The sequence below is a fragment of the Melospiza melodia genome, chromosome 1 (genome assembly GCF_035770615.1).
Source record: "Melospiza melodia melodia isolate bMelMel2 chromosome 1, bMelMel2.pri, whole genome shotgun sequence".
Lineage (NCBI taxonomy): Eukaryota > Metazoa > Chordata > Aves > Passeriformes > Passerellidae > Melospiza > Melospiza melodia.
In genome coordinates, this window is record NC_086194.1 from 158,507,060 (window position 1) to 159,660,492 (window position 1,153,433).

A 1,153,433-nucleotide genomic window follows, 5' to 3' on the forward strand; every position below is an offset into this window, starting at 1 on the left:
TCCCCGTGAAAATCACAGAGCAAGGTGTGTTGGAACTGATTTTCCTCAGACTGTTTTATGTACTTTTACACTGGACAAGAAAGCTCAAGGTCTGTCATTTCTCTGTTTTTCTTTTGCCAAAAGCTGCACAAAATGCTGCAGTGGTAATAATTGTTTGAGTTAAAGTAACAATTTCCAACAAATTAAAATAATTTGAATTATTTTTATACAAATATATTTTAATATTATAATAATAAAAATATATACAATTCTTCTGTCTTTACAAGGTGAATGATTTTCTATGTGACCCTTTCATGTAATCTTTAGAGACTTCATACTACTTCATTTATTGCCCACTGTCACATCTTCAGGTTTAGTTCACAGCTGTATCTCTATGTTCCATTAGCAGGTGTTCCTTTTCTTCCCACTACCTTCTAAAATTATTCTTTTCCTTTCTGTGGATCCTGGTAGTCCCAGGGCTATCACTACTTCACTGCTTCTCATTATTCCCGAGAGATTCCATGATACCTCTGCAAGACATAAGTTAGCTCCAAATATTCCACTGTGCCTACATGAAGTAACATAGCAGCTGTGGAAGAACTATTTCAGATTATCACTTATCCCCATCCTGGTTTCTCAGCAAGATTATTGATTACTCAGTTGATGTAAAGCACTGCACTGACTCAGCTGTAGCATACATAGTCATGGGACTAGCTCACATGCAACAAATTTAAATGTATCCAAGTAGTTGCTATGCTACTTGCAGCAAATATCTAAAACTAAATAGGTTTTATATAAAACCAAACAAAATAAAAAAAAATTAAGGAGAGTGTAAGCCGTGCAAGTAACATCCAAACCACAGTAGATAGTATAGATAGTTTTAGGAAAGTAAAGCAAGAAATAAAATAACTATACGCTTTCACTCATTCTAAAGAAATATCAGAGTTTCACTTGTGGCCAATAAAAGTAAATCTATTTGTCTTTAATTAGAAGTATGGTTGGAATTTTTTAAAATCATATTCTTGAAATCACATGAATTAAGGTCTATTAAATCACTATTAAGTGAGAGAAAGATTAAACTATATACATCATTCCGTTTACTATTCTATACCTTCATTCCCATGTTGGAAACATTTTACTGTTTTCCAGTGAATTCAAAAATCTTGAATTGAAACAATAAGCAGAATAACATATAAAAAATATAGAAATTTCTGTATAGAGTAGCTCAAAATATCTAGCTCACAGTATGGGGCATCTGTTTTGTGTTTCTTCATGACTATCATCACTTTTCACCCCCTTTTAATGTTTTACTTATATGGCAATATAAGTTTAGTGTAACAGAATAGCAAGAGAGTTTCCAAAATTTAGAGTAATTAATTAAAAGCAGGCAATTCCTGCAGCATTTAGGCTAGGAGTCAAGATGAGTCCATGTTCTAATTTCAACTATGGCAGTGACTGACTTTGGACAACTTTCCTGACTTTTTCTCCTTGTTCCTTATTCAGCTCAGCTGCACAGCTGAGTAAAAGCAAGTCACAGTGACAGCCAGCTGCTGTGCCTAACCCATACTCTGGGGAAATTGAAAAGGAATAGGGAGGGAAAAGAACACACAAAACCATCTACCATCTCAAACCAGATAATTGCAAGTACCAAAAAAGTGTCTAAACAATGTGCATGGTCTGAAAGTCCTTACTAAGCATCACAGATTCTTCTTGTTTAAAAGGTTTTTAATCTCATGAAAAAATACTCTTGCTGACATTTTATTGTGAGGTGACAAACCACTATTTAATATCTGGCACTTGCATTCTACCTTCTCTAAACCCTGGTTTCTGCTTATGATAATATGCAAATTTTATTTAAAACTGTAGCAGGGCAACATTAAATGCTGCTAGTGATTGGCAGCCCACGTGTAGTTGATGAACTATGAGCAGTTAAAGTTTGTAACAATGTAAAACTTGATAAATTCCCACTGTCTCTAATAAGAATTGATTTAAACTGCAAGTGAGAGCAGTTTCAGTGCTCCATCACCGAGCAAAGTCAGGATTGAGACATACTGGCACAGCAGTGTGGAAAGCAAGTAGTGCTGATATCCCTTTCATATCAGGCACCATTTCAGTTTTGATAACATACTCATAATCAGATTGGCCTTATGAACAGTGGCAGCTTGTGCGTTTGCCAATGGGTTAATGCCACCTATTTTGGGTTTTGTGCAGAGTGAGAAGGAAGTGCAGTCTGCTGTTCAAAACTGTGCATTTATATGATTTCTAGTAAATAAATAAGTTAAGAGTTAGATGCCTAAAATTTGGTGTCTGAATTACACTTTTATTTATCTCAGATACTAGTTAATAAATGCCTACAACACATTGTGGTGTATTTCTCCAAGAGAAGGTAAAACTCCTAAATATGCTACACCAAGCAAGAAATTTCATGTATGTGTGTGTGTTTTACTTGGTACAGATTATTTCTCTGTTTATGATGAGTCTATTTAGAGGAGAGCACAGCCATAAGGTCCCTGTGAATGAAGGGCAGTAGGCAGTCTCTCTCATAGTTTGTCCTGCAAATGTTCACTGATTTCATGCCCCTCTTAGTCTTTAGCTTAGTCCCCAGTGACAAGTCACAACCATAAGGACATCTGTGCTTCAGCCTGGTCCCTAGATCAAGCCTCAATTTTTTTTTTTTTTTTTTCACTGCTGTACATGCTAGCAGTGCAATTCTGGGGTTGTGCCCGATCACAAAATGTTTGTTTACAAAGTAGTTTTTGGAGTAACCACAGGTAAGGAACACACTTGCCCTTTATCTCAACTTGCATTGCAGCACTATACATAACTGTGAGCAGTGTACTGCAGAATTATTAGTCCTGCTTAAGACAGCAGAAGACAACATACTGCTGTGAGGCATTTTGCCAGATGATTTAAATGCTGTGATGTCAAACCATTTTAAAGTGCACACTTTAAGTGCCATTGTTATCTAACCTTTATTTATATCTTATAACTGGCAATCACTGAGGTACAGAACAGAACTCTGCATGATGCAGATACAGCTGAAAATATAACACAGCCCAAGTATTGTCATTTCTGAATGAGCTATAAACCTGATTTATTAAACGTACTCTATCAATGCTACACCAGGAATGGAGTGGTTACAGAACCTTTTACATGGTAAGAATGTATAATTATGTATCCTCCTTAAGAAGAAAGAGGATTTTTTTATGACATACTTAGTATTTTTCAATATGCTGGTCTGCGTAAAACTGATAATGAGTTGAAAATTAAGACTGTCAGCAGTACATTTTACAAAAGAGTACATAAGCCAGTCAAATCCCGAAGCTATAATGAACTTTTTGTTTGGGTTCTTCTGAGAGGGAGAAAGGCTGAGCTGAGTGATTTGGGCTTGGGGTTTTGCTCCCTTGTTTGAGAGGAGGACCAAAAAGGAGAAGCTTTTGGAGAAAGGACATTGACCATCTCATGACAGCTTTACAAAAGAACCCTAGAATTTCTATGACAGAAATAAAAAATTGTTTTGTTATTATCTTGCAATTTAAACTACTATAATAAAAATCAATACTCAATAAACAATACTCTAAAGTCCTTCATCAGCTCAAATTCCCAATGAACTCAATGGCAATTTTGCATTTGAGGACAGATTATAGCACACCCCTCTCTGAAGGAAGCCCACACAAACTTCATGCAGAACTGAAATCAATCATATGTGTTGTTTTGAAGGCTTATGCCCAATTTAGATGATGTGATTTTTTTTTTTAATCTTTGTTAGAAACCTGCAGGTTTTTCTCAAAAATTATTCTTACTCACTCTAGCACTCATCACCTTTTCATAGGTTTTTAGTTAGTATTGAGGTATGGCATGACATTTGTCTTCTTTACTGTGATAGCAGTCTCCTTAGACATAACTCCCTAATTTAACATTAAATCACTTGGGACTATGTTAATGTAAAACAGGTACAAGAACACTAATTTGGATAGGATAATTATATGAGTGAACAGTGAAAGATTTCACCCATTCATTAATTAGCAATAATAAAATGAAAATCAGTTTTACAGAGATAACTGCTACAAGGTAAATGTTCTTGGTATTAAGCACAGACATCCAACTACATTTTAAGAAAAAAGATCTTAAGTTTTGGTTTTAGATCCATCTGCAAATCCAAATTATGTTAACAATAATTTTCATGATTTTCAGGTTTTAGTTACTCAAATATTTATAGTAAATTTTCTTTAATAATTGGCAGCATTTTCTACTGAGGTTATATTCTGTATCCCTTATTCACAGTTACTGCATATATTCTCTATGTATATTTTATTTGCATTGAGCTGGATATCTTGAGGGGGTAAGATGCTCTTCAATGACATAAGTAACATGTTAGAATATGTCTACAACTGCTCAAGTAAATTGGCATTTGGTCACAGTAGCAGAAAACATTTTCAGAGAGATGATAAATAGTCATGCAACTCACATTTTGCACTTTTATTTATCTCAGATAAAGAGCATTATTCTGAGTGAGGTTCAGGGAATAGCAAGCAAAGGGAACTACCTATCTGAGTGAGGTAAGGAAAAAGAAATCAGTCCCCTACAAAGGATAAGAGTATTAGACCTGGACTTTTAAACTGTAAATGATTAATAGATACTACCAAGGAGATAAGTAGAAGCAATATGATAACATGAACAGGAAATCTGAGCTGCTCTGAACTGGACAGATGAGTAAACCAAATGCTTTTGATAGAAGTTGCATGTGAAGATTTTCTGTTTTCAAAGATATGGAAAGAATCATGCAGATTGCGGTGTAAGGGGGGCAATTAAATAAGAATGTACAAAGAACACCATAAAAACAATGAAAGATTTGTGAATTCAATCAATATGGCAGTCGCTGTGAAGAGAAATACATGGAAAAAGATTGTCAACAAGGAAATATTTGCACCAAAAGTCAGGCAAAGTAGGTGGCAAGATCTTAACTGACATACCACCCTATAATATTTGGACAGGAAAAAAAGCAAAATAAAGTGAAAAATTTATCTGTGGGAACATCTGAAAGACAAAAATGCTCACTGTTATCTACTTAATAATTCTAAATGCCCAAACTAGAAAGACCTGCAACTTACATAACAGAAGTATGAGTGCAAGTGGGATTCAATACATTATGTTCATGGAATGATCATCTTCCTTCTCATAACAACTTTTAAAATCTGGTCTTATTTAGTACTTCAGCTGCTGTCATTTATGTTTTAATCATAGTGGGAGAGAGACTCGTAGTAACCAGCAATAAATAAGTTTGTTTATATACACAGGCAAATTTCTTTTATATCACTGTGCATATTGTAGAAATGGCAAATAAAAAGTTACATTGGAAACAATGGTATTAGAACAAAGAAATCATCGACAAAACAGGAAAAACAAACCATGTTTGAAGAGAAGTCTAATACTTTCAAAATTAAATACTGAAATGCATAAAGGTGATTGCTGAATGTTAGATACTCATGAGGTTCATATTATTTTTGTGAAAATACTATCTCCCTGTCCCTTGCAGGTCCAGCACTGTACAGCAGAGAATGATATTCATATTTTGCTTTTAACTCCACTATAACTCTGTTAATCTAGGAACAGCTCTGCAACAAGATGTATAATAAAATAATACTGAACTGATTACTAGGTAAGCACATATAACAAAGCATATGGTTGGTGTAATATCAGTGTATCACACCAAAATTATTACTCTATGGAAATATTAAACCCATTGCATTCAATAACCAAAATAATTTATGATGTAAATTTCTGTTCCTCATTCAGACAGAAGAGCATATTTAAATTTTTCTTATTTAACACTTTCTTACATTTACACTGTAAAAGTACAGAGAATTCATATAATGGAAATAATTGACAGAAAAAATGTTACCAACTTTCAAGTGGAGCCTGTAGAAGTAAGACCTATGGTGGTGTTTACAAACAACTTCATACATTTATTCTGAGGCAATCACCACAACAGATTTCATGGCTGTGCAGGGATCACAATTTTCACCTTGGACTTTGCCTCCACTGCTCAAAGCTGTGAGCACTTGACATGACTGTCTTTCTGAAGTCAAAAGGAACTTGGGAACCTCGTACATTTCCAGCTTTTAATTCAATGTACTTAACATGAGTTCTTTAGAGACTTTGCTTCTGAGTCCCTTTAGTAGGCATTTACAACATATCAAGCTTTAGAGGGGCTACAAATATGAAATAAAGCTGCTTATGGCATCAGTGTAAGTCAGCCTGAGAGTGTAAAAGATATTGAAACTTAGAGTCTTTGAATCTTTTTTGAATTCAGTACTTTACTTATTTACTTCTGTGCACACTTATTTTTATAACCTTGGATTAGTAAATAAATGTGCATACTAGTATGTGTGAAGCTTATTTGAAGCTTATTATTAATGGGATTTGTAGACAAGCATTTCTGTTGCTTGCTGCTAAAGGACAGATTGCTTAAATTATATATCTTCCAAGGAGAGGATCCTCATATAAATCCTTCCTTTCACTCATGTGCAGATGTTAGTAGTGGAAGAGATTTTCTATAGACGCATTTCATCAATATTAATCTTTTCTGTTACAGTATAAATTATAAATAGTTCTATTAAAGTTGTACAGATAGGGGATTTTTTTTGTTTTGTGGGAATCAAGATAGCCATTGACTCAAGTTTCAAACCACTTATGCTGAAGAAGACCCTTGGTTACCTATTTCCTGTAGGATGAACTAGGAGCTCCCCACTTTGTCTGCACAGAAGAGCCAAAAATCTGGCCTGAGACAAAGGACTCATCTGCAAAAACCTGAGGTTCAGGCACTCATGAAGCAACTTCTGCTGCATCTGCACTGACTGACAGGTACTATTTGTGTGGTTGATTAACCTCCTGGATGGAGAATGTGGCCAGAGACAGCTGTGGGCCCTTCCTAATGTGAAACTGATGGAAATTATACATAAACAAGCTTCTTGTAAATAGCCAGTAGAAACTGTGCATGCAGATGCAAAATGTTCACATAAGACAATCCTCCTCAAATAAGTGAAATAGTTAAGAGATGTTTTGCACAAAGATTAATACAAATAATAGAAACAATCATGCATGTGCTGAGGGGTTTGTGTGGGCCCACAGTCCAGCTGGACACAAGAACAGAGCAGCTCAGCGATTTGAGGAACCCCATTCAATCCAGCTGGATGTCATTGCAAGGACTTGTGCAACAAAGACTCCCATCACCCTCTGGACTGTGACCAACCATCCTGTCACAGAAATTCAATTCCCATTACAGTGTTCAAAAGATCCCAATAAATTAGCTTTTGTTTGTTTGCTGGTTGTTTTTTGTTTTTTTGTTTTTTTTTTTTGTTTGTTTGTTTTTTTTTTGTTTTACAGGCATTATGACCATGAGTGCAACAGCATTCAATTCAAGTCTGTGAAAAGTATAAAAAGAACACTGATGCAGTACACATACAAACAGCATAGACATAGAAATTCTTGAACACCCTTTTCTTATGCTAACACATTTTTTTGCTTTGCTTCCTACCTGTGCTCAAAGGAGTAACTAGTGTTAAAGTAAATAGCAAACAGTGGACAGCAGATTAAAAAAAACCTGTGAAATAAGGATCCACTATTATTAAAGTAGAAGGTTTAACGTCATTACTAGGAAAAAAATACTGCACTTCTCTTTTTATTCCTTTTATGAGGAAAAAGTAAAGATCATCTCTGCATGTGAATTAGCAGACTTTTTGCCGTGAACTTTATACAAATAGCTAGTGCTATCACAGGTCTTTGTGATGATTCTTTTTAGAAAGATAATGCAGAAAAAAAATTCAGCAGGTGTGAAGATGAGGTAATTGTCAGTCTTCTCTATGAGCTATTTCAAACTCAAGATCAGTAAAATAACATATAGAAGTTCAGGAAAATAATGTATACATTTCTGGAATAAGTTATGATTGATATTCAAGATCTAGTCACATTTCAAGGAAAAGTTGAAAAATCATACCACAGTATTATGCAAAAATAATATCTATCAGACTATAAGAAAGTGTATGATAAAATCACTACATCACATAATTACCCACTTGTAAATTCATTGCATCTATTTCTTATTCTGTTTTCCTTTGTAAAGCCATAATGGTATATAAAAATGAATGAAAAGTACTATCTGAGGCTCCATATTTTTAATTTAATATTGTACAATAGATTTTATACAGTAATCCCAGTAAAACTAATGGATTTAAATGGATCAAGTAATTTCATATCATGGAATTATCTATCAAAAGTTGTATTTTTAGATATGCAGTCCAAGAGCTGTAAAATTTCTCTTTTCTTGTAGGAAATTTTTCACCTGAAGAACAATCCAAAATAAAGTTTAGACTATTTTATGAAATGCCTGGAATTTTTTGTTCCTAATGCAGCATGTCTTACAGCTGTCAAGACTTTTTTCCTAAAATTTCTGTGTTGAATTTGAAAAGCACTTTCCATTTTGTGAGTGCAAATGTGTGCAAAGAGGACACAAAGCTCTTATGTTTTTATAAATTTTATTCTTATAACAAGAAGAGAGAGTGAAAGAATGAAATTTATTAAGATTCAGACTGAATAACTGATTTTAAAATGAGGTGTGGGGAGTGAATGTATTCCAGTTCAATATAGTCATCATAAAATGAATGTGAACATTTAAGGGATGAAGTTTGCTTGAACATACAGAGAGGTGACAAATTTAAACTTACAGTCACATTCAGAATTAAATTGATAATTTTCACCTGAAATTTTCATCGTCTATTTTGCTTTCTAAGCATCTGTCAAGGGTCCAATGGGCTAGTCAAAGGAGTTCATGGTTCCATATATACGCAAGGTCATGTCTACATGACATCTTGGTGTGCAACACCTTAGGGTATTTTTCTATTTCTCCATCAACATGGTATCTTTTACATTTTGCCTTTTCTATATGTCTATCTCATCACTAAATTGTTATTGATTGGGTGTAAGCATTTGGTAAAATTTGTGGATTATATAATTTCTTTGCCATATTCTGTTGTTTAGCCCAGTTATTCTCTACTTACATTTTTCTATTTGACATTTCATGTACATTAGTGTCAATGTGTTCCTTTCTTTTAGAATTTTATTTCCTAGTCTATAGGGTCTTTACTTGGACTTCTATTTTCTAAAGTATACAGGCAAATCTTCCTTTATAATTCAGACTTGCAGACCTGGATCATTTTGTTTGCCCCCTTTCAATCTCAACAATGTATTTCTTATATTGAAAAGAATAAAACTGGATGTGATATAAAAAAAAATCAATTCAATTTTTAAACCATTATCTGGGGAGCAACATAAAGTGCATTATTAGCAGTGTATTTTTTCTTTGAAATCAGAGTCTGTTGTGAGATGAATTTAGGTCTCCCTGGCTACAATAAAAGTAAACGGAATATAATGGGCCAAAGTGCTATGCAGTACAAGTCTTTTCAAGCTAAATTTTGTCTCACTGTCAAGTGAGATTGATATGTTATCACAGGCATTAGTACAAATTTATAGTAAATCCAAACTCTAATGGGAGATAAGGTGCCAAAACAAAAGAATCTATGCAAAACTGAAGTAATTAATTTATCTATCTACTGTAGTCACCACCTGGAGCCTTGTGTCATCACTAATAGTAAGTTTTAAAGGTATCACATGTATCTAAGGTATTTCATAGAACAAATTAAGTTAGGAAAGTCTAATTTTTATGATTCTTATGTGGCTTCATTTATATAGATCACTGGAGCTGAAATTTATGTTGTGTATTGGAGTAGTGAAGCAACATCCAGAAATTTAGAGAAAGATACAATGTAAAAGAGAAGAAAAAAGGATAATGAACGAAAAAATAATGACAGTATCCTACTACTGTTCTTATTTAACTTTAATTTCATTTTCATGTTCAATATTAATATTTAATATTAATTTTCTTATTGTTTCACTAAAATATCAGATTTAAGTTGATGATTAATTCATCCAATGAGAATACAGCATAAAGACTGGATCACTGCTCTACTTGCTGAACAAATTGGTGGCTGAATTCCAACATGATGATGTAATTCATTTGTATCTTAAATTGAAATCTTCAATATGACCCACAGTTGGGTTTTCTTCATCTGAGACAACAGTACCATTAGATGGCACTCTGGGTAAAGTTGAAAAATTACTTTGTAAGGCTTTGCAACTCAAGTGTTTAATGAAAGCACAATAAAAGAGAAAATAGAAAAATTTTCATCAAATGAAAATATATTAATATTCATTATACTTTCAACAGTCTTTTATTATATTTATATAGAATTATTTAGATATTATATTTGAAAACAACATTTTCTTCTTTTTTTTTTGCTTTTAAATGAGAGATAGTGAATGCTTCCTGTAAGATATACTAACTTGCCCTTTTTTAATCTTCTTTTCAGCTTTCTTTGGGATATGTTAAAGCCAATGGAAAGAATGTCAATATCTAATTATGTAAGACAAGTATCTCACAACATGAACATTTCACAGTATTATCACAGTGATTGAAAAAGTAAGTTACCTCTCAGATATGTGTTACTACCTCATACATATTTTATCCGAAAGTGAAAGCCTGAAATTTTTTATTAATATCAAGTTTGGCTTTCCCTTACTTTGTATGTATAAGTATTAGAGTATAATAAAAACATGCTTTTGAAGAATGCTCCAAGATGCTTTTTTTTTTCTTGACAGAAGTCTCCATGTGAAAAAGGAGCAAGAAAAACTTCTGAAACTCAAAGCAGTCAATTATTTAAGGGAAAAATTCTCCAAGAACTTCTAGACTAGTCTATCTTTTAATCTGTGTCTACCTGTATAGACATCCTACGTCCTGGTAGAAACAAGCTCAATAGAATATTCAAGTGATGATATACTAAATAAATATTTTAAATGTTGTCATTTAACTCCAAAATTGCCATTATTCATACTCAAGGCACCATGAATCCAGTGAAATCCCATGCAGTTCCAAAAGTACACTGATGCAGAACTGTGTGAAAACCTTAATAATTAAATTATTACCTGGATTGTTTCTTATGAAAAGTTGGATTGCCACAGTTGAAAGCCTTTCACTTCAGAGGTTCAATTTTTCTTTCAAGCTGTTCTTAATAACCTGTTTTCACCCAATATTCAAAAATATTTCAAAAGCTGTAGATTTAATCTTAAAACACTTCAATCCCAATAAACCATCACATGTATTTCAAGCAAGTGCTGTGAATTTCAAATTAGACTTTTTATCATGAATACTAGCTAATATGCTTGAGTCTGCTCCATATTGTGGAGAAGAGCAAATGGTAGCTAAAGGGGTGGAAATGTCCTTCAATATGCTTTTGGGGAGCAAAAAATCCTCAGTAGTCTTTAGTGCTTTAGCCATGTGAAGCTAAGTTACTAGAAAATCATATTCTGGAAGCTTTCCAAATTTTTAGGGCCAAGTTGTCAAATAATTTATGCTATGGACACTTCTGGCCGCTGAGAAGTTCACTGGGAAATTTTGAATAATTGATTATGGGAGAGGGACACTGTCTCCTTAACATAGGATGAGGAAAAATTTAGAAATATTAGTATCCACTAATAGCAGGCATTTAGCATTAGTATCCACTCACTCATATATGATATGTAACAACACCATCTGGTAGTACAGGAAGATTGATTGATTTTTCAAAATTGATCCCTGCATTTTATATCTTCTTTCTATCCCCAGTTTTTATGAACATTAATTCCCTCTCCTTCCACCCACTAGTTGATTTCCACAAGAAGTCCCATTCTCCAGTAATGATGGTCTCACTTGGTATTCAGACACAGGTGTGAAGCTGCCTTTCTTTCTGTGTGCAGCCTTCAAAAATTAAGTTCCACTCTGGTACCTCTACAGGGAAATTTTCACAATTCTGACACCACTAGGGCACTGTAGGCTAGATCTCAGCTTTCAGTCATTCCCAAATGTTTTAGCTGAGCTCTGATAGTGCTTTTATTCACTTTGCAAGTCTGTATTAAGAAAGTTAGGTATTACAGAATTTAAGCTAAAAAAAGGAAAAAATATTTCAAGAGGAAAGCCTTTAAAATTGGAGATTTTTCATTCACTGCACAGAATAATTTTCTACACTTTGGTGATAATCTAGTAAAATATAACTTCTCCGAAACTTATTCTTCTTCCTTTGCCTTAGTCTCTTTGATGTCTTTTTTGTGGAACTATTCTTTCCTTGCCCTTGACTATTCTCAGCACTGAAATGTTTGCTTAGAGGTAGTATTTCTCCAGCTATATGTTTCTTTTCCATTTTTTATTCAACCAGTCTATTAAGCTAAACAAATTTAGTCAATTCAGTAGATAGTTCAGTCACTGGATCCATAAAGACAATTTGATGTCAATTTCTATATGAATTTTCAGAGTTCCCTTTACAATAAAAACTCTAGTCTCCAAATACATGCAGTTATTTTCTTGATGCTTCAAGATTCCATCAATTCATTAATGAACTAATAGAACTATTACCAGTGTAAATCCCTCTATGCTATTTGGATGCACATGTCAACCTTGTAGAATACCAGTATTTTTGGAAGATAAAATAAAAAAACAGCAGCACAACAGATTTTTCTTGTTTAGTTAGTTGGTTCGTTTCCAAGCCCTCTTTTTGTAGCAGGAGAAATGTGAAAACAAAATGGTATAGAGAAAATGGAGCAGAGAGTTTTTTATCTGTGTGTTAGGACACAAAATATCATGCTATGCCTAGTTTGAGATAGAAGATATGCAGTTATTTTCCACTGCACTTCACCTAGAGGGATAATCACTCTGTCTCTCTGCAGACAGAGGAAAGACCCACCACATCAGGAGAGAGGCTGCAGCTCCCGGTATAGCAACCAAGGTAACTGAGTAAAGCAAGGGGATAGCAGCAGGTGACTCTTCTGAGAAGGAGGGAGGCATCCAGCTGCTGGCCTGCTGCCCTCATCTCCAGAGCTGAGCTCCTCACCAGGGCCTGCTCCTGGCAGGGCTATTCCAGGACCTGCACAGACCATGGCTGTTTCCTCTCAGTCCAGTGACGCAGTGTCTGGTTTGAGAGGAAGTGAGTGTTTTGGGATGCTGTGGTCAAACCAATGGGGGCTCAGATTTGAATGTTGGCACCTGGTGTGGGCACTGGGGACATGGATACACCTCTGAGAACACAGGGGTTAAAAGCAGAGAACTGCCAGGGGGAAGCTCTCTTGGGTTCCTGCAAGGAAAAAGGTCAGGCTTCCCCTGGCCCCAGCTGCCGGCTGGGCCGGGGAGGGGAAATCATGCGGCCGGGTGAGGTAGGCCTGGCCCTGAGAAGGGAAGGGTGGAGGAGCACTGAGGGGCATTGGGCAGCCACCCCCCCTCCTCAGGGGAGAGAGAGAGCACCAGCCTGTGCCTGTGCCTCCTTGAAATTCGATAGCAGGCTGGGCTGAGAAGGAGGTGGTGGGTGGGGAGAGGGTGGCAAGCAGGTGCCCGGTGGCAGGGCAGTGTGGGAGTCCTGGGCAGGCAGGATTTTTAACCCTTTTCTTGCATGATGGAAACCTTACAAATGCTGATCCTCCTGGAGCTAAGTGAGAAGAGAGATAGAGATGAGATCACAGAATCACAGAATCACAGAAATTCTAGGCTGGAAGAGACCTGTAAGATCATCAAGTCCAACCCATGTTCTAACACCTTAACTAGATCATGGCACCAAGTGCCACATCCAGTCTTTTTTTAAACTCTTCAAGGGATGATGGCTCCACCACCTCCCTGGGTAGATGATTCCAGTATCTGACCACTCTTTCTGTAAAATACTTCCTCCTTAATTCTAGCTTGCATCTCCCTTGGCGCAGCTTGAGACTGTGTCCTCTTGTTCTATCTGTTGTCACCCGGAGAAAGAGACCGACCCCCAGCTCACCACAGCCACCCTTCAGGAAGTTGAAGAGAGTGAGAAAAGCCTGAGTCTCCTTTTCTCCAGGCTGAACAACCCCAGCTCCCTCAGTCGTTCTTCATACGGCTTGTGCTCCAAGCCCCTCACCAGCCTCGTTGCTCTCCTTTGGACACACTCAAGCATCTCAACGTCCCTCCTAAAATGAGGGGCCCAGAACTGGACACAGTACTCCAGGTGAGGCCTCACCAGTGCTGAGTACAGGGGAAGAATGACCTCCCTTCTCCTGCTGGCCACACCGTTCCTGATACTGGCCCGGATGCCATTGGCCTTCTTGGCCACATGGGCACGCTGCTGGCTCATGTTCAGCCGACTGTCAACCAGCACCCCCAGGTCCCTTTCCACCTGAACACTCTCCAGTCACACCGTCCCCAGCTTATATCGTTGCAGGGGGTTATTATGGCCAAAGTGCAGGACTCAGCACTTGGATTTATTGAAATTCATCCCATTAGATTCTGCCCATCCATCCAACCATTCCAAGTCCCTCTGCAAAGCCCTACGTCCCTCTAACAGATCAACACACGTTCCCAGCTTAGTGTCATCTGCAAATTTGCTGATAAAAGACTCTAAACCCTCATCCATGTAACCAATAAAAATATTAAACAGAGATAAGAGGAAATGGTCCATGAGAGAAGTGGAGAAGAATCTTAGGTGGGAGGAGATGATGGAGTGTCCTTTGGCTGGACTTTTCTTGAATAGCCACGGACAGAACCATTTTTTTCCTCTGACACAGAGACTGCATTTAGGGGGAGGCAATGGCTTGGAGCCAAGAGAGTGCAGTGATGTTATGTGAAACAGTGCATGGACAGAGACAACAGGTGAGGAGGGTGGTTGGTGCCCTCAATCTTCAGAGGAGAAGATCTCTGTTCTTGAGACTCCTCAGCCCCAGGGGGTGAAATCCGGGGGGGACAGTGAGAAAGTGAGAGACTGTGCTCTTCTTTGGAACTGGACAAAGCACCCTTAAAAGGAAAGCCCTAGAAGCAGCTCTGGTCCATGCACAGTGGTGAGAGCACTGGGCATGGAAGGAAGATGCCACGATGGCAATGATCTCCAGGTGGTGCTACGTGTGACAGGAAACACAAGAGGTCTCAACTGTGTTTCCAGGGGAAGCCTATGGCACAAGAGGGATTCCTCACCCCTTGATGAGCTGAGAATTGATTATCTAAAGATAGTGATGGACTGAGATTGATGATCTGAGGGGTGGATGCATTGGAAATATGGTGAGGGGGAGGAGGAAATTATTTTGGAAGATTTTCATTCTTTCTGTGTGTTTCTTTTTGCATGTAGTTTTAAGTTAATAAAATTTTCTCTTCTTTATTCCTAAGCTGGAGCCTGCTTTCCTCTATTTCTGGTCACATCTCACAGCAGACACCAGGGAGAATGCATTTTCATGGGGGCACTGGCATTGCGCCAGCGTCAAACCATGACACACAGAAGCAGCACGAGCAGGATCAAGGATTACAGAGTCTTGTGAGCAGTGATACAGGACTCAGAAGCACAGATAGTTTTTCATCAGTACTCCTGTTCTAAGGGAAGGAGGTTGAAAGGGACAGTAGTATTTGGAGAGTAAACAATGGTCACGGGACTGATGGTACAGGCAGGAGTGAAGTACCTATACCATGGGGCTTGCTTTGTGAAACCTGTTCTGCTGAGGGCAGATGCAGCCCAGCTGTCAGTGAAGGGGAAAATCATCTTTGGTCACAGACTTGACAAGCTGGTTAAGAGGGCCTTAAGCAATAATTAGTGGATAAAAGGAACTTCAATCCATCACACTCCTGTCAGTTTTATGCCAGCATCAGAATGAGATGCCCAGAGCCTAGAGTAGGGTTACAGATCAGCAAGAGAACACATAAACACAAAGGAATTCCAGCCACTCCAGACAATAAGGCAGCTTCTATGGGGGCCCAACTTAAATGTCTCTATACAAATACACACAGCATGAAGAATAAAGAGGAGGAGCTAGTGACATGCACACACCTCCAGGGCTGTCATCTTATTAGAATCATGGAGGTGTGGTGGTGAGACTCCTGTGAATGGAGTGTCAGAATGGAAGGATACCAGCTCTTTATGAAGGGGTGTTGCTCAGCATTATGGAGACCATGGCAGGAAGGTTGGAACAAGATGATTTTTAATGTCTCTTCCAACCCAAATTATTTCATGATAACAGAAAGCTAGAACTATGAGCTAAATGTCTGCTAAAGATTCTAGAAGAAAGTGATCAGTAGAAAGGCAGCTACACCACACATTTACATGCAAATATAACAGAAAGTGACATTGACTTTCATAGAATGTTCTGGCTATGTAGTTATCATTAAGGTGTCAGACAAAAACTTCTATGAAATTAACTATGAAATTCTCCTAAAGTCTTTTATCTGGTGCCTACCTATTTTATCTGTCTCATACAGCTGCAGATCCCTCTGTCAACCAAATAATACTGTGGTGTCTTTATGTTCATATCTATCCTTGTCCTTTCACTCACAGTAGACCAACAAGGCTATGCAGGAAGGCCTGGAAGACATGTAACAAAAAGTCTTCCAGTACCCTCAGATGTCTGCATCATCTCCAGCAACCCACTGAGCAGAGCAGCAACCTATCAGGAATGCTTTTCTACAAAACCCACAAAGCTCTACACTCATATTCACACAAAGTCCAATGAGAAGCTTTTATTGCTTTGTATAATTACCCTGGATTAAGCAGAGTTTCAAATGGCTAGGGGGAACCAGATGGCATCTTGTCTTTGTGTTCAGAATGGAATTTGTCTACAGTTTACAATGTACAGCAAGGTAGTTTGTAGTATATACATTTCTAACTCCTGAGTGATGATTAACAAAATAAAATTCTGGGTTTTTTCCTCTATTTTCAGTTCAAACTTTTTTTTTTTTTTTCCCCAGGCGGATAGAGATGTTAAAGGAAGTAATCAATTTGCTAAATAATACCCTCTGGTATCTTCAAAAAAAGGGAAAACATTTCATTGTGTCTAATCATATGGAGTGAATGGCTGAATGGCAGACTGACAAATTCTCTGGGGTTGTCACAAATCTTTACACCTACACTGCATAGGAATTCAAACATTGTATCTTTTTTACAGTGAATTGCTAAAGTAAATATATTTCATTTTCTTTCTCATAATCTTCAATGAAACTATAAGTCAATTGTCAAGTTTTGATGGACGTTTACTGTTTAACAATTATTTCTTAGGTAGGTGGCAAAATCATCATCATCATCATATTATTATTATTATTACTACTATTACTATTAATACTACTATTACATGGCTATTGGTAATTTATTTTAGTATTTCTCTAGTACCTATGACTAGATTTCCTCAAAAGCAAGAACTTTATTACATACAAAATGTTAAGTTTTGAAATTAATTTCCATTTTTCATCAAGAAGAAAAAAAAAAAGCCCATATGAAAACAACAGCAAGAAAACCACCATAAAATAAAAACAACCAAACAAAAAATCCTCTACAGAAGAAAAAAACACAACAAAAGCTTGAGTGAAATACAAAAACAGTCTCAAATGACAAAATTACTAAGGAATTATTACATAGCCAAACAAGCAGCTGGACTACTACTAGTGTTACTTACTGTGACACAGCTTCCTATCTAATTCCTGCAATGCATGTTGTCCCTTTCTTTTTTCTACATTGACACAAACAGAGAAAAAGTTGTGGAGATGGTAATACTGACATAAGTTTATAACTGGAAAATATACAGATGCTGCTTTCTACTGCTGCTACCTCTTCTCAAAATAGTTTCAATGTGTGGATTATCCAACCAGCTTGGAGGAATATTGATGATGTTTGGTTAGTCAAAGACTTATGTAAGCCCTGGTTGAATGACCAGCAGGAATACCTGGGTGGATGGACTGGCTTAGAGGTCTGAGCTGCATCCAAGCTGCCAAACAACTGAAAATTCTTTGCCATTAGTGGGCCCAGAAATAACTAATAAACTGTGTCCATGCATACTTTGTTATGTAACACAGAGACTGTTCCTCTATCTAATATGTGAAATGATGGAAAGAAATGTCAAAGAGAGCGAGAAGAAAACAAAAACCTTAGAATATGCCTATATTAGAATTTAGTTTGGCCCTTGAGTAAGAGATCTATACAACAAAAGAGATAATGTTGAAGAACCAATATTCAACATATGCTTTTCAGAGCTGTTGTCTGGTCCCAAAACATGAATGTTCATTAATGCCAAGAATGCATTAAGTGTTCTCCTGGGATGCATTTTCTTGTTTACTTTCATCTAGAGGAATCTAATTTGTGAGTTCCAAGCCTGCACCGTGATGCAATTTGAAATCAAATGGCTAAAAACAATAAGTAGATTTATTTTTCACTCTTAATCTAAACAAATTATAGACACACCCCTAGGCACTCGGAATTACTTCGTCATTTCTCTGGGTTTTGTCCAGTGTTTGTAGGCTGTATTAAACAGTGATTGTCCACGAGTATTTAGGATATTAGTAGTGAATAATATTTTAATTCTAGGTAAATCTATTAGGAATTAACTTAGTAATTGATTTTTCATCCTATGACTAACAACACTGTAAGTGATAACACCATTTATTGATTCAAAGATGTGAAAGAGTGACTGAAATGTTCCTTGAGCATCATCACAATTTGTTTCCTCGTGATACATGGAGAAATGTGAAGGATGAATCAATGTCCTCTAAACTTGCTCCATTTTTTAAGTGTGGCCATTTCCACCTTGATAAAGTAACTTTTGCTGACTAGGTCTGAAATTCACAAAATGTGGTCAGCTTGCTGATGTTGTCTGAAATGATCTGAAGAGTGCTCAACTCCAAATTTCTTGAAATACTATAACGCTTCAGAACTAAGGAAGGGACTGTGGTGAGAATTGGCAACCAAGTTTATTTTATAGTTGGAGAAACATAATTTTATCTTATCAACAGAAAACAAATTTATGTCAACATAACATAAACTTCAAACTTTCACTGAATTGCCCCTGATATGAGTGTTAGAGGCCAGTGCTGTGGGACTGTAACTCCTTGCAATATTTTGCAAGAGTGATAGAAATGTCCAAGAGAATCTTCAAGTTCTCAAGCACAGGATTCACTGTCAACCTCAGGGATTTAGAAGGTGAACAGTGAATGCTTCTCAATTGTTATGAAAAAATTTTTTCACTTAACAACATGAGAGTATGCAGCTTCAGAAATTTTAACCAAACAGTATCGAAAGCTGTTTAAAGCTGGTTAACAAAGAGATTTTAAAATAAGCATTGTGATATTTTTCAATGTTAAAAAAATATTTTTGATCTAATAAGATGAATATCACCACCAATAGAGAATATACTCCCATGAGCATTTTACTGTACAATAAAAAGGGACCATTATTCACATGTCAATAGAGCAGGAATATGCATGAAATAGTGACTTCTTTATGAACAAAATGAGAAGATGGAAACAGAGAGATCATATTTAACTGTATTCTTGCTCTGTTAGTTACATTATGCCTTTTGGAATTAAAAGGTTGAGTTGTACAATATTAACAAAGTCACCAAAGCAACACCTAAGATTTAAGTCTTAACAAATGGCAATATATCAAGAGTTTGAATTAGCTTCATGCTAGAAAATGACCTTTTCCCCAACAAAAAAAAGTCATTAAAGGAGAACATAAGTTGACCAAATTGCAGTCTGATGTTTTCTAAATTTATTAATTTTTGCTATTAAAATGATCTTGGATGTTTAATTGAGAAATATGTTTCCAAAATACAATGCCAAACCATTCTGATTAATCTATCCCATTCAATGCTTGGAGAAGTCTTCTCCTTGCAAAGGTAGTGAAATAGCCAAATGAGGAATTTTTCTCAGGAACTTTCTCAGGAAAGTGTAGAATGGGATGGAAATAATCTAAAAGAATGTGGAAAAAATGAGTCAAGGAGAGTGTTGGATTTCTAGCCTGAAAACATTTATACTCTCTATTCGATATTTCAGTTTAAGAAATACAGTTCTCTACCCAAGACACATATAAGCAAAATGTGTCACAGACAAAAGCTTACAGCTATTTGCAGTGCAGAATACTGTATTCAAAAAAGAAAGATAACTCTTTTAATGTAACCACAGTGATTTGCTCTTCTACCAGATCAGAATGGAAGCTGGATTTTTGCCAAGAGAAACACATATAGCTAATAACATTTTTAGGAGTGAATTGGGCAGAATAGAGAATACAAAGGATCAGTAGGAAAAAAGGAAAACAGAGGATATTAGGCTGAGATTGCAGATGGATTTTACATTAAAATCTTTGATAGTCATGTCTCATATTTGCCCTTCTCCAAATTTTTACAGGCACATATGAGCTCCAAAATTTCCCTTCAAGTTTCAGTCTCCAGCACCAGCTCTACACATTCATTAAGGATGTTAACTTAACAAGATTATTATAAGAAAAATTATGCATGTTAAGTTTAATATACCTGAAATAACTGTAAATAAATTAACTTGGTGTAAGTTAAATATACCTGAAATAACTGTAAATAAATTAACTTGGTGTAAGAATTAGTCTGGATGTATCAGTGCAATAAGTGCAAATTGAGAAAAGTAGCATAACAAAATAGAAATCTTTTCTTAAAATTCTAGGTTGATTGATTTTTCTTTAACCCTAGGATCTCTATATTACTCTACAGATTCCAAATGCGTATAACACTGAGGTCCTGGATCCAGAGGCACAAACCTTCTTTTCCTGCAAAGATGTCCAAGATCACTCACAGACAAGTTCTAACTATTGGTACATATCTGGTAGTATCTGGTAGTTCACACTTTCAGTACTGGTTATACAAAATTAGCAATCTCCACACATATTGTAGACAAGACTTCCTTTTTAAAGGAAGTTAAAATTTCAGTGAAATAATAAGAAGTAATCATTTCTAGGTAGTCACACAGAGATAAGTGGTGCTAAAACTCACTTGAATAGTTTCATTTTCCCTAATAGTTTTCATGAACAATACAATACTTACATACACAGTTATGACAGCTTCCCTCTTCACACATGGTGTTATAAATCAACTTTCATTCAATATTCAGAGTAACTTGAATAAACATTAAAAGATATTAAAAAATTGTTTTGACTTTTGTGTATTAGATGATAGTTGGGAAATAAAAGACTCAGATGATGGAGATACACCAGATTCTGCACCTGGAGTGAAGCAACCCTGACTGTGTATATGGCCTGGGGAATGAAAGGCTGGAAGGCAGTGCCATGGAAAGGGACCTGGGTGTCCTCTTTAATGGCGCATTTAACACGAGTCAGCAGTGCCCTGGCAGCCAGGAGGGTCAACCTTTTCCTGGGGGGCATCAGGGACAGCATCACCAGCTGGGCAAGGCAGGGGATTGTCCTGCTCTGTCTGCACTGGGGCAGCCTCACCTCAAGTGCTGGGGGCGGTTTTGGGTGGCACAATATGGAAGACATTAAGCAATTAGAGAGTGTCCAAAGGAAGGCAACAAGGAGGGTGAAGGAGGGAAGCCCTGTGAGGAACAGCTTATGTCACTTGGTCTGTTCAGCCTGGAGAGGAGGAGACTGAGGGAAGACCGCATTGCAGTCTTTGCCATCCTCACAAGGAGGACAGGTACAGATCTCTTAACACTTGTGACTAGTGACAGGACTCGAAAAAATGGCATGATGCTGAATCTGGGAAGGTTTAGGTTGGATGTCAGAAAAATGTTTTTAACCCAGAAGGTGGCTGGGCACTGGAACATGCTCCCCGGGGAAGTGTTCACAGCAACAAGAATGTCCAAGTTCAAGACAAGTTGGACAATAGTCTCTGGTACCTGATGTGATTCCTGGGGCATCCTGCACAAAGCCAGGAGTTGGACTTGATGATTCTGAAGGGTCCCATCCAACTCAGCATATTCTGTGATTCTATGGTTCTGCATGGATTATTTCCTAAGCTCTTATTTTTAGATTTAACCAACCAGAGGTTGAGTCAGCTATTTCAGATAATTTCAGAACTCCTGATACATTCCTCAAGGAAAAGCTTGTATGTTCAGTAAAACCTTCATTACCAGAAGCCTGTATTATCTCATTTATATTTGTTATGTAGCAAAATCTAAGATTGATATAAGATGTCTTCTATCTGATAGATAACTAAATAAAGTTTAATTAAAATTACTTTTATCAATAAGTTTATTGTTTATATTGTTAATTATTCCAATAGCAATATTCAACAAAGATTTTCATTTAGGATACAATGCCTATACTATTAATAATATGACAAATCTCTATATTAAAAATTTATTTACTTTTACCCAGGCTATTGTATATTGTATTTTTTTTTTAATTTAAGTTTTAAATTTCTAATTGTATGCTAATTTTAATTAGCATAGAAATTAATTTGGTAGGAATACATGAGGATTTTTCCATGTCATTTTTGTTCAGCATACATAGATTTAGTGTGAACAAAATTACCTTGAACTTGAGTGGGAGTCGAGAAAGCAGAAATTTTGTTTTCGAAGGCTTATTTCTGTGTTGTTTATATTTTGTTATTTAATGGCAGTAGTCGCTGCAAAGGTTGCTGTCATGAGCAAAGTGAATTTGATTCAGCTGCTGCTAATCTTGTACAAACACAAACCTGCTAATTGAAAAGCTAATTATGATGATGGAGTGATGAGAAGCACATTGGGCAGGATGACATAAAACCCATGAAACATCTATTATGTCTCTTTTGAAGCTGGAAGTATTATAGATTGCCTTCTTGTGTTAAAGCAGGGATATTAATGTTATTCCTTGCACAGCTAGCCATTTTTAAAATCTAGAACTCTCAATAACCACAGACTTCAAGCAGCCAGAGTAGTCCATAATAATAATATGTACATCAGTTCTATCAGTGTTGACTTTAATGGAAACGTTTAATAAACAGGAAAATGGGAGGCATATGAAGTGCTGATAAATATGAAAAATGAGAAGTCATCAAGCACGAACTCTATTTTTGCTTCAGTCATTGAATTTTTGGCAAGATACTGATTCGTATTTGAACATTATTGAAGACGAAGGTCAGATCAGCAAGGATTTGAATCTTTTTCTATTCAGATATTTGAGAAAGTTTTTTCTAGCTTACAGTGGAAGTTTTTGCCAAAGAAAAACCTAGATGCACATTTTCTTATTTGGTGTGCTAATTATTGGATCATCCTTTTCCCCACAACATGCCACCAAACTGTCTAACGCCATAGGGCTGTAAATCAGAGAAAGAGTAGAAATGGAGATCAGTTCTTTTTCTTTAAATATTTTACAGACAATAGAAGAGGCTTAATAACTGAGATGTTAAAAATAAACCACTGTAAATATGTATTTCATTATAGTTCAATTGATAAAAAAAATCTTTTAACTCAAATAATAGGGTTTTAAAAAATAAAGAGTTTAAAAAAATAAAGCTGCAAGAAGTATCCATGTCAGAGATTAACTTTTAGACAAAATATGAACTGGGGATTAATACTTCTTGTCCAAGCTCTGTTGAATTTTCTCCTGAAATTTCTTTGTACTGTTTCATCAGGGGAAAAATCTTATTAAATCTTTTAATGACATCAAATAAGTCTTCCTTTTTGAAGGGTCAGTAAGGTTACTTACACATACTCTGCCACAAGAAGAAACATATGACTATTGTGGGTATTCTTATAAAGCCAAAAATATTCCTAATTTTCAATATATTCTAAACATTTTTTTAAAATTGCCTTATGATTTTGACATGAAAATATTTGCCAGAAATTACTGTAATGCCATACAAAAAAATTGTGACTAGTCAACATCTGGACAGAAATTATAAAATGCAATTAAAACAACTGGGGAAAGATTTTAGACTGAATATCAAAGCAAATCTCATTTTCCTATGCAGACACAGATCCCCTTAATTCAGCATAACCTGGTTGTGATTAAGTAGCAATTAGTAGGAACAAACTTAATGGAAATAAAAAATATGTAATAGAAAGTCTAAGCAAAATCAGAATCAAACCTGAAATTCAGTGTTTTCTTTAGCTTTATACAATTTTCTAATGCTTTATTTGTAATAATATCTATTGGTTTATTGGACCTGTGAATTATGGATTCAGAGAACATATATTTGAGTTAATTCCTAATCTCTTAAATTCCTTCCTTCACCTCTGATTTTGCATTTAAGTGCAAAATCTGTATCTCCAAATCACTGTGTGAACAATCTTGTACAATACTATCCATTAACTACAATTTATAAAAATGTGTGTGAATATGCTCTCACTTCTGTCTGTAGATTTTTGTGAGAAGGAACTCAAACTCAGATTTATAGCTTGAATTCTTCCAATATTCTTGATGTAGCTTTCACTCATTATCCTGGTTTGGAGGAGTTAGCTCAGATCATGTAGGTCAGAATCACTGAGAATTGTCTCCCTCACCCAGCTTCCATGGGTGGAAGGTTTCCAAGCATGAAGGAAAACTCCCAGGCTGATGGATAATTTCCTATATCTATTTTGTGCACATACAGAAAATATTTTTAAGAGAATAGAGGTAAAACTGATTAGACCTAAAAGCTAACTTCAGGAGCTGAAACCAATTCCCAAGGAAATAAAAATGTTGATGGATAGATTTTGATGGGAATAGTTTACTTAGTGCTTTTCAAAGAACCAATCTCCTTAATTTATGTACCAAAAATTTTTAACGAATTTTATTTACATGTATCATATTTTGTTTCTCTAACATCTCTTGTGAAATTTTGACAGAGGTATAGAATTAAGAAAATACATTGTGGATGTACGTTTGTAAATGAAATCAAATATTCACTTACTGATAAGAGACCATGACTATTCAATTTTTTTAAGAAAGATTCTTTGTAACATGTCAAATTTCATGAAATCACATGGAGCATACTGATATATTTAAAGTTAGACCTCTTGATCAGACTTTTTCCAAGTGTATCTGTTGCTCTGTCCTTGATGCAGGAACAAGAGTGCCAGAGTCTAATGAAATTTGATTGAACTTTGATTAGGATAATTGCACAGGGCTTTGAAATGCTAGCCTTGATAGAACTACTGGATCTATTATCTTCAGCAGTGTCTAGACTAGTAAATATTTGTTCAAAGTAACTCCAAATCAAAAAGCAAAAAAGCAAAACTCTGCTCTCATCCTCTGGGGAAAAAAAAAAGTTGAATGAAGCAGTCTCTAAAGCAAATTACTTTGAAAACATTCATTTAGTAAGACACAGATCTGCTAAACTGTTCAGTGACACCAAAGTCAAGAAGTTTGGTGAGAAAATGGAATTTATTCCTCATATTTAAAAATATTCCACTATTTCTACAGAAATCACTGAATTATTAGTGCTATGCTAATAAAGTCAGTTGGGTCACCTGACCAGTCTCCTTGCTATGTAATAAAACTTTTAATAAACAAGTGAATTTCATCACAGGTTTGTGGTATCTAAGCAGGTAATAAGGACCACATTGCACAGGAAAAAATGCATGCCAAACAGCCAAGAGTACCTTTAGGCAGAAAATAAGGAAAAGAGATTTCCAACCAGTGGCAATTTGAAATAACCTTTCAAAATAAAAGGACTGAAAAAAAGCCTGACTACTTTTAATATACAGATTTACCAATCTGCATAAAGAAATACTAGATTATCCAAAGTCCTCTTGTTCTACAGTTTTTATGGTTTTGTTCAATATATTCTTAAAAATCAAAGAAGTCAACATATTCCCAGCAGTTAATGAATAGAAGTTGACTGTCCTCTGTTAGAGGCTGTTACAAAATAGAAGAAAATTATTCTTTAATAGTGGCACCTCTACAAACAGACATTTTTCCTGAAATTGCAAAGACATAAACTACAAGATGAAATAAAAGGTGACCCACAATACTATATTACTGTAGTCAGAAGAATTGTCACTTTTCCAGTGCCTTTGTACAAAATATCCAGATTTTTACAATTATCTGAACCCCCCCTCCCTCCTGCCTTAAATTAGTATTTAAATTCGGTGTTTAGACAAGTGCTAATAACTAACACAAACACAATACAATGCTGTAACTTCCAAGTTAAAGCTGGGTGGTTGATGCCACAAGAAATTTCCTTTGGAGGTTTTCCTTTATAGAATGATTATTTATTTCATGTATGTAACATTCTTCAACCCTGCTTAAGCTTCATTGCAGGGACTGGAGAATTCCTGCAATGTTTTACTTTAGCAAAGGAGGTCTTTCTGTCTTCTTCAACTCTAAAGTAAGTCAATAATTGAGTAAGGCAGCACTTACACTGGAGGTTTCAAGTTGCCCTGCCACTTTTGCAGATGCATTTGCTGTAAGCAATTACAGTCATCACAGATTACAATTTTCACTTTGCTTTTCACAGGTAGGTACAATATTGGTGTTTTGAGAAGGTGGTTTCTGAATATTGAATGAGAAATATTCCCAAAACAGTTTTTCTTTCAACAAGCCAGAAGTAAGCTGAAAGAAATACATATCACTGTCAATACCCAAGGCTTTGTTTTTACAACTTGACAGGAGTAAACAATCCTTACAACAATTTCTCCAATGAATGAAGAACAGAAAGCAACATATAATACAGCTTATGATATGGGTTTTTCAACCCTGAGTGCATGTTTTTCTGTTTCTGTTTCTGTGGAAATGACAATAGTATTAATGACAAAACAAAGAAAAACTGAAAATTCAATTACAACTAAGATTATGAAATATATCTTACTTTTTTGTCTCAATTCCATTTTTCAGAACAAGTACTTTGTAGCTGTCATTATCTTTGCACATCCCTATAGAATCTTCCTATATCATTTTATAATCCTTAAAAAGATATAGTAACATCATTTTATGTTGGTATATTTAGTATGAGTGACTAAATTTGGGAAAAAAACACAAAACCCAACAAGTTCTTTTACAGATAAAATGGCAATTGCAGTGCGTAAGGAATGGGAGATAATCAGTATTCCAGGCAAAGGCTTATTATGCAATTAGTCCAAAGTAGAAATGGTCACTGTTTAACAAGAAAAATTTCCTGATGTATTTGTGGTGAGAAATTTGAGCAAGAATCAGGTAAAATTATGCACATGTTCCACTTCCCTTATGCTGAAGTTCAATTCTTTTATTTTTGTAGCCTTGAAAGCCCCCTGACACTTTTTACCTCCCAGGAAAAAAGCCCCATGTAACTGCAAATTCTTGTGGAACTTATGGAGTTGCTCACTGCTGATCTCCAGGTGCCATCAGGAGTAAAGTTTAGAGGAAACAGTCTTTTTGGAACACGTATATTATATTTTTGAATCTGCCTTGCACTTCATATGGCACCTGGAAAAGGCTGTGTGAATTAGCAGGGGGTTTTCTGAAGAATTCAACCTGTGTTATAGAATAAAACTAGAATCTGGAGGGCACAAGAGTAAAGGAAGCTTTACAGATGGTCCTGTGAGAATTATTTATTTTTTAAAATTTTGTTTAAAATATTACAGAATTTTAGAACCTTTTTTTTTTTTTTAACCTCCTGGCAATGATTTCTCTGTAGATTTTTCTCTCTGACACTTTCTCTTTTGGTATAATAAAAGACTTGCAGTCCATCAATCTTTGTACACTAGAGCAAATGCATATATGTTATAATTCTCTTGGTTTCCTTAACAACGGCAAGCAGTCTGTGTGAGAAGGGGATTTCTAGTCAATTGCTGCAACATGATGTTTCACTGCAAGAAAGTCTGGAAAAGGTGATTTACCAAGTTTAAAATGTTTGGTCTGCATTTTCTTTTCTGTGATGATGTCAACGCTCATGATGATTCAGTTTGCAAAGTGCACTTGAGAAAAAATTCAGTTCCAGTTAAATTTATATATATCAACTAGACAATACCATCTCAACCCACAAAGACAAATGAGACAATTCTGTTGCTGCTTTCTTTTGTCACTGCCAAAAGCTGCCAAGGTGAGGTCCCACACCCTGTTTGGGATTCATTAGCCATGTCACCTTTGCAACTAATTATCTTTTGTTTTGATCCTGAGTTCACACTTCTAAAATCTTAAACATGCATCTAGGCCAACTTGAACACAACTTTTCACTAAAAATGCAGAGTGAGCAGTTACTGCCTGTTTATGTTAACAGGTTTTTGCCCTCAGACCTGCAACAAGTGGCCATCCTGTCTCCCTTCTTTTCTTTCTTATCCTTCTGAGTGGTTAATATCCCTCATATCCCTCTGACAAATGCTCATCAATTGATGGACACAAGAATGTGAGAAGGATGGGAGAATTTTAATTTACCACTGTGTTTGCAGTGGACTTAAAGATAGCTCTCTTCCAAATTCAAATTCACTATATATATATATATATATATATATATATAAAACAGCTTTCCACTATTAACTTCTACTTGTGTACCATCAAGCATATGTCATTTGTCCTACCAAAATTTCTAATTATTATTGAAAGTCCATGAATCACTCATTACTGACTGTGATTCACATTACTTGCAAGTATTTGTCCAGTTTAAACTATACTTATTTCTTTTTATTAAATCTCTGCAAAAATAATAAGAAGGAATGTCTCAACAGAAATATTTCTGATTAACAAAAGCTAGCTACAGGACAGACAAATACTAGAGGTTAATTGGGTTTTTATTGTTTGAATTGATTGAAAAGGTCTCCTAGGGTTTTTTTCAGATTCGGTCTGGGTGGTAGGAGCATGTTTATTGCACAGGAAGGTTCTGTGTTTTCTTGTGAATTCATTTTATACTCAATAGTAGAACAGGGCTAGACTGGCTAAGATTGACATGTGATGTCTTTGTTAAAAGATATTTTAAAATAGATGGTGTAATGAAACTCTAATATCATAAACAAGTCTACAGAGAAGAACAAATTCACAGTACAAATGATGAATGCAAATAAAATGAGCAGAGACAAAAATGCGGCCAAGAAAATGCACTTACAAAAAAGTGTATTTATGTTTATCATATGTCTCAATGAACAGAAGAATTTCCTATCTCAGGCTTCATTCCTTTAGCAGAAAATTTGACTTTTCTATTGTTATCCCTGAAAAAAAAAAAAACAACCAAAAACTACTTATCACCTATAGAGAAAGTAGTTTAATTTCTAGAATTTCAGTGAGAGAAACATAAGCAGCTTAAATCTGTCTCAGACACCAAGTCAATAAAAGTCCAAATGAAATGTGATGCTATCATGGATAGCTATTGGGTTGATTTATAAAATATACAACATTAACAATTGTCACATTATCCAAATAAATATTTTAGGAGCAATCACCTTGCAGTATAAAAATTTTCAGGCTCTAAATAATCTTTGAAATACCAGTTAGTGTCTTTAAAATTTGCATATTAACATAATGCATTATGCAAAATATAAAAAGAAAAAAATTTCCATTGGGCTCAGCCTACAAGTCTATAAGTGAATGTAACACATTAAAGCTAAAATTCAAGGACTGTATAATGACATAAATAAAATCCTAAGAAGGTTGAAAATTTTCAAATGTGCAGCATTTTCAGCTGTTACTGGCATTTTCAAAGGTGAATGATTATATTAGTTGAATTTGCAATGGGAAGTACCATTGGATCAGACATTACTAATTAGGAAGAAGTAAAGATGAATCAGCCTGAAAACAAGCTCTGAGATCAGATGATAATTACTGTACAGCTGATTATTATGATAAAAGATGACAGATTCTGCTCTCTCATGCTATGCAAATCTAGAATCATTGCATTTTTGGTAATGCAGACCTTTATTTTCTCATCAGAATGGCAGAAAGGAGGAAAATGTCAGAGAAGAAAAATAACTGAAAGAAGGAAGTAAAAATGCCTCAAAGTGGGAACAGACAATATTAGAAAATACAATGAAACAGTAACTGAGTAAGAAAATAGAAAAGATGATTCTTGAGATTCAATATCCAGAAAATAAAATAGACTATAGGGACTGAAAAATTGAAAAGGCACAGTTTAATAATCAGGTGTTTTAAAATACTCACCAGAACAAAATGATATAAGGTGGAAACACTTAAAATCTTTCAAATATTAAATAAAAATAATACAGATAATACATAATGAAAATTATAGAAACTATTATACCGCTCAAATGTTGCTTCTAATGATGATGAAATGCCTCAGAGCATTTCCTAAAAAGTTCTGATCATTTCTTCTCAAAGGGATGTTGCAGAAATAGGGAATCCACACAAAGTAACAGTGTGAAATACAGTCGTAACTCAAAATATTCAAAAACACGGGAGAAAACAGGCTTTGTTCTTAACCTTAAGAAGGCAGCAAAGGTGAGTTATTACTGCAGAGAGCTATCTAATGCTGGCTGTACATTACAGAGTCTTGGAATGGTTTGGGTGGTGTGGGCAGGTGCAACTTCCTTAGACTTTGCTGCTCAATACCTCATCCAGACGTATTTGAACACTTCCAATGATTAAGGGGCATCCATAACATCTCTGGGCAACCTGTTCCAGTGTCTCATCAGTCTTCTAATAAAAGAGTTTTTTCCTTATATCCAACTAAAAACCTCTTTTAGTTTAAATGCATTGCTCCTTGTCCTGTCACTATAGGTAGATGTCTTGCTCCATATTTCTCTACGACCCTTTCAACTACTGAAAGACCACATTGAAGTTACCCTTGTGCCTCTTCCTCTCCAGTCTGAAAAATCTCAACTTTCTGAGCCTTCTCACATAGAATAGGTGTTCCACTGATAATTTTCATGGCCCTCTTCTGGGCCTACTGTAATCAGTCCCTTTGTGGATGTATGCTATGAAAGGACAAAACCCAAAACAAAAGCTACCAAAACCAAAAATGCTACCAAAGATATTCAGTTAGGGAAAGATTTTCACTGCTAAGTTTGTCAAAGCCTGTAGGAGGTTGTCCAGTGAGACTGTGGAATCCTCTTCTCTGAAGATACTCAAACTTGACGTCCCAAGGCCATGTGCAACCTCCTCTGCTTTAGCCCTGATGTGGGCAGAGGTGTGGATTAGATGATTCTCAGAGATCCCATGAAACCTGTCTTTTTCTAGAATAGAGAAGAGAACTGAGAAATTGTTTTTCAAAAGAAGTGGTCAGTATCTTCTACAACAGTATTTCCTCATTTAATGACCACCCAAAAGTCAGAAGAAAGTTGGTAGAGTTCAAAATTTTCAGTGCTAAATTCTGAAATCCTTAATTGCTCCTGAAATTAGAAATAATTATTAAAGATATGACTGCACATGTGGGAAAATTTCCACATCAAATATTTCTCATGATGACTTGAAAATATCTACATTAATCTTCTCAATCTGAGTACTATTTTATTTAGGAAATATACAAAATTAGCCAAGTTCAAGTTTCTTGATGCAATAATGTAATTTTCTAAAGTAAAAAAAAAGCTTTTCACATCTAAAGTAAAAGAAAAGCTTTTCTTATCAGAGTAACTTAATAATTATTACTCTTTTGCTGAAACTTTACAAAAAGAAATTCCATTGTTAGCATCACTAGATTGAGGATAATAGAAGTTTATAATAACATGCCTAATATCAATAGTACTTGACAAGTAAACAAAAATAGCAAATGAGATGAAGTATGTTCTGGTGGATAGGGCTTTATCCCTGGCTTTCACATTATCCTGATGAGTAAATTGTATTGCTTAGGTTTTTCTCTATGTACTTGACTTTTCACCTTTTGTTCATCTTTTCCTAGACAACTATACACTGCTCTGAACAGTAGCACTGCATTCTTGCTTGTTTGTTTTGTTTCTAGTATAACAGAGCTGCTAAGGTTGGAACATCTAAATAATACTGTAGTGAAAATTAGCAAATAACAGTAGTGTCAGAGTCTCAGATATTTTACAAGACTTACACAGACTCAGGCCATGAGGTAGATATAGCACAACAGAATAATGTCTTTTGATAAGAGCAGCTGATTTATGTCACTGAACCAAACTTCTGAACTTCTGACTTATTTATGTCACTATCCACCTGAACTCTTCAGCCACAGTAACTTTTTAAAATTGTCTTTTGCAATAGTTGTTAGACTTCTTAATTGTTTTATACACTATATAGACACAGAACAAGATTATATGCCTTACTAACAAGATGTCTAAACAGTTTGATGTCTAAGTGAATAAGGCAGCTATTTTTTGAAAGAAGGCAAATGCAAAATTAGTAGATGATGAGTGAAAAAACAACAAAAAAAGGGTCAGATCTAGAGGACACTGTATTCAGTGATCCAATATCCCATGCAAAATAGATTTTGGATCAGATTTTTAATCAGCAGAGAAGAAAATCTGTCTCTCCTGCACTCTATTTATTAACAGGTCTGTCTCCCTTGGAAACTAAAATAAACTGATAGCATACAGCATAGCAGTAGTGAAATAATACAGTTTGATTCATAAATTGAAAATACAAGGAAAAATGCATATATCTTAGAAGATTAAATAATACATGAATTTATGAGCAGCCATTGCTAAGTAAGCACCAAACCAAGTTGCTGGGAGGAAAGCGGAAGAATAGCCAGGAGAATGGTAGATTCACTTGAGTGTCCTTGCAGGTGGGATTACTGAGGTCTGGAAAATAATAGTGTGGGAAGCCTCATTATATTATGCCTGCGGCGATTTATCCTCTCTCTGTTTTGAGATGTGAAATCTTTGTGTAGAGATAACATAGGTGATTACAGAGATTTGGAGGCACTCTCATGGACATGCTTGAACTCTGTGTCTTGGGAGAGAGTTCAAAGTTCAGAGATCACAAAAAGCACAGAGGAGATCACTTTATGGTAGGAAACACTGCATTCTCGGGCCTTTGCTAAATTGGTGCAAACGGCAGCCCTGCCTTGCTGTGACTGAGCCTAACTCTGCCAGAGTTCCCACTTGTGTGTCTCTGCCCAGGTGCTGCTTCAGGATCCTCCAGCTAGCAAGGTGTTGCTGGGCTTGCAAGGGTTGCAGGGTGAAGAGAGAGGCGAGAATCTTGACCTCATGTTCAGAAGCCTGGATTTATTATTTTATGCTATATATTACATTATTACTATGCTAATAGGAATAGAGAGAAAAAGTCTCAGAAGCTTGCTATGCTAAGAATAGAAAAGGAATGAATAAACAAAGGAGCTCTCTCTGATTCTGTTCCAGAGAGAGCTTGGTCTTTGATTGACCTTAATTGTAAACATGGAACATGGGGCAATCGCAGGTGCACCTCTTGCATTTCACAGCCACAGATAACCATTGTTTACATTCTTCTTCTGGGGCCTCAGCTTCCCAGAAGGAAAAATCCTAAAGAAAGGATTTTTCACAAAAGATGTCTGTGACAGCAAGGCGATGAAATAAATTTACTCTATATTTTAGCCATGGTTTCATGTTCTATCCACATGACTGTGTTGATGACTCACACACAAATCCTCTGCTATGCCCTGTCCACATTCCCAGGTTCCTCTACCCACTACTGAAATAAGCTGTCAGTCAAGGACTTTCAGGTTTCACTGGATTGGTCACCAGTTTGTCTATATATATTTTTGCACTGATATATATCTGGCAGCCAATACAAGAAACAGCAATTGCAATAGAAGTCTGCATCTAAGTGTTTTGAAAGACTCACACGTCAGCATCAGTCTCTTTCTTTTTAGCAGAACTGAATTTCATAAAAGGATTTCTACAGCTTACATGTTCTTTTGAAACCTCTCTTTACTGTGCATGGCAGTTTTTCCCCATAGTGTTTAGGGGAATTTATGTCATCACTTTGAAAAGCAGTAAGTATTGGCTTAAGATGTAACCTCATTCTCACTGTTTGTCACCACACCCACAACTCTGTTGTGGTAACCAATTTTAAGGTTAATCCCTTGGTAAAAACCATGTTTTTGCAGCAGTTCTTCTATATTTTCTTTGATGGATAAGCTCATGTTTGAATTGCTGGACCTCTCTCCTCCCCACTCTAGTTTCATTCTGTAATTCCTTATTTCTTCAGGTAGCCTGATTAAATTTGTGAAAATTTAATTAAATTTGTGAAAATTTGTGGCTTCTGAAAACCACGTTGGTGATATATTTTGGGAAAAGTTTTCATAGTGACTGTGTGATGTCACATCTAGATTATTGTAATCTTTATGATGAGTTTTTTTCATTTATAGCTAAAATTGCTTGGTAACTTTTCTAAGCACTACCTTATATTGCACTTTTGCTCTGAAAGTATATCTGCAAAAAAATGTATTAGGAGTTGAAAAGAGGCAATTTGAACAGATAACTTAAAATGTTCTGTAAAACTATTAAAGAACCAATTTGCGCTAATAATATGGCCAACTAATTTACTTGAACACTCCAAAAGGACATCTGAATGGATATAAGTGGTTTCCTGAAAACTCTTGCCTTACAGGAGCTCTCCTGTTACTCTCAAGATGCTCTAAGGGATGGTTCTTAGATTATGTAGCAAATTAAGGAGGTCACTAATTCATATGTCTTTATAGAAACTCAGTCACATTCTTTTACCCCAGAGGCTTACCCAGTTAGAAATATTTATTTCAATGATTGTGATCTGGGTTTAAGATGTAGGTTTTTTTGTTTTTTTTTTTTGGTTTTTTTTAATCCTTATTATATCAGACAATTATGTGGTTAGCAGGCAACACATGTAAGATTAAGATACGGAAACAGATACAGCGAAGGTGGAAAGCAGATAGAGGGATGCTAACAGCTGATGGTGTGAAAAGAGCAGAGAAGATGACAAGACCTGCAGTAACTGGTGGAAGGACTGAGATATTAAGGGTCCAAGAGTCTTAAGGACATTGAAGGCCATTATAAAGTTGGATTGAGGTGTTTTCAGACCTGGAGTACAAGGGATTCCAGAAATTCTGAGGCATGAAGGAGCAAGATGTCACCTTGATCCTTTACCCTTCCCCAGACATTTCTAACAGCTCAGTTTGGGACCCATACGTAAGTCACTATTGCCATCATTCTCTGTCACCATGATCCTCATTCAGGTATAAATATGATGATTAAAAAGATACAGCTATTGCAATTTTTTACAAATTTATCTCCTATGATGCCTAGAGACCTGCTATATATTTCAAAGGAGAGGCCAAGAACATAGGTGCTTAAATATTTACTTTTCAGTGAACTAAACTATATATGAAATTATAGTGGATTGTGTTATGCTACTACAAATTTACAAACCCACCACATACAGGGTAGGTCTCTGCATGCTCAAGTGGAGCTTGCTCTTGTTGCTTCTGCAGGAAGTGTTACTCAGCCCTGAAAAAAGAGCAACCATAATTTTATGTGCAGATGCAAATGGCACATACATCATCCTACAATTTCTATGTAGGATGACAAACACAGACTCCATGTAAGAGATTACTCAGTTTTGTTGTAGTATTGTACAAAGAACTCTTCTCATTTAGTATGCACCAGAATGATAGTAAAACATGTGTTCACTTATCTACCAGGTAATTGAAATCTTCTGTATACTGTGGTGGTCTCACTGATATAACCCCATCTTAATTTTCTAATCTTTTGCACAGACAGGTCTTAAAGATTCCAAATAAATTTCAATAAAAATGCTCTAAATGCACGTAAAACGCTTTCATCTGAATACATGTACACATGCATCCATGCAATAGAACACTTAGAATAAATTCATGAATGCTGTAAGCACTTTTTTTCCCTGAAAAAGAGTTCCGCATTTCAATTAAAAAATGAGAAAATTAAAAACTGAATTAACTTTGCTTCCTATAGCACTAAACATTTCAAACTTTGATGATTTTTAAAAGATTTTTTCCTCTTTTTTATCTGTAGAATGAAAGAAGAGGTCACTCAGGCTGTCAAATCTTGTTGTTCAGTACATATTATATCCAGAAGTATCCCATTATTTTTCATCTCCATAGTCACACTTTGATACTGATTCCCAGAAACTGTCACAGACTTTAATCCTAAACCAAAAATCCCAAGAAACACAAAACACTAGAGGGACAGTCTAGAATGCACATTTACAGCTCCAGTGTCCTTGCAGTAGCAGAGCATACCTTAGGTAAGAAGACCAAAAGACCTGGAAGAAATATGCTATGGAAGAAGACAATAAATTTACCAAAAAATAGGATCTACTAGGAGCCCATGAAAAGATACACAAATTTTATATTCTTATCCCAAATTAGATCATATGAGCAACATACAATTAGTCATAGAATTATTTCCCAATAGTGTTTATAGTGCATGACAGGTTTGTCTACTTCATCTCTCGCCTGCAACTTTGGAACATAAAATGTATATGGCCTTGAAAAATAATTTAATAATTTTCAACTCAGTTTTCTATTAGGAATTCATTAGGAATCAAAATACTTCAGAAAAATCTCTCATATTCCCCAGACAGATTAAATGAAATCCCCAAGACTTTTTTCCTTTTTCCAATGAAAACATTCTCCTGGGTACTGCACATAATTGGCTCAAGTAGGGAAGAATTGACTCAGAAACAGAACTTTTGTGTTGACATAGAATTCTGAAATCTCATTCATAAACTTTATAGATGTAATAGCATCTATGTTTTTCTCTATTTATTCCAATTAGCTGTTGTTAAAGATAAGTTTGATTTTGCAGGAAAAGCAGCAGGAAAATACTGGCTTGTAAAATCTGTTAACTTATTGTGTATTTCACAGCATTTCTGACATGAGCAAAAAGACGATTCATCATTCAATTCAAATAGATATTTGTTCAACAAAGGATATTCAGTAGTCTGGCTATCAAAATCCACTACCTATGTGGCTGAGTAAATTGAATACACTGAGTATGAATATTAAACTTGATTTCATGTGTAGTTAATTCTAGCAATATACAATTGCACTGAGATCATAAAATCACCAAATACCTAAGGCTGGAAGGGACCAGAGTGGGTCATCTCATCCAAATTCCCTGCATCCAGGGGATTGCATCCAGACAGTCCTCGACTATCTCCAGTGAGGGAGACTCCACACTCTCTCTGGGCAATCTGTTCCAGCGCTCAGCCACCTGCGCGATAAAGAATTTCTTCTTCACATTCAAGTGGAACTTCCTGTGCATCAGCTCTGGCCTCTTGTTCTGTTGCTGGGTGCCACCCAGAAGAGCCTGGCTCCATCCTCTGACACCCTCCCTTGAGGGGAGATAGACATTGATGACATCCTGTCTCACTCAGCTCTTCTCAAGACTGAGCAGCCCCAGCTCCCTCAGCCTGTCCTTGTAAGAGAGGTGCTCCAGCCCCTTAATCATCTTCAGCTCTCTCCACTGGATTCACTCCAGGAGCTCAGATACTCAGGATAATCAGTATTTATTTGCTTTAATTTTAATAATTTCATCCAATAAATAAATAAAATCAACTAAATCAGTAAAATATTTATTTGCTTTGTAATGTCTAGACGAGTTTCTAATCAATTGAATCTTGATTCAGAACTGAAGGATATATATATGTTAATTTGAGAAAACAATTATTGAAAATGTAAGAAAATAAACCCCCTTCTGATGTAATGGCAAGATATTTAAATAGCAGGATATTTAGATAGCAAGACTGACACATACATGAGTTTCTTTCCTTGTTACAATCCTATATATTGCCTATTAGCATAATACCTAATTCTAATGATTTTAGTAGGAGGTAGTGTATTTTTAAAGATGTCAGGAGGTGGTAATCTATTATTATGCACAATTAAAAAACTTAAGTTAAACTGTAAGCATATTTTAAAAGGTAGTATTAGAACTTTTTTTTTTTTATTTAGTTCTTGGCTTAGGAATGAAATATGATGTGTTTTGGATTCTGACCAAAGAAATTTACAGACCAGCTTTTTTGGTGAACTTTCCATCCTTAGTCACTTTCAACCTACCAAGAGAATGTTGGCAGGAGCTAGTTTCTGAAAAGTGACTTTTTTTAGCTTGCTCATCACTCTACACAAACAAGTTTCTGTAACTAACTTATTTTAGTGACAGACAATTACAATTTTAATTAGCAAGTCTCTGTAACACTTCAATTAAAAAAAAAGAAAGAAATCATTTTGCCTTTCACTTGCATATTGATGTATCTCAAAGGGCTAAGACTGATATAAAAGTCTATCATAGACACAACATTTGGGAAATAAAAGTAATTTCATTGTTAATCTTTCTTCTTCTCTCTTTTCCACTATGTAATAAACACACAGAAAATAACAAGTTTTCTTCTACCTACTTGATACACATGCAACTACCTGCTAATGACAGCAGGAAGAGTTGCACTCTGGAGCATAGGATAGAAGTCTGACAATCAAGACTTCTATTTTACTCATAAAAATAAAATATAGTCAGGTTGCACTTAATTTGCTTTGGTCTTGCACTTGAGAAGATTTAGGCAAAAAAGACTTAGAAATATTTTGGAAAATGGAAAAAACAAACAAAAAGAATGTGATAATTATTCACATATATTCACATTCTCTTCAATAGAAAATAAATATCAAGCAGGATCTAAACATAGCCATAGTAATTTTTTCCTTCAACTACGAATCAAGAAATCTCCACCCATTTGCAGTCCCTGTTTCAAATACAGAGACACAGCAAGAGTTTCTGCACAGCTCTCTGCAGCCTCTTAGAGTCCATCTGCTGATGCCTGAGCAGCCAGAAGATATGGCTCTAAGGAGGACCAGAAAGGGCCAGTTCCAGCCACACATGCTATATATTTACTTATGGTGTTAGATTAACTGGAAATTTTTTTTTTTTTTTGGAGAAACATCCTTCTTATTATTTATTTGCTCATGGCAGAAACAATGAAAGGAGTCTGCTTTTTTTATTAATAGTTGGTGACTGAAATATTTGGTGCGCATGTTATTCTTTGCTTAAAGTATATAAGTAAATTATGAGGCTTCAATTAACAAAGAGAAATATAGCTCTTGTGAAAAGAAAGTAAAGAAAAAAAGAGGAGGAGAGGAGAGGAGAGGAGAGGAGAGGAGAGGAGAGGAGAGGAGAGGAGAGGAGAGGAGAGGAGAGGAGAGGAGAGGAGAGGAGAGGAGAGGAGAGGAGAGGAGAGGAGAGGAGAGGAGAGGAGAGGAGAGGAGAGGAGAGGAGAGGAGAGGAGAGGAGAGGAGAGGAGAGGAGAGGAGAGGAGAGGAGAGGAGAGGAGAGGAGAGGAGAGGAGAGGAGAGGAGAGGAGAGGAGAGGAGAGGAGAGGAGAGGAGAGGAGAGGAGAGGAGCTACTGGCTGATTAATGCTGAATGTCTACCAGTACCACAAACTATTCTCTAGTAATTTGCTTTCCAGATGATTTGACATAATGTGTATGACAGCATGGAATTATTCTTCTCAATTTCATGAGGCTCTTGTTGGCTCACTGTTCCAGCCCCTGTAAGTCCCTCTGAATGGCAGCACAAGCCTAAATCCTAAATGTACAAGTTACTCCTCTCAGTTTTGTCTTATCTGTAAACTTTCTGAAGATCTGCTTGGTCATATCATCAGTGTCATTAATAGTGATGTTAAGCAGTAGTACAAGTATTCATCTCTGGTACAACCCACCAGTGTCCAGCTTCTAGACAGACTTTATGCTGCTGGCTACAGCCCTGTTCATGTTTGTTTTTCTGTATGATACCACTGAAACCCTGAAGTTTACAAAAGATTGGTGGAGCAAATAAGGAAAAAAAAGTGAGGTTTTTATTTTGAAATTTTAGCTCATTTAGCTCATATATTTTCATATATTAAGGGAGAAAAATGTCTTTACATTTAACTACTCAAAACAAACCAAATAATTTTGTGGTTTTGAATAAAGCTCTTTATTAGTATTAGTATTAGTGTGTTAATTATATGATAGCTTCTATTTGTGCCAAAATGTTAGCATTTCCACAGAAGTAAATACTTATTTTCCTTTGAAGATAGATAGAATATAGTGGTTTTGAAGCATGCTTATTTCCCTTCTTACTGGTATCTATCTTATTGTAAAGATTGATGAAGAGAACTAATTTAGGAACTGAGATAATCTTCCTCTAGAAAGGTTATCTTTTTAAATAATAATACTGGCCTTACAGTGACACATGCAATTCTTGTTAAAACTTGGAACTGAAAACAAGCACTCTGCAGAATGAGATCTTTTTAAAGTAAACAACTGAAACCAGGGACCTTCATTACATTTAAATCCTGTTTTCTCATTAGGACTACAGCTCCTTGCCAGCTGGAAGTGACAAGTGTTTAAGAAGGGAATTTGCTCTGCTACTACTTTAATTTTTATTTGTCAGTTTGCCAAGGCTTTCCTCTTGGTTAGAGCATGGTGCTAATAATGCCAAGGTTGTGGGTTTGATCCCTGTACAGGCCAGTCACTTAAGAGTTGGACTCGATGATCCTTGTGGTTTCCTTCCAACTCAGAGTATTCTGTGATCAGCATCAGCATCAATTTGCAGCCACAGACCTGAGAATAGATAGGACTTGGCACTGGTTACTGTAGTGAAGAATGCCTCTTGTCAAGACTTCTTGAAAAAATTTAGTGCCAGAACAATTTGCCAGAGAGAAATCCGTGCCCTTTTCTTTATTTTCTTTGTTTAAATTTCCTATTATTTTCATCTTAAGAAAATAATGAAGAAAATAAACCTTTCCAAAATATGATGAGAGAGGCAAGACCAAACACAACAATCAACTTGAGAAATCTATCCAGTTGATCTGAGGATAAGAATCCTATTTCATAAACAATTCTGAAGTATGTGTTTTTCCAATGGAATAAAGCAGACATTTATCTTTTTTCACCAGGGAAAAAGAGGAAAAAACTAAGGACCAAAGAGCACACAAGAGTAGAGCAGACCTCAAACTGATATAGCAAGAAGTCCTGTTGTTTCTGCATCTACATTTTGATGTATGAATTAAACTGTGATAGAAATTGGAATTTGAATATCTCACCTCTCAGAGAAGTGCTTTTTGTTGGCCTTTGTGAGAAGGAGTATTGAGGAATGGGAGCACTGCCATAAGGTACCTCTGTCTCTCCCTGCAGAAGAGAATTTAAGCTGCAATCTCTGCAAGGTTCAGTTTCATAATATAATTGATTTGTCTTCTTCAGCTATATAAAAAGAAGTACTGGGTCTGCTTTAGTTTTAGCTGCTTTAACAGTTCCTGCTGCCAAGACACAGGATGCATGAAAACAGATAAAAATGTGGCAAACACACTGTCAAATGAGGTCACACCCCACTGCCAAAATAGCCATTTGGTTTGGGAACACTTAGACACAGGATAGTACACCAGGAACCCAGTACCCATCTCTAAGCCAGGCAGTTCAGAAGCACAAAAAAACTAAACCTATTTTTGTGAACTGTTTGTCTGGCACATAGATTAGCCAGCACTGAGAAACTAGCTTATCTCTCCATAGGAAATTTATTTGTCCCAGCTTTGCTGGCAGTTTTGCTCTATTCCCTTGGCACGAACCTGCTGTTCACAATTTTATTCAGATCTTAAGGAACATATTATATGGAACACATTACTGTTCTTGTTGGTTAACATGCTATGACAGATAGTATCTGTGGAGTCCTAGCAGCTATAGTGAATAACAGCCTGAAGTCTTACAATCTTTTAGGATACTGCTTACAGTTAAGTGATTATCCTCTCACATTCCTTCCCCTTTCCACTTCTAAGGATTTGCTGGTACTATGATGGTGTTCATTGCTGATCCAGAAAAATGTGCACTGCAGAAGTGTGAGCCCACCAAAATGGTGTTGACATGAAATAGGTACGTGTTTTTCACCCATTCATATTACCTAATTAATGATTAATGACTAAAAATTATAATATTTTCAATAATAATAATAATAATTTAAACCAATCTCCCTTAACAGGTAATATATATAAAAACTATTCTCCTTTGTTAGTCCTTCTGTCATAGGTAAAACATATAAAATTTAAAGCAGAAAAGACTTTTCATTTCTAAAACATTGGCAAAATTGTCAGTGTCATTACCATTTATGAAAGTGGTTATACTGGAGTAAGACCAAAGATAAGCTATCCCAAAATACAAAACTTTTAAGTTTTCCTGTGTGACTGTCTAGGCATTTCAATCTTTAGTTGGAATGCCCTGTATATTACAGATCCATACATCTCAGAGATGAGTTCTGACAGCTTTGATGGAAATATAACGTACATCTTATTCCAAACATCTAGTATGTCATATATCAAATCTCCCTAAACAGGCAGTCAGCCAAACTGCTGTACAATGTCCAGCTTTATGAGTTCTAAACTTGAAGGCAGAAGTCCTTGGAGGCAGAAGATGATGAGGAGAGAAAGAAGTTTACCTAAGTATGTACTGAGAAGAGAATGGATTGTCCAGCAAGCTCTGGAAATGCACTTTGTAAAGACTCTCAATCTTCACTGTGGTTAGGACAACTAGGTGTTGTTTTCTACAAAGTAGATGTACCAACTGGGAGGACACACTTGAGAATTTCAGAGTGAAGGGTTACTTGGATGATGGTGACAATAAAATTAGCACTTTCATGGAATTTAATACAGATGGAATTGTATCAAAATAATAATTTTTAAAAGTCGAGTTATATACTTCAATAAACTTAAAGCATTTATTTGAAAATTTTTATAATGGATCCATCTAAGAAAACAAATCTGGAATAAATTTTGAAAGCATAATAAAAGAGCATTCAAACAAAAGATGAGTTCAGTATACAACTCACAAAGATTAAAAACATGATTGCAAGTGTTTACTAAAATCTTGAGAGAAAAAAATCAAATGAAGCACAAAGATGCAACAGTAACCAGAAGCCAATTAGTTGCAGGAGGGAAAGCTAGAAGTGGGCTCATGTGCCACTCAGTGGAGAATGAAAGCTATTGATAGTTAACACCAAAAATATGAACTAATTTTCCCATTTTTTTTAACTTAAAAGCTAACTGGATTCAGCTATGACAATTATTTTCAGTTGCAGAAGGAGAAAACAAAAAAAAATATGTAATAACAGAGCAGATTATGGGTGTTAGTTAGATAAATTCATTGAATTCAAGCCATTGCATTGCAGGACATTTAGGCATCTGGCTGATGAAATTTAGAGAAAGGCGTGGCCAGACTAAAGGAGGTCCAAAGGAGGACCATAGAAATGCTTGAGCATCTGGAGAACATGCTCAGTGAGGAATGACTAAAAGTGTTAGGTCTTTCCTTCCTGGAGAAGGGAACACCTAGGACAGACCTACTGACATCATTCCAGTTCTTAAAGAGCAGCTCCAAACAGGAGGCTCCCTCTTCCCCAGGAGGCACATGGAGATGACTGAGGACAACAAGTGAAATTTTCCATGGGAGCAGTTTCATCCCTACATTAAAAACTTATTTTCTATAATAAAAAACTTATTTGGTGAAAGGGCACAGGGTCCCTGTCTCTGGAGGTTTCCAAGATGTGATTGAACAGTGTTGCATAATCTCACTGGGGCTTCCACTCCCATGAAACGTTTGACCAGATAATATTTGGAGGTTTCTTCCAACCTGATCGGTTCTATGATGCTACAATTCTTTGATTCTACAGTGTTGTGATCTCAGCTATCCAGTGATTTTCTTTACAAACTTTTGAAGGACAGGTGAATTTCCAGAGGACTTGGAAAAAAGCCATAAATTATGTTTTAAAAAAAAGAGTATATGGGATATTTAACAGACTCCTGATAGAGTATATGGGATATTTATCAGACTCCTGATATTAATTTAAATTTTGAAAGAAACATTGGGTAGAATTTTAAATTAGAAGCAAGCAAACAATTAAACAACAAAAAAATTCACTCCACCTTTAAATATGTGAAATGTGACAAGGAACTAAGGAAAAGAAAATAAAGATTTATTAAGAACAAGGCTGGACAAATCCTAATTCTTTTGCATGAGAGAGTAGCAACATTAGATGGGAGAAGGCATGCAGAAGGGAAGAAAGAAATAAAACCAAGATCAAGCACAATGATGCATGTTATGTTTGAAAGAAAAATGCAAGAGACCACACGTAGGAAGGAAGACTGAACAAACACAAAATGGTGAAAAATTAGCTTAGTACAATCCAAAGCTTAGAGCAGATCAAATCTGTAAACAAGATGACAAATGAAATAATGTGTTGAAAAGCTGTGCTGGGCTTTGTAAACAACAGTACAGTATGCAGGAACATAAAGTAATCTTTCTGCTGGCTAAGACACAAATAAAGTAATATAGAAAGATGGGGATTTACTAAGAAAATTGCGCAAGAGATTGATAAAAATGATCAAAACATACTGTCTGAAAACTGTTATCCTAAAGTACAAGGAAGGATATGATAACTGCTCTGAAGCATGTAAGAGGCTTCTGTGAATGGTTAATTTTTTTCATATTTATAGTGGAAAAGACAAAAAAATATAGATTTAAACTGCAGAAAAGATATCTATAAATTAAACATTAGGGGAAAAAAGTTTTCTATTGCTAATGCTGGTGAGGCTTAGAAAGGAATTGCCTGAGAAGTTGTAGAGTGCTCATTATGGGAGATCTTTAAGAAATCATTAAACAAACATTAGTCAGAAACAGCAGAGATATATTTGATCCTTTTCTGTGTTGGAGGCGAAGACTTTTTTGATGTCTTGAGTGACACTGAAACTCAAGAAGTTGTCCTAATCTTTTAGTTTAAGTACACCTATAAATGGTGCTGAAAATGGAAAAGAACTGCACATTAATGTAATATTCTGATAGCTTCAAAGCATTATGTTCTTTGCTATACTGCATGTACTTACTTTGTTGCTAGCTTGATAGATCTTTATAGGGGAAAAAAAAAGGACTAGCATAAAACTGTAGTGTAAGACTGAACTGGTAATTTGTGAGTGAGAAAGTTCCTTCTTTAATTTATTTGAGTATGTTGCATTTATCTTTCACAGAGCTACTGGAAATTGTGGTCACATGTTATACAATATGTCATAGATGCTATAATATGAATGTCCTGCTGCACTTCCTAAATATGTAAAGATAGAAAAAGTAAGGGAACTTTATTAGGTGACCCGGTGTTCAAGGATTGGATATAATTCCCAGCTCCAGAGAGAATCCAGTTGCTTATGCATGTTCAATAGACCTAAAAGAACTCTTCATATCAGCAAAAGAGCTGGTCATTTTGGAAAGACTGATTCTCTTCTGAGAAAGATGAAAAAAATAAAGATTAGAAAAGACTTAGGTATGACACTGGGTCATTTGGGGAATATTCCCTCATCTGGGTGACTTAGTATTTCTTTTTGTTCTTAGTGGTGATCAATTTATTTCCTACTTTCTTATTTTCTTTTCCTGGCTCTCCAGAATGATAAGACTGAGCTTCATGCATATAAAGGGCAGGAAAGAGTTCAAAATCTCCAGAGGTATGGAAGTATTCCTCACCTTAACTTCTCCACATGTCAAAAGTTTCTTTAGTGTGGTAAATGGGTTTACCTCAATGTGGTTTTCCATTATGTAACAACATATGTAGGCTTTTCTACTTTATGTTTAGATATACCTTCCTCCACTTGCTAGAATTAATGGTTGTTCAGACATGCATAATATGCAAACAAATTACTTTGTGTATGGAATGAAATCTTTTCTGTACAAGAAAATCTCCTGGATTAAGTTTCAGAAAATATTAACTGCCAAGGTTCACCCTTCTGTAACTGAAGCCAATGGGAAAAAAAATCTTATTTATTGTACTCAACGGACTAAGGATGGTATCAAACTTGAAAAAGAAAACAAAACCCCAAAAACCTCCTTTCCCCAAAGATCACACATCCTAATTGCAGGAAGGAAGATAAAGTGACACACATTAACTCTAATATTAATCTCTACAAGTATATCAGAGCAGTGACTCCAATTTTAATAAAATACTGATTAAAAATTCTCATCACATCAAAACATAGAACAATTCAGGCATTTTAAAGTTCTATGTTAAACTTCTCTCAAAGCTCTAACTAAATAGCTTCCTCACTGCCAAAGTAATTACGTGGAAGAAAAATACTTCTGAAAATTGTTTTCACTACTGAGTAATTTGAAGTCAGTACTATTCAGAAACACTGTACTTTATTAGATGAGTTGGATGGTTGGGATTTGTGTCTGTGAATGTTTTACTTGTGTGTTTTATCTTTTTTACTGCTTTCCAATGCCTTCTACAAGTACTTTTCCTTCCACTACCCAAGGTTCAAATTTTACCTTCACTTTCCTTTTCTATCTGAAACACTGTTATAAAAAGAAAAAACTAAAACAGAAACAAAGAAAATAAAACAAAACACACCCAAAAAGCAAACCCCCACACACATTAGTTTTTGAATAAATAATCTTTTTCTGTCTTTTTTCAATAGAATCTGAGGAAAGCTGGAAGATCCTTGAATTTCTCTATGTGATACCTGTTGAATTGGATTTTTTGAGTGTCATGGTTTAGGAATGGCATTATTTAATTTAGTAGTCCAACTAAAATTACCACATGACATTTCCCTCCCTGCTCCAGTGGGAGCCACAAAAGCTGAAGGTAACTGGCTGGGATACAAACAATTTACAGAAACAGCATTGAGATAAGAAAATGAACAGTAATGTAATAACAGTAATAGTAATAACAAAAGGTATAAGACAAAGAAATTATTTAAGCAGAAAAACCTCTGAACATAAACATGCTGGACTTTCCACCTTCCCCACTGGAAGGGAAGGCCCATTTGCCCTGCCCCTGTCATGTCAGAAACAGTCCTGGCCACTCGCCCTCAGCCACTCCCACTTCCCAAAACCAGGACAATGAGCTATCACTTGTAGCTGCACTGAAGGTGCATTTTATAAAAAATGAACAATAAAATTCTATTCAGTAAAATCTCATTTAATATAAAGTTTTCAATAATTTGTTCTCAGTCCATGTGTGATTAAATTGCTACTGCAGATCTGAAGCTACTGTCACTGCTCTCTCCTTCAGATATTTACAAAGGATAATGTGAAGAATTTGATAATAAAATCATGCCCATAAAAGAAGTCTTCCACCCAGTCAAAAAATTATTATCCAGAGTTGTCTTTATGAAGCTGGATTAAAAGTGATGATCACAAACATGTATATTATTTCAAACATTTGTGTTTTGTTTCTGGGTTTTCTTCTATGTCAGCTGGATAATACTGCTATAACATGTGAACTTGTACTTGCTTCTTACATTTATAAATTGTAAATTAAAAAAAAAAATTCAAAGCTTTATTGAACAGTATGAAAATTCAGTCCAAAACCAAGTTCCTTGCTACAACAAAAATATATTTCTCAAGTAAACATTTAAATATGCATATTCCTCTGTTATCATTTTATGAGACTCTTTTCTAGGAGGTTCCAAATGCTTTTCCCTTTAATCCAAGAAAGTGTGTGATGCAAAATTCAATATTGTGCTAATCCTTACATATAGGTAATGCTGACTGAAAGATGCAAAATAAGGTTTATATTTATGGGATTTGCTGCACTAAACTAAACCTCTGGTGCTTCAAAAGAGAATGTTCTCAGTAAATTATTTCTCCCAGTGTCAAAGGTTGGAAGAGGATAGTGGAATATACTGATAATGATGGAAGTTTAATCAATAATTCATACTTTTGTTGATATTAAGAACATTCCCAGCATAAAGAAATCACAAACTAAATTTGTTTTAAGGAGATAAGTCCTCCAAGGCTTTCTATACTCCTTGGAGAGAGATTCCCTCAGAGAAAAACTCAAAGCCTCCACATCATTTTTGCATTTTAAATCACTCTAAAATAACAGATAATTTCTATCTGTATTGTCTAGCAGCTCAACTCTCTTAGGCTGAAAACAGTTTCTGGGAACACCATGATCCCAGCTCTAGAAGAAAATTACTAAATTTTACAACTGCTGAAATAATTTTGCATATTTTTTTTTTTCCTGCTGAATATTTACAAGATTTTAGATCAAAAGTAGTAAAAGAACTTCTTTTCCCTTTTCATCTACAACTTCACAAAGATCTTAGGAGGCAAAAATGGTACTTCTGTAAACTAATCTCTTCTTTCAGGTCTTTATTCTCTCCATGTCATGTGGCTGAAACTTGGACCCTAAGAATCCAGTCTGCATTATGTGACCAGTTTGCAATACATTAAAATATTGCTGAAGAGATATGGCAGTAGAAAAACTCTCCACCCAGTGTGACTAAATATGTCTTTTGAACATTAATTTACCAACTAGTTTGCATTATATTTTTTCTGTTTTTAATGTACTTTTTATACTGACCTCCTTTTACTTTTTTTCTATGTGTTAAATTGTTGATTTTCCCACATAATCTTTAAAGCTCTTTTTCTCACTTGTTCTTTTCACACACAAATTAATTGTAACTTTTTTTAACTAGCATCCTGAGAATTTATTAGCCAATTTGCAGACTCTAATCTGAAGCTCTGAAGCTCTCTCTTGACCTTCAGAGAAAGATTTCTCAGCAGTTCCTAAAAAATAAGATAGCAAAAATAATTTAGAAAAATAAAACCAGGTTATGTGTGTATTTACCATGGTCCAGCCAAGATAATTAGTCACTTTTAAAAATCTTGATATAAAAATCTTATCTGATTTATCCAGATTGAGTCTACTACATGTGAGAGATGTTAGCAAGATAAACATCTTCCATTCTAAATACCTTGACTATCAGCAGAATCAGCAGTTGCAAATCTGTTCTCAGAATGTATAAACCCACTATTGAATGAATGTTTGGCTGCCAGGCAATGACTATAGATAAAAAAAAATCTATGTTCATGAACTAATTGATGAACACAGGGAAATTATATATCTTTATATTTGCTACACCAGGTAAAAGGCCAGATATATTACAACCAATTTCAACTCCAAATGCCTGTCTTGGCTTGATCTTGAAAAGACAGCAGTTGAAAATTTTTGATCACAGCACTTTTTGATAATTTTAGTGTGCAAATCCTTTTGTTCCTGTCACTGGCTTTCAGAAGCCATTTAGAATCATGCAGTTTGTGATATGGAAATTTCTCCATTTTCTACCCAACTTAGCAACACAGTCAGAAACAAAACAAATAAATCCTTTGAGAAGTGTTGAGGTCAACTGTCATGAGTAACAATTCCAGTTCAGTTAATTCAAGCTGTTATCAAAAACACTTAAGATTGATCCCTGAGTAAATAAGGCATAAAAATAACATAGCCTCTTATTTGAAGGATGAGAAACTTCATCTGGAATTTTAGTAGGAGATAATTATTTTTGTGAACAATATTTTAAAATTAAAAAAGAAACTGTAAATTTTCCCAAAATTCAACAGGAAAAAGGGAAGATCAGAAGGACATCATATAACAAAGCAAAGTATTAGCAACCTTGGTTTTAATAGTTTCATATTACAGTCAGAAATGAATTTTTAAAAATTCACCTATGCAAAATGATGAAATGCAGAGAAGAAATTGCTATTTCTTATAATTTCTAATATGCTTATAAAAGCATGTGAATGAGCCCACATTTATATAGCACTTTTCTTTCAAAAGATTCCTGAGTATTTTGTCCAATATTTTCAAAGATAGCTAAAAATTGAGATTTTTGACCAAGTGCAGGTTGAAAGCTCAAAACATGCAACTCATATTAACAACAATTCTTGGATAAAGAAGAAATCAGCAGCATAAAAAATGCCATCATACAAGGACTGAATGTCCATTTGCATGGTAAATACATAATAAGATTTGAAGGTGAGCAGTTCCCTGACAATGTCTTTGCCTGCAATTTCCTGAAAAACCTAGGGTTTTTCTGAGCTATCCTATCAGCAACCAAGTTTTTCCTGTAATTTTGGTGTCTTTGAGAATCATGGCATCATGGATATCAGACCGTGTGCACACTGTGCATTTCATTCCCTAAATGAATGGTTTAGTGGTTTTCCCTCATCTTGTCTCTGAATAGAGGGGACACCAAACTGATTTGGGACAAGGGTCTCACCTGGGACAAGGTAATTACCTGAACTCCCATCTGCCCTCTCAGCAAAGCATTGACTGTCTAGTGGGCATTGTACATACATTCGATGAGTTCTTTACCTTCTGCATGAGGAATTTATCAGTACAAGGAATTATTGCTCCTGCAGACTCTTTCCAATGAAAATTTGCTGTGTTTCTTCTTTTGTTATTTCTCTATTTTTCCAAACTTTGAATAAAAGACTTACAAGCCCTATAATATCTCACAAAGTTTAGAGGCTTCTTAAAATACCTGTAAATATCTGTCAGTATCAACACCAGTCTATAGTAGTATTGATATTAATAAACAGAAACACTTGTATTCTAATATTAATAAAATAATATTAATAAAGTTAAAATCCAGCAGCGATAAAATTTATAATTCATAGCAGCATAATATTTATATTAAATAATACTGAAATGTAACAATAATCCACATAAACATTGGGATCTAGAGAATGCATTTTATTTTGGACCAATGGTGTCTAAATTTATAGTCCAGTCTCTAGTGTGGTATGACTAGAATTAGTCACCATTTTAGGTGATACTTAAATTAGGAATATGAAATAAGAAAAATTATCTCTTGTTATAATTTTAAAAATTACAGACAGGTGAGGATTAAGAATCTTTTATTTCAATGGAATATACAAGATGTTAGTTATATGTTCCTTGCAGGTAACAGCTATGCTTTTTTAATTAATCTGAGGAGGTCTATAAAATATTTTTGGTTAAGTATTTTCCAACTTGGTTTTTTTTTACTCTTTTTTTAAACAGTTCCTTATAATGTGTTGAACTCACATTTTCTAGAGAAGTAAACTTCCCTGTATGAGATTATTGAGTATAATAGCCATTATAAGGGAATATTAGGAGAGTATTTTGTGGTTATTCAGTGAAAACTACCATAACTAATAACAAGGTAATTAGATTTGATGTATGTAATGTACATCAATTTTGCTACCCTTCTAGCAAATTATATCCCCAGAACTGATCAAGTGTTTTTGATTCTCTGATGAGACAACCGCCTCAATGGAAGAGGAAAGTACTGCAGATATTATTTACCCTGATGTCAGAAAGGCTTTCCATTTAGTATCTTGGTGTATCCTTGCAGTCAAATTGTAGAGCTGTGATTTTGACAGTAAAACAAAGCTGTACATCTTAACCAGTAAGTCTGTGACCAGCAGCAGGAGGAAGAGCTGATGTCCACTTTCCACTGGCACTGCTCAGGGTGCTGGTGCTGTCAAACACCTTCAAGAGTGATCAGGGTGATGTGACAGAAGGCATCTTTTAAAAGCTCATAGCTGACACCAAACTGGGAAACATTTGATATGCTGGAGGGTAAGGCTGTGATCTTAACAGGTTAGAAATTCTCTGGCAAAATATTAATGAATTCCTGCAAAGACAAATGCTAAGATCTGGGACAAAACAATCCCATGTGACAATACCTGCTGAGAAACAACTGGTTAGGAAGGACTTTTACATAAAACAAGCCCCAGGGTCCTGGTATTGAGCATGAGTAGGCAGTAAGCCCCTGTGGCAATGGAAGACTACAGTAAATACAAGCATTTTTCATAGATGTGCCATACAGGAAAAATATACAATCAGAAAAATTGTTCCTCAAATATTTTTTGTGCTCTGTGTATTTAATTATAGGTAAGGGTACCTGGAAAATAGATTCTACCCACAGATATGGATATCCAGGTATATGTTTTGTCCTGGAACAAATGCTGAGAAAGATGTTCAATAATTCTATTGCTTCCAAATTATTTAAAAAGTCAAGAGAAGACAAAGTTATTTGGGTTTATTGGTTTTTATGGAGTGGTAGTCATTTAGCATTATCAAGTTGTTTCCTTGATATTTCATTTTAAAAATTGCTAAGTAAAATAGTCTTTCTTGGTTGTGGATAGAATGATCTGAATTGTTTATGCTTCCTATCCAGAAATGGGAGAGAAGAAACCAGAATTGTCTCTTATGATTATATATGGCAAAGCAAAATAATTTTTACTAGCCCTTCCTGGAAACAGCTGAACTATTTTATCTGAAACATCTCCAGAAATAGTTAGCCTGAGGGGAGCATGCTCCATGTAAAACATCAGCCAAATGCTTAGAGATTGGCAAAGCTACAAGCAAATGTATGAATGGTCCAGGTTTTAAAACAGACTATTAAAAATAATGGAATGGGAAAAAAATCGAACTATTTTTGAGAAGAGCTTGATAAATGTGTTATTATTGAATTATGACACAGTTTCTTGAAAAAACAAAGCCCTGATTTGGAAAAATATTAAGGTTTAGTCAGCTATTGAATCACATTTCACATCGTAGTTACAGAAAATATTTGAAATCAATAGACACATGTAATAGACACAATTAGCAGCTGCCTTTGTAAACAATGTAGAATATCAATTTTCTTCTTTGCATATATAGAGGTCCCAGGGGGTACTCAGAGGAAATTTGAAGAAAACCCCAGAAAATCAAAACACACACACACACACAAAAACCAAAAAAACCCCAAATTATGTCCTATGATTTAGAAATTTGAAGGTTGTCACAAGTAGGATTCTGGCCTTTCACTTGATTGTGGAAAAGCATTTCCAGCAGCTAGAACTTCGTGTGTTTTCTATTGTCTTATAGATTTTGAAAAGTGATCAGTCTATGGGTCATATAAAAAAACACTAAACACTTCAAACATCATAGCAACTGTAAATTTTTTTTTATTAGACTACACTGGAAAGTCAAGATTTTTAAAGTTCTATCTAGAATGGCAGTAAAACAAAGTTTCTTCTAAGTCCTTCTGCACCACATGACAAAGAATCTAGGGGATTCATTGAAAGTACAAGCATTTTGTTCATTTTTTCATCTCTCTACCTTTAGTCTGGTCCTCAGGGAAATAAATGCGAAATATATAATATAAATTTTGTCATATTTCTACCCATGAAACAAAAGTAGGATTTGAACATAAAAGCAAATTGAGTATGAAACTACATTTTAAACCAAAAGTGAAGAAAATCTCATGTTTTCTTTCCCCAGTGGAAAAAAAAACAATTAAACACTTTAGTTAAAAGCTTAGGAATTACAAATAAATAATACTGGCTATTTTAATTATTTCTTTTGGTTTATTAACCTGAGACATAATTAAAGAGAGTAGCTGAAAAGTTGGCACCACTGACCTTGTAAGGAACACATTAGCAATATTATTTCCCTTTTGCAATTAACACAATTGCCATTGTTTGTTGTCACAGCATTTTTAATGTATTTCCTTTCATTCTCTAAAAATACTTAGGAAGAATTTATTTTTTGTTGTATAATAGCTTTTACTTTTTGTCTTTGTCAACAGATGGTGCTCTTTTAAGACAAGGCCTAAGAATCCAATTACAAGTTTTTCAGAGAGTTCCAACTAATTGAGAACAAGATGGTTTATCTGATAACGCTGCAATTACTGACCTGTAACACTCCTGGCCAGCACATAAACAACATCAAGATACAAGTCACTAAACTAGTCTTAAGAATCCAGTGCTAATTATAATTTGCTACTCTATACATAAATAAATAATAAAATTAAAGTATTTCCTTGTCCTTCTCAGCTAATAATATCACACATATAATCTTATTACAAATTATCTGTTTTCTTCTGAGTATCATTTGCTTAATAAGGTATTTGAAATGTGACACTTTTTTATGTGCACTAGGACAACTTATTTACAGTAATTAACATGCAAATAAATTATTATACTAGCAAAAGCTGGGTGCAGTTTTTCAATGAAGATGATGTTTAAGGCACACTGGTTTTCATCCTTTACCCTTTCCTTCTCCATAAAAAAACAATAAGACAGACAAAAGCACTTGTCTAACATCAAGTAGAATCGTTTCTCCTCAGGGACTTGAAAAAAGATCTAATATTTCTGTACTGATATTTTCCATTATAATTCCTCTTGTACTTTTCTACTATTGGTCCTTGTAATATATCATGCTTGCAATTAGCATTCTCCAGTAGTTCAGTCTGAAATTCCTTCCTTCCTATTTAATAGTATTTCGTTTTATATAACCAGCTATTAAACCAAGTATTCCCTTGACGTAGGAAAATGCATCTTTGCAGTTTGTGTTTTGAGCAGCATTTTGAAAAGTAAAATTGAATTCAACATTTGGAATTTTTCTTTTATTTTAGAGAAAACTAATGAATCAAAGATGATATTCTAGAAAAGGATCTTAGGCAATGGTGAAACGCTAGCTACTCCAAGGTTTGGTTCTCAAACTATGGAGCAGAAGCTGGTGGTTTCCCACCTGTTATTTTTGTGTATGCCGTGCTATCAATGTAGTAGTCAAGGCCCCGAAGAGCTCTTAGGGCTTAAAAAGCCACAAAAGAAAATTTCAGCTTTGAATCAAGGACCCTTTTACCAACAAAGTAAAAATCCTTGACAAATACCTTATGCATTGAAAGACTGATAGATTTCTTAGACTGAGTTTGCATCAAAATTAGATCTACTTCATTAAAAGAATGTTATATAAAAAAGCCAAACTCAAACTATGACATATTTGATGCTACAGAGTAGGGACAACTTTCTATAGAACTTGAATATTTCAAATGCTAGTGAAAAATCTTCAAAGAGAATTCAGAAAAATGGAATTGCAGATACTTACAAAAAAACCCAAAACATCAGCTACTTTAATGTTTAGTCAGAATCAGGTAGAAGTATGTTTTATATTCTGATTTACAGCATAAAACAGACAAAATAATAACATTCATTAATTCTTGCACTGTGACTCTAATCTCTGATACAGTTATAGTATGGTACTTAAGAACACAACTAATCTTCAACCAATTTCATTTTTAAAATTTTACTTAATGCAAAGTCCTTTAGCTCTCTAGATTCATTTCCCAAAGGTTAATTATACTCTTTGTTAAAGTGTACACTGTGTTTCTCAAAGGAATTAGTTTCTTTTCCGTTTCTACTCACTTATCCTATTGTTGTTGTACTGACTCAAAAATACATTAATATTCAGTTTCTTTCAAACAAAAATTTTGTGTTTTGTTTGAATTATATGTATGTACTCATGACTATATTCATGGAATCATCTGAAACACCAGGTGGAGAACATCTGGTTGGTTACAGCAGCCAAGAGAGCACATTTTTAATTAAGAACTAGTCTACCAACTTGGGGTACAAAGAATAATATTTTCTGATCCTAACAACCACAAAGTTAGAATATAAGAAGACGGAATTATTCTCTCATTCATCATTTTTTGTAATTCCGTTAAAATACGATATATTTATCATAACAAAACATTTCCCCCCTTGTCTCTTCATAAGCATATCAAATTGTATCATATAACTACCAATGAAAAATACTATGTAACATATCAGTAGATTCCCCTCAATTCATAAACTAAAATGGTGGGTCTGAATTTTGGAATTATTTTTGTATTTTTTATTTTAAAAAAAAATAAAAGCTGGTAATAATCCTTCATCTTAAGACTAATCTTATGACTAAGCTTGAACTCCTCTTAATGGAAAAGTATTTATTTAGAAACCACCTGAATATTGCCCTTTCATGAAAAAACTAACTTCTCTAACACATACTGAGAAATGTCATCATAAGAGAGGTGTTTCAGCCCTCTGATCATCTTTGTGTCCCCCTGCTGGACTTATCTTTCTCATTGTCTTGACATCATTCTTGGGCTGAGGAGCCCAGGATGCAGAACTGCAGATGAGGGCAGAGGAGAGGGACAGACTCCCCTCTTGACCTGCTGGCCACTCCTCTCTTGATGCAGACCAGAGTGTGGTTGGCTTTCTGAGCTGCAGGCTCACACTGTTGACTCATGTTCAGCACTTTATCCACAGGAACCTCCAGATACTTCACAGAACTGCTCTCCATGACTTCTCCCAGTCTGTACTTGTTTCTGGGATTGCCCTGACCCAGGTATATCACCTTTCCCTTGGACCTGTTAATCTTCATGAAGTTCTTATGGGCCCATTTTCACGTTTGTCCTGGTCCCTCTGCATATCATCCCTTTCTTCTGCTGTGTCAGCTGAACTGCTCAGCTTCGTGTCATCGGCAGACTCGCAGAGGGGGAGCTCCACCTCACTCTCTGTGTCATTGATGAAGATATTGAACAGTGCCCATCCAAGACAGAGCCCTGAGGGACATCACTCCTCACCAGCTTCCATCTGGACATGGAACCATTGACCACAGATTGTGGTTGTGTTCACAGGGGTCCCAGGACGGGGGATGAGATGAGAATCTTGACTCCACATTTCAGAAGGCTGATTTCCTATTTTATTATACATATTATATTAAAAGAAAATTGTATCTTAAAACTACACTAAAAGAATAGAAGAAAGGATTTCATCAGAAAGTTAGCAAAGAAAGGAATGAAAATAAAATCTTGTGACTGACCAGAGAGTCTAAGACAGCTGTGCTGTGATTGGCCATTATTAAAGACAACCACATGAGACCAATCAAAGATGCACTGTTGCATTCCACAGCAGCAGATAATTATTGTTTATATTTAGTTTCTGAAGCCTCTCAGCTTCTCAGGAGAAAAAGATCCTGGCAAAGGATTTTTCATAAAATGTGTCCGTGACAGCAGATATCTGACTGTGTCCGTCTAGACACAGTCCCCATCCACTGAACAATCAAAATCCATCCTTCAAACCCATGTCTCTACAATTCTGAGCTTGTTATGTAAAAGATTTATGTACATAATTTTAATAAGGGAGGAGGTGACTAAGAAGAATGCATGGCCTATCTGGAGATGTGGGCTGGATACATCTGTTTGAACTTGCTGCACAGAGAAATAAAGAAATTTTGTGATTACCTCTGCAAATGGATAACACAAGTCATTCATGAACCAAATATGGGCATTGCCAGACAAATAATTCCAGGAAACCATAGAGAGTGGTAATGAGGTATAGCCAGAAAGTTATTTTTCTTTTCTTTAAAAGATTTTTTTTGTCCTTTGTTTTTTATTGAAATGTCTAAAAATAAACATTTCAAATTAAATTTGACTCCATCTCAATCTGAGATTAAACCAAGTATTATGCAGCCTCTCAAATTCATATCAGAAAAAATAATCAGATATGTGTAGCTTCTTGCTTTATAAACAGAAGTCTCATTTTATAAGTAAGACCTACACTACTATTCCTAGAACTCAGGTGGCAAAAAAAAAAAAAAAAAAAAAAGACATTTAATTCAGCAGTATTGCTATTGGGTTTGAACTTTTTAAATGGAAAAAAAAGAAAATTCAATTTTTTATAAAACATTTGCATTTATTGGATTTTTTTTTTATTTAAATGTTAAATTCTTACCTATTTCTAACATCCATACTTAATTCTTTTAAAATGCTACTGTTTCAATTTACATTTAGCTGAAATACTCTTATGTTTGGAATCTACTCACCAATCACGCAGTATTTGTATCAGTGATGCTCTGAAGCATACATTTCTGAATAAATAAATGGAAGCTGCAACAACTGAAAACACCACAGAACTTCCAGTTTTATTCAACTAATAAAAGCAATTTAAACCCACAGCTTTCACACATCTTAAATGAATTTCAATTTTCATGGTAATGAGGCTTGACATAAACAATGACTAAAGATATAATTGTTACCTACTACCCAGTAAATTATTTTTATATAGTAACTGTGTGTTGAGAGTTTTCAGAGAAGCTCTCAAAAATTCAGTACTCTAATTTAAAGGGTTTTAGGTCCTTTCCCTGGAGTCTAATTCAGTAAGAGCACCTAAAGCCTTTCCCCTGCACACCACTGGCTGGGGCATAACATACCTATTCTGGATCCCACTGCAAAATTGCATCTTCTTTCCACAAATTACTTCCTGCTAATATCTAAACTGTAAACAGTTATGTTTTCCCAGTTTTAAGAGGGAAACCAGATGACTTTCAAAAGGGGTAGGCTGGATACCATTACAATAAAGTTACTTCTAAAATATATGACAAGGATCTGTCCCAATGTATGTGCCTTCCACATATTTCTTTTTTTATTCCCCTTTCAGAAAATTACTTTGTTCTGTTTTTTAAGTTACTGAAACTGAAATTCTAGATTTACTGCAAAGCGGCATTTGTTTTAATGTTTATGAAAATTAATGAGACCAAAACTATTTTTGGGAAGAAAATAAAGGAACCTTACAATTAAAATTAATGATCTTAATCATAATCAAGATGTTAAAAACATGATTAAAATATTATATTTAAATGACGCTTCATAGAACAAAACTAAATTCTAGACTGCCGCATGACAATATTGTTCTGTATAGAAGTCTCACATGTACCTAAACTGAAATTTAAGTTTAAATTATTAGAGCTAGAAAACTTATCCTCAAAGAATTATAAGTCTCATATACTCATATGAAAGGAAGAAGATTTTAGTTGATTCTCTCTTCACTATTTTTCAGTCTTAGACCAATATTTTTTTCAGTCTTAGACCAAAAGAAGCTGTCATCAGTTTTTATACACAGAAGTGAAATATGAAGGACAAGGACTGATTGCATTGAAGTCAAAGCTAAGACAAATTTCATTGCCTTTTTCAGAGATATCAAACATGGCATGCTGGTTCAGAGACACATCTGCTTAAGGAATATGGACCTGGACATGTTCCTGTGTAACCTGCTCCAGGTGACCCTGCCTTGGCAGGAGTTGGACTTGATGATTTCCAAAGGTCTCTGTGATGATCCATGTTTGAGGGGAAGGAAGCATTTCCCTTCCAACCCTAAATATTCTGTGATTCTGTGAGCTTGATGACATTATACCTTTGCATGTTGATTTTTAGCTTTGAAATGCAAAATATTTTTGAGGTTTTGTTACAATAGACAACTTTAAAAAATACGTGAATATTTTTTAATCAGTTCCTCTTGGCCAGTGTCATGCTTTGGATAGTTCCAAGCTTAAAACACTTATCATTGGGTAGGTAACACCCAAAATCAGCGCTCGGATTGGTGACATTTTGGCTCTATCTACCCCAACTCATTCATATGTTCAGGTATTTGCTGGAAAACAAAGCACAGAAAATAATTATGGAAAGCCTTGTCAAAAACTCTGAACTGTATATTTGATTTCTTGCAGTGCTTCACTTTTTAGGAGAAGGAACCAAAGGGGCATTCTAAAAAACTTTAAATGCTTATAACACACTTATAGCAGGAAGCCAGAAACTAAGTATAATCCAGGTAACTACTTGGTAATGCGAGCAGCAAGGTCAGTGACAAGTTTTATAACTACCCAAACTAAAATGAAATAGCGAAAAAAATAGCCTGTTCTGTTTCCCTCCACCTTAGAGGGACACATTCAAAGCCATGCTGAAAGCTGAGTCCAGTGTAGAAGCACTATTCACAAAACCAGCAGATCTTGTAGCACCTCCCAGTACCTAAAGGAGGGCTAGAAAACAGATGGAGAGAGAGTGCTTGCAAGGGGTTGTGGTTTTATTCTGAAAGAGGGTAGGTTTAGATCAGATGTCAGGAATAAATTTTTCACTGTGAGGGTGGTGAGGCACTGACACAGGTTGCTCAGAGAAAGTTGTGGATGCCCCATCCCTGGAAAATGCAAAATGAGCGTTCCCATTCAAGGCAATGTTGGATGGGACCCTGAGCAATCTGGTCTAGCGGAAGATGTCCCTGCCTGTGGCAAGGAGGTTGGAGCTAGAAGATCTTTAATGTGATCCAATCCAAGCCGTTATTTGATTCTATGCACTCTTAGGTACCTTGCCAGCTACAGTGTGTGTTTTAGTGCCCTGAATTCACAGTACTGGTCACTGTTGGACCAGAAGCCTCAACTGATGTGAGTTTGCTCTGCACAGTGAGTGTGACTGTGTGACACACATGTGCACTTTTTGTAGACCAGAAACCAAAACCCATTTACTACATCTATTGCATTCAGAAACCCCAAATTTTGAGGATTTTTTTTTTTTGCTAATGACTACTATGTTTCTGGTTTTGAGATTTCCTGACTCTTAAACTCTATTGGAAACGAAAAGTATTAGCTATGTGCACTGTTCAGTCAACAAATCAAAACAAAGTTTCTGAAGCAAGTTGAGAAGTGGGATTCTACATGCACACATTTTGGTACCTGTTGATGGTAGAAGAGAATGGACACAGCTTTCTTTAGTGAAACTGTCCCATTCTCTTCCCCATTCAGGTATGTGATAACAGTTATAATCTAATACGCTACTTTAAACATATTGCTTTAGGATTGTTATCTACATAATTTTATGAAATGCATGAGTTCAATTATAATTTATTTTCTGTGCCTAAGGTAGGGTAGTGGGAACACAGCAGGATTTTTCTAGAACACACAAAAAAGAATTAAATTTAAATGCTTGAGACACAATCAAATGATAAAATCTCCTCATCCAATAGCAATAAAAGAGAGAGATTACTTCTCATTTTAAAGGTCAGCCTATTTGTTAGGAAAATAAAAACATTATTTTTCACTTGGATGAGATTGTCTAAATTATTAAATACTTGGTTAAATTGGAAAAAATTTGTTTACTCTCAAATTAAAACAGTGTTCCTATAAATAGTTCTTACTTTGACACATAGCAATGTGACTCTTCTAAGAATTCTCTAGCACTTGAATGATTAATGTGCCTTTTGCATATTAAAAATGTAGTTATGCTTTGTGTAAATTATAAGCTCCATTCAAGTGCAAGTATGCCAAGGAATTTTTTTATAGTTTAATCTTCAGTTTCAAATTATTTATTTTCAGTATACAGCTAACAGGGTTCAAATATCTCTTTAGACTTATACAAATATCTGTTCTGAACTACCAAAGATGTCTGTGTCCTAAACCAAACAAACTTTTTCCAGTGTTATATATTTGCTACCATGATTCTCTTCACACATTATTCATTTGAATTTTAAAGTTCTCATTACTTTCCAAATGATAAATCACATTGTGTTCTTGGCCTTTCAAACAGATCTGCATTGGCATATATTGTTTCTCTTCTTCTCTTTATTTAGATTTGATTAAAGACAGTTTTGCATGAATAAGTTCCTAAAGAAAGTGAGCACTCTCATGTGTATTTATGACTTTGGGGTATTGATGCCTCATATTAAAATTGATGAAACAAAGGGCTGAATTATGATTTACTATTTTCACATGTCAGTAGAAATCACACCCAAATCAAGTCAAGATTGAATGTTCCTTAGAAATATAAATACCTTAAGAGCATGAGCAAATAAGTGAAAAGAAAAACCAAAATCACAATGTTCACAAAAAGCCTCAAACAAAACCCCAAACCAAATATTTATTTATTTAAAGAAATAGGATTTTAGGGGAGTCAATGATTATTGCTTTAAAAGTTAACTTAGTCATTAATTTATTTATTTTCCAACATTTTTTTAGCAATGTCTTGGTGACTTTCCTATTTCTTTGCCAAATAAATAAGTACTTGAAGAAAGATTACATTTCATCACCTAATTGGCCGAATATAACAGGTTAGGCACATTCTGCAAGTAACTTTCTACTTTGGGATTCTCTCTTATTGGCATAAATCATCCTAAAGATGATATTACCTTAGCACAGAGTTAATTTAGGCTGAATCTGTTCCTTTTGTGTTCAAGACTTATGTACTCAGATGCTTCTGAGTGCTGTGGAATAATAGGAGTTAAAACAGAAGCAAGATCCAAAAGAAATTCTGCTCTTTTTTGTCCTTTGTGTTACAAAAATGTTATCAAATTGCAGAAAATATTAATATCAAATCAAAACACATGTTCTGTTACATGCATTTTAAGCAAAAATATTCTACTGCAAAATATTTATTGTATAACATTGAAGAAAAGTGAAGAAAAGAAAACCATCAAAAACCATTTTACATCTCTAATATAATGTTTAGAAATTTTACTCACAAGGTATACTAGAGGTGTTAATAGAAATGTTTTATTTGAGGTTTCAGAGGGAAAAGACTGCAAAAGACAAATTTAAATTGTCTTTCTTAACAACAGAAAGAATATTAAAAACATTTAATGCATGACTGAGTACTCAATAAAAAATATTTATGTATGTGAAACTATATGTACATTGGCTTCACTGTATCAGCATTTACCACTCAGAGTAGGAGGTTTAATAGTGTAGAAAATAAAAGTATGAACCAGAAAGATATGCCATAAAAATAATTTGTTCAGCCCATTAGTCATCAAATCTGCTTCAGGGCAAGTGAAATCTCATAGCTAAAATATTAAGAACAGAAAGTGGCATAAATTGGCTTAGCTGAATGATTGAATTCAGCAAATATTTACTGATGAACATGAGTCAGTAAAAGAAACTCATGTGACTTTCCAGACACAATTCCAGTAGAATGTTTCAAAGATGTCATTTTGGTAACTGAGGTAAATAGAGCCATCTTAAATATTTTGTTATTTCCAAGCACTAGTCAGAAAACACTTGTAGAGATTCTTCTGAATAGGCAAAAGAGTAGGATTTAATAAAATAAAATGCTTTGCTCTATTGTTTTTAAGAAAAATTTTACTACAGAAATGCCTTCGGTTAGCAATTGAGGCACAGAAGAAGGGAAGAGACTTCACAGGATTTTGCAGCAACACAAAGGCAAAAAAGGATAATAATTCACATTTTCCCAATTCCAGACTAATATTTATGCTACTAAAAATTATAAACCTGTACTGCAACTAGAGCACATATAATTGAAAAACTTTGTCTATTTGTAAAATATCTTCCTGTAAAAGTATTTCTTTAAACTAGAATGAATTAGCCTATGTGATATTCCATAGACTGAGGCATTTTCTTTGCTTCAGTCTCCACTCTCAAGACTGATTGTCCCCAGGATACCCAGCCTTCAGAGCTGGAATTTAGGGACAGGGATCTTAATGTAACCCTCGTAATCCTGGAGATAGTTAGTGACCTGCTATGCCAATCAGACAACCATAAGTTATGGGTCCTCATGGAAGCCACCTCAGAGTAATGAGGGTAATGCCAAAAGAACTTGTCAAACCACTCTCAATCAACTACCAGCAGCCCTGGTTAACTGGAGAAGCTCTAGGTGACTGGAAATTAGCAACACCCTTCTACAAGAAGGATTGGAAGGATGATCCAGGGAAATACAGGCCTGTCAGCCTAACCTCAGCTCTGGGCGAGGTCATGGAAAAGATCACGCTGAGTGTGATTAAACAGCACATGCAGAGCAACCAGGGAATCAAGCCCAGCCAACATGGATTTAAAAAAAAACAGGTCTTGCTTGACCAACCTGGTCTTCTATGACAAAGTGACCTGCTTGGTAGATGAGGCAAGGACCTGGGGATGTAGCCCATATAGACTTCAGTAAAGCATTTGACACCATCTCCACAGCATCGTCCTAGAAAAACTGCTTGCTCACAACCTGGGTAGGCTCTTTGCTGGGTAAAAAAGATTTGATCAGTGGGCTGAAGACAGCTGCAGGAGGCAAAGTGCCGAGTGCTGCACTTGGGTTACAGCAAGCCCACGAAGCACTATGGCTGGGGAGAGTGGCTTGAGAGCTGTTTGCAGAAAGGGACTTGGGGATGCTGTTTGACAGCTGGCTCAGCAAGACCCAGCAGTGTGCCCAGCTGGCCAAGAAGCCCAATGGCATCTTGGCCTCTGTCAGGAACAGTGCAGCCAGCAGGACCGGGGAAGTGATCACCCTCTGTACTCGGGACTGGTGAGGACGCACCTGGAGTGCTGTGCTCAGTTCTGGGGCCCTCAATTTAAAAGGGACATGAAGGTGCTGAAGCATGTCATGAGAAGGGTGGCTCACAAATGGATTAGAAAACATGTCATATGAGGAAAGGCTGAGGGAGGTGGGTTTGATTAGTCTTAAGAGGAGGTTCAGGAGGGACGTCATCGCTCTCCACAAGTACCTGGAAGGAGCTTGTAGTGAGGTGGGGGCCAGTCTCTTCTGCCATGTCTGTGGGGACAGGACCAGAGGAAATGGTCTTAAGCTGATACAGGGAAGATTCAGATTAGATATTGGGGGGAAAAAAATTGCTGTTATGGTGGTCAGGCACTGGAATCGGTTGCACAGGGAGGTGCTGGGGTCACTACCCCTAGAGGTGTTAATGAGGTGTCTGGATCTGGTGCTTGATGATCTAGTTTAGTAGCTTAGAGTTTAAAGCAGCAGTGCTTGGTTGGCAGCTGGAGTGGATGATTTTAAAGGTCTCTTCAAACCCTGATGATTCAATGATTCTATAGCTACAGACTAGTGTAAGGTCTCAAGTGTAGTTCAGACATGCTCAAGTTTTGTTTGCCAGATGAATAAACATTATCCTTTTTAAATAATTTTTTTCTTTACTACATTGTGACTTTGCCTCTTCTGCCTCCTTATTCTGGACTACTTTTGGTAAACTTATAAAGAATAACATTAAGGATTGGGTTCTGCAGTTGAATGCTTTTTGCTCTGCAGCTGAGGGAAACCTATAAGCATTCTATATTGAAGTGGGACATACAAATTAATCTAAACAGGAGAGTTTCAAACATAAAGCTTTGAGTTCTGCTATAAGAAAAGTTTCCTTTGCCACACTGGGATGTTGGTAATTGTATTGATAGATTTAATTGCCATCTCTTTATTTTTCTCACTTTCTCCTTCTTTTTCAGGTTGCAGTGATCCTTCTACACTAGTTTGGGGAGTTGGACATTTTTGAAAGTTAATTTAGTTATTAATTTACTTATTTCCCATATTTTTCTTAGTAATTTTGTATTAATTTTTCTACTTCTCTGCCAAATAAATAAGCACCTGAAGAAAGACACTACCAGATGATTGACTTATTATAAACGGTGAACAAAAAGGATAAGCAATGAGTAGAGTTGGGTTTACAGATACGGTTCTTCTCTCTTATCTCAAAAAAATATTCTTTGATAACTTTGTATTAATAGCCACAAGAAGTAAAAATACTATCTTATAGCCTTCAAACACTGAAAACATTTTTTTGTATTCTCCAGTGAAGAATTTTATCCCCAGAATAATGATTTTCCTTTTTCTTTGTCCTACCATTTAATTGTTTCATTGGCAGTAACAGCCCAAGAAGGTATTTCTTATATGTAGCTGGAATAAGCAGTGGGCATAAGTTACAGGAAACAAAGCTGCAATAAAATGCAATTCCTTCCCATTTCTGTAGGAGTTGCAGAATATTCATATTATTTGTATAGTTGCAAGTTATACCATTATTTTACCAAGATGTTTGTTGCTGGGTTTGTTATTTATGGTCTAAAACTTACTTTCAGCTGATGCAGTAAATACTTCTAACGTTGTTGGGCCATGATTCACCCCAAGACACAGAGATTTGCCACATGAACATTGGTGAGAAGAGAACCAATTTAATTTGACAGCAGATCTATGGGAACCTCACAATCTTCACTTCCATGTAGATACAGCTGTGAAAGTTTCCTCTTTTTTTCCCCTTTTAATAAGTTTAAAACATTCTATAAAATACAAAAGGTATAAAAATATTTTCTTAGGAAGGGTTTTTAGAGAGCACATAAGAATGCCACTGCGGCAAAGCACTGTGTCAAAGACTTTTATTTGCCCCATTCAGGCTGATCTGGAATGAGAAGGTCTGCCCTAGATAAGTCAGGAAAGATACTGAAATAGGAGTATACAGTTTACAATTCTGGACCAGGAAGAGTGTCCCCAGGCCTGAAGATAAACACCAGGCCACTTACAATTTTCAAATCCAACAGCTCATGGTTCTGTCAATATTTTTCACAAAATTCCATTTTTCTGAGAACACTGTTTTCAGGAAGGTTTTCTTATTGTTCTACTGTGGAAAAAAAAATCAGTATATTTCCAAGTCTAAAAACTTGCTTCAGGATGACATTGATTTGCCATTTAATTCTGGCACCACTAGACTGTGGCACCAAATACAAGACTTCAGAAATTATAAATCAAGTCTCTAGAACCCATTGAATGTTTACATGTCATCATATTTCCAGACTTGTGATTTTTCTGCTTTCTGGTTATTTTGTATATTACTAGAAACTGAAGGAAAGATTTTAATCTTTAAAGGGAGTTTCTTACAGAGATGACAGTATAATTTGGAAACTGTGTCTTACAGATTCACAGATATTTTGGTAAAATCCTAAGTCCCATTAAGCTGCAAAAAGGCATCTCCAGAACAGAGAATGATCAAAAGTAAATTGTTTACTCTTGTAAACTGTGGATCAAAAATTTGCCACAAAAGTTTGCTACATACTGTGTCGTATTTCAATTGACTGAAGTTGAAGTTCATGGCACAGCTATTCACTATGCATGTTTAACTCTGATTATGTAAGGTTGTATTTGATTTGAGACTCTAAGAGAAGGCATTTATAAGAGGTCTTACAATTCCTCACCCCTTTGGATGCGTCATTAAACATAACATGGGATAGAAGTTAATCTGCATGTATGTAACCTCATAATTTTCTTTGGAGAATCTTAGTAAAGTTGGCTGTAGAAATATGAATCAAAGCAATGAATGTGAAACTAAGTAACCAAATGTTTAAAACTGCAAATGCTGATGAAAAAAGCTGGTTATGAAAATTTAATCTTTCATTTTTGAATTGACTATATCTTACTATATTTTCATGGCAAAATGATGTTATGACTGGCATATAAACTAGTTTCAACACAGTGATACATTTTTAAAAATCATCTGTATCGTGTGATTGATTCACAAAGTAATGTAAGGCTTATTTTTCAATGGCTAAGCAGGTAGGACCCCACTTCATGTTTTGAGTTATAATGAAATTTTCATTTCATTTCTAAGAATATAAAGATGCACTCTTTAGTTAGATTGAATCGTAAAAAAAGAAAAAAAAAAGAAAATAAGAAATGCAGATAATCAGCTTCACAGAGAGTGACAGGCAGTAGAGATTAGATCATTTGCCACAACTGATAATACACAGCTAGAATAATTCTATAAAGTGTTCTTCTTCCCAGCTGACAGCCATGTAAATTAAAATAAACACATGAAACATAATTATAGACATAAAACAACTGAAAGAGAGACTGTGGTTTGATTCATGAGTCTTGTCACACACGCAATCAAGGCAAGGCCAGATGCAGTCAGAGTAACCACGCAGAGGCTGTGCAAGGACAGTATCTGTCCCTGATCATGCTGGGGGGGATGAGTGAGAGGCTGTGCGGGGCCTTGGCTGCTGGCTGGAGTTAGGCCACAACACCTTTGGGCAACTCATCTTTTGCCCACATACCTCTACATACTGTACCACAGCTCCCATTTATCTTTGCTCACTAACAACACATCTGTTATCATAACTTGCCTTAGATGTGTTGGTGCATTCTTAGTGGGGCAAGCAAGGTGTAGGAGACGTTGAATTAGTGCATCCACGTGGGGAGAGTGGAGGAAAACTAAGCCCAGAGCCTACTCCAAAAAGATCCATCAGAGCCTTTCCTACAGCGAATGTATGCATGTTCTTATTTCTTCACATTCTGGGTTTAAATTTATTGATGCCTCAGAAATTCTCTTAGATTCTCTAATGTAACTGTCATTGCAACTACACAGATATGAGATTCAGTCAGCCAAAATCATAGACTGGCTCACAAAAGCCATTTGAAAAAATGTGGATTCCTGCAGTTGGAGCGCCAGGGAGTATAAGTGAGATTAAACTTGTGGTATGTCCGTATGAGTGTGAGAATGAGGTATGACAGAGTTTGAAAGGTCATTTGCAATTCTCCATCCTCTTGTACAGGGCAGAAAAACATTCTTTCCTTGGCAAATGTTTTGTAATGCAAAATTCAAACTTGTCAAACACAAGTTCCTGTGGAGCCACAAACAATCCCCTTGAAATATTGAGCCCTAAACAACTGTTTTTATTTCCAGAGCAAGAGTTTTTGTTATTTTCTTATCTTTTATTTCCATCCAGTGGATAATGCAGTGCTCCCACTAGAAGAGGTAGTGAGAATGGAGATAAATACAATGAATACAGATATAACTTTTAGAATAGGGAAGATATTGTTGTACGTGTGAGTCCTAGGGTAATCCTCCATTAAAAATGGGGGGGATCAGAAGAAGTGAAGAAAAGTGATTTCGTGTATTATAAATCATATTTAACAACAACAATATAAACGTAACAGCTTTTAGCTCTAAGTTTTAGATAACTGAAAAAATATAAATTATAAAATATTAATAATAGCCATGTTTCTACTGTTAGAGGAGAAACTTACCATATAATTTCACATGGAAGCATTCAAAGATACTACCAGTACAAAACAGAAGAGCTCACAAAGTCAAGACTGATGACCCATGCACATATTCTATGTTACCATCTGTGGAGAAAAGTTCAGTCACTCCATTTCAAGGACAGTGGCAGAAAGATGCTACCTGAATGTGTTGGTTTTTGTCAACATACTTATCTATCCTGTCCTTAAAGTAGGAATTTGATTACCAAGAACAATGTAACTGAGCTATGGGCCAGCAAAGCTTGCACGGAGAGCTGAAAAAAACAGCTGTGACTAGACCTACTGCTGTTCCTGCTATATTCCTCAATTCTCCAGATTAATGCTGATTTCACATATTCCTGAACAGTCTTCATCACCTCTATGTAATCCAGTGGCTATTTCGCATCCAACTCCAATCCCAGCTCATGAGTTGTGTTTCTTTTCCTTTTATGTATCCTTGGTCCTACATTGGTGAATATGCCACTGCAGAATTTTCAGCAAGGCTCTGATGGAATTCCAGTGGCTACATTCTGATCGAGTGACTTCAACTCATCCAAAGAACGATGGTAAACCAATCAGCAGAATGGGGGGTTGCCACAACCTGCACCACACAAAGCCTGGGAGAATTCTTTGCTGAAGGCCTCTTAAAGAACAACCTACCAAGGTGAAACCTGTACATATTTGCCCACCAGTAAAAAATTGTAAAGAGAAAGATGGTGAGGAAAAAGGAAACCTAAAGGACAGAGAAAGAAGGGAAGGGAAGGGAAGGGAAGGGAAGGGAAGGGAAGGGAAGGGAAGGGAAGGGAAGGGAAGGGAAGGGAAGGGAAGGGAAGGGAAGGGAAGGGAAGGGAAGGGAAGGGAAGGGAAGGGAAGGGAAGGGAAGGGAAGGGAAGGGAAGGGAAGGGAAGGGAAGGGAAGGGAAGGGAAGGGAAGGGAAGGGAAGGGAAGGGAAGGGAAGGGAAGGGAAGGGAAGGGAAAAAAAAACCAAAAAGGAGATATGGAGAGGGATGAAAAATAAAGGTGTGGCGCTTTTACATAAAATTACAGAAGAGAGAAAGGAAATAGGTACAAACATGATACAGCAATTGTCTAACGTGTGGATTTGAGGTGTGTGATAAAACACTTAGAAAGTTTGTTTATGTCCAATTTATGCTCAGGTCGTTACTTTTACTAACCAGTTAGCCACTCTCAAAGGCATGGTTTAAGCTTTATCTATACAGGACTGACTTATAATCTATGGAAAATATAAAGCAATAAGCATTTTCTAAAAGGAAGAAAAGAAGACAGCAGCAGAGTCAGAATCTGGAGACAGAATCTGAGAGATCTTAGGCCTGGGTACCAAAGCAAGAGCAGATTTAACCCAATAGACATCAGAGAAAGGAAATTTGAACATTTAAGAATTGTGGTTTCTGGCGGAAAGATTCTTTTTGATCAGTAGGGTCATATAACAGGATTTCTCACTCTCTCCTTAAAGTCACTAGCAAAGAAACTTTCTTATTTTTAAGCAAGTGGATATGAATGGTAATCACATTTCTCTTACATAGGCATTTTTTATATTTATTTTACTTGTATTTTAGAAGTTAGTAGAGAGAAAGAAAAGCTTGTATTTAAAGAGTTGCTGTAAATGAAGGAAAAAATCTGCTTAATAATTAACAATAAAGAGAATATTCTTTCTCTTTCTTTTTCACATTTTAATTTCTTGATATGGTTCATGATCAGGAGCTTCATCAGTGATAAAGGCAAAAATAACCAGGTGTGCTTTTGAAGGAAATGCTGTCAAGGTAAACTCCATAACGATTGCGCCTCACAGCAAATATGAAGATTACTTGTAAAGATTGCACTATAGCACTATAGAATAATGGTTTGGAAGGACCTTAAAGATCACCTAACACCAGCGCCCCCTCCCACAGGCAGAGATAATGCCGTGAGGTTGGATCCCAACAAGGACCCTATATGCACAAGTACTGCAGGAATCTTTTAAGTTTTTTTTCTTCTATTTGTGGAAAAAAGTCATAGAATCATTGAATCACTTAGGATGGAAAAGACCTTTAGGATCATTGAGTCCAACTGTTGACTCAGCACTGCCAAGTCCACCACTAAACCATGTCCATAAGTGACACATCTACACAACTTTTAAATACCTTTGGGGATACTGACTCCAGGACTTCCCTGGACAGCCTGGTGCAATGCTTGACAGCCCTTTCAAGGAGGATTTTCTTTTTTTCCTAATATTCAATTTAAGCCTCCCCGAGCACAACCTGAGACCATTTCCTCTCATCCTGTCACCAGATACAGGGAGAAGAGGCTGACTTCCACCTGGCTACAGCCTCCTTTCAGGGAGTTGTAGGGAGTGATAGGGTCTTCCCTGGGTTCATGCCTTTTCTCCAGGCTAAATAGCCCCGGCCCCCTCAGCTGCTCCTCACCAGACTTGTGCTCCAGACCCTTCCCCAGCTCTGTTGCTTTCCTCTAGCCCAGCCCCTCCAGCCCCCTGTACTAGAGGGGGGCCAAAACTGAGCACAAAATTCAAGTTGCAGCCTCAGCTGTGCTGAGTACAGGGGAATGATCACTACCTTAGTCCTGATGGACACTAATAAGTACTGATGAACAATTAATAACTTTCTGTCTGTACTTATCACCCACCTACAAGAAAAGTTTAAGCAAAATCTGTGATTCTTTCAATATTTCTCATATAAAAAAATTGGATTAGGGGGTATATTAAAGTTTTCAATAAGAGAAGGAAAGAGTGAATTTTCAGAGTATTCAAAAGAATATATTATATTAGTAAAATAAAGTTGAGTAGTTTCCCTTTTGAGAGAAAATTATATACCACTCTTCTCCCAAATGTGTAATTGGTGGGAACAAGAAAGAACTAATGGAATACTTTCCATTCTCTCTTCTTTTTAACCCCTTTAATAAATTACTTTTCTCTCCATACTTTTCCTAATGCTAGCTAGGCAAACGTAATTTTTGCAAAATTAAGTTTCAAACCTGGTAAAATAATGATTAGATTACATCAATATGCAAACTTCCTGTAAAACTTTTCGCTGAAATGTAAAGGAAGATGACACAATAAAATTTTAAAAGCAAACCTGTTAGGCTAGCTGCAGTGCAGGATTTTTGGGTTTATGACCTCTATTTAAATATAATTCCAACTTTTTTTGCCACTCTGTGAACATATGCTGTTGTTTATGCTGCTCGCAGACAGATGGACTGTGCATTTGGCTACAGAAATGGATATGTAATAAGAGAAGCAGCTCCTGAAACTTGTACAGATACATGATTTTTTTTCAGAACTTTTTCTTACAACCCCATCCAGAGCTACTAATCAGTTTGCTGGGCTGAATTGTGTACAAAATGTGGACAGAATATATTTTATTAACTGATCTATCTATTAATTTACATTGCAATTATATTTTTAATATATATTTTTGCAAGTCTATCTATATAAATTTATGAGCTGAAGAGAGTTCATAATATGTATGATGTAGCTAACTTCCTATATTGTGAATATAATAGCTCACACATTCACAAAATACTGATGAATCACTGGACATGAAATTCAAACTTTTAGAATCTATTCCAAAATTCTCTAATGTTCTGCAATACTTGATTTGTATGGTTTTCAGCACAAAGTAATCAAATAGAATAGTCCATCTGACCGATTAATATTAATCATCTAAAAGTATGAAAATTCGCTTTGAATAAAACAGTACAAACAGGGTATGAAGTTCTGTTTAAGTGTCTTTTATTTCCTGACTAGGGATAACCACATCTCTGGCAATGTGTTCTCCAGATACAAGTGCTGACAAGGCAGGAATCCATCACTGTGTCCAGCCAATTCAGTAAGCCAGAATCTCTAATGGTGGATGAATGCTTATGTTATGCTCTTCTTAAAGCCAAGATTTCTAAAGCTGGCTCCCTGAGGTTTTACTTAGATATTTGTTTTCAACTTCTGTTTAACTCCATCCACAGTAAGCAATTAGAAACTTAATTTTATGTAGACTGTTTTCAAAATTTGAGTCTGTTTAGTTCCTTTGTGTTGGTGTTAATAAAGGAAAAATGCATGCTTTCCTTACAAAAAATTGGAAGTTTGCTTCTTGTGAAAAATAAGAATATTTTGAAAATTAGTAGTTGTGTTTTTTTCTACACATTTCTAACATGAACTTAATCTTCACAGCTATGCAAAAAATATTGTGTTTTATCTAACTAAAGATAATAAAGCACATAAAAGAAAACAAAAATGCATACATATGAAATAGCTGTAAAGACAAGATTAGTTAGGAAAAATAGGTGAACTGCAATTCTGTTTGCAGTGTTCTGTATCCAGACTAGACTTGACAAATTCCCTCCTTTTGCCCGGAGGGTCCAGATTTCTATCCCCACCTTCAGGCTTGCCAAGCTCGTTCGTCTGGCAGCTCTGCCACGCATCCTCCAGCCCAGCCGAGGTACCGCGTCCTGCTGACACAACAGCCACTGCAGCCATGTGTGCCAGGGGCCTCGGAGGCACCTGCTCAGCCTGCAGCCATCTGACCTCCTTTCCCTCCATCCCCCAGTCCCTCCCCAGCCCCGCGCAGGCGCAGAGGGGTTCAAAGCGTCTGGTCCCACTGATGCAGCCCTGTTCCCAGGCCGCAGGCTTTGTACCAGTTAGCCAGCCTCGCAGCAGCCCTGTCAACCCCTCTTCTGTCTTGCCAGCCCTGTGATTTGCCCACAGCTTCCAGTTCACCTGACCCAAAGAATGTGCCTGCTGAAATAGCGCTGCATGCACAAGTTGCTCAGCCCTGTTGTCAGGTTCACATCAGTGGCAAGTCTCATTCTTTGAAATCAGCCATACAACAGCTTCAGTTCCTAGTGGGTTGTCATCAGCAATTTGTCAGTCTGTTATTTTCCATTTGGATTGTAACGCTGCCAAACACAGAGCTTTTGCATTTACCTGACTTCTGATTTCTAGATGTCGAACCATGATTTCTCTTTTCTTACTGTAATTGGGATTTTCAGATAGTATCTAATCCAAGCTACTTCATATTTCATAGCAGGAGAATTTTTTCAAAGGGAATTACATTTACACTGTTTTCCATAATTTCTTCATGATGATAAGATAATTAAGAAGAGAAGTTTATTCCCAGTGGAAAAAAAAAAAAAAGCAAAACAATTACTGCTATCTGGAACTGTAAGTTTTGTTTTCCTGTGAAAGAGGAGATTGATTAGAGACACACAGGCAACCACCACCTGCCTGCAGCTCTGTCATGTGATGCAGAAGGACATGGATTATTCTGGCTGAAGGACGGGGAATCCCTCTTGACAAATCTGAGTTTGACTGATGGTACCTTCAAGCATTCTGTATGCAGTCTGATGCTGGGGTACTGATCACTGCTACAAGTAGCTTTTATTATTGACCAGAGGAAGCACTAAAATCCTTGATTCAGCAACATCCTAATTTACAGGTTTTCATTTGGCTTTATAGTAAATGGAGAATGGGAGAGGGTTAGGGACTAGTTTAAACTGCCTTAATATTTCACATGTAAATAGCTGTTAAGTAACCAAAACTCCATTAGGTAGGTAATAGTGGACAATTATTTTTAATTGAAAATGTTCTCACTACTTTGCAGTTTTGTCAAGGCATTCAGTACAGGCAACATGTTACATCACCACATTTTTCCAACAAGCTATTTGAAATCTGTGTCAGCCAGATTTGATTGATGCAATGCACCAGAGAGCATAAGTATTGCAAAAAATGCCATTTCAGAGTTCAAAGCAGTAGAAAAATTGTTGTTTAATAATTCAGCAGTGAAATGAAAATAATGTAAAGAAGATTAGCCATGGTCTTTTATTGGGTGGTATTCATAGTAACATTCTCATTTCTAGGCCTGTTTTGTCCAAGTTATATTTTTAATCAGATGCTATTAATGAAACCTTTTTTCTTCCTGTTTTGAGTAAGGCCAGAGAAGAGACATCTTCTAAAAGAACAAACTTCCTTTTATTCAGCAATAATACAGAAATAAAATTTGTTCTATTTATTATACATTTCTTTTGTTTCTATCATAATGATACGCAAAAAATTCAGCCAAAGTCTGTGTCCTCCTAGAATCTGTTGTTTTCATTGTGTGAACTCTTCAAAGGCACTTGCAAACATTCAGCTGCACCCTGTTTTAATATAGCTTAGATCAGAAGTGGAGCTCTAGGATAACTGCTCCATTTCAGTGTTTCTCCCATGTCAAGGGCTTCTTTTACACTCAAAAGAGCTGCTTGGCCAGCAAACACAGTGTCTCCTACACATGTCCATTTCCATTTCTACCCAGCCACAATTCTCCCAGAAATCTTGAAAAGCAGGAAACCCTGAATATTTGCCATATAATAAATTCATGCTCTGCAGACTGTTTTTTTGACACCTAAAGTAATAGGTTCCTGGGTCAATAACCCTTCACACATTTCCAGGAAGATCTAAAAATTATGTAAATGTATATTCTTGAAAAAGCAAAACAAAGCATTATTCTTCACAGTTATTTTCTCTGCAACTGTAATGAACAAAATAAATATTCAAAGTCAACTGAGCTTGCTTCTCAGTCAGTTGGACAATCTGGTGAATTCTCAATTCTAAGAATTATATTTCCACAGTTGTTCTGTAAATTGTTCAGTTTCAAATGTTGATTGATCTGTTTGAATATCCTGGCTATTGGAAATCCATTTTTCAGCAGAATTTATTTGCTAAATCCTCTCTATGTTTGAGAATACAAACACAGAGTAAAATATATTTTGGGGAATTGCCTCATCCTATACATCTTGCAGCATACCTTACCTGAGCCCTTTTCATGTTGAAAATACAAAAGAACAATTTTCATAAGAGCAATAATTCATGTCAGAGCATTTCTAAATTTCAACTGGTGAAAGCATCCAGTAAATTAATTCAGAAATTATTTTACTTGACAACAGGTTTATTAATGGAACTGATATGGACTGGAATTCCAAACACAGCTGTAACAGTGGAGATTTTTTGCTGCAGTGTATATCCCCTACTGTGCAAAACATCCCCTAAGATATTATAAGATTAAGGCAGCCTAGAGATGTTGTTTAAAGAAAACCACCAACAGTCACTGCTCTGTTTCCCAGCCTGGAACAACTTCTATTCTAGTACTTTGGTGCTGCTTGGAGATTGAAAGGCGCCATTCATTACATCAGTCACCTTAGATATATCTTTGGGTCATTGTGATCTCTGATTAGAAGATCATCCAATTTCTAAAATTCTTGAAATGTATAAATACGCTTTCAGCATGTTTTCAATAAAGTTGGGAAAAGTAGGAAAAAAGACTCATCCCCATACATAAACTAGCAACATCTGTAATCTACAAAGTATTTGGAAGAATGCAGATTTAGAGCTTTTTTCCCCCTGAGTTTCTAGTCGTCTGTCTTTCTATATTCTGCACACTTCATTTTGTAAGAAAAAATTAGGAATACAATTTTATATATATTGTTACAAATGGAAGGGTATAATTGAGGAACATGATTTTGTTTTCTGTTTTATGAGGAAATAGAAGAATAAATATTATTTCCAGTCAAAATTCAAGCCATTTAACATATAAATTGCAAAGCTGTTTTCTCAGTTCTGTAGGCAGCCATGTATACAGGTAAAGCAGTGCATGTGCAACAGTGAAAACGTCGGGTTAATCTGACATAAAGTGAAATTAAGCAGCACATAGCAAATATTTGTTCATAACACAGATGTTATACCATAGCCTGCAGTTGCCAACAAATAACTTAAATTTTGTTTTAAAGAAATCAGCAGAAAGCATGCTGACCTTTTAAAACAGGAAATATAATCACTTTCTGCTGGGAATATTCACACATTTAAATTTAACAAGGTGTTTAGTTGCTGTCCTAAAACATGCCAGCATGTCCAGCTTCTTTCATTATCAGGTACATTGGAAACACTGCACTGCAATTATTTAAGTTTTGGTACATTGTCACAGTCATTTTTTAAGTTTTCGACATACATGGAAAAACAACTCAAGGAATTCTAAATAGTGCTTGTCAAAGAACATGTTTCTTAGTCATGTATGACAAAACACTGAGAAACAAGAGCAGGGATCAGAAATTACTAATGTAAAAGAATCTCTGATTTAAATTAACAAGAAATACTGTCCATAGTATTATCCACCTGTTAAGATCCAGTTATTAAAATTATTAGAGTGATGCCTCTGCCAGAATTAAGGTGCAGACAAGACCATATGCTGAAGTCAACAGTATGGATTTAGTTTAACAGTAAATGGGAGGTAGAGAACAATAAGAAAAAATATAAAAAGAGGTGAGAGGGTAGATGAAATACAGTGGCAAAGACAGATTAAGTAGAAAATATCACCACTCTGTGGATCCAAAGAGCATCCTGTTATCTTCTTTTTCTGGTGATCTTGGAGGTGAGAGTCCCTCAAAACACGGAGTTTGATGGATTAACAAATCTGGGCCAGGGCGAAGGCCCAGGTACCTCACCTGGCAGGAGGGAAGTTTGATTCTGTCTCTTGCAATGGACTGGATCTATTGAATCTCTTCATCACTTGCAGTTCTGTAGTGCAAGGCCTGAGGAGTCAGTCTGGAGAGAACTTTGGGGGCGTCTTTGATGGTTTATGACACCTCCTCAGCTGCCTCTCACAGGAAGGCCTGGTATGGCCAACTTCCCGAGGTTGGGGGTGGGTTTACAGCTGAGCTGGTCTGTGTAAGGGAGAATGGGAGTTCAATCTCTGCCCAGAGGTTATACCACACATCCCAGAACTCTTCTCCTTCCCCCCTGGCTGCAGGAAAGTGTGTGCAAACCTGGCTTCAGCAGATGAGTCTGTGGGCTGTGTCCCCACACTGAAGCCAGCTGGGGATGATTTTCAGGACAGCTGCTGGATTTGGCTTCCTTGTGGACACGTTTTCTCCCTCAGCCGTGTTTACTTCTCCCTAGACCTGAGATAATTGGACAGTAGTGTCACTTTTCAAATCACTTTACCTCAATTTCCCTTGGGCAGCTTAACTCAGAGTCCAAAGTTCCAGTGAGCTGGGATATTCAGGGAGGAGTGGGCTTTGGTGGTCACAGCTTCTTTATACAGTTTTGCCATAATGGGCACACTGTCCTTCGTGACAATATTTAGGTGATTGATCATAGTATTTCAGTCTCTTACACCACCAAACAAAATTTTTCAAGATTTTAATTAGGAGTAAGTCTTATAAGAAACTAATCAGAGAGCATAAAAAAAGTTGTGCACAGATCATAATTTTTTCATTGAATTTGTTAAAGAACCACATATTGGATTTTTTTAACATCAATTCTTGTAATACCAAAACAGTAATAAAGGTAATTTTTGAAGAATTCCATTAATAATTTTCCCTATGTAAACTTTATAAAACATTCCCATAATGTGAACTGTTTCCTATTTAATGAATATCTGTTTAAATCAAAAGGAATTGCTATTTTGGGGTTTCAGAAGAAGTATCAAAAAATGTTTATCTGGACAAATAAAGGTAACTGTAATATTCAGAAAGCAGATACAAAGATTTTTATTCTGATTTTTATTAAGACAATGCATCAAGATTTTGTAAACTGGTGCTTACTGAATGGACATTCTGTAGCTAAGCCTAGGTAATGCAACTGTACTGTGAATCAGCATTTGGATTTAATCTGTGCTGTGGTGTACATGGGTGCACATTCTTCAGAAAGCTATTTCAAATGCCTCAGCTTTTACATCTGCAGAAAGAAGTGCTGATTTACTAAATTACAGATAGTAGAGAAATATTCAGTTAATGGAAAAGGCAATAGAATTACAAAATAACTTTGAAATTACAGTGTCATTTTTGTTGAAAGTGAAAGCACCTAAACAACCAGCCTGCTCAGGGAGGGTCAGCTATAATACATTACCTCAGTCCATGCTTCAAAAGGCTTTGAATATATCCATAATGGAGTTTCCACAAACATTCTGGTCAACCTGTGTCAGTATTTTACCAATCTCACAGTAAAAAATAAAAGAAAAAAAGAGTTTTCTAGGACTCAGATTGAATCTGCCTATTTTTTTAATTTTTGGTGATCGTTTCTCCTATCACTGTCTACTGCTGAGAGGAGCCTGCCTATCACATTTTCAGTTCTCCCATCAGGGGGTTATACACATGGATGCTAACCATTCAGAGCCCCCCTCTCTCAGCCTGCTCACTCCAGTGCCTTCATCATTTCTCTGGTACTCCACTGGGTGATCTCCATAAAACTCCATATCTTTCTGGTGCTGGGAGGTCCAGAAATGGCACAGCACTCTAGATGTGTTTCATCAGAGAAGAGCAGAGAAGAAGGATGACTATCCTTGATTGCTGGCAGGAGCCCGGGAGGTTGTCAGCCTTCTTTTCCTCATGGGGCATTTCTCACTCAAGGTCACCTTGTCCCCCAGGACCCCAAGTCTCATCTTTACAAATCTGCTTAGGCAATGTAATGTGTCTTGGTGCATAGGGATACTGCTTCACAGATGCAAGATTTTCCTTTTCCTTTGTTGAATTCCATTAAATTCCTGTTGGTCCATTTCAAGTCTGTCTAGGCCTCTCTGAATGGCAGCACAACTCTCTGGTATCACCAGTCAAGCATCTTATTGCACTTTTTAGATCTCTGGAATTTAAGGGAGATATCTCTGAGACATTACTATTTGCCTAACTTGGAAGGTACTCAAGTTTTCCAGACACTGAATGCAAGGCAATAATTCATGTTACAGTGCCTAAAATGGTATTGTTTTCACCGTATTCAGTGTCCCTGTCTGTATGCAGAAACTCTGAACTCTCCCTAATTTAAATCAACAGTACTGAGCCTACCATGAATCAGACCTTGAGGTGTGTTCATCAACATTGTGGGGGGCAAGAACAAGCCTGACAAAGAGCTGACTTTGGTATTAGTCTGGGAATTACAGTCGTCACCCAGAAAATGGGGAGGTCTTGTCTCTTGACCTTTTCAACCCAAAGTGATTTATACCAGCATTCCTCCTTCTTCAGACAATCTCTTTTTTTTTTTCCAAAAAAACCCTGACCAAATAAAAAACTACAAATCAGGAAAGAAACTTAGGAATAGAACTTAGGTTTGTCCTTTCTTGTTTTTTTTCTTTAAACAGATTTCAGCCTCTGCCTGGATATTTCTCTTCTCTTTCCATGATAAATGAACTCTCAATGGTTGCTTGATAACCTATTATTTAGGGAAACCTCTAGAAAAATGGTTTGGTTCCTTTTAAAAGGAGACAAGCCTATAACTAGTCTTCATTAAATGACATTTGAGTACTAAAGAAGCAATACCTCCTGGAAACCTTAAAATCCTGCTCAATATATGCACTTGCAAAGAATTACTTCAGCAGTATTTTCCAAGGGAATGAGCATATTCATCCTGAAAGTGGCATAAACTTTCAAAGAAGCCAGCCTTTAAGTTCCAAAATTGGATGCAACAGTATTGATATAGATAGCCCTGCACTTGGCCTTTCCTATTGATTAATGCTAGGTCAGCCCTTTCACAGTATATTCATCTTTTTGGATTGCACTTCGGAAGCGACAGATGCTTCTAAATGATTGTGTGGGGAGCACAGAGGTCTAACCCTGCCTTTCTTGGAGCATTACTCAATGAGAATGTTGAATTAGTCTCTGTGGATCTCACCTGAAGGTTGCATTTATCAGATGCTGCTCTTTCCTGCCTTTGGATATAGTTCATTGCCAGTATTTAACATCACTTTTAAAAGTAAGGAGAAAAAAAACATAATCATTATATACATAAGAAGTCAAGAAAATGAGAAATGATCACAATACTAAAGTATTTTTTTTCTGATTCAGAACAACCTTGTAATGTTTACATTCTTATGTTACAATTGTCATTACTATTTTTATAACCAGAACATTCAATGTGCAAATTTCATGGGTTTTTTTCCACAATGGATTTATTTTAAGTTCACTATTTGGTCAAAGCAACCAAAATGGAAAGGCATAGCAATAAACAGTGAGGGAGATAATGGGCATTTTGTATGACAGAAGTAAAATCCATAAATCTGTGACCTGAATATGTCTGAGTAGACAGATTTTCTCTTCATAAACCTGCACACTCAGAATTAAGTCCTGCAGCAGTATCACCACAAGTATATTAAAAATTAAATTCAATCTGAAGTGTTGCAGGAATGTTTTTGTTCTCTGGTTTATCACCATGATAAGGCTGCATTTATGTGTTCATGATTCTTGAAGAGGTACATGAAAACTGAGGGAAGACATGTCCTTGCCTTGGAGAGCTACCAAGGACTGAGGAAGCTCTGAAGGATGTGGTTTGGTGAAGGAGCATCCTTGCATAGTCCTGAAGCCAACCTCTGAAAAAATGGAAGATCTTCTTGCCAGCCTATGGGGTCTTAACAGGATGTGCTGCTGCTCAGACAGATTATTAAAGCAGAAATTATTTGGTTATGGTATAACCACCTGGAATGACATAGGTAGGCAGGAGACATTGTGTGTTAACCCTTTGTTAACTTACAGGAGGAAGACTTTACAGCAGGAAAATCAGTAATTTATAAGTGCTAGCTTTAGACAGAAATGGTATTTCAGTCAATGTTCTTTGTTGTCACCCATTTCTGATGGTTTGCATTTTTTCCCCCAAGCAGACCCTTGTTACAACCAGAAGGTGAGGATAGCTTAACTTCTTAATAGATCCCTTGGGGTGGATTAAAGTTAAGTAACACTGAATGATCAATTTTTGTAAATATATATAGGGTTTATTTTAGAATTGGTTGCAAAGGAAAACAGATACATAGTCATTTTAGGGGTTATTTTCTATAGTAATAGAAAAATAGAGTAATATAAGAATAATACTTAGGAAAACACGTAAGAAAAAGAGAAAAGACAAACATTGAAAGATATATACAGTCACCACCCCTAGGATCCAGTGGCAAGTCTTGGTTGTAGCAATTTCAATTTTCATTGCCAAAGTGACTCCTGATCCATCAGCAGTAGAAAAATTCAACAATTTCATGAATTACATACACTCAGATTCAGGTAGAAACACGCAGTACTTCCTGGCCTGAGGTGGGAAGTTTTACCCTGGATGATGCAATGCTGTGAGTCCCAGGACACTGTTAGGAGTCTTTGATGGTCTAAGTTCCTAGAGCTGCCTGGTAGGTCAGTGCAGTTGAGTCTGCTATGGCCCATTATGGTCTGTCAGCAGATATGAATACTGTCAAGCCACCTGTGAATGTCCCAGTGTGTCCCAGCAGGAGAGTTATCACAGCCGAGTTCATTTGTGCAGGGACAAGAAGACAGTACCAGCCTCACAGGATTTGCCTCTTTCCTTACCTCAGTCAGCACCAGCTGTAGCCTGAGATGGGGCTGTGCTCACCCTCTGCACCTGGGCAGTTTCTTTACACATCAGCAGCTTGTGCCCTGAATGCTTAGGCCATCAGCATTCCAATGTCTCTTCCAGTATCACCTGTGGATACATTCTTCTCCCCAGACCTGGGATGATTGGACAATAGAACCTGCTTTATCGCAGTTAACTCCAGTTAGCTGGCCTGTTAGGGTCGGGGTGGATTTCAGGGGTCACAGATGAACAGCTACTTCTTTGCAGTTTGCTACAGTGGGAAAAAGTCCACGATTTTACCAATGTTTAAGCCGTTAACTATTTCAGTGTCTCACAACAAGATTCATGGAACGATTTGCCAGAACTAGGTTTGCCTATGCCAAGAATCTCACATATTTACCTGTGCTCCTTCCACTGCAACACTCACATAAAAGCTATAAACTTTTAATAATAAACCAGCTGAGTTGGGCTTGTTATTTTATTTATAAATTATTTTTAAAACATTTTGCACATAACTTATCAGTATAACTAAATACTAGTACTATAGCCACTATCTGTTCTTTTTCTTTCTCAAGTTCAGAGGGCACATTTTTCAAATTAGATGTTAATTCCTAATGGAAATTTTCCTTCATGTGCAAAAGACTACTCTCTGAAAAAGGGATTTTATGTTTATTAAATACATTTATTTGAGGTCACAGACTTGCCAGTGAAGTAAATAGCTAAATGACATTAATGTCCTAGTGCTTCATGAGTTCACAGAGTTTCTAGTTCTACATAATTTCCCTCTATTTCCCCAGGACTGGGAAGGCAAAAAAAGAACTGATGTGGGATAAATCAGGAGATAAAGAACCCAACTTTATAAAGAAATTAGCATTAAAAATAGCTTAGAGTTCCAAATTTCAGCAGAGGTAAACAAAGAACAAGAGAAATAGCTCATTATAATGAAAATATTTTGCAGTTTTCACATCATCATAATATTCACTTCCGACTACACGGCTGCAATAGAAGTCTTTATCTTCAAAGGGTGCTGTATAAACATAAGCTATATTTTTAAATGCCAAAGTAAGCCTTTCAGAATCAAAGGGTAAAAAAGAGATTTATGAATGTACTTTTTGTGTAATGTTCATTCAGTGCTGATTCCAGAAAAATATTCTAGATGCATTTACAGATAGTATCCACTCTTGTTTTGGCTTTAAAATTTAAAATTGTCATAAATACCTTTTGCCTTATATTTATTTATGATGTGTCAATGCTAAAACTATTCATATAGTAAAGATCATTTTTATAACAAGGATTGATAACTTACTTTGGTTAAAGTCTCAAAAGTACATCTACAAACCCTCAACTTACAGGAGCCTCACAGGAGCCTCACTTTCTGTTCTTTCTATCCTTCACAGGACAACACCACTTAAAACAATTTCCGGATAACTTTGTGTGTATTCTCCTCAAAGAGCCAACCACTCTTTTGCCAAAATCCTACTCACCTTTATCTATTTTCAAGTAGTCCTTCCCACGAGATGAAAGTATTACTTACTTCCACAGTTAAACAATGTATATATAATTTACAGCACTTTCTACACTACATTTCCAGTAATTTAATTGACCTATAAACCCTTTTTCTAAATCTTCCTGGATTTTTATGACTGTATAAATATATTCATACCCTAGCATCTATATAAAGAAGCTCTGCAGACAGGGATAAATCTTAAATTCTGATTCTGTCTGCATCTTGGTGTCCACCTCAGCAGCTCTTGAAGGCAGTTGCCTGAGTAAGAGATGCATATGTCAGGCATTTCCCTGAAAGTAGTTGTTCAAGTCTAAGTCATGTAGGATGCATTAGATTCACTGTTGATATGAAAATCAATTGCTGCTTGGACTCACTGCTTATGTGCTGATTTGCATGCACGGAACAGCCATTTACTCATCACTTGCAGAAATCAATAGTTTGTTACCTGAAAATAATAATTTTAAAAGCTCGTCAGACTGCCAGTGCAAGGAGAAAGGTTCACAAATCTGTTTCTGAAAATGGGGCAGCTGCTTTCATCTTAACCCTCCTCTCACTCCTTCTCCAATCTAGCAGGTCCAAACTCAGGGCAGACAATTAGTTTGAACATAGTTGGATCACCATTTTCTGTGCCTAACAGAAATCAAACTGAATTATTTTCTACAGAAGTGTCTGAACCATATGTTATTCTAACTGACCTACAGAAATTTTCAATAATAATAAAAGTTTACCATGTGCAGTGATGTAATTATATGATATAAACAGACACATGTGCTAAATAGCAATTAAATGAGATAAAACATGCTTTTCTTCTACTCTAAGGACATAATTGAAAGAAATAAATATCTTATATGCCACATAGGGGCAGCTGTCTCTGACATGACCATATCCCATTAAATCTTTGAATCTTCATATTGAAAGGTGTCAGTCAGACACAGGGTACGGAGACATGCTGCAGAAAGGCTGAATTTTCACAAAGAATCTTGGAAAAAATTAGGTCTTGATTCATTGAGGTAGAAATTAGTAAAGTGACAGTAGAATCATATTTTATGTTAAAATGCTTGGGTGCACTTTTCAGTCCAGTTACAGAGAAAAGAAATGTCTTGAAGCATGAATAAAGTCAAGTTTTACATAGTTTGTAATGTTTATGATAGCTGAAAGTCAAATAACTTCTTCTATGTTGCTCCCTTCCTAGCACATGCATTTATTTACACCCACATACATGGACACATACATACATCTAGATGTGTTTGTGTTTTTCTAAGGTCTAAACACAAATAACACCCTTTTAGAGAAGATCTGCTTTCCACCAAATAAAGTTACAGAAATGTATCAACAGAGTAGATTTTAGTCTTATGGTCAAATTCTTTGATCCTTACCAAACTAATGCTTAATTAACTATCAGTGGGGAAAAAATGAGTGAGAAGGATGGCTGTCTGGGGGGAGAAAAGAAAGAAAAAAAAGATGTAGAAAAGTTTTAAAAAAGTCAAATGAACAGGAAGGTTGTAGATAAGTGTTTCAAAAGTTCATTGAAGAGAAAACGAACCTTCCAAAAATAATTGTAATAATTCTTGCAATATTATCAACTGAAAATTTCAGAAAGGACAGTTTTGAACATTTGAATAGTTTCATTTTCTGAGATGGTATGTATCTATTAATGATTTGTCATTCCCCTCACCCTCACATCCCAAAAAAAGTTTATTGAGATATTTCAAAAATATGCAAAAGTCAAATAATTTTAGATACTTATGAAAGTGTTTGTCATACTTTTGTGTTTGCTAGGTGAGTTACAGTGTTAGACCTCCAAATAACCTGTTTTAAATTTATTACTGTTACAGTAAGTTCAATGAAAACAGATAAAAGAAACCTCTCCTATCTGTCCAGCCTGAAGGATGGAATATTTTTACATGGTGTACTTAGTATTTAAAATTCGTACATCTTCTAATACATGGACTGACCAAATGTTACAGTGAGTGACAAAGTTTTCTTAAGTTTTATCTACTATCACAGTCAAGTCTTAGAAATACATGCAAATAGGTAAAGTAAAAGTAACTCATTGCAAACAAAAAAGTAATCTTTCTCTTTAAAGAAAGAGTGCTGAAATCAATATAACTTTTGTTCCTGTACTCTCCATAGGTAGCTCTGAGCATTCAGCTCATTATAATACATGACTTTGGTTCAGATAAAGGGCAGATTGTGGTGTGTGATGGGTAACAATGTGTGACATAAGAGCACAGTGAACAGAGGTCAACAATTTATCTGTGGAACACTTACATTTGCAAATCAAAATATCTCATGGACTACTTTTAGAAGTGGAAAATAGAAGTAAGATAGAAAAGTATTTCAAATCAGGCTTTCTGCCATGAATTCTTATCCAAAAAGCTTATTTTTAAAACTCCTCCTAGTAATTTATGAGAAGGATTGATGGTCTGAGCTTGAGATGCAGTGCTTGTAAACATCGCCACCAATTCCATAAATTTGGTCCAGAAACTCTCTGGCCACCATTAGTCTCAGAAGAGTGGGATTTTGTGTGCTGGTAATATAATATTAATGCTTTTCATTTGCTTGTGAAAAATTATTTGCCTACTACTTTTGTTTATTTTTTAAATTTAAAAAAATCATAAAGTTGCAGAATACATATTTCAACAATTTTTTTTAGAATTGTCTGAAGCCTACATACAGGGCAGAGGTTTCTCTAAAATAAAAACCATAGAGTAAACTTTTTTCACTGTTCTTTTGAAACAGTTGGGAGAAGTATTATCTCTGATAACGACTGTATTGATCAAAAATATAAAGAGGTTCTTAGATGTCCACTTCTAGTTTTTGGTCCTATTTGCCTTTATCAACTTACAGGGATTCAGTCTTTCTCTCTCAGCTTCAAAGTAGAAAGAAAAACTAAAGTCAAAGGCAATATCTGGAAAACCATTCCATTTCCTGCTAATGCAGATAAAAGAAGTACTTCTGAATTATATTGGAGTAAAATATAAAGTCTCCAGTAGAACCTTACCGCCAAGGGTCAAGTCATGGCATTTGGAATGTGTGTGTAGATCAAGATAATTAGCGTCACTAAAAGAATATAGATACATCTATGTATATACATATACATTTTTATTTTTATTTTCTATCTTACTAAAATGACATTTAATAAGTTTTCATTACAGGATGATTTCTTTGATCTTAAAATGTGTTTATCATAGATCCATATAGTGGGATAACTGTCCTGTCTAATGCATAAAATGAATGACTGACCAGCCAAAAAAATCCCCAGCAAAACAAACAAAAAAAGGAATATCAGGACAGTAATTGGCAAAGGGGGAAATTATATAAACCCACCAACCATTAAGAAGAAAGATGAAGAATACAATGCTGCTTAAGTTCTGATTTTTCTCATCAGAGCCTGACACACATGACTACCTTGACTGGAGACTAAGAGCCACCAAGGACTGCAGTGAAAAATGCTCAAAAATGGCATCAGCTGTGGGATTTTTCGTTAATGCATCTAAAGTAGTATATGATTGCTAAAGAGTAATAATTTTTTTCCCCTACTGGTAGTGATGATGTTCAATAGAAGCATGAACTATGAAAATATGAAAGTGTGTTGCTTAGGAATTAATTCAATTAAGTTTAGGTATAACCTGGTCTGATTTGTCAGTCTTCTAAACATTCCCATCCAAATTACCTCTGATTTCCTACCTGGTGTATTGATAAATATGTACGTATGAAAACATACATTTGCTTGCAATAATGGGGAGGTAAATATTCATACAGAAGAGCTTGATTAGTGAAAAACAGACTGACTCAGTGTGTAAGATATTTTTTTCTTTTTATAATTTCTCTGTGGTGGTTTATATTCTTGGAATAGGTTCCTAAACTAATGCATACCTAACTCCCTTCCTAGATCCTATTAAAAATTATTTAATAATACAAGCCTAAATCACCTGAATTATCTTCTGTAATACTTAATTTCTGGGTATAGGAAAAAAAAAAGTTATACATGAAGAAAAAACAAAGAAACAATCAGAAAACAGATTATTTTGTGTAGATTCCCTTTCGCTGCAACTGACTAGCTCATAAACCTTCATCTCTCTCTTTCTTGCATTCTACACTGAATGCTTGCAAATCCTCTACAATTGTGTATAAATGATGGTTGATTCTGCCATAGTATCGACTCCACTGGAAGAAAATATAAATCCATTCTGATTCTTTTCTGGCCTTTTTCCCCTGAGTTAGATTTATGTGCTCTATTATAGATAGCTGTGATCCTTTCTTATACCTATGTGCTGGAAAACGAAAAAATTCCTGAATCTAAGAGATTGCCCATCATTTGCTAGATTTATACAGTTATCAGATTAGTATAGAAATACTAATTCTACAAAATGGTGAGGCTGAAAACTAAATGACTATATGCAAAGGGTGTTTTTTTTACAGATCCTTTAGATTAACAGTTTATTGTACAGAAATTCAGAAAGTTTTTTTTTTTACAGTAGATTAAAATGTTCTGTTATCACTTTATCCTGAGTTTCCAATTTCTGTTCTTCTGATAAATTTTTACTTCTTTCTTGATTAAAATGATATTTCCAGTAGAAATATTCTCAGCCAAAGTCTGCAGTTTCATGTGGCCTTTGCAACCTTATTAAACATGCCCTCAGTAAAATTAAATCAAGACCAGTTCAAATCTATTCTTTATCAGTTCATCCCTCTCGGTGAAAAAGCAAAAAAAAAAAGAGAAAAAGAAAAATCTGAACAATTTCACTATTTCATTGAAGGATGATATCAAAAGCTGATCAAATAATTATAACAGCTGACTAATTTAGAAAAGATTAATATATATATTGAGTGTTCATGGCAAGGTTTAGGTAGCAGGGGGGCTAAAGAGGTGACTTTTGTGAGAAGCTGCTAGAAGCCTGACCTTCATGCTACAGAGCCAATACCAGCCAGCTCCAAGAAACCTTGGCCACTGGCCTAGGCTCAGTCCATCAGCCACAGGGGTAGCAGAACCTCTGGGATGCATTTAAGAAGGGCAAGGAAAGGGGAACAAACAAACAAACACCACAACAAAAACAATCTTGCGCAAAAGCACTTGCAGCCCCCTAGAGGAGTGAGAATATGTGAAGGAAACAATTCTGCAGGCACCAACACCCATGAAGAAGGAAGGGGAGGAGGTGCTCCAGGTCTCAGAGCAGACATTTCCCTGCAGCCCATCATGAAGACCATGGTCTTGGAGATTAACAATGGAGCATACACCCATAGAGGAGCACATACCCATAGAGGAGGCCACAACAGAACAGACGGATATTTCCAAAGGAGGCTGTGACCCTCAGAGTCTCCTGGAAAGATCTGTAGACCCATGGAGAGAGGAGCTCACACTGCAGCAAGAACCTGGCAAGACTTGTGACCCTGTGGGAGAACCACATTGGAGCAGCCTGTTCCTGAAGAACTACACTCTGTAGAAGGAACCCATGCTGAAGCAGTTAGTGAAGAACTGCAGCCTGTGGCAAGCACTCATGCTGGAGAAGTTTGTAGAAGACTGTCTCTCATGGGAGGGACCCTGTGCTGGAGCAGGGGAATAGTGTGAGGAGTCCTCCTGTTGAGGAGGGAGGAGTGCAGACACAAAATACAATGAACTGACTGCAACCCCAGTCCTTGTCCTCATGTGCTGCTGGGCAAGAAGGATGTAGGAAATATGAAAGTAAAGCCCAGAAAGAAGGGTGAGGTCAGAGGAAGGTCTTTGGCAACAAATGAAATTAATTTCCCCAAGCAAAGTCTGTTTTTCCTGTGACAGTAATTGCTGAGTGATCTCTCCTTGTCCTTATCTGGACCTCCAAGCCATTCATTATATCTTCTCTCCCATCTAGTTGAGGAGAGGAGTGATAGAGTGGCTTTGGTGGATGCCTGGCATTCAGCCAGTGTCAAGCCTCCGCACCAAAATCTCCAACTGCAATGACAGTAAACCAGTAAGGAACTGATGTCTCATATTTCAACTTCTCTGTCATTTCCAGCATAGGGTTAAAATTTAAAGCTAACCATGACAAGGTATTTTGGATTCTGGAAAGAGATAAAGATACTCTGCATTTTGCTGCACCACAATTTTAGATATTTGCCTCCTAAATATAAACCACTATGTCTATTAAACATGCTAACTCCACATTTAAGGCCCAGAAACACATAAAAGCATTAAAAAAATTGAATTGCCAGAAAGGCCATATTGAATGGAAGATACCTGAAGTAGCCAGAAAAATTGCTGAGGACCAAGGAGAATGTTAAATTTTGCTGCTCTTCAGAGTTTGTGCTACAGAAATATATCTTTTCTCATTTTGTTTACACCTTTTTGGAACCAGGTGCAGAAGACCTTATTTTACAACAGACAGATGGCAAAACTGGCACTATTTCCTTTGCTGTGCCCTTTATTCAGTATCTCAACACTCACACAAGACCTGGTTTCAGGTGCCAACAACACCCTGAGTAAATGAAAGTCACATCCACTATTCAAGAGAAGCCTCACCTAACTTCAGTGGTGAAGATCACCTCAGACTGGTTAAGCTGATCCATCCTCTGTAATATAACTAAATAGCTACAGGAAAGTGTGACACTGGAGATGCTCTTAACCCAATGAGTAATTGGTGGAGTTACCATCCCTGGAGGTGTTTAAGGAAATTTAGTGCCATGAGTTGTGACATAAATGCATTTAGTGCATTTAGAACATTTAGTTGACACGGAGGTATTTGGTCACAAGTTGGACTTGATGATCTTGGGTTTTTTTTCAACTTAATTGATTCTGTGATTCAGTGGCTTGACCCCCAAATGGGCCAGAATCATTAAGGATCTTTATGTCAATTTTTAATCATGAGAGTGAAAATAAATGGCAAACATCCTTTGAAATAAGAGAGAGCTTGTTTGTTAGCTACAAAGTTCAAGTAGACTCTGGGCAGTGATTGACAGGTAAATGGTGCATATATAAAACTATAGATTTGTTAAACTTGCGGAGGTATTGTGAATATGATTTGTTGTATAATTTATAATTAATTAAAATTAAATTTGATACAGATTGAAGAAGATTTACTGGGAGATATTTTTTTATTTATTAAGTCTGACTGAAGGAATTAAAGGACAGGTTAACATGGGTGACACTGTGAGTTTTTACTACAGGTCAGGTGGGCAGGAAGAAGTCAATGAGGCCTTTTACAGACATTTGGATTTAGCCTCATGACCACAGGCTGTAGATCTCATGGAGCACTTCAGCCACCCTGGTATCTGCTGGAAAGACATCATAGCTGAAGACACACAGTCCAGAAGGTCCCTGTAGAGCACTGATGACAGCTTGACATATGTGGCAAAGGAGCCAACAGGAAGAAATGTGTTGTTGGACCTTGTACTAACAAAGAAGGACTGGTTGGGAATGTGAAGGTTAGAAGGCAGCTTTGGCTGCAGTGACCATGATATAGTCCTACATGGAGAAAGCAGGGCAATTTGTTAGGACTGCAACCCTGGACTTCAAGACAGGTGACTTTGTCCTCTTCTGAGACCTATTTGGAGGAATCCCATAGGATAGGTCTCTAGAAGGCAGGGGAGTCCACAAAAGCCATTTAATGTTCAAGCGTCACTTCCTCCAAGCTCAAGATCAGTGCATCCCTATCAGTAAAAAATCAAGCAAAAAGTGAAAAAGACCTGCATGGATAAGCAAAGAGCTTCTCACAAAACTCAAATAAAAGATGAAAATTTATGGCATGTGGAAAAAGAGACAGGCAACTTGGAAGAAATATAGAAACACTGTCAGAGTTTGCAGGGATGCATTGAGGAGGATAGATAAGGTTCATCTCTTATGAGGAAGGGCTGAGAGAGCTGGGCTTGTTTACCCTGGAGAAGAAATTATTTTGAAGGGATCTTATCAATGCCTACAAGTATTTAAAGGGTGGATGTCAGGAGGATGGGGCCTCTTTGCAGTGATGCACAGCAACAGAGGAAGAGTCATCAAGCCCAAACTGAACACAGGCAGTTCTATCTGAATGTGATGGAAAACTTGTTTGTTTTGAGGGTGAGTGAACACCAGAACAGACTGTCCAGAGAGGTTATAAAGTCTCCTTCTCTGGAGGTACTCAAACCTGGACATCATCCTGTGCAACCTGCTCTTGTGGACCATGCTTTTGATGCCTTAGGTTTTATCTTTCACATTTTTCAGATTTTGTACTGCTGTAGTGTGTAGTTCTGAGCATCAAATTAAGGGACAGTAAGCTCTCTTCCCATAGTAGCTAGACAAAACAATTCCTTTTCTAGCTTGGGACCAAGGACAACTGATCCAAATTTCCAGCCCAAAATCATAAACAATGTGGACTGAAGAGGAACAAACAAGGATGTGACTTCATAAGCTAAAGCTGTAATTGGACAATTAACTCCAATATTCTAATGGACCAGAACTAATAAAAGTGAGAGACCTCGTGACCAGTCATCCATTTTTTGTGACCATTTTGGGTTTATCTAGGCTGTAGCCCTGGCTGGGCTCTTGTACTGCCCAAGGTGGACCCATTGAGGCGTTTTAATAAATACCTACTTTGTTCTTTAACTCCATCAAGCCTCTCTTTTAGGTCAGCCTTGACAAGCTATCACTTTAACAGCAGAATTGGTCTAGATGGTCTCCAGAGATCTGCCAAACCCAACCATTCTGTGACTCTGTAATTCTGTGACTAATGGAAATGAACGAAAATAAAATATTTACTGTCTAGTAACTAATTATTGGGTGAGGGAGGAAAGCAGAGAGTAGATCCATATTTTATGCCACCTAGGTTATTTATGACAAATGAAAACTTCTTTTTTTAAATCCTTAGAGGAGTAAGATGCTTTCCTGTAGTTTCAGTAGAAAGCTTCCAGCGCTATTTATGTACTATGCTTTTTTTTCTAATAGATAAAGTGCATTGTATGCTTAGAAGAATTCCTGATAATTTCATTCTTGATGTTACAAATTAAATCCAGAGTAACTCCTCAAAGGCTGATGATACTTGGCATTTGTGACTTACTGAACAAGTGCAGCAAGCCACAGTTTTATTTGTATAAATAGCTAGTGGAACTTGGCATCAATATCATTGGCAGAAGGTGTAGTACAAATGTTTTCACAAAACTGTATGCAGTCTTAGCAAGAAAATGACTGACTAACTTAAACTACATTTTCGAAAGAGTTATTAAATTGAGGAAAAAGAATAGAAGTCCAGAATTAAAAGACCATGTAGGAACTTATGTACTGAAGAAAACTTATTATATTTTTAGAGATGGATTTGAATAAGCAGAGGAATGAATTCAGACTGTAATACAATAAACATGTAGAAAATGGATGACACAGTTATAACATCTAGATTTTTAAAGTGTAAATATCTAAAACTTATTTATGCTCATCAGCTGGGCAAAATACAGAGTTTAATAGCCAAAGTTTTCTATTTTATATTTCTAGCATGATTGGGTTTTTTTACCCTTCAGGTAAAAGTTTGGAAAGGCACAAAACTGATATAGTCAAGACCTCTAAGGTGTTACTAAAATATCTCTTTCCTTGTTTCCCCCTCCTGCTCCGTAATCCTGAAAAAAATGTAATATAAATTATTCAACTTGATCTCAGAGAACTGATTGGATTTTGTGATTTGGCCATGTTTTAAATTTACTACAATTTAAAAAAATGTGTGTGATTTTGTTTTTGTGTGTGTGAAATTCAAACAGCAGTAAGTGATGCAGGATTTTATATTCCCTGAGTTTTCTAACTTCATAATTGTGATAATTACACATCATCACTATGAGCTGAGTGAGCAATTGCAGCATATGGTTAGCCCTTGATTCAGAACTCCTCCAGCTAATGTTTGTGTTTTACAATTTCTGAATCAGTAAAAGTAAATAAAAGAAAATGCAACAACTACAAAACCATAAAGTGTCTTCTATTTCATTATTTTTACATTCATTCTCTGAAACTTTTCTAGAAAGTGAACTTTTTCAGTCATTCACTCCCAAGTGTAATGTAAAACCAATGAGTACATTAGCATCAAGTGAGCCTTTAATCTCTCAGAAGCATGGTAGACTGGTTTGCAATTGTGAGGGCTTAGCAAGCTCACCTGGCAAATGTGTTTTTCTTTGGATAGTTAGAACAGCTTAAGCTGTCCAAAATCACACACCAATGGAGAGATTAGCAATGTTTTTGTCTGTAATTTTCAAATAGTCATTAAGTATATTAAAATATTTTCAGTCTTATTCATTGTGGAAATGTTGTTTGTTTTCCTCTAGATTGTACAAACAATGTTCTGCCATACTAATTGGAACAAAATAAGATATTTGCTCTGAGTCACCTTCTACTGTAAAATTGCAAAGGCTCCTGGTATTACTCAAGCACCAAAATGTTGATAAAAAATTCCCGATGCACATCTCTCATTCATTCTGAAGTAGATGGATAATCAGTTTTTAACCAATGTAACATTTTGAGGTGTCAGAGTTCAATTGGATTTGGAAATGAATTAAAACAGTCAAAATCCAAAGGAATTTTGAGGCAAAACCCTGTTTTAATAAGAGTTATATTATTGTAGTGTCTGATTTTTGTTTATCCTTATTTTCCTCTTCCAAAATAATGTAAAGGATATGAGTTATAAATTTAGGGACCAATGAAATAGGTGACAGATCAATATTGTGGAGAAAGTATTTATCAGAAAATACAGTTTTGAAAAAGACATGATAGTTGGTGGTGGCCACTTAAAATTGATGAAAGATAATGTTTTTCTTCTTCATTATCTTGAGGTAATTACCAAATGACAATGAACTTAGAAGGTTATATAAGCAATTAAACATTAGTGTAGAAGTTGACTGCATAAATTGAGTGTCTTGAGAAATAAGACACTTCATGCAAGTCCACCTGAATTATAAATCACTAGGTACTTGAATCTTCCGCTGTAGCTGGAATTCAGCTGGGGCATTTAAGCTAATTTTGAAGCATAGTTATGTTCCTATCACACTGTACAGAATAATGAAATCTCTTTCCAAGGCCATCACGTCTATCTAGTGTCACAGTCAGAAGCTGAGGACTAACAGCTGCTTGCACAGCCAATGCTTCGCTCACCAATTTTCTTGAGTACCAAAGGTCAGAAGATGACCAGAGCCACCAAAGGTGATGATGATATGAGGGTGGTGGAACACTGATACAGGTTCCCCAGAAAAGATGTGGTAGTCCCATCCTTGGAAGTCTTCAAAAGTCAAGCTGAAGGGAGCTTTGAGAATATTGTTCTAATGAAAGGTGTCTTTGACCATGGCAGGAGGATTGAATTTATAGTCCCATGGCGTGATCTTCAATGTCCTTTCCAACACAAATCATTCTTGGGTTTGTTCAGCCTGGAAAAGAAAAGGTTTAAGGATCACTGGTTGTGGCCTTCTAGCACCTGAAGGGAGCATACAAAAAGGATGGAGACCTTTTTAGAAGAGTGTGTAGGGATAGGACAAGGGGGAAATGTCTTCAAACTGAAAAAGAGTAGGTTTAGATTAGATAATAGTTAGAAATTCTTTACTGTGAGGGTGGTGAGGCACTGGACAGGTTGCCAAGAAAAGTTGTGGATGCTCCATCCCTGGAAGTATTTAAGACCAGATTGGATGGAGACCTGAGAAACCCGGTCTAGTGAAAAGTGTCTCTGTCCACATCAGAGGGGGTGTAACTAGATGGTCTTTAAGATCCTTTCCAACTCAAACCATACTCTGATTCTCTGATTCACTGATTCTATGCTGTGTAGCTATTCTGTGAAAAATTGTAACAAAGGGAAAAATTTAGTTCCCATGTTTTGTTCTTTTAATTCACACTATTTTTAAAAGTTCATTGGTTAATAATATGAAACAAATAATTCAGCAATGAAGATCGTCCTGAATTATTTGAATCAAACTGGTTTTTTACAAAAGTATATTAATGTTTTAGTCTATTTTGTCTCTTTCAAACAAGGAGTCTTATGAGTCTTACTGCTACCTATGTTTGTTATGCTGCTCCTCAATCAAAGCATTCACCAGTTTATGTCATGAAGTATTTACTAAACTATACCCTGTTCTGAGCAGATCCATGAACTTACTGGTTCATGGATAAGCTATTGGCTTTCCTAGGTTCATAACCATCTCCTGCTGTCTAAACTAAACTAATTATATAATATCACATTAACTGGACATTAATTCTTACCATTTAATAACATTTCAAAAGTTCTTATGGAAAAAACAATAGTCCTTAAAAACAGCAGCCCAAGAGAGGTGTTGGTTGCCTCATCTCCACCACCCCTGGCTGGGTAAGAGGCGAGGCTGAAGTTGAGTTTCCAGGAGGCCTGTGCACACAGAGCGCCTGCAGGTACCACACACATACCTACACACACGGCCACACTGGTAACCAGCAGACACAGAGAGCATTGCACAAACGCCCTCATGCTTCTTCCCTCTCTGGCTGAGGAGGTGGAGGTCTCCTTGTGAGAATCCATAGAGTTATTATGTACAGCTTGGACTCCTCCCAGCCCAGCTGCTGACACCCAGAACTCCCTTGCTGCAATTCCTGACACCCTAGCCACACACACCCCTATGGCACACTGCACCACTACAATTCCTGCTGCTTGCAATCCCTTACTTCAGCCTCTCCACTGGCTGGCACTGCAAGCACAGAGACCCTCTGGCCCACGGCCTGATTGCAGTTATCACCCTCAGGCCTCCATACACATACCTGCACACAGAATAGAAAGTCCTTCAGCCAGGAAGGAGTTAGAAAATAATTCAATTGGAAGATAGAAGAGACTGTGTAGTTCAGATATGGCTCATGGTCATCAAAGTGTATTTACCACCAAACAATATATGCCCGGCTACTTTTACCCCCTTATCCTCTCTTTTCCCATGTTATTCCTCCCCAAATCATCCAAATATATTCCTTCACCTGCCTTTGGCCCCTCCCTGAACATTCCCAGCATAACACTTCAAAAGTGCTCTTCCCCTGCATTGCTCTCAGGTAACATGTTTGGCACTGACTCATCGGGATGGCTTTCACCCCCAGTCACTGGGGCTGAGGCAGTCCTGGGACTGTCCTGGGAGGCACTCACACAGGGCATTCCTTTCTCTGAGTCCTCAGAGTCCTGTCTGCCAGAGAGGCCTTGTGGTACTATGAATTTAAGGTGATAAGCCTTATTATCTTATGGGTTTATGGTTCTTGTTTTGGGCCTGGTAATAGTATACCAGAGTGTTATTTGGGTTTCCCTGCTCCTCTGAGAATTTAAAGATGAGGTTTCAGCACACAGCCTACATAAACAAAGTACAAGATGCAAGTAAAATATTTTAAAAGGCAAACCCCTTGAAATAATTAATTTTGAGTCCTCATTTATTGCTGTTGATCATCTTTGCTTTGTTATTCAACAACTGTTTTAATGGAATAATCCCTGCAATAGAACAATCCTCTTACAAAGAAATAGAGATATATAGAAGCACTTCATATTAAGTTAAGTCAGAAATACCTTATTGTCTGTATAGAAGCTAGATATAATTTATTGGATAGTCTGTGATATTTGGAGTAATTTCATATCATTTTAGTCAAATACAATGATAATATAACTCAATGGTTATCAGGAATAGACAGACATGTCTAAAGACCAAATAATTTTGCAGTTAGGGGAAGTCTAATGGGATGAATGTGTTTATATAATTCTGGCTCTCTGTACGGGCTGCTGCTGAGGGAACCAGAACAGGTAATTTAGCCTTGTGTCCTGATTTCAGATGGGATACAGTTAAGTTTCTTCCTGGTAGCTGATACAGCCCTGATCTTTGGATTTAGGGTGAAAATAATGTTGATAACAAACTGATGTTTCAGTTGTCGCCAAGCAGTGTTTACACTGGGAGAAGCACAAGCTTCTTGGAGAGTGCACAGCCAGGACAGCTGACCACAGCTGGACAGGGGGATATTCTCTGCCATATCTTATCATGCTCAGTTTATAAACTCTTGAAAATGTTGAGCGGGAAACACTGCTCAGAGAGTGGCTGTGCATCAATCAGTGAGTGGTGAGCAATTACATTTGGACAGCACTTGTTTATTTTTATTTTTTTTTACATTCCCCTTCCTTTTCTGTCCAATTCAAAGGTCTTTATCTTGACCCAGGAATCTGAGATTTTTTTCCCAATTCTCTCCCCCATCCTACTGTAGGAGGGAGGGAGGGAGAGCATGGCTGTGTGGTGTTGCCTGACACGTTACACCACATACCTGGAAACCTACCTTTTGGAAACAAGCTTGGGGAGTTTGTTTGTATCACAAATGCTGTTCCTGCCTAGGTATTATAGGTGGAGTTCTTTAGAGGTAACTCCATGCCTTTCTGAGAATTCCTCTTCCAATGTGAATGCCATCTCTGGCTCAGCTTGGGGTGTGGGGGGAGGTAAATACACAGCACTTTGGGGTAACAACAACAGTAAATTTCACACCTAATGATATTTGAAGGTGGCAAAATAAAACACCATCCCTGCCTGAAGGGAGAGCACACTATGTGATTCTAGTCTAATGAAATGTGTTTCCTTGAACAATGTTGGAGACTTAAAGCTTCCATTTTTCCAGTGATTTACAGAAAAGGTATGGTTCACAAAAACAATGTGCTATTTTTCAAAGCAAAACATGCAAATTTGGCCTCACCATGATTCAGGCTGGCTTCTCTTCTACTGATTTGTTATCAATGACATTTTAATTAATGTCCTGCATTAATATCCATAACAGTGTTACCCCTCTTGTGTAGACTGTGCTTTTAGAGAACACCTCTGAGATGTTATTGCTCTCAGTAAGTAGGGGTAGTGATACACATGATGAACAAAATGCAGCAGATTCCAATTAACTTTCTTTTCTACTTTATTGGCAAAGCTGTGCTAACAGTAAGTAATAACATAAAAACTTATTTTCATGGCTACAGTCAGTAACTGATCCTGAATACACCACAGGGCCAGTCCTTTGATATAAAAAGTGTCACTTTAGGAGATTTTAAAAAAGAAATAAAAATTAGAACTAGAGGTACACTTTTAATATTTAAACTCTTAGAAGTCATTATTTAATGAATAATTACCCACAATTAAGGGCATAAATTTATGGCATGCAGATTATTTTATTTTTCAACTAAACTAGTAAGCTGGTGAATTTTAACTATTTGGTGAATGTTCAAATAGTTGGTCAATGTTTAAAATTTTACACTTGCTTAAACATTTAATTAATGCCTTTATTGTGAACAAAATATATCACAGCCTTATCTTTTAAGTAGAAATGTGAGCTCAAATTAAGTAACTACAGTTTTGTAAAGCCATCACCCTACAGACTCCAGTCATCAATAACTGATGTTGGCAGATATACTGGTCCCATACCAGATCCATACCAGCTAGGCAGGATTAGGATGAGTTTATACTGTTGTCACAATGAAGACTACAAAAATATTGCAAAATAACAAAGAATGGTTTGGTATTTTTTTTCTCTCACACTGAACCCTGTCACCTCTATCTAAATGAGACAGGATTTTAATCTGACAGAAACATTTGAGCTCAGACCAAAAGGCTTTTAATTTCAGTTCTAGTATCTATTATAGAGACTGAGTTTAGTCATATATATCTTACATAAGATATCTTCATATATATTTTCCTTAAAGGTTAAAAGTAGTTTGTTCTTATTTGGCACCACAGGTATATTTCTTCAACATAAATATGTCTGTGTACAATCCATCATATTTTAATTTAAGTCATGGCATTAACTATGTTGCAAAACTCAGTTTTCCATATAACAGGTTCAAATGAATGACAGATTTAGAGAGTATAAAGCTGCTGATTTACCAATGCAGTGAAAGGCAGTGTTCAACTCTTAAAAATGGGGAAAAAAGGTATTGAGGATGAATTATAATGTGGCTGAGACATGCAGAGACACAGTGCAGTTGAAAGGCATTCCTCTGATCCACTGTGGAAATCCACAGCATCACCTTCTCAACTTAGCAATTATCATAGCACCATTTTATAGTTAAGGGGGAAGAATAGGGAGTCACTGAAAACTAAGTCTTTTCCTAAAATGACCGTATAAAACCTTTTGTAAGGATTTCTCCTTTGACTAGAAATGTAAGCTAGTGACTTTCTCATCTCTTGCTATCTACATTGCAAATAACTAAAATCATATGACAAATTTAAAATTTAGAGTGGGATTGATTTTCTTAAATGGAGGTAACAGGTGACATTTGAAATGTTTAAATCTTCTTTGTGAGCTTGGGAAGCATCACAATAACCTACCACCCTTGAGGGTCAGGTTGCTTGAGTCAGGCAGTGTATACATTATATTCTTAGAGTTAAAACATCTGTATGTCTCTTTGCAGATAATAAAACATCATCCTTGCTATCTTTTCATCTTCTATGATTTAATATAGAAAAAGTGGGATTCCTTTCTCATACATTTTACAGGAGTTATATATACTACATATTTGCAATTAACACCAGAGTATCTGGAGATGCTAATATTGTAATAAAAATAAATTATTTGTGAGACCTTGTAATTATGTTAATGCTTTCTCAAGTATTGTTAGCACTAAATGGCAAAATTCAATGAGTAAGACTCAAGATAAAATAGTTTAACTTAATGGGTATTCTCATACCAACAAGTATTGATGTGCTTACTTTAGGTGGTAAAAGTGTTACATTTTGTCTTTTTGCCAGAAGTCGTTTGAATGTATTCATAAAACAAGTCTAGACTACCTTTCAAGTCTAAAAACTTAGCCAGCTACTGACAAATCATTTCAGATAAAATCATGAGATTACTGATATTGATACACTCATACTCAATTAAAACATTCTTTTTTCCTGTCTATTTTCTGCCTGTTAGAGAGAGCTCTGGAATTCTTCTGAGGACAAACTATCCCAGATTCTGACACCTGACTTCTTATGTCCATATATTACCTTTAAAAATGATGACTATTTAGTTTTGCAGATGAAATTGTGCCTTAAATGATAGGCAAAATTCTTTAAGGCACAAACACACACAGCACATAGGTGTATGTATGATGATAGAATAAAATTTTGGTTCATATTAAGGCAAATAAAAAAGAGTTATTTATCTCACTGCAATGGACACGTACATTCAGATTAAAAACTTCAAATTTAAAACTAAACTTCCATTATTACCGTGTCCTTTTCTGCCTGTTATTTAGAATTAGGCTTGCATCCAAATACAATTTGGGCTTTAAATATGAGATGTGAATTAGCTCTGGAAGTTGAGGGGGTAGGGCTGGTGATGCTCTGGCTGCCCCCCAGCCCAGCTCTCTCTGCTTGGGGCTGCAGGACAGTCCTGGGTGCCAGCCCCAGCCCCGCTGCCCCAGGGGAGCCCTTCCTTCCTTCCTTCCTTCCTTCCTTCCTTCCTTCCTTCCTTCCTTCCTTCCTTCCTTCCTTCCTTCCTTCCTTCCTTCCTTCCTTCCTTCCTTCCTTCCTTCCTTCCTTCCTTCCTTCCTTCCTTCCTTCCTTCCTTCCTTCCTTCCTTCCTTCCTTCCTTCCTTCCTTCCTTCCTTCCTTCCTTCCTTCCCTCCTTCCCTCCTTCCCTCCCTCCCTCCTTCCCTCCCTCCTTCCTTCCTTCCTTCCTTCCTTCCTTCCTTCCTTCCTTCCTTCCTTCCTTCCTTCCTTCCTTCCTTCCTTCCTTCCTTCCTTCCTTCCTTCCTTCCTTCCTTCCTTCCTTCCTTCCTTCCTTCCTTCCTTCCTTCCTTCCTTCCTTCCTTCCTTCCTTCCTTCCTTCCCTCCTTCCCTCCTTCCCTCCTTCCCTCCTTCCCTCCCTCCCTCCTTCCTTCCTTCCCTCCTTCCTTCCTTCCTTCCTTCCTTCCTTCCTTCCTTCCTTCCTTCCTTCCTTCCTTCCTTCCTTCCTTCCTTCCTTCCTTCCTTCCTTCCTTCCTTCCTTCCTTCCTTCCTTCCTTCCTTCCTTCCCTCCCTCCCTCCCTCCTTCCCTCCTTCCTTCCCTCCCTCCCTCCCTCCTTCTCCAGGTGCTGATGACACCCAAGCCCATGTGCCCTGACTCACCTGTACCTTGACATCTGCCTTGACTAAAGGCAGTATTTCACAGTTCTAACACCTAAATGCATATCAGTAGAGTATAAAATGTTTATTATTATTATTAATTTACATTGATCCCATAAATGTCATGTAAGCTTTATGGAACAGATAAAAAGACATGGTCCATGAAATGAAAACTCACCATCTAATTTTAGAGGAGAGGAAGCCAGAGTAAGCAAATAAGTCATACTGCTGAAGAGAGTCATCAGGAAAGGTTTCCAGCTGAAAAACAATGGTAAGCTGGTGTGGAGCAGCAAATGTAGGCTAGGAAAATGACAGTATGAATTTCCTTAAGCTGAAAAGGTATACTGCCTAAGGCTCAATAGGAATAAAAAAATATATATTTTCATGTGTTGGCACTGAAATCAAGCAAATGATTCTTTGTACGTGAATATCATGTAAAAAATTGGATTAAGGGAATACTGATTGTATCATTCTGACTTCATAAGTGTGCAAATTAAATAATGAAACACAGCAAATTTATTTTAACAGAAAACACACAGTGAGAATACATGGAGTTCATTTCAGACAAATCCATTGGAGGAAATATGAAAATCTGGTACTACTGGCTCTCACTAGGCACCTACATAATGCCAGATTTTTCATATCACACATTAAATAGTTTTTGGCAGCTCATACTAGGCAGTGTTATTAATGAAAAACTGTTTTAAAAAATTGGCAGCACTGGTGTGAAAGTGAAACTAATCATAATGGTGTGCTGCTGGAATTATTTCAGGACTGACAGAATTATATTTGTTTCATTAACAGAGAGTAATTTTAAATGGTAAAAATACACAAGAAACACTTCTTGAAATAAACGGATCCAGTAACCAATTAGATGTGACAACAACTTCCTGTAAATTTGTAGTTTTATAGATACTCCATATTGAGCAACCTATAAAAAATATGACATGGACTAAAGCAATTGGATGATTTCCAGTTACTATTCTAATTTTCCAAATACTTTTCTTAATGCAGACAGTCCCTTACCTTTATTCAGGCTGTCTTTGATTTCTTTTGTACATCATATAAGCATCAAGCTCAGTTCATACTTCAGGATAGAGATCTAAGTTCTAATTCTTTGGAAAAATCTATGGACTTGCTTATATTCATGTACTGAGGGTAGTATGTCTATGCTTTATAGGGAGTACTCAGTGTGTGAGGAGCAGATTTAATGATTACAGCGATGGTGCAAAGCAGAGCAAAAGCACCACCAAGGTGTACTGAAAGCAGAGATCTCAAAGACAGGAGAGGCCATCCAACCAGTCAATTTTTCACTGCATATTACCCACTCTTGACATTTCTTATAGGTTTTCTCTTTTAACAGATAACTGTGGTTTTCTTTCAGATCTTTATCAGATCAGCTAATTTTCCAGTAAAAGAAATCATGAACTTCTTGAATCTTTGCCACTATTAACTTTTCCATTTGTATCTCAACAAAGTCCTCATTATATCTTAATAAAATACTTACCAGAGTATTCCTGATTATTGTCCAGAATGCCACCCAACTCGTGGATCCTTTTAGCCACATCTCAGCTGTGAAGTTCAGATTTGCCTTAGGCCCCAGACTAGGCAGTAGTCTTTCTCAAATTTAGGGCTGAAATTAGTGTTTCCAATCTCTTTTTGTTATGGGAATGTGTTGCAGTGGAGTATCTTCAGGCAATCTTCTACCTGGGGGAGAGACCTGAAGTTAATCGTCCATGTGTGCTCCAAACGAAACTTTCTGCACTTGAAGTTGCTCAGTTCGTCACGTTAACTACCACATCTCTGTTGCCACATTGCTGCCAGCCTGCCCACAGCTGCAAGGGGGAGCAGAGCAGCTCCTTCTGTTGCTGATGCTGCAGGAAACAACCTTCATTCAGCATCTGCTTGCTGTTCTGCCCGGCAAACTGCAGCCACAGCCCTTCCCGAGTTCTGCAACGCTGAGCTGCATGGAAGGCTTTGCTCTCAGTTTGATGGGTTAAGATGATATATATTTTACACACGTTTTCTTCTGTGTCTGAAGAGACTTTATTACGTCTTTGACTGTGCCTCCTGGTTTTTATGTTCCCTATGATACTTTCTGCTGTCCAGATGACTTGAATCCAGCACAGTTCTCGTGTGCAGCACTGAAGACCTACAGTATAAATCATGACTCCTGGTGGTCTCCAGAAAATATTAAGCCCTATAAAGACTGTAAAGGGACATTTTAGGACATGTCCCCTTGGCCATCTAATTTTTACTGCAATAATGAAAATATAGCACAGATTTTAAGATGGAGACTGTACAAACAGTACGTGTTTGTGAGAGCAGTTTTGTCCTTCTCTAATATGATAATATTTCAAGATAAAATGTTATGAACTCCCGAAGCATAGGCAGGTATAAAAAAAGGAGTTTTTACATACTGTGAACACGTTAAAGGAAACTGTGTTTTCCTTTAAAAAACATGAATCGAATTCTCAAACATCATTTTACCATTATGTTCTAGGTCTCTGGAAAGACAATGACTTACAGTGGAATTGCTGACAAACAGAGTACTTTTAACTGTATTGGCATAGCAACTAGATGTCTCTTTCTTTAAATATCTTTGAAGCTTATAGTGAATTCTTTGAAGTTTCAGGTTTTCACATTTCCAGTAAAAACTGAAGTGGAAACATTAAATACCTAAATATTTTCCATTAGAGAGGCTAATACTGTTTATTCATTAACACTTTTGTTGATTTATGATATGATGATATTTTATTTATCATATGATGCACAGAGCTTATATTCTTCAGATAGTTTCAGATAAAAATTAGAGACGAAAGAATTTTATAGCATACCTTAAAAATATGCATAAGCTTAATAGCAGAAAGAAAACATTACCTCAATTAAAACCTCAAGAATGAAGGATGAGACACTAATATTATCTACAATATTCAGTAATATATTTAGTAGCCCTTCCTTACTTTTTTAAGAACCAGTATTTTGATAGTGCCCTTGCATTTTAACTTCTGTGGAGACAGACTCTCAAATAACATCCCTTTAAACTTATAAATGCTAGGAAATGGAACAACTCTGCCCACTACCCGCCAACATGTAGGATCTCAAAGGTTAGGTGATGCCACTGTTATATTCAATCTGAGAGATTTTAATAAGGAGAGCTAAATTCTGATTAGTTTTGGCTTCTCAATGGTCTCACAGAGATTGCAGAAATGCAATTTCAGGTGAAAAAAAGCCTGGTGAGAGTTATCAAGGTTCATATATGAAACACAATTCTATATTATGTGTATAAAAGAAAGATGGGAAAAATAAATAAAAAGCAATCCCATCTGAAACTATCTAAACTGCCCAAGAGTAGCTGGAGGTTTATTGATACCTCCCTACAGGAGAACATCCTAAAGAAGCTCCCATGCAGAGGACATTACATAACTCATGCCTTCATTTTTGCCTTCCAGCATACCAATAATATTGCAAATTTATTGAGAGACAACCGTAGTCTAGGAATCTAAAAGCATGAGACATGATTGTAAATAACGGAATTAACCCATTAGCTTAAAAGTTAACTCTGTCAAATCTCATTTCACATAATACAGAGTCACAGAATTGTTTAAGTTGGAAAAGACCATTAAGTCAAACCTTTGATCACCACTTGTCAATTAGACCATGGCACTAAGTGCCACATCCAGTCATTTTTTTAAGACTTCTGGTGGTGATGACTCCTCCACCTCCCTGGGAAGCCTGTTCCAATGCCTAAAAAAGCTTTCCATGAAGAAATTCTTCCTGATATCCAATTTAAACCTCCCCTGGCACCTGAGGCCATTTTTTCTTGTCTAATCACTTGTGTCAGAGAAGAGACCAACCCCCAACTCGCTGCAGCCTCCAGTCAGAGAACTATAGAAAGCAATAAAATGACGTCTTGAGCCTCCATTTCTCCAGACTAAACAAACTCATCTCACTCAGCTGCTCCTCATAGGACTTACTGTTATGATCTGTGGGCATGATGTTCATTGTAAGTTCTCATCAGGTTGAGCAAAGACACCAGACCACGTGTCAGAGAACTCTTCCACTTTTATTGTACAGTCACTTTACCTCTGGCAACTAGCCCATTCTATAGCCTCAAAGGTGTTGACAAATTCTCAATATCCTTTGTAAAAAGTGGAGGTTAACAAGCCCTTAGATTTTGTATAGTACATTTATATAAGTTCTCAGTTCCCAAACACCACTTCACAAAGGTGTTGGATGACAAGCTGCAACAAACCACCAAAGCTGCTGGCTAAGAAACCACAACACACCAATACTCAAAGGTGTTTCCTAACAAGCCACAACACACTTTTACAAGTTTTCCACTTCCAAAATAAAATTCAGTACAGACTATGAGGTAGAATACAACAGCTGTGTTTTGGACAGTCAAAGCAACAGAAGAGAGAAATAAACACAGAAAAATAAGAGAGAGAACAAAGACTATCACTAGTCCTTAGATACCACATTCATCCTTCTGTGAGCGTGGTCCAGACATGGGGTGAAAGAGAAAGCAAGGGAAAAGAGAGTGAAGGGTGGTAATCCTGTTCCTTTTATAGTTAAACTGGTGCATACCTATTATGTAAACTAGATTTTTTCTGCTTTTTGCTCACATTGCACAATCAGCCCTCCTTCATCAAGCTGGGGTAGGGGGATAAGACTGAGACAAGTCTCAAGGTAGAACAGGAAGCTGCTTCAAAACAGCACTGCTCCAATTCCATGGGATCCTCTCCTCTGATCACATTTTTACTGCTGTAACAGATAGAATGTTTGAAACAAAACATGCTTAGATCTGGTCCTTTCCACTTACCTTCTAGACTGGTCTCCACCTTCATTGCCCTTCTCTGGATATGCTCCAGCACTTCAATGTCTTTTTTGAAATGACAGTCCCAAAAGTAGACATAATACTCCAGGTGTGGCCTCACCAGTGACAAGTATGGGGGGAAATCACTGCCCTGGTCCTGCTGGGATACAGGCCAGGACAACATTGGCTTTTTTGGCCACCAGGGCCCACTGCAAGCTCATGTCCAGTCACTGTCAACCAGCAGCACAGATCCTTTTCTGCTGAGAAGCTCTCCATCTGCTCTTCCACCAGCCTGTGGCTCTCCATGGTGTTGCTGTGACCCAAGTGCAGGACCCAGGACTTTGCCTTGTGGAACCCCATAGTGTTGGCTTCAGCCAACTGATCGATATGCTAAAGGGGGACATGGAGGCACTGTGAATCCAAACAGGTTGGCCCTTCCACACAGACTCATTCACTTTTCTCCACTACCTTTAGCATTCCAGATGTTAACTATTACCAGAGTTAAAAATATATCTGTATATCTATTTTTCATTATTCTAATTTTAACCTTGGGCTCTTTCACTTGATTAAACTGACAATTTACGGTAAGTTATTTCCTTGCTACATATGTATTACCTGCTCGGGCTACAGAATAAATTTCTGTTCAATAAAATAAATGGATTGATTTCTTATATTTGTGTTAGAAATTATGTTTCCACAGCCACATACTTGATGTTGCAGTTTTCTGCACCTATAACATTATTAAAAATCCTGCCAAATATGGGCATTAGAACAAGACTGTTGCAGAATATTCTCACACAAGTATTGTTCCACTAAATACTTTTTAGCTACTTAAAGACGAAAATGTGGAGAGGTTCCTTAGACTGTACTTTTCATGAGCTGGATGTCAGTATTAGAAAGGATAAATTATCCAGTTCACTTACAGGGTACCAGGTAGCTTCTGTCTGGTATTTTTTGGAATTATTTTAATGTTGCTTATGTCATGGTTATTTCTGAGAGAAAAATAGACTTGTCTTTGCACAGTAACCTGACAGAAAGAAAAACTTTCCCTTTGGAATTTCACTTTGAACTGAAATAGGTTCAAGAGAAAGTATGTTTCAGTTCAATTTTTGTCAAGTGGGAGTTTTTTAGAATTCTAAAATCATATTCAAAGCATTTCTTTTGTCATAATATGTAACTAAAGTTGTACATCTACATTCAGTTCTATCTTATTTCTTTTTTCTCTTATTCTATATTCTAAATGTCATTCATCTAAATAGAAGCTTCAGAAGAAATTTATTAAAAACTTTATCAAAATGTAATACCCATTTCAGAAAAGAGATGGACTGCATCTCTCAAGAAGAGCATTCATCAGAAAGCTTTAAAATGAAAGGTAGGTTTCTAGTATCTTTCAAACATGAAACAAAAGTCCTTGTAAAAGGAAATGTATGCACAGGAACTCTTTTCTTTTAAAAATGCACTCAAATTTTGAATATTTGCAATAAATATAAAACACGATACATAAAATGGTAGAAATTTCCCTTAATAAAAATCTTTCTCGTTTCACTGCAATATTTTGTACCAAAGAACAAACTCAAATATTGCCAGAAAAGCATACAATAGCATAGAGTTTATATGAGAAAAGAAATAGCAGTGAGTATGACAAATAATTAATGGAATAAAATCTCTCACTACCTTTCAATAATTCTGCCAACAACACACATGCATTTTAAAGTTAACAGGAAGTGGCACAAACAAGTTATGTTCAGTATCAAAATATTGCATAAACCTATAGATTTGTTTCTATTCTTCCACATCTATACCTAAATGTATCATTGCCTGATTGACTGGCTGTTTAATGATGGTTTGTGGTAAGCTTGCTCTAATACAGGTCTAGCACAGCAAATCTGATGTGGTAACTCCCTCCTAAACCTCATCCCCAAATTGCCTGTAGGCATCTGATGATGGAAAGGAACTGTACAACAGGGTACAACAGTGTGAAAAATACTTAATTACTTCTAGTTTTCACCTTTATGGACTAGAAATGTAAAGTAGAGGGTGATTTATACAACAGAAATAATCAACGTCAAAGGAACTGCTATGATGTTTCTCTTTCTTATGATTTCTTTTAATAAAGATGAGTGTGATTCAGCTACATGTTAGACACGTGAGCTAAGAAAGAAAAATGATGCAATAAAAGCCAAGGAGAACAGGAAGAAGAAAGAAGATGTGCAATTTCAGAAAGCTCTCTTCTGATGTGAAGATACTTTGCAAGGGATGGTGATCATGGACTATATTCACTACATTCATAAAGTTGTAAAGTCATTGTCTTTGGTTAAAACACAAATTTTTGAAAGTAATAAAGGGGAAGAATTTTTTTAAAAAAAATATAGTTCCAAATAACACTCTGCTCTAATTTTGACCAGTGAAAATATCATTCCCTAATTTCATTTTGAATTTTAAGGAAGAAAGGACAAGACTGAACAAGAAAGAAGAAGGGGTAAGAATGGGCAAAAGAGAAGAATATAAAAACACAGACTTGTGAGTCTGTCTCAGCTTTCAAGACCTGTTTCATTATTAATAGAATCTATCTCTGAATTTGGTATATTTACAAGATATGAGTTTTGATTCAAGGAAAGGTAAATGGAAAAACTGCATGGAGAAATACTGAAAAACCATCACTAACTCCAGTGCAAAGCAAATATTTTATTTTTCTGTGATATGTTTAAGGTTTCAATAGGAGTATCATATAAATGTATGAGCTACAGACTGTTTTACCATTTTGAAATATAAGTCTGATTATACATAGCAGAAAATCTCATAGCAGTAACTCGCATCATTCTTTAAAAATGGATGTAAAGGTATCAAATGCCACTGCGCCTTGCTAATAAGTCATTCATACTCTAAGGGTAAGTGCAGGTATAGAATTCAAGCTCTTTGCCTGAATATTAAATAGTTGTTAAACAGACTTTTACAGACAAAGGAAATTCACCATGTGTTTCTGAATTGCCAAGCATTATATTAATATTCAATTGGTGAGGTGCTGTGTAGAAGGAATGACTTGCTACAGGCTTAAAATGCTGAATGCATGTCTCAATTTACTGTAACTGCATACTAAAAGGACTTCTCTGTCATACATTAGGAAAAAAATTTCAACAGCTATTGTAATGTAGGAAAAGTCCAAATGCAAGGTACTTGGTTTGAGTTCTCAGAATTAATTGAAGTCACAAGCACACTAAAAAAGGGGGGAAAATCCTTTGCCTACATGCATATACTTTTCTTCTTAAAATCATATCTCTTCTAGGCTTCTGTATTAATCAGTACTTTAAAGGATATCTGTTAGAGTTGAGTGAACTGTTCAGGTTGAATTAAAGCAGATTAGAACATTTTGCCATGACTTGCACTTTTTGAGCCATACATGGTAGCATTGGAATATGCTTGGCCTCAGACTTCTTTGTGTTCTACCTAGGGAAAACAGAAGAAAACTTGAGTCTTCCTACTATGCTGAGTCCATCCAGGTGAATTCAAATGAGATCATACGATCTCAAAAGATGCTCAGGGCAACCATAAGCAAAGATATCCCCTGTGATGCCAAAAGAGCACAACTATGAACTGGCATATCCAAATTTCATGCAGGTCATGTGCAAACCATAAGCAAAGTCTGATTAGTCTACTTAATTATCAATATTATCCTTGCAGGTTGTCATCAGTATCATGGTAATGTCAGTGACAATGTTATTACCATCCATGCCAGTCTAATTGATTCAGAAATTTACAGCACACTCATCACACAATTCTATTCAAATATTAAGGAAGACTTGAAAAAATTTGCAAAAGCCTGAATAAAACTAGTACTTTATTTCTTTGGAGGTAGCTTGTCTTTCTTTGCAGTTCCATTTAAAAAGAAGTATATAGCTGCCTTGCCTCAGGAAGCATCAAGAAAAGACATTATTCTCTCACAAAGGCATGATTTCCTCCCTGTTCTCTCATTACTCCCAGAGGTTAGCAATTTGTTACTAGCTCTGAACAATGCCAAATGCTGTCTCAGCAACACTGAACACCACATGGGATTTGGAGGGAAGGAGAGAGGAAAAATCATGGTTCCAGTTTTGCTTTTGTCCAGTTTCCTTACAGATACAGAGATTAAGCAAGTGCTAACTCTGCCCTTGATTTGCTCATATTAGTTGTTGTGGCAAAGAGACTGGTAAGACAGTTTGAAATTTTATTTCTCAGCATAAATAAGGATAATAGTCTGAGATTCAGAATTATTATGGTTTTAGATGCTGAATTAATAATTCTCAATACATATGGGATAAAGCCTATAGAATCCTTCTACCTTAATTCATGTTACTTCTATATTTATTGAAATCTCTCTAATAAAAAAAATATATGTAGTCACTTGTTTGGGGAATGAGTGATTCATGCCCTCCCCTCTTTTTCATTCATTTTAGGTAGGAGTTGGGGGGTTTTTTTGTAGATTTGGGTTTTTTGTTTATTTGTTTGTTTTGGTTTGGTTTGGTTTTAGTTTGGGGGGTTTGTTTGTTTGCTTGTTTTTTCCTATGGTAGATGTGTGGTTTGGTCACTTTTGGAGGTCACATTTCAAATAAATTTTAGCTATGGTATATAACTATATTTTAAACTTTATGGTTAAATTTTACAATTATTTATTTTTATAATGATAGACCTGAAAGAGAGATCAAAAATTTCAATTAAATTAATTGTAAGTACAGAAAACTTATGAATAGTATATTGAATTTCTTTTTGGGGGGGAAAGAAAGTGTTAAATGGGTTCATGTTTATAGTCTTGGCTAAATAATAAAAATGGGAGGAGTGCCCAATTCCCCCGAGCGCTTTGCTGCCGTGCAGGAGGATCTCAAGATCCTGGAGAGATGGGCTGAGAGGAACACTTTGAAGCTCAGCAAAGGCTATGGGAGGGTCCTGCACAGGTGGCAATAGCTCCATGCACCAGTACAGGCTAGGACTGACCCCCTGGTGACCGTCTCTGGGAAAAAGGACACTGTCCATGAGCCAGCAGTGTCCTTGGAGCCAGGAAGGCAGTGGTATCCTGAGCTGCAGTAGGAAGAGCATTCCAGAAGGTTGATCCTGCATCTCAGCCCTGGTTTGCCATACAAGGATTGGCTGAGGTCACTTGGATTGTTCAGCCTGGAGAAGAGACTGAGTGGAAACCTCACTGCAGTTACAACTTCCTCATGATGGGAAGAAGGGAGGCAGGCACTGATCTCTTTTATGTGGTGACCAGTAACTGGATCTGAGGGAGCACTCTGAAACTGAGTGAGGGGAGATTTAGAACAGATATTCTGAAAAGGGTTTTCATCCAGAAGGTGGCTGGGCACTAGGACAGACTCCCCAGGGAAGTGGTCACAGCACCAAGCCTGACAGAATTCAAGAAGCATTTGGACAGTGCTCTCTGGCACATGGTGTGATTCTCGATGTGGTGCTGTGGATGGCCAGAAGATGAACTTCAATGATCCTTGTGGGTACCTTCCAACTCAGGATATTCTATAATTCTATAATAAAATTGAGTGAAGCACAAATCACATGGAAAGGCTGTGCAAGCAGCAACAGACTTGGCCTGTGCAAAGCAATAGATCTAGCTAATACCTTTCAAAGATCTGAGTGATGAGTGTAAACTGAAGTCTGAAAGTCAAGATTAATTTTGTTCCAATGATTCTACCAACAATAAATACACCAGTAAATATTTAGTTGACTCCTGTTGTTTATATGACCAGAATAGAATACAATTCATTTACCTACACATATATTGACACCACAATACCGACAAAGCAAGGATGCTGATATTGGTCACTAAGCCAATAGATATGAACCTGAACACACAAGAGATTCAGACCGTAGAGGAAACTTTGCCATTTATGTTTTTCCAATCAGCCTAGTTCATCCACTTTCTTCTTGTTTTGGAACAAATCCAAATAGTTAACCACAGTAAGTTTTGAAAAGTACGACTTTTAAGTACAATCTTCTCTCTTTACAAAAAGTGTGTGAAATCACTGGACTGTTCTAAGAGCATGTAAGAACAGGGCTGTGCTCTAGGCCTTAGAAATGTTCTAGTGGAATAACACTTTAAATTTTCAGTCCAGGTTTTAGTGACAAGTGATTAAACCATGACAAAATAACCTTCTTCTCAAACAACACTGCCTGGAAATATATTATTTTTTATGATTAATGCAGTGAAGTGTGAACTGTAAGAGGCCCAATGCAGTTGTGTGCATTCAGAGAACCATCATTACTGTAATATATTAAAAGGTTTAAGCTGCGGCTGAAGAATGGCTGTGAGTTACAGAGGAAAGGAGCTCTGAGAAGTCTATTATACAAACAGGAGAACTGAATGCTTTTTCTGAAAGATGTTCCTTTGAGCCATACTGAACACAGGTCTGTGCACCAGGGTATATTGCACAGAAGTTCCACAGACCAGCAGTTGTAGCAGCAGACTTCAGAAGAATTGAGTTTCCTTTTTCTTTGCTGCTGTAATGTTGTCAGCTTAAAAAAAAAACCTTTTCAGGTGCTACAAAATAACATAATTCCAGTAATTAAAGAACATTTAGAAGGGCGTGCTTTTGTCCATTTGCTGTTCCTATACTATCATTGATATAGGCAAACCTATCAGGTTTAAAACAGAATTATTTTAAAATAAGGAAATAAAAACATTAATAATAATTTTTAGAATTCTCTGATGTGAATCAGAGTATTTCATTCCAACTTCTATAGTTATAGGGGAAAACACCTAAATCATAATTTATGCTGACAGCCAGACAACAGCCTTTGAACAGGTTAGTTTTATAAAACCCTCAAAACATTGCTGAACTTCATTGTGCATAGGTCTCAACACTTTCAGTTCGTAAAGGCTTAATATTCTCCTAAATCTATATTTTCTATAAGCAATTTTAGAAAGGCCTAAAAAATGAAACAAAACTTAATTTTTTTAATTTATTCTGTGCTCTCAATGGCTTTTGTCACTTTTGCTATGTTTAAACAACACTTCTTAAACAATAATATGGTGTCTGGGATGGAGATAATTTTCTTTATGGCAGCCTGTAGGGTGCAGTGTTTAGGATTTATGATGAGAACAGTGTTGCTAACACATCTGTTTTGTGATGCATTTTACTGAGCATTATAAAGTCAAGGTTTTCTCTGTTTCTCACTCTGCCTTTGTACCAAGTGAAAAGGCCAGGAGGGAGGGGGAAAGGACACAGGAGGGACATGTCATCCCAAACAGCCAAAGGGATATTCCAGGCTAAATGATGTCACGCTCAGCAATAAAAAAAAAAAAAAAAAATCAGTGTGGCTGCATTTCAGAGACTGATTGTACATCAATCTACTAATGGCAAAGGTTACTTCCTTTGCATCACTTTTGTGTTTTGGTTTTGTTTTGTTGGTGGGTTTTGTTGTTTTTGGTTTTTCTTTGGAGAGAGGGGCCTAGGGGTGATTTGTCTCTCTTTCTTTTGTTTACCAAACTCTCTTTACCTCAATCCATGAGTTTTCTTGGTTTTAGTCTTCCTATTCACTCCTCAATCAGAAGTGGGGGAAAATGAGTGAGTGGCTGTGTGGGTGCTTAGCTGCTGTGCAGAGTCAGCCTACTGTAACTCTTGAAATGTTTGTCAGGGTTGCAAGCATGAGACCAGACTGCTGACCTGACCTTGGGCTGAAGTTAACTAAGCAGGATGTGATAAAGTACCAGAAAAATCACCAGACATGACAAATAGCAGTCTGAGAAGCAGCCAGGTGTTGAAGACAGTGCCACAAAGTAGATGAAGCTCAAGAGTGTTTAAAGACAGAAATAGGAAGGGCTTGAGCCTCACAGATCCTTTCAGGGAGTACTGAGTCCTGCTGGGATTGTGTTTGCCCAAGGCCAGCTCTGCCAGGATAACTGACAGAATGCTGCACACCACTGTCACCCATGTGGTAACAGCAAAAATACCAAATTGAATGTGGATATAGCAGTGCTGGGATTGAGAGAGAAAAAATAAATTAGGGCAGGTTCTTTATATGAGGGTGTATGGGTGATTAAAAAAGGGTCAAGAACCAGAAAAAGTGATAATAATTTATGTAAGTCATGCCATGGGTGCTGCACAGAGATACCTGATGGGCAGCCCTGTGCTTGATGGTACAGGCTGTGATGTTCTATAAACCCTTAGGAACATAATGGGACTCCTATAATGGATGAAGGCCCAGTGGAGATCCACAAGGGTGATATGCCACGAAACTTAGAGAATAACTCAGAGAAGATAACTTTATCGCAAAACAAAAAGAAAGTCTGTTTTAGTAAATAGCTATCAAAGTGAGTGTTTCAGCTGGTGTAAACGTTTCTCTTTGAGTTCATTAAATGAGTGTGAAGTGTGATGCTCCCTCACCAATATTGTGTAGGAAACTGTGTGTCTCCTGCCTGCAAAATCAAGTCAGACACCTGTGTTCTCATCAGAACAGGTTTGTTGTTCTGCTCCAGGCTTTGCTGGTCAGATCAGGATTGCTCACCAGGGACCTCCAAACAGCCCCACTCACAGGTTTTATTTCATCTTATAGCTGGGGGTTTTTTTCCCTCTTTCTTCCTCATGGATAAACAATTTACCTACATTAAACTTTTTTACCATTTATTCCAGTTTTACAGATTTTACACACTTGGTTTAATTTTGGCCTTAAACACCAAACCCTTCGTGAGCCAGCAGCATCTGTTCCTCTATTTTATTGGCTTCTTTGGCTTATATTCAGCTCCTGATGCTACCACAACTTCCCTAGTTTCTTCCTTTCCTGTCTTAGTAGCTTAGGCCCTGGTCAGTTGGGGCAGCTACTTTTCCCCTTATGTTTTCTGCTGGATCCAGAAAATTTTCATCTTGAAACCCTGAGATGGAGCTCTGTGGATTCCACTCCTGACAGGTCACCAGACTGATGTCACCCCATTCACTGTAATCCATTGTGCCCAACCTGTGAGCCAGCTGCCCACCCATTGCATGATGCATTTATGCAATTGTGTGCTGGATTTGAATATAAAGAACAGTGAAATTTTAAGTGTACTTTGTGCGCTGCTGTCAGGCACAATCAGATGGCATTTTCCATAGTTCTAGTACATTCCAAGAGTCCTTCATGTCTAGCTCCTTACTCAGTGATTTTTATTTTGGCTAGAAGACCTATTAAAGAGGAAATGCCTGCTATCACATTGAAACCGTGTCCCATTGCTGTGAAACAGCAATTCAGAGTATAAGGCAGTGAAGAAAAAGCACTGAAAGCTGTATGTTGTGCAAGTTAAAATAAAAATTCTGTTATTTTGTATTTACAGCAGTTACTAATTAAAATCCATCAAAATTCCTTTGTTCAATAAATACCTATAAATAACAATGCTACCTTACTTTTTCTGAAAAGTGTTCCCCTTCAACAATGACAAAAACATAGTCTGTCATTCACAGACATCCTGGTTGGAAGATGAAAAACTACTTGTTTAGTTTCTTTCTTTGCTATTTGTTTTCTGTTGTGTCTTTTTACGGCTTTGTTTGTTTGTTTTCTTTACATAAATTTGGAAGGTTGATGAAGCAATTAACCAGATAGGACAGAGGCTAATTTCTCTAAATTACTCCTGAGAAACCACAGAACTCTGTAAAATCAGCTATAAACTGAAAAATCAGCTCTCATGAGTTACGAGTGAGTTTTGACAAATCACTAGAAATTAGTCCTGAAATAATATTGGCATTGTAGGACAATAAAAAAAAAGCTGAGAAGTAAACTAAACCTCCAGGGAGAAGAACATAAGTTTTTCCTTTAGTGGAGGTTACTTATGTGCGATATGATCAACTTTTTGCTGTGAATTGCAGCTGTAAGAAAAAACTGAGCTATTGCTCAGACAACAATAGCTGTCTTGCAGTGATAGCAATGACATTGGGTAATTTTTTTTCTTAAAGAAACAGCTACAGAGAAGAGTTAGCGTAAAGCATAAATAACAACTTCTCTTCATAGACACTGAAATTAAAAAGGTAGGCAAAAGAGAAAGTTAGTTGAACAAATGATAGATGAGTTTTGTGTTAAAAAGCTCATTAGTCCAGATCAAATACATCAAGGAGCTTATTAAAATATTACTCAAGAAGGCATATTGATAAATATAAATATTATGCTAAAATCCTTTTGGAGCTGGATGAAATTTCTCCTGCTCTGTATCACAAATTGGAACAAAAATGTGAAATTTCAATATTTTTTGAAAGAAAGTGCTATTGTATATGACATTTTGTCTTGACAAAACTTATGTTTGGTAACTTTTGTTTTTTGTCTAGACAAAAAATCTTGTCTAGATAAGATGAAAAAGTTTTACTTTAGTAGTATCATTTAGAGTATACTATACAGTAGTGTAAATACCAATACAAATGTTATTGAGTCATAGAGTCAACATTGTATCACATTACACACACACAAACAGTGTGTCACATTAAAAACATGGACAGATAAAAGAAATTCACCTTAGAAAAATATAAATTGATATAATTGATTGAAAAAGAAAAGTGAAGCCAAAGCAATAACTGTACCATCTCAACAGGCAACCCCTGTAAGAATTTTTTTCCTTCAAAAAGTAAGATTTTTTTCCATCAAAGATGCCTTAAATTGGTATTCCAGAGGAGCATTGAGACTAGCTGTGCTCTTAGTTCTGCTGACTGACACACATATGTTTGACAAGGCACTGATTCTAGTAATTCCTTTTCACCCAGAGACAGTCATAGACAGATATCCTTGTGCTTGGGAAGGATGTTCCAGTCTAGGAATTCACCAGAAGATGTTGGTCTGACAGTGAGACCTGAGGCATATACTTTGTGAAGAAAGAAAGGAAGAGACATTTACCAAATAATTTATTCCCACCGAGTTTCTAAAACATAGGCTTTAAAAATTTAGACTTCTTTGTTGTTTTATAAGCCAGTGTTAAGGAAGAGGTGGCAGAAGTTTTGGCTAAAAACAGTGGCTGACCTGGAACCCAGTTACAGATGTACTAAAAGATCCTCTCTACGTTTTGTCTATTAGCTCCTTTTCTATCTTGAGCTGGACAGCCCAAAACTGGAAACAGTGCTTCTGATGCAGCCTCACCAGGGCAGAATAGAGGGGGAGTGTAACCTCCCTCAGCCTTGTGGCCACACTCCAACACCCAGCCACAGAACTCCTTGCTGCTGCTCCCGTCTGCATCACTGACTGAGTTTGTTCTACTGAATTGCTTTTCTCTGTAATCATAAATGTCAGCTAGATTACTCTTCCTAATCATGCTGTCGATATGCTTGAGTTTTGAAAGGCTGATACTTTAAAAAATGTTCTTTGGTTGATTAACTTTAATTTGAAAGGCAATACATGATATACCAGACTTCCAGTACCTGAAGGAAGTCAACAAGAAAGATGGAGAGGGACTTTTGGCAATGGCATATAGAGATTGGCCAACAGATTGGCTTCAAATTGAAAAAGAGTAAGCTTAGATTCAATATTAAGAAGAAATTCTTTGCTGTGGGAGTAGCAAGGCACTGGAAGATATTTCCCAGAGAGGTTGTGGAGTCTCCTTTCCTGGGGACATAAAAAGTCCTCTGGACAAAATCCTGGTCCTGCACTCCAGGGGCCCCTGCCTGAGCAGGTTCTGTGGTTCTATGACCATGGTTTTCAAATAGCAAACAATTCCATGAATTTGCAACTAAAAGTATTGTGACTGTCTATTTATATATGTATTTTGAGAAACCAGCTTACCAATAAATCACTTTGTAATCAACATATTGAATCCAATCCATTCATTCTGCAGAAAGATGGGCAATTCACAAATATATGTCAAGTCTTACTCAATACATTTATGACATTGATTGTCAATTTTTGAATTTCATGGGGATTTATTTCTATTTTGATAGGTGAATTTCACTTCTACTTGGAAGAATGACTAGGGTTCAAAAAATCTTGTGTCCAGCTCAGTATAGTGACACAAGATGGAGATTTCTAGTTCTATTAATCACTTCAAAACAACAAATTCCTCTGCAGGGAGCAAGTAGCATGCCTATAATTAACTTCAAAACAAATTCACATACTTATTCATTTTCCTTTGATCATGTAAGCTACATCTCTTGTAAACTCAAGCAATTTTCTCAGACTATATGAGCTCCCAATTAAAGCAAAAGACTTCTGTTGATAAAGATTTCCAAACAGCAATTCAAGTCAGCTCCCTTTACAGCAACAATAAGCTTTCTCTCTGTTGCATTTTCAGCTACAACTGCACTTGAAAAATGCTCCTCACTAACTACTGTGAATGGCATTATATTTTGAGACAAATATTTGTGGATGTCAATGAAAGGGCAGCAGCCTTCTGCTTTTTGTCAGTGTGATTCAGCCTGAAGGCCCAAGTGAAATGTTAGCTTTATTTGTATAGGAGCATAGGCAAATTAAATAAATATAAAAAAAATAAAAAGTGTGTCATGACTATAACAAAACACTTTTTGGCACATTGAATCTCTTTTTCTATTGCTACATATATCCTGTGTATGCGTGGATTTGCCCTACATCACACATTATTTTCAGTTAGTCCTTTGGATTTTATCACTGCTGTCGCACAAAAAAGTATTTGTTCCTAAGAAAATCACCTCGAAGTAAACTTCAGATTTATGTATCTTATGTACTTGGCTGCATTCTGTGCTATTGCGTGCTTAAAAGAGGAGAAAAAAGAGAAAATAAATGTCACAACCCAAGCCTGAGACCAGGCTCTTGAGAGCTTTCTTAGGTTTTCAAGTTCAGACACAGTGAATGTGGTTGGAGAACAAAGCAGCCATGTACATTCAACATCACTGGGCTGCTTTACTGGGCTGTTTTATATCTGGAAGAGTTAGACTTGGGCAAAACATGTTCAGTGTCTGCATTTTCAGGTGTGGTGCAACTGGGTCACAGAAGACTGACATATTACTCCACCAAAATCCTGTACAGAGATGTGAACTCCTCAGGAACTGACCAAACACAAATTTTGGAGTAGAAAAAGCATCAAGTAGATGCTTAATCATCCCATGACCCTGCAAAAAGTACAGAAAGAGAGAGATAAAAATACAATAAATGAAGTAAATGGGGGGAAAAAAGGAAAAGGAAATAAATTAAATAATGAAAAATATCAGACTTGTAGTCCCTAATATTTTTGTTTCTCTACACATGATGTCAATTTGGCTTTTTAAGGCAGAAATATCTATCTACTAGAAATTAACTTACTCATTTCAAAGTGGATTTTTTGTTATCTGACCTGATGCAGATGCTAACTGAGAGTAAAAGACTCAATGAATTTGCAGAGCTCTGTGCAAAAATGAGTTTTGTCTTTGACCCAGTGCTTCAGAAGCAAACACATATCATCATTTTATTCCTTTAGCACTGAGAAAAAACCACTACATTGAGCATTCCTATTATATTCAATGTAGTTAAATTCCACCTTTCAGGAAAACTATTAATTAATGAAAGTGATCATTCTTTAATTTAGAAAAGGTAGTACTAGAATTCTCTCTGTATACTTTATAAAAAAAAAATATTCTGGAATAGTCACACTGCAAAGAAATTAAATATATTTAAACTCAAGTAATTAAATTCCTGTGAACTATTTATAAAAGGAGTATCCAGCAAATTTTTGCCCATGATGAATATTTGTACATGCAAATAGAACTAGTAAGAGATGTCTAGAGTATTTGGAAGTATATAAGGCAGAGGGAGTTTTTTCTGATTAGCTATTTCTATAAGGTTCAGTGTGAGCCTTATTTTTCTTCATTAAAATTGTTAAGTACTAGTTAAACAACTTTAATTTCACTTTCTTAAAGCCCTCCCATTCTTTTTTCTGAATTCTGGAAAGCAAATATCATGTTTATGCTAAAATATAATCTTGATGGAATATTTAAACTTTTCCCTCCAAAGTGTACCTCCTTACAAAAAAAAATCAGTTATTATACTAGATGTTGTATTCTACATGGTTTAGACAATAGTTTCTCTGAAGTACTTTATGATTTCCTGACTCAGAGTTTGAAATTTCTGCAAGTTACAAATCCATATTATGTTTACAAAATAAATAATAACGTTCCCCAGAACTATAATGAGAATCTCTTAATACCATATTGTATTATAATTAGCTGTTTGTAATACATTTGAAAGAAAAAACCCGGCATGTTTAAATGAAACTAGTCTGATCCATAAATGAATTAGAAATCATTTTGAAGTTTAAATAGCCATAACCAGCCATAACAAGTTGTTTATTCATCAATCATGTGAATAAATAGTTTAAAAATTTAAAATGTATCATACATTAAAGAATTAATTCTCCTTGTCCAAAAATTTTAGCTCAGTTTTTACTTTAAATTCTATTTTTAGAATGTTAATTATTTTAGTTTAAAAATCATATTTACAAATGCAAATATACCAACCAGTATAAAAGCCTGGTTTTTACATCATCTTACAACCATCATTTTACAACCATCATCTCTACCTGTTAAACATATTTCTCTTATTCACTGTAACACACATTCCTGTGTCAGTTTTGGATCAAATGAATCCTCATCTTTACAAAATTTTTTTTAAATTCTGAACCTACTTGATCTCAATAGCACCATACAAATTTACTGATGTCAAATCATATTAAATCACAGCAGACAAAGTCATAAGCATATTATGTCATCAGTTAATGTGTTTAATTTAAATAGCTTGAGTTTGCAATTTGTCACTTGAGGGTGTACATGGGTTCTTCGTGGAGCAGGAGTCTGTCATTGAGTGATGCTTTTACATTGTGCAGTAATGTAAAATGTCCAGAGCATTTTTCTCCATTTCAGGCAACTGCCCATGATGTATCTATTGACACTGATGTTCTAATACAACTCATTCCTGCCAGACATTTTAATCCTGTCTGCCTGAACTAAAAAAACATTTAAGAAAAAGTATTCATCTTTATGCTGGCTCATACTACAATTATTACAAGGGTGAGAACTTTAACAATGTGCTGCAGCCTGAGCTTTATGTGTTAGTCATCAGCTTTGATCAATGTTTTGGAGCTTCACTGCTGATGGAAGGAATAAAAAGCAATTATATAGCATTACCACTGAGGTGCTATTCCAACTTCATCATAGTTTTCATTCCTTTTCTTCTTTTTGCTCTAGAAACTAGTAAGTTTATGATATTTAATATCCTTCTACATTTTCCTCAATCGCTCTTTTCTCCTTCAGTTGTAAACTATCAATAACAGTGCCTTAGTTACTTAATGCATTATGTGAAATACACGTATAAGTTATAGAAGATAGGTAAATACTTCAAAATGGTGAGGACATTTTTTACTGCTTTGTAAGGACCCCCATATCCTTCTCCTCAGGGCTGCTCTCAATCCATTCTCTGTCCAGTCTGTATTGTTTTTTTTTTATTGTCCCAGCTCAGCTGCAGGATCTTGCGCTTGGCCTTGCTAAGCATCATAAGAATTGCACAAGCCCATCTCTCAAGCCTGTCCAGGCCCCTCTGGATGGCATCCCTTCCCTGCAGTGCTGACCACACCCCACAGCTTGGTGCTGTTGCCAAACTTGCTGAGGGTGCACTGGATCCCAGTGTCCATGCCACCAACAAAGATGTTAAACAGCACTGGCCCAGTGCCAGCCCTTGAGGAATGCCCTCAGAACATGCTGAAGTGTCCTTTGTTCTGCAGTTTTAGGATGTGGTTATCTTGTTCTTACTGTTTTGATTACTGTCTTGTAAGACATGTATCAATCATGACGGGGGGGGGGGGTCAGTTTTCTTTTCAGTGTATTCTGTAATCTCACATAGTTTCAAACATGCTTTTCCCTTTTAAATGATTTATTTTTCCAGAAATGTTGACAATCATACCATAAAGTATCCATGGAGCACTGTGGGATTTGGCACTGTGAAATCCCTCTTTACCACCCCACTCCTGCCACAAGAGTGCGTGAAAATATAGGCATGACTTCTGTGGTGAACGCCACTTATCCAGAGGGGAAAAAAATTTATAAATGTACTACAACAGAGACATTATTGTTAGGTATTTAAGGTCAAGGCTGACCATTACTGAAGACTCAGCTTTCAGTATTGCTAAAAAGACGTTTCAGTTAGGAGAACCTCATTATCCTGACCATATCTAAATCCATAGATTTGGTTCAGACCAACTCTTCGGGCAGTATGACAAATCACTCCAACTGTGTGTCAAAAATGAGTGTATGTTTCTAAGAGACTTGGGACTTTTTTCTGCTCAGAACTAGATGTACTAGGTTCCTTGTAACCTAGATCCTCTGGTTGTTCTCTGTCCTGTGTCCCTCAGAGCTGAGAGATGTCTCATGGGAAATCATAAAGAGACTTTAGGAGAAATTACCATTCCCAGTATCCAAGCAGTCTTTATAACTTGACTGTACCATCATATATCTTATGTCTTGCTTTATGTCCCCTAAGACGTAAAGAAGGTGAATCTATTGTGAAAAGAAACATCTCAAACTCAAGCATTAGATTAGAACCTATATTCTGCAGTTGCTTTGAAAAGATTAACATGATTTACACATAGACATCTCTTGGGTTCCATGTTTTCTTTATGAAGGAATATAGGATTCAGAAGCAAGACTGATTTCTTCTTCAAAGCATATGTACATTTATAGTAAATACAAGAGAAGAAAACAAATCAAAGAGGTTTTCTAAAGCATTACTTGATATAAATACTTTGGAAAAAATGTAAAGAATCCCAAAAATGGGATATACTATTTTTAAAATTAATCCACTCAGAATTGAAACCCATTATTTGCATAACTTCATGCATATTTCCTGGATTTGAATGTAGTAAGAATGAGGAATTTCTGCTCTATTTAAAAGAGATTTAGTTACTCACAGGAGTCAAGTACAAAAATGCAAGAATGCACAGATCACGGAAATGATGTAACAGAAAAATCATAATGTTAAGAAAAGTAGTTTGTGTCAAGGACTTAGAACTAATTTTTAAAGAGGTTAAGCAATGAGATAATCAATGAGAAAAAGATAAGGTGGAACATCTTTTAAAACTGTAAAATTTTATTGTTCACATGTTCCATATTAAAAACAAGTAAGAGTGATGAAATCAGATAAGAAAAAAATCAGTTTGAAATAACAAAATATACACTATTAAGATAATTATATCAGTATATTATTTAAAAAAAAACAGGGATGTATTTCAAACAAGAGTATATTTGTTTCTGAAATGGAAACAATATTATTGAAAATATCACGAGAAACCAGCAGGTATGCATATATATTTAAAAAGTAAAACTTCAATTTAAAGATTCACTTTAAGCAGTGAAATTCAGTAGAGGATCATTGGAAGGAGTTAAGAAGATGAATTAAATTTCCAAAGTTCATGTGTGTTAACAGACAATGTAAGAAATGTTTAATTAAAATAGTGAAGGTTTTTCTAATATGTACAAAATCTCCTTATGACAGTTACGATTTAAAAAAAGTTAGTTGAGTTATCAAGCTTAATAAATTTGTGTGAGCATAAGAATAGGTGTTACATTGCTATTGCATTTACATTAAAATGTAGGTTTTATACACCTTTATTTGTATCCCTAAATGTTGAATAATTTTAAACATTAATTTATATTAAATTTTATTATTGATACAACAAGCAATGGCTTTCCATCAAAAGTGCCTTGTTAATACATCTCTGTATTTCAAATATTACTTTCTGATAGGTGTACATTTGTTAACCTTAGTGAGTGAAAATGTCATAAATTTAAACCATTTTGTTCAAATGAAGAAAGGTAGCTTTTAAAACTTGGGGTTTATTTTGAGGTATTATAATGGTAAATAACAGTATCTACATAAAGTAAATTTGAATAAGCATCACTACCCTTTTAAACCAAATAGATTAGGTTTTTAGGGTTTGCATGTTATGAAACGCATTTTTAAACTGTAAAGATACAAACCACAACTTTTATTTTATTCCTAAACTTATGTCCTTTTAATACTTATTCCATAATGTCTATCCAAGTGAAGAATGGGAAGGCGAGAACTTGGAAAAAAGGCAAGGAAGGAAAATGCCAAATTATAACAAACCTCTCCAAGTTCCACCAGCTGCTGCTTCCTCTTGGGAATACTCTTGTTCTAGGGAAGAGGGGTTGCCAGCCATATCTGGAAAAGGCTGAAGGAATAGAGAAACAACATTTTGTAGCAATTCTTTGTTGCTAACTAGTATGCCTTAATTTTATAATTTCTACTCTTTGAAATTCAAATAATAAAAGAATAAATCTGTCATCCATGTATACCAATACCATACATCAATGATAACCTCCATTTTCTTACAACACAGTTGGGAAAGTGTTGTCATACAAGACCAGCTACATAGTCTCCTAAGAGTAATTTCCTGTCAGAGTATAGATGAGATATTGTGGGTGATAAATTGCAGTCAACCCTTTATTCCAAACTGCAATTCTTATTCTATGGATAAATACCCAACCTTTGAGTTTATTATCTGACACTGCACATAGGAAAAACTAAGACAACACTACCAACACATTTTTAACTGAAAGCCTCCAGAGGAATGAAATAAACTTATACAGGGAAACAATATAGTGGAAATCTACTAATTTCTTATTTCAGATCTCTTGACTGTTGAGTCTTAAGGCTTCATATTCCACAGCTGTTGGTAGAATTATAAGTACATTGCTAGTCTAGAAAAATCAGTTAATAAAGAGATATGTCCTATGAAAGAAACAGTTTCCATATATTTGTCTAAAAAATATTTTTAGATTCCAAATGCATCTACCAACTTCTACAGCTTATACAGTGAATATTAATAAAACTGAATAATCATATGTTTTTGTACTGGATTTACTGTGCAGAGGAGTTTCATTTGGGTCTACAAGTCCTTAGACAAAAGTGTCACCTTTTAATAACTGTCTTTCCCTTGACTGAATGGTATTTAAAAAAGATGTAAAGGTCCTTGAACACGTCCAGATAAAGGCAACCAAGGTGGAGAAAGGGCTGGTAGGCATATCCTGTCAGGAGCAGCTGAGGACTTTGGGCTTGTCTGGTTTAAAGAAAAGGAAGCTGAAGGATGAGCTCTTCATTTGCTACAGCGTCCTGAGGAGGCAAAATGGAGAGGGAGAGGCTGACCTCTTTTCCCTGATATCCAGAGATAGGTGTGTGAGAATGGTTCAAAGCTGCATCAGAGAAGCTTTGATTTGGTTCAGACTTGATATGAGAAAACCTTTCTTTACTGAGATGATCATCACATACTGGGAAGGGCATCACAGAGAGGTGATCAGTGCCTGTTAGTTCTCAAAAGGCATTTGTACAACCTCCATAATAAAATGCCTTAACTTTTGGTCAGTACTGAAATGGTCAGGTAGAAGGACTAGAAAATCATTGTGGTCACTTCCAACTGAAATGATTCTATTCTATTTTTTTAGATAAATTTACAGTTTTCATAGATTCAGAAAAAGTCTTAAATGAACACTCACAAATAAACTCAAAGGTTCAAACCTGGAATCATGCAAAAAATCTGTTATCAATTCTTTCATTCAGGTATTCATTAAGATTTTTCATAAACTTAGAGTCTTGAGTAAAAATGTTTTAAATTTTAGCCTTGGCTAAACTTCCCTGCTAGAATAGTGGACACATTATTTTTGCTGAATTTTAGCTGGAGAATTTGGGCTGGGTAACAAGGTTCTGACACAAGTGTTAGAACAGTCTCAGTTTGTAAGTTATGCATCTTCTGACTTTTGGTAGGATCCACAAGGAGAGAAATGTGTTCTTGTGGCAGCTACAAGTTGCCATATAATCTCCCCAGACAACCTAAATTTTCTTTATGCAGTCAAATTGTACAGTCTGTTAATGGTCAAATACCCTGCAAACACTTTTCCCATGTTGCTCTCTGGAATATAATGGGTCAAGGTTCATTAGATTACAATGGCCTCCCTCCCTGACATGATCACTGGGCCTCATCACAGTCACTGCATTAATACTTCCTCTCAAAAGAACTGTCTGCATTTTGTGAGATGTTAGGAAATTCTTCGTAGTGATAATCCTTTGTTCTTGACACAGCTGTTGCAATAGGAGTTATCTAACTTTGATTAGCTGGTTGATAAAGTTTTATACTATCCTAGAAGCAATTATGACACTTTGATTTTCTTCTTTTTATTAAAGACAAAACCTGCAGATTTAGAAAAATTATTTAGTGAATGGTCCTGTATAGTCTTATTTTATTCACCTACTCTGAACTGATTTTAAACAAAGGGTAGTGTTTTGTTTATGATTTGTATAGTGCTTTCATTTGTTTTTCTTTTTCTGCCTCCCTATGTTTCTGCAGAGTTACAGCCTTGATTTACAGCTGGTTTGCCTTGATTAAGTCTTTTTAATATTCCAGAATGTGTGATCCTGAAGCTCAGACATTTTTTTACAGTAGTGAAATTTGCCAGCTCAAATTCTCCTTTTTTTATTGCATTCTGCTTTTAAACACTTGCTTCTGGGAAATGCTTGGATGCTTTTAAGAAAACTTCATCACATAAAAGACATTTGTAGTAAAAAGAGTGACTTGTCTCAGCAGGAAATGCAATTTTCAAAGACATCAACCATAGGAGATGTCCACATTCAACTATGTATTATGACAAAGAATTTGGTTTCTAGCAGCAGGAGTATCTCTGAGCTATAAGAAATCACAATGCTTTTTGAAACTGGAGAATATGCAATCTGTCCTATGCTGAAGATATATTTAAGAAGTGATTAGGCTTCTTTGTATAAATGGGTAGCTGAAACAATGGCTGCCATCACATAAAAGGTGAAGAGTATGAAGGTCATCAAAAACTAAACATATGGAATAAAAACTGGTTTCAGTAGAATATAATAGAAAAAATGGATATGAATATGTTTGAATGTGGGAGCAATGCTAACAGCAGTAAGAGAAGAAAAATAAGATGAAAAAATGCACAGTGTTCTGAGGGGAAATACATTTGGGTTGCAACCCAGGAACATTATTTTGGTTTCCCTTATGTTAATATTCAGAAGAACTGAATTTTGTAACATTTTATGCATATAACAAGAACTCTGCCAAAGATATTTAATCACTAATTTTTTTCTTTTTTCAAAGGGGCTTTAGAGCTGATATTCATAGTAATTAATTCAGTTGATTAGAGCATGATACTAATAAAGCCAAGGCTGTGTATTCAATCCCTCAATCCCTGTGTAGGCCATTCTCTTAAGAGTTGGACTCAAAATCCTAGTGAGTCCCTTCCATCTCAGAATATTGCCTAATTTTAATGAATTCAGCTGAGTGAGGTGCTGTACTAGCTCAGAGACTGCTGAAGAACTGCTCCTGTGGTTTAATTGTTAGGGCTCCCACTTGCATGATTTATCCCATACCAACCCTCAACCTTCCAGAGAGTATCTGAGAATAATGGTCAGGAGAATAATGGGCCAAAGCATAGGCAGCATGAACACCTGTTTTTTACCCTGGAAGAGAATATAATCATAGGGCCTTTTACTTACTGGAAGAGACATAACCTGTAAGTCTTCATATGAGTCACCTGAAATCTGACATTAAGTTAGGTGCAAGGTTGGTGTTGCACAATGCCAACCAGTTATAGCTTTAACACTTTGTCTTTTCCAAAACTGTTAATACTGCGCATTTAATGTATAGAAACATTTTGTAAAGTTTCAAATAATAATTGGCTAATTACAGGATCACAGAATCATGGAATAGTCAAGCTGGAAGAGACTCACAAGGATTATCGAGTCCAACCCTTAACCCTGCACAGGACCCTCCCCAAGAGTTCTACCATGTGCTTGAGAGTTATGCTATGTCCAAATGTTTCTTGAGCTCTGTCAGGCTTCATGGTCACTGTGGCTGAGGCAGCTGCCAATCTGCACTCATTCATGAGATCCAGCTGCAGATCAAGGAGGGCATGTTTCCAAGCAGGCTCCTTTAGGACCTGTTCCATAAAGTTGTCGTCCAGATTTTTTAGGAATCTTCTGGTGCAGGTTGTACCAGCTGTGTGATGCTCCCAGTTAATTTCTGGCAAGTTAAAGCCCTCCATTAGGACAAGGGCAGTTGACTTGGAAGTGTCCCTTAGTTCCTCAAAGAATAAATTCATCAGCATCATTGTCCTGGCTGGGAGGTTACAGCAGACCCCTACAATGACATCTGAATTGTTTGCCCCTTGATTCTCCCACAGAGACTCTCAATTGTGCCATTGCCAACTGTGAGCTCCATGCATTTGAACATTTCTATTACATACAATGACAACCCCCAGCCTCTTCTGCCCTGCCTGTCCCTCCTGAAGAGTCTGTAACCATCCAACAGGGCACTCCAGACACAGGACTCATCCCACCAGGTTTCACTTATACCAGTAATGTCAAATCTCTGGGACTGGGACAAAGCCTGAAGCTCCTCCTGCTTGTTCCTCATGCGACATGCAATAGTGTAGAAACATTTCAGGTGTGGTACATTGGCACTGGCACCTCATGAAGCAGGCTGAGAGATCCCATTAGTGCTCATTTCCTCAAGTTCTTCACACCATCCCATCACTCATCGCTGGTGACTCTGGGTTTTTCCCTTTCCCCCTTTTAAATCAGCTTTTAAATAAATACTTCTGAGGATGACTGTGTTATTCATTTACTCTTTTGCAATATCTATTAAATCAGAATTTCATTTCTAGGTTTACAGAAGTTTAAAATAAACCAAAAAATTTTTAAAAAGAGAAATAGCAAGAAAAGTTTTTTTCTTTTTTTGTGTATGCGAATTCAGTTTTCCTCAAAATAATCTCATATTTACTATAAGGTTGTTTTATGCTGCAGTACTCCTGAAATAAATCAAATCAGTCTTCATTTATAGCAATCAATGTATATGAATTAAAGTTATATGCAGAATGCTGCACCCTTTGTTCCAAAGAGATCCCAAACAAATGATTGTCATTGCTGTGACCGTGGACATGTCATGCTTAGTCCTACCTTGCAGTGTTAATTCATTAATCTGTCTTGTTTTTGTCCTGATGTGAGAGTCCAATGATTACAGTCACATTTTAGTCTAACCTGTCACTACCAATATTTATGCTGACATAAATGTTAAATACTTTGGAACCCAAAAAATTTTTAACTGGCCATTTTCCAGTGGGAAGAAAAGTATAGCTCCCAACCTGAAGAATGCAGAGAAAAGAATGATATCCCAGAAGAGCAAACTAAAAAATGCAATAAGTTCTTGCCCAACTAGATAAATGCCTTTCCTAAATTTAAGTTTTTTGAATGTCCCTTGCTACATTCATCACTCTGCTATATATAGAGCTGCCTTGCAATGAGGCTTTCTTAGCAGGATGACCAGAAGGGTACAACCATGCCCAGTAAAGCTTCATATATCAAAAATTCTGGTGATGACTGCAGTAAAACTTTGAAATCCAGTTGAATATATTTCACACATATATCATATGGTGACAACCAAAGTTCTTATAAGGCGTTGACATAAATGCAGAGAACACAAAAAAATGTTAATCTCCAAAGTAAGCAGTCAGTGCCTGCCATCACAGTAAATCCATTGTTTTCCAGAAATGCTCATTTGTAGCAATGTATCTGAACATTGTGGTGCACCAGCCATCCAGCTTGTAACTGCTATTATCAGGATTTTCTTAGGGCCCCCTGGAATTCATCAAGGTTACTAAGACATAAACTGCGCTAAAATAAGAAAGAAGAAGCTGAGAAACCAAATTCCAGGACGGCAAGATCTCAATAACAGGGGACAGCGAAGCACCTGGACTGTAACCAATTGCATATTCTGAGAAGTGCATGAAAAACACGTGGACAAGCAAAGTCCCCAATAATAAATGAGAGATGAGGTGTGCAGTACAGTTAGAATGCATAAATAAGTGCATAGTGAAAACAATAAATGGCTTCTGCTTAATCATATCGGTTAGTTGCCCAGTAGTCCTGAATTTCCCACACTCATTGACATTTGTCCTGTAGTTTGTGCACAGAATTAAACCTCAGCCAGTTCTACTGATCACATGGAGAACAAGTGTAAATTACAAACATATCCCCACCAGAAGTAGAGGAGGCCTAGTCAAATCAGCCTCTTGTCCAACTTGTGTACAACTCTCTAGGTATTATATCCTTCTAGTCTTCCTGATTGTGCAAATTTTTCAGTCAGATCCATGAAGTTGATGTAATTGATGAAAACACTTAGAAATGGCTACAAGGCAAATAAGATAGTAGAGGTAATGATTTTCCTTATTCTTCATTAGATTACACACAGCATGTAATCACAAAGGCATGGAGTTATTATGAAGTTCCATGCAAGGTTTAACATGCATCATGTGTAACAGTGTTTCTTTCTCTCTCTGTTTTTCTCAGACAATGAACTACAGAGAAATGATACATTTCTGACCCTGTAGGAGTACAGGAGATCAGGGAGGCAACTGAAGACAACCTGTGACATTGGCAAAATGAACTCTTTAGACAGGAGATCTGTTAAATTGGAGGACAGCACTGTTTTTTTTAAGCATATTCTTAATTTAAACGGACGTCCTTTAAATAATTGACAAACAACCTTTGTATTTGTATAATAAGGGAATACATACAAGCAGAAGGTATTGTGTTGGAAATTAATAGAAAATGTCATGCATTCCAGCATCTTACACAGTACAAATTGTGACAAATTGAAAATTCTTGCAGCCTGCCACACAAACCAGGCAAGGAGAGATTCAAAATAATTACACTTATTTGATATTAAATATGACATCATATTGTGTCTCTTGATTGTTAGCTAAGGTTCTGAGCATCTGATTAAGGCCCCTGAAACAATTCCATAGAATGTAGATCCCTGGAAAGAGAATTCCAAATTTCCATTAATGTGTTATCCAGGGGCATCTGCAGTTCAGTCAGAATTATAATTCCAGACCAGCAGGAGTTTCAGGCACCTTGGCTACTTTTATTTTTACATAGAGCTTTTTATTTAATTAATAGTCACTAAACATTTATGTGTTTCAGTTCTGCTGTTATCTTCTGACAGAGTCTAGAGAGAATTTGAAATTCCCAAGAGGGCTTTGATATTGTCTGGACCTACTTAAAATATATTAAATTCAACAAAAAAAGCACATTAGGTATTGTTTCGTGCATTAACATTAGAGGCTAGAGAAGTTCTACTGCCTATATACAGCCTTTAAAACACTGCAAAAATTTTGGAGTCTGGACTTCAAATGTCATTCATTTGTTAAAGTGCCTCCCTTCCTTAATACATAGCAAGCACATAGTTTTCTCTTCTTACATGAATCTTCTAAACATATAAGCCTTCTAAACATATAAGCCTCCCTTCCTTCCTTCTAGGCAAGGAATATTGAAGAAATAAACAAAAGACCAGCTCCTTAGCTGAATGACTACTGCTCAATTCCTTTTGGAGTGGTTTAGTATATAATTGGTTTAGTTTCTGGCACTTCACTGAATAAAATGGATGTTTAGTTCTGAATTCAGGACCAGAATGTAAATATACATTTCCAGAAAAGTGTCATAAATATTATTATATATTCCTGGGTTGGTACTTCTGTACTTCTTTGCTACTCTTTTACACTTATAACCTCTGACTATCACATCTTTAGGTATTAACTGGCCCAAGCAAAATCCAACAAAGTTTTTTTTTGTCTTTCTTATTCTTTTCTGTGCCAACACCTCTTGGGAAACACATTTTTGGAGGGGCAAGCATTTCAGGTGAATAGAATATTATAGCATTTCTGATCAGTAACTGGTGCAGTGTCACTAATCAGATTGCTGGAACACTGAATCACCTTTCTCTGCACCTCTCTCCATCCTTCAGCAGCTTTAATTATCTAAACAGCAAACACTGTGAATCACTCAGTCATAGGCAAATAGGCATTTTAGGAATGCCCATATTAGCATTCCTCATGTAGTGATTTTATTGACAATAATAGATTTATTTTGGTCACAATCAAATATGTAAAAAAGACTGTATGGATATAGCTGAGCATAACATTTCAAGAAAATGAAGACAGTACCAAAGATCAAGACAGCATCAAAATCAGAATTGATATTTGAAGACTAAACTGAATTAGTCAGATAAAGCACTGACAGACATCTTTAAAAGACCTGTGTTTAGATGCTAAGAATTCTGATCAGTTAACATTTGGAAGAAGTTCCTGAATTGTTCCTGATACAACTCCAACAAGAAAAAACAAGAGTTGGAAGAGGTTACAAAGAAATAATTAAGAGATATAATGTGAAGGAAATACACTAGAAACTAGGTGGAGAAATGTAAACCTGCACACACACGCACTAATGTGCTTATTAATCCTTGTGAAGTCTTAGAGCAACATGAAATAGAATGAATGTTGTATATGAAGTATGAAGGAATTTCCAGGTCTAGTTTTCAAATACGGATTTATAAATGTAACTTAACTGTATATTTAGGCATCAGCCACATACGTTGGTCATAAATTAGTACTGACTAGCTATAACATATTTTTGGATACCAAAACAAAAACACAAGCTCAACACCTCCTCCCTCCTTCCCAAGGAATATTTGAAAAATCAAAAATAGAGAATTGTGGGAATTCAATTTCATATAAAATGTAAACAAAGTACAACCTGGATTTTATTAAATTATGCTTAAAATAAAATGCAGGTATTAGGAGCTTACATTAGAAGGTGTCAATAAAAGCATTGACTAATAATATCTCACCTATCCTCATTCCTTCTAATTATCTTAAGGTCATTTAAAAAAGAAAACAAAGAAAAAAGTTGAACATAAAGGATCACTATGAATTTTAGACATTAATAGCATATCTTATGCAAGAAGTATTTGTAAAAATGTGTGAAAAGGTGAATATATCATAATAAGGTTTTACAAAAAAAGAAATCCTAAGGCAAAGCTAAATATGGTTACTGATCTGGCTTAAAACACAGCAGTAAAACTGACCTCACTTGTGAAAAGTGCATATTATATGGCTCTGTGCAGATATTTACTGTATGTGTTATGTTGTATTGATTAGTAGTGCTGTATTAACATTTTAATAGTATGGTAAATGTAGTTCTTGTAGTTAAAATAGAAACTATGCATGTGGGATATTTTTTAATGAGGTACTCACACTGAGATAGCAGCCACAGGACACCTAAATCTTTCAGAGAAAAAGAATTTATTGCTCCATTATCAGAAGAAACCAACTTCTTCCTGCCTTGCTCAGCCCTGAGACGCCATCAGGATTAAGAAGAAGTTGACAATGACCAGATAGAATCCTTTGTTTGAATGGAATTTATGCATCATGTATGAGATGTATGAATATGCAATGGGCTATTGCTTTTAAGAGTTAAAACTCTGTTAACGTGGGCCTTATTTGGGCTCATTTTGCCCATAAAAAGGTACCCAGACTGCCCATAACTCTTTGTTTTTATTGTCTTGCATTGTCCTAAATCCTAATTGCCCAAATTTTTATTACTCTAATTATATTACTATTTTTATAACCATTTTATTACTATTAAACTTTTACAATTTTAAAAACAAGTGATTGGTGTTTTTCACATCCCTCAAGCTGCACCTCTTCCCCTGCCCCTTTCCAGTAACAAAAGAAATACTAGGACAGATCTCAAGTTGGAATCACAATTTTACTGAAAAACTGACAATGAACACAAAAATATTATTAAAAGAGGGCACAAAAGAGAGAGTGCTCTACCCACAAGAGGGTTTTCACCACCCAACAAACAAAACCACTTCTGAGAGAGAGGGAGAGGAGAGGAAGAGCCTGGTATTGTTTTCTAGACAAAGGCAAAGTGCCTGTCCCCACTCTGCCCATCCCTCTGCCCGGGAGAACAATGGCAGCATGCTGGACAGGCTCTTCCCTTTGCTCTCCCCAGCCTGCAAACACGGGAACCAGGGCAGAGCAGGAGCTGGGCAGCTGGTTCGGATCGGGAGCGCTGCTGCCGAGCTGCAGCTCTGCGCTGCCCCGCAGGGCTCGGGGCTGGGCTGCTCCATCCCAGCACTGAGCATCCAGGGAGTCCCAGTCCTGGCCCACCACAGACCTCCCACAAAAAGAGCCCCACAAATAGATGGAGGCCCTTCCAGCCGTCTCCTGGCTCTTCCTGCTGAAACCATGGCCCCACTGAGAGTGAATGGTACGGAGTTAGACAGAGCTAGAAATGCCACCCCTCTTTCCCTCTGTGACCAGGACACCTGCAATGGCCTTCAACTTTTGATATTATCAGATGGTTTTCTGTATTGGTTTTATTTTTATTTTCCTCAAAGTCATAGATAACATGAAAAGTCTCTATTTTGTCATCTTTGAGGAACTTCACTTGGCTGAGAAAATTGTTTTTCCAGTGCAAAAGTTTCATCTTTGCATTTCTGCAAAAGTTTTTGAATTTATCTAGGGCATGCCATCAATAAGACAAGAATTAAAAGACACTACCATTTCTAAACTGGATCAATTGTGTACTATAGCATTAAAGATTAGTCTCAATCTCATCTTAAAGTGTTCCAGATATATCAGTTTAGAGTATATTTAATTTTATAAATGCTGCTCTAATTATGTATATTAATTCCAGTGAAGCAGAACTGTAAGCACCTAGAAAGCTGTGTCAGCAAGGGCATCCTGTGTTTTAAAAAACAATACGTGACACATCTGGCTGAGTTACAATACCAATACCACTTAAAAGATCTTGAAGCAGTGGAGAATTCACAGCATCTCCTCACAGCCCCAAAGGCATTCAGAGCTTCACCTGGGGCCCTCAGCCACCTTTGCACACAGATCTAGGGCATAATTTCATCTCAGCTTTGGGGCTACCACAGCTCCCCAAACAATACTGCAGAAGCCCCAGTCTGCAGCCCGGTCCTGGTCCCCTGGATAAACCCCTCAGCACTATGATTTGGCTTGCCTTGATTTCTTCTCCTTCTGCTCCTAGGAGCAGGACTTGGAAGGACACTGAACCCGATTCATAGTTTGTCCCACTGATGGACCCTGTCCCCTGTTCTCAGCTCGGCCCCTGGATTCAGGCCTTGCAGGATTTTCCCCCATCATCAGCAGGGAAACGTCCTGCCACAGCCAGCCTTGGCTTCCAGATTCCCATCCCTTCAAGTGTAGCTGTCCCTCACTGCTCTGTGGCAATCCAGTCTTAAAAAATCTTTACCTTCATGTAGTCTGAATTTCTCTAGTTTTAGATTTTTGATAACAATTTTCGTTGTGTTGTAGCCAGCTAAGCACAACAAGCATCTTCTCTCTTGTTACAGGCAACTACAGGTCCAATGTTTGTTTTTACTACTTCCCTGAAGTAATAATGCAGAGGTAGATAAATAAAAATTGGTCTGTTTTGTTCCCCTTATGTGTCTCTTTTTATTGAAAAGGCATGCCATGCTACAGATTTTGTGGTACAACCTGAAACAAAATGTTAGGAATGTTACTAAGAATTGAATTTTGCTTATGGCTATAGATAAGTGAGCAGGACTGTTTGAGGACTTTCCTACAAAAACTTCTGAAAACTATTATTTTCCAATGACACTGTAAGGATGAAAACCACTGTTAGTTCTGCTTCTGCTGTCGACAAAAGGAGTTAGTGACACACAAATGCTGCACTTTGGAGTCTGTACTAAGCTAGAAACTAAAGTGTGGTGCTAGAGGGCACAGACTTGCTAGAAACATCACATTTTTGCATGAGGCATAGCAACATTAAATCAATGGCTGTGAAAGTCTCAGCTTTGTGCAGACATGAACAGCATTAAAAAAAAAATTTTGGAAACAATTTACTTTCTTATATTGGAAATATCCATTTCCATCTTTTTGCTAGGTTTCTGGAATATTTAGGTGACATCTTTATCAAGTGAATTTCTAATGTTAATGAAGACCATTACTTAAGATTATCTTAGAACTCTCTCTCTGATACTAAGCCCTTTGTTACAACTCAAAATAAGTCATATATGTTCAGTACAGAATTAGGGAACCTCTCATAATTGAGCCATGCAGGTGTAAAAGTTGTGCTGTGCATTCACAAGGGTTTTCTCTGCAGTGCAACAATACAAGCATGTTCCTCATGCAAGTGAGGCCCCGAGTCCACATGTGGGTCCTTTATTTAATCAAATTATATCTTTTCTCTGTAGAAAAGGTTGTATTCCCCTGAAGGGCCTGTGGCTTCCCAAATGTGGGACTGTGGGGAGACAGTGCAGACCAAAGCATGGAGAACCTTGGCAGTGCCCAGCAGGCCTGATGCCACCCTGGCAAAAACAGAACTGAAGATTTTACAGTAGGGGTGAACACTGAGATGGAACAATTCATCCTACTACAAATGATCTTAGGTGACAAATTTAAGAGGGGAGGAAGAACATGTTAGGAAAAGCTATGCTGGAGACCTGCTGGCAGATCAGACAGCACAGAAATGGAGACAGAATAAAAAAAGAAAACAAAAGTGATGAGAAATAGTAGTTTCACATTAAATTAAATAAATTGGAAGGAGAAAAAATCAGCAAGCTTCACTGTCTTTATCTGTAACTAAGTTTTCTGCTATGTATAATCATCAACATCATGAAGGTCATAATGGAAAAAGGCAGGAGAAAGGGATCAGTGAACTGTTAGCAAAAAGTTATTGTAATAGCATCCTAAAAAATGATCATCAGCCTTCTGATGCTTTATATTGCATTATTAACATAATTCAAAATAATTTGGGGAAATAATTTTGCAAGATAATTTCTAAAAATTTGCTTAAATATGTCCAGTAAGGAAAGAACTCTTCTTTATTTGAAATCACTCATGGTAGGAAGAGGAAATGTTCTCTTCATTTTAACCAGAGACACTGTTCAGATTAATACCTCTGTAAAGTCAATAGAAACAATTATTATTTGAAATTATTTCTGTTAAATCATCTGGCTTCATTGCTTAGAAGCTTTCAGGAGAGTCCTCCTTGGTATATTTTCACAATATAGGTTGTATTTCAACTGACAATTGATGTTAGTTTACATATAGTTCCTAGTTTTTGCTCTGAAAAATTGTCTATAGCCTGGTAAAAATAGAGCAAATTTATCCTTTTGTTCCATTCCTAACACACCCCTTTATGTTGCAATTGCCAGACATCTTTATCCTTACATTATCTAATCCATTCATGTAATTAAGTTAAATTTTCAATATTTTTGGCTTGAAGTTTCTTCTTCTTGACTTTAGAGAAATGGAAAGATTTGTTTGTTCAACCCTTATATTTCTTCTCTCTTCCCCTCTGCAAGACATTTTATTTATATAGAAGTTATTGCCTTCTACAAACTCTCACTTTTATCCATAGAAATTAATGGCTTTTACAAAAGCTGCATCTAAAATTAGAACACTTGGAACACTTGGCTGTGACTATCCTCTGCAGATCAAATGAATAAAACACCACCAACAGTGGCTGGTGACCATTAGTACTGTCCTGCTGATCAAATCATTGTGTATTTTTGCCTGCATTCACAGGGTGTCCTTTTAAAATAATAACATCTAAAGAAATAAAGTTTTAAAATTTTTGGATTTCCAATATGATTTCACTTTGTTAATTATTTCCATGGAGAAAGAAAATATTTTAAGTAATGGAAAGATATGATGAGCCTGTATTAAAAATGCATGTCACAGATCCATTCTCCAATAAGTTCCTTGTATTATTTCTTAAGAAATAATTCAAGAATTCTTGATATACTGTAGATATTGCGAATGTTATACATTTCTTGTAAATGATGCAATGATAAGCAAGAACTAATTAGATCTACTAACATGGCTTTACTTCTTTTATTTTATTATTGACATAGCTTGTCTGTAATTATAAAAAACAACCAAAATTACCAGTGTAAATAAACAGGGACATTTATATAAAGATTCATAATTATTAAACAAATACAAATTTTTAAAAATTGTGCAAATTTCAGGCATTTCAAAGGAGAAAATAAATAAATACAAAATTTTATTTAACCAAAAATTTTCAAAGGATTGTCACATTAACAGTGTGGAGTTTTCCATTAAACACATACAGACGATTTGATTTCAATACAAAATGCCAAGTCATTTAAATAGGAAGACTGTCCATTTTTAGTGCCCTCAGTAGTGAATAGACTTCAGCAGAAGAAATTAATTGCTTTATTTAAGAGAAACAATAAGTTATCAGCTAATGCCATTTTGTGAAGTTGCATCATAACATACAGATTTTTTTGAGGATGAGGCTTCTCACATAGAGGTGTTTAACAATGGAGAACATTTATGTTAGGTGAGATAGTGGTACAGATGCACAATTTGTAGTTCAACATAAGAAATAAATCCTTTATCTGCTTGTACTGCTGTTCTACTTTTGATTACGGGCTTTACTGTAGTCTGTAAAGAAGAATTTCTTTTCCTTTTCTTTTTTATTTTTTTTATGAGTTTAAACTGATACAAACAACACCTACTTCAACGAAAATTGAAGCCAAGGTCTATGTTCCAGAAGATCAAATAGACCCCTTGGCAGCCAGTGCTATGAACCTTGATGTCACAGTTTGCATCTTGGGATTTGGCTTTGGTTTTAATAGTCTTGACATTTCTGACATCCAGTGACACTCAACACAACTTCACTGAGCTATGACAGAAACTAAACTATAACTGAAACTAAGAGAACATGCTAATCATTAACTGCCTTTTTTACCAGTCCACTTTTACATGGATTTTAACAGTAAAACAGCACTAATTGAATATGGCCACTGATGCAAACACCATTGCATGGGGTTTGCAGGGCCAAGTTGTGGTTGTGGGGCTACAGGGCTGGCTTCTGTGAAAGGTTCTGGAAGCCTCTCCTGGGCTAGACAGGATCGATGCCAGCTCTGCTAGCCAAGGCTGAGCCTATCAGTGACAGTGTTAGCACCTCAGGAATAATGTCTTTAAGAAGGGAAAGAAAAAAGTGTGGAACAGGAGTGAGAATATGTAAGACAACTCTATGTAAACAGCTCTGCGCACACTGAGGTCAGTGACCAAGGAGGGGAAGGAGGTGCTCCAGGTGCCAGAGCAGGGATTCTTTCCCCTGCAGCCCCTGAAGGATCCCACACTGGAACAGGTGGATGTGCCCAAAGGGTGCTGTGACCCTGTGGGAAGCCCACCCTGGGCAGGCTCCTGGCAGGGATCTGCAGAGTCTTGGAGAGAGGAGCGCACGCTGGAGCAGGTTTGCTGGCAGGAGTTGTGACTCCATGAGGGATCCCTGCTGGAGCAGCCTGCTCCTGAAGAACTGCACTCTGTGGAAGGGGATCATGCTGGACCATTTTGTGAAGAACTGCAAACCATGAGAGTGACACCACACTGGAGGAGGGGAAGAGCATGAGGAGTCCTGCCCTTGAGGAGGAGGAGCAGCAGAGAAAAAGACTGATGACTTCAGTCTCCTGTTAGAGCCCCATCCGTCTTGACCTCAGATGTTTCCAAGGATGGGGAATTCAGTTTCCTTGGGCAACCTGGTCCAGCGTCTCACCAGCCTCATCATAAACAATGCCTCTTTGTATCCAGTTTAAATCTATCCTTTCTATTTAAACCTATTGTCCTTTATCCTGTTATAGAGGTTTTGGTATGAAGTCTCTGACTTGCTTGTACTCTTCCTTTATATATTAAAGTCCTAAGTATTATTCAGACAGAGGAAACATATACATGAATACAAATAGTATTTTGCTGTTTAGTCTAATTCTCAGTCCAGTTGATAATGATTCCACATCCCAGTTTTACAGAGATCTGGTTCCAGACATTGGTTTGATTCTTACTGTCTTCCATTATCCTCCACTTCCACATATAGTACAGAAGATTTATGTATCAGAAATTAATAGGTAAATAATTACCATGAGAAAAAAAAGTCAGATTAACATAGAAAAGTTGATCTTTAAGTTTCAAGTTAAAAATGATAGGTTTAGAGTTCTCCATAGTGAACAGAAGGTGGGTAGCTGAAAAACTCAATTAAACAAAAGACAAAAGACAGATTTTTTTTTTTTTTTTTTTTTTTTTGTTCCCCAGGAGAAAAGATGAATGAGAAAGGACACAGAGACCCAGAATATAACAGAAAAATATCCCTAAGTTTAGCACAGAATTTTTCATGCTCACACTTTGTTTTAAGCTGATAGAATTTATGGATGATAAGCTTGATTCCCAAGGATAGTGTTTATAGAAGTAGCCTCCAATTTGAGTTTCAAGAAGTCCATTGGCCTTATTTATTCTGAACATTGAAAACTATAAAGGAAGTACTCAAACATAACTGTTTAGACCTTATACACAGCACTTAGGAATAAATAAGAAGCTTAGAAAAGGTATACCTTGCCTGTAAAATTACTTGCATTTCAATTTATCTGGAAGAAAAATGAACAGCCTAAATAGCAATACTAAAAGAAATAGTCTACAGTGAAAATTCAGGAAGAATTGTACCAGTAAAAGAGTGAATTAATTAATTGGAAATATCTCTGTTATTTCTCAGAATATAGCATTATTAATATCTGCATTGTCCATATCCCTCCATGATTCATTACAATTTTAAATTTCCTAGCTAAATATTATTGTATGTAAAATTTTTGCAGAGATTGAGTAGGTTGACAAGTGTTACATAGTAGTGATAAGCATTTTAGAGATGCAGGGTAAGCATTGTGTTCAGCATTTGGATATCAAAACTAGAGTCTACAGAAGAGAGCTAATCCATCTTCTTGCACTAGCTAAATCCCACTGTTACTTCATTCCTCTCAGAGCCATGATTAATGCCTCTCCTGTTTATCACATGCATCCAAATAATGATACAGACCTATAAACAAGTTATATGAGGGAACCTAGAGATGTCCTCTGGTCCATATAAATGTCTGTCTGTTTAGCTAATACATAATGGAGGGCAGTTTACTCCTGAATTGAAGCTGCTACTGAGAGCTTACAAATAATAATGCAGAATTCTGATGTATACTTATTATATTTGCATGATTAAGTATGTTGTGTATTTGTATATTTACTGACTCAGCTCATGTCCATAGCACCATATTCTTCTAATTTAACATGGATTTTCTTAAAGATTCTATGCTACTATGTAATACATATATGACTGTACAGAAATAAGAACAAAGTAATTTGGATCTAGAAGAACACGAATTGATATTTGGTAAAAAATACAATCTAATCTGAGTTGTGCAAGTCCTGCAAAAAGGCAGGTGTTATTTTTATTTATTTTAATTACCCATAAAATGCTCTCATTTATGGTTCATTACCTTTATACTTACCATTTAGGTTAAATTAATAGATTTAAATGTCCTTTTTACAGATTTTGTTCTCGTTCTTTATGTTTGTTTGGGTTTTTTTGATCTGAAGTGATTCTCTTTTTTGTATCGGACAAGACATAGTGCTATCTCTCTCATCACTCAGAAATGTGTTTGATTAATATCCAATTCAGCAAAGAGGAAGACAGAGTTATATACAATAGATATATTTAAATGAGAACAAATAGTTTACATACTAGAAATAATCTCCATGACTATGGAAAAAAAGGCTTCACTAAAGGTATTTTGTAAAATACACGTCCATGGCCTCATAGAGTCTGTAAAGGCTGTCAAATTATTCTCTGTAATCTGATGAGTAAAGGGAGTACTACATCACATATATTTATATAGATATATATGTATATGGGCATAGATATAGATATAAGTATTGATATAGATATATTGTAGTTGTTAACTGTTGAACAAAGAAATAGTGATATGGGGATGTGAGGCAAGGGGAAAAAATCGCTTAGATATTAATTAAGAAAACAGATAAAGAAGAGAGAGGAAAAAGTAATGACCTGCATGCAGAAAATCAAAGAGACTTTGGTGGTGTTTCTGCCCTTTTAAATCTAACCAACACTTGTGATTCCAACACCTTCCATTACATTTTTTTTAAATGTATGAATCAACATGCATATGCTCCTTTTAAACACCCTGTCACAAATTAACAAGACTTTCATGGCAAAATGTCCCTACGAGCATAGTGACACTATTGTAAAAAAAATAAAAATTGAGTCTGGTTTCTCTTGGACAAAACTGTTAGATGTCATTTATTCTCAAAAGTATATTTACCATTTTACATAAGATATTAAACTTTCATTGCATCTGGTGATAACACTATAACAGAGCCAGACTGCATAATTTACATCAGTTAACCACTGAATTTCATAAATGTTTTTCACCTTTATTCTCATTATGCTTCCTTCTCTCATATTTCATCCTGAAATTGTTGACATGAATTTTATGGTACTGGGGAGTGACATTCATCTTTATTTTCTTTCTTCCTTTCCTTTTCTTTCTTGCATTTATTTCTTTACCTTCTAAATTTACCTCTCACTTTTCTGTTCATGTTGTGTGTGTCATTTTTTCAATTGCCAAATAATAACAAATCAATTACTGTGTAAGTATAGAGATTTGTGTCCCAGACTTGCTGTTGCACAGGTTTATGTTTCCAGCTCCATCATAAAATAATATTCCTGAAGATTGATATTTCTTACATATTACAAAAGAAGTCTGAATTGGCTTTCTGGTGATGTCAAGCTTAGTTAGTGATGTCCTCTCACATAGTTTCCTCTTTATAGACATTATACATGTCTAATGATGCCTGCACTGTCATGAATAACAAGCTTAATCTCAGTTTGAAGGATACTTGACCTCAACTTTGCCTTAATTATAATTATATTACATTACATTTTATTAATTTATACAGCACTTTTAGTATCAAACACTGACAATGCGTTTCATTTTCAAAGGCTGTCCTTCTAGCATCAAGCTTCATTACTTTTTGCCTTGCCAATGGCTAGTAATTGCTTGATTAGTGATACCTTCTAACTGAGCTGTGAACTTTTGTCTTCAATTATTAAATATGCTATCACAAACCTTCTTCTAGGACCACCAGTACAAATTACTTCAATAAATACATGGAAATGGATGAATACTTATGCATGAATATAAATATTTAAAGTTATACGGTGAAATTCTGTTAACAAGTGATTGCATATATGAATAGATTTGTGTCTTGGTTTTGGCTGAGACAGAGTTAGTTTCTTCTCAGAAGCTAGTAATGTGCTGTTCTTTGGACTCAGTATGAGAATAATGTTGCTAACACATTAATCTTTTGGTTACTACTAGGTTGTGCTAATCCTAAATCGAGGACTTTTTAATGACTCATGCTCTGCCAGTGAGGAGGTGTAGAAAAAAAGCTGTGAGGGAGCATGGCTGGGATAGGTGCCCAAAACTGACCCAAAGGATATTCCGTACCATAGAACATCATGTCCTGTATATAAATCGGGCAAGTTATCTGGAAGGAGGACTGATCAGGGTTTGGGACAGGATCTGGCATTGGTCAGTGGGAGATGAGCAATTTTATTGTGCATCACTTGTTTTTCCTTGGATTGTTTCAGTTTTTTTCATTATTATCCTAGTTTCAATCATTAAAATGTTCTTATCTCAACCTACATGTTTTACTTTTGATTCCATTTTTCATTCCACTGGGGATGGGGGGAGAGTGTGAGCAAGCAGCTGCATGGTGCTTAGTTGCCAGCTGGCTTTCAACTACAGCAATCCTTTTTGGTGCCCAGTGTGAGGCAGTGGGTTGAGATGACAGACCTGACCATACTGTGTAAAATAAAAGTTGTTATAAACATTCAATTGGTTCACTAGTTACTGGTTATAATGGTGATTCATTTGCTCTCACAGTTGTGTTTTAGTCCAGGGCTTTGTGCTGTAATAGCAGCAGTATCTGACTTGCAATGTGTGTTCCCTGTAGCAATCTTTATTGTTCTTGGGGCCAGGGGTAAGATTATCATTGAGGCCCATTTTGTAGTATTGGCTTATGATATGGTAGTTTTGCTGGTTGGTAAGCCAATCTGCTGAATGTATTCAGCATTCCAAACACCTCAGTACTTTGGGACTCATCTTCTGAATGATCTACTAGGAAGGATTAATACTCATACTTGTGGCCTTTTCTCCTCAGAAAGAGAGCTGGATATCCTTTAACACATAGCTTTATACATTTTGTAATACAGTAAGGGAAATAAACACCATACATTTGTTTACTCCATAACAATTGAAATTTATGATTGTCCTGGGTAACCCAAAATGTTTTTGCATTCCATAACTATTTATGCCCAAAAAATTGTTAATGCCTCTTAAAAGCCCAGAGGTGTGAGCAGAACCAGAACTGTGTGGTTATCTGGAGGTGCCAGTGCCCTTAGAAGGCTGGGGCACCTGAGCTGACTCCCTCTTTTGCCTGGCAGCCTGTGCTGAAGGCAGAAGCACCGCTTTGGAGAGTGCTGCTTCCCATGGGTTTCTGGGCTTGCAACTGGAGAAACTTGGAAAATCTGCATTTCACAATTAGAAACTGTTCTAAGAGTGAACTTTGCAAACTCTATCAGCAGTGAAGCATGAGCCAGGCCCAGGCAGCCATTTCAACCCTGTGTGAGCACCAACAAAGCAGTTCTTGCCCCCAGCACACCCACAGAGCAGGGGCAGCAGCACCAACACCACTGAATCTGATGGACAGCAGGAGGAAGCAGCGGGCAGGGTATTGACCCCATGCCCTCTGGCAACCCGCCATCTGCCACTAGAGCTTCTCCATAACTTCTTGCATTTGAGGAAGAGTTTGCCACCACCTTGTCCCTTTGTTTCCCAGAGCATGCAGTCCCCCATGTGTGTCAGGGACTGAAGATGGGTCTAAGGCCTGACATATTTTGTCCACGGTTGTGCACATCAAGATAATGTAGAAGAAGAGTTTATTGTTAGCTGGTAGGATTAACCTTCAGAAATGAAACTGTGTGTCAGTCACCTGGCATGATTTATCCTGTGAAAGGAAACAATATACAATAAAACCACTCTGATCACGGGCCGTTGTGACCTCATCTCATGCATTGCGTCCGTGTGAGATGAGGTTGGAACTGGCCACTCCTGAGGTGGAGATATAAAGGTGGAGGGTTGAGGATGACACGAAGCACATTGTTTTCATCCTGGGGATTCCCTGAAGGTGCCTTCCCACTCAGAAGCCATGCTCTATCTTTTCCTCCTGCTTGGCAGCCTCTCCGACATCCAGGGGTCGGTATGGATTTATTGCTTTGCTACCCTGACTGCATCTTGAGTTATTTGTGCACAGGCCACCTTCCCTAACCCATAACACCATGGCAGGCTCCATCTTGGGAATGGTCTGATGTCATTTTCCCTTTGTCTCTGTGCACACTGTCAGCAGTGGGGCCATCTTGGACGGGGATAGTGCCCTGCTATTTTGTGTGATCCTTCCCAAGGAGTTAATAAGATTTAGCAGTTTTGTACCTAGTGATTACTCACTGTTATTTTATGCCTGTTGCTGTTTCACTTATTACTAAACTGTTATTTTTTCACTTACATTTTCTTGTAGCCATTGCTTAATGGTGGAAAGGGATTGGTTCAAACTAAAGAAAGGTAACTCATTTTAGAATGTCCACCTCTTTAAATTTTCTTAAACAATGGTAAAATAGATTCCTTCATACTTATGTAATTATTCCTTTATTGAATCATAGACACACACTAAAATGGTATGTGAAAATAGAACAAAGCTTATACAAAAATGCAACTTATTGTAAGAGGCTAGACAATAATGTAACACATAAAATGGAACTACATAAATAGACTCATAAAGACTACCTAAATAAACTAATAGAAATGAGCTTCTCTTTTGGAATTGTGCAGCCCAATATGAATTATTTTTAAAATTAATTTATGTAGTTTTTCTTTAGTTCCCCGTTGATAGAAAGGATCTTCTCAAATAATTACTTTTAACTAATTTTCATGAGTCCTCAAACAAAATCTCACTCAGCAACTCAACATCCTTCACAAAGTATTTATCTTTTCCTTTCCTGAAAGCTATTTTAAAAAATAATAACGGAAGTTTCCTTCCTTAAGCTGTCAGGGAAATGTTCATGGTAAATGAAATCCTATTTTGAATGAAATAATAGTGCTTCTTATCATAATTCCTACATGAAGATTACAGTAGGAATTATATATAGGTCAATGTTTTATCTTTACAAATTTAAAGACAGGAAACGGAGAAACTAATAAATTAGTCACAGTACAATGAAACCAGTCACTAGCCAAAAAGATATAAAAGTCAAAATTTGAATGGGGATTTAAACGCAGTAAAACATTGTTTTCAAAAAAAAAAAAAAAAAGAGGTGCAGGTTCTTCTATGCAATTCTATCTAATGTGTTTATATAGATAGTTCAATGTGTATGTCATTATTTGCATAAATGGCAAATGTAGTGTTATTTAAGTATTCTCAAATACAGTGATAATTTACAAAATAGTTAAGTCCCAGTTCTGTACCAACAGATAAACGCCTTTATGTGTTTAGATAAATCTTAAATACTATGTAAGAATTCCCTATCAAATTTCTTGTAAACACTGTTCATTCATTTCTGAACACAGTCTCCTCTGTACAGTAAGGTGTGAGACTCTCTGATATGTTTATTTGTTCAATAATGTTCCCTGATTGGCTAGTCTTATAGGCAACAAGTGAACTAATTCTGAAAGCAATTTAGATATCTCTGTGTTTGGACTAAATAGCATTGTGATCTTTTGTTGGATCCAACTAAAATCCTTGAAGGGTTGAATTCACTGAGTATGACAATCACCATGACAGCTATTAATTTCTAGTCACCTTAAAACTTGTTCTAATTCCCACTGTTCTTGTTATTTTATGACTCACTAGTAAAAAAGAAAAATAAGATTAACAAAAACCAGAACACTAGCTTAGAACATCAGTATCTACAGCTTCAATATTTAGATATATAAGAACATAATTAAACATCTCATTCCTCAGAACTTCATAAGCTCACCCATTTCCTCACCATTAGCCATTTCTTATCTTCTTATTTCCTCCATGATACCTTTGTGCTACACCCACATGTGTGTGTGAACAAGTTTCACAAAATTACTGGAACAAGAAGTTGACTTGAAAAATAACACAGCAAAACACAATTATTCTCCACAGAATTTCTCCAGCTTTTAAGTTTGTGCAATTTATAGTTAGTTCCATGCTATAAAGCCCGAGAAATCCCAAAATACCATATAATAAAGGCATTAGAGAACTTTTATGTGTAACATGAGCCCATGTTTCCTCAGATGAATAAAGTATTTGAGTTTATATCCTCCATGTTTCATCTAAATATTCTTTTCTTCCCTAGAGTAGGTGATTGGTACAAATTCTTCTCAGAAACATTTTACTAAATATTTTTTCCCTGTCTGTTTGCTTTGGGTTTTTACTAGACCCCTGACTCTTTAAAGGAGTCAACCTCTGGAGAAAAGAGGTAAGGCCAACCCCAAATAATCTCTTTTCCTAATAAAAAAACTATGAAGACAACAACATTCACAATCTATTTAGTTCTCCTGAAAGCAATGCTTTCTTTTTTGTTTATTTTGTTTTGGTATTTGTTATACATGTGTAATATGTAGTCATATCAGAGAAATTTTTTTTGTCAAAGTCTGGCCACCAAGAATTGCTCTCTGTGATGAATTTAAAGATGTGCTTTACTTTTTCCAGTAGTTATCTTTACTGTTTAATTATTCTGAGTATTTTAGGGAAAATATTGATTGCCAAAAATCTATACTGCTATTAAGAGACTGCAATGAAAACTGAGACTTCTTTCACTGAAATGTTTATTCTGCTGAAGTGGTGGCTGTATAAAGTAAACAAGTTTTCATCCCCGCATTATTTTAAGTAGTTTTATCGCCATTGTAAGATTAGCCAGTCCAATCAGATATAAATAAACTGTTTTTCCTCTGAGTGAATTAAAATAACAATTATGTAAAAAAGCAAACAGGGAGAAAAATCAGAAAGCTCAGCCAGACCTCTATTTTGTTCCTCAAGGACACAAATGTGTCAAGGACACAATATGCCCCTGAGGGGTATATCAGGTTCACATGCAGTAGAAAAATACCCTTTTTCTTACCAGTATTACACGTGAGAGTGATTTGAAGATTCATATTCCCATGTTAGAGGTTGCTGGATTGTAGCCTGATGGAGATAAGGCTATTGTCCTCCTTGTTTCCAGAGTTCAGCCTGCAAAAAGGCTCATCACACAATCCCCAGCAGAAACACACACACGCCCACAGTGCACTCACAGCCTGCTCCATGAACAGCCTGTCACCGTACACACATCCAGCATGCACACAGCTGACTGCACAGACAGCACAGAGGGAAAACAGTGCCTTACCAGCACCTATGCAAATGTGCAGCATTCACACAAACATGAACAACACAGATGGCTTGATCCTTTTCCTCCACAGGAGCAGGGTTAGGAAAGTCTGTTGGTAGGATGATAAAAACCCAAAGGAGTCACTGACTGGGAAAAGGCAACATGCCTTTACTAATACCTGACTCACCTGATCACCTTCTACAGCAAAATGGCATATTCTGTCAACATGAGTGGAGCACATGGACTTGAGCAAATCATTCAACACCATTTCCCACAGCCTTTTCCTGGACAAACTGCCAAGGCACAGCTTGGATAGGTGGTCTGTGTTTTGGGTATGGAATTGGCTGACAGGCTGCACTCAGTGGGTAGTTGGTGATCAAAATTTTCTCTCAGGCTGGCAGCCTGTCTCCAGTGAGGTCCCCCAGGGATCAATGCTGGGCCCCATAATGTTAAGTATCTTCATAAATTATCTGGATGATGGGATTGAAAGCAGCCTCAGCAAGTTTGCTGATGACACCAGACTGAGGTGAGGCAGACATGTAAGAAGGAAGAGGCATCTTACAGAGAGACTGAACAGGCTGGAGGAACAGGTGAGAAAGAACTCTCTGAGGTTAACAAAAACACCTGCAAGACTCTGCCCCTGGGATGACAGAACCAAAGAGCCCAGAACAGGCCATGATCTGTGTGCTGGCTGGGGAGCAGTGTCACTGAAAGGCTCCCAAGGGTCTTGGACAAGAAGCTGACTGTGAGCCAGCAGTGTGGCTGCAACAGTGAAAGCAAAATGGATCCTGGGCTGCATCTGCAGAAACACTATTAGCAGTGGTAGACGTGTGATCATCCCACTTTGCCCTGAATTTTTAAGGCTACACTTGAAGTACTCTGCACATTTTTGGCACCTGAAATTTAAAAGAGGATATGGACAGAGGAGAGTCCAATGGAGTGTCACCATGAAGATCCAAGGGGCTGGAGAACCAACCCTAAGAGGAACCAGCTGAAGAAGCTAGGTCTTTTGTCCCTGGAAAGAGAAGGCTTGTGGGAACCTCATAACACCATCCCTGTACTGAAAGGACAGTTACACAGAGGGATGTCTCTCCTCATGGCAGAAGCCACATGAAGAAATCCATGCCCAATGAGTACAAGTTGCAGACCAGGACCAATTTAATCTGGATACAAGGAAAAAATTTTTGCAGTGGGAACAGGCAATGACTAGAACAACCTCCCCAGAGACATGGTAGAGTCCCCATCACTGACGTTTCACAAGACATGATTAAAAGGATGCTAGATAAACTCATCTAGGCTGAGGAGATGTCATATAATTATGTCAAAAATTTCACTATGAATATCCTGAAAAGCAATACTTTCAAGTGTGAGAAACAGCAAACACTTGCATTGTTAACATTTTTTTGTGTGAAAGATACCTTGAAATAAAAGTTATTTGTATTATGTATTTGTTTTACATTATTTTTCATAATATTTGAAATTTGATCATGTTTATTCATTAGTATATATCACATCATGCTAGATTACATTTAAATATATTTATAAATTATTCTGATTTTAATTTATTTATAGCAGGAAAAAATGTTATTATTAAAACTATTGTAGACTTCTGATGAAAAGTGTTGCTTACAAATCAGAATATAGACATGACTCTTCTAAGCTGTTTGTATGGTACCATTTATGTTGACATGTGAAGTAAATACTGTATCAACTTCTGCTGAAATCTCTGACTTCACAGGCTTAATGAGTCATTGCTTTAAAAAACTGCTTTCTGAGAAATAACAAAAGCTACTTAATATTAGGCTACTGCAAAAACATCAGAGTCTTCCAGATAATCTTTCCAAGCCATCCAAAGCTTCATTTGTTACTAATAAAACAAATGACAAATAAAATGTTTCCCAGATCTATAAAGAACTTTTAGTGAAATTAAAACTGAAACAGAACTGAGTGCTTGATATCTTGATAAACCTTATTTCCTCAATGCTTTAGCCCAGTGGACTGTTAGGAAATTAAAAGATTGGGAAATATATTTAAGATGTGGAAAAGAAATAAGAAAGCATTCAATAACCAAAAGTATTTTTATATGATTAGCTGTCCAATTTAAGTCTAGGCACAAGAAAGAGATGGGAACATACAGAGACCAGCTTTATGTAGACCCCCCAAGTATGCCTCAGTTTTATGGAATAGTGTTTCCTTAGAATGTCTCTCTCCCTAGACATGCCAGGGTTGGTCTAGGCTGTCCTCCCCCTGGAAATGTGAAGATGTGAAATGCGAAATGTGTCCAGGGATGTGGGCACCAAAGGAGCCAGCTCTTACCCTGAGGGGAGTGCAAGGGAACCAAGGCAGCCAAGGCTCCGTGGGTCAGTGTTGACTCAGCTTCCCACCCACTGCAGCAAAAGGTTATGTCCCCTGTGGCAGCTCTCCTTCCAATAGTCAAAGCCCAATGGTTTCATTCAATATGAAATTTTCAGATAATCTTTTAGGTGAGCTGAATACCATCTTCATGCCAAGCCACTCCAAAAAACTTGAGACAAGATTTATAAAGAAACTGAGCTTTATGCAGATACATTTTTGAGATGTCAGCTGTCCTCTGCAGTTGGCTATCCCAAGTTTCTGGATCAATATGGTATCACGCTGGTGGTATTCATCAAAAGATTAAGAGCCTCTGAGGAAAGACATTACCACAGTTTACAGTGTTAACAGCTATTGCATATGTATAATGTAATATATGAGTATTCTGGATTAATATACACTATTGCAGAAAACTAGACTACCCAGAAAAAAGTAATAACAACAGATGCAGAGAATGAATTTAGTCATGAACTGCAGAACATGGGAATTTAAATCCAGCTTCAGCTGAAAGATTTCAAAAAACCTTAAGGACCTATTAACTATGGATTTAATACTTATGCCTACATATTTTTCTTTCTAAGTAGGACATTTTTTTCTCTCTGTAAAGCATAACTCGATACTCATGGAACACTGTGGCTTTACACAACATGTGAAATTTTAATGACAAAAACACGATTCACAAATTAGACATCTATGCAGATGTACATGATTTATGCATTGAATTATTTTTGTGTTACACAGAAAGGACAAGCAGGTCCTTTTGACCCAAATTTGACTTTCATTTTGCTGTTTTAGCCATGACCTAATTTAGAGCTGTCTCAAGCATGTTTATAAAATACTCAGCATTTAGACCATATGGTGTAGTTAGAGGCACATTTGAACCTTCCTTAGAATTAGACTTCAAACTCTTTGTAGTGTTAACATTAAAACCAAACTTTTTAATTTAGTAAATACTATACAACATAGATATAATCTTAAAAGCATAGAAATCCACCATTAAATCTTCAAATTCTCTGAAAAACAGTCCATCTCTTTCTGATGTCTATAAATAGCATTGTTCATGAAAACACAGCACTGATGCTTCTTAATTTATGTCTGAGTAATTAACTGTACATATAACTAAATATCTGCTTCTGCCTTTGACCTAGGAATTGCATGCTAGCACTAAATCACACATTGTCTTTAACCACCAATTAGATGCATTTACAAAACCTCCAGAAAGTAATGCATTTAACTGTAAATAATCCCATTGATGCTAAAACTGTTATCAGCATAAGCAAGTAGACAAATAAAACCTGTAGGCTAAAACATTGCCACCTATTCTCATATTGATTTATGTGTTCTAAGGAAAGAAGACACACAGGCAGACATCTAAAGAGACTGTCCAATCTTTCCAGCTGCCTCTGGCAGGACATTCTGTTCTATTATGTATAGAATATATAGATTTAAATTTGTGAGATGATTTTTACTCTACTGTTGAAGATCCACTGAGAAGAATCCAACTTGTTCCTAAGCAGGATTTTTAGTGCTTTGTTTTACTTACTGGTTCCTGCAAACCCCTATCTTTTTGGCAGTGAAATCAAGACTACAACAGACACAATTTCTTTGCCAGACTTGCTGGAATTCCACCCTCAAGCTTTTTCATTCAAACATTATCTTTTTTTTTTCTCAGCTTTCTTAGTACTATCATGAGGCACAATGTTACAAGACTTTAAAAGCTAGGTTATTTGACTCTACTACTTCTGTTCTGTCTATGAGGGCTATTATCCTGTTGCAGAAATAAATTAGCATGTTTTGAGGTGGTTAGTTAATGATAAACCTTTTTTTTTTTTTTGCTATTGCTCTGCTCTTTCTTATTTGCAGGCACTCCAGGTTTGTAAGATTATTTTTTTCTAGTTTCTATTTAGAAATTAATATCAAAAGATGTACAGTTCCACAGTTCCTCCTTCTCTGTATTTTCTTTAAATGTGGCATAGCAATTTCCTTTTTGATCTGTAAATTCTTAAAATAAATACTATCTGAGGTCTGATTTCAGCAGTTAAACCTTTAACTACATAGACTAAAAACTACATAGACTAAGTTACATTTATTACATAATTTGTATAAGTAGTCTCTACCCTATTCTTGATTTATTTAAGGCTGAAACATTTCTTTGCTAATTTAACTACATTTATTTCTAGGCTACAGCTGATATTTAAGTCAAGAATTCTAAAAACCATAACTTATCATGTTGAACTTCCTATCATCATCTACCAACAGTTTCCTACTCTTGTAAACGTGGACCCAGTGTCACTAAACCAACTTTTTCATTCTCTTCATGCCTTCCTGTTATTGCAGTCAGTTAACAGTAAACCCAGTGATCTGTTGCTATATTTTTGGGAGGGATTAATTAATTTCATGACAGGTAAATATCTATTATGACTTCCCTTTGCTGTATAAGTAGTATAATGAATCAGATCCTCTTAGAATGCAATTCAGCATATACTAAACTGCAGCAGACAGTGAGTAGCCATTTTCTTCTGCTGCCAGGAAGAGTGCTTAGAATTACCAGCTCCCATGCAAAAGTCTTTACTGTGTATATCTGTAGTTATGTGAAATTGCTCACAACAAGCCTAATTTATGTCATCCCTCAGATTTACTGATCTGTGGAGACTCCTATAATGTTAATGTTCCTTTTGTCCTGAATCATTACCCAGAACATTTCCAAGAGCTTCATTTAAAGTTTCAGTAGAAGAATTTTTTCTGTATGTTAGAATGCTGAGTTAGTCCCTCTTCTGTTGCCTTTCTTTGCTAGCAAACCATACTCCTCTCTTGGGCACAAGGGCACACTGCTGGCTCATGGACAGCCTGTTGTCCACCAGAATCCCCAGGCCCTTCACAAAACTGCTTTCCAGCAAGTCTTTCTTCCAGTCTCCTGATCACCATGACCCTTCCAAAATGATCATGAGTGGCATAGCTAAAGTATCTGCCAGTTTTCACAGCACTCATGGGTGCATCCTGATTTTTTTCATGGGCCTGAGAGGCCCATGAACCCAGAGCCTGAAGAAAGGACTTATATAAGAATATAAAATTATAAAAAAAAAACTAAAGCAGTAACAACTTTAACTCAACTCTGTATTGATAAGAATAGTTAGCAAATGCTTTACAACATTTTTGCAGGTTTTGTACTTTTAATTCTTCACTGATAAATGTTTTCTATAAATTATCCTTTCCACATTTTATTTACCCTAGCATTAGCCCTCTGATATTTCCATTCATGATTAATGAATAGTTACTGAATGCTTAGTATCATAAAATAATTGTTGGTGTTTAGTTGCCATAGAAATGAGAAACATATTTATACAGGTTTATGCCCAGCCTCTGCAAAAACTAAACATGGGTGAAAAACCCCAAGTTTTATTTTGTTGCTTCTTAGAAAATCAATATTTTTAATGATTTTTCAGCATCTGCACAAAATCTCACTAGTCTTCTTCCTAAAGCTGCTTAGAAAAACTGATTTTTAAAAATTTATTAGACCATATTTCTGTTACTTATGACTTTGGTGAAAAACTTCTATAATATCCTATTTGAATAATCGATACAAAATAATAATTTTTTTCCACTGGAAAAAAACCCCACACAAACAGAATACTAAAGAAAAATTAAGAAAAGTCTTGGTAAAAATTAGCCTGAGGTACAGAGATAGTAAGAGTTTTAAATGCCTCTCGGTAGCCCATATAGTTGCTTTCATATTTGTTCAAGCAGCAAAGGATGCATGACTGAAGTTTTGGTTACAATGAATTCATTATCTGTGGTACATTAACTACCACATTTCCCTTTATTCAAATTACACAGATAATTTTACATGTTCCATACCTAAACCCTATGAAATCTAAGTGGCATAGATAATGTTTGCACTGGCACAAATGAATACTAACTATAGATCTTGTCCTTTTCCAGTCAACACAAATTTCCACAGATTTTCTTCCCTTCATGAGTGTGTTAGAATTAAATATAGACTGAAGTTACATGAAATACCTGAGGTGACATATCTGAAAAGTAATTGAATGCAGAGTTCAAAATTCTGTGAAACAATAGAAAACCCTTTTGTTTGTTTGTTTGATCCTGAACCCTCTTTATAGCATAACTTCAAAGAACATTTGCAGGCACAATTTTTCCTTTTGAAATGACCTGTTGCTTACAATTCCCAATGAAAATCTTGATTGCATCCATTACTTCAGTTGCTGTCAGACACATGAACATATGCCTTTCTCTCTTTGTGTATCTGTATTGTATTTGGTTGACTGTGTTGGATTTCTATAGGGAGATAAATGCTCTTGACTTGTTTCTAAAAATCTTTTAACACATTTTGGGAAATCTGCTACTAATATAAACCTAACAGGGCTCATGAGACCACTGCTGAAAATTTTCTTAAATTTCAAACGGAAATAGTCATTAGGCACATATTTATTATGCTTATATGACAAACTTATGCGAGAACTTTTACACAAGGACTTTACACAAAAATGTTTCAACTTTGGCAGCAGAATATTTTTTTCTGATGAGAGCTGAGATTTCTCACTGTATTTTATAACATTTTTGTATGATTTCAACATCTCAGTAGAAAGGTGTCATGTGACTCAGTAGCTAAGGGTATTGATGCATTGCAAATGTCAATGCTTATTAAATTCTTTTTTTATAAATTTACTCTTCTCTGATGTGTAGAGCAGATATATATACATACAGAGACCAAAGAATATAAAAAAATTTAAATTATATTACAATTCACATTGACATTCAAATTTTACAATACTAAAATTTTTTTATGCAGCTTTGTAACTGAGACTGAAGTAAAGAATGATGGACAGAGATTACCTGAAAAGACGCTCACAGCTTTTGATTTTCCCTTGGAAAATGTGGTATATATGGTAGTAATACATTTCCAGGGGGAAAAACTGAACCAAAATAAAATATAAGATAACATTTCTCTTCTTGAAAGAAAAAAAAAAAAAAGTAAAAAGAAAATCAAGATGTTGAGTAGAATTAATATGGACGAAGTGATAGCAATGGAAAACAATATAAATACTTCTTCCTTGTCCCCCTTATTTGCTTTTTCTTTGCTATCTTCTGCAAAGCAATGTTATAAAGTTGGGGAAGCCTTTGCAGTAATATTAAACAGCCAGTCTGTAAAGGAAGGTAGTTTAGTGTGTGGTTCCAGCCAGGACAGAGTTAATTTTTCAGTAGCCAGGAGAGGGCAAGTCCAGGACCCAGAGGTTATTCTGCCCCATCTCATGTCATTGCCAAGGGCAGGGGGAAGGGAGTCTCTTAGGAGGAACAGGCAGAGGTGGGTTGGTGGCTGGAGGGAACAGTTGGGTAATGCTGCTTTCAGGCTGGAGCAAGTGTTGGGTGTTGGGGTATTGACTATTGTCAGGGCCTTTTATGGTGGGCACTAACATTTTTTTCATTGTATTCTGAGCCATTAATATTGTTGTTGTTGCTATTCAGTTTTCTCTTATTGCTGTTTCCAGGACAATGTTCTTACCTCAATTTGTGATCTTTCCTTCTTGTACCTCCAATTCTCCTCTCCAGCCCACCTCAGGAGGGAAGGCAGTGGGGGGACCAAATGAGTAGTGCATTGTTCAGGAAATGTCTGTGGGAGTACTGACCTGGGGAGTATCATTCCTAAACCACAACACCTTACCAGACAAACACAATCAACAAAACTGGGCAGCAAATACTAAGCTACAGTTCCTTTTAATGGCAATGGTTACACAGGCAGCAGTGCAATAAGAGGCAGGAGTAACAAGTCTGCAGATGAGTTTCTCAAGTATACTGTGAATCATCGATCTATTTTCTGCTGGAGTCTTCTGTAGTCTTCTAGAGAGCTTACAGACAGCTCTGCCTACAATGTCATGTATAGGTTCCACATTAGGGTATGATGCAATTTTATATCAGTAAAAAGGAATTTGCAAAAATAGCCTAAAAGCCTCCTGAACTTTGAAAAACCCTGGTTTGGGGGTGGGAGAAGTCCAAACAAGGTCAGATGTGACTTTTACATCTTTATATAATTTGGTCAGATGCATTCTTATTCCAAATGTATTAATAATTTTCTCTGACAACAACAGAGCCCAGTATATATATAATTTATATAAAAACATGTATAGTATAACACTATAATATAATAGTACAACAATGTGTACAGGGATCTTATGATATTGATATCTATTTAGTTTATGACCATGTACTGATATGGACAGCAACTTAGTTGCTTTCTGGATGAAACACCATGCATATATCTTGCCAAAATAATTCTTGTTCCACTAAGATTTAGCAGTAGTAACACATACCAATTAAAAAAACCAAAATAAGTCATATGTAGTTACAGTGTCATACACGCAATTACTGGACACTGTGAAAAAGGATTTTTCATTACTTGTTTACTGTTAGTCTTGTGCATCCCCAGAGATGAAACAAGATGGTTCTATTTCCTTGGTACAAAAACATGCCTGTTCTTCTTTCAGGACTAGAGAACAGCTTCTCAGGCAAAATGTCAAACATTCTTGGAATAACATACATTCAGAAATTTGCTACCTCAGTCCCAAATGTCTGCTCCAAACAAGCACTGCTAGAGTCCTGAAGGGTCTAGCCAGGACCAAAGAGCACAGAAGTGTTTTTCTTTGCTATTTTTCAAACCTGGTAAAGTCAAAGATTGAAACAAACATTAGCATACTAATGTAGCTGCTAGTTTGGCAGTTAATTTTCGGCACCATCTTGCTACTCTTATTTCATTATCCCAACTGACATTTTATGCACTTAGTCACAATTACACTGCAGGAAAAGTGTAACTGTGCTAACATAACTTGGAATGGAAAGACATAAAGCATCAGGCATTTCCACCTATTAACAATCAACAGTTTGTGGCTTTTTCCACAATGTTAAATGCAAAATCTTTAATTCCTAAATTGTGTAATATGCTTAGTCTTTGCAACATTTGCATATTGAAATGGATGGAAAATAAGAATAATGAATCATGCTGGGAAATCTGAATATAAAGAATAAGGAAAAAAATGTTTAAACTTTATTCTTTTAATCCTTTCAGGATGTATCTTCTGTATAAAATGTTTTACTGGTGACAATATATTTAATTATGTAGATTTTAGTAGACATTTAGACATGTCCAGATTAGACTCCCAAAAATTTTCCATTAGAATGCAAAACCTCAATTCATCTCATTATTATAATTTTTGTCATTTTTGGAATATATTTCCATTTAGCCCTTTCTCAGCTTTTTCAAGGTTCCTTTCTGCATAGTCTCCAATATAATTTCCAGCTTTTAATTTCTAATATTTTCTGCATATTGACACTCAGCTTTCATTCAAAATTATTCTTAGAAGCCATAGAGTACCGTTTCTGTCCTATTGATCCAAAACTAGAACTAAAGCAAACATAATGCCAGAAAGAAGAATGTGAATGAATAAAAAAAACACAACTAAACCAAAAACAGAATAAACCCCACACAACTTGAAGAGGGTTTTTTTCCCAAACAGAATATTCAGTCAGCTCATCCCATTTCATTCAGATTGCTATTACCTAAACCTTCTGGCAATTTGAAACTATGTCAGCCATTGCACATTTTCTGTGCAAACCTTTAGATGACCTACTCACAACCCAGAAAACCATAATGACTCTAAAGAATGTGGACTCTTTTCTCCTCCTTGCACTAGATATGTACTTAGAACCAAAACTGTATTTTTAACACGTCAGTAAATGACCTGTTTGCTGGGCTCCCACAGCTTCTACTGATGTCAAGGTTAGTTACCCTTTACATTGTCCTATTTCTTTCTCCAATACATTTACATGGCAAAGCTACAACTTTATGATCATTAATAACAGTTACAACTATGCAAGCTAACATAATTACAATAAAATTGTATGCTTCAGGGCATAAACTGATAATCTATGGGAGTCAGGAAAGAACTTTTCTTCTCTCATTATGACATTAAACAATGGACAAGTGCTTTATGGTGGCTTTTGCTGTTATTTGAAGCATCAAGTACAGGCAGCTGCTTATGGAATCAGAATGCCAGAGTAGATCTATTAAGTCAGTAATTCAACATTACCTCTTTTATAGTCTGATAAAATCTCACCCATTATATCTCTTACTGTAACAAATAACATTGATATAAGAATGAATACAGAGGTCATTTTTATTCTGTCATTCCTATGCCAAAAAAGTATTCCTCGGTGTTTCCACTGACAAGATTGATATTTTCATGGGGTTTTTTTGCTGTTAGTTTTTGTTTGGTATTTTTGGGGTTTTTATAAATAAGTAAATTCCAAGTGAATAGTTCTGAAAGAAAATCTTAAAATGAAAGGTGAACAGTTGCTGGGAGGCAATGAAACTAAGAATGTTGACTAAGTGTGCATGATAAGTCTGTCAAATTGACTCCCAAAAATGTGCTCCAAAGCCATATTTTCCTTTATTCCATTTCCCTTAGAATGTAGGAAGAGAGGAAGCAAGAAACAAAAGAAGGCAAACCTTAAAAAAAAGTAATTATAGAAACCATGACAAAATAATGTGTAATGTAATGACAAAAAATGTGTAATACAATAAACATATCCTTGATAAACTTCTCCAGTTTTTTGGAGGATCTGTTTCCAGTGACAATTGATGATTTTGGACAACTGGGAAAATAAAATTAAACTTTTAGCAATTATAAAATGATTTATTTTTATTCCTTCTAAATTATTATCCTACAATATTACTTCACAGCTTTGATAGAATTGTCAGTAAAATAAAAAAAATTAATTCCAAATCAGTAGATTTTATTCTTAGAACTAACATTGTTATCTTGATATCCAGACAGAATTTTTCAAATCATTAACTACATCTCCCTGGTATCCTCAGTAGTGTACTGCCCCTTGGGATAAAAGCCTAGTTGTCCTTATTAATGACAGAGGAATCAGAGGAAGATTAAAATCACTGGGCTACAGTTAGCCTTTGGGGATATTTCCATAGAGTCTTAATTTTATTGTTGAAATCAGGTGAAGTAAATTCTGATTCTGTATATCAAACACAGGAAAATTTATTATTAGAAAATAAAGCACGTTTTTATTGTATGTGGATCCATAATAAAACAGTTGTAGTCTTGGAGGGGGAGATGATCAGGAAACTGTTACCTTGGTTCCCCAGCAGCTTTATCTAGTAGAGAAACTATCCAGTACCAGACCATTTACCTCTCTCCCATCCAGAAAATTGTTCTCATATCATAGTTTGATGTTTAGTTCCCAAATGAGGAATATATTTAGTCAGCTTCTCTCAGGTCTCTTGAGGGTGCCATCATCATTCTCTGTCTTCAACATGCTATAATTTCAATTTCAGGTAACGCTTGAAAGAAAAGATAAAATGAGAGTTTGCTTCATTTCACTGACCTATCTAAGCACCCAGATCTCAAATTTCTGTGATACATTAACCATATTATTGCTATCAAGGTTATCTCTAACAGCCTTTTCCAATACACATTTTTTTCCACATCAGGCTACCTGCATGAAAAAATTCAAGTTTGCAAAAGGTATTAGTGCTTTTAAAAATGAGAGGAATTCTTGGTTAAAAACCTGCACAAATGATACCTCTTGATAGCCCTATTTTATGCTCCTCTCACATAAAGAGAAGACAGGGCTTTCTTTCTCTCTGAAGCTCTGTGCTGTGGTATTTTCGGGGTCTCCTGTGGCAGGAAGGAATGATGAATCTGACTACATGTTCTGAGAAGGCTATTATATTATATTACCTTATATTATATTATATTATATTATATTATATTATATTATATTATATTATATTATATTATATTATATTATTATACTAAAACTATACTAAAGAATAGGGAAAAGATACTTACAGAAAGCTTAACAAGATACTAATGAAAAACTCGTGACTCTCCAGAGTCCTGACACAGCTGGACTGTGATTGGTCATTAAGTAAAAACAATTGACATGTTGTATAAACAATCTCCAACCACATTCCAAGGCAGCAAAACACAGGAGAAGCAAATGAGATAATACTGGTTTTCCTTTTTCTCTGAGGCTTCCCAGCTTCCCAGGAGAAGAAATCCTGGCGAAGGGATTTTTCAGAAAATATGACAGTGACACCGTACATCTATGTTTTTGCTAAATTAATTTGGCAAACAAAACCCTCATGGTCATTTTTCCAGTGGACCCACCAATGGGAATAGTTGTTCTTTAAAAGTTAAGAACAGAGATATGGTTAATTCACAATTTTGAGCACTCAAATATCTGTACCTTATATAGTCAAATTAAGAAATTGCTATTATGTGTCTATAATTGGTCATACCCAATCCACAGAACCCAAATCTGAAAAATTGCCTATTTATAAAATCCTGCTTGCTATTATTCTCTGAAAAGAAAATCTGCTTTTTTTATAGACAGGCTTCAGAAAAAAATCACAATGTGCTCACTAATACTGAACAAAGGAGAAGGATTAAATTACCAAAACATTTAAATATGTTTCCAAATTCTGGCCAGGGTGAAGGCATTTACTTTTGGCAGGGTCTCATACAGATATTTTTAGGCTGCAATCTTCATGAAGAGTGTGCATATCTATGTATAAAAGAATAATATTCAGATTAATTTGGGGGTGTAGAATTTTTACTGCATCTAAATCTGTTCACTTGATCTTAATTTACTCAGCTTGAAGTTGAAGCAGGATCCTGATTCAGTTTTCACAACTAAATTATATACATAAATCTGAACAGACTCTAAATTCAGGACCAGACTTTGTGGCTTAGGTATATTATTGCTTTAAATACCAGCAGAAATCATTATGAGAACACAGAACACAGAAACACATGATCCATCTGAGTCAGTTATTCCTTGAAGGAATATTTTATATTAAAAATTCCCTTCAGAATAATATCTGAGAGATTGGATGGAAGAAAACATAAGGATTCTCTTTTGCATGTTGCTTAATTACCCCTGCTTCACGCCAGAAAAATTAGCTATTCCCTTTAGGATGTGATCTGCAATGCGAGCTATGCTAATCATGAAGGCTACTGGTGCTGATCTTTAAGGCATGACTACAAAATTTTTCCTGAATTCAGAAAACCAGAAATTTAAATCAGATGCATCTTGGATCTCTAAAGGTTTAATGATGAGTTTATTTGGTTAGAAGGCATTGCTACCCACTTTATATTTTCACTTACCCTTTTTTTAAGTCTGTGTACCTTGCAAGTCTACCTTGAGGAGACTGCACAACTGCCTTATCTATAAATTCATAAAGATGCTTATAGATTTGTCATTATATCTATTTTTGCAACATTAATTGGTGCATAGGTTTCCTGACTGTTTTCAGTCCCAATGAACTCTAATAGCACCTTACATTTGGTACTCTGATAAGTTTAGAGGTCAAATACCTCTCCAGAAAGGCTCCATCATTGCAAAGAAAAATGAGAAAAGCAACAATGCTGCAGTAGCTGAGCTATAGCTCAGGTAGAAACTACTATCAATCTTCCTTTGCATTTTCTTTGCCAAAGACAAGAGCTGGAAAACAGTGATTGTTAGAGAAATTAAAATACATATTATGCATTGGTGGTTTGATATGAATACTTCAAGAAGAGTTAAAAACTGACTCTAAGGTACTCAAATCTTTGCAATAAGAAATCGTATTTGCCCAGAGAATTTATGAAGTCTCCCTCACTGGAGATAATCAAGAACCATTCAGACATGAATGGTTGAAATTCAGTGAGAAAAACTGTAGAGCAAAGAAAGTTTTAAGACAGTGGCCAAATCATGCACGTATAAATAAATCTATTCAGAAGAAAAATTATGCCATCCATTTGAAGTAAAAGAGACAAATGTCATTTCCAACATAACATGGATGCAGTAAAATATACAGTAAATATTTTTTTGAAAAATATTTTAAATTCTGTACATTTTTTAATTTGCATATTTCAATCTATTGATAGATGAAGTTACTATGCCTGGGAGCTGGCCCACTGAGTTTCCATGCATTACTACAGTATAAGCAGAACAACCAAGTCATGAAATGGAGTATTCTGGAATTCACACAACAGGCTGGGGAACTATGGAGGGACCCAGCTTCCAGTGGAATATTAATCAACAACATTTTTCCTCCATTTTTACCCTGGTGTATCCTGTAAAATAAAAACAAAAAAAAAATTGCAATTTTTAAATTATGCTCCTTTCTACTTCATAGAAGTCTTGTGGCCATGTAATAGGCATCAGACACGTTTTATAGGAAACAGGCTAGACTTATTCAGTTAATCTGCTTTTGCTGTTGCTATTCTCAATATTTTCTCTGTGTGTCACAGAAAAAAATAATAGAAGGGTAACATTGTTCTTGTTCATTGTAGTACCCTCTAAAATAGAAATAAATTCCTCAATGTTACGTCATTAAGAATGATTATTATTCTCAAACAGTTGATTTTCTATGGGTGTGCATTGAGGCATTTTTTCTTTATTCAAACACTTGCATATATTCTGCACTAAAGGCTGTTTCTATATTAACTACAAGAAGTACAGACCTTTTACTAATGAAGTCAGTCCTATGGAAAATTATCAAATCTCCACATTATGATTTTTCATTTTGTATTTTAAAGAAATAAAAGATGCAGTATCTTTTATAGCAAAACTTTGATTTCTTTTTCCTACAAAAATCAACAGAATGAGCAAGAGGAAATTAACACCCCACTCTCTTCTACTATTGAAAGTATATGCTAAAATAAAATATTCTATCTCTTGCACTGTATCATCATGTCCATGTAAATGGATATATTTAATAGATACATTTAATTAATTTGAAGTCAATGAAAGTATTCTTATTTTCTTTAGTCACTTTGTATAAGGCCCAAAAACATTTGTTTCTACTGTTTCACTTTTATTGTACATTTAACACATCCAGTTTACCCTTAGAACATAATTGATTGCAACTAATATAAGCCTTTTAAGTGTTAGGAACTTAGGATGCCTCTGTGGTCAGTTAAGACACCTGTCCAGGATAAACATTGCAGAAAGACTAGATGTGCTTGTCTCTTGCTATAAATACCAATGAAGCCTAGATAGGTATTTGTCACTAGATTTGTGGCAAGTAAAAAGTTATTAAATGGATCCCAACCTGTTGATTTTATGGTCTTCTGCATATTTAGAAATTACATATCCAGATCCCCTAAACATACAGCCCAAATTTCATACCTCCTTAGTAAATTGTACATTGATGATAGAGAGCACTGAATTATTGAATAGATAATCTGCTGTACATTCTAAAAAAAGTATCTTACTATTCCTAAAGATGGTCTTTTGATTAACATGCTAGACAGAGAGACAGAGACTCAAGCAATCCTTACATTCACAGACAGCTTCACTGAACAGGAAGAGCCTTTTGTTCATCTTTAAAGCAGTGTTTTAAAAGAATTTCCCTTCCCTCTTTCCATTTCTTTTAACACAGAACTCCTTGCAAACTCAAATCCTTTGGCCTGTGGAAATTTTTATTAGTGCCTATTAAATTAGAACCAATCACACTTGGCAATATATTATCATGCATAGTTATATTAACATGTTCTCTGTTTTTTCAGATATAATTTAAAAATTATGTTGAAATATCTACATTTATTCATTAAAATTAGGATAGAAGTCATCTTCTATACAACATATATTTTGATATTAAAGCACACAGCCAATGCTCCTCAATTCTGCAACAATACATGACTTTTTTTTTTTTTTTTTTTTTTTTTTTTTTTTTTTTTTTTTTGTTTCCAGAGTGGTAAAGATTAACACCCTTTTTTTCAGAAAAAAGAATCAGAATAGCAAGTGCCAATGATGTATGAAATGAAAAAAAATTCCAGTCCAATGTGCAGACAGAATATGGACAATGTTAGGTATTCTTAAACATTCTTTGACATCCACAAGGAAAAAAAAAACAGTGTGGAGGGAAAAAAAAGAATATAAGCCAGAACACTTAAAGAGACAACCAAAGCCCATTGTAGTCACAGAAAAAGACTCTTATTAACCTCTGCAAACTTTGGATGTAGTGATTCTAGATAGTTTCTTTGAAGGGGCTATCTTTTTTTTATCCCTTCTGTCTGACTGCTTTCTTTGAATCTTTAAAGCTTCTTGCAGTCATACAGCTCTAATACCAATGTTCCTTTAGACCCTTTATTTCAAATCACCTTCAACTGGAATATATATACAAGAAATTTCATAGGAAAATGACATAATCATAGAAAAGTCCAGGTTAGAAGGGAGCTCTGGGATCAGATATTCACCTTTCTGTTGAAAGGAGGCATTAAATTAGACTATTCATGGCTCTGTCAAAACTGTCTTGAATATTTCCAGCAAAGAAATTGAATCACTCCTCTGGGCAATTTATTGCAGTATTTTGTTATTTCCACAGACATGATTATGTCTCTTATATCAAATTGGGATTTCCCCTTGAATAAACTCATGCATGTAGTCTTGCCACCATATATTCTTGCAAAGGAGGTATCCCCATCTTCACAGTAGTTATGTTCTAGGTGCTGGAAGGCAGTGATTAGACTCACACATGTCCATCAGCAACCTCCTCTCATAAGGAATGAAGCCACTTTCTTCAACATTTTCATGCATCAAGTTCTTCAGTCCTTTAACCATCAGAGTGCTGGGGCCTCACTGGGCCCTTTCCAATATTACGGTTTTTCCTCTTATTTGAGCTGGGGGAAGCCACAGCTATGCACATTTTTCCAGGTGTTGCCAATGATGTTGCAAGTAGAGTGGACTAATCACACACCTTTATCTGCTGGATTTTATTTTACAGATGCAGCACAGGTTTGCCTTCCTTGCTGCCCTTCCACACTGCTAATCAATGTTCATTTTCCTGTCCACAGAGGCACTTCAGCAGAACTATACCTCAACCTGTATTCCCTTTGGGGACTATTCTCCAGTGTAGTACTTTCCATATACCATTGTTAAACCTCATAAAATTATTTCTATCCCAATCTTCCAGCCCATTGCAGTGTCTCCATGCAGTGGATTTTCTTTGCAGTGAATCTGCCTTCCCTCGCAATCTGATGAGGCCTGCAATCTTTTTTAGGAGGCATAGAGTCCTGTAATCCAAATATTTTACAAGGATTTTGAATAGCATTGGACCTAGTATTGATCCTTCTATGGGGAAAAAGCTTTTCTGAACATGCTGGTTTTTTTTCACATCATGAGGATCAAAGAAAGCAGAAACCATTTTATTCTGATGGAATAATGGCCAAACACAAAATCCAGAGGCATGAATGGGGACATCTACATGATACATCTGGTGTGTTAGAGAGGGGTGTTTGGTGGCAATTTGCTAGTATCCATGCTCACAGGCCTGCACCATGCACCCCAGGGCACCACTGGTATGCTCAGAACAGTTTCACTGCCAGCAGAACCAGCGCTGAAGGCACAGGGCAAGGAGTCACTTAAAGCTCCTCACTTGGCCCAGGGATGCAAGGTTCTCCAGCTGCTCTGTCCATGTGTGCATGGCTTGTGCTAGGACAGGATCTCGTGCAAAATGTGTTGCTAATAACTCCATGATGGTCCTGGAACCATAGCAGACCATGTTAAATCAAGTGTTTGACCTTCCTTCCCTGCACTGCACCTGGCAATATTGTATATGCATCCACAAAGGACTATTGGAGTCACTGTAATTTGATTGGGCTGAAAAGACCTAGGGTAATCCTGACTAAAAATTAGGAAATCTTTATTTCTTCCAGACTGTCTTAGATTCTTCTGCATAAAATACCTACTATTTGCTCAGGTAGATGAGTTGTAAACTATTCAGAGCTAATGTTGCCCTGAAAATATAGTATTACTGTCCACACTGCCTAACTCTTCAGGGCCTCAGAGGTAAAATTGCCCAATTGATCTTGGCCTGCCTAGAGATAAAACTTGCTTGTTTCCTTGCAACAACTAGGTTGAATACTACCTAACTCAATCTAGCTCCAGCTGAATTTTCTGCTATTATTACACCTCTTTTTATAATAATTTTTTTAAAAATTCTGTAACAAATAGATCTTCACAGCAAGTAGGTGATATTTTTATAACTCTAAAATAAAAATGAAATGCAGAAATTGACAAGTGCAAGATGTTAGCAGAGGCTTTGAAAATAGGGACACTACCTGAGCCTTCAAGCATGTAACATCTAAAATCTTATCGAAACCTGGTCAACAACGTAATACTGTCCTGAGTAATTCCCTTCAAGAAACAGCTAAAAGACTTTCACCCTGAGTGAAGGTACCTCACTACACCCATTAATTTAGCTCAGATCTCATATTCTCAATTTCTTAGGTTAGCTCTGTGGCAGAGTACTCTAGAGATCCTGAAAAGCTCTTTAAGGCTTTGGATCTTGAGTAGCTTGAATCACAGAGCATTTCAGCTGGAAAAGACCTCTGATGGCCATTTAATCCAATGACCCTGCAATAACAAGGGACATCTCCCACTAGATCAGATTGCTCAGAGCCCCACCTACCCTGATATTAAATGTTGCCAAATATGGCCATCTGCCACTTCCCTGGGAAAACTCTTCTGGTGTTTTACTGTACTCATGATAAAAAATTTCTTACTTCTATCTAATCTGAATCTACCCTCTTTCAGTTGAAAACCATTATCCCCTGTCATATGGCAACAGGCCCTACTAAAAACTCTGTCCTCATCTTTCTGAAGTACTGAAAAGAAAAAAATATGGTCCCTTCCCTTCCCTTCCCTTCCCTTCCCTTCCCTTCCCTTCCCTTCCCTTCCCTTCCCTTCCCTTCCCTTCCCTTCCCTTCCCTTCATTTTCTCAAGGCTGAACAGCCCCAGCTGTGTCACCTTTCCTCACAGGAGAGCTGATGAGAATCCTCCTCATGGGCCTGCTCTGACCCACCCCAACAGGTCCGTTCTTTCCTGCACTGAGTCCAGAGCTGGATGCAGCATTCCTGTGGGGTCTCAGCCCAGCAGAGTGGAAGGGGCAGAATTCCCTCCCCAGACCTGCTGCCCACTCTGCCTTGGATGCAGCCCAGGGCGTGTCTGGCCCGTGAGTGCCCATTGCCGGCTCATGCCCGGCCTCCCAGCCAGCAGCAGCCCCAGGTCCTGCTGGGCAGGGCTGCTCTCCATCTCTGTGGACACCTGGAGCTGCCCTGACCCAGGTGCAGCACCTTGGACTTGGCCTTGTTGGCCCTCATGGTTCACATGGATCCATTTCTCCAGCTGGCAAAAACACAAAGATATCATGTGGTTATAAGGAACTCAAAAACTATAAAGGAAAAATTTCTCAGCTTTGACAACATCCTGCTCTCACTTTTTATTTTCTTTAATATATTTCAATTGAAATGCTGGTGAGCTGTAGATCTGTGGCTAAAAGGTTAAAGATATAGGAGCTGAAAGAGTCTTGAGGGAGACATCAAGGCTACCCTCTCTTTTACTTGGAACAGCATAATTTCATTATGCAGCAAAATTTGGACTATTCATAACATTATTTAATGGCCTTCAGTTAAACTGGCAAAAGAAAAAGTGGTTTGATACCTAACATCAAAAATTTTTGCAGACTGGATCACAACTAGTGTATAATATGAAAATTCACTCCAAAATGAAAAGACTAATCTCATCCTTGAGGTTGTAATGATGTAGATAAAAGGACTAAATCAACAAATGATAATGCAAATTTTTAATGTAGAAGTCATGATTTTCAAAAAAAGATTATTAAAGTCAAGTTCCTAATATTATGTTTTTGACCAATAAAATCACAGGATCTTTCTAAGAGTTTTATTTTCAGAAGCATTTTGTCACTTCAACAGGTGTAAAAGAAAAGATTAATTTGTACAAATCTTACAAAATTATTAAAAATTTATTACCCCCCCCAGTACATCTGTTGTGCAAAGTGTTTCATTTTTCAAAGCTAGTGGGTTAATTTAAGTAACTCAGAATATTGTTTTAAAATTTTATTTTATTTATTATTTATAGCTACTTTTCCTATTTGGGCTGTAGAAAAGGCTGTGACTTGACATGGATTTCTCCTGGCTGCATTTTGAGTGGCAAGCAGCCTCCAAATCCTGCACATGGCCTTCCCTTTGTAGCGTTATCTGTGTTGGTAGGAATTCTGGGGAGCTCCAGAAATGCCAGGTGAAGGAACTGATCTGAATAAAAATAATTTAGAGAGAAAGAAAAAAGTGAAACAAAAAGGTTTTTTCCCCTAATCCTTCCCCAGGGATAATTGTATCGGTGGAAACAACTGGGGTAGAGCAACTGAAATGGCAGCAATGGAACTAGGTAAAGAATCCACATCAAACCTTTCCTGACTGTAAAAAGTTCAGCCCTTTGTGGCAGCCAGTTGATTGCTTTTTCCCCTTGATATTTCAAACTTCCAACAGAGGACTTATACTATAAACAGTACTTGGGCGAAGTAATAGCTCCTAATTCAACCTTTCATACTGAAATGCCATTCAGGTTCCGGCCAGTAAATGCCACATGCGTGTATTAAGGGTGTTGGCACTGTCCTGTCTTCCATTTGTTCAGAAACTGTTCAGTCAGCTGACATTTCTGACATATAAATTACTCTGAATCTCAGAAGTTTGTTTGGTTTTCATTTACTAAATACATTCAAGTGGATATATCCAAAGCAAACAAAATTAAAAGTTAATGTGAAAAAGTCAGTGAGTCATTCACTTTACTGACTCAGCAGCACTTGAGATAGTAAACATTAGTATTAAAAGGGAATAGCACTAGTAGTTCTCAAGTAGGATAAGACATCTACCTGCTTATTTCAAATAATGCATTACCCTTTCATGGTCCACCCAAAGAGGGGGAATGCTTCAAAAGGACTCCTCCAGAATCACAGGAAAGAGGAGACACTGTAGGGTTTATTCTGAAAAAGAGTTTTGAAGAATAAGACTTATTAAGATATGGATGGTGGAGTCTTAACGAATTCAAAAGTTTTTATCATTAAAAAATTAAACATTTCAGATTTTCTTAATACTTTTGATCAGTATGCCTCCATGGACAGAGGACATAGTTCAAGCAGGTAACTTTTATTGGCTAACATCGAGAGGAAGTACTGAATGCTTACCTCTTGCAGTTACTGGTGATTTAATAAGAGCCTGGTGGAAGATTGCAAAACACTTTCCATCACCAATAGCTTAGCATTACTCTGCATTAGCTGCCTCATAGAATTACCTGTTTTATTTTATTTTATATAATTTTATCCAGTAAAAGACTGCAAGTAGAACATCATTTTTTCAATGATTCATTGCTCCTCTCACAAGCTAAAAAAAAAATAATATTCCTTGCCCCACCTTTAGGGGCTGGGCCATTCAGATTTACCTCTGCTGGATATTGTTGACAATTTATGGTGAATGAACCATCACTAGAGGCAGATTCCTGTTGGTTTAATCTGAATTGTGTTTCCTAAAGCCCTGATCAGTTATTAATCAGATTCATGTACTCTTGAAAAATGAATTTGTATGCATCAGAGCCACAAGGAGAGGAGGGTGAGAAGGACAAAAAAAAAACAATTTGGCAAGCAAAAAAGGGCAAAGAAGAAAGATGAAGGACTGACTGTAATCATCTGAGAAATAAACACTAGCAATAAATGGAAAATGCTGGTAGCAGAAAAATATTATTAGAAATTTGCTATCAAGTAAAATGTTTTTATTAATTTATTATTAAGATTATTATTTACCCTAGAAATTAAAAATTAGTGAAAACATTCCAGAATTATCTCAGTGACAATGATGTAGTGAAAGGATATAAACCAGAAGGAAGCAAGGAAGTATGAATGGGATGCAAAAATTACTTTAATGATAAACTTCAATTTAATAATAAACTTCAATTTGTTGGTGAAATAACTTATATGACTGGGTTATCTGTCACAGCAGATGACTCAAGAAGTAGAAGGGTTTTCATAGTTAAATGTTCTGATATGATGAATACAGAAGACAGAGGACATGAAAGAAAACAAAGGTCTTATGACCAGCTTTGAAACTTGTTCATGTGTCGTATTAGGCAAGCAATCTCATTGTACCAGTACAAACGTGAAAATTAATAGGTTAGATGACAGAGAGCATTGTATTTTCTTTTCCTAAAATGACAGAGAATAAAAGCTAAATTACAGTTCAAGTTGTAAATGAAGAGAATTTATGCCTTTGAATAGGCTGAAGTAGAGGTACATGGAAATTAACAAAGTTCCAAAATATGAGAAGGATAATTACACTGAATTTTATAAGCTTTCCAATAAGGTGTTGAAAATGTTCGTTTTTCTGGCACATTTGGCATAAGATTTATAATTTTGTTTTTCTACCATCACAGGATGCATAATACTCTTGTGCCATTGTTAAATAGCATGGATTTCTATACCTCTTGCAAAGCCCATATTTGTGGGCCTGGATCAAAAGTACTTGCCATTTAAAGCCTGAGTTGATGAGTTTGGGGACAAGGATATAAGACATACATATGATTTATCAAACCCTGTTGCACATTTCTTTATGGTGCTTTTGTTTCATTTCAATTTATATCTGCTTTACTTCGAAAATTAAAAGGATTTTTAAAATTTTTATTATTTGAGGGTAGTAAGAAGAGTCTCCTTATGATGTAAGTTACATCTTTCTCATAGAAGTAGGACCAACAGAACAAATTAAAGTGCTGCATTCAATTTATTAGTACAATTTATTTGCTTTGTTTTTCTAAGCAACAGTTGCAAGGGACAGTTGAGTTTATAAGGAATCACTTACAGTTTCTCTTTGTCCTGGAACACAACAATGAGGCTGATCTTCTAACTTGAATTAGAACTAACTAACTTCCAACTCCTCTTGAGAAATGCACTGTTGCAGAATACAGCAAGAGCTGAGCTAAACCACAGACATGAAAAACAGATTTGAAGGAGGCAGAAAAACCAAATCTTTCTAGTTCACAGAGGTATTAGTTAATTAAAGAAGTTCTAGGATTCCTCTGAAACCTTTCATGTAAGCTAGAGCAAGCTGGATCTCCAGCAAAGGAATCCTCAGGACAGGCAGAGGGGAGGGGAGTTTGATGTCCTCTGCTCTCGTAGCAGGCATTGCTCATAGTGTCTCATGAAGTCCTCTGAGCAGTGCTCCTACTTAATTCCTCACTCATAGGGTATCTCTATCAGTTCTTCATTGGGGGATGCAAAGCATAGTCATCTATAATTCACTCATTTCCCTCTCATCACCCACAGCCTCCTCATTTCTCAGCGAGTTTGCTACAGTGCCAGAGGCAAATCTCTCCAAATCCAGTGCGGATCCTTTCTAATTACACATTTAGGCCTTATCCTGGTTGAGCACTAGTAAAAGCAGTAAAACGTTTGCAAAAGCAAACCCCATTGTATTTAAAAGAAAGTTATGATTCAGTCCATTTTTAGCTCTTCGGAAATTACCTCATAGAAGAAATTAAAAGACACACAAATTCAAAAAACAAAGATCAATACAGGAGACCTTTCTCTCTCTAAAGAACCATAAGAAAAACTGACAGCTGAAGGGAAATATATTTTTATCTGTGGTCACTGGGGAAATCAAGACAAGACTTCAGAAAAGGAAACAATATAGTTTTAGCAACCATAAATAAACTTCCTTAGAAAGAGTTTAAAACAGAGAATCCAAGTGACTTCAAGAGATATTTTAGTTGGTTTATGGGTAGCAAAGGATGAAATAGAAAATTGTGATTACCACATCACTGAAAAAGTGATGTGAGACTTGTGTCTCAAGTCTGCTGAGACAGATACCCTTTCTGATCTTTAAAGAGCTCTCTGTTAAATATACTGCAGTAAAATTATGGAATTGATAAAATTAGCTGCTTTATCCAAATGACTCATCACATTTTTTCTTTCTTTTTAAAGACTTTTTCCTTTGCTTTTTAAGATGGATGATCTATTAAAATTGATTGATATATTTATTCTTATTAAAGTACATAAATTTAAAATCAAAGACCATGTGAATTGGTTAAGAAGCAGTGTCATTTTCAGTATAGATTTTCTTGGTGTTTAACACCAGCAAGTCATGCTGTGCTGGGAATGGAAGATAGGAAGCTTCTGGTGAGCTGCAATACAATGATTGATTGTACTTTTCTAAAGTGAGCACAATTTACCTGCCATGCTAAGATTATTTACTTTGTTATTTACTTAGTATTTTTGTTGGTCAAAACTGCTGGCAGTAATTGCTGTCAATATACAAACCCATTGCTTAAATCTTGAAACATAAATGCTGTATTTCTGAGCAAAATTTTATCACCAGTGTGAGTTTTTCTATACTGACTTTGTGCTTACCTCTTCACATTAATTTCCTTTTTGAAGAATGAAGTTCATTTCTTTGTGAAGAGTAGAATTTCAGAGATTCAAAATTAGAGAAGATACTTTCTTAGATTTCTAATTGTAACAACTGAGTTAAATGAATAAGATGGATATTGGTTCAGTATTAATCTCCTTGATCATATGCAAAAAAAACCTATACAGCAACATAGGGCCTGAAGTTTTTATTTTGCTACTTGTTTAAGTCAGAAGTAATTAGTTACACAGCCCTGCAGTGGTTTTTGCATCCTAAGACTATTCAATTATTGAGGAACATGCTAGTGTTGTGTTTTAGAAAGTTATTGAAGTCTTAAAAATAAAAATACATTCATTCAAGAATCATAATCTGGTAAATAAAGAGAAAATTCCTTATATTAAAAATTCCAATGATCTTCATTTCTATATTTTCCTATTTCCAAATAGACAATTCTACATACTTTATTTAATAGAATCAAGGACTCATTAAGGTTGGAAAAGACCAGTAAGATCATCGAGTCTGATCTTTGTCTGAACACCTGTCACAGGGCTTGCAAGTGTTGCAGGGTGAAGAGAGACAAGAATGTTGAATCCGTGTTCAGAAGGCTTGGTTTATTACTTTATGATATATATTACATTATTACTATACCACAAAGAAATAGAAGGAAAGTTTTCAGAAGGCTAGCTCAGCTAAGAATAGAAAAGAATGAATAACAAAGATCTGTGTCCCGGCAGAAAGTGAGAACAGCTCTGCCGTGAGTGGTCAGTAAATCCAAACATCCACAGGAGACCAGTCACGGATCCGCCTGTTGAATTCCACAGCAGCAGATAACCATTGTTTACATTTGTCACTGAGGCCACAGCTTCTCAGAAGGGAGAAAAATCCTAAAGAAAGGATTTTTATGAAAAGATGTCTGTGACAAACACCACCATGCCAAGTATCCCTTTAGATACAGCTAACCAACAGGGTATTTAATCTTCCACAATATTCCATGTATCATCACAGCAGTACTGTGTAGTGGACATCATCACGATATTCTGTTTGCAGAAAAAGAGATTGGTGTGGTTCTACCCCAGGTGGCAGCTCAGCTCCCCTGATGGAATGCAGGGGAGAATCAGAAGAGTAAAAGTGAGAAAATGCATCATTTGAGATAGAGACATTTTAATAGAGAAGGTGCACGTGTGAGCAAAGCAAAACAGGGAATTCATTCACAGCTTCCAATGGACAAGGAGGTGCTCAGGAAAGTAGGACTCCAGCATGCATAATGGTGACCTGAAAGACAAACACCATCACTCCAAAAGCCCCTTCTCACTCCTTATTCCCCAGTTCTATGTGCTGAGCACAATGCCATATGGTCTGGAATATCTTTTGGATCCCAAGGGAGCAGCGATCCCGGCTGTGTCCCCTCCCAGCTCCCTGTGTATCCCCAGCACCCTTGCTGGTGGGGTGGCTGAGAAGCAGAAAAGGCCTTAGTTCTGTGTAAGCACTGCTCAGCAACATTGAAAAAAATCCCTGTGTTATCAACACTGTTTTCAACACAAATCCAAAACACTGCCCCATAGCAGGTACTGTGAGGAAAATTAACTCTATCTCAGAAGAGACATAAAAAGATAAAGGTTTAATTGCATGTCAGAAAAAAACAGCTATGATAATTAAGACTCTGAAATTTGCTATTCCAAATGCTACATTTCTATTCAGGATGACTTTATAAATTGAAAGCCTAACTTTCATCTGGTTGTCTAAAATGAAAATGTTTTTTCAATTCAGTATTGTTCCAGAAAAAAAAAGAAATTATACCAAAGCTTAATTTGCTTATCAACCTATGCATAAAGACTGGTATTTTAATTTCAAAGGAAGAACTATGTCTTCTTTTTATTCTTCAATAATCATTATCATCATCATCAACATCATCATAGTATTTTGTTCTGTTACTGATTGTATAGTTTTTACTGGCTGCTTGAGGAATTCCCCTGTAAATATTCTCCAATATTTCATTCCGCGTGAAATACAAAAAAAATCTCTTCACTCAAATCTGGAGAATAAGAATTCAACCTGCATTAAGGAAAAAAGAAAAGTAAAAACATGCTGCTGTATAGAGCAAAGCAAAGTGACAAAAAGATAAACTGTTTAAATTACAAAGTACCTATCAAAAAGAAGAAAACACTTCAACAAAAGTAGATGTGAGAATATAGACATTTTAAAAAAAGTTTCTCTTGGTGGAATTTTGCTATTATGAAAATAAATATAAGATACAAAATGAATTTTATTTGCTTTCCTTGAGCATTGAATCACCATTGAAAAGCAGATTTGAAAATGCAATCTGAAAAATAAGTTATATGCTAAATATCAAATAACCTTAGTGTCATCATCAAAAACAATAAAATCCCTGCAGATGAAAAGAGACAAAGGTGTCAAGAGACAGGAATGAGAGATAAGATAGTCTGAATATTTTGATAACAGAATAAACACTGCAGAACAGAGAAGCCAGTACACCATTCCAGAAGCAAGATTCAAAGAACTGAAGGAGTATTTCCAAAAGGAAAGAGGGAAAGTTTGTATGTTTTACACTACAACATGGATTATAAAGTACATCAACAATAGCAGTAGATAGTTTTATCAACAAGACTCAGTCCAGTTCCGTTTTCTCTTTTTTTTTTTTTTTTTGTAAAAATAATAATTATTGAAAATCCAAGTTTTGAATGCTTGGCTGTTATAGATAAGTCATAGCTAAACTCAGACATGCAGGCAGAACACCTTAATCAGCATTCAGACTGTTGTACATTTTGTAGCCTCTTTGGAGATAAGCAAACATGGTATTTGAGAGCCGTCTATCTGGAACTCAGGATGAAATCTGCACAGAGAAAAAAAATCACTATAAAAGAACCCACAATAAGAAACAACCCCCCTTCCTCCCCCCCAAAAAAAATTAGAAAATAAAATTCTGGGCAGACAAAATGCCATAATTTATCCTGCTCTTAGTAAAGCTCCCTGGTTACATAAATTTTATAGTTTTGTCTTAAAATGGGGTTGAAATTATTTTCTGATTTTGGTATGACTGACCTTTTGGAGTCTTCAAAGCTCTCATATTTTAGTCCTACTCCTTACAATTCTCTGATTTTCTTCATGGAGTAATTGCTTTTTTCTTCATCCACAAAGGAAATAGACTCTTGAAAAGCTTGGATTTACCCCTTACTTAAATGCCTAAACTGGACATGCAATTAATGAATCAGTAGTCACTTCAATTATACTAAATACCGCTCACTGCATTAACCACATTGCTCATATTAGTCCTTACAGGTTAGACAACAGAACTAGGAGGTATAGAAATTTGAGCTGGTTTCAAATCTCTCATAGAGCAAATTTAGATACCAAGGGCAGGTTAAATCAGAGCCCCCAAACACACAGGGAAAAAACAAAAAGACATTAAATGAGTCCAGATTTTGAGTCCAGCACTTTTTTGCTGCTATGAAATTTTTTCATCTGTGCTCTCCATATTATTCATTCATCAGGTCTCAGCTGAGGAGCTAAGGCAACTTTAGGAAGGATACTTTCAGGAATTTTGTAGTATTAGTAGAGATTTTTCCCAACTAACTTTGTGATTATGTTTCTGCATACAAAGGCAAATATGACAAATTCAGTTGATAAGAATGCTTTAAAAAGGTGTCATTTGTGACTTTCATAACTTTCACAATATTGCAACAACAGACCTGCTTTAGAATAAGGCAGAGCAAAGCCATAAAGTGGAATGTGGAGATTATTTCAGTCTCTAGCTGTTTGAATACAAAGTATATAAAACTGGATCCCAAAAGCTATTGAATACTAATTTCTTCTTTGGAAATTAGTAAATTAGGACTAAAGCTTTCTACTTTTTGTAGACTTTAGAAATACACTGATAAATCTTCTTGAGACACACTGATTGAGCACTGATAAAACCCAGAATAATCACTTAAAATTTCTATTCTAATAACTCATCAATACTTTCTTTTCCTAGTTTGAAAACAATGAGTGTTGCATTAAAAATCTTGTTCTGGGTATGGAAAGCACACATTTTATTTGTGAATCCAAGAACTTAGTCAATTGAAATAATTTTAACGGTCTAACCAAAATATGGCAGATATAAAAATAAAATGGAGCATCATAGCAAGCCTTCAGAATGCAAGGGTGTCCTCCAGCAGCTTGGCTCTGTCAGCTGGGGTACTCTTGGCTGTCTGTGTATCCTTTTGTTCAGTGATTCCTGATTATTCAGGCTTTCTATGCCCCTTGTTAACTTTGAAACAGATTTTATGTTGAGCAATAACTGGTGTGATTTATGATTTATGTTAGTGAAGTACCATTTTAAACTCTGTAGCTCAGTAAATATACGGTTGACATTGTTAGTAACAGGCTGTGTAATTACTTACTTGGGACCTCCAAACTGATGTTACAAAGTTTACTTTGTCTGAATTTGCTTCATCCTACCTGGAAATTTGTTTTTGTTTGATTTCTCTGTAACAGCAACTGTTCCAATGACTGGGGCTATACCAAATTTGGTTTCTTTTCACTTATATTTTTATAATATAGCTGCAGTTTTTATATAGAGGGAAGTGCAAGCACGGGGGTGGCAAAGAGACAGAACACAGGCTCCAGACCTCAGGGTTATAAACAATTCAAATAAATGCAGACATAAGAATTGGTTTTGGGGTTTGTTCATAAAAAGAACAAAGGAAACCTAAATTATATCTATACATAAAATGCACCATATGTATCAAATGGTTACAGACCACAGGAGAGAGATCAAACTGCAAAGTGGGTTTAACAAAGGCATAAAAATAGCCCTAAGTAAATTCAGGAGAGAGGAGGAAGAAACCATCATAATTAACACCATACTCCCCCATATGAAAGGACTTAGGATGCTGATGACTTGCAATACCCCAATTATATTGAAGACATTTACCCCAGGATGCAGAGAAACAGTGAAAAGATAGTCAAAACCCAGAAAAAATGGGTTAGGCACCAGGATGTGTGCATAATAACTTCAACAGTATTCTAAAAGATTTTCTTTCTTTTTATAATGACATTACTCCTTATTTTCTTGCTTGGCAATAACTGAATCTGATAACAAATGAAATTAAATGAAATAAAATGAAATAAAATAAAATAAAATAAAATAAATCTTGAATAGACTGTTAATATTTCAACTGTATGAAAAGCAAATTTTTGGCTACATATATTGTTTACCCATAATAAGATACTCATAATAATATTTCAGTACTAGGAAGTAGCCTCTGGTATCATTCTGTGTCCACTCATCCATACCATATTTTATTCAGAGAAGATTTAATCTGCACAGAATAACTATGTCTTCTCACTATAGGCTAAAGCAAAAAAAATTCAGTTACCTGATAATTAAACAGCTGCTCATATGTCTAAAAGGAGACAAGTACAATCATCCTGAGTCCCCAAAACCTGTGGCCTATCTACCTATAATGGAAATAACCTGATTACAGAAGATGATTGGATAAAGTGAAAAAACATAGGAGACCTGGTTTAGAAAAGTAATAGACAGGGGAAAATAGGACAAAAGGAGCAAAAGATGTGAGGGATAGATGTGCCATGGGGGTGAGATGGAGAAGCAGGGAAGGGCCCTGTCAGTGCTCTGATACTGAAAGGAGCAGTATTAGTGCACTACACCCCAGCACCGTGGCAAATACCACTGCAAATGTCAGGGAGGGACAAGGCATCATTCTTCATTCTGAATTTGCTGTCGTCCCATGGGGTGTCACCAAGTGCTACATTCATAATTTTCAGCTTTGCCACTTTAGGAAAACTTACCAATAATTTGCCCACTTACCATTGTTTTAGATAAAAGATCTACTTTTTCAAAGTAGAGCTAGTCACAACTAAAATTAGATTGGGACTTTAATTCTTTTTTCCCCAAGTGTGTAAGCTTTCTTAGACCAATGTTTGGGTTAAAGTGTATTCGTTGCCTTTCTCCAGAAGAATTGTAATCACAATAAATGAACTGAAATAACTAAATGGCAAGGTGACCAGTTTTTCCTTAGTTATGTGAAGCATGCTGATTCTCCAAAGGCTCTAGAAAATGTGTAGATTTATTCTAATATATATATTGAAAGAATAAAATATACCTAAATAAATTCTAGTAATTCCTGCACTTTTTAAGTGTAGCTCAATGTACAGAAGAGCTCTTAGTTAACAGTGGGAGCTGAGCTCTACTGAAATTCTTTTCAATTCCACTGAAGACACACATAGTTCTTGGTAGTGATAAATCATTTAATATCTACTCGGAAGAACTTCACAACCTTTTCTGAATTAATTTTAAAAATCAATATAAAAAGCCAGCTGTAGATCCAAATACTGGAATAGATGTGTCACCAGAAAAGAAAGTTAATGAAGACAAGACAGCACTAAAAGGATTCAAGGTGTTACCAATGAACATTAGAGGCTCCGGCCTGACATCATCCAGACTTACATCAGCTTTTTATCAGCTCAGGTTCTGACCATGAACTTAAAAGCAACCCAGGGGCAGATGCACCCTACCTACCACAGGAAAATGGTTTCCTGGCTCCAGCAGGACCTTCAAATGAGGCAGCCAGACTCCTTCCACAGCTTTCCCAAAAAGATCTTCTGGAGAAAGTTACTGTTCTCCACCAACATATTTCTCTACCTGCATTTCCAAAGGCTGTATCAGCTAACAGAATCAAGCAACAGAAAACATGAGTCACATCAAAATACTCTTTTAGGAATATTTTGTCAACTACTTTTTTTGATAAAACAAGACCACTGGAACAAACATAACAGTTCTTTCACAGAGCAGTCCTGTAGTAATAGCACCTGAAGTACTGAAAGTAACAGAATTGAGATATTAAGTCTTTCCTGCCCAGAGCAGCCTTGAACCCATAGCTCTGCTTTCTGAGAAAGTGTCTGAATTTACAAACTGCAGAGCCTGGGGCTGAGCAGTTAGCTTTCCTGATGGAAAGAGAATAATTTTAGTTACCAGGAAAGTCATACAGAGAATAAACAAAAAAAAGCCTGATGGCTTCCATATGACAAGGCCTCTTCTGAGATTTAAGATTTTTCTTTTTTCTGACCAAGGATAATTGTGCATTTTCTCCATTAACTTTAAACGTGAAGTTCATAAACAATCTTTGACATTGAATTCAGGCTCTCATTCTCTCCCACCTCCACACCCACCTTGCTGAGTGACACAGTAAGAAATTCATGCTGGGAAGTATAAAATCAGATAGAATGGCATTATCAAGGGCAAATTAAGAGTTTCCAATGACAGGATTTTCTCCCGGGTGACACTGTTCATTAGATTTGTCTCAAATTCTCAAATTTCACTGCTTAACACATTTTTTAAAATATTGACCATAATGGTTAGGCCCTTTTTTTCCTTGACTGTAATAATAATATATCTGATTATAAATTAAAAAAAAATATATAGATATTATGTCTTTTGTTTGGATTTTAGCTTTTTTGGGGGTTCGGGGTCTTTTGGTGGTTTTGGTTGTTTATTTGGACTTTTTTGCAGCATTCCCTATATATTTAAGAACCAATTTTGGCATATGTAAGTACATTTATGAAATGGATATTTTCTATAGAGAACATTATGTTAAAGGTTAGATAACATCTCTCCATTATAATTATCAGTTAAGGGAGCTGTAGTATGCAAGTGTATTTCAATGGGTAATATGCTTAGATTCCAAGAGTCTTCTCACAATATAAGATTTAAACAAACTTTTCCATACTGTACCATGCACTCTATAAATTATATACAATATCTATTCATCATATATGTTTTTTCTACATAACTAGAATATGCACAAGGCATTATATTATTCTTGTATTCTTTGAACTCCTTTTGGGCTTAAAGCCATGAATTTAATTATCTTCTATCCCAGATATGAAAATCAATTGAACATCCCAAACTTATAGCACAGTTTTGGTGGAGGTTTGAGGCTGATTTTGCATTTTTGAGGTGGTTTCTTGGTTACATCAAGGTAATTTAGTTCTATTCCTATTAGAACTGCCTATACTTCTGAATCAGCACTATCCTACAAAGCTGCAAATAGTCAGTTTGTAACTATGACTTCATTCACAACCCTGGTTTGCCTGGTTTGAATAAAGAAACTCTCAAACCAAAGAAGGAAATAGCAGGCATAATTTCAAATACTTTCTTGCTCCATTCAGTTTAACAGGATATACCTAAACTCCACAACCCAGTCACATGTTATATCCTGTGAGCTATGGGTTTCTCTCCATAATCTAGTGATCACATTCCATTGATCAGGAAAAAAGACGGAGAAAAGCAAGAAAAACCAGTCAAAGCAAAATCCAAAGGATCAAAGCAAACAAAAGCAAGCAGAAATAAGATTCCTTTAATGTGGGAATACAAAATAATGCAAAGACTTGATCTGAATATTTTCAGTTATGAAAACACATGAAGTTATTCCAAGTTTATTCAGCTTCACTGTTTCATGATCTTGATTTTTTTTGTTCTGAAATGAAATATTTGTCCTGGTTACATTTTACATAAAATCAGTCTGCTTCTCTGGAGAGCCCTTGTCTTGACAAACTTGTATTGTCTAATAGAATACATTTTGTTATTATACCAGTGTCTGCTGATAATACTTGTGTCTACCAACTCTAATGATAAATGCATGCCTGCAAGCTTCTCAGAATGATGGGTTTGAAGGGCCCTGAAGGAACAGAGCGGAAAAAACCCCATCTTTAGAGTTAGAAACATAAACAAAGAATCCCTACTGCGGCCTTTTCAGACTACAGAAGCAAAATAAAAAATATGCAAACTAATAGTTAATCTAAATTATTGTTTTATATGCAGTGTGACAGTTACTCTTGGAACCCTGGTGTAATAGTCTTCAGCACTTCAAGACACTCTTATTAGACTGTATGATAGAATTCTGTGTGCAAATAGACTAAACTCTAGTAATCTAACACAAATTCCCCATTTCAATGAAGAAGCTTTCAACATGTGTAAGAAAATAAAAGATTTCTTTTTGTAAAGGCCCTCACAGCAAAAATGATTCTGATTCCAGCTATATTCAACCCTAAATCCAATTCTTAAATTCAGTCCATGCACTGAATATTCTAGGATTATATCTGAAAAGCCAGATTAAATACTCAATGACTTTTACTTATTCCAGCATCTTTTTGCAAACTAATGTCTTTATTAAGCTATATTTAATGCTGAGCAGCTCTTCTCATGGTGGTCTGCTGAAACAGATTGTTTCCTCTTCTAATTAGAGTTTCATTTGCATGAAGAGTATCTTTGATTAGAAGCATTTACATCTTATTTTTTACCATGGCCTTCTGTGAAATTATAATAATTTTCATAGCAATAATTTGAGATATCACAAACAGAAGATTATTAATTCAAGTAGAGACAATAAGCAGATAAGATCCTGTTTTCATTCAAGGTTGTTGGCCATATGGAAAATAAGAAAATGGGTTACATAAAACTGCACAGCATCAGCAGATACTGCAGTGAGAGCTCTGAAGACTGATGTTTATCTGCAGAGCAGATGTCACTACTTTTAGCCTCTCACACAGACATACTGGTAGGTGTTTCAGCCTTGTTTTGGAAGAAGTGCATCCACAAGAGTGTATGAAAGCTGTTGACTTGCTTTGTTCAACAAGAAAGGGTGACACAGAGCCAGTTATTGTGTGAGAATAACAGCTCCTTCTGAAAAACATTTGATGAATCACTGTGTAGCCTGAGAAAAGTAGAGATAACATGGTTTATTTTTTTACTTTCAAATTCTAATTTGCAGGAACAAATGTACAGACACACTTTTTAGCACTCTTTAGACAATGCTCTGTTGATGAACAATATAAACATTCTTTAATTTCCTTTTTAAAAAACTTGTTACTTCATGCAGCGTTATTAGGCAGTGTAAGTAAGTGTAAATAGGATTTTATTTTCTAACAGGTCATCTGTTCAGCCTGAATTTGTAATCATCTGTCTGTGGCAATATAAATCATTTGTTTAGCTTATAGTTTTGAACTCTTAAACATTTTGCACTGTTGTAAAATATTTTTATTGTAGTGCCTTGTAATATTCTTGAATTTTAAGGCTTTTCTGATCAAACCTTTTAATTAATTTTGTTTACCCTTGAGGTCATCTGGTAAGAGAAAGATTGTTTTCTTGAAGTTCACACGGAATAGACAGTGGATTTAAAATATCAGTTATTTTTTCAAAGCTCTTAAAGTATCAAATGGTATCAAATGCATGGCATTATTATCATCTATGAGTCATATGATTTTCACAAAAACTGATCCTGTACCTAATTTAATACAGACCTACATTCATTTGCACTTAGAATTATAAAAAGTGTAGAATTGCTTAGGTTGGAAAAGGCCTCTAAGATCATTGAGTCCAACCATTTATGCAGACAAGTTCTGCAAGTCCTCCTCTAAACCATGTCCTTAAACACCACATCTGTACATCTTTAAACGCCTCCAGGGGTGGTGGCTCAATCACTTCTCTGGGCTGCCTCTTCCAATGTTTTGACAATCCTTCCAGTTGAGAAACTTTTACTAATTCCTGAATCAAACCTCCCCTGGTGCAATTTGAGGCCATTTCTTCTTGTCTTGTTGCTTATTATTTTGGAGAAGAGACTGATCCCGACCTGGCTACAGCCTTCTTTCAGGGAGTTGCAGAGAAGATCTCCCCTGTGTCTTCTTTTCTCCAGACTAAACAATCCCAGCTCCATCAGCAGCTCCTCATCAGACTGCTCCAGACATTTCACCAGCTTTGTTGCCTTTCTTTGGACATACTTCAGACCCTCAATGTTTTTTATGTAGTGAGGGGCTTAAAACTGATTTGTGTTCCTATTTTAAAAAGTCCTTATTCCCATCAGAATTACAGATCCATCACATCTCTTAAAAATGCTACTGCCCATGGTGGGCCAATGTGTGCAAGCTTTCCAGTATGGAGTATTTCCTGTTCATGGGAGCATAGGGGCACAGAATCGAAAGCTAATGATTTACAGCAGCTTTACAAGCCACTGTACATGAGGTGAGTTACAATAGCCCATATGTGCACACTTAGCTTGCCCTATCTTCTGAGGTAAAATGCATGTGTTTAAAGTAATTTCATGGGGGTATAAATTCTATCTTATCTTTTGGCAAGGTTAAGATGACACATAGCCCATTGCAGTGATATAGCATCTATCGGCTGACTTTTTGGAAGGCTGTAACTCAGTCTGGATTGATCCAGACAAAGCTCTTAGACTATCAGCTTGACTTCTGTAAAAGGTAATTTTTATTGATCTCAGTGATTGCATAACGATAAATCATCTCTTTAAAAAGAAATCCACTCTTTAGTCAAAGAGTCAGAAAGAGGAAGCTTTAATATTTGTGAGAGACTGGATAAAATTATTACTGGCTCTAAATAACTGAAATGTGGATTGGGGGGGGTAGCAGTGCAAGTTCTGCGGAGGTAGGGCATGCCCTGCTCCACACCTGATCTCCCTGGAGCCTCTAGGCCAGCCCAGAATGGCTGTCAGCTGCTGGAACTCCTGGCACACGGGGAACAATGCCCTGACCCCACGCCTGCAGCCCCACCGAGCCCCAGAGTGGCCACATGTCTGGAAGCCCCACCTGGGTGGGGGTGGCAACAAGAGGCCAGAGCAGATAAAACTTCTTGTCCTGAGACACACAAGGTTGTATCCCTATTGTACTTGAATTCTATGGCATCTGAAACCACATCAGGATTCAAGACACTAGCTGTATCTTGCTTTTCCCTCTTCCTTTTTCTCTCTTTCTCTTCCTTCCTATTTTTAATTCCCTCTTCTTGAAATATAAGTTATTTAAGGTTGGATGAGTAGAGTTTGCTAAGCCTATTCTCAGTGAAATACTTTATTTTGATTGAATGGCCTTTTTTTTAAGTTTTACCAAATTTCTGATCTTCTGAAGTTTGCTAGTTAAATTTGGTTTTAACCTCCTGAGAATGTTGTTGCATTTCTCCCATGCACTCACCTCAAGACCCTTTAAAATAAACTTACCGAGTGAGGACTACAGTTCCACACCATTTTTTACTTGACTTAATTGCATTTTCCTATCATCAAAAAATATACCCTTTATTTCTAATTTACTAGATTTTATAATTTCAAGCCATGATTCCTTTTATACCTGTCTCTAGCAGGTTAAAAAAAAACCCCAAACAAACAAAAAAAAGAACCGCACAAAACCAAAAACTTACCAGACTTTTCTGTACCTTGAGATATTTATACATTATTTGCAGTTTCTTTGAAAATTGTGATACATGTAATTTCTAAATTTCATCAGCTTCACTGAAGGAAATAATTTTCAGAAATGCTTTCAAATTCATTCTTCAAAGCTGCATTTGTGATACACATCTTCAGTTCATCATTGTCCAGAGGGGGCCAGGAGGCAAAGTTCAGCCTGTGTGAGGGTGACCAAATTGAGTATTGTACGCCCACCTATGTTACCTTGACGGGCTGACTTTTGGGGCAGCAGGCACAAGCAGAATTCTTCAGGGGCCGGGTTGAGGAGAGGTGGCTGCTGCTGGAACCACACGTGGTGTTGGGAGCGCCCTGCCCACACTGACACCCAGCTGCTGCAGCAATACCTGCACCACTTTGATGATGGCTGCTGCAGTGATACCTGCACCACTTCTCTGGCCACTGCTGCAGTGATACCTGCATCGCTGTGCTGGCCGCTGATGCAGCGATACCTGCATCACTTCATGGGCTGATGCTGCAGCAATACCTGCATCTCTTCTCTGGCCACTGCTGCAATGATACCTGCACTGCTTCGCTGCAGCAATACCTGCACCACTGTGCTGGCTGCTGCTGCAGCGATACCTGCACCTCTTCTCTGGCCACTGCTGCAGCGATACCTGCACCATTTCACTAGCCACTGCTGCAGTGATACCTGCACTGCTTCACTGACTGCTGCTGCAGCGATACCTGCATCACTGTGCTGGCCACTGCTGCAGTGGTACCTGCACTGTTTCGCTGCAGTGATACCTGCACCCCTGTGCTGGCTGCTGCTGCAGTGATACCTGCACCTCCGTGCTGGCCACTGCTGCAGCAATACCTGCATCACTTCACAGGCTGCTGCTGCAGTGATAGCTGCACTGCTTCAATGGCTGCTGATGCAGCAATACCTGCATCACTTCTCTGCAGCGATACCTGCACCGCTTCTCTGGCCACTGTTGCAGTGATACCTGCACTGTTTCGCTGCAGCGATACCTGCACCGCTGGGCTGGCCGCTGCTGCAGTGATACCTGCACCACTTCACTGGCCACTGCTGCAGCGATACCTGCACTGCTTTGCTGCAGCGATACCTGCACCGCTGTGCTGGCCGCTGCTGCACAGGACCTTAGACCAGTGCCCGGGCAGAGTAAATCCCTTCAGATGGAATGGCCTTCTTTGGCCTCCCAGCCATGGGGAAATTTTGGTTTTGCCTGACCAGGTGGCATTTTTCCTCTGCTGGTTTTGTAGGTAAAACATTTTTCTCTGTACTGTTTGTTAGTTTAGCTTCAGTAAAACTGTGACTAACATTTTTAACCTCTCACAGCCTTGTTTTCTTTGGTTTCCCTCCACACGAGTGAGGCTTGAGCAATCTTAACTTTTCTCCAGTGAGTTTTTATAGCCAGTACAATAATTAATACATATTTTTGAGTTGTTACTTACTACTGATGATAAACATCAGTCTAAACACAGCTTCCCAGTTCAATAGCAAAGACAGACACCTATGAATAGTTTTTCCAATATATTTGTAAAATGAGAAATTTTCAACAAGTACAGGAATATGATCACGATCACAAAATTTACTTTTTTTCCTGTCTTCAATTTTTCCTGGTTTCCTACTTTTGGAATTAACAGGATCTTGTTATATTCTGCTTAAAAGCAGATTATGAATGCTGTTACTGGTGAAACTATATGGAAATATATCTTCCACTACTTTTATCAGTTGCATCTGGTAAATTCAATATAAACTTTCAGATTCCATAAAAATAAAAATAACATAGATATTTATCAGTTTAGGCACAGCAATTAACTTTTCATTTTGCCATATTTTTCTTAAAATTTTCTAGCCTACTTTTATTTTTAGTCCAGGATCTTGCAATCATCAGAATAATCAGAATTTTATTCTTAAATTTCCTATACAAACAAAGGAGTTAGAATATGGACTTGTAAGCAATATTATACTGTTCCTGAATAAAGTACCATGAAATTCCTTCAGCTTGAATAAGAATATCTTAATTTCTTTGTGAGATTCCATAGACTAAAATAAGAGTTTCTACAGTAAATTGATGGCAAGAATGCACATAGCACATAAAAATATGGTTCTAATGATAATCAAGCCATGTATGAGTTCAGAAAACTGCTTGTGTGAAGACTGTAATCAAAGAAAAACTGTTGTTCTCTCCTACAGCCAGCTTTTCCAGGCAGTTAAAGGCCTTGTTAATCCTCACTTAATATCCTGTCCTTATTATGACTGTGTCTCCTCTCACGTTGATAGCAACGGGCTGAGAATGCATTAATGCCATGTTCCTTTTTTCCATTGTGCAATGAATAATTGCATACAGCCCAGTAAATGTTCATCTACTTAATTAAAGTGTACTCTGGCACATATTGAAGAAAGCATGATGTGAGACATGAAACCTATGTTCCCAGAGCAAAAGAACAAGTGTACAACATATAAGGAACAAGTTTTTCTTGATGTGATGAGATGCAATGAAATCTAACATCAATGTCTTCAAGATAAAGAGTTAACTAAATATAAGTTATGATTTTCTGTTGCTCTGGACAATGACCAGTAAAAAAAATCTGTAGCATCAGAGTGCCACTTTATCAACTTGAGAGCTTTCAGAGAGCTCTATTGAATATTTAAAATTTAGATTATTTTATAATTTAGATTCTGGATGTAGCCATGATTTGTTTTATAATAAAGTAAATTATTTAAAAGAAAGTCTAGAGTTTTCAAAACCAATTGATGCTTTGGAAAACTGCCTTGCCTTCCAGTGTCAGGAGACTTATGCAAAAATAAGTGTCACTAGAGAAAGACTCTTGTAAACCACTGGGGTTTTACAACTTTTAAGTTTTTCAGGCATCCCACTGAATAAAGCAACCAAAAAATGTTAGCTCTTCCCCTTATAAAATCCTGTAATATTTTCAAGAACTGTGACAAAATACATAATTGTGTGATTATATAAAACACCCACACATCTAAATATTGTCATCACATATCTTTGCATTAAATACTAAGATAACAGACCTCTAAAGATTCTACAGAGAGATTGATGACCTACAAGTAAGGCACTGAGTATGTGGTATTAAAGGAATGTATTTTTTCAGAAATTGGAACTGTGGGTTGAAATTATTTCTGAATAATTGGAAAGTAGTGAACAGTCTATCCCTAGTGCCATTCAAATAAATTGTTTTCATTGACATTCATGAAATACACTAGTTTCAGCAGAAAGCTGAGCACATACTTATGTCATATTGAGTTGAACAAGATTACTCAGCACAACAAAAACGCTACTTAGCAGATGACAGAATTCACCATTTTGTAAAACAGAGAACAACTACACTATTGGAGCATTAGTAGTCCTGTTAAATGAAAACAATTTACAGGTCCTCCAAAGAACAGGTTATGAAATTTGTCTAAGTTGTCTAGGAGATTTTACTTTGGGTTTCTCCAAAACACAAATGCCTCAAAAAAAAAAAAAAAAAAAGCATCATTAGGTGTAAATAGAATCTAAATAGAATCTTTATGCACAATATAAAGTTTTATGCTTGCACGAAATTATTCAGTAATAAATTAAAATTACACACAAAAGATAATATTTTCTAAACAAAAAAAAAAAATCTCAACTATTTTATCATTTTCTGTGTATTTAGAGGTCCTGTAATTTTTTAGTATTTCAAAAATTTTTCACTTGAGAGGCTGAAGAAAAAAAATCCTAATATTAATGTCCATAGGAATATGATATTTAGTTCTTTTGCATTTTTATATGCTATATTATTTCTAAAAATTATTAACCTTTCCTAAAATTTTCACTTATTCACATACTCCTTTATACACATATAAAATTGATTAGCCAAACTACCCAAAGATGAAGCAATAACTATGAACAGGGAATAATTAATCAATAGCACAGAATCACAGAATCACAGAATCACAGAATTTCAAGACTGGAAGAGACCTATAAGATCATCTAGTCCAGCCGATGTTCTAACTGTTCAACTAGATCATGGCAGCAAGTGCCACATCTAGTCTTTTTTTAAATTCTTCAAGGGATGATGCCTCCACCACCTCACTGGGTAAATGATTCCAGTTTCTGACCACTCTTTCTGTGAAGTATTTTCTTCTTACTTCTAACTTACATCTACCTTGACGCAACTTGAGACTGTGTCCTCTTGTTCTATCTGTTGTCGCCCGGAGAAAGAGGCCGACCCCCAGCTCACTACAGCCACCCTTCAGGAAGTTGTAGAGAGTGATGAGGTCACCCCTTAGTCTCCTTTTCTCCAGGCTGAACAACCCCAGCTCCCTCAGTCGCTCTTCATATGGCTTGTGTTCCAAGCCCTTTATTAGTTTCGTTGCTCTCCTCTGGACACGCTCAAGTAACTCGACGTCCCTCCTGAAGTGAGGGGCCCAGAACTGGATGCAATACTCTAAGTGAGGCCTCACCAGTGCCGAGTACAGGGGAAGAATGACCTCCCTGCTCCTGCTGGCCACTCCATTTCTGATACTGGCCAGGATGGCATTGGCCCTCTTGGCTACCTGGGCACACTGCTGGCTCATATTCAATCGACTGTCAACCAGCACCCCCAGGTCCCTTTCCACCTGGGCACTATCCAGCCACTCCATCCCCAGCTTGTATCGGTACAGGGGATTATTATGGCCGAAGTGCAATACTCGGCACTTGGACTTATTGAAGCTCATCCCGTTTGATTCTGTCCATATGTCCAGCCTTTCCAAGTCTCTCTGAAGAATCCTACACCCCTCTAATTGATCTACACTCATTCCCAATTTGGTATCGTCAGCAAAACTACTAATAAAAGACTCTAAGCCCTCATCCATATCATCAATAAAAATATTGAACAAAACTGGTCCCAACACAGACCCCTGAGGGACACCACTGGTGACTGGTCGCCAGCTAGATGTGACACCATTCACCAGCACTCTCTGGGCCCGGCCATCCAGCCAGTTCTGAACCCAGCAAAGGGTATTCCTATCCAGACCACGGCCAGCTAGCTTGTGTAGGAGTATGCTATGGGATACAGTGTCGAAGGCCTTGCTGAAATCCAGAAAAACAACATCTACAGCCTTCCCTGCATCCACTAGCCGGGTTACCTGATCATAAAAAGTGATCAGGTTAGTTAGACATGATTTACCCCTCCTAAATCCGTGCTGGCTGGGTCTGATACCCTGGCCATCCTGCAAATTTTGCATGATGGCACGTAATATGAACTGTTCCATTATTTTGCCAGGTATAGATGTTAGACTGACTGGTCTATAATTGCCAGGATCATCCTTTGCGCCCTTTTTGTGAATGGGTATCACATTGGCCAGCTTCCAGTCATCCGGAACCTCACCAGTAATCCACGACTGTTGGTAAATGATAGAGAGTGGCTTTGCAATCTCATTTGCCAACTCTCTCATCACCCTGGGGTGGATCCCGTCTGGTCCCATAGATTTGTGAATGTCCAAACATTTCAATAGTTCTATAACTGCCTCTTCTTGGATAATGTGGGGACCATTCTGTTCCCTAAAACCATCTACCAGTCCAGACGGACGGGAGTCTTGAGGGCAAGTCATCTTCACTTTAAAAACCGAGGTAAAATAGGCATTGAACACTTCTGCCTTCTCCTCATCTGTAAATACTAAATTCCCACCTGTGTCCATTAAGGAACAAAGGCTGGTCCTACCTTTTTTCCTACTATTAATATATTTATAAAAACATTTTTTGTTATCCTTAACAGCGGTCGCTATCCTGAGTTCAAACTGGGCTTTGGCCTCCCTAATTTTTTTCCTGCATACTCTAGCAGCCCTCTTGAATACATCCTTGGAGACCTGACCCTTTTTCCAACTCTGATACGTCCTCTTTTTATTCCTAAGCTCTTCCAAGATCACCTTACCCAGCCAGGCTGGACGTTTGGCCCGTTGACTGATCTTTCGGGATACAGGAATGGTTTGTTCCTGCGCCTTCAAGATCTCTGCCTTGAAGTAAGCCCACCCTTCCTGAACTCCTTTATTTTTAAGGGCGGCTTCCCAAGGGACACTCTGAATTAATCTCTTAAACAGGCCAAAGTCCGCCCTCCGGAAATCCAATGTACGAGTTTTACTCGTGCTCCTCCTAACATCGCCAAGTATTGAAAACTCTATTATTTCATGATCGCTCTGCCCTAAACGACCTCCAACCATCACGTCCCCCACCAGCCCATCCCTGTTTGTAAATAACAAATCTAATGTAGTCCCTTCCCTGGTGGGTTCATCTACCAGTTGTAACAAAAAGTTATCTTCCATAGTTTCTAAGAATTTTCTTGATTGCCTCTTGACTGCTGTGTTAAATTCCCAGCAGATATCTGGTAGATTAAAGTCACCAACAAGAACAAGGGTTGATGCTCTTGAAACGTTGCACAACTGCTTATAGAATAGATCGTCGACTTCTTCTTCTTGATCAGGTCGATCAGCACGTGGAGTACGAATTTGCTTATCGGAACTGTTCAGCAGAAAGATGAAAGAAAAGACATTCAGTGAAATCAAGCTATTTAAGCATATCATCCTCAAACACAGATTACAAGAGTGGTTTTTTGATTTTTTTTCTCTGTGCATAACAATTTATTCTCTTTTACTTAGCAAACTTTTTTTAATAATATAACTATTAACCTTGGTAAAAATAAAATTATAGGCATACTTAAAAGTCTTGATACAGAGACTGCATATTGATGCAATTCAAAGAACAGCCTGCTAGCAAACAAACACTCAAAGGTAGCTGGTTCCATGCTTAAATTTTTAATATCCTTAGAGCTTCTGGACCTCTAATTACAGTACTGCTCCCTCGATTTCTGAAAAAGAAGTTACTTATTTAAAGGTTGTCCCTACAATTATATTGTGTTGCATCAGACTTGTTAACTGTATGGATCATATCCTCATGGACTAGAAGACTTTCTTTTAATTTAAAAGGTATTGCCTAGTTTTAAAGTCCTTTAAACAAATAATAATTTATGATACTCTTTTTTATGCGGATTGGTCTACTGATTCCATAAACTACTCTGTAAGACCTGGCCAAGTAATGCTTCAAGAAAAGAGAAAAGAGGTATATTTCCACAGGGTCTTTAAGAGTGCTGTTGAATTAAGCATGTTCCAGCAGAAAATAAGTGGATAATATAACAGTTGAAGACATCCCTATTCAGGGAGTTTCATGGTTCTCCAGAAAGAAAAGTCAATGTTCCTCTTGATTTTTCAGGAAGTAGATGTCTTCTTTTACTAGAATGCATGTATGCATATACTTGTGTACAATTTAGTGTATCTGATATCAAACAACACTTGACCTACACAAATTACAGATGCAAGAAGAAAAGTAAGCAATCAGTTGATTAGTTTCACATGTTGAATGTGTGCAAGGAAATCGCATATATCTCAGTTTCATCTAAAGGCTCAAAATATTTCAGTGAAATTTGTATCGTATCCAGTAACTTTTGAAAAAAACCACAAGACGTTATGCAGTAAACTTCTTTAGTTAAACAAAACTTAATAAAAAGAAACAGCCATTTGATAAAAATTCATTATTAATTCATTATTAGTGGCTCTATGGTTTCTGTCTGATAATGTTTAAGAATGCAACCTATGTACTCCTTACAAACATTCTGTCATGCTTCAGCTAACAGCACAGTGAGCCCACAGGATAACTTCATTAGGTGTCCGCCTAGAATTATTTCCAGATACATATTGATCCATCAAAGATGTACTCCTAGAAAATATGCAGTTGGCTGGGCTGCCCATATTCAATATGCTAATTAATATTTTCTTTCGTCTAACTTTATCTCCGTGTTTGTGCTCTCCAGAGAAAGAAAAGAAGTGAGTTGGCAGTTTGAGTCAGAAAAATAAATCAAGCAGATGTCAAAAAAATTCAAAAAGCATCTTCAAAATATTTAAAAGGATCATTTAAGACTCCAGATTTTTGATGAGTGATTCATATTTTTAAGTTGAGCAACAAAAATCCATCATGTTTGCAACAGGAAGCCTTTGAGCTCCTAGATGAAATTTCTCATTGAAGCAATACTTTGCACTTAAAGGCCTTGGAAACTTAGATGTTACTTCTTCTTAAACACTTTCTAAAGATGAAAGCATAGGCTTTGTAGCACCTAGTTATGTAAGGAAAAAAAAATCACATGAGAAATGTATCAAATCAAAACAAGTATGTTGTCTGCCCAACAAAAATATTCTACATCTCCTTCATTTGTAAAGTCACAGGGTGCTACTGAAGATAGAGATTATGTTTTACAAAAGAAATACAATATTTTTGGCATTAAATAAAATCCTAAAAACTTAAGCATAATTGGGCATAATAATGTTCTTAGCTCAGAACTGGAAGCATACTTACTAGATTTGGACTTGCAGTTAATTTATTTCATGTGTATAACAAAGGAAAATCCATTCTAAAAAGAAAGAGAATTTAATGATTTTTCTGTACTATGAAATAGTTTTATGTTTCAGTTTTCTGCTTTTATTTGTGGTCTTTTCTGTTTTCATTCTCCAATATCATTTTCCTTTGTCTTTTCTCTTGATCCTGTTAACTTTCCCTGAACAGCTCTAGGACATCCTTACTTCTTTGTCGAACTCTAGCAAGTTAAACAAAATCTTTATCAGCCTACAAATTGGTTGTGTTTAGTTTCCTAAAATTTAGCAACCATTTCTTTGATTTATCTTCTCAAATTGCAGTCAGTTTTTTTAAAAAAATAAAACTGGGGAGTTTTCCTGCTCTAAGACAAAGATTTATATTATTTTGATGAGGCCTTTAGGAACAATTGTTAGATGAACAACATAATTCACAATAGTAGAAAGATATTAAGCATATGACCCTAAATAATATTTGTGTATTTTTCTCTGCTTTCAGTTTATGAAATTCATATACCATGTCAAGCAAAATTCACTCTGTATTCTGCAAGACAAAGATAATTTATTTACCTACATGAGAAAGATGATAACAAAGTAAATTACTCAAGTCATAACAATAGGTGATGATAAAGGAGCTATTGCTCTGCATTTCAGATGACATGCTTTGGTATGGGGTACTGTGTATTTTTTTAAAAAAGGGATATGTCTTCCATTCTTGTTGCTAAAATGAAGCAAGTACAAACAAATAAAATAGATAAAATCCTTGGGCCTAAGTAGTAATTTATGGTGAATGATCAAATGAATCTTGCATAAAAGTCATCTATCAAGGATATATGTCCCTACTGTTAGGTACTTATGCATGTATGCACAGAAACCTTAATAGGTTGACCTGCACACCTGCTTGTTGAAACAGCCCTTTTGCCATTCCAGAGTATAAAGTTTTGTAGGCATATTTCAATGAATTTCTGTAATTATCTGTTAAATCTCATTAAAAAGCCCACATTGTTATTCTGAAGGCTTCAGAATGGAATTCTGGATTCATTTTAGCAATAGCACTGGTCTGTTTAGTAAGTGATGTTTTAGGAAAGGAGTGAGGATGATTCTTCCCTCAGGGTATTGATGATGAAAGAGCTCTAAAATGTATAGTTATTATAATCACTTTGGCATCAGCAGGTAGAATCCATCCCACATAGAAAAAAAAGAAGAACAAAAAGTATTAATTTGATTATGTGACTCTCTGAGATTCTCTGGGAGAGTTTTTCAACATTGTTCCAGCTCCTTAAAGAAATTCACACATTTCATTAGATCATTGCTGTAACTGTAACCCATTGAAAAAGCTCAGCTACTGCAAAGGCAGACATTTTACCTTTAGCTCAGTAATATATTACCTTTAACCCCTGAATTATTTCTTTATTTTGCAACAGTTAGGTCTCAGAACAAATATGTCTGTGTTCTATTACATCGTTCCTTAGTTTAACCTTATAAAAACAATTATACATATCCAATGACTAGTGAGTAGGAGCCTCTTTAGTATTTTAGATGTTGTTCTTTAAACTCTGCAAAAGCTCACACTTGGCTGGCATGTTTTACCTGTTATAATGCTATGTTTATTTTTAATTAAAAGTCACTGAAACCACAAACTACTCTGCTTTCTGAAAACTAGTAGATTTCTCCGAATTCTCAGTCATTACTTCTGCTAAAGGAACATATCAACCAATTTCTGTTCAAGAAAAGAGCAAAGAGGTATCATTAAATATATACTTTAAACTCTATTGAACTCACTTTGCTTTCTATCACAGTTATGCTCTTCTGAAACACATTTGTTTGTGCTCAATTAGCAACATTACCCACAGCTGCTTAAGATATCAGATGTAGGTAACAGTGAAATTCTTGCTCAAGTCTTCTGAATTTATATTGAAGCAAACTATAGTTCAATAAATATGTTTCCTTATCTACTTCATAACCTGAATTTCATGGCATCCATGAGACAAAAAAAAGAAAGCTGTATCTCCACCTCTTGTAGTGGGAGCAAGCTCTGCACCTCCTTCAGCTGCATTTCCCAGGTGTCCTTACTCATGCAGGAGAGCCTGTGCTTGGATGGGCTCCAGGCTGGCTGCACAGGCAGGAGCTGCCACTTCCCAGCTCTCTCTGCAAGCACGGGGCAGGCATGGCAGCGCTGCTCGGATGCAGGGCACAGCTGGGATGCAGGGCACAGCAAGCTCTTGAAGGCAAAAGCAGGCTTGTCACCAGCCTGTCATACTTTCAAAAACACCCCAGAGAACCACACACCTCTTCAGTCTCACTGTGGTCAGTCCTGCTCATCATTCTTCAACTTTCCTCTTTTTGGGAAACAGGACCAATGGGTCTCGTCTTGCCACTGCGTTTTGCTGCTCTGTGACTTGCCTTTGTCACACTGCAAGAGTTATTTTTTTCCCAAGCAAAACGGAAGCATGAATCAGCCCGCTCCTGGCTACATCACCTTTTGTTAATGCTAATAAGCATCAGCTCTGAAACAGATTGAGAAAAATAAGATAAAAGAAATAAAATAAAATGAAGTTTCCACTTGTAATCTTTGTGATATGTGTCCTTGAAAATGTTTTTGGAGCTGAAAAACCCTGGCATTTCAGACAATAATAGTCTCTTCATCATTTGACTCACGGTGAGCTCAGGGAATAGGATAGGACAGAATAACATAGAACAACAGAATAGGTTATGCTACATAATGCCTATGGTAATACGTGGCAGTCTACACCTAGGCATGAGAGGTCCACCCAGGAGCAAAGGCATTTGCAGTGCAGATCCCAGGAGACAATATCAGAGACAGGCACACAAACAGCATACTTCCAGCAGGGACTGAAACATTCCTGTACTGTCAACACTGGTTTTAGCACAAATCCAAAACACAGCCCCACACAAGCTACCATGAAGAAAATGAACTCTGTCCCAGACAAAACCAGCAAAATAGGGATTGATTGCTAGTTTGTAATATCCCTTTGAAAATACAACTTGATGTTATTTTCACACTGTATTGAAAGTGTTCAGAATACTACTTCTAATTAATTGCATTTCTGCTAGCATTAACAACATTTAAAGTAAGAACAGCATATGAGCACAAATTGTATTTGTACTTGAATTTTTCCTTCATCAATTTTTCAGTATTTCGTCAAGCCATAATAAATCATGCTGAAATTCTGTTTTCTGTGACAGTTTCTGAGGACAAATCAAGTGAGAAACACACCTATCATCAAGCTAGAGGCAGCAGGTGAAACACACTTTTGACCATTTTATTTGAGTTCTAGTTCTGTCTTTGTGTAGTTGTGGGAAGAAAAATGCACATTCACTGTCCCCTGTGGAGCTCAATATATAGAAAAAGATTTCAGCAACATTTGCTCTTTTTTTGGGCACATACTGTCTTTGTCCAGAATAGATGTGTTAGACAAGAGATTAAAAAAAAAAAAAAAATCACACTCCACATCACAGAGAACAAAACTTTTATATTACAAAAATGGCTAGGGCAATAAGAAGTTACAGTACGACGCGAACTTTTGGGTATCCAGTATTCCAGAGTTTAAGAAGTTGGAATACACACAGGTTCAGAAGTCAATACATCATGATATAAAGTGCCATGATCTGGGGAGCCTGTTCTAGTGCCCAGCTACCCTCTGGGTGACGAAATTTTTTCTAATATCCAACCTAATCTCCCCAGACACAGCATCATGCCATTTCCTTAGATACTATCACTGCTCACCAGAGAGAAGAGACTGATGCTTGCTCCTTTTTTTCTGCTGGTCAAGAAGCTGCAGAATCCTCTGAGGACTTGGTCTCCTCCAGGCTATCAGACCAAGCCACCTCAGCCACTCCTCATATGGCTTCTCCTCAAGGCTCTTCACCATCTTTTCTGCTCTCCTTTGGATGGTCTCTAACAGCTTAATATCTTTCTTATATACCAAAAACTGCACACAATATTTGAGGTGAGGCTGCCCCAGAGCAGAACAATCCCCTCCCTTGCCCAGCTGGTGATGCTGCCCCTGATGCCCCCAGGACAGGGTTGGCCCTCCTGGCTGCCAGGGCACTGCTGGCTCATGTTCAACTTGCCACCCACCAGGACCCCCAGGTCCCTCTCCACGGTGCTGCTCCCCACTCACTCATTCCTCAATCTGTCTGTGCATCCAGGGATGCCCCATCACAGGTGCAGAATCCAGCACTTGCCCTTACGCTTCACATGGTTGGTGATTGCCCAGTCCTCTCATTTGTTGAGGTCTCTGCCTTTGAGGAAGTCATCAGCTTCTCCTAATTTTGTATCATTGGCAAACTTACTTATGACAGAGTATGATTTATTTTGATTGTCCTTTAAAATGCTTAGTACAAAGTACATTTCTCAATTATTTTTGTTTAAAAATATGATTAAATATATTATGAAAAAAGACCAGCTAGTTAGGATCCATCTTCTTTGACTCTCCTGGGAGCATATTGATTTATGCTAGTTATCCATATGTTAACTAAATTAGAATGATACCATCTTAAATTAAGAATGTACATTTCTTTGTATGCTTTGAAGCCTTGCACTAAGTAGCAACTATGAGTTGAATATGGAGCACTTAGGTTTTTATAATCTCAATATGTGAATGCTACAGAACAAACATGTTCCTATGTCAAAAGAAAGCTTACAAGTATCAACTCATATTGAAAAGTCTGTCAATTATGAGAGAAAATTAAAAACCCCAGAGTACAAGCACTTTCTATTAATTATTGAAGAACAAATTTGCATAGAATAGTAATAAAATCCTTTATATAAAAGATACTAGTTATGCAACACATAGTATAGAAATACTGTGATATCAAAGACGGTTGGAGCACAACTTACTAGTTTATTTTTAATTTTCTGTATATATTTTGGCCTGTTGATTTTTTCCTGACAATCTCTTACAACAACAACAAAAAAAAGAAAGTAATTTTCCTTTCATTTTTAGCTATTCTAAATTGAGCTGGTATGGTATACAAAACTGTGTGAAAACTGAAACTCTGTTTTAAGGTCCTTGAATACCATAACTTTCTTCAGAAAAGTTGGCTGAAATCTGAGTCTGTGCCTATAATACATTTGAGTACTCATGTCATGGAAATAATTGTTTCTGTGGCTTTTATTTCTTAGACATATACTCGGGTAAATTTTTCCATAGTAGGCACGTCCTATTAAAATCTACACTAAGGGACTGGAAATACTCGATAATTTGATTTTTTTATTACATAGAATAGTTTTTATCACATCTAAATGTTTTTATTATTTTGTTGTTTTAGGAAACTTTCCCTAATGAGTGAGAGCATCAGTCTCACACTTGAGGAAAAAAGATGTGTAACTCTAAGGTTTACAATGTTGGCTTCAGCCTTTTAAAGCAGAATACTTTTTTTAAGCCCCTTATGAAAGCCCTTTTCTTTTTTTTCCCCTCCTTTTCTTTAAACCATTTGAAGATAATTTAGTGTTGATGAAAAGATGCATTGTGATAGTAATGGAAAGTGGGTCTCTTCTCTGCTTAGAGCAAGTATACGAAGACACTAAAATAAAGTAAAATTTAAGGCAATTAATTTACCCAATGAACTAATTTTATATGTCAGCATTTAATGATTTAAATGATGCTCATTTAAAGATCCCCTTTCTTCTTACTTTTTTTTTCCCAAGTATGGAAATAAAAAGGTCTGTTGATAATTAGACTCCACAGGTCCTAGATTTATGCATCTAACATCTACTTCAAATCCACTGAGGGGTTTATGATCCCTTCCAATTTGACATCACCTTTCAATTTCTTGCTAAACCAACCATCAGAATTGCTAGATTCACACCAGTAGGACCTTCAGAAACATATTGCTGACAATATTTTCAACCAGTCCAAAACTAATTGAAAAAGTATCTTTGGTTTTTCTTTCTCCTGCTAACCCAGAACAGCAAATTCTGCATTTTTCTTGCTGTGGTCTTCTGACTTCTGCTGTGGTCTTCTGTACCAAGTGTCACAATCAGACACAAAAGGATCCATTAAAGGGCTAAAAGCTGCTCCAGGTCCAAACTGGAAGGCAAGAAATCTTTGTGGAAAGATACAACATGAAATTATCATTCTTCTATCTACAAAGTGATACAGAGCCATTACATTATTACTGTCTGTTGACCTAAAGTTGAAACAGAGAATAGATGTACCCTACACAGCATCCTTAATATAACCTCTTCAATGCTGTTTCCATAATGATAGAAAAGTTAATTAATTCCTTGCACAAAGGCAAAAAGGGGTCAAATCAAGAGAGGAAATAATTAACAAACCAAAACCCTCCACCAGAATTAAATCTCACCTTCAGTCTTTTATAGCAAAAACGTATATTAGCAGAAGAGTATGCACTCCCTGGTGAGGACTGTAACAACTTTTTCTGCTATTCAGATCCCTTATTTTCCTCACATGAATTTATTAAATTCTTTTCTTACCTTGTTTGTTGGTGTTCTCTCATTCTCTATCCTATGTATCAATGCTGCATTCCACAGGAGTGGCAGCAAATGGAGAAGGGGATGTAGGTAACAATGTCCATAGATCAGTGTCCCAGCAACTAGACAGACCTGAGTGAGTTTATCTTTGCATCTTTGCCCTGGGAATTTAATACTGAACATGTGTGTGTGTGTGTGTGATTTCTTAGCAAATGTTTGAGTCCTCTGTGTGTGCCTGTGAGTGTGTGAGAGTCCCTGTGCTGACACATGGACTCCGGTACACAGGCTCAGCCTCACCAGCTGCCAGACCTGCAGACAGGAACAGCAGCAGCCATGGAAGCAGCAGGACGGAGAGACCCCTGGGTTCCTAGGCTGGATCAGAGATGGCTTCAGCCACTGCAAAGAAGAAACCCTGGCCCTGGAATCCACAGATTTTAACAACTCATAACTGGCAAAATATTTTCACTTTTACTACCTTGGAATCAGACATGCTGGTTTTGATTTGATTTGCTTTGAACAGCTTTCACACAGATCCATTAAAAATACAAAACATTATTTTCATCTGTTTGACTAATATCTTTTTCACAGGAACACAGCATCTGATGTAGAAGATCAGAGGTCCATTTAATCTAATTTTCAAACACTTTGTGCAGTGAGATGCTATGAAAGCTGTCATGTTCAATGGTTCTGCTAACAAACCCCTCATTTTAGAAATTATTAAATTATGGATCTAGGATTCTCTGAAGACTGGTAAGAACAGAAAACTCAGCACTAAGCATGGGACAAGTAGAGTGTCCTTCTGAGTAAGCAAGTATCATCCACAAGCTGAACAGCTGCTGCTTCAATGAATGCTACCAGCAAAAATCAGTTTCCGTGTCCTTGTGACAGTGTGGAGAAGAGGCGGCAGCAGCAATGAAGAGTCTGGGTGAGAAACCAAGGGAGGACAGAAACTGAGACCTGGGGGATCCTGCAGTGGAAACAATACCTGCAGAAGATGAGGTGGCTGAAAGACAAAACAAAGGGCTTCTTCTCCAATGGCCAGGGCTTCAGTGTTCAACTTTTAGGTCATTGCAATTGAAAAAATATGTGTCTATGCATGCATGTACACATATACAATATATCTATATGTATCTATTTTTTTGCTAATTAAGAGAATGCCATATAGGGTTTGGAAGACTGACAAATCAGGTCAGTTTTAAGCTTTAAACCCAAATGTTACTAAATTTATTTATTAATAACACATTTTGTGCTAATAATTAGTTTTTCCATATTACCAATCACCGCAATGTATACAAAACTGTCAGTCAGTAACATTAATATGCTACTCATTAATATGCATATCATTTATTATGAGTATGCAACACCAGGGATTTCAGGATGACAGTGTTGGCTATGGTCGTTATCAGTTCTCATTTGCTGAGATTAAGATGATTAAGACCAAGAGACTTTGATGAGAGAATTCATAACTGAAGGGCATTAATTTTAGTTTTTCTTTATATTTTCATTATGTCTAATGTTTCTAGGCAATTTGGTTCTCCCAAGGGGAAGCAGGCTCTCAACTGCTTCTAAAACTGTTTATATTGGGGTTTTTTCTCATTTTGTCATACTTCTTGAGTATTCCCCAAATCATCCTGTATGCAATACATCTTTGTCCCTTTGATGATCACAGTCCTCACACACCTTGTGAAGTGGTTAAGCACAGTTCTGCCATCACAGCACTAACCAATACATAATATGAATGCCTTATTTTTACTTAATTTAGCACTCTTAAAATTGAGTTCAAGGCAAATTAAAACAGATTACAGCATTTACAGTTTCTCATTGATATAGGCCTCTGCTTTGGCTACAAGGTATCTGGCACCAAGATAAGTTATTTAAACCCTAATCTCAAAGTCTTTGCTCCAGGCAAAACACACAAAGAGACCTGGGCATTCAATAATCAGATGCACAACAGCCAGTCCTCTGACTAGAGAGTTTCCAGAATGAGCAATTATAGACTAATGAAAAAATGCATCAAGAGTGTACACACCTGATTCTCATCCAAAGGGAAATTATTATATTATGAGGATTATCAGCCTAGAATTCTCTCACGGTCCTTGGTTCCTAAACAATTTCTTTAAGAAACACAGATGAGTCATTTATTCCAGAGGATGCCTGAAAGGAATTCTGCTTAGCAAAATCTCAGGAGTAGGCAGCTTGCCAGGATTTGGGAGTCAGACTGGATGCTCAGCATAGGAGACAGACTGCCTAGAAAGCATGGACACTGATCAAAGGAGAAAAACATGCTTTGTCCCCTTGAGAAAGGCTCGTGAATAAGTATTAGATTATTAATTCACTTAAGAGAATAGAAACATGTGTCTAGTCCTAGTAAGTACGACAAAAATCTTATTAAATAGTCATTACAGAAAGTAAAATTTAGTAAGTTCCAACTTTTTCACTTTATTCAGAAATATTTTCTCGTCTCTTATATTTTTTCAATTCTATATTCACTTTATTTCCCCTAAATTCTATATGTAATGTTGTGGGCCTCACATGAGTCTGTGGCATCTCCCAGTTTGGTATCATCAGCAAGCTTTCTAAGGGTGTATTCAATTCCTGCACCTGCATCATTGATGAAAATATTGAACAGAACTGGCCCTAGATTTGAAGACTGAGGGACATTTGGTACAGCCAGATGTAGCCCCACTCACTGCAACCTGTTCAGCCAATTCTTCATTCAGGTCACCACTGAACTTGCTCATACTATGAGTGGACAAGTGGTTGAGAAAGATGTTGTGAGAGACAGTATCAAAAAGCCTCACTGAAATCCAGAGAAACTACTTCCACTGCTTTCCCTTAATCCACTATGTGGGTGACCTTAATCAGAAAGGTACTAAATAAGGTAAGACTTTCTCTTTGTAAACCCAAGTTTACTGTGCCTGATGATTGCATTGTTCTTTAAATGACTTTGAATACCACCAAGTATAATCTTCTCCATAATATTTCCAGGACCTGAGGTTAGACTTACGTGTCTGCAGTTCCCTGGGTCTTCCCTCACACCCTTTTTGTAGACTGGAGTAACTTTGGACAGTTTTCTGTCAGGAAAGACTTCACTGAACTTCCAAGACATTTGGTAGATGATCAAGAGTGGTCCTTCCATAGCATCCATTCCTTCAGTACTCTGGGTCAAATCCCATCAGGCTCCTACACTTACAGACACCCAACTGATACAAATACAACTGCTCCCTTAAAACTTCAGTGGCCTCCCCTGGAAAATCATGTTTCTGCAGCTGTGGTCCTCCAACCCAGAGGACCACGTAGCCCATGGGCTTACCAGTATTATTAAAGACTGAGGCAAAAGCCCCCAACACTGAATGCTGTGGAGACCCTGGGGGGCATTCCCTAGTTTAGGGAGACACAGGAACTTACCTCAAAAAGCTGTGAGACCCATTGGCTCATTCCCCTGTTCCTACCTCTGTTCCCATGTCCCTGAGCCTCTCCCTCCCTATTCCCTCACTGGCCCTTATCTTTGTACTGCCCCAAGACTGGATTAACCCCCAGGCCCCTCAGAGACCATCAAGCTGGGGACCCTCCATGTGTGGGTGCTGGGACCTGATCATCTCACCGTGTGGCTGAATAAAACATCTGTGGATACCACGCAAAGACCCTTTTTGCCTCCTTACCCTGGACTTTACCAGCAGCAATTCAGGCTGCAACAGAATGCCTCCACCTTTTCTTCACCCTTATTTGTCAGGTGACAATCAAGTATCAATCAAACATTTTCCTTAGACCTCTCTTGCTATTGGTATATTTCAAAATGTCTCTCTTGTTTCCAGACATAACACGGGCCAGTTTCAACTGTATCTGAGCTTTGCCCTTTTTTCTCCCTGCTCTGTGAACTACATCTCTGTAATCTCCCTGTGAAGCCTAACCTTGTTTACAGAGATCATACAGTTTCTTTTTCCTCTTGATCTCCAAGAAGAGTTCTCTGTTCAGGTAAGTTGGTCTTCTATATCACCTACTTGCTTTATGATACTATCTATTAATGATACTGAAAAATTATAAAGTTCCTATAGTATATTTTTAGTGTGGTTTTTATTTTCCATCTGATTCTAGGCATACTCCAGCATTTTAATGTGATGAAAGCAAATTAATTGTCAAAAAGCCTTTCAAATATTCAGCATTCTTTCCAAGATATTTTCTTGAAATAACCCTGAAATACTTACAGTTAAATTTAACTTTCTCCATTTAATGATTGTAGAGTTACTGAAGATTATTTTACAGTCACCTGAGTTAATTGTCAATTTTTCAATATATTCAATATCTAAGAATCTCATTATTTTCTTTACTTGTAGCCCTTCAATGCTTCTCATGCAAATCTTTTTTCTCATAGCATAAAATATTTGCATATCATTAATTGTATCTCTAAAATACTTCTGCCAGATGATATTGGCATTTCAGACAAAAAACTACTTACTTATAAATGAAACAATTTTCCTAAAAATATGAATAGACTGAGATGCATATAGTCATGCATTCAGCAAGACAACACACTACAGTCTTATTTTATTTTGTTTCTATAATAATGGCAAACACATATGTAGACAGACAATAAGCCTGAAATTAAAAATGTAATTGATTGCTCTTTCAGAACGGCAGCTAACACTTTAGTGGGAAACTGGAAATCCTGAAGCAGTAAAAATACATTAGTATGGAAAATAAAAAATTAGTGCCTCTATATATTAATACTATACTTTATTGAAGTACTCTTTTTAAATAACTTTAATTTTTAATAACTGAATTTGGAGGACTTAAAACAATAGTTCATTCATGAGCATGGGTAATATAATACATTCCATATTTTTACGTAAAAAAAAGTAATTACAGAATAGTTATAGAATCAAAACTAGTGCACATATCATGTCAACAAATTTTGCTACTAATGAAACCAATAAATAGGTAAGAAACAGCATATTCAAGTGCATCAAACTACAGAAACCAAAGATGTATAGGACTGAAAAGCATAGCCCACCGCCTGAAACACAGACTAGGGTACCAACCAGCAAACTGTCAGGAGATTCCCTTTATCTTCTTCATTTGTTCCTACCCAAACTGGCTTGATCTCTTCATCTGCCCACATTTGGTTCCCCCCTAAATGTTCCATAGTAAATCTTCCACCACCCCAGCATGCATGCTCTTTCCCTGTATCCCATAATGAGCCCTGTCCCCCAGGGCAGGGACCCCTCAGCCTGTGTGTTGTCCCAGGGGGTGATCCCCAGGGACTTGTGGTGCTTTATCTCACCTGGGGCTGATGCTCTCCCAGGACAGCCCTGAGCTCGTGACTTCATGCTCCTCTGTGAGGGGGAAGGCAAGCTTTTCATCACATCCCGTAACACAGGTCAGCTCAGATCTGCATTTCAAGCTGCACAAAAAATTACAGCATCACCACATCAACACTCATTGCTTTTAGCTCATCACTCTCCAAGTGATGTGATGCTCACATAGAGAACAAAGCAAGAGACAGAGCTGGTTGTGAAATGCTATTTAAAATCAGCACCGATATACTCTTCACTGTAATACTGCACTCAGCTAAAAAAGGGAAGGGATTGAAACATTATAAATCATTTTAGAATGGAGTACAGAGAGAAATAGATAGCAAAAGGGTCTAGCTATGTTCATGCATACCAAGTATGTAGCTGAAACAAAATAGCTTGACACTAGTCCAATATTCTTTCCCACACACTTTCTTTGACCCTCCCTCAGCTACTGATCAATGTCTGACATTAAATAATATGAAGAAAAGCCTGAAATATTTTACTAAGCTGCCTTGAACACTGCGACAAATTAATAGTGCAGTTGCGAATCAAAATTAAATCTTAGCTTGTTTATCAGATATCCTTACGTTCCTGTTTTTCCTGTCTTTTCTACAAGATTAGTAATTACAAACACTTGCTACCAGAATTTCCTAAGCTATATGTAACTTTAAAATCCCAACATATGGCATCTAAAAGCTATCAGTATATGTTAGCTGTGTGTCCAGAAATATATCTCTAAACCAGGTTATCAACTGCCTGTAATGTCAACAGACATTATATTCTTAAGTGTTTATTAAAGAATATATGGCAGGTAGAATTCCCATCTTCTTTCTAGCTACAAATAACTTAAAAATGTTCTTTATGTAATTTTTAGTCTGAAATTAGAGTCAGGGTTACCAGTATTTTATGGGCTTATGTTATGTACAGCCCATGCACAAACTTCTGGTTCAAGCCAAGGGAATCTTTCATGAAGAATAACAGGGAAACACAGGCCTACTAGATTTGTTCTAGATTTGTTTCTTTTCTCTGGCATGTGCCAGAAAATTTATATCCATAACTTCTGCAAGTATTATCAAAAATAATTTAAAATTTTATAAATATAGTGCTTATCTTCCCTGAAACTTCAAGAACCATACAAGGACATTGAAAACATTGCAAAAGATAATACAAAAAAAAAAGTCACAGAAATAATTAAAGCAAAACCTGGGATGAAATAAATTTTTTTGTATAAACAATTCCTTTCACCCCACCAGCGAATAAATAGAAGTTTACTGAGAAAATCTACACTCACCAGTGGAACGCATTTCAGATTTGATCAATGAAGAATGATGGTACATACACTGCATTTCATTATTACTCAATTGCAGTAAATAACTGACATGTTTAATATACCTTAACTATATCTCAATCCAATGCAAACAGAAGAGTGGAATTCTGAAGGACAGTTTAACATCCTCCCACCAGCTCATGAACTTTATTACCTACGTAGTCCACTAAATATACATTTTTTTTTTCTTCCTGTTACAGCACTTCACTACCCTTTCCTGACTTCTTTTCCTCTACAAACTGCAGTAGTACTATTACAACAGAAGGATAATATGTGATGCAATTCTGGATAATTCCCTTTTGCTTATTACATTAGTGACAAAGCATAGCAATTTCCTAGCACACTTTTTTCCCTGCAATATTTACCTTTTCTTCTCTTTTGTTCTACTGACACTGTGTGCAGTAATTTCCTATTATGGAAAACAATGGTATATAGAACCCAAGGTGATATTCTGTCTTCAAGTATATATTAAATAATTTTATTTGGTGCAATGATCATATAAAATGTATTTTCTAAACCTTCACCATTCAAGTGTTCCTTGGAAAGCTTCCACTGCACAATGCTGTACTGTATCTCATTCATGGGGGAACTATCATGTTGTTATGCTCTCTTTTACTTTGTATCTCCACAAAAGCAATGCATTGGGCAGAATAAACATTGGCATTTTTGGTCACAGACTGAAAGTCCTAAATTAGTGGAGCTAAGGGGTAACACTAGTGTTCAAATGGGTATCTGAACAGAAACCAGTCCATTAGCAAACAAGATATAAATTCTGCCAAAGCTAATGGCATTGTACATACTATATGAAAAGTCATTCTGCCTGTGTAAAGAACTCAGACACTTCTGGTTTTCACATACCCTATAGAATTCCCAAATCATCCAACTCTGCAGACAAGAGATGGCAGAACAGTACAGCAGTGACAGCTTTTGCTGAGAATGCCCATTGTCTAAATCTCAAACAAACACAACTACACACCCACTTCATCTTGACTGATCATGACTAATAAAATACAATACAATAAATTTAGTCACTAAGACAGAAAAATCTTGTAGCAGTAGAACAAAACTAATTCCTTGGATTCCACTTGAGAACTAAGTGTTTTATGGTACAACATCTAAATCAGGAAACATTGCATAAAAGAGAATTGCATTCTCTCTCTTGTCTGCAAATAGATTTCACATGTGGCCTCTAGTAGAATACAAGGAACATTTAACAGGAAGTTAACAAAATCACAGCTAATTCTGATACTGAAACATATGAACCCCTTCTCTCTATGCATAGTGCATCTGAAGGAAATACTCTTTATTTTTTAAGTCAGAACTATAGCGGGTACTCTTGAATATTGCCGCTATTTTGTTTCCTTGAACAAAAAGAAAGTATATTTTCTTGAAATATTTTGTGTTAGAGGCAGCTTAGAACCTTACTTGTAAAAGCTTAAGTAGTCAAGAAGAGGTCAGTAATCCTGCACTTTCCCCTCCAGCTTTCTCCATTACTATATCTGTTTAATACATCTTTTAATTGTTTGGGCTGTATTATCTTTTTATTATGACTGTATCCTGTACTGTGAATATGAAGCAGTAACAGCAGCACATCATAGTATCCCAATATTTGTGGAATGATCTCCATGCACTCTTTTCTATTGAAAATTCATTATCTGTTTCATGCAGTAAAATTATTCTAATCTGAGTGAAGTGGGAGTGGCACAATGGTGTCCTCCTCTTTGTGACCTCCCCTGAAGGACTCCAACATGTTCAAAAGCCTAAGTGAGGAAATGGAAGTTTACAGTAGATTTATAATACTCTCCTAGTGTTTTCAAGAATGTTAGGTCTCACTGATGCACATGCAGTCTGTGTTCTGGGTCAGACCTCGGACCAAGAATCGTACCAGCATTTATAACCACATGGACTAAGTTATAGGAATACAGAATATTCTGCAGTCAGGATTTGCAAAAGAATTATATAAATGGATGAATTTTGTATCCCAAGTGAAATACTCATTTTTAAATATCACAGACTATATGCTTTGCACATGCCTACATATGCTGTCTGTATTTGCAAGCATTGTGCACCGTATTAATCACAGCATTATTTGTCACAGAAGACCCCACTGCATTTTTTAAAGCAGAGCAATCAGTCTATCCACAATTAGAGTGACGTTACCTGGAAGCAAAATGTAGGAGCTATTTAACAAAATACAGCTACCTCACACAAAAGTATATGACAGTGAATGAAGAATAACAAATGCAACTGAAAACGTAGGAGGAATTCGTAATGTAATTATCAAACTTGAATTTGATCTGCCTTGGCAAAGTGAGCAGGGAACTGTGAACGGGGAAGATGTGAATACCAATAGTAACACCTTATTCTGTAGAACTATTTTGGTGTATTTACTTCTTGGAGATTGAGAGGCAAGCGCCTGCTTACAGATAGTGTAACTAAGGCATCACACCCTGTCAGGTCTGGGATACAAGTTTTCCACTAGCAGTGCTGATATTCATGTGCCTGACAGGTCAGACAGTTAAGTATCTGCCCATTTCTGATTTCAGCACATTTTTAAATTCTTGGGAGTATTTAATCATAGTGATTGACTTAATGGTCCTTGCCAAGTCACTTTCATCCTTGACTGATACCCAAATGATCAATAAGCTTGACCATGCCAAAAGTGAGAACGGAGAGAAGGAGAAAAAAAGAGGGTGAGAAAGAAAAAGAATGAGGAAGAAAACATAAAACACAAAGGGACGAAGAAAAACAGAGTAAAGAAGGACAAGAAGGAAAAAGAGAAAGAAGGGAAGAAAGGAAGGAAGGAAAGAAAGAAGAAATTGAGGGGAGAAAGGAGAGGAGAGAGGGGAAAGAAAGGAAGGAAAACTAAGATGGAGGAGGTGGAGGACACATTATGAGTATGAAACATACAGCATAATATACAACTTGAACCCAGAATCACACAGAAGGTTATGGGACACTGGTCTTGAACAACAAATCAATAATGAGAAAAATGCAACATCACCGTGTTGGAGGGTTGGGGTGGGGGGTGAACTATGAAGAAATTCCAGTCCATCTCTAGCACTAATACTACCAAATGTACCTAGCATTTGCCTTAGTAGCTGAAGTGCTATTTTTAAAATGCATCTAAATTACTTGAAAACCTAAGGGTCATTGAAAATTAGTAGGAATTTCACCACAAAAAAAAAAAAAAAAAAAAAAAAAAAATTGGTTCCTTTTTAACCTGTAAACAATTCTTTGTTCATGTTGAGCATCTAATTGATGAACCAAAAGTTCATTTTCAGAAGTAATACAGGTAACTTGCAGCATAAATCTTTTTGGATGCCAAACAGATGTGACTTCTAATGACATTAAAGTAAGACCTCTAAACAAGTTAAGGTATTGAAGTACTGAGCAATGCAATGCATGAATTAGAAATAACAAGTCTATATCTTCAGTATCTATTTCTTATCCTCTACAACTGATAAAGTATTTACCCCAAGGGATTTTGAATTTCAGAACCAGAAAGTGTTCCCGGGGGAATAAAGGCAGACTTTTATTCCAAGGACACCCCAAAATATGAATATTCGAGGTCCGGCCATCTATGCTGTTCTGAAAGCACAGGTCTTCAGTTTTGAATTTCTCTTGTAAAAATGGATTACAGTTACATGCATAAATGTAAATACATGTATCTAGTAAAGAGAGAGATTCCATAATTAATAAATGCAGTTGACAGGTTTAGAACAGAGTGATTTTCACCTATCCCACTTTAGCTAAAATAAGAACCACTTGTTTTAAAAATGTTGAAAATTTAAAATGAAATTTTGTCATAACACTGATCCTACCATGGCACTGCCCTTAACACCAACACAAGGCTCACATCACTTGTGCAATCACATTCTTGTGTCACTGCAGAGGAAGCAAACAAGCCTACCAAGTTTCAGTTACAGTAGTCACACTTCAGGACTTATGTGTCAGCAAAAGAAGGCTGTGGATGGTACACAGGGCTGTGAAATATATACCTTGGCTTCTCCCCAGTCAACAAACATGTACGGATCCAATGGGACTGGTTAGTGTCAGCACTTGTAGCTGAAGTGATTCTGTCCTCACACATGAGAGCTATAGGGGCGGGCACAGCCAGCCATGTGCAGAGCCACACTCTGAATCACTGCTGGCCTCACTGAAAGAGGGTTTAAGTACAGGTGGAAAAGGCACATCCTGCTCACCCTGACACCCATATGGGAGCAGAATTACAGCCATGCAAACCTCTTTTACACTGTGCTTTGGCAGTAAAGGGTGAATCATTACCTTTACAGATTTCTTCAGTACTATTTATCTATGGTGTTGTGGCACTATTACATATATTGTGTATGTATACAAATATGTGCTCATACAAATTCATACATGCACCTACACCTATACAGAAAGCCTCAGATCACATTCCAATTTTCTAACCAGGACAGATCTTTCCAAAAATGCACTCTAGGCATGTAAAGACACATCTCCACCCAGTTCAACACAGGGAAATGCAAACCCCTCTGTGGACACACCTTCAAAGACGTGTTTTATTACAGGCTGCCAGAATTTCTCAGCTCATACACCCATGTCCATTTCCATCGGCACTTCAGATTATGCATTTACATAGGTCACACATTTAACTTATGTGCATGTGCACACATGCACTGCATCTTCCATGCAACAACTCATACACACAAACCTGCATGAATTAACAGGTGTGTGAACAAACCCGTGTGCACACACATGCAAGACAAAAGCACGTCAGAGGCACACATGCTGACGTGTTAGAGCACATTCGCACGAATACACGTGCACAAAACACACACATACACAGAGGCACCGGAAAGAATCCACGCACACTCAAACATTGAAGCGTGCACATATGCACAAAACACGTGTGCGCACACACCCGCACCGAACCATACAAGCACTTGCACTCACGGGCACACGCACAAACACCACACGCGCACTCACACTCGTCACGGCAGCACAAACGAGCACGCACAGACACTCACTCGTGCAGCGCGAACACTCACAGCCACTCGCGCACCCAAACACGCACTCCGCCCCCAGAGAAACCTCCCACGCACGCGCTGCGGGGCCCGGCACACGCGCGCAGCGCTTACGCGCAGAAATGCGCCGCCACCATCCCCACCGCCCCCGCACACCTGGGACAACACGCCTGCGCCCACCCCCGTGCGCGCCCCCGCACCGCGGGCGGTGCCCGCCCGCCCCTCCACGAGCTCCCCGCCGCGGCGGCTCCGCGCAGCTTGCGCGGTGTTGGGCGGGCCGAGCAGGGCAGCCCCGGGCGCGGTTCGGGCTCCCCGGGCCGGGGCAGCGCCGCTCCCGCAGCCCCCCCGCTCCCCCGCCCCGGCGGCCGGCAGGTGGCGCCCGCGCTCTTCTGGCGGAGCCGCGGCCGCGCCGCCCCCGCTCCGCTCCCGGCCCGGCCCGGCCCGGCCCGGCCCGGCCCGCTGGGAGCCCCCGCCCGCCGGGCCAAGGGGGTCCCTCAGCTGCGCTTACGGGCACCCGGGCTGTGCCCGCCGCTCCCCCGCGCCCGGCCTGTAATTCACGTCCCCGCGCAGAGCAACCAGGCTGCGCATCCCCGGGGCCGCGCTCGCTGCCGCGGGCTGTGTGCCCGAAGGCGCGGGCGAGCCGCCGTGTGCGAGCCGCTGTGGCGATGGCAGCCCCGAGCACCGCACGTGCGTGCTCAATAACGGGGCTGTGATTGCTGCCGCGGGCGGGATGGGCGAGCCCGCCGCGCCGGCCGCCCCAGGCTCCGGCGGGCGGCGGGGGGATCCCGGCGCTCCGTTATCTCCCGAGCCGCTCTCCCAGGCAGAACTGATCCTCTCGAGAGAGCAAGGGGGTGGGGGGAGAGTCTCAATTGCAAATACTGTTCGGAGTTTATTGGAGAGAGCGAGTGTGAGCGTTGAGGTGCTCTCCCGTGGCTCCCGGTGGATGCTGCGAGGAGGGAGGATTGTGGTGGGTTTCGGCTGTGCAGGGAGTTGGGGTAGCGGGGGGGGTGGGGGAGGAAAAGACACGATCGAGAGTAGCTGAGACTTTGTGCCCCCGTTGGAGAGATGGTTGAGTCCTCGTCAAGGTTGCTGTGGTATCCCAGAAACACCATTCACTCCGAGCTGTGACCGCGCACCATCAACAGCAACAACTCCGCTGCGCCTGGCCGAGGAATAGGAATTAGGAGCTCTCAAGAATAATATGAAAGGGATCTGCAGAGGGGAAATCCGTGCAAAGGAATCGAAATTAGCAGACTTTTGGGAAAGGGGATGTACTAAATGTGGCCGGCTGGACTTCATCCTGGTGAAGAAAATGGAGATTAAAAGTGGATTTACATTTTGGAACCTCGTCTTTTTATTGATGGTTTCGTGTGTGAAAGGTAGGGTAGTATTTGAGTGGTATATTTTTAGGGGTCTATTTGCTTTTTGTCAGGGCGTTGCAAGCTCTCGCCTTGTATCAAGGTGTATTTCAAAATATGTTTATCTCTTATTTTATATTTTTGCCCTTGGTACTTTGCAATGGAAATATATAAACGATCGCTAAGGCGGGGAGGAAAGAAGGAGTTGATTCAGAGCTCTCTTCGGAGATAGGAAATGTATTTGCTTGCCAGAGCTGGCGTTCAATGCAGTGACTGAGCCGGGGCTCAATAAATATTCTTGCAGTATGCTCAAACGGAGACGTGAGTTGGTTCATATAGCCTCTAACTAGTGTATATTCAAACAAATCCCACTGGTTCACTTTTTTTAAGGTGACGATGATGTTAGTGCCGGGTGTGTGGGGGGATTACCTACAATTCTGGATTTCGGTCGAGCAGCGGGATCTTTGAGGGAATGCCTGTATCGATGCACTTATTAGTTTAACCCGTTACGTGGGGAAAGTTACGGAGGAGCCCAGCGTACTCGCAGCCGTCTCGCAGCCCGAAATGCGCTTCACGCTCAGCTGTCTGTACGCATGCAGGGCTCCCCGGCTGCCGGAAAGGTGCCTTAGTAATTCAGCCTTGGTCTGTCGCTGGGTGCAAAGATCGACACCTTCTCTATTCCTTCGCTTGGTCCCTTTTCTCTGATGTGTGTAAGGGAGTTTGGGTGGTGGTTTTTATCTCTATTTTTTCTCCCCCGAGGCAGCGGCTATTTTGCTTTCTTCTTGCTTCTGTGTTCATGAAAGGAGGGCAAAAAGGAAATGTCTAGTTAGCGGCATAAATATCTTCGCTAAGTCTGTGCTTGCAGGCAGTTAAGGGAAATGCTACACACAGAGAAAAGAAGAAATATGTGGCTTGAATAATGTGCACCTGCAGAATTACACAGGCATCGCTAAACAGCGAAGCGCCGATCCCATCACGCGTGCCTTCAGTAAAAGGATCTATTCTGCTACTCCCCACAGTCGGCTGCCTACCCGAAATAATCTCCCCTTGTTTGTGGCCAGTGATTAATATCCGATTAATCACCCTTTTATCCCCCTCCTCATCCTCATCCCTCCTCCCCGCCACACTCATACACTCCCAGAATATTTAGTAGACATTATCGATCCCCCTTAGTTTTTAGACTTGGTTATCGCCTACAGAGGTTGCCTGCACGGGTGGGAAGGAGGTGTCTTGTGGGGGTGGCATTCAAAGGCGTGCCTTCCTGAGCTGGCGCTGGCTTGGATGAAACAGTTTATTGTAGAGCTTTGCAGCTGCTTTTCCCCCCATTTGCATCGCGTTGAAAAAGACAATTCGCGTTTCACGGGGAGGGTCTGGAGGGCTTTTACCTCATCCCGCGTTATCCTGACGCGGGGTATCCAAGGGGCTTGCCTGCGACGTTTATGGACCCTGTAATTAAAGGCAGCCTTTCTGTGTTTGCATCTATTGAAGGAGCCGCTCCCGGCGCTCTGCCCCGGTCTGGAGACGATTCGCTGTCGGCACCGGCCCGGGCCTCTGGGGGCATTTCCTTTCCCCGGTTCAGCCTTCTGCCATGAGCGCCTTCTGGGTGCCGGGAGCCAGGGTGGGCAGCCCGGGCTGGCTGCCGGCCGGTGCGGGCGCGGTGCGGGCGCGGTGCGGGGGCTCCGGCGCGATGCGGGGCTCCGGAGCGGGCGCGGTGCGGTGCGGGGGCTCCGGCGCGGTGCGGTGCGGGGGCTCCGGCGCGGTGCGGGCGCGGGGCGATGCGGGGCTCCGGAGCGGTGCGGGCGCGGTGCGGGAGCGGGGCGGTGCGGGGGCTCCGGCGCGGCGGCTGCGAGGTGAGCGCAGTCGCGGGGCGGCAGCACCCGACCGCGGGACGCGCCGCGCAGAGCAGCGGAGCGGAGCGGCTTCCCCAGCACCTGTTGAGAGCCGCCGCTTGCCCTTGGGGGTGGGGTGAGGAAAAAACGCTGAGCACAGAGGGCAAAAGCTGCGATGGAGCGCCAGAAACAGCCCAAGAAAAAGGGAAAAAAGGGTTTTGGAAAACTGGCTGTTTCTACTTCTTCCCATTGTTAGGGCCTAAGCTTCCCCGATCCTGGTAGTTTCCATAGACTTCCTTTGGACTGGGGCAGCTCGCCCAGAAATTGCCGACCCAGGAGGTGATGTTTTACATTCTGGATGTGGGTTCCTTTAGGCAGCCAAGCCTTACAGAGCTGGCTTACACTCACTGACTGCAGCACTGCATCTATTCTGGACGTTTATCTTAATTCTTCTTCCACTCCCGTGAATGAAAGCATTTTACTTAGATTTACATTCCCATTGTGTCAACAGAGCTCCTGCCCCCAGAAAGCAGAGGCAAAGGATGAATGAATACCTGCCCACGTAAAACATTGCAGATGTTGGGAGCAAGATGACTCCACAGATCCTACATCTGCTCTACCATTGCTTTGCAAGGCCTTTTTACCACACCCCATCTCTGCAAGCTCCCACCCATACCCTTCCTTGTTTAAACATTTCTACTGAGCAGTCCAGCACCACATCATAACACCCAAACTGTTGCTGTCATTCCTGTCATCCAGACCAGTTCCACAGCTTCGCTTGATATTTGCCTCTCAGGCTTTTCCAATTTTTGTCATTGTCCTGTCATCATTTCCCCAGTCTTGATCCACAGCTCTCCCATCATTACATGTGCCAAACTATCCCCGGATGCTTGAGGAACCACGCTCACATCTGGATAGTTAGGCTTTACTTGGATATATTAATATGGACAAAACAAATCCTTCACGTTTATCTATAAATTCATGACTCTTTGGAACCTTCAACAACATTGAAAGGGGTTAGAAAAGGGAGAAGAAAGCAGGGGAAGGTGGAAGAAAGGAAATTGTAAGAACTGCTGAGGAAGGAGTGATAGGAAGAGCTAAGTAAAAAGGAATTGTTCCTTTTTCAATTAAAGTCTTGCTTATACAATATCCCATTTATGCTATGGAACCATCTCCAACAAAATCTTCCTTCAATAGCAATGGAGTAAAAAAGCAAAGAAATGACACCACTGAAAACTGAGTGGTGTGAAAGGCATTAAAACGAACACATCCACGATCCGGCCTTGAGAAAAGGCCGAGCAGAGTGATTCCTGATCAGTTACAGGGGGTCATGAACCCTGTGTTCTTCCCTTCAGATGAAGGAGGCATCCAGGAAAGCTCCCTCCCCTCACACCATGGGAGAAATGAGAAGCACCATTGAGGCAAGGGAGATACAAACCAAATATTGAGGATGAGGGAATGGAAAACTCCACTGTCCAACTCCCTTACAGAAAGTGTGGAAGAGAGCATGAAAGAGTGGGGAAAAATTAGGCAGCATCAGTGAGCATTGCCTCCTGGGATTTAGCAAAGGACTTGCATGCCTTCGATTTGGCACCTCCTTCCACCAAAAGAAAAAAAAGAAAAAGAAAAAAAAAGCTTGTGATGGATAGTGGAGGCAAATCCTCCATCTCTGCTCCTTGGCTGTCTCTCCAAGAGAGAGCACCAAGGTCGACTTTTGTCTGCCCGGCTAAAATGAAGCTTTGCCGCTGCTGTTGTTCCTCTGTTCCCCTCTTGCATTTGTGACAAGCGGAACAAGGGCAGCTTTTAAAATGAAAGGGAGATGAAGCACTGAGATTTTAAACGGCTCATTGACAAGAGAAGTGATGAGAAGATGAAAAGCATTTCCATTTCCAGTGATGGGTACCTGGCATGTGGGAGTATTTAGCAGGGACAAAGCGTGCCCTGCTTCTTTTAACCACCTCTGCCATCTCCCTTTTCCCTCATTCCAACCTCAATCCCGCTCCCTTCATGCTCTGCCAGCCCCTCCCCACCGCTTCCTTCCCAGTCACTTGATTTATGCAGTTACTGACGATGGGTATGAGATTACTGGCGGATGGCTTTCCCCACTGGGGCACGGCTGGGCGCAGCGAGATGCTGCTGGCTCTGAACCCGAGGCGGGAATGGTCGGGAGAGTAGCAGCAGGTTCAGGTTTCCTCACATCCCGATGGCCGATGCCGGATCTTTGGGTGATGTGTGTGTGTTGAGTAAGTTCGTGTGTTTGTGCATGTACTCACGCAGGGGGATAGGGACACACTGACTGGAGCGGGGACAGCGTGGTCCTTCCTTTCCAGCCCCTCCACACCCGCTCGCCTCCTCCGGGGAGCCCCTTTGCCGTGGCCCCCGCGGGTGCCACGGGGCTGGCTGTGCTCAGCGCCAACGCCGCTCGCCGTGTTTTCTATGCAGCTCTTCAGGGTTGCAGTCAAAGTTACCTCTGTCACCCCCGCCTTTCTCAGGGCTAAAACACAACATGGCTGTGCCCCCGCTTAACGCTCGCCTCCTCCTCCTCCTCTCCTGCAGGGCAGCAGTGAAGCAGCACACGGCCCCTCCCGGCAGCGCCAGCAGGGACTGCTTCTCCTTTCCCTGCCGGTGCCACTCGGGGCTCGCAAAGGGCACAGGAGAGCCTCAGCTCCGCTTTCCTCCCTGTCACTGTGAGAGGCGGCAGTCCCAAGGCGGAGCCGGCCCGGGCAGCTCCCCCCGCGCCGGTCCCGGCCCCGCAGCCCCCGAGGGGTCCGCGCCGCCGGGCGCTCCTGCAGGCGGAATCCCGTCCTCGGGCTTTGCTGACTTCATCTCGGTCACTGCTGCACCTCTTCGGCCGACAAGTCTAAGGCAGCTCTAGGAGGGTCGGCTGATTGGTTTGTTCGGCTGACACGCAGAAATAGCCCCCAGTCCCTAAGCACAACTAGCCCGTTCCTCTGCGAGAGGCTGAGCTCTTGAGCAGCCATCCAGAGTGGAGAGGGACAGGCTGTACCTTCAACTCCATTATCAGCATCTCAGTTTGCCAGCAGCAGTGCATGAGACCTAAAGAATTCTGTGGATGTGCTTCAAAATTCCTCCTTTTCCAAAATTCCTGTGCAGAATCATAGCAGAAACTTGTAGTCTACCGGTGGTTTTTTCCTTGTTTGCTTGTGTTTGGGGCAGGGGAGGATGTTTTTGAGCCACAAGTCTAGCAAGATAATTGCCCATCTAGCTTAGTGTCCTCTATCTCCAACCATCACAATTAGCGGCAGGCTAGTGAAAGACTGCAGAAACACAGCAAGTGGAGTGACTAGCACGTCCTGGATTACAGCAGCCAACAGCTTTGGATCTCCTAAGACACAGGCTGCTTTTGAAACATCACATTTGGAAAGGCATGGACTGGCCTGTGTTCTGTTCATTTGTCTGTTGTCTTTCATTCTGCTGCTTTTTTCCCTTGCTTTGCCTTGCCTTGCCTTGTCTTCCATCCCCATTCCATACCATGGCATTAATATAAATCCTGCATTCTTTCCACTCTTCATCTGGCTGAAAGCACTGGTTTGTATGAATATTTGTGATGAATTTGGTTTGTTGTTGACATGATGTGAAGATCTACCCACAAAATCTGATTCAAATCCATTGAATGCACATGTATCTGGTAACAAGAAAGAAAATCACATACTCTTTCAGAGAAATTTGAAAAAGTTTTAAAATATCCTGTGAGGATGGTTCAATTTGCCTGATTGTAACAACTTTTCAGGGAAAATGTTCTGAAGAATAAGACAGCCTTGTGTTGTAGCTTTAAAAAAAATACTGTCTTAGACATTGCCTGATTTTCAGAGGTATTGAGCATTTACATTTTCAGGTGGCTCTAGTAAGAGTCCGGGGGACATGTTAACATCTCTGAAGCAAGGCCAAGTGAGTCCAGCATTATGATACTGAGAGACAGAGAAACAGTATAAGTAAAAAAAAGCATCTGTAAAATAAATTAAAATTATATATAAAATTTTAATTCTACAGAATCTGATAAATTAGAATGGTTGGAATAAGAAAGCCTTTATGATCTGCTGTAAAATTTGTTGTTGTTTTGTTTTTTTCCCCTACTTATAGGAAACTTCAATTCTAATTCCATGGAGTTGTGATATCTCAGCTTCAACTACTTGCTGATGCACATCATTCAGGTTGTGTTTCTGACCATAATGGTTAAGGTAGAAGAATAGAACAAAGCATTTAGGGAAATTAGTTTGCCAATTACCTTACAAAGCAATTTCCAGGAAAGAGCAGTCAGAAGAGAACAGACAACTTGGTCTAAGCTGTTGATTTTTTTCCTTAAACCCTTATATTTTTAAGACAGCTCTTACTATGTGAGATTTTTGAGGAAGCAATTTTTAAGTCATAAATCAGAGCCACATCTGATAAAATCAATTATTGCAAGGTTATAAACCTTACATCAAAATTTTAAGTAATTTCCACGCTAGAGTTTATTGCAAAATTCCATAACTTTTACAAGATTTAGACACATGCCTTTTAATCAAATTTACAGAAGAATGTTTCCTTGTCAATGAAATGGTACAATTTCTTTACAAAAAAAAGATAACATTTGTCTTTATCTAAAATTCAAGGGACAATATTTGGCAATTATCTTAGGCCTAAATAGAACAGGGTGTGACATGTAATGCACCAGTTTTAAAACTCCTTTAAAAAAAAAAAACAAACTAGTAGTAGAAAATGTTGAAGATCTCCTTCCCAATATCCAGCTTATTTTCTGGGAAGTAGAATGGAGAAGGATATGGGACTATAAGGAGGATTATTTAAAATACACATATACACACAGAAACACATTTACATTTGTACTTGTTTACATTCAGTTGTTTACCTTTCCTGGGCAGATTTACAATCATTGCTGCATTGCTTTGTTCTCACAGAACGTGTGAGATTTAGTATGGCTTCATAATTTCAGCATTACAGATGCTGAGTACTGTTGTAAATGTCAAAGATGGAAATAGTGGGAATTCATCATGCCCTTCCCAGGGCCTGAAATCTTAGTTGGGTAAGTTTATAGATTTAGGAACAGTGCTACTCATAAAGGGGGAGCCCCGATGTATTGATGAATGGCAAACAAGGGATCCCAGCAGGGCTGCTCCTCTCATAGAACTCTTGTTGAAAAACAAGATGGGATGCAGCCAGCACAGACACAGAGAGATGGACTGCCCATTTTCCCTTGGATTCTACAAAATGCTTCATAGCGTCATGTGTCATATTTGCATTGTATCATAGAAATAAGGAAAATAACTGTAAATAACTTAACCACAGAAGCATTCCTGGGGTGATGAATTCTCATCCCCCAAGGCCTGTAAATAGCACAGACTGTCTTTGCAAAAGAACTGAAAGAATTTGGAGGCTTGAGGCAGAAATGACTGAGTTGATTACTTGGATTATACTGCCATTGAATCACTATTTCTGACCTTGAATTCTATTCTGTCTGTTTCCCCTATTTATGCATCTTATTAGCTTTATGCATGTAACTAGTTTGATTCAATTCTCATGGAAATATGTATATGTGTGGAAATTATATCCACATATTTGATTATGTTATGAAGAAATTCAAAAGACTGCATTGTTACCTGTCAAAGGCACAGGTAACAACTCAAAACTCATATGCTTCCTAAGTTATCTATTACCTCTTAATTTATTGTGTATTCCGAATCTCAGAAGGAAGTTCCACTATAATGCATAATTGATTTCACTAATAAAAGAAGAGTGGTAATAGTGATAGCTAGGTGTACTTGTTAGGAGAAAAGCTTGATGAAAAGAAAAAACACTAGTTGCTAAAACCAGTAATTAAAAAAAATTAGGAATTGACTGTCATATTTATTCCTAGTGATTTAGGATTTTTTTACCAGATATAGTTTCTACAAGCTGTTTTTTTTTAGTAGATTGAAAACGTCTAATCACCTTTCAAGTATACAAAGAATGAGCATTTCTGTGCTGTCTTCTGGTTTATTTTAATACTGGTGTTATCATTTGAAGAGCCTGACATATCTCAGAGGTGGCTGCATTTCAGTGCAGTTGAAATGAACCCTCTGCCATCATTATTTCCTCATAGAGCCGGTTTCAAACCCAGCAAGCAGATACCTTGTAGAAGAATAGAACAAAGCCTTTGAGGGAAATTAGTAGTTTGGAGTCCTTAGTGAAAACGAACCACAGAAATGCAAAGTACACATATTCTCATTGAACATAGTGTTGAGATGGAACTACTTGAATTACAAAACCTTTTCTCCACTATTTAATCTGACCCAGAACAAAAACTTCACAGTCTACTATACTTAGCTTTCTTGATTGCTGTGCAATTATTTTGGGAAATGAAGCTTAGTCTAATTAAAAGTATTCTAAAAGCCTATACTAAAAGTTGCATTTTTGATTCTTTGTATGAACTTTGACCCAAAGGTACCTAGAATTTGTAAAACAGAATATTAAAAGAACCTCTAAGCTGTCTGTTGTTTGAGCCCATTTAAGGCAAAAGGAGAGTCCAGAATAAGATCTCTGAGAGTAGATTTTCCTGTTTCTTTTTGTACTGAGTTTTGAATTACAATTTTCTGTACATATATATTGTTCTGTACATAAATATTAATTGCAACAGAAGTTATGTATTTCACAATATATGCTTGATATTTTAATTTGAAGTGGTCTTATTACATTGTAAACCTAAGGATTATACAAGTAAATTGTTTATGATTAAGGGAAAATAAATTATATATTTGGATACAATAGGAAAATGCCCTTTCCCCATTTCATTGATGGTTACATCAGCAGTTCTAAGGATGAGTTTACTGGATTCAGTGTAATGATTGTATGCTAATACAATGTCAGGTGTAGTCCCTAGAACCCCAGAATGGTCCTGTTTTTGTCAGGACATATGGTGAAGTACAGCAATTTTTTAACCTAGCTTCAAGATTTCATATTAATTTTTTTTGTTTTTCAGTAAAGCATTTTGGAATTTGCACAATGCTGCTAATGGCTGCAGAGGAACTAAGAGGACTTAAGAAAATAGATTTCAGTTTAAAATGCTTCAAATTTAATTATAAATGCAATTTGGTTTTACTTGTATCAGGCTATCATATATTCCAGTATGGAGTTACATTGAAAATGCTGAATTAGCTAATAAAACCAAAGCACAAAAATCAGAAAGTTTCTATGTTAGTTTTATTGCATTTTTTTTCTAACAAATTCTTTGTATTTGCCCCTGCCTTATTTTAAAGATGTCTAATATGCTGAGTCAAAATCAAAATAACTGAAATATAGTGGAAACCAAAAGTTCAAATCCTGACTTTTGGGAAGCCTACATGGCTAAGCAAAGACTTGGGGAAGAAAAGAATAGGTCTTTGGCCACCTGACATAATCATGGCCATTGGCTTTGTGGTAACAGATGCTTTTTTCTTGCATCTCCAGGGGCATGCAGGGAAACAGACACACCAGCACTCCTGGTAGCAGGCATCTGTAACTGTGTCCTCTGTCAGGAAGGATTCTGCCTAATTCACAGCTATGCTCTCATCATCTGTGATTTCCCTTGAACGCTTCTGTGCTGACACTTCAGTTATATGGCTCCTGCTGACTTGAGCAATGCTTGTTGCATAGAATGGCAGAATTGGGTGGGTTGGCAAGAACCTCAAAGACCATCAAGTCCAACTGTTAACCCAGCAGTGCTGAGTGATGAGTGCTCTGCAATTTTAGTGACCACAAGAGAAGAAATATGTATACTTAATAACATATAACAAAAGGACAATCTTTGCATCAATATAGTGCTCACAAAAGTTCTCAGCTGATTAGAGAGTTTTTATTGGTATAGTACACTGAAGTATATTGGCATTTGCACTGTCAGCAGTGGAAAGTTGCACCAATCAACCACATAAGACACAGTCTTTTTGAAAATGTACTGACAAATGTTTGATTTGCAAAGCTATTTATCTGATATAGAAATGAGCAACAGAATAATGTTTAATATAGAACAAGTTCAACAACACTGCTGACTCCTGCATGCCTACCTCCATAACTTTCCTAAGGATGTGCTTCAAAATTCCTAAATCTTTCTAGTACTACAATTGCAGTCCATTGAAACATGTATGAGTTTCTACACTATTTTCAGCTACTTTTAAATTAGACTACCCATAAAAAACCCCACCATTCTCCTAAGCTCTAGCCATATATTTTTACTACACTCAAATCTAGCTCATCAACTAGCTCCTGTAATTTTTCTGAATTTATTCAGCCTCCTCTGCACTTCTGGGCTCCCTTCCCAAATTCTCTTCCCACTCCACAAGTACTGCTGGAAAAGTCCCAATAACATAAAGCCTGCAGAAAAATATAGAAAGTTCTCTTCAATTTCCATGTAATTTGTAAAGTCCTTTTTTGGCCCAAAGTAATAATCATGTAAGGGTAATATGCTAGGAAATGTAATGTCCTCCCAGCCTTAGAGTCATAGATTAGACTTACTAAATTTTCCAGGAAGTTCTTTGGATTTTATATCATCTCCAAAAATGCAAGATTGGAAGAGTGGTTTTTCAGTTACATTTCTTTTCATTCTTTAGTATCTCGTGCCTGTTTACCTGATTATTTTTTGGTAACCAAAATAATACCCATTCACCCCAAAGAAGAAAACTTCAAAACACACTTTAAAAAAAGTCCAGAATTTGATAGTGAAATATTTTTACACTCACTTGTGTATAAATGAACAGTATAGAATCAGATAGTTAAAAGTGGAACACTTGATATATTTTTGAAATCTAAGATATATCTTCTTGGTTTTTCAAGCTCTAATGTATACAGTATAACTGTCCAAGTGACATGATAAGAGAAATTTTACAGATCTAATATTACTCCTGTTAATCCTTTACTAATATCATTGTTCTGGGATGACCACTGACTTGTTGGGACTCTGGATTCTACATAATACTGTAGAATAAGAAAATAATTACATATAAAAGGAAAAAAATTGCATATGGTAAAACCAGGCTAGATTTGTCGGGATGCTGTTACACACTTGCTCCCATTGACTTTGTGTATTCCAATGAAGTCAGGAGGGTTTGCTGTGTATCTGACTTGTGAAAGGTACTGTTCCAAATTGCTCCCTTTGGGGCCTCCTGTATTTGTCCCCTCTTTGAAATCCATTGACAGCTGAGTTAACACAAATCTGAGTCAGAGTGTGCCACAGATACCAACTAAGGAGAGAATCTGCTCATCAGAAAAACCGTAATTATTAAGGAGACATGAATTTCCTCCTGGAATTTACAATAGATCTGAGGTAACTATATGGAAAATGGATAGTTTATTTTAGAATATTGTATGCAATGCAATGAATATTGAATCATCACTTCTGAAAACATAACTGCATTGCAATATTGAGGTGTTTTCTGAAGAACGTTTTCTTCATTCTTACAAGTTTTATTATTTTGCGTTATTAAGCTAGTACAATGTCCTGTAGGTAAATATCCTCTGGCCAAACTGATATGGGTATATTTTTTTGATCAACCGTTTCTCCTCATCTGCTTCCTCCATACTTCATATGTAAAATTTTATTTCCACTATCTCTTTTGTATCATTCCTTTTTTGTGCTTTTAAGTCAGATTGCTCTGGGCAAGGTTCCTATTTTTTGTCTGGCACACTTGGATGATTGTGCACTTTTTAGAAGGTGTTTCTTTGATTTTTCCTCTTTTTCCATCTCTTATCAGTATTAAAAATATCCCCATTATCTACTTGAATGTCAATATTTTACAATCCTATTGTCTTTTTTTCTTACATGACAATACTATTTTTTTATTTCTTTTCTATTGATGGCTCAGTTGGTGCTCCTAACAGTGTTTCTATTTCACACTGCTTGGTAGCTCAAAGTCTTCCCATTCAAAGTTTCTTACTTCTCAAGTGAGAAGTGTACTTTTGAAAAAAGTGATCATCCATTCAATTGAAAACCTTATTGAAATATTTACCAGTAGATTATTTTAGAGCTTGTCCCCACTGAACTGAAGAGAAGATTTGTCATTGACTTTTAGCAGAACAGATCAGATTGATACTAAAAAGCAAAATACTCATTTCAATACAGAGGAGTTTATTTAGGATGTGATAGCTCTACAAAACTGTTTATATCTTGCATGGGACTGAACTGATGAAACTGAAAAGCTGTAACAGATGAACTCCAGCACATTCTATTTGCCAGTACCCTAAAATGGTATTAGAGCTAGATGGGTAAGTTATTGACACTCAAAAACCTTTCAGGCTTTGGTCTCTTTTGGTTCATTGTCTTATGAGAGTAGTTAAGTGAGTCGACAAAAACAATGCTTCAGACTACAAGATTAATAATCAGGTTCTATTATCGTTTTCAAATCCTATTCTAATTCATCATTCATTTATAAAGATGGCAGGAGTAAAGCTACAGTTGCAAGATGACCAAAAATCTAAAATCCTTTTTAAAGTAAATAGTATCAACATTTTAGAAGACAATGAGTGAAAAGTTTATTAACCAATCACTTTTTTTTTTTTTTTTAACTGATTTGGTCTAGAATTTGGCAGAAGCACATGAGGAGCCCTGAGAGTTTAAAGTTTCTGGCTGATCTCTAAATCTAAAACAGCTGAGCAGATTTAAATATTTTGTGTAAACAAATTTGCATCCAGGCTGCTAATCTGCATGCCAGCTTTCAGCTTGACATTTTCTGAAATGATGGAAAAATGCTAAGCCCTTAATACTAAATGGAGTTCATAATGGAAATGCTGACAGACCCTTAATTACCTGTATTGTGATTCTGCTGAAAGCTTCTTTATCTGTCTAATCTTTCACAATGCAGTTAAATATATAAATTCTTCAAGAAGAAAAGGAAATTTGTGTTGGAAATACTAAACTGTAGCAATGCTATATTTTCTTCCAGACATCCACTTAGGGAGGCAGCAGTGACAAAAAAATATTTTAAGAAAGATATAGCATTATCTGTGCAAAAGTAAAGGCAGCCAATGATGTTTAAAAGTCTAACTTAAACTCAATTTTTCAATCTTTTTGAGTCACCTTTCTGGCAAAGTATGATTAAACAGATGCAATCAACCATTTTTAGTATGATAATGACGTATTATCACAGAAGAAATTTCTTATTGACTTGACATGGCAAAAAAATCACAACCAACAAAACATATTGAAATTATCATTCCACTGCCCCAATACTGTATACTTATGCTTAGCTCTTCTTCACTGAGTGGAGGAGGAAGCAGAGGATAATGTGAGAGAAAGGCCATTGTCTGGACTCTAATTTACAAATTCTGTAATGTAGAAACTCCACTATCTGCCAACTTTAGAACAGAGTCTTTATGATTCTCTGGAAGAGATTTTTTCGTTGTTGTTGCTGTTGTTGTTCCCACCATGAAAATCTTCCCCAGTTAGTCCAGGCTATAACCACCTGAAAAACTAGACAGTATTTGCTCTGCAGAGATTGCTCAGGGTGGATGACTCGGACATCCCCTCCTTGCTGCAGCTCCGCACAATCTCTGCCCCAGCCAAGGCACACGGCTGTGCCTGCGGAGCAGCTTTCACACAGGACCTTCAAGGAAACAGAATATCCTCCAGCATTTTTGCCTTTGTGCTTTGCTGGGCGAATGAAATCTATTTCTCCAGGGTTCCCACAGCAATGACTGACAAAACTCAAAGAAAATATCCTGAATGAAAATGAGAAACATACCACTCTGATACCTTCTTTCCAGACTGACACCTTCTCCAAAAAGACACCTGGAATTTTAATTTTTCCTTGAGAAGAAACTACTTCAGTTCCAAGATCAGCTATTTGCCCATCCCTGTATCTTCTTTAATAGGACTCTGCCTTTCTTGACATAAGGAAATTAGAACTCTGGGTCGTACTCAAGATAGGGGTGCATTGGTGTTTTTTGTAGGGGATAGATTTCACTCTCTTTGTCTTACTCTTCTGTTTGTGGAAGTGCCATGGAACATGAAGTCAGTAATTTCAAAGAAATTTCAATGATGCGTCTGAGGTCAACTCTGAGTTCTGCTCTCGGGTCAATTCTGAGTTCCAAGCTCATCATCATGCAGGTATCAGTTAGTTATATTTTCCTACATGCATATGAATCGCTAAAACTTGCCTACTTCTGCATTTGCACACCTATTGATTTTTTGAGGACGTTTTGGAGTACCTTGACATTGGTGCATCATTTGATTACCCAAAAGATCTTAACATCTCCAATCTAGCAAATTTCCCTACATACTCCTTACTCTGTTGAGGATAGAGATGTGAGGAAAACTGATGTCATCACTAATCTGAAAGCGGCAACCCCACTTTTGATTCATCATCTAAGCAAGCAATCACTTATTCTGTGTCTTATATTTTAACATCTTTAAGTTCATTAAAGGATCTTTTCATACATCCTACGTATTTTTAAAGGCTTTTGATGGTGAGCTTTGTCAAGAGATTTTTGCATGTTCACAGTGACTAAACCTAAAAAATTTAGTTTTTCTGATTAATGGACCTATACCCAGAATTCCCTTCTCCAGTGTGACAGCTTTAACCAAGGACCAAAAGCCACAGGAGAAGAGCTGCCTGTATACATTGCCTTCTCTGCTACCCAGAAGAACCACAAATATTTTCTAAATCAGGGCACTTTTCATAGTACTTCTGAGGTGCAATGAGACTGTTTAGTACTTTAATAGCTGACTTAAAAATATATTACTGGAGTTGTAGGAAATGGTGCTGTTTCTGTTGGAAGCATTTTCTAGAATTTGAACAAATTACTATTCCAAGCAAAATTTAGAGACACTGAGCTCTTGTAGTTGTCATGTTTCAGATGAGATGTTGCTGGCATGTCTGCTCCTGAAAGATTGCATGGTATTTTTCACAGAAGATTGTTATTAGCCTTCATCTGCTGGCAGAATTCCAATTTGGATAATTGCAGTCTGCTATCTAAATTCTCTCAGCAGAGTGTGTTAAATAACCTTCTGCACTTCCTTTTCTAATCTTCTGAGGAGCATTTCTGAGAATTATTAAATAATAGATCTATTTAATATAAAAGGCAGCTGCTTCTAAATGCAAAGGGAAAGGAACTGTTTTAGAAGGTGTGTTGACTACTCAGTGCTCAGTGATAAATTACACAGTGGCATTGGTGTAGGAAATGCTCCTTAGCACTGTACAAGAAAATAAGGAAACTACCTCCTTAACAAGATTGCTGTAATTTAATTAAGAGTTCATGGAAACATTTTAGATAAACAATACAATATGCTCTTCCAAGATGAGAAGCACTAGCCTGGAGAAATCCATATAGAAATTTTTGGAAAAGTTACAAGTTATTGAAGGTTGAAATAAAGATTTGTTATTCAAGATGAAGGATTAACACACACAACTTTAGTACACAGGAGAATATAGAAAAGTGCAAAGCTGTGCAAAGCTTTGAACTTCCTCAGATATGAAAAAAATCAAAGGGAGAAAATGGGCCAGTTGGACCAGTCATGAAGTCGTCTCAGATTTGAAATAAATGGATGAAAAGGAAATTTTGCTGATTACATACTAATTCAGTTATTTCTTTCAATGTGAGTAAAGAAGGGAAGGGAATTCAATATTAATCACAATTGCTTGACATGTCTTTGAACATGTGTAATTATTGGACAAGTTTAAGGATAATTTGTTAAGCATCAGCTCGTTGGTCCATCAAAAGTGGTGTTTGCTTCTCCCTCTTGGCCTGATAACAGCATTCAGCAAAGTAAGAAAGAGATAGGAAGCAAAGAGATGCCACAGAAATGTCTTGACTCAAAAGGTGTTCTCATATTCACAATCTCCATCTTTCCTTGGGGCCTGTTGACACAGATGTGTTAAACTAGAAGAAAGCCTTTCCTGTACCCTTTCTTCCAAACTTATTTACCTTCCATAGAATGCCCTCTATCAAGCCCAAAGTTTTTTGCTCTCCATGAAGAAAAGACAACAGTGTCAACATTTTTGCTCATGATTGTTCCACCCTGCATTTTGAGAACTCTGTACAGGTTCAGAGTAAAACTTTTTATGGAGGGTTTTATAGAGAACAATACAACCACATAATAATTCTATGACTGTTATTGTTTGGCATTATTTTAGTTCAAGAAAAAAACATCATACCCACTTGTGCTCTTAAACTATGTCTAAGCTCAGTCCAATCTGTTTGAAAAAGCACAATAACAAGATCATTTTAGGTAATGTTATGTTCAAATTAGGCATTCACTGGGTTGATGCATGTCTGGATGGAATGGAAACAGAGGTTGTTTATGGCCCTTTGAGAAAGCATTTAAGTCTGGTTCTAAGAAAACTCCTTTATTACAGTGCAGGTGGTTGAGTTGATTGTGATCTTGAAGATTAAGGATATCTTCATTTCTCTGATGTTACAGAAACACAGGGAACTTCTTGGCTTGATTGTCACTATGACTTACTGTTGCCAAAAACTGCATTAACTGCTATTTTGGAGCCTCCTCAGTACAGAATTTTCATTAGTTTAGTTTCTTGTATGAATAAAAAATTAGTAGATATGAGTGTAACACAATATGCACAGTTCCAAACCAAGTAGCAGCATTCTTAAGATAATGATCAAGACAAAAATGGAATGAGCTTATTCTCTCTTAAACAGCTTCATTATCTGTTGGTTTGTGAAACTTCGGGTACTTTGGTGTGCAATTTAACACTACATTGCCAGAAAGATTCAGTATATATATTGCAGTTCAAAATGCACTTTGAAGTCTTCTGTTCTTTATAGTTGTGTAAGAAATTGGCTTCAAGGGAATTGCTACTATCCTTCGCTGGAGAAAAACCAAAAATAAAATCTTGAAGTTAGTGGGTCAAATATCATCTGCTTTAATTACTTTAAACAGATGGAAACCATGAATAATTATTCATAAAAGGCTTTTTATATGCTTTTTCAGGGGGTATTATTGCAAGATTTTTTTCAGTTACATAAATAGCAAAGTAAAAATTAGCAAGTAATATCACCTCATATCTGCATTAAGAAAGAGCAATAAATGGTTTGTTTTGTAAATGCTCTGAGAAGTTGCATGGGTCCAAATCCAGTGCAGACAGCACAAAAAATTTCTAATGATTGAGATCAAACTTGATTGATGGATTTATTTCCAAGCTTCCAATTATTTCTTCATTTTTATCATTGGGTTTCAGTAATGCATGCTGCTAAGAGGGCAACTGGGTATTAGTTTCTGGGAATTAGATTTTTCACAAGGAGAAGACAACATACCTCTTTTCAGATAAACTTTCAGATAATGCTTGATTTCTACCAAAGGAAACTGTGCAACATTTTCAAAATTCACAGAGTAAGAGTTCATTCATACATGAAAGATTTCTTTTCCTGATGATTACCCCACTTTCATAATTGTATTACATTTCAATTTGCATTTATATATGTATTATTTCTGATTTTGTGCTCACTAACATACCATGTTTTCGCACCTAAAATCAAACATTTTCCTGCTGACTAGTGGAGTAAGTATTCTTATATAAAATGCTGAAACATATAAAAATCAAAACCATGGCCAAACAACTGTGTCACCATGGCTATTTAGACCTATGCATCTGCTCAGTTTCCCACTCTTCTGAGCTTCCTGGCTATTTGTATCAGCTTCTGAAAATTTCTCCCTGTCCATTCTTACAATTCAAGGTATACCACAGTATAAAATAACTTACACAGTTACAAGTGCTGAAATAATTTACTTCCTACAGTCCATCAGCACATTTCAACTAAGACGCAGCAGGCTTTTCAATTGCTGTTACACAACTATAAAATAGACATATGAGAATGTCTATTTCCTCTTGCATTCACTTGTTGTTGTGAACTCAGTCCTCTGTAATAGCACACCTTTCTTTTTTTTTATTTTTTTAATATATTTTGGCAGTTCCTAAAAAAAGAGTTTGAATTTCAGAAAATGGAAGCAAAAAGGGAGGATTCCTCAAATGCCTCTCATTCTACATTTCAAAGACTAAAACAGAAATTTGAAAAAAGAAGTTATATATTTGCAAAAGTAATAAGCAAAAGTGTTTGTTTCTGCACTTTAATAAGAATGCACTGTACATTGCTAGTTAACTGCAAATAAATTACAAATTCTGGTTTTGCCTTTGATATATTATTTTTCCTTCCCAAGACATTTCAACACCTGTTTATCAAAACTGCTTAGGCAACCTCACCAAAATTAGTTTTTTGTTCCTGTTTGCATTATAAACAATGTGGCAGGTTTTTGGTTGGTTGGTTGTTCTGCTCTTATTTGAGAAGTGGTCTAGGGGGTCTTTTTTGTCTCATCATTACAAGATTTCACAAACTTTCCCTCTTAGGAGTGAGAACTAATGAAAAAAAAGAGCTAAACAAACCTTGCGAGAGCATTTAGGGCAACGTGTTCTGACCTGATTCCACAGATGCTCATCTACGGAGACAGTTACTAAGGACAATTTAAATTTCAGTTTGTTGTACGCTTTGTGGTCCTTTGGGTAAAGAGTTGCTACTTCCATGTAAGCATTACTTCAATAGGAAGCCATACAATTATTTTAGCTATCTTCCTATTGTTTTCTCTGCCCAGTTGGGGGGTTTATCTGCCAGTGAGGCAGCCTGGCTGCTCACCTGTGCAGAGCAAGGGGACCTGCAGGGAGCACTGGATGCTCCTGCACAGAGCACAAAGCAGCCACGCAGAGTGGAACATCCTCTCTGCTAACTAGGCCGCTTCCCAACGTATTATAATAATTTCACACCACATTATTCTGTGAGTCTTAAATGATTGAATGTCTCCTTTGAACATTCAAAGGTTCTCTACTCTGCTAGCTCACTGTTATCGCTTCCTACATTGCCTCGTGGCAAATTATTTGAATATACTGTAAGAAAAGGGAGATCATCAGTATCTTATTTGCATACAAACATCATATTATTTTCAAATTATCTTCTTTAAGGTTCTCATTTTCTTAGGAGGTTTTCTTCTGCCTGTATGAAGTTTGCTCATTCTATATGCATTCTTCTATTAGTGTTTTGTTGCATAACATAATAGATTTTCATTTCCACCTTTATTCTCTCCCTGGATATAAGTGCTAAATTACACAATGTTAAGAACATCAGCAATACTTCACAATTAAGTTTTACCAATTTATACAAAGCTAGTCAGAAAAGTTAAGACAAAAATTATACAAAATTTAAAAAAAAAATCAACCAACTCTTCACTTTCTCACTGCATAAATGCTTGGATGGCTTGAATATTCCTATCATTGTCACTTTGCCTAAAAACTTACAGAAAATTTCTCAGGCTCATAATGCCTTAGGCAGCAACCCCTATGCTTTCCCCTCCCACATAAAAGAAGAAAAGTCTTGCTTACCCTATGGTCTTCATGGGTGTCTTTGGTTCATTCCAGTAACTGTATTGTTTTTGTGTTGTATGAAAAATTTGTACTTTGAGGGACACATACTTTGAGGGATAAGGGAATGGGAGGTGATTTTTCTAAGAGGAAAATGCTGAAAAAAAGTTAATCTATGTACAGTTACCAGTGCTTTCAGTGCTGACAATGTCTGAACTGCAGACATGCTGAGATGTAATGGGGAATCACAGCTTCAGGGAGCCATCTGTGGATCTCAATGCAAAATCATTCAACCCAGCGAAGTTAAAGCAGAAGCAGATCTATTTGAATTTTTTTTCTTCAGCTGGGAAAAGACTTTCTAAGGAAGATTACAGGAGAATTAATAGATTTCAACTCTACCTTATTTCTTCTTTTTCTTGACCAAACTCCTTTATCAATGATCTGTTTGTTTTGCAGTACATAATATTAACATTGTACCTCTCATTGAGAAAATGTTAATGTAATTCCTAAAAAACATTTTCATGGCAGCTTTTGAAACATAGGGAAATATGTAATTATGACATTCCTTAACTTTTATATTCTGGAGTTCACTACCTGAAAAATATCTCAGGTGTTATTAGTATTGCTAAAGGGAAGTGTCAGAACCTTACTGTGCTAGGACTGAGAAAAAGTAAAATGTTGTTTGAAGCAGAATTCTGTCCATTGCTTCCTCCCTCTAAATGACAGATTAATAAGGATCTAAAGTATGTACAGAATAAAATGAAATGCTTATTTAATGAAACTGTTATTTGCCTCATATTTTATATATGGTAAGAACTTTTAAGTGATAAAAATTATAATTAAATAAAAGATTCCATGGCAAGTGTTTAAAAAAAATGTCTCACAAAGATTGCCATACATACCACACTGTTTCTGGATTTCATGCAGCTCCTTTCACTGTCAAGTACTGAACCAAACATAACTAAACTTAGCATTGCAAAGTTCATGGGGCCTGTGGCTGGCTTCACAGGCTTTCAGGTCCATAGCAAAACAGACCACCAATATGAACAGTGAAACATATGTAAATCCATCACTAATTGCTTAGAACTATAAAAAGACAGAGATATTTCCTTTCCATTGCTAAAAATGAATTGCAATGTATGATCATATAATCACAGTTTGACATTCAAAATAAACCACAGACATTCTATGTTTGAAGTCATGGAAAGGGGGAGATGTGTAGGGGAGAAAGTGGCACCCGGGCAGATTATCTGCCCAGTGATTTGGTTATTTTTATTCCAAAATACAAGTTCTCTCTGCTACTGATTAGGAACAGCATGTTTAAAAGCTGCAGTTCATGTGGTGTCAGCTAAATATTGTCACTGCTTGAGATGTGAATAAAGAAACATTATCTTTCACAGGATACTGTTTTTCTAATAATCTCTGTCAGTTAACTTTTTCCTCAAGGATTTTAATAATGCTGCTTAGATATATAAAAATGTGATAGTCATTTCTAGTAAGTGAATGTTGAAATATGTTTTAAAACTTTCAAGCTGGTTATGAGGGTTTTAATTGCTCTTGTTTTTCCAGTCTCTGTCTATATATTATCTGTCACATAAGTGCATACTATTAGTGGGATGTAAGATGTTTGGTTGTAATTAAGACTCAGGTCCAATTTTCTTAGTGATCTTTCCTCACTGTATTTTGTATTTCAAAGTGATTCATTAAAACTGAGATTATTTTTTAGATTTACTCTCTTTCCTAATATGAGTTGCCTTACCTTACCCATTTTTAATGGAATTGCTTTACTCACATGCCAAAAGCAGATTTCTCCATTTCAGGATAACAGCCTTACTTTAAAATACTGAAAAAGCAACAGCGACACAAAGATGCTGTTGTGAGAAATCCTGGTCCAAAGGACCTCTAAGATAATATGAAGTGTTAGTAAAATAGAAATGCAGTATATGTGAAGCAGCACTAGTAAGAAGAAAAAAAGAATATGAAAAATACTTCTAGAAAACTTTGTAAGGGTAGTTGATCCAGAATAGATTGGTTAGACATAGTCTGTCATGTTGCAAAAGTATTTATGACTTTTTTAACTCTCTCATGCATTACATTTCTTATTATCTTCTATCATGCAATTTATTGACAGTTGTTATTTCATCAGTACAATAATTCCATGCAAAATCTTCTTTAGCAGTGCCATGCATTAAATTCACACCTGTTTCAATGGACATTTGAAGTGTTCTTTTGATCAGATTAGTAGTGATAGAGAAAAGAGGATGGCCAGCTCTGGACAAACAGACGAACAAAACAGCAGAGACAAAGAGAAGCTTTGAAATTGAACACAAACATATATTGGCTTTTAGTGTAAAATTCCTTTGTTACTACAGATTATCTGATAGTTAAATAGTGCATCAAAATGAAAGGAGAAATGGAAAATACCTAGAGCTGAAGTGTTAGTCTAATGTGTGAGTGCAAGTAAATTGGTACAAAGTACAGGTGATTAGAGCAGTGAGCATGCCAGATCATTTGAGATCTTGATTGAAAGTTTGGTTTCTTTTTGGTTTTAAGTCTCTGAGTTTCTTTCAACTCTTCTCAACTTCTTTTCACACCTTTTTTTCAAGGCACTTAATCCTTTTTGTCGCAGTCTTTAAAGCACCTTTAATTCTGCAGTGTCATCTCTGGTACAGGCTGGGCACTACTGTCTGCAGTTTTCTAGATACTACTGCATCATTAATATTATGTAATGACATTTTTTAATGATCTGTCTTACATATTGATATACTATCCCAAGCTTTAATATATAGCAGTGCTATAATCTTTAATGCATGTTTCCTTCTACCAATGTCATAAGGGAATACTATTGCCTGTTACCTTACTTGCAGATAGAAAATCTTTCTGCAATGGGCCAGATTTGTTCAGGGTATTTAGGTACCTAATGATCCAGGCAAGTTCCTAGCGGAACTGACAGAAGCCTAAATGTGTAAGACCCATTATTTCAATAGGTGTTAGGTACTACATTTTTCAAAGTCATGCTATGCCCTCTCTGGAAAATACTTTTTAAAAATCTTAAAGAATTTTAAAAGTGTCCCAAGTGACTTCCCAAAGTTACAGAAGTCTTTCAACAAACAGAAAGCTGAAGCCATATCTCCTGATTCCAGGACATTTCTGTTAACAGTGATCCATGAAAAATCCTCTCCTTTGCTATGAGTAAACATAAAATATTAACTCTGTTGTCACTACGTATAAAAGAACAATGTCCAAGGGGCTTTTTATATTATTTTAAATTTCTATTTTCTTCTAATATGATGTTAGGTTCTATGCCACTTTTCAGTACTGATCTGCCTTACATATTAAATAATCAGCTTAGTGCAATAATTCATAAAATAGAAGTGACACAAGTCTTTAATTACTAGGCATTACTTTCTCTCACAAATATTAAAATTTGAGTGGACATATAAACTGATATACAGTCAAAGCCATTGGAAAGGGACACATATACAATGAATGCATATGAGAATTATTAGAGTTGACTAAAATAAACAAATAACTGTACTTCCAAAATATATGTGCAGGATCTGGTAAATGAGACTGGTAAAAAAAAGAATTAATGTAGAGTTTTCTAATATGCACTAGGAATGATTTCTTTTTTGAGATTTTTTTGCTACAATTTCTCTAAACCTGGTACACATCTGGCAGCTGGTGAACTGAAAGCACTGCACTTTATGGTGATTAGCACCATCTCACTGTGCTCCCTAGTCTGCATGCACTTGCACTATCCTGCATTCTGTTTAGTCTGCAATCTTCCCAAACTGAAGTCGGTGTCTTTCCTGTCTCAGTGCAGTGTGCAGCACAACATGTGCCTTGTATATGTCAATGTTTTAGAAATATTTTCACAAAATAATGGCTGAAACTATGCATGTAGAGGATTCAGTGGGTCTAATTATTGACTGCTTGTTGCTTTTGAAAGGAAGAGTTGTTATTAAATACAACCAAATCATAATTTTGCATTTCCAATGACAATAACAATTTATGTCCATTTTTCAAAGACATTAATGGCAAAAGGACATTCACGGAGATGAAAGATCAAACCTCATCTCTGTGGGATTCTTGGCCTGTAAATAAACTGGACTTCAAAAGTTTTTAAATCTCTTAAGTATGTTTCAGTAGACTGATTAATGATTAATCAAAATGCATGTAACAATAACCTAATTATCTTCAAAGTTAGTTTGGTTTTTGTTGGGATTTATTAATTATATTAAAGTCCAAATTAGAAAATATTTCTCTTGAATGTCACAAACAACTTCATACTTTAACTGGAACTTTTTCATATTAAATCAATTGTCAATTTTCAATGAAGAAAAATTTGGTGGCTTCTTGAAGGTTTTTATTTTTAAGCATAAATTTAGAAAAATGAATTGTCCTATAATATGCTAGATATGCAGTAAAAATATGCCTACCAGTGTGTAAATATTCTGATTTCTCAAATATGCATTGTGAAGGTCTGCATTCTTGTAATTCCATTTAAAAAAAGTAGAACATATTTTTGCCAAACATTAATGATAATTTTTACATATACACACTGAACTTCCATCCCTGAATTGCAGAAAAATGCAGCTAGCCACACAATATGCTGAAATGTGCTGAAATCTCAGGGAAAAAAAAAAAAAAAGTGTCAAACTTTCTCTACTCCCTTGGTATCCATTCAAATTTGTTTGCAAAGAGGCCAACCAAAGAGGCCAACCAGTATGGAATTCATTCTTGTAATAAAATACATACCAAAGTATTTATTATTATTATGCTTCTCTACTACATTGCTATTGTTTATTATATCTGTAAGATGCTAATTATTTTTTTAGTTTACATTGTTCTTATAAAAATTTACAGTAAGAAAAGGGGTTGCAAGGTTGTAGAAAATCAGACCAGATGCAGAGTAATGAAGATCTAGGTTCTGGTATTTATCTTGCACTTTTATTTAGTGGTGTCTCAGGTGTATGTAAATATTCTATCTTGAGATGTATTTTCTATATCCATTACAAGTTCAAATAACATAAACTTTAAACTTTCTTTTTTTTCCCTGAAGTTTGGAGGGTTTCGTCCATGTTTGTTATAGTTGTATTGGCCAACAGCTATTATTAATACTCAAGGCAGGTAATTCTACTTATGATTTAATAGCCATCTTTTGGTTTGGTATGTAACTCATGGGACACAGAAAGAAAATTTATTTAAGTGATTATTAGTGCTTGAACCAAGGACATTTTCTGGCTTGTATTCTTGATCTTCCTTTTGTGTCCAAATGTATACTTCTTTTTTTTTTTTCTTTCCCCCGTGTTTTTTTTGCTAAATTGCAATAGAGTGACTACAAATGAAGGACTGGAGAATGTCCAAAAATCATAGTCTGGTGTTTAGGAAAATATAGAAGACGAGTGAATGGCTTCGTGAAGAATCAACAGTTTCTGACCCAGGGAGAATACTCTAGTTATAAGTTTCATTGTAGTGTTTCTATTTAATTTTTTCTCTTTGGGAGGTTTTTGAGACGAGGAGGTTTCAAACTGAAACTGCCACACCTAGAAAGAGGAACAGAGTTTTATATTAAATTGAAGTATTTTGAGTAAAGTTGTGACTCTTAACATTTTCTAAAAATCACAGAATCATCAAGGTTGTAAAAGACCTTCAAGATCATCTAGTCCATCTATCCAAAATCATCATAATAACTGCAAAACCATATTCACAAGTGATATATCCAGACCCCTCTTGAACACTTCCAGAGACAGTGACTCCCACACCACCACCTTGGTCAACTTCTTCCAGTGCCTAATTACTAATTCAGTAATTGTTTTGGTTTTTTTTCAAAATAACTAATCTGAACCTCCTCTGGTACAACTTAAGGCCCTTTCCTCTCCCACTTTCACTTGAGACATGCCAGAAGAGAACAAATCCCTGCTTCAGTACAACCTCCTTTCAGGTTCTTGTACCAAGCAATGAGGTGTCCCCGAGCCTCCTATTCTCCAGACAAAACTATTTCAGTTCCCTCAGCCATTCCTGCTAAGATGTTTTTTAGACCTCTCACCATCTTTGTTACCTTTTGTGGACACAAAAGATCAGTACAGACTAGAAACCTAGTCTATTAGATGGATTTTGAGAATGACTGCTAGATGTTCTGAAGACAGGAGAAAAAGGATGGCCTTAGTCCAGACTGAGTATCAGAGAATTTCTCAGTGTCTCAACTCCATCATACTAAACCCCAGGCTTTTAAGTTTATTCTGTCTTTGTTGTTTTGGGTTTGGGTTTTTTTTTTGGTTTTTTTTGGGGTTTTTTTTATGGTAGCCAAGAAGATTGTGAATGTTTCACATTGAAAATGCTCAAATCTTCAGAGATACTTCAACTCCAGTTCCAACTGTATCAGTTGCTTTGAAGTAACTTATTTAATCCTCAACTTAGCACAGAACTTCTCTATGCCTAATACTTTCTAAAAATCCTGTACCCAAAAGGCATATTTGGATAACATCAACACTTATCCAGTAGACAGAACAAATCATGAACAGGATTTGCTACATATCATTATGTATCGATTAATCAATATCTGTTTGGGAGATCTGTAGGTGGAAAAAAAAAAGGGAAAATATTTTATTAAGGTTTTATACTAAGTCAAAATAGCATGTAGTAGTGATAAATCTTAATAATTATGAAAAGTAGTTGAATTTAAATACCTTGGCTTAAATGTCGTACACTGGATTTTTTTTAAATAACAGGGATTAAACAACTATTGCCAAATAATACATGGTTAGTTGAAGGAACTGCATTTACTTATGGGTTTTTTCTGTTTGCTGAATGGGTATTTAAAGAAGCATGTGTATCTTGTCTTTCTGTTGATGTTTATTTTTTCCTTTCCTCTGGTTTTGTAAATTCTCAAAATATGAATGCATCAGAAGTAATTCACTGGCCGTGCATGAAACACTTACGTGAGAAAACACAGTGACTGCTCTGTTTCTCATAGCTGAGTTCAAGCCAATGCCACTCTTTGTGCTATTAGGGATTAAACCTTCTCTATTTTGTGCTACAATGTCCACAGAAAACCTTGGCATGCACATGGACCTTGTTTGTCATCTATATTGCTGGGAAAGGGAACTGCATTCATTTACTGTACATGGCTGCTGAAACTAAACCAGCCGGACCTTGGTTCTGGTGTGAGTTTGTTGTTTGGGGTTTTTTGCTGGTTTGTTTGATTGCCTTTAAGAGCAAATGTTCACAGCAACAATCCAAAAATATTTCAGTGTTCAAGAAATAGTAGATATGGTTACTCCTCTGTTGTCAGTGCATTTTGATAATGGGAAGTCAGTCTCTCATCTTATTATTCTGCTGCTCTTGGCAGGCTTCTGATATTATTTATCCTGCATTTGATAATTCATCCTCATAAAGCTGACTTCTCTAAAAATCCTTGTTTGTGGGTCTAAAATGTATGAGATGAATTCAGCATGTAAATTCTGAATTGCATCAATTTCATCATATATAAACAATCTTTTACTAGCGACACATAGATTTTCTTGTGTAAAGATTCTAATGCATAGTTTATAATAAAATAAATGCTAAAAACTTCATGTAAATTTTCATAATTTGTTCATGTAGCTTCATTTTTATGAAAAATTTGTAAGCAGAGAAAATTTCTTTTCATTCCCTAAAAGTATATCATAGGCACCAAATAATATTTGTGAAGGATTCTATGATTATGAGCCAAAATGTTAGGGAAAAGATGAAATATCCATTATGCAACATAATACCTTGCTGTATGCTCTTACTTCTATGTCTGATCCTGCACACAAAAGTTTAATTTAATTTACAGAGAAATAATCCTACTAACTCTTTCCTGTTCTCCTCCTGTTGATCTAAATGGCAAAATTCCCACAGGACTGGAAGAACCAGACAAATTTCTTAATATGAAAAGTTAATTGTGTGGCTAGATTCAATTACACGGGTATCAGAGAACAAACAGCATTTACTTGCTCCCTTCTTGCTCCCTCAATATTGCTGCCTTCCCTCCTTCCCTTCCAGAGGCCATCTAAAAAAAACATGTTGTAAGCTAGAACAGAGCTGTTCTACTCCTGTCCGTGTGTGACTTGTCTTTAACTGAGGTAAAAGCTTAGATTGCCTCAAGCCTTTCCCCCCCCCAACAATTCAATGGTTCTTTCATCCAGATTTTATAGATTTCACAGAGATCACCTAGCAGTCTGTGCATCTACTTTTACCAAGCACTTAAAAAGCAGTAAAATGCACATGCAATGCGTAAATATGTACGCATTGGTTTTGTCTTCAGAAATTAACCAACATAATAAACAAAAGTGCTGACAGAAAAAAAAAGCATTGAGAAAGTATATTTTTCATGTACCCATCTATTATACAATTATAAATCTGAAGTGATGTTTTAATTATTGTACCATAAAACATTTCAGTGTTGCATGCAAGAGCATATTTCCTAGAGACTATTTCCCAGAATATTTTAGAGCAAAAGCAATTCTATCTGAAAAAAAAATCCAATTTCTTTTCTTCTTATTTCTTAGAAGATGATTTTCAAAGCTTGTTAGATAAAGTGGAGATATAAAAAGCCACTTGAAAGTACCAACAAATGAAAAGGGAGGAGAAAAGCAAAGGAAAGCAAGGAAAATCAGAGTAAACAATTATTAACCCTTTTCAGCAATACCCTGCTCACGTATTTAGCAGCAGAAAATGTCTTCAATGGCCTTATAGATAAAGCTGATGTTTCATTAAAATACATAATAGTTCAGCACATACTGAAAATTAGGCAACTGAATTTATGTACTTCCTTGAATTACAGGCATTTTTTCTACTTTTTCCAGAAGTTTCTCGGTTATAATCAGATGAAACATTTCTGTGCAACAAACAGCTTTTTCTTCTCATGCGGCATTAAAAAAAGCCTGTGCTGGGTTCACCCCTGGTTGGGGACCAGGTGCCCGTTCACCCCTGGTTGGGGACCAGGTGCCCGTTAGCTGCTCATCACTCCTCTCTCCAACTGGGCAGGGGGGAGAAAATATGAAAAAAGTTTCATGGGTTGAGATCAAGGCAGGGAGAGATCACTCACCAGTTACCATCATAGGCAAAACAGATTTGACTTAGGGAGGGTGAGGAATGGGGCCTGTGGTCAGTTCATCACATCTCTGCCAAACCTTCATCCTCAAGAGGAGGATTCCTCACACTCTAGCCCTGCTTCAGTGTGGAGTCCATTCGATGGGAGGCAGACCTCACAAACTCCTCTGATATACGTCACTCCCATGAGATTCAATTCTTCACAAACTGCTTCAGTGTGGGTCCCCTCCAGAGTCACAAGTCCAGCCAGGAATCCTTTTCCAGGGCGGGCTCCTCTCTCCATGAGACCACAGGTGCTGCCTGGAGCCTGCTGGAGTACCATCTTCCCAGAGTCACAGCATCATTCAGGAACATCCATCTACTCCAACACTGAGTCTTCCGTGGGCTGCAGGTGATTATTTTCTCCACAATGGCCCTCCATGCACTGCAGGGAACAGCCTGTCTCACAGAATCTAAGTATCACAGAGTAGTTTGAGTTGGAAGGGACTTTAAACATCATATATTTCCAAACCCCCTCTGCCATGGACAAGGACACTTTCCACCTGACCAGGTTGCTCAGAGCCCCATTCAGGCTGACCTTGAACACCACCAGGTATGAGGTATCCCTAACTTCTCTGGGAGGTGTATTCCAGTGTCTCATCACTCTTACAGTGAAGAAATATCTAATTCAAACCTATGCTCTTTCTGTTTAAAGCCATACCCTATTATCCCATCACCACACGTCCTTTCAAGTAGTCCCTGTTCAGGCTTCTTGTCGGTCCCCTGACAGTACTGGAAGACTGCTTTAAAGTGAGCTACAGTGTGTGGAATCCCAACTCTCTCAGCCTCTCTTCATAGGAGAGGCATTCCAGCCCTCTGATCATCTCAGTGGCCATCCTCTGGACTCTATTTTTATGCTGGGAACCCCAGAGTTGGATGCAGGACTCCAGGTGAAGTCTCAAAAGAGCAGAGACGAGGAGGAGAATTATCTCTGTGGATCTGCTGGTCATGTTCCTTCTGATGCAGGATGCAGTTGGCTTTCTGTGTTGCAGGTGCACATTGCCAACTCACGTTGAACTTCTTACCCACTAACACTCCCACATGTGGCTTTTCCTTAGGGCTGCTCTTAATACATTCTCTGTCCAACCTGTATTTGTGCTTGGGATTGTCTTGATCCAGAGGCAAGACCTTGCCTATGGTCTTGCTGAACTTCGTGAGGTTCAGAAGAACCCACCTCTCAAACCTGTCCAGGTTCTGCTGGATGGCATCCCTTCCTTCCAGAGTGCTGACCACACCACACACCTTGGTGTTGTCAGCAAACTTGCTGAGAATGTACCAGATCTCATGCTCGTGTCGCTGACAAAGATGCTGAAGAGCAGCAGTCCCAATAATGACCCCTGAGGAGTAACACTCATGACAGGTCTCCACCTGACAGTGAACAACTGACAAAAGCTCTTGGAATGTGACCATCTTCCTAATTCCTTATCCACTGAGTGACCCACCCACCAAATCTCTGCCTCTCCAATTCAGAGACAAAGAAATGTGCAGGACAGTGTCAAATACTTTGTTCAATTCCAGGTAGATGACGGCACTTGTTCCTCTGTTACCCATCAACATTATAGTCCTGTCACACAAGGCCATCAAATTTTGTGGCACAATTTGCCCTAAGTGGAGCCATGTTGGATGTTGGTTCTCACCAATCATCTACTTATTTATCTTAGCATAGCTTCCAGTGTGTTCTGCTATGTGATCATGCCAAGCATAGGGGTGAGATTGACCAGCCTGTAGTTTCCTGGGTGTTCCTTATTGCTCTTTTTGGAAATGGGAGTTTTGTTTCCAGTTTTCCAGTTAGTGGGAACCTCACTTTTCCACTATGCTGGATAGTGGCTTGGCAATTTAATCTGCCCATTCCCACAGGACCTTCAGATTGATCTCATTGTGTCCCAAGGACTTGTGTGCTCTCAGGTTCCTTGGGTGGTTTTGTACTTGGTGTTCTCATACACTGGACATTTATTTGTTCTCCCAGTCACTTCCTTTACCTTTTGTGACTTGGGTGGTGTGTCTGGAGCACTTGCCTCTGAAGACAGATACAGAAATGTTGTTGAGTATTGAGTACTCAACCTTCTCTGTACTCTGGGTAACCAAGTCTGCTGTGTCCTTTCATAGAGGGCCCACATTTTCCCTGATCTTTCTTTCACTGCTAACATACCTGTAGAAGATTTTCTTGTAGTCCTTGACATTCCTGGCCAGATTTCAGTCAAGGCTGTAGCTTTCCTAACCTGATAATTTACTGCTCAAACAATTTCTCTGTATTCCTTCCAGGCTACCTATCCTTGTTGCCATTCCATATCTTTTTGTATTTCAGTTTGTCCGAGAGCTCCTTGTTCATCCTTGCAAGCCTCTGACTTCATCTTTGTTGGAATGCATCCCACTGAGCTTAGAGGAGGTGATCTTTGAATATTAACCAATCTTCTTGGGTCATCTTGCTTCCAGGGCTTTATCCCATAGTATTGTACCAAGCAGATCCATGAAGAAGTCAAGGCTTTCTTCCTGAAGTCCAGGGGTGAACTTGCTGCATGTCCTCCTCACTGCTCTAAGGATCTGAATCAGTTAATGCTCTGTAAAGCCAAGGCAAACCTCCAGGAACCTCCTGGACTGCTTATGCCCTGCTGTGTTGTCCCTTCAAGAGGTATCTGTGATTAAAGTCCTCCATGATAACCAGGACTTGTGAATGTAAGGCTGTTCCCATTTATCTCTAGACGGCCTCATATACTCAGTCTTCCTGGTTGATGGCCTGTAGTAGACCCCTGTGACTATGTCTTTGCCCTTCCTTTAATTAATTCTGATGATCCATAGGCTCTTGGTCTGCTCCTCAATTATTCTCAAGCAGACCTCCATGAATGCCAGCTGGAGTGCAACACCCCACTCTTGACTCCTCTACCTGTCCTTCCTGAAGACCTTGTATCCTTGTTCATTGCAACACTCCATTCATAGGAGACATCCATCCCACCAGGTCTGCATGTCGTGCAGGTAAGATCACATCCCTGTAGGCATGTGCACATGTCTCACTCCCTTTGTTCATTCCCCATGCTGCTGGTGCTTCCACAGAGCTATTTGAGTTGGAGCCCCAGTGAAGCTGCCCTATGGTCTGGAGGGGTTGGAATTCCCTTGTGCTGCTCTTCAGGTGTTCTCCTGCTGACCTGCAGCTCCTCTTCAGGCTCTGGGCATCTCTTGCTGACACTGACATCAAACTAGTAGAAGTGGGATGGACTGAGGTTCCTTTTCCCTGGCAACTTCCATTGTTTCAAATTCCATAGTCAACTGACTAATTAGAGCAAAATCTAATAATTCATTTCACTGAAAACAGCCAAAAAGGGTGTCTGAAGAAGGCAGGCTACTTGCTTATGTAAACAAGATATTTTGTAGCCTACAGAGTTAGGGGTTTTTTTCTAAAAAATGGAAGAATTATTTTCTTTGTGATCACAATACCAATACATAGATAGTGTGCTGCCTTTTTAAGGTGTATACATTTTAGCATAGCATAATATAGGGGATAAGATTTTGAAAGCCCTTAGCGTTGACCTAATCTTGTTATCATTTAAGATACTGCTAGTGACTGTAAAAGAAGGGATTTTGTCAGGCCTGAGTGCTACTGCAAATCCTATCCATTATTTTTAGCTGTACTTTGTGTACTTTGTGTTGTTTTATGAATCCAAAATCTCATATAAAAACCTTAATGGAAAGATTCATGACTTAGGAGTTAGACATTTCATTAATGCCAACAGTGAGTGACAAGAAACTGCATCTTCAGGCAAACACTTCAGTACTGAAAGTGCCACCTATCTATTTCAGTTAAAATTGCCTACACTCAATGAGGATAAATAAGTTTATATGGTTTTGAGAGACTGATAGGAAAGATCCTTGATGCTTGATTGTCATGAAATATAGACTTACTCTAATAATTGTTTTTATAATCAGTAAATTATGCAGATACATTTTTTTAGTTTAATATAATGCAATTTAATTTAATTTTAATAAAATGTTACCATTTTTAAAAAATTAAACACTTTATAGTGTAATTTAAATGAGTAAGTAATTTTCAAGTAAAGGTATAGAACTTTTAAATCTCTTAATCAGACGTAGGCCACCATATTTCTTTTGTGCATTTTTATGCTGTATCCTCTGATCTGCATTTGGAATGAGTTCATTAAAAAGTATATTATGCAATTTGATTTGGAACACTCTTCAACTGCATAAAAATATAACTGCTGTACCTATTAGAGGTGGTCGGGGTTTATCTCTCTAATTTAAATTTCGTTCCATTGTCCACTGGTCTGTCAGTCAGATTTACTTCTCTTCCTTCTCTCAGTGAAAGTACTTGAACAACATGAATGACACATAACTTTGTCTTTGATATAAAAGGACATTTAGATTATTAAAAGATTTGGGCATTTTGGAGCTCTAGATCAAATTTCTTTAGCATTTTCAACATTTTGAAATAGTTCAAAATCATAAACACCAGAGACCCCTGAAAGTCTTGAGAGTTTGAGTGTTCAGGGAATACTGAGAATGACAACCGGTGCAGGGAGGGGGTAAAGATGGTGAACTGCCTGTACATTCTACATTTCTACATTTTTAATTTTCCTGAAAATTGTAAGCAGGATTCTTAATGAAAAAGGCCCTTTTAGCATTATTTCCATCTTAGTGCTCTTCTTGTGCTTTTTGGTAGTGAATACTTACTTTGTTTCAGCTATTTTTTTCCCCATTGTGTTATACTTTAGATAATCTAATAAAACATTGGGAGTATCCATTGTACTAAATTGATTCACACAACCAATATTGCTATTGCTGACAGGACTCATATAAGGAAGGATGGGCCTGGGAAGTGGCCAATTCAGGTCATACTAATGTGGGTAGGATTGAGAGGGTTAAATTGCTGCTTTGGTGTAGAGAAACAGAAGCATGTACCTTCCAGGAAAGTCAGTCTTTTTTAAGCTGTAGAACTCACTTTTAAATTATTCCTGGTTTTATTTAATTCTCTGTTTCTGTGCTGCTTTCTGTTTGTGCTTCTCCTGATCCTGTTTTCCCAAGAGGTAGTTAGAGCTCCTCTTACCTTCCTTAGACTTTTTCCACACACAGCAGACTGATTTATTTCAGAGTGTTTATACAAATTTCCAGAGGTGGAGATACTTGGCTTTGGCTTAAATGTGTCCAAGTGACTCTTCCAATGACTGCTGTGGAGCAACTGCAAGCAGGATTCCTTGTTTGTGTGTGTGCCAGGGCAACTGTCAAGGGAAGAAATGGAAAGCTGCAGACACAGGAGGAGGATTAAAATGGAGCTTTCAGATTTGCTCTAGATAAGAAACTCTTACCGAATAATTTTTTTCCTGTTTTGTTTATTTAAAAAAAAAATTTATATACTTATTCTTATTTGGAAATGGAATAAATAAGAAGAGAATACACTCACAGCTGTCATTTGGGTAGAATAATATATAAATCATTCTGATTATCAGCATCAACTTGGAAGTCTAGATAAAAAGAGTGAAAAACTAGGACTTTTAAAAATAATTGGTAATTTTTTATTAGACAGAAATTAAAAAAAAAAAAAACAAACAAAAAACAACAACAACAACAAAAACCCCTCCATGTGCAAAATCCAGGTCAGTTATGGTGTGGTAACAAGGAAAGCTGAGGTAAGAAAAGGGAAACCAAGAATAGTGGGCCCTGCATTAAATTAATGCTTTCCAGCAGTGGAAATGGTTATTAATCTTTCTGTCTTGGAAACATAAACGTTCTTCACATTTCACCAATCCACCAGCTCTGCTTTATGACCCAGATATTTGTCCTATTAGTTTGTTATGTATGTAATGGAGCTGCAAGCAGTACACGTATCACTTGCTAAGGTCAATGACATTGCTAATTTATTCTTACTTTAGGAATCCATCAGTGACCAGCTTAATTTAGTGCAGGTTGTTGTCTGCTACTAAAATATACTAATTTGCAGTATGGAATTGTAGCATTGTTTCCAGGATCCATCATATTTACAATTAAAAATCTGTTACAATTTAAGTGTCATTGATTAAGCACTTTATTTTAGCTGTCCCATTTAAAAAAATTACCTATGTCTAATTTTAATTGTAAAATTTTCAGTGCTTTAACTAAGTAACATTTTAAACGTTAAAATCAATTTATTGAAATGGATGGTAAATCATTACATCTATAAAATTTACTTGCATTTATAATAACTTTTCGTGATATCTACTTGACAATAAGATTCCAAATATAAGCTAAAAATATCCACTCGTGTCTAGTTTTAGCTGTCTCTTTGGTTACCTATTCACTGTGATTTATTTCCATGAAACTTTCTAGTATTTTTAAGTCATAAGAGGAAACAAAGGGTCCTTTCAATGTTGGAATGACTTCATATTCATGCAGGTAGCCTTTATGTTTCTGACTGCCAATGTATACTGTATCAGCACTAAAGTGACTATGTTGTATATTTCAGAAGGTTGTTACTGTTGCCACAACTTATTTCACCTCTATTATGGAAATTTATTAATGCCATTAAGAGAACATTGTTCTGGATTCAGTTAATCTTCAGCCTGGAAAAAATGCTGCAACTTTACACATAGTGGTATCCTTGACACAGCTGCAGAGCTGATCTAGGTTAATGTAATTGTTTGTGTGCAAGACCCTTGGTATTGACCTGAGAGACATCAAATTCTGCCTTTACTAACACTCGTATAAATCAGGAGTAGGTCCATTGATTTCAATTACTCAGTATTTACAGTGAAATGAAACAGAACATAATTTACCCTATACATCTAAATTTAACCTTGACACAAACTCTCACAGTCCCTATTTACTTGGATGAAGCAGTTAGAGAATTCCAGAACTGTATTGTAAGTGGAAAACAATGATATCTCAAATAGATAAAAGTTAGAAAAGTAGCTGAACAGCCATTAAAATTTAGGGAAATCACAATTTTATCTTTCCTTCTGCCCACAAGAATAAAATTTACTTTTAATTTCATAATTTCTTACCAGATGTAGCTTACTTGTAGTACAGTCTGGATTACTCTTAATTTTATCTTCATGAAGAACTATTCTCAATTGTATTGAGAATGAAGAACATTCTCAATGTACTTTTGCATCCAGTTTCTGCTACTTAGCTCCATGAGAACAGAAGAGGTAATCCTTTAGTCTCTTAGGAGAGATTGAAAATTCATCTAAACCAGAAAGCAATTATTCTTAACGTGGAGTTTTAGTATTTATACATACTCTTGCTTATCCCTGCAAAGAACTGTGCAGAGAACAGTGATTTATAAATTATGGTATTTTATATTCTTTGTGCCTCAACTTTGACTGGTTCAGCTGACTAAAACTGAAAGTTTATTTTAAAGTCTACAGTATTCTCCATAGAAATTATTTTCATATGTTTTGTTTTCAAAATGCGTTTTATTCTGTGTTCCATAAATAAAAAATCCTCTTAATATGGATATAATGATGTTTGCTAACATTACATATATGTGGTATATCCCCATTTTCTGTAGCTTTATTTAAACTGTATTCCCTGTCCAGAATATAACAAAAGATGATAGCATGGAGTACCTATCTGGGTCAGCACAATTAAATTGTATAGAAATAGATAAAAGAAAACTTTAAAGAAAATTGGTTCCTTTCCTCTGCAGAGACTTGTTCCTCCAGGGTTTCCTAAGGATGAGCATCTTTAATCTTTAAAACCAGACACTCTGCTGAAACTCCATTTCTGAATAAAAATATTTTTGTACAGTAAATACATTTTGCAAAACTGAGTACTGTAGCTGCCATATTCATCAGGAAAATCTCAGCATAGAAAACTATTTCTCTGACTTTGAACCTACACTTACATTCACACACATCCTTCTGATGGGCAGATACAAAGTTGTGCTGCTCAAGTTGGGTCAGGTTTTGGGGTTTTTTAGCTTCTCCCTCATGCACATAGAAATAAACATCAACTAATTTATTTTTTCATAAAAACTAGTGTATTTTTTTCTATAATAATCCTCTTTAAAGTAAAAAACCGTAACTGTAAGATTTTAAAGATAGAGAGGTGACAGAAAATACAGACGTGCATCTAGTAATAATATAATTTGTGCTTAAATAATTAATTTACAGGTCTCTCTGCATCAGCAGACGCCTAAACCTCAATTCAGAGGCCAATAAATTTAATACAGACATAACAAGCTAGTGGTAGAAAGTTCATATCTTTTAGTTTAAGGCTGAATGACCTGTTCTTTTATTCAGACATCATGATATCAAAAATCACTGAGCTCTTTCTCTGATTTTTTTCTGGTACTGATAAGCATTTGCACTAGTATTAACATTGCAATCCCTTTTACATGGCTGCAGAAGTGCTTCCTCTTTAAGAGCCAGGTGTTTAATCTTGAAGAAATATATTCTGTATATCCTGATGTTGTGAATTTGACCTTATAAAACCATATCAAATTAAGATTAATTAAATTTGCACATTTATATCTACTCAGTCCCTTAGAAGTTTAAAATAATCCCCTCTGCCTGCCTCAGATTTTACCATATCTTCCTGTGGTGAGCAAGTTGAACAGAATTTCTAACATTTCACAAGGCTTCTTGAATAAAGAGAGGCTGAAAAATCAGAACAAAATTGGTACAGGACTTCAGAGGATGATAGATTGCTTTCTCATATGAACAATTCTGCCAGTAGGACGCTGTTTTCGGGACTGTATGAGGATAACAGAGGTTATTGCCCTTCTAGTTTATAGGTGATATGTAGATAACAGCTAATTTGTACCACATACATTTCTAACCTCATAATAATTTACTTTGTAAATTTTACTAGTTAAACTTGAGGCTGAAATATGACAGTTTTATAATGCATTGTTTTTGCCCTCTGTGAAGTAATGCAATATCAGAAATCTAATGCCATCAATCCCTCCCAATGAAAATTACCAAGAAAATTAATTCCAGATGTTTTCACTCCTCAAAACTAGCTGAATTTTGATGGGAAATGAAAATGAGCATATTAGAACTGAGTAGATTTTTGGCCTGCTCCCAAACTTGGAAAGTAACAAAACCCTGAGAGGAAAATTGAGAAACACTACTGGGGGAATGGATGGTTACAGTGGAAAAGTTTTCAGAGTTTCACAGCAAGGTTATAAGCTAAGGAGCATTTTTCATTATTCATCCACAAGGCCAATGATTAGGGATAAGTAGCCTTCACACTATTGCTCAGCCTGAAGATAATGTTGCAAAGAATTTTCTCTGAGTATCTACTATATATATGATGGAAAGGTCCATTGCACACAAAGTCTTGAAGCAATCTACAAAGCATGCATTTAATTACTAGAGAGTTAAAATAGATGGATGTGAATGCAGATGGAATACATGATCCAAAAAGCTGCACTGCAAGATAATTTTGCTTCTCTTTCATAACCACAGAATTTGTTTTTCATCTACAGCAGCGTGATAAATACTCAGAACAACCCACTGCTTAGGTATTTCCCTCACTGATTGCAATGGCCACCCTCATCAAGCACTTACTATAAACACATGGAAGAATGAACTGGTTTATAAACTATGGAAAATAGTGTGTCTCTAATGTATGTAGTCAGGGCCTGTGCGATACAGATGTTCTGCTGCTTAAACTACAGTGCCCTAACAGCATATGTTGGGTATAGACAAGGACAATTAATCTTAATTAGAGAAAGAGTTTAAAAATTGCTATATACTTACTGCCACCAACTTTGATTTAAAATCATTTGAGTCTTTAAAAAGCAAAATTAGGAAACAGAAATACAATTTTATGTCATCATTTATTAAGGAAGTAGAGGGGAAAATATCTATGTAGTTCATGTATCCATGAGCCTTCTTGATGTTTTTAGCATATCTTTCTTGACCTGGTTGCCTTTACATCTTTTTTGTATTTCTTCTTGATTAGTTTCAATGAAACAGATGTTTTCAATGCAAAGCGATGCTCTCATCCAAAATAATTTGTACTATTAGAGAAAATAAAGCAGTAAAAAGGGAGCAAAATAGCAGCAAATTAGCACTTTTAAATAGTTTAAGTTTATCGTGGGTATAATTTCAAAGAAATCTTATCAATTCAGCAGTAGCAAGCAACAGAATTGTTTATTGTGGTGGTTTGAATCTGGCTGGGTGCCAGGTACCTGCCAAAACCACTCTATCACTCCTCTTGCAACTGGGCAGGGGTGAAAAAATACAATGAGACTGGTGGGTTGAGATAAGAGCAGGAAAGGTCACTCACTGATTACCATCACAGGCAAAACAGACTTGAATTAGGGAAATTAGTTGAATTTATTACCAAACAAAATCAGAGCCGGTTAATGAGAAGTAAAGCAAATCTTAAAAACACCTTCCTGCCAACCCTCCCTATTTCCCAGCTCTACCTCCTCCCCCTCAGCAGCACAGACAGACAGACAGACAGGGATGGGGGCTGCAGTCAGCTCATCACAGGTTGTTCCTCCTCTGGGAGAGTCCTCGCCCTGCTCCAGCCTGAAGTCCCTCCCATGGGAGGAGGGACAGTTCAAGAACTTGTCAAAAATGAGTCCTTCCCATGGGATGCAGCTCTTCATGAACTGCTGGAGTGCAATCTTTGAGGCACAGGCTGCTTCAACACCAGGCCCCCGCAGGGTCATCATTCCTACCAGCAGTCTTGCTCCAGTGTGGGCTTTTCTCTTCACGATTCTCCAGATCCCTGCCAGGAGCCTGCTCCAGCATGGGCTTCCCACGGGGCCACAGCCTTTTTTGGGTGCATCCACCCTCTCCAGTGTAGGTTCCTCCAGGGGCTGCAGGCGGATCTCGGCTGCCCTGTGCCCTCCAAGGGCTGCAGGGACACAGCAGTCTCACCACAGGCTGCAGGGGAATCTCAGCTCTGGCGCCTAAATCACCTCCTCCCCCTCCTTCCTCACTCACCCTGTTTCTCTCATATACATCACTCTTTATCTGCAATTATTTCTGTGTAGTAAATTTTTTCCCCGTTCTTAAATACATTGCTACAGAGACATTATTGCCATCTGTGACGGGCTCAGCCTTGGCCAGCGACGGGCTGTTCTTGGAGCCGGCTGGCCTTGGCTCTGTCAGACACAGGGGGAGCTTCCAGCAGCTTCCCACTCAAGTCAGCCCTGCAGGCCCCCTAAACCTTCCAAAACACTTATTAGGGAAAGAGATTATGGTGATCCATGAAAACATGCATATACAGTAAGTTATGACAGTGATACATAATATGTTTTGTTCTTCTACTTTCCTTAAGAACTGTGTTTTCACTCGTTTGCTTTTATTCTCCCAACCTACACAGGTGCTTTCTGTTGAGATATTTTTAAAACTTGCTTTTCATAGTATAAAAATTAGTGAGTTCAGATACATCACATGTTTACTGAATGCCTGTCTTATGTTTAAATTGGGTGTCCTTCCCTCTAAAACTATTGGGAAGTAAAATCCTTGAGAAATATTAAGCATAAAGGAACATGTCTTAAGTTCATAAATTTCCAAGGAGTTTGACTGCAGAAAATGCCAAGGAAGTTTTATTGCAAACTTCCTTGTTTCATACTCTTCTCCAAGAATTTAATTTGCTGACTAATATATCATGCATATAAGCCAGTCTAAGTTTTACTGTGCTTCTTCTTTTAGGGATGCAATAGCAATGTGAGGAAAATACCAATTTTTAACAAATGTATGATCTTCAAATGTTAAAAAATGTATGTGCATTATTACTCATGCCCCAGGCTGTATTCACGGTAGTAAGAAATCTTATATTATTTTCCCATGATAAAAAAAGCTGAGATAAGAACATGATTAACATTTCCTAAGAAAGTACCTACTGTAAAAACATAAATTGTTTTAAAAGAATCCATACAAGGCCCATTAAACGAATTGACTTTGTTGCCTGATGTACCCCTGAGAGGATGAATACATTTATGGGAACTTTTTATGCAAAATATTTGCTTTTGAACCATGTGTTGTTATTAAATCACTAGTAGCAGAGGATTCATAAACTTAGGAAGGGTAGTTAGTAGCCATTTTTTTTCTTCTGTACTGAAGCTGGTGAGAGTCTAATATTACTGCTTTCAGTTTTTCTTAGGTTATTTCTTTCAGTTTTTCAGGAAAGATTGAGATGTACAAGCACCCTCATAAAAAAAACCCCTAAAACTCTGTGTTTTCTTATGTTTATTTGTGAGAAGTTGTCAATGTAAATGAACTGATGTGCTGATTTTTCTCTTGTGTTCTCTGGTACCTGCTAGAGCAATGGATGCATGATTTCATTCCACAGCTCTGCATGTGTTGGAGATTGTCTACCTCTTCCTGGTCTAGTTTTGATTTTGATGCTTTTGGAAATACTACATACATAGTGTTATGTTCTTTATTCAATTCACAGTGTTCCAGCTTCTTCCTACACTCTCCTCTTCACAATTTTGGTATGTCATATAGGAAGAAAGACAACAAGTACCACTCTCCTAGCATTTAATCTGATTTAGTAAAATTTGCTGAGGATATAATCTATACAATCATCCAGATAATTAATGAAGGTGTTAAAGAGAATTGGGCTCAGAATTGACCCCTGGGGTGCATCACCACTTACTGTACTCTAAATACAGTTCATGCCACTGATCACCACCCCCTGGGTCCAGCCATTCAATTCGCCTCACTCTCTGCTCATCCTACCCATCCTTCATCCACAGCTCTGTGAGCTCTGGGAGAGATCCCTGTGGGGAAAAGAAGGATTTCAGGAGAACCTTATGATGGAAAGATTGTCTTGCAGAAAATGCAGTCACTATATCTTAATTCTTTTCATAATGCATGAAGTAGAAAATAAAGAGTAATGACTGTTATCGCCCATCAATGAAAAAAAATAGAAAAAACATTAGAAAACTTTTATCTCTACTGGAGGTCTGCTTAAGAACTATAATGAGAACTTTCTACATTCCGTAATTTCTGGATACACAGGGTTTTTTACTAGTTTCTTTTTTAAAACTGTTGCTGACTGTAGTCAAATTATCCAAATTCCACAGTCTTTCAGGAAAACATTGAAAGAATACTATTCAATGTATCAAAATAATAAAAAACCCCTCTAAATTAAATTTAATTTTTTAGAATCTGAATTTATACATTACTTAAAAAAAATAAAACAGAAATCTATTATCTAAATAATAATATATTTTTTTAAGAACCATAACAGTCTGTGATTGGCATCATATTTTTTGAGGGAAAGGTCTTTGACATTTCTTGTTCTTTCTTTGAACATTTATATTTCTTTCTAATGTTTCTGGAATTTGTCAATGAGTAGATAGATGATAAAGGAATTTTAAGGTTTAATAGAAAGATAGTAAACACCTTGTAGTAAATATTAGCATCTTAAGCCAAGTTGTGTGTGAGTATCTTTTTGCACTCTATCGCATTCCAGAAGTAGGAGCATGTTCTGCATTTTTTGGACTCCCTCTGCTAGTTTTATACCAAGAAGCTAAACATGACAGATGCAAAACAGAGAAAAGATACCCAAGTCTGTATGAATGCAGTTAAAAATACCCAGACTTCTTTAATTTATGGAATCCCAAGCAGATGGTAAAATATGTTTACTGAACTCTTCTCTCTTTTTCTCTAAAGAACCAGAAGCTTTAAATATCACATCATGTTTCAGAATTTGGCAGTGAGGACATGAGTTTTCTCTGGTTTTTTTCTTCTTCTATTTTTTTTTTTTTGAAGTCCTAATAAGATGTTCTGAAATTTGGAGCACTGTTAAGATTTTGATAGCTACAAATCTGACTCAAATTATTTCTTTGATGTCTCTATGGGAAAAATTTACTTTTAAAAATGATATAAAAGAAAAAATGTTTTCTTACTATTTTCAGTGTCTGTACTACAATTTGATTTAGGAATTAGAGTTTAACACTGTCAGAATTAGGCTGCTTTGAAGGCCAAAGTTACAATTAAATTGTGTAGGTTTTTTTTCTTGCATAACAGGATTAGAATAAAATAATTTCATTATTTTTGCACATAAGGGCAATGTGGTGTTTGTCTGAAACACATCTTCCAGATAGACATTCATTCCTGCACTGAGACAGTGAAAGGTGAGTCCTGAAGTCATTTATTGAAGATCACCTTAGAACATTTCTTTTTATTTCCTTCAGTTGTCCAGATGGTTTACTTTTCATTCATTTTTACTGTTTTTATTTCTTTTCTTGTGTTGATTCTTAATCATAATTCAGTTTCAGAAATCGAATAGCATTCATTTAAGTGATTAAAGGAAGAGTAGGAGATGATCTGAACTATTGTTACCTCGTATCAGTAGGTGATATCAGAAGACACATATATGTGGCTCCATGTTCAGGTTGTTGTTCCAGAAATTTTTGCTAATATTCCTGTCTGAGGACTCTACAATAGTAGTGTTCTACTTACCTAGATAATTATTAATAATTACATTGAGCTTTTGTGTCCTCGCAGGTAATTGTGTACTTGTCTTGTACTTGTCTGAAAACTTATTTGATACTCAGGAGTTCCAAATTATTCAAAATTTTTTATTTCCACAATCTTCAAGATAATAGTGAACACCCTGTTGGACTTCCATATGAGGTTGTTGGTATTTGCAAGGTGATTAGATGCAATATGTGTGAAAATTGTGTGTTCAACCTGTGTGAATCGATCTGAAAAAAATTAAGTTACAGTCAAGATCTTCTGAATACTTCTTCACAAAAGTGACTGTGAGAGCTTCCTTAGAAGCCTGTCTAAACCAGAACAGGAGAGACCAAGCTGTGTGGCTGGGCAATGTGCAGGCAGCAAACACCAGGCACTTTCTCAGGAGACCATTCTTCAGGATTATTTCTCTGCATAAATTGCTGAAGCTCAGTTTCCAGATGAAAGAAGGAAAAATGGTTTTTTGCATGCTACATTTTTATGAGATTTTTAATGGCTCCTGAAGGAGCAGGCATGTGAAGCAGAAGCAGAGTACTGCTGTCATTTCCTATGTTTCCAGGACTCAAAGTGAAACTCCTGTAACTCAAATTTCAAAAATTTTGTGGGTATTACTGAATTTAGATTTTTTCTTCCATCTCTGAAGATAGATAGTATAATGAGAACCAACAACAAGAGAAAGTATTCTCATGCAAATAACTCTGTATTCTGAGTGTTCTGAATGAGAGCTATAGTAGCAATTCAGGGATGACTAAGTCTCAAAGGTGGAGTAAGGAATGTGTGTGCATGTTCATACATGTGTACATATCCCATTTTACATATTGAAAAGTATAAGGAGCTGTATGAAAGCTGAATTTAATTTACCTCAATCTGCAGGTTTTCCATTCAGCAAGTATCATCTCAATAAAGAGATTATATGCATGTTTAAATATGTAGCACTGTAGAGTCAAATTTGACAGCAGAGAAGAAAACTGTGGTTTGGGAATCAGGTTACAATAATATGTAGAAGTGGGAATATGCACTTTTTTGATGGAGACACATGCATTTCAATATATGCTTTAATGTAGATATTATTGTGATCTGTTTAAAGGCCTCCTTTTTTTTTTCTTATACCTTCCTAAAATTTGCATTTCTTTGATTCCACATTTTTAATAATTATTCATTTACTATTATATTGATTATTTAGAAAGCTTTATGACCTTCTAATTGCCTACAGTAGCATCAGATATGTATAAACATAGGGTTATAAATAATATTTGGCATTATTGACAAATGTAATTTAATTTATCCCTTTGAACAATGCCCTCTGAAATGCTGACATTCTAAGCTTTTGAGACATGAATGCTGCTCTGTGAAAACTTCTACATAATGGTTTTGGAGAAAGTGAAGGTGTGAAGAATAAACATTTAAAAGGAAATTTGGAAACAGTTTTCCTGAAAAATTAGGTTGTGAGTATGGTATTGTCCTCTTGAACGTTCCATGAAGCATAAGGGTGAAAATTCACACTTTTTATTTGCTTTAAACACTTTTACTACCCTTTTGTGATTGCTAGTTATAACATTTGAACTGCACACACAATCAAAGATTTTTAAAATTAGCTATTCTGGAGTTCCAGTCCTTATTCTCAAAAATGTCTAGAACTATATGTCAAGAACTTGACTAAAAAAGAAAGGTAGGGATATGAGAACTGGAATTATGAAAAGTTTGTCTTTAGCTGTGTCCACTTGTAACAAAGACATCAAAACTGAACTTCCTCCATTTCATCCAGTGAATTAATAAGAAAGTGAGCCTTTTATTAAGGCAGTGACCTTAATGGTAATGGTAGACAAATACTTTACAGCCTAGCAGGTCATTGGCTTGGTGATTTTAGGATATGGAATGTTTTGGTTAAGCAACCTGCATCTTATTCTTTCTGGATGAACCAAAACTCTTACATGCGGTTATGAATTACTTCATAGCAAGGATCTGTTTTGGTATAATCAGGGTGGAGAAGTAAGCTGGTCAGATGCCTTGTCCCTGCTTGCCTGCATCTTGCACACAGGTTTTGACCAGAACTGCTGGAATTCCTTTTAAATAAGTTAAAATTATAATTTCTTTATGAATAGTTTCCCTGTACACTCAGATAAGTTATGGATTCTCCTATTTGTTTTTGAATGCATCCGTTTATAAATCTGACATACCTATTCTAAGCACATCGTCTTTCTGCTCCTGAGAGTATAGAAGGTAGACTTGTAATAGCTATCAGAATACATTTTCTAAAGCTTTTTTTTCCATTCTTTAACCTTGTTTCTTAACCCACAAGTCTTCAACAAGCCAAGAAAAGGGATCTAGTACACTACTTATCTTCCTAACTTAAAGGTACCTGGTTGTCGCTGAAAATAGTCACATAAGGGGAAAGGAAGGAAGCATCCTCTGCAACCTGATCATCTGAGAGATAACAACATTTCACTTAAACATTTTCTGATTTTCCCATGAAAGAAGCACTATCAAAATGGGACAAAATATCAAAGCAGTGGAAGAAAAACAATGAAATGATAAAAATAGAACTTAAGTATGTTGTGAATAGAATGTCTAAATATATATGTGTGGACAATGATTAAAACTTGTACAATTGTAAACCTGTACAGTGCACTTCAAGATCAAGATGGTAGATATTCTAAATCTTATCTGTGCAGAACAAAGTTCCTCCCAACTGCTGACTTTGTCTTCAAAACACTATTTCTGTATTACTTCCTAAAAAATAACACAAATTTAATGTGTTCCTTTTGCTTCTCTGACGATTTTTAAGGAAAAAACTAATTTCAAATCTGCCTTGCAATTAAGTGCATTAAGCATTGTTATACAGTATTTACACTATATTAGGCGAATTGCAATTTGTTGGCTCCTAATTTATTTATTTAAATTGTGATTATATCAAAGCCTGCAACAAGGAGTCTTTTCTTGATGTGGAAAATTCTCTCTATGTAAACATTTATTTATGTTTATGTGAGTGTATAGCCATAGCCTTCAGTGCAGATGTAGTTTGGATAGCAAGGGGTGCAACATCAAATCATTATTTTCTGTTACATTAATGTAAATTCAGCAATTATATACCAATTTCTGGGTTTAAATTATCTGAGAGACTTTAGAGGGGAAGATGGAAAAAGATGATGAGGTGATCAGGAATTCTAGAAGTCCTAAGTAATTTCAAAGATATAAAACATGACGTGCAGCTCAGCAGAGAATCTGGGCCATAACTACCAGGGGTAAATCACACCTGACTGATTTGATTTTTTTCTGTGATAAAATGACTGGGTATGCAGATGGGGAGAGGGCAGTGGATGTCATTTACACTGACTATAGCAAAATCTGTAATGCTCTCAGCCACATTAAACATTGTGGTCTGGATCGGTGGAAAATCAGATGGGTAAAAAGTGTTTGGATGGCCGGACTCTAAGAACAGTGGTTAGCAGGTTGGGCAGTTCAGAGGCTGATAACAAGGGCAGGGTCTTGGGCTTGTCTTATTTCCCACCTTTATCTATGACTGGAAGAAAGTTGTGGAGGTTCTAGGTGACAGCAAAGTGGGAGGAAAATAAATGTAAAAATCAATACTTAGTAAAACCTTATTTAAAATTCTGTAATTCACATCAAAAACTAAATATCTTAGGATATATTAGAGAGAATAAAGTGAATTTATCTGGATGTGAGGTTACTTCATTAATCTATCATAAAATACAGCAAATTCAGAAAGATACAGAATCTACAGAAAGATAAGCATAGTACAGCTACAAGTCATAGGTCATTCTCTGTGTTACTTTATTTAATTAGAATGTATGAGATATCTTTTTCTAGAACTCAATTTCAAATGATCAAGTTTTGGAAATGTAAATAGGACCTAAATAAAACTGTTCCAAATATGTAGGTAATGATCTGAATGTATGATTTAAATTTCCATTTTGGGAACACTCAGAATTTCACACTGAATTTTTAGATAAACTTCTAAAAATGGCTCATTTTTCTCTACTTTTTTTTTTTTTTTTTTAAATAATTCTCTTGGTATTTACCATGTGAAATCCATGTCTGTCTCTCACACCTTTAACAGCACAGCTGCTGTTAATGCGGACATTGTTTTAAAAACCTTATAAACTTTTATGAACCAAACCTGCTCTTGATTAGTCTCACTCAGTGCATAGCATTTCAGTGGAACACTTCAGTATGAAAGATTTTTTAAATCGAGGAGAAAACTAAACCAAGGTGTGATATCACAGCAGATATGACACAATTAGTGATTATAGAGACTGCTAGATTTGAGGCTTTAGCTATTATGCTCTTATAATTAAGTTAACACAAAGTTAAATAGCTTTTTTTTTTTTGAATGCCAATATTATGGAACTTAAGTTAATTTTGGATTTTTTGCTAAGTTTTATGCATAATATGGGCATAAAACTATATTTCTCCACTATGATCTGGGTTCTATTGCCAGAAAATATTCAGGTTTAACTTCATATGGAGTTAGTAACTTTGATGCTTGATAAAAATAGATGGTACCATATAATTTCCCATAAAGTATTTTGTTTCCAAGTAGGTTATATTATCATTAAAAATGCAGGTGAACTGAAGTATTACTACGTTACTACGAAGTTAAGCTGCTTGTAAAATTGTCTGTAAAAACACCGAGAGAGGAAGCAATAAAGACCTGCAAGTAGACTTCCCCAGGCATAATAGAAAGAAAAAGACCTTTCAGTTAATAATTCAGCACTTTTTGGTTTTTTTTAGAAAAAGTGTGCTTTATTTCTATTTTAATTAGAAATGTAACAGTCAATGAAATGGAGATCGAGGTGCCAGAGAAACAAATGAAAGCTCCTATGTTCCTTTTCCTTCTTTTCCTATCTTATTCTTGCTCTTATGTTCTTATTTTCAGCTCAGCTTCTTTTTCTCCAAATAGGAATATTGTTGGAAATGTAGATTTTACAGGATGTTCAGAAAAAAAAAAATCCTGTTTAGATTTTGTTATAAGTCATCAAAAAGCCAGTAAGGATTCAAGTGAACAAAGTGCTGTTTGGCTATTCGTATAAATTACTGATAGAGATTGTTTTTAAGACCATGTTGCCCATGGTTAAAGTTTCTTTCTGTCTTTCAGCTTTCTAGACCTTTTTACACAAATTCTCTTGACTGAATAGTAAGCTGAAAACACTGATAAAACCCCCAAAGCTGACAGCTCCTCTCCCCATTTTGTGCATGAAGCACAGGACAGAGACATTTGAGCTCGTGGGATGCCACAGAGGTTGCGTAGCAACGGATGCGAGAGGCAGCTCATCTCTGCTGACTGCCAGACTCCCAGGACAGCACAGAACGTATTTCAGGGATTGCAACCTCAGATCTTTTAGGCTCTTTAACCTTTTGTGTTTAAAAGAAAGAACTATTTTTAAACAGTACTGGATAGGCATACATAGATTTTTAGGTTCCACCAACACAAGGAAAGTTAAACAGGAATATTATTACAACTTTTCAAAAAAGCTTTTTTTTTTGCCTTGTACTTTCAGAGAATAAAGCCAAAGATGGGACAAAAATGTTAAAGGGAAATCACATACTCTACTGTTCATTGGCAAGATGGCGCTACAATTAATTTTTAGTCAATGGTAGAAAACCAATAATTTTTTTGTATTTTTCTGCATCAATGGAATTTTTTTGTGTAGTGAGAGCAGTAAGAGATGCATGATATGCATAGAATAATGAAGGGGTTGGAAAGGATTGACACTTAAACATGACAATGAAAAGGTTGCGTTTGGGACAAATAACACTGGTCACTAGGTAGGCAGCACTTAGAATTCTTTATATTTCTAATATTTTAGTTCCAGGATTTTCATGTTTTACAAAGTAGAAGTGGGACTTTGCAAGCTACTTTCATTTCTTTAGAAAGAAAATGTGAATCCAAGTAACACTTCACACATCTATAACAGTTCCTTTAGAAGATTATAAAGGCCTTTAACAACATGAAGCAACAAAGCTTTGTGACAAATTACTCCCAGATATGAGCAGAAAACAAGTATGGCTCCACAGAGAAATAATTAGGACAAACTGGCACACTATTTAGATTGGAAATCATCATAGGACAAGATTGCCTTTTTAAGCCTCTAAAGAATTTGAAGTGGTAAATTAATTTCTCAATGAAGTGTAGATAGCTCCTGTGTTAAGCTGAGTGAGGATTTTTGGGATCAGAAGTCTGGACTTAAATGCCTAAAATGCCCATACATTTCCTGTGATCCAGAGTCCTTAGTGATAAGTTACTTAAAACAAAATCTTTAAAGGGATTCAATTGTTTTTGTCAGTAACTGATCCAAGATCCCAGAGGCTGGGTTTTCAGGAGCACTAAGACTTACAGTTCCAATGGAAGCTGGCACTACAGTGCTTTTGAACTTGTATGAACTCATGGAATGTTACAGACTGCTATGTAGTGTGAAAAATTAGATGACTTTAAATACAAACCTTGTAATTATTTTTGGATTTGAAGGCTATGTGATTCAGTCCCTCTCCTATAAACAGTACTAGTTAACCTAGCATGGATATTTTTTGGTGAAGCCATGTTTACCGTTTTGGTATCTGATGCTTGTAGAAGGGTTGCTATATCTGAGGCACAGGCACTGTATTTCAGTAGTGAAATTGTCTCTGCCATTCCACATGCAGGCTTTTACTAATATTTTCATATTGTTTTAGTATCAGATTAAAAAAAAAATAAAATCTGGATGCTCATGCCAGATCTTTGCTTAAGAAGAATGGCATGCAATTCAAGACGTGGCCAACTTGTTATAATCCCTGTCAACCAAAGGCTGGCCCCAGTGGGAGTGGTATCTCCATGGCTGAAAATGACAGCTTTTGAACTGAGCAGACAAAATTAGGCTCCTCATATCCCATGATGAGAAAATTAACTTCCATGCCTGTAAGCAAAAGTAGTGCCTGGTATTGCAAGTTCCCCAAGGTGCAAGGACTCCAAGGCATCCTTACACAGATAAACAAAGCCTGGGATGCATCACATTAACTGCTAAATTGATGGAGTACAACATAATAGTAACAATGTTGCACACATAATGATATCATATATTTTTAAAGGACTATATTAGAAAACATACATAAAAAGCTAATTGAGAGAAGTGTCATTCACAAATTATTTTGAAGTAAATATTGCTATCATGCATCCATTTTAGAAAGGAAGACAAAATTGGAACCTTCATTTTTTAATAACATTTACTGAATAAACTAAACGAACATTACTAAATAATTTCTCTTGTTTAAAAAATGTGAAGTACAGTTCATATTGCTCTATGACATTGAATATAAAAATAGCTTTATAATTTTAAATATAAAACCTTTTGGTAAAGCTGACAATTTGATCATTATTGTTTATTGCCAATATGACTTACCATATAAAAAACCCCAAAAACAAAAACAACAACAACAAACAAAATAAAACACCAAAAAAACAAAAAAAAAAGCAAACAAAAGAAAAAAAAAAAAAACAATATCCCCAAGAAAATAAACAAAAAACCCCAAAAAAGCCCAAAACAAAACAAAAAAAAACCAAAAACCACCAAAACCCACCCACCTTGGTTCACCTTAAAAAGAAGTTAAGATTTCTTTATATTTTAATGTGAGTCTTGAAGATGATTGAATTTTTAGTATTAAAACTGTTCTTACAAAAATTAATCCGTAAAAATTAGGTTACTTACATGCTTATGGACATGGATTTTTTGAGGTTTACCATAGTATCTTTCCTAGCATCAGATAATTTAGCAGCAGTGACCTTTAGTATTTGGCAGTAGTAGTTTTTCCCAAACAGTACTGGAGGAAATGAAACACATGAAAAAATACTTAACTTGTGCTTTGTGGAACTAACAATTTCAATATCTAAGCCTGAGGGACAGATTTATTTTTAATAATCTATTTCTGTAAATGGGATGCAGAGTCACAAAAATTTATTTAAGACCACAACATTGTATAAAAAGTGGTGGAATAGGAACTGAGAGTAAACCTTAAAGAAATCACAGTGATTTACTTGTTACTGAGTTTTTTTCAGTCATAAAAATTTTCTCCTATACTCAGTGCTCTCCTTTTCTAATCCTTTTTTCTACTCATAGCACTTACCTTATCCTTGCCTTTATTAACTTGTTTTCATACTTATGCTTTCTCTCCACTTCTGCAATTGCTAAGAATTTTATAAAAGCACATTCATACAAACAGAAGTATATAGTTAGAATGTAGTTGTGTGCATGTAGTTAAGTGTACATGTAGTATGAATTGTAAAATTAAATACTTACATTTTCTAGCATTTGATGACTAGAATGATTGTGAAAATAATATATATTTTTCTGCCATCTGTCTCTAATATTTCAAGTAGAAAGGACTAAAATTCTGCTTTTTTTTTTCCTTTTGATTTTTCTCTTAAATTTATCTTTCGTATGTATGTAAGAAATATGACTTGTTCTTGAAAATACTTGAAGAATTTACATTCTGCCCATGTAAAGTCAAACCTTCAATGATTTCAGTGGAAGTACTCAATACGATTTGGAAAAGGAGAAATATGGATCCATACTGAACACTCTTTTTATTCAATTTCTGTTTATTATTTTCTAGCATTTGCTGTATATAAGTAAGTAAGTACGACAGCTTATTTTATATTATTTCAACATGTCTAAGCCTGCAAATTAAAGTACCTATAGTATCAGAGCAGTTTTAAAACTTCTATGTGCATTTCCAGATAAAGTTTGGTTTTCAGTTGAAAAATATAATAGAAAAAGTAATATGTAGCACAGGATAGCTGCGCACAATTTCCATAAATGGGTTTTCAATAATTATTTGAATGAATTTCATGGTACTCTGCCTTCAAAGAAAAATCAGAAGAAAACACTTATGTGTTCACTATTATGAAGTACTAAAATTAAAACTTATTATGGGCTTCCAGTTGAAATCACCGAGGCATTTTTCTCAGAATCATTTTGTAAAATTAAGGCAAGAATCTAGTACAGATAGATAGTGATGCTTGCTTGCAAGTGCACAGTAACAACATCCTTTAGTATTTAGCTGCTTCCCACCTCTGAAGTGCTCTTTTCCTCTTGTCCCTTGCTACATGACATGAAAGTTTGTCATCTGCACTTGCCTAGATCTCAAAAGAGAAATCTACATATGGAAACTTCTCTCTGGAGATATTTTGACCTTTGATGTAATAATGCAGATTTTTGCTTGTCTGACTAATACAGCTCTTTATTGTAACCAAATCTATTTATTCCCAGAGCTGGGTTTGAGGTCCTTCAATAACATTATTTTTGTCAGTAGATATAAAAGAGAAAGAATGCCATAAGGGCTCTTATTGGTAGGAGGCTGCAAGGAACACATCTGTTCCAAAACAATTTGTATTACACAGTGTGGATTTCTGAAGTTTTACAGCCATGATAATTTATTAAATTAAATTCTGATCAGGAAAGTTACTGTGATAGCAATTGGACAGAAGGGGAGCTAAAAATAATTCTGGTATTTTAGACCTTGTTAACTTTTCCACATGACTGATTCAGATTTTTTGGAACTTCCATAATTCTGTGACAGAAATCCATAGTATTCTAACTTCTGGAACACTAAAGGATTTGCTCATTATGAGTGGCAAAATGTGCATCATTTGGCTAATATACGATCCTGTGGGTGCTAGAAGGTTCAGATGTCCGCTGGTGTGCTTGTGACAAACATTGCTGGTGCTGCTGCGCAGCGTCCGTGTGCGGAGCAAAGGGAGAGCATCCTTTGCTGGGATGTGCCACGCCCCCGAGAGCCGCCAGATGGAGCGTGTCACTAACCGGGACCGTGTCACTAACCGGGGAACTGTGCCACTAACCGGGGACCGTGTCACTTACCGGGGGACAATGTCACTAACCGGGGACCGTGTCACTTACCCGGGACCGTGTCACTTACCGGGGACAGTGTCACTAACCGGGGACAGTGTCACTAACCGGGGAACTGTGCCACTAACCGGGGACAGTGTCACTTACCGGGGACAGTGTCACTTACCCGGGACCGTGTCACTTACCGGGGACAGTGTCACTTACCGGGGAACTGTGTCACTAACCGGGGACCGTGTCACTTACCCGGGACCGTGTCACTAATCGGGGAACTGTGCCACTAACCGGGGACCGTGTCACTAACCGGGGACAGTGTCACTTACCGGGGACAGTGTCACTTACCTGGGACCGTGTCACTAACCGGGGACAGTGTCACTTACCGGGGACCGTGTCACTTACCTGGGACCGTGTCACTAACCGGGGACAGTGTCACTTACCAGGGAACCATGTCACTTACCGCGGACCGTGTCACTTACCGGGGACAGTGTCACTAACCGGGGACCGTGTCACTTACCTGGGACCATGTAACTTACTGGGGCACAGTGACACTAACCGGGGGACAGTGCCACTTACCAGGGACAGTGTCACTTACCGGGGACAGTGCCACTTACCAGGGACTGTGTCACTTACCAGGGCACCGTGTCACTTACCGGGGGACAGTGTCATTTACCGGGGGACAGTGTCACTGACCGGGGGACAGTGTCACTTACCAGGAAACTGTGTCACTGACCGGGGTACCGTGTCACTAACCGGGGACAGTGTCACTTGCTGGGGACAGCGTCATTTACCAGGGAACTGTGTCACTTACTGGGGACCGTGTCACTTACCAGGGACAGTGTCACTAACCAGGGGACAGTGTCACTTACTGGGGACAGTGTCACTAACCGGAGGACAGTGTCACTAACCAGGGGACAGTGTCACTTACCGGGGACCGTGTCACTTACCAGGGACAGTGTCACTTATCAGGGAACCATGTCACTTACCGGGGACCGTGTCACTTACTAGGGACAGTGTCACTTTCCGGGGTGCGCGGCTGCTCACAGCTCCACCAGCTCACCTGGTCCCAGAGCCTCCAGCACAGCAGTCACACCTCTCCTTTTAAACAGACAGTTCTTAAAAGAATTCAAATGAGAAGCGACTGTGATACGAAACTTTTTACTTTTCCAAATATTATTTCTATAATAGTATTACTAAATATGAATGCATCAAGTATAATTTCTGTACATTCCCAAAATTTAAGCTGGTTTATGTAAATGTTATGCAAGCAATCTAGTACCTTGCAAAAATCTCTTTCTGTCTTTCAATTATACTGCATCTTTTCTGGAAAGGACCTTCCTCCCCCCACCTCCCCAATTCAGTTTACATCATATTCATTGTGCTGTAGTCATAGCCTTTTGTACCCTTGATTATTTTAGGATAGATCTTCCATGTACCATTTAGCAGAAATTATGGTTTATCTAATTTCTAGAGACTAAAATAGGCTTTACCTTTAGTATAGAGCTAGGGTAAAACTGTTTGATGAGTAAAATTTAATCTTCATTTCTCTATTGGTGCCATGTATAATTTTAAAATTAATTTATACATTAAAATATGAATCATACTGTGAATCCCCCAGTAGCTATTCTAAGAAACTCAGACATCAAGGATCCAGCAGCCCCTTGCCATCCTTACCTCCCCTCCCCACAGCAAAGCAATCTCTGAATGCAGAGGAGCTGACTGGGACCTCTACCTTGCTGGTCATAAGCTCATATAAAAACAAAATTGTGATGCTACTCTATCTTGGCATGTGTTTGAATTCTTATGAAGAAACATCAATTGTAATCATTGTATTAAAAAAAAATCCTTCAGAAATGCAAATACCTTCTACTTTTAAATTGAAAGTAAGCTTAAGAGGTTTTCATACAGATGTGGGGTATTATGAGTTTTTAAAAATCAGAAATCTAGACTTCCCCCCGCCTGCCATTTGGATTAATTGCTTCTGGGCCTGTTTACTGTTTAAACACAAGTGCTTAATGGCATTAACCCCATAACACTCCTCAAAGAAAACAAACCCCTTCCAAACATATAAAGTCTGGATCTTTTTAGAGTAGTCAGTTTACAAAGACGAAGGTACCTTCATTCTTAAAGTGTATAATGATAGAAGGAATTGTTAATATAGAACTTTCATTATCTGACTAAAATTAGTTTATCTGGAGGAATGCTTCTGTGAATAAATCTTGTATGCAAGGCTGAACAGAAATATTTTTGCAATATGATTTTTATTATGTCAGATATTATTTTGTCTCTAATAAATAATCTTCTACTGACATTTTTTGTATAACTTACTGCATTCCCCATTCTCACGATTTGAATTCATAAAACCAAAACTCGGATGTTTTATCTCAAAAAGATTTTTTAAATTAACAATGATAACAAACCAATGTTAACAAAATGTAAAGCTTAACATCATTCAGCTCACTGAAAAGATTTGCACCATCAGTTTTGAATAAAAATGCTGTATCTTCTCTTGAGTAAAAATTAATCAAAAGAGTAATAGCATAAGAAAAATATATGTATGGTGAATAAAAATGATGATATCTATTGTTTTTCTCTAGGAAGATATATGGTTCATTGGTGGAATTACTACTTGGAACAAAACTATAGGAACAAAACAAATGTTGCTATTTTGCAGGAGTTATTGTAAAATTGTTTTTCTCTCTCTTTTAAACCAGAAAAGCAAAAAGGCAATGCTGACAACAGATTCTCAAATCAGTTCAAAGTTATTCATACAGAAAATGTCAAAACTTACCCACATTTCAAGAGAAGTATTTTTGATAAAAAGCACATTAGAACTCTTCAAGATTTTATTGAAAGGGATAAAGCTGTTAAACCATTTTCTTTCCTCCAATATGTTTTTGAGAATCTGGATGAAGTCAGAGATACAACTTTTCCTGTTATTTCAACCAACACAAGAAGTTTTTCCCTAATTCTTTATTTCTTTTGATGTCTTAGAGGCCATCAGTGAGAACCTCTGCTGTTAGGTTGGGAGGATTGTATGCAATAGTAAGGAAAAGAGAAGGCAGCTCTTTGTGTATAGAATAAAGTAATCTAAAAAAATATAGCAGAATATTTGCTAAGAAAAGGAAATTTGAAAGAAGTAGGCATGCAGACCTTAAAATGACAATGGCAGCCATCAAAATGAATCCGTAATCTGGTACAATGGTGTGGTATCACACACATATAGAGAAGAAATATAGGATTAACATATATAAATTGGTATTTTATTCTATTATCTTTCATTGAATTGATTAACAATACACAGTGATTCAGAGACTTTGACCTAGTCACAATAGTTGTGTTTCATTTATTATTTGGACTGTATAATTTCATACTCATTATCATTGTGTAGTTACAAAAGGAAAGAATAATTCATAGAAAGGTTTGTTCTAGAGTGCTTTGTGATGGAGCTACATCTGCCAGTCTGACTGCAGCTTCAGTTAGGTTTGTAGGATGCTCTAGGTTTAGGAAAGGAAGGGATTTCTGAAGAAAGGGCTTTGGTATCTTTTTTAATCCAATAAAAACTGGAGAAATCTTATAAAACTGGAGAAAATATACCAGAAAATTCAGTGACCGTAATTTTGCAATTGCATAATCAGTAGTGATAGGCAATAGCATCTGGACCATGACTGCCTCTATTCCTATGTAAAGTAATTGTGGGAAGTATTTTCTTTCCATTGAGATAGCTTATCTTGCATTTTTACTAAATTCATGTGCTAAGTCTTTTCTTGCATGAACAACCTCTACAGAACACTGGTTAAACAGAACTTTACAATGTATAATTATCTTCTTTTAATATTCAAGAATTAGGCAAAATAATAATTTCAGAACATCTTATCTGAACTTCCTGACCTATCATTTAAGCATTCCATCATTTTATATACCCTGTTCTTATTTATCTCTTAAATTGCTTCCTTTCCTTCATTCTCACAGTATCTCTGCACATATTATTTTTCTTATAATTTCTGTAATATTTCTAAAGAGAAATGAATGCAGTTGATCAGTTACCAGCTGTTTTATATCAGTGTAAATTTTGGGACTTCACTGGATTTATACCAACATGTATCAGAAGACGATGTGATTTAATACTTCAGAGGAAGAATTTTCAGGTGCATTAATTCAAAAATATAAACATTAAGTTCATTTTGTGTGTTCACACACAAATTTTTATTTAAAAATTATTTTAGATCACTGTTTCAGTGTAATTAAAATTTCATTCAGATAATCAAAATTATGTCCAGTTAATCAGTTAATTTTCATTCAAAAGTGTGTTAAATCATATCAAGCTATGTTCCTTTTTATCCTCTTTCATTTTCTTAAGTACATCTTTGTTTGTTTTTTACAAACGTGCTCCTGACTTTTTCCATGCTCCATCTCTCAAATGATTTCATCTCTGTAAAATTCTGATCTCTTCCTTAGCCCTTTTCAAAAATCAGTATCCATTTAAAGAAAAAAAGAACTGTAGTACAGTATTTTTTCTCTCTTCTATTGCTCTCCACGTGACTTACAGCCTGATACAAGTAGGTATTAGATACACCAATTTTTGAAGGTATCTGTATTCATATGAGTTTAGAACAATGAAATTCGATTTTTGCTTTGTTCATAGATGGTATAAACTCCTAAGAAGGGATAGGCAATGAAAGAAAGGCAGAGGTGCAGCCCTGTATGTTTAGAAGAGTTTCAGTTTTCTAGAGTTTGATGCTGCTGATAATAGGGTTGGGTGTTTCTAGGTAAGAATCCGGAGAAGGCCAAGAAAGCAGATAACATGGTGGGAGGCTGTTACAGACCACGCATCAGGATGAAGGGATGGATGAAATATTCTATAAGCAGATGGAAGAACTATCATGATTAGTAGCTCCTGTGGGGGGCTTCCACTTTCCAGGAGTCTGCTGGAAATAAAGTACAGCAGAAAGAAAGGAGCCTAGGAGATTTCTTGTATCTGTGGAAGAGAACTTCCTGACACAGCTGGTAAGGGAGACAGCTAGGGAAGGAACCTGTTTGATAATGAAGACTTTGTGGGAGGTGTGATGGTTGCAGACCAACTTGGACAAAGTGATGATGAAATGATAGTTTATAGTTCCCAGAGAAGTAAGGACCAGGCCTAATAGACCTGCTACCTTAGACCTCAGACAGGCAGACTCTGGCCTGTTTGGGAGACCAGTTGACAGAGTCCTTTGGGATGTGGTCCTGAAGAGCAAAGGAGTCCAGGAACACTTGACATTCTTCAATAGGGACATCCTGATTATGGGAGCAGGCTGTCCCCCCCATTCACTGAAAGACAGGCTGGAGGGCAAGACCATTCTAGATGAACAAAGAGCCTTTGTTTAGAACTCAGGAATCACAGGAGAGTTTATGACCTCTGCTAGAAGGGACAGACAACTCAGGAAGACCACAAGGATATTGCGAGTACATGCAGGGAGAAAATTAGAATGGCCAAAGCCCAACTAAAACTTAACCCGGCTAATGCTGTAAAAGACAATAAATATGTTTCTAAAAATACACAGTAGCAAATAAAGAAGGGCTAAGGAGAATCTTCATCTTTTTGGATCTGGAGAAAAGCCTAGTGACAAAAGATGAGGAAAAGACTGAGGGAGTTAATGACTTCTTTGCCTCGGTCTTTAACAGTAGGACCAGCTCTTCTCTGGCTCTCAGACGCTGGAGCTGGAAGACAGGGATGGGGAGCAGAATGAAGCCCCTGTAATCCAAGAGGAAATGATCAGTGACATGCTATACCACAGCAAAATATGAAATCTATCTACAAGAAGGGTCAAAAGGAGGATTCAGAAAAGTGTAGGCCTATCAGCCTGACCTCTGAGACAGGGAAGGCCCTGGAGCAGATAATGTTCAGTATCATGACACAGCATGTCAGGGGGAGGCCCAGTCAGAGGGAGCTTGTGAAAGGCAGCTCCTGCTTGGCAAACCTGGTCTCCTTCTGTGACAGGATCACCTGCATTGTGAATGAGAGAAAGGTTTTGCGTGTCTACATGTAAGTAAAAAGCATTTGACAATAGTTTCCCACATAATTCTCCTGGAGAAACTGTTTGTTCATGGCTTGGAAGGGTGGACTCTAAACAACTGTCTATGTCTGGGCCCAGAGGGTGGTGGTGAATGGAGGCAAATCTAGCTGACATCCCCCAGGGCTCAGTATTGGGGCCAGTTCTGTTCAGTATCTTAATGATTTGGTCAAGTGGATTGAGTGATCTTTGACTCAGTTTGAAGATGACACCAGGTTGGGCGGGAGTGTTGATGTCACGGGGAGTTGTAAGGCTCTGCAAGGGATCTGTACCAGCTGGATTAAGGTCAACCTCACTTGTATCACATTCATCATGGCCAAGTGTCATATCCTGCACTTGGGTCACAACAAACCAGTGCAGTGCTCCAGGTTTGGGACAGACCGTCTTCAAAGCTGCCCAGCAGTAAAGAATCTGGGACTGAAAATGATCCACCATGTACCCAGGTGGCCAAGAAGGCCAACAGCATCCATACTTCTACCAGCAATAGTGTTGCCATTGGTACTAAAACAGTGATGATGCTCCTGTGTTCAGCACTGGTGAGGCTGCACCTCCAATCCTGTGTCCAATTTTTGTCCCCTCTCTACATGAATGATATTGAGGCACCGAAGTGTGTCCAAGGAAGGAGAATAGAGCTGCTGAGGAACTGAGAGTGTTCAGTCTGGAGAGAAGGAGGCTCAGGGGTGACCTCATGACCCTACAACTACCTGAAAGGAGGCTGTCGTGAGGTGGGAGTCAGTTTCTTCTTCAAAGTAGCAATTGATAGGACAATACAAGATGGCCTCAGCTGGTGTCAGGGGAGGTTTAGATGGAATATAAGGGAATTTTTTTTTTCCAAAAAAGGGTTATCAAGCATTGGAACAGGCTACTCAGAGAATTTGTGTAGTCAACATTCTGGGAGATGTATAAAAAATGTGCAGATGTGGTGGTAGATGTGATGTTTAAGGACATGGTTTAGTGGTGGACTTAGCAGTGCTGGCTTGAACTCAGTGATCTGACAGGTCTTTTCCAGCCTAAATTATTCTCTGATTCTAGGTGCCGCCATAATAAACATGATCAAACATGTATTTCTATTCACCTCCTTACTAGCATCTGTATCAATGTATTATCTTTCACTGCCAATTAATCTATGGTCTTGCAAGGCTTTTGTAAAGGACTTTATCCTAAGCTTTTTGGGCATTCAGATAAGTCATACCTGCTCTTTCTCCTCTGTGACAGTACTTTGAAGACTGCCATCTTCAAACACAATTTTTTGTTTTACTGTCTGGATTGTACTCTTCTGACTGTCATGTCTTTCATTATTGTTTTTATCAGTTTTCGAAAATCCAGTGTATGAATGGCCCTTCAACTACCAGTTTTCCTTAGTAGAAATTAGAATTTCCTTGTGGAAATTCTAGTACTATCTAATTCATTGTATCTTAAATGTCTTTTGAATGTCATTTGAAAAAAATAATTAGCAGAGAATTTTATACCAATCTTACTGCAAAAGAAATAAACTGAATAACACATGTTTTTTCTTTTCTTCTCCTGAAGGCAGAGGAATGGAGTGAGGGCCATGAAAGTTACCCATTGTGCATTTTTTGAGCAGGTGTCTTCCAAATCTAATGTAAATTTTCTAGTTGCTAATCAAGGCTCTATAGCCAGACTGTGTAAGTCTGCAACACCTGCTCTTCTGCTGTCTTGTTCTAACTGTATTTTAGTTTCAGTAACAAAACAAATATAATGAATTTTGTAGTGTAATAAAAGGGGAAAAATAACAATGGCAGAAAATAAAAGCACATCTCATTTGGAAGGGCTTTGTAATTTTGTAGGTAGGAATTCTTTCCTTTTTCTTGGAGAATTTTTTTTCTAATGAGTAACTTACAGCTGCTTGAAGGGCAATGAACTTCATAGATATCATTGTGCATAGCTGTAGCATCTTTTCCTCTCTATTTTATTTTTTTTTCCTAAGGCAAGGCAGCAATGATTATCTTAGTTCAAAGTCAATGTTGCTATGTCATACTGTTATCTGTTAGGTCTGATCCTTATGAATTAATGATAATGATCTATGAACTCCTTTGCCTTAACTTTTTATATAAATGTTTTGCCATATAGAATCCCAAGGAACATTAAGTTAGAGGAAAATTAAAGAGAAAAGTGACCGAGAATGTCATAATTTGTGAACCCAGTAACAGCTCAGTGTAAATCTTTAAGAGTTCTTTCATCTCTCTTGAGCTCATTATCTGCAATAATCTTCCTGATTCTGGGTCAGCCATTGAAGTGTAAAACTCTCAGGGATATGATTATATTTACCTGTTGTTAAGACAATTTTTTTTGACATCCCAGGACTGATGAGAAGGGTAACTGTAGCTAATGCTTCTGCATTATTCCTGAGGCATTTTGGAAATCTTGTAACTCAGCCAGATGGAATATTCCAGTATGTTTCTCAACATTATCTCAATGTCATCTTCCCCTGTAGCAGGTAATGCAAGCCACAAAAAGGTTACTAGCTTAAGTAGGCAATAAATTCCCATCAAATGGAATTTAAAAGGCAGATTAAGAGATGTTTTCTCTTGCATGTTTTAAAAAATTGCCATTGACAATCATTAATATTTTATAGCTCATCCCTAAAACTACTTGTCTCTACTTTTTTTCTTCATTTCCACAGTAACATGAAAATTAGAAAAGTAGTATTTAAACAAATTGTCCAAATATACAGCATACAATTTATTACAATGAAGACTTTTTTGAGAAAAAAAATTCATGTAGAAGCTAGAAGAAAATACTGAATAAAAAAACCCCAAACAGCTGATTGAAACAAATATATGATGAAACAAAATAAAGTAGTAAATATAAAAACACAGTGTTACCAAGATGTTAAAATATTGTCTATCATACACTGATAAAAATATAGCAATCTTTACAATTTTTCCTTATAGCAATCTTTACAATTTTTCCTTATATGGGAATTTTAGTATTTGGTGTCCTAAATTAAATTAATTATAAAACATAAGGATATATATAAGTTGTCAATAAGTAATACAATTTTTTTTTCTTGTATCATTCATAGTATAGTAAGGTAACTGGAAGAGAATATTTTTACGTAAATGGTCATTAAAGAAATGCATTTCATGACTGGCACAAACTGGTTGCTCTGTTATTTCAAAAATTGAGATGAATTTAGTACAGGGCTTAACACTTAGAAGGAAATCAGTTAAACAGGCTGGCATTACCAGCCAAAAAACCCCAAAAAATTGGTATTTTTTCCAAATAATGAGTTTTGTATAATATTAGAGCTATCAATATTTGTGGATTTTAAATTAAAATAAAATCTATATCTTGTCTTTTTATAAAATCAGAATCTTTAATTGATTGTGAATTGTAAGAAACAAGTTGTTTTGATTTATTCCTGCTCATATGAAAAAAATCAATTTAGAATTTTATAGAGGCATGAAAAATTTTGAATAGATTATATAAATTATTCTTGCTGTTTATTAGTCTGGTGGGGTCATTAACCCTACAAACATTTAGGATTACAGATTTACAGAAGGTAAACAAGTCTAGAGGCAAAGCAGACCAGAATGTCTCACGTTGAGAGTCTGGATAATTGTTTTGCTGAACAGGACCATCTAGGAAGGTGTTACTCATAATTATTGATAAATTGTTTTTGACAATGCATTGTTAATAAGAATAAACACAGATTTTTCTGTGGTGTTGATAAAGTACAAAGAAAGTAAGTTAAATCTTCAGATTTTCTCCATGCTAAATATAATTTTGAAATATACCAAAGTGTTGTTAAACTGTAAGTTTTAATATATGTATAAAATGTTTTATAAGATGGATTCATTAGAATTAAAATTCTTTTAAAATTCCCACTGGAATGTAGGGAGCTTTGTGTGCAAGGGGAGAATTTTTGTGAGGTTGTTTTGTGAACAGAATTGCAAAGTAGCAAAAGGATCTAGACAACAGATACCACACTTTCTAAATTAAATCTAAAAATAAATTGACATTTTCATGTAAATAAATAGTCTTATTTTTATCAGGAACAGCCTTATTCTCAGCATTTCTGAATATTTTGTATACATATTTTTGGTATCTAATCTTCTATTTCAAACTACAGCTAATGGGTTAGTTTCATTTGGTGCTTAATATGTTAAGACCAGTGGCACTTAAAAAAATTAAATCAAAATTAAAATTGATTCTGTTCCCTCCTTTTGTTCTTACAACATTTATCAAACAAAGATAGATGCAATGCGATCTAGCCTTATTCTTTTAAAAACTAACAACTTGGAGTGGTGATTTGTTTTGTTTCTGAAGTACTGAGAATTCCTCTTTGAAGTTTCTTATTGCACATTTGATGAACTTTCAGAGAGCTTTAATGAACTTCTAAGCTTTGAAAAAAGTTGCAGAATCTGTGCATAGGAGGTATTTGTTCTTTAAATGGAGACCCTCTCAGCTTTCTGGTGAGTTCTAAGAGTTAGTCCATTAATCAACTCAAATCAGTGTTTAACCTTGATATAGCAGCTCATATTACATATTCAAAAAGCCTTTCCAGTATATTAATGATGGCAGTGTCTTAGTAGGACACAATTTTTTTATAGTATAGCAATCAGGATTTTTGAATGGACTGAGCAGCAGTTGTATTCCCATCCCTGCAGCATCAATCATACACCGTTTGCCACCATAATTCAACAAATTTAGTACATTCCTTACACCCAAGAAGTAGGTGTTTTTTTTAGAAGTAGTTGGGTTCACTGTGCATTGACTTCAGCTTATTGCAGTGTGTTAATATCCTAGTCACATTCTCAAATTACAACAAAGTAATTAAGAGAAGCATAAAAATATAATTATGTTTTGTTTGAAAATTCTGTAATTTCCATGCAGACTGGGTAAATTATTCATACTGGATGTGGATTTCATTTTTGCTTTATTGCACTGATAGCATAATCACATAGTTCTAATTATAGAGATAGTAAATAAGAGAGAAAAGAATATACCAGCCCTTACTCCTAAAGAAATTTCTGCTGGCACACTAAGGACTAATTAAAATTCATTATTGCATCACATTTTGCACCAATACAGAAGTTTTGTAACAAAAGCCTGTGTGGGAAGGAAGGAAGGAAGGAGTCAGAGGGTTACTGTTGGGATATTTTTCAGTGAGTATTATTCTTTCTCTCTAGCGCTTGTTCAAATGCTTCACATTGTGCCCACAAAGCTGTTGCTGTTGGTCACTGGTGTCACAGGGCTGGGGCACTCCAGTGTGGAGCATTCATTTGCAGCACCTGCAGAGCTAATACAATTTTCAATTTCCCTTGAAGAACTGGTTAAGCTGTACTGCTATTACACACTGTTTTCTTCACTGCCATGTCTCCATCAACTCCACCTTGCCCACAGAAACATCTGATTTAGGATTTGAGACTGAGGCAGAGGGCAATTGAGCAGCCTAATTACCTTCTGCACTTCTTGGATCTGGGGGAGAAGCTGTTACAGGGAGTTGAAACAAACCAGCTGGATGGTTCTGCCTAATGGCAGGGTGGTAAGATGTGATGTACTGTTGGAACATGCTGACAGGTTTTGCCTTGCTGTGCTGGCCATGCTGCATTCTTCTGCACATTCCACAGTGATGGCACCAACCATGGCAACTCCATGTTGTAATGTGCAAGTAGGAAATGGAGACCAGACATGGAGCATGCAATGCTCAGGTACCTGGCCCTCATTTCTTTCAGAAAAGGCAGAGAAAAAGAAAACACTGTGAACCTTACAGTAAAAATTACAAGTAAATACTGAGCTTTATAAGCAACTGTGGAATTTTCCATTAATTTTCTCCAGTCCTTGTCTTGCTAGAGAAGAAAAAAGGCAATGATATAATAATTGAAAAGGACTAAAGTATCGATGTATCTTTGGCAGGATTCTCTCACTTGATCTTAGGTACCTGTGGAACAAGTGTCTAAGTTGACCTAGATATTAAAATTTCTGTTATAGCCAACAGAATGGAGTCAGTTTATTTGATTGCAGTCTGATATACAGGACTAATCATCACTGAATCTATTGTCCAGGACTTGACTGATAATAACAGGAGCCTTCCTGTTAGGACATTGTAAACACCCACATTTAATCAAATTGTGCTCTTTATATCTCATTTGTAAGCAGATGAGAGAAGAATAAATGTCAGTACTGGAACATAAAGATGACTTAAGCCCCTGGACTTCATTCAGTGGCTAGAGGACTCTGGATACCCTGGCAGAAAAGTTACTGACATGCAGTTAAGGCTGAAAAATAAATCTGCTTTTACAGAAACACAATTTGCAAATTTGGATTCAATCCTAAGCAACAAATTTAATGAAAACTAAGACACTCTAGAAGATACAAGCATGAAGCTGACTTGCAATTAACCTGTGTCAAATACTCTGTGGGACACATAAATTGGGAGAACACAGAGACTGAGGACTTGAAATTGAGTTTAGTATACCCCAGTAATTACTGTGAACAGCCAGCTATTGCATGGCATGTCACTCTTAGTTAGACCAGAAGTTCATGTTGGCATTAAGAAATCTTAATAAAAATGTCTTTGGATATACATTTAAAGAGGTTTTGATTGAACAAATTTTTATTATATGGAAGGAAAAAAAAGAAATAAATAGTTATAACCAAAGATTCCAATCAATTCTGTTTCCAACTGCACCATCTCTGAAGAGAGTGCCACACAAGGTGATCAAATCTCCTGTGAGACAGGTACTTTGATGCTATCAAAGCTTTTTCACAGTGGTGTAGTCTTTTACCATGTCCCACATCTCTGGTACTTTTTTGTCAAACATCAATCCAAATTCCACTCCTACACCATACATACGGTGAAACTGAGCATTTCCTCATCACAAGGATTATTTTGAGCTGTTAAAAAGAATATTTAAGTAATATAGGTATGTGTGTTTCCTTCCTTCCTTCCTTCCTTCCTTCCTTCCTTCCTTCCTTCCTTCCTTCCTTCCTTCCTTCCTTCCTTCCTTCCTTCCTTCCTTCCTTCCTTCCTTCCTTCCTTCCTTCCTTCCTTCCTTCCTTCCTTCCTTCCTTCCTTCCTTCCTTCCTTCCTTCCTTCCTTCCTTCCTTCCTTCCTTCCCCTTTCCTTCCCCTTTCCTTTCCTTTCCTTTCCTTTCCTTTCCTTTCCTTTCCTTTCCTTTCCTTTCCTTTCCTTTCCTTTCCTTTCCTTTCCTTTCCTTTCCTTTCCTTTCCTTTCCTTTCCTTTCCTTTCCTTTCCTTTCCTTTCCTTTCCTTTCCTTTCCTTTCCTTTCCTTTCCTTTCCTTTCCTTTCCTTTCCTTTCTTCACATACATGCATATATACAGAAATTAAGTATTTTAAAAATATTTCCCATGAAAAAGGCTGTCTCTATACTCATATTTACTGTCTTATAAGCAGACATTTGGCTTCACTGCGAAGAAGTAGAGAATCAGTAACTAATGACAACATATCTTTGATTCAGGGAAAGAAAGCAGCATAAAAAAGAGGTGAGATCCCTAATGTTTATGCTAAGAGGATCCAATGCTTACTGTTTAATGCCAAAATATAAATCAAAGTAGAAAAAAAATAGTGCCTCCCTCCTGAAAATTTTGTTAGGCAAGACACTGCTATTATCTGATATTTAATAAAAAGAATATGACCTGAGAAAGACACAAAGGTTTCTCTCCATTGGTTTCAATTGAACAAGCTTTAGTACTCTGTTGAGATTCTTTACTACTGGGGATATTTCAGTGCAGTACAATTTGTTTCAAAGTAATAGCTTTCCTGTTAGAGCTAGTTTGTCATGTCAGAGGAGGTGATTATTCATGATAAGCCACTGGCAATATTACCAGCAATTTTTAAAAAATGTAGGGTACTGATTAATTTCAGAAATATTAGCTACTGAAAGCAGACATCAGTACTGCAGGATGGATGAGACACTTGGAGTAACAGTTGCCAAAAGGTGAAATAAGCTAAAACTTGGGAACACATCAATTACAGATATAGTCACACAATGTAATAGAAAATTGTGTGTTTTGCTTACCTTATCAGAAAAAAAAACACTGGACCCTGCTGAGTATTAATTATAGGGAGGGAGAAACTGAATGTCTGAGACTTGGGCTGTTGTACAACAAATTTTCTTTAAGTGTCAAGAAATAATTAGCACTTTCTCTTTTTTTTTTTTTTTTTTTTTTTGTGCTGATACAAGCTGAAATCCAAGAAGAAAGACTCAGTCTAGACATCTGCATTTTTCCTATGCATAAATTGTTGGCATAAGAGTAGTTATGATGTAATAGTATGTAAGAGGCAGTAGTGAATACATAAAACCTGGCACATTAGTAAAGTATGTCCAAATTCCAATCTGCAGATATGGCAGAAATTCAGTAATATGCCAGACTCCTTTGTCCCACACAAATTAAAAGAAAGACATTTTGCTAATAATATCTCAGTATTTGCAATAATCATTTTTGCAAAAATAAAATGGTGTAACTGTCCTCTAAAACAACTTTACATTCTAAATATACTATCCAAGTCAGAACTACTTACCTAAACATTTTTTCTTCCTGTTTCTGTTACATCTGTGCTGCAATGTTTGACTTTATTTCTCTGGGGTATCTTTTTACATTCTTAATAAACTCCTTTCTTATGACTTTTCACAAAACCTTTTTGTCTAACTTTGTTCTGCATTCCTAGTTCAGGTGATCCAGCATTTTTGGCCAGAAGATGTTATTGGCAGGAATATGGAAAAGGGTACCTGGTCACTTCTGAAGATCAAATGGATTTTTATTTGATGCTGAGCTGGTGTGCTTGAGTTTTTGTTGGTTTCTCTGTTTGCTATTTTCAGTGGAGCATGGGAAGAGAGAACATCAATCGATGGTGCTGTAGAACATTTACTCCTCTTCCCCATTTTTTAAATTGTCACAGTGTAGCTTCAAGTTTTGTCAAAGCAGGTAGAGAGATAATTATTCTTTTCTTCATGGTGATGACTCTACATGGGGATGTTTGTCTCACATGGTAGGCTGGAAACTTCAGCTGGGGTGGATGAATCAGTTCATGTTGTCTCTCTGTACCTCAAAGTCATAGTAAGGGCAGCTGGCCAGGGTAATTCTCATCAGCTGATGCTTAAAACTTGTTTGCTCCTTGCACCAACTCCTAACATTTTGCCATAATACACTGATTTCCTACTCAGCAACCCAAGATATGAAGTTCACCTGTCTGCCTCTAGAGTGAAGCAGGTTTTCTCTGGAAAGGAACAGAATAAATATATAGAGTATTAGCAACAGCTTCAATAGTCCTGAGGTTATTGGGACCAAAATAAAATCTGAAACAATACTCAATTGTATTGCTCAGCTCTATAACATTTTATCATTCTTATCTCTACTTAATAGTGTAAAAAAATCAAGAAGTTATCAGTGCCAGACAGTTGGACACATCTGTACACCTTTTGTTGTAGAACAGTTTTAATACCTTGTCTAGAAATTTTTTCATGACTTTGAAGTGCTTTCCATGGTATGGAGAAATAAATCTCTGATTTATTTTTTAGAAAATTATTTTATTTGTTAAATACTACATATTTAAAAGTCAAATCCTCTGATGATGATGCTTGCTTTCTAAATGGAAATAATGAGAATATCTCTATCTAATATATATATTAGATAATATAGACATTAGATAATATAATTATATAAACAATACTGATAATACTAAAGTTATTGTTTTCATTATATCAATAAAATAAGTACCATTAAAAAAATCTTAAAGGCTCAGATATTCCAGTAACCAAGAGCAGTCTTTATCCTTTATCTTTTGGTCTGATCTTAGTCTAAACTGTCTCAACAGACTACTGAAATTTAGATTCTGGCTTATGATAAAATATATATATACACATATATATATATATACTTATACATTTATGACACATAAAAGTAAATGGTAAAGAAGTTTATTCTTTGACCTCCTGCAAATTCAGAAATGTACAATTTGAATAAATTCAAAGTTAAAAATTTAGCAGAAGTGACAATATCTGAAAAATTACTTTTGGATTCAGACACCTGAAATTAGTGAAAAAAATCATAGCAGTCTGTAGATTTTTAGATGAGAAGAATTCATTTTTTAGTATATTTGAAGTCTCCTTCAATCAAAAATTACCTTTCTAGAAATTTTAAGTGTTAAAGACAGAATTAATTTCTGTTTATAAAAGGTGTTTAAATTTTTCCAAGATGTTTAAATTGTGCTCCCTTCATTTTTAAGAACTGACAGAAACTGTTCTATGATGTCAAATTCTTCCTGAGAAGTTCTCCTGATCTCCCTGCATTCAGCTGACCCTTATATAGTCTGGGTCTCTTTGAAGTCGTTTTGGGATTTTCTCCACTATTATGTGATCTAGAAAATGAAAAGCAGAAAACCCCTGGAGTATATCAAAGACTCTAGCTGGATTTGCCTGCTGCTGCTTCCTTTAATTCTCAACACAACTTTAATTTTGCTACCCTCAGACAGTTTAGGTTATTGTAGAGTACATGGAGTGCATTTGGTACAACAGTCCAAATCCTACAGTAATGGCAGAGTAGCTGCTGACATCAAGTTTTGTATATGCCTCACTGTGAAAGCTGATATTTCAGAAGCATGAAATACTAGTTAGGTAATTACTTCTTAAATTTATAGCAGAGTCTCAAACGTCTGAAATTCCATGTGATTTAAATTAGGAATACTTTTATTTTATTTTGTAAAAATTGTATTTTATTAAGGTCATCCTTGTGAGTGAATGAGGAGAACTAGGTTGTTAATGTGTAAAGCAACCTGAGCTGCCACAGAAGTATGTCTTTCTCTTTTTGGAAGAAGGAAACAGAATATAGGAAGACTGTGTGTGGTAGTGTTCAGTAAACACTGTTCAATGTCTGTTGGCAGAAACTTTAAACACAGACAATTTTTTCCTGATTTTCCAAGCACTGAGTATTTAAAATCTTTTCTAGTCTTGCTGAAGTCACTTCAAACCAGCATTGTATTTATTTCATAGTGCTTACTTCCTATCTGAATGCTTACTAAAAATTTTATCCTTATTCTGACTTTTTTGCCCCTTCTCCCCACTCCCTCTTTGAGTTTGACTAAATCTATGATGGTTTTGAAGATTTATAGGAACTGTTCCTTTCTTTCTCTAAATCTATATATGAATTTCAGCAGATTACTTAGATTTACAATAATCTTTTCTGAAACTGCTGCAAGATTTCCAACACCAGAAGAAACATACTGTGTCTCCCTTCCCTTCCCTTCCCTTCCCTTCCCTTCCCTTCCCTTCCCTTCCCTTCCCTTCCCTTCCCTTCCCTTCCCTTCCCTTCCCTTCCCTTCCCTTCCCTTCCCTTCCCTTCCCTTCCCTTCCCTTCCCTTCCCTTCCCTTCCCTTCCCTTCCCTTCCCTTCCCTTCCCTTCCCTTCCCTAGATTATGTCTCTGTGTAAATCTCTTTCCAGTGGTCCATATCCCACATCTGAGATTTTAATGAACCAGGTATATAATAACAGAAGTTTATTGTGTATGCCAGTGGTCTTTAAATTTAGGGAATTCAACTCAGCATTATACTGTCTGTTTTCCTGTCACATTAGAATTTGAAAACTAATTAATGCTATGGGACATTTGAACTGTAAAAGTGTAGTACTAAATCTATCTTAATTTCTTCAGAAGTTAATTTTGTTTCAAACATTATTTTTTAGAGGGTATTTCTTTATATTCCACTATTGCCAAGAGCAAAGACTCTTCAAACACCTTATTGACTGTTTCCCTTAATTAAGAATTGTCTTATTTACCAATTTTGCATTTGTTAAATTGTACATATTGTTAATTAATTAGTCTAATATGGAAAACTCAATTTATTCTTTATATTTTTGAAAATAAAATTTGTCCAAGCCCTGCTATCTATTTATATCCTAGAGACCCAAAGACCTGTACTCTAAAGCAAATTATAAACTGCTTTAGAAGCAGTTTGACCTGATACTGCAGTGGTTGTATCTTACAATTTTCTTCATGAGGTTCACATGAAAAGAACTGGCTACTTATCAGCATGTTTTAATAAAATGAAAATTTTACTCTAAGGTATTTTATTTACAAATCAATTAGGAAGTCTGTGCAAATTAAAATTTTATTTCCAAGTGAACATAACTCTTTAAATTATGTTGCCAATACATAATATTCTGTAAATGGTCTTCCCTATCAGTTTGATTTGCTGGGAGATAGTTCTAAGGTAACTTTACAAATATCATAATTCAATTATGAAATTAACAGTTTCACAGATCACACATACGATTTAAATAAAAAACAGCAAATAAAGGGCGTTAAAATCTTTGGACACGTTGTTAGCTTTGCAGAGAAAAAAACAGTGAAAAGGAAATGTAGAATAAATATAATTCTTTCAACAACTTATCTTTTGTAATGGAATCTCTGTTCCTGTCTTTTCCAGAGAGTAAATTTCCTATGTTATGTATTTATGTAAACACAAAATTTGCATGAATTCATTTTCAGATATGCCTTTGATATGCTGTTTTCTTTAGGGTTGCTGGGAAGATTCCTGACACAATTTCTCTTCTATGGTGGTTACTTTCCACTTTTCAAGTGGAAGAATTGCAGGAAGAGCAGGTAGATGCATAAAGAGTGTAAGCTCAGAATACTAATGAGGAAATTTCACAATTATCCTAAAATAAGGAAGTCATAGATCAAAACGTTTAATCCCAGGAGTGAGAAGCAGGATGGCAAAATGCCACCAAGATGAGAAATTCTATTATTTGAAATCAAAATTATCTTTTAGAAAACCCCTCAAAACACTTTAATATCTATCTACACTCTCCCCAAGCATAAAAAATATTATTTTGCCCTGCAATTCTGTAGTGCTCGCATGTATGAAGGGTATTAAATACGGCAGGATTTCAATCCCAGACAGTATTTTTAATTTGTTCTGTGATGAGATTCCAAATGTCCTCTCTTGTTTTTATGTCTAGTTCTATTGCCCAGATGCTTGTCACATCTGAGAGATTACCCTTATCTGGCTGCATGAGCAAGGAGGCAGTTGTTTTGGAACAGATGATCCCTTGTCTACCAGGCATTGAGGTATTACATGAGGAATAGGAGAGAAGTATTGAAATATACTTAGAAGGAAAGTTAATTACATACTGGGGATAAAATCCTGGGTGTATTTCAGCTGACTTTGTTGAAAACAGACTTTCTTCTGTGGTGGTGCTACCAGTGCTTTTAAAATAGAAGTAGAAGACTATTCCATGTCAGAGAGTTATGTATAATCAAATGCCTAAAGGTGAGTTAAAACCCCCTCTATTTTCCTGTGAAGGTGATAATCTTCTATTGAATGACTTAGAGATTTCTAGATTTATGTTTCATCTTTTTTTTTTTTTAATTCCTCAAAGACTGACAACACTACTGAAGCTAAACCCTCTTTGTTTTCAATTATAGGAAATGACAGTTTTCTGTTGTAGAAAAAGAAATATAAACAATAGCAATAAATCTTTATTTCAATACATGTAATAAAATGGTATGGGTACTTCTGTTACATGAGATCCAGTTTCTTATTTTGCTGCCCTTCCAATTTAAGCGTCCTGCTGGTCAGTATTCCATGTGAACATGAGCAGCCTTAATGTTCCTTAGACCTTATGTTTCTCCAAAGAAATAACACACTCAATGTTGACAGGAGAGAACAGAAACCTTTGTCTTTCTGGTATTTTCACAGCTAAGACAAGTGGGAGACAAGACTAAAACTTATTTCTAAACTTCTTTCAGAAAATGTGTCTGTAACAGAGATAAGAAATTACCCTCTGGAGGAAAAGCAATACCTCCAGAAAGTGTTTCAAATGTGGTGATAATATCCAGTGATTGCTTCTTTTTGACTGGTGTTCTGTACCAGTTCCACTGATTAAGTTATAGAGTTTCCAGTCAACCCTACCAAAAGATCGAAAAAGTCATTTTGGTACGTTATTATAGCTTATGCAAGGGAAAGACAATCTATCTTACTCAGTTATTTATCAAAAAATATAACAATCTTTTCTCATAGCCTTTAAATGATAAAAATCACAGATAAACTTCTTTTGAAAACTTCATGTTGTCTAAACTTCATAATGTCCCAATTTCCAATAAGTTGTGCAGAGAATAAGCATCAGTATATGTTTTTTGAGAAAGCAAACAACAATGCTTTTAAAAACAAATTGAAGTAAAATGGCAATTTAGTTAAGAAATACTCAATTACTTGAGCTGATTTTCAAAGAGGGTCTTCAATGTTCTTTGTGCACTTCACAAACACAATATTTTGGTGATTTTTTTGTCTTTGTAATAAGGCTTTATTAAGCAGGTCTGAGATTTCCTTGGGCCAAAAAAAAGTCTTAAATCAAGGAAACTTGCATTATATGTCAAAACCACCAAGAATTATTTACAAAAACAAAAAATAAAAGACAACTCAAAAAGACAGACATTACCAAGACACAGGAAGTTGTAACTGTGAGAGCTGGAGTGTTTAGGTTCCAGGGACACCTTACAGAAACCTTTCAGGACCTAGAGGAAGTCTACGAGAAAGCTTGAGCAGAATTTTTTAGAAGGATGTGTAGTAATAGGACAAAGAGAAATAGTTTTAAACTGATAGAGAATTAGCTATTAGGAAGAAAGAGGGCGGTGAGATATTGGAACAGGGTTCCCCAAATTTTAGATTTTCCATCATTGTAGTGTCCAAGGCCAGGTTGGGCAATCTGGTCTAAAGGAAGGTGTCCCTGCCCACAGCAAGGGTTTAGTAATATATGATCGTTAAGGTCCCTACCAAACCAGACTATTTTATGATTCCAAGTTTTTTATTACTTTGGGAAATTAAAACATGTGACAGTAACAATTATAAGTGGTCAGGCAAAATATTAAGTGTAGACTTTTCTCAGCTGGTAGAGAGCTCATTATAAAAGCTGTTTTTGGAGCTGACAAAGTGAGAATTATTTGAAGTACAGAACATCAAGTTAAACAAACACAGAGATCTATAGGAATACAAAATAGTCTTTTCTGAAATAGCAGAAGCTCTAAGGCCTTGGGGCTGGCATGGTGTCCTGGTTTAGAGCAAATTTGGGAGAGAATCTCTGAAGGGATTTTTCTAGAAAGCAGATTCAAGCAGCCCCTCCCCCAACTGGTTCGGGAAAATATTTCTTTGGAGAAAGGTAGAAAAAAATGTTTATTTAATATGCAAAGCATTCACCAGCACAAAAAAAATGAACAATATTAAACAATAAAACCTCTTGCTACTGACTAAAAGTCAGAAAGTCTCCTTGGTAGGCTGTAGCTCAGCTCCCCCAGCCTGTTATGAGTCCCTCCAGCGCTGGAAATGCTGCAGCCCAGGCCTGGCCCAGTGGGCCACAGGTGGGAGCTCCTGGTGCTCTTCTGGGTGTTCAGTCCAGAGCAGGTTTAAACAAGTTCAAGAAAAAGAAAAAGCAGAGTCCAGGGAACTTTGCTTCAGCTAGCTAAACATAACTAAAAGCAAAGGAGAGTTCTATTCCACTGTCTGTCCATCCACAGACAACACAGTCCAGGAGCAGAAATGTGTAAGAGTGAGTGCATTTTCTGAAAACCAACTCCACGCTTCTCTCTCCCCCTTTGCTCTCAGAACAAATCTTAATGGTGCAAAACTTATTTCTGGGCTAAACAGACAAATGGGGATACTAGCATCAGAAAGTCACCCCAGCAGACGTGGATTCCCCTGTGAGCTGCTACCCAGGTGCAGGTGCTTCTGTCCCGGTGTGCTGCTGCCTGCATGTGCACCTCCCTGCCAGCACAGGGGAAACAGGAGGGCTGGGAAGGAACAGGGGGCTGTAATGTTCTGTAGGAAGGGACACCAGGCAGTGTCCTTAACAGTGTCCCAGGGTGTCTCAAACCAGGACAAACAGTCAACAGTCTTTTCATATGAAAACACGCTAGAATAAGGAAGAAGCTTGCAAGCTGCTGGACACATGGTGTAAGAAGACAAAAAGGTGGAGGGCAGGAGGGAACTAAGTCCAGTACATTAAAGGAGATGATTACCTTTCATATTTGTACTCATGTGACAAAGTCAATAAAACTTTGTCTTATTGGAAATTCAAGTTAGTGAAAGGAGGCTTGTTTTATGTAGAAAAGAAGCATAATGGGAATGGAAAATAATAAATTAAAGAGAATTAAGACATGATGAAAATTAAGAAAAAGGTCAATTTCAAACACACTTAAAAATAAAATAGTCATCATATCTGAAGTGAGCATCCAATTCTCAGTTTTATAAATGGACTTAAAGATCTGGGAGTGAGGCAGGACAATAAAGTTGAGATACAAATAAATAATAGAATATTAGAAATAAATATTGAGTTGATATTTTACAAAACTGGATAAGATTGATAACAGAAGAAAAGGATTCACAGCAGAGGGATGGGATCACATCACGATGAAATCTATCTCTGTTGAACTCCGGTAGGTTCTTTGAAGTGCTAACTAAAAGGATGAACCTACAGGAACCATAAAAAACCAAGGTGATGATAATACAAGTGAACAGAAAGAGAATCCAGAAAAACAGAACAGAATTAGCAGGACAGTTTGTACTGATTTATGGTCAGGATGAAAAATAGCTACTCTTTGCTGCCAAATCCAGTCAAGTGATCAAAGAACACAAACAGAAAACAGTGTTGCAGAAACTTGTGATGAGCATCAGGAGAGATAAGTGAATAAAGTATTCTGAATAGAACTACCATTTAGGGAGACGAATAATTTTGCAAATAGGTATATTGCAGACAAAAAAGGCACATGAACATGGGTGACATGGCTAAGGAATACTTTAAGATAGGATTGACTATGTTTTAAGATAGGTGCAAGTGAGAGAAATGAAAGGAGATCACATTATCAGAAAAGATATTGAAGAAAAATGAAGCATATGAACAAAGAGACTTACATTTCCTTGGTTTTCTCTTAAAATAAAACAAAGAGAGTATTAAAAACTTAACTAAAAGGAAATACACAAGCAAGTGTGTTAATCAAGGCAGACTCAGTATAATTATCTTATATTAATGACTATTATTAAAGAACACACTAAACAGGGAGATTAAATTAAATGTGTGGAGTATTTGAAGGTGAAAGGTGTAGAAATATGTTATTAAACAGTATAATTGAATGGTCAGGAGAGAGAGAAAAAGCCAAAGACAATATTGTTGAGTATTGAATGAGTGTAATTATGGGACATTCAAGGGCAAGGGGTATGGACATGATGTAAGAACTACTTGCTTTGTTAGAAGGCAATGAATGTTGAATAAATGGATTAAGAACTGCTGTTACTGATGCTCACAATAATCCAACAATGAATCAAAGGATGACTGAAATCAGGAAGAGGAGCTGTGTTTTCTGATTTCAAGAAGTATTTTTCCATGTAAAATTGATGAGAATTAAACATCTGAATTTTAAAATCTGGTAGAAAACAATGCAACAGAAATTTTGAATCATACTAGCTATTAAGAGAACCTCATGAGTAGTGTTGTTTATCTTCATACTTATTTCAACAAGAATTTTTCTTTTCTATTCTAACTTCAAGCTTTTCAAAATTCTTTGCTGTATGCTTTGAATAAAACCATCCTGTAATGAAAAGCAGTTTGCAAGTAAATTCTGCTTGGAATGCTGGTTCTGAAATCTAAATGAAAAAGATCACAGTATATGCTACTAGTTATTTCAGCATGAATTTTACCCCTTGAAAATAAATGTCATGTTTTCCACATTTGATCAGACCAGTCAGTTAATGCACGCTGTCTATTTTGATCATACCCAGGTTGGACTGCCAAGGTGAAGAGCATCACAGAATGAATTAACATATGAAAGCAGAGATTAAAGTGCACGTTGTGCACATGGTTTCTGTAGGCATGACTTTTTTTTATTTTACAGACTAAAAGACTAGACCTATCAAAATCAAACTTCACTGTTGGTTCGTTTGGGTTTTTTTCCATTCTTGGAATTAAAAGTGTATCTTCTGATACGTGCATTGCTGTGCTACATTCTGCTAGTCATCTCTGAGAAACATCCCAGTTGTATCATCTTGCAGCATATGAATAATTCTCTTTTGTTACAGTTTGAATATGGAATAAAAGGAGTAATTGGAACTTGTATATATCATGGATGTTTACATTTCATATCTGTGTATGAATAGGACTAATTATTGGATTGAGTATGAAGCATTATAATTCCTTATAAGTAGCATGTTATCTCACAAGACTGCTCCCTCATAGTTGTGGCTCTGGGGGTTTTTGGTTGGTGTTTTCTTGTGGTTTTGTTTTTTTTTTTTTTTTTTTTCTGTGGTTTTGTTTTGTGAGTTTTTTAAAATATAATTTTATTCTGGTAACAGTAGACCTGTTATAGATGAGTTTTTCTTTGTAGTTTGTATTGAATTAACAGAACGGTCTATATGTAATTAGAAGCTTTCATGAAATAGGTACAGCAACAAAAATCTGAATTATAGAGCAGTATTATGATCTTGAGTCGAAGTTTATACTGTACTTTCCACACTTGGTCTGGAGAGACGGATGAAAATTTAACAGTGTATGTTATTTAATTTTCAAGTCTCCAAGTTTTTTTCTCTAACTCTACTGAAGTAGGCCTCAGCAAGAGATTTCTAGGAAAAGCTAGAATAATAAATATGTGCAGACAGCTATTTAAAAAGACTTATTACTGTGATTGTCTTTGGTAAGAAGTGTTAAAGTTCTAGGATGTAGATCTTATGAGTAAATAGTTTGATTTTCCAAAGGGTCTTGTGCAAAACTGTATTCCAAAAGTGCTAAATAAAACAGCTGAGTTAAATAATAAATAATAACACATAAAGAGGATTTAAAAATAGTTCAAGTATATGAGGGAGATGCAGAAAGAGATAAATAAAACAGACTTCTAACAATGAAGTTTGTGCAGGCTCTGATATGAGAATGAATTCTCTAAGGCAACTTGCAGTCAAAGGTAAAATTTGCTGTACATGTCAGATGAGATAAACAAAACCCTAATTACATTCTAATAATATTTTCCCTTCCCTTTTTGTCCTATATATCTATGATACACTCCTAATTGTACTAAAAAAGCAGTCAAGCTGTCATACTTCACAAGAGGCATCTTTTCTCACCATTGTAAATATATACAAAAAAGCCGAGAGTAAAAAAATTGTACATGCCACTCTTCTTTCTGTCAAGAAAACACAAATAGCAATACAAAGTGTAAAATCTCAAGAGATTTCTGCTTAGTACTTCAGGGAAAGAGGCCTCTGTACATTTAAATGCTCAACGTGAAGACAAGCTTGTGAATGAGCCATGAAGGAGATGATTTAACGAGCTCATATATACATGTGTGTATAATTTAAGAGTTGGCGTGTGGTTTGTTTGTTTGTAGTTTGTTATGAAGTGTACATCATGTTGCTGTGAAAGAGCAACTCACTGCTTTGTGCTTTCTCTCAGATGAAATCCCTCCACTAGAAGAGGAGGCTTGCTCTGAGCATTCTTGGGGAAGAGAAGTTTCAGGGGTGTAAAAAGCAAAGCAGGAAAGCTGATCTAATATTTAAGGGATAAGACAGCAGAAAGCCTGGAGAGGGGATGTAGACCTACATTCAGACTACAAAGCTGGTGGAAAATAAAAAATATTCTAAAGTCCCAAAAGTTTTAAGAACTGCCATAACTGAGTATTAGAACTTGAAACAAAATTATAGAAAAGGACTTGCCCTACCAGTGCACAGTGACTTGGGAAAGGCCTTTTTATAATTATTTGTTTTCTCTTATTTTTCTAAGGAAATGGATTTTCTATATTCAAAGGAAATTTTTTATAGTCCAAGAAAAGTTAGGGTTTGAATGTAGGGTAATTTCTGACACTTAGAAGGTTCATTTTAAAAAGGATCTATCAGCAGAACAACTTTTCAGCTTTGCCCCACTGTACTGAGTTTGGCTGGGATAGTCTTAATTTTTTTCATGGTAGATCCTATGGTCTTATGTTTTTAGTTTGTGACCAAAACAATGCTGAACATTTGATCGGTGCCTACACACCATCCAGGCTTCCTCTGCTTCTCATACTTCTGGGAATGGGCAAGAAGGAGGGAGGGGACACAGATGCACATAGATAACCCCAACCAATAAAAGGGATATTCTAGAATGTATGGCAGCATGCTCAGTGGTAAAAGCTGGTGAAAAGAAGGAGGAAGGGACCACACTAATGGAATGAAGGAAGAAGGGCCCATGTTCAGGGTTATGGTGTTTGTCTTCCCATGTAACCATTAGGCCTGATGCAGGCCTTGCTTTCCCAGAGGTGGCTGAACACCCTCCTGCCAAAGCAGCCAATTAATTCCTTCATCTGCTTTGCTTGCATGCACAGCTTTTGCTGTACCTATTAAACTGTCTTTGTCTCAACCCACAAGTTTTTTCACTGTTACTCTTCTTTCCTCCATCCCACTATGGGGAGTGTCAATGCGCTGTGTGAGGGAGCAGCTCTGGGGCCCCACCTGATCACTCCAGTTAAATAACATCCACATAGGGTCAGTCAAAACATGTAAACTGTTAATATTTATATGAGATGATATAGTGGGGCAACAGATGGCTATTGGAGGTTGAGCCCTTAAGAACAGAGTTCTCATAACCCAGATTTATTGATTGGGAAAAGCTTGTTCATAATAAATAGACTTTCAGTGTTTTCCAGAGCCAAAATGCATGGAGGAAAAGCACAAGGTTAATAGGTTTCACCTGTATCAGACCTGTATCCAAAGAGACTTACTTACTCTTCCATTTGACAAAAAAAAGAGAATTGATGTGAATACTTTGCTTCATAAGCAAACAAATTTAGTCATAGATGTTGTTATGTTTATTTTCAGAAATGCTACCATATGTCCTTAGATAAACAGTATGGAAAACACATTTGTTAGGTAGGTGGGATTGTTTTGCATTAAGTGGCCAGCATTTGTATAAAACCATGGGCTTTACCTTTCTAAATGCAGTAGATACTAAAAAAATATTTTGATACTTTTCTAGTGATGTATTCTATTGAAGGTTGATATAAAAATAGATTACTAACTTTTTTCCTTGATTTTTTTTTAGGATTTATTTATACCTGTGGTGGAACTTTAAAAGGACTCAATGGCACTATAGAAAGCCCTGGCTTCCCATATGGATATCCAAATGGTGCAAACTGTACCTGGGTTATAATAGCAGAAGAAAGAAACAGAATACAGATCGTCTTTCAGTCTTTTGCTCTAGAAGAAGAATATGATTATTTGTCATTATATGATGGGCATCCTCACCCTGCGAACTTTAGGACAAGGTAAAGAATAAATATTATTAAAATATCACTTGTAGTATTAAATAAAAAATATCTGAAAAAGTAGTTAAAGCTAATGTTTTTTAATTATGGATTCTTTCTTAGTCTTTAAGGTGTGCTTCCTCTAATTTATCAGATGTCAAAATGTATATTGTGCTTTAATTCTAGTTAAAGTAATGGCTGAAGTTAATCTACCCCTCACAAAATTGGTCTCAATGAAACATAATTAATTAAGAAGCATGTGAGCATGGATAAAATTATTGTGAAGTGAATATGAGTTTGTGGAGGTCTCAGTTTACATGATCTAGTAATAGTGGAACTTTTGTAGTCTTTGAAACAGAGGGCTATTTATAGAGATCAGGAAACATTTAATTAAGGTAGACTAGGTAATTTGTGTGTGTGTGTGTGTGTTTGTATATGAACATCTAAAAAAAGGGTTTACAAAAAAAATCTGTTTGAGATATCAAGGGTGTGATGTGCCACAGAACATTTTCTATCAGAGCCAACTTCAGAGTCTTAGCCCAGATGTTCAGTTCTGGAAGGCTGCAGTTTAAGGAATACATAATTATTCTGCAATACCAACAGATACATTACTCATACATTTGCTGGTTATCTTTACTATCATCTAACTTCTGTAAGTCATTTTGTCATCTGCCTAGACTTCTGTAAGGCCTTTGGCATCGCCACACAACATCCTTGTTATTAAAGGGGAGAAATTTGTATTTGATTGGGTGGACTGTCTGATGAATAACACAGTGGCCATGTGGCCATACCCAAAACATTGTATTCAACAGCTTAAACTCCAATTAGAAATCAGCTACAAATGGTGTCCCTCAGGGGGTCTGTATTCAGAAAAGTACTACTCAATATCTCTGTTAATGATGTGGACAGTGGAAGTGAGTGCAGCCTCAGCAAGTTTGCAGATATGAGCAGTGCAGTTGACTTGCTTGAGGGGAGGGATGCTGTCCAGAGGGACATCAGCAGGCTGGAGGAGTGGGGCAATGGGATGAGGCCAAGTGCAGCATCCGGGTCAGTTCCCAGTATCCATACTCACTACTGGATCAATGAATTTAGAGCAGTCCCGCAGAGAAAAACTTGGGGATATTTATAGATGAAAAATTGGATGTGAGCCTGTAACACAGATGAGGACTGGCACACCTCCCCTACAAAGACAGGCTGAGAAAACTGAAGCTGTTCACCCTGGAGAAGGGAAGTTTTTGTGGAGACTTGCAACCTCCCAGTATCTGAATGGGCCTACAGGGAAGTTGGAGAGAGACTCTTCATCAGGAACTGTAGTGATAGGTCAAGGGGGAATGGGTGCAAATTGAAAGAGGGGAAATTCAGGTCCGATATTAGGAAGAAATTTTTTACTGTGAGAATGGTTAGGCACTGGAACAGCTCCTGCCCTGGATGCTCCAGCCCTGGCAGTGTTCAAAGACAGTTGGATAAGGCCTTGAGCAACCTGGTCTACTGGGAGGTGTCCCTGCAGGGGGTGGAACTAAATGATCTTATAGGTCCATTCTAACCTCTTCAAATTCTTTGGATCTATCACAAGGTTGGATATGAGGAATAAATCCTGTATATAGAATGCAGTAAAATACTGGAACAAGTTGCCCAGAAAAGTCTTAGCTTTGTGTAACCTGAAAGATGTCCTTTTCCATGACAGTGGGGTGGGAACTAGGTTATCTTCCAAACCAAACCATTCCATGATTTTATCCTGTGATAAAGAATGTAATACATCTTCCAAATCAGGGAACATCCAGTTTCATTTTACTTTGCATAATGTTGCTCAAAGAAAGGGATTTGTTTTCATAATATTTTATGGTAAGTGTTGATACACTGATAATGTATGTTTTAAACTATTGCATAACAATCTGGCATCTGATCACTAAAAGGAATGCGTAACTTGGTACTACAAGGAAATTAGAAGAGTAAAATTCTACATCTCAAATTTGTGCAGGATATAAATTCTCTTAAATGTTTAACAGTCAGCAGATGCAGAGAGATCATCTCTAATGAAATTGTTTTCCTTTGTACTTCTGTGTTTTCATTTCTGTTTCATGAATGCTTGCATGCAATTCTGATATCAGCTGCAGGAAAGAGGGAACTCACAGATAAAAGATTTGAGAGCTGTCTTCCAGAAGCATTTGTCCTTTCTATTCACTCCTCAAAATATAAAACTGATATTTTCTCAAATGTTGGAGCCTGAATAGGCCCTCTCTGTCAGTTGAAACTTTGGTTGGTGAATCTACTTTAAACTGCAATCTCAAGGATTATGTGAACAATGTTCTGCTCAAATGCAAAGAATAAAACTATGATACCATTTAGGAACCAATGGTCCTTACTGAGTTCAGTTTAAATAAACATCAGGGAAAGCAGATGATGGTAGTTAGCAGGCTAAAAGGAAGATGAAAATAATGTCTTGGAAAGGCAGAACTATTTTTCTTTATGTCCTGTTCAAGCGGCTGAAAAGTTTTTATATACTTATGTGAACACATATATTCATATATATCTATCAATACATAGATATATAGACAGATATATATGCACTTATATATGTGCAAGATTCTTTTGAAATTAAACTAATTCTTCAATGCTGGATCTTTAGAATGTGTTTTTTTAATATCTTAGAAGAAAGTCAAGGAAGCCTGTCATGCTTAAATGTTTCAGTACTGTATATTTAGGATGCCATTAGATTTTAGTGAAGAACAGTGTAAGAAGTTATGTAGAAGAGAAAAGAATCAGTCAGCACTTAAAAAGGAAAAGATGATTAAGCCTTGATATAGGGCTTGAAATAGACTACTTTTGCAAGACTTACAAGATCTTTTCAGAATGTGGGTGTGGAAGAATAGTACACATTTGTGTGAGTGGAGAATTGGCTTTAAAATTTGGAAAGCATGACAGTGAAATTACGCAAGCTTTACTAAAATTTTCATAGTGACATTTATTTTCTCAGGTTGCTGTAGTAATTAGCAAGGGGATGTTTCCTTAAGTTTTCTTTTTTACAAATAAGTGAAGTTTTACTGAGGAACAGTTGCTTGTGGAAACTATCGTTCTAGCATGACAATGTATTTTGACATTTTACTTAGTGACATGAATGAAAGTGTGATCAGATTACACTTTTTTCCCTCCCTTTAATTTTGTATCAGGCAAAAATATTTTCAGGGGACTACACATGTATTTGAAAAAATATATAACTAGACAGCTAAAAAAAACTGTCTTGGATAGACAAGGCCAATACTTCTGTTTTTTACTTTAATATTGTGGAATAACTGTCTGTATGAATGAAATGATTTCGCAGTTCAACTGTTTGTGAATCTAATCACCTTTGACTCCCTCCTCATCCAGTTTTGTACTTTGTCTGATTGGTCTCCTCAGAATTAAATCTTATTGAAATTACATTGCATGTCTTCAGCAAATGCTCAACAGCTTTTAACTGATTTACCTGGCACTCAAATGGCAGATAAACAATAATAAATGGAAAAGAAGCATGTCAGATATGACCACTATGGAAAATGTAATCAGTATCTCACTTGCATCTTTTGCTGCATGCTTGATTTAGTTTATTTCACATTATAATCTTTGTTTAAAACTATAAATTCAGAGTAACTTAAAACCCTGATCTTTATGCAATTTTTTTTTATAAATCATATTTTTAATCACTTAAAAAAAAGTTTACTTGAAGAAAGAAAGTGTTGCTTCCTGTATCTGAACCAAGCTTTTGGCAAAATTTCATAGTTGGGATATTTGTGATTTTTGAGTACCCTCTCTTTCACATTTATACAATTAGTTCCCCTCAAAATAAAAATTAAAAAAAAAAAATCAAGGCTTGATATTCTGATTGCTTTTAAAAACATTGTTTAGTCCTTATTTTGGTAAGTAGCTAATATTTCTAAATCCTATTCTAGATAGAAGTGTTGCATTTCCAGATTAAAACTCCTGTTCCGTTTTTTCCAACTTTCCATCTTTCTCATTTTTTTGTGTGTGGCACAAGAAGAATAATTTCAGCTAATCTTATAACATGTTTTCAATTTTCTGAGTGCCCAGCTTGAGAAAAAAGTGTTTTGTTTGCACTAGTGATAAGAAATCCCATGCTTTAATGAAGTTAGCAGAAGGTATGCTTGAACCAATAAAACATCACATAAATCAACTGCTTTGCAAAGCCAGTAGGAGTCATCTGATGAAACCTTTTGCATGTTATGAAAATAGCCTTTAGTGCAACTTGTAAATAATTCATTGTACCAGTGTTATCCTAGGGAGCGGTGGGAAAAGATCTGCACGGAGGCACAAGGCAGGAGCCAAGGAGACGCAGCTCAGGCCGGGCTGGGAGAGCAGAGCTGGGACTCTGAGGGGCTCCAGCACAGCCCCAGCACAGCCTGAGCCTGGCCCAGGGCCCCTCCAGGCACAGCAGCTGGGAGCAGCAGAAGGACACAGGGATCACCACAGAGGCTCAGGCAGGAGCAGGCATGGGGACTGAGCTGCGGCAGCATGCCTCAGGGTGGGCTGAAACACAGGCCCAGGGACCATGGACTGCAGTGGGTGGCCGTGCCGCCATCTGAGGCTTGATAGGGCCAGGAAGGGTTATTGGTTTTCTCAGAGTCCTGACTCTGCAGAAAAGAATCTGTGAGAAAATTATTTAATATTTGCCTATACAACAAAAGATATGGGCCTAACTATATGAATTCTTCATTGTGTACTTCTCTTGTCAGTCCTTGAAGAGTCACATGGAAACCATTATTAGTTTTAAAGCACACCCTCAGTGGCAGCGGTATGGTGCACATGTAGGTGGATGACTTAATGGCAATATAAACCCTGATTATTCCTTGCAATTATTTTACTTTGCAACTCGGATAATATCTTGTTTTCTTCATTCTTTAAAAGAAATTGCTGAGTGTAAGACAACATATTGCCAGTAAATATCAAAAAGCATATTGGTATTTTTCTCTTTTTTCTTTAATCATGGAGTTAGGTGCTTAGAATTAAATGCCAATTTGAAAAGAGGTGTCATACTCAGCAGTTGTCTAAAACTCTTTTTTTTTCTATAATTAGTTTGGAGCGTAGTATTCAAAATAGCTTTAAATATTTGAATAATAATGTGACTATATACCCAAATTCAGTTTGCAGTTCCAAGGAAATATATTTCCAAATTTACTAGTACTTAACCAGTTAATTAATTTAACCAGTAAATTTTTTTGCCTGTTAAATGTTCATGACAAAGTTAACATTGCATTGAAATCAATGAAATAAGTTCAGATCTATTTCAGAGAAATAAAATGCATCCCTTATGCAATTGTACTTGGCTAAATTGAAGCATTTAATCCAGTATATTCCTGTCTCTGTGTGTTGACTAAAATAACCTTTCATATGTTTATGCTCAGAAAGCTATTTTTTAGTAGCTGAAACAATATATTTTACAAAGTAAAAAAAAAAAATTATTTAGAAAATTATTAGCCTACCATAATGTTGTAGTAAAAATCATCATAAAATTTCATCATGTGTGTCCTCATAAGTACAGACATAGTACTGGAGTTTAGAAAGCTCTGCTCTTAGAAAAATGGTATAATAATTTGTGATTCATTTGCAAAAGTGAAAAAAATATTAATTTTTTTTAATATAAGTGGAGTTGTGAGAAACTACCAAAAAATGAAATTTTTGATCCCTGAATAAATATATATATTTCTTTTTTTCCTTGTATTGAGAGCCTGCAAGATCAACATGTATCTGCAGAGATATTTTTAAATGTTGATAACATCACTGTGTCCAAAGATTTAATTATATTAAAATCTTTTCTCTTGTGACTCGTGGTTAATTTTCTCTTAGGAACTTTAATGGAAGGAAGCTTTAAACATAGTGTTTAAAAGGGGAGTTTGTACTCATAGTTTTTAATCTCTTGTATTTAAGCGAGATAAATCATCCTTTCATCTACACTCCCTGCTGAGGCCACCAAGAATTAAATGTACAGGTTACCTGATCAGTCCTGCTGAGCTGAATAGGAGAAATTAACTGAAATTACTGGAGACATCTGCTACCTTTCCTCTGTCGGTGAATTGCTCTCCTAAAACATCTGACTCCTTGATTATGCCTACATTTTTAACATTTACTCCCCTTTCAGAGAAAACAGCGTTTTCAGTAGATTAATAAGTAGATCTTTAAAATTTCAGCATGCTCCTAGTGTTAAATATAATTTGATATTGGCTCCTCACTCAATTACTTCCACAGGTTTGAATTTGGTACTTAATCAACAGAATCATACTGACTGTAAAGTTAAAATTAAGTTCTTTGGTCCAACTTTGGTAAAAGTAGAGAAAAAAAAAGAGTGTAAAAAATGTAAAATTACAATTTATCCTTAATATTCCTTCATATTAAATACTGCTACAATTGTAGGCAGCATGAATTGTCTGTTTAGTCGACTCTGGGGCAAGGCTATGGTAACCAAGAAGGGGATGGAAAACCATCGAAGATGCCAGAAGAAGCAGCCAAACTGTCTTGTCTAACCATGCAGGAGTTAGACCTGTCTCAGTGGTCTCAGGGACCACACAAAGAGCAGAAGGACCTGGTGAGGGGACATCCATATGGGTGATCTGGGCACCCCATCAGTGCCTGCTCCTGGCCTGAAAACCTTCTCAGATATCTGTTTCTCCATGATAAATGTGCCAGGTATTACTGACAACATGAGCTAACACTGTGTTTTAGCTGAAAACCAATCACAAATCTATGGTAAATTTTCTCTGAATAATTTACTTTTTTTATTATTTTTATTTTTATTTTAGAGCTTTGAAATCATAGAATTATCTATCCTTTTCTCTATATCTAAATTTTAATTGAAAACCATTCAGGGCATTGGATAAATAAAACCAAGTCAAAACAAAATCACCAACAAAATCCAAAGTGAAATCAAGAATACTTTCCTAATTTCGTCTTCTCACTTAAAAAATAAACAGCGCTAAGTTAAATGCTAACAATGCCCAATTTTAAAAGGCAAAAATATATTTTTGGAAGACTGGATTTTGCCTTTGAAACTTTATATTTTTAAAGTGAAAGAATTACAATTTACATCTTTCATTTGCTAAATTGTCAAATTTATTTTACAAGACTTTGATGAAGAAAGACTAGCAAAAGAATAAGTGTTGTCACTAGCCGAAGCTTCCAGTGTCCTCATTTAATAATTCTGCTTGCTTTTGCATTTCTTATTCCTTCACATATATGTTTCTCCTTTCAGTAGATATCAGTCTGTGTCAAACAGGCATCTCAGATTATTCTGCTAACATTGTTCTGTTAACAGAACAATGTTAACAGAATACCAGCCAGGTATCTCCAGTAAGTGTTTTTTTCTGACCCTGACCCTTTCCTTCTGGTCATTAGAAATTCATCCATATTTCTTTATGGTCATTCATAAGTATCTTGGATCCTTTACTGTCTCCGAGCCAAACTCCTTACCTTATTTTTTTTTAAATGATTAAGCTATTATGTATTTTTATATATTCACTCTATGTTGTTATTAGAGCAAGTGTTCCACTCTTTCTCACACTGATTCTCCTAAAAACCAGAAGACAAAAATGGTCCACATTTTTGCCTTGTTTTTTCCTCCTTCTTCCTCCATTTCTGCTACATCAGGGTTTCCACTTTTAGAATTTCCTGACTTGAAGATTTGTTTTATTTGCTCTGTCTTTTCCTATTTCCTCTCCCTTTAGGTGATCTACAGTACTAAAGATGTAGAGCAGGGTGCCCAGAGCTAGAGCCAATGTCTTGTCTGCGCAAGATATCGTGAGGGTGTTGATTCTCCTTCCTGAATCCAAATTTTGTCATATGTAAATCCATTTTACTTCTTGCATGTGTATCCTTTTTTGTCTTATTAAGTTGTTTCTCATATGAACAATTCCTTCTTTAACCATATAAAGACTCTTTCAGAGTATTTTATCAATTCACTTAGATTATTGCTATTTTAAATAGCAAATGGAGTATCTAACTCCAAGTTAATTCTGTACATTACATCTACTAATTTAACAGCTGCTCAAGTTAGCAGACTACTGATAAAATAGAGAAAAACTGTCAGCTCTGTGAGGTTCTAGATGAAGTCTGTCAGAGACAAGCTCTTTCTGATTGTTTTGTTTTAAGGGCTTTAAGACATGTCAGGGTGGAATATTTGCAGTCTTCATTCACCACTAACATTGACAATTAAAAATTACAGAGCTTTCTTTTTCACTCTCCTGTTTACATCTTTTCAGATATTGATGAAGACCAGGACTTGTTGATAGGGAGACAATGAATTCTCTGTACCTCAAAAAGTTTCCAGTATTGTACGTTACCTCAAAAAGTTTCCATTACCCACCATAGCTCTGATTTTTTTCAGCTTAGGCTGTTTATTATGCCCTAAAAATATACATTTTTCTTCTTTCCTCGTGGTTCACTTCCTGTCCAAATTTTCAACCAGAACAGATACTGTCAGCTGATTAGGATCAAATTAGGGATTCTCCACTTTGTAAACAACTTCAAGTCTTTTATCACAGTGATTTTTACTTCAGCTGCTCCATGGTTTTTTAGGTTTCTCTATTATTTGCCTAGAAAGAGAAGAAAGAAAGGAAATTCATTTGAGAATTTAGAGACTAGTGAACAAAACCAACAGGATTATACTCTCACAAAGAAAGAGAAAATAAAAAAGGTATAAATCCTAGACAAAGACCAATGAGTAGATAAGGATACAGAAAACAACAAGAACAAATACCAAAGGAATTGAAGGACACAAGGAAGGCCATTAAAAAAGGAAAGAAAGAACCAGCAACCAAAGTGGAAAACTACGAGATAGTAAACTAAAAGATTCTTACTAGGACAATTTTCACAGCACAAACAACCAAAATAAATCCTGCAAAATAAATAAATACTGTGTGAACAGAAGATGTGTGCAATCTTGAACTGAAAATTGGTAGGGACACAACAAGAAATACAGAAAAAAATTGTAGATAAGAGAAACAGATAATTGAAAGAAATGTAACAGAATTAAATATATTGGTAAACAGATATTTAGCTCTGAGATGGATTCTGAGTAGACAAGTAATTTAAAAAGAGGAGGTTTTCCAAATCTGAAAAGTTTGCTTTGTGAAAAAATACATTGAATTAATAAAATGCTTGGCACTATGCTTATAAATGCGAAGCTGAAAGAACATATCAATTGTTCTATACTCTTAGGAATATTTTTATATGATGTTAAAAGTCTAGACACTGATAGAGAGAGAAAAGTAGATAATTAAAACTGATAAAAGAATTTGCTTGTCTAGACAAGGTACCACTTGTCACCTGAATTTATACTTACATTGCTAAAAAGAAGCCAAGGTTTTTACAGGTTTGGAAACAATAGTTAGCTAGAAATGAAATCTAAAGTAAAGTTGTAAGGATTTAAAAAACAAACCAAAAACCAAACTAAGCCAAACTAAATGAAACCTAAGCAACCAACTAAAATTTTGGCTATATTTGAAGGTGGAGGTAACTTTTCTAGTAACTGATCTTAGGAGAGACTTTCCCATTATCAGCTTTCCATAGGATATCTTTCTCTGAACTGGATGGCCAGTGTGGCTGCTTCGAATTGGCTGATGGAAATTGGACTAGCTTGTTTACTTCTCATAGAATGGAAGAAAAACCTCTTTTACAGCCTCTGAGATGTTCTCTGTCTTCTTTGGATAAACTGATAACCACCTAGATATGAAGAGTGCACTTGCCAGTTTATAGTGAGATGAGTATGATCATTTCTGAGAAACAAAAACTTTACTTATTCGCTTTTCTTTGTCTTGCTGAATTGCTTCATGGCATTTGAAACAACCTAGGAAGAAAAGCTGATTTTTGTTGTGGAGGCCATTTATACACTATAACACAGCCTGCCAGCACTCTCTGTGGCCATTAGTTTTTCATCTATGTTTCAGTTGTAGAAAGGAAAAGAATCATCACAATAATAGACTTGTCCCAGAAAGTTCTAGTCTTTTGGAAAGTATCATTCTATTACAGGACTGTCCAACTGTTAGACCTGTTTACATGACAGAAAGGTAACTCCTAAATCAGCTGTTAAATTCACCTTGTATTGTTGCAGTTAGCAGTATCAATAAAAATGCCTTATAAAGTTGAGAATTGAATAAGAATATATCTGGAACAGGCAAATATTGTTACTAAACTAAACCCTGAACAGTTGGTTCCTGTATGAATACACTATTTCTATTATCTTTGAAGAAAAGCATAATTCATTTTAACCTGTATGTTTGAAGAAAACCAAAAGAATCCTTTGAGGTTTTGTGCAAATGCATGTTTGTTTGTATGTATTTACATGTACACTAATTAGAAAGAACATCAGGCATATGGCTTTACCTGGAAAATTTTTCTCTCTGTCTCTCTAATACCGGCACCTGTAATAAGCAATATGCTGGTAGGCTTTCAGCTTTGGGTATATTGAAAGTTGGAATTGCATTCAACATGATTCAACAATTTTATGTAGAGGTTTTAAACATTTTCTCTTCCCGTGTGTTTTGGGTGAAGTAGATTTAATGTTCCTGTATCTCAGGTTCTCTTGATGGTTATCTAGGGAAATTTAAGTCTTGATAGTTTGGATTTTTTCCCAGTCTATTTTTGGACATAGAATTTTGTCTAAACATTTGGTTGTATATAACTGTGCTAAGTAATTGATCAATATGCTGTAACACCAGGTTTAATTATTATGCTAATGTGTTCCAGACATACATGGAGGTGGCTTTTAACACTGTTTCATGAGATGCAGCTGTAAGAAATTTTTTAGCTGATAGTAGGCTATGAAGAAGTCAAATCAAAAACATGAGTTGCTTTTTAAAAAAGTAATTGTAAACTTCATCACACAAATTTATTTATTGCACTTTATGTTTGGTTGGGTTTTTTAGTAAAAAATGTGTTTTCTTAAACAAAGTGTCTTTTTAGATTGGTATTTAGAGTAGCGCCCAATCATTCTTGGCATTGAATTAAAAGGTAAAATTTGAAGAAATGTTCAAAGCAGGACCAACTTTGAATGTTCTGAAAAACCCTATTCACTTTATGCCTTGTTAAATGGGTTGCTTAAAGAATAATTTTAAACTGATTTCTCACTTTGCATTATGTGAAGCAGTGGTTTGAAGAAGCTAAATTTAGCATTTTTATAAAGCGTATATCCATAAAATGCAAGGAAAATGGAAAAGTTTTAAACTTTCTATGTAGGCTTTTCATTGTCTTTATCAGCCACAGTTCTGAAAAGTAACAACCCTAACTCTTTAGTTTGGAATGAAATGTGGGTAGCCAACTCATTTTCTTCTTTGTGAGATATCCTGTTTGCAGTAACAATTGCTTCCTTTTTAAAGTCTTGTTTACTCTGCTATCTGATTCTGTTAATGTCAGTCAATGGTGATTTGGTTAATGTCAGAGTTATGGCTCTGATATGGAACCAAGATAACACAGATAACCTATCCTTTGGTGATTGCAAAATAGATCAGCTAAGAGGACTTATATTTCTATTATAACTTTCTTTTTATTTAAAAACCTTTATTAAAAGGCAAATGCTAGTTGTAGACCTGTCAGTCCAATAACTATTTACAGATGTGCATTTTATGTGCCTGTAGCTATTATTCAATCCTAAATACAAAGACAAACACTAGTTAGATTTTCTTATCTGATTTCAGCAAAAGTAACAGAATATTTTAAAATCTCTTTTCTGAAATGATTTTGCTATTTCTTTGTTCATTTTGGAAGTATTTCTTCTATGTTCAATCAGTTATTAAAAGATTATGAAGAGTGAAGGTTAGAATAAGGTACCTGACACACTTCTGTTATATTTCCTATGTTCTCCAAGTCCAAATTTTAATTTAGATTTTTCTCCCTTGGAAAAGGGAGCTTATCTTCTATTTTAAACACAAGTATCCTTTTCTTAAAAAATGCTTTTCTTTGTCCTGCTAGAAGTTTTCTATGGTATTTCATATGTAGCAACCAATATATAATTAATAATTTACCTTCTATGAGACTGAAAATTGTATTTTTTATATATGTTTATATAGAATGTAAATTCTACTTATGTAATAGGTACATTACTTTGAACCCTTTATTTCACTACATTTGTAAAAATCATTACAGGGTCACATTTCTGGTTTGATGGAATAAAAAGCACCTCAAGTGCCATAACCATTTTTATTAGATCTGTCTTTTCCAGAATTTTAGATGTGTAAATGTAAAATATTTTCCATTATAATCTGGTTTTCTTTTCTTCTAATTTGTACTTAATTTGATTGTCTGTTTTGTTGGTTTTTTAACTACCCAAACCCCAAGAGCATTTCAGAGAAATTCAGAGCTTAATTTCTCACTGCAGTGGTCAAAAAGAAAGACTTTATTCATACTTATTTCCTCACTGCAGTGGATTCAGGCTCTGCCTTGAAACACCATATGCTCCAGACCTCTGAGTGTAAAGATAGACATACCCAGTGCTGGAGGAGAGACACCTTTACTCTAGCACCTCTCTTCCCTCTCTTGCTCTTTCTGGCATACTCTCCTTATATGTTCTCTTTTAAAGTGAACAGGGGCCTGTGAGAAAAGTAAGTTGTTTCTGACTCAGTGAAAGTTTTCTGGAAGAAAATGAATGACATAAAATCCATTGAGTTTTTTGTTTGCTTGTTTTGTTTAGGTATTGCAGCTAATTTAACTGATGAATCGGTTGGTTTTATTCTATTTGTTGTCATTATTCTGTTTTAAAAAGCTGAATTTTTCATATTAAAAAGGATATGGATTCTGAAATATATGCATATAGTTGGTCATCTTTTATGTGACCTACTACTACAAATTTATCTCTATACTAGAACAGAAATAAAGAATGTGGTGATAATGTCACAAGCCTTTTGCTCATGGATGAATTCCAGTGCGATACAGAATATTTAGTATAAGCTGAAGCTGTTCTGGAAGTTCCTGGCACCTACAATGGTGAGAAGCAAAATATGGCATCTCTCCTTTCCATATTGTGCTATTTTCACACATTAAGGCAAAGTTACAAAAGATAGTCCAACTCATCTAAGAGCTTGTTGTCACTCACAGAAGGGAACCCATCTCCTGTGTTCCTCTGGCTTTGGCTCTGTGATCCTTCTCTTTCTTCCACTGGCTCTGGCACTCTGCGGGCATACCACTTTGAGGATATGCTTCCCTTTGCTAACTGAATTGACTCAGGTTTATTTTTAAAGCAATAATTCTTCATCAGGGTGGTTAAATAAATTTAGAGAGAAGGGTGCAAATGACTAGAACCAGTGTGAACTCAGTGTTAAAACTCTGGGAAGATTGGATGGGGCAAGTTCCTCTCCTTTTGTGCTTTGAAGGCTCCAAGATCTGCTAAAACCTATCATAGATCTTCGCGCAGCTTTAAGATGAGGACAGTAAATTATATTGTCACAATGTTCCAGACACTCAAGGTTAAAAATATGTACTGCTTGTTTAATGCTTCTGTTTTTTAATTCTAGTTACTTTAGGACTTAAGATGCTTTCAAATTCTCCAAAGGTTATTGTCTTGATATGTTTTGTTCTTAACAGTTTTTCTCTCCAAGAAGCCAGCAAGTCCACATCCTACAGATTTTTAAAGAGTATTTGTATGGTACTGCAATATCTGGTTCTTCTTACTTATCATTTGAAGTTATTCTTGATAGTTTTATATCTTAAAACAAATTAAGTGCTTTAGAAAAGATAATTATTTATAAAATCTGTTTCATTTCTTATGATATAAAAAAAGTGGGGAGTTGTTTAATAAAAGTTTTACATTTATAATGGATGATGGCAGGTTTTAGAAACATGTTTTGTAGAGAATATAATGATCATACTTGATGAGTACTTTATTATTTAGTTCAAAGCAGCTGTTCAATTAACAGTTTTCAGCCTTGACCTATGATCATTATTTTAAAATAATAGATTGCATGAGCGGTTTTGCATTTTGACAGGGAAAAATTATCATTTGACAAAAATTAAATTAGTTCATAAATCATATGTCAATTTGTTAATGACTTGCTGAACAAAGCATATTTTTATTACTATTTTCAATGAGAGTAAAACTCAAATCTAGTCGATCACTTCTGCTCAATCAATTTTGCTTTATTTTATAAACTATTAAATTCTGTTTATTTCTTTTAAACCAATTGAAAAGACACATAAAAATTGTAGGAGTTACTCCTATTAATATTTTAATTAGAATACTCTTAAGGAAGTATTTGCATTTCTTACTTTCTTCCTGATTCAATGGCTAAGTAACTGTTTCTTTAGAAAGAAATTTGAAAGACCAAAGATAAGCTGAATTTTACCAGGATGTTGCAGTCCAGTCTTGCAATACTCTCAAATGTAATTCAACACCTTTATTAACTTCACAACATGTACAGATGAATGCACACAAGCACATCCAAAAACATAAACACTAAAGGGAATTGAACTTAATTGTCTATTACTCAGTAGATAAGTGTTATCCTTTTCTAACACACTCCTGAGATTTAAAAGTTGTTCGTTCTGAATTGGTGTGTAAGAAAGAACATTAGAAGTTGTGCTGGGTTGATTTTGGCTGGCTGCCAGATGCCCATCAGCCACTCCATCACTCCCCCTCAACAGCAGGACAGCAAGAGAAAAGAAGATGAAAAAATTCCTGGGTCAAGACAAAGACAAGGAGGTCTTATCTTTATGCCAGAACCCAATGTACATATGTAATTTATACATTACAGAGCTTCAGCCGCTGCCTAAAAATTGATTGATTTCTTGAATTATGGGATTTTCATATCCCATGTATTGCTTTAGCAATTCTATCAGTGATATATTGCTGAACTCTGAATTCACTTATTAGTTACATGTCCAATCCCTTTCTGAATGCTTTTAAACCCTTGGATTAATTGAACAACTAGTTCAAAAAGGTAATTGAATTTCATCTTATCAGTTTTAGTTTGACACTTTTCAGTTTAATTAATAAGTGTGTGTGTATAGAGAAAGTGAGTGATTGATCACTATTATGGATGATTGTGTGATCCAAATAATCACAATTCTTTTGGAGTTTATTTGATCCTCACTCGGATTAGCTACTAATATTTGCAGACTTTTTGACCCTTGAGATTCTTTGAACTTGCTATTAGGATATGGTCTTTTCTGCTCAAAGCTCAAAAAGGCAAGGTTGCATAGGTGGGTCCATAAAACACGGATGTGAGAATAGGCCAATGCATGGGAGTGTTAATGAGAGATTAGTTTTACTCTGGCAGTTAAAAGAGTCATCAGAACCATATAATCATGGAAATATTGTTGATGCTATCCATCAGATTAAGTACACAATTCTCAAATCTTCAGAAACTTAAATTCATATGTAAGATGTAAAGAATGTTATTTTGCTTTAAGAAATATTGTGGTGTACTAATATTAAAATATTGCCTTTTTAAAAAATGTAAAACTTCTTTTAATTCTTGAAAAGCATTTATTTTCTATTTGGAAAAGAAAAAAAAAATAAAAGTAACTCAGAAAACCCACCCCAAATATATGCTAAAAACTGAGGAAAGTAGGATGCTTTTGTGTGCAAGTAGAATCATAGAATCATTGTGTTTCCTTGGGTCCTGTCACCGGTCACCACAGAGAGAGACCAGGGTCTGCCCCTCCTCTTTCTCTCATGAACAAATTGTAGAATGTGATGAGGTCTCGCCTCAGTCTCCTCCAGACTGAACAGGCCGAGTGACCTCAGTCTCTCCCCACATGTGTTCTCTTCAAGCCCTTCAACATCTTTGCTTCCCTCAGGCTGAGGCCACACCAGTGCAGAATAATGGGGGACCATCTACTCCCTCAACTGGCAATTAGTGCAGTACATGATGAACTTTGTACATCTACTTGATGTAGAAATACTCTTGTAAAATTTATATCATAAATAAATAGTGGTAGTACTAACAAAGATTTGGGTTTTTTCCCCCTCCCCTCAGTTAGAGGTTCCAGGGACATCTTATTGTGATCTTTCAGTACTTAAGAGAGGCTTTTAAGAAAGACAGGAACACATTCCCAGTAGGGCCTGTGGTGGTAGGACAAAGGTTGATGGTTTCAAACTAAAAGAGGCTAGATTCAGACTAGATATAATGAAGAAATTTTTTACAGTGAGGGTGGTGAAACAGTGGGCCAGATTGCCCAGAGAAGTGGTAGATGTCCCATCCCTGGAAATATTCAGGGTAAGGTTGGATGGGGCTCTGAGCAGCATCCTCTAGTTGAATATGTCCCTGCTTATCACAAAGGACTTGGACTAGATGACCCTTGAAAGTGCTTTACAAGCCAAAGGTTTCTATGCTCCTATGACTTTATTTATCATAAGGACTGTGAAAAAGAACTTTCTACAGAGATTAGGGCTTTTAAAACAAGCCTGAATCCTGGTATTCAAGTCTTTGTACCTGTTCAATCACTGGAAGAAAACGCTTTCTGACTTTGGTATGTGCCGTCAGACTAAGCACGTTAGAATTTCAAGGCTCTCTCTCCTGTGGTATTTGTGATCACTTTGGTCTGTTATTTAGATCAGGTGACAGGGCTATTACCACACAGAATAATTTGAATCTGATTTAGTGTGTCTCTTGGACAGTTAAGGACTGGATCTGACTGCCCAGAAGGCTGAGACACCTCCTTTCTTGCAGATTTTCAGAACCTAACTGTATAAAGCCCGAACAAACTGTTTTGACCTCAGACCTGCCCCTGCTTTGTTTGATATCCTCTTATTTAGTGCTGTGAGATGAATATTTTTTATATCCAAGTAATCTTTTTACAGTAATTTTCACATATATTTTTCATATTTTCCATATTAAAACTTTTCTATTTGTTTATTTGGGATGATTAATCTAATTTTCCTTGTAACGTGTAACCTTATAACATGCGAGGGAAAAACATAACAGGAGTAAAAAAAAATCTTTCTTTTGTGATATTCATGATACTTTCAGTGGATATGGAGTCAGTAAAAAAATGCTAAAATCGTTAGAGCTGCATCTCGAGCACTAGGCTGTGGAATTTGATATAGAAATCCAATAGCATGAGATGTACTTCAAACTTATAATCTGTATGCATTTGTGTATGGAGTTCAGATTTCTGAGAAGGAGGAGAAGCATAGGTAAATATGTTCTGGACCACTTTAAAGGTTTTGTTCAAAAGCAAAAATATTTGCAGTTAACAGTTGTAGATGACTTTACTTTTAAAAATACTTTATTTGATTACTCTTTCATATACTTAAAAACATTGTTGATAAATAATGTATTTAATGATATAGAATATATTTTGTTTCATCATTTTTGGTAGTGAAATACATAAGTAGTTTTTAAAATCATATTGCCTTGCTTTTCTTAGTTTTCTCTTGACTGCCATTTATGGATGACTGCTATTGCTCCTCAAATAGTTTTCAGAGCTTTTGAAACTTTCTACTGGTAGATGCTCGGTTTGCTGTTTAGAGACCAGAGATGCTGTTGTGGCTTAACCCCAGCTGGCAACTAAGGACCACACAGCCACTCCCTCACTCCCCCACCAGGGGGAAGAGAAATTGAAGAGTAAAAGTGATAAAACTCATGGACTAAGACAAAGATGGGTTATTAGGGAAATCCAAAGCCACACACACAAGGACTGCAAACCAAGGAATTAATTCACCCTCAGGCAGGCAGGCAGGCATTCAGCCACCTCCAGGTGAGCGGGCTCCCATGAGGAGTGATGGTGACTTGGGAAGACAAATGCCATCATTCCCAACAGCTCTCCTTCCTTCTTCTTCCCCAGCTTCATAGGATGAGCGAGACACCCTGTGCTGTGGGATATCCCTCAGGTCTGGGGCTCAGCTATCCTGGCTGCATCTCCTCCCAGCTTCCCATTCATCCCCAGCCTACTAACTAGAGTGGAAGTGCAGGGAGCAGCAAAGGCACTGCCCAGCAGGAACAGAACCATCCCTGCATTGTCTCACTGTTTTCAGCACAAACACAAAACAAAGCCCATATTAATCAGTGTGAAGAGCATTAACTCCACCCCAGTCAAAATCAGCACAAATGCTTACATGTCTGATGAATTATTATGGAAATGACATAGAAAAAAAGAAGATAACAGACTGAAAGAGAAAGAGACGCTAGATTTTGCATTCCCATGAAAGAGGGCAACCAAAAAAAATTAACAACCAAAATATGGGATGTCAAATTTCATACATTCAACATTGAAAATCTATGTTTATTAAGTAATCATATATTTTCTTTAATATCTTGGTATAAAAAGTAAGAAAATTCCATGACATGTATAAATAAGGGGATATGGTCCTCTGAATCAAATATTTGATGAGTATTAGATAAAAACAAATTTGCAGCTAGAAAAAAATAATGAAGAATGTTGTTATTTTAGTTGAGTAGATGCTGGCCACAGCAAATGCAGCAGCAAATTGGGTGAGAATATCATGCTTTTATCTTAGAGAATGCAAATAAGCAAACCCTTCTGTTGAGGGCTTTCTTTTTTCCTTTTTTTTTTTTTTTTAATAATAATTAGAGTTAGTGGGAAAATGTTAAACAACTATCTGGCAGGCAAAAGATCTCACTAAATTTCAAATTGAATCAGTGTAGCATCAGGCTAGTCAGATGTTAAATCTAATCATCTGCTGCTTAGAAAATTAATAGAAGTTTATATGAATACAAAATCACACAGACAGGACTCCAGCAGCTAATAATGGATTCATCAGTATGTGGTCCAACAAAACCAAGCCCCAACAGTACCCAACGAAATTCATGATGTATTTATTTGCAAAGTATTGACTGGTAGTGTCTGCATAAATAACAGATAGCAAGTTACTGGATATACCAGCAAATATAAAATGGCTGGTAGAAGGATTATAGCTAACTTAATGGGAAAAATCCACTGGTGATGAAGCTTCATTTTGTATATGTGTTATGGATTTTCGAATAATATTTTCTGAAGATTATCAACTTAAATATGTACCATTAAGACCAAAATTTCTTAGTGGAAAATTACATTCATGTAAAAGAAGGAAAAGGAAAAGTTACATTTGTGTAAAAGAAAAAAAATTAGAAACATTTTATCTGTTATTTGAAAATATTAGATATTTCAGTTTCCTGTAAACTGCTAAATACAGAATAAAATTTCTGTTGTCTTCAGAAAGTTTTCCTTTACTTGTGGGGAAGATCTTCCATGAAGTTATACACCAGTTTGTTTTACCTGCCTCCCTTTTATACTTAGACTTTGCTTATTATGCATATTCTTTTTCAGAATCTATCTTCTCCTTTTTACAGGAATAAACAGTTATTTGGAGATCAAACTAACAGTGAGAATGTGTAAACTTTGACATTCTTTTTAATTTTGCAGTCAAAGTTACAATAACTCAGCATGTTAACACGTTTTATGTTTCTGCATAATTTTACATAAATTAGGGACAAACAATTCTTGCACCTTTCAGATTAGACTAAAACCCTTCCTGCTGTAAAATTTCTGTGACCTAATCAAAAATTTTTTGATATTAAGTGAGACTGCTATTCACTTAAAACTTTTCTGGTGAATTTCTTTGGATACTCTCCTATCTAAGCAGAAGTATTCCTGAGGAACTGTATTTTCTTTGGAAATAACTAATAAACTGTAGAAAAGCTAGAATCTTGTGAACCCAAAAAGAAAGCACAACAATACAAAGAGCTGTTAAAATACATGCAAAAATTTACCTATTTAAAAGCATAATCAATGTCAAACAACAAATATCTAAGACACACAAGCAAAGAGGAAATGCAGTCATCTTATTCGTCACATCGCAGTCTCAAGTAAACAATTTATCTAGGAGCACTTTTCTATGACTAATCAAGATTTCTTTCCATAATTTCAACTTTGCAATTATGAAATGATTGCTCTATTTAGATTCTGAAATTGGGAGCTGGTCTTCCTTGAGGGCTGATGAGTTTAAAGTTCAGCATGCAGCTTAAAGTGATATATGATTTAAGTTTTATCACAAGGACCACAGTAAAAGCAGAAAGCAAATGACTGATCAAACTGCAGAAAATTCCAGTCAGAACTCTAAAGTCTTGGAAACCCCAAATCTGAGATGATTTGTTGTTTTAAAATTATGTCATATGTGATTGAGAAAAGATGGTGGGAGAGATTAAAATAGAGAGATTATAATTACTCTTGGAGTACTAGTGTAAATATACTTAGAAAATGAAAACAGACAGATTCAACTGTTTAATATACGTGCCTTCTTTTTTTGAATCTATAGCATGTGACAGAATATAGTACAGGAGGAAGAGACACGGGGACACACTCTGTAAATGACCTGCTTGAAAGAAAATAATTGTGTCATTTTTAATAATTTACAATACTAAAAAATATTACTAAAAATTTGCATATAGGTTCAAACATTATCCCTATTGCCCAGAATTTATTTATTGTATTTTAATTGGTATTGAAAGAATATTTAGAAATTCCTGCGTACATAAGACAATATTTTCTTTGAGACTCCATTTGACTTTTTCCATTACTGAAAAATAAATGAGGATGGTGTCAGAACGCATATAAGACACAGATTCCTTCAAAACTAGTCTCTCACCTGTAAAAAGACATCCCTTAACCACTTTATTTGTACATTATGAAATTGTATGCCCTTGGACCCTGAGTATTTAGAGACATCTGAGGACCCAAAAAAAAATCTTATTTCATCAAGAAGTCTTAAGAAATGAAAATATAGCAGTGAATATAACAGCTATTGTTACTAATCTGTCTACAATATTACTAGCAGTCATACTCAAAGAAACTAATTATTCAAAAATATGCAGTTAAAATTGTACAGAATTCTACTAGAATCTACCTCTTTTTTTTTTTTTTTTTTTTTTTTTTTTTTTTTTTTTTTTCTGGTGGTGGTCTGTGGTGCTTTTTATGTCCTCTTAGATCCTAAGCCACTTTGGTTTTCCTTGAGAGGATAAAGATGACACCATGGGGTAGTCATGGAAAAAAACCAACAAGATTAATTCTTTGTCACAGAGTATGATGGTGATGATTCTCTTCTCCTCAGTCTTGGGTCTACATGGGTAATTTAATCTCATATTTCCTTTTCTCTTGTTCCAAGGAAATGGGTGTTTCACTTCTCCATTCTTATACTCTGAGATGATTGCAAATACATTGACAGATTCATGTTACTGAAACTATATAGCATTGTAGTTTTGCATGCAAATAATACATAAATTTTGAATACATATTGTGTCTCCAAATGATGCCTATAATTTTACCATATTTGCTATTGGAGCTTTAGAATTTCTATATACAATAAATATTTCAGGATGAGCATCTGGTCTTTCTGACATAAAAAAGTTGAATCAATAGAAATACTTCTTAACCCTTTCCTGGGCTCCCAGAAACATCTGTAACCTTGCACTACATACATAATGTGTCCATTTCCTGTGGGTGTCAGGTGCCTGGCAAGCTTGTTAGACACATCAAGAAGAAAAAAAACCAAATATATTCATTCATGCAGTGTATTCATTTACAAATTTGTATCACTTTTCTGTGTTTGATAACATTCTGTAGCTAAACTGCATCATCAAAATCAAATGCTCAAATAGACTGTCACCATATAAAATTTGGGTTTTCAAGAGTTGAGACAGAAAAAAATAGGTTTTTCTTAAACCTCTGTAGACATTGTCTTTTAGTTCCCCTGGTTTCCCATGGTTTCCCATGGTTTCCCATGGCTACCTAGTACCAGGTACTAATGGGATCTCTTAATGAGGTCTGAGAACACTTCCAAAATCAAAAAGGGAAAGAAGAAAAGGAACAGATAATCCCACCAAAAAGAAAAGAAATAAAAAAAAAAAAAAGAAGAGAAAGTGCATCTGCCAAATTTATTTTTTTTCTGCCAAAGTGGTAGACTATAAAGGAATAATTTAAGAGCCTACCAAAGATGTAGGCAGGTCCTGCTTGGCCTCCATCTCTCCAGAAGCACATGCATCTCACAGTGGTACAATGTCATACCTACCAACTCTGTGGTTATGTTTCAAATATCTCACAGTATCTAACACAGCAATAGAGAGTCACCTGAATAACTCCATTAGGTATTTTAAATTTGAAAAAAGTTGGTACAAATGGAATAAGATATGCAAATGCAATGTAAGATGGAAAATTGTTGCAGATAAAAAAAACTTCAGCTGCTAGAGGAAATTTAAATTTTAAATGTGTTTAATATGCATATGATATCTGCTTAACGAGATAACTACTTATTTTGCATAATTTTTCCACCTAAAGTTTCATTTTTACCAGAGTACTGAGTTAGACATTTAGTTGTCTAACATTTAGTTGGACATTGAGACTGATCTGAATAAATGGCAATCAGATCCATGCAGATACATTGTCTTACAGGTATTTTGGTGTGCTTACCTGCCATCTCTCTCCTGCAGTTATGATGTGCTTGCTATGTTTCATTTTAAAAGGCAATGAAAACTATTCTAGCTAACACTTATGACAGAGTTGTAGAGTTTAACATACAAATAAGACTTAAGCTCTGAGGTCAATATCCTTTTGTACCTAATGAATAATACTCAAGTATTAGGTTATTTCAATATGAATTACATTACAGTTATTTCTAAAAATCTGTAGTATTTTACTGAGTGATATTTGCATGTTGAATTTTTACTTACTAAAATTTTTGATTAATTTTACATCCACTAAACCAAAAATACCACCTTTGAATTTCTTCACATCATTTCAAGTGTAGCAACCAAATTAAAGAAAGAAGCTTATCCTTTTTGACTAAATGCAACATAATGATGGTTATAAAAGGCCCACTGATGAAAGCTAAATGGTATCCAACAGCTCCTATAATGATCTGTTTTGCATCAGGAGTTGTAATGTTTACTATGTTAGTAACATATGCGTTCATTTTAAAAATCCACTATCCATCTAAGCTGCGTCTACATACCACTCATAAAATTCAATGCTTTGGGATCACTGTATTTCTTTTCTGCTGGGTATACGTTTATACTCAGAATTCTTTTAAATCTTTGAGTACATAAATGGATACCAGCTAGATCTACCGTGAGTTTTATTCTAATTATTGGTTCGGTTTTACATTAGGCCAACTTATTTTAAAGTATTGATGCTAACCAATAAATTAAGTGATTTATTTGTTGATGACCAATCTATTAGAAAAAATGCACTGATACTGATTTATTAAAAAATTATGCATATGCCTGTTTGGGAGATGTAAGCATTTTATTTCCTTTTCCTATTAATAGAACAAAAGTATACTTTCCTAACGTAATGAAAATGCATTTCCTTAATCATAAATATTCTGTACATAATTATCCATCTTTTCATATTAACATAAGTTCTTTAGTCTTGTTTTAATAACATTATTCATAAAGATATCAATGACAAAACAAAGAACAGCTTTCTAAATACACCCTCTAAGGACATGCTATATATAAATATGTGAATATATATGTTGTTAGGGACCTTTCCTTCTTTTGTTCATGTTTTTCATTTTCATGGTTATATGATGGGAGTATTATTATCATTTGGCTTTCATATCTTTCATGACTGTAATATGGCAATAATTGGCTACTGTATTGAGGAGGTTTTTTTTTTGTTTTTTTTTTTTTTTTTAATTTTGTTTTGTTTTCCAAAGATTGTTTAAGAAAAAAACATCAATATAATACCTATAAATTTGCAGTATCTGTTAAGGATACCAAGTACATAGAGATCAAAGAAAAATCTAAAACTTTTTATGATCCCCACACAAATAAGCTTCATAGTGGATTACTGCTACACTATATTGAACTCATCTAAAGGTATCTTAAAGCTAAAAATAGGCAAAACATTAAATAAATGCTAATATTGCAATTACACCATTTTTTAGCAAATTATTTCCTGACCTTTTGGATTCTGGGCTTCTCATCACTCTACATCCTTCCTTCGATGAGATTAGAAATGCTGATAATGGCAGGACATAACTTATCAGCTAATTTGTGATTTCAGAGGACTGAGACTGAATTTCAGAATAAGCTGCAGTAAATGTATTGAAACATCAGTAAACGCCATTGGTGTTTGTTCCTACATCAAGCAAAATAAAAAATACGTCATCTCTTCCAGCAAAATTATCAGAGTTTGCAAATTTCTTAAAGCGTGCTAAAGACCAGCCTACCTAGCTGCACATATATAGCTGTATTTAAAAAAACAAAGCAAAACAAAAAACTAAACCAAACAGAAAAAAACCCTAGCAAACAAAAAATCACCATTAATTTGTTATAGCAATGAAAAAGGAAAGCGTAAATCTTGAGCCACCCAGATTAACTCTGCCTTTTAACCCGCATTGAACAGTAGGTTGGACTATGTGGCCTCTACAGGTCCCTTTTGACCAGCATTTTTCTGTTGTTCTTAATTCAAAGTAAAATGTAAAATAAGGGCTTATCTCAAACACATGGAAATAATTTTAATCACAGTCATTAATAAAATATATCAGCCCATCTACTACACAATTCACCACACATGGCTGAGTGGGTTCCAAAGGTATGTGTTGATTTCACTGGTCTAGGTGTACACAGCTAAATTTTTCTACTTGTTCTTTACACATTTTTGACAGTTAAATGTTATGGGCTATATTGGTCTGATATGAACCCAGATAAGGTTATTCTCCTAAAACTGAGGAAGATAAGAGTTGTCATATGTACATCAAATAAATATGTAGAAGTGAGTATCAGCAGAGCTGAGTACACAAAAATATTTTCTTTCATTTGTGTCTCAAACACAGTGGTCTTAATACAACAAAACAAAACCAAAATTAAAAGTGCCAAAATCACAAACCTTAATGACCCTGTAATTCCTTTCAAGAGAGCTTTTTGTATGGATTTATTATTTCACAATAACGCTGCTCTTCGAGTTGAAATTAAAAATGTCTTCTCTGATGCCAAAGTGCACTGTTTAAATATTAAATTCCCTCATTAAAGTGAATCACGGTCCCTTTCTTTCATCATATTACTGTGGAAAAATTCAGCTACTACAAATTTTAGTAGAAACCTGTATAAGATATTTAATGCAATACATTTTTGAACATAAACCCTAAATTTTCTTATGTATTGTGATTTCTTTGGTTGTTCTATTTTTCCAGCTACCGATAATCTGAACTGGTTTTAAATCCAGTTTCTGCATCTTACTATCATCTATTCTAAATATAGTGTCCACCAAATATAGTCAAATTTTCTAATAATTTCTCATTTGCTATATAAAATAATTTTTGCAAGTAATGCAAACCACATCCTTTTAAGACAGTTGTCCTTTCCATGATTAAATATTATTGAGAACAGCCATCTGTCACACACAGTTTTATTTTCCAAACAATTAACCATGAATTGTGCTTTTTTTTTTTCTTAGGTTAACAGGATTTCATCTTCCTCCACCTGTGACAAGTACAAAATCTGTATTTTCACTGCGCTTGACAAGTGACTTTGCAGTTAGTGCTCATGGGTTTAAAGTTTACTATGAAGGTAAGACATTCTTAACAAAATAATCTGTTTTTTTCTTCCTCTGATCTTTATACATGAAAAAACCCCTAAACTTTCCACAGAAATATACAGAAATACACATAGATAACCTTATCCAAATTACTATATTTGCTTTTCATGTAATCATTCACAGATGCATAGTCATGTCTCAAACCAAAATATTTTAAGCTCTATAATCTATAGTACCATCCAGACACAAATATTTTTTTATCTGTAATAGTGACAAGTTCTTTTAATTCTGAGAAACTTAATTGTTATTGAACAATTGTTATTCTGGTTCTTTAGACACATGCATATTCAAATTAATGTCAAGACATTGCTAGTTAGTCTTGAATATCACTGGATAGTGGCATCTGCAAATTTTATGGATGGAAGCCTTCTCATATGTTTGCACAGGAGAACTGCTGACTCAGTTCTCTGAATTGACATAAATATATTTCTCTACTGCTGTTTACACAATTGTCTGCAGTTTTCATACAGACACTGAAGTTAATGAGCTGGAACATGTATTCCTGAAGTCCAGAAGTTCACAGTATTTCATATATATGTCCCAGGAAGGATCTTGTTTATGATCAATTCACTATGGTAGTATTTTATGAGTTGGTTTATATCATGCATTTATTTTTTAAACCCTTTTCTTGGTACCAGGGACTATGAACTCTAGCAAGTTTTTACAGGATATAAGCAGAAGCTGTTGTTTTTTTTCTTTGCTTTCTTTGTTATGGTTTTTTTTCATTTTTGAATTCCCCACCCTTTCTTTAAGGACACTTGGTGTTAACATACTTGATTTTTCTATTTCCATGAAGTGTCTCTGTCAGCAAAGCTGGAGCTCTAGTAAACTGCCTGGAGAAGTTCTGAGGCCATTGCTGTACCCTACGTGGTCCCATCTGCAACAGACACTAATCCCTGAGAGAGTAACTAGCTGAGTAACACTTTGATAGCCAGGAAACTTTCCAAAAATTGGTAATTCAGTGAAGAGCTGCTGTAGAAATACAGCCCAGAATCACTTTGTAGGGAAATGTCTTCAGCCATTGAAATCATTTACCTTTAGGCATGATGCATTAGAATTCTACTTCATGTAGAAATTCTCTCTTATATACCAAGATATAAAATGAAAAACATAAAATAATTTTTGGGTCCTTCTTGTTCCTTGATTTATTACAGAAAATAGATGAAATTATTATACACTATCTTTTGTGGGTTGCATATAAAAGAGACATTCAGGCTATATGTAAACGGTTCTGTCTAGATTACAGCTACTCTGCAGTCTGTTATTTTTCAAGCATTTGGTAACTGTTCAGAAGCAGATAATTAAAACTGTTTTATTAAAATGCACTATGAAATTCCTATGGATTTTTAATTATGCAAAATATATGCTTCTCATGCATGAATTGAATTCATTATATATGATATCATCTGTCCCTATAAACAATTTACTGAAAGATTTTGCACTGCTAAAGCTAACATATAGCATACCATGCATCTCAGTTATGATAGAGAATAAGATTAAAATGGAAGATCAGTCAAAGGCTTCAGCTTGCACATATGACTGACCCCTCACATAGCTCGTTTCTAGGTGAAAATAACATGCTGATTAATAGAACTCAAGCTCCTGGGTCAATATAAAATCTGGGGAAATCTTACCTTCAACCACAGAAATCAGCATTTTAGAACAAAGCATAAACTTGTTACTTGAACTTGATACTAATTTCTTTTTGAAACTGATGTTTCATTTTGTGAAATTAGGAATTTTAAAAAAAGTCAGGCTGGATTCTAGAGTTTTAGTTCAATGGAATCTCCCTTTCCACAGCCAGATCTACAGTTTTAAGACCTGAATCGAGCTGACTTCATTCAGTCAGAGAATTTTTCTTTCACTATGCTTTTTTCTGACTTCATGTGAAGCTATCCTCTTTATACTCAGATAGCAAAGAAGTGAAAACTCATTACATTACATTACATTCATGTAATGCCTCTTTCCTTGATGTGAGAGAATAGATGTATTTAAATGATAATCACATCAGGGAAATTTCCATTTCTGTTCTTGTACTCTTTGTGAACATGTATAACCCTGCAATCAACATTTTAAGATCTGGTTCTGCCTAGTATCCAGTTTTCAAAAATTTTGATTGCCCAGTAGCTCCTTTTTAGCTTCTTGATGAAACATCTACATACTTAGTACCCTTAAATATCAGGCCTCATAATTTAAGCCTTCATTATGGATATGTAATTTGAAATTTAAGACAGACGTGCTTAACAACCTGTCATTGCAATAAAACAAAATTATAGAGGTGGCTTGAGAGGATAGGATGAGAAGTAAAGAGACATATATCTGAAGGGATTAGATCCAGTTGTAATTTGAAAAAAAGGAACATACCTTTCATAATCAGAGATAATTTAAAACATTTTCTTTTGAGATGGTTTGAAATAGATTTCATAGGTATATGGTTATATGGAATCCATTACTGTTCACTATTTAGAAAAAGTAAAATAAAAGAAACAAAGCCTCCAAATATCTATTTTAGTGACTTCTCATCCTCTTGACAAATTTGCAGTTGAGCTGAAAGTTGACAAGAAACTCCAGAGTACCTGATAGAATCTGTGGGAAATATGAATCTAGGGTGGACTTTCTTGATCATAGCATATTAGGAACATATTCATTTTCTGATCTCCCGAGAATAAAAATGTTTATGAAAAGATATAAAATTGTATCATTAATAGAAAGACTATTCTGATGCACCATATGTAATCCACTGCAATTGCATTCAGTCAAACCAAGTGCACTGCAGACCACAAAATATCAACCCTGGCCTGCTAAACATCAATATCATAAGCCTCAGTCTGCAATCTTCACCCCTCCATTCTTCTCTCCTTCTTTCTCTCTTCTCACCCCCTTTTTCTTTCCTCCATATCAAGTAGCATATTTGAGTTATCTTTGGTACCATTACACACAAACTTCTTCATGTTCAACTTCTTTATTATTCAGAAAAGACCATATCTGATAAACATACCTCTCTACATAGCACAATACCCCTGAAGAAAATTTACTGCATGAGAGAAAACTGGAACAGATTACTCAAAAGTAATAGACTTCACTTACAGTGACAACAGAAAATGGTGAGGTGCACAAAAAACTAAGGAGGGATTTTAAAAATACCCTGGAGCTAATTTTATCACTGTCTAGTAACACAGCATTGCTGGTTGGAGTGAGAAATGGGGAAGTTCTAAGCCTGCTGAATCTGTGCCTTTTTGTTTGTTTGTTTGTTTGTTTGTTTTTATTTGGGTTTTTTGTTTGTTTGTTTTTTTTGGAGAGGTTTAGGAGGAGGTTTTTAGTAGCTTTCAGGCTCTCTACAACATGTATTAATATATGGAGAAAGAATGCTATCCTTAATTTCCTATTTGATAATTTAGCTAAGTACAGTGTAGATGTGCCTATTTTATTTTATAGATGTGCTTTTATTTTATTTCTTGTGGGATAATTTGGTTTTGGAACAGAAGAGGCCGAAGGACTTTTCCATTTCCTGTTGTCCTAAGATACATAAGCAGCTTTATTCACGGAGAGTAAGGGAGGGGAAATACAGCTGCTAAGAAAGAAAGCAGCAGAGCAGCTTGGCCACACAGCAAAGGGGATTCAGTGGTTCTAGTCCTGCTTTGAACAGTGCTTCCTTCTGTTCTCACTGTGGTATTTTACAGCTTTTAAACAGGTAGCTGACATTGCTAAAATCATTGAATTCATTAAGAAATGGACTGCTAGCATTTATGGCAATCTTTATTCAAGTTAAATATGATAGACATTCTTGTGTTATCCTATTGGCCATGGCAAAGAATAGAAAAATTTAATATATAGATTACCCTTACAGTGGAAACTCTGAATGCCCAGGAGGTGAATTGCAAATATTTATAGCAGTGGTATGAAATATAACTTTATCTGGTTTGTACTGCTGCACATAATTTTAAATCTATATAATAAAACTGAATTATTAGACATTGTATAAGTAATGAAATGGTCTTAATATTTGTACTGGAGTGCTGCTATGGAGTTCAGAAATTCTGCTGAAATATTTTTAAGAGGGATCTGAGTGCAATGTTAAACATTTCAAGCATGATCACAGCTTTATCAATAAATGGAGGTGAGGAAGCAAAGAAAGGAGCAGATGGTGTTTATTAACAGAAGAGGATTTTTATCTAGTGACTTCTGTGGACTTACATGCATTTCTTTCAGAAATATTAAGAAAAACTGGTAGCTGATGTACAGCATTATTAAAGCATGTAGATAAGAAATACTAGTAGGATTTAAATATGTCAGGATGTGGGCGCTAAAAATAATTTTGGCAACTGGTATAAAGCTAGAGAATAAATAGGATAAACAATTTTTAGCTCTACTGCATATCAGAATTCAGAAATGTGGCTACACATAATCTAAATCTGGGATTCAGGTAAGGTTCATGAAGTCCTACCTGTATAAAGCTAATAAAATCACTGCTAGCTTAATATAACATTTAAAGGATTACTAATGAATTATTGTTTGATTTTGGAGTGCTCTCTAAAGGAAATCCACTGAAAAATTGTTTGCCAGTTTGGAGTGGTAAAAGACACCGAATTTAAGCTGTGAGTTTGTCACCAAGCTGGTACCTGATGGATTCTACAGGCTCTTTGTTGTTCTGTTCACATTTTGCTATAACTGCTGTGAGTGTGACTGCTCTCTGTCATTACATTGTTTCAAGAGACCCTAAATAAAAAATGAATTAAATTGAATTGAGGAGAGGAGAGGAGAGGAGAGGAGAGGAGAGGAGAGGAGAGGAGAGGAGAGGAGAGGAGAGGAGAGGAGAGGAGAGGAGATGCCATATGAAATCATTACCAGGTTGCCCTGTTGTTTCTACTGATTTTACCTATATGCTGTATTGGTACCATCATTCTTGTATAAATCCAGAGGAAGTAGAGAGAAAAATAGCTCTGTGGACTTAATCTGGTTAATTTTTATGGCGTTTCCAACTATTTTCTTGATACCACAACCACTGATTTGGCTAAAGAATAACTTCTGGAAACGAAGTTAGCTCTCAAAGACATCAAGCTTTAACTTTCTTTGATCCCACTGATCACTCTGCCTCACTTAGAAGTAAGACTTTTTAATTCTGATTTTTGAACTTCCAGCTACTGGCTTTTGTTCTGCTTTTATCTGCTAAATTATAGAGCCCTTATTATTAGAATCTGTGAGTTCTTATGGAAGTTCTTAAGTACTGCAATTAAATCACAGGCTTCAGAGTATTCTTTCTCTTTAATATGGGCTTTTGAAGCATTACCGTTAATTTTCCAAATAATGAATTATTTTCTGTCATTCTTCTGTATTTTCACCATTTTGTTACACCTCTGTGAAAAAGGGCTCTGATCAATGCACTTGTCTGGCTGGGGCCTGCCACCTGATCACCATAACCTGTCCTATCTTCTTATTAAATCTTTTTTTAACTTTCAGAGCAATCTCTCTCTGTGGTGCATGTGTGAGGGTTAAAAGGGCTGAGTGCCAGCTACAGGAGCCAGGCTGGGTTTGTAGGAAACCCTGGCCTGGCACCAGCTACTGGAGAGCCTGGGGTCTCTGTGCCAGCTACTGGAGAGGGTGGGGATCTCAGCTGCCCCTCACTGGGGTGGGGATGGAGTGTGTCCCAAAAAACAGCCATAGCTATCAGGAGGAACCTGCATGAGCAAAGCAAGGGAGGGGCTCCGTGCCAGTGCTTGGAGGAAGCCGTGTGACAGGTGCTGAGGCACTGTGGTGACAACTGTCCTCAGCTCTCCACCTGGGTGTGCATGGGGCACTCACCTGCACACTGCCATCTGGACTAAGCAGCAGGAAGGAGGTCTGGATTTAGGGTGAGGGATCAGCATGGGGAATCCATGCTGGACAAGTGTGCCAGTACTCCATGTTGGCTAGTGAGCATCAAGCTGGACCAGCCAGTGGTGAGGGGACTCCTGGGGCCAGTAAGGGAGCCTGGAATCTGGGTGGGGTTTCCAGGCAGGCAGAGGGTTCATGCTGGTACCTGTGGGACCCGTGAATGTACATGTGCCCATGCAATCAGGTAATTCTGTGTGTGCCTGCATGGATGGCCTCCTGTGTCTGCCAAACAAAGAGAGGATTTTGCCACTGGTGCTCATGCTCAGGGGGTGCTGGCAAAGCAGAGTTTTGTCTGTGGCAGTCTGTAGCCCAATCTGTCGGTATCTTGTGTCTGTGTGTTTCTCTGGGGTACTTATTCAGCAGTGAAACTGGTTAAATCCAAAAATGGGAAAGCAGCAAAAAAATCCATTGGCTTGAATTACATCCCCAGGACACAAGCTGTCCCAGGTGTGGGCTCCTGTGGCCAGGCAAGGAAATGACCAGATTTCAGAGCTGCTGGAAGTAGTGGCCAGGGGCTGCTGAAAGCAATGGCCACTGATTACATCCCTTCAGGTGCCTAAATGTCATTTGGGTTCACAAAGCATCGTTTACCCTTGGTAACACTGCGCTAACTACTCCCAAATAGAGTCATTCTTTAGATGATGGAAAAGGGAATACAAAAATGTGTTCTTACGGCTACTTCCAGGAACTGAGGGAAGGATTATTTGTTTATAGTGTCTGTAGTGATATCTCTTGCTTTCATTAGGACAAGTGTATCACTAATCTGTCTAATCATGAAGGACTACTGCTGACTGCTATAATTTTCCATAGATTATAGACAGCAGCTTTTCAGGTACAGCAGGGTGGGAGAGCTCTTCTGGTATCCTTGGGTGAATCTGTGAATTGAATATATCCAACTTTTCAACACAAACCCAGAACCAATTCCCACTCTCCTTCCCAACTGGACTGATACCATAACAGGTTACTCCTTATGAAGAACAATGCACACAAGGCATGGAGTTCCTTGGCCTTTTTCATATTGAACATTATTGTCTTTTCCACCTGGTGAATCTGCAATTTTTCCATCCTTTTTTCCCACTAGCATACTTGTGGAGGCCCTTTGTATAATCCATGAAGCTCCTCCCTAGCGTCAGTGCCCCCTTGGACTTTGATCTTCTTGATTTTGTTCCTGAGTTCCATTCCTAACACCTTTCTTTCTGTCCACCCTATTTTCCTTTTTTTTTTTTTTTTTTTTGTCTGTTCTTCTTTGCATTTTAGTTCATTAAGAAGCTCCCTTGTTAGCCTCATGAGTCATTTGCCAAAGTTCACTTCCCCTTAAAATAGTTGGGTTGTCATTTAAAAAAATCATCCCTCTCTCTGACTACACTTCCTCCCCATAATTGCTTCCCAGGAGATTCTGCCTAACAATTCCCCAAGTAAATCCAAATATGATATCTTAAAGTTTAGTGTCCCATTTTTAGTACTTACTTCTCAGCCTTCCTTCTGAGGCTCAGTTTTCTTTTACACTGTAGTTAGGTCTCTGTCCCCTAAAAGAGTGAAAACAGTGTTTTTAAAGGCCCTCCTTCTGAGTTAAAAATGCCTACGTACAATTATATTCTTATTTGTGCTGATCAGGCAGTTTCATTTCATCCCAGCAGTCCTACTTTGTCTTCAGATGAGCTACTATGATTATGAAGACCTGCGAAGACAACTGTGCAACTAGGCATTGTTCTGCTGGATGCACTTGCAGCCACAGCTTTTCTCCTAATCAGAAGGATTGAAAGGGATACCAGCCCCTTAAGGGATCACAGGCATCCATTCTCCTGCTCAGAATCCCATATCAACCTTAGATCAGCTTAAGGTTTCCCTTGGCCATCTTATTACCACTCAGATGAGTGAATAGCATGAAGCAGCAGTTGTGAGGCTGAAAAAAGAGCAATTTCTCAGTAAAATTGTAAAAAAAAAAATATTCCTGTGCTCAAGGCAAGGAGTACACAGTCCAAGACTAGAGGTCTGTCTTGCAGGCAGGGGACTGTACCGTGCAGGAGGGAGTATCTGACCACTAGAACCTCTCAAAAGCTCTTTATAGATGGCTGTGTCACTTTATTATCAGTACTCAAAAAGTACAGTTAAAGATTGTTTCTGCTGCCAAATATTTGTCATCCTATTTTTGGGAGAATGTGTCATAAATTCATCTAAATAGACTTGTCACTCTCTTCCCTGTTCTTTTGTTTGAAAAATAACATATCATTTTTAGGGAAAAAGCTCATGCACACGTGCTTGATTATAGATCTAGTGTTTTATTCTACCATAATTAGCAGTTATCCTCTAGTGGTTTTTGAGTGCTAAATTTTCTTTTATAAATCTTAAAAAAAAAATGTTGATTGATTAGAGAGCCACAGAACACGCATAATATTGTTCCAGACAAAATGAATGGAAATATATTTATTTGTTTTATTTTTTGCAAAAAATGTCATTCTTTGAAAGTTATAAACCAATGAATAACATATAATTACTTCTGCCTTGAGAAAAACTTAATTATTGGGGAAAAAAAGATGTCTCTCCCTTAGTCTGGTAAAAATCCACTTACTATTTCAATGTTCTGTTTAATTTATTTCTTTCAGAATAATGTTGTTAAATAAGCCATATTTGTCAACTTATGGTACTGCAATTTATCATTTTGATGCATGCCTCATATTGAAGCTTAACTAAGACAGTGATTAATTTGAAATCTTAATTATATGTCAGCCTTACTTTAGCAGGTTTTTTCTTATATTTTCAATGTCATTTTTCATTAAAAGAATAATTGAATATATACTGAAAGTCTTGAAAGAAATTTCCCAAGAGATTCTAAGGTTTTCTTGGTGAACTTATATTCTTCATCTACTGGACTGTTAAGTACAGTACCCTGACAATAGCAGATCTTAAGGCAATCTTATTTAAGATTCACATTTTGATCCCATGTCTAGACAAGCAGTGATAACTATAATCCAATGTAGCTGAAACAGTATTCTGCAGGAACCAGTATGTGGTGCTCATTAAAGTACCTAATTAAATGCAGCTCCATGTTTATAAGCAGGTGCTTCCTTCATGTTTTAAGTTACAGCTCAATGAAATCTTTAAATAGTAATTCACAATAGCAGACTTTGAAATATCCATGCAATTCATAAAAATGAAACTGCTGCTAAATACCACTTGCAAATCTAGAATTACATGGCTTAATCCTTCAATCTGCATTTGGTTTTTGATAGCATTTTGGCTTTGATTTGTGATAGCTTTGACAGAACTTCTGTAGCAATAATATCAAAATACAGAGATCTGCAAGAACAGGTTCAGTATGCCAGCATGCAATCTTAAAAACTCTTCAAAACATAGGAGCTCTGCAGATGGAGAAATTTATTTATGGAGAGAACATAATACAGAATAATACAGAGCTGTAACCTAAAAGACTCATTTTGTCATCTTAGCAGGTTTTCAAATTTGCAAGTTTTTCACATGAGTTAAATTTGTATTTCATATTTGGACACTTAAATCTATATAAGATAGTCATACTGTTGAGCACAAATTATGTGACATGGAAATAGGTGAAATTTAAGTATCCAGTTTTGTCAGTCACTAACACTATCCTGAACAATACCAGTAAAATCATTTAGTGGTGATTATGACAACAGTTTTATTTTAACATGAAGAGAAAAGCAATTGCTTAGTCAGTACTGGAATTCTCTGCCTATTAAAATGAAATGAAATTTATTAGAAGTGTATTTTGAAAGATATTTACTTTTTTGAGCAGCTCTTAGCAGAGAATTTCTCAATAGCCTATGAGGCCATCCAAGGAAAACAGTGCAAATGTAGAGAGCTTTGAGATGGATAATAATACTGTGAACTAGATGGTCACTCAACTGCCTTACAATTTGGAAAAAAAAAGTTTAAATTATTGAAAGTAATTTATAATTAAAATGTATTTATATATATATGAAATAATTAAACACAAAAAAATAGTAATCTTCTTTCTGGTAGAGTCTTTCTCCTTTGAACCCCTGAACACCATGAAGAAAATGTCATTTCTTTGCCAGGTGACAATAAGCCACTAACGTTTCCTGGACCACCAGTGGTATGTTACAGCTAAAAATTATTTAGCTAAAATAAATACTATAGATGTATTTGGAAAGATCACAAAGCATTCACAAAATTTTAAAACTTCTTTTTGAAATTTAAAAGCTAGCCTATTTTTCTGAAACAGATATTTATTCTAAGACAAAGTAATAATAAATTCTTGATTTTGGATAAATTCATGAATTCATGGTTGATTCTTGATAGATATTTATTTAAAATCCTAGAAGATTACATACTAAAAGAAACCATTAGTTCATTACATGTAGAATGAAACATAACAAAAGGATTTTATGAAAATAGTACCAATGAAATAATTAAAAGAAAACCTATCAACGTATGAGCTCAAGTTTTGGTGCAGAATTCTTATGCCTTCTTTTCTTTTGTTTTTAATTTTACATTCTACATTTTACCTACTATAAAATAGCATGTGAAATGTGTATTGAGAAAATGAAGAAACCTGACATCAGAAAATAATCCTACTGCTTTCAAATGAAATTAAATTAAAGACTTGGAGACATCCTTATACATTTATTGCATGATTAAAGAAGAAATAAAAATATTAGGATCACAAAAGATTTTTTTTAATTGAATTTAGCATTAATGTTGTTCTACCTTACTCTTCTGTCAGTGTGCTTCTAAGCAATGTGTTCTTAGCTCTTTTAGGACCAGATCCTGTTGCCACTTGCAGCATTCAATTCCCAGTCTCTCTAAAAGATATAATCAACACTGATGCACTTAGTGCCAGTTGTAGAGCTGATTTTGTGATGAAATATGCATCCTATGGGAAATGATTTGAAATCACAGGGTAAGAAAATGCTCCTAAACGATGGCTTCTCAACATGAAGTCCAGGTCTGAACTGATGATGTAGAAATAAAAGTCTGTGCTAAATGCTTATTCTTCTCAGCACCCTGTCACTCCAGATTATTAGTTAATAGTAAGTAGACAGATGACAAGAATAAGATGTTTATAGGCAAATATTGTTGTTAAATAAAAATGTGCTGTGTCATCTTTAATTACAGTGTAGCATTGCTCAGTTCTGTACTTGTCACAGGAACTCATATTGCAAGAAAAGGAATGTGTTATTCTGGGCATGAGGCATCTTAATTTGGAAAACTTTCTTCCACCCACAATTCTGCTTCTGTCACACCTAAAATACATTCCAGCTTCACATATTATTGAGAAGCCACGAAATACAGATTCTTCATCTAGTTCCAATCCACAGGCATGGTCAGGGACACCTTCCACTAGACTGCATTTGTCAGAGCTCCATCCAGCCTGACCTTAAACACTTCTGGGGATGTGGCATTCACAGCTTCTCTGGTCAGCCTGTTCCAGTGACTCACAGCAAAGAATTTTTCACAGAATCATAGACTACTCTGGGTTGGAAAGGACTCACAAGGACTATTGAGTCCAACTCTTAAGTGAATGACCCATACCAGGATCAAGCCTGTGACCTTGGCATTATTAGTGCCATGCTCTTTTTCATAAAATCTAATCTAAATCCACAGTTTGAGACACTTTTTCTTTATCATTTAAATATATTTATTTATTTACTATTCATAGGATACCTCTTAAGTGCAGCATAAAATAACATTTAATAAAACCAGGGAAAATAGATCAAAACCAAGGAGTCAATTGGAAAAGAAATCAAAAGAAGAAATTCTTCAAAGATTAAAATGAAAAAGGAGACAGAACTTAAGCATTGACAAAACAGATTTAGTTATAATGTAAAGTGAAAGGAAGACTCTTATAACATGCATTCCTCACATTATTGTTGGTGGGCAGCACATTTCAGTTTTGACCAGCAGACCAAGACAAATAAGCACAGTACTAGAGGAGTTTTCAGGGAGTTACTTAGTGAGATCAAATCAGAACTAGAGAGAAGGAAAAGGAATTGAAAAAGCAGTGAAGAGAATATTGTTTTAATTTGATTATTTAATGTCACTATTGCTTTTGAGGTCCCACAGACTCCATCTGATTCCTATTGTCATGTACCTTTCTCCCTCTCTGCTCAGCACTCACCGGGCTATATAGGGAGCAATCACAGGGAAACAATATGGATGAAAACAAATTTTGTTGCATCTATATTATTTCTTTATCCTTTTCTCTAGTCCAGCCTGCTGCATGGCTCAAAACCACCAGCAGGAACCCAAGCAACCAAAGTCATAAATGAGATACAAATAACTGATGCTGTGAGAAAACACATCTCCATTGGAAACAGCACATTTACTTTAATTTAAAACATTTATCAAATTGTATCTTGATGCATCATGTCTAATGCAGAGTGACAATAGGAGGTTGTAACAGTCTTAGAGCTGTAAATTGACTCACTAATTATCTGCATTTCAATGCTTAAAACCTGCTGACAGATTCACTCACACAAAACTGATGCTTGGTGCTTAGGAGAAAATGCATCACAGAATTTTGGATTCTCAAGATTGTTTGGAGTTGAAAATGTTCCAAGAAGCAAGTTTGTCATGTTTGGTTTTGGGTCTTTCATGACAGAGTTATGCAGCAGTCTGTTATATTCACTTGAATCCAGTTTAATCACTATGCTGAGTTGAAATGACAGATTAAAAATGAAAAAAAGTAAAGTCCCAAAGATTAAATTTGTATTACAGATTGAAAATAGTTACAAAAGAGAAACTTAAAAAAATTAAATCATAACACTTATTTTCCTTCTGAACTGTTTCAATTTCCCTTGAGACTGAGATCTCATTTTTCCAAAGTCTCATCTGGAACCTCTTTGGTTTTAAGTTTGGCTTTTCCATGTGAGATATTTCAGAATATGCTTTCACTATTCACATCTATGGCATGGAGTTCTTATGTCTTCTTCTGTCTCTATATTTTGGAACTTAAGTTTATTTATTTGATAGATAGAATGTTCTGAACTGTCCATGAAAATCATGACATGCATCAGTCTTCACTGCCAGTACTACTTATAACTAAAATGAAAAAGAGGGAAAAAGGATACTGCCCTGATTTTTGCCATTAATTTCCTTTCTTAGGAATGTTTTTAAAACTTTCATTTTAATGGCATTTTTTCTATAGCTCTCTCCTTTAATCCCAGCACACTGTCTTGCAGGTGGCATTTTTAAAGATGGCTACATCAGTTTATAACTCCTATCACTTTTGAGGCATTAGGTGGTCAGGATTCACTACACAGGTCTTCCAACACACATTTCAGTGCTTATATCAATATCCTGTATCGTCATTGCAGACATCCTGTATCTTAGAGGGTAGAGGTAAACAATTCCAGAGTACTATGCTATTTTTTTTCCTTACTACTGGGTGTAAAGTAAGCATAAATGAATAGGACTTGTAGGTGTATAGGTAAGTCATACCTGGCCACACTGCAACAAACAGTTTTTTCTCTTCATTGCTATGATCACACATATTTGAGTATAAATGTTTTTCACTCCATTCCGCAGAAATCATAATCAATTTTACACTATTTTCACATAGGAGCGTGTGACATGGTGAAAACCATAAGTTCTTGTGGCATTATTGCTGCTCCTGCCTTTGTGTCACAGATGAGCATTGCAGTGACTACCAGGGCAGCTGGGACTTTCAACACGTGGGAGGGCTGAAAGGCCACAGCAGTATTTCAGTTAAATTCATCCTGTCCTCATCAGAGCACTAAAAAACTCCTCCATACTGCTACCCTCAACCAACCGGTCTGATCATTTCACCTGTTGTTTGCAGGTGGATTTTTCCTATGATTTTTGCCTGTATGCAACAAAGGCAAGAATAGCTTTCAGTCTTTTTCTGAATTTGCTGCTTCTTTGAAAGACTGAAGCTAGGAAACTTATTCAAAGAATTTACTTGGATTTGTTCTATATTTAATGTTATGGTCTACAGGTCTGGCCTAAATATGTGCATCTCCATTCCTGATCAAAATTATAAATTCATTACAGTTCATCTGATCTGTTGACTCTTTTTTTTTTTTCTTTGAGAATAACTAAATTAATTTCATTTCATTTACCATAGAAATTGCACAGAATTCTAAGGATAGTTATCAACTGATGTTATTTTAGATGAAGGAACTAATTAGTTGTAAGAGACAGGGCATCTATTGAAAGTCACCTGTTTTTTATTCTGCTGCAATGATTCACTCTGTTTGGTATACAAAACAAACATATCTATTCTTATATATCCACATGTTAAAGCAGCAGATTGTTATAAGCAATACCATTATGGTTTGGAAACAAATGAAAAGCTTTATTTCAAGGCTTGCACTACAGACCTTTGTCTTTCCAGTAACTATTGTGAGATAAATCTAGTGTTGATTTTCATATTACAGAGAAGGTCAGCTTCAGGTCAAAAATCCTCATGATTCCAGTCAGCCTCCTTTGAATATTTTTCTTTCTTTAGACCCTCATAGATATGCTCTCTTCTTTTTTAAAAGAAAATTAATATATCAGGAACACCTGTTCATGTCATTCATTTGGGCCTAAAATCATCTTTTCTGTTACTGGGCTGTTTTGGGAAAATGCTAATAGAAAATTCTTTTCTTGTAACAGGATAAACATAAGCTTCAAATATTTGGTACATGATTCAACAGTGCACCCAGGAAACCATGGAAGTTAATAGCATACTGGGCTGCCTCAATGCAAGTGCAGTCACTAAACCAGGGAAAGCAAATGTTTCTCCAGCTTTAAATCTGGAATATGGCATTCATTGTTGGACCCTCAGTGCAAGAAAGATGCTGATACATTGCAGCAAGTTCAGGGAAGGGTCACCATGGAGCACTCACCCCTCAAGGAGAATGAAGGGAGATGTGTTTCTTCAGCCTAGGGAAGAGTTCCTGGGGACAGGGAGGCGTCACAGCATTCTTCAAATACTTGTATGGAGCTTAGAGAGAGGGGTCTTAATCAAAGTGAATGGAAAGACAGACATACTTACCAAAATTGTCTGCAGTGATTGTGGAATCTCCCCTTTCAGATCTATTCTTCTAGTTGCTTCTGCTTTGCACAGGAAGTTGGACTAGAGCTCTCCGAAGTTTCTCTGACCTGAATTATTTTATGAGTCTATACTAAGCAACCCATAGGAAGTAACCAAGAGTAATAATTTTAACTTTGTTGTTTAATATGAACATCAAATGTGCATTCTTGAAGGATTTATTTCCCTGCAAATACAGACAGATTTTGAAGTTAGCTTGACTTTGATCCAATTAGTCCAATTAAATGTAATTTTATTGTCACAAAAAAACAAAGGCTGGACAAAGAACCTGAAACTGAGGGTCACTGGGTCAGTTTCACAAAGAATGTGCTCTCTTCAATGGGACACAGTCCCACAGCTGGGACATGGGTAGCAGAGCCAGGGGCTGGTAACAGGGTGAGGGCCAGGCTGGAGATAAAGCACCAACACAGAGCTGAAAGTCCTTACAGAGCTCAGCCCTTTGCATCACAGGGCCAAGGCATCTGTGCAGCAAATATCCGAAGGTTGGCTGGAGGGCACTGATGGATCCAGACTGGGATGAAGTGAGACTCCTGAGCCCATGGAAATGCACATCCCAGCAGATGCTGATAAAGTTCCATTGCTGCCTTCACTGCCTTGGCATTTAATCTGCCTCAGGTTATTGAAGATATTTTTACTTTGTGTATGCATATTTTCCTTTTTTTTTTTTTTGAACTGTGATAGCTGCAAGTATGCAAATCCTACAGTTTTACTACATATCTTGAAATCTATAAATAAGCAGACATGCTCTGTTAATCTTTACTACATTATTCATTCTTTATATTTCTGAATTGACAAGTCAGAAATACCATCATGTCAAATTCCACAGGAAAATAATTTTAACATTTCTAACCAGGTGACTTCTACCTTCAAAATAGCTCAGAAGGCACGATGAAAGTGCTTACAACACTAGAGTTAGTTTATCTCAGAGAATTTTTTTTGGACTTCATCCTCTGAAAAGGAAATATTTTTTTCCATTGATTTTCTGGAAAGCATTATCTCTTAATTTTGAGAACACCATGAGGATCTTGATAGTAAGAAGGATCCCCAGAGGAATCTGGGCCGGCTGGATTGATGGGCTGACACCAGTTATATGAGGCTCCACACTGGGGTCCTGCCCTTGGCTTAAAACTGTCCCCTGCCCCAACAGAGGTTTGGGGCAGAATGTCCAGAAAGCTACTGGGTGGAAAAGGATTCTGGGGTGTTGGTCAACAGGCAGCTGAACATGAGCCAGCAGGTGCCCAGGTGGCCCAAAAGTGCAGTGACACATCCTGGCTTGTGTCAGGAGTAGCGTGGACAGCAGGACCAGGGCGGTGAATGTCTGATACCGAGCACAAACAGAACTAATCATTGATATTGACAGTGAATTTCCTTTCTTTTAAAAATGTAATTGTACCACTGTGTTATCTGGTGAAATGAACTTAACTGAATTATATTTTGGATATTTTAAAAGTTTCATCAATTTACATGTTATATTTGAAAGCCGTGCAAAACACATTTTCTAACCTTGAAAGGTTTGCAAATTGAGTGTGTCACAGACCATACAATGGCAAGAGAAAAGGCTGAGAGAGTATATTTCTACTATATGTTTATAAACTTAGATTAAATGTCTAAATTGCATTGCCAATACAGAATACCTTTTGAATGTTCATTACGCCTGGACCAGCATTAGAAAGTAAATTAATTAAAATCCATTAATTAAAGCTGCATAAACTCAATACAGCAAATTATTTACACTTTTTGGCTAATTTTTCTGGCAACAACCAGTTCTGAAAAAAATTAAATGTTAAGTAGTTATCACTATCAATAAGGACTTGTGCCTTTTTCTGTTTTAACACTATTATTGCTACCCTGTGGTACATTAGTATTTTAAATAGATGGCACATTCTTTTAACTTTTCTAGAAGTGTTCATCTACTTCAACAAACCATTGAGAGCTTATTACCACAACTTACTTGTTTGCGACTTGTTTTGTAAACTGTGGTAATTTAAAAATTAAAAATAATCCAAAAAAACAGCAATAGTAATATGTATTAACAGTAGTCCTAAAATTAAAGATTTTTTAATATTAACTTTTTTCTTTTCTCTTCTTTGTTGTTTGTTTGTTTGTTTGTTTCCTTTAGTAATGGTCAACCATTCTGTCATTTACTAGGAGTTATGTCATCATTGACTTTTTTCAAGTGAAAAAATCTCTGTAACTCATAGTACTATCATTAGAAATTCCACTGTAATGTTAGACAGACCTAATTTGCAAGAGCATGGCTTCACTACCTGGATCAGAAAAGTAAAGAGGTTATCAGAAAGACTGAAATATGACGAAAGGAAACAATCAATAGCTGGCCTTATCAAAGAGCCTCAGCTAGGGAGACAATGAATTGTCATTGATCTGAGACTTCATGGAAAAACTCAGCAGTTCAAGAAAGATAATTGGATTATCATGAACCTGAAAATGTGTTGAAAAGATAAGAGGAACAGAAGATGTCTGCAGATTGTAGGAAAAACAATCTTGAGTTGATTTGTTGAAATTTTAAAACAGAAAAGAGGAATTTCAAACTTAGATGAGTAACTAATTTTCCTAATAAGGCTCAATCTTAGAGTAACAAATGAAAAAGTCAAAATAATTTCTCATACAGAAGAACCAGATGCAGTAGATGAATAGCTTTGCAATCTGCAAAAGATAACTGTCAGCAGGGTGGGAATTCCTTGTATTGATTAGAAAACCCCTTCTTAAAGAAAATATCTAAATTTAAATTGCCACCCTGCTTGCAAATTCAGCTAAATTTGAAATGGGCACTTATTCAAGGTCTAGACTCTGTGAACCTGTTAATTAACAAATAATCTGTAGTGGTTGTCTCAGTCTAGATGGTTGCAGCTGTACCTAATTGTATGGACAATTAGGTATTTCTTTCATCAGGGAGTTCAGTCTCTTTTATTCCAGGTGATTATTTGAAGAGCCTCACTTTCTTTCTCAGCAAGCTAATATAACCCAGTTAGATACTAGTTTTCGTATCTTCCTTTTCAGCTTTATTGAAAATGAGGAAAGTTTTTTTCTCATTCAAAAATTTGGTATTAATAATATTTTTTGCACAATATTTTTGTGTTTGTTCTTCTGTATTTGTTGCAAAGAACTACAATAATTTTAAAACTATGTAGTTAAATGTCTAACAGGAAAGCATTATTTTATATGATCTGAGTAGTATTAAAACAGAAGAATTAAACTCTTCATATATTTCAAACATTTAGATAATCTAAGTAAGAAAATACTCTGTTACATGAAAATATTTTTTGTAGTGCAGTAAAAAGTACAATTACATTGTAAAAAAATCTTCTTGCCCAACTTAAATATAATTCCTTAAAACAGAAAAATTTAAAAATATGGTCCTATTGGGGATTATATTAACAAAGGAAAATTAGCGTGATAAATCACAGTAAGATCACAGTAAGAGAGAGATGAAGATGAAGTAATAAAATGAAATATTTTCATTTATATATTAATTCTGTTGCATAGTATTATGATTGACTGATTTGATAAAGAACCATAATTTACTTATTATGGTTCTTTCCTGTATGAAGGAACCATGATCAATAGGTATTGGTATGGTATGGTATGGTACGGTGCACATCACTGAAATACAAGTTTTATACTATTATATATTTATATTAATGTATTTTTCCATCATTTAAAAAGTCACGTAACATTTTAAATACCCTGGTTTCTCATAGCAAGGGCAAGGCAAGATCCAGAAGTTCTGTGTAGTACCAGAATTTATAATGAAAAGAAAAAAGATCTGGATTAGTAGACTTGTTCTTGTTTCCCATACAGCCTCGCTGGTATGATTTGTGAATAGGGAGAGGCCTGGTGGCGATTTCCAGTAAAGTTCCTGGCCTATAAAGGAGCAGTAACACAATAATGAGCTTAAAGGCTTTTCTCATCCCCAGAACTCTACCAGCACCTTACTAAAGAACTCTTTGTCAGTACAAATGTCTCCTGATATTTTTTTTATTCTTTGCATAAAGGAGCTCTATATAATTTTATTGAAAAGTAAAAGGAAAAAAATAGATAGGGCACAGTCTAATTATCCATCATAAGATACTGTCTGCAATTTGGAAGTAACATTAAACTAAACCAACCTTAGTTCCTCTTCCTGCAGACCAGTCCAGGGGCTCATAGACTGCTAGTGGGGACTGTGGCTCAATAGCAGCGTGATGGGGATTGAATCAGTGCTCATCACTGTCCAGGACTTTATCCTGAGAGTGCTAAAGTGCTACAGGCAAGGAAACTGCTGCCAGTGCTTCTACCCAGTGCACTGCAACTTTCGCCCCTACTTCTGTTATGAACATAACACTGTTGGGATGCCTTTAGCCTGCAAACTGGGGAAAAATCTCTCAAATGTTAATATATCATATGAAGTTATTTCAAGAGCATAAACAATATTGCATTTTGATTCTGCTATAAATGCAGTATTTAGATATTTTTAATCAAGAACATAGTATTCTATTCAAATAATTAATAGACCCATATTTCTATATGTTTTAGTTTAAATAAAATAATCATTTGTTCACAGAATTTCACTGGGGTGATAGAAATTGCTCTTTCATTGTCTTTGTAGGTGTTCCATTAAGCTTTCAATGTCAAAGCAGTTTTAAGTCAGCTAATGAAAGTAAACTTTTTATTAAAGCACCTTTTTTTAAATGAAATGCTTATTGCATTCTATGTTCTACTATATTCAATTCTTGCAAAATTCAATTAACCCTTCATATGTTCTCTTTAATGTATTTATATATTTTAATTGAATTCTCCTCTCCTGCAATTTAGTGAATAAATAGGAAAAGCAAAATTGAACTAATAGCATTTGGCTGTACTGGGAAATGAAATGTTAAAAATGAGAAAATTAAATAATCACTAAAGCACGTGTGGAAAAATCACTATTGAGGCTAAAATTTGGTAAGATTATGGAAAAAAAAAGGACTCGATATCTATACAGTCACCTTCAACCCTAGCCCAGTTCTTTAAAAGATCAGGAGAGATCCAGGACACCACAGGATTTCATTTTAGAAACAATGATATTTTAAAAATAATCTCTACAAGGTCCATAACTGCAGCATGTCTGTCATAGAAAATCTAGAGGATTCTAGGTCACTTCTCTGCTGTGAACTGTTGAACAAAAGCTTTGAATTAAATATGCTATTCGTCAGCATTTCTACTGCCTGCAACATAATAAGAGCAGCAAAATGTATAAAATACTTTTTAAATTGTGAAGGAGAAACCATTCAAGCCCTTTCAAGTTTCAAGTGTCAAGAGTTCCAGGCCTTCAGCTCCAGGGAAGAAACTTGTATTTTTAATTCTATAATCTGCTTGTGTGGATAGCAAATGATCTGTGATTTCTGGGAGCATTTGCTCAAGATGACAAACACCAAAAGAAGTGGTCTTGTAAAAGAGACAGGAGAGTGAGCTAGGGGTAGTCTTTAAAATCTTCATTTTGCCAACTTATTTTTGAACTTCCATTTTTTCTCCAGCTTGGACTTGACATATGTGCAAAAATGGAAAAACAAATACTTACATGTAAAGTTAATGACAACAGTCACATCTCTTACCAGTTTGTTCTTGCCCAACTTCTATTTCTGTGAAAAGCAGGCTTTGAGCTCTGTCTGCCCTTCCTGTCATTAACACTGGCAGAGTCTGCTTTACCTCATGTGGAGCACTTGGAGCAGTAAATGAGATGCATCAACTGAAGCTTCCTAATACCATGGCAAGGTAGAAATGTAAATATAGTCTGCGTACAAACCAGTCTCCTTTTCTGGATAAGGGGTTTATTTTGGATATGCATAGCTGGGAGAGTCTCTTTTTGAAGTGACTAGGAATATGACTTATGATAGTCAATGACAAAGATGGACACTTTGATAGGACAGTATTAGTACAACCTTAGGCAAGATGGGGAAGTGGTAATTGATAGTTCAGTAGAAAAATATGTCAGACAGAGCTGAAACATGACATGCTGCTTATATTCTCTTTGCCCCACTTCTGGTATGCAGGATTTTTTTTTTATGTCTAGACACCATTAAAATTTGGACTGTGGATTCCAGCATAGTTTCCCACAAATTCTACCTGAAGGCAAAGATAAAATCTAGCATTTCATTTGGAATAAATGACCGCAGTTAAGATCATCAAATTATACCTATTTTTTGCAGAGAAAATTATGTCAGAACATTCAGCAGTCAGTATCATGGAAAAAAAAAAAAACCCTTTGCTTCTATAATTCAGAACTTCAGTGTTTTCACAGGATGCCAAAAGCAAGAAAATACCCCCTAATAAAAACTTGCAGGTTTACAGTGCTCCAAAGGGCCACAGGACTTCTTGCCCTTGGTTTGTTTGTACAGCTCCCTATTACATTAATGTGAATTGTATGGGTGAATTAAAGGCTTGGCTGTAGCCTAATTATCCTGACATTTCCACGGTGTATAACTTTTGCTGCACAGAAACCACACCAATAGAGTTATTTAAATGTATGCTGAAAATAATAAGTAGAAACAGGTGTAATTTAGCTCTTTGCAGAAGAGGGGAGGAAAAACAAGATAGATCACATTTCTTGCATCTTCCTGGATTCAGCTTCAACTTTTTGTTCTTTAAATATAACAGAAACAGAGAATATGTAAGGCAAATATTGCATTTTTTATGTTTCCACAAAAGTTTTCATTATTAGTTTTATTATTTTATTCATAATTTTGTTGGGGTTTTATTCATAGTGAATCAATAATTTTTTAAATTTTGAATATGTTAAAAATTCATTGCTTGTGCACTGAAATTAAAAGGGTTTTTCCAGCTTTATTAAAAGGCAGTTATGTCAAAGACCTGTATTTATTTTGGCCTCTGAAGTCCCTATTCATGGCATGATTCTGCATGTGTCTTGTTGTGTTTATAAATCCATTAAATATATTCTTCTTTCTAGACATCCAGCCCTGACCTCTCTGTCAAAAATTATGAAGTTCAAAATGAATTTTTATACATGGCAAATAAAGTCAGCTTCCAATAGATGTATCTGGTGAATACAGACTGTTTATCTATTTCTACAGGACAAAGTACAGCTGCTTTTAATTTATTGTAGATTAAACAGAAAATCCTATCTGCACTATCTGGTAGTTAAAAGTATTAGTAGTTATAGCATATCTTTACTAGTTAGGACAAAATAATATGGACAAGACTTACTTTATATATTCTAATTTAAGTTAATTATGTGAAGGACTACTATTTCAGAATTGCTTTCAGGCTGGGTCAGCCTTCGTTACTCACAGTTGTGAACAATATTGATGTCTGGAGGTGAGCTAATCACTGTTCTTTTTCTATAAATGACAGGAAATAAAGCATGAGCCACCCAACTTGGTATAACACTAATGCCATTCATTAAGCTAATTAACTGCTCTTTAAAGATGCTGCTTACAACTAATTATAAATGGAACACAGATGAACAGTTCATAAGTAACTACACTATATATATCTGAATTTATTATAATCATCTGTTGTCCTGGACAGTCTATTTTTTGCATCCTGTTGCTGTATTTTTTAAGCTTTTTTTTTATTTTGCTTTGACACAAAAGCAGCATTTATGCACTTCCTATCACAAAACAATTATGACTGATGCACAGTACTATAGAGTAGGAGAAGCTTTTTCACCTGTTGTGCTGTGTCTGTCTGTTGAGCAGGACTACTATCAGCTTTATTAATCATGACTTGGAAACCAACATGAATTAAGGGAACTCTTGCTGCATGGTCACCTTTGGCTATGCTGAAAGAATTGTATTTGCCAGCCTTTCTAAAGGGCTCTTCGGGGTTAACCCTGCTCCTCAAGTGACTCAGTTTGTCATCTCTGTAGCTCAGGTCATGCTGGCACAGCCAAGGTCCAGAAGTGTAACTGAAAAAAAAAAATTCACAGTGAAAGAAATAAAAATTCTGAGCAGGGATTTCACCTAGAATTTTTTTAACATTTTAACTAGGGAAGATCTATTTGGGTTACCATAACCATAGACAATAATTATAAACGTTTTAAGCTTCTTCTGCAACTAATATGCATGTGTTAGTGTTCACTGCACTCTGGGTTTTTTCCAAACCTGATGCATTTTAATGTGTTTCTCCTCTCTCTGATACTTTGTGATACTTGAAAGAATGTGTAGTGTGGTACTTGGAGGAAAAAAACCAACAATTTGTTTATTTTATACAATGAACAATTGGTCTTTGGTCATGGAAAAATTTATTGTGTAACAGCCATGGGTTTTTTTTTTATTTCTTGGTCTGATAAAACTGGTTCTGGAAGCATTCTGGATAGTAAAGTTCTGAATTTATATGTCAGTGGGTATAAGATTAAAATAAGTTTTAGTTTTATAGTTTTGATTGGCACATATCTTTCTTGGTAATGTCTTTTTGTAATTTTTTTTAATAGAAGATCTGGATATAAATGTTGATGTAATTTAGAAAATTAAAATTCAGCAAAGCATCTGGATGTTATATGTTAAATTAATATTTGGAAAGGGTTATGTTTTAATTTAAATAAAAACAAGCACCCAAACAAACAAGCACCCAAGCAAAACACAAAACAGAAAACCAACAAACCAAACAAAAACACAGAAAAAGGACCAAGTCAGAAAATGCTATATTTACTTAATCTGAGGCAGAAAATTCCCAACTCCGTGCTTTTTTCTATGTCAGTTGTCTGTAAAGTTATGTAGAATCCTAAATGGTCTGATTAGATTCTAATGAAACAGATAAATACCGTGTCACCTAATTTAGGGCATCTATAGTGTACATATGACCTAAACAGTGTGTTCTTCTTTTTAAGCTGGAGGAAAAAGAGGTGTGCTTCAAGAATCCAATTTATCCAGACTCTGTACTCATCTACATTAGGAAGGCAAAGTCCTTCCCCAGCATCTTTCATCAGCCCTAGCAGCAGTTTTGCTGCCACACAGATTTTATTTCCCATCCAAATGGTGTTAACACAAATAAATACAAGTATGTCTTCCCTCCATATGGAGTGCTTGCCCCTCAAAATTTCCAATATTCTGGAAATTTAATTTCAAATTTTTGCTATAGGGGCCTTCCTTCTGCTTAACACTGCTATTAACAGTGATTCCCAGAGCCTCCTACATAGAGCTCTTGCTCAGGGAATGCATTTCCTTCATCCACATCGCATCTGCCACTTGCAACTGCATCAAAGTTAAAGATAAAACAATGATCCCAGCTTGAGCTTTGTAAGAATAGTTCCATGGTTTTAATTAACAAGGAACCTGATTAGAGCAGATGGAAAGACATTTATGCAGCACCGACTGAAATACTTCAGTTGTATGAACAGCGGTAAACCAAATTTCTATAGGATTGGTCTAGATCAACCCTAGTAGGTGATCATCTCTGCTATTTAATTGTAATATTTATTCCCTAGCATTTTTCCATTTCTATAAATTAGCACCCTGATACAATTCAAAGGCATGATGTATGGGATTTCATGTGTGGATGAGGCTGTCATAGTTTGGGAAAATACCAGAACATAAGGATTTTCACCATGGCTTTCCACTGGTTCTCAGGGGTAGTGAATGGTTGCTGACCTATTTCTTTATTTCTTTATGCAGCCTCAACCTCCCCATTGACAAATGTATAAAAATCACTTGCTTTGCATGGTTATACCAGCTATAAAATTCTGTATATTCCCATGGAAAATACCCATATATGGGAACTATCTTTCCTTGGTATTCACTTTTTCAGTGTGTAAAACATGGAAATAAGACATGGAATTCAACTTTTTAGATTTTTGCCTTGGAAGATGGGTGTAAAAATCTAGATAAAGCAACAGAGAATATGGCAACTTTTTTACAATTAGATCATCATTGGAATTATTCTCCTCAAAATAATTTAAAAAATAATTAGTTAAGGATTTCAAAATAATGGCAAGAAAAAGAGATAGTCACTTTTATCATGGTTTGGTAGCATTGGAAAAAAAATAATTCCAAGGCACATATTCTTGGAGACAAAATAAATCATAATTTATCTTGATGAAGGGCTTTTATGAACTACTTTCATGATTTAGGAACAGTCCTTAAGCAGCTAGAAAAGTTGCATCTTTATGATGGAAAATGGGAGCAGGTACATATCCAGCTAAGAAACAGCCATGTTAAAAAAAAAAAAAAAAGAAAAAAAAGAATAAAAAGAGGATTTTTGAGGTGTTTGGTAGTTTGGCTTCCTGATTAATGGTTTAAGTTATTTAATATGCTTCTAGGTCATTAGGAAGCTTTGCTTTGTCTGTAAGGTTTCACATGTTATACATCAAGTATGAGAGAACAAATTGCTGGTATAGTATCACAAATCAATTGAATGCTGCTTAACAATTTTTATTTCACACAAATCACCACTACTAGTAAATGAATTATGTTAAGATAATCATCATTGTTTAATAAATAAGGCTCTTATTTCAAAATTTTTGTTGTTATGTATAAAGCTACCAGATGGCATCTTAAAATATATCTAAATCTGTTGATCTGAGGTTTAGAAACCCCAAGTTTTAGGATGTTCGTGACATGTCACTTCTAACCTTAGACTCAGATTTCTCAAGTCATTCAAGAGATGACTGTTCTGGCAGACATATAAAAAGAAATGAACTAAAAACCATAAAGAGGTAAATGAATGGGATGAGGGCAAATTATATGCTAACTGCAGAGAAATAACTGAATATTATATTAAGCTACTAGTTTCTTTTAGTCTATAAAATGTATCAGGCTAAATCTGATTTAATTTGAAATTTATATAAATGCAAAATACTTGACAAGTTAGTGATGCTGTTGATATTAATTTAACTTATGCCTTGGGGCAATTGCCCCACTTTGAAATCAATACATCTGCATAATTTCAAATTTATAGCAGCATTGATGAGATCTTTGCTTTGCTGTTCAACATTATGAATAATTTGAATATTATGAAGCATATAGCAATCAAAATCCTGAAATATATAAAGATCTGCATGATCACTAATATGGCAAATCTCTGGCATTGCAGAAACTGAAAAAAAAAAAGAAAAAGGAAGTTGGCACATTAGGACACCATGGCTCCATGACCAAGGATATATTTCATCATGAAAGCATCACAAAATATCAACAAATATAAGCAACTTCTAATAAAAAAAAGCAAAGATAAGCAACTTCCTCTGCTTCCTGTGGTAAAGAGTATATTGTCACTCCTTTCACTCCTACATTCACAGAAACTAGACCCTGACTGCCACTTCCCTGCCCATGAGAGTACTTTACCAACTTTCTGTGTAGTAGAATTAACTGATAGTTTAAAACAAGACCCAATGCTAATTAAAATAATAATAAAAATACAAGAAGACAGACATAAAGGTTATAGTGATAAAGTGTTGATTTCTCAATCTCTGGCCCTCAGGCTGGGCCCTCCTGGGGGGCTCCCCTGTCAGGGGAGATACCTGGAGCGGTTTTGCATCAGGAAAGAGAGGTGCACTGGATGTTTTTGGTCTTCAGGTTCTTGCTCATCATTATCTTATCTAAAGTTTTGCACACTGTCCACACCAGGCTTAGCACACTGGAAAAGCACCACAAAAATGGCCAACAATCTCTTGTTACAAGGTCTCTTAGGACTAAACTATCCAATTAAGAACTGACACCTAGATTATTTCCCCTTTTAACCCAATTACTGATCCCAAAGAGCCCGTAATGCGGACTTTTCTGCCCAATTACAAAATGCCACCCAAACCCAGGAAGAAGAAGCATGAAGAAGGAAGAAGAAGCATGAAGAAGAAACCCAGGACAACACCCTGTGCTATCCATCTTGCTCCCATCCACAACATACTAAAAATTCCAAAATCTAAATTTCTCACCTAAGTGATACACCTCCACACTTTTGTGGATTCTAGTCTATCTTGAAGTCTAGGAAACTTTCTCCATGGATGAAGGTCAAAGTCAGTGCTCCCCTGGGGTCAGGACACCCTAGAGCAGACAGAGAAATATTCCCAGTGCCCTGGGTTTCCACAATGAAGAAATTTTCAGTTCAGCTGCTCCTGTAACAAACCCTCTTCTGTTCTGATTCTATTTTACATCCTATTTACCAGGCTTGGAACATGGAAGTATGTGCATTTTTAAATTTAAATAGTCCCTAAATTAAAAAAAAAAAAAAAAAAAAACAAAAAACAAGCAAACATTTTGTGCCCTCAAAATCTCTTGCTGTCACCTGTAGAAACTTTGTGTTTGTGGCAGCAGGAGAGGCAGCAAGTTGCAATGAACAGGATGGCCTGATGGTAATGAAAGAGCTTCAGCAACCCTTTGTATGTCTCAATTTATATGCAAAATCTCTATATTCTCTGGATTGCTGCTCAAAGACCCATTTGCAATTGTTCTCCTCAGCTGTAATTTTTCCTTTGAAATAGCACAAAATTATGGGATGGCTAAATTGGTGTTGTAATCAGATAAATAGAAAGAAATATAATACAGATTCCAAGGAAACCCTTAAAAATGTCATGATACCTTCATGCCAATACCAATATTAAATCCTTTATCCCAGCCAATTGCAGTATGAATAAATAATTCTGCTGAACTATTTTGAAATGCAAGCTATTTTCTAATCCAAGACACAATGCCCTGATTATGTTCTTCATTTTAAATACTATGTTTTATCTGGGATCTCAAGATATTATCCTGAGTAAAGACATTTTCTGGAAACAAACAAGTGAGGAAAAAAATGGGATTTATCAGCTTCATAAAACATCATTTAGGTAATTACTTAGGTCAAAACAGTACCAACAGCATAACCATATACTATAATGTGTTTTCAAAAGAGAAATTGAATTACATTTCTAGAATGACAAGGCAGTAGATTTTTACCAGGAAAGATTGCTGAAAGCAAGACTGTTGGAATTGAAAACACAGACTAAACCTCAAGCAAACTCTGAACTGAGGAAAAAATAACTCTGAATTCTAGGAAAATGTACTATTAATACAAATACCAAAGCACTTTTAGCAAACTAAAAGCTAATTAATTTCACCAGGTAAATATTATTCAAATTAAAATCATCTCAAAATAGTGTGAATTCAATCAAAGTAGTAATGTCTTTAAGAAATGGTCAAGGACAGATAAGAAGTACCTAATGCATTGAAAAAGTTTGAGATAATAATATATCAACACCTGAAACATATAATGATAATGTTCTTTAACAATACAGCTCTTATCTGAGTATGCTTCATGCAAATTATATATTTAAATGATTAAGTGAATCTACTTGCTATGGTGTGCCATATTTACAACACAACTTCATGGAATGTTCCTTCAGAACTGACTTTAAAAGTGAATCTTCTTTAAATTCTCTCTAGGTTATTTATAGTTTCTGTATGTAACATTTAGCTTAAGAAACAGCTTTCCTTTGAAATATTGCAGAGTGGATTACTTATCATTATAGAAATGTATTTAATAAAGGGATCATATTTTTTGTTGTTTATATTTTTAAACATTATGTTTAAAGTGAATTTTTCCCATTTTCCAAGTCTTAATTTCTGGGAGGAAGTTTTTTCTTCCTGTCTGAAAAACTTGAAAAGCTTTGTAAATTTTCTACATTCAAGAAGATCTTGAAACTTTAACAAGGTAAACTTTTTGTGTCTCATTACCTTGCCTAATTATGGCTATCACACAGAACTGTAGAGGCCAAGTTCAGTGGGACTGTCTCAGAGACTGTGGTTATGGAAAGTCACCAGAAAGGACTAAGTATTTTCAAACCTTTGGAATGAAATTTCTGCACTTTAATGACAAAGGCTTCTCACTGCTTCCTCAAGCTCAGTTAGACCAAACACTGAGAGTGAGATGAGGGGCCTTCCTCTCCTCTGGTCCCAAGGATTCTGCTGCTGACACCAAGGACACGAGAGACACTGCAAGGCCTTTGCCTGTTCTTCATGTTAGGAGGTGCTTTTGGATTGAAGGAGGATGCAGTTCAAGAAACTCTGTCTCACAAAAACTGTAAGATGATCAGCATAATGAGAAGGAATGAAATAATAAGCTTCTTTTGACAGATTTTTTTAAAGTACTTTTTTTTTTTTCCAGGCAATCACAGCCTCTTTGTGCTCCACATTATCTTAAAAATAATTTCTCCTTTTATATATTTTTGCTTTGAAAATTATGAAATTCATGCCTAATATCTAACATTTATAACTGAATAAAAATTTCAGTTTTCTTCCAGTAATTTTGGTTTCCAGCTATAAAATCACTGGATTTTAAGCAGAATCATTCTTGAGCAACTAAAATATGAAAGGTCTTTTAGGAAAAAATCCACTATGTGAGCCTTCTAGACACTGGTAATTTTGCCACCATTTTCTCCTGTATATATTGAAAACTGTTGACTCAGATGATTTAAAATCCTCTGAAATTACCTGAGGCCAGTGTAGTTTTGACACAGAAAACAGATAGCCAAAAATAATAATATCAGAAAGGGCTGATATGAGCATACAGGTTTATGGATTTACTTCAGAAATTAGCGGGGTTTTTATTGTTCTTCTTACAGAGTTTAAAGAAGAAAAATCTAGACAGTTCATGATCAAAAGGAGGGCTTGTGTTGTGAAACATATCTTCTTATATGCTCCACATATCAGGTGGAATTATTACTTGTTAAGGGTAGGGAGATATTTAAATGAAAACACTATTTCTTAAAATGGAAGCAATCATCATCCCCTGAATTAAAGAATTTTACTGTGTATAAATTTTTAAAAGATTGAATGATTGCATTTTCAAGTGAAGATTATGTAATTATCAATAGGTCATTCAAATGGATCTGGTATTAGTTAGGACTAAAATATATAGGATGGATTCATTATTGATCAGAAATGAATGGCATTTAGGAAAGCATTTCACCAGGAACTGAGGTGATGTATTTTGATTTCTTGAATTCAATATGTGAATTGATTTGCATTTGAGGTTGCCTTGACATCTGTTTCTAAACCCTTGTAAAAAAATTACTTATTCAAATGCTGTGGTGAAAAAGGACGCTTCAGTGTTGTGTGGTGCTCTGACATGTACAAATTGAAAATAGTGGTAGTTGTAAACAATCACTGGCATTTCTGGACACTGCTGATGCTTGGAACTTGAGTTTTGGCTATGAGCCAAAGGACTACAATGCTGAAAACAGCACTGATTTTGGAAGAGCAAGCAAGAAAATTTGATGTTGCAGTCAAACTCGAGGTGTTCTGGGGATTGTTTTCCTTTTGTACCACCAGGAGCAGACTGATCTCAGTAAAGATTGAAGGAGAAAGCAGTGCAGAGAGATTAAAGTACTTTTCCAAGGAAAGATATTAAACTAGTTTGGCTTTGCATAACCAAAAGTACACTTCAACCATCTATTTTCAAGAAAAAACTATGTCTGAAACATTTTCTATTATCTCTACAATTTAAATAAGTTTCTTAATACAATCCCAGTATACATATACATAGAACTACAGACAACAATCAAAAAGCTTTATTTCTTTATTCGGCCACAATAATTTTCATCACCAAGTACAGCAAGTCCTTATTCATCTGGAGCTTGATATCTGATCACATATTTAAGCTTTTTTTCAAACACGGCTAAACAACTTAACAATTTTAATAGCTAAATAGTCCCATAAATTGTAATTTTGTTGAAAAATTACTTATATCAGCAATGTAGCAATGCAATGAAACACCTGCTAAGGAAAGTTTGCAATTGCTGATTTCATTAAATCACTTTGTTTCCAAATATCTTTTATTTCACAAAAGCAAATGAAATATTTTAAACAAATAAGAATTTTTATTCTTTACTCTCAATCCAATTTTTGATGTCACAGAACTAATGCACCAGTTACCAGTGAAGCTTTCTAAACTTTATTAAAAAATGCTCATTAAAACTGTGAATGAGGGGAGATCACAGTATAAATTTGAAATGCTATCTAAAATTTATCTCCAATTTGTAGATTTGATTAATTTAGATATTGTTACTTTTTTTAAAACAGCACTGTTGACTACAACAGTAGTCAACTCTACCATAACTGTAGACTTTATACTTAAATCCTCTTGTAAATATAACTTAAGAAAGCAGAAACACACAGACTCATTGCAGTTGAGATTACATGGTTTTGCTTATGTCTCAGCATATTCCCAGTATCTTTGTGCAAAAGTTGCTAATGTAAGAGAAGGCAGAACATTACATTAAAGAAGTGAGAGATTTTAAATGGAATAAAGTACTGGGAAAAAAAAAAGAGACTCAAATTATAATAAAAAATTTCAGCTTATATATATTCAGATCTATCATAATAAGAGTTAATAACTCAATTTTCTTGATTTAAACTATATGTAGAGGGAAGAAAATATGTTATAATGAAACTATGTTTGATTTTCCTTAAAATAAGGTAGATACTCCAGAAATCCCATTAACACTATAGTGTTGTCTATGTAGTGTCCTATGTCTTTTAGTAAATATTTGATTAATTGATAAATAATAAATGTTTTTCAGGATTTCCAGATGTTATCCCCAAATAGCAAACTTATTACAGAAAAACTTATTGCAGAAGAATGTTGGACTGAGCATTCAGAGTGCTAAGACACAAAAAAGAAGTCTGGACATCGGTAAACTTCATTGCACCTGACTCAATCTTTTTTTTTTTTTTTTTAAATTATATTTAGAATTTTCCTTATAGACTTTTGTTTACATCTGGCCAATGCATCAATTCAGATAAGATCTGATAATCAAGTCCATGTTAATTGCAAAAGTACTTCAATTGTTACAAATATGTCTGATACAAGGGTTTTTTTTTTCCTGAATGAAAACACATCTTTCTAAACTTGTTAAGAAAAAATTTAAAAATGGATTTTTCTCCTCATTTTTCCCATTCATCTTTATTTTTCAGGGGAAAAAGGAGGAAAAACCTCAAATGTTCATCAGTTTGTAAGTGTGTGTCCAACAAAAATGGAAAACTAATCTGAAAATAGGGGATATTTGTCTGTCAATTGACACTGGCAATCTCTTGCTCCTTACACATAAATGTAGAACTCTGTATCACGTGATTGAGCATGTCAGATATAGAGCAGAGGACAGATTTCTGCGTATTCCCCACCATTTCACACTGTGTTAACAACCTACTTGTATAACATATATTTCTTTGACGCTGTTTAGCTCTTCTAACACACCAATCTGTCACTCTTTAAAGAAGTTTTGCAAAGATCTCAGTAAGATATATGATCTTTCAATGAGTTAGCACCACAACGAACACTTCATAAGCTCTGTCAAACAGTGATTTGTGCAGCACTGCAGCAGGCTTTTCCTAGAACATTTTTCTTTTTCTCAATAAAATCAGAGAGTATTGAAAGTATTTAAAAGTAGAAGCTGACAGGGCGTTGTTCAAGCCATTTTTCAATACAGAAATATCAGTAATTTCAGAGACATGACTGTCACAGCTGTTTCCGTATTAACCTGTCATGTAGAGATAGCCAGAGAAATGGTGGCCTATACAGATGTTCAGTGTGAAGGTAATGCAAATCTTGAGTTAAAGAAATGATAATCCTTTCTTTCCTCTCAAGTTATGACCACTTCTATTCAATCCAATAACAAATTAGTCAAGACAGGAATGACCCACAGACTAACATGAAGGATAGGAATAAAAGCAGTTCTTATTGTGGCTGCCAATGTGAAGGCTCTCTATGTCAATTCTAGCTTATATTATTTACAAAAGGAGACTTTGAAGAGAGAAATTTTACATGCTTACGTCATATTAATTACTTGGCTGTTGCTCTCCATTATTACATCTATAAAATAAGATTAAACGCCTTTTATTACTTGTGTCTCAAACCAGTTATTTTAAAGAAGGAAAAGCAAAGCAAGTTGTTTGATCTCTGATCCTGCAAGACTCAGATTAGAAACTGCAGATAGCACTTTTGATATTAAAATGTCTGGGGAAAAAATGGTACCACAATAGTCCATAGCTCAGAATCAATACCGTTGTGAATTGCTCACATTGATATGTTATTTACTTTTTGACTGTTAAGAAGAGAGTCTTGATTAACCACTTAAGAAAAAAGTCTTGATCAACCACTTTTCCTCGAGATCCCCAAAGAATAGCTTATATAAATCAGTGCCCACTCTGCCAGGTGTTACTTGCTTACGGAAGAATTTTGGTACATAAATCAATTTGAAAGTTCTTTCTTTCTTCAGAATTTGAAACCACTCCTGCATAACAAAATCATGTTTCATCAAACAATGCACTATTTTCACTCTCCCATGCTTCAGAATTCTGAAAATGTTTTTCCAAATGTTCCAGGGAACTTGGGAACTTGCCTCCAGCATAAGGCAAAGCACACAAATTTTGAGACTTGAGAGATGTTCTCTTAGAACTGTTCTCTAAGCCCATGCAACGAAGGTGATAATAGGATGCTGAACAGCAACATGATGAAGAAATTCTTTACTGAGAGGGTGGTGAGACACTGGAACAGGTTACCCAGAGGAGTTATGGATGACCCAGTCTTGGCAGAGCTCATGGCCAGGTTGGATGGGGTTTTGAGCAACCTGGTCAACTGGAAGGTGTCCCTCCCCCTGTTAGGGGTGTTGGAACTCGATGATCTTTAAGGTCCAGCCAAACCAGTCTCTGATTCTGTGATACTAATGTTAACTCTTGCAACAGGAAAATGATGGCATAATGTTGAAATAAAATAACAATTAGAGTTGAATGCTTCTCAAGTGAAGGACATCTAGATATTCTTACTAAAAATGAAAAGTAAATTTGGAATAGATAGGAAAAGCAGTTTTAAATTTTTCATGTTTGCTGTATAATGTACCTTTTCTCTCATAGGGAAATATGACTTTTGAAAGGTACAATACTGTGGATGCACATCTCAGCACTGATTCATAAAACAAAATTTTTATGGAATATAAGTTATTCAAAGATTTTGTAGTTAGTCTTGATGAGTGGCCTATGGCAGATGTTTATGTACATTGCTATCCATTAATTTAATCACACCATCTTTCTTGGTTAAGTAATCATCATGTAAGTAATTTGGACAAGATCGGTAATGTTCTATTATTTCACCTTATGAAATGGAGTCAATAAGCCATAATGCATTTTAGTTCTGTAAAATTATCAGGGCGAGTACCATTAAAAGCATAATAATGCAAATACCCTTGATCTAGCATTTTTTAATGGTCTCTCATCTGGACATTTTTAATGAAAAATTCATATTACACCCAAGATAAGCATTGACCAGAAAGACGAGTCTAGTAAATAGGACTGCATTAAGTAGCCTTCTGCTTTAGACTTTGAATGTATGATTGTGTTAGAAAAATGACTCTGAGAATAGCACTTTATTATGCAAGGTTTTGGATGTAATTCTGAGTTGTATCATAAACACTTAAAAAAATGATCAAAGTAAAGGAGCTTTACTACTACTAGTTGCACACTTTTAGCCATAAATTTTCTCTGCCTAATGCATCAACACTGTTTTCATCTATATTCTGAATACACGATCTTTGATACAGTCTGATGTAAGCAAATGAGATTACACTTCCATCCTAATCTAGAGTGGAGATTTTATTTCTGTATTTTGATAAAAAATAATTCGATAAATAGTAACATGATGTATTTTAGAATGAAAAAAAATTAGCTCACAATTTTTCTACATTATCACAATTTACATTCTTCAGAGTATGAAATAAATAATAATGACAGATATATAATGCAATAAAACGTGTTCAAGTGAATAAACTGTATGACAGCCATATAAAGCCTGAAAGATATTCTGGTGCACCATGAAGCATTACAAAAATACTTTAAATGGAAGCTTGGAGTGAGGGCTTTAAATTTCAGTTGATGTTCTGAGACCTTGAGACATAAAAGGATAAACTGTTTGTATCTTCTAAAAAAAAGACTTGTAAAAAAAGAACATTCAAGAAATTTGTCGAGTATTGGCTCAACAAAGGCATTGCCCAGCCACCATATATCCTACCAACTGAGCAAAATTCTCTACCCACCACCTGAGATGCACAATGGAATTTAAAAAAGACCTCTGAAGAGTTGGGTAATGTCCTCATGACATCTCATAAAGCTGATTTTGACCCTTTGCCATCAAATACAATAATGGCATTAATTCCATCAAGAAATGGTGTACTGCAAAAACAACTCTGATACAGATTTGGGAGAGAACAATGATTTAATCTTCTAAAGGAAAATTCTAAACCATAAGACTTTCCAAATGAAAATTAAATCACAAAACTAAGGCCATCTTTCCTTTCTCAAATTTTATTCTTTTTTTCTTCTTCTTAACCAGAAGCATTTAGAACATACAGAAATGTAAGTCTAAATTCGTTAACATGCCTCCTGTAACCAGTGTTGTCACAGGTTTTTATACCAAAAGTAATGGTGGAAGCCAGACTGAAATTTCACTGTAAGAGACAACATGGCCTTTGAGTAAAAGAAGCAGGTGGTCAATGAAGCGTCCAATTGCCCCAAACATTTGGATTTCTAATGGGGCACTACAGTGTCTCCCTATAGTAATTCCACACATAAACAACAACAGATACATACAAAGCGTATGGAATCAATATGAGAAATTGAAATACTCTTATCTCTAAGATATATAAAAAAGGAAATGCTTGTTACTCTGCCAGATCATACAATAGCTCTGAATGTTTCAGATGCCACCTAGTGCCCAGTTCTCATGTGTCAAAGTTCCCTTCAGAAGAAAACTGGTTTTCTTTGTGCCCTTTTATGCCACTGTACAACAACATGTCTATGACATCCCATATCTACATCTTATGCTTTAAATTGCACTTTTAAACTCTGAGTAATTCACAGTAGCAGAAACAGCTTTCTAATTTTTTCCTTTTTCTTTCTTTTTTTAAAACAAGTTGAAAAGTTCAACATACCATGAGTTCTGCCTTCATGTTGAGACACAATTTGTGAAGAAGGCCTGTAGCAGGGAAACCTTGGCTAGTAAGTCAGACATGAAGCATGATTGATTAGCCACGTGGTTGAATCCTCAGACTACACACTGGTCGGTTCAGATGAGCTTTGCCAACAGGAAAGTCGAAGAGAAGCTGCATTCTTTTTAAGGTTAACCAGTCTTTAGTTCACAATAATTTAAAACATAAAATTTTCAGACTATCCTTTTTAACAGCTGTAGAGCCAATGCGTTAAATAGAAATGTCTATCAGTGCTCACTGAATTTCTATTTCTTCTTTTTTCTCTAGAAGTCCCAGTACTTGTACATTAAAAGTGCTAAATTATCTTGTTCTCTAATTTCAGAAATTCTATCATCTTGAATATAAAAACTATGCATCTTGCTAGTATTTTTGTTGTACTTTGGAACAAAATATGGAACCCTAATTTCAGTAGGAAACTAGATATGCTAGTACATCATATATATGAAAATCATAACTTTTATTTGACATAGGTATCTATTATTGTTTGTAAAATTTGAGTGGAGATGCTGCCTATATAATACCACACAACTGGTTTGTGCTGTGACATCCTCCTTCAGTGACTAAACTGATTTTTTCTAATTAGTTATCTTTTTACATATTTGGTTACTGTAAATTTGTAGATTCTCCAGGTAAGAACAGCCAGTGGGTAACAATGCAACATTTCTATTACCTAACACAAGGTAAAATCAGATGAGGCTAAGATGGAATGAAGAAAGGTAATACAATAAGGTAGTTGTTGTCATAATATTTCAGAAATTGAAAATTAAATTGTTTTATATAACTGTAAAAGTCCTAGTAAGAAATATGTATTGCAGAAAGATTATCAATAATGTATAAATTTTAGGAACGTTTTTACTTTAAGTTGTCCTGGGCTCTGAAATAATCTTTTCTTGTAATTTCAACAGCCTCTTTCCAGCTGCCTCCAGAATACAGCCATATTAAAAAAAGTACTCAGAAAACACTGCAGTCTAAATAGAACAATCCCATTTTGACACATACATAGGCATTTCTACACTGCCTTTGCACGATAGGCAGGGTGCATCTGTCTGAACTTCATCCACCTGAGAAGCAGAACCACCCTCACATGTGGCAGATAGTTTCATAACAGGGTGGATGCAGCAATCTCTGTGCTGCTTGCATTGATATTTTACATCCAGGCCAAAACTTCCCGTTGTTTCCAATGGTCTCCCTCAGTCCATGCACTATGTGCCTCCACCTTCCAGCCATCCCCAGGATTAAACTGGTGCCCTCAGCAGCTGTGCAGGAATTGACTGCAGCTGGAGCTCTGTTCAAGTGGAACTTGGTGAAGGCAAGGAAGCGTGGTTGGTGCTTTTAACTGCATAGCTTTGCTAACAATCTGGTATTTGCCTGCGTGTCATTCCCTTCAGGTAGCGCTTCAGAAGTGTGTCTCATGGGGAAGATTCAGATTTAACCATATCTACTGAAGCATGTAGTCATCTTTCTGTTGGTTTCACTTGGTCCCTGCTTATGATGCCCTGCGGTTAAATTAGTAACTGCAATTTTAGTTTTTTTGCATAATCCTTCACCTCTAGTGGTGCATCTGCAGCTGATTGAAGCAGATATCCTGAACACTGTATTGCATGTGAAGGGAATATATTGCAAACCCTGGACATTTTTCATGCTCACTGTATTAATGTGACTACAGTATTGTAATTATCCCTTGTTTCCCTTACATATCCTGGAGGTTTTCTTCTGCACTTCTTCTCTCTGTTCCCTTGCTTGCAGAAGAATTATGTTAATGCAGTTCTAACTTAATGCTGAAACAAGTTTGTCCCTATTAAAATAGCATATGACTTTATGCTATAAATAGAAACATTCTTGTCTTGCTGGCAAGGAAGAAAAAACCAGTGCTTGTTTCAATGTACTTAGAAACAAAATCAAATTCAGTATAAAAAAATATACATTAAAAGTTTCCTCATAACAGGGTCCTCTGTAATTTTTTGACATGAAAATAATCTCAAAGGGAAGAAAAAAGCAAAATTATGTAATTCATTGAAAAATAGGCAGGAAACTGCAATGTAATTAGCTGTATTATCTTTAGTGAACAGTAGAGACCCTCAGTGATGTTACTACTGCAGATATATAAATCAAGAAAGAACAATTAGAACAAGAAAAGAAAAATTGTTGTTTTTCTTTGGGGAAAAAAAAAAAACAACCAAAACTTCTTATAGTTTTTGTTGCTTGGCTATTTATAGTTAGACACCAGAATACGACAGTTTCTTTTGACTGATCCACAAAAAATGCAGAGATTAAAATAAGAACTTCAGAGAAGTTTAGATTGTTAGAAAAACAGTTCCTGTCGCTGTTGTAAACAAAACTGAATTTCAGAATAGTGACGCTTCATTCTGCACTTGCATCTTAAGGTGACAGATTTGTTGGAATCAAGGGATAATGATTTTTGTTGTTGAGTTTCTACAAAGCAAAAACCTGGATTTTGGGGGAGGGAATTTTTAAAATTCAGTAACTGTTTTAATATATCTGTGCTGATCTGAAAGCATTCATTTATAATGTGTCTTTACTCTCTGAATGTTACATTTTTGTGCAGTTAAATTGATCTTTCAATGTTAAGTTTTTCATTTTTTTCCTTCACTGCTCTTATATTGCCTATTCAAATTTTTTCTTGTGGTTTCCTTTACTATGTAATCTCAAGTGAAACATGCATGTTCAATATTTCAATATGTGTGTAGACAGACAACAGTATTCCTATATTCATCGGTTAGTTCTTCTAGTCCCTATTATATTTGAATCTAGACCATGCTTACTCATATATTCAGAGCAATGTGAATGAGGACAGAATAGAAAGTAAGCAAACTAAGCAAAATATTATAAGTTAAAAGCTATGTATCTGAGTTACTTTTTTAGTTTGCAAAACCTGTGAAAAATAATGGACAACTAAAATAAACTATTATAGGATCCAATATAGATGAAATTTTGGACCAGGTAATTTCAGGCTACTTATTTTTACAAAGGCTGCACCTGGGAGTAGCAGTAATTGGGATCTTTAGAACACTTACTACATGCAGCACTTCTGAAATCAGCTTTGAGTCTTCAATACCAAAGCATTCTTGCCTGTCAGTAAGCCAAAGTACATATTTCCAAGGGATATCCATGTTCAGACATATTCTAGTGTTTCCAGTACACCAGCATGTCCTGTCCCAAATAACAGCTGGAGTAATCCCTAGAATAACATGTTCATATTCGTGTTTGCATGGCAGAGGAATTACTGTTTGGGGTAATAGACACAGTGAGCAGTTTAGGACTGGTACCACTCCCATAGGGGGAGATCTCAAACTGGGAGTGTAGGGATACCAGGAGTATTTAATATCAAATTACTACAGAAACAAATGTTAGCCTGTATTGGGATATTACATACATCTTTCAGTGAGTGAGTACTCATGAAGATATACATGTTGGCAGTATTTCTCACGTTATTTTGGGATAAATGGGATCATAGTAAATTGCAACAACTGCAACAAAAATGATGAAAATATATGGATCAACCCTTTAAAAAAGTAAAATTATTTATATTCCAAATTTTATAATAAAATAGTGTGTGAAGGTCATTAGTACTCATAACTAAGCTTAATAGAATGCAGTGCTATGACAAATGCCTTTATTACTGGAATATGTGAAAATACTTGTTTTGTATATTTAGACATTGTTTATAAATTTAATGTTAAACATTTTAGGGAGGATAATGCTGCTCTTGATTTCATAAATATCATGATAGAAAATACCCTACACATTCCTGACTGAAAATCTGAATAAAAAGCAAATAAATTTGAAGTTTCTGTATCTGGTCCTGGTTTTGTTTCCCTTTGAGTGAAGGCTGACAAAGAGAGTCTAAATTTCTGCTAGCCTTGTTTTTTGAAAAAGAATCAGAAATAAATTATATTTAATGTTATTTAATTTTAATATCTTATTAATTGGTATCTAAAAGGGGCTGAATTTCTGCTAATTAAAGTCTTTAAGTGAGTGGGTCCCCTCCTGCTAAGCAGAAATCTCCCAGATACATTTTACCCACAGCTTTTTAACAGAATTTACAGTGGCATTAATAAGAATTAATTCAATAGAAACTTACTGAACAGCATTGAAGGATATTTTAAGCTTCATGTTTCAACATGAAAAAAAAAAGACAAATATGTTCATACCTACCTTGTTTACAAAATTAAATCTAGGACAAAGAAAATTCCTGCTTGGAGAGAGATTGAAACAACTGGGGCAGCTTGATTTGAAAAGGAGATGAGAAATAATGTACAAAAATGAAAAAAAAAGCGGGAAGGTGCAATAAATTCAATTATGCTTATTTTCAGACTACATAAACAAGAAGTTCAACCAAACTGTAAGATGGCAAATTTCAAAGCAAATACTTTTCCACCCTTTATATCATCAATTATTATCAAAATGTCACTAAAGTCAAGAATCTGTGCAGAGCTGAATACCAATTACAGTCTCATTTGGCAATTCCTGTGTTCCCTGGCAGATGACAATCTTAGGGTAACAATCCATAGCTTTAAATGCCGGGGAGTTGGTAGTACAGTGTCACATTCAGTTTGAAAATAGATACTACCTATCAAAGAAAACAAATGCAGCAACTTTGATAAATTATCTCCCTCTCACCCCCAAATAAGGCACTTGTAGATGTTCAAAATGAAAATACTCACAGAAGAAATTAATATACTTAAAAGTGTAAGATTTATTTTTTTTTCTACTTTCTTATCTAGAATCAGGAACAAAATGGATTGAAGGGTTAGAAGTAGTAACATACTCCCAGGCCTCTTTATCATAAAGTTAAAAAGTTAATGAAAAATGCCAAGAATTCCTTTTAGATGAGTCATATAGTATTGCAACTGGAAAATTAGTTTTATTTTATAAGGAGGGTGATTTTTAATTAGTGCTTTAAAATATAATGTAATTTCACAAGAATAAATTGCCTTCTGTGGGTAACTCTTGGTGAGACAGCAGTAAAAGTAAAGGAAGTAATTTTAGGTAGTGACATTGCTAATCTTTATATTTTTTATTTCAAAGGACAGGGAGTCTTTCTGTGACCTTTTTACAAAGCCCTAAGAGATACAGGCTTCTGAAAGACTTCATCTTCTGGGAGAAGTTGAAAATGAAAACACTGCGTACAGGCCGAGTTTTCAAGTTAATATAATATGATTCATATGATAACTAAAATCCACAGGATGATATTCTTACCTTCATTTTGACATGCTGTGATGATAAATAACAAATTGAATAGCCTTGAAAACTGTTAGAGATTTAAAAGAAATTCTTTTGCTCAAATATGCAGGAGACACCATAGCATTGCCTTCTCTGTAAAGCTTGCAAGCAAATTTGAGGGAAAGGGAGTGTTGCTTCAGCACAGAACACTTCAGTAAAAGAGTGATAAGAATATCACTCTTTAGGTGAGCTTTGAAGTGCCCAAGGTGAGATAGGCTAGTTTGTTACTTCTGTGTTGTGTCACTGTGCAAGGTAATGAAAGTCAAATCCAAAGACACAGTTTATTATGTAAGAGAAAGCAGGGAATAGCAGCAATGACATCAGCAGCTAATATGCATATTTAACTTATTCACATCAGTACATGATTGGTAAATAAAATCTTGCAAAGTAACTCGTTATTAGCATATATTTTATATATTTATATTTTATATATATATAAATAAATACATATATATATAATATATATAGTGCTTATATATGTATGGACATGTGGAGAAAGTTTTTATGATTATAGTGAATTCTGCCTTTTAATAATTGTTCCATAGTTTTGTTTCATGGCTGGTATCACAAATCTAGTAGGATTTCCTAGTTCTTGGTAGTTCTGGGCATTGAAGTTTGAGAATGTAATGAATGTTGGGAGTCATACTGATTGTTCTAATAAATGTTTATATATCTTTTTTTAATTGAAACCTATAACACCTTAGATATTTAAATATGTTGTGCACACACTCATGAGCAATTCAGGGCTACTGAAGAATGTTTTAGTCACATGGAATTCAGGAAAAGAAATTAAAACAATACATACATAGCCCTCTCTTCTTCCATCATTTTCCTTTTTAGATTAGGGGAATTTGGTATGAATCCAAATACAGGTTTATCTGATTTGCCTCTTCCCCATTATCATTAGGCTGGCCAGTATACTTGGCACAAGCCTTGAAGAGGTCAGGATGGGATTATAAAACATGTTTTGTTCACACTTGCAAAATATCTATGTTTTAATGTCCATTAACTAACTGAAGGGCATTGGTAGTAAATGACTGAAAATGTTGTAATCAAGCTATTTATGATGCTGAAACACCAGTCAAAAGGGTACGAAGTCAAAAGAGTGCCAGCTACTGAAACTGATCTCTAATTAATGGCCTCAGAGATCAGACTAAGAGCAGCCATGAGTGATTTTGGACTCTCAGTGGTGTAAAGCTCTGTATTATAAAAGTTACCAGACCTGAGGTATTTCACATTATTAAATTAACTAATTCTTTGCTGAGAAGTTAGTTACCTGTAGTATCTCATCCATTTTCCTCATTATCTAAAATCTATTAAATCATTAAGCAGATTCCTGATCATGGTCAGGCTTATGCTTGTAAAAATTTTCTTTTGTCATGATTAATTTTATTTTTCTTCCAGATTTTGTTCAATTTGAACCTGATGTTCTTTCATGTTTGTATTACAATTTTGTTTATTGTTTTGCATTTGTGTAACTTGAAACTCAGAAATATATCAAACTGCTTTGTTTCCTGTTTGTATGTAATGACAGGTATTCGTATGATTTTCAAATGTAATTGATACAAAACAAATCATTCTTTTGTATCAATTTAATTTTAAAATTACATATTAGCTGAAGCTATCTCATAGCTGGAGTAAAATCTCTTGCTTATTTTTATGTGCCTTTGGATATTTGGGTACTTAAGGAAATGTTAAATACACTAAGTCAGCAATGGATTTTCAGTGTTGAGAGTTGTATAATATCCAAGAAAACACTATCTGTCCTAATATGCCTTGTGTTCTATACTCTTAAACAAAATGAAACATTTATTTATCACAACATTGTAAGTATAAAAACATTTTAATTCATAAATATGTATCTTTTCCAGAATTACAGAGTAGTTCCTGTGGCAACCCAGGAGTTCCACCAAAAGGTATTTTGTACGGTCAAAGATTTGATGTTGGTGACAAAATCCGGTACAGCTGTGTAACTGGATATATTTTGGATGGACACCCACAGCTTACTTGTATAGCCAGCTCTGTCAATACAGCATCGTGGGACTTTCCTGTTCCTATCTGTAGAGGTAAGAGAAATCCTACAGTAATGTTCTTGAATATATATGTTAGTATTAACAAATTTTAATCTCTCTATTAATAGTTAAGGTTTAAACTATGATCAAATAACTCCTCTTTTGAATATTTTGATCTCTTGCTGACATATATGATGTATCTCAGCATATATACCTACCAATTGTCAGGTGAATATTCTACTAAAATTATAATTATCATTTCTTTTTAAAATATATATTATGTAATAAAACTAGAAATCTAGTAATAAGTAGAACATAAATGTCTGCGTACGATGTATTTGCAAGTATGGGAATATAGATTTGGGATCTCTCAGTACTTTCTAAGAACTGACTTATTGTCTAGTAGTAACTTGGTTATTGAGCAAACAGAAATATGAAACTGCCAAAACAATTGAGTTACAGGGTCTTACCTCATTGTCAGTCAGGTTTAATTATTTTAAGATTTATATATAGAAAATCCCTTGTATTCTAACAGGTATTGTAGGTAAAATCCTTTTTCTTGGCTCTTATTAGAAATATAGCCATAGTAAGGAAGCCTGTATTACAGGTAAATCTTATTTTCTGAGAGAAATATTGTTAAAGATGAATAATGTTTGCAGGGCAGCAAAAGGAGGTTATGCTGATAAAATGAAGGCACTATCACTACTATACACAAGCAAAGACAATATGTCAGGTAACCTTGGGATCAGTTTCTAGATTCACAGGTTAATTTTACAAAATTCAACCTTTATATTTGTCTAAAACATTGATGAAGTTTTGCAGAGTTTGCAAAAAAATTCCAGCTGAAATTACCATCCTAATAAATACAGATTAGTTAAAACATGGTTAAACAGCACTGTAAACATTAATTATGTATGAGAAAAGTGTCATTGGAAATACCATACTTTCATTTCCTGTTCTTGGATTACAGCTATTGAATATGTTTATCCATGGTCTTGAAAAAATTATCAACTTATTTTTAATAGTACTATTTTCCAGTAAAAATATTTATAACTTCTGAATCTTCCACTTCTACTTCCCTGAAAATTGCTAGGTAATAATGAAGTGGATATAAAATCAAGTCATATATCCAAATTTAGTTTCTGGATATGAGAATGCAAAAGATATGATGAGCATATGTTGACTTGTAAAAGACATATTTGCAACAACATCAAAGTCTAATGGACTCCATTGCTCAAATTCTCAATCTGCCAGTTTTGAAATGAATGGCATAAAAAACTGTATTCTTGAATGAGTTACACATTCTTCTTTCTGATACTTCATTTTTCAGGAGATCTTTGGATATATTTTGGTTTTGCTCCAAGGGGAGATGAAAATCTATTGTGTAAATTTGTACTCATAAGATAAACTCCCAAAGTAGCCCTGTGGTTAGAACATCACTAGTTTGTTAGAGGATGACAACTACATGAGAATATGAAAATCATTTTTTTTAAACTCATAATTAGAGAGGTCATTATCTGCACAGTGTCATTTCTAAAGGCAAAATAGAGTTAACAAATTGGAAAGGGTTCAGAAAAAGAGGAAACAAGTTCTGTTAGGTTTCAAAACTGTCATTTTGTCTAGAGCCTGAAGGACTCAAACTTTTCCATGTACGTAAAGAAGATTAAGACAATGGCTTGATTCACTGCAGAAACACATGCAGAAAGAAAACTTTTTTTTTTTCAAGAAGACAATTCTTTAATCAATAGCAGTGAGGAATTTAAGGGATAAAAGTTTGATGAACAAAAACAAAACAAAAAAAACAATCCAAGGTACATATTTTAATAGTGGTGGTTACAAATTACTGAAATATGACCTAAGAATGTGGCAGATTCTTGATTTAAGTCTTAACATTATGGCTTAAAGTCTTAATGCATAAAGTGCTGTTAAGGTATTTTTTTGCTATGTCAAATAAAAGAAAAATAACCAATTATTTTCAAGAGTTCCTTCTGTGACTCAATGTTTTATATCAGAAACATCTAACTTTTCACATAAAAAGCACCCTTGTGATTCCCTTCAAATGAATCTCTCCTAATTTAGCCTAATACAATTATCCAACACAGAATTCTGCAAAAGGTTGCTAAAGATGATTACAGACTAATGAGCTTCTTATCTCTTTCTCATTGTTTGCCATGGAGACTCTGATTAAACACTCATCCTTAAAGATTTCCTGTGATATATGACTTATTATTCCCTACCAATGGTCATTACATCTAACACAGTGGATTCTGACACAAGCAAGAAAAAAACTAAGAACAGAACAAAAGTATATTTTGTTCAATATTAATTTGAGGGTTGTTTGTTAGCTTGTTTTTGCATTTCAGAAAGAAACTGAATTTAACGCACACTTAGAAGTCAGCAGGCATAAGATTACAGACGTCTGTTAATCACCTATGTGTAAATATCATTCTCATCTGCCTCTTCTACTTCAGGACAAATAAATTTGAGGATTTTTTTTTAATTTTTCTTTTTGATATTTCCTCTTACATTGCCTTCACTTTAAATGAAGAGATAAGGAAGATGTCATGCTTGTGCTGTAGCATTGTGATGATTATGGATTGATGTCTCAAAATGGGGAATTTCATTGAAAACAACAGTGTTTTGTAATGTCACAAGCAGAACACTCTACTAATGTTTTAATTTTTGTTTTGTTAAATTATACTAATATTTGCATTTTTAAAAATAATACATCTTTGGGCCAAATTTTATTCATGAAAAAAAGTTAGTCCTCAAATAGGTTCGTATTTCTTTACTTGTCTCTATAGGATTTTATTGAAAAATCAGCAGACTTATTTAATGATTGCTTTACTTCAAAGCCTCTTTCTAACTGAATATTGTTTGAATACACAAAGATTTTCACCTGCATGTTTTGGTATTCAATAAAATATTGTTACTTTATTAGATTTATTAGAAGTAAAAAAATACCCTAATTATAAAAAAAGCGAAATTGTATTTATTTTTCTGGTTAACTACATGGTGGAGTTGCTCTCTATATGAAACAACACTTGAAATGTACCAACCTCTGTCTTGGTGTGGACGATGACTGAGTTGAGATTTTATGGGCTCAGATCAAAGAGTGGATTAATAAAGGTGACACTGCTGTGGGTGCTTACTACTGGCTGCCTGCTCAGGTGAAGGAGGAGGATGAGGCTTTCTCCAGGCAGCTTGGAGCAGCCTCCAAGTCAAAGGCACCAGCTCTTGTGAGGGACTCTGTCTACCAGGCCATCTGCTGGAGAAGCAAGACAGCAAAGCAAAAATAGTCTACGGGGTTCCTTTGAAAACATTGATGACAATTTCCTGTCACTGGTATTAGAGGATCCCACAGGGAACGGTGAGCTGCTCAACCTCAGATTAACAGCATCTCCTTTTTGGAGATGTGAAGGCTGGGGGCAGCCTTGGCTGCAGTGACCATGAAAATTTGGAGCTGCATATCAGGAATGGAGGAGCAAGACTTCAGCCATGGACTTCAGGAAAGCTGATGTGAGCACTTCAGGGATTTTCTTGGAATAATCAGGCACGGCAGGGAAATGGGGTCCAAGAGAGTTGGTTGATGTCCAAAGTTGACTTCCTGCAAAACCAATAATGCTTAATGTCAATGAGCAAGAAATCAGGCAAAGGCAAAGGGGGAGAGAGACCTGCATGGATGAACAAAGAACTCCTGTCATTACTCAAGCATAAGCAGGAAATGCACAGAAGTTAGAAGAAGCATCAAGCCACATGGAATGAATATAGAGATTGTCAAAGTTGAAATGGGATCGGGAAGGCCAAAGCCCATCTGCAATTAAATCTGACCAGGATGTCAAGGACAAGAAGGGTTTCTTAAAACACATCAATAACAGAAGGAAAACAAAAGTATAATGTGGGCCCATTAGTAAATGGAAAGAAATCCTGGTAACAGGGGACACAGAGAAGGCAGAGTTATCAAATGCCTTCTTTGCATCAATATTCACTAACATAATTTTCCTTGGTGAAGGAGGCTTGAGTTAGATAACACCTAAACAAACTTGACATCCACAAGCCCATGAGCTCTGGCAGGATGTGTCCACAAGAGCTTCTTGACACCATAGCAAGGTCACTCACAGTCATCTTTGCAAGGTCATGGCAACAGAAGAGGTGCCTGGAGACTGGAAAAAAGCAAATTTCACCCTGGTCTTCAGAAAGGTCTTCAAAGTCAGCACCGCTTCAATCCCTGGAAAGGTGATGGAGCATCTCATTCTGAAGGCCATCTGTATCCATATGGATGAGAAGAAGGCAACCAGAGGCATTTAGCATGGATACACTAAAGTTAAATCAAGCTTGACCAAACATTGCCTTCTACAGTGAAACAACTACCTGGATCAATGGGGAAAGAGCAGTGGATATTCTCTACCTTGGCTTCAGCAATGCTTTTGATGCTGTCTCTCACAAAATTCTGATAGACAAAATCAGGAACCATTGACTGGATGAGTGGACATAGGTCGATTAGAATCTGTCTGAGTAGCAGGGCTGTAATTAGTGACATGGGTCTAGTTTGAGGTTTGTCACGAGCAGTGTCCTCCAAAGTTCCATACTGGGCCCAGGATAGTTTAACTTATTCATCAATGACTTGAACAAAATGGCAGATGTCTCCTCAGCAGGTTCACTGATGACACAAAGTTGGGAGGAGTGGCCTGAGTTCTGTGAGACCTTCAGAAAGACTGTGACAGCCTGGAAAGATGGACAGAGAAGGACTGTGTGAAATTCAACAAAGGACAGTGCAGTCCTGCACCTGGGGAAGAATAACCCCACTGACCAGCACAGTCTGGGGGCTGATCTGGAAAGGAGCTCTGTGGAGAAAGACTTGGGGGTCCTGGTGGATACAATTCTGTGCCATGTGCTCTAGCTGGCCCTGCCTGAGCAGCAAGTTTGGGTCAGACCACCCAATGCGTTGCCTTCCAAACGTAGTGGTTCTGTGATTCTTTGACTTACCCTATGCACAATCCATGACAAGTTTCTAAATAAACCTTCTTGCCTGAAAAATTAGTTTTGATAAGGTTGTTTTTAATAATGAAATCTGACAGAAGCTTAATTATATCACCTATTCCTGAGCTAATGTTGCAGCATGCAGTTTCTCCATAATGCAGCAAACTAGAAACAATTTACTAATAGTAATAAATAATGCTACACTTGTATATAATATTTTCATTCTATGAAGGTTATAAGAATTACACACTTTCATAATCAAGGAAGTATTCTGACATTTATGTCTTCTAAAAATTTCTTATTCCATGCTAAAATGGGTGTTGTAAGATTCTCCATTCTAAAATTTATTTTTTTTAGAATTCAGAAATTTCAAGTGCAGAATACAGTTGTATTTGTATTCCTAGAAGCTCTAATAAAATTTAAATTAAAGTGTCTTGTGGACCTTCCAATTGTCTGTACATATAGCTACAAATTATCTGCGAAAATAAAAACTCCATTTGTATTTTCAACGAGGAACTTTGGTTTTCTACTTGTCTAAATGAACATGTATTTTGATCAGAGAAGCATACAACCCACGGTCTAGCTTCATTTTTCTATTGAAAAAATGTGTTTCTCCTTTTTTAACTATTTATCTGGGAGGACATTGAGTTATTTCTTGCATATATTGTCATGACAGGTAAAAGGCTGAAGAGGTTCATACTAAATTCCAAGTCTAGGAATTCTGTAACTCCCCTGTAATATATATATATGTATGTAATTATGAAGATATGTCTCTTTATACCTATCTTCTTCAGTGGATTTATTCCAAATGAACTTAACTGAGATATTTATAAACTCTTATTTTTAAAAGTGATCTAACACGTGTCAGAATTGAATTAAAATATTCAGCTCACTATTTAAATATTTTGCCATGTCCTCTATGCAGAACCCACTGGACTGAAAAAATTTGTTAATTGCAAGTCACTGTTATAATTGTGTAAGTACACAGATACATGACTATACATATTTCAACTCCATGAGGTGAGTTTTAGGTCAGATAAAACAGAGAGTAGCTTCAAATTAAATTAAAGGGTTTTGTGGACCTTCCAATGCACTTATATTTAATGGTTGTATTTGTATATGTATGGTATGGAATAGTACGGAATTTTGAAAAAAAAACCATTAAAATTAAACTTCACATAATTACCAAGAAATAATCATATAGCATTGTAAGCTTTTCACAGACAGATATATTTTGTTGCAGATGGATTTATGATTTTATGAAATCATGTCAAATAGAACCTAGTAATATAAACAGTAAAATAAGACTACTGCCTTGGCATCTTTGTTATAAGCTGGTCTTTGTAGGCTTTGTAAACAACAAAGCAGGATATAAAGTCAAAGTACTGCACTTGATGCCATGTAATGCATTAACTATTGGAACTGACAATCTGCACAGAAGAAAATAGAGTGCACTAACTTGAAAGCAGGAATAAATTACATCTTACAGGGAACGAGCAGTTTTCTGCCTGAAGCGAGTTCTTATACACAAATAGTTACTCTTGCTTATTCTTGGGAAAAGCCCAAGTATAGCTGTGTGAGTCTGGATAAGAAACATGTTAGATTATCTGAGAAAATTGAAAAGAAAACAAAAAAATATTTTCTAGAATTATGCATATGTACATAAGCAACACATTTCTGCAGATCCTTTTTGGCAAATAAGTAATCAGTGGCTTAGAACACTCTTATGGGTGGTATTTAAAAAAATATAAATGCCAATGCTTCTACCTAAAATTAGAGATATTAAGTAAGATTCTTTGGGGGGTGGAAATGATGAAAACGATCTACTATTTTATTGAAATAGTAGAATAATGGTTGCGTGTTTTCAAGTACCATGCTGTGTGCTTTCAAGCAGGGCAGAGAAGATCTTCAAAATAATACCCAGAATGACATTTTGAATAAAAAAATATACAACACCTTTTGTTGCTTTGAATTTTTGCAATAAAAGAGCTTTGTGAGTTCTTTACTTTAGACATCTTTAAATGTGTAATTTTTTGTACCAATAGAATCAAACTTTTCCATTTATGAAAAGCCTTGAAATTGCTCACCACTGTACCTTACCACACTTATATTTTTTCATTATATTAGTGTTATTCTCAGGATACTCACTATTCTTTCTGATACTCACTATCAGGGAAATAATGCAGAGTCTGCTGGTGTGAAAAACAAAAACCTGAGCCTGAAGAATAGCAAATCCCCATGTGATTTTTATTATGTGACCAGAACCATGGATTTCTTATCATTGCAAATAGAGGCAAAACTTTGCTGAGTTATGTAAAGCTATTTTAAGTCATTAGCACAGAAATAGAAATGCTTACCACATTAGAATTACCACATATTCCTAACTCGAATGGTAAAATATTCTAGTTTTACTGTATTGATAATAAAAACAATATTAGCATTACTGCTATATGTAGTGTCTGTTAAATATATTCCTAACTCACTGAAAATATACCAGCAATAATAATGATCTAACACTATACATTCTCCTTAAGCAGGCAACACTATTCATGAGAATTCCAATTGGGTTTAATACAATCAATTAATGTCTAGACTCTGTGCTTCTTCATTTATGATATTGGTGGTCAAATAACAAAATCCTTAGGATGCATGGAGAACTGCTCCCATGTGAAAATTTATGGCATGCAATGATGTGCTACTGTAATAGCAATGATACTTGAAAAAAAAATTACAAATTTTCAGAAAGTAATCAAACTATGGAAATGTTTCTAACAAAAAATAATTCATTTTTATTAGCTTCATTTTTTAAAATCAGGATTTATATTTTCAAAGCTTTGAATATCTTAAAATGTTTTTCTTACTTGTCCTTTCTTTAAAAATGTATACCTCCACATCAGAATATTAATCAGAACATCAGAATCATACTTCCATTTGGTTAACATAATTTGGCTTTGCACATCTTTATGTAATTTCGGTAATTCCTATCAGTAGTGAAGGAAGTTCTCCTAAGATCCATTAGAAACATGTATGAGCAGTGGACTAACCCTCAGGAGGTGTGATATAGTCCAGAATGAAAAGGTATATGCATCAAAGTAATTTAAACTCATCAGTGCAGAAACCATGCTAATTTGGAAAACAAGCCTCTTACATTACATCTCCAAACAGTATGCAGAGGACTGGAGAAAGAAGCAGAAATTAACTCTTTCTAAATAAATTAAATTCTGCTTAAAGAAGAAAGAAAGCGAATGTAATTATTCAAGGAAGAGAATGTTTGGGAAAAATTGTAGTTAACACCATAGTAAGGAAAAGACAGATATAACAATGCCTTTTCTTGCTACTTTTTCCAGAAAAAGCACCAATAACATCAAATTTAATTACAAAAGGTTGTTGTAACAATTGATATAGGCAATGAAGAGGAAAAAAGACAGATCAGCTTTTAAAATCAAGAAATCTAACCCAATACTGAACACAATAAAACTTCTTGAATAACAGAATCTTCATTTCCACCATTGTAAAGGTGGGAATTAGGACTTCTTACACAAGTGGATGGAAGTTAGTTGGGTGGTTTATGACAAGCTTGAAACACCGTTTTCATGTCCTGTTTTATTAAAAATTTTTTAATGAAGGACAAAGGACATAGAAGTTGTGCTAATTGTTAATGTTAACATATGCTATTGAAATTAAGTTGTGAAATTTTCACTGAGGACAACATAACAGTGAGAATTATATCTGCAATTGAAAGGGATAAAGATTACTTGAGTAATCAAGATGAATGAATGGGAAGAAGGAACCCGAAAAAGTAAAATGTTGCTTTAGCATTATGTTTAGCATCAAAGCACCGTACTAGAATTGTCAGTTCCAAAAAAGACTCAGTCTTTCCCATCTGATTTAAAACTAATATCTTTATTTGTTAGAAACACCTACAGACTATTCCAAGAGGATGGGTGTTAAATGTATAACTAGCTTAATCCCAGTTTGGGCTAGTAAATTCTGCTTTTGCAAGGCAATTGTTACCCTTTAACGCCCTCTTGTTCTTCTATGGCTCCTTTTTTATATGGCATTCTTGGATAAAACCTTTGTAGTGATCAATTAGCAGAAATAATATTTGGAAAATAATTTGAGATACTTTGAAAGTAATTACTGGTTCATTAACTCAATTTACTGAACTGTTTAATCTAAAATTTTTGTCTGCCATAGGCTTTGAAACAGACTATTATACTTTTCCTAACATTGTTGAAATTATGGCTTGATAAACCTTTCAATATCTCTCAGTTTCTGCCTAAAATGAGAATTTACCTGGATATGAAATGAAATTGTGAGAATATTGCTCAGAATTTTGGTATCACTTTGCAAATCCTGATTTATAACTCATTTGTAATTACATCTGGAAGGCAGAAGTTATAGCAAATTATTTTCCTGGGGAGTATTTAAAGTCCTTCAAATATTTCTTCAAGAGAATAACTAATGGCCAGTAGTGTTTTTGCAGGTGAAAGATTTCATTGCTAAAATTCTAGTATGACATTTTAGCATTCTTCAAGACTACATCTGTCTAAGGCTGCATCTTTCTGAGCCTAAAGATTGATTCACCTATGGAACACAAATCTTCATCTTAAGCATTAATTAATCTTGTTCTTATAATTAGCAGAAGTGTTGCTGGTTTATTTAAATATTAAGACATCACTTTTGGCATCTTGTGGGATGATTTCCAAAACTGTAGCTTGTTTTTAAATTGTAATATTTACAATTGTACACTGATGAAGGAGTTTGAAGATGATACTGTTGTGTTACTAAAATAAATTTGGAATTCCACAAAATTTATTCATCTTTTCATTCAGCTCTTCAAATTCAGAGGCTAAAACCAATTTGCCTTAAATTATCTTGACTCTGGAAGCGTATTTAAATTTATTGAAGTTGTAGCATTTTTGCTATATGTGTATGAAAGATTCCACCAGAAAAGATTTAATTTCTCACAGAGTTAATGTAATGAACATATAGGCAAACAGTCTGTTTTGTTAATTCGTTCATCTTGTATGTTGGCCTTTTGAGTTTTGTTTAGGATTAAACCATTGGTGGTAGATCTGTACAAGTGGAGCACATTAAATTTATTTTGCATTTCTGTTAACTGGTGGAGGTAACCTTATCTCAGCTGCACAAAACAATTCATGGGTATTACAATGACCTGAGTGGGTCGCTGCTGGTGATAGAGAGACGGTGAATCTTGTTTCATGATCAGAAGGCTTGATTTATTAAGATATGATATATAATACATTATGACTATACTAAATAGAATATAGAGAGAGGTTTGCAGAGCTGCTAGCTAAGCTAAGAATAGATAGAAAAGAATCCCAAACAAAGTTGTGTCCAGGGACTCAGTCCCCTAGCTTGCACTGGTGATTGGCCCTTAATTATAAACATAGAAAATGAGCCAATCAAGGTGAATTCTATTGCATTCCACAGCAGCTGATAACAATTGTTTACCTTCCCTTCTGAGGCCTCTGCCTTCCAGAAGACACAGAAATCTGAAAGAAACGATTTCTGTGGAAAAATGTCTGCGACACATGGGTAAAAGTTTTCTTTGCACTACACCATCAAGTTAATTCTGGGTTCTTTTAAGGCAAACCGAGAGGAGGTAAAAAATTTTAATTGTGAGAATTTAGGATCACTATCTGCCTCATTGGTTTAACCTTCCTAGACCAAATACTCTTAACATTGGCTGGTATTTTGCAGTTCAGAGAAAGAAACTTCCTGGTGTGCAGTTATGCATCAATTCTCTCCATGTCACAGTTCCCTCATCTTTCATTTTGAGGATTTAATATCATATCACAATATTATATGATTCACATAATCACAGCATTGTCAAGGTTGGAAGAGACCTTTAAGGTTATCTAGTTCAACCATCAACCAAGCACCACCATAATCAATATCCCCAGATGCCACATCCAGATGCCCCTTGGACATTTCCTGAGATGGTGCCTCCATCACCTCCCCAGGAAATTTGTTTGAATGCCTAACCACTCTTTCAGTGAAGTTTTTTTTTCCTAATATCTAATCTGAGCCTCCTCTGGCACAACTTGAGGCCATTTCCTCTTGAGACATGACAGAAGAGACAGACCCCCATATTTTGCACTTTTCTTCTGATATAATTGTAAATATGTATATTTAAAATTTTTGTATACATCTTGGAACCTGCAAAAACTGTGTAACTAATAGTGAAAAAAAATAGTCTTTGTTTTTGACGCCTGTTAGTTCCTAGTTTTGTCTTCTTTAGAGAACCATGAGGAGAACAATCTTTTTCAGTATCAATACTTATTTGACCCACATTTAAGTCAGGTAGCAGTGGATAGGGTTCATAAACAAAGGATGCAGAAAGATGGGCACGTGGGTGACATCAGAAATGGTAAGGCAAGGTGAAAGCATACCTGCTTCATGTCAGCCTGGGAGGAAAGCAGGAGTCACAGGAGAGCAACATTGCTGGAATAACTGAGATAGTAGGGCAGCTCACAGGGATGGAGTGTAACAAAGGATGTATGCAAACTTTTCAGAAGACAAAGATGCAGAATGGGCTGGTCCAGGGTTTGTGGTTCAGGATCGGAGAACACTAGAACAATCAAGGAACTCAGATTGTCAGGATAAGGACAAGGCAAGGCGTGAAGTGTTCTTTAAAGAGCTCAAGGAAGTCTCTAATTCACACACTTTAGTTCTCATGCATTTTAACCTTGCTGTTTCTTGTTGAAAAGGCAATAGGGCAGGATGAAAACTGTAAAGATTTCAGATCTTAAAGAATCCTGCATTCCACTGCAAGATCTATTCCCACTAGATAATGTCCTGATAGTTTTTGAAAACCTTAACATTTTCCAAAGGCAGTGGTCTTCTATATATATTTTTTTACATTATTAGAAAGAACTTATATAATTTACTCCACATTTTTTCCCATTAAAATTTAAACATACTATCTTCCACCTCCCTCTTCCCTCCTCATCGTATATACTTTTGCACCAATGCACATTAGAAAAAGTTATTTTCCTCCTCTTTGCAATTTCCTTTTACATATTTAGTTTAGCTCTTCTTTAACTACTATAATACTAATGCTATCTTACTTCACAACTCATGAGACCATTAGTAATGTTTGCTAATTTCCTCTTGATTTTTTTTTAATTTATCTATGCTTTCTTTTGAAGTATTGGGCCCTGATTAGCAAAGACTAGCTAAGAAGTTTTGTGCTTCATGGATCACAGGTCATACTTACTGCATAGTCTTTTTAGTCTCTGGATGTGTCCAGTTAAATTGTGAGGGCAATTTTAATTCTTGTTCCACTTTTTAAATAATGTCCTGGTTTTTAAATAACATTTTTTAATGAAAAATATTTGGCTTTTACTTGTATTGTTGATTGGTTGGTTGGTTGTTTGGATTTGTTTGGTTTCTGAGATTTTTTTTTTCAGAACATTAATTTTCGAATTCCAGGTAGATAGGCAAGGCTTTTATCCTTCTGTTTTGTCCGTGGAACAAAGCACTTTTGATAACACTCAAATTAAAGGGCTTCAATAGACAAATTTGGCCAAAGTCCCAGAATAATATGGTGTTTATTTACTGCAATCTATAAATCTCTAGGCTAGCCAAAAATGTGGTGTCAGATTCCAATTTTCTAACTATCTGAAGTAAAAAGCAAAGTGCATGCATCTATAGGAAAAATGCTGTGGTTTAACTCTTCATTACTCTTATTTCATTTAATAAAAATACTGAAAAATAAATATTTGTAGATTCATTCTTCCTGCATGTTTGAACACCAAGTGAAAATGCTGAGGTAGTGGTTGCTTCATGTCAAACTTAAAGAATGATAAACATTTTTTTCTACATTTGTTTATCTAAGCATGACTTAAAAAGCAGAGATTTATTAATAACAATAATGACTGTAACTTCATGAGCAAACATTCTGGAATTTTATTTTAATTGGAGATGAAAGTTTAAAGAGTTTCTGTCATTTATCCAAGTCTTGTGTATATTATCCATACACCAAGGGTTTATAGTGTTCAGTTTCCACTAGGAACACCAAAGACAGAAGTAAAATTTTATAATCATTAACAAACACTAGGCTTCCATCACCTAAGTAAATCAAAATAGAGTGACTGATACTCACTGAGCTAGGGTTTATCACCTATAAATAGTACAGCAAATGGATTTAGAGCACTCCTTCACTGGAGGGAGAAAGCAGAGGAATGGACAGCACAATAGCTGGCTCTCTGGATTCTCAAGTACAATAATGACAGGTTTTTCCCTTTCCTAATTCTTTGATTGAGAATCAGTTCTTTCCAAATAACATGCAGTTATGCATTAGTCATAGTATAAGGATAATAACTGCAGAAGAATAATAGCTGCATTTTAAATACAGCTAAGTCAGCAATGTACTTGCCAACCATTTGCTCTTTCTAAATGTTCCAGGCAGCCCCAGTAGAACCAGTTATTCTTTATGTCTAGGTGCATGGTGACTCCATTATCCTCTTTTGCAGGTTACTGTAGCTGCTCAAGTAAGCTTGAATTGTGCAAGGAAAAGAAGTCTATATAACAGCTATAAGTATGTCTGTGGAAAAATTCCTACTATTTAAAGAGACCTCTTTTAAGAGTTTTCCAACTCCCATTTTGCAAATTTATGACTTGCTTCCTGAGTCTGTAAATTCTTGCCTTAAATTAAACACAACCTCATATGTCTCACACAGTTTGATGGCACTTTTGGGAACTGTTTTTCATGTTATTACAGGTTTAACATTTGATCACAATCTTGAGCAGTTTGTTTTGGTTTTGTATATTTTTGGGTTTTTTTTTTTTTTTTTTTTTTATTTTAAATAGAGATGCACTCAAATATAATCAGAAAATAAAATATATATTCAACATACAGTAAATATGTTCATAGTTCCTTTCACTTAGTTTTCCTTCCGACAATCCAATATCATAGAACAAGATCCTCCCCTTTTGATCTTGTTTCATCTGGAGCTGTCTGGAAGAGTGTCTGGATATTCCAGTCATGTATAGTTGACACAGTAAGGCATGTTTCATTACACTTTCTAATGGCCTTATAATTATCAGATGAAAGATACAATAAATTAGATATTTTCATTAAATATGTGAGACACAACCTGATTACTATAATATTGCTCTTTTTACTTCTGTAGGTACCAATTAAAAGGCATTTCCTTCTCTGTGCTAAGGATAACTCTCTTAAATTTATACCAAGAAGTCCCTCTGAAATTCCTTTACTGATGCAGCTGTTTGCACACGATATACTCAGTTCATTAGCAGCATAGAGAAGAAACACCAACCATCTTAATGATTTTTACATTATTTTTCTCCACTTCATCCCCAATAGTGACACATTTTTATGTTTGTCTAAAAAACCTTAGTAAACCAGGTGTTTATTTTCACATACGTAGTAATTTCTGACTGTTATTTTAAGCGCTGCAATTATCAAAGAGACCAGAATATACTGCGTACCATGTTCTTGGACATAGTATACCATGCTCCTTGGACTGAATTTCAAACATTTCAGGAAGACAATTTAACCATTCATTTTGTGTAAGAATAAACAAACCATCTAAGACTCAGATCTTCTACACTAAAAAGTTTATCGTAGCATTCAATCATTCAATAGCTTTTCTGTGGTGAACCTATCCATTCATAATTTCCTAAAAGTACAGGGACTGAAGACATTTTTAAGCAAGTTATTTCTATTCATCAGTAAGAATTTTTCACTACACTGCTAGCTTTTTGTATTTGGATATCAAACTACCATATTATATTTAAAGTATGTAGTGGGTCAGGGTATGAATTTAGATTTCCACAATGTTTAACTGCGCAAGTAGACTCATTGGACAGACACTGAGTTTAGTATCAATTCTAATAGCATTAAAAAGCTAAAAAGAAACTAAGGAAATGTGTTTCATATATCTTAGAGTCTAAGAACCATAGCAGGAATTTATTTTTAACCAAATATTTTCTACATTTTTATGGATTTTTAAATTTTTTTAAAGGAAGGTGATATTAAAAATCTTGAATGCTCAATGAAATGTTTTTCTCTCATTTTTAAAACAAGAAAAAATGTAATTAGTTTACTGATGTTGAATGAATTTACATTATAAAAATATATTAATGGAGTTCTAGATTATAACTGCCTCATGTTGGAGCATTTTTTGAAGCACAGGAATTTTTTCAGGGAATTTGGAGGTTTCCCCATTAGTCAGGCTATCCACTGAATATGCTGTTTATTAAGTAATGTTTAGCTAGTCTTTCAGAGTCTTGTTACTGTTAAAAATAACATTAGCATGTTCCAAACATGATATTTGACTTTTCCTCTGAATAGTGACTCTCCTTAGAGCAATCATATACCTATGTAAGGGAATATCCATGTTCTTGCCATGCCAAGCTTCCTGCTGATTGCCTTTAGTTTTGACTATTAATTCTTTCTGCCTAATTATTTACTAAGCATATTTTAAATAGTACATAAGCTACCAGGACATTTTGTAAAAACCTGCAGTTACATATCAGATAAAAACAGCATAAGGTGAAATTTCCATGTAACATAGATGTGTTGAGAGGGTAAGGAGAGATTATTCAAAATATCACTTTTCCTTGCCTCAATGCATTGACACAGTACTTGGAACAAAGATTCATCCTTCTGACCTATCCTGAAAGAAATTTCTCTCAGTATATAGGTATCATCAGGCCTTGCTGTCTATCACCTCCCTGGGAAGCTTGTTCCAAAGCTTGACAACTGCTCACAGGAAGAAATTTTTCCTAATAGCCAATCTAAACCTTTTCTGCTTTAACTTGAGACAATTTCCTCTTGCCTTATCTCTTGTTACCTGGGAGAAGAGACCAACAGCCACCACTCTACAACTTCCTTTCAGGCAACTGTAGAGAGTGATGTCTGCCTTGTGCCTCCTTTTGTCCGCGCTAAACGGCCCCAGCTCTCTCAGCTGCTCCTCATCAGACTTGTGCTCTAGTCCCTTCACCAGCCCTGCTCCAGACACACTCCAACCTCTCAGTGTCTTTATGATAGTGGGAGGCTCAGAACTTAACACAGGGCTCAAGGAGTGGCCTCACCAGAGCTGAGTGCAGAGGAACAATCACTGCCCTGGTCCTGCTGAGCACACGGTCACTGACACAGGTCAGACTGTCATTGACCTTCTTGACCACCTGGACTCACGGCTAGATCATGTTCAGCCACTGTCCAACCAACGCCCCCAGGTTCTTTTCCACCAGGAACCTTTACAGCCACTTCCCCAAGTTCCAGTGAACTGAATGGTGATGGCAAGAGGCAAAAAAAACAATAACAGAGGAAGCGGGAAAGATTAAGGGATTCAAAGGATTGTGCTACCACAGAGATATTGTACTACTGGGAAGGGTAATATATATGCTATTCTGGTAAACAAAGACTTTACCTAGGAAGCCCACTACTTGACTTTCCTTTTAATACAAATCTATATTAATTTTGTATGTTGGATCCATGATCCCCTTTTCCATTCTACCTTTTACAGAACTCCTAAGATGATTTTGGAAAAGAGTATGTAAATCCAGGATGATATCCATCTGCGCACAAATCTGTCTTTCAGAAGTGTAGTTTTCAAGCATTCATTCTATCAAATTTCTGCCTCTCAACTCTGGAGGTATCTACAAGAAATGCAAGAAATTGGTTTAATTATCATAAACTAATGTTGCTTTAAAAACAATATTTCTTCAATAGCAGTAATCTAATTCTTAAGGTTCCAGATATAATTTCGAAGTTTTGTCAGTGAGGGAAATGATTTTACAGTTTTTTCAGGCTCTGTTTACTGGAAAAGCTACAGGGTAATCTGGTTTTTCAGTATCTTCAGTCTGTTATAGCACATTGCTGTTTACATTCCCTGTTTCTCCATCATGAATACTACTGCTCACCACCTAGAACCTTAGATAAATTGCTTGACCAAAGGTTCATTTGGGCATAGAAGAGACAGAAATATGTTCCATATATCAGGAATTGCTAAGTCTGACACTGCATGTTTATTCTGTTTGTTTTGTGCTGTTGCATACAGCCTTACAACCATTCTAATTTAAAGTATTTTTCAATTATATTTGCTTGTGTTTCATGTCTACCCTGCCATTTGTAAGACTACCTGCCATTTTGAACAAGGATGTTATAATGATCTTGCTATTAGCCAAATAATTTCCTCTCAGACATAAATTCCTATGCTGCATATTATCCGCTTTGTGCCAGCACTCTGGAAATGGTTTACAGACAATAGTGATTTTGTAGCCCTCTAGTCCAAGAATAAATTAATGTATAATCTGCACAATGTCAGCACAGGAGTTGGCAGGCTTAGTAGATTCTGCTGCATTTCAGCCATTCTCTGGCTAGGCTAGTACATAGAAGGTCCAATTAAGAGATTTTCTAAATGCGTACAAATAATTACACTAACATCTCCCTTTTCCATAATCTCCAGTATTTCACTCTTCCAATCTTTCCAAAGATCCAACTTTTTTTCTTAGTTTTTGTACAATCATTTGCGTAACAGTCTGAAAGATCTATGGTCCAAATAAAGAAGCTGTTAGCAAGGAGCTTTGCCATCAATATTTAGATACACTTGAAGAATAGCTTGACATTTATAAGCAACTCTAGCATGCTAAGAGAACACATTTATTTCTAGATACTGATCGGATATCTCTGTTTGGTAAAAGCTTTCAGTTTGTGGATAAATATTAGACATGTTTATAAAAAATATGTAAAAAGCAAAGATAAAAATATGAGCATTAAAATCCTACAAATGAACAAACTTCATGAAGTTAATGATGTCTGTCATATAACTTGTACATTTAGGAAAGAATATGGAATTCTGGGACAAAAATGCATTTGTTTCTCTCCCTGTCATCTATTTAGGGAGTTCAGAAGATAAACTGTTCATGTCTAATTATAACATTTGTCATAGCTACCTCCAAAGATCTCATGTTGTTAAACTACCATTTCATCTTTGTATCAAAATCTAAAGCAAACCCAAATAGCAAATAGAAAATGAAGAAAAATGAACTGATTAAGTCACAGTCATGTCTAGTAGGTATGTAAACAGCCAACACACAATTTTCAAGGTCTCATAACAGCCCCTGCCCAGAGGCTGCAAACCTCAGTGAAATTAATTTCGTAACTACAGATTACAAACTCCTGAAAAAAATGTACAGTATTTAATGTGAACAAATATTTGACAAGCAAAATAGGCCTATGCAAACTGAAGCCTTTTGGAGAATTTGAAAATTGGGAGACTCTAAAGACTGTTTTGCAGATCTGTCTGATGAAGACAAGTATGAAAGTTCACCTAAGAATAAGACTGATGCACAGGCTACCCCAAAGGAAGAAAGAAAGGAACTCAGGACAGCCCTGTTTTAAGGCACAGGCCTCAGACATCTATTTGCAAGTGCCTGCAGAGGTGATATGGGCTGGGTTTCAGACTCAAATCCACTGGCAGTGATTTTAGGTTCAGAATGTATGATGCAGTGTATTCCTACAGGAAACAAATCTAAAATTTTGTACATGCATATGTGTATATGCAGATTATTTCTTCTACTAAATATTCAGATGAAAGAGAGTATTCTTACTGAGGTTCTATTAAAAAAAAAAAGCTGCAGTTTTTGCATAGATTGGATATCTAATGTGTCAGATGGCTGGGTGTAATTCAGCTTGAATAGATTTAGGAGGTTTTAACAGGGTCAATTGGAATCTTTTTATATTCTATTGCTTCTTAAAAATTGGATTGCTTTCTATCTATACTTAATTTTTTTTTTAAATATTCTTACATAAATTTTAATGTATTTAATATGTGAGAGTAGAGTTTGTGTAAGTCAACCAAAAACATTACCTTGTTCTTCTGTGTAGTGAGTGTACTTTCATGTTGTATTGTTCTTCTTTTCATAAAATTTATCCTGTATCCTTTGGCAGTATACGTGTGCTATTAAGTGAAGATCTGTACTTGAAAAATAAAACAAGTTGTTGCTAAACAATTAGGAAGCATTATGTGATCACCAGTTCCCTAGAGGAGTCTATCCATCACACTGGCAGGGTTTCCATGGAAACAAGAACATTATTAAAGACACAAAAGAATCCTGTCTTTCTCTGATTTGTCCCCTTTTCTTTTTTTTAGGTAGTTTGTGTTGTGCATAAGCATTTCATTTCAAATTGTGCAATAAATGAAAGCATTTAATCCCCTCATTAAATGGAATATATTCCTTTCTATAATAAGCTCTGAAATTCTGTGAATCTTAAGCTGCTGTTCTAATTTTAGGCAGTTTTACATTAAGAGGATATGACTATTCATTTACTGAGAGTGAATGAGAAATGTGACCTAGACTGCTATTTTTTCTGTCATGCTCATTTTTTCTAGTAGCTTTAAAAAAAAGAAAAAAAAAAAAAAAAAAGCAAGAGGAATATGGTATGGGCATGTGACTTACATCAGCCTAGTAACTTGCTTCCTCCATGTCTGAATCTCCATAACTCTTAAAGAATACCAGCACTTAGAGGGTGGGTTTTCTTTCTTGGACTGAAATGTTTGCATTTAAACATTTCCTCTGGGCTCTGAACTGTGTATGCAATTGAGATGTTCGTTGACAACTGCAGAGAAATCATACTTGCAAAAACAGAATGTTTAGATGAGAAAACATTTTAATGAAATATTCATTTAACAGGACAGCGGTAAATACGTTGTTAAATCTATCTTTGTAATGGAAATGAAACTGTGTTATCTTACTAATAGAAGTATCATGTTCTCTTCTGGGATCTTTGAAACATAGAACTTAAGACTGTTTTTTTTTTTTTTTTCCATTTCTCAAATGTCCCTTTCTTCTCATGATAATTTGTTTTCATATTATATGACTACTTCACATTAAAAAACCACGTAACATTTTAAATTCATTTTACGCCAGTTCTCAAAATTTTTAGTATTTATGAATATTGTTAGGTGACCAAAGAGTTAATCAGCCTCCTGTACTATCAACTCAAGTGAAGTTACAAAGCAGAATGGTGTTTAGCTAGGTTTGGGATAGCCAGGATGAGAGGGATTCCTTCAAGCATCTTCAATATAAATGTCTACATGTTCACTACATTTCTATATTTTTAGGGCCACAACAGAGAATATATGAATCTTATGAAACAAGGAATCGTATGTTCTTCGCTGAAAGAAATCACAGATTTGTGATATCATGTATGTTGGAAGGGGCCTCAGGAGGCCTTGTGTCCACAACAAGGTCTCAACTACAGTAATTTTCTTGGGCCTACTCTCAGTCTCTTCAAAGATGGAGATAATGTCTACAGAGACTGTCTCTGGGCCCTAGTTCCAGTGTCTGATCTCAATCATGGAAAATTATGTTCATTCTCTCTTTTCCTTTCCACTATTTACCTTTTAGAAGAAACTGGCTCCATGTTCTCAGTACCTTACCATTAGGAAGTTGAAGACAACAGTAAGGAGCCCCATATATTTTCTTTTCTCCAACCTGAACATATCCATTTTTTTCAGCTTCTCCTCTAGTCATATGCTCCAGGTCCCAAATCACTGTGGCAACCTTCAACTTGACTCAGTCCAGTACACCTCTGTCTTTCCTGTTGTGTTGGGCTGACCTTGGCTCTATCACTTCTTCTTCTCAGCTGGGCAGGTGAGAGGAAATCTAACAAAAAGCTTATAGTTTCAGATAAGAACAGGGAGAGATCACTCAGGATTACTGTCATGGGCAAAATAGCCTCAGCTTAGGGAAATTAGTTTATTACCAATGAAATCTGAGTAGAATAATGGGAAATAAAATCAAATGTTAAAACACCTTCCCCCCACCCATCCCTTCTTCCTGGGCCTAACTTTACTCAAGATTTTTTCTACCTCCTCCACCAAAAAAGTGCAGGGATAGCACAGAATGGGGGTCGATGCCAGTTCATCGCACATTGTCTCTGCCATTCCTTCCTCCTCATGGGCAGGACTCCTCAGACTCTTCCTCTGCTCCAGGGTGAAATCCTTCCCATGGGAGAGAGCCCTCAAAAAACTCCAGACTGAGTCATTCACACAGGCTGAAGTTCTTCATGAACTGCTCCACCACAGATCTCTCCCATGGGGTGCAGTTCTTCAGGAACAGACTGTTCTAGAGTGGGATATCCCATGGGGTCACAAGTCCTCACAGCAAATCTGCTCCAGTGTGGGGCTCTCCATGGGTTCTGCCAGGAGCCTACTTCAGTACAGTTCCCATGGGGCCAGGTGTCCTTGAGGTGCATCTACCTGCTGCAGCATGAGGTTCTCCAGAGGCTGCAGGTGAGTATCTGCTCCACTGGGGACCTCCACGAGATCCAGCCTGCCTGACCATGGTCTTCACCACAGACTGCAAGAGAGCTCTGCTGTGGTGTCCGAAGCATTTTCTCCCCCTTCTTTTTAACTGACCTTGGTGTGTGCAGGGCCGTTTCCCTCATGATCTCATACCTTTCTCCAGCTAAAATTGCAGTTTTTATGCCTTTCTTGAATACATTATCCCAAAGATGCTATCAGTGTCAGTAATGAGCTCATCCTTGAAGAACCATTGGAGCCAGCAGGCATTAGCTCTGTCAGGTACAGGGGAAGCTTCCAGGAGCTTCTCACAGAAGCCATCCTTGTAGCTCACCTTGTTCTAAAACCTTGTCATTCAGACCCTTTACAAGCATACTGGTCTTTTAATATGATGCACTGTAAAAGTGACTATTTCTCATAAACAATTATGAAAGAGCCTAAGGTGACTTGCTCAAATACAGAAGTCTAGTATATACGTATATGAAAATTAGATGAGATTTCCAGTTCCATATATTAAGTGAATACTGCAAATGCAAAGTGAAAGAAATTGCAGGGAAAACCTATCCTGAAGTACCAGACTTTGAATAAGAAATATGAGAGAACACAAGATACAGCAGGCAAGAAGAATCTGAGAAATGGAACAGGCAATTTTGCAACTGTTAATGGAAAAAAAAGTCACCGCAATCCAAATATGGCACGGAAGATAAAATAGTCAGTAAGAACAATACAGTGATTATAGGGTATTTTTAAAGGACCAAATGCGAAGGTCAAATCTGGGGGAATGGAGAGGGTGCACAAAGGGATATAAATATATACAACTGGAAACAAATTTCTCCATGGCAAAAACAAGTTGTATGTTTCCTTGAATGCATATGCCTCTGTTTTGAGAAATAAACAACCCAATTTTTGAATATGAATTAGTCCGTATTTTATTTTCTCTTTTTTGTTTCCTTGTTAAACAGTGTATGATCATATTTAGAGTCTGCTGGTCTTCATTTATCAATAACCACTGTTCTGTGTTCTGCCAAAAATGGTACATTTCCCTTTGTTGAACTGAAATAAAGATTTTTACTGTGTCAGGAGAACAAACATGAACATTATCTTACCACAAATTAACAGATTGAATGGCAAGAAATCTAATTGCATCAAAGAGGCAAGGGAAAAATTCATTATAGTATAGCATTTTCTTAAAAAGAAACTAAAAAAAAGATAAACTTTTTAAATTTGCTGCATTTTCAATGAATGTTATAGATTTACTAAAAAATTCTAACTATAGTCTTGTAAGTTTTTACATGTGTATTTCAAATAATAAAGATGTTGTCCTGAAATAATAAAGATATTGTCCTGAGTACATTATTTATACATATAAAAACACATTAACCAATAAAATACGTAAATATATATTTCTATAAACACTATAGTGACCTGCTATATGTGTTTATATTCTCGTGATATTATTTTTCAGGTAATTTACTATAATCATATTTTATTATTTTATAACTATATTTCCTATTTTACAATTTTTGAAATTGTATGCCGCAGGCTGAAAACTGTAATTTTTATTTTCTACAACTTTTAATATTTCAAAAGTGTAACTTTCTGATCTTAATTTTTAGTAATTTCTGCAAAAGTATAGAGAATTTCTGCATTAGAGAGTAGAGTAGGAAGTAAATAGAACATGGCTTCAAAAATAGTAATAATTTTGGTAGGCCCTCAGTACCTAGAAGGTGACTACGAAAAGAAAGCTAGAGAGAGGCTTTCCACAAAGGAATGTAGTGATAGGACAATAGGGGATGGCATTAAGCTGAAGGAGGGTAGGCTTAGATGAGATCTTGGAAAGAAATTCTTTACTGTGAGCGTGGTGAGGCTCTGCAACAGGTTGCCCAAAGAATTTGTGGATGTCCCATCCCTGGAGGTGTATAAGCCCAGGTTGGAAGGTGCCCCTGCTCATGGAAGGGGGGTTGGAATTCAAACCCAACCACTCTATGCTTCTAGGACTGATCCTCATTTAGCAGAGGTTATTGTAGATACAGAGAAATACAATCACTTGTAGAAACCACATCAGTTTAAAAAAATATTAAAAAAGTAAATAATAGAGTTGCAAGTATCAATGTTTTTTTAACATTTAAAATCTAAAGTAATGAAATTACTCAGCTATCTTCAGACTCCTATCTAACCCTTCAAAAACAAGCAAAGAAAAAAAAACAAGATGAAAATCTTTATATCTTTATTTTCTGAGGAGGTCAGCTGTAAAAAAAAAAAAAAAAAAAAAAAAAAAAAAGGCTTTCTAGTCCTTTCCCTTCTGTGAATTTTCATTGTCTAATGATATGATTGTATTTGCTCTCCGTTGTGTGAATTCTGCAAAGGGATCAGTAATTTACATCTATCTAGCTGCCTGTTTTCATAAAAATTTTACCAGAGTTTTTCAGAATGTGTCACTACTGCTAAATTTGCTTAAAGCCAAGCTATAGATTCAAGAGGTGCTGGAGAAGGAAGCAAACAAACTGAAATTCTTTGTGATTGTATAGTCAATTCAGCATCAAGTTTCAACAGTGCAGTTCAGGGCTTCTTTTGCATTTTGCTATACAAGTAATCATATGCACTGTGTTCTCCTAAGCATAATGTTTAATTTATATGACAATAATTTATGCTGTTGTTGAATTATTTAACTTTCAGGTAGTCTATGCTATAATGTAAGGAATGTGTTTTTCTTTGATTCTAACTGTTTCTCTGTCATCACCATGAAAATAGCACATTATGAATTTTATTACTGTATTTTTACATTGTGTGCTTTGAGAATTGTCAAATTCTTGATGCAAATACTTTTGCAGCCAATTAATTGCACGAGGTTCCTCAGCCAATTTGTATTTTCTTGTTGATTTTCTGTGCTGTTACTTCACTGAAGGTGCCCAGACACATAAACAGTATTTGCCTTATGTCAGCATTACATTAAAAGCCAACTCATTTTAGAATTAATATTTTAAAATTCTTTTGATAGAAATTTGGTCTGCTGAACTCAGATTTTTTCCACATGTTATCTCTAAATACCTTCCTTTACTGTGTAAAAACATTGCTTTAGTCAATCCTGTGTAATGCCATTGGTCCAGATGGAATTGCAAATCAATCCAGCAATGCACATAACATCGCACCATCTTCATAGACAGTGTGATCTACCAAGTATTGGATGAGAAGTGTTACAAGTGAATGTATATAAATATGTCCACATGCATTTATCAGGGTGTAGGATCTTGAAAACATGTCCTTGACAGCCATTCTCATGTAATGGACTGGACAGGACAGCCCATTGCAGGTTTTTCATAAGGATGTCTCCTATGAGTATCTACAAACAACCTTGTCCCTTGGGTGAACCACTCACATACTTCTCAAAGCCTCTTGGGTATTGTGTCTCTCTGTGGTGATGCAACATCCCAAAAATGCTTAGGTATACTGGTTATGCTGCTAGATTGGCTACACAGTTCTAGTGCTTTTAGTTGGACGTCAAGCAAATAATTATATCTTGATTAGTGCACTTTAATTTATGCTCGTAATAGACCTCAGCTCAAACTACAGGAGTCAGAGTATGAAGTTGCTTATATTGAGACAAGATGTTCATACTGATTCCCTTTTGATATTTATTTTGTCTAGGCATTTCAACAGCACGATGCCATTGTAATATGATACTTCATTTTCAACATGCTACCAATAAATATTTATCACAAATAATATCAGGATACCGATTTTAATTGTCTTTATCAGGAGAGCAGCTTGACAACAACCATATATATTCAACTTTTTTTTCAAACTTTGGCAAAGTTTTAAACTTAGTTAGATAGAATTGATAAAACAAAATACTTCCATGTCTTGCATTTTGGAGATGTCCCTGCCAGTAGGAGAGGGGTAGCAGCAAGATGATGATTAAGGCCCCTTCCAAATAAATCAATTACTTGAGTCTATATCCTGCTAGAGAATGAATAGGGGAAGAAAAGATGAATATGGAAATAAAGAGAACCTTTTTCAGAATTCTGATTTTAGCAAGGTGGTCTACTACAAGGTCTGTCATCAGGGACCTCAGAGTTTTAATTGTGAGATTGCTGCATCTCTAAATACCTGCTCTTCAACTCAGCTCTATTTCATTTTGGGAAGTGTCTGTAACAGCTGTAGTCATTCAGAGTGCTGTGACTCTTAATATCAACAAATGTATTGCAACATCCTTATTTGAAAATGGTACTAAAAGGATGTTTGGGTTTTTTTAAATTTATGATTAGCCCAGTTCTGTTACATTGCTTTTTTCACAAGGTCAATATTACAAGATGTTGCATATGTTTTAAGTCCTGGCAATTGAATCTTTGAAGTTTTCAAAAGCTGAGACCAAGCTAATGAAAATAAAAGATGAACATTTGGACCATGATTTGAATCATGTTTTAAATCTGAAGCAGTAAAATGGACATCAACCTGAGATTTTAAATTGACTATTAGACATGCATTATGATTTTCCAGGAAAAAGATCTAGAATGACTTCTAGCACACATCTTTAATGCTCTGGATTTCTATCATAAACCAGAATGGTTCCAAAGATGCCATGACTACCTGTTGACTCAATGATGTGTAAAGTAAGAAGGACATACATTGTAGGCCTCAATGGCTCTAAATTCAAGGCTTTTTAAAAGAAATGTTATGTATAACTTTTTTGATTAATGTTGAAGGGACAAAAAGTACAGATACTAAAAAATATGTATGTGCATGTGTATGTGTATGTGTGTGTGTATGTGCATATATTCACTGTGAAATTTCTCGTGTCAGGAAAGGAATACTGAAAAAGGTACTTGCCAGAGCTCAGTCTTTTAGGTAGATCAGAGGAAACAGATGTGTCAGGGTAAAGCTTTTACCTTACTCACATATGATCATCACTCCAGAGTGGATGTTGGCTACATCCACGGAAGTCAATAGTCCTTCCAGCCACTCTGTGCTGGTGTTATGCAGTGGCTGGGCTTCAACACACAGCAGTTCCACTGTGGGCACTTTGCTTCTATGCAATTTTGTATGGGTGAATTAAAACATTTCCAGCACATCTCTACAGGCAAGAATCCTTGCAGGAAATCAGATCTGTCCACAGCCACCCATGTTATGAACCTTTCCTCTATTTTCTGGTATCGGTCTGAAAGTTGTCGATCTGTGGCTAATGTCAAGACTTGTGACAATCAATTTGTTTTTACAATATCCTGGTTTCCATGGCTTTCTGCAGTCTGCACTGTACTCAGTTCTTGACCTAGAAGACAGCACAGTATTCCCAGAATTACAAAGACAGTATCTGAGGCTGGGAGGCACCTCTGAATATAATCTAGTTCAAGTTGCCCCACTGAGAGCAAGGCCACCTGGAGTGGGGTGATCAGAGCCATGTCCAGTTGAATTTTGAGTATCGTGGGATAGAGATCCCACAGCCTCCCTGAACAAACTGAGTATTCAATCAACCTAACAGTTTGAACTGTAAGTTTGAACTGTATTACTTTTATTTCAATTTATGCCAAATTTTCTTGTTATTTCTCTTTGTACTAGTGAAAAGAGTCTGTCTCCATCATCTTTACTTCCCTGTCAAGTATTTATAAGCATTGATGATTCCCCTTGAACCTTCTCTACCCCAGGCTGAACATGCACTCTCAGATTCCCTGGTATGTCTGGAACTCCAGTCCCTGAATAATTTTCCTCTTTGTGGGACTCTCTCTGTCCATGTCTCTCATACTGGGGGCTATCACTGGATTCAGTACTCCAGGTGCAAGGGAACTGGTCTCTGTCTGGACATGATGCTGCTTTTTGCATTTCACCACCCTTCATGCATTTCACCTCCCAGCTCTTCAGTCACTTTTCAACACATATCACAGACTCGTCACTACCCTGTACTTTATCAGTTTGTCTAGGAGAGTGTTACTGGCTAAAGTGAAGAAGATATATTCAACTTCTACTTCAAAAACTTTGTTCGTCACTCAAGCAGAGCACTGAAACTCCTATTTCTAAATGCTTCTGTGGTGTAAAAATCTTTTCCTTCCAGTTCTGATTTTAGTTTTCCAAATTTGAATGTCTCTGTGAACTTTTCAAATGCAGGCAGACTTAATTTAAGTTTGATAAATTTTGGCAAATAAGGTAACAGAGCTGCCAAAGCAGTCATAAATTGGCTGAGAAAATGTCTTCAGAAGAGGTTAAGTCCTGCTTCTCTCTTCTGGTGAAGCATCAGTCATAGCTCACATTCAGGAGTGCTGAATTCTAAAGTTTCTGCATAATTAAGCAACTACAGAAATCTTGACTCTGAAACGTTATTGACTCTGAAACATTTTGCCATCATTTAGGTATTTTATGATGCAATACAACACAAATTCTTGTAGAAATGTAAGTTTACAGAAGTAAAGAGATCGCAAATATGCCACAGAAATTGTGCTTCTTATTTTGCACCGTGCTGGGTACGAATACAGCCTGTTGTTTAGAGGTTTTACAAAAATGAGCATTTGGAATTGCACATTTTAGGAAGAAATTTTGATGAACATTTGCATTTTTCTTCAGTTAAAAGTAAGTTATTTTAAGATCCATGCTCCTTGTAATCCAGCTGTCATTAGGCCAGAAGGTTCAAAGGACTAGACAATGAAAGTTATGATAGCCTCTTATGCCTCTAAAGCCCTATACTGAATGTAATACAGAAAAATTAGTATGAAATCTTGCTTGATGGTTTAGACACTGAAGTGGTCTCATTCCAACATTTTTGAAGCTAAGATAAAAATAACTGAAGATGTACGCATTGAAATCCATTCTCCATTGAATGGTGCAAAACTTAAAATAATGCACCGGTTCTGAGGAAAAAAAATACAACTTTTAATCAGGTCAAGAGAGTTGAAAATAAAACAAAGGAAGTATTCTCTTTCTCCTGTTCTTGCTCTAGGTGTTCTACTAGATTATGTGCAGGAAAATTTAAAAAATATTAGGTGAATTCAAACAATACAAGTTCTTCACTGTTTTAATTTTTCAATTTGCTTGGATGTTATGTTTCTATCTTGAACCTTTATAGAAGAACTATATTGAATGATAGGAGAGCATATTTCAGGACCACAAGAGGTTATCAAATTTAACAGACCTCTCAAGTCTGACTTTAAAGGCTGTAAGTTTCACACCCTCTCCAGGCAAACATAAGCTCCATATAGCCTGTATCACCATGGTCTTCTTCACCAGGTACAGGGGAACTTTTGCACTTGTAGCCTATGATATCTTCTTCTTCTTCACTAGACTTGGTGTCTTCAAGTTTGAATCTCTCATTTTTCTTACACCTCCCCCTCTCTGTCTCCCTCTGCCTGCTGCTGTACAGCATTTTCCCCTCTTCTTAAATATGTTACCACAGAGGCACTACCAATACTGCTAATTGCCTCAGCTTTACAGTGGTGCAGCTCCATCTTGGAGCATCCTGGAACTGGCTCCATGGAGACAGCCCCTGACATCTGCAGAGACCACTTCTGCAGCCTCCTGATACCAAATCTTGCCACACTAACTAGCTACAATGTTCATTTGTGCCATTTTTTCTTGATGGCTTTCACATCCTGCCTGTTACACTCTTCTCCTGAGAAGTTCCTCCAAACCAAGAGGTGCAAATTGATGCCAAAGGAATCGCTAACTCTTCCTCTCTGCACGCGCTGTCTGTCAGATGACACTGGGTGCTCTGGTTAGGATTCAGCCCTCTTCCTGACTCTACCACCACGTGATTTTCACAGAATAGAAAGAAACTTCTTTTATACAGTAAAATATCAACAGATAAATAAAATAAATTCTACTTCAAATACTTAGTTACTTGTTTGGAGTGAGTGGATGTGCCGTGCTTTGTTGCCAGGTGGGTTAAAATACAACATTGCCATTATTTTATATATTTCCATAAATATTTGGTTTTAAATTACAATAATTTAATTCTATTTTTTCTGTGGTTCAGAGGCAAAACTGCAAAACCGGGTGTAAAAATCAGCCACTGCCAAGTACATTCTTTGATGTAGTTTCTCTCAATAAAAAAAGAAAACCCAACAAAATCCATGAGATCATCAGTAATTTCTAAAATCTCAAATATTATGTTATTTATCATCTTTCACATTTTTCAGGCTTGGTTAAAAGACAAGTTTTAAAGGCAAAATTACATTTATAAATCATAGTAAAAAATGTTTTTCCCTGCAGAAATTAAAAATAATGAGAAATAAAATAGTTGAATTTCAAGTTGATGAATTGATGTATTTACTTATAGGGTTTTTTTTTTTCCTTTTTTTTGTTGAAGCAATCAACTAAAGTATTTTCTACTTTTCTCTTTATTCCATTTTTAATGAATTTACTCTTATGTTTTCTGCCCCTCAGCAACTCAAAGAGTAAATATCAGGGTTGAGAACCATGAAATCTAAATGAGTATCTTAATGCTGCAGAGTTTCTAAGCTTTATTGTTTCACAAAGCAATAGGAAACAGTTTGATCATCAAGAAATCTTTATATATTTTTCTGTTGAGCTTATATTCATACAAGGCCTGCCCAAATATTTTAATTTAAATTATCTTGGTTCGCAAGCAATGAAAACACCAATCTTTTCCCAAAGCTCATTTTATGTGAGAAAAACCTGTAATTAATTTTTTTGTCGGAAGACAGCAGTAAAGGCACAGCTGACTGATATACAGACTGGTTATTTTTGTTAAAAAAATCTTATTAATTAATCCACTAATTCATGTCCTGGTCTACTAAAACAGAAAATTTAAAAAAACAATTCTATGTACATTTTTAACCAAACATATAGGTAAGAGTTCAGGAGGCTGCACCCTTTGGGGCTTTTTTTTTTTTTTTTGTGCTGTTGTTTTTTGTTTGTTTGTTTGTTTTGGTTTTTTTTCTTTGTGTTTTGTTTTTGTAAAAAAGACAAAGTATTGGCTTTCTGTGCTAAGACTTTACTTGCATTTAAATGTTTCCTTCCTTCTTTATAGAATAAACAACAATAAATGAGACCTCTGTGCACCATTGACTAGAAAACAGTTACTTTTCTTAGCAATACAGAAGAGCCTAACTTGCCTAAATAGCATCCATAACATGACGTTCCCTTGGAGAAAAAAAGGGGTAACTCTGAGGATATCATTGAACTTTTATTTATTGCCAAGTAACAAAAGCGTTTAGTCAAGATGTTAGAGCACTTAAGCACCTAGAGAACAGTGATTTCCTCTGCTTTCACCTTGGCTCTGTACCTTCCCCTCACTCCTGCTGCACCTCACCTTCCTTAGGCCATTGACCTGTGGCGAGGGGACAGCGCCCACAGCTCCCCTTTGTCTGTCATCCTTCGCTGCGTCCTCATAGAATCGTGTCTTCCCCTGCTGCCCTTTGTGCCCTTGGTGCCCCCTGTGCCTTCTCTGCCACTCTTGCTGCCTTGGTGTCCTGCTGTGCCTCCCCTGCTGCCCTTGGTACCCCACTGAGCCTCCCCTGCCACCCTTGTTGCCCGTGGGGCCCTGCTGAGCCTCCCCTGCCACCCTTGTTGCCCGTGGGGCCCCGCTGAGCCTCCTCTATCACTCTCAGTGCCTTTGGTGCCCTGCTATGCCTCCCCTGCTGCCCTTGGTGCCCTTCATACCCCACTGTGCCTCCCCTGCTGCCCTTGTTGCCCTTGGTGCCCTTCTGTGCCTCCCCTGCCACTCCTGTTGCCCTTGGTGCCCGGCTGTGCCTCCCCTGCTGCCCTTGTTGCCCTTGGTGCCCGGCTGTGCCTCCCCTGCTGCCCTTGTTGCCCTTGGTGCCCTTCTGTGCCTCCCCTGCCGCCCTCAGTGCTCTTGGTGCCCGCTGCCCTCAGCATGGCCAGGCCGCGGTGCTGGTGCAGCTGCGCCGGGCCTGGGCCATGCATGGCCGCCTTCCTCACGGGTCACCCCATGTTGCCCAATCCCGGCCTCCAGGCAGGCACAGGCTGTGTGGCTATTGCAGTGTTTTCCCCTGGCACAGGCAGTTCTTGTGGTTCTATCTCAGTGGTGGTAGGTGGGAAGGCAATTTATTCCATTGAACCTATGTTCAAGCACCATTTAAACTCCTCACCTCTTTAGCTACAGATGCATTATTTGATTTTTTTATTTTTTGCTGGCTGTCAAATCTGTGTAATTTTACTAGTATACAGCACAAAAGTGCAAAGTGAGAGATCTGAGGATGTGAATCATGTCAATTTATAGTCAACACTGTGTTTATTTGGAATTTAAAATCTATGAGTTTTACAAATCAACACAGAAAATAAGACTTCCATTTGTCCTCAAGAACTGTTTTATGTCCCTCTACTCAAAAGCTGGATGAACTTTATGTAAGCTGAAAAGATGAAAAATTTTCTGCAAAGCTATCCCGAAAGATTTTCAGTTGATGGTTGTTTTTCAATCTTTATATTTCAATTTCTGGAATCTGTAGGGTTATTCTTTGTGCATAAATTACGAGGAAAGGCTGAAATATTTTCATTGCTAAAGATTTGTAGAAAAAGTCAACATATAAATGTTGCTCAGATATTATATATTTATATATCTATCTTGCATTCTATTTTGGAGTTTCTAGAATGTATCAAAATATTTTATAAAATAAATATAATATACATTATACTATAGACACTGATCTCTATACTGTACAGATCCATTCTTTTAATCTCTGACTCTAAGCATTACATTATTGAGACTAAATTGAAGAGCTAGTTTTTATTTAGCAGAGCTAGATCTTGCTAACCTAATGAGAAGATCTTTCACCCAGGTCCACTGGGTTTTTGTGGTTGTTTACCAAAGCTTGAAGTCTTATTGAGGAGCAGAGGATCAAAGTACACACAGAACAGACTCATGAGGGATTTTCTTGCACTCTTTTTGATGAAGTTGAGTGACCAGAAACAGCTCTCAAGTCTGTACGCAAGCAAATGTGGCACAAGAAGCCCAAGAATTGCAAATTTACATGTGATCAGAGATGAAGGACATAATTAAAATCACAGAGCCACAGCAAAACAGTTGGCACTGCTGGAGTTCTGCAATAGACATATAGAGAATCTCCAAGAGAAGTGGGCAGGAAACAAAAGCAGTAAGTGTTTGTGCAAAGGAGGAAGCAGAGGGAACTGGCATTGGCTATAGAGGTTCCTAAAGACATTTTTGTGCCTATGTAACCTATTACTGTGCTCATTAGCAAGTTTCATAATCAGACTATAATACTACAGATTTTAAAACTGAGTTTAACTTTTTAAGGTGCTTTTCACTTTAGCCTGTATGTTTCTATTCTGCCAAATGTAGCACAGCCAATGAAGAAACAGAATAAGAAACTAAATTGAAGATTTTTTTTTTTTTGTGAAGGCAGTATAGGATATGTGGAAAATGTAACTGTTTAATTTGCTACAAATATCTAGATAGATAAGATGATGTGATACATTATGTACCAGATTAAAGCTTGATCTACCATACAATCTCATTGAATTCTCAATGAAATCCACAAATTTGCATGTTGTATAAATCACTGATGACATTGCCTGTCTTTGATCATCCATTTTACTGTTCAATATTTATGTAGCATTATTGTATCACTGAAAGCTACAAGAATAAGCAGAAAATTAAATAAGACATAACTAGAGAAATATATTTCCAAAATTTATTATGAAAAGTGAACGGTGAACAGTAAAACAGGAATTAAAAAAAGATAAAATTTTATGAAATCGGATTTCACTGGAGATTATTTGAAGTTGTAGACATTTCACTTTTTCTCCTTCTTTTTAATGGGCATTTAGTCATAAGATTGTAAAAGCAAAAAAAAAGGAAGAGAGATAAGAAACTGCAGGTATCTGTGAACATAAATAGAAACAATCTATGCCCACAAAAAGTAAAACAAAAACCAAACCCCCAAAACATTACTTTCATAATCATCACTCATCATGATATCAGTGATACTCCCTCTGCACAAGAGCCCTTATGCATATTCAAACCGAGATCTTAATTTAAATTCATAATACCTTGAAAAGCTTTTTAATGCCAAGTCCCCTCTTGCATATCACTTTGAACAAACTTCCCCTCTCAGCATATGGTTAAGATCAGAGAAATATGTTGGGAAAAATGACATATTGGCAAGTAAGTGCATGTTTTGCATTTATGCCTTCATATCACATTTGCAAGATTGCTATTGGATAAAATTTCCCAGTACATGACCAATTCAATTTAATTTGAAAGCATGGAGTATGAATTATAAAAGTAGATTTTGAAATAAATCAGTATTAGCTATGTAATTGTAATTGAACCATGTCAGACTCTATCAAGTCTTAACTGAAGTGTTGTCTTCTTACAATTTCTGTGAGTTTTTTCCTTCATTTTTGCTAATTGGAAATTAAAAGGAGAGGGATGCAGACAATTCTTTCAAGGTATTTAGGTGCTTTACTGCTGTTTAGCTATTACATTTTGGCAGTAGTGATCGTAGTGTGCATTTGGCGTGGAAGCATGCAGCACATACACACACAACATAACTACATCCTTAAATTGTCTTGATAACCAACAGATAAATACATTCTCATTAACTACTGTCTTCCATCCTTTCACAGAGAGGTATCATTTTCCAATTTCATGGACTTCATCCTCCTCTCCAGATGTTCAAAAATAGTCCATGATTTGGGATCCATTCATCAGGATGGGTGCCTATGACAGGAGAAGCAGCACACTTGATGATTGGGCACCAGCACCAACCAGATCCAGGTCACTGCCACACTGTCCTTGCTCCTCACAAAATTCATTCTTCATAGGTTCATGTTATTCCTGCTGTTTACTCCCTGAAACAAAAATACTTGCACCGCAGATTATCTTTTCCCCAAGATTAAATGTCCTTGAGGCACACACTGGGTTTCCCCATCCTGCTGCTTTAGCCACCAAGTATACTGTGAGCAAAGACCATCCCATGAAAGGGCCTGTCTTTTCCCATGGAAAAAGAGGGTTAGGCACTTAAGTATCTTTGAGGACTCCTACCTTGGTAGTTTGTTAGAGGTAATTCAGAAAGTTACAGAAAGTCAGGGAAGGAGATTGTTGTGAATCTGCACCAAAATTACAGCAAAGATTATCTTTCCTCTCTTCCTTGTTCACATCTCCTGACTGGGCTTGTTGCACATTGATGAAGATCAGCCACTGTTACTCTTTATAAATGTTCCCGCACCAGTTATTCTTTTATTTGCAACATTTCATAGCTGACATCTAAGAAATTATGCTGCTTCAATTGTGATAGAAATAGGGGTGCTAAAAGAAGGTTGCACAAAATAACAATTACTACATCTTCTTTTATTTGTCAGGGTCTTGTACACTATGAAGTTAGTGGTAGAACTCCTGTCAACAGTGTTTGTCAATTTACTTGAAAATTAAATCTTTTTTTACACTGTCTTCACAACTTAAGGCATCAAACATTTGCATGGGCATAATGCTTTTCAGTCTTCTCACAGATGGGAGCTTTTACCTATGGGGATGTGATTGCAAGATTTGAACCAAGCAAATTATATTGTAGGCAGAGGAAAATAAAATCACAGTACAGTAATTCTGTTATTTATTGTTTTAATGCTTGCAATACACCAAGATGAGTGTGTTTTTAGTTATATATGCAACACTTAAATGTAGATTATATTAATTGTATTTGTAGTAAATTTGCTACATGAATCAGAATAAAAACCATGATTTTTTGTTTGGGCCATTTTGCTGATGGCAGCAAAATCACATTTTGGAAAAATTCCTAAACAGCTGTGGCTCAGAATAAACTGCACGCTCATTGGCATTGTTTATGTTTTTAAACAGTGCCACACTAATTTTTTAAGTTTTAGTATACTATAGCAACATTGTTAGTAAACAGTTTGTTGTATTTCTCAGAACTAAGATAGGTTTCTCTATAATTAATTTGTGAAAAGCAGAAAATGCATTCTGCAATACAGTAGGAAAGTTTGCAATTGTAAATTAGCAATTCAAAATTATTTTTCTGAATGTCTGTAATGCAGGAAAACATTATTTTTTTTTTTATTCCTTTCACAGTATGGGGACAGAACCTGTGATGTGATGAGGCTTCTCAGTTTTATTATATTTGGTGGATTCAAAGTGCTTTGCCTAATTATTAGGAATAAATTTAAAATATGTTTTTACTTTGTGTTTGGTTGTTTTGTTTTGTTTTGTTTTGTTTTGTTTTTTTAATCTGGCCATAGCATAATTTAGCAGAATTTTTAAAAGAGAAAACCTGGTATTTTAAACTTGTAAACTGCTGTAAAAAAGAGCCATGAATTTTTTTCTTTCTTTTTGAAGTGAGCCATTATGTGTGTCAGAATTATTTAAACTTTTACTCCGTGATGCTATACTCCTTAAAGTTGTTTGGTTTGTTTTTTCCTATCTTTATCATTCATTTTTCATCAATATTGACTGGATTTTCAGACTCTGAGGCAAATTTTATTCATACTAGCACTCTAATTGAGCAGAAACGACCTTCAAATATGGTCCAAACATTTGGGTAATAAACTGAATAAGTAATGCAAAATGGTATTTCCATTCAAGTTATTTGAAAGATATTTCCATTTTTGAAAGACAAAGCACTAAATTTACAAATAATTTTATTAGTTCACAGAAATAATTTTAACATAAGATCCTTAAAAATAATTTTTGAGTTATTAGGCATATATATACTATTAATAAAGAAGATACAGAACACCAATAATTTGAGAATTGTTTCATCATAGAACAAGTTCTTTTAGAACTGATTTTGTGAATATCCAATGTTTGCCTGGTATATTCAGTCTAAGATCATGTGCTAAAAAACAGAGAAATTTTGGTTTCAGAGCGCTGTTAAAAATAATCATTGTGATAATTGATCAAATAGTTCGCAGTTTCATATGACATGAAAAATGTATTTCTATGGTAAAATTGTAAATATTTGATCTATTAAAACATATTACACTGATGTAAACATCTTAATTGTGCAAGCATCTTGCATCTGACATTAAGAAATTACTCATGAATGGCTTTGGTTTGAAAACTGATCAGCTGTGGGAAAATGTGAAAATGATTTCTCAAGAATAAACCTTATTACTAGATACTCACTAAAATAAAATATGACAATAAAATTGGTATATGATGTGTAAGATTTTCATGCTTCTTTTCCCAGTATAATGTGGCTGCTGCACTTCATGTGTCAGACTGTTTATGATGGGAATTAAGCTTGAGTTGATTAATTAAAGCATTTTTGGTTAAAGCAAAATAGGAAATAGTGACATTTTTGCATGCTATTGTAAATTTAAACAATGCTAATCAAAATTTACACCTATTAATAAATAGTAGATTATAAAAATATGTGCTGGCACAAGTATAATAATCCTTAGGTAATTGGTAACTTGAAGCAATTACATTTTAGCACCTTAATTTTGGAGCAGAATTCCAAGTCAAGCATGTAAAAAAATTTTAAGCAATTGTTCACCTAAACAGCAATGAATTTCTATTCTCAGCAAGAAAGTATACATTTTTAAGGGGTGATTTTAATTTTTTTGTTTTGCTTTGTGTTTTTACAGCTGAGGATGCTTGTGGAGGAACTATGAGAGGATCAAGTGGAATCATCACAAGTCCCAACTTTCCTAATGAATATCATAATAATGCAGATTGCACATGGACAATTGTGGCAGAGCCTGGTGATACTATTTCACTCATATTTACAGATTTCCAAATGGAAGAAAAATATGATTATTTGGAAATAGAAGGTTCTGAACCACCTACAATAGGGTAAGTCAAATATTGCAACTTTAATGTGATAAAAAAGATGACAAAATGTGAAACTATATCTTTTTGTGAATATGTAGTCTTGCTAAAAAAAACCCTTCACATTAATAATTGCGACCATGGCATAAATGTTGATATTTCAATTGCAGCTGTAAAATGTTTTTTAAATATATTGTGAAGATGTAGCATCAAGATGAAGGGCACTGTAGACTCATTTACCTAATTGTGTCTAACCATTTAACCATTATTATAGGGAAAATGTGTATATTTAGAAACAGACTGGGATGGACTGTTGCACTCGGTAGGATTGGTGAAGCCTTCACAGAGTTTCATAATGTCAGAAAGTGAATGGTGTGGAGGCTTTCAGCACAGAGCTAGGGGGAATTAGCACTGGCCACACCTGTTGGTCATGGGCTGTCTCTGGAGGAGTTTCTGTACAGAGAACTGCATGCATGGTCTCTAAATAACGTGAGTGTGGTTGGTGATACACTTTACCAAGAAACATCTATCCTGATCTGTGAGACCAAACACCCTTAGCTGAATAGTTGCAGTACTTTTTGGAGCTGGTTTTACCACAAATATAGCACCTTCAATCAGAGTTTATGACTGTTTTTTTGTTTGTTGACTTAGCAGTAGGAACAATATTTTTGCTAGTCTGACTTCTTCAAATCTTAATCTCAATGTAGATGTGTTATGTAGGTGTTGTAACACAAGCACAAGAAAAAAAATAGTAAATAACTTGTTTCAAGACCAGATTCCATTAAATAGGAAAAATAAATTTTATACACTAAATATAAATTCTGTGGCTTTCTGGTCTGGTAGTTTTATGGTAACAACACCACGCTACTCAAGAAACATGTCAATATGACAAATCCTTTTCTTTATTTTATTAGTTTAAATAAGCTGTAGATTCACAGAAAAGGAGTTGTATACAAGTCCATAAATCACAGTTATGGTCTCCAGTAAAATTTTGATCTCTTAACTGGCTCATGAAGCTTTCTGGAGGTTCTGTATGACAGAAGCATGCGAGCAATAGGTGATACAAGTGGCTGGCTAGATACATTAAGGTCAGTAGAGAGTGGTTTTCTTCATATCAGTGTAAAGCCCCTCCAAATGTAACAGAGACCAAACAAAATGGGTTTGATTTTATAATAAGGAAAGATCTAAAATTAGATAATTATATTGTTTTAAAAGCATCAGATTAGGTTTCTGTAAGTGTTGCTTATAAGTAATATATTTTCACTGCTTCAGAATGTAATAAAAGTCTAAGATTTAGCAAATAGTGTTTTCTAATTTGAGTTAATTTATACTGCCACCTACATAGTTAATTACCTGTATTAGGTATAATTGCCATTGAGTTTTTCAAGCTCTTAAACTGAAATCTTTTAACTAGCTGTCAGCTAAAATAAATTTTAAACAATAATTTATAATAACTAGTGAGGTAACACCAATGACATACAGATATTATGAATCACTTGAATACCTAAATATGCATTAGATTTTTCTTAAATGTGTTTTATTTATTCATTTATGAGCTACAAACAATTATTTCATTTCTTGTTCTATAAACACAAGGCTCTATTCAAATGATATAATAAGATTATATATGGAAATTCCCATTATATGTTTGCAAAACATGAAAATTTACAATGCTAATTTAATAATTGCTCATGTACAGAAACAGACTGAGAACATATTCTTTTTTTAGCTTGTCATTTATATTCCCTAAATAGGACTGATGTGTTCAATTACAGAAAAGTATCCCCCCATATGTTGGGAAAAACAGCTTTGGAAAGCTTAATTAACAGCAATTTGTTAATTAGATTTACAGTGGTAATACTATATACGCCCTTAGACTATAGTTAATCTAAAACTAAACACAGGTTCTTTATCTTTCATTCTGTAAAAAAGTATTTACCTAATTTTCAAAATTACTAAAAACTTACTGGTTGATCTGGATAATGAGTATTATAAAAATTTCTTAGAAAATTTGGTGCTTTATATGACTGTTACACCTATTGATTTAAAAGAATCCCTCAAACTTTTCTTCTGAACATCTGCTGTGTTAAAAAAATATTTCTACTTTTTATTTCTAACTGAAATAAAGAACCAGATTGTGCATCAAGTGGATAGGCTGGTGCTATCCATAAGACAAGACTTGGAATTCTTTATGAAGTGCTAACTTGCTATAGTTTTGTAGTCAGTTGTTACAATATTTCAGTTTTGGCAGCCTTCTCTCTCAAGAAAATCTTGATAAGCCATTTTCATTTAAATAGCAGTAAAAAGTTATGTAGGTGCCCTTCAGAGTTCTTGTTGTCATGTTGCTTATTCTAACATTTGCCAGCTTGAGTAGAATAATAGCGTTTCTTAAATTTTGGAAGTGAAACTGAAGGAAAATTACTTATTTGAGGAAATTATTTTACCTATTTTTTTTCAATAAACAAAAAACTGAAAGTTAGTAAGATCTAGTGAAATGTTCCTTTTTGTCTACCAAAAACTAGGCTGTGCCAAACCAATACACAAGTTGACAGCTGTTCTTCCTCCATATTTGGAGGGCTTGGTTGTTAATTAGTATTTCCTGACTCGAAATTCCATTTTACTAGTGCTGTGAAAGAACAAAATGATAAACAGAACCTGTAAGAAATATTAGTGAAGAATATACTAACTAGTGATAATTAAAGTGAGGGTGAGCAGGCAGATAATATCTGTTATGGAAAAGGGTATTTTCTGGGGTTGGTTTTTTTTTTTTGTGTGGAAAATGCAGCTATCCATGTTAGATAAATATATGGTCACTTTTATTGCCAGTTTGGTTGCAATAAAAATTAGCCTTTAGGAGGCATTTAAAAATTAAGTGTGCTGCCACAACAATTAATCTTCAAGAGACACATGCATTAATAAGACAGATTCTCAATCAGAACTTTTTACCAAAGTGTTTATTTTATTTATCCAGTGCTCAAACAGGTTAGAGTTATTTTCATTTAATGTACTTTATTAAATAATGCTCATATAAAAGGCTACAGAGGAAAACCTCTACCTGACATAAATGTGGCAGCACAGGGATGAAAATCACACCTCAATAGTACAAGTACCAATGAAAGTAACAATATGTTGAAAGAAACAAACCAAAACAGACAAGACAAGAAGCAGAGGTTCTCATAAGAAGAGATTAAAATAGGAGGGAAAAAAATCCGACCTAAGGCCCAGCATTTTTTTTCTTGAAAAATCATTTCAAATTAGTGACAAGTATGACAATCTCTGTTTTAATAATGAAGACTGTTGACACTGTTTTAGATAATTATAACTACTTTCTCATTAATGCAAAGTTTTTAAATCTGTGTTTAATGCTAAGAGGAAGTACTCAGGAAGGTAAGGTTTATGAGTAATATGATTTTAATAAGTATGATAAAAGTGCCCGATGAAAAAGTTTGTAATCTGATAACAGTTGGATTTATATTTAAATAATAGCACCCAAATTGATATTGCTTATCACAGGAAAAATTATTTCAGAGGAATGTCATGGCTGTAGCCAAATAGGTAGAAAATTTTATTCAATTAATAGTGCAAGCAAAGTGCAGTCAGAAAAACCTCCTGTAATTATCAGAGTGTTCGTTAACTGATAGTGAATAGAATTAATTTTACTGGATTTAATTGCAAAAACAAAATAAAACAAAAAAACAAAAAACACATATTAAAAAAACAAACAAAAGAAAACCCAAAAAAAAGATAAAAAATGTCACTGCAAAAATCAGCCAAGTTTTGGAGTGCCTAAATCCTTTTCTTCTAAAACAGGGAACAGAAGGTAACAGAGATAATGCTTAACTGTGGAGCAGGGAGAGCAGAAAATCATGAATAGGAGGAATACCAATGCTAAAAATATTATCTAGTTTGAGCCTTTGATAATCCATCCATTGTTTGTTATCATTTTTATGTTTTTCTGAAGGACTGAGAACAAAAATAAAGTTCTTTACTTTCTTGGAAACAAAAGCTTTCCACAGAAGTGAGGTATTTCTGTCCTTCGCTGTTTACTTCTGTAATTTAATTTTTATCTTGGTGATTCAGCATTTCACCTGTGGCATTTCCATGAGGTTGTTTGGAACTCTCCTAAAAGCATTCTGTAATGTGTAGGGTTCAGGCACAATAAGTGTTTAAGAGGAGAATTTGTTAAGTGACTGTGGAGGTTAATGACATGTTCTTCATTGTTCTATTGTGTGATTCTATCTGGCATTCATCATCTGAAAAGGGCTTTGAAACTGGCTTTACATCTGGTACTCTCAAATTCTTACTGAAACATGAGAAAGATTTGAATGTAAGAGAGAATAAGATATCAAATAATATGTTTAACAGCAGAGGCAGAGGCTCTTCTTGTGTTATTTTCTACTACTTGTTCTTGTGTGTTTCTGAAGAAATAGAAGGCCCTTCCATACTGAGTACCCTGTTTCATTGGGGTTTTCTGCATTAATTTCTCAGGTTTCAGTTCAAAGTCCAGCGACAAACGTGCCTCAAACTTTGCAGCCAGAATAGACACATATAAACATGAGTTACATGATGAAAATCTGGTGAAAATCTGTAACTCCAGGGTAGACACCTTGCAGTCTATGCTTTTTATAAAAGTTACTTTGTGGCATTTCAATTTAGTGCTTAGTAAAAGGAGAATGTGATTCCTAGAAATTGTCATATCCATGGAAATAGAAATCAACCTAGCTGTAAATCTAGAGTTTAACTCCGGAATTCAATATGTTATGTATGTGTCCACATAACCAGCTTGTAAGGAAACACAAGACAGAATGACCAAATTTTATAAGCAGGATAGTTCTGCATGGAAGGGAACTCAGAAGCTGACTTGTCCAATCTACTGCTGAAAGCCAAATCAGCTTTTAGGTAAGGCAAGGTTACCCAGGCCTTTATCACAGCATGGAGTCTAAACAATCTATGTGGACAAGCTTCTTAATTTCCTGACTGTCCTCATGAGAGGAAAAGCTTTTCCATTTTTCCTACTTTAGAAACCATTGTTTTCAGTCAGAAACAAAACACAATAATTTATTATGACCAATTATCCATTTGAGGTACAAACATCTCCTGAGTTCTCTTTCTTCCTTATGGGTAGGCAGTGGTATGGCCTTTCTCCTGAGCAGGTTGGCTGATATGGTCAATCCTAGCTCATGGTTTGAAGATCTTCCTTCGTCAGGCTCAAGTTGTGCCGTTCATCTCACAAGGATATGTACAGGAGCAGAGATATGATTTGTCCTGTCTTCCTCTAGAATACTAAATGCTAAAGCTTATCTGGCACGTGCGATTTATAACTACATAGTGGAGTGAAGCCTCAGTGAGAAAACCATCTGTTAAATTCCAGCATGTATTTACATCATACACGTCAGGTGCAGGCACGGAATCCCCTTGGCTCACTGTGGTACAAATGAACAATTTACATGGCCGCTGTGATGACGCTTTTGAAAAAATCATGTCCCCACTTCTATTTCTGACTCATCCCCTACCTGGTATTGGCTCAGACATTCACCCAGTCACAAAGGAACTGCATCAGGAAGTGACACAAGTTAAAATCAAGCTTTTTTCCCCCCTGTGTTAGTGAGCAGCAAACACAAGAGTTGAAGACAATGACAAGGCTTAGGGAGGGGAATATTGTTTCTTCAAGCAATAGAACAACTTTATTGTCAAAATAAAGCCTGATCTGTTGTCTTCTCAGGTACTTGTATGTTGAATAATGGTACCTATGCAAAGATCTAGGTTTTTTTTTCCCCCTTTTGCAGTGGGTGCAGAAACTTCAGAGTTATTTTATTTCCTTTATTTTTTTATACTGTATCCTTAATTTAATTAATTCTTGTGATGATATGAAATATTTTATTTTTATTAACGTACACAGTGTCAGGAAGACAGTATTCGGTTGCTGTTTTTGCAAAAGGTGGTTAAAAGCACTTCTTTTGAGGAATCTTTTCTGAAGCTGCTCCTAATTTCTTACACTTCCTATGTTCAGGAGCACTGAAAAAAGGAAACATTTGTAAACCTTCTCTGAAGCCACATCTTTTCATTATTCTGATAGTACTTTTTAATATGCATGAAGTTATTCTCATCTGGAGTCAGATATTCAGCAGTTATCAAATGAGCAGTTATACATTGGATGGGCTTTTAATGTATATTCTTCTCAACAGAGATAGGATTATATTATTTCACAAAGTCTTATCAACATTCAGAGGCAATTTGTAAAACAGTTCTCTTGAATCTTTATATGCAAGAACAGTACTCTGGTTTTCCCATATAGGTCTTAGACAAAGACTACTGCTTTTTGTGCTTCCATGGGTCACTTTAATCCTCCTTTGATGAAACAGACAAGAGTGCTTCCAATGTGGCTTATTTGTAACTCTGCATTGTAGAAACCAGGTAAATAATGGTCTAGACCTGGGGGACTTTGTTAATGAATACTTAAAAAGTGTAACAAAAAGAAAGAAAAGTCGGAATAGAAAATTAGAAGCCTCATACAGCCGATTTGGGGAATAAAATAGGGGTAGGAAGATGGCTTGATGATTTAACAGGGAGCACTTTCAGCGTGCTTACTGCAGTGGAATACTGCGCTTGTTTTGATGTGGTCATTCACTACAGTCTCAGGATGGCAATTGTTGGAGTAGTAAGGGAGACATTGCTCTTGTCTTGGCTGAAACATCAGTGACTGAACTCGTAAGTAAATTTTATGCTGCGTGAGCTGTATGGTCGGGGAAGGTAAGGGAAGGCGCAGGGAAAAAACATCACAACCAACCCAAACCCCAAAGAAAAACTAAACTGAAAAATATATAATTGTTTCATTCCAGAGTAATTAAAACTTAACATTTTCTTCTCATATGTTCTGAGTCTCTGTCACCTTTACTTTATTCAGCAAACGTAAGTAGCATGTTGTGGGAGAACAGTGATCCCTAAAGAGATAATCCCAAATCACTCGCATTCATAGATTCTGAATTTAAAATTTTAGTACGTTTTGTATGCTGAGTAAACTACATGCATTCATAATTTCAACTTTTATGTCTCAGGCTACAATAGCTAAAAGTATAATATTTTGAATACATGAATGAAATCCTTTAAATTAATAAATTCTGACAAGATAAAACATTATTTATATGGGCCCTACAGGCTAATCATAACTTCACAAACTAATGCTTCTTTTTGTGATTGTCCATCTGTTTTGCCTATGAATATCACATTAAGACATGTAGGGTGTAAATTCATTTGTAAAATGAACCAGTGACTAAACCAACCGATTAAACATCTTTTGAATCTGCTAATCTGCAATTCCATTATATTAAGGTCAAACTAGTGTCAGAACAATTTTTTTATAATTACTTGCCAGTGATGCAGGTGTCTAGTGACAACACACAACTTTGCGGCTATGACCTAACAGTCAGTAAAAAATCAAAATAAACCAGTCATGTACATTTACTGTATGTTTATTTCTTCTGCATACAGTAGGTCATGCAAAATTTGACTCTTAAGGTAGTCATGCATTGGAATAGGTTGTCCAGGGAGGATCTTAAACACCTGGTGTTTAAGAGATATTTAATTAAATTATATCACTGGGTGATATAATTTGGTGGTTTAGGGACTAGAGTGGTAGTGCCGGGTTGATGGTTGGTCTTGATGATCTTAAAGGTCTCCCAACCTTAATAATTCTCTGATTAAGTGATTTCACCTGACATTATCTAATTTTTATTCATAATAAATTGTAAGAAGCAAACTATACTTTCAATGGCAGCTTTATTTGGTTGTTTTGTGAGGCTTTTTCATCATCAGCTACATTCTATCCTCTACTAAAAAATTTTATTAATGAAGATCTATCCAGATTAAGTGAACTCCATTCCTCTTTCTTTGCTAAGTAGACTTTTTGGATATTTCTGTAAGTAAGGATATTTGGATATTTCATAAGTAAATTGTTGGTAGCTTCACATCTCTCCACTAACCTTTTTGGTATCCAGACTAGTGTCTTTGAACCTGCAGAAAAATTACCTACTGCATAGTGCATACTCTTTCTTCCTGAAGCATATAACACAGGTGTTGACATCTTTCATGTGGAAAAATTGCACTGCTGCAGAAATTCTTTTCCCCATTATTTTTTATGTCAGAGGAAAAGCTCAAACCATCATCTCTATTTTCCGAGCAAGAATGTGCTGTCCTGAATGTCCTAAGGGAAGTTAAAAGTAAGGTGAAGGACTGTTTGTATAAGACTTATTTTCTGTTTAGTAACTGACACTATGCCTGTCAAGAAAAAGAATCAAAACAATTCTGGACTGAAGCTTCCAACTTTTTACCTAACTTTCCAATCCTAATTAACTTATAGAATATGAGATTAAATCCCAAAATGCATGCATGTTTGCTTGTTTGTATTTAGGTTATTTTTGAGGTACATGTTTTCCAGAGAGTTAATTATAAAAGGGCAATTCTATAATAAGGCGGAGTTAAAGAATTGCTACAGTGTTGAATGCAATTTAAAGCAGAGTTCAGCTCCTATGGGAGAGAAATGAGAGATGATTATGAGAGAGGCAAAGGCTAACAGTCATTAGAGTATTATTTTTTCATTTAGCTTTGAATTACAATTAATCTAACAGCAAGACCTTCCACCAGCTTTTAATGGATTTAAACTAGGTAGCTGAAAGTTACATGTTTACTGAAAATTTCACTAACTATGAAGCCACAGCTTTGCTGGATAGGCTGGAAATTATTTTTATTACTGTACTCTTTGAGCATCAGGCATATAAAGGCATAAATTGGAGTGTAACAGAAATGTTGCCATTCCATCTGGTTTTGGTGATTTTGAACAGAGGTTCCCCAAAACCGTGAAGCAGAGCAGTACATTTTATTATTCTGCTCTATAAAGATTCCACAGAAATCATAAATTGTTAAACTTTAATTTCAAGTATGTGCTGCTGTTTAAAAGTGATGCAACTTGGTTTAAATAAAAGTCTTATCTATTTAATATGACTTTTCTTCTTAGTTTGTGCAAAGATTGCTACGTATGCACAAAAAGGGTAAACATGAACCTGGTGGTTTCAATAGCTTACCTCAGTTTACACAGTGGAATCCAGATACTTTGCAAAATATCTTGTATTCCTGGTCTCTGATTTTCCTTTGTGTTCACCTGGAAATATGGGGCATAGATTTCAACTTTAGTGGCTCAGAATTCATGATAGGAGTATCTGTTGTGGTGCTCAGATTGAAAACCATTTTATACAAGCAACTGGTTAATTCCAGAGACTATGTATACATGTTTTCCCATTAAAAAATATCTAGGGACAAACACTGTGAACTGAAGTTTGCAACTCAACCTGAGAAAAATCAGAGTTTGGAGTAAGATGCCATTGGTGACAACAGTACTCAGACAGATAAATAATTGGTATTTTTTTTGTGCTAAATAAGATGGTCAAAAAAGAAGGTACTGTATACATATTTGTCCTGAATACCTATTTGTCTGCATTGATCTAAGCAAAATAAAAATATTTCCCTTTGTATATATTTTAATGTACATCTGAATTTAAAAGAAAAAAAAAAAAAAAGAAAGGAAAAGACTAGTGCTGCCAACACTGAATCACAGAATCACAGAATCACAGAATCACAGAATTTTCAAGACTGGAAGAGACCTATAAGATCATCTAGTCCAGCCGATGTTCTAACTGTTCAACTAGATCATGGCAGCAAGTGCCACATCCAGTCTTTTTTTAAATTCTTCAAGGGATGATGCCTCCACCACCTCACTGGGTAAATGATTCCAGTTTCTGACCACTCTTTCTGTGAAATATTTTCTTCTTACTTCTAACTTACATCTCCCTTGGCGCAGCTTGAGACTGTGTCCTCTTGTTCTATCCGTTGTTGCCCGGAGAAAGAGGCTGACCCCCAGCTCACTACAGCTACCCTTTAGGAAGTTGTAGAGAGTGATGAGGTCACCCCTTAGTCTCCTTTTCTCCAGGCTGAACAACCCCAGCTCCCTCAGTTGCTCTTCATATGGCTTGTGCTCCAAGCCCCTTATTAGTTTCGTTGCTCTCCTCTGGACACGCTCAAGTAACTCGACGTCCCTCCTGAAGTGAGGGGCCCAGAACTGGATGCAATACTCCAAGTGAGGCCTCACCAGTGCCGAGTACAGGGGAAGAATGACCTCTCTGTTCCTGCTGGCCACTCCATTTCTGATACTGGCCAGGATGGCATTGGCCCTCTTGGCTACCTGGGCACACTGCTGGCTCATATTCAATCGACTGTCAACCAGCACCCCCAGGTCCCTTTCCACCCGGGCACTATCCAGCCACTCCATCCCCAGCTTGTATCGGTACAGGGGATTATTATGGCCGAAGTGCAATACTCGGCACTTGGACTTATTGAAGCTCATCCCGTTTGATTCTGTCCATATGTCCAGCCTTTCCAAGTCTCTCTGAAGAATCCTACACCCCTCTAATTGATCTACACTCATTCCCAATTTGGTATCGTCAGCGAAACTACTAATAAAAGACTCTAAGCCCTCATCCATATCATCAATAAAAATATTGAACAAAACTGGTCCCAACACAGACCCCTGAGGGACACCACTGGTGACTGGTCGCCAGCTAGATGTGACACCATTCACCAGCACTCTCTGGGCCCGGCCATCCAGCCAGTTCTGAACCCAGCAAAGGGTATTCCTATCCAGACCACGGCCAGCTAGCTTGTGTAGGAGTATGCTATGGGATACAGTGTTGAAGGCCTTGCTGAAATCCAGAAAAACAACATCTACAGCCTTCCCTGCATCCACTAGCCGGGTTACCTGGTCATAAAAAGTGATCAGGTTAGTTAGACATGATTTACCCCTCCTAAATCCGTGCTGGCTGGGTCTGATACCCTGGCCATCCTGCAAATTTTGCATGATGGCACGTAATATGAACGTGCCATTATTTTGCCAGGTATAGATGTTAGACTGACTGGTCTATAATTGCCAGGATCATCCTTTGCGCCCTTTTTGTGAATGGGTATCACATTGGCCAGCTTCCAGTCATCCGGAACCTCACCAGTAATCCACGACTGTTGGTAAATGATAGAGAGTGGCTTTGCAATCTCATTTGCCAACTCTCTCATCACCCTGGGGTGGATCCCGTCTGGTCCCATAGATTTGTGAATGTCCAAACATTTCAATAGTTCTATAACTGCCTCTTCTTGGATAATGTGGGGACCATTCTGTTCCCTAAAACCATCTACCAGTCCAGACGGACGGGAGTCTTGAGGGCAAGTCATCTTCTCTTTAAAAACCGAGGTAAAATAGGCATTGAACACTTCTGCCTTCTCCTCATCTGTAAATACTAAATTCCCACCTGTGTCCATTAAGGAACAAAGGCTGGTCCTACCTTTTTTCCTACTATTAATATATTTATAAAAACATTTTTTGTTATCCTTAACAGCGGTCGCTATCCTGAGTTCAAACTGGGCTTTGGCCTCCCTAATTTTTTTCCTGCATACTCTAGCAGCCCTCTTGAATACATCCTTGGAGACCTGACCCTTTTTCCAACTCTGATACGTCCTCTTTTTATTCCTAAGCTCTTCCAAGATCTCCTTACCCAGCCAGGCTGGACGTTTGGCCCGTTGACTGATCTTTTGGGATACAGGAATGGTTTGTTCCTGCGCCTTCAAGATCTCTGCCTTGAAGTAAGCCCACCCTTCCTGAACTCCTTTATTTTTAAGGGCGGCTTCCCAAGGGACACTCTGAATTAATCTCTTAAACAGGCCAAAGTCCGCCCTCCGGAAGTCCAATGTACGAGTTTTACTCGTGCTCCTCCTAACATCGCCAAGTATTGAAAACTCTATTATTTCATGATCGCTCTGCCCTAAACGACCTCCAACCATCACGTCTCCCACCAGCCCATCCCTGTTTGTAAATAACAAATCTAATGTAGTCCCTTCCCTGGTGGGTTCATCTACCAGTTGTAACAAAAAGTTATCTTCCATAGTTTCTAAGAATTTTCTTGATTGCCTCTTGACTGCTGTGTTAAATTCCCAGCAGATATCTGGTAGATTAAAGTCACCAACAAGAACAAGGGTTGATGCTCTTGAAACGTTGCACAACTGCTTATAGAATAGATCGTCGACTTCTTCTTCTCGATCAGGTCGACGATAACAGACTCCCAATGTGATGTCGGCGTAGTTAGCCTTCCCCTTAATTCTTATCCATAAACATTCGACACCTTCTTCCTTTGTTTCAATTTCAATGGCATCGAAGGTTTGCTTAATATAAAGAGCTACGCCACCTCCTCTTCTTCCTTTTCTATCTCTCCTGAAGAGTCTGTATCCAGCCAATGTAGTACTCCAGTTATATGAGTCATCCCACCACGTTTCCGTGATGGCAACTACATCATAGCTTTGCAGTTGTACCATGGCCTCCAGCTCTTCTTGTTTGTTGCCCAAACTTCGTGCATTTGTATACATGCACTTCATCTGGGCAACTGAGTTCACCCCTATCTTACGTTTACAATTCTTGGGCCTGCTTCCAATTAGCTCAGCTGGTTCCCATTCCCCCTTCGAGCTTAGTTTAAAGCTCGCTCAATGAGGTCTGCCAGTTCATGAGCTAAAATCCTTTTGCCCTTAACGGAGAGGTGTACCCCATCTGATTCCAGCAAAGAAGATGCTGTAAAAGTCTCACCATGGTCATAAAATCCAAAATTATGTCGATGACACCAACCCTTAAGCCACTTGTTAATGATACGAATTTTCCTATTTCTTCCATCTTTATCCTCCGCCACCAAAGGGACTGAGCACATCACTACCTGTGCTCCTGCCTTGTCAATTACCTGACCTAGTACCCTGAAGTCCTTCCTGATTACCTTAATGCTCCTCTTCTCGATCTCATCACTGCCAGCCTGAATTATCAGCAGTGGATAATAATCAGAGGGCTGAATCAGTCCAGGAAGTCTCTCAGTAATATTTTGTACCCGGGCCCCAGGGAGGCAACAGACTTCCCTGTGGGATGGGTCTGGTCAGCATATAGGACCTTCAGTTCCTTTCAGGAGGGAATCACCTACGACGATTACCCTTCTTTTCTTCTTGGTACTAGAGGTAATAACTCGTGTTGCAGGTGAAACATAATTAGGAGGTTCACTAGGCAGACAATTCTCTCCTAAACCATCTAGTTGTATCTCTGGATCCAATATCTCATACCTGTTCTGTAGTGGTACTTGGCTGGATGATGGAGGGGGACAGATTTTTCCATTTTTACCCCTCACAGGGACCCATTCCCATTCCTCTTCATCCACCAAATGCCCTTCTAGCGTCTGAGAGTGGGAGGTATATAAATCCTCAGTCTCTTGGTTAGTAACCTCCCTTAAAGATGATAGGGCTGAACTCCACCAATCTATTTCCCTTTCACTTTCCCTAATACTCCTTAATCTTTCTACTTCCTCCCTAAGCTCAGCCACCATTAAAAGGAGGTCATTCACTTGTTCGCAGCGTAAACAGTTCTCCTCCACAGCACTCCCTGATGCCACCAATAAACTCAAACATTCTGAGCAGGGGTGCGTCTGTACACTCACGTCCTTTTTGGAGGGCCCAACTTGATCACTTACACCAGCCACAGCTTTTGATCTTGTAGAAACCATTATTAACAAACACCCCAGAAACAACCAGACGGCAGGGGATTCAAAATCCGGAGGTTCAGGAATCCGGGGATTCAGGATATCCGAGAGTTTAGGAATCCAAGGATTCTAATGCTGAAGTAGAAGAGCAAGGCATTCTTTGTATTCTGAAAAACTGCAAAAAAAGCTACATGTAAAAGACTATTTGATGAAAAGAAGGATTTAATTCATCAAGAAATTGGTTGAAAGAGAAGAGAGGCATTATATAGGCATATGAAGATATTTGTTTTTATGGAAAAAAATATTTGTCTAAAAATATGAAGGATTAAGGCAGTTTGAATGGAATTTTGTTACTGTTTATGGGTAAATAGACATCAGTATTGTGGAGAAGGACATCAGGCATTAAAAAACCTACCAAAACCACTTCAGAAAAGAAGGGGCTAATATAATCCACAGGAGATCTGGCAGTAAGTGGAAGTGAATATATCAAGTACATAATAGCAGGCTACCCTATTTCAAAAGAAAGATATCTATCACAGTAAGAGACCTTTAAAGCTCCTGGTGCAGTCATAAAGATATACAGAGCAGAAAGAAATTTTGCAAAAGGTGAGAAAAGAACCACATGACTAATGAATAAAAGCATAAAATACTAAGAAGCTTTGAGAATAAGTAAGAAAGGCTATCACATTTGCTGAATTACAATTACCAAAGGATATAAAAGACAATGATGGAGAGAGCTTGTAACTACATTACAAGGAAAGAGAAAACAAGAAAAATTGGTTCCTCAGTGAAACAAAAGCAGCAGAGGGCAAAGGAAAGGCACACCTGGAGAGTTGTAATAGAGACAGTTAGTACTGAACCATGTAAAAATAATGGAGTAGGTGATGAAAAACTACTGAATGAAAAAAATTAATTCTTTTTACCTAGCACTTTTTTATTACAAACTAGTAGAAAAAAGAGTCAATGTTGTCTGTATATATGTGGTGTACTTAATTGGGAAAAGGCACACAAAGAATATGTACTGTTTAGTCTCTGTAAGTCATGTTGTGGTGCATCTTAAATGAATTAGATCTAGGCCCGGTAATGTTAAATATTTTTGCAATATCTCAGTGGAAGAAGGATTATACATAAATATCAATAATTTCAATCTGGAGGGTTATAGGCTTTTTAAAGGACAGCAATATACTTCAAAATAATGCTGATAAATCAAAGTGAACTTGAACATGTGAAATTTACTTCAGAGAGTACAAAACGCTGTAGACTAAATAAAGAAGTCATAGGAGTAAATATGAAATAAAGTAAGGACTAAATACCCAGTCAGAGTACTAATAGTGATTAAATAGATCAAGAAAATACAAAACAATTAAATATTCATAAGAAAAAATATTGAACAGTGTCTCCTTGTGTGCACATGCTTTTATGTGTGCAAAAGTAAATTGTTTTTATAGTATATGCCATGCATCTATACAAGCATACAATTTTCATAAGTTGCAGGTACGGTGAATAAAGATTCTGAAAAGGGTTGAATTCTTATTTAGCTGGAAAAAAATTGTGCATTGATGTTCATTTATAAATGTAAATGACACTTGATATTTATACAGCCTTTGAAACTGCATTAGCAGTTAACACAAATCTTTTCATGTTTTCTTATGGGGTATTTCCAAGTATATATTGATAAAATAAATTAAAAAAAAAACAACATTAGAAACAATGTTAAATCATCAGGTGGTGGTGTAGCTCAGTAAGCCCAACATTTGTTTGGTCAGTCATGCCAGAATGGGTATTAAGGGTTGAGACTAAAGAATACTGGCACAGTTGTGTGGCCTAAGCTTGCTTTCACCTGCCCGTCTCTGGTTAATTTTCTAATATTACATTCTTATAAGTCAATACTTTAAAAGTCAGTCTTAATGTATAGCATGTAAATTAGTGACCAACTATCTTTTATCAGTTATTAGATCTGAGTATTTCCGAACTTTTCAACTCATATTTTTCAGAAGAGTTGCTCAAGATGTTCAGATAACATTATCTTATTACCACTAATATCAGCAAAGGTATCATATTTATAGATAATAGACTCTGATACAAGATATTTTAAAACTGATATTGTCTTTTTTACTGCATAATTTAGAATATATCTCTTTCCAGTCAAATTTCATGAACAAAGGTTTCTTTTGGCAACTTCGATTTTTGCTGTTATAATTTATGTATTTGGTAAAGTAAATAAAAATCATTCTTGTAAGGGACACTTGCTTAAAATCTGGTCCAGTCTGGAAAATCTGCATAATCAGCTGGATGTTCAACTCGGATACCAGAATTTCCTAGAGTAGTAAGATATTTCATTCTAAAACCAAAGAATATTGATAGATTTTATAAAATTCTTATTTTTTCTCTAGCAAAATTTTTATGCTTATTAATCAATATACTGAGTAATTCCATAAAATTTATTAAAAAGAAACATTATTGTAAATATTTTGTGTTCCTTGTAAAAGCCAACATTATTAAGCAGATCTACTTGGTTCATTTTTTGTGGCAGAGGGAGAGGCAAAGACGTGAGGGTTAGCAACAAATTATATTTGCTTATAGGACAATGAAAACTTTAGTTTAACTTTCTGAGGAACAAAGCTTTATTTATATTTTGTTATGTCTCTTTCAGCTGTAAATTGAAGACTTGTGAATCCAAGGAGTTTTTTTGAGTAACATAGATTTATATAGCAAAATCAATTTGAAGTACTTTCAACTATCAGTCACCTTTTGTTTTTTTAACAATCATAATTGCCCCTAGTTAAAAAGTAGACTATGGGATTTTATAGTATTGTGGAGAATCTTATACATTCTTCTTATTTCATAGTTTCTTGTTGTATATTTTTAGACATTTATTGCTCTTTAATCCTCAGTACAGCCTCTGTTTATGGAAAGTGTGATGTCTTTTTTTGAAAAGTTAAATAACAAATGTTCATTTTGGACACATGTTGTCAAATCATGGAGAGATGAAAATGCTGTGTCTTATTCACTGGCTGATTTACTGGAAACAACAGGTTGCTAGCAGTCAGGCCCCATGCAGTTTCCCAAAGCATATTCTCATCTCTGAGAGTAGCATTTAGTTTTAAAAAAAAATTATATAAATTGTAATTTTGCACACACTTTTCTATTAAGAATTGGCATAAATAATTTTTACACTTATACTTGCTTATGCTTCAACTTAAGAAACCAAAATTACTGGTCTCATTTTCCATAAGGTTTGACACAAATATTGCTTTTTAAAATTCTTTGTATAATATTTATTTTCTAAAAGATACTAAACACACTGAAAAACTATGTCCTTGTTTTTTCTGGATGTCTTAGCATATGGAAACTCAATAATAAACTCAATGAACTCAAGAGTACATGAATACTAAAGTTTGGTCAATCCTTTTCAACATGATCTCTTGTAACTCGATAGAATTTGGCCCAGACTTTCTTTACACACTCATACAGGGTTCAGTTCAGTGTCATACCAGCATAGGTCTAGAATTGGAAGCAGTACAGCTCTAACAATAGGAATCCTTGCTCACTGCAAATATTGGTGCTTTTGAGTGCATGAATACCTCTGAATGTTTTTTCAGTTTGAAGCACAGGAGTGTTTGAACTCCAGCATGTTAGTTATGCGGCACAAAGGGGAAGGGCTCTGGTGCTCATTCATTTGTTATCTGATTTCTACACCGTGTGCTCTCCAGTGGTTCAAACTGTAAAGCAGATGTGTGATGTCCAGAACTCAGAGTTAATGAGGTGCTTGGTGCTGACTTGAATATCTCAGAGGTGTTGCTCTTCATTGTCTAGATATGCCAGTAATCTCCAGAATACACACAGAATAGAAAAGGTCATGTGTTCCTAGTAAGGAACAGAAGAGAGAATTTCAGTTACTGGTGTCAGGGGTCAGTAAGAAAGGCATTGCTTTTGAATGAGAGAAGCAACTCTTCCAATTTTTTAGATTCAATATGTGTTTCACAGATGCAGGGTTTAGTGCCAGAAAGCATTAGTGGATAACCTAGTGCCCCTTCCTGTAAATGAGAGCCTTGTGCATTTCATTTGCTTTTCTATGCTAATTTAAAAAAAGTCAAAACAAACCAGTCTTCTCTTAAAAGTCCTAAATGATTAAAATACTTAACTTTTTTTTTTTTTTTTTAATATGTTCTGATAGTTACTCACCATTGTCATAAAAATAGGGGAACAATACACTTTCCATGTGTTTATCATTGGCTTCAGCTGCTGGTATTTTTTTTCATGTCTTTGTCAGGTTAGAGATTTTTGTGGTGGAGAAAAAATATTATCTATGTGTTGGAAATTTAAAAATTATTGTTATTGTTATTACTATCATCATCATCCTCATTATGTAAAGAATGATAGTTTCTTGGTATTTGTCAAACACTGAAATATAAATTGTACAAATTTATTAACAAATTTCTTATAGATATATTGAAGAAGGGGGAAAAGGCACAACAGATAAATGAAATCAATTTAAAAAATTGAATGCCTAATGTGATTAATCCAGTAGAATTAAAAGGAGACACAAAATTTGGTATATAAAAGGAAGTTCTTGCACAATATATAGCTGAGCAAAATATTAATCCACCTTCCATAGAAGGTGGATTACACAATTATATTTAAATTATGCAGTAAAAGGAGCCTTTACTGGCAGATTTTGATATCTACCTTTATACATTTTCAAAGGGAAGAAACAGGAGGAAGAAAGGATAAAGTGAAGTCTCAGAAAAAGATCACCTGTAATTTGAATTGAAATGTTTAATGTTTATCCCCTTACTTTGTATTGATGAGTTGTTCTTTAAAGGCATTTCAGGACTGTCTTATTATCACCCTTAAAAGATGAAATAACATAACTGACTCAGACTTTAAATGACAGCATTTCAAATTTTTATTCTAATGTTAAGGTACAACTCTTTTAAGATATTTGCATTTTGCATATCTAAATGTGAGCAATGAGAGTGGCAGATACTCAGGAAAACTCAAAATCTAGAAGTACTTTTTCTTATAAGACCCATGGGGTTCTCAATTTTGCTGCAGAGTGGGAGTAATTTGACTTATATTTTAAACTTTATCACCATCCAGAGCTGCATGCCAATTTCTTTTCATACACTACAGAAAATACAATTAGAGTATTTTACCAGTTTGATATACCTATATGAAGTGTTCATTTTACCTACTTTATTTACATGAAATACTAAGTTACAGGAAACACTAAGGATTATGGGAAGAAGTTAAATGAGAATTAGCTTCATAGATAAGTACTCTTTGCTTCCTATTTCTAGTGTCTCCATGTTTCTTTAGTGTCCATCTGGCCATACTGATAACAACTGATAAGTCAGCAAATATGACTTTTGCCGTATTATTGGGAAGTGGTCACAGGCCTTGTATGGCTGTGTATTGCTCTGACAGCTGGATTCTCTTAGGACTCTTCTGAAGTGTCTTAACCTGAGCTGTTTCTATCTTTTCTTTGTCTACTGTTCAAGTCACTATATAACTATCTGTAGATAGTTATAGTTATAGATGATAGTTATAGTTATAGACGATAGTTATAACTGTGTAACTGTCATCTTCACCAAAGGTTTAACAACCCTAAGCAGTTGCTGTGCAACACATGCTGGGCCTCTATGATAATCGGGTCTTGAGAAGGCTGGGAACCAACATGAGAAAATACAAAGATTCTGTTTAGGAAGCATCAGCCCAAGGATGACTCAAGACACTGAGGAAGGAGAGTGGTATCATGATGATCTCAGGATACTGGTTATAGAATCATAGAGTGGTGTGGGTTGAAAGGACCCTAAAGATGATTTAGTTCCAATGTCTCTGCTGTGGGCAGGTACACTGTCTGCTAGACCAGCTTACTTGCAGCCCCATCCAGCCTGGCCATGAGCACTCCCAGGGATTGGTATCCCCAGCTTCGGGTAACACGATCTGGTGCCTCACCATCCTCACAGTAAAAAATTGCTTCCTTATCTAAAGGATAAAGCATCTTATCTAAACCCACTCTCTTTTAGTTTAATGCCACTTTCCTTGTCCTATCACCGCATGACCTTGTCAAAATACCTTTCAAGCTTTTTTATAGGCTCCCCTCATGAACTGAAAGGCCACAGTTAAGTCACCCGGGAGCCATTCCTTCTCTGGGCTTAGAAATACCAATTCTCTCAGCCATTCCTCATACCTCTAATCATTTTCATGGACCCCCTCTGTACTCCAACAGATTTATGTCCTTCTTGTGGTGGGAACTCCAGAGCTGGATGCAGTATTCTGGGTGGGGCCTCACCAGAGTGCACTAGAGGGGCAGAATGACTCACAACAAAAATTTTCCCCATCTATTTAGGGAAGAATGAAGTGCTGATCTCAGGGTACAGAAGGACACTTAAAATTTGGACATATAAAGAAAATAGATGTTAGAAAATTTTCTTTAAATAAATAAGTTACCGATAGCATTAATGAGACTTTTCAATATTTAGACTGTTAGTCTGTTAAAGCATTTATTGGACTAATAATAATTTTGACATGAGTCTCTTCTTTTCTATCCCAACAAGATTTTGTGTGTAAATAAATACTATTGCAGAACATCAAATTGTAGGGCAAGTGTAATATTTTTAAGTTTTTAGTTTCATTCATTTATTTACACTTACCAGAAGGACTCAAGAACAAGCTTCCTTCTCCTGCTCAGGCAATACTTATAAGTATAACAATTTCTTATATAGAATTGAAAAGAAAACAGTCGCTTCAGAAATTGAGTGTGGCAAAATTTTAAGAGAGGTAAATGATATAAGCCTCTCACAGGTAATAGTCCCAGTTATTCAGTTTGACTGTTACCCAAAAAAGAATTGGTCACATACAAGTTGTATTCAATTTAGTTTTATTTAGATTTGCTGTGAAAGTAGGGGGAAGAAACGTGCATGATTCCATGGAAAAAGGTCAGATAATCACATTCATCTTCATACCTGTCCAGGGTCCTCCCCTCTCCAGCCAAGGCCCTCAGATTTTTGATTCTTGAAAGAGACAGTTTGATTTAGCATGTGCAGGAAACATCCTGGGACAATTCTTGGTGTCCACCTTAGCAAAGGTTCTGGGCCAGCAGGATCGGTGCCGTGGTGGGAGCCCTAAACTGCACAGCCTGCACCAGGTGGGCCTGTACCTTCCCAGCGGTGCATCCAGACTTGTCTGCCTCTGCTCTTTACTGACTGCCCTCAGCTTGGTTTCACCAATTACACCAAAGAGCTGCATGTGCAACTCCTCACAGATTGTGTGGTAGAAAGATCCATGTATTAACCACCATGTGCAGCCCAGCGCAGGAAAGGTGAATATGTATTTATATTGTTTCTATGATACGCTCAAGGAAATTGAGTCTTGAGTGCAAGGTCACTTTGTACATAAGATATTTGCATCACATTTATGAAAAATGATTCCTTCTAAGACCCTGACATCTATATGAAAATCAGCAGCTTGTACTACACCTGCAGACAATCAGGACACACCACTGTCCATCAGTGTTATTTTCTTATGTCACAAAGACAAGATTATATGTATCATGAGCTAACAATTCTGTGTTTAGAAGGCTCCTTTCCTCATACTTTATTATTCTGTCAAGTCAAGAGATTAGTTGCAAAACTTTGACATAGGAACATCTGGCTTTGTGGGGAGCAATCAAGTTTTGAATTCAAAAAGTATTTCTTAATCTTGACGCTTTTCAACATTTCATATCCATAGTACTATAAACTTTCATTAATCATCCCTTGGACCTTTATTCAGTCCTTGATGATTTTACACAGGCTTCTGCTGGAGCTGCTTTATATGACAGTGACTCTACTCTAAAACTGAACTTTTTCTAGCATTGCAAAGACAAGACAAAGCTTTCATATATTTCAACACTGACATTTTTAAAACAAAGACCTTTTTTTTCAGTCTTTCAGACATCATAATGTACTCGACAAAAGAGTCAAAGGGTGAATTATTTTTATTCATCTAGATGAATAACTAAAATTAATCAATAGATTATTAAAGTACTTTACAGAAAAAATATTTTTTTCACGGTTAAATAATATAGAACTTTTTTCCTCTTCCTCCCAAGCACTCACTTATCTAAGTTTCCATTTTTTTGTTTTATAAATCAGAAATAAGTGATTGTAGTGAAGTTTCAACCTTAACCCTTAGTTTAGTTCTAAATAACTCATGAGTCTAAATTTGAAGAGTGGCAATTTACTGTTCTAAAAATAAAACCTGGTTTTTGTCATTCGTTTGGCTGCAGTTCTGAGATATGGAAACAACAATTAATATAAAATCAGACCTGTGAGTGTCCTCATTCCCTGATATATGAATGATCAGTCCAGCTGTAAATATTACAGGGACTGACCATAAAAATTGGGTATTTTAATCACTTCATAACCACTTAAAACTTGGGTTATATATTGCCCTCAAAATTCTATTAGAGTGGTAGATTTTAAGGTATCTTCTTTTGGGCATTTTACCTTTACTTTTCTCATGAATATTTACCATTGAGAATGGGCTCATTTTAGGAAGAGACTTTTTTTCTTTCCTCTTTAAATACTAAATTATGACCATTTAATTTCTCGTGGAATGATGTGTTCTGTCATTTATTATGACTGGGCATTAGATTATGGCTATGCAGAAGAATAACTTAATCCTCTTTTTCTTTTGTTTCTTTTATATATATGTTTGCTTTATTCCCAAGTTCATCTTTCTCTTCCTGTGTTATTTTTGTTTTCATCATTTGAAGTCTCATCTGGGAAACTGCTTATTTTAATATTGTAATTACCTTTCAAATTAGTCTCCTTTCTGAAGCCAGTCTATCTCACAAGGTGGACAATTTCTTAATCATGCAGGGAATTAATGACTTGAGTGTAGTGACTGCACATACAAAAGCAGCCCCGATGCAACCCACCAGCAGTTTGAGTTTCATATATACAATTAAATGAAAAACTCAACTTACATTAAAGTTCTGTAGCTTCTGTCACAGAGATGTCTCATTTAGTCTTTTACTGAAATACAGTATTAATATTATAAATGTAAGCTACAATTAAAATTCTAAGGAAACCACAGCTCTTAAAATATTAACTTTATGTTGTAAATTCTTCACAGAAGCAAAATTTACAGGCAATTATCCATTTTGTTGACCTTTGTTGTTGTCCAAAAACAAGAGAAAATGCCTATTAGCATTTAATATTTATATGATATCTTCAAAAAGATTTAAATCCTGAGTTATCAGCTTAGACAGCAATAGATTTTGTAAGAAACAAAGGAAGTTAGTGGAGCTTTCTTTGCTTTTTGACAATAGAGGTCAGAGCCATGTCCTTCTCTGAAATGATTTAATATAATTTGTATAGAACATTTCCAGGAAAAAAAAGGCCAGTAACCAAAGCTGTCATGCAACGGACACTCACATCTATAATGAATGCCATTAAGACCCATTAAACTCATCAGTGAAATTGAAAACATAAAAAAAAAAATAAATTGATATGCCTAGTCCTACAAAATACTTAGTCTTTTAGTGCTTGACCAAAGACATAGGTTAGAGTCTGAACTTCATGTAAACATCATACAAACTGAGTTGGTGCAACAGGAGGGATATGTTAACTTATTCATTAAATCATTCAGAATCTTTCAGACCGAGTAATATATTAAATATTGAGTTGAAATCAGCTTTGCTTCTCTAGTGTGCAACTGCTTGTTTTAAACAGATATGGATTTATTAAATGAGAGACATGAGTTTTAATCTTGTGCCCTTAAATCTGCATTGTGTGGTGGATCCTTTGCAAAAGATGCTTATTATGAACCTTGCTATGTGAGGTGTTGCTTTATGGGGTCAAGGCAGTCATGAAGAACAAAAGAAAGGGCCCCAGAAGTCATTGGTAATGTGTATATGTTGCTTACAAATACAGGAGACACAATAAGCTGTAAGATGTTGCTACTTCAAATTTATATTTAATACAAGCACTGCTTAATTTAAGCATAATTTAGCCAAACCAGAGAGGTCATCAATCAGGTCATTGAGTAAGTCTCTCCTCTCCTTTCAAGGGACAGGTGGCTACTCTCTGTCACTGCATTATGCTGTGTAAGCATTAAACCCCAGTAGCACATACATCAACATGCATAGGCCCTATCAAAACATGTGATAATTTGCCCTTTTTTAATCAAAGCTTTATATACAGTGGTTTTATTTAAACATGCAAACAATACCAATGAGAAAGATTGCACACAGCTGCAGTTTGCATCAAAACAAGCACTTAGGATTTTGTAGTGCATATAAAATGAGCAATGAGATCTATGTATGCACTTAGCCATGCTTAGATCTAAGTCTTTGTTAGCCTAAGGCTTTGGTAGAATTAGAAAGGGTTTCAGCACTGTTTATAAGAGTGGTATCAACCTCTTTTTTTTTTTTTAATTAATTCAATTTCTGTGAAGCTGGGATATGAGGAAATGTAGAAACTCCATGCTTAATTAAGAAGTTTTGGGGAAAGTATGCTGTAAATTTTTTTAAAGAAAAGCAAAACTTTTTTCTCTTTGGAATATTTTTGGACGTATTGAATGACTAAATTAAGGCCTGTATTACATCATAATAATCAGTGTATTGACAATTGTGACAATCAGTGACAATATGTTTGTAAGAGCTGTCATTTTAGATGACTTTTAGAAATTAAAGCTAAAGTCTGGTACATGAGCAAGAGGGGAATGTTTAAATTACTTGTCAAGATTATAGCTATCTGACAGTATACATTTCAAATGTGAAAGTAAATGTATACTGTTCCTTTTCTGGAAGAAATAGAGGATGTGCACTATGCTATTAAAACACATCAACCCTGAAATCCATTCTTCAGCTTAAGGTGGGAATTATGTGTTAGAATTCTGAGGGCAAATAAAATACTAATTGACTTCACTGGATCAGAATTAGCACAAAACAGGCAAATTTCTTTTTTTAATTACTACCTAAATAGAGTACAAAGGAAGGGAGTAGAGGCATATTGTTGTAATGAAGTGCAAGAAGAATGAAATTTTGGTTCTCAAAAATGTTAGTCCCTTATTTCTCCAGTAAACTGTGGTTTACACACAAACTAAGTGCATAGATGGGAACTTCACTGACATATCTACATGCACTTTTACATTTCTATTAGTCCCTTTTTTAACCACAAAGGTGCACTGTTTCAGAAAGCACTTCCTTTTTCAAATACATTTTGCAGTAGATAACAGTCAGTGCTGTTGACTGCACATAGTGGTAAGAGACTTTAAGTCTCTGGTTCACAGCCAAGATTCGCCATGAACATTTCTAAGGGTTTATGAAAGACATCTGCAGAAGGGCAGCCTACTCTCTGTTGACTGAAATTTACTATGCAGGATTCTGTGCAGCTTGAGAGGGAGCTACATCTTTTGAATTATAAAAGAACATGAGACAGCTGTGTTTCCTTTGTGGAAGATATGGTGTTTTACTTTGAACTTTAGGGAAATATTGTAGATGATGCAACATAACTACGCTTGGAATGTAACTGACAGAGAAGTAGGTTGAGCTGCCAATGTATTATTGTTATGGTGAACAGCTTTATAATTTGCTGAGAAGATAAATTGACACAAGAAAAGGGACAGTTATATCAACAGAATAAATTCTGTCAGTTTGCAAATCTACTTTCTGGGAAGAATCCCATAGAACCCATGAACTGTTAAAATTGGATTGTAGGAACTGTGAATTTAATTAGATGTCAGCATAGATGTAAGGATGCATATATTAGTAAATACCTGATTTGATAGGTAAACTAGATTTTTAGTTATTTTAGAAACAAAATTAATATTTTACTGTGAACATATTTAAATGTCTAGGGTAGTATTTTCTCATATCTTGGACAATAAACATGCAATTTATTTTTCACATAGTTTTGTGATTATTGAAAAGAAACCTTCTTATAGGCAGAATATATGAGTCAAAATACAGGTTAGGAAATGTGTTTTATAGACTTATTTTACTTCAATTGTTCAGTAAGACCTCTTCCAGTAATAGGTTTACTCTAAAATATGCAAGCAGTGAAAGGTTGTTGCCTCTGTCTCTACATTGCCTAACAATTATTTATAGAGTGAGAATTTAAATAAAAGGGCTATTTCCTCTTGCATCATTAGGTAATATTATTATAGAGAGAAATAGCTGTACCATAAAGGATACCCTAACCTCTACCTTCCAAAAAAGAAGACACAAATTAAAGCACACTTCTATCTGTAATACGAAATGTGTAGCAACTAAAGCCCCTTTGTATCTGTTAAAAAGTGTGCTTTATTCTAAAATTCACAAGGAAAATGCAGAAATATTTGATGTTTTCTAATCGAAAGGTGTAGGCTTCTGTCTCTTACACTTTATATATATGCTAGTGCATATGACTTTAGTACAGAGCAATGTGCATTCTGTTGCAATCTTATACCACATCCGGTTGCAATCTAATAGCACTATTTTTTTGTTTGGTTGGTTGTGTTTGTTTTTTTTTTTTTTAACTTCATCAACAGGGTTTCTTGGATCTAAAATTGAAAGTCAATTTCATAAGCTTAAAAATCTTAGATTCTATGTGTCGTTCAACTGAAATGAATTATGTGAGGTAATATGTTTCCACAGTATGAAAACATCCTCTTGCAAGCGTGTGAAGGAGTTTTAATAGCCTGTGCTGTCAGTCAATAGATGTCATTTATATCAGTACCTGAGGGAGAAAGGTACCACTACAGTTTCAGAAATTTGGGAAGTTGTCTTAAACATGTTTTGTTTTGAGGTAAAGTGAGTAGGAAAAGATGAAAAGAACACTACCTCTAAACTATTATTATTTCAAAAGTCTTCCCCACAGTATGGTACCTATACAAACTTATTAGTTATTTATTTAAGCAAGGTTTGGGGTTTTATTTCACTCAAAAAAATAACTTCAGAATTGATTTATTATGAATACAGTTTTTCTCAAAATAAAATAGGAATCCATTATTTCTGAACATAAAATGGCATACTTGTTGGCTAGTATTTTATTTTAACTACAGGAAGCGTTCTGTTTATAACTAAATGGAAGAGCATAGGTAAGTATGTTGACATTCTGAAGATGTGACTTATCTTTCTGGTTTTGGTGAGAAATGTATATTGAATTACAGCTTTGATGGAAGAATTTTTTATCTAAACTTTATTCTCCTTTTTTAAAACCTGATATATCATTTAAAAATAAAATAACAACAACAAGGAAAAAAAAACCACTACACAAAAAAGAACTTAAATTCAGACCTTCTTAATGAGCCAATCAAGATGAACACTACTATAATTGGAGCAATATCCTTATGCTAAAAAACAAACAGAACAATACAAAAACAAACAAAACATTAAAAAAATCCAGGTAATTTTTTTTACTGGGTCTAATGGCTCATAATTAATTTTTTTCATAGAAGCCTATAAGGTGCTATAGTTTGGATTTGTGGCTGAACCAGAGTTGATAGCACAACAGTGTAGTGGCTGCTTCTGAGCCATGCTTGCACAGCACCAAGGCGTCCTCTGCCCCCTCCTCCTTCCCCTTAGTGAGTAGACCTGGCATAGATAGGATACTGGGAAGGGAAAAAAATTAAACTGAGCCAAATTGACCAAAAGGATATTTCATATAATATAACTTCATGGTCAGCAAAAAAAAATTAGCGGTGCTGAGAGACAGCTGCTAGTCATTGGAGACCATTTTGATTGATCTATTTGTGGAATATCGTCAATTATCGCTTTTGTATCGCTTCCTTTTATTCTCAAGTCTTCACTTACAAAACTGTCTTTTGAAGTGTCTTTCTTGCTTTTGCTCTTCCTATTCTCTCCCCTTACAATTGTTTGGGGCAGGGAAGGAAGGGAGGGAGCATCTGTGTGGTGCCTGACTGCTAGCTGGGGTGAATCCACTAGAATGCTCTACTCTTCTTGTACATCTGACAATTAATTTTCAAATCCACACAAGTGATGGAATATTTCTTTTATCTTTATACCCTAAAAATAAAAAATTAATTACTCTTGAAAAGTAGATGTCTGTTTTATCATTTTAGATAGTAGTTTGCATAACCTAAGCTCTCTTCTTCCATGTCTTGAAGGTGAATGTCACAAGGTACAAACCTTTCCCTGGTGCCCAGGGCAGTGTTCTGTCTAGCCCATTATCTCACCTGTATTGACACAAATTCTTTCTAACCTGAGTGCGATGTAATTCCATCTTCACAGTGCTGTGCCTGACCAATAACGTGGTTGTATAGTTTCTGGCTTAGCACTGATTTGTACTCCATCACTTGGTCGGGCATAATGTACAATTTTGTCTGCTCTTGCTTGTTGAAATGCTACTACCCAATAAATAAAAATTCCCACATAGGGCATGTCAATGAATGCTAGTTTGGATATAAAAATTTTCCAGATAATATTGAGATCCTTTATTAAATTTTTTTATTTATTTGTTTTATTTCAGGCTTTCTGGAATGAATATACCTCCTCCAGTTATAAGCAACAAAAACTGGCTCAGACTACATTTTGTAACAGACAGCAATCACCGGTACCGTGGATTTAGTGCCCACTACCAAGGTACATTTAAAAAAATAAATTTTAATTGTGGCTGTATTTGTTGGAAAAAATAATGCCTGAAGTTTTAGGAAATGGGAAGGGTTACGTTAAAAAAAGCACCTCAAAAAAGTATAGCTTGTTTTTCAACCTGCTATATTAAGTTACAGTCTGTTAGAATATGGGTGGTGTGTTATCTAGTGTATCTAAATTCAGTTACCAAAAAAATATTATGGGAGATCCCTGCTTTACTTTAACCTGTGCAAGTACTTAGCTTTTAAAATGGTCCTAATAGTCTGAAAAATACTGTGGAACAGTAACAGAAAGAATGTCTTTATCATTAAATTATAGGAATTACTCTAGAGTTATATAAGTCATATTTGTAAAGCAGTAAGTTTCTGTTTACTAAAGTAGCATTTAATCACTATTACTTTTTACTATGTTTTAGAATACTTTGCATTAATAAAGTTTTAATTAACCAGAAAGGTTCTTACTCACAATTTTTATGAACAAACATTTATTTTGAGTATGAGGGAAAGCATCTGAAGCATAATTTTGGGAATGTCACTGTTTGAAACAAGGTCATTCTAATTATGAAGTGCTAATGAAAACTAAATGTCAGTAGTGCAAGGTAATACTGCAAATAATATTTTTCAATATCCACAGTGTATCAATGGATCTTCAGGGAACAGTAGCCCCTTTTTGTGTTTTTGTGCTTTTTTCATTTATCTGATGAAAAACATCATGGCATTCCTACCAAGATCTAGTTCAGGAATGTTTTTTACAGTTTCTTATGGAAAATCTATCATAGAAAGAAATTAGTTATATAAAGTTTTTTGGAATCTGATAAAATTAGTCAAGTAACACAAAAAAAAATGCAATTATCTAAAGCCTATGACTAATGTTTTTAATTTGATTTTTGATAATAGCAAGTTTTACAACTCTGTGTGATTGCCTCAGATAGCACATTCTAAACAAGAAGAGAAAAAAATTATTACTATTTTCAGCAGGTATTTTATATCTTTATTTGGACTTCCTGAGTTCATAGATGTTCTGAATGTGTATTCTGAATGAACTTAAATGAAAGAAGCTTTCTTAATGTAGCTTCAGGGCTGCTTAATGATTTATGAAAACATTGACTCATTTTTTGCATATCTTTCATACCATGTATGATAAACCACTCTCTGCTAAGAAGTTGCTAGCTTATGGGACTGTAAAAAGATAGGAAATAGGAATTCTCTGTAATAAATCTACCCCACAATTGAGGAACCATGTGATAACTATTTTTGGAGTGTTTTGAATTGTTGAGGTACTTCTTTTGAGATAATGAGAAAAGAAGAACAAACAATGTCTCATGGTAAACATACGTGCATTCCTGCCAAAAATGTGAGGTAATAGCTAATGAAAGAGAACAGGATTATGTTTATTTTTAAATATGTGTTCTACCCAAGACCCATAAAACATGCGAATTTGTAGGTGTGGGAGATTTGAATATGCTGTGTGTCTTCTATTTCTCCTTACTGCTTAAGAATGTAGTGATTAAATAATAGTGGTTTTACTATTTTGGTTTGCTCATTTAATATTTAATTGTGTATTGCTGAATGTGTGTTAAAGTGGACTAAATAGCAAGTTGTCAAATGCTGCAAGAGCCCACCATACTTCAAATGAAGAAAATGTCTTTTGCTACACTAAAATAAATGTAGGCAGTAAAAAACATCAGCATGTAAAGGAATTAAATCTGCATACTCAAGCCTATATGAACAGTAAAAAATAACCTTGATAGTGGAAAATAGGAAAAACTCATGTTCAGCTAATAGAGAAGTATATTTTATGGTAGGTTAATGGTAGACTATAGGAAAGAGTTTATGGAAATTGAATAAGTATCATAGAATCATAGAATGGTTTAGGTTGGAAGGGACTTTTAAGACCATCTAGTTCCAATCCCTGTGCCATGAGCAGGGAAACTTCCACTAGACTAGGTTGCTCAAACTCTGCCATGAACATTTCTAGGGATGGGATATACTAAAAAACCTTCCTACATTTAGAAAATAAATATTAAATATATAGCACAAAATATTTCAGTTTTTTTGAGAACTATAACCTTAAATTTTTCAGTTAGAGATAACTTTAAGCCTTTTTGTAAGGACAATTTTCAAAGTTTAATTTCACTTATTTTGTGACGCGAGTTTTCTGAAAGTCAGATAATTGATAAAAATATTAAAAGTATTGCAAAATGTCATGTAGTACAAGGGCTTGACTCATTCTCAAGAGTTTATTTCTGTATTACTTTTGAGAGGGAATATGTTAATTCTTTCAATAGCTTTTTTTTTATCAGAGTGCTACACTGTAATAACTGTGTTGAAACTGAGGTCCTTCTCCTGTTTAATTGATGTGGATTGGCTGTAACTTCTTTCTGAGTTCCTGAAACATAGTGTTTGCTACATATTACCACTATAAACAGACTAACTAATTTCTTAGTACTTCCTCTAGTTTAATTTTCTTTAGCCTATTGTTACATGTTTTTAAGGACTTGGAATTCAAATTCTGAACTTCAGAACACTGCATAATTTTAGTCTGTCACTGCGTGGCACTGCAGTACCCTTTTCAACTAATCACTCCCTTGGTTTACTGATTTTGTTTGCAGTAGTGCACATTTTGTTGGTGTGTTTGGGTCATGGTTTGACCCTAAGCAGCAATGAGGCCCTCTCACCATCACTCACTCACTCACTCACTCACTCACTCACTCACTCACTCACTCACTCACTCACTCACTCACACCATCCTCAGAGTGCAATGGGACAAAATAGGAAGAACAAGAGTGAGAAGTTTCATGGCTGGAATGAAGATGTGGCAAATCACTCACCAACAACTGTCCTGGAAAACAATGGCCTTATTATAAAACCTTTTAATGACTGTTTTGGGTGTTGGAAAACAAAGACAAATAGTAAAGAAATTATGAAAAACACCTTTACTCGCCTCTTCTGAAAGCTTAACTTCATTCCAAACACTTCCCCTTCCTGTATTTTACCACAGATTACTCTTTGTCTCTTTAGTGACATAAGCCAGTGCAGGAGGTTCAGGTGAAAGTGTAGGAGTTCATTTCTGCTGCTCCTCATTTCTCACTCTTTTCTTCTGCCATTTCTTCCCTCTTACTAATTTCTTCTGCCTTGATGTGCATTGACCATGGATCATTGCCTCTTAGGGGAAGAACCTGGTTCTGTGTGGCTTATCCATGGACTGCAAGCCCTTTGATGGTATTACTAGCTCTGGAATGGAGCATGCATGCTCTGATCTTAAGTTTATGAAAACTGTTTTTTAAGATTCTTTTTCATAAGGCAGCCTCACCTAGCTGAGCTTCAGTGTAATACCTAAAGCTGTTGTGGCCTAGACATTTGAAAAGAAGACTAAAAGTCTTCTTTTAGATGCACTGCAAAGTCAAAATATAGTTGCCTATCAAAAAAAAACCCACAGCAAAAAAAAAAAAAAGAAAACCTAGGGTATTGCACACTTTTTCTAAACACATTTTTAATGTAATTAAATATATTTCACTAATTTTCTGTTTAAGATCTTGCAAATAGACAGAAACCTTTAAAGCCCTTAAAGTTTTTGGTTTTTTTTTCTAATTGACTTATACAGAAAAAATGAAATCTGATGAGGTACATGAAACTGTGGGAAGCTCTCAGCTTCATTGAAGTAAACAGTCATGTGAGTTATGTGTATTACTTTCTTTTAATAGGCAATTTTATTCATTAAAGGTATTCATTTATACAATATTTAAAATACATTGGTAAACAACAACCAATGTGATTAGAAGAGAAGAAATTTCAATTACAGGAGAATGAAAATATTTCCCTACCTAGGTTGTGTTGTCTGGTCATATGTGTTTCAGCACTTCTTTCTATACACTGAGGGTTCCTTGCCTTGATGCTTTCTCTTCTTGTTGCCTTGTTAAAACTCCCTTTGAGTCAGAAACTGCTGGCTGAAGTAGAACAAAAGCTTGTTTGGATCTTCGAGAAGCAGCTGCTTCACTGTTTCTTGGCACCAGTAATCCTCTTTTGCTGTTTCTAAAATTAGCTGTGCTCTTTTACTCCTTCCATTTCCAGTTCCTTTTGGTAGTTGCTTTCTTTTGGTTCCTTTTTGCACTCCATCTTTTATGTATGAATCCATAATATTATCTAAGTGGGCAGAAGGGATTAAGTTAGCTTCACAGCATCTGGTCTTACTGACTGGCATACACAAACTTCAATCTTGATATCAAGCATACCAAAATTCAGAAAGGGCTTTCAGAAAAAAAAAAAATCTTCATTTTCTGATAGTTAGACATTACTTTAAGCATCTTTGCTATCTTTTTAGATCCAGAAACCTTTTCCTTTCACTCTTTACCTTAATTCTTCCTTAAGATCTGGAAAGTCTCAACAGTAGCCCTACAATTGCCAATCATTTAACTTGTGAAATCCATTTCTCAACTGATTTTGTTTCCTTCCCTTGTTTTTACCTCTGTTTAAGCCATGTGCAAACTCATGCTTCCACTTTGAGCAAAGTAGTATCAAATACACAAATTGAGTGCACATTTGCAATCCATTAAGAATATTTGCTTATAAGAAAATACAAATGAAGCCATGAAATATATCCATGAGCATTTCAGAACAAAATAAAATTTAGTTGTCTTGCTCATATTTAAAAGTATGCAAATGGTTACTCTCCTTCAGACTTTACAGACAACTATGTGGAGCTGAGGTTGGATAAATGTGAGCACCTTAAATGAGGGATGAAATATGAAGAAAAAGATGTTGAAAAGTTTCTTCTTGCTCTGCTTGATTTTCTATTGTTACTTTCTTTTTCTTTCTGTCATTTTGTTTATTAATAGAAATGTATCTTCATCCATAAATTATTTATGGAGTTAGCTTTTCTTAATCTTTTTTTCTTGGTTTTACTTTCAGAAAGAATGTAAAGCAATTGCCAATCAGGTAAAGAACAATAGTACTAAGCTGCCTTACAACATCATGGCTAGAGTTGCCAGAAGGGGAAAACTGTCTTTATCACTTTTTTCTCAACATTAGGCAATTTAATCAGGATTTTGTCATTCATTTCTTATCTCAAAAGCTATTGCAACAACCACTACACTGTACTACTGCTGAAAGACTAGCAGCTGTAACAGAGATATAGGTAAGATTTTTGTTTAGATGCCTATAGGTGTCTGCATACCCATTAAAGCTGGAGAGCTGTGAAGCACTCTGCCTGTATATAGGTGCCAAGATACCCAATGCGTTTCTTTGGCAGTGGCAGAAGTGCAGAAATTGTTTGGGCAGACAAACCAAGGTGTTACCAAGACATATGTTTTGAAATGAAAAAATTTCTCCAATTCAAATTATGTACGGGTAACTGAGCCTTCCCCATACCTTGCTAATCCTGCCAGTGTGGGCTGCAGAGTGATTCAGCTGGCCACATGGTAGATGTTGGGTAGAGGTGTTCTGGAGTAGAAGAGTCATCTGCATGGTGCTGGCAAGTTAGAACTTACAGGAGATGGAGTGTTTAGTGTGTCAGACACCTAAACACCAAGCAGATGTTTCCTCCCAGCGAGACAGTGGAGAGAGTCATGTATTGAGATAAAGCCAATGTAACACGACAGAAAATGATGGGAAAGTAGTAGTTTTGTTAGGAAATAATGATAAAACAATATACAAAACTAGTGGTACAAAGCAACTCACCACCTGCCAACCAATTTAATTCCAGTCCCTGAGCAGTGATTGCCACCTCCCAGACAAGTTGCCTCATCCTCTGTTCAGCGTGATGTCATGTGGTATGGAATATTCCTTTGGCCAGTTGGGGTCAGCTCTCCCAGCTGTGTTCCTTTTCAGCTTCTTGTGCACCCTCATCCTCCTTGCTGGCAGAGCAGCGTGAGAAGCTGAAAAGTTCTTGACTCACAGTGAGCACTGCTCAGCAAGAGCTAAAACATCAGTGTGCTATTCTCATCCTAAAACCAAAACATGGAACTATAACAGCAACTAGGAAGAAAATTCACTCTATAGTAGCAAGAACCAGGACCCCATGCCATTCTGGCATAGAAACTGGAAGATGGGAAGGAAGAAAGAACATATAGGCATCTGTTATAACCTGTCTTAGGTGTGTGCTTTAAAATTAATTAAAGCACTACATTCCACAGAACACAATGACTAAACATGCATTTCTTCTAAGAGTTTGTATGCCTAGTGCAACTACAGACACACTGATGTGGGTTTTTAATCTCAGATTGCATTTACTAATCACTAACTGAAATGTTTTATCTAACCAAAACATTCAAGGGCCTGAGGTTCCCTAGAAGAAAGAAAGGTACTGCATCGCTTGAGTCGCATTTGTAGAAATCTACTACTTTGACAAGGGCTGTATCTTCTGCATAGGCTAGTGCAAATAAGTTGCTGCTTTCATTGATAATATATTGACAGATGACAGAAATTTACTTTTAAAGACAGATACCTAGCTATCAGAATTTTGAGTCTGTGACTTTTAAGATCTTGAAATTCTTTTGTCAATGCAGCACAGATGGCTACCTGATTTTGCAATGGACGCAGGAGTCTCTTCATAGACTGAAATTACCAGAGTCTCTCAGAAGTACTTTTTTTTTTTTTCCTTCCAGGCATAACAAGAGATTAAATTGTATACATCGTCATATAAGAAAATGTTTTTAGTGGATTTTTATACTCCCAGGTCTTTCATCTCCACTTCATCTCATACTGAGATATATTTTCTAAACAGATTATTTTTCACCCTTGCACCCTTGAGATGTCTTTTATTCGGAATTATATACCCACACAATTACAGCGCACAGAATGACATTGACTTTGTTCTAATCAAGTTGTAGAAGAGAAAAAATGTTACATTTTGTTGACCATTTCCAAATTTAAAGAACTTACTAGCAGAGTTCCTCCAATGATAGATTTTAATAACACCACTATTGAGAGTTAGTTCTGATACTGTGTACGAACCCAGAGAGATCTAATTTTAATTTATTTTTTCTTTTACTTCAAGTAACATCATATTTCCTTTAAAAAAGTCAATGGAACTAACATTAAGTATTAAGATATGGTAGTAATTTACTTCTGGAATGAGCATTAAATGATGCAGTAACGAGTTGTCCTTTCCATTTTTAATGATTTAATGGATGCATCTTCTTAATTCATATTTACCATAAAGAAAAAACTCTGATATTTTAGAAGCATTCAAAATATAATATCTTTCTGTTTCATTTGCTGCTCTGCATGCATACTCTTCTTTATTGTTTAAAAAAGAGTAAATGATAATACTTTATGTACTACTGACTGTAATTCAACTCCTCTGCAAAAGAAAAGAAAAAAGTACTGAATTACTCTTTATTTCCATTTAGGTAATGCTTAGAAAGCATTTTTTTATTTAGGTAACATTGGTAGAAAGCTCAGGAATTTAGAAATTGAAATTAATTACAAGATTTCAAACAAATAGAAAAAACTAGGAAAATGAAATATTGAAACTATGAAATCCATTGGTAAAATGAAGAATTCTGGTTTCTGGAAGGGAAAAGAATTATTTAAACCTCAGTGTGGCTTTAATGATCCTATTTATATAGATAGACAAATATAGATATGCACATATATATACACCTATGTAAATATATTAAAAATATTTTAAATGTATAAAAGCGTATATAATATATTTACATTTTAACCTATATTAATGTGTATCTGTATAAATTTTTCCTTATATATGCATAATACACCTATTAAAATATTTCATATGTGTATTCATAAGGAAGTCCACTAAAATTCAAAGAAAATTAACTGGGAAAATAAATTTTCTATGGCACTTGAAAATTTCTATTAATTGTAGATAAACTTTATAAGACCTTCAAAATTCTTCATATTGATTAGGTCAAGACATTAATACATTAACCTAGATATTTGTATGTTTCTTAGCCATCAAACAGCGTAATGTATTGCACTGACAATCTGTTCATGTCAGGATGATAAAAAAGTGAAAGAAAAACCTGGAATAAAACACTTGTTTACATTCAGAATATTTAGTGGTGAGATTAAATGTTGGAACATTTTGTTTCCTCTTGGAAAATTTTTGACATGCAAATGTTCTCATAATATGCTTGGGCTTTTTATTAAATTATTTATATTTTTCAGCTGTGAAAATTATTATTATGATTAATAATTGAATGCAAGAATCCATTCAAGTTAGTTTATTAATAGTTTTCACCATTATAAGTTTATTGTACATTAAAGAAAATAAAGCTGATGTGATCTAACTCTAGAAAGTAGATTTTAAATGCTAAAATTAATAGTGCCACTGGTATCCGATGCATTGGATTTATTTCTGCTGGAAGATTTACTCCCATTTCCTTCTCTTCCTCTTCCTCACAGCATTTAATTTTTTTTATTTAGTTCTAGAAGATAATTTTACATTTTTGAGGGATGATTTTCTACCCTTAGGGGACACAAACACCAGGAAAGAAATAATTTTGATAAGAAAACAACAGGAAGATGAAGAGAACTAGATAATGAAGTAACTGAATATGAGTTTTTATGTGTACCATCACACTCAAATTTTCCCATTTACCTTCAAATTAAATTACATATTATTCAGAAATATATTTTCTTTCTTCTCTCTTTCTTCTCTTAACCTAATCTGGGTATTGTATGTTATTTAGTTACTGAGAGCACCTGTATTTGTGAGAGAAGGCATATCCTCATGTCCGTGAGGTTATAAAGGTGGAGTAATTATGTAGTTTTAATTTTAATTTTAAATTAATAACTTGACTAGGTTTATATATGTGAAATATAGCTGTTGTGTTTTTAAATGTTTCTCCCTGGTCTATTATTTGTAAAAATATTAATATGGAAATGACGTGTACAAGATATTAATCCAGAAGTTATTTCTTAGTGTTAAATGAGATGCTGTGGTTTTTACTCATTCCCAGTATAGATCAAGTGAGGACATTTGATATTACACTTCAGAATTAAGTCTAAGATTATCTAATTTGAGAAGTAAAAGTACTTTTTGCAAAGTACTCCCAGTAAATAAGGAGTCAAGTCTATTTAATGGAAAGTTAATCTTTTAATGAATGTTATTTCAAGTAAGAAATGAAATTTTCTGAACTACCTTTCTACTTCCCAGTTACACTTTCTCCACTTTAGTTCTAGTCAATGGACCTCTTTATACTCTAAAACATTGGCAGCTTTATTTGTGTACTGCATCAGTAGCAGTATGAGAAAGCTGAAGGAATTAATTTTTTTTCCCAGTCACAAGCACCAGGAAATTTTTCAACATACATCTCTGTTCAACAAACTGTTTTCACTTAAATGCAGCTGAGGCAATAAAACTTGTGTACTAATGAATATTATTCTATGGAATTTGTTAATGTACAAAATCACTAACTAGTACCAAAGAGATTCTCAGTTATATAATTTCTTAGATTTTTATTATGTGAAATTTCAGTACCGTTCATATTTAAAAGAAAAGTAAAAGTCCTCTGTCTGAAAAATGTCAGAGAAAACTAGAATAGCAGTCTGAATACTAAAGTGTTTCTAGCACTGATGTTTGTTGTATTATATGTTTCTTTCTAATGCACTTGTTTAGTTTTATAGATGCCAAAATGTATATTGTTTTTGGTCTGGATCCCGGGTCAGTATGAACATTGCTAATACCTTTTCAGAAAATTAATTTTCTGAGTATGTAGAAGAAAGACAGAGAGCCAAGTAAAGTGGTTAGAGTGGAGAGTGAGGGATTGTGAAAGAAAGATTTAGGTGACATGATGGGTAGTAATGAGGAGATTGAACCTGAAGGGATTATGTTGAATAATTATGACTTCTTATATGATACATACTCTGGTTGAAATCTAGTCTGTGCTAGCTGGATTGAACAGTCAGCCAGGATAAATCTCTTTTCCTGAGGCTGAATTCTCTCAGCTTTTCTTCATAGGAGAGGTTCCTCATCTATCAAATTATGTTCATGGCTCTCCTCTGGACCTTCTGTAACAGGTCTATGTTCTTCCTGTGCTGAGGGCCCACATCTGGATGCAGCACTCCAGATGGAATCTCACAAGGGCGGAGTAGAGTGGCAGAATCCCTTCCCAAGCCCTGCTGTCCATGCTGCTTTTGATGCAGCCCTGGATGCCATTGGCCTTCAGGGCTGTGAGTGCACATTGCTGGGTCACATCCAGCTTCTCATCCTCCAGCACCACTGGCTCCTTAACAGGGCTGCTCTTGATCCAGTCATCTCCCAGGCTGTATTGATCCCTGGGGTTGCCCTGAGCCAGGTACAGCACCTTGTGCTTGGCATTGTTCAATTTAATGAGGCTCTTATAGGCCATTTCTCAGACTTGTCCAGGTCTCTATGAATGGCATCCCATCCCTGTGACATGTCAACCACAGCACTTGGCTTCTTGTCGTTTTCAAACTGGCTGACGGTGCACTCAATGCCTCAGTATATATCATTGATGAAGACACTAAATAGTACTGATTCCCATATGGGCCCCCAAGGGAAACCACTTTTCTAATATGCCTGTCAGAATATTAAACTGTCCAGAACATTACCCTCTGGACACAACTGTCCAAGCAATTTGTCATCCATTGAACAGTTCACCCATAGAATCCATTTCTCTTCACTTTAGACAGAAGGATGTTGTGGGGGACCATGTCCAAGGCTTTGCAGAAGTCCAAATGGATGACATATATGGCCCTTTGCTGGATGATGTAGTTGGTCCATCATAGAAGGCCAGTGGTTGATTAGAGAGGACTTGCTCTTGGTGAAGCTGTGCTACTGTTCTGAATCACCTCCCTGTCCTTCATGTGCCTCAGCACAGCTTCTAGGAGGATTCTGGTTCATAGTTTTCCCAGGCACAGAGGTGATGCTGACAAGTTGATCATTGCAAAGATCCTCCTTTCTACCCTTTTAAACATAGGTAAAATGTTTCGTCATATGGGACTTTGCCTGGCTGCCATGAATTTTCAAGTATCATGGACAGTGGCTCGGCAACTATATCGGCAAATTCCCTCTGGACTCTGGGGTGCAGTTCATCAGGTCCCATGGATTTAGGTCTGTTCAGGTGGTCATGAACCTGAATTTCTCTGGCAGTGACTTTGGTCTTCCAGTCCCTGTCTTGCAGTCCATCCACTCGAGAGGTGTGGGAAGAGGATTTGCCAATGAAGATTGAGGCAAAAAAAAAGTTATACTGAGAGCATGCCGTAGTCCTCAGGTCCATACTTAGAATGCTTAAAAAAGAACACCCTAGTACTTTTTGACCTAAACACTAGGAAAAGAGTAGAGGACAGAACAGAAAACATGCTGCTGTATAAATCAAACTTCACCTTGACTCCAGTTGTTGCTCTGGCCTCTTTGCATTTCCAAAGAATATAGCAAAGCTGAAGAAAGTTCAGAGAAAGCAAAGATATCAAACATAAGGGTAAGTTTTTGATTGAAAATTCATCTATGTAGGACCCTGCAGCTTGGAAAAGGAATATATCTATGAAAGGAGGAGAGATAAACAGACCATAAAGTTATGAATCACAGGGATATTGGAAATATTTATTAGATCTCTTTTGGATGTCAGAATTGAGGCACATGCTTCATAGTGACTTACACAAATAATTAAGTTGCCAATGGAATAGGGCACCTGTCTTTTGAGCCCTAATCCAGGGTAGATAGAAGCTAGGTAACACTCATCATTCCATTTTTGACAAAGCTGGCAGAATTGCTTGGATAATGCTGGTTTAGTTTGTAGTACTGCCTTGGTACACTATGATATATGAAAATGTTTGTGAAGAGAATTCTTAACTTGAAAGGCATACATTCAAATTAAATCAGGCTGACTCAAATTCAAAAGGGAAGAAGTCTATTGACTTTATGAAAATAAAACAAACTGCTGCTTCTTCTATTTTTCTTCACCTGAGTACTTTTCCTTTTCTTCTCAGTTAATATTAAACCTGGAATTAAAAGTCATACCTTTTAATTCCTAACAAATATGTCTAGTGCATTAATGTAATGGGCAGATAGCATACACAGCTGTTTAATTTGAGATATAAGAAGAAAGTATTCTTCATTTGTATACAGCATTGTGTTGGGTAGTTTGGCTTTTCGTAAAAGATATATAAGGTTTACATGTTTAAATAACATTTTTCCCTAGAAAGTTCTTAAACCCAAAATTTAAACAAATTGGTGATAAAAATATTAGAGTTTTGAAAGAAATTTCAATTATAGTAATCAGACCTTCTGTTTGTTGAGAACATTTGAGCACACTCTTTTGACACAGAGCAAACCAGCCAGTAATACTTAAACCAAGAATCATTCAAATTCCCAATGACCCTAGTGGGAAATTATGAATATTAACCAATCTTAAAGAAATTGACAGAATCATAGAATGAATATAATAGAATAATGGAATCATAGGATGGTTTGAGTTTGAAGGGATCTTTTTGTTCCAAACCCCTGACATGGGCAGAGACACCTTTCAGTTGACCAGGTTACTCAGTCCCATCCAGTCTGGCCTTGTAATGTTGGAAGGGACCACAGTGGAGTCATCTGGCCCAACTCCCTGCACAAACAGGATCCTTCTAGAGCACATTGCAGACGATTGTGTTCAGAGGGTTCTTAAATATATTATATTTATCCTTATACTGCTTGTGCAGGCTATCACAGTCATTTTTGAGTGTGTAGTTAATATTTAAGTATCCCATGGTCCTTATACAGAAGCAAAATGTCTTTTTGTACTCAGATTTTTACTCACTCACTTTTTCTAGAATGAATGTGATAAGGTTTTTTTTTTTTTTTTTTTTTTTGTTTTGGTTTTGTTTGGTTTTTTGTTTTTGTTTTTTGTTTTTTTTTTTTTTTTTTTGGTTTTTTTTGGTTTTTTTTGGTTTTGTTTTTTTTTTTTTTTTTTGTTGTTTTTTTTGTTTCTTTGTTGTTGGGGTTAGTTACTTATTATTTCCTGGGGAACAAAGTTATTGCTGAAAACTCTCATTGACTTCTATCCAGCAACTTTTTCTTACATGTGAAGAAGTTGGTTTGGAACTGTGTGGAACCTCTCAGAAACTCTTGCCTCTGTAGAGATGGTCACATCATTTAATTTAGGTAAAATAAATATCAAGCAATGATTGTAAACCTGCTGGCAGTTCTGAAAGTGGCCAAATTCTAAGATGCCTTTCAACTTCAACCATTCTGATGAAGTCTGAAATGTTCAGATATGGTGAGCAATCAGCCATCTCAAAATTTGACATTTTTATATTCTACAGTTAAGTGTAAGACGTATCCAAAAACTGCTGCAACTTCTGAAAAATCACAGAATCACAGCATTGTTAGGGTTGGAAGGGACCTCTGGAGATTATCCAGTCCAACCCTTCTGCCAAAGCTGGGTCACTTACAGCAGGTTACACAGGTGCACGTCCAGGTGGCTTTTGAGTGTCTCCAGAGAGGGAGACTCACAACCTCCTTGGGCAGCCTGTCCCAGTGCTCTACCACACTCAACGTAAAATTCTTCCTCACGTTGATGTGAAACTTCTTGTGGTCAAGTTTATGGCCATCGGTCCTTGTGACATCACTGGGCACCACCAAGCAGAATCTGGCAACATCTTCTTGACACCTGCCTTTGAGATATTTACATGTATTGATGAGATTCCCTCTCATCTTCCTGCTTCTGCAGTCTCTCCTTATAAGAGGAATGTTCCAGGCCCCTCGTAGTCTATTTTGCCCTCCACTGCACCCTCTCCAGTTGGTCCTTGTCTTTCTTGTACTGAGGAGCCCAGATGTGGACACAGCACTCCACATGTAGCTGCAGTAGGGATGGGGGGAGGATCACCTCTCTCGATCTGCTGATCACACTCTTCCTGTTGAATGGCAGCACAGCCTGCAGGTGTATCAGTCACCTCCCCCAGTTTCATATCATCAGCAAAATTGCACATTCAATCCCTTCATCCAGGTCATTGACAAACAAGTTGAAGAAGACTGGACCCAGTATTGATCCCTGGGATTCATCACTGAGTACAGGCTTCCAAGTAGATTCTGCTCTGCTGATCACGACTCTGAGCTCTGGCATTCAGCCTGTTCTTGATCCATCTGACTGCCCATTCATCTAACACACATTTCCTGAATTTACCCTCTAGGATGTTATGTAAGATAGTGTCAAATTACCATGTTTTTAGATTTGCCAATATATTTTTTCCTGTAGAAGTTATCTTTGTGAGCATTTCTCTGTGCAACATAAAAGCGAGGATAGATACTCACAGTATCCAAGCTTTTATGGATATTAGGAACAATTTTGGCTATTGAACAAGAACACTATAATTTTTATCATTGTATTGTGATGCAAAATTGCCAGAAATGCTCACTAAGGCAATGCATATGTAATTCTTCTTAAAATTATTTTGAAATTTTAGTGTGTAAGCATTTACCTTAAGACATCTTGAAATTGTTGTCTAATGGATCGCTGGGGTCCTCTCACAGGGAAGATTTTCCTCAGGCAAAGCTCTTGTTTTGCACTGGATGCCGCTTCTTGAATTAAAAGTTCACTTACTGCCCACTTGATGCTGACAGCACAATGTTCTGCAGGAATAGCTTTATCTCTGTAAACTCTTGGTGGATTTTGAAACAGTTTTTATACTCAAAAAACCTTTTGCCTTGCCAGAGAATTGTTTTCATCTGACTTAGGACCTGACCTTTCTTTAAAACTATTATTTTTTAGTCTATCCTGACTTTTTAGATAAAACCAAAACATAAAAGACAGTACAGTTTCATTTATAAATCATTCAACTTTGCTTTGCTTTATAATTAACATTTATTCTGCTTAGAGATTAACTTTATTTATCCAGAGTGAGAAATAAGGGAAAAATAACACTTCTTGTAACATGTAATGTATCGCTTTGTTCCTAGGCATTGTATTTTTCACAGTGAATAAGAGGCCCACAGGCCCACAGTTCCCTGAAGGCTGGCGAGCTCAGGGATCAGGGTTCAGGCCAGCAGTGCAGGGCTTTTCAGCCAGTGCTGGCCTTCAGCCAGGGAGTAGAGCAGGCTTTGTGCACATCTGGAGGCAGAACAAACCCTGGGCATTGGACATCTCCATGGAAAACAGGACAGGCCAAAGGCGGGCAGGGACATTAGCCCCATGGCTAGGTAGAGCAGGAATAGGGGCAAAGGGGGACAAGCACTTCTGTGGCATCACTGGGGCAGAGACCCATGGCTTCAGCCTGGAGTTCATTTTGGGGGTGGGGAGAGGCCCTGGGGAGGCTGGCCAGTCCTGTTTGGGCTGATCAGAGCCCTCAGAGTCCTGACAATCATTGGAGAGTACTTCAGTGGGGTAGGGCACATAAAAAAATGTTCACTATACAGAACTTAGATCAGAAGTTAGTTGGGTTGTAATGTACTTGTGTAGCATTATGTTAGTCAGAGAATCTTGTTGTAGCCAAAGGGAATATAATTTATTATTATTATAATTAATGTTATTGTGATCTGATAGTCTGAATTATCAAATATAGAAAAGCATCAAGGATAATAATACACTTACAAAAGTTAAGAACTGCCTTTCTACTTCCCCCTATATTTCTTTTGTCTTATTTTTACCCTTTTCTCTGTGCTCCTGGCTGGAGATTATGACCAATTGAGAGCATCCAAGGACCTGTTAGGAGAAGTTTTACACTTCTGGACATGAAGAAGTGAACTTCTTCTTCAGTCTTGGAGTTGAATGATTCATTTTTTGTATATTTTCTTAACATAGTCTGCTTGTTTCTCATTGTTCTTTACTAAAATCTGAAAGTTGCACATTAGCCTCCCTCAGCCTAAGTATGTTACTTGCCATGCAAGACCTATGTAATTTATCAGATCATTACTGTGTGCAGTATTATCAAAGCACAACACTTCTGAAATGCCACCAGCTCAAGAAATATTCACTTGATACTTATGAATTATCAAAACTAGTGAAAATAAGTTCAGGTCAAGGCAAGCCCACATGATGTCAACATAAATTCTATGGCCTTGTATTACTAATGGCAAAATTGTTCTTACTAGGCTGTAGTCTCTAAGTATTTTGTATGACATAGGTAAGGTAAACAATGAAAAAAATATGCTGAAGTATTAAGATTTGTCTTCAAGGTACCTTTTCTGCAACCTTGTCTTTACCATTTGCCAAGTAAATGAACAAACTTTCTAAGAACTTTATATAATTTCTAACAAGTACTAATCAGTTTAGAAACATACAATAATTAAAATATATTAAATATATTATCTATTAAAATAATCTTCTCTGTAATGAAAGTTACTATATTGGATAATTTATTATTTTAAATTAGTTTAGCAATCTCTAGCAATAAGTTTAAGTCAAATAAATTCTTGATGCCTCATGTGGGATTTAGAATAGAAAATCTTGGCATTAGCCTGCTTAGGGCAAATATTAGACACTGAAGAGCAATGGTACAAAGATTTTTGCTATTGAGAATAACTGAAAGAGATTATTACTGGGTTTAAGATTCATTATTTTCCCATGTATCTGAACTCCATTGAAAATATTAAAACTATGACTGTCAATCATATCAATATATAATTTGAGCTTTAGCAAGTATTGTTCTATCTGAAACTGTATATTTGATTTATAACTACCACTCTACTTGCTTATGACAATGAACACCTATATCTTGGCAAGAAAAGACAGGTGTCTGCTAAGGAATGGAGAAGCCTCCCTTGAAATGGAGAATGTAAATGCCCTCCCTCTGAATTACTATAATTTTATAATAGGAATAACTGTTCTTCATTAAGGAAAAATAAAATAACAATGCAGTAATACAAAATTGACAGAGTCAAATATGACCTGACACCCTGTCGGTCAGGGTGTTGGTAGCAGTTCCATTATATGGTGGCTGCAGCCCTCCTGGAGTGACAGATGTGGTTCTGTTGGAGCAGTGATCCTGTGGAAGGGTGTAGCTTTCCTCTGAAGGTCCAGTGGTGGTGTAGATGGGCCTGGTCTTCCTCTGGGAATTCAGTGGAAAAGAAAGCTGCTTTTCTGGCAATCCAGAGGAGGAAAAGGCTGCCTGTGGTGCTCCCAGTGTCAGATTTTATCCAGGTAGGAATCCTTGACTCCTCCCCCTGGGCAGAACATCTCACAATGGGATGACAATTTTATCAGTCAAGCAGTGAGACTCAGTGGCCCATTCACAGAAGATATTTGCCAGAGGGAAGATTGGTTGTGGAAAAGATAAAGAAAACTGCCCAATTAACAGAAGATAACTGCCCGCATCTAACAGATGGCAATTGAATATGCACTCCCATTTGCAATCTAAGGCAATGTATTGGCAACTAACATTAATATTAAAATGAATGTGAGAATTAAATTTGTTGAAAAGAAATGAAAGCACAATATCATGGCATATCCATGGTGACACAAGAAACAGAATTAGAAGTCAGAACCTTTAAATTTTAAATTTATCTTTTTGTTAAGTGGTTGCTATATGCATTTTAATGTATATAGTCTGTACAGTAATTATTCTTTCAGATTTGCTTATTTGATGTTATACTATCTTTGAAAAAGCGAAATAATATTCTTGCACTATGATTCATAGAGTCAAATTAGAAAGAAAATAAATATGTAACACAATATTCGTAAGGCTTTTTACTAGACAAATACAATAAAGCTACCCTTTTTAAGGCCAATAGATGTGAGTGCTTTCTGTTCCCAGTATTATATTGCTCACTTCATAGATTCCTACAATATTATGGAGAGTCTTGAAGATTTTTTAAGTTGTATTGTTTGGGGGTTTTATTGTATGATTCTGTTTGATTTTACAGATCTATGTTACATTGATATATATTTCTTTTGGAAAGAAAACTAAGTATGAAAATATGACAATTACTTTGTATTTGGAATAACTGCTTTCTCATTTATTAACATGCTTTTGTTTCAAGTTTTGGTTTTGTTTTTTTCTTTTTCTTAAAAGTAACAGGCTTTTTAAAAAGTACTTTCTCACTTAAGTAAACCAACTGAAATAACATTATCCATATGTGGTCATTTTCAATTTTTTTTCTATTCAACAAACATATATTGCTGTAATAAATTCTATTATTTGGACAAATATATATGTTTAAAAAATAGTAGCTTGGTCTATGTCCTGATTTTTGTAGAAAGGAAATGAATAATGTTAGAGATATATGGAATTTTGCCTGAATTTTCAGATTTCCAAATGTAATCATTTTGACAAAATTAAGATGCAAAAAATTTACCATATTTTCAATACCTGCTTAAAAAATGTAAAGTGCTCTTAAATTCACTGAGGCATATGGAAGATCATCAAGACATGCATTTGTGTATACTGAAGTATGACATACCTCCTGCATCTCAAAATTTCTGGGTGATGCTTAATTGTCACTTTCAGAATGTTTTATATATGTCTTACTACGGCAATTGGTTAAATTTACATAAACAATCCAGAACAATAGAAAAAAGATATAACAATAAGGAGGTTGAGAAAAGGAAGCAGAAAAAAAAGCAAGCTTAAAACACAATCATAAGAGAATGCAATAATGGAAAAAAGTTAAATACTGGTACCAAAAGGAAATAAAAATGAAATTTTGATTCTAGTCCCACAAGTGTGGACAACATCAAAACAACAGGAACCAAAAGGATTTTTTTAAACTTCTGGTTAGATAGCTTTGGAGTTTTTGCTATTTATATAAGTCATTGTCTGTTTGAACTAAAGTCTAGAAATTTGTTTTGAACCCTATCTTTTTCAGTCATGTATTTCTTTGCAACCATGATTTTATTGTATTTCTGTAAAACCACAGTTTCATTTATTTTCTGAACAGCTGTGAGGTGAAAACAGATTTTGTCAGAAGAATATTTTATGGCAACCATTAATACTGACTTTATGTTCTAAAATCCATGTTTATGTATATGTTTCCTTTATTTTCTATTACAATTTAATACTAAGAACAGGTAAAGATACTAGAAATTTACAAAGAATAAAATAAGTGATTGTTAAAAATAATATGTCTGGAATGATATATGTAAAAAGAGTCGAATAAGCTGCTATATCTACATAAACCTGAAAATTCCTTTAACAGATCCAGAATATATTCTTCTAATTAGGTTTCTAACTCTACTGGAAATTTTTTGTAAGCATCAGATATTTAATGACAGAGAACATCAAAGAGAACCGTTAATTAAGTTAGGAAAAAAACCCCATCTTCTTAATAGGATGCTAGGGTCACTCCAAAATTAGTTAAGTATAGGAAGGTTTTAAGTGAGGAAGCTAAATAAGCCTTGACTAAAAGTCCTTGAACATCGGAAAGAATGAAGGTGGAATATAGTTATTACTCTTTTAAAAAATTCTGTTTATAATGGTAATGCTCTTTCTTTCTTTAATGAGGTATGAATTTATTTTTTGGTTTAAGACTGTTTACACCTTTTTCTCAAGTACCCATTGCAAAATAATAGACTGGCCTCTTGCTAATAAGATATACAGGAAAACTCCCAGGCTGACCTTATGTCAGTTACCTCATTAACATCTTTCTGTAGTCTGAGTCCCATTTGGGGTCATCTACATTAAGGATCTTTAGCCTTATTTGGGAAGTCTGTGGCTGGATCATATGTGTCACAAGAACTAATAAAGTCCTGTAACTTTATACATCCTGAATAAATAATATAGTGAATATTCTTATTTGCTTTCACATTTTGAACTCAACATGGTTTTAGGAATTAATCATAAAATTGAATTCTTATGAATGAGGATAGCTGTTGGATGGTATCCTTAGGTCTCTTTTGGTCTTATGAAAAATTTGCATGTTTTTATCTGTTCTTTAACCACTGAAGTTAAAAAAAATTAAATTTAGAAAGTAGTCATAAATGGGCCAGACTTTCTACCTGGAGTCCAGTAACAAGTGGAACACTACAAGTGTCTGTTCTGATACAAGTTCTCTTCAATATGTTTATCAATGAGCTTCAATCAATGACAGAGGGCAGTCTCATTGGCTGTGCAGATGACACCACAGTGTCAGTCATTACAGTCAAGGACCAACAACCAATATAGCTGAGGACAGGGTTGCCACAGGGACACAGAGAAGCTGGAGGAATGAGCTAACAGGAATCCTGTGAAACTCAACAGTGGTCAGTGTGAAGTCCTGCAGCTGGGTAGGAAGAGCCCCTGGCAGCAGGAGTGTCTGATAGCAAAGCACTCTGCTGAATAGACCTGTGCGTTGTGGCAGACAGCAAACTGAGCATGACAGCAGCGTGCCCTGGGAAGAAAGAATGCCAACAGCATCCTGAGTTATGTGAATAAGAATGTGGTCAGTAGATTCAAAGGGAAAGATTTTTGGTTTTGTCTTAACTCTTCTGTGACCATAGCTGGAATAGTGCCTCAAGATTTGGGCTTCATGACAGGGAAGACGAGTTTTTCATTGAAGCAAGTTCAGCGGAGGGTCACCAAGATGGCTCGGGGCTGGAGTGCTTACCCTGTGAGGGAAGACTGAGAAACCTGAGATTTTTCAACCTGGAGAAGAGGAAAACTTTCCAAAGTCAGAGTCCTCTAAAAGGAAAAATAAAAATATCATTTTCAACAAGCATTTTCACTCTGTTTGATACCATTTTTTTGCCTTATTTTTGTTTCTGCTGAATGCTTCTCAGAGTGGGCAAAGGTATTTATTACCTCCCTGGATTATACCCTTAGGCATTACTCATTAAAAGTTAGTCCACTAGATTAATTGGTAATTGAACTTCCACTCTAAGTTTATTTGGGGTAAATTTCCTTTGGTATCATGTTTACAACAGGAACCCTGTGTATACTTGTAGCATATTGCATATGCAAAGTGTGTGCATCTAGCACAGATTCATAATCTATTTTTGGAGCTTTGTTTCAGGCAAATGTCAAAGGCTCTTGCCTCTTCTCTTTACTAAAAATGATCCTGGAATCAAGAACAACTTCCACTCCTATATAAATAGAAAGGCTTATGGGTCTCCCATATGTTTGCATTATCCTAAGTTTTAACGGTTGCAACACTTTTGAGTGGTGTCTTGTTAAGACTAGTTTTCTGAACTGAATTTCTCTGTAGATCATCAGTTTGATCTTTTTCACTTTTGCAGAGCTACAAGTTTTTAAGTGTAAACACTGCTTTGAATCTTTTCTTGTGCAAGCAGACTCATTTGACACATTAAAGGTCCTCTGTTTTACTGGCTTTGATCTGTTCTCTTTCCACAGAGACTTGCTTGGAGAAATGCTGGTCCAGTCTAGTAGGTCTCAGAGTGTTTTGGTGTGGGTTGGTCAGGTTCTCTTTCTTTGTGAACCCATATCCTAAGCAGCCATTATACTTTCTTGACCCCATGTCCTTGCTGCTTCCTCATATGATTCATCCTGGCACTTCCTCAAATTTCACATTTTCTCAGTGGCTGATTGTGAGTTCAAAGTGATGCTCTGCCTCTGAGTTGACTTCAGTTGACTGTTGAAGCTTTTCCCAAAAAGCAGAGCTCAGTCTTCTTTTCTTCCTTTTTGTGCCAGTTATCATTAAAAGTTTTTCTTCCCTTTTTTCTTTTTAATTTATTTTAACTAGAATATTAAAGTAAAATAATAAAGGAGTATTTCTTTATCCCATAGAAAAATGTAGTTTTTAAAATAATCTCCTTGACAAACTGAAATGTCAGATGTGATTGCAGAAGATTGAAGTGGAGAGTATATTAAAATGTCCTTGCAACAAATGTGATTCAGTTGGTCTAAGACTGTTTTTATAAAATAAATGCACCAAACTTCATACTTTTGCAGATTACTGTTTGTGGAAAACATTGATTGATCTACCCTGTGCAGTAGCTGATACTTACAAGATTGTTTATACATAACATTAATTTTCTCTCAAAATCTTCCATGTAAATCAAGCCATATTGTTTAACTTCACTCATCATCTGCATGAGTTCTTCAGTGTAAATGGAAGTGGAAGCCTAAAAACTTTCTGTTTGAAAATTGTCTCTGTATCAAAGCAGTACTTTCTAGTGTGTAAGCTTTGTAGCTTTAAGTAAGTTTAATTTTTCTTGCGGTTTTCTTTTGAGATAAACTTTCTTTTAAGTTGTTCTCATTTAAAGTGCTGTGCCTATTTAAATAAATAGGATAGATCATGCCATTTGATGGAGATTTTGAATATAGTTTTGCTTTGACCATGATATTGGAAGCAGGTGAATGCCTGTTCTTGTACATTTGCATGCATGATAAAGATATATTCATATAGATTTTTTTTAATAGCAGTGGTTATGTAACATACATTAAGTTTTCTTTGTTTTAAACAACATTTTTCTGTTCCACAATACCTCTTGGCCATGCATTTGTATTTTCTGTGTTTTAAACTTGGTACCAATCTGTCAAAATTTATTGTACACTGAATCGTAAGTAGTCCAGACTTTTGATATTGTGCATATGGTGACAATTTTCTTCTTTTATTATGAAATAAAGAATAAAACATGTCTAGATTTATTTTAGTTACTTAAGCCACTGTAATTGTAGGACAGTAAATGGTTTTTGGTTCGGTCTCTGACAACCTGGAGTCTTACATGGTGCTTCTAAGGTTTTTTAGTTTTGCAGGGGAAACCACCACTATGATTTAGAGGTGCTATACTACAGAACAGTTGTTAAGACATTAAATATCAGATAGCAAAAATAATATGCACCCACATCAACTTCATTTGTTGTCTTGATAAAGCTAACATATCCTCTTATCTTAGTATTTTAATAGTTTGATAAAATAAACCATTTTAGCCTAAAATTTCTGCAGTAAACAAAAGAGACTTTATTAGCAAGAGTGTTTCTGATATGAGTATCTCTTCCATTATTTTAGACAGAAAACTTGAGAATTCTATCAAGAGATCTGATATACCTTGCGCCTTAAATTTACTATATAATGCTTAATTTCTCTGGGAATCATATTTCCATTTTCTAGTGGACAGATTTTCCTAATAGTGTGAAAACTTTTGTTGCTTTCCATCTTGACATCACCCACTACATTTAAAAGACAAGTCTCAAAGTATGAGAGGAGAGCACAGAACAAAAAAGAGAAATGTGGAATATTATTGTTTGAATGACTGTTCAAGCACCCCTAATTATTATGATGGAATAAAAAAGCCATGTTTTAAAGATATTAGTAAAACATAGTACAGTTCATGCTACATCAGCTTTGTTTATGCAATTTTTTATGGTGAATTTTGTTATTCATTGTTCAGTCATTTATTTGTTCCAGTCAAGATGGAGTTTCTACTGTGTTAAGATGTTCTAAATGCTCACAGGTGAGAGACTTGGCTTCCAAACATTTGCAACCAAATGTGGGGGATGGGGAAGGATGAAATTGTTAATAAAATATTGAAAAAATTGCTATGTATTTTAAATACTAGAGAAATTAAAAGTACTAACAATGTTTTCACAAGTAGGACATTTTTCTTAGCTTATCAAACATTTTGTGTGTGAAGATTTTTAGTAAAATAATTTAGTTTATTACAGAAATCAGAGAGCAAAAAGAAAATTACATATGAAACCTTTTTACAATCTTAAATACAAATAACAATGCTGAAAAGTTTTTTTTAAATGGGTACCTCTCATTATTCCTCTACACTTGGCTTCGTGTCAAGTCTAAATTGGCTTTTAGAGCCCTGTCAAGCTTTGATGAAGAGAATCAGCATATCTAGCAGCCTTATTAGTAGCTGGATTAGTAGCTTATGGCAGCTTTTTCTGCTGCTTAGGTTACTACATAATGCTGCATTTCACTGCTCAATGGGATGGTTACCACTTTTCAAAGTGTGGGGCCCCTGTCAATAGTTTAGCTGTATATTTTGATCTAGCCATACTGGTTCAGGATTGAACATGCAGGGGTGGAAATTATGTGTTGTCATTATGACTGGTAAAAAAATTTAAGTTCTGAGGACATTTAAAACTTGACATGTATTATCACCATTATTACAAAATGTTCACTAGCATTGAACAATGCTTTGATTGCTTCAAATTTTTAAATAAAGCCTATTGACTTTCCTCTTTTCATGTCAGTTGTCTTTACTATGTTAAACAGAGGGAAACTTAATCTTTTAGATTTATCAAGAAAACACAATTCAAAAGAAAAAGTTAGCATCCAGTACTACTGTGTGTCCCACAGGTTCTACTTTCATCAAAGCTGCCTCCACTGGTGAGTTAGAGGAGCATATTGCAGCCACTACTGGTGCCATTACTGTTGCTAGCACATCTGCTGATGTTGCTGTATCCAGTGCAGTGACCACCTGTAGACAATCTGCCGAAGAACAACGAGTACAAGCTATGAAAATAAGAAAATCAGTTCTGGAGTTGGCCACTTGCAAGGAAACACTCTCTCTTCATCAAGCAAACTTACAAAGCACAAGACGACGACCAAGAAATGCTGAGCAGATAGAAAGAACTAAAGAACTTGCAGTTGTTACTCATAGAGGTATTGGATATTATTTTACTTGTGCCCATGTAGTTATGAAAGAATATTTTGTATTAATTAAAAAATGAAAGTTCAGGTATCCATTTAGGAAATGTAATTGAACCAAATGGGAAAGGGATTAAATCTGTCTAACTTTGAGTTCTAGGAGGGCAGTCAGATAGAAAAATGAAATTAGTAATAATATTGTCTTGGTTATTTAATTTTATTTGATTTATAAAAAGACAAAATGTACATATACGGAATTGTCTTTTGATGTGACCATAGCTTGCATCATTATATTTCACAATGAAGCCTAGTGTAAGAGATATTTTATGAAAGTTTAGAGAATTCAGATTAGACTATTAATCTATTCTGCATATGGGATTAGATATAATTAACCATAGAATTAAGAATGTACTTTATAAATATCTGCTGTTCTAAACTAATAGGTGATGCAGTTGTATTCATCTCCCATCTGTTTAAATCTTCAGCAAAATTTTGTTTCTTAAAACATCTGTACATATTCATTCTATCAAACATGAAATCAATGATCAAAGCAACATTTAGAACACCAGGATATTCAGCAAATATCAAAGTGTTAAAACTAAAGATCTCATATATTCTTATATTGAGATCATCTAATCTGCATGCTAAAGTATTCATATTGAACAATATTTGGAGGATAAAACTAGCATTGTTTGCTGTGTTAAAAGTAAATGTCTATATCTGAAACATAAGACTCATAAAAAGAAACGGTGGAATGTATTAATTTAACCAGCAGATATTCAGAAAAAAATTGCATGTGGTGTGTTTGTAAACATGCACAGCTTCAGGAAAGGATCGGCTTAATTTTGCAGGCTAATGTTGTTGAATACAATTTATTTTACATTTTGAATTTTTGCTATGAGCTTCATGTTAATCAATTGTACATGAAAAATTTATAAATTTATAGAAACAAACATATTGATAAGAAGCACATTTTGTAGCCCAAGCAATTTGTAGAAGTCTTATTGTATGATTGATATTTTGTAAGGACAGTTTCATTTGGAATCTGTTGTCTTACTGGATAGTCACCTAATGTAACACCTAACTTTTACTGACACCTTTTGAAACAGGAGAGCTCAAGTTCTTCAGAATTTTAAAATATATAATTAAATAGAATAAATGAAAAACAAACACTGTCTTTGCTTTGCATATAAAATAGAAATCATTAAATAGGCGTTTATGTTTCATCTGTATTAATTTCAGTGGAGATCTGAAGTATTTTCTGGTTATTGACTGATATAAATTAATCAAAATTTTGGTTTGTACTAGTTGTGTGGCTGTGCACTCTCTTCACATCTCTGGACAAATTGAAAAAAAGCAGGCTTATTTTCAGCTATGAGGGAGTATAAGAGGATCTGTAATAATATCTTCTAATCTAAAGATTTAAGAATGTACTACTCTGGCAGTTAAATATGGCAGTAATTGTGATACATATATAGTTTTTTCCCATTTCCTCTTTGGAGTTGTTACAGTGCAGTGTGCACTCCACCGTTTTCTCAGCGTTCCTTTCTTCTGTGACTTATTCCTTAGTACAAAATACAGGTACAGCATGTAATTCTAAATTATTTTATTAAAAAAAAATGCTAAACATTAGATTATAAAAAAAGGAGAATAATTTAGACATCAAGATACTACTAAGATAATGTTAGGATGCTAATTTTTCACATATTAAAATAGTCCTACAAGTACTAAAAGGCATGACCACCCCCATAAAACTGAAATCAGACTTGTGTAGACCTTAGTGGAGAAGAAGGGCCACATCTAGTTCCATGTGCATTTTATTCCCTCATGCAACACTGAAAGTCTTGGTTTTGCTAGCACTCATTATACAAAACTTTTAAACTTTTTACTGTGTCTGTTACTCATGGAACAGTATATGTATGCATGCTATTAAAGGATATTCCTATACTGAGTGAAAATTTACCATTTTTACTCAGTAAACACCAATATTTGATAACAGCCATTAAAACATATCAAATGACCTTGAATAAATAACCTATAATTTTCTTTCATGAAATATTCCCTACTAAAAAGACACAGACATATTCTGAAGGAATTTTTGTGAATGTAAGATAGCTGTTAATTGACTTGAAGGATTTTTATCACAGAAGGGTGTTCCAGAGGTATTTCTGTAGAATTTCCTATAGGTTATTATTGAAGTATTTTAACCTCTCTTTGACAACACATTATGCACAGAAGTTTAAAAACTCTGCACATTAAATAACTGGGGAATTAAGAATTACTACTTAAAAATTTTATATTGATAACTTAAAAAATTACTCCTCTATTTAATATCTATTAAAAATTACTTTTTCCTTTGGAAATTTTTTTGCCGTTTTTAATTTAGGAATTTCACTCCCAAGTTATGCAAATTAATTCATAATTGAGAAGACAAAATTTAATATCCTAAATATAGTTACTAAAGCTTACTATATGAAGGTGTGAATATTTGAAATTGTAAAAATTTATTGTATGTATAGAGCTAACTGCAGATTTTTTGAGAATATTACTAGGAAGACTCAAATAGTGCAGGTTTATGATACATTTTCATAGATGCGAAATCATAACTGCAGAAAAAGAGTAGCACTATTGACCTTCCATGGGACTGTTCTGTGTTCTTATTGTCTGTTTATTCTGAAACACTTTATTCAAAGTGTTTCAGAATAAACAGACAATAAGAATACTCTCTTGTTTTGTAAAAATTTTTTGGAAGTTTATGCATGAACAAGATATATAGAGAGAACTAGAGGTTTATATATTCCAAAATTTCAACTGCTAGCTGCAAATTGCTGTACTATATATATATCCTGGATCTCAATAATAATTTAAATTATGTCAAAAGCTGACTGATTATTATCTTCTCTAAGCTTATTAGCTGGAAAAAGGAACTTTAGGTGCATTTGGTGAAATACTTTCCTTAAAGTTAGGGAAGTACAAGCATTATTTTTTAAGGCAGTACTGAGATCTCTTGAGGAATATTGTACATTATTATAGTTTCCTCATCAACAAGAACTCATACTGAATCAGATAAAGAAGGGTTATATAATTGTGTTACATTTTCCTGATCATCTCTCCTTACAAAACAAAATGTAAGATAGGATGAAAGCATAAATTTTGAAGTGAATGTCAGTATGTAGAGAACTTATGTAAGGACAAGATAGCATGCAATATATTAATATTTTTATTAAGGAGATGACTCAGAAGAGTTCATTTTATTGGAACACTGAAACCTTGTAGAAGGAGGAAGTAGATGAAGGATGAGAAGCTTACTTTGAAGATGCACCTTGACAGGCCAATGAAAAATATATTTAGATAGAATAGCTGGTAGTGAAAAACAGCACCTTTTGGATCTTTAGTTGTAATGAAACCAAGTGGTTAAACTCAGGAAAGTTTGTGTCCTGAAATCAGAATAAGGGTGTAGAAAAAGGAGATCCCTAACCCCTTTCATTCAGTTAAACCTAGGAACTTCAAATGCTGAGATTTAGTAGAAATTCTTTTGATGCTACAATCACAGTTTCTAATATGATCTGTATTTCTCAGATGTGAAAATAAGAAGACAATGAGACATGATAGAAATATGATATTTCCAAGTGATTTTTTGTTTGTTTGGGGTTTTGTTTCATTTAATTTTGCTTTTGGTTTTTGGGTTTTGTTCCCTCTTTAAGTATTTAAGAATTGTTGGCTTCATCATGAGTAAAGTAATAGAGGATAATCTGACATATTTTTGTTTTCTCTGATTTTTATTTCACATGGTGAATCCAATTTTAGTAATGCTTTTAGTCCTATTGTTCTATAGTTTGTATCAACTACATACTTTACTTATTAAGGTTTTAGAATTTTTATTTGTGTATATGCATACATCAGGAGAGATCTTTTAGAACATTTTCTTGTGAGAGCTTATATAGCATACTTTTACTGTCAAAAGATATGTTAAGAGACATATGGCCAGATGTTAAAAGGCATTTGTACAGTGTTCTTAACAATATGACTTAAATTTTGGTCAGTCCTGAAGAGGTCAGGCAGTTGAGTATCGATTGTTGTTGGTCCGTTCAAACTATCCTATCATTTGTATTCTATTCTATTCTATTCTATTCTATTCTATTCTATTCTATTCTATTCTATTCTATTCTATTCTATTCTATTCTATTCTATTCTATTCTCAACATTCATTTTATTGCAGAAATAAACATACATCATAATTAAATGCCCCTGAGAAACAAATGAGTACCAGGTCCAAACAATGAAAAACACCTCTAGTACTGTTTGTAAGTCATAAATTAAATTTAGGAAAAATAAACAGTTGCAAAAAGAGGCATAGTAGTTGGAGGAAAAAATTGCTTAGCAGACTCAGGTTCAAATAGTGCCAGGAAGTCTTAATAGATGACTGTAGTCATTATCTAGCAGTTCACAAGTGTTTCTTTGCTTTCCTTATGAAAACAATTTCAAGTGAACTCTGGATTCCAAAAAAATTTATGACTCTAAATTTCTCTTTTTAAAGAGAAGAAATGTCTCTATGCATTTGTAAATTTTTAACCATATATTCTCAGTTTGAGGAAATGTATATGTTTTGATGATTCAACTTAACTATTTTTTTACAAAATTTTATAATTCTCTGGATATCTCCATTCTCTACTTTCTCTCTGTTTTTTATTACTTTCTTGTAAACCTTTATAATTTTTCTGTCCTTTCCCCATTCTTCTACAAGAGTACTTGCCTTATGCTTTTTGATGTCTGTCTTTATTTAGTATCTTAGAAATGGCCAGGAAAAAATGAATCAGGGAGAAAAAATCTTGCTACTGGGTGTTCCCTATTAAACCAGCGTTTCTTTTTCCTCCTGCCTTACAGGAGAATTTATGATGGTAGAAGGCAAGAAGATTTTAAGATTTGTTACAGGAAATTATATCATATGCCAATTAAACTTTTGAGGAAAAAAAAAAGGATGTTATGAGAGATTTTTTTTTTTTTTTTAAGATTCTGATAAAAGTGTATGATAGATCATTACTTTGGGATTATTCAATATAAAATTTCTAAGGATTTGTTAGAAAATATGTATTCACATATCCTATTTTTTTGAGGTCTACTTAAAAGCAGGAAGAAGAAAGGAGGAGTAAAGATGGAGAGGTTTTTTTGAAGAGTTCATTAATATTTTTAAGTCTAGTAGATAATCAATCTGCGCATGTCCTCAGGGATTTTTGGTTTCTTTGTTTTTGTTAGTAAAACCCAGAACTATAAAGAAGGGAATCTGAAGAAAGTAAATGTATTAAGCAGTAAAATTTCTAAGATTATTTGTATATAAAATGATTTGTGTATAAGAAGTTTTCTTCTTAGAATATTTTAAAAGTTTCAAGAAATGAGCATAACACATATGTAATCTAGCACTCAAACATTTAATCAGTGAATTACACTTGTTTAATATTTCATTATTCTTTTGGAAATACCTATTTGATACGTGCACCAAATCCACAGATATATTCTGTTTTGTGGATGAGCTCTATAATGGATGGTTTGTTAAGGTCAAGGTTTTTATTAGACAAAAAGTGATAATACCCTAAAATTCTTGATATGTTCCACTTGGAAAGAGGAAAGAGATAATTTTCTTCATCCAACAGTCAGGTCTGGAGTGCTTAGAAGGAAGAAAGAGAAAAAAAGAAAGTCAGTAATACAGATTTTAATAAATGAGTTGTGGTAATGTTTTAATTGAATTATTGTATTTTATTCTTCTAATCAATTTTCTTCTCAGATCTAATTTTACCTATTCATGTTTTTTGCTTGTCCTGCAGTTCTTAATTGTTTTCTCATTACACTATCAACGTTTGCTTCTATATTTGATATTTGTCTGATGCATTGTGTCATTACTTTCCCTTGGTATTTCAGTTTTTCTTCTTTTGACCACAAACTGCTGGTATAAATCAGACTTATTTTAGTTACAATATTTTAAGAAAATTGTGAAATTATAATTTAATATTAAAAACCACATATTAAATGTATTTCCTTCCTTTTAATATTTTTTTCAAATTAGAGAAATTTTATATACTTATAGAACATAGTAGAAAAACTGCAATTTTGATCATTTAAAATTAGTAATACAGTGCAATAATTCAGTGTAATAATGCAATAGTTGCAGTAATTTGAAATAAAAATCTTCTGCACAATTTGATTTTACCAGGTTACTTTAGAGTTTAAAGCATAGAGGGATGTGGGAAAATGGGTGGAGGGGGTGGGTAGTAAATAAAAAACGAAGATCAGCATATGTACAATGTCAAAAATTTATTATTAGGAAAAGTGGGTGTTTCACCACTTGATTTCCTTTTCATCTTCTGTATGGGTCTTCAAATTAAGAAATTGTTAGCCTATGCAGTTCCTGCTATACTACAAAAACTGATGAAAATTCATGTTCTCTCATGCTGACTTTCAAGGTGCAGAAAGTTTCTAGAAGTTAGTGCTACATTAGTTGGTGTGTAGGGTTACAGTGATGTTTATTTGGGTAATCAATAGGTTTAGAGATTCTTTTAGTGGTGATCTCTAAGATACCTGGAGATTTAACTCTTGCATTGTTAGAATTTGGAAATTATGGATAGTTATGAGTAGTATGAGTAGAGAATATGATGCAAATGCAAAAAAATAAGGTAACTGACCTTTTTATGAGTAGTGAGTAGTAAGTTCAGTGCATTTAGGCAGCAGATGTACTTCTAGAGGAAGTACAATGAATTAGACATGTGCCAGAGGTGAACTGGAAGTATCATGCATGATGTATTTGGTATATGTGCATATGCACAGCCAATGCTGGAAGTCCAAAGTATACAATACTCTTGTGTCTGTCACTAGAAATTGCGTTTGTGAGTAACATCTGCCATCACCACATATTGAAGATTTTGAATAATTAATGAATTACTGGTTCTGCACAAGTCAAAATCACTTCTACACTGTATTCCAAACAATTTTTTTCTGCTTCTTCAGAAGGCAGTTGAAAATTTAATTCCTCTTTATTTCTCAGATAACCTAACCCCAGGTTTTCCTGTAGTATTATGCTTTTGCATATGCATATTTAAGTAGGGCTGTATATACAATCTTGGAATAATGGCTTTGATGTTATTATATGGTTTTCCATGCCCGTTAGCTGAGTGATAGTGAATATAAAATAAGAGTAGTTCTGGAGAGAGAAAGAGCTGTTTCCATTGCTCTGTATAGTTGAAATAATGCAACCTGAGTGCATGCTTTGCATAGAACAGTGGTGTTTTAGTACTCAGGATTTGAAATATTGTTTATATTTGATTTAAAAATTTACAAAATATAGAAAGGACAAGCTGGATCCTTCTGCTACATAAATGCTATTGCACAACCAAAACAAAGATGTGAATTTGTCAGTTGACAGTGTTTTAAACAAATGTCCTTGACGTGGCTGTATTACCCTGATGCTTCCATATTGTACAAGCAAATTTTCCTTCTTGAATTTTTTTCTTATTTGGCCCTCAAGACACACTTTTTCAATGAAGTTGGAACTGGGTCAGCTGAACAATCTTAATTCAAAATGAATTTTGTTTCTAGTGCTTGACAGCTTGCTGTACTTTAGGTTGTTATTATAATTTTACCTCTAAGTGGGTTTTTTATGATATATGTGCTTAAAACTTCTTTACTTGAGGCCCTTTTTTAATGTAATGCCTATCCTGAAGTATTAAATGCTGGAATTGTCACTCAGTCCTTTCTTACAAGTGTTTGTATGTAGCATGCCTGCATATATTGCATACATGCACATAAGACTTTGGAAAAATATACATAATTACACAGCCTTTATATTAAAGAAAAGGAAAAAGACAATATTTTAGTCTTTATGTGTGCCTAAAATTTTGCCGTTAAGTATTAGAGTCTTCATTACCTTACATGAGAGACCATTTTGGTCCAAAGCTTCAAGAAAATATTTCTGAATACCTTTCACTTTTTATTGGCTGCTTGAAAAGTGTGCATGTCTCTGGTGTGCCTATTGACTGAATATTAGCTTACACATATGTAATGAAAAAATTCTTACTTTTATTACTGGGACTTCTCTCCTTAATAAAGCATTCAGATCCATCTTCCTTTACAGAAAATATTGCACCTTCTAACTTTAGAAAAAGTTACAGAGAAAGAGTGAGAAGGAGAGAAAGGTGGAGCTGTTCAGTCTGAAGAAGTAAGGGCTATGTGGGGACTTAGGAGCACCTTTATTTTTCATAAAGAGGACCTTCAAGAGAGCTCTAGCGGGAGTTTTTACATAGGCAGGTAGTGATAGGATGAGGGGAGTTGGCTTTAAGGTCAAGGAGGGTAGGTTTAGATTAGATATTAAGTTCTTTACCTTGAGGGTGGTGAGGTGCTAGGACAGGCACTTGGTATTAGATGATCCTTAGTTCCTTTCCAATCCAAACCATTCTATAATGCTATAATAATAATTATGTATTTGTATTAAAGTGACTTGAACTAGGAAAAAAGTATGAGCTTGAGCAGAAATCCCAAGGTGGATGCCTAAATTATTTTCAGGGTTTTGACATAATCTCTGATTTGATTTCACAGAGTTCTGATGCTACTCTTTATGCTTCATCCAGTCATGTGATCAAAAATAGATTTAGGATTGTGAGAGATTTATTCACATAGGAGATGTGCACCAGTGTTCCTTCTTCTTCAAAAATAAACAATATTAATAAACAAACCTGCTGTTTTCATAAATTTGAAACCAACCAACCAGCCTAGAAGCCCTATGTATTTAAAGTATCATTAAAAGAAAAATTAAGTCTCTCCTTGTATTATAACACTGGAAAGATGGTATGTCATATAGGTTTTTATAAATTTAGATTATTTTTAGGATATACTTTTGTCTTATCACTACCTTCCTATTATATTTGCATGTCTCCACAGGAGTATCCTACTTTGTTGGTGTAATTCATTTTCTTGGCTCTTGGCTGTGCAAATATATGAGAACATACTAATCTGACTGTATTTAAATATTTGTACTGTTGTTACTTCTGAACACTTTTTCTTGAGCTAAATGGGCATATAAACTCATTTTATGCAAAAATAGGTATTTAAAGACCAGATTAACTGATCTCTTAAAGTGTCTGTTTTTCTTTGTGGATGGGCTTATATGTGTACAACTACACAGTTTGTCGTCATTAATCCATCCTCTGAGAATTTTGAAAAGTGAAATCCACTTTCAATACTTACTGTCATGTGTTTGACATGCAAAAGAATCCTTATTTTGCCAAGTATGAAATAATCTATTTATTGGGTAGGAGATTTTTTTGTGATGGTGGGGTTATTTTTATGTATGTTCATGCATTTGCAGCCAACACATAGTTTAGAATCAGCATGTTTGCCATATAAATTTCTATAACTACTCCTTCACATTGTATTCAGACACTACTGTTCAGTAAATCAACATAAAAACCCCAATTAAGAGTAAAATTCTTCCCTTGTAAACATGCTTTAAAGAACTGGAATTTCTTGCTTTCCTAGTGGTATTTAATAGTCTTGGCAAACTGATTTTTTGAATCAATCAAAAAAACTTTGATTGATTTCACTGTGGTCACCAAGACACTCTTAACTATTTGCAGTTCACCTTAGATCTTGTGAACTCTTTTGTGTACATAAACTAGGGATATGCCATCTACATACTTCAGAACAAGTAGAAAAAATGAAAAAAAGAAATGCAGGACAGTCTTCCTTTTTTAGTGTGTTGTTTTGATGACTTCTGAAAATAAAAGAGAAACATATCTTTAATAAAAACATTTAAACTCATTCCAGCATCTGAGATCATATATTCAGGACCACTCCCATCTTGCTTAGGTGCTGGAAGAATAACTAAGCCTATTCTGATTTATGAGGAGTTATTTTAAACCGATCCTTGCAGAAAGCCAAAAGAGAGTTAGAGCTATGGTCCAACATTCCTATTTACATAGAAATAACATTTTAGAAAGCTCAGACCATGATGAGAGAACGTTGCTGTTATTTCAGTATTTCTCTGTAGTATGAAAGTAGAGTTCTTCAGTCTATGATTTCCCCTGAGGACAGAATTGCTTATGGACTTCAAGTAATTTGGAGAGCAGGAGGGTCTTCTCCTATTAAGAGTAAAAAATTCCAAAATCGAGTACTTTGTGTTAACACATGTTTTTCTTCTGCAAGTAATGTACTCCCCAGAGCCATTATCAATGTTTATATGTGACATTATAACACACAAGTAAATTTGCATTTTGCCTTTTGAGATATTATTGTTTCTGTATTTATAAGAAAATTTGATCTCTTCAATCAAAGGTATTAAAATATTTATTAACGCATCCTCTACCTATCCTATAAATTGTCTTTCCTAGTAGAATGCTCTTTCCTCTGAATCCTGTTCTTCTGTGCTTAGTAATGATACTTTTATTCATAAAAAGATATCAATAATATTTTGCTACTGTGGTATTTATACCTAAGGTAAAGGTTCTTTGACTATCCATTGATTTCCTCTAAGAAGTAATGGGTATAAAAAATTATTTGATGAAGTACAGTGTATCTACTTAGGCTAAGTTCTCCTAGATGCAGCTCCTTTAATTTCTGCTGTCTTCATCAGCAGAATTGCTTGTAGCAAAGATAAAACATATTCTATATAGTTTTAAAAAAATATATAGCGGCTATAAAGCCACTTAAGTATATTGTACATAAAGTAAACTTAGAATTTAAAATTTTTAAGCAGGTCCATTTTAATTTCTAAGTCACTGCTTACAGGCCAAGACTATTAGAGATGAGGCACTTAGTTTAATGACTGAAAAGGAAAGTTTCTTGTAGAGTATTTGCTTATTCTTGATTAACTTTTTTAAAATATGTTAAGTTTTGGGTTTATTCTCTTTTTATTAGTTGTTTTCTTTCAAAGATATGTTGAGGCCTCAAGGTTTGCCTGGACTAATTGTTTATATCATAAAGCCAGCCCACAAGAAGGACTTTGACAAAAACATATGAGCTCTGGGCTTAATGGAGAGGTGGGAGACAGCTATCTACCATATCATATTTTGCAAAAAACAATTTTCAAGCTAGAAAGAAGACCAGCTGCAGAACCAACAGCAGAATACTATATTGTATTTTATTTTCTACATTCAAATACCTTTTTTCTTCCTTTGTCTTTTTTTTTTTTCTCACCACAGAAGAAACAGCTATTTTTAGAGCAAACATAATTTTAATTCTTTTAATTTTCCAAGTTCCATAAATGCGTGACAATGTTTTACACAATTATGTGGTGCATAATAAGCACTTCTAGCCCTATTTTTTTTTTTATTATTTATGCAGGAGAAAAAATATGTTGCAAATACCATTTCTTTCCTTTGTCAGGTATGCAAACTTGTCTAAATTTTTTTTTTGGTACATTATTTCACACCAAATGTGCAAAATCTGAACTTGTGAGGTAGCCAGTACTCAAATTTGTATATACTTCCATGATAAAATTTGTCAAATGAAATATTTTAGATTGTATTGCCTGATACATGTTTTTGTTTTTGTTTTTAACTAGTGAAAAAGGCCATAGATTTTAAATCTAGAGGATTTAAATTGTTTCCAGGGAAAGACAACAGCAACAAGTTTTCTATCTGTGAGTGTACTCCTTTTTGTTACTTTTTTCTAGTGCAAGAGTGAAGTTTGTGGTGTGCTGTTTGTGTGTAATTATTTATGTATTCTGATAATAGAACTGGTTTCTCCAGTCTGCATGGTGGATTTTTAAGTTTGGTTCTACACCAAAGACAGCCTTTCTATAAATCTGGCATTGTATAGACATGTTATCTTGTCAAAAATTTTGCAGTAAATTTACAGTATTTGAAAGGAAACAAATATTCAGCCTTCTAGGTGTCAGCTCTAAATTTAGCTCTGAGTAAGAGATCAGTTTTTTTAATTGAACATTAGAAGTAACATCAAATGCTGTGCAAACTATGGCATATCCTCATTTACAAGTGCACAACCACATATAAGGTCACTAAGTTTGCACATGTAAGGTCATTAAGTTTGACATTTTAACTGATTAACTAGGTGTAGCTTTAAAAATTCTGGAGATGCTTGGTGCCTTCAATTTTAATTTCAGAAATTAGAAACTCAAAGTGCTTGACATCTCAGTGGACCAAGTCCTGATTAAATCACAAGGAGTCAGGCAACTTTCTAGCACAAATTAAACAGGTGTGTCTCTAAATGTATTGAAAGGATGCTTTTGAAAAAGAATGTGCCATTTTTATAGAGGCCTTTTTGGAATAGAACCACATTTTAAATATTTAAAAGTAAATAAAAAGGACTAAATGCTTAGCATATGTTGGATTATACTACATTTTGTTACTCTTCACAGGACTGAAAGGATTTGCTTTTGAAGCTCCCTAGGTTGGACATGTTTGAATTAATTATTTGTTTAAAGTATCTGTGATGAATTCAGTTTGTAGAACTTAGCAGTGTTAGCATATGTTTTTATTTTCAGTGCTAGATTTTAAACTGTCAAGGTATTGTTTTTTTAGACAAAGATATCTCCAAGTACCATGACCCTTTAGCATTCACCAAGTCAGAAAAATAAAGCAAAACACACTTCTGTTAAATATTTGTAATGTCATGCATTGCCATATTCAACTTCTCTGTAAACTGCATCACCTAAATAGTTCTGTAAGACGTTTCTGGTTTACTTGAAAACTTAGTATCAAGATATTTAAAAACAAATATTCTTTTTATACCTTTTGGGTGAATGGAAAACAAACTGATTATGCAGAAGGAGTAACAGTAAGATAATTGCAGTAGTGTTTATAAAGTACATCACTGAGGTCTCTGCCTAATGGCCCATATGTGATTCTGTAGTTATAAATAATATTACAACAATAATACAATGGATGATAAAATATATTATTTTGCACTAATCATTACATTTTCTGCTATATAAACTTTAAGAGGAATTCCATATTTATAATGAAATACCAGATACTCATGATATCCAAAGTTGATTGTTATGAAATTAGTGATGAAATTTATCAACGTATTATTGAAGGTCTTTAGATAATTTGTTTTCATATTCTATATGAAGCTGGAAACTTCTTTATATTTTTTGTTATTGATTATGCAGAATAGATTACATATATGAGTCAATAATAAGTGAAGGTGAAAACCTGGGTGATTTTGTACCTTTAGTGACCATAATCTTGTCATAAATAGATAACTAAGGTTTTATATTATAGTTTAGCATTTGATTCTCTAGTCACTTTGGTAGCTTAGAATATTGAAGAAATAGTATTTTGTAAGAAGTTTATGTATTTGGCTGTTGACAAGATAATTTTCTCAGTGTGCCCTCAGCTGGGTCTAGTGTGATAGTAGTACAATGACAGATAGGGTCCTTTGAGAAAAACAATAACCAACATTTAACTGTTAGTGAAAATAAGGATAAGTGAATATCTATTTTACATTATATCTCTTATTAGTAATGTCTTTAAAAATTTTTTTGTCTAGCATTCTCATCTGTATGTCCTTTCATCATTTTACACATTTTTTGGGTTTTATTTAATGTATCAGTTGTATAACATTCAATTGTAATGCACGGGTGATTTTCACAGAGTAAAGCCAGAAGATATTTCATATAATGATGCACTTTGAAACAAGTAGGCATCAGCTTCAGTTTAGAAGTGTTGACACTGACAAATGAATTAATTGGTGGATCTAATTCAATCTGGATTTGAACTGTGGATTTCTTGATACCAGTTTCATGACCAGATCATGAATGAATACATTTTCTAGATGCATTTAATTTACTACAGGAAACCCTTCAATTGCTTATTGTGCACAAGCATCTGAGGTGTAAAACAAAAGTATATAGACAGATATCTGTGGAATTACATAGGGCTGTAGACTGAAAAGTCAAGCATTATGTCTATCAATACAAAAATCCTAAACTGTGAAATTACTTTTCATTAGGCACTTTACAGAAACCAGAATGGCTTCAAGACTGTGTAAATGTATTTTGGAATTGGGATCAAATTAGAAATTAATATCTACCTATAAATTTTTTCTCTGTATTATTAGTGGAGTATATGTCTTTATTTTTTTAATTTAATTATTTCATAGATTTTCTTTAACATAATCCTTTATATTTTTGTTTATGAATACTGATAATTCCATATATTATCATTTCAAATTATATATTGTAGAATGTTTCTAGGAATAAAACTTTATCCAGAAAGTGTTGAAAACCAATAGGATTTTCAAGCTTCCATTTCTGGTAGAAATCAAAGTGTATAATAGTTCTTGTGTCTTGCAATCAGCAGAATATTCTTTTTATACGAATGTTTGCTCTATTACCTGTGTATGGGGAATAATTATGTACAAAAATAAAAGAATTATTTGAAATATTAAAATATGAACTATAATAAATAGAGATAATATTGTTGAAACACTATTTTTTACAGTAAAAATTTCTTCTGTATGCATTGATTTACAATGCATGGCCAAATGGCACTGTTATAATTTCTAGAATATTATCAGATATCATGAATAATTTTTAAATTATAGTTTGAATATATATTTAATGTCAGAAAAGTTTGAATGTCTTCTATTTATATGCAGGCTACTTTTGATGATTCTGAGGTTCTCACATCTCATAATGAAGCCTCCAATATTTCAAAGAGAGCATTACATTCTAAATGCTTATCCAGCAAGATGGCCTTGACTGCTTTCCATGCAGTCTCTGGAATGGTAGCTGTCACATATATATATTGATATATTTCAACACTAGCAGGAATTTGGGTTTCTCTATCTAATATGCTTTCATTACATGTACATCTATTGGAGGAGGAAAAGACTGAAATCTGAAACGAGGATGGAAGACTCCTCCTGCCCCAAAAGTCCCCTGAACACAGAAATGCAGAGATTGCCTTGCAGTGTTTTTAAAGCAACCTTTGACGTGTTACAGGTGTCTTGGGACAGAGGAGAGGCAATACTGTGGTTCCAGCTGACAAGCAGTGAGCTTGACAGGCTTTTTGAGCAGTGTGCTGTGTTGAGATGTTCTCTGCTTAAGCCTGTACCACATTTGCCTTTGGCCTTTGTCTTCCTCAGGGGTACCAAACCAATTCTTCCCTTTCTATGTGTGTAAGAAGACAAATTTCAAGGAAGAGAAACACCCAAGGATTCTGAATTATATTTCTCTTCATTAAAAGCTGAAAGTTAATGAACAGCCTTTAAAAGTATAGTTAGAATCTACTTTTTTTTTTTTTTATTTAATCCAACAGTGTGGTTACCCTAATTATATGCAAACCTTTTCTTTAAAGGGAAGTAAAATTCTGATACTGCAAATCCATTGGGCTGGTTCACCAGCAATAAAGATCAATAAAGGTTAAAATATTTCCCTGCTTAATATAAATTACTTGGCCTCATGTCAACTTTTTTTTTTTTAATATTTTTCTGTCAAGCCATGAATTTATCAAGTAATATCAGACCAGCATTCTTTGCTAATTTTCCACTTTTGTGAATAGGTGGTTGAATATGCTGAGATATGATTGGATTGTTATATACAAATTTCTGGAAAAATACAGAGAATGGTTCACAGGAAGTTTCTGTCTGGAGATCCATTTTAGTTTATAGTAAGATAAATAGATAAATGTATGCAAATCAAACTGGCACTTTGAGTTTACCTTCAGATCAACATATTTTGGGTATATATCCATTTTCAATACTGATTAAGGACAATTCTCTCAGCAGGAGTTTACGCACTCAAGTTTTATTACAATTCAAGGAGAAAATGTCAGCTCTTAGTGGAGATGACATTTATTAGCGTATGTTCAGAATAAAATCTCACAGCCCTAAACTTGATGAACATTCCTTTAAATGTTAATGTTTCTAAAAAAATAATAAATACATTTCCATATGGATTCAATAATATTGCAAACAAAAAGAAGCTGATTAATACATCTGATAAAAAAAACGTGTGGATTTTTCTTTGGAAAATAACCCAGAAAATACATACTTTGTTAATTATAGGGAGGACAAACTTATGTATAGAGTTGATATGGGTGATCATATTCTGTAGATAATCTGTTTTAAAAGACCTAAAAGGAAAAGGATATACTTTCATATTTGTTAATTGCTTGCCTCTGTATTTTCTAAAAACTTTGTTTCTTTAGGTATTTTTTGTTTATTTTATTTTGTTGTTGTTTTTTTTTGTTTCTTTTTTTCCAGTAAATGAGGGAGGTATTAAGCAGGCGTCCAATTTGTGTCCAGATCCTGGAGAACCAGAAAATGGAAAACGGATAGGCTCAGATTTTAGGTAAAATATAAGTTCTATTGTATCACTTCTCTAACACTGAACTTGGAAAATGAATATGTTGAAAATGTATTTGTGTTGCTGAGTACTTTTTCAAAACTGACCTTCTCAGTAAAAAGTGCACTATAATTCTGTATAAAATTATGTAATGCAATATAGCATATACCTAGTATGCTAATAGATAAAATACCTGCCCAGGAGAGATCATATATCTCTGAAAATCTGAAATAATTAGGATTGAAGGTAAGTTTAGGTTATTTTCTTATGTAAATACTGTGTAAGATTTATAAATATTGAGCATACATGTTTTACTAGAGGGTTTTGCAAAGGACAAAGTAAAACTGAGTACAACACAAGAAAAACAATAAAATCTCAGAGAGAAATTTCAGATCTTACAGAAATATTCATTCAGTCTAATAGAGAAATTACAGTCCCTACAGTATGTTTTCAGGAACCCAGAAATTCTAAATATGCAGATGTATTTCCTTAGTAGTCCTCACATTGGCCTAGAACTCTTAATACAGACCATTTTTTAATTATTTTTTCTTCAATTCAGAGCTATCTTTGAAATTCCTTATCTTGTAAGATAAAAAAGGCTTTCAATATTCTTTCAAAATATTCTCTTGTTTTATCAGTTAACTTGGCTCCGAATTCAGGTATCACCAGTGGTTGATGAGTAGAGACACACAAAATGAATTTTTAAGAACGTTTTGGATTAATTTTAATCTCTTTTCTGAATTTCTGATTTTATCCTTTTCAATTGTTGAACATTTATTTAAAAGGGTTAGCATGCATATTATTTTATATTTGACATACAAAGACACTTCAGACTGTATAAAAAAAAACTATGTTCTTGTTTCACAGCATATGCTAATTTCACATTATGTTTACAAAACATGAAACACCTTAATGATGAAAGAAAAAAAGAAAGAAGTAGAAGGCTGATAATTTTAAAATTAATTGGTTTTGATACATTCAAGTTTGATTTCTATATATTTTGTATTGTGCATATCACACAGCACACTTCTAAGCATTTGAAGGGAACTCAGAGTAATCTGGATGTACAAAGATTTTACAAAATTATGATTTTTCATTCTTTTACATAACTTCTTGTTCCTTTTTGTGTGCGTGTTTTGTCTTTTCTCCTTGTAATCAAGGAGACACAGGACTGAAACACAGGACTGAAAACTGCTTCCTAAGTAAATATGCTAGCTAGCAAACAGTTATTAAAATTTCTTAATTTTTCATGTCTCCCTATTTCTATAGTTTTGAGAAAAGCAAAAGCTCAATGTGCATCTGAGAAAGCTTTATAACTAATTTTATAAAAATGCAATTTCTTGTGTTGGCTTTCAAAATAAAAAAGCATATATTTTCAGAGAAAAAAAAAGGCTGTATTTAACTATAACACTTTCTAGAATCATTACTTTGGATGATATTTTGTGTTTTAACCTCAAAAATATGGCTTGAGAGCAGCAGCATTTGACAGACAACCTGCCAGCTCTTTTCTAGTGTTCGCTCTGCAAGTGATCATGAAAAGACCTACTTACAGAAATTATTCTAGTTAAACTTATGTGAGGGCAGTACCTCGAAAAAGATATGATGATGATCATGCCCTCATCTTTCTTTTTAGAGCAAAATTTTAGGATTTCATTTAGCATTATTTTTAACTGTATACTGGGATGATGTATCAGGCTTTCCTATTTCAAATGCATTGATGAGAAAATGAAAGGAAAAGGCATTCAAATTACTGAACAATAGTATAAAAGATCTAAACTACCAGCATCAATGTCTTTTACAGTGTTTCTTTTCCCTAATGTCTCATTAATCTTGGTGACATTTTTTTATCTTAGAAGTCCCCCAATAATCTTTCTTAATTTATACTTGTAAAAAACAGCACTGGTGCATATTAGTAAAACATGAGCATTTAACTTGGATTGAAAACTTCATACATTGATAAAGCTATTACAGGACACAAAAGCAGACTAAAAATTTTCAACAGATTTAATAAAATGCCTGTAAACATTAACCTGGTTTCAATTCCTGACATTATGATAATGGTTGTTCAATTGCTTCATAAGCATCCAAAGTAAGAATGTTACAAATTATTGTTGTGTTACATGTACTTAAAAGCATCTAGTACCATGGAGAATAGTTTTCCTTCTGGCCTATACCTGGCTGATAGATAAATAACACACTTTCACCTTTTCCTTCATGAAGTCACTGTCTCTGTAATGAAGGAAATAGCTTTAATTTAGGCTTGACTCTTTCTTCCTTTCTGAAAAGAAAGTACAATTCCAATTGCAATGCCTTCATTTGAAAACATAGTATTTTGAAGGGTTTAGATCTATCTCTACTAACATCAATCAAAATTTGATTTCTGTACAATTTAATATATTATAGAGAAGAGCGTGCTCTTGTCACATCTCCTTAGCTTTCTTTAAATGTGAAGGTGTAGGTTTGGAAGCATTGTATTGCAGTTTTACTTCTTTTCTGATTAAAAACACTACCTGCTCTCAGCACATTAATTTCCTCTTACATGGTTCTTGCACAGATTTACAAAATCTCTAATGCAAACTCTTAGACAAGCTGGAGCCTTCCATGACATTATTTGGGGCCTGTAATTCCATGTTTATCCTTTTGGATATTTTTTCTAACATTAAAATTCCCCATAGCTGTATTTTGGGGTATTAAAGGCATTGTTTCTGATGCCAGATGCATATAAGGTTTTTGCATGTTGAAATAAAGTCAAGTAGACTTATAGCTGCCAGCTTTTCCTGTATTGAAAAAAAAAAAAATTCTACTTCAGAAAGAAAACTTCCCATCCATCCCTAGGAGTTTCTTAAAATTTCAGATACAATAGTGATTATTCAGCTAGAATTTACAATTTTACTTTACTTGTCAACCACTGCAATAAAATCTTTTTAAATCTAATAATAAGTCTTTCTCACGTGTCCAGTTTTAGAATGAATGCCGCTATGTAAAAATATAAGATGTAATAGATCAAAGAGATAAAAGTTTTCACATGGTTTTGTTTCTATTTTTCGTTATTTCTAGCGGAATAAACATATCCATATTCATATCCTGAATTATCCTTTAACAGGAGTTTTTTTATAAGGCATACATGTTCCTTCATCACCATCTCAAAGTTCTATCTTCATGGCATGAATCAACAAGCCCATCTCTATCCCTCTACCTCTGTAGTGTGGTCCCACTAGGATTTAAAGATTTAAAGAATTCTGATCAAACCTGTATCACAACAAAGCAGTAAAAACTGTTGGACAAAAATGCTGGTATAGTCTTAAAAATATACATTCTACTGACAGAAGGAAGAATATGAAGTTCATGATAAGGACATAACAAGTCCATGTAAGTCACCAAAAGGTTGAATTACAATATAGTTAATGATTATATCATCTTTCATTTTTTATAATAAATTAATTTGTAGTTCTTTTCTTTGGAAGAATGAAATTCAGCATTAATTGACTAGATTGACTAGAAGTTTCACATTTGATTTTTCTTAAATCTTCTCTGAATCACCTATCCTTCTCTGCAGATATGCAAGGTGAGCTTCTAGACTTGGAAACTTGAAGCCAAACATCCTAAAAATGAACCAAACTTGGTTTGCAGCTTGAGATATGAGTCTAGTTTATGGGGGATTTGTGCACCTATCACTTTTTAACTGTTAAGTGGATCCTTTGTCAAGAACAAGTGTCTGACAGTACAAGCTTTGCAAGAAAAGATTGCACTTTTTTTTTAAAGATGACTTGCTAATGACTTCCATAGTGTCAGGAAATTTAGTCATCAGTTTAGTTTTTTTCAGCACACAGAAAGGATTTTTCTTGGTCAGAAATTTGGAAGATTTAGATATTCTAACATTATATCATGGAATCCTAGCATTTTGCAGTAATATTTCCATGTACAAACTTATCTGTGAAAATGTTCCTATGGATGTTCTTGAGAGAGATGCTGTGACAGCTTAGGTCTCATACAGTGACTCAAAGACAACAGTAGAACTTATCTGTAGATTGCACATAAAAAAAGTATGGATCAGCAGTGTGTAGAAAGTTGCCAGGTTAAAAAAAAATCACTGTTCTTAATATTGAAAACTTACATGTCTTTACTTTCTTTTGCTGCCGACAGAAGAAAACATATATGTGTTGATCGTTTCTTTATGCTAGGATTAGAATATATGCTATTGCTAAATTAAAAATTTGATAGAGATGGACTTTAAGAACTGATTAATTATTTCTGGCTGTACATTTTCTTCTATGACTAAAAAGAGTGTCCTCTCTCAAATTTGTTCAGTTGCAGGCATAAAATCATGAAGATGGTTTTGATTCCTTGCATAATTGATTATTTTTCAATAATAAATTTAAAAACTTATCAAATAATGGAGAAGAAGAACCCAAAATGAGGCAGTTTGCCACAGAAATGCCAACTGTTACAATAATACTATTTAGTATAAACTTCACATGAAGTTCAAAATTTTAAACTTTCTCATCCTTTAGAGGTCCTATAGTTCATTTTGGACTCTTACTGCTTTTATTTTCTCCTGTTTAAAGAGAAATCACAAATTTGAGGCAAATGATGAAAATTTTAAAAACAGATACGAACTTAAAATTTTGTTCAGATTTGTATACTAACTCCCTTATTTGATACTTGTTTATACATTTTCCTAATAAAAATATATCCAAAGTTTGGGGTTTTATGAAAATGCAAACCTAATGGCAATCATCTTTTGTCTTATTAGAAACAGGAATTTGCAGATAAAGTTACTGAGAGACACTCAGGTCAAGCATTCATTTTTTGAGTTATGAACTGCTGTAGTGCATTATGTTATATAATGCAAAAGTTTTGCATTAATTCAGGACAAATGAAGCAGTTTATGTGAGTCATAGAAATATTGATTGGAAGGTCCTTCAGAAGGCATCCAGTCCATCCTCCTGCCCAATGCAGGACTAGTCAGATCAGCTCTGACTTTGTTTAGATAATCCTGAAAACTCCAAGGATTAAAGATTTAACAAGAGTTTGTGTATGCTGTTCCAGTTCTGCTCTCCTTTATTGAAGGAAATTTCTTGTAAAGTAAAATCTGAATCTTCCAAATTGTCCCTTGTATATTATCTGGCACATTTAGAAAAGTTTGGCTTCATTATCTTTGTAATGGATCCTGAAATTGTTATGGTCTGCTATTAGATAGTACCTTAGCTTTTTCTCTGTCAGACTAATTTGTCAGTGTCAGACCTTATGTTGATTTCCTAATGCTCAGATTATTACTGTCCACTAGCTGAATATGAAGAGATTGAATTCCTACTCTTTAAGAACAGCTGCCAAGCAGATTTTTCTTATATATCAATTCCGTGTGTGTTTTGTCAGCTCTCAAAGCCCACTGCTGTAAAAAGTACTCTCAGAAATGTTGTTGATGTTGAGCACTGAGATACTGAGCACTGCTACATCTACCACTGGGCTATGTAGCCAGTCATTTTGTCATAGAAGACAATCAAGTTGATCAAGCATGACTCAATTTTGGTAAATTTGTGTATGTGCTCTTGATTTCCCGTTCATGCTTTACCAGAGCACATGTTCTTTCCAGAGATCAATGTAAGATTCCTAGCATCTCCTTGCCCTTTGTAAAAGTTCATGTAATGTTAGCCTTTCGATGATCAGTCAGAACATCTCATTATGGTTTTTCGTAGATGATACCCACCTTGCACAGACTCAGGGAGATTTTTCAGCAGCCTTTGGTGAAAGATATCTGGCCACCTGGCCTTGAATACAGCTGCTTCCTTTATCCTGTTGTTTCCAAGTATTGGCTGTCCCTCTACTTCACAAATTATGTTATGATACCTAGGAGCACATCTGCTGTAGAAATTGATGAAGAAAAGGCATTTTGTGCTTCTGCCTTTTCCATATTGGATTTCAGCACCACAAGATTGCTTCATCCATTTACAAATGAACCCAGATCGTATATAAACTTGCTTTTGTGACTAATATACCCAAAGAAGCATTTTTGCTTTACCAGTGTGCTTTACTAGTCTTAGCTTTCGCTAGGGTTTCATTCAAAAGTCTAATTTAGTTACCCAGAGACTACTAAATTAGTAGATCCAGTTCAGTAAGTTCATTAATCATAAATGACTAGAAGATGTGCTACAAATGATTCCTGTATTCTAAAGATTTTCTCTGAGCATTAACTTTTCATCACTTTGTGTTAGCATACTGAATTCAATTGCCATTGACTGCACCCACAAACAATTTTTTTAAATGACTATATTCTGATTCTGAAATTTTATGAGATTTTCATTCTATCCTTGATATTTTTTCTTTTTTTAGTGATCTATATCTATATTGTATACCACAATGAACAGCTTCATAATTATATCATGCTTCAGTTTTCTTGAGATTTTCAAAGCAGAAATAGTCTACTTTTAGGGGACTTCATCTAGTAAGCAGTTTGGACCAAATGTAAGTCAGGACATCAAACTGTCCTTATTTTTTCACACTATTTTTGGTCATTTGTTCCCACAATCTGTTTTCGGACTACTCTACCAGTTTTATCTAAAATAATACCTGCCCACAGTTCAGAGGTTCCCCTAAAAACCAGCTTCCACAATCTGATTTTCTCACTCCACAATATTTAGTTCTCTAACATACCAGAAGGCTGAGATCAGATCTCTCACATGTCCTCCTACAGTACCTCTGGATATGTAATAGATGTCATCAATTTTATCCTATCAAGGTTCTGTCTTTGTCCTATACCACAATCCTTCCATCATCTGAGATCCTGTCAAAGAGAAAGAAAATAAAAACTTAAAACCCTACTGAAATTGTTGCTATGTCACACATCACACAAACCCTCATCAAACTCTTGGCCGATCTTTTATTTCATTTTGTTTTAGAGCTAATGATTTTTTCCTGGTAATTTGCATGTCCTGTTTGAATCTTCATCATATTCACTTCATGGGCCTCATGCACCTGCCAATGGAGGGAAGTGACACTTTACCCTTTTGTACTCAAGTAATCAAACTGATTTTAGAGAAAGATGAATTTCTAACTGAATAACTCTAGCTCACATATTAAAGGTATTGGAAAATATTGTCATCAGAAACAAGAAGAATGTCTCCTTTGATGGCTGTGTCGGTCATTCACTTAAGAGTTGGACTCCATGATCCTTGTGGGTACCTTCCAACTCAGAATATTCTACGATTTTGTGATTCTCTGACACTAGAAAATTTGGAAAGAGTTGGAAGAATTTCCATTTTTAAGAGTGTATAGATAGATAATGGCAGCAAAATATTAAAAAATGGTAATCTTGACTATGCTTTTCAGTTCCTCAGGGACATATTTTCTTAATATTTTCTTGACAAGCTCTCTATTATTGTCTTTTTTTAGTTGATCTTCCATAGGAACTAATCTTTTGCTCTTCTATTTTCTTTCTTAGACTGGTACTTTATGATCTGCTTATCTAATTGCCCTTAGTAGGTCTCACTCACACAGCATATATGTCAAAGATTTTGTAAATTATGCAATCCCACTCTGAGTCCAGTCATATGCTTATGGTCATATGCTATTAAATATCAGTTTAATATCAAAACTAATTCGGACAAGTAAAGTGGACTTCATAAATGTATACTTTTCTAGATGATAGAAATAATTATCATGCTTGTACAGTCTTCATGATTATTCAGACCTCTGGGATGTTTGCCTGTTACAGTTGCTTTTTTTTAACCAAGAGTTTAATTTTATTTGTAAATGGTGTACTTCCTGCTCGGCATTTCCTCTTTAAATCACTCCATGGCTAGTTAAAGGAAATATATCACCATGTTATTTTTCTTCACGTGTTCCTTTTTCTTTTCCTGATAATAAAGATCCTCATATTTTCTCAGCATGACTTTCTGAAGGAGATGATTATGAAAATCTAATCTTGAGAAAGATATTCGTGTCTTCCCAATTGCTACCCCTTGAACTTTCCTAACCATATAGTCCCTGTAGCAGCTGTGCATAACTTTTTTAATTAGTTATAGACAACCTTTGTGTTTCATAGTTTTGAACTATCCTCCAACTCGATGATCTGCCTGCTGGGTCTTTTTCCTCAGTCACCTATAAAAGCCTTTTATCCTTACATTGCAAGGGCCTTTACATTATATTTACTTTCTTTATTTCAGTTTTTCACTTTTATATCTCCTTTTTTGGTGGATTCTGCAGCTTTTCTTTATCCCATTCTTTCACAAAAATTCTTAGTCAAACAGGAACTGTTTTGGAACATTTTATAGAGCTGTTACCCACTGTCAAATCCTCCTTTTCTGAGATATCTGTTCAGGTGACTCTATCATCTTTCATGTCCTCATTTTCTTAGTATCTATGTCCCTGTAAGGCCCAGGTACTTCTCAGATTTCATCAACTATTTTGTGCTAACACTGTTCTTTTTCAAATATCTAACATTTCTAACTCCCTTAAATTAATTCTTTTTCTGATAAGTATCAATCCTCTTTAGCAGCTTTTTTCATCATAGATTAATAGATTACCTGAAAAAAGTTATTCTCTGGATTGTGCCTGTTTCTTTTTCTCTCTGCCTTTGTGAATTGAAGGATTGCAACACTAAAATGGCGTTCCATCCATCCATCCATCCATCCATCCATCCATCCATCCATCCATCCATCCATCCATCCATCCATCCATTGTCAGATAACTACATGGCTTACAGTGTTAAACAGGAAGGCTGCTATATCAAACTCTTGGGGAGTTACTGCACATTTAATCTTAAAATACCTAGAGAATTGCATTCAGAGTGTAGCCAAGATCTTGTAAGTCATATGTGTGTATAAAGCATTTTACACTTTGCAGCTGTGGCAGACAAGCCTTTAAAAACAGCAGGCTGAAATTATGAAGTGTGAGGTACTGATATCAGAGAAAGGCCTGATGTATTGGCTATTTTCAGCTATAATCAGGATTTGAAACCATAATGATATTTAAAGGAAAAGACTTAAGAATATACATTTATATATTGATTTATTCAACTTTTCTGGAACGAACAGCTCTTTTCCCTCTTCCCACCTAGCCCCAATCCTCCTCTCAGAAAAACTTAACAAACAACAATAAAAAACAAACAAAACCAACCAACAAAAACAAACAAAAAATGAACCCAACAAACAAACAACAAAACAAACAACCAAAAACATTTTTCTGGACTTCTTGTTTTGTCCTGAGCTGTTTCCAGCACCAGATGTCAGCTTCATATGAGAAAGTATAAAACCTTTTCAATCCAGCATTATAACTTCATAAATTATCACAGCTAAACACCTCCAAATATGTTTTTAGAACTCTTTTATTTTCTTCCATTAATTTGAGAAACAAATGCCAGTTAAATGAGCAAATCCTCACATTCTAGTAACTTTCCTTTCTTGTAACTTATCTAGTAGATGTTACATTTAAAATCTTTTTACTTGCAAGAGTACAGCGACCACTTCTACGAAGTTAAGACTTCACTGCAAGCTTAATTAAAATCTTGACCTTCTAAACAAAATATAAAACAGTGCTATAATTAGTATTCTTAAAATAATACAAATTAATATATTATACTTTTAATAATAATATATTAATTTTTAAATACAAGAAACATTATTAATATCTAGCCCTTTTTCTCTGGTATTATGCTCCACCTTCCAATGCCCTCCAGCTCAAAAGCACTAGATTTCCTCAAGAACAATCAGGGCTGGAAGACATTCACAGCATATTATTTATGAACTGAGGTCTTCACTGAGAGAAATAAAATGTTTATAATAGGAACTTCTCTTTCAGTCTTGCAGTTGACCTTTTGCCTTTTCTTCCGGGTGATTCCCTTATTGCTTTCCCATTCTTTCCCAACTTCAATGAACATGAATAACTACTTTTAGTTACACAATGTCTAGATTTGTCAAATTTTTACTGTATGGAGGTCTGAAGTTAGGTCAGAAAATAGTCACCTGACCTCCAAATGACTGTTAAAAGAGACAAACCAGCTCCAGCCAAAGTAGGCCCAGGGAGGGCTGAACAGCGTGCACTATCAGGCTAGTACAAAGCCTTCAGCATTTTACTATTGAGAGCAGAAATTTCTGGATTACACATTAGTATTGTTTGTCAGGACCATCATATCTAAAGGAATAGGAACAATGGACTGCTATCTATTTGTTAAAAAATGCTTATTTTTATGTCATTGTTTGATTTTAGCTTGGGAGCAACGGTACAGTTCTCCTGTGATGAAGATTATGTGCTACAAGGTTCCAAAAGTATCACCTGTCAGAGGATAGCTGAAGTTTTTGCTGCATGGAGTGATCATAGGCCTGTGTGTAAAGGTAAACAGAAATTCTTACCCTCACAGTGATTATTCCATTTGGCATCTATCCATTGTTTGATAACCAATCCTATTCAATTTTTTGTAAGTATCTGAAATTTTAATCCTAGTGTCCTCACTTTCTTAATAAAAAAAGATTCTCCTATGCTGTTTTGTTTAACATGAACTTTGTATTTCAGCATGCTTGCTTCAGTAGGCGACTTATATTATAAATTTTGCTTCATAAGGAGCTGACACAAACCTATCACACCCTAATTATTAGAACTTATCAAGATGGACATCAAAATCACAGTGATTAAATATAAAACCAGTAATTCATCAAGCTTCCTCATTACACATTTTATAAGCAGATAAGAAATTCTTGAGTTTATAATAGGTAAGTAGTGAAGTAACAAGTCTACACCTGGTTTTGACCCCAAGCAAATGGATAAAGGGCAAAAAATTCAGTGAAAGAAGAAAAGCACAAAATAATTTTGCTGAAAATATTTGATGACCTAATACAGCAGCAAGTGGTATGATGAATACCTGAATCATGGAATGAAAGTATTAGTGTGTAGGTACAGATCAGATATTAATATATAATGAAATTATTAATGCACACAAGTACACAGAATTTGTCCTAATCACAACAGGGTTTTCTTTTCTGGATTTCAAACTTAAAGTACTGGAAACAAGTGTCTGTTAGGAATATTTAAAATCAGTATAAATAATAGACATTGTGTGTCAAAGACATAGATTTCATTCCACTGTAGAACAACATGGTTCCTTTGAGACCTTCACTATGAGGCTACACCAAGAAAAGGCAGCAAACAAAGCTCATATTTCTTCTGTAGCACCCAGGCAAAGGAGCTGTGCTTTACATTCCAACTCTGCCCCAAAGGATGGACTCACATGTTCAGATGGAGCAGCAGATTTTCTAGAACACTCACTGTTTTTCCTCTCCTGACTTACTTCCCACATACAAGCTCCAAGTCATGCAATTTCTTATGAAATATATAAACAAAAATGCTTGGCATTAGTGTTACTGGTGACCCTAATGTGGTCAGCAACTGGTCCTAAATGAGGAGCCTTCCTCTCACCTCTCTACCCTCTACTTCTTTCCAAGGAGCTGGTGTGACTTTGAACACACTCATCACCAGAGAACTGCTTCTCTGAGGGTGGTACATTCTTTCTAGAGAGTAATGTCAGTGAAGGAACAAGCCTTCATCCAGCAGCAGCTGCATCCCGTGTTCAGGATTGATCAAATACATATGCTATGTGAAAGTGCAGTGCAACTCTCGGATTATTTCACATATCTAAGTGTCAATTTGTTTTATTCAATTATGCAAGACAGTCTGTCAGAATTCAGCGGAAGAAATAGTTCTTTAGCTTTTGCAGTTTATGTGGTGTCATAATAATCACTGGAGAAATAGGATGGGCTCATGTTTAGTTGAGGTTTCTTGTCAGTTTTACATCTTCATACATGAAAAGTTAACCAGTAGGGCATTCAGCAAAGATCTGAATATCAAGGAAAAAACAATAAAAGTGTTATTGACTTCAACAGACTAGGAATTTAGTGCCTTGAAAGTGTCACTTGAAAGCACAAAGGACACAGTTTATATCCTTTGTTTTATTCATGACAGAGATGCAAGCTATGTAAATAAGAATATTTTTTTTACTGACATGCTATTGTAAATAACCATACAGACTTTGAATTGAAAATAAATACCCTTGGTAATCTTTAGAAATAGATAACACTGTTTTGTGTTAGTCTAACTTTTACAAGATTCATTTAAATTTTTCAGTGCTTTGGCCTTTGATTCAATGGGTTGTACAGGGGTTATAGAAGAAAAAAATGCTGACATGCCATACATCAACACATATGCACAAAAAACCCACCTATGCACAGTGATAAAGGTTTCTACTATTTAAATTTGTCTTTCAAGACATTAGTGAAGGTGGAATAAGTTAGTCTTTGAAGAATTTTAAAAATAAATAGGGCAGATTCTGATACTGTATTTACTGTTTTTCCTCAAAATACTTTCAACATTTTTTAAGATTATAAGTTTAGACACAAGAAATCTATTTTATTTTGCCAGAATAATTAAACGTGAATGTTCTATTCTCTTGTAAGAGGTGGTTCTGTTTCTGTCCAGTGGTATTTTAATTCCTCATACCTTGATTAGTGTAAGTTAGAGATCAGTTTATGAACCTGCTACATGCGTTTTCCATGTGAATTAAAAGATGAACTTTCTTTTTGCAGTCAAAACTTGTGGATCCAATCTTCAGGGGCCTGGAGGCACTTTCACATCACCCAATTTTCCATTTCAATATGACAGCAATGCTCAATGTGTGTGGGTCATCACAGCTATCAATACCAATAAGGTAAGTTTAACATTCTGGCTTTTCTTGAAAAAAAACCCCAAAACAAACAAATCCCTCCACCTCCAGCCCCCCAACCCTAAACCAACCAAACAAAGAACACATAGACCATAACACTTTTCACTAATACGATTTATCTCTACAGTCCAGGTTTTGTACTAGGTGCATTTCAGATATTTTTAAGAAATGTCTGACACCAGATGACTATGGACAGATGTTAAAACCTCTTGTTTCCCCTAAGATAGTTTTAGTTTTTGTATGCCAAGTAGATACTCTCATGTTTTTTATGTCATTCTCCAACTTAATTCCCAGAAGCAACTCTCCAATGGTATGAGGCAATTTCATGGGCCCACTAGTATTGTGTTATAAGTGGAAGAGCTATTTTGTGTGTGTTTATATCATGTTTGGCCTTTGACTGTGTGAGAAATCACTGAAGTTCCTGAATTCACTTTCCCTTTGTGAGGAACTGCTTCGAAGATGTTTATCCTATTGTCTGAACCATTGTAATAAAATCCCATGTACTTTATACCTACACTTTAAAGCAAAAGTACTGAGAGTTCTGATAATGTCAAATGAGTCAAAGTGGAGCAATTAAGCTAAGTTATGACACCAGTTGTCTTTAATCTCAAGAACTAAACACCTGGAAGCAATGGCTATATTCTATTTGCAGGTGTATCATTTTGCGTGAACTGAGTGTAATGGACTTGTTTAGATGTAATAAAACATAAATTAGCTGTGTAGCTCAGGAATGTTTTATGAAAGACTATCATCATCTGTGTTTTCTGGTACAAGGATATGTTTTACCTCTAAATTTTGTTTTATATTGCCATCTGCATCACACTCCATTAACTGCTCAGATAGGCCTATAAGGCCCGCTCCTTTACACCTGAATTCATCAGAGGACTCAGTGAAAACCTGACTATTTTCAAAATTTCAAAACCCTTTTAGCTACACTGGTGTATTTTTCACTCTAATTCTGCAAAGTCCTGTGTGGAAGCCATCCTTATGTTCCACTTCAGTAAAAGAAAAAAGGATATTTATACAACTGATTAGAATTTTATAATCAAAATTATAAATGTGTTTAGGGAGGAGGTAATTTGTTTGTTTGATCCTTGTTACAGGGAATACTAATCAAATTAATCCAACTTATAGGTCATAAAAAAAGTGTGAACAGTTCTTGAAAAATTATTCAGTCTCTGTTCCACAGATGGGCAAAAAGTTGAAAAGTAATATTAAAGATTTCTCATCCCAAAGAATTTTCCTATTTTTATTTCTTTAATTAAAAACTACTTGTGAGCAAGATGAAATCTGTATACATGTCTAGAATTTCTGAAAGTTTTGTCAAATGTGCCAGCTGAATTTAGTATCATACCATTTGAGGAAATGAAACACAGCTACCACACATTGTACAAGTTCTCTAAATGGACTGAAAATCTTCAATGAGCAGTTGAATGAATTTAAGACCCATTAGGCCATACTTTGCACCAAGGGCATGTCTACATAAAAAAAAGAAAGGCCAAATAAGATTTAGACATTCCACCATTGGTAGAAGCAAACCCTTGAGCTCACAAACTGGTACATATTTACTGGCAAGTCACAGGTGACTGCAGCTTTAAGATTTTAATGACCTGGAGCTTGTTAAGGATTACATTTTGCTGGTGATATTCATGTCTTAATGCTGCCCTCCTTCTCCCTCCCTGCCAATTCACAAGATGGTGACACAGTGTTAGCTCAAAACCTCAGAACTTTGCTTTTACCAAAATTATTTTTATGGGAATATTTAAAAACATTATTACTCAAATTTCAAAGTCTTATTTTCCTTTGAAATTTCCACTTTCTGAATTTATAGAACTGCAGAAAATTAATTGAATAAATGTTTTGTCTCTGGTTGTCGGTGTGGTTGACAGAGTTACAGAATGATTGAGGTTGGAACGAACCTCTGGAAATCTTGTAGTTGAACTCCGCTGCTCAAGCAGAACCGCCTAGAAGCAGCTGCCCAGACTTTTATATCTCAGAAGATGGTGTCCCCATAACCTCTCTGGGCAACCCGAGCTAGTGCTTGCTCACCCCACAGGGGAAACTATTTCCTGATGTTCAGAAGGAACCTCCTGTGTTTCAGTCTGTGCCCTCCAGTCCTGTCACTGGTCCCCACGGGAAAGAGCTTTGTTTCATCTTCTTTACATCCTCCCATCAGGAGTTTATAGACATTGAGATTCAGTGATCCTCTTCTTCTTTAGTGTAAACAGGCTGAGCTGTCTTAGCCTTACATGAAAGAAGTTCCAATCCCTTAATCTTTTTAGTGCCCCTTCACTGCACTTACTCTAGTACCTTCCTGTCTTGCTTGTACTGGGCAGGTGCAATTGTTTTCCTTTCTCTCAAAACACTTGAAAAAAACCCAAGTTATTCCACATATAAAAATTCCAATTCTAATGAAAATAAAATTGGCCCTCTCTTTAGTCAGAGATCATTCCTGCTATAGTTCAAATAAAATGTGCTTAAGCTTTATTCTACACTGATTTTTTTTCATGAAACTGTAAATACTGCAAAATAGCATATGATCATATGAAAACTTTCCTAGTACCTGAACAGTTCCATATTCTTATATGGAACACCATAAGAATACACACAGTTTTAATACTTGGGGATGAATCAGAACTCCTATATTTAACTTCTGGTGGCTTAGCAAAATACTTCAGTATATGTATGCTTCAGTTTGATTTTATTTACAAAGCAGAGTTTCAGTGGCATGAATGGCTACTGTAGGAGTGACTTCTCTAGGAAGGGATCAGAAGTGGCCCCCATATCAGACTGAGACAGTTCCAGCTGACTCCAAGACAGACCCACTATAGGACACCATCAGGCAAGCTGGTGGCATCTCTGTGATAATTTATTTGAGTAAGGGCAAAAAAAGGCTGTACAAGAGCAGCTGAAGGAGGTGAATGAGAATACTCAAGAGAAATAACCACACAGACACTACAGGCAGAGCAGAAGGAGTGGAAGAAGGCACTCCCTGTGCTGGATCAAGGATTCCCCTGGAGCCCCTGTAGGGTGCCACTGATGCAGGCTGTCCCCCACGGCTCACAGAGTCCATGGCGGGGCAGAGATCCACCTGTGGTGTGTGCAGGACATGTGCCTGAAGAGGTGGGTGTGCCTGAAGGAAGCTGTGACCCCGCGGAGCCCAAGGTGGATCAGGTTTCTGACAGGACCTGTGACCCCGTGGGAGGAGCACACTGGAACAGATTTTGAAGAACTGCAGCCTTGTGGGAGAGACCCGTGTTGGAGAAGGGTGTGAAGAACTATTCCCTGTGGGAGGCCTCTAACTCTGGAGCAGGGAAAGAGCATGAGGAGGAAGGAGCAGCACAGATGAAGTGTTACACACTGACTGCAGCCCCCATTTCACATTCCCCTTTGCCACTTTGGGAGAGAGGAGGGGGCAGAAGAGTCAGGAACAAAAATCTGAATTTGAGCCCATGAAGAAAGGGGTTGGGATGATGGTGGGTTTATATTTGTTCTTATTTGTCACTTTCCTACTCTAATTTTAATTGTCAGTAACTAAAACAAGTTTTCACTAGATTGAGTTTGTTTTGTCTGGGACACTAATTACTGAGCAATCTCCCTGTCCTTATCTTGACCCATGGGCTTTTTCATCCAGTTTTCTCATTCTGTGCTGCTGAGGGGTAGTGATGGAGTGACTTGGTGAGCATCTGACAGGCAGCTAAAGTTAAATTAGCACACCTTTCATTTAAATACTCTGAAGATATAGTGTGAAAACAATAATTAGAACAGGTCACTTATTTAAAATGAGATATGAACATTTAGATACAGCCATAACAAGGAATACCTGTTTGTTGGTGGTACATTAGTATTATACCAGTAATAAGAATACAAAGAAGTAATGTTAGGTTAAGCAAGAAATTTTATTTCAAAGTGTAAGTTGGACTCTGTTTCTGAACTTCTGTAATCTACTACTGAAATTGCTGCACTCTGAGTTAGATTCATCATGGGCACATTGTAGTGCTAGGAACTATATTATAATAGTTTCAATATTACCCAGAAAATACTGTTCTTTGCATGGTGTTGGTTGGAATAATAGCTCTTTGATATTGCAATGAAATGCAGATACACAGGAATTATGGAGTTTTTTAACTAAGGAACAGATAAAAGGTTTACAATGTTATCTGGAACAATATTCAGGTATGTTTATAGTTTTCAGAAAAGGTGTCTTGCACTGATTAGAAGAACATTACCTTGTTGAGATTAAAAGAAAAAGAGATCTTTTCACAAGTTAGATCAATTTGTTTTTATGATTTATTGAGGAACTTGCATGTATAAAGTCTTTGCTTATATAATCAGTGGTTTAACGTGTTTGGTTTTGATTCATGCTAAAATTGCCTTACTGTTCTGCACACAATATTGCTGGCCTTGTATGACTGCTAGAAGGCATACAAATTGGGAGAAATAATGGGTAAAACAAGTATTCACCATGTCATGAAGTAGAATTATAGTGGAGAATTTGTATCATAATTGTAGTGAAGGATCCAGGGGTGGATTTTTTGTAATTTTTCATAATTTTTGCTTTTGTTCTGTGTTGTGAAAATGTATTTTTGGATTTGATGTAGGAAACTTTGTTTTCTGTTTAATTTATTTAGGGATTTTTGGTTGTTCTGAGTGAAGATTTTATTTTGAATATGGATTTTAATGATGTTTTGTGCCTTGAAGTCAAAAACCTCACTGATGTATAAATGAAGATTTGTCATTAAGAGGTTTTTATAATGACTACAACAAATAATGTGATGATATTCATTATAAAATGACAATATTTACAATATTCTACATCACAGCTGTGAGAACCAGGATGACTTCATCATCCTGGTACTTCAGGGATGCTACTGGTTACATACTTTGCAGCAAAATAGCTATGAAACGAAGAATCTTTTAAGGGAGAATGCAATAGATGAAAGACCCTGAAAAACTCTTTAACTCTAGTATAAATGGCTTTATGCAAGACTGAATCTAGATAATTTTCTCCCAAACTGATTTCAGAAATATGTTTGATAACAGCACCATATAGTTGAATGAAATGTTTCCCACTCAATTATCTGCTTCCTTATCTTTGTACTGCATTATAACAGGTCTCTTGCCTCATACATTTAATTAGATATACTGTTCATGCCCAAGCCTTGTTGACAGTGGAGTACGGCCAACTGAAACCCTCAAACATGGCCAGAGATGACAGTGAGTTCACTATTGGAAAGTAGAATAAAAATTATTTGTGAAAGGAAAGTCATGTGGATGGACTCCAAATTAAAACTCGTTGATGAAGGTGCACTGACACATCTGATGTGATCAGTGAGATCCCCATATTTTCATTGTTCTTGTGCATGTTTTCTGCATTCTTATTCTTATATTAGGATCCTGTTCTCTGGAGCTGATCTGTTTAAGAGAAAACAACTAATTTTTCAATAATTAATATTGTGATTAGAATATTTATAACTATGATGTACAAAGCTCTTAATAACCATTCAGCGGAAAAAGAAATATGAGCAATTGATATATAACTTTACAACAGTGAAATACCGATGGCTGCCTGTATGGTATCACACAAACATATTCTTCAAACCTTCTCAATGCCTTGTACCTTGCTTTGTTGCCCTCTTAGGAGGGAAATTTCAGATTCTCTGTGAAGTTCAGTACCTGCACATGTCTTTTCCAACAGTATATGATAAAGGAAATTATGGACAGTTTTCCCATTTCTGGGTTGTCCTAATATGTTTTCCATATAGTGTTTTATATACGCCAATGAAGTGGTTGTTGCCACTTTTATCCATGGCTACTCTGGAATCAACAAAAGCTTTGTTGATGAAAAATAGCAAAGCTTTAATTACAGGGATCTACTTGAAAGAACATTAAGGAAAATCATATCTTTCTGTGGAACTCTGAAGAAGCAACAAAATTTAAACTTTACTCGTCTTCATCTGTGCTGCATATATTATTAATCCTTGGGTCCCTTGAAAAATTTCTTGTGAATATCTGAACAGAAATGAGAACAATATTTTCTCAATTTGGACTCCATTTCATTACATCTTTCACATCTAGTAAGGGAAATACCTGGGTATCTTTTGGGATACTGTATAAACTCATCAGTTAGGTTCTGGGCCATGCTACGTATTGCCAGTAATTTATTCTGACATTAGGTAAAGGGATAATTTTATGTTTACATTTTGAGTAGTAAACTGTATTTTCAAGATTTAATTCCCATCTCCTCCCCAATGCATTTTCTTGTACATATTTTCTCCTAAAAAATTAAAAACTATTTTCCTTTCATTGTTTTGTAGGGAAAAAAAAAAAAAGGAAGGAAGGACTACAAAATGATGAATTTTAAATTTAATGCCAGGCTAAAATACCAGTGAAATGTGAATTAGGGCTAAAGTTAACCATATAAAAATACCAGTGAAATCTGAATTAGGGCTAAAGTTAACCAGAGTTCAAGTCTTGTGGATTATACTTGCTGATTTTTTTCTAATCCAGAGTGGCAGAAACACTGTGGAAAATGTCAGTGCTAGAATGGCAGACTTTCTGACAGATCTCAACCACATTCACACCACCATTCACATATCATTCATCACCAAACATCAAGAAGGAGAAAAATAAGCAAAAGGGTTTCTTTAAAAAAAAAATCAAGCTTTTTTTTTAGAATTGTAAGAAGAAATTATATATGGTGAGCCAACTGCTAAATTTAGATGGATCAGAAAACTAGGTCCTGGTTAGTTTTGTATGACAGGAATTTTTTTTTTAAAAATTTACCTGTATGTTATCTTTTGTCATCACCATATTCTATCTTGAATGTATTTCAATCATAAAAATCTCCTTACTGCTTGCATAAATACATTCTTTAAAATGTATTCTTTAGAATATAGGTTTTTGAAAGTTTGACAGTGTTCACATTGTTATCCTTTTATCTATTGAATTTTGAAATAATTTTGAAATTAAGAATGGCATGCTTGAGAGCTGGGAGATAGCTGACTTTTGTTTTTGGCCTTAGGGTTCTTTTAATCATTGTACTTGCTAAGGATTTTTAGATTTTGGAAGTTGCATTTTTTATTTGGTTTGTTGGGTTTTTATGTGGATGTCAGTTGTCTGTTAGGAAATCTATAATCTGAGTTTTGTTGAAATGGCAGAGCTTACTGAAAATTTATAACATCTGTTTCCAATTGCTGTAGTCCTTTACTTTCTAAGAAACTGTCTGAATAATTCAAAGTATCTGGGAAATTCCTCACATGACATTTTCTGCAAGTTTGGAGAATTATACTGAGGGAATATATTGCAACCATTCCTGAAATAATATTAAATATGGTTGTCATTTAATCACTTTGTATTAAAATAGTCTTTTTTTAAAATATGTTTTTACATTCAATTCTTCCCTTCCTCCTTCCTTATGTCCTTAAGTTGCTGTTTTCTTCCTGCAAGAAAAATGAATCTTTCAATTTCTGAGCTTTCTTGCTTTTAGACCAAGCCAAAAATAAGCAAAAAAAAATATTCAGAAAAGCACTGAGTATTTACATTTAATTTTCCACAGCTGTGTTTTTTTGTTAACCATGTCAAAACTGTCAGTGGAACATTTCCTAAGCTTGCTGTTAAGCCTAAACCCAGTTGCCATCCATATTTAATCAGGTTAACAGCATAAATCTCAAGCAGGCAGGGTGCTTCAGCATTAATTCAAAGGTCCATTTCATGAAGTTTCTTTTGGTCAGGTCTGTTGGAACAAAGCACACTGCAACTCCTTTTTACAAGCAAATCCCTCAAACTTGGCATTTCCTAAGCCTAGTGTGAAGCTGTACAGTGGGTGTTACAGTCAGTGAAATGATTAAAAACGTATGAACATACTCAACTCGCTCTAAACTTATATTTTCCACATAATTGTGTTCTTCATCCATTCAGATTAAAAAGGCTGCTCTTGTATTTATCTATATTAGATAATGCATTTTTATCTTATATGAAACTAGAAAGTACAAATATATATTTTCGTTCTGTTCAGAACACAATAAATTTCTTTGTGGTGTTGGCTACGCTATTCTTCCATATTGTTCGTGTACATTTTGATCCAGTTAAAATATCTGAGTCACATATATACTACAGTTAAAAACTCTTGGAAATATATGTGGACAGAGGGGAGATTCTCTCAGCAGAATAAGAGCACAGAAGGAAATCCAGCTATTCCTATGCTAGGAAGCTAACAGGTTTGGCTATGAGGGAACATGCTAAGCTGTTAAAAAAGAGAATTTGGAATCAGGAAGTCTGTGCAGTAGTAGAGGGATAAATGACTTGTCGCTTCATCCTGAAATTTGGCTATAGGTCTTCATTATGAAAGGAGGACTGGTTCATTATCTTAATTATTGTAAACTTTTTTTCCTGCTATGTCTGTGACTATAGGAGTGATGTTTCACACTCTGAAAACATGAGCATAGGGAATGGGTGAGATTGTGCTTATTGCAATAGCTACAACAAAAGTAATTATTTCTCCTTGAGCCATTAGCAATAATAGATTTTAGCTGTTGCCTGTATTTACTATACCTGGAGCTATTAACTCCACCCTTCGATAAAACTTTATGTAAAATTAAATGTCAAATTTGAATTTTAGTTCTTTTTGACTTTTTATAAATTCCCAAATTTGGTCTCAGTTATGTCTCACACCAATTCTAAATGCAAACATTTTTCTTACTTTTACTTATCATGAGTATCCACACCCAAGCTAGAACTTTTAAAAAGATTTATGTATATGACTAAGAGACTTTGATAGCAAATTTCCAGTGCTTGTACTATGAGCATTTGAGATATTTTGGTCTTTTTGGTTTGATGAATTTTTGGCACAGAACTTGTCACTTTTCTCCATGGTTGAGTTCACTTGGTTGGTCTTGTGAGTGATCTTCACAGGAAATTGTTCTGCTCAATATATACCTTTTTGTGATATTAGACTGGGAAATAGAGCTGATAGTAGTTTTTTTGATTGTTTTTCTGTTTTCTATGATGGGACTCCTTCAAAGGCTCATGGTTACCATTCTATGGTGTGATAATCTTGGCTGTCAGATGCTCCCCAGACTGATCTCTAATGCTCCTTCCTCAACAGGACAGGGGCAGAAAATATGAAGAAAAAGCTCACAGATAAAAATAAGGACAGGGAGATCAATCACTCGATACTCTCATATGCAAAGCAGACTCAGCTTGGAGAAATTAATAAAATTAACTGACAATTAAATCAGAATAAAATGGTTGAAATAAGAAGAAATCTTAATCAGCACCTTCATCTCACCCTGCAGTACCTCTGCTCCCAAAATCTTTCCTTGTAAACACAATACGCATTTGGAGTGGAACCTGAAGACTTGTTCTGAGACTTAGGTCACAGTATGATTCCCATTTTCCCATCCCTTTCAGGATGTGTGGCTGCCCATCAGGTTAGGCTGACATCAGTTAGTGACTTCTCTGCTTTCTTTTGGAACAGATGGTTTACACTCTGTGGGATTAAAAAGTGCAGATTTCTATGCTGGGTGCAAGGATATCCTTCTGAGTAACTACAGAGAGGAAGAACCAAAGCAGGGACGAGTAAATTTGAAGTCCTCAGGCCCTTCCTATGACTCCAATTATTTTACTATTTGATAATAATAACTTTTTTTCTTTTTGTAAACTCTGACACTGAGCTTAGTTTTTTGAGAGAAAGAGTGTGATTTTTTCGTTGTGCTTTTATAAATTAGTTCATTTTCCTTCTTATATCTATTACTGTCTCCTTATAGTGGTCCAGGCTAGTCATACATCCTTTCAGGCTGCCTAGAGCATCTTTATCTCCCTTTATCTCCATAGCTATGAAAGTAAAAAGAAAAAAAAAATTCTGCAAAGCAGCTTTCTGGCTGGATGGACCCCACTATGTATTGGTATGTGGGATAGTTCCTACCCAGAGACTTGACTTTGCACTTCCCTTTGTTGAACTTTGTTTTAATGGTCCATTTTTCCAGCCTGTTGATGTCCCTCTTCATGGCAGCATGACCCTCTGGCCTATTAACTGCTCATCCCTTCTCAGTTGCTGTGGCAGTCTGCCCCATCATCTCGATAACCTAGGAAGGTGTTAAAGAAGACTTGTCCCAGTATTGACTCCTGAGACACAGCATGAGTTATTGGCCCCTAGCAAGACTTTGTGTCACTGATAACCATCCTCTTGGCCCAGACCTTCATCCAGTTTTCAATCCACCTTGCTAGCCTATACGTCAAAGCCTTGTCTGTTAATATCTTGACAATGCCAAAGGCCTACCTGAAGCCCAGGTGGAAAATATCCACTGCTTTTCTTTTGGCCACCAGGTGAGTCATGTAATTATAGAAGTCTATGAAAGTTTGCCCAGCATGACTTCCCCTTGGTAAAGCCATGCTGACTACTCCTGATGATTTTCTTGTCCTTAATTTTCCAGGATTAGCTACTCCATGGTAGCAGTAATATTAAATAAAATTATACCTAGTGTAAACAATTTAGATAAAATTATAGCTAAGTCTTATAATAAATGGTTGATTCAATATTTTTTCCTTCTGAAACTATTCGTCTATGATCAAATGTATGATAACACAATTATTTTGATGGAAGAACCTGTGATTCTGTGGAAAATTATGCTGATAAAGCCAATCAATCAGACAGTGATATTTCCTTAGCTTTTACCATCAGATATAAATGGCCATTATTTACTTACTGGGAAATATTCAGACATCCTCAGCACAAAAGCAATTAACCATCCTGAGGGCATATGAGGACACTCAGATACAAACAGGATATGTTTTCTTCTCCTTGCCTAATTTCACTTCTACAGGTGACAAAGGCAACCAGAGATCATTAAGAGTCTTTGGGTAGATTTTTTTCTTGCTAGAGTAATAATGAAAAATGGGGAAAATAGGTATCTTGTGAATATTTTTCAGTGAGATGGATTTCTTATGTTTTGTTCTCATAATATGTAACTGCAAAAGAACCAATTAAACTATTGTTATGTTACAGAACAGTCTTGGATATGTTACATTCTTGGAAGGATGTTTTAATTAATATTTATTCCTTAATATTATCTAATATATAGCTCATTTAAGCTGTGTCTTAACTTAATACTTAATTACACACTTAAGGAGAAAACATTCCTTACATCTACAGAAATATCATCATTATTTTACTGGTAGAATGTCCCATTTTATGGAGGGAGAATGTTACTATACATCTGAAAATATTTTTAGAGTTAAATTTGCATTGGAAGACTCAGGATAAGAGATGCACAAGTCCGTGCAACTTTGTGTCTTTGCTGTTCCCCTTCAGAAGCAGTTCTGAGGAACGTATTCTTGCCTCTGTTACACACCATTCTGCTTTGGATGGTTTGAAATTTTTAAAAGTTGAGTACTTCACCTGGAACACTACCTTCCTTGGAAAATCTTCCGGGAGGTAATTTCATCAGGAACTAGGTACTCGAACAACTGTCTGGAAAATCAGTTGTCTGGAACACATCCTTCTGAGCATGCTCTCTCTGAAAAACCCTAGGAAGTTCTCAAAGTAGTCATTAAATATTCAATAAAACCTTTTCCCATTTTGCTGCTGAGCTGGTGTTTTGCCCAAGGAGTGGGATCTAAAGGATATATTCCAAGGCACAAAGAAGGTACACCTACAGAAATTTTGTTAGAAATTAGATCTCTGCTCCCAATGATTCCTTTAAAAATTTCTTACAAAATAATTGGAGATCAAAGTACATAGTTACAATTTTCAGAAAATCATTTTTCAAATAGGGCTTTACTTTTTCTCTGTAGAGATTGGATAATACTTATTAGATTTACAGTCTCTTATTACTATTTCTGTCTAGGTTTATAACTTCAATTTAAATCAGGCATTAAAACTTGTTTGTTGTTTTTGGGTTTATAAATAGCAAGATCAGCCCAGAATGTAGAGAGACTTTTGCCTTCTATTTAGCTACTTTTTAATTATTTTTTTTTTAGGTAATAATGCACAGGTCAGCATATTTTATTTTGAATAAAAATCCAAAACAAAACAAAAACAGGTACATGTTTTTTATATAGTGGGTACATGAAGGAAGAGGAAAGGCAAAATTCCTTTTTCCTCATAGTAGTATATAGGGATGTATTTAATAATATCCTCTGGAACAAAATTCAAGATATTATTAGCCTCTATCAGAACAATTGTAGCAGTCTTATACCTGCTGAATTAATCACAAATGCTATTATAAAGGAACAAAACTTTTAGGCACTACTGAGTATCTCTTTCTAAAAAAAGAAAATATACTAATTAATATATTGCTTAATTTTAAGATATTCTTCTTAGTTCTGAAGCCACACAGATACATATCTGATATCATTAGTTGATTCATTATGTGTGAAATGTTGGCTCAAGACTGGTGGAAAACTGTCTGAGATGGGATCTTTGAAATTTTTTTCTTCTACCTTCCAGAACCAACTTTTGGTAGTATAATCCTATTATTGAGAATCTTATAGTTCAGACATATCAATAATGAATATTTTTGTTCATAACATTGTTCCCTGATGCTATACCTTGTTATTTGAAAATATTTTGTGGTCCCTCATTTTTTTTCTATTCAGCTTTGAAAGAGACTGTGGGGCAGTGGATAAATGCAATAAATGCATAAATATATTATAGCATGATCGATGTTTGTATACATAAATAAAACCCATGGATCTTATTTCATTTGTATTAATGCTTTAATCTTGCTCTGGGAAACTGGAAAAATAGATTTTACTAGAATGCATAGATCAAGAAAAATACCTGTCCCTGTGCTTCTGATTGCTATGCATCTACTAACCAGATCAATAGCATATTAGTATGCTATACTATATACTTTAGTAATGCTAGTCTGATTTAAAAATATGTAGAATAAAGCAATAAATCATCACAGTTTTCCCTGAAGTGTTTATTCTTATGAACAACAGACTAAAAAGTAAAATAACTCATAAGATTTTACTCTAATAATAAAGTGATTCAAGGATCCTACCCAACTTTGGTTTGCCATTTATAGATTTTCAGAAAAATTAACAAAGACACTGTTAGATAACTGGTAAAACAAGACTTTTTGGAAAGTTTATTAAAATGTTTTAAGTTGTTTACTCATCTTACCCAAATTTCAATTTTTATTTTGAAAGGTTCCATCACAATCAAATTTAAATGCTGATATCGTCCAAAAACCTGTTCAGTTGACGATTGTAGTCAGTTGACTTTGCTAAAGGGAATAGTCAACACTATGAGCAGTGCAAGTCCGACTGACTTTGAGCGTGATCTAACTAAAGCTGACATTGTAAAACAAGGACTCTGAAAACAAAGCCTTAAGACCTCTTATTTTCTTGCTCATTGGCGTATTTGGAAGGATTTGAAGTACATTTTCTATTGTACATTTTGTGTGTACTCTGCATGTCAAAGGATGAATTTCCAAGAAGTATCCAGGGTTTATTTTTACAGTAGGAATATGTAAAGGCTTTTACAGTACACGTGTACTAAATTAGTTTCCTGATGGATATTGACAGCTCTGCTGTTTCTATACGTTGCTTTTGCTCAATTTGTGCAAATTCCCTTAAAACTAAATATCTTCAATATCAGCTGACAAGCACATTTGTTAAATAAATGGCAAGTATACTTTACCAATTCCAAAATTTGTGCTGTAAATCATGTGAGGTTATGTTAAACCTGTTTGAAATCGGTTGCGTATTAACTGTTTCATACAGCTCATTTACTTTTAATGACCTGGAGTTAAGAAATACTTCATTGGTACTACAGAATGTTTAGAGTAGGCTTAGCAACCAGTTTTAACCCTCTTCCAGTAGAGGTATGCATGGTGAACAAAATGATTTACTGTCTCAAGGAATAATATTTTGACTTCTACTGCACCTAAAATATGCTTCTATTTGGTGACTGCTGTTTCTGATTTTAATTTACTAGTGTCAATTTTGCACAACGATGAAGCATTTTCTAATTTTCGGTTGAAATGGAAACTTTTAAGAAGAAATATGGGTAATGGACTCACAAGAATAAGATTATCAAATGTTAATGTTTCAAATTACTTATAGTCAGTTCCTACAATGTTTTTTTAATATATTCTAACATTTTTGAAGTCATTAATGACACCATTGTTTCTTATAGTCTTAAAAATGTGACTGTTTCACATTTTTAATGTGAAAAGAATATTATAAAGAATATTATACAAGACAAATGTAGACTAAGCTATGCACATGTGGCTTTATCGAACTACAGTTTTCGATATCCTGCCTATTGCATTGTCATAGTTTTAGGTGAGTTAGAAAGACAATGAGAAAAAATTCTTGTAATTAAACGTCCTTCTCTGAAAAATTTTAATGGAGAAATAAATTATAAACTTTAAAAATATACACTTATTTAGATTAAAAATTAAAATTCAAAAAGCTCTCTTTATCATAGAAAATAATTTCAGATTGTAGAAAAGTGGGAGATTATATCAGAGCAGCCATATTAGAACTGAGTCATCAATAATTTGGATATTCACTGCAGAAAAGTGGAAAGATTGAAGCTGAAGTCTAGTGCAAAGGTTGAAGCTGAAGCCTATGCTTTGAACAAAAAATCAGTTTTGGTTATTTATTCATCCTCCACAATATTCCTCAATGAGACAGATATTTTTCAGAATTTTCTCAGCTTTTTATTTGTGGGCATTGTTAAAAAAGAATGACAAAGATCTTACTTTTCTGCAGTGAAATAAAGAAAAGATTTTTTTTTCATTCCTATTTAAAAAACCACATACCTTGAAACTTATATTTTCCTTAACCTCTATCTTCTTCTCTGATGAAATACGCATCACAAGGGATAATGTTGATTGTGCTAAAGAAAATCTGTTTTAGATTTCTGACATAACTTATGTAGACAAGTACTTCCATTACAAAGGAAGAGATGCCTTGTATCAATTTGGTGATACTCAACTAATATAAAATATCTAGAAGGATATTAATTTTAAAAAATATTAAAAACCATTGCATTTGCCAAAAAACAATCCAATAATGAAGCTATATTTCTTGATGTGTTTAATGGAAAACAGGATTAGGATTTATGACCATGAATTAATTATACTATTTTTATACTATCTTCCTTTTCTTCTTATTATGTATATACTATTGATGGTTTTGCTGCAATATTATTTCAAGATGTATTTTACTATTTGTGAGTGAAATATGCTTTCAAGTTGAATTCAATACTAACATTATTTGCCCTTGTTTTATTGTGGAGCCTTCTGTTCTGATGCAACTGCACATCTAGTTGCACAGAATTTAAAAGTGGACCAAAAAATAATGGCTTAGTTTGGTTGGTTTAGAGGTTTTTGGTTTTGTTTTTGGTTGGTTGCTTTTTAAAGTACTGAGTGAAATATGTGTCAGTCTTAAATGTAGTCATGGATTTCAGTTTAAATTCTTATGCCTAGTGTTACAAATTTTGTGGCTAGAACAGCACAGAATATCCAGAATATTTTTTAAAACTAAGAGGATTAAGAAGATTTATGTGTGGTTTTCTCCTCTTTACTCAATTAGAGCAAATCAGCTGCTTGCCTGTGCAATTTTCCACGTCCTTTCCATCTGCACCCTCTTAACTCTCTGTACTTGACTGCAGTTCCTGGGGTGTGGCACACATGTATGTACACATGTACATGCACACACAGACATTTATTTATGTGCATGTGCCAAACTGGCTGTTCTTCAGTGTACTTATGTCACCACTTAGACCTGTAAAGGAAAGTGTTTCTCCTCCCTTTGGGACAAATTGCAGTCCTTGGAACATACACCAGTGTTCCAGCTTGCCTGTACTGGCTTTTGCTCATAGAAACACGTCCTCCTTCAATTACCAGAACCCCAGTGTAAGAAAGGAACAGGAGCTTTCAAGGACATGATAATAATCCATCAGAATGGCATCCACATCTTTAAGCACAAATGCTCTCAGTTCTCAATTATAACTGTAATAAAAGATGATTTATTACAGTATTAAAATTCCTACATATAAGTATTCTGTCATTTTAATCCATATGAAATTTTGAGGAACTAAAGACAGTTACCATGATTAATACATGGGTGGAAACAATGTGCTTAGTGTATTTTTCTTCTTTTCTTTTCTTTTCTTTTCTTTTCTTTTCTTTTCTTTTCTTTTCTTTTCTTTTCTTTTCTTTTCTTTTCTTTTCTTTTCTTTTCTTTTCTTTTCTTTTCTTTTCTTTTCTTTTCTTTTCTTTTCTTTTCTTTTCCTTGAAATTGTGCTGAAATTTTTATCCTTCAGCAGAAGTATGCATAGAGCTATTTAATTTACAGGATATTAAAAATGGCCATGATTCTGATAGTTGTATTTTGCTCAGCTTCATGAATTAAGAGAATTGCTTTTACCTTTCATACCTCTTTATCCTACTTGGGCCAGATTATACATGTCAGGAGTAAATTATATTCTTCATCTTCACTGCATTTACTTAATGATGTACAATTATTTAGTTGGTATTTGAAGACAGTGGTACTGCACATAAGGCAATTAGTTTTTTTGCCCTTTGAGTATATACAAATCAAAATGTAATGTGATTATCCACAACTGTAATAAACATGTAACAACTACATAAATAAGTGAAATCATGGTGCTTTGAGGAGGTCAGCAGAGTGATGATACCTAAAGGGTTATTATAATTCACATTTCATGAATCAAAACCTAGGGGTTAATTACACTAATTTATTGTGAAATATGCTAAGCTTACATGCAATTATTAATTGGAAGATCACTTTTAGTTACACTGCTGAAAAGCTTAATTTGCAGACTCATCTCTCAAGTACTTTTATTTCTAAAATATACTTACTTTTCTTATTTTGTAGGTTATTCAGATAAATTTTGAAGAATTTGATCTGGAGATTGGCTATGACACACTGACAATTGGTGATGGAGGAGAAGTGGGTGATCCTAAAACTGTACTTCAAGTGTAAGTCTTTTGCATTTACAGTTTGTGTACATTGAAGAATGCCATTAGTGTGTTTTGACGAGACTAAATAATTATTCCAATCAGATAAATCTGAACAAAAACTAAGTGAGCTTCTAAAATTATAAAACTGACAGTGTAAATATATTGCCATATGTTTACTGTTCTGAAGTCAGAAAGAGATGACCTAGACATCACAAAAGGAAAAGATGAACTCAAATCAGAAGTTTGAAAGGCATGGTGTGGACACTTGCATTTAGATACGCAAATTTTAGGAAGTATTGTTCTCCCTTTTGTGTGTTCTCAGATTAAAAGTGTATAAGAACAATGAGAATAATTGAAAATAGATATATGTACAATTTGTGCACACATTTTACAGTCCTCTAGCAAGGTTAGTATGACAAAAGATGTACTACAGTGTCCTGACCTTAATTTGCTTAGTGACTATTACAGTAACTCAGAAGAGCAAGTTAACATAGTGAAGAAAACTGCTACAGAGAAAGGCTGAACAGGGAGGTACCTAAACCACATTTTGCAAATCAGCATTGAGTATTGAATAGATATTTATCTTTTACAGACATTTTTTCTAGAATGTTTGAGCCCAGATATATAGATCTATAATATTCTTAACAATCATTGATTAACTTAAAATCCATATTTCTCAAATACTTAGCTTGTGGCAATAATACTAACAATTGTCTCAAGACAAATCCAGAATTGTATTATTTTGTAAAATTTTCAAGACAGATTTATAAGTCAGTGATTCTGTTTGTTCCACAGTGCCTTGAAAATATGCAGAACACTAATTAGGCCTTATAATGAATAACTTTATATAACTCTATTTCTGGTCTGAATAAATCAGTCATGTAGGAGAAATTAATGTCTTTTAAAGTACATTGCATTTACTTTTTCAAATTGGAGTCAATTTTATTTAAAAAAAAATGATCTACTGCTTAAAAACCATAAATTGCCTGTAAGGGTTTATCTGGTATCTAGAGAATATTTTTAAAGGCCAAATAACATTTAGCTGTTAATTTTAAATAAATGGACCTTTCAGCAAATACCTGATGTAATAATTAGTTCAAATGAGTTAATAATTGAAACACAGATAAGAATGTGATACAAGTTTAGTACAAAATATATTTAATCATAAAACAAAATAATAAAAAAATTAGGATTCTTTAGAATCATATTCCCTGCAGTATATTTATTGGAAATGTGTTAAAATAATTATATATTTTAATTTTCCATTATTCACCATAAGAATGATATGAAGAATTAGTTTCATTTGACTACACTAAACCCAAGCTTTGACTCTTTTTTCTGTCCTAATTTTACCTCATTCATATTAGTAATTGCAAAACTTCAAACAGAATATACAATTTTGCTAAGATTTACAGATTTTTCTAATAAATTCCCCTTTAGATTTATCCTCCAGAAAACAGATTACCTGGCCTTCTATTTTTAATTGGTTTTGTAATAATTTTATCCTTTCTGTTTTGTTCTATTTTGTTTAATATCTTCATTAATGGTCTGGATAAGGGGTTTCAGTGCACCCTCAGTCAGTTTGAGGATGACACCAAGCTGGTCAGGAGTGTCCCTCTGCTGGAGGGTAAACACAGAGCTGAAGTTCACAGATCTGTAGTTCCCTGGATCTTCCTTTCTCTCAGGAGTGATGTTTTCCTCCTTCCTGTAACCACGTGACTGCTGTGACTTTTCCAATGATGGAGAGTGACCTGGCCACAACGTTAGCTAGCTCCTTATGATCCTGGCATGCATGTCATCAGGCCCCACAGACTTGTGACTTTTCAGTTTCATCAAGTGGTCTTGAACCTGCTCAGTGCTTACAGTGCGAGTGGCCTCTCTCCCCCAAATCCCATGTAGAGGATCAAGGACTTGAGGGAAATGGGAAGCCTGACAGCCACTAAAGACTGGGGCAAAGAACTCTCTGAAGTTCTCGGCCTTCTCCGTATTTGCTGTCACCAGTTCTCCCCTCTCGTTTATTGGGGGAAACACTCTCTTCACCTTTTTTGTTTCCTGACTAATGTCAGAAAGATTGGACATGGTTCCAATGTCAAGTACTGGATGAGACTGCCCAAGGAGGTACTGGAGGTGTTCACATGTGTAAGTGTGATGTTTCAGGACATGGTTTAGTCGTGGACTTGGCAGTGTTGATTTAACCATTGTACTTGGTGATGATACAGGTCTTTTCCAACCTAAGTATCTGATTCCAGGATTATTATTCATGAAAAGACCACCATTTTGCCTGGTATTTATGGTGCAATTTCTTTAGGATCAGGCAGTCTCTTAATGGATTGGAGATGAGGTAATTGCTACCACTAATAAATTTGAGATTTGTGGAAGTACTGTAATCTCTATTTTTAAGCAGTACTAATAATTTAAAAATATTGCTGACAATGCTAGAATTTAGTTTCAGCTATTCTTAAATTCCTAAACTATATAGAATAGTCTCTCTTGTGGAAGGAACCTTTATTAAGTGCCAATGCATAAATTCTTACTAAAGTTTAACTAAAATATTGTTACTAAATTACAATAATGCATTAAGGCAAAGTGAAATATTTAAAATTTTGAGTTATATGGAAGAGCAGTCTGTCCAGATTGTATTTCGTTGAAGATGTTAGCATTTCATAAAAGTATTTCTGATGATGTACTTTTGGTTGGGGAGAAATGATGGAATTATTAAAAAGTATTAAAATTGCCACAAACATAAAGAATCCTGAGTTTTCTTTTTAATTAAAAAGTTAATTAGAATTATGGAGTCTTAACATACAATAACTGACTAACTAGGTAAATAATTTTAAAGAATTATTACTATGAAGATCCTGGAAAAGCAAAAAAAATACTCCATTAATTTATGGGAGTTTAATATTAAGTAACATTATACAATAAGCCACAAGTATTTTTTTTCTATTTACTCATAGAATCATTATTCGGTGATCAGAAGTATCAGTGGTGGAGTTATTAGGGTTAAATGCAAAAAAATTACACAGAAGATGGAAGATAATTAAGTACTATAAAAACCATGTAAATCTTTTCTCTTGTGAGCCATGCAGACTTTGTCTGAGATATGATGCATAGCAAATAAATCAGCTGTTGTATCATTTAATTTTTGGGTTTTAAATCTTAAAATAATTATCTTTCCCCTGGAAAATTGCTAAAGAACATTGGTTTAAATATGTCTCGTTTATGTGTTAATAATGTGAAAACATTTATCTACCAATTTATCAGGGTTAATCAAGAAACTTATCCAAGTGTTTAATCTGCTAGTTTTACTAGGCACTGCTTGATAGTAAGGTTGAGAAGCAAAAATGGAAGTTAAGTGGCATTTAGGAATTAGGTTCCTAAATTGATAATTGCAATCCTGATTATTCCTATTCTGCTGATGTAAATCAGAGAAGGAGCTAAACTCCAAAGCCTCTTCAGTACTTGCCATTAAGTTTCTCTGGTGCCTGTGATTCTGAGCCTGCACCCAGCAACGGGACAGTCTGCTCTGGTGAGCCTGGCACCCAAGTGAACTTAAACCTGATTGCCATGATATTTTTAGTCAGTTTGAAAAGATAACTGATATGAAGCCATTCTTAATGATTTCTTATGAAACTAAAATGCAAGGTGGAGCAGTGTTAAGTGTTATTACCAAGGGATAGAGGGGAAGAAGGAGAGTAAATGGTGACTCCATACATCAGTCGCAGCACTTTTTCAGGACGTTTGGAAGTTTGCTTTCGGCAGCTTGGTCTGACAATTACTGCAGGTGACTTTTAATGCAATATCCATCTAGGCACTGGTTCCTGTAACAAGCCTTTTGAAAATCCAGCATACAAATTGTGAAATTAAATCTTTTAGTATGCTTGCTGTGTTGGGTGTGCATGTGTCTAATCTCATATTACAGGTTGTCTTCAGCAAATGGAGAGTGTCACAATCTTCTGAATGTCCTCAAACCCAGTCTTCAGCGTACTCTCTCAGGGGTTGAATAAATGTCACTGGGATGTGGGAGGAGTAGTTCTGGAGTTGTAGAGGAAGAGCTGGAAAACACCCTGCTGGGTGTTGTAACTGTTAAGCTGTTTAATAAAAAGGGAGACATCATAATCACATACTTCCATTTCTACTGCTCTCAGTGTTCACTCTTTAGCTTTTAAAAGGGAACATGTACTTCCAGGAGAGAAATCTAGGTACTGAATACAGGGTAGTGGAACCTACATAAATCCCCAGAAGGGCAGAAAGAATAATTCTCCAGTGCAGAATTTCATTATTTTTTTAATAGCTTCCTTCATATAATAATGATTTTCTGGATCTTATTGATCTGTGGCCTATTCCTAAATGTCTTACAGGGACTTAAAAAAGGACTTAAAAGATAGATCAACAAGTGATTTTTCTGTTCTCTTGATTTATTCTTGTTTTTGTTTTTTTTTTTCATTAATGTATTTTCAGATTTTTTTTTCTTCCTGTACTATTTAATTGGAAAATATTTCTTGTAAAAATATGGATGAAATAAAAAGTATTTATAATTAATTTCATAAAATGGGAATGCTGAACATTTTGATGGAGAATTTTTAAGGAAATTATTCTGTCTGACACAACAGAAAGATTAATATTCTCAATGCCCTTAATATTCAAAATAGTCACCAGTGACAATTACAAAACTCTGTTAGCCATTACATCAGTGTGGTTTCTCAGAAACATCCTGTTAATCTACTAATTTGGCAAAGACTGAACTCACTGAAAACACTTTCCCTTAGTGCAGGAATGAGCAGTTAATATGTTATTTTGGCCAGGCATTTACTTGTTCAGTTCTGGCAAGAGTCTTTCTAGTAGCTCCATCTGTGAACACAGATGTGGGAAACAGACGTGGGGTTTTTTCCCACAGCAGACTATTCAATAGAGAAGGAAGCTAAAAAGGACCAGAGGGAAGAACTAAAATTAACTGTAAAATGCATTTAAAGTAGTCCATTTTAAGTTTCAGCTAGCTTTAAAGAATGGTTAGAACTTCAAAAAATGAGCAGTTTTCACTGCTATACAGTATTGTGCTTGTGATCCACTTTACAAGAATAAAAAATATCTGGAAGCTGTTCAGCATTTCATTTCAGATAATAAACTATAACAGAATCTGAGACAAAATTTTGGGGAAAAAAATGCAATAATAACATAAAACTGCAGATTTCACAACATTTCCTTATTGCTATCACACTGTTCATTCAGCAAATAGAATCAACATTTAGGATTGCACTGATTTGCAAGTTTTTGCAAATAATATTAAAATTAAAAGAAAAGAAAAAAAAGAAAATCAAGTTTACTTCTTTCTATTAATCAGCATCCTGTAACAGTAGAAGGTTTAAAGTTGTGACATTTGTTAGTTTTCTTAGTGAAGGAATAGACAACAGCTTATTCTTTTTAGGCTGTTTTTCCTTTTTTGTAGAAGAGGTGATGAGAGGAGGTGAGAGAGTGCAGGGAAGACAAGAGCCTTCATAATAATGTTGCTACTTAAAAATGACAGCGTTCTTTTAAATATGGAAGACATGTATTTTAAAGTGGGTAGCTGCATACTAGAAAAACCAAAGAATCACTCTAATGCCTCATTATGGGCTTCTAATGCAATTGACACGCCTTCATGTACCTGAGTAGTGGACACTGGATTGTCAGATGAGGTTAAGGATTAGGGAGGTTGCATTTCTTTCTGAAGCAGCAACTGAAAGTGAGATGAAATATTTCAATACAGCATAAGTAATAGTTGCATGTGTTTATAGACTACTATCAATTTTCCAGTCATTGGAAATGTGAGAGTTGTCCTGGTGCGCCAGCTAGTAAATAACTAATTTAGTGTGAGCTGAATGCAATGAATTTAAAAGTAAATATTAAAAAAAAAATGCTTGGCAGTTATTTAGATTTCTTACAAAAAGAAAAAAAAACATCTCCTTACTTAATGCTTAATGGCTTTACAGAAATTTTCTTCTATCTATAGGTTAACCGGGAGCTTTGTGCCAGACTTAATTGTGAGCATGAGCAATCAGATGTGGTTGCACCTTCAAACGGATGAAAGTGTGGGCTCAATTGGTTTCAAGGTTAACTACAAAGGTAATGACATCATTGGAAGCAAATGTAATGGTGTACCAAAAACTAGGCCAATATTATGGAATGTTTTTCTTTCATATTAGTGACTGGATGCATTCTATTTCCAGTTCAGTCAGTTTTAAAAAGAAGAAAAATATAAGCTGAATTGTAAAAAAAAAAACAAAAAAAAAAAAAAAACAAGCAACAAAAACTCTTAAAGGTGTTGTGTTACATGAAACACAAACATGAAACATTTGTTTGATATGTTGTAACAACAATTGAGTTTTGACATTTAACTTTACACTTTACTCTTATTTTCTCTTATTTAATATTGGCAACTATTAAAATGAAATAATTCTGTGGTTATTTAAAGATGAATGAGTAAAACAAAATGAATACTTCCTACATTCTTTTGAAAATTAATGTCTGTCATAACATAAAAATACCCCTGCGAGTGAACAACTTGAATTACTACTAAGTTTTGAGCCAGGACCAAAAAAAAACCTAATAATGTTATTCTTTATGGTCTTAAAGTACATAATGCACTATATAAACAATCTGTTGCTATTTGATACCTCTGGAAGGGCATACACTTTTTATAGAGCATGAGCAGCAAAATCAAAAAAAAAGCGAAAGTACAACATATATATACATATTCGTGCATTTCTGTATTATTAAAGAATGGATGTTTTTTTATATTACCTTTGACATAGATGTATGTCTTTCTTACAAGAACTTTAATTTCTTGGTTGCTGTCTAGCTCCAAAACCAGATAATAGAAAGTATGATTATTCATCAGAAAATGAGAGAGGGGAGGAAAAAGTTAAACCAGTGATTGTGCATATTAAAAATGGAGCTGATGTTGCTGAGAATCGGCAGAGGGAGTGAATGAGCATATTGTGGATAAACCTGCACAGTGTGACTTGCTGGGGTGGTTTTTTTTTTGTTTTTTTTTTTTTTGTCCATAGCTTTCCTGTAATGTAAAGTAAAACTCCACAGAGGTGTGGTACAAGTGCACATGTGCACTCTAGATATTCATATCTAGTGGTCTAAGATAAGAAGACCTTAGTACTTTGCTGCATGGTGCTAATTAAGACCAAAGATTTCCAAATTCAGGCTATTGAAAGGGGCAAGAGAAGGATTAGTATAAACAAGTTCAATAATTTCCTAAGACAGCAAAACTAGAACCTTATTTGAGTGGAAAAGGATGGGGTTTTGATCTGAACTCTAACTTGCAGAGCTCAAGTTGTCAATTCTTTTGTTTACATGATTCTTTCCTGATAAAATTAGTTTTACTTGCAGCAGTTTTAGTTTGCAGAAGGCAGAGGATTATTGTCTATTCTTATATATGCTATGTCTTTTATTCATGAGTTACATTTATTCTTAGAAGCTATAGTTCTGCAAGAATAAAATTAATTGAATATGTATAGGTAGAAGGGTACAGAAAGGGTGAACATTCACAACAGCATCTCCATTTAATCAACTTTGTGATTGTATGCCTAGATATTGAATCTATTTCTCTCTTGCCCTACAATGGTAATTTTTTTTAGTTCACTAAATAGCACTTGAATGAAGCAAACAATGAATATTTGCTCTGTGGTGGTGGTTGTGTGGGGGGATTGCCTTTTTTTTCTCCTTTTATTTCTGTTTGGGTTTATTTTGTGGGATTCCCACCACCACCTCACCGCCAATCCAGAGTCTGGGATAATTTTTTTTATCTAAGTTGCCTTCATTTTGATGCCTGAGAGGATGTGTTTATTAGACATATCAGAAATTAGGCAATGGTCATAAAATGGAAAGGGTATCAAGGGCAAATCATGTCTTAAGGGATTGCTATTTCTGTTGTTTTTAAAACTGTGTTAAGTCCTTTATAGTAACGAGAGTAGACACTGAAAACAGATGCATAAATGTGTAGTATTTTGGATTAGCAACGGTTCTGCAATTTACGTTTTTAAATTTATGAATTGGAAGTTGAGAGAAAATCCAGTGAGGTAAAACTGAGTATTTGCATTAGAACAGTGCATTCAGGGCTGTGACATAACACTGAATTATTTACTAGAATAAAAAAAATGCAAAGAATTTTCCCTTTTAAGAGAATTTTTAGAGATACTTATTAGAATGATGATTTCTAGAAGTCAGGGTCAAAGGGAATTTCAGTTTAAGTTATTTCATTATTTCTTTAGAATGTATGCTTAGCTTGCTTGTTCATCTCTTTACTAGATCAAATGTATTACTTTAACTTGACCTCTTCCACCTCACAAATTCCACTATCCACTTAGACAGCTAGCTATGGCTGATACTGTATTTATTTTACATGTATTTATTATGTGTTTAAGACTTGTAAATTTCTGCTTATGTGACAGGTACAATTACGTTAGCATTTTACCTTAGATCCAGCAGTTTGATTTTTGAACTGAATCTTCTCCTGATCATTCCCACTGCCCTTGTTTTAATTTTCATTATGGAGCAATCTTGAAAGGCACAAATTACATTCGTTTGAGGTAATTCATAAGATGCAATTGAATGGCATCAGGAATAGCATTGCTTTGGTGCTTCAGCTGCTAATGGGCATTTCTCAGGAACTTGTAAAGCTTTTTTCAAATAAAACCACTAAAACACAATGAAATGCACGTAGATAATATGGGTATTTATTGTTTCACTTTATTGAACTACTTATGCTGGAGTTAATTACTTGATATTGTACTTATAACAGTATTTACTAACACTAAAATAATTTACTACTAAAAGGTTTTGTTGATCTGCTTCTGTGCTTCTCAGACTCAACTATAACTAGATGTAGTGGAGATATCCATGCCTCATCCCATCAAAATTTATGAAGCCATTCTTAAATCTTACTGACATTTGCATCTGATTCTGGGCATTTTGAAGATCATTCCAATTCCTACATGGAATATGAGGAGCAAAAGGTTATGGGATGTCATCAGCATCAGTGTCATCACCCAGTGCCCTTTCCCCACTGTTCCCCAAAATAGTATACTTGCTTACAGTGCAAGATAGAAGGACACCTGCTTTCTGACTGCAATAGAACTGAATATGCCACATCATTTTTAGTTTTAGAAATAGACAAATTAATTTTATATACATCTGTATATATCAGTTTTTAGCTGATTTTTTCTTTTAAGTTTGTTATTACAAGAACTAACAGATGATCCTCTTTTATGTATCTGCCATTTGATAAAATCTAGGAAGATTTTGTGAAATTTTGTTTACTTACACATTGAGGTGTTGCACATGGAGCTATTTTATGGTTTTTAATAGCTGGATAACATTTAAAATATTAAAAATTAAATATTTGTGAGGCTATTTTTAAGTAAATAAATATTAATTGTTGTTATATAATCTCTTTTCCTGTATCACATAAAATAACACTACTTAAAATGGTAGAATAATTAATATAGGGATTAGACAGGACAGAAATACAAGCACTGCCTCATTATAGATAATATTTTATCTCTTAGCCACTGTAGTATAAATTGTTTTGGGTCTGTTTCATGCCTCAAATGTATGTGTAGCTTTATTAAGTAAAAACATGGAATGTTTAGAAATTTAACTGAATTATTTTCACATCATAATTTTAGGGTTTATTTGAAAACCTTTCTTTAGAAGTGAGATCAGACTTTGGTGATTGTGTAGTTAACAAGTAAAATAAATAAATAATGGATTTTCGGACTTGCCATATCATTACTATGAAAAGAAACCACAAATTAATAGTTTTAAATGTTGGAGTGTTTCATGAATGCTTAGGATCATTCAATATTTCAGAAAATGGTACCATATTGTCACAGTGACACTTTTATTCTCAAAGCCATGGTGAAGAGAAAAGAAGTATGTAGCTAAACAGTAGTAGTAGAGAAACTATCTCCAAAATACTCAAACACTGGAACTGAATGGTCTTCATCTCTAATTGAGTATAAAACAGCTGCACAAAATATGAGACAAATATATGGCAGAACCTTCAAAGAAACCCATTTTTCTGAGATAAGATTTTGCAGATTTTGATTTCACAAAATCTTTTACAATCTAGCAATAGAATATTATAGCTCATGGAAAATTATATATGAGAATATAAAGTGTAATAGCTTTCATACACACTTCTCTCCTTTTGTAACTTGGGACGTGTGAAAGATTAAATATAAGATATTCTTTATACCATCTTTCAACATAAACTGTATGACAAAAAATTTTGGATTAACAAATAATGTAAATAGTCATGGTGTAAAATAGTAGGAAAAGATGCTGTAGGGAATGAAATCAGTAATGTAAACATAGTAAAAATTGGCTTTATCAGCATCATGTGGGAAAGCTGAAATTGTGTTTAGGTCAGATGTGAGTCTTCTGGAACAGACAAAACTAACCATTTTCCACAATGATGACTGAACTTTAGGATATGGGATTTACACTCTGACATCCTGTATTTCAGATTTCTTTTTGCTTGAAGCATGGCATCCATCTTGCTTCAAGCACTATGGCTTGTTCCTGAGTTCTTGGGATACTAGTGGAGCCTGGGGCAGCTGTCTGGAGTTTGTGATCCACATTTTATCCTATTTTCCTAGCATTAAGCACTGAGTTTCAGATACATCTGAGGGTTTTTGTCACAGATGGCACAGAGATATTTTTCCATGACTAACTGCCCAACAGTGATTGCTTTTCTATTGGTGACAGAATACTGAATTATCTGAATCCATTGTTAGTCCCCCGTGTCTACAGACATGAATTTCAAATGTGTGAAATAAGAACCATTTACCATAATACAGACTTCAGGAAGGTCTCACTTTGACAAACTGTGAAATTTGCCTATCTATGGAATATGTGCCTTCACGTTGATTCTACCAAGAGAAAAATATAGCTTTAATTTTACTGTTCCTATTATTGGCTAATTAAAAAAAAAAAAAAAAAAAAACAAAACCAACAACTAAACATCAGTGAGACTTTGTTTCATTGTGTAGTTTTGAGTTTCACAAGACAATAGTTGTGTTTCTTTAGTTAAATACTATGTAATCCCCCTTTTGTGAGGATGGGGGAAGTAAAGCTTTTCTGCTTTCTACATATCAAAATCAATAATTAAATATATGACACATTTCTACTTCCTGAACTGTTCAATTTTATAAATTTCAGTGTATATCCTTTTGTGGTATTTTAACTGTTCTGATGATTTCTGTTGACTTTCTATCCACTCTTCTCTGTGTTTCTCATCATGTACTTGTTCTTTTTGTGTGTTTTATGGTGCAATAACTAGATAGGATCATATAAATTGCTTATTTGATTGGATTCTAGCCTCAGTTCTATCTATGCCTTGTGCATCCTAACTTTGTTTTGCAGAATGACATGCAGAGATTTGCACTAATGTTGAAAATCCATGCAAATTATTTTAATCCATATAAGTTTCATGATTAGTTCAAATTCTTAAATGCAGATACTGCTTTGTATTTTTCAAAAATTTAAACACTTACTTTTGGGCAACTCTACTTACCAACAGTTTACTAATACAGTAAAAATTTCTCTATACCAATTCCACATCTGCTGAAAGTTGTTGAAAGTTTTATAATTCAAGATCATTTCTATTTCAGATATTTCTTGAACAGATTGAGCAAAAGTACATCCATTTCAGAAACTTGTGGCAGTTCCCCTTGTTAACTTAATGCCAAGATAGTAGTTGATTGTGTATTTTACTCTTGTGTTCTTCCTGCTTTGCTGACCACAACTTACCACTGACTTTTTCTGACCCCACTCAGTCAGCCTTATCCAAATATGTTAACAATATTTATATCTAATTTTCAAACCATGCATTCAACATAGAATTTCCTGTTTGTAATCCCTAGATTAAAAGAGTATGAGAACAGTTTTAGAGAAGCATAAGAAAGACTCATCTAACTGGATACAACATAAGCAAAAAATAGCAAGAAATTATATAGTGATACTTCTACAAAATATTTTCTTACTCCCTAACAGTTTATGGCATAGACACTTTCTAAATCCAGTGTATTTAGAGTAAGTAAAACTTGATGGACTTTTTCATCCATGATTTCATCTGTTTTTCCTCTCAAGCTTACATATAATTTTAGTATTATAAATATTTTATGGCAAGGACATTTCAGTGAAGAAGTATTTCCTTCTGTTCACTGTAATTCTACTAGCTTTTTCTGATGCCTTTTCATTTTTTCTAGAAAATACAATGTATTTAATCTTCCATTTTACTGCTTACTTGATTTTGCAGGACTTTTATTTCCTCACAGGTAATTGTCCTCATTACTGTTTTGTGTAAGCTATCATCAGCAAGCTTTGTCATTTCACTGCTTGCCTTGTTTTCCATCTTCTAATATATTGCCAGACAATAACTTTAACTACCCTGACATCTGCTGGACAAGCCACACAGCAGAGCAGAGACAATCCAGGAGGATCCTGGAAAGCTTGGTGGCAGCTTTCTGACATGGGTACTGGAGGACCCCACAAGGATTGGTGTGCTCCTCAGCCTCATTCTACTGAACTGGGAAGGTCTTTTTGGTGATATGAAGGTTGGAAGCAGCCTTGGCTGTAGTGGACATGAGATTGTGAAGTTCAAAATTGGGTGAGGAGGAAGCAGGACAGCAAGTAAAATTACAGCCATTGATTTCAAGAGAGATGACTTCAGTCTGTTTGGAGATGTTCCTTGAAGAATCTCATAGAAAAAAGCACCACAGGGAAATGGGGTCCAAGAGAGTTGGTTGATATCCAAGCATCACATCCAACCCTGCACAAGAATAATGCATCCTAACAAGTAAAAAATCAGACAGAGGAGACAAGAGATGTGTGTGAATAAATAAAGAATTGCTTTCACTACTCAAACATAAACAGGAAATACACAGGAGATGAAAGCAGGGATGGAAGTGGCCTCTTGGAATGAATATGGAGAGATTGTCAGAAAAAGTAGAAATGAGAGACCAGGAAGGCCAAGGCCCATCTGGAATTAAATCTGACCAATGATGTCCAGAACAACAAGAGCTTCTTAAAATGGATCAATAAAAAAAGAAAAACAAAAGAAGAATGTGGGCCCATTAGTGAATTGAGGGGAGCCCTGGTAATAGAGGATGCAGAGAAGGCAGAGTTATCAAATGCCTTCTTTTTATCAATCTTCACTAACATGATCAGCCCTCAGGGTTCTCTGACACAGACCAGGGTAAAGGAGTCTTGGAAAGAAGACTTTTCCTTGGTGAAGGAGGATTGGGTTAGGTAACACCTAAGCAAACTTGACATCCACAAGCCCATGAGCTCTGGCAGGATGTGTCCACGAGAGCTTCTGGGCACCATAGCGAGGTCACTCACAGTCATCTTTGCAAGGCCATGGCAATCAGGAGAGGTGCCTGGAGACTGGAAAACAGCAAGTCTCACCCTGGTGTTCAAAAAGGGCAAGAAGAAGGACACAGGGAACTATTGGCCAGTCAACCTCACTTCAATCCCTGGAAAGGTGATGGAGCACTTCATTCTGAAGGCAGCTGTATCTATATGGATGACAAGAAGTGTTAGATTAGAAGTATTCAGCATGGATTCACTAAATGTAAATCAGGCTTGACCAAACATTGCTTTCTACAATGAAACAACTACCTGGATCAATGAGGGGAGAGCAGTGGATATTGTCTACCTTGGCTTCAGCAAGGCTTTTGATGCTGTCTCTCACAAAATCCTGATAGACAAAATCAGGAACTGTTGACTGGATGAGTGAGCAGTGAGGTGGATTGAGAACTGGTTGAATGGCAGATCCCAGAGGGTCATAATCAGTGACAACCTAGTTGAAGTTTTTCACTAATGGTGAAAAAGGTTCCATATTGGGCCCAGTATCATTTAACTTATTCATCAATGACTTGGATGAAGGGGCAGATGCCTCCTTGGCAAGTTGACTGATGACACAAAGCTGGGAGGAGTGGCCAACACCCCAGAGGGCTGTCCAGGCCTTCAGAAGGGCCTTAAGAGGTTGGAGAGATGGGCAGAGAAGAGTTTGAAATTCAACAAAGGGAAGTGCAGGGTCCTGCACATGGGGGAAAATAACCCCATGGACCAGTAGAGGCTGGGGGCTGACCTGCTGGGAAGCAGCTCTGTGGAGAAGGACCTGGGGGTCCTGCTGGAAAACAGACCATGAGCCCAGCAGTGTGTCTGTGTGGCCAAGAAGGCCAGTGGTGGTCTGGAGTGCATTAGGAAGAGCATTGGCACCAGGTCAGCAGAGGTGATCCTGCCCCTTTACTCAGCCCTAGTGAGGCACATCTGCAGTACTTTGTCCAGTTCTGGAATCCTCAGCAAAAAAAAAAACCCAAAAAACATGAAGTTCCTGGAGCAAGTCCAGTGGAGGGAAAAAATAGATAAGGAAGGGCCTGTAGCATCTCTCTCATGAGGAAAGACTGAGGGAGCTGGGCTTGTTCGATCTTGAGAAAAGATCTTGGAGAGAGGATCTCATCAATGTCTATAAGTATTTGAAGGGAGGGCATCAGAGGATGGATCCAGGCTCTACTTGACGGTGCCAAGCAATGGGACAAGAGGCAATGAGCAAGAACTGGTGTGCAGGAAGTTCCACCTGAACATGAGGAAGAGCTTTACTGCGCAGTGACCATGCATTGCAATCTCCCTCATTGGAAATATTCAAGAGCTGGAAGTATTCAATATCTGGACATTCTCCTGGGCATTGTGCTCTGGGATGACCCTGCTTGAGCAGGGAGGTTGGACCAGATGACTCACTGTGCTCCCTTCCAGCCTTACCTGTTCTGTGATTCTGTGAAACAGTTCAGATACAGAAGAAGTCCATTAGTAACTTCTCTCCTCTGATGGAACTGACCATTTACTTTTACCATCAACTAACTTTATTTTAAGCTAACATGCAGAAAAAAGCCTGTCATTTTATGAAAGAGTTCCTAATCTCTGTAAGAACCTTCCATTTGGGCTTGCTCAAATGCTCTTTTAGAACTACAAATAGTATACCTAAACTGAATTTCTCTCATCTCTATGCCAGCTAATCTTTCTGGAAAGCATTAGTGGATTTATAATGCAGGACTTTGCTTTAAAAAAAGACGTGGTGGTTTGTTGATGTAATTTTTATCCATGTGTCAGCTGAATTTAAGCTTAATTATAATTTCTACAGTCTTGTTACATCTCAGGTTTACATCTGTACTTTTCAGGTGTCTTTTGGAACTCTTCCTGAAAATAGAAATTGTATTTGCATCCCTGTCCTACATTACTAAAATCGCCTTAAGAAATTGGACATTTCTTAAGCTTTTCAACCTGCACTTTGAATCACAACCCAAGTTCTCATAGAATCATGGGTACAGAAAAATTACTTGGGTTTTATACTATTGCTTTATGGCAGCTAGGCAAATTGGAAGCTTTTGATATTTTCTGATGGAGTACCTATGTTATTTGGATATTAGTTGATAGTTTTTGGGGGTTATGAGAGGGATGTTTACAAATGATCATGTGTTTTTCCCTAGAAAATAAGTTCTTCCAAAACTTTGATACATACCTTGAAGTTTTGTGATGTGTTTTGGTTGTTTTGTTTTGTTTGGGTTTTTTTGTTTGTTTGGGTTTTGTGGATTTTTTTGTTTTTAATTGTTGTTATTTTTGCTTGTTTTGTTGTTGTTATTGGGATATTAGCTTTTAATTATTAATTTCTTCAAACCAGTTTTTAAACATTGCAATCTTCAATAGTTCATCTTGATTATTAGAAAAGTTCATGTTTGTTGAACGGCTGAAACAAGGAGTTTCCTATCTTTATCAGGATATATGCTTTGCATTTAAGTTTGAATAAAAAGACTACTGCTGATCTACTAGCCATTTTCTACCCTTAAGAGATTGTGTGCAATGTTTTTGTATATGTGTGCATTTAAACACACACAAATGTATTTTCAATCCAACAAATAGTCAAATGTTACTATGTAATTGGCTCTTTTTAAATATTCAAAATCATAATTTCATAAAATTTATAGGGAAAAATATAAATCAATGTTGCATCAGATGTGATCTTTCATAAAACCCTATTTGGTATTTCTGATATCTTAAAAGGCTACGCAGATTATGTTATAAAGAAGGTCTTAAAAATATAAAGTACTCGAGGGTTAAGAAATTACATTTTATGCAGCCACTGGAATTTAGATTCTCAATAAATTTTTACCGGTATTTCTTGTAACTCTGTAATCACTCAAAGCAAATATATTGGTCTCAGGTCATTTAAAACTAACAATAAGATGTGTCTCTAAAAGTAGTTGAATCAGAATGTATCTTCATGTAGGGCTTTTGGATGTCTTTTAAAACAATTTCTGGAAGGTGTATCTTTTTGGTATTGAGAAACTCATTTTTCTGTTAACTTTCCCGTATTGGTGAAAATAGGTCTTCAGTCTTAAAGCAAGTTCTTAGAAAATGAAATTGTATGCTTTTTCTCCATTTCACCTTTCTATGTTCCAAAATATTTATTTACTGGTGGTTTTTGCATGTAAGCTTCTTTTTGAATGTTGAGTTTTAAATCTGATTTGGCTATGGGGCTAGATCATCTCTGGTTGGACTAGGCCATCTTCAGAAGTCTCTTCCTACCCTAACTACTCTGATTCTCCATGTTAGTGCTGTTTAATATTATATTCTCCAAGTTGATTTAAAAATGAGGTTATTTGGCTTCAACAAGTCACTTTAATATTCATAGTTGTACTTAAGTATTTTGTTTGGTTAAAAGGAAGGTGGCACATGACTTATGATCCTTTTCTACAATTCCCTTCTTGTCAGTGGAGAACCGGTCAGACAAGTTTTTATTTGAAGGTGACTCCCACAACTTTTTAATTTTGTTCAATAAAATTGTAGGTCATTCTTTCTGCTTTACAATATTTAATTAAAAGCATTTAGCAATTCAACCTTTTATGATAGTGTTATCCATAAAGAATTGGAAGGATTTTCATTGCTCTGACCTTAGTCTGTTGGGCAATATGAATACATTACATGTAGAAAGGTCATCTATTGCTATGTCCCTAAATATTAGCTACTGCTTAAACCAGGACACTGGGCTAAGAGGCTGTTACTCTTTGTTGTCTGCAGAATTTCAGTGTGTATTTAACTGCCACCAGTTTTGTATTCTGCATTAAGCATATATGTTATAAGAGAGTAACTGTTTATCTTTGATTTGGGAGTAAAAAGTATATTCAAAACAGCTTAAGTTAGAATTTTGTTACAAGCATTTATGAACCTTATCTCTATAACTGAAAGCAAAAACAAATAACACAAGTAATAAAGTAATTCATGCTTTTCAAAGATTCTCCTGGCCAAAGGGTAGAATTGAAAAGCCCAACATGATAGATTAGCAGTTAGGAAATCTTGACCTGAAGAGCTCTAAAATGTGGCAGGAATATAGAGTTCTTTGTCTGTAGTTAACACCTTTCTTATCTCTGAGTGAATCTACCCCCTTATTTGCAGTGCATGGTTTTTTGTGTTCTCTACCAACTGGTTGTGATTCCTGACTTCAGACCTTATTTTCTCCACACATTTTACAACACTGAGAATGTGCCATGCCTGATTAGTCCATGCCTTTTACTACACTTGCCTTGAGTTGAAGGAGGCTCCTCCTGGTTGTACTGCATCAATTTCTTTGCAGTGGTGAAGGTCTGTGTGTGGCAGTCTCTGGAGATGTCAGCTTTCAAAACACTAAAGATGCATTTCCTGCTACATCAGCCTGTGAAAGGGTGACAGAAGTAAGATTTCCATCTGTTTATCTACTGAAATAACATCATGGCATAGTAGTTGCTTAATTTATTCATCTGTTTGCATTGCATAGAAGAGAGGGCTGAAAATGCATCTTGCTTGGGTAAAGTAGTTGTTTTGTTTTGTATATTTCAGTATGTCAGGTAGATGCAAGCAAGTCATATTTAGAATCCAGTCAGGACTTAAAGTGCATGTATGTATAGATTTTTTTTCAATTTTTTTCCAGATGAAACATTCAAAAGAATAAGCATAACTGATTGAGACGTTACACTTTACTATCTTGGTCTTCTCGGTTTTCCATATTGCCAAGCATAAGCCCTGAGAATATTATTTATTTTTCCCTTCTTTTTCCTCCACGTCAATAATTAATTTCTGTGAGTGCTATTATGCTAGAAAACAACTACATCAGCAGGCCTTTTCATCATATATTTTGATAGTCTGAGAAATTTCTATTAATTACTTATATTGTATTAGTGTAGAGTGTATCTTGCATTTATTGCTGGCATTTATTTCAGTTTGCTGTTGGTTGGCATTTTCTGTAACATATTTCCAGAGAAAATGCCTAAAAGCTATAATGCTTTAATGCTATAATGATTTGCCTGTTTATATTTGACTATTGCAGTTAACCCCAGCAGGCACCTCAATGCCACAAGGCCACATCCTCGCAATAGGATGGGGTACAGATTCCAAAAGGAAAAAGTGAGAAAACTCATGGACTGAGACAGAGTTTAATAAGTAAATCAAAAGCTGCACATGCAAGCAAAACTGAGCAAGGCACTCATTTTCCTTTTCCTGCTGTCAGGCAGATGTTTAACAATGTTATTCATAAATGGGAATGCAGGCTCTGTATCTCTGAAGGTCCTGTCTCCCTCCTTCTCCCAGCTCCTGTTGCTGAGTGTGACATCAAATGCTCTGGGCTATCCCTGGGGCCAGCTGGGATCAGCTGTCCTGCCTGTGCCCCCCCTGGTTTGTGCTGCCACAGCCTCCTCACTGTCGGGGTGGTGAGGAGCGCCCAAGGCCTGGATTCTGTGCAAGCCCTGATCTGCAGTAGGTTAAACACCAGCGTCTCATCAATGCTATTTTCATTGCAATTCCATAACTGCACCATGAGCCTCTGGGAAGAAAACTGCCCCTTACCCCAGGCAAAACTATTACACCAGCTTACTACATGGTGATGCTTACTTCCAAAGATGGTGCACAGATAGCGCACTAACCATTAAATTACCGTGCATTACATTAATTTATTATTTTTCTCAACTGATGAGACTGTACTTTCACAGTAATTGGTGTTATTGACAAACTTTTACTAAGTTTTTATCTTTTTTTTTTTTTGGTGATGAAGCAAGAGTTTACTAAAATCTAGTTTCTTTGCCACAGGCGACATTACGTGAATTTCTGATTGATTTTTTTTTTTTTTTGCTTTTATAGTTTTTTTTAAATTTTAGGGTTTTTAAATGGAGAATTTGATGAAAGATTGTACAAAGAGAGTTTTAACTTAAAAGATGCCTTATTTATGCTGATAATTCATGTTGGTTATCTAAATTATATGGATAAAATATATCCCTAATAATGTTTTTTTTTTTCTTTCCCCTTTCTTTTAGCCCTGTGTGGTGAATTTCTATGTGTAAAGTATTTCATGACTGGAATAACACATTGTTGATCCCCATGGTGCAAATCTGTTATTAAAGTGAGGTGTATAGTGTGAATTTGCATTCCTTAAAACTAAGGCAAAAATCCAATCTCTAATCTTGAGAGGATTTTTTTTTCTGTGTTGTCACATCAAAAAATAGACAATCATCTTTATCCTTGAATTCTAAATCTAGGCTTTTAAATTTTTTTCTTTAATAAAAGGAGGAGGGTGGCATCTCTCTTTGCCTTTAGCTTTAGCTTTATGTTCTTTTTAGCAGCATGTACAAAATGCTGATAGATTCAATTTTATCAGAAAACAAAATACTGCACTGACTGACCAGTGCTCCAAGGTGGTGCTAAGGTGTCTAAACGCTGAGCCTTTACCTTCTCTGTCAACAGCTCAAAATACATTTCTTTGTTTTTGTTGTCATTACTATTACAATAATAATGTTGCCATTATTACTTTTCTGTGTTTTAGTATCTGTCCATATCTTTTATAATTCACAATTAATGGCTTCTCCAGATACTGAAGAAAAGTTCTTCCATTTACACAAAAAGATCTACTTGCCATGGCTGCTCTGTTCTCTCCTTTAATCTCTCCTTCTCTCCCACTCCTCCTCACAATTACTTTCCATCTCATTCTTCTCCCCTTTTCTTTTCCCTTTTTCCTCTCCCCTTCCTCTAGGCTGAAATATTTTTGCCTATTGAAAATCTTGCAAATCATGTAAATAGTGATCTGCTAAGCTGAAGTACCACAAGATGAGAGTAGCTGATCTGAAATTCCTTGTAACTTGTAATATTCATAAAGTCTGATGGAACACCTGAGAAAGTGAGTGGCAGAGAAACCCTAGGAAGTTCCAAGGTGATATGCCTAGGCAAATGTTATGGTTTTCCAGACTACATGCTGTGGAGTTTAATGCTTCTGATGCAGTCTTTGGTCCCATTCACTCTAAAAATACAGTGAATATTCAGAATTAGTTTTATTTTCTGGAATCTCTAAGTTAAAATGAAAGAAAAAGTAATGGGAGTGTAAAAAACGTTTTCCCCATGGTCTCCATGATAGCTTCTTTCTATTGCTCTATTTTTAACTTCAGATATCACAAACCTCAGGTTCCATAGATCTGTCAGCATTTATATACTATGCAATTCTGAAAATAATCTGAGAAACAAATATTTTTTTGGTTTTTCAAGCAGGAAAAAATGAAGATTTTGAAATATAAACTTGCGCTGTTTTATGTCATTCCTCCAAAAATTATTTTTGGCTTTTTCTTGTTCTGAATTACTTATCATAATACTGACAATAAAGACATTTTTTATCAATCCAGTGTCCCTTGGAGACAGTTTTCTGTTGTTTGGTTTTGTCATGTTGAGAACCACCAGAAAAATACCTGTTCTTTTATGGTTTGTAACAATCAGACTTCTATATTTGTTCTTTACCATGGGAAAAAAGGAAAAAATTTGACTCCCTCAAGTGGGAACAGATTTCAATATAAAAAAAATAAAAATGCACACAGAGTTTTTGCAGTTGAATAATCTAACATGTGTGTGGAATTTCAATTATTTTACCTAGGTGAAAGTACAACTGCATTGTGAAAGTAAAACTGAACAAAGTTGCAATTCTATGGTGAAAAATTTAATAATGCTGATTTAATGGTGATAGGGACAGCTAATGAAAGAAGACCACAGATGGCTTCTCAGCTAAACTGAGTTTTGGGATGCTGTTTTGGACTACTTGTAACTGGGGCTTAGGAGAGCAGCACTTGAAAATACAATGTCTGGGAAATTTGAAATAGCTTCAAGAAACTTCAGTGATACAGAAATGCATTTAAGGTCTTTGTTTCAATTTCTGCAGATAATAGGTTTTTTTCTTTTTAAATGGAACTGGAGATGGTAGTGGACTTGGGTTGGTTTTTTCAATGATTAACTAATATGGAAAAACATATAAAACTGAACAGTATAATATCAATTAAATCTGCATTTTAAACTCATTGGGAAAATATGGAGATATGAGGATGTGCCTCTAAACTAACAAATCTTTATTACTGCTTTTGTTAGTCACTTAAGACTATTAAGTTGAACTGTTTGGACTGTTACAGAGACCCATTTGTGAAGAAAATGAACTTTACTAAATAGGTGTCATGACCAGTATTTTAATTAAATGGTAATTAAAGAGATATTATGACAACTTTCTCTGAGTATTAATGTAAATTATTGAACAAATACAGAAGATAACCTGATGAAATTAATTAGATGACATGAAACAAATGAGTTCACAAGTCAGCCTTAGAAGGTGCTTTTAGTAGGCATTTAATAATAATGAAAATTAGAAGGTCTGTTAATGATGTTATTTAAAACTCAACTGAATTCCTGGAAATAGGGAAGCAAACTGATATTATTCCAAATTTAAAGAAGGAATTTAAAATATTTTTGTTTCGTGTAATTTTGAGCACCTTGTCCCTGAAATCATGGGGCTTGCAATTCTTCCTCTTTGAGGAGGCATTTCGGGGAGGTGATCTGAAGATCAGCTCATCTAAGATGATGAGAGCTGTGTCATCCAGACAAAGGAAGGGATAAAGAGCAACTTGCACTTCAGTGGAGTGATACATTCAGTCTAAGCATAAGCAAAGTGGAACACAATATAAAAAAACTAAGAATTTCTTCTTTGTCTGATTCACATTTTAAGTCTAGCATTCAGATTATCTAATTAACGCAGAGGAACTTTATTAACAATACAGATAAGATGGTGCAAAACTTTGCTATCATCTGCTCCTTTTCCCTGGATTTCGGTTTACCTTCACAAAGTTTTTTTGTGCCCTAACATTAACATTTGCCTTCCACTTGCAGAAGGCAGTGGGGAGGAATGTACTACAATTTATCAGCATCCTGACTTCAGTGCTTGGAGGAGTAGGATGATCCTAGTGGGGCTCCCTTCTCATTTGGGTCTCCTGAGGCAGCTATCCTTACCTACTGCTTGAAACAGCCAGCTTGATTATGGTTGTTTTCTTTTTTATTTCTTTCTTGTTGTTTTCTTTTTTATTTCTTCTTTGACTCCCAGTTACTCTTTTGAATTTGCACGATCCACTCGCCCACCTTGCACCCCTATTTCCACGACCACCAAGGGCTGTGAAATACTGTGCAGTGATTACCCCCATTAGTCAGAGCTTCCCTGCACATGACTGGCACAAAAGCTCAGACAGGATAAGTAATAGGTCACATCACTGCCAAACAACTTCTGTTTTGGCTCAAACCAGTTTAAAAGCAGCTCTGGCCATGGCAAACCCAGTCAAACACTGAACCCTGCCATGGCAGATCATTGCAACACTTATGGCCATTTAATATTAATGGGATAGCAACCACACTATATATAACCTTCCTAAAAAGAAAGTTCAAATGCTTTTAAGACTTGTCCTCCAGAATCCAGAGTTCTCTCCAGTCTATTGTCTATGCATTGCTAACAAGTAGACCACGTATAATTTATATATATAATAGCTATATATTAAAAATTTTGAAACATATAGGTGTCTGAATTAGTTCTATGGAGAAAAATGATGTTAAATGCAGTCTTTCTTCAGTCTGAGATAATAAAAAAAGTAATCAAAATCCACATATTATGAGTTAGGGATAAGGGAAAAGGCAGACAAGTGGTAAAGTTCACTATAATTACAGAAATGACTGCTTTTATAGGCCAGATTTATAATAAATACATATAGGTGCATGGAGAAAATGGTTGCCTTTACAACTAGGAATTTCAAAAGGGGGAAGAAATTGTGCTTGACTTTCTGAAAAGTAGTGAATTATATGAAAATTTAAACTTTTTGGTAGTAGTGTTGTCAGTAGTAATGAAGGAAAAAAAAAAGACCTTTCAGTTTAAAATTTTGGCCAAATTGAGGAGAAAACAAAATTACCTTAATTGTTAGTGACAAAGATTAAGTGTGCTGTTGAATACAGTCACTTTCTTGTTGGCAAGACCTAGGGACTGACACCGATTTATTATTTATTACATACAACCATGAATTTTTTATAATTCTGTCTTGCAATTATTTAAAACAGATATGGATGTAATAGCTGTAGGATATGGACATAGCTGCAATAATAAATCTTATCATAAGTCTAACTGTAAGAGGTATGAAAAAAACCCCTTAGACCATAAGTGTTATGGTTGCTTTCTACATGACATTTGTAGATCATATTTATGTTAAAAAATACCTTCATATCTGATGATAGAAGCCATTGAGTACTATGACTATCTGAAGATACTGCATTGTAATTTGTTTATTTGAGTGTACTGTGCTAATATTATTTTCTCCTCAAATTGGTTATTTTTCTCCCTAAGCTTAGCCACTTAAATGTATAGTAAGAAATAGATAAATTAAATCAAAAAGAATCCTGAAAATGTACATTGTGTTAGTGTACTTATAATCTGTGAAAATGCCTTATACTTGGGCAGTAGTGAATACACTATGTATTTAGTTAACATGGCAATTACTACTGTTAACTTTTTATTTCAACCTAAAGGACACCTGTAATCTGACAGTCCAGCCCCAGGCTTCATAAAATGAAAGCGCAGACACAGTGTAATAAATAACATTTGGCATAGCGGTATGGTGCATTATTTCCTACTTTAGCATTGCATTTAAAAAGACTAAAAGCTGCACATGACAGAATTTAAGCCCTGGGCATAGTTTTTTCTCAAATAAAAAAAAGTCTCTAAAATATTGCAACCAAGAAATAGGCATAATCTAAAAGCTTCAAGGCACCTTTTCTACAACTTTGTAGAAACCAAATCACTTCATCTAGTGTGACATATGTACTGTAATATATGGTGTGCCAAGTCAATTAAATTGTTAATTGTCTGTTTTTAAGAAAAACAGATGGTGGGTCAAATTTTATTCACTTTCAACAATTTTAGGTCCCACACCTATTGGTGATATGCTCATATTACCCAGCAGGGAGTTGAAAAAAGATTTTCAATGCCTTTTTCAAACTGTCTGCTTTTCCTCACCACTTCCACCCTTGTTTTAAGGAGTATTTAAAACTGGTTTTGTTTTGTGGGTTTTTCTACAAGTATCATGGGGGTTTTTTTGTGTTTATATAAACAAAATGCAGCTTAGCTTAGAAATAATCATATAAAGGTATAGACTAGTGATTGGAAGTTTTCTGGTTTTGATCTCTTCAACCATTTATTAAGGATTATAAAATTAATTTGCTTTAACATGGCCTTATTACCCAGTTGACTGGTCCTGGAAATCTTTTCTCCATTAATTCTATAGTTTATTTTAAAGAGTCTTTTGCAATAATTTTACAATGGCTGTATTTAGGATATTTGGCTAGATATGTGAATCATAATTAAAATCATTACATTTGAGGCATGTTCTCAATTGTTAAGAGTTTTTTACTCTCTGTTCTCTAAGTAGTAACTAGTTATTACCTTCCATGCCAGGGCAATATTTTCTTAGAATAGAATCATCAAGGTTGGAAGAGCCATTCAAGATCACCCATCCAGCTGTTCACTCAGCACTATCATTGCAAACACTAAACTGCCAAACCAGATCATGCAGTGCCAGATCCAGACACCTCTTAAACATCCCAGGGATGATGACTCCAACACCTCCCTGGGCAGCCTATCCCAATACCCGACAACCCTAACAGTGAAATTTTTATTCTAACAGCCACTCTGAATCTCCCTATCTGAGCTTAAGAGCATTTCCTCTGTTCCTGTCACTGCAGACACAGCAGCAGAGATCAGCCCCCACCTCACTACTCCCTCCTTACAGAGAGTGGTGAGCTCCCCCCTGAGCCTCCTCAGAGATTAAACAAAAACAGCTCCCTCAGCCATTCCTGCTAAGACGTATTTCCTAGGCCTTACAAGAGCCCTGTTGCCTTTTTCTGGGCACACTGCAGCACCTCATTGTTCTTTTTAAAGTGAGTGGCCCAGAATTGAATGCAGTACATTGGTGAGGCCTCACCAATGCTGAGTACAGTTCTTCCTGCAGATGCCCTCTTTTTTCATAGGCATGTCTGCTAAAGCAGAACCATCTGTTAGCTAAATTCTGGAGTAAATTCTTTCATTTAAATATTAGTCTAATAAGACTTGAAAGTGGAAAAGTATTATATTCTGCCAATGTGAAGCTTTGTGCAGGTAATATATGGACAGCCAGAACAAAACTAGCTTATTCCTTTTGTCTCTTTGTTTAGCAAGATAGAACCAACCTGATCAAAAGAATCATCATTCCAGTCTTCTTCTGGGACTGTAAGCCTTCTTTTTCCAGTGAGACCAATACTACTGAAAAAACTTAACACCTCATCTTTAATTTAAAACATGATATTTAGCTATACCTTTCATTTACCAAGTGAGGAGTGGTGGGGTGGGGGTGGGGGGGAAGCCCAGACTTAGATAGTAATTCAAAAGAAAGAGAAACATAAAGATTTAGGTTTTGCCCAAATTGGGCTATTCCTAAGACATTTGGAGACACACAATAATAAGATAATTACCTAAGATAATTTTGTTTCCATTGAATTCTGGTTGGCTTTATGCCCATGATCATAAAGTCAGCACTGCTATCTCTAGTTTTCGATTGTTAACACAGTCAAAATTAATGTATTTAAATCTACTATTTCTGTGCCAAAGGAGGTACTTATTGTCATCTATGATGTGCATCTCTTTACAAAAACTTCGATTTTCCCACTTTTTCTACTAGTTATGATATTTTTGAAAAGCTACATTTATTGTAAATAGGGAAGATTTCTTGTTGTTTGCTGACACATTAGTTACGGTATTTTATTTTTCTGGAGCATTTCAAGTAGCGTTCTTGCCAGACTTAAATTCTCCTTTTATAAAATTGTCAAAATTCTACGATATGGTTGAACCTTAGACTGATTTATTGAGGGCCGGTAAAGAAGATCAAGATTTTGGCACTGTGTTGTGACCCGAGTTGGTAGGGAAGATAAATCATAACAACATGGTGTGATCTGGGCCCAGTGAAGCTGCAATTTCACATTACTCCTGTGCTTCTTCCACCATTACTGAACTACCAGTAATATACTTGAAGTACTTAAGAAATGAATGTAGTTCAATAATGTTAGGTTTTGGTGCTACAGAAACCTCTTTAATGAGCAGTTCGCTTTAGTGTATTTCAAGTATAAATTTACTTTGTATCCCAGTTTCTTTTGTTCAGTGAAGTGCATGTATACATACAGTTTCCATATAAGTGCTTCAATCACTTGACTAAAGGATAAAATGAGGTAGCTGTTTTGTTGGGTTTTTCTTAGCTCCTTTTCAGCTTTTTATGGCAACTTGTCTTCAGAATTTTTCTGTGAAAGGAAATATTTAGTGGCAGACTTTAAGTTTTAGAGAAATAATGAACATTTGACTTCAGACCTAATTTCAAATTCCTGTAATTTCATTAAAACTATTGGTAGAAAGTGAGGGTCCGAGTGAAGGAGAGTTAACTCCTCCTAAAGTAATGGAGTTGGTGTGAAAGTCAAATTTAGACCCTGAGCAGTTTCATAGAACTGTCTGTTGAGAAGCAGGGGTGGCACCCCAGAGTAAAACACAACCTCTCAAAATCATAATGTGGCTGTGGAAGAGCCACAAGGCTATTTGGTGACAAGGTGAGCAAGGTGAATTCTCAGTAAAAGGCAGATCAAAAGCATTTTGTGCAGAGAAGTGTTCCATGTCCAGCTATCTTGTAGAACTGAAATTTACTGGGTGTTTTAGTGAAATAATTAAGTGTGGGTAACATCCCATTAGATCTCTTCTGAAAGGATCCAAGAATAAATGTCACTCTTTAGACTTCTAATTTTTCATGATTTCTAGTGTAATTTCATTTTTACTACTTTTCTATGTTTAAGCACCACTTACACCACTACTTTCAGTAGTAGAAGTGAGCTGATTATTGATGAAGTGAACATTTTTTTTCTGGCTAAGGGGTTCCTAATCTTGTTGGAGGTTCCATCGTCATTTACATTATTCAGACCTTTCAAGTGAAAGTTTGGTCTGTTCAATACTGCCATCATGAGTTTGCATTTATGAAATCAAATAAATGTGTAGGAATATGTTTTTTTTCAGGTAGACTTGCTGAACCTGCTTTTGAGAAACTGGCATCTGATAAAATGTATCTGACTTGTGAATTTTCTCTAATACTTGTCAGCCTTCAAATAGGCAAAACAGTTTCCAACTGTTTTTTGTCACTCTTTGTGTAGTACACAGAGTCACAAATTTGATTCCTTTCTCTCCATAGAGGTTCCCTTTAACAAAGGACATTTCTTATTTCTTTTACCAGCTTCATTAAAACACTTGTCTTCACAAAGGGAATGGAATTATGTCTTGCAGAATTTGTAAGTGACATTGAGGCTAACTTATGATAATATTATGTATTTCCTTCTCTCATTCTTTCATTTTCTATTTCTTTAATTCATTTTCAGGCTTCCACTGGATGACAGTGAATATATACATGGTATATTCTTAGTCCCTAAACCCATGACAAACTCAGTTTACACTCTGCCTCCTGGGCCAGTGAATGTAATTCAGTGAGATTTAGGAATCCCCATTTAACTTCTATATCTAGAAATTATAGGGAGCTGTCACAAATAAAACTCATTTTAATCAAATGTCGTAAAGTGTAACTTTAATGCAATTCTCAGCACTTGATGTTTTCTGGCTGGTTTTAAATCGATTATTTTGTGTGCATGAGTTTCAAATAACTAGAAACAGTAAAGGCACTTAAAGGAATTCCAAGGGATGCAAGGAAGTCTAAATTATCTGAATTTAAATATCTTTCTTAATGGTCATGAGGGGAGTAGTTTTGTTTGTAAGTTGAAGAGGAGCACATGCTATTTGTTCTAATTCATTGTTTTATATGCTTTTCCCTACTTTGTCGTTGGGGTCATTGCTTTTAATTTCCTGTCATGACTCCATGACTGTCACAAATGTTAATGATCTTGAAATTGCAGGAATGATGTAGAGACAATTATGTCACCCTTTTTTTCTCCCCCAATTCTTACTGGAGGTCCAAATGATTTTATGTTCTGTGGTAGCTCAAAAAGTAATCACACAATTTTCATTTAGTTTTTGTTTTGAAAAATGCATGATCCATGATTTTGCAGTTCTAGCAAATGAAGGAAGTTTTAGGCTGCATAATTTCCAAAGTATCTCACATGTCCTTCTTATAAAGTGATCTACTTAATCTACTAAACTTCCATGGAAACATGGAAAAGTTAAAAACTGTGGTGGCTCTCTGACAGGTCTTAGTCATGGTAACAGTCTTGCCTGCCAACTTTTATTGCAAAATTGGGATTCTCTGAAAAAAATTAATAGCTGGATTCTGCCTATCATTGAAAAGCAACAGCAATACTTGTCTTTATTTTTAGTTAGTCTGTGTTCAAATGGTGAACCATGAGGGAGATTTTTTCCTATTGTACCTGGGAGAGACTGCAGAGACTTTCTATACTACATTATGCTCATCAATAAATATCACATTCACTTAAAAAATCCTGACAGCACAAGTTAAAGTTAAAATACATATTCTGGCACTAGTTTTGGTATCTACTTTCTCCTCATAAACTATTGTTATGATCCAATTAGTATGTGATGCCTCTGCCCAAACTGAGGTGCAAATGAGACCAAATGCCAAAGTCAAAAATACAAAAAGTAGTTACCAGCCATGGATCCAGCAGCATCCTTTCTTCACCCTGGGCTTCTCAGTGGTGGGTTTCCCAGAGTTGTTCTTCTGGGGGTAACACCTTTATACAGTCCAAGTTCCAGGTGTACTTGGTGCTAATAATGCCAAGGTTGTGGATGCAATCGCTGTATGCGCCATTCACTGAAGAGTTGGAGTCAATGATCCTTGTGGCCCCTTTCGTCTCAAGATATTCTGTGATTTTGTGTATGAGCTGTTATTTCACCATTTGCCACAGTGGGAACTTTTACCTGGATACATTAACCAGGATGGACTAACCAGACTGTAGCTCTGTCTGGCCTGGAATCAGCATCTTCACGTTGCAATTTTCTCCCTTCTGGGCTCATTGAAGTTCCTGCTGTGGTGGCTTATTTTATGGCAAGTTCCTTCTGTGGCCTCCACAGTGCTTTGAGAGAGGCAACTGCGCTCTTTAAGTCCTTAGAACTAATAAAAATAGCAATATCTTAATTGGTAATATCCTGCCACATAACAGGAGACATGACAACAAAATCGAAGTAGGCCTTATCTGATAATTGCTCATCTTTTTCTGATCTTTATAATCTTTAAGACTTACTTTTGATAGAAATATTTGAATATGTTTGACCATAAAAAAGCATAGGGAAACCCCAGAAAATTATTTTATCTAAACATTGTTCTTTTGTAGGCCTTAACTAGATGAGTGACTAATACCTAAGCATAACAAACCTAATTGAATAACAGTATTTTGAAAGCAAGACCATTTCTTCATTAGATAACTGTCACAAAGAAATTCTATTTTTAAACATAAGAAAGATTGGCTGTGCGCTCCTTTTCTTAAAATTCACGCATTTTAGATTTGTTTCTGATATATAATTATTTCTTTAATGATTAAAAAAAATCCTATTTCTGTATAGAAAATTAGGCTCAAATGTAATTAATATTTTAAATTCTGACAGAGCCCATAATTACAGGTTTGAGGTATTTAAAGTGACTTCTTAATTTTAGAAAAGAGATAACTCATATACCCAGTACTATTTTATAAATCAGAACTGATTCTGTGGAAAGAAAAGCATGAATCCAAACCCATTTATTCTCTCGAGACTTCTATGTTATTTTGGCACCTGAATGAGTGATGTTTGAGTGATGCACCAGCACAGGTCACAGTGATCCTTTTCCACTGTGCTGGAATTAGAATTTCTTCACAACTTGTTTATCATTAGACCTCTGACTCAGTCTGTGCTGCAGTAGTTTGCTTTCAAAAACTACTGGTGAAACATAGTGTGATAGAGGTGAAAAGTTTATTCAAACAGCATTTGACATTTCTGTCTTTACTTAACCTACCTATGGAGTGGAATGAATTAAAAAAAACAGTGGATGGGTTTTATAGGGGGCAGTCTTTTTGCGAAGTTGATTTTTCAAAAATTAAGTGTCAGTATGTAAGTTACTCATGAAAGCTTAATTCAGTCTCTGTGCACAAATTCATTAGCATAGCCTTTAATTACACAGTCACACAGTGTTTCCCTTAGGCTCCCTGCCTCCTTCATTGCATTGGATGAATGGTGTCTTGAGTATGTGGCAGCTGTTTAATATTTTTAAGTTCATCATTCAAGTGTTGGCCTTTGCCTTATTTACTGCACAGTCTTTTGAAGCCTGAAATAAGTACACAATTATTCTCTATCAGTTTTAACATATAATCTTTTTTTTAATGATAACAACAATTATAATAATTGTAATTGTAAAAATTGTAATACTTTCTTCTCCACTTCAAGAGAAAAAAAAATATCCTAGCATCATATGTGGAGAAAATGGGATAAGAATAAATCAGAATTAGTGGTAAAACTTCTGTAATAACTTCTTATTGCATGATGCACAACTCAGGTTTTATTTCTCCTAACCAAATGCAATATTAGGTGATGCCTTTTATCTCTCATGTGCTTTTCTGTTATTTTTTATTGCTCAGGTACCAGGATCTCAACCTAGACACTCCAAAAATTAAATACCCATGAGAGATGACCACATGTTAAAATTGTGGTTTTTCATTCTTTCCAGGCTTATACATTAATTGCTATTATGCATTTAATGATGTTAACATTTATATCACATCACAGCCTCCAACTTCTTAGATTCTCCTCATCACATATTTAACTGCAACAGTCTGCTCTTGTCTCCAGGTGTCTAGAAGGACATTTTACTAGTTAGTTTCTATTCCCTGTAAAAATTGTCTCAATAATTTTCATCTCAAGCTATAGTCTAACTCTTTGAACAGGAGTAACTTACGTAAATAAAACTGTGTTCATCCATAAAACTAGTGTTTAAGAAACTGCTATAAATAAATTTATTCCATCCACATTTTCCCAACAATAATCCTTTATGTCTTTTTTTCTTTTTTTTTTTTTTTTGTTATACAGACTTAACACCTAACTATCAGTATACTGATCTTCTTGCTGGGCAGTAATCTTTAGGCCAAAGGAATTCTGCTTTCTTTGTATTGTAGTGTCTGTTAGTTTGCCTGAATGCGTATTTCTCAGACCAAGCTTACAGTTACATTATCAAGGAGCAACACATTGTCCTAATAGGTCCTGATAGCTCCTCCCAAATCAGTTGTTCTTCAGGTGTTTTTCAATAACTCCCAGAACAGTCTTCTCCATAGTTTTCCCAGGCACTGAAGTGAGACTGACAGTAGCTTCCAGGGTCTTCCTTCTTGACTTTCCTAAAAACTGGGATGCATTAGCCAGCTCCCAGTCAACTGGTGCCTCTCCAGGCTCCTAAGAAGATTGAAAAATCGCTTACAGAGGTTTCCCCATGACATCTGTCATTTCTTTGAGTGTTCTCAGATGAATCCGACTGGGATCAAGATGGAACAGCAGATCCCCCACAAGTTTGGAGTTCGCTGGGAGTTTATCATACTCGCAGTCAAGTTCCCCTAGCTCAGGGCAATGGAAAGTCCATAACCCATAACTGTGACTGTGTTCACAGGGGTTTTCAGGGTGAGAGGAGGAGACAAGAATGTTGACTCCATGATCAGAAGGCTTGATTTATTATTTTATGATATATATATATATATTACATTATAATTATACTAAAAAGAAAAGGAAGGAAAAGGTTTCTTCAGAAGGCTGCTAAGCTAAGAATAGAAAAGAATTAACAAAGGCAGCTCTCTTGGACTCTGTCCGAGATAGCTCTGTCTTGATTGGCTATTAATTATAAACATTTAAGGCCAATCACAGGTGGACCTGTTGCATTCCACAGCAGCAGATAATCATTGTTTACATTTGTTGCTGAAACTTTTCAGCTTCAGCAGGAAAATCTTAAAGAAAAGATTTTCACAAAAAGATGTCTGTGACACATAACCAGTGTTTAAGGCTGAAGCAAAGAAAACATTGACCATCCCTGTCTTGTCTATGCCCCTGTTTTTCAGGTGATTGTCTTGCTAGAACTGGATGATGTTATTTTTCACTACCTTTTGCTATCAATGAATTTTAAAAAACTCTTTTAAATGTCCCACATATTTCTGGCCAGATTCAGCTCTAATTGAGCTCTGGCAACATGAATTTTCTCCCTGCAGTGGAGGGTAGCCTTTCTGTATTCCTCCTATGTCACTCGACCTTGCTTTCACAGGCAATACACTTTATTTTTCACCTGAACCCCTGAAGATCCACGTTCAACCAAGTGAGCCCTCTGCCTTGCCTGCTTGACATTTTGGAATTGCCTGCTCCTGTGCACTAAGGAGGTGGCTTTTAAAAAGTGACCAGCACTGATGAATTTCAGCAACTTCAAAAGCATCTGTTCTTCTTATGTTCAGAGGTGAAGTTTTTCCTGATAGATTTCCTCTAGCCACTGGAGATTATAAACCAAACTGCTTTATTGTTCCCATAGCAAATATGGTCATCAATCACAGCTTGACCCAGGAACCTGTTATGATCCCACTTCTGACCCCAAAATAATGTTAGAGTAAGATTATTAAGAGATGCCTCTGCCCTAATCAAGGTGCAAACAAGGCACATGCCAAAGTCAATAGTACAGATTTTACTTAACAATAAATGTGGGGTAGCAAGATAGATAGGAAGAGAAGAAAGGAAGGGGGGAGAAGAGAAAGGAAAGAGTAGGGGGAAGAGAAGGGGAGTGAAGGACAGAGTTGTGGGGACGGAGGGAAGGAGGAGAGAAGGGGAGAAGAGAGGTAGAGAGTGTATAAACAAAAGATGCCACCACCTGGGTTCTTGCAGCATCTCAGCAGCCCTTCTTCTTCTTCTGGTCTTCTCAGTGGGGAGGGGAGGAGGGAGGGAGAGGCTCTTTTATACAGTCTGAGTCCCAGGTATCCACAGAGTGTAACTGCTGCTCCCACAGCTTTGGCTGATGTGTATAAGGACTTGCTTACTTTCTCACATTTTGGTATGATGGGAATTTTTGTCCAGATAGGGTACCCAGATTTGCCTCACCAGGTCTGGCATCTTCTTGTCGTTGCCATCTGTGCTTTTCCCACAGTTTACACAGCAGAATTTTGTCCTGTGTGCTAGTTCCAAACCTTCTCCTCTGTTAGGTCTGGTATTAATGCCTTCCTGTTTTCCATCTGTGCCTAAATTCCTGTATGGTGGCTTATCTTATGGTGGCTTATCTTTGACAGTACTTGAGACAGTTCCTTGTGCTCTTCAAATCTTGACAGAGCCCCTCTCTATTAACAAGCAACAAATCAAAGAGAACATTTTTCCTGGTCATCTCCTTTAGTACCTGTATCAAGAAATTATCAACCAGATGCTCTAGGAATCTTTTGGAACTGTTTCCATCAGCTGTGTAGCATTCACAGTTAACGTCTGGCAAGTTGAACTCCCCAACTTCAGTTTGGTTGGAGAGACAGCCTTGATGCTGTATCAGGACCTCGTAGCAGTAGCCAAAACACTCGAGTGTCACCAACATGTTCTAGCTACCAATACAAAGCACTGCCCTATGAGATCTGCTGTGGGGAAAGGTGACTCCATTCCAGCCATACCCAATACACTTTACACTGCTTACTCTTGGTGTAGAAAGTCTGTCTTGCACGTTTTTCTCCTGAGATTTTTTTCATGTCAAAACTGAGATTAGTTTATTCTGCTGCACCAGAAAACAGCTTGTCCTCAAGTTACATTCTTAGACAATTCTCTTTGGAGTATGTTCACCAAAGTGAGAGCAAAGAGAGGATTTAATTCCTTCCTGGAAGAGAAATATACAGGAAAAATTTTCATTGTTCTGAAAAGCATGAGCTCATAGAGGAAGCAAATAATTTTCTGATTCTTGTCTTACATAATAAAAACCAAAATATACTGCTGCTGATTATTTCACTGCAGGTGAAATCATGCAATACATTTTTTTTTCTTCTGTAAAAAAGGAGTTTTAAAATGCTCTATTGTAGCACTTAGTGAATATTACAGAAGGCTAGCCTAAAACTTGCTGCACAATATTTGTTACATTAGGATATAGTACAACTATGTTCATTTTACTTTGTATTTTGGGCATCTCCATAAATATTTTATCACGACATGCAGATCTTTAGTTTTAGTTTAGTGTTAGCATTCTTTTACTGCTTTACCTAATGTCACTGTGCTGACCTTCAGCAGCCTAACTCCACTGTAACTTAAGTTTTAAGGTTGGAAATAAATATTATTCACCTTTATGAGGTGAATTAAAAAACAATTTCTAATGTAAGAATATTTATTGACTTCCTAGGTTTTTTCTAGTGGAGGAAGAAATTCCCGTGTGTAATTTAACAAGAAGCCTATTACACTGTAGAACATCAACTTGTAGTAAATGTCTTTCAAGATATTTTCTCTGAGTTTTTGTTTTGTAAGCTTTCTTTCAAATGTCTTGTCATGTTTTCAGTCTCTGCATTAGTTTAAAAGTAGCATAGTGACATTTTTGCAGGAACAACTCTTATTTTCAGAAAACTGTCCAGTACTAAGGAGGTGATCTTTGAATCATTGAAACTGCGGGCTCTCTTTAATATAATACATGGAAGAGTGGAACTATAGAATAGCAGATGATGTAGTGGAAGAAGTACTACTTTCTGACCTTTTATGGCAGGGCAATAATCAATTTTTGCATGATAAAATTTTCCTATAGTGCTAGTTAAAAACTTTCACTAAATATGATAATGTAAAGGAGCAGATTGTAAAGGCAGTGCAAGCTATGTGTCTTGCATGATATTGGAAAGTAAACAACAATTTTTATCAGCTTCACGTTGAACATCGAGTTCTGACAATGAGAGTAATTGCTGCATAATTGCTGTTTTGTTCTAAGAGTTTGATGATTTGCTGAGGCCCAGGTGTATTTTATTTGCTGGCATATCACTTGGAATAATACATCTATAATTATCTCCATCTACTTTGTGGGGAAAACTCATGCTGTACTCATAGTGTTACAGCAGAGTGGCCCGAGATTGTTAGACTACCTTGCCAGGAAATCATGCTCTTTGAGTCAGAAAGAGTAAACAAGAAACTATAGTTGCTCTCTTGACTCAAAAGATTTATCACTGCTTTAAAATCAATGAAGCTTCTGAGAAAGATAACAGATTTCTAACTGCTGTTTAACTTCATTTTTTTCACTTCATCATCTGTATTTTAGTTTTGTATGTAAATGAAAATGGTAATAGGCAGCCTAAATAAACTTTATGGCTATCAGGCTATTCCCATTGTCGTTTGCTTGAATCCTGTCAACTCAGCTATCAAGTGAAGCATGCACAATTTAAATAAAAATTATTGCATCTTCAAGTTCTCTGACATAAGTCCTTAAAATACATTTTTTTTCAATAACATAGAATGGCTTAGCTTGATATTTCCTGAATTACATGAACTGTATTTTCTCTTTCTTATCAGATTGAATGGAAATTCCATTAATAAAGACTATGAAAAATGAGGTCATTAGACCTAAAACAAAGACATTTTATTGTGTATCAAGGAAAATTAAAATGTTAATGAACTATTATAATTGAACTATTATAATTGAATATGTTTTGAATCAGTCTGAATCAGTCCTTTTGTTTTCTGTGGTCTTAATTTCTCTTATATTTCTGTTTCAATAAGTAACATCAACTAGTTATATTCCAAGTTGTATAAGCTGTCAGTAAGGTTCAGTACAGGTTAGAGCAAGGGGATGGACATGAGAAAGAAAAAACAGCAAGAAGAAGAAATGAGGTCCTTCAATATTTTTTTTACATGGTTATGTTCAGTGTCCTGTAGTTGATCTAAAGCTTATAGATTAGAAAGCATTAAACAATCCATTAAGTGTCTTTATAATTCAGAAGCCATACTTTTAGGTTCAGTCATTACTGATTTTATCTTTAAAAATTTAATATTAAATTGGATGCACATGCAATTTGGAATACTATACTTTCCTCTTAAGCTTTTTAGGTGATTCTTAGTCTTTTATTTTGTGTGCAAATATGCACTTAAAGCAAATCACATGCAACTTATAGATAAATTTATTTCAATGGCTCGACTGCATAATTTACTCTCATCCTCACATTGACCTTTTTCCAATATTTTACTGTTACAGATTGGACACAGTCACAGTAGTAATCTTTCTAGTGTAGAGAGGAAATTCCTGCCTAAATAACACTTTTCTCTGATTTGTATATTTTAACCATAATAGAGAGTGAAACAATAAAACATATTATTGGAAAAACAATTCATTGCTTTGAGGTTGAATCATAATTTCGCAAGTAAGTTAAGAACTAGTTTAATTTTTCTTTACAGTTTAGAAACTCTGAACTTTAACTGGTTTTTTGGGCTGAAGTTATCTGTGCTCGATGGCTATCTCACTTGAAGTGCTTATAAGTAAATTCGAAGAAAACACTTAGTATCTTTAAATACCATGATTTCAGGAAAATGCATTCCATTGTGACCAGTAAAAAAACAAACAAAGAAACAAAAAAGAGCCTGATAACCTTTCTGATAAGTTCTGACTTTCTTGCACGTTGAATCGGTGACCTGAAATTTGGCAAGGGGACATCTAACCAGATTTAGTTTGTAAAATTATGATTTGTATAGGCTCACTCACTTGTTTAAGAGGATTTAGCTTACAGAAACTGAAATCCCCAAGAGCTTAGTCCGAGCTGCAGTCTTATCAGAGCTCCTAGCAAGGTTCCTGTCTCTTATTATGACTTTATTTTTTGAGGTGTAGGGGGTGTGAGAGCATTCCATTTGCAACTTGGCTAAAGTCTACATTCGACAGCCAGGTTTAGATGAAATTTATATGCATCTATGTGCTGAATAACCTTGGCTGACTGCGATAAGTCCACGAAGCTGCTCCCACTCCCCCTCCTGAGCAGAACAAGGGAAGAAAATAGGATAAAAAACTCATGGGTTGAAATTAAAATGGAAAATAACTTACCAGTTACTGTCATAGATAAACAGACTTAACTGAAAAATGTTTAATTTGATTTATTGCCAAATAAAAACAAAGTAGGATAGTAAAAAGTGAAAACAAAACTAAAAAATTTCCTCTGCCTCTTTGTCTTCCCAGATTCCACTCCTTTATTCCAACCTCTTCTAACTTTTCCTTCACCTGGGCAGTAAGGGTGGATCGGGAATGGGGAATGGGATTTGTGGCCAGCTCATAACACTTGGTCTTTGCCACTCCTTCCTCCTCATGCTCTTTCCCTCATTCAGTGTGGAGTGCTTTGTGTCATCTGTAGTTCTCTTAGAGCTGCTCTAGCATGTGTCTTTTCCATGGGCTGTGGTCCTTCAGGAAAGGACTGCTCCTCTAGTTGCAGATCCTTTCAGGGCTTATCCCGTTGCTGCTATGTGGGGTCATCCACAGGCTCCAGCAGAGACCTCCGTGTGCTGCAGACAGACAGACAGACAGACTGCTTCCCAGTGACCTTCACCACGGGCTGCAGGGGAATGTCTGCTCTGACACCTGGAGCACCTCTTCTGCTTCCTTCTCTGACCCTCATGTTTGCAGGGCTGTTTCTCACATATTTTTATTGATCTTCTGTCACAGTTGCTTTGCAGCATTTTTTTACCCTTCTTAAATATGTCATTACAAGGGCACCACCATTGTTTCTGGTGGGTTCAACTTTGACCAGAAGTAGGTCCTTCTTGGAGCTGGCTCTGTCCATCATGGGAGCAGCCTCTTCTCACAGAGGTCACTTCTGCAGACCCCTGACTACCAAAACCTTGTTGTCTAAGTCCAGTACAAATGTATTAAATTACTTTTGGAGCAAACCCTGTTTTGTGTTCATAGTGTTGATCTGGGAACTGCTCTGTGTGTGTGTGTGTGTGTGTGTGTGTGTGTGTGTGTTTGTGTGTGTTTGCCAGACAATAGTATTTGTTCTGTGTTTTGGGATTGGGGTTTTTTGTGTGTTTGGTTTTAGTCTGTTGTTGCCTCCTTTTGGAAAGATATAGTTGCCTGGGCTCAGAAGGGAATAACTGATTGAACTAGAAAGAAGTAGGTTGAAGGATCATGGGACCAGAAGCTTGGGAAAGAAAGCAAGGCACATAAATAAGTCTTGGTAACGGTTTCTCTAGACTTTCCTTTTTGCTGTGTTCCATGACCTTCTAAAAAAGGCAAAAGCAAGGTGGAACTAACAGTCTTACATCACGACTAGATGTTTAGCTCAGCAAAACTGAAAAAGTTTAACTGACAATAAAGTTGGTACCAAATTAAAACCTTGGTAGTGATCTATAGTCACATGTATATTCAGAACATGGAACCATTATGAAAGGTATCAGAGGACAAATGTATTGATTGCCATTAAGGAAGAGTTGCAGAGCTGGTGCAGGTTGCCTTGATCAATAGATTTGAAAGGGTCAACGGATAATATACTAGCTGCAAATAGATTCACTGTTGTCACAGACCAACTCTGTAGGTATCATAGATACATTCTTGATATTAGCCTCAACAGTCTTGGGTTTGGACTTCTATCTGCGCACATTTACCATTAAAGATGAAAAAGAAGAGCACTATTTATAGCAAAAGGATCAAAATTATCTGTACAAAGCTGACTCCTATGTTGCCGGAAAAATATTCCTTGAATTAGTTCATTTTCATTTATATGTTCTTTGAAAGCATACTGACAGTTGGAGAGGAATCTATTTAGTCCAGTGGAACATTTTGTTTTCCCAAAGATTTTCTTAACTGGAGTGAAAGGCCTTAGTCAAATCATCAATGACACAAATGGGATTCCTCTTACTCAAAATATTAAAGCAGGGTATTGCATGTTCTTATCATAACCTAGAATACTTCATAAACATCAAAGAAACACATTCTCTACAGCTGAATCTCTTTAGGATGATTAACAACATGCTTTCATTTTATTTAGTCTAAGGAAGAAAACCAGTCTTCTTTTAAAATGAGAAAGGCCTCACCACTTAAATAAAAATTATTCAGACACAGTAATTATAGAATTTCTCTAACTGCTAGTAAATGTATTTTAGTCTTAATTTTACCTTGAAAATTAATTCAGACATTTCTGCATATGGTGACTACCCATTCATTTTGTTTTTTTCCTTTTGACAAGTTAAGCAGTAACCACTGGTCTAAGGGATATTCTGTGTATTCCCATTGAAACTGTTCATGTAAAGGATTGCAGACTTAGATAAAATTCCTTACTATTATTTTTCCATTTATTCTTCACTGAGATTGTCTAGTGTCTGTCTTTCCATAAGGAAAGCTAGTAATGTAGTAGTCTGCTACTAAAAGTTATGTAAGTGAGAACTGCTGAAATTCATAGATATTTTTTCTCTTTAACAAAACTACTTTATTTTTTGAGGTTTAACTATGTGATATCACACACCAGAATATCAAACTGCATTTTAAGTTTTAAATTTGAAAAGCTACATGAAATGTTCTTCAAATTATTCAGTGATCCATCTTTGGTCCAACTAAAGTCAGGTATATTGAGGAAAAGTCATCCTGAATTAGTTAACTATGCCCCGATGTAGCTGCTTCAGACTGAATTAGCTGCATAATGAAAGCAAATATAATATAACTCCTTGCATCCCTTTTGCTTGGTTCTTAGTAGAGGGAGATTAGCTGAAGAAGAAAGGTGTGATTGATTAAAAGCTCTAGTGTTTGGGAAGCAAAGGGGATTGAAGAGGCAGACAGGAATGTAACGATACATATACATACTGCAGTTTCAGAAGAACACAATATCTCTCTTGACATGCATCTTCACATCAAAATTATACTGAAACAAAGCAAGTGTTACTTCAATATGACTGAAGGAGAAAGACCATAGTGACAGGGTTTGGGACACTATAGTTATGAAGGCAACAGAAATCTCTTGAGGCAGCATAGATTAAATACAAGCATTGTTGCTAATTCTCACAACTTTAACTGAAATTCTTTAAGAGATAAAATACCAACTGTTTTTGCAAGCAAATATGGTATTAACAAGATACTGTGATTTAGAAGTGATTTATTAAAAATGTGAATATTGATCTAATACCAATATCCAACTGATGGACAAAGACTCTCTAACAGTTTAAAGATAGAAAGTGTATGTTTACTGCGACAGCCAGGCAGCGTGCAGGATAGCTCCCAAATACACACTGCAATTTACAGGTGATTACAGACTCCTTTTATCTGTACAAGTATTGAATACCCAAAACACAGATACATATTCATAACCTTGGTACATCCCATTCCCCGCTTCATGTGGTAATTAGTTAAGCATGCATAGTTTGTTTCTTTAAATGGGTCAGTGGTCCCTTTCATGAGGAGGGTCCCAAAATGAAGAAGTAAATGAAGTCTTCCTGGTTATGACCTTTCTACCTTTTCAATGAAAATATGACAAATGAACCCTTGGTAGAACTCCCATTCCCATCTTTTGGTTTCAGAACAGAGAAGGCCTTATGTTCCTACAAGCTATTTATCAGTTTCTATATTCTTTATTAAAAACCCAGCTAACCAAACATTATGTTGACAAGCAAACAATTATTAGTTAACCACTAACTCTTAACTTCATCAAGGCCTACCCATTTACTTTAACTCCAATGAAGCTTACCTCTAACTAAAACCTCGGCTCCTCTAAAATCCCTAAATTCCTTAAAGATTATGTCTCAGAAGTATTTCAACAAAAATTTAGGAAATACTCCCAATTTTGTTCATTTTTTTTATATGAATGGGAAGTCTCACGGTGTGATTAAACTGTTTGTGTGGATAGAGTTCTACATAACAGTTTGTTTTCTAAATCTAAATTAAGCGTGTAACTTATGTTATTGGAGGTGCAGTTATTATTTAAGGCCAGGCCAGCTTATTTCTGGCTGACTAGTAAATAACTCAACTTTAGATATGGAACACAGTCCTGAATAGGAAGAGAAGGAATATGTATGTCCATAAAATCTGTAAGTACCTCAAATATATAACAGAACGTAGTCATGAAATATATTATTGTAGTAGTAGAAAACTTCAGATAAATTGTGGAGTAAAAATCATATTGATATATCTACTGTCCCTCTGAAAAATCTATTGTCATGAAGAATGGCTGTAACTTGTTTTTTCTTTATACTAGAAATGTTGAGTGTTAGTGATATGCTTAAAATGTTACTTTTAATGGTGTCTGCCATTGTTTTCTTACTTCATTCTCAGAGGATCTTCATCTGACTTTTCTATGAGTTTCATTAGAAAAATTATCCTCCTTTAATTCATTTTCCCCATTTTTTTCTTTGTGAAATGATCACATTCTGGCTCTTCAATTTATATGATCAGGAAATGAGAAGTACCTTGACAACTGGCACAGTTCAGCAAGGGCATAGAGAGTTATCACCACCTACATAGTAAGGAAAGAATAACTCTTTTTTTATAGATTTATTTTCTCCCCATAGAATTTGAGCAGAATAGAACTGACTCTATACCCTTGAATGGCTGTTCTGTATAGCACAATATAGACAAAACATCTCATGAATTCATATAGGGAAAAGACTGTTGTGCTTAAATCCTCCTCATCATCTCCTTTCCTCCCTTTGCATACCTGATTCTTCTGCAGAGGGAGCCAGGAGCACAGGGAAGGTGCTGGGACACTGTAATGGGTGTCACACCCGGAGTGGTCAGGCACAGATGGAGTTTTCTCATAGTTTGGCTACAGGCATCATTCCATTCTGCTTGTATTTAAAAACAATGCAAGATTCATTCCCTATCTTTACACTTGCCAATTGCTAAAAAAAATAGCCCCACTACATATTATACAAGATTCTTATTTCCTATCTTTTAGGCAAACAAGGAAAGAAAAAAGAAAATAAATACAAAATAAATATAAAACTATTCTGGTCAGAATTGAGGGTGAGAAAATCACAGTAGTTGTTCTGGGTAAAAATAGTGGTTAAGATGAAACAAATTTTTTATATATCTGGATTTCCCAGGACTGGAATCTGTAGATAAAAATTTGATCATTAGAAGGAAATAAGGATATTGATAACCTTTAAAATACAACTGAAAATCACATGGAAATAGACATTTTATTCTTTCACAATAGAACTTTCATCCTTTGCTTTTAAAAATACTCCCACTTTACAGTAACAGGTAATACACAAAGCTATCTCTTTTATTTGAAGATACATACAAACATTAAAATATTTAGGAGAAGGACTGTTAAATGATTCAAATTTCAGTTTGTTTACAGATACCTAAACACTATTACAAATAAATGCAACCAATCTCCAATCTATTACCATGTAAATTGGTAAGAATCGTCTAAGACTGCTGAAATTGGTCCAAAACTGTTTGTCTGATATGTTTCTTTATGTTTTTTGAGTGTACATACTATGAAGACACATGGCGTAATTTACATTATTTATTATCCTGGTTTATACTGAGAAATGTATATGTTCTTCATTCATAAGTCATTAGTTTTTATTTTTCCTATTTCTGCTTTTTCTGTGCCTTTTCTCCTTAATATTTCAGTTTGAATTTTCAGGATAAGATAGATGATGTGTTGGATTGATTCCAGCTGAATGCCAGGCACCCACCAAAGTGGCTCTATCACTCCACTCCTCAGCAGGACAGGGGAGATTAAGCATAAAAAAAGGTTTATGGGTCAAGATAAGGCCAGAATTACCGGTGACCATGGGATGGAAAACAGTCTTGACTTGGGGAAATTAATTTAAATTTTTGCCAATCAAAATCAGAGTAGGATAATGAAAAATAAAGAACAAAATGTTTAAACATTTTCCCCCTGCCCCCCCTCCCCCCACTCTCCCCCCCAAGTTCTCCTTTCTTGGCCTTAACTTTATTCCAGAATTGTCTCCCTTCTCCCTTTCAGTGGCGCAGCAGGACAGGGAATGGGGACTGCTCAGTTCATCACACACTGTCTCTGCTGTTGCTTCCTCTTCATGGGGAAGGACTCCTCGCACCTTTCCTCTGCTCCAGCATGAGGCCCTTCCAAGGGGGGCCAGAATTCCACAAACTTCTCCAGTGTGGGCTCTTCCCACAGGCTGCAGTTCTTCTCAATGTGATCCTGCATGGATCCCTTTCAGGGGCACAGTCCTTCCACTATCAAAACCTTAGCACGCAAACCTAAGGATCATTATGCTAACACTGGTTCCTTGGCCTTTGCCAGCAAAAGTAACTCAAATTGCCTCCTTTATTTGAGATATTCATGAACTGTCTGGACACAATCCCGGGCAAAGTGTCTGCTTGAGCAGGGAGGTTGGACCTGATGACTCACTGTGCTCCCTTCCAGCCTTACCTATTCTGTGATTCTGTGAAATATATGATGATTTTTCTAAATTTTTGAATAAGAAAATCCTGCACTGGGAATATAAGCACAACAATTTCACAACTAAGTTAGATATATGTATTCAGTAATATGTATATAAATTGTGCATACCATGGTATTTCAAAGTGGGATTACATAAATTTTTAATGTATTATCTTGAAAAATGCCAGTGTATCTATATATGGTGGTGAATGTCTGTAGCTTTTGCATAAAGAATTCAAATATCAAACAGCAAGTTTTATCTTTTTGAATTACATACTTGCACTTTCTTTTCACGTCCTAGTATTTAGTTCCTCCAGTATTTTTTGTTTCAAAAAATACTGTGTAATGAATTCAAATGCTCTTTTACTAATGAATAAACAAATCTAGTTGCGTGTCATATTTCCTTTGATGCAGTCAGTAGAACAAATAATGAGCATTATTCTGAGATGTTGTTAAAATATAGAATGTTTGGTCTTGCTTGGTGTTTCTCTGAAGGACTACTATTTTGAATCTCTGCTGAAGTAATAACAAGTCTTCAGTATTGCCCTTTTCCAGTGTGCACCAGTGATCTCTTTTCTTTCAAAATTATTTTCCTTATAGGAATCACATTCTTATCTTTTATTCACTCTTGAGTTACAGGAATGGAAAGACAGACAAGTTACCTCTTCAAACCCTAACTCCAGTGCATTTCTGTCAAAATGCATTTGTGTAGCAAGTGACCATTTCTTTTCCCCAAGGCCCCCTTAGTCACCTCCAAAATGGGCTTGTCCTTCCCATGAAGACAAGGGTAAAAGAAAGAAAAAACAACATTCCTATCTTGATATACTGGGGGCTGTTGTAGCCTGGGCCTCTCCCTTCAGTACATCACTGGGTAGAAACCTGCAAAATCTTTCAGTGAGATATACAAAAGTAGTGTAAGGATAATTTAAAATGAAAGGAGATGGTTATCTTAATTTTCTTTATATTGTTCTTTTACTCTTCCCTTAACCTGATATATTTTCTAGATATTTCTTGTTAGAATACTTTGGCAATTATTAAATTAATTCAATAGCTGTGAAACTGCTGACTGTATAGATTTTTTTTAGGATAATTGCTTTTTTTCAAACTTAGTATCCTAAATAGTTTCAGCAGGAGTTTTTCTTTTTAAAAAAGATATCTTCGTAACATCATCAGAAATCATCCCTCATTTTACTGTTAATGTCCTTCTTTGTGAAATAATTTATGAAAACAAAAATGGATTTGTTTTCTATCTCAAAAAACTTAAAACACAAAATATGTATGATTCATTGTTAACACATTTAACAATTTTATTTTTTGGTAGAGGTTATTGCCCTTTTTATAAGGCTACAATGAAATAAGGACTATTTACCATAAATAATATTATCATAAGGTGTTGTTTTTTCCTTAGGCACAAATAGCAATACTTATCTTTTGTATCACAGTGGTAATGATCACAGGAAAGCAAATATCCATCCTAGCCATCTCATTGTAGCTAACATAAAGTGCAAATCTCAAAAAGCAGAATGAACCATAAAAGAGATCAAAAACCAATACGTAACACTACAAAGTAACCAAAATGTAAAATAAAATACAAAAATGTGCTTAACCAACAAATTTACTTTTGACTTTTCAAGGTAGCTGATATATATAATAAACGTATTCCAATTACTTAGACTAATATATTAAAGAAACAGTGTTTCTAAACTAAAATATACTCTGTAACAATTTCTGCTGCGAATGGCACTTTTTTTACAGCTGTATTGCATCAAAGAGAGCATAAAAATTACTATTATTTTAGTCCAACAAATACAGTAAGCAATGGACTCTTACATGCAGTTTTTTCTTGACAGGCATTCAAGTTATTTTCCTGAAAAGTAGCCCATATACCTTCTCCTTCTCTTCACAATTTGCTGCCTCACACTGACATTTCCAATTTTTTAGTTGTGGGGTTTTTTATGTTTTAATTATGGCATTAATAATTAATCTGTCTGAAAATTTACTGTTTTACTGCTAATCGTAAAACAACAGTAAATTACATCTGTTTATCATGAATGAATTATTTACAGTGAGGGACTAGTATGAGTGTTTCAAGAAGAGAGGCTCTGTCAGGCTCTGGATCTAACTGCTTAGGAAGTTTTGAAACAAAATATGTAGTGCAGGGAAGCTGAAACACAAGTGGTAGAACTAGCAGTAAAAAATCTGATTTTAATTTACTCCTTAGTGAATTAAAATAAATATTAATACACTTTCCTAAAATCATGCTATTTAAAATGTGATTATATGACAAAAGCCCAGGAATCGGTTTGGTTTTTTTTCTCTCTGTTTTAAGGAAAGTTTATTGACATTCTCTAAAGAAATCTAAGAAGTATTTGCACTTCAATTAACAAAAAAAAAACCAAAAAACCAACAACTAAACAGCAGCAAAACCCCAAACAAAACAGAAACTCAAACAAAATTATTTCTGCTCCTGTGGAAAATTAAGTAATGACACAAATAGTCTGTTTCAAATTCAGAGACGAACTGATGCTAATACAAAATTTAGAAAGTGTATAAAAGTGTTGCAAGGAATGCATCCAGAAAAATTTTAAAAATAAAGAAAGAAATATTTGCTATAAATTTAAATTAATACAAATGGGGTTTATGACTGGTTTAATTAATTTAAATCTATTATTCATACAACATTTTGTTCAACTTGATTTTGTTTATGAAAGGAGATTCAGCATAAGGCTATGGATATAATCTCTTAAGTACAGGATGCAATCTCTCAAATACAGCAATCACATAGAATTTTTTTCCCAACTAGCTCCTGTAAATGACTTTAATCTGCCTAAAAATTTCTTGAATGCAGAGCAGTTCCTTTGAGTCCTAAAAAGGATAGTTTTGATCAGCTACGTATCTTTTCAAATTTGAGAAAAAAACATGGAATCTCTTGCCCAGCTACATCAGAATAGAAGACCCAAAACAGAGTAAATTGCAGTAGATATAAATCCATTTACTGCCTGCATTTTCTATACATTGTTTGAGAAAACTACAGTAAGTTACATGATGTAGTCACTTGCTAGAGAACTAGTTTATAGAATTCATTTGTATATAGAATATATTTGTTTTCCCAAATGAAATATGAAATGACTTCAACACTTAGGATTATATTCATCCACCAGGACAGCCTAGGAAAACTTTATATTTCTTTAGCAGTTAAAAACTGAGCAGTTCTGTAGATCTGACATTAACAGTCACATGAAAATTGATGACAGGAGAGTGAGTTTGTGTGTTCTTTGGGATAGCTTATGTTGTTTCTTCAGGAAAGCTGCAACTTTTTTTTTTTTTTTTTTTTTTGAGGTTTGTAATCTCAGGATAAATTGAACATGGGTTTTTTTGCTTTTATAATAGTAAATTATATCAATCCTTTCATAGAACTGTTTGGAAAAAAATACAAATAAACCAAAAAGAAGTGTTCATGTTTTTTTATGCTTTTTATTAGAGTGTTTTCTTTTGTGGTTTTTGAGTTTTATTTATCTAAACAGAATAATAAATCCTTCCAAAACTCTGTGGAGTATATTTTTAGATAATCTTCAAGTCTTTTTCAGTTTCTTGTTAAAATTGAATGGTCTTCATTTGCTTTGTGTCACATTTTAATTGTATTTAGAAGTTTAATATCCGAAAGCTTTGAGAAATCAAGTGTATGCTGCTGAAAACATTACCCTGGAAAAATTGTTTGTGTTAAAATCAAAACACTTGCTATTCTGTTTTTACATTGTAGTCAAACTATCATATATGGAAATGTGAGAAAAAGAGAAAAGGCTTCAAGTCCTTTAAAGAGAAAACCTCAAACTATGGTACAGGGTGTTTGATGCTGTCATTACATGTAAATTTTTAGAACATTCTTCCATGCTTGTAACCACTGAAAGTTCCACACAGGATGCAGCTTGTGAGAATATCATAGCTCTAATATTTGTTGAGGTAGTAATCATTCAGATTACTTGCTGTTAAGACTACTGTGGTAAAATGTTATTTGACTATAGAGAAATTATTTTTTGGATATGTTTACATAATGCATGTGTATATAAATTTGTATATTTATTTATGTCTAGCCTCCTTTTATGCTGTGGGCAATTCTTTTGGTGCCACCACTCCCTTATCATGTCATTGGTACCTCAATTGGAACTGTATTGGAACATGCACAGTGTTTACACGTTGGGGAACTGATCTCTGTTTCTATTTTTAAGAGTTCATGTTCTAGTAGCACTATTTTACTTAATGATATTAAGGTTTAAAATTTTATGAAATAAAATAGGGCAGAAACACTTTTCCTCATATCCTTTAATTTTCAAGTATTTAATAAACACAAAGAGTTTTGATTTTTCTAATCCCTTGTAGTGGTTGAATTGTAGCCAACAACTAAGCCCAACACAACCACTCACTCATTCCCCCTTATGCAGAATTTCCTCCCTAAGAAGCTGGGGTATAAAATCAGATTCAGTGGTGCATTTTGACAGCTGTTCTTATGTAGATCATTTTAATTCGCTTAGAATTTTCTACATGTCAGCATATACATGCAGCAAGTTTGTTTTATTCTTCTATGAATAAATCCCTTATTTATTTCAACAGAAATTGAAAAAGAAAGCTGTGGGGATCCTGGAACACCATTGTATGGTATTAGAGAAGGGGACGGATTTTCTAATCGTGATGTTTTAAGGTTTGAATGTCAGTTTGGATTTGAATTAATTGGAGAGAAATCTATCATTTGCCAAGAAAACAACCAGTGGTCTGCAAACATACCAATCTGTATTTGTATGTACCACATATTTTCTTATTATTATTTTTAAGGCATTGTGATTAGCTTTACTTATGGGTAATAATTATGGGTAATTATTTGTGTGATTGATTTCAGAGTTAAAAAGCTATTAACTCTCTTGATAGGATGAATTTACTTTTTCTTAGCAGGTTTGCCTAATGTACATGCCCAAGGGATGTACATTATATACTTATACCAAGTCTTAAAGCAATTCTCTTTATGTGCTTTGATATAGTGGTTTATTATTGGCTTTTTTTTTTTTTTTTGGTAGGATTCTGTTGATTTTATGATGTAAATTATGCATGATACAATTTTGATAGCCAGTCTTAAATTTTAATATATTTCCTCAGATTAGAAGTCGCAGAATTGAAATCAAGAGTTTAAATTATTTACATTTCCCCCATGTATTTTATATAAATACCTATTATCACTTAGATTATCATAAATATTCATAGCTCTCTTCCAGCAGCATTCTATAGGATAAGTAAAACATTTGCGCTACATAGCATAAGTAAAACATTTGCACTACGTGGCATAAGTTGTATTATATAGCACAGGTATATACAATGTTTTGATACTTATTTGTGGCAGCACCTACCTTAACTTTTCCACTAAATAGTATGGATCAAATATATTCAGAGTGCAATCAGTTGTTTTCATCTCTGCAACTCAATTTAATATGGCTCAGCTGAATTTATTGAATATAATATGTTATCCTGATAACAACAAAACATCTCATCTCTTTGAGGCTTCTTAATTTCTTGTGCCTCTGTGTGAACAACAAATGATAAGGGCACTATTGACTTTCTGCCCCTTTAATGCACTCAGTAGGAGGTCTGCTCATCTAAGCAGCTCCCTGCAAGAGAAAATAAGTGGTGCCAAGTGATTGTTATCAAGAGTAAATTGTAAGGACTGCCATGGATTTCCAATGCAACACATATGTTCTGTATTTTTTGTGAGCTCTGCTTGAGAGGTAGTTTTATTGAGAAAAAGGAAATATGAATATTGAAAAAACAACCTTCTTTCCAGATTCACATATCACCACAAATAATGGATTATTCAGTTGAGGTACTCAGCGAGTTTCAAGATTTCTTGCAAAAACTTAGCACTAGAAAAGTCTTATTGAAGTATTTTAGTCCATTATCTAATTTATCTCTCCTTTTTTTGGCAGTTCCTTGTCTTTCCAATTTCACTGCACCGATGGGAACAGTTCTTTCACCAGATTATCCAGAGGGATACGGGAATAATTTAAACTGTATCTGGACAATAATTTCAGACCCTGGGAGTCGAATTCATCTCTCCTTTAATGACTTTGACTTGGAATCTCAGTTTGACTTCCTTGCAGTTAAAGATGGCGATTCTGTAGATTCCCCCATAATTGGAACATTTACTGGTGCTGAAGTTCCTTCCCATCTTACCAGTAATGGTCATATTTTGCGTCTGGAATTTCAAGCTGACCATTCTATGTCAGGACGTGGATTTAACATCACTTATAACAGTGAGTAATCTTATTTTTTTGTGTGTGTGTGGTTTTGTTTTCAACATACAGTCTAGGAGATAGGCTTAAGTATTTAAAAATGATGCTATGGTAATGCAGCTTCAAGGAAATCCTATATACCTAAAAATTCCTAATATATTTGTTTGGATTATTGCTCAAAGTATTGCTCTCATTTATGGTTTTAGAGATCATTGTGATAGGAGTGTTTGGCAGACTGACAAATCAGGCCAGTTCCAAATTGTATAATACGTCTTTACTAAATTTGCTGACAATGCAATGCCACATAATATTAATTACCACCACTGCCTGAATGAAACTGTTCTTGAAAACTCATATGTTCAGCTGTGAACTTATGTTATGTCCTGGAGCTGATGGCTGCAATCTTTTCTAGCTCGTAGTCGTGGCAGTTCAGTGAGCAGCCGTAGGAGCTCTTTGATCAGTCAAACCACAATAGACTTGTCTTTTTTTTTTTTTTTTTTTTTTGCTGTTTTACCTTCCTTCCTTACTAACCACATAATAAAATTGAAAGTGATATCAAATATCCTCTCCAGTATTAAATACCATTAGCATTTATTCGCCTTTTTGCTGCCAAAACTGTTACATTTCTTCTGAAACACATATCAAGAGCTGCCTATCTTGCATTGGTACCAAGTAATTTGGTATTTATTCCACACTAAAATCCAGACAGGATATGTTCCCAGCTAGTGCAGACATGGTGATGCAAGGCCATAGCATGAATAATTGCAAGATACCCTGTGAAACTTTCTTGGGAGCGTATGCAAAATTAAATTTTGTCACTCCAGCAGTATCCTGAAGTGTTAGACTTGCTGCTATGGGTAGAGTGTGATAGGAATAAGAGAACATCTAGCAGGGAGTTCAGCAGTACCCTTCAACCAGAGCTTCACCACTTCATCAATTCCCCACATCTGGAAATTTGGATTTCTTTCTTTTCTTTCTTTCTGATGGTAAGGGTAGCAGAGTTTTCAATGCCAACAGACAGAGAAAAAAAGCAAAATACAATAAGTATTTTGATATTTCCAAAATGTGATGTGATGTGTAATTAGTCCCATTCCTGTCTTTCTCCCTAACATCTGAGAGTATATCTAATTCCAGAGGCTTGCTTGAGATTTAAGAGAATATACAACAACATGATTTGAAGGAGAGCGCATCTCTCCCTTCCTGTATTGCCTGCTGGACTATATGAAAAAAAACCAACTTTGTTGTTTAGGTTTCTTTACTCTTAAAAAACCTAAACAAACACTTAAATCAAAAAGGAAATGAGACATTAAGAGAAGTTGATAAGTGAGAGACCTAGACTTCACATTTTTCTCAAACAAATGTTAACAGTTAATATTGTTTTCATAAAATTTCAAGGACTGAAGTCCCATGTGGCTGCTTACTTTTCTTACATTATCTTTCACCTCTCCATGTTTATTTTTCCTCTTTTTATTTTTGTTTTGGTTTAGGTTGTCAGTCTTTCAGAGAATGATTTATTAAGATCTACATTAAACGTTTCTGTCTGAATTGGAAAGAGATAAACTGGCATTAGATTATTCTGTACACATTATTTTTCTAATTTTTGTCATATTATCTTATATTTTTGCTTTCAGCCCTCTGATTCATCCTCAGATCATTTGTCACAAATGTAGAATGTAAGCATGAAGAACATGTGATATCTTCTTGGTACCTATAAAACCAGTATTTTCTTACTGGATTTTATAGGTACCGATCATCATTCCAAACTAACCTTGAACTTGTAGCTACATATCTCAGTACTGTAACTAAATATTGGAAAGTCAGGGGTTATTCAGAGCTACCAAAATATGAAATCAGATATAAGGAAAATGAGATATTGAATCCATGTTTCTTTCCAGAAGTTTTAACATTTGCTCTTTATTTTCTTTTGTCTCATGTCCTTTTAACACTTATACCAGTTCTCTTTACTTTAAAGTTTCATTGTCGTGTGCTCAATGCTGTCAAGCCTAAATCTAAATGAGAAAACCAAAATCAGCTATTGGAGAATACAAGGTAGTCTTCCAGAATAAAAATTAGGACTGTGTATAAGTGGATTTTCTCAAGTGATCCCATTTTGTACAACTAGAACTAAATGTAGGTCAGTTAATGTAGAATTTATAGTGAAGATGAAAGATGGAGAAGATTAATATGGAATGCTCCTCATATTTCGTTCGTTTTTTGAACTACATAGAAATATACTTATCAGATAAATTCTGCTTCTTTAAAAAATTTGTAGACTTCTTTGGGCATGTATTAGTTTTATCATTTAAATTATGCACCAATAGTATCAAATGATACAATTTTAATTTTGAAAAGAAGCAACAATACAATATCAACTTTTACCTGTTGTATAATGAAACCACTTAACTCTGAAAATAATTTGAAACATTTTACACATTTGAACAGTTTAATGCATTTATATTTTTATTTCTTTTCATGGGTGTGTTTGTTAAACTCTGTAGCTAAAATCTACTTACAAAAGCAGCAATATCTCCAAATAATGTTTATTATTTCTTCAGTAAAGACAGCTTCAATCTGATAAATTACAGAAGTAATCTTTCCATATTAAATAAAGGCAAAAACAGATAATAAAAAAGGCGTGAATAGAATTTCACTCTGTCTTAGCATTTGTAAACCCAAAGTTAATTAAAAATATCTGTTTTCTGCTAACACTCCAGTTGATATATTCCAAAGCTATCCATCTCTTTTTGCCCCTTTCAAGAGTAGAAACAGTATATCTCAGAAAGAGTATGTCTTGATCAATCTTTTCTAATAAGAATGTAGGCTAGTAATGTAAATAATTTCATTGATGTTTTTGAGGTGTAGAATGGAGAATTATAAAACTGAGTTACTATTACATAATCTGATTATTTAATGGTATTTCTCAGAAAATATTTCAATGCCATATTTATTTTTATTACAGGAACATGTCATCTCAGATAATTACTCTCTTTCCAGTAAAATTGAACATAAATCTAACATTTGTTGGAATTAAGAAAAATATTAGATTTCAAGTGTGTCATCTTTGAGTTATTACACTAAGTCTAACAAAGATTTCCTACTAAGTTCAATTTAGGGACTATATCATAGAAATATGTGACATGAAAATGGACGATACAGAAAATGTTCCAATAAGCAAAGGTATAGGAACTGAAAAGCTGTGATTTTCTGCTTGGAAAAGGAGGCAGAAGAATGTTTCACTAGGTGCAGCAGAACACAGGGACATAGCAACCTAAAACTGCATCGGTTTAAGTTGCTATGGAAATGCATACTTACACCTGATTCCTTGTTTCTCCTTTATATCCCAAACCCAAGAGCTGTTAATGATATTTCTGGTGCCTGTGAAGATATTTATAAAGTCAGTCATCCCCTAATCCTGCCTGTAGTAAGTTATATGCATTGTACTACTCAGTTCAAGGAAAGTATGAGCCTTTCATCGTATTTGTGACTCCTTTATGAATGCTTCTTTATATATATATCTTTATATATATATATCTATATATATATATATCTTTGTTTAATTATAGAGAACAGAGCTAGACCTAGTAGTGAATATAGTCACATAAGTTACGAGAAATAAATTTATATGGCCTCTTTGCTTCAGTGTAGATTTCCTAGCTTAGGTTAGAACAGATGAAATGCACACCTAAAGTGCAGTGTGACAACTGAATCCATGTGACAGACAATGCATATTTACTTCCTGTGACAAAGGAGTTAATGCAGAGAAAACTCAAAAATTCCTAGGTCCTCCATGAGCAGAAATTCAACAAACCAGACTCATGCTAACTTTCCTGTGGGCTGAGGTGGATGAGTATTTTGAGGTGTAAAGCATCGTCCAGATTGCTTGATTTATGCTTGTTGTGGACTTCTTTGAGCTGTTCCTCATTGATTGGGGTATAGTGCTGGGCAATTATCTTTGAATAAGCTTGAATGAGCTGCTGCTTCTTATGTAGATATTTTTGTTACTTTTTTTAATTACAGCTGTTTAATTGTACTAGCAAAAAACCTTATGAATTACATAGCAGCCTGACAAAGGTCAAACTATGGGCCTCTGACATCAGCCTCATTACTCCAGTCATTTCAGCTCAGTGGAGCAAAACACGGAAAATGCCAGATGATGTGTTTATGTACAAAAACTGATTTAGTGTGGTTTATTGCTGTGTTAGAGTATGTTCATCACAACACAATTTTCCTGCCAGTTTCTCCTGTTAAGACTTTCTCAGTCTCAGTACTTGTCAAGCTAGAACTCTTCAGAGGGTAGTGTACTAGAAAGAAGTAGGAGTTTACACGTGATGGTACTGAATAAGCTGCCACTTGTTTACATAGCTTTAAATAGTCTTTCAAAATGAAATATATTGTTATAATTTTATATTCCCTTAACTTTTTTTTTCTCTGATATTTTCTTCTGAAAGTACTCTCTTTACTTCAAAGTTATTGCTATACTTACAAGCTAAAACTCTTGGTAGGGCAATCCATCAAAACAATTAATTGCGCCAGTGGACCACTCCTTTGTAGTCCTATTTGAAAGGACCTTTCAAAGCTGGCTTTAGATGAGATGAGCTGTGATTAGCTAGATACCTGCCTTCCTATCTCATGAGATCTCTGCAGTTCCTTCCCTCTGTTTTTACGTTTTGGTTTGGTTTTTGTTTGTTTTTTAATGCAAAATGCATATTTTAATATACTTCTGAGTTAAAAGCAGAATATCACCATTGCCCTGATCTGTGATTATATTTCCTGACATTTTTCCAGATATTGCCTTACCTACTTGTGCAGTCATGATAGTTGATGAAGATAAATACCAGGAAAACTGTATTTCCTCTTTATGTGTAATAGTTCATAAGGAACTTTTCTGTGGTTTCTTGATTTTTTGACGAGAAGTAAAATATTAATTAATCATATACCCATGTATTCTTTTTCTTCTCAGCCTAAGGCTAGTATTTAATATTACAGCTCCACCATGAAGCTTTCTAGAAGTATCAGCAGATGGAATATGGCTCATTGAATAATATAATTGTAGGCAGGCTAAGCTACGAGTGACTGCTGTTGGTGGGACAGATTGTCTTTCACCATCTTGCCTCCCAAAGTCATTCTATGCAGTAAAATTGATCACATAGGAGCAGCAGTGGCAGCATTTCCTGAGCTGAAATATAGAGCAATGAATTGATTTTTCAACCTTAATAACAACCCTGGTGTCACACACAAGCAAGCTAAACCTGGAGTCAACATTTATCTACATTTATAGATAACAATATTGAAAATCTATCTCTGGGTTGTCTGAAAGTAGTAAGAAAAACAGACAATCAATGCCTTCTCTAAAAGTGATGACTGTGAGCAAAGAATTAGAAAAGTTTTTGTAACTCCTCTGAAAAAGTATGAGATTGCATGACTTTTAATGCAATCTTTAAATGGTAGACAATTATTCAATGAAAACACTCTTTTCTTTCCCAGTATATATGGCAGTGTCTGAGTTAAAATGTCGATAAATAAATGCTTTCTCTTGTCTGTTATTATGATTTAAAATACCTCTGCAATGGAACATCTGAGAAATCTTTCTAGTAACTTATTGAAATATTACTTTAAAAAAATCATTAGGGGATTTGTATATGTTTTTTCTAGCAGAAACTGCAGGGGGAAAAGTGAAAATCATCTTTTTCAGGACTTAGTAGTTTCTGATGTCTCCACATGTAAACATGTTTAGGAAGATACTATTTGCAGTCATCATACATAAGGAAGGTAGATATTTGCTCTCACTGAAAAAAATCAACATTTTAAAAAATATAAGATGTGTGTGCAGTATTCTTTATCAATAAAACAACAAAATACAATAACTAACTACAACATATAATTTAAGAACAATGCTACAAGTATGACTGTGCTGATTTCTGTTGGAAGATGGTCTTTCTTCTCCAAAAGTAAGGTATATTCTGCAGTAAAAGACATGAATAGTCTTTGTCATAGTATCTACATGTATACAGGGAAATTAATTTTTTTTCAATTTATCTAGACCTTAACTTGAAATGTTCAAAGTTTCAAGTTTTCTTCTATGGCCATCATGACCCTTTTTTTCACTGTTCACCACGTCTAAATACAAGAAACAAAGTTAATTATGGTAGGATAAAGCCCTTGAAGGTCAATATGGCTCAAATGGTGTGATTTACAAAAGATGAGTAAAGTTTTTGTATCATACATAAATGCTTGCCCTGCCCTTCTGAAGGAACATTCTGTCCCATTTTAACATTAAATAGGATGAGTGTTGTTGAAAAAGGAGAATTTAGCCATCACTGAAATCTGCCAGCAACAAGCTGTCCAAGCTGAGATCCATGCTGTTATAACTTCATATTTTAAGCAATTATTTATGCTGTTTTACATAAATAATTGTTCTTGAGAAAATTCTTGAGTCTTATTTATCCCCTCAGTTTCATAATACAAATTGTTTGTTTTTACTAGCGATGAAAATCTTCAAAATGTCATCTCCCTTGTAAGAGTTCTATGTCCCCTACCACTTTTCTTTTTTCCTCTTAAAAAGCATTTGGACATAATGAGTGCCCAGATCCTGGAGTGCCAATCAATGCTCGGCGTTTTGGGGATAACTTTCAGCTGGGGAGCTCAATTTCAGTTATATGTGAAGAAGGATTTATTAAAACACAAGGAACTGAAACAATTACTTGTATGCTAGTGGATGGAAAAGTAATGTGGAGTGGACCTATTCCTAAGTGTGGAGGTATGTATAATATTTCTTTCTAAATCAGGAGAACTTGATGTAATGCATTGCAAACTGCCACCAAATGCAGTTGAGATTTTTGCAAATGAATAGCACAAAGCTTCTGTTATAGCTGATATAGTATTAGATTGGAATGATGTTGATCTCTTCTGGCTATGGTATTTAAAACTGTTTAAGATGTTTTACCTATCTGTTGCAGTGACTCTAGGCTGGGGAAGACTCTCTTAGCAATTGATTTCTCTTTTTTATAGAAATTACGTGCTTCCATACATATCAACCTAAAATCACACTGTTATACATATTTCCTTTGACTTGTTTATACTAACTGACACTAAAATATAATCTTTGCTTCATTTCTTGTCTATATTCTAGGAACTTTGTACCTAAAGGGGAAAAATTAATTCAGTTGTTTGTAATAATTAAAAAAACAAACAAAAAAAAAGAAACAAAAACCAAGAGACAGTTATAATATAATCTTTGGTTTCTTAGCTTTTACTTTAAACAACAGTTTAGTTCTTATTTTCACTGTGTAACTGCCTTCCTGACAAAATTGAAACAATTTGAATACATTAGTGCAACTGCTTGCAATATGCTTTGCATCCATGTTTACTTTCTGTGAATATTTTTAAATGTCAGTCCATGCACAATGATAATATGATTCCCAGGTGGTCTGAGACTGAGTGGAAAATATTTTGGAATCCTAAAGTTTGAGACACGGGTATATTTGAATTAGATGGTTTTTATGAGCTATAGAATTAGATATATTTTAAAATTTATAATAAAATTGGAAGGCAAATTAAAATATTTTTAAATTGACAATTTAATGTGGTCTGTTGGGGTGTTCAGAAGTTTTCTTTACTGTGTACACATTTGTCTGTAAAACAGAGAAATGTTTGATATAAGCTGTTTGATATAAACTCTACATATACCTGATAATTTCATTGTCATATATATCAATTCAAAGGCATAAGCTCCATATACTGGCTAGGAGGTGACTGCTGTGCGGTTTCCCTTACAGTTGAGAATTGTCAGAAATTACAGTATACAAGAAGGAGCTATTTATTAATCTGCTGCAGATTAACAGGCTCAACATTCTAATTTTTCAGGGCAATCCTGGCTAGCCTCTGCTGGGACTTCCTCCCAGCCCTGCCCACAGCCCAGGATTCTGTTTCAGCTCAGACAACCACTTTGTTGTCACCAAACCCCTTTTACTGTAACAAAACCAGTCCTGTTCACCTTTCTCAGGTGGAATTGGATATGTCTGTGAAGGCACTAACTCCATGTGTGTGTGTGTGCATGTGCCCAAGTGAGCATCCCTGGTTCTTGGCTTCTTTTTTTAGTGAAGAGATCCTGATTTTGCTGCTCCCTGTTGAATTTGAGTTTGGGATTCCTGTCCTCATGCCTTTCATCTTTCCTATGTGAGGGTTATCTGGAGGATTTTCCCATAATCTGTTCTAATATTGTGTTGTTGTACCCATGCTGAAGCTCTAACCTTTGTCTTTCTGTGTAAGTCTTGTAGGGCTTAATATCCATTCTGTAGCAGTAGTGATAAGCTCTTCAAAAAAACATTTCTAAAACTATGAGTCTACAAGATGTTTAGTGTTTCTGTGAATAGCCTGTTATCCTACAGGCTTTTTTCCTGCTCATGTAGGAAAATTTCCTATTTCAACCCATGCACCTTGCTATACAAAGAAATAAATACAGATGACTTTGTGAGAATTCTTAGATCAGATTGAAATTGTTCTTTACTATTTGACATAGGCCTGTTTGATAAAGAGATTCTGCTTGATGACCATCTCTAGTTGTGTTATATTTCTAGAGTTTCATTTTGAACATATGAACACTGTGTATGAACCTGTCAGACAACCATCAAACAAGACTGCAGGAATGAAGAGGGGATTAAAATCAGTGTGAAAAAGGTTAGGGAAACAATCCTTTGGCACGATGACTCGAGAGTTTTATTTTCTAAAAAGCAAGGCTTTTTAAGATAAGCTCTGTAGCTCAGCTATTCTGAAGGAAAGTTCTCCTGGGTTTAGGAAATCAGCATGTAATGGTGAAAGTCAAACAAAAAAATCCATTTGATATTTATCTGCAAGAGCCACAATCAGAGGACAGATAAGAAACATTTTCTTTAAGGAAAACCGGCAGCAAAACACTGCTAAATAAAATCGAGAAATCATTCCAAATTTAGGCAATCTTACAGTGGGCCTTACTTTTATTGCACTATTCATAGGAATATATTTGTAATAGAGGTTTGGAGCTTTTTCCATATTCTAAATGCAATTTGTGTAATGAAAATTTGGTGAGAATATGGAATTTTGTACAAGTTTAGTAACACTGTTGTAAATATGGAGTGTACTGGAGTGTAAGGCCATCTGATTCCTATTTTGTCAATATATTTTGTTGTTTGTAGGCTCTATATGTACAATGAATATTTCAAAGTGCTTATATACAATAAAATATAGAGATTATGAATGTTCTAGAGTTAACCTTCTGATTGTTGAGGTAAATATGAGTTTAAATAACTTATGTTTGACTGATACTGTTTACTGAGGGTAGTATGAAAAAACAACTCTAAGATAAAAGGTGAGAAACGCCCACGTTAAATCCATCACTGAGTAAAAAAAGAGGCATGCATCTGCATATTTATTGTTTGCAACATACTGAATTCTGAACTCTGTAACTTCTAGAAACCTTTTCTTTTCCCTACACAGGATGGAAAGATGGAGCATTATGTCCTTAAAAAAATATAAAATAAAAGAAACCAAAACAAAGCTGTTTAAAACAAATTGATATTTAAATATAGGGCCTTGGTATTCTCCTGACAAAAATGAAGATCAGACAAATGTGTAATAATTCATGGTCTTCAACTTGAAGCTTTGTCAAAGAGAACAAAATTAATATATTTTTCTGTAATGAAGAAGTTCAGAATAATATAGACAATGATATGTACTGTTCTACTTTGTCAAAATGAGCAACCAAAACTTTTTGCAGGCTCTGCTAGGTGAAAAACCACAAACAGAAATGGAATAAATAGCCATGATTTTGTCAGAAAATGTTGTGTATTTTACACTATTTTTCGTAGAGACTCTAGCTTGTCAACGGTACCTGTAATAGCTTTCCAGCTTCTTTGTGATATGCAGTGATATGCATTGTTAGCTGTGACACTGTGACATAGATTTTTGGGGTTTTTTGGGATTTTTTTTTTTTTCTGAGTAGCCATGCATTCATAAAGGCCACTGAAACCATGGTGTTATGAAATTCTATGGTGCAGCCTTCTCTTCCTACAAAGTAACGTGCTTCTGCTCTCTGTCTAAATGGCAAAGGCCCCGGGTGTCCTCATGGACACCAAGTTAAACTTGTGTCCTTGATGCAAAGAAGGTCAGTGGTGTCCTGGGATGGATAAGGCAAACCCTTGAAAAGGCTGAAGCCGGTGATCTTTCCCCTCTACATGAGTACTGCTTGCAGAAGTATATATTGCAATATTTATATATATTTTTCAATTAAAAAATCTCAACTAATGGTAAGTATGGTAAGAAGAATGGTAGGTATGTCTTTTTCATGAATGAGGAATTTGAACTGCTAACATGCCAAGCAAAACATATGTGGTATAACAACAGATTCCATGATGTCAAATTTAAAGTAACAGTTCACTGATTTCTAGCTTTAAATTCAGCTGAAACTTCAGCAAGTTTTTCAAGCTCACAATTAAAACCAAAAATAATGATATTTTGTAGAGACTGTGTTTTCTTTACGTTCTTTAATGCAGAAAATGTATTATAGGAAAAAAAAACCTTTTTCAGAATTATTGAGCAATTTATTTCATCTATTAAAGGCCTTAATTCAGTTATCTCCATCTAATTCTGAACACCCCAGAGCCTGTCAGTTTTTAAGAAACTGCATCTTCCTGCAACTAGATTTTAAATATTTGTTCATTCTAATTGTCCTATATTGAAATTGGTAAATATTGCACTTAATAAATCTGTACTATTTACCTTTCTGTTTGTTTCATTTTTAGCTCCCTGTGGTGGGCATTTTTCATCTCCAAGTGGAGTAATCCTCTCTCCAGGCTGGCCAGGGTATTATAAAGATTCCTTGAATTGTGAGTGGGTGATAGAAGCTGAACCTGGACACTCTATCAAAATTACATTCGAAAGGTCTTGGCTAAAGTTTTTCTTACTTCTTGTTTTCCAGTTTTTACCAGGAAACAGGAGTTATTAGCTTTATCATAACATTAATTTGCATTATCTCTAAAAACAAGCAATTTTATTATCCCATAGGACTTTTGGAAACTTCTTCAGAGCACAGATATTATCTTGAGTGTAATTTCTACTTTGATATGCTGAAAAGCTTTTGAAATTTCTACCCTCTTACCCGTATTTAAACCTGTCTAGCCCAATAAAAAATGCCTGTTTTAAATATTAGCATGTTTCATTTGCTTTTGACTATATTGCTATGATGAATTATAATTGCTAAGTTCTTTTTTTTTCTTTCAAAATCACATAATTGTCAACTCTGAAAATCTGAATCAGCTGTGAAAATTAAATTAAATACAGTCATAATTTCCCCTACTCTGAATATTTAATTATCACAATAGCTGAATAATTGTGAAAGGATTGTGTGCTCTCAGGATGGAGTTCCAGTGTCCTCTAATTACTGCAGCATTCCACCCTTCCTAATGTCTGTTACTAAGGTCCCTTCCTTATTCAAAAGACGGAAATGTGCTTAAGCACCCCACATTTCTCATGGTAGAAAGATGTTGGCATTTAATTTGAACTCTTTATCAGAAACCAAGACAAAAAATGCAATAGAGAATGATATTCTTCTTATGTTTTGGATATTTTTTAATTGTAGATATTAAAAAATTTAGATGAAAACCCAGTAAAAAAGTGCCATTGATGATCAAAATTATAGTGTACAAATATCATACAAGTACTTTTCAGTTTATATTTATACAGCATGTTTTGACTAGGCCTGCTCACACTTGACTTAAAAGAAGGTATTTTTTCATATTAATATAATATAAAAGGAAAGGCTTTTTTAGCAAGGGATGAATTTCGTATTCTCTTAAAATTTGTCACTGTGATAAGATTTTTCAAACCTTTTTTTTTCTTACTATAGCTTACTCTATAATAAAATATACATGGGAAAATATAAACAATCAAAGGACATGTAATAAGTACACTTTACTTATTTTCTATCCTTACTATAACGTGAAAGCTAATCTTCCAAAATCACTTAAAATTATGATTTACCAAATTTTTGCCAATTAGACTACAATAAAAAATTGAATAACTCCCTCCTGCTGAAACTTCTGTTAAGTTTTTAAAAAGAAAATTATAATTTCAAATAGTTGATTTTTAATTCAGTAATTCATTTAAACTACATATTTCATGTGGAATGTCATTTCAAAGTAAAAAGCATTTGCCTTTATATTTGCCCATTGCATTTTCTTTCTTTGCACCTGAGTTTCACTAAATCTGACCCTCTCTTGCATACAGTTTTTGTTTGTAATACATTAATGCCTTGTCATAAAATTGCACAACCTCTATTACTCTTGTAAGAAAGATCAAAAAAGAACAAGATGTGGTTTCTTTGGATCACAGAGAAAGCTTCCATCCTCTTTAGGGTACTTTTTTTCCCATTGCTGCTCATTTTTGACGCTCTTGTCACTTGTCAGAATTGGTCTGGTACGCATATTGCTCAGATGCAGCAATCCAGAGAGGCCCCACTTGCAGATAAACGTGCACTCCTATGTATCTCTGTGCAGAAGTACACTTAAAAATACATCTATGTATGTTCACACAGATGCACTTAGATATATATAGCTATGTGTCTGGATGCAAAGAAAAAGTTTTTCATAAATTAAATGATGGAATAAAACTTTATAGTGTAATGAAAGAAAACATTTTGTTAACTGCTGTTATGTTATTTACTTAGACATTAGTATTTTCCACATAGTTTAAATTTGCCTTCTGAGTAATTTATGCATTAGCCTTTAAAAGGCTCATTCTTGTCTTGGCTACCCTTGTTCTGCTGCTTCTGCTTGCAAATTTTCAGCTGCACTTTCTTAAGAGAAAAAGATATTTTGTTGAAATCACAGTTTTAAAACTATAGCCAAACTACTTTCCTGTATGATTTAAAAAAAAAAAAAAACCCTCATATTTTTCCTATTTCTTTACCTTTTAACTTTGTCCTGACAACCACACATACTCTTTATAGCCTTTATTGGTGCAAATACCAAAATTTCCACAATATATGTGGATGTTTGAAAGAATTTGAATTTCTTGGTCAGTGATAAATATTTATTGTACATATCTATACCTTTTAAATAATTTTTGGATTTTCTAAGTTTCTTACTCGCAGAGTAGTTTCCTTTTAATCTTCCTACCTTCCTATATCTTCTCTTTTACCACATTCGGTGGGAGTGAGGTACTGCATTCCATAACTGTATGCTAAACCATTCCTGTGCCAAGGATATAGACATGAGAAAAGAAGATCTAAAGACAAATCAAATAAAAATCACTATTAATTTTGTGCTTTTGGCACGCAAAAAATAATACTTTTTCACATATTTTTATATGATTGTGCATGTATTTTTAAAAATGTTTATTCCTGTTCTACAAGGAATTATCTAAGATAGATGATCTGTTGATATTTTGTTATAAATCAGAATCTTTTTAGGCTCAATTGAAATGGCAGAAGTGAGGAATGGCAATGCCATTCTTGACTGTAATGAAGTGTTTATCATGAAGCCTAATTATGAGTATTTAAATGTGAGAGATGCTGATAGCAAAGTACTGATTGGGGTACTAGTCACGTTTGTCTATTGAGTATTTACTGTGGAGCAGGAAATCCTGACACTGCAATGAGTTGATAAGGATGTCTCTTAGAAACAAAGATGTGTGTTATAAATATTCAGGCACCTTTGTCTATTCAAATAAGGCCTCCTAAAAAAGTGTATATGGGATCTCCTGTTTTAAAACTTTTTTCATTCCTGTCTTCTTGTGAGCCCTTCACAAGATTAGACGTGACATAGCAATTAAGACATTCAGGGTAATTTAACAATAATGATCAACTAAGTAGGAAAGAACATTGGAAGGGTCTCGCATGAGCGTAGAGTATTTCTTATACAGTTTCCTAAAAGCCCCTACTCTTTTGTTACATTGAGGGGAAAAAAAAGTATGTAAATGTAGCAGATATGTTGAGCATCAAGGGAAGAGATATTGAAGGAAAACTGATATAAGCATGAGATTTATAAATGAATGTTTTTCAGTCTTTGAGCTAAATGACCAAGCAAAAGCATTGAACATAATGCCTTCTTCAAATTTGTTCCAGTTTATCTCACTTAAAAATAGTTCTTACATTTTTTTTATGGGTCATTTTTTATTTTTTTCATCTTCATATTTTGTCTGATATTTGTGGTGATATAGTCTAAGTAGTTTTGAGAGAATTTCCTTTATGTCTTTGGAGATTCAACTTAATTTCAACTTGACTTTAGTTGCGTTACATTTATCAGATCCATGGCTTTTAACACCTTCTGTCTCAAGTATGCTTTTATATAGGTGCTAAGAAATTTGAGCAAGACTAAATTATCTGTTTCCAAGATTTCTCCTGTGTTGTATGGATTGCTGGGAAAAAGACAAAAAAAAAAGAAAATATTGGAAAGAGCAAGTTATTGCCTAGTAGCTTTTCAGCAGGATGTCATTGCAAGTTACTGGGGGAGCTAACAAAACCCAAAATTTTCAGTTTTCCTGCTTCTAGGATTATCCCACTTCATTTCTGTATCTCCTTATCACTTTAGTTCTGGGCTCTTTTATACATTATTTAGTGGGAGCAGAACATCAATAAAAGAAAATACATGTTTTGTGGGTTTAATTTGTCTTCTTGTCTTTTGCCAGACTCCTTTAGATCTTTAGGCTCTCACTCATGGGACATAAATACTGAAATATCGAGTTCCTCAGTACACTGGCTTTACTCACACAGTTCTTTGAATGGATTTCACCTAGCTAAATCAGGTGTCTGAGTAAATCAAAGCGAGAATTAAGACTGTCTAAGGATCATTGTAAGATCCTGCTGTTAATTGTTGCTTTTTAATTCTGGAAAGGTTTTTCAGTAATCCATCAGAGTCCATTATAAAGCATTATGATTGATTTAAAGTCTGTCATAGCAAGAAAGAGATAAGTCACTGTCAAAACACCAAACAGGTGTTTAGAATTGCTGATACCATCTAAAAGAAGACAAGCAAGGAGATATCTAGCAGCACTATCACACTCAGCTTTCCTTGACAGGGAGAGCACACATACTGTATTTAGTGCTTTCTAAAAAGCATTTTATTTGTGGGTTTTTCTTCAAATAACTTCTGTCACTACTTTGGACTGAGTCTCAGCTGGCAGAAAGCCACTGGAGTCAAGAGTCAAATAATTCTATTCCTGCTTAGAGATGATTGTAAAGTAGGAACTCAAGAGTATGAGCCCTTGATGATACAAAGTACTTTGATATTTTTGCCAAATGCATCAATATGCCCTCTATATAATTTAATCAATTATTTAAAAGGAAAAATAATAATGTTATAAAATAGCATATGAATTTTTAATTGTTAATATTTATTAACAAATTGGTTTTAGCTTTTGTTTCCTGCCATACAAACCAGCTCAAGGAGTTTAAATTTATTTCTCATCTTTCGAAGGAACTAACTTGAAATTTTATTATTGCATAAATTATATAAGATAATTAATATTATTGCAATGGTATTGAAAAAATAGATATGTGGAGAAAAAATATTTCATGAAAGGTGCATAGTTTAAAAAATATGTGTTTATTGAATTTGCTTTAACTGTCTCTTAAATTTTGTGCCTCTGTGTTTTTCCACAATTCCAGATTTCAGACTGAACTGAATTACGATGTTTTGGAAGTTCATGATGGACCAAACCTATTATCTCCACTTCTGGGTTCTTACAATGGTACACAGGTCCCACAGTTTCTGTTTAGCAGTAGCAATTTCATGTATCTTCTCTTTACAACTGATAACAGTCGTTCTAACAATGGATTCAAAATTCACTATGAAAGTAAGTACCTCTATGATGTATTATTTGATCTTCCCTCCCCCTCAATGCTTACCCTAGTCATGTACAGGCTTCATATTGGCTAATTTCCTGTTATTTCCCAATCTGAGAAAGATTTAGTAATGTTAAAGTGCAAAAGAGATGACCACTACTTTTATTTATGTTTAATGTCACTGATGCACTGCTCTGTGTATTAAGAATCAAAAGATGAGAATAAGAAGTAAATGCCTTTCTTCTGGAGGCTGCTTTTATGTCCTAATATTCTTAAATTTTATGCAATGCATTTTTGTGAGTGTAAAATGGCATGAGATCAGGAAGATTATGAAAAACTAAGAAAAAAAACTGAATTAGTGTTCTGGTTGATGTATCTGCAGCTTTAACTGAACATAGGGGGAAAATGCAGTTTTCATAATGACCAATCAAGAAATGGAATTGGTTGATTATGGATTTTTTGGATTCTAAAAACTTGCCTATATGATTTTTTTTTCTGACATAAAAATACTCTTTGTCCTTATTTTAGTCATATAAACTATGTCACAGAAAGTATCTGTAAGATTTCATACTTCATTAATTATTAAAATGCCTATGTTGAAATATTGTAATTCAATTTACATTTTGTCTTTCTAAATATAACTTCTGTTGTAATAATTCCTACTTATATGAGAAATAATATTTTACTGTAATTGCTATCTTAATCGCTTTGTAAATCTTATTGGCACATTGCTTGTACTTCTACTTGGAGTTATTACCAAAAATTTCCAGATGTTCTTAATTTTTAACATTATTTTTTGCAATTTTCACTATTTCTGGCTGCTATAAGGGTACTAAAACTAACATGCATAGGGGAGATATTGCCAGATAAAATTTGGATTGAAGTCCAGTGAATGCTAAATTCAGGCTTTTTATTGGAAAAAAAATTTCATATTATACCAAAATTATTACCTAGCATTCACCCACAAATGTCTACCTGTAAATTCTTCTGCATTATGAAAAAGTGATGATTTTGTTAGTTTTCATCCATTCAGAAGTTTGAAAGAAGGCTATCCTAACACATTAAAAGTGCTAGATTAAGATTGCCCACCAAGACACTAAATTCCTAGAAAGACTGAATAATGTTAAATGGTAGAAATTATACTTTGGGAATGTGAACAGCAAAAAAAGAAAATCTGCACTTATTACAAATAATTAACAGTTTCAATTAAATAAAGTTGGAAAGGAAACCTGAAATTTCTTTATAAATAAATTCTTTAATTTCATTATAAAATCCTCTTTTTTGTAAAAGTGATCCACACCCCACAGTTCTCTACACCAGTGGAGTAAAAGGCTAAATTTATACTATCAGAGAGCATGGAAAATGTATATTCTTACTCCTGGTACACAAAATAAACAATTTTCAGTACTTTCTTTTCTGCTTAATAGCCTCTGTTTATAGACAGAAGTCTGGTATTCATTTTATTTTTGCTTAATTCTTACTGGTTTCTTATCTTGCATTATCCAGTACAATCCAATTCTGCTTTTCTTTTTGGAAACACGAATAATAATGATCAGTGGTCTCCTATTCATCAGTTCTTCTCCCTTCAAATAATGTATTGAAAGCTTTTTATATCTTTTATATGTTCATAACTTTTATGCTAATTATATCTTTCCACAATGAATTTCTTTGTAATGAAAGACTTTTTATGACTTCTATGTAGGAACAAAAGGAATAACATGCATTAAAAATTTTTGAACTGAATACTTCTAGTAATTTACTAATTTCAGTACTATCTGTAGAGGGTTGAGGTTTTTTCATTACTGTTTTATAATAGACTTCTTTATATAAGCTTTGTATATTAACTTCTCACTGGGAAATAACCTAAAAGGCTTAATTTTTTAGCACACATTGAAATCCCTTAACAAGTCAACTTCTCTTTATTCTTTTCTGCTATTCTTTATCTTCTCAATGTCTCATATATCAAATAACATTAGGTGTGAGTATGATTTATGTAAATAATTGATCTATGTAAATATTTAAAATATAAATATCAGAAGAAATGTAACCAATTTCAGTTATGCTAGCAAATTTTGTCCAGGAAAAAATAAAGGCTGAAAATCAAAATTTTGAGTGATCATCAAAGCTTTTTAATATCAGCATCAGGTACAAAATCATTTAATGTTACTAAGACAGGATCAAACTAAATATCCTTTAAATTATGGGATAGTTTTCTTATTTTTCTCTACAACAATGGCAGGATTCAAACTGTGATCCACAGTATCTTTTAATGGTAACACCGAGAAGAATAGTGGAAAGATAATTCACTGTAAATGTGAGATAATGAAGCCTTCACCACACAACCATCACAACCAATTACTTAAATTAATTTAAAAAAATCTATAGGTCCTTTGTTTAATTATTTTCTTTTCCTTTTTTTTTTCCTAATTTTTTTTAATCTAGGTGTAACTGTTAATACTTACTCTTGCTTGGATCCTGGCATACCAGTGCATGGACGGCGTTATGGACATGACTTCTCTATAGGTTCCACTGTCTCATTTAGTTGTGATCCAGGTTATAGGCTCAGTCATGAGGAGCCTTTACTATGTGAAAAAAATCACTGGTGGAGTCACCCACTCCCAACTTGTGATGGTAAGGATGAACAGATTTAATACAGAGTACTTTGAGTTTTACAAGTTTTGCCAGACTGTTATTAGTCAAAATTATTTAAATGCCAGAGCCCGTAAAACCTGTATTTTTAGGAAAGTGAAAGAGTAATTAGAGAAAATAAATGCCATATATCTCTGTGATAAGACATATGAAACAGAGAATGATATATAGTTATTTGATCCTGCAGATTACTGAAGGTTTATCTATCTGAATTTATGTAACTGTGAGCTAACTGATTGCAAACTTAGTGTATATCTGGTTGTAAAGCACTTATTACAGCTTAAAAACATTTGTGTTTGGGTATCCATCTATGGACAGAGATTGCTGACGTAAAACCCATGAAATTAAGTTCATTTGCACCTGACTCAGAAACTTCATTTTCTCCTGTTTTATGATGATCCCTCTGTTTATGGCTTCTTAACAGAACTTCACACCCTTCCGTCACTGTGGAAATTTATCAGGACCACATTATATCTGATGATTATTAAACCAGCCATAAGTGGTCTCCGCTATATCATTAAATCTGAAAAATTATCCAACATTTTCAGTCATCTCTTGTAATTGGAATTGTTCATTTAATGCTTTCCCAGTTGGGGTCATATCATTTAGATGAACTATTAAGAAAGTGGATTGTAATGTTCATTCAGTCACATTATTTGAGATATTTACTTCTTAAAACAGTTTCCCTCTTTGCAGCATGGTGCATGTTTTTGATGTTAAAAATATTTTCAGGAGTAATATAACCATTTAATTTCTAGTATTTAACCGGAGAAAGTTCCCTGAGCTTTTATGAGCTACAGAATGTACATGATACTCTATTTTTTCTAATACAGTTCTTAGTGTCCCAGGACAATAATTTTGAAAGAAAGATTTGAATGAAGACTAACACAGAAGCTCATTGAATCATGTGTGATTTGCCATATGGAAGACTACCCATTCCTGCTGCATTACTTTATTTAGAAAATGGCTGGGACTTCTCTGGCCTGCAGATTGTTTGGTTAGGAAATGCTTTGGGATTTTAGGATGTTCAGGAAGGTGAAGGTGTCAGATTATGATAATACTCAAAATCTGTGGTAATAGGAAGGGATGTGAATAATGACTTTGCTGAAAATGGTCCTCTGTAGTTCTCCAAGTCCGTTTTCTGAAAGATTCCACATCTCAGTCAGGTTCTTGCAATGAAGAATTGCAGAGTTCCCACAATTTGCAGTCAAGGGGGTGATATTTTTCTGAATAGAGCACAAAACTAGGATGTGTTTTTTAATGGTGATAAGCACTGGATGCTGACCATGTAAAACAAACAAATAAACACACTCCCTATGAATACTGTTCTCTGTTGTGGAATAAACTTACATATTATGATCAATTTCTTCCTAAAGATGCCAAACTAGTATGCAATTCATTAGGTAAATGAGGTTTCTTTTTCTCCAGAGCACATTGCTAAATGGTGATTTTACATTCAATAAATATCTTGTAAAGGTAGGATTGAGTGCATTTATTCTATTAAATATAGTCAGTTTATGGTTGATGTAATTTTCATTTCATTGCTGAATTTATTCTCTGGTGGAATGTTTTTTAAAAAAATCCAGAGTCCTTGCACCCCAGGCAAAAAAGGGCATTTGCTAAATGGGCTGTTCTTTCCATAAATTATGAGTTTGGGTTTGTGTTAATCATACCACTAACAAACACATCAGTCACTATCACTGCGCATTCAGAATGTTACTCTGATGGTTTCTGAAGAGACAAGTTCTTTTTTGTTTGCTCTTTTGATAACTGCATCTCCTTTTGTATAATTCTATCGTGTAGTGATGTGGAGACAGACCGGGGTAATTGTGCAGATAGGTCATGGCAACTCACGAGTGGGTGTGGTTTGGAGAAATGACTACAAGACAAAAAATTTTAGAATTCTTAAAGCAAGTTCCTCCTCAAAGTAGAACATGGCGTTGAGTGAAATTCCATTATTTGAAGGAGTGTAAACTAAATTTTTCATTATGTGTTTGATGTTGCCCAGATAAACAAAAAGGTAAAACAGTTTAAAAAAATGGTTACAAGTTTTTCTGAGAAAACACTGTTTATATTGCATCTCTACCATTCCCATATACCAACTACATATGATCCATTTTTTACCTATGTATCTGGAATGCCTTGAATTTCTTAACTGTAATCACCACCCAGTGCTTAACTAAAAAGATGAAATTATATCTTATAATGTCCTTTATTTATGAATACTATGATAGAATTTTGCTTTTAAGCTTTGAATACATGTGAGGAACCATTTGTGAGAATTCATACTCTACCCAGTATATGAATAACTGTAGTCATCCCATTAAAAAATATAGGAAAATTAATGTAAAAGTTAGGAGTGTAAAGTGCTGTTTATTCCTTTCATCATAACAGTAAATTGAATGCTAATAGATAATTCTTATTCATAATTTGAATTAAAAATATTGTCATTCCCTGATCTTAATTTATATAAGAAAATTAATAAATGGAATGAAAATATTCAATTCAGATAAAAAAGAAAACTTTTAATACTTGTATTAGAAACCCCTAGATGACCAAATGAATTAGCAAATATGACTCATGCAGTACATGAGGAACATATTCAAGGAATAATGCAGAGGTATTATGTCCCTTCTGCTGACATCTCTAAAATAAAAATAATACTTCCACTAAAACACAGCTATTAAAGAACCTGCTTCAAATAGTGAAATAGAAGCAAGAATTGAAAATGGAAAGCATGTATGGTCTATTTTAGATTTAAATGAGAAGGTCAAAATGCAAGTTTATATTGTGAGTAATCTAGGCTACATTAGTTTATATTAAATGAATCTCTTGCATAATATAACTCAAGTCCAAGGTTTATTTCTTGTAGCTGAGTATGTTAATTTGATGTCCATATCCTTATTTATTTACCCCTACTTAACTACATCCCATTTTAAGATACATTACATTTTCTATGATTAGGGAAGACAAATGCTGAAGTTACTTGGTCTGTGAAGCACAGTATATTAGATTCAAGCTCTAATTCGCTGTTTCAATAATTTTAGTCTATTCTATATGCCACTTTTCTTATCCAATTGCACAATAAATGAAAATCATCTCAGAATTACATTTGTAGATGGAAGTTAAAGTCAATTAAATAAATTAATGTAATGAGGCCTCTGTGTGTTTGTGCACACATATATTTGTATTTAGACTTATATATACACAAAGATATTTCCATATAGATAGATTTTTCTTTTTTTTTCTCTGCAGTCCTTTCTAAACTAGCATATGTTATTAGTCTTCTTTGACGATGGTTCAAATCTAAAGCTAATTGTTATTACTAATCAATTATAATTGTGTGTTTTCTCATTCCATCACTTCTGAAAACCAAATAGTTTCCAATTATGTGTACTTACAACAAATTGAACTTCTGCAAAAAAGTTTGTGGTTATTTTTTTTTTCTGGAAGCTTTTCTTCTTCTTAAGAGAATTTTATCTTTCCTGAGAAAATTGAGATACATAATTTTATGTTAGTGTTTGACTTGCGGGTGGTGACCTATGGCCAGTCTCTTGAAAAATCTTTACATAAGGAAATAATAGATGATACCATTTGAAAATGTGAAAAATGCTAATTTCACAGATGTCACCATCATCAATCAGGCTAAAAAAGTAAAACACTTTTTATTTTATTTTTTTTAAAGTGAATTACTAATAAACACTCAGTTGAAATGCATCAGAAATACATTTATATGAATCTGTATCTATCTATCTATTTATCTATCTCATACATTTTCTTCATATTTTCTGTTCTTTTTGGATATGGGGACTGTTATGATCCAATTTAAACCCAGAGGATCAAAGAAACTGGAGTTTCTGTGTATAAACCAGAAATAACTTTGAAGGTTCAAAATTTAGATTAAAATCAAATGAGGTTAGAGGCTGGTGCCAAAGAATTGATATGTTTAATTTAATAGTAAAAGAGGCAAAGAGAAAGGAGAGAGAGAGAGAGAGAGGGGGAGGGAGGGAGGGAGGGAGGGAGGAAGGAAGTGTCGGAAGGAAGTGTCGGAAGGAAGGAAGGAAGTGTCGGAAGGAAGTGTCGGAAGGAAGTGTCGGAAGGAAGTGTCGGAAGGAAGTGTCGGAAGGAAGGAAGGAAGGAAGGAAGGAAGGAAGGAAGGAAGGAAGGAAGGAAGGAAGGAAGGAAGGAAGGAAGGAAGGAAGGAAGGAAGGAAGGACGGACAGGGGTTATGTGAAAGCATATCACCCACCCAAGGGTCCCAGCCATGTGTCATTGTTCCCCTCCATGTGGTCTTCGTGTTGATCAGGGTCCCCTGTGGCTGCCACACACTGCACCACACTGAAGAGTGCAGAATTCCATGGGTTAATCCACACTTTGGGCAGGTGGGAATGCCCTGTGCCTCCCTTGCAGGAGGCCAGTTTGACACTCTCCCTTCCAACACTGAGGGTCTGTTGGACCATCTCTGGTGCAGGGTCTGGGGAACCCTTTAGGGTGCCCTTTGATGGGCCACGCCATGTTTTAGTTGAGGTGTTAGGGCATGGGTTGGACTCGATGATCTTTAAGGTCTCTTCTATGAATTCTGTGAACTCCCTCTGCTGTGGATGAGTTTTCCCCGGGTGAAGGGCCCCTCAGCCGGGCTCCTCAGCACAGCGGAGGGTGGAGCCACTGCCTCTGACCAGAGGCCTTTCCAGCACACACCCAGGGCCTCTCTGCCCCACTCTCTGCTGTGAGGGTCTGTGAGCCTGGCAGCTGACAGCCCTGGGGCTGTGGCCTCCACCCTGAAGGGACCAGGCTTGTGCTTGGTCAATGTCCCCAGCCGGCCCTGAGTTGTTACTACAACTTGTTTTCATCAGTGAATGCTGTAGGGCCTCTCAGAGCCCCATCCAGGGTATGGTGATCTCAGCAGCTTTCGTAATAGAGTTTTAGAAGTCCTTCATGAAAATGCTTAAATCATAAACTATAATATTTCAGTCATAAACTATAATATTTCATTCTCTGATGGAGACCCCCTTCCTCTCATCCAGATTTCTAGACATTTCATATCACTATGCTCTTCATAACTCTGAGAATGGCTTGTATCACATGAAAACAAACTTGTTTTAAATAGATTGTAAATTGTATTTGTAGATCTCAGGTGACAGCAAACATAATTAGTGGTTATTGAGTTTTCCTGATGGTTATAAAAAGCAAAATTTACGAGAGTTTTCTGTGAATAAGTGTTAAGCTAGCTATACAGGATGACCCTATGCAGGAAGAGAATATACAAACTGACTTCTGCAGTAAAATATAAACATGGTAAAACCAGAACAGAGGGCATGTGAGAATAAAATGGAAAACACAAAGAAACAAATATGAGAAAACATGTCATAATGTAATGTGAAGTGTCCTAGAAATATGTTTCTGTGGCATAGATGCTGTGGCAAGACAGCTAAGTACTTGCAATTGTTAATGCAGGGTCGTAGAGATGGAAAACATATCCTATTGAAGTAGATTTAAAAAATCCTGTCTCATTACTGATCAGAAATCATAGATTCTTACATGGTTTGCTAGCCTTCCCAAGTGAGACCCCAAGAGGGAATACAATATAATGACAGTTTAGCAGAAGATCAAATGGGTAAAAATAGGCTATGAATATATGTAGGCTGAAAATTATAAGGCTATTTCTAGTATTGCAAGATTGATTTCCTATAACAGTTTTATAGTAGCATGAAATATGGTCTGAAGTGGAACTTTGCTATGAATGACAAAATTCAAGTGTTTTTATTACAAATATTAATGTATTTTTGGGATGAAACATGGCCTGCATGTCTCCCACTGAGACACGAGTAGCCTGACTAAAGGTTCTGAAATTATTTGGGCCAAAAATTATTTTCAAAGTATATTTGGAGCCATTTTCTAAGCTAAGCTTACTTGTTGTCACTTTTTTTTTTTTTGTGATTGATCATGTTACTGAGCAAAATGAATGCAGTTGCAACAAAAGAGAGTGCAAGTATTCAGCCCAATATTGTAAGAATTTATTTCAGCAGAACATCCGAACCAAACTCCACTATTAAATTGGAATCCTCATTCATAGTTATCCAAAACTTGCTTCTTAGAGTGTTACATCACTCATCACTTCTGATCACCACAGTGTATACGTCTACATACCAATCTGTATTTCATAAAACCACTTTTATATTTTGTTCTCTTTACTTTTTTGTTCTTTTATTCTCATTGTTGTTGTATTTTTACATTTTTTTAAATTTTATTTTGCTTCTCACTATTTGGAAAACAGTAATGCAGGCATATCTTGATTCAACTTCTCTGATTGTGTGAAAAAAATTAATTGGTGTGTTAACATAATGTTCCATTTTCCACATTATAAATCAAAAGTAGTACCTCAATTGTTTCCTTAATTGTTCATTCTACTTTTACTCCTTCCTAGATTCCATCTTGGTATAATCAGATAAAGTAGAAAGGTAGAATTTGGAAATATGTGTATTTATCCTTTGCTGTTCTTATTTTTACGTGCTCTTGTTTTCCTTTGAACTCTGAAAAACAGTCAGATACTAGAAGTGATATTACATGCTTGGGCTGTTAGCCATCTTCTCAGGGCCAGTTGCACATGTAGGGTTTCAGATTTGTCAGCTTGGCTTTATTTTCTAAAAGGCTGCTCCCTTGATGCCTTTTTCTGCCATCTGCTAGCCTTCACAGAGTTACACTGAAGGCCTGATGGCATGCCATAGATGTTTTGTCACTATTTGCATTCCTGAAATGTTTTCCAAACACCTCCTGTAAAATATATTATTTGGTCTGTAGCCCATGATTATAAAAACTGGCTGTATTTATTATTTAATGGATGAAGTAGATAGTTACCATCAGGAGCTCCAATAATATGCTGTCACAGCCTTGGCTGTATTTTGCTAATGTCTAAATATAGCAAGATCAGATTATAAAGTGGCAGTATTTGCCTTCACTGTCTCTTCATCAGAGAAGTGAGGAGGAAAATTAATATGGAAGGAGGTTATTTGCCTGTGGCAACATTGGAGAGATTGGACAAATGTGGTCCTAGAATGTCTTATTTCAGCCTGCGGTACTGGATTTGCAAATTTGCATCTTACAATTAGGCCAACAAAGGCTAGAAAGTTGGCAGGAGAAATAGCACATACAAAGCTATGAGGCTATCCAGACAAGTAAGCATGTTTAAAACAGAAATATATTTAGTTAGAATGACCAAACAAATTTTAGCTAGGCAAAATAGGGCAGCCTTCAACCTAGTATATAGGATGAAATTCCATTTCTGATTTATAAAATAAGGCTTATTAAATGTATACTTCTTTTAGTGCCCTGAACACAATGATGATATGCAGTGCCATAGCCTCATTATGAAAAATTTGAAAATTTGAAAAATAATTGATCTTTATGAAAACATTCCACAGTGCTACTGAAATGTCTGGAAAACGCATGTATTTCATTGACACAAATGTCTGCTTAGGTACAAGGTGAGATTGAAGGTACATTCTGGATATTCTCCTGATTCCCTTTCTTCTGCATCCTCAAATCAGTTATGAATTTACATCCGCAAGCAGAAGATTACGAAATGTCCATATATTCATTCTCAAATATATAACATTAACAGCAAAAGCATAATGAGTGTAACTTCAATCATTTACTCCATTTATCAAAGTGTGGCAGAAATTGCCATAAGCAGCATAACTATCAAGACATAGGAGAAGAAACAGCATGATGCAGCAAATTACTCACAGCACCTTGCTCCTGAAGTATGTAATGTTTGAGCACATACTGAAAGGACAGACTTCTCCCTCCTTTAGGAGTCACACTGCTGAGTGCTGCCTTAGGAGGTGCTCAGATGCTTTGGGAGGGGTAGGAGCAGGTTAAACCAGCTAGGGCAGGTGGGGCAGCATCTCAGGAAGAGCCATTGCTCCTCCAACCTTCGACCCTCATTGCTCTGGCAGCAGGGTGGGAAGCAGAGACATGAGCAAGAAATAGTTGAGTGACCGCTTATAGAGCAAGAGGAGGGTTTGATATTTGTATCAACTGGAGTTACAGACAAATAGCTGCCATTTGCATCTCTCCAAAAGTGCCTTTGAAGACCTTTAACATCTTCTAAAGATAAGAGAAGAATTTGTGTTAATTACTTTGGAAGGACTGCAATCAACTGCTGGAATGGTCTAGATTATTTGACCTGAAACTGGTGACAATAGTTCATTACTTTTATTCTAAAATATTTCTGCGAAATAATTTTGGTAATGCATATAATTAGGGTAAGGAAAATAAAAGGAATAGATGCTTTTAACCTTGAGAAAAAAAAATAGAACTAGTAATTTGTTTTATAATGTATGGCCTTCTGAGATAATCTATATTCAGAGAACTCTGATGCAATGACTTGGTACTGAATTTTAATAGCTGTTATTGATATATGATAATTCTAAAATGCAAGACTCGTCCTTACTAAAATTACCTGATTAATGTTGTATTTCAAAAACCCTGGAACAGAAGATCATTGAGCTGTACATTTTTGCCAGTGTTGTAATGACTAAATTTTTGTATTTTGCATTAATTAAAGCTGTAATTTAATTTTTGTATTGCTCAATTACTGATTACTTTTATAAAGTTGCTAATGAAACTATAGAAATGCTTATTCTTATACTGGAATTTCTCATTAGCACGAACATCATAGCTACAAAGACATAACCAATAATTATAATTGTATTCACGAAATGAGGTCAACCATCCCTGCACAAATATTTTAAGTAAATAATTTTTCAATAGCCAAGATCCACCATTTTGACTCTCCAGCCTTGGCTTCTGTTTAAGTGATATTGTTTGGCTCTCTATCATCTGCCTGCATCTCTCTGCTGAACTTAACAATTTTCACAGAGGCTTCAGAAACCTGAAAAAAACAACTAATGACTTGATTTTGATTTTCTTATGCATATTAAACAAAAATTAATTAATAATTTATTTCTTTTTTTTTCTACTATATAAAAATGGTCTTTAGTCATATCTTAAATTGCTAAATCATTTGAGTAATTACTTTTAAATAATTTTAAAGGCAGGAAGTTTTAGGTTTGTTCTCTCACATTTTCTATGTTTTCTGTTATTTATATTATTATTGTAATTGTTATTTTTTTTTTTTATTTCTAGCTTTATGTGGTGGAGATGTTAGAGGACCTAGTGGAACAATTTTATCCCCAGGTTATCCTGATCTATATCCAAATTCACTGAATTGCACGTGGACTGTGGATGTTACCCATGGAAAAGGTAAAAAAATCCTTTTCTCTTTTTCCACTTTTTTTTGGGTGGTTTTTTTTTTTTTTTTTTAGGGTGTAAGTCCAGTATTTTCTGCTCTAGGAGACCTAGGTTAGCGCCAAAGCTAACCTAGGTTTTGCATTGCTGATTTTTGGGTTTGTTTAATTTTCTTGTAGTAATTCCTAGAATTCCAGAACTGGACTAGGCCCTTACACTTCCCACAGAATGAAAAATCAGTGAGAAAGAATTATATGATGGCTGATTACAGAAGCTGAAGGAAAAATGGCTTTTAAGGAAGAAGTGGTTATTACTTGAAGTCAGATTTCAGGAAAAAGATATAACAGGAATTTTAGCTCCTCTCTGAGAGGTTAAATAATGCTTAGGACACAAATGGGAGCTGGTATTTCCAGGTAAAAAAGTTTCCTAAATAAATGTGTCCTAGTTGCTTTCAAATGAAAGGTTTTGGTACTTGATGAGATGGATCATACTTTTAGGTTTTTGTTGGTATTTTATATTAAATGTGGGAGTGACTCTTGTACTATGGGTGGAAAAGCTAGAGCAGTATAAGATTTAATGTTAGGGGAAGGAGACAGAGATAGATGTCACAAGAGAAATTTAGTACAAATAGAGTAAGCTGATAAGAACAAAAAAAGGAGAATTATATTGTAACACTGGGAAGAGTACAGAAAAAGAAATGAAAGGAAGAAGGAGGAAGGCAAGTTCGATTCTGAATTTCATCAGGGTTCTCAGTGAGGGCATGAAAAATGTGACAAAGTACGCTGATGATGTATTCCTCTAAGAAAGAGTTATTGATAACATAAAAATAAGACTTCAGATAAAGAGAACTGTGCTCATCTGTGATCCCCTTATTTATTTTGTACAAGTAGTGTGATAGTTTCTCTTCTAGATATTAAATCACTCTGACTGGTTGTCCCATTTAAAACTCCTTAAAGCATTAAAGTGGTAAAGTGTGTCTCTCAAAATTATTACTCCACAGCTCTTCCAGTAATAAGAGTAGTCTCTCTTATTACCAAGTGATGCCTTTGTGTCAGTGTAATTTGATTCTAAATATCCACAATGAAAGAGGCTCCTGAACTTAGTGATGCTACATCACATACTACATTTGCCTTTGTTACCTCTATGTATGATACATGGCTTCTAGAGTTGTGGGAATATAAGGGACTGTGTATCTTTTGTTCTTCTGGATAAGAAAAAAGACTAAAAGAAGGTGTAAAGAAACTGTTAGACCTGTAGTCATTTATCTTGCACTCTGTCTGAGAAGTCATTGGATAACAGCACACGCTTTATAATCTGAGAATTGAAGGCAAGTAGCAGAGATGGATAAGAGTTTAGCTTCATGGAGTAATACATGACAGAAAATGATGTGAATCCTACAGTAAAAATGAGGGCAGATTAAGCCACATTTTTCAGGATTCTTGACAGACATTTTATTAACTCTTTAATTTCTCTTAAAATAAAAAGAGGATTATGAAGAAAAGTGCATGGCAAGTTTTGGGAAGTTTTGGGGGTTTCTTTAATTTTATTTTCCTTTTTAGAAAATGAAGCAGCTCTTTTGTGATTCATTATTTTTTCTTAAAACCTCAGCTAGAGAAATAGTTAATAGTTGGGACAAATAAAAGCTGAAATTCTCAATATTATAATATTTTACATGAGCCTGTTAAGAAAATCCACCATATATAATGAGACTCCTGGGAAAACAAATTTGCAGAAATAAAGGATAGAGGGGAAGACATAATAGTATAAATATGGATATTTATTAGCACATATACACTGAAACATGTATGCACACATATTTATAGACTCGTAGTCTTGTTTGATTCCATGTCATGTAATGTTACAGTCTTGGGGCAGAGTAGCTGGAAAGATGCTCAGTGGAGAAAGATCTGAGCATGCTGGTTGATAGCAGCTGAACATGATCCAGCAATGAGCTCAGGTGGCCAAGAAACCCAATGACACCCTGGCCTGGATCAGAAGTGGTGTGGCCAGCAGGACCAGGGCGGTGATTGTATCTCTGTACTCAGCACTGGTGGTCCTGTGTCCAGGTCTGGGCCCTTTTCATGATCCATCCTTATGAACGGGTTTCGTGTTGGTTCGTAGGGTGATCTCAGGGTGCAAAAACCAACACAGCACAGGGGATTTGCAGTAATAAACAAACAAGTGCAACTTTATTGAAATAGCCACAGCAGAAATGTGTTGGTGAAGGAACTGGGGAAAAAGGAGAAAATAAGGGAAAAGAGGGAAGGAAAAGAGTGGGTTTATAGCTACCAAACGTGGTCTTCGTAGTCCTTCGGAGCCCAGCTCACCAGGTCATGTCTGGGGAGATCTCAGAGGCACAGTTCATCTGGACCCCAGTTACATTCTTTTTCTTTGGGGGAAGGGGGAATAAATTTCACAACCGAAACAAAGGTCTTCAGGGGGGAAGAATAGCATTTGAAAGGGGTGTACACAAAGTCCAAGCTAGACAGCAGGTGAGAGCCATTGTTTTTTGTTTTTGACGGCCTGCACCTGGGACATCCATCTTGCTTTGGGCAGCTTTCCTTCCCCCCAGCCCCTGCACACCTCCGCCGAGTTGGGAGTTTCAGTCCCAGTCTCTGGAAGAAGGTGAGAGGGGGCCTTCTCACGTAGGGATTTCATGTCTCGGTCCCTTGATGAAGAGGCTTCTTACATCTCTACTTGTCTGTCACAATGGCTAAGGATGGGTGAGAGGGGTCTTCTCTTGGAGGAGGGACCACCCCAAAACTCAAACCAGCCAGGCCAAGAGCTATTGTGCAAAATGGGCAGAGTGCCCTGCGAGCTCAGTGTAGCATACAGCAAACCACACCCGTGGAAACAGTGAGCTAGCAATACTTTCAGGCCTCAGGCACATGACTTTCCCCCCCACCGGTTCAGCAAACAGGGGTTTTAATTATTCTTTGGTCTCTCTCCATGACGATTGTGAGGCAGATGAGCGACATTTCGGATGGACTCTCACAGCCCTTCAGTACAAGAAAGGCATCGAGGTGCTGGGGCATGTCCATGGACATTAGGAGAAAATTTCTTTATGGAAGGTGTTGTCAGTCATTGAAACAGGCTGCCCAGGGAATTGTCATCCCTGGAGCCATTTAAAAAACTTGTTGATGTGGCACTTAAGGACATTGTTTAGTGGTGGACTTGGCAGTGCTGGATTAGTGGCTAGACTCAATGATCTTAGAAGTCATATCTAAACTAAATGACCTATCATTCTGTAATTTTTATATTGTTGTATGGAAATGTTATTATTTATGGAAAAACATTAAGCATGTATGCAATGTCAAAATTTGACTTGGACATTTTGATTCATGCTGCTCAAAGAGCTGCTGGAAAAAAACTGTGGAGTGGATATTTGCTCTGAGTAGGAAATAGTGTATGAAATCTTCATATTTTGTACTTGTTGGCAAAAGGCTATTAATTCTTTAAGCTCTTCCTGTTGTACTGCATGAGGAAGATAGCTGTCCTTTTATGATAATGTCACAGGCTTACCTAATTTAAATTTCTAACAGTTAAGTTCTATGTCACAGTGAACTAGTCAAATAGGACACTTCTGTATTTAATGGAAAAATGCATATATCTTTAGGATATGAGTCATTGTACCCTGAAAAAGCAGGTGGAATGAACTATCCTCTGAAGGTACCTGTTCATCTCCGTCCATCATGTAATGTCCAGTGGGATAATATGGTCCTCAGAAGAAGTGTCTATGGGGAGACTGAGTGACTAAGGCTTACATGGTTACCATTTAGAAAAATTGATCCCATACATATAAATGGGTTATTTTAATGAGAGGGAGAAATAAACTTTGTTCTGGATATCTCATTTTCTGCTCTATTTCATGGCTAGTATAATTTCACCTTCAGAAACTCAAGGAGTATCTTCTACTAGCTACTAACTAGTGAGATGATTTTTACTTTAAACTATTTTGGAGGTTTTTTTCTATAAAGTTTTGTAGTTTCATGTCAGACTGCCAAGAGAAAAGTATATAACTTGTAACTCTAGAATGCTGTGAGGTACTTTCTTATACACACATCTTTATGTTACAACTTCATACTGCTATTACATAATAACTGGTAATTAAATGTATAGTTTTAGTTATTATGTGTATTTTATGTCTGTATATGTTGAATTGCTAGGAAATACAGTTTCTGTGTTTGTATATACTGTTTTAAATGACAATATTGCAATATAAATATATGTGGTTTTAATATTACTCTTCAAGTGTATCTTAAGTTTTAGAATTAATTCTTCATTTTTGTTCTTGTGGACCAGCATTTTGATTCTTGAGTGTCTATTAAAACTTGATATATAGATATCAAGATATAATTTTCTTTCATTTTTTAAAAAAATGTATTAGCTAGAGAATTGAACATTTATCTTAAATATAGTTAATATGTCTATTAATCACTATAATGAAGAGAAAAGGAAACACGTATTGGCAATAATTATTGCATTTTGTCTCTGATTAGAATGCAATTTAAATATATGGTGAAATGAAATGTGTGGAGTGTCAGTGGTATGTTTTAAACGATCTATTATGAGATCAGTTAATTCACCCGTCCCCCAAAAGTCTGGATTGTAACACAGAGAAGTGACATTTCACATTATGTCTTCCTAGCTTCATTTCAGATTTTAAATATTCCCCTTATAAAAAAGGCGAATGTGAGGCAGAATGAGATGGAATCTACCTGAACATATCTTTTAAAATTCTTCCCTGGAGAAGACACAATCTGTCACACAGCACTTATTAATGTGATTAGAATATTTTCTGAAGAAAACCAAATTGTACAGCTACTGCTGTAATATACCTTGGGGTTTTGCTAAGAAATGTCATGGCAATCTGCAAAATTGATTGAAACATTCCCTTGAGTTAAACCTTGTGTGATGTTTGAACAATACTCAGTGAAGCTCAGCTGTGATTCACAGGAATTCCATTATTTTGGATTACTACTATAAAATTTTCTTTCGGCATTTCTGATTTTGTTGTTTCAGTATACATGCATGCATTAAAGGGACCAAAATTAATTTGGAGTGCAATAAATGCAAAAAAATATGAGCTGATATTCAGTCTTATTCTGTATCTATATAGCATAGGTTTTTTTATGAGCTCTTTGCATGTGAAATCAACACTACATCCTACATGAACTAAGTTAAAAAAAAAAGCCGACATTTAAGGATTTATTAATTCCAAAGCTGTATTTATGTACATTAGTTCAAAAGATATGCAACCTCATCTCAATTTCAGAATTCTGTGTGTCATTTTTGCCAATTTATTTTCACACAAGCTGGGAGAATAAATAGAATGATCAAAATATATTAATGGCTTTGCTCATGTAATTAGTAAATTAAGAACTTTTAAAAGCCAGAATAAATCTTTTGGATTATTTATTTTTACCATAAGTGTAAAATAAAATCTCATCCAGTAATTTCTATATCAATGCTACTTAGTAAGAATGTGCTTTTCTGGATTCAGAGGGAGTATGTGATGTGTGTGGAGTTTTAAGAAGAGAAGGAGTTATCTACTTGAAAAACCTGAATGGTTCTCCAGTCTCTGTGAAGGGAAGTAAAAGATAAAAGTCTCCAAGATCCAAGGTTTTTCTCTGATTGCTCCTATCTGTATGTCCAGCTGGTGGCAAGACTAAGCATGTATTAGATGCCAGTATGCATGGCAGGTCACACAGCTTAACAAGGATGGAGGCAAATGTCTTATTGGTCTGCATAGCAACCAGCAGCACTGAAACAGACATGAGCACCACAGGCAACCAAATCCTATTTCTCCATCCAGGCTGAGGGGAAAGGGCTCTGTTAGACGTGACACTCACAAATGCACATGCATGTGCTCCCCCAACCTTCCATATTCTGACCCAGGAGCTGGAGTTCAGATTCTACTCCTACTAGGTTCTGCCTGGTCTGTGATCAATGGCTCTTTTTCCAGTTGTCCCCTGATCTCATCCTGCTCCCCAGACAGTGCACACTAATGTTCACTAGTGATCACCCATGTGCTCACTCTGGACAGAAGAGACATTTGCACGCTAATAAGAAGTAGAGTTTTGAAAGGATAGAGGACATGTTGCACGGGTTAGGTGCAGATATTAGAGAGCCTAAACTCTCTCCTTTTGCTGACGCGTTTTTCACTCTTATCTAGCATGATCCTTTCCCTTATCTTCCTTTGGCCCAAAACATCTCACTAAAAGTTTTAAGGTCCCCAACTACCATTTAAAAAAAAAGTCTTGAGTTTTATTTAATCTCACAAATTCCCTCAAATACTCCATGGTAAATTTCTAATTTTTATGACACCTAAGATAAAATTCTTTTATCATCAATTACTAAGATGTAACTACTTTAAGATTACAATAATACTCTTAATTTACCATCAGACAGAAACATAAGAAATCTGGTCTTTGTTGGTACTTCCACTTAATCCTGCTCATTAAAGCTTATGTCTGTGTGTATACCATTCATTACTTCTCTCATTTCCTGTCTTTGCTTCCTGTCCTGAAAAATCCATTACCAGATTTATAAACCAAGTGTCCTTGCATTCTAGATACCCATACAAGCTGTATTCCTTAGGTGTGATTGAGTTGCATTAACATAAATGTTTAACGCTATTCAAGCAACCTCAGAAATATTATAAAAACAAACAAACAAAACCAATAATAGACAATTGTACTGAGAGCTTCTAAAGCTGCCTGTGAGGTCTAGAAATGGTAACCTACAACATCTGAAGGGGCATTCTATTTCTTTACTTAGACAGCTTAGTCAAGTAGAATATATCTAGCTTGGATTTTATTACCCTGTTTGGGAAATTTGGGGCTGGTGGTGGCAGGCGTAGGGCGAGGGGTGCAGTGTTGGGTCTGTAGGAAGGGGAATTGTTTCTTTGCTTTTTGATTAAATTCTCTTTACTATTAAAAATATATTGGCCATGGGTCATTATTATTCATCTGCTATGTTAATCTGCAATCACATGAATGGATCATCCTAAGTATTGCATCATCAGATATATTTGAAGAGACTGAATCATTTACTTACATGATAAAACTGAAAATAGCATTACATTAGAGGTATCCCTAATCACTTAAGCTAGCTAATGGATTCTATGGAATCTTCTGTTTATTTTTCTTGGCTTTTCTGTGCATTCTACCAAAAGATCATGCTCTAACTCTTAGTTAAAAATGCAGAAATGATTTAATTGTTTGTCTTGATCTTTAAGTCTTTTTATTGCTACTGGATTTCCAGGTGATATCTTCCTTTCTACATGTGTGATGTATATATGATGATTGGCAAAAAAAATTGTACTTTTGATGTATGTAACATCTTATTTAGAGACGTCCTCTTTTTTTGGGAGGAATTGGTGATGCTACTGATGTGTCATTAGAATTTAAGATCATACAGTTTATAATCTTTTCTTTCACTGGTGCTACTCAAGGATACTGGTGATTGTAAGAAATAAGGCTTACCTTTTTTGTTCTGCCATTAACTGTTTCTATTTTTGAATACACATAGCACGTCACTGGATTTTACACAAAAATGGAAGCATCTATGTTTAAATTCTATAAATCACATGTCCATATTTTGCAGCTAAAGACAAAAGTTAAATATGACGTCAAAACAAAACCTACTGCAAAGATATTTTAATTCCAAAATCAAGACAGATACTAATTTTTAGAAAAAAATTGATTTTAATTTTCCAAATGATTATTCATAATGTGATGCATGAATTTTAACTTTGGCTTAGTGACATGGATGTTAATAGTGTGACATGTATATCTAATTCTACTTTTTCTAACAGGTGTGCAATTCACCTTCTACACATTTCATTTGGAGGATCATCATGACTACTTACTAATAACAGAGAATGGCAGTTTCACACAGCCATTGGCACGTCTGACTGGCTCAGAGCTTCCTTCACCAATCAATGCTGGTCTCTATGGAAATTTCAGAGCTCAGTTGCGGTTTATTTCAGATTTTTCAATATCATATGAAGGATTTAATATTTCTTTCTCTGGTAAGGAAATACCTGTAATATCTGGCTATTGAAAAACTTGCTCATTTGGGGTTTTTTTCTGCATATTATATAAAGAAAAAAATAATTTAAATTATTTTGATGAATATAATACTGAAAAATTATATTATATATTTTTTCCTAAGCACAATAATTTAAAGGCAAATGAACCTCTGTGCCACATGTGGAATAAGATGTCAGTAAACTGTAAGACACATTATCAAGTGAGGAGAGGAAAGAGAATTAGTCCTAATTTCAGTTACTCAAATTCCAGATGACTTGAAGTGTCAACTATTTAGTTTTTGTTATGGATTTTTAAAAATTTGTTTTATTTACTGGAGTTATTTATGGCTCTTATAAGCATGATAAATCATGTTGTGTCATGCATGCTTAAAACATTGTGAATGTAGTAATATGCCTTACTTTCAACATAATCTAATTATCAATTTAACATTCACATTATTATTTTGTTTTAAAATCTGATGCCTGTATTGATATTCAGGTGAAAATATACAGAAATTACTAGACTGCAGGACTACATATATGACTGGTGAAGAATGTGTTGTCATAAAAGCTGACTTGCTCTTGTTTACAGAGTATAATCTTGAACCTTGTGAAGATCCCGGGATCCCACAATTTGGTAGCAGAATAGGATTTAATTTTGGCGTTGGAGATATTCTGACATTCTCCTGTTCGTCTGGATATCGTTTAGAAGGAGCTTCAGAGGTTATTTGTCTTGGTGGTGGCCGACGAGTATGGAGTGCACCTCTGCCAAGGTGTGTGGGTACGTGGTCAGCTGCTTTCATTTGCTTGTATGTGTAGTCATTGTCCATGGACTCGCAGATTTAGAGCATGGAAAAGCATGGTAATACACCTCTTTTTAATGTACTCTCATACTCTCCATATCTCCTTAGTCAATTTTTTACCTTTTTTAAAATAAATTTGGTATTATAAGTGAACTTCAAAGTCTTTACTTGGAAGCAATTCAAATTAAGGGCACAATGCTTACTCCTCTTATTTGTATTAATAGGTTAGGAAAACTGGGTATAAATTTAAATCAGCATTTACCAGTTCAGATGTCAGGTAGTTGATTTTTTTTTTTTTTTTTTTTTGTCAATGCAAGCTTCCAAGTGATACCTGTATTATAAAATTGTGGTTTGATCACTTACACCAGATTTGTTTCATAAAACTGGGTCCATTTATAGGAGTACAGTCAACCTGGACATTCTATGTCAGAACCATATCCTCAGAATATTCTTAGAACAGTTTTTCTGGTTTTTAAATGACAGCTAAGATAATTGAGAAGAAACACTTTCTGATAATTCCTACCTAACACTCTCCAGTCACTGTAGAGGCAGCCTATATATGTAGATTTGACTAGAAATTTAGGTTTAAATGGCTAAAGAATGTTGATTGAGCTGAATGCTTCCTAAATTATTTGGTTTTCAGTTCCATTGAGAATTGTTAAAACAATAAGGTCTCTAAAAAGTAGGAGAGTTGCTTAAATATCTGCATTATTTTTATTTAAGGGTATATATTGCTGAAATGTAGGTACTATATGGAAAGGTTTATACATGAAAACATCTATATCAGTGTGCATTTAAAATATTTTTTCATACTAAATTTTGTTAGTTAAACATAAATATTTAAGATTTATGTTTAACTAACATAAAATTTAGTATGAAAAAATATTTAACATCTTTCAGATGTTGATTTCATAGTAACTATGGATTGATTATTTGTTTCCTCTTATTTGTTGTTAGTTACTGTATCAAGATTTTTTGGTTCAAACCACTCCTATTCCATTTCCTTTACCTCAGTATGAGGAAAATTATGAGTTTAGCTTATGCATTAGCAACATTTATATATGTACCTATAGAAGTGATAGTTTAGAAGCTGAGTGAGAGCAATGGATGAATACAAGTTATTTTTGTGTTGGGGTTGATAAATTTTTTACAATAAGAATAATAATGAATGTGTGCACAGTCAAGAAGATAGGTTAAATTTCAGTAACAAATTTCAGGAAGGGTTAATAAAAATGAATTAGTAAATTATCAGCAAAAATATTCACAGCGGCATAAATATAAAAAAAATTCCTATACAGCTTTCATGACAGAAAAATAATGTTTATGTTTGCTTGTTGGAGGAAAAGAGAAAACCCGTAATAGAAGGAATAAATTACTTTCTAGTCAACATGTTTTCTCCTTACTTTTGGAAATAAAAGGTAGTCTCACTAGAATGGCTTAATTACACATTTTCACTCCTTAAATATCCAGTGCTTAATTTATGTGTCATAATAGTGAAATTCAAACAAGACAAGAGTAGAAATTCCTGTCGATCTCTTATACTGGACTCAAAATTTATGTATTGGTACTGTTGCTCACATTTGGCGTTTTTTGTCAAAATGATTAATGAGAGAATGCTTCTGATACAACATGCACTTTCACATACACGCAACATCAGTTGGGAAGTAACCACTGCTCACAATATTTGTGTTCAGATTGTCAACACAAGAATAAAATGCAAGGAAGACAGATAAAGTAGAAGTTTGGTGGAAGGCCAAGCATCCCTGTCTGGATACAACAAAAGCTAATATGTTGGGATTTGGAACAGAGTAATCAGTCATAATCAGTTCTAAACCAAATAATTTGCCAGAAAATTAGCAGCTGTCTTTTCTTATTTCGAAGACGGATAAATACTTGTAATTTATTAATTAATGTTATTATTCAATCCATTAAAAAAAAAAATTAAATTTACTTAAGACTTAAGAAATGAAATTTTGAAATTAGGAATTATTAAATTAAGAATTCTTATTTACTAGTAAATTATTAAATTTTGAAAAAATGAATTATTAAATTAATTATTAACTATTATTAAATTATTAAGAATTATTAATTAAACATTAATTATTATCAATGTTCAAATAGCAAAAAAATATATTTTTACTGAATTTTTAAGGCTGAATTTCTCAAATGATGGTATTATCTCAATTCAGGAGGGCTTGATGTTGCACTTAAATAATTTTCATAATAAGATTTTTCTAAAAAAAGCATAAAGGTTCTCCATGTTTCTGTTCACCCTATGATGCAGCACTGCTTGGGGTAGAAGTCTGTAGTCACTCAGGGCAAGCACAGTTCAATGGTAGCTGAAACTTTGGTGTGTTATCTACTCTGTGTTGGCTGACGAAACTAAAACATGCTCTGTATGAGATACTACAAAGCAACTGCCACACAGCCAACTGAACAAGCTGGTGATAAATGGATATATCTAATGATAACAGAAAAAAGTCCATAATCTTTAAATTGCTTTCTTTGAACTTTTCCATGGACAGTGAAAAAGAAGTCTCCTTCTGAATCTAAGTAATATATTTGTAAAAAAAAAAATTTACAAGAAGTATGAATGCATGTTCACTTTTGACTTTATAAAAAGCAAAATCTAAGCTCTGGGTGGTCCTAAGGAATCACCATTTTCCTCAATATACTAGGTGCTTGTGTCCAGCTTGTAATACAGAGCAGAGAAATCATCTTAAGTTTGTGAATATGGAGCTGCTTTCTTAGGGTTGTAGTGCCTCTGAAATGTTCTAATGCATTTGAAACTCAGACATCTTTGCCTAGTTCCCTTTATAATTTTCAATGCCACAGATAGCTTACAAGAATTTTCCTGCAACTGTGTTACAGATAGGAACAAACAAGAGCAATTATTATTGCTTGAAAGGGAAAAATAATGACAGAGATAAAATTAAACTTTTCTTATCATCAATAATGGAATGAAGATGATTAAAGATCTTTTAGAACACTGTTATTCCTTAGTTTCATGATTTATCTTTATGCTGTACTCAAGTGATAACCAAATGCAGAGTTCATATTCAGCACACGTATTTCTTTCTTAGAATTGCTTTTCTTTTCAGTAAAATATGGAAAGTTGTTTCTATTATAGCAGGATTTCTTATATATTTTTTTCCTTTCGCTTGCCCTTTTCCAGTTTTTTTTTTTTTCATTCGTTATAAGGCTGTTAAAACCCAGATTGTATTACCTTTCATTATAACTGTCAAGTTTGAATTTATAAACCCTAATTGTTTCTATGTCTGTGTAAAATAATCTGTCTTCATAGCTTCCCAGCCATGTCAAGTGTTTTCCTTTGGCTTTCTTAGGGCCATATGATTTCTTTCCAGACTCCTAAACCTTCACTGGAAGACATTGAAGCTAAAACTTTTTTCTTATATGCTACTTTCACTTTTTCTGTTCATTCTTCTCAGTAGGTCCTAAACAGTCTCTAATTCTGGACTTACAGATTTCCAAGGAACTATGCCCCTTGAAATTATAAAAAGCAGAAAAAAAGACATAAAATATCTACAGGCAAACTCAATAATTTCTGTCATGTTGCATACTTTTCAGATAATATGGTACACGATTTTTTTCCATCAGAGATTTTTTGCCCAGGTGTTCAGTGATGCAGCTTCTTTGCCAAGCTTTAGTTAAAGTGCTTTTCAAAGAACACTGAGAACAGACATTTCAGAAATATCTGAAAGACTATATTGTTTGAAAGAAAAAAATAACTTCAGCATTGACTGGATATGCATTAATAGGGAACCAAGGAAGGGAAGGTGCTACCACAGAATACATCTGTAGTAAGTTCCCTTATTAGCAGGAGAATGATTGGTTACCCTGTGTGCATCTCATTCTATATTCTATTAATCTTACTCCATCTACATGGCTCTATCCATTTCTGTGCATACAAAACATTCAAGATAAAAACTGCTTTTAATATATTTTGCTTCAAAAAAATGTTCTTTTTCTAGTTTTGAGATTTGTTTTAATATGTGGAATGTTTGGGCAGCATGAATTCTGAGTTTAAGGATTGTGATATCCATTTGCAAATTTCATTGACTCATCTCAGAACAAATGAATCCTAAACTTTCTTCTGTTCATCAGAAGTAATTTTATTCCCTTAAATATTTCTTCTTTTGAGTGTGAAAATGTTACATATCTATTATTTTCTTCAGGGATAGGATTCCTGTAAAAAGCAAAACACAGTCATTGAGGTCTCACCATATGTTAGTATAATAGCATTACGATGTGATAAGACATTTTTTTATATTTCTTATGTATTTTTAGATTTTGCATGAGGTTTTAACTGTTCCTCTTCCCCTATGGAAATTTTTGCTAAGTTCCAACAGTTTCAGCACTTCCTGAGTTATTTTGTGGAGGGGTTTTTTTGGTTGTTCATGCTTTTGGGATATTTTTTGTTAGTGTTGGGTTTTATTATCCAAATATTAAATTAGTTTAAAGGAAGATCATGCACATTGGTAGTTTAAATTCTTCTAATACAGAATGTGGGTTTTTTAATACAATTTACCTTGTTAACCTTAATTCAAAAGCTCATTTGTCATGCTATTTCTTCATCCTCCTTTGATTGATTGCAATGCAGGAGCATATTATTTAATGTATATGGGACTCCTACCCACTCTTGTCAGCTGGAGGGATCAATTATGAAAAATAACATTAATAATGTAAGTAAGTCTTTCTAAAAAAGTTTTCTTCTGTGTTTGGCCATTGGCCATTTGGCCATTGATGTAGAAATATCTTTTTGTATAATTAATTCTAGGTCATAAATACAGGATCTTTCCAGATCTGGAAATTCTACCTTTCATTATAAGATAAATAATGTAATCATAAACCAGCCAAAGTATATTAAAAGAAAAGTTTCATACACAAACAGCTGCATGATCTTTTGATGGTCAGATCAAGTAGGAAGGAGATAACCTCTATTGCAGATACACAATAAGGAATTTCTGTTAATAATTTTTTGTCTATATGAAAGGAAGTCTTGTATTTTGGAACAATGTAAAATAAAAGGAAACCCCATAATTCTTACCGATTGAAGAAGATAATGTTTTTACTTTTTTCATCAGCATAGGGTTCCCTGTATTTAACCTGTCAGAATATAAAAAATGCCTGGAAAACTTGTGATAACCTTATGATTCATGCTATTCACAGAAAGAAAGCTTTAGCAACAACTTAATCCTTTCAGAATTTTTGTGCTACTGTCTCTTTTACTGCTGTGTTTTGACAAGAAAGTATTTTCTGGTTTCTGCCAGCCTTCAGTTGAAGAGGTAGAACATCTGAAGACAAACAGCTTTATAAGAAATCCTTTGTTGAGCACTGAATTTAGATACAGTTTCTGAAGTAACTGTTTATTTACAATCTAGTACAAAGTTGTATAAAGATAAAATCCTTTTTGGAATGCTTCTGCTTACTTGCCCTGCCAAGCTGTTGCAATACTCAGCCTCCTAACCAAGAGATACCATCTTTTCAAAACACATGACTCCTAGACATAGCTCTTATCTTTTGATTCTAAAGGATCATATTGAAGAAAACAATTTCCCTCTCTCTGAATTTTGATCTGTAGGAGCACAGAGTGTGTTTTTGATTCATAATTATTTATGGCAAGAATTTTAATCTTCAATTCATTGAAGAATTGAGTTCAAATGGTTAAGTTACCCAAATAGATGCATTTCATTCCTTGGTTACAATCACAATGACATTTCATCTGCTTACAAAATTTAAATGCACTAATAAAATTCATCTGTCTTATAATGGAAAGGTGAAATGAACACACATTCATAACCAAAAGCATCACAGTCTGTTACTGCAAATATCTTGTTTTAGAAGTTCTTATTTTTCATTATTTTTCTTTTGATTTTTTTGTTCATTTTCCTTTCTAACACTGAAATAAAACTATTATTTTTGTCACAGTCTGGAAACAGTAATTGACTTCAGTAATTTACTTGCTGTTACATCCTTCTACTTTATATTAGGCTGAATTTAAGTCTTTGTGAAAATATATCTGGATGTGGAATATTTTTCCTATTTTTCTTTGTACAAGAGCAGTGTGTAAGGCAGGTTCCAAGTTTCAGCAGAAACAAGCAGAATTTTTTTAAAAACACAAAACTTTATTAATAAAGCAGCCTGATTTTTATCTCCGTTGAACAGGGAATATTACTAAAATGAAACATAAATACAGTAACAAAATATTTTTAAATTCTGATAACAGCTCTACATATGATTTAAAGAATAGTTACAGACTCTGATCCACTGTAATTTTTCCTTTACTTTTGAAGTACTGTTTTGTCACCTCTTTTATATGCTTTCCTGTTTACACATATTCCTTTAATTTCATCCTGGTTTGCCTATTAAGTTTCTTTTTAACTTTCATTCACTGTAATGCCTGTCAAAATTATTTTCCAAACACTTTGAAAAAATTGCATATGTTTAATATTTGGATTTATTTTAAACTTAAGAACTCCATTGACATTACTTTTTCTGGACACTTTTTTACTCAGCACTTAAATGCAAATATAATTATTATGGTCTTTTTTTATCTTTCCTTCAGTATTAATATCAGAGAATAGAAAGAAACTGTAAGTCCCATGAAGCTCTATGTGATTTTAAACAATATATGTTTATAGATAGGAGTGGAGATTCTCACATAGAACTCTCTGTGCCGCAGTTTGGAATTTCTTGCAATATTAATTGTGGACCTTCCCAGTTTGATTTAGCACTTGTTCCAAAATATAGCCCTAACTCCTGTCTTTGTCTGAGCATGTGTTTGATGCTTTGTGGTCAGTTGTTCTGTTGTGGGTTTTTAAGCCATAATTTGCACTGACAGGAGGCAAGGAGAGAAGCCAGGAACTAACTGTTGATTTTGTCAGAATTCTGCTGAGAAGTGTACAAAAGAAGCAACTGGAGGACTGTGTGCCTCCATAGAACTGTGATGTTGCTATGGGAGAAATTCTATTGTACTGTGGTTTTTGGCACTGTGTTTACTAAACTAGCTTTCTTGTCTGCTAACATAAGATACAAAGAATCTCAGAATGGTTTGTGTTGGAAGTAACCTTTGAAGATGATGTGGTACATCCATTTACTGTAGGCAGACACATTTTTCAATCAATCATGTTGCTCAAGCCCCATTCAACCTGAATTTGGACACTTCCAGGGATAGGACACCCACAACTTGGAATACAATATTCTCTCTCTAAATTCAGAAAATCATATTGATAAATATGATGACATGAAACACAACAACATGTTCACATCCTTCTTCTTAACAGGAAACTTAGCATACTTGTAAAACATTAGCTGAAATTGTCTTAACAGTTAGCTTACTGCTGTGTTCAGATTTGAAAAAATTGCTTTGAATTACAGCTCTGAAATAGCCCAGAGTTGTTGGATCAACTTAATACCATAATTACCTTGTGCCTTTTGGCTTTTATATCCCTCTGGATTGTGAAAAGAGATCTCTCAATCCTGAAATTACAATCATCTTACTCCTTTCTGTTGTAATTCAAAGTGACCTATGCATCTTTGAAATAGGAAATACCCATTTATTTGAGAGTGCAATAAAAGGATAACTGTGATCGTGTGGAATAGGAGGTTTTCCACTTCTGCCTAGATTGGGTGTATCCCGCTGTTCCAGGACAAAATAATGTCACCTGAATTATTTGGGTACTTGTTCTATATTGTTGAATGAGATGTAGTCATCAAGCATTTGTTCTTCAATCTGTGCCTGATTTGGATTTCTGTGCAATGTCTGCTTCAGCTGCATACAGAAAGGGTAGTTTATCAAGCTGGGGTTTTTTTTGTCATTGCTGTCATATAATTTCATGTACAAAGGATATATTTTATTATCCTGAATATTACTCAAACAAGTCTAGGGTGGAAATTATAAAAATGCCAATAACAAATAAAAGCTTTTAGAATAGACACCATAGTTTGCCTACACATCTTCTAAAACATTAAGATTACCGTGGAGTTTTACACAACTGTGAAATTATAAATCAACTAAATTTCCAGGTTTAAATAAATGAGATGCATTCTCATGAGGATAAAATAAGTGGCTACTGAAATAATCCTGAAAACAAACACAAACCCAGAAAATTTAATGTTACTGTTAAATTCAAAGATAATCTAAATCTGTTAAAAAGACAGGAAATACTCCCGTACTTCCACTATAATGGCCACATACAACGCTTAAATAAAAAGGGAAGCAAAAATTGTAATAGTATTTCAGTGTCTACTTAAAATACATGGTAACTAAATGCTAAAAATTACTTAATTAAAATTATATATAGTCCAATATATGATAGGAGATGAAAGTTAGTTTATAATAACTAATGAAGCATTGCCACAAGCGTTTATGTTTCTAGGTTTTTTTGGTTGATTAAATGAATTTCCAAAGTCTTGGACTACAAGGTATACTTCTTGAAATAAAAACTTGAATTACTTGTATTACTTGAAAATTATTAAATTAATTATTTTTCCCCTGAGACTTATGTTTATCTTATTTACTTGTTATTGATTTTTTTTTTCTATATTTATCTGGTAGCTATAACATAATATTTTACTACTGTAATTTACACCATTGACTATGTTGGTTATCTTGGTTAAAAAATACCAGAGGGAAAATTTTTTTTTTTCATTAATCTATGTGAAAATTTAGGTACCTACACATATATATATTTATTAATATGTGTGTATAAATAAATAAATACACTATAAATTTATAGAATTCTTCTACTTCCATTTGATTTGCACATCTTTATGAATTTCAGTGTTGGAGAAATTGAAACAAATACAACAAAATTCAAGGAAGATCCTATAAAACAATATGATTATGAAATATGTAATTTATATGGTTTTAACTCTCAGTGATTTTTGACCTACTTTTACTAAAGTATTTCAATTTAAAAATATTCTTGTAGTCTCCAATCACCATCATGACCATGTACTTAAGACTGGATTTTAGATATTAATAAACATTATTAATGTTGAGCTAGGTTACATTAACATTACCATTATCACCATTACTAAAATATTTATGTGTTTTATTAAAGCATGCCTTAACTTTTTTTTTTTTCAATTGCAGCTGAATGTGGAGCCTCCACAACAAATAATGAAGGAATCTTACTGTCCCCCAATTATCCTCTTAACTATGAAAACAACCATGAATGTATTTATAGCATTCAGGTACAAGCAGGGAAAGGAATCAATATTTCTGCAAGAACATTTCACTTAGCCCAAGGAGATGTTCTTAAGGTATGTAATCCTGGAACTTATTTGTTATTTCTCAACTTCTAGTACCTCCCATCACTGAGGTTTATCTGCAATAGTACAGTACCAGGTAAGTGGATATAAAGCATCTCTTACAAAATATCTTTCTAAACTGGTTCCATTTTTAAGAAGTTAAAAATTAGGCACAATCAGGTGCCCCCATAGTCTGTTTCTTAATACATGTTTTTCTAACCAAAGATAATTAAAAAAGAAGTTGAAAAAATGAAGCAAATGTTGCCTTAATGGTTATGAGTATTGTATTTTCAGTGTTAAATATTCATCAATTACTTCTTTGGATTTGTTTTCTTCCACAGTATCTCCATAATTTGAGCTGCGATGTAAACATAATAAGACATAATGCAACACCCATAACTTTAATTTAACACCGTCTAAATACTGCCTATTGTACATAAGTTTTACATTTTAAATTACTCTAATCTGATGTGCATGGAAAAAAGAAATAACAAGAGGGAAAGAAGGATACTGTAACTTACCAGAGTTTTAGACCATGTTTTCCTCCTGTCTTTGATTTTTTCATAGATTTTATTATTGTACTCCAAAAACTATACTTCCAGATACATGTATTACTTAACCATCTACACATTTAAAACCGATGTTGGTCAGGGCGTCTTTTCACATATGCCATCTGCAATAGCACACCAATGCAATAAGATATCTGTGATTAAATAATTGTCCAATTCTTCAAAATATGTAATTTAATTAAATTTGCCTCTGTGAAATCAAAGGAACAAGAGCTACCATGCCACTCATGTTTGATGTAAAAAAGTTTTTCTGCCATATTCTTATTACTTATGTAAGAAGTACCCTGTACTTATTAGATAAGAAGGATTATGAAAATATGTATTCCTAAGAAACAACCCGGATTCATACTGGGGTTTATCTCATCTAACTGTCACCATCTGTGCATTAGGGTGGGGTTTCTGTCTTTAGTTGTCAGACACAGGCATTTCCAAAATGGGCTAATTATATAAAGTACGAGCAGACATAAACCACTAATGTAAAATTAAATTGGGCATCAAAAAGAAAAAGCAAATTAAATGGTTTTTAAAAAATACTATGCTCTTCTTAAAGCAAAAGAGAAGCAAAGAAAAATTAACCAAAAGGTATTAGATACCCAGAATGCACAGATGTGTTTATTTTATATTAAATTTGTTGTTTATTTGAGAACCAAGTGGGATACCCTTTAAGTGTTACATTAATTAATTTTGAAAGATTTAATTTGAAAGCTGTTTAGCATTTATTGAAATGTAAGCAGTAGGGAAAAAATACCTCAAACCAACCAATGAACCAATCAGAGCAGTTGTTAAATTAACTGTTAGCCAATAAAAGCATCTGGATGGATTTTTCTCAGGATTTTTAGGCTGAAACCATTCAACTCTATTATCTTAATTTAAAATATATACTATTGTGAGAATGGAGATACAGTTGTGTGCAGTTAGATAAATAGAAATTAATATAAAAATAAAACAATTCAACTTTTTTTTCTTTTTCTGATCTAATAATTTATGACTTTTCAAGGGCCATTTGAACCGTATGCATCTCAGATGTTCAACTCGACAATCTTTACTCAGAGACTTAGAGAAGAAAATTCTGCTTTAATACTGCTACTCATTTAATGTGAAATTAAGAGCAATGCAAAATTAATTGTAAATAGATGGAGGCCAGCACTCAGCTGTAAATATCAGTGGCAGAAATATTTGCTGTATATTGTAGGTGTATTTTTTAAATGAAATTAGTGTTGTGTAATTAGAGTGTTTGTTTTTCAAGTCAGCAACCTTGAATTATAATGAGCTGAAGTTCCTCCCTATTAAAAAAATCCAAAACAAACTCTAAGAGGTATTCTTGATTATGACTATCACTTTTTTCAGTCTATCTGACATCATAGCAAGTCAGAGGCACTCAGCCTTTGCAATTGTGGGAAGAAATAACTCTAGAATCCATTGTGTTTTTTCCGGCCTCCTTTCTTAGATGAAATTCTCACAAACTGTCTTAATTATATCACTCTCTTTTTTCATGTGTTCATTTGATAAAGAAAAATTCTTCAGGGAGCACATTACCAGTCACACATTCCTAACCTTTTCTCCCAGAATCAATTCTGCAGTTATCTGTTGATCCCTTTTTATGATCCTATTCTACTCTGAAAAAGGAAATATTTGACTGTTTTGCTGATTTTGGAGCATCACCTTTTGGCTACAGGAATAGAACATTGGGGTTATATTTTAGTTTTAAATGAATCATTAATAGCCAACAAATGCTTTTAACCTTAAATATATATCACTACTTTTACTTTAAATATAACCTTTAATATGTATCACTACTTTGTAACTGGAAGGAACTGAAGTTAAAAAAAGAAAAAATTCATCCTGTCTTCAAAACAACCAAATAACATATAGTGAATACAGAGTTTCATGTCAGCTGTGAAAGAGGGAGGCTGTAGTAGTCACCATTTTAAAACCAAGATACTTAAAACACCAGCTTCTAGAGTAGTATTCCTTCCCCTAAACACAAATGAAGCAACTCCATAATATTTCATGGTTAAAACTCAGTTTTTTAGTGACAAGCTTGGATAATCCATCTCTTTTCACCAGAAGCTAGAGATGAAAATGTTGGCAAGGAAGTTAGTAATGTGCTTTGTGTTACTTTTTCTTGCAGCTAGGACTTTTAGATCACTAGAGGTATGCTGCTAAAATTCCATTCAAAGTCTAAATAGACTGAGTATTCTAATAAAATTTTGACAAATTCTTTAATGAAGCCATGAGGTCTGCTGCTTGCCACATGGGTTAACTGACCATGGATGATGTTTATATCTGACAGGCACTGTGACTGAAACAATGAAACGGGGAATGCAGCCTTAGAGTGAAACAGCATATTTAACACAAGTAAATCACCACCCTTACTATTACCTCAGGGACAGAGAAGGAGGAGTTCCCATTTGTCAGTTCTGAACTGGTATAAAACAGAGGTTTCAGAGCATATAATTTGTTTTTCATTTGCTTCATTTAGTATTCAATTCTCTTGTTCTCCTTTCAATGTAACTGCTCTGGCTACTTACATTAATGGTGTAGTTCTTTTTGGGTTTTATTAGAAACTGCAATAAATATATAAATATCTCTACCTTGTGTGTGTGTGTGTAGGGATATAACCTGCTCTTGAAAGTGCCATATATTGCTCTAATATTTAGGAAAGTTATATGAAGACATATGAGGAATTTAGGATCTGTGCAATCACTGCAAGCCAGTTTATTTAATATTAATCTCAGAAACTCTGTAACTTGCTTCCCTCTTTGAAATTGTACAGATAATTGAGTCTGTGTGCTATCTTTCCATAATTCAATACTTTTAGAGTAAACTACCTATGTGGGAGGCAAGGATAAATAATGCATTTTTTCCAAAGTATGAAAATATTTCTACCTGGCTTTTTCCCCCCTGCTTTTATCTCCATCCACCAATTTTACTCATAAACTCTCTAGTCTCTGCTAGCTGTAAGCAAGTCCTTGAGATATACATAGAAAGAACAGAGTTACCATTGTTCTGCTTCCCTGAATAGTCCATTGATAGTAGTGAACGTGTTATTTGTGTTGTAAATCTGTTGAGTGTAGAAAATATTCTTTTATATCAAGGGTATTTTAACATACTTTTTAATTTACAGGGAAAAAGGATCTTTATTAAAATTGAAACTTTGACATGGCTAATATAATTATTTTCTTTATTTTCAGTAGATTGCAGCATAAATAAAAATGTCGCTGTGCATGGTACTAATTAATGGGTAGTTTTCTGGTAATGTTTAAATAAAAGAAAATACCATAAAACAAACCACCTCCAAAAATTCTGCAGACAGATTTCATTGAGTAAACCTAAAACAAAGGAGACAGGAACACTGATTATAAAAATGATCTTTTTTCTCTTTTGAAGCAGACTTTGTGCTTGGCTTTATGTAGCATGAGACATTGTGATAGCTGATATTGCATCTCTGTGGAAAAATGGATTTAAGAATTATTTTTAATAACATTCTAAAGCAATCTCTCTTTTTCCTTTCACTAAAGCAGTCACTGCAGCAACAGGCAGGTAACAGCGTGTCAGCAAACAGAACTGGCGCTCGCTTCTCTTCGGCTGTGCTTGGCACAGCACTGTCTGTGCTCCTGCCAAATACAGAGGATTCAGTTTTACTGCATTTGTTCATTGTCTCCTCTGTGGGCCAGATTTTAAATGTGTGCACATGATCCAGTTTTTGAGGGGTTTGGGCAAACACTTTGAAGGGATGTGATGTTCAGATCTTTTTGTTAATTTGTTTCTTAAGAATCTTCATGTTTATAATAATAATACTTTTAGCAATATCATCCTGAATATGACTGAGAAAAAGGTAATAAATGGTGGGGACAAACCCCCCACCCCCTCACCCCCCAAACATATGGACCCTTTTCTTTCTTTATATTAGTGCTTCTATTCACATGTGATATACATTTGACAGGGCGTTGACAGCCTCAGTTCTGAGCTGCTGATTTTATGTTATTTCTTCTCTTTATAAAGGAACAGATCTTCGTATCCATATGCCTTTTATGTTTCAATGGAAAATTTCAAAAATAGCTTGATTAAAATGCACAAATTTTATACATTCACTTATGATACTCCCTTGGTAAAATTTTATATAGTTAAATAAATTAGCAGAAAAAAGGGCATTGATTTCCATTTAAATTTTGTTGGTAATGGAGCCACTTAAGAAATTAGCAAGTTTTATTTTCCCCCTAATTGCAAATGCAAATAACACTTCCTTCAAAAATTGAATATAACATCTATTAGTTCAAAAATTTAGGTATAGTGTTTCCTATTAGCATCCTGCCCTGTAACATTTGAACATATTATTGTGGTACAAAGAACATTAAGACAATTTTCTATGCCTTTTTTTCTTTATGAGTTAATAATTTAAAAGATTGGGTCATTAAATACTTAATAAAGATGAACCTCTGTTTTCTGAATAGCTTGTTACTGGCATAACAAGCATTATCTAGTCATGAATAAATTGTCTTTGAATTAATATTACAGGTTGACTTTAAGAAAAATTTATCCAAGTGAATAATATTTTTATGATTATTCTTGGACTTTAGCACCCAACTGATTTAAATCTAGATGTACTGGCAAGGCCTATAAGAAAGTATATCCATATTTTTTAAAAAAGCTAATTGTACTTCCTTAATTCACATGTAATATTGCCTTCCAAAAGAATTATGAAGCTGAATTGCTAACTCTTTCAAAATAATTAGTTGCCACCTAGTTTAACAAGGTTAGAAAGAAAACATTGGTTCTGCAATTCTCAGAAGGGTCTGCTACCATTTTATGGGCAAGCTAAATGGTATAATTTAAATGATTCCATAAATTTCCATATTTTTTTCCTATTACATCAAATGTAGTAGGGAAATGAAAATGTGACCTAAATTGAGAGTTACACTACAAAACATGCATTCATTTATTGTCCTAAGGGAGACCCCATTGTCTTAGGAAGAGGGATACTTTTAATGTCTGAAAAACAGCAGACACAAGAAAAAAATAATTCAATTTAGTGTTCAGATGAATCACAATCCTGCCTCAGCCAAATGCATTTCTCCTACTCAAATGAATCAGTTTCAGAAGTGTTAAATACTTTAAATTCTGTTCCTTCATAGAAATTATATAGGTTTAAAAACATACAGTGTGACAGCTGGTTAGCCCATGAAATAGAATGAATATTAACTAATGAGAGATGTCAGTGGACTAATGTGCAAGATTTAATGTGGTAGGACACCTAACAAAATTGGCAATAAATTGTGTCTAGGGAAATTGTAGCATGAAGAAAATTGGTATCATGACATGGCTTGTTCAAAGTTTGTGTGAGACATTGAAAATAGTTGGTATCACTTCTTACCAGCTTCCTTTGGTTAAGTATTAGTGATACACAGATAGCAGGAAATGGTTTGCTCTTACATAGCTTTTAAAACTAAAATAAATCCTGAATCCTGGGTTATTATTAATTATAAGTAGGTTCAAGCTGGGTTTTGTTTAAGTCTGTCATGATGTAAATATCTCTGCTGGATAGCAGCAGTTCTCCTGAAAAGGATATTTTCCTTTCACTTGATAAAACAAAACTAAGTGCATTTCAGATTTATTTTCCTGGATTGGGTGGGGTTTTTTTGTTTGGTTTTGGTTTGGGTTGGTTTTAGTTTTGTTTTCTTTTCTTGTGGTTAGTTTTGGGGCTTTTTTTCTTTTTCTGAAAGGCAAGACATCTATTTTAATACTGCTTTATATATTGAAATTATTTCTTGGTTGATATGCATTAATTAAAATTGTTCCTTCTTTCCTGGTTTCTTACTTTTACTCCATATGAGGAAAGTGGCTTTTAAATTTAAGTTTGCCTGGAATTTATTTGCTTGTGTCACTAAAAACCGAGGAATCATGTCAAGTGACGTCGTGCATCTTAAACTCCTGTACAATTATTTTACTCATTACACACAGCTAGAAGTCATTTACTTGTTTTATTTGAGCATTTCATTAAATATAAAGTCTTTTTTGTTGCTAGAGACATGAGGATTTCTGGAAAATAGGAATTAGGTGTGTAACTCATTCTTACAGATAGGGAACAGGCATCATAATACTTCACATTTTCTTTTTGTCTCACTTCTATTGCTGGTGTATTTGTTATGATTTCATTCTGATGAAGACTCCTGTCTAAAAATGCAAACTTTGTTTGTAAATAATAGAATTAAATAGAATTTAGAACTGCAGACAAATTAGTATCTTTTAATAAGGCTTTACAATTTCCCCTTATTGCAATTTGAAAATTATTCAAAGGTCAATTTACTCATTTGCAAATGAAATTTTTCATAAAACACATCAATCAATGTTTTAGTTATTGTAGAAGTCCCTAAATAAATCCTACTGGAAATAATATTTGGGTGAGCAATTATAGTTAAATTATAGGAATTTTTTTTAGGAATTACAGGAATACAACAACCTGTGGTGTTTTAAAGCAACCAGATTTGTAGGGAAATTTCCTGAGAATTGTTAGAAGATTTTTCTATATATTTATTATTTAGATAGATGGAAAAGAACAACACTTGAAGAAAAATAAATAATAAAAATGCAGTACTGTGATTTACATATATATTACATACTCTTTCAGTTTACAGAAGCAGTGGTTAAATTTATTTCCTAGTCTCCTTTTAATTCATGGTTATATTTTAACCTGTCTTCACAGGATAAAAAGCCACCTCAGGTTTCTTTAAGAGACCAAATATGTGAGATTTTCTGTTCTGCCACTTCAGACTAGAGGCAGGCACATGTTATAGGTGTTTGCTGATAGGTAGTGATCAGCATGACAATACTGACCATGAAAGAGAAAACACAGAGACCTCAACAACCTGAGCTGATGTGGCACCTCTGCCCCCTTCTATTGTCATGTAAAAAATGAATTGACATATTTTAAACTACATTTGAAAATTCACCACACCTAAATCTACCTAAGTCAAGAGAGGCAAATAGTATATCTAAACAGTACTTCAGGTTGGCTGGAAATAGATCTCCCTTGACAAAACTGTTCTTCCTCTTAATGCAGATGTACAGAATTGTTTTGTGAGTAAAAGATATCTTCTTTTCTTTTCTTTTCTTTCTTCATAACTGTAAAACTCACTTTTTTTACAGATCTATGATGGCAAAGACAACACTGCTCACCTGCTGGGAGCATATACTGGGGCATCATTAAGAGGCCTGACACTAAGTAGCACTTCAAATCATTTATGGCTGGAATTTAACTCGGACATGGAGGGCACTGATGAAGGTTTTCAGCTTGTGTATACCAGTAAGTATTTAAGTAGGAATAGATTTATACTTTTAATGGAATGAAAATTCTGCACTCATAAGATGAAAATGCAGTTAATTACAATTATGGAAGAAATTAACAAAACATTAGTTATCAAAATAATATATTTTCATTGCTGTACCTCACAAAAACCCAAAACACACAGCGTACTGAAAGCTGGCTTTGACATTTTATCTGGTACATAAATTGCTGTCGTTTTTCTAGAGGTGTATTTTTCAATTTTGTAGAGCATAAGAAAAAACAGGGTAAGTTTAAGTTAATTGTTTTAGCACATAAAAATATTGAAGTATGTGAGTAGTTTAAAAGATGCAACCAAAAGGCATTGCTTCACGAAGATAAGTCACAAGTAAGGAAATTTTCCTTCTTAAGACTAATCTCTGATATTTACTTTGCTTTTGTTTCTAAGCTTGGATTATTGTTTAGAACCAAAATGATAAAGAAAAGTTCCTAACAAAAACCGATATATGGACATCAGCTATGAAGATGAGGAGAGGAAAACAAAATTTCTGATATCCAGCTTAGAGGTTATATGGAAGAAGCCATATACACGAACTTTACCAAGTGTCTGTTTCTGAAAATTGTTGCGCATGACTATTGACATGTAGTGTATATGACTTTTTAAGTGTATAATTTTTTGTGCTGTCACTGAATTATTATGTAGAACTAATTTTTTCCAAGCAGGACAGTGTTATAAGGTAATTATGCAATGCAGCTATCAACATATTTTCTTTGTCCTTGTGCTCAAATCATTCATTTTTCACCTGTTCAAAATTTGTTCATTTAAAGGCTCAACATAATGTTTTTAAAAGTAATTCTGATAAACAATAGCATAATTCTTGCAGTATGAAAGGAAAATACTTCAAGATAATAAAAGAGTATGTAATTACTTTTTAGATGAAAGTTGCATAATTATATTCTGTAATAGCATGTGATAGGATAGGACTGTACCCAGTGATTAAAGATAGGATGTTCAGTGCTGTGTTGCTCTATAAGTGTCAAGGAATTTAATTTTTCATATTTTTATAGGTAGAACCAAACCCAGCACTTGAACCTTATCAATAACATTTCCTGTCTTTTGAGATATTCATATTAGAGTACACTTTCTTAGCCTGAAGAATTCTTAACCTGAAGAGTGATGAATCTTCTTTTGCTGATAGTGGTAGAATTTAAAGAAAAAAATGTAGTCCAGAAGAAGGTAGCAGAGATGATCAAAGGCCTGGAACACCTCTCCTATGAAAAAAGGCTGAGAGATTTAGGGGTCTTCAGCCTGGAGGCTCTGGGGAGACCTTTTAGGATGTTCCAGTGCCTAAAGAGAGCCTACAAGAAAGATTAGGAGAGACTCTTTGCAAGGACATGTGATAACAGGACGAGGGGTACTGGCCTTAAATGGAAAGAGGGCACATTTAGATTGGATACAAGGAAGTGCTCAGTCTGAGCGCTGGGAGGATCCATAAGCCAGAAGAAATGGTGCAGACCTCCCAGTCAGAGCTGCCACCTGTGCTCTGAGAAGTGTCCACCATTCTGCCTTTAGTCAGGTTGGAATAGCACCAAAAAACCAGGGCCCCTTTGCTGAGTTACAAGGAGTTCAAGTCTCTCTATCAAGGCCATGGAAGCTCCACCCTTCAGAGAGGCATTCTCCCTGTGTGCTGTCCCCCACAAACTGCCCCACCAGGCCCTGGCTGGGGCACCACACCGTCTGCCTGCTCTGGTCACACGCAGTTAAGGCAGCAAAAATACTGCTAGCTCCTGTGGTTGGGCACTGGAGGTACATGGTCACCCTCACAGGGTGATCAGTTAAAAAGTTGACTTTGGTTCTGTCTCTGTAAGAAGGCTGTCCAGAAATGAGGATATATTAGGGATCAAGGCAGATTTGAACTTCTTTTCACAGTGTGGTCAGAAGTTTTCTTGGAAGAGAGGTAATTTTAACTGGTCAATATGTGTCCAGATCAGCATTGTCAAAAATGGTTCTTCATCTGGGACTCACGTTAATGTCTTTTAGAGCTTCTGCAGCATACACTGTACTAAGAAACAACAGTTTAGGAATGAGAAAAATTCAGCTCAGAGGTTGTGGAGGCTGAGACATGTTCAGTCATACATGAAATGAACTGAAGGAAGAACCACAAAGATACAACATTTGATATATTTTTTTTTGTTTTGTTTCCTTTTTTTCTTAGCAGCCTTATCCAACATTTGCAATGCATTTACAAGTATTTTGCCTGTAAAATAAAATAAAGATTTTTTTTTTTTTCAATAAAGAATAGTAATGCACCATCTGAGGGGAGATTGTGAAAGGCTACCAACAGTTGACCTGATGGACAGATACTGTGTGAATGATTTGTTGAACAAAGTAGACATGAAAATCCCTTCATTTCCCCCCATATTACCTATGTATAGGAATAGCAATCTGATACAAAGGCTCATTTTTTTGCCTATATACATTCTAAGCCACATGGTATTGGTAGAATTATTTGATTAGGAAAAAAAGTGAAATTTCAAGTTGCTTCTCAGTTAATAACAGAAAACTTGATTTGGAATAGAAAATTTTTCTCCCAAATTGCAGTTTATTTTTCCCTATAAGTTAGCATAGCTCCCTGTTTCCATGTAATGCATTGTTATTATGTTTTCTTCTTGTTTCCAGTCTCTTAAGTCTCAAAAATGTCCAATTTGTTAGGCTTCACTTCTCTCTATTATGATTTTCATCGATTCCTGCATGTAGTTCTTAAATTTACGAACTACTGAACAAAAGATTAGCATAGGGATTTATGAAAAATAGCATTTTTTCTTTGCTGCAGCAGGTGCTATTGTGCTGCTGTTGTTACAATGCAAAATAATGAGAAATCTGCTGTCGTTTTGTTTATGAACCTTTAAATATCTATTGACAAGTGGACAGTCCCTTTAGCTTCTAGTTTATAATTCATCATAAAATTTAAAAAATGATTGATCTTGATAATGGATTTTTTATGTCTTAAATTGAACTCTTAGGAAAATTGAATTTATGACACAGCTTGGTCATGCTCTGGGAAAGGTGTATAGGCACTTATCCTACTTAGAATGCCTAATAACAGAGAAGAAATCCTTAAGATGTTATTATATGTAGTTTGAAAATTATTTCCACTGGAATCCAGAAAATCTGGATTTCTTTAATGTATTTATCTGTTTGATTCTGTAAATGCAACATTTTATTCCTCACACAGGTTTTGAGCTGTCACATTGTGAGGACCCTGGTGTGCCACAGTTTGGATATAAAATTAGTGACCAAGGTCATTTTGCTGGGAGTACTATAATTTATGGATGCAATCCAGGTTACACACTCCATGGAAGTAGCCTTCTAAAGTGTATGACTGGGGAAAGAAGGGCGTGGGACTATCCTCTACCATCATGCATTGGTATTACACTCTTCTATTATTTTTTTTTTTTTTTGTTTCTTTACTGTTTTGGTTTTTTTTGAATGCAAGAACGAAAAAATATTGTAAGGATTGTTATATCTATGTAAAATCTGATGTGTATGACCTGATCTGATATGTGTAGAGATCTGTTTACACAGGCACTTACAGTTCTCTCTGCATGTACCTCACCTAAGTCTTTCTAGGTTAAAAATAGATAGCAATTCTTAAACATTTGTGCACATGGAAAGTCCTAATACATGCCAATCTAGTTAATGTCAGAAAATGATCAACATAAAAAGTTTTATTATAAAGACATTGTAAAATTAGTATTTTTTTACTTATATATAAATATAAATAATCTAGAAAAATCTCTTATATTTATGTGAAATAGATTAAATAAAATAACCTAATTAAGACATGAAGAGATATAAAGTTATTTTGTATTTTTGTCGTTCCTGTTTCTTTACAATATTACTATAACTTCATAAGTTTTGCAGCTATCTACAGGCTCAGTTATTCCCATAGGAGAGTGATAAGAAGACAAGAGTTAAATATTATTGTATCTTTCTTTTTCATCTTCATTTAGAGGAAATTGGGATTGGTAAGTAGGTGAAGCAAGGGGTGAAATGCTTATTTGTTTTTTTAATATTATGACATATGATCAGTTTAATTGTGTAACCTGTTCAACAAAAGAGTGAATGTATAAAGTGATTGCTCATATGATTAGCTTTAAGACCATTCCATAATGTTTTTTATTAGCTGAATGTGGAGGACGGTTTAAAGGGGAGTCATCAGGAAGAATTTTGTCTCCTGGCTATCCTTTTCCCTATGACAACAATCTGCGCTGCATGTGGGTGATTGAAGTAGACCCAGGAAATATTGTCAGGTACTGAAAATGAATCCTAAAATTTAGACTTTTTATTTTTTGGGTTTTTTTTTCACTGTAATCAAATCTTACGGCCATAATAACCAAATCACTCTCTTGAGTGAAGGGAAAAAAGGGATTATGTGTGAAAAACTTAAGATGCAAATCACAGGTTTTGGCATTTTAGGTTTGGGTTGAAACTGTTGATTTTTAATAAGCATTATCCAAAGAAGACTGAGCTTTAAAATTGGTTATAATTTTGTGAAATGCAGGAGGCAGAAGAAATCTTTAGTGAAAGACTATATTAAAAAATACCACAAAACAACAAAACAACACAACCTGCATTTTCAAAGCTCTTTTTAGTTAATTGGTTTTGATGGGAATGTGATATATAATATTGTTTTAGAAAAACTGAAACTAAAGCTCTCTTCTGAAAAGATTGTGTAGATACTTATAGTTTATTTGAATGGCTAAAGTAATATTTTATGGTGGAAAAATTCAAATATTCTAAGTTTTTTTTTTCTTTCAAATTCATTTTTGTATTGGGCTGTCATGCATTCAAAGATAAATGTGTGAAACATTATAAAAATTGCCCTTTGGCAATTTTGTTTTTTTTTTTCCTGTTGCTTGTTTACTTTTTTGTTAAAGTTATATTTTTGAGTAATATTAAAGCTGACAATAAAATCATTATGTTCTTTCAGCCTCCAGTTTCTTGCTTTTGATACTGAGGCGTCCCATGACATTCTTCGAGTTTGGGATGGTCCACCTGAGAATGAGATGTTGCTCAAAGAAATTAGTGGCTCCCTTATTCCTGAAGGCATTCACAGTACACTCAACATAGTAACTATCCAGTTTGACACAGACTTTTACATCAGTAAATCTGGATTTGCCATACAGTTTTCAAGTAAGTTGATTCATTTAATTTTTAATTTATTATAAGATGAATTCACTCACAGATAATTATCATGCTAGAAACACTTGAAATCAGTGACTACATTTCTGATATTTTAAGTGAAAAAAGTGGCACAGACTTAAAGATTTGTTGTAAAAATATTTTTTTATCTTAAAGAAAGAAACAAACAAAAATAAAATATCATGTTCTTTGCTAGTGTTGGTTTTCAAGGGCAACTGGGACAGTGCAAGAATGCTTATAACTATGATTAGTGTTTTTCACAAAGGAGGTGAAGTAGGCATGCTAAAATCTCCATCCTTTTCTAATCAGTAAGAGTTTCTGCTTTCAGAGATATCTGTGGTGAGTTTTCATTTCTTTTGTGATTGTGTGGGATGAAAACAGGAAAGAGCTCCACAGGAACAGCAATGTCCTTCTCCCTTTTGCCTTCTAGTGCTATATCATCTTATTACAGGCAGCAGGATGACAAATCTAAACAGTTGCCTAACTGTTATTAAATCCCTTTAGACATTTTATTGCTGAAACAGAAGAAATCATTGAGCCAGGTCCATTTTGACCTTCTTTTTCATCGGGTCAGTGAAATTTATATATATTATTTCAAGATTAGCAAAGACTCGTCTAATATAATTTTGTGTAGTGGTAGCAACGTTTCTAACATGGGTTGACACAGAGACTCAATGTTAACACTGTTTACCTCATTGTGCTTCCTGTGCTTGGTAGCTGTATTAGCCCTTGTATTAGCCCTACTCTTATTCTTTCCATGTGTATGACAAATACATGTATGTGCATACAGTAATTTAAAGGAAGGATGAATTATATAAATGCGAGTACAAAGTGAAAGATATTTTATTTGTAGTGACAGAGTGCTTCTGCTCCATCAGCTTATTTTTGAAGCTGTGAATAGAGGTTTTAATCCTTTGGCTCCAAGGTATTTTTGCCATTTTACTACCTTCCCCTCTTTCAGACCCTGTATGAGAGATTCTCACATGTTTCCGTTATCAGACATGCTTTTATATTTAATGTTGAAGCCAGAGAGGGAGACCATTATGCACTGGACTTATTTAGGCAGTCATTAAAGCTGAGTGGAAAAATAGATGGATGCAGAATAATAATGGAGTTACAAGGAAAAATGGATAGTACATGGGAGTAAAGTTACAAAACAGCTACTGATGCATTTGCATTGATTTATGTGAAAAGAGGGTTTAGAAATTTATCTGATAGGCTTTTTATTTGTTTCTCCATGCTGTTGCAGTCTGTTGAGTTCTAATGACACTAAAGAAACTGAGAAGTTTTACTGCCTCAGCATTGCTCTTTGTCTTTAGTCCAGATTCTCAAAATCAGAGTGATCCTTCTCAAACTGTTGATGTGGCACGGTTTGGGTGTATATTCTCGGTAGAAAAACAGAGGATTTTTGTTTTGTTTTGTTTTTTTCCCTAAGTAAAGATTTTAAAGTAATGTGCAAATATCTACACAACCTGAATAACACTATTGCTCTATGGACATATTATTTCACTAACAAATAAAGAAAAATATTTGAGGAGATTGAGAAATGAGAAGGACAATTCTTTGCAACTTTGTTCCAAGTATTCATATACTTTCTTTGAGTACATAATATTGTCTGAGTAAAACAGATGGTGTCTTTATACTCTAGCTACACTGTAATTAACCAACAGAAAGCTCACACAAGGGAGGTATCTGCTTTTACTTCCCTCTTGCTATTTCATGAAGACTATTTAACTGGATTATTGGCCCTTTTACCTCAAGAGGAATGTTATTCAATGACAGCAGATATTTTATGTTCAAACTCATTTAAGACTTTGAATGCTTTATTTTCTTCTCTATTATGTTCTTACCGTTTAAAGAAAAATGTGTTTCCAAAAATGGGTTAAGCCTTTCTATTAGTTCCTTACAGTTTTTTATTTCTTTTTATCAATTGTTCTTACACAATTTTGCATCTGTCATTTAATGAGCAAAAATTATCACCACTGATAATGTGGTATAATTTATATTTGATTCCTCTATAAGCCATCCAATATTATCAGAAAAATAATTTTGTTCTGGAGATACAAAAGGCAGGTGAGATAGCATTCTTCACCAAATTAAAGGGTGGATGCAAAAACCTAAAGATAAAATGTCATGTAAAAAGTAGAAAGAAAATTATATTTAATTAGTATTATGTATTACAGCAGGTAATATTAGAATTGTTTTTTTCTAGGGCTGCCCAAAGCAATCCTTTAAAAGTCCTGGAAGTTGTTATTAATTTTTTAAAATTTAGAGGATCCAAAGGGAAAAACAATCACAATGAGATTTTTCTTGCCCATTATGTTAATTAGTCTATTTTTTTTCTTTTTGTCAGCTTGCCTTTTTGTGGAGGAAATAAACCCCAAAAGTTTATTTTTATCTGCAAAAGTAGAACTATTTTGATGGTTTAAACATTCATAATCTCTTTCTGTAATAAAATAATCACAGAATCATTGAATGGGCTGGGTTGGAAGGGACCTTAAAGACCATCCAGTTCCAACCCTCCATCCCTCCTGCCATGGGCAGGGACGCCTTTCCCCAGAGCAGCTTTCCCTGAGCTCCATCCAGCCTGGCCTGTTGAACACTGCCAGCTGTGGGTCACCCCCAGCTTCTCTGGGCAGCCTGTTCCAGTGCCTCACCATGCTCATGGTAAAGAATTTCTTCCTCATATATAATGTAAACCTACTCTGTTCAGTTTGACCCTTGTCCTGCCACTCCATGCCCTGGTCAAAAATCTCTCTCTGTGTTTCATGTAGGCTTCCTTCATGTACTGGAAGTCCACAACTAGGACTCCTTGTAGCCTTCTCTTTTCCAAACAGAGCAATCCCAGTTCTCTCAGCCTTTCCTTGCAGGGGAGGTGTCTTATCTCTCTAATCATCTTGGTGGACTCACTCCAATAGGCTCATGCCCTGTCTGTGCTGGGGACTACGAAGCTGGATGCAATACTCCAGCTGGGGTCTCATAAGGTCAGAGTAGAGGGGTAAGAAATTATTTCTTTTATGCTGAACTAAGGAATACTGGAGATTTTTTTTATGGTTGACAAGTATAAATTTCTAATTTAACAAAATTGTGCATTACTCTCAGAGGAAGAAATAAAAATGGTGAATTTCAGATGAAATAAGGGAACTCAGCCTGATTGTTCTTCTCTACTTTCCACCAGTTATCCAGGGCTAGTGAAAGTATACAGCTTCTTTTACTCATCTAATGTAAACAAAGAAATTAATGACTTGAAATCATCACTAGGCATAGCAGAATTTTGGTCTAATATTTCTTTTATGTATCTTTATGTCTTTCGATTTTGTATTGGACCTCTGCAAATTACCATAACAGTATCTCTTAATTAAACATTACAGCTTTTCAGTTTCTGCAGTCTTCTTTGAGACTTCAATGAAGTAACATGATAGAAAGCAGAGCCCACAAATCCTGAAAATCAAAGTAGCAAAAGACGTATAACAAAGCAGAATATTTCAAAAACTTTGTATATATGTGTAAAAGGAAAATAAGAAACTCTGGTGATTCAACAGTAAGACAAAAATATGTCCCAAAATATATGTTCCAAAATCATGTCTAAATGGCATGTGAATGCCTATGTAGCTATAGAACAAATGCCGGAGGTCTAACCTTAAAAAAGTGTGAAAAGTTGACAACAGGCCAGAAGCAATATGCAAACAGGAAATGCCTGTTACAGTATATTTTCTCTCAGCTGAAAGAGACAGAGCATGGGGAGCCCAGTACATACTGGAAAAACACCAATTAAATCAGCAGTAATTTTTTTTTTGAACGGTAAGTTCTGCACAAAATAGAAAATTAAACCTTCAAGACAAGTGAAGAGAAAGTGAAGGGAACAATCATGTATTTGCCAGAGACATGAGCTGTATTTCTCAGGGTCAGAGCAAAATATGAGACACAGTGAAACATTTTCATCTGTTGATATCACTTCATTTCAGCAAGATTAAAGTAGTAGCTGTGAAAAAAGACAGAGAACTGAAAGCAGAGTAAGAACACTAAAATGTAAAACATTTGCTGAATAAAAATTGTGTGCATGTTTAAAATAATATTTTTAATCACTTTAATATTTCTGAAGTGTGTAATATTAGATCAGATCCCAATGAAATTAATCAAATCCTTTCCACAGATTTCAATGGCCTTTGATTCTGGTATTACAGGAAAGTTTTCTCTCTGCTAACTTTAACATTTCAGGTGCCATTTAGCTTTCATGCAGACAGGAAGGATCTATATTCATCTTTAGTAGGCCATTATTTCACCACTGATAGCTGCACTACTGAATCACTTAGCATTACAGAATACATTCTGCTCAGATCTCAGAGTGCAGTCACATTTCTGACTAATTAAGCAGCACACAGGATAGAGCATTTTTGAGTATTATAATGCAGTCAATGCAGAACTAAACTGTAAATATTTTTTGAGTTTTAGAAGGGTTTTGTAAATAGATGTTCTAGCAGTATCTCTTATATAACAGGATATGCCTTAAAATGCTTGGATTTACTGTCAAACTGCAGCTAGCTGCTCCTTCTTATTTTAAGACTGGATGAATAGCCCTTTGGAGTTACTTGCCTCTATATACTACAGAAAAAGCTTAGAACCCTTGAGGCAGGTACCTGCTTGCATGACTAAGTCTGACAATATTAATTTCCAGTCTAGAATTATAATGCATCATATTGGTTGCATTGATTACTGTGATGATTAAATGCTTGCAAGTCAACTTTCTATATTTATGATTTATAACCACAGTGTCTTCTGAATGTTTTGTGTTCAATTTTTTTCTTTTATTTCTTTTTTCTGTTATTGTTTTTGGTTGTTTTCATTGTTGTCTTGTTTTTTGGTGGGATTTCTTTTGTTCAAAGACAGACCTATTAGCCACATTCATATTTAGGAAGATTCTTTTGATGATGAACACCTTCCTGTATTTCTATTTTTTTTTCTTTTCTTCAGTTTTCCAGTAACAAAGATCTCTACTTCTGATATATTTACCCTGAAGGGGATTTGCAAATGCATATGGGGAATTTTACAGATTTCTTTCTCAGAATGCTGTTTCCTACCACTGCTGGTATAGGGATCACTTCCTGATATAACTTTTTCATTTTTCTGAAGTCACTAACATTGGGTTTATTTTTCCTTGTGTCTACTCCATAGCAGAAAGAAATTTTAATCTAAAATATTTTCACACTCTGGTTTGCTGATTTCTTTCAACTTTGAGCAGAATCCTTTGGATTTATAAATTTGAGGAGCACTACTTTCCTATCAGAAATATCTGTGGATGTCCACACTTGTAAATTTAGCTCAGTAGGTTTTATTTAGGTTTGTAGGAGGTGATATTGGTGTGCATTTTCTTGTTTAGTTTCGGGATTTTTTTTGTTTGATTTTGGGGGTGGGTTTGCTTTGTTTTTAGCATCAAGAGACTTAAAAAGAAAGAAAGATTTATTAGATTTGTTTCCTTCTATTGGCTGTTACCTTTCTTTTAAGAAGTAGATATTAGTAAAAGGAGTGACCATTTATGTCTTTCAATGACACAAATTTCATTCCTGTCACAAGTTTGTAAATGGCAATAACTTAGTAGCTGTCATCTCTCACTTCAGTAGCATAGATGGTAAGTGCATTTTATGCAGGCAAACACTATGAGTCAATGCTTACCTGTAAAATGCCTTGGTAATGACTTGTAGCTAGAGAGACCTGGATTTATAGTATTAATAAGTGAAAGCTGAAAGGAAATATCAAAAGAAATTGGTGACTTATAATTACATTATAAGTATTTTTAACATTATAAATAAACAAATCCTCCTCTCCACCATGTCACCAGAAAAGTAACTTCTTTTAATTATATTTGAGATTAAAATTCCTGATATTTAAACCCCATGCATTATAGTTTGTCCAAACCTTTTTGACTTGTATGAATAGAAAGTCTACTCACCTGTCCTAAATTTACATATGTAAAGTTGACTTTGTCTGACTTGTGACATAGCATTTCAGAGAGATCAAGTTGATACGATTCCAAATTTCAAATGTTGTGTGTCTCAGACTAATATTTTAATTTCATGTTTCAATTTTATATGTGGGAGAGGTATTCTTTGAATCTGAAAAATCTGATGCTATCTTTTCTGTTAAATAATAATAAAATTGAACACTCTGCTTTAAGTTTCTTGGATAAATGTTCAGTTCCAATAGGTTACTTTAATTGCAGAAGAAGTCCATTATAAATATTTATAAAATAATATATTTATATATATTTTAAATAATATAAATATTATTTAAAATAATAGTTTTATTGCAAAACTATACTTCCAAATTTACTTTGCTATATACACAATTATTGGTTCTTAATATTAATATTATAATAGTATTGGTTCTTAATATTATTATTATAGTATTGGTTCTTAATATTATTATTACAAATAAAATTACTTTTCTGTTTCAGAAAATGTTCTCTAACTTCCATATATTTTTCTCCTTTGGTCAATCCAATCTCTTTCATTGAAATCTAAGTCAGCTATTGAGCACCAGACAGCAAAATATTTATGTAATAATACAACTCCTTGAAATTATTTCAACTAAGACATTTGAAGATCTAATTAATAGCATGTATTTTATTTTCTGTTCTGTATTAGTCACTAAAATGTGTCAAATTGTCAACAGAAAAGCATTACAATTTGGTCTATATCCACATACACAAGTGTATGATTTTATTCAAAGTATCAAATCATAGAATGAGGATATGAGCAAGACTGGTGATCAAATAACCTGTGCTTTTAATACAGTTTGCCTCTTTGGGGCCAAAATTATGTGACTCCATTGATAGGATAAGGAGTATAATCTCAATTAAGCTTTCCTTCCTTTGTATTTCCTTTGCTACCAATAAGTGGACAAAACTGCATGAGACCAAGACTTAATCATGTTTTGTCTTCTGCACACAAAAAAACATAATCCAGACCCCTTGTCTTGTGAAAAATTCACCATGACAATTAGTCTCTGCATTCATATGCTACATTGATTACTCATCAGCCCATATTTGCAATCTTATATAATCAAGCAAAATACTGTGGGACTGATGAATCCATCATTTGAGGTTTATGTGATTTATTTGTACAAAACCATGCACAGGTGACAGGTTGCACATCTTTAAAGGTACGTGGAGTTCGTTTTCTTGCAATAACTTCTGTACCTAGGAGAACAATATATTGAGCTGTTTTTACAGAATTCTCCAAAATGGTGTCTTGCTAAACATTTGATATAAAAGACAGAAGAAAACTGTGGAATTGACATTCAATAACATGACTGGGGAAGCCATTTTCCAGTGGGAGATAAATTGGATGCCACAGTTATTTTGTTCTCTGTTGTCACTGAGCAAATTTGTTTTTCATTCATTCTAGTTAATGTTACTTTGGAGACAGATATTCTGTTCATAATTTTCAGTATCATTAGTTTCCTTTGTTTATCATTCATGTGCCATCCTTTATAGATACATGCACATGCATGCATGTGATGGGATCTTTCCTGCAAGTACAGGTACATCTTCAGGACTCTTACCTTTTTTCTACATTCAGATTGCAGTAGAGTTCACAAATGTACAGGAGGGACAACTATTTTGAGACTTATCTTCTGTTTCTCCGAGGTCTTAGTCTCTTCTCATTTGAACATCTCTCCTTTTTAAGTCAATGAGTGTAAGTGAAGTGCATATTCTATTGTATACAATCCATATCAAAGGAAAGGAAAGTGTCTTGGAGGTTTTATTCCAAGCTTGTAATGGACTGAACATCACAGAAATGCATCTAGAGAGAAGTAATATTTTGAGAGAATGGCATGCCTTTATATATATATGCATAATCATTAATGTTGGAAAAGACTTCTGAGATCATCAAGTCCAACCATCACAGTAGCACAAACACCTGCAATAGTGGAGTTGACTTCAAGTGTGTCAGTTTATTGTCTGTTCCTACTTTCCCTCTTACCCCATTTCTGCCCAGGGATACCCATTTTGTAACATAGTAATATAAAAGAGAGAGATTTTTGCTTCTATTTTTTTGTCAAGGAAATGATATTTTTTCTTTACAGCATTCCAGTAAACTGCCTGATCTCATAATTGACAGATAGAGAAAAGACTCTTGACTGATGATTGCTTGTCTTTCTGTCTTATGTGTATGAATGTGGAAAAAATTATTTGTGGGCTGGTGTCTTCAATTACAGGCTGGACATACTCTGACATGCAGTCTGAGATACAATTCATTTGCAGAGATGAATTTTAAAAACTTGCTAAATATATAAACATAGAATCTTTATTCTTATTAATATTCCATTGTTGTTTTGATAAAATGTAATATGTACAATACTAAAGAAAACAGAAGCTATTCTTTGACAGTGTTCTTTAAATTTTTCAAGTGACTATAGTATAATACTTCCTTCAACAGAAAAAAATTATTGCCTTTGCAAAGAACAGGGTAATTACATTCAAGTGTATGGACAGAATATTAACAAATGATGAGGCAAATTCTGCATCAATGTCAAACTTATCAATTATAGTACACCCTCCCTACCACCCCCCCCCCCAACCCAACCCAAGTAAACAAATAAAAAGAATGTTTGGAAAAATTTTACAAAAGTAAAACATTCAGACAGATTAAAGATTTGACCGTATCTTTAGGAACTATCAAAATATTCTCGGTGTTTTGAAACTATAAATCTATAATGCAAATATAAAATTTATGAAACTGAAAGGCAAAATAAAAAATTTAACTTTTAACATAGGAACAATCTCCCCCTCTCTTCCGAAGATTTCAGTTAAAGGACAAGGCAAACCAGAAGTGCTGTTCTCTCTTGTACAACCATAACCTGAACAGTTACAACAAAGCAGGTTGCACACTATTCTGCAGACCACCAAGTGAAACTCACACATTTTACCTCAAATCACCTGAAAAATCTTTTTAATAGAAATGTTGTTAAGAACTGAATTACTATTAGTAAGATTTTTCACTGCCTGAACAGCCCTTGTGTGTGGTCCGAGCTTCTCATAATTTCTTCTTTTTGAGAAGCTATTTCTATTTCACTGTATTCACATGTATACATAAAGGAATATGCAGTCTGATATAATATAATATAAAAATCTTAAAAGAACCAAAATGTTCCAAAAAACCACAAGCCCTAAACACACAATCTAAATGAAATTAGGATTTTCAAAACCCTTTCCAGCTGGAATGCATTGTCAGCATGATTAGATATTGACACAGTATCCATTTTCTATTGAGTTTCAGAAATTATCTGAAGCCATATGTCAATTTATTTATTTGGGCCTGAGTTTCATACTCATTGCCAAAGCTCTGAGCAAATACTTAAGAAATTATACCTGTTCCAAGCTGGAGAGTTCATATTATTGGAAAAAAAAGATTATTGCTTATGAACTGGAGATAAAATAACTCTTAAGGTTTCCAATAAGACACACTAAGAGAAGTGTAGTGCTTTGGATGGTTTTAGCACTAGTATAAATTGAAAAAACAAAAATAATAAGAAAAAGTAAAATTATCTCATTAAACCAATGTCATTTATCTCCCTAAGAACTACAATGTAGTTCCTAGGGAGATAAATCTAGTAATAAAATCCATAACCTATCCTTTCTGATAACCTATCTCTAATCCTATTTGATAGCAAAATCAAATAAAGAGCCTTAAGAAAAATCTTTATGTCCATTTTTGCCCTCCTCCCCCATTTACCATCCCCACCCACACCCCCAAAAAAGAGGCTATACCAGGTTAGAGTGTAAACAAGAGTTTTAAAACAAGTTCAGTTGATGTCTGAGTTGGGGTCAAGCTGGTGAGGAATCTTGTTCTGACTGTTGGTTGTGGAGTGTGTGGCCATGAAGGAGCCTTAGCTCAAGCTTTGGTTGTGCAAGTGTGACTGCCAGAGTTGGTCCAAGGATGGTTGAATGGGGAAGTTTCCTCAGCACAGAGACCTGCCTATACAACCTAGAAAACCTGGTTATGCAGGATGTTAAACTTCTTCATTGAAGGGATGTGTTGTCCAAAATGAAATTCTGGTTCTTTGATTTATTCCTAATATTTTCCCATTTTAATCTTCAAACAATAACTGAAAAACTTAGATAGAGTCGATGAAGTCATGCAAAATCAACAAATGGAGTCTGTGGTTAGAATTTACTTAAGAATTACAATGACCGTGCTTCTAAATATCTGTTAGATCTACAGCAGAAAGGAGAGTTAAAAATAGATTAAAGAAATGCTAGCAGCAATGCTTCTGTTGGTAGAAGACCATGAAAATGCTGTAGGTAATTTGTTCTTTCTTTTTCAGGAAAATTTATATAGAAGGTTGGATTTAAAATAGCAAATACCAGGCTTACCTGGTTCTCAAAGAGCATTAGAGATTCAGGGAGACTGCAGTGTCCATATGGGCAAATGGGCAAAGGTTTTATGTGGGTCCTGAGACAGCTTGAATTTTGAAGGTGCTTTCAAGTTTGGTTCAGGCTGATGTGTGTTTGAAAGACCAGCAATACTAGAAAGACTTTATTTAAAGTGATAGGAGTTTAGAAGAATATGTTGGTTTAAATAAGTTTATAATAATATTTTAAACATGATTTGTGTTATAAGGGCCCTGAAATTTGGAAGGCTTGAAGCTACTGACATGACTGTGGGCTCTGGGGAAAGAAAAAAAAAATAAAAGAGGAAAAAAAGAATTTTTTTTTTTTCCTTAATTTCTTCAGCTTTGCAATTCAGACTCTTTAATTATATTTGACTTGGCATGCATTAGGACATCAAATTTAGAAATCACTGTTAACACCAAGAAATCTCAAGACATTTATTATATTGTTTCCAGCATCAGTGGAGTCTCTTACAACCTTGTCCAACTTTTAATGCGATGTTTCAAGGTATCTTTCCTCCATGAAATTAGAGCTGTCCTTTTAGAACATTTCAGCCACCTGTTAAATTGCCTGGACTTATGAACTATCAGAAACTTTTTGAACCTGGTAGTAACTTACGGCTTTTGAAGCAGGAATAATCAATTAAGAATATTTAATTATCTGATTTATGGATTAAATACATTTTTTCCTTATTATTTAAAAGATGTATCAAAACCTTTTTATACCCCACATAAAGGACACTTTTAGAAAGATCTGTGTTTACATCTTTTCTGGGTATGATTGAATGCTGGTTTAATGGTTTCTGTGGCTCTGTAGGAGCATTTGCACAGTATTGTACAGCTCATAAAGAGATTATTTAGGATCATCTCCCTCATCTCTACTGCTCAAAACATATGAATCTGTTTATATGAATGCTCTTAGGAAAAATTCAAACAAGTTTTGGGTGGAAGGGAAATTAATTTTTTGCATAGCTTGGCTGCCAAGATTCTAAACAAGATTCTGCCCCACTATTCAAGTCACCTAGCAGGAACTGTGTAAGATAAACAACTTTCCAGAGTAAATACTTCTGCCTGTGCAATAGCATTTGTTTTCTGGAGGATTGGTGATCTCGTATTCAAAGTCTGAATTAGAAAATATGGTTATATGGCTATCTGAGATATTAAGTCTCACTTGTGGGTCCTGCAGTAATTTCTGTGTTAGCACATCGCACAGGAGAACTAAGAGGAGCTGATACACGGATTGAAACAGCTGGTAATGAACCACTGCTGGCAACACTGTTTAGAGATATTCTTAGTTCAGAGTCGATCTAGCGTAGTTCAGTAGTGTATCTTCAAATTTAGCTTCATCCAAATGAAAACAATTCATCTGCTCCAAAACCATGCCCCACTGCAAACCAAAACACAATCTGGAGTTTTATTTTACAAACATACTCAGCTCAGAAGTGTGTAATAATTTTGTTGAAACACTTTCTGTCACTCTGACCGTGTAGAGAGACACACAAGCTCTGTGTATCTCATATGTTCACTAATCATTCACTCGCTGAACAGTCTGAGCATGAGCTGTGCTCATCCCCATCCTGGAATTTGTGATCAAGAATTGTCTCTTAGTTCTTTATCTAGCCCAAATTGTTTGACTGATTGCATGTGATTACTCTGAACTAGCAGTGACAAGATAAAAAAAAAAAATAGGTTTCTGCATTTTTCTCTCTTCATTAAAGAAAAAAGGCTCTCAGATGATCACTTATAGGTTTGTGCAACACACAGAGTCACTCTTGCACCTGTTATGCTGCATATATTAGGTAATAGACACATCTGAGGTTTGTCCATTTCCCATAAAAATGTTTTTTATAGGAATTTAATGGATAACATTCACAAATCACAGCTTGCTAGTTATTCAAGACAATATTTCCTACTCTGAGTTTCCAATTATTGTAATAGAATAAAACATGAGGTATTCTTTTCTTAGTTTATCAACTCTAATACATCACAAAGAACTTTAATGCTTATACATGAACTTATGGGTAACTGTGATAGCCCAATCTTTATTTTGCAGAAGGCTCTCAAGATTGTATTGCAGGTAATCAGGCGTATGTAAAGGCATTATTCCCAGAATTTTTGCTTACTCCACAAATTTTCATGGGGAATGATGTGATCACTTCAGTGATTGAGGTGCCTGAATATATAACAGGAAAAAGATCCCACTTCTTGTACTGGAATATACAGTTCATAAACAGTATTGACACATTCAAGAGAGAGAGAAAAAAAAGGCTGAAGATAGGTAATGAAAAGAAATATTAAAAAAAAAATACACAGATTAAAGAGGCAAAAAGAGTTGAGAATGGAGGACAGAACACACAGATAACCTCTCTGAAATAAAAACCTGTAAACATACACAGCTTTTAACTGTAGTAATGATGAGCTAGAGTCAGGCACATGAAAAAACCCTTATGGCTACAGCAGACATGACAGAAAGCTGTGATTAAGAAATTCAGTTTGAATATATGGGGACTGCATGTAAACTCTCAAATGCATTAATTCTATAATTGCAAACAGTATCAAGATATTCTTTCTCCAGTCTCCTTCTTGCATAGCTATTTTTTAATTTTTCCCTCAAAAAAAAGATATTTATGTTTGAAGATTCTTATTCTGACAAATTTATTTACAAAAAAAAATCCACCTCCTCTTTGAGGTAAATATATGACAATAAGCAAGTAAAAATGGAATTTACCAACAGATTTAATATTAAAATAGAGACAACGCATTTAATGTATATTATTAATACATAATTTCTGTCTAAATTGAAAAAAAATAATGTATTTCCTTCTGTTCCAGTGGATGAGAACATTAAGTATCAATCTTAAGTAAAAGTTTCTCCCTTATGATACTGATTGTAGAGGGAATCTGGGGAACAAGCTTATTAATATGATACCAAACTTTTGCACGACCAAAATTAAATTAAATTAATCCCACTCCCAGTTAAGCAAGTTGATTTAGACATGTGCTTACAAAGCAAGATATGTGGTGTTCAGAAATACCATGAAGGAATAATTTATTTATGTTCCAATCTCCATGTAGTTGTGGAACTCTGGATACCTTCTCTTCGTTTATGCTCCTTAAAATGAATTAGAGAGGGAAAAAAAAAAGAAAAGTAAGGAAAAGTAATTTCCTAAAAGTAATTTTTAGGAAATCTGTAATGCCCACTTATTTCCACACAAAGTATGATGACATGCAAGAAAATCAAATAAACAAGCCAACGTGATTATGCATATGTATGTATATATATATACATACAAATATATGTATATGCATGTATGTATGTATGTATGTAGATATATATATATAATTCTACCATAATTTATATACATAAACCTTTACCACAATTTAAAATTACCATCAAAGTAAAATAACAGCTGAAATTTGGTATCTAAATCTCTCAGTTCCAGTTGTTGAAATGCTCCATGGAGGTAGGTGTATAGGTTGAAATGGAGGTGAAAGACACAAAGTTTTTGCTTTCAAATAAAAAATAAGTAGATTGTTATATAGATAGAAATTAAACATTTAGAGAAAAATGTGTTTCAAAACCTTGTATATATATTTGAATTGTCCAGTACGCATGAGGCTGAGGCTATTACCTATTTTTACCCTACCACATCTCCAAAGTCTGTTTGAAAAAATGTACTAAGTGCTCCAAGTTAGTAGCTTTATAGCTTTACAGTGTGCTTTCACTAAGAACTCATCACTGTTTTATTATCCTGATGATGATATTTAGGATAATGTCGTGCAACTACATGAATAAATAAATCACTTATCATGTAACAGCTGTATTATGAAGGTTTTTTTCTCTCTTCCTTTAGGTAGCACTTTAGGGAGAAGAGAGAAGCAAAATTTCCCACAGATTTTAGGCAAATCTAGCCTAATAAATGATTATTTATTTATGATAAATCAAAGTATATTTAGTACTTTTAATGGCATGATGCATTCTTTCCCTTTCTTACATTCTGTTCATTCAGAATAAATTTTTTATCAGCCTGTTGAGAGGTTTACCTGGTCTGTCAAACCAGTTCATAAACCCTTCAGTTAGATTTCCTGCTTTTAATAGAGCCTTTCAAACTGCTGAACAAACTCAGAAATAAATGAGAATTAGACTTCCAGAAATCATCTACTTAAAATTCTAAAACCCAGATGATGACAGTGGGAGCGGAGAAGCTCTCTTTTGCATTCTAGTGTTCCAATGCAGAAAACAGTCTTAAAGCAATGGTTTTATTTTTAAATTAGATCTGTGTGTATTAAGTGTGAATTAGAAAAGTTTCAAAATATTCATGGAATAGTTAAAGTTGGAAACTACCTCTGAAGACCTCTAGTCCAATTCCTTGGTCACGAAACAGTCAAACAGATACCAACCACTCTGTAAAAATAAAAAAAAATAAAGAATTGATCACACTTGAAGTGAAACAGTGTTTTCCTTTATACATCTGGAGTTTTGCTTGTTGCATCTTCTGGTTGCTATCTTTGTGCTTTTGCTGCACACATGCTTCATAGAAGGGCTTTTGTCTTCTCTATTCCTTTTCCGTAAAGCTGCTTTCTGGTGAATTCTTCCTTGGGATTCATTTGTCCCAGATGAATTTCCTTTTTAGAACCTCCTGAAGTTTGTCTCAGCCTTTTTCTCCAGCCTACTGAGACCTCCCTAAATATCATCCCTGCACTAGAGCATATCTACTGATCAGCCAGTGTCTGTACACTTGCCAAAAGCTAACTTAGTCTCATTGTCCCCATCTTTAATGAATATTGAAGTCAACAACCACCCCTGAGGGACACTGCTGCTAAACAGCTCCTGCCTAGGTTTTGGATCATGGACCCCCTTTGAACCTGGCACACCAACCTGTTTTCCTTCCATTTCATACTCAACTTATCCAATCCATGTTTCATGAATTTGGCTGCAAAGCCAAAAGACCAGGAGGTGTGTTGAGCAAGCGTGCAAGCATGCCAGATGACTGCTATACAAGGCAAATAAGGGTAAGGTGATAAGTTTGGGGCACAGATCTCATCTTATAAAAGAAATTTGCATAAATATTAGTAAGTGATTAAAATCCCCAAAGAGATTGTATCAGAAATTCCTACGTGGCCACTTCGTGTCTTTTTCAGCCACATCCAATTTTTTTTCAGAATGATGCAATCTAGTAAGAGCAATATGATGAACAGACAATAACAAGTTTCATGCCAACATTGTCTCTTTGGTCCTTCAAGACTGATTGCAAATTCTGAGTGAGAGTCAGCCCCCATTCTTCTGGAATTGCATGTTTTAGATAAAGCAGAGAACTGTTTTTCTTTTTAATGGCAAAATTCAAGGCAGATGATATTAAAGTGGGCAGAACACAGTAAATTTAGTAATCTCATATCTTAGTAATATTTTTTCTAAGTTTAAACCCAGGAACATATTTAAAGATACAAACGAGTAGTCATGATAGTGTCTAAAGCAGAATTCTTTTTAAATTGCATGACAATATTAAAAAATAAAACTATATTTAATTTATTATGAAACATTTAAAAGAAATATATATTTAATAGTTGAGGACTAAGAAGGAAAATTTTCCCCTTCTGTTCATGCTAGATTTTTTGAGAGAATCCTAGGTTTAAAAATAACTCCAGAAAAATCCCAAATTTTATACAGCTATAACTCTATTGCACCAATTATATTTTTATTAAGTATGTCTCAGAAAGGAACGTCCTTGGAGAGCTTTTTTTTTGTTTTTTTGTTTTTTTTTTTTTTAAGATAAATACAGTTAAGACCAAAATTTGCTCTTCAAGAACATTGTAAATACAAAACCCAGACACATTTTGGATGAATAGATTGCTGTCTGCTGGTATTACCTTCCCAGAAAGAGAGCATCTGAATTAAATCTCAGTACTGCCACTTTGTGTTTATGTTACACAGATTGCTGAGCTTAGTGGGACTAGTTCCACAGGCAAGTCTGACATTTGGTATTTATTTGTAATACATATAACATGTTTCTGTTCCTTAATGTTAGTAGGAAATAATATTTACTTGAATAAATATTGATGTACTTAGTTTTTGCTAAAGCTTACATTTTAGTTTTAGTGCATATTTTATTATGTTGATGAAAAGGAAAATTTCTTTAAATTTTTTTATACTTTTTTGTAATCGTTGTGATTGTACTTTATCTTAATAATAATCCGTACTGATGTATAATATATAGCTTTACATTGTCTCAGAGTGAATCCATGTGTATTTTTTGTAATGATTTCTTTATTATTACTACAAAAGTCTTGTGTTGTAGATAGGTCATATGCAAGGGTATAGATATGAATGATCAATAAAATTCTCTTCCAAGGTCACAGATGAATGTTACATCATAGATACATTTATGGGGATAAATTATGGGGAACTGAAGATGTATGCAAGCATACCTTAATTGGAAAACCTGAAGTCCTTAATCTGCTTTTAATTCTATTCATATTAAAAATTGCTCTAAGTTAAAAGTACTAAATGTCCAGAGTAATAGGAAATCTCCTCCTTTCCTTTCTGCATGCTGCAGTGCTTCACAGAATTAAAAAATAACTAAAAGAAAAATTAGGCACTTTTAATAACTAAAGGAGATGGAAAGAATTAATAGTATAAAAGCAGTAGATTTTTTGATGATTTCTCAGCAACTTTAGGTGATTAAGAAAATTTTGAATTTACTGAACTTCCTGATTAGAAAAATGTTACAAAATGGAATTTTATTTTTTTTTTCAAAAATGTATTTATATTTTTTCACTATATTGGTAGGTTCTGTAGCAACTGCCTGTCGTGATCCTGGTGTCCCCATGAATGGAACTAGAAATGGTGATGGAAGAGAACCTGGAGACACTGTAATTTTTCAGTGTGACCCTGGCTATGAACTTCAAGGAGATGAGAAAATAACCTGCATCCAGGTAGAAAACCGGTACTTCTGGCAGCCAAACCCACCAGTCTGTATAGGTATGCAGAAAAAAAATTAAATAATGTTTTCTTAAAAATAGAAATCGTTATGTAATGAATTACACTGTTCTAGGAACTTGTTTAAATAAAATGCACGTATTGTACATCTTAAAAATGATTTTACATCAACCTCTGATAGTCATAACCAAAACCTTTCCTCTGCAGTTGTTAGTATAATAGTTCTCATGCTCTCCCTCTCAGGGCCATCTCATTTATAATTTGATGATCTGGGACAGAGAAAACCAGTCATTGTCAGTGACTATTATCCTTGGTAGTGTGTTCTTGGACAAACATTGCGGGGAGGAATTCGCCAGAGATTACAACTGCAAGGAGCTCTGCAAAGCTTTCAAACACTCTCCTTCATTTAACAAACTTATCTTGACCTTAGCTGTTACAAATGAAATCTGCATTCTATCTGCATATCCTCTGTATGCACACTGTCTACCTTGTTCATGCAGAACTGCAGACAGGTGTTTGCAAACACTACAGTACTGACTTTGTGTTTTGGCTATTCTACTTAAGGTGTTAAAGTATTATTTTCTCTGTTCTTACTCTCCTTACTATGCCTTCCGGAGTCATGTGAGCTTATGGGCTTGAAGACAAGAACTGTCTAGACTATTTTCTGGAAGACTGCAGTAAAGAAACATTTTATTGCTCATCTCTTATAATTCTTAGATGTGAAAATATGCATTTTATAGTAATGGTGACTGAACATCCGTAAATATCTAAGTGAACAAGCAAAAGGAATTCTAGGGCTCTGGGCCCTAAAGTTAAAATATTTTTCTCTCATGTTGGCCTTATTTGATATTGCTGTTTTTAAAATATATATCTCAACTGAAAAATAATTACCCTATTATAAAGCAATACTAACAGTTTTAATCACTATCAATATTGAGTTGATGATATTACAAAATAGATTAAATGTAGGTGTAGGTGCTCAACTGACATTCTGTCTGTAGCACATATTAAATATGCATACACTTGATTTTAGCTGCAAGCATCCATTTAATTAATACTGGTAAGTTCCACACTTCATGCAAAACACCTACTGTACACAGAGCAGCAAGAATGCTTAATATGATGATTTATTTGTCCAAATGTCAAGCATGGAGTTATTCTCCATTGATTTCCTATACTGATACATTCTTGGAGAATATGAACTGCTAATAGACTAGAGCGTGCAGACCTTGTCTTGGAGCTAAGTGATTTCAAAACTGTGTTGTAGATCAGTACTCCCTGAAGTTCATTGATTTTTTTTTCTCATAACTTGTACTATATTCATTAATGTTGCTTCCATCCCTGTAAATCCAAACTGTGCAACACTTACCCCACACATAACTTCAACATCATCATCATTTATCAAAGTTAAAAAAACCCCATAATTTTGATGAAAGAATAAGAGGCAGGAATAATTCTGAAGGTGTATAGTTGTACCATGTTCTAGATCTATTTTACTGGTTCTTTACACACCAAAGTGTCTTTTCAGACCTCTTAATTATTAATGCTCAAAATGAGGGAAATGTTGGTTTTAACTGTTCTTACCTGTGGGAGGGCCTTGTTTTTTTTAATTCCCTTAGTCTTGCCTCACAAAATTTTAAGAACATCTTCCTTTCAAAGGTACTAGCAATGGGACAATAACAAAGAGTTAAATAATGATTCATGTATTTGAATGAAAGATAGTAATTAAAAATTCTTCTACACTGAAGGTATTCTGAGAAACTATAAATTTGAGAGCAGGTTTCTGCCAAAAGACAGTCCTTTTGTTTGTGTCTGTGCTGCAAAAAATAGCTCCATGTTTTCCATTTCAAAGTTTTCTGGATCCAATTCTGCATATATACCAGAATCTTTAGTGACTGACTTTGCTTATTTTTCTCAGAGATTACATTAAAAATTCTGTTATGCAAAAACAGATTTTAGGATTCAGGTTAACTGTGCATTTAGGGGTACTATAAACTGTCTCCCAAGGTTTCAGACTTTCTTCAGAAATTCATAGGTCAATATTTTTTCCTTGTGGCTCAATTTTGTTTGTTTCTATTGTTTTGTTGCAGACAAGGTCTTGTTTTTCATATAAATATCTATAAAAAGGTTTTATTGTAAAAACTTAATTCCAATGGTACTTTCCATTCAAAATCAAATAATGCAATGATTCTTTATTTAATATGTTGGGATTTTTTTTTTAAAAGGAAAGAAAAAGTAAATGAAGCCATACATTCTGTTTCATTTCTTAAGAAGTAACTAAATAAATAAATAAAAGCCAGAAAGCTGTGGAATAAGATTTTGTTGCCTCCTAGAGAAAATAAATGGTAAATAAAAACCACCCCAACCTATATTTCCTTGTATAGAAATAATGAATGCTGAGATCATCGCAGAGACAGTAAGGCTCAGTGCTTGCTTACCACTGTGTCTATGCAGGGGTTTATAAAGACAGGCTCACATAATCTACATCTAGTTTTTACTGCATAGCACATATAAAATTGTATATTTTTCATAGTGTTTTGACATTTGCCTTTCTTTCTAGATGAGCTGTTATATTTGCTCATACTCACCTCTTATGTCCAATGCTGTAAAAGGTTTTCTTTAAACTTTGTTTTCAGAGCTGGTCTGTCCTCAGTTAAAAATAAGGTTATGGCAATAATAATTTTCTACACTTTAAATTCAGAAAATTATGGATTCTGAAACACATAAGAATTTAATTAAAATGCACAGAAACAAAAGTCTGTGACTAAGTTTAGAGAAGATAGTAAACTGGAAAGGGAAACATAATCTAATAACATTTTTCACTAGATTATGTTAACATTCTCAACTTACTATCTTATGAACTGACAATTAAAATAATCTGAAACCATTCTATCGGAATAAAATTTTATCTGGGAGATACTTTGCAAAGTTGAAGATTATGGTTTTTATTATTATCTTTTACTGCGGTTAATGGCATGACTTGAAATAAAATATATTGTGTCTATCTGTCTAGCTTAGTGTACTTTCCATTTATTCTCTTTTTGATTATCAACAGACTTTAGGAATAATTAAATGGAAACACTGTAAACAGCAAAGGTAACTGCTGATGTGTGTAAAGAAAGAATAGGTATATAAGAAAGAAGTTACTCATATGGAAATATTCTATCAATGAACTAACAGGGGACTAAACTGAATCAAGAGCTCAGGAAAGTAGCATGAATGCAGACATTGGCAGAATTTAGTCTGGAACAAGGACATAGCATTTAACTTCCTTGTATCAGTATATGCCAATTCAGAATACTTCAAAAATGTCATCAGACTCATACAGTTTAGTGATCATTTCAGTGAAGCCTGGTTACAGTGAATAACCTAAATATCCTCTTTGGTATTCTTCACATTTTCATTTCTAGGAAATGCAGAGAGTGCAACATAAACCATTAAAGTACACGAAAAAGAGGAATGTACAGGATTATACTGGAGAACATTAGTTCCAGCTCACGAGCAGCCTTTACATTCCATACAACCTCAAAGTTCCTTTTTTACAGGAACTTTTACTTCAACAAGGTTACAGAAAGTTAAAGGGTTTTTAACTGAACTGTTTTACAATTAATGAATATGTGTTGTTTTATAACAATTTAATTTTACTCAGTTTGAAATTGTGACAAAGGAACATTCAATGACATATGCTTTTAATTAGAAACAATACAAATTTTAATTTTTTGAGGATAGAAAATTTGCACTTATTATCCTTATTGTAAAAATAAGTAAACATTTCACACTAAATGAAATTTCTCCCATCTGTTCCCTTGTAGCTAATGGAACTTGACCTATCAACTGAAACATCTGGGAAAATGTTATTGTGATAAAAATTGTATTCAGCAGTTGTCAAAAAAATTTAAAAAATGATGCTAGGTCTGGAATATATATTTTATGCATTTGCCACTACTATTAATTTATGATATTATTGTGTTCTTAAAGTCATCCTAGTGTCTGTTGTTTCCACTTCTGTTTTTATACAAAATGATGATTTTAGGATTCATCACCAATTTTAATACAAAAATGTCAACAAAGATTCTAAATTTTTGGTGTTTTGTTTTGTTTTGAGTTAATTTTACTATTCTTTACTCCCTTTTAATGTAAACAGATGGATAATATGTAGAAAGAATATACTCATATGTACTGTGACTGTGGATATGTTAATCTCCCTAAGTATTCTACTTGCTTTACTTGAATTCATAAATGACCTGTGATTTAATTATTAGAATCATAGATTCACAGAGTGGTTTGGGTTAAATTGCGTAATTCCCACTCTCCTGCTGTGTCAGGGACACTTTCTCTTAGACCAAATTACTCAAAGCCCCATCCAGCCTTATCTTGAAGAGTTCCAGGGATAGGCATCCAAAAATTCCATGGACAACCTGCTACAAGTCTCACCATGCTTCCAGTAAAGAATTTCCTCCTAAAACCTGATCCAAAACTACTTTTAAGTTTAAAACACTTTCCCCTTGTCCTGCTACTGAACGGCCTTGTGAAAAATCCCACTCCAGCTCTCTTGTAGGCCGTCTTTAGGCACTGAAAGGCACCATAAGTTCTCCTGGAGCCTTGTCTTCTCCAGGCAGAGCAATCCCAACTCTCACAGGTTGTTTTTGTAGGAGAGGTGTTCCATCTCCCTGATCATCCCTCCTCTGGACTCTCTCCAAAGGGTCGATGTCTTTCTTGTGTTGAATGCTCCAGAGCTGGAAGCAGTATTTCTCATGGTATTAGGAAATACTCTGTATATTTCCCAGAAGGTTTAATTATACCTTTACATATCATCTCTATCTGTACAAATCCTCTTGAGTGCAATCACACGGCATATATAGAACAACCAGATGATCAGGCCCAGACAACATTGGTTTATGAAAGGCAGGTTCTGAATGAGCATCCTGATCTCCTTATATGGCAAGGACACCTGCTCAGGGTGTGTTAACTATCCAGCATTCGGTTAAGTGTTTGACACTATTTCCAGCATCATTCTCATGGAGAAACTGACTGTTCATTGGACAGGTTCACTGGACTCTTCACTGGGTAGCTACAGACTGGATGGCTGGGCCCAGAGAGTCAGGGTGGGTGGAGTGACATCCAGCTGGTGGCCAGTCACCTGTGGTGTTCCCCAGGTCTCAGTACTGGGGCCAGTCCTGTTTAATCTCTTTATTGATGATCTGGATGAGGCCACTGAGCACACTCTCAGTTTTCTGGCATCACTAAGTTGTGCTGGAGTGTTGATCTGCTGGAGGGTAGGAAGGCTCTGCAGCAGGATTTGGTGAGGCTAGATCAGTGGGCCAAGACCACTGCTACAAGGTTCAATAAGGTGAAGTGATGAGTCCTGCACTACACCATGGAGCACTCCAGGCTTGGGGGATGAATGGCTGGGAAGGTGCCCATTGGAAAAGGACCTGGGAGCATTGGTTGACAGGTGGCCAAACATGAGCCAGTGTGTGTCCAGAGGCCCACAAGAAATCCAGTGGTATCCTGGCTCGTATCAGCAAGGTATGGCCAGCATGATCAGGGCAGCAATCATCCTCCTGTACTCGGTGCTGGTGATACTGAGGTAATAGAGTGAGTCCAGAGAAGGGCAACAAAGCTGGTGAAGGGTCCAGATAACAGCATTATGAAGATCCCCTGAGGAAGCTGACAATGTATAGCTTAGAGGAAAGGAGGCTCAGGGAAAACATTCTTGCTTCCTACAAGCACCTGAAATGAAGTTGTACTGAGGGTGTTGTTCATTTCTTTACCCAAGTAACAAATGACAGGATGAGAGGAAGTGTCCTCAATTTGCACAATGGGAGGTTTAGATTGGCTGTAAGGACAGATTTCTTCATCACCAGTAGGGTTACCAAGCATTGGTACAGGCTGACCAGGGAAGTGGCTTAGTCCCCGACCCTGGAGGTATTTAAAACACATGTAGATGTGGCACTTAGGGACATGGTTTGGTGATGGACTTGGCAGTGTTAAGTTTTTGGTTGCACTCAATCATCTATATGATTTTATAAGAGATTTAAATAGCCTTCGAGCTCACAGAATCTCTGTTACAAAAGACCTGAGTAATCCATTACCTTCCTAGGCCAAGATGATCATTTAGCAGAATTAAAACTCAAAAATATAAATCTTATCTGGGATCTTTTGAATAATATTATAAGAAGTTCTTTCAAAGAAGATCTTTAGAAAACCTAATTATTCTCTGGTGCCACATGAAGTCTCAGATAAGGAATAGTGAAGAGCAAAATTTCATTAAATGTTCCTTCTTTTCTTACTATTTATTTTGCTGGACTGAAATCCCACAACATTTGGAAACCTCAAAATCACAGAAAAATGTGGTTGTTTTACTCTGATTGTACTTAATGCTATTTTATTTAACTCAGAGTTTGAAAAGTGCAATTACTTGAATATTTTTTAACGTTTAATTTATATTATATCCATCTTGATCTGAACTAATCACTGTTATCTGGTGAAAAGGCAGATAATTGCATTATCAATGTAAGTATCATGTTTCATAGCCTAAGAAGGTTCTTTTAGAATGTCTTTAACAAGAAGTAGAAAGAGGAAAACTTATCCAGTCAAGTCTTTTTATGTGTGTTGCCAGAGCATTTTTCAAGTTCACAATATATTCAGAAAAACCTTGAAATGATGCTAAGCAAGCAAAAGGACAGATTTCAAAAGCAAGAGTTTCACATAGTAGTATTAGTATTTGTCTAAGGCAAAATGTGAATATGTTTTTTGTTTGTTTCTATTAAAGCTTTGTAAATACCTCACTTGTTTAACTTTTGGAGGACACTAAATGTCAGTGAACAGATTGCTGCTACTTGCTTCTTTGTCTCTTACCTTCTTTCCTCAAGTTCAGTCTATTTTTATTCACAGCTCCCTGTGGAGGAAACCTGACTGGCTCATCAGGTTTTATACTTTCACCAAACTTCCCTCATCCGTATCCCCACAGCAGAGATTGTGACTGGACTATCAATGTTAATAGTGATTATGTTATATCATTAGCATTCATCAGGTAAGCTGCTACTTAAAAATTTTAAAGTCATGTTTATAACTTTATTATTGGCATCATTATTATAACTTTATTATTTTTCAGATTTCTGTAGGGTAGTGTATGTGTACTTAATATAATTATCAAAGGGATTAGTAATTATTATCTTTGTTAAAAGTTACAATAACTATGTCAGAGTCATCAATACACATACAGGTGGAGCTTGGAAACTCATTGCTGTTTCCTTAAAAGCATTCTGTTTACACTGACTAATGTTGAGGTAGATGGTGCTTAATTTAACTGAGATTCAGTTCCTGAGAAGGTGGCATGGAGTAACTCACTGAAACATCTTCAAACCAGGATGGTCTTTAATGATGAAAACTATTGATTCATCTGCTTGTATGTGACACCTGCTATTTAGGCAAAATTTCAAAAGTAGTCTTTAAATTTAGTTTTATTAGTCCATATAATTTCAGGACACTCAAGATACTTCCTGATGTTCTGGCTATTAAATAGAATTGTTCTAGCCTTTTATCACAATAGAAGACTAAGTTGAGTTTAATAGAATTCACAAAGGAACTTCTGCTGTCTGCATTGTTTGTAACACATGATGTAAATTAATATATCTATTATGTGTGAAAATTATGCATCCTAACTAGGAAATATGTCACAGAAAAGGTAAAAATGATACTTATGATGTCCCATCAAATTTAAGTTCTTCTTATGCCAGGTGTTCTATATTAGTGTCTATATTGTTCTGACCAGAGTTAATGTGATGACTTCTTTAAACAGGTAGCTCATATAGTCTGTTCTTGGTGGTCAATAACATAGTATGTGTTTTTGTAAATCCATCCTAAAATCTATACTCAATTAACAGTATAATTATTTTGTCGGTGATTTCAGAAAGTTGTAAGTTGGTAGGAAACTTTCTATTGTGTACTAGCACTTTGTTGGTTTGGCCTAATATCATGAGCTCAATATATTTAAGAGTATTCTGCTTTTTATATTCTACATTTAGATATGAGATCCTCCATCTTAGAATAAAAAAATGTTTTGCAGTGTGAATCCAGATACTATGAACAGTTTGTAGATCCCAAATACCAAGTTAAAAAAAAATCTCAATATATAGTCTGTTGCTATGAATCTTTGATAGAAATTCAGAAGCTTAATCTTGGTCAAAGAAGATTGCATCTTTTATTGCCTCATTTGTGACACACAGACTGACCTAGAGTGAGAAACACTGCATACTCCACTAAGTCTGTTAAATGGTCTTTTGAGTGGAACTTACTCCAGCTAATCCTTTTAAATTCAAGATTAACTATGGCACTTAAATAATCAAAGCTGTTGACTTTTTACTTTCACATTTCTTTTATATGGAAATATATTTTAAATAATCTTAAAGTTAGTAGGGGAGCTCTATCAGGTCTTCAATGCCTACATTTATTTCAGTGAGGGCCTACTGTCAAGTTGAGACCTAGTTTGGATTTTCATTCTCTTACTAATTACCTTTTTAGAAAACTTACTTTTTCTACTGGGACAATCTTATAAGTAAAATTAGTTAACTCTCTGCCCTTAACTAAAATTAAGTTTGAATTTAACTAACTAAGTTATCAAATGTAGTTAATAATGTAGTTCAGAAGAAAATGGGAAGCTTCAATACTTGATCTTTTTTATCTAAACTGATCATAGACAAAATGCTTCTTGCTCTAAGAGATATGGGAAGATCATCCTCTGGCTGTCTGAAAGTGTTTAACCTGGCTGAAAGCTGAGTGCATTGTATCATAAAGCATTTCTGCCAAGGGTTCCAATAGATCTAGGTTGTTTATTTTTCTAAATCTTAAAAATATGTTATTATTTTTTATCTATTTAACAAGCTTTCCTTTTTTCTGGCAAGGAGGAAATTATTAAAAAGTTACAATTTTTTTCTGACAGTGGAGGGAATTTTTTTTTCCTTTTATTAAGACAGTGATAGTAAATTTCAAATTTAAGCTAATAAGAGTGAAAATGTTAGGCAAAGCATATTCCATCTGATATTTCTCTTTTTTGTTTTCTAGCTTCAGTATAGAACCAAATTATGATTTTCTTTATATCTATGATGGGCCAGACAGTAACAGCCCACTGATTGGGAGCTTTCAAGACAGCAAACTGCCAGAGAGGATAGAGAGCAGTTCAAATACCATGCATCTGGCATTTCGGAGTGATGGATCTGTTAGTTTTACTGGATTCCATCTGGAATACAAAGGTAAATAAATTTTTTTTCTCTATATTTACACCATTCACTGCATGAGTGCAAATTTTGGTTTAAATTCTCATAATTTTCTGCCTGGTAATGTTTTTGTTTTGCCTGAGAATATGATCATGTGAATACTCTATTCATACAAGCACAATGTTATAAGATTGCTAAGTTAAAATACAGTTTCTGGTATGACTTCATTTACCTGTGATGTTGAATGCATGATTCCTTTCAGTGTTTGAAGCAGGCTTACAAGAAGGCTGGGCAGGCACTTTTCATGAGGGCATGTAGTGATAGGACAAGGAGGAATAGCCTTAAGCTGAAGAAGGGCAGATTTAGATTAGATATTAAGAAGAAATTCCTTATTGTGAGGGTGGTGAGGCACTGGAAGAAGTTGCCCAGAGAGATTGTGGACTCCCAGTCCCTGGAGGTTTTAAAAACCAGGATGGATGCAGCTCTGAGCAACCTGGTCTAGTGGAAGCTCTGAACAACCTGGTCTTCCTTGCTCATGGCAGGAGTGTTTGGACCTAGATGATCTTTAAGGACCCTTGCAACATAAATTACTCTATGAGTCTGTGATTCTATGAAAAAATAGGAAACAGCAGTATACAGATTTCAAAAAAGAATGTTGCAGTGGCATAACTTAACAACATATACATATATATATATAATGTAGAATTTAATTATTTTTTTTTTTATTTTACATAGAAGGTCATGTTGATTTAGGTGCATTTAAGGTCCTGTCAGATGAAATGACATGCTAGAATCTAAGAGTCCAGTATTGAAAATAAAACACTATTTTGGCTTGACCTTTATATGATAGACCATAGTAGAGCTGTCCACCTGTCTCAGATCTGCGTGAGGTCATAGCACAGTAAACAAGAAAATGTAGACTTGCAAAATATATAACCAATATGAACTTTCATAACTGCCTCTGCATGGCTTGAGAAACAGAAATATTTGCTATTAAATGAACATGAAAATATTCTGTAAAGACAATCAGAAAGAAAATAGGGGTGATATAGATCTCCTTGGTCTTATTTTCTTCTCCATTTATTCTGAGAGCAGTTAGTAATTTCAAAGGTATAGAAGGGAAAGAATAATGTATTTAGTGCTTCATAAAGCCCATGAAGCCTCCTTCTCCTTTCCTTCAGTCACTGGATCCTAGAGATGACAAGAAAGTTGTCTCCACAGTATGAGCTAGTCCTGAAAAGTTAAAAGTAGGTCTCAATCATATTGATGGTAAGCCAGATGTAGGATGTTTCAGTTCACTTACATGTATTTCTTCTACTAAATTGAAAAATAATAAATGCAGATAGAAGTGCTATAGCAAGATCACAGAACTTCTGAAGAACAAGAAAATAAATTATTTTTAAAGAGTCCAGTATTTTTCTTCTGTACTGTTGAATGAAGTCTTGTGTCGTGGAATCAAAGTGCTTCTCCTTTCCACCAATCTAAGTGTCAAAGATATTTATTAGGGAGACAGTATCTTCTCATGCTTCTTTTCTGGTGAGGGGTCTGGGGAAGCAGAAGAAGCTGGGAGGGAACACAGCCACAGCACCTGGCCCCACCTTTCCAACATGATATTCTGGCCTGAGATAGCCTACTTAGGTGCTGAATGGGCATCAGTCAGTTGGTCATAGGCAATTGTTTTGCATTTACACTACTTGTTTTTCTGAGGTTTTATGTCTGTCTCTTTGTTTAAATTTTCCTTCCATTATAATTTATTATTGTTTCTATTATTGCTATCATTATTACATTTTATTTAAACTATTAAACCATTCTTATTTCAGTCTACAAATCATCTCAATTTAATCTTTCCAGTTCTCTCTCCATACCACTGTGGATCCCACTAAATGAGTAGCTTCATGGTCCTTAGTTGCTGAATGGGCTAAAACTCAACAGTCCTTTTTGGCAGGCTGACTGCAGGTCTGACCAGAGTGTGTTTAAGAAAATTTGTTTTAGTCATCCATTATGATAATTCAATAGTCACTGGTCTATCAAAATCACAATGTTGATTTATTTGGAGTCAGAGTTGTTGTGCTTGTTCTGAGAATTGGGTTATGTATTACTTTCTCTCTGTGTTCTTCTTTTGTTACCTCTGGGGCGTGGATTAAGGATATAATTTTGATGGACTGCGTAACACTGGTTCAAGATAAAATATTTCCTTTTTGTGAGACTAATCTTGTATTTTTGCTCAGTATGGTTGTCACATATGTAGTTTTAGGGAACCACCTCTTGAAAACTACTAACAATCACACCTTTTACCTTTTCTCATCAGAGACCCAATCTATGGGGCAGATGAGGAGGAGCACATTCCTTCACCTTTTCTTTCACTTTCACCTTTTCATTCTCCTCCAGGCCAATTTCAACAGCTCTTGAGAATTTTGAATATCCTTGAGATGTTCAAACCAGTGTATTCATATTGCTGTGTCTCCTGCATGTGTTTCAGATTTTGCTTGAGGTTAAACAATTATTTAGGGATACTGCCCAGGGTTCTGCCCTGAAGCTGGATCGTTACAAGTTACAGAGTGTCGCAGACATCCTTTCATTAAAAATCCTTTCTTAGGAGTTTTCTTCCTGAGGAGCTGAGAGGCTTCAGGAACAAATGTAAACAATGGTTATCTGCTGCTGTGGAATGCAACAGGTGCATCTGTGATTGGCCCATCTTGGATGTTTACAATTAATGGCCAATCTCAGCCCAGTTAGCTTGGACTCTCTGTCCGAGACACAAAACTTTATTATTCATTCCTTTCTATTCTTAGCTTAGCTGGCCTTCTGAGATGAAACTTTTCCTTCTATTATTTTTAGTATATTTTCAAGGTAATATAGATCATAATATAATAAATCAAGCTTTCTGAACATGGAGTCAACATTCTTGTCTCTTCCCTCACCTGAAAACCCCTGTGAACACCGTCACAACAGAGTGCCTGGGAAAGGGTGGGCAAGTACCAAGGACATTGTCCACCTCCAATGTTTTGGTAGTTCAGCCCCAAACAAGTGTAGAATGCCCAAAAACTACTAAAATATTTGAGGAAAGTATCTTGTCACACTAGCAATTCCAGAGAGACATAAATCATTGCAATGTGCTGGGACCTGGCTTAGGCCTACCAAGCCCTACTAAACATAATTGACTGTCCTCAAGCGGAAGAGGCCTCTGGATCTGACAACAAAACAACGGGAGCTCTGGCTCCTCCATGGTAAGCCTTGCAACTGAACCAGAGGAACAGCCTGTGCTGGTATCAGTCACCCCTACACACAAACAGAAATATTGCAAACATCAGCTAGTTTGGTAAGGAAAGAAACTCTTCCTAAGAAGGAAAAGGAGGAGGAACTGGATGAAGAGGGCTACTCCAAAGGGCCATAACAAGAGGAGGAGTAAGAGGAAGAAGTCATAAACAAGTCAGTCATCATACAATGAGCAGACACCTTGGCTGTGCCAATGCTGGGTTAACAGGGTCAGTAAGCTGGAATTAGAAGGAAAAGTCCAGCACGTGGGATCCCTTTCTAGGGAAGGGGACATTGTCAAAATGATTGCAAATGGGGTACAAGCCCTCGGCCTCTGAGGATGATTCCTTCCAGGCATGAGGAAAAGCTATCCTTTCTAAGATGATGTTATAATCCATTCAGGCAAATGGGCCCCCATGAGGAGATGTATCCAGTACCTGAAGGAATTAGCTATGCTGCAGGTGATTTATGATGACCTTTATACTGAACAGTTATCCAAAGATCCAGAAGTCCTGTGTAAATGATCCTCATGCTGTAGGTTTTTATAGAGCACATCAAATGTCACTGCCTCATTGGCAGTAAAGACTTGGGAAGACAGAGAGGGACAATCAGTGGATAAACTGGACATGGAGAGAACATGAGAAAGTGAGATAGAATATCAATCTCAGTCCCAGAGACATGGGAATGTGAGTTGACAGGAAAAAAATCACAAAAGTGGGTTTTTCCAGGAAAATGGCCACTCCAGTTTCCAGCAGGATGGGGGAAATAATAAAAGTGAGAAAACTCATGGGTTGAGATAAAGGCAGTTTAATATAGAAAACAAGAGCCATGAATACATACAGAGTAAAATAAGGAATTCATTCCCATGGGCAGGGAGATGGTCAGCCATCTCCAGTAAAGCAAGGCTCCGTCACATGTAATGATGACTAGGGAAGACAAATGCACAACTTCAAATGTCCCTCCCTTCCTTCTTCTTCCCCAAAATTTATATCCAGGGCATGGCATCATATGATATAGATGCCATACCATATGGTAGGATCCAGATTTGGTCATTTGGCATCAGCTTCCCAACTGGGTTTGCTCCAACTACCTCAGGAGGGAGTGTTGCAAGGGCATGTTGAAAAGGCAAAGCCAAAGTCTTCTCAGGTTCTCATAGTGATAAGCTGAGAGCTAATAGACTGACAAATTGACATAACAGAAATTCCAATTGCATATTAATAAAAAAATTAATCACTCTGATAGTCAAACATTGAAAGTGCTTGCCCTTAGATTATGGCATTGGAATCCTTCAAAATCATAACTGGACTGTATAAAGGCCTAAGTAACATAATCAAATGGGCCCTGATTTGCATGGGAGTTGTACTACATCACTTTCAACCTAATATTTTCTGATTTGATGAACATAAATTTTTCATGCAAATTGTAACTGATGCAGTTGTGCCCTATATGTACATTAATCATATTTTAAGTGTAAGGGTACTCAAATTATACTTCATTGGTGGACCCTATTTTTCAGATCCAAATCTCAGACTGACCCATGTCCCAGGTCTAATCTGTAACCACGTGGTTGAGTTTTATTGCCATTCTCTCTCCCTCACTTCATTCCTATATTATAATGGAGGAAAAGCTCTTTAGTTCTATTAGGTACTCTGGAGAATGATTACTGAATGCTTGCTATAGTTTGGTATGTCTGTAATATTATCTCCAATAAGTTTATTATGGCTTTATTCCCTTTGAAACTTAGGGATGTAGTGGTAAGTCATCATGTTCTGGACAAAGCACTTGCTTCTCTTGCCTTCCAATCCCATTTTCCAAACACTGAGATACTGGTTTTCAGGAGGATTTTGGCATCATTACACTATGATATTCAACAGAGACTTCCTTGTTGCACTTGAGATTGAAACAGCATTTGTCACTGTTTTCAGCCTGTATTTCTGAGCCTTACTTGATCCAGTGGTGTGACAATGTTATCAGAGAAGTAAATGCTGGTTTTTTTGAAGCACCTTGCAAAATTTTATTATGTACAGAAGGAATTGGCACCTGGTATGAACAGACAAGAATTTAATGCTACTGTAACCCAAATCTGAACTACCCACTGAAAAAAATTATTTTAGTGAAAAATTATAAAAAAATTATCCTGGCTACTTATTACAGAAAATAATTTTTAAAACACTTCTACTGAAAAATCATCTTTGTAATATTACAGCATTTTCTCTGATGTTCTGCTATATCTGTCACTGCCTTTACATGTTTTTAACTTAATGATACTAATATTGTTAGGAAAAAAGGGAAAGGGCTACAGGGATAATCAATGTCTTGTGATCCTCAGTTGGAGCAACATGATGTCGGTGGTGAACAACTTTCCCTCCTGTCTCCTGGGAGCACTTATAAATTAGCTGAAACAGCCTTCTTACTTGGTCTTTTTTTCACTGCATGTGAAGAATTCTTTTGCCTCATTTGATTTGTGCTTCATACATTGTAACATATTTACTAACTTTTTCTACAAGTTCACTTAGCAGTTCCTTCAGATTTGCAGAAGTAGTTTTAAGGTACTTAGTATTTCAGGCTTTATTTTTCAGAATTGGTATTAAGAAACTGTATTTCTATAGTGACATTGTTACTGTTTAGTCAGCAATTTCAGAAGCCTGTCACAACTATAATTTTTGGGAAAAGAAAATTACAGGGCTGTATTTTTTTCCCTAGAGGTAATTTGTGCTGTGACAGATCATTCTTTTCTCAATTTTTGATTTATGCACCAGACATAATAGATTTTTTTTTCTCTCTTTATTTTTTTCACCTAGGACTAATATCCACTTTATCTGTGTACCTTCTAAAGTACCTTTGAAACATTTTGAATTATATTTGTCATAAATTCAAGAATGATGATTTCACAATAGCATTTATGAATCAATGCAGTTATATCAATATTGGTTCAACAACAGGAAAAATCTTATTGTATTGATTTTCTAAAGTATTAGTTATAATCCTAAATTAATTTATCCTTTTTTTTTCCTTTTTTCCCCCTAAGTTTGATAATTTAGACTTGAAACAGTTTGAAATTTGCCCTATGATTGGCCAGACTTCTCAAATGAGTGTGTGAATGGCTTACTCAATAATTAATAATATCTGTGTGATATCTTATAGACTTTCTAGTAAATTGCATCTTTTGACTTTTCATTGTCCATCCAAATTTTTTTAATGTGTGTTAAATAAGTTTTAGACTACACAGTACTTCTACCTATATAAATCAATGTGAGTACCTAATCCTGTTCTTAATGATAAAAGATGTATTGTAATTATTATTTGTTACTCTGTTTTTCATATCAGAACCATGCTCTGTAGATTATATGTGCAAATCATAATAAATTTTTAAACACACTAGGAGACCTTGACATGCTTTTGAAAGATTGAAATTGAAAATTCAAAAGAATTATTCTGTGTTTCCTTCTTCAAATGTTACCACAATGTATTTATTTATCTCCTCTCAGAACCATTAAAACATAAAAGTGGCCTTAAGGGATGTACTTAGTTCATTAACTTGGCTCTAGTAGTGACCAATAGTTTATGTGTGGCCAAACTATATAAAAATCAAATAAATAATAATTGTTCCTTCTTATCTATAATTTCTCAGAAACTTCATTTTAGGTACTGACAGGATCAGATAAAGTGTCTTTTTATATAAAACTCTTAAAAAGCTTTCCAGGAAGTTCAAAGCTCATATAATCTTTTGGCAACCATACCTACCTGTAGCAGAAAGTTCCACAGTGCAAATATGCCTGCTAAATAAACATTTTTTGATGTATTTGAAAGCTGGCACTGGTCTTGTAGAAAATGAAGAAGTGTTCCATATTGATTTTCTCCAAAACACTCTTAAATGTTAAAGAAAGCCTGAAATTTCCATCTTCTACTTGATAAAATATATTATTCCATATTCCATCCTGCACACATAAAATAATCTGTTTTACTCCAGCTTCTACATAATACTCTTGTTTCCTTAAAGGAAATTGCATTTTTTCCTAAATATTTTACTTTTCTCACTTTCTGCATAATAATGCTGTTAATTAGAAGTGTTGTGTATTTATTTTTGTTCAATATGTTACTGGACATTGGTATTCACGTTCTAGAAGTAAAAGGGAAGCAAAGATAAAAGCCTATGCATATGTTTGAATTTATTTCAATAATTTGAAACAAATAGTTATAAATGATAAAAGAATGAGATACATTTAGGGAACATTTTTATATTTTTTCATCCACTGAGGGATAAATATGTATGTGAAAATGTATACCATCACATCATATACATATAGAAACTCACCTGAGGTTTATTAATTTCGAAGACATTCTGGTTTGCATACTTCTTATTGTGCAACAAATTGTTCATGTTGTTTCCTCCATTTACCAGTTTTCACACCATAGATTTTAAAACTAGGATGTGCCTTATCTACTGGAAAAATTTCTGTATATCTAACTTAATCTAACTACATAACTTTACCATTGATCAGAATGAATTCTGAAAAATAAATGGAGCACTATAAGAATAATCTTAAAAAAAGGACAGAAGACATGGTTTCTGACATGATATAGTAATTTGTACAGTTGTTAGAATGAAGTAGAGAAGACATTTGATGGAAAACCTAAAAAAAAAAACAGGTTCTACAGGGTACTCAAAGAAGACCTCAAGAGAACTCCAGGAAATATTTAGATTATAATTATTTTTATTTGTTTTAATTTATATTTATTATTTATTCATTTTGGATTATATTTAGAATTATATTCACGCTTGTTTCCTCTACAGCAAAACTTCGTGAGTCGTGTTTTGATCCTGGAAATATAATGAATGGAACCAGACTTGGAATGGATTACAAACTGGGTTCCACTGTCACATATTACTGTGATGCAGGGTATGTTCTTCAGGGATACTCTACCCTGACGTGTATCATGGGAGATGATGGAAGACCTGGGTGGAACAGAGCCCTGCCCAGCTGTCATGGTAAGAGCAGTTTTTCATTTATTTTAGTTGCTGTTGTCATTACTCTTGCTTTGAAATAGAGAAGAAACAAGTGGAAATTTTTAGGTGATTTTAATAATATTCTTTCAGAAAAAAACTCTTTCCAATTATATATGTAATAAAATACATATGTGACAACTCAGGAAACTATTGATTCCAGTTTTTATTAACATTGAATAAATAGTGTTTTTATTTTGAATTTTGTCTTTTTTAGCAATGTCATTCTTCACATCAGCATGTGTTCTTGAATTAACTTACAGCAGAATATAGAGATATGTACTATATATATGTATTTAAGTACAACAGTAAGTACACATTGGCTGTCATAATATATGTTTGCTTCTTTTTGCTATTACTGGCTTTAAAAACATGCCAATGAAATATTTTGTATATATTGCATTACAAGATTTAAATTCTTGGACATGTGGAAAAGCCTTGAAATGCAGGAAATATCCAGTTACTCAAACTTTTAAAGATATGAAGTCTGCTCATTTCAAGATTCTTCTGACTTTAGCTGTATGACCATTGACAATCTCAAGCATCAGCGTTTTCAGATTTAAACTCTAAGAAAAGATTAAAGTTTTATTTTACTGATGTCTTAACAGGAAGTGATAGCCACTTGCTATTTTAACTTTGTGAAAAATCACATATTCTGTAAGATTCAGCACAAAACCTCTCCCATGTATGCAGATATCATATGAAAAAACTAGCATTTGCTTCTTAAGTTAAAATAAAATCCAATTATTATGTTACTTGCCATTCCTTTTCACATTTTGAGGAGAAAATACCTGTTAAATCCATTTCCAATTTGAACGAACATCGATTTAAAATAAAATATGAATTTTCTTTGTTGTGTGCTCAAATTTCTATTACAAAGTGGATGGTAGAGTACCTGCAAAACCAACAAAAAAAATTCAAATCTAAATAATATCCAATATTATAATCATTTGAAGAAGTTCAGTATTTTCATTATCCACCAAAACCATCATAGCACTGCATTCCAAAACCCAGTGGCATCAAACTGAGACATCAGCCCTTGAAAAAGTTTGGGAGTGTGTTGAAACTTCTAAAATCTCTGCATTAGAAGTCAAATATTTTTCCTCATTTTAAAATGAGGGATGAATGTTGTTTTTTAGGGAGTACATGGTGAGGAAGGTTGTTGCGTACAATAGGGGAAAGATGATATTTTTTTAAATAATGTCTTGATGGGTAATGGAAGTTAAAAAATATTTTATTGATGCAATAATTGTGTCTATTAGTGTCACTTATAATCTACTTAGCAATCTTTCAGTGCTGTCTGTTGTAACTTCCAGTGAAGGCAGAGTATTTTGCTTGGAAGTACTGCCATTGTAATAAATGGAGAAAAATAATGGCCTTTTTTCAAACATGAAAAAGCCCATACTTCTTTAGGATATGATGACATAGAACAGATTTTTTTTTTTTATTTTTTTTATTTTGCTTTTTCCACTAGTTAAGAATTAGTGGAGTTTTTTAGTTATGTTGCTGTGATATATTATGTTATATTTTGGCCACGTTATCAATGCTTTCCACTTTTGGGTGATTTATCTCAAGAAAAACAGAACTTTTATACAGATATAAGAAAGATCATATCAGTTAATTAGCATTCAGGTACAGAGTCAGCAAGAAACAATTTGAGAGCTGAATTTAGCTCCTGAAAACCAGTCTCACCTACACAATAAAATTTGCATAGTAGAAATCAGATTCCTCCATTCTTCAGTTTGTATTTTTGCAGCTGCTTTGAAACTGATAGAGTTACAATTAAATATGATATAAAATACCACCTCGGTGTATACTGGGGGTTTATTTAGTTAGTTAATTAGTTTTAAGAAAAAAATTGAACAGATGCTAATATTATCTAGGCTAATGTGCTAAGGAGTTTGGTATTTCACTATGGATGTTAAGAACAGGATGTAATGAACATATGCAGATGCATTACTGGTATGACAGAGACAATGATTAATGTTTTCTTTCAGCTTCAGCAACTATAGGTAATTTTAAATTTTTGGTAGCAAACAATAATTGTTTGCAGAATAGCAAAAAGACAACTAATGGAAAATCATATTCATAACTAAATGTGAAAACCTTGTTCCTAGCAGAAGAAATAATTTATTGATCACTAACACATTTTACTGCATTTCATTACAGTTGCATCCTTGGAAACATTTTAATCCAGGCTTCAAAAAAATTCCATCTGTAAGATATATCTAACAATATCTAATATTTTTTTAACTGCCTATGAGAATATGCCTATGCTTATGATTTATTCACTTTCTAATTTGGTAGCTAAACCAATTCAAGGTATTATATCAGTTTCTTTTGATCTGATGGCTATTTGAGGCAGCTCAAATCAGGTTTATATCTGAAAACTTTTAGGGTAGAAAAGAGATATGCAAAAAATAGTATAATGTTACTGCTTATTGTTTTGTAATATAGGAAATGCTGACAACTTTTTCATAAATCACTCAACATTGTTTACTTAATCAGAGGCTTTATAGATCATCTTTTTATGCACTTTCTACAAACTGACCATAAAAAGAGTTATAATTTAAATATATTTCAAATTTTGAATGAGGAATGAGTTGGGCACCTGCACAAGCCAGAATATTCCTGCAGTTAATGAAGCTGAATGTTACTGTTAATGACATGCTTTGTGTCTCTGTGTTTTATAGTTCCAAAGTAATGGTCAGTTTCACCACTTAAGCAGCATATTTTACTTAAAATTGTCATATGCTGACTTTTACTAAGCATTTCTCACTTTCTTTTTGCCCAAAACATCATGTTGGTTTTGTAGAATCACATAAACAATGACCTGAGTACTTTGAAGTAGAATGGAAATCAGTTAGGATTTTGCTTTGAATACAAAAATTCTATTTAAATTCTGAATACTCAGAAAGGTTAACTCAAAACTAGAAAAATCAATTGAAGGTATTTTGAAAAAAATATGAAGGATTTTATTTTATTGTTATTCAGCTATCTTCTGAAGCTTCCACTTCCAAAATTTTACAAATTTATGTACATTGCTTTACCATTCCAAACTTTCCTTCCATATAGTCAGTGGAGAGAGACAGGCTTCTTGAAAGGTCATCAAGGGGCATTCAAAGAGCTGGTTAAGAAGGCATATTTTTCCATTTGCATTTGGACTTTATTAACAGGATTTAATCTGCTTGCATGCTCAGCAGAATATGACTTACAACAGCAACACGGGAAATACTAGATCTAGTGAAATATCTGAATATACTGTGTGGAAGCAGTACTGTTTGCACTAAAAGCACACAACAAACTCTATTTTGGACAGATATATGTGTTAAAATTTAGCAGCTAGATTTCTGAGTAAAGTAAAGAAGTAGGCATCTAAGTCTGAGTGTACCTTAACCTATAAACCTCACACTACAGACCCTTTCCTGTGTGAGCAAACTCATTATTCCTCAGCCATGCAAAGGAGACCATTGTAACCTAGGAACTAGCAAGTCAAAAAGCCAAACTGAGAAAATCTAGCTTCCACCTAGTGGAATTTGCAGTAACTGACTAGGGATTTAGTTGTCAGTATATACTTCTCAGAGACAGTGATCTCGTTCTTTTGAAGATGTGTGATTGATTCTTTACTGTAAAATACACAAATAGTTTTGTAAACAGAAAATTAATCTCATCTCTTTGTATATGACCATGCAGACAGCTGGTATTTTGCTGAAAACCCCACAGTTGTTTTTTTTTTTAATGTGTTTAAGTTAAAAACTCAGCTTTTCTTACAGATTTTCTGTTCATATGAGAAAAAAATTCAAAATTTTACTGGAGTAAAATATTAACAATTCTGGAAAGATGGAAGAAAAAAATAATACAGACAGATGCTTATATTCACAGCAAGAACTACTCTGACCTTTTGCATACACATTTGGAATTCATATTATGGCTTTACAAATTCCATTGAATAATAAATATTGTGTGTAATTATTCTAGGCTTTCATTTAAGAAGTAATAACATCATATAATGGTAAGTAAAGTATTGGAAATGAAGAAAGTTGTTAATTACAATGATCTTATTAAAATCAACTGCCAGAGAACCCTAATTCCCAATGAATTTAAAGGATTAGGTAAGTGGAGTGCATCATAAAACCAGTCACTTCCTCTTCTGCTGAAATAAATCTGCAGCCAAATTTTGGGAGCAGAGTTTAATGAAGGAAATTTTATAAGAATGAGAAATATTTTAAGCTATAAAATATTGGGGTTTTTTCAGCTTTCATTTTTTACGTTCTTTGCTATAAAAGAAATTATTTGAAATCAAGCATATCTATTCAAGCCATAATTTTAAAAGATTTTGTACACAATTGTTAGTTTGAAACAACATCATGAATTAGCAGGGAAAATGTCACAGCAACTTTAATATTTTTGAAAATAGTGTGTTAATTATAAAATATGTAAATTAATTAACAGGGTTTCTCATTTGTTTGGCAATAAAAGTGTACAGAAAGTACCAATGAAAATACGTAATAAATTATGTGATCTTTTTTCTGCTTTAGAATATTAAAAACCGACATTTCTCTGTGCTTTGAATATGTAAATTTTCTAGTTAAAGATTGAAAAAACATTACCTTAAAAAAATTTTTTTCATAAGGTATCTTGAGGTGCAGAGAAAAACTGGTTTTAGCATTAGTTTACATAAATATGTGCCTTTTCCTGTATTTAGTATTAGAACCATAGGTGCATATTTTTCTTTGAAGATTTTTTCAAACAGACAAGGTGACTTCAGGGTATTCTGTTCTTAGAAGGAAAAATATATCTTTACCATTTAGTCACACAGAGAAGCAAATATTTACTTTCCAAAGTCTGCAAGACATTGAATTAGGATAGGATTATGTAATATCAGGTAATAATCATGGTAAATTAATTAATAAATAACTGGAATTAAAGTAACTGATCCAGTCAGCTGCGCTGGCTGTAGCTGACATGCATATTTCTAACCTAACCTCAGGCAGCAGTCAGAACATCCTCACTCTTGTTTAACAAGGCCTCAGTAATGCACTGGAAGAAGATTTATTATGTGGAATATGCAGGTGGTTATATCCATAAGGCTCATATTTCATTGTTTGCACAAGTTTTGTCATCTCCACTTTGTCTGTCACAGTGGAGACTGGGGGATGGATGGTTCTGGGCAACAGAATAAACCTGTAATTAAGAGACTGCATTGTTTTAAAATTGAATTCTATTTTGTTTTCCTTCTTGACTGGGTTACATAAAGCATTTTGCCAACATAATATAGGAATGTAGGCAAGGACAGTGTCCAGCATAAAAATAAAGAGCATAGCTCTCTCTTACAGATCCCATGTCCATTGACATTTAGCTCAGGAGCTGCTTGTGTTACAGCTTTGTTTTGCTGATGTTGCACTCTTATGAAGGAAAAGTGTCTTTTACAAGAAGTGTCTGTTACGCTTAGTTTTGAGGTTTTTGCAGGAATATTTTCATGATATATTTCTGTTTTGCACCATAAACCGCAGCTGAGTTTTAAGAAGTTAATATAAGCATCACAACACCATGCAATATGCAGTTGTGTATTCCATCTATTGCAGAAATTATTTTGTTGCTATAAATTTAAAAGATTACAATTTCTTCACTGTTGTACTGCACATTTTATATGTTTCTATTATTTTGTTATTCCATTACTGACTTAGATAGTAATTTAAACCTTTAGTTAGGTGACATGCTAGGAAATCACTGCTTTAGTTTGGGGTTTTTAAAAATGTGTTTAAAAACAATATTTTTAGACATTAATCTATGTTTATATTTACCATTGAGAATAAATACAAGTAATAGAAGACCAGAGTACATTATTTTCAGTGATATTTTAATTATTTTCAGTTCAAATGCTGGTGATTCAGTTAACATCCTCTATTTCAGTATAAGATAAAAGTATGGAATGAATAGAGAAACAGCTGGTCTCAAGCAGAGCAGACTTTCTCAATGGGAGTAAATGTGACAATAATATGCTCTAAATGTATCTAAAGTGTCTATAATACATTCAAATTGGGCACTCTAGGAGGAAAGAAAGAGGAAAATTTTTTTTTTTACTTTGTATGGGAAACAATATTAAACTAGGGAAGGTTGTTGAAATAGATTTGAAGACAACAGCAAAAAGGTAAGTATTTACTGTTGATCTGAAATAATGTAAAAACACCATGTTAGCATATGCCAATCAGAATCAAAATTTGAATGTATCACCGAAAGAGGTGATGAAACCACACAGTCAAGGGATCTAGTAGATATTAGGATATGCATTTCAGGAAAATTAATGTTTTAAGAAGAAGGTAGTGGAGTAGAAAGTGTTTAAAAGAAGGTTGTAGAAAATGTGGCCAACAGGGCTTTGAGGAAATAATCCCAAAAACCTAATTTAAGCAGTAATACAGTTTTGCAAAGATTAAAAAAGTAAAACCTTACTAAAGAATTAACAACAGATCAAGGCCAAAAATTAATTCAAAGACAATGTTATTGAGGGGAAGGAAAAAAAAAATTCCTTATCTATTATGTTGTATTTCTTATGTTACCCTACTGAGGTAACAGGATAAGTAGTGCATTGGAGCAATTCCTTTGGCTTGAAGGAACTGAGTTAAAATAAGGAAAATCAATAAACAGAAGCATAGCAAGTTGCTAGGATAAGACAGTCTTTTCTGTGTAGTTATGAAAGAGATAGATATGAAGTGTTTGAAGTACAAATGTTGACCTTGAGGTTAAGTTAGCCTTTCTGTTGAAGCAGTGGGAGGTGATGAACCTGTCAGAAATCTTCCTTGATGAGCAGCTGGCCAATTTCCACAGTTAGAAAATTGGTAGAGATTAGTTAAAAAAAAAAAAAAGTAGAACTAGGAGACACATTGTTCAACAAGCTGAAGAAAAATCAATATAACTTTTGAAGAGGAATGTGGATCTTTTTAGGATGTCTTAGAGCTCAACAAGCATATGGAATTAAAATATAGTTGTTACCATGTAATTGAATTTATAAAGATGTTTGGCAGTGTTCCATGAAAAAATATTATCCTTTAAGAGAAAGTAATAGAATGCATTAGGATAATACTTGACTACAAGGTAAGAATTGAAAGTTGTTGATGTGATGTCCAGTTTTGAGTTATCTAGAAAAAATCAATAAATGAAGGCTATCACAAAGATCTCATATCAGTGATACTTTTGCCCAGTTCCAGGAAGAATGATGAGGAGAACTCCATGGATATCAGAAGGCAAATTCATTCTTATAATATATTATTCCATACTATATTACCCTATATTACATTACATGTAAACTGAATCTGCCAAGAACTCAACTCTGCACACACCTGCACTCAACTGCCCAGAATCTCCTGACTGTCTGCTTACTGACAGTCTGGACATGCACTTGGCCTGATAGGCCAAGGAAACAAAGCACCATCACTTTGGGTAAATACTCTCCATATTGCATTCTACTTTAGCACAACACAGGAGCAGCGAATGAGATAAGAATTGTTTTTATCATTCTTTGCTTCTCTCACCGCTTCTCTCAGGTTCAGCGAATATGAATCCCACAATACCATACATATTTTGCCTATGAATTGTGCAATAGTTGTATTGTTCCAATAAAAATTCACATAAAATTGAGATGACAAACTTTACATTATCACAAAATTATATGGTATAATCATATCTAAAGTCAAATGCACAGAGTAAAAGGTACAACAATTTCACTTCTGTTAAGTGCAGATAAAATGCTTTTATAAGAAATAACCCTAAGTATAGGCATGTGATGACAATTAGATTTTGGTTGTGAAGTATCACAATAGCACAGACTGGGTAAGGTTGGAGGGGACCACAGTGGGTCACTGTGTCCAACCTCTCTAGCCCGTTATATATACTGTGATGAGGCAGTGTTAACAAAAAGTAAACAAATATAGCATGAAATTCATATTTACTTCTTGCCTGCAGATACGGGAGAGTCTATTTCTCAGCACTCATAGTTCAAGGAAAAATAGAATTGGAGTTTTTATATGTAGTCCTTATTACAACAAAATAAAAAATCTTAAATTTTTGAGAAGTGTAATTAAAAATTTTCCAATACTGAGAAATAGATCTGGACTCTTCAACTTGGTAATCTAAAATGTATTAGATAAGATTCTCTGAGTTGCTGATCCCTAGAGATCCCAGTGACATGTGTGAAAGTTTACCAGACACAAAAGTTTCATGGGTATTTTTCTTTCTTTGTCTTCTGCATGTTTTAAATGTCAATTATGTATTATTTAGTTTTGTATTTTCAATTGGTATTTGTGCTCATAGCTGTTCATTGACTGCTTATTTTGACTATTGTTCCATTTTATAGTTCTTTCTGAGCCTACTTTTCCTCCCTGTGTTTCAGGAGTCCCAGTTCCTAACTTTCTTGATTAGTTTTATTGACTTCTAATCTGAATGTGTCCTTAATTATGGATATTATATTGTTTCTGTCTTTTTTTCTTCCTTCTTTTTAATTTTCTTTAGTTCATTGTGCTTTAGTGAGTATGAAAAATGGGAATTTCTGTCTCTTTAAAATTAATTTAAAAGTCTGTATGACAAACCTAAACAACAGTGATGGAAAAGAAAGCTGAGATTGAGAGGATTACAATGACCTCAGTGAATTTATCATTAACTGTCAGATCCCAAATTTAAAATTACAATCATTAACTGTTCCTGCAGTTTCCTTTTAAACTGCTGATGCACACACACTCAAAATATTTAAAATCACTTGGAAACAAAGTGATCATAATTTGAAAACCTCAAGTGTCATTCTAGTATTATAATATCATTTGCAGATGATTCAAGAAAAAGCTGATTCTTTGTTCCAGCTGTGGTTCACTGCTAGTGCTTAAAAACTCATTTGGATAAAGGCAGTATACAACAACATAAAGGGGGTTTGAATGGGCAATATACTCTTTACAGAATCACACAATCACTAGGTTGGAAGAGACCTTCAAGATCATTGAGCCCAACCCAGCCCTAAAACCTCAACTAAACCATGGCACTGAGTGCCACATCCAGTCTTTTTTTAAACACATCCAGGGATGGTGACTCCAAGACCTCCCTGGGCAATGCATTCCAAAACTTTTTCACCCTTTCTGTAAAAAACTTTTTTCTAATATCCAACCTATATTTCCCTTGGCACAGCTTGAGACTGTGTCCTCTCTTTCTGTCAGTTGTTGCCTGGAGAAAGAGACCAACCCCCACCTGACCATGACCACCTTTCAAGAAGTTTGAGAGAGTGATAAGGTCACCTCTGAGTCTCCTCTTCTCCAGGCTGAACATCCCCAGCTCCCTCAGTCGTTCCTCACAGGGTTTGTGTTCCAAGCCCCTCAGCAGCCTCGTTGCCGCCTCTGGACACGCTCAAGTGTCTCAACGTCCTTCCCAAACTGAGGGGCCAGAGCTGGACACAGCACTCAAGGTGCAGCCCCACCAGTGCCAGTACAGGGGAAGGATGACCTCCCTGCTCCTGCTGGCCACACTGTTCCTGACACAGGCCAGGATGCCATTGGTGTTCTTGGCCACCAGGGCACACTGCTGGCTCATGCCCAGTTGGCTGCTGACCAGCACCCCCAGGTCCCTTTCTGCCTGAGCACTGTCCAGCCACACCGTCCCCAGCTTATATCGTTGCAGGGGGTTATTGTGGCCAAGATGCAGGACTCAACACTTGGATTTATTAAACTTCATCCTATTGGACTTTGCCCATTCATCCACCCATTCCAGGTCTCTCTGCAGAGCCCTCCTACCATCCAACAGAATGACACACACTCCCAGCTTAGTGTCATCTGCAAATTACTAATGAAAGACTCAATCCCCTCATCCATGTGGTCAATAAAAATATTGAACAGCACTGGCCCCAGCACAGACCCCTGAGGGACAGCCCTGCTGACTGGCCCCAGCTGGATGCAGCACTGTTCACCACCACCCTCTGGGCCCAGCCAGTTCCTAACCCAGCTCAGAGTGCTCCTGTCCAAGCCGTGGGCTGCAGCTTTCCCAGGAGTGTGCTGTGGGAGACAGTGGCAAAGGCCTTGCTGAAGTCCAAATAGACAACATCCACAGCCTTTCCTGCATCCACCAGGCAGGTCACTTGGTCATTAAAGGAGATCAGGTTGGTCAAACATGACCTACCCCTCCTAAACCCTGCTGGCTGGGTCTGATACCCTGGCCATCCTGTAAGTGCTGCATGATGACACTGCGTACAAACTGTTCCATTGCCTTACCAGGTACTGAGGTCAGGCTGACTGGCCTGTAATTACCAGGATCCTCCTTCCCACCCTTTTTGTGAATGGGAACCACACTGGCCAGCTTCCAGTCCTCTGGAACCTCACCAGAGAGCCAGGACTGGTAAATGGTAAACGATGGAGAGTTGCTTCACAAGCTCATCTGCCAGCTCCCTCATCACCCTGGGATGGATCCCATCTGGGTCTATAGCTATAAATATCCAAGCAGCTCAGCAGTTCTCTGGCTGCCTCCTCCTGGATAACAGGGGGATCATTCTGCTCCCTGACACCATCTACCAACCCAGGAGGACAGTTGTGCTGAGGACAAGCTGTCTTCTCACTAAAGACTGAGGCAAAGAAGGTGTTAAGCATTTCCAGCTTCTCCTCATCTGCAGTTACTAAGCTCTTTACCAGATCCAGTAGAGAACAAAGGTTTTTCTTACCCTTCCTTTCACCATTAAAATATTTGTTAAAACATTTTTTATTATCCTTTACAGAAGTTGCCAAATTAAGTTCAAACTGAGTTTTGGCCTCCCTCATATTTTTCACACATATCCTAGCACCCCCTTAAATACTTCTTGAGAAACCTGACTCTCTTTCCAAAGATGATACATCCTCTTTTCACTCCTAAGTTCCTTTGAATTTACAGCCTCCCTAGCCCTAAAATGGTCAAAGTCCTATCACCAAAACAAGATTCAGGGGCTGATATCACTTATGAGCTCTATAGTAATAAGTAGATTCTTTGTTCTGTGAAGTTTGAAATGAACTTATAAAGTTACTGAGTTCTGAGAAAGCTCATAATTTACCTTTCATCCTCACATTTTTTATGTTTCTTCTGCTTAGAAACCATCATAATGCTCTTCATCATATAATAGAATTTATTCTTAAACCAAAGAAGTAATGAAATCTTATTTAGATATGAAGAGTGCACAGATGAACAAATAAATAATAAGTAAGGTCATAAGGCTATATGACCTTCAAAAAGAAAAAAAAAAAGGAAGTTTCTCCTTGGAAGGGATGATTATTTCTTGTGAAGAGATCTATAAATCCTTGCACATTTTTTATTCATATTTTCTGATGCACCAATCTCTCAATTCTGCTATTGTAGCTAAAATATGTTAAGCTTTGTTAATCTCTGATTTATTTTTACTTCTACACATCTGTCATATAATGTTCTTTTCCTCTTGCTATCTTAATATACTTGAAAGACTCTGAAATGGTCTTCCCCAGAAGACTGCCAATTTTCTTTTCTCTTCTTTTTTATTCATTTAGTATGTTGGCAGTTAAATTGTTTTAAAATCATTGTTCGTTTTCCCTCAGCAGTTCCTTAAATATCCTGTCAAGTCTCCTGCAGGCAGTTGACTTGAAAAGCTTGTTCAAACTCTTATTTAGTTACTTTTTCTCAGCTGTGGAAACTATAACACTGGTGTGCTCTTTCAAAGGAATGAAGCTGTGCTGAAGCATAGGCTGACTGCAGAGACCTATTCCATCTCCATTTATTATAAGCAGAGAGTGTTTCACTGCAAAGATCTTTATTCTAGCACAAAAGTTGTTAGAAAATGTTTTCTCCTATTTGATGGCTTTATTCTCAGAGCCTGCTACTTTAATTCCATCTTACTGGCAAAAGAAAACAAAACATTAAATGAAAGAACACAACATTATTAAGTGAGTGCCTGTGCAGTGAGAGACTCCTGGAAAAATATCACACGGCAGTCTACTGGTTTTATCAAGTGGAGCAGTGAGAAACATGAACAGGAGGAGCTCCAGCTCCCATGCAAACAGCAAGACAGGGAGAAGTCAGATCCCACCCCTTGTTCTAGGGGCAAGCAACGTAAAAAATTTTCATCATCTGCACACAAGTCCTTCAGAACAAAAATGTTAATGCATTAAACATCACTTGAAATTCTAGAAGACTATACTGCACTGGAAATTAATTTCATCCACTGCTTCTTGTTGAAGAAAGCTTTCATTCAGGAAGCTATTTCTTGCAGTATTAGCAGAAAAATGAAGAATTAAGAATAATAATTTTCTACAATTTAGCTATTTTAAATTCAAAAATTAGTAATAGATCTGTTAAACAGGGATTTAAAATTTCCTATAAATTAAGATTAATTTTAATCTGGTTATTTTTAGTTTTAGTTATTAACCATTAATATATTAACGATACTTATTTGGTTACCTATTTGGTATCTGATTATGCTATGGAATATTTTGACATTTACATTCCACAGGCCTTGACAATAAATAATTCATGATGTATAGCTATACCTTGACATTTAAAAATGGAATCATTATATAGAATTACATTTTGGGTTATAAGATTGGAAATCTGACTCTTCAAATCTCCTTTAATGTTCTCTCTAAGGCTTTGACAATTGAAATAGGAGCACACAATTTTTCATTTATGCTTGTTCATTTACTGCTCACCTAAAATGAACTTAAATTTAGTCAGGGCAGAAACAGAAATATGTCTGATTTCCAGCTAGTTGCATTTGTTCAGAAAAAATATAGAAAAAATAAATAAAGAAGAAATAATTTTTCAAACTGATAATATTTTGGATTTATGAATAACAACCAATATTATGAAAGACCTATCAGATGTGAACCCATTCTACAACAGAAAACAATGTAGTATTTTTACCTTCTGCTACATCTCAGTTTCTATTTTAAAAAAAATTAATTTCATAATTTTCTTACACTTGGCTAAAATGAGTAAATTTAGTAAATGAATTTTAAGCAACACATGATTTCAGCAATTGAGAAAACTATATGGAATTTTTGAAAACTCTGTGCACCACAGTTCCTTACGGAAAAACTGAATAGAACTGATATTTATATTTAATCATTAAATTGAGAGCAAACATTGTTTCTAAAGTTAGATTTCCCCTGAATATAGAAGTGCATCTCATAATCAGCTTTATAAAATCTGCTTTTTGTATCTTCAGAAAAACATCTAGTTTTGTTTAAAAGATTTCAAGAAACAGAAACTGAAGATACAAAGTTATTTGGCTTATTTGGCTTTGGTGGTAAAAGTTGATGAACTGTTAAATAAATTTTCATAGAAATAATTTGATATTGTGTTTAGTTGCATTTTATGTATTTATATGAACTTTATGTATTAACATCAAAGACACTGCTAAATTTTCTGCTGCTTCTCTTTATTTAAAAGAAAGAGGCACTTTCCTCTTGAAATGTACTTCTCAAACTGTATCTAATTGTGTTTCTCTGCTAATTATCCACTACACAGATTCTAATCTCTTTGATTTTATCCTTACAAGACAAATTTTACTGATTATACATCCTTTAGAAAACTTTGAAAATATCTGTAGGTTCTCAGGGATTTTTTTTAGGAATTGCTTTTAGGTGTTCTCCCATTTTGTACTTTTTTACTCATAATCTTTTTTCTTAATGAGTTTCTCTTCTTGAAAATATTAAATAACCCATCATGCTATAGCAGTTGATTTGTGGGTTTAGCACTGCCAGCACCAAAAATATCAGACAAACTTCCTTGTCATCTTAGAATCAATTACTATGCATAGATCCATAACCAATTATAATAAGTACTATCTCTTTTCTATTTTTATATCCTTAATCCATTGTGAGACAGATATTTATACCTTTCTCTCTTCCAGGAATCACACAATAATTTAATAACATCCCAAAAATATTTATGAGAATATCTAAAATTATTTTATTATACTAGAATTGCTGGCAATAATTTCTCTAATCTTTATGTCAATTTACCACATATTCAAAAAGTGACCAGACTGCCCACGTTCTCATTCTCATTTTAAAGACTAAACCCCCCCTAGTATTTCAAAGCTTTGCGCTAATATGAAAATGTTGGTTTTTAATGTTAATGGCAAAAAATTGATGTGATGTTCTTATTGAAACTTCAGTGCTCTTAAATGGAACAGAAATGTTACCTTCTATGTCTACATTAAAGCCTAGCTTACATATATCTTTCTCTACAGCAATGTTTTATTGAAACTCAAAATCTGTATTTGATGTTTTAGGTTTTTCTGCAACAGTTGCTAGCTGCTTCTGATCTTGTGTTTCTACAATTGCTGATACTTTTCAAGTTGCTACTTAGAATTTCTCTGTTTGCAGTTTTTTAGTTTGGGTTTGGTTTTTCTTTTTCATTATTGTTTTGTTTTGGGGGTTTTGTTTGTTTTCTTTTAAATAATGCCATGATTTCCTCATTTACTGTTAATGATTCAGGGCCTGCTTTAGAAAATTTCTAAATTGCCAGCTTCTGCTGGCCTGTTTTAACTAATTACAATCAAATACTTTTACATATACTAGCCTCAGTTTCTTTCTCATTTTTTACATCAGTTTTGATTGCATAGTTGAATTCTGTTGTGAAGACTGAAAAGACTACAGTATGGAAATCTATATTCTTTGTTTTCTTCTTTCATACTGCTTTTAAGCATTATGATGTTGCACTGTCTCTCTCTCTGTATTTTTTAGTGTCTTTTTATTTCTAATGTATTTCTGCTTTTCCAAGTCGCAACTAAAACATACATTTTTTATGAGATTGTCATTTACATATTCATTGTTTTTTAAAAGCAGCTTTAGGTCCTTCATCAGCTTCAAATTTACAGACTGATATCCACAATAAATATATCTGTAATTTAGAACTTTAGGATAAATATCTACCATTTTTATATGTTACAATATCTTTTGCATGAAAACTATTTTGTATCTATAAGGTGATATCTCAGTCTCTGTATTTGTTTTCTTTTTACCTACGACCACTACAAGAAATCATTGCAACTGAAAATCTTGTAATTGGGCTACAAAGGATAAATAGAATGATATTTTATTACATAAGACTAGGAAAAAGAGCATCCAATTATTTAATATATGTGGAAGTCTGGGCTAGTATGTAGTTCATTTTCCTCACAGTAGCTAGTAGGACCTGGATTTTTGCTGGTTTGATAATACCAGGGGGTTTTCATTACTGCTGAGCAGTGTTTACATAGAGTCAAAGCCTTTGGTGCTCCTCTTACCATCCCACCAGTGAACAGCCTGGAGGGGCACACGGAGCTGGGAGGCAGCACAGCTGGGACAGCTGATCCCAAATCACCAAAGGGACATTCCGTGCCTTACGGCATCATGTTCAGCAATAATACAGGGGGAAGGTTGGCTTGGGGTCACTGATGAGCAACTAGCAAGGTATTGGTTGCTTGATGGTGAACAAGTGTTTTCATCACTGTTACTTGGCTTTCGTAGGTTACATTCCTATTTTATTTTCCTTTTCTTTACAATTTCCGGTTTTACCCTTTCAATTCTCTCACTCCCCCTGCAAGGGGAGATGAGCAAGATGAGCAAGCAGGACTGTGTGGAATTTATTTTCCAGCTGGGATTAAACCACAATAATATATTAAATTTTATAAACATAAATCATGTCACTAAGTAATTTTTTTTCTGAGTCTACTCATTTAGATGAACTGAATACTAGGTATTCAGTTCATCTAAGAACTTATCTTAGACTGGATTTTGATACAGTGACCCATTAGATAAAAAGCCAGTATCCCATCACCAGTACTTCAAGGCATTTTTCCTTCCTTTTCCAGACTGCATGCACAGTTGCTCTTATTTTTTGATTGTGTTTGTAGCTATGTAATCAAATTTATCTGCATGATATAAAGCCATATTATGCCATTCATTTTTAAGCAGTGTTCCCCATTGATTCCACTGAGAAATGCTGCTTAAAAATGGATAGCGCAACATGGCATTTAAATCTGCAAATACAATTAAATTATATTAGATCTTAGCTGTAGGAGCTAGAAAGTAGTGATCTGAAAGCAAGAGTAGGAATTTAAAACTTCAAGCTGCATTAAAAAAAAAAAGCCTTGATAGTAAAATATACATTTTTAAAGAAAATTACGAGATTTGAAGCTGATCCTCATGGTTAGGTAGTCCATTCTTCACTTTTTTATTACTCAACTTTCACCTTGTGCATTCTTTCTTTTGGTTAAACTGCAAAGGCCTGATGAAAACATATGAGCAATAAGCACATGACTGAGGCTCTTAACATTGTACTGTTTAGCTGGAGGCGCAGAAAATTTGACTTTATAGCAGTAGTTAGGCATCGATAATGAGAACCTATTGTTCTGCTGGGTGATTTTCCCTCTGTGGTTTTCAACTACATTTCTTTTACAACTACTGAAATTTGAGAAAAGATGTCGTTGTGATGGTAATGCATATATTTTGCAATATATTGCATTCTCTATTTACTAACACACTGCCATAATGAGGTAGGATGTAGTTCTTTGACAAAGGTAAATAAATACTAATGATCAAGGTGGGTAATCTTCCAGATAAAATGCTTGCCAATTTACATACAGAATGGGTGATACTCTATTGCTTTTGTGATAAGATTTGTCAAGGGCTACAGGGGATGTTGTTTTACAAGGCAAGATAACATTAGGTTCAGCACACACAGCAACTTTTTACCATTAATGCTAAAAATGTTTTAAGGAAACAGGGAGAAATGCATCAACACACTGATCTTTATCACATTCTTAACAGAGTCAAGTCCCTTGCTCTCCCACTAGTGCTCCATTGCTGACCCTGGAAAACAAGACAAGGACAGCATACTGCACAAAATTTTGGTGAATAAACTAGAATAAGCTAGATCATAAATAAATACATAAAGGAGTACATTATTTCAGAGTCTAAGCAAACATTATTAAAAAATAATGAAATACTATTGGAGAATTGCATTAGAAAATATCAGTTGCCTCCTGTAGGGTTTTTTTTGCTGGTTGGTTGATTGGTTGCATTATTTTGTTCTGCAGGATGTTTTACATTCAGGGGAATGGTTCTCAGTATTTGTTGCATTTTTTGTTTGTTTTAACAATTTATATTTGTGGGCGTGATGGGTTTGCTAGATTATTATTATAGCTAGACTTTTCAATGCAGAGCATAATAATTAGACAAGTTGATTTTCACAATTTATAAGTCTTTGACTTTCTATTCATAAGGATACTAAACAAATCCTTGCACTATAAAACTGAAACCAAGACAGTAAGACCTACTTAGCTGAATTAGGCATTAGTGAAAGTCAATGGATAGCATTGTAGCAGTGGAACTTTTACATCTATCCAAACAACTTGATGCTAGCTGTTTTTTGGAGGCAAAAATATATGTTTGCATCAACTTAATGTTTTCAATTCACCTTAGCTATGGTTTCATGTCCATCTTTGATTTCTGAGCATTAATGTTTAGTGTAGGTCAGGGTAAAATATCTTCTTCTTGAAACTTTTTGGAATTTTAAATTAAGCATTTCCCAAAATGCAAGGAAGGAAATGCAGTCAGTGAGCTCTCTCAGCTTACTAAAATACCAAGCAAATCTCTTCCCCCTCCCTGACACATTCAGAAAAGTCTTGAAGGACCGTCTGGCTGCTATAAGAGTTTAATTGTTCACTACGTAATGATTTACAAAATTTAACATTTTCTCAGCTTATAAGGTCAACTGGATGCTTACATCTTGAACAAACTTCCCTTTAGACTAGTTGTTTTTGAGACCCAGGAATGTGAATTATTGTGAAGATAAGGGTCATTACAGAAGCAGCTGGAAAATAAGGGATATAATAAGGGGAAAAATAAACTCAGAAAGGCCTGAGTGAAAAAAAAAAATCCAGAATGAGAAGACCAAGGAAAGAAATTCAAGGAAAGAAATGCTTAACACAAGTAACAAATTCTTACTGCTGACTGTATATTGCATATGCCAGAGTGACAAATGATTCATGTCTAACTCCAGTTTGTACTGAGTCCATTGTAACAAAGGCTGAAGTCAAGTCTTGTTGAAAGACCTTGTACCTAAAAGATTCTCACTGGAAATCCTGCTTCAGACTGGTAGTGTGTCTCTTCTCCCCTTGTGTGAATATGCCAGCTCCTCTTGTGTGAGCATATATATGATCATTTAAGTCCAGTACAGGTGTATGTTATTTTCATGGAATTCAGCGTGTGGGAAAAATGTTTAGATGTTTCATACAAAGTGTCATGTAAACATTTTAATTATCAACTGTAAAAGAAATTGGATATATATTCACCTTTTAGAGACTTGGAAGTAATTTTAACCATAATTCAGTACTAATGAGAACTCTCAGATTTTTGAAGATGCTGGATATGTTTTTTCTTAATTTGCAAAAAATTGTTGGGTTTAATGACATCTAGATATCTGTAAGCACTTTTCAATAAATATATTGACTTTCTCAAAAAAATCAGTGAATTTTTTCTATCAGCTGTCATAATATTATCTTGACACTTATCAGGACATATTTTGTCTAGATCTGTATATAGGTAAACATATTTTGCTCTGATTTAAACATACTAGTGTAAGAACCCTTTTTTACAATTAAGATAATGCCTTTATTAATTGCAGAACCTGTAAGAATAGGAAAGAAACAGAGTATATAAAAATTATTTTTCTTTAAGAGTAAAGGTCCACAATATGCTGAGGATTGTATTTAGCTCTTAATTTCTTATTTTATTTTTAAAGTACTGCCTTTATATACAAAGACTTGAAGTTTCATTAAGGGTGAAATTATGTTCCTTTTTGTGTCAACGCCATTGACTTTAGTGGAATTGTAGTTTTACCCTAAATTTGCATATTATTTCTGCTGATTAAGAAGGTGTAATAATGATGTGAATGCGAGAGTGGGACCGTGGTACTGGTGATTTTCATTCAATTCACAAACAGTAAAGAGGGACATGGAGTTAGGGATAATTTTTTTTTTTAGTCTTATTTTTCTTATTGTAATGCTTTTGTGGCTTATATTCTTCCATATTCACTTCTCTTTAATCCAAAATCTGGAATAGAAAATCTTGAGTACTTACAAGCTGGTAAACAGATCTGATTTTGTCACAAATATTTGCCACATTTAAATAGTGAATGTTTTGTTACTTTGTGTTTTTCCAGTAACTCATTGTAAATAAGTGTCTGCAAATGAGCCTTGGCCAAGACACTTACTGCTTCTTGGAAAAAGTCCCAGTAGTTCTATTATCTAAATGTGTTTTCACAAGAGATTATGAATTCTAACATTTCACATGGTGGTGGATTGATGGAAGGCGCTGAGATTACTCTTTTAGCCAGAGAGGGCAATATTCCATGTACATGTGGAAGTCAGTGCTTACTCTGTGTGTCAGGGTGTGTGCCCATCCCTGTCCTGAGCCTCACCAAGAGCTCATCTTGGTCTGGTTCCTGATGGATTTGCTGAGCTCCAGTATATCTGGAGCATGTGCGTGCATGTGCCTCATCTGCCTCATGTGTACACATATGCACAAGCAGAAGCCACAACCCTTCTGTTGACATATTTCAAATACCGTGACTTTCACAGCAATCCATTAAATAATTTCCAGATCTGCATGCAAACTGGAGCAATAGGTGCCATCTGCTCCTGTTTCAAGTACACAGCCCACAAAACTCTGAAGTTACACCATAGGAAAGGAATCCATGCTAATGCAAATTGCATAAACCTGTTCTCAAATTGCTGGGGCCTTAACTTGCTACATTTTCAAGATGTTGTTGTTTTCATGGTATACTCCACCAAATATTTTGAGTGAACTAACTAAAAGAAGTGTTAAAATGTGTTATTTGTAACAACTCTAATAATTGTCTTGATTTTAGTATGACAAGTATTGAAATAAAGTCTTCTGGAATAGTAGTAAGAAAACCATCTTTTCCTTATTTAATGTAATTCATGAAGTATTAATATTTTGAGAGAATGCCACAAAAAAAAAAACCCCAGATATGTTTAGCAAATTAAACATTGAGTACTACTTCATTTATAAATTCATGTCTTAACAGGAAATAATTTTTTTAAATAGATAAGTTAAAACTAAACTCATTAAAAAGAGTTTTAACAAAGAGAAAAAATATTCTAAAGAGCTGCCATAGTCTTGAAAATAGATTAGGGTTAAATCTAAATTAAAACCCTAAATTACAAAGTCTCTGTGACAAGCAGGTAATAGACATAGGAAACCACTAACATTGAATAATGTTTCATATATATGCACCTGTACATCTTATGAAAAAAAATAAAAAACGAAATAGCTGTTTCTTACTTGACATTTTTGAATAATGCCAAATACCAAGTTTTGTTATAAACCGTAGAAAAATACATTGTTGTGATAAAAAGCATTTGTATCTATCTTCTATTTGATCAAGTATTATGGCTGTGGCAGCATAAACATGATGTTTCTGTGATAAAGAAAAGTATGTGCTCATAACTTTTTATATATAAAGTTATAAATAATTGAGATATAAGTAAGTGGTACATCATGTTCAGTGAAGAAAACCTGACTTTCTTATATCATTAGTTGTAGTTGTACATTATTTTGGATGATGAGTGTATTGGCATGATAAGAATTTACTAGTGTGTAGAAGGGCTGTGTAATCTATGCTCTTAACATCGTATAAAGCATCATAGGAATGAATAATAGTTTTGTATGCTGTAAATAATACCATACTGCATATAAATGACATCATTACTTTTATTAAGAAGGTTTATAAATTTTAAAGAAAAAACAATTGATCTGGAAATCTTTAGAGTGCCATCAATTCTCATTTGATATGTGAGAAAATTGCACATACTCCGTATGTCACAGGATGTACAAATTTAATCCAGTGTAGAAGGGTAATAAAATTTCCTGTAATATCATATACCAACATACAACAAATGCACCTGCCTGGGGACTCTGCGTCACTCTGCTTTGTAACACAACTAAAACTGATTTTTTAATGATATTACATTTTTAAAAACCAATTATCTTCACTTTCTAGCACCCTGTGGAAGCCGATCAACAGGTTCTGAAGGGACTGTATTATCACCAAACTACCCCAAGAATTATAGTGTTGGTCACAACTGTATTTACTCTATCACTGTTCCTAAGGAATTTGGTAAGTAAGTCTGGTCTCATTAATATCTTTTTATTGCTTGGATACTTTCAACAATTCTGGATGATTTGTATGCTTGTGTTTACATAAAATTCTTAATGTGTATAAGCTGTTTTAAGCTGATACTTCTATTACCACTTTTATCATTTTATAGTGCATTATTTTCTCAAAACACTTATGTTGGCATTTATCTCTTGAAATTAGTGTTCAGTATTTTTGTCTCACTGTGATAACTACCCTGTAACTTAGAATACTACTGTGATGCTAACCAAATATATTTGTGCTACCACTTCATGTTTCTTTTCACCCAGGGTCGTGTGCCTATGCTCTAGAAAGTGAAGCATAGCTCCAGTAAGTCCATGTAAGCAGGGGAAGAAATTTTTATCTTAAATATTTGGTAGCATTGCTCTTATAACCCTTGGCTTCTCTGCATCATGAGGCAATGGCATAGTCTTTATTGACAAAGGAAATTAGAGCAGCAGGTTTCTGCTCGGGTTTTGTAGATTCTCTGATCCTCCATCAAAACTCCACCTCCATACTAACACTTTTCTGTTGATTAGACAATTATTTTAATGGTGTCTTATGTCCCAAACAGTTTGCCTCCCTGGATTTATGAATTATTCTATCTCATTTTGTTGTCTGTGGTACCTGCTGATGGGTTTTTTGTTCACTTTGACTTCTTGGTAATCAGTATGCCACATATTGAGAATCATTTAAGCTTTAAATATCCGTGCTGTGGTTTCATGCTTGGAAAATCAGGACTTCATTATGACCCCCAGCTCACATTTCCATTTATCAAATAACAGGTACCTGGGGACGGAGATGGGTATTTCTTAACCTTCCTTCATGTTGATTCTGCAAACATCTTAGCCAAATTAAAGACAATGCGTCAGTTGCTGTATGTCCATCTGCCATACTCATGATATCTGAACTCCCTTAATATCCAATTAGCTTATTCTTGGGTATAGTGTAGAGGTGCATAGACTACTACAAAATAAATAGATTTTTAAAAGTATTGCTTCCAAAGTCATGCCAATTTCTCCTTATTCCAAAAATATTAAGAAAAAATTAACCAGATGTGCACAATTCTTGGTTTATTTCTAGCTATTATAAGCATGGATTTTGACACATCTAATCATTTTTAGATAAACTGAAAAGTTTATATCCTCCCATTTCCATCAAATCTGAAGTTACTCATTGAATATCATTATAGTGGTGCTCAGTTTTTGAAACAGATGTCAACATGTAAAGCCTTAAAATAACTACAATAATGGATTCAAAATGTGTAGTTTTGTGATTTCCAGAAACAAACCAGATTTCCAAAATCAGCACATGGAAATGGAAAAAATCCCACTGCTTTGCATAGTTATTTATTTGGAATAGTCTGAGAAATACTTGTTCTCTTACACACTAAGCAAGATAGTAACAGTATTAAGGAATTCTGTTTAATTGTTTCACAGTGATTAGACAAAACAATGTTGATGCAAATAAAAATTCTTAAATATGCATAACCTTAGCATATAATGATTCATTGACATATTGTGGAATATAAATGTCATAGAATGCCTAAACCTTTTGTCTGTTCTACTTTGGGATAAACCTTTATTTTTTTCTTGTATTTAAATAGTGTATTTTGACAATTAGTTCAGGTACATGTAGAATATATCAGAGATGATATTTGATCCACTTTTGTGAATGCAGAACACAAAAGTCTGTTGAAAGAGAAAGGTAAAAAAGGTATCTGGCAGTAACCACTCAAAATGAGGGTGACATGACGCATTGAAGCAAGTGCCAAAACATATATTTCTGTTTTAGCTGGTTTTTTCCAATGATGCTGATATAGAATAAGCAGTATTCTTCACACCCAGAAGCTTACATTTTAAAATCTGAATGTTTCTTTGAATTGGACAGTGATGTGCAATTTTTTTGTAAGTTATTAATACAGATTTTTTCCTTACCTGGGCTCTTTCTGCAATCTGTCTTTAATAAAATTATTCCAGCAAAAACCATTAGGAAGAGCAAATTTTGACAATTGATTTAACTGAAGTTTTTTACATTCAGTGTAATTATTTGTCTCAGTCTGAAATTTTACAGTGTGAGTAATGAATGTGTTTTATGTAATAGCTTTTACCTCTCACTCGTCAAAATATATTTAAGTTCAGAGAAGAATAGCCATAAAATTGCAATGCTGAGGTCTTTCAGATCAAGTTTTGTAAGTAGAATCTTTTTTTCCATTAACTCTGTTGTTTTGGGTCCTGATAGAAGATATTGCATTAAGAGTCTTCACTTGCAATTGTTGGTATGTAGGGATCACTCACTGACAAATGGTCACAAAAAAATCTGACCTTTGTGGAAAAAGACGTAAGATTTCATATTTAATTCACTTGGTAATATGCATCACATTGTGTAGATTTGACAGAGATTACTTGAGACAAAAAAGAGTCAAAATAATCGTTATGAGAATGAAGGGGTGTGGGAAACCAGGACTCCTGTGTGGCTAACCAGTATGATTGAGCAGAAGCCATTTCCTGTTTACATTATGCACTTATTTATAGATTCTACAACTACTGCACACGCTAATCACACCTTTCTTGACTGATGCCTCTATCCTGTCCACGCATTCTGCACACACTCTTCAGAGTATGGGATTGGTTACAGTCCAGGTGCCTCACAGCTCTCTGTTATCAAGTTCTTGTGGTCTTGATATTCTGTTTCTCAGCCTCTTCTTTCTTATTTTAGAACAGTTTATGTCTTTGTAAACTTGATGCATTCCAGAGGGCTCTGCTAAGAAGAACTACTAGCAGTATGGCTGGCGCACAAGGTAGTCTAAGTTGTTCAGATGCATTGCTACAAAGGGGTACTCCAGCAAAGCTGCTGACATATGATAATTTAATTTTCCTAAAGAAAACAGCAACAAATCTGTCAACTTCTCTGCGGCTCCAATCTTCAAAGTGAAATACAGCAATCAAATATTTGCTGAATGGAAACTCTTCAAGAACTGGTTTTGGCATCCAATACAGTATATGAGAACTTAAAACAAAGAACAGTTAGAGAAAAAAAAAAAAAAAAGTGAAAACCTGGTCAATAGAGACGAAACCCACAAACAATGTAATAATATATTCAGTGTGTAGAAGGGAACTCATAGGCCTGGATTAGTTTTTGATGGACTGAAAAGAAAACCTATTTCATCTGCAGCTTCTTGGGTTCTCAAGTCAAAAATTCTGTGGAAAAGTCATTTCAATGTGGAATTTTTCCCAGTGTTTCATTATTCTGTCATGCAGAATCACAGCTGCAATATTTCATACCATGACAGGTTTAAGCTACAAGATAAATGATTCACAAAAGCACACAGTGTGCCACAGGCAAAATCTTCTGTAAACATGGAAAACTCAGCTTCTTATTTGACACTCTCCCACTGATATTTAAAGTGGTGTAATGACTGTTAATTGTTCAGTCCTGAAATACAGCTTTGGTCACAATTAAAATGCAGATGTTTGAGATTTTAGTTATTTTCCCTGATGGACATGATCTAAATTGTATGCTCTGCTCTGTATAATGGTGTCATCTATACTTCTTTTTAAATTAATATTTTTAACAGTAAAATCGATTTTATATCAGCTGGCCTCAGCAAATGGCTTTCCTTTTTGTTAGAGCAAAAAGATAGATTGAACATTCATGGTAAGGTATGTAAGTGTGGCTTTGAGCTACGCTACCACAAAATAAATATGTTTTCTCAGTTGCCATCAAAAATTATGAAATGTAAAGCAGAGCTATCTTTTCTCACCTAAAAGCTAAAACATTAATAGGGAAAATGTCTAGTTTCCATGGAAACATTGGATTTACATCTACATGAAAATATAATAGAAAATACCAAGAATTTTATTGATAAGAATGATATTTTGGAATAAGACTTCTTAGAATTATGGCAATGAAGGTAGATCCAGTTTGCTTGCTGTAAACAGGGAAATTTAATTCCACTATTCTCTTTAGTTCCTGAATAACTGGCTTATATTCGCAGACACATTTATGTCATTTTCAGCTTTTGCTTATGTCTTGTCTTGAATTTCTAAGAGACAGACATGAGTTATTCCATATTAGCAACAAAGGAAAGAAAGAAGTAGAACCAAACAGCTGAACTTTGAGATTATTGTTATTATTAATAATGTCCTTGAAGGAATAATTTTTTACCAGTTACTGGAAGGTAAATGTACAGATTTTATTCTGCCCGTGAAGATACACACTGATCAAACAATGGTGTCAACATAGGTTTTCTGTTAGACAGCTCACTGCATCTACAACTGTTAGACCCCTTAACAGTCGTGTCACAGTGAAGTTATTTCATGAGTTTGATTTGATTACAAACTCACATTACATTTGGAAAGAAAAAGATAGCAAGGAGAGATCATAAGGGGCAGAATGTGCCAAATGACAACCTCACATCAAGATGGAATGAGAACCAAAATTATATTTATGATAATACTTATCTGAATTAGAGTCAAACATCTGTACATCTACAGTAAAAGCATTTTAGTAACTTGAATCCATCATCACTGCTGTGTACATCTTAATAAAATTTAAGAAATGTGGCAGATGCATATGGACTGCCATTTTTTAAATGTGGAGGGTTTAAATCTCCATCTTAGGTAAAAATGGATGGAAATGTCTGGCTAAAAAACTTGCATCAATATTTTAAACATAAACTAAACAATTATTAAATTAAGCAATAGTTTACTGAAAGGGAGATAGAAATGAATGAATATTTTCTAAAATATCAAAATGTCGCCATAGGCAGGAATCTGATTCTGCTCCTACCCTCTTTTTATACAAGCAAACACTTCAAAGCTGCGGGACTGCACTGTTCAAACAATGATTACTTGTCAACAAGATGGAGTGAAGCCACAAAGACTGCTCCAAAATCTTGAGTGTCCAACTGTGTAAAGGTTCAAGACACTAATTTCAGAAGAAAGAGACAGCGATCCAGCTTGCACCCAATATTTTATAAGAACAAGTCAGCTCACCTCACCTTTCCTTCCCAAAAAGAAAATTACTTCAAATCAAAATGACTTCCAAGAAAAGAGACCATTTATTTATTTTCTCTTTTTTCGTGTAACCATAAAACTATTTTTAAAGAAAAAAATGATCTATATTTTTGTATTTGTTTGCAAAATTTTTGCATTAAAACATATAAACTGACTATCACAGGGCACTTCATATAAAAACTAAAAATATTTTAAAAACATTTATCAGTTAATCCAGAAATTTAATGAAATCAAATTTAGTTGAGTAATTCAGTTTCTGGTTGGTTTTCTCAGCTTTCTAAAATATAGAGTGATCATCATGGAATACTGAGGGTGTACATACAAATATTCATTGTGAAAAATAGGAAGAAGTACCTTCTGTATAAGTAATACCAATACTTGATAGAAAATTCACACCTCATCCTTTTTTCTTGGTATTCTATTTTCTCTGTTGCCATGTTGTAATTTCTCTTACCACCATTCTGATACTGCAGTTTCAAGGATCTTGTACTAGTTAGACTAGAATGATTCTTAGTAAATTCTTGAAGCTAAACTTCAAGAGCTCAGCTTTAAAAAATTTATAGTAGTCCTTTTCTTCAGTTTTCTCCAGTCAGCTAATTAAGCTTCATTCAAAAGTACATTAGCAGGAGTTTCATCCATGATAGACTTTAGAAACCCTGGCCAGAACTGAGAGATCATTGTGCAAAGGATATCCGCCAGGCACAGAAGTACTTTTCATCCCAGAGATAATAAGCTTAATAAAGATAATATTTATATGTAATATATAATTACAATTGCTGAAGTAATTATTTTTAATGAATGAATGAAAGTGAGTGTTTCAGTATGGAAGCGTTCACATTGGTGTAAATGCTGCTTTATGGTAATTTAGCTCATTGCCAGAATATTGTTTGAATTTGAAAATTCTCTGAGTGGATGTAACATGATAGGTATATGTCTTTTCATTTGACTCTTTTTCAAATTTAATTTTGAGAGTTAATGAAGAGAACTGAAGAGGGATAAGCATGGAGTCAGGTTGATTAGGGCCGGAAAAATGTGTAGATTGTGTTCATTGTGCTTGAAATAAATTAATGCACCCTCCTACCACAATAGAAATTGAATATTCTCAGTGTTCATTCAATGTGCATTGAATGACTGAGTATGAATTTATTGTCCACTATTATTTTGATTAAATATGATAAACAGACAATTTTTCTGAAATTTACAATGCATAAAATTAACCATACAAAGTCATGGTTCATTTCTTCCTTAAAGTAAGAAAACTGTATAGTTATATAATGAATACAGTAAAATTGGTAGAATCTGACTCATTATATTCTGCACAATTTAGCAAGAAAAGAATGTAGTGGTGTTGAGACAGAAATAAAAAGCTTTGAAGTCTATCTTCTACATACTAAATGGACATGAAAATCTTAATGAAAAAAAAGAGTCTTCATCCATAAATGTAAATTCTGGACTTTTGGAGTTGGATACAGCAATGGGATTTGTGTTTTAATCTGTATAATCCAAATGGGTATGATTTAAATCTGTGAATGTCTAGAAGTGCAGTTTTAGGCTTGCAGGCAAAGCAAATAGGTGTGTATACATGCAATTGAATCCTATGCTGGAATACATTTCCTCTTGTTTTAGTTATACACCTAATTAAATAGATAACTTATCGAAGCCATTCAGATCCTTGCTCTAATCAACAAATAGAGATACAAATTTCCATGGTGTGATTCAACCCATCTAAAACATCTATCTGCAATTTTTGAAAGAACATCATTTATTTGTAATTTAAAAGAAACAACAAAGCCTTATTTTATCATATTTGCTCTGGCAGTAACGAAGGATTAAATGACTCAGAGAACATTGCATATGTGATCTCCATCCATCCTGCAGTCCCATTGCACACACAGAACTTCATGATTTTATCGTATGCATATGTTGTAAAGCTGGCAATTTCTGATACATTTCAGTGAGCAATCATTTAGTGCCTTGGGATTGGTTGATTCAAATTCAAGCTATTCTTAGTGATTCCTCACCCTCAAATGTTTTAAACCTAATCGTGGAGGTGAACAAAATGTCTAATAATGTCCTATTATTAAGTGTATATTTGACAATAATATCTCTCCTTCTTCGAGTGTTGTTGGACACAAGAAGAATTTGAGGTGATGGACTGCATTATGTTGGTTTTCTACAGGTACAGGAAGCCATGCCCTCTAGTCTTTCTTCAGAATTAATACCTAATGGATTTATGAAAAGGGAAAAAGGCAGGATTAATTATATGCTGGAAATAATTTTATGTGAGTTTTTGGGAGGAACTTTAGTGAGTATTAGGTATTCTCTTCTCTAGAATAGACAATATATGTACCTAAAACTGCTATTTAAAACATGAATATTTTCAAAATTTGTATAAAAATAGTTATAGCACAGGTATTTAAATTAAATATGAAAACTGTGAAATTATTTATCCTTTAATGAAAGAATTTATTCTTTTGAAGAATATTTTTCTAGTTTTAACAAGGTTGTGCCAAATATTTTTATTTTTCATTGTATTGAAAAACAGAACAATAATACTGACTAATTTTTTTTTTTTAAATAGGAATAGTCCAATGGTAAAATATTATCTATCAGACATACCTGATAAATAGTGAATATGTATTTTTGTTATAATTTCAAGTATACATGGATTACTGTGCTACAGGCTTTCCATAGAATAGCTGGAGCTTGCAGCCTAAGATTTTTTTTAAGAAGAGAGGTGAGCATTAGGTGCATAACTATTAACTTCTGGTTTGATTTTCTAATTCAAGGACAAAGTTGTGTCATTGAGATGCTAACAATATAAATTACAGTTGTACCAGAAGGTCATTTTGCATCACTTTCCACTGAACTATGAATCTCCTAGGTTCTGAGAGGAAGAACTAGATGATTTTATGCACTCAAACTCACAGCTGGGGAGTACTTCATTCATTGGTTCAGTGCTTAACATGCTTGCCAAGTGAGCAGATGCCAATAAAAAAGTCACCATAGGGTGACATTTAAAGGACCTCAAACTATTCAATGTATTTTTGAAGTGAAATTTAAAGAATTTGGTTGATTCATATGATCTGAAGTCACTTTTTTTCAGTGCTGTTTTTAGATTTTTTCAATAAAAATGATTAGTTTTGGCTCAAATATTAATGATGTGTTTGAACATAATAATGACCAATTAAATACAGACGACAAAATAGCTTAAGCTATTGGGTTTGACTATAAACATATGGCACCAGTAGAGCTGCCTTTTTAATGCCCTAAACCCAAAGTCCAATAAGACCACATCTGTGGTCTTCAAAGAAATTCACAGTTCCCAAATAAGTAAAATAATTTCACTGTAATGTGATTGAATTGATGCAAGATTTCTTAAGACTTTTTCTTGTTTGGTTTTTTTTTTCCTAATCTTCTAAGCACTATGACTGCAGCTGCTCAAAATATGTAATCATCAAATCTTGTTCACAGAAAAGGCTGTTATTAAAATAGCTGAAATTAGTCTGGATTTCTGGTTATTCCAAATATTGGATGAAAGACTACATTACAATCATTGCTTAAAGCTTTTAAACACATGTTACTGTCCCAAGGAGGAGACTGAATGGTGACATATATTCTGAAACAATTCTGTTTTCTATTTGGTTTACTTCTTGGGACAAGATTTCAGTACTTTGGAAGGACAATAGCAAAATCTTGAATCTCCATTTGTTAGGACATCTTATAATAAAGTTATATTAATAATGAAGGCATAATTTTTACTGTTAATCTTTTCATGAGTAAAAAAGCTGCTTTCTCAGTCTTCCAGCCTGGGCAGTTGTAGGGACCAGGCCTTTCTTTCTCTTGGGTTTTGTGGTTCTTTGGTTTTAGCAGTTTGGGGGTTTTTGCTATGTTTCTCCCCCTCCACTGCATTTTCCTATCTTGTAGCTCCAAAAATCAGTAGGAAAATCATCCTAAGAGAATAACTGCAGAAATGCCTCCTCCCTGATACATTTTTCACTTGTTGGCAGTAAAAGACAGAGAGACTTGGAAAGAGATACATGAAAAGTTAGTGTGTCCATGGCCAAGTTTCCACCCTGAAATATTCTGATGTATTTCAGGGAAGGAGCTCATTAGGATCAGACTAGGATCAAGGAACTGCAAAAATTTCTTTTACAAAACACCTTCTGCTTATAAAATGGTTAACTGTTAGGCCCTGTTTACATACTTTTAATCCATATTTCTTACTTTTCCTCTTCATTATATTCCTTTGGATATAAGCCAATTTTCTCTCAAGTAAGATTACCTTTATTGACTCAAGTATTTGTACTCACCACTGGGTACACAGATGCAAATTTCAAAGATACTGGATTTCTCTCAGTGATTTCTATTTAATTTCCTTTGTTTAGAAAAAAAATAAAAAGGTCTTTGCAGTCCCCACTATATTTTGCTTTGCATTTCTTCAGTATGTATTCCTGATTGCAGAACTAGCTGATTATTCCACTTACTTAGAAAGCGAATCTCTGAACAATCTGTTTTACTGAAAAAAGGGGAGGGGGTGTTAGCCACTTGCTGTTTGTATCCAGTTGTTTATTTATAGTAATTTTATAGGAAATTTTCTAGTTGAATGTTAGATAGAGATGAATTGCATCTGCTCTGATAATGAGTAAATTTCAAGAAAATGTGAATAAATTCTCAAAGAGGGAAATAAACAAATTTGGAAGTTGGCAGTTGCACATATTTTGAGGCAAAAAGTGATCCCATCTCTTTATAGAAGTTTATAACATTAATTGCATTTTGGGAAGTCATTGAAAGACTGTCAAAACACGGCTATTTGGTGAGACAAAATTACTTTGAGTTGTTACTTAATGAAAGTGTTGAATTTCTGGTTTTGGAGGCCATCATGGAATCAACTGAAGGATGGCAGCCCAATTGTTTCTGAGAGGTAGAACCTGGGGCATGTCAATAAGGCAGGAAACTGGAGGAGAACCGTATAGTTTGATGATTACAAGGGATGAATAGCAAAAGAAGGAATGGGAAGAGTAGGAAAAGTGGTATGTACATATATATATAAATATATATATTTGGATGCATATACATGTACATATACCTATATTTTGTGAAAGGGTAAAGCCTCCCTGAAACCAACACTTGGGCAATAAGACTTGCCCTCCTCAAACTGATTATATAAGAGTTGCATGAGAAGAAAAAGGAAAATGTCAACTTTGTTACTTGTGTGGGGTGAGACCATGCAAGAGCACTGGTCTGATAAAGCACCTGTACCACATCTGTCCAGGTCTTGTAAATGTTTGGGATGATGTCAGAGCAATGTGGTTCTCTTGTTGTGACTATCACACTTCAAGTTCCACTCTAACAGTGTGTGTATTAAGTGTAACTTTGGTTGGAATACTTTGCTTTTGCTTCAATGCTTGAGGCCTGGAGAGTCCTATCATTTTAAAATACATGTCATAGTAAACACCCACTTGCACAGTTTAGAAGTAATAATAGGCAATAAGAAAAAGGCTTCTAAAAAGCCTGTGTTTTGTATTGTTTCTTATTATTGAATCACCAAGTCTAACTTTTGTTTCTTCAAGCCATCTGTTCCTCCTGTTCTCAGCATCCTTTCTCCCATTCCCCTTTTCTATAAAGGACTGTAGATCTTGAAATGACAAACTGATTGCTATGCAAGATTTGCTTTCTCCAAGAACAAAAAAGTTTCTCATTTAGGTCTTGAAACCCTCCCTAGATTTTGACTTCACATTTCAGTTATAGACTCAGGCAGACTGGCAACACATCTGTTGCCAGACTGGCGACTGATGAGTGGTTCTATTTACTATAAGGATCTTTCTGATGAAGTCCTGCTTCTCGTATTTACTGCCATCAAATGGATGGAACATTTTAACTTTTTCCTTTCACAGGTTTCCTTTATATAATTTTTGATGATTTTGACTATGAAGGATTATCTCAATGTATTCTCGCTTTGTTTTGTTTTGGTTTGGTTTGGTTATTTAGGTTTTTTGTTTGTATTCCACTGGGAGTTCTTTCGGGTTTGCCTACAAATGAAAAGAAAAATAATTACTCAAATATTAATTTCATCCATATGACTCAGTAAACTGAAATGATAATTTGTTTCAGATGAATGAAGAGATTAATCATCTGATCTAAAAATTAACATTTACTAGTAGGATGATAAAAGATAATTATTTTATGTAGAAAGCTGTTGAGCTGTAGTACTTTTAATTAGTAGCTCTAAATTAGCTGAGAGGTGACTGAAGAAACAGAGCTTTTTCAAAGTGACTTTGCCATTAAATTTAGAACCCTTATTACATAATTAATAGTATGGTTTGAATTAAATCTCTTATCTTAATAAAATTCTTTTTTATTTTGGAATAATAGTGTTCTATTATTGTATTCTTCTTATTATTACTATTGTTACTCCAGAGTTTAAATTGTTTATTCTTTCTATTATTTATATTACTTAAGAGGTTAGTCTCCCGAAGTATTAGAGAGAGACTTAAAAACAAATTTATCAAAGGAAAACCAGTCTACAAATTTGGGCACCTTACTTAAAAATACCTCATTAGCCCATTTCATGGTCCCTTGCTACATTTATTTTTTATCATTTTCTTATATTAAAAAGTCACTTCTGCCCAAAACTATAATGAGGGGTTTTGAAAGATACAATTAGTTTGAACTTCATGTAATTTGTGTTTATATAGATAATAGTTTCATGAATGATTTTGTTATTGCCATCACAAAAGTCATCAACAAAACCAATTTTTCTACATCTTTTGTCTCTTTGGGTATCCCTTCTGTTATATAGAGGCTACTGTTAAGATCTACAGAAAAGCAACAAAAAATTGCAGGTATTTTTTCCTTTCTCCTTTAGTTCAGAGACTGTAATAGAAAAAATAGCAATTAACAAAATTCAGATGTTTTACCTCTACCAGTTTTTTTCTTTTCAGAACATCTTATTTAGACAGTCAGATGCTATGAAAGTGCTATTGTGGTTTGTTTTCTCAAAGCATGGAAGCAATTGTGTAAGAACACAATGAAGCAAGATTGGAAGATGCTGTCCATGTTCAAGATTACCAAGATCTTCACATTTCTGTGGTTCAGAACACTTTTGTAGCAGCAGGGCGATGGCCTCCAACTTACTGTCTGCAGTCTTAACTCTTCCACTCATTTTTCTCAATTAAATTGGCCAATGAAGTGATGGATCATGCAACGTGCTCAACTGGTATCAGAATATTATTATCTGAGTAGTACCTTATTCACAATAAAGTACATGTCACTAGTTGTTAGCTGTACAGTCTTGGATTCTTTTCCTGTTCACACACTATTTTGTAAGAGACTCAAGTAAAAAACTCTTTGGGTTACAATTACTGGGCCTAAGTGAAAAGCATTCCATCTAATTGCCTTGTTCCTTTCAGAGAATCCTGAGTACTTGCACATCATAACAGTGTTTTATTTAGAATAAGAAAAATAATATCATTAATTATACTTTCTTTTTTTTTTTTTTTTTCTCACTACTGTATTGCTCACAGATGTACTTTCAGAGAAGTGAACACATAATTTTGTCTCCCTTGCCCTTCCACTCAGAGTAGATTTGAAGCCACAAGTTTAAACTGTACAAAACAGTTTATTTCAAATCAGCAGCTAGGTCTGCAGCTTTGACTACTGCCTTGGTAAAATAATCTCAGAAAACACAGCCTGTGCAAAGTAGATGTGAAACATACTTCTCTCATTCTTCTGCTTTTATTTAAGTTTATAGCATTAATCACTGATGCATCTGTTAGGCATTATCAAAGATTTAAAATGTGTTGTGTTATATACCACAAAAATACCTAATTAAAAAACATTACTAGTGACCAAAGACCTAGTTTAGTTTTTAAGAAAGACTATATATAGGACTGACATAATGTAGGAAAATGTCTGCACATGTTCATTGAAGCGTTTCACTAGGATGCTTTGAAACTAGTGTACTTTTATATCAAAAAATATATTGCCTTATTTATTAGTAGGCTTTCTCTATGCAGCTTTTATTCAAATTAAATTTCTAATTCTCACTCTAGGCAGTCCTCCAAGTCTGTTAACTCACTCTCAGTCTATTAAACAAAATATAATTACTGCCTAGGGCCAGCTGTATTTTTTTTGTCAAACTTTTTTACTTCAATTGCATTATCACTTCGATCTTCTTTCCCTAGTTTAGAAATGACATTGGCAACATATGAGAGGTATATTTTTCATGCAAGACATTGAGAATTACATTCTTTCAAAAAAAAAAAAAGAAAATAGTAGGTCAAGCAAGTTTCGCAGTGTCTATGATTTGGGAAATTTACTCCAATTTAGTGCTCTCACTAAAACCATAAGGCCACTTGCTACCCCATCCCCCTTCCCTCTTGTGAGTGGCTGGAGATAAGAACTGGAGGCTCAAAAGATCATGGTTTGAGACAAGAACAATTTACTGTAAACAGCAATGAGATAAGAATAAGATCAGTAACAGAAACAGTATTAATGACAGAGGGCATAAGAAAAGAAGCAATTCGCATGGAAAAGAAGCCAGATGAAAACAGACAGTACCAGATGGCTCTCCCTGCCAGGCTCGCAGGATCTGAAGGAACCGCTTCTTCTAAAGGAGCCTTCCTTCCCCCATCCCCTGACAGTCACATGAGGTGGTAAAGAAAATCCTCCTGTCCTGGCCATGCCCCTCCTGGCTACTGCAAAATGTAACCCTGTCCTGGCTGAAACCAGAACACACAGGAACAGAGGGCTTTTTAAATGTGGTGTTACATTTCCTTCCACTCAGCAAAAATACTGAATAATAAGGCGTAAAAAACCATCTGCTTTTTAAGTAGGTAAGAAAATGAGATAAATTCAGCATCTCAGATATAAAATAATAAATCTGAAGAGTATTAAAGGAGTTAAAATTATAAGATATTTTTTTTTTTTTGTCCACAGGGATAAATAAATCTATGCTACCTTTTTAAACAAATTATAACAATAGGTGTTTGAATTTCAGTTGAATAAAATCAAAACAAATCAATATAGAGAACAGAAAGTTTGTGTGGTTTGATGCTTCCTTCAGGTTTCTGTGATAGCAGATGTACATAATGGGAATTTTAAAATTATTGCAAGTAATATACTCTAATAATATCAAATAACATTATATAACTGTTTTCCCTCTACTGTTGTGTTGTTGCAGATCCTGAAAGAGCTTTACATGTATGCATGATTCAGGCCAGGACAGAGGGATGAGAGTTGCAGAATGGAAGAAGAGAGGGAGGCAGAGGTTTGAAGCCAGAGGAGAATGATAGTTTATTTAGTGTAATAAGCTCTGCTGATTTCAGAAGAAAGCAGGAAATGTGTTAATTAGGAGAGTTCAGTCCTCTTCCAGCTCCAGGAAGAGTCTTAAATCTCATATTTTATGTGGAATTGTGCTCATTTGTGGGGAAATATGCATGTAAGGTTTTTTCTGTGTAGTTTAACATCACTCCTCAAGCTGAGCTTCTAGTGTTAATAACTGCCCCATCTTCTGTCTCCAAATTTATTCTTATTATCTTTTTATACATTCAGATACATATTTCCTTTTCTCAAACATGAGAAATCAGCAGATTCCATCTCCTTCTTCCTCTCTGAGTCTGAGAATGCAGGAATAGTATAAGAGGAGAGAGGACAAATCATATTTCTGTTCAACATTTCCTTTGTAGAATTGAAACAAAGGAAGAACAGCAGAGGAGGGCTTGCAGCTCAATCTAGACCTGTGGGCTCTGGTTTTTTGAGATAACAGAATGGAACAGCTATTTTCTTCACCTTCATCTGTGGAGGAAAAGGGCACATGTGAGCTTTAAGAACCACAACTCTTTCCTGTCCTTCCTTACCTCTTCCTTGTTTGCAGAGAGACTCATTTATTCTGCCTTTTCCTCCCTAATGATATGGATATCATGCCAGGAAATGTAGGATTACATTTGCCATCTCCAGCTGAGACTACCAAAGGAACACCAATAATTCTTGATGAAAAGCAGATAATTCAGTAAAGGCTTAATCTCTGTGGAGACTTTAGGGAGTCTCCACAGAGATTAAGGATGAGACAGTATTGTAAATCACAAACATTGAGAAGAACTAGTATATATTTCAATTAATTCACCCTTTTCAAGTACAGTTAACTGGCACATCTTTGTGTGGTTTGGAAAACCTCCATGACTTTTATGTTAATCACTCATAATAATTTGCTAGTAACAGTAAATTTTTGCTATACATATGATATTGAAATAGAATTTTGTTATTTTTGAGGACTTTTGTAGGTTTGTCATGTATGGTCATGCTTCTTTACGCTGGGAAACTTGTGTAAAGTTTCTATAGCTTATCTACAGTTCAGTTGCTATAGAAAATGTGGATATATATATGTGTGTGTCTGTGTGTGTGTGTGTGTGAGGGAGGGAGGGTTCCTTTTACCTATTGGCAGCTTTAGCAGCTTTTCAGTTATATAATTATTCTCTTTACTTTATATCTGATTATGTTTAGTAACTTTAATATATCAAGTCCATTTAGTTTCATTGCTCAGTTACTCAGCACCTCTCTGTCCTTAACTCATGCCACTAAGAATATCCCCCTCAATGGTTTACACATGAACCCCTCTCTAGCCTTATTTTGGCATCTAGTCTGTAGTGCACCCAAGAGGCTCATACAGGTGGAATTAATTTTTACTTCTTCCAAGGGCAGGAGCACTAGACAACTGCTTTATTCTGTTGTTTTGAAATTAATCAGGTTTTACACAACATGATACTATTAGCAGAAACTCTACTTTGTATTCACAAACAATTAATAATTTTCCTGTTGCAGCATATGATAAGAAGTGTCAACCATAACAGAGAAATGGAACTGATATCACTAAAGATCACTGTTACAGACACAGACCAGACTGAATGTATGAGCAGTAAATGGCAGACAATAAAATGTTTGGAAATCTCAGGGGAGAAACATTCTTTAAAATTGAGACCTCTGCTACTATTTTCATTTAGAAATTACAGTACCGGTGCTAACTCAGACATAGTCAGTGTTATGTCAAACTGAAGTATTACACTGAACAGCAAAAGATCAAATCTTCTAATTCTTTCATGTGAGCTGGTCAAAATCCGTTTAGGTTTCCTTACTGAGAGCAGTACTCCTATCCATAAGTTCTGTAAGATCCTCTCTTTAGGGTGTCATCTTTCAATCTTTTCCTCCAAAAACCTTCTCAGAGATTATTGAACTGCTTCTCCACAAAAAGCCCAACAAACACTCAAATTATCTTGCAGCTTTACTGGACATTTTTCTCAGCAGAAGGGTGCAAATATCTGTGTAGTTGGTGTCTACATGAATATGTTACTTTTAAAATGCTCAGTCAGTTTGTCATTTGCATTTCTAATTCAATGAATCACAGTGTATTGCTGATTCATCATAAATACAAAGGAAAAATTCATAATTTTTTCCTTATCTCCTGTTTGTTACAAAACTAAACACTTAAATGAAAGGAGCCATTTAAAGAGAAAGGCTATGTTCCTGTAGGAGGGGCAGATATACATTGCAACAGAAGGTATACTGACTTTTTAAACATTGTAGTAAAAGTAATTTTTCTGCTTTTGTCATATATTAAAACAGCAAAGGGATGATTTGTACCAGATCATCTCTGACTTTATTATATATAATTTCCATGATTAAGCTATGTTATACAAAAGTCTTGGCTTGCAGAGCTACTTCATGTAAAATAATGTATGCACCTTAACTTTAAAATATTTCTAGATTGTGATATTAATTTATGCATTTATTTTTTTTCAAGGCTACTCCATAGCTGGTTTGAGATGTCTTGAAAGTGACATGCAAAGAAAATTGTAGAAGTGAAAAATTCAAATAATGTCCAAATTCTTAGAAAAAAAAAAAAAAAGCCCAAAACAAAACAAGAAAAACCTCACTCTTTCCTCTCTTCCTCTTCCTAAAAAAATTTAAAAAATCTGTAACTTCTGCAATGAAAATGGGTTGAAAGTGTTTGTCATCCTACTAGGGTAGTCAAATCTTAATGCAGGTGTCTATTTTGTGAGGAATTCTGAGAATGGCACAAGGTTTTTCCTATCAGTTGGTCATTTGACATGGTCAACCCTAAGGACTTGCTGAGTCTCTTTCATTGAGAGAAAACATCACACAATAGTTTCCTGATTCCTGGAGTTATGCCTGAATCCTGTTTTTTTAAAGCATAGATTTTCTCCATTGTCATTTATCATTTGGCTGACTGACCATGAACCACCACTTAACACAGTGAATGGGATTTCCAGACTAGAGAGTTAAGATGCATGAGAAATTTGCATTTCTTCTTTCTTAGTGCACACTTTTTATCCTTAATCACCATAGATACTATTTCTCTAGTGAGAGATTTGTCTGTTTTTTAAAGAAGTTTCTCAAAAATGTGCACTTCTTCCTCTTTTTTATTTTCTCTCCCAAAAAAGAATTAAATATGGTATTGCAATTTCTTCAAAGGAGCTCGCAAGAAAAAAAAAAAATAAGCTAAATCATAAGCAAAGAGAGCATATCATCAGTGGACAAGACATAGAAACAGATTTTTATGGGTTTTTTTCCACTGTGAAATAAAATTTTTATATTTTATTTGTTCAGGTTGTGAACAAAACTCTCCTTTGGAAATATTATTTAGACAGACTACAGAAATTTTTTTGAAACTATGAAAAGTTAACTATTACAGAGCAACTTCAAATTCTGAGAAAGACCTCTAGCTCTAAAATTAGATCTTTTTTTATACCACAAGTGGTAAACATCTGAATACCTTAATTTTTCATTCACAGTCAGAAGAAACCTCTTTTAAATATATTAGAGGAAATTATCTAAAATACCATTTTAAAGCACAATTTTAAATTCTCATTCTGAACAAATAAGTTGACTTCTCTGGGTCTTTTGTTTGTTGGGATTTTGCTCAGTACTTTCAACTGATTTGGTGCTAGAGAAACAGTGAAGTTACGGGAGACAATAAGGACCATGATATAGCCCATATATGTCTTTTCCAGACTGAAATAGATTCTGATTGGAGACAAAAGAACTATAAAGGTAATTTGGGTTCTGTTACAGTTAATAGGGCTGATTTTCATATTTCCTTGCTCAGTTACTAAGACCTATCATTATAAATGCTGATTCAGCCTTTAAAGTCACGCCAGCAGGGCACATATGAATAGCACATTTCAATTTCTGTAATAGCAATGCTTAAACCATGTTAGTCCTTCTGGTGTTTTTTTAAAGGCAAGAGAATTACAACAGTAGTGGACTTGATTTTACACTAAAGCTTACTGATTTCAGTAAATCATTAGGCACACAAAATATCCCTAAGAAGGGAAAATTCAGGGTGAAGAATTATCATCTTATTCTATTGTTATCGATGTAAGTTTTAAAGAGTATTTCTTTATATCCAATAGCTGGCATAATATATAAAATAAATATATTTTTTCAAGTAAATACTACTAGATCAGTACTAGCATTAATGACAATTACATGCTACATGTTTGAATTTTGAGTTAGCATTAACTCTTTCCTGGGTCAGTGTTGTGGGTTGACCTTGGCTGGATGTCAGGTCTCACCAAGCCGCTCTGTAAATCCCCTTCTCAGCAGACCAAGGGAGAGAGAGTAAGATGGAAAACCACTAGAAGGTTTAAACGAAAAAAAAAGTCAAGCAAAACCTTGTCTGTGCATAGGGAACAGTTAATCTCTAGTTCCCATCAAAGAGCAATGTTCAGACACTTCCCAGGGCCTCAGCACCCATAGCATTTGCTGCAGTAGGCAAACATTGTAGGATAAAAAAGACCCCTCATTCCTCCACTCTCCCTTAGCTTTTATATCTGCGCTGCCATCACACAGTATGTAATATCTCTTTGGCTAATTTGAGTCAGGTGTCCTGGTTCTGGGCCCTCCCCCAGGACCTTGCCCACTCCCAGCCCTTGTTAACGCTGGCGTGTTATCAGCACCTTTCCAGCTACCCATGCAAAGCACAACATTGTGAGGGCTGCTAAAGAAAAATTAACTCTATCTCAGTCAGACCCAATACAGTCAGAAATGTGAATAATTCAGGGGTCTCTTTTGGAACATCTGATTGTACATGGCCCTGGACAGCTGAGAATCCCAGGAAGTAAATTTAATTTTCAGGGATCACTACTTCAAGAAAGTAATGGTCCATGCCGATGATAAAACAAAGGTAGCAAAGACCCTGCACAGATGAGCAAGGAGCTGCTGATAAAACTTGAACATTTAAAAAAAGAAAAATTCAAGGGGTTGAAGCAAGGTCAGATGTTCGAGGAGGAATGCAAAGAGTTGAACTACGCTGAAAAGATGAGGTTAGAAAAGTCAAAATCCATGTAGAATTGAATCCGGGGTGAAGTCTCTGAAGAAAAATAAATTCAGAGAAACACGAATTAATAAATTTCTTCTTAACTACAATCTTTACAGTAAACCAATCTTGAACAATCCTGGAACCCTGAGACCAGCAGAAAAGTCTAGAGTAAGGATGACTTAGAGAATGACTAGGAGCACTTAGACAAACTGGGCAAACCCATGGGACATGATGGGTGCGTGGGAGTCAGTTACCCTTGGCAGGTTGTGATGCTGAGGGAGGTTCCCAAGGGCTGGAAAAAGACAAAAACATTCCTATCTTCAGGAACAGCAATGAGAAGGATTGAGGGAACTGAAATCCAGTTGATCTCACCTCTCTACTTGCAAAGGTGATAGAGCAAATAGTCCTGGTCACCTTCTGCAAATATCAGAGATGATCAAGATGATTTAAAGTAGAGTTTTAAATGTTCACCCAAGGGGAAGAAAGGCAAGTCAAGGCAAGGCAAGGCAAGGGATAGGAACTGTAAGGGAGGCAGGATGCTGGGTCAGGTTGCTCAAAGAGGTTGTGGGTTCTCCACCCCCATATAAGTTCAAAACCTGATTATAGATGGACCAGAGCGATCTGGCCATCCTGTCTGCAAAAGGACTCTACTAGACCATTGGCAAAGGCTTCTAGTCTCAGTTATTTTCTAATTTTATGCTAGGAATTATACTGAGTATACTGTTCATAATCTAATACTATTTAAATTATACCATTTATACGTATTTTTTTTAAGCAGGCAGATGTAAATTCTATACATATTTATTTCTTACTCTAAAGATGAAACTAAAATTTCTTTGATTAATTTTTTTTTAACTAGCAAACTATTTTTGGCCAATTCCATCTGTTTTTAGATGCTTTCCAAACTCTTTGAAAGTGTCCAGATGTTACAGTGATGAAGGCCATAGAAACTTCTAAATATTTAGAGGCATGGAAAGTCTGCTTATCTAGCTATTGCCTTTTAAAAGGGAGCTTTCTTGTGCTGACATAATTTGAATTGATGGATTCCCTCTGTCCTAAATTATTGGCTGTATTAACATTAGAATTTACCTGGAATTTTTAAATTTAAAAAAATCTCACAAATGGAAATGTATAAAAAACCCCTTAAAATGTGTTTTGTTTATTTTTTTTAACAAATGCATAAATCATTAACTATCAAAATTTCAAGAGAAAGTAGTTTTTGAACAATCTTGCATTGTTTATCTTGTAAAATAAAGACAACTAAATGTGTAAGTAAAATATTAAACCACAAAACACAGGGAAAATTGTATTTTATTTTTAAATAGCATTGCTACAAAACATTGAATGCTAAGATGAGCATAAATTCAGAAATAATTTACTCAACTTTAGATGTCAAAAGTCTAAAGAACATCTTTGGACAGGTGATTTTCAGTGGACAGGGGATAGCAGATGATGAAGTCATTATTCAGAGAATGCTTATCCATCCATCATTAGGGAAAAAAAAATCATACCCAAATTCTTCAGTTGAAGTGATTTGATCTTTATTTGAACTGGATAATAGTTCTCAATTATTTGTTTCCCACAGGCAGACTATACTGAATACTTACATAATATTTTATCATCATTTGCTAATTTAAAAGGTGGTTTGCACTGGCTACAAATATGCTGGTTATTATTTAATTTTAAGAAAATTCTTTTCAAACACTAGAAAAAAAAAAGAATGAACACCAAGTGAAACTACTGCCAAATGAAGTAGGCAATAATGAGCACCAGAAAACACAGGAATAATGAACTGGTGTTTTTCTAATAATCTGAATTTCCTTTCTCACGACGTTAGTTATGTCAACTAGTCAGGTATCAGTCACTATACCTTTCAATATTTTGCAGTTTAATAAATAAAAAGTATCCTGGCACACAGAAAGGAAGGAGAAGGATCTAGATTATTTCTTCCCTAGTAGCTGCAGCATATTCCTGCTTAATTTGAGAAAGCAGCTTGACTCATATAAATCGCTCATAAAGGGCTCAAAACCCCTTACTTGAGCTCTCTGCTCTTCTATGTTAACCTCTTTCTGGCAGTAATTCCTCTTTGCCACTTTTGATGTCTCAGCCACTTAAAATCTCTTTAAATTATATTTTATATATTTTTGTTTGGTTTTTTTTCCCACTGATTAATTGTACTGAAAGAGGAAAAATCTTTAATTCAAATGGGCTGTGCAACCTTGCATTGAGTTGCTCTACTAGAATGACATTAAAAATAAAGATTTTTGTGATTCAATAGATGTATTCTTAAAATTTTTTGTTGCTTTTCAATCAGTTGCTCATTTATTTCACAAAAACAAAGACATATGGAATATTACTATTCTTAAAAAAGGGAAACATTCCAAGGTAAGTAAAAGTTACAGAGGTTTATCACCAAAATAAATTCATAAAGCACAGTCTATAATAATATGCCTGGAATTATAAAGGAGGATATTGCACTGAGAACTTAGATGTGTGGTGGAGGGCACAAAATTTGAAGGTAGAAAACAATTCAATAGCAGTAAAATTGTTTTGTTCCATAGTTATTAGAATCCTTTAATGATTATATGTATTTGTAAGCCTTCTGTACCTTCACTGTCTCTTTTAGATGTACTTTCATCCTTTTACTGTACTTTTAATGGTGTGAAAAATAACCTACATTCAGCACCAGGACAGGTGATGTAGTTATTTTTAAAACCATACATTAATATATATTTTGTTCTCTCTCTCTTTTTTTTTCCCTTTCTTATTCTATTCCATGTATTTGTGTTTTTTTTGTCTTGGCTACTGGTGCCTCTTCCTTCTATTCCTTTCTATTTGGACAGTTGTTTTTGGCCAGTTTGTGTTTTTCCAGACATCACTCCATGATGTTGTTGAGGTATATGATGGCCCAGCTCTTCAGTCATCTTTGTTATCCTCTCTCTCAGGATCTCATTCAGGTATCATTTAAAAGAACTCTCAGTATATTGTTATTTATTTTTTAAAAGGAAAATATAGTAAAAAAAAAAAAAAAAAAGAGACAAAAAGTACTGTCGTATTTGCTTAAATTCATCTCAAGCAAATATATGAAATCCACATTTTGAACTAAACACTTCAAAATCTTTGCATTGATGAATGAAGTAAAAATGCTTTTTTTTTTTTTGCCTTTTTAAAAATTTTGATATTTAGCTAATATTTTGGATATTTAGGACTTCTTACTCTGTGCCTTTATGGCTTTATCTGAAATAGGTAGTACATATTCTAAAGGGAAAGCAAGGCACATTTGTACCAAAGTAAAAAAGTAAAATTAAATAGATTAGTTACATGTTGAGTCTATTTAAAGAGGTTTGGGGTTTTTTTGTTTGTTTTTTCCCATTTTGGTTTAGGTTTTCTTTGGGGGTTTTTTTGGTTTTTTTGTTTTTTTTTTTTTGGAGGGGAGTCTGTTGTGGTGTGTGTATTTGTTGTTGGTTTTTTTGTCATTGGTTCATTGGTTTGGGTTTTTTTTTTTTTTTTGTGCGGGGGGTTGTTTGGTTTTGGTAAAGGAAAAAGGCAACAAACATTCTTCATAACTAAGATGAGTTTTAACTCCCCTTTCCTAGAATGACATAATGCTGTCAACAAAAAATATTAAAACTGCATATATCTTGCAGAGTTTACTGAAGCAGAACAGGGTTTGGAGAGTATTATTCTATCTGCAAAGATGTTGACAGGTGTTTTCTTTGGTAAAAAGTGGCTACGATAACTTTGTATTTTCATTGTTTGAGTAGGCGAATCCCTTCCATTGAGCTCGGGGAACCAGATCACAGTCAGATTTACCTCAGTTGGACCAGTAACAGCTAAAGGATTTCATTTTGTTTATCAAGGTGAGACAACCTAGGGAAATGTGTACATTTATTCTGTTCATCATGGTTTGTAAATCATCAGAGAGGAACAGACTGAGAATGAAGAGGAAACTAATAGCCTTTTAACAATAGAAAATTGTCACTATTTCTACATGTTTTGAAAAATTTTTGAAACTATTCTTTTATTTGTATTTTAAAAGCTGAGATCAAATACTTAAGAAACATAAGAGGGCTTACAAATTTAAGAAGAGAGTTACACAAAACTGCTGGTTTTGTTTGCTAATCTGATTGACAAATGTTAGATCCATCTGGATGCTCTAACTGGTTTATCTCCCAATTTAAATATGAATAGCTGTAAATGTTATTACCTGTGGATTAAAAATGATCTTACTGTTATTAAGATGTTTTTCTTGGTTTACATTATTTGACTTTTTATGGGTCAAGTGGGAAATTTTATATACCAACACTTGCAACTGCAATTCACTCTTTCATTACATATAAATACTCATCTGACAGTCAGAACACACATTTAGAAAACCACATGAATAAATGTAAATATCTGACACAAAATGTTATTTTGAAACGCAGTATTAGTTAAGTATCTCATGGCAGTATTTCTTAAAAGTGTCATTTTAGATAGGTTTCCATGTGGATTTTATGCATTACTTCCAATCTTGGCAAGGATATCAATGCTATGCTCTCCTAAATAGTAACTCAGACATCAAAAGTGAGCAGTCTCTATTGTGAAGATTCACTTGGGGGTTATGGAAATGTTCTCAGCTGGAAAATAGCTGAAAGTTTCTTCTAGACATTTTAAATATTTCTGATTCAATATGTGTATTCCCTCACCAAATCGAAAATTAAGAATTCAGAATTGTTTGTATGTTCACAGCTGTTCCAAGAACAAGTGCAACACAGTGTAGCTCTGTGCCTGAACCAAGATTTGGAAAAAGGATTGGAAATGAATTTGCAGTTGGTTCACTGGTTCTTTTTGAGTGCAATCCAGGCTATATCCTCCATGGTTCAACAGCAATTAGATGTGATACAGTACCAAATGCATTGGCACAATGGAATGATTCACTCCCTACATGTATTGGTGAGTTCCGAAGGCCTTTTAATATAAATAATTACTGCTCAAAGTGTGGACTATTCTCCTGTTGAATATGTTTATTGTTTGTCATTGGTATAGTATTTTATTCTTGCTTACTTTAATTTACTTCCTTTTTTATTCAAGGCTAAGTTTTATGCTCCTTTCTATTCTATCTCCATTGTGACCTTGCTGTCAACTTTCACAAGTTTCATGAATATGCTCTGCTGCCATAATTAATGTGATAGCTTCTCTTACATTAACATCCCTGGAAGTTCCTGAGTATCCCTCTTTAATCAAGAATCAGAAGTATTAGTTTGGCCCCTGACTTCTTGCAAGACTAAGATGCTTTTACACTGCAGATGTCTAACAAGATACTGCAAGCTATTAGGAAGAACATTACTATATTAAAGATTTAGAAATACTTAAATTAATATTTTGTTACTTTTCAGTAACAAAGACCAGTAGCTTTTCAGATCAGAAAACATACTTTTTCTGGTTCTAGTCACTTTGAGATTAAATTCTCAAAATTAAATTCATAAATTAACGTGCATTGATATTTATAAACTGACTTGGACCAACTGGAAATCTAGTAATTGTAATGAATTTCCCCACTTTACTTTCCTGATAGGGAACAGAAGTTTTTATAAAAAATATCATAACCCATTGCAAAAATGGCATTATTGTACTGACTCCAGCAGAATACATAAACAGAGGTTTAGGTGAGTAGATGAAAAGAAAACAAAGAACATGTTTTCGTTAGGCTGATGTTTCATCTGCCATGCTCACCAGCTGATGGTGCCCAGTAGAGTATGAGTGGTTTTTAGTTAATTATAAGATTATCTCCAAAATATCAAAATCCTGATAGAGATCAAGGCTAAGTATCACTGGGGTACTATTGATAAAATATGATTAATCATGTTTTAAACAAATAATGATGCTTTAGACTGTTTCAGGCATAGCAATAGAACTACAATTTCTATATCGATAAGAAGGTGAGGTATATAGCTCTATCTCATTTAGTCTCATAGACTACAGTTTAATCAGTAAAATTGTACCACTTTTCCCCTTGAATTATATTCCCTTTGTTTTTTTTTTTTTTTTTTCAGTTATAACAACTTGACAAAGTGTTGAAATCTTTCTTTTGGACATTGGTTACAATGTATTATTGCTATATTAATACATGATTTAGTCTACAAAGAGAAAGCTATGTGTCTAGACAAGCTCAATTGAGGAAGGGTTACAGGCCACCTTCTGTGTGAAAATTCCTGTGTCAATAAATGTGATAAAACACCTATGAGATGAAAATTGCCTTAAACTAAACCAGTTTAATAATTGAAAGGGTAGACGTGACCATATTAAATTGCCTTAATTCTAGTGAATGTTTTAATATTATATATTCAGATAATAGACATATAATCATTGAATCATAGAATCATTAGGGTCAGAAAAGATATTCAAGATCATCAAGTTCAACCTTTGATCAAACCTCAACATGTCATCTACAGCACAGCACAAAGTTCCACATCCACTCATTTCTTGGACACTCACAGGGGTGATGACTCCACCACTTCCCTGGGAAGCACATTTTAATGCTTAACCACCCCTCCTGCGAAGAACTTCACCTGATGTCCAATCTGAACCTGCCCTGGCACAGCCTGAGGCAATGTTCTCTTGCCTTACTTGCATGGGAGGAGAGCCCAACTCCAACCTGGCTGCAACCTCCTTTCCGACTGTAGAGTGATGAGATCTTCCTGAGCCTTCTTTACCCCAGGCAGACCAGCCCCAGCTCCCTCAGCCACTCTGATGTTGTACTCTCTAGAGCCTCTGCCAGCTTTGCTGACTCTCTCTGGACTTACTGCAGCACTTCAAGGTCTTTTTTGTAGTGCAGGGCTCAAAAATTAACACAACATTCAAGGTGCAGCCTGGCATCAACCATTCCATTTGGTCATCCTTTTATGAGTAATTGCATAAACACTTTAAGTGGCACTAGCTTTTAATTTATCCATGTAGTTCCAAACAGATTCTATTAATTTTATGCCACGCAATATGTAGCTACAATATTTGTTATTAAGATAAGTTGCATTCTATCTATTTTCTAAATCCTCATATTTGCAGTTCCTGTAGTCCCTTCAGAACTTGGTGATGTTGCATAGAAGTGATGCATTAGCTTTTAATGGACTTGATAAACCATCTCATCAATCTTCTCCTTCATTTCAAAAATACCAACAAAATATCTATGTGCAGATTAAGATGTAATATTATTTGTCTCCGTTAGAGCCTCTAATGATATAGACAAGATGTTTTCAAGTTGAACATTCAAAAGAGAGACTTGATGGTACCTAATGTGTCTGTCCTGTTTCATGCATAACACTTTTATTAATCCATGAACAGATGTGATGAATGTAGTCTTGCAAGGATCTTGTAAATCCTTTACTGATGCAGTAGATGCACAGACTGTGATGAAATAACTCACATAAGCACACAACAGTCAAGGAGTTGAGACTGGTGTTATTAATTATTTAGAGGAGCAATATTAGAAAGAATGAATGAAAAAATATTAGAAAGAAGGAAGAAACAATGTTACCTTTTTTGTGACACTTTTAATCTTTTACAGTTATACAATACTTATACAATACAATATATAAAATACAGTACTTTATATTATACAATACAATACAAAGTATGGGTTTTTCATACTTCAACCTAAGCCTTAAAAGATGCTTTATTTTTGTAAGATTACCAGGAGAAAATGGAATGGATTTCACTCTGTAAAGGCGAAATAAACAAGGGGAATATTAGCATGATTCTGTCAGGTAGGAAACTGACATAATTCTAATTTTCTTCTCCTCCTTTTTTGGTCAGATAAAGGAAGAGTTTTGAGATATAAAATTTTATTTTCCCGAGGCATATAGGTATTTTCTAATGTAGCATCAATTGAAAATGTTTCCAGCCACAGTATAAGCTTTTATAAAAAGTCTTCTCATTCTGAAGCTTTATACTTCTTTTCTTCCCTTATGCATTTCCTTTCAGTGCCCTGTGGTGGTATTTTAACAAAGCGCAAAGGGACCATTTTATCTCCTGGTTATCCTGAGCCTTATGACAACAATCTGAATTGTGTGTGGAAGATCACAGTACCAGAGGGAGCTGGGATTCAAGTAAGTTTACTTACTATTTGCTTGCTAACATCATATTTAGAACTGCTTTTCCTTATGCAAAAGATGAAAAGATCATCTATCTGTACAATATTTCTATCTCATTAGTGATTCTGAAATTTTTTTTAATGCACATCTTTTCAATTATGCAGTGATTGAATGTTATAGGATTCTTAAATATCTTAAAATATGCACTTGTAGCCTTTTACTTAGAAAAATATCACCATAACTTCTAAATGTATTTCAATAAATCAGTGACTCCTTATAAGCCAAGGGAAATAGAGAGCCTTCCTAGGAATTCTTTTTTGCTCTCCCCAGATTTATTTGTCTCCTTTCACACAGTGAAATTAAGTGAGTTGCTTTCAAAGACAAGTTATATGTGTTATCCTAGAAACTCTGCTATTTACTCTGTGTTTATGGAAGTTTACTGTGATGTAAAGATGCTTCATTATGTTTCGATGTGAGATGGGAATTTATTCTTTTAAATAGTTTCAGAGTTGTTGCTAATTTACATAGATTAATAATCTCATAGAACAAACAGTAGGAAAGTATCCATTAAGCTTAGTCATGCATATCTCTAGAGTTCACTAAAGAAACTGACAGAAATCTGGTTATTGCACAGGCAGTTGAATTTAATAAATTAGAACTTCTAAGCATCATCTAAACAAATTCCTAGCAAAATGCACATCAAGAAATCATGATAAAAATTTTTCTATATCTATCCTAGTTCAAAATATAACAGCTGCAGAAAATGAATAAAGAGCTCAGTTTATGTAGTTAAAGACATAATAATTAAGAAAATCTGAAAAAATCTTAACAGTGCTTTAAAGCCTTTTTACAAGTTTCATTACAAAGTTTTCAATAATATTTAATAGTCTAAATCAGCTTTGAGATTGATTTTGAGAAATACTACTTGATTTAAAGAGTTGACTAGGGCAGCTGACAGGATACTTTGTTCTATGCATTTCTTATACTAGGAAGATAGTTCAGAGGATTTAAATTAGGCAGCAACTTTCCTCCTGACTTAGGCCATCACTGTTGCTTTTGAAAATGTTTATCTCTTATCACAGGCTGCATTTTTCAGAATCATTAATGAGGTGATTAAATTAGTAACTTCGATTTCAATTTAGGTGTTTACTCTTCATGATATTCTTTGCCCAAGAGTTGTAATAAATAAAAAAATATATTTACTGTCTACAAGTATCTGAAGTGTGCTAACAGTGAGGGACTCTCTGCTGCTTCACTTAAGAAAAAGAAATCTGTTTGCTATTGTATCTGACCAATTCCTACAAAAATAGGTGCAGTATTTGAGGCCCCCATCCAAGAAACAGATAGCCAAACTGAACATTTATTTCATGTAAGACAAGGTCCACGCAATCTATTTCACATAGAAAAATGGCTTCATGACTTTGTTTTACTGGAACTAGTGTTTATTTCTTCTGTTGCAATTATTCCGTTCTGAGAGAAAAAAAAATGGAGGCAAAAGCAGCATTATTCTCTAACTTTAATGACTAAGGCACCCCTTTTTGAGGGTGGTTGGGATTTCATCATGCTTCTGTCTCTTTTAAAGCATTTCAGTAAACAGTTAAACAGGAAGCTAACACCAGAAACTCTCCCCTACTAATCAGGAACAAGAATCTGATATTTCTCTACTTTGTAAGGTGTGATTTCACTTTATGAGAACAGGTATGGCCTCCTGCTTGCAGTTTATCTCCTTACCACTTTGCATCTCCATATGAGTGGAATAATATTTTCCCCTCTGGAAGAAAGGAAGTGACTATTCTGCCTTTTGTTTGTAGCATGCTAGTGACTGCCCCTCCCCAGGAGACGAGCTGGTGATGAAGGTAATCAAACACAGCGGTTTTCTCTTACCTGGAGGCAGAATTTAAAATGGCAAAATAGATGAAGCATTGTGCATCCCTGTGGGACTAGTTTAGTCCTGGAGAAAATAGAGAGGAAAAACCTGCATGTAGTGAAAATACCATGTTTCATCTTCTCTTCAATGTCCTCCAAACAAGAGAATCATATTCTATACCCATCTGATTTTCATGGCTGTGTGAATCTTGACAGAGGTAATATGTGGTTGTCACTAAAGGTTACAGGATTCATAGTTTGAATAGGCAATCAAATAAAAAATAGTTGCCATTTTATTCACTTAATGATGATTTTCCATTCTCTTTGACAAGGGGAGCAAGACAACTTTTCATGACTGAGAGAAACAGAGGCTACAATTTAGAGTCATCTTTGAGCTTGAATAAACAGGGGAAGAAGTTTATGTTCTTTGCCTCACATTTTTCTTCATAGGTGCAAGTGGTGAGTTTTGCCACAGAACACAACTGGGATTCCTTAGACTTTTATGATGGTGCTGACAACAATGCTCCAAGGCTTGGAAGTTATTCAGGTGACTGAGAAGATTTTACAATAAATGGTTCACAGATTCAGCTATTTACTGTAAACACACAGCTCTTTCTGTGTGTGTAAGCATGCTTGAGCATGGTATGTGTGCTTGTTTCTCCTGTAATTAGCAACAGGTAGTACTAGTTCTGTTTTAATCAGTCATCACTTAGCAGACTTTCATAAACCTGTATATTTTAAAATGTTAGAAATGAAATAACACTCAGAGGCTTCCAAACTAGACCTCTCTTAATCCAATTATTTTCTCAGACTTGTAGCTGGGTCCAAAAATACAGACCTCAAAAATAGGTATCTCTTGATATTGCAGATGAAAAAGGATGCATTCTTTATCCTTATTTTAGACAAAGGAGACAGTCCTTTTTGCTTTACTTTTTCTTGTTTTCTTTTGTTTTCTTTGATTATAATAAATATGTGTGTATGCTAAGAAATCAGAGTTATTCATATTATCTTGACTTGTGCTGAAACACAAATAAATAGTCCATCACATTTCTACGAACAGTCCAGCAACATATTTTCAGAGCTGCTTGATATATTATCTTGACATAATAAATAAACATAACATGACTGTTATGTTTAGAATCATCCTGGGGACAGGATTTGCTCTTGCTTTTAAAAAGACACTAGTGAATATTTCTCCTTTTGTGGGTAAAAAACAAGTAATATAAATTTATATTAGCCTTTCCTTGTCTATTGTTCATGTCTCTGATATTGTGGTGTACTGAGAATGTAATAAAACTTTTATAGGGACAGGTATTTGATAGCATGTCATGATGACAGAATATTATGGAATTGGTTATGTGACCTATCTCCTGCTCCCACCCTCTCCCCCTCCCTCTTTCTATTTTTCTCTCCTTAATTCTGTTTATATACACACACAGACATCACGGCCTTACGTCTACATTTATGTCACTTTCTGTGCTTTTCAATAATATTTTGAATTCTCTTTTCAGGAACAACCATACCTCCACTTCTAAACAGCACATCAAATAATTTGTACCTCAATTTTCAGTCTGATATCAGTGTTTCAGCTGCTGGATTTCACCTTGAGTATACAGGTAATTCAGAAATATTCAATTAATAAAGAGCACTCTCTGGTTCCAGACATCAGTTCTACCTGAACTATACAATAAAGGAATATTTAGTGCTATTACACATAATGAGCTACATACTGTAACTTCAAAGTAATTTGTAAAATTCTCATTTAAATCCAAGTGAGCAAATTCAGGCCTGAAAACTCTACTATAAGGACTGTGAAATTTAGTTTGTCTTGCTTTCATCCTTAAATTGCTTCCATCCTTAAATTGCTTTGCTCTCTGAAAAACTTTCTGAACCTACAGCAGACAGAAATAAAAGCAGATATGCTCATGTGACAATCCTAATCCATTGTGTCCAGTGCAGCCCTGGTCTCTTCCCACAGATGCCCCCCCCTGCAGCTCCACACCCCAGCACTCTCTGCCAAAATCTACACATTATGCTCAATACAATCACATATGTGCTATACAGTATGTATGCGTGGGATACAACTAGTCACCCTTGGCAAAGAGGAGAGATGGAATAATCTGAAAATAGCAGTTGTGCATCTTAAGTGAGAAATGCCTGCAGGTTAATGAGAACACTGAATTATTTTAAATGGTTTTTATTATTGCTGAGTACACCTCCAGTGGAAAAGGCTGTAGTTATAAACATACTTTCTGTCTGAATGACTTTGTCTCAGATGACTGACAGGAATTCTGGCAATCACCAGCTGTGTGGTTCCCTCTGCTTATATTGGTTCTGGTGTCTGATCTGCATAATTGTGTCACAGTTATTTCTTGTCAGTTTTACCATATGCAAATCCCATGCTCTGGTTGTCTGATTAGCCAGTTGGAGAACACAGCCTTGCAAAATTACAGCCTGATTGCTTGTCTGTAACTAAACATTAATTATAGGTAGAATTATCCTGCCATTTCCTTGAAATGCAGATAGTCTCTCAGCCGCTTACAACTTCAGATGAGAAAAAACATCAGGAAGTTATGAAAATGAAATAAAATTAGACTGAATCCTGTGAAATTGAAAAGGCACCTTTGTATTCCCACATGTCCAAATAATATGTGTAATATATACTGCCCATGGAAAACTTCCACCTTTAAAAAGGGAAAAGATTAACAGTACACTGTTTAAAGTATTGGTCCATGTCAAGAACAATTACCAAATACGTGTGTATGGGTTTGTACAGGGATGTATGTGTGGATCTGAACAAAAGCAATATTTTCTGTGTGAATGAATAAACCCAAAGTATATGTTGAAAGCTTGTGATTCAGGAAATAATACTGATGTCTCTCAATAGATAGCCAATTGACCAGTAGCTCAGTGAAATATACTGCTTTGCAAGATAAATTATTAATTTACTTTTCTTGGGTGATAGAGATATGTGATTAAAACATCATTCAGTCTCTTGTGGTTTAATCCTAAGCACATAAAGCTGCTTGCTCACTTCCCTCCCCCTGCTTCCAAGTAGGATGGGGAACAGATTTGGAAAAAAAGTCAAATTTGTGGGTTGAGATAAAAACGGTTTAATAGAACATAAAAGGAAGGGGAAATAATAATAATATGCAAATAAAATAATAATAATAATGATTAAATAAAATATACAAAAACAGATGATGCACAATGCAGTTGTTCACCATCCCCTGACTGATACCCAGACAGTTCACAGGCAGCAGTCCTCAGCCAGTTTTCCCCTTAGTTTATATGCTGAGCATGGGGTCATATGGTATGGAATTTGTTCAGTTGGGGTCAGCTGCCCTGAAACCTTATAGTTAGTTGCTTAGTGTGGATTTCAATTCCTAGGCACCAGCTGTTTCACTACTTGAATCCATGACTCTTACTCCTCCATTATTCTCTAAGAAAGACATAGTCTCTATTACCTGTGGAAGTTTTATGATGTTTTTTTTTCCATCTGTTGTTCAATTGTTTTTCAATAGGAGACTATGGAAAATTCTGCATTGAGCTGAATCACGAATTTGGTATGGGAGATTAAGCCAAGGGACAGCACTTTGTCATCATTGCTAGGAAGAAAGACAACAGAAACTGTGCCTTGTATATCTTTTGGATTTTTGTCTCTTGCATTTTTCTACAACAAACAGGATATTTGCTTGCAATTCCAGAACTCACAAAACCGCTGTATTTATGAAGAGATTTTGCCAGAAAGAAGGAGATACAGAGTTGCTCTCTTCAATTGTCCTGGTCATATCTGACTCTCAGAGAGCAGTTCCTGCTCAAAAACTGTGATTATGTTTATAAATATAGTTAGTAAATGGAAAGTAATGGCCAAATTTTAATTGTTTCATAAATTTATTTCATTTCATTGGAACCCAAGGACATCATGAGGAGTCAGCTGAATTAAAGTCTCAGTCTCTGAAATACTAAGGCATGGTTCTCATGCAGAATCACATCAGAGTTGAAGACTTATATTAAGTGTTTTCAAGTGAGCTTGCCATAAAGATTGGTTTTGTCCAATTTTTAGTGTGTCTTCCAAGTCTATTTCACCTATTCTAGGAGGCACAAGTCTGAGAGGAAGTATGCCCCATTTGTGAAAATTATTACTTTTCATTTCAACAACAAATTTCTCTAAGAAGGTTTCATTCTGTTTCATTTCCAATATCTCTTTTCATTCCTCATGAATAGTTTGTTGTCCTGTCTGCTAGGGATTATCTTCTGAGCTTCTAAAGAACCCAAATGTGAATATAAAAGTAAAGGAAAACAAAATAAACTTTATTTGTTGAAGAAATATTTTAACACAAGTAAATGATACTTTGACATAAAGAATTAAGTTTTCATGTTCTGAAACTGAATAGTGTTCCTATCTATAATGTTTTTTTCTATAATATTTTTACTTCTCTTTTGAATTCTTAAATTGTTATTTTATCCACAAAATTCATTTTCTGTATTTCATTGGACATCTTAAATACAAAAATATATATTGCATTGAAAATACATTATATCACCTGAACTTTTCCAACAAATAATGCCACAGAATGGTTTGTTAAACACTTCCATAATGTTTATGTATTTTTCACCACTATAAAAATTTTGATTTATTGCTCATTATCTCTAACTAAAGTTTTGTATTATCAAAAATTTCATTAGTAGGTTTTTGTATTGAGCATTACAGGAGCTGCTGGAGAAGGGCAAGACAGCATCAAATAGCTTCTTTTTCTTTATACACAATTGTTCTTATCTGAAAAGTAGAAGATACTGAAAGTATGTTTTCAATGAATGCCTATGTTAAAATCTCTTTTTGTTACCATTGGCTATGCGAGTTCAATAATTTAACACATTTTACTGTGAGAGTATTATAAGGTAGTTCAAGAAAGTATTCATGCACCACAAATAAATCAATAATGAACAGACTGCAGTTTATTATATTTATGAGTACATTTTTATGACCTGAATAAATATTACAACACTCCAAAGACACGAGATCTGAACTAGCCCTCAGCTGGGAAGATGTCAAAATTTGTTTCAGTTTTTGAAAGGTATTGTAGGCTTTCAGACTATATTTTTTTCCCAAATATGATTTTGTTAATTGAAGTGAGAGACAATAGGATGAACACCTGTGAATGTGGTTTGGGCTGCTAAGGTAGCCTGAGAAAGGCATTTAGATGAAGTCGTTTGCCTTTGCATGGCCTGACTATTCACACAGTTAGGTTACACGCTTCAGCTGAAGGTTCAGTTATTGGAAACTAAAACCTGTTAGTTCTTAGTTTAACTGTTCAAAACAGATAATAAGTAATCTTCTGTGTAAGCCAAGCACACTTGTTATTTTGCATTTGTACTTTGTACATTACCTGGATCACATTCTAGATGTCTGAAATGTAAAAAGTGGATCTAGGTCGATCATTCACTTTCAAAACTGGTTCTTTGCTCTTCTCTAGTTTGAGAACAGAAAATAGAATTTGCAGACTAAAAATTTCTGTTAGCTTTCATATTTCATATTGTATAAAAATGCACTCTTTTAAGGTGGTAGATTTTATTTAGTGAGGATCTTATGTGATCAGTTACTTTAGTAAGTTTTAAAACAGGCGGATTTTGATAGTGCTCTGAGGAAGTAGGTGGCCATAACTGAATTCCACAATGTTTCTCTACTACCTAGTATACTGATGACCAGTTGTGTAATAGTCCTTACTTCACAACTAGGCTTTAATTCCCACATTAGGCAAAGAAAACAACTCAGTTGATTATACTTTCTTACGTTCCTGAACCTTCCTGGGTAGATGCAAGGAAAAAAATTTCTCTTTTTGATGACTATAAAAAAAAGCATGTGGCATCTTGGCAAAAAAGCTTCCATTGCAATCAGAAATTCAAAATATCAGTATTATAGCTCTATAGGTACTTCTTTAAACATAGCAGATTAAATGAAGTCTGATGCAAATATTTATTCTGTGTGTGTGTGTATCTGTCTGTGTGTGTGTGTAAATGAATGAAGGAGTTGAGTCACACTTGTGGAGGATGGAATGCTGGAGAGCACTTTTACTTTGCACTGTTCTTCCAGTGTTTTGCAGTTGATGTATTGTTGGCCAGCCTCCCCTGGAACACATGCTGGTAAAGCACAGTGGAGGTGTTCTCAGTCTGAATGATGAAGGCTGTAATTACTAGTGAGACTGGAGGTAGAAATGAATAAGTCTGTGCCAGGAGACAGTGGAATTTTAGAACTGAGCCTGCAGATTGGGAAGTGTTTTTTGCCACACCAATCCTTTTTCTTTACTCAAGAAAGAATATTTTTTTCTCCTTATATACAGTAGTTCCAAAATAATATTCTACTTTTCCACAGACAACTGCTGATTGCCAAGAGCACCCAAAAGGTTATCAACACAATGTGCCTATGTACACTGTACACAGTCCTATGCAAATCTAAAAAACAATTTCATGTTCTTTAGAATGACTAAACTTCTCTATTTTTCTCAGCTATAGGTTTGGACTCTTGTCCTGAACCACAAACTCCAAGTAATGGGATCAAAATTGGAGACAGATACATGGTTGGAGATGTGGTGTCTTTCCAATGTGACCAGGGTTATTCTCTGCAGGTAAGCCAAGTTTCCTATTTCAAATGGTGCCTTTCAGCTCTTTAATGTGGTTATGATTGGGCCTGTCAGTGCAAAATGGACACTGAGCTCTTCAGGAATTGTGTACACATGATAAGTTTACAGGACTGTGTGCTTTTCTACCAGATAGTGAATTAGAAACTATCCAAGAATTCCATCACAAGTGTATGGCTTTGTGCTTCTTCTGCATTAGAGATTATAGGTTGTTATCTATTGTTGATGGCTTTTTTGATAATTATAGCTGAACCACTGTGGCAAAATTAAGTTAAAATAACTTGATGAACAATTAGTAGTATTTCTCTATACACAGGAGGAAAAAGAAGTAAAGAGGAGAACTAAGAATAAAAAAAGGGAAAGAAATAATTGCTTTTCTTAGTAAATTGGATAGTGTCAGTTGGTTTCTTGCAGCAATTTCTTGGGGTTTTTTTTCTCCAGAATGTTTATCAAATAGGGATGTATTTTTTCCAAGTAAATTTCCAATGTCCTTGCACTAACAAAAGGTATATCCAGGGGAGATGTAGTGATTGCAAATCACCAGTAGGAACTTGTCTCCTTATAGGAAAGAAGATCAAAAACTTGTACAGTTATGCCAAAGAATCAGATCCGAAACCAAGTATTGCTTTTACTTGAGACTCTCCAAAAAGAGTTTGTATATTCTACAGTCTTCCTTTATCTGGGTCTTAGAGAGCCAAAAGCACAGAAAATGATTACATTACCCAAGTTCTGAAAAAAAGAAAAGTCTTGTAAGAAGAAAATAATTTCTATATAACAGCACATTATGAACACATTATAAGGGAGTTCAGGAAACTTTTGGAGCAAAATAGCAAAATATGCAAGAATGAGCAAAGAATCATTAATATCAGTCTCACCCATAAAGTGTTGATGTCAGACTAACTAAATGAAGTCTAAAAATGCTAATAATTTCAATTATTTATTTTACATAATTCTGTGAAAACTTAGATAGAGGGTTTATATGTGTTGCCTCAAAAATAGAAACTGAATTATATTCTTTGACAAAAAAAAATCAACCAAAAAAAAAACCTAGTTTATAGTGATCAAACAAAGTAGTCTTGTCTGCCTCCAAATTTCAATTGCTGTTTCAATTTGGGACCTCTATCCCAATCAATTCTCCTTCAAGATAGAATTCCTAGTCATGCCTGCAGATTTCTAGCATTTCAAGAACAGATAAAACAGATGTTCTGTGATTGCAGCTCTGAGAATGACTATTGAAGTTTTCTTCTTATGTTGCCTGCTTTTAACTGGCCACTCTTGGAAACAGCCTGAGAAATATTTTTTGCTTCTTTGCTTTAATTCCCACCTTAAATACAAGTGAGTGTGAACAGATAAGCCACAGTAAAGGCTGAAATAAAGAAAATGAAACATAGAGAAAATAAAGAATTTAAGAGCATAGACTGTGCAAACACCCATGTAAAGATTCTTCCCACCATACAGTTTTTCTAACTTATGCAGTCTGACTAGATGGTTTTGGAAGATATCCCAAGTACAGTTTTCTCTTCAGACTTTCCATTTTTGTTTGCTTTCTCTGGTAGGCTGTTAGAATTACGTGAGGGTGATGAACAGCACAGAGAGTGTGTCTATGATGAGTTTAGAACATAAAGTCAGCACTTACATAATTTATATAGTATGTAAAGTTTCATCATGTTCAACACCTGATGGGCATCCATACTAGGCAAACATTGCTTCAGTTAGACCTGTAGTTGACAGACCTTTGGTTTACACTGAAACAAGCATAAGATTCAGCTGGATTCTGTAATACTGTAAGAAATAATATTAATAGACACCATCACGTAGTGAGCTAACAGTCACAGTCTTCTCTGCTGTTTTCAAGGCATGAAACAATTCACAGTGTACAATGTAAATACTCTACCTTTTTGGTTTTGTGCATTTTGATGATGTTTTAAATTATACATTCTTTTTGTTGAAATACTAACATGCTGTATATCATATATTTTTAATATGAATTAGCAAATATTGTGTCATTTTAGGGACATTCACATATCACTTGTATGCCGGGACCAGTAAGAAGATGGAATTATCCCATTCCAATATGTTTAGGTATGTTCAGCTTCCATCATTTTTCCTAAATATATCAGAATAAGGAAACCAGAAAACTCAAAAATAATAGACACATAGTAGAAAGAATTGGGAGAATGGGAGGAACTTAATTAAATGTGAAAATGGTCAAATTAAATCAGAGATTTTCAAAGGTTGCTGCCCACTAATGTTGGCAAATCTTTCCTGAAATGTCCAAGCAATAAAAGGACAACACATTGTCCCTTTCAACCCAAACTATTCTATATGATTCTATGTGTTCTAGTCAGAAATATCATCAATTCATTATCAGGAATGACACCTCCAGAGACCTTTGCAATATAGCTAATTTATTTAGGACTCATTTCCCCAGAAGAGTAATGGCAATTGCCGACGATAGGAATAACAATACATTTTCATCTCTAATGAATTCAACATAAGCATGTCTACCAAATTTGAGAAGATACATTATTTTTCAAGTTAAATTATACATATGTCCATAATATTATTGGGAAAAGCACAGAAAACCTGTCAGAAAGCAAAATGAAACCTGTGAAGTGTGTTTAAATATACTCTTTTTATGTGATAAATAATGTGAGGAATGTAAAACTCCTTCTAGTTGTAATCTTTTTCACTGCATATAAATGCCTTTTTGTTCGGGTTCTCTAACAATAAAAGTTATCTGGATTTGTAATCTTGAATATATGGAAAACAGGATGCTGTAGATCTCATTAAAGATTTTTTGCTTTGCTTTTCTTCAAGACAGTTAATGTATATCCTCTTGAGCTACTTCACATAATCCTGTTCTTAATCCTGTGGAGTGTTAAAAGCCTCCTGTGAGGTATTGAGCTCTCTCAGCTTAGAATTTATAAATATTCAACAAAGTTGAGATATTTGTAAGAATTTTTTCAGGAGTTAGTCTTCAATTTTTGTCATTACGCATTAGCATATGGTTAGGAAGTCTGATGTTATAATTGCACTACTCTTGGTAAATTCTGAAGATATAGATGCTGTGCTAAAAATTGGTGACCTTTTTTTCATATATTTTTCCTTTTTTTTGCAAGTACTGATTTTTACTTGTGTTTCAAATAGTGTGGCAAATTTTACTTGGACAAAACTTCTAAACAAAATTCTGTTTATCATAATTACCACCTTTAAATGCAATATAGATGTCTAAGTAATTTGATTTACTGTTGCCATGCCTGAAAACTAAAATAAAATAAAATAATTAATTTAGCCTCACTTCTGGAAGTATGTGTATGTTTACTTTTCTAAGTTTGTTTATCTCACTTTTAGAACAAAAGGATATAAATGCAGTTTTTAAAAGGCCTCCTGAATAGCTTATAGTACAAAGTCTTTTTATAATACATTATCTTATATTATTCAGATGCTCCTTTACAAACAAGCACAATTGTCTCAGCCCTGCTATAAGCTGGTGTGTGCTGCTTGCCTGTCACAGTTCTGGTAGACAAATTGCAGAGTAAGCATTAGGGAAATGAGGCTGGTGGAAGCACAAGTCTTATGTGGAGTGGCTGAGGGAGCTGGGCTTGTTCAGCCTGGACAAAAAGGAGGTTCAGGGAGATGTTATCACTCTCTACAGCTCCCTGAAAGGAGGCTGTAGCCAGGCGGGGTTGATCTCTTTTCCCAGGCAGCCACTGACAGGATGAGAGGACAGAGCCTCCAGATGCACCTGGGAAGGTTCAGGTTCAACATCAGGAAGAATTTCTTTATGGGAAAGGTGGTCAGGAATTTCAGACTATTTCTTGACTGAATGGGCTGCCCGGGGATATGGTGGAGTCACCATCCCTGTGGGTGCTTAGGAAGTGGCTGGATGTGCAATTTAGTTCCCTAGTCTAATGGGCAAGGTGATGATCAGTTAAAGGTTGGACTTGATAATATTGGAGGTCTTTTCCAACCTAAATGATTCTACAGTTCTGTAATCTGTTCTATTTTGGGTGTATGTATCCCCCAAGTTAAAATCTACGCAACTCAGAGCTGATACAAAGTTGCAAGGTACCTACCTGTAAATGAATTTCTAACAGACATTTAGTGGTAAAGACATGCCTGTGTATTTGTCTTAATATAACCCTAGGTATTATTATATTATTAATGCTCTAAGGATCTTCAGTGTTACGGATTATTTTTTGTTCATTTGACTCCTCTGAAAAATATTTTTGGTTTGTTTTTTTTTTTTTTAGCACAATGTGGTGGTGGCATGTCAGACTTCAGTGGAGTGATTCTCAGTCCAGGGTTTCCTGGCAACTATCCTAGCAGTTTGGATTGCACATGGACAATAAAACTGCCTATTGGGTTCGGTATGTGATGTTTTATGGATTTAAAATTGCTTTTTTAAGAGTGCAAAACACTGAACATAGATTTTAAAATATTGTTAATCTTTATGCCAGCAAAAACCCCCAAGTAATTATAATCCATTTGAAAAAGTTAAAAAAATCTTAAAAGAAATATTTAAAAGAGAAAAGTTGCAAGGGTCTTGGGTTTTCATTTAATATATGCCAACATTTTCTCATAAAGACAAAATTGTTTAATTAGAATTCAGCACAATTTTCTAACTTTACAGAACTGATTTATATTTTTGTGAAATCATAAACCCAACAAAAAAATAGCTATCATGAATATTTCACACCAGATCAATTTAGAAGTTAAAGCTACATTTTAATTAATTATTTTATCATTAAGCTTCTTTGCATATCCTAAATGAAACTCAAAGCAGCATAGAAATGTAGAAGCCTCCCACTTAAAGCTGTCAAACTTCCCACTCAAAGTAGAATTGTGGATCAAGCCCAGGACTGGTGGAACTGTCTCACTAGGGCTGCTACTCACCTAATACATCCCCAGGCTGTAACAGATAAGGATGTTGTACTCCAGATGTAGAATTTTGCACCTCCAGAATTTTTCCACCAGAATTTTTTTGCCATGGTTTGACACTGGCACAATGCCAGTGCCCCCATGAGAATACTCTCTCTCTGGTGTCTGCTGTGAGATGTGATCAGGAATAAGCAAAGCAGGCTCCTACTTAGGAATTAAGAAAACAGTATTAACTAAACTACAAGGGAAAGAAAAAGAAAAGAAACACACAAGGAAAATGAAAACTTCACAAAAGCATTTTCCTCTTCCCCCCACCAAATTTCCAATACAATACATCTCCCAAATCACCAACTCTTGGTCCAGCACCACCCTTTAGAATACTCAATCCTCAGTTCATCAAGAGGAGAAGGAGTCCTTCTTTGTGCCATGGGCTTCTTGTCACATGTGGCACCGTCCAGAGATCATTTGCCATCGTTCCTTCCATGCCCAGTGCTCTCACCACTGCGCATGGACCAAGGCTGCTTCCACGGTTCCTTTTAAAGATGCCTTGTCTCCTTCCAAAAAGGCGCAGTCTCAACTTTGGGACATCTCTCCCCCCATGTTTTTTTCACCCCTTGGGAGCAAAAAACCCTCTGGGTCCGAGGGGTACCCACACTGAACCCTCCTGGTTCTGAGGCATTGCCCCCCTGGAAGCAGTCTCTGTATCGCAAGGAAAGAGTCTATGGCTATACAATAAAAGGAGTCCAGCAAAAATATTCCACTCCATCTTCTCCATTCTTCCAACATCTCTCTCTCTGCCCAGACCTTCATCACTCTTCTAGGAAAGGTTAATGTTCTGTAAAGTTTTCATTGTCCACAAAGGGGTTAAAAGCTCCCACAAGCGGCTGGACACATCGCTGCCTCCTCTGCCTCCTTCGGCCCCCTTTCCTCCTTCTCAGCCATGCTGCCTGCTGCTGCACATGTTTATCAAGTTTGAAGGTAACTCTCAGGCACAGCTCTGTTTCTCTCTCTGTCTCTGTCTCCCAGAAGGGGTGTGGGGGGGAAATACCTCTCAGTAGTTCGATGCTTCCACCCTTGGGCCCCTCAGGGTCAGGCCTACCTCTCCCAGGCCACGTGGCTTTCCCCTCCCCACGCCCAGCCTCTCTCCCGCCTGAAATCCAAAGAGAAACTTCTAGGGGGGAGCCCTGCTTTTAACCCTGTGTTCTCACAGGCAGATCCAAATGTCCCAATGGCCACAGCTGGTGCCAATATTAAAATCTGAGCACCCGTTGGTTTGACTGCAGCATCCCAGAAATCCCATTTCCGGTCAAACCACCACACCTTGTGCAAACCTTTAAGAAACATTTATTTACTCAGTCCTTAAGTGTTTTTAATGTTCTTCATTGAAATATTGTGTCATTTAATATATCATCCATAACCCTTAGTTTAGTATCCTGCACACATTTGTTGAGGATGCCTTCTCATTTTCCAAGTCCCTTCTGATGACATAAACCAGTGTAAGCTTCCATAGCAACACACAGAATATTGTGCTTGTTACTGGCTGCCAACCATTGAATGGCTGATTATCACCCTTGGAGCCTCAAAGTTATGTTAATTTTTAACTGACTTCCTTTCCATTCATCAAGCTCATGTATGTTGAGCTTTCAGATGAGAATGTTATAGACCGAGTCAAAAGCCATAGCAGGGTGAAAGTATGTTATATACACTTTTCTCCCTTTGTCAATTTAATAATAGAAGGATATGATGGTTGATTAACTGTTATTTTCTATTAGAAAATCCATGATGAATGCTCCTAAGTGTCTTTTTGTCTCTTATATGTTTGGAAATTGTGTTCAAACAACAAGTTCCATAATTTTTCCAAGGACTGCAACGAACCTGTAGTTGTCATTTCCCAGGTCCTTTTTGTTGTCTTGAAGGTGAATGTAAATTCAGACTTTTTCAAGTCACTAGAACTTCTCTTATTTCACTATGGTTTTGTATAGATACTATCAGCATTTTAATTATATTTGCTAGCACCTTGAGCAACTTTGGGTGGATCCTATGCATATTTTATTGTGAAATCATTATTTGAAGCCAGCCAGAAGAGTTGTCTCATCCAATTTTTTATAAAATGTGGCACTTTTTAAGGCGCATGTGCACTTGGATTTTTTTCTTTATATGCTAGTTGAATGGTGTGCTGGTTTTCTTTGACAGGCCTTATCGTTTTCTAATTTATACTTACCATCTTCTGCCCTATTCTTTACTTGACAGTACAGAATTTCTGGGTCTTACGGAATGAGTGTGACATCCCAAATAGCATTCTTCTTTGCATAGGTTCAGATTCTTTCCCTCCTCTTTTTAAAATAATTTCTGTGGATTTTTTTTATTAGAAATCCCATGAATCTAGTTCACTTATGATTTATATGAAAGCCAATTGTTTTGCATGGGTTGTTCTATCTGGGGGAAATACATTATATCAAAATAGGGATTTTTATATAGAACCCAATTTGTTTGTTTGCATTTTGTTCAAACACACAAGATTACAGTCAATAATTGATTTTTTTTTTCTCTTAGCACTTTATAGAAATAACATTGACACTTTAACTCTGCCAATACCTGAATTTTTAGATAGCCTGATGAGACAATTTGTAGTGCTTCATTATGAGTCATAGTGCTGTCTAGAATCACAAATCAATTTCTGCTTGTTAAGCTATCAAAAAAAAAAAAAAAATTAGCAGTAGTAGGTACATTATTTCTGGATCAAATCCACAGGAGAAAACAATATTCAGAGCTATAAGGGAACACGATATTTTGACAGATGATTCCAAAGACATTTGCTAATAAAGAAGAGATAATAAAAATCTGAAATATTGCTTAAATTTCAAATTTAACAAAATGGTATCTTCAACTGCATCCAGAACCTGCTGTCTTTTTATCCCAAATACATTGCCATCTGCCTCTTCCTTCACTTTACTGCTATCCTGTCTCTTTTCCCATACTGACTCCTTACTACATTTTCTTTGCTTGCAGTCTGCCAGGCTTTTGTGTCCAATAATTCTAACTTAACTCTTCAGACTGCTATTTACACTCTGCATTGTTAACATATTATTTAGTTTGACTTCCATTAGACTGAAGTTTTGGAAACAGTTTCTTGGATAACTAAGTTTAACCACCAAAATCAATAGCTCTGAACTGCTTTGTACCAACTGAAGTTTATTCACTGGATTTATGAACTATTTTCCAGTTCATGTATAGGCAAATGAAATTATTCATTTCCTAGAAGAAAACTAAAGCTGCATTGATTGAAACATGCCGGATGGTTTTTTGCTGGGATTCATAAAGTCAGAGGGTTTTGAGAAAATGGTTAAAAAGGACAAGCCTTTGAGAGAAATTTTGTGAACATTGCTAATACAGCAAAAAGTTTTCTAAGCAGTAGAGCAGACGTGACACACAGCACAATAGACTTCTGTAAAACTGGCCTTATAAATTGCAACAAAGCTATTTAATGTATATCTTTAGAACGTTAGTATGAATAGATCTCTGTGCTTTGTCTCTCATGAATGAGCCATTGTATTAACTACCATTACGTGTGTTTCATATGATTGGATAAAATTCTTGTCAATATGTTTTGCTCTATGTGTGATTAGCTAAAATCTAAGTTGAGATAGTTTTATACTATGCTGTAATGTAACACCCCCTTAACATTTTCTTTAAATCAGAGAGCTGTTAACATCCTGTCTCCATTGTCCTAACAATGTACTGAGACTGATGTGCTAAATAAATAGCTCATGACACTAATTCAAATTTGCCCCGTCTCCGTTCGTTTGTAAATACCAACCAACAGCACTTTTTTACCTTAAGTGAGATATGTTTGAAACTAAATTGAATATTAAAATAAAATTTCAGTGTAAAAAATAAAAATATTACTTTTGAAGCAATGATGGCTAAAACTGGTTTTAGTGATGTTGTGACTCTGATCTACTGGAGGCATGTCCAACTCTTCTGTGTAGTAAAGAGAAAAACTCAAAAACACCATCATGGGGACCTTCTACAGACTTTCACTTGTTTAACTCTTTTTAGAAAGGTTTTCTCCCAATTATAAGTTACAGATCATAAGCTTCTTCACTGTAAATTAGCTAATGGTATAATTTTTTTACTAAGGACACTGTGTTTATTTGCATAGATAAATATATTAACTACTCTTTCAAGCAGGATGTCTAAACTGCAAAAAGACATGGGAAAAAAAAAATCAGTCTAACAAGCTGAAGTTTCAGACAAATAGAGGTAGGTGCTACTGGCAGAGCAAGTAGAAGTATTCAGAAGATGAATACTTCTGAAGATTGATGTGGTTCAGAAACTTGAAGAGAAAGTGTAATACAGAGAGCAGGATGATTTGCGAAAATATATTTATACTTTTGTATCAAAGAAAGTTCATGAAAGAGGAAAAATCTGATAGCAAGGTCACAGGAGCTGGCAGCTGTTAATGACAGTTTAACTTTGGATAAGTGTATGGTTCACAGGATCAAATGAAAGGCCAAAGTATGATAGAGAAAGGGCAAAGACTGAATATAGCTTGATTCTCTGTATAGGAAATATTTGGAAGGCTGACAAAGTCAAAGAATGACACTCAAAAATGCTTTCTTATCACTTATAGACTGTCTTCAGATAAAGCAAGACAAATTATCAGGGTAACAGTAATTGAATTATGCACATAACTTGCATATAAAACGTTTCATGCTTCAGAAAATCTTTTATAAACTTTACATAATATCTGAGGGAAAAGTTCTAAAGGACAGTGAGAAACACTATTTAGGTATTACAGTTCAGGAGTTACAAAACTATTCATGACTTTCAATAATTTACCTGACATTATATTTTTTACTTTCAGTTTTATATAAAATTGTGTTGTTTGTCTTTGCCAGAAATACCAATAGGACTCAATCATCTTTCTAGTGAAACTATCATGCCATAGTTGCAATAGATCCAGACAAACTGCAAATTTTCTTGGTTGTAACTTATATAGAAAAATGTTATAAAAACAGGAAATGCTTAAGAGCCCTATAATTATTCAGTGCATAGAATTTTCTTCTCAGGCTGCATAATTTTTGTAATACATCACCATATTAGGAGAGATAACTTGCTAATAGATATAAGCTGCCCTCTTATTCCTTACTGAACCAAATAATCAGAAAGTTTTTTCACCAAAACCATCATATTCCACAGTGTACGTGTGAGTAACACATATGTTCCCCATGCACTCTGCTTTCACGAATCCTTGGGGTACCAGTAGAGGCTCTGCCTGCCTGATACTCTGAGCTGGACCTGAGGCCTTCCTGCTCACCATCTAGTCCAATTTAAAGATTGCTGGCGGATGTGCGCCCCACACACATCAAAACTGTGAAATACACAGATAGTAGCCAGGTAGCACATAGATTTCCACCTGGTTATTTTCTGCAATGATCAGTATACAATGAACACACTTTATTTTCCTTGCTGGTTTTGGTACTGATGGTGTTTATTTACTGACAATGTTTTTCAGGTGTCCATTTGCAATTTTTGAATTTCTCAACGGAGACCATACATGATTACTTAGAGGTTAGGAGTGGATCTACAGAAACTAGCACTGTTATTGGAAGACTAAGTGGCCCCCAGCTACCAGCCTCTCTGTTCAGCACAACTCATGAAACCAGCCTATACTTTCACAGTGATTACTCACAGAACAAACAAGGATTTCATATTGTATATCAAGGTGAGATTTGGACATTCTAATGAGAGAGAGCAAGGTGGCTATTATAGATTTTATGGAGTTTTGGGGATTCCTAAAAATAAATATGAAAGATTCTATGTGTTTTGGTGCCAAGCTTTAAACATTGAGATAAAACAGAAGAATGAAGAAAGTTAAGATGAAAAAAAAAAAACAATTAATTGCATATTTTTTTTCATTATAATCTGGTCAAAGGTCAGCAAACACATAATTGCCAATATCTGAAGCTGATTGACATATTAATTTACATTGCATGCCTTTACAAAAGAAACATCTCTATTCAATGTTTGGAAGCATACTGGAATTTTAATTTAGTGTAATGGGTTCTGGAAAGTATACATCTAAATACTGTTTTGTATTACTGGATGAATGTAGGCTTGTGCAAATTAATGCCAACCCAAAAATCAACAAATCCATTTTATTTCCTAGTTCACCATTTCCTGAAGGTTCTTTTCTTTTGTACCCAAGTAGGTCATGCTGAGCTGGTGAAGATCACGAGATCATCGTTCTATTTATAGAATTGCATTTTCATTTAAAAAGGATTAGATCACCACTGTTCATGAAAAAAGGTCAAATGTGTATTTTAAAGTAGACCTGTTTTCATTATACAAATAACACCTAAGAGTGATTTAAAGAGATTTTACTTTAGAGCAGTCTCCTACTACTCTTTTAATAGTAACAAGTCCAAATTGATTTGAACTCCGTGTAACATTCTGGAAGTGAGCCATTGTAAAAAGAGTTAGCTTTTAAAGAAAAAGTCAATTCGAGGTGTAAAGTGCTAAGGACAGTAAAAACCTAAGCCCATATATTATTATTAGTAACAGTGATAATTTAGGAGATGTTGTAATTTGTCAAAAAACTGGTAAGTTCTTTTCTCTGTTTTAACCACATAAGACAAAATGGATTCTTTCAGATATATATGACAGGATATTCTTATATTTCAGACTGCACACAGCTTATTTGCTCTCACATTGGTAATAAGAAGACAATGCTTCAAATCTTCTTGGAAAAAAATCACCAAGATGTGTGAGAAAAGCTTGTTTTCAAATTGGACTTATTCACTATAAAGTCTTTGATATTCCAGTTCATTATAGAGCCTTTAACTCTTCTGGGAAAAACAAAAGTATAGACATGTTTATTTCTCTTTTTCCTTAAACAGAAGAATGTAAAACCTGACAACTCCTATTGGATCAGAGAAGCACTTCATCTATCTCAGAACAGTATCTTCAAACAGCAAAAATAAATGTTACCTAACAGCACAGAAGTGTAGCCAGTTTCACTGTACTTCTCCAGGTGTAAAATCAATGATTTGATCACGAGCATCATGAAAATTTCGTTCCCATCATATAGGCTTTTATTTTTATTCTAATTAAAATTCTTATTTTTGAGACAATCAGAATTTTTATTTTACTGATTTTTTCACCCTTATTATTATTTATTTCAGCATATCAGCTACAAAGCTGTCCTGATCCTCGACCATTTCGTAATGGTTTTGTTATTGGAAATGACTTTACTGTGGGACAAACTATTTCATTTGAGTGTTTTCCTGGCTACACGTTGATTGGAAATTCAGCTCTAACTTGTCTTCATGGCATCAGCCGCAACTGGAATCATCCTCTCCCCAGATGTGAAGGTACGTTCCAGGTGACCTAGAAACCCTTCATCATTTGAAAGTCTTCCTAAGACTGTTAACTGAAGTCATTTCAGCTTTTCATTTACAGAGGTCTGTATATTTACAGTGTAGTCTTTGCAAGGGAAGTATTCAATTTTGCACTTTAAAATTTTAGCAGAGAAGCTGAAATGTTTTGTAATGTTCAGTCTCTTAAAACTTATCTGAGATACAATGTTTGCTTTTGGAAGGTTAAGCTTAAAGTCTGGAATATGGAGACCCATGCAGCTTTTAATCTAGGTGAGGCAATGAAGTATAAACTATGGACTAAATTAAGAAAAAATCTTCAAAAATTGAATTTACCAATTCTGGCCACTTATGTTCTTTCTTATCAGTTAGTAAGAAATGATAAAGATGGTCTAGAGTGAAATTGTACTCCAGCCAGTGCTCTGTAAAATCATTTGTACATATGTTTTTTTCTGAATTTTTTTTTAATTACATTTTTTAACCTTTTACATTTGTTTTTTTCACTTGTGCTTGAAACAAAAAGGAAGGTTGCAGGGACTGTGCATTGCACACAGCTATAATTTTAAGGAGACAGAATGACTGTGGTGGTTCTGTAGAAGTGTTTATCTCTTCCCTAGCTATGCTGAAAGGAACCTGTTTCTAAGCAGCAGGCCAAAGAAGCTCCATCCTCCACCTAAAGGCCTAGCTCCCCTTCATATTGAATGGTGAAACAGCATTGAGAATGGCATCCTCAGAATCACATAGGAGAGAAATGCCCAAATAAAACCCCCCAACAACAGCACAACAGCATCCCACCACCAAAAAATCTCCAAAGTCAAATGCAACCACCCAAATAGAAATTAAAAAGCTCCTCTGTTTTCTGGATTTTTTCATTATATTTTGCACCATATACCCAAATTTAGGTACTTGAATGAAAAGCTTCATTATTCAAAATTCCTGCTGGACTCAAGTGAACCTTAGCAATTTTGGGGGGATTTGGTAGGGAAATTAGGACTGGTACTGAATTCAGAGGGGGAAGCTTTGTAATATAAAAGACAGATGGCACCTACACTGTCATTTTTTTGAAAGGGGAAGAAGTTAATTCATTATAATTAAGTTTCACCACTCATTTTCTGGATCTTGTGGAGTAGTAATGCCTTCATAGTTCATGTCTTAACTGCTAAACACTTAGCTTTTCCTGTTAGTTCATTCGTGTTGTATTTTCTGTACCTCACAATCAAAACAATTTATTGAATGCAGAAATTCTGTTTCTTTGAAATACCTTACTGGAACCAATAATTTAATTAGAAAACTGTAAGATGTCCAAAGCATGTTGTTTCTGAGTATCAATTTCGATGAAGTTCCTGAAAAATAGCTGAATGTTCTTTGTTTCTACTTAATTTGATATGAAAAATGAAGATTAAAAAAATCCACCAACTTGATAAAAGAGATTTAATATGCATATTTTCTGCATAATTACAGACTGTCAACACTACTCAACCCCTAGACAAATTTCTTAAATTACATGGGGGTTTGTGCTGATACTTACTGTGGTATTTTTAGTAAAGGGTTTGTGACATTTTTATATGTTACAGATATTTTTGAGTTGGTTTTTGGGTTTTTGTTTAGTTTTGTTTTGTTTTATTGTTGCAGGAAAAGGATAATGAGTTATCTTCTAGTTTCACTTGGTTTGATTTAAGATAAAGGCTTTGTGTTCAAAAGCATTAAAATGAAGTTGGCTTTTTTGTGTACACCTAGTACCAGAAATACATGGCATGTCTTGAATTTGTATTTGCTTTCATTGTATTTGCTTTATTCTAAGACGAGATATACAAAGGCTTTTTTAATTCCTCAGATATCTTGAAGCAGACAATCTGAATTAAATAGGACTAAACTTGCTTCTGTTTAAACAGTTTTATTCTCTTTTTACATCCCCATGCACGTAACATTCCTTTAACCTGTGCTCAGCATCATCTAACACTCTCTGACCCTTCTAAACTCATCTTCCTTGCTTTAACCTGTTTGGATTCTGTTTCCTCTCCTTTTCCAAGAAGTCTTGTTCCCTGACAGTCATCAGACCATGTTTTCACTCCCCTAAGAACTGGCTGCAAAACCGTTTCCATCTGTACTGCTCAAACCCCCTTGAGCCTTTAAGGTTAAAGCTGAAGAAAAGCAGTGCCCAAGCTGTTGAGTCTGAATGGTTAAAGTGCCACTGTGCATCACTTCTTACCATACAGTTCAGCACCAAAGTTTATAAACATAAACCATAACATATGTTTTTGCTAAAAACAAATGATGCATAATTCCTATATGTCAAACGTATGTGTCAAAACTGCTCTGGTTGAAGATTTGTAAACATATTTTAGAAAATGTGTTGCCATACCATGCACCTTGTGGGGTGGAGTGAGCAAAATAAATGTATGCAAAATAAAGCAAATTATACAATTTTAAGCTTTGCTTACTTTTCCAGAGCTAAGCTTGTATAACATTTCTCTTCTGTAATAGCCAGATGGTATCATATTCAACATACATCTGAAATCTGTATGGAGAAAATATAGTTTGGACTAATAGTTTTCCAGAAATATAGAGTTATGAAAGTCCAGAATCTGTATGGTCCCTCTTGCACTGTATGATGTCTAAAATTAGCACTCTTTCACGCATATTACAGAGAGGACTCTTACTTTATGTACCAGAATTTATATCCATAAATGCAAAATTACTATTCATACTGTTGGACACAATGTTTGAATTTTGAAATTCTCTAACCTTTACTGACTCCTCAACCTTGTATGTGCATTCTTTCATGTGTTAATTTTGGTTGGCTATCTTCTTGTGACCATACATGAAACTATAGTCACAAGAAGATAGCCAACCAAAACTAATTAGTGTGATTTGTTGCTAATTTGTAGCTAAAATTTACACAAAGTCCTGACAACGTAATTTTCAGTTGTGTAGGGAATTTCCACCTATATGTATACATATTTATTCAATTCCGTTTCTGATAGTATTTGTTGCATCAGAATGACTATTTTTTTTACTTTTATATTTGACAAATACTGTCAAAATAGACTTCTGAATCTGCAAAAAGTTGAATAAAATCTGTTTTCTTTGCACAGGAATGGTCATATGCAATGAAGTTAAGTGCACCAAACGTGTTCAAAACTAGAGCTTTGATATAGTCTAAGTAAAATACAAAAAGCATTTACTGGCTATTTTTAAAAAGTGTCTTTTTCATAGCTCTGTGTGGAGGAAACATAACTGCAATGAATGGCACCATATACTCTCCAGGATACCCTGATGAGTATCCAAACTTTCAAGACTGCTTCTGGCTTGTAAGAGTACCACCTGGGAATGGAATCTACATCAATTTCACAGTTCTCCAAACAGAGCCAATATATGATTTCATAACTGTCTGGTAAGAAAACACTTTTGGCATTTATTTAATCTTCATGTGTCACTATATAACCAAATATGAATTTAAAATAATATATTTTTGATTTTCCCCTTGAAACTGGTGTTTTCTCTAGCAGAAATGAATGAGTTGCACCAATCCATGTTTTTCAATGGACCATTCTCTCTAGATAGCAGTGGACAAGAAATCAAAAACAATAATAGTGTTTCTCAGTTTGCCAACAAAGAAAAGCATAGAGAGGTATGCTATAATAGCTCATCAACAATCAAGAGAAATACTACTTAAGAAAGGAGTGATAAGGAGTTTCAGATGTAGGTATTAGTGTTTTAGGAAAAGCCACTAGAAACTAAAGTAGGGCAATACTTCATTAATTTCTTCCAAGTTGGCTTCTTTTATTCTTAAGAGTACATAAAATGAGAGGCTCTTTTTGATTTGGCTGTGACAAAGCAAATTGAGCTTACAATAACTGTAAACAAATCCTATTCTCTGTGTTCTTGAATCCATGTCTGTCATGGCTCTGCATGATGACCCTCAGCAGCAGCCTATCACATTAATGCCTCCAGCACGTGTTTGAAGACATTTAATGGCTTTAGTCCTCATTTGTACATGTGTAAAAATTGTATTGTATACATGATGGCTATTTAATTATGTAGCCTATACCATTTCTGGGATACTTTTTATTAAAAATTTTATAGCACTTTCCAATGCAAAAAACCCCCTTTTTATTCACAATTCAAATGCTTCAAATCATACAACTTCCTTGCTAAAACAGTAGGGAAAGGGTCAATGTGCCATAATTTGGAAAACATATTACTACAAAATTTTCAAAATAAAATATATCTGTATTTTTTTTAATATATTATGCTAATAACTATTGAAAAAAAAAACCAACTTTAAATTTAAACATCTATTGCTTACTATTTGACAATTCTAATCTGGAAGGAAATAAGGATGAACATTTAATATTCTTCTATCATGATGCTGTCCTCTGTACAGTTCCACTGTTGTTTAGTAGTAACTTTCATTTAATTTTTCTATTGAAATGAGTGTTTCATTTCTCCGTAAGGTAGCAATCATCTTTTGAGCAGTACATGTATTGTCGAAATCGTAATAAATAGTACAAAATAATATCAGTACATTCATATGAAGAAGGTTCAAGAAATTATTCAGCTGCTTATCATACTCAGTTTTGGTTTAAGCTACCAAAAATTATATTAATACCTACCTGTAGTGGTAAACCATGACACTACCTAAATCAAAAATACATGACCATTTATATAAAATTCATAACAGAGTAACACATTGATTGAGAAAACTCTGAATCATTCATAAAAATAAACTTTAAATCAATTCTTATCTATCCATATATACTATAAACTATAAATAATAGCATGAAAATTATTAATTAGGGGAGAAAAGCTAGGTTAAAATATGCTGACTATAGCATATCTAAAAGTAACTTAGAATAAGCATTGGAAATAAAATGTGCATTTATTGATGTCAACATGCAGTTTTCAAGGGGAATCTTGTATTCAGCAATCTGTAAGCATTTTGGGTTCATTTTTGCCAAAGACTATATTCATTCTTTTATTTTTAATTTATTATTTTAATTAATTATAACAACACTATTTATCTCTTAATTTTCCTATAAATTATAAGATTCAAAAGACTGGTGGACATGAACAGTTATTAATTTCATTTATTTTCTGATAGCCACATTTGAACGTAGATACAATAATGTGATCAGAGGTTATGGCAAGTAGATGAAGTACAATCACAAATTCAATAATTTTGAATTGTCTGAAATTTTTATTAGAAAATAAGAATTTGACTTTCAAAAGGTGGTTGAAGTAGTATTCAGTCCACATACAGGATATGAGAAGGTCTTCATCCCTTGTTTTCTGGTTTATCTTATTTTAGTTGTCTCATGCCTTTTAGTGTAATCTAGAGAAAATTTACTTCAATCACTTAAAATTTGGAGAAATCATATTAAATTTTATGACCAGAGAAAAAAAAAATTATTCTGTTTGTTTTTCTTAGGGATGGACCAGATCAAACTTCCCCTCAAATTGGACAATTTAGTGGCAACACTGCACTAGAATCAGTCTATAGCACTTCCAATCAGATTCTGATAAAGTTTCACAGTGACTTTACTACCAGTGGCTTCTTTGTTCTTAGTTATCATGGTAAGTGTGATAAATTAAACTTTTTCACTGTTTTTACTGGTCACTGGAGGACGGCAAGGCATAAAAAAATCTGTAGCTTTTTCTAAGAAGAGTTGCTATTGACCACTACTAGGGTAATACAAACATATGAAAGACTAACATGAATTATGAAAAATCATTTATTTTCTTGACCAGATATTTAATTTACTATTAGTCAAACAAAATAAAAAGACTGCAGTATGATGAGACACGAACAAAGAAGGCAGCATCAAGACCCTAAAGTTCAAGGTGCACATTCTTTTACTTTTTACAATGCTTCTAAAATTCCTTTGAAACCTAAATGTTTTTGGAGGACATCAAATTTCTTTTTGAAATTTTGAGATGTTGCTTTTGTAGAGATAGCAATGATAGTGAACTATACCTATGATATATTTTTACTACACTATATAGTTCAATGATAGTGAACCACCAAGTGGAGTTAACATTAATCTGCCCTTGAATTAAATACTGACTGAATGAAAATGTGTATTAATTAATTCACTGAATTCTACCTCTTTTTGTAGTCATCCAGACCCTCTGTGGCCAAGTGTCTTGTACATTGCTATAATTACAAGGAGCAGATTGAGAAGTTAGGGTGGGTTGAGGTGCTTTGTGAATGCCCATTGGATTGGACATCCTAGGAAATTTGAACACACTACATCCCGTTTTCTGGATGCTGATCAAATTTTGTGACTAGAAGATTTTCTTTTTGACTTATTAAAGACAGTGGTGAGTACAGATAGACAGAATTGACAGGCTTAAAGGAACTTTAAGCAAAGCACAACAAAACAGAAAAAATACATAAAGCCTACAATGAAAAAAAACCACCAGCAATTGATTATGGAGTAAAGACTCTAGCAGGGCTAGGCAGAGAGGGATCAGAATTTCCATTCCGAATCTTGGCATCCATATTGCATGTATCAAGTTGCAAAGGACAAAAGGACATTTTGTATTCATTAATGAGTCCATATGTATTGATATCTACTAAAATATCAATATATGACCAAACATATGCTAAAACACTCATGGAATCTTAGAATTATTCAGATTGGAAAAGACCTTTTAGATCATCAAGTCCAACTATAAACCCAACACTGCCAATTTTGCCACTAAACCATGCTGATAAAAGGCACATTACATGTCTTGTAAGTACCTCCAGAGATGGTGACTCCTCCTCTTCCCTGGGCAGCCTGTCCCAGTGCTTGGCAGCCCTTTTGGTTAGCTCATTTTTACTAATATCCAGTCTCATGTGGAGTAACTTAAGGCTATTTCTTCTGGTCTAGTAATTTGCTAGTATTAAATTGTCTCTAAAGATTTCCTTTTGCTTGTTTCTTCTGTTGTGAAAATTTTCATGCCACAGGTGTGGGCTCTAATGCGCAATAAAGATGCAAACCAAGCAGCACAAAGATTACTTATAAAGAAACTTAAAACCATTTTTGAACTAATGTTGTCAAGACAAATAAATATCTTTGTGTCTTGGAGTCTGTGATCCTCCATATCAGCTGAACAAAATTTATAGTAATGAGGGAAAGACAGTCAGGAAGTCAAATAAATGCAAGGAGTCAAATTTATTTAAAATAAATTATTTTGGGATTTAAAATAAATGATTTGGGATTATTATTAATTAATGATACTCCTGTTACTCTAAAATTAGAGACATTTGAGATAATTTGTAGGACTTCTTTATTGAATCAATTTTTAATTATGTTCATGATTTTTATTATTATTTTTCTTAAGATGCAAACAGCACAGCTGTTTCATGTTTAATTGGTGTGTTTTATTGGTTTGGCTTTCTGACTCACTGATTTAAGCAGATCTTCATTACCTGAGTGAGGAAAAGGTGTAATAGGAAGATATCAAATTACGGTGACTCATTAGTAACAAAAGGTCTTACTTATGGTATAAATTTCATGATTTTCAAAAGTTTGACCAATTAGAGTACTAAAGGATCTAATCACACAAAGCAACCAAGAATGGGTATGACTGAAGCTGAACTGTCATCTGCCATAAATAGATGGTATTTTGTGCTGAAGAGAAATGCTATAAAAAATGCTGTATGAAAATGCAATATTAATGAGAACCAAGCATCCTTCATCCTGAACATACACTTTAACACAGAAAAGACTCCACTGTATGTAAAAATATATCAAAGCGAGTTCTTTTACCAGATTTCTGTCCTAATTGTATTAAAGTCAGATTGTATTTTGTCTGTCTCCAAACATGGGCCCATTTTCATTGGATCTCTGGGGAAAAAATCAGTCTGCACTACTTCTGCATATACTTCCTACTTATTTTTTATTTATTTGATGTGATTATTTTGCTTGGCTGTTGCATCATGTGCTAAATCTGGGAACATTATTTCATGTGAAACTTCAAATGAGAATTTTGAAAGCAGGATTATTCTCTGACACTATCTGCAGGTTATGTATACTCTAAAACTGTTTATTTATTAGGAAATTTCACTTTCAAAATGCTTCTGCCCAGTAGTTATGCTGCCTCCGTGTAGAATCTTTGGGACTCCAAAACTTGTATTTATTGCAAGGTTTCAAAAATGGAAGAGTTCAAAATTAAAATTGTATCATGAAAAAAACCCCAAAAAACCAACAAGCAAAACAATGACTGAAAAGTGCAAAAATATTTGCTTTTTGACTACAATTGCTCAAATGAGAAAATTGGCAACCACTTCTAAACTTTTTATGTTATTTATGAAGAGGATTTCACCACTGAAACTAAATAACTGAGAATACAGACACAGCTTCCAATGTTTTCATTTCCTTTATTTTGATTCTTTTGAAAGTTTCAATATAAATTGAGTTTTTATGTTTATCCTGCTAATGTGGATATTAAATCTGTTATTGTATGGCTATGATAACTCTACTTGAGAATGTCAACTGTGCTTTGTTCCTGTTTGTAGCCTATCAGCTCCGTGTCTGCCAGCCTCCAGCAAATGTACCAAATGCTGAAATTCTAGCTGAGGATGACGAATTTGAAATAGGTAATATTAAAATAAAAGCACAACATTTGTTTATGAAATAAACTTGCTGTGCACAGTGTGCTTCTCAGAATGCAAATCATACTTGTAATATTTTAGATTTTATTTGAAAATACACTTTTTTAAGAAATCATTCCTCTTTCTTACGCATCCTGAATCCCATCCATGTTTCAGAGATAACATATAAGTAATACAATAACTCTTTGTAATTGATCTAATTTTAAAATACATTTTTCATAGTATTTAATATAAAACATATTTCACTGAAACAAACAAACAACCCATAAAAAAACATGTAGACAATCGTATATTCAATGCCAGAATTAAGGTTCTGTGATTCTAAAAGTAAAACCAAATTTGTAAAAGTTATGAGGATCAGAGAAGGGGATGATATTCTGACTTTCTGAGACATGTCAATAATATTACTTAGCCACTTACAGTTCAAAGAAATATGATTTACGATCTGATTTCAGATTTCTGGTGAGATAGTTTTGCTCCAAATGCACCAATACATGATTAGTTATATAGGTCACAAAGGGAAATTACCTTTTTAATTCCTTTTCTCTCTGTAATATGGGCCAAAGAGAACTTCTGGAATATGCAGGTTTTTACTTTTATTGGTGCATAAAACTACATGAATCTTTGGTTTCTTAATTAAAAAATGAAAATTCTTATTCTCAGAGTGCCAGACCTAGATAACATCAACAAAACCATTTGGTATTTAATTTTTTCCCTCAGGATTGTATGAAGTACTGACTTGATCTTAGACCTTTATTTAGGCCCATAATGTTTATCCTATAAATTATATTGCTTAAAGCTCTATGGACATTTGGTTCACATAGCATCAGTCAAAGCCAGACAACTTAGCAAACTATCTAATAAATAATGTGGTGGAAAGGAATGATAGATGCAGCACAGTGTGCAACACAAAGCTCATTTACCACATTTCTTAGACTAATCAAAGTTGTTTATGCCAGAGGTCATTTAGCCCATTGTATAATATGGTGGTAAGAAACTTCATTAATCAATAATGTTTTCAAAGCTAAAAAGTCCCAGTTAATTGCTGTTTAATGCTTATTTTGTTTGTGTGTTCTGCCCTGTGTTGTTTTTCTGAACAGGAGACATCATAAGGTACCAGTGTCAGCCAGGCTTTACGCTGGTTGGGAATGAGATTCTGACATGCCGACTCGGGGAAAGGCTCCAGATGGATGGAGCACCACCCACTTGTCAAGGTTTTTTCCTTTTTATTTTCCTGCTGCCATACCAGTTCAGTGGTGATTCCTTAAATAACTTCTGCATCTCTTTATGTAAGACAGCATACTGAAACTATTTCAGACTTTTGATGATTTATCCCACTATATCTCTCTTTGGTTTGTTTCATGTATTTCAGATATTAATGCAAAAACATTAGTAATCTTTTAATGAACTTCACAAGTTGAAAGGGCTGGTTCTCTACTTTGTGAAAATAATTTTACAATTCCTTTTTATTTTTTTTAGGAAGTCTGGTAAATAACGAGACTCATTTCTCTACAACATAATAATGTGAAAATTTATATGGGAATTCTAAAAGATGCTAAATTAACATAGCATGGATTTGGGTGAACAAGCTCACAAAATTATTTTTTCATGCAATTTTAACTACATGCATTTTTTATTCAATGTATTCCAAAAAACAGGTTTTCTGCATGTGTGTGTGTGTTTATTCACTTTTTCTCTTATTGAAAATTGTGAACACAGAGATAATGCCATCTCATTGTTAAGGTCAAAATTATTACAGTTCTACCAGGCACTAACATCACACTTTAAACTAGCATTTATTAAGGCAAAAATTGATGTCTTATGGTAGAATATAGATTTTCCATAATTAAAAAAAAAAAATCTTTCTTTCATCCCAAACTGATTAGGGAACAAATGAAGATTGGCCTTGCACATGCTTCATTAAAAAAATGGAATCTCCTTGCAGTTCCAGCAATGGGCACGAGTTTATGTTTTGCTACTAATTCTTCCATTTATATCTGGAAAGATAAATAAGGACCTAGAGTTATAAACATGTATGATAAAGCTTTTTCAAGAAAAAAATACCAAAGCGAAACACCACAGCCTCATAAAAGTATAAGTTATATAAACAAAAACCATTTTGAATTCGGCTAGTTTTGTGTTATACTTTTGTGATCCCTCTGTTCCTGAGCTTAGTATTCTAACATCTACATTAGGATTAAAATTCTTTTTCAAATCAGTCACAATAAGTGTGTTTTATTTATATTTGTATTATATGAAAAATACTGCCATCTGTTTTTTTCTACCAATCTGATGTTTTGGTGTCTCCTTCTACAGTAATTTAAATTCATTAACATATCCATAAAACACCCATGATGAAAGATTCATTGGGCAATAACAAATTAATTATGAATAAATCTAGTAAATTTACAAGTAAAACTTTGTTATTTTACTGTTTCTAAGCATTTTCTAAAACTATAAAATAGTGCACAATGTTAAGAAATTAAACATCAGTATATTAATTTTTAGGACGTTATTATTACTATATCATTCGCCTGAGCTTTCAGCTGAGAATTTAAAAAATCTTGCATAAATATACTCTTTTCCTCCATTCCTAGAAAGCTGGAAGTTACTCTTATAACTGAACAAGCTGGTTTCCCCTGATTTTATGAACAAAACTATGCAGAAGTCAGTCATTCACAGCACTGAGTGTAGTTCTTATAAATGCAAAGTGAAATTGAAATGTGAGCTTCATAAGAACTTTTACACTGATAATTTCTGAAAATCTAGACATTTAGTTAGATACTAATGTGTCTAGAAATAGCTTCCAACACTCCAATTTAAATTTAAATCCTAACTTGGCAGATGTATAGCATTTAATAGGTGAAAAACCATAGTAACGTCCAGGCATTGCTTTAAATGTTAAAATGATGCAATATTAGATAGGGCAAATAGGGACGTATGTGTTGATCCTGAAACATTCTCTCAGTGTGAGTTGCTGAAGGCATTTTTGTATTCAATGCAAGGCCCAAGACAAAAACTTAGGAATGATGACTTCATTTACTGTAGTTAATCTTTTATCTGTCAGATATGAATGCTAAACATTGGTTCCAACGCTAAACTTTAAATCTATACTCTTATAATTGCTGTTTACAGCAAAATGAAATTAACATGGTCTTCAGAATTAGATTTGGAAAATTAAAAAGAAAATTGCAAAAGAATTTGTCAAATTGTGCTAAAAATGACCATTCCTACTGGCAACCTAGAAAAGAAAGCAGCATATTTTCTTTTATCTTTGTTTATCTGATGTCTAAGTTTGAAGATCACAGATATAAGTTACATTTCTGTAGTAAAAGATGAATAGAGAGCTTTGTGGAACCTAAAGGCAGCAAAAATATGCGCCAAAAAATTTCTGTGTTTCATGATTTTACTGTATTGCATTGGTCTATGGATAAGCTACCACACTTCACTGTGCAGAGTATAACATGCTACGTAAGAGTCACTTTCAAGGAAAAGTCTCAGTTCTTCTGATGGTTCATATTAGTATGAGTGTACTAATTCTTTTAGCTGGGTAGACCATATGGGTTTTTTTAACTTAATACTGTTAATTCCTGATGCTTTAACCTTGTGCATATCTTATATGCTTTAGCCAGTATAGTATGTAGTCAGGCATTTGATTGAACTTTTCTTTAAATTTTGACTTAAAATAAATCAACACCTACATTCAAAATTAATTCATAAGTAAATCTGAAGAATGCTGCTGAGCAAAAGTAACATAAGACTAACATTAGTCTTGAATCTTATATATTGCAGTAAAGATATAATAGACAAATGACAAATTCCTAAAAAAATATTCATGCAAACTATATTTAATATTTATGTGGTAATTTTAATTATTGCATGTTAGTTTACATCACATTTAGTACTATTTAAAAGTATGTCAATTTTTTTTCTCCACTTTTTCTCTTGTGTGTGTCAGTTGGATGAGCATTTCTCAAAGTTCTTGCAGATTTCCTTTAGGTGTGAAAATAGTCACTGAATTCCACAAGTTTAGCCAAATTTATCAACTTATTCAGTTAAAATATGGTATTGTGCAAACAAAGCATGTAATTTTGCCTTCAATTTTCTCTTACATTAGCTTCTACTTTCAGGATAAAATGAAAATTTCAGACTAAGAAGATTCAAAGTGTATTTTGCATCATAATAAGGGGACCCTGAGAAAATTCTTTAGTGATATCTCTTAACTATATCTCAGATAACATTTTCGCTGATTCATGAAACTTACCTACTCGATTCCCAAAGGGAAACTCTTTAACAGAAACAAGTCTTTAAATTCCTCATAAAATTCCTGAGGGATGTTTAGCCAAAAATCTTGAAATTAAGGACAGTTTGTAAGACAAAACCAGCTGCAAATAAATGACTGTAGCCAGATTCCTGTTATGCTCTCCCTGCCACACATTTTTATATAAATATATGTCTATATGTATGTATAAAGTTGAGAGGATTACTTTGTTCATTTTCTTGAGATATGTGACACACGTGGCACAACACTGTAGTTTGACAGCCAGATTCCAGCCATGAGAGTTTTGTTAAATGGGTTGGAGGCGCTGTATTCAATTTCTTCTTGAGTAATTGAAACAAACAGGTCATGAGAAACAACTCTTGAAGTTTAGCAACTAGATGATAATTTGCAACCAAGATACAAATACTTTTAAAATATATGGGCAGATACAGTTATTCAAGTTCAGTTTGGATTCATTTGAAGAGGGTTGGACTAGATGATCATCAAAGGGTACTTCCAACCCAAATATTCTATGATTCTTGCAAAGTTTTTCTTAAGAAGATACTCCTTTTCTCTCCCTTTCTCTGCTTTCCTCTATTCTTTATCTCTCTTTATAATTCAATAATTTTTTCATCATAAAACCTGATTTTCATAATTAATGAGACAATTTTATTTCCAATGGTCTTGAGAAAACTAAGATCCTATTATTTTTCTTGTGTAACTCAGGACTAACTCATCTTCATGTAGGAGTTAGTTGTCAGTATAAAAAGAGTTCAGAGCTTCTGTTTATCAGTGTTAGGTTCTGAATATAATGAAGGCATTTGTTCATATAGCATGAGGCAAATATATTTTTTGAAAAAACTTCTAATAACATGGCAATATCAGCTATTTCTATTTAATGAGATGTGTATTCTTGTAGACCTAGTGAATCTAGATAAATTCAAAATTAAATAATTTTATCATATTTTAAATCACCATGTTTCTCAATTTAAGGAAATAGAATGAGTAATGCAGTTCTTTAAAACTCGGGAAAATCTCATCAATCACATGAAATAGAAATAATGGGCTTTAGACTTTTTGCCAATTTTTCTGTTCCACAGTGCTCTGTCCAGCAAATGAAATGCGTCTGGATTCAACAGGCGTAATACTGAGCCCTGGATATCCTGACAGCTACCCAAACCTCCAGATGTGTGCATGGACCATTACTGTGGAAAAGGGTTACAATATCAGCATGTTCTTTGAATTCTTCCAGACAGAAAAGGAATTTGATATACTTGAGGTTTTTGATGGTAACTATAGAATACATAACTTTGGATGATACTTTGTCTATATAATTTGGTTTTTTAATATTGCTTCTGTCTAATTACTATCATTTATGCATACCGTATTTTTTCAGTATAAAAAAATCTTAGGCAATTATTTTGATTTTTTATGATAAAAAGAACTGTTGGATTACTTTATTTTAAAATTGTACAGCATGCTACACTTACAAATAATTTTTCTTTTGAGCAAATATATAACTTCCAGTTATAACATATTTCAATATTTTAGTTCAAATTAATTTGCCATTTGCTTGAAGGAAGTTTTGCATGTATGTTAATTGTGTGCATATGTTTTATTGTATGTTATTTTAAACTTTGTAACTCCTTTTGTCCTTCTTCTTTTTTCCTTCCTTTGTACCAAGGACCAAATAGTCATAGCCCATTGCTCATATCTCTCAGTGGGGACTATTCATCTTCTCTAAATATAACCAGCAATAGCCATGAAGTATTTCTCCGGTGGTCAGCAGATCATGGCACCAATAAAAAAGGTTTCAGGATAAGATATATAGGTATGCAAATATGACTTTTTATAATGTGCATAAAATTTCAATGTGGAACATTTGTTTATGTGAAAAGGGTAAAATAAGCTATGTTTGGTATCCTTAATTAACCAAACTGAAAGGAAATCCAATCTGTTCTATATATATGAATCTAATGACCCTCATCTTGTGAGTAAAAAAACCCCCACACATGTGCTCTGTAGAGAATTAATAAAAGACAGGGGTTCAAAATCGCATAAGGCAATACTAAAGATAAAAGAAGCAACTTCCCCTTTTCCCTCCCATTTATTTGCACTTGTGTACCTCTTCATACTAGGGTGTTTTTCTTACAAGATCTTTATGCAATTTGTCATTAAGAATTTTGGTGGGATAGGGGAAAGCATTGCAATAAGGCAGGAGTGAACAGCTATAAAGTGGAAAAATGTAATACCCTGAAGGGTTGAACTTTTTAATTTAAGGTTCAACAGAAACAGCAATCAACATTAAAAGAGATAAATTAGTATCTAAAAAAGCCAGTATTTTATGTGTTATTAATTCAAATTTACATATTTATGAATAGTGTATGGAAATGGTACCTGACAAAGTTAGATTTCAGTAAAATTGCTTTTACAGAATTATTATATAATATTTATTTTTCTGGAAAATCTTTTAATTAGTCAAGCTAAGATAGATTTGTTGCAATTTACAGTAATTGCACAAAATAGATATTTGAATTCTTTTATGATGACCAAAGATATGAAATACACACAAGGAAGACTACTGGGGATAGTATCTGTAGATACTAGAGAAGTTATTGGCATAAAAGCGGTTTCATTTCACAAGGTGGATAAACAAATAAAGAATAAGTATATAATTCTTTCTGCTGATTTTTTTTTTTTTGTTTTCCTCAATGTTTTGGCTACTTCAAAATTGGAGAAAAATAATTATGATCATATATACTGCAAATACATCAGTTCCATCTTTCCCTTTAGGAGAGGATCGTTTTCTCAGATTTAAAATATTTGTCATTCATTAGGTAAAATTTACTGTTTACTAGGCATAAAATAATATATGCTAATTATTTTCATTTCCTGTTGTCCATTTTGGATCTGTTAAAAGAGAAAGAAGAGAAAATTCTTCAAAGTCTTTCAGGCAGTGAGAGAACGGTTGAGAGGCAGACAGGAAGTATTTTCTAGTGGTCTGTTTCACACAGAAAATACTGGTATGTCTCTGTATCTTTGGTTATTTCAAAAAGTGCAAGTCAGGAGACATTTACTGTAAGGAAGAAAATGCTTTCATAGTATTTGGTCTGAAACATATAGTAGTAGTTCTGATTCTGCTCTTTTCTTTAGTGTGTTTAATAAATATCTTTTGTAAACAAACAGCCATATGACTCCATTCTGGCCAGAGGAAGCTTTCACATGAGAAAAACATTGACCTGAAGGAAGTCGTGAGACATGGAAAAATTTAAAGAGCGAGTAAAGCAGCAGATCTCCCATTTGCCTGAGAAAATAAATATCAAGTTATCAGCATTCCTTCAAAGCATAAACAAAGCACTTGGAAACAAACTTCCAGCACAGTTTTCTTTCAGACTTTATGACTTGTAGCTATTAATCAAATTAATCAGAGACCAAGTTAAACTTTTGCATACACAAAATTCATCTTAAAGTGGTTACCAGGTTATAAGAGACTTCTAGTCCACTCCTACGACAAGATAGCCAAACCTTAATTGCTTGGTACTCAATAAACAAATGAGATAAAGGAAACATAGTAAGTAACCAGTGTTTAATGTCAGAGTTGTTATGTTAACATAAATAATTTCAGATTATAACAACTGTAACTCTTAGAGATATTTTTTCTCTCATATTGAGTTATGATTTTTTTTTCATAGTCTCTAGATAAGACTCCTGTAAAACTTAATGTGTTCTAAATAAATCAACAGCTAAAAGCAGTATTTTTGCCATGGATTTATCACAGTAGTCATAAATATCATTAAAATCTATTTTTAATGTTTTACTTCAGTTCAGTGTATTACAGAACTTGAATGAAAGAACTTATTTAGGGCCAGAAAAAAGGACTATTTAAAAAGAGTTGTGTTCAGGATGTACTAGTTATTTCCCTCTTTCTCAAAAACTTGTATACTACTGAAATGTACACAATTGCAGTAAATTTCATCATAAACTAAAGTTCAGTAGTTTATTTGATTTAACTAGAAGATGGTAAAAAAAGCCCAAACCTCAAAGCTATACCAATTATAAAAGTGAGCTATCACTTCATTTTTTTGGAGTCTACTGAAACCTGAATCTTGTAAATATCTTTTAAAGCTCTATTTTTATTACCTTTTCATTTTGTGAAATTGGTCAATGCATGCATTATCATACATAACATACAACTTTTAGCAACGGTTTCTCAGTGTCCGATCAGATGTCCACTGAGTTCAACCAGAATCTCTCAAGAATTGCTACACGAATTCTGAGCACACATTTTATTCCTTTGATATTCATGTTTCCAGCTCTGTACTGCAGCACCCCAGAGTCGCCCCCGCACGGTTTCATTGTCAGTCAGACGGGCGGACAGCTCAACAGCGTGGTCCGCTGGGCGTGCGACCGCGGCTTTCGGCTCATCGGGAAAAGCACTGCCGTGTGCAGGAAGTCTCCATATGGGTATTACTCCTGGGATGTTCCCGTCCCAGCTTGTCAAGGTAAATTCTTTTGTTAAAAAAAAACATACACTCTAAGAAACTTTCTTTTTCTTTTCTGACATAAAATGAATAGAAGGGAAATGCTTCAGGGTCATACTTCTGTGCCAAAATTTTTCAAACTCGCAAAGAAAAATGCACTTTTAAGAAAATGCACTTTCAAGTGGAGCTAATAAGAGTGGCATGCAAAAAACACTGCTTTAATATTCAGTGAAGAATATTTAAGAACTTCATCTTGATCCAATAACAATTTCTGAAATTTCACATAAGTCTTCAAAATGCTGGTCTTCTTTGAGAACTAATATGACTAAGGTTTTCCAAGGACTGTGTATATTTTTAATGTACATCTTTGGAACTGGAACTATGTTCCAAAGTTTGTGAAAAGGGAATAGATTTTAATGTTTCAGTTTGATTAACTGAATTAATGTTGCCTAAGCTGACATATAGTGACCAAACATTTCTGTGATAGTTCTATTTTTAGGGAATTTTGGATATTTCCTATTTGTAATTTTTTCCCCTCTAAGTATCTGATGTGGCAATAAATTTTCCTGATTTTTTTTTTACATTTTACCCCAACTAAACGGTAATTTTCATAAAATCATACAAGGGTTTACTGGGAAGGGACCTTAGAGCTGTAGTTCCAGGCCCTCTGGGATGGGCAGGAACATTGTTTGCTCGACTAGGTTGCTTAAAGCCAGTCCGACCTAGCCTTGAGCACTTCCAGGGATACAGCATCCACAACTTCTCTGGACAACTTTTCTATGCAAGTTTCCACAAATGCAAAATTCAGCTCATAACTGCCACAAATTAAAATGTCATTGGGTGATTTTTGGGAGATCTGTGATTTATATAAAAGTCTGTTGTCTTGCCTTGGTGGTTTGCATCTTGTTTCTTAAAAATTTACAGTTAAGAGACCGATATATTTTTCGTGTGCCACAAGATTGACTATTAACATGGATAATATGACTCAAAATTTATCAAGTCACAAATGGAGATTTTTGAATACTGAAGGAGTAATTAATCTCAATGGTAGATATAGAGCACCTCAGGTTGCAGCTAGGATGTATCTGATATATATTTTACTGACTGGTAAAAGACACAGGATGTGAATTATGTCCATTACGTGAATAAGCAATATTGTAGAATTTGTTGGTGCTTAGGATTGTAATCAATGCTGTTTACATGTTACAATTATTTTGCAAGTGGATATTAATTTTATGCACTGCTGAATGCTAGCCCCGATGTGACACAATGAACATTGTTTGGACAACTCTTGTAGTTGTCTCAAAGCTTTTATTATCATTAGCATGCTTCTGAAGGAAGAGGTTAAACAAGGCCAGGTATGCAGTAAAGAGTGTTACTTGGTTACACAAGCATATAGCTGTCATCTTGGAATGGATAGATTTACCTAATCTGCAATCCAAGCTATTGAGGAATTTAAGAAATAATAAACATAGTCATGTTTTCATTTTAGTGCCATAGAAGTTGTTTCTTTCTTTGGTGATGGCAAGTGAAATAGTAGTTTTTTCAGATGTTCAGTAAAAAATGGAAGGGGAAGATTCTTGTTTAATTAACTTGTCACTCTTTATCTCTCTGGGGTCATGTCCTCATACCCTCTAAAGCTTTGAATTCAATAATAGTTTCTTGGGGGTCTTCAATTTCTTAATCACAGTTCTCTTATTTTTTTTCTAAATGTGAGTTTGTCTCTCCTTGCCAATAGATGCTGTGAGAGTATTTGGTATATGTTCTTATGGTTGCCAAGACAGGGTAATAGCAAATTAGAAATATTTTACTGCGATCTTTTTAGCAGAATGTGTCCGTACTGTGGTTTTTGATTTTTCTTTTTCTTAAATTTCCATGTAATATGCAAGTGTTTTTTTTTTATGGCAATGCAAGAATATTTTAACATTGATTCTTATGCCTCTGTTCTGCAAGTTGTTATAGGATTGGTGCTTTACCTGTGTCTTAGCTGTGATTATTAGCTCTGGTACTGTGCCACACAGTTGTTATATTGCTTATGAAGCAAATCAGTTTTATGTCAGATCAGCTCCCAGAAGGGGCAAAAATAGATTGCACTCTTTTTTTTTCCCAAGTATTTATACATAGTCTGAGAGGATTAACCTTCCTGTGTGGGCATGATAGGTGCTTTCTTAAGGCTCAAGATTTGACTTCAAAGTAAGGTACTTCAGACTTAAATGTCTAAGCCCTTTTTTTCCACTTTTTTTTTTTTTTTTTTTTTTTTTTTTAATCTGACCTACATTAGATATATGGTTTCAGAATCTGGAAAGGGGTTAGTTTTTATTTTTGGTCCTGAAACAGAGAATTATTTAGAACCAGATCTTCTCTTGGTACATTATTTTTGTTAAAGAAAAGAAATAAAATAGTAGCTTATACTTTTATTTGCAGTTTTCAACTTTCTCCTCTAAGAGATAGAGGAGCCAGCAAGGAGAGGTGCTATGCTGGATCTTTTTCTCAGCAACAAGCAGGGGCTGATGAGGAATATAAAGCTGAAGGGTGCAATGACTGTGAAATTCTAGGGTACAAAATCTATAGAGCAGAGAGCAGGGTGAATGCTAGCTAGCATTGACTTCAGAAGAGCAGAATTTGACCACTTCAGAGATTTGCTTGGTAGAATACCATAGAATAAAGCCTTAGATTTAAGGCTTTATAGACAAAGATAACTGGTTAATAGTCAAAGGATCACTTCTTCCAAGCTCAGAATAGTTTGCATCCTTAGAAATGCTGTCAAAGAGAAAGTCAGGTAGAAAATTCAGGACACCTGCCTGGATGAGCAAGGAGCTCCTGGACCAAACCAAATACAAAGGCAAAGCCTAGAGAGGGTGGAAATGAGGACAGGCATCCTGGGAGAAATGCAGGCAAGTTGTCCAAGCAGCTGTGGATCGGGTTAGAGCCTTGATAAAATAAATCTGTCCATGGTTGTCAAGGGCAACCAAAACAGCTTCTAAAGATATATTGGTGATAAAATGAAGACCAGGCAAATTGCAATCCCTGTCCAGAAGGATACAGGACACTCAATTACCTGGGACAAGGAGACAGCTGAGCTACTCTGCAGTGGTTTTGAAAGTCTTCACTGACAAGTGCTTCAGTCTGGTTTCATAAGTCACAGATTACAAAGATGAGGGCTAAAAGAAGCCTACAGGAACCTGGAGAGGGGCTTTTTTCAAGGGTATGCAGTGACAGAATAGGGAGAATGGCTTTAAAATAAGAGGGGATCAATTCAAATCACACATTCAGGAGGGAATTCCTTACTGGTTGCCCAGAGGAGCTGTAGATGTCCCATGCTGGGAAGGCTGGACTGGACTTTAAGCCATATCTGATGTAGTAAATGATGTTTCTGCCCATTGCAGAGGGATTAGAGCTAGATCTTAGAGTTTCACCCTAGGCCTTTCACCCTAGGCCATTTTATGATTCTATGATTCAATATTTTCAAAAGGGTATATTCTTTCTGCTTTCCAGGTGGAAAAAATAGAATGTTGAAAGGTAATTTTAGTGATTTGCCTGAGGTCACAAAGTACAGCCGATGAAAGAAATCTGAACATAAATCATATGACACAGAAACACAGAAAGTGTCTTTCTCAGACTGGTGCCTTGCTGATTCAACCATGCTGGTCATATATTTTTCCAGATATTTTCTATTCCCTTTTCTATATTATCACCTGCATTTTGAATTCTTAGCTGCAGACTTTGAGCCATTATTCTTATTTTTTACTTTCTCCATCAAAAGCTTCATTGTATTCAATTCCCTAAAATTTTAAGAAAATTTATTTTCATGCTTAAAACTCACATTAATGAGGTAAAAATTAATTTTCATGAATTTAAGACTAGTGATTTTACAATGTATAAGCTCTCTGAGGTCAGTGGAAACTTATATTGAAGACATAAAAAACTTTGTCTTTGTCTCTACTCAGCAATATCTTGTGGAATTCCTAAAGCTCCACTAAATGGTGGGATATTAACTACAGATTACTTGGTTGGCACCCGTGTTACTTATTTTTGCAATGATGGATACAGGCTATCAGCCAAAGAGCTTACCACTGCAGTCTGCCAGCCCGATGGCACCTGGAGCAATCACAATAAAACACCTCGCTGTGTAGGTGAGTAACACGTAAGAAGTCTCTGGTGAGTAAAAAAACCTGTCTGTACATTATTTTTTATATATCCATGACACAAATCTTCACATGACTTAAACACTCGTCGCCAGGTTACTTTAATCTATGAATTATGTGCAGGTATTCAATTATTATGAAATCCACATATGAAGTATTTGTAACTAAGACATGCTGAAATTTCACCGCATAAGCAGAATAAACATGCTAGAGCTTATAGATTACAATCAAGCTAATAATTAGTTTACAGTTAAATCAAAGTTAATGGTGGCAGAGATTTTCTACAAAAGTCACATCTTCAGTGATAGCTGCATAATACATGTACTGTTAGCAAACCCTTTTTACTATCCAGAATGGCAAAACCTGTTATAATTGTTTGAGACTGCTGCTTATTATTTATATTCATCCCATCATTATAGTCCTACACAATCTAAACTTGGGAGAACATCACTGCAGGGAAAATGCATTTAACTCCCAAAATCAAGTGGATATCAGCAATTACAAATGGGAAATGGTATATGAAAACCCAGGTGGTTGCAAGAGTGATACAGGGATTTCAGTGTCATGCACATTAGGATTTGGATTATCTCACCAAATGAATTTTGGAAATGAAAGCAAATTAAGACTGGAGTATTTTTCAAGGATTTCCCGTTTCTTCTTTTTTTCCTTCTGGTTCTTGAAAATTTCATTCTGTCAAGAATTTTTCTCTTTCTAAAGAACCACTGAAAACAGAGAAAAACAAAGTGAGGAAAATCATTATGCTTCTTACACTACTTTTTATTCTATTAGTGTCGTAGAATGTTATTGTTTCATTTCTGGAGGAAGAACACTTAGAATTAAGAAATGAGACAAAAATATATATCTGTCAAAAAAACAACCTGTATATGGTTATTATTTTTTCTGTCACCAATGTACAGCCTCTCAAAGAAGTCTTTCATATCTCATAGAGTTTACCTGGGTAGAAAAATAATTTCTTCATTTAAATGTACTTAAAATTTTAGTCAGGATTCTGGTGCCTGATGTAAAATGTCACGGAAGGTCCACCTATAGTGAATTCAACCATGCTGTGGCTCCTATCTACACCAACTGCATAACTCTGCATACACAATTCCTTCTCTTTCTGGATAACTATTAATTAAATGAGACAACTCATGCCCTCTAACCACAGCCAATTTCAAGTACAGCTTTAGTTTTCAAAGATTATGTCATTGTGTTTAAAATACATTTTTTTATTAATAATGGTACAGATTTCCCCAATCAGCATGTGCTAAGCCACCAATAACTGTGTCTTTTTGTTATGTTGGAAGTTGTTACATGTCCGAGCATCAATTCTTTTACCCTGGAACATGGAAGATGGAGAATAGTGAATGGTTCACACTATGAGTATAAAACAAAAGTAGTTTTCAGCTGTGATCCTGGGTATTATGGTTTGGGACCAGCATCTATCGAGTGTCTTGCTAATGGCACCTGGAGTTGGAGAAATGAGCGGCCTTACTGCCAAAGTGAGTACATCTTTTATCTGCATCTGCTGTACAGATTTCAGGAAAAAATATTTTATTGGGTGAACTAGAAATGAACTAATTTAGTATTCAAAACTGTAAATTAGAAAAAGTGTTTCTTGGCTGGAATTCCTGGGTATCCTAAAGGTTGTTATTTACAAATATAATACATTAGATTTAGTGACAAGAACATATCTGTAGGCGCACTTCTGGAGTTTAAAGATCACTTAATTTGTAATGGTACAAAGAAAATATTTTCCTATATGTTTATTTTAGATCAGGAATGCTGTAAAGTCTTAAAAAGTGCAAAACCTTTGTATACTGTCTGCACTCTTGATAAATAAAATAATCTCTCCTTTCTGGTAGTTACCATGTAGTGTGCATTTGCATATATCCACATCATCCCTACCATTAGCTGGTATGCTGGTAACCCGCAATAGATAATGTTAAAAAAATAAGTAGTTAATATTCAGATATTTAAACCAACTAAAGATGTAGCTGTCATTGTGTTTCCCTCCCCTACTGCTGTGAAAAGCACTTTTCTTTATAAATTTACATTTAGACATCTCTTTTTCAAAACTGTGGGGTTTTGGTTACATTTTGAAGCTGCAAAACTCTTTCTCTTTATGGAACATGGTGTGACATACCCTCTGACAGAGTGAGATACAACTGTGCTTTTGGTTCCTGCATCAAAATATGTGTATCTGCATGTTTATGTATAAATACAAAAATATCTAAAAAAGTCTGTAAATAAGCCAGACAACTGTGGCTCAAAATACATTTGTAGTTTATTGACAATATATATGAAAACAAAGAACTTTAAAAATGCATTTTCAAACACAGATTAATTATACTGGAAATTAACCTGGATTTTGAGTTCTTTATAACTGGAAATTGAATATAGAATTTAGAGAATTTTAAAAATTTAATTGCAATATTTCGTCTCTACAGTGTATTTGTCTGTATGTATATCTCTGTGTATATATACTGTACATACTAAATCTGTATTCGTATCTCTTTTTACTTTGAAAGGCAAACTACTTCCAGCTATGTTTTGAGAAGCTTTGTTTGAAATATTATTACTTACTTTCTTCTAGGCATAAAGTGTGCTACTTAATTTCAGCCTCCTATTTACTACTAATATATTAATTTTGTTAATTAATAAAAGAAAATTGACAGAGAAAAATATTATTTTTATTGAAAAGATGTTTCAATTGTAAATAAATAGCAATAAATTCCATCAATATCATACACTCTTTATAAAACTGTAATGTGTGAATGCTAGGGAAGGCATTTCATTATGATCTAGAAGACCAAAATGGCCTCTTCCCAAAGAAGCATAACTAAATCTGATAGCAATTGTTATGTTCCAGTATGCAAAATGTACTTGATAAAGCCAAGGTAATTAAACAACATTCAAGAGTGTTCTGACTAGCTTTTTTAACTTTACAGAAATTATTTCAATCGTTACTCCCCCTCTCTTAAGTATAATTTCTGGGGAAGGAATAGTTTTTGTTCGCAGGTTTTTAATCTATGATTTCTACAGATTTCTCCAAAATCCTTCAAGGTGTGAAATTTATTTATTTGATTGACTGGTTGATAAGTATTTTTTCTTAATAGGAATTATTGTTTTGGTGTTTGTGATTCTCAGCTGTACACTTATGTTTTGTTTTTGTTTTGCCATGAAGTTATTTCCTGCGGAGAACTCCCTACACCTCCAAATGGGAATAAGATTGGAACTCAAATCACATATGGATCTACAGCTATATTTACTTGTGACTCAGGATACATGCTAGTTGGCTCTGCAGTGAGGGAATGTCTGTCATCTGGACTCTGGAGAGGAATTGAGACCAGGTGTTTAGGTATGGATACTCCTGTCATGACTTGTCCATTTTCTTTCTCTCTAGGAGACAAAAGTAAGCAAAGTGATTTGCTTCTCCTTTTCTATATAGCAGACACATTGAAGAGAGCTCTGCATGTGTGTGGCTGGGCAGCATTGTTTTTCTCATCAAATTAGAACTATGTTTATATTTTCAAAAATTGCATTATCTCTACAACTTGCAAAATCTGTTAGTGTATTTTTGTATATGCCTTTAAAGTAGGACTATACATAAGCAGCAAGACAGATTGATTCCATGTGTATCAACTCTAATATATATCCTCACTAAAATATCTGCATAGTAGATCTGAACTAAATGGTTATGTCATAGAATTAAACTGTATTCTTGAAAAGATACAGAAAGAAGAAAAAAATTGTGGAAACTTTGACAGGATCAGTGCAGCCTTATTTCTGAGAGAAAGCCACTGTCCTGATGCTTTTTACAGAATTTGAGAGCCTTTACTTGTACAAGGTTAGGCATCTTCTCTTATTAAATAAACTCAGACCTTGTTGCCTGAATTATTTATGAATAAAATGAACACGTGAAGCAATTTCAGGGCTTCTTTCTGATTCATTGTCATGTGTACCTTGAGCTGGGTTATTATATTATGTAGAGACATAGGTTTTAACTCTATATTTAACCAAAATTTTAATTTCAGTTGAAATCAAAAGTATGTTAGCATTCTGAATTAGAATGAAATCTGCAAATCATATTGTATCTTGTTTGTAGAGGCACGAATATATATCAGAATATCCATAAACTGATACTCAGAAAACTGAACTAGTATATACATTAAATATTGGGGTTTGTTGCAATATATCTTTGTACAGATTTCCATTCACCTTTTTAAATGACTTTTAATCCCAAATAAACAGCATTATTTTCTAATGTTCACATAAGTGAATGACTCATGAATGAGCAGAAGTGTTCCTTATCAGGCTACAAGTCTGCAGCTGGAATGTTCCCTGACATGAAGCAGAGAGGGATAGAGGCTTTGTTAATATTTCACTTTAATAGTGGAAACTCTTGATATCTTCATCTTCTAAATTGTCAGCAATTACATGTTCTAAATCTAAATTTTTGAAGCACTATACTATGTGTTTAATCAAAATGTTCTGCTTTTTGTCTTGTTTGCCTATTTGTTTGTTTTTATTTTTACTGATTTTTCTGCAGAAGTTACAGCTGTTGAAGTTAGGAGAAATGTAAAAAATTTTCTTCAGAAAAAATAATATATAAAACCAGATAAATTAGATGCTATTTGTGAATAACACCTCGGAAAAATGCTTGCATTTAAGAATTTTGCCAAAATAACTTCATTATTAAAAATCAGCACAGAATGAATTGAATTTCTCCTACATTTGCCCATGGAAATAAAATCGTAATATAACTTAATAATAATAACAGATTACATAATCTTTACTTGTAACTTAAAAGAGAACCCCTACTTCTTGGAACTGATTCATTATTATTCAGTTCCTACACTATAATGTCCAGTAACAATAAAAATTTAAGAAAACAACTATAAAACTAGAGGACAAAAACAGTAATCTAAGCCAAGCCTATTGTATCAGAGTTATAGCACTACAGTAAATCGTATAATGCATGTCTTTAAAGGTTTATTATAGCAAATTGTTGAAGACAGCATGAAAACAATTTTATTTTATTCAGAAAATTAGAATATACATCCTATACAGCATGGAAAAATATATACCTTGCTAAAAAAAAAAAAAAAAAGAAACAAACAGAAAAGCTAGTGACAGAGCAAATTTATAAAAGGGAGAGTCATGGCTGCAACAACACTGCCTACTGTGTTACATCACTGTGCAGGAATGAGTGCCCTGCAGACTCAGAATAACTCAGTCCAATTCTTGTTTATTCCATAAGAAATTTGAGACTTGAGAGGGATGAGATCAGCTAATGACAAATCAGAAATAAGAAATATTTTAAAGAAGGTTGTTGTGAGAAAGTATAGGAAATGGAGGAAATTAAAGAACTATTAGAATGTGGGAGAAAGGAGATCAAATACAGCAGGGAGACTTACAAGGTGGGTATTTTAAGAAATTAATTTTGTGCAACTTATCAGTAATGTTCACTATCTACTTCTGATGTTTTTGTGCTCTCAGTTGTAAACATGCTTTACAACTGATCTTTTCCACTTTTACTTTCTGAAAAATGTAGTTCTTGGACTGAAGAGATTACTAATTTATTTCTGTTTTAAGTTTTTAGCATGCCCTTAGGAATACCCTTAAATGACATACATGAAATCCTACAGAATAAAGTAATACCCTTTTCAAGTATTTTGTTTTAAAATGCACTTATTTTTTTTCAAAAGTGCTACTGAAATAATTACATTTAATTGTTGTATTAGATAGCCTGATTTTAATTTCAGGTATGTGTAATTTTGAAAGTATATGACAGGTAGAACAAACAAGAATCTAAGTATCTGCAGTAGAACTTTAAAGTAGTTTGTGGTGAACCTAACCAGATATAGATGAGAATTAGAACTGAGGTAAGCTTTAAATCACCAGAAATATGGACTAAAATCCAAGTTATGTTATTCCATGACATTGGGAACAGTAGTGCATGGTTTTGATAACAGCCATAATAGTGTGAGAATATGATGATAAGTTTCACAGCTCTTTTTTGTCTTTCTTTTCTCATTCTGACTTCTACTAAAAGATGGGTAATTTATGGATAATGAATCTATGGAAAAGCCAGAGCACTTAACACAACTGCCTTCCTTTCTCAATCCCACTTTTTTTTCTTTAAATAATACCTAAATGACAAAGTAGTACTTCATGAGTAATCACCTTATTATAACAGTAGGAAATTGACTTCTTGGTCCTTATTCTCCGTAGCTGATGAGAAGAAACAATGTTCAAATTGGAAAAAACAAATGAAACAAAGCAGAATAGAGCTTCTCAAGCACTTCTGTTGTCAAAGTTAAAAAATTAAATGTCTCAGGACATTTTATTGTGAAAAAAATCACATTAGTCTGTTAGAATAAAAAACAAGCAAAGATTAAAATCATGACAGTTGTGTCTCCTAGGTTACAAACAGTCTCACCATTTATTATGCTTGATCTTTTTGTGTACTGGTAACACTGAAACTGTCTATGTAATAAATCCTGAGAAACATTCAAAAACATGGAATAGATTTTTACTGAATATCCTAGTTATAAAAAGAGACTGACAAATCTGTGATTTTGTTATACATTTTCCTCTTGAAAAAATACTTAAATATTCAACAAGAAATTGATTATTCTTTTGTCTGTTTGTGTGAAAACTTTGTATATTTACAGTATTTACTGATGATATATATATTCAATTTTATATTTTGCATTATTTCCTTTATTCATTGCATTAATTTTGTTTGCTTTAATTTAATGCCAGGAAAAACATTGATCATAAAAATATATATCATCATACTCTAGGGTTTTTTTTAATGTATTTATTTTAATATGTAATCAGATATTTAGTAAACTGGGCATTTCCTAGAGTGGACGTAAATTGGATCTACTGTAATAACTCTATAGTACTTTCAGATAAACTTTGGAGTTAAATAGAATATGAATGGTGAAAAACATTTCCTAAGATTTCTCTAACACAAATTTTTCCCCCTTTTTTCAGAACATTACTTTTACACATCATGACCAGGACTACTTTTTCATTTTTTTTTAATGTATTTTTTGCCTATTAAAATGTTTTATGTCTTATTTTGGTTAACATTTTAGACAGCTTAATCAAAAACACTTAACAAAGTAAAACTAACACAGAAAAGTATAGCATGCTTTGAAAAGTCTTTCTGTTAGATACAGTTCTTCTTACTGCCCTTCTAATGGAGCAATTTTCTTAGATTCTTACAAAGAATTCTGATTTCTTTCTAGGACCTTACTCATTGTAAATGTAATGTACAAAATTCTATACTTCTCTTTGGGGGTTATTTAACAGCTTCTCTCACTTGTGCTAGTTACATGACTGATAGTAATGTTAAATCTTGTTTAGACATCTCATCAATGAAAACTACATGTAAAGGCAGCAAAAATAGGATTTTCAACCAATACTTAAACTCAGAGGAAAGATATGCACATTTGTCTTTTTTGTTGATTGTTGACCTAACTCCAAGTTTTGACATTTCTTGAACTCGTGACTCTATCCTCTTCATCTCAGCTGTACAACACCTAACATTTATTTCTTAATACCTTCTTCTTTCTCAATACCTCATGGCATCTAAACATCCTGATAAAACAGATATGTTGATGTTCTCTCCCTTATTTACCAAAAGTCAGTGCCATTATTTCATATGGGATAGATTCAGCAACTTCTGGAACAATAGTTTTGTTCAGTTCTGCATATTAGTATTAAATCTCAAATAAAGATAAATTATGAAATATGATTGCATTTTTAAAGGTCTGTAAGACTCCACATTTTGCTGTTAATTGTGATATCATCAAATGATGTTAATTCAGTTCATTTGGAAAGCACATTTATAAAGTGCCCCTATGAATTAAATGCAAAAATGAAGAATGAAGTTTATTTGATTAATAAGGCATAAGGTAGTGTGGTTCCCAAACATGGCTAATATTAGAGGAGCTTTCAGTAAAGGCAGATGGGTAGAAGAAATACCTTTTTAGGTTAGTGTGTACATTAAATGTCAACATTTTCACTTCCCACACAATAATATTAAGATTACCATTCTTCTCTTCTCTTAAGAGAAAGGCCACACTTCACATACTGTGTATTTGTCTGAATTAAAAAATAATCCATCAGATTGAGCAGATCATGAAACAAATAGCTGATTTAGGATTATCTACATTTGCATTACATATGGTTCATATGTAATGGTTCAGAGAGTTTTCCTTGGACTATATCTGCTCTAGTCCTCTGGGCCAAATGCCATAATTTCTTATATGGTTTTAAGTTGTCAAAAAATTTGTCATTAATTTTGACTACTTTTTATCCAAAAGGAGATGAAACACGTTTTGTGCACCTAGTCGAGCTTCTCAGTGTGCTTCCTCTGAAAGGAAGCTAATTTGTTCATGGTAAAATCACTCAGCACATTTAAGAGAAGGAAGATCTGAACCAAAATTCTAATGTGAACACAACCTTTGATGTGTTAGCTGGGGAATATTTATCCCAGTTTTACTCAACTCTTTTTTCATACAAAAATACTGCTTTAAAATGCTAATGAGTCATTGTTGGCTGCCTGTTACTCGTCAAAGAAAAACCAGTTATCCATCAACTCTAAGAACAATGCTGTCCATGGAGTCAAAAAAATAGCAGACATACGATCTGGGGCAAAGCAACCATGGAGGGTAACAGCAAAGATTGTTCAGTGCATTCATTTATCAGTGGTATTTTATATATTTTCTCAATCAGCTTTCAGCTACTGAAAGGTTTCCATGTCTATGTAACCTCTGAAGTGTAACCTCTCTGCCAATACTTTCATACTTGAAACTTCTAGAAACTATATAAGCCACTACCTTCTTCATCTTTACTATTTTTTAAATCTCTTTTTTATACTCTTGGTATTTCAGTTAAGGGGGATTCTGCATCTCTAGTGTTACTGAATTAATATATCTGGAGTTAGCCATATGCTTCTCTTTGTTCTTCAGTACCACTGTATAATAATAACTAGACTTTCAGATTAGGTGTATGATGTTTCATCTTTAAAGAATTATTCAGCTGTTTCAAGGAATTCAGCAGAGAACTTCCCTCTGTGGGCCATGGATTAAAAAAAGATTTCAAATAACTTTACCATTCATCCTGAACAGTTTTAGTACAGCTTGAACAGCTGTAAAAATGAGACTCTTCTGAAAATAGCAAGAGAAATGCCCCAAGCCCTGTTTTGTCCAGAGCTGTGCCTTCTTATATCTTTTTATTAAATGCAAGCCCTGTAAAGAAGTAGAAAAAAAATAAAAAGCAAGGAAATAATTCCTCCCTTTTCAGCTGAGGTCATCTTGACAGGTTAATTAACTTTGTTGAATAATAAATAACATAAATATCTTTTCAATAATACATTGGTATGTAGATTTGTTTCACTACTATGCTCATTTTTGACACTACTGACAAATAAAGTAAGTACAGGCATGTTTTTTGCCTTTTAATGTAAAGATTCTGTATTCATTTATTCCTGTTCTCATAGAACAACCTGCAGAAAAGAAATCTCATTTACAGCTATGGTTTCAAAGGCTCTGGCACTAAATTATTATGCTCATTCTTCATTGCTAGAACAGGGTTTCATGTCAAATTAGGTAATTTATTTGGTGGTCACAGGTTATTAATATCCTTCATTCCCAATCTTTGACTAATTTTGTTTTTTAATAATATTTCATGCAATTATTCTTCTCAAGTTTTACTAGACTGGAAATTGAGAACATTGTATTTCTTATTTCTTCTCTCAAATCTGATACTCAGTAAAACCTTCACATTTAGTCTCTTTTACTACTTTTTTTGTAATTTTCACTTGTCTTTGCAAAAGTGGTATATTTTGATTCAGTATTATAAGTTACAGGTTATATTAAGACCCGTGGGTCTCATCTGGATTCATAGAAATGGTACAAAAATCTTTTACATCTATGTCTTAGAAAAAATGGAACTACAACTACTCTTATGGTACAGCAGGAAAATAGAGATATTGACAATGGACAAAGATGTCAAAAAACAGTCTAGACGAGCTTAGCCTAATGTAGTCTAGAATCTTAACTTAGTGGGAAGTCAGCTATTTACTACCAGGGCACTAGAATTTACTTATTTGCCACAAAGCCCTTATAATAGGAGTTTAAATGAAAATCCTGAGAAACAATTACCATCAGAATCGATATTAAACAATACTAGAATATATAGCAATAAATATGAGCATATCTTTAATCTATAATGAACGTCTTGGAATTATTTTCATAGATAGCTTAATAAAAAATGTTAAAGGTAAGAATTCTACTAAAATTCATGAGGAAAAATAAATAAACACCTTACTTTTAGAAGAAATGAAAAAAAAAACCCAGAATGGAATTTAAGTTAAGTAATAATTGCTCTTCCAAAACAGGTGTTGATAATGATAGAGGTTCTTTGATGGTTTGAGAGGTGTTTTGTTTTTTCTTCCTCTAATCTTTTTTTTTTCCCCTCTTGATATTGGAGAAGTAATGATAGCTGCTACTATAAGTTGAGGTCTTAATTTCCTCTGGCAGAGAGCATCTCTATGGTTGTGTAAAATAGAGTGGGAAAATACAGCAAATAATAAAAGTTCTGGAAAATATTAATGATTCTCTAACTTTTTTCAATCTTATGGAATTTAGTTATTTGCATGAATCGGTGGAAATTCTAGTAAAGTTCTCCAACAATCTCTTGACAGGAACTATGTACACCAATATTTAGACTTGTCATAGCAAACATAGTGAACTGTTTACCACATGCACCCCATGGTTTTGGAGTTTTTTTTGAAAATACAAAAAATAATGCTGAACCCATAATTTTGGGGTATTGGATTGTTTTGGTTTTGGGATTTTTTAACCTCCTTTTTTATTTTGTTTGGTTTGGTTTTAATGTTTTTTTATATATCCCTCAGTCACACTAAACTTCCTCTGGAAAGTAGAGTAAAAACTGGCAAAAAATCCTGCAAATTCCCACATTTTGTTTGTTTGTTTGTTTGTTTATTTTAATCTCTTTTAGATTTGAGATAAAAAATGTGTCACAAGTCTGGTATATCCTGTTTTTAAATGATATTTACTTACTTAACATTTTCATTGATTTAGAATTCTGTTTTGACAAAAGTACAGTTTTATAACACAGCATTAAAATATTCTTAATTAATTCAGATTTATTTCTCAGTTTGGAAATTTAAATAGGGATAGAAGTAGTCTCTACTGATTTAAAGTCATGTTTCATTACTAGTAGTGGGAAGTTCACAATCAGTCATGCAATATCGCTAGCACTCCAAAGGTATAACTGTTACATAGAGTGGGAGGAAATAATCAAGACAGAGGGATTTGAAGTAACAGACTCATAGAACAGCCCAGGTTGGAAGGGAATTTGAAAAATCATCTGATCCAACATTTCATGGCAAAGGGAGCTGGGATGGGATTACCTAGCAACCTGTTTAGTCCCATTTTGAAAACATCTGGTGATGTAGACTCCCATCACATCTCTGAATAGATTGTTCTGGGGAATGCTTGTTCTTACTGTCAAAAGAATTCTTTCTTATGTAATGATGAAACCTTTCCCAGTGCAGTTTGCACCCATTGCTCTTCCTCCTCTCCACGTGACTCCATGTGAAGAGAGAGCCTCCAATATTTTCCTAGCCACTCTCTTAGTACTGGGATGCTGTGATGAGCCCCATCCTGCCTGAGCCTTCTCTTCTCCAGGAGCTAATGCCTTCAGCCTTTCCTCACAGGAGACGTTTTTCAGCCTTTGATTATTTTCATGACCTGCCTTTGCAGTCTGTCTGCATCCTTCTGCATCTTTCATGTGCAGCCTGGCAAGCACTGGATAGAGTGGGATGATCACATCTCTCCCACTGCTAATAGTGTTTCTGCAGATGCAGCCCAGGATCCATTTTGCTTTCACTGTTGCAGCCACACTGCTGGCTCACAGTCAGCTTCTTGTCCACCAAGACCCTTGGGAGCCTTTCAGTGACACTGCTCCCCAGCCAGCACACAGATCATGGCCTGTTCTGGGCTCTTTGGTTCTGTCATCCCAGGGGCAGAGTCTTGCAGGTGTTTTTGTTAACCTCAGAGAGTTCTTTCTCACTTGCTCTTCCAGCCTGCCCAGATCTTTCTGTAAGATGTCTCTTCCTTCTCACGTCTGCCTCACTTCACCTCAGTCTGGTGTCATCAGCAAACTTGGTTAGGCAGCTTTCAATCCCATCATCCAGATAATTTATGAAGATATTCAATGTCATAGGCCCCATTACTGATCCTTAGGGAACCCTGTTGTGATAGATTTCCAACCAGAGTGCAAACCATGGATCACCACCCTTTTAGTGCAGCCTCTTAACCCATTCCCTACCCATCTTGAAGACCACCCACCCAATCTGTATCTTACCCTTTTGTGCAGGAAAAGGCTGTGAGAAATGGTGTTGAATACTTTGCTGAATTTCAGGTAAGCAACATCCGCCAACCCTCTCCTTGTATATAGTAAATGTTGAAGACAGTCAAAGGAAAAGAAGTAAATAAAGAAAAAAGAAACTCAGAAGTCAAAGAAGTCAAAACTAAGGTCTGAGAGGTTTATGACAATGAAAGGAATTAGACTAAGAGGATGGGAGTTTTAAATTACTTTAAATTTTCTGGAATGAGACTGGGATATCTCTGCAAGATATATAGATGATTTGTAATGAATTTTTATACGTTGAAGTTGTATGGTTTTGTAAAGTTTTGAAAAGTTGCAGAAACTGCACTGTGATCTCAGTTGCCTCACATGTTGAATTACTTCAGTTTTATTCTCTCTGCACAGGAAACAGAGATTGACCTTTCTGGTGAAGTATTCTGCTTTCACTCTGCCATAAAGCAACACTAAATTCTTAATTAGGAACCAAGCCATATATTTTAATTAAATGCAACTTGAAAAATATTTCCTTGAGCATGATCTGAATCACTGCTGACTGCCTGGTTGGATTTTGATAGAAACTAATCTTTTACAACTCAGTTTTTATTCCTCATCTGGTTAGCCCTGTTTATAGTCAGAAATATGAGAGGATAGGGAAATCAGTTCCTTTGGAGTATTTTCAAAAAAATCTACTACACGCTGAATGGATTATGAATTTCTTGGAAAATCAAGAAACACTCTGACAAAAATTTTTTAAGCATGTTATTCCATCTTATCCTAGAAAACATAAATTTAATGTTTTTAATATAAGACTGAGGGTAACAGGGAGGGAACAAAGAAGGGTTAATATAGCTTTGAATACTACCAGGCTTGGACTCCTGATAAGTACACAGAAGTCAAATTGGAGTCATCAATCTAATATATGTGGAGGTTCATATACTACTAATACTGAATAGGTAAATTCTGATCGTTTTATCATGTTTCATGCAATGAAGTACAATACAAAACTCAAGTTGTAAGAAAATGTAACATTTTCTCTTCTTTTCTTTTTTTTTAAATTTCTAGTCTCAAATGAATGAGGTAAAATGCAGAAAAATACATCAGGATATTAGAACCATTTAAAATTTCAAAGGAAAAAACAGTCCAAACCATATTGGCTCTATATGCCTTTTCTTATAAGCAATTCCATGCTTTTTAGATTTGTTTGTGGGGGCTATTTGAGGAAAATTAGAAGACAAAAGGAGAGCAGAGGAGTTTGAGTGGCTGGAGGTTTGGTTTTTTTCCCCTAAAAAATTATGCTGAAACAGTGCTCTTTTTTTTTTTTTTTTTTTTTTTTTTTTTGTTCATGTCTTACTCTTCTTTTGGCAGTGAATTCTCTACCAAATGTCACAATCTTCTTGAAGTCAACCATTCTTAGAAGACTTTCCCTTTACCAGATTTTTTGCTGAATCACAGTGCCCATTTTCTAGAATTCATTATGAAAAATAGCAACTACACAGTTTTTTGGTTTTTTCCTCAGTCTCTCTGTAGGCTAAATGTCTCTTTATGACTTTCATAATGAAAATACAATAATTCTCATATTTTGACAATACAGAGTAAAAGATTAAGCCTAGGCATAGACAGATTTTTGGTTGCCATTTGGCTGCTGTAAGATTTGGCAGCTGTTGTGCTGACTGCCTTCAACCAAAGAATGTTAATCTCTTTGGAATTCCACTGGGAAGGAGAGAAAGAATGGAAAACATAACAGAGGTTCAAATTCCAGCAATAAATTGTTCAAGTTAATTCTTTTATTTTTATTGTAAAAAGGCTATATTTATAATGTCCACATGGATTGATATCTGTAATATTTGTATTATTTTTATTTATGTAGAATTTTTCTGTTTAGTTAAATGCATGATGTTTTAATGCTGCCTTATTCATTAATCATAATCAAAATAAAACTAAGGTAAATAATACATATTTTTACATATTGCAATAAAAAGGAATTATTCATATTTTTAAAGGAAATTTTATTATATATATGACATTTAATCTCTTTGCTACATCATCAGTAGCTATACATTGCTATACATATGCATGATTGCAGTTTTCACCAAGGTAATACAAATAAAGCTTTGAATTACGTCAATAAAAAACCTTAAAAGATATTCAGCATTTCTTTGTTTTAGATGAGGAAGTTTATTTAAAGTTTATCTGACATATTTACTGATTTTTTTTTTATTTTTTTTTCTTTTTTCTTTACCATACATAAATCTAGCTGGTCACTGTGGTATCCCAGATCTTATAGTCAATGGACAAGTAATAGGAGAAAATTATGGCTACAGAGACACAGTTGTTTACCAGTGCAGTCCTGGTTTTCGCTTGATTGGCTCTTCTGTAAGAATCTGCCAACAGGATCACAACTGGTCTGGCCAACTTCCGTCCTGTGTGCGTAAGTAAGCATGGCAGCACATTCTGATGGATGTTACAGGAGCATCTGCGTCAAACTAGATGAGGCTTGAATGGTCCTCAAAAGTATGGGGACACATAAAATCTGTGATTCATCTATCGGGTGAAGTTAAGTGTTGTCACATAAAATGTCCACTGCCTGTTTTTGGTGACTGAATACCTGCTGTTTTGGATATGAAATTTCTTCAGAATGTGATAGGATTTATGAATGCCACTACTCTAATTTGAAAATGGCTTTATGACCTGTAGTGGCTTTTGGAAATGTTTAATGTGTATTTACTTTCACTGTTTCAGTTGGATAAGTAAATACTGTTGGAGTAAACTGTCAACACTGCAAATTGAAATGTTTACCAATTTTTTTTTTCCTTCTTCTTCCTCTCAGAGGTGCTGTTACTTTGATTTGTGGTTTTGGTGTTCTTTTGAGTGAATATTGTGCTTTGTTAATGAGATTTCTTTCTCATGATAAGTGTGTCAAGCCATTCATTACATGAAAGACTTTAAGTAATAACATCAAATTATGTATTTAATTTAGGAAAATTTGAGATTTCTCTAAGCACTTTAAAGTAAATTAACAGTATGTTGCAGGTAATATTAGTGTATTGAAACTGTATAAATCTGCCTCTAAATATGCTATCCTTGAAGCACAAATTCTCTTAATGCTAAGTCATAACACACAATGTTAATTCATTTGTTCTGTCATTTTTAAATATTTATTTTTAATTACTGATTAACCTTTTTTTCCAACAGTTGTTACAAAATAGAAGAAAATATTTGCTAAGTGTTTTTGGATCATTTTGAGAATATTAATTTGTGTCCAATTTCCTTACTTTTCTTTCGTCTGGTTTTTTAGGCACAGAAAATAAACTTTACCTTCTTTAGATGGATTTTTTATAAACATTAGAAAAATTTCACTGTGCCAATAGTTCTGGGGTATTTTCAAAAAAAAAAGTCATAAATTTATAGCTTCACTAAGTATTTAAGCCACAAAGATAAAATATTGAGTTGATAATAAGACAAATTTGTAAGAAATAATTCCTGAGGAACTAAGGTAGTGAAATATTTCCTTTCAATTTCAGACTATACATAATGAAAATCTAGTGCTTTCTTTTCTCCTGCTTCTTCAGAACAGTTTTCTTCATTTGCTTTCATTACTGCATGTCAAATTCTTTTCAGTTTATTTAAAAATTTAATTAAGTTCTTGAACATTAATACATCATGGAAAATACGCAGTATCTTATAATATCAAAACTTGAAAATACTAATATATCGTTATTATCTATTGTATAATAAATAATGAAAAGTGATAACATCTTGTTATGGTTTTGTTTGTTGTTTTTTTTTTGACTGGTGCTATGCTAGCTGTCAGCTGTGGTCACCCTGGTAGTCCTATTTATGGAAGAACAAGTGGAAATGGTTTCAACTTCAATGATGTTGTGACATTTTCCTGTAATACTGGGTATGTTATGCAAGGACCGACCAAAGCTCAGTGCCAAGCTAACAGGCAGTGGAGCCACTCACCCCCTATATGCAAAGGTAAGAAAGCACCATTTCCAGGTTTCTAACTAAATGTTGTAAAATTAAGGCTGAAAAATAAGCAGAGGGTAAAGGAACACAAGACAAAGTGATTCCTTTCTCATCAACAGAGAGACTGATTAACTAACATAATAATGTTCTTATTTAAGACTTTTTGTGATGCTATGATTTTTTACAGTCGGATTGCCAGGATAATGGTTGCAGAGAAACTTTCTTATGTGTCTGTAGACTGTATTGCTTTTTAAAATGTTGTTTCTGCAAGTTACTGAAGCAAAATTATGGAGAGATCATTAAGAGCTTAAAGCCTGAAATAATTTTTTCTGCATTTTTAGACAATATAGTTCTAGCAGACACATAAGAAAAGCTACTTTTCTTCCTTTTACATTTCCATTGGTGCTTCACAGAGCATCTTGACTTTGAAAATTGCTATTCTAATTTATTAATGTTGTCCATTTGTGTTCGTTCTCAATGCTTCTAGATATTCTTTCACTTAGAAAAATAATTCTTTCACTTAGAAAAATTATAGTATGGTATTAGTCCTATTTAATTGTTCAAAAACAGTTTTAGCAAGGTTTTGTCATCCCTATATTTTTAAAATTTTGATGTGTTTTTAAATAATTTGTTTTATTTAGAAAAATGTACTTTTTGCTGTAGCTTGCATGTACATATGCAGAAATTCTAATGATTGTTCTTCAGCATTTTCTCTGCAGCTTCTCTGTATTTTTATCTGTGCATAAACTAAATAATGTATTTTTATAGAAGTTTTATTGACTATATATATTCTTTTCAATAGGTGTTCTCCACTTTCATTTCATTACTTTCCCCTAAGAGATACTGCCAAATAGTTTACAGAACTTAAATTTCCAAGGAACCTTTTGTTGATGAGAAGACATTATTTTCTAAATTTACAGTACTAAACATATACTGTGTGTTTAGGGTACCTGCTTAATCTCATCCTCAATCCAGTTGCTATCAGTCACTTTGGTATTCTCGTATTGCAGAGTGCCAAAGTGCTGACAGCTTATTGGCATGTAGGGATTCGTGAATAAGTTGTTCATGTTGCTCTTTGAAAGTTTACACAGTCCTGAAATTGTATATTGGTTTTAGGAGAGATTTTAAAAACAATAAGTGCTAATCTTGTGTTGGACATCATTAATCATGTCAGCAATGTGCAGTGAAATCCATTCTAATGTGATTTTGTTTTATTTGCTTTGAAGTTAAATAATAATACAATGTTACCTTACAAATTTGTAAACTACCAAACGTGCAATATTATAGAAAGGCTGCACACTGTTGTGAAGTCTTTCCTTTTGTCCCATAAATTTTTCATGTAAATTCAGTGCACTTGCTGTTTTACTATAAACAACTTTATTAAATGTCTAGCTTCTTAGCCAACCATAATAATTGTGTAAAACTATTGAAATGGTCAAAGTTCCTTGTATTTTGTTTCAAGTGCTCACTACTCCTGAATAATGAATAAACTCTTTTCGTTACTTTAAATATATGCTTAGTAACAGGAACATGGACAACATTCTCAGGTCCATGGTGTGATTCTTAGGGCTGTCCTGTGCAGGGTCAGGAGCTGGACTTCAATGATCCTTGCAGGGGGGTAAACAGAAAAAAAAGACAGAAATGTAGCTCAGGCTTTCCTCCAGGAAAAGAAAAATATTCAATATTGACCATCAATGTAGCTAACAAATTGTACTGTCCTTTACTGTTAAAGAAGTCAAATACAAGCAGAAAGGCATTTCTGTCCTTGGAAAAGGTATGTTTTCTAGGCTTATAGTATCAATATTTGAGACCTGCTAGAAGAAGCACACAAGCAGGCAAAAAAATTTAGAATAGTGGCTAGAGAGGACATGAGCCATAAAATGACTACATTAAATGATTTAGGTGGGAAAAAGGATCTTGAATTGCATCTGGTAATACCAGTTTTCCTTTGCAATTTACAGAGCTTTTCAGCATATTTTAATAATTTCATATACAGACATCCATGCATATTTATCTCTGTAATCCAACAAATGTGAATGCACGGTCCTGCACCTGGGGAAGGAAGAGTGACCCCAGTAACCCCATGCACCAATACAGGCTGGGGGTGGAAAGCAGCTCTGCAGAGAAGGACCTGGGGTTCCTGGTGGACAGCAAAGTGCCCACAAGCCCAGCAGTGCCCGTGTGGCCATGAAGGCCAGTGTTGTCCTGATGTGCATGGGGAAGAGCATTGACAGCAGTCAAGGGAGGTGATCCCCCACCACTTCTGAGCCCTCATCAGGAACATCTGGAGAACCTGGAGTGCGCTCAGCTGAGTGCCACAAAGATTATTAGGGACTGGAGCATCTCTCTTACACAGACAGGCTGAGGGAGCTGGGCCTGTTCACTCTTGGGAAGAGGTGACTGAGAGGGGACTTCATCACTGCCAGGAACTGAAGGGAGGATGTCAAGAGGATGGAGCCAGGCTCCTCTTGGTGGTGCCAAGCAAAAAGATGAGATGCAAAAAGATGGATAGGAATTGATGCAAAGGAAATTCCACCTGAATACACATGCAGATATATAGATTTGCACATAGGTGTGTGCAAGTGCATGTATATAAACATGCAATTGATTATAAGGATATGGGGATAGTAATTTTTACGGGAACTTTGGTTTTCTAGAAAAAAAAATTATTCACTTTGAATAAGTGATGATGTGTTTCCTTGACCAGAGGAAACCATATGAAAACTGTTAAAATAATCTTCATGACCCCCAAAAAAGGTATTATACTGAACTCACTGGTAGCTGCAAGACACAAGGGGGAAAAAAATCCATATTCAGAAATTTTCAAAAATATTACTTTTTAAGTGCTAAGAACTCAAAAAAATCATCCGTATTCTTAACCATTAAAGTTGACCTTTATTTTTACAGGTCTTACCCACTTGTTGGGATATGTTCGTATTCTTTCAGGTTCACCACAGTCTTACCTAACTGACCTTGTGCCCTTTAGCTCAAAACATCTGTCTTAAAGGTGATTCATTATCAAAATGTTGGTATAGGAACATAAGTATGTTTGCATTTCTGTGTGTGTTAGACCAAAATCACATCTAGCCCCAAAATATGTTTCTATTTGTGGACAATAGTGTGTTTCAAGACAGGAATGTAAATTCATTTTATTGGTATGTTCAGTAATTTTTAGTGGCCAATAATTTCACAGTATTACCACACTGTAAAGAAGCATTTCTTTTTATTTGCTCTGAGTTTAACATCTTCTGGCTTTAACAATTTGTCGTTTCAGTTCTTCTTCCTAATTCACTACCATTATATAAAAAGTTAGGATATATAAAACCAGCAACACATTGAATGTTTCTTATACAAAGAATAGGAGACCATTTTAGGAGACTGTGTTATTATGGCTCTCAAGTCTGTGCTCTTTTTCTTTTTAGTGGTCAATTGTTCTGATCCTGGAATTCCTGCAAATTCTATAAGAGAAAGTAAAATTGAACATGGAAATTTCACATATGGCACAGTGGTATTTTATGACTGCAATCCTGGATATTTTTTGTTTGGCTCTTCAGTTTTAATTTGTCAACCAAATGGCCACTGGGACAAACCTCTGCCTGAATGCATTAGTAAGTAGATAATGAGTTTGCTTCTACAAGGAGTATGGACTAGACGAGGCGTTATTTTACACAACATTTTCATCAGTCTCTTGACAGCAATTATAAAATTCACGTTTATATACATTTGTGTGTGTGTGGTTTGGATGGAGGGTCTCAGTAGCTGCTGAAATAGCAGTTATATTACTCTTGTATGTAGCAAATAACATGGAATACTCATGAAATGCAATAGCCAAACAAACATCTGTGAATGCTCCAGCATAATAATCCCTGATAGCAGAGATGCAAGGTCAAAACCTGTCCATTGACTTCACCAGTGATAGCACTGTAGAACACCTAACGTGTCCTCTGGACAGTGTCCTCAGTTTGCCACACTAACAGAGGTACCTGAGCATCATACTCATACACAACCTATTCACTAAGGCAACTGCATCAACACAAGTAGGTTATTTTTATTCTGGTTTGTCATAAGAAACTTTCTAACTGTGATGCAGATATAGCCAGAGATGTTTCTTAGACTTTTAATTGGCTGAGACATTGATTTACCCGGTTCTCTATTAGTCTGTGAAAAGGGTTTTGTTTAGGATAAACATTTTTCACTGAGAAAAGGCTTCTTTTCTAGACATGGAAAGGAAAACAGTCTAAAGGTTACTTATCCAGGAATCATGGACTGATATTTGCAATACTGAAGGTATTTGTTCTCAGGAGGCTTCACTAGTTCTACTATTACCTCTATATAAGAGGTGACAAAATAAGAATAAAATAACCTTTTTTTCTTGTTAGTGATAAAAATTTCAGTTATGGAACTTGTCTCTTTCTTTGATGGGATAAGTAGCTTGATTGCAAGTCACAGTTAAACCTAAAACAAAGTGCCTGTTGGTCACAAGTTAAATTTCAAAGGCAACATTACCTTTTCAAAAGGAGAAATATTCCTTAATAGTAAAGTATTTAGAAAGAGAAACTAATTTAAAGGTAAAGTTGCAAAGACTTTTTCCTTCTACATTTGCATTTTAATCTCTTAGTGATTTTTTATCTGAATTGTCACAAGTAATTTAATAATGCAGCCTTTATTCTTCTTTTAAAAGAGCTTTGGGAATAAAAGGGATTTATATACTTTTGAAAGGGCATTTTGTGCTTTATTTGTGTCATTTTCATAGAGGGGTCAATGAATTCTACCTAAGTGGTATCCATGATATTTTGTAATCATAAGCTTACCAGAAGTTTTTAAGAGCCTTTTTTAAGAGCTTCTGAAGTGTTTTTCAAATTATTGCTGGAATGAAACTCTTTACAATGGTGTGGATTGATAGCACAAGGAATAATGCTTTAAACTAAAAAGAGTTTGTTTAGATTAGATATAGAGATGTTTCTTTGTTTTTGGTTTTGTTTTAATGAGTGTGGTAAATAGAATAGAAGAAAATTAGTTAGAATTTGAAAAAAAAAGAAATTCAATCAACTTCTCATATGAAATCTCAGCCTGAAAACATTAATATCAAATTAAATTTTGTAGAATTCATAATCATATAAAGGGTATTATTAAGGGTGCTATAATTTTAAAGTCAATTATTAGGGATCCAGGGCTTCTAGATATAAATGTAAACAGAAAATTGTGTACAAGAAAGCCCAAAGGTGAAAACTTTAAGGTACCAGTATGATATTAACTGTGTCCAGAATGACAGCTGAATAGGGCAAAAGAATCAATCAAGAATACTAGAGATAACAAAATATTCTGAAAAACTGTGAATGTTCTTCAGAGGATAAAGGTCTGATCTTGTTGAAGCCTGCATGACCAACATGCCTTGTTCTTGATGATGTTCTAAGTTTTCATTCTCAGCAATTATCCATAACTGATAGTAGATTTTAGTTAGAAGCAATTGATTAAAAAAATAACACTCTGACAACAAGTGCTTGTTATATGAAGTTGACTATTCTGGCTGTTTTACTCAAAGTCCTCAAAGCAGAACAGTCACAGGGGTCAGCAACACTACGTAAGAATCAAAGTTGATCAATAGTTTGCCATATTCCTAAATCCTTTGTGATCCTGTCAGGAAGGTTCCGCACTGTGAAGGTTGGACCTTTGGGAGAACATGTCATTCAATGCAAATCAGTATATACATAAATTAAAGCTCTAAGACCATAGTAATATATTAAGAAAGAAAAAATGCCATATATGATTTTGGTCTTATGCTGTATTGTACAATCATGGTACTATTGCATGCATCTGAAATGCCATGGAATTGAACACATCCTTGACCCCGATCAGGCTTCTGATCTGGATTTTTCTTTAATAAAGAAGTCCTGCTGAAAATAGTATTTAATGTGATGAAATTTTCATAAGTCATAAAATCTACAACTTCAGTTGTATGATTTAGCAGCTGATTCTACTACACTAATATTTGCAGCCCTGATTTGTGGGCTTCATGGTACATAAGTACAACTATCTCTGGCAAAGACAGTCTACATACCATGGACAGATGTAAGATAAGAAATCAAACATCAGGCCTAAATTCAGTTTGTGTACACAGTGGATTGATTTATGAAATTTTGGTTTATGAAATATTTTTTGCATTTCCTAAACTTGATTTATTTAGCTTGCTTTTAAATTAACTCCTTGTCCTGAATTATTAAAAGAGGGATGAATTTCTGCATATTCTCTACCACAGCAGTGGCTTTGGCAGATACTGTGTTCCTGTAATTTTTCTCTGAAGAGTATAAGGTGTCTGTATGTGTTCATGACATAAACATCAACTTAGTGAATGAGTGGTTTTGAACATCTATATATGTATCTAAAATATTTTTTTTGACACCTTAAAACATTTCTTTCACAGCTTTTGGTCTGAAGCATATTTTGCATTCTAATCCCATGGTCTTCCCCCTTCCTGCAAACCCTAAAAATGTTAACCCCTTCACAAAGTTTATGTGTGCAGTTGTAAAAATGAAAACTAAAAATTGCACGATCAGTGATAATAACCTTCTTTTATCTCCAATAATTATGCATTGTAGTGATTGACTGTGGACATCCTGGAGTTCCTCCGAACGCAGTCCTGTCAGGAGATAAATACACCTTTGGTTCCACTGTTCATTACACCTGCACGGGGAGGCGGTCGCTCTTGGGGCAGGCGTCTCGCACGTGTCAGTTAAATGGACACTGGAGTGGATCTCTTCCTCACTGCTCAGGTAATATTTGTGAATTAATGACTGTATCCTGAAGTGGTTTTAAATATATTTTGATTTTTCAGAAGGCCATTTAAAAATCTGAAAAATCATGTATAAAGCTGAATTACCTACTCAGTAGAAGTAAAAAGTAAAACCAAAGTAAGCATAAAGTATTAGCAAGAAAATAATCTGGAAGAAGTAGACTTTCCTGGTGGCACTTAACATGAACAAAAAATTTCACATTCGGTTGACTGTTAACCAGTTTGCTTTGAAGATATTTTTTATGTGATTTCTGGCAATAGTGTTTATTTCCACAGTGAAATCTTGCAGCATTGTCTCTTCAAGATGATGGGTTAATTTTCTTATATTTTTTCTTTCAACTTGCAAATGTCTACTGGCTTGATGTCACCTCAAATATAACTTGATTGTGTAATACATTCATCTGTATAATAAGGCCAGGTAGGATCCACATAATTTCAAGACAGGGTACTCAGTTTTTGAGGGAGCACTATCTAATCCTTGTAATAGTTTAGCCCTCAATAAAGTCAAGATATGTTTTCTGAAGAACTTTTTGCTTAGGAATATTGTATTTCAAAACTTCATTTGATTCACTTTAAGAGCAGTGATCAAGTGAAAAACCGAAATCCAAGTCACACACTAAGTTAGGATTTGATTAAATCCCTTTTGTTATTAAAGACTATGTAAACAAATACTCTTATGAAGGTTAACCATGTTAGCAGTTTTAATTCTCAGTAAATACTGGTGGAAGTTCTTTCTTGTTGTGCATATGTTTAATAATTTAATTGAAGAAATCAGAGGAGTTTTGAATCTTATTTAAACCCATGCAATTCAGAGAACTTAGACATGTTAAATGGCAGAAAATAATAAGAAAATAATTGTCATGGTTTTTCTTAGATTAGATCTATGCCAAAACTAGAAGTGAAAAATAACTGATGTACAAGACTGACTATGCTCTACTAGTTTCACATTCAAAATCCAAGCTTCTTTAGAGTATTAGTAAATAATAGCATCACAGAATGGTGGAAGTCAGAAGGATCTTTACAAATCATCTAGTCCAGCCTCTTTCCAGTGACTCACTGCACACATCGTAAGAAATGTCTGCTTTATGCCCAAACTAAACTTAGCCTCTTTCAGTTTAAAATTGTCCCCTCTTCTCCTGTCACCACAGACATTGATAAAAAGCCACTGTACATCTTTCTTCTATATTTCATGTATTGAAAGGCCACAATGGAGTCTTCTGGAAGCCTTCCTTTCTTCAGGTTGAACAGCCCAAATTCTCTCAGCCTTGTTGCACAGCAGAGGTGTCCCAGCCCTCAGATCATATTTATTGAATTCCACTGGAACTACTCTAAGAGGTCTTGGTTTCTGTTGTATTGGAAACCTCAGAAATGGATACAGTAGTCCAGGTGGCAGTTTCACATATTCTAAACCTTTTTGGTTTTGTTTTTTTTCCTCTCCTGCCCTTATCTCTTCAGTGTAATCAGTTATAAACTGATTATCAGCTGCAGTTTCAGGATACAAAATTTTACATACCAAGGCACAGACATAGTTGAAAATAATATGAAATATTAAAATAGAGCTTCTTGTTTAAAATATTGCATTAAATTCTAAAGTGTTGGAAAAATTTTTCTGTATCTGAACCTTCTCTTGCAAACTCTGAAGAACCTAAAATGTGACATAACATAGAAAAATGTAAACCTAATTTAATCCTTAAACTTTCCATTAATAAAGCAGAAGGAAATTTGTCACAGTGAATAAAATTATAATCTTATAATCTATAATTTTAAAGATATGCACTAGAAATCATACTTTAATGCAAAATAATCTTGTTTAATAAATAATGATATATTTAGGTATTTGCAAATTGGAACTATTTTAATACAAAGTGGTTTTACAGCTAGAAGGAACTCATATTTTTTGGGGGGGAAATATACTCTTTAGATCAAATCTAAGGCTACTTGTTGTAGTTTTTCATAGTATTAATAATAAAATATTAAAAATCTAAACTGTGAATTTCAAAATTAATTTAATAAATATACAAAAATGTCAATGAATATAACCTAAAAATACACATGAAAATATGAAAGCAGCCCAACTGGATATAGGGCTATTCTATAGTATTTCTATTCTATAGTATTTCTCATATTAAATTAAAGAAGTGTTGAAATATCTCAGGATATTATGAGTGAGGTTCATGAAATTTTTTAAATTGTTTTTCTACCTACACATAGGAAACTCTAATCAGATCTAATTAATGTTTCTAAATTCATTTAAAAAATTCCTTGACATAGGAACATTTGAATGTTAACCATAATGAATCAAATTGTACAGAATAAAACTATTTTTTTCTTTAATGTTACTGTACCCAACTATAATTCTTAGAAAAATTTTAGATTTTCTCTTCGAAGTTTAATACTGAAATATTTCTCATTATAAAATAATTTGCAGTTCATGATAGAGAATTTCTATATTTTGCATCTAAAACATGGTAAATCATCAGCTTTTATTATTAGCCTTAAACTGGTTTCTTCATATTAATGCGTATTAAAACATTGCATTTTGCATGTTTGTTTACATTATTCATAATATATAATATAGAATATTTAACTGAGAAAAGATGCAGCACACTTGTCTTTTTAGTATGTGAAAAAGAATTTAAAAAGAAAATGCTGGATCAGTGAACATAAGGTTACTAAATTTTGTATCATCCTTATGACAGTTTCTTGTCACATGACATTGATCTAGAAGGAATTTTCCTGTCCCATTGATATATACTGGCATTCATAAACAATTTTCAATTATCATATGCATATCAGATGCAGTCAGAAATTTTTTGCAATGTAGAATTCCTCATTGGTACAGCAAGGGTTGTAAATAGTCTAAATATCCTCCATTTCATCAAGATTAAATGTCAACTGAGAATTTTTTACACAAGTGAGTGAAGGATGGCTCATAACTAACCGTAAAAACAATTTAGTTGAGTCTGCATGAGGTAATAAAAATATGTTCTCTTAGACATCATCACAGTCTACAATTTCCACTGAGGGGAAGAGGAGGGGCAGGCGCTGATCTCTGTGGTGAGCAGCGGCAGGACCCGAGGGCATGGCCTGAAGCCGTGTTAGGGGAGGCTTAGGTTGGATATTAGATAAAGGTTCTTCCCCCAGAGGGCGGCTGGGCACTGGAACAGCTCCCCAGGGACGTGGTCACAGCTCCAGCCTGACAGAGCTCAAGAAGGGTTTGGGCAATGCTCTGAGGCACATGGTGTGTGTGACTCTTGGGGATGGAGCTGTGCAGGGCTGGGACCCGGACTCGGTGATCCTTGTTGTGGGTCACTTCCAACTCAGCTTATTCTGTGGTTCTTTGATTCCATCACATCTGATGTGATTAGTCATTTAGAAATATTATTTCTGTAATCTTCAATCAAAGGAGCTGGTGGTTAACCTTCCTAAAATAAAAAGTCTGATAATCCATAGTAATAATTAGGCATTAGAAAAGAACACATGATTTTCCTTAGAAGAATAATATGTGATTTCTGTTTGGCATAGCAAATAACCTATTTTCCTTTTTTCAACATAAAATTCTTTTAGGCATGATGTTAAATAACTTGCCAAAAACTGAGCTGTTAATATGGAGACTTTGCAAATGTAGAATGATGAGTAGGCCCCATTCCAATTTTATCATAGTCTAACTAAATACTACTAGAAAATGTAAGCTACAGATTCCCAAAACAACAAAAAACACCCTTGATCTATGAATCATTTTTTTTTAATGATTTCAAAAAACATGAAGCAGACTTTCTTTCAAACTAGAGGGTTGTTAAGTCACCTAAGTACCTTGGACATAAATTATTTTTAAAGCTTATAAATTTTTTTTGCTATAATTTGGGACTGTTTGCAATTTCTTTTTAAATAGGGCTGGCAATCTGCTTTACAGATCTGTGTCATATAATGAAATGGGTAAACAGAGAACAGCCTAACTTCTCAGCCTGTGATTTTGAAGCAGACAGATAACCCTTTTACTAACTTGAGTGTATTTGTTAACTATGAAATAAATTAAATACATTGTACCATTTACTTCTTAGACATAATGGACTAAACCAAATATTTGCTGATGCACCATAGTTTTCAAAGCAGAGGAAGCTGCTTCTGCTCTTCTGCCTTCACTGTTCAGTTCTGAACATACTTTTGTCAGTAGAGAGTTGTGTCCAACTGTTCCCTCCCAACAGCATTTTTAAAACATATACAGTGCCAAGGAAGGCAGCAGAACACTTGTTTTTCTCTGCATGTAACACTCCAGGGTGATAACTTCCCATAGAACTCGTCTCCATTGAATTTGTCACTTTTGGTCTTCTGCCTATTTAGAGTTTGCAAATCTGTCTACCATTTCTTTGTAAAAATTGCTCTTATTACTTCTATTTAAGTTTAGACATACCCCAGAAAATCTGCATGACAGATTATATACATAGTAGGATTAATTTTTTCTACCTGATTCTTGAAATATTTCATTTTTATTTAAAATAGTGTAACTAACTACAAAGTAATGAAGATTTTCTCTCAAAAATATTGATATGTTTGACATATTTTTTGTCTAGAAGACCTTCATTTTATTTGCAAGCTGTTAGAAAAACAGATGGGCTATGAGGAAGAAACCAGAACAATGGAGCTCCAAGAATTCTAGAATTCAACTCTTGAGTATTGAAACTCAGGAATATAATATACCTTAATCTCTTTTTACATAAAAACTATCTTAAAGTTCTCCAAAAAATAAAGTAGATGGTTCTAAGTAAACATTAAAAGATTCAAATGAATGAGCTGATGTTCATGTGTTACCTAGAACTTCCTAAAAGTTCTTATAAAGACTTAGATGTATAATCTTTGGTATTATTATTACTTTTTATTGTTATCATTATTACTGCATTGATTATTCTAATATTTATATACAGCAGATAGCATTTAACATTATTAATGTATTTTTATATGAATACAAACTTGTTTACCATTAACATTCTATCTTAGAATTTTCTGAAACATTTATATCTGAGGGAGATTTTAGCTATTGGTCGGTTTTCACATGATGTTCCAACATTTCTAGAATGCAGGAAAATTCTTCATGTCTGTTCCAAGTCTGGTGATACCATAAAACTAAGAAATATTTTATGAACACTAGTAATATACAAGAAAATTGTCTTTGCAATCAGGACTTTAGTTTTCCTCAGAATTCCTTATTTTAAAATGAAAAATTCCCAAGGTTTTGTGCTTGTCTTTCCCCCCATATTTTATTTGATATTTCTGTCATCAAAATTTTAGCATGGTATTAGGGGAATTTGAGAAAATTATAATTCTTCTTCTGCAATACTAAAAAATAAGTAGAAAAAATTAGTGGAAGATCAAGTAATTTTGCATTTATAGGGACTCACACCCACTGATATATATGGGGATTTAAAAAAATATATTTATGAACTTATTTATAAATACATATGGAATAAAGGTTTTACAAATGCAGAATAATAATAATATTTTATAAGTATTCTAATCTTTGCACTCTAAAATCTAGGTGATACAGCTGGTTCTTGTGGTGATCCAGGTATCCCAGGCCATGGGTCTAGGGAAGAAAACAATTTTAAAATTAAAAGCACGATACATTTCAGCTGTGATATTGGATATATCTTGCATGGCTCAGAAGAAAGAACATGTTTGGCAAATGGAAGCTGGACAGGAAGACAACCTGAGTGCAAAGGTAAATCAAAGATGTACTTAATTTTTTAGCTGCGTTTTTAATACTGTTCATCAGAAAACCAATTTTGCATTGCCAGCCTTCTGTTGTGAACAGGGTGCAGTTATTTTGGACTGAAAAATTTTTTCAAATAAGTTTTGCACTATAGCAGTGGCTTGATATCAGGTGAAAAAATTTGAAACCAGTAAAGCATGTTTACAGGTTTTGAGGGAAAAAATAAATAAGCCTTTAGAACTCAATTTTTTGATGAATATTTTTTCACTTAAAAATCTCAGCATAACCTGACCTTTAATAACAACCATATACCACATGAATTTCAGACAAAAACCCCAGTTTTAGGAAAATGTCAGTGTCAGGATTTCTTTTGGTTTATTCATCTATGTATAAATGGTTGACTTAAAATTTCATTTATTAATACTGCTGACTTTGCTTTTTTCAATAGAAAACAAAATGCAGAAGCAAGTTTATTTGTAAAATACAATTCTGAAAATTTCAAGGTAGACAAATTATCATAAAAGAAAGCTATAAAAGGATATTTCTGAAGACTCATTTATTGCCTAATTTACTATGCTTCAGAATAGGAAAATAATTCCCAACAGATTCTTTTGCAAAACAAAGTGTCTTGAAAAGAAGAAAATAATTTGAGAACGTGTACTCTTAATTTCTACTTTATCACTGTTGACTGTGTTAACTGTATGAACAAGTAATTTAGTTTTAAAAACTTGTTTCATAAACTGGTCTTGTAATATCCTTTCTGCTGAATGATTATCAAATTTACACTACATTGAAAATATCATATATATATTTGTGTGTATGTGTATATATATATATTTTGCTGGTATTGAAAGGGATATGCTTTGCCCAACTCTACCATCTGCTATTTTGACCTTATCTACTACAGAAATAAATCAGCTCTTATACATTTTAAGATAGTTTTGATGATATTTCTTTCTTGAAATGATAAATATAGTTCACAGATAAATGCAGGTGTTGGTAGTGCATGCACAGGTATATTGTTCTAGTTTAGGTCATATAGACTAAATGTACATACATGTAATCACATAAGAAGGACACATTCAAATTCCCAAGCTGAACATCAACGAACTGGGATACCGCAGGATCCCACCTCCCTGTGATGTTGACTCCATTCAATGCTTTGAATTAGAAAGATTATATTTCTTTTATGCTAGAAACACATGATTCAAATTAAATCTACAAATATAATTGTCAATCAGATTTTTTTTTATAATTGGAAGGGGTTTTCTTTGCAGCTGAACTATCTTTTCACTAATGCAGATTATAAAGCTAAATTTGTTTCTCTACAAACCCAAGAGAAAAAATAGTAATTCATGCACACAGTTTTTTACTGTACAATGTGCCTTATCAGTAGATGGTGAAACTTACATTTTTAAGGACAACAGAATGGATTTCTACCAAGCAGCAATGCTGGAAGAAGAATTGTTCCTGCTCCATTTTTCCCATTTCAGAAATCATCTTTACTACATTTTGAAAATATTCCACATTTTCCTTTATAGCTGTGCAGTGTGGTAATCCAGGAACAACTGCTAATGGAAAAGTGCTTCGTATTGATGGGACTACATTCTCTAATTCAGTAATTTATTCATGCTTGGAAGGATACATACTTTCTGGATCATCTGTAAGACAATGCACAGCCAATGGAACATGGTCTGGATCCTTGCCAAACTGCACAAGTAAGACACATTTCTAAAGACTAATTTTTTTTTCCTCTCCTCTGAAAGTAATAAATAAAGTAAAATATGGAAGTCTCATGCCAATAAATTTTCAGCTTTTTCTCGCATTACTTCCTACATAATTTTGTATGCTAAATAAAAATATAATGCTATGCAAATATGAAGAATATGGTTTTTTAAAGGCAGAGTATAGTAAAATGTGTAGACTGCTGTTTCAGTTTAAGAGAGTTGTATGGTTACATAATCTAGCTTCTTTAATTCTTTACCAGTATATATGTTCAATCTTATTTATATTTTGTGATATGCCATATCCAGACATTTTTTATTTTAATTGCTTTACTTCATCTTGAAAAATTAGCAGTGCAATATTCTGTTCTTCCAGAGAGTAGAAAATAAAAACCTTGCAATGAACACTTGAGGATTCTTTTCATAGTGACTCCAAGGCTTAAACTGTTATCCCATTTTGACATACCGTCTTCTGTTTGGCCTCTTCATTAACCTTAAAACTCCTTTGGCTACCCAACTAACAGAAGCTATTACAGCATCTCTAACATTTATAATGAGCACTTTGCAACACTTTATTTTCAAGCCCATCTGTTCCTTCTTTATTACATGTCCTAGTTCATCTTTTAGTAGAAATTATGAAAATTTTACATTTATGTGATGCATGAGACTGCCCATCATTTTCAAGAAACATGTCCTCATCAGAGGTATAGCAAACTGTTTTTTAAATTTTGAACACACTTAGAAAAACTCAAATAGAAGCCAAAAGCTAGATCATAAAACTTCTGGTTAATTCCATCTTAAATGAATTTTTGCAGTCATAAAGCCTGAGAGAGAGCCCAGTATTTTTATTTATTTATTATTTTAAAAATTAAAATGAGACCCAGATTAATTGTACCAAAGATAATGGTGGCTTGTGACGTCAACGTCATCTATATTTTTTCTTGTATTTTAGAATAGCATTTTACTGAAATACGTGCCAAACAATCTTCTCAGGACACATTACTCAGGTAGAAACGTGAGATTTTAACTTGAAATATGTTGACAGAGGAAGTATCATAGTAAAACCAAGACAGTGAGATTAAGGGTATGCTACTTTTGTTTAGTCAAGGTGTTATCACAATTTAGGGGGTTTAGAGCTGACACTGTAGGAAGAGAATAACCTAAATAATTTTATGCTCCTTTACAGGCTGGGAGCCCTGGGCAGCATAACCATCAAACAGGACTGATCTAGTGCAACTTCATGCAGACCTAGACCATAGCAAACTATTGTAGGATTTTCTTAGAAAGAAACAACACTACCATATCTGCAGCCAAACAGGAACAAAATTCTCATGAGAGCTTCTTGTTGCAGTGCTCAATAAAAAGCAAGGCCGTGTAGTCGGCAAGGTGCAATCCCTGAGTTGGGTGCCTGCAGCGGGTCAGTGCTGGGAGCTGGCTGGGGCTGTGCCCGGGCAGGAGAGCTGTGGGCACAGCACAGCCCTGAATGCCACCCTGGCTGGGCAGCACAGGCCTGGGGCTCCCCACCTCCACCCACTGGGATTCACTGGCTCTCAACAGGAAATCCTCTTCTGGCCAGCATCACTGCAACAATTTAAGATGTTTTTCCTTAAAACAGTGACTTGAGTGAAGGTCCAACTGAAATGAACCAAAGATTAGAGGAAAAAGGATAACGCCATTAGCTTTGTATTTTAATTCAGTCAAAACAATAGTATATCTTTAAAAATTTTGTGGATTATTTTAGTAAAATTTGCACATTAAGAATAATAAATGGAATGTTTCAAATAAAGAAAGTTTCAGAGTATTTGAAAGTACATGTGTTAATAACAGAAACAGTTCTCTTTCCCAGTTCTGTTATTTGAAAAATGACCAAGAAAAATCTATGGCTTTTTAGTTTTTTGAAAAATTGAAATTACTGTGTTACTAGGTAAGCTAAAATAGATTGATCTCCAGTTTTATTTATCAGTATCTTAGCTACCTGTTTTCTTTATCAGTACATTAGCTACCTTTGCAGTAATTCAGATAACCCTGTGGTATGTTTTCTAGTCTCTTCTATGTACATACAGTGATTACATGGGACATTTTATGATTTGCTATATGCTGTGTAATTAGTATCTGCTCTGTCAGATCATGGTAAACTGTAGAGAAGGTGTAGTATATATATCTTTGATTCTCAGGTCCCGAGTTATTAGGTAAAGGGAGCTACACCACAAATATGTAGTCATGATTTTTTGTGATTTTGGAGATCCAGATCCAGGAAGAGTGATATTCACATCAGCCATGCTTTGGCATTGAGCTAGAAGTGGCCAGGATGTGTACTGTGCTCAGAAAACTGCTTCTCACACTTTCCCAGAAGAAATAGCAATGCTGTAGGGTGATTTTTATGTTTACTATAAAATAAACGATAAAACACATGGAATACTATATTTCCTGTGAACACTAGAGACTGTCTCCACTCTCTAAAGACTGTCCCAGAAACTGATAGATCCAGTTCACCAAATCTGAGGGAAACTTACCTGTTTTAACACTATTCTTAGATTACAATGATCTAAAACTTTTTATTAACTCCTTATGAGTATTTTATTTCATTAGGAAATTACCTCCTGACACAACAAGTCATAAAAGGTTTTACAATCACTCCCACACATTACAGTGCTATAGACCTAATTTTTATGTAAGTCATAGACCATGTTTGGGGGTCACCTGAATATTCTCACCTGTTTATGTACATAGCAAATATGTGAGCATTTATAAAGTGGGAGGTTTTTGCAGGCATATATTTTAAATTTTGCAGATTTTGTTTCCTTTCAGGATGTCATAGAAAAGTAAAGTAAGTAATAGGCATCTCCTTTTTTAATAATGAAACTGAATTGATAGGAAAATTTTAGCATATCCAAGGGTGATAGTGGCATAAGTATTATTTCTTCCTTTTTTTTTATTTTGTAATCTTGAAATTTTGTCAATACAAATTTTACAGTCCTTTACTACTACTGCTAAAGTAAAGTATTTATGTTCTCCAAATATAGCTGTTATATAGCTCCATATATGTTTGACAGCTAATTAGGATGGCATATGTTTATCTTCTCTTGGTGGAGATAAGATTAATGTTACTTTTTTCTCCTTTTTTTCCCCAGTCAATGCCTAGTTTTGTAGTGGATTTTTTTCCCTCACATATAGATAAATCTCACTTAGATTTTAAAATATGTTCCTCAACTATTTACTTGCAGTTATCAGTTGTGGAGATCCAGGAGTCCCAGCCAATGGCATGAGATATGGTGATGATTATGTTGTTGGACAAAATGTTACTTACATGTGCCAACCTGGTTATACAATGGAAGCAAATAGTTCCTTAATTCGCACTTGTACTAGCAATGGCACGTGGAGTGGAGCAATCCCAACATGCAAAGGTACAACATTTATTTTGCTTGTCAGCTATTTCTTCTATGATATTCACCTACACTGCTTATTTGAAATTATTAATTTATTGTGTATTTCCAAAGAAATCAAAACTTACTTTTAGTATGAATATATTGAATTGATTTATTTAGCTGCAGAAACAATGACTTCATCTTTTACTTCTTATCCCTTTTATATTCCTACAAGCACAATATATTGAACAGTTTTTTATAGTTCTGCAGAATACTTTAGTACTTTGCTCGATGGTTTAGATTTATTAATTGCAGTTAGCCTGTCATAAGAAAGTGACCATATATATGTCTTTGCTTTTACAAACAGAACACTCAAACATGTAAAAGACACCTCTGGAAAAGATCTAAATATATACAAACTGAACTTTGTCAAAGGCAAATTCACCTGAATTGCTCTATCTATATATAATACTAAAATTTTTCCCCTGATCTTTCCTTTATTAGATGGGTACCTTTAAGCATCACCTTGCTGCATCATTCTTAAAAATTTCCCAATAAAGATTTTTCTGTTTCATGTTATTTTCTCTATTGTGGAAGTTGAAGGGCTTAATGTCAAAATATTCCTTCCTCTTGTTCAAATTGCATGCCTGATTTAATGGGGTTTTTTTGTTTGATTTTGTTGGGTTTTTTTTGTTGTTGTAGTTGGTTTTGGGGTTTTTCATGTTAAAATTTAACCCTGTTAAAATTTTAACAGCAAAAAAATCTGAACATAACTGACAGACAAACTTGTCTGTGTCATCAAAAATGTTTTCTCCGAGAAACTCACTTTCTCAATGCTAAAACAAGTTCTCTCTAGAGTAATTTTCCTGTCTCTCTGATACTACATTTGTAGAAAAGCAATATTACCATTTGACGTATTCTTTCCGGGTTCACACTAGCTACATCTGATCTCTATTCTTTCAAAGCTTAGTTAGCTACCTTTGTACTTAATTTTTGTTATCCATCTTCCTTCTGTTTCATTTTAAGGAAGCAAAGTAACACACCTGCTAAGCAGTGCTCATTTTCCTCCCATAAATGCATTTGTCAAACTAGATTAAATTAATTTCAAAGCTCTACCATATTTGCAATTACTATTTTTGCTGAACACAGTTTTCCCAGTATCTTACCAAGTCCAGTTTAACTCTAATTCACTTTTGACAATATCAATTTTTAAGTTATTTTCCTGACACATTCTTAAAGATGTCAAACACTGAAATCGTCTAGACATTTCACTCTTATTTTCATATTGGCATTGTGCTTATGGATAGCCTCAGTTTCAATTAAAAAATTATTTTAAGAACTGAAGATTGGACATAGTGGTCATATTGACCAAGAGTCTGTCTGTCTCCAAGAGTGGCTGTCAGCCAACAGCTAGAAGATCATAAGATAGAGCAAATATTTTTTATAAAGTCTCTCACCTCTAATTCTTATGGTCTACAGGACACCTAACTGGGACCAGGAGATCTAATTCTGATTTGACTCAAGCAGAATGATACAAAGAAAGAATTTTACTATCAATTTTAACTTTGAGTTTTTGAGTCTTTCTGGTTTTGGATCATACACATTTAAAGCTTGTATAAATGCTAATTAATAACCGTATGAAGAATCTCTAGTCTTCGCAGAATTTCATTCTACTTTACATTAGTTTGTGTAAGTACACTAGGCAAGTTAATAGTGTAATTAAAATAATATATAATATGCAGTAGTGTTAAATGTATAACAATTAGTTTTTACTGTCAGAATGAAGTGCCAGGGTCCTTTGGTACTATTTAGTTAAAATAATTGAAAAATGAACTGGGCAGAAAATACATGCATAATTGTCACTGTGCCATTGAAAGGGAAGATATAAATACTGCTCTGCTATGCCAAGTTGGAAAAGGATTCATGTTCATCTGCAGCTAGATATTCAAATATTCTAACATTGTCTTTTTTGCAGACTTGCATTTGTAATACACTTGTAGTTCTTAAACTGAGAATGTCGTGGTACATATTTATGTCTAAGTCTCTGACCAAAATAGAGAAACATTCTGGCTTGCTTCTAGGTATTGTTTTGTTTTCCTTTTCTCATCCTAAAATTCTGATGTTACATCTATTTTCTTCTACTTCTTCTCTCCTTTCCCAAGTAATCACCAATATTTCCTCCCTTATTAGTCAGCTCAGAATTGAAAATATACAGTCCCTTTTAAAAGGACTATTCATGAAGCTCTTGGAGAATGAAGAGAGAATTCTGCTGCTTAGAGCACTTATTTTGAATTCGTTTTTTTTAAAGTATCATAGAAGTGTGGCAAAAGCTATCATGTCCTTTTCTGGGACAAAACTAAGGTCCCAAAATCTAGATTTGATTTACTGGCTGGTAAAGATTATTTGATACCAGTATTCTCAAACAGCCATGAATGCTGCTGTAAAGTGTTTTTATGGTCCACATAACTGAGATTCTCTCACTGAAGAGAATAATAAAAATGTAGAAATGGTACCTAGTGAACCCTCTGCAGGTTGCATTCAAATACATATTATTCATCACCTAGTAACTCTGAATTCTTTTAAGCCTGCAAGATGACAGTTCTTCTAAACATTAGTTTAAAGATTATGGGTGCAGCATTTAACTTCCTCCATTGTTGTGACCTGTGTGTTCTCTGCTTGATTTTTAATCACCACATCTTCTCATTTATCCCAACTGGCTTTACCAGATTAAATTGTATTAGATTTTTTTGCTTTCTTTCTCTTTTACTAGCACAGTTTGCCCTTTCATCTACCTCCTTCATTCTATCAACTTGGTCTAAATTTCATCCTTTCCCTTTTTTAGTTCAGGTTTTCTTTCATTTAATGTCCTTAATACTTTTTCCCTTAAGCTTTCAATTAGCAATTGTCTGTTATTATACCACTATCCAGTGAATAACACATTTATCTTCATCACAACAGTTGTATCTCTTTATTTCTACTGCCTTCCTGTACTGTTTTTCAGTCCTCTGGCCTACAAACAAGTACAAGATGTTTCTATTTTTTCCTAGGAGGCCCGGCAATTACAAAATATACTGAAATACTTCTTGTTGGCCTTCTTAGATGTAGCAATACTAAGAGGTTCAAGGAATTGCAAATCTTTACATTTTCTCTCTATTGCTAGCAACTAGATGCTTTTCGGCGATGAACTACTCACAAAGCAAATAGTAACCAAACTGTGTTACTTAGAAACAGGCTTTCAAGTAATATTTTGGAACAGTTATCCTGGAATTTCATCCCTACATATTAAATATAGAAAATGCCTAAAGATGGCCAACAGGAAGAACATATTTTATTATTGCCACACTAACAAAATATGGTTGTACTCTATGTAGTTTTAACAGAGAAAAAAAAAATTGTAGTAGATTACCAGACATATCTTAAATGTTGTACACGTTATAGTTTCCATACCGATTTTTAGGTAGTCTTCCTATTTGGTTTGATGCAATATCCTGGTATATTTAAGACACTTCATCAATCATCTGCTGCCTCCTAAATGAACGAAACCAGACGTACTAACTTCAGGAAATGTGGCAAGAATACAGTGAGAAAGATAGTATGCCCTGACTGTATTGTCCTCTAAAGAAAAGGTGAAATTAGCCCATATGGTTCTTCTGGTAATTGTGTACACTGGGGATATTTACAGCAGCTGGCCCTAATTATTTTGAATATTATTGCAGCTGTTACCTGCCCAACTCCTCCGCAGATCTCTAATGGAAGGTTGGAAGGAACAAACCTGGACTGGGGATTTAGCATTAGCTATGTCTGCTCTCCAGGATATGAACTCTCTTTTCCTGCTGTTTTGACTTGTGTTGGGAATGGAACATGGAGTGGTGAAGTACCTCAGTGCTTACGTATGTATTCACATCATTGTCTGTATTTTGCTGTGTTATGGTTTTCTCCTCTTTTAAGTTTTCACTTTTTTTTCCTCCCTCCCTCCCTCCCTCCCTCCCTCTCCCAATGGTTCAATAATTTCAGACCTGGGATAATTACAATCCTTCTAAAAATTTCTAAAATTTTCCAAAATTTTAATGTTACTAGTAGATTGAGAAGGTCATGGGAATATCTGTAAACCCTATGTGAGCATATATGAGTCTTTAGACACAGACACAAAAAAAAGATAATACAGGCAATGTGTACAACATAATCCAAGGCAATTCAAAATTCAAAGGTTCTGTCTTGTTTTCAGATCCAGCTACATATGTGATAAGGTAACTTTCATTATAATCCCTTTTATTTCCTCATACTCATCCTAAACTTCCTGTGATGTCACAGAGAAATTTTTTCTGGCTGTCATGTTGACTAGGTCCTGGGTAATTATGTGACAATTATCTTTTTTTCATATTTTATGCAGTTAATTTTATTAATATGAAAGTTATAAATAACAGTGATGGATTCTTGTATTGCTAAAAATTTCATTACAGTATCCAATCCTATTCATTAAAAGTGATTGTGATTTTTCTGAGAGATATCCAATTGATTGCACTGAAGAAGGAGGTTTTGTTGTTATTTGCAGAATAATTATACCACTCTGTAATAGTCTTCAAAAAGGAGTCTAACTGGAAGAGGATCATATCTTATTCATGGCTTTACAGTCTCTGAAATTTAATTTGAACTTGCCAAGTAGCTGTGCTTGCCAGGTAGCTTGCTAAATGTTGTAAAATGCACTTCTGTTTTCTTTTACTATTTTTTTTATTATTTGTCATCTCTCCCTGTCAAAAATTTCCTCTATTTTGGCTATATCCCAGTACCATGAAAGTATATATAGACCATCTTTTCTTTTCCTTTTTTTCCAATTAAATTCTCATATCATCAGTTTCTGACTGCTGCTGAAACTCTGTGTGCCAGAGGTGGAGCACAATGAAAGCCATATTTTTCTGGAAGAAAAAGAGCAAGACCACTATTTGTTGCTTAAATTCTCTATGTAGAGCTCTTATAGAGTCCACTATACTGTGAATATGAGAGACTATGAAAATTTATTTTCATTATTTGTTCTTGATTGAAAAATGGTGTCCTTCATTCATTTTTGAATACCACAAGCTATTTATGATTTTTAAAGTTGGAATACTCAATATTGCAGTATACTCTGAAAATTTGGCTCTACCTTTAAACTTTTTAAAGGTATATTTAGCACAGAATGCAGCTGCCTGGGAATTAAAGGCTATTTCATGCAGATTACGTTAACTGAATGTTGTTGATGTGCAATGGTTGTCCATTGGCCTGCAAGAGAAAACAACTGGCAGCCAGTGCTTGTCAAAGAGCTTAAGCTAGTTGCCATCTGGCAGAAATGAAGGGGAGCTGGTGAAAGTCATTCTCAATAAGCAGTTCCTGACATCAGAAATTTATTTCCTAGCTTAGTTCCATAGAGCCTGTAGCTGAAGATGTGCAAGGTACAGTTATGACATAGAATAATTATTCAGAATGGAATATGACCGTGTCCTTGGTTGAGTGTTTGTCATCTATGACCCAGTAAATTTGTTTGCTTAATTACTCATGCAGTAATTTCAGTATTGCTGGTTTTATAAGTTTGGCAATGGATGGGAAAAATGTAGACGTCTGCCAAAAAATTCCTAACTGCGGATATAACTTCAAATCATAGAATTATCACAGAATATAATGAATTGGAAGAGATCCATGAAGTCCAGCTGCTGGCCCAGCACAGAACAACCCAAAGAGTTGTACCCACGTACCTGAGAGCACTGACCAAAGATTTCTCAAGACCTATGAGGCCTGGTTGCCGTGACCACATCCCTGAGCCTGTTCCAGTGTCCAACCATGCTCTGGGGGACAACCTTTTCTTGATATACAACCCAAACCTCCCTGACCTTCATATCATTCCCATGGATCTTGTCACTGGTTGCCTCACAGAAGAGATCAGTGCCTGTCATTTTGCTATGTCTCGTGAAGAAGCTGAAGATCTCAATGAGGTGTTGCCACAGTCTCCTCCTCTAGCCTGAACAAATCAGGTGACCTCAGACTCTCCTCATGTGGCTTCCTCTCAAGGCCCTTCACTGCCTTTGCTGCCCTCATTTGCCTACTCTCTAATAGCTTTACATCCTTACATTACAACTTCACACAACATTCAAGGCAAGGCTGCCCCAGTGCAGAGCAGAGTGGGACTATTCCCTCCCTTTCCCAGCTGGTGATACTGCCCCTGATAGCCCTGGGACATGGTTGGTTCTCCTGGCTGCCAGGGCACTGCTGGCTCATATTCAACTAGTCGCCAAGCAGGACCTCCAGGTCTCTTTCTCCGTGCTGCTGTCCAGCAGTGTTTTCTTATTCTGTATATACATCCAGGGTTGTCCCATCCCAGGTGCAGTGTTCTTGTTAAACTTCTTATCGCTGGTGATTGCCCAGTTCTCTGGTCTGTCTGGGTTTTTTCATAGGACACAAATGCCTTCAAGTGAGTCAACAGGTCCTCCCAATTTAGTGTCAGCAGCAAACACACTACCTTTTGAGTCCAGGTGTTTAGGATTCTTCTGGACCTGTTTGTACCTGCTGTGTGGTATTCACAGTAGCATCTGGCAGGTTGAAGTCCCCCAAAAGGACAACATAAGTTGATTTAGAGGTCTCCCTTAGTTAATTGAAGAGTAGTTTTCCAGTGTCAACATCCTGACTGTGTCCTATAGTATACTCCCATAACAACATCTGCTTTGTTTGTGTGTCCCTTAATCCTTACCAAAGGCTCTTAGCATGCCATAATACCCTGGGTTGGGCCAGGACAGGGTTAAATTTTGGCAGTAGCTGGGAGGGGGCAGAGCTAAGTCCCAGGTGTTATTCTATAACATCTCTCATCATTGCTAGGTGTGGGGGAAGGGATTTCTGCTTCTGAGGAGAAAGGTGGTCTTTCCACTCAGAAAAAAACACTGTGATCAGATCAGATTGGGTTCTGTAGTCAATATTTTGAAAGAAAATCAGCCTCACTTTTGTATACTTTTGTAATTAATATTGTTGCTGTTACTGTTTGTTTTCTTATCTCATAGCTGTTGCCAGTAAATTGTTCTTATCTGAACCCACGATCTCTGCTTTTTGTCCCTGTAATTCTCCATGCCAGCCTGACACAGACCAAGAGGAGTGAAAGTGAAAAGCGGGGTGCTTTTGGAGAATCACAGTGGGGAGACCCTGAATTTCGAAGTGCCATTCCTAAACCGGGACACATAACAAACAGCAAGCTCTGACACCCTCACCCCTGCCTCATCCCCCAGCTCACTTACCCTGCCTAGCACTCCTGAGGAGTGTGCAACCCTCCATACTGGCACACAGACACAGGCCTCATCCCACCAGCTTTTGCTTGTGCCAAGGATGTCATACTTCATGGGCTGAGTCAAGGCCTCTAGGTCCTCAAGGAGAAGACTGAAGGATCTCACTTATGCTAAAACTCTGTCATACTTCATGGGCTGAGTCAAGGCCTCTAGGTCCTCAAGGAGAAGACTGAAGGATCTCACTTATGCTAAAACTCTGGCATGCCTTCCCATTGCTTTTCACAGGTCAACCTGATTTTGTCCCTTTCCCTCTTCCTGTGTAGTTTGACATTTGAAATTGTACTGGTCAGCCCTTCTAACTCCTGCACATAAAACATTTTCCTCCTCTGAGAAGAGAGTCTTCTGACTGCCATTGAATAGCAGTTGATCTGATGTTGTATAGACCATAATATGATCAAAACCCCTAAAGCTCCTCTGATGACACTATCCTCAGAGCCATCTGTTGATCAGTTGGGTCTGCCTGCCTGAAAGGATTGAAGAAAGCACTAGATGTCCTTCTGATCCTTCAAACAATTGTGCTAAAGCCTGAAATCTTTTGGTTAGCCTTGGACTTCTCTTTGCTACCTCACTGCTGTGGGCATAAAGAGCAGCAGATAATAATCAGACTAGAGAGTTTACTAGTAATGTCCCAGCTCCAGAGAGGCAGCAGGCTTCTCCATGAGTAAGGTCTGGTTGGCATATGGGGTCCTCTGATTCCCTCAGAGGAGTTCATCTATGAAAACCACCATTCTTTTTATTTGACAGAGGTGGTCATGATGCAGCGAGTAGGTCATTTTGCCCTCCAATTCGAGAAGGACCTTAATCTGCATCTTAAGTTTTCAGTCCATTTAGTTCCTGGACCAGAAGAATGACAGTAAATTTGCTAACAGTGCATTTACTCAATTATGACATGCTTTAGACATAAGGAATCCTTAGGTGATAGGAATAAGGTAAAAAAATGAATTTAAGAAGAGATTTTTATGAGTGAAATTTATCCTGTCTAATTACAGTTTATTAGTATCTGACTTTTAAATTGCTACAGAAGTTTCTTTATTATGGGGTATTTTTGGTGTTTCATTATTGTTAACTGTTCTAACTTTAAGTATTGTATTTCCATACATACCAAATCTTGCCTTTCAGTGAAGGATGAGGAAGTAGGACTTTATGACTCCTAAAATCTATCTGCTGAACCCTTTAATCATACAAAATTGTTGAGCACTGGGTAGGTGTCAAGAAAGCAGGAGAGGAGGGAAGATTGACATGGAAGTTTGATACACTCTGATTGCTCTCTAAAGATTTCCAGACACATGTGGTTTGGGGCATGGAGGAATTGTGACTATTTGTACTTTAATGAAATAAGTTGTCAAATTCATATGTTAAGTGTGAGGTACTGATCAAGCACATTATATAGTAATTTTGAACAACTATCAGAACTAATACAATCTAACAGACTAAATATTATATATCTAGTCTCTCTGAATTCCTGTTCAAAGTTTCCATATTTCACCTGTGTTTAATAAAAAAATACAAAATTTTGAACTGTGTTTTATAAAAAAATACATAATTTCTTCACTTAGTTCAGCTGTTATTTTTTTTTAAATAAATGCCACATTCCATTTCTATCATGTCTTTTTTCACAGCAAAGTTTTGTGGTGACCCTGGAGTACCTGCTCAAGGGAAAAGAGAAGGCAAAAGCTTCATCTATCAGTCAGAAGTCTCTTTCAGCTGCAACTCTCCTTTTATTTTGGTTGGCTCTAACACCAGGATTTGCCAAGCAGATGGAACATGGAGTGGTTCTTCTCCTCGATGCATAGGTATGATTATGTCCATGAATTGAAATTTCTTTTCATGCTTATTATTCTTCTTCTTGCTAAGTCAATCTAGAATTTTCCCATTATTTTGCATTATCTTGGTGTTATTCTATGCTCTCTAAGAATCAAATAACTTTATTTTTGTCTTTTTGATTGGCTTTATGATTGCATGTGGCTGAGCAAGCTTAATTTTGTCATAGAATTGTGAATTTAATTAAAATACTGTAATTTGTTTTGTCTTTAATATATTGTAACTTTTTTAGAACCTACTCGCACAGCATGTGAAAATCCAGGAGTCCCAAGGCATGGGTCACAAAATAACACATTTGGCTATCAGGTAGAGTATACTTTTTTAAATTTACTTGCATAAATATTTCAATATTTTATACTACCTCAAAGTCTAGACACATCTGATTAGGGGTTTAGAGACTGCTTCTGTAACAGTTGTTTGCTGCTGTGTTGCTCTGTTTCCTTGTTTCTAGCTGTAGGATTACACTAACCCTGTGTCCCTATCAGCAATGCACTACATGAAAAACTTGTGATCAAGTTCTGCTTGATTTCACTTTGAAGACTTTCAGTATCTCCTACCAATATAGAAGTGCTTCCTACAATTTATTAAATAGGCTTTTTTCTCCTCAAAAGTGTGTATACTGTGTGTCAAACTGCTAGTATAGACATACTATAAGAACCAGGCCTTTTTTCCTGAGAGAAAATCTGTTTGGAACCACAAATGAATTACAGAGTCTCAGACTTGTTAGGAGAACTTCTAGTCCACTTCCCCTTCTCAAAATAGATCAGCTAGAACAGGTTTATGAGGGCTGTCTCCAGGTGGTTTTCAATATTTGCAGAGATGGAGACTCAACAGTGCCTCTGGGTATCCCTTGCCAAACTGATCACCCATACAGTGAAAATTAACATTTTTTTCTTAGTTTTAAAGAGAATTTAATATAATTCAATTTATAGCTATTTCTTCTTGTGTCTCTGGGAACCACTGAAGAAAATCTGCTTCTCTTGCTTGTCCTGCCCCCAGGGGTTTTTTGTTTTGTGGGTTTGGTTTGGGTTTCTTTTTGGTTGTTGTTTGTTTTTTCTTATTTTTGTGGTTTTTGGTGGGTTTTTTTGTTTGTTAGTTTTGGTTTTTGTTTTGATTTTTTTTTTTTTTGGTTTTTTGTTTTTTTTTTGTTTTTTTTTTTTTTTCAGGCTGGGTAACCCCAGGCCTTTTAGCTACTCCTTGTATTTCAGATGCTGTAGTCCCTTAATGAATTTTGTGGCCTATCACTGAACCCAGTATAGTATTGTCCTTGTCTCTCTTGCACTGATGAGCCAGCACTGGCCCCAGCTCTCACTTGTGACTCACTGGGGCTAGAGGAGACGGAATACCTTCCTTGACCTGTTTTCTCTGCCCTGCCTGATGCCTTCCTGGAGACTGTTTGCCACATTTTATACAAGGCTGTGTTGTGGCAAATGGTGCTTGCATATGTTTCTGTTGGAAAAGGAATTGAGAAACTGAAAATTATTTTGAACTGCTCATTTTCTGATTCACACAAAACACTTATGCCTGTGAGATGTTTTCATGAGTGAATGGTTTAGAGATGCAAAAATGTACCTTATAATTTGCTAGGAATCTTGTGAACAAAGAGAGAGCCCAAGCTATCCTGTGACATCTGTGTTTGATGTCAGGGCTAAAAGCTCCAGGCACATGAAGAGGGATGAACAGAAGAGTACCTAGCAGCTCCACAGCTGTATGAAGTCTCTGTCTAGTACAAGGAGAATAAAAAACTGCAGTTTGCTGGAAATGCAAGAAAGGGCTGGGTGAAATTTGAACAAATTTACAAAATTCAATTAGTTTTTAAAAGCAAATTGTTGCTAAAGACTTTTGAAAGTTTCATGGTCAAAAATTTCTTTGGTTTATCCTTTTCTTTGGTTTATCCTTGGTGGCCTTTATGCAGTACTCCTCTGGCTTGGTTTTTAGCAATATTTGGGTTTTCAGATTGTGCTACATCACAATCATATGCGAGTGATAATAAAATTGTCTAAGTTTTCTCTAGGAACTGAAAGTGCTGCTTTGTGCCAAGATAGGATACGTAGGGGCAGACCTTAGACTAACTTAGTTTGGTTATAATACAATGTTAACCTAGGGGACAACTCTTTATTCAACTATATATCAAAGAAATAATTTATTAATCATTTTTTATGATTTTATTATCACATTTTCATATATTAGTGAGCTTTCATTGAAGATGGTAAGGCAGTCTCTCATTTGCGCTGTAGTTGTGAGTAAAATATCACTCCTAGCTAGCATGGAACTGTAAAAATATCAAGCAAATGTCAATTAACAAATCATTCGTATAATAAGTGTAAATTCTGGCAGAGTTTACATCTCTGTAAATTCTAAGAAAAAAAATTAAAAATTGTAAACAATTATAAGGTTAGTTCCCCGTATTTAAGGTGTATGTGCTATAGTCTCCTTACCCAGCTAGCAACTTATTCTCATGTTCACACAGTGAATTTGATTTTATGTAGTAACTAAATGTGCAACTTCTGGTTACTCTAAGTATGATTGCTTAGTTGATACATAACTGGGTAGAAGTATCAGTCATACAGATGAAGCTGAACTTAGCTCTTGATTGGGTTGAAACAATTGTGAAAATGATTGGTTCTAGACAAGTTATTGTCTGTAGATCCCAGAAAGAAATTTTGCATTATCATATATTGTATAATGTTATGACTCCTTAAAAACCACAAAAATATTGTTAATTAATGTATATTATGCCATAATTATCTTCCTGTGTGCATGGGATTATAGGGATTTTTTCTTCTATCCATAGCAGGAAGGTAAAGAATAATTATAAATTGTTCCAAAATACAGATGTGGGTTTTTTGTTTTGTTTTATTTGGGATTTGTTTGTTTTGTTTTAACTCTCTTAAATACTTTATATTTAAACTAATATTAGTAGGGCAACTTAATTGAGGTAACTGTCAAAGTTTAAATTTATTTCTCTGTCTCATAAAAAATACCAATCTGTAGCCTTACCCTTAGAATCCAAGTTCTCATATGTGGAATACTGTTTTAAGTACTTTTCATCAAATGGCACTACTTCTTTTATCTGACAAAAATCACTCACTGACACTTGCTTTTCACAACGTTGATGTCAAGTTATGAGCTTCCACAGCACCATTGCTTTGTTCCTGTTTTTTCCCCTACTCTTGATTATCTGTTTTCCTATCTCATTGATTGGACTACAAGTTCAGGCAAACACAAGATAATTCTAGGCTTGACTAAAAGGCGTGTCTAAACCTGACCTCCTGGAACCTACAACCTACACAAACAAAAGCACCAGTCAGATTTGAATGATGTTTCAACTATTAAAAAACAGCTTTGTAGAAAATGAGGCAACAGAATACTGCAGGGACTTTATTGTTCAGGATTGAATTCTTCAGGCATAAGCAGTTTCTTATGTGTTGAAATAACATCAAAATACCAGTTTAGTTCTACTTGGATATCTGGCATGGCATGGAAATGAGTAGCTTTAATTGTTATGAATACCTATGTCTAGGATGCTTACCTTTCATCTGAGCCATTTTTATTTGACAGATATACCTTAGCAGTGTGTTACAATGGAGACAAAATAACTTTAGAATTTAGTGAATACTGACTTCATCTGTAATCTGGAAAATAAATCACTCCTTGGAAAGAAACTGTGGAGTTTGAAATACTTCTTCAGCTATATTGCTAGAAACAGAAAAGTGCTTATAGCACTTTCACCATAAGCTATTGTAACACAAGGTACTACTCAATTGAAGAAACAGTTTAGAACTGCTTAGATCAGTCAGTCATATATATAAGATTTACTACTTCTCATACTTTTCCAACATGTTTTTTAGAAACTCAGCTATCTTCCCTTATATTGAGGCCTAAACTGAGCCAAAGAGCAGTCTTAATTTAAAAAGGAAAATGGACACAATGATAGCCCTCTGCTAGCTCTTGGGTTCTATTTTATGAAATTCTATATGAAACTTGATCTGCAGATGTTGAGCAGTCTTACAAATAATCTCCTTCTGTGAATGTAATGCTTATAAAAACTTCAGTGTTGATTAAATTCTAAGATGAAGTTCCTAGTGAAGTGCTCTACTACCACAATATAGCTCTCTCCATTAGCACAGTTGGCACTACCACTGCATCAGTGAAAATATAATTTAAGCCATATAAGACACCATGTATTTTCCTGCTTCTCATTGTCTTGAGGTCTCTGTTGTCAGTGTGTTAGTGTCACAATCTGGAGTGCTTCACTGGCACGAATATGATTTTTCTTTTTTTTTTTTTTTTTTTTTTTTTTTTTTTTTTTTGGTTTTTTTTTGTTTTTTTGTTTTTTGTTTCTAACACATTTTTACACCACTTACACTACAGCTCATTATTATATACATATATTTCAATCTATACTATAAGGTACATTTCACCTATGTAAAATGGTTGTTCTTTTTTACCTATGAAACCTGAACCTGTCCAGGCATCTATGTTTTTAAGGGTGAGTTGTTCACAGCAACAGGATCTCCAGTGCTAAGACTGTGTTGCATCTTTTATCATGGTCACACTGTAGCCATCCTCAGAGTATCCTGCTGTCTGCATTTCTCAAGGGCTTTGCTGTTGTTCCAGTACCAGGCCTGTATTTCTCTGTACTGCATCACACTGGTGGGAAATAGCTCATTCTGCACATATTAGATTCTTTTTTTTTCTCCTATGGATATAATCTGTGGTAGTGCCATACAAAGACACATAAAACCTGATCAAAGCTACCTGATCATAGGAAATTAAAATTTTACAGCTAAAGCAAGTTTAGAAACAAAACAAAACAAAACTGAAACAAACACAAAGCTCCAGGCAGCTCAAAACTCTTTCAGACAAAGGAAGCCTGTCAAGGTTCTGCCCAGCAGTCTTGCAAACCCAAAACCCTGTTATAAGGGCAATAATGTGTTAGTGGGTTACCAAACTACAGATTTAGTGAAGACTTAATGAGGCATGTTTTCATTCACTTAAAATGTGATGCTAAAAGATACTGAAAATAAATAACTGGCATTCCCTTAGCTTCTCAATTCTTCAGCAAAAATTACTGGGGATGAAGAAATTTATTAGAGTATTTTCATGTTCTTTGGTGGACTGAAATCTAAGAAAAAACTTGACTGTAGAGTAACTCATGAGAGTTAGAAGTATATTACAATCTTACAAAAAAGTATAAGAAATATGAAGGATAATAACTTATTATTTTGATAATTGTTATACATTATTTTCAACTTATTTGGTGAAAAAATTATCCAGAGTAGTTTATAAAGGGGATGAGGTTGATGTTTATTCATTTTCTTCTCAGATTTATGAATATTCTTCTCAGATTTTCTTGTTAGAGAATAACAAATATTCAAAAAAGAAAAGTTAATTATGACGTTAATTTTGGGACTATCCAAGCTATAACTGACACTATAGAAAAGGCAGCTGTAGAACAGACATCAAGCACTATTTTTTTTATTTGATGAAAACACCGTTGTCCAGAGTACTAATGCTTCTGCTTGAGCTACAGAATCAAACTTAAAACAAACGTGAACATCTCAGGAGGAATTTTTTCAGCATAGAATACTGTATTGTAGCGCCATCTGGTGCCTCTGACGCAAGAATATTGCAAAGTAAACCTTGAAACTTTTAAAAATTACTTTTATTTGTTTAATAATTAGTCTACATATCCTATATATTTTATAGGATATTTATTACACGTTAATTTATTATTTTCATTTATTTGTAATCTTGAACAGCATGGCAGCACTTAAACATCTTCATCCCTTGGGCAGCTGCTGCATTTTTGACGCTGCTTTGGGGCTTACATATATAAAGGTTGTGTTTCTTGTGAAACCATAAAATCATGGCATAGTTTGGGTGAAAGGGACCTTCAAGATAATTTAGTTTGACCCCCCCTTGCCATGGACAGGGACACCTTCCAGTAGACCAGGCTGCTTAGAGCCCCATCCAGCCTGGCTTTGTACACAGCCTGGTATGAGGCATCAACAATTTCTCCGAGCAACTTGTCCTAGTTTCTCACCACCCTCACAACAAAGAACTTCCTTCTAGTATCTAGTCTAAACCTACACTTTCCTGAATCTGCTCTCTCTTGTCCTATCACTACACGTGGCTGTATACAGTCCCTCTCCAGGTTTCTTGTAGGCTCCCTTCAGATACTGGAAGGCCACAATTAGGTCAGAATGAAGCCTTCTTTTTTTCCAGGCTAAAAAACCACATCTCTCTCAGCCTTTTCTCAGAGGAGAATCCCTCAGAACATTCTGGTGGCCCTCCTGTGGATTTCCTCCAACAAGTGTGTGGTTTTGTGCTGAGACACTCAAAATGGGACACAGGACTCTGGGTGAGGTCTCATCAGAACAGAGTAGAGGACAAACTCACTTCCCTCAACCTGCTGACCTACGCTGCTTTTGGTACCTCCCTAGATTGAACTGGTTTTTGGGATGCAAGGGCACATTGCTGTCTCGTGTCCAGCCTCTCAGCCACCAGCTCCTCCAAGTCCTTCTCAGCAGGGCTGCTCTCGATCTCTTCATATCCTAGTGCACCCCTACTATAAAGTGTAGTGCAGCACTTAGAACTTGGTCTTACTAAACCTCAGGATGTTCTCATGGACCACTTCTCAAGCTTTTTCAAGTTCCTCTGGATGGATCTCATCCTTCAGATGTGTCACACACACCACTCAGCTTGGTGTCATTTGTGAATTTGCTGCGGGTGCACTCAATCCCTTCACCTGTGTTGTTAAGGAAAATATTAAATATCTGGTAAATAACACAGGTTCCAATACAGAGCCCTGAGTGACACCATGTGTCATTGATGTCCACTGGGATTCTGAGACATTGACCACTATCCTCTGGATGTGACGGTCCCATCACTTTCTTATCCATCTAACAGTCCACTGATCTAATCAATCTTTGTCCAATTTAGAGAGAAGGACGTTTGGGGGGATTCTTGAGAAAGACTTTACAGAAGTCCAGAAAAATGATATCTGCAGTGCTTCCCTTGTCCACTGATGTGGACATATGAACACATCTTTCTTAAGGCTAGTACTTTTTAAAAGTAATATATTGATGGTGATTGTTTTAACTAAGATCTTTACCACGAAATAAAATAAAAGTCTTCTATAGCTACTTGTTGGAATTTCTAAAACTTGTAGTACTTTACTACTTTGAGCTTAATCATGCAAGTGATTTAGTGTATTTCCTTCAAAATCTTTTACAAGTAATTACATAGTCCAGTGAACACAGAAAAGAGCAAAATAAAGGGAGATGAATTTTAAATAACATCCTGTGTTGATGAGCTACTATCTCTAGTTCATGGGTTATTATTAAATTTCATTCTGATGAGAAACTTGAGCTGAAATGGAATAGTACTATAAAGTTTCAAATGAATACTTGTAGCAGTGAAATGCTGTTTCCCAGTAATGAACTATCAAGAAATAATCCACATCTTACCTTTGAGCATCAGTCTGAATCAAGTGTTATGCATTTAGGCAAAATAATTAAAAAATCATACCCAAACCAGAACTATAAATGTGCTGTCATGGATAATTTAATGTTTTCAACTTCTTGTTTAAACATGAGTTGATAAATATATTAATACAGGTCACTGCAGAACAGTGGATATGATCTATGCACCTTAATATTTTAGTTAAGCACTCACACTATGTAATACAATACTCTCTGAATGATGTACTTCTAATCTAATTTCCTCGCTTTTGATAGAAACTAAGAATTATTTGCATTTGCATCAATTTCACCATGACTGGACATGCTGAACAAGTTATTCCATTTTATGTTTGTGAAGAAACTGTAAGAATTCTATTTTCTTTTTTATGCAACACATACCCATAGTAAGGATAATAATTAAAAGCTAATCTCAGATGAATTGCTATTGTAAATTTTAATGCACTTGTGTTCCAGTTTCTATTATCAAAGTGGTATGAAGAGCTGTTATTCTTTACCTCCTCTCATCAAAAAACAAAATTAAAATATCATAGGAACAGTCTGAAGCATGAGACAGTGTTGTTGACCAGCCCCTATATATTTCTCATTATAATCTGTGAATATATGCAGCATTCCCCAAAGGGGGATCTAGTTCAGAAAAAGTCCAGCAGAATCTAATGCTCATTTCAGTTCTGTGACTTCCCTTGTTTGTGGCAATTTTGCCCAACTGGCTCTCCTTTGGCCCAGAGTGGGGAAGGCTCCATAATCTTTGTTTCCAAACTCACAGTTCATCAACTGTTCCAGGCCCAAAGCAACACACTAGAGAGGCCACAGATGATGAGGATTCGATTTTCTTCCATGGTGGATCTAATTTTGGGGGGAGAGTAATTCTACTGAGAATGAAGCAGGTTTTTTGTTTCATATCAAATTGTTCTGTGAAATTAATTTACTTTCCAGAGAAAGGGAATCACAACTTATCAAGTCTGCATTATGTGAAGGAGTGATCAAATTTAGGAAAAAAATCCCAGCTTGATAGTTGCTCATAACAATATTATTGTGTTTTCTGCTTTTCAACAGGTGGGAAATGTTGTTCAATTTCAGTGTAAAAAAGGGCACCTTCTCCATGGTTCAACAACAAGAACTTGCCTTCCTGATCTTACATGGAGTGGCATCCAGCCAGAATGTATACGTAAGAAATTATTAATTTTCTTCTTTCCTCAGTTTTTTAATCTAGATTATTTAGCTGCACTAACATTGTCATAAAGTTAATCTATATGCATTTATTAACTGAAAGTTACAGAAATCTGCATTACTAGCTTACAGCAGCTAGAAATATGATTCTGAGTGATTTTTTGTATGATAACAATGTAATTTAAAAAAAAAAAAAAAAGAGATAAAATAGACAGATCTTCATCCAAAGTCAATTTCTGTCTAAGAGGGTGCAACCCTTCCAACTCAGAGAGGAGGTGGTGACAAAAGGTTATATCAGATGGCCCTATTCTAAAATACACAGGAAAGCAGATAATTAAAATCAATTCTAAAAAAGAGTTTGAACTGTTTCCCAGCCAAGGATTCCCAGTATTTTAAGATGGGTAAACAAGTGCTTGCAATTGGAAATTTTTGAATCTGAAATAGAGACAATCTTCTTTGAACATAGACAGCAGCACTTAATTTCATAAATATTTTACATTTGGTAAATAATGATAATTTACTGAAGATGTGAGATCATGGTTAATCTTTCCAGTTCAGCTAGTCAGCTGTATTTTCTGGAAATAGTCTTACTTTGTAAGGTCTGACCCTATAGAATGACCCAGTGAATGGAGAACATATCCACAGAAGGAAACAGCATTGCTATTATTTCAGCTGGTGCTAGCATTAATCTTAAGCAAGCAGCAAATCAGTAGCTCAGTGTGGAGGGTGAACTCCTCTCTTGGAGGAATGGTGTCTTTGAGATAACACATAAATCCCATATATTCTGGTGATTGTTAAATATATAAGACTCTTCATATGACATTAGAAATGGTAACTTAATTTTTCCGATATTTACAACTCACTTTAAATTTCTCCTTGACCTTTCTTAATGTTTTCCAACTGACCATTTACTTAACTGTTATGCAATGCTACATAGATATCATAAGTGGTGTAAGTCACAAGCTATGATTGCTTTTAAGTCTGGTATGGTGTGTGCTGTTTCTCTTCTCATATGCAGACAATTAATTTTGTTCATGCAAGTCAGTCTGTTCTTCCTTTAATTCCTTTGGAATTAAAATGTCCATGTTTAAGGGTGTATTTACTGACTTGTAGTGATGTTTTATAGACTATATAGTAATTTAGACTGTGAATTAAAATATAGTAATATATAATTTCTATTGATTTTTTACTTTGCTAATTAACTGTCAGAATGGGCATATATTATCTTTTCAGAAATATTTTCACCATTTTGACAGAAGGATATTTTACATTTTCTTTGTAGCTCACAGCTGTAAACAACCAGAAACACCAAGTCATGCTAATGTTGCAGGAATGGATCTTCCCTCACTTGGTTATACCTTGATTTACACTTGTCAGCCAGGCTTCTTCTTGGCAGGAGGATCAGAGCACAGAGCCTGTAGGTCTGATGGCACATGGACTGGGAAGGTTCCAGTTTGTGAAGGTAAGCTCTTCTGTTTCCCACTGCATCTGCCATCTGTCATGTTTCAGTGCTTTTCTTTACTTGCAGTTGTCACATGCATACCAGCAATTTGACTGAGCCCAGTCAGCAAGTTTTAATGAAAGGCAGGTCCAGCTTGATGAACCAAATCTTCTTCTGTAACAAACTGACCTGCTTAGTGGTCACTCAGTACCTGGCACTGGTGAGACCACACCTTGAAAGGAGTATGCAGTTTTGGACCCCTCTCTCCGAGAAAGACATTGAGGTACTGGGCTGTTCCCAAAGAAGAGGACTGAAGCTGCTGAAAGGTTTGCAGCAGAAGGCTTATGAGGAGAGGCTGGGGAAGCTGAGGGTCTTTATCCTGGAGAAAAGGATGCTGAGGGGAGACCTTATTGCTCTTAAAAAGTACCTGAAACCAGGTTGTAGCAAGGTGAATGTTGGTCTCTTCTTCAAATTAACAAGTGATGAGAGGAACAGGCCTAAAGCTGTGCCAGTGGCTTAGGTTGGACATTATGAGAAATTTTAGGAAAATTTAGGAAGAGATGACAAGCATTGGAGCAGGCTGCCCAGGAAAATGGTGGAGGTGGATGTGTAGATGTGGCATTTAGAGCCATAATGTTGTGGAGGCCTTGGTAGTGTTAGGTTAGCTATTGGACTCTAAGATCATTGAGGTCTCTTCCAACCTAAATGATTGAATGATTTTGTATTAATTTTTGAGAAAGATTCTCAAAGTCCAAGATGTCCGAATTACTGTGTAAAATTAATACAAAGAATACCTATTTTTTTATATTTTTATGTATGAAACTATATACTACTAGATAAGGAAATGTATCGACTTTGTCCTTGCAGTTCCCACCTTTGTTTCTAATTTTTACTACCTACTTTTTCAAGGTAGGACATGGAAAACATCATAGCCAAGTCATGGTGAGCAAGGGGGTTTTCATGTGAGATAAGGAATATACTCAAGTGTAAGAACTGTTTTGAATTTTATTTCCTGAATAATTAAAGGCCTTTTCAGATTACTGTTACCTAATGTTTCAGATGTGGGTATCCCCAGGGCTCTTGCAGAGGCATTCAAAGGCTTTTTAGCCAAACACTGCTACTTGGATGGGAAATAGGAAATGAATAGTTTGTATTACTAAAAAACAGGTGTCCTGGAATTGCATGCCAGGCAAGTGCTGGGGGAAAATAAAGCAGAGCTTTGGGAAAGTGCTAGAAAGCTAGCAGCCAGGAAGCTTATGATTTGCTCAGTAGTTGGAAAGTATTATGGCAGGCCAAATGTGATTCATAGATTGTATTTTGATTCAAGAATTTTCTGCTACTGCTGCTGGAAGAAGTTGTTCACCTCTTATTGTGAATTTCACAAAAATGACTTAGAAATAGATGAAACGGAATAAAATGAGCTAAGATCTCTAAAGGGATATGTAGGGGAATTAAACTAGAATTTGATGCTTTAAATACAAAATTGAAATCTTGAGATTGCAAGGATATGGACTTAGAAACTTAAACTTCATAGTTAGCTACTTTTAGCTTTGAATTTTTATCTATTGTTTGTATTTAGGTTTTATTTTGTGTTTCAAATTTCAGTTGTGGACTTGACTAGAAAATTTTCAACTTGACAAAGCAAATTGACTCATCATCTTTTTATGCTAAAACCCAGCTGGAAAGTGTGATCCAGATATTTCTAATGTGAATTTAATGTAGTCAGAAAGCATACGCTGTTGAACCATGCCCTCCAGGTCAACAATGTACAGTGAAGCTCAGTAAATTTCTTTCAAAACAGTGAGGAAATAAAAGTTAATCAATCAGTAGTAACAGTCCATGAGAACTTTAGGTTGCATTTCAACCCTGCCCTTGCTTCTTCACAGTCTTAACATGCTTGACAAGAAAACACCTTTTAAAAAAGATAAAAGTTATTCTCATTAAAAATATTCTCAGTCCTTCTTGCAAAATTTTCCTTTTTATGTGGAAAAATACTCAGCTTAGGAGCAAGGTAGTTTCTTTTGTTGTGGATTTTTTTAGAACGTGGATTGGAGAGAAAAGGCCTGAGTTCAAGGCCAAGACCCAAAATACAAAACATTGAAATCATAGTTGGAGGAAGGAATTGACTCTACTGCTACATGAGAATATTTTACATTAGGAGATGGAGTTATTTGTCTTCTTTATTTTCCAATGAATCCAAATGAGTTAAAAAAAAAAAAAAAAAGGTTAATCTCCAGGAAATTATAAAGTCCTAGTGCATTTAGTTCATCATCCTCAGTGTTGGGAGAGTTTTTTTCTCTAAGCAGAGAAGAAATTATATTCTCCAACTGCCAGTTCTCATATCACCTGAGCAGTTGGAGATACTCTGGGCAGCCTCTTTTGCTTGCTTATTTCTGCTGTTATCCTTTAAAGAATCAAGGACCTTCTCCTTCAATATTAAGAGATTAAAGCAATACCTATGGGTTTTCAGTCTTGAACACAAGATGTCTCACTCAGTACTGTTGAAGATAGTTAAGCCCTGGAGAGAAATTATTTCAAGCTCCCTTTGTTAGGTGTGTCTTCCCTTTTTGGTCTTACATTGCAGTCAATGCACTGTTCACTGTTCCTAGTCCAAGTGACATAGCCAAGATTAGATGCTATATTAGAAGGCATCTCACATATTAGGTGCATGATCCAGGACTGTAAGTTCTAAAACATGGATTCTGAAGTGAAACCCTGCATTGTTTGACAGCTGAAAGTGACTTAATAGCATAAAGGTGCCTGATTTAGGAGGATATGGGGGAACAGAATAAATTTGTGTGCCAGTGCTCCTGTGATACTAAGGTTTGATACTAATTGAAATACCACTCATAATTGAGTTTTAAACATCATCCTATATACTTTCAAACAAATAAAATCCATGATGGATTTTTTTTATTGTTTCTGAGTAACATCTTGCTACTGATATCTCTTTATATCTTTTATTCTTTCTAACAGCTGGTTCTAAAATATTAGTGAAGGATCCCAGACCAGCGTTGGGAACACCAAGTCCCAAACTCAGTGGTAAGTACTCCAAGGCTTCTATCGTTATAAACCATTTCTGTAGAAAAACCAATGAGGATGATTTTAGTGAGATTGCACTGAGTGGTTTAGAATATGTAAAGGATATTAGATGAGGCACTGGATTAACAAGGGGGAAAATATAATTGAATTATTCCCTAATTTTGAAGTTCATCTATCATATGGTGTAATTTATATCTGTATGCAACTTCTGTTATGTAATAACAGAAGAGTTTTATTGGTTTCACTGAAATCACTGTGTTCTGTGTAAGATTCTATGCAATTCACCTATTTAGAAGCTGTACTACTCACCTTGAAATAATTTAAAGATGTTTTGCAGTTTTCTTCAGACATGCACTTTTTACATATCTCTAATTTAAATTGCTTTACCTAAATACCTCATATTAGCCTTGAACTTAGCCTTTAGAAAAAAAAGCTAATTTTATCTGAGACAAGGTAATCTCTCCAGTTCTGGCTCAAGTCTCCAGTTTTAACAGATTTGCTGAAGACCATATTTGGATATTCTGACCAGAGAAGCTCTCTGTCCACTGAAAAGATTTTTTGAAAGGAGCAGTGTCCTTAACTAAAATTAACCTTTGGCTGCAATAAACTAATTGAATTTCTACTGATAATGAAAAAGATTCAAAAGTAGTGCTTTGACATATTGGGATTTGGGGGATTTTTTTATTTTTATATTTTGTATATTAATTCAAAAAAGTGTTTTTCAATGATGTTCTGCAGAATGGTAGGCATCAAGTTTTTAATTCAGAAATTTTTCATTCATTTTGTGCAATCCCAGTTAACTTCCAATTTAGCACATAAAGATCAGTTTTCCTAAAAGTAGGAAAATATATTTCAGGCAGACTACAAATTAACAACATCAGAGCATTTCCACCATGCAATTTCCTTGCTTACAGGTCCAGTACCTACATGTTTTTTCAAGCAAATATACATACACGTACACAGACAAAAAAAAACTAGGAAAGCTCCTTTACCCTTCATGTAAAAGAACTGTCTTTGTATTGCATGAAATAAATGATGAAGGAAAGCTGTGGGTATCCCAGTGTGCCCCAGTCTTGGATTTAGGGGTAGTCTGAGAGAGAAAAGGGCAAATATTCCTCTCTGCTTATCTGACATGAGATGCCAATGCACACATGAACACAGAGCTTTAAGTTCGGTGTGAAGTACTTCAAATAATGTGAAAGTGCCAATTTTAAATAGTTATTCTTAAAGGGTAACTCTGATATATTGCTTTGGAAAGTGTAGTAAGCCCTTCCTAAATCACTTTCAATTTAATTGTTTGAAAGGTATGTCATGTTAAGATTTTAAAGATTTGCATGTATCAGTTTTTACATCACAGGTAGCTTTTTGTTGTTTTGGTGGCATTATTTCCTTACTGAAATAGCATTACTTAAATTAATAATTTTTCAGTTCACTAATGGTAAGTATTAAATATGAGGGTATAAATCTAGTGTATTTTTTCCCTAGGAGACTATGTCTGTTTTAAATTTAAATTAGAGAATTATTTTTTTTCTCCTGGTGAAGATCATAATGTATTTAAGCATTTGAAGACAAGACAAAACTTATATGCTTTTTATTAGAAAAGTTGAATAGTTAATAAAGAAAATTATTATAATATTTGATGTCATTTAAAGAAATTGCTTATTAAAATTTTTGATATCTAAATAGATACTAATTTCTGCAAAATTTCATGCTAGCCATATGTCCCTAGCTGTCTGTGCTGGCATAGAAAAGATTCCACAGTGAGCAGAATATGCTCTTCTGGCTAAAGCTTTCAGAATTTGTGAAGCTGGTTATTCCTGGGGCAGGTCCATATTTTAGGAAAAAGGCGAATGAAGATGTAGTTGTGGTTGTGTTCTTCAGTGCAAATACATTTCTTTCATAAAAGTTTATGCCAGGTTTCTATGTTTTATATCTGAAAATTACAACCTAGTAGATTTATAAAGAGTAAAGGAAAGAAAATGCTAATATTTATCATATATTTTGTTGGTTATTTGACTTTTTAAGTACTAAATATCACAAAATGTGTTGACACATGCTTTCGTCTGCCTAGTTCCTGATGATGTATTTGCTCAAAATTATATATGGAAAGGATCTTACAATTACAAAAGCAAGAAGCAACCCATGACTTTGACAGTTACCAGTTTCAATGCAACTTCAGGAAGAGTAAATGCAACACTTACTAACAGCAATATGGAATTGCTGCTATCAGGTATGAGCTAAGGAAAACTAATTTCCTTTTTTTTAATTTTTTTTTCTCTTACAGGCATTGGTTTCCTGTAACTTTCTGCATAACTTAAATTTTATTATCTTATCAAAGAAATTTTCACTGCATTTCGGTTCCTTTCCAAAGGCAGGGATTTTTCCATTTCTCTCCTTCCTCTTGTTTCTATGTTTTGTTTTGTTTTCATTTTTTTTACTTTTCAGATTTTACTATATCTGGAGTTAATAGTCAACAAGGAGTGAAGGAATCACATTAATTACCATGTTTCTCTTTTAAACATTTAAAATAAGATTCAAGTACCGTTTGTGCGATTTTCTTATTTCTTAATTATAAAATTTCCCCACAGTGGCCTAATGGCTAATAATAAATGTGATGAGATTGATATCTGTTGACCTAGAAAGTCAGAGGATACCCAATGAACATGGAAAGAAACTAGAGTTGACACTTATTAGATTTTCTAAGAAAGAAAAAAAAAAGTTAGAATCCTAGAATTGCTTAGGTCTAAAAAGATTTGTAAGACAACCAAGTTAATCAAATACTGTCGAATCCATCACTGAATCATGTCTCTGGAAGTGCCACGTGCGCATCTTTTAAATACCTCCAGGGACGGTGACTCCACATTTCCCTAGACAGCCTATTCCAATGCAGACAACCCTTTCTGTGATTAATTTTTTCATAAGATCTAATCTAAACTTCTGCTGGCAAAACTTGAAGCTGTTTCCTTTCAAGCACCAGAAAATACCTTGCTTCACCTTCTTTTCAGGTAGTTAAAGAGAGGATGTAGTCTCCCTTCAATCTCCTTTTTTCCAGACTAAATAACCCAAATTTCCTCAGACTTTCCTCATAAGACTTGTGTTGCAGACCCTTCTTCAGCTCCACTGCCCTTCTCTGGACATGCTCCAGCACTTCCACATCTCTCTTGTAATGGGGGTCTAAAACAGATTGCAGGATTTAAGGTGCAGCCTCACCAGTGCCAAATACAGGGGATGATCACTGCCCGGGTGCTGCTGACCACCCTATTTATTATACAAGCCAGGATGCCATTGGCCTTCTTGGCCACCTGAGCACACTGAAGGATCATTCAGTCGTGACTAGCACCCCCAGAGCCTCCCAGGCCTGTAGAGTTGCCTGGGCTTGTTGTGAGCCAGGTGCAGGCCCATTGATCCAAACTGTCCAGATCCTTCTGCAGAGCCTTCCTACTCTCCAGCACATCAGCAGCATTCCTGCCCAACTTGGTGTCATCTGCAAACTGACTGAGGGTGCCTTATCCAGATTGTAGATAAAGATATCAGACAGGACTGGCCACAGCACTGAGCTCTGGGGAGCAGCAGTTGTGACTGGCCACTGAATGTAACATTAATCAACACAAATCTCTGAGCTCATCCCACCTGTCAGCTTGTTACTGTCCAACCCATGAACAGTAAGTTTCTCCAGAAGGATTCTGTTGGAAATGCTGTCAAAGGCTTTACTAAAGTTCAAAGAGATGACATCCACAGCTTTTTTTTTCATCCACTGAGTCACCTTATCTTAGAAGGAGCCCAGAGCAGCCAAGCAAGATCTGCCTTTCATAAACCTGTTTGGCTGGGCTTGATCTCCTGGTTGCTGAGAGGGGTGGTCTGCAGAAAGGATCTAAAGCCACAGAATCTGTGTTTCCTTTGAGTTGAGTAGAATGGTGAATTTTTATTACTAGGTTTGTCTTTTAAATTATTTTTAGGTGTCCTTTGAAGAATCATGCTTGAGAGTGGACAGAATGTTTTCTGACTGATAACTATGTTTGTCTTGGCTGTGTGTAAATTTTTTCTGTTGTATTAATTTCATTTATGTCGTTTCTGTGATGATATTAGGAATAACAGATGTAGCATTTTGTACTTTTAGAATTAGGAAAGTAAACCACTGTGTTTTCTCACTCAAAACACTCATCCTCCAAATAAAAGGTTCCTTCAACTAGACACAAATGTGATTCCAAATGCCCTTTTCCACTCTATGTACAGACATTACGCATCAGGTGTCATCAGGTAATAAATATTTTTATTTCCCTGCTCTAAACATAGAACACTGAGATCTTGTATACTGTAAGGGTACCTTAGGGCCAGGAAGTAGGGATGGATAAAAAATACATTTACATGCTAGGAAGCTGAATTCACCAATATTCAGTTTGTATTTTTCTCAAATGAAAAGTAGTTCCCTCTTCCTGCATAATTTACTGTTTTGCATTCCATCATTTGATGCATCTATCTTTACTTCTTTTTATTTTGACACCTGTGCTTGCTGTAATGGTTCATAGAATAAACACATCTTGCCAAGGCTCATTCATCTGAGCTCAGTGTAGTGTTTACATGGCAGTAAGCCTTCTCATTAGCTCAGAGATTATTGGTATGTAATGATACCTCCTACAGGGCAGTCACCAATCCTTAATGTGGAGAAGGCTTTTTGTTTCAATTTGGGCATGTACACAAGAGGCACGAATTAGGAATGGAAGACGAAGTCACGAAACATTTTGTGGTATTTTATTTTCATTTCCAAATTAACAAGTAATGATATTTGGGTTCTAAATAATTATTCTGCAAGAACAAGAATGAGTCAATAATTATGTCTACAAAGTAAATAAACTGGCATACAAGTCTTCTCATTATATGGAAGAAACTGGTTTGTAACTGACACTACTATGAAGAACAATCCAATTGTAAAAAAATATTTTAATTTTTTTTTTAATTTAGCAGCAGCTTTTGGAATCAAATTTGTGTGTGGATGTTCCTATTATGATATTTTCTATGTAATGACTAAATTATATATATTGAAAGTAGGGATGTGAGGTTTAAATACACTCTTCCTGAATCAGAACAATATTTTCAATTTCAAATCAGATTGCTGTCAATGTTCTGCCTAAAGCTTGAAGTAACAGCTGTGTGTATGGAGTTTCCTTCTCTCCTCTCTACAGGCTAAGCTAAATCTGTTTCTATTGAAATCTTAGGATTATTGAAATAATTTCAAAATAGAGTGCATCTTTTTAAACAAACAATGTTGAAAATTGGTACCTATTTTTCTTGGTTTTCTTCTTAAGGAAAAGAGATGATGTGTTTATTCTCAAGGATAACATTATTTTTCTATTCAACACAAATATAAATTTTTAAAACTATATTCTACAGGAGTGTATAAAAGCCAGGAAGCTCGGCTAATGCTCCACATATATCTCATTAAAGCACCCTCCCATACATCTGCAAGCAAGTTGAAAGAAGAAAAATGGGCTATGGATGGTTTTGTGAGTATATTTCTGCTACAAAAGAGAGGGATTTTTTTTTGTATGATTGAAATCATGCTGGTTTTTACATCCAAAAAATCCTCAGACATATCAAACAGAATCTTTTTAGTAAGGCTGATTCATTAAGCTACATGAAAATTGTATTGTAAAATGCAGGGGACCAGTCCAAGGGAAAATGTGGGAACAGCCATAGAGTGTAGGAGAAATTATAATGTGTGTTAGTACAGAAGCCTTTCTTGTAGGCTTCTTCTATGTCTCTGTATTCCAATATATTTAGAAATTTTATAATAATTAAACATGAAACCATTTATGATAATATTATATTCTATTAATACAACAACAATTATAATCATTATATTAGGATACGTTTTACTTTTTGATGATTTTTAAAAAATACCTTGAAAAAGATGAACTGTCACCTGTATATGTAAAACAAAATAGATTACTCCAATTTAGCATTAGGCCCCTTGGGGCTCGGGCTACAAGTTTATTCTTTAAAACAGGGAGGAAGAGAACACGTAACTGAGGAGAGGTAAAGGAGAGGGTTAAATAGCCCAGATTTCTGGGATATGATTAAACCATGAAAAGGAAATGCCTTCCAAGAATAAATAGAGACAAAAGTAGAATTTTTAGAAAAGAAAGAGCCTAAAATTATTTGGATTAGTATAAACACTCATATAGCCTTACTACTACATCTGATTTTTTAAGGTGTTTGTCTGTCTTCTTATGTTTCAGCTATTGGTTAAGCACTAGAGGGACACCACTATGTTTGCACATGCCATGTGTACATTGAACTGTACACACAAATTTTTATTTTTATAACAAGTGGCACTGGTTGAACAAATCTTTTTTTCAAAGGTTCAGAATGAAAACCTTAAACTAAACTCATTAAGCAAGAAATGAACTAGTAAAATGACTTAACTCTCTTGGCTTGTAATAACTTAAGGCTTCAAGAACATGCTCCTGAGGTAGCAAAAGCAATGAATTTACTTTCAGACTTCTAAATATACAAAATTAGACAGTATACTTCCTATATTCCATATGCTATTTACATACTGCTCCTACTTGACCTTTTTTTCCCTTGAGTCTTGGAGTAGCACGAAGAGGCTGCTCTAGCCCAAAGTAAAAAGTCACCTAAAAATGTACATGGTCTTCAGTGAAAACACAGCTTCAGGTCACTGCTGAAAAACATGCTGTGTCTTGAGAACGGGAAGCTTAAGGGAAAAGGTTGAAGGAACCTATCTAGAAAACACTGAATTTAAACATAATTAGTCTTAGAAGCAAGTATATGTCAAGTTGTATGCAGTACACTAGTTTAGACTGTACTTACTGTAATAAGAGAGATAATCATGGGATCACAACCATCCCCCTGCTCCCACAAGACTTTTAGTTTATACTAAAGTTTTATATTTCTACCAAAGCTTTATTCAATGTTCTTCTGGTCCATGGCCATATAATTAAGTGCTCTTTTGGACAGGTACTGAGAAAAATTGAAATAACTTTCAATTAATTTGAGGTTTTTTATTAAGTTTAAAACTACTATTAAAGCCTCAATATTCTCATCCTTAGGATTATATGCAATATTTCTTCAATTAACTTCCCAAACAAATCAGAAAAGTATAAAGTATAATACTGACATTTGAACTACCAGAAACTTTAGGTCTGACTAGTTTTTAAAAAGTACAATTAAATGTAGTATAAGGTGTCATATGTGAACATAAACCACCATGCTGAAGTAGTGCCTATAACAGTCCTGCCTTTTCTTTTGATCTCTCTATATAAAATTCCTATAAAAATAGGGTGTTTATAATGGGGAATAACAGCTACCAGTCAAGCATATTAGTATATAGAATACAATAGCTCCCTATCATATAGATACATGCAACAGTTTTCCCCACTTAATTCAAAGTAATTTTATTTACAGGTTTCTGCTGAACCTGATGGAGCAACATATGTTTTTCAAGGATTCATCCAGGGTAAAGATTATGGACAATTTGGGCTTCAAAGAATAGGTATTAAAAAAATTCTAATTCTTTGCTCGTTCATTGTTCCATATTCAGTTTTCTTATATCCAGTAGTTTGAGGGTATCTCCAGGATGTTACAGAATTGACATTTCATAGAATATTGAGATATTAATATCTTTAAACTGTCATTTAAGTGATATAAATTACAAATGAATTGTAAGATGACTTGCAATCTACTTCTCAGTATTCACATTCATTTGTAATATTTTGAGCAATTATTATAACCAATTATGTGTAAAATGCATTTAATTTCATATCTTAACAGCTATCTAGAAAACCCATGTTGTAGAATGCTTTGATAAACTGGTTTCTTGCTTATGGTGCTGAAACACCATTTCACCTAAACATTTGTTAGAAGAGGGAAACTGTTAAATATTTGCAAATAAATACTTATATTACTTTTACAAAGAAAAAATTCTTACTTGATAAGTGTTTATTTCATAAAAATTAATTTCTTGTTTCTATACTAAGAGAGCTTTAGTAACAAAGCTCAGGAATCAACATTCTGTTGTGCTATTTAAGAAAATAATTTAATTTTCTTTTCTAATGTTTTCTTAAGAACTGTGATATTTCTCCTTACATGAGAATTTGAATTTAGTTTATTCCGAATTTTAAATCATAAATACTGTTGAGAATACCTTAGAAGAGGACTTGCTTTTTACTAATATAATGTTTGTTGAGATAAAGTTCTTACCTTCCCATAAAATTGCTATCTGTGGATGAAAAATTATGTTCTTTCAGACACAAAATATTGTTCCTTCTTATTATTTTTTTAGTAAAATCAGGAAATTCTTTAATTCTTGAATGTTCTGGAAAGAAGGAATCTAAAGTCAAATTTATCTTTTACAGTTCTCACAGTAAAACATACTGATCTTGTTTTTCACTGTAATTTCTTATGCAAATTACTTTGCCAGAATTTTTAGAAATATCTTTATCAAGAAATATTTTATTTAGATTAATATAATAAGTTATTTCCTTTTATTAACTTTAAAATATTTTAAAGTCATCTAAGAAAAATTAAATGCAAGACTTCCTTGGTAAATTGTTTTGATAGATTATTACAAAAATTATATTTCTTCATTTGAATTTGGATGATATGTTTGAGATTCATTTCTGTAATATATTGAAGGTTATTTTCATTGGTGTATAACTTCGAGGAAAAGGATGATTAAGAGTCAAATTCTATACAATATTTAATTGTAGCTGATACAATAAATTATATCACTATAAAGAAATTCACAGTCTTTGAAGAGATTTTTTTAGCATGCTTACCATTTAATTATTCCATGCACACAAACTCAAAATTAGCTTCTCTGAAATAAATTTTTTTTACTGTTATTCTCACACAGTTTTCCTCACATTGTTGTTGGTTGATTGTGGTCTCAGCCGTGGATGGTTGTTTGGGGCTTTTTTTGTGCTTTGTTGGTTTTTTTTAAATTTCTGTATATTGTCTTATATGGCCAAGAAATTCATAAAACATTATGATCTAAACAGTTCATAAACGATCCAGTTAAAATCTTGAAAATTAACTTGGAAGATGCATTAGAGGATGACAGAATCAACTAGTTTGGAAAAGACCTTGGAGACCATCAACTCCAACCTATGACCCAAGATGACCTTATCGACTAAGGCATGACACTGAGTGCCTCAGCCTATTTGTCTTTAAATGCCTCCAGGGTCTGTGACTCCCCCACTTCTTGGCCAGCCCATTCCAGTGCCCACTTTTTCTGTAAAGAATTTTTTTTTTATGTCTGGGTCATTGTTACAGCCTTTCTTCACATTTAAAAGAGGTATAACTTGTCTATGTAGATACTGTATTCTTCAGCCATGCAGGAGGTCATGTTTCTATTTTTCTAATCAATATCTGGCTTTAACTATTCAAAATTGTTCCTATCTCTTTCCCTCTGTGTATCAATAGCAGCACCTAAGGAAGTAATGAGTTTTCAATTTTCAAAATTTCTTTTCAGGTGATTGACCTTTTCCTTGATAGTGTGTTTGGGTTTTGTATATGTAGTATTTATTAATTAATGAAATATACAAATGAAACCTGTAACATAGTCAATCTAATATATGCATTATTATAAATTTGACTTTTCATATCACAGTAATGTGTTTTCCTTGCATACAGAAGTTGAATCCCATGCAGAATTATGCTGTAAGATATTTACTGTACCAGAGTAGGTGTACTGTTCTGCCAACATATGGCATCCACATATCCATCAGAATATGGGATATATTCCAATTCCAGGTGGCCTCAGCATACAGCTGTATGTGTGCTGCAGAACATATGATGATGACCCAGTAACAAGTTGTTCTTGAATTCCAAAGATTATGGAGTCGTATGTGCTACTGATAACAGACATGTATACAATATTACTTGTTTTTCTTCTTTTCTTTAGGTCTTAACATGTCTGAGGGTTCAAATTCTTCTAATCAACCACATGGTACAAATAGTAGTTCAGTGGCCATTGCTATCCTTGTGCCTTTCTTTGCCCTTATATTTGCTGGTTTTGGCTTTTATCTTTATAAACAAAGGTAAGTACAAAATATATATATGGAATTCCTTTTATTCCTCTAAGTGTTGGTGTTTTTTTTTTTTTTTGTCTTCAGTTTTTGCTAGTGTAAATAAAGTTTTCTGTAAAAAAAAAAGACTGTGCAAAATATGCATGTAGACAGGTCTTCCTACATTTATTAATATCTGGTATAATAAGTAAGAGATGAGTTTATGATATGGTGCTGTACTTTCATTCTTATTTATTTAAAATCTTATAAATTTATCTCTTCATGATAAAATGGATGCTTTAAATTATTAGCATATGCTGAATAATATAATTGGTAGATTTTTTGACTAAGATTCTGTCACATGATGAAAAGAATAAATTGCCTTTATTATTTTCTTCATGTGACAGAGTCAAATCATATCCTGAGTAATTTATCTTAATGCCTAACCAGTTCATTTGCATACAACTATATATGCAAACATTATGTCAGTAAGAGATTTCATTGTGAATCTTTCTGCATCTGAAATCATTAGTTCATATGCAATTATCTTAAATAGCCACCAGCCTTTCATTTTCATCAGTCTAAATTCACCCATTTTTTTCATGTTACCTAGACCAGTACTAATTATTTGGACGCAGTAAACTTTTCCTGTAGCTTTAAAACATTTGATGGCTAAAGAAACCTTAATTCCTTTAATGCTGAGACAATTCATTGCATAATAACTGCTAAAATGGTGATTTACATCTGGTAGTCTGACAATACTACTAGTAATATACGTTACAGGATAACATTAGTTTAAACCATTTTTAATTAGCACTACTTGTTTTCAGCTGCTCCGGTATATGATAAATTGCCCATGTAATTTTTTATGTATTTGCTATTAGCTGTGTGCTGTAAGCACTTGTCTTGGCTTTTTATACTGATGACTTAGAATATAGTATGCATTTTGTATAGCAATATAGAACACTTTTAAGGGTTTGAACTCTGGTAATTTGAGCTATTTAGTGAAAAAGAGGGCATTTCAGCTATAAACTTATTCTTGGTAAAATTGCTGAGTCTCCAAAGGGAAAAAGGAAAGCTCATCTGACTGGGGAATTATTGTGTCTTTACAAGACTTTGTTGTACTCTTTATAATCTGATTATCCAAGTGGAATGGATGGATAACAGCTTGGATAATGGATACAATAACAACCGATAGCCTCTTCTAAGGTTGTTAACTAAGTTCTAACTGAACGCTATTTCCATGGAATCATAAAGCCCTTAAACTACAATAAAGACAGTACTAATTCTTAACATAAATAATGTAAAAAAAAATCAAGATGTCATATTTAGCTCCTGTAATTGTAATTGAGAATTAAGCTCTGTTCTGATTCTTAAACCATATTAAGGAAAACTGCAGTTTTCAAATGTTCTGTCTTTCTTCTACAGGACTGCACCTAAAACGCAGTACACAGGATGCTCTGTACATGAAAATAATAATGGACAAGCTGCTTTTGAAAACCCCATGTATGACACAAATACAAAGTCAGTGGAAGGGAAAGCAGTACGATTTGACCCCAACTTGAACACTGTTTGCACAATGGTATAATGTGGTAATGATTTGTCTTCAAAGTCTGGGAATTGACACACAACACAGTGCACACACAGTTCACTGCTTAAAAAAAAAAAAAAGAAAAAAAGAAAAAAAGAATGAAAAAAAAAATTAAAGCACACTTTTCAGGATCTAGTGGGTCACCTTTTCCTGAGGATGATAGGCAAGTCTGGGTTGTAGTTATTTTGTTTTGATTTTGTTTTTCATAAACTGGATCAGAATTCTTCTTTGTGTATGCCACGGAGAGTTTTAAAAAATTTTGCTGCACTCCATGAGTGCTACTCACAGTTTATTTGCTTTTTTAAAAAAGGAGGTTATTCTAAAACATAAAACATATTTGCATATATTGGAGGAGCATCCACTATCAGTATTCTGTGCTTTATAAAAAATATAATAGAGGGACTGGGTTAAAAAAAAACGATATAGGTAGAAAATAAGAGCTATACTTACAGGAGACAATAGGTCACTGATTTCTCTTTAACAGTCATATGCTACATCTTTCTTGTGAGTTTGTATCTATTTTCCTTTTTCAGCCCTTTAAGGATTTTATTTTTTCTCAGAACACTTGAATTTCTGAGTAATTTTATTTTTTTTCAGAACAGTTGCATTTCTAAGTCCAGGATATAGTATTTAGAAATCAGCAAGTATAACTTACTCTTTTTGTATCACCGAAAAAAATTAAAATTTCATGTCCTTATAAAATGAATTTTCTTCCCTGCTTTACATCTTGTTTCATTTTCATATTCCAAGTCAAGCTTATTTTCTGTTTCTATTAACAATATCCACAAATTGTAATGTTTTTCTATTTCTTTTGTCAAGCATATATCTAGACAAATTTTACAATGAATAATCTAATATGAATTGAGTTTTGTATGTGACTATGTTCCTTTAATGTTGAAGAGCGTTCAGGAGTGACCATCTTACTTTTCTTTCAAAAGTTAAAACATAATTTAATATTTCCTATTAAAAAGTGCAGTTTACAGTAATATTAATAACAAAATCCCTATATCCAAAATAGGAGGCCATTTTTCACTCCATGTTACTTAAAACTAGGCCATATCTCACCTGTTTGTTCCTCCAGCATTTTGACAAAATGTATGCACAAAGCATGATGCGATCCCTTTGAAATTGATGGATTCTAAGAGACTCCAATGAAATTTGGATCCTATCTACAAGACAACAGGAAGTTATAATTTGGAAATACTGTGTTTTCCCATCTATTTTATCTATATATTCCATATGCTCTATGGAAGAAAATCCTTACAGCTCATTTAAAATTGAATATATTACCATAGTGCAATGAAAAAAAAAATTATATACATATATATATATATATATATAAAGCCATGATTTTATTAGGGACAATCCATTCATTTTAGGGACAATTCAGATTCCACAGCCCTCAAATACGAGTTTTAGACATTCCAGAATCACTTTTAAGGAAATGCAGTTTTTAGTTTTGCAGTTATTTCATATCAGAATTATTCAACAGGAACTCAGTAATTTATTTGGTGTAGGTCATTGTCTTCCATTCATAGCATGACTCTCAAATGCTGTGTGTTAGCCAGTGTGAATTATCTGTTATTGTCCCTTTCAGACATTAATAATTCTGTGAAAATAACCTTTTTATTACCGTAATAGAGAGTGCCTACCAAAAATCATTGTACCCAGGATTGCTGCTTGGATTTCTATAATGTTTGATGAATTTCTTATAAATCATTTTACAACACTTTGTTTTGAATATTCATACAACTCTGTCAACTGTATTCTACTAAAAGGATGCTGTTTTATATTTTATACCATTGGTTGTTATTTATTCTTGTTTATTCAAATGACTGCAATAACTATTATTCATTCATTAATGTTAAGGTTAATACATTTGAGATCGTTTAAAATGTTTCTTCTGCAACTGGCTACTCCTCTTATATTAATGCATACACTTTTGTAAAGAAGTATATTTTTATGAAAAAGGATTTGTAAAAGTATGATGTAAATTTTCAGTGCAATGTAAACAAAATAAAACCGGACAATTGCTTTTTTAAATCATGTCTCTTCTTTAGAAGATGAGCTTTAAAACTCATTTAAGTTGTGAAAACTTATTTAAGTTGTGAAGATCAGAAAATAACCAAATTAAGAATTCGAATTAGGTCTTCTTGTGGGTCTTAAAATCATGTTAATTTTTCTGAATATTTCTGCAAATTTTAGGTAAAGTTGTAAGATTCAGATTGCTTTCAAAAATAGTTGATGAGCACAATGTTTGAAGCTCTTTATTTTCTGAAATTAATTTTCAGTTTTACGTGAAGAAGCAGTTTTACAGAAAAATAGGCCTACCCTTGTCAACCCATTGGAAAGCACAGGAAAAAGGTTAAAAGGAAAAAGTAATGTAGAAAGCTTTAGCATTTCTCAAGACTGTAGACAGCCTTTCCATATTATTTTGCTGCCTCTTCTCAGAAATGTGAAGGACAGTACCAGTGCATACCATATTTTCTGGCATTAAAAACCCCCGGTGATTCTTTTAGTGACTTTGAACTGGAGGGAGGGATGTTAATTATATTAATATAATATTGGAACTTTCTTTTAATGACCCCTTTTACTTAAAAGCTTGGAAAGTGGATGGAGAATCCTGATCTGAAATGATAGTTGTAGAATGGAGGCATGGGGAAATAGTCTAAAATTCATTTGAGAATTTGATGCTCTATATAAACTACAAATGCTAGTTAAGGTCCATATTGAAATTGCTGAAAATTGTGTTGTTAAATACATTATAGAATCATGGATTCTGTTTAAAAAGCATGAGGATTAGGTTTTTGAGGGGAAGGAGGTGGTGTTCTACAGCAAATTGGTTCACTCTTCAAAACAAAAAAATCCTGTTTCACAGTAGCCAAATGAGAATATGAAGTTAAGCTCTTCGATTTTTGTTTATGCATTATATGTTTCAAAATATAAAAGTAAATAAACTTATATCAAATTAGTTCCACAATTATGTTAATTAGCTTAGCTAATATACCCAGTTTGTACTTTTCAAGAGTTATACTGACTTCATTGTTACAGAAAATGCATAATAGAGTGAATTTGGGGCTTGATAGGTTTGTTTGCTTTTGTTTTGGATCTGTTTATTTGTTTGCTTGTGGATTTTTCCTTTTTTTTTTTTTTGTTTTCTTTGGGGAGGGGGGGGTTGGTGGGGAGGGAGATTGTTTTTTGGTGTGGGTTTTTGCTTCATTGGAGGTTGTTAGCACAGTCTACTCACTGTCTTGTTTTCTTGGGAAGGTAGGTGAATAGAAGATACCACTTTGGCTGCCTTATTCAAGCAAAGTGAGTACACAGAGAAAATGTGCCTGAATAGAAATGGTCATGCAACTCTGTGAGTCTTTTCAAGATTAAGACATCTTGTGCAATAAATATTATGGACTGAGGTTTAAAATTTTCTGTAAGGTTCTAGAACATTGAGCCCTTTTATTTCTACATTATCTGTGTGTCAGGGCCCATCTTGTCCAGTATGTGCCATTAAATCTCAACATGATCTGGTTTGTTACAGGAATGCAGAAACCACACAATTTTAACTACATTGACCAAAATAGCAGTTCTAGTAGAATTTCTCAGAAGCATCATAGAATTGAGCTTAAATTCCCATATTTTACTTTTGCTTGTAAAACAGAACTGCCATTGATATGAAGATATCTTAATGTGAAGGAATTCTTTGACAAAAGTAGAACGAGCTGTTCTTGTCAAGGAAATGGTTTAATGGCTACAAATCTTATAGCTTCCTATGGAAAGCTAATGGAAAATAAAGTGAGCCTGTAGCCAAGTCATTAAGTCCATATGTGTTGCAGCATCTTTATTTATAGGATGATCAGAGTTGGAGAAAAATATGTCTTATATAATTTGCTGTAATATATTAAAGCTCCACAGTCTTAGATTAGTTTATGAAAATATTTTATAATTTCAGATTTTCAGTGGGGATTGATATAGGCACATGAAGAGTCTGGATGGCTACTTAAGCAATGTTAAATTCAGCCACCAAGTTCCAGAGCTCGTGTTACACTTGTTGCTTGTAGTCTTACTAGCCTTTCATGGTACAACAGAAAATCTACATAGCATCCCTCAAAATCCCTAACTTTCCTTTCATTTCTATGTGTTTCTGCAATTTAATTTTGATTTGGTTGCCAGAAGTTTAGTTCAACATGATGAATAAAGATGCACTAGGTTGGTTTTCTGGTAAACTGTATTACTGGTTAGCAAATAAAGATATTCATCTCTTTTTCTATCTTGCTTTATAAAATAATTTATTCTTACAGAGGAGATTGTTCACATGAGGCAAGCATGATACATGGTTTAGGAATGAAATTAGGATTTAAGATTCCTGTTCTGTATATTTATTTTCCATAATCTTTTGTGATCCCAGATGTTAAACATATGACGGCCTGTCATTTCTGCACTTAGTTTCAGACTGTCTCCCATTGCCCGATCATTTTGTTCATCACCTATGTACTGATGTCTTAAGTGACAGTCAGGAAAATCAAAAAAAAGGGCGATGTTAGGACAATGAAAAATGATTCATCTTTAATTTCCTTATGTAGTAAATAAGTGAAATAATTAATAGTTCAATAAAATAATTTTGAATAATTTAAATTCATATATTATGCAGAACCTATATTAAATTAGCTTTTGATTACCCCAAAAAATATTTCATTTAAGTAGCTGTGTTCCCATTAATTATCTTCTTGTTTCTGAAACAAAGACAACATAATATCCTGATTTGCTGAACTAGGATTAAGTGTAGTAATAGTTCTGAAATGTAAGTTCCATCATTTTATGAAAAACTGTTGTTGAAGACACATATCACAGTAATTATGCAGTGGTTATTTTTCAGTGCTCCATACTTGGCTGCATATCAATTCATGCTAAACCAGCCAGCTTAAGCTGATCAGGTCAAAACACATTTTGTCTAAAGTATATTGAGAACACGCTTGTAGAAAATGCCCTAGTGGCAAAACAGGCTGAAGAGAAAGTAACTTCCAAAAAAGGAGCTAAACATGCATTTTAAGGAAAAAACACATTAACTAGTGCCCAGAATTTTATGCTTTAGTTTCATGTTCACATTTCCAAGTATAGAATTATATATCTTCTCTGTACAGCTTATGTCTAATCGTATCTACAAAAGGCTAGCTTTGCCGCATCAGTCATGCCCGTAATTCAACCTTAAATGATGGTGGATTTTGTCATTAGTAAAAAGAAAAATTAGTATAATTGGCCTAGTGTACAGAGCTTTCCAGAGCTTTCTTCAGTAAAGAAATTGTCACCACGTTTGAATGAGCTAAGATAAATTGTCAATTTCTCTCTGAGAAAGAGATTAAATTGCACAAGTAAAATTCATGAGAACAGGCAACTGTCTTCACCACAGCCATGGGATCCAGAGAATCATGTAAAGTGACAAAAAAAATTAAAGAAAATGAAGAGCTGATAGTTGAGGAGTCAGTTAGGGTGAATGTCTCATATAAGGATCCAGAAGACACTGATGAGTACATATTTATATATGCTGGATGTATATTATGTGTACGCTGAGTATATAGTGTATATGGAGAGCAGAATGAAGCCCCCATAATCCAAGGGCAAATGGTCACTGATCTGCTGCACCACTTAGACACACACAAGGCTGTGGGGCTGAATGAAATTCACCCAGAGGTGCTGGTACTGAGCTGAAGTGCTCAGTGGGCCGCTTTCAACAATTTGCCAGCAGTCCTGTCTAACTGGGGAGGTCCCAGCTGACTGAAGGTTAACAAATGTGGCAGCCATTTGTTAAAAACCAGTTTAAACACAGAACAGCAAAGAAAATGAAGTCTCTGTGAATAAAATGGAAAACTTTGAAGATACAAAATATTCCTAAAAATCAAGATAAAAACCGAATGAGATTAAATATTGATGCCAAAATTTGATATATTTTTATTTAATAGTAAAAGAGGGAAAGAGAAAGAAAAAGTAGAGAAAAGTTAGAAAGAGCTAGGGTTACTTTCAAAAGCACTGGAGAGGTCATCACCACAGTGTTCTATCTTTGTTGCTGCTGAGACCAGGGTGCACCATCACGAGGCACATACAAGAAAATCACATGTGCTGGGTTGACCTTGGATGATGTCAGGCTCCCACCAAAGCTCCACTCCTCACATGTGCAGGGGAGAGAAAATGTAAGAAAAAGCTTGTGGGTTTAGAGAAGGACAGGGAGAGATCATCACCCAAATACAAAGAACAACTAACAAAGAAAACAGACTTGACTCAGAGAAAATTAATTTAGTGTATTAAGAATTATTAAGAGTTGAATAACGAGAAATAAAAGCTAAATCATAAAGCTTTAACATTTGATTCTTTCTACTTTCCCACCTTGTTATTCCAACCTGTCACTAGTAAATATACTTGGAAATGATAAAAATATTCATTTTTGTTTTTTCAGCCAGGCAAAATAATAGCCTTCAGTGTTATACCATCTAGGCAAGCATACTTGCTTGTTTATTTGAGGCATGCAGCATTAAGCTTTAGGGGAATCTGCAGAAGTAAGAGGAAAAAGCTGAAGGAAAAAAACCAAACCAAAACAATAAAACAAAAAAAAACCACAAGGAAAAAAGAAAAAACAAACAAAAAAGGAGGCAAAACCAAGCCATGGCAGACTGACATTTTTTTCCTAATTTTACTGTTGTGACTATAGTGTACCTCTGTCTATATCCATCAGCCATGTTCTTGTTTTGCTCTTGAGTTTGTAGCATGTGAAAACTAGATAACATTATATAAAATCAAGTGCAAAAGCTAGACAGAGAAGATGGAACTCGATGGTCTTCAAAGTTTCTTCTAATCATAACTATTCTATAAGTCTCTGTCTCTAAGACAGGAAGTATAAGGGTTCAACTGATACAGTAAAAGAAGTCTGAAGAAGATGTTCTTGTCTTATTTAACTTCGGCACTATATGTAGGCAATGTCTTATTATAACATTTATTTAACTGGGTCATTACATTTAGAGACACACAGAATTGTATGTTTGATGTGAGTGCAGAGAAAATAAATTTCCTTGCTACTGTCATCAAGAAGATAAACCAGCCACAATCACTTTAACACATTTTACACCCTATAAACCAGCAAAGAGTGTTGATAAAATATATTCAAATGATAAGATTTTTACCAGAAATAATTACATCACATCAAATTAGGAACAAAATAAACCCTGTTAAACTATCTCATGAAGAATTTATAGGTCTAAGAGTCAAAATCCTCCACATATTATTGAGTGGAGATGTTCCTTTTTCCTGTTTTCCATTTGGATTATCTTGCAGCTGAGTTCCTTTTCTCCCTGAAAAGAAAAATAAAGACATTACACCAATTGCTCTTAAACTGTCAGCCTACATACACACCACTTTAGAAAACACACAGGCTGGTTTGCATGGCAGTTTCAGTGCTTGATTTTCCCCAAGCCAAATGCAGCTCCTGGCAGATCTCATGGCTGAAGAACAGCTGAAGAGTGATCAGGTGGAAGCCATGAGTCACTGGCATTCCTCCGTGGGGAAATCCCACGCGTGCCTCACTCACATTGTGTATGGAACACATCTATCAGCCCTGGCAGTTAAATCCCATGGCCCACTCAGCAGATGGCACGATGACAAAGCCTTTCCTGGAAAGACTCCATAAATGTACAGCAAAGGCTGATGTGGTGCACAGAATTATGGAAGTGTCTGCACTGCTCTTTGCTAATGGTCTCTAAGTAGTGAACTGACCAAAGGACACACAGAGCAAGAATATATTGACTTTTGTCCAATATTCTACTTTAAGATTTTTATGTAACACCAGGAGTATTGAAACATTTTAAAAGCAACAAACTCTGCTTCCAGAAAAGCAAAACTGTAGTGAAAGTCTACTATTTTTTTCCTTTTTTTTTTTTTTCCTTTTTTTGCTTAGAAAAGATCAAAAGATTCATGTAAACCATTTACAGCTTTAACATCACAGCTTTAGCTTGTGAGACAGCATGCTGTGGAGTTTTTGTGAGTTTTGTTGTTTTTTTTTTTTAATCTTCTTACACTGAGTAACCTTTTCTGAGAAGACAGATCTTTTGTTTTGCTTAATGTAGATGTGACCCTGCGAGCTCTGAAGTTTCATGACAATATCTCCATTCCTCTTGACTTCTTCCATAGTGGCAACTGAAGAATGATGCTCATCACCCACACTGTTTTATAAGATTAGAGGAAATATTAAAAAGTACAGAGACCATAGGCAGATGCTTTTTTTGGCCTGTGCTAAGAAAGAAAATAAACAAATTAAATATCTGCTGAGGAAAATCAAGATTAAAAAATCTCTAGTTTCATGAACAAATGTCACACCCTAGTTAACAGAACTTTACTTCTTCATTGATTTTGCACATGCTGCATTCATTTCTGGATCACATCTAGAAAACTAGCCCACTTCAGACAACAGAGGGAAAAAGCAATGAAGGGAATTCATTGAACAGGGAAGGTACTTCAGGCAAAAAGTTGGGCATTATGGGATAACAAAATATGTCCACTAAATTCTGTCCAAGAGCAAGATTAATTTACTTATTATAGTAAAAAGTACCATAGAAAAATATCTGTCTTGACAGGGCTACAGATATGATTTTTTTAAAACTATGAAATATGAAACTTTATAATTTAATTCATGTCTTCATACAGAAACAGTTGCTATACAAAATGTTGAATAAAATTGCACATAGAGAATTCATTTGTACTGAATATATCAAGAAATATATTTTATTTCAATAAATATGGACATTTAAAACAAACAGTTTAGCATTGATCCGGAGGAAAAAAAAAATCAGAGAAAATTAATTACTCACAAGCAGCTGGTGGCTTTGCTGATCAAATCCCTTGCAGAGAGATATCTACGCAGTTTCATAACTTAAGATATCAGGAAAATCTTTGCTTTCTGTGACTGTGAAAAAGTAATGCATAATTTCAGATTAACTTCATCTTTTTGACTGAGAACACTGAAACAAAATAAAGTGATTAGAAGGTTTACTGCAAAATTTTTGAACATTTGTGAAATCCAGGAAAGTATTAAGCAGGAGTCCTTTAAATACAGTAAAGATTTGCATTGAGATATCTAGGCAATATTTCTCCATTAATTATCACTTATGTTGATTAGCAAGTAGCATGGTTCTAGGAATACTGTTATCCTGGACACTGTTAGATAAATAAAATGATACAGGTCTTTCTGAAGAGTAAGATTCTCATCAACTTTTGAAAATGAAAACGACTAATGTAAAGACTGTATAGATTATTTTATGCTCTATCACAAGACCTGTTGTATATTCTCCTGTAATGGAGCTAAATTCAAAACTAGCACTCAAAATACTGAGGATTCTTTATTCAGACTTCTCATATTCATTTCCATAACCCAAATAACCTTTGATGAAACTTTTCCATAGAGTATTTGTAGAATCAAGATTTTTCACCCTGCGCTAGATTTTGTTCTTCAAAGCTCAAAAGCCCCGATAAATTTTTGATAAAGGTCCGATAAATTTCTCATCATGGCACTATTCTGCCATGATGAGAAATTTACCAGACTGCCTAACAGTCTTTATATATGTTAATCTTTATTTTGTATGCAGGAGAACTTGATTTTGATTATAAATACCTTTTGATTTAAAAAGGTGTAATTGTCTTGACTTCAGTAAAGTTTTTTCCATGGGGATCTATACTGCTGTGTGGAAGAGGTGACCTTGTCCCTAAATATAATTCAACAGCTTGAGTCATTGTTGCTATACACGGAAAAGAGCAGGATGTTACAAGTTTCCATTATTACAATCTTCGATTTACAGCTGTGTTTCGTTTTAGAGAATTCCTGTAAGATTCTAATTCCAGAAGAAAAAAGTAAAACATGCTGTCCATGAAGATAAGCAAGAAGAGCTTTACACTTAGGTTCATACTCTATGCTGATATTCTCCAACATTGTCCTTTTTTCAAAGGTCTGAATATAAATGCAATAAAACCTTTTAAGGTGTGAATACATTATTGAGAAACTTCAGAAATATATCATGTTAGCATTCATCAAGGTCTTTAAGTAAGTCTACTCTAATTTCAACTTTATAACAGAGAAAGAAATGAGAAAATAGATCTTGTCATCACTATTGGAAATCAGCGTTTCTGTAAATATGGAAAAAAATTCTGAGAAGTGACATTTTAACAACAATTTCCTGTTGTTTAGCTAGAAGCTATGCTGAGGCAATGAAAGACAGGGAGGTGATTTGAGTCAGCCAGCAGGGGTTCACCAAGGGCAAGTCCTGACTGACCAACATAATGGCTTTCTATGATGGAATGACTGCAACAGTGGACAAGGGAAGCACTGCAGATGTCAGTTTTCTGGACTTCTGTAAAGCCTTTACCATGATTCCCCACAACATTCCTCTCTCTAAACTGGAGAAAGACGGATTCAATGAGGGGACTGTTAAACGGGTAAGAAATTGATTGAACAGCTACTGCCAGCGGGGAGTGGTCAATAGCTCTGAGTCCCAAAGAACATTAGTGACAGCTGGTGTCCCTCAGGGGTCTGCACTGGGACCACTGTAATTTAATATATTCATTACTTACATGGACAAAGGGATCAAGTGCACGCTCAGCAAATTTGCAGAAGACACCAAGCTGAGTGGTGCTGCTAACACACCTGGAGAATGGAATCCATCTAGAGGGACCTGGACAAGCTTAAGAAGTGGGTCCATGAATCCCGTGAAGTTTAAGAAAACCAAGTACAAGGTGCTCTGTGTGAGTTGGGGAAATCCTGAGTATCCATGCAGACTGAGGAATGAACAGATCAACAACAGCCCTATCGAGAAGGACTTGGGAGTGCTGCTGCATGAGAGCCTGGACACGAGATAGCAATGTGCTCTGGCAGCCTAGAAAGCCAAACATGTCCTGGTCTGCATCAAAAGCAGCGTGGACAGGAGGTGGAGGAAGGTGAATCTGCCTCTCTAGTCCATTCTGGTGTCGTCTCCACCTCAAGTGCCATGTCCATCGCTGGGGTCCTCAGCACAAGAAAGACATGGACCTGTTAGAAAAAGTCCAGAGGAGGCCACGTGGAGCAGCTCTCATACAAGGAAAGGCTGAGAGAATTGGACTTGTTCTTGTTCAGTCTCTGGAAAAGATAATGTTTCAGGGTTGATCTAATCGGAGTCTTCCAGTACCTTAAAGGGAGCCTGCAACAAAGATGGAGACTATTTACAAGGACATGTAGGACAAAAGGGAATGGCTTCAAACTAAAAGAGGGTAAGTTTACAGTAGATATTAGGGGAAAAAATCTTTACTGTTGAGAGTATTGAGGCACTAGAACTGCTTTTCCAGAGAAGCTGTGGATGCCCCATCCCTGGAAGTGTTCAAGATCAGTCTGGATGGAGCAGAGATAGTGACAGGTGTCCCTACCCATGGGAAGGATGATTTTAAAGATCCTATTCTATGATTCTGTGATTCTGTATTAATAGTTTGCAAAGAAAATTATATATGCACTCATAAAACCAACACTTCAAATATATTTCAAATAACTTTTAATAGATATTTGATTAGGCCATTGTAGTTCAGAAAGAAAAAGATTTTAGGAGACACTGTAATACTATTTCTTTCCCAGCAACAGACACTGAGTTTTAAATGCAGTTATCTAAAGAGCATGAAAAATTACACAAAACCTGAAAAAAACATTAAGCCCTTTAGTTGGCTGAAAGTAGGGAAAAAAATGCATGAAAGTCTATATAAACGAGAAATAATACTAGAACCTTTAGGAAAGCTTTCAAAGCTTTCCTTTAATAACACAATTTCACCTCCACTCCCACTCACTCTATTCTTTTTGTCAAACCTAACACTAACTTTTCTGCTAACCTTTAGAAAGCACCTAACTATTGCCCAGAGGAAAATGCAGTTGAAGAAAATTTCTGTTCTGCTACACAAAGGTGACTGCAGGAGTCCCATGTGCAGAAGTCTGTTAATGGACACTACAGCAACAGCATACATCAACTCCAACGCCAAAAAAACCCCAAGGCCCACAAAATTAACAGAGAGAAGGGGAGAGAGACAGGGAGACAGAGCAAACAGAAAAGGGATAACTCTTCCCAGATGCCTTTCTTAAGGATATGAGAAACATGGTCCCACATGAGCATTCCCCACTACAAGTCCTCACCAGTGCAGCAAGTGACAATGAAAAAGATTATGAAGATTATGATATTTTGTAGATGTTGTGCTTTACCTCAGGTTCGATAGACTTTCCATACAGAGCAGCATAAATGTACTGTTGCTTGCGACTGTGGTTTTGTTAGCACTGATTAACATAATCAGAATTAACACTGATCAGTTCTTAAGCTTCTGTTCACAATATTATTAGATAACATTTGTCAAGTATTGAAATTACTATTTTTTTTTTACTTGAGAATTGTGTTTTAGTTTCTTTAAAATAAGCCAAAGAACTCAAACAAGACATGTAAAGGAAACAGGGACAAGGTGACTCAAAGACAACAGTTCTGTACTTCCCATGCATCACATTAAACAACAAAATATAAAAGTGTGGATGCATGAGAATAAACAAAAGCATATGAGACTAACAGCCCAGGTGCTCTAAAGCAAAAGTTTTGCAGTGCTGCAAAATGCTATCCAAATAAATATAAAAAGGTCACAGAATATCACAGGATAAAGAGAAGATTTCTCTTTCTTTATGCCCTACCTTTAACCCTGATCTGTCCCTGGTGCTTTAGCCAAAGCCCCAGCCATGGTTCCAGGGAAAAACATCACATGGTCAGGGCACTTTGAGACCCTGCTGCTCCCATTCATTGTGTCATGCCAGCTCTGTTTTGCCAAAGTAGCTCTGTTTTTCCCTGAACCCAGACCCTAACCCTATGTTCCAGTGGAGCCCAAGGCACTGCTTCTGTTGTAGTAGGGCTAGATGTAACAGAATTTTTCCAGTAGTTGTACTATATGTCTTCTAGAAATAATATTTAAAGATTAAAAAAAAAAAAGAATTAGGAAAAATTAAACCAGACATCCTATATGTAGTGCATATTTTTTCCTCAGGATATTTAACTTTGTAAATGTTTGTATTATGTTTCCATTTTTTAAATTCATGGACCCAAAGAGGCAGATGGCTAAGTGGTTTGCAGATCGTTGAAAATGATAAATGGTGATGACAAGGTTAGTAATAGTACTTTTGTTCACTGTATTAGTACAATCTGTTTCTGCCAAGGAAGAAACCTGAACTATTAAGTGGACCTAAATTAACAAAGTATTTTTCTCTGCTTTTTGCTCTGATATTTTATGGCTTTATTTTCAATATAATTCATATTTATCTATACTGAGTGCCATTTTAATACACTTGCAGTTTTACAGCTATTAGCTGCATCTTGGGTGACACCTGCTATTTTATCTGTGTATATTATCTAAACTTTGTTCAGACATATTTAGAGGTTTTTGAGTTCATGGCATGTTACTAATGAAGAAAGAAAATCCATATGGTCTCACAGATGCATTCCATAACTATCCTGTAAAACTGGTAGAGGGAAGTGCCTTGTATTTGGTTTTGTTCCCTTGAATTATTATGTCAGCTGTGATAATTTGGAATGGCAAGGTTAGTAGTAAAAAGAAAAAGTATTATGTATTCTTACTCTTTTTGTGTATTTATTCATTGTTTTCCCTTTTCCAATTTACTGGACTGACAGTGAAGAAAGTAGCAGGAGATAATAAAGGATAAGTGGGTAGCCAAAACATTGGTAAAACGTAGGGAAAAGTTGATTATATGAATATGAGAATGGAAGCTTACTTTGATTCAAACCAATGGCTTGTCAGGTTAGGCCTCTGAAACATGACAGTATAGGGCACCATTGATTTTCAGATTAAGGTAGAGGAAAAACAATGACATTTCCTCAATGTGGTCTTAATTTCATCTCCATTCTATCGATGGGTAATGGAATTTTTTACTGGAATAATTTCTCAATAATCCCCATATTAAAACAAAACTAAAAAAAATGAGCTTACAATAAACAGATTTTTTTCTAGACACTTCTTTGTTGGTTGTAAGTTTGTAATTTTGTTTTATAATTTTGTAATTTTGTAAGTTTTTTCCTAGAAAAAATTACAACTGGCCTTGCCATTTTTACCTGGGAATTTTATCTATCACTGTCCATATGTGGCAGGATGTCTACCTCCCCTTGCCCCACTCCTTTCTACCACAGATAGCTGGTGCATAAGAGAAAACCCAGGCTGAAAGGCCCAGCAAAGGGTCATCTCTGGTGCTAAAAGAGCTCAGGCCTCAGATGGGAATCAACACCTTAGTCTGGAGAGCAGATGTGGGAAGAGATAAAAGAATTATTCTTGACTGAGATACTGTTTTACAAACTATAAAAGACACAAGGGTTATCTCAGAAGCAGAAGCCTCTTACACCCTGAAACGTTCAAGACTTTCTCCCTGGAGTGTGGGCGCAGATTCCATGATTACCTTCCTGGGGACTGAGGGAAAGGATCTTGATGGGTGCCCCACCAACTATTGGATGGTAAGATACATTGAATCCTAAGTCATATTATTTCTTCTCTACCTGTAAAATTAATACGTGCCTTTAACCTCATGGTGTAAATACCTAATAGTAGTTTTATAATTGTCTTTATTCCTGTGTAGTATTAGTTTAAGTCTTAGGTCTTTTAGTTTTATGCATATTAAATAAATCATTCATTCTATAACAGACTGAATCAGCCATTATTAAAGAACTTGTGAATGAGAGTGGGTTTTGGGGTGCTGGCCACCTCAATTAAGCTACTGCCTGCTGCCAGATGCCTGAGCAAAAGGCAAGAACTCATTTAACCCCCATGCCCTTTCATAACACCATACCAGAAATTTTACTAAATTCTTCAAAACTCTTGACTATCCTTTCAGATTTTGCTAAGAATTTTTGCATAAATATTTCTGACATCAATTCTACTCTGGACCCACCATTATGAACATATCATAGTGATGCAGTTAAAGCAATCACTTTGATGAATATTCTTCCTCCTATCTTCTAGTTCCAATCAAACACCCTAACTCTCATGTCCTTTAGAATAAAAAGGTGTTAGTCAGAGTTTACGGGTAATGTTTTAGGTATCTTAAATGTCTGGTTCTTGTACATTTTTGTGAGTTCTTTTGACAAATTTATGGCTTTCTCATCTGCTAGTCTATGATCACTGATGACATACTCACCATACAGTTACCAGGTTCATTCCCTCAACTCTTTTTGAATATAATCTTCTTATTTTTTCTGTCATCTGGTACTTTTGTACATTCTTAAAGATAATTTCCTGTGAATAAAAAATATTGCCAGAAAGTTCTTAAAATACTGAATGCAGCTCTTCCAACCCTTCAGACCTTAAATATTTCTCCTGTATTCATGAAACATACTCTTTACTTACTGAAACTAGAAAAGTCTCTCAAAGGCACGTAGACATAGACCTGCTTCCATCTTAATACAGAATAGAAGTAGTTAGCAGATAGTTCCATCTTTCAGCAATACATCTGAACAACTTTTTAACATTTGGCCAAATTTAGATATACTGTAATTTGGTAGTTTATTCCTAATCTCAGTTTTGTCTATCATAATAGTTTTATATGCTACTGGGATATGGCCACATTTATAAAATAGTCTAAAATAGATTATCCCACAGCAACGACACAGCTTAGTGCATCCCTTTAAAGCCAGATATTTTCAGAACACAGCTAAGTGGAGGAAGTCCAGGAAGGATTGACTGAAGTCATATAGACCAGGAACTGGTTTTTCTGAAGAGAAAATTAGATAGGGCTGCCCTGTGGAAGAATTGAGACTTCCAAGGGCCAACAGGATTTAAAAAGAACAAACAGACTACCAATGGATTATTTAAACACAAATAACATAGAGTTGCAATTCTACTTCTGAAAATGAGGAGAATTAATTCAAACTACAATGTCAGAGTCAAAATCGGAGAACCTGTAATTCTAAGAGATTCAGCATGTCAAAATTGACAGTAATAGATTTCTGATAAATATCAGAAGACTTAAAGCTTTAGTGTTGAATGACAGACAGGGAAGAATATAAGCAATATTTAGTTCCTAAATGCAATAGTTTAATTTACATTGACCACTTTCAATAATTTAAACGTAAGACAAGTGTTTCTAGCAATCATATAATCTAGAGATGTCTAATACAAAAAAACAGTTGTCCTTCAGGGGCAACTTTTCTCTTGTAGAGTTACACTCCCCTTATTCACACATACACAAACACATTCAGGGCCTCCTAATAATACATAAATTTGAATTTGTTTATGCATCATCCACCCTATTCTTCAAAAAAAAGTGACAAGAAATAAAAATCCAAATTAAATCTGTGAAATTTATTGAAATGCAGACTTGCCAATGTAAAATCCAATCTGCTCAATTTTGAGCTGATCCCACCACTCAAACTTCCAGTCTTTGGGAATATTTCCATTAACATAGCCAAGAGCAGACTGCTGCCCTGATACTCTGAAAATAATTACTTTTAAAAGCCTTTGACCCCAGGATAGTAGTCGTGTACAGGTGCATTTGCTTGTCCATCCTTTTTCCACATATTTTCTCCACAGAGAGCAGTTTATCTACATAGACATTGCAAAAATATCTTTTTATAAATTTAGCATAATTTAGCAAAGCTCTGTGCTTTATTTGTACCATTCCCCCTCTCAAGCCTAGTGAAGGATGAATATTACAATAATGCATACATATTCATAGGCAATATTGTAGGCTAATTCTCACAGGGCTGTTATTATTCACAGTTTATAAATGAGTCCTTAATATCCATTCACATCTATAAATAACCATCATATAGTTGGTCAAATTGCCATTTTACTGCAGAACAATGATGAAAAAATATTAGGAATTTAGTATGAAGTACTTTCTTTTGACATGCAATAGGAAAAATATGAAAACAGACAGAAATACATATTTGATGTGGAGCCATCAAACTGCATATTATGCATTAACTTTTTCTTTTGTGTTGCATCTTACTACCACATTACAATGGATGTACATTGCTGCAGACCAATCAAGAATGCAGCTGACCAAATCCAGAGATCAGGCTTAAAATTATTGCAACGTGCCAGTGTCAGTGTTCATCGTGACCTCAGTAAGAAAAGCATTCAGACTGTTTTCATTTAAACACCATTTATTAAACCAAATGCTATAAAAAAGAAGAGGATAGATAATCCTAGGTAGCATCATAGAATGTTTGAGGTTGGAATGGAGGTTCATTCCACCCCCTGTGCCCTTGGCCTTCCACTAGAACAGATTGCTCAGAGGCCCATCCAAACTGGCCTTGACACCTTCAGGGGTGGGGCATCCACAAATTCTCTGGGCAACCTGTTCCAGTGCCCCAACCTCACAGTAAAGATTTTTTTCTAACATTTAACCTAAACCTACCCTCCAATTAAAGCCACTACGCCTTGTCCTGTCATTGTCCTTTTAAAAGACCCTCTCCAGCTCTCTTTTACGTAGTGGAAAGCTGTTATAAAGTCTTCCTTTACCTCAGATTAAACAATCCCAACTCTTTCAGCATATTTTTGTAGGAGAGATATTCCAGCTCTTTGATCATCTTCACATTCTTCCTCAGGACTTGCTCCAATATGTCCAAATCCTTCATATGTTAGGGGGTTCCAGAGCTGGACACAGAATTCCAAAGAGAGCCTCACAAGAGCAGAGTAGAGGAGAAGAGTCACCTCTGCTGACCTGCTGGCCACGCTGTTTTTTTGGGGGGTGCAGTTGATTCCACTGTCCATATCACCACCAAAGTTTTAAACAGCACCAGGTCCTAAGGAATGCCTCTGGTCTTCTCTTGGACATTGAGCCACTGAGTGATGCCATCCAGATAATTCCTTTTCCCACCAAGTGATCTGTTTGTCAAACAGATGTGTCTCCAGCTTAGAGACAAGAATGCCACGTGGAAAAGTGTCAAATGTTCTTTACAAGACTGGGTAGAGTACATCTGTTGCTCTTATATACCATCACTGTAAGGATCTACCCATGATATATGGAGACCCTACCCATCATATGCGGAGACCCTGCATTCCCTGGTCTAGAGAGACACAGGAAGCTTCCCTCAAAAAGCTCTGTTAGACTTCATTGACTCCTTCCCCTGATCCTATGTGTGTTCCTATGTTCCTGAGTCACACCTATTCCCTATTCCCTGACTGGCCCCTCATCTTTGTACTGCCCCAGGACCAGGGCCAGCCCCCAGGCCTCTGTAGAGAGTGTTTGATTCTTTGTGTGGGTGCTGGGACCCGAACATCTCACCACACGGCTGAATAAAACATCTGTGGGTATTATGCAAAGGTCATTTCTGCTTCCTTACCCTGGACTAAGCTAGCAGCAATTCAGGCTGCTACAATCATAGGAGATTTCTAAATTTGTCAGGCATGATTTTCTTTTATTGAAGCCAAGATGGTGATCACTAATCACCTACTATTTTTCTATGTACCTTTACATGGACGATTCAGGAGCATCTGCTTCATGATCTTGCTGGGCATAGAAGCAAGGCAGATTGACCTGTAGTTCCCTGTATCATCCTTTTCCCCTTTTTAAAAATGAATGTTATATTTCTCCTTCTCCAGAGAGCTGAAACTTCACCAAACTGCCATGACTGCTCCAATAAAAGGGATAATAGATCAATGATCCATTTATTTAAAACTAAATCTATTAATAATGGTATTTTAGAGCTTGTTTATTTACATGTTATGGGTGTGAATTTCAATAAGATAGCACACTCTCTAGAAGCTCACAAATAAAACTTCACACCTGTGGAAACATTTCTAGCGAACAAAATTACAGCCTACACAGTATTTATCATCAAAGTTCTGTAAATAATTTGCAAACACAGAAATAGAAACACTGAAAAATTCCAACCTGCTGCCTCACTTGTACATACTAATCATAATCATATGCATTCTTCCTTGAATTCACAGTCAAGTTTTTATCAGCAATTTTAATTACCCTTGAAAATTTTAAGCTGCATGTAATATAACAAGTTGAGATTTCATAGACTTTTCTGAGAGTCAGAGGCAAACTAAGATTTCTATTCATTTGGATGTCTTTGTGCGTATGTCCTTTTCATGGGTTAAAAAGAGAAGGAAGCAAAAATCCTAAGCATTTCATCATCCTAAGATGATGCAAGGACTAGAGGATGTCTCATATGTTGAAAGGTTGAGAGAACTGGGACTGTTCAGCCTGGAGAAGTCTCTGGAGATCTTATCAATGTATATAAGCTCCTTCAGGGATTCTGTGAAGACAACAGAGCAAGGCTCTTCTCTGTGCTCTCCAATGAGAGGCAAGAGTCACAAATTGACTGTGATCTGATCATGATAATTGAAAGATTTTGAGAGTGACTGAGCAGATTGCTCAGAGAGCCTGTGGTATCTCCTTGAAGATACTCCAAAGCCATTTTGGTGGGCCACCTCCTCTAGATGTGTCTGCTTGAGCAGAGAGACTGAACAGGATGCCTTCTTGAAGTGTCTTCCAAACTCAACCATTCTTTAAGTCTATGAAAAACAGGTATTATAGCTCCACTGCACACCTCTTGGCAAAAAAGAGTGGGATCCTGCTGTACTCTGATGCTAAAGGCAAACCTTGCCTTAATGAGGAACAAACTATATTTTCTAAGACACATAGTGTATTTTTGTAAATTGGCTTGAGGTACCAATTTATTTTTGTTTAAAAACTTGATAGAATTGGCTGTACATTTGGCATTTTCTTGAGATCACTTTAAATACTTAGTCTTCAAATAATAATAAGCTGCATTCTGACAAAACAGAGGATTATATTCTCCCTTATAGAATCAGGAACACAAACACTTCTGTTCCTTCGACCTTGTCTACTTCCCAATGAAGAAAACATCACAAAAGATTCACGAATTTCTTATTTTGTGTTTGGTTAGAATTTCTCAAAACAGGTGGCTGTGGGGTGAGGCTGTATAAGCAAAGAGGCAGGATGGGTTTCACCAGCAGAGTGACCTTCAGACTGGGAAGAAGGAAATGGAGAACATTAAATATCTGAGGAGATTATGGCATGAAGCCAAGACAGTGAAAGAAACATAATGGAAGTACCTCTCTACTTAAGTAACTGGAGTCACAATCACTTACTTTCTGTTTTCATTACTATAGACTTTGTTGCTTTTTTTCCCCCTATGTATGTTTTGAGGATTTTATTGATTTTTTAATGAAATTGAGAGGAACAAAATGATACTGCTTTGATTATATCACTCTGGTTTACAAAATTTTGCTTTTTTATCTGAACAGCTGAATGTGCAAATATAAAAAAGAACAGCCTGGTGCCAGCAAAGGTGGGCTGACCTGTCACTCTATATATATGTATTTGATATCCAAACAAGGGGGAATTATAAGCTAGAAGTTGGCCACCCTTTCAAATATACAGCTCTGTCAGAACATCTCCTGCATTAAACCAATCATGGTTCTTAACTTTACATTTAAAATAATTCTGTGCCTTTTTATATTTTTACTAGGTGGTATTTCATGGTCTATCAAATCACAATATACTTACCTATTTCAAAATAATTAAATTCGATTAAATTATCTTAAATTATTTTAAATAAATTAACTTCCTACTGAAAATCTGAAAGCATTTATTAGCAATAAATCTTTTTTTGGTAATAATATACCTACTCTGGGAATTCAGGTAAATGGTCTTTTTTAAGACACCGCCTAAGGTCTTGTCCATCTTGGAAAGCTGCTATGCAGCCCAAGTATTATATAGCACTTCTACCTCAAGTTAACAACAATTTATTTCCTATGTGACATATTTTAGTCCTTGGCTCTTATGGTTCCACTTGGAGAGATCAAAAATAAAACTTCTTTAGCTGCTTGGCTACTGCTCTGTACTGGAAGCTCCCCGGTTCTTGATTATGCCATATAAAAAGTACAAGAACTTAACCTACTTTAAACAAAATGGTCATCTTGTCTAAAAATATGCTTTAAAGCTTCATCACTTTGAAAGAGCAGAAGGAGGTTATCATTGCAATATCTCTTAGACAAGAATGTCTTTTCTTTCTCTGCTGAGTAGTTTACTCTTAAGCCTTGACTAGCTAGTCTCATAGAGTAAGGGATAGTAAGTAGTAGATTTTTGGGTATTTTAACAGAGCAAACTGCAAAAATGAAAACAGATAAGATTTTTTTTTTATAGCAACTTTACATATTATTTTATTGAAAAAAAAAGGTTTAAGCAGACAAAAAATCAGTAAAAAGCATATAAAAGTGTCAGAATGATTCCCTTTTCTTTAAGATACCGTATGATCTACATGTAAAGAAGGTTTGCATGCAAAGAAAATAAAGGAAAGGGGGAAAACCCAAAAACTAATCACTGATTTTAACAAAAAGCATCTGTGATGCTAACTTGGAAACAGGTACAACAGGATTTAGATTATTAAAATGTCCCATGTTGACCAGACTGAAATAATCCCTGCATTTGTGACCAAGGAGTGAAGATGCTGCTCACGCTTGAACAGGATGCCAGTCCTCCCTGAGCAAAAACACTACAAAACCAGCTAAAAAAGAGTGCCTTGCTGGCTTTAAGCATAGTAAGAAATGTACCTAGCTTTTTTCAGCTAGAACTCAATGTTTTGTACTTCATTTGCATTGCACTTGGCAGTCTTTGTATCAGGTGAGAACTACCATACCAATAAGTTCAAACAGCTGGATTTAAATGCCCATAATACAATTGTAAAGTATTTTCTATGCAACTTTATAATTTCCTCCTGCCAAATGATGTGCCGTTAACAGAGAGTAACATTTTTCTGAGTCTTTGTCCACTATCATACTTGTAATAGAAGTACTGAAGGAGAGTCCTGTGTGACTTTATATAAATTTTCAGAAAATTCTTTTCCTCCAGTCAAAGTACTCTTTATTGTGCCTCCAAAAAAGTCAACAGCCTATCCCTACATCTTTCTTTAGACTTTGAGGATGCTCATATTTGAGGCATTTCTGGGTAGTACACATCACTTGTCAAAAGAAAGAAACATTTCTCCAAAGTTCTGAAGAAACCTGATGATTTTTCTTTTCCATGTGCAGAGACAATCTCTGGATGCTGAGGACATTGTTGGTCAGATTTAAAAGAATTTAAAATTATTTTACATTATGGATCCTGGACTATAGGCATAAAAGTTGCTGGGTTTTTCTCCTTTGCTTTAAGCATTTTTCCTTGAATAGAGCAAATTTCAGTGAATAAAGATAATAAATTCAAATGCCATCCTTTGTTTCTCTTCGCATACATACCAGGCTAAATATCAGAGCATTCAGTGGCTCCTTTCTTACACTAGGAAAAGAAAAACCCATTTTCCTGAAAATGTTTGGTCTTCTTCAGTGTCGTTCCAAACCTCATGGAGAAAAAAAAAAAAAAAAGCCTTCATTTAAAAAAAAAAAACTATATAAATGGGTGAATAAATTCTAAATTTACTATCCTTATTTATACTATTGAGCCCTATTTAAAAACTTCAAATATATTTGACTGAGAGCTTAATTATTTAATATGGTGTGCTCAAAGCCAGTCTCAAATTACTGTCTTTGACACATCCAAGTGTAGCAGGTGTAGAGCAGAACCATGCTGTCACAGGCACAGCACAAGCAAGCCTATGCTTAGTGTATTTTTTTCTTACATTCTATCCACTATTTGGACCCCCATGTGAGTATTGTATACTGGTTTCCTTACTGCAATAGAATTTTGAGTTACTTATTTCAATTATTGCCTTTTGGTTGTCTTCTGATTGAAATATAAGCCATTCTATATTCAAAGCAAAATATGCTTCAAATTGATCAAGATTCTTTCAATCAAAGCATTAGCAGCTAGGTAGGATAAATAAAGATAGTAGAGCTTAAACATGGGATTTCTTGCTCGGTCATTAGAAAATTATAGTGCATATTTGATGAAAGATTTTTAAATGTGTAAAAGAGAAATGTCATTAATTCTGCCTTTTTCCTTTTATATCTGATTGCAAGGTAACAGAGGTAATTATGAGAAAAGAAGTGAAGGTAGTTATTCATATAACATAGGCTATTTGAATTAGCTAAACTTTATTTCTGTTCTGCACTACTTATGAAGCTTCTCTGAGTTTGAAGAGAGAGTTCGTCATATCCATTGAAGAAGGTAGAAATCACTGGTAAAGTATTTGGAATTATACTTTGCTACTGCTTTTCTTTAGCCCGTGGAAATCATGTTAAAAGGCAATAAACAAGGAAACTATATTTTACCTACAAAATAACTCGGGCTGGGATTGAAGGCCCTGGTCTGGGTTTGCACAAGGCATTTCTGTGTGAGGCTGTTTCAGGGCAGTTAAGATTTCATACTTAACTGCTTTGAGAGTACTTTTATGTAGTAAATAAGACTACATAAGGCTTCCATAGAAATAAATACATTTCTATATCTATGGAAATGTAGAGAATCTTCCAATAATTTGGAGTGACATAGACCATGAGAGGATGTTAATTCCACCTCTAGCTCAAAGCAGGGTCAGCCATAAAGTCAAACAAGGATGCTCTGGGCTGAAGACTGCACAGACTCTCTAGACAAGGTGTACTAATTCATGACTGTGCTCATTACTGGCCTGTGATCAGTACTTAGAAGTTTATATATAGTCTGAACCTTTGCTCTTTTAACTTATGCCTATTATCTCTGTCCCATTAGGAACCTCTGCAGAGATACTTTCCTATCTTATTGACCTCACTATAGATGTTTAATGGCTTCTATGAGGTTTCCCCATAGTCATCCCTTCTCCACACTGAATCAGCCTCTCCTCACAAGGAAAGTGCCTTGGCCAGCATAGTGGCTTTCCACTATGCACTCCCTAGATTATTGATTTCTTTCTGTTTGTAATGAAAAATTAGACATGGGATTCTAGATGCAGTCTAATGAGACCTGACTAAAGAAAAACAATAATTTCCCCTGATGCACTGGCTGCACTTCTGTTAACACAGCACAGGAGGCTTTTGGCTCTCTTTGCTGCCAGTGCACACTGCTGGGTGATGATCAGTTTGCTGTCTGGCAGGACGCCCAGGGCCTTTGGAGTGGAGCTGCTTTCCATGACATCAGACCCTACCCTGTAATGCTGCCAGGGATTCTTTCTTGCCAGGCATGGGACGTCCTACTGTGGACAACCCATGGCTTCAGTCCCCTCAATCGAGCCTGCCTGGACCTGCTTGATGGTTCTCCTGTCCTCAAGTGCAGTCATGAGTCCTCCTACCAGTTTGGTGCCATCTGCAAACTTGATAAGGGAACACTGACACTCCTCTCAGCCTTTTATAAAGACATTAAATGGGATCAGCCAGGACAGACCTCTTGGCACTGCTCTTGTTATCAGCCTCTAGGAAGAGAATTACCCATTAGCCTGAGTCAAATAGCTCAAACATTTTTTTTCCTTTCTCCTTTCCGTAACTGGTTGTCCATGCATCCAAACAACATCCTTACCTTGACATAAAGAGTACTGTTAGGACAGAGTGACAGCAGGCATCCTAAAGACTAAAATAATTGCATCATATGCCCTCCTCTTATCTAGAAATTCAGGCATACCATAGAAAGCAATTGAGATGGTCAGGAGTGATTTGTTCTTGATAAATTCATTATGGCTATTCCTAACCAGATATTTCTTTTCCAAGTATCCAGAAATTTTAAAACGATCCATTCCTTGATTTTCTCAGGGACTGTGGTGAGGCTGACCAGCCTGTAGTTTTCTAAATTGCTAAATTCTCTCCAAGGTTTTTGGATGAAATGGCTGAAACATTTTCCTTCTCTCACTAATTGGAGAATGCCCTGATAAGAGTAACTTTTGAAAATGATAGTTGCCTTGCAATGACAAACGCCAGCTCTCATCACCCTTGGATACAAGGTGTCCATCTCATACACTTACGTCGCTCCAGTTCTCTGAAGTGATCCTTGGCTCATACCTCATTCACTGCTAACAGATCTCTTCCTTGAATCCTGCCTTTTAACATAAGGGCCAAGGACACTTTGTAGGAGGAAGTTTTTCCTTTGGCCGCCCTTGCTGAGCCAAAGGAACACATTCAGTACTTCAGTCTCATCTGTCCCCAGTTTTCATCTATTCCTCCAATACACTCCAGAAAATGCTTCCTTTGAAACTTTGGGTTTTTGGCAAAGTATCAAACTCTCAACAAAACTTAAAAAATTAATTTTAGTAATTTTGAAGTGAAAGGGGTTTACTCTAAGTTTTCTGTAATGCCCTATTGGCATACTAACTTTAAAAATTGGGGGCATTACGCAGATGTTGTAAAAATGTGCAAACTAATAAAACTTAGGAAGCTTTCCAAAAGTGTTGGTGCTCATAAATCATACTTGAAGTAAAATGTCATTGTAGTTTTGGAAAGCCTATACTTAATAAATCATTGCTCAGCAAAAGATTTTCTTCATGCATGAAGGAGAGGATAGTGGGGACATATCATATAATTGCAGCTTTCCTTTCAGAGGGAGGAAGGGGACAGAAGGGCTGTAAACCACACCCTTTTTTAAAGGATATGCATTTAAAAGAATATTGAAAGTAATGGACCTATTTCATGATGATTAGACAAAGTTACTCCACTGTAAAAATTTTCAGTTGTTATTTCTCCTGCTAAAAATATATAATGCATATCTTGATTTAATGATCACTTCAGTGATCGCTTTTCACTTTACCAGTTCTGGTAATTTTAAAAGCATGTTCACTCAAATGGGAAGTACATGACTGGACGCACTCAAAATTTTCTCTCAGCAAATTTCTGTCCTGTAATGTTGTAAATATAATAAACTATGAATCTTTTGGTATAGATTTACTAAATATTTAGTTGCATAAAACTTTCTATATCTGTGTTATGAATATTAATACTCAAGAATTATTTCTTGTGCCATTTACAACTTATTAACTGTTTGGTCAAGTGACAAAACGTGATTTCTTTGCACAGTCTAGTACTGTTGCTCACTGACACAATGTAAGGGGGTTTTTTTGATAAAGAAAATTACTTCAGAACCCAAGTGGTGTAATTAAGGCAAGCAGCTATTAGGGCTTAGCTGATGCATGATAATTCATTAAACCATAGTAATTCAATAGCTTCCGCTCATATGATAATAAAGTATATGTAAAACTCCATTTTGCCAATGCAAATTAAAAATCAGTGGGTAATTCTTTATATTTCTACCACAATCTTGTTCAGTTTTTGGTGGTTTTTTTTTTTTTTTTTGTGATTGCAAAAAGCCTATTTTCTTTTTTTTTTTTTTTTTTTTAATAAGTAATCTAAGTTTTAGACTAGAAATATATCCTAATTTAGTGAAAATCAACCTCATTCACAGCTTTATAGTAATTCTGTGTGTGTAAATGGAAATTTTTCAGTAACCATTGTAGGTTAATGCTTCTGCTACAATTATAGTTCCATACACCTTAGGATAACTGTGTCCCACCAGCATTTATTTTTAGTATTAGTAGAGTGAAATTAATGGCATGCAATACTGTGTCTCTCCATTATTTCTTTTCTTAGGAAAAAAAAATTGATCTAGTTAATGAAATGCACATAGATAGCAGTAATAAATTGAATTCAATGGTGTTTGAGGTACATTTGATGCTCTATTATTGTGGTGTCTGCAGAGGAAAAAATTAAACGTTTTTTAACACTCTCTTAAAAAAATGCCTATATGAAAAGCTTATGATTTCAATGTTCTTTCCAAGATGGATAAATGTCCCATATAATATAAATTCTTGAATAAAAGATATAGAAAGATAGAATATTCTTGCTTGTAAGATTTTTGTAACTTCAAGAGCAAGGCACCAAAACTATAAACCTGTAATCATCAAGTTCTTAAATATTTTTTCCTCTATATAGCTTTTCTACAAGGGAAAAGAAAACCTGCTATATTAAATTGTCTCTTTTCTTCATTATCAACAGCTCCCCAGCCATTTATAGTAAAAGTGTATGATCTAAAGGGTTGTGCAAAAAAGCCCCAGATAATTTTATTTCCCCTTTTCAATATCCTTTCCCTTCATGTTTTTGCTTAATCTCTCTGTTGTTATAATTTCTTAATTAAGAATCACAGAATTACAGATTGGAAAAGATCCTTGAGATTATGGAGACCAAGAAATGACCTCCTGCAATTGCTATTAAGGAGAGTTTAAATTCTATTCTCCTTCTATAACATTAGCACAAATTACAGATCACTTTGTAAGACAGGGTTCACAGTAGGTACATTGTTAAAGGTTTGCATTTTTCCCAGCTAGACTTGAGAGACCAACTAGCTTCCTAATTAATTTGGTTTCAGATGTTGTTTTATTAAAACAATTTTGAACAACAACTTATTTATTGTTGTTGTAACTGCTGCTGCTGCTGCTGTTGTTGTTGTTGTTGACACTGACACAAGCTGCCCAGAGATCTTGCGGCTGCTCCATCACAGGAATTGGTTAAGTCCAGGTTGGATGGTGCCCTGAGTAAACTCATCTAGTAGTGGAATCCCTGCCCATGGTGCAGGCCTTGGAATTATGTGATCTTTAATGTTCCTTCCAACCCAAACTCTTCTATGATTCTATTGTAAGAACCAGTAGCAATGGTAGGTGTTGGAAAAAATACATGATAAAAATAAAGTTTGGACAAGTGAAGAATTTTGTGTTTGATTCTTTGGAGCTGGTATAAAGTAGTTCAGCAGAAAATAAGTAAAAAGATGTTAAAAAAGTTTCCCTGTAAATGGAAATTTTCCATTTTGTTTTCTTTTAACATTAGGTATGATTAGTCTTCTTTTATAAAATTGCTGTTTTCTTCCAAAAATTCAGCTGCAGACTATCTGTGTGCCTATTGTACCATTTTCTGAACCAGCTGCTGTTACTAACATTCCTGTAATTGCTTCTAAAATACATCAATTCAGAAGTGCTACTACCATTCAAATATCAGCCTAAGTGTAATGTTCTCCTTGTTAGCCACAGGACAGGGAACAGAGGGCAAATAAAGGAAGTGTTTGATATATTATCTCTAATAGGTAATCAGTGGCAGATAATTTTCAAAAATAATGAGGAAAAGTGATAGTAAATTACATTAAATTGTTCTTATATAAACATTTTAAACTAACTTAAAAATGTTAGTTATTCATAACATTAATTATTTTTATGGGAATTTTGCATCCCTAGGAATTACAAGTTCGCGTATGGCTTTCTAGATTTATGTAAATGAAGATGGCTATGCTCAGAAATAGTAGAAAAAACATATTTAAGGGAATTATCAGTGAATAAAGTTTGATGTTTATAAAATATGGACATAATAACTTACAGCTTAAAACATTTACTTCAGGTTTAGTTGAGGATTGGAATAAATTTTTAAGAAACATTAATAATTGAAATTATGAGAAAGACAGCAGAAGTTACAAGGGAATGGTTGGTGGGTAAGAAAAGCTTGTGGGAAAAAAATAATTGAACAGTGGTAACAGTAGAGAAGAAGAAAAGAAATTATTTTACTGTTAAAAAACTTTACTAAATTCACTTATTTATCTTGTCCAATTACTAAAATTCAAAGTAATATAATCACCATATTTCAGAAATGTTAAATGATCCAATTTTTCAACATATGAACCAATATCTACTGTTGAAAATTCATTTATTATACTAATGTATAATACTACTTATTACATCGTATCATGTCATAAATCCTTGATGTCTGCCTCCAAAATATGTGTTTACAAGCAAAAGAGATGTGTCTCTCAAAGCAGAATTATCCATTTCAAAACAAATATACAGAGTAGGCAGAAAGTAATAATCAAAAATATTTTAAATTTTTTTTATTATTTATTAAATAAAAAAAAAGAGGAAACTGTTTCTCTTCAAGAGTTGATTAGGCAACAGTGTCACATCAAATGCACTAAGGTGTTTTAACAAAAAAGAAAAAGAAACAACAAAAAACCTAAGAAAGATAGGTAGCTTCAAGTTTAGGCTGCTTTTCATTATTTCTTAAACTGAAATATTTCCATATTTCATATTTCCCCCTCCACTCTGCATTGGTGCAGCCTCCCCTTCAGTCCTGAGAGCAGTTTTGGGCACCACTGTGTAGGATGGATATAAAGCTACTAAAGAGCATCCCAAGGTGGGGTCCTGTGAAGATGGTGAAGGGCCTTGAGAGGAAGCTGCAAAAGAATGACTGAGTTTTATGAGATTTCCAAAGAATCACTTGGGTTTTTCATCTGGAAGAAGACGAGACAGAGGGGAGACCTCCTTGGGGTCTGCAGCTTCCTTGTAAGGTGAAGTGGAGGGGCAGGCACTGACCCCTTCTGTCCGATGACCTCTGGTAGGACACAAGGGAAATGCAAGAAGCTGTGTTAGGGGAGGTTTAGGTTGGATTTTAGATAAAGGTTCTTCCCCCAGAGGGTGGTTGGGCACTGGAACAGGTCCCCAGGGACGAGGTCACAGCTCCAGCCTGGCAGAGCTCAAGAAGGGTTTGGGCAATGCCCTTGGGCACTTGGTGTGACTCTTGGGGAAGGAGCTGTGCAGGGCCAGATTTTGGTGATTCTTGTGGTACCTTCCAGCTCAAGAATAGTCCATGATTCTATAGTTCTATGATTAGTCATGAATTCCAAAGTATGTTTTTGCTCAAATTTAACTCTTTCTTAAACAGATAGGAATAAATTTCAAGTGTGCAAATATTTGTAGCATCAGTGGCTTTTAGACTAAGATTATGATGATCTTTGCAGTGGACTACTTTATTAACAGATTACTACAGTTAAGATTACATGTTATTTTCATTTCATCTCATACTTCCCAAATGCCCGCACATTTGAGAAGCTATTATTTTATTGCTTTTTTCCCCTTTTTGTGTACCTTAATTATAGAATCACATCAGAAAATGTGTTACAGAGTCTTTGCTGTAGCTGCTATAAATGAATCAGATCATATTTGCAAATCATTGATGTTCAAGTACAAAAGAGTTCAAATTATCTCTGAAGGAAAAATTTGGTGAGAACTGTTGACAACTTAGAAATATCATTAAATTTCAAATTTATTGAGTGACTTAGGATGTGCCCAGGGTGCCTAGAGGAGATACACAGAGTGCTTGCATTGTTCTTATACTCCAGGCATATACTTATACTCCAGACATATATTTATACTTTTTTGCTACTTTTAGAGGCAGGATACAAAATATGGTGATATTTGATTTGAATCCATAAGTTCTCTTTATGATAGTCTTACTTATTTCTGATTCCTTCTAGTATTTGGGGGGGGGGGGGGGGGAGGTTTGTTTTGTTGTTTCTCTTGTGTGTTTTCATTTGTTTTTGTTTTTGTTTTTTGTTTGTTTTCATTTCTTGGTTGCTGTCAGTACTAGAGGCATTCCTTGCTATAATCACAAGCACCCAAATAATGATCACACAAATCACACAAATAGCGATAACTATATTTTGTTGTAATCTTATCCTTCAAGTATAATCCATTTAAGGAGATGATTTTCCTATGATATGTACTTACGTTTGAGTTATATATTAAAGATGAAAAAGCATGCATCTCTGTTAGTAATGGAATTATTAAGACTATCATTAAAAAAAGCATACACATACCAGAAAAAGTGGTGTTTTAACTTCTCTTAAAATCCATCACTCTTAAAGAGTTTATGGAGACTTCCATTTTTATGCTGATTCACACAAGAATTAAACTTTACACCTTGCAGAAATGTGTAATCACTGATTTTTTACCATGAGTGATTATAAAGATGTCATCCTGTGTAAAACAATTAGCTAATTAATAAATTAATATATTGAACAAATGAAGGTTTTAACAGCAGGGCACAGTAACCCAGACAAATTATAAACATAATGATATGAGAGATGTACAGGCAGTGCAGACAACGTCAGTGCAGCTGTCTGAAGAGTCTGCCAACGGGCCAGATGCTGCTGTGGAGAAAATATATTTCTCAGATGGCATCGGGCTAGTGTTTGTCATCTGAAAATGACTTATGTTTGTAATGTGATAGGGCAAAGAGCATCTATTCCATCACCATGCAGTCATCTTTATTAAGTGTCTTTGGAAATCCATTCTCTATGTGTATTTTATGTGTATTTTACATTTCATATTTCACTAGTGGCAGGAGTACCTCATGTAAGTAATCATGGGAAAAAGTATTTGAATGAATTAATCAAATTATAAATGGTAAATGATAGCACAGACAAATGCATTTTCTATTTTATTCTTAGGAAAAACTTTACTCTTTGCATTTCAATGAATACTTTTTCAGATTCTGTCAGAGTAATAATTAATATTCTTACTCTTAAGACCGGACAAAGATGAAGTTAAAGTGGTGTCAATGACATTGAGATTCGGGGCCATTTTCCCTAGTTGAAAAATTCAGAAGCAGAAATTTCACAAGTGTTTGGATTGGGCTTTTTTTTTTTCTCTCTGTATATATCTGTCTAGATCTAGACAAATACAAATACAGATACATGGATTTATATAAAAATACAGAGAATCCTAATTACCTTCTTACTCTGTAGGAAAGAAAAATCAGACTTCATCTTTCAACCTTTCTACCACTAAAAAGCTTTCAAAACAGAATTATCAATGACAAGTAGCACTCTACTTCTGAAATTATGACAGATCTGGAATTCTTTGGACTATAGCAGAGTCTTCACAGCTTGGCAAGGAATTATGAACATAAAAAGGCCAAAAGTGTGACTTAATGATAAAGAAAATTTCTATAAGAATTATATGTTTTAATATCATCACAGGCAAATTTAAGGTGTCACTCAGTGCTCCTTCACTGTAAAGAGATTCTATGATAAATACAAGCCAAAAGAAAAATGAAATGGACAAAGTGAAATAGCTCTTTTTCCTGCTGGATTAAGTGTGACAAGTGAATGTCCAGCATAGACTTAATTTTAAAAAATACTTAATTTTAAAAAATAATAATGCTTTTACACAGCTGAGAAGTTTTATGAAATTCATCGCATAGTGCAGAATTCACCATGGGCTTGTTTGTTTGCAACATCTCACATCCTTAGCCAAGTTGCATCACCTCTATGTGAGTATTTTTGTATGTTTTAGCTGTATTTTAAGCGAACATACATTTGTATTTCCCTAACACTGAGTTTCTGTGGAGTTCTGAGAAAACTAGAGTATTCTGTTTAGCAACAGAGTCTGGAATTTGACTGTGCCAATAACTTCACCAAATGACACTGGTCAGAGCAAGACCATTTATGTTAGATATAGAAACAGATAAAAAAGTGGGAGACATGTCAGACTGAACTGCACTCGGATTGCCCATTATTTGGACAATATTCCAGGGTTTTAGGGATTTTCTGATCTTGAAAAATACTACAGGATAGAACCAAACCAACAAACATAGAAGGTCAAATCTAAATTCCTTAAGATAACTGTCATATAATATTTTCTTCCCATTTCAAAACATATTGACACTAATTTTACCATCTGAGAGATTCATCAAAGTTTTATGTTTTACCATAAAAAAAATTACCTTCCAGAATTGCATGCAGTAAGTACAAAGCACAATTACTTTTGTACTAGATCATAGAATCATAAAATAGTCCTTGAATGTTCAACTGGTCCAACATGTCAAGGGAAAGGAGTCCAGATGAGAGTACCCAACACCTGTTCAGCCACCTCATGAACAGCGGTGACTTCTACTCGTGGTGGCTTCACCCCATCCCTGGGGAAGTTCTTCCAGTGATGAATTGTTCTCCCTGTAAAAAATCCTTGTTTTATCACTATGAAACCGTGCAGTACAACTTGCAGTCATCACCACATTTCCTATCCAAATAACAATCAGCTGTAGCAGATTAGCCCAAGTTTGTTGAAGTAATTGGAACTGCGCCATTTGAAGGTTTCCGGCAGCCCTGTTAACCTTTATGTTCACTCTAGTCTCCATTTTATAACATCAGGATCCAGATCTGTTCTTTAAAGTCTTAGAAAAATTTCTTTTGGCTTACTGACAAAATCCAAATAGTATAATCGTTTTTATATCAGAAGTGAGGATTTCTACTTGAAAGCTGGTGCTGTGATATATTCTGAAATTATTTGGTAGAGTTCAGTCTGTTGACAAGAAACCATCCATGGAATAGCAGTTTTATGGCTCTAAATAATGGGCTGTAAATAATGTCCTGATAGACTCCATTCTTATAAGGATCTCAAAAGCGTTTGCAAACATAGGATTTTATGTTAAAATTTAAAGAAAACCAAAATACAAGCCAATGAATGTTTCAAGAAAAATAGTATTGTCATTTACTTGTTATGAGTTTTGCTGTTTGTCTTGTCCCTCATACAGCAAACTTATAATAGATGGGAAATAAAAGATAAAATCAATAATTCTGATTTAAAGAGTAAATTTTTATATTCATCTGGGATAAAACATTTCCAAGGCTATATATCTCATCAATTTCACCCATTATTCCATTTTCTATATGAAAAAGATGAATTCTTTCATTGTTCTTCTGTGTTAATCCATTCTTGGAAAGCATCAGCTTTTCATAAGCAAGAATTTTGTTTGTCTGCATATTAGAAAACTTCTTCCCACTTATACTGTAATATGAAAATCATAAATTATAATTTTCACAACAGTTACAAATGTTGGCAATGTTTGTGTTACAACATTTTCTGATAAATTAAATGTCTATGTAGCATAACTGTTTCCACAGGTACCAGGAGATTTCAAGGATAAAACAGGATAATCTCAGTTTAACCATCTGGAATAATTTAATAAAGTTAAAACAATTTCAGTGAACTTGTGTTTTTCAAGTTTGATGAGGGCAGAGCTCCACTCAGAACACTGCTTTGTGAAGTTAGTAACTTGAAAAGGAATTTTTCAGCTGTGTTCAGGGCCCGATAAAATCTGGGTTCATTGAGAACTTTCCAACTGACAAGGATTCTACTTTTAAAAAAATACTCTGTGTGGATCAGTTCCATTAGAACATTTGATTGCTCTAGTGTGTTATCAAAAAATTTACCAGAAATTTCCAGATGAGACTGCTCAGAATAATGGAAGCCCATAAATAGTTATTCTTGTAAATAATTTAAGAATAATAACTAATTGTTCTTGCAGTATAATACAGTCATGAAGTATAATACAGTCTTCCAACTGGTTTGCATCAGGAATCCACTAATTTGCCACCAAAATCTGCTTTTAAAATTCTCTCTAGAGACTTAAAAAAAATCTAAATGAAATATAAATCCCATTAATTGAAATTAATGATGGTCAATTTCCTTGTTTTCATAAAATGAAAATGCATAGTCAGAGAAAAATAAAGTCAAACAAATTAATTTATTTAAATAATTGGGAGATGGTGGGTATGTCAAAGAGATGCAGGTAAAAAAGTTTTTGAATGAATAGTGAATTATCAATTTGTGTGGAGGCTCTTCTGCAACAGGCACAGCCATCTCTTTCAGGTCCATAAGGAATCATTAAAAATTAGAAACAAGCATTAAATTAATTGGTGTTTTTTTTAAGGAAAAATGAATATACAAATGAAACTGACAGAATATCTGGTATGTAAAATCCAATTCAGCCTTACCTTTTCAATTTTATTTATTAAACTCTTGAGAAAACAAATGAAAATGAGAAAAATATTGATTAAATGTCTCCCTTTTTTCCAGTTTTCCTTTAAAAGATGGTGGTAAAATCTCAAAAGTTTGTGGTGCTTATTTCTGAAAAACCATACATGATTATTTCACAAAGTAGTTGTAATGCAGACTCTGAAATGCCTGCTTGTGTGTTTCTTCTGTTTTCTGAGAAGCTGACTTTGTAACTAATGAACTCAATGGGAAATTTGATTATCATAATCAAAATACAACATTCCAAATTGCTTTCTGCAAATACAGGGCACAAGAATTTAAAATGTCCATGAACACTCTTTCCAGTAATGGCTGCTATATCTAGTAAGTCAAAATTTGTCACCAATAACAATATTTTCTCACTGCATAACCTCATTATCCTCTAGCTTTACGCATTTTTCTTCCACTTATTCTGAATCCTCCAAAAACTTTATAAATTGCAGCAATGCATGACATTTTCAGAATGCTCGACACCTCATATTGCATGAGGGATGCTCTTTGCCATAACACAAACAGGAAGCAATGATTTTAAAATTCTATTCAGTTGCTAGGAGTACTTGACACAGTGATGAATATGAGAGAATATGACTTTATTGATTTATTTACATGTGATTTAGAGTGATGCTTTACTGCCCTGGGCACTGTAGAAATAAGTGAAATCTGGATGAAGCAGAGGTGTGGATGGAGGTGTGTGGCCACCTTCTGTCACAAGCAGGAGGAAAGGATGTGTCAGGAATGACAGCGAGCAGAAGCAGGGCTGCTGGCTGCTCTCTGGCCAAGAATGCAATGCAACAACAAAGGCAAATCTTTATCAGTCTTGTGACTTGAGCCATTGGCAGAAATTGCCTTCTGTGACTTCCTGTGCAGTTGGCTACACCAGGTTGGGATTTGTCTGCCTCATCATCTGTGCTTCATGTTCCCAAAGACACGAGAATGTTTAAAGCAAATTTGCAAATACTGACTATGTTTATGGGATGGAGAACTGAAAGATCATTTTTAGGTCTGTTTTCAGGTATTTCTTGGTCCTTGATTCTTTAATTTCCTGTAAGGAAATAATCCAGATACATTTTTAAACTGAGCCAGTGGAAATAAAAATCTACATGACTAGGTTCTTGCAGAAGAAAATCAGCTCAGATTATCCAGTAGCATTTTGCAACAGCTATGCCTGGACATTTTCCATTATGTATTTATACCCATGGGTGATTTTAAAGAAACTGTTCACGTCTTTAAGTAAAACATGATTTTCTGCAAGAAACAGAGTTAAAACTATGGATCTCTTTTCAAAAATTATTGCCTTGTAAATTATATTTGTTCTGAATAGAAGTTCATTGCAATAATGTATAAACCTGTGAAATCTTAGAATTATGAAAAATTAAAAACCAAACCAAAAACTGGTGTGATTTAAGCTAAGCAGGTAATTCATTATCGTGCAGACGCTTGTTCCCCCCAGTGGTATGTGGGACAGAATTAGAAGGTAAAAGTGCAATCAGAAAGCTTTTTGTAGCTTATTTCTCAAAGGATGATATTTATTAGAATGAAATTTATTAATGATTTTTTTACTGATGATTTTATTAATGATTTTTATTTTCAAATCAAAGCATGGTTGGTTTGATTTAGTAGGAAATCAAGGACTTTCAAAGAAAAGATAATGAGTCACATTGCTCAGATATAAATTGAATTTCATTTATTTAAAACATGTGTTTGTCACCAGATATAAATCACGAAGAAAATATTTAAATTATAACCAAAAATCCTTGATAAGATGCTTTGAATCCTAGTTCCTCCTATCTGCTGTTTAAAAAAATAGGGAAAAATTACTTAAGCAAGAAATTCTTTGTGGGGAAAGTACATTTAACTGGGATCAATAGTGGCCCGATAGAATCAATACCGTCTGACTGAGCAGCTAGCTGTCTGAGCCAGGGCTGTTTGCTACAACACAGGAAAAAAAAAGGGGATATGTTTATAGTTGTGGCAAGCAAGTTGAATAACCCCAGAGCATGAATAAAAATTACAATATTGTAATCATTTATATGAGAAAAAGTCATAGAAAATATATAATATTTACTTAATCCTGTCACCCCAGGCTTGCAAATGCAAAGAAAGTGACTTAGTACTAAGTGATTTTTGTTATTCAGCACTGTACTGTAGTCAAATGGCTGATATTTGACAGACATTGAAAGACAGCAGCATTAAACTTGTCCCTTCATCCCAGATTATGCAAAACAATTACTCTTTCTGCTTCATTAGGTGCCTAAATCTACTACTTCGGCACCTGTGACATCTTTCAAGTTAAATGTTAGTTTTCACTAATTCAATAAGTACTCACCTGTTTGGTGGATATGAACCAAATTATACAAGGTAACAAGATGATAGAAATTTCAGCTGAGACCTCTCTGGAAGGAAAATCTTAAATTAAGTGCTCCCCAGGCATTAGCCTCAGAAAAGATCCATCTACAACTATATAGCACATGTTTGGCTGTTTGAGGAGACATTAAAAATCTACATTTCTCTGTGAGCTGAAGCCTAACAGAGATTTCCAGGATGATTATTAGGCTGTCAGATATCTGTTCTGAGATATCTTAGCATATGCCTCTGGCAGATATGCTCTACTCTGTATTCAAAGGACTAAAGGAATTTTAAGCATAAAGGAATTGTTTGTATTTTTTGTAAAAATGGTCTTTCATATCCCTTTGGGAGGATGCTATCTCAAGATAATGAGTATTAAAGGATAAGGTGTTGACTGTTCTTTCAAAGATAGGACAGATAGAAACCTAGAAGCTGTGTAATAGCAGCTTAGGAGTAGAGGACCATCATCATACTTTGCCTTTCCAAGCAGTTTTCAATTTTCCAGACACATTTTGGCCAGGATCCATTATCAAAAAGCAGTTTTCTTTTGCTAAAAATTTTTTATGTAAAAAAAGAAGCACCTTATACATAAACATAGCAATTTATTATGACTATCATTAAAATTATAACAGCTTGATCATTTCTAGTCTTGCACTCGCCCTTACACACATACATTTCTCAGCAGTCCTTCTCATATGAGTGGCCTGGAAAAGCTCATTCATCATGGAATTACAACTTGCTAATGAGATAGGCATTTCTTGCATTACTTCAGTAAATTCTTTTAAGAACAGAGCCTATGTGACTTTCCTGTCTGTTAGCTTCCTTTGAAGCTTGGGATGAAAATTTTTGTCATCCCAGGCTTTGTTTCACCTCTTCAGCCTGGTGCCAGCTTTGTCATCAGTTGTGTTATGTTCTCGATACGTGGGCAGAGTTGGAGCACTGTGGAGGTGAGGCTGGCAGGCAGGAGGTGCCAGGAGAATCTGAAGCTGTGACAGGCGCTCCTAGTCTGGCTCTACCTTCTGTAATACTTGTGGGTTGCACTCGGTGGAAATGGTGTGATAATCACATAGCATGATGATGAACTCAGTCCAAAAGCTGCATATTATGGAAGGCAGAGGGGTCTCATACAATGCAAGGCAATAACACCAGTCACAGCAGTGGCAGGGACAGGAGCCAAGCTCACAGTGAGCTCTGCTTGTTCTCGGACTTTCTATGAAGGTGGTTTTTTGTTTGCTTTTAATGTTTCTACATTTCTGTAGAAAGCTATTGATGCACACTACATGTATCTATAATTTTAAATTATCTAAGACCTCATCATTGATTATCCAGACCTGAAATAAAATATCTCCAGTACCTAAACTGCTATCTGTGTGAACAGATTTAAATATGACAACATAGCAAATAGTTGCATGTATTTTGACACCATAAGGGTGCAATTTTAAGCTTTAGGGAAGCTTGAATTGTAAAGATTCCACAGGGAAAAAACATTAAGTCCTAGTTTGATTTCTGGTACACTCTGGGTTGCAATCCTTTCTGAACTTGAACAATCTTCATTTCTGTGCATGAGTTCTGCTCAGGTCCTATATCCTGTGCCCTGCAGATGCCTGCATTTGCAGGGCTTTTTTATTCTGCCTCAGTAATTGGGGTGTAGGATTATATGCTACACCTACTGAGCCTACTGCTGGGATTATATTTATTCATGGAATTTTGCTTTCTGACAGGCCCTGTTATTACCTGGCCTGCACTTTTTATGTTGATATGTTGGCCATGGGGTGTCCTTCTACAAAAATCACATGATCACGCACAGTGTTTCTTCAGAAGAGAGATACGTCCTTGTGAATCCCTTAGGTGCATTTACCTAAATGGCTTACTAGATTGGATTTCCTTCGCCAAAGATAGAGAAAGTAAGCAAAAAACATCCTTTGCACTTTCTAGCATGCAGGAAAAGATGATGGATACTCCTTAAAACTCAGCCAAAGGAAAGCACAACTGTTCATATGCTTCTGTCTAGCCTTGGCTTTTCTACATGACAGAAAATGCAGCCTTATGAGAATGATAGTTTTTACAAAGGAGTTTTTCATGTTAGTGTACATTTAGGTTGTAATCTTTCAGGATACTGCAGGTCTTTTGGTAGCAGTAGTGAAATTCCAATAACATTTAACAATCTAAAGATCAAGTTCTCATGAAAAATGTGATAGCTATGAATACTAATATATTTCAACTATATTCATATTTCAAAACAATACTGAAGCATGGAGGAATGAGGAATTAAGACACATTGAAGAAGTTTCAATAAATCAATACCTAAAGAAGAAATTTTTCAAGTCCAATTACATTGGTAGTTTGAAACAGAAGGCAGCTAGGAAAATATCGCCACTTCCTACAGTTTACAAGTCTACCTTCCATCTTTCACACCAGGTACTAAAATAAAATATGAAGATAAGAGGAGAAAAGTAAGTACTCTTGGTTCTTTCCTATTAAAATCAGATTATGAAATGTATCAGGAGAACTGTTCAAATATTCTAACTTGTCAGTCATTAAATCTGCAAACCATGGTTAAATAGCTACATGTAGAAATGTGCTGCCATTTGTATTCAAGTATAATTACAGTTTTTTTAAAACATACTTTATATAATTCTTGTTTGATACACCACATAGCAGACCCTTCAAGAATCAGCTCCTCCTTAAGTGAGAAAGAGAGAAAATTTTTTCATGTGTGCTCCTGTAGCACTTCAGACATGAACTGAATGGTGCTATCATCTTTTGGGTTTTCTAATCTGTGAATAGTGATAAACTTATACAGAACATCTGAGACTCCAGACATTTGGAGGATGATAAAATGTCAGTTAGGTCTTTATTTACTATCATTAGCTTATGATCCACTGAGCCTTCATCAGAGACGCTGTTTTGGGTTTGTTTTTCCCCCAACAGCTACAACACCTGGTCTCTCTTGGCAGTAAGTTCTATGTGTTATACAGCTATTACCTCTGATATATAAAAAGCTTCCCTGAGATCTGGAGTGGAAAGCTAACTCATGGAGTCTTTTCACAGTCACCAGAATTATACATATATTTCATTGACTATTTTACATAATTCCCATTAAAAGTTTTGATGAATTCATCACCTTTAAATTGTAACTTCCAATCTATTTGGAATTCTTGACAGGTTATTGAGATGCTCAACCACACCTAGACGGGAGAAGAAGAAAAATTCAAGTCTGGGACTTTATACTTCGAACTGACTATTAGAATTCAGTTCACTAAAATAAACTGACAAAATGTTCTTGTAGTATATTTTTGGCGTGTTTTATTTTTTTGGTCAGTTGTTTTTTATTTTAGACTTTTCCTCAAAAGAATGAAATAGAAAGTTCTTGAAAATTCAAAAAGATATGTTTGACACCAGAACAAAAATTACTAGTTTTTCAGAATCAACTTTCTTTTACTAGAAATATATATTAAAATATTTTTTGGAGTCTTTGTCCATACCTTTTATGTATTGCATTATTAGGTACTGATGGTAGGATGATGATGTTGTGCTTAATGTAGCAGTTCCTCCACTACTTTTACAAAAACTTCCTTTTAATTGTGAAGACCTGCAGTTTCAATGATCGGTCAGGGAATGAGATGCAGGGCTACAGGGCAGCAACAGTATCACAGAGGATCTCAATGATCCCAGGGAGGAGGATAGCAGAGTCAGAAATGACATAGTGTGCATCAGCCTGAATAGAGAATAAGCAGAAAAATAGAGAATAAGTGCAAAAAGCCAAGGGGATATAAAATCAAAGTCAAGTCTAAAGATACCTCTGTGTCAGGATTTAACCTCAGGGTAGTTTGCACTGCTTTTAAGGAAAAAAATTCAAACTATTTTGCTGACATACTAGAACCTCATAATTTGCTTCATTTATGTCATAATGTTATTAATTAACCACAGAAATGAAATCTGGACACTATCTTAAAATGATTAGAACATATCAACAACTGTGTCAGAGCTGGAATTTTAGGACTCTCAGGATTTCTTCCTTTTTTGCAATGGTGTCCTAGCATTAGGCAGTTTGTTATTTCTCCCTTTCTGGTCAATGCCTAAATTATGGAATCAGAAAACCTCTCCTCAACCCTTTACAGATGTAAAGAGCATATGGCACATGCACTGCATAGGTGCTACTAATTTGCTGGCCTCCTGTCATCATATAAAACAGTGTGGTGATGTAATAGAGCTATCTTCTATGAATTTAGATGTTGGAAACAGCGTTTTAATGTTTTAAATTTGGCAAGGTTTATTCTTTAAATTGATTGACATTTTTGTCTTTAGGCATAGACAAAATTGGCAATATGACATCCTGTGACAACAGATAGACTGATTTATAATTTATTTAAGCTAAACTGGTTGTTCACTGCTTGATGGGGAAATTCAAATTGTAAGTTCTCAGCAGTGGTAATTTGTGACACTAAAATAATCTGGAATGGAGGGTGAGAAGGCCCACCTACAGAAGGGTTTAAATTGGCTGGAAGCAGGAATTTCATAGCCAGAGGGACAGACTTTGTTGAAGAGACAAGAAACAGACAGCATTTACCTGTCCTGCAGCCATCCTACAATGTGAGCACACAGGAGCTACATTTGGGCAGCAGGACTAAAGGCTGGACTAGGTGCCCCACATCAGCATTCACAGGACTGGTGCTAATACAAGCAGATATAAGGAATCAGCTTAGCATAAGACTCAGCTGGGTTAGAAATAGTGTTTCCTGTTGCTTTCCTAAGAATGCATCAATAGTAAAATATTTATTAGCAATAAAAAAATTACCTTATAACTGTGTGGCAGAAAATATATAATTATGTCATAACTTCAAGTAAAAATATGAGATCTTCGAAAACAATGAACATTAAATATTTTTGGAAGTTACATATTGGAATATGTGACAAGAATAGCTCCAGAGTAGGAGAAGTCCAAACATAATATACCATAAAAGCTTGAATCTTGTCTTCATTTTTCACATATTGATGGCAAAGTTCATAATTTAAGATGGGTCTCAAGAGAGGTACAGGTTCTGGAGTGCAACTTAGTCTATCTTACATCAAAGAAATTGAAATACCATTAGCACACATAAACCATCTCTCCAAGGTATAATAGTGTATTCTATATGTCAGCCTGCTGCCCACAATGAAGGCATATTGTCCCATTTAACACTTGTTGTATTATTTAGGGTCTTGAAATCAAATCGAAATGGATATACTATTCCTTCCCTGGTTTCTCAGTAAAGTTATTGTAGAACTACTTTTTAATTAAAACAAACAGATAAAAGCAACACAGATAGCCAGTTGCTGGGAGGGCTTATATTAACATCTTGAAATAAATCACTAAACCATAAATTAAATTTGTATATATTTTATTTTAAAATAATAATTTATTTTTATCACAATTGCAATTGGTCATTTTCACCAGTACAGCCAAATTGTTCTTGGCTTAGGGCTATGAAAGGCAAGGACAAAGTATTGATTCTTTTACCCCTATGAGCCACTGACAATAAACTTGTCTGATTTTCTAAAAGCTTGATCAATTTGCATCATGGGCATATTGTATCAATGGAACATATTGTATCAAAAGGGAGGCCTGAAAGCAGAAGCCACCTGGCTATATTTCCCTCACAAGGAAAAGAATCTCACTATTATGTTCAACAGCACTCTGTCTGCTTTGAGCTGTTGAATGTCCCAGAGATAGCAAGCTCTAAGCTATCAGTCTCCAAATCACAATACATGGCTTTTATTTTGTGGGAGTGTTGTCATAAGGTCATACCACAAAAGCACAGAATTACAGAATGGGTAAGGTGGGAAGTATCCCCAGTGGATGATCCGGTCCAACATCCCTTCCCAGAGCACATGGCACAGAATTGCACCCAGATGGTTCTTAAACATCTCCAGTGACGGAGACTCCACACCTTCTCTGGATAATCTTTTCCAGTGCATGGTCACTGTACACGAAAGAATTTCTTCCTCATTCTCAGGTGGAATTTCCTGTGTATCAGTTTCTGCCCATTGCCTTTTGTCCTATTGCTTGGCACCACCCAGAGGAGCCTGACTCCGTTCTCTTGTCACCTTCCCTTCAGACGCTCATAGACATTGATGAGTTCCCCTCTCAATCTCCTCTAGGCTGAACAGGCCCAGCTCCCTCAGCCTGTCCTTGTGAGGGAGCTGCTCCAGTCCCTTAAATATCTTTGTCACCCTCCTCTGGACCCTCTCCAGGATCTCCAGGTTTCTTTTGTACTGAGGATTCCAGAACTGGACAAAGTACTGCAGATGTGCCTCACTAGGGCTGAGTAAAGGGGCAGGGTCACCTCTGCTGCCCTGGTGCCAATGCTCTTCCTAATGCCCTCCAGACCACCACTGGCCTTCTTGGCCACACAGACACACTGCTGGGCTCATGGTCAGTTTGTTTTCCAGCAGGACCCCCAGGTTCCTCTCCACAGAGCTGCTTCCCAGCAGGTCAGCCCCCAGCCTCTACTGGTGCATATGTAATGCAACTCCAAAATACTTACATTACTTCCAGCTCTTAGAATGACTATAGACTATTTTTGGGTGGGAAAGAGAAGAAATTAAATTATAATGATATCAAAAATTGAAAAGTAATGCATATGTATAAAAGCTGGTGAGAATTGAGATAATAAATTTAGATTTGGATGAAAATTGGTAATTACATTTATTCATATGCAAAGTAGATTTTTGTATGCCAATCTTCCAGCTGAATAACTAGCTTTAGTATGTCCACTAATCTGAAATTCAAATGAATCAGTATTTGAAGAAGACAAAGTAAGCAAACAGATAATTTTAAAATGTAGTACAAATTTACAAGAAACATCAATCTGATGTCTTGGATCCCTTATTTTTTTTTTAAATAAACTGAGTTTCTGAAAACCTCAGTATGAGGTTGTTCCAGATTCCTAACACTGTTTTATCAAAATTGATGGTGTAATCCCATATATTGCAAAATAAATGCAAAAGTAATTTGCACAAATGGATTTACAAATATTATGAATGTGGTATGCAAATCATTCTATGTTTCTGTAATAGATAAAAGAAAAAATCTGAACATTTCAGAATTGATCAGGAGCATGTATTACAGATGTATTACATTTTTTTAAATTAACCATATAATGTTAAGTAGTGTCAGTTTTCTGGGATGCATGAAACAATGAATGTGCCAGCCATTTGAGAAACTCTGCACTGTTAAATTGAAGATTGATTCAATCGTTGGAGATATAAATGTGCCTTTTTTAATCAAGTGGGGTGGGTATCTACTAAATATGTGATCAAATTTTCCAAAAACTAAGATTTTACATCCGTGTCTAAACATTCAATCTAAAATTTTTCATCCAGGATCTATGCCTGAAAAATTATTAAACTTTCATGTCAAGTAATTCAGTTGCTTCTAGTTCTAGAAAATTTTAGCTTTTTTATGTTTGAATTGCAGCAGCATAGCTGCACAGTTTGGATAGAAATTTGAAATGCCTTTATCTGAAATAGACCTTTTCAGGTCTTCTTGGAACCTGATATTGTCTTATGGAACTCACCAGCAGTTTAGAAATGTAATTTTTTCCTCAGAAGAATGTCTCAGGGTTTTGCTGCTGTTTTTAAGCATTCTTAGAATTGTTCTGCTCCCCAAAGTTCTATAAATACCATTCCTTGTTCCAGCATCACACAGCTCCTTCAAAAGTGTCAGTCCACCAAGAATGTGATAAGACACAGGGACAGGGATCAGACAGGGAAGCTGGAAACTCAGCTAAAGGCAACTGTAGGAGTTCCTGTAACTTCACAAGAGTAAAAAATGAGAAACGTGACCTAATTGTGGATGTTTGTCTCATCTCTCACTAGATACTAAAAAATTTGCACCTCAGTCCTACACAGTGCTAAAAAAATAAGGTCCTTATGTCCTGACCTTGAGGGAGACAAGTTTTTCTTCTCAGAGAGAAGTAGAGACTTCTCAGGATATGCACTTTGGATGGATGATGGAGATGAGAAAAGGTGAAGTTAAAGAACCTGAACATAAAATAAAATTAAAAAAAAAAAAAAAACAAAAACCAAAAAAACCAAAAAAAAAAAAAAATTAGGCTTTTCTCTGTTGATAAACCTTGACTGTTTTAATTTGTGGTGGATACCTCAGAGCCATTTGTCCATAAGGGATTCCTCAAACACATGCCCAGACAATCTGTATATACTATATACCCAGTAGCTTAAAAAAGCCATTAAATAATTCTTATAATCTTTACAGTTGAAATCTTAAGAGTTTTAGCCTACTAGTTCATATCAAATTGTTACAGAAAAAGAAACAATAATAACATGGTTCAAATTATTACATAGAACTTTCTACTTCTTTTCTTTTACTGTGTTCACCCTTGCCCTTCTCTGGATTCCAAGACTGATGGTTTCATTCTGATCATAGTGGCATTGGGTATTACAGCGGGTGGTCAACTCCTGGGCACCTTCACCACTAAGTGGAATATAATGTGCAAGTTGATGGTTTATTCTTCCTCACTGTAGGATCCACTTGAAATAATATTTTTTTGTATATTTTCTAACACAGTTTTACACTTAGACTCTTTTTTTGTTGGTCTGCATTTCTACATTCTGTTCAAATTTACTAATTATAGTGGCTTTTACCTATGCTGGATTAATTTTTCTCCTTGTTCCTCTTAAGATGATAACATTTTTTTTCTCATATTTTCCATCTGGCTTCATAGGAATACAATTTGATACTAACAAACAAATGTGCATCCATTTTAGCATTATCCACCTGTGCAATGAGATGGTGCAACTCTGTTTCATTTCTGCTATTCATATTCCAAGTTACTAACAGGTATTTTAGGAGGACCATCCACATTTCTTAACACAGCTTTTACTACGTATTAGTATCACATTATCTGTTAGCTTGCTTTTGGCTCACTGGCTGAGGAAATCTGTTTCACTTTTATTGTCAATATTTGAGCCCCTGATACTGCGGGGATAATGACATTTTAAGTCTAATAACACTAATGTTGAGAGTTATGTCCAGCTGAATGAGGATATAAGGATGATATAAAATGCCCGTGTCAGGTACTTACTTGCATCCTTTTATTGAATGGAAATAGAGCACTGTTACACCAACAAAAAAAGCATCTACATTTTTCTCCTCTTTCTTGTGTTCTCCCATGCCTGCAGCATTTTTTTATATTTCACTCTTATTCAAAGGTTTATTATTTTGAAAATTAATTTTACCTTCTTTGTTTAAAATAAACATTTCCCCCACAAAAAAAAAAAAAAAAAAAAACCCTCTTTAAAAAGATCTGTGGAAATTCCAAAATCTACTAACTAAAATTTGTGTTAGAACCTGACTATTAGTCATGATCCTTTTCTTTTACATACATTTTTGCAATATGCTTTTTTTCTTGCAGGAAAGAGTGACTCTTTCCTCAAATAATTTATTGCAAATAACAAAAATATTGTAAATATAGGAAAAAGTCTTTCTCTCTTCTGTAAACACTTATTTTCAGAAGCTGGCCTCTTTGAAGAGAAAAAAAAAGGCAAAAAACAAACAGAAAATTCAAAATACCTGAAAAAAAAAAGACAATTGCATGTTAAGAGCTGACAACATTTCAAACAAGCACGCTCTAGGCAAGCAATTAAGATGGGTCAGGATTAAAAACGATGTAACATATTTGAAGAGAACTTATCCTCAGAGATCCATCTGCTGCCTGGTGGTGGGAAAGTCAGATTTAGAAGAGGCTCCACCCGTGCAGCGGCTGCAGAAGAGCTCCCCCTGGCAGCCCTGGATACAAAACTCATCTAACAGAGGTTAGCATCGGAAAGTCTGCAAGAATTCACTCTAAGCTAAACAAAATTTCTATTTATTTTCACTCTAGCTGAATTTTTTGCTTACTTGTTATTTTAATTAATGTGTATTTCTGTATCTCTGTGCACTTCCACAAAAAAGAAATTAATACTGATAAAAAATACATTAAATATTCATTTCAGTGTTTATCCTAGGGATTTTTTTCCAAATATTCAGGGATGAAATACTATAATATGCAAATAATAATATGCTAAAAATATCATGCTGATGATATTTTTAATATTAAAAAAAAAGTGGTGTAAAAAAAGGAAACAGTAAATTCCCAGAAGAAAAAAAAAAAAAAGTAGAAAGAAAATAGCTGAAGGTACAGAGCAATTTAAAGTATTAAAGTAAATCAGTAGTGTTATGGAAAACTTCATGCATTGTTATAGGAATAAATTAAATAATAACCATGAACTCTACATATTTTCAGTGTGAAAATTCAAGCTTCCTTTTTGTTTTTTCAATATTGCATTTTATATCTCTCTTTGACATTGCCTATTAAAATCCTGAAATCAAGAAGCCTGATATCAGGACATAGCCAGGTTTCGCAGAATTACAGATTGAAGCACAGCCCATAGACTGGGAAAAGTGATTATCCTCCATTATTCAGCACTCATTAGACCACATCTGGAATACCATGTCCAGATTTGGTCTTCCAGTATAGACGAGACATGTGTAAACTGCAGTGAACTCTCTGTGAGGCCACCAGGCTGGCTGAGACCGGAGCCCTTTTCCTGAGGGCAGAATCTCTCTCAGCCTGCAGGAGGACCGGTTTTGAGTCGGTGGAGGGCTGGTTGAAGATGGGCCTTGATGAGAACAGTGCTTGGTGGGTGGATGAGCAATGATCATAAGCTGAATTTTTTCCCCGCTACAGGAAGAGGCTGCTGAGACAGTCTGTGCAGTCCCCACCCCTGGAGGCTTTTTCAGATCTGATCAGGCCAGCTGGATAAACCCCTGAGCAACCTAAGCTGATTTCACACCTGACCTTGGTGAACTGGAGACCTCCTGGTTTCTCTTCCAGCCTAAATTATTCTACCTATGCTATCTTTAATTGCTGTACAAGTTAAAAGCAAAATTCTGAAACACCAGACAGATTTTTTCTGCTTATTCCAATTTCACCTTCCACCTGTTAATTTTGTACTCAGCACTTTTCCTTTTAATGTGTATTAACTGGCATGAAGTCAGTTTAATCTTTTCCATGACCCAGAAATTCTCTTCTGTCCAGCAAGAAATCTCTGGCTTCCAGCAGTCCACTGCAATGAATGGCCAAGCAAAAAGCAAAAGGATGCAGTAATAAACCATGACTTCTAACCTTTTTCACACCATTTTCATTAAAAATACATGAATGATATGGCTTAAAGCCACACCACTGGAGTGACATATAATGTTTCATCCTCGGCCTCTACTATGCATGTTAATTTAGATTATCATTCTTAAATATTTAACCTATTTTGTTTATTTTATAGTATACTTATATTTACTATTTTTATTTTTTTATTATTTTGTTTAAAGTGTATGAGAATAAATAATTTCTGAAAAAAATCTACCTAATTTCTGAATTTATTCCAGAGTTCTAAAGATGTAGTCATCAATTTGAAATTAAATTGATTGAAACACTGAAAAAAAAGTATTAATGGTTAACTATCAGTAAGCTGTTGTAAATAAAACAGTGTACTGAATGATGTGGTGTCCCACTCTTAAGGGGAAAGGATGATTTTCTTGGGGGGAAACCAAGATTCATAAAATTTAGGACACGATGCTCCTGACATGCAACTATATTTAGGTTTAGTGAATTCAGATGGAATATGTGGGGTAAATGAAGATACTGAAGATGAAAATACACTGTCATTTCACAGATAGTAGGAGAAAGTGCCTATAGGGTGCTCATCAGATGAAGAAAAATAAAAGCAGATGCTCTTCCTTTTGTGTGTGAAACTCAACATCTCTGATGTCATGTCATCTGAAGGGTAAAATGAGACATTTTTGAAAAATAGTATGGGTTTCTTACTAGATAACCCCAACTTTCTTCTTCTTATACTTAGTTTTTATATACTTTGAGAGCTTAAGTTCAGCTTTTCTGTCTTCAAGCAGCTTCCTACTCAGCTCTTCAAAAGACTTTTTTTTTTTTTTTATGAGATGGGCTGTCCTGGAGAACAATTATGTGAGTTATGCACAATTTCTGAAGCTAGTTAATAGGTCCCATTGAACTGCCAAAGCTTTGGAAATACATCTGTAAAATGTCAATTTAAAAATAATATAAGTAGGCTGATAAGAATTACTACATTATTAAACTTTTTTTAATTAAAAAGAGAACAATGAAATAAGTGCAGAGGGCGTATTTGTTTCTCTCTATGAGAATCACATAGAAATGAAATATTATGGTGTCCTACCTTTACTAACTATATTTCATCAACCTCAAAGCAAAATAAAGTAGTAAACTCTGTAATAGTCTTTTAAACAGATCATATCAGAGAAAAGTTTCTTATTGTCAACATGGGCTGCTTTTATTTGCCCCAAGTTTTTGACATACTATGGTATACAATTTTGGGTTTAACTCTTGGGCACTATTTCTCCTAACTACTTCACAAAAGTTTTCCAAAAATATTGTTCAATTTCTGTTTTAATGCAGAGTATTTTTAAATTTTGAAAGCATTTTCTACCATTTTTGTATCTATAAAATGTTAATAATGGCAATTTTTAAGGATAACAATGTTTCAGAAATGAAGCTCTGTATTGCGAGTGATCAGATATATCCTCAATGATTTTTCATCTTCAGTTTCAACCTGATGAGAGAAGATTAATATGTAAGTGAAGTATTTGGAAGTGGATATTATAGCAGTGCATGAGTGAAGCTGTGGTACATGCCCTATGATTATCCAAAGATTCCAGATGTCTATCACAATCTTCAAGTAGTCATAGCTCTATTCTTACACACCAGTGGTGTATCATTTCATTGTCATGATATGCTCTTCTACTTCTGAAAGCACACATATATTAACATTTACCAACACTTTTTTTCTTTTTTTTTTTCTTTTTTTTTTTTGGTGGTGCTATTTGTTTTGTTTTGCTTTTTTCCTTTCCCCCAGCTTGATACAAGCAGAAAAAAACTGTTAATCTTCACTCTGATAGAATAATGCAGCATCTAGGCAGACCTACTATTAAAATGAATACAAGCAAACTAACACAGATTAACTTAGCGTGCCACAATGCACACACAAATACTCCAAATTTAGGTGTTTAGGTTTTTGTATGAAATGAATGAAAGTTTTAGGTTTTTAATAAAACTTTAGGACCAAACTCCCCTCCTGGAGTCACCAGAATAATTCATGAGTCATTGAACATATTACAACAGAAACAGTATCATTATTTGGCCCGAAGGAAAGGCTTATGATCCTATATGTTAGCAAGATTCTGAAAGAAATTATAATTTATTTCTAATCCTGCTTCTTCAAGTATTATTGAAAGGGTAGAAACAACTACTAGATTATGCAGTTAAAATACAGAGAATGTGCAATTTCCATTTTTATTTAGTGGGTTTTTTCCTCTCAGTCACAGCAAAAAATTTTCTAAATTTCTTATATTATTTTTGATTTGTCAAACTAATTTTAAAGTGATAACAGTAATTTTAAGACAAACTTTGAAATTGTTATTCTAAAGGGTTAAAATTAATTAATCCGCTCCGCCTGTTAAAATCTTGAGTTTTGAAGATAACAAAATATAACATAATTTTTCATTATTTTTAAAGTGTATAGTTTCGGTTAATTGCTTTTTTTGTTAGTGTTTGTCTTTTACCTTTTGATTTCTAAGCTGTCCGAGTCTCAGGATTTCTGCTGGTCCGAGTGACCCCGAGATACCCACAAGTGTCTTCTCCCAGCCCGGCAGTCGAAGAAGGAGTCAGGATTCTTCTGTTCTCGTTCTCAAGGTAGTTTATTATTTCTTATCTATAACATTCTTTCTCCACCCTCTGCGGTCTGTCTGGCAGGTCAGGTTGAGGCACACTGTCCATCCTTAGGGTGGTGTTGTCTTTTGTACAAAAACTACGTGTACATTATTTTCAATAGCTTCCCAATACCTATCACTCATCAGTCATAGACAGTGAGTTTCTACCTTAAACCAATCCAAAAGTGCCAATATCACCCAGAAGATGGAGGCTAGGAAGAGGAAAGAAGAAGGACAGGGTATGCCCAAATTCCTCCATCTTGGGACCCCGAGCCCCCATTCTAAAACCCCAAAAATTTACTTTTCACCCCGTGACAAAATAACTATTATTCTACTTAAACTCTCTTGACTTGTAATTCTTCATATAAAGGTGGTAATTTGCTCCAGGGTCAAAATCAATGCCACAGATATCTTGGGCTCTGTGCCGAGGTCTCTGAGCCCCCTGGCAGGGGCTGAATCCATCCAGGACAGCCAGAGAGATGTCCCGAGTTCTGACATCTGAGTAAACAAACAAGGTCATATTTTCAAAACTATACAAATTATGTATTTAGCAAATATTTTTGAAATATTTGTAATGAATGTTGAAAAAGAAAAAACAAGCTATTGAAAAGAGTGAAATCAAGAAAATACAGAGGAGGAAAAGAATTTACATTGTACTTCATTAAAAAAATTGCATTAATATCATTAAGAATTTGCTAGTGAGCTAATTTCAGAAATATTAAATATATATATACATACAAACATATACTGTTGTTGAAAATCCAGTTTAGTTATCAGCTACACTAAAAAAGCTAGGCTACTCTTTTGCTTTGTCTCACAAGGATATATATTATTGGTTTATTTTTCTGGAACAAAATATGCAACACTTTTAATAAATACACACAGTGTTTGTTGTCTTTTGGGTATTTCATAGATCAGATGCATCTGTTTAATGTCGCCTGTAATGATAATGCTTGAACTCACACAGTCTGAATCCATCTATAGATGCATTTTTATAAATCTAATTTTAATATATGCATAAGTCCAATTGATTCTGATGAAACTGAAATATGAACATATTATTACTGTTTTCTTGAATTGTCTGATAAAGAGGAACATCTGTTTCTTTAGCTGAAATTTTGCTTATTTCAACATTCACCTCTTTACTTCAATTTTCTCTGTTTGAGCTATCCATCCCTGATTATAGACATGTCTTGGAGGACTGTATTATCAGGTGAATTTGATGACTATAAAATTTCAAGTGTTTATATAAATTCAGAGGATATCGGAGTAAGCTTGGGATTTTTTGGTTTTTTTCTCTACTGTTCCTGGAGTCTAGCCCAGAATTCTTCAAAGGGCCTGGAAAATATTCACAATGTCTTGAAGTCACTGAGGTACAACACTGAAAAAAAGGCAAAGTACATGGTGCTCAGAAATGTAACGTTGAAATCCAAAATCCCTAGATAGATATGATGGTGTTTGCTATGAAATAAAGTGGGCTTTGAATCATTCACTGAAGTGAGGGTGGGAGCCTTTTAGTAATTTAGCTAAACTCTCACCCTGTTTCTGCCAGGGATCTGTCACTCATCCTGCCTCAGAGGAACAAGCCCTGCAGTCAAAAGTCCCCAAACATCATCTGGAAAAGCACTTGTTGATAAAGGCCAAAAACATTTCTGGAAGCATTTTGAAGTGGTGTTTAAAACATGCATGCCTGTCTATTAATTTAGAAATAGACCCTTTATACAGCATACACAGAGGATGGACCCATAAAAGCCAGACATTAAATTGAGCACTGCTTAATTGAACGTTCCTATTCAAGAGGAAATGCCAAGGAAAAGGGGTCTGTGGCTAACTGTGGTTAATTAGACTCTTCTACCACAGCATGCCTCACTCTGAAGCTAAAAGAAGCATCTTCCTGGAATGAGAAGCAAGAGATTCACAATGCTATGAGCCCATGGACCTTGTTACTGCAAAGACAAAGTTTCATGGCACTTACTCAGAAGATCAAGCAAGCATCTACTGACACTGTTCTTCTTGTATGAAAGAAATTAACCCACAATTTGGTACAACAAGTTAAGAAATATGCACTAGTGTATATTTCTTTATTTTAGTCATACTAATAATATTTAAATAGTTGCAAATCAGTTATTTCTCTAAAGGACATTAATAAACATTTGTATGGCCACCACAGTGGCCAAGAATGATACCTTTTTTTTTTTTTTTAATTCAAAAATGTATGGCTAAGGAGTAACTTTTTACATAGTATTTAGAACCCGAGTAGAAGAGACACAAGGAGAAAGAAGTAATGAACATCAGTAACATATTCTACAATCACTTCAAACCTCATTTAATGTATATTTCCTCATTGAGAATTTCCAACTACAAAGTAAGATTCAGTTCTTGTGAGGTAGAGGATGAATCAAAAAAAGAGAAATATTTAAAAGTTCTGATAAAGCTCTGATCTCTTCTCTTTGAAGAAATTATTTAATTGGGAATTTTCTTTGTGTGAACACAAAATTTACATTGAACTCTTAAGTATCAAACCACAGTCTGTTGAAACATTTTAGTGGGCCACCTGTATCTCAAATTTAACAAAGCCAAAGATCATGGTCTTTCTTTGTAAACCCTTGTTTTAACTTCAAGATATCAAGTTTTGCAGTCTTACACAGCTCTCTACTGTTCTGAAACTTAAAGGCATTTTGTCCTTGAATATCATCTTTTGAGGGTGGACAGCTATCCCCATCCCTACTGGTTCTTAGCAATGCTTCATCTGGGCTATTAGGTGACTCCATCCACACTCAGTGGGAATCCACTGTGTTACTCTTCTACTCTTCTAACAGTGCTTTTCTCCTGAATATACTGTAGAAGATATTTTGCCATCCAGTACTGTCTATTCTGTCCTCTGATAACAACTCTCCTCCCTCACTATTCACAACAAAGACTCAGTGTGTCTCCATTCTGGTTTTAATCGCTATCCTGTTTTATTCCTCTGCTCCAAATTATTTCATTTCTTTCCCCTTTTATCCTTGTCATCTCTTCTTTTCATCTTTAACTGCTTCACTCAGCTCTCATGTTCACCTTTGACCCAGTGTGGAATAAAGTTCCACCCATTGTCCGGTAGTGAGCTGGGATTGCACCATGAGGCTAAAATATCTCTGCTAGTCTGACATTGAAGTATATGTCCAGATACTTTTATAGTGGATCATAAAATGGATAGTTATAAAACCACTAGCATCTTCCATCAGGTCTCTTCTTTTGGTTTTGTTTTTGGTTTGTAGGTTTGTTGGTTGGGGGTTTTTTGTAGGGTTTTTTTTGTATTTTTTGTTGTGGTTTTTTGATTTGTTTGGTTTGGTTATTGTTGGTTTTTTGTTTTGTTTTGGTTTGGTTTTTTTTGTTTTACTTCCTGTGGAAGTAGTTTGTTGAAGATTTTCTTACTGAGAAATAGTCATCAGGACAACAGTTTTGTAAGACATTGTGTATGTCTTCATAAAGACTAATCTGAGTTACATGACATAAGTTTTAATACTGTTTTAAAAATACCACAGAAATATCTCCCTCATTTTAATGGGCTCTCATTAGTATTTTGTTTAGGTAGCTCCTTTTCTATTTATAAGTGTTGAAGATGCACACATGATATCTTTCAAGACCCAATTCCAAAAGAATGAAGCTCCAAGCATTTTTTTCACTTGAACGACAGTTACACATAATAGTCTGTTTTGAAACCTCAACAATTAAGGAACTGCTTTGAGGAATGCTTTGGTTAAGAGAAGGTAGTATCATCAATATGGCCACTGTAAACCTCACATAGATAAAAATGTAACATTTTATCTTGGACATTTGTAAGGATAGGGGTTTGAGAAAAGAGCAGAAGAAGATGAACAGAGAGATACCAAGAAAATAATTAGAAAGTACCAGAGACATTACAGATGTGGGTTTAGGAGCATATCTCAGTTGTCAGGTCAATTTTTTATCACAGTTTATAGATGCCTAAAATGGAATTCTCAAAAGGGAATGTTAACCTAGATGCAACAGCATGCTCAGAAGGCTGTTGGGCATTTGGATCAGAGCTAGTTCTGTTTTGTCAGCTTAGAGCTCAGTCAGGCTAAGCTCAGCTGAGGTGCATGAACAAGTAGTTATGACTTTCAGTGATTTAGATGAATCAGCTTTATCAGCCAGGCAGTTCATGGGTTGTTAATTGTATGTTTTGATTGAAATTGCGCTTTATATCAGTAGTTACTCTTAAGCTATTAAAACATTCTAAAATGGCTGCTTTAATACACAGTAATTTAGAAAGTTAATAAATATCACTGTCTTTGGAAACTTGCAGTCAATGGTAATGCCTTATCTGAATCTCTTCATCCTAGAATTACCCGTCCCCATTCTTGGCTTTGATATGAAAAGAACTTGGGTTATGTGCACTGCATCTTCCCTAGGCCTTAAATATGAACATTGTATTCAGATAAGAGGAAGGGAGAAATGAAGTTTAAATGGATATTTTCCTAACATATGTGAAATGGATTTGAATGTTTTCATTTTCTCTAAAAATAATTATTATCACAGTTTTTCATCTCCAAAGATGTTGCATGTTCTCTGTTCTTTAAGTTCTCATTATTTCATAGTTTATTTTTCATTAAGAAAATGCTGTTTACATATATACCCAAGAAAGGTATGTAGTGCAAAACCAAAAATTTTACCTAATTTAATCTGTTGAATTATCATATCATCTGGTAGACCTGTTAAAGATAGAATTACAGATTGATTTACATTTGTAAATCAGCATATTAAAGGGGCTGGAAGTTTAGTGGTAAATTCAGAGAGAGCAGATTATCCACTAGTGATTAGAAGTGATTAGGTCACTGTGCAGTGGGGTTGTTGTAACCTCAGGCATTTTAAGGTCAAAAGAATCATACTGGTCTTACTGAGCTGTTATATTAACTCTGTTATATAGTTGTTTTGGTAGTTTGAATAATAAAATGAAATGTGGATTACACTAAGGTTTTTGGCTTGTTTGGGAGGTGGGAATGTAATTTTTGATGTAGATATTCATGATTAACACAGTGTTAAGGATCTGAAGCTTATATCAAGTCATAATTTTCTAATTCCTAGTAATTGGATTTTGTTTTGCTTTTGTCTACTAAATGGAGTAACTCAACCATTCACTAGATGTCATAGGATTGGGATGAAGTTGCTTCTGTCTTAATTGCAACAAATTATATAGTGGTTTCCTTACATTTCTTATTAAGAAGCACACTAATCAGACCACAAAATACTCTAGAGACAGTTTTCAGATACTTATTAAACATTTTCTTATCCCTGTTGTAATGTTGCTTTTCATCTCTCCTGCTCCCTCTCTCCAGTACTTTCCAGTGTCACAAGTAGAAAATGTCTTAGCATTGTGATAAAGGACTTGAGAGCATTTTGTATTTCATACTGTGTGAATGTAGTTTAACTGTGATCTTCTGTCTTCTCTAAATTTCAGTCACAGCAAATTGAATTACAAAAACCTTGCCTCAGTGATCCTGGTTTTTCACTGTATTTTTTAATGCCTAACTCCCCACTTTTCAAGTACTTGTCAATACCAAGCAGTAGATATTACCCTTCTTCATCACTGAATACTGTCCTATTTTTTGACTTTTTAAAAGTCTCGCCTTCATACAGAAAGATGTAGTTCTACAGTCAAGTATAAAATGATATCTCTTCCCACAAAAATGTTGAGCTTATAACTTTTGCTCCAGTTCCATGGAAACTTACCGTTTCTTTCCCAGCTATGTGTAGAATGGTAGCTGGAAAGTCAGCAGAAATAAGAGCAAAGGATTTTGGAAAGTGCCCTTTGATTTCTGATCCTCTGAAATTTCTTTCTAAGCATTATTTTCATGTGTTTTGGGCAACTAACAGAGAAATAGTAACAAGACTTTTCTCAGCTGGATTCAAAGACAACTCTGAATTCAAAGGATTTCAGTAAATGAAATAAAATACTGCAGCATAACTTGGATGATCTATCCAAAAATGCCTCTGATAAAAATAAGCCTTTTCCCAGGCTTTAATGTCTTGCAATCAAGATTTAGTCTGGGAATATCCTCAAATGGAAAGAAATTAAAAGAATATTTAATGCTTCCTTCTCAGATATGCTAAACTTTCTTATTTCCTTGCTGGATTCACCCAACTAGACAACTTTGTTTTTCCTTTCTTCCCTTCCCCACAGCTAGAAAGTTCATCAGGTGTATTGCAGTCTGTGTACATCTTATCTTACTCTGTATTTATCTCTCTGAATCCAGAAGAACAAAAATGCCGCCTTTCTTTCCATACACACAGAGAACAAAACAAAACAAAACAGATATGGAGTTTAGGTTGAATGATTTGTCTTCCTCTAAAATATAGAACAAATTTTATTATTCCTTGTAACTCTTCTATGTATTTGATTTTCACTTAATGTGAGTAATGTAATAATATTTTGACAGTGAAATACATTAAAATGTACTGTTATGCTCAAATTCTGATCTTTTTTTTAATTAAAATTTTTCTCATCTGGAAAATATCATTACACAAAATCTAGGATTGATTTATTTATATGTGGAGTTATCTGAATTATTTATTGTGAATGAAAAGAATTTTCTTTATCTAGAACACATGTTTGGTTAAAAACTCAATCTGTTAATGACACTGGTGACAGCTTCAATAAGAGATTACTCTTCAGTGTAAACCAGTGATGAGGAAAACATCAAATTCTGGTAGGTCACTCCAGAATTTACTCCCTTGCTCACCAATGAAGAATTGCTGGATGTTTTGTACTGTCAAGCATTTTGAACAGTCCAATTTAAAATTGGCTGATTGATTGGTACCCAATATTGACACATAGTTAAGCAGTCTATTCTAGGCATGGCTTTATTTTTTTCTTTGTATTTCTGTCATTTCTCCTTGTTTTACCTCTCTGAAACAATAATTAGATTCTTGTGCTCTGTTTCAACCTACTTGATATTTGCCTGATTTTTTGCATGAGGCACTCATTCTTCTGCCTTGCATTCTTCAGGCAAACAGAATAAAACAATGCAAAGCAGTCATATCAGCTCAGCAAGAATAGAGAGAAATCTGACTTTCATACCTTCAGTGTGATGAAAACTATCAATTATTCTGTGTATATGGCTGCGGTGAGTTTTCATTGTTAATTTTTGGTAATTGGACAGATACAGGAGTGGCAGGGGAGAAGCTGCTGGAAGCTTCCCTTATGTCCAATGCCAGCTGACTCTGAGATGGACTCACTGCAGGCCAAGGATGAGCCCATCAGAGAGGATGGATAAACCTCTGTCATGATGTTTTTTAGGAAGCAAAAAAGAACCTGTGCAACAGCAAACACAGCTGAAGAGAGGAGTTAGATTATATGATAGAAGCAATTCTGCAGATTCCAAGGTCAGTGAGAATGATGGGACAGAAGATGCCATAGGTACCAGAGAAGAGCTTCCTTTGCAGCCAATGGTGAAGACCGTGGTAAAGCAGCTGTGCCCCTTCAGCCCATGAAGGTTCAGGGGTGTTCAGAGATCCACATGTTTTTAAATTTAATAAAATTTACAAACAAACATACATATGAATAAAAATTTATCTGTAAGTGCTATAAAGAGCTAGAATAAAAGTTGTGAAACAGAGGTCACAAGTAGTTTACATGAATAAAATGTGTAGTTACAAGATAATCAATAGGTTATATAAATAAGGAAGCCCTGAACTCTTGAGAAAACAATTGGCATATGATAAGAAAATATGGTACCTAATTTTACTAAAATAGAAAAACAAATTTAAAGTGTCAGGAACTCATGAAAACTTGATGACCTGCACATCATTCTGTGTGTTCTAGCTGTAGTAAAACAAAATATTGAAAGGGGAAAGAAGGCCTGATTTTTTTTTAAAAAAAAGCTTAAACATGATGCTTAAATTTAAAGAATTATTTTTTAATTCAGTTCTTTTTTGTCTCCAAGTTTTAAAAAATCAGTTATAGCTAATATGTTTAAATTTTAATAATATTTGTAATAACACTGGAAGATATGAGAGAAAAAAAAGCCCTCTGAATACTGCAAATGATTGTTTATTTGGTCTGGTGAGGAAACAGACACTAAGGAAGAGAAATAACAATAAGAATTTTATGGTTAATGATGGCCATATTGCACCACTATTGTGCTTCACAGAATAACGATCTGGAAGGAGGGAGTAGACAGCCTGTAATTGAAAATCACAGATTATCTCAGAAGAAAAAAAAGAGCCAATAAAGACAACATCAAGAACGTTAAAAATTGGATAGGAAAAAAAACAATATGTCCCTTTGTGTGTGGATGTATAAGGGTATACAGAAACACTTGCAATGTTTCTCATAATTTTTTTGGCTTTTGTTTTCCATGATTTAAAATGGAATATTGAAATTTCAGTCTCAACTTAGAGAGATGAAACAAACTATGTTTCAAAATATATGTCCTCCTGACCTTGAACTTGCTGACAGTTCCACTTGATCTCACCAGTTCGGTTTTTTCAATCCATTAGTAAGTATTCCAATGAACTCAAGTCTCTCAGGACAGCAAAGTTTTTCTAGAACCTCAAGACTTGAGAGGAAATGGAAAATAGAGTACCAGAGAGGGGACAATGGAGGGATCCAAAACTTGTAGGCATAGTGGGGCACTTTCCTGCCTGGTAAGTTCTTTCGAAACCATATCACAAGGTAGCTTTGACTCTTGGGTTCGGGAATACACAACACTTAGAGAATAAGAAGTGGAAGTGAGTGTCACAGGGTGAGCTGGCAATACCAAATAAAATAAAATTGTTAAACTGTTGTTTGGCTAAAACAGGTCCAAGTGACTTTGTAGCAGTAGCACAGACATTAGCCTGAAGCTGTACAATGGTACTGTGTTGAACAATGGAGTAAGACTGAAAATTAGATTACTTTGACAGAAGTTTATCTTTCTCTCAGAGCCATGTACTTTTGCTTTCTGTAAAAAGGATCCAATAAATGCCCTTTGTCATCAAGAATAGAACATTCTTTATCATCATATGGGAAAGACTGTTCCCTGAGTCCTTTACTTCCTCTAACATATTGGAAAGGTGACATACTGAATATTCCGTGGTGGGCTCTGCTTGCCTTCCTTTCCATTTCTTCTATTTATTTTTTGTCTCACTGATAGAACTCATTGGCTAATTGAGATAGTTTACCAAAGTGTTTTTCCTGAAACACCATAAGATAACACTCAATTACCACATAATGAGTCTCAGTTTGAAAATATTGGAAGAAGAAATCTGAATTAACTATGGGCATGAACTGTCCTTCACCATGGCTGTCTAGGATATAACTATGATTTACCACGTTTGGCTGTAGGATTTATATGCTAAGCTGCCATTAAAATCTTATGATGTGAGGTTCCCAGGAGTCAGCACATGTCTTACTAATGTCATAACTTTATAAGCATCAAATGAAAGCAAGGTTTTGAAGTTCAAGTAAAAGTTTTTTCCAAGGTATTTAAAACTGAAACATAAAAATAAAAATAAAAATTAATAATAGTATTATTACTATTATTATTATTATTACTACTACTACTACTACTACTACTAATAATAATAATAATAGTAGTAGTAGTAGTAGTACAGACTAATATTTCCTGAAAGTTTTCTTAATAATTGGAAAAAGTCTGATTATCTTAACAGATATAACCTTTTGGCCTTAACCAGTTTTTATGGACTACAGATGAACTAGAAAGTAATCTAGAAATACTTTTGACTTTATATTCTTGGATAATTCAGTATTAAAATGTATTCTTTAGACATCTTTGAGGATTTTTCTGCATTTCTAGAATGGTTATAATTTGGTTCTTGCTGTAGTCCTTGGAAGACAAGCAAAACTACTCAGCAGAAAAGTGGACATTAAAAAGCAGGAGAAGAATTAGCAATGCATTCTCAGTATATTTTGTATATGCAGGAGGTACAGGTAAGGGGAAGAGGAAACAAGACAGAAAAAGAAAAAGAACCAGAATGAAAATAAACCCCCTGCATTGACAGTACGGATGGAGTCCACAAATAAAATACTTGCCTAACTTCCTTATGACCAAACAAAAAAAAAAAAGAAGACATTTATTGCTGCTAGAGACAAAGCAAATTGACAAAATGGAGACAATTTTGAAACAGTAAAGTTCATAATCCAGTCACTTCAGTGTGACTCAGGGAGTATATCAGGAGCACAGAAACAAAACTAATTGTGGCATGGCTCCTTCACTTAGCCTGAAGGATATTTTTGCCTGGATTAATTTTGTTTAAAAAACTCCCCGTAGTTTTTAAAAGTCTAGGCACAATTCTGAAAGAAGTCTCATGTATACATTTTCAATGAAAATATTCACCCAGCTAGTGAATTATAGCTTATAACTAGTTTCTAGTATTTGCTCATATCTGGTTGTATTTTGTTCACATGAAGTAATAGAAAGGCAGGCAGAAAGAAAGAAATATATTTGAAAAGGTCATGAGACCTCAAGCAAAAGCGATGCTAAGCTCTGTCCTGAAAAATATTAAGTTATAAAAGATCAAGTGGGTCTGTAAAGCTTTCAAGAAAATTCCAAGTTTTGAATGCATCTATGACCAATACAGAATATTGAAAATGAAGCTTTACCGTGCAAAGGAGATTCAAAGTATCAAAAGCTGTAGTCAAAATATAGTTCAAACACCAACTGTACTGAATTATTGAATGAAAAACATACTCTCATAGATATATTTAACATAAATTCAGTGTGAGTACTGTATCTTCATTTAAAGAGTGCAATGTCATCATTAGCCATTAACACCATAAACCATCTTACAGTGCCTTAAAAATTCAATCCCAAATTTGGAATGCCCTTTATGTCATAATCAATAATCAGCATCAGGCTATTTAACCATAACATGGCCAAAACAATAAAATTTCAGGAGCCAGAACAGATTTGAACACAGACTGGTTTATGTATCTTCAAAAAGCTCAGTAAATCATCTTTGATAAGGTTGAGACACCCTTCTTCAAGCGAGTAAACAACTTTTCTCCTGATGATACTTATAACGAATTTCCATGCTGCCTGGCAATTGTATGTCATAATGACAACAACAGAAAGCCTATAGGCTGCATTTTCAAATCAAAAGGGTTCCTGCCAACACTCTTGCTGTTATTTTTTACTATTAATGCATTATCTACCCTGACATGCTTTTGTGTATAGTACATTTAATCTGGGAATCATGAATAATTTTAACATTTCTGTTTAAATAGTAGTTAAAATTATTTTCTCAAGTGTTATTTTGCCATATTTATGCCAAATCATTTTAATTCTCATTTACTGCTTTTTAAAGGAATCTAATATTTGGTAGAACCTGTATTTGGCCACCAAAACAAGAGATGTAGTCATGCACCCCAAAAATTTCAGTTAACATTTCTCTGCTGTAAAGTACGAGGAAGAATCCTTTTCTCTCTCAGGTTTGGTGCATTATTTTCACTGTGACTAAGAATCTGCATATATTTACGACAGAATTAAATGCAGCATACAAACATATCCAAAAGAAGTCTTGATTTCTTTCTACACAGGAAATAATCAGGCCTTTAAGGCACCTCCAAAGATGTGCATGTGCTTCCATGAGAAATGAGAGGACGGGCATCTTTGGCAAAGTGCAAAGATGTCACATGTTATTTAAATTATGTGATGAGCAAAGACACATTATCACCCACGAGGTGCTCAGATATAATATAGGATTCATAGGTCTTAGCCATGTAACTTTATTGTCACATTGCATTATTTAGAATTGCATGTTCTGCTTTGAGTTGGTTTCCTGGTTTGTGGGCTGTGTGGTTTATATGTTAAAGAATCAGAAAATAAATTAATCTTGTTTGAGGAAAAGAAGAACTTTGGAAAAGCATTTCTGTGAAATAAAGAATTGTATAAAAATATTTTCATGTGTATGATACTTCTGTACTTCCATGCATGTATGTCCTATGTAGTGTATGTCCTATGTTTCAGCACTGCATGATGTGTTGTTTTCTTCTATCTCACGCTTCTCATAAAAGCCAGATGTAACACACAGTTGTAACATAGCCCTGTCTCTGGGCAGAAGAAATAATCAGTTTGCTCTGAGTTTCAGTTACGTGTTTCTCACTGCCTCTTGGGAATACTATGTTAGATTTTTAAATTTAAAATTATTTCTATTTCAGGACAACCTATACAACAGTGGAGAAAACCCCAGCAAAACAAGCCCAACTTTTTCTAGGTAATCAGCAAAATGTAAAACATATTCCTCCCGGCCGTTATTTTTCCTGAAACATGCAGAACAATAAAAAAAAAAAAATTGAGAGAAAGAAAGCATTGTGGAATCTCCGCTTTCTGAAAACTGGCTTCTTACACAGCTGTAACCTAGCACCTATTAATCTGCTGCTCATAGAGAGCCCCTGTCTTTTGCTGTGCATTAATAAATATTCTTCTATTTCTATTACTTTGTTTAACTCTAAATATCTGTCTTCAAACAGTGATATGTTTTTTCTCTTGTTGGTCCTTAAAATAAAAAGGACAACAATAACAACTGAATTTTTATTTTATTTTTAGCTTTTCTCAGGCATAAGTAATAAAATCAGAATATTCAGAATTTTTTATCTGGAATTTTCTTGTACTTTATGTTAATATAATTTCACATAATCCTTCTCATCATAGTTATTCACGCAAAACCAAGACACTATAATAAATTAGATTTCAAAAGTAGATCAGGTGAATTTTTACATCCCTATTCTGAGAAACATGTTCTCCATTTCTGACACAATAGATACACTTAAATTGATTTTTTGGAAACAGGACTAATAGGGTCAGAACAATTGTGGGGAGCAGGGCAGGCTTCCTAAGGCAGCCCCAGACAAGGCATAAGGCACCTGCCTGGGGACAAGGCAGGTTGAGGCCAATGCTGGGGTACAGATCAGGTCCAGTGAGAATGGAATTGGGGTCAGACACAAACTTGGGACAACTGGGCAGCTGAGGGGATGGGCTGAAACCAGGCCAGGATGACAGCATGTGGGTGAGGATCAGGATCAGACACCCTGGGCTGTCCACCATGGCTGGGTGGGGTCAGACTGCAGCATGGCAGGAGCTGTGTTTCACTTCCATGCACCTGGAATCCTGCCCAGGACCCTGGCAGGACATAGACTGTGGAAGGCAAAGCTCTCCACCTACTGCACCAGGCTAGTGACAAGTGCCTTCCACTTTCTAAAGCTTTGCTAAACAAGTACTAAATGTTTCTTCTAATGCCTGAGGCATTGCCCACATCCAGTCATGCTGTGATCTGGATTGGAGTGACCTGACAGAAAAAGATCAGGAAAACAGATGCCAAAATCAGGACACATAATTATCTTCTTATCAAGTCAGCTATAGCAGCATGGGGGGATTCTGCATGAACCCTTTGAATGAATGCATTTGCCATCTGCTGTTCTCTTGCAAGACATTGTTCTTCTGCTTAGCACCGCTCAATGCACGCAAGCAGCACCCAGCTACCTTCAGCCATGCACAGGAATGGTGTGGGCTATACCTCTACAAAAGTAGTGCTCTTTGGAAATATTACATGAGATAGTCATGAGCAGTTTTTGTTAAAAGTGGTAAAATACATCTATTCTGACTACAGTTTTCGGTGTACAAAAATCACTGGTATTTTGTGAACAAGATTTCCTTGTTTGTACATTCAAACTGGTGAGGGAAATGACATTTGTCAATAATCATAATTCTAACTCTTCTTTGGAATATTATTTGTTGGACCTTTCAAATAGGTGTTAGTCTGCTTAAGGTTTCTGATCTGTCAGCCTTTATAAATGAAGAAACCTAAAGTTTGAAGACTCTGTGTTGATTTGAAGACTGAAGAAAGAAAAAGAAGCCACTGTGCTCCCTTGACAAGACATGCACTTGGATGGGATTGGTTTATTGAAGCACAGATCAACATTCTGACTTTTCAGAATGTGATAAAAAGGAATCAAACCTCAGGGCAATTATAAGCATGCAACAGTAGTTCCCTGCTGCCTTTCAAACTATAATTTTTTCCTGTCAAGAAGAAAAACAGAAATAACCTACATAGAAAATGTTTTTGGTACTTCTAAAGATGTTTTGTATTAGGGAGAATTATTTTTAAAAGAAAAATTATTCAATAACTTGCTAAAGTTCTTCTTATACACTACCCAGGCTTCATGTAATATATATCATAATGCATGACTTCAAAATTAAGTTTGCATTTGAAAACATATAAGACATGTTTTTATGTATTTTTTTCCCACAGGGCTGATTTCTTAATCTGTTTTTTCTCCTCCCAGAAACATTGCTTGCATATTCAGATCTTAAAAATAATTTCATAGCAACTGACTTGTCTTCACATCCTGTGCAGAACCACTCTGGAAAACCTTACTGTCAGCATTGCAGCAGACTTGTCAACAGCTACCTGCCCTTAGTTGCTGATGAAGCCATATAGAGCAGTTCAGTTATTAGAGTATTCATGTAATAATATTAAATTTGTGGATTTTTATAAATTAAAATATAAATCTACAAGGTAGAAGCCAAATAATATTTTCAAGATATGGCTATTTTAATGTAGAACAGAAACTAGCAAGCTATAAAATACTATTTTGAAAAATAATTATTTTCCAGAGTAGAAAGATACCACAAGTTATTATTTAACTGTGAAACACAATAAATAAATTTTAGAGTAGATTAGGCAAAATTTTCTTGACAGCTTTTCCTGAGTCAAACAACAAAAATATATAAGCTTCCAAATGTTTTGTAATGGAGATATTCTGTGAACATAAACATATTTGCACTACTTTTCTTTACTGTTAATATTAATGACAACAATAACAAGAAAAATAAACATGTCTTGGGACATAATTCTGCAATAAGTTCTTTGCCTTTTTAATGGAAGATGACATTTGAGACATGACTTTAGTGGGTTTCTATTAAGTTCAGGATCCCTACTTTACAAAATTTAAATATACAGTATTCTTTTTAAGACAAATTGCCTTCATCCCTTTATCCTGTTCAATACTCTTCATCTGATTTGCTGCTAGATTTTAATAAAAGAGTCTAGATGTCAATGAAGAATTTAATAGCATTAAATTATTATTAAATAAATGGAGCAAATATACTCTTAATTAAATTAAAAGAATCAAATTAACAATGTTTTTCTCAACAGTTGATGACATGTCATTTTGATATAATTTTTTGAGGGGGTTGCATATTCATGCTGTTAAACCAAAAATTTATCTTCTTTCATGCAGGCTGTAAATCACCTTGAGCTGAGTTCTTGTTTCTCTTGTTTTTCTGAGGTCTGCATTGGAAATACTAGGAGAAATAAGGTTTGTGCATATAGTGTATTGTATAGTGTATTTGCTACAAACTAAATTTGCCTTCAAAACCAGATGTGCAGTTTTATAAGAAATGTGGATTCATAAAAATGAATGAGGATCTTTAAAATTCTGGTACTTCGGCCAGGTCAAAATTCACTAATTACTTTTTTCTATTCTAGAAGTTGTAAACTCACTCTGTCCCTCCCATTACAAAATACTTGCACTACTTCCACATTTTTTCTCATTTTAAAAAGAAACCATGCAACTTTTTTACCTTGCAACTTATATTTTAAGGTGATTCAGATGTGCATAACTTTTTGTTTCTTTCTTTCCACCCTTCCTAGGGTAGAATTGCCTAGAAATTATGGAAAACTTAAGCTCTGAGTCTGCTGAATAACTGAGCACACAGTCAGCAAAAAAGTGAGTTTCTTGACTTTGGTTATGCAGACTATGCAGCTTTCAATGGAAGATGAAATGTGATTCAAGATAATCTTTCCACCTTGCACTTTCTCACTTTAAAAAGTGACTGCTGTAAATTTCTACTTGCATAATGGAATGGGAAATTAAATTTTCCTACTAATTCTTGAAACTGAAGTTAGCACTTCACAGAGGTTTTCCTGAATGACCAATTCAATGGCTAGAGGAGAGGCTTTATTATTAAAAATGCATCTTTGCAATTAAATCCATGGTTCTGAATATTTTCATATCACCCTGGTTCCTTAGAGTTATTATTTGAATCTGGCATAGATTCAAGTAATTTTTAATATACCTGCAGGTAATATACAGAGGAAAATGAAACTAATATCTGATCTAATGACATCTGTCATGGATAAACTGGCAGAGTTGCACAGCTATTATACAACTAGGAAAAAAAAAAAGCAACTTAGAATAGGATGTGGCCTGTCCACGGCAATACTGAATTACCAAAATGGGATATGAAAATGATTCTGCATTGAGCTATGTGACTATTGTTTCCAGTGGGAGACAACGAACCAAAATGTAACTATAGTGATGCATTAGGATTGAGCACAGTATCAGCCTGATTTAAAATGAATGTATGTTTGAAATTTAGGTGTGTATTAATAATTGCATGTGGTACTAATAAACCTAGTTCCTCAGTCGGGGAGGATTTTGTGCAAGAAGATAAATCTAGCAATTAATTTACTGGCCTCAACCAGTTGTGGCACCTGGCTGAGTTTTGAGAAGAAGATACAAAGACTCTATAAATAGACTCAGTTGATTCAATATTTTGCTTTGCAGTTATACTGAGTTTTCAACATAGTATGGGGTCTATTTCTGATATAATTTTGGAGCACTTTCCTACACATTAATACTGTATGGCATTACAGTCCTTTTGCTATTAAAATCCAGGTTATTGTGTCTGTCTAGAGTCCATAACAAAAATGAGAAACCTTGTATGTGTTATTTTGGACAAATTGTCATAAAGAATGTCCAAAGTGTCAATTTATTTCTAGGTAAAAGGAGTGACAGCTTAGCTGTGGAGATAATAATATATATTATTGGTTGTGGTGGTTTGATCAGGAAGAAGTGGGAATTCTGGGATGTTGTGGTCAAACCAATGGGTGCTTGGATTTTGATGTTGGCACCTGGTGTAGCCAGTGGGTCTTTGGACACACCTCCGAGAACACCCAGGGGTTAAAAGCAGAGCTTCGGCCCTGAGAGGCTCTCTTGGGACTTGGAGGGACGGAGGTCGGATCTCCCTTCCCCCGTCCAGCCGCTGCTGCTGGGCGGGGGAGGGGCAGCCATGTGGTAGGCCTGGGCCTGGACAGAGATGGGAGTGAGGAGGCCCTGGAGGATGGAAGGGTGGAGGAGCCCCAAGAGACGTCGGGCAGCCATTTCCCCCCCCCCGCCTTTGGAGACAGACAGAGAGAGAGAGAGAGTGCAGCCTGTGTTTGTGTGTCGTTACCTTGAAATTCAGTAAACATGTGCTGGCAGCAGGCAGCCCAGCTGAAGAGATGGGGAGGGTGCAGCCAGGAGTCCAGCCGCTTGGAGGGGTTTTTAACCCTTTTTGGACAATGAAAACCTTACAGAACATTAACCCTTCCTAGACGAGTGATAAGAGTGGAGGAGGACGAAGGAAATGAGCAAGTGATGGAGGTCTGGACCAAAGAGAGAGTGAGAGATGTTAGAAGAATGGAGAAGATGGAGTGGCATGTTATGCTGGACTCTTTTGTGTAGCCATGGACAGAGCCATGTTTCCGTGAGATACAGAGACTGAGTCCAGGGGGAGAAATGTCCCAGAGCCAAAGAGGATTCAGTGTGGGTACCCCTCGGCCCCAGGGGGTATATAAAATATGGGGAGGACAGATGTCCCAAAGGTGGAAGACTGTGCTTTTCTGGAACTGGACAAAGCATCCTTAAAAAGACAACCCTGGAAGCAGCCCTGATCCCTGTTCGGTGGTGAGAGCACCGGAACAAGGATGGAAGAGGCCACCATGACACACGGAAGGACTCCCTCTCCTCCTGAGGAACTGAAAGTTGAGCATTCTAAAGGGTGGTGCTGGACCCAGAATTGGTGATTTTGGAAGATGTATTGTATTGGGAATTTAGGGGGGAGGAGAAGGAGAGTGTTTTTGTGAGGTTTTAATTTTCCTTGTGTTTTCTTTTTTTTTCTTTTCTGTGTAGTTTAGTAATTGTTTGTGTAGTTTAGTTAATAAACTTTTCTTTATGTTTAAACTGGAGCCTGCTTTGCTTATTCCTGGTCACATCTCACAGCAGACACCAGGGAAAGTGTATTTTCATGGGGGCATTTGGCCTTGTGCCAGTGTCAAACCTTGACATTGGTCTACATAAAGTCTAGAGAGTTTAATCAAAAGAAAAAAAGCTAATAGTAAGAAAAATAGAGGTGATTTCCAGCTACAACATTCAGTTTGAATGAACTCAGGAAAAACCTTTTCAATAACAGAGTTAAAACTTTCCAAAAAAATAGAAAAACCCTAAAAAACAAACCCAAACAAAGGGAAAAAATCTATTTAGTTTAATCCCCTTTTTCTTTGTATTACTTTCTCTTATCCAGTGTCCTTCTGAATCCCCATGTCAACATGTTTCAAAAAAACAAAGATGAGCAGTTAAAACCAGGTTAATATATCTCAGAACAAGACAAACCCAGAGAGTTCCTGCAACCCAGTATGGGTGGGTTAGTACAATGTCTGCGGCCTCTTCTTAGGGGTGGGACAAAAAATCACATTTAGTGGCTATGTTGTGAAATATCTGTGGAGTCTTTTCTTCTCTACGTGATAAACTAAACTAATGATAACGTGAGATTTCAGACGAGACTCAAAGAGAGATCAAGGAAGTGTAGTAGTGCCACAATGATAAGCAGATGGGGCTCAGTTTCTCCATGCAGAAAAGCCCGATCTTTATTGCATAGTTCATATTTTTATAGGATTATCGGAAAGGCATCGTGTTAGATTTAATTGGCTAGCAATACACTGACACTCAGTTCGTTGGTCAGTAAATGGCATTTTGCATATCCATTAAACCTCTCTATTTTTGGTTAGGTTACATATTTACTTCACTGATTCTCATGGGACAGATTTCTTTTGCAGGTGTGAATGGTTCTCTTACCAGAATAGATTCTTTTGCTAACTGGCTTTCATTCTTATGATTTTTTCACATGGAAAGTTACAAGCTAATTGTTAGCTGCATTCAGCCAAAGTAACAGGCTTAACTCTATTTTATAAGGCTTTTCTTTTTTCAGGTATTACCTATATGCAACATATTAGTCTTTGAGCAGGATTGTGGCATACCAGTAGTTATTTCACAATTCAGTTAAAATGTAAGTATAAATTTAGTCTTGGCTTCATTTTACTCTTCTATACAATTTTGGTCAAGGCTGGCCAAATGTGCATCTTTACCCAAGATCTAAATCATTCATTTGTATGTTATCCTGGTAACTTGAGTCTCAAGATCTACATCTTTCACAAAAATGTAAAAGCTCTTCTGGAAGCTATAATATGTTTTTATGAGTTTGAAATGAGCTATAATATGTTGTTATGAGTTTTGAGTTTGATATCACATCTGCCAGGTGAATGTCTGTGTGTGAATGTGTATGTTCTTGTCATTGATGTAGCAACTGGTATTGATATCACTGTTTGCCAGTTGCAAACCTAAGATGTTTGCAGTCTTGAGCTGAATGAGTTTTGACATCACGACTTCTTAATGGGTTTTCCATGTGCCCAGTAGAATCTATGCCTCAATGACAGCTTCATGCATATGTAACAATCTAATTTTTTGCATTTTATCTATTCAGGTAAATTTTTTTGGCTTATGCAAATCAACTATTGTCCAGAAGTGATGCACCGGAAATAATGAAGAAATGAAGTCTCAAAGGGGGGAGCTTCTTCAGGAAAGGGGGAAGGTTTTCAAATAATTTTCATACTAACCGTCTACAGGCACATTGTCTTGGCAGATATCTTGCGCTCAAATAAAAAAAATCTGTTACAGGCATCGTGCCTCTGGAAAGGTGGACAAAAGTGTGAATAGACAGAAGATGAACTACAAGGTTTGCTAAAGGTAGGACAATCTTGCCAGATCTTCACTGTCCACCCTGACGTTTTTGCTTTTATGAAGGACAATAAGCTATGTCCAATAAGGCTTCTGAATACACTGTATTTATTTTTAAATAAAAATAAAAAATCATGACCAGTGTTACACACAGTACTTCTGACTCCATCAGGACGTGCTTGTTTCTGAGTCAGGTTATATGCTGTGGTGCAAAGCTGTCATGTAGGAGATTTTACCTTAATGTGATATAAATAGCCATGGAATTCCTTGAGATTAATAACTCTTTCTCATGTATATTACAGTGCAGATTATAAAATAATATTATAAAATTATAAAAAATTAGAAACTTTTTCTATCTGTGATTTCCTTATCCACCTTGAGGAGTTAAAGCTGAGCAAATGAAAAAGTCACCTAATGACAATCTCTGTCACAAAACAGCTTATTGTCAAAGTGTAGTTAACCAAGGATAGTTGCACAATTTGCAGGAACAACATATCAGTATGAGCAGAGAAAGATCATGAGGTAAAAGACATACTCACAGTTCAGCTTTGGAAGAACAAAGACATTTCCCCAGGATGTGATTGGAAAAGGCGCTGAAAGCTGATGAAGAAAGAATGAAAGAAAAAGCATTTTTTGACTAAGAAGAAAAATGGTTGTATTGAATTCATCTTAGCCATTTGTTTCAGTGTGTTTAGAGGTCTCTGTTTAATAAGCTGCTGTGCTCCATTTCAATTCTTAATTTTTTTTGCATTATATTAAGCATGGTGCTAAACAGATGACCAGAAACTTTATTAAGCCTCTTTTTTCATTAGATGTGTTTGTTTAGTTAGATGTGTGTTGTTTGATATGTTAGTGGTGGGAGGGGGGAAATTTTCATGTCAAGATCTAAAAGTCATGTCACAAAGCCTTCATCATTTAGGATCGTAGAGAAACATAAGATGTTAATTTTATGTAAAATTTCATTTTTTACAATATGATTTTGATCAAAATTAGATAAAATTAATTATAAAACATTTCTGTGGGCAAGACATTTCCTGTAGATGCTTAGTAAAACTGACCTTATTGTCAATGTTTTTGCTGCTAGAAGTATTTGGGGATCCGAAAAGAATGCTGATGTTATTTAGCTTTTTAGAAAGTTCTAACATGGATGGCTAATTCTATAAATTTAAAGGAAGCCACAGAGTTTGCTCTGAAATGAGAAGCTTAGTTGATTTGGCAGTGGTAGATCCAGAAGAGTTTTCCTCAGAGATTTAGAGATGAGATAAACTCCAAACAGAACATGAATTTCCAGGGCTTTCAGATGCCAAACATCAAAGGAAACAGCGTAGGTTACAGATATCCAGGCTTACAAGCAGTCAGTGGTGAAGAAGTTTAAGAAATTTGTTGCAACATTTCAAAATATGAAGAAAAGAATACATTGCCCTAAATACCAGAGGAATATACCCTTTAAATATGAAAAAAACCTGTTTTTGATGAGATAATAGAACATTCTGACTACAGACAGTCCTTTTCTTGTTTATATATCTAAAGTTGCTAAAACTCTATTAGATATGGTTTTTATTACAGACCTAACATTAGGAATCATCATTTTAGCACACTTCAGAATGTGAAAAATTCTGGGTTTTTCTTTAAGACAGATCCAAAATGTGCACAAAGAAGATAATTGATGTAACATGTTAGGTGTCAAAGTAATTATTTTCTTATCAAAATGTTTGAGATTTAGCTCTAATGTGTTCTCTTAGAAGTTGAGCTAGAAAGAACAGTAAGTTAAGTTTTTACTGGCCTCAGAAGCAGAATGCCCTCTGATGTCTTATTTAATCTGAGGGTTCTCTAAGAATCTGAAAGTCTGCAGAAAAATAGACACATTGCACTTGGTATGCTGTATAATGACCTGAACTCAGTTCTAGACATCTCTAATTACTTTTTTTCTTATTTCTGAAATGTGGCTAATCCACAAAGCATATCCAAAGCATACCTGAAGACAGTTAGGCTTCTTTCAATTTGTCTCCAAATACTTATTCTGTGCAATTAGCTGATAAAGCCATTGGAACAACGCTGGAACCATGACCACCAAGCACTCCCCTCAGCTGCCCTGTGTCATACATCCTGCTGGTAAGGCACCGACTCACTGAAGATGTGTAGGGGCAGCCCAAGGACTCCCTGCAGCAGCACTGCAGGAAGCCTGGAGGGTCTCAGTGGTAATGTTTTGTGGAGATAAGAAAAAGTACCTCACAACTTTGTAAAAGTTGTAAAGCCAGTATGTTTATTACAGTGCTGGACGCATGTGGAGATTGCTCTCCTCAAAAAAGGCATGCGTACCTCTGAGAACTTCAGGTCTTTTTTTGTCTCTCTCTCAAATACATATGCATACAGTTTCACAATAGGTTCATACATATTCATTTTCATGGGTTTCGCATGACATTTACCGCTAGTTCCTTTTTATCAGAAAGAATTCCGAGGTCAGGTTGGCTTGCCCTTACAGCAGTCCCTGTCACTCTCTATCATCTTCTGTCTCCCCTCCTTTATCTCTGTCCTTCACTGAAGTAACTTCACCAAGCTTAGGCCTTGCAGTCTGGCTAAATAACTACGATTTCTAACCACAGACTCAACTCAAAAATGTACATTTCACCTAAATTAAAATGGATTTCTATCCTGGAAAATTTTCACTTTGCTTCAGTAAAGAGCAGTGGAGTTTGTACGTGTCCGTCTAGTGCACAGCCCTTGGCCTGTGCTTGGTGGCTCATCAAGGCTTAGGACAGCAGAAGGCCTTGTCACATCAGGGCATATTTGATATGCAGCGCTATAGCAGGTGGGGATTTCTGAGAAGGAATGGATTACATGGAGAATGATAGTAATAACCCAAATATATTCTCAGGGTTGGTTTAGAGATTGTCTGGGGGTTTTGTGTTGTGTTTTGTTATTGGTTTGGGGGCTTTTCAGTGGGTTGGTTCTTGCTGTGCTTTTTTCTGGTTTTGGTTGTTTTTGGTTTTTTTTTTTGCATTGTCCCTCACTTTAAATAACTATGTGGATGCTCTTCTATCAGAATTCTATTTTAAATACTGCAGAAAATTATTTCCTTTTCCTGTCATGTGAAAACTCACTACGTTAAATACTTATAACCTTTACATATAGAATAATAATTTACTTTAAGAAAACCCAAACCTAGAACTGAGAAAATATCATTACCTTTTTTCCTATAGGTGAAATACGTTAAATGACATAGAAAAAAGAAATCCAGACAAAATTTAGCAGTTCCCAGTTGAACCTGAATTTAATTTACAGGGACACACAAACAATGTCCTTTGAAGGAAGAAGGAGAAGAAAATTTATTTTCACCTAATTAGCCCACCTAAAAGTAAATTGTCAAAATTAATCCTTTTCAAATTAGTTTCAAGCTTTTATGAAGGCATTTCACATTAAAGGGCATCAACAAACAAAATGAATTAAATACCCAGGACCACAGACAAAGTAAATCCTGCTGTCTATCAGCTTGCTCATAAACAATAGAATCCTGGTAAATCAGGCAAGTTCTTGTGGGTTCCATTATGTATCATTTCATTTAAATTTACCTTCAGTAGTCCCTGTACAGTCTAGAGTTCGCCCTTCATTTATCAAACATGGCAGATATACAGCACCCTAAATTAAATATTAAAGTAAATTATCTGTATCCTAGAAACTTTTCTTTGTCATGACTAATTGTCAAGACTGATTCTCAAGACTAAATTATTTGTTGGAATAAAAGATGTTTAGCAAATAATAAACTATTTGGAGATTCTAAAAAGGTTCTTAATGACATTATTGTAGATAAAAAATTCAAATACTATTATATAGAATCCTGTAAATTTTATTGTCTTTCTGAGTGATTCAGAAAAGTGAGACATAATTTTAAGCTACTATTTTTGACTTCTTTTTCTGGGATCATGCATCAAATTACTTGACATATAAAGAATTTTCAAACAATTTCTCAACTGTTTCAATAATTGTAATTCAGGAAAGAGTTCATTAAGGGGATTCCTTAAGCTGTGTTCTGAAGATCTTGTTCCATCTTTGAATATAGAGCAGGAAGTGTTTTTGTCTTGAATCCTCTTTTTGCCTGAAAATTCACTATCGCTCTCAACAGATTTTCATTTTGTTTTGTTTTGTTTCTTTTAAGACACTTTTCATTTTCAAAAATTGTGAAAGATTTTTATTGAAAATAGAAATACAGATTTTTTTCATGTCAAAGACAGATAATAATATATTTAGAATTGATTTAAACATTTTCATAGTGGCAAAATACCAAATGTGAAAATTGTATGGAGTGCAGAGACAGTGATACAATTCCTACTGTAGAAAACTTCATATCAAAGTACGGATGGAAATGTTCTTTGACATATCTGCCAATGGCATTTCAGTTGTTTGTCTTTAGAGGAAGTCCCATATACTCCATATTTAAAAAAGCTTTTGTAGGTCATTGACATTTAAGCACAACAGTGCAGGACACTTCTACATCTGAAATATAGATAAATTTCATTCATTGAAGGTTAATTCACCTTCAGAAAAGGTCTATCTTTATTTCTTCTGTAAGATATTTCAGTGAGAAATTAGTGGGGGAAAAAGTGCTAGTCTTAATTTTACTTCACTTTTATGATTGATAGCAAAGCATCTACAACCTCAAAAATAAATAATTTTTTTGGAGAGTCTCCTCCCAAAAATGAAGTGGAATTGGAGATAGGTTTTGCTAATACCCATGCTGATCATTATAAAAGAAAAACTGAATAATCAATGCTACGTTTGTGGTTGCATGGGTCATTGGATTTCTCATGCATGATTGATGATAATGATGGATGAAAAAGAGGTGGTGCAATAAATTATCAGGTAACTGAAAAACATAGACAGCTTAATAGTCTGAAAACTTTAAAAGAAAATTTCTTCTTGCCTTGTTTTCCTTGCAAAAATTGCAAGGAAATAGGAGAAATGTTCTTTTTATCAACGAGTTTTGCCAATTTTTTGCCATTAATTATGATATCTCATTTCGCAAGAATACATAACATCCTGTAATAGAGTATGTGAAAAATGAATAGGAAAAACTCTTGTGACCATTGTTCAGTGATTCCAGCTGAGACACAAATGTGATAGTTGTTTATGTTAGCAAAACTTTTTAAGAATTTAAAGTAACCAGAAATGCAAAATGCCTCCAGACACATTTCATCAGTTTCAGTATTTTTAAGTTATTTAAATGTTCTGCTTTAAAGAGATGAACAATTTACTTATGGGGTCTTACATGTCCATATGTAAAGATGATATGCAGGATGTTAAAATTTTTACAGTATGCTTTATATAACAGTATTTGACCCATTTGTTACAGTAAATCCCTGTAAGTTTAGTTTCATAATATGACTAATGGGTGGGGTCTTGTTTGTCCCTTCTTTTTTGTCAGTGAAACAGAATATGAATAAATAAAAAGAAAGTTATTGTATTAGAATTTCTTTTGGTGATACAGGAGCCTACTGGGATTTTCTGTGACATTTTCAGTGCTTGTCTGTCTCTCACAAGTCATGAGTTATTTTCTGTTCCTGAGTGAAAGTGCCTGAGTAGATGACTTAAAACCTGATTATTTTATTTATTTATTTAAATACATGAACCAAAATAGCAAAGAGAGAATACCGTGGAAGATTATTATTGCAAATACATTTCAAACCCAGACTGCAGCTATCTACTACTGCTAGGAAAAAAGAGTTTTCCTAACTGCATGATACTGAGTCCCTTAATGCTTTGTTTATGTTGACAGTAAAGGGGGAAAAGCGGGATTAAGTTCATGGGTTTCTTTTCAAATCTGGTAAACAACTCTACTCCAGGAACTTGTCTATGATGAATCAACTAATTCTGTGTGGGTCAGGAGATAGCTATCAGTCATAATTTTAGAGGTTTAGTTAAAAGGAAAATGCTGTCAGTTTTTAGAAGTCCAACCCCACTTACAACACAAATGTGTCCAGCTTGAGACAGAGAGCATCTCTGCATGTCTAGTCTCCTGTGGAATTTCTGGTCTTGTGCAGCAGATGTAAATTCTGGCAAGAGGTGCGGCAAATTCCCTGTCTTGCTGCACTAGTTATATTTGATGCTGTTTTTCAAAATTCTGTGCTTCATTTCTTATTTTTAATCTTTTAGAAATAACCTTGAGTTTATCCACTTCAGTTTCTATTATTTTGTTGTCTTTATTTTCCTTCAGCTCTTTCTATTTGCATGCCTATTTAATTATAGAAAGAAAAGTAGATTTCATTTCAACTTTACATAAGGAATAGTTTTAAGACCTATTTTTCTTTTTCTAAAACCTTTTCTTTACCCTTCACTTTTAACAAGCTTTTTCTGCATTTTTTCTAGCTCAAATATATGTTTCTTAAATATTGATTAAACAGCAATCCATACTATATAGATGAGTCACAATTAATCCTTTGTACATTGACAGTAAGATTACTTCATATCTACATTGTGTTTACTATATCCGGACATTACATTTGTTTACTGCCATAGCTTCATCATGTTGATAATTTGCAACCACCTTATAATCAGTTCATAAATCCGTTTCCTATTTCTTCTCTGCTTCAATCCAAAAAATTTTCTGTTCTTGTTAACATCAATAAAGAACCAGGCATTGTTGCACTGAATTTCATTTTTCTTTTTCCATCCCTAAAGATTATCCATCCCTTCATGAATATTATTCTAATTCTCTCAAATCTTGTTAATTCTTTTATGCTATAAATTAAGTACATTATCATTCTTCTTCCATCAATGATGCTAACAAAAATTTTTATATTAATATGAGTAGTACCAAGACAGATTCTTTAGGATTTCACCACATTGGTAATTCCCCAGGGTTATAACACCATGACTAAAGAAATAGATTTGTTGTGATCTCCTTCTAAAAGCCTCATTAGCTTTGTAATACATTTATTTTACTGCTATGGGAGAGAGGTTATGCTATTCTCTCTAAAACACAGTCCAACATAGCACAATTCCATAAGTATGCTTCCATTTCCATTACCTTTTCTATTTTTGCTCTGTGTTTGAAATTTTCTTCTTTTATGATACCTGAATGAAGAACTTACATAATTTTTAGGCAATACCTAGATTATCTGCAATCTCAGTGCTGTCTCTGTGAAAAAATGACATATTATCTCATTGCATTTAAGGTTTGATAAATTATATTCCTCTTGCTTTAATTAAACTTTGTCATACATATGTTGAAAGACTTTATGAAACTCTTTAATGACAGTCTGAGTTTCTACATGGTTTGATAAAATGTGAAGTCAATAATTTTTTTAAGTAAATAAACTCATCCAGATTTAAACCTCACAGTAAAATGCTATATTCAGCTCAAGCTGACTCTGCTATGTCTGCTTCCTTAATTCTTGTTTGTTACATACATGTTGGAAGATCCCTGTATGCCTTCTATGGATGTGAATATGGAAAAGAATTAATTGAGCTGTAGAACTCAGAAGTGTTATGTCCTCTGTGTGGTACTTTGACATTTGAGGTGGGATATGTTAAATTCTATTACAAACACATTAATTTCCTCAATTCAAGGCATTAAAAATAATGTTCCAAGATTTTAACAGATCACACACAGCTTTTCTATTCATTCTAATACAGGAACAACCAAAATACAGCGACAAAAATCCAATTTAAGAACAACTCTGAATCTCCATTAATTAGCTCATATGTGACTATATTTTGAAAAATTAGTCTAAACCCATAAGAAAAGAGTAAACTGAAATGAACCTTTTGGGGAAAACAAACAGACAAAACTTAAACCTCCAGCATTTCACTAGTTATACAAAGAATAAAAAATTACTTAATGATATTATTATGCATTACCCAGTAAATTAATTGTCATGGTAATATATAAAATTACCAGATCTTACTAATTTTTTTCCACTCTGTATTCTAATATTTCATCTTGAGGTTATCTGGGTCAGAAAACTGTCAGTGAAGTGCTTGTTATTGTCTCCATGTGTGATTGATGGCTCATTTTAAATAAGACAGCAACATGATTCTACTAGCAGTGACACAAGATATACCAGAATATTTTAATAATATATGCTCTGGTATTTTTGCTGCTTTGAAAAAAAAAAAAAAAAGTTAATTCCATTTTTAGCATGGAGTTGAACAGAATAAGGATTTCTTAGTTAGGCCATGCCATTAATATCTTTGATTTACCTAAAATATTTGTAAAGCAATGTGTACAAACAAACTGAACCCTACACATAAAGTATGTGATTTAAACTTGAAATGAGAAAATTTTTTCCTGTAGGTTAAATAAATACAGATGATTGACCACAGTTAAATTCTTCGGCAAAAAAAGAGAAGACTCTGGACTATTTATTTAATCTTGCTATATTCCTACAGATTATATATTGATGAATATTTTAGGAAAATACTATATTATGGATTTTTTTAAAAGTCTCACACATTTAAAACCCATGAAACACATAGATATTATGTATATAAAAAATTATAACTTTTTAGTCCATCTTAATGAAATTTCTATATCATATATATTGTTAATTATCCAGCAGTACTGCTTTCTAATCTAGATACTGCTATCTGAAACCCTCTCAAATTATTGAAGCAAAAGGACTTATGTCTGTATGCGGTTTCTTTTATGATTGACTGTAGTGTAATTTTAAAATATTAGTTATGGAGCACTATGTAGCATTCAGCTAGAAATTCCAAGGAAGGGATTTCACCCATTCCTTTCAGTTCTCCAGAAAGGTAGTCAAAGATACAGAGAACCTGAAGACTTGTTGGTTGTCTACTGAAGGGTTTTGAAGTAGTTTTCATGTTCCAAATTGTCCTAAACACCCCTTCATAAAGATTTAAACTTCCTTGTCCTCTTTAGCTAGCTTAAGTACAAGACTACTCTTTCTCATTTACTTGTAATTACCTCCTTCCTACACATTTCACTGCATATTTCACTAAGCTAGAGAAGTCCTGGAGACAATTCTTTTTTTAGAAAATCAACTGTAAATTGTTCAAAGTCATGAGTCCTGAACCATGAAGATTATGACATTTAAGTTGTGTCTTTCTTCCTCATCAGATTTGGGCCACTTGGGTCCATTTTTATCCTTGCTGAATGCAGTCTGAGTCCTCTCTGTTTTCATTGTTTCCTAAATATTGAATTTTTCTGTTATGTTGGTTATCAACAAATGTGTTTTTATCTGATTCACAAAATTGCACTGCTGCAGTGACCAGAAACTGAGCATAGTACATGGAACCATCCAAGACCTGTGGTATCATCTCCTTTCTCTGCTTTTTTTGTTACAGGGTCATAGCTAGTTCATTCTACAGAGAGTAACTACTCTTCCTATAAACTCCACCAAACTAAACACAATTAAGGCAGAAATTTCCTATTTGCAACACAGTTTTTAACACAGATAAAACAAATCCAGATTGGCTTAAATTCACATGAATCTCATGTCCTGTGTTGTCAATATAAAATCTGTGGCCCTGAACTAGCAAAAAACTCTGGGCTACAGCTGATGAGTTTTTGAGCCAATTAGAAAAGTAGAGAGTACTACTGGCTATGTTATATTCATATCTCAATGACCTTCTCAGGAGAAATTTTGAAATATTTTGGTACACTAGCCATCTGCTACTTCATTTAATGCAGTGAATGAGATCCAATTTTCCTCTTTAAGTTGAAATATATCAAAAAAGGTTATTTTGTCTATCTGTTTCACAACTGCCCTCTGAAAATGGAATAATACTGAGGCGTAAGGTTTTTGGCTGTCACTTAAAATTTTAGTCTTTGGATATTGTAGGTTGATCATTCTTTTCATCACAAACTTAAGAATTTATCTCCTTCTCCTCCTCATGACTGCTGTTCAACATCCTTTATCAATAACAGTTCATCTTGTCTTTCTTTTTTTTTTATTTAATCCTGTGAGCTAGTAATGCAAAATGTCAACCTTCCTAAGACAGAGGGAAAGCACGTAAATAATTCTACAGCAACTGCCAATGTCTCTCTTCTCTCCCAGGGTTTTTAGTCTGTGGCCACAGGTAAGTCTTCACAGTCTTCATTTGTACATCTGGAGATTCATACTTTCACTTTTGATGGCCAAGGTACCCATATGCTTATTTTATACTTTTTTATAACCTAAAAATTCACTGTCTAGTGTTTAATTTACCAGAATACTTCTTTTATGCATGAGTTGCATTGTGAGTTGAATCCTGTAGTATGTCCAAATTTGGCAACAATGTGTAAGGTATTCCATTAAGAAAGGCATTGACAGGATGAAATATTAAAGTATGAACTTGAAAATATTGGAATCCTAATCTGTAGTGTTCTGGGTCAATAATTTCTTATAAAAGTTGCAGAAAATCTTCAAAACTCCTTGTCCTTTGGCTGGAAATTTCAACTAATGACAATCTTACTGTGGGATTGGTGGCAGGAGATGACTTGGAATTGGAGATTCATCGAGCTGTGTACTGCCTTTTTATATGAATTTTGGATAAAAACTCATAAACTGAGTAACAAATACCCCTCAACAGAACACCAAATATCACAATCTGCAGCTAGATGAAAGCAAGAAAAAATACACTGGATCTTTCTGGGCAGTTTTTTTGCTTTTATAGAATCATTAATTCAGGAAATTCCTATGCTTCTACTGCCTGGGCTATTATTTCTGACGTCTGCAATACAGATTGACGCTGTCCTGCTTTGCTAATACTGTTTTTGCATAGGGAAAAAAGAGAGAAACCCTAACCTCCCAAAAAATAGTAACTATTTTTTTCCCCAGGTTTTGGTGTGTATGTACAAATACATGTATGTGTCATTCATTAATATAGCTCATGACCTTAATGATGTATTAATGTCAGAGTCCTCATACCAAAAAATGTCCCTCCTTCAAACATACTTTGTATTGCTGTTTTCATCATGGTTATTTATGTTTTAATAATTCACAACAGTTGTATGCATCATAAGTGTATATAAAAATTAGAATTCAGACTACTCAGAGATAAAAAAATGTACAGAATTATGCTAGCAAGAATACCAGTAATATAAAGCATTAAGAATTTTCGTTATGTTTTTTTTATTTGAATTTATGATTGCTTCTTGAACAATGTAATCAGACTGTACTCTTTATCTGGAATTTTAGGAGATATAAGTCTTTCTTTCTTTAAATGATTGAAGTAAAGGAAAACTCTTTATACTGACTTCAGATGCACAGACACTAGGATCTTAATAAACGCATTTTTGATATTAAGAGCGAATAGTCACACCCATAGTCATTGGCTCTTAATGAGATACCTTAATGTTACTCTTTACTTACAGAAAATATAATTTTCTCAATGTTCAAAGGGACCTAAGATTTTTCAGGCATTTTCAAGAAATATTCTAACCTAGTAATTTGATCGGGATATTGAGGAATACCTGAAAGGCAAATGAACTGCAGTAGAATTAACCATGTAAGAAAGCAAGCTGGATTTGGGCCACTGTGTTTTCTTTTTCATTACCAAGACCAGATATATTTGCCTGAACACTGTTCCTTCAGTACTCATTTTGTTGTATTCTTTATGCTGTGCTAGTGGTTAGGAATTCATCTTTGGTTCTGTCAGGCAGTGCTTACGATTTGGGCTTTTCATCAAATTTGCCCTTGCTACTTTCACTCAATTCTAGATTTTGATGTACTGCCACTTCTCTGGTCTTGAAGTAATTAAATAGATAAGAGTATTTTCCCATGATAGATATCTGCAATATAAAATTAATATAATATTTAGAATTAAATATGTACAACAATCAATAATTTTCCTTTGATTCATCATATCCTAGATACCATTTCTGCCTCTTAAATATTCTTGAAGAATATCATCACCTTGGTAGTAACTTCTATTTGTACTAGATTACAATATGTATCAAAAATTCTACTTTTCCTCAGAATTTCACTGGAATATTGTCTAATGTTTTATTAGCCAAAAACCAAGTTACAAATTTTTTGCTAATACTCAATGGAAAACACAGAATTAATAATTTATCCATAGGATCCAGACATTTCATATTGATTAAGCCTAAGCAAAGGCTTTGGTATTTGTCTGTTTAATCACCTTTATGAGTTTTTCAGTAACTCTTCAACCTATAAGAGTTTTAGCAAATGGACTTCTGAACAAGTGTTTATTATGGTTCTAACATGAGAACTTAAATTTCCCATCATTTTATTGGGACTGTAAAATGAGTAACTTTACCTACAGGATATTATTTCTTTTGCTGTGCATAATCCTGATGGAAATGACTGTGAAAACACCCCTTGTTATCAGAGTCAAAATTTTGAACTCAAGATTCCTATAATGTGAGATGAGACTGCTGGAGTATTCAAGATGGGCATTTTGCAATGAGAATGTACTATCTTGCTTTAATTTTGCTTTATTCAGTCATGACAGAAAATTTTAATTTCTGGATGCCATCCAGAGAATTACAGATATTAGCAGAAAAGAAAACTATCACTGGAGATTGAAGGACTTTTTCAGACTTTATTCTTGCTAATGCACATTCTTCAAATTTTAATGTCCTAGCATAAATAATATTTCTTTAATTTGTTCTGGTTTTTTAAGTACTCCTGATTAATGCTACTGAAATCTGCATTTCTGGTATTTATTTGTTTAGCAGGGTAATCCTGCCTATGAAGTGTTGATTTAAATGCATAAGACAGAAAAACAAAATTAAAAAAACATTGAAAGAAATGTCAAAGAGGTTGAAAGATGAAATTTCTGAGAGTGCTGAGGAATCAGGGACTGGACTAGATGATATGGTGTCTTCTTTTATGATAAACAAAGAAACTAACATGAAATTAACAATGATGTTTAACAGGCTATGGGCAAATTCACCAAGAAGAATATAGACAATTTAGTCTATTTTGTGTAGCACTATATATTTTACTGTGATTCCTCATGCCCCAGCTGGGAAACATGGAAAATAAGACTGGTTTCTCTTTCCTTCCACCCATCTGCTGCTGACAGCAAGTACCACTGGTCAAGCAGCTCCTGCAGTTAGCCTGCAAGACTCTTGAGGCAGCCTTTCCTATGGAAACAATTAAATGAGGCTGTTTGGAGACCAGCTAATATCATCCACAGGCTTCAGCGGGAGCTTTTCAACGGGTCTAAATTTCCAACACGCCATGTAGTAAACAAACACATATGTAAAGGAAACTCCCAGGAGATAGAAAAGGTGACTAAAGAAATAACCTGAAGAAAATATATCAGCATCTTAAAAGATTGAAATGAAGGACTTAAACAACGAAAATTTCTAGGTATTGCAAAGAAACAGCAGAAACTTAGGAGAAAAGTATATAACAGGCACAAATCTACCCAAGATTGTCCCAGGAGCATCACATCCTATTGTATAACATACTAAAAAGACCAAAAGGTCCACATATTTCTGCAGTGTTAATTTTGCCTGAGGTTACAGCTACATGCAGAGATTGGTTAGGGCTTTCTTTCTCCAAAAAAAAACCCAAACTCTTCAAATGATACCATAAGCAATAGAATCACTAAAATATAAGGAGACATAAACTATAATTGAATGTATTAAATGAGTGAAAATTTGTTCAATATATTTGCTATATATTGAGAGGAAAATACTGAAGATTATTAGTTATTATGGTACAGGAAAGATATTTTTGCAATGATTATAAATGAAATATGACATCAATTAACAAATCCTAAGAAGATATTATTTCATTCTTATAAATGAGAACAGTACTGGATTCGCCTCTTGTGACTATTCATCACAAATACTTCAGGGTATTTCTTTTACAATTCTTGTTTAATAGTTCAGTACTTTGGCTTCATCTCATTAACATTGTCCCTTATTCATGCATTTAGTCATTTGCTGCTTCAAAACAATTAAAATAGAGCAATTTAAAGTATTAGAATGTAGTGTTGTGAATCCTCAGTAAAACATAAACTCTCCTTCACAATTTGTTGAGATGATAGAAATAATCTCAACATGATGATAAAAATAAGCTCATCATTTCAGAGACAGTAACATTGCTACAGATCTATACTAACTCCATTTTTCTACCAGCAGGGCAAAGAGTACAGTCTGCTTTGGGGGTTTTACAATGCTGCTATGGTTCTTAATGTGCAATTAAGAAACTATCTGTCCATAAATATTCCATAGACTGAGGAGCAAGGATTTTGACTGCAAGGACACACAACTTTTTATTAAAATGCATATTTTTTTTTTTTAGAAAATACCAAAACATACTGCCTGACAGGAAAAGATTAAATCTGAATCTCTTGTAAATAAACCTAACATACTGAACATTCTAAGTGTGATTTTTGTTTACACAACCCCTAATGAGTGTGGCATGAATGAAAGCCAAAGGAAATTCCTCCCCATATCAGATATAAGGCCACACTGGCTGACCTGATCTAGAAAGGTTTCCTATTTGCCAGGGCTCAGATTAAGGACAATCTATTCTGCCAATCCTTATCCAGACCTCAAACCATCATCCTCTGCTCATCTGCCGTCTAGGTGCAGACACTGTCATGGCAAAACATGGAAAGTATCAAGCTTGCTTGCATGTCTCTAGAGGTGACAGCAGAGTGTAGAGGGATCAAGTGTTTTTGTTTTCAATCCTGTTGTAGAAGGGAAATACCTTGAGATGCCACAGGGTTCTGCAGGTCAACAACTGCTTGCACACTTGCTGCTGACCAGAGTGTAAGGATCTAAGAAATGTCAAAATATCTGTTTTTTGCAGTTGTCTGCTTATTCAGTACAATACAAAAGCAAATAAAAAGGAAACTGCTTAATTAAGCCCACAGGCTCACAGACTCAGAGTCACAAAAACATTAATATTGTGTGACAACAGGGATATCAGAGAAGATCATGACCTGTCAGCCACTGAGGGGAGAAGATCAGGCACTGTCTTGAAGAGGGTGAACCTAAATTCATCATTCATACAAAGGGGGTAACAAGAGTTGCATGAGTATTTTAGTATATTTGCTGTTACTTCTGGAACTGCATAAAACTTACTGTTGGATATTTGAGGGAAATTGTGGAATATTCAGGTGAAGAACAAGTGTAGTAAAAGGGGGACAATGGCCCTAAAAGGGTTAACGTTTTGTAAGCCTACAGTCAGTCAATCAAACTGTCTGGCAGAGCTCTACACCTGAGGGCAGAAGTCTGTCCTATCTTATGAACTAATTTTATTTTTTTTTCTTTGTAATCCCATTCTACTCTCTATGTTAGAGCTGCAAAGTGTGTGAATGGTAGGAACTGGAAGAGAGGCCCCAAGTTAGGTGTTGTGGTATCTGTCTAGTATTGAGCTTAGAAGGCAGGAGTTAGTGATCCATACAATGGCTAATCCAGGCTAATGGGTGATGGATAGCACCTGACCACTGCTTAATCAATGTATATTCAATCAATAGTATAAGTAACTTTTGTATGCATCATCACTACATAATTAGTCAATGTATATACAATGTGCAGTTAACATAATTGTATGCATAAAGTATCGTATTTTCTTCTTGAAATATTGAAAGGATTTGTTCATGAGCTAATATTTTATAAGAATATCCTAATGTATTGTCCAAGGGATTGTTCAAAATTGTGCCCACATTGCAGATTTGCCTGATGTCTGTGAGGATGGATGTGTTTTGTGAGCAAGGACCCATCAGAATACCAGTGAGTTTAGTGAACAAACCATGTCACAGATAGAATCTGTGCAGCATGCTGTGCCCTGACCAGAGGTCAAGATTTTATCATCTTGGGGTTCCAAGCATGAGAATCTACAGTCAAAGGTTTATCATTTATGTTCCCAGGATCAGTAGTGATGTAAGATTTTATACCTACTTATCACCCTTTCTGGACTACTGATAAATATCAGTATTTATCTGCAAATAGTATCTGTAGATATTTATCTCATATATAGTTATTTGCTTTGCAAGGTGCTATGCCTTTTTTACTGACATCCAAAAAGAATCAGCACTTCCCCAGTGTGAAACAACCTTGGTGTTAACAAATGGAGGGACTGGGGTGTCGATTTGTATGCAATACAAAAGGTGTTAAAAGGTACGAGTGCAGGCAGCTGGAGACACTATGAACCCCAGAACTCACAGGCTTGTATGCCAGCACTGAAGAGGCCAGGGTGTGTGTGCAAGTATGAGAGGTCTAAATGCCAAGAACTAGGACTGTCTGGAAGTATTTGTGTTTCCTTGGTGTATTCAATCTGCATGTATGTCAGTGTGTTTAATCTCTACCAAACATCAAGAAGGACTAACTGAAGAGTGGGAGAAGAGCAGTACCTGAGCTCAGTCTCTGAGAATGGATATTAGGCAGACCAAGAGTCTGTACAAATATGTGATTACAGAAATGCTTCTGAGATGACTGTGCAGCATCAAGCTGGACTCTCCAGATAGTAGAAGACCTGTGTACTGGGTAAGGAAGCCCAGCATCTAGGCATGGATATTAGCTGAAATTGCTGTGAAATATGAGCAACATCCTTCCCCTGTCCTATGAATGTAGCAAACTTATTCAGTCTTTAAAGCACAGACATATGACACTAAGTCCTGTAAGAAAAAAAAGTTATTGCAGTTAAAATAGGGAAGTAAACTGACAATTTAAAAATTAACTTAAGGTAAATAGAAGATTGTTCTTCCCTGCATTTCTTGAGAAGCATATTTCTAGGGTTTATTCTGAGCAATTCTTAAATAGTTTATTAGAACAGGAGCAAATCTTTGATGTGTACTATTTTTATGCTTAATAGAGCTATCAACACCAGGGACACACAAGTGTTATCAGGTTGCACATACAACAGCAAAAAGGCCAGCTATTTTAAAATCAGATACTTCATTAATATTGTTAAGTAAAATGTTGCTTAAATATAAAGTTACTATTCTACATATTCTAATTTATTTAAAAGTAGTTGTAGAAGTTTGATGTATTTATGTCTATGTTTTTGTAACTGGGTTTAAGAAGAAATATTTTCTACTAATCTGAGACAGTAAAAATAGATGTGTTGATGTCTCATGTTCTTCACAGTATGGGGCTATGGGCTATGGTTTGGATTTGGGCTGAAGATAGTATTGGTAATTATTACTGAGTGATGTTTGCACATCATCAAGGCCTTTTCTGCTTCTCACCCCAGCCCACCAGTGAGGGGACTGGGGATGCACAAGAAGTTGTGAGGAGACACAGCCAGGAGAGCTGACCCCAACTGGCCACAGGGATATCCCATAGCATCGGCATCATGCTCAGCATCATATGGCATCATATCCGGGGGAGGAAGGCAGAAAAGGAGGGACCTGTGGAGTGGTGGCATTTGTCTTCCCAAGTAACTGCTCTGTGTGATGAGAGCTTTTCTGGAAATGACTGAATACCTGCCTTCCCCACGGGAAGCAGTGAATTACTTCCTTGCTTTGTTTTGCTTATGTGGACACCTCTTACATTACTTATTTAACTGTCTTTATCTCAGCCCATGGTTTTCTCACTTCTGTCCTTCTGATTTTCTCCCCATCAGAAATTTCCATAGTTCCCAACATATTAAATTCCAGAAAATTCCTATAGTCATACAGATGCTCAGAAACAGATCAATATTGTCTCTGGTGAATAATTTCTTGTTCTTTCGAAAGCTGTTTTTACTATTGTGCATACCTTATGTAAACTGAAATAGCTTGTATGGAGACTTGAATATACAGTGTGTACTTATTTCTCATGATTCTACACTAATTTATATGTTGATAATATCACCTGTTAAACATTTAAGTTATGAGCTGTCATCTCTCTCAATAATTAGAGATTTTTGAATAGAATCATTCATGTTAAAGCCTTTCATATTCACAAGAATAACTAGAGAATTGTTATTAACATGATAATGAAAATCATGTCCTGATCATCTTCTGAATAGTACTATCTTTTATTCTGACAATAATTATCTGTAGTATCAAGTTCCAGAGCCATTGATTTTAAAATTTAGCTTTTAAAAAATTACCTACTTGTCCCCTCTCTTTTCTTTGGCTATATTTGAGACATGCTATAATTAATCAATCTTTACTGTAATTTCTTCATGGTTAAGTAGTGCTAACTGCAAAAACTACAGAAGGTCAAGAAAAAAAATTCTGAGATCAGAAACTGAGTATGAAATTCTGTCTGCATAAAACAAAACACAAGGTATTATTGTAAAATATTTTTTTAGAAATTATTTTTATGCTACATAATATATCAACAGTTTAATCAAAACTCTAAGGAGTTATGATGGTGCTAACACTTACAGTCTGAATTACTTAATTACTATGAAATGCTTCTCTTAAACAATTGCAGTGAAAGGTTTACTGTCCTAGTATGTCTTATGTGTCCTTTCTGCTGCATTCACTGTTGGACTGCTCCTGTGTACTGATAAAAGATTGTGGAGCATAGCTATAATAAATTGTGAGCCTCCTGATGTCTTTCCCAGAATATAAGCATTGTCATGGTGAGAATTTCTTCTTTCTCTTTATCTAGATGGGCCATGATGCCAATGATTATAATTTTTTCTTCTTTTCCCACTTAAATCCATTGTTAACCTCTCTTCATAAATTTTGGTTTTTCTCCAGTAGTTTGCAGCTCTCTGTTATTTTCAACTTTACTGTATGCGTGGCTTTTAATATATGTTAGATACTTATCTTTTTATTGCCCCTTAAAATGAGGTTTTCTCACCTTCTGTTTTCTTTTCACACCTTCTTTACATTGTTACTGGTAATTTACCATACATGAGCTCTTGATAATCCCAGAGTTTTTTTTCATCTCTGGTATCATCTGCCCCATAGCTTTAGAGTTTCTGTTGCCAAGCCAGTCTTGTATTGCTTCACAAACACCATAACCTGTGCAGAGGATAGCGGAAAGGCTGTAGGTGTTGTTTGCCTGAGCTTTAGTCAAGTTTTTGACATTGCTTCCCACAATATTATCCTGGAAAAACTGGCTGCTCATGGTTTACTCAGGTGTGTTCTTTGCTGGGCAAACAACTGGCTGAATGGTCAAACACAGACAGTGGCAGAGAATGGGCTTAAATTCCATTGGCTGGTCAATGAGGATGAGTTCTCAATGTCTCTTTGCTGTGGCCAGTCCTCTTTAATACTTTGTCAATGACCCACATGAGGGAATTGAGCACACTCTCAGTATATTCAAAGAACAAAGGAAGTTGTGTAGGAGTGCTGATGTGCTGGAGGGTAGAAGGGCTTTACAGAAGAATATGAAGAGGCAGGACTGATGGCCAGAGGCCAGCTGTAAAACTCTCAACATGAACAAGTTGAGCAAGATCCTGCACTCTCATCACAGCAAACCCATGCAGTGCTAGAGGCCGGGGGCAGAGGAGATGGAAAGTGGCCCAACAGGAAAAGACCTGTGAGTATTGGAAAGCTGGCTGAACATGAGCCAGCCTGTGCCCAGTGGCCAAGAAGGTTAGTGACATCCTGGCCTGTGTCACAAAAAGTGTGGCCAGCAGGACCAGAGCAGTGATTGTTCCACTGTACTCACCACTGGTGAGGCAGCATCTCAAATACTGTGCTTGATTTTGGGACCTTCTCTTCAAAAACCATATGGAGGTGCTGGAGCAGGTCCAGAGAATGGCAAAGAAGCTGAGAGAATGGTCTGAAGCACAAGTCTTAAGCAGCAGAGGGAACTGCTGTTGTTTAGCCTGGAGAATAGGAGGCTCAGGAGAGATCTTCCTCTATCTATAACTGCCTGAAAGAAGGTTGCAGTGAAGTGAGTGTTTGTCTCTTCCCCAAATTAACAGGTGATAGGACAGGAGGAAATGGCCTAAAGTTGCACCAGGAGAGGTTTAGGATGGATATTAGGAAAAAATTCTTTACAGAAAGAGTTGTCAAGCTCATTAGAGTGAGCTGCCCAGGAAAGTGGTGAGTCTCCATCCTTGGACATATTTAAAGGAAATGTAGATGTGGCACATGGGATGAGGTTTAGTGGTGGACTTGGCAGTGTTAGGTTAACAGTTGTACTCCAATATTGAGTCTTTTCATATGTTAATGATTCTATGACTATATAATTCTGTTATTCTAGGACCTTAGAGAGTTCTTTCAATTTACATAGTGTAGCCAATTGTTATGTATATCACAGATTAAAAAGGACATGAAATAAACAATTACAGAAAGGTATAAAAACCACTTCTGTCTTCAAAAAATGCAGACTTGAGCCCCTGTTGAAATTCTTGACCTTTTGTAATTATCTTCTATTTTTCTCTTTTCCCATCAATCACAATACTAAGGCATTTTTCACCAAATGCATTGCAAAATTAACTTGTCAGTACAGCCATCTGAAAGAAATGAAGGCTCGTTAATACCCTGTTTGACCTCAAAGATTTGCAGCAGAATACATTGCAGGACAATTTGACTCTCTCTGATTAATTTTAGCTGACCTTGTGTAAATAACAAGAAATTAAAATACTAAAAAATCCACACTAAAGAAATCGCCCTAGAGTGCAATTCTTTCACTATTTTGCACATCATGTGTGCCCGATTAAGTCAAAATTTTTTTGTCTGAAATGCAAGTTAACAGCAAGATATTTTAAAACTGACCTAAGAAACTTCTAATATGGCAGTTGAATCCAACAGAGACAAGCACTCAAAAATATCTGAACATGGTTTAGATTCAAAGAGAAAAAATTATATCATTTACTGGAAATGGGAAAGTAGAAGACAGATATAAATCAGTACAAGAGACTGTCTTGAAATATACCATACAGGAAGTCTGGAGAAAGAAATCAGGCAAGATGTCTTGTGAATAATAGTCCTATAGGCATCATTCCTTTATTTCTTTCTATTCTGTGTATATTTATTTTCTCTACATTGACACCAAACCTGTCCACCATAGTTTAGAATCACGGACTTTTATTCACAATTTTCTGTATGAAGGAAGAATCTTCTAATATTACTTTCATAATAACATAGTTCTTCCACCTACAGACTTTAATTAGATCAATGTCATTCGTAATTTTCATTCTGCTTCAAAAATAAATGTTTCCATTTTTTTAAGTCCTCTGTCACAGTAATTGAATAGTGCTAAACTATTTTCCTGTCTACATATCCAATCTTTCCTCAAAAAAAAAAAAAAAGAAGAGAAAGAAAGAAAGAAAGAAAGAAAGAAAGAAAGAAAGAAAGAAAGAAAGAAAGAAAGAAAGAAAGAAAGAAAGAAAGAAAGAAAGAAAGAAAGAAAGAAAGAAAGAAAGAAAGAAAGAAAGAAAGAAAGAAAGAAAGAAAGAAAGAAAGAAAGAAAGGACATACTTTCCTCACTCTTTTCTGAACACTTAAGGTGATAATCAGCTTTGTGCCAGGTTGAGTTGCAGAGGAACTCTTACTTCTATATGTTCATAAAATATTCCAGGACTTAAGCAGTTATCCCTGAAACTTTTAATGAAATTAAGCTATTAAATTTCTTTAATATTTAATGTTTTCAGCTATTTTGTGGTAAGGACATTTATTGTAAACTCTGGTGATGACAAAGAAGATATGTGTATTAGGTTTGCATGGCCTGTTTTTTGGTGGCATGGGGGGCTACAGGGGTTACTGGTGACACCAGAGATGGACGTGCTGCTGGCCAAGGCTGGGGCAATTTGAAATGATGACAGTACCTCTGTGATAACAGATTTAAGAAGAAATCAAAACAAAAAGTGGTGGCACAGTTTTAATTTCGGCCATAGAGCAGAGTAAGATGATGTGAGAGGAACAGCTCTGCAGACACCAAGGCCAGTGCAGTAGGAGGGGCAGGAGGTGCTCCAAGTGCTGCAGCTGAGATTTCCCTGCAGCCCGTGGTACAGACCCTGGGGAGGCAACTGTGCCCTCGCAGCCCTGGAGGACCACGGAGATCCACCTGCACCCCGTGGAGGAGCCCCACACCAGAGCAGGTGGAGAAAATGTGCAGGATAATGTAACTCTGATGATGGAAAAAGAATTGGAAAAGAAAAAAAAAAAGTAATGCTGATAAAATAATGGATGGGACAATAATCAATGTACAATATGATGGACAGAACAGTTAAAAAATCATGGTTATAGTATTAATAAGAAGGAAATTGACAGGATTGTGTAAAGAGAATGAGCTGCAGGTCAAAACAAATAGCCTTACTAGAAAAACCTGAGGAATTGAGGGTTGAAGAGTGGAATAGAAGAGAATGATTAAAAATCACACAAGAAAATAAGGACAATGAGAAATGGACTACACGGACATTTGTGACATGAATATGAATGTCAAAATCACTATCAATGAGGATGAAAGATTAGATTCTTTACTCTCATGCTTCCTCTCAAAGTCCTACCATATCCCAGTTTGGTTGGATGAACCGAGTTCTTGCAAAGCATTGACAACCTAAGCAAACAGCTTTGTAAGTGTAGGATTTTGCTGGTGACTAAGAGGTAAATGTATACTCCGAGTCAAAAAATGAAGTTTATTTAGAACAATTACTTTAAAATGTGCCTGCATTTAAGATCTCTAAGTTCAAGGGTAGTAAACAAGAAATTTAAGGTGCAATAGAACACACATATGCAGATAACTGTGTTCATGAACTCAGACACATGTTTGACAAGCACCAATTTAAAGAAATTTATAGGAAAAATTATAGAATATGTCTCTGAAATTATTAGGAAAAGAGTTGGAAAGAGCACTTCACTTTCTGATGTAATGAGAATTGTATCTTTCCTTTAGTGTTGAATGGGAAAAACTCCCCTCTTTCTCTCTCTCTCTCTTTCTCCTCCTTGACTTATCTCTCTCTCTCCTCACTCTTCAAGTGTCAATCCCATACTTATAGGAAAATGAAAATCCCATACTTATGTTTACACATTAAATAAAATGTGCTCTTAATGTAGACACAGAAAATTAACAGAAAATTAAAAATCCATGTTAATCCTGGCGTTAGTAAAGGGAGTGGCAAACAGTTTCTTTTCCTGGGAACAAAGAAGGATTTCCAGAGAATGACTACTTTGAAAATCTCATCCGTAGCAGGATTAACAGAAGCTAGCAGCTCCTTCTGAGCTAACAGCTGTTCCTAGCTCTGTCTAGGCACAGGGAGCTGTCCACATAAGGAAACTGTCTTATCATGCCTGAACAGAAAACTGCTTAATCATGCATTCCCATGCTATGTCCATCAAAAATATTGTGAACACTGAATTAGCTGAGGAGACTGCCCAATTGATTCAGAAGCATTTGAGATTTACTGCTGATTAAACCCATTTCTTTTTTGTTTCTAATATCTCCCATGCAACTCATCCTTGAGCATGGATGGAATAACATTTTTTTCTAACACTTACAGCTTCAGATCTGAACCTATTTCAGACAGTTTCTGTGAGTCAGTGGATTTCCTGGGCTCAAGCAGGGAGCCCACCTTAACAACTCATTCATGATTCCATTGCTGAAAGTAAAAATTGTTTCCATTCAGAAACGTGTTGAAGCAATGTAAGAAAGGACATACCAGTGGCCTTTGAGAGCAAGATCCATAATTTACATAGCCTTCCTAAAACAGATTTTCTAGAGCTAATAGAAACTGTTGATCTCTCCAGTATCTGACATATTGCCCATACCTGGATTGAACCTTGAGATGTAGTCATTAAGCTTAGGACAGTGTTCAAACAAAAATTAAAATTATGTAGAATGGAGAAATAGGAAGTGTTCTTGGACACTGCCATCTTAAGATACAGAAAAGAAGAAAAGCCAAGATTTTGATGTTCTACATACACAAAAAAAAAAAAAAAAGATAATGTTTTAAAAGCTTCTTCCTAATGTATGCTTTTTGATTCTTGTTAAGTTTCTGAACACTGCTCCCAGCAAAATTAACGTAATTTTCTTTCAAAGTAATTTACTATCATGCTTAATGGCTGAAATATATTTTGGCATTTCTTGAGAAAAAGAGGAACCCAGAAACTTTTAGGTTACTCATTTTTCTTTAAGATTACAATTATTGAAGTTTATTTGGTTTTGACACAATTTTGATTTGTTCCTTAAGAAAATATTTTTTTTATTTTTACTTTTCTTCTAATCATTTGGAGAGAAAGGTAGACAGAAATTTTTATAGTTTTACTTGTTGCTTTTTTCACCAATAAAACCAAAAGAAAATCATTCCTTACCATGAAATGCAGCATGTCTCACAGTAAATCACAAAGTGAAGTATCTCATCTTCAAGATATTTAGACCCTTTGAGTTGTTAGACTGCACCAGCACTTGGAAATGCAAAATATGGTCTGTCAACCTACTCAAAATAGTGAAAATGCCAGTAATTTGCACCATAATTGAAATACTCTTTCACTCTGTTTCAACAATTCCAATAATTGAAAAAATAGTCCATTTCCGACTAATAATGCTACCATTCAGCTAAGCTGAATGTAGTTTGCAGTTTAAGCTGCTTACCAGTTTTCTACTAAATATGCTTTGATGACTTATTTACTACCTTGTTCAAATCATAATGTACAGATATACAAGGATTATTCTTTTCACCTGCTGAGATATAACCACTTTGGCTTAGAATTTACTGTCTATTTTAAGCATTCTGTCATGAAATTAGATTAGTTCAGGGACATGAAGACATTTATTATAAGGAAGTACAGGAAAAAAAAATAATGTCACATCATCTATAAAGTTTAAATAAAAGGTATATTGGGATATTTCTTTTGTCAGGGTCTGATCGGAAGAAGCAACTAGAATGTAATATGAAACCTTCATCAGTAAACTTGAAACAGACGTCCCAAGAGGAAATGACAATTATGACAAATCTTCCCTTGTGTGGCATATTTTAGGTGTCAGTGTGAGATGAAAATATGCACAGATTTAATCTTACAGACAAGACCTCACTGTCATTAGCAGCACATGGAAAAGTGCAGAAGCTCACTTTAATCTCTCACTGTCAAATAGGTTTTGCTACTTCCGTGTTCTTTTGCAGTCTTTCAAGTTTATAATCTTGATTACTTCTACTCTACCAATTCCAAAAGGTCTGCACTGACTCTTTCTATTACACAAAATAATTACAAACCTGAATATTATCCTAGAGGAGTCTTTCAGATGTCTGAAGCAGTTATATATATCCAAACAACACCTTTCCTTTTAAAATGATGAATAGCTATAAAAAGGATTGTAGAGCAAATAGCCAGCTGTTGGCACTGTGTTAACTTTCTTTCCCACACTAATAAAATGCACTTCAATATACTTCAAAAACATTAATTAAGAGATTCTTTTTTCCCCCCAGGCAGTTGACAATTCTTACCTGCACCTTCTTTTCTAGAAAATTTGCTTCATGTTGAAGGGAAAACTGTGGTTGTAGCATAGCAGTCTGAGTAAACATGAAGACAAAATTATCTTTTCAACTTCTTTGTCAGTTGTACCTCTAAACAGATAGGATGTACACATAACTTTTATACATTTAATCCCTTGGATGCTCACATTTATATAAAAATTAACTGGACAAAAAGGGATAAAAGGCCTTTAATTTTCACATAACTGAACTGCAAAGGAAGTTTAATATAAGAGTATAAGACCTACAGCTTTTCACTGGAGAAATCAATGTGTAACCATTTTCTCACTGACTTCAGTATCTCATGTGGGTGTCAATCTAGCCAGAAAATCTTTCATTTCTGTATTACTGTACTTCCAAAAAGCCTCTAATCTGGAGAAAAACCATCTGAATCAGCACAAATCTTAAACCCCTGTGGAATTTCACTCCCTAAAGTAGATAAATAAAAATTTCATGCGTTTCAGAATCAATATTGTGGGAAACCATAAGCCACTTAGATGGGTTTAGGAAAAGTTTTTTTCTTTTCAGTCCTTTGTGATAGAAACTCCCAAGATACTGCTAGAAGTTCAATTCCCATGTGAAACAAATGCTGCATTCCAGCTCATAATCAGATTTTCCACAAGACTGCTGCCCTTTTCATTTATCACAGAAGTCAAAACTTCAAAGATGGCAGAAGCAGCATGTAGTTAAGAGCACTTTCATGACTTAGCTAGCTGAAGTAAGCTGCATCCAAATATTCCTTAACAAATGTAATTTTGCCTGGTTTTTGAAGAAAAAAGTCTTTGTTTCAGTTCGTGACGGAGGTCTATTAACTAAACCATAATAAGGGTAAGTTTAAATATTTTCTTTTTTAAAATGATTAGTGAGATTGAGTATTCTTCTTCGTACCAACAGACCATAATGGCTTACTTGAGAGCTTTTAGCAGTTATAGCAAAGCTGAAGCTTTTTATGACTCTTACTTTCACCCCAAAGATTTAACTTTGCCTTTTTCTTCTTTTAGGATAACAAGGGAATTTCAATACATTCCTTTTTATTATGTCACCCTGACAGGCCTGTGTTTATGCATTAGACACAGGACATATATGTAGATCAGCCTCTGACCTGGTATTTCCTTTCTTTGTTATAAGTCAATATCAAGCACCTTAAGTGCCATAGTACCTTTGAAAATCAGTACATTTCCAATACAAGCAATTCAAGGCATAAATCCAAAACCTGACCCCTCTTTCATATTGCTTCATTTTTAACATATTATAGCTGCAAGGCCAGTGAATCACATACATATAACAGTATGTAATATACCATGTCCTAGCTTTTAGGAAGTTCTGAAGGAAACTTTGATAAATTCAACAGGTACCAGAAATACCTTAGGTATTGTTTGTGCAGCTATGGTTACAGTTGCATGTATAGATGATCCACTTGTATAATTTAAATTCCACTGTAATTAAAGGTTATACAGGTGTGGGAAACTGATAAATAATGATGTGTCTGGTGGTGCTCATTGAAATTCTGACTGGAGGAAATTATAAGGTAAAATAAGGACATCTGGTGCTATCTAATGAACCTTGCAGAGAAGTATTTGTGAAAGCAAATTAATTTCCATTATACTCTTTATTGATTTTTCTTTATAAAAGAATGATTTTTTCCTCAAAAACATTTAGAAAGTGAAAATCTTAAGAAACTCCATAAGAATGTGAGCAAATGGAGAGAAACTTGATTACTGAATATTTGGTGGGTCACATGTGAGTGTAGGAAGGTAATTGTTTTCCTTTGAGACTTAGGAAAGTTTCAATATCCATCCAACTATAAAAATGTGGAACTATTTGAAACTAAGACCATGAACACCAGAGGAGTCAAAGGCAATGTCAAGATGATGAACAACTCATAAAATAAGGGCATTTTTATTCAGAAAATGAACTCCCAATCTGATTCTGAAGGAGGGCTTTCAGTAATTCTATCTCTAAGATTTAAAATCTACAATTCCAAAAAAATAAACAATATATTATTTTATTAGAAGCTTTTAAATACCTGTTTTAGAAGATTTTAATTTCTTATAAATTACTTTAAATGGGTAATGTTTCAATTGTAAATATATATATATGATTGCTATTAAAAATATAGGCCAGTATACTAGCATTTTTCACTGTCGAACAGAAATTCTGTAGCTGGAAATATTTGTTTGAATTTATATATGCAAAATATTATTAAATACTATCATATTTGTAGTTTTTTCATGCTTAAAACTTTTTTCTTTTATATTAAATTAAATAAAATTAAATTAAATTAAATTTGGAAATATAATTCAATTATATCTTTAATTTGAAAGAACTCAATTTATGAACTTCAAAGAAAAGTGGAGAACAAAACTGTAACTATGCTGAGTATATGAGACAACTGAAAATTTTGAAAAGCACTGAATGTGCAATCAGTATCACCCTCAAAATGCCTGGCTGACTTGGGATCAAATGAACAAAAAATGGAAAGGAAAATAAAAGCTCCTTGTGTTCAACATGATAAACATAAGGCTAAAATTAAATAAACACATGTCACAGGGCTATACATTCTAGTAATGAACTTGAACTAGATTTCAGAATTTAAAAAGGAGGATGCTAGATTCATCTGATAGGAGAGACTTGACAGATGAAGAACAGTCAAAAGCCAAACAAAGAGGAGAGAATACGTAGGGGAGTCAGGAAATGCATAAGACATGTCAGCAGGGAAAATTCACAAGAACTGTAAATAGACTTTAGATGGCACTTGAGGGCTATGAGACTACAGCTGGCTGCAAGAGGATAGCTACTCTTATTAATAAAATAGCATCAAAATACTGTTTAAATTGTCAAAAAGTCTGAAAAAAATGTCATGAGTGGAAAATAACTTGTGCTTTGTGTTTACTGTCTTTAAAATCTGACCTGTAGTATGAAAAAAAAAAAAAGAGAGAACATCCCTCCTCCTCCAGATCATAAATGAACCCCTCCCTCCTGTGTTTTTATAGAAGACAAATATTATAAGCAGGGACATAAATTCTTATAAAACCTTTCATGCTCTAATGCTGGACTTGCATCAAAACAGATTGTTGAAAAAACAGTTCTTTTTCATGTGCTGCAGATTAATGAACCCGGGCAAAATATAAAGCAGAGATGTGATAAAATAAGCAACATTAACTGGCCAAAAAGGAAATGGAGAAGACTAAAATAGAAATTCATTTATTAAATAAATAAAAATTAAAAGATCCAACTTGTCTGCTGTCACAGATCAGGTATCATTTAAAGAACTTAAAAAGACAGGACCAGCTTTGAAAGATACAATAACAAGAAAAGAGAAAGTCAGACAGAGGCTAATGAACTCATCAGCACTAGAGCCAGAAAAATTGAGGTCATAAGTGCTACTGTTAAAAACAGTTGAAGCCATATGTGATGACAACAGTAGAAATTGATGAACCTTCTACCTTTAAGCAACACATTCTTTTTTTCCAACCATTCCTCTGAGGTTTTAGTGCTATATTTCCACTTCTATCCTTAGAACTTTGAATTTAGTCAGTCATACTAACCTATCTATCATTTTCACACAGAGGTAGAGCTCTCATCAAAGGCCTAATTATTTTAAACAACTGATCAAAACCAACACATCATCTAACACCCGTCCTAAAGTCCAAAAATTAATGGGGTTTAATCCCAAGGTCATCTTGGGAGGTGTTGGAATTTTAGATATTTGGGATACTGCTTCCTACCCAGAGAGATGCTGCATATCCTCACCTTTTCTCTTCTGTTTGTTCAGATGCTGCAGTGACCGACCTCAGTGACAATCCCTTAAAGGCCAAAATGAGAGGTCTCAATTCACCTTCTGGTGTGTGACAGGCAATAAGAATCTTGGGACAGAACTAAGGCCAGCTATTTCAGTGAACACATCTTGACACCAAGAAAATGTAAAATGATTCTGCAAAAGATTTTAACAAAATTTTCCCAAAGATAGAAAAGGAAGCATGCGTACAGAAAAGGAGGAAGGAAAAAATATGCCCAGCAAGGACATAAATCAGTGTTCTGAAGTGAAATTACACATACTCAAATTTCAGATTATGAGGCAAGAGAAAATTGACCTGTAAAGGTATTAATTGTGAAATTAATCCCGCAGTCCTAAAAGAAAAGTCAACATGACTGAATCAGTAAGTCAAAATCTTGACCAAAGTTATAAAATGTTTCTTGTAGTGCTGGGCAAAATTATTTCTAAATATTTAGAACATCTGCATAAAGTAAAGAGACAATAATATGGCTTCAAAAATTAAATATTAATTACTCCAGGAAAAAAAAAGAGTTTCTGGGAAGCCCAAAATAATGTGGAAAAACTATGCTTTTTTTGCCTACTCCTTCACAACAGATAAAAAACTTCTGGCATACAAAAGCAAAAAAAGAGGAAACAGTTTAGAAAAATTGCTATGTCTGAGCCCCATTTTGTGGTTTTGGTAAAGTAATTCCATTGTGTATTAATTGGTGTCCTGATTAGAATTGGTGTCCTGATTAGCATTGCTGTAATTTTAATTCATCTTCTTACAATCTTGAAATAAATCATACATATATAAAATTCCGCTTCTTACAAATAGGATGTCATTTTACACTTTACATCTAATACAAATAAAACGCAAAGTGGTTGTAATTGCGTGTAACATTTTACTCTTTGGTCGAAAATAATGTTGCATTGACATGTATGTCTTTCATAGGTATCTACAAATAGTCATGTTCTTAATTTACATGATTGATACTAATAAAAAATAACTTGGCATTTAAAATGTCAATAATTTTTTTCACGGGCGAATCATAATTCAAGCAGTTATGTTGTTAGTGAAGCCTAATAGATCAATGGAGGTGGCTAAGACAAAGTTTTCTCTGAGTGCAAGTTCCATTCCATTCTTCCATTATACATTATTTTTACAAAAAAGAAAAGTAACTTGAGAAAACAAATTGTGTGTATTTTTATTTTTCCTCCACTTAGGTATAATAATCTGCTTGAATATATATATATAAGCAAACTGTCAATGCAACTCTTAAACATTATATATGAGATAAGATTGTCTCCCAAACTGTTCCAAATCATATAAATATATTCAAACATACACACAGAATTCAGTGGGGTTGAAGTGTTGTAGTATTTTTTTAAACAGATTAGTCCACAGAACCGCAGAAGGGTTAAGGGACCTTAAAGGTCTTGTAGTTCTTACCCTCCTGCCGTGGGCAGACATCCTTGTACTGTGTGCGTCCCAACAGGGACTGTGGACTAAATGTATAACCACCCAGTGCATATCTTCTTTGCTCCAGACTTTTCCCTTTGTCTCTGGGATCTTGGTTTCTTGAAGGACACTCTTGCAAGCAAAGGCTGAGGCAAAGAAAGCCTTTTATACCAGAGCCTTTTCCAGGTCCCCATCTTGTTGGAATGGGCTCACATTTCCCCTAGTCTATCGTTAGTCACCTATGTGCTCATACAAATTCTTGTTTACTTTGACATCTCTGGCCAGATGCAATTCCATTTGGCATTTAGATTTCCTAATTTCATCTCTGGGTGTTCTAACAATGTTTCTGGATTCCTCCCTTGTTATCACACCCTGCTTTCTTCCTACCCCTGTATGACTCCCTTTACCTGGTTGAGTCTGATTATCCACACATGCCACTTGCTATTCTTTTCTAACTTCATATTTATTAGAATTGTTGGACATCATTTAGTATCAGTATGAGCATGCATGCTGCACTTGTGTTTTTTTCTTTTATTCCTTCTGGACAACATTTTGTTCATCTGAAACATTTAGAAAACTCTTTTCAAAAATTCAAATTTTTGAAGGTGAGTGGCTTTTTTTTTTAAATAAGATTTTTCTGGCAGAAGGAGAAGACTGTTCTCCATAGTTTATTCATACTTCTTTCAGGTGTGATTCATCTGTTATAGAATCAAATGCAGTTTGTGCTAGCTGTACAATGACTCAGAACCCTGAATAAATTAGAGTCTATTGTGCTGCGTGTTGTCACAGCGAGGAAAAGCAGCAGTGAGCTTTCAGGTTCTTTTAAACATTGTTTGTTCAGCATGAAAGAACTGATCTAAAATACAGCGGTTTCAGTGTTGCTTGTATATTTTTGTATTTTGGAAAAGATAGCTCTATCCAATTATAACCTTGCCATAATGCTCATCTTCGTGCAAGGCATGAAAACAGGTAACCACAGCAGCACCAGCGACAGGGCGAGTAGTTTAACCTTGGTGTGTGTTCTCCTACACCCACACCTCAGAGCAACCTGCTGGACACAAGACAGCCTAATCACCTGCAGTCACACTACAGGTATAATCCAGAAGATCTTGAGCAACAGCATCTTCAGTGAAAAAAACTCTGAAGACTTTTGGCATCTCTCCATTTAAGGCATAGTGTTACAGGGAGATTTGGAAGAGACAGCCACCTTTTTTGCCCTTCATGTATTAATATGTCTTGTGAAAAAAAGTAATTCCATTTCAGGAGATGCTTTTATCCCTTTTTCCTTTCTGCTATCGACATTGTGCTTATGTCTCTTGTAGAGAGAATAGAAATGTTAAACTATTAAAAGTATTTCTATTTTTTGACATATTGTTCTACATATTGCTAGAATCCTCCATATAATTTGCTTGGAAATCTTGAACAGAAAAAATGAAACAGATTTTAAAATTACTAGACAAAATAATTTTTAAATTTTAGTTTTAACTATGTATGCATGACAATAGTCTTGGTCAGAATCCAGATCTGAAGTAAAAGTTCCACATTCTCTTTTGAAAATGTATGTCCTAATGACATCAGCTATGAGATATTCTATAAAGTTATTATTCTTCAGAACAGGTGCTTGTGTCTGGTCTGCAACACAAAGTCAGCATGGACAATAAAAGATGACATCACCTTGAAAAAATTTTTAAATAAAGATCTTGACTAATAAGATCTTCTCCTGGGACTTGGAAGACATTCATTAGCACCAGGTGGGTAAGATCAGCTCCTTTTGTCTCCTTAGAAATTTTTAACAGAGACATAACTCCTGTTGTCATAAAGTTTGTGTTAGAGAGATCCTAAATATATGATTCAAGGCAAGAAATAATGGTTTCTGTGTTGTCACTGTACATCTTAAGCAAATGAAAGAACCCATGTTGTGTTTTCTAATAAACCTATTTATTGCAAACCTTTTCCTACATGAACAGATGCATCAGTAGTATTTGTGTTTTCTAAAAGAGATAGAAAGATAAAGGTTACTAACTCATTACAGATTTATAGTAATTTAAAAACAATGACTGTCTAAGATAGCGTGTAATATATCTGAAATTTTCAGTCTTTGAGGGTTGTTTAAAAGCAAAATCAGTTAAAAAGTGATGCTATAGGCTAAATTTTCACCAACTTATAGTCCAAGAAAAGAAAAATGCTTCAGTCTTTTGTCCAGTGTAATTGCAAGTAAAATAGTGTGTAGCTGTCTTTCATAGGATCAAATTACTGACTTTTCCCCAGGCTTGAGTAGTCAAGTATTGATAAAGAATAAAATGTTGGTTCCTTTCTTGCTACTGATCATGAAGTGAGGGTTCACAGCATATGTACAAATACAAAAACAAAAAAAAAAGCACAAAAGACCAACCAAAAAAAAAAAATATACAAACACACAACCAAAATATAAATCCCTCTTATTTGAACAATTTACCTGCAACCATATAAAATTTAATTTTCCATAATTTGGAAAATGACCAAACAAGGGAACAAAACCAAGACCACAAAATGTTGACATTTCAAAAGTCATTGTAGATCATCTGCAAGCCTCCTAAATGCAGGCCAATATCTCTCTGAACTTACCTAACTTTGGAAGAAGTTTGTAGAGCTGTCAGTAAGCAATTTGACATAAAGATATACTTTATATAAAATTCATCAATTTAGGAATAATTAGGTTAAAGTCCCATCTTAGAAGTACTTTGTTAATTAAAAATAGATTAATCAATTTAGTTATAAGACTAACAGAACAGACATCTTCAGAACAGATTCTTTTCTTTATAAAGAACAGCAGGTAGAGCTGCTATTGCATACTTCAAGGTTTAGATTGTTTAGTCCTATATTCCTTTACAAATATATGTGTTTGTCACTAAGTAATCTTAATAATGTCTTTTTTAATGTTTTTTCTTGAAGTCATATTCTCAAATATAAACTTTTTATGTGAAAAAGTTAAATATTTTAAATTTCATTTACCACTGGCAAATACTTTAATTCCTTTGAAACTTGCATTAAGTACTATGAGTTGACATGGAATGCACTCACTCCTTTCTTTTGTTGTTGTTTATTTACACTGTGTGGATTTTCTAATGTCTATGGAAAATTATAAATGAGCAAAAATGTATAAACTACAGTAAAACAAATAGTATAAGGAAAGGGATAAGAAGACTATAGTTCAAGTCTAGAGAACAAAAAAATAATGGTTTATTATGATAACAGGTTTGTCATAACCTTTTCTCTCTACACAGAGTGCGTGGTGGCTACATCTGGCATCCCTCAGTGTGTGAGGGTCCAAAAAAGTGGCACTAAATGCAAAATACTGTTAAACAACTGCTGTTACAGTTAAAACCATCTATGGGATTTAAAATAAACTAGCCAAAATTTAATTCCTTCCTCCTTCTTGCTTTTATTTTGTCTGCGATTATGTCAGAAGACAGGATGACCAACAGTTGCATTCTCGAAATATACTGCCACCATTTTATTGTACTTCTTTAATATTATTTTCTTTTTGTTTTCCTTCTCAAAATTAAAGAATAGTTTAATTGGAAGGTACCTTTGAGCATCATCTAGCTCAAACCTCTGCAATGAGCAGTGGTATCTCCAGTTAAATCAGGAGACTCTTGAAGAAAGAGCAAAAATTCTCTCATTGCAGAAAGGACAGCTTAGACTTCATGATGGTGGTTTCATATAACCTCAATTAGTTGTCTTAGCTAGCACACTGATCCAGCAGCTGTGCAAAAAGAATACTTATAAGATTAGTTGGTTTTTTATACTTTTCCTAATTTTCATAATGGACATTTTTCATTGCCTTTCCATCCCCATTTCAACAGATTGTTCATTTCATTTACTTCTTTGTTGAGTACTTTCTGGAACATTTCCATTCCTTGGGATATTGGCCTACAGGTCCAATATTTTAATGGTCATGATTTGGTAGAATAGTATGAGAGCTCCTTTTACTTTCCTAAATTATCTCTGGCATCCTGTAGAACTTGCATCTTGCAGTCCATTGCTTGTTCCTACTAATGTTGAGCACAAATTGCAAAAAAAATCTTCAGGTACTGCTGCAGTTCTAAATCCACCATTATATTTCAGTCTCACAATTGTTATTGCTACTGGTAATAATAGTATATCAGCATATTCTCTGTGATTTACATTCATACCATGAAGTCCAGGTGTTAGACTCTTTTTAACATCCTCCATTCTCTGTCAGAAGATGTGGGACAAAAGGTAAAGATAACTAAAATAATTAGAAAAGTTCAAATATGAGATTTGGGTTAAATATCAGAGAAAATTCCAGTCTGCAGTAGGATATTGATATGTTAATTAGCTTGTACTTTCACTAAAAGGAAATGTTAAATAAGGTCTCCACACACTTTATAAGCAGAATAGCTTGAACAATGCTTATCCTTAATCTAAGAAATACTTTCATGAAATAATTCTTTGGGTTTATTACCTCATTTTTATAGCAATATAGTCTTGTATTTGACAAAGGTAAGTAAAATTATTATTAAATTTAATATTGGAACAGAAATATTTCTTTTTAGTTTAATAGGGTGTTTATCATAGTGCTTTGGCTGAAAAAGGGAGATAGAAATTTGAAAATAATTTAGATATGAGTCTGGGAATGTCACACCCTTGCTTATTGCACTGAAGATGCAAACCAAGTTTCAAGGGCTACCTTTTGACATCCACTTGGTGCCGATCTGCCATATTAGACATTTGATATAATAGATAAATTTATAATGCAATCAGTTTTGTTATTGAAAAGTCCATTCTCATTCATTTAAAGGGGAATTTAGAATATCTGTTTTTTGGGACTTCAGAAGGAGATAGTGCTAATGTCTATGTACATTGCTCCTATTCCATTTTGGAAACAAAGTTCCAAAATTATCCCATGTTGTTTTAGTTACACTTCTCTTGTTTATTTTGTGTCTTTAATTTCTTTGCTTCTGCTTGTTCCCTTTCAGCTTAGTCTTTTGGCTCTTTCATATATAAGAAAATTTTGTCAAACAATATTCAATAAAATATCAAAACTAAATATGGTTCATGGATTTTTTTGTTTATTGATTTAATATATGCTTGAAGATTCCCTTTATTACCAATTGCCTCTGTAGCAGATTATCTGGCATGTAAAAACAATCAGATCTGGTTTTACAATTAATTAAATAAAAGGGTGCTTAATTATCTCATATCCACACCAGCTCTTATTAGAAAATGTGATCTGCATCTCAGATTGCACAGGACCATGTGAATGGAGCCTAACAGCCTTGGGAAGCAGCAGGCATTTGTGTGGGAGCAGAGATTCCTTTCACCACGGCAGCAGCTGCAATTGTACAGCAACCAGCACGCTCATGTCCTTGAGCATGCACTTGTGTGCCTTTACTCTGTGACTGTGCCATTTTCCTCTAAGAAAACACATAATCTGTACCCGAATATCTCTTCTGTGTGCATTCAGTTTGGGAGAGGGGTGACAAAGCTAAACAAATTCCAACCACTTTGATTTAGTTTTTGTTTTTTATTTATAAATAATCCATTGAGAACTGCAGTATCTGTGGACTCATCCAGCTCTGGAACAAAGAGGCAGCTGCTCTTCATTCTAGGAAGAACTGTGTTTTGAAATATTTCAATATTATAATATCCCAATATCCAAATAATTTTGTCCAAAGCTAGGCTGGGCCTAATTGATAAAAGTTTTTTCTTTTAACATAGCTGTTACCCTATCTCTTTCAAAAGATAGCACCAGGTTTTCTGTGTCTGTGAAGTTCTTCAGGCCAAAGTGTTACATGGCATATACAAAAAGATGCTTGAACAATTCAGTAAATGACAGAAGAGAGCCAAAATTTCTCTTTTGCTGTTAGTTCTCTTACATCAAATTCACACTTCTTTCTTTTGAAATAGATATGCATTCATAAAGGTATAATAAAGACTTAATTTTCAAATTTGAAAAATTTCAGTAAATTTCAAAAATCTGAATCTCAAGGAATATCATTGACTGATTTCGATCAAATAAAACTAGAATATAATTTGGTTGTGTCACGCACTAGATCCACTCTCCACTGCCTCCAGCTTTTTCACCAACTCTGGGACAGGTTTTGCCTTATTTGATGAATTTGTAAGAACCCTGAGGGTTTGGTTTTTTACTCTTTCTGTCTCAAGTCACTCACAATAGTAACTAAAATGTGTGATTCCCTTCAAGATCGATTGACAGTTTTTCTGACATGTTCCAGAGTGCTAAATTGTAAAATAGAAACACCTAAAAGTTAAAGCACAATACAGTAGCAACTTTTTTGGAAGTACTATAGGACAATAACAGAGGGTCCAAAAATACTTATGGTCAGTTGTATTCATTAAAAGAATACAACCCTGGGACATACCTGTTCTCAGGGATAGCAGCAAGGAGCAAGCCTTTAATGTATAAAAAACATTCTCTGGGTAATTAAGGTCAGATACAGGCTGGAATTTGTTGAGCAGTGTTGACAGGGAAGGTAATTAGACAGTGAAAAAAACACATAAAAGACCCTCAAAAAATTTCATGGATATCCTGCCTTTGATTATCTGTGGCTGAAATGAAGAAAAGCTTAGGCTACTCAAAAATTATTTTTGCTTAAATAAGGACCCTACTGGCTGCACACCAATATTCTTTGGCAAATAAAATGCTTCAGAAGTGTTCAGACACATGATCTCTCAGCTTGGTATTTTTAAAAGAAATTCAGTATTTTCCTAGCCAATTTTCTGTGAGATTCAGAGGTGAGGGACATTTTGTACAGTTTGGCAGTTCATCAGCGTGGCTGGACTTGCTTTAATAAATCTGTGAGATACCAAATTAATCCCACTGGTTTGGAGGAATCATATGTGATGTCCCACCCTTACAGGGATGGAAGCACTCAAGACTTGTAAATGCTCATAGTTGAAATGAATGACAAAATTCAGAAGGCCCACAAAACAATCAGAAAATTTTATTAGTAAATTATACACTTGCCATGTAAATTGGTGTGATTTGTGTGTTAGTCCCTGACCTATTATATAAATACATGGCAGAAATTTTTGGATAAAGCACTAGGGTGAAAGGGAAGAGAGAAAGGAAGAAATTAATTCAAAGTGGAGGAAGGAAAAAGGGGAGGTAGACACACACACACCCCCACACACAGTGACAGAGAAGGAAAAAAAGAAAAGAGAAAGAAAAAGAAAAAGATGTGAAAAGACCCCATGAATAATGTCAGCCTATTTTGTTGCATTTTATAGAACAAGACAGGAATTTGTTCTTATATGTAAGAGATCCTGTTGGCTTCCAGATGCTCACAGGTTAGAACAGAAATTCATGTTTATCTAAGCAGAGCACTATGAATGAGTTATAGCAGCACTTCATGACACTAAACCATTTTCCACAATTTTCATGCAGTCAAAAAGCTGCAAAATAAGTTTCATACAGATAAAAAGTCTGAAAATAAAGAAATTCACAGGCAGAAGAGAAGAGTATCCTTTGTTAGATCCTAAAGGTCTGCTGTAGTTTCTGGGTGCACAACTAATTAGCAGGTAAATTTGGCCTCTATGGCCTCTGTTGACTGATTTTCTTTTACAGCAGGGGTTCAGATTAGCTATCCATCAGTGCCCTGCAGTTCAGTCTGATCACATAATGCATCCCAACCAGAAGCTGACTTCTCAGTCTTAGCATGTCATCGTTTTAGCAGGTTCTGCCAGATGTGATGAAATAAAATGGAAATAAATCCAGTTAAAAACACCCTTACAAATGCCTGAGAATTCGAAAGAGCTAGGTTTTTATAATTCTCTCTTCTCAACTCCCTCCAACAACCGTAGTTATGGATCTGACTGCATTGTTTCCTTTAGATTTTATACTTATATTAATCTACCCATGATTTTGCACTATCATGATTACTAATCCTTCTTTTACAAGGAAGTTTGTGTTCAAACTGCAAGCCAGAGAAACAATAATACATGAAATCTCTATTGTAGGAAAGAGCTGCAATATAAATTATGTCTCTGAAGCATTCCCTATAGCACATATGCCCAGTGTCAGAAACATGAACACTTCATAACATTACTTTTGTGAAGTGATGACTTTAAAGGCTTTGCCTGCTTTGGCCAGGGTGAGATAAATACCTAAATCTCTATTTCTAATCAGACCTCATCTATTTGGAAGAGCTTGTCTGGATTTTTGTCATCCTTTTCTCCAGTGATAACACTTAGCATTGCAAAATATGACAAACATTAGTAAATTAAAAGCATGACTTTATTCCACAAAAGTCTGAACATTTTCTAAACTCAGTAACAATGTCTGTCACCATAAATTCTCATTGCTAAAAGTATGGAATTATGAACAATTGATGTCTTGGTTCTCTGACTTAAACAAACAATCAGGGAATACCAGTCTTGGGTATTTATGCTGCTTTATTTCTGAAGTCCAGTTGAAATGGAAACATTAATAGGACATCTTAAGGTCTGCATGGATTGCAGATAATAAGATCTGCATAAGATTTTATCTCTTTCTGCCATGAAATCCTACATGCCACCTTTCTCCTTTAGCCTGGCAACATGTACTAATATTATAGAATCATCGAATCCTCAGGGCTGGAAGAGACCTTTAAAATCACCAATTCCAACCATCAACTCAGCACTAGCACAGAAATCCCTAAACCACTAAACCACAACACCCAGCACCAGATCCAAGCATCTCTTAAACACCTCCAGGCTGGATGACTCCAGAGAGGCGACAGCCTCCCAGAGCAGCCTATTCCAATGCCTGACCACCTTTATTGTGAAAAAAAGTTTTTCATAATATCTAAACTGAATTTACTCTTTCTCACCGTAAGGTCATTTTTCCTGGTCCTCTCACTGCAGGCACAGCAGAAGAAACCAGCTACAAACCTTGCTACAATCTCCTTTCAGGTACTTGGGGAGAGCAGCGAGATCTCCTTAGCCTCCCCTTCTCGAGACCAAAGAAATCCAACTCCCTCAGCCATTCCTCATACAATGCATTTCCTAAGCCCTTCATGAGGTGCCTTTGTTGTCCTTTTCTGGACACACTCCAGCACCTCAATGTCTTTTTCAAAGTGAGAAGCCCAGAACTGAATGCAGGACTCCAGGTGTGGCCTCACCACTGCTGAGTACAGGGCGATGATCCCTCACTAGTCCTGCTGGTTGTACCATTCTTGATAAGCTGTGCACAGCACACACTGTTGGCTCATATATCTTTAGGGAATTGCTTAAATTGCACATCAGGAATCCACCATATCATTACCTTGCAGTCCTACAAGCATTAGGTTTTTTGTCACACTTCATTTCCTTCTTGGAAGGATGAGTTGTGAGCAACTATCTTAAGGAATGAGACTGCAGGCTAGTTTTTACAGAAATGTCTTTCTTTAGTAGTATGAAGTACTAGACTCAAGAGTACAAAATTTATAAAGCAGCCTTAGATTTCCATTTTTTGCTGTTGAGATACAAGACTTTTACAAGCTGAACTTGGGTGTATTAGTTCATATACCTGTCCACCTTAAGTTTTTGCAAAAGGTGGATGCTGAGACTTTAACCAAAACAATATGAATAGTTCCTTCAATTATTACTCAATTTGGTTTAAGTTTTTGAAAATTTTCTGGAATGTGTACTTGAAGATTAAAAAAAAACCCCACATTTACATTGATAGTTTCTGTCTGCAAGGTTTGTATATTTAAAATATATAAATTAAAAACAAATTCAGGAATATGAAGAATTCCTTTACTGTCCCTAATTATTTTGTTTGTTTGGTTGTTTCATTTTTCTCTGAAATACATTTAGGTGTCTAAGTCTTGTGCTGGATCTGGTCTTCTGTTTATTATTAGGTTAAGTGAAATACAAGACTTTGAAGAACACGATAAATAGCTAAATAGTTGATGGGTTTTTTTCTCTCTATTATCTATCACTGAGAGAGACACATCTGAATGTGTATCCTTCTGCCAATCTCTTGTGGTTTTGGGTTCTTTCAAAATAGTTCTTATTTTGTAAACTCTTCTATAAATCAGATTACAATAATCTGCATTGTGATGAATGAAAAATAAATGCTTTAACCGTAGGAGTACTATAGAATTTAAAGCAAAATAAATAACTACTTTTCCAATTAAAAAAAAAAGTTAACTTTCAAAGCTCAGTTTTAATATCAAAATCTTGCTTATTTGCACTACACCCAGATATTCTGCTTATTAGAAAAAAAATTTAACTGGTTATCACCATTCCAATATCAGTAAACTGGTCTCCAGAAGACAAAAAAAAAAAAGAAAACCACACTGTACTATAAACTGCACTTCTAAGAGACTATTTTCTTCAGACTTTATTTCTTAACACCACGACATTTCTTCATACCCGTCTTTAAAAAAGTGTTAATTTCTTGCATTCCCTTTAAATATAGCACACAATTCAGAGGATTAAGTATGCATACTCTCACACAAACACATGGAAATAAGATACTGTTATCTTTTTTTAAAATCTGCTATTACTATCTGATAGTTTATTACTATCAGGAGGGCAGCTGCTGGTTATTAACTGATTCTGAATATAAACAAAGATGGGAAATACTTCTATAATGCATTAAGAGGATCTTTAGGTCTCATTCTAATTCTTGTGATCTATAAAATCTGCCATACAAGAACACCACAGACATTTGTCAACCATGAAGAACTAGCAGTCACACTGATAACTGCTGTAAAATTGCAGATTATTTGCATTCTCAGTGTACAAAAATTCTTTCAATTGTATGCAGTTTGACACTTAGCAATAGTGTTTGAACAGTATTGCACCAGTGAACATCTCAGTTCAGTCTCCGAACCATTGGGCAAGACATTATATTGGAACAATTCTGACTATATTTTCTTTATTATTCTAATGAAAATCAAGAAAATATCCACACTCAATCCAATATGATTCAAAATAGACCATGAAAACTTCATAAAACACCCACTGTGTATGTGGCATTGTAACTTACATTTCTTTCATGTCACAGTTTTTGATCGTAATGACAGTTAATTTTGCAATTGCAGTTGCTTTTGCTCATTATAAACCAAGTCATGCAAAGAGGTGTCTTCAACTTACATTGACCTCAAGGGAATAATTCCTTACAGTTTGTTATGGTTTCTTAGAAACACAAAGATGATTATTATTTTTTTGCTCTGTTTTCCAAATGCTGCTGGCTTTAAGACCTGAAATCTTCTGGTAGAATTTTGTGTCCAAGACTTAATGACTCTGGTCCTATTTCTATTTTTTTTTTTTTAACATTTACAATTCCAAAAGTGAGGCTGAAAGATACTTGAGGGAGGAGACACTGCTATTTATTGATGCATACAAGTGGATGTCTTGAGGAATTATGTTCAGGATTAAACAAGACAATGGTTTCTGTGTTGCCATGGTTAAATAAATTATGTGGGCATGCAAGGCTGGCATTACATTAGAAGAAGGACAACAGTAAACAGGGATAAATTTAGATTAAGTGGAGAAGATAACTATTGAAAAGACTTCTATAGAGACACAAGTGAAGACAGATTGTTCAGATTGCCTTAGAAAATGTTGCAAAGTTTTCTATGAAAGAATAGAATGGAAAAACATCAATTTTAGTCTAAACATTAAGCTTTTCATAGCAGTCTTTAAAGAATAGAGGTTGTATATTGTCCTGGTTTAGGGCAAATCTGGGAGAGAATCTCCAAAGGGGGCCCCTCCAGAAAGCAAACCCACACGGGCCCTTCTCCCCTGCCCCCCCAACCGGTTTGGGAAGAATTCCTCGGAGAGAAGTGGAAAGAACCTGTTTATTTGACAGGCACAGCACCCCCCAGCACACAAAATGAACAATACCAGGTGACACCACTCTTTCACCGCTCTAACAAAGATGACAAATTCAGAAAGTCTCTCCTGGGGGTGGTCGCTCTGCTCTCAGTCCCTCCAGCGCTGGGGCAGCTGCTGCAGCCACAGGGTGCCAACTCTCGGTGTGCCCAGGTCCCAGGGTGGAGCAGGTTTAAGTAGGTCCAAAAAGGAAAGAAGAAACAATTCAGGAAGGAATTTGGACTGTTTAGCTAAACTAGTTAATGAGCAGAAGCAAGAACCAGCAGAAGCAAAGCAGAAGCAAGAGTGAGAGGAAAGCGAAAAGCCAGTCAAAAAGCAAAAGCAGCACCATGTACTGTCCCGTCTGTGTGTTCCACCAGCCATGGGGGAGCTGCTGATAAGAAACAAAACCAAAACATTCACTCTTCAGAGCCAGTCTTGAAGGCACAGAACATGATATCCAGCATAAACAGCACACATGAATGGGGATACAAACATCCTAACATCACCCTAGGATACCTAGGACATGTCACCCTAAGTTGCTTTAGTGGAATTCATTAAAAATAGCTCAGAAACTGGTGTAAAAATGTATGCCCTCAGTCTAGTAAATCTATCAGTAGATTGGATTCTATATTGAGAGTTTTATTACTAGTTTGTAATTATATGTTTAGAAAAAACATACATTTTAAGTACTTTTTCATGTAGTTCTGGAACAAAAATTAAAATTAATAGGTTAATTTTGTCCAACATTATGGGTGAAAAGGAAAATTTAGAGGAAAATTTATGTAAATATAATTGTACTGAAATCTAAACATGTAGAACAGGTGACATAATTTTAGAGTTATATTTTAATAACAAGGACAGAAAATAACCTTTCCTGAAATGCAGAAATCTGACTTGTCTTCTTGATCACATCATAATTAATTCATTTCATTTTTTCTTGCTTTCCCTTAACTTTTTTTTCTGTGACAACCTATAACTTCCCATGGGTGAATCTACTATCTGCAAACCTTTGCCTTAAATCTTTAGATGCCAAGGAGATGTTTAATTTCCTTTAAGGCAGATTTTTTAAAGTCCAAAAGCTCTCAGAGGTGTTAGGGCTTCTAATCACAGGATGTAAATAAATTAAAATTTTCCCCTTTATCATGCTAGCTATCTGCAATATTCAGGTTTGATGCAGTATTGCTTATTTCTAGACAAGGAGTGATCTGGATTACAGTCTGGAATGGGAGAGCTGAGAGTGTCCTGGGGATCTGTTTGTGGACCCCATAGAGGGAGAACAGATTGGTAACTCTATAGGTCTATCAGAGGTGTGAAACAAAACAGATTTCTCTGCAGACTGTGTGACACCACTTTATCAGCATGGTATATTGATCTGTAAAAGACAGACTCGGTTCAAATAAAAGGGAATACTGTGCTGTGACCAAAGGTATGTGAGAAGGACTAAATCATTTGCATGTTTCAAATTCCATCAATTCATTGACACTGATAAATTCTGTGTCAATGAGAATTAAAAAAATCTTGTGGCATGCATAATGACTTGAATCTTACAAGTCTGGAATTAATTTCAGGATACTTTCTGTTGCAATAGCTCTGATAAAGCCATTCCTGTTAGTCATAGTAATATTTTAGCAAATGGCAGGGGCAGCTCCTGGGGGATTCATGTCATATTATACCCTCTGTGTGTGTGTTATCCCTGAAATTAAAACAATGCAAAAAAAACAAAATTGGGAAAAAATGACTTAAAGTGAAAAGAATAAAAAACATATAAAATTGAAAGTAAAAGGGGAAATATTTCTTGGACATGCTGTGTAAAGAGTTTTTGATTATTGAGTTTCTTGTTCTGTCATAGTCTCTAAATAAAGCATTTATGTACAGTGCATTGTTAAGTTTAGAGACAGTTCTTTTTTAGAGAAGGATAAAAACTAAAACATATAAAAACATCTTGAGTTTCTCCATACAACTTTTATATCTAGCCTTGCATCCTGTTTCCGGTAATGGCCACATAAGTCATTTTCCCAGGAAAATGTATCACTTTAGAATAGTAGAACAGTTGGAAGGGACAGATTCCACAGGACCAGATTGGTCAGAGCCCCATCCAACCTGACCTTGAATACTTCCAGGGATGCACTTCTGGACGTGTTTCAGTGTCTCACCACCCCTAAAAGGTTTTCTCCCTAATATCTAATCTAAACTTATTCCCTTTCAGTTTAAAGCCATTCCTTCTCATCCTATAATTGTACTCCATGAAAAAGGGTCCATTTACTCTAATCCTTTTTAGGTATTGGAAAGCTGCTCTAAGGTTTCTGCACTCTTCTCCAGGCTGAACAGCTCCATCACTCCCAGCCTCTTTTCAGAGAAGATCTGCTTGCTCCAGCCTCTGATGATATCATGGTCCTCCTCTGGACATACCTCAACAGGTCCACATATTTCTAGAGCTGGGTAAAGAACTCCAGGTGTGGGTCTTATGAGAGGAGCAAAGGGGAAAATTAAATCCCTCCAGCGTGTTGGCCAAGCTGCTTTTGATGCAACCCAGGATGTGGTTGGCTTTCTGGGCTGGGAGTGCACATTTCAGGTTCATATTCAGTTTTTCATTCACCAATACCCCAAGAAGTTCTGCTCAAGGTTGCTCTCAATCTACTTTTTGCCCAGTGTGAATCCACATTTGGGATTGTCAAGAGTCAGATACAGGACTTGGCCTTCTTGCCTTCAGAAACTATCTGAGATTCACCCAGGCCCACCTCTCAAGCCTGTCAAAGTCACTCAGGATGGCATCCCTTCCCTCTAGAGTATAACCACAGCACAAAACTTGGTGTCATCCCTTTTTCCAGCCAGTGGAAACTTCACCAGTCTGTCATAACTGACCAAACATGACAGACAGTGGCTTAGTATTTGAGTGATTCCTCTGGAGCCCTGGATACATCTTACCAGATCCCATGGACTTGTGCTGTTTCTGGTACTTTATATTCCCTGTCCCTGCCTTTTGAATTTGTGAGTTGGGTAGTGTGGCTGGAGCACTTGCTGGTCCAGACTGAGGCAAAAGAGTTATGGAATATTAAAACTCAACAGACACTTGAACTAAAATATGCAATCCTACTACTAAATACTGATTTTATTTTTTTGCCATGTTGAGTGACTTTTTAAATTACTAAAAGCTTTTAGAAAATACAATGTCAATAATGTCATCATCAAAACTCAGAAAAATACCAGTGCTAATTTTTTATGGTATCGTAAAGACAAATTGTTTCCTTATAATAAATTTGTATTATGTAACAGCTACCCAAGTCAAAGTATTTGAAACAAGTTAAATAAATACCTTTTACACTATGTTATGTTCTCCAAATGCAACCATTAGAGATACATTAAATACCATAGCTATTTTACATGTCATGACTGTGAACTGCAGTTACCAGACAAGTACAACACTCTGGAAGAGATGAACTATTTAATGATTTATTTGACTCTTTTTGCTGGTTGTCTTGTTTGAACTTAGTGAGCTAAAATGGCACCTCTGACCCTGGTGTGATACAGACCCTGCATGGCCTCAAATCTCACTATAAGATGAAAAACAGTCAAATTTGTAACAAAAGACTTGATGCTAAGGAGCATATCTTGGGCATTCAGAATCTAAAGAAATACAAACACTCACATGTGTAGAGTCCGCCAAAAAATGTGATGGTATGAAACACTGACCAGCAAATATTTTTCATGAGTACTGACTATATGCAATTCTCAGAAATATATCAGAAAGATTAAAATATAAAAATGATGATCCAAAAGAAAGCCCTTCAAGAATAATTATTTAATTTTAATGAACTGACCAATTCTTTCAAATTCTTAAAAACCATTTGGTGGTAATAGAATTTCGAACACAGATAAAAACACAGCATGTATTTGCAAAAGAAAGATATAAAAGTGAAAGATGCATCAAAAAATAGCAGCAACACCAGACTAATTCATTAAATTAGTGGTGTTGCCAAGTTTATAGCTGAAGATAATTACACTTAGACTTGTGCATTCAGCTATGAAGTCATTAAAATTGACTCAGTTCCCATCCTGCTGCAGCAGTTATCACCTTAGCCACACTGCCATAAGATGACATTAATCCCTTTGAGGAGCTCCAAACTCTCAGCAGATAGCACGCTTCCCCCGAAAATAGGACACTTGGATGCAAACCATGTTTCTTCTCTCCCATGAGAGGTACTTTAACCTCAGGTCATAGCACAGACTGAGCTGGAAACTCTAAAACCCTCTTGTTTACCTTCTGACATTGTTACGAAAGAAATACCTATTCATGGATTCAAGATGTGACAGAAAATGGCTTTATTGAGTTTGTAAAGAAACTTTTTTGAGAAGGTGAATGGCTTGACCCTGACCAGAAAGACATTTCCAAATCTGATCCATTAACTCTTACAGCAAAAGGGTCACAACAATGTTTGTAAATTCAAAATGTAGATGGCAAGACTCACAGTGGAAAGAGCGGATCCTGTAGATAATTATGGTAGATAATTTAGTGATAGACTACTGAATTTGGGTTCTGAGGGTTCTTAAGTAACATTGTGTCAATCTTCTGAAGCCGAAGTGAATTAGGTAGAAGTCAGATATCAAGCTCCTGAGAATGTGGAAGTGGTTGAAAATGTAGAGGAAAAACCATTGAGGATTTTTAAGCCAAACTGGAAGGCGTCTTTTAGGCTTTGGAATATTATGAATAGGTGTCAGCTGTCCTTTTAGTTTTTGCTTTATTTATGCACTAATACAACTTTTGAAATCATGATTCTTCTATGAAAAATACAGAATGTAAAGAGATTGAGTTGGATGTAACATAAAGTAGAAATAATGACCAAATGCACAAATGTATATATATTCTCTAGAATCCAATTAAATATGCACATTCTTAACAGAAATCTACTACAGGGAAACAAAAATAACTGAACAATACATTAATGATAAATGCTATGTGTGATATTGTAAAAATTGAGAAAATTCAATTAATGCAGTTAATCTCATAAAGTATGTTACATATGTGCACGTATATATGTGCATGAAGTAGACATACCTATAATGGATGGATCCACACAGCCTAGTTGTGTCTCTGGTAAACCATTGCATGTAAACTACAAACCAGAAAATGAAGGGTATAAATAATTGTTCTGCAAAGAAATCAAGATGTGAAAAAAAGAAGACATGGATGGGGATGTCTAGAAATTAATATGAATATAATCACTATTTCATTTAGGGCAGTACAAAGATTTACTTCATTCTTTTTTCTTTGAGTATGTTCATTAGTAATTATGGAACACAAGTGCTTGAAAAAAGACACTATAAAAATGTATAAATATTGATTTTAAAAGAAATGTTAAATTAGACTTGCTTTATATTTTGATAGTTTTGGTTCATCTGTTTTGGGCATAGAAATGAAAAGAGGATATAATTGTTTCACAATGTAGTTTGATTTCAAAGCATTTAGGAACAATTTTTTTCTACCTAATTTATCACTAACTTCAATTAATTGTTTTTGTTTGTTTTGTTTTGCTTTATTTCCCCTTCTGTCTTTTTATCTCAATGGTCTTTAATTATACAGAAAGTTGTGATCAGGGGTTACAGAATGGTAACAGACAATCACAGTGCAATCAACATCAACTCCTGCTTCATGATGGAAGCTTCTCTACCTTTGATGAGGATTCTTTACTGCTTTCAGAATATTATTTTGAAAAGAGATTTCTTAACTCCCTATTTGACTTTCATTATGTGAACACTGCATAATAGCAGTGGGATACCGATATCAAAATGATTAAAATTAGCCATTAGTTCACACTTTTAGTGTTAGCCAAGAGAGACATGCAGTGGTGTGATAAAGATACAGACTCTATGGTTTCAACGATTATACTATTTTGACTTCTGGAGAAAATTTAACAACTTAAAATTACATCCTATTAGAAGAATTTGGTGTTGCAATAACTTGATTATACAATTAATCACTTTCATATAAGTATTGGGGGGAAAAAATCTACTGGAGTGGAATCCATATGGTGAGTTAGTACATGACCACGTCCTCAGGCGTTAGATTTGTTTTCTTTTTAGCAGTTTTTAATTTCACTTGCAGTGAAGCTATTTGAAAGAACATATGATATATCACAGTGGTCAACTTTTCATAAATGTAGGCTCTATCATGCCCATTATCTTGCTATCTAAGCATATACAAAATTAAGGAAATATTTTTGCAAATATTTTGCGGCTTACTTTAAAAACATATCCTTAGCTAAAGAAAGTGGCACTTCTCAAATGTACTTCAGTTGTTATGTAATAGTCATGGGTAGATGATTTTGCTGTGTAGAATGTGTACTAAAGAAGGCATGTCTTAAGAAATAAAAAGTTTGGAATTCTGACCGGACATTGGAAGGGGAAGTGTCATAGTAAGCTAGAAAGGTTAGGATTAGAACTGCTTCAAAGTATTAAAAATGGGAGTGTAAATTGTCAGTAGGAATTTGTCTTGGAGAAGATGATTAAACCACCCACAATATTGTCTAGAAAGTCAGAAATTACCCTTACAGATCTTTAGCTTATAAATATGATATAAATTCTGACAAACTTTTCTTTACAACATCTACCTACCTACCCAGACAAAAAATTACTTGATTTTTCTCTAAATATTAGTAGTTGTTTGTTTTGGGTTATTTTTTTGCTGCAAAAATTCCAGACGGTGTACAACTAGATATAGGGCTAGTTTCTAATCACACTGTGCAGAACACTGGAAAAATTTCACCCATTACCTGTGTTTTTTCTGTTTAACTGATTGCATAGCCAGATGGGTCTTCAGAAAAAAAAAAATCTCATAATTTTTACTGACAATCTTACAAAAAATTTTATATGTTTTGTGTTTGCAAGTTACCCAGGCCAAGAAGTTGGAGTGAAACCTCTTGGAAGAAGTACAAGCAAGTTACACCAGCACTGGTTTCTGTTGTACCAGATAATAACCATCAGACCATATGGTTTTTTAGGGCACTTGAGTTCCTTTACATTTTACAAGCAGTAATTGAGGTGAACTGCTGAATGGAGTTTACCTGCGCACTGTAAATAAACAAGAACTGCTTCCTTTCCAGGGAATAGTGTTTTAGTGTGGTTTCAATGTCTCCTGTACATGGTCATGGGCACATTTTAGAACATGTGTTTCATCAGCTGATCAAACCAGGACCAAGAAAGTGAAAATTATAATTCTGAAATAGCTGACTTGCGCTGGTTTATTTTTTGTTTGTTTTGGGGTTTTTTGGTTGGGATTATGGTCACTTTTAGTAATAAATACAACTTTTCACTTCTGATGATAAACTGTTTTTCCTACCAGGATGTTTACAACTTTAACAAGAATCAGAATAATAAAACAGTCAATCCTATCTGAATGAAGCCTACTGACAGATGAAGTTGGCAACCCTCAGTGCTTAAATGAGTGTTTCACCAGTATTCTAAATGGAAGCAGATGGCAACTTCCAGGAGAATGTGCACATTCCCCGGGGGAGAGGAGAAATGTTACAGCACTCCACCACTGCACTGAAGCAGATAATTAGGCAATTAGATCTATTAAAAGCTGACAAAAGGAAAAGCATAGATGAACCTTCTCCTTAGGCTTCAATATGGCAGCACTTGTAATAGCCTAGACAAATTCACAGTGAACACATGATTTATGAATTTTAAGACTGATTTATTGCAAATTACATATGTATAATACCATGCACACTAAATATATACTAGATATATTTTTCATATATCCATATATGTTTACACATATAATACAGGTGTGCTTACAAATAATTGTCTCTTTTCAGACTTTCATGAATTTTTTAAAAGCCTGAGACAAATGTAGATTATGCTCTAATTTCTCTCAGTGGACTTGATTCCACACAGATCTGTTTCAGGAGGCCAAAATGGAAGACTGGGAAGTGTTTTGCTTCTCATGGAAGCTAGTTGCCTTTTCCAATGCATCCGGGAGAGACAAAAGTTTGCAGTATAATGAGTGGAGGGAGAGCTTCTCCATTTCTCAAACAATAAATTTTCTAGGAAATGAACACCTCTTCAGCACAGACTCTGTGTGTGTCTGCATACATCCTTCAGATAAACCCAGCTTAAACATGTCACAGAAAGAAAGATTGTGGAAGTAAAGATTTAGTAAGAATTAAAAGTTTTGGGATGTGGCATAAGCTACTTAAAAGCCTGTGAAAATAAGTAGATTTTAGGAAAGGGGATCCTCGTCAGTGTAATGTCAGAAAAGTTCAACAAATAAGATCTGATCTATGAGACATATATGTCAGCAATTTCCTATTCATGTGATTTTGAAAGATAAAAAGATTTTTTTTTTAATGAAAAGATTGGTGGAACTGAAACTAATTTACTCTCTAAACTCTCATATTTGGTTAAATGATAACAACATAAAAGGTGCAAAATAATGGTGTCAGTTAGACCTGCTTATATCTGGTTTATGAGTACAAGTAACAGATTTCACAATTTATTTCTTGCATGTTCCTTCTGGTACAAAGAAAAAGGCAGATTTAAAGGCCCTTCCCAGTCAGCTCTTTTTTAGGTGAAAAATGAAGATGCAACTACACATTTCTCTGTCTTTTTCCATATATTTGGGTATACATAGGCATTTTAATAAAATATATTGTTAATTAAATAATAATATACTCTCTATGTTTAAAATGTATTATTTACTAATAATGTATTATTAACATTATAATTTTTATGCTATGCTATGACTCAGGAGTCAGTCAATGTGACAGGCAATATACAAACACAAGAGAAAACAAATGTAGATTAATGCACACTTCAGAAAATCTATACTACACAGTATTTTAAGACATACATAGGAACATGAATAATAAATTAATTATAGACAATACAATAAAGTAAATTTGCGTCAAATAAATTAGAAAGAGTTTGATCATAAGGAAGGAACCCAAAGTTAAAGACATCAGGCAGAATATACCTTTTGGTATTGGATGCAGTGTGGCACAGAATGAAGAAATGAAAATACAAAGAAAAAAACAAAGCCTTAAAACAATAAAAAGACCAAGCAATGCTAGAGGAAGATATAGCAAACAGTTGCTATGAGACAGAGCTATAGATAGGCAATATCATCAGCTTCTTAAGGCATTTCAAAACTAAGTTGATTTAAAAAATCCTTTCTTCCTAGAGGCCTATAGTTTTTATGTTGCTTGAGTATTCTACATCGATGTTCTCCTTCTTGAGCTGATCCTTTGCAAGAAAAGTGAAAAGTTCCTTATTTCTCAGCAAACAAGGAGATCTTATTTTTTTTCTAAATTACCTCACAGTCTTATTTACTTTTTAAAATATGGCATACTTGAACTATACCTACTTTGTTCTGTACATCAGTGGCAGTTTTGCATTCTCCTCTGGTAATTTCTGGATGGTTTCCAATTTCTATGACTTCTTTGTGAGGCCAAGAATATAAATGTTCTCTCAACACTGCATTATAATTCTAATGCCCAACATTTTGCAGGTTTCAGAGAGATAGTTCACATGCATGAGCATACAACTGGGTTTTATATATATCTGGTTGTCATTGCGGAAGGAAACTAGGAAGGTGTCATTGTCCTCCTTGTCCCTGTCGCTTCTTCAATGAAAACTGTTCATTGCATTGGCAAATGCCATTTTGATGCAGGAAATCTAATGTCTCTGTATTCCCTCAGAATGCCTTTTGAGAGTTTGATTTCCTTTCAAGCAAGGAGACTAAATTGACCTTCATCAGATCAAGCTAGCATCTTTGAAGTTTCCTTATATGACTTCTTATTGGAAAAAACAAAAGTGATAAATCTCTGAGACTTTACAACTAATGGGTCTTTATACAGGTTAACAAGGAAAAAATAAAAAGGTGGTTCAGGCCACACAACCCAATGTTTCCTTCTGGTATTTAATTCAATGCATCGATGACTTATTATTTTACTACTTCTCCTTTCTGCTTAAGCATTATGAATATATTACTGAACAACTGAAAAGGCACAAATGAAGTGAAAAGTCTATGTAAAAAGCAACTAGCTTAGATGTTGCTCTAGTATAATTAACACATAGTTCTCTGAATATGTACCAAGATATAAAAGTTGTTCATCTATTTTATAGAGGGCAATCTGAAATTTTGGATAAAAGGATGCTATATTTGAGATCCTGTAAGAGACATAAAATATAAAATAATAAAAAATATAAAATAATAAAATTTCTTGGTTTTTAAAGCCAAGAAATCAAGACAAAGAGATTTTCAAGCAGGTTGAAATAATGTGGTACCCGTTATAAAGTCTAAAGTTGAAATTGTGATTATTTATAGAATTTCATGCAGTTTTAAGTTAGAGAGTAACAGGAGCAGCTTAAAATACTCTAAGTAATTAAAGGAAGACTTTTCTATCCCATTTGAATTTAATGTTTTTGAATGAGAAGATTTCATGTTATTTTTGTCAGCTGCAACTCAGATAAAAAAGTTACATAAAATAAAAAAATAAATTTCTTTAATTCATTTTTTAAATAGACACTACTGTTATGATCATAAAGAAGTTTGGTACTGAACTGTTCTTTAATGCTACTAGGAATACTTCTGTGTCTATTTTTTTTTTTTTTTCAGTTCATTATATGTTGTGATTGGAACGGAGATCACGAAGGTATTTAATGAAGGTATCTCATGAAGGTATCTAACTCAGTTTCTGCTTAAGTATAAGTCATTTTTGACAGATGTTCTTTTTATTCTATTTCAAACACTGGTGGTGGAGGTTCCAAAGCCTCAACAATGTAGTTCAGAACTGTTCTATCCATACCACCAGATGTCTCATCTGTGTCATTTCTTAGTTACAATTATTATTGATGTTTCACATGCAAACACTGAAAGAAGGAAAACTGGAAAACATAGTTGGTTTGATTACGTGTTCCTAATAGTTTTCAAGGAACATTGAAAAGTATAGGTATATCTATATCTAGTAATTCCTCTTTTCTGATATTATAAAAATAGGGACCATAGAGCTTTACCCAGTCTTTCAAAATCTCAACAAGTATCCCTGTATTCTAAATAGATAAATTACTTAATCTCTGAGACTTCATTATCCAAAGTCCAAGTGTTTTTATATAAAATTATCCTATAAAAGGAAAATGTGTGAATTTTCAAAATTCTTTAAAGTTTTCTTGCTTCTTCCTAAGATTTTATCTTTTTCAATGTAATTGCCATCTGTTCTGTGTTCATCAAGTTAGTATAATGTGATTTACTTCATTTTTGTGGCATTAGTATGAATTTCAAAGTTTCCATGTTGCTGTTAACCTACTTGCAGAATAAATGCTTGTGTAACTTTGTACCTTAGTATATTTAATTTTTGAAGGCTTTCCTGATTTTGTTCAGGTCAGTTTATGCTTAGTATCTTGTCCTAGACTTCGATTTTTCTACATAATCTCTTCTGTGTTTGAGGTTCATGAAGAAATATCTATATGTAGCCAACCTAATTAAAAAAAAAAATATGCCCATGCTTTCTTGGACTGTTTATATGTGTATTTTCAATCCAATCTTTTAAAAAAAGCAGTATTGTAAAACTTCTTTAGTACTTTCTGACCTATTTCTTAGGATGTTTTACAGGCTTTCAGAGTTTGAGTTCAACTAGTAAAATGATATAACATTAAAGTAAAAAATATTTCTATTTCCATAGTTCTTATAAAATAATGCAGTGGAAACAAAAATGTTTAAGTCCTTCATACACTACACTTTTTTATTTAGTTTTGCTTCTTAACACAAGAATTATGAACATATTCTCAACATTTTAAGTTTTTGAACGATAGGTAGGACAACCTGCCCTGCAGGTGTTGTGTATAACTATATATTCAAAGAATTTTGCTGGGATTCAGTTTACGAAGCATTGCCTCTGTCAATAGCTGCTACAGCTTCACCAGTCATCTAGGTTATATTCATGGTCTGTAAAGAAATGAAAAAGGGACTTTTAATATTGTGAATTATGTGATTAAATCTGCGTTTTTTCCCCCAGTTCAGCTGGTAAGCAATAACCACTCCTGCGCTTAGAATTGGAAAGGCAAAACCCTACCCTACATGTCATGCTGTCCTACCTCTCACAGTACGATACCATTCTAATAAGAATCCCAACACCTAAAATACCAATCCTTCACATGATTCTGGAAGTTTATCAAATGAAGCTGCATCTCCCCACCCTTCTAAAATTGCCAGTGAAATGTTGCTAGACAGTAATTTATTAATTTTCTTCTCAAATATCTTCTGTTCCATATTTTACATTCCAGATGACCTGTATTTGCCCTCAACACACAAGGCAAACAATGGTTGTTTATGAAGCCATTCATCATGAAGGCATGGCCCAGTAAGGTGAATTTATTTAATTTTTGCATTTCCTTAGGCTTTTGCTAATGTTATCTGGGTACTTACATATAAGAAAAAGCACAATTCTACTCTGTGCTTCCATCATTCTTTCGAAGGAATGTGGATTTTCTGCCTCCTTCTCCTCTCATATGAGTGATTATATCTGTCATCTCCACCATAATTTCATTTCTTCTGTATTGTATTTCCTCATTCTAAAGTCCTTTTCATCTCACTTTCATGAAGACAGGTCTCTTCTTCTAGTTTTCTTGGCTTTCGGAAAGCCAAATGGTTTAAAAATGTAATGGCTGAATACATTAGTAGCTGGCTGTACCACACTTACTTTGTGTTTAATATATATGCATAAATATATAAAGCTTAAAGTATTTTATAATTTCATATATATAATATTATTTCTTATTTTTATATGTGTGTAAATATATATATATATATATATATATATGTATAATTCAAACATGCATACATACACACATTCTTTTGGCCTTCCCTGGCTTTTTTTTTCTTGTTTTTCAGAAATTTAATGTCTTATTCATTCATTCTTTCACTTAAAATTTGTGAAAAAAAGCTACTCTATGCCTCTTTTAGACAGTGAAAAGACTAAGAATGAATTTGAAATTCACATTGCTTTCCCCATAAACCTGTTTACTGTCAAATGCTCCAAATGAAAAGCAAATTTATGAATCCAATATTTTCATTCGCCTTTGAAATAAAACGAAGGGTGGTTTCAGGAAACTAATGCACAATAATTGAGAAATAAGCCTCCATACTGAAGCAATGATTCACTTCATGGTAAAAGCTGAAGTTTTGTTTGATCCCACTTATGACATTAATATATGTTCTTGTTCAGAAGCTTTCAGAGGTGTTACTTTAAATGGAAAAGTCAGACATGAGATTTTTTTCTTACTTTAAGTATAATTCTTTTATTTCCAAGTTAAAACTGAAGCTGTTATAGCTATCTTAAATTGTGATTTAAGCGGTGCCCTCAAGGATCTTTTGACAAAAGCTTACTAGGTATTCTTTGAAGATCTCATTCTCTAATCTAAAATTCAACATTTTGAAGACATTTTCACAAATTACTCACAAAAAAACTCAAGACAAAGGTCTGCCTTTTACCAATAACTATTTTCCTATAGCAATATTTTTAAACAAATATAGGTTACTATCCTGAAAAATGGGAACTATCTCAGTTTTTAGGGCTTTCATTATTTTTATTATTTTTTCTGCTAATTTTATAACTATTCTTTTCCTAGAGAAAAAAATTATTCTCTCAGTTAAGTGTGTGTCGTAAACCCTCATCACAGATACCTTAACAAACTGCTATAGAAAAAGACAACATTAAACAGAATGCAAAGCAGGTCTCGTGCACTGGCTTCAAAACATGAATGAGGCACAGGATAAAAGCTTTATATTGGCATGTTCTACAAATGTCTAATGTTTCAGCTTTACTAGAGGTAGCACTTTCATTGATACAGCATGAAAATGCTTCATTTTCCCTTACTTGTCACAGTACGTTAATCGACTCAATTATTGTTTGCTGGCCTCATTTGTCAATTCCTGGCATTTAAACTGAGAATTTTTAGCAGCAGATAATGTATTAAACAAGAACTTGTTTACTGTATACCTTGGTATTTGGATTAAATGATTTAAGTGAATAGTTTATCAAAGTATATACATAATTTCCTTTAATGAAAATATATTATTCACTTAAACATGGAAATATAACATCAGCCAATGCACACATAACTATGATGACTTAAACATCAAAATTCCATTCTTTACTTTCCTAACTTTATATATTAAGTCCTCCAAACTTAGAAAGTGAAAAAAGTGTTTTTATTGTTTTCATTTTTTTTCATTTATTTCTTTAATTTACTTACATATATTCTTTTCAATGCCATTTTAATGATACTATAAATGTCATGTTTTCTACGAGATCTCTGTCTTTTTGCCTGCAAAAATAGAATTGTTCAGTATGTGAATCTTGATAGTACTTTTTCTTTGGAAGAACACAGCGTCCCTTTGTTACTGAATCTTAAATTGAGTGGTTAGAGCCAGAAAATTATGGTACTATAACCTAACTTTTATAGTCAGCAGAATATTATTTTGAAACTCTATATTAAACTTGAGTTTGAGACACATTTAGCACATAATACTGGACATAGCAGCCATAAAAGACTTTGTGTTTGGAATTTTGTGAATAGGTTTATGAACACCAGTAAGAGAAGACAGCCAAGATGTTGAAGTGCTATATTCACAGCTTTCTCTGAAGGCTAGGGAACTACTTACATTTCTGGAAATATGCTAAATTAAACATAGAAGCATAAAATTGTTACAGCTTGAAAAGATCCCCAAGATCACAGACCATCAAGTCCTACCAGTGAAGTACCACGGCCACCTTCACCAATAAACAATGTCCCCAAGTGACACATCTAGATATATTTTGAACACTTCCAGTGATGGTGATTCTACCATATACCTCAGCAGCTTTCTCCAATGCCTCACCACCCTTTTGGTGAAGAAATTTTCCCTAATATCCAATCTGAATAACCCCTGAAAGAACTTGGGGTGATTTCTTCTCATCCTATTGCTTGTTACTTGGGAGAAAAGACTGAAACCCACCAAGATTTGTAGAGACAGTGAAGGTTGTCCCAAACATGCTTTACTCCAGGCTAAACAACCCCAGCTCTCTCAAGCGCTCATTATGAGATCTGTGCTCCAGTCCCTTCACCAGCTTCATTGACATTCTCTGGACACTCTCCAGCCCCTCAATGTCTTGTTTATATTGAGGAGCTCAAAACCAAACACTGCATTTGGATACAGGGGGATGATCTCTGCCTTGTTACTGCTGACCACACTGAAGGCCAGGGTAGCATCGGCCTTCTTGACCACCTGGGCCCACATTGGATCACTTTGAGCCACTGTTGACCAGCACACCAAGGTCCTTCTCTGCTGGCAGCTTTCCAGACATTCTTCCCTCAGCCTATCCAAATGCAGGACCCAGCATTTTGCTTTGTTGAACTTCAGAAAATTGCCTTTAGCCATTAGGCTTTGGCCTATAAATTCAGCTTCTCCAGGTTAGAGCCTTTCTACTCTCCAGCAGGTCAAGACTCACATTCTGTGTAATTCCCAAATTTACTGGAGATGCACTTAATCCTCTCATCCAGGAATAGAGATATTAAACAGGACTTGCCCCAGTACTGAGTCCTGGGGAGCTTGTGACCAGCCACTAACTGGATTTAACTCCATTCACCACCACTTTCTGGGCTCTATCATCCAGATAGATTTTTACACAATGGACATTGTGCCTGTCCTAGGCATGAGCAGCCACACTCTCCAGAAGAATGCTGTGGGAGACAGTGTGAAAGACTAATGAAATCTAGGCAGCCAACACCCACAGCCTTTGTGTCATCGACCTAGTGGATCACTTTTTCATAGAAATGGATGAGGCAGGTGGAGCAGGACCTGTTATCCATAAACCTACACTCTCTGGGCCTGATCCCTGGTTGTCTTGTACATCTTATGTGATGGCACTCAAGATGATCTGTTCCATGATCTTCCTTGGCACAAAGGTCAGGCTGACAGGCCTGTAGTTCCCCTGATCCTCCTGTCTGACTGTCTTACAGATGGGTATCATATTACTAATGTACAGTCAGCTGGGACCTCCTCAGTAAGGCAGGACTGCTGGTAAATGATTGAAAGTGGCCCAGTGAGCACTTCCATCAGCTCTCTCAGTACACTTGAGTGAATCTCAGATGGCCCTATAGGCTTCTGTGTATCTAAGAGGTGTGGCAGATCTCGGATTGTTTCTTTCTTGTTCTATGGAGGTTTCATTCTGTTCCCGGTATTTCAGCTCATGGGGCTGGGCAACCTGAAGACAACTTGTTGTGCTCTTAAAGACTCAGGCAAAGAAGGTGCTAAGTATCTCAGACTTTTCCTCATCCTGCATTATTATGATTCCACCCCCTTACCTGCAAAGCATGGAGATTCTCCTTAGCACTCATTTTTTGCTGATATATTTATAAAAACTTTTTTTTTTTTTTCCCACAGCTTTAGCCATATAAAGTTCTAGTTGGGATTTTGCCCTTCTAATTTTTTCCCTGCATAATCTCACGACACCCTTCTGAGTTCTAACTCAAGATAGTCCTCCTGAGTTGCCTGTCTGTTCTTCCAAAGCTAATAAAATAATGAACATAAGAAATATTTCCAGACACACGAGTTTGGTGTCTAAGCTGGGAGAATTTTCCCACTTATAATACAGACCAGAAACTTGCACTTTAACTTTGATATGGATTTGCAAAACCTTTCTTAGATAAATCCCAAGCGAGGCTTATAGGTTACTACTGCTTAGAGATAATTTCCAAAAAGCAGTTTTGACATGATAAAATGCTATTCAGAGAAATAAGATGAGGTAATTTAGACAACGGATGTTCTCAGTGAGAGAGAATAGTCTAAGGTGAATACAATTTTCTGTTGTAGATATAGCATTTAAGGCCTTTATATTTACTATTTCTTGTTATATAAGAAGCAGTCCAAAGAACACTTCCAGTTGAGGGATATTTTTGGCCATGAAAGAAAATGAATACTCGTAGTCACAGAATAGTTTTTTTTTTTCATCTAGACTGGAATTACTTTTTTTCTTTCTTCTGGGTATGATAAGAGTAAAATAAAATTCTCTACTGAAAGACCTCTTAAAAAAGATTCAGTTTTCATGGTCTGGTCCAGCTGCTTGACAGAATGCTCATTATCAGTATCAATATTGTTCTGCTGTTTTTATCTTCCTTATGCCCAAGAGTAAAAAGATGAGAGGCTCATAGCAAAGTTAAGAATATGACCGTACAATGGAAAAGAAAACCATTCCAGAATAGCCAGCCTCACCCAGAAATTATTGCCAGGTACATTGAATTTACAAATATGGATATAGGTATGTGCTGCCTACTAATGCAAAATACTTTCCCTCAACTCTGGGTCTTCAAGCCTTCAGACAATGAAATAAAATAAAACTTATTTTTATTTAAAAAAATAAAATAAAAGATAATTTTAATGTTAATGCCTAAGTGCACAGATACAGAAAAGGACTTGTTCACACCTCAAATAAAATAAAAGCTGAACATGCCCTCTGCTCAGTAGGTCCATGTCCTGAAATTACCTAAACATGCTATTGTTCCCCACTTCTAGCAATCTGGTCTTCTTCAGAGAATATATATCTCAACAGATGCAGGCTATCAGCATGCAATCTGAGTTTCAAAAAAAGTAATAAACAGCTAAGCAGAGGGAAATGGCATACTCCCAGGTGCCAAATTTTTTAAGATGTGATTAGAAGAAACATACAGCATGCCAGAAGATTCAAAACATTTCAGAGATGAATACCATACTGTATATTTGCTTGTAAATGCAGCTCATTGTAGAGGAGGAAAAAGAGACTCTTTTTATGATGTCCCAGTGACCCAGTGTCTTGACCTTCTGCTCAAGAATTAGAAGAAACAGAAAATTCAATACTCTTCCTGTTTTCAGACATGTCCAGCTTCTTAAAACATTTTTAAGCACTTTTACTAGGGCAAGTGCTGGATTCTGCACCTGGGATAGCACAGTTCTGTGCATAGACTGGGGAGGCTGGAGAGCAGTGCTGCAGAAGGGAACCTGGGGGTCCTTGCCAATGGCACATTTAACATGAGTTAGCAGTGCCCTGCAGCCAGGAGGGCCAGCTGGGGAATCAGGCACAACATCACCAGCTGGGCAAGGGAGGGGGCTGTCCTGGGATGCTCTGCACTGGGGCAGCCTCACCTCGAGTGCTGGGAGCAGTTTGGGTGCCACAATATAAGAAATGAAGCTATTAGAGAGTACCCAGAGGAGAACAAGGGAGATGGTGAAGGGTCTGGAGAGGAAGGTGTGTGAGGAGCAGCTGAGGTCACTTGGTACATTCAGCCTGGAGGACACGGAGGGAAGAATTCATTGAAATCCTCAACACACTCATGAAAGGAAGCAGAAGGTACTGACCGCTTCACTCTTGAGACCAGTGATTGGACTTGAGTAAATGCCATGAAGCTGAATCAGGGGAGTTTTATGTTAGATATCAGCAAGATGTTTTTCTCCCAAAGAGTTGTTGAGTACTGGATCAGGCTCCCCAAGGAAGTAGTCATAGCACCAAGCCTGTCTGAGTTCAAGAAGCATTTGGACAATGCTCTTGGGCACATGATGTGATTTTTGGGTTTTCCTGCACCAGGCAAGGAATTTGACTTGATGATCCTGATAGATCCCTTTCAACTCAGCATATACTATGATTCTATGGTTCCATGCTTTTTGTATTTCTAACTTTAAAGCCTTTTAATTAAAATCAAGAGCAACCAGGGCATTGGAAGCTGCTAATATTTGTCTTCTCTGAACATTTGAATACTCTGACTCCTCCTACATTAAAGAGTCATGTTTTTGCTTGTTAATATTTCAGTCCATGAACATTTTCTGGTTTAGATTTTTTTTTTTTTTGTTTGGGCTTTTTTGTTTTGTTTTGCATTGTTTTATTTTTTGTTTTTCCTGTGTAATTGCATAGCTTTTTAAAGGTATGGAAGAAGAATCAGATGGTGCCTAACAAAACCAGGTAAATATTTAAAGTATGTCTCCTGGGAACTGCCTGATTAATTTTACCTCAACTAGCAGATATTTTAAAACCATTTTGTCATGGATGAATCTTCATCTTCTAAGTTGCTAGATATGAGACAGAAGACCTTCCTAGCACCTTCATCTGTTTTATTTTGAAAACACCTGCAACAACTAAGTATATAAGTATATATGCAATAAATGAACTGTTTGAAAATCTACCAAACTGAACCGCAAGATTATCTAGATTTCCTTAGAGTTTTGAGAACACTTAGAATTATCTGAAAGGTAATCCCTGTCTCAATAGAGGCTTAAAGTTAGTCTACTCATCTCTCTTCTTCTAGCTTTTAATGGAATACCCTAGAAAATTTTGAAAGTCTGTCTCCTGAATTAAAAAATCTCGATCCCTATGGTTTGCTATTGTCACATGTAATATAGCATCTCAGTTTGAAAATATAATTTCTGAAAAAAGTAACAACCAATTGAAAATGAGATCTTTCAATGGAAAATTTCAATTTCCCTCAGCATTATGCAATGCTGGTAAAACCTCTGTCAACATGTTGGATTCTACAAATAATTTGATATTAAAAAGTACACTTATAAATATAGATAAAATGAATATTACACATACACCTGGAAGTCAATAACCGAATAAAAATAAGTAAAGTCCAATCCTCTGATGGGGAGAACAGTAGTCTAGCAGTTTTTAATTTGTTTTTAAGATATCTAAACAAATGAAACATAAAATAATTTAAAAATAAATTACATAAAATAATTTTTAAAATAAAAAACCTAAAATTATTTAAAAATTAACAATAACTTTTGTACGTCACAACATTTTTTCTGAACTGGCAATCAAAAATGAAAACTAGATCTGTTAATTAAAGAACAGAAAAAAAGAATACAAGTTTTTAATAGTTTTGCACTAGAATTTTTCCAGATAAACTGCTGGAGAAACTTAGAGAGTTTGCTTCAGTCTATATTGATCCAATAAATTATCATTTCATGTCTGCATTTTGGTACCTTCAAGCCATCCCCACAAGCACATGGTAATTACTGTGCTGTATACACATGAAATCAGAACATGAGTATATCTTTTAATGACCTTATAATTCTGATATGAATAAAGAGACAGTAGATGATGCAAAAAGCTAGGCAAGGGGAAGAGAAGTTTGTTTGCATCCTGATCTTAGGACACCAGCACTGTCAGAGTTGTCAAATACTCTCTAGGCAATGCAGTATAGGTGGAGAATTTTGCAGACAGCAAATAGAGAGGAGAAGCTCCAGATTAGTCAATGGCCCATTAGTAGAAATTTCCAATGATTCACGTTTCAGGTCCTGTAAAGGCCTTCCTCATGCACATAAAATATTTCTTGTCCTTTCTTTTCAGGAGCACCAGGTTTCTTACAATAGCTACTTTTATATTCCTAAATCTCAGTACTTAATTCATCTTCTCTCTGTATTAATGTAATGTTTTAAATACATTTTTATTTAATATGGTCACAACAGGTTTAGTTGTTGGGTTTTTGTTTTTTTTCTCATAAAAAAAATTGCAATTCCTGTTTTGGTGTTCTCAATTTAAAAATCTTTGAAGTATCAAAATCAGAATTCTGTGAATTTTATCTTTCTTATTTTAAACATAGAGCCATGTGTATTACATGAGAAATTTAGGCAGTTGCTGAAGTTTGAGGTGATATTTACAGTAACTTTCAATGAAGATAAAAAAATAATGGAGTGTGTGAGACTAGAAGGCAAGTGCTCAGATATATGATCCATTGACTCAAATTTAAACTATCATATATTGCCTGATTTGCAAAACTGTCTGAAGAAAAAAAAGAAAAAAAAAGAAAAAGAAAAAGAAAAAGAAAAAGAAAAAGAAAAAGAAAAAGAAAAAGAAAAAGAAAAAGATCTCATTTCTTGGGTCACACTGTAAAGATTTTAAGTAAGAGATATTTTGTGGTGAACTCAGCTGATTCATAAAGCTGAAATGACACAAACTGACTTAAAAATTATAGACTTGAAAAATTCAATTTGTGAAAATCTAATTAATTTGTCCTTCAAGATATTTTCTGAGGATCTTCAATTCTCCTTGGTAGTGAAAAAATAAATATATATGCCTATTATCCAATTTCTAAAGGTATTTATACTCTTAGATCCTGTTTAAATCAAGAGAATTTATGTTATTCAATTACTTTGAAGTTGTGATTGCATAACTCTCATTGAATATCTAATTTTTATGCAGCTTAGTCTCAAGTTCTTATGAAATTTCCTCCCATTCCTGAGATTTAATGCTATTGTTTCAATCCTACCTTACTTCATACAGCTGTTTTTCTATGACTAGCCATTAATATTGACTGAGGAATATTTACTACTTTTCTCTACTAGGGATATTTACTTTTATTTTATTAGAATTTGGTCCAAAAATGGCTAATGAGAGTACATCCTAAAGCTTTATTTTTTAATAATGTGGCAATTTCAGTCCATGATAAAGTTAAGTTTTTCATATCTGCATTTAAACTTGGACCTGCTTCCCTATTCATATTATGGTGGTTCATGCTTTAGTGTTTGCCCAGCATCAGAAGGTTAATTCTATATATCCAACAGCTCCAAAAATGGAAATAACCATTACCATAGGATTTTTATTCAGATCTCTGTTTTAAATCCATCAGAATAGTTAGTGACAGAGCTAATAAACATTGGCTTGACTATTCATTTCTATTTTCTTTCCTTGCTAATTACCTTTGTGCCTGAGCAGGCCTACCAGGATTAGCCTCATTGTTGAAGCCACTGAGACAGTGTCTCATTTTTAAATGCTGCTTTAGATCTCGCAGGACATTGACTTGAACATGGGCTTTTTAGCAGACTGCAAGGTATTCCTAAATTCTCTATAAGTACCTTATCAGGACTTGGATAAAACACAATGGTGAAATTCCTAAAAAGGTAGTGAACAGTAGGTAAAATTTCACAAGTTTCCATCTTAGGCATCGGAAAATATTTAAAAATATGAATTGAGGAAATAAGGCATTTTTGAAAGCAGAACTTTCTGTTTCTAATTTAATTATTTTAATTTTTTTGGCCATATATTAAACTGAAAAATTAATCCCTGCAAAATTTACTAATGCTAATTTTGGCCCAGAATTCACTGACGTCTCAGGATATGGGAGAAGATTGTTCAGGGCCATTTCCACTTGAAAGATTGGAATCTTTATTCATACCTCATTGGCCAATTTTTATTACATCAGAACTGTGACCAGCATGTTGAAGTAGGTGATTTCTCCCCTCTGCACTGCTCTTGTAAAACCTCACCTGGAGTAATGCATCCTGTTCTGGGGCCACCAACATAAGAAGGACATGGACTTGTTCAAGCAGGTCCTGACAAAAACAACGAAGATGATCAGTGGGCTGTAGCACCTTTTCTATGAAGGTGAATTGAGAAAATTTGGATTGTTCAGCCTGGAGAAGAGAAGGTTTGAGGGAGAACTTGTCATTGCATAAAGCCCTACAAGAGAGCTGGAGAAGGACTTTTTATGTAGGCATGTAGTGACAAGACAAGGGTTAGTGGTTGTGAACTGCAAGAGGATAGGTTTAAATCAGATATTAGGAAGAAAATCTTTTCTGTGAGAGTAGTGAGACACCAGAACAAGTTGCCCAGGAAAGTTGTGGATATCCCAACCCTAGCAGTGTTCAAGGCCAGGCTAAACAAGGCTCTGAGCAACCTGATCCAGTGGGTGGCATCCCCGCCCATGGCAGAGGGGTTGGGACTAGATGATCTTTTAATTTCCCTTCCAACACTTAAAATTCTATAATTATATGATTCATAAGCTTCACACAGGTCCACTTCTCAGGCCTATCCAGGTCCCTCTGGAAGGAATCCCTTCACTTAAACATATTGACAGCACCACAGTGTCTCCATGCCACCATGAGATTTGCTGAGGGTACACTCAAGTCCACTGTCCATCTTGCTGACAAAGGTGGGAAGCAGATCCAGTCCTAATGCCAATCCCTGAGAAACATCAACCATCACTGCTTTCCACTTGGACATTGAGTTGTCGATCACAGCTATAAACCAAAGTAGCATGTAGAAAGCAATAGAATGTAAAACGTTATTTATCTAAATTTAGTTGGAACATAAAATTCTCTTTATTGGTAATTCTAAGCAACATCATGCTTTGATATTAAGTAGGGTGCATTGGCATCAGCAACTGGGATGGTCCTGTGCCCAACCCACCAGAGAACAGTGGTGGCACTGGATGCTGCAAAAAAAATGCAAATGTGGCTGCTCTAAGATTTTGCAGCGTACTTACAGAGGATGCAATTTCTTCAGTTTCAAATCTAGGCAAGAAAAATTCCATCTTCTGTAGCACTGCTTGAAGCACATCACAGACCCTTTCCCTTGTTTAAATTCTATTTCTATGCATGAAAGTCATCTTGTATATTCTAACACTAAATTGTAGTTGTAAAGTGGTGTAAGACTAAACTACCTGAAGCAAGATGAAGTCTTTGCCTCCTACTCCTGTGGCTCTCTGGACAACCTAATGGAACACCAGATATTCTCTGCCTCTCTGTCTTTAATTATGACATGGAAACGCAACTGCTTCCATGTTAACGAGATGATAGAAGAGTTCTTTATAACATTACAAAGAGTAAAGAATCTATGAGGAGATATTAAAACTGGTTCAGAGTTCCTGCAGGGGAACTGCTCTGTAAAATGCATTTTGCAGTCTCTTGAAGAAAAAGAGAGTTATTATTTCAAAAATTTGGTGCAGGTGTATGCAATTAGAAGGACTGAAATATGAACATGGGAGTATATGGCTAGGATGCTGATGTGTTTAACTCTTCCTTCTACATTGTTTAGGTAGCTACTTCATATTTTTAAAGTCAAATAAGGACAATGGCTTCGTGCAAAATCACGTTTTTACAATTTCAGCTTAGTTTTCTTTTACTTTTAAAAATCATCTTCATAAGACTTCATAAGACATCTTCATAAGCACACCAGCACATACAGTCAATTTGGAGGTGCAAAGCCACTGAAGAAAGATCATGTCACTAAACATGAAAATGACTCCTTGGGAAATGTAGAGAAAAAACTGTGTAGAAGAAACTATCAGCATGAATATCATATCTTTCTGTCCGGGCAATGTAGCTCAGATATTAAATACTCCCAATAACACTCCATCACATATCGACACTAGAAAGAAACTTAGGACATAGGAGCAGGGAGAGGGTAAACATAACACCAGGGGAAGTAGTAATGGCTGAGAAATGTGTATTTAACAGTTTTAGGTGGATTGGTATTTTTCTTATTCTGCAATAATTATCTGGCCAACAATTACTAGATTTAAGTTATAACAACAATATTTGTTAAATGAACAAAAAGTGATCTTTTTCTTTGACCATAAAAAGATTTTAATAACCCCTGCATTTCTCATCCTAGTGTTAAAATTCTTGGGGATATTTTTAGAGAATTTTTTTGTCATGCCTATTCCTTAAAAGGCACACAGACATAGCAGAAACTCTGGAGGTGGGAGAATGACTGCATGAGTCAGAAAGACAGGAAAGAATAGATTTGTTGTTTACAGAAGAAAAAAACAACATACATGTTGCAGAGATCTTGGATGGCTATATAAGGGATAATTTGACACATACCTCTGTGCCAGAAAAGACTCTTTAGTGGGTTCACAGCATTTATTCAGTGAGTTTCTTTCTGAACTGAGTTTAGCCTCATAATATGACATGCCAATGCCTGGAATGGAGTTACTCTTGATTTACACTACGGTAACTGTGATTACAATTTGCTCCATTGCTTGAAACAAACATTCGCGAGGAGCTGATCATGCAGGAAAAGATTCAAGTGACATCCAAAATATCCATGTCATGCAACTGGAAAAAGCAACAGTTAACAGGTCCAGTGAAGCAATAATAAACTGGGACTTGACATTCCTCCCTTGTCTCCAGGCTGTTGGCTTGTGCAGTAAAAAGCACTAACTGTCCATTCACTGAATTTTGTCAGTCTGATTATCTTTTTTTACCTGCAGGGACTATCTAGTGTAACAAGGACTTAGAAAAAGATCATCGTTCTTTTAGCCTTTTAAAGTAATTGAAGAGACAGCTTCTAGATGTTTTAACCCCAGTGCCCTTTTATAAGATGAATTAGTGGATGCCAGTGGGTCTCTGGAGTTTGTTGCTCTTTTATTTTCTAGCTGTATTATAACTCAAAGACTAAGCTCTCTGTAAAATTATTAGTCCATTTTTTTTTCTGACAGTAATTTTAGTGTTCCTATTATTCTCTTCAGTATCTGTCTCTACACAATATGGAAAATATATACACGTAACAACACTTCCCAGTCATCATCTAGTATGGAACATTTATATCTGTTAAACTACACAGGTATTGTCCGCAATCATACTCTGAAATCTAGACTGTAGACCTGCTTGATCATAAATATCTTGACAGATAAAGCATTTGCCTAAAGGCCATATTAGAATGGCCTTATCAATTTCCAGCTAACAATGATTCAGCCAGAATTCCCCAAAAGACATAGCTTTAGTCTAGCTTCGTCTCAGTGAATATCTAGTTAACAAGCAGCATCTCCCTTGAAGATCATGAAGTAATTTATTTACTTGTATTTTTATGCTGTTGCTTTCCAGGACCTTGGCCTCTTGAGCTCCTGGAAGACATTTCCCCCATCTAATTTTTATGTTGATAAATTGCTTGTTATTAAGCTGAAGATGCTCAACAAAAAGAAATGGAGCAGTTAAAAGGCAATAGATTCCTGGGATTTTGTCATATTTTTGTATGTCTGCTAAACACTGTCACCTGTCCTATAGGTGGTTTCTAAAGATCTATCACATTTCATAGCACAATAAGGTAGTTAAAATGAACATCAGAAAATCTGAGACCATGGTGTCAGTTCTTTGTTAGCCTTTCCATTCCTTTCAACAGTGCTGCAGTATGTATTCATTGGAAAGGAAATTGTAGGTTTATAATAATTTTATATTTTGGTCTTTTCAAATAACTTATGGGCTTTATTAATTGTCTGAAAACTGAACTGATGTTTACATGAATAATGCAATAATAGATAGCTATCATATCCCCAAGGTTTCCCTTCTCATTATTAATGATCACATGATTTAAATACATATATTGATTATTTGACTCATGAACACAGAATCATAGAGTCATGGCATCATACAGCAGTTTGGATTGGAAGGGACCTTTCTAATAAGCTCCCTTTCTGGGCCCAGTGTCCCTGCAGGGATATTATGTGAGAGTGAGTAGTAGCATCACCTCATGGCCACACTGCTTTTGATACAGTCTAGGATACATTTGTCTTTCTGGATTGCCAGTTCTTACCCAGTTTTTCATCCACAGTACCCACCTATCTGAGTAGTGAACAGAGATATCAATGTCTCCTCTGAGTGATAAATCTAATTTATCTTCTCCTGGACTCATGAGTAGCAAACTTAGAAATTTTCAAACCTGCTAAACATATGAATCAGCTGTGCCACCTTTGTCTTGTTACCTTCTGCATCAGAAAAAATCCTTCATAATCCTTAGCAATCAAAGTTATGTCACTTGAGAGTCCTTTGCAGATCATTCTGAATAGCATTCAAATAATATAATTTCAGGAAAATAATGCTGAATGTCTTTTGGCATTTTAAAAACATTAAAAAGTGACTGATCATATAGCAATCACTTTCACAGAAAACTTCTCTAGAAAAACTGAAATTTTACAGGTAATTTCACTAGGTGAAGATGTGAGCATGTGTCTTCAAGGTGTCACAAGAGCAATGTATAACACATATTTCACAAAGGCTGACAGACCAGGTAAGCTCTGGTCAGGGACTTTGCAGGAGAGGTGTGCCTTAGCAATATTTCCAATTTGTGATTTTCTCTGTGTTCACCTCTTCCCCTTAAACACAAACACTGAAAAGTGCTCTGCTCTATTAGAAAATCTCTTGCAGTATTGTATCCATATAAAATGTATAATCCATCAAACCTGATATTGCCAGGCATTTTTTTCACTATTTAGTAACTGCAGTATTTTATAGTCCTGCTATGTGGTTAAGAATCTGAATAAATATTTATTTCATAACCACTCTCACACTATACACATTTATTTCTCCTTGCCTGGAGTCAGTAATCTGGACTCAGCATGAATTATGAACATAAAATTAATTGCTGGGAAAATGTGTATTAGTTTTAACATAATTTTATCTCTTCCAAACAAGCAAGACTGAACTGAATATGAAGGAATTAAAATTAAAAACCACTTAAATTATATATTTTTAGCCTATTGAATTGTGAAATTTACATTCTAAGGTAGATTTGTTTAAAAATGTTCAGAGTGTTACCCACATGTAAATATAATCACTCAAATGAGCAAATATCTGAAAAATCTTAAATAGCTTTTAAATTTTAAATACAATAACCATAGAGAAGTTGATTGATTACTGATATTCTGCTTAGGAGACTATAATTCAGAAATTTGGGATTTCCACCAATTTCATATCTCTGACTGTATTTTAATAAATTATCTAATCGTCCAAGATGTTAATCCATTTCCTGTGACTCACAATCATCCTCTCCCTCCTTTCTCAATGGTAACTAGTTGGTTTTTTTACAGGAAAACATGATATTTGGAAATTTTTTACAGTTGTAAGTACTTAAAGAATATTGTTGCCTCTTTCAGAACACTGTCAAGGCCACAGAAGGAAATTGCATAAGATAAACCACCACAGAAGGAACCTGAGATAAACACAGACAGGAGAAATTTACAACAGGAAGGTACTAATTTCAAGCCTGGTGAGGCAGATCTGGTTAGCACATCATGGTCAATGAATCCAGACAAAAATTCCCACTGTGGGAAACTGTGAGAAAGGAGGTGACTGCTTATACATAATCACCAGTCACACAGAGCTCACCCCAAGTTATGGGCACAGCCTCTATGGATGCCTGGAACTTGGACTGTGTAAAAGTGGTACCCTCAGAAGAACTCTGGGATCTCACCGCCTAGAAGGCCAACATGAAGGAAGACCAAAGGGATGTTATTGGATCCATGGGTGCTGATTATCATCTGCTTCTCTCTCTCTCTCTCTCACACACACATTTTCTTGATCTCTATCTTTTCCATTTCTTTTATCTTTCTACCTCACATTTACTTTTAAATAGAATCCACACTATTGACTTCAGCATATGAAAAGGTCTTTTATAATCCTTGGCAATCTAAGTTGTGCCACTCAAGTGTTCTTTTGCAGCTTGGAAAAATTCAAATCATATAGTTTGAGGAAAATGCTGATTGCCTTTTAATATTTTAAGTGTGAAAAAGGCCTGCAAAAGTGACTGAACATATAACAATATTATTCACAGACAACTTCACTAAGGAACTCTTATATTTTAGCTTAATTCAGGCAGAGGCACCTCTCATTAATTGGATCATAGCTAATGGATTTTTTTTCCTACCTGCAAGTGACATTTTAGACAAGAATGCAGACAGACATATTTTGAAAAAGAATTGTATTTATTTCTGATGTCTTTTAACTTAAGGAACACAATGTAATGCCTCATAAAAATTCTGAATAAATCCAGTGATAGATTTAGTTTAATAACCTTAGCCATATACCGCTACTGGAGGGCAGTGCTGTGGATTAACTCCCATCAGTATCTAAGCACAAAACAGCTACTAATTCACTTCCCCCTGGAAAGGATGGGAAAAAGATTGGAAGAATAGATGTGAAAAAAATTGTGGGTTGATGTCCTGGTTTTCTCTGCAATAACTGCGTGTTTTTCTAGTAGCAGCCACAGTGCTGTACTTTGGGTTTAATAAAAGAATGATGCTGATAATGCACTGCTGTTTTATTCATTGCTGGGCAGTGCTTGCACCGAGTCCAAGAATTTTCAGTCTCCCCTTCTTCACCAGTGGGGAGTTGCACCAGAAGCTGGGGTGGAGTATGCCCAGAACAGCTGATCCGAACTGGACAAAATGACATTCCATACTATGCCACCATGCTCAATCTATAAATTAGCAGGACATGGCCAGGAGGGCCTTATCAGTGCTTGGGAAAAGGCTGGGATTGGCCAGCAGCTGGTGAGCAATTGTATTGTGTATGTGTATCACTTGTTTTTGCTGTGTTTTGTGTTTTGCTTCTCTGTCTCTTTTTTTTTTCTTTCTTTTTATTTTTTTTCCCATTACAATTTTATCCTGCTTGTCCTTCCTCTTCTTCTTAAACTGTTCTTAATGTTCACAGTTTTTTACCTCTATCTGATTCTCCTCTCTCTCTCACCAGGGATGTGAGGGGAGGAAGTGGGCAAGTGGCTGCAGTGATTTCTTCACTGGAGGGGTTTAAACCATGGTGGTTAAGATAAAGACAAATAATAAGCAAAGGAAAATACAAGCATACAAGCCAAGTAAACCAAGAATTAATTCACCACTTCCCATGGGCAAGCAGTGTTCATCCACCCCCAGGAAAGCAAGGCTCCATCATGCAGAATGATGACTTGAGAAGACAAACACCATCACCCTGAATGTCTCCCCTGTCCTTCTTCTTCCAGCTTTATATGCTAAGCACACCATATGGTCTGGACTGCCCCTTAGGTCAGCTGGGGTCAGCTGTCCTGGCTGTGCCTCCTCCCAACTCATTGTGTACCCCCTGCCTCCTCCCTGAGTGTGACACAGTTGTTGAATATGTACATTACATATCATTCCCTGGAATTATTGACTTTGCAAAATCTTGTTACAAATTATTATTATTTATTCTGTTTCTTTTGGTAATTAATTCTTAGAACAAAAACAACAAGAAAAACAAAAACAAAAGAAGACCAAAAAAAAAGAAAAAATATGAGTACTATCACATATTATTTTCCTGCATTTTTTTTAACTTGTTGATACATTTTTTTGTGATTTCAAGTAGGTACTCAAATAACTTTGGATTTAGATAGTTCAACAAATTTTGAAATACGTTTTGCTAATATATCTAGAAACCACAATCACAGTCTATTCAACAGTAATTGAATTAAAATCTATATTGCTAAAAAGTCAGATATAAATTTCCTTTATTATAATACTCTGTGATATGCTTTACATTCATGCAAACATAATAAGTGCTTTGCAGTGAGGTTAGATAAGAATCCAGCTGTCAGTTTGCAGGCACATTATATCATTTTTCTTTCCAGTACCACTGGATGTATGGGACAATGAATAGTATCTATGCAGTAAGATGTTGTACATACTCTTTTCACTGACACTTGTTTATAATTTGAAGCAAGAAGCTATGATGTAGAACTGGTATTGTCTACTATAGAGCAAGAAACTGGCATTTACTTTTTTATGTAGTCTGTGAAAGACAGTCTCTTTAAACACTGATGCATTTAAACACAGATGCATTGCCTGCATCTATCTTCTCTGTAAGACAAGTAATTATTTTCTAGGAGTCAGTATATTGAGCATGATTGCATTCACTTCACATCCTTCATTATCTTTAATTTTGAAGTTTCAATGAAGTTGGATTGGCTTCTTAAAGAAGACTAGACTGATATGCTAAATAGAATTACATAAGTTCTGGAAACTAAAGGCTTCTTTTTTCATGTTGCTTTCTTTGTGAGAACTGTACACACTTTGTAAGCAGAGAGTTTTTTCTAGTTTAGATTATACTGTAGATTTTTATTCATGTTTTGTCACACCTTTCTTACATCTATTTTGAAATCTTATAAAAGGTTTCCTTTTTGTTTTTACTAATGAGACTTTTTTCCATCCTCCTTGAGTTTTCCAGATTTCTTTCTTTGCATCCAGAAAATAAAATAACAAGAAATAGTCCAGAAGCCATTAGAATATGACACATCAGTGATGAAGATATTTATGGGGAAAGCAACATTTAAAAAAATCTTTATTTTCTGCTTCATGCTACTGATTTGCATATGGATAGTAATTATCTTACAGAAGCATACTAAGCATTGATGCAGAATGATGTGGAACAGGAATGGCCATTTCCTTTGTAACAGAGGAAACACCAATTATCTTGCTACTTACTTAATCACTTTCCCACAGCAATGTAGTGTTTAGGCTTTCTCAAAGAAATAGAGGAGATTCTGAGTCCTTTTAAAACCTGTGTAACAGCTTCTGTGTAAACTTTCATGCTTTTTCTTTTGATAATACCATCAAAAATAAAAACCAGTAATTTCTCTCAATACCTATATAAATGTTGAAGCCACATAGGAACTCAGAATAAATCTGTAGAAAGATATAGATGTATTCTTTCCTAATTTTTGGTATATTGTGTTATTGTAGTGATTTATATTAGGAGGTTTTTATTTATTTAAAATTAATATATTTTACTTAGAAATGCATTTAAATGTGTTGAGATTTCTCATGAGATTAGAGTAATGGATTAGCTTTACAAAAGGATTTAATTTGTTAAAATATGGTTCACAAGTTCTGAAGAATTTTCCTTTGGAAAACTAATAATTTTCTGGGTCTGTGTTTCTCCTCAGGAGGGACGTTGGTGGTCTGGGCTGATGGCCATATCAGTACTGCAAGAAGCAGTCTTGTGATGCTCAGCAGAGTTCAGCGCCTCTTCTGCTTGGGACTCTCTTTAAAATTCAAGATCTCTAACCAACTTAGCAGCTTTGCTTTGAAAGTGGTCTGATATTTCTCACCTGCCCACCAGACAGTCCTTTCTGTCTTGAGGCTGGCCCAGCCATGCACAGAGGGTGTGTAGGTGAATCTGGACCCTTGTCTGCCCCAGCTGCTGCCCCAGGGCTGCCCCGCTCAGCTCGTTCAGCCACACAGGACAGTGCCTGGCTGGCCTCGAGCCTGCCCTCCGTCCTGCAGTGAATCCCTCAGCTCAGCCCAGCTCAGTCCCCTGCGTTTGCAGAGCCACTTTGCTCTGATGCTCCTTGGTGGAGCTGTGCAGAAGTAGAAACAAGCATGTGAGTTTGAAAAGAGCCTATTTCTGCATTTTTCTCTGCCCATTTATAAAAACTTTGTGTAGATCGAGCATGCCCTTAGCATCTAACTCTGTGAGGAGGGAAGAAGATACAAATTCTATTTGTATTTTGTAAAATACTACTTCAATACATGCACATTGTTTGTCAGCAATGGATGTTAAGACAATTTATAATCATTAATAATCTGGACACTGGCAAGATAACTCTTCATCAATGACATAGTTTAGAATTAGAACTCTATATAGCTTATTCCTATTACTTTTTCCTTCCTAATATGCATTTCTCCTAAGAGTTGTGTGCATTGCAATTAGTTTTAAAAAGTACAGTTATATTTTTTGAAACAGTAATGAAGATTATGAAAATGGAATAAGCATTCCGTTCTAATCAGTCATATAACTAGTGTACAATAAAAAAATTACAGTCTTGATGAATTAGATTTTTGTATTGCCATTTCTGTTAGCAGGTCTGTTCTCTGTTGAACACGTTCAAGACTTTGTTATTTTTTACATAATTCCAGCTTGCTTAACTAAATTTTAAGCAGCTTTATTCTAAAAATTGAAATATGCTTTTAATATTTTCTGGTTTAGGATAATCTTCAGCATAAATTTTTAACTAAAAAAAAACCCTGACATCTTCTGTGAAAGGCGCATCAGATAGGATCTGGTTAGCTTCCACTACCATGTAAAGGAGCTATCTGTAGTCTCTGTCTTCTCATGGAATTATCCTGAAGACTTATTAATTTTAAGGTTTGTTGTAAGCTTTTTTAAGCATAAAGTCAAGAAAGGAGGTCAATCTCATATTTATATTTTAATTTTGAGTAATCTATTTAGTTAAAAATCCAGGTGTATTTACTTGAAATTTATACTTGTTTAACTAAAAATATTAATTCAAGAAAACCATCTAGCATATAGTTACTATCAGTCCTATAGGAATAATCAACATTTAACACCATTCGACCTGTTGCTGTTTTATTCTGAATTTTTTAATTGAAATATAAACAGTCATTTGTATTTTTAGATAAAAGTGTTACTAAGGTTGTTTTTATTATTAATCCAATTAGTCACCATGGCACAAAAGCTGGTAGTGAGTGATGAAGTCTGCTGACAGCACTAAGTTGAGATACTGTCAATACAGAGAAACAGGATATCACAGAAGAGGAAAAACTGGAAAATGAGAGGATAGAACCAGGAAAAAATGTATTAGAAAAGAAAATTTACAGTCCTAGGTTCTATTTAAAATGCTACAAGCTATTATGTTCATTATTTTGAAATAACTGAATTGTGGGTAAGCTTTGTGATGAAAGGGGGTTACACAGTCAGAATACTCCAAGACAGATACATCAGGAACTGACAAGTGTTCCCTTTCTTGTAAATGGCACCAGTGAGAATTCATTTGAAATTCTGTATAAGGCTCTGGTTCTTTATTGTAATGAAGATGAGCTGAACTGGAACAAATGAGGAGAAAGACAGGCAGGATGACTTGGAAAAAGAAAAACCCCTCTTATGAGATAACACTGCCAAAAATAGTCTAAGAAGGCACAGAATATAAAATATATAATCAGTCATTACCTTATTAAGGTAGGAACAAAATTTACGGCTTAAAATCCATATTATAATTCTTAGGGAGTGATTTGAAAAATCCTCTTTTTCAAACGTTGTCTGCCTGTGATTATAGCTTAGATATTCTACACTTTCTTTTCTATTCTACATAGCTGACTATAATGTCATATGTGATAGTAATGTTGCTAAAATGTATTGTATCTATATATTTTCTCAGTCTCATAAGCCATTTTATAATCTTGTTTGTCAAATAAAAAGAGGTAAACATATCTGAATCCAACTTGAGAATATTATTTATGATTTGCTGTAACTGATGGTCGAAGACGAGTATTATGAGTAAATAAACTTGATTAAAATCTTATCTGCTTCGACACATCAAAATTAGTTAGTCAGGGGCTCATCTTCTACATTTGAACCTTTAAAGTTTCATTGTTGTTTGTTTAAAAGACATGGGATGAAATAAAGCTTTTCTAAAGGTAGCCAGATCAAAATCAAAAGCAAGGGCAGTCAGTGGTTACAAGTCAAATTTTTAACTAGGTATTACTGTCTAAATAGTGGTATAGCACTGACTTAAAATTTTCAATAACTCCTAAAAATTAGATTAAATTTCTTTATGTTTTTAGGTATGGAAAGTCTCATTCCATTAATATTTTACTTATTTTTTGCCAATTTTTAAATTGCAGTTTACGTTTCAGTTAAAGAATTATTTTTTAAATAAGTAATTTGCTTATTAATGTTGTTAACCTCAGGCCAAATCTGGGACTTAGGGGAGCTCTCGTGCCCAGTCTGTTTGCTGATGTTCCTCTTTAAGTGACCCCATAGCAACAAGACTAAGCATGTTCAAAAATACAGATACACATGCACACAGGGTATGGTACATCTGTATGGATGGACATACGTCACAGGGCTTGCAAGGGTTGGAGGATGAAGAGAGAGGTGAGAATGTTGACCTCATGTTCAGAAGGCTTGATTTATTATTTTATGATATATATTACATTATGACTATGCTAAAAATAATAGAGAGAAAGTTCTCAGAAGGCTAGCTCAGCTAAGAATAGAAAAGAATGAATAACAAAGATCTGTGTCCCGGGAGAAAGTGAGAACAGCTCTGCCGTGAGTGGTCAATAAATTCAAACATCCACAGGAGACCAATCACGGATCCACCTGTTGAATTCCACAGCAGCAAACCATTGTTTACATTTGTTGCTGAGGCCACAGCTTCTCAGAAGGGAGAAAAATCCTAAAGAAAGGATTTTTCACACAAGATGTCTGCGACAGACATAGAGCAATGATCCTTCTAGCACCCACTTAAACCCCATCAACACTCCCAGCTGTGAGCAAGTCAGGCAGATCTTTCTTTTCTTCACTTTATCAAGACAAGAGTTCCTCCTTTATCACTTCCCCCATCCCCAGCTATCCCTTGAGCAAGTGCCACATGCACATCTGCTGATGTTTCTCCAAGCCTGAAAAGCCTTTGCCAATCGTATCTTCCCAGAGTGCCAGCCCATGTCTTCGGCGCTGTTTGTCCAGCCTTCTGACACCAGCTTTTTTAGATTCTGAATAGCACTGACTTGCTGTGCAGTTCAGTTTGAGGAAAAAAGATAATTCCATACACAAACAGAATCCACATATGCAAATACATATATGTGAGTACACAGAACAGAGCTGGTTGAACTTTTCATGTCAGTGCTGCACCATTTCTTTAAAGTCCCAGACCTAATCTCTAGGGTTTGCTATTTTCTTTAAAATGCACTTTACATCATGGTTTATATATCAGGGCTTTATAAATTTATTGAGTTTGCCTTTACTGTGAATAAGATATCTTTATAAACCGTACTCTTGCAAATATATTGATAGGTTCATATTTTGTCTTGAAAGTGCTCATAATGAAATAAGTTTCAGGATGATTTTAGAGAGCAATGCTACATAAAACACTCAGGATGCAGTGACAAGGTTTTATCTACCGAATAAAAAAAGCTAGAAACAGAAACTTGGAATCTAAATGGCAACTAGAGAGGATAATTTTCTGTATCTCTGAGGTTTGGCTAAAGTCATGACTTGTTTTAAAAAAAGTAAACCTAATCAGCATCTGATTGCAAGACATCCAATTGAAAAGCATCACAAAATAATTAAAATATAAGCTTCACCAGGAGATTTTGGACATCCTGTCCTTGTTGGTAATTGTACAAGAAAGAAAGGACTGCAGACAGTAAAAATCATACAGAAAAATTTCATAGGCTAATAGTCTGTTAAGAGATTTATCTTATTTGTTTCCAAGAAAGAGAAACATTTGCACAAAGAGAAACATTTGCTTCAATCTAAAAAAATAATGTCCTAACTTACAAAATCACTAAGTACTTATATATCTTATGCTAGAGCACATGCTTACACCAGAGTAAAATTTTCATATTAGTCACCTGAGAAGGGGAAAACTTTCTGGAAAAATAGGAAAGCAGTTAATTTTCTTCAGTGTATCAACTACTGAGTTTGTAAATTCTTGTTTTGGTTGAAGACTACAGGGCATTTAGACAATCCAATGTTTTCTAATGCATGTACAGCTACTCTGGATAGTTACACCCATCTTATCCCTGAATTTTATAGTCACAAGTAAATTTTTTCAAGTCAATCTGAATGACTTTTTCTCTAATCCTAGAAGTGGCAGAATTTCACTCAGGAATCATTACTTATTTTAAAATGATCTTCAGTTCTGAGATTTGATTTTTCCCCCCCTTTGGTCATATAAACTAATATCCATGTCATTTAACTTTGATATTTTTAATCTGGACAGTTATTGTGCACAGTGCACAATAAATGACAAGATCTTTGTGATTCATTAAGCACAAAGTATCTTTCAAAATTGAAGCATCCACCTAAGTGACAAATACCAATGAGTAGATATGGGAGAGAAATATCAACTGAGAACTATACTCTAGGGTTTTATGAGACATAACACTGATTGAAGTTTCCTTGTGTTTAGAGAATTATAAAACTCTCCAGTGAGCTTAATGAGATCTAGTAAAAATGGACTTTATACAGAACAAAAAAATCTGTAAGAATACCTACAGAGTTTCTGGACAAGAAGGCAAATCAAAATTTCATGCATTCTACAGAGTTGTTAGTTAAAGTCTACTGCATGAATATGAGAACCAGAATTTGAACAGCATCAAACTTGAATGACATCAAAAGAAGCAAAGCAAAGAAAGCGTAAGAGGTAGAAGAATCTGAAGGACAAAAAAAAAAAAAAAAAAAAAAAAAAAGAAAGAAATAAAGAAAAAGATGGAATAAGCTGAAAGGGATGAAGGGATGTACATGTTTCTGTAACGGGTGGGGAACTAAAGTTACCAAATAGGATACCTATCACTGCCAGAAAATATGATTCTATGGCTGAAAAAAGTTGCAGTTTTCAAAAATTTCCAACACTATCTTTTATCTATGAGTAAGAGGGTTGATCAGAAAATTATTTCCCTCTGGTTCTAGTGAGAGCTGCTAACCATGCAATATTTGCTATATTTGTATCACTGCATCTCTGTATGATTTTTTTATTTTCCATTTTTTTTCAGTAAACATAGGTAAGATATTTGAAGTTTCAGGATCATCTATAAATCTTTAATAAGGAACTTTAATAGCTCCTTACTAAAATGAATCTCTTAGTGTAGATTCTAGATATAAGTTTTAGACTAAAATTGTGTGGGTCAGAGTTTTCCAGTAAAGTCTTTAGTAACTCAGTTCATAGCCTAACCTTTATAATAGTATTTTAAGTTATAGATGGGGAGAAAAATGCACAATTCCAAGACATTTTGTCAAGCCCTAATTTTCAGTAAAATTCTTACTTAAAATTCTTGTTCTCTGATCAGTGAACAAATGCCTGAATCTGGTTGGAGGCCTGATTAGCCCAATTCTTTTCCAGAATAATGTAACAGAAAGAGTCCCTCAGCTTTCCCTCCCACTTGGAAATGTCCTGATTCTTAATTAAGTTACTAGCATGTCTAAAAAAGTGCTATACATGTTAATAACACCAAAACCAATAACAATGATAACAACAGCCACAGAAAAATAACATATATACTAACCAGCATTATAGTGTGACTGTAATTTGAGAGTAATACTTAGTACATTAAAAGTTGTATAGAGACTAAGAAACACCTTTGGCCTAAAAATTTATGTTCAGGACTATGGTTATTGCCTCATAAACAAGAAAAACCCTTCAAATTACCATAATCAACTCTGCTACTTACCATGAGTAGAATGCTAAAATCTCTACACTGGTTTAAAGTAAAATGAAGCATAAATTCATTCCTTTTGTGGTTTGGATTGTTCATTTTTGTAGATCTAAAGAGAGAAATCTGTGTACCAACCACCAATTTATTGGAGCATTGCTAATTTGCATATCTAATTTCAAACTGTACTAATTGCCTTTGAAAATGCCAAGCTTGTTTATTAGCTATTTCTTATTTTCCTGAAGGAAGAGTCTATTTACACAGAAGCATTCTCCATAACTGGAAAATCATTATCCTGGGACCTAAGGAAAAAAATAAACCAACATTTCAAATATATCATGGCTAGGTACAGTTCTTTTGTCTTATATAATGAAATTTTGCAATTAAGTTAGCAGATGCCTTCAGGCATTTTGGTGGGGGCATTATTTCTATTAAGTGTTTAATCTGCTTTAAGTATCATAAATTTGAATATTTCGATTGCTTTGCGAGCAGCACAAAAATATTTTGCTTTTTTTTGTATATGTCTCATTTAATCGTATAGGTCCAGACAAAAAGCATTATGAAGTTTAATTCATGTGTGCTTATTCCATTAAAAATAAATTGCATAATTCCTAAAATATCTAGTCATAAAATAAATTTCCATAGCTGCCCTCTCTGATTTAGCAGAATTCTTTTGGTTGTTTACCTACTAAAAAGCCCAAGCATAATAAAGTCAGTTTTACTATGGCTAAAATAGGAATAATTACATGTTTAACATTCAGAGTTTTATTTTTTTTCTGTGATAAGAAGATATAAACTGCTAAATTTAGTAATGCTGTTGCTATATTAGAGACTAATATGTAAATAGAAGCAACTGTGGTAATAGGGAAGTAAAACATTTAATAGACAAGAAAATCAAATTTAGGTGTAATACCAATATTTTAGAAGAATCTAGAAAGCTTTATCGTACACTATGCCTCTGGAAGGAAAAAATTAAAATTCATTTTCTAATTGTTATAAGACTATAAACCAGGACATTTTGTCCATGTTTTTAAAACTGTGAAATATAAGAAGCAAAATGAGAACAGTTTTTGTAGAGAATGTTGATATTTATCTTAATGTAAAATTCAGAGCAGATACAGAAACTCATCCTTACTCACCAGTTCTCACTATTAACACCAGATAAATTAGCAAGGTGGTAGCAACTGGTTTTAGTTGGGTTTTTACTCCTTATCTTAAAGCAGGATATTCACCCTTTCTCATTTTCCCACTCATGTGCTTAGAAGAGGGAAGGAAGTGTCAGAAGGAAGGAAGGAAGGAAGTGTCAGAAGGAAGGAAGGAAGTGTTGGAAGGAAGTGTTGGAAGGAAGTGTTGGAAGGAAGTGTTGGAAGGAAGGAAGGAAGGAAGGAAGTGTTGGAAGGAAGGAAGGAAGGAAGGAAGTGTTGGAAGGAAGGAAGGAAGGAAGGAAGGAAGGAAGGAAGGAAGGAAGGAAGGAAGGAAGGAAGGAAGGAAGGAAGGAAGGAAGGAAGGAAGGAAGGAAGGAAGGAAGGAAGGAAGGAAGGAAGGAAGGAAGGAAGGAAGGAAGGAAGGAAGGAAGGAAGGAAGGAAGGAAGGAAGGAAGGAAGGAAGTGTCGGAAGGAAGGAAGGAAGTGTCAGAAGGAAGGAGGGAAGGAGGGAAGGAGGGAAGGAGGGAAGGAAGGAAGGAAGGAAGGAAGGAAGGAAGGAAGGAAGGAAGGAAGGAAGGAAGGAAGGAAGGAAGGAAGGAAGGAAGGAAGGAAGGAAGGAAGGAAGGAAGGAAGGAAGGAAGGAAGGAAGGAAGGAAGGAAGGAAGGAAGGAAGGAAGGAAGGAAGGAAGGAAGGAAGGAAGGAAGGAAGAATTTTTTCATTCATAACATGACAGTGATCAAGTTAAGAACTCAAATATAAAAAAGTGCAAAGGAATCTTGAATAGAATATCTATCTATCTGTAGAAGTATAGAATCATTAATGTTGGAAAACACTTCTAAAATCACCAAGTCAAACCATCAACTTAGCACCACCACTGTTCACCAATAATCCATGTCCTGCAGTATCCACATGGCAGTATACATTCAGACATTCACCTGATGGCTGAGGTAAGTGCAACAATAAAAAGATAAGAGACAGAGACAGCTGAGACAAAAAAAAAAAAAAAAAAGGAGCAGAGACAGCTCTTATCAAAGGAAAAATATATAATTTTCCTTATATGAAAATACCAGCAACCTTAAAATTTGATCGAAACATATTCCTTTTTTATAGATTATATATATAAGGGCTAGCATAAAATTGCATTATTCATAATCGATTGTGATCTCAATTCTTTGCTCTGCAATATCAGAATCACAAGAATTCATGGAGATGTGAGTTTGTGAAATGTAACCTTTTAATAGGATCCAGTTCATTTTTTCTTTAAACCATACAAATTAATGACCCAAGAGGTGCAAAAAATACCCTTAAGATGACTGAAACGTATTGTAATTTGCCACCTAAAGTTTTTTATTTGAAATTTCATAAATTTCATCTGTATATGTACTAAACTAAGAATTTGCAGTTTGGAGTCATAGTTAATCTGTGATCATGGAGGGGACACATAAAAATATCAGCAGCACTTGTCAGGTTTATTCAATTTTAATAACTTACTGTAATAATGAACTGTTAGAAGGAGAATAAATAAATTGGGGCAGGGAAAGCAAACCAAATATAAAATGAAAATATAACTGAATACTTGCCTCTGAGTTGGTGCTACAGTACAGGAAACATTTGTAGTGAATATGGCTAAAGAAATACCTGACCCAACTGAAAGTAGCTCTGTTATCAGAAGCTCACTTATGGTTTTTTCTTTTCCCAAACCTGAGCTACAAATCTCAGGACAGTGGAGCTTTACCTAACCTTTTGCATCACAGCCATGGTAGGCATTATACATGAGTCATATCTACTTTTGACAGATTTTGTTCACATCAGTCTAGTTAAATTAAATGCTTGTGGAATGACTATATTGTTTAAATGCATTTAATAATGCCATCATAATCACGATAACATATTGTGACATATCACAATTGTTATAAGGATCTTCTGAACTTTCCTGATAAAAATTTAACATTTTGCCATAAAATCCACCCTTGATTCATTTCATGAAAAATACTTTGTCTTTTTCTTTTTTTTTTTTAATTTTATTTTATTAGATGTCTTAGGAATAGCTTTGGTTCAGTAATAACTAGTAAGTTGTGTTGTTTTCCATTTCTATGAGAAAAAATGCTTACAACTATTACACACATTTTTGAATTAGTGATTTGAACCAGTTGAGAGATGTTCAAGATTTTTCAAATCTTTGAAATTGATTCAAGTGAAATATTATTGGAAATATGGAATTTCTTGTCAAGAATTGAAAAGATAACAACTTCTAAAAGAAATATTTATCATTATCCTTAAGATCTGAAGATATTTTGCTTAAAAACTGATTTGACCCTGCACTCATTAGTCTACAATATTCTGTTTAGAATACTTCTTTTTTCTTTTTTTTTTTTCACAATTATAGAAACATTTAGATGGGAAAAGATCTAAAAATCGGTGAGTCTAACATAAGTCTAACACTGTGAAGTCACTACTAAAACATGTGCCTAAGTGCCACATTTACATATTTTTTCAATACCTCCAGGAATGGTGACTTAGCCACCTCCCTGGGTGTCTTGTTGCAATACCTCAAATGCTTTTTGGTGTAAGAATTTTTGCTAGTGTGTAGTCTAAGCCATCTCTAGGGTAGCTTGAGGCCATTTCTTCGTGTCCTGTCACCCACAACATGGGAGAAGAGGCCGACCCCCACCTGGCTGCAAGTTCCATTCAGGTACTTGCAGGTCATGATGCAGCTCCCCTGAGCCTCCTTTTCTACAGGCTAAACAACCCACGGTCCTTCAGCAGTTCCCCATAAATCTTGTGCTCCAGACCTTTAATCATTGTTGTTGCCCTTCTTTGGTTGTGTTCCAGTCATTGTCTCTCTTGTATTGAGAGGCCCAAAATTATACGCAGGATTTGACATCTTTCATACATTCTAAATTATCTTCACATGCTGTTTACTCATCTGGGTTTTTTTAAGATTGTGTTAATTAACCACTGCTGAAGACATTGCTTAATATGCTACCCAGGAAATTTGTTGTTTTAATAAGTTCATGATTTGATATTTTAATCTTTATTGTGTGACTGAATGTAAGAGATTCTAGAAAAGGGTAGTACTATTGCTATGACTAAAATTTCATATTTCATGTTACACAACAAACACTTATAGCTTGTTTGCAGTTAAAAAAAGAAAAGGAAAAGAAAAAGAAAAAGAGAAAGAAAAAGAAAAAGAAAAAGAAAAAGAACAATGTCATCTTCTTGCCAAAAAGAGTATAAGTAAATTCTAGTTAATTCTGAGTCTCTTCAGGAATGAGGCACCATTTCAATAGTTATTCTACGAGCTTTACATCTTTAAAGGGAGATGTTTTGAAGAAAGAAAATAACACATAGTAACAAAACTCAAGGTAGATAGACATACAGTGTTAAAGGCATTCATATTTTATCTTGTTTACATTCATCAATTTTATTTTATATTGTCTTTATTCACTGTAATTTACAATATTCAGAATGGACTATGTTTCAGAAATATGAAGTGGTAAATTTCAGTGTATAACAACTATCTTTGTAGAATAAAATATCTTGAGAGTTCATATCTTTATGTGATTCAATTTAATCTGGAATCTGTCAGTGGAGCAGAAATGGGTGGACCTCGTCTGTCACTTCAAGAAATATGATCACATTCTTATTATTTGCTGTCATACCAACATAGTGCTGGTGAGAACCATGTTCCTGTAATGTGAGGTTATGTAAAATGAAAGAAACCTCCATTATTTCTGTTACCTTCTGAAATTGTTTCAGTTACAAAATAATTAATAATGTTCATTATTTGTTTACATGTGCTGGTTTTGGCTCGGGTAGAGTTATTTTTCTTCACAGTGGCTGGTATGGGGCTGTGCTATGGGTTTGTGATGAAGACAGGGTTGATAATATAGAGATGTTTTTATTATCACTGAGCAGTGCCTGTACAGAGTAAAGAACTCTTCTGCTTTTTGTACCACCACATTTGTCAGAAGACTGGGGGATACGTGAGAAATTGAGACAAGGCACAACTGTGACAGGTGATCCAAACTGAACAAAGGGATATTCCAGACCATATGAGATCATGCTCAGTATATAAAGTGGGGGCAAGAAGGAGGAAGAGGGGGATATTTGGAGTGATGGTGTTTGTCTTCCCAAGTCACCATAATGCATGATGGAGCCCTGCTCTCCTGCAGACAGTTGAGCACCCTCCTGCCTATGGAAAGAGGTGAATTAATTTACTGCTTTGCCTTTCTTGTGTGCACAGCTTTTGCTTTTCCTAATAGTTGTCTTTAGCTCAACTCATGATTTTCTGGCTTTTATCCTTCTAATTTTGTCTCCAGTACTGCTGGTGAAGGAGTGAGCCAGTAGGTATGTGATGTTTGGATGCTGGAAGGGTTAAACTATGACAGTATGTCAAGGATGGTTCAAAGTTTCATAAATAAAAGGTTATTATACTTTTTTGCCTTCGCAAACTGGTCTCGTACCACATTTTTCTCTTACTTGTAATAAGGTTTGCATACGTGTGCACCTTGAAAATAGCAACTGTTCTGAAGAGTTGACAGAAATACAGAGAGTTGATTGTGTCCTCTGGCCAATAGAGACACCAATATACACCAATATTCAACAGTATTAGCTGATTTAGAGGAATTTTTAATCCCACTAGGTAAGGAATTCCTGTTTCAAGAAGTGAAGCTTGTAAGCACTGTTCCAGATGCTACCTAGAGGTGGTTGCTTATGTTGCTTCTTTGTCTGAAACTGTGAAATCTTTAAAATATATGTCATCTTTGAAATTGTTGCAGTATCCTGAGAGTGTAAGTGCAGTATATTTAGAGTGTAAATGTTGAGGCAATTGTGATATTTCAAAAATTCTTCTACTGGAATCAAATACACAAATGCCTATTATGATTATTCTATTGCCTAATGTAATAATTAAATGTGTCTTAAAAAGGGAATAAATTGCTTATTCAGAGTTTGACAAAATATAACCTTAGCATTTGGCAATGGTATACATGTGCACTAGGAATACTGTAGATGGACAGTAAAATAAAATTGATTCATTAGTAAAAACAACAGTAATTTAAATATAAATGTAGTAATTTATGTGATTTTAGGGTTTTTTGCTTCCTGCTAAGCATAAATATTTTCACGCTTAGTTTAACTTATATTATAGTGACACCTGAAGAGATATATTTTTCATGGCAATGTTGTCTATTTGAAAAATTGCCTTTAGTTAAAAATGTGATAACTAGTCCAAATGAGACAGTCTGCTTTCATAATTGCAAACAAAAATTAAAAATGTGCAAAATTCGCTTTGGTTAAGCTCCTTGCTTGAATCTTTATTCTGTAGGTAGATACTGAAAATTTTAAGGAATTTATATTATGTTGATTTTTTACTAAAAATGTAACATATCCTTCAAAAAAAAAGCCCTAAAGCCTATCACATTAAATTGCCATAATATATTAGCTTTGAGACCATATCATGCACATTAAGTGAATCGTATGTATCAGTTTTTCCCATGTGTCTGCTGTGCTTCTTAGAGGAGCATCTTGGAAGCACAAGTTAGAATAATTAAAAACATTTCAAAGTAACTAGGATTCTAGAGTGTCTCAATCTGTATGCATCATTCAAGAGACATAGGGGGCTAATATTCATAGAAGGATTGTGCCATACTTCCTTTATTCATCACTTCTGAGTATCTTGACCTTCATTTATTTGTCCTTGACTATTTTTTTTTACTGTATAACCAGCTTCAAAATTTCCCTTTCTCAAAATTTTCTTACAAAATAATTATCTCTGCAATCTGTCTTCTAAAGCATGGTGCAAGACACATTATCACATGGGTAATGCAGGGAGAAGGGGTTGAAAATGGAAAATTGACTGAGAAGTAAAGGAATAAGAGTTGTTTTCACTCAAAGATGACATTACAGCTGGAAGAAACTAAGAATATTTGGTGTGGGAGTTTTACACGTTGTGGTTACCTTGTGTTTTTCCGTCTACCTCAAGAGTGGGATTCCTGCAGAAGATACCAGGATGTTGTAAAAAGACCTAAAAAACATTTTTCACAGGCCTAGGCCTCCCAGTGGAAGAGAGATACAAAGCTTAGAGATTGTAAAAGCACAGTCTTGTGAAGGAATACATGTGTGGGAACCCCTATGATGTGTTAAAGAAGGGGATAAACATGCACTTTTTGTCCTTGCTAAGAGAGAATGAGCTTAGCAGTGTATGTGTCCCCATTTTGCCAGTGTGATGACGGAATAATTCTACTCTTTAAGCACTTCATCTCTGGATTTTGGCCATGTTGGTTACATGCAAATATTTGATTCTAACTCTTCATGTAGTTGTTACCAGAATGAAACCTACCTGAAGAAAAACATGCTGTTTCCTGAAAAATATTCATTTATTATGAACACCATCTACTGTAAAGTGTATTTCTTTATTCCAAGTTTATCTTTCAAATGTTGTTGCACTGTATGTTTGAAACTTTTATTGCAATAATTGCAAGCAACCATTTTCCCAATATTTATGCAACAAAAATTAAAAGAGAAAAAGCTTTTAAGTTGGATTTCTCACTCCAAATGTATAAATGCAATGGAGTATCGTGTGAAACTTTATTAAATCTGATCTCTATATTTGTTACATTTTCCAGTCTAGCAAGTACTTTCCAATGATTAGTTCCAAAACGGTAGCCTGTATTTTCAAAGATTTCTTTTGGTGTGAATAGATTATAAAGTCCTCACACAATTTTTTCTTTCTGACATCTGTTTCACCAGATTTGGATTACAAATAAAGGAAGCATTGTACATTTTATGTTAGTTTAAATCCATCTGTCCAAGAAAGACCACATATTCAATCACAAGTTGGACTGAAATAAAATACTTTTTATAACAAAGATAATCTCTAGTTATGAAATTTCCCTGACAGAAGTTAGCATTGAACTTGGTATTTTAGTAATGACATTTTCTTTAAATTCCATACAGGTAATAAAATATTGTCTGTATTGACATCTCTTAATCTGTTACTAAAAGGCAATTTCAAATGTCAAACAATCTATACTACATCTAACCCTCTGTAGTTTAAAGAATTGCAAAAAGATCACTTGAGATAACCTCAGTAATTGGATTCTGTACTGTATAAGCATTTTTGAAACATATTATAAGGAAAGTAAATCCAGGGCAGATGGATAAAGCAAAATTTTAATTACTTCTTTACAGGAACGTACATTCTCCCTCTCCATTCAAAATCAGATGGAAACTTATATAATGCTGACAATAAATAGCACACATAACAGACTGCATTATTATTGGTCACTAGCTCTTTAAAGGTTCTGTTTGTTTTGGAGGTTTTTTCTTTTTTCCTCCTGTCTATCCCAGAAAAGTGACTCAGCTTGAGGTCATCTTGAGGTGATGCCTCTGGCTCAAAAGTTGAAGGTACATATGCTCTTCAACATCTGTCAAGGTGCTGTCTGAAAAGTATGGAAAGAGTTTTCTTCATTTAATGTTTTAAATAAAAAATGCATATTTCTCCCTATTTCTATCAAAGATTGAATGTTATTTTTCTTATGCACTTAGCAATTCCTTTTTGTACTAAACTAAAATATTATTACTTTTTTTCTAAAGAAAGTAATATGCATTTTATTTGTCTATGTACAAATGGACATATATTTCATATATGTGTATATATATATATATATATATATATATATATATATAAAATATATATTCATATATTACCGGTTATATATATATATATATATATATATATATATATATATATATATATATATATATATGTGTGTGTGTGTGTGTGTGTGTGTGTGTGTGCATATATATATACACACACACACACATATACATATATAACATATATATTATGTTAGACATATATATACATATATTACTGGTTATATATGTATGTGTGTGTATATATATACACACACACACATATATATACATATGCATACCTATATATATATATGTGTGTGTATATGTATGTAATATATGTTATATGTGTGTATGTGTGTGTGTGTATATATATACACACACACATATACATATATAACATATATATTATGTTAGACATATATATACATATATTAATGGTTTCATTCTAGACGATTATCTGCCTACACTTTTGCTTATTTCTACTTGTGCTATTTAAATTTTAGTCTCCCTTCAGAATTTTTTCATGCTTATATTGTCTAATAGTCATCTAGAATGGCTCACTTAGGTGAAATAGTACTGTAAAATCAGATTCTAAACTGCTAGAATTAATTTGACATCTCAATTGAATGACTTTCAATACAAGTTGCTGCAAAACTTCTAAAATATCCTGTACAATCCAGGATGTTAGGACAAGGAACTTTCTTCTTTACTCTTTATATATTGGTAAATCTAAGCTGAAATTCCTCTCCCTTATAGACTAAAGTTATTTCTTAATGGGTAAGATAGGTGCACTCCTAATCAGAAATATTAGTTGTACTTTGAATTATTTTCTATCTGCACACCTTATAAAACAAATGGAAGAAAGCCAACACAATTACACCCATTCCTCCAATTTTCCAAGAGACTTCAGCTCAACTATCAGAATTCTAATCTCTTTCATTTTGTTTAGAACTAAACAAAAACATCTACAGTTCTTTCAGCATTAATTACTCAGCTAACATAGATAGCTTATTTTATAAATAATGTTTAAAATATGCTAAAATATTTTCTAAAACTGCTTTAATATTTCTGAAAAAGTATATATTTTATTTTTTTTTAAATTACTTTATCAGAGAAATCTTAATTTTGGGCAGGCTAGATTAAATTCTTAATTTTCTGCTACTTACCAAGTTCTTGTTTCCATCTATTTGCATAAGTAAAAACACCTTTCTGATTGTAGAGACACTAATCCATTCCCTATTCCAGCAGCCACAAAGCTAACATTTGACAGGTCCAAGTTCTAACTTACCGAAACAGAAGCAACACATTACCTGTCCAAGCTGATTCCTTTTTCACTTGTGCCATTTCTTATTGCCATACATATTTCTGACTCCCTTGAGGATTTTTCATTATGAAAGAAACAATCTGGTTTCTCTTTCTTCACGGATATGAGGATTCTTCTTGTGTGAGCATTTCAGGCAAAATATCCAGTACAAGAGTAAATAGTGAAGTGTACTTGGAAGTGAAATAAATAACGTTTCAGAGGTTTTCAGTACAGAAATTAATCTGTGCTAATTCAAGCACAGACATGGGACTTCAAAGAAAGTTTCAGATGACTCCATGTCATCTGAAGAAAGAATGGGATCACTAGTAGGAACCACAGCACCAGACTGATATGAAAAAAATATAGGTGATAGAATCTCTCATTGCTAATATATTTTATTATTTTATTTTATTTTATTTTATTTTATTTTATTTTATTTTATTTTATTTTATTTTATTTTATTTTATTTTATTTTAATTTATTTTATTTTATTTTACTTTATTTTATTTTATTACAAGCTAATATAAGCTTGTAACTAGAAGGAAATGTTACATTGCCCATTGTCATATCATGGAAACAGGTTTTCTTCCAAGGTGATGAACATTCAGTGTATAGTATCAACTTTTAACATTTTGTTTAAGGAGGTAACGTCCCACTGGTGACCTGTCACTAGTGGGGTTCCACAGGGCTCTATATTAGGTCCTGTGACCTTCAAAATTCCCATCAATTACTTGAACACAGCACTGAAAGGGATACTGAGCAAGTTCACAGATGATACATAACTGGGAGATGCTGATACCTGTATAAAATCTGTTACTCCAAATTATATGATCACAGATGATACAAAAGTGGGAGGCCCTGCAGAGAAACCTCAACAAATCAGAGGAATGGGATAACCCCAAAAAATATGGAGTTCAATAGAGAAAGTGCTGGATTCTACACCTGGGATGGGTCAACCTTGGATGTAAGTCCAGACTGGGGAATGAGATGCTGCAAAGCAGTGCTGTGCAAAGGGACCTGGAGATCTTGGCCAATGGCAAGCTGAACATGAGCCAGCAGTGCCCTGGCAGCCAGGAGGGCCAACCCTGTCCCGGGGGGCATCAGGGACAGCATCACCAGCTGGGCAAGGGAGGGGATTGTCCTGCTCTGCTCTGCTCTGCTCTGGGGCAGCCTCACCTCAAATATTGTGTGCAATTTTGGGTGCCACAATTTAAAAAAGACATCAAACTATTGGAGATGGACCAAAGGAGGGCAATGAAGAGGGTGAAGGGCCTTGAGGGGAAGCTGTATGAGTACTGGCTGAGGTCAAACAGTCTGTTGAGCCTGGAGAAGAAGAGACTGAGGAAAGATGTCTTTGTAGTCTACAACTTCCTCTTGAGGGGAAGAGGAGAGGCAGATACCGGTCTCTTTTTATAGTGACCAGTGACAGAAGCCAAGAGAATGGCCTGAAGCTGTGTTAGGGGAGGTTTAGGTTGGATTTTAGAAAAAGGTTCTTCACTCAGAGGGTGGTTGGGCACTGGAACAGACTCCCCAGGCAAGTGGTCACAGCACCAGCCTGACAGAGCTCAAGAGTGTTTGGAAAATGCTCTGAGGCATGTGCTGTAACTCTTGAGGATGGCCCTGCGAAGGACTGGGAATTGGACTCAGTGATCCTTGTGGATCCCTTCCATTGCAGCATATTCTGTGATTCTGTGATTTTGTGCTTTTCTAAGTACAGTGCAGTAGCTGAGATTGTATTTGAATATTTAAACATTAATATTTTAGCTTATGTTAGAGAGCAAGAAAATTCCTTCCAAAGGGTAATTGTCCTGCTTATGTTGACAGCCTAATACATGAATAGTACTCTGTATGAACCAGCATTTCATGATTTACTAAATCCCATTAAAAGAGAAATCTGAATAATTTTTATATGCCAGCCAATTTATCTTGGCACCACAACTACCTGTTTTCTTCAGATGTTCTCTATTCTGACATGGTCAGTCAAACCATGCTTATTCTGACAATATATTCCAGGACCACCTTCCTAACTCAAACAGTGTGTACTATTAAACTGTTCTTTTAATTCAAGTATACCTTTTCACAAGAAACACTTAGGGTTTTTTGGTTTTTTTCCCCCTAGCTTTTTGCTAGAACAACTACAAAAGAACCTTAATCTCCCATCAAGAAATCCAACCAACCATACAAAACCTAAACACAAAGTATTGGCACTTAGAAATGGAAGCCTTCTGTCATCTTGCAGTGTCTTGTGCACATTATGCTCATAAAGCATTCTAGGTTTTTATTCTTTAAGCAAAAAAATAAAACCAAACTTAAGGGAAAGAAGAAAGGGAAGGGGAAGGGCAATAAAAAGGGGAAGAAGAAGGCAAGAAGAAAAGGGAAACAAGAAAAGAAAGCAAAAGAAAAAAACAAGGAATGAGGAAGAGAAGAGAAGAGAAGAGAAGAGAAGAGAAGAGAAGAGAAGAGAAGAGAAGAGAAGAGAAGAGAAGAGAAGAGAAGAGAAGAGAAGAGAAGAGAAGAGAAGAGAAGAGAAGAGAAGAGAAGAGAAGAGAAGAGAAGAGAAGAGAAGAGAAGAGAAGAGAAGAGAAGATCCTTTGAAGCTGTGTCCTAAACTATTTAACTATGCAGTCCAGGACAGTTCACAGTAGTCTATAGATCAACAGTTTGAGAGTTGATTTAGCTACCAATAACCAATGGGAAGAAATTTCAAATCATAAAATATAAAATTATTTTCTATATAAATCATAGCTGATGAAAAATTGAGGATGTATTCAGTCTGTGTTTGGAAGTAATTAATTTACTCCAACTGTGTTCATGATCATCCAGATCTTGATTACAGGGTTCCTAAAAACTGTGCAAAAAAAAAAAAGGTTTTATTCATAACAGCTCTATTCTATGTCTTAAGTCCATTCAGTCACCAGCTGATAATGGTATTATCAATTCTGCATCATAATTTTAGCACAGAACAGGAATTAACTTTAAGTGTTAAATGCAAAAGATTGTTCAAAGATTTTACATGGGTGTTAGTGAAATAGCAAACTTGAAAAAATAATGAACTTTACATATTAAGCAAATGATATTTGAAAAGCTGATGTAGATTTTTTAATTTCCTTAATAATGTTTGGGTTTTAAAATCCAGAAATAAAATTGTTTTCATTCCATGTGGGGTTGTGTCTGGTTTGAACATATGGGTTCTTACTGTTTCACAATGTATGGCTGGACTTATGCAAAATAATTAAATGGAAGGTATTTTAAATAAGTAGTTATAATTTCTGTTGAAATTAGCAGAGTATCATGAATATATGTATAAATATCTCTAATTATGAATTTATTTGGAGAATCTTAATTATTGAATAATCTTGATACATTTTGGTGAGCATGATGAGGAAAAAAATCATAATTCTATATTTAAAATTAATCTGCTGTTAACTGTTCTATATTAAAATTTTTCTTTATTTCTGTGCTAAAATCTTACTTCAAACTATATGATCATTTTATATTCAATATAACTTTAAAAATCAATTATATTAAAATATTTTAATGTCTTTTTCAAGATCTATTACCTTTATATAGTATTTGAACATAATATTTGAATAGCTAGTAGTGGTATAATTCACTGAAATCTGTCCGATTACGTCTGATCCAAATCAGTTTCCATATAAATCTATTATGAACTGCCTTTGTGGAAAAATAAATGCAATAAAAAGAGGAAACATTTCTCTAGTTATCTGTGTTGTACTGCATTAACAATAATTGTTCTAATTTATTAAAATTTATTAACGGTATTAAAGTAGTGATTTTTTAAATTTAACTATTTAGAAACATCTTATGTTCACTTACTCAAATCATCCCTTTGATGTTCCTGAAAAACAGATAAAAAGACTACTGAAGCCTTAGAACAGTAATTTGCTGATTAGGACAGAATTAACACTTTTCAAAGAACTATATTCAAGGAAATTATTAGTTTTCTAAATGAAGGGACAGTTTTTATATGCAAAAATATAAAAGCTCTTTTCGCCAGAGATCTCTAATTGCTCTCATTCCATGTTGATTTTAATGAAAGTTGTAACCATGTCTCAATGCAGAATGTAATGATACCTTCAGAACTCCAAACTCCATCCTCTTTCCACGTGGTTTGGGTGAGGACAGACAAGGTTGGTTCGGGTGAGATTGTGGTGGGTGTCTCCTGTGGGTCACCTGCCAGGAAGGTGACCTGTAACAGATCAGGCACTCCGCAGAGTCGGCAGCAGCCTCACGCTCACAGGACCCTGCCCTCGTGGGGGACTCCAGCCAACCTGATACCTGCTGGAGTGTTGTGGTGTGAAGCAATATCCTCTTTTAGCTATCCCAGTTTCCCAGGTGTGCCAACCTCTCCCTTCTTATCTGCAGCGTTTGAAATCTTCTCTAGAATGAATTTTGAAAACAGCCGAGCTTGGTCCTCAGGCTTAGCCCACGCCCCCTCACTGCACAGATGTTCTTAAGTAATGTTATTATTTTCTAAATCTTTGGCACCTTGAGGGGTTTGGTTAAGTTCCTCCACGAGCTCCCTGAGAGATCTCTTCCAGGAGCTTTCCCATAGATTGAACTCTGACTAGGTTAGCAGGCACCAGAAAAGATCTACGATGGCAGCAAGAAACAAATTAAAGGGATGTTAATGTAGCTTTCATCATGCTTCTAAAAATTTCACTATTTCTCCCAAATTCAAATTGACTTATAAGAAAATCTCCAGGAGGTTCCTGGAGGACTTTATTGACAGCTTCTTGACTCAAGTGAGAAAGGAGCCGAAAGAGAAGCATTTTGCTGGACCTTGTACTCTCAAACAAGAAGATGCTTATTGGCACATAAAGGGGGAAGGTAGCCGTGGCTGCAGCAGCCATGAGATGATGAAATTAAGGTTCCTGAGAGGAGGAAGCACAGCAGAAAGCAGGATCACAGTGTTTGACTTTGGGAAGGCAGACTGATCACTTCAAGGATCTTTTGAGCATAGTCACAGGGAATAAGGTCCTGGAGGGACAAAGCACTTGAGAAAGCTGATTAATATTCAGGAATAACCAGCTCCAAGTTCAAGAGCAGTCCATCACAGCAAGGAAGAAATCAACCAAAAAAGGCCAGACCTATGTGGCTGAAAAAGTATTATCTATTTAAAGACAAAAAGGAGGCATTCAGAGGGTGGATGCAAAGATGGATAATCTGGGACTAAATGGAAAATTAAAAAGAAACTAACACTATGCAAATATTCATAAAGGATAGATAAGATTATTTAAGCAATTCTAAAACTAGTTAGCCTAATACTTTATTTTGAGTATATTAATAGACATCCTGATATAGAATCAAATAAGGTATTAAAGGAAAAGAATTAATAATAATTAGAATGGCTTCCTAGATATTTTTTCTTTTAAAATTTGGCTCCTTTTTTGACAAAGACAGAATTGATTGGAATATTGGTTAGCTCACAATTCAGTGTCCCGTTTTTACATTTGAATTTTAAAGACCTATCATGTTTTAAGAAAAATATGGTTGTGAAGATGATAAAGGCATTGGACAAGGGAAGTTGTGGGAATCAAACCTTGGAGAGGTTGACAAGATGTTTTACAAGTTATGAAGACTCCTTTCACTTTTAAGCAGGAGAGTTTGGACTATACGATCTTTGGAAGTGTTTTCAAATATCATCCACTCTGTGATTCTGTGAACACTAAAAGATATTACTTGAAATAAGCCTTATTGGACTGACATATTTAAAAGCAGAATTTTCAGAGGGGAATCATGTTTGAATAACGTTTTTCCTAGGGAAAGTCCAAACTGATTGATATTAAAACCAAACCTGTTAAGACTTTATTATATCCTCTTGAAGTAGGTGTCAGTTCAATGTTGATTACATTTCCAGATGGTGCAAAGATTGACAGAATGATAATAAATCATGAGGACAGAGTAATCATATAGCAAATTTTGTACGGAAACATGAACTCACCTCATTTGAAGAATAAAAAATAAAGTGTTCTAATAACATAGGGAAATTATGACTAGATTAGGAAACAGTAACATGAAAAGCTGTGACTATAACAGGGTATAGGGGTCATGTCCTATCCTGGGCAGAACTGCAGAAAAGGATGCTGATCTTTAAAAGAATTAATAAAATAATAAGGAAAATAAAAGTTAAGAGGAGATTTGTGACTAGAGTGTAGTGAGCACATTTTTTAATACCAGAAATAAAAGATTTTAAGAAGTAAACAAAAATTTCTCAAAAGAAATAGCATAGATTCAAACATCTTGTGAGAAATAGGACAGATTTCTGTAGAATTCAACAGAAAAAATCATGTTGAAAAAACCAGTCTCTGGCTTAACTGAAAAACTGAAAAACAAATGAAGTCTAAAGTTGATTTCTTTATTTGTTTTGTAGGGATTTTATTTTTTGGTTTTTTTTTTTCTGTTTTGTTTGTTTTTGTTTTTAAAGAATGTTGAACTTCTCTAAAGAAAAAAAAAAAAAAAGGGTGAAATACCCGTGTTTTGGTAAAGAGATGATTTCCTGAATGTAGCCTCACACAAATATATGATCATGTGTTCCATACTATACTACTGAGCAAAATCTAAAGCAAGAAGATACACAGGAAATGGGATAAACAGACCTAGATGCATCTGCTTGCCTTATACCCTGTGCATTGACTTAGTATAATTGTAAAATCAAGAAACTTTATATTTTTTTTATATTAGTTTATTTTGTATGCAAATACTGTGATCCTTCTGAAACCACAGAAATATTTTCAAGTATAAGACAAAATATTTCTAATCAGATCAGAAAAATCTTCAAGTACTTTCCAACAGAAAGAAGAAATAAAGTAAGTCCTATGTCTTAAAAGCCAGTGTGACCATGAACCACTATTCTAGGAAAGATATATTACAAAATATCTAGTGAGTTGAAAGTCACTTCACTTTATTCATAAATTAGTTTCCAGAGTTTAAAGACCTTTATGTAATTCATTTGACTTTTGAATAACACAACTTACAGTAATATACTTTATCAATCTACCATTACTGCTACAAACTGTGTTAGAGTAAAGCTTAAGCTTCAGAAAATCAGTTTCATCATATACTGACATTATTAAGAAACTAAGACTTCAGTGCAACACTTCCAGTGTCATTTTTTCCAGTACCTCAGTATTGTATACTGCCTGTTTTCAGCTGGGATAGAGTTCATTTTCTTCTCAGTAGCTGGTACTGTGCTATGTTTTGGTTTAGAATGAGAATAATATTGATAAGCACACTGAAGTTTTGATTATTATTAAGCAGTGCTTACCCTGAGGACTTCTCAGTGTTGTACACTCTGCCAGTGAAGAGCTGCACAAGAAAAATTGGGACCAAGCATAGCAAGGACAGTTGATCCAAACTGAACAAAGTGATATTCCATACCAGAGACCATCATGCCTGTTCTATACTGTAACATAATCTCGTTAATGAATTAAATATAGTAAGGTTATATTAAGGACATTTTCACAGTTCTTGTCCTGATCTGTTATTTATTAGTTATAACATATTTACATATACAAGTAGAAACATATTTATTAGTTATTGTGCCATCACTTTTATTGTCCTCAAATCTTCAGTGTTTTTGCTGGAGATATTAAAACTAAAAGCTTAATATTGGTCTTCACATTTATCAACCTGCTCACTATTCTTGTATTGATTCAACAAACCAAGATATGAATTACCAGTCTATTATAGCATTAAACAGAGTCCTTAAGGCTTCTTTATTGCCCAGCATGTCACCTAAATCACTTTCAGAGCCTCTGCTCTTCAATGTAATGTTCAGTGTGCTGTTCAACAGATTTTCATCATCTGATATATTATACTAAATCTTATTTTACATGTTATTCTAGAGTTTACCTGGCAGGCAGTTGATGTTGCTGCAGAGATCTCCCTGACCAAAAAGCACAAAGAGGTCAAAGTGATGGCTTCTACAGTATTGGCTTCAATAGAATGATCTTAAAATAATGGGACCTTCCACTATCCACTACTTCTGAGTTACTGGGCTTGCTGAAAAACTATGTGAGCATAGAAGAGCTCATGAGTTCAACTGTTCCCCAATAATTCTGGTAAACCTTGCAGTACCAAGGTGTATATTTGAAGTCTACAGTGTTCATTGTTAAAGAAATTATGATAAATTATTCCAATTCATAAATGTAATAAGTATAATTATACATCATTATTATTATTATCACTTATTATCCTAATTCCACATATGGTGAACAGAGGCAGAGGGATTAACATAGAAAAAGAATTCACTGAGGAAAGAGTGAAAAAAACTTGTTCACAATTTATTTTCATTCAGTTAAGAGAGTACTATGGATTTTCAGCAGGGTCTCTGTCAGTAACAGCAATCCCTTCAGATCATCATTTTTATTCCAACCTTGGGTAATTCAGCGTGTGCTTCTCCAGTCTGCCTTAACTCAGGACTTCTGACAGTCTTCCACCTTTATCCACAGCCTGCACCCAGCTCAGCCCATCTCAGAAATCTGATTCCCATTCTAACAGATCATCAGTGCAGTGGAGACAAAACTCCTTCCACCTCTTCTTGTGCAAAACTTTCATTCTCTGAATGCAAAAAAAAAAAAAAAAAAAAATACTGCTCATTTCCAGCGCAGAGGCTGCTTAATCTGCATGGCATCGTGGCCCATTTATTTGTTCTGTCAAGAACTACCTTAAAACAAGTAAAGTACAGCTTTTCCCATTCCAGGTAATATTTTTATAGGGAGAGATATCAAAGAAAAAACCCTTCTTTCAAATGTCAAATTGCAACTTTGAAATTCAGCACTGTTACAATTTATTAAAAAACACAAAGAAATTTAAAAAATCACAACTGTCCAACACAAAACTACCAACCACAACATCCCTATAAATCTCCTAAAAATTCTCTATGCTTGTGGATTAGTTCTGAATTTTTAGAAATAAATGTAACTTACTCTGACATAGAAATGCAGTGAAGAATTAAATCCAAACAAATGCTTAGAGAAAAGTTTATATGGAATGAAAAATTGCAAGAGCTTTATGTTGTCATTATAAAAAAATGTATCAGAAAAACTCAGTAATGAGCAATAGAAGAGATTTCAAATGGTAATAAGTCAAGAACATTGAGAACATAATTTATGATGCTATGCTGGTATTACAGTATTATTAAGTAAATCATGAAATGCCACACAAGCTGTTTTCATGCTGAGACTATTTTATAGTTACTGATGAGTTAATGTTTCCATTCAATTATATAGGTGAAAATCTTTAATAATTGCTGTCAATGACAGGAGTGAACTTCAAAAAGCTCTAAATAAAATACTAATGCTGCAATTATGAAGAAGCATAACAAAAGCACCTTTTAAAAATTCTCATGGGATTTATCCTCATTATCATAAAATGTATGATTAACTAAAAATGCCACCACTATTAATTCATTATATAAAATACCTTATTTAAATGTCTGACAAAAAATTTGAATTCATATTTCATCCATCACCATTGGCTTTAACTTTCCAGCATTTGTGCAGTTCTAAAATTGCATTTTAATATTGAGACTAGTAAAAGGAAACTATAATTTCAGAAATGAACATTCACTTCATGCAGGTATGAAATAACTAGATGTATTCCCATCCATAGAATTTTAAATGTTCATTGTTTCTGCCATAAATATTATATGGGGAAAAAAGCAAGTTTTCTATGAATCTTTTCCTATTTCATTTTAACTATAACTTTTGCAGAGAACTTGACACTCTAATACTACTTCTTAAAACATGTATCTTAACAGCATATTCTATACCTCTATTTATGAGCATTTAGTTTAACATTATATCATTTTATAAAGCCCAGATTTATTGAAATGGCAGTAAAATGCACAACAAAAAAGCATCTGTTACATGAATATAAATTAAAACCCTTTCTCATGAAAATATAAAGCAGTATTGCTTGAAGTTACATAGAATGAAAGAACGTCAGACTGCATATTTAATTTGTAAGGATGCTTGCTGCAGTTGCTCCACAACTGTCTGTTTGAGTGAGGAATAGTCCTACTGTCTGAGATTTTTGGATTTCTCTGCCTAAATTCCCATGATCATCTGGTTTCTTTTCCAGGAGCCAAGGGTAATATAATTTCTGTAGAGGTTTAAGGGTAGGATAAGGATATAGTTTAAGGATATAGTTAGAACATCATGAAGTTCAAATTAATGATCCAACTAACTAGTGATACATGTCTGTCTCTCTTTTTTCCCAACTGCTTCCATGCAGAACAATTTTGTATGTGGTATCAGGTAAATTATTTAGCAAAGGGTAGTTTATTATAGGCTGAGTAATTCAACCAAAAAAGAAAAAAAAAAAAAAAAAAAAAAAAAAAAAAAAAACCAAACCAAAACAAGACAAAAAAAAAAAAAAAAAAACACAAAAAAGAAAAAAAAATCCAGAACCAAATAAATGCCCAGAAACAGTAAGGAAAAGTGGTTGCTAGAAATGAGAATTAAAATAACTGAGCAGTTCCTTATTGAGGATTTCAGACAGTTTCCTACCCCAGAAACCATTAATTGTGACCAGCCCTGGGCTGCCTTCTCTTCAGCAAATACCAGTACGTTCCTGTGCTTTGACTTGAACTTGAAGACATTTCCAAAGAACAAACAACTTAATCTAAAGCACAGAAAAAGGATTCACTATCGTTAAAGATTTTGAGCTCTTCTCCTTTTGGTAACAGTCTGGAAGATGAGTTTTCATCATTTCTGATGATTTTGTTAATCAATAGAATCTGTGCTGTCAAAAGTATGTTTCATTTTGAAATAGCTGTTGTTTTTCCAATGGAAGTTGGGTTTTATCAAGCTTAAATTTATTAAAAATGTTACCAAGCACACTTCATAAAAGCCTTGTCTGTCAGCTAAGGCATAATGTATCATTTTCTCAGTGTGAGATGCATATATTGAATTGATTAGTGACAAAATAAGAGCTCAATCTAGAAATTTGAAATTAATTAAAAACCCCGCTCCTTTCACTTCCATCATGGGGTTTTTTTGTTTACTATTAAGAATACTACTGTTATTGCTATTATTAATGAGGATTGTTGTAGTGCGTTCGGCTATTTTATTTAATTGCTCCCCCATTTGATATATTGCTCCCCCTATTTTGTGTAAAATGGTTCTGCCCTCCCCAGTTTTCCCGCCACAGCCCTGCCAGTTAGGTTGTTAGCAACCCTTGCTACGTGCATTGTCAATCTTTTAGGTTATATAATTCCTCCTCCCCTTTTTCCCTTATATGTATGCTTTTTCTCCTCCCTGTCCAAGTCAATCACCCCCCCCACCCCACCTGGTATTCCAGAAGCTTCTCCTCTTTGGGGGTTGTGGTTGGCTGTGGTCCCGGGGCCCCTCCCATACCTGGTACCTATTGGGCTCTCCACTATGTCATTTGTGTTAAGTTCATCCCCTCTTCTCCCCCTATTGGTCTTTTTTAAACCCCTCCCTTATCCGCCCCCCTTCCCTTTATAACCCTCTCCAGACTCCATTTTAGTGTCACTCCCTGGTTGGCATCATGGACTTTCCAGTAAACCTATTTCACCCCCAGTGAGTGTCCAGCTCCTTCCTTCTCGTCGTTTAGCAGCGATCCAGTTCACAACCAGCACAGGCCGAGGCCTTACGGCGCTGAGGGGTGCTGGCAGCTGGGTGTCAGCCTAACCTCAGCTAGCCGGACTCTGACCTTGAAGGCCAGATACACCTCGCCACAGAGGATAATTGTTATTATTAATTTTTCATCTGAGTATAAACCACAATCTCTGGCTTTCAATGGCTGCTTGAAGAGGTAAAGAAATTTCCCTCATCTTGCCAGAACTCTGTGATTATGCAAACTCATATCTTGCATTTCTTATTGATCTCTCATGAACTTTCAGCCTGAGAGAGAATCCATTTTCTTTAGGGAGAATAAAACTAAAAGATAAATAAAATGCAAATTAAAAATATAAATAAACTTAAAACTAGCACACAAGAGCAGCAGTAGGAAGCAATGTCCCCTACCGATCTCCATCACGCCTCTTTCCCACTATTATAACTTCCTGTTGCAGTTGAAGCAGCTGAAGAAAAATGTACTTTAAAAAAGGTGATTTGTTCCAACTCCAACATTTGCAGATGCAATAGTCTGAGTCTACTGAAGACACAAATGGAGTCATTATTTCAAAAGATTGTTTTGCATGTCAGAAAAGATTTCTGTATGTCAGGAAAAGAATTTTTAAAAATGTTGAACTACAGTGTAAAACAGCAAAGAGTAACAAGCAAAGATGAGTGAAAAGAAAAATTATGAAAACAAATTTATTAGCAGTTGAAATGTTTCAAGAGGGCTTCATTTTCAAAATGAAAATTTAGTTCACTTTATAGGTATTTTACTGGTGTGTTAGCATTTCATAGTTTTAAGTAGAAGGTAATTTCTGCATGCTATTAAATTCTAAATCAGCAGCACAGAATATAGGAGGAGATAGTAATTTAGTATGAGGAAAAATTGATTCCTTGAATTTCAAGTTTCAAGAATAAGAATGTGATAAGTAAAGAGCTTGTTAAGCTGATACTTTATAGCATATCTTCAGAAAAAGTGCTCCACAGCCCCAGGCTATTTGAGTGAAGATTAAAAAATTACTGTAGGCACTTGTGTTGCTGTGAAAATGTATTAACTCAGTATAGGATAGTATATTGTTTCTGTAATCAAAGTGTCACATGATCTTATTTGTACCAAGTCTTTCATCAGGTAGACCGATATGAACTTTTGCCACTCTGGATAAGAAAGTTGACAATTCCAACTCTTAGTAAGAAAGTTGACAATTCCAAATCCACTGTTATTTTGTACTATATAGCTCAATTTTTTTATACTACGTTTTTCCTTAGTGCATAATTTTGTAAAAAGAATCTTAAAATGTGCAGCATTAGTGTTGCAGATGTATATTTGCAAGATGTCAAGGAAACAATACCATGCATCTAAGGCTGGGTAATAATAAAAAAATAATAATTGAAATAATCTCTTGTTCACTTGACACTTCCATCTCATAAAAGAAAACACATGGAGGTAGTGCCGCTGCAGAGAATTGTCCTTCCACTCTTCCCAAGATGGAACAATATTTCATTTAGCAATGATTTTTATTGGCAATGACAGGTGGACACAGATCTTCTGCTGCCTATGCACAAACTGTGTAGGCAAAAGAGGTGTGGAGATATAATCTGATTTCCTAGCATCTATTAATTCACCCCAGAACCTGTCATTTTTTAAGGCATGAGCATCTCCATCCCACATTATCCTGACTGGCCTGACAGAGAACTGTGGATGAAAAAATGTGATTGACTTTGGGACACGACCAGCCTGCAGAAGTAGCATAATCTACATCCTCTGAAACCTTTGGGTTTGGGGATATTTGGTTTGGATTTTAATATGCTATTAGTGTGCATTGTTCAGATACATTAGTAAGTATAGTATACTTGGTTTAGATCAGCTGTATATTTTTCAGATCTATAAAATGTTTATCTCAAGCTAGAAAACCTGTTTATATTGGTTATTATCTATTCATGAAAGAAAATACTAAGTGTACATAACTAGATGAAAGGCTGAGACTAGCAGGTTTATCTGAAAACTGATTCTTTTTAAGGGCTTGAATAGTGTTTAAAGTGATTTTTACAGATGATTAGTAGACTTTGAAAAATCTGAAATGTATTAGCCAATATTAGATGACATGAAAGCTCATTTTCCAGGACTAATCTTTTAAAATAAGTTGTAAACCTTCCTTCAGAGTTAAAACTGCATGAGTATTAATATCAGAAATAAAAGGAAGTGAAACAAATCTTACCTTGTGGGTTCCCTCAGGATTTTGGTATGTACTGGATATCAATCAGATCAGAAGATGGATTTGACAGATATAAATTAATAAATAGCTGAATAGCTGTTGGATTTTTAATCTCTTGGATTTCTTTAGTAGACTCCTGAGTAACAGCAGTGTGATACATGGAACTCTGAAAGTGAAGGAAAAATCACCTTGGGAAGTGACCTGTAGTTCCTGAATGTATTTGAAAATCAGCTAGATAACAAAAATATCCTGCAAATGATATATCTTTTGATTTTTTGGTGTATGTTTCTCCACATTAAGATGTATGTGCGAAATCAGGATCCTAAGATCTATGTGCCTTTTAGGATACACAGATTCCAGACATCCAGAACTGCTGATTTAAAAATGTTTATTCCTAACAGACATCATCTGATAAGTTTCTGTATTGCCAGAGGATTCAAGAAATGTTTTGTATGCAAGAGAAGCATTCATGCCATAATGCTGCTTTTCAAAAACAATAATTTTTTTAACATAATCCTTAACATACTTTCTATTCCTTTCTAATAATCGACTAAAAACATTGCTACAACTGGTTTCCTGACATAGTATTATCCTTTCTTTTATCTAGTTACAGTGTCATGCATGAGGAAACCAGTGATACACAAATTTTTCAAACCCTGGGAAAATGATATTGAGCTTCACCAATAAAATTTCCTTTTCTACAGTAATTACTTCCTGATCTTTGTATTTTTTGATGATAAATATGTATATATGTATGTATTGCAATGAGGTATAAAAATCATAAAGAAAAGCCTTATAAAATCAAGGCTGCTCTCTAAAATTAGGGTTGGCCTTGTCAAGTTCCCATGTGAAAGCAATCCTGATATGAGCAGTTTGTTAACAAAACAATCAATTCCTGGGTGAAAATACAACTAGCACTTGTATAAACTGGTTTTACACCATTACATAGAAAATTGAAAATTATCTCTCACAAACAGCTTTCCTGAATGTGCACACAGGGGGTTTGAGTGACCAATAGATGCAGGATAACAACTTGTTTCTAACCAATAAAGTAAACAAAGCTTTATAAAGCAAAATAAAGCAAAAAAGCAAATAAGCTGCTGACCAATAAAGCAAAAAAGCTACTGACCAATTGAAGTTACACAGGAGATCTGTAAAACTGTGTAAAACGAGTTACATGAATAAAGAATGGGCTTTTTCCACTGTGAAGAAAATGGAGTCTGCATGAGTTATTCCCATATGTATGTATTTATATATTCTTACATTAGAGTGTCTACCAGGTATCTACAACATCTGAGGAACCAGGTACATAAGTACTCAAAAAGAGTTTTCATAAGGCTATACATTTGTATTTTTCTCTCTAGCATAATAAATCACAAATCGACTGCTGAAAGGTCAAAGAAATAGTCTAAGAAATAAAAAATTATTTCAATCCTTTAAGCAGAGAACAATTTCAAATCTTCCACACCCTAGAAATTATTTTAACATGTTTTACTTTCCTCTGTTTTAGAAGTGATTGTCATTTCTCTTTTTAAAATTACTTTTACAAGAAATAGCTGAAATAGCTGCCCCATTCTAAATCAGCGGTATGTATCTAAGGAAGGATGATGTACATGTTTCTTCTGTTTCTGGTTGCTTGGCTATTTCTATAGGTGTATTTCTATACAGCTGTATGTCTGTTGCAAACACCACCACTTTTTTGGCTGGATAATTTTGCTTGTTTGATAATTTTGTTTGTTTGTTTTGGCTTTGTTGTTTGGGGGTTTTTGATTGGTTAGTTGGCTTTAGTTTGGGGGGCTTTTTAGTGATTATTGACCTTAAAGACCAGCCCAGTCCAGGGTTTAAATGGACCCTTAGATTAAATAAACTGCAAGTTAATTAAGTGTGACTTCTTTTGCTTAGGGGTCTGAAGCTTTCATAGGCACCCGTGGTTAAAGCTATGGCTGAGCATGCATCTAATTCTTACCAAGCCATACAGAATCCCCCCAGAAAAGATAATCCAGGATTAAAAACCTGGTTTTTTGGAAAGTCTAGTCAGATTTATGCAATAATATGAGGTGAGAGGGACAGCTGGAAGTCCTCTAGTCTGTTTTCTTAGACTAAGGCTGTCTTTGAAGTTATTTAAGGTTGCTTAGGGTCTTATCTAACTGAATTATGAATATTTACCAGGGTAGAGATACCATATACATAGGCCATCCTGTTGCATTGCTACTTGTACAATTTACTTTTCCTTATATCTAGCAAAAATTTTAAGTGTTGCCATTTGTTCGTTATATATTTTACATTAAACCCCTTCTTTGGTAAGCAGTGGTATTTTCTAGTCACCTTTGGTCTCTATGAAATTCACCACCTGTTTTTGTAATGACCCAGCATCAGTGGGAAAGATTTAGACTCTTTTTCATTCTGATTACAAGGCCAGCTTCAAAGCACACATATGGTAGTCAGTTGCATAAAACAACAAAGTGCCAGGGGCCTGACAAGCAGCGATAACAACCCATTTAGGTTATTGTGCAAGCCACTCTTTTCAGATTAAAATAGCAAGCAACGTGCCTAAGTCAATAACAGTGTTCGAGATTCATTCAGTTTTTCACAAAGGCACACAGCAAAATTGAGGAAGTCCTTTCTCTGTTGTTTCTTCCAGGCTTTTTAGCAGATGACAAATGCTGGAAATCACAACAAAAACATTCTTTTAATTTGCTGGGGTTTTTTCATGAATAGTCTTATGCCAGCTAACTTTTAATCAGGTTGCTTAAGTATATTTGCAAAAATCCAGTAATTTTTTATTTAGCTTTGAGAAGGAAGATATAGACACATTTTTAAAGTACAGCTGAATATCACAAATATGACAGACAAATGAAACTAAGTGAATGATTGTCTGACTTTTCCAGCTGATCATTTAATCTACATTATTGAGTTGGTTTATTTTGCTTTCTATTTGCTGATGTGCATTGCACAGTGCATTTCTCTGACCAATTTTTTGCCATTTACTTAACAGAATTCCCTTTTGTACATCATCAAGTGAAATATTTTAAGTAAAATACACGTGTTCCCAAAAAGCAGTGCAGAGAAGAGGCAGGAGGAATAGCTTAATGGTGACAAATAATTTCTTCTTTGTCTTGTCCTCACTCAATGAATTTTAATGGCTCGCGTTTAAAACCTTACTGAAACACAGCTCTTGCACTTAGACCTACTTTATTCTACCTCCATTGGAAAGATTACAATTGAGACAGGCAAAACCATGAAATATTTTTTTTTTAAATAATTTATCTTTTCTGCAAAAAGAATTGAGAAGGCTGAAAGTAGAGGGTTTGTACATATCTGGTGGTATCTGGTCATAAAAGAAGAATACCTACCAAATCTCTGTACAAACATCTGGGAAATGCTGAGTGTTAATGAAGAACAAGACTCCTCAAGTGCACAGATATATGACTTGTTATTTTGATTTGTGGTGCAAGATATTGCTGTGGCTTAGATTTGCTCTTTATTTTGTGGTGGAGGTTTGTTTTGTTATTTTTTTTTTCCATAAGAAGTGTTTACAGGCATGATGATAATTTCCACGTTAGGTAGTCAGGCACTGGAATAGGTTGCCCAGGAGGGTGGCGGAGTCACCATCCCTGGAGGTGTTTAAGAGGTGTTTGAATCTGTCACTGCTTGATCTGTTTTAGTCATTTAGGTTACAGAGGTAATGCTGGGTTGATGATTGGTCAGGAATGATCTCTTGTAGCATTTTTTTTTCAAGGTTTTAAAGAACATGAAACAGAGAAATCAATTCATTCACGTGCAGGATTGCTCATGAGCACAATAACATCAATAACAGTTTTTCTTAATCTAAAGAAGCAGTATATCATACTTCTGTCACATATGTTTTTATGTTTTTCATGTATTTCTAGGAACCTTTTTCCCAAAGTATATGATGGCAATCTTTGATTCATGTAGAATATTTTTCATTTCAGAAATTCTCAGACATTTTTAAAGGAGATTAATTTAGTTATTCTGAATTTAAAATACACGTTTATATTTTTGGGCTGGACATAAAACTTTTGAAAAGGCTTGTTACATCATTTATATGTCAGACCTTCTAGTTTGCAGTTAAAATTCCAAAGAAATCTTAAGACAAATGGTGTGACAGGCATTAAGACATCCCAGAACATGCAGATATCATGCTGATCTTATAAACACTTTTCAGAGTATGCTAATTGTTGGAGCCTGAGAACAGCTTACTTTCTTCTGTGGAATTAAAAATCAATTAGAGACAAACAAAACATACAGTAATTCAAAAATGTTGTGTTCCCTTCCTTTTCCCAAGAGAAGGAGCAAAAACTAACTTTATCTGCCTCAAGGATCCTGAATTTACAGTTCAGCCAGGACTGACAACACCACCTAATTCTGGACTAAAACAAAATCCCTTATAACTAAAGATTTCACAAAAAAATAAGACGACAATTAGATGAGCACTGGTACACAAGTGTAGAAACAGTTCATAATTGTGAAGTTATATTGAACGAGTATCACATTAATTAATGGCATTTTCCATAAGGAGAGCAGGCCAGACACTGGGTAATTTTACATCTACTGAGAAAAGCACAATTTAATTTGGAAATATACAGAATTAAAATTAGAACTCAATTACTCAATTGACTCAACTGAAATTCCTAAGAAATAAAACAGACTCTGAAGGTACTTGATATAGTTGTCAGTACACAGACAGGTATTGAAGAACTGAGACCAAGTTGGTAATTAATGTAAAGAAAAAAAAAAGAAAGGAAGATAAAAAAAGAAATAAAATAGGAAAAAGGGAAGGAAAGGGAAAAAGAAAAAAAAAAAAAGAAGAATTAAAAAGAATTTTCAGTTGTGAGGGGTGTGCATCAACCATCCTATCCAACTACTTGAGTACTTCAGGGCTATGCGAAAGTTAAAGCACGTTTTCCAAATGCCTTTTGAACACTGACAGCTTTGGGGCATCAAACTCCTCTCTCAGGAAGTCTGTTTCACTGTTTGGTGATCCTTTCACTAAATAAATCATTCCAAATGTCCAGTCTAAATCCCATCTGGTGTAGCTTTGAACCATGATCTCTCCCAGGAAGAAAAGTTCAGCACCTCCGTCTCTCTGACCCCTCTTCAGGAAGCTGTAGAAAGCAATAAGATCCATCTTCAGCCTCCTTTCCTCCAAACCAGACAAACACGGAGTCCTCAGCTGGTTGTCACAGGACGTGCCCTGCAGCCCCATCACCAGTCATGTTGCTCTTCTCCGCCCTCCTGCTTTTGTCCCAATTAATCTCACTAACATAGAAAAAAATGTGAAACTAGATAAAAGACAAAAACTTCATTATTGAAGGAAACATTTGGAATTGTTCAGCCTATAGAAGAGAAGGCTTGCAGGGGGTTCTTATTCATATATATAATTACCTAGAGGGAAAGTGTAGAGGGAATGGGCCCAGATTCTTCTCAGCTGGGTAGTGACAGGACCAGCAGCAATAAGCACAAACTGAAAAGAAAAAGTCCCCTCTGAACATCAAAAAATTGTTGTCCTTTGTGTGTTAGTAACAGAATTTGATTCATATCTCCAGCTGACACCACCAGTGGCAAGGATGAGCTCAGCATGGCAACCTTCACTATGATTACATAATTTTAAGAAGCTATATTTGCCATATGGCTTTATAAATTTGGTTAACATAGATCCTATTTTTGTCTATTATAGTAGCTACCTAGATGATAAATACATGTTTCTAAAAAATATTTTAAAACCCAAAAAACCTAGAAATCCTCAAATTTAATAATGCTTTCATTTTCATTTTATTTTTCATTTACTTTGCTTTGAGGAAAATATTGGAGAAAATGTGTAAGCATAAAAAGACTAACATTTATGTGGAGTTTCTACTTTCTGGTAGCTGATCCAAAAATATTTTTGTTTACTTTTAGTTAAAAGGTAGTTTATTACTTGTGATGCATCTTCTTTTTATATCTCACATCCACATGGGCTTCAGGCAAAATGTGGGATGAAAAATGGAAAGGTCACAGACTTTTGTATTTTAGAATGTTCTGTGATTCCTTTGGTTCTTTCAGCAGGTTACAGAAGTCGCGCTAAATATTAAGATGCAGGTCACATTACCATGTCTGCTTTTGTTTTTTTCCTATTATGTCTGCCTAAGTGGATTATATTTCACTCCTCTCTATATGCCTAGCATTGAAGCCACAAGAGATTGGTGGATAAATACCAGTTTTATTTATTTGAAAGTCTTGTTTTCCTTAGAAGGCCTTGTCAGCCAATATTATATAAATCAAGATAGACATCACAGAACAATGGAATGATATTGTCATCAACAATCTAAAAAAAATTGCTAAGTTAAATAATTTAATAATTTTTCTCTTTGTGTGTTTACTGTACAATGCTTATAATGAACTGATTTTATGATAAACTTCAGATAGAAATTTTCTGATATATACTTAAACTGTATGTAATATAGCTAATAACCATTCTTGGAATAGGAATGGCGCTGTGTGACTTCATTGATAAATACACTCCTCAAGATGCTGAACAGGAATCTGGTTCATTTTCATCTCTATACAGATAATATACATGGGATTAAACAGCTCATCTTGAGTTATAATGTACACTAGGCTATACACTAGATAATTTCGAGCTTCAGGAAAAGTCAAAAACATGGTGACCCAGTAAACATGGAGAAATATAGGACTTTATTTTTCAGTTTGCATGATATAACAAGAAATAGCTACTGCAAAACAGATGTTTCTAGATATGCCGCATACAGCTATATTTTTGACAGAAAGATTTTTCTTGACATGATTATTCTGGTTATTGTCACCTATCAAATATCCTTTAATAGCTCATTAAATCTGATTAAAATTACAAATTTGCAGAAAATAAAATTTAAAAAAACCCCAAAAATAAAAATATCAAACCAACAAAACCCAAATCAAACTCTAACACAAACCAAATCTAGTAATCACAAGAGTTGTATAAAGTGAATTGAATAAAGAAAGACACAGAAAAGGTAAATATTAGTTTTATTATTTCACTCATTGATTTGAAAGTATACAGTTAAAATATACAGGCTGTGAAAATTAAGGGAAATTTGACTACAAACCTAAACCCACTTGTATAATTTCTTTTTTTAGAGTTTATCTACAAGTGTTATGCTACTATGACTAGCAAGAACTGTTTACAAATGTGCTAGATTTTACTGAAAATTTTAAGTACAGTGTCGCAACCCAGCCATTGAACATCATTTGTATTTTTAGAAAAACTGCTGCAAAATATGATAGAGGAAGCTTTATGATTATTAGAAGGAATACATAACAAATAAACAGCTGTGATAACTTTGTTCTTCTTATAATAAATCTGAAAGAGAATTCTGATTATTCTAAGTATATTTGGTGAGTGGAAAAAAAATTTCTGTAATAAATGTAGCACATAAATACTTACTAGGATTGTCAGGATGCCATCATAATATATAGTCAGGTATTTTGTTATGAGAAGTTGCATGCAGACATTTTATCTTTCTTATTTACAAAGGATATTTGACAATGAGAAAGAAAAGAGATAAATTTGTTGGTCACTTATGATTTCCCCTCAGCAAAATTTAATACAAGAGAAAGACCACTTATGATATTTAAACGTATGTGACACAAATATACATTCCTAAGGCAGTCTGTTTGCAAGCAATCTGTGACAGACAAATGTGCTATGAAATAAACTGAAGTTGACAGAGTCCATAAAACAAGCTGTGCACTTGCCTGAAGATGTAAAGCGTCAGACAAAGGACTGTAATTTTGAAAGTCTAAATGGAGGGTACCATGTCCCATGCTTTTCAGGAGCCATAGATATATATGGGCAATTTTTTATTTTTTCTGATGGAGCAAAAACAGGCTGTGTCTTCTTGATCAGAATCTAAGGTTAAGAGAAGAAAACAACAACAGAAAACTCTAAATCAAACAAAAGTTCCAAAGACTACGAGGGCTTGGGGAAACAGGGACTTCTCTAGTCAATTCAGGCATCTTGATTCTCACGTAGAGAGAGTTTCAGTCACACAGAAGTGATTACCCTCAGAAATCTGAGACTTCTTAAAAGGTTTACTTTTCACAAGGCATCTTTAAACACTTTCTGAAAATCAGAATTTCAGTATTTTGAAGATATGTATATTGAGTTGTAGAACACACTGCTCACTCCTTTTTTTTCCCCTCTCCTCTTAATTTTTGTGCAGCTGGAAGATACTCCCAATTTAAATTTTTACTAGCTTGTACCCAGCTCAAAGAGAGGTTTTTTTGAAGATAAATAGATGATAATATCCTATCAGTAGAATTGATTATGGTCAGTTTTTAACAGCTATCTTCCTTTAGGCTTCTTTTGGCTACTGGTCCTGCAGCTGTACAAAATCGTGAAAGAAATAATTATTTTTGAATTTGTTCCTTTCCATTAGTGGTAGGAAAGAACACCATTTGGAGTTTTGCCATAAAAACACAGAGGGAAATTTGGACTTTAAATCAGGATAAGGCTCTGAGTTAGCATGATGCTGGAAGCTAATAACAGGCTTGATGAACAAATCTATTCAGATCTGTTTGTTTTAACAAGTGTTTCTACTTTTGGTGGCTGTCATAATGTTTGAAGCAGATTTCACGTTTTAACAGATGGTGAAATTGTAAACTGGACACAGAGCAGGAGTTCTGGCGCAGTGCTGCCATATGAGAACACTGTAAGATTTGAAACTAACTTGACATTTCCAGGATAAAGCATTCCAGGATAAGCTGAGAAGAATGTATATCATAATTTCTTGGTATACATAGGAAGCCCTACTTGTTTCCACAATACTTCATTCAATGTTACTGCTTTTATTGGCTTCCAAGTCTCATGTAATTTAAACATAATTACTTTATTGCAACTACATTCTCTTGTAACAAGGGACAGTGACAAATACACTATTGAAACTTTTTATATAATCTGTCAAAGGGAGTTTTGATGAGTGAATGATGACCAAGACATCCTTTCTCAGAGAGAGACTATATAAAAGTACTTCTGATTAAAAATACTACCATCACTGTAATTTGAATAGCGATAAATTTTGAATAGACTATTAGCAGTCTAATGAAAGTATTAGTAAATTTCTGAATTGATGAGTGAGATATTTTCCTTTATCTTATGTAAGTGTCAGGTGGTTTTTGGTCTGACAGACTTAGTTCTAATTTTGATGCAATGGTTGAACTACTATGGAAAGTTTATTGTGGTTTAGTTTGCTTATTTCTCTGTTTCCCTTCCCTATTTTTTTTTTATGTAGTGACTTATTCAGTTATTCAGTGTCACATCTTCTGGAATAGAGCTAACAATGAAGAAATATATTTAAGAAAGAAGTGTGGAAAAGAGAGATCATGGCTGGCACTGATTGATGGATCAGTATTCAAAGATATGTGGTAGTGGATCTTTGAGTTAGGCAGGGAAAAAGATGCATATTTTAAATTACTTTTCTTAAGAAAAATGATGGATGGGCTCAACTAAAAGAACAGTTCTTTTGCTGGGGAAAAGGTTGAACTTCTGTTATAACTAGGGAAGAGATGGCTTTTATACCAAAGGAGGGTTGTATTTTTTGGAAGACTCTCCAAGCACAATTATCCCTCATCCCTTCAATCCCTCTTCTATGACAGTATTCATATCATGCTGTTGAATTACTGCCTTCAGCCTCAAAAGAGAAAAAAAACCAAAAAACAAAACCCACACCAAAGCAAGCGCACAAGAAATAAAACAAAGTTTACTACAAGAAATGAAATTTGTAGGCAACTTTCTGTTACAAAAAATATAGAAACACTTTATAAAAATGTCGGTAGCATTTTATAGCTATAGACATTCTTATGTTTTGATTTCACTATAAAGCTAAAAAAAGTGTTCAGAGTTCATTATTTCACAGTCCATTTTTTTATAGGGGCCATTTTGTGCACTTCACTGATAGAGATTTTTCTGTTTCCAGTCCATTTATTACCTGACATAATCTAGATATTTTACCTCCATTGTTTGTCAGGAGTTTTTTCCTCTCCATTACCTACTATCTAGCTTGTTAGCACATAAACTTGCTTCTTCTGTCATGAAATAGATGTCCATCATATCATTATAGGCATGGCTTCCTACTCTAAATGCCCATTGTTTTCACTGCTGTGAGATTAGTCATCCAGCTATTTCTCCAGTGTCACATCCTTTTTTACCCAGTGTGCATGTTAGACCAAGAAACGATTACAAGACTTCCCATGTAGAGCATGAAGGAAAGATGTTGGGCAGCATTTTGGTGACTGCAAAGAAAATAATTTTTTATACCACAACTCTGAAAACGTTTTGATGTGTATAATTTAACAAAGCAAATGACAGACTTGATGAAAGTAAGTGGTAAAGTACAAAAAGTAGGTTACCTACCAACAAGACTGAATGCTGAATTCATAATACAGTTCTAAAATACCCCAAACCCTCCGAAAATCCAGAAACCAAACAAAAACCCAAATCCCCAAATTCACAAAGCTCTCAACAAAACAAAACAAAACAAAACTAAGAAAATCCTCAATAGAAATGCTGTCTATTTCTTCTCACATAGATATTTCAGGAAATGAACCTTCTCCCTTGGTAAAAATGCTTTGGAGAGGAGTGCTTTTGTTTTCTTAAAGAAGGGTATGGATGGGTTTAGTGCAGATGGCAAACATGACAGATATTTATTTGCTGGCTGTGTTTACATATCAGGAACATGGTTTTTTGGAACAACAAGCTTGAAGACAGATTTACAAAGCACATGATGCTCATATATTTTTTTAGCTTTTTGTGACATTAGTGGAAGTTGGATATGAGAGGCAGTTTCTTCCCTGATTATAATCTTTGTTTGCAGAACTACCCTATAAACTGAGAGAATCGTTAACCAGCATTTCAAAATACTGCAAGAACAGTGACACACAGTTCTTCACTGAAAAGAAAAACAATCAGAAGTAATAGAAAGTAATTTAATATGTTGTTAAAGATATGTAACCTGACAAAGGAAGGTCAAAGAACTGATTGCATAATCTGTTGATAGGTATCCATTAAATTCCTCTCTGGATGTCTGACCACAAAACTTGGAACAACTGGGAAGATGTTATCCCTCAAATACCATCTCTGGGGACTGATTTAGTGTAAAATTTCCATGACTTATATGACACAAAAGAATAATAATCAATACTTTTAAAAAATCAACAAAAATACTGTATTTAAAAATGGGCTTGATTTTAAGAGATAAAGGAAATAGAATCAATATATTAGGTGCAGCTCTCTCAATTTTAAGGACTAGCAAGAATTTATCAAATAAAATGAAATGTCACATTCTTAAATATAAGGAGGACAAGAATGGATTAATTGATCAGAAAAGGACTATAGATCAATGGAATTAGGCAATTATGAATAGGACAAATATAAACATGACATGAATTCTAGTACATATATTAATGTATTTTGATTGCGGTATATGATATTTCCTGAGGCTTGTATTTTTAATAATTTATTTCTAGGAGCAATAACTATCATTCAGAAGTTTAGGAACTCGTATGTGAACTGTGACAACCCCTGCTCAAAATTCCCCTGCTCATTCTGCTCAAAACTAACTGAAGAACACATTGACTATGTGCCATTAAGATTGTTCAATCTTCATAGCAAGTTAATTTCTTTACTGTTTTTTTTTTTTTTTTTTTTTTTGCTTGTGATTTATATGGTGGAGTTTTTTGGGTTTTTTTTTTTTTTTTTTGCTATTGTTTACTTATTGTTATATTAGAGGCTTCAGCTTGAACTCTTAATTTATATGCTTTAATTTTTATGATGTTCTCTATATCATGGACTGAAGTATATGTAATACAGTAGGATAAGTCAGCATATTTTCCCTGAATAATTTACAATAAACTTATCCCCAGAGTCAGATGTCCCCTCATCTTCTGTAATTGCTTTGTAAGAATATTTCAAAAGGCCATCCCATTTGGCTCTTCTGTTATCAAGAGCCATCTTTTCTGTGTCTGCGTTTCTATGGTAGCACTGTGGTTCAGGCAAGAACAAAACTGGATTCTCATAGAAATATTTAAAAGACAGAAGGAGTTTTCTTGTGACAGCGGTCACAGGAGCCTCAGGATGAGGGAAGAGACATAGATCTGACTCCATGTTACAGAAAGCTTGATTTATTATTTTATGATATATATTACATTAAAACTATACTAAAGCTAGAAGGAAAGGTTTCATCTCAGAAGGTCAGCTAAGCTAAGAATAGAGAAGAAAGAATGATAACAAAGGCAGCTACCTCAGACTCTCTATCCGAGTCAGCTCTGCTGTGATTGCCCATTAATTACAAAAGAGCACATGAGACCAATCATGGATGCACCTGTTGCATTCCACAGCAGCAGATAACCATTGTTTACATTTTGTTCCTGAAGCCTCTCAGCTTCTCAGGGAGGAAAAATCTTAAGAAAAGGATTTTCACAAAAATATGTCTGGAACACTTTCTTTCATGAAAGCCCTTTTAGCCCTGTAATTATACGATAAAGTACTTGTATTCACTGTAACAGACTATTCCTTGAATTCAGCTAACATCACATTCATCAAGCCTGGGAATATCACCAGAATTTTTTCTGGACTTGCCTTTGTTATAGCTTTCTTTTTGCATATTTATCTATAAAGTCATTTGTGCAATAACCATATTGCTGTTGCCTAGCTTGCTTTAGTTTTGTTTAACTTGGAGTATAACATTTTAATATTTGAGGAGCAATGTTTAATTTTTTGTAAAATATTTTTGAATTTTAACAAGCACCGCTACAATTTTTTCTGTGGACAGTAATAGCAAGTAGCTGTGCTTTGTGCTGGGCCCTGGGACAAAGACACAGCTAAAGGAATGCTGGCATACAGTGACAATGGAAACTCTTAGCAGGGGACAGCACTGGAGAACCACTCTATCAAAGTCATCAGTAGCCATATATTGACAGTAATACAAAGATAAAAGCTGGACAAAAGTAGTTTTAGGTGCAGTGAAAATGAAACTCAACCTCTACCTAGTACATGTAAAACACTCCAAAGGCAAAGTGAGATATAACTGTGTGTTTCAATGAAGAAGACTGCAAAAACAATCAGAGGACTGAAACCTCTCTCCCATGAGGACAGGCTGAGAGAGCTAAAGGTTTTCAGTGTGGAGAAGAAAAACCTATAAAATTTTGCTGACCTTGCTGCAGTCTTTCAATACTTAAAAGGGGCTAGTAAGAAAGATGGTGACAGGCTGGTTTTAAACTAAGAGAGTGGCTTTGGACTAGGTATGAGGAAAAAAGATGATGAATAAATTAAAATGGTGAAAAGATTACCCAGAAAGGTGATAGATGCCCCATGCAGGGAAACATTCGAGGTTGGGTCCGGGCTCTGAGCAACTTGATCTGGTAGAAGATGTCCCTGCTCCTTGCAGGAAGTTGGCACTTGACTATAATGAAAGGTCCCTTCCAAGTCGGGCTCTGAGCAACCTGATCTGGTAGAAGATGGCACTTGACTATAATGAAAGGTCCCTTCCAAGTCAAACTCTTCCATCATTCTTATTCTAAGAAAGTAGGTGTGAAACATGCAAATTGAACAATATAAATAATCCTAAACTCACCCAAATATGAGGAAGAGAAAAAACTTGAATATTAATGTCTTCTTCCTATTACCAAAAGGGAAGGAACTTACCTCTGAATACATCATGCTTGGGATACTGACAACTTGTTATGATTATCTTCTCCCTGCAGAACTCTTGACGCTAAGATCCTGAAGAACAATGAAAAGCTCAAAGCACAATGCTAAGAGAAGGTGTGAAGATATTAGATATTATATTTTTTGTATGAGAATTTTCAATTTCAGCACTGATAATGAAATTTTTTTAGAATTAATAATCTAAATAACAAGTGTTTGCATCAATGTAACTGGGTTAATAGTAGCAACTATTGTATTTTGGTTGCATTGGTAAATAGTTCTTAAAAACAAGTAATAAGTTCTTGGCTTCACTTACAAGTGAAGTGTTTACCTTTTTGCACATCGCTGTTTAAATGAAGGGAATAAAAGGAACTATAGAACCAAAGTAAATCAAATTCACATATCAAATACATCCAAGAAGTAGAAATTATCTCCTTTAAAATCCTCTGAGAGGCAGTATATTAGAGATGAGGATGGATTATCTGAATTAGAAAACTGGAAGAGTAAAAATAATAAGGGAAATAATTCATCAGTCCTTGAGACAGAATGCTGCCACTAAAACATCTTATGACTTTCTGATGACACCTATGATTAAAGTGTCTTACACAAACAGCCTTTTTCATTCCTCCTGAGGTCTACTTGGTCATTTGCAGAATTTAATTCTATGGCAAGCAGTATCCCTGCATTTGTGAGTTTTGCTTTCATAACAGTATTGGTATGCATTGCCATGGTCACCCATTTAGAAGTATCAGAAATATAAAATTTAGGTGCATATTGGGGTACAAAGCTGGAACTAATGGGAAAAAAAATTAATTGAAAGAATTTATTTGGTAGGGGATGAGAGTGGTAAAGGAGGAAAAACCAGAGAAAAAAAACCACAGGAAATAGGGAATATAACGAGTAGAAAATCCTGTGATCTGTACTGTTCGATGGTCCTTTTAAAGAAGCTCTGTATCTGAATACAGCAGTTTGGAACAGGACAGTAAATCCACTGTTCCACTCTGCACATGTCTGACCTAGTTCCAGTGCATGATTAGAACAAGGACCATGAAGTAGTACAGGAGATCAGAAAACCTGCCAACACTAAAAACAAAATAAAACCTCAAAACTGGTAATATACACTTCATAAAAAGTACACATCAGGACATGGGGAGGATTAAGGATTTTAAAGCTACACTCACGGTTTCTTGGACTAGTTACTTGGAAAACTCATACAGGAAAAACTATCTAATGTAATCCTGAAAAGTTCTAGTTCAAGATGTTAGACTATAAAAGCCACCTCAATTAGAAAAAAAAAGAAGTACACAAACCCAGCTTTCTTGTAGCTGGAAGGCCAAAATTTCTACTTTGGAACTTTGAAGATGAAGAGGTGCATTAGAAAGAAATTAAACTTTTCACCTGAAAGAGTAAAATTCCTATTCATTGCAGCTTTGCAGAAGGATACAATATTAAAAGCTCAGAGTAAATGCAGAGTGCCATTCAGAATGGCCTTTAAAAAAAACACATAAAGAAGGAACTAATTCATCAGTATGATTAGAGAGAAGCCGACAAGAGACTATGAGTGGATAAAAAGTAGCTTCAAAAGTAGAAACATATCAAAATGAGTAGAACAGAAAAGAACCTTTTAGAGATTTTGAGAAGAAAATTCAAAGGTATTAAAACTAATAATAAAATGTTTCAATCAATAACAAGCAAAAAGCTTTCTACAAGCTAGCACTAACCCAGTGTATAGTTGAGCTGAAAAAGTAGCATAAATAACAAAAAACATACTCAGAAACATAATTTCAGTGTTTACTTCAGGGAATTGTAAGGAGTTTCTGCAGCAGAGAAAGCAGTAGAAACCTGAAGTATTTCATCAGATAGATGTGTCAATAGAAGGTATTAAAAACTACTAATTCAAGTAATAGTCGTGCCAAATCTTGAGTATATTCACTCAAGCATTTCCTTTATGTGACTTCCTTATCAGTTCTTCAAGTAGAGGTTCCTTCCTCATTTATGTATCACCAAGCTGTAAGTGTTGTAACTTCATCCATAAGAACAGGTCCAGAGTAATCTATAAGATGTATTTGATACATAATTCATCAAGCATTAGTGTTTATCATCACAGAAAGCAGAACTTGAAGAAGTGCTTGTCATAGCAATTAATTGTCAGCATTTATATTTAGACGTGAAGTAGGCTTGTCATCTGTAAAACATTTTCCCATCAGAACTCTGCAACAGATTCCTGACGTATTAATTCTAAGGTTTCATTTTAATTAAAGTCAGTGGAATGGGTCTTTGTGTTTGTGTCTGCTGTGTTCAATCAATGACATGAACCAGTCTCTGCACAAGCTAGATTTTTGATTAGTAATGGATGGAGAGTATTTGTTCAATACACTTTTGTTGTCAAAAAATAGAATTAGATATTTACTTTGTCATTTATGATTCATAAAGTATTGCAAAAATTAGATTTTATAGATAGTCCTGTTTTATCTCATTGTCAGGTGATCCCAGTGTCGCAAAATTTGGCTTACTTAATTAAATCATATGCTCAACTTGTACTGAGAATATTATTGAGCATTTAAATAAATCCATTTTTTGGGCTTGACTTCCTTTTTAGACAATCATGAGTTTGCCAGCATTCTACTTACACAAGTAAAATTTCAGATATTGCACAGTGATAGGTCCAATTACCCAGAAAAAGAGTTATATTTTGAGATTATGATTTTACTCCATGAGAAAAAAAAAAAAAAAAGATGCCTGGGTATCTGACAAGAAGATCTCACAGACAGTTTAGATATGTGTCTTTCATCAGATTTAATTAGATTGAACAGAAAAATTGAAGTGTACTTTTGCATATTTTCTTTTCAAATCAAGTGCCAAATTTGAAGACTGAATTATTGTCTTCTCTAAAAATTGTCTTTCTAAGAACTATATATGATTATAATCATTTTAAAATTGAGAGACAAGATTTAGTGTTGTCTTCATTGCTTCATGCAGACTTGGATGTCAATCACATGAGATCTGTGAAATGCAATTTTTTTACTTTAGTCTAGTGCACAGCATTATTTCAGCTTTTCAGAACAGATACAAATTTGTCACTGCCATAACATACTGCATCATCTATCAAAATATGCAGTTCACCCCAATGTGTCCCATATTTAAAATACAGGGGAGAGATCTTACAGAACATCTTTGACATATCTTGGCAAAATGCTGGAAATAATCTTTCTGGTTTTGCTAGCACTGCCATTCATTAGAAAGACACACTGCTCTGTGAAACACTGTAAAGAGAGGAAATGAAGCCGAAGCCAACCAGCAGCTATAGGGAGAGTGGCTTTGTGCATTCTGTCTGTCTCTGCTGTGTAGCTGCTTGAGAAACAATGCTTCATTGTGTAGACTGAAAACCGCAGAAACTACAAATGATGTATGCAGACCACAAATCATTCTCTGGGAAAGAGAAAGATCATAGCATTTTAGTCTTTAGGGTTTTAGGTTTTTTGGTTTGACTAATTTATTTTTTTAGGTGTTTCCTTACTGTACTGCTATACAAAGAAGGATCAGAAAGCTCATGGTTCCTGCAGCTCTTAAGAATGCATTTGGTACATATTTCTTGTCTATATATCTGGACTGAAAAATGTGATATTCATTGGGGCAAAATGAGCAGGTGAAATTAGTGTGGACATGAAGCAAATTATTATGTTTATTCTAATTATAATCATAATAAAAAAAAATTATTTCAAAGTTGGATATTCAGAATTAGATGTTTTTTGTACCCTCCCCTTATATCTAATGGATAGACGTAAAACTGTAAATGGTACCAAAGTGTAGCTTTTAAATTCCAATTTCAGCTGAAATAATTGTTCCTGAAAGGATTTTGTTAATGGGTTGTATTTTTTTTCCTGTATGTTTCTTTGTTTATGGGCATGTTTTGAGGTGTTTTTAGGATTCTCAGAATGGAGGCTTTCCATTTTTATTTACAATGAACAGACAAAAAAAATTATGCAGGGGGCATGAGGGGTTTTCTTCTAACTAAAAGCAGTTAATAGCCTATTTTTAAAACAAATACATACATATAGCGGTTTATTGTCCATTGCTTTCTAAAAACTTGTAAAACTATAGGGAAGAAAAACTGGGAAACTCAAAGAGTTTGGAGGTTCAATGCTGTGAAATAAGTTCACAGTAGTGAACAGTTCCTCATACACTTGGAGTGTTTTAGAATAATCAGTATTGTATGAAAAAATACTTTCATTGATATTTTTTCCTTCAACAAATTTCTAATTTTAAACAAGTAAATAATAGCAATGCTGTTGCAGACATCTTTTCACTAAAAATCCTTTCTTGGGATTTTTTTCCTTTTGAGAAGCTGAGGCCTCAGAAACAAAATGTAAACAATGGTTATCTGCTGCTGTGGAATGCAACAGGTGGATTTTTGATTGGCCCATCTTGGATGTTTATAATTAATGACCAATCAAAGCCGAGCTATCTCGGACAGAGTCTGAGAGAGCTGCCTTTTGTTATCATTCTTTTCTATTCTATTCTTACCTAGCCTTCTGAGAAGAAACCTTTCCTTCCATTCTTTTTAGTTAGTTATAATGTAATATATATATCATAAAATAATAAATCAAGCCTTCTGCACATGGAGTTAACATTCTCGTCTCTTCCCTCACCTGAAGACCCCTGTGACCACTGTCACACAATGCTATTTCAAATTTCTGGTGCAGAGTGGGTACCTATTCCCTCAATAATTCTAAAGTCATTACTGAAGACTGGAAAATAGGAAGTGAGGTAAAACACCTTCTGGAGAAAGAGTAAGAAATTAATATTTATTAATGAAATTTTGCAGCACCATTTCTGTGATTCCTTGAAACAAACAAGGCTCTTCAAGAATTATTCTAAAGAAACCAAACTATTGTCCATTCAGAAGCATTGGTTCTGCTCATCAGTATTTTGTATCTAATTTCCTGAGATCTTTATCTGTAATGGACAGACAATATTAATGCTGAGCAATTTATCACACTGTTTATGAGAGGCTCTTCAGGAAATGTGTATGAAATAGCCTTACAGATGACTCAGTGAAATCTTACGGTTTGTATGTATCAAATAGGTCTGTGAAATCTGGAAATATCACTGAAGAGTGGAAACCAGACCTACAGCTAAACTGCAAGTGTTTTAGCAGGTAGAAAATCCACTCTTAGAGAACTGACAAAGCCTAAAGGCAAATCATAGTCTAACTGGATAAATGTGACTTGATGATATCAGTTAGGCACAGCCCAGTGCTGGAACACTGAGTACATAACATTCTCTCATCTAAGAAGTAACTTTGTAAAGAGCTGAATGATAACTAGCAGGGAAATCTCACTGCTAAACTCACTGCTTAGCACCAAGTCCATCTCTCCTGGTGATCAAATTTGAGGAAGTGATTTTTTTTCTTTCCCTAATTTGAGGCAGCAGGAATATTTTGTGTATAAATAAACATGACAGGGAGTGGAGAACAGGAATTGTGTCCTCCTGGAAAATTTTTGTGCATTAATATGATTTCCCTCCCTGCTTTGCTGGAAGTTTCTTCTTGGGAATGATTAGAATGCTTATTCATGTATGAGTATTTGAGTAGTTCTGTAACTGTTGGGGAAAAAAGTAATTACTGGGAAAAAAAATACTGGGCCAAGTAATTTTCTGTTTTGTAGTACTGACCCAGCTTATCCTTTCTAAGGAAAAAAAGTTGCTTTCATATCTCCCATGTCATTATTCTTCCATTCTCACAGAAGACATGGTAATAAGGGGATGAATTTCAGCAGTTTTTAAACTTTGTTTAAGGAGGTCTAATGATGGGATTTGTTTGAGCCTGTTTAAGGAGGACTAATTATATGATTTTCCTTCCCTTTGTGGTGCAGTAGTTGAAGAAGTGATACCAACATTCTGAACTGATGAGGCAATACTAGTTCTTTTCAGATAAGCACATTTTCCTAAGAATTAGTTTATGTCTGCCTTAAATATTCAGAACTCTTTTCAACACTCTAAACCCAGTAATTGGATCAATTATGAGGAGAGAGAAGGAAAAGGTAATTTCATTTTAATCAGAATGATTTCCCAGTACTCTATTATCTAAAGGCACAGTGCTCTCCCATGGTAAAAGCATCTGCCAGGGCAGGACTCAGGAATGTCTTGGCTTTGCTTGAACTCTGGAGGACACATCTCCTTTTCACTGGTTGCCAAGCTTAGCTCATGGAACATGTCCCCCTGGGATCATGTTCCTGGGCTCATACTCTTGATTATTTGCTCTTCCGCTGTGCTGGAAGAATTAAAAAAAAAAAAAAAAAAAAAAATAAAAAATAGAAGAAAGGGTTGAAAGAATTCCTGGAACAAAAAAGCAATATATTCTACAATTGAAGTCAAGTTTTCTTAGATCATGTGCCAAAACAGGCATAGTAACATGAAAGATCAATTATGATGAGATTAGCCTCTTCAATAAGACTGATCAAATAACTCATTAAGTCTGGTGTATAGTGTAATAGCAATGCACTATGATAGAACAAAAGGAATTAAGTATTACTGTTCATATCTAATCAAGATAATTTCAAAACTTTCCTACATTTAGACTGAAAATATTTTCTGTAAAAAAATTACTGATACTATTACAAGCTATTCCCCCTTTTACTTGGCACAATCCTCATTTAATTTAGAATCATTTTCATAAGGGTTGAAAAAGACCTCTAAGACCATTGAGTCCAACTGTGTAGCTAGCAAGTCCACCACTGAACCATGTCCCTAAGTGCCCCATCTACATGTCTTTTCAGTACCTCCAGGAATGGTAATTCAACCACTTCCCTGTTTCAATGCTTGACAACAATTTTGGTGGAGAAATCTCCCCTAATATTGACCTAAACCTCCCCTGGTGCAACTTGAGGCTATTTCCTCTAGTCCTGTCATTTGTTACTTGGGATAAGAGACCAACTCTCCACTCATTATAATCTCCTTTCAGGTTGTCAAGAGCAATAAGGTCTCCCATGAGCATCCTTTTCTCCAGGCTAAACAACCCCAGTTCCCTCAGCTGTTTTTTTAAATATTTAGTTGAAATGTTTTATTGATTTATTGGTTAATCAAAACCATCAATTGCCTACTCAAGCTAATAATAATAATATCTAAGTGGCATTATTATACTTGCACAATAAGAGTATCTAAAAATATACCTTATATTAAAATTGCTTTTGTTCTTAAAAAACACATTACATGATCTTGTGGCTAAGTGGTCTTCTATTCCTGCTCTAGTCTTATTTCTTGACATTGTGTAAGTCACTTAGCTTCTTCTTTCTTCATGCCCAGTCTGTAAAGTGACAAGCATGCATATTTCCATTCTACATTCCTTTTAGTGCAAGGCTATTTGTTCATAGTATTTTTCTACGTTGGAGGGCATGGAGGTTCCTGGTCTAAGCTACATAGTCTGAATGCAGATTTACGGCACCAATGATACATGAAAGCTTTCCTTCTGACTTGAAAGAGATCTGAGAATAACCTCATCAAATCAGACCTTTATTTAACTATTTCCTCAAACCCCTAAATCTTTATCAATGTGTTATATATGATCATGGAAACAGGAATGACATTTGAATTCCTTGTGTTGGCTGCATGGAATAAATCTCAGATTTGTACGAAAATGCTTGTGAGTCATTGAAAGGAGTTGGAGACTTCAAGCAAGTAACTTACTTTTTTCTTGAAATCTGCCAAGTATGCACCTATTGCATTTATTCTTCTAATGGGAATTCTCTTTAATAAACGCTGGATTACTAGAATGTAATTTGTGATCATATTAACATGATTACATCTCTCAGAATCCCAGTGGAGACTCTAGAAATATTATTAGGATTGTCAGTAGAAAGGAGTGTATGGTTTAAAAGGTTCTAAACTAATCATGCACTTATTAGTCATGGTCAAATTCCTGCTAACTCCCAGATGAGGGAGAAAAACCAGAACTAATTACTACAGTTGTGCACACAGGGGAAGGTGTCTGTGTTAGAAAAAAGTAGAATAAAGCAGCTCTCATGCCTATAATTACTTTTTCCATTATGTCATTTTGAATTATTACAGGAAAAAAAAATAATAGTAGCATGGTAATATGAGGTGCTGATGGGCTACAGCAATATAAAAATGGGTAACAAGACAGCAGCTGCAGAATGTTACTCTGTGAAATAATTTTTGCAGTTAACAGAAATAGATTTATGAATCCATTTAGCAGGACAAATAGGTGTAGCTCTGACTTGAAAATAAGCAGATTTAGGAGCACTAAGACCGATGATTTCAATGTTCAGTCTTCTTACTTTAAAAATGTCAGAATAACAATTTTTTTTTTGTTTCAGAATATGAAACAAATGTGTACCACAGAAACAAACATTAAAGGGAAAACATTCTTTCGAGAGATCATGCTGATAACTTTCTATATTAATGCAACTTTTAAAAACCAGCATCTAATCTTATTTTTAATAAAACTATGATACTTTACTAGTGATTATCTAATAATAATCTAGTAATTTAGATTTTCCAGGAAGACCATTCTTAAAACCTAATGTCCTGGTTCCAGCCATGACAGTATTAATTTTGCAGTAGTCATAAGGGGTCATGGTTAGGACCTAGAAGTTATTTTACACCATCTCACATCATTGCCAAGGGATGGGGAAAAGGACTCTCTTCTGGGGACAAGGGAATCTGTCCACTTGAGAAAACATGGTGTAGGGAGCCATCCAGTATTGTCTGTTGTTGGGTTTATTTTTCCACATGAATTGTGTCTTATAATTTTTGTTATTAATATTGTTCCTGTTACTGTTAGTTTTCTTCTTATTACTGTTTAGAGTAAATTGTTTTTAACCTGTGATCTTTGCCTTTTGTGTCTCTAGTTGGAGAGGGAAGGGTGAGTGGCACATGGTTTTAGTAAGAGAATACCATTCCTAAACCATTATAATCTATAAAAAAAAAAATTCCTCCTTATTTTATTCCCCCATACTCAGCACTGTTGGGGCTGCACCTTGAGTGCTGTGTCCAGCTCTGGCCCCTCAGTTTGGGAAGGACGTTGAGACACTTGAGCGTGTCCAGAGGCGGCAACGAGGCTGCTGAGGGGCTGGGAACACAAACCCTGTGAGGAACGACTGAGGGAGCTGGGGGTGTTCAGCCTGGAGAAGAGGAGACTCAGAGGTGCCCTTATCACTCTCTACAACTCCCTGAAAGGTGGTCATGGTCAGCTGGGGGTTGGTCTCTTTCTCCAGGCAACAACTGACAGAACGAGAGGACACAGTCTCAAGCTGCATCAAAGGAAATATAGGTTGGATATTAGGAAAAAGTTTTTTACAGAAAGGGTGATTAGCATTTACAGGGTGCTCTTGCAAAATCACTGAATCAAAAACTGCAGGAACAAAAGTCAGAGGTGTCTATAGCAAACACACATCTATTACAAGACACAGGCCTGTTTTCTGTAAAGGTTACTGATTTGAAAATTTCAGGAAACTTAAAATAACTGAGTAAAAGCTCCAGCCAAGCTGATAATAGAACTTCCCTTTCTTTCAAATTCCAGGACCATTTTACTCAAAAATCTGTAATTCAGCATATGAGGCAAAGGAAATGGGACACTCAAGAATTCAGAATTTTTCTTTGAAGGAATAACAAATTCAAAAGTGTATGGCTCTGTACAGTATTATAATAATGCAGTTCAGGACTCAAATCAACACAGCTCAAATGAAACATCTAATTTACAGATGTTTTCTGAAAATTGTTGTTTTAACAGCTATGTGGATTACTGGGAAAACTGCATCACATCAATTTTAATATATCAGATTTAAAAAACTCTACATATAATTGTAAGAAAATGTTTTAAATACTTTAAAAGTGGATTTTTTCAAAATTTCAGTGAAGAAAGGTCAAGCATGGAATGCATAACTTGGAAACAGTAGAAATGTCTTAAAAGTAAGTAAACAATTAAAAAAAATATTCCCTACATAAAACTGAAAAGAAATATTATATCTGAAGATAATTTTAATGTTCTGGTTCCCAGTTTTTCTTCTGATAATAAAATACACAATTTAGGTTTTAATGCAGGAAATACTCTTTCTTCTTACTTTTTGTTAGATGCATAAAACAAATCTTTCTTTTCAGTTAACTTGCAGAAAACCAGCATTAATTTGGCATTTATAAACAGGAGAATAAAGACTGATACATTAATTCATATCATACTGAACAGCATGACATTGTGTAAATCCATTTCCTGAGCACCTGGATCTTTCCTGGCAATTTTAATTTCTGCCTTTGTGTTTATCTCCATCCCTGAACACATTCTTCCCTACCCTTTTCAAACCCTTACATTTAAAAAAGGGTATGATAGTATTAAAACTAAAGCAATTAAATTAAAATAAAAATTAGAATCCTTGGGGTTTTTTTTCAGATAAGTTACTATTTTCAGGACTATTATGGAAGAATTTAGCTGAATATTTACTTTTTGTTTATCATCTCTGTAGAGGAGCAACACTTTCTTTTTGTCTACGTGACAACATGAGGCAAACAGTCCTCTGCAGTATTCTTCAACAATACTTTATTTTTTAAATTGATCTGCTTTAAAATACCTAGATGTCTACCTTAAATAAGGGATTGCTTGCATGAAAATAATCTCAAATTTATTTTTTCTTAAGACATATTGAACAGCTTCATGCAATGTATTTTGTATGCTAAAAGACATATTGATTTTAATTACCCTGAAAAAACATGGAAGGATAGCTGCAATAAGAAATTCTTGAGAACGAGCCTCAAAATAAACCTAAAGAAATGGCTGAAGCAATCACTCAAAGTGGTATTAAATGAAAATGTTCTAATCCCTGATGTACTATTATTATGAACTGATTGCCAAAAGCTTTTCCAGTTGGGAGCAACACGCTGAACATGCGTCTGACAGAGACCTGCACTGGTACAATATTCCTTCACAGTCAGGCGATCACAAGATGCCAAGTAATTTGTAGATATAGCCAGGGAACAGGACACAGACATGTTCTGCCCTGAGGCTTATCAGAAGGGCAGGGGAATGATACCAACTAAGCAATGCACAACCACCAGAAAATATTTTCAGTATTTTACCTGCTCAGTACTTAGGAAATCTCCCCTTGCCTGGTGACTGGAAACCAAATATACCTCAATACTGAAAAGGAGTACGGAATAAAGTGGTGCCTAGATATTCCTCAGAGTTTGCTTGCTTTTATTTCTGACCTTTTTGGTGAAGGAAAATGACAGTTTGTCTAGTTTTTAAGATAAGTCAGCAGACTGATACATGCATGAAACTTTCACACACAGCCAAATGCATAGAGGTTAGATAAGATAGAGGACTTCTCTTTGTCCACTGGTTAGAAAAAGAAGAAAAAAAAGCAAGGAATGGTATGCAGGTTAGATGTAATTAGTGAACCCAACATGTAAAAAAGGTACATTAGAAAGTGACATTATTTCCTATACTAAAGAAGAAATACATTTATGAAAAACTGAAACTGTATATGAAGAAATATATATATCTGTTTATGGAGAACTTATGTGTCAAGAGAAGGGGACCAGGACACCAGCTGGTTCATCACAGGTCCAGTTTATTGAAGAAAGCATCAAACACCTATACAGCAAATAATAAGCTTATGAATATTCTGTAAGCCAAGCAATCTATTGGTTAAACTATACCATGAACTCATCCTCATTCCTTAGGGGTTACATCTCTCTTTTCTCATGTCTCTTTCACTATTTGTTATTATACTACAGCTAGGCCCAAGGACACGCTATCTAGCAGGTGCAGAACTTGGAATTAGCCACGGCTTTGTACTTTTCCAGTCTATAGTCAGCTAAATTTCCCAACACTTATGGAACTCTTAAACTGTCAAAAATAGTAAATATCACAATTTTCTTTTCTTCCCAAAGAATTACGAACAATAAAATTTCCCCCCACAGTTTATTTTTCATTGTTTACTGCTTAAGTTCTTTTTTGGAATTTATGAAGAATATTTGTTAATTATTTGTATTATTTTCACCTAAGCTACTACACTCACTACTAACATCCTATGATGAAAAAAGTAGAACTCCTCTTTTACATTCTACTATCTCTATTTTTCTATACAGACAAAAGTTCTAAATAAATGTGATGTTAAACCAAAGTAAAATCTGGTTTATTCACAGCAGAAAAATCATGCCACAACTCTCTTTCAAAGTAGAAGCAATTGTTAGAGCAAGTATTAAGGTCTAAAGTGACATTATCCTGGTCCATTCTCTGATGTGTTTCCCTAAAATGCTTTGCAGCCACAGAGAAACAGTGTTTTTTAATGATAATACTATTTCAACTAAAATAAATATTCCAAAACACACCAAATTTGCATCCTAACAGAATTTTTAAGTTAGACTTAGAAAAAATGAATAACATGGCCTCTAAAAAACCCTTCAAAACAAATAAACAAAAAATAACCTAGGATTATTTTAAAAAGAAGTATGTAATATTTTGGTGGGGAAAACCAAAAGCAAATACACATGAAAAATGCTAATTAGACCAAAGGCCGCAAGTCACAGCCTCAAACAGGAAGGCTTTTTTTCTCTTTTGGGTTTTTTTTTTTTTTTTTTTTTTTTTTTTTTTTTTTTGGTGGTTGTTGTTTCTAAGGTGTTTATGATATTTACTGCTTCAAGTCCGCCTACAGCTGTAGATGTACAAAAGCATAAAAAGTGATCCTGTTACATTCCCACTTATCTGAATCCTTGTCTAACTTGCGCAATCTCTTCACAGTGTTGGTGATCCTCTCGTTCTTATGGTTATCCCAAAGGGACAGGGCTCTGTCAGTGCTCTGCACAATGACTAACTATATAACTCTCTTGAGGCAAATATATATATAAAAAATTATTTTAAATCTTTTAGAAGAGATGTTTAACTACAATATGAACTAGAAGTGAGTTTTAAACAGAGACACAGAAACAAACATGTGTCCAGTAGTCAGATAAATTCAGATCAAACAATTAAAAATAATAAAAAACCCTTGGAACCAAATATTGCATTTTCTCTTTCCTGCTGCATCTTACAGGACTTTACTCAAATCAGTAACTTTCAGTGACTTTGAAAATAGCAATAGAAATATAAAAGATAGCAATACATTGTGTAAATGCACTGGTTTTCACTGTGATAAATTTCTTTCTATATATCTAGGATGGGGTTATGTTCTGGAGATGTGATGAAAACAATGTTGATAACAAACAAATGTTTTAATTTTGCCTAACAGTGCTTACAGAGCATTATAGCCTTTTCTGTTTCTCACATCACACCACCAGTGAGTAGGCTAGGAGTGCACTAGAATTTTGGAGGAGACACAGTTCTGGGGAAAAAGAGGAAATGGAGGAGATGTTCAGAATTAAAGAGTTTGCCTCCCCAAGGCACTATCATGCAAGTTGGAGCTTTACTTTTCTGCTGTTGTCAGTGAATGCCTTGTATTTTTTTTTTTTTGCTTTTGTGTGCAGCTTTTGTTTTGCATATTACATTGTCTTCATATCAGTCCTTGAGTTTTCTCACTTTCACCTTTCTGATTTTCTCCCCCATCCCATCTAGGGTGAGTGACCAAGTGGCAGTGTGGCACAGAGTTGCTCACCATGGTCACACCACAAGCACAGAATAACTTCTAAAGTCTTTAATTTAGATTTCTGAGGCCACATTAATGCTCCCCAACCCTGAGACACTTTGTTTCCATGGTCACACTCTAGCACCAGGAGATGCTGGTTCCATATCAAGGCCAGGGGTTTCTCCCAGGTAAGCTTTAATACTTAAATCTCTCAGGAGAGAATTAATGTTATTCACACCCACAAGAGAATGGCCTTCTATAGCCCTCTTCTCTACTGTTCAGCTTATTATTATATTGAACAAAGTTTAATATTAAACTATATAGAGCAGATAGATGAAGAGCAATTAGGTCTTATCTGTCACAGGTGACTGGACTGTGCCTTGCCTGACAGGGAAGATCCTGACTGACACAAAATTAAGGCTTTCTTCCCTGGCACACTCTACCCCATGGCACACCTACCACACCTGACAGAACCTAGCTACTCACACATCACGCAGTCTTGCAATTGGATAGTCAAACAAAGGGCACACAAGTATATATATTTACATCTCCTACATGCCAGTAGTGTTCAAAAATGCTATCATAAGTGTTTCCTATTCTTGTCTCCAGATTTTTGTGTAGAGAATCTCAGAATGATGGGAAGATACCCCTGAAGGTCATCTCTTCCAGCCCCCTCAACAAACAGCATCATCTAAAGCAGGATCTCCAGGACAGTGACCAGACAGCTTTTAAACATCCCCAGGAACTGAGAAGCCACAAATTCTCTGGGGCTTCCTGCTCCAACCATATTATACTTCTTTTATTCTCTTCTTGATGTACAAATTTAGATTCTATGCTGATTAATGTCAGGACTCATCCCCATACAGGCCACCAATTGATGGCATCAGTGCTTGGCACCAATCAACAGTGGATAGAAGCTGTCATTGCCAGCTTGTTATCTTACTGTAAAACTTTCATATCTTCCCTCTGTCAGTTCCCAAAGGCAGCTTCTTGCCACTGACTTATTTGCTCTTTCTTCTACATGGCCAGCTGACTCCTTCCTGTCCCTTGGATGACCACCTAGCCCTTTCTCCTCACAGCACAGCCAACCACCCCAGCTCTCCTCTCAATCAGCTAACCCACTCTTTTATAGCACCCATCCTTATTGGACATAGCTGTGCTCTATTAAGGGCAGGGCTGTTCCTACTCTTTGGTAATTGGTACAGCTGCAGCCCATCAGGGGTGAGATTGCCTTGAGCACTATCTCTATTCTCCCAAAATCCATCCTCCCACAGAGTAACACCTTTTAAAATCCATGCATGGCAATGCATACAATTTTGCAGCCAATTAAAAGCTTTGTTTCTTAAGGATTTCACTTCAAATTCTGATAATATACTTTAGGGATCCTGAGTCAAGAGCCTCCAAATATATAAGTACTTCAATATTATTTTTGGGCTATATCACTTAAGTGCCATAATTTCATACTTAGAGGCTTAATGTTACAAGAATGAGCCACATAGAAACACAGAACCATAGCATCATTTAGCTTGGAAAAGACCTTTAGGACCACTGAGTCCAAACATTAGCCTAACACTGTGCGGTTCACCACTAGATCCTGTCCTTAATTGTCTCATATCTTAATTACCTCCAAGGATGGTGGCTCAACCGCTGACCTGAGCAGCCTGTTCCGATGCTTGACATATCCAATTCGAACCTCTTCTAGTGCAACTTGATGTCATTTCTTTGTGAGAAAGAGGGCCAGGGTCATCTTTGACAACTGGACATATGAACCTTTTTTAAGTACCTCGAAAAGTACTTCAGAATTGTCTCATTTGTGTCTAGGCTGTTTTCCATTTGTCACGTGGTCCTGAAATGTAAGCAAACAGCCTCAATAATGCAATATTTTCCACAACCCTGTTATTTACAAAGTGCATTTATTTTGTTAAGTATTTGATTTTTAATAATGGGTAGAATTTGTTTTAATTTTCTCTGCACTCTGGAGTCACATAACTTGCCCTTCTCATTCAACTGGGGACAGGGACAAAAGTCATTCCTGCTTCAGGTGACACTAGCAGCTACTGAATCATTTCATATGCAGATTAAATACTGCATTACAGCCTTCTTATGCCTAGAATACCAAATAATGAAATGCCTAATCCATAACTACTGCATCCTCCAAACTGTCATGGAAAATACTAAGTTGCCCTGCCTGCTACTTCTGGTAGTGTCTATTCATTATTATAGACTACTATATAATTACTTTTGTATTATTGTTTATAATGATGTTGAAAAAAAAAGTGTTGGTAATTACCTCTGACCTTTTTAGTGTAGACTGTCTTATTCTTGGAGTATTTTTGAGGGATTTTTAGGGGTGTTTTTTCTTCAGAGAGAAAAGCAAGGCACAACTTCCCAAGGATATTTCCAGGATTCACATTATCTGAACCTCAGAGAAAGAAAAAACAATTCTTATCTCATTTGCTGCTCCTCTTGTTGTTCAGAAGTGGAATACATTGTGGAAGATTGTTTACCTGAAGGGAATTGGTAACTGGATTCTGGTGTGAGTGTTTTGATTCACTGACCAATTGAATCCAGGTTTGTGTGTCAGGACTGCCAGCTGACAGTCATGAGATTCTGTGCAGTTGAATTGAGTTGGGTGCTTGTGCAGATTCAGTTTAGATGTAGTGGAATATAATATAGAATAATATAGTATAATAAAGTATAATAAAGTAATTCTGATATCCATGGAGTCCTCCTCATCATTTCTCCTGGATGTTGGGCAAAAATATCACCAATAATGTCTGATTTTCCTTCAAATGTAATGCAAAACTAAATACAATTACTTGTTAGGTTTTTGAAATTTATCTCTAAGTCTCCAAACTACTTCCTAGGTGAATGTCAGTTCAACCAATATCAGAAAACATTGAAATGATGAATTTTACACTTGCCTTTGTTCAAAGATATACAAGACAAATTGCAGTCATTTCCTATGAAGTAGAAATTTATCAGCTGTTGCTACTACTATCTCTAAATCTTACAGTAAACTTATTTTTGATGTGTTTTATTAATAAAAGCATTCATTCACAATATTACAAAGAATAATATTTAAAAATATATATATTATACCAATTCCTGAAGACTACTGGAAGAAAAAACTCTCCATGGAAATCTATGACTGTACCAGAAATCACACAGAAGTCATATATTCTCTGACATCAAAGTACTTTTCACTTACAAGTATCCAGATGTCAGTACATATATCTGAGTTTGCTCTTTTGGAAGTTAGATTATTATTCTTAAGTAAATCAAACATAGATTTGTTTATCCTGAAAACCTTTCAAAAATATTTTTCCCTGGAATGATTAAATGCACATGTATGAAAGAATGTGATGATTCAGAATATAATTAACTCAGCACAGCATAAGACAAAAGATAATTTCTTTGTGAAATCAGGACTTGGGATTTCATTTAATAATTAAGATATTCAGGTAAGTTCTTTCACATAATACTGCAAAACATTAAATATTGAACTTTTGTTTAAAAATAAAAAAGAAAAAAAGCTTTTTGTTGCAGTTTGAGGGACAGTTCTAAAATTGCAGTAATATCCAGTCCTGTAGAAAGCAAGCTTTAAGAAATTATGAACAATTTGTTTCATCTGAACAGAAAACTGCAAGACTCAGCCTTACAATTTCATTTCCTAATTCAACCGCTTGTTTCTTCAGTTTCTTTTTACTAGGCAATTAAGGAATCTCCTTAATTACAAAGTGCAAAACACTTTGGGAAAATTGTTTGGGACCTTGATGATCTTCTAGTGATATTTTTAGCCTATCACTCAATTATGGAAGAAAAGAAAATCTGTTACCTTACTCTCATTGACTACTGGAATTTTGGAATATTCATATTACTAGATGCTGCGGTTAGAAGGCAATAATTGGGAAGAAAATATTAATATCTCTGTAGGTAGTAACTTGGGGAGCACTGATTAAGTTTCTTTCCCTTTCCCATTTTTTTTAGCAATCCAAAAATCTGCTGTCCTTGTTTTGGAGACCTTAGGTGCTTATCTGGACTTATTCTATCCCTTTGTCACTGTTGCTCAAGGAATAAATAGGTACAAGATACTCTCTTTTCTCAGCGAGAGTGACCTACTAAAGCAGAGGTGAAGAAAGTCCAGAATTCCTTGGGAGAACACACTCCCAATGAGTGACAGACACAGACACGCTTGCACTGACCCTGGGCTGGCATGAGGGGTCCTCAGGAGGGCTGGGCTTCCTCATCCAGGCATCACATCTCACAGCTGTGCCTGACCTCAGACTGCTCTATCTTCCAGGCTGCCTTGCCAGGGACCTTCTGGAAGTTGGGTGCTGCCAGGTCAAGAGCTTTTAGGGGTGATTGCCTTAAAATATCCCCACCAGACACCATCCATTTTGCCAGGGCTGGACAGCTTCCTCCAAGCAGCGTAGCCAAAATTCCCAGCCCGTGCTTTCTGCTGATTCCCCCAGTGGTGATCAGGTCATCCTCTACTCACACTTTGTCAAACTACCCATCAGCTCCAGCACTATTGTCATATGACATTAGAATATGCTAGAATTTTCAAGGGCAGAAATACAAATGGTTCTTAATGAAAAGTGGACACAGAGAGTAGAACTTGTTCATGAGCTTGATCCAGCTGCTACTGAAGTGAAAGAGAATTTCCCCATTGATTAAGAAGGGTGCTAGTTACTTATCCCTTTCTGGTAAAGTTTGAACATTACGTTTACTTAATATAGAGAGAAAATTTGTTACATTTAACATTAAAACTCCAAGAAAAGGACATTATTAAAGGAACGGACATTTTAAATCTGAATAATTAGATGGAGAATGTTAGAGGAAATTATTTGCTCATTCCTAGATACAGGTAGAGAGAAGCACACTTTTATACCAGAGAGAAACAAATGTTTTCAATTTCTTCCAGACTTAGTGATCATGTATGCCATCTCCCAAGACAGATATTAGTCCACCTCTTATTAACTCCTGAAACACGTTTCATCTCTGGAATAAAAAAAACCCGTGTAGCTAGGGTGCAATCCTTTTGTTCTAGTTCCCTTTATATTTTCTTAGAATTTGCTTGGTAAAATAACCATGGCTAAAATTACCATGTTCAATATGTAGACAACTCTCCCTATACGTCAATATCACTTCACAAATTTTTGTTTCAGAAAAATAAAGCTGACTTAACTGATTTTTGGTCTTGACCCTGTATCATTTCTTTGAGTCTTGAAAGGAAGTGATATCCTGACTTCTATTGGGAAAGTCTGAATCCCATGATGCTGTACCCAAAGTGGTGTACTCTCTTTTCAGTATATATCAACATACTATTTCACTTTTTCTTTCTGACACTTTAAGTTTGTAAACGGAATTTATACATTTTATACAATTATACATTTCTCATATATTTAAATCCAGAAATGGTTCAAATTTAATGCAACTACTGGAAACTTCTAACAAACAGTATATTCTTAATGCACAGAAAGACTCACGTTCCAATGACAGGTAAATGATATTCTTCAATTTATGGTTGCTGTATTTTCATAATTTTTCAGGTATTTTTTCTCACATGTATACGTGAATTTAGAAATACAGAAAAAACTTGAAGTATGGTTAAGAATATACGGCAATTCTTATTTCCAAACAAAGTTCATTAAGTTATTATTGCATCTTATTTTGATCATTCCTCAGTACTTTATGTATTCTCAATATTAGCTTTCATTTTTAGCATAAGTGAATATCTGTATTGTTTTACATTTTGTATTATTTGATCTACCTCCATAATTCCACAGACAGAAAAAGAATATGAAGTAAAGCAGGAGGGGTTTTGGACAAAATCCTTTTGTTTAAATAGAGTTACTACACAAATTCATGTGTTTTTTGCAGGCCCAACTGTGAACTTCATTTATATATCTTTTATCTGTAATTATCTATGTAGATGGGAGAAATTGCTCTTGCCGATACATAGGCACTTAAGCCTACAGGTACCTGACTGGCACGTGCAATCAGGGTAACTGATCTTGCAATTACACGTATCTAGCATGCAGGTCAATAAAATTCAGATAATTCTCAATAATGTTTTGATATGAGAATCACATATATCTACTTTACTCAAGTAGCAAGCTGCCAAAAATAGAGTACTTGCACTCTATTGCACTGCCTTGTAAGGACAGGCTAAAATTTCTGCCCTTCAGCTGCACAAGGCAAATCCAATGTGTTTTAAGAGTGATGGCAAAACACCAGTAAATCAGGAATTTTCTTGTTACTGAACTACTTACCTCATAAATAATTTGCTTAGCCACTATTTCAACCTTTCCTGCTAAACTTTATGCAGTAAAATCCACAGAAAAGGTACTGTATTCTATTTCCCCCTTCAAATTTTAATTGAGAGTAAAGGAAGTCTTAAATAAATGTGTTATAAACCGGCAGACTATTCTTATTACTGTTAGCATTGGTTAAAAAACAAAAATGAGAAAAGAATCACTTTTAGTATATTGCCAGTAGCTAAGAGATTAGCTACAGAAGATTTTCTCCAAGACATTTCAGGTTAATAAGCATTTCATTAAAAAAAATAGGTTCTTCAAAAAGGAAAAGTAGCTGCAGGCTGAGGATTCTTCACCACAAAAGCACATTTTCTATAGATGATGTTCTCTTTGAATAGTATAGCCAGTCAGATCACTTGGGGCAGGTCAGAAGGAATGCAAAGTATGACATTTAACTCACCTTTACATAACCTTCTCCTTGGAAAAGTCCATTTTCATGCTGTCTTTAAATAACCTAAGGCTCTCCCTTCTAATGCTAGGCTGCAGAGGCCACTGAGAATCATAAACATTGTTCACCAAGCAGCACAGGATAAATGCAAACAAAATATGCTCCTTTTTTTCAGTCTTAGATGCTGAGAGAGTTAGGCAAGAGCCATGTGTCATGTCAATCTACTGCATGAAATATGATGCATTTTGGAGAGTTAAGCACAAATAAATGTTATGAAAATACAGACTACCAGTATTTTTTTAATATTGTGTGTATATCTATCTATCTATATCTATATCTATATCTATATCTATATCTATATCTATATCTATATCTATATCTATATCTATATCTATATCTATATCTATGCATGCATATATAGCTATATATATGTATATATGTCTTCCCATGCATTTTCTCCTTCCACAAAAATGTATGTGTGCATATTCACCTGGTAAAATTGTCTATACCCCAAGATCCATTTCGGAGCTTTGACTCATCTTTCATACACCTGGGAAAAGGCAATTCCTAAATCATGTACATTCTGGCCACATCTAGACCTTCCCTACATGGTCAGAGCTATTGTGCATTTCACTGTTATCACACAAGTGAGAAAGGAAGGCTAAAACCTCTGGGAAATGAGTTCGTGCACATGGGAAGAACGACACAGTGCACATACTTGCATTAAGGGAATTCTAGACAGAAATATGCTACCTCTAGTCAGTGAATTAACAACAAAAAATTACCAGAAGCATGATGTGGCTGAACCACTTAATGTTCTCTTATACATTTTAGGCCTTGGTGGGAGCCACAGCATAATGATTTGTTGGGCCAGAGACCGAACTTTTTTTTCCCTGAAACATATGACGCAGTCTGTAAAATGCAATTTATTGTTTTTCTACAGGGTGGACTAACTTTGTGAAGAGTCATTCAGAACAACCACTTTCAAAGCAATCTATAACTCAAAAACAGATTAAAATATTGTTACAACATGTGAAAACTGTTTGCTAAAATTGAGTTGAACTCAGTATTGCACTGTTGGATACAGCAAGAAATTCTTCCTCTTGTTCCTTGATACCACCCCATGAGAAGTCTAATTCTTGATGTCTTCTGGACAAAATGTAAAAGTAAAACAATGTTTGTCCTTTCCTACAATGGATATCATTTTTCCCAATCATAGCCATTTTTTCCTCAGAGTGCTGTTTTCAAGGGAATATCACTTTTCCCAATGCTCCAAGAGTCTAAAGAATCCAACATGAGTGTATACTCAACTAGATAGTAAAATGCCAAAAAATTGATATTTCAGTATTTTAATTGTCTTTCTTAAGTCACTATTCCAGCCGTGGGAGAATATCTGATCCACTTTTCTTTCATGCTGAGACAAGACTTGCATTCATCAAGGATTAGTTTATCAATAACCAACTGACCCATCTTACAGTAAAAATCAATAGAAAAAGCCTGTATGTCACACAAAGCACCAAACATAAAGAAACAAAAATTATTTTGGTGACAAAAGAAGCTGCATATCACTAATTGCAAAGCAAGCATCCTGGCAACAGACAGAGGGGAGGGGTGATACCTCTACCTCTCATTTTGGAGTCAGTCATGGATCATCATTATATGCTGATCTTTCACTTGTCTCTTACATGTTATATAAAGACCTGAAAAGGAAATATATTTGTACATGAATAACAATTAATTTATTTTATAGCCTATTTCACTTTGTTGTCAGCTAATTAAATTCTGTCACTGAACCAAATATGATTGATTGTTACCTGCAGCTGTTCCCTCTAAATCTGTCTACAAATAGTTGCTCCAAGATGGTAAGCATTCTGACACTCTCTAAAATACAGTCAGCAACAGAAACAGACAACCGTTGAAAATTTAATCTTAACAAGACTTCCACTAAACTCAGGGGGATACCATTTTTAATTAGAAAGAGAATGCCAGACTCTGAGTAGCTAGCTTAGCAAAGTTCACTAAGTAACATCTGATTAAAAGACATGAGGTGGACAGCTTTATTTTCCCTCTAAGAAACCCAACAGCTACAAAAATGATTTCCTTCATAAGATGCATTTAGTCATCAAAATGACAGGTTTGTCAGACATGTGGTAGATTACCGTTTATTTTTTTTTGAGTTTTTTCCTACTCATGTGTCAATAAAGAGAACACACTGCCAGGGAATTTTGCTATGAACAACATCTTTTATGATGGTGTGATGGGACAAAATACACTTTCAGAAATGCTGCAATAACACAAATCTGGAAAAAGTGATTCACCAGTGGTGGTACTGTCATTCAGACAGACCTTGAGAGGTTGTAGGAAAGGATATTGTAAAATCTCATACAGTTCAACAAGAACTACAAATTGAATAATCATAGAATTATGCAATAGAAGAATTATAGAATTGGGATAGATGTTAAATGTTAAATGTTATCTTGTTCCAACCCCCTTGACATGGGTAGGAATGCCACCCACTAAATCAGATTGCTTGAGGTTTCATCCCAACCGGCCTTGAGCACTTCCTTGGATGAGCCAGTCACAACTTCTCTAGGAAGCCTGTTTCAGTGCTTCACTACTTTCACAGTAAAAAGTGTCTTCCTAACATCTAATCTAAATATCTCCTTTTTTATTTTAAAAACATTCCTCCTTGTTCTTTCACTACATATCATTGGATATAGCTCCTCTCCAGCTCACTTATACGGTCCCTTCAGGTACTGGAAGGCTGCTGTAAGATATCCTCATATCCTTCTCCAAGTTGAATAAGTCCAACTCTCTCTGACTGTCTTCATAGGAGAGATGCTCCAGCCTTCAGATTGTCTTTGTGACCCTCTTCTGGACCCAATCTAGAAGTTCCATGTCTTTCTTGTGCTGAGGACTCCAGGGCTGGACACATTACTCCAATGGGAGCTCTGTGGGCCATAGTAGGAATCTCCTCCTTTGCCCGGCTGGCTATCCCTCTTTTGATGCAGCTCAGGATGTGACTGGCCTTCTTGGCTGTGAGTGCATGCTGTTGGCTAATATCCAAATTTTCATCCACCAGTACCCCCAAGTCCTCTGGAGAAATGATCTCAGTGAGCTCTTCTCCAAGTCTGTACTCACTTCTGGGATTCCCTTGACCCAGGTGCAGCACATTACACTTGAACTTGTTGAGCTTTGTGACATGTTTGTGGGCCCACTTCTCCCACTGGATGGCATCCCATGCTTCTGTTGTGTCAACTGAATTGCTCAGCTTCGTGTCATTGGCAGACACACAGAGGGTGCACTCAATCTCACTCTCAATGTCATTGATGAAGGTATTGAACAGTGCCCATCCAAGACAGAGCCCTGAGGGACATAATTCATCACCAGCCTCTACCTGGACACAGAGCCATTGATCATAACTTTTCTCATTTGATTTTTCCCAATCCTCTCTATACCCCTCCTAGTAATGGCAGGAGTTGTCTTTGTGGTTCCTATTGACCTGTTTAAATTCTGAAAGAGAAGTTGATCACACTATCCACATTACACTATAGCACAGTTTAGCCTTCTCTGCAAACTGTGGACAAACACATACTGTTGTGATGGCCTCTGTGAAATTAGTGACATTTGGGGTAGGGAAACAACAGAAAGGTGATAAAATATATTGAAACTGAATTTTAACTTCTTTGAAAATAACCATCAGATGAGGCCTCCAGTCCTTGATACAAATGATTACTCAGTTTGGACACCATTAATTGTTCACAATACCTAATAGGAACTGACTGCTAATAACTTTAATATGGAAAGGTGAAAGTTTCTGAAGTTGCCCTCTTAGTGCAGATACAAAGCAGTATGATCCCTGTTCCATTTATTCTGGTAAATGTAATTTCTGTTTTCATACATTACAAATGATGTATGGAAACTGACTCTACATACCAGGAAATAACAATATTAGTAATGAAATGTTAATACAGCCATCTGTCTTCTTTAGTGTCTAGCTAAACTGGAAATGCAAATCAAACATACACATTTTTTCTCAAAATGCAGAGTTTCCACAAGGTAGATTGTAGCCACATTTTTCTTCATAGACAAAAGCAAGGCACAACTTCCCAAGGATATTTCTGGGATTCACATTCTCTGAACCTCAAAGAAAGAAAAAACAATTCTTATCTCATTTACTGCTCCTGTGTTGTTCACAAGTGGAATACATTGTGGAAGATTGTTTACCTGAAGGGAATTGGTAATTGGATTCTGGTGTGAGTGTTTTGATTCACTGACCAATTGAATCCATGTGTGTATGTGTTGGCATTGTCAGCTGACAGTCACAAGATGCTGTGCAGTGGAGTGTAGTTGAGTGCTTGGCATATTCAGTTTAGATGTAATGTAACATAGTGTAATATAATATAAAATAATCTAGTATAACAAAGTAATTAAGTAGCCTTCTGATAAGATGGAGTCCTCCTCATCATTCCTCCTAGATGTTGGGCAAAAATATCACTGATAGTAGCTATCTTAATTCTTGGCTATTTTTCTTCTGTATTTAGTTGAAGAACACTTTGGCTGTATGTGATAGCTTTTACAAGAAAAAAATTAACTAACTCTCATATTGACATAGAAGCTTGCTAGGTCCAGCACTTACCCAGAAGATATTCAGACCTGCAGCTTACTCATATTAAATTGTATACTGTATTCCTCAAAAACTTTCCAGTGTTTAGCAGGGATATTTCCAGAAGAAATTATCACCACATAACTGAAGAAAAGCATAGTCATGCCATTTTATGAATGCTTGTTTTACTTAAAATTATTCTTCTTCTGTCAGAGTAATTGCCATTTATAATTTAAATAATTGTCTTCTCTCACTGAAGAAATCATACTCTCTGATGCAGAGTTGCATGTGTACTCTGTATTCTTGTACAAACAGTACACATGCAATCTCTGCATTTTGCAGTCTTTATTCAATGTGGAGAAAAGGTAGATTTCAGGTCTGTGGAAGTAAACACTGGGTGTCTTTACATATCTGTGAGCATGTTCATACTAATAAGGAGAATAAACCTATCTTAGGTGCAGTTACGAAAACTTGTGAGGTTGAGAGTAGTTTCAAGGTTGTTCTTTCTGGCAGTGAGAAATCTAATAAGGTAAAAGGCACAGATAGGAGAAACACTGATAAATTATTTCCAGACTACCTGCTTCCTAGAAATGTATGACCCTACTTACTCCATACTCTACTCTGTTCAGTTCATGATTGTGTATAAATAGCAATTTTTAAACAAGGAGTGAACAAGTGAGAAGCAGCATATGGACAGTTAAATAGATCATGCCACCAGGAATTTCAAAGCTGCTTAACTGCACTGGAGTACTTCTTCCCAAAATGCATACATGGCATCACTTTCAGTTCACTTATTTGCTCTTATATTTTTAACCTGACTTCTGCTTTTCTGTTTCATGTACCTTGAAGTTGAGCTCAGATGCTCTAACACAGAAACCTATGATCTTTTGCATGTAGCTACATTTCTTTAGACATCTCCACAATCAAAAACTGAAACAGGGACTCCATCATCCCTGAAATTATAGTAAAAATGCAGTTTACTCCACACTAGAGAGCTTTGGTCTAGAAAAAAACCACTGATTTTTGCTGGGGAAAATGAAGAGAGGCATGCCTACGTAACAACTGAAACAGAAAGATGTTTTGAAGCTCACAATATTTAAAACCAGAAAGATGTTTGCCCATCTGTGCTGGGTTGGCTGGGGTAGAGTTAATAGAGCAGTCTTAAGCTGCATCAAGGGAAATATAGGTTGGATATTAGGAAAAAATTTTTTACAGGAAGAGTGATAAAGTACTGGAATGGTCTGCCCGGGAAAGTGGCGGAGTCACCATCTCTGGATGTGTTTAAATAAAGACTGGATGTGGCACTGGGTGCCCTGGTCTAGTTGAGGTGTTAGGGCTGGATTGGACTTGATGATCTTGTAGGTCTCTTCCAACACAGGGGTTCTGTGTGATTCTGTGTAATATTCTTTGCAGTAGCTAGTATGAGGCTATGATTTGGATTTGTGCTGAAGTCGCGTTGATAAGACACTGGTGTTTTGTTACTACTGAGAAGCGCCTACATCCCATCAAGGCCTCTTCTACCGCTCATATTGCCACAACAGTGCACGGCAGAGAGGGGACACAGCCAGGAGAGCTGGCTCCAACTGACCCAAGGGATATTTCATACCATATGTCATGGTGCTCAGCATATAAAAGTGGAGAAAAAGAAGAAAAGAGGGGACATTTTAGTGATGATGTTTGTCTTTCCAAGTAACTGCTCTTTCCTGGAGGTAGAACACCTGTCTGCCTTTGTAAAATGATGAATGAGTTCCTTATTTTGCTTAAATTCCTTGTTTTTCTTTGCTTGTGTGCATGGCTTTTGCTTTACTTATTAGATTGTCTTTATCTCAACTGCTGAATTTTCTTACTTTTATTCTACCAATTCTCTCCCCATCTCACCATCTCAGCAGGTGAGTGAGCAAGAGGTTGTGTGAGGTTTAGTTGCAGGCTGGGATTAGACCCCAACAATTTGGATTTAACCCTCTCAGCAAAGGTCAAAGATTTATATAGTGATTTTTGCAGTCAGCCCATCACCTTTTCAAATAAAAAACTACTTATTTTTCTACTCTTTGAAATGCTGTTTCCTTCCCTGAAAGAACTGACAGTAGATCTTTTGGTCTGTTTTATTCTCTGTATCCCCCAACACTTCTACAAAACAACAGGCTATGAATCTGAACCTATGGAAATGTCCTTCCACTGACTAGAAAATAACAGTCACAAAATTATTTTCTGTGCATTTTTGCTTTATTTCAAAGTGTCTGCATTTTGCTTTTTTCAGAGAAATTACTACCTTTTTCTTCCTTCATTGATTAAAATAATTCAGAGCCATAGAAAATATGTTAATCTATATTGCATTTTCTATATTGCATTTTCTATGTTAATCTATATTGCATTTATTTTCATCAATTCTCTAAGTCTGTATTACCTCAATAAATATATATTTTATGTTAAAGTTCAGTTTTACAACGTCTGAAAGTTTTGAAGCTAGAGTTTCTACAACAAAGCAACAATTCAGTGATTTTGTAATTGTTTTAATTATTGGGAATGTCAAAGCTGAAGATGACTCATTTGTCTTTTTTTTTAATATTATCTGGGTCCAAAGTCAAACTTATTTATTTGAGATCCTACAGTTAGTCATTGGTGAAATGAAATCCTTATGACCTCAAATTTTAATAAATTGCAATAATCTGTTCACTACATAACACTGCATTCCCTTTTAAACTCTAGATGTGTTTTAGAAAGATGGTCTTTGCTGTGAATGTTTATAGAAAATAAAAAAGTTCTTTACACTGTCCTGATGGCACTTAAAGATGCATCTGTGGTCCTAAATGAAAATGGGGAGAATATCTAAACAGTCTCTGAAGACACTTGCTTGGAGAAGAATAAGGACAGGGAGATGTTTGTCCAAATAGAGATGTATTTTTTTACATCAGATATCATGTAAGAGCAAAATCAGAAAAAACCAAACCAAACAAAACAACACTCTTAAAATTTAGATAAGAAACATGTGAAGCAATTATATCTCTCAGATAAGTTCTTATCAGATTCGGCACTGTCTGAAATGAGCTTATAATGCTAGTCCTAGAGAAATAAATAAAAAATTATGAATTAAAAGAAAAAAAAAAAAAAACCAAAAAAAACCCCCAAAAACATATTGGTGACATTTGGGAAATGAGTAGGGAGCTTATTTCAGGACTGATCACCATTTGCACATCAGGGCAGGTTTGCCTTATAGTTATACCAAGCTTTATGTGGTCTTTGCGATAGTGAAGTCAAGAAATACAGAAGGCAAAGATCTTCTGTTCTTTGTCTTAGCTGTGATATTGCCTAACTGGATATTTTCTACATGTTCACTTTGCCTTCTATTTTTTTTCCTGATTTATCAACCTTTCATTTATCTGTATATTGCAAGCTCTCTTTGTTTTTTTAGTTTTTTTGGTTATTTTTAGGAGATAGAAACAAATTTTTCTTGTTTTCTAATTTACCTTTTTCATTATGTTTCATTGTCTGTTTCCTCTGTGACCCTATTTTTATTTTCAGTAAGAATGAATTTATGCTGAACTGATAAACTCTGCATATGAATGTGCAGACTTTCAGTTAACACTGCAGTTTTGACATTTAGGCTTTTCAAGCATAACCATATTGCTTATTGCTTATTTGGGGCTCTTTCTTTTTCTTGTATCCTGTAATCAGTTATTCCACACAATTTCTTGACCTTTTTTTTTTTTCAATTTAAATGAAAAGTTGTGATCTTGCCTTAGTTTTATGCATCAACTACCTGAAGTTTACATCCATCCCAAAGACTGGAAATCATAAACAGAAGAACCAAGTATTAGGTTCTAGAAATTTATAGTTAATATACAGATTAGTAATTTAACCTTTTATTTTAATTCTTTGTAACTAGATGTAATGCTTAACAGTTAATAGGTAGTTGATAACTGTGAATCATGTTTACAATGTGGAGCTATATAGTACTATTACATTTTGTTCAGTGGATGAGGAAAAGTAGCAGCTACGGTAAGAATTAAATAATGAGGGAACTGTAATAAATCAAAATTCCATGATACCTGATGTCTAGGTGTAACTAGAATAATTATTTTACTAGAATTAATTTTAAAAGTCAAGTTGAGAAATTTTACATAAAATATTCAGAAGATGAAATTAAAATATTCTTTACTTACCCACAACTTACTACTGAAAGGTTTTAGTCTAAGGTAAAAACATAGGGTTAACATTTTATTCTTCTCATAATTTAATTGATTGAATATTGTCTTTCAGGCCATGAAATATGTGGAATTGATAATATTTTATAATTTTAAAATTTAATATAAGATTTTAAACATAGAAATGAAAGAGTTCAATATTTTTGCAATATGTAGTATATATGGTCTCACTTTTGTTTCACCAGATCTTCTATTTTTTGAAAGAGTGTCTTTTTAATCTTGTTTGGTAGCACTCAACACAAAAATAAAACTAGAAATCTCCCTTGGAGAAAAATTAATTCTGTTTTTATATAGTGGCCTCATTATATTATTAAAATGTTCTAAAACTGTTTTGTTCTTATGTTACTAATTTAGGTCTATGCTCTATGTTCTATGTTCTAGGTGTATAACTGAAACTCTTAAAAAGTTCTGACTAACTTCTTCAAAATTTTCCATCTTGCATGTCTACAGGTGTACAGAGATTTTTCACCATTTGCATCACATGCATCCCAGTTTTGCCATTAATCTGGATAAAACATAGAAAGAGTTTTAGTGAAGAAACTTGAACCTTGGTTTCCTTGACCTCTCTGTAACAGTGTCCTACTTTCTAGCCAGCATGCAACATTTCCTTCATCCTTTCTCTAAATCTGACTTCAGTTTCTTTATTGAACTTGATTTATTTTCTTCATAGTGGCAAAACTTTCTTTAAAGAAATGGATAGTGTTTTTTTATGTGAATCAGACTAGCATATATCTAAAGGTGATGGTATCTTATAGAGGGAGAAAAGAACTGGTGCAATCTTCTTCTCCAACCTCTGTTTTCCTGAGGTTGAACTTCAAAATAATGCTTTATGCAAAAAACAGTGCTATTCTGATTGAATTTTTAAAATATAAGTTCTTACAAAGAGTTATCACCCTTCTTTGAAAAGTTTTGTGGCTAAAGGGCTGGGCACACTCAGGCTGGTTGGGATGAGTTATCTTTAAAAATATTCCAATTACTCATAAGGGAGATATTGATAACCTTATTATATCAGAATTCAAAAACCCTAAATCACAGCATTACATGCTGTGCTTGAGGTTAGGCATCTGCAATGAGCTATTTGGAGTTCAAGGTATCCCAGAATGCAGCTCATAATTGGGATAATTTAATACACATCTCAAATAAAATTTCTACATATTGATTCTGATATTAAAAAAAAAGCAAAAAGAAAAGGTAATATCATATAATATTATGCATCCATTTTCTTCTTTTTGTTTTATAAGAAGCCACATTTGACAGTTAAGCTATTTCAAGACTAAATCTTTGTCTAAAAAAGCTTCAGGTCCTGACAAATATTTCCATATGCATACAAACATATTTTTATAGAAAAAGATGAAAGAATAAAATGCTCATGGATTACTGAAAATAAATATCAGGAAATCTCAGCAAAGGTTAGTCATGGTCCTGAGTGCCAAGCTTACTCTGAGAAATTAGTTGTTAATGACATAAAACTGAAACAAAAATTCAGCCTTATTGATGTCTAACACTAGTAAGGAAAAAAAATCTCAGAATTCAATATTTCTGTAGTCTGCTCATTTGGAAGACTGTGCAGACATCATAGTTACATTGCCCAACTATAAAAAAAAACATAATTATGATCATGCTTGTCTAGCACCTCTTTTCCAAGCATCTTAAGTTCTTTGTAAACAATTACTAATTAAATATCCTTATAACTTCCTTTCTGGTGCAGACAATAAAAACAGTTCCCTTTCTTTATAGGTCTCTTTTATTTAATGGTGTAGGGTGACAAGTGGGAAGTAGAAAATTTTTTCTGATTAATGGTTCATCGGCAAGATCATCTCTCATGCTTTGCTTTTTAAGAGGCTACACAAGCCCTGTTTTTATACCTTTAGCACATCACACACAAAAACATGCCTGAGACTTCCACTGCCCTTTGTGAAAAGCTGTTTTGCCTCCTAGACATGTAACAAGTTTCTGTAATAAATTCATATTTTTGTCTGTTACCTCATTTTACAACAGTGGAATGTCATAGAAAATCTTCATTAGATCATCTGTGATGGCATCCCTGTAAAAATCTAAGAAAATGAAACATGGATTTAATGCAATATAAATCTTCTAAATATTCTGGATTATTTTTTAAGCTCATTACAGAACAAAGAACAAAGACTCTTTACAGCAAAAAGCACGAAAGATCCACAGATGATCCAGACAAAATAACAAATGTGTACCCCATGCCCTCACTTTAGTTTTGTGACCATTCTACAGCTGGGCAGGATTGAACACGTCCAGGATATTTTCACCAGGCAACATTCAGTTCAGTCACATCAAAGAATAAAAAAAGGGGTAATGACTTGCACACATGTGCAGTCCAATGACATTTTTCTGTCTCTGGTTGTACATCTAGGGAAGGTTACATGGGAAGAGAGATTTGCATTGATATAAAGGCCTGGGAAACAAAGTAATGAAGTAAGTGTATGCAAACTTATAACAAATATACCTCAATACACATGTTTATAGAACATTAATCTGCATTTATGAATGTATATAAACACACACACACATATACATGCAGATACAAATGTACTAATTTATTAATTTATCCAAATTTGCAATTAAAAAATAGTATAAAAAAGGAAAGTTAAAGAGCAAGAGAAGGAAAGATTCAAATGTCAGAACTTCATTGGGTTTCCTTAAAGTCTTATTGAACATTGAGGGCGCACTTTATCTACTCACCGGAGTAGGTGGTTAACATTTAGCTCTTGTGGGTTATGTCTTTTTAAAATTTCATTTTGATTCTTCTGAGATAAGTTGTTTGTCCCTTTAGTGGCTTGGAACACCTTCATAAGCGCTGTAGCTATATTCTGTGAATATTTCATACAATTGCTGTTTTCTTGTAGGAAAGATCAATCATCTAGGTTTTGCCTTAGGAGCTAGGAGCTAGTCTAAATATGCAACTATTTTCTTCAAGTCATTCCTGTAGGCAAGAGGGAGCACATCTGCTCCCTCATAAACAGGAAAAAATTCAATAAACAAAGCTTCATGAAACTATTTTTTTTTCATGATTTGCATGAGAATACAAAAGAATATTAACAATTGCTGGAAGTTATTTTTCAAAAATAAAAAAATTCCAACATGAAAGAATGCATGCTTGAAATATATCAATATATCTGGGGTTTTTTTCCAATTATTATTTGTAATGGGATTTTTTTTTAATAATCAAAAGAAAAATATTTCTATTTACTCTTGATGTTCGGGTCAACAAAACTAGAAGCCATAAGACTTGATCAAATTTAAAGACTAAGGTAAAGAACAGTTTAAAAGAAATGCAAGGATTACAGACCAGCATTGTCCAAAGTAAAAAAAATTTATATTGGCAGTTTGGTGGCTCACCCAGTCAGTGAAAAGCCTATCCAGCTTCCAGTGAACACTTGGGTGAGTTGTAGACAGTGTTTTTGCTGCAATATTCCACACACCAATCATTGCTGCAATATGCCACATACCAATCATTATCATTATCATTATTTAATTTTTCCTCTTTGCTTTTAATATTCAGCATGGACTAAATTACAAATCAATTGGCTGCCAGTGATTTAAAACAGTTCTGACATCTTCCTTGATACAGGAGATAGAAAAATAATTAATATATAAAACGTTTTATTCTAAGAAAATGGACATACAGAAAGGGATAAATGTTGGTAGTTTGTTTCTGTGCTTTTTATTCTAATGAAAAGTTGTTTAAGTTTGCAAGTTGTTAATTTATCATACATGCTCAATTTGTCAACGGCTAGACTTCCAAACATGCTGATTGAACTCTACATCAAAATAACCAAAAAAGGTTATTCTAAGTACTTTAGAATGATAAAGAAATTGTGCTCTGCTTTATTTTGAGAGAAGTTAAGAAAAATCTTGTTTTCATAAGTTGAAAAGGCATTGAATTAATATTTGGAAATCTAATGCAAAAAAAATATATGTATGTTCAGGAATTTCCCACTCTTCACGAAAGATAATCAGTAATGAATAACTATGCTTACTGGATTTTAGTATTTATCATTTTATATGTAAGAAAAAATGTAATGTTTCTTCCTGAAATAAAGCTTTTTCTACATTCTAGCTGTGAGTATGCATATCCATTATATACATATAATGACTATAGCTGTTATAAACATTAAAGGTGATATGGAAATACATAATTATTATCATGTATTATAGCTCTATATTAACATGCGTTCAAACTATGAGATATCTTTATGAAGAATTTTACAGATGTTGTTCTGTTTACACAGAAGAATACCAATTTATTTACCCAATTTTGCAGTATTGGAAAGACATTAAATTCTTTCCACAGTATTTCTTTTCTCAAGGATACTGTGCAAAATTCTAAATATGTATTAAGAATTTCCAAATTTTATTCCAGTATATACTTCATATTCAGTGCTGGCACTATGATTTTACTTTTGTGCCTTACTGACATCTTTCTTGAAACAGGAGATAGCAAAATAATTAATATATACAATGTTTTATTCTAAGAAAATGGAGAAAAAGAAAAGAACAAATGTTAGTTGTTTGTTTTCGTGTTTTTTAATCTAATGAAAAACTGTTTAAGTTTGCAAGTTGCTAATTTGTTAATAATAATAATCCTGTTACTACCACATTGGAGCTGACCAATGCAGTAATATTTCAGAAGCTATTTTAACTTACTTTAAATTTGTATGTATTTCTACCTAAACTATTCTTCTTGTAAGTAAACTTAGGAAAATGTCAAAATTACTCTTGTCTGTAAAACGTGTCATAGCTGAGTTCTTCTCAGGATAAGAAATTGATGCAGTTATTGAAAATTACATCTGAATCCTACTATATAGGATCCTTTTTAGGGATCAGATCTTTAGCATGTTCTTTTATGCTAACAGGCAGTGGAATAACATTAGTAGGAGTCATATCAAAAATAATATGTTCAAAGGTCCTTAAACTTAATTATAAATTATTTTAATTTAAACTGTGATAGTATTCAGTGAATGATTTATTGCAGTGCTATTAAATGTTCTTCTACATAGTATAGCAATTTTCCACTTCATTGCTGCCATTTGAAAATGACGTCAGAAGTTGCTTCACTTATTTCTTCTTCTTAATGATTTATTGTCATGGTTGCAAAGCATTTCAGCTGGCTACTATAGTTTCCTCTTTCCTCAGTGCAGTTAAAAAACACCTTGGTGTTTTCTCTGATTATGTTAAAAAAACATTTACCTTTACGGTTTGTCTAGACAGCAATGGAAAATTCAATATCAAACTCTGATGAAATTTTAATATGTAACACTAATTATCCCTTAATCCTTAGGTATGTTTGTTGACTATGTCAAAACCTAAACAGTGTAAGAGAAAACATAACAGGAAAAAAATTGCAAGGGATTGTTCACACTCTTACCTTTGATCACAGTGGAGCTTCAACTCCTAAATTCTGAATCTATTGTTAACAAAATCTGATTTTTGCAGATTTGAATGCAGCATTAGCTCATTCATTGCAAACCTGATTTTCACTTCTTTAATAATTTAGCTATCTTACATATATATACATATACATAAATACATATACATGTAATGCTACTACAACACCAAAAACCTACATATGTTCAGGAATTTCCCACTCTTCAAGAAAAATAATCAGTAATGAAAAGCTATGCTTACTGGATTTTAGTATTTATTATCTTTATATGTAAGCAAAAATGTAAAGTTTCTTCCTGAAATAAAACTTTTTCTACATTCTAGAACCTCATCTAGAATGTAGAAAAAGCTTTATTTATAATAATAATAATAATAATGATAACATAATATATCTATTATATATATATAATGGTATTAACAATAAACTCTCCTGAAGCAGGTTGCAAAGTCAGTCTAATATAGTACTCAACTATCCTTGCTTTTAAAATATTATTCCTAGTTTCTAACAATACAGTCCTTTGCTATACATTAGCTCTTCAGCAAGTCCCAATAAAAGAGAATGCAAACAAATAATCTTATAAAACATGAATTTAGTCTGTAGAAAAATGTGGGGGTTTTTGTTGATTTTCTTTTTTCTTTTACTCAAGAAACAAGAAGAATGGCTTTGTAAAATGATGTAATGGTACAGACTCATCTGTCAAAATTAACCATAGTCGAATTTTTTTCAGCACCTAAATCACACGAAAATATAATAGACTGGCTAGTATTTTAAGAAAAGTTATACCTTTTATACACTTCAATAAAAATGAACATAGCACATACTCAGCATGATGCTTATGTCATACAAAATTGTTTGTTCTTGCAGGTATAAGCACATCAGAAAATAGAATCATGATGTTGAGTCTGAAAAATCTTCCAATTGTGAAGGCTAATCTGAGATAATTTTTCATATCATAGAATGTGCAGAATAAATTGTTAAATATTTTGAGATAAAAAAGCTTTTTCAGAAGGAGGGTACACGAAAGAAGGTGGTAGAACCTGATCATGAGGAGGGAGGAGAGGGGACATGGAACTGGGTTTCTGCTCTGAGCTCCTCCATTAGTGAGCTGCTGTACAATTAATGTTAGCGTTGTACAGACTGCCACTGCCTTCAAGAACACTGATTTCTTACCTTAAGAAGCAAGATTAGCCTCTCCTGAATGATGGTGTAATTTTTCTTGCAGATTAAAGACTAACTATTGTTTCTGAATTACACCTGGATCTCTTCCAGGAAAAAGCAACATATCAGAGCTGGGACTGATGCCATAAATGCCTGCTTGACACGGAGTAATTTACTTGCAAGTGAGAGAACAAGAACTAATCCATGTGATTATACATGGCTGATTAATCTTCATGCTGGAAGTACTCAGAAATTTTGGTTCCTTGGCCATATCTAATTTTTGGGTATTTAGATAGAAAGCAAAGCTCTACTTCTGTGTTTCAGAACATCTCCTGTTTTAAGATGTGAGACTTTCAAACTGAGAAGCCTGGAAGAGATTCCTCACGTCAGAGTGGTACAGTCAAAAGATCAACCTGGAAGTATGCAGTTTATGAAATTATCCTTAAAATCCTTTTGAACTAGAAATTAAATGCATTTCAATATGTCACTTACAATTAATTAAAGAATTGCCAAGGAATAATTAATCTGAAGATACAGGTATTTCTCCCTTATACTTTAACTATATTTAAAGTGAATATAAGAAAGATACAATTAAAACTATTATACCTAGCCTATTGTCTAAAATCAGTACACTGAATTACTAAATGTAAATCAACAAGCACTAATGCTAAGTATGTATTAATTGGTAAAAAATTTTCTGTCACTATAGAAGATCAAATCACCTGTGGAAGAGCTCTTGCACTGAACAGGAGGAACAGGCATTAAAGAAAGAGGTGTTATTTTTTCCAGCATGCATTAATATACATGTCACTGGGAGACTTTGAGCAGCAAATACAAATCTTAATCTTATTAAGGGCTAAGAGTAGGTTCACTGCTCTTGAGTGGTGTGCAATGCTGTATGGAAGCAGACACCTCTTTTCCTTGTCACATCCTTCATAAACTCTAGACTTGAAGCAACTGCCATAATCTTGCAGTTTGATCTCTGTCTTAATGGGGGCCCAATGAAATTCCTGATATAATTTGTCAGTCCTGCAGCTGGTGCTAAACTAAAGCATGCTTTAGTTAAATGCTCTTGATATAAATGTTCCCAGCAAGAGAGAAAGCAGCAGAATTTTTGAGATGTTATTGCAATGGCTTGGAAAATGCAGTTGAATTTGTCTGCCAACTCTGAATTTATCTTGCTTAGGTTGAAGTGATAGGATCATGTTATATGCTTGTGAACTGGCACGAAGAGCTTGCTATTGCTATTTTCATTCCTTCTGTAGGCTTTTACAGGCTGTGATTATGGCCTCACCTCTTAGTTTTCTCTTAGATTTACTCAATTGATTGAATAGGTTGAACTTTTCTAAATTATTTACTCAGAGCCTTACTGACCCATCTTTAAAATGTGATAAAAATTCTCGTATTGCCAAGTAATGCCCATATTTGCCAACTAATTTATAACTTGCTTGTCAGTGAATAACATACCAAAACCTTCACAGTATAAAAAGTAACATTCAGTAATACACATGACAATAATTAAACCACATCCCTAGGTATTTAAAAGTGCAAAGCTGGAAAAACAATTGAAATTGTAAATTATGTTTAGGCATAAACACAGCCCCCCCCCCTCCCATCTTCTCATGTATTTCTTCATTCACCTTTCATGTACAAATATATATTCTTATTTTTCAGCATACAGTGTATTATGTCATGACACAGACAACATTGTGGTTATTTTAAGTGATTTGTGGATGGTTTGAGAGGCAGCAGCAGTTCTGCAATTTTGTGGCTACATTTAATGGTATCATGCAAGCAGGTCTCTAATCACTGTCCAGTCTCCTATTTGCCTGAAGTCTACTGCAGCAAAATAAAGGATGCTAATCCCTTACCTTAACTTAGCATTAGTATTTAGGTGTGCTGAAGCCTTAGTCTTCAAGCTGTGATCTGTTGAACTTTTAACTAGCTGACTTAAAAGGAGGCTTGGAGCTGATTGGGGCTAGAAGATAAGGAAGCAAGAAAGGTTGCTACACTCATCTGCAGAAACTGCAGCATCCAATGTAAGAAAAGAAATGGCCCACCTAGAGGCAATGCAGGATCCAAGGAGGACCCCAGACATTCATATTAGTTAGAACTGTAATGAGAGAGGTGGGGAATTTAGATTGTATGGTAGAATTGCTTTATTCAGGATCCATTTCTGGAGAGACCCACCTTGAGGCGTTTCTACTGCTGTATTACTCAAATAAATTACCTTATTGGACCTAAAGCTTGAGACTGCTGCTCTCCATAGAGTGGAGAAAATTCTTTAACACCTACCTATTTTTGTCCCTCACAATTTCACATAATCCTTACAAATTTTTGACTTACTTTTTCATGTGAAAGCATCATGTTTCCCTCTACTATATTCTAATTCATTCCAAAGATATGACTGAAATTATTTAGCTACCTATTTACCCCATTACACCAACGATTGTGTCATAACTACTGGGTTCTGGGGCATGCTCAAACACCTCTGCTCCATGTGTGATTGAGGTCACTCCTACTTCCATTACTTGCCTTCCATGAAAAAGATCTCAGCTCCTCTTGGCTCCTTACACCTTAGACTTTCCACTCTGTTGATTTTTATTTTATTTCTTTTTTTGTTGTTGTTGTAATGGGAGATATAAATAGAGTCTTGGAAAATTTAGCAATATGGAAGTTGGTATTAGTAATATGAAACTATGGGAAGGGAATAGGCAGACAGAAGGGCTCACATGCTGTGCCAGAGAGATCCATGGGGAAAAACCACATGCTGCAGCCTACTAGTACTTCTGGAAAAAGGACTTGAGGTAGCACTTTGTTGGTACACTTAACAGGGGAACTCAAGAGGAGTTACAACACTGAAGGAAGCCATTATAATTTGGTAGAAATGTCTTTATCTGTATTGTCTAAATCACCTATATCTAGATTTCATGCTTTTGCTATGCTTCAAATGAAACCCTTTCTTTTTTCCTTTTTTCTTTGTTTGATTAGAAAATGGATATTCCCGATTATGTTCTGAACAGCTAAAATTCCTGATGTGAGGATAAATGGATTCCTTTTATCTGAATATAAGGGGGAGGGCAACAATCTTCTTAATATTAGAAAGCACACAATATAAGGGTATGCAATTTAAAACACATTAGCAGCTGGATATTTCCCAAGCCTTCACTGAGCTGTCTGTAATGGAAGAGCATTGTGTAATAACCCCTTTCACTTGCTTATGCTCTCTATGACAGCAAATCTGAGGAGTGTTTTAAAGTGAGTCTCTGGTAAGTACAGAATCTAGATTATAATAAAATCTTTCGATAGGAAGTTCAATAATACAGTGAAATGACAAGACAATTATGAAGGGTAGTTCACTGCAGGAAAAAGAAAAAATAAATTTTGAATAACCTACGCTAAATCTTGGGAATGTAGTATGTAAATTACACAAGGGTTCAGCAAAAATCATACAAACCGGATCCTTTGAAATAAAACTTCAGGCCTTTGGTTTTTAGAGTTTTTCTGTTGCTTCTAATTATTTTCTCAACTTCCAGAAAAGAAGTGTTCTATCAAGGCCCATCACTAATTATTTGAATTTTAGAATGCATTTTGAATATTACCCAATATAACACTGATGACTGCAAAGGCTGAAGCTTGTAACCAACAAGCCCATCTTAGCAATCCAAGATCAATATCTGTTTTCAGAAAAAGTCACAGAATTTTCTGTAGTGTCTTCAGTCCCTGAGTCAAAAAGCAGAAAAAAAAACCCTAACAGAGGGAACCAATATGTCTTTTACTACTTCTGGGATATTGTAGAATCACAGAAACACAGAATTTCTATGTTGGAAGAGACCTTTAAGATCATCGAGTCCAACCCATGTTCTAATACTTCAACTAGATCATGGCACCAAGTGCCACAGATATAGGCTGAGAAAGAAAATCAAGTGAGATTTGGATTTCTGTTCTGCATGCACAGGCACTAGATTTGCAGTTATGGAACTGGGCCAACAATTCCATGATGATTTAAAACAATTAAAAAAAAAAACAAAAAAACCCAACAACAACAAAACCGATTAGGCATGCCATCCTCACAGTCTTGGGCCTGTCTCTGAAAGTAAAGTGCCTTCTGATCATCTTGCGGCATCTAACTTTCATCATATAAAATTCTCATGACTTATAGATGCCCTAGAAGTCTTACACCATTTTTTGTTTTTCTTGGACCTATTGAAGGCAATAACAAAACTGATATTTTTGAGAAAATTTTCCTGTTCTTTGCACTTATACGTAATTTGAAGCAAATAGACTCTTGCTGTCTTATCTTCCCTTCCATTTCATTTACGTGCAACTTTAAATCTCTTGTCTCAATAACAACCACAAACTTTTTTTCACATTAAATAGAATGTCTATGTACTTTAAAATTTAATTGAAGTTCAACATGTCTGAACTTTATTTTCTTTTTTAAAAACTCTAGCCTTTAACTTTGTCCCAACACATATTTTTGCATCTAAAATATACATAAGTATTGCTAAGCAACGCTTAGCAGATGCTGTTTTTAGAAACTTCTGCTTCTACAACAGCGACTCTTTAGTATTAATCATGCAAATTGTAATGATGTTCTTCAATAGAAATCAAATTTTAGCCTGTTAATGACCTTTATAGACATTTTTGTGTCAGCAGCAATCATCTGTGCATCAAGTTCAACCACATCTGCATAAGGCAACTTTATAAGATCTTACATTTAAATCAAAATGAAATCACCAATAGTGACTCCACTAGTATCAGTCTAACATTATAATGCAGTGGCAATATGTTCCTGCTTGCCACCACTGGCAGAACTAAGCAGCACAAAAATTACTGAGACAGATGCACAAGTAATCAGTTATGTCACCTTATTGATGTATTCATGATTATCCCTTAATGAGGCAGAATTTCTTAAGAGGGAGTACTTGTCCCTAATGAATGTTTCTTCAGATGCCAGACTTGTTTATCTTATACACCTGCTTTCCTTATATGACCTGCTATCCTTAATTACTATTTATAGGTACAGTGGGAAAGCAAAATTCTTGAAACAGCAGAAGATAAAAGATCCTGCATTTCATTAGAGGAAAACAGATTTAATGATAAAATAAAATGAGATTCTGAGATGTGACTGAGATCTTAATTCAAACAAACAAACAAACAAGTTTTAAAAAAGGAGGAGAATACAATACAAGATTTTAGTGCAAAATAAAGAATTGACAGCCCTCTAATGGACTACTGATGGCATTTGAAATATCTATTTTTTGGTTTTCTTTCTCTTCACAAGCTGGAGCATAATTTACCCTGTACTTAATCTGCTCTGTTCCTGTTAATACTGACTGGTTAGAAGTCCGATAAAATAGGCACACAAGTCTGGTGGGGTGGAGAGAGGGCAATGCTCAATAGCCCACTAGTAACATGGAATCAGGAAGAGTGGAATCCAGAGTCCTCATCTGTCATAGAAGAGTATATAGTATTTAGTATATATAGTATATAGTATTTCCTATATAGTATTTCCTCCTATGAGAATGGGTATATCTTAGCACCTAAAATGAGATTCAAAATCATTGTTTATCTAAGAAAATGAAAAGTAAATTTGTTTTGGTTTGGTTTGGGTTTTTTTTTGGTGCATGTGTGGGGATTTTTCTTTTTTTTCTCTCCAAGATTTATAATATATCTATGGATATGACTGTAGAGAAAAACAAGTTTTCATCTCCATGGCCCTGGAGAGAACTCTGCATTTCTTTTAGAAATGCATTTATTAAGACTGTGTTCCTCAAATGCAGGAAACCAGCTCTTACTATTTTATGAAGATGTCATGATAATTTAGTTGTAATTACTTTATTTACTGTCTTCTCTTTATGCTCTGCTATAGAATGTGTATTTTTGAAATACCTTTTGATGGTTTTGTTTGGGTTTTTTCAACAAAAACTTTTAAAACTCTTTTGACCTTAATTATTTACTTGCTATGAAGACTTACTGGTTTATTCAATTTCTTATAAAATGTCACCTCAACAATTTTATTTTATACAGATTTTCACTTGTTATACTATAGTATTTATATGACTATAATACTAATGAAGGCAGTGACGATTCATATTTCACTTCAAGGCAAAAGAACTATTGTATCTGATTCTCTACTTATCTCTAATGAGCAAAATAGTAATTAATAATTTTACTAATATTCTCATAGAATATTCATAGTAAATGCTAAGTGGTTAGAGCAGAAGGAAATTCTGTCATTACTGGAGATAATGCATGGGATAAGGGCCTTGAAAAGTATTTATTCATTCAGAATAATAGAAAAGCTGGGAATTCGACTCAGTGATCCTTGCTGGGTGCCCTCTAACTCAGCTCATTCTGTGATTCTATGAACAGTTGGTTGGACATTGGAGGAGCTGATCTGAGTGCTAGGTCATTCAGCCTTGGTTTTTTCTGCGCGAGGGCGTATTTGGCCCAAGTGTCCGGCTAGCTGAAGCGGTGGAAGGAGGTGGCCGACACCCCCGGCGCATGCAATGCCAGCCCCCTTTGGCGTCTCAGGCCTCAGGCTGGGCTGGATACGCGGCGTGGACGGAAGCGCAGAGGAACGAAAGAAGAGGTGACCACAGGCTGGGGGCTAACTCCGGTTTATTGATCGTCCGATGGCAGGAACAGGGAGGGAGGACGCCAACCAGCGTGTGGCAGGGAGTGGAGGGAGAGGTGCAGTTTTAAAACGAAGGGGTGGAGAGAGGAGGGAAGCCCAACTAGCCAATCAGGGGAGGATACCGACATAACTGACATAGGTAACCAACCAATTAATACAACATAAAGGAGGAGCCCCGGGACCGCAGCCAACCACAACCCCCAGAGAGGAGAAGATTCTGGAAATCTGGGAGGAGTGGGGGGTGATTGACTGGGCCCAGGGAGGAGGAAAAACTTACATATAAGGTATACAGGGGAGGGGAAATTATATAACAAAGGGAGATTGGCAGTTGAGGGGGAAGGGGGTTACCATGGAAATCAACTGTGAGGGGAGGCAGTGGCGGGAAAACCAGGGGAGGGAGGAACCATTTTGCAGAAACTAAGGGGAGAATACATAGAATAGGGGAATAACTGGGGAAACTGAACAACACACCACAACATCTCCCCCTTTCTTAACAAATAAAATGAAAGAACGCAAAAGTCCATATAAACTTAAACTTCAGGGACCCGCGGCTGGTCCGGCCAATCTTCGCCTTCTTCGAGCTGGGGCTCGTCCACCCATAGATGTTCGACGGGCGGCACGGTTGACCCCTCCTCATCTGCAGCTTCTTCGGCCTCCGAGGAGAGGTCCCCCAGCTCGATGTGCTCTTCTTTGGGCACTGCCGCATGATTAACGCTGGGAGAAGTGGCCCTGGATATCAGTCTCTGGACCAGACCGCGGATCACCATAACGAAAACTGAAAGGACAATCAAACTCAAAACGATTTTAATAACACTTTCAATAATGGAAGTGGCCCACCCGCTCAGGCCCCAACCCTTGCAGCGCTCCGGGGTTTGGGGCCAGCGTTGTTGTAGCGAGGGCCATTGGGGAGATGTTACTGAAATGATACAAAACAGTAAAAGCACATCGAACTCATAAGAATGGTTCCTCCCCGAAAAGCCAACTTAAATAAAACATGCGGGGTGACATATCCGGGAGTGGGGGAGAACAGGAGGAAACATGAAGGAGGAGGTCCATTGGTGGAGGAGAGGCTGGAGGGGAAGGCTCTTCCTCCACGGAGGGAAGGTCTGGAGGAGCAGATGGTAGCGGATGGTCTTGCCTCCTCCGCCGCCGCCAACACGCCTGCCGGACTTGTGGTACAGTCCCTGCTTTTGTCCCCTGCTTCGGGACGAAGGGTCTTACCCACTTAGATGGAACCCACTTGGGACCTGAGGGGGTAGACACGCAAGCGTATCCCCTCCCCCAGGTCACCAAGTCGAAGGGGCCCTCCGTCCGCCAGGTCTCCGGGTCCTTAACCAGAACCGGAGGCCTGACTTTAGGCTGCAGCTGCTGGTGGCTGCCGAAGTGCCGGACCACTGGAGGATTTTGGCTGTCGAAAGAGCAATTAAGGAAGTTGAGGGTATACAAAGCTCTCGACAGCCGGACGTGGGGGGTCTCCACCTTCATCGCCGGTTGTTGGCGGGACAGGGTCTTCTTAAGGCTCTGGTGGGCCCTCTCCACCATGGCTTGGCCTGTCGGGGAATAGGGGATGCCGGTCTTATGGACTATTCCCCATTGCTGCAGGAAGCTCCGCAGCTCCTTGGAAACATACACAGGGCCATTATCAGTTTTTAGGGCCCTAGGGATGCCCAAGACAGCGAATGCCTGAAGCAGATGCTTCTGAACATCCGCTGCCTTTTCTCCTGTGTGGGCAGAAGCGTAGATGGCACCGGAGAAGGTGTCTACCGAGACGTGGACGTAACACAGCCGGCCAAAAGATGGAACATGTGTTACGTCCGTCTGCCACACCTCGCAGCTCGCCAGGCCTCGGGGATTAGCTCCCGAGACCACGGTGGGCATCTGATGTTGCTGGCACTGGGGACATGTGGCCACAATCGCCTTGGCCTGGTCCTGCGTCAGATTGAATTGCCGAACCAGGCCGGGCGCATTTTGGTGAAAGAGCTGGTGGCTGATCTTAGCCTGGCCGAACACATCTGGGAGCGGGCCCTGCGTAACGGCAGCCGCGGCCAAAGAATCGGCACGGCGGTTGCCCTCCGCGATGAACCCGGGCAGGTCAGTGTGTGACCTCACATGCATCACATAAAATGGGTGCTCGCGGTGGGAGACCAGTTCGACGAGCCTGTTTAATAATTCGAAAAATCTCTTGTTCGTGACCTCTTGAAGAACTGCATGTTCTGCTCGAGACACTACACCTGCGACGTACGCAGAATCTGTCACCAAATTAAAAGGTCCAGGGAATCTCTGGAAGGCCCTGACGACTGCATCTAACTCAGCAACCTGTGGAGAACCCTCCACAGTAACAACATCGGTCTCCCACTGCTGAGTCTGAGGATCCCTCCAAGTCATAACCGACTTGTGGGATGCTCCAGACGCGTCAGTAAAAACAGTCACGGCATCCAGTGGTTCTCTACTTTGGACCTTAGTTAGAGATAATTTGAATTCCGAATTGAATAATTTGTGGGCCGGCCGATCAACTGCGACGCGCCCAGTGTAGCTGTCCAACGCAAACTGTAGATATTCGTTAGTCTGCAGCAGTTCTTCAAAGGTCTTTAATTTTAATTGGCCCGCTTCCAATTTAATTGGAATGTGAATGCATGCAAAGTCACATCCTGCTAACTCCCTGATCCTCGATCTTGCCTTGAGGATCAGTTCGGCTACCAACTCTTGTGGCCGTGTCATCCTTTTGGACCTATGGTGGCTGAGGAACACCCACTCTATGATCAAGAGGGGGTCACCCAGACCCTGGTCCTTCAGGTCTTGGTCCCACTGATGGATCATGCCATGGAGGTGTGGCAGCTTTCCCAGTATAATAAATTTGAATGGCAGGCCCGGATGGTACCGATGGGCCTGCCTGGCCGAAATAATTTTTTGCACCTTCTCCAGAGCCACCTCCGCCTCTGGGGTGAGAGTCCTAGGGGAACTAAGCCCCTCTCCCCCTTTCAACAAATTGAAAAGGGGGGCTAGGTCTTCGGTGGGGATGCCTAGCCAGGGTCTCACCCAATTTAAAGACCCACACAGTTGATGGACATCTGCTAGGGTCTGGACTTTCGTCCGAATAGCCAATTTTTGCGGAACAATGGTCCGCTTTGTGATTTGGAGGCCCAGGTACTTCCAAGGTGGCATCCGCTGAATCTTATCCTGCTGGAGCTCAAACCCTGCAGCAACCAACGCATTGGTTGTCAGGTCAAGCGCATGGGCAAGTAGACTGTGGTCGGCCGCACACACGAGGATGTCGTCCATATAATGATAAATGATGACGGCATCCCCGAGGGCTGTACGTAAAGGTGACAGCAGCGAAGCGACGTACCATTGACAGATCACAGGGCTGTTCTTCATGCCCTGCGGTAATACCCGACAATGATAGCGCTTGGCCGGGGACTCACGGTTGATAGACGGAACCGTGAAAGCAAAGCGCGGAGCATCGTCCGGGTGAAGGGGAATTTGGAAGAAACAGTCGTTTATGTCAATTACTGCCAAATTCCAATTTTGGGGGAGCATTGCTGGGGAGGGCATCCCTGGTTGGAGAGATCCCATGTCAACAATTAAATCGTTAATTTGGCGGAGGTCGGTCAGGAGCCGCCACTTATCTTTATTGGGCTTCTTGATGACAAAGACAGGGGAGTTCCATGGAGACATGGACTCCTCGATGTTGCCCTTAAGTAGCTGCTCCTGCACGAGCTCGTTGAGCGCCTTCAATTTCTGTTTGTTAAGTGGCCACTGTTGGACTTGTACTGGTCTATCAGAAAGCCAATCCAGCTTCCAAGTCCGGCGCTCATCAGTGGCCACTGCCCGAAAAACCTGGGGAGCCTTTGGCAGGTCAATTCTGGCTCCCCACTGGGCTAGCAGATCTCTCCCCCAGAGAGGCTCGCTGTAATCTAAAACGAACGGGCGCACTGAAGCCAATTGCCCGTCGGGCCCCTTAATTTGGACAACGCTCTTCGATTGTTTGGCCAATTGTAAACCCCCGACACCAGAAATCGTGCCCGCTGCACTTTGCAAGTCCCAATGCGACGGCCACTCCCGAGAGGGAATGATCGTCACATCTGCACCCGTGTCCAAAAGACCCCTGATGACCTTTCGATCCCCGCCCAACGAGAGCTGGCATGTCAGGCGGGGCTTCTCCCTCCCCACGAGCTGCGCCCAGGCCACCGACGGAGGCGATGTCTTCTCCACGCCGCTGCTCCAGTGGTCTTGATCGGGCACGGGGATGGCCTGGGCGATAACCTGTCCCTTGGGAAGGAGAAGTGGGGGTCGGACACAGTACAGCCCTACCGCGAAACGATCCCGGTCGGTAGTGACCAGACCGGGGATGATGTGCACGTCTCGCGGCGTGTGCTTAGTGTCACCGATGACAGTCCACCTGCAACGTCCTAGTTTCCTCCAGCGACCCGGATGTTGGAGGTCGACAGACACCAGCTGGATGTTACTGCTAGGGATATAAAAATCCCTAGTTAGCTGCAGCCTGTAAGGGGAAGCAGAGGACAAGGTGTTAAGCGCAGGAACTGCACCACAGGTATTAGTCAAGTCTGTGAAGTGTGTCAAGTCCGGCAAAGTGAAATTTGGCGGCGGCATTCCCTCATCTCCTTCCTCCCCGCGTTGTGATCTTTTGCCCGCCGCATTTTTGTCTTGGCGCAGGGAGGGGCTGCGCTCTTGGTCTAGTTTTTTGCCAACTTTTTCTCCCTCTCCCTCTGTCTCCTATAATTCAAATAATCCAATCTCATTGGACACTGGGGCATCCAGTGCCCAATCTCACCACATAAGTGGCAGGGGTGGGTGTCTGATGTTCTTCTGCTGGGCCCTGGTGTCGATGGCCCAGCAGCGGGGGCAGCCTCGAGATCGAATGGCTCGGGCTCGGGGAGGTCGGCAAAGGCTACGGAGTTACGGCGCGGGCGCGCAGGGAGTGGAACATGAGCCACTACCGCCTCCATCATTGCCTCCACCGTGGGCCGGGGAGTTCGGGGGAGAGTCCGAATTGCCTTGCGGCATTCGGCATTGGCATTATAATATGCCATCTTTCTTAACATGGACTCTCTCTCCCGGTCCCCGGACACCTGTGCCTCTACGAAACGGTAGAGGCGTTCGATGAAGGCTAAGTAGGGCTCTTGCGCGCCCTGCCGCACCTCGTCCTCCTCCCATTGGGAGGTGACGGTTGCCAGTTTGAAAAAGGCTCTCTCCGCGGCCTGAGCCGATTCCGTTAGATGTTGGGGAAAGAGAGCCCGAGCCTGGGCCGCCCCATTTGCCCACTGCCCCTCGCCCACCAGATGCTCCTCCTGCACTAACAGGCCGTCCGCGTCGTGAGAAGTGGCAGGACTCCCCCAAAGATCTGGGAGAGCCTCTACAATCTCCCTCTTCCACTCCTTCACCCAAATGCGAAACTCCATAGGACCGGTTAGACTGGAGAAAAGAGCCCTCAGGTCAGCGGGCACCAGATCTCCCTGCGCAAGGGCATTACGGAGCAACCCCCGGAAGTATTCAGACTCCCGGGAGTAGTCCTTCTGCGCCTTGCACAGTTCCTTGATCCGGGCCGGTGCTAAAGGCACCCACTGCGCCAGAGAACTCCCCTCTCCAGTCAGGGTGTAAGAAACCGGGGCGGCTTCCAACAAGGGCACCGGCTCCGGCCTCCGGTCATCCACTCCCCCCCCCCCGGAACACAAAGCGTGGGAACCGGAAGGGGAGGCGTGGGAACCGGAAGTGGAAGAGGTCGAGGCGGGGCCTGGTAGCGAGGCAGGGCGAGGGGGTGGGCACGGCACACCACCCCTCTCCGCCCCCTGGGTGGAGCTTGGGGGCGGAGCCGAATAGGAAGGAGTAACAGGAGAGGGATCCACGGGGGGCTGAACCGGGGGAGGGGATACGGGAGGAGCCGAAGGAGGAGCCGACTGAGGGGGAGGAACAGGGGCTGGGTCAGTGGAGGGCTGTACCGGAGACGGCACAGGAGGCGGAGAAACGGGAGGAGTCGAGGGAGGAGCTGAGTACGAGGGAGGAGCAGAGGCGGGATCAATAGGAGGCTGGACCGAGGGCGGAGCTACGGGCAGGATTGAAGGAGGAGCGGTAGGCGGAACCAAGGAGGGGTACGAGGGAGGGGTAACCGATACAGGGGTTGGGTCAGGAGGGAGAAAGGGGTTGGGATTTGGGAGAAAGGGATTCTGGGGAAGAGAAGGGGCCCTGGCGGGAACGGCCATGTGGCCGGCGCCATTTTGGGCACCCTGGGAGCCATCTTCCAACTCTTCAATGAACCGAACTTTAGGTCTAACAACCGGGGACTTGGGGGCAGGGACAGGGGGGTCGGAACGGAGAGAAGCCTGGCCAGGGCTCCTCGAAGGGGGAGGCCGAGCAGGTCGAGGGGGAGCAGGGGCAGGTGGAACCCCCTGCTTCTTGTCGGCCTTTAAAATCCCCCTCGAGGGCTCCTGCCTGTGGGATGGGGGGGCGGAATGAGGGACAAGGGCAAGCGAACGAGGAGAACGCGGGGACAAACCAGAACTTGCGGGCCCTTTCTTCGGCTCCCCTACTGGGCGGAGAGTGGCAAGCACAACACCCGCCCAGTACGCCACGTTAGCCAGATTCGTCTCCCCAGACTTCACGGCTTCGTTTAATTTGGCCACAACGGCTGTCCAAAAACGTGGCTGCTTCACAACTTCTGGGGAGATGTTGGGGAACTTTGAAAAGACCCACTTAACCAATAACTTTAACTCTGGTTTGGGCGGCTTGTGCCCACCAGTAAACAACAACCCTCTAACATAATAATAAACCTCTTTCTGTTCCTTTCCCAAGCCCGCACCCATGGCACCTTTCTAGCAGCAAAAGATTTTACCACTAGAAAGGGGGAAAGGAAACCGATGACACTCCCCTCTCGCCCGGGGAAAAACGCAAACGAAAACACCAAACCGCTAACGACGAGCCTCCGCCCTCCCACCGCCCCGAAGTCCGGGAGAAGGTGTGAGGGACAAGGAAATAGGGTGGTGGGTCCGGCCCCCGCGTCCGGGGAAAGTCCGGCTCCCACAGGAATATTAAAACAATAAAATTAGGGTTTTAGGGAAGAGGGTGGGGGGCAGGTCCCCAGAGCAGGGCCCGTACCCCTAGGGGAAAGTTTAAAAAGGCGGAGGGGAAGCCTGGAGAGTCCCCAGGAAGAAGGGGCCCGGACTTACCAATCTCGTCGAAACGGCAACCAAAAATCGGGCGAGGGGGCTTTCGTTCCTGGAGTCCTCCTCCGGCGGTGCTGAGGGTTGGGACTCCAATCCTCGGGGAGCGCTACCCCTAAAACGGGGTCTGCTACCACCCGAGGTAGGTTGACGGCCAAAAGAAACTGTAAGTTCCACTCCGCGGGGTCCGGTCAGTGGTCCGATGTCCAGATGTCCACTCTCAGGCCCCACGTTGGGCGCCAACCTGCGCGAGGGCGTATTTGGCCCAAGTGTCCGGCTAGCTGAAGCGGTGGAAGGAGGTGGCCGACACCCCCGGCGCATGCAATGCCAGCCCCCTTTGGCGTCTCAGGCCTCAGGCTGGGCTGGATACGCGGCGTGGACGGAAGCGCAGAGGAACGAAAGAAGAGGTGACCACAGGCTGGGGGCTAACTCCGGTTTATTGATCGTCCGATGGCAGGAACAGGGAGGGAGGACGCCAACCAGCGTGTGGCAGGGAGTGGAGGGAGAGGTGCAGTTTTAAAACGAAGGGGTGGAGAGAGGAGGGAAGCCCAACTAGCCAATCAGGGGAGGATACCGACATAACTGACATAGGTAACCAACCAATTAATACAACATAAAGGAGGAGCCCCGGGACCGCAGCCAACCACAACCCCCAGAGAGGAGAAGATTCTGGAAATCTGGGAGGAGTGGGGGGTGATTGACTGGGCCCAGGGAGGAGGAAAAACTTACATATAAGGTATACAGGGGAGGGGAAATTATATAACAAAGGGAGATTGGCAGTTGAGGGGGAAGGGGGTTACCATGGAAATCAACTGTGAGGGGAGGCAGTGGCGGGAAAACCAGGGGAGGGAGGAACCATTTTGCAGAAACTAAGGGGAGAATACATAGAATAGGGGAATAACTGGGGAAACTGAACAACACACCACAACATTTTTCCTAGGCAACTTGTGAAAAACCTCTAGTGACATAAACTGCATAATCCCTGAGCAGCCTGTTTCTGCATTCCTCTCCAGGTTTTCTTTCCTTTTGTTTTCATTTTTTAAACGCACAGTCTGAACTTCCCAAGCCACAGTTTATGGCTGCTTGCCCTTGTTATATCACCTACCACAAATTGGTATGAAAATCTGCACTGAGAATGAGTTTCAGTTTTGAATACAGACCTAACACTTGAATGGGCAAACACGAAAGAAAAATTCATGGTTTTTTGCTGCATACAAATTTTTTTATAACTGTAAGGCAGAGTTGCTTGTGGCGCTCTGTGTCAACAATAGGATTTTGAAAGTACAAATGCAGTAACAGTAGGGTTATAGATCACATTTTGACCTCTCGGGAACTCCCCTTCTACCAGAAGTACAGTTTGATCACCCTCAGCAAGTTCCTTGCTTTTAAAAACAGCAATGAAATTCAGACTACAGTGATATGATCAGTAATTAGTATGCACCTGCTGACTTTGCCTTGGCAATTCATTATCGTGAAGTTATCATCAAAGTCGTGGTGTGTTGATTACACATTAACTTTCATACATTACCAGTGGACCAGTGAATTGCTGATATATTACTACAGAATGTCAGGTAAGCACCAATAATAAATATAAGAGATAAACTTTGTTATTTATTTGTTTTTGTCAAAACAAGATAACTTTCTAACAAAGAAAGATACCAGCACAAGTATTATGCTGTAAACACCCTTCATCACTGAACAATGGACACTGGGTATAAAATTGGATATGGACCAGCAATGTGTGCGTTGAAAATAGTATGGCCAGCAAGCTGAGGGAGATGATTGTGCCCATCAACTCTGCTTTTGTGGGACCCTACATGGAGTACTGCATTCAGGTTTGGGGTACCCAACCCAAGAAAGACCTGTTGGTATATCCAGGGAAAGGCCACAGAAATTATAACAGGACTTGAACACCTTTCGTATGATAAAAGGATGAGAGGGTTGGGGTTGTTCACCTAGAGAATGCTCTAAAAAGACCTTATAGCAGCTTTTTAATATATAGAATGGGCTTGCAAGGAAAACTGATAGAGACTTTCATCAAGGCCTACAGTGACAGAACAAGGGCTAGCAGTTTTAAACTAAACGAGTTTAGAGCTCTGGTGCTGGGTTGCCAGGCGTAGGGCTTTGAGAAATTGCATTTCACAACCCTAAACTGCTTCAGAGCAAATTTCATAACACCTTTCTGCAGCCACAGCACCAAGCCAGGGCCAACAGGGCCAAGGTGGCAGGTTTTGGTGTCCAGTGAATCTGTTTTCTTCCCCCTGCAATGCAGCAACACTTCAGAGCTGCAGCACTGATCCCAGCTGGGAAAAATCAGGGAAACCTACACTGCAGGTTTGGAGCTGCCCCAGACAATGCCAGCATCCCCCATTTGCCACCAGAACTGCTTTGGAAACTCTTCCCTTCTCATTTTTGTTCTGGAAGGAAGGTCGGCCTGAGCAGAGGTTCTCCATTGTCTTTGTCTTTGATCCACATGGTATTCCCAAGCAGCCACCATTTTGGAGAAGGAGCTCCTCTGGGATACTGTCTTTGTCTTCTTTTCCCTATGGTTGGCTATGGTAGCTGCCATCTTGGGGCAGGGGCTAACCCACCATCTTGGTATTTTTGTTCCAGGAGAGCCCATGGGATTCAGCACCATTGTATCTTGTAATTTTTTCTGCTATCTTGTTGCTGTTTGAGCTTCAGAAAGCTGTTTTCACATACATCTTCTTGCATTTTAAATCTTCTTGCCTAATTGATGAAAGGAGAGTGATTAAAACTATACAGGGGAGGTAACTAATTTTTGGAGTGTCCACCCCATACAATTGTCTTCAACTAAGACAAACAGTCAGGAATGAGCCCCATCTATCCTGGCCTTGAACAACTCCAGGGGTTGGGAGTCTACCACCTCTCTGGGCAACCTTTTCCAGTGCTTCACTACCTTCATAGTAAATTTCTTCCTAATACCGAATCTAAACCTTTCCTCCTTCAGATTAATGCTGCTGCCTGTTGTCCTATCATTACACTTCCATCTTAAAAGGCCTTATTCAGCTTTTTTTTAAGCTCCCTTTATGTACTGGAAGCTGCTCTAGGGCAGCTGCCCAGAGTCTCCTGTTCTCCAGGTTGAACAGCCCCAACTCTCTTAGGCTGTCTTCATAGGAGAGGTGTTCCAACCCTGTAATCTACTTCATGATTCTCCTCTGAATTTGTTCCAATAGGTCAATGTTTTTCTTGTAAAGATGTCTAAGATTAACCCAAAATAGATAGAGAGAGAGAGAGATGGAAAGTGAATAATTTATAAACAAAAAATAAATATTAACAGTCCAATTCAAGAATCATTACTAGTCTAGATCTACCTACAGAAAGTCAAGAGTAAAAATCTAAATAGAAAATAATTTATAAAGTAAAATTTTCAGTAATACTAATAATAGCACAATTAAAATTGTAACACACACTCAAAGTTTTTGTCCCTTTTTCTCAGTGTCCTGTTCACCCTTCAATTGTTTGCCTAGGTAATGGAATCAAAGAACTATTTAGAATGGAAAGGATCTCTAAGATCATCAAGTCTAATCATTAACCTAACACTACCAAGTTCACCACTAAACTATGTCCCTAAGTGCCATACTATTAAATAACTCTAGGTACAGTGACTTGCCTACTTGGCAACTCAGCTACTTCCTTTTTATGAGTGTTTCAATGTTTAAAAACTCTTTCCATGAAGAATTCTTTTCCTAGTATCCAATCAAAACATCCCCTGGCACTACTGGATGCCATTATTCTTGTCCTATTTCCTGTAATCTGGGGGAAAAAATCAACATTCTCCTTACTACAATTTCTTCTCAGGTAGTTATGGAGGGTCATAATATATATATGAGAGTCTCCTCTCAGCCTCATTTTCTCCAGGCCAAACATTGACAAATCTCTCAGCCAATCCTCATTAGACTTGTGCTTCACTATCCTTGCTGACCGTCTTTGGACATGTTTTAGCATCTGCACTTAAATGGGGTCAAAGTGCAGCACCTGGCACTTCACCTTGTTGAACATTATATAGCTGTACACAGCCCATAAGTGCAGCCTCTCCAGATCCCTCTGCAGGGCCTTCCTAACATCCTGCAGATCAATAATCCTGCCTCATTGGCTGTTGTCTGCAAACTGGCTGGGGGTGCAGTCAATCCCCTCTTACAGGTCATTGATAAAGGTATTAAACAGGGCTGGCCCAAACACACTTGTGAACAATCACCAGCTAAATCCTAAATCACCAGGTAAATCCTTTCACCACCACTCTTTGGGGTCAGCCATCAGGCAGTATTTTCCCAGTGAGCAGTAGATCTGTACAAGCCAGTGACATCATTGCGGTGGTAATGAAGGAATCACAGTGAGCATCCAGAATTTATCCCTGGAAGGAACACGATGTTCATATTGATGGTTCTTTTTTCTTGGCATGGGATATAATTGTGGTTATGTTTGCTAATATATTTTTATACCTTTCTTTATCATTCTTTCTTTATATCTTTCTTTATCATTCTGTAGATCCACTTTGTAATCAAGTTCACAAAATATTGTGTCTCTTACATATGTTATTTTTGTTACCCCTAAACCCCATTTTGCCTAGCTCCATGTTTGCATAGTGTTAATGACCATGGGTGAGTTTTAAAAGCTGTATCTTGTGTCTTGACTTCTGGAGGACTCTGATATTGTACCTATGTTTTTCTACACTGCCTCACTATGTTAGAATTGAAACTATTCCATTCTGTGTAAAGTGCTTGCTGCTGCTTTTTGCCTAAAATGATGGTTGTGCCACTCAAAGACAAAAGTAAAACAAATTAGCCATAGGCAGTCATTTGGACAAATTGTTGTCACAGCTAAACCAAGTAAAACATGACTGCAGGTAGGTGAAAGCATAACAGAGCATGACTTTTAAGCATTGGCCCTGAGGCCTGGCAAACTCAGTACAAAGGTTGTGGCCCATTATGGTAATACCTATAGGAATATATTGTTACACTCTGTGAACCTGAGTTTGTTACGTTTTTATTTCAAATTAAACTTAATGCAAGATTGCTTCATCAGCATATTTGTTTCTACAGTGGAGTAGGGAAGTCCAATACTAAACAGGCAACCAGGAACAACTTAATGAAGATCATTATGTTTTCAGCTGTTGATGTGGTTTTGAAGCAATGCAGCTCATGCAACACTTCCAATACGAGAAGATATCATAATTCTATCAAGTTATACTTATTTCTAAAGTAACAATAGTTGTAATCCTTTTTCATCTATAAGAAAAAAACCCAGTAGATTTGTGGTGATAATAACAGTTATCTTTATGTGTCCAGTCAACTAGCAAATATAACAAGAAGAAATAAAGGATTCCTTATTTAAATACATAACTATAATTATTTTTCAAGAAATAATTATTCTGAACTACATCAGTGCAAGCCTAAAACATAACAACGTGGAAAGTCAGTAGAAAAGGGAACAATTATAATTCACTAAAATTCAGTTTGGAGAATTGAAGTGAGGTTAAGAAGATATTGCAGAAGACACATTTTCTGTGTAGAGGGTCAATTAATATGTATTTTCTATCAAAATATCTCAATTTATAGGATTGAGTACTGTTCAGAATAAAAGCAAGGAGTAATAAAGAGGGCAAGCAAAAAAATAGCCTTGCATCTTCTGACAAAAGAGTCACAAATTCTATCAGGTTTTGAAGAATACATGGAGTTTGAATGCAATTCCTGACACTGTCTTGAAACTTCATAAATTTTTTTTTTTTTACAAAATTTTGGAAATAATTGGAAATATTTGTCTTTTTAATAGCAAATGTACTCTCTTCCGTAGTACCTACTGCTCTTCTGGCCAAAACATTTTGTGATACCCTCCTTACCCAAAGATGCACGTTTATGTCAAAGAAGCAAAAATTTAGGTCCTACAAAACTGAGGACATAACTTGCTTAAATCTTTCCGCAGTTTTTGTTTCCTGCATCTCTGTGAAGGAGATGCAGGAAGGATGAAAAACTCAGACCAAGTTCTACAGGATGCTGAGGATTTGTCCCAGCAGGCATCAATTTTCCTTCCCCACCCATCATTACAGCATATTGCACATTGATATGTTCAACACTTCACATCACTCTCTCCATCAACAGGAAAATAAACTGAAAATTCATTCCTGTCTCCCTCTTCATCTTTATTGTACAAAAATCTTTGCTTCTAATCATCTTGTTTTTGCAGACACAAGTATTACATGAAGATCCCTCCATGCCAATTACTTTCCCATCCTTCAGTGACACTACAGTTTTTCAAATGAATTCAGATGAATGGTTTATGAACAATATTCCTGAATAAAAATTCAGAGAAGAGGGAAATTATATCATATTTTAACTTCAAGCAACCCTAGTCAGTTGAAAGGACAGGTATTTAGTAAATATTAATTATGGTTAATGAAGCAGGTTGCTTTTTTTTCTAACAACTAAACCAATTGTTAAAATAAACTTTATATTGTATAAGAATTCAGTAACACATAAGGCTTCCTAAATAATTTAGAAATAGAATTGAAAGAATTTTACATGCATACATGTTTTTACTGAAATCTACCCAAGGTAATTATCTTTTTCTAATGAAAGTCTTTGAAAACTGGAGATTAAGTCTTGGAAAATGTAGAATTTGAGTTTCATCATTCCTATTACATGTCTTTGACATTTACTATGGAAAAGAATAATCTGATAAGCCATTATGAAGCAAAGTTTGATTAATCAATAAGTTTGTATAAAAAGCTGAAGGAATTCTCTAGCAAATGGTTGAGTCTGTCTAAATTCTAATTAAAGCTTTTGTATAGTCTTGAGGGTTACATGCAAGAACAAATTAACTGAAACTAAAATGAACCCAGCCTGGCATAAAATGCATAAATAAAAAAGCCATTTTCCAAAATCACAACTGAAACCAGCCAATGTTAGAGTACTTACATTAAAATTGTAAAGTTTAAGCTCTTTTTTTCAATATTTCACATAAACAACATTTGCTATAGGATGCATAATTCTCCTCAATTTATTACTACCTAAGGTGTGAGTTGTGTCCTTGCTTGCTGTGCCACTTTGCTCTTCAATTAACTTGTACTCACCTTCCCTCTGTTGGAAGCAGCTACATGTCACAGCAGGCCCATAACCCTCTTGGGTGACAGTGTTTGACTTCTGTTTAGAAAAAGTGTATTCAAGAGGTCTCAGTGGCAGCTTGGAGTTTTCAGAAGTCTGATTTGTCTTTAAAACAAGTATGTAGTAAACATGAAGTCTGTGAATTAGAAATGCAGAATTACACTTGTGATGTGGTAAAGTTTAAATGGGACTGTGGTCCGAGGTTAAGGCCACATTGCTTTAAGCCTCTAACAGGAAAACTGCAATAAGATTTTTAAACAAAGGTCAAACATTACATTTTTTTTTACCTGTTATATATTGTCCACTGATGTAGTCATCCAGTCATAGAAGGCTACTAGGTTGGTCAGGCTGCATAATGCAATTTTAATTTATTTATCAGGTAAATTTATTATTCTTACAACTGTTTAGATGTTTAAATATAAAGCACCATGTTGCGCCTGAGCTTACACATATTGACTGGACACTTTGTTAAAATAAGTTAAAATACCTGTGGAGTTTTTATGCTTTTCTTCTGCCTTAATGTTTTTAGGCATTGATCTACATTTTAGATGGTCAACAATAATTGCATAAACAATGACAATTTGTAGCAGTTTTCTGTCTGAAACCACAATGTTTCAATTGTTTCTCAATCTGCTTGAGCACTTCAATGGTAAGAAAAGCTTTTCTGGCTTTTCTAATTTATGGATTTTGTTATCCCACCAGGTAAGAACTACCCCTCTGACCAAAGTAGGCAGAATGTTACGAATGACAGATCAGTCATAATCTTGGTTTTGGCTTTTTCGTGCTCTTTGGCTTAGAGTTTTTTGTAAGTATGAAAACAAATATATATAATACATCATTGTTATAGCACTGTTGATTTAATCTTAGGGGCTAATGATGGAAAAACATACCATAGAACTTCCTATGGCATTTTTATGAATATTTCTTTTAAATGAACTTTTATTGCTATTTGGTTATTTTCTTTCATGCAGTCTCAACTGATTCCCATTTTATTTTTGGTATATTTTCTCACCTTACTGTCTTACACATGAGAAGACTTCATTTCCTTTCCCCCAAAAACTCAGTAAATATTAGATGATTGTCAATACATTCAGAATAATTTAGACTTCCATCCTGTGAGACAATTAAAGCCCATTCCATATATGCTTTTTTCAGAACTAGATTCAGATTAGAGTCAAATGTGGCATTGCAAAGTTTTTCTTCTCAATTATCTAACATTAGAATAACTGCCAGTGTTTATTATTTGCCTCCTTTAAAAAAAGTGTTTTCTAAAAATATTGTTAAAGAGCTGTGAACAGATGGACAGTAACTAAGTTTGATAAACACTGGTTAATAAGGATGCATTATTTTCTTTTGTTTACAATACAGAAGAGAAAAAAAGGGAGGTGTAAGACAAACAAAATATTGCTTGGTTTGTTTGGTATTTTTTGCTTTTTCTCCTCTCAGTTTTAAGTTTTGCTTTTCAGTTTCAATTCCAAAACCATTACTCCTCTTCCAAAACTCATGTGAAATAGCTGGGATCTATTAGTATATATATATTTACTTGAGTTCCAAGATACAATAATTTATTGGTAGACTTTGGAAAGTGATCCCAATCTTCACACTTTTTCCTTCTAAGGACTATGATAGCCTTCATGCTTTTTCATTTTGTGAGAACAGCTAAAGTGAGTTCATTATTCATCTGTTATCACATTTTCTTCAAATTTGAGTATGTTGGATTGCCTTAGTAGTGTGTTTTAGTAAATGGTGCTGTATGTAAGTAGCTTTTAGAGGAACAACTGGGATTTCTCATACACAATAATATACTCTCTTTAAAAGGCTATTTCTTATTAAGCAGTGTACATGTATTTTAATAACAATGAAGAAGCTCTGACTTTGAAATAGCCTAAGGCACTGAAGTGCTTTGTGACTATTTGGGATGCCAGTAGCATTACAGACTGAGAAGTGGAACAATTTCTGGTTTCCCCAAGGCATCACTGTCTGAAAAGTTGACCTTCCTCCAAACTTTAAGTCCTGCTGTCATTGTGTGAAACACTACAAAGTACAACAGTTGTTGCCACGGTGAAAAGCATTTTAAGTCATATTACTCCTTTGAAAAGAGGTTCACCCCATATAATTATACGAAAATTACTGCCATTGCCTAATATTGATTCTGAACTAAAAGTCAGAAACAATTTATAGATGTTCTTACAGTCTCTCATATCTTTTGCTGTAAAACCCAAAAAGCACAAAAAATACCCCTATTCTACCCAATGTCAGATACCATCCTGGAAGGCATTTGCACAGTTCTAATGCTTTTTGCTGTCTGAAACATGTGAATGGTTGAAAATAATTATTTCTAAAGCTGTTATTGTTGCTGAAAAGCATCCGTGCTCTCACAATATTTTATTATCATATGTTCTCAAGGAAAAAAATAATTGCAATGAAACCTGTGTGTGAGTCCTTGCAAGTGCATATATAATATAGGCATATGCTTGCTTATATGTATCTATATATTATATCCTACCTAAAAAATTATTTACTAATACATTTCTTATACCACAATAAAGAATATTGAAATTGAAATATTTAGTCTTCTTTCTGTAGTTGTTAACTCTTATGGTACTGATTAAAAGAATTACAAAATAAACTACATAATTACAATAGTTAACTGTTATATTGGGTATCCAGAAGTGTGCAAATTATATAATTAAAGAAAACTGTGTGAACATTTGTGTGTATATATAAGCATATATCTCTATTTTCCCCTTCATATTTGTAAGAATCCCTCACTTTATCAAAATTTTTTAGTAATATCAAAAACATTTTTTTCAATGTGAGCTCACTTCCACTAATAGTACATCTCTCACAGAAAAGTGTTGGACAAATATCCTTTTTTAGTCTCTTAGAAGAGAAGAGTAAAACCCTAAAGGCTTTTTGGAAGAGTCTTGGTGGAGAAAAGGAGAACATGACAGGCATCATCCTTTTTTCCTCAGTGTCAGTGTTTTTATGCCCAAGGAAATGAGGCTATGCCTGGGCCTTGTCCAGAAAGCTAATCACATGGTGACATGTGTGTCATTTCTGATAGACTAATATTGAGCAGCATTCCTTTTTGAAATTTCTAAGTGAGACAGGTCATGTCAAATCTCATTAATCAAAAATGTCTCTTATTGTTGCTAGTATGTAATAGAGAAGGCCTAAATAAATAATTTTTATGGAATGCACAAATCTTCACTTTTGAAACTCCTAAGCAAAGAGGGATACCTCTAAGTGCCTGTGTACTCCTATGGCCTTTGTAAAACAAAATGAGTGCAATCATCATACTTTTTAGAAAGAAGGCGAAGATCACTATTCTATATATAGGCAACAAAGCATGAAGACTCACAGTAAAAATGCCACACATTTGAAAGTAAAATCTGGTTTTTGAGCTTCTAACTCTAAGAAAATTGATTAAATATAAAGGAGGGTGAAATCCATTCACATTTCATGGAGTAATTTTCATTTTATCTTAAAATATTATGACTGGAATTATAACATAGGGTAAAAATCCTATTCTTGTTAATATGATGGATGATTTAAATACTACATTACTTTTTATGTCATGTTACAGAAAATAAGCAAGAATGTAATAAAAGTAGATTTGGATGATGATTGATTCCATAGAATCTGCTAGAAAGATAAAATCACAGAACTTTGAGGGGTTGGAATGGACCTTAAAGACCATCTAGTCCCAATGCCCCCTGCTATGGGCAGGGACACATCCTGCTAGACCAGGTTGCTCAAGGTCTCATCTGACCTGATTGTGAACACTTCCAAATGTGGGATTGGGGTGTTCACAACACCTCTGGGCAACCTGTTCCAAGGTCTAACCACCCTAAAAGTGAAAAATTTCTTCCTAATATTTAACCTAAATTTCCCCTCTTTCAACTTGTACCCATTACTCCTTTTTCTATTGATGTGTTTTTTGCCTTAAAATCATAAGTCAAACAAGATTAAAATTATAAAAGCAGTTGCCATTTCTTGAAAGTCCTCCAGGTACATTTATGCATATGTGTGCACATGTGCATTCAGCCCTTATAGAAGGGCTTCAGCGCTTTTATAAGTTTGGCAAATTAACATAATTGACAAGAATCACCAATTAGACATACAGTTAATGAAGTAATTCCCTCTCTTGCCCCTACTGTAGCCTCCCCTCTGGCTTCTAGCCCCACACTGTTTATGTCTAAATACATGGGAAAGTGACATAACCTTGGTCCACTGAAGAAGATTAGAAAAAGATTCCAGGAATGTGTTTTCTAACAGAGTTCTGAATTTAGCCAAGATACTATATAGCTATACAATAATAGTCTATAGAGCTAAGAATTTATGAAAAATACATAAAAAGCAAAAATCTTTTGTCATCACTATCACTACAGTTCTCGATGAAAGTCCCACTCCAGTTCCCCTATGGGCCCTATTCAGGTACTGGAAGGCTGCCATGAGGAAGATTCTTTTATCCAGGCCAAGCAGCCCTGACTTTCTCAGCCTGTCTGCTGAAATGTTCTGCTCCTTCAGATCAGGGGGCTGCCTAGCACAGACAGGGTGCATCAGGGAGCGTGTCAGCCAAACCAGTGTCTGGTTTGCTTTCCTAAACTGTATATTCAGTCACTGGATTAGAGATATAGAGAAGAAAATGCCTGTCTATTCTTTAAGTTTTTTGTCTATGGGCCCTCTCTGACTTTTTTTTTTTCTGATCAGATAACCACAGTTCTAGCAATGGGCAGAAAATAACTGAATTTTCACCTTCTTCGAATCTAATCTAATATAATATGTGAGCACTTTCTTATATGAATATTTGATAGAATAGGTTCTTGAAAGAAAATATGCCTGGTTTTCCTTCATTAAATACATTTTTATATTTCAATATAAATAGGAAAGCTATGTCATAGCCTCCTTGAATTAAATAAAGACATCTTGAAGATTGTACAATGAGAATTTTAACATGTGTTAGATTCACTCTTCCAACACTGACGATAAGAGGAGTTGCCAAATATCACTATCTCAGATTATTATTAATTTTGTGATGGACTAAATTTTTCTTCTATGGAACTACACGCATTTCCACAAAATTCTACAGAGATACCTTAAAAAAATCAAAAGGAAATTTTGAAAAAGTCTGGAGAATAATTGAGGTAAGAAAAACATATATGTCCCTCATGTTCAGGTACTCAATTACCCTTTACTCTGGTTGATACAGCAGACCCTGTGACATTCAGGTCCTAAAGTACTTGTGTCAATACTGTCAATGTCTACCAGGTGAACTCACAAAGTCTGTGATAAGTGATCAGGTAGTGTACAACACCGTAATGTTAAGCGTCTCTGTAACACATCACTTGATAAGTGACTATGAGAGTAACTTTAGGTTCTGAGGTTTCTTTTGTAAACATTTTTCAGCATATATAAATAATGCTTCATCCCACCGGCCAAACTCTTTTACTTAATGGTGAGAACCTAAGCCTACTGAAAATGACAAAGCTCATGTCTATCCTTCTTTTTTGTTAGCATATATGCTGATCAATAGTATTTTGCAGATATTTAAGAAAGGGGAGGACCATTCCTACCTATTTTTACAATAACTTTATAAACTTCAGGTTTTGACTAAGCTGGTAGAATGAAGTAAGGGAGCTGTTCTCTTTGCATCATGATGAAGTATAAATTATTTTCTGAAAGACAAGCAAGTTTTAGTATGCTTCCATGGTTTAATTCCAATGTACAGTTATGTCAATATTTTTCTCCCCTGCTTTATGAACAGAAAGAAAATGGAGAATGTTAAGCGAATGACTACTAATTTTTTTCTCTGCTGAAATGCTGCAGTACTAGGTTCCTTTTTTATATAATATTTTAATATACGGTAACAGTTATTGTTTAACATCTCAAGAATATGTAAGGGAGCAAGGAGTGTGACTGTCATATGTAACTACACAAGTGGAGAAAAAAAAGATAACAGAAAAAACAAAGGACAAGGTAAAGAATGAAGAATAAAATGTGTTCATTGAAATCAATACAACCACTTATACCTTAAGAGATGAGAACCTGTTTCAATGTCTTCCTTTAAGAAAGTTAACTTGATCAAAGCATTGGAGAGGTGAGGGTTAAATGCTATACAAATACTACACAAATACTACCTACTCCACCTGAGATTGTTCTCTGCAATTAGTTTGAGTACAACTTGTACAATGTAAAGACATTTTCCTGCTGGCACAGCCTCATACCTAAGGACTGAAAACTAACAAGAGCAATCCATAGTAATATATGTACGTCTCTTTATCTTGGTAGAAACAGATGAAATTCTCAATTTACCAGCCAGTTTCAAGTGGTACAGAAAATTGTGCATTTCAAAGAAAATGTCTATTAGCCAAGGGAAAAAAATTAAAAATGAGAGGGGAAAAAAAAGATAAGAGTGCCTATTTTAGATAAAATAAGGAGTTACTATTATCTGGAAGCACTGTTGTCACTGATATTAATCTTTTCATTAACTTATTTAGCATGAATTCATAATCTGGCTGACATTTTAAGTAAGGTCTCTACTGTGTCTGAAATAATCAGTTTGTTCTGCATGGCAAAACTATTTATTCTTGTTATGTTAAAATGAATCACATTAAGAGAATCTGACTTCAGCTGGCAGTTAATTGAGATCAGGGATACGACACTGGTAATCGTTTTACAAATGAGTTCCCTGTTTGCATTCAGTTCTGACTCTCAGCTCCTAGCAACTGTCAGGTCTTTGTTAATAGATCCTTATCAATGGAATTCTTTAGAATACATCCCTGATTAAATGAACATATCTGTTACTATGCTTACTAGTTGTTTTTGAAAATCTTAACATACTGTTAAGATTGCATTTGACCTGAGATAAAGCAATAAGATTTTAATAGTATTTTAACAATAAATCAAAGCATAGCTTGCATTTGATTATGTAGCAAGTTATATTTTATTGCCAGACTGATTCACAAGAAAGCCACTTGTCTTTTAGAAACAGTGCAAGTTAAACATTTGAGCACAAATTGCAGCTCATGGAGATCCATGCAGTTATTCCTGTTAGCAGAAACTTTTATGTAGTATTTTCTGATTACAACAATCTTAGTTACCTTGACCTGTCTAGAAGGAAAAGACACACACAACCCATCTGACAGTTGGACTAGAAGACTGTTGTAGGTACCTTTCAACTATTCTATTCTATTCTATTCTATTCTATTCTATTCTATTCTATTCTATTCTATTCTATTCTATTCTATTCTATTCTATTCTATTCATGTTTCATTATATGCACATTATTGTATATCCCTTCTTAGTAGACCATATGGATCTGCAAGAGAAGATTTAAAAAAAAATAAATGCCAACAGTACTACAGACCAAGCAATCATGGAAGATCACATTACTAACTCAAAATCTTTCTTTATATAATGCACACATAAATTCAAGGACACTGTTATTTGCATTTATAACCTTATCCTTTATGCAGTGCGATATGCAGGAATAAAAAAAATTACAGATTATGATGTATCTTTAATAACCAATGTTAAAAAATCTTGAATTATCCATTTTAGCTCAAAAAGTAGTATTTAAACTGTGTTTTCTCATAAAATAGCCTAATTCTTTCTAAAATCAGGTGCTTGTGTTGAATTAATTTAAAGGGTTAAGACCCACCCTGAATATTCTGTCATTAGTTATGGATGGTTCAGCTCAATTGCTTTCTGCCTCTTAAAATATAACATTATTCAAGTATCTTAGAGTACTAAAAACTTGCATTCACTTGCAGAGCACACATGTGAAATCCTCCTTTCTGTATTCACCTCCACTATTAACTGCTATGTAGGACAGCTGTATTTTACCTGTTGTAGTTACAAAAAATGGATGTTTTCTTGAAACTTTCTACATGGTTTTGTAATATATTGTTTCATGGAAGTGCAAGTTGGTGGCATATTTAGATACACTTCTGTCACCCTGAACAACTTTACATTCAATCTGCATTGCACTCATCCTGATGTAGTCCTTGGGTAATATTACACATAAAAATATATATTTTGGGTAAATCCTTGAAATATTGACACTTACCTGACTCAAGCATTCTTCAGAATTTTTTAGTGTCCCTGTTTTATAAAATCTATCATTTTATGTCATGAAACTTCAGGCATATCTCAACAGGAACCATGCAAAATGTTTTTATGGCCCATACTGAAAGATCTACTGCAAGACTACTAATAAAACCAAATTGTAGTTTAGCCAAATCCTACTTATTTTGTCAGTCATATATGTTTTCCTGTCAAAGTTGTATCACTTGGAATTAGGTTTTTTGGAAACAAAATTCCACAGCATTGTAATTAAGTATCATGAAGATATATTGTATGACATAATTCCAAGCAAAATTATGTTGCACATTTTCACAGTAATACCCAGAAGACTACTATGCTATAACACATTTATGTACCAGCATTTCAGGACAAAACTTCCTCTCTGCCCCATCTTTATTTCAGATGTCTGATGTCTTCATTTCAGTTTGAAACGTTCCAACAAAGTTTATTGTAATGATGAAAACCAGAAGTAATGCTAACCATGGATTGTTTTTGAAATGACAAACAGCTGGTTATAAATCAGACATATATTCCATGTGCCTTTTCTTTTCTGCACCCTAACAATAACAAAAGAAAAAGAAAATAGGATGTAGTACTGCAAGCATCTATTACTTTTTTAATACATCATTTTTTCTTGGTTTTTAGATTAAAGTACAAGAATAAGAGAGGTTTTCCTTCATTTTCAGAGCACTAAGCATACCCAGTGCTGCCATTTTCCTCTAAGTAAGAATTTATATCCCCATACAAGTCAACTGATTTGGAAATAGAAGCTGAAGCAAATAGATTTAGTAATTTCTGATTAATCCTCAGATGAAAGTAGTGCCTAAAATTAGGGAGAATTTTCCCAGGGTTATTCAGAAAGGTAATTTTTATACAGACATATTTTTGATCCTGATATTTCATATTACATATGCATAAAAATAGTTTACACCTAAATAAAAGTTAGTTTTATCTTGGCTGAGTTGGATCTGATCCTGGAAAAGGCTAAGTCCCTACACTTGCCTTTGACCAGAACAGAAATAGCAAATGTTCAGCAACAGCTCCTCAGTATAAAGGAAGCTTTAAGATGCTAAAACACCTACTAAAATTTCTCCTTCCCCTGCACATCTTTTTCAGATTGTTAGTATATAGTTTTAATATAAATAAAATATTATTTAATGCAAAGCATTGTATTTTTGAAATGAAGAAATGAAAAAATGTAAAACGTTTTTTGTTTCCCTGTCTGTTTAGAAAGTTATAATGTGAAAAACATTTAAACAGTATTTAATTAGAAAATTATTATTTTTATCAACTTCAGAACATGACTGTTTCATTAAGTTCAGTTTAAAGGAAAAAAATTAATGTACAAATTGTGCTTATTCTTCCATAAAAAAGAAACACAGTGATCAAATTACTACAGAAATCATCAGTTTGTATAACACAAAAATAATACTAAGCCTAAGGCTTTTGTTACAGTATTGTGGTTTGACACTGGCCAAAGCCAGGCACTCACAAAAACCATTCACTCATTCTCCTCTGCTATATTTGAGCAAAGGAGGGGGAAAAAATGAAGAGCTCGTGAGCTTAGATGAGGATTAGGAAAACAGCATAAAATGCTTAAAGTTACACTGTATTAAGAACATTTATTGTTAACAGAATCAGAGGATAATGAGGAATACAATGAGACTTTAAAACGCCTTTTTCTCTCCCAGCCCCTCTCTCCTTCTCACAGACAGCACAGGGAGGTAGGAAACGAGGGTTTTGGTCAGTTTCCCACCTGAATAGTCTTTCATCAGTTCAGTTAGGGAGAGGAGTCTCTGCTCTGCCGTGGGGTCCTTCCCTCAGGAGACAGTTCTCTGTGAACTTTCCTACTGCAGTTCTAATTTCCACACGTAACAGTCCCACCCAACCTGCTGCACGTGGGACCCTCCCATGGGTAAACACTCTTCCCAAAACTGTTTTGCATGAGTCATTATTTCATGGGGTCTTCTAAGGATGAGGTGTTCTTGTTTGGAAGCAAGGATCCTCTATCTCTGGAAGCAAGGATTTTGTTTTTCTGTTTGGGTCTCCCAGTAGATTACAGCTTTTTTAGTATCTACTCACTCCAGCATGAGCACCTTTCCTCATGGGCTGTGAGGGAATTTTTGCATCTCCCAATGCACCTCATAAACTACAGGGACGCAATTTGTTGTATTACAGTTTTTGCCACGGCTTGCAGATGAATCTCAGCTCTAACACCTGAAGCACCTTTTCCCCCTCCTTCTTTTCACTGGCTTCAGTGTCACCATGTTGTCCCTTTTCACATGTCTTCACTTCCTCCTTTCTCTCTAAATAAAAGGGAAAAAACCCTGCTGTTCCTAGGTACCATCGCCAACAAATTCCACCAGTTCAAAGATTTCTGCAGGACTTTGCAGCACTGAAAAGTTGATTTTTTTGGGCATCTCTGTTGGGGAATCACTTGCCATGCCCCTTGCCACCAGTCTCATGGTCCCTGCCATGGCACTGGCTCCATTCAGCGCCTTTTTTCATGCGGGGTACCAAAAAGGAGATGCCGCTGCCGCAGCCTCTGCCCGTCTGCTCACAGCATGGCTGGTCAAAAACGGCCGAGCAGGGAAAGTTCACAGCCAGCCATGCAGAGATATTGGAGGCCCTTCTGCTCGCAGCAGGGCTGGTTAAAAATGGCTGAGCAGGGAAAGTTTACTGACAGGCATGCAGAGATGTTTGTGGCCCTTCTGCTTGCAGCATGGCTGGTTACAAACGGCCGAGCAGGGAAAGTTCACAGCCAGCCATGCAGAGATATTGGAGGCCCTTCTGCTCGCAGCAGGGCTGGTTAAAGGCAGCTGAGCAGGGAAAGTTGACTGACAGCCATGCGGAGATATCGGCGGCCACATGGCCCCGGCCCTGGCCGCATGGCCCCAGCAGCATGGCTGCTCCCAGCACCGCTCATGCTGGTGTGGCCCTGAGTGACCACATCCTCACCCCAGGAAGAAGAACTGTGCATGGTTTTTTTCTTCTTAAATATGTCATCACAGAGATGTTACCAACTTCTCTAACTGGGCCAGCAACATGCCCATCATTGGACCCTTCAGGGATTGGCTCTGCAGGACACAGTAGAAGCTTTGAACAGCTTCTCTCTGAGAAGCCACCTCTGTGGCTTCTCCTTCCATGAAAAAAAAAAAAAAACCCAAAAAAAAAGAAAAAACTAGGCTGTGTTAAACCAACACAAGTAGTCATATTTTTTCTGTTACATCTGCAGTACAACTCAAAATCACCTGCAAGTATCTTGAAATTAGTTTTTATCCTCTATTGTGATAGAAGAACAAAGTATCATTCACTGAAAATCGACCAAATGTAGAAATTTTGCAGTTGAAATTAATAGAATCATGATCAATTATTCGTGGTTTGCCTACACTTCTGTTGCATAGCCATCCAATTGTCAGAATATTTATCCAGAGAGTTGTGTTTAGCTTTCAATTTGACAGGAATTATCCACTGAGCAGGACTGGGATCTACTCAACAAAATGAATGCATGTTTTATAATAACTAATTGGATGAAAACAAAAAATAAAAACAATATCTAATTCCTAAACATGAGAATATTCCCAGGCTAGCCTGGAATTGTGCAAAACGTAGCAACTGGGTAGATTATAGTGACAGCATCAAAATAAAAGGCAAATACTCATTCCCCTTACTCAAAGAAAGCCAGAATAATCTAATTTACAATGTCAAGGGAAAAAAAAAATTACAATTTTTAACAGTAATTATGTACACTGTCAATCATAATTAAAGTTAAAAAATCCTCTAACCCGAACCCAAAACCAAATGAACAAGCAAACAAAACACCAAAAACCCCACCAAAATTCTAAACACCAATTTCTTCCTGTGATTAGGACTTACTGTAAGCCCTTAATATCTGGGTTGGTAATTCTGCTTTTCAAGAGTTTGCTCAGGAGACAAATTTCTGCCATACTATTAAAATATGAATGTATATTTCATATTTAATCCTGACATATAAAACACAATATCAGAATTAACAGAAAACAGGCAAGCTAAATCCACATGGCAGATATCTATCAAATTTGTAAATAGGACAATCAAGTTACATGCATTTGTTATCCAAATAAGAAAAATATTTTCAAAGACTATGTGCAAGGATAGAACATTATCTGTGTAATAGTGGCATTTGTTATTTACAATTTGATTCTTGGATATGCATAAAAAGGACAACTTTAATTGAAAAAAAATTCTTAAAGTCCCCTTGACAACTGTCCTACCAAAAATCACCATAATTTATAAACTCTGGATTTATATATTAAAAATAATGAAAGCAACAACTTTTCATCTTCTGATTTGGCTCAAAAATAGATTGACTTTTTGGAATGGTGAAAAAAAGCAGACTTCATTTGAACAGCCTCTAGCACCTGGTATTTGCTCCTTATGCTAATTGTAATTGTACCAGTATACAAGAATAACTGAAAGAACTTTAGTGCTGTGGTCTTATCAATGTTGGTGATATTTTTCTATTGTAGCAAGTAGAAAAGGATCTGTTCTGCTTAATACATACACACAGATATTCTTATAGCCATAAATATATTTAGTGAGGTAATTAGGTAGATTCAGGAGCTTCCAAAAAAGTATGGCAATTTATACCAGTCAACAAGCTCTCAGGTAGTCTACCAAATTATATATGTCTTTAAAAGAAAAAAATATTGCTTTAATTCATGACTAAGCTTAACTATATAATCTTCTTTTAGCTTATGCTTACCAAGTGTTAGCCTCAGAAATACTTTAGCTGATCCTACAGTTAGGTGATTGTTTTCTTCTCTTAAAAATTCTGTTAAAATGGTAGGAATTAAGTCAAAACAGTTCTATGCTGTCTTGCCCTTTTAAAGCAGAAAACATATGCCCATACTACTTGAAGAGATGGCCAGAGAGAATCCCACAGCTTCCCACATCTCATTTTATAATTCATTTTCTATTACCCTTAAGCTGAGACGGTCCTTGATAATCCTGTTATCTTTCTATGTTTAGATATGTGCACATAGATGTTCTCATGTACCCTTGGTGTCTGTGCTCCCACAATGCCAATGAGTACTAGGGTTCATTAAAGTTATTTTTTTCATGTGTGTGTAGTACAATCTAAGATATGCCATGAAATCCACTGCACCTCTGGATGCTGCTGTAGAAGAACATTTTCATCCTCTATGTCCTTGTACCTTTTGCCTGACGTATCAAAGTCATGGATACACTAAGACATTGGAAGGGATGCTGGACATCTATCTTCAGGGAGCAGAATTGTTCTGCTCATCAGTGCAGTGAATGAAGCTGGGAGACACTGCCTCTTTGTAGCAGAAATTATAAGAGAAGTAAAAAAGCGGATTTGTTAGAATGAAAATATGAACCACAGAAATTGTTTCTTTTGGGAAGGAGTTTCTCCTTCAAACATAAGAAAACTCAGACTTCTAATAAATTCTGCTTTAAAAAGATAACTCTAAGCTTCAGTAATTATGAAAAGGAATTGAACTCTGGTTTAGTGTGAGGTTTTTTTCTGTCCTGTAGATCCAGTTCTCAGATCGAGTGTTTATACTGTTGTCAAACCAAGAGGAACTTTTACTTAGTCATACTCGGAATTTTTTTTTATTTTATAAATACAATGGTAAATGCAATGACTGAACACTTAAAAATTTTTTCTTTAATGTATAAGATTCCAGATAATAAATCTTATTTATAGCCTGATTTATCTGATTGAACGTAAGTAGATGATGTTCTACATGTTCAGTTTTATCCGTGATGGGTTGATCTTGACCAGCAGCCAAGTACCCAGCCTGCCATTCACTCACACCCTTCTACCAGGTGATGGAGTGAAAAATAATGATCACAAAGATACTTGGTTTGAGATAAGGAAAGTTTAATAAGAAAAGCAAAAGCCACTTGTGGAAGCAAAACAAAATAAAATATTATTTCACTACTTTCTACTGGCAGGAAGATATCTAGCCACTTAAGTCAGCACATGGACGTGTTACCTGGGAAGACAAACACCATGACCACAAATATTCACCTCCTTCTTACCCTGGCCTGAGCATAACATCACAGAGAATGGACAATTGGTCAGTTTGGGTCAGCTCTCTTGGCTATGTCCACTACCATCCCCAGCCATCTGAGAGGATGTATAAAAAGGGACCAGAGGTGAGAGTGATCCTGAAATAATTCACTGTATAATAAAATACAATAACTTAATATTTGACATTTAAGTATAGTATAATATTATATAATATAACAATATTATATTATTATATAATATAAATATTTTATAATTAAAGAGTCAATATTTATTTCAATTTATTATAGTAGTTTCATCTTTTCATATAGACAGTTGAAAAGCTTTTGGGCTATAAATTGCTACCTCTATTTCAGTCTTGTAAGTTAAAGTGGAAGAAGGATTGCTGTTGCTTCTCCTTTTAATAAATTGTTCAAGTCTTGAAATTGTAGAAGACTAAATGGGAAAAGTAATAAAATAAGAAAGGTAAAGAGAATCTCAGGTAGCTCCTTTAATGCTCAACACAAAGGCAAACTTGAACTGTGTTTGCTTGAATCTCTATCCCCAGAAGAGAGAAACTGAAGATAATAATGGATTATGTTTTCTTTCCTACACAACTTAGAAAAGTAGGAAAACATTAGCATAAAACCTTCCTAAGCCTTTACTTGCCAATCTTACTCTTCATCTTTGTATTATCTATTGAATCATTAAACAGACATTTTCCCTTATTATAGATCTGCTGTCAGAGAAAGCTTTCCTGGATTCTGCTAGATCTATTACAAGCCTATGCTGCTGCTAGTATCCATTCCTGAATGTAAGTTATGACTTGCTCACTTGTGTTTGAGCTATTTTCATCCAAATTCTGTGTCTTTGTTCACTTGTGGCTTACCACTGTCACATTCACATCACATTTTGGCAGAATGAATGTACTTTTCCAGTCATCTCTTGAGCCTTTGCTCCCACTTATAAGATGCTCTTCTGACATTCCTGCACCTGGTTTTTCTGCTGAAAAGGACATGGGAATGTAGAAGTAAAGCATTTTTGTGGATATGAACTTCAGGCAAGTCTGTGGTAAGGTAAGCCTGGTTTTGGGGCTATATTCTGGGAACATAACCAAAGTTCGTTCTAGTCTTGCTTCATCACTAAGTTTCAGGTGATAGCATCTCGAGTTAGTAAATGAGTTGATGCACTGAAGTCTTTGAGTTGGCATAATTTTATTGTGGATTGGAGCACAAAATGAGGCCTTGAATTAACATGCTACTGTAGACATAACCATCTGAACTACAAATCAAATAGAATCAAGTTATTTCACCTTACTCTAACAGGCTTTTAAACATAATCAGTTATTCCTGTGGCTCTTCAAGCAGTGATGCTACTTTTCTGTTTACTGTGAAAGACAAAACACCTCATGCAGAACCTCTACTCAAGGTAATTACATTCCTTCCATAAAACAGCTGGTCTTCTTAGTATTTTATGAACAGTTTAGGAAAACTACACAATAATGAACAATTGTCCAGATATAAGAGTACTAGCTTTATACTTGCATGACACTGAGAGTGTCTTCTCTATGAAAAGTAGAGTTGATTGCTCTTCTCCACATGAATCTCTTCTGCCTTTCCTGATTGTGTTAGAATGAATAATGTAAAGATTCTGTCAGAATGATTTACACGCTCACCAGAACAATCTGACTGTAGCCAACTATGTCGTGCCTCATTTCTTCTATTCAAAGAAAGGATGAGAGATAGGTATAGGGAGAAACTACAGTGATTTCTCTGCAGCAGAACTGAAAACTGTAGCTGTTAGCATTTTCCCTTTATGTTTAATGGCCTACAAAAACAATACAGTTCCTAAGTAGCAAGCAGTGTGTAGATTTGCTATAAAAATATTAGATTAATTTTCTTTAACTTTCTAGAACCTTGAATAGCTTTAACCAGTCTCCCTTTCCAGCTCCTTGTTAGGTTTTCTATATATTTTTTTTCCTTTGCCCATTTGCTACACCTAAGAGCAGGAATGTGTTATCACTGAACAATCATTAAAATAATCATTTGTAGTGTCATTCTGCTACAAAAACAGAGCAAATAGAAGAACAGCTATATAGCAATATTAACAGCAAGTAAATAATTTCAACCTGCTGTGACCAATAAATTAATGCCTACAATAGAAGGCAGCTCTGAGGTGGAAAGATGAACTTAACACAGATTTGACTAGAATATGGCCTTTTTTTAGATAAATGGTTTCATCAGATGAGCAATCAACTAGCTGCATGAGATGACCAAATCAAGCAGTTATATCAGCCAAATAAATCAATCAGTTCTGTAATTGTTTGTCCCTGAGTTTATCAGAAGATTGCAAATAGATTCCTGAGTTAGTGAAGTTAGCATGGAAATGTAGATTTATCTCTTAGCAACTCAAAATGTAAGACGTGGATAATCATCAAAAGGAATTTCAAAGAAAGCTGTTGTGGTTTAGCCCCACCCACAGCCACTCACTCACTCACTCCCATCTGTGTCAAGATGGAGGGAGAACCGGAAAAGTGAGAAAACTCACGTGTTGAGATGAAGACAGTTTCCTAGTAAAGTGGAAGCCACACAAGCAAAGCAAAAAAAGGAATTCATTCACTGCTTCCCATGGCAGACAGGTGCTCAGCCATCCACAGGAAAGCAGACTCCATCACATGTACCAAGAACTTGGGAAGACAATTGCCATCACTCTGAATATCCTCCCCTTCTACTTCTTCCCCCAGCTTTAAATGCTGAGCATGATGCCATGTGGAATGGAATATCCCTTGCATTCAGGGTTGGGGGTGGTGTCACAGATGGAAAAGACTTTGACTCTGTGTAAGAGTCAGTCACTTCTCAGCAATAACAAAAATACCCCATATTATCAACACCATCTCTAGCACAAATCCTAACAATACTCCCCTACAAGTTGCTATTAAGAAAATCATCTAGGCCAAAATCAGCACAAGAGCAATAGGACTAAGCTTATTTCAACTCACATATTCCTTCCTGACAATCAGGCTGCTCAACTTCATCACAGTGAGCATGCAACAGATAGCATATGGTGGGTATCACATTTGTATTCCAAATTAGCTCTATATTTCCATTCCTGTACTACATTAGTTGTAATTTTTACTTGCATTGTGGTACAAGTACTTTATCACCCATATGTATCCAAGCCCTGTATAGCATCAGTTAACCTCAGGAAAGTAAACTTGGTACTAAACACTGTCTTTGTAATCTTGCTCTCATCAGATCGTGGGATCATAAGTTTTTGGAATGGATCTTAAAGATCTAGATCATCACTCTCCTACTATGGACAGCGACACTACCAACTAGGCTTTATCCAACCTGGCTTTAAACACTGCCATGGCTGGGGCATCCACAGCTTCTCTGGGAATGTGTTCCAGTCTCTCACCACACTCACTAAAATAATTCTACCTAGCAGCTAACTTGAATTTCCTCTCTTTTAATTTGTAACTAATACTCACTGCTCAATCATTGCATGTCCTGACAAATACTTATAAGAACAGTTCCCAACAAATATCTTGAAGAACCTTCTCACATAACATTAGACTCTGACACCTACTTGTTTTAAATAGTACCTACTACTGTCAGCACTAAATTAACAAGAGATCGTGAACAACAAAGAACATATCACACCTGGTTAATATGAAATTAACTGCAGTCATGGAGACTACATCAGTTGTAAAGGCAAAAAACCACTGGGTCCTATCTTTGCCACATTTCTATCAATATGTAATTCTGGAATTGAAAAATCTGATCTGATTTCAATTCTTAATATATGCAATTCAAATTATAAAATGCAGTGATATATTATGCAATGCAGTAGGATTAATAATCATATTTAAATAATCATATTGATTATATAAATATTAATGAAGCTTTAGGTTTACAGATTTTGTATCATAGATGCCTTTAGAATTCAGCTACCTACAAAAATTTAGCACTTACCTTCTTATGTCTCACAAACTATTTGTAATTTTTTGAATTAATCAGGTAAAAATTGGTGCTAAATGCAACATGACTACACCTGAATAAACAAAGTTTGACCCTTTTCCTTAGGACAAAAGATTTACAGCAGAATATTTCTTTGTTGTATGACCTAACAGTATGAGCATGGACTGCCCTCAGTAAAATTTTCTCAACTTTGTCATAACACTTATTTTCCTATATGTGTTTTTGTTCCCCAGTACTCCTATGTTTTGTTCCACAGTAATCTGATATTTAACTGATTAAAAAGGATGCTAAAAGAAATAATTGGGGATAACATGAGTAATCTCTTTGTCTTGATGAACACCCTCACTACTGAAGCTCACTTCTTCACTACTGTGTTTATTGAATCTGATTTTGCGTATTTCATAGATGGGAGAGAAAGCATAGTTTTTCTTCATGTTATCTGCCTAGCATTGTGGCCTGCATTAATATATTTCCTGGGATCTTTACTGCAGTTAATTAGCTATTTGGAAACAATGAGATCAATTCAAATTGCACTAGCAGAGGGAGCAAGGATTGAGAATTGGGGTGTCTAACTCAGCAGATGGTTCAGATCACCTACTGCTCACATCTGCCAAATCCTTGAGGAGCAGAAGCCTCAAACTGAGGTTTCAGCATCTAAAACTTCTTTGCAATTCTTAAATGAGTTGACAATTCACTCCCTTCCACAGAAGACCCCAAGAGAGAAAGTTCATTTGGTGTGTACAGACAGTACAGTGACAGGTAAACATTGAATTCAGACCAATATTCCGTTTGAACTATCTCTGCATTGGAAAGAAATGTGTAGAAATGCCCCAGGGATTTCTCACTACTTGCATCTGACTCTTCTGCCCTAATACTGTTCACCCTGACTCAGAGATGGATGGTACTATGGCATTGTATACACATCTGAAAATAAAATGTTCTCTCTCTCTGTGTCTTCTTCCCTGGTGCTATTTAAAACTCTGCCAAGTGATTCTAATTCACCATTATTTGTGATAAAAAGATCAGACTAATTCTAATATATTTCTGTGTGCTGTGGTCAGTCATTCTGCAAACCATCATTATACATATGTATGCACACATGCTAAGTTATATAATAGAAAAATCTCTAAATATTAGATCTGCCCCACCATTTAACATTTTTATTATTCCTCTACTTGAATATGTGTCTTGTAAATCCCAGTTACAGTTTCTGTGCTTGCTTCTGCTTCCCTGTATTTTACTTATCTGACAGATACTATGTTTATTTAGAATGGATTACGATTTTAACATCTCTTAATTCTGTACTTTCATGATATTTGGTTGAAGGTTGGACTTTAAGATCTTTTTGATCTTTTCCAATCTGATTCTGATTCTGATTCTTGAAAAGTTCAAGTCTGAAATTTAAACACATGCTTTTCTCCTTTTTAAAAATGAGCCTTTTCAAGGTTTTGACTCATTGCTTTTGTCCGTCCTTGTCTTTTAATGTAAACGAATTTATCCCATTTTGCTTTACCTGCAGCCTTGTATTTGGATTTCCAATTACTCAGCTGCACGTATATATGTATATATGCTGCATGCATATATGTGTTGCCTTGTTAATGTCACTTCCATGTCTCATTAAGTGTTTACATTTTGTTATTGTGTTCTGAAATATCTACTGTTTAATTAGATATTTTACCAGACCACATTAACAAGACTGACTTTGACAAGCTCCTCTATTTTTTCCCTACAATATCCAGTCAACATGTTTTATCTATTCAAATTTCTATTACTCAATATTTCTATCACCTACATGAGATATAGATAATGCCTGCCTCTCTAAATCCCAGAGAAACTTTACTTCATCCTTCAGTTCATTTTTTCCTCTGTTTCTTATAATAAATTGTCATCTGAGCCTACAGAAGTCTTATACAATATTTCCTATCATTCCAAGTGCTGGTGAACTGCAGCAACCAATTGACTATAGGTTAATCACAGTTTACTACAAAGCTTTCTCTTCTATTGCATCTGCTTGCAATATGTCCTGGTTACTTCTCATCTATTACAAAAGCAGAAATAATTCCATATTAAAAAAAAAATTGTAATAAACCTCTAAAAAATTATCAAAGCAAACCATGAAAATTTATCTTCTTTTTTTTCTGCTCTCAGTGCACAGAATTTCCAGTAACACTAGAGTCAGAGCATACAAAAAGCACAGACTGAAGCACTCCACAGCAGCTTGCTTAAGGGGATAACTCTGATAACACCTAACCTGGCCACTGGAAACTTGTTCTCAGTGCCTGTTTATCTCTAATGGCTTTGGGTCCACAGCTACATGGGAAAAATGTCTTGGACACCATCGAGGAGGGATTCTGAAGGGAAAAGCATGGACTATCCTCAAATCCTGCTTCTGAAAATCATGTCTTTGTGTTGTAAGCAAAGCAAGAATATATCAAGCTAGAAGGTAAATAGGCAGGAATGTTCCAACAGTTAAAAGAAGATGCCTTTAGAAGGGTTCCAGGTTTTGTTCTACCATTGAGCTGACACCTAAACAACATCATCTCACCTATACATACTTTATGCTTATATGCAGGCTGGGATATGTTGTAATAGGATGAGAATTGTCAATGAACTTGAATAACTTGCTAGCATGATTCAGGATCTGGTAAAGGGACATAAATTCAGTTGCCTAAATGCATCCATTTGGATAAATACAAACTTTATTTATGCTACCTGATGGTATCCAAAATATCCTCACAGAGCTGGTAGATAAAAAATAAAGAAAGTAATGAAATCTCTGGATCACAGGCTGGAGTCCAAGCAGTATTATGAGTATCTCAAATGATGTGCAGATTTTGGCAGCTGCATACACCCTAGATTTTAACCCATACACATATGTTTTTAGATAAGTAGCTTTTTTACACCAGAAGACCATTTTTTGTCTCTGATTTCAGTGTTCTTCATAATACAAATGAAAGAACCCCAAATAAGAAATATTAATTTTGCTTTTGCAACAGAATGACCTTTAGAATGATGTCTAACCTTGACTTAAAAGGCTGAAACTATGAGAATACATCACATACTTACATCAGTTAAACAATTATTTATTACCTCCATGTTAAAAGCCTACTCTTGTCCAGATTCAGCCTCTAACTATCAAATCTCATTAGGCCTATTTCTGTCAATTTAAAGGAGTACATGCCAAGAAGACCCAAACTAACAAACCTGCAACATATTTATTTCTAGGCAACCATCTTAAAAGTTCAAATGTCAGTGCATAAAAGAGTGTGATTTGTTTTTACCACCAGAAAATTGCAGGACTATCCATATCTTGAAGGAAAACACTTTCCATAGTTCTTAGCCATATTTCCTTAGCGGTCCTCCTTCACTGTCTTATAGACAGAAAGATTGGACATTAGGATCATCACTGGACATATATTTAAGACACATACAATTTGTGTACTTCATTAAATAATCCAAATAAAAAGCAATGCATAAAATGAAACAAAACATCTGTTCACTAAAAAATAGTCTTCATAGACACTCTTCATATTACTCCCTTGGGAGAAAAAAAATAAAATGAAATTTAAAAAAAAGTACCAAAAACCAACCAATCAAAAAACCCAAAACAACCAAACCAAACTGAACAATACCAATTAAAAAAAAAAGAGATTTCAACAAGTTTCCATTAATTTTTAGTATTTGTTGTGCAAAGGAATGAGGGCTAAAATAAAAAGGACAAAACTAATGCAGCAATTTAAACACTAATACAAGAAGTGTGCCTTGGAGGCCTTGGGATCTAATTAATGCTTAATTACTTTACATAAGAAATCAACAGAACTTTCCAAGGTGATAAAGACCTGAGCTATCCAGTATTATCTTTTTATTTGTTTTATCAGAACCATATTCAGATGCATTATCATGCTAGGTGCTTTTTCCTTGTTCAAACAAAAGCAATCTGTAACAAATGGCAGACAGTTTATTAATTACAGTTAGGTTGGCCTGAACAGCCTCAGAATGGACACATGTGCTTTATTTAATATCACAGAATCACACAGAATGGTTGGGATTGAAGGGACCTGTGGACATCATCAAGAGCAACCCCTGGCTAAAGCACGTACACCTAGAGCAGACTGCACAGGTTTGTGTCCAGGTGGGTTTTCAGTATCTCCAGAGAAAGAGACTCCACAACATCTTGGGCAGCCTGTTCCCATGCTCAGTCACCCTCAAACTAAAGAAGTTTTTCTCCATCTTCAGATGTGGGATCTTCCTGTGTTTCATTTTGGCCAGTTGCCCTGCATGCTGCCACTGGACACCTTTGAAAAGAGACTGGTCCCATCCTCTGGCTACCCATCTTTAAGATATTTGTATGCATTGAGAAGAGCCCTGCACACTCATCTCTTCTCCAGCATAAACAAGCTGAGCTCTTTCATTTGCTTTTCACCTGCCAAGCCAATGTTTGCTGGCAGTGCAGTAAGAGGTTGGCTAAGAAGTATTTTGTTCGAAATTTTAAAGGAGCATTCTTCTAATTCTTGTTATTCTTTGGTTGAAGATAACCATACAGTAAAGCAGAAAATAAATACAGATGTCAGAAAAATCCAAGATGTATCCTTACTTCTAAAAAGAAAAAAAATTCTGCTTTTACATGCAGACATTTTGAAAATATTGTGGAGGCACCAGTGGGCTCTCAAGATGGTTAATATTTCCATTCTCCTATGCTTTTTTACTTACTGGATGTAAATGCATAATTTTATCTAAATATCTAAAATTGCAAGGTAATTACAAGGTAATTACAAGGTGCTTAACAGGATACAATTCACTATGAAACAAATATAAAGCTAAAATATTTGCCAATATCTGCATATATAAATATTTCAGTGGAATATAAATTATGAGTATTAATCAGAGTTTGTTCCTTAATGCTTTAACTTGATAAACACCTACTTCACATTTCCTTGAAAACGGCATTAGAATTGTGTAAAATATAAATTATGACTTAGATTACCATTTCTATCAAAGGCACTGAATAACAGAATTTGTAGGTATGTACTGAAATTAATTAGTTTGGACTGAGCAAAACATAGCAAGCCTTCTTCTGTATTATTTTAGTAGTTTCTTGATAAAACAAGACAAAATATCCAGCATATTCAAATAAGTTTTATTATGACAGGATCTGTGAAATATCTCTGATTCTCACATTATTTTCAGTTCTTTGGGATTTTCATAGAAGAATTGAGAAACTTGCTTTTCTTGTCATCATTAAGTTAAAAGCCTCTAATAGAAAAAAGAAAAACAGAACCAAATCGTTACTGGTTTTCTATAAGGCAAAGATCAACTGGAGTTCACATTTTAACAAGGAGCAGGACAGACTATTGATCTGCTCTGCAGGAAACAGAGTAGATAAGTGACTGATGCCATGGTGGAGCAGTGAGGATCACTCCATGGATGAGCCCAAATAATTTCAATGCATTTTTCTCATCTAGTTCTAAATCTTACAGTCCTGTTCTCCATGTCACAAGGTTACAACAGTTTTACTTTTACAAAGGCAAGTATCAGACCCTTAGCTGCCTCAATTTTAACCATTTTAACTCATTATAGTTAGATCTCACAGATCCAATTCTAGATTTTATCAATAAAAATAAAATGCTTGCCACGAGTCAGCCTAACCAGGAACCAGGATAATATGGGATAATATCACAACAAAGGATTTGTGGATTTTGTGTTCTAGCATATGTTATTGAATTCTTGAGGACAACAAAGTAATAAATGGTTTTGATGAACTCATGGGTATCTCAGGAAGTATACTGGCACTGCACACCAATCGTTTTGAAGTGTTTTGAGCATTTCAGAAGTTTTAAGATTTTGTTAACTTCATATGACTTCTGAGCAAGATGCAATAGGATTTTTCAATAGTCACTCACTAGGACTTAAAAAAAACTATTTACTTCTTACTTGAAACTTAACTACTGAAATACCATTAGTATTTTGTAAGCCAGTGTAATTTTCAGTGACTGTCAGCAAGCTTCGCAGAACAGCACAGAAATAACAACAACCTCAAATGCTTGTGCGATGTTGGATGAGTTTTCAATTGCCCTGAAAGTTTCTGTCTATAATGCCTATAATTAGACAATATTTGAGGTTGTAAGGGCTCTCTTGAGATCACCTAGTCCAATACAAAAAGGTATTTTGTAGAAGGCTCTCTTACTTTCAAGAAGGCTCCCTAGTATCATGTCCAGGTGGATTTTCAATATTTCTACTGATGCAGACTCCATAACCTCCCTGGGCATCCTGTTTCAATGTTTAGTCACCCTCTCCATGACAAGTATATTCTTGTGTTCAGATTGAAATTCATGTTTTCCTAGTTTTTGTTCATTACTTGCTTTCCTGTCATTGGGCACCATTGAAAAAGTCTGACCCTATCTTCTTTGCACACTCCTATTGGTTATTTAAATAGAAGGATGAGAGCCAGTGTGTTTTTCTTTCTTCAGACTGAATAACCCCAATATTCTCATCCTTTCCTCAAATGAAGGGTGCTCCAATCCTTTAATCATATTCTTGTACTGAGGAGTCTAGCACTGGACATAGTACCCTGGATATAAGATAATCACATTGCTTTAAAAATTATTAATTAATTAATTAATTAATTAATCCCCACAGTCCATCTTTCTTTACTAGATAGAATTATTCACCCTTAAATTAAAATGCTTCACAGGAACATCATATATGCCTACTTCTATTTCCTATAATTTAAATAGTGCTGGAATTCCCTTTTCAGAACACAACTGAATGTCCCAAAATATCTTAAATGTTAAGAAGATATAAGTTGTTATTCTAAAGCATTCATAAAATGGAAACTTTACACCCAGAAGAAATTCTTTGTCAGTCTTTGTTTTGGTTTCTTATTTGGTAGGTCATGTTTAAACCATATGTTTACCTAGACATAGCTCTATTACAAAGCAGCACCTCTTTTCACCAAATCCTGTCTCACTGACACCGAAGTAGACAAGCAAATTTCTTTGTTGTTCTCAAAGTACAAGATCTCCAAGGTGAAAGTGAAAACAAGAAAGAGTGAAGGTGGGAGAGTGCAGTAAAAGTTTAGAAAATAAATTAAATTGGCATGTGTGAAGTGATGAAAGCACAAAAGTAGTCTTGGGTTTTTTTTGAGATGCATTTAGAATTCTGATTTACAGTGCCATGTGCAAGCAGAGTAAATATATTAATGACTATGTCTAAAGAATTGCAATAGGGGTGGGAAAGAATCATGTCCTAATAAATGCAAGGATGTAAATTTTGAGGAAACCTGTGAAAAAGCATGCTTCCTCTTGCATGAATTTAAATTCTAATACTGTACAATTCCAGTGTCAGACATACTACAAAGATTTTCAAATATTTTGCCCCAGATCATATGAGTAGCATTAAAAATTCAAATAATCTTGACTTCAGATATTATCAAATGAATCAACTGGAACATTTAGCATCTTCATTTGTAGTTCCTGATTTTAGGTAGTACTTCTAGTCTTTTTTTTATTGCAGGCATACGCAGATGTAGATATTTCCTGTGGATATAGGAAAATAAAAATGAGATAATGTAACAAGTTTTGGTCGTCTGCAAAAGCAAAGTCATAAACACCTTTTAACCAACTTTTGCAGAGGAAAGGCATAACAGCTAGTCAACTACAGAAGCCTTAGTAGGTATCATTGAGGATTTCCAATCACTATAAAAGGCTGCCATCTACTGGAAAATATTTATTTAAATCTTAAAGCCATCTTTATGACTGTCCATCAAATATGGGAATCCTCCTATTGAAGATAAGATATAAAGGATAGAAAGGATATGCTTTTGTAAGGATATTAAAAAAAAGGAATCCTTTGATATTTCAGGATGCCTTTTTTTTGGTCCTTGAGATTAATGATTAAACAATTTGCATAGGACAAGTTTCAGGTTGTGGAGTAGCAAAAATGAAGAACTAAAATTTTACGTTGGTTTTTATCCAAGAGCATAACTTAAAATTAAATACATGAATACTTCATTAGGAAATTATTTAATGTCAGATAAATTCAAACTTCCTTCAACCTGAAGGACAAATATCCATTGTTTATGAAAGAAATTAATGACTGCATTTAATCATAAAATGTTAATCAGATTCAGTATTCTGCAGTCAGATAGTGAGAGTTAGTATCTTCCAGAAGTCTTTGAAAATGACATTTATAAAAATTTGGAGGTCATTAAGTAAGCAATATACATGGACTTCATAAAGATTACTTAATTGGCATAGAGATAGCACTGCATTTCTCCACCTTTGTTTTCTTCTGGGGAAGGAAAAGGTGGTAGTGTTGTGGAGATACCCCAGGCCAGCTCATTAGATGTACAGAGACAGTAGAGCCATGAAGTAACTTGGTCCCTTCCCAGACAGAATTGTTTCTGTGGGTTTTTGGATCTATTTATCAATAAGAATGATACTTGACTCTTTCTTATCATAGCCAGTGTCAACAGGGCAAAGCAATAATGTTGCATTCCATGCCACATACAGTCCTTGACTTAATCCAATCTAAACCTGAACCTAGACATGTATATTCACAAAGTTAAATGGAAAAGAGAATTCTGTGGGCTAGAACTCACTTGTTTATAGCCTCCTGTTTTAAAACTTCAGTTATCAGGACTATCTAATGATTTATTTTCCTAAAGCAGCTGGACACTTAATCCTGCACACATTTAAAATGAAATGTAGAAATTTAACTCCAATACCTTTATTAACATCTAGTGTGTATTATCAATGTAGTTAAGGCAGTGCCAATTAGTTACCTATTAAATGACAGCCATTTAGCAATTAAGTTAAACATACCCAAGCTTTACAGAGTACAATCCTAAGAAAAGTAAAACTGAATTTCAGAATGAAACTAGCTATGTATCAAGGAAAGCAGATCTGGGGATAACTAATGACCATTTTAGAAAAAGGGGAAACACCCTGGGAAAGACCTCGGTGTTGGTGTTCTAGATTTCTATTTTAGAGGATAGTGTAAACCTCTGTACTGTAATTGCTTTATGTCTGAGTCCTTGCATATTGTTTTGGTTGAGATGTGACTATTTGCTTGATTAAGCAATCCTTTTGTCTATATTAAGTTTAACTGATGAAAGAAGCAGTCAAATTGATTTTAATAATTTTTCTGAGAACAGAGAAGCGTTTTTTCATGCTTAAGACATACCAAAAATGGAAGTCTTGCCTTTAAAAGAATACATCCATAGAAGCTTAAATATTTGCTTTGAAATGCTCAGAAAATATAATTAGAAAATCACATGTACAAAGGCTTTGTTAGAGAAATCTTTAATGAGAAGCTATTTTATCAATTTTATTTTGTCATCAATATTAACAGTATTTTCAAAATTTATTTGTCTTAACAAAAATCTAGGAAGAGAATATTTACATGCATGTAGTGCATGTAGTCTTTTGTTTAAAAATAAAATTAAACCAGAACAACTAAACTCTTATCCACAAATTATTGACTTACATGAAAATTAGAACTGGTTGAAAATATTGCATTATTTATTCCATTTAAAAAAAAAATGAATACAAAATATTTAACTGCAAAGAATAAAGCCAAGATACTTGAAACTTTTAATAAGTGGTAGATTTCACACACAAGGACAGAAAGAGCCTCAAGGAGAGATGCCTATGTGATTTATGCCTAAAAGCTACTAATCTTGCATTTGCAAATAAAAAAGAAAATATGAGAATGAGACAACATTAATTATTCTCAAGCTGCAGCCTTGAATTTTCTTCATGTTTTCTTTCCAGTTTTCTCATTACCCACAACTTCCCTGAGCAAGCTGTTCCAGTGCCTCATCATCCTCACAGTAAAGAATTTCTTCCAATATCTCAACTAAACCTACATTCTTTCAGTTTGAAGCCATTTGCATTCCCACACTACATTCTCATGTCAAATGTCCCTCTCCAGTTTTCTTTTGGGCCCCCTTCACATTCTGGAAGGCCACAATTAGTTCTCTCTGAAAACTGAAAAAAATCCAGACAGAACTAATCCAATCCACTGCAGGACAGGTGCTCCAGCCCCATAATTTTGGCTCTCCTTTAATTTTTTAAGGCCAGGTTGGATGCATCTCTGAGCAACCTGGTCTGTGGCAGGGGTTTGGAAGGTCTACCTGTTAATGGCAGGGGTTTGGAACTGGACAATCTTTAAGGTCCCACCCAACCCATACTATTCTATGATTCCATGATTATCTGCTGCTAGAAATTTCTCCAGAGGAAATATTGGACCATTACATGCAAAAATTACTAGGAAGAAGGCAGCAGAAAACAGAGACTATACAGAAAGCTCTTGTGAAAGAAGAAAGTTTGCAAAAACTCTGAAACAGAACAAAACAAAAACCAAAAAGCCTGCCACTTTCAAATTTGTACATACGAGAGAAAGTAACTGGAGACCACAGAGAACCAAACCTGTCAGGCTCTCGGCTTTCCTGCTGAGATGGAGTGTGCTGACAGAACTGCCTTAATATTTAAAGCTCTCATCTCTTCTGGCTATTGATTCAGAAAATAACTCATGCAACACAGATATATGCTGTAGAAGTCTGCTGAAGAGGTCTGCATACCATGTGGAAAATGTGACTCTTGCTGCTAACACTAACTGACACTGGTGACTGGGAGAGACTGATAAGATTCGCTAGAGGGAAAGAAGAGTTATTATACCAAAATAATAGGATTCAATTGTTGCCTCACTTGAATCTTACCCAGTCTTGACAGAAGTAGCTCAACACAGTTTAAAAACAGTTTAGAGGAAAAAACAGGGAAACAGATGTGATCTTTCTTACAAATGGCAAATACACTTCATATACTGGGAGATTCTGAACTAGTTGTAGCAAATGCATCTGGGTTCAGATGCTGCTACTTCTGCATTATGTTAGAGTTATTGAACTTTTTCATCCTAATTAAGTGTCTCAGCCTAAGGCAATAAAGTCTAGAATTGCTTCAGTACTTTGATGCCTGATCCTTACACAAGTAAATCAACATTTTTTTTCACATAGGAGGGAAAAAAAAAGAGAAAACATCTTGAAACACTACATTGATCATCAGAAGGCAGCTCAGTGGTAGATACATGAAGCAAACAGCTCTATGTAACAAAGAGATCAAAATTAATTTGGGTGTAGAAGGATTCTATTCTAGGATAATTTACAGACATACCCTTTCTGAATCTGTCTTTGAAGAAGGAACAATGAAGTCTGCTGTTCTTGTTTTAGTTCCTTTAGTCATCAGTAAGGCAAGAGCCACAGGCATAAGACTGCCATTTTATAGCAGATGTGACAGTAACCAGGTGAAACCACTGTCTTTTAGAAAGATGAGTTTTAAAAAAACCCACATGAAATTTCCCAGTTTACTGACACATTTTGCCCTGACAAAGTGTTAGTCAGTGACATACTCACCTGTTTGATTATTTGGGAAGAACTTAATATAATTTATTTTTTCTAAGCATTGCCTCCTTCTCTCTGCCTTCAGCAAGTCCTGCTGATACTTTTCTTAAACCAGTGAATATAGACATTTTCACAATCTGGATTCAAACCCGTCCAAATCATTATATTCCTGATGGTAATGGTGTAGCAGATGCATTTAGAGTACATGAAAATTATTTGAGTTCCTCTGTAAAATCCCTATGTATCTGGCAAGCAAAGTAATAATTCCTTAAAATTCTAGTTAAAATTAATATTAGTTTTAGCATTTTCACATTTAAATCTTCCTTCCAAACTATAAAACTTCACAAAAAACAAACTGTGAGGTATAACCACTGTGGCCTAAAGAGAACAGGATGTGGCAGGTGAACATTCTAAATGCAATTACAATTACAAAACTACCAGCTGAATCAAAGAAATGTGGCCAGACCATTTAAGAAATATTGCTGATATATATTACTAAGATGTTTACAATAATAATAATAATATGTTAACCTGCTTTACAAATGGAAAGATATCACAAATTGGCATTTACAGTCCTCCAACAACTGGATTGGTTTGAATGGATTTGCCCTGTGAGTGGACAGGTGTTAGATATGTTTACATATTCATTAGTGATATGGAGAAGAACAATACACTAAATATTGCCTAAATTGAAATATTCCCATAAAGAAAGGCATTTTGTACATATCTCCAAGATATAAAAAGATGATAAATACTCACAAACATGAACAGCAAATAATCTAAAAAATAAGTGCACTGGAAGATCTTGGGGTAAAAATAAATGGAAAAAAAGTAATTTTATGTGTTTCTGTTTAACATGTTAGTTATGTAGAACTGCCTACAAAAAGCAACGTTAATTATAAGAGTCTTCTTGTTTAAGTATTAAAATTAAATTATGCTAATGGAATTAGTATAGATACTCCTGCAAAAAGCATCTGAAGTTCAACATAAAGCCCTTGGAAGCACTTATTTGAAAAGGGAATGTCTAACTGTCTTTTTTTTTGCTTGAGGTTAGAGTGAAAATACTGGAAGAGATGTTCACAGTTTATCGTCAAAGTTAATTTTCAAAGTTCATATTGAAGATCATTTGGGTGCCTGCACTCAACAGCAACTAACTTTTGAACAATATTCCTCATTTTTGATATGCCAATTAATTGATAAAGCAAGTTTCAGTACTGTGGGATTTGCTGGCAACCTCGACATGGGAAGTGATGAGAAACATGACTCCATGTTTCAGAAGGCTGATTTATTATTTTATGATATAGATTATATTAAAGAAAATTATATACTAAAACTGTACTAAAAGAACAGAAGGAAGGATTTCATCAGAAGGCTAGCAAGGAAATGAATGGAATGGAATGATACTAAAATCTTGTGACTGCTTACAGCCTTGACACAGGTGGCTGTCATTGGTCATCAAGTAAAAACAATTTCACATGCTGGGTAAACGATTCTCCAAATCACATTCCAAAGCAGCAAAACATGGAGAAGCTGAAGCTTCTCAGCTTCTCAGGAGAAAAGATCCTAAGAAAAAGATTTTTCATAAAATATGTCTGTGACACATTACCACTAACTCTTCTTGACAAGGAGTGGTTTTCATTCAAACCAAGACATTACTGTTTCATTTGAAAGGGCTGTGAAATGCTTTTAACTCTCATGGAAGACCTAGCTGCTCATTTTGGAATTCAGCTCTGGATGAGGTGAAACCTAGTGGTCAAGCAAGAGAGACCGAAAGAGTAATTTCTTAAATGGAGATATTTTTGTGTGCAATTGTTAACTCATCATTTTTAGTTCCCGTTGTCCTTGAAGAACAAAAAGAAACAGAACTATGCAAAGGTCGATATACACTAATGGCCCTAACAAACCAGATAGGAGGGCATATTTTAAACTAAAAGTTAATATGTAGGAGGACATTGTGACATCTTCTTAAGAAAGAAGAAAGGGCCTAGAATTTGTAAGTGCTCATGGTCAAAAGGAACAACAGAAGTCTGAGGATCCAGAATCAGAAAGTTCTATTGGTAAATTACACACTGGATGTGGAAATTGATACGTTAGTCCCTGGTCCGCTATATATGGGAGTGAGGAGAGGGAGGAACGGGAAGAAAGGAAGGGAGGAAGGGAATCACCTGTCCTGGTTCCGGTATTGCTCCTGCTGATAAAATGTCCAGCACCCCAGTATCACTTGGCTTGGGTATGGATACTTTCTTATGAATAGGTTTCTCCACCCTGAGGATATGTTCCTCACTTTCTATGCAGATTAGTTATTGTGCTCAGTCCATTCTGGAAAGAGATAAGAAGTGTTCAGGGGTCTTCTGTAGTTTAGATCCCCCTCTGCAGTCCATGCCCATTTCTTGGCCTCATTACTGCTCTTGTGTTGTCGTATTTTTTTGCTGTGTCCCTGTGGACTTGAACAAACATGTTTGTCCCAGAAAAGTGCTGCTGTACATCCACCGGGCCCTCACCTCCAATCAAAACTCTGTTTTTTCTCATGGCATATTAATACCAACCGATCTCAGTTCTATCACCAACAATTCTTAACTGCTATAACTGTCCTTGGTTGGATCTGGCTCTTGAGACAAAGAAATTAGTCCCTAATTTTCTGGGATTCTACAGACATGAGTCCAAAAAAACTGGTAAAACCAAATATAACAAGGAATTTATTTTATGTAAAACATAAATGTTCCACTTTATTATAAGTTAAAAAATGAATTAGACTGTTGCCTGGAAATAAGGAATTGAGTTCAGTTGCTGAAGTTGCCGTAAAATCAAGTGCAAGCAATTTTTTTCTCATGTTTTTTTTTCAAACTACTACCAAGCATTCCTGGACCTTCAAGAAATAAAAATTTTTGAGCTATTCAGTTTACTCAGTTGTTTCAGATCATCTCTTGACTCCCAGGGACAAGATTGAAATAACTTCAGCACAGCAGGCACAGTGGGCAGGAGGAACAATGGCAAACAAGTTCAACATGTGAGAATCATACCTCTAAAGGTCCTGGGGAGTGTTCATAGCTACATCTTTTCTAGAAGATTGATTAACTGTGGGAAATGGTAAACTGCCTGGAAAAGCACATGCTGTGGAGGCAGAATTTTCAAAGACATATTTCTGACACCAAAGAGACTACTGTACCAAAGCACTGCATTGCAGGTCCAAAGAAAGCAGACAGTTCTGTTTGGAGATCATAAGCACTTAAGTTTGGTCTGGACAAAATATAAAGAAAACATTCCATGGCCAGACAATACATTTTTGGTTTTTTTCCCCTTCTACTTTTTTACTGTAACCTCATTATTATTTCCAAAAGGTATCAGTCAGTTATGTCATTTAGGCAAAGAGTCTACACTTTTCTAAATTCATATAGATTTTCAAAGTAATGCTGATATAGAGAGGAAAGTTATTTTAGCTTTCAGTTGTATAACCTTCATGTGTCTTTTTAATAAAGGAGTAATAATAGTGTTTCAGTTTCTGTTTAAAATAGCTGATCTCATTTAAGAATATATATACTTGTATTCCATTTCTTTCTATTGAAACACTTCTTAGTTATTTGAACTCATTGAAAAGTTTGTTTTAAAATAAAATATATCATGGGTTATTAAATCTCTTTTAATACCTTCTTTAAACTCATATCCCAACCTACCATAATAAAGTTTTCGGTCTACCAAATACATCAATGATAATACTGATCTTTTCTAGTACCATTATAGTTTTAATATTTCTAAATTTTATGTTCCAGTTGTGGTTTAATCCTAATCAGCAACTCAGTGTCATGCAACTGCCCACTCACTACCGTCCACAACCCCATGTGGGATGAGGAGAAGAATTGGAAAAGAAAGTAAAACTCATGGATTGAGATGAGGACAGTTTAGTAATTCAAAGAAAATAAACTACAAGGATGCTACAACTAAGATTAATAAATAATGAAAAATAATGAAAAAGAGCAAGGGATAAAACCCAAGAAAAACTAATGATGCCTGAAGCAATTGCTCACCACCCATGGATAGATGCCCATCTGTCATGCCCCAAGCAGTGATTACCCCTCCCAGCCAACTACCCCCAGTTTATATAGTGGGCATGAATTCCGTGGTGTGGAACATCCCTTTGGCCTGCTGGCTTCAGCTGTCCCATCTGTGCTACCTACTATCTTCCTGTGCATCTTCAGCAAAACCTGAGGCACTGAAACATCCTTGATTCAGGGTAAACACTGTTAGGAACAACTGAATCATCAACATTATTCTCATACTAAATCCAAAACACAGCACTGTACCAGCTACTAAGAAGAAAACCAACTCTATCCCAGATGAAACCAGGACAGTTCCTCATAAATAAGAAAAAAAGAGTTGGACAGTCACAGACAACCATTTAAAGCATGCTCTTCTGCTCAAGCTAGGTCAATACAACTTAGATCACCTACAGGATGTTTAGATTTTTACAAACTTGATTTATCACTCTATTTATCCTTTTTTCTTTGTATCCAATACCATTCATTTCTGACCAACTTTTGGCATACATTACAGTTATAACTACTTTGTTGATGTCTGTTTTCCTTTAAAAAAGAAAATTATAATTCAGACATCTATTAAATTAGGTGCCTTGACCTAATCATCTAGCCAATCTTCAGCCAAGTTTTAATCTATTCTGTCTAGCAGAATATGGATAGATTGAGGATGCTACGTGATTTTATGTCTCATATTTAATTCTTCTTTCTATTTTATGCCTTTGTTTGTTTTTTGGTTTTGTTTTTTTTTAATTACTTTCTGGATGACAAAATATGTGATACTTACCATGTTGTAGTGTTCTGTTATACCTGGTAAGAGAAACTCACTTCAAAATTAATAACATAGGCAGACAATGAGAATTAAGAGAGTGAAGTAATTTACCTGTCAGAGGCCATGAATTAACTTTTTCTTAACACTTAGTTAAAAACATCATGTTTTTTAACTTTGCTGCCTCTTAACTTTTTTTTTTCAATTCTAAGATAATTTAAAGCCTCTCAAATTAAATAAAGTTTGTTCAAATAAACAGAAAATTGAATAACATAGAAGTGAAAAAGAACAACAGGTTGCAAACTGTTAATTTTTATCATTTCTTGAATAAATCATCATTGTAGTTCTAGACAGCTGCTGGGTAGCTACCCTATTGTGTTATAGTTTCTATCACTTATAACGTGACCAGCCTCCAGAAGTGTGTTGCATCACATTATTTTCAAAATTAAGTCATAGTTTGAAAATTGTGAAATTCTATTATCTAGTAACAATAGAATGAAAAAAAAATCTGAATGACTACACTATTCACAGTTTTTATTGCAGAATTTATTACAAGTCATTTAGAGAAGGAATTAAACTCCGTATTTGTGTGCAGAAAATTTTCTCTGCTAATCTGTGCAGGAAGCACTCTTTCAAACACACACCTTCTCTTTCTTTTAACAATTTAGTTTAATGTTTTAGGTAAATTGTTTTATAAACATGAGACTAAACTTAATTTGGAAAATTACGTTTTCCCAAAACTATTCAATTTATCTTTTTTTTTTTCTTTCATGTTTTTTTCTATTAAGAATATCATCATTCAAACATGAAAAAAATCAAAAAAGAACCCCTCAGTGCCCACTTTTCCGGCTTTCATGAACTAAGAATAATAATATTGTTAACATTTTTGACTAGAAACTGATTAAGGGTCAAAAAATTCAGAACCATTTATGTAATTATTTAGCCATAAATTATGAAATACTTCTAGTTTCTAAAAAAAAAAACCCCAAAACTTTTGATTTTTTTTAAAAAATAAATATCCTACATGACTAACTCATTAGAAACCAAACTGAAGCAAACCAAGGATAACCAACAAATTCCTAATAATACTCCAAACTGATATTAGTGTTTATGGTGTTTATGCCTTTTCTGAGAAACACGGTACAATGGTGCATATGTCTACTTACATCATCGCCATATAGTTTCTTCCTTACAAAACCATTTTAAAGGGAAGAGAACATTAGGTTTGAGTTCATCTTGGGCACCACAGAGTGACACTAGCTCGCTATTCCTTTATCCCCACTGTTATTTACCATCTGTTTATTTGCAAGACAGCTTGTAACTAAGGAACGATGTTGTACTTTATAGGTACTGTGCTTGATTTTTACCCAGTCTCTCAACCCATTCATGGCTGTTACTCAGAGGCAGCTCTTCACAGTCTATCCTTTCCTTAACATAGAGAGCAACATCTCCACTTCTCCTTCCCCGGCTATCTCTTCTGAAAATCTTGTGGCTCTTAGTTGCAGTGCTCCCATTATGTTACTCATTCCACCATGTTCCTGCAATAGTAAATAAATCAGTTTCCTAATTTCACCATGGTTCATAACCTATCTGTGTGCACTGATGCAGTGGCACTTCAGCTGGGCTGTTGGCCTCTTCAATTTTTGGAAGACATGCTCTTTAATTCCTTTGAGAATTAGATTAAAAGGCATTTCCACGATGTTCCTTGAAGTGCTGTTGTTTGCTTGTTCCTTACTGATGCCCAGTAGACCATATCCTCTGGGGAATGAATTAGATTCTTAAGAGAATAAATCATCTGCTTTCTGATTACCAAATACATAACAGTTTTGTTTACACGACTGGGTCTTTATTTTAATAAGTAACCTTGACTCCTTCTCCACCTTTTGGATACATAATTTTCTGTTAACTGTAGAACGTTTTATCATCAAGACAGATTCACACAGAAGAAACTCCGTGAATACCAGGTACTTAATATCCAGATACTCCTTCAGCCATGAGACATCCTGAAACCTACTCTTTTCACACAGGTAATAGAAAATAAAAGAAAATGTCACATTCATAGCACAGTCTATGAAAACTTAGAATTTTTATCAGGGATTTTGCATCTTGAATGTCCTCTGAAATTTTCAAGTTATTTCAATTTTTTTTTTTAATCCTAGTTTTAATCATAAAAGAGTAGTAGTAGATCACTGACAATTCAAGAAATAGATTTTAGGTGAAAAAAACCTGTCTAATTATTTACCAGATTCATACGCATTACTCTATTTTCCTCTTGTCCTGCTTATTCTTTTCATAACAAAGTGACATTCTTTTTAGGTAAAAATTTTAGAAGCTATATATTTACATTAAATATTTAAATCAATCTGTACCAATCAAACTTGACCTTCCATTTTATTGAACACCTACAATTTAAATGGAGTTGTTGGTGCTCAATATCTTTGAAAACAGTGTCCTGGTTTGAGAGGAAGTGAGTTTTTTGGGATGCTGTGGTCAAACCAATGGGTGCTCAGATTTTAATATTGGCACCTGGTGTGGCCACTGACCACATGGATATGCCTCTGAGAACACAGGGGTTAAAAGCAGAGAACTCTCAGGAAAACTTTCTCTTGGTTCCGGTGGGTGAAAGAGTTCAGAGCTCCCCTGCTTGGCTGAGGGCTGGCGGGGGAGCAGAAGCCATGAGGCCGGGTGAGGTAGGCCTGGGCCCTGGACAGAGAAGGGAGGTGAAGGCCTCTGCAGGATGGAAGGGTGGAGGAACATTGGAGAGGCATTGGGCATCCACCCCTCTTCAGGGAAGAGAGAGAGAGGGAGAGGGAGAGAGCCAGTGTCTGTGCCCATGCCACCTTGAAATTTGATAGAACGGCAGGCCAAGATGGAGAAGGGCGCCTGCGGCAAGAAGGTGACTGGCAGGGCAGCGTGGGAGTTCTGGACAGGCAGAGCCTGAGATTCTTAACGCTCTTCTTGGATGATGGATATCTTACAAATGCTGATCCTCCTGGAGCTGAACAAGAAGAGAGACAGAGATGAGATAAGAGGAAAGGGGCCACAAGAGAAGTTGAGAAGAATCTTTGGTGGGAGGAGATGATGGAGTGTCCTTTGGCTGGACTTTTCTTGTATAGCCATGGACAGAATCATTTTTTTCCTGTGACACAGAGATTGCATTTAGGAGGAGGCAATGGCTTGGAGCCAAGAGAGTGCAGTGATGTTACGTGAAGGAGTGTGTGAACAGAGACATCGAGTGAGGAGGGTGGTTGGTGCCCTCTGTCTTTGGGAAAGAAGATGATCTCTGTTCTTGAGACCCCTCGGCCCCAGGGTGAATTTGCGGGGGGACAGGTGTCCCAAAAGTGAGAGACTGTGCTTTTTTTGGAACTGGGCAAAGCACCCTTAAAAGGGGAACCCTAGAGGCAGCTCTGGTCCATGCGCAGTGGTGAGAGCACTGGGCATGGAAGGAAGATGTCATGATGGCAATGATCTCTGGGCGGTGCTATGTGTGTCACCAACACCTTTCATAAAAATCTTCTCTTTTGGGATTTTTCCTCTTCTGGGAAGCTGAGGCCCCAGAAGAAGAATGTAAACAATTATTATCGGCTGCTGTGGATTGTAGCAGGTGCACCTATGATTGACCCATGTTCCATGTTTACAGTGAAGGGCCAATCAGGGCCAAGCTCTCTGGAACATATTCACAGAGTGCTCTCTTGTTTATTCTATTCCTATTCTATTCTTAGCTTAGCAGCTTCTAAACTTTTCTCTCTATTCCTTTCAGTATAGTTATAATGTATTATATATGATAAATTAATAAATCCAGCCTTCTGATCATGAAGCCAAGAGTCTCATCTATCTCTCACCCTGAGGAACCCTTGCAAAGCTATGTAACACTATGTGTGACAGGAAACACGAGAGGTTTCAACTGTGTTTCCAGGGGAAGCCTATGGCACAAGAAGGACTCCTCACTCCTTGATGAGCTGAGAATTGATTATCTAAAGGCTGGTGATGGACTGAGAGTTGATGATCTGAGGGATGGATGTCTTGGAAATTTTGTGGGGGGAGGAGGAAATGATTTTGGAAGGTTTTCATTCTTTCTGTGTGTTTCTTTTTACATATAGTTGTAGGTTAGTAAGAATTTTTTTATTTTCTTTTCTTTATTCCTAAGCTGGAGCCTGCTTTGCTCTATTCCTGGTCATATCTCACAGCAGTCACCAGGGAGAGTATATTTTCATGGGGGCACAGGCATTGTGCCAACATCAAACCATGACACTGTATTATGTATCAGATTAGGCATTATTTTGAAGGATTTGAACTAAGAATTTAATGTTATTGAATTTTCCTCCTTCTCTAGTACTTCTTGTTTGCATTTTCATTATAAATTTCTTATCGCAAAAGGTATTGCAAATTCTATTGCATTGCAACAGAACTAGCTTTTCTTTTATTCCCAAAATTATTGTCTGTCAGTACCTGCATTTATGAACTTTTTTGAATATTTTTCTTATTAAGATAGCTATAATAGTATTTCTTTTTTTTTTACAGTTAGTATATTTAATTTGCCTGAGAAGCTAAAAAGAAGAGGTTGCAAGATAGATCAGAAAAATGTTTTTTCAAGACCTTTGTTTCAGAAACTGCAACAGAATGACTACCAAAGCATTTTAATGCATAGAACTATGGTTCTTTAATTTTTAGTCCAAAGTTGAACATTAGGTGCATTTTCTAGAAAAATTGATCTTCAGCAAGAGACAAATTACAAAAATGGTTTGTAACCCTTATGCAATGATTAAGGTATACTTAAATCCAGTATGAAATAATCATGTTAAAATGATAATAGCGAAGAGAAATGTAAACACAAAAACAGTTTCTGAAAAAAATAGCTAAAACTCTGAGACATAAATACGTAGAGAATAAATGCTTTCACATTCCTTTTATTCCAGTGGCAAAAAGGTAACAGAAAATTACTTGGCCTACACAAACAAAACAGAAAAGTTTGAAATATTGCAGTTCTTACCAATAGCATTTTTCCAGTGCATACCTAACCACTATCACAGTGAACAAGCTTTTGAGGATCCAACAGTGTATGGCCAAGTACAGACATGGTTTTATGGGCACAGATTTACATAAGATTATAGCATAAACAATCTAACTCATATTTAAATATTATAGAATAAATATGAAAATAAGTATTTGGTATTTGAATTATTCATAAAACACTTGATGGAGGATTTTTACAAGGGTGAACTGAAACATGAGAATATTTAGTTTTGAACTAAGTTACATATCAAATACAATGGATTGATTTTGAGTAATGATTCATAACACAGATTTAATTTCCACATATAAACAGTATATAAAAAGTTTGTTTCAGCTACATAAAATCTAAAGATTTAGAAATGCTCTGACTTTTTGCTTTCTCTGTCTTTAGAGAAAATGTTTCAATTTGAGATGTAACAAGGGCACATCACAAAGCAACCAATCACAAGAAAGTAGATTTCCAGATTTGACTCTATTCACATCTCTTGGAGTGTTTATTCTGTGCGTACTATTATAGCAAATAATTGACTGGTGCTTACTGCAGGTACTTAATTAACAGCAAAGTACATTTCTAACTAAATAAAAGGAAAATTGTTTGAGATACAGGAAAAAAAGAAAGCCCAGCAAGCTAACCAATAAAAAAACCTCTCAGAATTTCCCAAAACAAAAAACTGAGGAACAATATTGAAAAGAAAATGAAAGAATAAATCAAATTGAGATATAAGTGACATAAGAATTTAAGAAAGTTTCCTGAAATATTGCAAAAAGTGAAGTGCAACAAGGCCAAATAGGCAATGCTTCCATCCTCAATGCAGGCATAAGGGTATTCATTGCAAAAAAATTTACAGTGCCCATGTTAGCACTGTACCCCTGGCAAAGAGAAAGATATATTTTAAATTTACAGTCATTAAACCATCTTTCATTGTGTCTTTAGGGTATCATAAATATAATTTTAATAGATATTTTACAGGTAATTGAAGAAACAGTGGTTCAAAAGGGATAAATTTCTACATGCAGCTCTCTTTTTATTTTATTTCCCAAGTTGACTATGCTGCCAGAAAAAGTTCATGTAAGTTATATTCCTGTAAATGAGAGCCAGTCTTAAGAAAAGAATGGTTTTGTGCTAAATTTAACCTTTATTATCTGTTCCATCATCATGAGTGTTTCCAGTTCTGTAATCATCTGTACTGAAGGTCAAACATAAATCCAAAAAATTCACTAAGAAAATTTCACCCCATTCCCTATGGGCTGATCAATATTCTTATCACAAGCAATGGTGTTTCTATACTCTTCCCAAGCATTAAAATTCCCCATACTGATAACATTTGTGCTCTACAGACAGAATCTGCAGTATTATCCTGATTCTGGAATGGGTAAATGGATATTCTCCTATTTAGCACTCCCAGTAAAACCACACCACTTCTCTCTCTCCCTCCTCCTCCAAGTGGAAGTGCAAAAGACAAAGATCACAGGTTGAGATAAGAACAAGATTGAAATCAAAATGAGGGAAGACAAAAACAATGACAGCAACAATATTAATACAAAATTTTCAAGACAAAGAAATTATTTACATGGAAAACCTACAACAATAAGCAAACACCAACCTGCTCCTCTCCACCTCTTTTTCTCCTGACCAGTTAGAACACCCTTCTCCTCAGAAGGGAGAGTCCCTTCCCCCTGCTCCCATTATTGGCATGAGGTGGTAATTGGATAATATCAGGGCCCTGGCAACTCCCAGCTATTGAAAATACCCATGTCCTAGCCAAAACCAGGGCAAATATTCACTAATCATTTTATTTCCTAATAAGTAAAATAAGAATAAAGAAAGGATCTACATAAGATGCAGGGTTTTAGTGTGACAAATGGAAAAATGTTTGAAATAGTCAATTTTTTTGTAGCAGTCCTTTGAAATTCCCTGAGTCTATTTGTTTAATTAATAAAAACCATTGCTTCTAATTGCATTAAAATTACACCTTTTTCTATTATTGGTACCATAGATATTGCTGTCATTTATGTAGGGTTTTTAAAAATATTCTTAATATATTTATTTCTCTTCTATTATTGCAAAAAAATACTGCATTTTTTCTTCCCAGTCAGTCTGATAATTATGGAGAAAATATAACCAACCTTTTATTTACCTAGTGATCTGGAAATGAAGGTCTCATTCATAGAATACATTCTGGCAACAGTGACATTTCAAAATAGTGATGTCAGAAACAAGATATTTTTATTTTAACCTGATTAATCTAGCATATTGCATTTTACCTAAAATTAATTATTTATCAATAGAAAAAATATGAACTCATATTTTACAAGAAAAAGGGTGATCTCAAATGGGTATGTGGAGCAAAAATCACTTCACACTAAGTGGTCCAAAGCTAGTTGATATATACAGGAGGTATTTTATTTTGTAGTATAAAGCTGATAGCCATGTGAAAAAGTTTCTATATAATAAAAAGTGTTATCAAATACAGGGAAAGAATCAGAAGGTATGGATACCTAATGCTTGCCTATTTCATCCACTTCCCACCTGATAATGAATGCAATCATTAGAATTTAACAGTTTATTTAATTAAATACTGATTATGAACCCATGTTCATAATGTACGGTGACAATAATAATGTAAGGTGACAATAATACACAGTATTTGGGAAAAATGCTACAGTTTATAGGTAAAGTGCACTTTCCAATGATTTCTTAAGCATCCATTTTCCACAGCCAGACAAATAAAATAAGAGTCCGGTGAAATAATTCTTCATTGCCAGTGGTATAAATGATTTTCCAGCTGACAAAAGGTGACCTTCACTGTGAAAGATCAAATTTCCTGAGAAGAAATGTCATTCCTGCACTGGAAGGACATCTTTAAATGGGAAGAAAAAGGTTTCTTTCCATCCACTTGTCATACTGTAACAAGTCATATTGTATGTCATGGATAAATCCAGCTCATGTACCAAAGAGGCCTTAGGACATAAGGTCAGTAAGGTTAAAAAGAGAAAACTTGTTTTTAACAGATGTTTTTTCTTTGAGTCCTACCATTCTCTACACAGACCCTTTCTGCCACCTAATTGATTTTCTTTGTTTCTAACATCCAAGCAAAAGATCTAAAACATGTAGCTGTACTTTTGTGCTGATGGTCTTGAATAACTTTTGCTCAAGATACTGCAAGGCATATGTAACTTCACCATGGAGAATACCAGGAATCAGTTCTGCATGTTTAATCAAAACCCAGTGGTGTTTCTTAGAGCCTGATAAGCATCATCAAAATGGTTTTGCTCCACTTACGCTGCTAGCTGTGGTCAACTGCAGTCACCACCCACGTGATTTAATTGCATGCTCCTTCAACATGAATATTGCTATTTTCCTATGGGAGAGTTTGATTTTCTTAAATATGGCAACATTAAAGTACTTTGGAGCATATATTTTCAGAAAGAAAATGGCTTTTAAATTTTTACTTCAGATGCAGAATAATCTTCTTTTTAAAACTTATCACTGTTTTTCTCCAGGCATTGTTCAAGTAATCCCTAGTAAATTTTTTACCACACATAATTTTTACTGTCTGATTTTCTGATTCCTCAAGGAACAAAAGCAACATGGAAATAGTAAAAGAACACACAAAGATACACACACACATTTATATTTATACTATTTTATTTTATTTTTATTTTATTTTTAGTTTTATGTTTTAGTTTTAGTTTTAGTTTTAGTTTTTTCTAAATATATAAATGCATTGATATATTTTTCATATACATCTTTTAATGAAAATGTAAAAATTAGCTACTTATTATTAAAATAATTTTAATAGTGACAGTGTGAAATGTACATGTTTTTCACACTTTGTATTCAGCTAATGAAGAATGCTTAAAGCAATGGCATTACTGGTAAGCTTGGAGTTTGCAGAACTGGAAGTTGGAGAGATAGAAGAACTCTTCCCACCTCCCAAAATAGTGGTTCTCTAAATTACTCAAGTAATTTACAGCCTCAGATTTATGATCTTTTTACTGGTTGTGTTTGGTTTCATTTATTTTTTGGGGGTTTTTTTGGGTTGGGTTTTTCATAGAGTTACTGTAACATGTAAGAACAGACTTATTAATTCCCTCTATTGCACATATTTGTAAGTCTTTGTTATTATTTGAACAGCATTTTTCCTCATTTCTATTTTTAATATTTCTGTTTAACCTCTTTAATTTTCATTTTTATTACTACGTATTCCATTACTTCCAGCAGCAGTAATTTTTCACATGCATTTTGACAAGCTACTAACTATAATCTAGAAGTTACAGCAAAGAAATGTCAATAAGTAAATGAAAATAAACTAGTTTATTTAAAAACAAGGGGAAAAAAAGTATATTAAAATAACTTTGTTTTCCAGTTTCTACAGAAAATGAAATGCATTGTTTTCTTTAAGAATCCCAGATAATTAGAAAAAAATTTCATTGCACTCACTCCTTAATATTTTCATGGCAACAATGCCCCAAAAGCTCCAACAGAAGAATGAAGATTTTGCTGGGCTAGATGGAAATATATATGAAAACAGATTTATCCTTTAAAATATCAGATTCAGGCCAAATATTGCAAATTTTCATGAAATCCTGTAATATTATATTTGCATTGTCTTATTCAGTTAGCAAGAACATTAGCCTTGCTAATAAAAATGATGTTTAGAAAATAGTGTAAATATTTTTACTCTTCAAACTGCAGATAAGAAGTCACATTATGTTATTGCAAATACTGTGCACACTTGTCAAAAACTGCAAAAAATGGAAACTAATATTTACCCTGTTTCCTTTGAAAACAAGACCATAACAAGAAATAATGTGCAGTTTTAAGTGAACTTATTGATTCTGAAGTAATGTTTGGCTTAACACTAGAAACACTAGAAGCAATATTGTGCTTTTTGCTTGTTTGAATAATCTTTTGGTTTTAAACATAGATTAAATTCCAAATATAGTTTCAGCTGTTACAGCTTGACAGTTTTTTGGAGATAAACTTAGAAGAGGAAATCTTAAATGTCTGATTAATCACAATTTCTAATAATTTTCTAAGGGAAAGTTATGAAAGTATTCAAATAGGCCATAATATAGTAACTGATGAAAAATCTTTATAAAAAAAAATGCAACTCCCCACAAAGTCTCCAGAATGACTGGTTAAAGTTGATTCAGTAGAGATTGTTGTAGATTCCAAATTCAAGTTAGAGGGTTGTAGAAGAAGAGAGATTTTTAGACATAATGATTCTTCATCTCCATGTTTGTCATGGTTTGACACTGGCCAGATGCCAAACATCCACAAGAGCTGCTCACTCACCCTCCCCTGCAACTGGACAGTGCAGAGGAAATATAACGAAGGGTTTGTGAATTGAGATAACGACTGGGCGAAAATACTCGTCAATTGCCATCAAGGGCAAAACTGGCTCAACATAGAGATATAAAGTGATAGTATAAAACCAACAAGATCAGAGTAGGAAAATGAAAACTAAAAGAAGTCCTTAAAACACCTTTTTACTGCCTCCCCCAACCCCTCTCAGCTTCCCACTGATAGTGGAGTGAGACAGGGAATGGGAGTTTTGGCGGCTTTTCTCACTGCTCACCATCTTATGCTGCACTGTGGGGTCCCTCCCACAGGAGACAGTTCTCAATTAATTTCTTTAACATGGCTCCATCTCACAAGCAACAATCCTCCCAAAACTGCTGCAAAGTGAGTCCATCCCACAGAGAGCAGTACCTCTCAATCTGCTCTGGTATGGGTCAGTCTTCCGCAGGGTGTAGTCCTCTAAGGACAGACTGCTCCAGCCTGGCAGCAAGGGCCCCCTCTCTCTTCCAGGTCTCCCCCTGGATCACAGCCTCCTCCAGGCATCCACCCGCTCCGGCATGGGCACCTCCCCCATGGGCTGTGGGTGGATCTCTTCATCCCCCATAGATCCCCAGGGGCTGTGGGTGGATCTCTGTAACCCCTGTAGAACCCATGGCCTGCAGGGGCACAGGTGCTTCACCATGGTCTGCACCACAGCCTGCAGAGGACTCTCGGCTCTGGCACCTGGAGCACCTCCTGCCCCTCTTTCTCCACTGACCTTGGTGTCTCCATCATGTTTTCCTTCACATGTTCTCACTCCACGCTTCTCTAGCTTGAAAATTACAACCATGCCACAAACTTTGTTTTGATCTCTTCTTAAATATGTTGTGACAGAGGGATTACCACTATCTCTAATTGGCCCAGCCTTGGCCAGCAGCACATCCATCTTCAGAACCATCAGGGATTGGCTCTGCCGGACCTCTGTGACTCCCCCACTACCAAAAACTGGGCTGGAAAAAAACAACACAAAGGACCTTAGCTTAACTTCCAGGCAGATCTTTTCTTTGATCTTCCCAGGCACAAAGGTGAGACTCACAGGTCAGTAGTTCTCAGAGTCCTTCTCTCTATGCTTTTGAAAGACAGACAGTTTCCTTTTTTCCAGTCTCCTGGGCCTGCGCCTGATTGCCATGACTTTTCAAATATCACAGACAGTGACTTGGCAATAACATCAGCCAATTCTCTCAGGACTCTGAGATGCATTTCATCTAGTCCCATAGACTAAAGTACCTTTGGGTTCCTCAGGTGGTCATGAGCCTGATATTAGAGTGTGAAGGATTTTTTTCCCTCAGGCCCCATTGTGCTGTCCACCCCCTTGACAGTTATACAAAAGGATAGGGAATGACATCTGGATGATGGAAGATGGAAAAAGAACCCAGTATTTTATAAACATTATAAAATGTTAAAACATTATTATTTCATAAAAATTTTATAAACATACCACTTTGAGACTTAAAACATAATTGTTTGAAATCCATTTATCCTTTTCATAGTTCTGCCAAGACTAGGGAAACATAGGCCAAAGCCTCAAGCTTTTGACAAGAGGGTATGGGTTTCTATCTGTTGGAATCTGCCTAATTTTATTTCAATAAAAGAATAAGGGTTTTGAGTACAAACATTGAAAAATCACTATAAAGAGTCAGAAACTGCCTAAGTTAGATGGTGAGAAATGCTGACAAAAAGGTGATAAAAAGGTGTCTTTAGTCACTTTGCTGTCATCTTCAGAAGAAATGGATCACTGACATAATTCATAGTCTTTGCATTCATCCAGTGATAGGATCCATTCCCATCTCTAAACTATCTTTTCAGTGGTTGGCACAACTGTTCAGACTGCAGGGAAGTTTGGATTATTTTTCATCTTTTGCATTACTTGATAAGATCTCATCTTCTATCTCTCAAGTATAGTAAATGCTTTCAGTAACCCAAGAATATCTTCAGGCATCAACACAGTACACAGTTGTACAGGATGTCATGTGGAAAAATTATGTTTGTGTGACTTTACCCATGTGGTCTGGAAATCAGTCTTTCTGCTGTGAAGGGAGGTGTGATAATTTGTGTTATGGCTTCTGTGGATGACATTTCCAGGCAGCAGGAATTGCTCACCTCACTTCTCTTCCTGCAAAATGCTCCTGCTACAGAAGGTCTGCACCTCCTAAGAAAACAAAGCTTCCCCTCCCAACAAATTGAAGGGGATTGAATTGAATTGAATATGTTTCTCCAAAAGTCTTTGAATTGTCTTTACATGAGCTCAGTGCTTCCCTTGAACTGTCCTTCTCCCCTTCTCTTTGCATACCAGTGAAGACGCACACAATGACTTCATAACACAATGTTAAGAAACTCACCTGCAAGTGAATATTTTTGCTCTATTCCTTCCTGAAGTGAATACTTAAACATCTGATGATGTATATGCACTGGGTTAAAACCCACATGTCCTTATTTCAGAGTGAAGTGTCTAATTATAATGTAATATAGTGTCTTCTTTTTGCTTTTTAAATGAATATTGCATGTGCTTTTCTTCTGAAAGAATAAAAGTAAGCACTCTTGCCACTCTCCCTCTGCTTTGGGATATTAGTTTATAATTTAGAATATATATCTGGCAAAAGAGGATTTCTCTAGGCACAAGATCATCTGTTTCTCCAGATGCTTTCTAATCACTGAACTATTGGATTAAAGAAGAAGTGCAGAGAAGTGGAAATAGAGCATTTTACATTCCTGCATTGATATGCTGAGTTCCATCTGATAGTGGATCCTGAGAAACCCTATGAGATCAATTTTTGGATGCAAAAAGGTCAAAACAATGCTCAAATCTGATCAGACTTAGCAGACTTTGATCTCTCAAGTCTCTTCTTACAGTCAAAATGGTGAAATAAATGTTGGGTGGGATAGAAAATGGACTGAAAATTGATAGGACTCATGATTTTTTCAATATTCAGTTATCACACAGTTGGCAGACAGCACAGTGCTGGGGCTAGCATAGTTTTAGTTTATTAATTATCCTGGAAGGTGGTACAGAATGCCATCTCATCAGTTTAATGGATGCCACCAAAATGGGGGAGGGAGCATCTCTCAGTGTCCAGGTAACAGAAAAAAAAAAAATTATTCTATTTTCTGATTCTATGAGTCCAGAAAACAATGAATAATGACATAATGAAGAGTCTTAAGGTAAGGTCTGACACAATTGATTTATCATTTGGCAATGGCTGCACGTAGAAATCCTGGTACCAATTATAAAGGAATAAAATAATTAAAATAATTTCCACTAATTTATAAGAAAATAGTACATTTTCTATTATTAACATAAATATAGCACTCCCATTGTAACAAAAAAAAAAAAAACAACTGAATTACAGTTTATCTCTAATATTTGGTGGTATGTCCTACAAATATAAGCATAACACTTCTCAAAATAAGACTTGGAAAGTATTCTACTCCCTTTTAGCATGGCTTAACAGTTTGCATGCTGTCCAAAAAAATTAAAAGCTAGCTATTTTAATTTAAATGTTTGCATGAATTACTTCCAATTTCAGTAGGTGAAAAATCACAATGTATTCTGCTCCAGAAATGTGAATTTTCAGTTTGCTATATGGAGAAATTGCAAGGTGTCTAGAAAGCTCCTTACTGAAGAGTTCAAAAGTAAGAAGTGTTCCATTTTATTATTCTAATATTAAAATTTTAAATAATCATAAAGTATATCAACTCTCCAAACTGAAGTTTAACTTCTTTGTTTTTCCGTATAAAGGAACGTCAACAATTGTGAAATAGATTCATTTATAGGTAAAACTCGATATTAATCTAGTTTTAATCTATGCAACTAGATGCTGAAGTTCCAAACTTTAAAGAATTTCTCTTCTTAGAAGCTCTAACACAGTATTTTAGAAATCTTTTTGTAAAAACAAACTGTCTCTATGACATATGAAATGTAGCTTATGTGGTTATTTTGCTTAGTTTAATATTTAGTTTAGGCCTGTGGATTTACTACAGTATCCTTAAACAGAGAGAAATAACTAAACAGATGCTCTTTGCCAAATATTTTGGAAAAATGTTAGCAATTCAGAAACACCTAAAGGCAGCTAATAATCCAAGCATTTTTAATGGCAATGAATAATTCCACATCTGATTAAATGCAGCAGGGACACCTCTATCATATTTTCAGCGTGTGTAATTTCAAGAAAAAATTAGCTAAAACAAAAACATTCTGATGAGCAGAAATAATTTATACATTAGAGGCTTTCTCCACTGTATCTTCGCAATTCAGATAAATTGCTGTGTCGAGCTGTGCAGCTGGGGTGTTATGCATCCATCTGACAATACATGGGTTAGAAAAAGGCAAACCTTATGAAGAAAATCACAGAAATTAAACCTTTGGTATGTCAACAGAAAACAAATATCAAATTAAAACATAAGCATTTTTTTTATTTCAGAGACCTAATCAGTACTATTGTTGTTGCTTTCATAAGACAGAATCAGCTACTGCACTTCTATCTTATTATATTAGCAAAGCTAGTAATTAAATCAAATATATTCTTTGGCCTTTTTTTCTGGAGTGCTAGAGCAAAAAGCTGTGGGGCCACCTGTGATGTGTTCATGAATTTGCTCTAGGATCCATGAAAATGGAAATCTTTTCATAAAATCAACTGAAAACCCCCAAACATAGCTATTGTTTGCTTTCTATAGCTATTATAATACAGCAGTCAATGAACACTTACAGCTAAAATAAAAAGTAATCTTCTTCATACTTAAAATAAAGTCAAACAAGACCCACTACTTCACAAGTGTCTAAATTATTTTTAATTTTCTCTCCATAGGTAGGAGACAAACTACAAAATATCTCACACCTTTTGCTGTCTATACATGTAGCAATCTAGTGGCCCAGAATCTTTGGAAGAAATCTGTTTCTTATCACTTAGATCATCCAGATAAGATTTGAAATTTTCTATCAATTTAATTTAAAATTATGAGCCTTTTGGAATTCTTCTATACATGACAGGAATGATTTTGTTGGTTTTTTTTTTTTTTTCTTTAAAAAAATTCTGCAACATGTTAATGGAGATACTTCTGTACTAGTAAGCATGACTAGTACTGGTTGATTTCATTGCTACACATAGCTCCATTGCAATTGGAAGTGAATCAACATCTTGTTTATCTAAAAATTGCATTAACAGGCTTCCTTAATATTTCTGAGAACATATTCTCAAGAAAAAGTTTCATCATAAAAGAATGTAGGTATAACCAACATCATAAATTTAGTTCAGTACCATCAGCGATGCTGAAGAAAGGCAAGGATGAAAGTGAAAACAAAAGAAGTTTCTTCCTAGTGTTTAAGAAAAAGAAGACAGACCACTGTGGGAGTCTTAACTTCTCTTTGCCAGAGTTGGGATTAAATGAACAAGACAGTATTTCTTGTTTGGACTCAGATGTTTATTAGTTCTTATCTATATTACAGCCTCATAAATCATGAGTTCTACAGAACTTCACTCTATAAACTAAAAATGGAGCTGTATCTCTCTCTCTCTGTCAGGCTTTTCAAAGATTAGCAGTCCAATTAAGAAATGACAACTAAATTATTTTTACTTTTGACCCAATGACTAACCACCTGTGGCCCACAAGGCAGACTTTTTTTATCCAATTACACAATACCATCCAAACCGATGAAGAAGAAGATGAAGAAAGTCTAGCCTCCACCCTAAAACCTCCATCTTACTTTAGATGTATTAATATATTCTAAAACCTTAAACTCTAAGTTTTCTACCAGGTGATATTACACACTTCTATTCAAACTACACACTCATAATCTCAGTTCTGTCATTCAGTTTTGGAAGCCTTCTCCATGGCCTCAGGTCAAATGCAGTGTTGTCTTGGGGGTCAGTGCCTGCCAGCACAGAAAGTCCAAAATTCTCAGCCAGGTTCTCAGCCAGGGTTCCAACAGACCACAACCACAAAAAGTGGGTCAGACCTGGAATTGCTCAGACATCAAAAGTATTTGGGAGGTCTTTCAAAAGAAAAAGAAACAACAATCCAATTTTGTGAAAAACATTTAGATGTCTGAAAAGTTAAACTTTTAAAAAATACTTTAACCTGAGATACATGGGAATCTTTCACCTTTTGAAAAGTGTGACTACAGGCTACATGTGGTTACAAATATGTGGCAAAAAAATAGATAACAATTGCTTCTCCTACATTTCTCCTCTGTGCATGTGTATATACACCTGTAAAACCTTAAAGCTATTCTGCTGATTTCAGTTTGTCAGTATAGGTATCACTGTATCTTCTGCATTTGACTATAACAGATGTCAGCACCTAGATGCACTCAAAACATAAAGCATATTTTCTGCAGTTCTTGGGTTTGCATGGTCAGAAGACACCTTAGTGTATGAAAGGTACTAGTTACACCTACTTTGCTGGTAATATTTGGAATTATATTTTCACTTACTGATTTCTCTTTTTATGCTACCAGGATAGCAGCTAAAAATGTATGTATTGTGTTCCGCATGATCAAGGAGACATGTCACACACTAGACACTACAAGTTGTTTGATTTATATATGTATCCTAGGTTACAATATAAAGATGTATTCTATTCTCATCCTCAAGAGCTGCTGAAACCAGGAGGGACATTGTTTCTTTCTTATCTCCTGTTAATGGGCCCACCAATGCCTTTTTGCATGACTCACAGGTAACTCCCTCCAGGAGCCACTTCTGTTTAATGGACCCACCCATGACTCACAGAAAGATAACAGCGCATTTTGAGATGGTCCACCCAGGGGGGAGGAGCTAAACATCCCCACCTGGTTATAATCTGGGATTTGGGACAGAACAGTCAGTCTTTCCACTGGATTCCCAGAGGAACGGCTGTCTTTTCCACTGGATCTTCAGAGGAAGACTACAGCCTTTCTATGGGATTACTGCTCCGAGAGAACCATGTTTGCCACCCCAGGAGGACTGCAGCCACCAATCCAACTGGACTGCTACCAACACCCTGACCAACAGGGTGTTAAGTTGTATTCCGACTTTGTCAGTGCTTTTTCTTTTGTGTTATTGCGTGTATTTTGGTTTTCCTTTTCCCTTTTCCTAATTTCTGGCTTGGAATCTCTCACTGTTTTTGTTCCCAAACCAGAAAAATATGCAAATCCCAATTGCATAAGGGTAAAAAACAATCTGTTTTTGTTTTGATAACCTTAGTGATTTATACCAATAAAACATAAGACACAAGTGCTAAGACAATTTTAAAACTTTATCCATAAATTTGTATTTTCTTCTAAAATAAAAAACCCTCTGATAGGATTATCCTATTGAACACTACAACATTTATTTTACCTAGTGTACAAATAATTTAAACATCCCCAGTTCTTAAGCTTAACTGAATTTAAACTTTGCTTGGGGTTCACAGTGTCTTCAAGACAGAATGTATAATGATCAGACAAAAGACTCTCAAAAACAAAACTGAAAAGCCAGAAAGACTGAAGAGCAGAGCCTAGAAAATAAACTAGCAAGCAAACAGAAACAGAATGAAAACAAAATACAAGGACAATGACAATTCAAAACTGATCATCTCATTCCTCTGAAATTTTGAAACAAGTACCAACAAACATGGGGAGATAGAATAATCTCAAGAGTGTAGTAATGGTTCTGGACCTTAGGTAGCTTTGAGCCACAGAAAAACAATCATGGCAGAAGAATATCAGCCTTGATATCACTACAGATACAATTTTAAGTTAATTTTTTGTAAGTTTTATCAGGCAGAGTGTAAGGGAATTTACTTGCTTACCAACCTTTATGTGATATATTTCCTGACCTCATAAAATAAGCAGTTTGATTTTTTTTTAATTACCCATCTCTCTTGAATTTAAGAAGAGTGTTAGTAGTCCACAATACCCACATTCAAAGATGCAAAGAGCTGGTCTCACCTTTATCATCTACTAAGTTTTCAAGTAAATATGATCTTACCTGCTGTGCTTTGGGATTAACAAAATTTAATGTTCTGACATGTTCTACAGTACTATTCTCAACAGAAGTTACTAGATGGGGAAATGCCTTGCTTTACAGACCTTGAACAAATTTAGGGGTAGGGTGATCATCAGCCTATTTAGTGTCCACCTGAGGTTTTTCACTTCAGACACACCGATGACATAGCTTAAGGGCCCCAGGAGCCTTGGAGATGTAACCTTAACTGCACAGAATATTTTGAAGACAGAAAGTGGATAATCACAAGATAAGGAAATGTAGGAATATTGAGGTGGGACGCATTGTTATGCCCAAAGGATGGTATCAACTAAATTTCCTATTATAGGCTTTGCTTCCATTTCCTTTTAGGCTAATTTCAGATATATTTTTCCTTAGTAACAAGATACATCTCAAAATTATGTATGATTCTAAACTTTAGAAGAATTAGTGTTTATCAGTCAAGACTTTGAGGGCCATATATTTCCCAGGTGTTGCATTATTTAATTCCCCATGAACATGTTGACGTTAACAAAAAAAATAAGGCAGGATATTTCTATATCAATTTTAAAACTGCTGGAAAGAGTAGACTATTCTTTCCCAGCTCCAACTACTTACCAGTGATCAGCATCTGCTCATTCAAATGGTACTAGAGGTTGGCACAACTCCATCATAGAAAAGTTATATTAGCAGTGCCTATAACACACTAGCCTTGACAATAGAAAGGTTAGCAAGATTAGAATGTTAGAGTTATTGACAAATTTTCATCAAGTAATACCTCTCTTAATAATATTGCTCAAGTAATACTGCTATTAACAAAGGGCAAAGTAAGTCCAGGAGTTTCTGCTAACTGTGTTTGAATTGACTTTTCAGTTGTAGAAGGAGGACTTTCAGGAGGACTTAATTGTTTCAGACACTTAGCAGTCCAGACAGATATGCTCAAGAAAAAAAATAGGTATACCTTGTTCTCAGAATGCTTTCTCCACCTTCTTCCTTAGGAACCAAGCAGAGTAATGATTACACACATGCCTCATAATTCCAGCTTGTCATAAGCCTGAGCAACTGCAGATTCTTATAGATATTTTTCCTCATATTATCATAGACAATCTGATTACAGGCAAGTCAACAACTATCAATATTTTAACACATGCAAGCTAGCAGTAATGACTGTGCTATGCATAACTTAATAAATCATTGTATTTCTCTTGAAATACCAAATGGTTCTTCCAATAATATTGTTGAGACTGAGATAATACAAATTTATGTCAAGTTTAGTCTTTGTTGATAGATCCAAAGAGAACAGATTTTTCCACATTAGCTCTAGCATAAGTATCTGAAAACCTTCATTTCAGATATTCCCTCCAGTAATATCCAAGCTCGCCTATTTGTCTAATGATAATAGACATCATAGTTATTTTCTTTTATTTTCCTCCTACCTCAGAATGGTCCCCCCTTTTGTGTTTACTACAATCCACTTGTCCCTGTCTTTAGATTTCAGTGATATCCAGTTATATTTTAAGTTTTGTCCAACAATTTTAAGTTTTGTTTCAGTGATATATAGCCATATTTTATCTTGTCCTGTTCAAGACCAGATTGAATAGGGCTTGAGACACTTGATGATTCTTAAGGTTCCTTCCAACCCACACCCTTCTAAAGTTCTGTAAAATAACGTTCACCTGTATGAAGATTTATCATATATAAACATATATTTCTATGCACTACTTAACAACTACAAAGAGAAAGTATTCATTAAATGGAAGTTACTCAGACAAAGAGCAAGTACAAACACTACCAAGTGAATGCAGATGCAGTCTGCATCTGTAACATCCTTTTCTCAACAGCAGCTATTTCTTCTGCTGTAGAGGCCTTTGTTTCAATGAAACACCTGTAGCATATTTCTGTGTTCCCATCACGACAATTTAGGGTACATTTATTGCTTACATAGCTCTTGCCTATAAAGTAGTACACATCTCATAAATATATTTATTCAGTTTTTCTTTAAAATATCTGAGATAGTTTTCATGTGGCTTGTTCAGCCACCATGTCAGTATACTACAAGTGCCATGAGAGTGCTGTAATGCAGCTTTCTGGGATTGCCTCATTTGCTGCTTGGAATATTGTGCTACCATACTTATACTGATAGCTATACCTGAGAGATCTCATTTTTGTCTGGTTCTGTCCTCACAATATGCATTTTATGAATTTCTATGTAGACAATACCCTCAGAGATACATCTTAATTGAGGCAAGATACAGTGTATGCTGAATTTAAATATTCACAGACACCAATTTCACCAATAATACTGCAGTGTAGTTCTAAAAAGCAATTTAATAAAGCCTTCAGGAAGCAAAAATATAGGCAAGTTAATATTCCACAAACCCATTCCTGTGACCTAGTCTTATGTAATGTAACTGCTCCTTGGGGATTATGAATTATTCTTCATGTATTCACTGACTTCTGATACCATGTTTTTCAGTAGAAATCCCTTCTTTTATACCCAAGACCTCTTTAATAATAAACATTCCCCATCTAAAAAAGAAATAAAATATATGCTTTAAAACACTATGACTATAACCCAGATATCTTCACATGATAGTGTAATATAATTTGAAATAGAAATAGAGGAAAAAAAAAACATGCACATCTTGCATTCATCAATAAACTTTACAATACAGAACAGTTTGTATATACGATAATTATATTAGCTTCCCAAGAAAGACATTTTTCTTAAAAAGTGATTAAGTGAGGACATTTAATGGAAAGGCACAAAAAATTTCTATAATTCCGTTATTGCTAGTAAGAACATGTACTGTATACTTACCTTCCACAGCAAACTTCTTATCTCCATTATGTTGTGTTCTGAAAGTTTTAAAAGGTCAGTCTTTGTTCATGCTCATTTATCTTCATTCTCATTTACTTCTTTGCTTTATGTTCTGCAAAAAGAGTCTTCAAATGTTTTCCTTATTTATTTGCTTTACATCATCAATTCCACAAAGAAAAAGTCAAGTGGCAAGATAATAGATAAACAAAGGTGATTGGAGCAGAACATTATCTAAGACTGATAAAATACAAGTCTCTGTTGAGGTAATAAAAGCCCTAAAAATGGTATTCAGCTGGCATAATGTCTAGAAAAGCTGAAGAAATAGAAGGTTATAGTTATTCTGCAATAGCTCCTCTCCACACCACCCAATTTTTACACTTTTCCCCTGTTCCAATGTGGGTCCTTCATGGGTAGTGAGTCTGACAGGACCCTGCGCTGGGTCTCTGTGGGTTGCAGCTTTCTCCAGCCTGCTCTGGGGTGGGGTCTATCATGGCCTGCAAATGGCAATCTGCTTCTCCGTGGTCCTCCATGAGCTGTGGGGCAACAACTTCCTTCACCCTGGTCTTTTCCATGTTCTGCAGGGGAATCTTGGCCTTGAAGCTGAGAGTGTCTCATCCCTCTTTTTCTTCTTTGACCTTGGTATGTTCAGGTATATGCAGGGCTGTTTCTGTCAATTTTTTTTCACACTCTCACAGCTGGTTTCTTAAAAATAGTATCACAGAGGCATTGGAAGTATTACTTGAGCTCAACTGCGTCTGCAAGAAGATCCACTGGATCTGTCTTTACCAGATGGAACTGGCTGTACCTGGGATGGGGCAGCCCCTCTCCTCTTTTCTCAGATTTCACCCCTGAACTGCTGCCACTGCCAACACTTGGACAAATAAACCAAATACAAAGGCAGGAAACAAAGATCACAGTTCAGCAACAGAATCTGCTGAGGAGTTCTGCCTCTTTCAGAGAGGTCAGGCCTATGACAGAACTTTCCTTATTCCCATTACTTTGTTTTTGGGCTTAATTACCTAAAGAATGTTGCCTAGAGAAGGGATGAGCAGTAGTACAGTTGTTCAACTGCTTTGATAAGATTCCATTAGGGACTCTCCAGTAATGGCTGTAAAGCTCCAGAACTCTGTCACCAAGTCCTTTAAAGGGGCTTACATTTTTGCAAGGTTTTTACATACCCTGATTTAGATGCAAGGAAGAAATACTGACAAGATGTTCTCAAGAGATCAAAACAACAAAAACTTTACCAGCAAACTTCAGAAAATCAGGGAAATCTAGCAAAAGTTTAAAGCAATATTCAGTCAACATTAAGCATTTCAAAAAAACATTAATTTAGCAAGCTCTAAGCCCATTCAACTTAGGAAATTCTAACATCTGAATTTAAGTTATTCGGACTTCATGAAGAATGAATTAGAAATAGAAAAGAACAAATACAGCTATCCCTCATGCTTCAGCTAATGTAAAATCCAAGGGAAGGTAGGCTGAAGACATGTGCTTGTACTGTTCTTTGGCTTAAGTACACTTTGGCTTTTCTGGGCCCTTCCCCAGGTAGGAGTTTTGGTCTGATGTCCAGTCAGGAGCTGGGTTAGAGGCTCCAGGTGAGGAGCATTGCCTGCCAGGGCTTGGTGAGCATTGCAGAGGCTGGGATGCAGACCTTGGAGGGGTAGGATGTGCAAAGCAGGGCATCACCTCACTGGGGCAAGGCCCAACCTGTCCTTTCCACTCACATGTGCCTGAAAGTTTCAAGCCCAAAATCTCCTCCCAAAATCTCTCACAACTGTCCATCACCAAAATTGTTCAAGCATTAAAATATAAACCATGTCTGATTTCAGGAGTCCAAAATAAACACTATCTATTTGTGAAATTTGTCTTTTCCAAATCATGCATTTCTGATTATTTGGTGTCACAGATAATTGATCTCAGAAGCATTTCAGCTCTCTGGGAAGATCATAGGGGTTGCAGCTGTTTAAACAAGGAAGATGTTGAGATATTTTTTAAAATTTTATTTTTTAAAACAAAGGTTTCCTTCCTTCCTTCCTTCCTTCCTTCCTTCCTTCCTTCCTTCCTTCCTTCCTTCCTTCCTTCCTTCCTTCCTTCCTTCCTTCCTTCCTTCCTTCCTTCCTTCCTTCCTTCCTTCCTTCCTTCCTTCCTTCCTTCCTTCCTTCCTTCCTTCCTTCCTTCCTTCCTTCCTTCCTTCCTTCCTTCCTTCCTTCCTTCCTTCCGACACTTCCTTCCGACACTTCCTTCCGACACTTCCTTCCGACACTTCCTTCCGACACTTCCTTCCGACACTTCCTTCCGACACTTCCTTCCTTCCTTCCTTCCGACACTTCCTTCCGACACTTCCTTCCGACACTTCCTTCCGACACTTCCTTCCGACACTTCCTTCCGACACTTCCTTCCGACACTTCCTTCCTTTCTTTCCGCCACTTCCTTCCGCCACTTCCTTCCTTCCGCCACTTCCTTCTTTCCGCCACTTCCTTCTGCCATTTCCTTCCTTCCGCCACTTATTTCCTTCCTTATCAATCACTTTTCTTAGACAATCTTTACCTGAAGTTCATATGAACTGAAAGGATCAAGCACACAAAGTAAATTCATACCTTCAACAGAAGTAGAAAAGAATCTATTTTGAGGACTGAGCAGGAGGATGCAGTGTAATGGCTGATTGCACAGAGTTCAGCCTTGATTCTTTCTTCATACCAAGAACTAGACTGGCCAGCACAGAAAGAGCACACATGTTTATTTTAGTTCAGTTCACAAAGCTGTGGTTATAAAGTAAGCAGGTCTGATTTATATTTAATCAGCTGAATTTAATTCTTTCGGTCAAGAGTCAATGATATGGCTAGAGGTTTTAAATAAGCTTATGCTTCTTAAATAAAACTAAAGGATGCTAGATATTGGTTGTCCATAAGAATACCAAGTTTTGACATACAGTTCAATCATACACAGGAATATATATTATTCATTATAGTGGATGAGAGTCAATGAAAATTTGACACATTTAGTCATCTAAATTTTGGATTTGAGCAATTCAGGTCAGTTGCCTTGGTAAAAGTTATTCTCATTTGAGATTATACCTCACAGGATCTACAGAAGACTGATACTGTCCTGGATTGCCAGCTGAAGTCAGTACTTTCAAAGATAATAGATGCCTAACTTTTGTTAATAAGGTCTGTATCTAAATAGGAATCAGAGGAAGTCAGTTGAGTAAGTCAGTTCATGTCAGTTGCTTAAACACAAACATAAATTGCCATTGTAACAGCAACAGAATATTCAAGCCATCTAGATAGATATATGAAGATATAAGTCAAATATGGTACAAAAAAGAGATATACACTAGGGAGATACCTAAAATTTTTGACCTACAGTTACCGACCAGATAAGAACAACTTGTGAACATTTAAATAGTGCCATAAGTCTGTGTTTGATAAACTGAACTATCCCATGCAAAGTAATTGAATTCCTTTTAAGATACACATTATCACTTCAAATTCCACACTTAATTAGCTGTATTGAGAAATGCTGTGTGTGCCGATGGGACCAACCAGCTGAGGAAATACATGCAGGGCCTTCACCAGTTGGTTCTTCAAGGTGATGAGAAGGGCATCTCTACACAAAGGGCAAATTGCCTATTTTAACTAACAGCGCCATTTTAAAGCCTACTGGGAGTGACATACAACATCACTTAAGGCGAGACTTTACCAGTTACTGCAGAATTTGTCCAGTTAGATGTATGTTTATTATAGATAAGCTAAGCAATGTTTACATGAAATTTGATTAGCTGTTGTACATGTTGATGGAGAGTCGGAGTTCTCAAGTTGTTTTTCAGGCCATGGTGTCGTTCCTTAGTGCAGCACTATCAATTGTTGAGTATATTTGAATTTTCCTTACCATTGCTTTCTTCTCCCCACACTTCTACAGGGTCATTCCTCACAGTCCTTTTCATGACATCTCATCTGTTATGCAGAACTCATTTCTGTCTGATCTGGACCAGTATCACACACACCAAGTGCAGGTGACCCTGAATTCTCTCTTAATTGCTGTAGCGTTCAATGCTGCTTCAATATTCTTCCTGCTTTAATACTATGAGTGACAGAAATTGTGACAACAGAGAAGAAAATCAGCTTCAGAAGAACTAGCTGCTAATTCAGGAAAGTGAATGGGACTTAATGGAATTATGGCAAAGGATTTGTGTCCCTGATATTAATATAGTGTGATCTTAAGATCACACTGGGAATAAAAGAAAATCCCAAGGTATCAGGGGTGAAAGCATAAATTCTTTAGGCTTCTACTTTCTTTTGTAGTGTCTCATGTAAATTGCTCAAGAAGAACAACTGATATCCAGTCTTCTAAAAGATGATTAGGAACTGTAAAGGACATTTATTTTCAACTATGATCTCTCTATTGGCTCTGTAGTTTCCTTCATACCTACTCCCTTTTTGATCTATGGTAAAATATCAGCAAGACTGATCGCATAGAGATGGTGAGTTTCAAAATCTGTTAGTCCATAACAGCTGGTGTTGGGGCACTCAGTTTTATGTACAGGCACTGGCACAAAATAACAGAAGGAAGCCCAAATGCTTCAGTCTTTTCTTTTGGGCTGTGTAGGAAGAATGATCAATAACCTACACTGTACAAGCTATAACTCAGTGTTCTAATCTAATTAAAAACACAAAAAAAGGTAGAAAAAAGCAGGAATTTGACAGAAACATATGCTAATGTTCATCAAGGGCAAGTCTCTTTTTAAAACCTCTTGCCAACTTTGTTCTCCTTACTCATTTTCTAATTAGGCATCTATCACAAAGAATAATGTTTGTAAATTTCCATGGTGCCAGGAAAGCTGAAGTAAAGATGATATAGAGAAACATATTGTCACACTACCTAAAAAGTTAATAATCTCAGAAAATATGCTGGGGAAAAAGCAAATTCAAAGAAAAGGCACAAGTCAATATTCTCTCTCTCTATGACCTGGAGACTGGAGAAGCGCTAGAACAAAGTATGGGAAGTAATGAATACAGGATCTTGTTTTTGTAGAAACCCTAATGGTTAAATTTTGAAAATATTTATTCTAAAGAGTCTTGTCTATTTACAAGATTGGTAATTTAAATAACAGAAGTTTTTGATAACAAATGCTGTATCATCTAATACGAATCCCACAAGCACTCTTACCACATTCTAAAATATTATTATTCTATATACAAAATATTATTCTAAAATAATATTTTGTACCTAGCCTAAAGACTATTTTTCCTCTTTGAATATTTCATGTCATTCTTTGTTCCTTATTTTGTAAATTCCCGAAGTCAAACATGGACAGCTTATTTCTTTGATGTCTTTACCCACCTATAGAGCAGCAAGCTGACATTTCCAGTAACCAGCAACCTGTATTTTCCAATCTAATACACACAGAGTATTGTGTCTGTGTGACTCAGTTGAGAGACCAGCATTTTATTTTGTAGCAGGTGCTGACTTTATTGATTCAATTGGTTGTTTTGCACCTTTGCAGTGAAAGTAATATGAATGTCCTGCTACACAGTTATAGTTAATGAGATAGTTCAGCTGTACATCGGTTTAATGCACTTTGGAAACTGCAGACGGCAGAGCTGAGGAGCAGAATCACAAAAGAGAAAAAGATTGAAGGCATTTGCCTTATTGTTGAGGTTTCTTGCCATCTTAATTTTAGAACTTTTTTGGGCGTTCTTATTTTTCATCATTATTCATATCCCAATCAAGTACATGCTTCATATTTTAATATACTCTTGTATCTGAGTTCCATAGTATGTTTGAACTATATTAGTTTGCAAAGATATAGACTGTTCATTTCATCTAGTCTATTTAAAATAAGTCAATTTTAATTTGTATTAAACAGGTCTTTGATAATGAGATTCTCTTCAATGTGTCTTTCCATTTCCCTACAGTCCTGTAGTGCCTGACAAGGATATTTTTGGCAATTATGATTTAATTAAATATTCCCTAAAGAGTTGCTATATAAAGCAAACTGATATAAAAAACTGACAGCTATTTAAAATCAATACTCTTAGAAGACATAATTCCCACAATTCTCATCAAAGTCTTGGAAGAAGTCTTTGATTTAATTTGGATTATAACATGGGATGGAAAGTTAAACTTTGTTGTTGTTTTTCACAGTCTCCAGAAACATCATTTATAAAACATATCAGAAGCTTACTATTACCAATAAATATATACCTAAAGAAAGCTTATCTTTCACCTGTATTTGTATTCAGCCCTATGTTCTCATGGGGTGGGAACTCTAATGTCTGCTTGTTGCTCAAACTACACCTACTAAAATATTCTTAGTTGAAAATTATCACCTTTTTATTTTCCACTGAAAATACATTTTTGCAGCATGAAAGAGAAGGTAGAGAACGATGAGTATGAAGTATCAGTCTTGTGTAAGAGTGTGATAATCTAAAAGTGAAAAAAATCCTCTAAATTTTAATTAATTCCAAGAAGTAGTCCCAAATGATGACTTGCTTTGCTTTTTCTTTATTTCCAGTGAAGGCTATCCTTTTACCTTCTCTCTTCCTGTTTCCTGATTCATTTGGTAATTTCAATTTCCTTATACAGATAAATTTGCTTTTCAAAAAGACAATTTTCATTCTTCTAAAATGAAGAATGCTGTATGTATTTCTCTTTACTGTGCAAATGCAAACAATACCAGGAAAAATAAATGGGGAAAAAAACCTAACTGAAAAAAAAGGAAATTTATTGTCTTAAATTGTGGGCATATTTTTGTATTATTTTAGGACTTTCTGCTAATGAAAATTCTGCTTTGATTTAATATCAGCCTTTGACATTTCCCACTGTTAATCTTTTTTTCATCTTTTTAAATGTGATCTTAATTTCATAGGCACTAAACTAGAAGGATCACTAGGATTTGAGGAAGTTCTCAAGAAGACAAAAAAGTCTTTGCTCTTGAAGTCTAGAAAAAACTTGCCTATCAGAAACTTGTCTAATTCCTTCTTAACACTCTTTTGTTGGAGTATTGGCAAATTCCTTGATATTAGTTTGTAATCCTTCCCAAACTTTTGGGTTTCATTTTGCTGAACCCTTGATACAGAATTTTCTGATGATGACTTACAGAGATGAGTTGCTTAAAAAGTATTTTTCAATCTGCTTCAAATTTTCAGTCTTCCAATGTAACTGAACAACCACAACTTCTTATGAACCATTTTGAATAATGCTATTTTACCTCCTCATCTACACCATACACCAAACATACCTGTTTTCTCTTCTTTACCTGCTGCTCTAGCCTTTGCAGGATCTCTGCAATTTTACCTACCATTCCAAGCAGAAGATTGCAACATCACATTTACTGGGGATCTGTATATGTTGTCCTTATTTAGAGCATGTGAAAAATGTAAGTGAATTCATGCATTAACTAAAAAAGGGCAGGAAATATTCAATAACCACACTGACATATCAGCACCCACAGTGCTATATGAACAGATAGGTATTACAGCGACCTGATGAAAGTCTTCAGGGTGAGAGAGAGACAGAATCTTGTTTCATGATCAGAAGGCTGGGTTTATTGATATATGATATATAATACATTATAACTATACTAAAAAGAATAAGGAGAGAAGTTGCAGAGGCTGCTAAGCTAAGAATAGAATAGAAAAGAATGAATAACAAAGTTCTGTGTCCAGCAGAAAGCAAGGACCAACTCTCCTGTGAGTGGTCAGCAAATGCAAACACTCACAGAAGCCCAATCACCGCCGCACCTGTTACATTCCACACCAGCCGATAACAATTGTTTACATTCTTCTTCTGGGGCCTCAGCTTCCCAGAAGATGAACAAATCCCAAAGAAAGGATTTCTATGAAAAAATGTCTGCGACAGATAGGAATCTCAGCTGTGAGAGGAAAACTAACTCATTATCTCCATTTCAAGATGAATAAACCTTAGTATCAGATGCTTTATTTTCAAAAAAGACACACTGAACTCAAATGAGAAAGAAATGGAAGAGAAACAGAGAATCTGCAAATTGCATTAACAGCACTGCTAATTCTAACAAAAAAAAGGGGAAGGCTTGGGACAATACCCAAAGCCCTGCAAATCATTGCATGTCATAGGCGGGGACTTGCAAAGGTAACCAGCCACAAGGAATACTACTGAAACTTCTGTATTGTGTATTGCATCCTATATATCAAATGCTAAATAAGAGAAGTGAGAAACTGGAATTATAGAGAGTAAGGTCTGGGATTGTGGATGGCTCTTAATATCAGGAAATATCATTAGTTGATGGCATGGAAAAGACATCAAGATTAATAATGTTACTACTGGTATTTACATCATTTTATCGTGGTGATGAGAGCTGACTACAGGTAAGTATGAAGTTTCCAATGCCAAAAGGAGAGCAATTTTATTCATAAATTGTGTAAAGAATTAAATATTTTATTATAAGCATTTGAATAATAGAAGTGTGATCCATCTGTCAAGATGCTGAACTTCCAGAGAGGAATGTAAGATATGTCTAGGCAGACATTTTAAACTGAGATAGTTACTGAGTTTCCTGGCAGCAGAGAGAAATGGGTACATGTGGGAAATAATTCAAGTCAACTTAATAAAAATGTTTAAACCAGGTCAGAGTAACTGTCACCTGAACATAGTCTCATTTTACATAAGCCTTTTTTGCATGATTATTTTAAATATAGTACTGCTGGCTAGAGCGGAGAGAGAGAAGAAAAGTGATTTGATTTTTGTGACCCCTCAGTTCCACAATTGTGAATAGTCACTCAGAATTGTCTGCAAGCTATGGAAATTTTGCATGAGTTTCTCAAGGGATAATGAACATTCTTACTGTACTAGTATATTTTTGTATCTAAAAGAGACAAAGATTCAGAATAAACTCCATGTCAGGTAAAAAATTCAGGAATATTTTACAATGACATTGTATTACAATGACATAACATAGGTCTATAGTCTGTGGCTTTCACAGGTCCATTAGGTCAGAATTTGACATTTACAGAATTTTATGAACCATATCTGTACATTCTAATTTTTCTTGCATGAGTTCCTTTACTCTGGCAATCCATGGCTCATCAGGTTTTTTGGTGTGTTTTTTTTTTTTTTTTTAGGTTTTACTTAAACCTCAACAAACCTCATTCCTAAAACTAGGAACGCTTTAAGAACTGCAAGCCTCTATCAGTATTTAAATGCTGTTAACTTCAGCAGCTGAAAATAGTCCCAATGAACATGTGGATGGTGACAGACACAAGACAATCCTATCTCCAAGAGCTGAATTTTTATCCCAGTTGCCAAAGGGGAGTCTGCATGGCAGCTTTTCTACTCCAGTGCAGGTGTTTTCCCCTCTGCCCACGGCTGTTGTGCATGACAGATGGATCAATAATGCAAAAAAACCCCAAATTCTGAACTCAGAATTAAAGAGTGTTTGATGGTGACTTCTGAACAGAAAACCAGTTTATAATATTTTGATTATCTGAAACTTCTTGATTTTTCTGTTTAAGGATTTTAAGTTAAGAATAATCTTCTGTTACAATAAAGACTCAAAAGAGGGACTCCTCAAACACTGAGTAGCTGTTGTGCAAGATCACTTTGCTCAAATTAAGATGTAAACCATCTGGCAGGTGTCTTCTACCTGTCGTTGGGGATGGAGATCAAGATAAAAACTTTCTGAGCAAGGTTATAATATACATATCTATAAATCTTAACTGTTTGGGATTTGGAGGTGTCATTTTTCACAGAAAGCTTCTTGTATCTTGTAATTTTCATCAGCCTAGATTCTGAGATCTCATCCCAAAGAAAATATACAAAAATTGGTTTATTTAACGCGTGTGAGTCTAGTAAAACTTCTGTGGGTCAGAGCCTTGTTATGTACTTTTTCTACATTTTTAATGACTGATATCTGTTTCTTACCTGTCCTAATGCCAGTGTAGAAGCTCTTTTTCTTCCATCTTTCTAATCAGCTCCCAGAGACAGATTGAGATATTATCAATAAAGGTTCCTCTGGAAGTTTGCAGTTATGAACTGACTCCATGAGGTAAAAAAAAAAAAAAAAAGAATTAACAATTTTCAGTTAACAATCCAAAGCTTTACATGTCATTTTCCAATTGCTATTTGATCTTTAATCAGCTTTTAGGTGAGCATAAAATTGGTATTAACTAAGTGGTCTCTGAAAATATTTATTAATTGCAATCTTCAGTTGAATATTTTAATTCCAGTAAAATCTCATGTTAACTCACACTCCCATTCCTTTAGCATTCATTGATTGAACTTTTCTAAGTTGTCTATGCTTTCTGAATATCCAAGCTTCTTTGGTGTATGTCATGAGACATGTCAGGCAATACAAGTATGAAATGAAAATATTTTGATTATATTTTCCTAAACTAATTTCCTTCCTTCCTAAACTAACTTCATTCCTTCCTTCCTTCCTTGTCTCCTCTACACACAGCAGTCCAAAAAGAAAGCTCTTCTCCATTGCCTTACTTTCTTCTGCTATGTTTTGGTATTTTGTGAATTTGTTTTTTCTTGTTGCATAACAAATTCTATGAGTTTCCATGAAGACATAGTTAAGATATATTGAAATCAAGGGCTCTAAATTTTTATCTCTGTCATACATTTTCTATGTGTTCTGGGTTGAACCAATATTGCTGTTTCTTGTTTTGCCCTAGTAAGTTTGTCATGCTATTTCTTGTAGACCTACCTGTTTGTTTTATTCTGTTGGTAACGTTTCAAGTGCAAACATAAATTCCATATATTCAGCTTGTCCCACCAGTGCCCTGCATCAAAAGCTGTAGGAAATTTCAGAGATCTGATTTGACACTAAGAAAAGGATTAAATACCAACTCCCTGGGTCATCCTATACAGTCTTCCCCCCAGCACCCAACCTGCCACATTACAAAAGTCATTCTTTGAGAAATAGCAGAAGGAACCTATTTCAGCATGAGTAAATTAATTTGGGTACCTGTATAGAACACCACATTGTTTATAATGCTTTCAAATTATGATTGTAATATGTTAATACATGTAAAGATTAAAGTCAAACCAGAAAATATTTACCCTTTTCAATATATGTAAACGTATTCTATGGTAAGTTCCTTAAACCATCATGTTGATCTAGCAAAGCTATTTTCTCAGCTTTCTCTGAAATACAATAACTAATTAACCCAATTGCATTGAGCATTTTCTAGCCACATCTGAAGCACATATTTTGCATGTGCTGTAACGGCTCTTCTTTCAGGACAAAAGACAATAACATGAGTATTTCTACTAGAGTGTAAGAAAACAATTTTAAAAATTATATACCATTGACGTAACACTTGTCATAATTGTATAATGTTTTAGAGTGAAAATTAATTTGTTTGGTAAAGAAATAACATATATACAATTATGTGGTACATAAATACCTTGGTTCACTAGTCTGGAAATTAACTGAAAAAAGGAAAATATTTTGGAATAAAAAATGGAAATCCAACCAAAAACATTTAAATGCCTTCAAAAATGTAAGTTTTAATGTGTCACTTTTTCTTTTTCGTGTTTTGAAAGTCTCAGGGTAATGTAATTTTAATCAAAGAGGATTCAGGATTTCAAGTTAAAGATGAAAATTTAAAGTGAAAACAACTTCAATAATTGAAGCCACAATTCATGTAGAACATAGCTATGAAAACAGTTCTGTTTAAAGATTTTGAAGATGAAACTATTTAAGCTTACTGAAAAGTTAATGTGAATTAGAAAGTCATTAGATCACTTGTGATTTAGATTTTCAGGACATGTAAAATGTAGGTTTTCCACAGCAGAGGTGACAAATCACAGTTATTTTGAAACTTTTTACCAAAACAAATTAAGATATAAATGTAAGGAATTGACAGTCTGGGAATTATCTGTGCCTTACTCTCTATGAAAGCTGATAATACTTCTAATCAGCTTAACTAAAGCTTTGTTTTATTTTTTTTAATTTTTTTTTTTTTTTAGTCAAGGTGATGTCCATTTTTTGTTTTGGTTGCTTGCCTTTTTCAGTATACATTTGTTAAACACTTCTCCATATCCCAGCTGCATCTTGGCTCAATGAATCTCAGGCCATTGAATTTGGTCTGAATTTGCATGAACGTTTGCAAGAGAGGAAATACGATATTTGTCAAATGTGGATCCCCTGCCTCGCTGGGTGGTGATGTGCTTCCAATAGGCTCTGTCTGCTCCTTTGCCAGCTACAAGCCACTGCTGAAAAATGCAAGGAATTCAATTCATCAGAACAATACTCATGTTGATGAAGTGACATGTTAAAATCAAGCCTGTATTTCCACTGCTCTACTTTTTATTCTTCTTTTAGATAACCATAAGTCTTACTGACTAGATTTTTAGAAATCTCTTGTCTAAATATTGATATAGTAAAATTTGGTAATTTTTAGTTAACAGAACACTGTATGGTCCTTCAAAAGGAGAAACAAAAATGCTTAAAATATGTTTTTGTGACTTTTTATTTTCTGAAACAATACCACATTAGGTGTATGCAATTGTTATGTAAAATAATAATATTCAAATAATCATAATTTAATAATATATATTTAACCAAATGTTTGGTATATTCTCTTTGCCTATAAGCAGTGTAAAGAATGTAAAGATTGCCAGCTGAATAAAATTTCTATAAAAGAAGATATCACCCATAAAAATGTATGTGAATAATAAACTCACTAGTTAGTTTTAACAGATTCTTACAGTTTCTGCAAGGAAATTCAAATGTAGATGAGAAAATACCTCTTTGAAATCTTTAAAGTTGTCCACAAACAACAATGTTATACAGTTGCAAAGCACTGTAAACACACTAGAAGCAAAGGCTGTTGCTGTGATAATCTATCCAGAAAGAAAATTCAAGCTCTTTAAAGATACTGAAGAGTATTTCTAAATAACTGTAATACCTTGTATTACTTTAATGACTTCTATATTCACATGGCTTTGGATCCAATATCTTGTGGTTATTAAAAATCTGTTCTAACATTCTTCTCTGCAAACACAGATTGAAAATGTGATTGAAAATATATTGTCTACATAGTCTATGTAAGTTTAGATCGTTATCCTTATAACCTTTCCCTGTATATTTAATCCACTTGACAGCTCTAGTCACAGGACTTTGACTTGACTGTTTTACTGTATGCTTCAGAGATTTTTACTTCACATTGCACATTAACTGGAAAATTTGATTGATCCAATTGGCAATTCTAGGTACTCCAGGGCAAACTACAAGCCTACAAGTTATTCTTTTAAAATATATAATTTATTGGAACGAAAATTGGCTGAACAGCCAGACCAAAAAGTGTGATAATCGGTGTCACAAAGGCTAGTTGGAGACAAGTCAGTAATAATGCACCCCATGGGACAATACCAGGTTCCATTCTGATTTCATTTCATTTTAATTTTCATCAATGATCAGGATGATGAGACAGAGTGTGGCCTCTGCAGGTTTGCAGTTGACACTAAGTGGGAAGAGTGGCTGGTATGTCAGAGGGTCCTGCTGCCATTCAAAGGGACCTTGATAGGCTGGAGAAATGGGCTGACAGTGATGTCAGGAAGTCCAGCAGAGTCCTACAGCTGGGGAAGAACAAACCCATGCACCAGAATATGCTGAGGGTTAACTGGCTAGAAAACTACTTGGCAGAAATAGCCCTGGGCCTCCTGGTGGATCCAAATTGATCATGGGTCAGCAATGTGCCCTTGCCACAGGTAAGGTGTTAAGAACCAATTAGCGAGAGATGGTTCCACACGAATTAATGTGCAAACTAGACCATATGCCTAAGTCAATAATACAGAAACAATAAATGAGAGGTAGACAGGGGGGAGAGAGAGAAAGGCACAGAAAAGGATGAAGGAGAGATCAGGCAGAAGATAGGCCACCATCCACAGATCTGTGATGTGCAGTTGATCCTTCTTCACTCTGGTCTTCTTGGTAATGGCAGTCCCAATTCAAAACTTCACTATTTATGCATTTTGCAAACAGAGGAATTAATGCTCATTGGCTATAGAATTCCCTTATTCTATTTGCTAAGTGATTCCCTTGCTTCTAATGTTAATTAGTCAAATCCCCAGTCTTTCTCTTATTTTCACTGTTTCTTTTGAGGAGATAGCTGCAATTTTCCCCTGCCAGAATTACCTTTTGCCGAGTCCAAGCTGATTTCAGCTCAACTGTGGAGCTGATTTCCCTGTGACGCATAAATTCTGCCATTATCAGCAGTACGTTTTTGCTCCTCAGCTTTGTTTACCACCCCCTAGGCCTGAGATAACATTTGGACTATAGAACCACCTTTATCTTATCTCAAGTTCCCATCACTGGTGGCTGGGAGGATTTTGGTGGTCACAGATACCATCTGTCTCATAACAGTGCATGATTTCTGTTTGTCCAGGGATATGTGTACAACCAGTTGCTTCTTGACACAGTTTGCCATTGTGCTAACCAGATCTGACCTCCCCAGAGCTGGAGTTAGCACCACCTTGCCTCTCCATTCTGCACTTACCTCATTGCAAATTTCTTCTGTGGTAACTGTGTTTGAGACAGGCAATCACTGAATGGCAGAATCACAGAATCACAGAATCCCTAGGCTGGACGAGACCTTCAAGATCATCAAGTCCAACCCATGCCCTAAACACCTTAACTAAACCATGGCACTGAGTGCCATATCCAGTCTTTTTTTTAGCATATCCAGGGACAGTGACTCCACCACCTCCCCAGGCAGGCCATTCCAATTTGTCACTCTTCTTGTGAAAAACTTCCTCCTAATATCCAACCTATATTTCTCCTGATGCAGCTTGAGACTGTGTCCTCTCATTCTGTCAGTTGCTGCCTGGAGAAAGAGACCAACCCCCACCTAACCACAACCACCTTTCAGGGAGTTGTAGAGCATGATAAGGTCACCTCTGAGTCTCCTTTTCTCCAGGCCAAACACCCCCAGCTCGCTCAGTCGTTCCTCACAGGGTTTGTGTTCCCAGCCCCTCAGCAGCCTCGTTGCCTCCTCTGGACGTGCTCAAGTGTCTCAACGTCCTTCCCAAACTGAGGGGCCAGAGCTGGACACAGCACTCAAGGTGCAGCCCCACTAGTGCCAGTACAGGGGAAGGATGACCTCCCTGCTCCTGCTGGCCACACTGTTCCTGACACAGGCCAGGATGCTGTTGACCTTCTTTGCTGCCAGGGCACACTCCTGGCTCATGTCCAGTCTGTTGTTGACAATTTTGGTGTCTAAGTCCTTACAGAAGGCCAATGTTATACTGGCCTGCATTAGGAGGAGTATTGCTGACAGGGTGCAGGAGGTGATCCATCCCCAGAACTGGTGACACCACACCTGGAGTTGAAATAGCAAATAATAATGATAGATCAGGAGCCTTATCAGTTTACATATAACTAATGATTCTCTTGATCCTGAGTTTACAATACGCTGCCCTGATCAGAAAGTGTTTTTTCAAAATTTACATATATAATTTATTTTGCTGATCAACACATTGAATACAGCTTCAAGAGAAAAGATTTCTACTTGCGCCCTTTGAAATCCTGTACATCAAATGAGACTGCAAAATTTATGACCTTTAGAACGTATCTGCATATACAACACGCAGCTAATTTCTTAAGAAAGCATATGGTAATTTTCTTGTTTCTGTCATATCTGAAGATGTTTCATAAAAATCAGTGGTAGAAAATTTGTTACAAGGCTGTTCTTTTTCCCCTCCCTCAGTATTCACTTCTATTATTGTAGATATCAACTATCTTGTTACACTAGGATAAAAACAAATTTATATCATCATCATTTTTTGCTTATGAAAGCATACAAAGAATACAAGTTATACTTAAAGATCAAATTCCTCCTCCTTTAGAAAAATTGGCATTACTAACAAGGATAGTGTTTCTGTTCATAGATCCATTTTGCTTTTCTTTAAACCTGATGTGTCAGGACTAAGAAAAAAGCCAAATATCCCAGGAGAAATGTCAGTAACAATTTATTTCTGTAAAAATGTTCATTTCTTTTATTCTCTTTCTGTCTTAATTGGTTAAATAATATTTTGAAATTATTTTTAATTCTTAATTGTTCTAGAATTAAAAGCTTCTTTAACACTAATTTTATAGTAAGATATTTACACAGTAAATATCTTTGCAGAGTAAATAAAATTTCAGTTCCTCTCCTTATATTTACTATTTTCATTAACAGGAGAAAAGAAAACCATGTGAATTTCCTTTTTTTTGATGCTCAAAAGCAGATACTGATCCTAACCAACAAATGCCTAATTTCAAACATAAGCAATCATCAAGGAAAAAAAAATTATAGCTGTTTTCCAGAAATGTATGCAGTGTTTATCCTCACATATCCTTATTGATTTTGTCTTTTCATTTTCACTGAGAAAATATTCTTGATTTCCATTACTCATGGATAACCCGGCTCATGATGTCCCCAGACATGGGTACTGTATTTTACTTTCCTCCTGTGGTGCTTTAAGAACATTTACTAAATCACTCTTTACCTCTTGCAGCTCCTGAGTGCATCCTGTTCTTTTGCATCCTGTTTCCTCACATATTCCTTAATATCTCAATTTTTCTAAAGCTTCTCATGTTCTCAACTGTCCTTTGTCTTCTATATTTTTCTTTGGCTTCCTTTTCTGCATTCTGTAACTGTAAAATAGTTGCAGGTATCTTCAATTTATCAGGGTCTTTCCTATTTGTTTTCTATTCATATTTATTTCATATAACTTTCTCTTTTTTGCAGGACCACTGCAACAGCTTCTGCTGGTGTAAATGCCTGTTAGGAGTATGCCAAAAGCAAAAGAAATTGGACAACATAAATAACCAAGTAAATGCATTTCATGCCATCAAGGGAAGTTCTCTGCCAGTTACTTTATGGGGTTTTTCTCCATGGCAAACTGTGCCTCATAGTTGAATGTATTAGTGTGTGTTGGTTGCACGTATTAGTATATTTCTCACATGACAAAATTCATACTCATAACAACCTGATTATAGACCAGCCAACTAGGACCCAGCTTCCATCTCAAAATATAGTGAAAAAAAGTGAATACTTTTTCTAGAAAAGTTCAGTTTCTTTTACTTCAACTATAATTTTAGGTGTAGAATTTGGTATTTAAAGATGCAAAAAGATGCAAAAAAAGGTGTCATATCAATTGAAATAGAAATCAACAATTTATTCATGATAAAGTGACCTGTGTGAAAAATTCTACCAATGCTACCATTAGGATATCAAATCAAAGCAATGTATAGACTTAAACAATGATGTCTTTGAACTATGTGTGCTGAGAATACATCTGAGGATAAACAGTAACCTGAACAAATCAAGCCTGCTAAAATCATACTACTTCTGCTGATCTGAAATTAGGGAGTATCAGCAACTACATAGACCCATGCTAAATTTTGGGAAAATAAAAAAAAAAAGGACTGTTTTATAGTCCAATGAATAAAATATCAGATTTTAATCCTGCCAATTAAAAAGAACCAGATAAAAATTGAAACAGCAATTCACCCAAAATGACATATGAGTAACAATTCTAAAAAATAACAAAATGCTTGAATATGTCACTGAAAACTGAGAATAATTTACTCATAGACTCATATAATATTTTGTCTACTACTATATTACAATAACATTATTAAGTACCCAGTCATCTGTGTTTCAAATGTGGAAAAAAATTCCAAATTATATAAGAAATCACACAGATTTTAGGTTTTCAACAGAGTGAAGAATGAACATATTCGAAATATGAATACACTTTGAAGCATTATGACAGTGAAACATAAATGAATCTATTGAGATTATGAGTTAAGTTCTTTTGATGAACTACCCTTGCATTTCATTTAAGAGGGAATAAGAAATAACAAAAAAAAAAAAAAAAAGAGCTAGAACTTCTATGTAATCATAGTTCTTTCTTTGTGGTAGAAATATGAATGCCATTGCAGATCAAAAGGTGCAAAGAAACAAGCCCAAAAGACTTGAAGGTTATAAAGCTGCCCAGGTCTCAAAGACAGGCAATTGAAGGAAACAATGGCAGAAATGTGATCTTGCAGCATATTTCAGACTGAAAAGGCCACATGTAAAATGCTGAGTATCTCATTGTGGCATCTCTAAGCTGAGGATTATCATGACTAAATAATTGCTCACTTGTTCATGTTCTCTTTGTAGTGAAAAAATCCATATGAAGTGGTAGAATTACATCAGAAGAGACTAGGAGAAACCCTTCACAGGCCTATCATAGTGTTGTTAGACCATTTATGTATGAGCTGTAATATCTAATAAGTGTATTACATCTAAAATTTTCAAAGTGGGTATTTCTTCAATGCATTTTAAGTGTCTGATTAATAGGTTCTTATGTGAAGATGATACTTGGATCCTTTGAATGGTCAGCAAAGAGGAGGGGACAAACCAGAGTGACACAGAAGTGACAACTGACATAGAAGATATGACTGAGGCTTCTTTTGGGAGTTTTTATTACCACTTTGATGTTTGCCTCAGACTTCCTAAATTACAATTTAGCCTTACATCTTTAATTAATATACATATCCTTCACAAAAAAATTCAATGCATAGAAATATTCTAGGGGGTGCTCATCCAGCACTTCTACCTGTAGCAGACAGTGCTTTTACTAAATTTCCAAGAGTACTTCAGATACATGATTCCAAGCACTCATGCAGTAAATTGCATTCAAAAGTTATTTCTGTATTCTCTTAGAACAATTTTGGTGCTGTCCTTTTGTGGAGAGCTTGGTTCAAACATGGCTCAAAGAAAGAGGCCATGAAAATATACAGCTGATGGAAAAGTAAAGCTGTAAGCAGCAGTTCCCAAGCCTGTTTCTGTAAATAACTAGGCTCTTAGGCACATTTTTATAAACAGCAGGGTTCTCAGGCAGTTTTCTCATAACAGGTAAACATTCTGTCCTTGGCTGTTTTGGGAACAGACATGGAGGTTTTGAGAACCATTCATATCAGGGTGAGAACACAAATCTTGGTTTCAATAACAAACCACAGGTATTGAAAACAAAAGGAGGGATCAATGTTTGATCTGTAGCCTATGATGAGCTCGGGTTTTGCAATATGTATGAGCTTAATTAACACTGTTATAAAAAGTGCCTGGTGGATCAATAAATCGGAGTTCGATGCTCATCAATCGGATGGTCGTCTCCCTTCACTTTGTCATCCTTTACCCACTTTACACACATATTTCCAATTTATTTCAAGGCATGATGGCTATGAAGTGTGTACTTCAGAATGACCAGTCTGAACAAGGAGACACCTGAGCAGTCACACATGATAATGCCAGTTTAGAGTACCTTATTCTCTTCATTCTCAGTTTGGAGATGCCCTAAGGGGGAAGTTGAGTTGAGCACCATGCATTTTTATAGAAACATTATACAAGGCTTAAAATTCTGCTTGTCAGTTAGTATAGAAATCTACGTGTGAACCAACATGCAAAAGTATGAAAGTTAATGGAACAGAAAATGGAGCTACAAGACATTAATGCAGAAAATGCCTCTATTTAACATTCTGTTCTTATCCACTCCACTACCACAGAATTTTACCTCTAACTTTGAATTACAAATCTCAAACATAAAATTGCACAATATCAATTGAACTACAAAGGAACCACCCTTGAAAAACCGCTATATTTTCATTTCTAGATAGTTTTTTAGAACACATTCAATCAATTGCTTTGTTTACATTTTTCATATTGAAAGCAGTGATTAAAGCCACAGACAAAAGAAATATATTAAATTTCATTATGCTATGCCTCTTTTTAAAACTGCAACATTATAGCATATAGGCTAAGCTGACTGTGTGTCAGAAAGCATTTAGGATCTATTTTACTTAACGTTGCATGAGGACTTAATGAGGCAATATTGACTACCTCAACTGTATAAATCAATGCTGACTAAAAACTCACTTGAACTACCATGAATAAATCCAGATACCATTAAAAAAATTAAATTTAAAAATTTTTAGAGGATGGAATTATTCGCTCCTTTCTTTGGCTGTCTTTTTAAATTTATTAGTCTTCAGCACAGAAAAATGTACAGAAATTGTTATAAATGGAAAACTGCCAAGGAAAAATCTCAAAGAAATATTGACAAAATAAAAAAGTGAAGATTAATCCATTAGTGAGAGACACAGAGAAGTGCACACTGAAGTGATAAATGAAACTTTGTATCAAATGTGATCAGCTCCCAGTTATAAAACTTGTGGGGTTTTAATGGACCTTTCATTTTTCCAGAAGTCTTTCCTGGATTCTTTTTCTGAGTGGTTCTTTAAATTGAAACGATAAAATTATATGTTTCTGAGGACTTTACTGAAAAGGTATGATCATTGCCCATTTTAAAAGGAAACTACAGGAGTGCTTCCAGTGGCTAAGAGACTACAAAACAAAACAAAAAAAATATTTTGCAAAGAGAATATTAAATATTGCACCTCTTAGTTTTTTATCCATATTTTGCTTATAATATAAATGATAGCAGTCATATTATGAGGTAAATGAAATATTATCTTAAGAAAATAAAGATTTTTAGGGTTTTTTGTAGTGCAGCAAGAGGAAAATGAGAGAAAATGATAGTTCTATCCCATGGAGATAGTCCCTGGTGCAGACAGAAGACAGGATAAAATCAGCCATCACTACAGCAATTGCCTCATTGGAAAAGGACGAGTCAAAAAGCAGCAGGCTGTAATTCAGGCAAGATCTTTGTCATTGTAACTTGCATTTCTCTATATTTACATTGTAGGTGTTTGAATTTAAGCCTGTTTCATTAGTGACTTCTTACATATTCCAGCTCTAATGAGGAGTTTCAGTGGTTAATTACTTAATTTTTGTAGTGAGGAGCAACATAAATGAGTGAAAACTGGCCAAAGGGGCATTCCAAGACTCCCAGAAAGGGTATCTTCAGCACCTAGACAGCATCCTCTGTTTCACCAAAAAGGGTGTGACCAGAAAATCAAAAAAGGGTGACTTTTTTCATTCATACAGCACTTGCAAAACAGCTGAAGAATGAGATATCATTTTGGGCCACCTTGAACAAGGCAGGTGCTAACAATCTGAAGAAAGTCCAGTGAAGATCTTCCAAGGTGATAAAGGGATCTGGGATGTATGCCATAAAGGCACTGATTCAACCATGAAATTAAACCTGCCTTAAGCAAGAGGTCAGACCCTCTTTCAGAAGGAATTTGATTGTGATCCTATTATATGCAGAATGAAAATCAGATTTCCGATCTTTGCAGGCCCTCCAGAGAGAAGTATATAGTACGTTGTAGACAATGCATGCAGGTGAACCCATTCAATAACCTGTCTGTAGGATAATTCTCCTCTATTACATTAAGCAATTACCAGTTTAGGAAGACTGCAAGTACTGCATTTTGTGTAGTTCATGCCTGTGAAATACTTGTACAAATCATTTAGACATACTGAAAGAGACTCAGTTCTCCTATGTTCCCAGCATTGACAAGTACTCACATATTTCTCATCTGACTTCTGTTGTGGCTCTTATTTCCTTTTTGTCACTCATTTTCTTATCCAGCTTAGCCATGCTGGTGACTTTGACAGTCTGTCTGCACCCTGTCCAAGTTGAACAAGTGAAGCTTATGAGAAGTTACCCTTTTTTTTTCTTTTTTATTTTTTTGGGCCTCTGATCACTTTATCTTTTATCAAAACAAACTTTCAAATCCTTTGAAGAACAGCAGCCTCAAGAGTGCTGGTATCAGCCTTCCTCTATCACACATGGCTACTACTATTTTCTCACTGCTCCTTTGTGCATGGTGTGGGAAAGTGCTGCTTGAATGAGACAAATAGAAAAATGTTACAATACCCCTTTACAGCAAAACCATATAAAAGGAAGAGTCTGCTGAGACTCATGCACTTGAAAGGATGTCCTTGAATGATTTAAGAGTGGTCTGACATTATGGATACAGCACAATTTAAAGATGAATTGAAGTTAGGTATTTAATGGAAGCTGTATCAGAACTGTGAATAAACTTTTTGGCTGAGATCTTGTCTCATTTGGAGTGTTCTTGCTGTTTAAAATTGTATATAAGGCATAACATTTTCTTCTGTTTAGTGTTTCATCATTCAGAATGTGTTATCAGGCAGAATCTGTACTTCCAAGGTGAGGAAGAGCTGCTGAGGACTGTTCACTATTTTCACAATGCCCAGCATCTTAAAGAATTGGCCAATGCCCTCCTGGAAATGTTCTTTATTTTGATGAAGAGAAAAAATTATAATCATGTATTCAGAAGAGAAAGTTGAAACAATCATGTCTGCTAACATGTAGCACACAGAAAAAATCAAAGCAGAAGCATATTATGGGCATCTTAAATAGAGAATATCCCTCAAAGAGCCATAGATGGCACAGACTGTAGAGGTACTGAGGAAAAAAAAAAAGAATAACAACACTGATTGGCAATCTGCGACATGCCAAGTGAACAGCAGGAGTGTGGGAAACAGTGCGTGCTTTTTAGAGAGAATTTACTATGCAGAGGTAGACCTTCCAGCTGAGCAGGAATGGAAGCATGAATGTGAGAGATTGATGCAGAGAGCATTACTGAGGGTTGCTATCAAGTCTGAAAAGTAATGATAAAAAGGAAGTAAGGAAAAGAACATTTATACACAATCTCAGAAGCCTTAGGACAATGAAATAATTGTTTAAAGTGTATTACCAGATATTTTCCTATTGCACTGAATTTATCTGTTAAATCATTATTTTTGTGGATTGAGCTATAGTGGATATAATACAGATATGAAGGTAAATTGTAAACTGCTTTATGGAGGAAGTCTGTAAATACTGTTCATAATAAATTTCTCATAACAGGATGAAATGTAATGAAGTATTTTGTGCAATCATTTAACAGAAATGAATGAGTTTAAATAAAGATTAAATACTCCTCATATTAAGAAATATCTTACGCGTTTCATGGATTGCCCATTTTTAAAATTCTCACTTTGTTCGTTGAAATGCAGCTTTTCATGGACAAAAAATTAAAGTCATAAATATTTATGGTCTTTATCTGATCATACACATTTTTATGTGTATGATTTAATGTGTCAACATGCTTAAACCAATAACATACATGTCTACACAGATAAATTAAAGAAAAATTTCACTACAGATATATGAATAAGCTGAAGATTTTCAGAACGCATTAAGAAACGAGAAGAAAAATGAAATTTTTTCCTATGCTTTGTGCTATACTGAGATAATCATGTCTCTGTTTAATTTTATTAAACACTTATTAATCTAATTTAATGACTTTTTTTTAAGTGTTTAATTTTATTAAACACTTATTAATCCAATGTCTTCATGACCAGGGTGTCATGAAGACATATCAATACAAGGGACTATGTGAATCCAATTTTGTTATTACAAAAATTCAAAGCATATCCTAGAAGAATAGATGAAGAACATTTGTCTCTGTTTCAGTAGTAGAACTGCAAGCACTGCATCCAGAAGGATCACTACAGAATATTTCACTAGTGAGAAGTGTGCACAGGTTTTTCAGACTTAATAAATACATTCATTACAAGTTATTGTCCCTTAATTCCTGTCACAGAATGCTATGAGTCCAGGTCTTGTCTGATTTTTAGAGACATCATTTTGCATCTTTCTACTTCTCAGGAAAAATTCATTTTCTAGGTACTGTTCAATTCTATAGTAGTAGAATTTAACTTGCTGGTTACATCAGCAGACATTTGAATGCGTCCAGTAAAATCTTGAAAATCTATCTTATCAGTTACAGCTGTTTGGGGTTATCTGGTTTTGTTTGGTTGGCTTTTTGTTTCCTGACAATGTATTTAAACATTGATAGCTTTTGTTTTAGTGAGAGCTGTGAATAGGCTATAGATAAAGCATTTTGAAAGCCTACTATTAGATTTTTATTTTAACAAAATGTGAATGTGAAACATCTATGAGTTTATATCCAAAAATGAGTAGCCATTCAAGCACGACTGACATTTGGTGGTCTATCTAAGTAGCTACACAGTCAAAACATTCATATAGCAAAGTAAAGTAATGAAACAACAACAGCAGTCACAATTTTTACATTTGTGAGACAAACACATGTCCATTTACTGCCTATTTCAAAGCTGGAAAAAGCTGAGATGTAACATTTCTTATAAGAAATTTCCAGTCTAAACTTTAATACTGTCAAGTTCTTCCTATGATGAAATATATAAGGGAAAATTCTGTAACAGAGAGGTAATTCTATGTTCCCTATAACTTTATTCATTGAAGGCATTGATGCAGTAATTTCTGCAATGAATTTGACCATTCCCAAAATAAATTTAACCACTGTTCAATGTCCAGATGGAGATCAATGATGAGTTGTGTTCCTTAGGGGTCCATATTAGGACCAGTACTGTTTAATGTCTTCATCAATGACATAGACAGTGGGATTGAGTGTGCCCCCAACAAGTTTGCAGATGACCTCATGCATAGCAGAGCTGCTGACATGCCAGAGGGACAGGATGTCATCTAGAGGAACTTGGAAAAGCTTGAGAAGTGGGCCCATGTAAAACTCATTAAGTTCTACAAGGCCAGGTTCAATGTCCTGCACCTGGATCAGGGCAGCCCTCAGTATTAGTCCAGGCTGGGGGATGAGCAGATCAAAAGCAGCCCTGCTGAGAAGAACTTGGTGGTGCTGGTGGATGAAAAGCTGGACATGACCAAGAAATGTGTGCTTGCAGGCAGAAGGCCAACTTTTTCTTGGGCTGCATCCAAAGCAAAGTGGCCAGCAGGTTGGGGGAAGTGATTTTATCCCCCTACACCGTCTGGAATACTGAGACCCTACCTGGAATACTGCATCCAGCTCTGGAATTGTTAGTACAGGAAAGACATAGATCCTTTGGGATAGGTCCAGAGGAGAGCCAAAAATTTGCCATAGGGCTGGAACACCTCTTCAGTGTGAAAAGGCTGAGAGAGTTGGGGTTGTTCAGCCCGGAGAAGAAAAGGTTTCAGGAAGACATCACTGAAGGTTTTGAGTACTTAAAGGAAACTTTCAAGCAAGATAGAGGCAGATCTTTTAATAGGTCCTGTAGTGATAGGAAAACAGGTAATCATTTTTAAGAAAGAGGGTAGATTTAGACTCCATATTTTTTTTATGAGAAGAATGATAAAACACTGGAACAGGTTTACACAGGTTTCCCAAGGAGGTGCCACCACTGCAAACATTCAAGGTCAGGTTGGACAGGTCCCTGAGCAATTGGATCTAGATGAAGCTGTCCTTGGTCATGGCAGGGGGATTGGAAGAGGTGACCTTTAAAGGTCGCTTTCAACCTGAATTATTCTATATTCTATTATTTGTGTTCAAAAGAACTAGGCTGCTATAACTAGTTCTAAGGTAAACAGCATCTGGGGACAACCAAAAATTTCAGAAGAATATAAATCTCCAGGTATGCAATCAATTCAAGAGAAACATTAAACTCTCTTCTTGCCCAGTGTAGGACAATAAAGCCATGTTAATACTGTAACTTCTGCAGTATTCAAGGGGTGATGTTAATTAGACACAAAAAAGGAAGAGATTATTTCCTCACTGAGCACAGTCTTTCCTGTACATTTTCAGGGTAATTTCCCCTGTGGCACTCTTTACAACTCCTTCTATTCTAGTTCTTTTCTTTCTTCTCTTTGTCCTCATCTGTAAGGTCATTGAAGTAGCAGAGTATTTTGTACATCTCCAGCTCTATACCATAAATAATAAAAGTCAGAAAATGGGCTTTCCTTTATATCCATTTGCTGAAGTCCATAAATATTAACCTTTATTACAGGAAGTTGTGGATATATTGAAGATTAGAGAGACAGAAAAAAAGGGTATCTGCAGTCTGTCACAGAAAGTCATATGTAATCAGAACTGAATACTGAATGAAATGAGTGAAATCTGTACAATGCCTATTTCCATTGCTTATAGTATAATATACTCCTCAATTGTCTTATTGCTTTCAGGAAGGAGGAGGAATGGCTTAACATTTTGATAATTCACATAATTCACAGACTAACTAGGTTAAAAGAGACCTTAAAGATCATCTAGTTCAGCCCAAGCCATAATACCTCAACTGAACCATGGCACTGAGTGCCACATCCAGTCTTTTTTAAAATACATCCATGAATGGGGACTCCACCACGTCCCAGAGCAGACCATTCCAGAATTTTATCACCCTTTCTGTAAAAAAAGTTTTCCTAATATTCAACCTATCTTTCCCTTGGCACAACTTGACTGTGCCCTCTGTTTCTGTCATGTTGTTGCCTGGTGAAAGAGACCAACCCCCGCCTGACCTCAACCACTTTTCAGGGTGTTCAGAGAGTGATAAGGTCACCTCTGAGTCTCCTTTTCTCCAGGCTAAACAACCTCAGGTCCCTCAGTCATAATGCAATGCAGAAACTTAATGATAGACATCTAGTTTGGACATCACAAAATGGCAAATAAGATAGCAACACAGTTGTTTTAAGATATCATACAAAGACAGTAGTGGGGTTTTTCTTTTCCTATTTATTCATTGCTTATAGTGGAATGACAGCCTAAAAATTCTGGAAAAAAAGTCACTGTTAACTTTCAGCAAGTGCTGCCATTTTCTAATAATAAAACCATGTGGACTATATTCAGTAGTCTACTTCCATATTCTTATATCCCAGAAAACTCCCAGGCAGAACTGCTTTGTATGTATCATGGCTTTGTGACCAGAGGTCAAGTCTAAAAGCTGAACCTGAAGGATTTCAAAGAAATCTTCTCCGGGGAACTTAACACCTTAATATTTAGGTCTCTTTCATGAATTAGCATTTACATGTGGGTCAATAGTTCACATCTGAGTCAAGGATGTGCACCACGGAGAACGGATTCACTGCCCCCAGTCATGCTGCTTTGCTTGCATCCTTCATTGTCCATTTTAAGCAGTAATGCATATGACAACTCTTCTTGCTACCTCAAGTATCACAGATTCCAATAAACAATAACATTCAAATGTTTATATCTGTGAACATCTTTAGTACATGATTACCTAATCTCTGAGAAACTTCTGAGTTGATTAATCCCACAAAAGTTTAAGTGGTATGTCAGTTCTAAAAGAATGATGCCCTAGGGATTACTGATCATTATAGGGACATTATAAGGATACCACCTTATCTGATTTTACCACCTGGCTAAAATCAGATAAAGGATAGCAATGAAAACAGAAAATAGGCATTAAGTGCATATCAAAAATACTTTTGTAGCTTTTTTCAAATGGAATGTAGATTAGAAAACCAGTGAAGATAAAGTAAGGCGCAGAGTATGTCAGTCAAAAGTACAATCCTCCATTTTTGCCAAAAGAAGTCCCCATTTTGTACTTGTCATGGCAAAGTGAAGTACAGAATTTAAGGAACAGTTAAATATATCCTAGAATAAAGTGCATAAAAATTAATTTTTAATTCTATCTGTAAATAGTGTTGTTTCAATGCTCATACATGTATTTTACAGTCTATTTTCCCAACATGTACCACAAACACTTTATAAAAGTCAATTAATACGCTTATTGTCTTCCAGTATGACCAGTTTGGAATTTCCTTCAATGAACCAAGTAGAAACCCCACAGCAAAGTGTAGGAAAGGTCACCCCACTAATGGGAGGGTTTAAGATTTATACTGACACTTTAACGACATTAAAAGGAAATGCAGATGCAATAACGAAGATGCTTAAGGCAGCAGAGGAGAGCACTGCAAAACCGAGGATCAGGTTGATATATCTTGCACCTAAACAATTGTTTCAACCACTATTTTATGCAAGGAATAGGGGTTTAAATCCTCAGAATTTTAGACTACATTTTTATTAGTTCTAAAATTTAAATATCAGGAAAAAGATTTAGTGAGAAATAATCAATTGAAAGATTGTGATAAGCAGTAACAACCTCTGGTATTTACCAGAATTTTAAATACCTTTGTTCTAAAAAATTTGCTCAAAACAAACAGGAGACAGAAGTCATTTAGTGCAATTCCCTTCTTATATAATCACCATGCCTGCAAATTTGTTTTATATTTAATTAAATGATTGCAAATTAGAGTTAAAATGAAAAGTAATTGCCATTTGATTAATATTAAATTAATGGCCTGAGGGAATTCACCTTTGTTTAGACTATAGTATTATTAGGAGAAAAAATAATTTTCAAAGAATGCTTGATTTACTAGGCATAGAAAATATGAAAATATCACATGTAATTAGATGATCAAAGACAAAGTAGTATTAAATCAAACTGCAAAGCAAGTCAAGTGGGATATGCAGTGATATTAGTCCAGTGACATAAACTCACTGTTGCTAGGAGCTTTGCTATCAACCAGAAATATGCTAAGAAAATTAATTAGAGAAAAACCATTACTGAAGACATAATACCACTGATTGTCATTACCCATCACATAAAAAAGAACGCACATAATTTTATAAATTTTGTTATTAATGTGGAAACACGGATCAATGTTTGCATAATAATGGTGTATTTCACCAGTTGCTGTCAGCAACATTTAAAAAACCTGGAAATGTAGTAAGTTATGAAAATCACTGTCTAAATTAAGCTAATTTGCAAAGACAAAATATTCAGGTTTTCCACCCTGGTTTATTTCTTTTCAATGTGAGTGCTGCTTAAATATTTGTCTCATTTGAGTGTGCTTCTTGTTTGTTTAATTTGCCTTTGTTGACACACTTCCAATTACTTTATAATAATTCCATCTCTGATGTCTCTTTTGCTGTCTTAGAGCTAGATTTTATAAATATTCAAAGTAACAAAAGGAATAAAATTTATTTCCTATTTCTTCAGAAAACTTGATCCCTATTGACAGACAAGAGAGCGTAGCAAGTCACCACTAAGTGTTAAGTCGCCTGCTTTAGTATTATAAGCTTTAGTATAATAAGCTAAATTGTGACGTGCAACTTTGCCCCCATCTGATCTGTATGAAGCCTCTGGTAATTTCCCTGAGCCCCTAAGATCAACCAGGCACTATCTTCTCCAAGCACCCTCCTGTCCTCCTTAAGTCATGGAATACTTCAATTGGATCTATCAGGATGTAGGAAGTGGAAGCAGGATGCAAGGGCAGCACTAGTGGTCACACAGACAGTCAAGTCACAGGCAAGGCAAGCAGAGCACATCTGGTGATGGTAACCAGGTTCAACAAGAGTACAGGGTGCCAAACAAGTCCCTCTTGAAAAATCGGACCTGAATCCAACTCAGGAAATTGAGTTCACAAGTCAAGGTTAGGTTGGATCTGGAAATAATTAACCAGGATTAGAAACCATACAGAAATTACCAGACAAGGTAAAACATGATGAAACAAGTCTGAGGTCTAACCTGGAAGTCTGTGAGTTAAAATTAGTGACTGAATGATCTTTAAAGTTGATAGGACAAATCTTGTGCCAGAACCATACACAAAGCCTCAGGTTAGATACAGCTTTCACATGAAGAAAGGGAGAAGCCTCTGATGAGGTTCCTTAGCAGAGGTATTTGAGGCAGCTAGTCTTCTGATCCTTCTTCCAGACTTTCCTTGAAGACCTCTAAGGATATCTGAAGCTTCTCAAATAGCCTTGATTATCAGGGAGCTGGCTTTTGAATGTAGGCTCTCAAATGTAGGCTCTCTTCACTACTGTCCGTGAAAAGTGCTTTCCTGAGCTCCTTACTGGTAAGGTCTAAGCAACATCTCACACCACTACATGAATTTACCAGCTTGGAATTCCACTCACTAGTGCATTCCTATACTTTTTGTTCATTACACAATGAAAACAATTTGAGAGAATGCTTTTGGGTTTTTTTCCCCATGAGGATGTGATGCAAACACAATTTAAAAACTGGTTGATTTTACCCAAAACATAGATAACTTACTTTGAATTATTCTTCTGGTTGTATGTACAGATATAGCTATTGCCTCCAAGTGCACTCATGAGTTGATGATTTCCATGTCTGTTTCCTTCTTTCTTCCAAGGAGATGGCTATTGATTGTGAAGCATGAGCCTACCTCATGTATTTTCATCCTGGTGCAACTACTGAGTTTAGTACTATACATGATATACAAGTATTTATGAGAACACATTGAAGCACATGATATCTCAACAAGGTGAAATTTGACATCATTTAAAAAACAGATGCTGAATATCTGAAAGTTAATTTTGGTTTTCATTTATCCCTCTCCACACAGCCAAAGATTCCAGTGTCATAACTGCTCATCTACTACCACTCATGGGCTTATTTTGCTTCACAGGATTAGAAAGATTTTATGCAGCTAAACTAAATGTTATGCCAGTAGGGATGTTTATCCTACCAGTCAGACGTGGCATCTCCCAGAGATGTATGTATTTCATGTGAGCTAGATGTATTGCAAAACATTTTGAAGAGGAGAAGAGTGGTCCAACTTATCCACTTGCATGGCCAAACTCTAAATGTCACTGTTTCCTCAAAAAGATAGGTATACTCTTTCCAGTTAAAAAACTCTAGGCAGGGAGTATACCTGAATGCTTTGATTTGGTCCTGTTGGTTGTTTTAAACAAAAAAACAAACAGCATCCACTTGCAACAACTTCCATTTTTAAGAGTTTTTCTTTAAAGGACAGAAAAATTGTTTATTAATGTTTCCCTAAGTAAAAAAAAAAAAAAATTCCAGAGAAAACTCTTATCTAGTTTTTTAAAGCCACTACAATATTGGAAATCATAGAAAAATCAATACAGTATCATGTTATTTTTTTTAAAAAATCGGTTATTTTACACATAAATATTCATTTTAAAATGCTGCCTAATAAAGTATTCCCTAATTTAAGTCTAGACGAAGTTTTTGCTTACATTAAAAGGGACATTCTTGTAATACGGGACTGGTAATGAACTCAGAATATGCCCTTTTTCCTACTCTTAGACACCTCCTCAGTGGCCCTTGGTTGTTATTTTAGATACATACTTACCTAAACAGATAAGCAATCTGTGTTAAGATATGTATTAAGAAATAACATTTACTGGTTTTTTGATCTATTTTATAAATGTAGATACAGTCATTGAAATCGACTTAAACCATCTCAACCTAGATCAATTCAGAAAGTGGATGGAAAATGAGGCAAAATTGGGCATCTGTTTTTCTCCTATAGTAGCAGATCTTTCTACTCCGGTTTGATGATTACCAGAAGAGTGACCAGTTGTCTCAATGCTAAATGGAATGTATGCACATGTATGTTCTATTAAACTTACATAACAAGAAAAAGGAAGAGATCTGTGGTTATAAACACCAGGCAAATGTATTTTTAAGACACTTTCTTACAAGTATTCGATAAGTCAAGTTCAGACCACAAAATTATATACCTGTGCATGTGTTGTACATAATCATATGTGTTTTTACATCTTATAGATAAAGGCATTTTTGAAGATGTATAGGTGCAACAAATTTCTTACTTAATTAGTAGCAAGGACTAATACTGACTCTTTTCAAGGAGGTATTCTTTAATATTATGATATTTCTTCCAAAAAAAAAAAAAAAAAAAGCTTGTAGCTGTAATACAGTGGTATTTCCAGCATTATAACAGAGCTTTTTTATAGTGTGATTCACCAGTTTATGAGAAATTAATTTTAAACTAATCATCAGCTCTATAATTTTCCTCTACATATTAAAACTAACTTTTGCCACTAGTGGATTAGGGTTACTTTCCATATTATTCCTGTGATACACACAGGCTATCAGAATTACAGTGACTCAGCTGACAGAAGTTGAGGCTTCTCCCCAGTAACTTTTACTACATATCTGATTATGTTTCAATACATTTAATCTAAAACCTCTTCTCTAAGATATAAAGGTGCTAGCATGTCTAATCTACAGGAAGCTTTTAAGGCACATCCATACACAATTATAAGGCCCACGTCTAATTAAGGGTATCTAACAAATTGATTAACCAAACTTCAGAATTCCAAGTAAAACACTAACTTAAAAAAGGGATTTCTACAATGTCCTATTTACTGTATTATCTGGGAACATGTGAAGTTTTCATTCTCATCCTAGCCAAAAGGAGTATTTCCATAGATATATGGTATAATGGCTAAGACAGTAAGTAAAACACAAATTAACCCTGCATACCTTTTTCTCTCAACTCTTTACAAAAGCAGGTTGCTTAAGACAGGCTTCTGAGGCCCACTGAGGGAGCCCCAAAACAGAAGTCTCCTCATAGTTCATTTCTGAACTCTGGATGTTGCATTAAAAGGAGGTATTCTTGTGGTTTTCTTGTAGGCACTAAGTGCTCTTTCCTTTCATCATATACCTGTATTGTCAGCATATGACAGCCTGACATGGACATCCTTCCTTATCAAAGCAGATGCTTACATGCATGCACAAGCATACAAGTCAATATAGAGACTTTAGTCACTCAGGAATAAACTTGACATTTTTTATTTAAGCGAGATCACCAGGGTCTTCTGAAGAAACTAAAAAATCAGTGGAATGAAAACGTGTATATAATGTTTCCTTCCTCTTTCAAATTTTGAAAAGTAAATGTTTAGTCAATACATTAATGAAACAGGTAAGGCTCCTCTTCCCTTAAAAAAACTTAGCCAGTAGTAATTTACACTTTTAAAATATGCATGCACGAGAGAAGAGAATATTATTTCTATTTTGCTTTTAGATTTCAGTGAGTTCTGAATAAGAGATTCTTTTCAGCTGCGCTAATAGCCTCTGCACTACATTTTACAGTAAATTTCTTCAATTAGTCCTTAATTAATTAGAAAACATACATTAGGGTTGACAAGCATGAAAAAGTTCTGTGAAAAACATTCCTTAATGAAACCATGTCCTTATAAGAAGCAATGGTCAGTTTTGCACTTTTCTAGGCACTGTCTTAAAAATTCAAATATATGAAAAAATGGTTGATGTTCTTTATATATAAATTTTTGCTCAGATACTGTAAGACACATTCAACCACATAATAAGTATAATGCCCAGATAATAACTAAAGGTTAAATTCTAATTCTCCAACATTTCTACACTATTGGAAATACTCACAAAAGCAAAACAAATGTTGATTCCCTCATTCAAAACACATCTTTCTTTTCTTACCTATTGTTTGGAAGACAAAAAATTATCTTGATGTTCTATTTCAATGTATAATTTTGCATCATCAAAAAGGTTGTAAAAAGAATGCAAAACAAAAGGCCTGTATTTTAGATTAGGGCTTTTCAGTCTAATATTTTCAGATATATTCTGGTAAGAAGACTGAACAGTAGAAAGCAGCAATGAAATTGCCACAGACAGATTAGAAATATTGTTTGCCAAATCCATTTGCAACTGAACCTTTTTTCTTCTCAACCACAATGCACAAAATATATATTATTGATTTGGCTGATTCATATTTTAAAACACTGTGGAAGTTTTTCTGAAAGGTAGATCCAAATAAGAGGTAAGGAAATTTTTAGCTTTACTCTCAAAGACATTTGTTGTGCTAGAGAGAGCTAGGAAGGCAAAAATAAACCATGGATTGAGTTGGGAGAAGGAGGAACAAACTGCATTACAAGGCTGACATCATGAGAGAGAGAATTAAGATGAGGACAGAAACACTAAATGCAAATAAAATCATCAAAAGGAATAAAATAGTTTTTTCATGTCTGAAGAAAGTACTGAAGACTGCAAATTTGTTCCCTTTATCAGTTTAATTAGTTGCAATTCTTTTTGTCTCTTAAGTTTGAAAATACTGCTGTCCAATCAGTGAAGCCTTTTGCAGATAGCCAAGCACAATTTTTATTTCTTCTAAATTTACAGGCAGATTTATACTTATTTATTATGATGCTACACGGTAAATATTATTAATAACTCAATGCAGAGTTTATAAGCTGTCACAGACCTATTTCATGAAAAATCCTTTCATTAGGATTCTTTCTCCTGAGAGGCTGAGAGGCCTCAGAAACAAAATGCAAACAATGGTTATCTGCTGCTGTGAAATGCAACAGGTGGAGCTGTGATTGGTCCATGTTGGTTGTTTCTAATTAATGGCCAATCACAGGTCCAGCTGTATTGGGACTCTGGTCAGTCACAAGATTTTATTATGATTCCATTCTTTGCCTTTGCTTGCTAGCCTTCTGATGAAATCCTTTCTTCTATTCTTGTAATAAGTTTTAATATAATATATATCATAAAATAATAAATCCAGCCTTCTGAAACATGGAGTCAGATCCTTGTCTCTTCCCTCTTCCTGGGACCCCTGTGACCACCACCACAATAAGCTTACTATTTTAGGAAAATAAACAACAAACCAAACCAAACCAAAAAACAGCCAATAAAGTCCTCTTTGATATCTATGATGACTACATATTTAAATACCAAGTTATAACTAATATCATGTTTCACAGATGGGAATTTTTTACTGAATTAAAATTAATCACATCTTAGCAAGATGGATAGAAGAGAAATAACTAAAGGTGTTAAACTGTTACAAGTTTATAAAAGAAACTGTGTTTAAAAATACAAACAACTGAATGATCCATGGTGTGCTAGCATGAAAAAAAATTCAGAAGATCCGTTCTGTATGTAAGTAATACAGAACAATTGTTGACATGAAGCTGAGGGTATCTTCTGTAAGTGTAACTGTATTCACTGATGAAAGTATGATTTGTTCTGTTCAGGTATCAGATAAGAAGAATGCCTGTACTCTTCCCTAGTTAGAAAAAGCCTGAAGTAGAACTAAAGCAGGCACAAGAAGAAGCCTGTAAGGAGTTAATGCTAATGTATGTTATGTAATCCATAATTTTAAAATCTGGTAAGTAATTCTTATCACAATAATTGATTGTTACAATCATAAATCTTCAAATACAGCAAAAGAAAATTCAGTTCTTTATATGACTGAAGAATAAATTAAACTGTTTTGTTGCAAGGACACTAAAAAAATAGTTTTTTCTATTTTGAACACAATCAAACATCAGACACATCAGATCCATCATATGATTTCTTTTTTTCCAATCTGTGTTTTGCAGGGCATGTCAAACTAGCTTGGTTAGCTGCAGGATAATAGCCTCTTCAGTATTGTTCCTGCTGTCAGATTGAGTGACTTGGCTAGAGGGTTGATGCTTTTAGCTTATGTAGTTGATCAGAATTCAAAAGTATTAGTACTGACTTTCCTCCAGAAGCAATCAAAATTGTCTGCATTTACCTTCCAAACATAAAGCCATCTTCACTAGACTGATATAAAATGATCAGTGTATATCAGTATGGAGTAATTATTAACAAAACCTCTATTTTAAAGACTGTGTTTTAAAATGCCAAGAACTATGAGTCTTATTCGCTTGGCACAACACTTCACTCCTATAGTAGACCATGAACAGGATTTTCAGCGCTGTTGAAAAATCTGGTCAGTTGCAAGCTCCTGGCTTAGGAATTTCTTTTTGTAAATGTAGTTCATATGTTATCAGCTGGAATTTGGCATCCTTTAGGTGAGACTACAAATACGTGCTAATCATGTTTGACAATGTTTTTGGGAATTGCAATGCAACTTCCAGAGCCTGGATTAAGGCCCAGTTTTACAAGTTTTGGCCATTATACTTTCCCCTTTTCTTTAAAGAGTTATGATGAACACTCGCTTCTGTGTAAACACCTCTAAATTTTTTACAGTAAAAATGAATCCAGTATTTATCAGAAGAATTATTACAATTCAAAGCACGAGAGTTCCTTGGACTGAAAGTGAATCAACAAAGGGAAAAAAATCTTCAAAACAACCTTACAGAAAACAAATTAGATTGCTCAGTTAACATTTTGTATTGGACGTAGGAATAAAGGACACATGACAAGGTAAAAATATTCAACTGGAGTAAAGGAAAAGCTGATATGACCTTGACTCATTTTTCAAAAAAATCTAATTTTAAGAAAAGTTGAATATTGATTTAAAGATTTTGGGGAGTTATTTTAACACCTCTAGTATTCCTTTAAGTCGTGTTACCCACAGGAAGGTTTTTTATGTTTTTCTTGAAACAATCACCATAAAATTAATTCAATTATGAAAATATGAAACATTTTGATATCAATCATTAGAATAATCAGAGTTTGTAGAGACATTGTAAAATTTATTACTGTATTTTGTACTTTTATAAATGGTCCTTTTTGGAAATTTGATTGTACTTTAATTCAAAATCTTTAAACATGCTTGTGGAGAAATTCCTTTAAAAAAGTAACAAAAAAAGTCACTTGAAATGTATTGTCATTCACACTTGTTTTCTGGTGATGAAGTTGCTCAACATTTTATTGAAGGAAATACAGAGGACATATAAAAATATTTTTCCTCCACACTGCACATATTAATGGTTTACATTTTGAGTCTGAAACATCAAGAAAGACTGGTCCCACTTGTTCACAAGTGCTTCTCTATACGAAAGCAGACTACAGTAAAACACAGAACTATATTATACTCCATGCCTCTAAGAAAAAAAAGTAAATTTTTTCCAGCGGTCTTTGCAAGTGATTTTTCACTGGCTTGATGTTCAAACTAGTAGGGATGTGATAATTTCTGGTTTTATTTTTAAAAATACAGCTGAAGAAGGAAAACCAAAAAAAATTTTTTTTTAAACAGTACCTCTTAGTTTTTCTTTTCCAGTTATTTCACATTGACCTTGGACACGGGCAGAAGTTATCAGAGGCTGGAGACCTCTTGTCCCACTGAATTTAGATGTGGTTATGCTGTTTCAGAATGTTTGAGAATCTGAAACAGTGGATAAGGGCTGCATTGTGCAAGCTGGTCATCAGATATTCCATGAACATTTATTTTGCGGATTAACAGATGCGACTTCAAGTTCTTTGTATTTCAAGAATGGTAGCTCTTAATCCTCCTCTATTTGTCAACTGCTATCAAGAGGAACCCATGCTATCTGTTCCAAGTCAGAGGTAAAACACCCCCACCTGCAGCTCCTGCCATCACTGATGGGGTCTGATCCTGGGATGGAACCAGTCTGGTGTGTCTGCGGCCAATCCAATACCCGCCAGGTCTGCAATGAACTTCACGATGCTAAATTTAAAACTTGCAAATGACTGCAAAGGAATTTGTTACATCCTCTGGCTTTGTCTTTATTTTCAGCCCACGTTAAGGAAGATGAATTTTATTCATCTAACTGTGCCAGAACTGTATTTGGTGATTTGTGTTCTTACAGTTGCTCAATCCCTCTTTCAGCAGTAAAGTCTTCTGGTCCTTCCTTTCTATTTAGAGCTTGTCCATTGTCTGCTCCCACTGCAAACAATGGGAGTTTTTTCCTTCACTAAAACAGTAGTTGTTTTGTGTCCAAAAATAGATTATTTCTTGCAGAAGATATCTAAGCAGTTTAGTCCATCAGAGTCTGTCAGTCAACTTCATGTTTTTGCATTAGGTGTAAATTAACTTTTACATAATAACAAATATATGATTTTTAGCTGTTTAATTTTATTTCAAGATATAGCTATTTTTTTCAAATTTATATATAAAATATTTCTCAAAAATGCAAACTGTTCTGAGGTGGTTAATTCCTCAGTCAGTCAAATTTTCTTTTCTATTTTTTTCCACTAATGGAAATGGTTCATACTAGGGGATGGTGATATCTCAGCAAGTATGTAAATCTCACAGTATCTTGACCTATTTGTGAAATTGAAGAGTCTGAACAAAATTTGACTAAACGTTTGTGGGAACTGACCTTCTTGGGTGCTACATATTTTTTTTTGTGATGGCAGCTGTAATTATTCCTGAGATACAGCCACCAGAATATTGCCATTTGCTCTGTGTACAAGAATCAGCCTTTCTGCACTGCAGCTCCTATCACAGTGTGCTAAGCATAATGCCAAAGTTTTACCTGAACCTATATTTGCTTTCAGCTAGGGTTAAGAATACCCATTAACTGTGTCCTCATAAATGATTCCTACCTATTATTGCCGAAATATAGTGTGGCACAGTAAAAGGAAAAGTCATACAGCATGAATATACAAATGGAGCAGCGAAAATGCAGAGAGAACATGTTCAGGATTCTAAATACATATTTAAAATAAATTCTTCACTGACTTACTGTGATTTCAGCATGACTGCTCTGAATATAAGACAAAGCAGAATTTAGCTGTTGAATTTAGCCATCAGCCTCTTGATAACAATTTAGTCAAAAGGCCTAATTAGGTCTTCACAGAGAGGGTGATGGGGGTATAACATGGTGAAAGTGCAGCACTCTTTGAATTTTACATTAAAGCTTGTTTTTTACATTCCCTAACTTTAATACATTAACTTGAAACCTGATTCTGTAATCTTCTTCATACACTATATTTCAATTTGCTGTGGTCTTTCACTGTAGGTCTCTACCAAAGATCATTATTTTAAGCATTTTTAAGGTTTATGCTTGCAGTTTTGATTTTCCTGGCTGGTTTGAATATGTTGTAGTAGAGAAGGTTATTAAAACAATGTATAGATACTGTACATACACAAACATAGTTATTGCATAACATTGATAACATTTGTGAAAGAAACAACAGTAAAAGCCAATCTTTTTCTCACTCCTGAAAAAAAAAAAATCAAGAAGCAAAACCTTCATTAGCAAAACTGATATTAAAGTTCTATGTCTATTATCTTCTATCTAGTACATGATTCATTCCATCTGTCCCCTTTCTTACCTCCCCTGTTTACAACTTTAGTATCCATTTCAGAAATTTTCCATCCAACTATTATATTTACTAAGCTAAATAAATACTAGAAGAATGGCAGCAACACAACACTTCTTTGGACTTTCTAGGAAAGGATGCATGCAGTATCAATCACTTTGTCAATGCTCAATGATGCATTGGAAGTGTCCAAGAAGAACTTGCACAGCTGTAGCGCAGCCCTCTCTTGCACGGCTTTACCCACTAGCTGCTCACACTGTTGCCTTTGAAAAGCAGGTGACTGACTCTGGGTGGATTTTTTCTTCAAGTCTGCAAGAGATCTCATTGCAATCAATAATTTTAGAGCTTAGATGAGGCTGACTAAGCACAAAGCATCTTGTGCATCACTGCTATATTTATATTTACATACCAGGTATTTGAAACTTGTACAAAGCTTATCCTTAAAATACTTGCTTTCACTTTTGAAAAGCAGGTGACTGACTCTGGGCGGATTTTTTCTTCAAGTCTGCAATAGATCTTGTTGCAATCAATAATTTTAGAGCTTAGATGAGGCTGACTAAGCACAAAGCATCTTGTGCATCACTGCTATATTTATATTTACATACCAGTTATTTGAAACTTGTACAAAGAGTATCCTTAAAATACTTGCTGCTTTGTTTCTCAAAAACTTTAAAATTCTATTTTAAAATATTTGAATTACTCTTCTGTATTTGTTGCTGGAAGAAGCCAATCTGAAAGCACTGCTCAAACAAAGAAGACCTGGACTACATCTGTTCTATATTTATATATGTATCAACCCTAATTGATTGGATTACTGCTATAATTAGATTACTGCGCAGAGAAGCATGAATGGGTTTTGCTGTGCAATTGTTGCCAGATTTACATTCTTCTCAATCAGTTGGGACAGAAGCTAAAGGAAAATAGTCACAAATGTAACAATAATGATTTGGCATTATATAATCGGAAAGTAAGAGAGATCAGCTTGAAAATACCAAACTTATAAGTAAATTGGCAGCTAATGCCCACAATCTGCTTTAAGGCAAAACAAAACAAAACATTGCAAAACAAAACAAAAACAAAAACAGAAAAAAACAAAACAAAGAACAACCAAGCAAACATACCACCCCAAAACTCAGATTGTGGCCCTGTGTGGGGAAACATATTCATCTGATATGTGATACCGTACTGAAGTCTAAACTTGAGATGAAACCTTCACACATAAAAGCCTATACAATCAAGGATGGGGACCCAGCAAGTAATTAAAGCAATTCTTCTGCTTGGTCCATGGGACTTGTCACAAATGAACGGGAGAGGCTTGGCACTTACTTTACATGAACTTGAAGTGCGTGAGTAAAATGTCATGATGAGAGTCACAAAGATTAACAGAGACAAGCACAAAGTAGTGCACCCACCAAGGAGTAACTGAATGCACAAGCACATGCTGGAGCCAGGCAGTTGGAAAGTTCAGAAAGGCCCTGGTGTTCCTGATGGGCAACGAGTGGAACATAAGTAAACGAGGTACACTTGTGATGAAGAAGGCCAGCAGCACCCTGTGCTCACTCAGCAGCAACACTGGCAGCAGGTGCAGGAGGTGATTCTTCCTCTCACTGCTGGTGTGACCCCATCAGAGTTCTGTGTCCAGTTCTGGCCTCTCCAGTAGAAAAGACATGGAAAACCTGGAACAAGACAAGGCCTACAAGAAATCATAAAGGTGACTGAGGAACTGGAACACCTTTCATAACAAAAGCAACAGAAGGATCAACATTGCTTAGTCCAAAGAGGAGAAGGTTCAGGGAGAATCTCATCAATGTATAAAAGTCTCTGATAAGGAGATGCCAAAATCAGAAGCCAGACTTCTCTCAATTAGAGAAGAAGGGGCAATTGGGAGAAATAAAAATGCAGAAATTTCTTTTTTTAAATTTTTTTTAATTGTGAGAGATTTACACCCTAGAACATGCTCTCTAGGCAAGTTGTAGAAGGTTTATCCTTGAGATACTCAGAACCTAACTCAACACAACCCTGAGCAATATACCACAACTGAGCCTGCTCTGAGCAGTGGGGCTGGACTCTGTGATCTCCAGAGAATCCTTCCAGCTTCAAAGATTTTGTGATTCCATGACAAGAAATAAAAAAATATATTTGTCTCCAATAAGAACTATCATTCACTCACCTTGCCCATCCTGCTTACAGGTTGTACATTACAGTGTGGTGTGGTCTGGCCCTTACAGAAAATGCTCAATGACAGTATTCCAAAAATAATATTTGCAGAATTTTTATTTTAGAAAATGTTTCTTTTTTTATATAACAGTTTGGTTTCTTTTAAGCTGTTTCCTTAAGAATTCTCTGAGTTAAGCCATGCCTGGAGGAATCTGAAGTTTAATGATTCTTGCATAATTGCATGGCAGATTGTATTGCTTATGAAATTAAATTACTCATAAATAAAATAAACTTCTAATTCCTATCCAATTTATACCACTGTGTAGTACAGGACTTCAAAATTTTGTTTTGTTTACAGAAATATGAGCAAAGTGCCTCCAACGAACAACAAACCTATGAAGGTTGAGTTTGTAGAGTCAGCTCTTGTGCATTGTACCAATTTCGCAACAGTATTGACAATAGCATAAGAAATACTACCCTATTAATCACAAGGCTTCTGTGTGGGTTGAATCAATTTATACAAACTCAGTGCTTTTTTTTCTGATAATGATAAAGTTAATCACATAATGTTTTGTTTCAACATAGGAATTGAAGCAAAAGCTACAAAAATATTTAGCAAATACTCTCTCTTCCAAATGTTGGTACACTTTTTTATCTGTACCCTCCTAAGTGACCATGGGCTGTAAGTCTTGTATACATACCCTCAAGTGAGGAATAACCCATGTTATTATTGACAGGTTAACCATGCAACACCAATGACATTCCCCAAAAGAAGAAAAAATTAATTTGAATATGCTCAAAAGTGGAGATCCAGAAACAAAATGATAGAGACAAAAATAAAGACTAAAAGCAAGATTTCAAACCCCTCTCAAACTTAGTCTTAATTTCTGTCATTACCTTATTGTTCTTATCTTATATTCCCCTTATTATTGAACTCAACTGGATACTTTCTATCTTCCCCAATTCTCACTTTGAACAGAATGTGTCAGAACATCATTTCCTTCCCCGATTAAAAAACTGGGCTGACAAAACAGTATTCACAGTATCTTACACTAAAAAAAAGACCCCAAAACTCTTCAAAGAGTAAGGCTGGAAAAAACTGAGTATTCAGAAGGACTTTGAAGCTAAATGTGAGTTCACATGCTCAGCCTGTGAGGACCAAATATTGTGGGAGATTAATTTAAGAATTTGAAGCTAAGAAAGAAATCTCTCATATTTTGGGTTTAATTAGGAGCAGGTTTTGCCTCTAATTTTTTATTCAGTGCAAATTAGAAATATTTCTATTCTAAAATGTTCTTGTTTCAGAATGCAAAATATTCTTATGCTGCAGTACTGAGCAGAGATAATGCTGTTAACATCGTCAACAGAAGAAAACATTTCTCAGTGATTAAAAAATCAGAATTTTACATTTAGTTCCTAAGGCACTAAACTTGTATGAAAAATAGTAATTAATATTTGCTTTTAAGTTCTCCCAACTGTATTGTGTTTTTCATTACTTTTTCCACATTCTCTATCAATTTTTTTTGGATTTAAAAGAAAAATAAATAGAATAAGCATATGCTTAATAACTTTATCCTTTATTTCCTTGGCTTGTATACACAATGTGATAAGATATATAAATATGTTAATGGACAAAAAGAAACATTCAGAAAAATAATTTTTTTAGTGAAAAATTTCCATGTATTCATAAAATTTTATTTTTGCCATTTAAAAAAATTAGCAAATTAGCCTGTTTTGTTTTAATTCTTTTTACCATTAAAAATAGTAATTTTTAATTTTAATTCTGTTAGAATAGCCCTTGGAATACAAGTGATAATACAAAAATAACCTTCTAAGAGAAAGACATGACAGCTTGTTGAAAAACAGAGAAATTGGGGAATTCTTAATTTTTTAAATGGGGCTAATTTCTGTAACTGGAAAGCATTTCCTCAGAAGCATCTTTAAGTAACTTTTCTGTCTTCTGGACAGCAGCCATGTGAATGAGCACTGAACATACATGACCAGCATCACATCACATCACAGTAGGTAAACAGAAGTATGATCAGCATCTGATAAAATGAAAATCTGTTGGAAAAATGTATTGAAAAAATGCAAATGTATTGATTTTCATAAAGCACAAGATGAAAATAGTTATATTTTGAGAAATTTCATTACAGTTATCATTAAATTTTATTTATAGTTAATCAAATGTACAAAATTTCCCTTAAGAAAATATATGCAGAAATCAAGGCAGAATGATATTTTACCAAAAAATGGCAAAATAAAACTCCTTAACAGCAATGTAGCATTAGGAAGGAAGCATTCTTTATTCATCCAGATACACAATTAAATGCTTTTTTTATTTGAGCTTGGCAACAAGCTTGTTGGTACACACTAAGGCTTTTCATATCTCTGTGCTGTTTCTGTATATGTGATATTGAATATTAAGACCGTGAGTTTTATAGCAACTCTGATAGAAACCTTCCTTTCTACTTTCCTAGTGAGACCTTCAAACCACCTCACAGCTTTCTAATGGACTGAAACGGAACAAAAAAAATGTTTTCAGAAACATAGAAAGACCACACGTTTGGCCTCTAAAACTGGGGAACTTTGTACACAGTGTCCTCAGGGAAACAGTCTCATTAAGTTAATGTCATTTTTAGTGAATCACAAACAATTCAGAAAACAAACACAAACTGTTTAAAACATTATCACTCTTAACTTGAGACAAAGCAGTTATTGGAGCTTTAATAAGTATGGATTTAGAACAAATTTCCCCTTTGTTTTTTAGCTGAAATTTATTTCAATTTATGCATTCTTAATCAAGATAAAACGCTAACTCATGTGTTTTGAGATATGACAGGTTTCTGGAAGATACTGCATTTTGGACCATCATTTCAACAAACTACTTATAGTGTCCACACCCAGATTGATGGACTTGACATTTCTTTCATTTTGAAACATAAAAATCCCCAAGTAAATCCTTTTAAATTAGTTGGCTATAAGACAACTTGAAAGAAGTGATTAGGGAAAGAGGAACAATAATTTGAAAATGCAGAAGATACAGAAACTTGGTAAGAATCCAGGATTCCTTAGGGTTTATCTGACTATATTTCTGAATTTAGTTTATCATTAATTTTCCTGGAAAAACACTTGTCTAGCTTTTATTTTTTATCATCCAAAGAGAAATGTCAATCCAAACTGGCTATGCACAAGTGTCACTCGAGCACTGAAGCAGATAAAAGAGGTTATGTGAAACCTCATTTCTTCCCCAAACACAAGGGTTTGAAATATTGAAACATTTTCATTCCCACCTTATTTGATGATACTGTTGTTTGACTTCAGCTGTGTAAGCCCCAGAAATGCTGACTTAAGTTTTAGATTTCAAAGTCTTGCTGTAAATTTATTTTGCATCTTTCTTCTTTCCTATCCAAAACCAGACATTTTTTCTGTGTGGGTGATGGTGCTGTGGAAATACAAGAATTAGGAGGATTCTTTGAAAGTTTGTGCCTTGCAAACTTGCACATTTTATGTAAGCAACGACAGGTTTCTAGGGGTTGGCACAAGTACTGCGGATGCCTAGGGCACATCCCATGTGACAATGGGAAGCTGACACTGGCACCACTAGAAAAACAGCTCAAATATTATCATTGAAGTCATTATGATTTAAAAGGAGGTGAAGAGAAAAAAAGTGGGTACCCTGAATGTGAAAGAAATGTCAGACAACTAGAGATTTCGAGGAGACGATACATAAACAGAGCCCTGGGACAAATAGTGATCTAGTTCAAAGCTGAGCCTGAAGCGTTTTCCTGCCTTAAAAGCTAAGCCTGTATATTGACAAATATGTTAAAACCATTATGAATTTCCTTCCTATGGATTAAAAATAGATATCAATGTCACAACTGCAATGGCAATTTCAAAAATTTTACCTTCAAGTCTCATACTCTTGACTTTTTGATACATTAGGAATTTACGTACCGGAAATTTAAGCTTTACTGCACTCTCCCTGTCACTGTCTATTATTCTCTACTGTCCAAGGAATATTTTGACAGAGGTCAATGTACCACTCTCAGTTTGTGCATGTGTTTTTGTACCTTCCTAAAAATCTTTTTACAATTCCTTCTTAAAAGTATTTGCTTTGCTTTATTTTTCATCTAGGCCATGTTTATGATTATATTATTTCACAGTAAAATTTGAATGTATGCATTTCCAAGGGGGAAAAAATGTTTACTGCTGTCAAAGTGAGAAAGTAGAGAGGTAGAATGAGACACTAAGCAATCATCTCCTTAAATGTTTTGCCTAAGAAGAATTTGCTGTTCTATTTTTTTGTAGGGCACAGACATTGAATCATCCTGAGCACAAACTACTGAGAAGAGATTTTCAAAAATGGGATGCTCAGTGTTGAACTCAAAATTATATTCCAAAAATTTGAAAGTGTCCATATTTTAAAAATTTAGAATTACTTTTTTTTTTCCAAAGTATTCCATTAAAAAAACTGTTTTATTCAATATCAGAAACAGCACCAAGCCAGACAGAGTTCAGAAGTGTTGGAACAATCCTCTCAGGCACATGACGTGACTCTTGGGGGTGATGCTGTGAAGAGCCAGGAGTTGGACTCGATGATCCTTGAGGGTCCCTTCCAACTCAGCCTATTCTGTGACGCTGTAACTCTGTGTAAACAGAAATCATAAAAAATATTCTTATTAAATATTCTGTCTGTCCATTAAATAAAATTTTCCTTAGATACCTCTTCTTAAAAATATTCAGTGTTTGTTTCTCACTGTGCTCTTGAATGATTTGCATTTAATAAATCAATTTTTTATTAACAACATGAAGTATAATTTAAAAAGCCAAAGGAAGAAGTCCTGAAATAGGGTTTAATAGAATGAAACTGAAAATGCTGCCATTAAAAGTTTAAATTATATACTACTTGCATTAAGAGTTTAGAAAAATTCATACTTAAAAATCATAGAAAAAGAGGCCTCTGATGACCTTAATGATGCAAGAGTAGACATCAAGCTCAGTGGTGCAGTTTACATGCCTGAAGAACAGGATGCCATCCAGAGGGCCCTGGAGAAGCTCAAGACGTGGGCCCTTGTAAACTTTGTGAGGTTCAACAAAGACAAGTACTGCCCTGAAAATCATTGAGCCAGTTTTCAGTCCACCTTACTGAGTGCTCATGGAGCTGAGAAGTAACTCCCAAGAAGGGAGATAAAGCACTATTGATATTAGAAGCATATGGTTTTGTCAGCAACAATATTAGCTACCTTTATCTAGAAAAAAAATATTTGTACCCATTTATCTGGCAGTATTGTGTGCATCAACAGCATATTTTCTCACTGACAAAAGTTTACTGGCCTCCAGGAATTCTCATCTAGAATGGTCTTGTCAATATCCGGGTAAATGCGTTTATAAATGACACAATTACCTTGAAAATGAATTATGAATTCAATAATTGTGAAAATATGGCTCACAATCCATTTTATAATCACTCTGGTTTGGGGGAGTTTTATAATCTACATAAAATCAAACAGGTCACAAACAAGAAAATTGTCAAGACTTATTCCTACATACACCAAAGGTAGCTTCTTCTGATCCTTCTCAAATCTGATAATATCAAAGGCAGTGAAATAAGATCTTCACTGACAACTTTTTCTTAATGTTCAACAAAAGAAATTTCTTTCCTTCTCCAGCTTGCAATCTCTCTTTCCACTTAAGAAAGCAAAAACCATGAAAATGTTCATGTAGAGCGCTTTGCTACTTCAGAATATTTCATTGCTACTTATAATGAATTTAATTCTAACACTTTTCATTAAAGTATAAACATATGGTGGATTCTATGCAACATTGAGGGCAGTGGGAATTTAGCTGAGCTTTATTCATTCTAAAGGACACAAAAATGTCTTCTTGGCCTCCCCAACCCCAAGTGCAATCTGTATATTCATGCAGCTTTAATTTGTAATGGAACTTGTATTTTCATCATTTCTCTGGCACTCCATTCAAGAGAAATGGAGGCTAGTAGCATAAAGGAGGTAAGTCCATCAAGACTGTGGTCAATAACAATGACTCATTGAATTATTTGAAACCAGAATTTTGCCTGCTATTTACTGATTTTTAATTTTGCTAGAGGCTACTCTGTGAACTCATGGAGCATAATGACTTAAAATACAGCATCAAGCAATGGCTACAATGCTTTAGGAATAATGAGAAAATAGAGAAGGAACACAATAACCTAGTACTTAGTATAATTAATTTGACTTAATGGAAATTTATTTTAGAAAATAAATACCAAAGAACTACAGTAAGAGAGACCCACTAACCCTATTAGCTTCTGAATCAAGCTCCACTCTGGAAACCTAAATAATAACCTGGAAAGCATGCCCCAGTTTGCATAACACATTTATGTGTGGTGCTTTAGTATATTTTAGGAATTCTTTATTCATCTTTTAGTATTGAAGTTCTTTTTATGTTATTCAGCCAACGACAATCACTGTATAACTTAATAGAAAACATAGTGTTCACTAACAAAAATATGATAATAGCACACAGGCTTTTTTTTATTGCTTTATAAATTAAATTATGCCATAGACAAAAGGATGTGAGCAAATTTTTTTTTTGCTACTCTTCATAACTAGTACTCTCAGATTTTCATGTAGCAAATAGAGTCTCATTTATGTCTATTAGTTCAATTTTATATTGCTTACTTTCTGAATCCAAACCAGATATTATTCTCAAAGTAAATTTGGGTTCTCACTAGGAGCATAGTGCAACACATATGGTGATTGCATTCTCTAATGTTATTTTCTGATAATAGTTTAAAATTAATATTAATTAATATAAATATGCTCAGAGTAAGTCTCAGAATAAGTAAGCCATCTGACAAATATGTATTCACCTTTTTTAAAAATCATCATCTCACTATATTGTAACAAAATTTCCTAATGCATTTGTGTCAATATGTATACCACTGAAGATGTAATATGAATTCATATGGGTCTTGAAATTTACCAAAGAAGAAAATTGGAATTATGATTGCTCTTAATTCTAAAAACCTGTACCTCCTAATAATTCAATAAATGTCTGAATAAGATTTTCAGGTGTTTTGTTTCACTATTTGTTCTAGCAGATATTCTGAATGAAATGTTCTTTGCACATTTTGTTTCAGCTAATGCTGCATTATATATTTATCAAAAAACCATGATGGAGGTTTGAGGGATACTGTGTTATAATCAAGATCATACCGACATTTTCCGCATCTTAATAATTGCATAAGAATTTAAGAAGTAAACTAAAACCAAATTAGTTTCTGATACTGTTGGATTCAAGTTGACTGTACTCTAGCCAATTAGAAATAACAATTCTTGAATAATAAGAGCATCATACCAGACCACTGTTATCTTCTGCCCTGATAATAAAGAGTCTCTTCTAGACACACATTCTCTTCCTCCAGTTCCTGACTGGAATTGGTATTTCCACATGGGACAAAAACCATTATGAAATTATCTAAAATGGAGGATTATCCTCAAGTATATCTCTAGCCATTGTCAAAGTAAAATAGCAATTGTACATCACATGCTTTGTCTACATAGGAGAGGCAGAAATTTTAGAAGACATGGGAAACTTACTTTTGTTGCTGTTGAAGGAAGATTGTAAGATGTATAGTTATAATTCTGCTCTCTATTAAATTATTTCATCCTATTTTAAGGTGTTACATTTTTTATCTTCTAGATTTCCCTTAATGTAAAATTTTCTTTCTGAATCTGTAATGAAATATGGGATCTGAGATGTAATTAAGTGTTGTAACTGTATATATTTCTCCTTTTGTGGAAGAAAATTTGTATGAGAATTGGCTGTCCATGGCAAGGTTTTGGCAGCAGGGATGGCTGCTTTGAGAAGGGGTCAGGGGTTACACAGTGCCAGACAAAGTCCCAGGACACAGCTGATCTTTCCTGCCAAGCTGTCAGCACTTCTGTGTCCACAGAGCTTTTCTAGAAACATCAAATACATCAGTGAAGAGAGGGAAAAGTGTAAGAAATGGCAGAGGGAACACCAAGGTCCAAGGAGCAAAAAGATGCTGCAGGCACCAAAGCTGAGATCTCCCCCTGTGGCCCATGGAGGAGCCCATGCCAGAGTAGAGGAGAAGTGTGAAAAGGAGGTGTGAGAGAGAGTAACCACTGAGTTCTGACTATAACCTCTCCATAATATCTGTATCCCTTAGGAGAAAGTAGGGAGAGTAATGGGTATCAAAGGAGTGAAGTTGAGCTTGGGGAGAAGGTGGAGGAAAGATATTTTAATTTAATATATTTTTGTCAGTACATCGAGAGAATAGAATAGAATAGAATAGAATAGAATAGAATAGAATAGAATAGAATAGAATAGAATAGAATAGAATATTTTCAGTTAGAAATTATGTAAAACTATGATCTGACCACATCATCCCTGACTGTTTCAGAGCTCTCCAGAAGTTGAAGCATGCTATTAGGGCATTGTCCAAATGCAATTTAAACACTGATATATTTGGGGCAGATTCCAGTGTTTGCCCATCTGAATCTTCCCTGAATAGGCAATAAATAAATTAATTTAGCTAAAGTCAATTCTGCAGGCAACTTCACTGTATTTATCTCAACTGGCTTTCATGTTCTTGTTCTCTCTATTTGTGCCATCTGCCTCACTAAGGAGTGTGAGTAATTGAGCAGCTGAGTGGGATTTACAGTAAAATAGATGAGAAGTTCTCAAAATGCAATATTGCAAATTACTGTAATTTCATTGCTGTGGCAGTGACAGCTTCAACTGTCAAATAGAATTCCAGACAGTTAGAGCTTTTCCATCAAAAATATTCTTTGTGCATTCTCAAGCAATAAAAATATTCACTATATCTTCTAATATTCAGACTTCATAATGACTTTTAAAGGTTTAAGAGACAATTTTGAACCAAAATGAACTATAGATTAGCTGAACGACACCACTCAACTTTTCCTCGCTTCAGAAGCATAAGACAAAAAAATTTAAAATGGGGCCTCCTATTTTTTCTTTTCAACACATTTTTCTGTTCAAAACAACTCTCATCTGCGTATTTGTCCCCAAATTGCAGTGTCGTTTTCATTATTCTGCACCACCATTTGGTTCTGTGAACTTATGAATCGTTAAAAGACTGGTGAGAGACGAGTCACCAGTGGTGTGTACCCCACAAGTCAATACTAATTTATTGTTTAACACCTTTATTAGTGAGGGTACACCCTTGGAGTACACCCTTAGCTGTTTGCTGGGAGGAGTGGCTGGTACACCAGAGAGTCATGCTGCCATCCAGAAGGACTCTGACAAGATGGAAAAGGTCCAACAAGAACTTAATGAAATTTAAAAGGTGAAGTGCAAAATTATACCTGGGAGATAACAAACCCACATGACAATATGCACTGAGGACCAAACAAAGGCCCTGGAAAGGAAGTTCTCAGAAAAGGGCCTGGGAAAGCAAATTCATTGTGATTTGAAGGAAGTGTGCAAAGTAGAGCCAGGCCCTTTTCAGCGGTGTTCAGTGACAGGACCAGAATCAGTGGGCAAAAACAGAAACAGGATATTTCTCCTGAACTACATGAAACGTGTAACTGTAAGCGTGATGGGGCACTGGAACTGATTGTCCAGAGACACTGAGCCATGTTGCTCCCTGGAGATGTTCAAAAGCCATCAGAACCACATCCTTGGCACTCATCTCCAGGTGGCCCTGCTTGAGTAGGGAGGATTATTGGACCAAATGAATGAATGATCTATTCCAGCCTCAACTATTCTATGATTCTGTGTTTCTAAATTTCTATTTATGCAGGCAAGACAAGACTACATAAATGTTTGCATTAATTTATTGCTGTAACAGGTACATCAAAAAATCCCTTAAAATAGTGTGATGCTACTTGTCTTTATGGGTGAAATTTTTCCTCAAATTACTTAAGAATATTCCTTTAGGAAACAAAGATTTAAATGGGAAGATGAAAAATTCTGAGGTACATTGCTGCTTTTTAGTCATGTTTTGTGCTTCAGAGAAGGATTTTTTTTCTTTCTTTAAGTAATTACTGTGGCTTTGCTCTCTCACCTGTCTGAGCCACATGCTCTTGTCATTCACTGGAAAGTCTTTTACTTTACTTTTTTTTTACACATGCTTTTACTGATACTTTACTTTCACAGTATGGTACATTTTCTTCTGCTTTCTTCTCCATTAAATGGGGTAATATAAATTGAAAGCAGAATTTCAGTCTGCAAATTAATGCATTATCTGTTCTTCACGACAGAACATCAATGATTAAGCCTTGATAGAATGCTCTTGGCTATAAATGTCCTTAACTAAAACTTTAAATTATCGGTCATAATGCAAATTAGATGCTAGATAACATGGATGCAGTGTTCACTCATTCATTATACTCAAAAGATAATTCAGACTCAATAAAAATAAAATTTTGCTAATAGGTGCAGTTAGATATATCTGCAAATGAATGAATTACTGCTTTGTTGCTTGATAGAGTCTTGAGCTATACAGGAAAATGTAAAAAAAAGATAAAACACAGCTCAAACAGAGGAAACCCATCTTAGTTTCTAAGTGACCCTGATGTAATAATGATTAACCTTTCTCATGTAAGTGAACTTGTTATTGACTAGTGTCGGTAGCATGTATAGTGGTTAAAATGGAAAATACTCGTATTAGTGCATATATATGTACCAAGATTCTTGCTATTTTTTGGCTATTTTGCTTTACTGAAATATAGACAGGGCATTTACAGATCTTTCCTACATTTTATCTCCTAAGCTTGCACATTGTCCATCACTTTTACTGTCTGCATTAATTCTTGGATCATTGAAAAAGCAATATCCAAATATAAATGCTAAGGGTTCCAGTGAAGAGAGAAAAGGTTCTGTTTATCTTTTCTTTTTTCTTTTTTTTGTTTCTGTTTTCTTTTCTTCTTTCTTATCTTCTTTTTTTCCTTGATGTCTTTATTTTTCATTTTCCATCTTTTTTCCCTATATTTTCCTGTTGTAAAATTTTCTCAAGGGCGTGGGCTCTTAATCTGAGTTACACTTTGTATTTTATAAATAAAAAATTCCTTGAAAATCTTTGAAAATCAGTATTTTTTACCTTTTAGCACCATTAGATGAGAGCAGTCTTTCAGTTCACTCCATGTTTCACCATCACACAATGGTGTGTCTTACATGACAGGCTGTCTGGTTCCTTTCTTCATCTCTTCTCCAGGGTTTTGGTTTCTTTTTTGAACAATTGTGGAGGTAAGGATTTGATTAATCACAAATCTGATAATTTAGCCACAATCACAGATTTTTTCTTACCTAAAAAGTTTTCAGGAGTCTGTTCTAGGGGGGACATACAATGGAACCTGATTTTTCTCATGCAATCCATTCTACCCAGTCAAATAACTGATGGATGTTTTCATGATGCTGAATAAAGTTTGTGCTTCATAAGTACATAATTTACTCATTCAAACTATTGGTCCAAATTATTACTAGCTGTGAATTACCTTGAATAAAATCTCCCTATTTGCACTATCTTTAAGTTCGTTGACTAGTTCACTGACTTAATAAAAATGACAAAATAATTTTAACTGAAACCTAGTTTAAGTCTTCTTAGAAAACCTTAGAAAATTCCATAGTTTTGCAATTTCAGTACTTTCACTAAAAGGCTAGAGAAAGGTCTCTGAAACTTTCAGTGACATGTTTCTTGCCATAAAGTGGAGTAAAATATGTGCATATTTTTTATTGCAGTGCTTGAAACTTCACAGCCCGACAAAAAAGCCAGATAATTTAGTACTGAGGAGATTCAGCTTAGAAACAGTGTGGTAATGCAGTGTAGCTACTTTGTGTTTGCTTTTGCAATAAAATGCAAAATTACTCCTGTGGTATTTGTCCTTTGCTAGTCTTCATTGCTACTTTTTCCTAGGTCATTTCTTCAGCTTTCATTTATAATCACAGCAAAAATAATAAAACCAGTATCTTGTATTAGGTAACATTCAGGGGGTTCTGGTAATATACAGAATTCTTGCAGCATGCCAGATATTGCGCTGAATGTCTGATGCATGTCTAAATGTGTGATTGCACAGAACACATCAGTGATTGAAAGACAGCTATCATGTCTAGGTTTCTGTTTCTGCTTTCATAAATCCTTTTATGCTTCCAAATTTTTTGTTCCCTTTAATTTTTTTTATTTCCATTTCCTCCCTTCATGACTAAGACAGTTTGACTTTTTTCCTCTTGGATGATCTATTTTGCTATAATCACTTTTCCAGAAAAGTCAATATAGGTAAGACTGATATGACTCTCACAATCGAAATCCTGAGTATAGGTCTTAAAATGACTCAGACATTTCAAATTGCATCAGACTGAAGCTTGATAAATGAGCTATTAGTATAAAGTACTTAAGGAAAAAAAATAACAAAAGAAAACCAAAAACCCCACAACAACAAAATCAAAATATCTAAAATGTATAAGCTAAATAAAAATATGAAAGAAAAAATATCTGATAAGCGATCTTCAATTTACCCATACTTTGGACAAGCTATAGAAGTATTTCTAACAGTATTTTTTAAGCATCCTATTTTTTTAGTACACGTTGCTATACTTTACAAAGATATATGTGAAATTTATAAATCTTTAAAATTCTGAAAAGCTTTCAGTCATGTTTGCTTGCATGACAATTGTGTTTTCTTTCTTCTAGTTTTCCACCCACTTGATTGTTTTAACAGCACAATTTATGACTTGAAAGGCAATGATAGATTAAAAAAATCACTCTTCCACTTTACAGAGTTCAGAAAGGGCTATTGAATTCCTTAGGAGCCTCATAAATTCGAATTCTTTTTCATGAATTCTATGAATAATGGTTTGAATTCTTTTAAACTCACTGTGTATAAAACAAACATGGATTGCAAAAATTTAGAATTATGTTATTGTTATTATGATTAGGTATGTAGTATTTATGAAATGCTTCTTTTCTGGATCATCAGAGGCTGCCAAAGTCTGAAGCCTTAGAAATCCAAGATCTGTATATTCTACCAATAAATTCATTGCATATGCCCAAAACAGTTCCCAACAATTTATGCAAGTTTACACTTTTTTTTCTGTTTCAGTGTAGAGCACTAGATGTCTTTTGCCATCTGTAGTTTTAAGCAGCTGCTAGTATTTCCCCTAGAGGTCTATTGAATTCTGCTGTGCCTTTGGCAGCTGGGAAGTACTTTTCAGAGGGAAGATCATAGACTTCTTCAAATCCTGAATATGGCCTTGAAAATAGAAACTACAATCAGAATAATAGAAAGGTACTAATTGCTAAGATATAAAGGGTAATAATTTCTTAAACAATATGAAAGATTACATTGAAATTTCAAATTAAAAAAATTCTTTAACTGACGACAAAATATGTATTTATGTGTTTGTTTTGTGGTTTTGTGGTTTTCATACAGAGTGGGAAGTGATTTCCTACATAGAACATTAAATGGCAAATTTTACCTATGAGAAGACACTTCATAACGTCCTCCATATATTCAGCTTTCTTGACGTCCCCTAAGATCTTTTCTTTTTGCCTCCCTAAGGAATTTGCTCTTTTCTTTAAGTTTTCAACTTTGTTGTTAGCTGTATTCAGCCAACCTCAAATTGTCAATATATCCCTATAATATAAGATTACATAATTTTTTTACTGTGAATGGATTTCAAAGAAAATCATGCACAAAAGAAAAATAGAACTCATAATTATCTATTGTGCTGGATGTATGAGTGTGTATTAAACCAGGTTACGCTGCAAGAAGTCTCTTCTTTCCAGGAAGAACAGAAAAAAATTCATGACTAAGCTCAAATAAGTTAGTTATAAATGTGCCTAAAGTATCTCTGTGAAATTTAATTTGTTCACGTTCCTCTTAATCTTATTTTTTCTTACCAAAATTATTTGAAACATTCATAAGCTAACCTTCTCAATGTAAATTATATACAAAGAACCACCTTCAAAACATTAAAAGCCAGGGCTGTAAATTTTCTCACTAAGAGATTCTTCAAAATCAAAAAGTCACAGCATTTTATACAAAGATTTTGTTAAATGGCTGCATTTTCTTTTTAATGACCAAATTTCAACCATTTTGTGTGTTTCATGACA

General features: G+C 35.3%; 1 protein-coding gene across 3 annotated transcripts; it reads left to right on the forward strand.

Annotated features, from left to right (window-relative positions):
• The first annotated feature begins 211,810 nt into the window (after positions 1 to 211,810).
• Positions 211,811 to 800,573, forward strand: CSMD3 (CUB and Sushi multiple domains 3). 3 transcript variants are annotated; one of them, XM_063173375.1, is made up of 71 exons: positions 211,811 to 212,213; positions 291,782 to 292,004; positions 317,352 to 317,464; positions 360,472 to 360,666; positions 397,425 to 397,632; positions 425,669 to 425,781; positions 449,878 to 450,183; positions 461,711 to 461,788; positions 466,381 to 466,468; positions 476,666 to 476,790; positions 479,032 to 479,153; positions 496,029 to 496,132; positions 502,104 to 502,216; positions 544,469 to 544,651; positions 545,827 to 546,153; positions 552,695 to 552,889; positions 556,908 to 557,046; positions 561,770 to 561,957; positions 564,389 to 564,577; positions 573,743 to 573,859; positions 581,664 to 581,879; positions 582,472 to 582,660; positions 591,801 to 591,970; positions 599,674 to 599,830; positions 603,046 to 603,237; positions 603,997 to 604,123; positions 604,804 to 605,006; positions 622,195 to 622,386; positions 629,242 to 629,380; positions 631,411 to 631,598; positions 639,613 to 639,807; positions 660,859 to 660,975; positions 683,193 to 683,306; positions 684,114 to 684,209; positions 685,081 to 685,284; positions 688,309 to 688,433; positions 690,735 to 690,831; positions 691,796 to 691,900; positions 696,792 to 696,910; positions 698,935 to 699,004; positions 701,179 to 701,295; positions 707,325 to 707,534; positions 708,994 to 709,182; positions 712,402 to 712,579; positions 714,617 to 714,762; positions 717,695 to 717,775; positions 718,891 to 719,004; positions 723,152 to 723,340; positions 723,736 to 723,882; positions 726,365 to 726,553; positions 730,480 to 730,665; positions 731,985 to 732,179; positions 733,865 to 734,038; positions 745,352 to 745,525; positions 746,902 to 747,075; positions 750,489 to 750,674; positions 753,663 to 753,836; positions 759,390 to 759,572; positions 761,105 to 761,281; positions 764,512 to 764,691; positions 768,369 to 768,542; positions 773,570 to 773,743; positions 774,004 to 774,077; positions 782,315 to 782,426; positions 783,711 to 783,890; positions 786,846 to 786,911; positions 788,983 to 789,141; positions 792,300 to 792,412; positions 794,337 to 794,424; positions 796,837 to 796,972; positions 798,368 to 800,573. In XM_063173375.1, exons 1-71 carry the CDS (start codon positions 212,036 to 212,038, stop codon positions 798,525 to 798,527), a joined length of 11,118 nt encoding a protein of 3,705 aa, XP_063029445.1. In that variant the 5' UTR covers positions 211,811 to 212,035; the 3' UTR covers positions 798,528 to 800,573. The 3 variants fall into 3 exon arrangements, with proteins under 3 accessions (XP_063029445.1, XP_063029454.1, XP_063029462.1); XM_063173384.1 differs by lacking the exon at positions 449,878 to 450,183 and having other exon boundaries at positions 211,812 to 212,213; XM_063173392.1 differs by lacking the exons at positions 449,878 to 450,183; positions 461,711 to 461,788 and having other exon boundaries at positions 211,812 to 212,213.
• The last annotated feature ends 352,860 nt before the right edge of the window (positions 800,574 to 1,153,433 follow it).

Excerpts from the sequence above, each read along its gene's own strand:
- CSMD3 (XM_063173375.1), top strand. The coding sequence starts at position 212,036 with ATGAAAGGGATCTGCAGAGGGGAAATCCGTGCAAAGGAATCGAAATTA. Across the intron at positions 730,666-731,984 it reads TAAAACACCTCGCTGTGTAG|TTGTTACATGTCCGAGCATC; the intron begins GTGAGTAACACG and ends TTATGTTGGAAG. Across the intron at positions 732,180-733,864 it reads TGAGCGGCCTTACTGCCAAA|TTATTTCCTGCGGAGAACTC; the intron begins GTGAGTACATCT and ends TTTGCCATGAAG.